Raw genomic sequence first — 1,124,506 nt, 5'->3', positions numbered from 1 at the left:
GCACATACACATATGTATGTGTCTGTGTGTATGCATGTGTGTGAATAGATAGATAGATAGATAGATAGATAGATAGATACATAGATAGATACATAGATAGATACATAGAGAGAGACAGACAGACAGACAGACAGACAGACACCTACATATAACTTCGTCAGTCTATATAATGTTGCTGGTATGTATGTTTTCAGGATTCACCACTGGTATTGGATAATTAATATGTTCTTCCCTTGTTTAAATTTGTAAGTTCAACTCACTAAATTGTATTGGTTATGTTAGAAGTCCAGGACCATCTTAAGGGAGAAACAACCTAAATGCTAATCCCTACATCACATATCTCTTCTTGGGAAAGCACACAGATAAGTACCCATCACCTGAAACCCTCAATCAAAGTAGAAAACAGCTATCGAGGCCTCCAGAGAGCTAAATCTATACCACATACTCTTCTAAGGAAAACCTTACATCTAGCACCTCATCAAAATTTTGCAACAACCCTGTGAGGTGATGTTATTTTTCATTTCCACTTAGTAAGACACAGACATGATGTCATTGTACACAAGACACCCTAAAGTTCTATAGTGAGAACAAAACTATTATGGATGTAAGAGATTTTAGTGTAAACTAGTGATATGGACTCAGTCTCAGGACCTAAGGAATTCCAAGAGGATGTCTCGAAGAAAAGTTTTGGGAAATAGTCACCCATAGTATGAGCATGAGTGTAAGAGGAGCCAAGGTTAAGAAAGCCCAGTAGGAGGGATCTAGACCCAAAAAAATTTTGTATAAGGTCTCTAGGCCAGGTCTTAACCTTCTGAATGCTGTGACCCTTTGATACATTTCCTCATGTTGTAGTTTATTTCATTGCTACACTAAAATGGCAATTTTGCTACTGTTATGATTTGTAATATAAATATCTTATATGCAGGATGATCTGATATGCCATCCCCAAAGGGATTGCAACTCACAGGTTAAGAGCTGCTGTTTTAGGCAAAGGCTCACAGCTACCTTAGGCTTTGTGAACCACATACAGAGAACCTCACGCCCCAAGGAGTGGTTATCCATCATTTGAAGGAATATGTCTTTTCCTTCAAATATATATGGGGTATGAAGTGCAGAATTAGACTTTCTGATAATATAAGCAGTTGAGGTCAAGTTATGGGTCAGGAAAATAAAAAGGGGAGAACCGTATGTGTACCTAAATCATTAGTGGCTGCATAACTATTTCTTAACTAGAATTGCTCAATTTGTAACCTGGTTCCTATGTTTATCGTGTAGTAACCAGGGTGCAAGGTGGTTAGGGTGGACACTATGATCTCTACTTTTCAGGTGGTGGAATGCCTACACGAGGTAGGTAGGTCCTGGAAGCAGCAAAAGGCAAAGCCAAGATGCCAGCACATGGGTCCTCTTTCTGGATCCCCTATTCCCTTCCTCTCACCCTTGGCTCCTCTCCATATGTATTCTAAGAGTTGTAATCATCAGGGAGAGAGGTATATAATTCAGAGCAGAAATCAAAGCAGAGACAGGAGTGACTCATCAAAGGAAAGGCCCCAACACTTAGAAGGCCAGAGAAGGTCACTGTGTCCCCAGTTACTCAGTGACGGCTTGAGGGAAGAGATGGGAGCTGCAGCTTGATGGATTCATTCAAGCAACTCTTGGCTTCACAGACAAATGATTCTCTGAAAAGTTGCTGATGGATTCCATACAGTCATTTTTTTAGCAACAAGTTGCTTGGGGCTGATCTACAAAACATTTTGTTCCTTGATGTAATCCATTTTTAACCAAACTATGTCATGCACTAAACAAATGGTGGTGATGCTTTTCATGCTTGTTTGTTTGCTAACTTAAAACAGCAACTGCTCTAACACAGCAACAGCAGCACTACCCTGCCCCCACCACTCAGCTCTCTATACACACACACACACACACACACACACACACACACCTGCCCACTTCTGGCCAGCTTCCACTTGATGATGATGACGATGATGATGATGCTTTCATGCAAACATGGCCTTCTATGAGTGACCAGAAGAATGACCCAAGCAAGAAAACAACTAGCATCAAAAATCAGCACTCTGGAAGTAGTTTTTATTGGGGAGGGAACAAGAGAAATGGCTGAAATGGGAAGAATTCTCATTTCTAGAGTTGTGTTTGGATAATAAATTGCTGAAGCCTAAATATCCACAGATTATTCTATCTGAGTTTATCTTGTTGCGACAGATCCACACGCCGTAATCAATCACGCTGCGTATCCATAAAACAGCTTGATAGTACACATGTATTCTCCTCAAAATAAAGTTGTAGCATTTATACATAATAACTTACTGGGCTGCAGGCTTTGCCTGACGTATGCTCAATATCATCTGACGTTTTATTGGATCCCACACAAACTTTTGCCTAATACAGTCATTCTACAGAGAGATGTTAATTGAAACCCTGACTATATAAAGGGACATTTCAAGAGAAAGGGAAGGAACCGTGGCAGCCTGCTCAGGGGATATCAGAGAAGCCAGGGTGGATGAGACATTGAGGGAGATTTGAGGAGGTGAGATTTGGAGCCTCCATCTGCTGGCTAGGTAGAAAGGGGCAGTTAATTGCTCTGGCCCTCCAACTGATTCACTTACAAGCTGTGTGATACAGCCAAATGCTAAAATCCACACTCTACAGTGAGAGAGGTAGGACAGCATGGAGAGATTATAGGAGGGAGTTCTGGAGTAGACGCTAGTAGGCATGATTGGCCAGTGTGTCACAGAGAATGGAAGGCCACTTCTTCTAATTTAGGACGGCAGTTGGTGGTGGTAAAAGTGTGGCGAACAGCTCACAGCTCTCTGGTATGACTGTCAATCTCAGCTGGAACTGTAGTCCATTCATTTCTCAACACATACTAAAATCTGTACAAATATTAGCGATCTGTTGATTTACATATTCTCTCTCTCTCTCTCTCTCTCTCTCTCTCTCTCTCTCTCTCTCTCTCTCTCTCTCTCTCTCTCTACCTTACTCATCTCAGTTCCATGAGGTAGAAGGCATGGCTGTCTTGTGCACTGTGTATCTGCTGAGCCTTGCACCTTCTTGATGCTTTCCAAACAACTAATGTATAAATAACAAGTGAATGATCCTATGAACAAATCAGGTTAGAGTGCACCCCTTCTGACCTTTCAGAGAACTGCTGCAGGGTCCTACACTGGGCAGCCTTCTGACTATAGACCCTGTGTCCTGTCTCTCTTCTCATCTCCATCTGAAGTCACCACCTTGGTTTCCAGGCTCCTGACAGTATAAACAGACTAAAATTCACAGCCTATAGTCACATTGTCCCTTGTGAACAATGAAGGTGTCCCTCTGCGCTCTGCTTTGGACGGGAAAGACACAAGATATAGAGTGTGATGTGGAGGCACCTTAAGAAACCATCATGACTTCAAAGTGTCATGTCAACAATCCCCTCTGGGCTGCAGGAGTGTCTGTGCACTAGTTGTAATCAGAACACCTATGTCATTGCTAAACTTGGTCTCCTTCCTACCCTGGGCTGTGCCCTTGGAATTTCTTATTTGGTCTAAGATTTTTTTTAAAAAGGGGGGGTGGGGGCATCCATCATGCCAGAATTTTCACAGATAATTTTGCCAGTCCTTAAAGTCTAAGCCATTTGACAATGGGTTGGGTCTGTCTCTTCCTGTTTCACTTCTAAGTATAATTTCTAAATTATCTTTGAAAAGGGCCAAACGCTGGTATGGAATGAATAAATGAAGGCTTTCTGGAAACACAGTAAATCTTGGACAAAACAGGTGACTCAAACACTGAGAGTTTAACATCTGACTCTTCTAGTTTAATAACAATAAATTTGAGTTTTCCTGCCCATCTTTGGTTCAGGGAACTTTCTAACCACTAATATTTGACAGTAACACTCTCCAATTCATATTTATCCATATGGAAAAATAAGAGGGCTTAGCTAACCACATGGAATCAACTGACAACTGAACATAGAACCTGTTTGGGTTTTATCTTCATAAGAGCTTAGAAATTGGCATAGGATGGTTCCCCCGTATTCACTCAGTGAGCAGATTGTATTAGCCTTTTCTATGTAACAAAAAATGTGCCCACTATTAGTTATAGACCAGTGATGAAACACCATGATCCTTGCTTCACACTAAGTATTATTGCTTATTAATAATCACCAGTGAGTTATTTGAAGAGTCTGTAATACAGATAACTTGCCTTAGAGGTTATGTACAATGTCCTGGTGTTTAGCAATTCAGAGGTCCAAGGTTTCAGCCTCATACCTTAGTGGAAATCTTAGTGGTTAAGACTCATTCTCTCAGGTGAGTCACCTTTGCCCTAGAAAAAAATATACACACAATCAGGTTGAGTTCAGCTTCAAATTAAGGGACATTTGCCTGGGAATTGACCTGGTGCTTTGACCTCTCTGCCATGCTAGCTGCCTTGTACGGAAGCTGAATCTCACATCTTCAAATACCTATTTATTAGACTTGTTGTCATGACTGTGGGGTGAGGAAGGAGAGCCGGAGCATGCCAGGCACACACAAAAGCCAATTGATCTAATGAATCAGCTTATGGGGATAATCACCGGTGTTAGGGGTCAGGAGTCGCTGCTTTCCATAGCAGCCCTTTGTCCATGGGTAAAGCAACTGGAAATGACTTGCACTGTCCAGGACCAACCCAGATCTTAACTTAGAAGCATAGACTTGGAAATTAAGGGCAGTTCCTATGATATTCCACTCATTTCTAGCCACATATTTTCTTCCTCCTCTGAAGGGGCCACCCTGTCCCTGAAGAACACTTTGAGCAGTGATAGGGTGACCCCTGAAGCTTGGAATCATCTCACATCAGAGGGATTCTATCTGCACATGGCAGTCAGATGCATTTCCTCACCCCAGATCTGATGGCCAACAAGTCCCTTTCTCCCAGCCAGAACCTCTGCTATGCTCAGGGCATGGAGGCCTCCCAACTCACCCACTGCACACAGCCTTTCCCCTTAGTTAATCGAAAGCCAAGCTAGGAGTTTCCAAAGAAACTCTTATTAAAGATCCCTGGGAGCACAAAGAAGAGAAATAGATGAGTGCAATAACGCTCCTCATTTGAACAGCGCTGTGCAGTTTCCCGGCCACTCACACATTCATCATCCCGTTTACGCAGCATGGCTCCCATCCCCTAACTTAAGTAAAGCCTAGCTAGACATTGGCACACGCTCTGCGGGTCGTTTCTTCCTTCCCTGCCTCACTACCATTTCCCAGACCCAACCCAAAAGCCTACAACACTGACAGCCTGAATGGGGCCCTGACGGGACCCCTAAAATCTGGCTCATTTTCTTAAGGCTCCACCAGCCCCCTCCTGTGCTGGCAATTGTGTTTGGCAGCACTGGATGGTTGTCACTACGTGTACTACTTACTAAGGAGAATCATTATTTACTTACAGGACAGCACTGGACTTGGACGCTCTCAACCCCCTTGGGAAGAATGATACAGCTAAAATCACGGGACCCTTTCTGAGTGCGAGGCCGTGATTTTTATGTGCATTAACTCGTGTTGTCCTCCTTCAAAACAACAACAACAACAACAACAACAAAAAGTCCATCAGTTGGACAGTGAGAGCTCCCCTTACAGGTGACAGCAGCTTATGAAACACAAGCCATGTTTTGTGTGATAGGGTGCACTGGCTAGTTTTGTGTCAACTTGACACAGCTGGAGTTATCACAGAGAAAGGAGCTTCAGTTGAGGAAATGCCTCCATGAGATCCAACTGTAAGGCATTTTCTCAATTAGTGATCAAGGGGGAAAGGCCCCTTGTGGGTGGTGCCATCTCTGGGCGGGTAGTCCTGGTTCTATAAGAAAGCAGGCTGAGCAAGCCAGGTGAGGCAAGCCAGTAAAGAACATCCCTCCATGGCCTCTGCATCAGCTCCTGCTTCCTGACCTGCTTGAGTTTCAGTCCTGACTTCCTTTGGTGATGAACAGCAGTATGGAAGTGTAAGCTGAATAAACCCTTTCCTCCCCAACTTGCTTCTTGGTCATGATGTTTGTGCAGGAATAGAAATCCTGACTAAGACAAATTGGTACCAGCAGAGTGGGGTATTCCTGTGACAACCTGACCATGTTTTGGGGAGGACTGTGGAAGGACTTTGGAACATTGGGCTTGAAGATCCATCTGTTGTTAAGAGCTCTGTCGGATGTTGTGTAGGAGCTTGGAAGATAATGTTGAGAACACTGCAGAAGATGGAGGTCTGGTTTGTGAAATTTCAGAGGGAAAATTAAAGACTCTTCAGGGCCATTGCTGTTTTGATTGTGAAGATTCTGTACTTCTGGTTAGCTGGGGCTGAAGAATCAGCTGTGATTAACAAGATACCAGAACTACTAAAGCAAAAACTTTGCATTACTGGGACTATTGATGCTGGTTAGCTGGAGCTAAGAAATTAGAGGTGATTAAGAAGAGACTAGCATCATTGAGGTGACATCTTCTGGGAAGTGTTTTCTGAGAGCACAGTGGCTGCGTTCCAGATATAACCAAAGTTGTACCTTGTGCTGTGGCTGGACTTGGTAATATGTAAGGGTCACCCAGGTGGTACTGGTTTTGAAGGCATGAAGGAGTTGAGCAGAGCAGCTGAGGCTCGGCACTGTGAGAGGCCATGAAAGGCCATTGGTGAAGGTGCAGCCTCAGTTGCAATTGAAGGCCCAGGACTGAAGGGGTCATGCAGCGTTTTGGAGATGCCAGTATCATGAAATGACCACCAAGAGCAGCAGCAGCAGTGGAGTACAGGTATCTGGATCCGAGAGGATGACTCGTGTGCTACAAAGGGCCTGGCTGGAGAAGTGACCCAAGCCCTTGGAGGAGCCCAGAAGATCGTGAGTTGGATCCCAGACATTGGACGGTTGGAGATTGACTTTTGCTTTTGATTGTGACTGTGCCCTGATATTTTCCTCTTGAAGGAAGAAACTGTTTTAGTGGAGCCCACAGTTAAGAGACTTTTAATTGTAAAAAGACTTTGAATTTTAAAAGAGATGGATATTTTAAAGAGATTGAAATTTTAAGAATATGTAAAGACTGTGGGACTTTTAAAGTTATTTAGATCTTGGGGATGAATAAGATTGTAAGGGTTGAGGCTTACTAGTGATGTTTTTGTGTGTCAAGTTGACAAGGAGTCAATTGCACTGGCTAGTTTTGTGTCAACTTGACACAGCTGGAGTTATCACAGAGAAAGGAGCTTCAGTTGAGGAAATGCCTCCATGAGATCCAACTGTAAGGCATTTTCTCAATTAGTGATCAAGGGGGAAAGGCCCCTTGTGGGTGGTGCCATCTCTGGGCGGGTAGTCCTGGTTCTATAAGAAAGCAGGCTGAGCAAGCCAGGTGAGGCAAGCCAGTAAAGAACATCCCTCCATGGCCTCTGCATCAGCTCCTGCTTCCTGACCTGCTTGAGTTTCAGTCCTGACTTCCTTTGGTGATGAACAGCAGTATGGAAGTGTAAGCTGAATAAACCCTTTCCTCCCCAACTTGCTTCTTGGTCATGATGTTTGTGCAGGAATAGAAATCCTGACTAAGACATAGGGGGTAATCAATGAATTGGGTGGCAGGCCAAACACTGAGACTAGCCCATTTCCTTCATGGTCATTTTACTGTGTGAAGGCACACATTGAAGATGCCTTTCCCAAGTCTCTCCCGACTGGCCGGATACAGAGCTATCTGTGCAACAGTGTATCTGTTGAGGCTCAGTCTAGAGGAGTCCATAGGCAGCCTGTCAGCACCAGCCTCTTCTCCTAGTTAAAACAACATAATAGGTGCTATCACAGTGGTTGGAGCCTTGTCTAGCCCAGAGGAAATTACCTAAAAGACCTGACATCAATAAAGAAAGAAGGAGAAAAAGTCTTCAAAGCCATGGAGTTTAGAGTGAGAAACATAACATATATGGAAATACCAAAACCTCTGTGGCACTAGTCCAGTGGGGTGCACTGAGCTGTGTGCTGAATTAAGGGAATTGGGTTTTACCTGAAATTGCTGCAACACTGTGAATGGGTTTTAAGAGAAATGATACAAAAGGGACTTTCCCTGGAGTTATTTTTTTAAATTAAGTCTCTGCCTCTCATCTTCTTTTCCCATGTTTGCCTCTTTCCAATAAAAAAGTGTGTTCAAAAGGGGACCTTGATAAGTAAGACTCTGTGCTTGGTAATTAGCAAAGGTTTCACTGCCCTAGGTGGTGGGAGATGGGATGATAGTCTCTGTCCCTGGCCTTTCCCACCCCATCAGTAAGCAGAGACTTGAATCACTGAAGTTGGTTGCACCCAACTAGCTGACAAAAACCATTGTACATCCCTAACATAGCTTTCCCCTGACATAACCTTTCTAATACTCACCTACATCCTCACAACACTATCTCTATTTACAGTGCCCTACTTCTCTGGCAGTAACTGGTTCATGTCACCATCAACCAGGCTGAGTGCAGCTTAGCATCCCCTTAGAAATTGGGCTCAATCCTATCTGGGCTGTGATGTAACCACTAGACATCAAATTGTGGCCATTGCCTTCCTTGGGTTAGGATTTAGCCCCCGGACCATGATGAGCTCTGCTGAGAATTGCACAAAATTCATTTGTACAGATTGAGTATGCTATACTGCTGTCATCAGACCCCAAAAGATCCACAGTTGCTCCAAGGTTAATAATCAAGTTTGGAAGGTGCTTGCCAATCTGCACACATTGACCCTGCCACAAACCTCCAAGCCCAAAGCCAGCCCTCCCCACAGGCAGCCTGCCCAATCACATCCAGTTGACCCAACTAATGCAAACATGGCAATAATTTATTTCAGTTCAAAGAAATGCAAATTGGGTTAATATCCCTTTCTCTGAACCATCGCATATTCAGCGCAAACCAATTCATTTCCACAGCAGTGAATTTTTCTAGAAACAAATGATACTCTGCTCTGCACAATTGAAACTCGCACATTTTTTAATGTAACAAACATTTATAAACCACCCATTGCTCCCCCCATTCTTCCTTCCTAAAAATACCCATTGCAGCACCAACTTCGAGCATACAGCCTGGCATCCCAAAGTGCCATATTGTATTTATATAATGAGACTGTTTCAATCCCAGTCATCAAATTACCCTGTTTATTATTATCCCCATTTTACAGATAAAGAAACTAGGACACAAGGAGGTCAGCTGGCCTGACTTCCCCAAATCCCACATCAGGGTTGAAATGGAAGAAGTGTTTCCAGGCTTCCATATCCAGGAAAGAATGCGGGCAGGGTGGGGTTGCTTTTAGAAAATGAAGCATTTGGGTTGCCGGTACCTGTTGTCACATACAGGGGTAATGAAGATATGACTGTGTCCCCCCAAATAGTGCAGTACCTCCTCAGCCACTTCCTGTTAGCACCTCAGTCACACAAGTCTCAGTGACCACATCTAAGAGTTCTGAGAAGGCAAAAGGAGATCCTGAAAAAAAATGTGTCCACTTGGAACTGGTCTGACAGTCTGAGGCCATCAACCTTAACAGAAGCTGGCCACAGCACTCAGCCTCCCCAGCCTGGACCTTCCTCCATCCTTTCCCTCTTCTCACATTCCAGGCCAATTGCTTGTAAACCAGCAGGCCTCCCATGGGCAGTGGTTCTGCCAGTCATAATTGTCACCAATTACGTCAGCACTATCCCTCTGTCCAGATAACTCCCAGCTTATGACAGGTCAACTTACCGCAGTTCTACTTTTATAGTGCTGCAGAAGCAATAAGCATTCATAGAAATGAATTTAGATCTCCTTCTCAGCTCACAATATGCAGAAAACATCTTCCTAGCAGTACTAAGCAGAGAGGCAGGCCACAGGTTCAAGCCAGCCCCATGAACCCAAGAAAACACAGCCCGTCTGTTGACCTTTGGGGCTCCTCTTTCTTTTGTAAAACAGGGATGATAACAAACAGGACAACTTGATTCCTGGGCATCACATTGCATAAACACAATACAGCATCTCAGAATAACTGGCTGCTGGCTCTATTGTTAAGGCACTCCATAGGTTAAATGTATTAAAGATATTTTCAGCTTATAATGTTTTCAATTGCAATGACTGAGGAGCAAGGAACTCCAACCTCTTTCAAACTTGCATAGATAATTTAACCTGAGAACATGGGTCTTAATTTAAAGAACTAAGCCTTGCAGGTAAAAAATATCTTTGGCCCTCTTCCAGCACTACACAGAGGAATCTAGAAACTTCTTGGGGTCGGCCAAGGTTCTATGTCCACACAGGTACCTCCTATCCAATAGCTGCCCATAATCTGCCAGCTGCAGGTTCAAATATTTGCCTTTGAATCAGCACATGCGCGCGCGCGCGCGCGCACACACACACACACACACACACACACATACATCTGCACAGAACATGCCCCTATGGAGGTCCAGCTTGAGGTTTTCAGCACCCTGGGCCTGGATGGGGTCAGCCAGCGGTTGTGTGAGATGCATGGCATCAGCACTGTCCCACAGCAGGGTGAGTTATTAATAAACACGCTGCTTCGAGCATTTGCTCACGATTGTTTGATATTTCAGTTTTCAGTAATTTTCTCAGTTAATAATTTATTAAATGGATTATTTGTCATTTCAATTTATTAAAAATTGATAAAGGGCTCATTTCTTTTTTCCCAAGCTAGGACACAGGAGATATATACAGGCCAGAACTCAAATTAAAGGCTCCATAATCCCCTTCCTTCCTTTTTTTTTTTCTGTGTAGCCACCACCCACTAAGGACCAAAGGTCCCTTTCCTGGAGTCAGTTGAATGACAGGACTGAAGAGGTAAGTCCCCACCACTCCAGCTGTCTGCACATACAGGGATTCTTAGCTCAGATAATTTCTCAAGCCACAGAGAAAGCAAAATCTCAGCCTTCAGTTTCTCGGCCCAGTAGGGAAAAGGCCTAACACACCACTCATTGTGAGAACTTACAGTCATGCTCAACACAGCCATCTGATGTCTGCTTTCCTCGAGGGCAAAGCCAGTCCTGGCCATCCCCCTACCTGGCCGTGGTTGCTATGAGTTCATTAGTACCTTCAATGTTCTGATTGTCTTGCCTGTGTTTAGGGGATGAGCAAGCAAAGGCACTTGAGGGGAGAAAGCTTATGAGAGGACTCTAGGCTTAGCCTTCCAACATCCTCCATGTCCTGCCTTCTTGGTCTCTCTACCCAAGACCCACTCTTACTTGCTTGCCCCTTCTGCCTTTCTTTCTCCTGTTCCAGGTTCTTTGTTTCTCTTTCCTGTCACTCTCTTCGTATCCTTTTTTTTTTTCTCTTTTCAACTCCTTTTGCTTTGTTCTCTTGTCTTTGTGGCCTCTACTGTTTCACCAAGTGTTAAGCTCTGCCCCCTCCCATGCTTCTCCTGTCCGTGAACTAGGGCTTAATGCAATGGCTATAGAGATTTGTTACCAGTGTCCTGGGGTCACCATGGCTCTTTAGATGTTTTCAAGCTGAGAGCTGAGTCTCAGGCTCCAGGACATATGCATGGGTCCTACCCTCTGCTCTCAGAGTGTCTACCCTATCACAGCTGGAAGAAACAAAAGTGTCTTCTAGACCAGAGATGGCACTGGTAAAGGTCCACCCAGGCCTCAATAGACACACAAAGGGCAGAAAGAAAGGAGAAAAACCTCGTTTGGCAGGTGGGTGCCTGGAACAGCTACAGTTCTCAAAGTCACTTTAGCCACGAGCGTGCGGTCATCATTTTGCCATCTCTGTCTGTTCGCAGGCTCCTTGAGATCCTGTGTATCATTGCTTCCTAGAGCACTTTCCCCAGGATGAGTTTAATGGCCTTATAAAAGTCACATTGTGCACAAATTGGGAAGTTTCTGAAGCACCAAGCTAGCTCTCATGCATATACACTCACAAAGTTCCCGCAGCCAAGCAGAGAAGGCAATTCCAGACACAAAAACATCCTTGGGTAAATTACTTCCTATTAGTATGTCACATATTTCTTAGATATGACTGTAGTTCCAGGAGGTGACAGCAGCAGTTGACAATAAAACTTTGCACTCCTTTTTATTTATATTTTCCCAGCCTTTCTATTTTGCTTCTTAGTTGTTTGGCTTTTTTTTTTTCCTTTTCCCTTCTATGGTGCATAACAGTACATCTGGCTCCTCCTCTTGGCTTTGGGAAAACAATGACCCCAAAGCTTGCTGGATTCTCTCTCTGTGAGGCTATCCAATACATACAATGCCAAGAGCCAAGACGGAACTTGCAATAAAAGGTGTCATAGCATCATTTAGACAGAAAACTAGGGTGCTCCCACAATTGTTCACATTCTTCCCCTAGCCACAAATTATTTTGCCTCACTTCAAATCCACATTCTCCAGTCAACACCAGGCCATGGTTGTATAAGGTAAAGGACAGAAAGATCACACTGGTTCATGTCTAGCTAATGGCTATGCTCCACCAAGTCTATCAGCCCTGTCCAAACATCAACATTGTCATCTTCAAAGTTCACATTCAAGAAACCTACAATCAAATTCCCAAAAAAAAAAACTGTACAAAAACCTCTCCAATTAGTCATGCTAACAAACAAAAGTTTCAGTATCAAAAATGGGTCACCTATTTTTTTTCAGTTGTGGTCTGTGGGGTCCCAAATACTACAGACTATCGCCATTACTCTTGGTTACAACAGTGGGCTATGTGCTAAGAACACTACTGGAGGAGAAAAGCCACAATCTTCTTATCCATTTGTGAGTGCTATAAGCTAAAATAATGAGTGACCTAACAAGTGGTACTCGCTGATGTAAAAGTAGGATGAATGTCAAAGAAGCAATGAAAAAATCCTGTATTGAATTCAAAGCCCACTTTATGACATGGATCTCATACCTAATACCATTATTAAAGCCAAAAACCTATGTACAAGTATGTTATAGCTCCTTTCTTAGGGACAATGTACTACTATGATTCTGCTAAGAAGTTTTAGAATTAAAATGACTCCTAATGACTTTTTGCTATACCCATAGATTAGTGCATCTCTCAACCATCATAAGAGAAGCTGCTTCAGGATCCAGCAATACCTCTCCTGGGCATATATCCAGAAGATGTCCCAAACGGTAAGAAGGACACATGCTCCACTATGTTCATAGCAGCCTTATTTATAATAGCCAGAAGCTAGAAAGAACCCAGATGCCCCTTAACAGAGGAATAGATACAGAAAATATGATACATTTACACAATGGAGTACTACTCAGCTATTAAAAAGAATGAATTTATGAAATTCCTAGCCAAATGGATGGACCTGGAGGGCATCATCCTGAGTGAGGTAACCCAATCACAAAGGAACTCACACAATATGTACTCACTGATAAGTGGATATTAGCCCAAAACTTAGGATACACAAGATATAAGATACAATTTGCTAAACGCATGAAACTCAAGAAGAATGAAGACCAAAGTGGGGACACTGTGCCCCTTCTTAGAATTGGGAACAAAACACCCATGGAAGGAGTTACAGAGACAAAGTTTGGAGCTGTGACGAAAGAATGGACCATGTAGAGACTGCCATATCCAGGGATCCATCCCATAATCAGCTTCCAAACGCTGACACCATTGCATACACTAGCAAGATTTTGCTGAAAGGTTCCAGATATAGCTGTCTCTTGTGAGACTAGGCCGGGGCCTAGCAAACACAGAAGTGGATGCTCACAGTCAGCTATTGGATGGAACACAGGGCTCCCAATGGAGGAGCTAGAGAAAGTACTCAAGGAGCTAAAGGGATCTGCAACCCTATAGGTGGAACAACATTCTGAACTAACCAGTACCCCGGAGCTCTTGACTCTAGCTGCATATGTATCAAAAGATGGCCTAGTCGGCCATCACTGGAAAGAGAGGCCCATTGGACACACAAACTTTACATGCCCCAGTACAGGGGAACGCCAGGGCCAAAAAATGGGAATGTGTGGGTAGGGAAGTGGGGGGGGGAGGGTATGGGGGACTTTTGGGAGAACATTGGAAATGTAATTGAGGAAAATACGTAATAAAAAAATATTTAAAATAAAAGAGAGAAGCTGCTTCATGTGTTAGATGGCAGTTAACACAGAGGCACACAACTGGTCAATATGCAGAAAAATGGGGACATGATCAGCCATAAATAGGACATCTTTTTATATCATGCTCCTCCCCTCAACGCTTGAGGATAATTGCAGTAGAGGGGACATAAAATTGTAAAAGCTAGAGGTAGTGAACGACTACCAGGAAACAGCATTTTCTGAATAGAGCACAGCAGTTACAAGCATAAACTCACAGCAACTGTGAGAGTATGCACGAGATCTGTGCAAGCTCAAGCCAGACTGGATTCTAGCATGGACTGGGAAAGGTGAACATGAATCCCCACCCTTAACAGAGGAACTATTGGCATTTGGTAATTGCTGGGAGGAAGAGGGTCAGTTTTCCATAAGAGTACGACCCTGGCAGCTCAACAATGCAGCTCCAGCTTCCCAGAATATTTGTGCAGTACAAGTTGAGTTAGAGGTTTTAAGAAAGATTGGAGAGAGAAAAAGAGCAAACATGAAGTTGTGTGAGTAGGCAGAAGTAAGAGGAATTAGAAGAGAGGATGATGAGTATGATCAATATATATCGTACGAAGCTATAAAATTAACAAAAATACTATTTTAACGTCTCAAAACAAAGATGCGGTTCTTTGCCAACATTGCCAACATTTTATCTGGATAGAGAGTAAGAAGTAAACCTCTGGCTAAAATATCCATCAGGAAATTGGTAATGTCAATCAAAATATTGTCCTAAGAGCTAAAGAAGTTCCTCCAGCCAGTTTTTGGACTAGGGTAGAGTACATGAGTGTCTCTGGCTTGTGTTAACATTCACCATATTGAGCACTAGGTCCTCATCTTCAGCCCTGCACTATATTCAAGAACAGACATATTGCAGTGCCTGCGAATATTGACAATGCCTGCCAAGCCCAGGGACCCGTGGGAGCCTCTATGTTCTCCAGGGATGGTTGCAAACATATCCAACTTTTCAGCTTTATAATGTAGTCCCTCCTCCCACAGTGCAGAAGATTCCAAAAGCCACCCTGTCCACCTGGGCTTTGGATCTCAGACCCCATGGACCCTTTGATTCCAACTCACTCAGATCCACGAGCCTGGTCCTTATAGTTCTCATCCCCAGCACAAATTAGTAAGCTAGTGGTAGCCCTTTGGCTGCTCCTTCCCGGTGGAACTCAACTCATTCTGACCCTCAGACACCCAAGTCTATGCAATCGCCTTGCTCACATTCACAGCAGAAGAGGAGGTTTGGTGGCCCTGGAGTGTTGTGATACTGCCCCTAGAGAAAGAGAAAAATCTAGCCTCTAAAAGAAACAGAAGAGCTGAGGAGATAGATTATTAAAATAAAATCCTTGTCTTGACAACACAAACACCAGAGTCTGATATCCAAAAACTATGTTACAAAAAATACACAAAAATAAAAACAAAACCAGGCATTGTGGTGCATACACTTGCAATCCCAGCACTGGGGAAGTAGGGACAGATGGATCCCCGGGGCTTGCTCTTCAGCCCATCTAACCAAACTGCTGAGTTCCAGGTAAAAGTGAGAGTCTCTGTCTCAAAAAGAAAAAATGTGGATGGTGTCTAGAGGAACATCATCCAAGGCTGACCAATGGCTTTCATATACACACACTAACATGCATACACATGCACTGTTAGTTGGTAAATTAAGCATCAGCACTGTGAATCAGACAGTTCTGTGGTCACTGCTATGGAAACAGTGAAAGTGGGATAGCTTTTGAAGTGCAGAAGACAAATAAATAGGGACAGACTATGAACAAAGGTTAAAAGAGAGAAGAGGCATTGTTGTCTGTAAAGGCTATAGCATGGTGACTGTCATTATGTTTTAATTTGTAAGCTAAAGTTTTAGTTTGTAGTGCTGGGAATCAAACCTAAGACTTTGCACACAGTAGGTAAGCCACCCTTGGGTCCTTCACCGGAAGCTTTGATACATCTTTAGACCCATTATAACAGTGTGGGAAAACCATGTGACCACCAAAACAAATTTTAACACTGCTATCTAAGCCCCTGGTTGTGAACTGTCCTCTCCTGTGCCTCTTTTTGTGGTCAATGTAGATGCATCGTGAATATTTTAGGACCCTGTAGACCTCAATTCTCTACCACTTATAATTCAAAATTGCATCTCCCCCTGCCTTCTCCCAGGACTCTTAATTTCTCTTCTCTCTCCACCATTATTTATTTAAGCCTCCTAACTGTATTATTTATTTTAACACCATATCTGTATTATTTATTTTACTGTAGCTCCATTACGATATTATTTAAGTCTATAAAATAAAGCTTTCTCCCTTGAACTCTCCGTGCAAAATAAAATTGTATTGTACTGAAACACTCTTTGAAATGCCCTTCTTTGCCACTGGGTAATAATAATAACACTTTGCATTTATACAGTACCTTTCATCCTGGGATTATTTAAGTCTGCAAAAGCAGTTTGTCTGAATTCTCTATGCAAAAATCAAGTTGTATGCTAATACTCCTTGAGATGCTCCTGATTTCTCACTGCTCGCTAGTAAAGAAAAAATGATCTTTGTGCACAGTGTTCTGTCTTTCTCCATATATGAAACCCAAAGCAGTTGCCTCACTGATGTTTACCTACACCATTATGGCAGAAAAGGCATGGCCTCTACTACTTGAGTATTGAAAGGAGAGCAACAAGAAGACTCTCAGAAAGGGAATGTCTGGAAACCAGCAAACCCTGGGAGGAAGCATGTCCACCATTCTACCTGACACTTCTCCACCACAACAGCTTCTCACTGCCTACTTCCCCACCTACCAGCATGTAGCAAGTGGACACTGATGGAGGTCTGGAGCTGGGCTTCCTGATAGAAACCTCTCACTCCAAGTTCCACACTCTGAACCAGTTTCTTCCACTCTAGACACTTCTTTTGGCCACCTTCTCAGCATCTATCCATACCACCATGGTTTTCTCAGGTTCTACTCACATCTCAAGTACTCCTTTCTACTCCATGACACCTGTCCATCCTTGACAGCCTCTAGGTTGATCTCCAGAAAAGAATATTTTAGCCACTTAAAGTTGATACAACAAATACCATAAATTAGTTGTCTAATAGGTGGTCTATAATTCTAGTGGCTAGGAGATCTAATATTAAGGTGTTCTACACCCTGTGCCTTATGAAAGGTCACACTCTAATTTGCAAATGATGTCTTCTCATTGTGTCCTCACATACTGAATGACTTTCCCAACTTCCTCTCTCTCTCTCTCTCTCTCTCTCTCTCTCTCTCTCTCTCTCTCTCTCTCTCTCTCTCTCTCTCTCTGTGTGTGTGTGTGTGTGTGTGTGTGTGTGTGTGTGTGTGTGTGTGTGTGTGTGTGTGTGTGTATGTGTGTGATAATGCTAGTAAGGTAATAACTTGCTGGGTGGATTCTCACCTTCCACTATGTGGGTGGGTCATAGGAATCAAACTTTGGTTGTTAGGCTTGGCAACAATCACATTTGCCCACCGAGCTATCTGATCACACTCCTTTCGGCTTATTTTACAAGGGTAAATAATCCCCTTAGCTAATCCCACTCCTGAGAGTTCCAGGCTTGTGAGCTAATAACCTGACCAAAGGCCCTATCCCCAAATACCATGAAGCTTAGTGTTTCTAACATGAATTTTGGAACTATATGTACCCTCAGACCTTATCAAAAGGCTCTGATAACCCTTTAGATTCTTCACTAATGATAGCAGTATCTATCATGTTCTTTGGGGTTTGAGGAATGCATAGGAGTAGTTTAATTTTGTTTTGAAGTCAACTCACACAATCTCTCACTCTCTATCTCTGATTGGCCTGCATTCTATTTGTAGTTTCAGTGAGCCTCTAAATTATAATCCTACTGCCTGTGTTTCCATATTAGCACCCACACTTGGGTGTCCATTTTTTCTTTTTCATTTTTTTTAATCATCTTGGACTTTAAGTTCCAGGCAACATATTTTGGAGGTAAGTTATATTTATTCTCACAGTTTTTCACTGTATCTTTTAATACACATATTAGTGTTCATTTTATTCAATAAATTTTCCTTGAGTCCTGTATTACTTTTCACATTGCTATGACAAAAAAATAGAATCTGACATAAGGATGGAGAGCTTGTTTCAACTTCCAGTTCAAAGGGATGAGCAGAAGGCATGGCAGCAAGAGTCTGAGGCAGCTGCTCATATGAGCCACAGTGAAAAAGCAGAGAGTAGGAACGAATGGTGTTCATGATTTTGCTGCTTTGTATTCAGTTCGGGACCCTGTTCCATGGGATAGTGTCACCAAAGGTTAAGATCTACCCATGTCAAATAACTTAATCTAGATCTAGATAATTCCTCAGAAGCATGCCCAGAAGTGGGCTCCTAATGATTCTAGGCCTTGTCAAGTTGACAAGAAATATTAACCAGCTCACAGATCTATTGCATCCCTTTTGGTCCTAAGACTCTGGCAATGCTGTAGCTAAACTTCTTGTGGGAAAATATATCCATCAACAATCTATAAAACTCAGCCATAGCATGTCTCATGAGCTCTTCCTCTCAAAGCTCTGAACACAGCCTGATGTACAAAGCAGGAAAACAGAAGATACTTTGTACTTGACTTTACAAAGTTAATGATAAGGGCTTGATACAGCTTAGATGGTAGACTGATTTCCTAGCATGCACAAAGCCCTGAGTTCTAGCCTTAGCACTGTATAAACTGCATAATGGAGCATCCCTTACGGTCCCAGTACTTTTGAAGCAAGGGCAAGAGGATCATAAATTCAAGGCCATCTTTAGCTACATAGTAAATTCAAGTATGGCCTGGGCTACATGATACCCTGGCTTTAAAAGGGTGTGTGTGTGTGTGTGTGTGTGTGTCTCTGTGTGTGTGTGTCTCTGTGTGTGTGTGTGTGTGTGTGTGTGTGTGTGTGTGTGTGTGTTGTGTGTGTAAGAGAGGGAAAGGAAGGGGGAGAGAGAGAGAGAGAGGTTCAAAAAATTCAAATAACCCCACTAAAAATGGGGTACAGAGCTAAACAAACAATTCTCAACTGAGGAATACCAAAGGGCTGAGAAGCACATGAAAAAATGTTCAGCAACATCCTTAATCATCAGGGAAATGCAAATCAAAACAACCCTGAGATTCCACCTCACACCAGTCAATGAGGTAACCCAATCACAAAAGAAGTCACTTGTTAAGCATTCACTGATAAGTGGATATTAGCCCAGAAACTTAGACTACCCAAGATAGAATTTGCAAAACACAAGAAAATCAAGAAGGAAGACCAACGTGTAGATATTTCATTCCTCCTTAGAATAGGGAACAAAATACCCATGGAAGGAGTTAGAGAGACAAAGTTTGGAGCTAAGATGAAAAGATGGAGCATCCAGAGACTACTCCACCCGGGGATTCATCCCATAATCAGCCACCAAACACAGACACTAGTGCATATGCCAGTAAGATTTTGCTGAAAGGACCCTGATATAGCTGTCTCCTGTGAGGCTATGCCAGTGCCTGGCAAATACAGAAGTGGATATTCACAGTCATCTATTGGATGGAACACAGGGCTCCCAATGGAGGAGCTAGAGAAAGTCCCCAAGGAGCTGAAGGGGTCTACAACCCTATAGGTGGAACAACAATATGAACTAACCAGTACCCCCAGAGCTTGTTTCTCTAGCTGCATATGTAGCAGAAGATGGCCTAGTCAGCCATCATTAGGAAGAGAGACCCCTTGGTCTTGCAGACTTTATATGCCCCAGTACAGGGGAACACCAGGGTCAAGAAATGGGAGTGGGTGGGTAGGGGAGCAGGGTGGGGGGAGGGCATAGGGGACATTCGGGATAGCATTTGAAATGCAAATGAAGAAAATATCTAAGAAAAAGTTGAAAAAAAAGTTCAAAATAATTTAAACTCTTTTTTTTTTGGGGGGGGGGGGAAGGGGTCGAGACAGAGTTTCTCTGAATAGCCCTGGCTGTCCTGGAACTCACTCTGTAGTCCAGGCTGCCCTCGAACTCAGAAATCCGCCTGCCTCTGCCTCCCAAGTGCTGGGATTAAAGGCTGCACCATCACTGCCCGGCTCTGTCTTAGCTCTTAAAGAGAATTTTTAGAAAGTTTCCTTAAAACTGAAAGGGGCTGAAGAGATGGTTCCATAGTCAGCAGCAAAAATTGCTCTTGCTCTTCAAGATGGTCAAGTCCTATTCCAAGACCCCACATTGGTGTTTCACAATTTCCTGTAACTCCCACTCCAGGACACCTAAAGCCTCTGGCCTCTGCAGGTGCTGGTGCCTATATTCACATACACACACACATACACATAACTAAAAGTGAAATAAATCTTTTTTAAAGGTAGTTGCTTCAACTTCTAACTAGTCATCAAATCCCTATCCTTAAGTGCTTTGGGAACTGATGTAACTCTGTTACAGAGGTACACCACCATGAAGAGTCTGCACACTCCATCCCTCATGGGCTGCCATCTTCCAACATCACTGATAAAGCAATAGGACAGTCATTCAAAGTGCCAGCACCATGCTCAACCAGCAGGAGCAGCTCACTGAGCCACAGTACAGCAGGGTTTCCCATCCTGAAGCTCTGATCCCCACTATGAGTGATGTGCCTGTACAGGAGGCATCTAACCTCCCCAGAAGTTTCTCCCCTTGAGAAGATCTTGGAGCATAGGAAAGAGTGCCTCGTCTTCTAAGGTGGGTAAACCAGGCCCAGACATGTGACAGCCTTCAGCACAAACACTGACAAATCACTCTCATATTCTCTTCCCCTCACACCCTTTGGCCTGCCCCTACTGTTCTCGCTCTGTCCCATGTGCTCTCTGTATATTGTGTGGTGCATCCTCTCAGTCCTTTGTTCCTCCCCATTCTGTCTCATCCTAACCAAAGTGCAAGAAAATGACGGTTCTTACCTTATTTTGACTCCATCCTAGCTGACCAAAAGAAAAAAACATGGTCAATTTTCAGTAAAGATTACTCTCAAGCAATGGGTTTTGCTGAGTGGAATATATGAAGCTGTTATAATTGTCATTGTTTTTCTGTATTACTTTTAATTTTTCATATTCCAGTTGTTACCTGCCACCAGGCACTGTTCCATTCTCCCACAGTTCCTCATCCCATTCCACCTCCCGCTGTCTTCAAAAGGATGTCCCCTACCCTGCCAAGCCTCCCTACTCTCTGTGGCCTCAAGTCTATCAAAGATTAGACACATCTTCTCTCACTGAGGCCAGACCAGGCAGTACTATACTGGATATGTGTTGGAGGCCTCATATCAGCTCCTATATGCTGCCTGGTTGGTGATTCTTTTTAATGGATAACAAGAGCAAATCTGCTCTTCTCCAGCTCCATTGATTTCTACCTAGTTTGCTCCTTTTCCTACAAAAAAAAAATGTAGCACTTCTACAAATCTTCCTATCATGCATCCTACCTCAGTACCTGTTTGGGGCCCATTATTACATTAAAAAATTAAGAAAGCAATAATAGGAAGCCTACATCCCCCTTCATGCAAAAACAAGGTCTATTTTGGGAGATGTATAAGGCAGGAAAAAAAGTGTGAAAATTGTATTGGATGAATACGGGGTCCCCAAGGACCATAAAAGTGTGATCTCCTAAACTAGCTCTGCCAAGGCATTCTGGCATTGAGGACCAGTTATAGGGGTAGGGAGACAGAGCACACTAGTCTGGGAGCAGTCCAAAGATCCTGTGATGAGCAAACGATGCTGAAAAGCTACAGTAGTCTCGAGTTTCCAGAACTGGGTCAGATCTTGAAGAACTTTCTGAGCTCCACTAAAGAGTGAGGACTTTGCCCCGAGGTTATGAGAAAATATCAAAGCTGCTGAAATGAGAGGATGGCATGAACAGACACAAAGAAAGCGCCAATGACTGCTGGAAGGAAGCCCAAGGGACCTGAGGGGGGTGAGGGAGAAGAAGGCCCGTGAACAAACAAGAGAGGATTTGTTTATGGAATACTGTTAAAATGTTTCTAAAAATAATTGTGTATGTAGAAACCACTAGAGATGTCCACAAAAATAACTGTTAGTGCCAATAAACTCAGCAAGTTAGATACAAAATCAACATATTCTATGTACTAAAAAGAAGCAATGGGTTGCATTTCTATACACTAACGATGAGCAAGGCAAAAGACAAGTCATAAAACAATTCATTGTATTAAAAACGAGAAGGAAAATTGAAAATAAACTTAACAAAGGAGGCACAAAAGATTTATCATGCTAAAGACAAAACAAACAAACAAAAGGAAAAAAACAGAAACTAAAGAAACTGGTCAAAGGAAATGCATCTTATGTTCACAGAACAAAAGCCTCTGTGTTTACTAACATGTAGAACATTACCCAAAGTGCCTACAGGTTTGCAGTGTGATCACTATCAATATCAAACTATCAATGGAACGTTGTAAGGAAACAGAAATTTTCACTTTATATAGTTAGAAGGAGAATCCAAACAACCAAAACAACTTTGAAGAAACTGAAAGTCTTACACTTTCATATCTCAAAACTCACCACAAAACTACAGGAATCAAACACTGCGGAACAAGAGGAAAAATAAGAACAAAAACACTATGTACACTCTGATGTACATCGTGACCTCATAAACCCTCGCGTGTGGCTCAGTTATTTTGGACCAGGATGCTAAGACCATTCAATGGAGATTTCGAAGACTCTTCAAAATATAGTCCTGAGAATCAGAGACTATGACTTGCTGAGTCCTAAATGGGGCATACATATCACACCCTCGACCCCAGGCTCCGCAACCTTCTCCTAGGAAGTGAGGGCAGAAGTAGTACAAGAACCAGTGGTAACTCAAGGGACTTTTGGGATAGCATTGGAAATGTAATTGAAGAAAATATGTAAGAAAAAAAAAAAGAAAAAAAAAAAAAAGAAAGAAATCAAAGTTTTCCAGGCAGAGGAAGGCAGTCACACAAAGAAACAGACAGTATATGTGACAGCATGCTGAAGACCTGCACAAGTTTAAAATCGGAAAAAAAAATCCCAGTGTAGACAGGAGGTGTGCACGAAGCCCCACTCCTAACTCAAGAGTTCCTAGCAACTGATAGATGTTAGGAGAGGAAGTCTTCTTTAAGAATGTGACTCCAGATGGGTTGACCACACTCTGGAGCAGGCGGGTTGACCACACTCTGGAGCAGGCCTCACTCCCTAAAGTAGCTAGGCAACGCAAGCTGGATTCTATGGGTTTACAAATACAAAGATGAAATCTAGAAGTTGGTTAGATGGCAAGGTGAAAGTACAGAGTGGATCTGAAAAGAGTTGGAATAGTGAGGTGAATATGATTATGAATATAGATGTGAATATGGAAGTATATTGCATAAAATGTTCAAAGAATTAATAAAATATATTTTTGAAATATAGTAGTGCTGGATAATATCCACAGTGAGGAAATGAAGTTTGGCTTTTCACCCCAAGTTATCCAATCTAGAACTATTTATTAAATTAGAAGACAACAGAGAAGAAGCTTTATAACGCTGGATCCATCAGAAGTTTCTTAGAGATGAAATATTAGATTTCTCATAACTAAGTATTCCCGTGTATCAGAAAACACTATCAATAAAGCACACTGACAGTTCATACAATGTGATAAAGTATTTGTAAGAAACATATCTGATAAGGGGTTGATATCTAAACTACAAAAAGTATCTCTACCATTCAAAACTACTTGACTGAAATGAACAAAGGATGGAAATATTTCTCAAAGTCAAGTCTATACACAGCCAAGAAGCACATGAAAAAAAGTAGTCCTGCCTCTAATTGTTATAAAAATGTAAATCAAGACCATGGTGACATATCCTCACGTACTGAACTACAGAGTGAGTTCAAGGCCAGCCTAAGCAACCAGTGACACCCTCTCTCAAAACAAAGATGACAGGGGCTATAACTAGGTAATAGTGTTTGTCTAGCATGTGTGGGGCCCTGGGTTCAGTCACCACTGGAAGAAACAAAGCTTTGTAAGAAAATGGAGAAACTGGAATGTATACATATATATTATCTGTGTGTTGGTGGGAGTGGCTGACTGTATAGCAGCTGTGGAAAGCAGTCTGGTACATCCTCAGAAACAGAATCACTCTATGATTCAGTAGTTTTGCACTGGACTTTGAGAGGCAACAAAGGACTACCCAGTGCTACCCACTGATCTGTTGTGACAATGCTGAGCGTAGTTCTATTTTTGGCTCACACTTTCAGTTTGAACTCCATGGTGACTTGGTCTCATGGAACTGAGCTGAGGCCATATATCAGAGTGGAAAGGATGTGATGGCTTACCTCCAGACATCCAGGAAACAGGCAAAGATAACACACCAGAATACCTATTAACCTCTTCTTCCAACTAGACTCCACCTCCTAGCTTCAACCTCTCGAGATGAATGTTACCAACTCATGAGGCTATCAATTGTTAGACCATTGATTTGGTCAGAGCTCTTATGATAAAATTACTTAACAACGCATTTGTCTAAGCATTCCATTAGAAGCAAAGATTCTGACAGACACATGGGCCTTCAGGGGACACATACAAACCATGACCCCCAGCAGAATTGAAAGCAGGTTCATAAAAATTTCCTGCATGGTCATACTCACAGTCTCAGGGTATATAATAACCAAAAAAGTGGAAATAAGTCAACTATCTACTGGGAGATAAGTAAATAAATAAATGAAGTATTAAAATAACAGAAATTCTAACACATCCTAGCATTTTGCTAGGTGAAATAGGACAGTCACAAAGATAAACACTGCCTGGTCCACATCTATGGCATACTGAATATACAGAAACAGAAAGCAGAATGGTTGCTAGGCACTGGCATGGAGGAGAGCTGTCGCTTAATGGGTAGAGTTTCAGTTTTCCCATTCTTCAGATGAAGAGCTCTGGAGATCGGCTGCAAAGTAATGTGAATGTGCTTAGCACTGCCCAGCTGTGCAGTTAAACATGATTAAGAGGGCAAATTTCATGTTGTGTGTATTTTACCACAATTTTTAAAAAACCATAATGCCTTTGAGAAAAATTGTATTTCTGAAAGAATGCTACTGGTACTCAGTTTTGCCTCCAGATCTCAATGCCAGATCATTTTCTTCTCTTGTGCAATGTGAGGCATATTGCTAACACCCTCCCAAGAGTACACAGAGTGATGGACAGGGCTGACCAAGAAAAGGAGAACCTAAGGTCGTCCTCACCATAGCTAAGAGCCAATCATAGAGGATGACTTCAGTCTCGTCACCAAGTAAGCCAGGAAGTCTTCCACTCCTCCTGTGGTTTCAGTGTGAAATGTCCCTCACAGTCTTATGTATTGAACATTTAGTCTACAGATGGTAATGATGTTTGGAAAGATTGTGAAACCTTTAAGAGGAGTATAGCCTCTCTGGAGGAAGTGGGTTACTAGGGGCTTATAGCTCAGGCCAACTTCCTCTTGCTAACTCCTGGAGCAACATGACCAGCAATGCTTCTGCAGCCATGCCTTTCTGGCCATGACTGACTATGTCTCTCTTTAAACTATAAGCCAAAATAACCCCATCCTCCTTTAAGATACCTTTCATCAGGTATTTTATCACATACATGACTAATAAAGTCCTTAGAGGTGAGTCCCCTCAGCTGCCCTTGCTCTTCACATCATGATAGAAATGAATTGAGAACTGAAATCCTGCAAACATCTTGCCTCTGACCAGAGAGAGAGCAAGGCCTGAACTCAGCATCTTCCATCAGTATGACTCTATTCCCAGGGCCTCATGTCCATCTTCCGAAGAAGGAAGCAAGACTGAAGAGAAGACCACAGGACAGGAATCCATTGACCTGTGTAACAAGTAACATATACCATTCTCCATGGGAACTAGAAGGTATATGGATTCATTCATCCAGACCAATATTCTGGGATAACAGTAGTATAGACTCCCACTTCACTGACCTGCACTGATACTTGTTTCCCTGGATCTGTTTCTCTCTGAAGATCCAAGAAGGAGCCAGAAGACCCTACATGTACCATGACATGTCTCACGGGCTTTATAAAGAAAATTCCTCCAAAGTCTCATCCGAAGCTTGCTTTTGACAGGCACTGAGGTTTGGTTTTGATGCGCTTTTCTTGGCCCTAATGGGACATAGATTTATATCAGACTTGACTACTGCTAAGGTTGAAAGCAGCAGCTCATACCCTGACAGAATCAGCAATAGGAAGTGTGCTCCAGGAAGGGACAGGAAGTGTGTAGCCAACACAGGACTGACCAGGGGTGATCAGCAATAGGAAACTGAGTCTCCTTTGCTCAATCATCTTTTGTATGTACAAACTGAGAGTAAAGGACTGAGTCCATGTGGATAAGTGCATGAAATTCCCGACCCTTTCTTTAAGAATGAGGGTATTCAAACACCTCTGATCCAGCAATACCTCTCCTGGGCATATATCCAGAAGATGCCCCAACTGGTAAGAAGGACACATGCTCCACTATGTTCATAGCAGCCTTATTTATAATAGCCAGAAGCTGGAAAGAACCCAGATGCCCCTCAACAGAGGAATGGATACAGAAAATGTGGTACATCTACACAATGGAGTACTACTCAGCTATTAAAAAGAATGAATTTATGAAATTCCTAGCCAAATGGATGGACCTGGAGGGCATCATCCTGAGTGAGGTTACACATTCACAAAGGAACTCACACAATATGTACTCACTGATAAGTGGATATTAGCCCAAAACCTAGGATACCCAAGATATAAGATACAATTTCCTAAACACATGAAACTCAAGAAAAATGAAGACTGAAGTGTGGACACTATGCCCCTCCTTAGAAGTGGGAACAAAACACCCTTGGAAGGAGTTACAGAGACAAAGTTTGGAGCTGAGATGAAAGGATGGACCATGTAGAGACTGCCATATCCAGGGATCCACCCCATAATCAGCATCCAAACGCTGACACCATTGCATACACTAGCAAGATTTTATCGAAAGGACCCAGATGTAGCTGTCTCTTGTGAGACTATGCTGGGGCCTAGCAAACACAGAAGTGGATGCTCACAGTCAGCTAATGGATGGATCACAGGGCTCCCAATGGAGGAGCTAGAGAAAGTACCCAAGGAGCTAAAGGGATCTGCAACCCTATAGGTGGATCAACATTATGAACTAACCAGTACCCCGGAGCTCTTGACTCTAGCTGCATATGTATCAAAAGATGGCCTGGTCGGCCATCACTGGAAAGAGAGGCCCATTGGACACACAAACTTTATATGCCCCAGTACAGGGGAACGCCAGGGCCAAAAAGGGGGAGTGGGCGGGTAGGGGAGTGGGGGTGGGTGGGTATGGGGGACTTTTGGTATAGCATTGGAAATGTAAATGAGCTAAATACCTAATTAAAAAAAAACACCTCTGGAACTAGACTAGACTTGGTTGAAGCCAAGTGGCAAAAACACAGCAAGGTCCCTGAAATGACTGTGACTTTTAGGAGACGGTTCCAACACTATTTCAGGCCTTGCTGGCAAGGGGTAAGAGCAGTGACAGAAGGGCCACTTGCCCAGTACAAAGTCTCCCTACTAATACATAGTACTTGATACAAATGGCCACCAAGAAAGGAATAACTCATAGTTGTGAGGATTCTAATGCACATAGCCTGGGCTTCTTTGCTGTATTTTGTTTTATATTGTTTTGATAAATGCCATGACCAGTCAGCAACTTGGTTTATTTCCTCTTTCAGCCTATGATCAGGACATCATTGAGTAAAGCCAGGGAAAGCATATAAACAAGAACCTAGAGGCAGAAACTGAAGTGGAGACCATGGTAGAAAGTTGTACACTGACTTCCTTTTCCTAGCTTGTTCAGATGTCTTTCTTATACAGCCCAGGCCCACCAGCCTAGGGATGGCATCGCCCACAGTAGGCTGAGTCCTCCCGTATCAACTAAAAATTTATAAAATGCCTCACAAACATAATCACAGGCCCAATCTCACCTGAGAAAATTCTCTACTGAGCATCCCGCTCTAGGATGGCTGAGCATATGTCAGGTTGGCAAAAAAAACAAACAAACAACAACAAAAACAACCAGCCCAGTTGCTGTGAGCTAGGAAGAGTCATCTTCACTTTACATGGAAGGATACCACAGCTGGACAGGCTCAAGAGTCCACCATGTGCCCACAGAAGCTAGGAAATAGCAAGGTAGGCTGATTCCCCTAGTCAGGGCTCCAGAAAAAGGCTAAGCACTATATCATGAGCATAATTTAACACTGCTGATAGAGAACAGTAGAGATTTGTCTCACAACTCTGCAGATGCTACCGAAAAATATGCTATCTTCTTCTAGGTATTGACATCCCCCACATCCTACAGCCTAGTCTAAGAACACAAGGCCTCCTGTTCTAGCACTCAGTCGACCACATAGCTGTGACGATCACAGAGGTGGCATTCCTCTTATGTTACAGCCTCCACTTCACCCCAAGCCATGGAAATTGTTTAAGGTATTTTTAGGAAAGACAGATCTTTTCAACAGGCTGGTATCATTCAACTTATTTCCAGAACTGCAATCAAACTCACCTCTAGAGCCAGAAGAGGGATCAGGAAACATGTCAAGCAAAAGAGTAAAGATACTAGGCTCTTTCGTGTATCTGTGGGGTTTTAGGACCAGAAAGGACTATCATCTATGCAGTCAGATTCTAAAACAAGGGCTGCCTGCCAGCATGGGTCACGGGGCCACCAAGGAGTGGCTTTCTGAAGAGCTGAGTTCAGAATCGATTAAGCAGCAGGGCTATTTATTGACCATTTTAGATTTCATAGAAAAGGAGAAAAAATAATCCACTATGAAAATGAAATTCTGTCAGTAACCCCAATAGGCTTGCCCACCAACTAACGAGAACAAGGTAAATTTGAGCTCAATTTACTCAGATGGATAATAAAACTTTCAATTATGGCTGCATTATTTGTTGCTATATGGTTGAAAGATTAGGTGACAATATGCAAAAAATAGTTTCTTCATATTATAATATTTAGTAATGTCATTTTATTTTTTATATGTTTCATTAAATTGTTTTGTGGCTTTATTATCTACCCAGATGCACAGCCCAGAAATACAATTATTCAGATTTAGAAGCAATAAAATTTGGCATGCATTTTCTCGTATTCAGAATTCCTGCATGTTAAAAAGAAATTATAGCATTCTTCCCACATTGCACTGCTCTGAGGCCCTCACAGACCCATTCATTAACCAAAGACATTACAGAAAGCACACCATTTAGGTTAAAGGGCCCTTCGGATAACAGATATGCAGACGCAGAGCTAATATTTCACTGTAGCCCCGCCTTTTGATTATGACAATAGCAGAGGCAACAGATTTGTGCTCACTGTGACGTGCAGCTCCGTGATGGATCCATGAAGTGCTGAAACTCTGGATGCAAAGCAGCACACACGAGAAAAGAATGGTGACTGCAAAACTCATCTCTAACTATGGAGGAGCAGAAATCTCCCTACTGGAGGAAAAGTGATGACTTTCTGGGGATTTGTATTTCAGGTGAGCTCTATAAGATGTCAGGGTCCTGAGCATACTTCCATGGCACGTAGACCGTTAGGTGTGACCCCAGGAGTTCAGAGATAGTGGTCTCTTTGCTCAGAAATATACTTCCACTGAAAAGCCACAAGGTTTTAAAATTTCTACTAAAATATAAAGAGACGTCTTAGGGCCCCTCATCTGCCATTAGCACTTTAATATATGTTGAATATATAATTATTTGAGATCATAGATATCAAATTGCAAATATGTTAGGGACTGAACACCAAACTATGTAGGGGTTTTGTCGTTGCTGTTGTTTCGTTTTTGAGATAGCTAATGGTACTAAATGAAAAGAGGTGTCAAAAAAAAAAGGCTTAAAAAAGTGTCAAACTACAGTCTTACTACAAAAAACAGGAATTGCAAACCAGAAATATGTATTTGTATGATATAAATGTTAAGCATCTTTTACCCAAAACTCTAAAAGTCTCCAAACTTTGAAACTTTTTGAACACTGGTATAATACTCCAAGTCAAAATTCCACATCACAAACCTGTGCTTCATACACAAATATATATGTATATACATATACAGAGAGAGAGAGAGAGTATGATGGAGGGATTGCTTAGCCACTAAAAGCATGCACTACTATTGAAAGTACCCATGTTCAGTTTCCAGCACTCATGTCACAGGGCTCACAATCATCTATACCTCCAGAGGATATAATCTCATTTTCTAGTTTCCATGAGCCACTGCATTTACATGCACACACCTACACACATTCAGACATCCAAGCATATAATTTAAAAAACAAAATTGGAAAGTATGTTATTTTCTGACCATGTGTCTAAGGTGTGTATGAAATAAAAAAATTGTTTAAACTCGCATTCTGCCCCCAATATATTTCAACATGTGTTTGCAAATATGCCAAAAAGAATCCCATCCCAAACTCTTCTAGTCTCACACATTTTCTACAATATACCCAAATGGAAAAGGGTTGATATAAAAAGTGTGCAAAAAATTGTTATAAATCCATTTTAAAGGAGCAAACAAAATAATAGAGAGAAAAGGCATGGGCAATAACTTTGCAGGAGACTCATATGAACAGTAAACATTTGAGAGCATATGAAGGAAATGCAAAATGAGCTGCCTCTGATAGCCGTTTGACTGGCAGAAATGAGAATGGCGACATCATGGAGTGTTAGGGACCATATAAAGACACAGGAGCACCCAGTGAATAAGAAACTCATAAGCGCCTTTGGAAAAGAATTGAACATTAACTTACAAAGTTAAACAGTTGTATATCCTACAACTTTATATTTCCACTTATGAATGTGTAGCTCTAGGAAAAAAATCCCAAATATATATTACAGTATGGAAACACCAGAGTGTTTGTGGTACCATTCTCAGAAACAAAAACCTGGAAATACTCTGAGGATATAAATTCTAGTGTGCACCACAGAAAGGTATTGGGAGACACTCAAAACCAATGAAGCTCAATTATACACAACAATGTGACTGACTCTTCCCAATATGACTGAGATTAGAAGATGAATGATTTTCTTTTTCTAAAAGAAAAAAATTAAGACGCACAATATAATGTTAGGAATGTGTATTAATTGTGAGGCTGTGTTTGAAACTTTATGATGAAAATCTGACTAGGTCTCCTTGGGGAATCAAGCAATGAGCAATGAAGCTGCAGAGCAGAGGAGTAGACAAGCTATTTATTGGCTGATCTCTGCAGCTTGTTATGTCATAAACATCCATAGAGAAGAAAGCAGAGTCTCCTGTACAGACTGTGATGAGAGGGTATCAGGGAAGGAAGCCTAACCTAATGTAAGCCCTGAAAATATGGGATAACATTATTCATGTCCATTTGGCATGCATGCGTGTGTGTGTGTGTGTTTGTATGTGTGTGTGTGTGTGTGTGTGTGTGTGTGTGTGTGTAGTATATGTATATGTATATGTATATGTATATGTATATGTATATGTATATGTATATGTATATGTATATGTATATGATGTATATGTATATGATGTATATGTATATGATGTATATGTATATGATATGTATAGGTATAGGTATAGGTATAGGTATAGGTATAGGTATAGGTATAGGTATAGGTATAGGTATAGGTATAGGTATAGGTATAGGCACAGGGGGCCTAGAAGGGGAAAGGAAAGGCAATGTGGAATCAGCTCATGGATCTCACTTGCTGGGTAAAATTTCACCTTGGAAACAAAGCAATAGAGGGTAAGTAGAGGCTTGAGCAAGAGAGAGAATATTGAGTGCCTGGTGTTCTTTAATCCCACTGAGTTTCAATAAATGTACTTGGTAAACACAAAACATACCTCATGTATAACTAATGTAATTATCTAAACCAAGAACAACTGACCCACGGGGAAATAATATCTGAAAGCAGAATTTCTGGACTCACGCCTTCCATCGGCTAGAATAACTTTAGATCAGCAATTGTATCCTAATAAAACCTTCTTTTTCCTGTCTCTAGAATAGGCAATGTGAAATGAAAAGAGGAAGGGCTGAGGTCCACACACACTGACTATTTGACCGCTTTTCCTATTTAGATTCTAGGCAGAACAAGGGTAATCTCAGCAAAAGGGACTTCACTGCTGTCATCCAGGGATCAGAACACTGACTAGGACATCATTCCTAGCTGGTTGATAACCTATGTCTAAAGAAATGGCTAACTAAAAGGCTCCTGTAGTTTAGTGCGAAAACAGCAGGATGGTGAGAGGCTTCCAGTTAAAGTGGCTTCCTGAATCCTCACTTTGAATAACCTTCTCTGCTACCAATAGTTAAAATATTTAAGGGAGGGCATGGGCTTTCTCGATAAGTAAAGTGCTTCTCTTCCAGGCAAGATCTGAGTTTGATCCCACAGAGCTCAAAATTTTTTTAAAAGCCAGGAATGTTGCTGCCTATTTATAATTCTAGCACTTGAGGGCAGACTTAGGTGGATCCCTGCAGCTCTCTAGCTAGGGTGGATTACTTACCAAGATCCAAGCTTTCTAATGAAGCAAGATGGGTGGGGCCTGAGGAATAACATCTAAAGTTTGTCTCTAGTCTTATATGTACCTACTCACACATATGTGCTCTCTCTCTCTCTCTCTCTCTCTCTCTCTCTCTCTCTCTCTCTCTCTCTCTCTCTCTCTCTCTCTCTCTCTCTCCTCCTCCTCCTCCTCCTCCTCCTCCTCCTCCTCTTCCTCCTCCTCCTCTCTATCTCTCTCCCCTGCTCTATCTCAGGGAAATAACAGCGATTTGAAGTTTCTGTAAACCACTGAGAGGGGAAGTAAATACATGTCTCTAGACTCAGGTTGGAAGTTCTATTGTCCTGGAATCCAGCTTGTACTAGTTAACAAAGCCCCAAGGAGCTCATGTGGGATGGAACACCAACCACCATGGTGTGAAATCAAGTCTGGGACAGAGTTCCATCTGAGCAAAAAGAACCCATGGAAAAATAATAGCTTGCTGTCTGGAGCAAGAAGTGTAGGAGGAAATCTGAGAGAACAGGAAAATATAAACTAGTACCTATTAACTAAGGTCATAAAAGCACAGTTAGCAACTGCGGCTGAGAATAGGAGCCCCAAATACTCCTAACTAGAAGCCACCCTAAAATTCTCACGAAGTGAGAAGTTTCCTAGAAAAATATTAATTCCTAAAGTTGACTCAAGAAGAAATAGAAAGCCTGATTGGCCTTGTAACTGTTAAAGAGGTATGATCATTTATCAGCATGCCCTTCTCCAGAAAACAAAACCATCTGTAATCAGACTTAAAGATAAATTACTCAACAAATCTACAAGGAATGGATAATTTGTGCTTCATTCAAAATATTTGAGAGAAAGGGATAAATGAAGAAAACTTATCCCATTCATTTTGTTGATAGTAAAATGTATCAAGCACTGTAATAGTAAAGAAGTGATAAACTGTTCTGTTGAATACAGAGTTGAAAACTCTAGCTAAAAGATAAGCAATGGGCTGGGGATGTAACTGAATAACTAGAGGGCTCTCTCAGTGTGCATGAAATCCTGGTTCAATCCTCAGCACAACATAAACTGCGATTGACAGAACATGTCTGTTATCACAGCGCTTCAGAAGTTAAAGCAGAATCAGAAGTCTAAGACTGTCTTCAGCTGCATAGTGAGTTCAAAGTCAGCGTGGACTATACGAGACTTTTAAAAATATGCAAACCAAAACATATTTTAGGAGTTATTTTTATATGGGATAATTTTTTTTTTTTTTCATGTATTATTTCTTTTTTTTTTTTTTTTTTTTTTTCCATTTTTTATTAGGTATTTAGCTCATTTACATTTCCAATGCTATACCAAAAGTCCCCCTTACCCACCCACCCCCACTCCCCTACCCACCCACTCCCCCCCTTTGGCCCTGGCGTTCCCCTGTACCGGGGCACACAAAGTCTGCGTGTCCAATGGGCCTCTCTTTCCAGTGATGGCCGACTAGGCCATCTTTTGATACATATGCAGCTAGAGTCAAGAGCTCAGGGGTACTGGTTAGTTCATAATGTTGTTCCACCTATAGGGTTGAAGATCCCTTTAGCTCCTTGGGTACTTTCTCTAGCTCCTCCATTGGGAGCCCTGTGATCCATCCATTAGCTGACTGTGAGCATCCACTTCTGTGTTTGCTAGGCCCCGGCATAGTCTCACAAGAGACAGCTACATTTGGGTCCTTTCGATAAAATCTTGCTAGTATATGCAATGGTGTCAGCGTTTGGATGCTGATTATGGGGTGGATCCCTGGATATGGCAGTCTCTACATGGTCCATCCTTTCATCTCAGCTCCAAACTTTGTTTCTGTAACTCCTTCCATGGGTGTTTTGTTCCCACTTCTAAGGAGGGGCATAGTGTCCACACTTCAGTCTTCATTTTTCTTGAGTTTCATGTGTTTAGGAAATTGTATCTTATATCGTGGGTATCCTAGGTTTTGGGCTAGTATCCACTTATCAGTGAGTACATATTGTGTGAGTTCCTTTGTGATTGTGTTACCTCACTCAGGATGATGCTCTCCAGGTCCATCCATTTGGCTAGGAATTTCATAAATTCATTCTTTTTAATAGCTGAGTAGTACTCCATTGTGTAGATGTACCACATTTTCTGTATCCATTCCTCTGTTGAGGGGCATCTGGGTTCTTTCCAGTTTCTGGCTATTATAAATAAGGCTGCTATGAACATAGTGGAGCATGTGTCCTTCTTACCAGTTGGGGCTTCTTCTGGATATATGCCCAGGAGAGGTATTGCTGGATCCTCCGGTAGTACTATGTCCAATTTTCTGAGGAACCGCCAGACTGATTTCCAGAGTGGTTGTACAAGCCTGCAATTCCACCAACAATGGAGGAGTGTTCCTCTTTCTCCACATCCTCGCCAGCATCTGCTGTCACCTGAATTTTTGATCTTAGCCATTCTCACTGGTGTGAGGTGGAATCTCAGGGTTGTTTTGATTTGCATTTCCCTGATGATTAAGGATGTTGAACATTTTTTCAGGTGCTTCTCTGCCATTCGGTATTCCTCAGGTGAGAATTCTTTGTTCAGTTCTGAGCCCCATTTTTTAAGGGGGTTATTTGATTTTCTGAGGTCCACCTTCTTGAGTTCTTTATATATGTTGGATATTAGTCCCCTATCTGATTTAGGATAGGTAAAGATCCTTTCCCAGTCTGTTGGTGGTCTTTTTGTCTTATAGACAGTGTCTTTTGCCTTGCAGAAACTTTGGAGTTTCATTAGGTCCCATTTGTCAATTCTCGATCTTACAGCACAAGCCATTGCTGTTCTGTTCAGGAATTTTTCCCCTGTGCCCATATCTTCAAGGCTTTTCCCCACTTTCTCCTCTATAAGTTTCAGTGTCTCTGGTTTTATGTGAAGTTCCTTGATCCACTTAGATTTGACCTTAGTACAAGGAGATAAGTATGGATCGATTTGCATTCTTCTACATGATAACAACCAGTTGTGCCAGCACCAATTGTTGAAAATGCTGTCTTTCTTCCACTGGATGGTTTTGGCTCCCTTGTCGAAGATCAAGTGACCATAGGTGTGTGGGTTCATTTCTGGGTCTTCAATTCTATTCCATTGGTCCACTTGTCTGTCTCTATACCAGTACCATGCAGTTTTTATCACAATTGCTCTGTAGTAAAGCTTTAGGTCAGGCATGGTGATTCCACCAGAGGTTCTTTTATCCTTGAGAAGAGTTTTTGCTATCCTCGGTTTTTTGTTATTCCAGATGAATTTGCAAATTGCTCCTTCTAATTCGTTGAAGAATTGAGTTGGAATTTTAATGGGGATTGCATTGAATCTGTAGATTGCTTTTGGCAAGATAGCCATTTTTACAATGTTGGTCCTGCCAATCCATGAGCATGGGAGATCTTTCCATCTTCTGAGATCTTCTTTAATTTCTTTCTTCAGGGACTTGAAGTTTTTATCATACAGATCTTTCACTTCCTTCGTTAGAGTCACGCCGAGATATTTTATATTATTTGTGGCTATTGAGAAGGGTGTTGTTTCCCTAATTTCTTTCTCAGCCTGTTTATTCTTTGTGTAGAGAAAGGCCATTGACTTGTTTGAGTTAATTTTATATCCAGCTACTTCACCGAAGCTGTTTATCAGGTTTAGGAGTTCTCTGTTGGAATTTTTAGGGTCACTTATATATACTATCATATCATCTGCAAAAAGTGATATTTTGACTTCCTCTTTTCCAATTTGTATCCCCTTGATCTCCTTTTGTTGTCGAATTGCTCTGGCTAATACTTCAAGTACTATGTTGAAAAGGTAGGGAGAAAGTGGGCAGCCTTGTCTAGTCCCTGATTTTAGTGGGATTGCTTCCAGCTTCTCTCCATTTACTTTGATGTTGGCTACTGGTTTGCTGTAGATTGCTTTTATCATGTTTAGGTATTGGCCTTGAATTCCTGATCTTTCCAGAACTTTTATCATGAATGGGTGTTGGATCTTGTCAAATGCTTTTTCTGCATCTAACGAGATGATCATGTGGTTTTTGTCTTTGAGTTTGTTTATATAATGGATTACATTGATGGATTTTCGTATATTAAACCATCCCTGCATCCCTGGAATAAAACCTACTTGGTCAGGATGGATGATTGCTTTAATGTGTTCTTGGATTCGGTTAGCGAGAATTTTATTAAGGATTTTTGCATCGATGTTCATAAGAGAAATTGGTCTGAAGTTCTCTATCTTTGTTGGATCTTTCTGTGGTTTAGGTATCAGAGTAATAGTGGCTTCATAAAATGAGTTGGGTAGAATACCTTCTACTTCTATCTTGTGAAAAAGTTTGTGCAGAACTGGAGTTAGATCTTCTTTGAAGGTCTGATAGAACTCTGCACTAAACCCGTCTGGTCCTGGGCTTTTTTTGGCTGGGAGACTATTAATAACTGCTTCTATTTCTTTAGGGGATATGGGACTGTTTAGAAGGTCAACTTGATCCTGATTCAACTTTGGTACCTGGTATCTGTCCAGAAATTTGTCCATTTCGTCCAGGTTTTCCAGTTTTGTTGAGTATAGCCTTTTGTAGAAGGATCTGATGGTGTTTTGGATTTCTTCAGGATCTGTTGTTATGTCTCCCTTTTCATTTCTGATTTTGTTAATTAGGATTTTGTCCCTGTGCCCTTTAGTGAGTCTAGCTAAGGGTTTATCTATCTTGTTGATTTTCTCAAAGAACCAACTCCTCGTTTGGTTAATTCTTTGAATAGTTCTTCTTGTTTCCACTTGGTTGATTTCACCCCTGAGTTTGATTATTTCCTGCCGTCTACTCCTCTTGGGTGAATTTGCTTCCTTTTTTTCTAGGGCTTTTAGATGTGTTGTCAAGCTGCTAGTATGTGCTCTCTCCCGTTTTTTCTTGAAGGCACTCATAGCTATGAGTTTCCCTCTTAGAAATGCTTTCATTGTGTCCCAAAGGTTTGGGTACGTTGTGGCTTCATTTTCATTAAACTCTAAAAAGTCTTTAATTTCTTTCTTTATTCCTTCCTTGACCAAGGTATCATTGAGAAGAGTGTTGTTCAGTTTCCATGTGAATGTTGGCTTTCTGTTATTTATTTTGTTATTGAAGATCAGCCTTAGTGCATGGTGATCTGATAGGATACATGGGACAATTTCAATATTTTTGAATCTGTTGAGGCCTGATTTGTGACCTATTATGTGGTCAATTTTGGAGAAGGTACCATGAGGTGCTGAGAAGAAGGTATATCCTTTTGTTTTAGGGAAAAATGTTCTGTAGATATCTGTCAGATCCATTTGTTTCATCACTTCTGTTAGTTTCAGTGTGTCCCTGTTTAGTTTCTGTTTCCATGATCTGTCCATTGGTGAAAGTGGTGTGTTGAAGTCTCCCACTATTATTGTGTGAGGCGCAATGTGTGCTTTGAGCTTTACTAAAGTTTCTTTAGTGAATGTGGCTGCTCTTGTATTTGGAGCATAGATATTCAGAATTGAGAGTTCCTCTTGGAGGATTTTACCTTTGATGAGAATGAAGTGTCCCTCCTTGTCTTTTTTGATGACTTTGGGTTGGAAGTCAATCTTATCAGATATTAGGATGGCTACTCCTGCTTGTTTCTTCATACCATTTGCTTGGAAAATTGTTTTCCAGCCTTTCATTCTGAGGTAGTGTCTATCTTTTTCTCTGAGATGAGTTTCCTGTAAGCAGCAAAATGTTGGGTCTTGTTTGTGTAGCCAGTTTGTTAGTCTATGTCTTTTTATTGGCGAGTTGAGACCATTGATGTTAAGAGATATTAAGGAAAAGTAATTGTTGCTTCCTGTTATTTTAGTTGTTAAAGGTGGCATTCTGTTCTTGTGGCTGTCTTCTTTTAGGTTTGTTGAGGGATTACCTTCTTGTTTTTTCTAGGGCGTTGTTCCCGTTCTTGTATTGGTTTTTTTCTGTTATTATCCTTTGAAGGGCTGGATTCGTGGAGAGATAATGCGTGAATTTGGTTTTGTCGTGGAATACTTTGGTTTCTCCCTCTATGATAATTGAGAGTTTGGCTGGGTATAGTAGCCTGGGCTGCAGTTTGTGTTCTCTTAGTGTCTGTATAACATCTGTCCAGGCTCTTCTGGCTTTCATAGTCTCTGGTGAAAAATCTGGTGTAATTCTGATAGGCTTGCCTTTATATGTTACTTGACCTTTTTCCCTTACTGCTTTTAGTATTCTATCTTTATTTAATGCATTTGATGTTCTGATTATTATGTGTCGGGAGGAATTTCTTTTCTGGTCCAGTCTATTTGGAGTTCTGTAGGCTTCTTGTATGTTCATATGCATCTCATTCTTTAGATTTGGGAAGTTTTCTTCAATAATTTTGTTGAAGATGTTTGCTGGACCTTTGAGTTGAAAATCTTCATTCTCATCCACTCCTATTATCCGTACGTTTGGTCTTCTTATTGTGTCCTGGATTTCCTGGATATTTTGAGTTAGGATCTTTTTGCATTTTCCATTTTCTTTGATTGTTGTGCCGATGTTCTCTATGGAATCTTCTGCACCTGAGATTCTCTCTTCCATCTCTTGTATTCTGTTGCTGATGCTCAAATCTATGGTTCCAGATTTCTTTCCTAGGGTTTCTATCTCTAGTGTTGCCTCGCTTTGAGTTTTCTTTATTGTGTCTACTTCCCTTTTTAGGTCTAGTATGGTTTTGTTCATTTCCATCACCTGTTTGTATGTTTTTTCCTCTTTTTCTGTAAGGACTTCTACCTGTTTGATTGTGTTTTCCTGTTTTTCTTTAAGGACTTGTAACTCTTTAGCAGTGTTCTCCTGTATTTCTTTAAGTGATTTATTAAAGTCCTTCTTGATGTCCTCTACCATCATCATGAGATATGCTTTTAAATCTAGGTCTAGGTTCTCAGGTGTGTTGGGGTTCCCTGGACTGGGCGAAGTGGGTGTGCTGGGTTCTGGTGATGGTGAGTGGTCTTGGTTCCTGTTAGTAAGATTCCTCCGTTTACCTTTCGCCATCTGGTAATCTCTGGAGTTAGTAGTTATAGTTGACTCTGTTTAGAGATTGTTCTTCTGGTGATTCTGTTACCGTCTATCAGCAGACCTGGGAGACAGATTCTCTCCTCTGAGTTTCAGTGCTCAGAGCACTCTCTGCTGGCAAGCTCTCTTACAGGGAAGGTGCGCAGATATCTTGTATTTGGACCTCCTCCTGGCCGAAGAAGAAGGCCCAAAACAGGACCTTTCTCAGACACTGTGTTGCTTTGGCAGTTCCCAGGTGGTACAGACTCTCACCTAAGCAGACTAAATTCCTAAGTTCCTTGGAGTCCTGGGACCAAGATGGCGACCGCTGCTGCTGTGGCTTAGGTCGCCTCCCCAGCCGGGCGGGCACCTGTCCTCTGGTCCGGAAGGTGGCCGGCTGTCCCCGGCCCACACAGGGTGCTGCCTCAGCGCCTCTGTGCTTCTGCCTGTTCCAGAAGCTGTCAGGTTCTCTGGCGCGCCCTCTCACCTGTTCAGACTAATTTCCTAAGTTCGGCGGGTCCCGGACCAAGATGGCGACCGCTGCTGCTGTGGCTTAGGCCGCCTCCCCAGCCGGGTGGGCACCTGTCCTCTGGTCCGGAAGGTGGCCGGCTGTCCCCGGCCCACGCAGGGTGCTGCCTCAGCGCCTCTGTGCTTCCGCCTGTTCCAGAAGCTGTCAGGTTCTCTGGCGCACCCTCTCACCTGTTCAGACTAATTTCCTAAGTTCGGCGGGTCCCGGACCAAGATGGCGACCGCTGCTGCTGTGGCTTAGGTCGCCTCCTATATGGGATAATTTTAATGAAACTTGTGATTTATATATCTACAAAAAGAAGAAGGAAACAGCAACTAAAAAGGAGATTGCAGGTTAATAAGGAAAGGTTCTACTGAACATTGTAGGCTAGAGTTGCTAAACCCACCTAAAAGCTTGCCCTTCCTAACATGCCATACAATGACCCAGAGCAAAGACAATGGGACAGTGACAGTGGTGAGCTCAGCTGAAGAAACAGTTCTTTCCCGCTAGGGATAGAATATGGCTTAATCCTTATGCCCTTTTTCCTGGTATAGCAGGTGGGTGGATAGTGGGATGGGAAGAGTGACTAAATGTGTCAAGGAAATACAGGGATGAGCTCAAAGATAACTAAGAATTACCACATAGCTTTCTCAACATTGCAGAAAGCATTTTTACCCCATGTCTCTGCAAGTAATAACATCATGATTAAAAAGAATACAAGAATTAAAAAAGAGTATTCAACTATCTTTGCTTTTAGTATACAGTTTCAGTACATATACATAGAAACTACACATATCTAGCCCCATGCAAAAAAGTGAAGGCATCCTTTGTTTTGTCTGGTTTTTATCATTCTGCTTTATATGTCTTGTAACTGGGGTACCTTTGTCATACCTCCATTGGGAATCTATAGAGTATGTTTTGTTAGAAACAAATAGAAATAATTTTCTATATGACTCTAAATAAAACTAGGATTCAACTAAGAGAGACTCACCAGTAACATCTTGATTTATGTACAAATGGTAATATTTAAAAGCTAATAAAGTTGTTCTCTATACCTACTGGAAGAAATAATAAAATGAAATCAAAAATATAAAATTTGTTTTGTTTTGCTTGTTTGTTTTAAGAGATGGTCTCTCTACACATCTCTGTCTGTCTCAATATATATGTTTTATACATAGTGAGTGTACAAAACTCACTATGCAGAGCAAACCAGCCTTGAACTCCCAGAGATCTTCCTATCTCTGACTCCCAAGTGCTGGGATTAAAGGCAAGTGCCACTACATCAGACTTCAAATGAGTCAACTTCTTAAGAGCAAAACTTAAGGGTTTAGAGAAATGTGTCAGTGATTAAGAGCACTGGTTTCTCTTGCAGAGGACCCAGGTTCAGTTCACAGCACCCATACAGTGACTCACAAAAGTCTGGATCTCCAATTATAAGAAATCTAAAGATCTCTTCAATTCATATGAACATCAGACATGCACATGGTTCACACACTCATGCAGGCAAACATTCAAAAATAAAAATAAATAATTTAAAATAAATATTTTTATTTTTTAAATAGTTTTCATTAATTTATTTTTCAGTTTACATCTCAATTGCAGCCCTCCAACTCTTCCTGGTACCCCCCTCAACTAGCCCCACCCATTCTCCTCTAAGAAGAGAAAGCCCTTCTCTCCAGCTATCAACCCACTTTGGCACATCAAGTCACTGCAAGACTAGGCACATCCTCTCCCACTGAGACCAGACAAGGTGACCTGGTTAAGGGGAATAAATTACTTTTTAATCTACAAAGAAACAATATTTTCAAAATGTTAATGAAAATCGTGAAACAAACAAAACAGATAAATGCACTATAATCAGTGTTGGAAATTTTTGATCACATAAACAATACATACATTGAATGCAACTTAATATGTAAATTTAGTGCAATTACAATTCAAGTTTGGGTGGCATTTTTTCCAATAAAGCTATACACGATGACCCCAAAATCTATGTGAAAGAGTTAAAATGCCAAAATTGTTCAAAGATAAAACTAAAAGGAACAGGAAAAATTTTACCACCTACATATCAAATCTTATAATATTGTTTTATTATTATAGTATTATAGTGAAACTGTGGTACTAGCCCCTGACAACACAGCAGAACACAGAGCCCACAGAGACAGATTCTGTGTGACATGGATGCAGGAGGGAGATAGGCCTTGAGTGATGTATGCAGGCTATGGCATTACCCACTGGAGAACAAGAAGATGGGTCTCCTTCATTCCACACATGAACTCCAGATATCTGTGAAATATAGATTGGAGGAAGCTCCCTAGAAATTGAAAAAAAAGGCAATTTAAAATCAAGACTCTCAAAACCATTACGGAACATATCACAGTGAGTCATCAAAAATTAAAAATTGAGATACCATATGACCCAGGAGCCCTTGAATGGTGTAGACCCAAAGAAACATAAATTGGTGTATTTAAGAGATATTTGCCATGTTCATGTTTATAACAGTACTAGCTACAACAGGCAATATTTGGAATCAATTCAAATATCTATCAGAGAAGAATGGATAAAGAAGATATCACAGCCACCCACAAACACACACACTCAGAATCTTCTCACCAAAAATCTGCTTCTGTGTATATCTTCTGTATAAGAGAACAACATAAAATGAGCTGATAATTACATCTTGATAACATAGTGTGGTAGGAAGCACATACCTGGAAGCACATGCAATCTCCCTGGAGAAGAACAATCATCCCTAGAGCCAATTATCCAAAGACATGGCTAGCACCCGAAAGGCAGGCCTCAGGCAGAGAAGAGAATACCATTCTTCATGAAGCCTCATTTTATAGGCATTCTTTTTCAATGACTCAGGATGCTTGGGGTAAGCTCTAAGGTGACTGATGATAAGCAGATACCCACCCTTAGAGACTGACTAGGAGATGGATAAGACAAACATCATTCTGCGTGACACAGATGTGGGAGGAAGATGGGCCTTGAGTGAAGTATGCTGGTTATGTCATTATCCACTGGAGAGGACAAGGAGATGGGTCTCCTCCATCCCACACATGAACTCCAGATATCTATCTGTGAGACCAAGATTGAAGGAAGTTCAACATGTAAAGATACCTAATGCTGGATGGCCAGCTGATCCTGTAAAATCAAATAGGTGAACTCTAGATTCAGAAACAAACCCTTTCTTAATGGATATGGATAAAGAAAGACACCTGACATCTACCTCTGGCCCCCACATGAACACATGTATACACATGCCTACACACACATGCATCCATACGTAAGCACATACATGTACATGCAAATTAAAAAACACCTTGGAAAGGAACTTAATCCAACTACCGTGATTAAGATGAGACCCTTAGGAAATGATTAAGATTAAATAGAGTTATCACACTTGAGTAAGAGAGAGGCAAACGTAGAGGGGTGTGTGTGTGTGTGTGTGTGTGTGTGTGTGTGTGTGTGTGCAAGTGCAGGTAAGCTTTCCATCTCTTGCTGTGTGATGTCCTCAGCCATCTTGAAACTTTATTATCCATGAGTCCATCACCAGATGTTATCCTCAACCTTGGACTAGTATCATGAGCCTAAGCCAGTCTCTTTTCACTATAAGTTACTCAGCCCCTGGTGTTTTGTTATTAGCAACAGAAAGTACATTTTTAAAACTCTTCCTCAATTCTTTAGTCAAGTAGTGGTAGAGTACACTAAACTATGGACCCGTATGTATATGTGTCTCATTAGTGTGCATATCTCTGCATGAGAATTAATAGAACAATATTCTGTTCTTTAACTCATAAGGTGCATCCAGGATTATAAATATTTATACATGGCATTGCATACCTTCCTATAATTCAAGTATCACCAACACTCTTTCCTCTGATAGAGAGATTTCCCTCCCATTACCAACTTTATTGGTTAGTTAGATTTGTCTGTGTGGGTAAACCACTCCAAAAATGAATGATGTGCGACATTAATCATTTATTACAAACCCCTGAACATACTTGTTGGAAATCTGGGTAAGGCTCAGCAAGGACATTCTTTTGTGGGAACCCCCAGGTCTCATACATATATGCCACATAGCCTTTAGATGGTATGGAAGCTTAGGTTTAAGATAGCCTCATTCATATAGCTGGCAGTTGGTGGTTTTCATCTCTGGTGACAGAGTTAGTTCGGTCATGCTAAGATATACCTAGCTCAGGTACAATGACATTTGTGGTTGGTCAGAGTCTTAAAAACTGCAGAAGAGGGCCTAGAGAGATGGCTCAGCTATTATAATCACTTGATAGTTTTCTAGGGGACCAAAATTTGGTTCCTAACACCCTTGTCAGACAGCTCATAACTGTCTGTATCTCCAGCTCCAGGGTATCTGATTTCCTTTGCTATATTCTGCTACTACCTGCACTTACACACACACACACACAAACACACAAACAAACAAACAGAAATACATTTATATACATAGTGTTTTAAAATAAACTATTTTTAAGGAACTAAAGACAATTTCAACTTCTTATTAGGTCTCTGAGTCCCATTTGGTAATAAACCACTGACCAAAGAAAAGTCCATGGCAAACCAAATGCATGATTAGGGCGGTACTGGTCCCCAGGTATAAATATGGGGAAAAATCATTTCAGCTGTTATTTCAAACAATTTTCTGTGCCAGCTTTGAGTAGCCTTGATCTTATTTTAGGACACAGGAATCATTTCCTAAAGGCACACTATGGCCACACACTCACATCAGTACAGGCACACTTACTTTCTTCCAGAAAAGAAATGGAGAGGCAGTGGATCTGAGGGAGAAAGAAGTTGGGCGTGGACCAGGAGGAGGGGAGCGAGGAGAGACTACAGTGAGATTTATTATATGAGTGAAAAATAAAATAAAATAAAATAAAAACACATGCAGATTCATACCACAGTCACATATGCACTCAAACATTAGCAGAAAACGACGGGGAACGAATCCCATGAAGCTATACACAGAATCAGTCCTGTATATAGGCACCAAGTCCACCTATGAGGCAAGGATTTGCTGTGCACACTCTATTTCATTTTAACTCTGCAAAGTTCTTTGATAAAATGCACAGTAGCATAGTTCAGAGAAGGAACCCAGTGCTCCCAGCCATCCTTTGGCACAAAGGGTTAAGTGATTAGAGATGACCCAGGCTGCCAGCTGCAGGCTGGTCTCTGTGGTCCGATTTCTCAAGATGATACAGCTGACTTCACAGCAGTGATTGCAAGATTTAAATCTAAGTCGGGAGAGAGAAAAATGCAATTCTTGGTACGGTGTTAGTTAGAGCACAGCTAGAGACAGCATAAGCAATGAGGAGACGGAGCCCGCAGAATTGTTTAACCATTTGACTAGATGGGAAGCATGGAGAAGCTTTTCTAGGCAGCTTCAGATAACCGCCCTTCTTCCACAGGTCCCTTGACAAGCTCCTGACAAATCTAAAGGAGGTGTAAATTTAAAAAAAAAAAATGATGGGCTTTTTAAAATGAAGCTCTCTTTACTTCTTACAGAGGCTCTCACAACACTATGCATATATTATCCACAATTTATAATTAATAACTATTTACATTCATAAATGTTTTAAGTAACAATATTATTGAAAAGCAAGTGCTAAAAATAAGCTAATGTGTGTCTCCTTTTCTCCTGAGTTCCTGGTGGCTTTAGAAAAAGAATAAGACCACAACTTTTTATATCCCTCCTACAGGGTCAAAATTTCTAGGAAATTTATAGCTGAACAGACAACTGAATTTCAAATACGGACTATTCTTTGAAACTTACCCCCATCTTCCTGTAAAGTCTCACCCCAGACAGGTCTGCAGGACTCCAACACCATTAACTAAGGCACCTGTCAGAGTTGATGCCTTTCCTTGTTTAATACATAATGCTTCCCAGATGCTACGCAAGGACACAGCCCACCTGTTCTGCTGCCCAACTTCATTAGCTGCTGATTCACAAGCATGCTTGAAATACAGTGGGAAAGCATGAAAGCTCAAAGCAGGTGAGACATGACTACTTTGGTTTCCATAACTTGGCTGTGACGGGCAAAGCCTTGAAGTGCGTATCACGCTACCAATCAGTTGTCCGAAGAGCCTGAGGAAACCTGGAGAGCAGTTCAGGACAGCAAGCTCTCCTGTATGAAGGTGCAACCAGAATCCAAGGGCATTAGAGGGTGGAGACAAGGGATCCCTTAGACCGACCAAATCAACTGGCTTTGGTTTCATGAGAGAGAGACACAAGGAAAAGAGAAAAAGCAGCTGAAGAAGATAAACACATCAACCTCTGTTTTCTGCACACATAGATGACTATGCAAATGGGAACACATGCAAGAACATGTATATGCATGTGCACACAAGACACACACACTCATGAACGAAACAACAGAAGTGAAAGTCAGCTTCCATCTTCCTTAGACATTTGATCTGACACCAGGGAATGTTGATTCTAAAAGTAGTTTCCTGAGCAGGGTCCTCATCTGCCCCTTCCAGTGCTAGACTCTCAGGCCATGGCTACTCTGCTTCTCAGCTGGAGAAAGAAACCCCATTGGAACACAGGAAAGTATTTAAGAATGCAGCCACTTCCCAAATTAAACTTTGTCCTGGTTTACACTTCTAAGTCCCTCAGGATAGCCAGGTCGAAGTTCTGCCTTATTTATGACTGATTTTTACAGTGACAGACACTGGAGCCACAAATCTCATGACTGATGTGTCCCAACACTGCCAGCTTCCTCTTCAGTGGAGACAAATGCCCATGGTGTGACTCCATAGCATTCACACATTTAGATACTTACATTTAATATTTAATTATTATGTATATATAGATTTGAAGAAAAGTTTTATATATATATATATATATGTGTATATATATATATATATATGTTTGAAGAAAAGTATTCAATGCCAGGGATTTCCTGACTTCATAGGCTCAAAGGTGTCATCTCTCCTTCTCTTGGCTGAGGATGACAGGGAAGTTGTTAAGGAGCTGCCAGAGAGCCCAGGGAGTCCTCTCCCATCACTCTACTATCCTGACAGGGCTGTTGCTCCCAGTGGGCACGTGCCTATCCTTCGTACATCATAGTACTGCCTCCTTGTCCTAGCTTTCCCTTTAGTGTACTCTACCTCCCCTTCCCCGGGGGAATTCCCTGAAGGAAGTGGTCAGGTCTTGGGTTGTCTTCCAGATCTTTATAGGAGAAAGCAAATGAAATTGTCTCAGGTGTAAATGTAGGTACTTGTATTACCTACTGGTATTCTCTACATCAGCTTATAAAGTGGCCAGGATTTGAGGGGAAGAACACTAGGAAACAGACAAGAAGACATGCATTGAGAGAAATGCAGGTGGCCACAGGCAGGCTGAACTGACAAGGGCTTAGGAAAGATAGGATTCCCACCCCAACCACTAATGCCTGAAGAAGCACTAATAGCAATAGTGGTATTGACTGACAGCTTGGCTGCCTCTGATGCTCGGGGTACTATACCAAGCACTCAGTGGGTGTGATCTTATTTAACCCAGACAATAAAATCACAAGTAGGCTATGTTCACACCAGCTCCATAGGTATGGACTCTGAAGCTCGCAGCAGACAAGAAACTGCCTGTTGGCATGTATCATGCAGGTGAAAGAATCAGGCTCAAATCCAGGTCATCTATTCTATAGCCTTCCTCGTTGCCTATAAAACTGTAGACCCATTGGGTGAGGAAACACACATTTGCATACAATCACACTGTATAACTCAAATCATTTTGATCTACAGGAAGACATGAAGTAAGAACTTACAAATAAATAAGGATCTTAACAAATTCATCCACACACTGCAGCCTCAAGTCAACCCCGCATCTGAATGAGAGTGTCCTCTGGAGGGAGGTATAGGTATCAGACCCCCTAGATGGACTGATATTATGGAACACAGATTAATGGAGAAGGGCAAAAAGAAGTGGAAGCTCCCAGGGAAGAAAAAAAAAACCATTATGAAGGGAGCCCCCAGAACTGCACATTCTGTCTTCACAAAGCCTCTCTGCCACTCATGTGGTTCATGACTCTGTTCCTCACAATTGCTCTGCTCCCAGCCCTCTCGCCAACGTTAGATCGTGCCTTGTCTATGCTCCAACATGTTCAGGGATTTCCACTGCCTTCTGATTAAAGTCTAAAATTCTCAGCTCAACTCAAGGACTTTCACACTTAGCCACCATCCAGACAACCAGATCTGTCCTCAGATACTGGCTCAGACACCCCAGGCTTGTGATGAACTCCCAAAATATGACTCACCACATCCCAAATGAGCTTGGCCCTCCTGCTTCCCCTGTCTCACTCTTTCCGTCTGCCGGGAACACAAGTCTCTTCTAAGGTTGCCAACAGCATTTGCTGAACACTTTTTAGGTACCAGGCACAATCCTGGCTTGTAAGATCAGCCTTCTCCTTCAACACTTGGTCCAAATGCCACCTTCTGCAGGAGGTGAGAGTCAGTCTCTGAGGGGAAGCAATTCATCTGAGAGCAAAGTGTGTTCAGGGGTTTGTGTTTGGACTTGAAGTAAAGGCTTTCACCCACCGCCCCTGGCTCTGTCTGCTCCTTAGTGCAAGCAGTATGGTCATGGTAAGGTTCAATCCAGGTAGTTCAGGACTCACTTCCCATTGGCAGTTCCATTCTCACTTCCCATTGGCACATAAGTTATGACAATGTGCACCATCTCCACAGTCATCAAAATAACAAAGAATGAATTCTTTAAAGCGTCTAATGGTTACAAAGACATAATAAAAATTGCCCAGTCTCCTGGATAATTTTGATTTATCTAACATTTTTCTGCTGCATACCTATGCAATTAAATAAGGCATGCAAATCCATAACACTTTGTGCTGTCAGAGAAGGGCTATACAGACCACAAACTTTATAAAGAAATGTTGAAAATATACCATTCATTACTTCTTATACTCAGATTCTAACCTGTAATATTTAAAAAAAATCAAAACAGGGTCCTACCAGATGGCTCCAAGAGTAAAGGCATTTGCCACCGAGCCTGGCAACCTAGATTCAATTGCTATGACCCATACAGTAGAAGGAAGGAATTAAGCCCATCAAGTTGCCCCCTGACTTCCACAGATTCATGATAGAAAATATTAAATAAATAAATGTAAAAATAAAAAGATTCAAGATGAAAATAGTCTCAGAGTCCAGCCTTGGTCTTTCAGTGAACTGGTTAAAAACCCTGTGTTAAATGCCTGCTGAATGGAGTCTGCACACTTGACTACAAATTTAATGAACACTTTTTTTTTCCTCCATGTATTTCTATTCTGGTCTGGAAAACAAGATTTACTTGGATTAGAGAGTTCATACTAAAGTAAACAATTCATAAGCAAAGGACAGGTAATATCAAGTATTTATATGAAAGCTGAGAATCCAAATTGAGAGGCAAACCCAACAAGTTGGAAATCATCAGGAAAAAGGCATTAGCTTCATCTTACCTTCTCAACAGGGCATAATTTTCAAGTTTCAGAAAAACTGTGTTAAATCACCTTTGGGTAGCAGGACTTTGGGAATGGAAGAGACCTAACAGGCATGCAATGTGTCAAATCCTTTAGGCCTTCTGTTTCACTCATTCACTCAGTGAAGCATTAGATTGTTTGTAATGTGCCAATTACCTCCCCCTTGCTAATGGCGATAGAATGGGGAACAAGTGGGACATGGTCTTTATAACCAATTGTCATTTGTCATGTGCCACGTAGTAGGGAGACTTTTCCACTGAACCTTGTATGTACAGGTTGGTAGCCTGCTGAGTTGACTGTCTAAGCATAGTGTGGAATAAGGGTTGCAGAGGCAGAGAGATGGTAGGAACAAGCCTCCCTGAAAACAAATACCAGTTATCATTTCAGATAGGAAGAGGAGTGCACAGCAGACAGGGGGGAGAGGGAAAGGCCATGCAGAGTTCAGCATCAGAATCAGCCCTGCCTCCACACCCTCGGGCTCAGTCTTGGCACTGTTGCCACCAACAGCAGAGCCAAAAGTGGGGGAGGGGGGGAAACAATGAAATGAGCCTGCCATCAATGAGGAAGCATCACGCAATGCCAGCTTTTGATTTGGAAAGTGTTCATGAGGCTTTCTTGGCTGGGATATTTAAGACAAAAATAGAAATATTCTCATCAATGATTTATAAGATTTCTTTAGAGAGATGGGGCAGAACCCAGTATAACAAAGAGCAAAACAGCACACCCCTGCTTATCACTGTGCTGGAGAGCATGGGTCAGGAGAGACAGAGCCATGTGAGGATGCTCTTTGTTCCTAGCCCAGAAATTAGAGTTGAGATAAGCTACCAATTTAGCCAGTCTGAACTTTTAAAAACCCGGTCCATTTTTGGACCCTTCCAGCTGTAATTTTCTTTTTCTCAGGGGTCAAAACCCCCAGACAAGTCATCAGAAAGCTCTACATGTATTTCAGAGATTAGTGATAATAGTGAGGTAGCTTCCAAACAGATAGGAGTATCATCCCAACCAGAGACCACCATCCTCTTCTGCACTCAGCCCTTGTAGGAGGTGGATGAGAACCGAGGAAAGCAATCAGAAAGGGTTTAGAAAGTCGAGTGGATGGATGGTTGCCTCCCCAAAGTAGGGTGAGGTCATTTCACAGTTTCGAGACAAGCTTATTATAAACCCACTCTTGGATTTGGTTTGCTTTCAATTATGCATGAATTGCCTCTATCTCCTGGACTCCATGGGAAGCATATGGGACGGGAGTGGAAAATGTACCTCAGCCCTGGTCCCTGATAGCTAGCTAGCTCCATGCCTTCTCCATTCTGCATGCAGCTCCTCTGCCAACCTTCTTAAACCTAAGCCATCAATTGGGTCATTACCATATTGGGGTCAACCTTCAACACTCCAATACTACCTTACATAATCAAGATCCCACTGGCTCTGACATCCAGGCATTCTTCAGTCATTTAATTAGTCAGTGAGTATTGCCTGAGCACACCAGTGTCAGACACTAGGTGTTCAGGCTTGAGCAAGAAAGGAAGGAGAAACCTACCCTTCAAGGAGCTTGGGGTCTACTGGGGTAGAGAAAGGAATTAGCAGCAAACAATTAGCAAGTACAATTATGTAAATGGCTGGTAAGGACAGATTTCCTCAGGGCACCCAAAGGCTACATATCTCTTGCCTGTGAGGTCAGACAAAAGACACTTCTCTGCAGCCTTGACATCAGCAGAGAGGTGACCACTGAATGCCAGTTAACTAGCAAAGAAGTGGGAGTGGGTTCCTGGAAGATATGTGAGATATTTGTAAACTAATGGGAGCAGAGAAGATGAGCATATAAAGCATAAAGCACATGCCTTATCTAGAACAAAGAGAAGAAAAGGAGAGCTGAAGAAGGATACAAAAAGGAAGGCGAATGGGACCCATCGGGCCATAAGGCATACAAGTGGGTGAAAATGAGCTCTGCCTGGAGACACAAGGAGACTCTGAAAGCTGTTCAAGATGGATCTGGAAGGCCAGATGGATTTAGAAATCCCATTCTATGTCCAGAACCAAGTGTATGTGGGTCAGAAACAGTAGGGCCAAGAGTAAAGAGACCATTCAGCAGACTGGCAAGCCAATGGAACAGAATGAGTGTTAGTGGGAGAAGGATAAAGTTGGGATGGCACTTGCAGGTCTCACTGAGATTGGCCTCTAAAATAAGAGAAAGGATGTGGCCAGGAAAGTCCTTGGTCTGCCTTAGATGATGGGACCACTCCTCAAAACAAGTAGTTTGGTTATTGGGGAGGTGACTCAGTGGATAAAGTACTTGCCATGCAAGTGTAAGGAGCTGAGTTCTGATGCCCAGAAACTACACAAATGCCTTGTGGATGTAGCAGCCACCTATAATCTCAGCACTCAGGAGGCATAATCTCTGTCCCCATGGCATACTGGCTATCTGGACTAGCTGGAATTTCTGAGTTCCAGATGCACCAAGAGGCTATGCCACTTTAGACTTCCACACGTACACATATATGTATACAAGTACACACACACACATACATTCATGCATGTCCATACATATATGAACACTCATACACATATGCATGTTCTCTCTCTCCCTTCCCCCTCTCTCTGTCTCTGTCTCAATCTCTCTCTGTGTGTCTCTCTCTCTGTCTCTTTGTCTGTGTGTGTGTGTGAGAGAGAGAGAGAGAGAGAGAGAGAGAGAGAGAGAGAGAGAGAATAATAGTGAAAGACTTTCCTTTATGGGATGAGCCCGAGTTTCTAGAAGGTGTGGTAAAGAAGAAACTAGCCATGCTCATTCGAACCCTCAGGGTGTAGAGGATTACCCCTTGCGTTAGCAAGTAAAGCCTGATAGAAGAAACACTTAAGGCAGAACCAAGGTAACCCCAATGTTTAAGAACTGTGGGAAGGAAAGGATTTCCAATGAAGACACTGTGGGAAGTGGCAGGTGGGCAAAGTAAACTATTTTCTTGGAAGAGAAGACTCCTTCAAAGAGGAAGTAGCTCACAGCGTTCAGAGGAGGACTAGAGGTGGCTATGAGAATTACAAGAAGAAGCCACTGGTGAGTGTAATAAGAATAACTCTGAGCATAGGGGAAACAGCTCAAATAGTATTAGAAACTAAAGGGACCAAGATACAGAGAGCAAGCAAAGGCAGCTGCCTCTTTCCAACCCTATGATAAAGCAAAGAAGTGAGACAAGGGCTTGTCTCTAGGGGAAGAAATTCAGATTTCTTGAAACAGGTGGCTGCCATATGAAGAGATGAGCTCCCTTCTGCCAAAGGTAACTAAGCATACTGAAGAACCTTCTGGACTGTGGACAACAGATTTCTCCAGTGAGTGCAGGAGTAAAGGAGAGAATGCTGAGGTCATTCCAAACCCAGGACTCTGTTCCTCTATGGAAAATGAGGTCAGTCAAACAGTTACTTCTACTCTATCATTTAGAATTGAGTGCCAAACTCCAGCATCAGCAGAGCAGGATTAGAGAGAGGATTTTGTTGTGCAAGAGATGCAAGACAAATAGCATGTATTCCTTCCCTAAAAGGGTATAGGAAGCAGAGTCTAAATGACTAGAGTTGGAGGAAGGGATGCTGAAAGGAAGGTAGCCACTTGGCTACCTCCTTCCTTCACCCTTGAGTTGACCAAGCCAGCTCCTGGAAGGAGGGAACCAGGGAAGAAGAAAAAGGTTGAAAACAGGATTTGTAACAATGGAGCCTGGCCTCTCCCTTCTTCCTCCTTGCTCCACCCAGAGAACAAAGCATTGCTCCCTTGGGCTCCAGATATACAGGAAATACTGGCACTTGCTGAGCCCCCCACCTCCATGGTCCTGTGCAATTTCTAACAGCCTTCCTGAAAGCGGCATCCCCACTATCTATCAGGATCAGCTCTAGCTGAGGATATAGAGAAGGATAGAAAGGAAAAGACAGACTAGTAAGCAAACAAGTACACTAGAGGAAAAAGGATTGATTGATTGATTGATTGATTGATTGATTGATATATCTGACCCGGAGCAAATCATTTCATCTTTCAGGCTGCTAATTGCCAAAAGAATAAAATGAGAAAAGATTAGAAGATGCCTAGGGTACCTTTCAGCTTGGAAATCCTGATTCTAAAATTGTGTATCTGTATATACAGAGCACCCCCAGAGGCCAAAAACATTAGCAACACAAAGAAAATACAAAAAGCCCCAATGAAGGTGTATGTAGACACCTATACACATACATCTCTGCCAATCATGGACAAGCAGCCTGTAAACAAGAGGAGGTAAGTTAGGCTTTGCAGCACACATCCCTAAATGCCATAGTATACACATATGGAGCCTGCCAGCTACATCCGTACTCAGTCCCCTCTTGTGGTACCCGAGGATGATCATTGCAAGCTACCTAAACACTTAACAAATGAATTGCTTTAAGATGCCAAGCTTTCATCATTAAGGATGACCAAGATGATCAAAACTTGCTGTCCTAGCTACCTTGAAAATTTTTTGATGTTGTACATTTTTAAGCAGACTGACAACTCTGATATACCACAGGGTTCTCCAAGGCACTGGTTTTCAAGTCTCCCAATACTCTGTTCCATGTCCCCAGCTGGAGCTGCACCCACACAGCACTATAGGACCTTTCTCCAGGGTCCTCTACATTGGGGATAGATATTCAGAAGCTGTCCTGATCAAAAAACTAAAGAAAGGAAGGAAGGAAGGAAGGAAGGAAGGAAGGAAGGAAGGAAGGAAGGAAGGAAGGAAAGGGAAGGTCAGGTAAAAAGCTACACACCAGGCAGCCTCATCCTCTATCTCAGAAGGAACCATGAAGAGCTATGCATAGTCAGTATGGGAGAAGAAAGGGGCTGATTCCAAAGGAAGCTCAAAGCTGCAAAGCGAGCTCTCCCTCCTGTGGGGTGGCTGGGAGCAGCCTAGGTTTCATCAAGGAGCCAAAGCATAGTGAGCTTAGGCAGAAATCTAGACTTAAGCACTATCCCCTAGCTTCTCTCCCTCCACCCATCCTCTCTGCCTAGGTGGGAGGAAATTTCAGAGACTATCTGGTTGCCTTTTTTAAGTAGGAACACCAGAAGACAGAGTCTACTCCAGGACACCTAGAAGAACGGGAGAGGGCTTCACTGCAGAGATTGTAGGTAAATGTCATAGACACTTAGGTCCAGAAGTCGCTACCTGGTACCCAGGGACTATTAACTAGAGTGGAGATCATGAAGAAAGTGGTTGCGCCTCTCATAGAGCCCATCAAGGCTACAGGATAGCCCACGATCCCTACCGACACATGAAAAAGAAGCTTCCCATACCACAGAGGCCAGCTAGGCTGTGGGCGTGGAACCTCCTTTGGTAGAGTTTGTTCACAGCAAATTGAATGACAGCAAAAGAGGCCGAGTGTTAGCTACTTTTCCGTCTGCTGTGGCAAAATAACCTGGCAAGAAGCAACTTAAGGGAAGGAGGAGGTTTGATGTTTAGTTTTTACCTTGTTTTGTGCCTTTAGTATTTCCATTATAGGCAGGAAGACAAGATGGAAGTCTTACACACACACACACACATGCACACGCACGCACACGTGTGTGCACACATGTTTTGTGGCTGTAGCATCCGGAGTATAGGGCAGCTTGCTCATGTCTGGACAGAACAGAAAGCAAACCATCTGGAAAGCAGATGGCCCTCCCTATCAACTCACAACTCACTTCCTCCAACTAGGCCCACCTCCTAAAGGTTCCACGACCTCTCAGAACAGTGCCCCCAGCTGGAAATCAAGTGTTCACATGTAAGCCTGCATGAGCATACCAGCTTTTAAACCAAACCTCAGCAGCTGCCCTATACTCCTTTTGAAGTGAAGGCTTTTGCCTGGGCACAGGTGGGAGGGAGAGGAGAATAAAGCTGAAGGAAATGAAGATCAATGTGTGACTACCATTCTCTCAGGCATTTATTCTGGTAGCTGTCCCTATTAGGGAATCCTTCCCCAGCCCCTTCCTGAAGAGTCTTGATCCAGTTCTAAAGGCCAAAAGCCAACCAGCAAGCTATTTATATTTAACCTAAAAGCAAAAAAAAGGGGGGTAGAGTCAGGGTCAACTGGGTGGGTACTGTCTCTGGCACCTTGAGATAACAGGCCCTCTACCTGCCTTATGCTACACTAGTGACACAAAAGACAGAAGGTCCTAACAACCCCTTGGCAGTTTGCCTTCATGACAGGCTTGAACTTAACCTGTAAAATATTATGGACCAGAGAAGGCCCCGGGCTGCCCCCAAACTACTTTCCAGCAAAGCTGCTTGTTTAGAAGCCTTTGCAAAACAAAGAATGGGAAAGGGTTGTGGCCGGTGATGAATTCCCTAAGCCAGAAGTAAGAGTTCTCAGGTCATTGCTGGGGGGAATCTGGCCCAAAGCTGGACATAAGGTGGACTCACCAAATATGACCCAGAGTCTCTGTTTCTCCTTACACAGGGATTGACAGTGAAACAGGAGCCTGAAATACTTTCCCTATACGGAGCTTTTCAGAGTCTCACTCTGCTGCCATCCCTGGGCTTTCCCTGGCCTGGAAGTCAAGAGACTCTACCCATCACAACCCTACGGTTTTCACTTTCTACAAACATCATCACCCCTGTGTTCTGGACTGTGCAAGCACACACACCATTACCATCACAACCTCCGCACCACACCACGAGATCAACATTCCTACCAGGGAGCCTCAGAATCCACTCGTTTTTGTCTCTGGTGGGGTGGTGTAAAAACAAGTGCCCTCAGATTCTGTAATCCCCCCCATAGTGGCACAAGACCCATATGTTTTTCTACATCCTAGAAGTCTTTTATTATCACCATCATCACATAGACATGGTCCACTGGTTGACCACACAGATGACTGACGTTCCTGTCAGAAGCAGTGAGTGTTGGGCTCCAGAGATGCTCACATAAATACAAGCAGGCAGCTTTAAGAAGGAGGAGTAATAAGCAGCGATAGCGAGAGAGCGATGTATCTGCATGCAGAGATGTTTCAGGAATCAAATGGCAGGACAGCTATCACTGTGGTGGTGGTGGAGACAGATTTCCTGGGGTTAAAGGGAGGCTCAAGCAAAACCACTGACATGGAGAACCTGTTACTATGAGAGAAGGTTACCCAGCAAAAATTGAAATAAGTAAGATTTGAGTATCTGCTACTCCTTGTTTCTGTAGCCTTTAAAAGACAACAAACCTTTCTACTCTGCAACATTCCTGTGTGTAAGTTGCCACTGCCTTCATTGGAAGGATATAGGGAGGAAGAATATAGCCTATAAAAAGCCTGTATACATTGGGTAAACAAAGGTACTGAGGCTAAAAGGATGGCATTGGGTATAGAGAAGTGGGAACTAGATGAGAAAGCCTGGGAATAGGTCAAAAGCATGGGGCTCCAGGCTAGATAAGACGTGGCTGGAGGTAGTCTCCTCAGTGGCCCTGTCTCTAAGGAAGCTGCAGGCACAGAGGTGGTGCGCTGCCAAACAGGCTGTCAGTTTGGCCCTGTCAGGGACTTTCTTCCCATTGGCTTTGACTCTGACAGGAAAATCAGCAGGCCAGCGGTACAAGCCAGGCAGCGCAACAGACAAGGCCCTGGGGACAGTTTAAGTGGACAATAATTGCAGGTTATTATATACCGTGCTGCGGCCAAAAGCCAGGCGGCTGTTAAGTGTGATTGGAAGAACTAATGGGGAGGAAGAAGAAGAAGAATGTACTAGCTGAGTTGGTCTTTGTGTTCTTGGGGCTGCTGTGGCATCAGGAGCAGGACAGAGCAAGGGACACATCGGTGACAGGGGACAGGCTGGTCACTGTGGGGTGTGCTTCCTGCACAGTACCTAGGAATCAGTCCCTTCTCTTCCTTCCTCATCCCACAAGCCATCAAATCAAGAATTAAGGGCATAAAGCAAGTAACTGAGGTCCAAGGAGGGAGCAGTGACCTAGGAGCCCACAGTGAGTTCCTTTGGGACTCAGGCCTTCCCTTTGCTGTTTGGGTGAAATAAAGAGGTTGGCATTCCTGAAAGGATATAACTTGAGTGGCCAGTGTGAAGCAGGGCAGGGACTCTCTGAGAACTGGAAACAGGCATATAGCTTCAAGGTGTAAGAGCCCAGGGGCCTGGCTAGGTCATCCCAGCTAATGGGGAACACGGATTATTTACCTCTCAGAGCCTTCTCTTTCCCTTAGATCCCGCTCTCGAACAGAGGAATTGTATACCCATTTAGAGATCAGTATTCATGCATTTGTCAGAAGCAAAGGCAACTTCCTCATTCGTTCATGACAGTCAGTGTGCTCCAGTGCCTATATGACATGGCTGCTCCAGGGGCCTATAGGCCCTATCCTAGGCTTGCTATTGGGAGAAGTGAGCCTCGCTCTGCTCTTTACCACAAGACTGGGGTAATTCAGAGATTGATCCCCAATACCTGGAATTTCCTTAGTTCCTGTAGGAAAAATGCTACTGGACCAAATAAGCCCCAAGAACAATGTGGGGATGACCCCCAGCTCCTCCAAGCTTTAACCTAGAAGCACAAAGACTGGATGTCTCTTCATGGAGATTCCCAGACAAGATCATGCCTTTTGCTAATTCACAGCAGCAGTCCTGATAAAAGCCAATGAAGAAATCTAATCAGGTCAATGGGCACCAGACACACGTTCTCCAAAAACGGACTTTCCGGAGCACCTCATAAAAGGCTCAGAGCCACCATCCAGGATGCGCTTACTCTAGCCAGGTCTCCCCAGCTACAGTTTGGACTCAATCTAGATCAGTAGTCCTGATTTGGGACATAGGAGAGCAGCCACCTGGCCCAGGATGGATCAAATACACTGTGATTCAATGAGAAGGCACAGGGCCAACAAGTGAATCATACAGCCTGACCACCCTCCAGAGTGAGGACGGGAAGTTAGCCTGGGGAAAAGTCTCCCTAGACTGTGCATGCCGGTGTCAGGTAGGGGACCTCTAAAAGATGGGGCTGCTGATTGCATGCACTAGCATGAGCCCTTCTCTGGTCTGAATGTAGGTGTGAATCTCTAAGCTATGGTGGTACAAACCTCAGGGATGAGAACTTGCCCTGATGCCCTTCTTTGCATCCCCCTCACACCTTATTAGAGACTCCTTCCACTAGGTCCAGGGTGAAAGCGGGAATACTGAGCTCCCACTAATTATCCTTATCGTCTGCCCAATACCACTGAGAAGACTGCTCCAAAGAGGCCTGCACTAACTCTTCTTACAAAATCTCCTGCCCTTGCACAGGTTCCCAATGGGTACTGTGCACCAGCTTATGTCTAAGGTAGAGACACTTGATTTGACTGTAAGCATAGATAACATGTGTTATGTACCCTGCTATGTGACAGGCACCGAATATTGTTCCTCTAATGTTTCCACCATCAAAGGAAGCACCCTTATGTTTTATGAGGAAACTGAGGCTCTGAGAACATCATTTGCAAAATTGTCTGGATATCTGTGTGTGTGTGTGTGTGTGTGTGTGTGTGTGTGTGTGTGTGTGTGTGTGTGTGTGTGTCTTGCTCTGTCTCTCTCTCTGTCTGTCTCTGTCTGTGTGTGTGTGTGTCTGTGTGTGTGTCTATGTGTGTCTGTGTGTGTGTGTGTGTGTCTGTGAGTGTCTGTGTGTGTCTGTGTGTGTCTGTGTGTGTCTGTGTGTGTGTGTGTGTATGTGTGGTATGGGAAACACCAGTCATAGTCAGATGTCTTCCTCAATTATAGTATTGTTTTATTTGTGTGTTTGTGTGTTTGTGTGTGTGTGTGTGTGTGTGTGTGTGTGTGTGTGTGTGTACTCATGCACTGGTGTCTGCCTAAACCAAAAAAGGGCACTGGGTTGCCTGGGTTAACTAGAGTTAAGGAGATTATGAACCTCCTAACATGGGTGCTGGGAACTAAATTCCCATTCTCAGAAAGAGCAGCACAAACTCCTATCAACTGAGCCATCTCTTAAGCCCTAGTGCATTATCATTTTTATTGTTATTTTTGAGTCATTGAACCTGGAGATCACCAACTTACCTAGACTGACTTCCCAACAAACCCAAGAATACAGCTTTCTCCACCTCCCGAGGCTGGAATTAGAGGCATGCCCTACCGTACCAGGATTTTGCTATCAGAGCTGGGGAGCAGAACTCAGACTCTCATGTATGTACTTCAGACATTCCTAAACTATGTCCTGAACCCAAACTGTTTCTCTTCCTAAGTACAAGACATGAACCTATCTGTGTGTATATTCAGCAGTGAAATATATGCCTCATATACAGATTTTGACACAGTAAATGTTCAGGTGTCATTTATAGAGTGTATTTCTTTCAAATAGGCTCTCTGAGACAAACTTACATTACTATGTGCATTGGGCAAGGGACCAGAATTTGTACACACAACTCCGCATGGACAGTTTAAAGGATGAGAAACTTATTAAAAGAAGGCTGCAGTCAGGCGAGTGTTGAGGGAAATGTGGTGTCCTTAAAACTGAGAGTTCTTCTTTGGCATATTCCTTATAGCAGCAGGACACTATTATTTGACAGTGGAAATGACCTGGAAGGGATGAACCCCATAGGGTGACCCACCCCTTCTGCACATGTGTTTGGAGAGAGGTGTTCTCCCTGTTACATTTGTCCTTCCCAAACTCCTGATATCTCCTTCAGTCTTGTGCTATTGGTTATGCTTTTCTATTTTATCCTTAGACAATAAACTCCTGGTCATGGTGTCCAAATCCCGACAGCCTTGCTGCAAAGCTTACATGCCCAACCCCACACAGATAAACACAACTTGGAACATGAGCCTGCCTCTGTCTACGCCCCCCCCCCAGGTCCCTGACGGCCCATGCATTCATTATCCTCATCTTCAACTTCTGCTGCCTCTCCCAGACCACATGACTGTAGGCCCTTTGACAAGCTGTTCCAAGGGTGCTCAGCCTGCAACTGACAGGACACATGCAGCTGAAAATAGCTATAATGTAGCCTAACACAAAATTATAAACTTACTTTTAAAAGAATTGTGTGATTATTGTTGGGATTAAAAAAAAAAGGCTGCATTGCATGATTCTTCTTGCATGTAAACTTTGTAGATAGCAATACTGTGCTATACTGTAGACCACTGGACATGTCTGCAGCAGTACCAGGTCCAGCATGCTTTTCCAGGAGAATTCTACCAAAGTGAGCAAGTCCAAGGGTCTGGCCAGCATAACCATTCTTAGAAGCCTGGCCTGGTGAAGGCTCACTTTCCTAAGCCCTACCCAGTGTCCTCCCAGCCTCACCCAGCTCTCACTCCTTATCTGCCCAACCTGACAGTGTTGAGTCTCTGTACCAGATTAAGTACCTTGCAGCCATGGAAAAAGTTAGGATGAGAAAGCCCAGGTAGGACTTGCTGATTCAAGAGTGTTAGAGAAACCATGAGGCATGCTGCAGTGACGTGCAGCACAGCATTTTGTGTGATAAACGCAACCTACTATTCCAGCTTCCAAGTGAGCTAGTGTCTGCAAACCTCAGGGCTCATGTACAATAAATTAACATAATTAAAAACTAATTAGTAAAACATCACAATTAAAAAGACTTACTTCTGTAACACCTCACAGGTAAGAAGACGGGTCCAGAGTGCTAGCAGCAGGTACACAGGACAAGCCACCAGAAGACAGCTGTGATACAGCTTTGTGATATCTAAATATTTCTATCCCCAGGGGGTATATAAGGAAATCAGAGTACAGTCTGTAAGCACAGCCACACATCCACCTCACAACTGGGCACCTAGTTCTAGGGCTCAACCCTGTGGTCCTGCAGGAGTTGGGAGGGGCTCGAGCATTCCCTCAGCCCCCAGAGGCCTGTTAGTGATGCTCCAATACTATCGGCTGTCCGGACATTGATCTGAACTCTTTACCTGCACTTACTCATTTAATCTTCACAACGACTCTACGAGCCAGGCTCTGTATCTCTGCCGATTTTACAAATGTGGAAACTGAGCCACAGAGACACTAAACAACCTGTCCAAAGTCATACAGCTAATAAGTGGGAGAGGCAGGACTTGAAACTGGCAGGTTTCAAGACATCTGCTTCTGCAGTTCTGGGCACAGTCCTCTTTCAAGAGACAGTCATACTCTGGGGAAGATAACCAGCTAGTTCCTAGCTCACTGATGCCCTGCAATGGAGATCATTAAGTCTATATTCCTTCTCCTATCTCCTGTTTATACCTCAATCCCTACTTTCTCATTTTAATAATAATTTTTTTTACATGAAAACCTCAGACATATCGCTGTCTCTGAGATAGGAGAGGAGGAAAGAAAGGGGGCTGGAGAAAGGATTTTTGCTTCCATTTTACAGACAGGAAAGCTGAAGTCCAAGAAAATGATAACCTTCTCCTGCATCTGACTCTGTACTCTGACTACACAGGATGTCCCCAACCTAGACTTGAAATCCCTTTGTTCTCATGCTGTTCTTTCACTGGCAGCCTGTCATCAACAAAACTGAGAAACTGGGGCAAAAGCCTATAACAGGAGTTGACCAGTCAATGAATACAACTGGAGAATCCCAGCCCACACTGGACCAAGGAAGTGTGTCCTTCAGATCGAGATAGCAAGAAAAACAGCATAGGGGACCGTTGTCTACCAGTACCTGTACCTGGTACTAGTTAGTGTCCCTAGTGATGTTCTATTCTTCTAAGCGGCCCTGGAGAACAAACATACAGCTTCCATCTTCCTATTTTCTCCTTCCCTCTAATAAATTTGGTTCCCTGGCTAGGTTTGCTGTGGGCTCAGAACAGGACAAGGAGGTCTTTTGGTGGTGACAAGATGCTGCTAAAATTAACAGAGGTGGTGAGAACTGTTTTTTCTCTTCTTCACTGAGCTTTATATTACAGAGCTTTCCCAAATTATTCAAGGGCAAGGAAACTCTGAGCTTATGGCTCAGTTCACAAAAGGCTAAACCCTCCAAGTCCCACCCTGCTTCCTCACCCTCTACCTAATCTACGGGAGCTTCTGGGAGCCTGTCCTTGTTGCTAGAAATGCCACAGATGACTGTTCACTCCCGCCCTGGGTCACTCCAACCATTGCCTCAGCTGAGGCTGAGTGCTCTCTCCCATGGAACCACATCATGGCCCCCTTCTCCAGGAAGTCTTCCTTGGCTGCCAATGCCTACACAGCTCCACCCTCTCCGAGGGCTCCTGTGACCCTGCATGCACTCTGTTCTTGGACAATGACTTGAGTCGGTCTCTACCCAAACAACACTTACAGAAGGGAGATGCACTCAGCTTGTGCTCCACACCCTCTGCAGCCTTAAGCAGGCCGCTCTCCAGCTCTTTGCAGTAGAATACCCTGGCATCCTGCTTCGCAAGAACCTCTCTCTCCTCTAAGCCACTACCCACCTCACAGTTAGTTCATCCCACTTCTCACCCTCAACTTGTATGCTTTCTGCTTTCTATTTCCTCCTTGTGGAAATCCTCAAGCCTGGAAGACATTTAACCATCTGTTGCAGTTTGCTGTTCTGGGGCTTTTCGCTTGGTGTGACTTTGCTCTCTAACAGTGACAGTGACAGTGACAGTGAGTGAGCTCTTTGCAGACGTGTCTTTTCTCCAACCTTTCCTGTGGGAGATCAGAGGGGCTGGATGAATGCAAGGATGGCTGAGTGGTTATGCCTCCAGGCTAAGCCAGGCAAATTCATGAGGCTGTGCTCTCATGTGTTCTCACACCTGACCCTGAATCCTTCCCACAGAGTGCTGACGTAGGGCCATATCTCCTGTTCTCTGGGAGCAGAGGAATAAGCACAAGTTAAATTTATCAGTGAGCACTATCTTGAGTACCCGTATGTGAGCATCTCTGTTGTGGTGGCGGGGAGTGACAGTAATGGAAGGGACTAGATTCTTGTTCTCTGACCAAGTAGAAGGGAAGCTACAGGCACAACAGCCAAAGCAGGTCTGAACGTGTGTGGTTCCGTGGGTACCAGAGAGAAGGGAGTGGTAGATGGCTAGAAGGAGGATGCGGTGCCATGAGAGAATGTAATCTCTCCTTAAAGAGGAGAGGAGGAGCAGAGGTAAGTGACCTTATCTGTCCTCAAACACCTTCACCACCACAGGACATCCTGACGTCCTCAGAGATGAGTCAGCAACAAAGCATTCACTCCTGAACCAGAAAGAAAACAAAAAGCTGTTGCCCCAGGTTACCCTTCCATTGGCTGGTCTCCTCTCTCTCAGTGGATGGAATAATTGTGGCCATGGAGTGACAGTTGGAGAAAAAGGTCTAGGTCTACTTAAATGTCACTGTGAATAATACTTTGCCACTATCTTTCCCTAATTACATTTCTCTTTGATGATCTGAGATTTAAGGGGCGGGGTGGGGAACTTAACACTTCCTAGAATATCAAGGACAAGGGTACCAAAAAGCCAGCCTAAGCACATGCCATACATATCCCAGGGGTCTTGCCCCTCTAGTCATTCTTTTGAGACACCCGACTGCAATATTTTTACCCCTAACACTCTGCTGTGTCAGAAAGCCAGAAGCCTACAAGTGCAGCTTGGCACCTTTAAAACAGTAATGCTTTGCCAGGAGCCTCTTCAACTGCCGTTTTCACATGAAGGGACCTGGCATCCGGGAGGTTTCTGAGGGGTCCTATAGTAACTCCCTAGACACCTGTCAGAGAGGCAATGGATAGTAGATGCCCTCCTCTTCCAAGAGCTAAGCCCAAATCCAAACAGTGTCACTATCACTGGGTGGGCTGCAGAGGAGGGCAGAAGCTCACCTAAGTAGGAAGTCATTCTTTCCAGCCTTGGGTAAACACTTTAAGAGACAGGACACAGGGAGGGTCAGTCCTGAAGGAAGCATGAGAGGTAGCAGGTAAATCTGAAATATCCAGGTGACCCCTTTCATTAACACCCCTAAATATTTCACTCACTCCTGCCAAGACACTACTGCTCTGACTTGCATAGTGGTTAATAATAATAATAATAATAATAATAATGGCATGAATAACAACATGTGTGATGTGAATGATTTCCTTGGACCTGGGGTGGTGTTAGGAAGAAGATGGTGACTGCTCTGGGGTCCTCCTCTGAGCAGTTCCTTCCTTCTCCTCAGTTGGCTCCTTTCACTTCCCAGCTTCATATACCCAAGGCTTTGCTTTGACAGGATGGGAGGCAGGCAGAGAGAAAGGAACCTCAAGTAGAAATTATTTTCATTAACTCTCCTGTTATGGAAGAACATATTGTTCACTCCACAATGAGATCCTGAGATCCAAGCACAGCAAAATGCTGTTGGGTGGTGAATATGAATAATCCTTATCTTCTGCACATGTGTCCTGGGATATCCTGATCAGGAGAGAGAGAGTGAAAGAGAGAGAGAAATACAAACAGCACAGAGTACTAATAAGACATTTGCACACACCTGTCACACAGTCACACACTAACACTTCAGCTTGCTTACCGAAGACATCCTCACATTATTACAGCATCTCAGAGGCACACAAAACACACAAGCACAAACCTCCTCTGCAGATGAGGGTCTTCTCCACTTCATCAACTTCAGCGATTCTTAGACCAGTCTCTAAGAGGAGATACTAGACACCTAGGAAACTCACACACAGCTTCAAAAAAGCAAAGACAGGACATTTGTTTTTTTAAATGAACAAAGCACTGCTCTTCTCAGAATTGTTCTTGCTGTTGGGTTCAGGACCCCATCCTCAGAAGGGAGTGTCTGGAGTCAGTTTTGTGCCTGGGACTGTCAACCATAGGGCTGAGAACCTCTGGGCCCTCTGACCAAATATGCCTCTGGAGTGTACAGCCCTTCTGGTAGTAGCAAATGCTTGCCTGTTTTGGGAGGTTTTGATTTTGTTTTTGTTTTTGTTTTGTTGTTGTTGTTGTTGTTGTTCTCAGACTGTTAGGGTAGCGCTTCTTTAAATTAAAATTTAAACACAACGTCTAGTAATGTAATTCAGGGTTATGAACAGAAAACCCTGAAAACCAGAAAGTGGCCAGCGGAGGCCTGGGGCGGGGGGGTGCGGGGGGGGGTGCGGGGGGGGTGGATAGTCTAAGCAGCTCCGCCTGTGCCGTCCCAGCCTCGGGCTCTGCAGCCTAAGGGAGTATGGCGCGTTATTTTAATTGGCCGGGTTTCTGAAGCCTAGAAAAGCAAACGTTGGAGAGGATGGGGGTGCAGGTAAACACGCTGAGAATGAAAATCGGCTGCCCTAGCCAAGTTCACTACCACTATTCGCCCCCAGGGGCGGGACAGCTCTTGCGCCTGCCACTCCCTCGCGCGCGCAGCTGAGGCTCCAGCCCCGCGGGCCGGGCTGGAGTTCCGCGCTGAGCGATGGGGCAGCCAGACCCGGCGCTCAAGACTCCAGCTTCGCACCTCTGGATCCGGTAGTGCGGGGCAGAACAAGCCGCGCCGGTCTACCGCCGGAGGCAGCTGGGTTGGCGAATGGGATGGGGTGGGGGGGTTCATCTCTTTGACAGTGAATTAAGAAAAGAAATTTCCAATTTGCTACAGTTAAACAAAACGAGGGCAAAAACCAAGCCGCTCCCCAGAGCTGGCTCTCCCGCCACCGCGCCCAGAGCTTTCCTCCGCAGCCGCCGCCCGAGCCGGCCGAGGGAGGCCCCCCACCTGGCTCCTACCTTCCTCCCTCAAGCCACCGGCTGCACTGGCTGCCGCTCTCCGGACGGGAAAAGTCGTCCGGGACTCAAACATTCCCTCCCGCCTTCTCAGAGGGCTGGGACGGAGAACCGAGCTGAATTCTATTCCCTGAGACTCTGACGCAGCCTGGGCTGCTCTCCTAGCCCCGTGCTCTCAGGTGGATCCGGTGTCTGTGGATTCAGAATAGGAAGGAAAAATTTGGGTTCTGCTCTGGCAGGTTGGGAATTAGAGAAGGAGAAAGGGGGCGAGATACAGAAAGAGCGCGCGCTAGAGCTCCTGACTATAGATCCATCCACATAATATACATTTATGTAGCTTTTTCTTTCTCTCGACAATGATCAATGGATACTCAGCTAACTGGGCGGACTCCCTCCAAGCCGGTTGGCTTTTTCTAGTCTAAATAAATAAATAAATGGAGCCAGATGGGAGAGAAAAGCGCCCATTCCACCTCCACCGCCGCCTGTGCCGCCGCCCCGCCCGCCCTCCCTGCCTTCGCTTAGCCCGCCTGTCGCCCTAACAGAGCGCAGCTAAGTGGATAACGCCCCCCTACCTGCCCACACGAAAATGAAAATCAATGCTTTGAAAATACAAAAGGTTGCACCTGCTGCTATTACAAAAAAAAAAAAGTAGTAATAATAATAACCCCAAAAAGGCGAAAAGAAGAGACCGAGAGCCACGGTAGCTAACAGGCACCCGCTGCCCGCGGCTGCGGGACCCGGAATCTCAGCGCCTCCCAAAGAGCCATGCGCCTGGCGCTATTTATAGCCGGGGGACGTCTCGGACTGTACCACTGCTGCTCCGCGGGGCCGCCGACGGGGGAGGCGCGAGGCCGGCGCCGCCCCGGCCTCCCTGCCCCCGGCCGCCGCCCGCCGCCGTGCGCCCCCCAGCGCGCCCACTCCCTGGCCCCCGCGCTCCCCTCCTCCTACCGCGCGCCCTCGCCGCCCCCACCCCTGGTCTGGCAGGGAACTTGAACCGGTCCAGCCTGTTTAAACCGAAAGGACAGAGATCCTGTCTGTTCAATGTAAAAAAAAAAAAAAGAAGAAGAAGAAAAAAATCACATCAGACCGAGAGAGAGAGAGAGAGAGAGAGGGAGAGAGAGAGAGAGAGAGAGAGAGAGAGAGAGAGAGAGAGAAGGAAGAAGAAGAGGGAGAGAGAGAGAGAGAGAGAGAAGAGAGAAGAGAGAGAGAAGAGAGAGAGAAGAGAGAAATAGAACGAGAGCCCAGAGCAGAGCAAGGTGTAGGAAACCAAAGGGGAGAGAACCCGAGTGTGTGCGTGTGTGTATGAGTGTGTGTGAGTGTGTGTGTGTGTGTGCGCGCGTGTGTGAGTGTGTGTGTGTGAGTGTGTGTGTGTGTGTGTGTGAGAGTGTGTGTGCGTGTGTGTGTGTGTGTGAGTGTGTGTGTGTGCGTGTGCGTGTGTGAGCGCGAGCGAGCGAGTGAGGGAGAGGAGCGAGAGAGTGCGAGCGAGAAAGAATAAAAGGAAAGATTTTTCTCTATGTATATAAAGATGGCCACGTTAGCAAACGGACAGGCTGACAACGCGAGCCTCAGTACCAACGGGCTAGGCAGCAGCCCGGGCAGCGCCGGGCATATGAACGGATTAAGCCACAGCCCGGGGAACCCGTCGACCATTCCCATGAAGGACCACGATGCCATCAAGCTGTTCATTGGGCAGATCCCCCGAAACCTGGATGAGAAGGACCTCAAGCCCCTCTTCGAGGAGTTCGGCAAGATCTACGAGCTTACGGTTCTGAAGGACAGGTTCACAGGCATGCACAAAGGTGAGAGCACCTTTCCCTCTCAACTTTGCCGGGGAGCAGGAGCGGGCGGGCAGCAGACTGGCCGGCCAGCGACTGACAAGAGAGAGACGGGGCGAAAGCGAGCCGCGGGCGGGCGCCGAGGAGGGAGGCGCTCCGGCAGAGAGACCGAGCTGGGATGTGTGGGGAGATGTTCGCCGGGACAAGGATGGGTTTGAGGCGAACAGCCGATGGAAGCGGTGCCGTAGAGAGGGCAACAGAGATAGGAGATTGGAAGAAAGAATGGATGAGGGTAGAAAACAGGGCTGTGGGCTTTAGGTCCAGAGACTTGAAAGATTGGGATGGGGACAGCTGCTACCGGGAAGCCCAAAAAACTGAGCGGACTGGCGGGCGCTCAGCTTGCCCGGGATCTGGGGTGCTGTCCGTCGCCGTGGTGCTGAAAACACTAGAGGAATTGCTCTCTTCTGCATGGGCCAGAAGAGCAGAGTGCAGCTGTCTTAAAAGGGAGAGGGGTAACAAATTCAAAGAGATATTTTTATTTTGCTATTAATTTAACAGTGAACTCTCCCTAGCGAGATGTGTGCCTCAGTAGTCTGGTTGTCTTGTGACTGGTGAGAAGGTACTGGTTTCAATATTTGGAAGGATTGATAAAAACCAAGGCAAGAATTAGCAGGGAAAGAGCCGTCCCCTGGGTGGAGTGAGGGGTCTAGAAAATCTGAACAATCTCCTTTCCCAGTGAGGCTGGGATTTGGGAAATAATATTATGCATTCAAGAGGTGCATTTTGAAAGGTAAGCCTTAATTTATCACAAACTCACCATACTGTAAGCTTTATAGTACATTATTTCTCCCTAGAAGCAATCACTGTTAGTGAGTGCCTGTGGAAGGTGGGGACAGAATAATCAAAGAATTAAAATCTAACAACTTTTAAGAAAGTGGTCATGAGATTGTCTGCAGCCTGCCTGTTTTCTCCCTGTTTTATTATCTTTAAGGCAGAGCCCCCAAATGAGTTCAGTTGTAGAATGTGTGTGGGTGTCTTGTGGGTGATGAAATTAGCCCAGTGCTCTGCTTCCTAACAGTAATGTATAGGATGTGCACCAGGGATTAATCGGTGTTGGAGTTGTGTGGGCAAGTTAAATGCTTTCTGAGAGAGATTGATGGCCAGGCAGGGAAGGAGTACGGAGCTAAGGAAGTTGTAGGGATGTATGGACGTTCCATTTTTAATAAACAGTAGTGTGGAGAGCCACCAAAGATACGGTGTTCGAGCTGGTGATTCTGCAGATGAAAACACACACATACCCACCTCCACACAGACAGCAGCCTCATCTTTGGCCACAAATGGGCTATGAACATAGCTGATCCTCCTGCACATTAGGTGCAGAGCGCAGAGCTGAGTGGCTCTCTAAGCAGCTGAGGGTTTTCACTACCACAGCCACCCTCAGTCTCCAGCCCTCCCTCCATGCGAATACTAAACAGAGCTCCAAAGTCTTTCTAGTTGGAGTCCCAGAGAGCAGTTTTTATTGGCTTTAGCATCTTCCAGCTTGCATGCTGAGGAGTAAATCTTAAAGTTAATGACATGTTGAGTAGCACAAAGAACCCAGCAGAATGGAAATATACTAGATTTGTTGGTGTGGGGAGGGGGGGCTGTCATGGAGAGAGAGAGAGAGCAACCTTTATCCAATATGGAGAAAATGTCTTTTCAGAAGAGAGATTGGAAGGGGGAAGGGGGAGGCAAGCTTCAAAATAATATTTAGAAAAAGAAATACTTCCTTTTCCCTCCCTCTGGAATCAACCATGTCTTTGTAGTTTTTCCCTTTCCAATCAGGCTCCCTGGAAGCTAATCAAGGTTTGTATCAAACCTTTGTCATTCTAATAGGTCCTCAGTCTTAAAAATAGTAATGATAGAATTTTAACAGCACAGAGGAGAGAGGCTGTCCATCATCACAATCAGTTCGTGTAGTAATTTAATATTTCAAAGTTTTTAAAAAAAAAAAACAGAACCCACTAGAGGTAAAAGACAGTTGTGAGGAGCTGGGTGTTCTATGGGCTCCAGATTGGAGTAGTATATTGCTCCTCTATTTCTAGTGCAGATAAACTTTAATACGGTCTCATGTTTTCTCCTCAGCAATCCCTTGCTGAGGCCAATACTTTGCTTCTAGTGTAATTTGAACTCTCTTATGTTATAGTAAAGCATTTGATCATTTGTATAAGGTTTAGCACAGACACACACACACGTATATATAATGTACCTGTTTATACAAGATTCCTAGGACAGGCAAAACTTTATTTTCTAAATAATTCTTACAAACTGGCTCAGTCTGTGACAGACAGGACCGTGGCTCTGACATACTGAGTGTCTCACTGTTGTCCCTTGCCTTTCATAATTTGGGCATATATTTTCCTTATTAAAGGTCTTGCTTCTCTGTCCTTCTGATTTTTTAGATTCGGGGTTGGACCCCCATGTCCCTGATAGTATTAAGAAGCTCCTGGAGAGCTGCATGAATCCACGCATTTCTGAGGGCTGTTTTATTCAGCCCTAGTAGAGTTTGAACTCCTACTTCAATGATGCAGTCTGATTTATTAGCTAATCCTGATAAAAAATAAGCCTCTGGCCACCTTAAAAAAATTACTTGCCTGCCATTGGTGATTAATTACTCTTAAGTGAAAAAGCATGATGAGGCTTGAAGGATGAAAGCTGCTTTTGGCTTCTGCATCTTCCCAATCTCTAAACTGACAGTGTAAAGCTAAGGATAGAGCTATGCCTTTGTTAAGCCTGGTTTCAGGGCATATTTGTGGTCCTTGCTCCCCCTTTCCTGAGTGTTTAACTTCTAATGAATCGTGATGGGATATAATTGAGAGACCTAACAAGACACTGACCTTCATTGTGGGTTGCGTGTGTGCAGGGTTGGTTCTTTAAAATCGGTATAAATAAATAAATAAATAAATAAATAAATGATATTCGTGAGGTTTCAGGTGGGTATCCATTTCTTGGCCACTTGCCATTTCAGGTAACTAAAAAAGGGAGGAGCTCCAAGGGTTAATGGAATACCTGCCATGCGTACAGTGCACCTTAAAAGGCAATTACTCCAGTCAAATTGGGAGTCCATGAAGGAGGGAGTGGGTGGGTGTTATGATCATCCCAACCCCCATATCCAGAAAAGGCTGTTGGATTGGCAAACAGCAAATTGCAGCTGTGGAGTGGAATAATTACTGTAAAGGTAAATTTGCCCCCTAGAGACCAGCAAGCAATTGGTGGGAAGGGGATCTGTGTGGTAGGCAGAGAGAGAGAAAGAAAGAAAAAGGACCAAATCAAAATTCAAAGAAACAATACGCACAGAAGAAAGCTCACTGTAATGCAAACTCCCGCTAACTGGGAGCTTCTCTTCTCCCCAATTCAAAGCACTTTTGGAAAGATTGTTTTTACAGGCTCCAAAGAGAAAGACATTGTAGTATTGATCAAACAAGAGAGAGGCCAATTCCCGGGATAGCAGCAGAAATGAGCTGAGGGCCAATTTCACCCTGTTTTGTAGAATTTTTCTTCCCTGGAAAAAGGGAACAGGTCAACCCACTTTCTCATCTTTCTTTTACTTCTCTTCTATTCTTTTTGTTTCATAGTGAACAGAGATAGTGACTGAAGGTACATAAAAACACATGCATATCCATGCTTGTGTGCACGTGTGTACACATATGCACTCGCATGCACATACTCACACATCACTGCATCACACACGGATAAGCCAGAAATCCATTCACAACTTTGGTCCTGTCTAGCAAGATAGGAGGCAGCAAAGACTGAGTTACTGGGATGCATAAAGACTAGTGCTCTCTGGATAGCCATATTATAATGCATTATCTTTGAAGTCATTTAAGTCCAATTTAAGTGGTATTTAGTATAATATTTATGAATTAATGTAATCTAAACATAGGGTTGTCCCCAAAGGTTTACACTGCCTTTACCACTGATGTGCACTTGTTCTGAGAGCCTGCAATACATTTTAATCTAAACAACCAAGTCCCCAGAAGAGTCCCTCTTATTACCTGGTCAGAACAGCTCTGTACCTGAGCAGCTACTATGCTTTGAGATTTTTATCTACTGCATGATCAAGAATGTACTCTAGTGACAGACTGGTTTAAGGCAGGGGCTTCAAACCTCAGAACTACTGCTGTGGGAGCACCAGCTTACCGTACTATCGCACTCCATGAAGAAGGGTGGGGACTGAGTAACAGAACCTCCTGTGGATTGTCTCCAAGAAAGGCATCATTTTAATATATCTTCACCATCCGTTGCACAACCTCTTATTTTATCTGTACCTAGGTAAGACACACCTGAAGCCCCTTGTTTGTTATGTAAGTGGGAGGAAGAAATGGAGGGTATGGTTATGTTTTGGTAATCTGTAACTATCTTCACAAAATTACATTTTATATTCTCATTTAAAGACACAAGCATTTTTCAGAACATCAAATTTCCACCTCTTGATTTTAGCCAAAATGGCTTTTTTTATTGCTGTACTTACAGGTGAATTAAAACTGCAAGGCACTATCTAGTTTCCATTTTCAAAATGAGTCTAAAACAGAAAAACTGAGTATCAGCATGTGTGTCAGGCCAGTGAAGGTGGACTTTTTTAAATTACTCTAAAAAATAAAAACTCAGTTTTGTCCAGAGAAAAAGGCTAGCTGGGTGACTTGTTACACACCCACAACTGCTCAAAGAAAGCTTTACTTTGTCAGGGAGAGGAAAAATGAGGTGCCCCGATTAAGAAAACAAGAAAGTACTCTAAAATTTCCACACAAAAAAAAAGAAGATGAGCAGTAGCAATGATTTAGAGACAAATGGAAGTCAGAGCAACATTAACCATTTAAATGCTGCCAGATTCCAGATGTCAATGGGTCTTATTTAAAGGCAAAGAAAAAGTAGGGGAATGATTGGTTTATTTAAGAGATTGGTAGTTATTTATTCTTTGAAAATAGTTATATTTATCATTAAAATGGATGCTCTGCAAATCAGCTTACAGGCAAATTAGCATGCACATGTGCACAAATGTCCATCTATGTACAAAATGGTTAACTGCATTCCACATATATGAAGAGAGGGGCTGGCCTAGATTTCATTGCAGTTCATCAGAGAGGTGCTAACATACTGCACCCAGCCCAGTCTGTAATGGTAACTCTAGGATGTATTGAAAGAATCCCCTTGAAGTTCTCTTCACCCCTTCCACTACCTCCTCCAGTGGACCTGGGTTTGTGGCTTCTCAAACACAAAACAAAAGAAAAACCGAGGCTTTTCTTGAGTGAAGACATGTCTTGAAAACAACTAGAAAGTACATACTGAGGTTACAACTCCATAAGCAGTCATTGAAAAGTTCTCAGGTTTTTTGTTTGCTCGTTCGTTCGTTTGTTTATCTAAGAGCTGGGTTGCAGGGACATATCTGATACCAGATCGCCATTACTGTGATTAGTATCACTGCCCTCATTGTTCTAGGTAATAAACCAGGAAAAGAGAGAATATCTGAGAAGACAGCCAAGACCTACCTCAGAGTTAAGCAAAGAACTGACTCCAACTCTGCCTAAGACAGACTTAAGGAAAACACTACAAAGCGCACAACTTCCATGTCCCTGAAAGAGGGTCAGTTTTCCATTTGACCGAGTGATCTTACCTGAGAAAGGCTTGGGGTGGTGTGGGTGTATAAGAGAGGGAGAGACACAGTGAGTGGGACCCGACATTGCAGGCAGAAATTTTAAAAAGCAACGCTACAGAGTCCAACTGCCAGCTGGAATCTGGGTGTGCTGTGTGACAGTGGTTGAGAGCAAAGTGGCTTTGGAGCTTGGGAGGGAATCCCATGTGACATGCACAGAGAAGAACCATACAGAGGGTGTGAACGCCAGTATGCTTGTGAGTACCAGAGGGTGAGGTGCAGGAAGATGCTGTGACCTGTGTGGGTGCTGTACACACACGTATGCAAAGGCAAGAGAGGGCAGGGACGGGCAGCACAGAGATAATATGAAGGGAACTACACCAGGAGTAATAGAGAAAGAGAACAATCTAGAAAGAAGCACTGCCCTCGTTTTATATACATCTTTCCCCTCAGAACTTGTGGCTTTGGCTTGTCAGTGCCCAGGCTGCAGTGTGGAGGTGTGCTTATTTTTATTTGGCTAGTTTTTCCACTCAGAAGTCCAGGTTTGGAAGAGAATCCCATCGTCATCCCCCACCCATCACTCTTTGAAGTCTGGCCTGCTTCTCCTCACCCATTGACTCATTTTAGAAATGACCTTCAATCAGGAATCTGAGAAGGCCGCCACAGAGCCCAGCTCTCTGCAGGACTGAGTCTCCCCACCCCACACACTGCCCCTAGCATCCCAGCAGACTCTCTTCTCTCTTCTCTTCTCTTCTCTCTCTCTCTCTCTCTCTCTCTCTCTCTCTCTCTCTCTCTCTCTCTCTCTCTCCCTCCCTCCCTCCCTCCCCCCCTCCCTCCCTCCTTCCCTCCCTCCCTCACTCTTTCCTTCTCCCTCCCTCTCCCTCACCCTTTCCCTCTTCCTGTATTTCTCCTTCTGCCCTCCCCTCTCCTCCCTCTCTCCCTCCCTCTCTGTCTCTGCTTCTCTCTCTCTCTCTCTCTCTCTCTCTCTCTCTCTCTCTCTCTCTCTCCCTCCCTCCCTCCCTCCCTCCCTCCCTCTTCTCTTTCTCTCCACCTGACAAGCTGAGTTAGTCCTAACAAGCCCTCTGAGCACTGAGCTGCATTCTCTCTAAATGCAATCAGGGTGTGGCAGACACCCAATTACCCTCCCTTTGAGCTCTTTATAACAAGGCAGCACATTCCTTTCTCCCTGACCCCTTAATTCTGTTTTTTTTTTTCCAAGTCTTTTAAATGCATGGTCTCTCTAAAAATGGCAGAAAGAATCCGATCTTGTCCAATCACCTCTGAAGCTGGACCAGTGACTGCCCTTCCCTCCTGACTCATCTACCCCTTCATTGGCCATTACCTTTCCTCTCCCTCTTTTCCTCATCCTTGCTGCTAAGGAAGCCTACTCAATCTCAAACTGGGGCCTGAAAAGGGAGGCAAATGCTCCAACTGGCCCCGTAAACATAGTGTTAAAGGTGCTAGGACAGAAAGGTAATTGTAGAGGCAGCCAAAGTTCTTAGCTCCTACTTCTGATGGACTCAGACACCGATTCCCACCTGATGTCCATGTAGAGCTTGTGGAAGAGCTGTGGCTATGTTTTTGCACCCAGCCAGGTGTCACAAGGAACTTACTTCATGGAAACGGAGCGGGGCTCTTGCAGCAATTCTACCAACTCTGGAAATCCCTCGGGTTTCTGAGTCCTTCAAGTTAGGTGTTTTCAGGATTGTGCATTCGCAAGGTTTCTCCCCTTCCACTCGATCCAAATTTCTTTCCTCTTCTCCCTGTTGTATCTCCCCTCCAGCATGAGCTGATTGAGGCTCTAAAACAGTTATTCCCAGCAGCTCAGCTCAGAAGCAGATCCTATGTAGCCGTCTGCAAGTATAAATAAATGGGTGCCCTCACGAAGAAAGACATAGTCCTAGATCTGTGAATACCAGAAATAGGGATCAAACTCAGAAGGAAAAAATTGATAATGAGCCGGTTTGCTGTTGCAAGAGCTTAATTGAGAGCAACTCCGGAAGGCTGGCTCTGGACAGCCCTGCACAAACTGACCACGATGTTACTTTATTGCAATACACTCTGCTTTAATTAATTATCATCTTTGTTAAGAAAGGCTATAGATCAAAGGTTCCTGCACACTTAATAGACCTCACTACCACAGCTCCCATGCATCGGGCTGCACTATGACCCACTAGTGAGGCCAGCAAGCTTCTCATTCTCTTCCCTTCGTAACCGTTGATTTTCTCTTCTTTGTGATAAAAAAACAACCAGTTCTTCGGCACAGTTGTCTGTCCTAGGACAGGAAGTGTGATTGGTGGTGTTGGCTGAGGGCTTGGGGCTGTCTTTCCACAGCTGTTTCTAAAATAATACAACTAAAACTCATTTCACCTATGAATCTCGGTGGAGAGTGTGTTGGTAAAAGAAAAATAGATGCCATGGAAACAGAGCTACTAGAAAAGGTGTGTGTGTGTGTGTGTGTGTGTGTGTGTGTGTGTGTGTGTGTGTCTAAGTCTGTGTGTCTGTGTGTCTGTCTGTATGTGTGTGTGTGTCTAAGTCTGTGTGTCTGTCTGTGTGTTTGTGTCTATGCATGTGTGTGTGTATTTCTGTCTGTGTGTGTGTGTCCGTGTGTGTCCGTGTGTGTGTGTGTGTGTGTGTGTGTATAAGTCTGTGCATCTGTCTGTCTGTCTGTGTGTCTAAGTCTGTGTGTCTGTCTGTGTGTTTGTGTCTATGTATGTGTGCGTGTATTTCTAAGTCTGTGTGTGTCTCAGTGTCTGTGTGTGTGTGTGTGTGTGTGTGTGTGTGTGTGTGTGTGCCACACATCAACCAACACGTTTCCCATCCGCTGCCCACACCTTTTAACTTCTCCCTCCCATCTCTTGAGCACCTGTGCCTCTGCTGTATTTCATGCTGAGAAATGTGCACACCTGAAGCATGCATAGATGATGCTATATTGAACCATGTTATTTGGATCCAGTTGTAGGTGCTGAGCACCCAGTGAAGGACAGCGCTAACTGGGGCTAGGTGGGGTAGGTGGTGCCTGGAGAACCCACTGCTCAGGTTATAACAGGAACCTCACTTTCCAGTTTCCCCCAGACCTACAAACTGACAGGTGACTTCGTTGAAACTAGCCCATGGAGCTGTTCTAGGCAGATTTGAACGCCATACGTGACTGTGTGTTCATTATTCTAATTTAATGATGCAGTCACACCTAATTAATCCATGTCTGCTTTATTCATACGCTGTATCTGAGGATCCAGAAGATTGCTCTAACTAGCCATCTTCTTTGCACAGGGATAAGTGAGGGACCACTCACTACAAAGAAGTATGTGTGGGCCTCTACAGGATAGGACCACTGTCGAGCCAGTTGTCAAAGACATGATCTCTGACACCTCCCTATCCATGGAGGGAGGCCTGACAGTAGACCCAGAGATGCCCAGGAGTGAGGTCTGGGTACCTGGGCACACATGTGTGGAGAGAGAGAGAGAGAGAGAGAGAGAGAGAGAGAGAGAGAGAGAGAGAGAGAGAGAGCATGCCTTCAAGGCTGAACCACTTCATGGAATCAGCAAGGTCTGCTGGCCTGCCAAGCATCCTTCTGACCAGGGAATTGCTGCAGAGCATGGAGAGGCTGAGCTGAGTCAGCCTCCCTGCTTCTGGCCTTAAGAAAGTAGAGCCAGATGAATTATTATTGCCTGTGCGCAGATAAACCAAGTCATCGAGGAAGCATGCTGCTCAAGTCCAGCCTGTAGCATGGACTCTGATGTGCCTTTCTGTGACTAGTGCTGGCCAGACAGATCACAGTGAATGCCATCTCTCAGCTGGCAGGTAACCTAACAATATCCTTATAAAGTCAAACCTTCTCTAGAAAGTCCTAGGAGACAAGAGGCATCCAAAGATCAAACACGACATCACAGTGTATTTGTAGAGACTGTCTGGTCCTCCTACCTCCCTACAATGCTCTATTTGATCAGCTCTGAAAGGGTCAGTGTTCAAGATTGACTGTCTTTCTGTCTCTGTCTGTCTCTGTCTCTCTGTCTCTGTCTCTCTCTCTCTCTCTCTCTCTCTCTCTCACACACACACACACACACACACACACACCCCTCAAGCATATGTACACAGATGTCTTCTTACAAACAACATCTACCTTACTCTCCCATCTTACACAATGTAGGTAGATTTTCACATGTGCTTGAAATAGAGAGTACACACTGAGGAATGTTCATGTCCTTCCTGTAACGAGCTTATCAATACCTTTTAAAGAAATGTGACAGCCAGCCCAGAGTGATTCAGTTGTGTGGACAAAGGTTAGCATATAGATATCCATTATTAATAATATCAATATCTTGGTTGACCAATATAACCAGAAATGGTGTCACGCTGCTGCTGATGGGAGAGGCCAGGAGGACTCCACAACAATAGCAGGAAATTGTGCCCATGTAAAATTAATCATATTGACTGGTTCTAAGAATATACAGGGAGGTGACGATGTTGGGAGTGTTTATGTAGTGGGAGAGGAGACCTTGTTCCCAGAGGCTTCATAAACTCCTGGGATGAGCCCAGAGGGAATGGAGGCATCCCTTCCATCCTCTGATTTTTCCAGCAGGGTGAGGTGGAGGAGAGATGTTCTCTGGACAGGAAAAGAAAGAAATTAGATCCCCTAATCATTATCCATGCAACAGATCCATATATTTACATCAAATCAGTACTTCACTTGGTCCCACCGGATGCAACATGAAGAGCATCATTGGTCTTCCTCATGATTGTGGGAAGAGGTCTGTCTCCAAGGAAGTAGGGAGAGCCTGAAGCAGTGAGGCCCAATTGACACAGTAGAGAACTGGGCCCTGGAGATGCCAGGGTACACATCACAACTTGGTCCAGGAGGAAAAGCATTTGTTTGGATCAGTCACCCAAGTATAGTCTTGAAAATAGAGACTCAAGGGTTCTCTGTATGCGTTGGTAACAAGGTGAGAATGCTCTGGAATCTAGAAAACTAGCTCCCACCTAGCCTTATCTCTATTTGCAACGAGAGGTTAAAAAAAAAGGTCAGGCTTCTTTGACCTTAGTATTGCTTTGGGGTTCACCCAAACTTTATATTCTCCTTAACAAGGAAGCTCTGGCTCATTCTGGTGGTCTTTGAGTGCCTTGGAAGTGTTCACAGGAAGGAAAGGAGATGGACCCCAGTGTTAGTACTCCACCAGCCAAACCCAAAAGAATATCTTCTCATTCCCTTTCTCTTTTCTCAAAGCCAACAAGACAGTTTGGAGGGAGCCTGCCTTCACGCCCAGGCCTATTGCAGAATTGATAATTGAGAGAGGACCTGGAAAGAGCAGGAGCATGCCTTGGATTGTAAAGGTTGTCAAGATATAGCTACTTATGGATAAGTAGAGAGCAGTGTCTCTTTAGGAAGATTTTTCTCTCACATAAACAAGTGCTCAGGTCCTAGCATACTGGATACATCAGATCCCAAACATACTTGTTCCCACCCACAGGAAGCCACCAAGTGGCATGTTGTTCCACATCTCATTCAGTAGCCAGGACTCAGGACCCAGACGGAGTTCCCTCCGTCTTGTTCACCAACCAGCCTCCTCACTAAGACCCCTCAGGTCTCAGAGTTCAAGTCTGTCTCCCAAAGTGGTCTCGGAAGGCAAGAGAGAAAGGTGGGTCCTGGTGACAGAGTTTAGATCTCCCCAGATGTTCCCCTGCTCATCCCTCAGCCACAAGTCACAGGTTTGGGCCGATTCAAAGAGAACACCAGCAAGCACCAAAGCCTGACCTCTGCTTTAGACCCTTTGCAGAGTGGGGAGGAGTCCCCAAACTATGGAGGAGGGCTCATCTCCTCTGGCTGTCGCCTGCCCTCTGACGGTGAGAAAAAGAACTCACACACTTCTGATGCCCCCTTGCAAATGAGCAACCTTCCACAGTCAGGGAACTCAGGCACTGTGGAAAGAAAGAACTGTTGATGCCTCCACTGGCATGCCCCTCCCACACCATAAGGGTGAGGGCTAACATCTCCCTGTAAGATAACAGAATCCAGGGACACTTGTCTCTCTTGGCAAGTCGGTTCTGGGTCTGAAGCACAAACTAAATAAGGACACACAAAGTAACCAGAAAACTCAGAAAGTATTTATCATTCCTCAACCTATGTGAGACTTATTTCATTTCAAAGCTAAGCAATGATAGCCTAGTTTAGTACAGTGTTGATTTTTAATCACACATGATGAGGAGGTTGCTTGTATTGGAGAAAGAACCTAAATCTTGTCAGTACTTAGGGCCTGATGTAGTTTGATTCCAAACTACCACCATGGTCCTGGACTGCTTCAAGAGAATGCCCAAATAGTCCCAGTAGAGGCTCACATCATGCCAGCACATGCTGTGTCCGTGGCCAAATCCAAGAAGGATGGATTAGGGATTGATTTACATATCCACCCGTCACCAGGTTCCATGCAGCACAGGAAGTCCGGCTCACTGGAGTTGCAGAGGCACAGGGCAAGAGAACTACCTCTGGCTTGTGGTCAAGGTTTTAGTTTCTTTTCTGGTCTTAAGAAAATACAATTAACAATCATTTTATTGAAAAGCTAAGACATGCTCAGTGCTGTCACTTTGCTGCTGCAGTAAGCAGGCTGTTTCATTTATTTTAGACTTTATTCTACCTCAATTCTTTTGGGCAAGTTTGAAGATCTCCTGAAACAGAGAATGGGGAGAAGGTGAAACTGGACCAGGGTGACCAAGCTTGATGCTTAGGGAGGAGAGAGGAGCAGCGGATGAATAGATTGTCTCCACTGGGCAAAGGTGTGCATTTAGGCTGAAAGATAACTGCTAGACAGACGGGTAGTAGTGTCCTCTGGCCAGGGACTGTTCTTCCAAAATTCCCTCTACCCTTCCACTCCAGGGACCCTCAGTGAATCAAAGTGAGGAATCATACCAAGTATACAAGCTATACCATGGGGCTGGAGCGAGACCACCTCTCCTATGGGAGTCATGAGGAGCCATCCCAGGTATCCAGGCTATACCATGGGGCTGGAGTGAGACTATCTCTTCTATGGGAGTCCTGTTCTGCCCTCGTGCTTGCTTGCCAGCCTTGGCTTGTTTCTCTCTAGTTTCTCAAGTTTCTCTGCCAAACATTAACTTCAATTGTTCTGACCTTGTCTCAGATGAGCCAGTGATTTAGGAGGACTTGTCACAGCAGAGGCCAGACAACCAGAAGGAGAGTGGTCTCTACATCAGCAGGGCAGGAGGAGTGTCACAGATGCAACTATAGCATCCCTCCTCCGGGGTCCCAGCCCTTCCCTCATTCAACTCCACAATGTACACAGCTTCTTCAACGAAGTGGGAGGATGCCCGTGGGGAGGTATGACCTGTCCTTCCCTGGTGCTGGGAAGTCCCTGGTTCTGATGGGAAGACACAAGCCATTCAGTTTCTCTGAATGTCAGGCCCTGACCTCAGAAGGTGGGTACCCATGGGTATGATGATGCTAACCTCACAAACATAAAGCTGCCCCCAAAAAAATGCCTTGGATGAAGAATGTGGCAACTCCTCACAATGAAGCCTCGGGTATGGATATCTGGGGTGTTGCCATATCCACGGCTCTAACGGTACAGCAAACATCCCAAAGCAACAGACAGCAATAAGGGAGAGCCGGAAGCTGCATAGCCGGCCATCAGTGTTCTGTTTTGCTCCATTCTGTTTTGGTTTTTGTCCCACTGCAGTGAAGTCTCATTCTCAGACTGGTGGACAAAGGGATTTCTCATTTCAAAAAAATATGGAGCCACCATCAGCCTGGCTCAGGGAGAGTGAGCCAAGGAAAGATGGGTGGGGTGTAGATGCTTCAGGGAACCTGCCATGCACAGAACCTGCCAGGGTTGTCCTTATTCTTTACCTGCTTTGGGGCTGCCGAAGCCTTCAGCCACACCAGCTGCAACCCCCTAGGGCTAAGAAACTACTCATGGAATGTGTAAACTATAGCCATGCTCCCCATAACCAACTCGGGCATTTAGATTGCCCACAAAGTCTCCCTTGATGACTTTTTCCAGTCACACACAGAGGGTTCTGGGCTAGAGTCCTCCTGCAACCTCCATCCTTCCTCTGGGCCTTCCCTGATGCGAGAGTAGCTGGAGAGCAGCCAAGGAGTGACGTTAAGGCAGGGGACAGTTTCCTGGAGTGACACTGGTCTTGCAGTTAGAAGAATCTTTACAGGTGCCAGAAAGTACCTCTCTCAATGTGAGTCAAACTCCTGTGCAAGGGTCCCAGGGGCTCCCAGGCAGCGGTGAGGGGCTTCTCCCATCTTCAGGAAAAAATCAGGTCAGAGCAGTTAGAGGGGATGAGGTAAGAGCCTTCAGATTCAGCTCTTTAAAGGAGAGAAAGCCCATCTTCTTGCAGACCTTGATCCCCAGAGTGTTCATCCGCAGACCAGAGCCGGGATTCTCACCAAACTTCCAGGTTAGTCCTAACTCTAAGATCTCAGAAGTATTGGAGGCTCTCAGTTATCTAGAGATATATGGAAGTCACCAATCACGTCCACCCAGAACCTTTCCAGTTCCTGGTCACTCTGCCTCCTCCACACTGACCACACCCATTTTCCAAACTCTAAGCCCCAGACGCCAGTCCAGAACCCAGGACTCTCAGGCAGTGAGCACCAACCCAGAGTGACCTTCTTTTCTTGTCCTTTCCAAGTCCAGCCTCTTGTTGGTCTGACAGATTAGTCTGAGTAGAAATGTCCCTGATGGCTAGTGGACATTAATGTGTGACCGTCATCGTGGCATGTGCCCCCTTCTTATAGCCCAAGCTATAAGAAAAGAAGTATCTACATAAACCAGAGGGAGACGAGGCAGTGCCAGGTAGAGGTCCCTAAGTAACCTATGTACGGCTCAGAGCAGCAAGGTACACATAGAGTTAGGCCCACAAGGCTAGAGTATTAGAGGGACCCAGACCCATCACTCTGGTCCCCCATCAGGGCAAGCAGCCATGCCAAAGGTTTAAGATATTTAAACGCAGATGGCAAATTTAAACAAGTGTCATACCTGCAACACTAAATCCCTCCAGAAAGAAGCTCTGCTTGGGAAGTTTCTGAGACAGCTAGTAGTCCTGGGTGCTGGGGCTGGGGTTTTCTTTGTTCATACCCTTCCCTCAGGGTAGCAAGGGGGAGAGAGAGGGGGACCGCGGTGGATAAGACTCGTGACTTTCCTCCTCTGCTCCGTTATTCATTACCTCTGATTTTTATCTAATCTCTCTCTGATTGTCCTGGCGAAACTTAATAGACAAAGTGAATTTTTATTACATCATCAATATAATCGCCAGCTAATCAACAGACACCGGACCCACCGCAAGCCCTATAGCTCTTCATCCAGCTTCATAAATAGAAGAAGCAATCGCTGACAAGCCAGGCTCCTCTCCCTTCTCCAGAGAGGGCCCGATTTCTGCTGCAACTCTTTGCCAGCCTGTGCCAGGGTAGCTGGCATTCCCTAGACCTCTACGTCGTGGGCCACATTGCTGGCCAATGGCGAAATCTTCCCAGGGCTTGTGCTTCAAATGCCAAAAATGCCTAATGTAGAGTGATTTTGGTTAGACTATTAGTGAATTGAGGAATAGGATGTGCCATAAAATACTAAATAACCCTACCAGTTGCAGAACATACCATAAACCACATTGTATGCCACATTAAGTTGTGTGTTCATGCGCACATAGAGCCTACACACAAAGGCCTTTTTGTCATTTAAAGTCACGTCATATTACACACTTTATCATAGACATCCTTTTGTATGTTGTGATATTACCATATGCCTTCTGTTTATATGATATTTTACCACACAAAATGCTTCCCTGTATCTTATTTCATTTTAGATCTGTTATGGCCAGGTACAATATGCCTAAAGAAAATAAAATGAAAATGGAAGGATGAAGGAAAATTACAACCTGGTCAGATCCTGCCAGGATAAACAGACCAGTTTGGGCTTGGGATGTGTGAGATAGGATTGAGGGCCTGGGTAAACTGGGGACAGAGGCTGGACCAGAAGGCAGAGTCCTGGGGCTTAGCCTGCTTCGTAGCCTCTGGTTATAGAGCATCCACCATATATCAGTTAAGACCTCCCCTGACAAAGCTGCCCTGTATTAAAAGTGAAAATGGCTTGGCTGTACCCCTTTTCAAGGTGCTTTGGTAGAACTGTCTCCTTCCATAAGATCATTGTGCGCTCCCTGCCTCCCATCGGAGATTGTCCACACTGCTTTGCTGTGGTGTTGGAAACCAGCGCGTGTCATCCAGGGTCAGGTTTTGTAAGTAAGCTAGGCGATGAGGCTAATGAGTCTGTCTTGGTGTCCATAACCCCAGCTGATGGTCTGGATAAAAGGAAAGTGCTTTGTGCAAGTTGTCAGAGCCATCTCTGGGAGTGGCCACTTTTTGTAAGGGTTGCCTCTGGTTCCATACAGAGGGCTGATTCACAGTCTGGCTGTGTCAGGGCTTTGTGAACATCATCGTTCCGCTCGGACTGTACACCTGTGAAGTGTCCTTGGTCTCATGGGACCTCTGGATGTTTAAGACCCTGATACCCTGGATGTTGCCTGATACAGGGGAACTGGTGTACCAAGGCTACGCTACACACAAATCTGTTCCCTGCCACTGACTTCCGCCCTTACATCATTGCAGTGGACCAGCTCAGCTCACTTTTTAGGGTCATTGTGAGGATTGGCTAAGATGGGCACACATAATAGGAACAGTTACATTTCTAGGCTTACTCATCCAAATTACAGGCTGGGGCTCCCACAGAACACCAAGTGGCTCAGCTGTCCTCAGGATACAAAGAACAGAGGGAGCACTGAGCGTCACAGATAGACAGGAAAGAAGATTGATATTGTACCTACTCTGTGGCACACATAGCCTCTTGCCAGGATTATCTCACCAAACCCTCATGTCAAAAGTGGCAGAGGTGTCACTGTGCCCCTTTAGGTGTGAAGAGAATGAGATCTCTGAGAGCAGCAGCCCGACAGAGCTTCACACACCCAACTCCTCTGCGTTCTCAAGCTACCGCATTGCCTTTTACAGAAGTCAGAGGCCATCTCCATCACCCACATCTGCAGATGAGAGAACGGGAGCCCTGCAATGTACCAGCTAATGCTCTCTCATGTCATTCCCTGCCGTCTCACACCGATGATCTGAAGATGCAGGCACACAGAGACTTGGGTACATTCCTGGGTGCATAGAGATAGCACACACAGACACTGTTGCCGGCAGATATACCACACACAGGGGCACATAATCAGACAGATCCACTTACAAGTACACACACACACACACACACACACACCACAGGGAAACATTAATTCAAATATCCAAAGACTCAAGCACATGTAGAAACACTCCTAAGTATACACTGACATATGAAGAAACACATACAGAGATACACACAGAGACCTTCACACACACACACACAGAGAGAGAGAGAGAGAGAGAGAGAGATCTAAGGACAAAACCTAATTAATGAAAAGCACACACTCAGCTAAATGGTTTAACTTGTTAGGTGAAACAAAGCTAGCTGGTTTGGAGAAGGGACAAAAATGTCATCTTACAGAGGGAAACAGGTACAGGGGGACCCTCAGTTTCCTTCTATGCCAAGCTAGAAGCCAAAAGTCCTCTCCCTGTGCAACCCAGGAGTATCATCAAGTCTGAGACCACAGCCTCATTAGAAATCAGCAAAGGCTCAGAAGGCCATTGCCAAGGGAACTCCCTCTGCATTCTCTGACTGTGTCAGTCTTTGAATCTAGGGCAGACTTCTGTCCATAAGACCAACACCAAAGGAAGTCCTGGAAAGACTGAGAACAGACCTCCCAAGGTCCATACTCCTCTAGAAACTGACTCTGTGCAGCTCTCTGTGAGGTTAAAAAAGTGCCTAGCCAGCAGAAGTGGTGGCAACTGAGAAGGGGTTGGGGTCCCCAGGCTTAGATTGTTCTGAAGACCATCATAGACTGCCACCTACTGTGACTCACAACCTGAGAAATGGCCCCTTGCTCATGCCTAGTCTTCTAGGATCACCTAAGGTACTCTCAGTCTTCGAGACTGCTGCTGGTCTTTAAGAATGCACTTGGTCAATGATTCATTCAGCTGCAGTAAGAGAATCCTCACTGGGTTGCAGGAGCGGTGTGTAGTGAAAGGCACCTCTGGGCACTAGGGCAGAGTACACTGGGACATGTCTTCCAGGACATCCCACGTGGATTCATGCACAAACTCTGGTCTTGTGTGTAGAGTGCATACCACATACACTGGACCAACGTGGAGAAGAGCTGAGTTTTCTATGCTGACTCTGAAAAGAGAAAAAGATCCAGAGTACTCTCACTGTTCCTTCAAGATGGCAAAGTTCCCCTATCCTGTAAAAGCCACACCCTCTCTCTTCCAGATCTAGGACATCTCATGCCAAGACCACCTCACTCCCCAGCCTGAGAATCTTGGGCAGGGTTCCAAACAATGGAACCCTCCACTGTTGTTACATTAATAAGTGTGTGTGTGTGTGTGTGTGTGTGTGTGTGTGTGTGTGTGTGTGTAGTGTGTAGTGTGTGCTTGAGAAGTCATGCCTCCTCCACATGAGTCCATGTAAGTCTCAGCCTGTGAGACCCAGGCAAGGAGATGTGTGGACACGTGCGCTCATACATGCTGAGTTTATGCAGGCGTGCGTGGGCTGTGACGGCTCAGCTGGGCCAATTTTTAGTGACAGATTGTGTGTACGTCTATGACTACAGTTTCTACCAAGTGCATGGAAAAAACAGAAAAGATGAATCCAACTCCCTGGGTGGGCACTCCTAAAGCTCTGCAAATGTGTGTGTGCATGGGTATCTCTCAACAGGGTGTGGAGAGGACTATCGTGAATAAGGGCTGTGGGGAGAACAAACATGGAGCATGGAGTCAGACATTGTCCTGCAGACACAGACCTCGATGCTACCCTAGATGCCCAGCTGATCTGTGTGTGAGAAAAGGAGAGAGAGATGCACACACAGAGTCAGAGACAAACAGACACACAGAGACAGACTGAAAGACACAAAGGCAGCTACAATAGGGAGAGAGGCCACCACCCAACCCTATCCATCTGCGATAGAACAGATGGTATTAAGACCAGATCAGGGATGCCAGAGGCTGTGCTCGGAGAAGGACAGTGCCCAGGAGGACTGGGGTAAAGCCCATGGAATGCCCTCACACCAAATGGACCTCTGACTTGCTCACACAGGCAGTTCTTATACATACACAGCCCCTACCCCAAAGCCACAGATATCATGCCTCTCTGCCTCTCTCCTACGTCTCTAAAGGCTGACTCTAGCTGCTGGGAATCAACGAAGACCTAGCTCTAGACCACCTCTGAGGCAAGCATAAACTCATTGGTCCCCTGGAGAACCTCCAACACATACTGGCAGCTAAGGGTGGACTCATTTAGAGACCTGACCATTCTAGTTCTGGGAGAATGTCCCTTTCCTCACATCCAGGCTTTCCAGAAGGTTCCATGGGTAGGTGGAGTCTGCTTGACTCCTGCAGCTGGAAGGACCCACCCTCCCCAACATCCTTAGGAGATTGTAGCACAATTTCCTAGAAGTCTGGTGGGGTTCTGGCCTCCACACCAGACCTCTTAATTCCCTACAGATAGGGTTAGGAATTTGCAGTTGAATAACAACCACAAGGAACTCCCTGCTCCTTGATCCATGAAGCCCGAGGCTCATTTCCTAGGCCAGATGTCAGAATGCTGTGGTTTCTTCTGCCCTGAAGAAGAACATCTCAAAAGTGTCATCCAGTTCCACTTTCTTCCCCAGGGATACAACCTGCCACATCTCTATCCACCTGCACACCAGAACTCACTCCTCAAGCCATTGCCAATCGTCATAAGGACATGACCGCCCCTGGTAGAAATACTGGGGTAAAGCCCATGGAATGCCCTCACACCAAATGGACCTCTGTATGTATGTATTCAAATACATACATATGTGCACACACACACACACACGCACACACACACACACAACTGAACCCTGACATAAATTGTTCAGTTCAATTTCTTGGTTTGCAAGTGTGAAGCCATATGTCCTGGTGCTGTGGAGTCCTTCCCCTACTCCACACCTAACAGGGATTCCTAGGGATTCCTAGACCCAGATGGTTGGGGATAGAGTGTTCCCTGGTAGCACAGGTTAATAAAAAGGGTGACACTCACCTTGTTCAAGCCCAGCTGCTGCTTCACAGACAACTGTGTGACTGCTTGATCCAGCCTCCGTTTCCCTCTCTAGCCAGTGGAAAATCAAGTCGCCTAAAGAAATGTATCATGAGCAGGAAGTACTGTAATCTAGGTAGAACATCTGGCACGGTGCCTGGGACATGGTGAGCCTGTAGTTGTTGCAGCTACAGAGCAAATGAAAATGGAAAGTCAACAGAGTCCACAGGCCAGTCTTGCCCCAGCCTGTGTTCTCTCCACTCAACTGGCCCTTCCTGGGACATTAAGTGTCCCCCAGCCCAGCGTACTCTCTTCCTTTCCTCTTCCCTCAAACCAAAATTAGCTGCTTTGAACAGGGAAGAAAGTCTCCTTCCAGAAGCCAGCCTCCATAACCTCTTTGAGTCCCTAGAGCCTGAATCTTGCAACCCAGGACCTTGGACCCCCCTTTACAGTCCAGCCCAGGTAGGCTCCACTGTGCATGCATATTAGGTCTGCCTCTCCTGATCCTGCAGACTTTCCACAGCAAGCCAGCACGGTGGCACCAGGAACCCAACAAAGCATCTCTGGATTCTAGCTGGGCGCGTCTCACATGGCAGCTCCTTTGATAATCTGGAGAGACAAGAGGAACTATCACTCCAGCAAAATCCACCTTTTTTTTTTAACCATTAAGTTAATTTGCATCTATCCTTTGTTGTGAGCAGTGCATGTCATAGAAAAAGTAAAAAACATGGGCTGGCTGTAGGAGGAGAATGAGAGCAATATTCGCAATTCTCCAAAAGATAAACCCTGTGAATGTGTGCTCATGTCCATAGCCCATCCAGGGCAAAAAGCCTCCTCCAGCTTGGGCTGGGCTCTTGCTTACCTGCATCCTCAAGTGGGATACACACTGTTGGGGGGTGTAGGAAGAACAACACTGTTTGGAAGGCTCAGGACTCCCAGTGAGTGAGCACTCAGAAAAGACTCCCCAAGCTGTGCTAACACAGCCTGTTCCCACAAGTCCTCTTTGTGATTGACAAAAGGGAAGAGGGTTGCCACTTGAGGAGATAGGTCAGGTACCTGTGTTGGAGGATTTAAGGACACTTTGAGTCCATCACCTGTTTCTCTGGGCCTCACCAATTTCACGTGGGAACAGAATGTGGTAGCCATGAGAACCCCTCACTCTCTAACCCAGCCAGGTGAAGTTCCTGCTGGCTCTGAGTCCAGGAGGCAGCCATTTAGATCCATGGAGGATGCAGATGGATTCGACCATGGGAGGAACTAAGGACTGGCTTGGGACCACAGTAAAACTGGGGACAGGTAGAAAGGCTGAGTCCAAACAGGGAGTGTTGGGTGGGAGCACCAGAATCCAGCAGTCTAGAGGCAGCTGTCTGGAACACGACATGAAGTCCAAAGGTGCAGAGTTCACACTTGAGAGCTACAAAGATGGTCGTGTGCAATGGTTGTTATTCTACAAGTTCCTCCTAACCTGTAAGTCGGGAATAACACTGAGTCTGTGAGTTATCATGGCAATTAAATGAGAATGTGTAGAAACATCTAGAACAGTCTTGCATAATGGTAATAATCATAGCAATAATAATAAGAGAAGAACTGTTAGCATGTATTTATCAGTTAACAGTGCCAGCACAACACCAAGCATTCCAAAACACCATCTCATTTAATACTTCCTGTTTTCCTCGGGGAAGTTTCCATTTCTGTTTTATAGGCAGGGAAACAGTCATGGAGAGTTTGTGTAACTTCTCAGGGTACAGCCAAGACACCAAGCTGTGCACCAGCGACTCATAGACTAGGTAAAGAGTTCTGTTGCCTAGAATGGTTAAGTCCCTTCCTCAGTGGATGAAGGAGTCTTTCAACCTGGGCTTCAGCCTCCGTGAATGTAACGCATTGATGGAGGAGCAGAGCAGCAGGCTCCTGAAGTTCAACAGAGACACAGTGAGCACTCAATAAGGAGTGTTTATTTATTGCTTCTGTTTACAGCTCTATTCCCAAAGTGAATTGTTTGTTTAAGCAAGGAGCATTTACCTTTATTACAGTCATTGGTAAATAAAATTATATTTGCATTTCCACAAATATGAATGAGTTTAATTAGTCTTGCAGTTCGTACACAGGAGCCAGTCCAGGAATCACATTCAAGAGCTCATGTTTTTACCCTAGGCAAAAGGCCTTCCCAGAAGAGTTCCATCGGAATGAGATCACTCATTCATTCATTCGTTCACAGTTACTGATCACCCAGTGTGTGCTAGGCATGGCTCTAGCTACTGGAGAAACAGCAGTGACCAAGGAAGATGAAGCCCTGGCTCTCACACACCTATGCTCATATGAGGAAAATCAGATCATAAATTAAGCATAAGAATTAAACACCTGTTCATACGTGCTGAGCTGAGAGTTAAAACCTACAGACAAGGTTCAGAAAGGCTACTACATTCTGGGTGAGTGGGGAGATGCCCCTGGAGAAACTGACATGAAATTGAGACCCAGAACAGCCCAAAAAGGCAGGAAAGCACGAGATGCAGATGAACAGCAGATGCAAAGGTGCTGAAGCAATAGCAGCCTTCATGTGTCCCCGGGACAGAGAAGGACAACGGTGCTGGAAGTATTGTGAGGTAGTGGGGAATCCACGCTAGGAGAAGGCCAACAAGATGGGCTGTTGATAAGCCTGGTGGGATGAGGGAGCTTTAGCCAAGTACATTTGTACTATATTATATTCTACCAATAAGAAACATGTTCTAAACACTCCCCCAGATATCTCTCCGGCTGCTGTATGGAGCCAAATACCTAGAAGACAACAGCCACAGTCCTGAGCAGGCAGGTAGCAATGATAGAGTTGAAAGTAGCATAAACGGAGAGTGTTCGAGACATGCCTGGGTGGGCATGTGTTTTGAAAGTGGAAGTCCTGAAGAAATGGAAGAGCCAAGGACAATCTGACCTGCTCAGTGGCGAACACTATTTAAAGATGGAACACACTTGGGGGAGGGTAATCAAAATTCAGGTTGGGGGTGCTGAGATGGGACATCCTGTAGCAAATGTGGGTAAAGGCCAGTGAAGGTGGTAGACTCAAGACCCTGAGCTCAGGATAAAGACGGGAGCCACCGTGTGAGGAACATCCAGGCACCACGGTTTTAAGGTTATTTAAAGCTGAACAAGTGAAACAGGACTTCTTAACTGCAATCGTTGGTCTTATTTGGTATGCACCAAATGTCAGTTAAGTCGCAGGCTGTGCAGTGTGCAGCTTGAGATCATACACATGAATACTGGGACCCAATTGTTCCATCTCCTAGCAAAGCGCTCCATGGAGGTGAACTTACAACCACATCCTGACCCTCCGCCGTTAGCAAAGTCCATGCGCTTACCATTGTGCCCTTCCAAGGCTCCTCTCCCAAACGCTCATGCTGTGCCTTTATTCAGTCCACCTTTGCTGAGCCTCTGCCCTCTCTTAGGGTGCCAGTTTCCTATGATGCCAGAGCTGACTTGTACCCCCAAGGTAGAGCTCCTAGGCAGGGGTGAGTCAGCCAATTCTCTGTAAAGATGTAGGTCGCTCAGCTCCCGCCTCACTTCCCTGATGCTTTGACTAGAGCCTCCCACCCTCCCCTGCTCCACCTTCGATGGCCCCTGGAGCATGGTCTTACCATAGTGACACCTTGGGGAACTTCTGTTGGACCCCAGGACCACTACCAAATGTCTGAGAAGAATTGCTGGCTCTTTCTCTTTTAGAGTAAAAGAAAAAAACAACATAAATAAAATCAGTGTGACCAGAGGAAAGCTGACGAGTGACATACATGTTAAAGAAGCACCTGACAGGAAGGACATATGACTCTGGGCTGGGAAAGGCAATGTGTAGCCCAGGCCTCCAGGAACACTAGCATCCCATCTAGGTCCTACTGGCTGCAGGCAAGTGAGTTTCCACAATAAACTGTACCCCAAATTGCCCTTCTCAGACACAGAATCCAAAGCCTCCCTCTTGCCACCCTCAAGAGTACATTCATGAGAATCCAGTGTAAAAGTGGAGGTCTTCAGAAAGTCCAGGTCCTGAGAAGGAAGGACAAAGGACAGCATGAAGAGAGGGTGACTCACCTCAGCACATCTACACTGTCACTTATTGTATGGATGTAAACATCCCAGTCTACAACTCCCACAGGACCACATGTGCTCTGTCCAAATTTGAGATGGGCCCCAAGGCCTGACCAGTCCTATAGCCAGTACATGTAGCTATTTATGTTCATTTAAATCAAGTTAATTTGTGTCTAATTAGAAATCTAGTCACCTCCCCATCTCGTTAGCCATCCTTGCAATGTCTAGTGGTCAAAAATATCTAAGGATGTCCAATTTGGCCAAACTCGATAAACCCACCGGTGAGCTGAAAAGTTGAGTAGAAGATGCACTCAACGCCAGCTCCCCGGGCTCAGCAATGCGCCTCTGAAGAGTGTGGTGGCTTTGGCTCGGGACCACAGGCTGACTGGGAGGGGCATACCACTGCTGCCACATCCTAACAGCACTGCACTGGGGGAAAGAACAAGCAGCAATGGGTGACTTGTGTGTGTTGTCACTAATGTATGCGTTTGCATGTTATATGCTTTGGTATGTATACCAGCACACTGCACACATATGCATGGGGTCATAGGTCAGTGTCTAGTGTTATGTCTCAGTCAGTGCTCACTAAGCCTGGAGTTCTCCAATTTGGCCAGACTGATGGTCAGCGAGCCCCTCAGAGTTCCTCCTGTATCTGTGTTCCAGGCACAGTCTTGTGTGTGTCTGGTTTCTCTGTGGTAGTCCTAGGAGTCTAATTCATGTCCTCACAGTTGTATGACTGACTGAGCCATCTCCCCAGCCACCTCAAAGGACACTTTCTACTGACTGTGTTCGGCCTTTATACTACTGTATAGTAGAAATATGCTAAGTGAGATGTGTTAAATGATGTGTGCCCGTGATGAGCAGCTGTTCTAAGACATGGAGGAGGGGCTGGGTGGTGTGCCTACACATACTGAAGAGTGCTCATAGAAACCAGCATGTAGGGACCTCTCAGGGGTATGCTGTACATTCATTTGTTTAGGCTGCTGTGTGTGAACATGTTTAAAAAGTAGATTTTACCGTCTGTCTCAAGCCTACCATCTCCAGTTGTACAAACCCAGGCTCCAGAATCTAGCTGACTGAGTTCAAATGTTCACCCTACCACTTTCTAGCTGTGCTGTGTGGCTTTAGGCAAGGGCTCAACGTTTCTGTGCCTGGGCTTCTTCTTTACAAAGTGCGGATACCAACAGAGCCATCGGTCAGGTTACTAGAAACATTACATGAGATGATATGTGCGACGCTCTCAGCACGCACTGTGCTATTAATAAATGTGAACTGTTAGCGGTCTCCAGAACTGTGTACTGCACCACCGTAGCCTTGCAGGGTGGGCACAAAGGGAGAGTATAGAGAACAGTAACATGAGACAGGAGAATGGCAATGAAGACCGGGCAGGAGCCAGGGACATCAGGGGCCCTGGGTAGAGAGTTTGGATCAGAAACCACCACCAGGACCATGGGAGCCAGGTGGTGCCAGGAAGGAGATCAGCCATAGACACAGCATGCAGATACCCTATCCAAGGAGGTAGAAGGGGCCACATGTGTAACTGTTCCATGCATCAAAACTGTTTTTCTCTGTTCAGCAAAGCATTAAGTCGCTCCTCCTCTACGCTTTGCCCTCCAGGATCTCAAACCTCCCTGGGAAGTGAAAGTAACCCCCAAAGCAACAGTTAGAATGCAAGGATCCGGGTCAGCGCTATAACTCAGCAGGTGAACCACTTGCCCCACAAGCCTGATAGCCTGAGTCCCATCCCTGGTGTTCACATAAACACAAAAAGAGAGAAGCAAGTCCACAGAGCACTCTCCTGAACCACCCCACCCCCATCTCAACCACGGAACACATGCACCCATGCGCACATCCTACGATTAATAGCCATTCATCATCATCACCATCGTTTGAAAGAAAGAAAATACTCTGCACACGGGGCGTTCCTGAGGACGCTCTTTTCTGAGAATACAGAGAAGCATAAGACCCAGCATAGGACCTAGACACAGCATGTGCTGGGCGCAAAGTCCTAAATGCAGAAGTCATGAACACAGAATAATATTTGAAATGAGTCTGAAAGATGCATAGATCTTGTTCTTGATCTTTACTGTGCTGTTTTGTTTCATTGTAAATTTTTTTGGTTCTTCTGAGACAGGTTTTCATTCATTCTGTAGTCCAAAGTAGAATGGAACTCAGTATGTCATCCAGAGTGATCTCAAATGTGTGGCAGTTCTCCTGCCTCATACTCCAGCGTGATGGGATCATAGGTATGCATCACATCACCCAGCTCTAGGATTAAGGAGCGTTTACGAGTCTAGTGCTATTGGACTGCTCATCCAGGACTATACAGCTAGTAACAACCACAGCCTGAGCACGGAAGATACAAACATGAGAAGACATTAGACTTTATACAAATGTACAGTGGATAGCCTCTTAGGGGACCTAAAGTGAAGCAACTTGGCAAACCCTCCCACCTCAGGAGGTCTAGCTGGCCTCAGAAGGTCCCACCCAATGCTCACTGCAGGCTGCCTGTGTTTCCAGATGTGGCCAGCAGAGGGCACCAGGACTACTGTGCAGCTGGGCTAGGGACTTGACCACCTCAAATTCCACGTTCTCAGGGAAAACCACTGACGCCTTGCCTCGTAAGCATGAGGCCCTGGGTTTAGAGAACCTGTTCTGGAAAAGAAAGAAGTCTCCTCCAAGAAAGTCTAGTACCTGATGTGACATAAACTGGCTGTGCTTCCAGACAGAGCACTCAGGGAAGGAAGAGGGCAGGGACTGCCTGTGTAATGCTTCAAGAGTGTTGCAAGCCCCTAGGAATTCAATGGGGTAGCATACAACCTTCCTGCCAGTCTGTACACTGCACGTGGGATAGAAAACAATCACAAACATTCCCCCAGAAGTCATAGCTCCCCCACCCCAGATGTGTGACAGGTAAGAGTTCCCTTTGATGGAGATCAGGCCAGACATAATAAGTCTCCCTGCCATGAAGAGACACACACTTACCTTGGCACTCTTGAATAAAGGCCACAATCCCATCTGAGATGCTTGTAGTCCAAGGTGAAATTATAGACACCAAAAGATCTGGTCTGAATTTGTTTTTTTCCACTTGTGATTCTGAGGACAAGCGAGCATTCTTTTGAGTTTGGTGGTGACAATTGAAGATTAAGATGACTGTGATGCTATGGTCATGGTAACTGAGGAGTCTGGGGGGAGGGAGGTAGAAGGTAGGTGAGATCTGGGTTCCAGAAGGTATCATGGAGGCAAGGGCAAGGTTGCAGGGTAAGGAACATCACCAGGGTTTTGGGGCTTGACAAGTGATGACCCCACCAGGTCCCATCTATTATCAGCTTTTTGTGTGTGGATCTTGTGAAAGCAGTTGTCACACATCCCATCAGGGTGGGTTGCCTCCTCTTTCCCTGGAAGAACAGAGCCCCTGTGGGTGGTGAGGGTCACCTGCATCCCTTCTAGGCTTTGGGTCCAAGAATATGAATGAAGCCACAGTCAACCCAGAGCCTTTGTATTTGGGGAAACTGCCATTGTATGAAGCAGAGGTGATTGCAGTTGCCAGAGACAGGAAGGCACAGTAACGGGCTATGATGGGACCTGCCAAGGTGGAGTTGAACATCTTTCTGCCCTGATACTCACAACACTGTATCTAGCAAGCAACCTCACAACATCCCATCTGATGCACAAACCACGGGCTCCGCCTTGCCAACCTCGAATCAGTGTCGTGATGCTCACATTAGACAAGACCATGAGGCAAAGGCGAGGCACCCACAGCACAGATGCCCAGAGCAGACCTGTAACTGGGGACTCACACTTAGCCTTGAGCTGGGAAAACGGCTGCTGCTCCATCAGCTGCCTTGGCAGGGGTGGAGAAGACAGGAAAGTACAAAAGCAAGGCTTTAGAGAGGAAAACGTTCTCATTTGGTTCAGATTCAACCCATCCTCACGTCCGTCCTCAGAGATTCCAAGAGACCACTGGCCCTCCCTCACACCACACCAGCCTAGACACTGCTCAGTTCTCCCTGGGGAAGCCTGTTTGCCACTCTACCCCTCCCGACACCCCTCCAGGGAACGTTCTTCCACCTCCCCCATTGCCACAAACAGCTGTGATTCAGAGAGTTATTTCCAAGGAAACCGAAAAAAAAAATCCCCAGCATCAGGGTAAATTTCAACAAAGCAGTGGTTCCAGAAGCACAGCCCCCAGGATGCAGCTTTGGGCTCCAGGCATCATCAGCTCTGTCCTCCAGGGACAAATGCAGACAGGACCTATGCACGGGGCATCGGCGGGGGGGGGGGGGCGGGGGGGCTCTGGATGCTTCCCCAAAGTGGAAATTAAAGTTCTTGATCACATTTGTTTAGCCTCAGGGCCCTTGCAACTACAGGAACAGAGAGAGAGAGAGAGAGAGAGAGAGAGAGAGAGAGGAGAGAGAGATGTTTTTACCAGGGGGTGATCCTGCTCTCTCCTGTGCATGGCCAAATTGGATGCTGCCTGGCAGCATGGCTTCTGTGAGTGGCCTTCTCCTGGTGGTTGTCCCAGAAGTATTCAGGGCTGGTTCAGATCACACACTCAGAGCCTGGGTGCTGGCTGTTTCCCTGGAGCTTACAGTGCATAATTCTGCTCTTAAATAACACCCATGTACATTTTATCTCCGGGTAGCCTCATTTGCTTGCATGGCAGCAGGCACCACACTGAGTGGTGGGGCTTACTGGTCAGCTCCTCAAACCCGCACTGTATGTGAATATGACAAGCCGGTTGAAAGCCAGACCTGGGATCTTGCCGTGTGGGTTTGGGTATACCAGTTGTGCTGGGACAGGGAGTCTTGGTTGAGAAGTCTGTCCTTGCAGCCCCCAGGCAGACAGGAAAGGCAGGCTTCCAAATCTGCTCTGGGTGATGGTGTCAGTCTTATTTTAATCCTGACTGACAAGGAAAACAGCAAATAGACACAAGAAAACCCAGCAGGCTTGTACTCTCTCCTTTATTAATATCAGGAGGCTGCTTCTGCCTGGCTGACATTACTCAGGGAAGTTATTCCGATTCGAGAGCCATCACTTTAGAAAGCCTCGTCATTGGTGGAGAGGCTTTTCAGGTTGGTATACCTCACGGGAGGACCTGCATACAGGAAGGCAGGCCACCCCTCCCAGGCCACATATAATAGCAGCATCCCCAGGACAAACAGGACAACAGGGTAGACAGCTGAAGCCCTTCCGGTCTTTTGAGGCCAGATAGTGCTGCACAGCCCCACACCTGCCAGGCTGCAGCCTTGGCGGTGTAAAAACCCAGCTTATTGGCGTTGTGAGGCACATCACCTGTTCTCAAAGGCTGCAGCCATCCACTGTGTAGCGCAGAGTACGTAGTGTCTCATTCATATTCAGCTCTCTGCCTCCCTTTCCCTCTCTTCTCCTCTGGCCCTGGAGATGTATTTTGCATCCTTTAAATGATCTTGTTTATTCTATGTGTTGGAATATAGTTATCTGAATATTAATTATGGCGGCTTTCATGGAGTTCAATGGTTGAATGCAGGAATGGAGAATTCCTCCTTCACTTTCAGCCACCTGCTTTGATTTCTCTGTTTATCTGCTTGACTGAGCCGAAATCAGTTTCTGTAAGTGAAAGTCGGCTGCTTGAGGCAGATGTTAATACTCAGAAATAGTTTACAGGATGCTATTAGCATAAGTAGCAAGAGGCTAACAAACAGAGGTGCGCAGAGCTGATGTCAGTCAGGGTGGTGACAGGGACTGAGAGGTGGTAGCTCACCCGTGAGTGAGCCTGAGCCCTTCTCAGGAGAAGAATCGGCCTGAGTGCTGGGCACCTTCTATAGAGGCTAGTCCCACCCTCCCCACCCCAGCACCCTGGTATACAGCCGGCTAGGGGCCGATGATTAATGACAGCAAGAACTGTAACCAAATTGTAGTGCCATTAGCACCAAGTCACGACTGACAACTAGATACATCATCTCTGAGGTTTCTATCCAGCTAACTAATTTAACTATGTGGATACGAGAAGCATCTCACTGATGCCATAAGGCAACTATTGCCAGTATCCTGGAATGGCTCCGGACGGAGCAAAGGAGAGGTGAGGACTCCTGTTGGGTCCTGTGGCCAAGGTCTGACCTGTATTCTCTGGAATCATTCTGCATATACATCCACTAAGCCAGGGCCCAATAAGCAGCAAAAACCAGTCCCTGACTCTTGATCCTCTCATGTAGACCACAGGTTTCCCTTAGGTTCAAGGACAGTTGAGGTGGATACCTCATCCCCACCCTGAATTTCTCTGCAGCTCCCCACTCTTTCCAGGAGAGGGACTTGCTGACAAGAGAGGACATGATACAGGTGTGCCTGGCTCCTCACGGAGCTTCGCCAAAAATAGTGGATGCAAATTGTTATTATCTTCTTTTTGTCATTTCTTTTCTTACAATGGGTTCTATCTGAAACGTGCTGTGTTTGCTCATCAGAAGAGCCTTAAAAGGAATCCTTTCAGAACCGACGCAAGCCTTCTGCTGCATGAATAGTTGCCCTTTAATTCATCTGGTTTATGAGCTGGGGGTGGGGGGTTGCTATCCCAAAGTCTGTGTTTTTCAAAGCCAGTCCCTGAGTTATCCGATGATTTATTCTCCAAGTAAACAAGACCTCTACTCGGGTCCTCTGCCCTCTGACTACTAGATGGGCCTCGACATGGGGGTGGCTAAGGAACAAAGATGCTGACTCCATGACAGAAGCACTCAATCCCCAAACTCCTCAGATGCCTTGCTGGGTAGGCTCTGTGTGGATCAGCAAATCTAGTCCTTTGTCTGGGATAACCAACTCACATCCCGGGAACTGAGGACACGCTCCTGGAATAACGTCTGAAAGCAGACATTTAGGAAAACTCAAGGCAAGCCAGTGGTGGAAAAGAGACGATCCTACGTTTGGTTCCTGCATAAGCAAACACATAGTTCGCAGTGAGTGCAGCCCTGCACCTGGCGGAAGTGGCAGGGCGTGGCATCTGGACCCACAGAGCCAGCTTGCTGGAAAGCTCTCATTCTAGAAGTATCCACCCACACCAGTAAACTCAGAAGACAGGAATGGCAACAACCAGGATCATTCTGGGAAGTTTAACTTCCATGAGCAATGTCCAGCTAATTGAGATGGGAAGGAAGACTTTGGCACAAAGCATCTCTGGACCCTCTTGCTGGAACAGGCACTAAATAGATAGTGTCAGGTCACTGATAATTACCTAAACAGATGAGCACACTCTCCAGTGCAGAGTACATTCCCTTCTGAAGTTCTATCTTCTCTCGTGTGACATTTGCCACTGCCTCATGAGTGTAGTGGGTATGGGAATTTTATGCTGCTGACATATAAGCCAGGTTTAAGCATGTGTAAGCAAAGAGCAGTTGTTTGACTCATTTTTCGTAAGAAATTAACATCTTATTACTTCACTTTTTAATTTTAACTCTGTCTCATTTTCCAGAAAATAATAAGTCAGACTACAAAACCATGTGTTCTTATCTGGCCATCTCTGGTGCATGGAGGAATCCATTTTTGCCCTAAAGAATCTTTCTCTTAGATGTCTTTCCTAGGGCTGACTGTGTAGCTCAATCAATAGAGAGCTTGCTTAGCATGCAAGGTGCCCTGGGTTCAATTCCTGCCACTGCATATAAGGCTACGAGTGGGGGTGCACACTGGAAACCCCAGCAATCCTAGAGATGGAGACAGGAAGAGTGAAAGTTCAAGGCTACCTTCAGCTACATAGTGAGTTTGAAGATACCCTGGGCTACAGGAAATACTATCTCGAAACCAAAGAGACTGTTTTATAACCAAAATTCATATATAAATAGTGGGGACAGTCTCCCCAAATGGTAATACAGATCTCTTCATCCGTTGCCTCACAAAACCTGGGCAAGAGTCTAGTCTGAAGTGACTAAGAGGCTGTCTCTGGCTTTAAAAGGCCAAGCACAACGGTGCATTCTTCAACAGTCATTTAAAGTGCCCGGGTGCTCAGAAGAAGGTCTATCTCCTGAGTGGCTGACCTGGGGAGTTGCTGCATGGGGTACACATCCTTCTCTCTTGGATTTGACAAATGGTTAGAATTATGAACCACAGAGGTCAGGAGAAATGCTCACACACAAGGGAAAGGGGTAGGTAACGGTAGAGATGCTGAGAAACAAGCATGGACTCGGCAGGCCAGTGTGGTAGGTAGCATACACCTTCAAGCTGACTTCATTCGATTCCAGGCTGAGTTTAGTGGGCTATAGACAAGTGGATGGCAATAGGGGTGGGGGCTCCTGGCAAAGGATCCTAGAAGTAAGCTATCCTATTAAAGGGGCAGGAAAGGGCATGGAGTGCTCCTTGGGCATCTGCGCTGGAGGCCTGGCTCTTTTCACACACAGATGCACACTATCCCTAAAGCTACACGGAACAGACTCTCTATCCTTGGCTCAGGGGATCCCCGGCTCCATGATGGAAGCCCTCCACCTCCAAACTTCTCAGTTCCAAAGACATCTGGTTCCCAAGCAGCCCACTCCGAGTCCTCTACTTCCTTAAAGGTTTTGCTTGAGACAAACTGCTCTTATTAAATAAATAATTGATTCCCGTACCCATTTTTTATTAATCAAAGGCTAATCAGAGCTGCAGATCGGCATGCGGCACCCAGCGTTAGCCATGCCGAGTGGATATAATTTTTGCTAAAAGCAGCCAGGTGCTATTTTTGCTTTTCCCATGCAGCTTCATCAAGGGGACATGTGCAATTTTTAGTGAGAAAGGGCTGGGGTTGGGAGACTCCAGTACGGCAAGCTCAACTGCACAGCCCATACTTACCAGCGACCCTAAGGTTACTGGAAAAGGGAGTTTGAGGGCCCAGCTCCTGTATTGGAGAGCATCCTGATTGAAGCAGACATGAGAGTGAAGGCTACCAGCACAGAGGATGTTGAGAGGAGCCTGCCCTGTAAGGCATTGCTGGAGTTCTCCCAACTCACTCTATCACGCCTCTCTCCTATCTCACAAGCAACCCCATCCAGGTTGCTCTTCTACAGACAGGATAACATCTAAGATCTGGTCCTTCCCTTGTCTGTGATGTACCCTGAGTTAAAGATACCGACGACAGCATCAGCAAGCTGTTCCTGGCCAGACAGTCAGTCTTTCTAAACAATCTTGACTTTTTCCTTCCTTTTTTAACTTTATCATGTTTTATCTCTCTCACTCACTCTCTCCTTTCTTCTCTCTTCCCTCTCCTTCCCTTCCTCCATCCTGCATCCCTTTCCCTCTCTCCCTCTCTCCCTCTTTCTCTTATCGATCTCAAATAAGTAGAAAAAAATCTATTAATCCTAAACCCAGAGGAGAATAGAAAGGGGGCCAAAAGAACTTGTCATGTCAGAGTTACATGGGCATTAACTCTGGGAAGGACAAGGGAACAAAGGAAAGGAACAGCAAGTGAGACAGAGAGTAGCAATCTCAAGGTTGGGAGGGAGTCAAGTGTGACTCAGTTTCTCCAATCTCAACCTCTCTGCAGCTTCTCCTGTGCTCCTTATGGGTGGAAGCTGAGTGGGGACCAGGTGGGGTGAGCTGGAGCTTTGCAAGGTACCTGGGGCAATTCACCTCTTTCTTGACTTGCAGAACAGGTAGGAGCGTGCCTGTTTCTAACTCCTCTGGGGTTACTGAAGAGGCACTGCTCTGGCTTGGGCACTCCCACAGTCATAAGTGGTACCCAGGAATGGCCCGGTCTCATGGGAAGCATATTTGTGACTGTTAGTGTAACATTCAGCGGGGCCACAACTGTTGTGTCCCACCAGAAACCACAAGCAAGTTCCTTCACTTCTCTCTGCCTCTGCTTCCTCCCTGGTAAATGGTTCAGACATGGCAAGAACTATAGAGCGTTGTGGTGACAGTTACACAAGGTCTTCTGTTGGAAGAAACTCAGAGTGTGTAAGTCCTGCTAGGAACAAATGTTAGGATTACATTTTCACCAGAAAACACCGCTGAGCCAAGAGACTGCCATGCTGCAGTTTTTAAAAAGTGCCAAAGGTATGCAAAGAAGTATAATCTTTTCCCTCCCACTGGAGGCTCCATCCCACTCTTCAGAAGTCACAGATTCCTGTGTGTTCTCTCGGGAATGTGTCAAGCATAGATAGGCACAAGGAAAGCATGCTCACCTAGCCTTTTCATTGCAGAAGTTGGAATATGGAGCTATGTACCATAACATGAGGCTTTGCAATTGGTCCGGGATCTTTCTGAATTTGCCTGCACACAAATCTACTTCTATCCACTTAGTTTCCTCGTGCTCTAATGGTCAAACCCATCCTAATTCCCACATCGAGGCCCCAATCTACTGATAGACTGGTTTCTAATGTTATCCAACCAGTCCATAAGCACCTCAGGCACATCGATCAGACGCACGCCCATTCCATCTATAGAATCATTTCTTAAGAGTGAATTTATTCCAATAGATTTAAGCTATATGAATTCTGCATGACATTTACACCCCCACCCCAAACATTCTACCAACTTAAGCTACCATTAGGTCCCCTTTATTTAATTCTTACTCTTCCAGAATCCTGAAAAATCTTGAACATGATCACAGAATATTCTATTACCTAAGACTTGGGTTCCTTCTCACCCAAGCCACGGGCTTGACTTGCTTGCTGATCCTGCAAACTGAGAGTTGGGCTGGTTAATTTATGAGTCCTTTTTAGTTCCATGGTCTGTTACTTTGAGTTAATCTAGCCATTTTCTGATGTCTATTGAGAGTGGGCTAGGATCCATAAATTTCCCCATCCTGAGGGAATTGGTATCGGGGGGGGGGCATACCTAGAGATTTTAAGGAGCACCTCAGAACAGTCTGAAATGAAGGTCATCATTGTATAGCTCAGTCTATGAAGATGCAAAGATGTGAAAATGTGAAAATCTCACAGAAAAGCCATCAAAGTCCCAGGACCAAGGCACGTGGAGGAGGTGTCCATGTGAAAAGGAAGATATAGGGAAATGTACTAAGACAGCTGCTTGGAAATTAGAGAGAGCAAGCCATCTTACCTCGCTCCCCAGTGGGAGTCTGAAAATTCCAAAGCATTCTCTCCTGCAGCACCTACAGAATGCTTGTTTCTTACTGCGGCCCAAACAGAGTGAAACATCAGGTTTGTTTCAGAGCACGGATTGATGTTCCGGTTCAGTGAGGATCCCCTCCCACCCCAGCAGCTTCACTAAGTACTGAGTTCTTCGTGGAAACATCACTTCGCTTTACTGTTCTGGGGGGAAAACTACTACGTATAAACTTTGATTAACCCAAGTTTTCAGAAAACGGCAGATTCTAATTAACTTAGTTTTCTGGCTAATAGAAGATAAAAGGAGGTGTGGGATCACTTTGTCAGGAGAACGACTTCAGGACACGCAGCTCCTGCTGGGTTGATCCAGGCTGATCACCTCTCTCTTGCTGGATTTAAACCCGAGAGCAGAGCTGCTCAGATCTAGTTGATGGTCAAGCTGGTGGCTCTCCATGGCTCTTGGTGGCTCTACAAATCAGGGGTCTTCTATCTTCTTGTTAACTGTGCTGGTTTGTGGGTCCTTGAGCTCATCTTCTATGGAAAGAGGTAAAGCCATGAAAGAAACACTTAGGGGCCTCAGAAGCTCTGAGAACTTGAGGTCATGTTGTTTGAGATTTACATAAATTGGTATTATTAGTCATGGTTTGTTGACTGATAGAGTCACTTTATAGACAAGAAAATTGTGAACCAGACACATGGAGAGACTTTCCCAGAGACCTGAGGGAACCCCTCTGGTACCACATCCTACAAACCCAGATTGTTTTGTAATAGATGGGTTATGTGGCTTGTCCAAAGTCCTAGGGACAAAGCTCTTGTGCCGGAGAGCACCCAAACTTCTGCAAAGAGGTTTCCAGGACCCTGGATCCCTTTCTCTTGGGCTTTAGAATGTCTCCTTAGGAAAAAGACCCTCAAGGTAGATTTCAAGACTCTCTGAGGAGATCCTGGGTAAAATGCTGGTATGAAAGACTGGTTGGTGTCTTTCAACAGTCCAATGACTACACACCCTTTCATGGAATTATTCGTCTTTTACATAAATGCCCTCAACCCAAATAAGTCCCCTTGCTAGGACTGAGTTCTTGACAAAAGAATGCAAAACACATGGGTCTCCCTTCAGGGTTAGTTATCTGTGGGTTGGCATAGATAGTACCTTCCGGTACTCCTTTTAAAGGACACTGGGCTCGGGAACTTAGAAAACAGTCTTTACCACAGCCCTGCTGCCATCTGGCCATGTGGCATTTCTTTGCTACTAATTCTCAATAATAAAAAGAAATTGCAGTCTTTCCCACCTCCCAACTGCAGGGGTCATTTGAGGCTGGTGTTGTGGAAGCTCCAATACCCTGGAGTTCTCGTTAAACAACACAGACGAATGAGACCCACCTGGAGACCTGATGCCATAGGAGGATATGAAAGGCTCAAGACATTGTATCTGTTAGTGGTCTCCAGGCAATGTCTGTAGATTCATCATGCCTAGAAAGGCCTTACATGGGGAAAAGATGGTCTATGAGACTGTGAAGACGGTAGGAATGTGTATGTGTGCCTGTTCAGACACGTTCAAGTGTATGTATACATATATTGTGCACATGTGTGCACATGGAGGCCAAAGGACAACCTCAGGTGTCCTTCAGATCCCATCCACCTTGTGTTATGAGACATGGTCACCCAGTGGCATGGAATTTACCAATTTGGCTTGGTGGTGAGCAAGCCCCAGGTATCCACTGTCTCTTCCTTATCATAACTGCAATTAGAGGTTTCTTGACTCCTTGTGTTTGAACATAAAGCATTTTATCATCTCCCTAGCCCTGGGGTTTTTTAAAGATTTTTACCTGTGTATGTGAGGGGAGACAGACAGACAGACATGTGTGAGGAGTCCTGAAGAAGAGGGTGTGTCAGGTCCCCTGGAACTGATAGTTGTGAGCCAACCGACCTGCATGCTAGACACAGAACTCAAGTGTCCCCTCTGGGAGCGCAGCAAGCACTTTGAATCACTAAGCTATCTGTCCAACTCCCGATTTTTCCTTCCCAGGATTTTTAGTATTATTTAACTATTTATAAAATGCAAACTCCTTCTTTAAATAGAAAATATACTATTTCCTCTAGATCTGAGAAATTTAAATGTTAACAGATCCTATTGTCTTGTCCAAGACACTATAGAAATTTGGAGATGTATATGTTTGCTATGTATATGTACGTATGGTATTAGCTCATTACTGAATGAGCCTTCCGTCACCTCTCCCAAATCTCACAACCCCAGAAATGGTCAGCATAAGAAATCAGTCGGGTGGCCCCCCAAAAAGAAATGCTTAAATTCTACGTTAAATCCGTAATCCACACGCTCCCCTCCATCTGTTGAAAGCTAGTCTCTGATCAAGACCCACATTCATGCCTGAAGGCTCCTCAGACCAGTCCGCAGGGCTTCCTGCTTCCTGATCATTGCTAATCTGGTGTAGGGCTCCCTTTCCAACAAAGCTATTGTCTGGCATTGGAAGAAGACAGATTTAAAGTAAAAAGGACCCACAAGTCTTTAGCCCTTTAGTAAGAAGGGCCTGGTGTCAGTTCCAATTGGTGAGGACAGATGTGAGCTGGCTGGATTTCTGGAGTGAGTGGCACCCACCTTCCAGCCAGGCTGGCAGAGCAGTTCTGGGGGTCCTCGGAGCCTTGCTGGGGGAAACGGAGTCTGTTGGGAGCCACCCTGTGGCTTGCTCAGGAGGAATGGGCAAGCAGGAAAAAATGAAAGTAGAAGGTGGCCATAGAGCCAGGGGCACCTTAGAAAGGGAGCAGTGGTCATTAAAGAGGAACCAAGGCAGACAGAAGAGGGGACAGAGCAGTGCCTGAGGGTGAGGAGTTCTAGGAATGGCAGACAAAGAGCAGAGCAAACAAGCTGAGGAATGCACCCCAAAGACTCTCCAGCAGCTTGGCCCAGACTGAGCAACCCGAGGTCCGGCCCCCTCCCAACCTCGGGGCCAGAACTACTCAGACTAGGTCAACACCAAGACTGCCAAGAGTAGTAGCTCTTGACAGCCGGCCTCAACAGCAGGGGCGCGTGGGGAGTGGGGCTCACAGACTGTGGGACCCAGCGAGGTCCAGAGGTTGGAGACCCTGTCAAGGCTCCGGGTGACACCCCCGCGAAAGAGCTGAGGTTTTTTTCCCCCTTTCCAGGCTCCCCGCCCTTAATGACTCTGTAATTGATTGGCCCGGCGTCCTATTTTCACCGCGGGCGGCCAGCGCCAGAGGTCGGCTAATATCAATATTCCCCGAGGCTGCTCCGTGGTGTGGATCTGCCTGCTTCTGGCAGCCCCGCCAGACAAGAATTTACCTTTGGTTTAACTAGAAGTGGAAGCTGAGGGATTAGGGCGCGTTAAGTCAACATAAATTTAAAAAAGAAAAGAAGAGAGAGAAAGAGAGAGAGAGAGAGAGAGAGAGAGTGAGAGAGAGACTGAGGTAGGGTGTCAACAAGGAAGAGGTGATCAGCATTTGCAAGCAGACAAGCAGAGATGTAGATGGGTTGATTTGGGGAGGTAAATGAGGAGACAGGGAGAGAAGCAGACTTACTACGGACCTGGAGTTTCTTATTTCATCCATTTTTTCCCACCCACCTTGCCACCACCCATCCACCCACCTACAACACCACTACCAAGGGCACTCCTGCCAATGCAGTCTTTCCTCTATTAGGTGAACCTGTCTTAAGTGAGCTTTTCCTCCTGCCGGATGTGACTCATTGAAGGGAGAGAGAAAAACTAACATTTATGGGGGTCGGGCTATATGCCAGGCAGTGAGCCAGGCAATAATCAAATATTGTCTCATTTAACCTCTTCAGCCAAGAAGATAAGATCTGTGTGTTCCGGGTACCCAAGCCTTCCTCAAACTCAGGGGCCCCAGGGCAAAGACAGACTAGAATGCCTCCACCGATGCCAGACACTTAGGAAGCCTGCAAAAGTTACTGCAGGCTCTCCTTTCCACCTGTCTCCTTCCATGCTCAGTACTGATGAGTCACTGCAGATGGACTGGAGACAGACTGATCAGTCATTCTTTAGTAAAGAAAGCGTAGAGTTTCACCCAAGAGCGAAGGTCCATTATGGGCTGGTGGTGTGAAAATGTGGGGGACAGTAAGACCAAAAGCTCTCGCAGTGGGTCTCCTGTTGGCAACCCGTGGGGGTCCCACCGCTCCCCCCAAGGGAGCTCCACAGTCATCTTATGTATGGGCTGAGCATTCTCTTACTGATCAGACTTTTCCAGAACCACAGAACTAAAAGCCTTAAATCCTGCTTGCCCGGCAGCAGTGTTCCTCTAGCAACTGTGTGCTCCCAGCCTGGGTCACTAAACTTCCCTGGCCAGGACTGCAGATGTATGACTCAAGATCCCAAAACTGGGAATAGCTTACGGCAAAGGATATATGGCAGACCCTGAGCAGCAAACAGGACATCCTTTCTCCAGGACACTAGCCGGTGGGGAGATAGGAGATGTGGGCAGATTCTTGATATCTCAAAAGAATACCTGGGACCTCCCCACCCCCCGACCCTGGCCCCAAAGACATGGAAAAACCAAAGAACAGATCTACACCAGATCTCACCTTGAGGCAGATGCTAGGGCACTGGATCTCTTAAGACTTTCCCAGATCCATGAGGGCCTCTAACTTTTGGTACATACTAGGATACAGTTCAAATGGATCCACCTATGTGATAAGCCTGTAAGAAAATAGTGTTCATGGAAACACTTCCCTCCTGAACTGCTTGTATTAAAGAAGCGCCATTCTCTGCCAAACAACAAAGCAAGGAGAGGTGATAATGTTGTGCCTTCGTGACGTTATGCCCTTATGGTGCTGTGCTGTGGTGATGCTGGGCTGTGATGATGCTGTGCTGTGATGATGCTGTGATGATGCTGTGCTCTGGTGATGCTGTCCTGTGGTGATGCTGTGCTCTGGTGATGCTGTGCTCTGGTGATGCTGTGCTCTGGTGATGCTGTGCTCTGATGATGATGCTCTGCTGTGGTGATGCTGTCCTGTGGTGATGCTGTCCTGTGGTGATGCTGAGCTCTGGTGATGTTGTGCTGTTATGATAGTGTGCTGTGTGGTTCTTCACACCACATTGTGGAGTTCAAATTCAGGAGTGGCAATGTGGTTAGACTGATACGATGTGATCTCACGAAGGAAGAAGGGCAGAGAGCTGAAGAAAGCAAGTCTAGAAACTAGAGCTAGAACCAACTGAGGGGGCAACCAGAAAGGTTGGATGTTGTCCCAAAGAGTAAGCTCACAGAGTAAGAGGAAGCCAGTACTCAGGAGATATGGCCTCAGGGCCTCTTGTAGGCCTTGTGGACCTCTGAGCAGGCTTTACAGGGCACGGGACCTCCAAGATGGACTGACACTCATCTCAAATAAACAACCTAGTAACCACTGAAAAGTGCTTTACACATACCCCCAAACTCTCCACAGCCTCCCTGTTAAGATCAGGGGGAGGGACTCTGCAGGCTAAGATCATTTCATTGCTCTTATCCAACACACACTAACACACACACACACTAACACACACACACACACATACACACAGGTCTCCCTGGAAAGATAGCCAGATTTTCTCCTTAAGATAAATCCCATCGTCTCAACCTTAGTTCAAGTATCCCAGCTTCAACAGAGTCTTCAGCTCAGGCCAGGGACAGAGGAAGTCCTGTGGTCCCTATCGTCTGGAACTCACAGGCCCGAAGCGGAGAACCTGTGGTAGCCACTTCGGTAAGTTACAGATTCTGTTTAGTGTGAGGTGTTGGAGCAAAGAGAAATACAGGGTCAGGAAGAGAGAGTTGCTTGTAGCTTTGGGTAGGAGGCGTTGGGACTCATTTAGAAATTAATTTGCAAGCTGCCCCTCTGCTGCGGCACTGGTGTAGATGGAGCAATCCCTTCAGTGCTCACCTTACTCTGGCGTAGACGCTCTGCTCCTTTCCCAAATACAAAGCAAGTCATGGGAAAGTCTGAGCAAGACTGAGGGCGAGCCCCTAACTCTTAAGCTCACTGCATACTGAACAACTATAACTCACTGTGACTAGGCTGGACACAACAAAAGTTCCTTTGAGAATGAAGTCCCTTTATTTCCTAAGAGAAATAAAAAGAGTAACTGCATTTCCCTGTGTCTGCCGTGTTCTCTGTGGCTGTCACTCCTCCAGCCCTCCTGCCTGCTCTGCAGAATGAAGGACAGGATTTCTCAAGCAGACAGGCGAGGCCAGGGTCATTTCCAGCAAAGGTTTGCCCCGAACAGCTCCCACCGCCCAGCTCTGATCTTCTGCTGAAAATGTCACATGGGAGACAGGCATGCTGTGATCTTCAGAGAGCCGCTGCGCATCTGTGATGACATGTGGGCATCAAGATTTGCATATTTATTATAGATAAGCTGTCAAAATGTATGTTGTCAATTTCACCTTATACTCCAGATTTAATGGTGCGCGTAAAGGACAGAAAATCTTTAATATTAATATTAATATGATTTTAGATTATAAGACTGCATTGTAGATATCAATCAGCCAACCCTTAAGGACATGTCACTCAAGTTGATATAGTTTATAGAAAATTAATGTAATCTATCCTGTATGATCTATTACAGGAGGATAGGAAGATAGAAAAGAGAACAGGGGTGCACGAGGCGGGGCCTAGGGTCCATTATTGCTTGCCACGTTTCTCCATGTGTGCTAATTAGTGCTCGTGCCTAAAACATCAGGGAAGGCAACCTGTATATTTTGTACTTGGCATCAGTCTTAAAAGTCAACTGTACTATCAACCCCTTGACTTTGCTGTAAAGGAACCGAGACCCAGGAGAGGGGAATGGCTGGGCCACAGTGCCTAGACTAGTTAGTAGCACTCCTGGCTTTCCCACATAGATAGCTGCTGCTTCTGTCTGAGAGAATCTCAGGAGACTCCTCTCTGTGACAAGGGCTTCAGAGGGCTCCTGCTGTTTACAGAAGAATCAGGGAAACACGGAGGTCCCCACTGACCCTTCTTCCCCCAAGAGGCTTCCAACACTTGGAGATCACACACTGACAGTATACATGCTGAAATCAAACTGGACATCCACTGTGGGTACTGCAGTGTGATGCAGCCGTAGTGACAGTGAAGGACTGTGTTCTCATGAGGTCATGCCCTCTGGGGCACTGTTTAGAATGTCCCTGGACCTGGGCAGAAGCTTTATTCTGATCCAAAGAAGGTATGGGCTCTTTACTTATAGGGAGACAGTGGACCTGACAGATATAAACATCCCTGCTCTCCAGGATCCCAAGTCTGCCCTTGGGGTCTTTTATCTCTACTCCTCCTACTAACCCCTGGCTTGTTACCCCACCTCCATAAAGCTGCCCCAAATCTTGCCTTTAGTGGGTCAACAGATAACACAAGGGCCCCTCGGCTCTAAAACCTGCAGTCTTAAGAACTCAGCTAGAATACAGTCTGGCCAGATAATCCCCCTCTGGGCCTGCCAGTCTACTCTGCTTAACTCACCTTTCTGCAGCTGTGTTCTGGAAAATGCACAGGCATGCTATACACTGGCATGGTGGCTCTAGACTTGACCCCCTGCATTCCTGGCTCTGGGACCTGAGTTGTAAGCAAGGAGGGAAAGTACCCCAGGGAGCTTGGGCTAGAGAAAGGACTTGCCTGTTCTCTTGAGACTATCTTACCCAATTCAGGTGCCAGGAGTATAAAAGTGAATAAATAGTTCTGACAATGTGAGGGATAAGGACCCTGGTTGGCAAACAGCTTCCCTTCCAGGAACCCAAAGCTCTCCAGATATTCTAGCCTTAGTCCGTAATAAGGTGTGACATGCTAGTGTTTATGAGACCAAAGGGGTCTTCTTCTCTCCCTCCTTTAGGTATAAACAAGGAAATATTTACCTGCCAGAGGTCAGTCGACTCGGGGACTTTTCATCCTTTCTGCTCATGTCCTCTGGCTGGTTCTTCCTCTAAAGGAAAGGACTCAGATGAGCAATGGGTGGTAAACTCTTAACCACAAGAGTCTGTGTACACTCACCCTGCCTATTAAGATGACCGAGCACTAGCACACTCCATAGATTACAGAGAAGCAGGGCACAGGCCAACCGGGGCCAGACCTCTACAGCTGCTCTGATTCCCAATGGGCTCAGTCAGCCAAAATCCTGAGCCTCCCATACATCGCTGCATCTTATTTCCACACTGATGCAGACTGACAACACATGAAGCATTTCACATCCCCTTCAAACTAGAGATGCCCCTTCCGATACTTCTGTGTTAGCACTTCCAGACAATGGGACAATACTGTTAAGAAGTCAGACAACTAGCCGGGTGTGGTGGTGCACGCCTTTAATCCTAGCGCTCGGGAGGCAGAGGCAGGCGGATTTCTGAGTTCGAGGCCAGCCTGGTCTACAAAGTGAGTTCCAGGACAGTCAGGGCTACACAGAGAAACCCTGTCTCGGAAAAAAAAAAAAAGAAGAAGAAGAAGAAGAAGAAGAAGAAGAAGAAGAAGAAGAAGAAGAAGAAGAAGAAGAAGAAGAAGAAGAAGTCAGACAACTAAGAAAGGCACACCGTCCTTGACAGTGCATGCTGCCTCGGGAACATTTTGGTTTGGGAGAATAGGCCTTCACCTACTTTGCCAATTCAGAAGCTTGCTTGGCCCACCCCACCTCTGTGGGGGGCAGGCAGCTTCTCTCCAGCCAGTGTCCTAGATCATAGCTAGTAAATGTTTAAAACTGGTAACACAAGCGAGTCCCTCCAGGAAAGAAAGAAAAGCAATGGCCCTGGGGGAGCATTGCCAGTTGTCTTGACAGTCCCCACCCCTGGAGACTGCACATCTGTCTATGAGACCATAGTACTCTTCCAGTCATAAGCAACAGGAATACAAGTCTCAGCTCATCCTGAACTGGAGGATTCTTACCTGACACTTTTAGTTCCTTAGAGAAGAAAAGATGCATGTCCAATGGCCATGAATTTGGCGATCCCAAGACCAGAAAGCAAAATCGAATGCTTATGTGAATGGGTATACTTTTTAAGTGCAGAAATCAAGTTGTTCGGTGGGACATGTGTTCCAACAGGTCTCTGTACTTAGAAAATCAGGCTCCAGACCAGATGAGCTTGCCAAGGACTGGGCATGGTATGCTAAGGGTACTCTTTGGCCCCAGCAGCTATGAGAAGACTCTGAGGGTTTGAAACTGTAGGTGGCCAAGCTCCCCGTTGTTGTGAGCACAAGGGTTCTTGGATCATTGATCTCCTGTTTTCTGGTGCCTGCCTGCCCCTGTCTAGCTCGGTGTCACCAACTTTATCTGTTTTTATGTATTCTGAACCCCTTTCCTTCATTTCCTCCATTAATACTTCTCGTTCATGGGAGGATAAACAGGGTCATAATCACACTATAAAGTGAGCCACGAGCTGAGTGTCGCTTATTGCCCAGGGGTCTGCTAATTGGAATTTATAAAGTTCAATAAAAACTATAATCCAATAAGGGCTAAAGCTCCTCTTCATTTATCTTAGGGGTAATACTGCCTGTTCTCCTGAATGCCAGCCAGCAGTATAAGGCCAGAGAATGGCCACCAAAAAAGGTCTTTCCAGGGCCCACACGACTCCCTGAAGGCAGCTAGCAATAACTGAGGACTCAGCAGCCAGGTGAGGGCTCTGAGGAGCCTCAATGTGATAAAATTGCACAACTAAAATCCCCAGTGCTCAACCAGACAACCATGGTGGCGATGCCTTTGGGGCCTTGGAATATGGAGAACCAACCGTGAAAGCATTACCTTTTGTACGACTAACAGACCAGCCAGCCCTATCTTACAGCCTTTTCCCAGTCCTGTGCAAAGGAAGGTGTCGCATACACTCCTCCCAACACCAGCCTTTAGGAGACATGGGTGATCTGCTATGTGTATCTAAGGGCAATGGACTACCAAACTGGGGGTAGAATGTGTCTTCTTAGGAATATGTGGGCCCCAGAATTCAAAGTGTCTCCTCAAAGTGTACACTTCAGCCATCCCCAGAGCTATCTCGGTTAATCAACTGTGTTGTACAGTCATTGTGTTAGATCTATTTGTTGCTAGGACAAAATATGTGGGAACAAAGAAATATTTACTTTGGCTCATAGTGTCAAAGGTTTCAACCATGGCTGGAGGCTTCTACTGCCCCTAGACCTAGAACATCATGGTGGAGCCAAGTACTTCACTTTATGGTCTCTGGGGAGTAGACAGAAAGGCAGAAATGGTCAGGGGCAAGGTGTCTTTCAAAAGCATACCTCAGTGAACTATTTCTCTCAGACAGCCTCCACCTTCACCGTATCTATAATGCCATCAAATTATGCACCCATCAACAGATCAATACGCTTAATGACTGAATTCATCAACAGAGGATCAAAATTTCCACACATGAGACTTTTAGGACAAACTTCATGTCCAAACCTAGACATCACCATGCGCAAATCCCCAAATTCCCCAACGAGGGAGGCAAGGTAGGGAGAAGAAGGGGTGTCCACAATCATACTATGCCCAACTGGAGACAGTTTATAAGTTGTTGGATGTGGAGAGCTGGCATATCTTAGGCAAGTGGTTTGCAGTACTCAAAATAAGACAGCACGAGAGGGACCTGTCTCTGTGGTCTGGTGAGTGACAAGGAAGGTTATGACACTCACCTCTGCAAAGATGCAAACACACTTCTGAAGGATAGTATGCTGGTCCTGCCTGACAGTCACACCTTACCCCTGACATACATGTCCCCACTTGACAGCCACACCTCCACCTGATAACTACAGCCCTACAATGAAGCAGCATCCCCATCTGACAGCCGCTTTTGGACCACCACTTCCTGGCAAACACCAACCTGCAAAAATAAAGATAAAGTTTCCATTACTGTCGAGAAGGTCCTCACTTAAAGCATAAAGTCGATGCCTTCCAACAGTGCTGGGAAGCTTAGCTGCCAGAAACCCATTGTTCCATGATGAGTGTGAGCAATCCACCCTGTCTGAGCCCCGTGCACAGAGATGCCAGGGTGTTGGCACTCTCTGGGAAGCTTGAAGCTTTACTGGTCAAACATTAAGCTCCTGTGAAGGTCAAGGAGAGCCAATGATAGACCCTGTAGCATCCTAGTAGATAAGAAGGCTTAAGGAGAAGTAAGAGACCTGCAGATACAGCTGCCCCACCAACCTGATAGCTGAAATCAGGGGGTGTGCGTGTGTGTGTGTGCGTGTGTGTGTGTGTGTGTGTGTGTGTGTGTGTGTGTGTGTGTGTGCATGCCTAGGTATAAAGGCTGTGTGATAACAGGTGCTGAAGGCACTCCCCCGACCTCTCAGGACTTTCTAATCCACACAGAGACCAAGAAGATTCCATGTGGAAATGGAAGTTTAGTCAAGATGTAAATTAAAAGGAGACTCTTGTAAGGATGAACTTCAGCGGTGAAGTTCTACAGCTATGGAGAACTGTTAGCAGAAGCCCATTGTCCACCCTCTTCAAGCCTGGGGCCTCCTGGTCAGTCAATATCATGGCAATAGGTTTAGGCTGTGGAGCCAGAGCTGCTTGGATTCTAAATTGGCATCCTGCCACGTCTATGGCATTAGCCTTGGGTAAGTCATCCATCCAAGCCAAGTCTCAGCTTGAGGAATAATGCTGTAGCTTATATAAAGTGCTGACCATGCTGCCTGGTTCAAGTTAATTCTAGACACTGTTAAGCTGGCTCTATATTTTGTGTGAAATGCCCAAATGGAGAGAGGGGTTAATCTATGACCAAGAGGAAAGACTCCATCTTCTTCAAGCTCTTTTTGCTGACCAGGAGTCAGGCTACTAACTCATGGAGATGGAAATTGGTGAGAAATGAATCCAGAACACATGACTTCTTGGAGTTGGGGGTCAGGCAGGAATTTTGAGGGAAACTATCACCTTGAAGTAGTATGAAGGCTGGTCTAACTAGACAGGGAGCAAAGGAAAGATTCCTCCAAGGGTCCTAGATGGGGTTCTACTTGCCAGAAGGGATGAAGAGACTCTTCGGTTCTATTCTTGGGATTATGAGAAACCAGAAAACAATTTCTTAGCCAGAAAAGGAACTTTGCCATTGCAATGAAAGGAGTCTATTATCTTACCTTCTTCAGATCCTTCCACAGACTCTCAACCCATTTCCCTTGAACACCCTTATTCACTCTCTCTACTGTACCATGCCAGCTGCTTTGGTGCACTTGGCACAAGGCTCAACTGTCAGAACTTTGCTTTTCCCCAGTAGAGTCCATCAGGGTCTAGTCAAAGACCTCTGAAAAGCTCTTCCTTTTCCACGCATCACTTTCTTGCTCATCTTGGTGAGGAAACCAGAGAAGCAGAAACCCAGACTCACCTCTTCAGCACTTCCAGTGCTCTGGCCAGGGTGTAGCACCAGAATCTCTAATGCTTTTGGCATATTGAGGGCCACTGGCTTTATTGTTTTTTCTCTCCCTACTGGGAGGTGTGTTGGTCTCCTGCAGGTCTGAGAGCTCTGTCAGTATGAAGGCCCTGCCTATCTCCAGCACTCTGTAGCCACCTTCATCAGACAGAAGTAGAGAAAGTGTGGCCCTTGCTTTAGGTCTCTCCTGGGGGGTAGGCCAAATAACACCTAGGCCTACCACTTCTGTCTGGGAAGCCTTATCCTGAAAATGTTGAGACAAGAGAAACAGATCTTGGTGGGTGGGGACGCTCCAGCAGGCCACAATCAGAAGGGACCTAAGGCCAAAGGGGATTGTGAGGGCTTGAGGAGAAACCAGGGGAACAAAACTTGCCATGTGATGGTCTTGGAGGAGAAATGAGGCAAACCGTTGGTAGAGGCAAGACTCAGTGCAATTTGAGCCACAAATTCCCCTTCTCTGAGCTTCACCAGGCTTTTACCGTACTATAAAAACCACTGTCTAACAGCAAGCCTGCCTGATGACAAAGAGAGATAATTGGCTCTCGTGCAGATTTAAGCCCAAAGTTATCAAATAATAATAGCACACACAAAGAGACACAGGCAAATGGGCCTGGAGAGCTCGCATCATGCAACAGATGAGGATGTGTTCAAAGTGTCTAAATCGCGCTCCTGCAATGTAACAGGGAAATGGGGCATTTCTTTTCAAGAAGATTCTCTGCTAATGCTTGGATACATTTTTAAAAGTTACTTTATAATTAGAGCTGTAATTTATATAATTTATTTTTAAAATATCCTCCTTTTAATTTCCACCCGGTCCAGTTAAAGTTGAACTGAAAAAGCCCAAAGTAAATGAATTTTTTAATAAAACCATTTTTAAAAGCCCCAACCTGAAGCCAAATAGATATGTGGATTTTCATGGGTGGGGGGAGATTGTATATTAAAAAAATAAATTTCCTAGCCCATTTTATATACCAGGTTTAATTGCTGCTAGAAGGGTTTTAAAATTCTAATTCCCTTTGTTTCCCTTAAATTGTTTGTTTACCTCTAGGGGCTCCTTGGGCTTGGGACTAGGAGGTCAATGGGTCAGCTCTACAAGGAAGGCCAAGATGGTTAGACCTCTGTCTGGTTGCCAGCACGGTTCTGTCTATTGTGTCTCGGCTCCTCTCTTCAGTCTGTAGCTCCGTACGGCCAGGGGCTGAATGATCATTTTTTCTTATTGCTATGATGAAATACATGGCAAGAAACAACTTAAGGAAGCAAGGCTTTATTTTGGCATATGATTGGAGGGTGGAACCAATCATGGTGGGAGGAAGCATGGTGATGGGTGTGTGAGACAGCAGGAGAGTGAGGTGGCTGCCGGTCACATTCCAAATACAGACAGGAAGCAGAGAGAGAGGAGCCCTGCTGTATAACCCTTTCTCTTTTTTATTTAGTCCAAAGCTTCAACTCATAGAATGGTGTCACCAACCTTCAGGGTGAGTCTTCCTTCTTCAGTCAAACTTTGCTGGAAGCCCCCTCAAAGACTTTCCCATAGACGTCTTTCCATGATGATTCTAAATCCTTTCAAGTTCTCAATGAATATTAACCATGATTGAACCCACATTTAAGGAGGGGAAGCCCCCCATCAGCATTCATGTCATTGCTTGTTCATATTATAGGTGCTCAATAAATGTTTGCCAGTGATGGGCCATATTATGCAAGGCCTAGGTCAGAAAATATTGCTAGCCTTCCGGGAAACTTTGATACTTACTAAACACTCTCATCCTGAGAGATAGTGTAGCAGAGTCACCATCTCCACCTGTTAGTCAAAGACCCTTCAGTTGAAAGGATGGGGAGGCAAAAAGCAGATTATCTGCAACATCTGGGTCTTGTAGCTTGGTGGCTATTGAGACCAAGATGCCTATACCCATGGGCTCACACTAAGCTTCTCCAAAGGACCCATTCCACACTCACATTATTGGAAGACACACACACACTCACATGCACACATCATGAATGCATGCATGCACACACACACTCACACGTACACACTATGCATGCATTCAAAGGAGGTATGAGCTGGAAGAATCAAAGGCAGGAGAAAAGAGCAGGAAAGCTCATCAGGACTCACATACCTGGGATGGCAAGACCTGGGATGGCAAGGTTCATTAGCGCTTCACATAGGCTGAATCCAGCCTGAGGGTCCAAGATGGACAAGCAGAAAGTACTCGGTATGGTGTTCAGGGAAACAGCATCAGCAAGGAGCAGATGTGTGGTGGAAACGAAGAGGCTCAAGAGACAGTGAGTAAATAAAACTGGAGAAAGACGCCTTCTTCAGTTTAAGGATGTGCAGAGGGCTAAGAATACAGATAATCAAATCTGATTATTATGATTGCTCTGTGGTCCATCCATTGGTTCTCCCAGCTTTTCTCCTGGAAAATAAGTCTCCAACTCCAAGAAGCCTACCTTGCTGCCCATCCAGAGACAAGTATTTGCCCACTACTTTCCAAACCTAAGAACAGTGTTCACCCACACTTATCCTGACCACCCCACCTCACACATAACACTCTAAGCAGAGGGACATGGCAGAAAGCAGAGAAAGGATGGGCCATTCAATCTGCTCAACATGGGATACCAGGGAAGGCTTTCTGAAAAAGGAGAGATCAGAGATTGTCATCGAAGGAACAATAAAGGGATCGATACTGAAGCAGAGAAGAGATGGCCATCATTGTACTTCAAGTCCATTGCTGGACTACATGCAACTTGTCCAGTGTTTGCTGAATACTGTGGAAGATGGAGTTTTCTCCTCCTACACCTGGGGAGAGGCACTTGTCTTGTGATTACCTGGGTCTTCTGTGCCAGGGAGGCCCTGCCATTCCTCTCTCAGCCTCTGGGAGTCCTATCTTTCCTTGAGAACTACTAATGCATGCCATAGGCACCAAGGCTAACACCTTATACAGGGATCTTCAGGAGAAGGGTGTTCAATGGGAAGAGAGAAGAAGAGGGAAAGGAAAGAGAAAGAGGGCAAAAGGCTGTATCCGTTGCTTTCTCATCACTGTGACCTCAAAGATGCAACTTAAGGGAAGAGAGGTTTGTCTGGGCTCACAGTTTCAGCCATGGTGGGAAGGCATGACAAGAGCTCATCAATGTAGGAATACGGCTGAGTTCCTTACACACCCTTGGGAAAACATTTCTGCCATCTAGGCCACAGACCTCAAAGGTTTGGAAACATCTAGAACAGAGCCACCAGCTGGTGATTACATCTTCGAAACATAAGAGCTTGTGGGGTGACATTTCACTTTCAAACAATATTTTTTAAAAATGAGAAGGAAAGGAAGAAAGAAGAGTGGGTGGGGAGGAAAAAGAAACCAGCAAAATAAGAAAAAAGGAAAAGAGGAAACAAATCAAGTCAGAGGAGAAGATGGGGAGGATAAGATGAAATTGGGAGGGAAGGGTGAGAAGGAAGAAAAAAAAAGCAATGGCCTCTGAGCCCATAGTGAAGGAGCTGTGGAGCGGCTGTGATGGGAGGGCAGTCATCTCAGAGGGGTTCCTTGGTACTCCACCACATGGTTCTCTGCCTACAACATTGCTCAGGATGTTATGAACTGCAGCACAGAAACCACCAGAAAACAAAACTGGGATGGGGGAAGAGTAACTTAAAAGGGTTAGACCTCCTCCCACACTGACCCCTCTTCCCATCCTCCCTGGCCTTTGGAGCCCAGGAAGATGGTGAAGCAGGGATCCAGACTGCCGCTCTGTTGCCAAGGAGACAGCAATTACTCTGTGAGTTGTGTAGGTGTGTGTGTGTGTGTGTGTGTGTGTGTGTGTGTGTGTGTGTGTGTGTGCGTGCGCGCGCGCGCGCGTGTGTGCTCTTTTGTTTTTAATCCTGGACCTGATGAACTACAGTCAGCCACACTGCCCCCTCCAGCATCCCCACCCTCAGTTGCTGCTGACTGTGCGTGAAAGGTTGTGATGGCTGTAAACAGTGCCTTCCAAAGTGACAGATGCCCTGCTTAGGGTAAGCATAGCAGGAGAGAATCCATAAAGTGGGTGGGGATGCTGAAGCTGTTTTCTCGTCAGAAAAAAAAAAGGAAGAAGAAAAAAGAGAAGGGGAAAAGAAGAGGGAGAGAGGGAGGGAGTGAACAAGGAAGGAAGGAAGGAAAGAAGGACGGAAGGAAGGAAGGAAGGAAGGAAGGAAGGAAGGAAGGAAGGAAGGAAGGAAGGAAGGAAGGAAGGGGAAAGGGCAGAGAACAAAGAGCATCCAACATCTTCCTCAGAATCCAGTTTCTTATCCCAGGGACATTTTCATAGTGTTGGCTGCTAAGTGGATACAGTGCAGTACACACAGCCTCTGGGGGATTCATACTCATGTGGCCAGTAGCAGGGGGAAGAGTATGCCACATGTGTATGCTAGACAAAAAAACAGTTGAGCTTAGAGAAGGGACATAGGGAGAAGAGGGACAGTCAGAGACTCTGTTCCTGAGCCCAGTCTGGAGAGCAGAGCGTGTAGCATACAGCAAACTTTAAGGTTGACAGTGGCTGGCACACTGAGGTAGGGAGAACCAGACCTCACCCCAAGACACTGCTGTGGCCAACGATCCACAGCACACACACTGTACTGAGCGATACACAGTGGGGACTCAAGCCAGTACTAGGCCTGCTTAAGGGCCAACTGATGCTCACCTGCTGGAAGAGGGATGAGTGAGTGACAAGCCACTTGTTCCCTAGACACATAGGGTTCTTGGAGAAGGAAGGGGCTTGTGAACTGTCCCATCAGAGGCCATCTTCCCCTTTCATTTCCTAGTCGTTCACCCATTAACACATGCTTACAGAGAAGCCAGTGGGATCTTCAGTTGGAAGGGTAGTGACCAGGAGTAGGGTAATGAGAGATTAAGTGATACCTTGGACAAAGACTCTGAGGTTCTGCCAGTTTCTCCAGGAGAGCTGGAAGGAACCAAAAGGCTGAGATGGGCCAAGTCCCACAAATCATCGCCTGAAGGCCACCTTGTCCAATTCCTGGGCCCACTCTCCCTGCTGACATGTATTCTTGAACTTCTTTGCTAGATACTGAAGAAGGCAGTGTGTGGGTAGCCAAGTAGAAATGCCCAGAGGAGGAGAATTAGATGGGGCAGAACCAGGGTAGAGACACAGATGTGCTAGACACAGTGGAGGAGCTTAAACAATGTAACATGCATCCCTTCTGACCACACAGAAAAGCTTATCAGGGCCAACAGCAAGTCCAGCCTCATTCGCAAGCTGAAGCTGGCTATCAGAACCCAGTTTATGAGGGGGCTCAAGGAGGTTCTAAAGGATCCATAGAGGCTTGAGCAGGCATGGTGGGTCCTACAATGCTGTCCTTACAAGAGAGATACCTGTGGTCGTGGAAGGCCTGCTGGAGTCACCTAGGAATTCTGGAGGAACCAACAAGCTCAGAGCTGAGGCATTCGGGTACAAGGAACCCTTTCAAGACAGGGGGCCCAAACCAGTCTCTCAGGAAGAGGGCAGCATCGCTACAGCAGTCAAATCAGCAGGCCCAAGTTACATGTTTCAGGCTGAGCAGAGGGCATGTCTGGCATACACTGGAAAATGAAACTGGAATACTCCAGGTCACATGAGGAATGGGAAATGATGCTTCTCCCTTTTAATCATTCATTTCTCCCATTGCTTTCTTTTCTTTGCCTTTTAAACCATTTTCATGTGTGCAGTACAGTGATATACAGTACTGTCTGTGTACTGCAACCATCACCTCCTTCAGGTTCCAAGACCTTCTTCCCCTTACTCCATCAAACAGCTGCTCCCTTTGCATGGCTTTTCCTAAGGAGATGTGATCAAATGCCTATTCGGCCTGATGAAGACACTGACTAATGGCACATCAAAGAAAAACTCCACCCAAGTCCTAGGTTAGTGAGCCAGGGAGTTTACTGAGGTTGCTTACATGCGCATCATCAGTGACTCAAAAGCCAACCCTATCATAAGTAACAATTTGTGAATCCCATATCCCGGAGCCCCTCTGCAGTTTGTAGGTATCTCCACTGGGAACTCTCCTCTCCCCGGCAATGTGGTCATTGTCCACAGAACCTCATCACCAGCCTCGTGAGTCTTGTAACTTTCTGAGCTACCTGGTCCTGTGATTTTCCTTAGCTTGCTTATAGGTACTGCCTTCAAATGGCTGGGTTTCAATTCAGAGGAATTAGCCACACAACAGTTCAAACCCCTCCCAGTCCCTAGCAACCACTAGATCCCTTTTTGTCTCTATGGAATTACCTATTCTTGTTGTTTTATACAGGTGGGTTCACATACTACAAGGCGAGGACTTTTCTGAGTGGCTTCTTTAGTGAACGTAATGTATCTGAGTTCATCTCTGTTGTAACATACACTAGAATTGTTATCTCTCATTTGTAGGTACCATGTCTTGTTTATCCATTCATCAACTGAGGAAAATCTATGTTTCCATTTGAGGGTCACTGTTAATAGTATCTCTACAAATATTCATATATATACAAATATTTGTCTAGAAACATACCTTCAGTTCTACAGGGCATACCTGGAGTGGAGTTGCTTGTCAATTCAGTAGATACCTTTTTATTGTTTGTTAAGTTACTAGGCTAACATTTCTGCCTCAAGAGTTCCAACTTGACTCAGGATATAACTCCACTCTTACTGACTTCTGTGTGTCAGGCGCACTCCCTCAAAGCCTAGGAGTTACATGTCCAACCGACTTTGTCTCATTTATACAAATGGCAGTGCTTAGATGCAGATGGAATTTGTTCTAAGTCAACCAGCAGTCAGGTGTCAAAAACTCAGAAGTCATTCCTGTTTTGTTTTGTTTTTTCCTCCAACACACATGGCTCGTTCACATGTCCAGGACAACCTCTATCTCGAAGACTCCATTTCATGGTCCTTTTTGCAGAATTCAAAGCTCTTAAAACTAATAAATACTCATTCCACCCATGTAAAAGTGGTATCTTCTAGATTTACTCTAGACAAGAGGCTGCAGGTGCTAATCAAATCTTAATTGGAGGAGGTGGGATAAAAAACTGGGAACATTCTTTCATTAAATTAATTTTAGCATAAATGAATTAGAGAAAGGCAAACAGAAATCCATTTTGATGACTCCACCCAGCTGTAGGAGAGAGGCTGGTCTCATGCCAGGGCAGTCAGGATGGGACTTCCAGTTGAGAAGACTCAACAGAGCCAGAAAAGTGTAAGCACCAGCCCCAAGAAGCAGAGAAATGAGATGTCCAGAGTGGGGAACCTCAGGAGAGGCAAGCTGCAGACATCAGAGGCGGGATTCCCCCCCACCCCACCCCAGCACATATCTAAGGCTCTGGGTTGTTGGCATATGCATTTAAACTGATTTGGCTCAGAGTAATAAGACCCTGCCTCGCTCGCATCTTGCCTCCCAGCCAGGGAGAGGTGGTTAGTTAATGACACCAACTGGGCAGCAAAGGGGCTCTCAATCCTCCATCTCCTAGACGGCTGGAACTCACAGTATGACCTTGAGTTGCATATACAAAGATGTGATCGGAGCAGCTGGCTCTGTCCCCTGTAGCTGCACCTGTGGCATTTGTCAGCCAGCAGAACAGACGAGCACTATCTGTGCCTACCTGGAGCCATCCATCAGCCCAACAGGAGGTAGGAGTGTGCGCCACACTCATCTCCCAAGCATCTTGCCCCATCCCTGCTCCACAGAGGACCTCAGCTGCCTAGTATGTGATGGACCTGGACACCTGCCCTGGAATGCTGTCAGGCAATTAGCACAGCAAATGGCCCATAGGAGCCAATCTCCAGGGAGTCACCCTCTCACTTTAGGCCCTGTTCCCTCATCCCACCTGCCTCTGCCCCTGCTCACCCAAGGTGCTGTCTCCAAACTGATGGTGCAGATACAACTCTTCTTCCCCCTGGTGTTTGTCAGCCAGAATCTTCTCTTGCTCTCTCTCCACACAAGTCTCCTCCATATACCCTAGATCCAACCTCACCTGGTTACTCTGCCTCAGCATCATAGCACCAGACTTTAGTCAGAACAGGAAATGAAGGATGGGATGCCTGCAAAAACTGGAGAGGAGGAGACAGAGCCAAAAAGCTGGAGGGATGACAGGCTGTGAGGGTGAAGGTGAGAGCCAAGTAAGAATAGGGGGAGGGACACGGACAGGAAGGAGCAGAAGAATCGACTTTGGAGACAGTTGTGACAAAGAATGAGTAGGAGTGGGTATAAAGTTCCCAGGTTTCTGACTGGAGACTACCCTTCCATCAGTGTGGCTGCACACAACAGGCTACGTATTCGTGGACAGCTCCAAGTGCCCAAAACCCAACGTGTAGCCAGCAGAATGCCTAAGAACAAGCTAAGCCACGTTGATTCCCAATGCAAACAGCCAAGAATGAGGTGTAGATCATGAGGTCTAACCTTAGGTAGACTCTAGAATAGTTGTCTTATGCCCAAGAGGACAAGATTGACAGAAATTCTTTAACAGTGAGATTTGAGTATGGGAGACGTTGGATATCCATGTCACACAAGGGGCATGTGTGCTGACTATAGAGAAAACAGAAAGTCACAGAAGGCTTAAAAATAAGGATATGACAGTTCAGGGCTTGGCCTTAGGGACAGTTACAATGATGGCCTGAGACAGAAATGCTTGAATCCAAGAGGGGTGGGGAATGTAATAGACAAGATAGTAATATAATTAAGTAGATGGCAGACAGACTTTTGTCCCCCAAAATACCAACCTGGTAAACCAGTTGTACAAACACAAATGTTCCATACACAAAGGAAGGGAACAGAATGTGGCCAAGGCAGGCAGGACCTTCTCACTACCCTGTGCCCAGTGCTCATTCATGAGGCTCCGGATCTCAGTCAGGGAGGAGTGCACTGTGATAGTTACCAGGATCAACACTGGATGCCTGAGGGGGTCAGACCTGTTGTATATCAGGTTAAGGTAAGCAAGAAGGAACAGGAGAGAGGGAGTCGCCCCTGAGCCACCTTCCTAGTGACCACAACTATTAGCTATTAACTATTAGCCTTGCTATTCATTTTGTCTCTCCAGCCTCGTGGTTTCCACGATGGAAACAGGGGTCTCTGCACCTTCTCCCTGGCTAGAAAGAGAAGGGCAAATGTGGTGTAGGCTGAGAGAGAGCCCAGGAAGTAGAATAGAAGGACAAAGCACACTTCTCAAAGTTAGAAGATCCACGAAGTGTGTGAGTCTGAGGATGACTCCCCCTTTCCCAGGAAGTACCGCAGCACAGTTTAGTGATACCCAAGCCACAGGACTGATGCTCAGTGGGTGTCTGTTGGGACTGGCAGTCTGAGTGGTGAAGGCAGGCAGGCAAGAAAGGGAAGAGGAACCTTCCAGCCCTGGGAGGGTGGGAGGCCTGCCAGCTGCCTCCAGCTCAAGTTCAGGGATGAAGCCAGTTCCCAGAAGACCACACAAGTCTCCTCCAGGTGACCAGACTTTCCTCTCCATCTGCCTTTCTGGCTAGTGCAATGTGGAGTATACAATGCCAAATGTGTTTGCAGATGTCACTTCAATGCACATGAGGGGCACCTGTCCTGGCTGCAACATAAACACCCTTTGTTAGAGAGGAGAGGTGTAGAAAGCATCCTAGAGAACCTTTTAGCCAGCCACCCCACCTCTGGCTTTGGCCTGCAGGGACCCTGGGACGCCTGTCCACCACTTACCACACAGTGAGATAGTTTTTTGTTCAGCCGTGTTCTCCCAAAACAAGCCTACACAATTAGTTTCTTCTTGTTTCCTGAATTATTTTTGCCACCGTTAATTATTTCACACTCCATATACAAGAGTTATTGGGGTGGGTAATGGGAAGCAAGGGATCACTTTGAGGGAGCACCACAGCCTTCAAGACGCGAAGGCAACTTTGATTTGTTTCTCTGTTCTGCTGCCTGCCTAAAGGAAGGATCAGAGAACACCCAAAGAACAGGAGTGTGGTGCTGGAGTGGGGGGTGAGAAACAAATGTGGCCTGAGGTTTCATGTAGACACACTCAGCCATTAACCTACTACTCCGGAAGGGGAATCTGCCCATGGGAGAAAGTGACCACTCTCCTGTCCCACAGGTCATACTTATCTGGCTGCAGCTCTTTGGGGTGGGAGGGGTGCACTCCAGAGGATGCCTTTGCTCCAAGGCACAGCAAAAGGGGCACATTCATGTCTTGTCATTGTACTGGGAGTTCCATAAGCATCACAACAGACCTGTGACAATAAATACCACAAATATCTTTGTTCAATTTGGAAAGCAGGGCTCAGAGAGAAGTTAAAGGACTTTCCTGATAACACATAGCCAGGAATTAGAACAGCCCAGAACAGAAGCCAGGACTGCTGAATGCTTGATTCTCGTTTTATCGCATGACACTGCCTCCTGCTGGCTAGCAGAGCACAGATATTCCTTGAGAAAGATGCCCCAAGGAAGAAGACACTTACACGAGTCAGGGAAAACTTAGTTCCTACAGTCACCCCTCTGAGGCCGTGGCCCTCAAGATCCTTCTCTATATGAACTCTAGTCAGGACAGATGCACCCACTGCCAGTCTCTCCTCTAGGAAGTCCTGGTGGCTACTATGATTGTTTTAAGTAAAGAGGTAAAATCAGACACTGTAAGAGTTGCTTAAGGAAGTATTTGTGGAGCACAGACAACTTCCAGGTACCTCAGGTTTGTCTAGGTCTCTAGGCCTATAGAACTCAGCCAAGTGAAGCCATTCAGACTTAAGATAGTATATTAGTTAATTTCACCACTTTGTGACAAAACACCTGGCAAGAGCTCCCTAAAGAGTTCCCATTATTTGAGGGTGTGGCCCATCACGGGGAAGACAGTACGTCAGCCCGAGCTGTAGTGGCAGGACAGTAAGGCAGCTGATCTTGCCACAGCTGCAATCAAGAAGCAGAGAATTGAGCACTAATGCCCAACTGCTTTCTTATTTACCCATTTGAATGCAGCCCAGGACCCTAACCCATGGCTTAGTAGTACCCGATTTCCTCCTCCATTAAAACTCCAGAAACACCCCTGCAGACTCACCCAGAGGTGTGTTTCCCAAGGGATTCTAAATGAAGCTAAGTGAAAAAAAGAAAATCAACCATGAAAGTTAGTGATAGATCTGGCGATAGCTAAATGGACATCATTCGATGAGAATAGTTGGTCTCTTGGAAGGTGCCCATCCCCTAGCCCCCAAAGTGTCATCCTGAGTGATGAGAGGCTCATATATAGATGGAGCGGCACACTCTGGAACTGAATTTGATGTAGCCCTCTGGACTCCAGCTAACTTTCAGGGAGTAGTTAAAAGGCTGTTGATAGGTGGCAGGTGAAAAAAAGGGACTGAACTACAGTCATCTAGCAACTACTGAGCTTTGGACATGGACCCACGTTTTCAAAGCCCAGCCCTGCTATCTCTTACTTACAAGTTGTCAGGAACATTCCTTGTTACCTCTGTGACCCTCAGGCTCATCCTCTGCAAATCAGGAGAGCTGCATCTCCCTGTGGTCAGAACGGATAGTTCAGGGACTGCTGCCCAGCATAGGTGGCTGGTGAATGACCTGTCCAGACATAGGAAGAGATTAAGAGCATATTTTGTCTAGACAGAGAGAGCAAGGGGTGGGCCAGACCTGAAAGTCCATGACAAAGGCTAGATAGTAGAAGGAGAGAAGAAAACCCAGACTGAACAAGGAGCTGTCTCAGTTTTCCAGCAAAGCCAGGAAGACTGCTGGCCAAGCTCAAGCAACCAGGAACAGGAAGTGGCCTTGTGGGTCACTGAAGCCCCATCCCGAGCCACACACTGTCTTATAATGTGCTCTGCACCACCTTCCTGGGAACACATGATTGCATCCTTCCTGAAAAATAAATAACAGGAGAGAGCAGGCGAGCCCTCCCTTCTCTCCCTCCCTTCCCCTTCCCTCCCACTCTCCCAGCACCTCCTCCCTCCCCACCTCCCGCCAGCTCTTGCTCTCCGTTGCTAAGTAGATGGTAGGTTTATTTGCGGCTGTCGGTTCCCAGTAGAAAAATTTCGTCTTGGAGAGCCGCCTGGATGGAAATGGCTTCAGCACCGATTTCATGGAGAAGGTCTGTGCGGTAATTAGTGTTCACGAGGGAGGAATTGGACTGGCAGGCTCCCAAGAAAACTACTCCCCAAAAGTTAGCTGGAGTCCAGAGGGCTACATCAAATGCAGTTCCAGAGTGTGCCTCTCCATCTATATATAGACCTGCAGACAAAAAAGAAAAGAAAAATGGGCGGCTTGGTGGCTGAAGGTTCATGGGGGAACTGGCCGTGGAGGCAGAGGCAGCCTGAGATGCAGAGACCAATGCACAACACATGGTCTCTACAGGTCCTCTACAGCTTCTTGCTTCACCCCTGGTGCTTTTTTCCTTCTTAATGCACCTTGCTCTTTGCCCCAGAACAGAACCTTGGTAAGAGAGAAAAGGACAAAAAAGAGAGAGGGGCAGAAAGGAAAGGGACCAGAGAAGATGGGGGGGGGGTGAGTAGGGGAGATGGCTCCAAGCTGGTCAGCAGAGGACTGAATGTCTAAAGTCATGCTCTATACTTCCCTGCTAACCTTGTCCTCCTGAGTGCCCAGCTATTCCTCCTTCCTCTCTCCATTAAGGGTTCAGGTGGCACTTCTGCCTCCAGAAAAATCTCCCCTGACACTCTCCTCTGTCCTTTCTTGCTCTGGGCACCTGTAGCTGAGACATGATCACCCACCAAGAGTTGTGTGTATGCCATGGCCTCCTTCAGTGTTGCTTCTCTTCACAGCCACACCCTGAGCTTCGTTTCTCCGAACTTCTCCCTCTCTTCCCATCTCCAGACCAGAGTGGGGCAAACATTAGCTTCTGGGCATTTACAGAAGGAATTAATAGTAGGTCTCGGGGTTAGATGCTCTATCCAGTCCCATGTAGCCACCAGAAAAAAAAGTAGAATTAAATTCTGGGCTTTGATTCTTTCCCCCTACCTTCAGTTGGTGGCATGTCCACAGAAAAACCGGCTCCGTAGGTAACAGGCCAGGGTCTGAGATATCAAGACCTTGAGAGAAGACCCCATCCTGACCTCTTACCCAAGTTTCTACCTTCAGCCTTGAATCTGTTCATAAGGTTGGTGGTTGCTTCACCACCAACCCCAACCTTCATGTCCTGCAACCCTAAACCACTGATTTCACCTGTCAGTCAGACATCACTGAAGTCAGTCCGATGCCTCAGGGTTGTGAGAAACTAGAGATGGACTCCATGTAGTCAGCCTGGGTTATGACATACAGCTACTCATTAGCAGAAAATCCAGGGAGAAAGGGCTAGAAGACATGCCTCTCTTCCACCCGTCCCTTGCTGTCCTGAGCCTTCCAGTTGGCTTTCCAGACCAGGAGATCTGATCACTCAGCCAAGACAAAGTAAAGTGTGTTAGGCAGCCAAGAGAAAAGATAGATCCAACGAGAAAGAAGCAGGGCAGCTGGGAGAGCCACACCCTTTGGATGGCAAAAAACAAAGGCCTATGGGTGTTTTTGACTGGCGCAACTCATTGATTCAGGGTATTGCAAAACCTCTTCCCTGTCCTGATCCTTCCCATCCTCCCAGTCATCTCTAGCATGTAACCCTACACACGTCTATAACACATGAGCACCCCAGACCTGTCACTCTAGCCACTGCTCACTCTCTACCCAGAAAGGGCAGAAGGCCTGGCTGGATGCAGCCATATGTCCACACATGCTTTTATTCCTCTGTTGCCTTCCACCTGGTGGCGAGCCATGGAGCTATTCTCCCATCTGCTGATGCACACATGGTCTTCTGCCTACGCAGTTGGAGACCTCTCCTGCTGCTTATGGGAATTTGCTCCTCCTGCTCAGGGTTCAAGTTGCCTCGAGCTCTCCTGCTTCTTGGTACTCTCCATTCATCTCCAAGGACAGCAGTGGATCTGCTCCGTAGTTATTCCATTGTGGTGGAGTGGTTGCTGAGCCTTGACCTGCACACATGTCCTTTCCCTCGTTTACAAAAGAGAAGTGCATACTTTCTGTTCCTTCCTCATCCTCACTCACTCATTCATTGGCTCTAAAGACAGGAACCCCTGAGCAGCAATTTAATCAAACTCATTCTACAGAAAAGGAAACTAAGATCTATAAAGATTCTTTGACCCATTGAGGGCTATAATTCACCAATCAAGCACTTGCTCGGGGCCTCCATACCCCATTCCCTTGTAAACGATTGTCCACTCCTCACCCAAGTTTCTGCCATGTAACAGAGGCACAGTGGATAAGTGTCCATGGGACATGGGGCTGGTTCCCCAGTCATGGAGTTCATAGAGGCCTCTTGAGAACTCAACAGGTATGTGGATGTAGTGCCTAGACTTCACCAGATTTATTCCGAGCTCACATCTGTCCCTCCTGCTCTCCCATAGCCACCCCCTGGATCTGCCCAAACATCCTTTACCAAGGCTGCCAGAAATCCTGTACCACTCCTGACTTGGAGATCCCAACTCCTCCAAACATTGTCTGAAGCACTCCCACTTTGCTCTCTCCTTCCCTCCCAGCCCACCTTCCCAGGTCTTAAAATTTCCTCTCACAAAAGAAACAATTGACATCACACTGCCTCTGTGGGGAAGTATGAAGCTCTAGCTCTTTGTCACCCTGGTCCCTGCCAGCTCATTACAACCTCCTGTCATTAGCATATTAGATGCATGAGGTAAACAAAACAAACTTGCATCTGAGAATCTCAATGCAAACCAAGATCACTCTGAGCTGCACCACAAGCTGGCTATGCAGAAAGACAGGCGGGGCTGCTGCTCTGGGGGCATAGATGAGCACAGGTGCTTGCACAAGTGACATGTGCAGGTCCACTGAAGAGAAACAGACACTAACAGACAGTCTAAAGGCTAAAGCCATTTTTCACACCACGGGGAATGCCAAACATCATATCACAGCCATCACTACTGACAATAATAGCAATAGCAATACCCTCCCCAATTCAATGGATCCTAGGGGCTCTGCTCACCTAAGACCCAGCAGGTAAGCATCATTATTGCCTGTTACATAAGCTACTCATAGGCTCCTAAAACAAGACAGAAGCGACTGTCAGAACTTGACCTATTATGCAAAGCTTGACGCCCTTTCCATGATCCCAGATGTCCTAGGGATAGAGACAGTTAGGAGGTGAGGATTGGGTGGTTTTCCAGAGTCCTCAGCTGTCTGTTCATAGGAATCTAAAGGTCTGTGCTAGGTCTGAGCATTGGAAAAACTGCCTGATGTCGTCAGGAGAGCAGTGAGCAGTGTACAAGAGACAATATGGGATTCAAATTGTGAGACAGAGAGAGAGAGAGAGAGAAAGAGAGAGAGAGAGAGAGAGAGAGAGAGAGAGAGAGAGAGGATAGCAAGGAAGAATCGAAAGGAATAAGGAATAACAAGAAGGAGGAACAGAGAGAAGAAAAGAGGAGATGAAGAAGGGAAGGAAAGAAAAGAGAAAAGATGGTGAACACAAATGAAGAAAGCTGCAGGTTTCTGCAGGAAGTTTCTCAGGACTGACCTAATTTACTCCAAGGGATCCTAATTTACTCAACTCACCTGCTCTGCCTTTGTACCCAAACAGCCTTTTCCCTAACGCTTCCCTCAAGGCTGCTCTAGCTGGGAATGAAGACTCTGGCCTAGGCAGATTTGAGCAACTACTTCAGCAAGGTTGCAGGGGCCAGGTAGCATCCAGGACACTGCCATGGGGGGCCACAGACCTTGCTGCTTCGGTTTTCTGTGGTAACCCTATTTATAAAGTTGGGTGGATTTGTCAGTGCATGTAAAGCACTTAGCACAAAACCCAACATATTATTGAATATCAGGGCGTGTTCACTGATGTCCTTACCGCCTAAGAGCCCTATACAAGCCTTGACTCATAGGGTATATTTGTCATACACTCATCAGCTGACTTGCTCATGTCATCTAGGGACTCTTTTAAACGGTGAGTACATTTCCCATCATCTGAAAAGTTGTGGATGAACAATAAATGGCTGGGAGATTAATAGAGCATGGTGTCACCCATCCAAAAGTGTGAACCCTCCTCCTAGTCACATGGCTTACTGGGTCTTTTATACAGTCAGCTGATTTGTCAGCTCAGTCTTCTGCCTTCTCTTGGCTTCGTGAGCATTGGGTGGAGGAGTAAGAAGAGCTAAGTGCTGGGCTCTGTTTCTCCTCCCCACTTGCTAGCATGCTCAATGCACCCTGTGGGTCAGCAATTTGTGGATGAAGCAGAGAAGCTCTAGCAAGAACCCAGAACTCATACCTCTCTGAAATGTGACTGGTCGCTCTAAGGCCCTGGGGTGGGAAGGTGCAGACCCACCCCCTCCCATTGCAGCCCTTGGGTTAAGTATCACTAAATGCCTGTGGTTGAATTCGTCTAATTGACACTGGGTGAAAATAAAAATCAAGTCAGAAGAATGGCTTAAATAACTGAAAGTAAGGGGAAAAGCTGCCCTCAGCAGAGAGCTGTAACCTGCCAGGACTGAGGGAAATTGTTTTTCTTCTTTAAAAAAAAAAAAAAAGTTGCATTTACCAAACATTGATCCTGTAAAAGGAGGACTCTTGGCTATTGGTTTTTTCAAAGTAGCCTGTCTTAGATGCTGAGGTTGTAATTTTTGGTGCTGTGCAGATGCATCACACATGCATGAGCACGTGCATGAGCATGCAAACATACACACATGCACACAGGGGGAAGAGGCAAGGCACACACAAGGACACATAAAGAGAAAGAGCCACACAGAGACATACGCGCACGCGCGCGCGCGCACACACACACACACACACACACACACACACACACACACACCTTGTTTTGTTCTTTCAGTGGATAACCCCTTATTAAAAGGAAGCCAAAGAAGAGAGTTGAGGTGAGCTTCCCTCACCGGGCAGTTCCAAGGCCCTGCAGGCTCAGCTCCACTGCAATCTCCCTTCCTGGGTCTGATCAGTTCAATCCAATTAAAGCCCAGCCCATCAGCTGTGGTCTTACTGGAGGGATGTGATTTCCACAGATTACAACAGCAAAAAGCCACTCAACCACACACATTTTTGAGTATTTGAACCTGGAAGGAGGGACTTGTTCAATGGTGAAGCAACAGGAGCTAGGAACTTGAGGGTTGCATGGAGGGGCTGTAAGTTTAGGGGAGATCTTTGGATTGGGAAGATCTGGTTAAGGACCCAGGAGCAAGAACTGGGGAGCTAGCTTAGTGATTATGTATACTGACTATTCTTCAAGAGAACCTAAGTTCAACTCCCAGAATCTATCTAAATGGCAGGTCACAAGCATTTGTAACTTTAGTCCCAGGGAATCCCATGTCCTTCTCTGACCTCCATGGGTACCGGGCATATATGCAGTTATTTTTTAAATGATTCAGGATCAAGGAAGTCTTCCTGGAGCAGGGGTGTCAAAGCCAAGTCCCAAGAGTGACATGGGCCATGTTGTTGGAAAGATGATCTGAGCAGTATTACTAAAGAAGAGTCTCTGCCCCTCGAGGGATTTGTAACTCCACTGCCTTGCTGCTGTGACCTATTCTCCTTTAGTGGGAGAAAAGAGTCAGATAAGCTTGTCCATCTTCTCCTTAACAAACACGGCACCTCGGGGGCCGAGATCAGTCTTTGCGGTGCATTCAAAGAGTTTCAAACTTGCTACTGTGGTGACAGCATCAGGAGCATCTAACGTATAAAGCTCCCTCCTCCCTCCAGCTTCCTCGGTGTAGGTATTCTCCTAGGGAAATGATTCCCCACCTCTGCTTCTAGTAACCATCATATAGAGCTCCAGCAAGAATATCCCTACATAAAGTAGAAAGTATGTACTGAGCTGCCCCTTCAAGCTTAAGACTCTCACACAAAATGGCCCTATGGCCACCACAGGCTCAGATGAGGCACCTCATCTTTCCCATTCACTGAGTTCAGCATGTCAGACAAGAACTAGGCTATGTGTGAAGCTACCAAGTTCCACCCAGACAGAAGAAAAAGTAGATACCCAAGGTGGGTGGACAAACAGAGGTAGTTTCTTTCCCTGTGCCAGTTAAGATGACCTTGATTTGGTCAGAAATCTACCTGCTACCCATCTCCTAAAGTCTGGTGATGGATAGAAGGCCCATTGACTCTCAAACAGGAGGATCTAAATTGACCACCACACTAATCAGAAGAAAGCACGTTTGGTGTCTAGAATTTAACAGAGAACTCTCCCTGGCCCTGGTGTGAGTAGATGTTCCAAAGGCATTTAGAGTCCAACCCTGATGCCCCACTAACGCCCTCTGTGGAAGAACACTGGTGCGTAAGAGGACCTAGGGGGACGTGAAGTCAGGCACCACCTTAGCTGATACACCACCTGTATCCCTGCAGGAAACGATGAGGTCATCCCTGAGCCCCTTCTCTCAAGTGAAGGATATGGGTAGGAAGTGGAAAGGTATCTATCTGAGTATCTATCATATTCATATTGTTCCCCAGACATCTCCAAGATCCCTGGGGTGGGTGGTAGGAACTGAACCCTGAATTAGCCCATGATAGATGTTGGGTGTCTTCCATTCTGCCAGTCATGTCTGGTGCCTCTCCTAGACTACATCAGAGCTGTGAGAGTCTGATGGCACCCCACATCTTCTCAATGGTACATGAACGATCGGATGCTGGATATGACAGCATTTGCCATATAATAGCCAGTTCATGAGTGGGAACACCCTTGTGCTTTTCTGAGGACTCCGAGGAGCGTCAGACTAGAGCAAGGACACAGAAACGGGCCTGAGGTTTTGGAAACAAAGGCTACGGTGTGGTCAAATGAGCACACAAGTTTCTCCACAGGTCTCAGTAAGAAAGGCTAGGCTATTGCACCCCTACTCCCTTTGTCCCCTGGGTCACCAACCCTGGCCAAGAACTGAGGAGTTGCGACTGTCATTATGTCATGTCCACTTTTTATTCCTTGTCCCAGTGCTGTAAAACACAAGACATGTACGTCTCTGGTGTTTAGCGTGTAAGGGAGCACAACTAGCAAGGAGATTAACTTGGCAAAGGACCCACAGGTTGATCTGAGGTCTGTAACTCCCTATTCAGAGCCACTGTGGTGTCTCAGCAAGAAGGAAAGCAGGAGGTGGGTCCTGTTTCCCTAAGAATCTCAGTTTAGGTCAGGGAATCTGAGCCACCCCAGCACCGGGCCACCTTGAGGACAGCCATGGTAGGAAGGACTAAGCAAAGGAGGGAATAAACTTAGAGTTCCAGAGAAGCCCATTCTCCTCTTACCGTGTGCAGTAGAGTTTAATTTTGCAGAAACTTGGCCATGATCTTGCATGGACCTTACTCTCTGGAACTTCTGATTTAGAAAGGAGACTCCAAGAGGGCAGAGCTGAGCCCGGCTGAAGCAACAGCTTATTGCCTGGTCCCCATCCCAAGGCTGCCTCCTCAGAGGAAGGTGGATGGCTCCACCACTAGCTTACTCTCTCATACATCCTGCCCTACCCCATCTAACCCCTTCTCGCCTTCAGCCAGTCATTGCTACCTTACTACACTCTGACCAACCCCCAAAAGACTAGAATTTAGTGATGTCTTCTACACTGTAAACTGTCTGGCCCTGGGTAGAGAAACCCCCAACCCCTGTAAGCAGCTCCTATAATAGAGTATCCCCATTGTGGGCAGACACATAAATATGAGATAGACAAGACTCACAGTCTAACTGACAAATGAGATAGGTAATACCCGGGACTCTGATAGATGTGAGACTGGTAGAGTCAGGAAAAAGTTTTTGGAGGAAAGATGCTGTTTCACCTGTGGAAAGACATGAGGCTCTGGAGGAGGGAGTTGTGATGCAGGGAGCAGAGGGAAGATAGATGTTCCAAATCTACTGAGGCTGTGGAGAAACCAGAAGTCAGATGTTATCTGTGGCCAGGGAATGTATGGGGTTTTTGTTGTTGTTGTTGTTGTTGTTGTTGTTGTTGTTGTTGTTTTGTTTTGTTTTGTTTTTGAAAAAAAACTTGGAAAAGGAAGGATTACAGGAACTATTGGGATGGAACATAGAAGCAAAGAAGGAGAGGGTCAGGTGGTCCCAGTGGAAAGAGTTATGTATGTCCTAGGAGCTATCAGAAGGGATCTTAAGAAGATGGCACAGTGGGTGGGTGGAATGATAAGTGAAGTAGTGCTTGTTACTCACTTTTTCCTGCTCACTACCCTGATTTCTGGGCCCATTCTTAGTGCAGAGCATGAACGGTGTTCAAGGTAAAGCTACGTGGAAGTCTGCAGCTTATGAAAGGCAGATGGGTTGGACCAGCACCTAAGAGATGGCTCTGGAAGGAGGTACAGGTTTAGGACAGAACTGCAGGTAGGGGAAGGGTGTAGGACCCAGAACATGGGGAGAAAAATGTGGCCCCAGAAAGCCAGTAACCTCTCTGGGGAAACTTTCTGACTTCTTCTTCGCTTTGTCCACCTATAATATGAATATCACTTCTCAGCACAGATCTACATTGCTATTAAATCCCAAGGGGGAATTCAGGAGCATTCTGGGACTGGGTTGTTGGTGGTCTGAGGATGGAGTTTCAGGATTCGCAGCAGGCCCAATAGATCCAGACCTGAGACAGAGCCTCCTTGAACAGCACACCCACACCGGGCCAGTATGCTTCAACATGCCCTGCTTTGCATGAAAAAGCCTTTTGTTAATGTGCTTGCAAAACCAGGTGATGCGTTTGCAGCCCCAAATCCTCTTCCTGAATCCTCTGTCTCTCCTTTTGCTTCTCACTTCATCCCTTGGGTCTGACTGGTCAGTCCCCTGAGACCCCGAGTTCTCCTGATCTCCCCACCTCCCAGTTCTCTCCTACTTCCTCTAAACCAGCTGATTCCAGGGCCTGAAAGACCTGATGTTTTATTAAAGTCTAGATCTTCCTATTCTAAGGCCACCTTCCTCTGACTAATTCTGTAATTCAATTAGTAGGAAGCCGAGGCCTGGTTGCGGGGGGAGGAAGAGGAGCCCATCACATCGGGAGCCTTTCCTTCCGTGATGATTACACCCCAGGCTTCAGCCCTGTTCGAGTTGGGCAGGAAATTGTTCTTCCTTCACTTCACAATGACAAGGGCCTTTTATCCCGGTTCACGGGGGCTTTGTAAATTACTGCCATCATCTCGGTACAATTAATTCTGCTGCACTGTGTTTTTCCCCCACGTGGGAGAAGGCTCCACCCACTTTTCCAGGCACCACCAATGCCCCTTAGCTCATGGTGGGTAGTAGGCTGCTCTGCTAGAGAAAGGTAGACACCCTTACCCACAACTTCTCCTGCCCATGCCTCGACACCCCCATTCTGCCTATCTCTTCCCAGCTGGATTCTTGTACCTGGGCTATGTTGTTTTATTCCTCCCTTTCTTCCTGTGTTTATGTCCCAAGGTTCCCAGTCTCTCTTCCCGCCTCAGTCATGGGTCTCTTGCCCCTCTTTTTTTTTTTTTTTTTTTTTTTTTTTTTTTTTTTGGTATGCTTTTGGCCTCTCAGCCTTCCACCTAATCTGAGAGATATAAAGATGATGTCTCCACTCTCATAGGATGGCAGTCTGTTCAAAGACACAAGACATGAAATTGGCAAATAGAAGGGTGAGTAAATAGAAACGGGCAGCCTGAAAAGGTTAAGTGGCTATATAAAGACAAGCAAGCCCAGGCTAGCAGAGTGCCAGAGCACAGGCAGGTCAGGGTGTGCCAACAGAGGAGGGCCACCTCCAGCTGTGAGGAAGAGGAGGAGCCTAGGTCATCAGTTTCTCTCCAAGTATGTTATTTCTCTGTCCCCACTCGAGGCCAGATGGTTTCCAAAGTTCCTTTTCTCTCTGACAGACTGGGGCTCTATTCTGCTCAGTCCAATGGTTTAACTGCAGAGAGAAGAGAGAGTGCGGGGGCCCTTGAAGGGCAGAAGATCAGCAATGAGCAGTGGAAAGGGGTAGAAAGATGAGAGCTTGGGGTGATGTCACAGCTCACTCAAAGATTCCCTGGGCCACTTGAGTAGTTTCTTACTTCAGGCCACACGCCTGGGAAGATCTCAAGAGACCAGAGAGTCTGGCAATGCTCTCAGAGGAATTGGCTCTCCTATCCTGGACTCCATTCCCCAAACACCAACCCCTCTTACTCAGATCTCTGAACCAAACTTATTTACACTTATAGCTTGCCAGGCAGAGAAACTGCTCCAAAGCTCAGACCTGCACTGTCCAGTCCCGGCATAAAGGAGATGTTGAGGTAGCAGGGTATCTGCCCCATTACCAGAGGATTGTCCTCAGGCTGTGTTTGCAATAAAGCTGACGCCTGACAATCTGTCTGTCTCTTCAGCACAGGCTGTGGGTCCTGCATTCCGTGTTACCTACTCTCATCTACCCCATTTTCACTCCGTTCTCTTCTTCTCACACAGATTGGGCTCTTTTTTTTTTTTTTGAAAGTTAATTATGCAAGTGATCTGTGAATACAGTCTGAGTCTAAATGTGTCAAACCAAACAAAAAGTGTAGAATCACCACAGGGATGCTTGCCCCATCAGCACCTCATGCTCCTGCGTTCAGCTCCTTGCAACTTTGCCTGTAAATACAGACAAGAGTACAGACGGAAGGAGTGGGATATGCCTCTGCTGTGTATCCATGGCATCCATTACCATACAATTTGTTTCTCCTCTCTGATGACGCTGCTTTCTGTGTTGGTACATTAAGGATCATTTTACCTTTTTAACTACTGTAGAGTATTCAGTTTTAAAATAGAAGTGCTCTTGCCTTGCCTTGGTGACATTTTTTTTAAGTTTTCAGTTTTGTTTCATTTTCCCCCTACTCCTAACAGCTACAATGGACTATGGCCCTCTCCTCTCAAAGCATGAGTACCAGACCATACACTTGTAGGATTAGAACTTGGAGAGGATGACTGGGCCTGAAAGCCAGGAGGAACCTTTATGTCACGGGCCCCATAACAGCAAGGACACACCCTTCTCAGAACCTTTAAGGCCCCCAAAGGAAGCCCTGTGACTAGACCCACACATCGTGTGCAGTTATAGCTACTCCACAACAGGATCTGCTTGCCACCCACACTGTGAATTCACAAACAGCCTCTGCAGGGATCGCTCTGAAGGATCTACTATGCAGCCTAAGACAGTGAGTTTGGCTGACTAAGTAGCTGCCAGGCTGAGACTGGAAAGTACATCCTCCAAGCCATCCCAGCTTCACAGCTTAGAAACCCAAGGTGCAGCAGTGAACAATGGGCTGTAATAGCTAGCTGCTCAGGTGGAAGCTACAAGTACCTCTGCTCTGTTCCGAAATAGGTGATCTGTGCCAGTGTCTGATAAGTCTTGGCTCCGAGGATCCCACCTTGGCCTCCACCCTAAACCCACGGTTTTGTGGAGTATCCTGTGAGGGCAAGCTCTCCTCCTCTAGCCTCCTCTCTACCAAAGCTGCCATCCCTAGGGCTCTGCTCTCATCTCAGCCAGGGCACAAGCTAGTCCTTCCTCGCGGTCTGGATTTGGCATTAAGAGCAGCTTATCCGTATCTGTCTTCCTCAAAAAGCCTTGAGTGAGCAGACTAATCTCTCCTGCTGCAAAGGGAAGTCCAAATCCAACTGCTGGGAGATGGCTAGGGAAGGACCAGAGGCTTCCGTGTAAAGCTGGACCTTCCTCACAAAGAGGCAGAGTGATGGGGCAGGGGATGAAGGAACGTGTTCTGCCCTTCCCTACTTCCTACATCACAAGACGGAACACGTATCTGCAGCAAGCCTCACAAGGCCTGGATTCAGCTTTAGTTAACAACCACTGGTTAACAGATCTCCCTACAAGCTTCTAAGAGGGATTACTGTCCACAGGTTAGATATAAGATAGATAAGGAACCTGTGATTCAGGAAAAAAAAAAAGAAGAAGAAGAAGAAGAAGCCCTGAGTGACCTGTGGCTGGTACAGGGCTCTTCTGAACAAACTGTGGATTAGCTTTTTCAAGGAATTCCAGAAGACGGATATGAGTGTACTGTCAGGCCAGATTTGGGAGCCTACAGGAAGGAAAAAGCAACCTGCAGTGACCCACCCACTGTCCCTCAAAGCAACCTCAGACTCTGCCACCACAAAGGAAGTCCAGCACGTTCTATCATCCATGGGGCCTAAGGCAGCTCTTGACAGCTTCTGAACACATCTCTGCAACCCCTCCATCACCACTGCCTATGGCCCTCCAACAAGTTAGCCAAGGAGTTTGGGCATTCAGTGCTCTCAATAAGTAAGGCACCTCTGCCCTGTTCTGAGCAAAGAGAAGTAAGCAGACACAGAACCGGATGGGGTTCCTGCCCTCATCTGAGCACTAGGAGATTGCCAATCAATGAGCAAATAGATATTAATGTCAGGGAGTACTGGGTGACAAATAGGAAAGGAAATAGGGCAAAGGGTCAGGGGAGATGAGTGTGCTGGAGGTTGGGATGGTGGTGGTGAGTAGCCGGGCTGAAGAAGTGATGGAGGAGATCTCATCCGACGGATGCTTGAAGGAAGTGCAGGAGGAAGCGGGCCAGGCTGGTAGAAGGGCCGCAGTGAGGAAGCAGTCACTGTAGAAAAAGGATCTAAGATAGAACACGCCTCACGAAGATGAGAAAGGGTACAGGAGCCAGGGAGGGAGCGAGGGAAGAACTATGGGCAGGCAGTGAATTCAGAGATGGAAATGGCAGGGGAAGGTCGCTCTATCCTGAGAGGAGCTTCCTAAAGGACTCGGGCACATGGCAGAGCTCTGGGGTCTCTCAAAAGACAGTGGAAGAGAATCCTGAGAGCTGGACCAAAGCAACCCATTCCCCCTCTGGAATCCGTACTTTATTATTCTGGGCTGTGAAAAACAGTACGGCCACTTCCTGCTTCTCCTTTTCTTACTTCCTCTTTCTCTCCAAACCTACCCCTGACCTTGTCCCTAGCTGGCTCGCCTGCATGCAGCTGAGGCGCTAGCTGCCTCTCTATAGCAGGCAGAAGACAAGGCCAACAAGGGGACAAGGGAACAGGAGGAAAGACGCCCCTGGGAGAGGCAGGCGGCAGCACGAGGGACGACGTCACAGGGCCTCTGACCGCTATTCATTTCAGTCGCCTGTGTCTCCATCAATAACCGTCTGCCAGTGACCAGGAGGGAAGAGGAGGGAGAGAAGGGAGGAGGGGCAGTGTGGGCCTGGTCCAGGGGAGGGAGGACGGACAGCATGGAGACTCCTTGGCAGGAGGTAGAACCAGCCCTGGAATGGAAGCTTCTGTCTCCCAAGATCTATTTCCTTTTTTTATCTCTGTTTCCTCTTCACACACATGTTCCCTTCCTGCCCATCTCGCCAGCCCACAGAGACAAGGGAGCGGGATCTATTTCTATATCAGAAGGGAAGGAACAGAGGTTAGTGGCTACAGAGCTTGATAGTAAGGCACAGGAGAGGACATTGTGGGGGACTCTGTGCATCAAGTGGCCACAGCAGGCCTAATGACTAGAACTGTTTGTAGTGTGTACCAGACAGCCACTGCCAGCTGGAGAGCCTCGGGAGAAAAGAGCCTGAGTCTAGCACAGTGTCTGCATTCACTAAGTAAATGGCCTTGGAAGAACCAGAAGGCATGATATGAACAGGAAAGGATGGAGCCCAAGAAGGGACCGGAGTAGTCAGAAACTGCTTCAAGGAGATTCATAAAAGGGACTGGGTTCGGGGCAGTAACCGTGGCTACGATAGACTAGTCACAAAAAAATGGAGGGGGACTAGAAGGAGCAAGGAAGGCAAGTGAGGTGTCTACCCTGCCGGTCCTTTCTTGAGGGTAGGGTCATGGATGGCTTTGCAGGTAAGCCTGTTTTAGCCAAAGACGGCCTTTACAGTTTTACTGTGGCTTCCAACTAGTTTTGCAGATCAGCCAAGCTGCATTCATACCCGCAGACAGAGGAAGAGGTCCCTGTAGCTAGTCACCGAACATTCTGTTCCTGTGTCGTGGTGCCTACAGAGGGGCACTGAACCCGCCAGCAAGCAGGTTGCACAGCTCAGAACACTCTAGAGTCCCTGACACAAGCAGTGGAGTGGGGTTGTCACAATGGCTCGGGAGGGAGAAGTGGACAGGACTTTGGAGAGCATGCTCAGTTCTTTTAATTCAAGACGACGCAGGCGAGAGGGTATGAGGCAAAGCTGTCCTCGTGGAGATAGAGGCAGACCACGGGTAGGCCTCAGTGGGTTTGTTAGCCCAAGAAACCTTCAGACTAGACGTGTGAAGACCCTCAACACAGCTTTGACAGAAGGAACTGGGGCGGAGAACACAAAGGACATATGACAACCCTATTCGTTTGATTAAGACAACTGACCTGCTCTGGCCTTTATCTGGAAGGTCCCTGACACTTGTACTCCTGGAGGGACCAGATCAAGGAAGAAGGCTCAGGCAAGAACAGCCAGGGGAGCTAAAAGGGAAAACTGCCCCTTCTGAGAGGTGTAGGGGCTAGCGTTGAAACTGATTAAAAACAACACTGACAGGGAGTGGGGAGACGGCAGAGACGCCTGAAGCACTAGGGCGCAAGGACAGGAAGAGACCCACGGGCTGAGAAGGGGGGCGTGAGGAGTGGGGAGGACTCCGCGGAGGGAGCAAAATAGAAAAAGCTACGGAGGAAGACGAAGCAGAAAGACGGGAGACCGAGGGGCACGGAAGCTCCTAGGAGAGAGCCCAGGAAACAGCGAGGTGGGGAGAGTGGTGACGAGCCAGGAGGGCGGGAGAGTGGGGCGGGCGGCAGGGCGCGGCGGCGGGCCGGGCCTGGCTGGGGGCGCCCCCACTGACCCTTGTCGCCGCTTGCTTCCCTCCCAGGCTGCGCTTTCCTCACCTACTGCGAGCGTGAGTCAGCGCTGAAGGCCCAGAGCGCGCTGCACGAGCAGAAGACCCTGCCCGGGGTAAGTGGCGCCGGCCGCGGCGCAGCCGGCCGCGCGCCGACAGGGGGCGACTTCGGGAGGTCGGGCAGCGACGCGCGGGGCGGGGACAGCAGGGACCCCGCGGCCCAGGATGCCTCCCGCTGAGCCCCCGAGCTCGCGCCCAGGGGAGGGTGCAGGGGCCGTGGGTACGGAGCCCGTCGCTGCGGCTCCTGGCCGTCCAGACCCGACGGGGGAGGCTTTTGGCGGTGGCCGGGAGCCCAGGTGCAGCTAAAGCGCACACGGCCCGGGGCGGGGCGCTGCATGTCCCGGGCCTGGAGCTGAGCACTGTCGGGCGATGCCTCCGATGCTCGCCTTGTTCCCAAGAGCATCCAGCAGGGCCCCGCTGGGGTCCTGCCACCGCGGTTGCCTAGCCTCCGGCCGCGATAGGAGGGGCGCCTCGCCGCCGCCGCCAGTGAGATCACCGCGGTTTATTTAAGGAGCCAGCCCTCGTCTTTGATAAACTATCGCGCCTTGGCCCTGGTTTATAGCTTCTGCGCGGGGGAGAAGAGAATTATTTATGGCCCCCCTAACTGGGTGTGATATCAGCCGTGGCTATTATCGAGGCTAGTTCATCACCATAAAATAAGAAGTGTCCCTCGGGTCAAGGGTCTGCGCGGTCTCTCCTGTGGGTTCAGAGAGATTGGGTTGGAGGGTTAGGAAATATACAGCTGCTGAGCATCTAAAGATAAATGGAAAGATGTGTGTATGTGGGCATAGCTTAAAGGATTTGTAAATATGCAGGCGTATACAGTGGGCGCTGCTGGGAAGCACGTGTGTTCGCCTATGCTTAGGACATGCGTGTTTACATTCTTACCAAGCAAACCATATGTAAACATAGGTTTCCATTTCTGCCCCACAGCAGGAAAGGTTAACCAGGTAGACAAGAGCCAATGGTAAACCACAGGCTGAAGCAGCAACTACCTCTACCCCATTCCCCCTTGCTTCAGAGGTCTTTAGTTAAGGCTTTGGGTCGAGAATGTGGGATTACACAGGCCCTTCCTTCCATTATGACAGCCTTTGTATTGTATTTTGGTATTTGTGATTGCAAAGCACGGGGCTGAGTCATCTTAATAACATAGCCGCGGATGCAAATGTATGGAAATGCAGGCGCTCACAGATTTTGTGTGGAGCGGGGCTTTGGCAGGGTGGCCGTTCCCAGTTGGTTTTTTAGTGGCGCGACTACATGCACATATATTATAGTAATACTTTCTGGATGCTCTCTGTGGGATGGCAGAAATGTGCTCCACGTTATGCGTGACGCATAAAGCCATATTGTAAGATAGTCAAAGGTTTCTCAGAAAGGTTTCTGCTGATTAATAAAGTGTTTATGGCACTTTGTTTGGGGGGGGGTGATAGATATTTGAGAGCCACCCAAATGGAATAGAAAATACCACATTGTTATTGGAGGCCCTCCATAAGCTTGAGAGAGATTGCTGGGGAGTTTCATAATGGCTAAAAGCCGGAATCAGATGGGGAAACAGAAAGAGAGATGGTGGGAGGAAGGTTAGGATTTTTGAAAAAGGAAAAAACGACTGTGGATTGTTCCAGATCTAACCTTAACTCGTGGTTGTTTATTTTACATATAATAGAATAGCTAAATGATGAAGTGTATTAGTTCTTTAATAATTTATAGAAATACTTTGATGTTGCAGTAATTACATTAAAGGTCACATATCAAAGGTAATTTGGTTGAGCAGCTGTGATGGTTTCTCAGAAGCAATCAATATCACTGTCCGTGGTGCTGATTTCACCAAGGGGCCTGCCAGATTAAAGAAGGCTTATTACCAGGCAGAAAGGCCCAGGGGAAATCAGGAGCACGTTGGAGCGAGGCACCAGCCCCCCTTCCACCGATAATTAACACCATTCCCCATAATCTGCGTTAATCCTTTATACTGGGAGATCCAGTGGCATTTTATCACAAAGACAAGTTGGGCAAGTCTGGGAGAAAAAGGCAAAAAGAATCATGAATATCTGTTGGCAGAGATGGGGTGAAAGTGGATGCCTCTGGTGGGAGTCAGACACAACCCAGGGTTTCCTTTGCTGCCGGGAACACCATCCTTTCCTCCAAAGATTCCGGAGAATTTCACAAACCTCATCATACCATTCTCTAGGCAGGAGGAGCTCACACAGAGAGACTCACACAGAGGAAAAATAGAGCAGCAGCTACAGGTTCTGAGAACACATTGTCCCCACACAAACTCGAATGCAGACAAATGGAAAACAAAATGACCAGGTAAAATTATGCTTTAAAGTGGAGTCATTTTCGATCAGGAAAAGCAGAACTGCCATTATTATTGTGAGCTGGTTTTCTCCTTGGAGATCAGAGGAAGTATGGCACCAGCAAATGCAGGGAGAGGTCCAAGCAAAATATTCTTCAGCCAAATCATGTGTTCCTGAGTGTGGAGGCTGTGCTTACATATGCCTGTGTGGCTAGAAGCGAGGCACAGGAGAAACCTCTTCTTGACTGGGGTGGCCATGTTAGGTGCCCCAGTGAGCACCCTCCATATCTGACTGAGGAGAATGAAATTGAAAAAAAAAAAAAAAAAGAACCTGGAGAACTGGTAACATCAGCAATTTAGGCACTTTTCCAGACTTCAGAATCCATTAAAATCAATCCATTAAAACCAGCCCTCTACTTTCTTACTGAGGAGAGATAGTAGGGAAGGCTGGTACAGGCGACACATTCGGCTTCCCAGCAAGTTACAAAGCCAGCATCCCTTTCCAGCTAGAAAAATAACCCATTGTTGTACACAAAGGCACATAGGGCACATGCACACACCACAGCAGCAGCTAACAGCAGCAGCACAGCAGCAGCAGCTGGACCACGGCCACTCTTCACTCACCTTCATCCAGGAGAACAGGAAAGCTAAACTTTTTTCTTGGGATAACTAGAATTTTAGGGAACAAGTCCCCACTGAGTGTTTGTCTGAATCAGAGGCCAGTTTCTCTGGAAATCAGTCTAATAGAGTCATCCCCTTGACCACTGTGTCACAACTGGATTATTATTCTTGAATGTGCCATGATTTCAGTAGAGTGTGATTACTAAACCATGAAGCCTCATGAGAAAGTCGACATAATGCACTTTATGATATCTCTTTTGCTTCTCTCTCTCTCTCTCTCTCTCTCTCTCTCTCTCTCTCTTCTCTCTTCTCTCTTCTCTCATCTTTCTCTCTCTCCCATCTCTCTTCTCTTCACTCTTTTCTGGCTACCAGTCTGACTTTCTGAAGACCAGTCCCTTCTATCATTCATGTTTATTTTCCAAAACATCCTCTTCCCTCTTGGAGTTGCCCATCCATATGGGGACAGAAGATACACACATAAATATAACCAATAATGAGAGACCATAGAGTTTAAGATACAGCGCTCTGCATAGTCAACTACTTAGCATTCACAGGGAATACTTGCTAAGTATTAGATGATACGCATGATGCTGCATGTCACCTCCCTTGCCTCAGACATTTTTCAAAACCACACTGAATGGGAGACACAATGATCTTAATCACAAAATTGATAAATATTTTTAGATCTCCCACTACCATCCAAGTTCCTCACTTCCGATAGTGCTGTCAATTGCTTTAGAACTTAAAAGTGGCAAACATGGCTATGGGTGGATTTCAGGTTTCCTTCAGAATATGAGCAGGTAGGAAGGGAGTTTGGAGTCATATGACTATGTTAGAGGACCAAGAAACAGCCTAACGCTGTGCATGCACAGCATGGCAGAAGCCTGACCAAATAGCCCACCTGAAAGGGAGGTATTCATGCCCCTTATCATCTCTGAGAGCTGGGCAGAATCTGGGAGTGCACAGGAGGCCCTGTGGAAGAACTGCATGCCTTAAAACCCAGCCCCACTGCAGAGTCCCAGCTGCTCCAGCCTTTGGGGCTTTGCAGGGGATTGTCTTCCAGGGAGAGCCCATCTGTTTCCAAAGTTAGGAATATGGGGCCTAGGGGACGAAGCTCTGACTAGGGAAATGCAGAGCTTGTGATGAGAGGTGGCCAGAAAAACTCTTTCAACAGCAGAAAGTTTCTTGGCCAGAGCTGGGAAAAGTGGGGGACTGAGTCCAGTTAGCAGGAGGCCGGAAGGCAATGAGGAGGAAGCTGTGTGGTGGGGAGCTGGTGTGCTGGAAGCTAGCTGTTTCTTCTTGGTAAACACTGAAACACCAATCTGCTAGTTAAAGACGGGCTTTTGCAACCTCACTGGACAACTAACACACGCTGTTGCCTTCTACCCACCCCATGAAGACACACAGGAGACAGGCAATGCCCCTACCATCCACACTCCCCAACTCAGATCATTGTGGTGCAGGGCTTGTCATCTCCATGGCAAATGAGGGTGACCTTCTGTGAGTTTGTTAAGAAGGCTAATAAGATGAAAAATTCACCAGCCATAGGTTCGGGTGGAGCCTTTGTACTGTAGTCCCTTCTGGTGTCTGCCTCTAGTCTCCCTTGCTCTTGATTTCATTTAACTTTTTTTCTCACATCTTCTGACCTGTTTCCTCCCGTTCTCCCCTCTGGGTATGCTCTCTTTGCCTTTCATTGTCACCCCCTCATTCTTCCTGTCCTCTTGGTGTCTTTTCTCCCTCCTTTCCTTACCTCATGGCTCCTTTTACTTACCCCATCTTGGCACATGTACAAGGCTCTAGTGGGACCTCCGTCAGCCTTCAAGGGGGCTTCCCTAATGAGGCCCCTCTCCCTCTCGAACTGCCCTGCCATTGAAGGATCCATCTAATTTTATGTACAACTGTAAAGATGAATGATAAGTAGAAAGGATAGAGGCAAGAAGATGAATAAATTATAAAGGGCAAATGATGACAAGCCTGGGGTCCCCAGAGAGAGTGATATGATAACAGAAACTAGAGACGAATTTATGAAGGGAAGAGTTAGCTCAGCGGCTGTGAATTCTCCGAGGTAGTTTTACAACTCCTGGTGATCGGCATAATCAAAGCATTTCGGTTTAGAAATGTGATATATTTCTACTTGTCTGTCTTGCAGGAAGCGTCGGGTATGTCTCTGTGTAGTGAATCTGCGTCTTGCCATGACCTGTGTCTTCTCTCACAATCTCTGCCACCTTCTTTGTCTCTGTTTGAGACAGTAGTGTCACAGACAGAGTCACATGCTCCTCCTGCTGTCCTTCTGGCTGTGTGTGTTAGTTTAGGGACAGGATGACAAAATACCACCAACTGGAAGCTTTAGCCACAAAAACATATCTTGATTCTTGATTCACAAACCAAGATGCCTGTAGGGTCAGTTCCTCCTGAGGGCTTAAGGACAATGTCTCCTATGCCTCTCTTTTAGCTTTTAGATCTGAGGCTCTTGTTGACTACAGGTGTTCTGTCTGCTGTTTTGTCTTATAGTCCTTGGTCCAGTATTTCTGTGTTTCACGTCTAAAGACACCAGTCATATTAGATTATACCCATCCCGAGGACCTTATCTAGGTTCTCTGTAAAGATCCTGTCTCTAACACATTCTCACTCACAGGTAAGACTTCATTCTTTCTGGCACAGGCACAGTTTAATCTGTAACAATGAACAACACACTACCTTGGAGTATTCCATGGCAGAAGGAAAAACGATCTTCAGTGTTGCCTGAGACATGTGGGGAAAATGAGTGACATGTTTCTTTCCTATAGTCCTTAAAGAGAATTTTCCATCTGTCCTTTAGATGGTGGGCCTTAGGTATACAATTTAGTACCCAAAGAACATTGGGCATTGTCTGAAGATGCTCCTGGCATCTGTGAGGGGTAGACACATATATTAGTGTATTAGTCTATATATTCTGAAATACAGGTGACAGTCTCCCCAGTGATCATCTGGTTCCCCAAATGTTGTTGTGCCAAGGAAGAGAAACTCTCCAAGGGCCAAAGGTGGTGTAGAATACAGGAAAGACAGCAAGCTCAGAGGCTGAGCATTCCCTCTTAGTGTCTGGTTCTCATTCACTTTGAGGACAAGTCCAGTGGTCTTCATGATGGGAGGAGCTGGAGGTTGAGTTGAAGAGCATACATTTAAAAGGTGTGAACAGCTGAAACAGCCAAGTCCATCTCCTACCTCTTAGCACAAAGCTGGTGATGCTGCCTTATGTTGTAGCCCTCGGGGCAGACTCAGCCCAAGACCATTTCCAGCTCTGCTCTCTACTTTGAGTGATATGAAATAAATGATCTGAGTGACATGACCTGAGAATTTGCTCATGACAGAGAAGTAATAAAATCCCAGACATCCTAAGCTTATCCAACTGGGGAGCTCTCCAGCACCTCCCCCTTTGGGAGACCCTCTCCCACCCCAATAGAAAGCCCATGTGTCAGGCTTACGTGCAGACCAGCATCCCTTTGCTATGTGACACAAATCTGATCCCATTATCCAGAAGGCCATGCCCACATGAAGGGAGTGCTAGAGCCTCAGGAGGAGAGCCGAGGGACTTTCTATGCAGAGACAGTGTCAGCTATGCTGAGAGATATACCTACAGCAACACAGCTTGCCTTTCCTCCTTCAGCCCTATGTTCCACTACCGCTATTGAAGACCCTGCTCTCCCCTCCTGTAGAAAGAGCTTGAGTCCTCCCCACGACAGGGCTGTGCTCATGTACCTCCCTCCTAGATGTGCCATTTCTTCACGGCTCTGAACACACTGGCTTTTGAAGTTCACATAAGTTTATCACATAAGTGACTGTGGACCCTGAGACATCCAAAGCAAAGTCCAGGCCTGGCTATGTGCTGTGGCTGGTAAGACTCTCTACGGGCTATAAAACACCTATGCCCTTTACCATGGGCCTGGATTCAAGAAGGTGGGTGAGTAAATGGATGAGGCCTGGGGATCTAGGTTTATGTACAGCTGTCAAAACAATCCATGTGACTCCCGCTCATCTAATATCCTCCCCAGAGCCACCTTCTAGGTTGTTTGCCTCTGGAATCCCTTCTAATTCTGACATTCTTCATATTTCTAATAATAAGAGAGCCAGCATTCCACACATCACTGAAGAAGACAGAATAAAGGGGTGAGTGGGAAAGCTCTGCTCTCTCCTTTGACTCACGTGGAACCAATCATCTGTATGACATGAGCTGAGAGTTTTCTCATGACAGAAATGGATCAGGAACCCAAACCTCCAAGACTCATCCATGGGGTGGCCTACAGCCTCTCCCTTTGGAAGACTCCTTCCCACCCAGATAGGAAGCCAGTATGTCAGCTTTGTGGGCAGCCCCGTATCCCTTTGCTACAATGATTTTTATCTTCTGCCCTCCACCACCGTCCCCATAGATGGCAAATGTTGGTGAAGCGAAGGTTAGACAAATCCCTCCCTGGTACTCCTACCCAGAGCCAAAGCTGGATTCTCAACAGTCATCCCACCTCTGCACTCTGTTCACTCTGAAGAGTCCAGAGAGGTATGCTGCCATTTGCAGCATCGCTGGCCCATTGTGATACAGTACAGATATCTTGTCCTAGGTTCAATACAGAACAAAATTAGCAAAACTGTGTTTGGCTAAAGATGTTCATAATGTGGTAGTAATTGGAAGTATCTGGTGGTTCCAGAAAGATGAATCAGACTGCCTTGAGGAATAACATCCCTAGTGGTAGCCACTTACTTCCAGACCCTTGCCTTACTGGTACCTTCTCCAAAGGATAATCAAGGCTATCCCTGTGCCCTGTGAGGCAAAGCTCTTGTCATCTTTGCTTTCTGTCATTCAGAAAACCCAGCCAAAGGCCAACCCCTTCCTGGATTCCCCAGACCCCCAAAGCCCTTCACACTCATCACCTTACTTCAGGGGCCTCTGTTTTCTATTTCAGTTGCCCTTTTCTGGACAATTTCCACTCGCCCTCAAGTCCTAATCCTGATGTGTGTTCTCTGTACAGACTCTGTCCGTGTGAGATTTGTAGTTCCCAGAGTCACCCAGCACTGCTCGTTAGTCCCAGAGTCCCCTATTAACATCACTCCTGAGTCAGAAGAAGACATGGGGATCCATGAAAGGTAGTCTCTCTCTCTCTCTCTCTCTCTCTCTCTCTCTCTCTCTCTCCAGAGTGTCCTTTCTGACCATGGCATCTCATAAGAACACACAACCAGGTCAGTCCTCACAAGCCCCTTTACCACCTACATTCACCCTAGATTTCCAGCTTAGATTTCCCTGTTGGGTAGGCTTGGAAAGAAAATAATCCTGGCTTTGTAGTGTTGGGTGCATGGAAGAAAGGCTACAAGGAAGAAGCACTGATCACAGGAGCCACAACTAGTGAGGGTGTGAGTGTGGGTGTGTGTGGTGTGAGGTGTGAGGTGTGTGTCCTCAGGAGAGGGAGCCTGAGGTTGCCACACAGCCTGTGCCTTTCTTCAGAAAGCAAGACAAAGACACGGGATTCCTGTGTGAGCTGCTACTTCTGGCCGAATGTGCTTTGGGACTGGGGGTTTTGTTCCTTTTAGAGAGCATTTGTGTGGGTGAACAGAGGACAAGATTCCTCTGTCTTGTGGACCAGTGGGGTTCCTGAACTGCGGGCTGCCTTGAACCATCAAAGATACGCAACCCCAGGTGGTGATGGCAAACAGTAATATTGTTCTTTATCAAAGTCCTCATGAAAATATTTGTAGCAAGAAAAGCGCTAGTGTTCAATGGAACAAGGCCTTTCTAGGGCCTCCAAGTCTGGTGGTGTAACAGCATATCAGGATCAAACACATTTATGGTATGCCCTCAGGCAACCACCAGGGGGTGCCAGAAAGGTGGCTTTCTCTCATGGTGGCCAAGTGGGCACAAGTCAAGAGTTTGACCCAGAGCCTCGTACCTAATTCTGTGTCCAGAAGAGAGGAGACAGAATGAAGTCAAACAACCAACTCCTCCTTTGAAATATCAGCAGCCTGTGAAGATGTCATCCTTCAGTATGACTTGGGTTTGAGTTTCCTATTTTCTATAATGAAGTCACGTGTGTGAGCCCTTTATATGCTGAAAATCACTATAAATAACTCAAGTCTAATTATTAGTGACAAAACAATGATGTGAGTACGGATGACCTCCAGAGTCCTTTGCAGCAGTGCAATCTATGATTCCTAATTCACATTTGAAATAGAGGATAATAAAAATATAAAATGGTTCAAATATGCAACTTGGACTATTTGACCTGTTTTACCTGCTTTTTTTTTTCCAGAGAAATATAATGGCAGTGAGCCATCATGACTAGAAATTGTCCATGGATTGGGAGAGCAGAATTCTGATGGGTGTGTAAGGCAGGAGGAATTGGAAGGGTGGCATGTTCGTAAGCTTTCCATCACTATAATAAAATATGCTATTTGGGATGTTCTACCCATTGCCAATTGGTCCGTTGCTTCTGGACTCACAGCAAACCAACCTGTCATGAAGAAACATAACCACATAGATAAACAGCAGAGGAGGACAAAAAGGAAGGAGAGATCTTATACAACACAATCCCTTAAAGAGGGGATAATTCCTGGTTTCCTAAAGACCTCCCATAGGCCCCAGCCTTAAAGACTCCACTTCTACACTGTGCTGCCTTGAGGACGTTTAGGGACATTCAACATCAAATCCATAGCAGTTAGCAAAACAAATATATAAGGTTTGGGGGAATGGAAATTTGAACTTTCTTCCACTCAAGACTGAGAATATAGAGGTGTTTAGAGAGTGAAGGGCATTTCTTACACTTCATTCTTTAATCTCCAGGCCCGTACAGCCAGTGAGTGCCCATCATCTCCAGGCAAGTGAGCTGCTCAAGATCCTATACATACTCTGGCTTCAGGCTCAGAAAGTCCCCTACTTCTAAATCCCTCAGAAACTTTCTGCAACTCCCTGACTGAATGCCAGAATCCCCACAGAGCTTCAGAGCCTCACTTCATACTCCTGGTATCATCTATGCAACATTCTGAGGCCACTATCACCCATACAAAGCTCCCTGTTGTTTGAATCTCTCAGGCTAAATGTGGAGATCAGACTACAAGATCTCTGCAACAGCATGGCTAGAGCTTTGTTAGAAGAGTCTTGGGTCATACTTCACATGCCTGGCTCATGACGCTCAAACTGTACCTTCCACATTGGAACAAAATCCTAAGGAATTAATTACCATGAAGGAGTTTGACAGCCCCAAGCCTAGCCTGAGGAGTGGTGGCAAAATGATTGTCCAGGGGAAAAAAATCCTTGTCCAGGGGAGACCTTTAGTCCAAACATGCAAGTGCTGGCATCTGTGAGCAAGGCCACTGTCAACAAGGTGAGAATGGCAGAGGTTCTGGGCAGAGTTCTGTCTGCTTCCGCTGTCTGAAGCCGAGCAGAATGCTCTCAAGTAGGAGGGCAGGTGTGGAATCTTGTCTCCCCAGTCATGGTAAGAATCCCGGTTCACTGAGAGCTCAGTCTGATCCATGTGCTCTACAAATATCTCCACCAGTGCTGTTGTTCATAAGAGAAAAAAGAGAAGATGCTTCCTCAAGGCCACATGGTTAAGCATAGGTTTAGCCAGGGCATCAACACCATCAAAAAAAAAAAAAAAACCCAGAACTGCACAAGGCCAAAGACAGTGCCACCATGCAGAGGAATGACTACACAGCTATCCATAACACAGACTCTGGTGTTGGTTCATCTGTATAACAATTTCAGGATAAGTTTTCTCTCTTGTTGTCAACCAGTGATTTTTCTGGCTCGGTGCATCATATCTTTACCAGAAAAAGGAAGAGCCTGCTGCCTCCATCCCTTATCAGAAATGCAAAAAGCTTCCCTGAGGTTCCCTGTCCAATAAACATGAATATATGCCTCAATAACCAGGGTCATGTCACAGATCCACGGTCATAAGTGCTTATGTTTACAAAGGAAACAGGAGTGCACCTTATGGGCAGAGACCAGTAAACTTTGCCCCCAGACTGATAGAGATGGGCAGAGGTTACAGGAAAGCAAACTGGATAGAGCAATATTGTAACCCCACTCACAAACTACATGAGTCTTGAATTCAGACCACGAACTGGCTAGCTTTACCCCAGCCAGACTGTGATGAACCAGGAAGGCTGACGGGCTCTGCTCTCTATTCCTTAAGACCTCTCTTGGGATTCAGTCAACACCATAGACAAAACGAACACAGGCCATCCTCTGATGTCGGTCAGCACCCTGGACAAGACCCACTCTCACCCTCTGACGTTAGTCAGCACCAAGGACAAGACCTACTTGGCCACCCTCTGATGTAGGTCAGCACCAAGGACAGGACTCACTCGGGCTCTCCTCTGGGGACAATCAGCACCATGGACAAGAACTCTTTAGCCTGTCAACACTGTGCACAATGGCCAGTCAGCTGCCCCTACAAGAGGTCCAAGTGACCCAAGAAGTGGGACATGTCACAGAGGATAATGTAACAAATAAGTCTGACTCTAACTGAAGGTCCCAAAGATTCCCCTTTGCTTTCCCATTGTCAGGTCCCACTATATCAGAACTGATATAATCCTCCAATCCAGGCCTACTAATTGCCTCTTTATAAAAGGACACTCCAACCCTGTGTGTCAATAAAACTCCTGCTAATTGAGCAAGCTTAGGGTCCACACTCACACAATATGGCTTCTAATACTACCTCCATCACTCTGAGCTGTGTGACCTGGGGCTAGTCATTTCACTTCTCAGAGCCAGTGGTGTGTTTGTACAAGGACAGCCTATGGAGAATATGATATAAATTCCTGAACACCTGTTACACACAGAGGAGGTGCCCACTGACCTGTTGGTATTCTGTCTACTCCCTTGATCTTTTCAGACCCACCTCTGCTCCCATTTCCCTTGATGACATAGCCACAAACTACCAGCCATACAACCCAGCCCAGGGTGGTCACAAAGAAAACCTTCAAGCCACACCCATAAAGTGAATGTGGTGACATGAGTGCCCAGGAATATGGCTGCACCTTCCTGATCATGCTGGGGCTTGCCTATGTTTGCAGAACAGTTTGAGATCATTCTATTTGTGCCTCGGGAGAGTTGTTAGTTAGGTTTTTGTCCTAATGAAATGAGTGATCCCTGTGTGAGAAACACACATTTCCATCTCCACCTCTGGTTCACAAACTTTTCACCAGCAAAGGAGTAAAGGGAGCCCAGGAGACTCCAGAATCAGGAGCATTTCCAGTCCCCTGAATGGTTGGAAGGGACCAGCAGGCCCTTCAAGACAGGGAGACAGAGCATCTGAGATGAATATGTATTCAACCTCTCCCGGCAGCCCTGACAGCTGGCACCCGACAGCTGGAACCGCTCAGGGCCTGCGAGAAGGTTTTTAATTCAATTCAGTAAGTGTTTCCTGAGCACCCACCAGGAGCATGGCCCTGCGCTGGGTGCTGTTTGGCAGATGGAAGCAGGAGAGGGCAAGGACCCCCCGCCTCCCCTTGGGGCTTTCCTTCTGCAGAAGAGGAAAGGTGTACATGCCAAGCAATTAGAGGACAATGGATTGAGACTCGGGCTGCAATTCAGAACTCGCATGGTTCCGGAGTGCTGAGAAGCAGTGACTATTCATTGAGTCTCTTCAGCAAATCACTGTGGCCAGGCACAATGGGGCAGCCTTTGAGGGATGTGAAGGTTGTGGGTGGACAAGAGAACCTGGAGATAGCATGCCCAAGAGATGGCAACATGAACAAAGGCAAGGAGAAAGGAAGAGAGGTTGTAACAAGTTTACTCAGAAAGGGGTTGGGGTGGCTTTATAATTCAGGAGGAGGTTGCCACCCAGTGAGGAATATTGTCCCTTTCCTTTGGATTCTTGGGTACTGCAGAAGTGTCCCAACTAGGAAAGTGACCATTCACCATCGTACAGCCTATGCAGATGGAGACCGGATGAGAAATCCTGATGGGGGAGGGTCATCAGAAATGGGAGCTGGGCACTGTGAGTGGCTCACCTCAGTTTCCCTTCCCAAGGACAGACTCAGTAGGCAGAAATGGCACTCCTGTGACACACTGAAGTGACACTAATTATGTACCTGGAAGAGACACTTCCCTTAATTCTCAAAAGATCCTGCTGGTCGAAGGTAGAAAGGAAATGAGGCTCTCCCTCGGCCTCTGGAGCTGCTGGGGGATGTTGCACTCCCTTGACACATGGAAAGCTATGCCCACCTGTGAGGGAAATCTGTACAGCAGGACCAGCCACACAGAACTGCCCTGGGTCCTAGTTATCTTACCACTATTTGTGGAGTTTCTTTGACATGGATTTGTAATAAAAGAGAACAAATAGACTCTTTCATAAACAGGAGTGCAGAAGGTAGGCCTGGGCTCCTGCACTATAAATGTCTTTCTTGTAACCTCCCTGGTACTTCAGCCTTAGAAATACTGGGTGTCCTTCTCATTCTATGTTCAACCCATCAGAAAACCTTGCTTCTTCCTTTTAGGATTGAAAAGCTCAATGTCATGACTAAAATGCTTCTCTGCCATTGTTTTTCTTCTAAGAATCATAGAAGCTCTGAAAATTAGAGTTGGACAGTACCTTAGCATCACCCGCCTGCTCCCATTTTGAATCCAGCTGTGGAAATGCAGACACAGTTGGTCACAGCTCTGTGAGTTTCTGTGTCTTGGCTGGCTCTGTAGTAAGACCTTTATTCATGATTGACAGACTGAGGGAATCCACTGTAATTTACAAGAGTGGGTAGGACACAAACTCCATTAGCATCCGTATTAAGGGGTGTGCTCTGAGCAGTTTTATTACTTCGAAGTAGACAGTCCAACAGTGCTTCCAAGTTAATGTCCTGCCAAGCCCGCTTTAAAGAACAAATACAAAGCATGTGTAATTAGCACAGTACTGCTATCACATAGCACAAGTATAGTACTTGAAAACACTATTCTCCGTTGAGCATGATGAGGGTGGGCCTCTGTAATTTCAGCTACTTGGGAAGCTGAGGCAGGAGGATCACAAAATCAAAGCCTGCTTGGAATACAAAGCAAGTTAAGGTCATCCTAGGTAACTTACTGTGACCCTATCTCAAAATAAAAACCCATAAAAATTCTGGAGATGTGGCTCAGTGATGGAGTATTTGTCTAGCATATATGTGGAGCCCAAGGTTAATCCTTAGCACCCCAGATGACAATCAAACAAACAAACAAACAAAAAATATTAATCTCTTAGACATATTTGGACAAATAGTCATTTTGTCTGCACTCACTTGGCCATCAATGTTTTGTGTGCTAGAGCTGGGAGTGTAGTTCAGTTAGTAGAGTGCCTGCCTAGCACGCACAGGTTCTGGATTTGATCCCCAAAACAAAACTGGTGTGGTGCCACATACCTGTACTCTCAGAATTAAGGAGGTGGAAGCGGGAGGATCACAAGTTCAAGGTCATCTTCAGCTACATACTGAGTTCAGAGCCAGTGTGAGCGCCATGAGACCCTTCTCAAAAGAGAGAGAGAGAGAGAGAGAGAGAGAGAGAGAGAGAGAGTGCATGTAAGAGGGAGGGAGGGAGGGAAGAAGAGAGGGAGGGAGGGGGGAGAGAGAGAGAACTGTGAAATTTTCAATGGTCACTTTCTCTTAAATTCCAAATTATCCTCAACCTTGTCTTAGTAAGCGTCAAACTTAATAGACTTACAACTTCTTAGTATTTAGCATCTCTCAGACACAAGAAACTCAAAATGTTCAAACCAAGCAGGTCACAGCCCAAGAAAGCTGTCCCTGGTAGGTGTGAGTCCCCGTGCTGCATTGTACTCTACCCTAAGAGTCAGAGAGAGAGCTGACATTATGAGGTGCACAATGGATTGATCCATGAAGGCAAAACTCTGCCTGAGACCCATTTGAGCCCCACTTGCCCCTGACCCCCAGGTTTCGGGACAACAGCATGTGTATTTTCCTCTCTTCTTAGTAAATAATTTATCTGGGAGAACTTCATATTTTCTTTTAGGACAAACTGAACTAATGTGATGTGCTTGTTTTAATTTGCAAGGTTAACTGATCTAATTATCGGCTGCATTTAGTTAAATCCTGTGCCTGGGCCGGCTGCAGGTGTGAGCTTTGAGTCCTGCCAACAGGAAATCTCTGAAAGCAAGCTGATCTAACATAGTGGCTCTGCTTGTATGAGAACTTCCCTAATAATTTATTTAATTAATAGTAACTCAAGAATTTATTAACAGCCAGAGATAAATAGAGGGTATGTATTTATTTATATTAAACAAACCTACAAGGAACCACTAGCTACTTCCTAGGCCTCCTTCACAGGGGACATACCTTTCTAGCTCCATACCACTGTCTGTGCTTCTAAGATGAGTAGAGCTGCCCTGGGGACTCCATATGACTACAGGAAGGGAACCCTTCCACAGCAGTGCCCACAAGCTGAGCTGTTCTGGGGTGGGTTTCAGACCTGAGGTTTCTAGTTGAGCTCAGACTCCAAATGGAACCAGAAGTGTTGCCCCACTCCTTAAAAGCTGACTCAGACTTGCAAAGGGCGGGTTCCACAGAAGGAAAGCAATGGTCCCCTGGTCCTTGAGCTGGGAAGATACTTTCTGGAAATGATGTTTGGGACTGAACGTTACTGGGTTGAAGGAATGTAACATGAATGACAGAAACAAACTGGAAGGGAGTGGAACAGCTGATGGGCATGCTTGACAATTGTAATTGTAATGTATGACTAGACTAGATTTGGGAAACCTGAAAGGGGTCTTAGAAGGCAGGTAGAGAGGAAGTGGGCAACATACCACATCTACACCCTGAGAGAGTTCTGCCTTTGTGAGCCTCCCTCTTCCTTAACCCACTAAGACTCCCTCCAGCCCACCTGGAGCTATAAAAACCTTGCCAGGGCAGCCCAGGGTGCCAACACTGTTTGAGGGAGTGCAAATGGAATGACGCACGGCCAAAATCCTGTTAGGCTGTATTGTTTGAAGTGTGGATCAGGTCCAACAGGCAGCTGCACTGGAAATGCGTTTCCTATAACCTGAGGCCCAGATGCCGGACAGTCTGAGTCACTCAGCACTGACCTCTTTCCAGCCAGTGTGAAGCTCTCCGAGACCATGTAAACGGCCCTGAATGAAGCTGCACTTGCAAAGCCACATGTAAACAGGCATGATTATATAAAGGAGGGGGGGTATTTGTGCATGCACGTGTGCACATTCATGCAGATCACAGCCAGTGTACTCTTGCAAACCCATCTGAGTACGTACACCTGAGAACATGACATGCATATACACACAATATACATTGCTGTTGCTGTAACATACACACACACATGTGTACACACACACACACAAAACACATGCATACACGTGTGCTCTTCCTTGGCCTCCCTAGGAACTGAGGAAAATGTGACTCTGTAGAGTCAGGCGAAGATAAACTCTTGATTTCTGATTCCCAAAGCAGTTTGGACAAGGTCCTCTGAAATGTATTAAAATGCTAATCACAGCATTGTCTGAACCCTGGCAGCTGTGTGACTTGGGGGGAAATGGAAACAGAATGGATTGTGAAGCCTGGAGCTTCTTGACTCCTGTCACGCACTCTCTCCACTCCACCCCTGCTCCCCATGGGCTCCACAGGCCTCTGCTGGCTCCAGTCTGCTCCACAATGGCCCTGGCTCTGATGAGCAAGAATCCCAAGGGTGTGAGTACTCTGTGATAACAAAGCACTGCCTTTCTTCTAGCTCGGTCCAGAGTTCTTCCTAGCGAAGGTCCCAGGCTAGCAGAGCCAAGTTCCTCTGTTTCTCAGAAATGGCCTCTTGCCCTCTTGGTCTCCCTACCCCAAAACACTGCAGAGCCCAGACAACTCCTCTCAGATGAGCTGAGACCTTGCTATAGGACCTCACCTACTCATGCCCTGACCTTAGCACGGACACCAGCATCCAAGAGTAGCACCTGCTCCCGATCTCCACCTTGCTTCATCTATTCTCTGGCATTCCCACTAGTTCAGGCTTTCCTGCAGCCTGGAAGTGCCCTCTTTGGCAAGCCTTTCTCTATCTGAAGTCAGATGGATATGCCACCCTGTTCCCCATGTTCAGAGTATATGACGTATATCAAAGATGACTAGAGTTTAACCGTGCCCCTCCACCTGAGCCTCTGCCTGGATTGTGTGATCTAGGCACTGGTACAAGGACTAGCCTGGCCAGTTCCCAGAGCTGTGGCCATTGGGATATATGGGTGGGAACCTGAACCCCTGAAACCAGTTAGGCTTTGAAGAGAGCCATGAGCAGATACCCTGGAGTAACTTGCCCTCTCTCCTGGTACCTGGTACAAGATCTAATCAGCCTGTGTGAGCACAGGCCTCACAGCAGGCTGCATGTGCCCACATCCTCCACCCCACCTTATAAGAGCCAGGCTCCCAGCATAGCACGGTTCCATTTTTCCTCTTAAGCATCAAACTGTCATTTCACTAAACACCATCTGGAGACTCCTGGCTTCAGCTCCTCTTTTCTCCAAAACTCTTATTAATGTGATGGGTGTTTATTCCTTATTCCTTCTCTCCACTTCCTCTGGAGCATCTCGGCCCTGTGGCCTGCAGACATTCATCTTATCTTCTGGGAGCGCCATTCTGCTAGGGCGGGAGGCTGTCTTCAGCTTGGTTCAAAGCAGCTGACAGTGACAATGAGCAGCCAAAGAGAGAACAGGAGTGAGCATGATGCCCGCCCCCCCCCCCCAAGAAACCAGTCCCAGGAAGCCTGGGGAGGGGAAAGGCAGAGGATGACGGAGGCGGGAGCTTGGCTAAGCAATGCCGTAGTGGGACATCTTGCCTTCCTTGTTGCTGTGATAAAACACTCAACAAAAGGGATGGAAGAAAGGGAGGGTGGGAAGAGGGAGGGAGGGACAGAAGAAGGAAGGAAGGAAGGAAGGAAGGAAGGGAGGGAGGGAGGGAGGGAGGGAGGGAGGGAGGGAGGGAGGGAGGGAGAGAGGGAGGGAGAGAGGTTTTGAACTTGCTCACAATTTGAGAGTGTAACCGTTAAGATGAGGAAGCTGGGCCACGCTGTGCCCACAGTGAGATAGCATAGATAAATGCTGGTATTTATTTTTCCATCTCCTTTTTATTCAGTTTGGAACTCTAGTCCACGGGATGGTAATGCTCACGTTTAGAGTCTGTCTCCTCATTTTGTTTAACCCAATCTAGAAACTCGCTTACAGATTTGCCCAGAGATTTGTCTCCACAGTGATTCCCATCAAATGACAATCAAGAGTAGCAGTCAGCGGCCTTCTGCTCTGGTGGGTGGATCTTTCTAAGACACCAGAGCCTGAGGTGGCCCCTTACACAGGAATCTCAGCCTTCCAACAGCAGTGCTGGGCTCCTTTCTTTTCTGTTGCCAGCACAGTGTGTTCCTTCATTTTTATGTTTGCCAATGTCATGAAGTCCCTCTAGCCTCCAATTCATTTTTTAAAGATTCATTTGTGTGTGTGTGTGTGTGTGTGTGTGTGTGTGTGTGTGTGTGTGTATGACAGAGAGGGGGAGAGGGAGGGAGGGAGGGGAGAGAGAGAGGAGGGAGAGAGAGAGAGAGAGAGCAGAGAGCAGAGAGCATGTGTGAGTTTATTTATACTATCTCCATATGACAGCCTGTAGAAGCCAGAAGGTGGTGTGAGGGCTCTGAGTACTTGAGTTACAACTGGCTGGGGACTTCCATGTGGGTGCTGGAGTAGCAAGCACTCCTAGTCACTGAACCATCTCACCAGTTCCTAGTCTACCATTTGTGCTTGTCCTTGCAGGAGCTCCTACAAGTAGCCTTTCCTTCCTACCCGACCTGTAGTTCCCTTCTTTCTTAACACCAAACGAAGGAAACCTCCCCGCTTTGTTTTCACTTAACAATCTAATCCATAACACAGCTTTGCAGCGTGTACTGTTTTTAATAAAAGAGATGCGAACCTCCTCTGATGGTGCTCATTATTCCCAGCTAAGCACTGTGTGCACAGTGGGTCCACAGCCAATGCTGTGTCCTTAAACAAAGCGGGTGACAGCATGGCCCCAAAGAGATGAGCCTCATCTCCTTAGGCTTCTACTTGCCATCAGAGCCTTCCCCTGGTGTCCTCTTGGAGGGCTGCCCATTCCGGTCCTTCCTGGGCTAAGGCCTGGGCTGGCACTCAGAGGCCAGCTTGCTTCCTCTGGTAGGACATTAAACTAATGCGTGTTGTGTCTCATTAGTAGCATTCTGTTTGTGCCAGGGCCAGGCAATTTGATGGGTACTTGATTGGGTATTCTGTTTATTTATGGCAGGAAAAGGATTCTTTATGGAGGACTGAGCAGCGCATTTCTGTCCCTATGGCACTGAGATCCTCTGGCAATGAAACAATTATAAATTAAGATTAAATAAATAATATACAGTAAGTAATACAGACTGCACGCCTCCACGTAGAGAGAGAGCATGGGAGCAACCACAGCCAAGCCTAGAGACCCTGCACAGCCCACTCAGAGAGTCAATCACATCACAAGCTGGAGTCCAGCTCCACGGGGTAGCAATCCCTCCACGGGGTAGTGATCCCTCATCTCCCTCCCTGTGCCTGGGTCTTAACAACTGCTCCACATTCAGAGAAATCGTGTTGCTCTCTTGTGTTCCTGATTGTCTCAAAGCCATAGGAGAGATGCTCTGCTGAACAGAGAGACCAGGTGTGGCCTGCAGAGGTGAGAGAGTTCCCCAGAAAGCAACACAAGTGTTTTCAACCTGTGACACAGTCCTAAAATACCAAGGTTGTGGGGAGGGGGTGGCTTGAAGGCCTCTCTTGCCCTTTGGAATAATATGATTAATAGGGATTATATCTAAGAATGCCAGGCCAGGGAGGCACTACAAGACCTCCAGTACAGGTATGCTGGAATCAGCTGGCATGAGCAAGCTGGTGTTCAAATCTGTAGCCTCCAGCCTTGTGTTACCTAGCAAGAGGCTGAGACTAAAGGGACTTCTCCCTTACCTGAAGGGCTGCTGAATGGCACGCACTCTTCCAGTGAGTGCTAGGATTTCTGAGATGCAGAATGCTATGATTCTCAGCCAACCTGTCTTAGAAGCACAACCTCATGCCCCCAAAAAGCAGACCAGCCAGAGCTCCTATCTTACGTCAGGCAGAGAGTCCTGTGACATGGGACAAAGGAGCACAAAGTCCAAGTGTCTCTCCTGGCCCGAATGTGGTTCTAGCATTCCTTCATGTAGAATCAGGTAAGAGATAGAAAAGACACACTTGAGCCCTCCACAGTCAGAGGGCAGAGGTGGGGACGAGTGGGTTACGCCTGGGTGGGGTCTTTAGGTTTCAAGTGGGAGGATGGAAGGCACGGAACAGTCTCACCCCAAAGGTGGTGTATAGTGCTTTGCTGTACAAAGGCTGTCTTCATGTCACTCAGCTCAGCCACTCCTCAGCCAGCCTCCCACCTTCCCCAATTCCTTTCTGCTCTTCCTCTTCATCCTGATTGTCTCTCTCGCCAGCCTGTGCGCCCGCCAGTGCTTTCCAGAGGTTTATGCATGAAACTAATTATGCACTGCTAATTTGGAAGCTAGCAGCTCTCCTGTTAACGTTCATTTAATTCAGGTTGTTCTGCTGAGTGGCAGTTCTGTAAATATGCTAGGGGGCTGGGGACCTGTCAGGGAGGGTTACTGGAGAGCTGGGTCAGGAAGAGGGGTCTGGGGGGTCTGGAGACCTGTCAGGGAAGGTTACTGGAGAGCAGAATCAGAAAGAGGTCTGAGGGTGGCACTCTGTGGTGTGCTTGCTCCTGCTGGGAAGTAGACAGGGGGTGCCATTATCATAACTGGAGGAGGCCTCATTAGTGGTCCTGGATGGGTCTGTTGAGAGGTAGAAATCTGACTGTAAAATGTCTATAAGGTTGAATAGGACATATTGGAAAACTGCCCAAAAATGTGAAAAAGTGTTTGCTGGGTTGGCAGTACTAAGTGGGCATTGGTGGCAGGCTGTGCCGGGGGGCAGGAGTCTGACATCTCCAAGGGCAGAGGGCTTCCAAGAGGGTAGGGAAGGGCACTGGAGGATGCCAGGGGTCTTTGTCTTAGGAAGGTTGCTAAGGGGCAGAGTCTTAGGGTCCAAGAGAGGAGTAGGGCAGGCAGGACCTGTGCATCCCAGTCCAGTGACTGTTTCATCGCTGACTCCTTCGAGGACTTTAGGGAGACAAGTCAGTGTCTCTGGGCCCCAGGGTCCTCTTCTGAAAACTGGAAAGACTCATTAGGCTCATTTTTTCCAAGTCCCCGTGGTCCTCCAGAGGCCTGTGAAATGAAGAATTCCGAAGTACTGGGTGAGTTTCCAGACGGCCCACACCAGGGTGCTTCTGAAGGCCCTGGAAAGACTTCTCATCTGGTACCTGGGCATCATTCTCCTTGTCTTCTGTACTCAGGCCAGATGTATGAACATGTGACCTGCCCCCACCCACAATACCCCACATACTCAGCGAGGCTGGCACCTGAATTATTGATCCTCTGTCACCATCTTCAAATTCCCAGTTATGCTTGAGCAAGGGGCTCTGCAGTCTTATCTCACCTCTGGAAAAAAAAATGATGTCACTGGTCTCGCATAGACCCTATTCCATGAAAGCTAAGGACTTCTATCTCCTTTTGTGTCCCCTGAAAAGGAGCTCTCCAAGGGCCTGAATGGGTCTTCCCCTGTTGTTCTCCAGGTGGCAAGTTGGGCTCCATCGTGTGCTCAGCAAAGAGTATGGCATCTCCATTCCTTCCTATTCAATGAATGCCTCACACCAGCTAATTTAGAGTCAGACTATCTGCCCTATGCACTGTCCTTTTGTTCTCCTCTTGGAGGACCTGGCAAGCATCCACCCCAGTCTCGCTCCCCTCTCCTAACAAACCTGGGGCCTTAGTGCCTCTCCACTGTAGAAGAATGGATATGAGCCCAGCTGCAGCATCACCCTTCTGGTGAGGACTATGAACTCTAGTCTCAGGTGCCTGGGAGGCAGCCCAGCTGCCCAATCACAGATCTCTGGCACGTCCACAGGGACGGATCAGCAAAGGAGGAAGGGGATGCCTGCAGGGCCTGCAGACACAGCAGGCCAGCCAAAAAGACCTCCAAGGGAGCAACAGCAGCTGCAAGGTTGGGGAGAAGAGAAGCAGCATCACTGCCAGCCACAACAACCCTAGCTTGCTGCCCGAAGAGAAGTCAGGCAACCCCAGGGATAATTGAGCTGGCTTTTCCCTGCCTGGCACCGGAAAGCAGTACCAGTGAAGCCCTTCTGAGAGAGCACAGTCAAATGTCTAAGGGTTAATCAACCCAGACCATACTCCTCCGTTCTATGGGCTCTTGGGGTACCCATGGTAAGAGAACCCCTCAGCATTTGCTCCGCCCCTTCACTCAGTCGCTCCAATGTCTGGAGTCTAGACAAATCATTTATCACCTTCTGGCTCTAGGCCACATCTCTCACAGCCTCTATTACAGTCAGCGCTACTGTAAGCACCCCCTTTAGATAGCCTGAGTCATGCCTTATCTTTCACAGTAGCCAAGCAAGCCTGCTTCTAGTTCCATTCCAACCAGTGTATCCCTGTGGCCTCAGGGCTCATCACTTACCTCTTCGGGCCTCCAAACCATTCCTAGTAGAATGTGCTTGGGAGATGGTGCCTCTCCAGGCTAATAGAAGTGTGGTTAGGTAATGGACGCCACTTGGAGCAGAAGCTACTGCTGTGACTCAGCAACCATGGGTCATTCATCCATCTAAGCCTGTACAACTATGTGGTTCAGATTCCAGTTCTGTCTACTATGCTACAGCCAGCATTAAAATGTCCCTTGACAACCAAGTTCAAACCCTGTCTTCAGCAGGGGTGCCTGATAAGCCTGGTGTGTATTGTTACCTATATCCATAGGTAACCGGTTACCTCTGCCAATGGTTCTTGGCTTGCAAACACTGTTTCTTTCCCTAGCCCTTGCCTCCCTGGGTCCCCTGTAATCAGCCTGGGAATTGCTATTGAATGCAATGGACCCAGCATGTGCCTTGTACTCTTGACCTCCCACACGTAGAGCCTGTCGTTTTACATGACATACATTGCTGGCTTCTCCTCACCCCTGTGGGATCCTGCTGTCATTTTCCAGAAGGCTCATTCCATTCACACTGCAATCCTTGAGAGACCCGCCTCTTCTTACTTTGAATCAACCCACAGCTGCAGGTTTGCATTAGTTGCCATGACTGGCTGAGAGGCAGGCCCCATGCTGAGCCATATTGACCAACCGTCTGTGGTAACCAATGCTGAGTAATGGTTCAAATGGTAACCAGCATTAGCAAATAGTTCCTGTGATAATTGCAGCCTAATTTGTGTATGTGCACATGAATTAGCATGCATCTGTATGCCATTAGCGCTCTGAATTATCTCCAGAGCAGCAGCACTCTCGCCTCAGGCCCTGTGGACAAAGCCAACAGCGAGTCATATCTAGAGCCTCCCTCTAAGAACAAAGAACAGAAAATGGGGGGTTTTCAAGAAAGAAGGCATTTGCTTCCAGCTGACTTGTGGACGTGTTCTATAAGCCGAACCTTTGGCTCTCTCAGGTTACGAAGGCAGAGATCGCTGGGAAAATCTAGTCCTGGTGGCTGTGAGGAACAACCCAGAAAAGTGCTCACCTGGGGCCTCAGGGAGGCTCCCGAGGAAGGAATGGGGACAATCAGAAGGACTTCATTCAGCATAGGATCTGTGGTGCTCGCTGGACTGCAGAGGTGTGTGTTTAATGAAACAATGGGTCCAGGGAGTTATTCAATGAATTCCTCGAGTGCACAGGGAGAGTACCTCTTGACTTGAGTTTTCATTCCACAGACTTTCTCAGAGCAGAAACCCTTTGGGTTAAGATCTGTACAAGCAAGCATTCATGTTCAGACATGGTACACTGTGTTCAGTAGTGAGACTCAGAAGTCTTCCAGAGGAAGTCGTGTGACATCAGACTAATCCCCCAGCCCGTCTCTCAGCTAAAACTTCCATGTACATGAAAGTCAAACTGCTAAGTTTGTGTAAGAAGTATCCTGAAATTACATTTGGATCTCCCTTATGGTTTTTCTGAAAGCTTTCAATTTGGCCAAATCCAAACTATGGCTTCTAAACCTTGTCTTTCAGGGCTACATATAGATTACACACACACACACACACACACACACACACATATCATATCATATTGTGTGTGTGTGTGTGTGTGATTATGCTAAACAAAAATGTCAGCCTAGTGCGGTGTTCTTAAGTTGGTGTGATATTAAGAACTCATGTCTGAAGGTGGTTAGAGTTGATTAGGGTGTACCAGAGATAGATAAGAACACCTGTCCAGACCTCACCAGTTCCATCCAAGCTCATGAAAAGGCTAGTAAGAAAGAGCAGCTGAAGACAGCCATGTGTGGTGGGCCCTGAGGTCTGATGGCCTACAGTGTAGAGTAGGGCTCCCGTGTGGTACAAACCCCTGTCCAGTTTTCATCCTCCCAGAACCCCCAAGTCTTATGATGATTGTGGACATGAAACCCCTGGGCATCTGTGCTGAGAGGGTAGACAGAGACAGGCAAAGAGAATCTGAATTTGCCTGAAAATTCAAAGGTTCTGAGCAGAGAAGATGAGAGGTCTGTTCATGTAGGCCACGAGATCTGGAAGGGAGAGGATTCCAAGAAACTTTGGCTTGAAAGAGGAAACAGAATCTTATGTGTGAACCCAGTATTGTGGAGACACACTACGACATCGGCGAGTCGGGGAATGGCATGACATCTACATGCAGTAGCCATGTTAAAGAGAATCCCAATCCTGTAAGCACAAAAAACACTTCAGAGTCTGATGGCTTGACCTCGTGTTCTTGAAAAGTCACCACTTTATAGAAAGTCCAGGCAAGGGGGGTAGAATGAGACGGCCTCCCAGAACTCCTGTATCAGTGATGCACACCACAAGCCGCGTGAGAACCGCAAACAGCATCAAGTTCTCTGGCCAACAGCTGTATAGGAAGAAATGGTGGATCTTGACAAGCAGAGCCAAACTGAGAAGAGAACAAGCTTGATGGATACTGATGAGCTCAGCCTTCAAAGACAGCCCCTACAAAAGACAATGGATCCTACATACTGCGCTGGCTCCGTAGCAAGCGAAGAACTCCGCAGGCAGAGAGCCTCTGCAAACAGTGGCAAATTGTGCTCTACAGAGTTGCCATGGGGTCTGCAAACCTGAATGAGCTCCGTAAGCAATATCAGCCTCTGCAACACCCCCCCCCAAAACTTTACACGTGGCAGCAAGCTTTGCAGACAATGATGAGCTCTGCATTGCAATGCCCAATTCTGCAAACAACAGAGCGGCACTGGTTCTAAAGCCAGTGACGAGCCCTTCAGGAAACCGCTGGCTCTGCAAACAGTGATAGGCTCTACAAATGTCAACCAGCAGGGTGAGCTCTGAAAGTAATCACAGAGATGCTGAAAACTGTATCAGGGTCTCCTATGTCTTGGTCCTCCAAAGCAGCAGGCTACAGTTCCTCATCCACACCAGAAGATGAACCATTTTATTACTCAGCATTCCTCCATGTATACTGGTGTGTGACAGCTGGGCCATGTTTCTAGGGACATTTGGATGAGAGGGTCAGTCTCCTCCACAGAGTTCTACTTGTGGTACATCCTGGTAAGGACAAAGAAAACTTCCAAAGTTGCGGGCTTCTGATATATGTCTGAAAAGCTCAGGTAGTACTAGGAATGGTGTGGAGGTGTCAGGCTTTCTCATCTGTATGGAAGGAGCTGAGACTAAGACAAAGAGAACCTTCAGATGGAGCAGCTCCTGCCACTAGCATAGAAGGCCACTGCATCCGTCCATGACCTTAGTCATGGTCACTGGGAAGGGAGAGCTCCTTGCCAAAAGTATCTACTGTCTGCCCTGCCTTTGACACTTCATCCCACCGTCAGAGCTTACACCATTGAAAGTCAAACATGACCCTTATTAAAATGAAATCACCACCCACCCGCCCATTCTCCCCACACCCTCAGCCTGACACCTTGGTGTGAATCAGCTCATCATACTCTCTCCCTGGTGACAGACATCGAGGTGTGTGGGAGCAAGATTGCGCCTGGATCCTTGCAGCATCGGATGTTATGCCAATGTGGGCTAGAAAGGAGTAGGTAGGGATGGGGTGGTGAAGACAGCTTGTAGGTCAGGCTTCAAAGCACAGGTCATGGTTCACAGTCCTGTCAGGAAAAAAGAGACTAGTGGTAGACAGAGATCTGAGAATGTAGCTGACCGCTGGGCACCTAGCAGAAGCAAGTGTGGACAGGAGGGGGATGGTCTTCAAAGGCGGGATGTGAGGTCTGCTCCCAGGCCGAGCTCCCAGACCTTGTCAATAGTGGGAAGCCTTGCTCGGTTAATTAATGAGTTATTCAGGCTGACCCTTGATCTCTGAAGCAAATCAAAAGCTTTGTGTGGTTCCTATTAACTCCCTGGATTTGTTCAGCAGCTGCCTGGGAAGAGGGTTGGTAGAAGCCTCCTCCCCCATGCTCTCTTCAAGCTTAGCACAACCCCTAAGGGCCCAAAGGGATACTCAGCTCTGAATGTCAGGACCCCAGGGATAGCTGTGTGCTTAGAGGCGTCTTTCTGGCAGGCTGAGAAGAGACTGGAGGGGATAGAGCCATTAGCAATGCTCTTGTCATAAAAGTATGAGGACCCAAGTTCAATGCAGCACCCATGTAAAACTGTCAGACATACAACACACATATGTAATCTTAGTGCCAGAGAGACAGAGGGAGAAGGATACCTGAGACTCTTTCCCCATCCATCCTAGCTGAATCAGCGATGTCCTGACTCAGGAAGAAGCCTTGTGTCAAAAAAGAAAAAGGTGAGCGGCTCCTAAAGAACAACACACACGCACACACACACACACACACACACACACACACACACACACCACCCAGAGGAGACCGATGCATCCCATAGTGACTCTGGAGGTGACAAAAGCCACATGGAGTTCCTTGACCCACAGGTCTTCCAGGAGACAGCCCAACTGCTGGCCCACCATGACAATTCTCAAAAGCTCCTTCAAAAGAGACAGTACCATGGAGAAAGCCTGGGAATAGGAGGTCCACAGTGCAGGCTCACACTGCCACCCTCTGAGGTCAGCACATGGACATGCTCGAGTTTGGGGAAAAGACTGAGCACATGTGGTGAAGCTGGGTTCTCTACCTATGCAGCTCAGCAGCTGGGGCTGGGCCTCCAGGTGCTCTCTTAGGCCACACCCTCGCCTGAACATGGTTGGTAGTCTGGAAGCCTAGAGAATAGTCATCCGGAGGAAATCTCACCGTGACTGTCCACAGGAGGACACACACCCAGCTCTGCAGTGCACGGCTGTGTGTTACTTGAAAGTCAGTTTCCCCAGTTCGGACTAGGAAGACCCACCCTGCCTTTGATTGGCAGGATGAGACGATGGCAAAGCAAACTGGGCAAAGCCCTACAGAGAAGAAATCATGTTGACCAAAAAGCAGGGTGGACCTAGGCTTTCAAGGTCCCCTTGGCAACCATGTGCTATCAGAGGTAGGCATGGCGTTCTGGTACCTTCACATAGAGCACCAGCACCTCCTCTGCCCATCCAGGAAGGGTTTGCCTCAGGCTGGCAGCAACAGTGCTGCGAGCCCCCTGCCAGGCTTCTTCTAGAATTGCTGCCCAGGCTCCGTGAGAATAGTGGCTTCAGAGGAGAGGATTGGCCAGGACTCCTTGAGTGGAAAACCAGACAGTCTGCTCTTGACAAGTTAAAGGTCAGAGACTTCCTGAAAGTGCAAAGGTCAGAGCACCTGGGCAGTAGAAGAGGAAGTGTTGGCACAGAAGCAGGACAAGGCTTCCAGGGTCCCCAGTGCCACAGCAACACCCCAGAAGCCTCAGAAGAAATCAGAAGGCCATGGAGCCTGGATCCAAGCATATAAGCAATAAGCAATAACGTGTTGTGAGAAGGATCAAGATGAGGGTGCAGCCCTCCAGGGACTTCTTGCCCCTTCCAAAAAAGAAGGTGGTCACAGAGCCTAGGATGGAAAATACCCTGGCGTGAGGTGACCTCTGGGTCCATTCCTCAGCCTAAACCCAGATCTGGCTCTAGCAGCAATCACTCGCTAAGGTACAACCACTGACACAGCAGTACCCTATCTCTGATCTGAAATTCTGAGTCCCAGGAGTCTGCTTCCATTGCAGAGAGCCGCCAAAGGGCAGTGCTCAAGTCAGATGTGCGTGCACGGACTGTGTTCCACAGAGCTGAGACCGGAGCAGAGGTGAGGTAGGTCCAGCCTCAGAAATATGGTGGTTCCATGGCCACAGGATCGACTAGGGAGGGGCTTCACAGACTTTTAAGAGCTCCCAGGGACGTTGCCTCCTGTTGGCCAACGCCCAGGTCTTGGGGCTGCCCTCCCTCTGCTCCTGGCTATGCTTTTCCTGGTGTGAAAACCCCGGAGGGAGCGAGGTAGAAAATAAAGAAAAATGTAAATCTGACTCAAAGACAAGCTCTGAGCACATTCCATCCTGAACCTGAAGACAAAGAAAGGGAGAACTGATTTTTGTCAAGATATGAGATGTTTCCACACCAGGTGTGGCTCACCTCTAGAAGGCTCAAGCAGATAGAACTAAGACTTCTCCACTTCCCATCAAATCCTCCCACCGTTCAACATGGTGCATCCACTTGGTTTTATGAAAGCAGCTGTTGTTTTAAAGAAACAAAAAGGCTCTCATATCCAAAAGCCCAAGGATTCTAAAGTGGAGAAGGAAAAAAATGAATATGAATGTGTTTGAAGCCCCCACCTTCAATTCAACCCAAACCCGGAGCAGTTCTGTGGAGAAAACTGTCACCAGTGGGCTGGGGCGGGACTGGCCAGGCCAGAGAGGAGTCACAGTGCAGCCACTGGCCTGTTATTTAACTGATGGCCTCTGTCCTCATTAGGGAGGTTAGGATATCCAGAGCCACTCTCCAGATAAAGTGGAAACAATGTGTTTAGATCACTTATTAATTCCCAAGGTTAATTATGTGATTTTTTAAAAATATCTTTAGTGTGCTAACAAGCCCCCAGTGGAGACTGTTAAACGAAGCATGATGTCTACAGAAAGTATCCTAAGCTGACTCCTGTTCCTGATTCCCCCTCCCCATATAGATGGGGATTAAGATTCATCCATCGATTATATTGTTTCAACAAATGCCTGTGTAATGCTGGGGTGTCAACAAATGGTGGATAAATTATTCCGTGTTCCTGCCTCTATGGAGCTGACTTCAGATAGGGTCACAAGACCTACAAATGAACCCTTCAAGGGATACCACATAGGGAATTAACTGCTGGATCAGGAAGGAGTGTTAAAAGGTTGGCTGATCACCAGAGGAGCCGGGTTGTTCCATTCCGATCACATGAGTAGAGTGAGCTTCCCCAGTCTCCTCAGGAGTTGTGGCACTTGGGAATGCTGAGCTGAGATACATCCTGTAGGATCTCTCTGAAATTTTCTCTGTGTGTGTGGAGGGTCCACACGTACACATGCTACTGTACGTGGAAAACAGAGGATAACCTCGGCCATGGTTTCTTAAGTGGCACCAACCTTGTTTTGTAAGACAGGATCTCCCATTGGCCTGGAACTCATCAAAAAGGTAAAATCAGCTGGCCAGGGAGGCCAAGGAGGTCTTCTTGTCTTAGCATTCCAAGTGCTGAGATTACAAGTCCACATTGCCAAGCACAGCCTTTTCCCCTCTCAACTGAAGCTTGCATTTTCAACTGCTTTTTTCGTTTTTTATTAAAATACATTTTCTTCTTCCCTTCATTCCCTTTCTTCTAACTCCTTCCATGCACCTCCTATCAAATTAATTCCTGGCCTCCTCTCCTCTTCTTTAATTATATATATATATATGTATATATATATATATACACACACACACACACACACACACACACACACACACACACACACACATATATATATATATATATATATATATATATATATATCCTGCTGACTCAGTTCAATGTTTTTACATGAACATGATTCCAGGGCTGAGTACTTGATATTAAATAACCCACTAGAGGGGGCCCTCCCCTTCCTGGGGTTTGCTCTCAGTATCCCTTGGTGTAGTTATTTGTCTAGAGATGGAGGCCTTTGAGATTTCCCCCTTCCACATCAGCATGTCTATTGGAAGTGTCCTTGTTTAGGTCTTGTTTAGGCAAGCACATTGTTGAGGGGCCATAAATGTAGCTTCCCTGTCCCTTCTAGAAGACAGTCTCATAGCAGACTTCCTGGTCCTTCAGCTCTTACACTCTTTCTGCCTCCTCTTCTGTGATGTTCACCAAACTTCAGAAGCAGGAGTTGTATTGTAGATGTACCCACCAGACCTGAGAACCTCATGCCCAGTTGTTCTCTGCATTCTGGCCTCTTGTGGGGTTTTGCAATGTTCTCTAACAGTTACAAAGAAAACAGTCTTTGGAGAGGATTGAGGGCTACACTTACCTGTAGGTATAAGGGTAAGTATGTAGAACACAATTAGGGACCATGCTAGTTTAATAAAGTGGTAGCATAAGGCTCCCCTCTAAGATCCATGACCTCACTAGCTCTGGGTAGTTGGCTAGGTTGCCACTACTAAGCATGATTTCCCTCCTGTTCAGTGGGTCTTAAGTTAAATTACACAGCTGCTGGTTACCACCAACACACAAGTGCCATGGTTGCACCTTTAGAGCTATTTTGTCATAGTGGCACCCTTCAGAGCTGGCACATGGGTACTGGATACTTTGACTCAGGTCCTTGTGCTTACAACGCACATCCTTTACTCACTGGGCCATCTCTCCAGCACCCTCAGCACCTGTCAGAACCCGAAATGCTACTTCCCATTGATGACAGGCAAAAGTCACCCTTGCTTTGCTGAATACCCACAGGCAATATTTCCAGAGACATTTTTCCCCACGGTTTCTTCCCCGAACTGTGCCCTCCACTCTGAGTGGGATGAGTTTTAGCTAGAGAGAAAGATCTGGTCAGGGGAAGAGAAGAGGGACCAGACTGATTCACTGAACAACGACTAAGCAAAGCCCAAAAGGGTGTGTGTGTGTGTGTGTGTGTGTGTGTGTGTGTGTGTGTGTGTGTGTGATGATGATGGTGGTGGTGGTGGTGATGATCCCTTGCTTATCTTTAGGAAAAGAAAGGGCAGGGCACATTTCCTAATGGCACAGGTGAGTTGGCACAGGATGAGTTCCAGGTTCCCCAGAACTGGAAGGACTAGGGGACAGACTAGAGAGAGGTCTGAAGCAGCAAGGACCTGGCTCGGGGCTGTAAGGTTACAGCCTGTCTACAGTGTGCTTGTGCTGGTGAAGGGTCTGAACTGTAGTCACTTCGAGATTAAGGAACACACACAGCAAGGTATAATCAGAGGCCGGCTCTTTGAAAGCAGTGTCCTACCGATATGGACTCCACAACAGAAATCTTTGCCCAGGAATGGCAGCTTTGCTGCCAACTGACCTGGATCCCCAGTCTCAGGAGGAAGTGTTAGAATTGGAAAACCCAGGGCCTCCCTGGGCAGGCACGGAACTCTGGGTGCCCCCAGTGCCTTGTGAGCATGGGTTGGACAAGGGCTGACCCTCTGTGGAGATGACAGCAGTAGCCTAAGGGCTGTGGCAGAGCTGTGCCAAGGCCTGTGAGTGTTCTGCCCACAGCACCTGGCATAGATTTGGCACTGGATAAGCAGTCATGTCTTTGCTACTGCTGTGGTCATGTCCACTATTATACCAAGTAAGAGAAGTGTGACTGCACCACCAGCAGAGAACAAGGTGGTCAGAACTGCATCTTTCTGGAGATCCTACCCGCACCTTCTGGCAACGGCAATAGCAAGAGTAACTAGCATATGTGGGCCCAAATAAGAGCCTGTGGAGCAGGCAGGCATTACCCAATCGCTAGGCAGAAGAGCACTCCAATTTTTCAGGAAGCAGATAGGCTGGGATGGCCCATCTGGTCTCATCTCTAGGCTTACTTGGTGGGAAAGGGTTCTTGAGGTCCTATCAGAAGGCAGTGGAAGCCCATGCTATTCTAGACCCACAGGATACTGGCTTAAAGTTTACCTGTCCAGAGGGAGGAGTGGGTGGTTCAAGGGAAGAGAGCCAGAAGCAAGCCTTCTGGGCTGTGTGAGCTGTCACTCTCATGTCTGATGGCTCCTTGGTGCATGCTGACTGGGCACTAAGTACAATTGCCCTCTCAGAGACTCCTGTCAGGATCCACTGAGCTGTGAACACGCACTCCACCGTGGCCCAGCTCAGTTGCCACTGGATTCCTGATTGGGTGGTGAACAGAGCAGCAAATGGAGCACAGTCCACGTGCATTCACAGACACACCACGCACGAATAAAATGTGTGCACACACACGTGGGTGGATATCTGTGCACGCAAAGCCCACAAATGCAAGCATAGGCTCACGTGTACTCACAGAAGGGCCATTCATGTAGAGATGCCAGACACAGGGCACAGAAACAAACTGCACACAGTGCACATTCACACAAGGCACATGCATTTGTATGTAACATTTACACACACAGTTACAAGCTCTGCATACAGTCTCACAGACAAACACTGCATATAGTCTCTCTCTCTCTCTCTCTCTCTCTCTCTCTCTCTCTCTCTCACACACACACACACACACACACACACCTCACATGGACACATATTGAACACAGTCACCACATGCACAGTTACACAGCACATAATAAGACACACACCACACAAAGATAGATCATACATAGTCATATACACATTGCACAAGAATAGATGCACACACTCTACACAGGCATACTGCATATACTCACACTCAGAAGGCACACACTACAGATTAATACACACACACACACACACACACACACACACACACGTGTACTGTAGGCACACAGTTCTCTACACATACACCCCACACCACACTTCCAACCTTACTTATTGGGTTCACAGTTTGGTACTATCCCAAGATTACTGGAGCTCTCTAATTACCAAAAGGTGCCCGTTGGAACTGGTTCCCCTCATTTCTGATACCCAGAACCTGGCAGGTACCCTCCTTTCCTCTCCTTCCCTAACACTGGCATATCCTGCTGACAGCTTTGTTCAACACCTCAGGACTTTAGAGGTTTTCTGGAACCCTTCCCTCTCCCTGGATTCCCACTCCCTCATTGTGTTCCTTCAGAGAGAAGCATGCGAGTTGCTGTGCAGTCATAAAAGAAAGCCACAGCCCAGGCTCACCCTCCACCCTCTGAAGATCCACAGGTGAACAAGGAGGCCCAGAACAGACCCCTCCCATCCCCAACCACTTTGCCACGCCCTCAAGCCCACATTGTGTGAATTCTTTGCCATTTGCTAGGGTACCAGCACTACTACTCTGGACCCTGGAGGGCCCCAAAGAGTGATTCAGTGAAAGGAAGCCCATGGGCACAGTGACCTCCCGTCCTGCCCCCAGGGCACAGAAGGGGAATCATTTGGGAACCCTCCAGTAGCTGGGAGGGGAGGAGGGGAGGATGTGCCCTGTGGGTCACCTCCCAAGCTAGAAGTCTGTGCTGCCTGGGGCCTTAGTGCAGAGATCTGGAGGGCAACATTCCAGCCACAGAGATCATCAGGGATCGCCATGGCAACGGGGGTGCAATTAAGGCCTGTTTCAGCTGGGAGCAGCTGTGTGCACTTTATCTGCCTTGAATAAGGAGCTAGGGAAAGAAGAAAAAAAAACCTGGGGAGGGAGGGAGGGAGGGCGTTGGAGAGGCAGAGGGAAACTGCAGTCCCTCCCAGGCCTCTTCCTGTTGGAGCAGAGGGATTGGAAAGGGATGGAGATGGGAGCAAAGATAGAGACTGTGGGGGTGGGGTGGGACACCCGGGCAGAGGTAGAGCACCATGTCCAGACATTCCCACAGAGGACTCGAAAACAGACAGAAACAGAACAAGCTCACATGACCAGCAGTCCTGCGTAAGCTCTTCTTCCCCATGTGTGTTTACTCTCAGCCTTGTCCTTCCCAACACACACACACGGACACACACACGGACACGGACACGGACATGGACACGGACACGGACATGGACACACACATACACACTCACGTACACATACACACACACACACACACACGGACACACACATGGACACACACACGGACACACACACACATAGACACACTCCTCCAGCCGTGGCTCCCTCAGTCCTCCACTGCCTATGAAAGACTATACTATGGACCCTGTCAGGAAGCTCTTAGATCTCCCAGACTCTGCCGGAAGTGACCCTGTTCACACACACACCATGTGCAGTGGATTTGGGGCTTTTCTACCTTAGGTGGGCACCCCAACTCACTGACCAGTTTTGCTCAGCTCTGAGAAATGTAGAGTCCCTACTGAAGACCTCCTGCATATAAAAAAAAAAAAAAAAAACTACTACACTTGGTAAGGAACAGTGGGGCAGGCAGTAGAGGGCTGAATGGAAGTGTTCAGATCAAATTCCAAATCTTCCTGGCTGGGCCACAGATACTCTGTGCATCTGTGTGTGTGTGTGTGTGTGTGTGTGTGTGTGTGTGTGTGTGTGTGTGTGTGTGTGTGTTTCAGCAGAGACACCTTCCTCTGCTCTGCCATCCTGTTAACAGAGAGAATTGTACTTAGGTAAGTCCGTCTCTTAGGTGCAGTGATGGAGTGCTGCAGAATGGGGCTCTAAACAGATACAGTTGTAGGAACTGAGGCCAGAAACCCAGAAGTTCACCTCACTGCATAGGTTACCTGTTGTTTTTCCTGTAGCTGTCCCAGCTCATCTTAGCCCTAGGCCTTTCCACTGCTGTTGACTGCCTGAAAACCTCTTCTGGCTGTGCATTTGGTCCACCCATTTTCTTGCAGTTGCACCTTATATGCCCTTTTCAGAGAGGCCTTCCGTGGTCACCATATATGAAGGAACTGGCCCCAGTCCCAGACAAGCACCTTCTCTGGCCCCCACTCTATCTAGTCTCACCCTCACTGGAGCTGTTGGTCTTTCTCCACTAGATTCATGAGGACAGTGACTTTGTCTGCTGCCTGTCCCTGGAGTCTGGAACAGAGCCCATCACTCAGACATTCCAGATTCATTGCTGATTCCTACAAGAAATTCACCGAGTGGCAGAGCCTTTCTGATCAGCCTGGAGTCACACTGCTAGTTTCATAGCAGTGTGGAGGCTGGGCTACTCATGCATACCTTCAGGTCCCCTTTTCCCCAGTGACCACACAGTCACTGCCTACCTCTCCCTGCCCCTCTCCCAGAATCCCACTGCCCTGGTCACATGAGGCTCCCACAGCCACCCTCCCTGACCTCTGAGCTGGATGTCTTCTCTTTCCAGCAGACATATAGGTTATACTGTGAGATTAAGGAGCTGTGGGTTGTTAAGTTTGTCTCCACTATTTGCAAGCTATGACTAAGCAAAACACTTCACTTCCCTAGTTTCTTGACCACCACACAGAGAGTGTGTTTTGATAATTTTGATCCTATGGTGGGGACAGATCTGTTGACATCTGGCACAGTGTGTCCATCAATCAGCTCCTTATTGGCCTGAGAAGTAGGTAGGGAGGCCTCTTCTGGCTTGGGCTTTGGGGAGGTGACTTGGTGCAGTAGGAAGAGCCAGATTCAAGGGCCAAGCAAGCTTTCATCCCTTAGACACCAGGCATCCAGGCCATACCCACCCTGAGAAATAGAGGCAAGGCACTCAGATGCTGCCAGACCATGCAGGCAGCAGGGTGGCCAGATCTATTCCTGGAAGTGCCCTTGAAGGCAGTCAGAGCAGTTTGTGGCAGTTCCCACCGGCCGCCCAGATGCCATTCCTGTCAGGCAACCAGCACTTGCACAAGAGAGAGAAGGTGGAGATGGCTGCCACTCCTCATCTTTAGCAAAGCAACAGATGCCTCTGTAGCTGGACATCTCCTTGCTGAGGACACTGAGGGCATTGGTGGAGGAAGGAAATGTTACATGAAGCATGTGGGGCTCAGCCATCAGCAGGAACTATAGAGTCTGGGAGGCTTGTGTGGAGGGGAGGTGGCTGGAGTTGCATGCTGAAGGATAGATGACTTGTGGGCAAAGGGAGGACTTCCTCTGTCCTCTGCCAGTGGCCAGGACTCTGTCCCTATCTACCTCAGCAGGATGGAGTAAACAGACCTGAGATTTCCTACCCAAACGTCAGGCTCTAGTTGTAATCCACGATCCCAAGGTCTGTAGTATCTGGAGACTCACTCCCTGTGTTTCAAGGCTAGAAGCAGATGTATCCAAGAGTTCCCTGCAGTGATTTGGCAATGCTCTGTGTGGTGGAAATCTGACCACCCGGTGGCTCTAGGCAGTTTCCATATGAGAACGACTGAACACCACCTAAGCTGACACCTCCAGGACAGAACCAGAGTAGGAGCTACGTACTTAGTATAGAGGGGTACTTGCTCTGCTCATCAGACTTTGGCGTGTTTTGTTAGAACGTGTAGCACAACTAAACAATTGTAGAAAGGAGAACTGAAAAAGTAGATGTGTACACCCAAAAAATATACATACCGGGCTAAGGATATGGTTCTGTGGGTAACGATGCTCTCTAAGCACAAGGAGCCAAGTTTGAAGCCAAAATAACCATGTAAAAAATCAGACATGGCTGTACATGCCTGCAAGCCTGCATCAAGGGGCAGAGACATGGATCCTGAGAGTCCCCTGGCTAGCCAGCTTAGCCTAACCAGAGAGTCTCTGGTTCAATAGGAGACCCTGTCTCAAGGCGATAAAATGGAGAGCTATAGAAGACAGCTGATATCCTGCATTGACCTCCATATACGTACATATTGAAAACCAGCACCATACACACACACACTAACCTTCATGATATCCTTCATCCTACACACACACACACACACACACACACACACACACACACACGCACATTGTGCCAATACAGGGCAGACTTATAAAAGAGGAATGCATGTGTGTAGCATCTACACTTAGCTATGTAGGGAGCACTGAACCTTCTGGTACACCAGAGTGTTCTTGGGGTCCTGGGCTGCTCCCTTTTCTCCAGCCATCTGCTATAAAAGGTCACCCTGTTGGGGACAATGAGCTTGAAAGGGGCACTGGGCAGGCCTGGGGTTCGCAGTCCAGCTTTGGTCCTGTTGCTTTGCACACAGCCCCGTGGAATGAGCATATTACAGACTCTGCCTTGGTGTTGCAGAGTCTGTGGGTCTAAGACTGGGCTCCAGAGGCCTTGGCTTGGCTGCTCTCACAGGCAGCCACTATGCTATTTCATTCGCCTTGAACTGATAAAACCCTGTCTTTATGATTCTCGATTGCTTTCACACTGTACTTCTGATCCGATTGCAGGATCTTCCGTGTTCCCTTGCTTTTCATACTCTAGCCTTGAGCTGTCTATGTAGCAAAGGGTGACTTTGCATTTGGATCTCCCTGCTTCCAATGCCCAAGCCCTGAAATTATAGGTCTATGCCATTTCACCAAGCTTATATGGTGCTAAGCACTCAATCCAGAGCGTCATGCAGGCAAACACTGTCATCAACTGAGCTACATCTCTAGCCCCATTGAAGGGTTCCTAACAGTGGATGAGTCCATAAATGAATCAAGTAGCTCCTTATGAGTAGGTGGTCCTTCGGGGGTTTGTGTTGGTCTGTCATGGAAAGTGTCCAGTCATGTAATGATGACTCCAGGGCTTTCTTGGGAGGGGTTCTAGGCTACAAAGATCTCACCAACCTCTCTGACTCTGTCAGCAATCCGAGTGTGAAGAGAGGCAAGGACTGAGGAGCAAGGAAAGCTAGAGAAGAAAGAAGGGCCGAAAACCAAAGAATGATTGATTATTTTAATCACTGACTAATGGGATATTAGGCAATATTTACTGAGTGTTCGCCATGTCCTGAGATCTATGCTAAGCTTGATGTGTGGCTTCTTGTCTAATCAAACATCTTGTCGGTGGAAACATCTCACAGGTGGCAAGACTGTCACAAAAAGGTCAGCGACCTTAGCCAAGAACACACAGGTCCAGTGTGGAATAGGCAGGACTCCCACAGGAGCCTGTTGACAGCAACCCAAGCCTTTACTTCATATAAGGAAAACATGCGAAAATGTCCCTGGGAACAACAGGAAATCTGGTCTTAGTGTCAACTGAGTCTATGTCCACATCTCCAAGGGATACTGGAGAGGTGACAGTAGCCACGCAAGCTCAGTTGGGCTCAGTCTGGCTTCTCAAGGCTAGAGTTGAACTGTGGTGGGGAGGTATGTGAAGGAGCCGCCATGCCTGACCAACGTGCTTTCCTGGCCTATAGCACAAAGTCCTGGGTTTCAAATACACCCACTTCTTGCACTGAGAGAGTAAGGGTTCAAAGATGACGTACTCTCAGGCGGGAGGGTACCACTTGCTCTTCTCTAATCTAAGCACCTGGGGAGCTGAAGTCGGAAGATAATCAGTTGGAGGCTGGCATGAATCACACAGTGAGAAGACCCTGCCTCACGTTAGAGAGGGGGGGGGCGTTTCTTGCTGCAGTGTTGGCAGTGTCCCAGCCTGTGCCACCGCAAACCATCCTTCCACATATGGAACTTTCTCTGGGATGGCAACAACAAGCCAGGGAAAGGCAGCAGCGACAAAGACACAGGTCAGAAGCCTGATCCTCGTGGCTCCCAGCCTCCCTTTCTCTTTCTATAGAGTAGAGATATTAATACCTGCCTTGGAGGGATGCTAGCAGGATGAAAGTCTTGCCCATGTGGTGCCTGCACATTTCAGACACTCAAAGGCTGGGTGATGAGAGGGCGGCGGAGGAGGAGGAGGAGGAGGGGGAGGAAGGGAGGAGGGGAGGAGGGGAGGAGGGCACAGGGATAGAAAGGCCAAGAGACAAGAACAGGCAAACAAGCAGGCATCCCTCTGCCATAGTCTGTCTCAGTCTCCTCTCCACTCTTTCCTCTTTCAACTCCTCAGGAGAAGCTCTGAGGGAGACCCAAAATGAATTCTCTGATATTTCCCCCTGCCTCTGTGGGTGTGTGTTTCTGTGCCTGTGATCAGTCAGTCTGTTGGTCTGTCTGTCTGTCTGTCTGTCTGTCTGTCTGTGTTGGCATATGTCTACACTCACTCCTATGTATGTGTGGAGGACAGAGGTCAACTTCAGTTCTCTTCCTGTGTAGTTTTCCACCTGCTCTTTGAGCCAGTATCTCTTGTGAGCCTGTGAGCTCATTGTTTCAGATAGACGGCCTGGCTATTGAGCCACTTGAGATCCTCCTATCTCTATTCATTCCCTGGCCTTAAGGTTACAGACAGCAGCCAGCATGCCAGCTTTTAGCTTCTAGCTGGAAACCCAAATTCATGTCCTCACCAACTGCACAGCAAGCCCTAGAAAAAGCTGCCATCTTTCTAGGGTTTTAGCCTTGTGCCTGCCCCTCCCAGTCCCTAGGCCCCCTCATTCTGTCTCTGTGTCCCTGTCTGTCACTGGGCTCTGCTTTGTCTCCAAATCTCCTCCTCTGCTTAATCATCTTAATCACTATGTCTGTCACTCAGCCCAGGCTGTCTCAAAGCAGCACTGCCCCCAAGAGGTGACAACCCCTGAGTTACACACACTAAAGAGACCCCAAACTGGAAAAAAATTTTCACATCTGTTTTGTTCCACTGGGGAAGGGGGGAGGGGTTAAAAAAAAAAAGTAAGACCCAGCACCCAACATGACTGATCACTGTGGTGGGAGTCTCAGCTCCCACCTCCCTCAGAATCTGTTTCCCCTCCTTGAAAGGGGCACAGAAGGAGACATTAGGTCTGCCTGTCCCAATCTTTCACCTGCTCGTATCAGGCCATCCAAGACTGGCTAAAAGGCAGGTTCTCGAGATCCCCTCACATCTTAAACGTGTGCACCAAAATTACAGTCCCCCACTGTCACCCTCTTTGTCCTGCTGGGCTAGCATAGCCAGTGTCTGCACCCTAAGGTCTGCTTGTATCACACTCCCTAAGCTACAAACCTGAGCCCTCAGCATATGCGCTGCATGCTCCAATAGCACCCTCTCCTGGAAGCCGCTTTCCTTTCCCCGGAGTCAAACTGGGGGATTTCTCTAGTAGCTCTGGGGATCTCACTCAGGGATGGCAGAAGGGAGACAGATGGGAATAGAAGCTTTGTAGGGATAGCCTGTCCTGAGCCTGGGGCCACACATGATGTGACAGTGTGACAACAGAGCCAGAGATTCGGAGATGGCCGTTGTTACTGTCAGACTGTCACGTTTTTCTTCCCCTATACCATTCGTGTGTGTGTGTGTGTGTGTGTGTGTGTGTGTGTGTGTGTGTGTTAGAGAGAGAGACAGACAGACAGACAGACAGACAGACAGACAGAGAAAGATAGAGAGAGACAAAGACAGAGACAGAGATGGAGACAGAGACAGAAACAAGCACATAGAGAGAGAAACAGAGAGAGAGAGACAGACAGACAGAGAGAGAGAGAGAGAGAGAGAGAGAGAGAGAGAAAGAGAGACAGAAATTGAGAATGTTTCTCCCAAAGAAGGGCAGCTTTGTTTATTACCGCTATCACCTTGGCTTTTGGGTAGAGCAAGGCAGTGGGAGTCATTGAAGCCTGGAGCAAAGATTTTAATATTCATAAGTGACCTCACCATAAACCAAGCCCAGTGGCCCACAGGAGTCACGGAGGATGCCCTCTGCCTCCTCCTGTAGTTGCCTCTTGAGTTCATAAAAGCTACAAACCAACTATTTACAGCGTCTTCAGGCCTGTCCCAGGCTTGTATCTCCCAAGCTATAGTCCAAGAAAAGACCTGCCTAAGCAAACTTGCCTTATCCACACAGGAGTGCATCCAGGTGTGTGAGCCTTGAGTCATTGAGTGACAGGAAGCCACAGGGATACACCCAGATTCTCATACACAATGAGGTCTGAGAGATAATAGATACTGGCCTAGTCTCTCTCTCTCTCTCTCTCTCTCTCTCTCTCTCTCTCTGTGTGTGTGTGTATGTGTGTGTGTGTGTATGTGTATGTGTATGTGTATGTGTATGTGTATGTGTATGTGTGTGCGTGCACACATGTTCACATGTGTGAGGCCCAACCTGGGTTTTTGTTACTCCGGTGCCCTCCTCCTTGTTTTTTTGAGACAGGGCTTCATTGGCCTGGAGGTCACTTAGAGTAGGTTAGAACTGACTGGTCCCAAGGATCCTCTTGCCTTTACTTCCCAAGACCTGGTATTAAAGCACAGGTTATTGTGCCTGGATTTTTCACATGAGTTTTTGGAATTCAAGCTCAGGTACTCATGCATGCATAGCAATCACTTTACCAACTGGACTATCTCACCATCCCTTGGGAAGGGAAGCAATTGACACAGGGTCTTGCTATATTCCTACCTAGGCTCTGACTCTATGTGTAATGCAGGTAGCCTTGAAGTCACAGCAACCCTTCTGCCTCAGCCTTTCAAATGCTAGGGTCACAAGCCACTGACCAACCATTCATGGATTGCTGCTTCATAAACAGAGTCCACTTACCCACTCATAATTACAGTGTTCCTAGCCCTGCCTTGGGTCAACTATGGTCACAACCTTTTTGGTGGCATATTTCAGCATTTGCCCCCAGAGCTTCAACAGAGGGCTATAGTGTTTGCTTTCCCACCAACAAAAAGCTTCTATGACAGGAAAATGTGCTAGAGTTAGCCTAAGGTCAGGACTAGCCTGGGCAGTCAGGTGACCCTTCCCAGAACCTGACACTTACATCCACTGTTAAAACAACAGCTTGGAGCCTTTTCTTCCTGCACTTCTATTTGTAACAGAGAAAAGAGAGAGCCGGGGAGAGTATGCACCAGAGACTGGCTCAGGACTTCAGCCTTAAGAGGCTCTGAGATCTAGATCTAATGCACAGCAGGCTAGCCCCCAACCCCAGGTGTGCCCCATTGGCAGTCGAGCTTTAATAGACTGACTTTTCACTCTCCAGGGACTCTTATCTGGGGAGAAAGAAGTTGCGCCCTACCCCCAACAACAAAACCATGCTTTCTCCTCTCTAGCCACCAAAGCTTCAGAAGTGAGAGGAGTCTTAGGGTTTAGGTCAAAGTTTTAGATTTAATTTTGGCAATTCAATACATGTATACAATATATTGTGAACATATTCAACCCTCCCCATTTCCCCCCAACCCATTTCCCCTAACACCTTCTTGGTGTGTGTGTGTGTGTGTGTGTGTGTGTGTGTGTGTGTGTGTGTGTGTGTTTACACACATGCAGATGAGTCTTTTGCAGGTAGCTACAACTACCGTGTGACCATGGTGACACCAGCTGTGTCATATCCAGAAGACAGTGTTTCTCAGACACTCCTCCAGCTCTTACAGTCTTTCGGTCCCCTTGCCACAGTGTTCTTGGGTCTTGAAGGGGAAAATGTTAAGTGTCTCATTGGGGACTGAGCAATCAGTCACCTATTCTTGGTGCTCTGAGCACTAAGATCATTAACTGTCACCCACTGTAAACAGGTTGGAAGCAGCAGGCTGTCCGTGAGGAATAAGGGCATCAGCAAGAATGGGAGGGGAGTTTGAGCTCAGTCTGAGTGGAGACTGAAAAGCAAGTTCTGAGGAAGAGAGAGGCAGATAAGTTTAACAGGAAGCAGCCTTGCCCAGGGCCTCTCTAGAGAATTCTGTGACTCTAAACTTCCTCCCTAGAGTATCTTGTTCATTTTCATGCAGGAGACTGGAGACTGAGCAGTCCCTCTGCAGTCCAAGACTAGCTAGATGCCTTTCTTTTTTTTTTTTAAAACAAGTTTTTATGTATCACAGGCTGGCCTGGAACTTAGAATAGTTGAGTGTGACATTAAATGTTGTCTTCCAACTTCTATCACCAAGTCCAAGGCTATCAGAGATGTGCCACCATTCCTAGTGGGATTGGACCTAGGTTTTGTCCACTCTAGGCATCAGTCCACTAACTGAGCTACATGCCCAGTCCCTCACTCAATAGTTCTTAACTACCGTACAGTGAGGCCTAGACTTTTAAACTTGGAAACTGTCAACTGAAAACAGCTTTAGAAAGCCTGCTTGGGGCTCAGTGCACTCCAAGTGTAACGTCCCTTATGGCCAGTAACATGCTTTCTGGTGAATATCACACCCTCTCTGCTTCCTGAAGTATCAACACCATGCCTTCTCTTTTCTGAGAGGGTCTCAGGCCCAACCCAGCCATTAATTTGCAAATGGACCATTTTCTTCTTCAAAGGGAGAATTTTTCCCCCTAAGATCTAAAGTTTTTTAAGTATTCTCCAATGGCTCCCCAGGATCGATCTGAGATCTAAGACTGTGGTACATGTTGAACGTGGATTCTCGGCTTCCATTAAGGCCCCGGTAGCAGGCAGATGACTTCAGGAAAAGGCAGGGCTGCACAGGAGCCTTGTAAGGTTGGCTTTGCTTTGTTTTTGCTTTCATTGAGCTAAGGATGATTTTTATCTTGCCCAACTCCCTGTACTCCCAAAGTCCCCTGGGTAATTCACTCTGCATCCATACATCTAGCTGGGCCCAGTGGCCTCTATAACTCTGTGCCAGGCGCCAACAGGGAGCCAGAAAAGGGGATGTTGTAAATAGAGAGGAACTTCAGGGTCTTTGTAGCTCAGACTGGAGACCTAGAAGTGTTCAAAGGAAGGAGAAAAGCTCTAAGAGTTATGACCATCCAGTAATGAGGAATCCCCAACTCAAGCCCAGGAGACGTGATGAACTGGGCTCCCAAGAACACAGGCTTCCAAGGCCTTAAATCCAGCAGTGAGTGAGAAGGTGAGGTGATGTCACTCCCAAAGCCACAGTGACTGTCCTCTGCTAATTCACAAATGCACTGTGCCCCCAAAGAGGTGGCCTTGTGAGATGGGCAACCACAAGGAGACACCCAGACTCGGAATAATGAACCCTGGTTGATTTGTCATTTCTAGGTAGACTAGACTGCCCTGGCCAAACCACCAGAGCTCTCAGGCCCCTCCTAATTGCCCCATTGCTATAACTAATATCTTCCCATCCAAACAATTAGCCTTCTCTTTTTGAATCTCCTGATTTGTTCTTTCTGGTTCTGAGACCTTATCATTGGAAAACACAAATACATCCGGCATCTGTCTGCGGTCTCCCTGCAACCAGCCCAGCCATTAATGCACTAAGAGCCCCGACAGGCCAGCTCCCCAGCCTGTTCTGTTGCCTCATTTGTGTGCTGTTGTTTTCCTGGGTTATTGTGGTCGAGGAGGCACAGAGGAGCCAGCAACTAGCATCAGGAAGGCTAGGAGGGACCTGGCTGGATCTCTCTGCATGCATGCTACTTCCTCCAGGATCTGCCCCACCCTCCAGGGCTGCCATATCTTCAAAGGGGTAACATCACTGGTCCAAGGGAGAGAGGTATTTTGAAAACAACCCCATGGTAGAAAGGTTTAACTATCCACAGTGGCAGGTGCAGCCTGGAAGGAGCAGTATTGAGACACTGACAAGACAATCCTGCCTAGAATTTTGATTTCTGATATTGCTTTAGAAACCATCTCTGGGTTCATCTGTTCTGTTAAGCCCTGGAGAGTGAGGGAGAACTCTTGTCACCGTTTTCAGTTGGGAACTACAGGCCCAGACAGTGCATGGGTGGTGGGAGGTCCCCGGAGAACCACCAAGTAGGTGGCAGGCTAGGCACGTGGGTAGATGGGAAGGTACTGCTAGATGGCTGGGCAGTTAGCTAGGTTGATGACTTCAGCTGGTTTTGCGTCTCTCCCTCCAGGCCACTCATTGGAGTAATCACCTGCCCCGTAGGATGCAGTTGGTTGTATTTTAAATTGAGCTGGTACCATTCACTAATTATTCCCTGCGGGTCTCACCTCCTCAGTGGAAGGGGAAACAGCTTTTTCCTCTGTGACTTCCATTACTCCGTGACTGTATTTTTGGAGCTATAACTGGGGACATCTGGTCTGCCAAGGAGGGAATGTTCCTCAGACAGTGGAAGTGAAATCCGAGCCGCCCTGGGATGGGGACGTGAGCTTGGATACTGCTCCTTTGGGCCCAGCACAAACTGGGCATGCAGCCATAGCCTGAAAGGCCTAGTGGGCTGAACAGGAGGCAAGGACAAGCCCGTCCTTCCTCCTCAGTTCTCCAGGGGGGGTGGGAAGAGTGCAGCCCGGCATCCCCTCCTCCCCACCTGGTTGTTATTTCCAACACGTTCCCCTCCACTAAGCCCCCACCCCTTCCCAGCCAAGGCTGCCTGGAAAACTCCATGGGGATCATGTACAGGACACCTTGGGTCTGATGTAACATTTAATGGCCACGTCTCCCCAGGTCCCTGCATTAATACACAACTGTTTTACTGGCTCTAGCCAGACAGAGTCAATGCTGCTAATAGCTCTAGGACCCAGCCTAGGCAAGGAGGTGATGAAGAAGGCAGCAGGAAGCTATCTGCCCCTTGCTTTGACCTTGAATGGCAGAGGGCATGAGGACCTGTGTGACCTTTCAGGATAGAACTCTGCCACACTCCTCTGGATGATCTGAGATCCTAGGGCAAGGGAGTATGTCTACTAGGCATCCAATACAGGACCACTGGAAAAGGTTTGCAAATGACTGGTTCCCTGTAGACTCAAGGTACAGGGGTCCTGGAAACAAATACTTCTCCAGAGAGTTGTAGAGACAATTGCACATGCAGGATGCGACAGTGTCCAACCATAGTGACTGAGCCCAGTCTCCCACAGCAGCCTGTCACTTGCACCTCACCTGGGAGCTCCAGAGACAAGAGGACAGGAGAGCTGTTAGGGAAAAGCTTCCTAGAGAAGATGGACTGAGCCAGGGGTGGAAGTCCCTGTGGAGTCCAGGGCTGTCCTTGTCCCCAGGGTTCTTAGCAGAACCTGAAAAGGAGACTCTGGAGGCAGATAGTATGTGGTGCCAGGAAAACAAAACCAAAAGCTAAGATACAAGGACAACTGGGTGCTGGAAAATGGTTATGATACCAGCCCAAGATTCATGGGGTGTCCGTTATTAATAGCAGACACATGAACACATATGCATGCAACCAGAAAAGGTCTCCAAAACTTACATCTTGATTCTGATTTCAGAATATGGAAATCCAATTTCCATGGAGACCGAGGGGTAGGAGAAACTGTCCCCTAGCCAGCCAGGGCATCCGAATCCCTCTCTACCTCTCTGTCAAACTCAGGATGAATTGCAGTTACCACTACTGTGGCTCTCCCTGCAGTCAGACCCCAGGTTCATCGAGTTCTGCTTTCACCCAGCAGCGTAGGCTTGCCCCAGTGACCTTGCTTCGCCAAGCCTCAGTTTTCTCATCTGCAAAATGAAGAGGTGGGTCCAGGGAGTCCCCGAGGCCCTCTGCAGCTCCAGCATCCAGGCTTTGGGACTAAGAGGCATTCAGGTGGAGGCAATTTCCCAGATCACTGAGCCCCACCTGGACACCATTGTCAGAGGGGCTCCCCTGGGCATTAGCCGTCTGGAAACATCGCCATCCATCTTTCTGAATATCTAGTTAAAATACTCACCTAATCCTAACCTAATCCTTTCAATTTGGGGAGAGAATTGAAGAAACACACACACACACACACACACACACACACACAGGACAGCCTGAAGACTGAATGCTAACAGATGGGGGGAAAGGATGTATAAATTACACCCGCTGCTGTCAATTCAGGCTCTCCAGATGAAGTGATATGTAAGGTGTTTCATTTATAGGGGAAATTAATTGCCAGCTGTATGACTGGATGGTGTGAAGAAACCACAGCCACATGATGTGTCCCATATATTTTTCCTGGCTTGATTCAGCACCTCCCCTGCCAAGGGCCCCGGCTCTGCTCTCAACCCAAAAGGCACCAGGGTAAACATGGCCCTGAACCAACTGTTCCCAGGTTTTAGATTCAGCCAAGGGAGCTACGTACATGGTAGGGGGAAGCTGGATGGCGTTATAAAATAGGGCATCCTGCCCCTTCTACCACCAGCCCCAAACTTGAGGGTCTCAGTTTCCTTATTTGTCAGGGCAGGTTGTTTAAAACTGGTTCACGCTACAAAGAAATGCCTTCTAGTTTGTTTGCATCCTTAGCGTCTCTGTATTTGTACCTTGCCTTGCCAAGTTTCCCACGAGGAGCACTCGGTCTACGTCAGGGGTAGCAGTGACACCTGGAACCTCAGTTACATCATGAACCCGGGAACAGCTCACTCTGTCCCCTAAGCCAATCATCCAACGTCCCAGGCTTGTCCTTCCATCTGCAGACGAGATCCTACACACTGGCTTCACCTGCAGACTTATTTCTCATCGTTCTAGATGTTAAAAGTTCAAGATCAAGACACGGGCAGATTCTATGTCTGGTAAGGGTTCTATTCCTAGCTTACAGACAGCCACCTTCTGGCTGTGTCCTTGTGACAAAGAGAGAGCGAGCTCTTATTTCTTCATCTTCTAAGGACACTAAGCACAGTGTGAAAGCCCTACCCTCATGACCTCATCAGCTCCTAATTACCTCCCAAAGGCCTTACAGTTCACTAGGATCAGACTGGACTCGGTACTTTGATGCTTTTACTGGGTGTGTGTGATCATGCAGTCCACAGCAGAGCTAACTTGCTGGAAAAGCCACCACTCAATCCTTGCACCGGGTCAGCATCTAGTCAGTAAGGCTCCCTACATGGTTATCATTGTTTCTATAGACCAAGAAGCTGAGGATACAATCCTATGAGAGAACAGGAACCAAGGACAAGTCCTCTGCCCTGTGCCAAAGTGTCCTCACCATAGCCTGCTTTCAAGGGATGGGAGTGCTCATCCCAGGAGCAGAGTCATCTGATGTCTTACCTTAATCATTGGGGACATAAGTGACTGGCGATGGGAAATTCTATGTCAGCAAAGTCAACCTTACCAAAAACCTCTGGATTACTGGGTGCAGACATTCTTCGCAGAAGAGCCCACTGAGATGCTGACAGCCCTCTCACCTCAGACCACCTGTGCCCCACAAGAGAGAAGCTAGGCAGGGTGTCTGCACCCACTCTGCTCCATGACAGTAGCGGGGAGGGGTCTCTGCAGCCTCCCACTGAGAAGGTGACTGCTATTTCCTGCTCGAGGTGGGCAGAAAGTGAGGACTTCATGCTTGCAGCCTCTTGTGCAGCTCTAGGGCCTAGAGCCCAGTGACTCCGATGTATTGCATATACCCACCTCGCTGGCAGCTCACCAGGACCCAAGCATGGAGACTTTCCCTGCCAGCTGGTTGGTGTGGGGGTTGAAGAGTGGGAGAATTCCCATCCTGTATGCATCCACCTAGGCATTTGTCAAGACTGTTAAGACAATGAGCTAATATTCTATCCAGATTTAAATAATAAATTAATCTACACTGTACTAAGGAGGAATGAGAGAGACTTAATTATCTGGTATACCTTAGGGTAGAGATGCAGGTTGGGACTAATGCTGAGATGTGATCAGTTGGCTGCAGACGTTGAGAAGACAGGGCCCTGGAGGGATCTGGCAACACTGTCTTCAGCCCCAGAGTTCCCTCCAGCGCTAGGGTAGAGAGCCTTCCTTTCTGTCCATTTTTCCAAGAAAGCCAGGATCATTTTCCTTTCCCTTAGGTGTTTTGAGACAGGATTGTATTCTTCAGCCTAAAGTAGTCTAGGACTCACGCAATCCTTTCCTTAGCTCCCACGTGCCAGCATTACCGCTGTACCATTGCATCTGCCTCAGGAACACGGTTTTTCATGTTGCCTGACCTCTGTGCCCCCAAACAGGCTTTGCCAGAGCCCTTTGATTGTCAGAACTGTCTTTTGGGAAGTGTTGGGGCATGCAGTCCCATCAAGCAAATGACACTAACAGGAGGTACCAAAGAGGCCAACTGGGTGTTACTGGAGAAAAGTGGGGATTTTATTTTATTTTTTGGCAGCTGAATGGATTGATCAGAGACTCAGTTTTCACATCTGTAAAATGAGGGAGGTATCAGCCATGTTGTGCGCCACAGCAGGATTAAGTGCTTCTAACACCGCTCTCGGAACAGGAGCCAGACCCCTCGAGTCCATGGTTGTATCTTAAAGGACTATAGCAGTGAGAAGCTCCGGGGATTTGTGCTGCCTTATTCCCCACCCCCACCCACTGTGTTCTTCTATTCCTCAGCCAGCACTGGGCTGTGGTTAATGTTTTTCCCTGGCTGATTCATGCTGCTCTCTGGAAGCCAGCTTTTCACACCCTAAGCCAGCCTGCCTGAGAGAGAACTATTTTCAGCCCAGCAGCTACAACAACAAAGATATGAAGTCACAGCTGCCTGCCCCCAGCCATGAGGGAGGGGAGTATGGAGGCAAGGAGCATGCTGGACTGCTGGACAGGCCATTGCTCGGCTCTGCCGCTCTTCATCCCCTCTGGATTTCCTCCTGCTATTTCACAGGCTCCAAATAGGTTTACAGTGTGACTCTGTATCAGGGGCCGAGGTTCTCCGGCTCTGCTCTTGCTGAAGGCCAAGAATCTAAGGCTAAACACCGCCCCCCTGGAGCCTATGGCTTGCTGGGTAAGGTGGGCAGAGCAGACTGAAGGCACCTGAGTGATGAATCACTGGGGAACCCAGGGAAGTGGGTGGCGCTGAGATCTTGCGCTGATCATTTGTTAAGTTCAAAACCTGTCAGTTGTTTCTGTCAGCTCTGCAAAGAAAACTGGTGATCAGAGAGCTTCCTAAGCAAGAAGGAGGAATTTGGTGGCCAAGGGAAGAAAGAAATTACAATAATGGCAGAAGAAGCCAAAAGGAGCAGCCTCCTCCTAGATCCAGTAGAACCATGGGTAGCCGGGCAATGAGAACACACACACACACACACACACACACACACACACAGACACACACCAGCTAGCAATGGGGCCAACAGCTGGTCACTCACCACAAGTTTCCTTCAGCAGAATTCTTATGTCCTAGCCAAGCCGGGATGCTGGGTCCTCAGCACAGAACTGCAGATAGATCAGCACGGTCCCCATTCCCTAAAGAACACCCCGAGAAATACAGACAGTACAATGCAGCCCAGGCACATGCAAACAGAGCCAGAGCAATGGCCAGTCCAGCCTGCTCCTTGCCTTCATACTCTCCTCCTTTGGCTTCCAGGGTTTGGGAAGAGGTGCTCAAGAGGCCTGAGTCTCCCAATAACAAAGATACTAGTACTCATTTTTTCTTACCCTGAAATTTAAAGACCTGATATAGCAGACATTTGAGACTGGTTTTAGTGCTGTATGACAACCAAGCATTGAAGAATTAGGGGAGACAGCTTAGCCTCCCATCCTGCACTAGAGGGTAGGTGCTCTCGTAGCAGCTGTAGCCTTCTGGCATCAGCTGATGGCAAAGTCACCACTAAAGGGAACAGTTCTGAGTCTTCCTGAAAGGCCTTGACTTGGTTCTGCTCCTTTTTCAACACACAGGGGAGGGAAGTAGCAAGGACCCACCCACCAGGCCTACTTCTTTCTCTAAAACACATCTTGCTGACAGTCACAACAGAGGAGTGCAGTACACGGAGGGCCACAGTAAAGCTCCTGCCTTTAGAGTCAGGAGCACAGAAAGTGTGTTTCACAAAGGTGCTTGGCCCAGGTAGGCTGCCCCCTTATGGGATGAAATAGGTTTCCACACCCTTGGTGGGTTCTACCCCACGGTCCTTACAGTCAAGTCCCAGTGATCACATGGCAATTAGTAAGGCTTTGGGTCTTATCCTAGGCACCTAGCACATTGAACATGATTTAGATGTCCTGGACAATCAACTAAGATCACTCTCTTTTAAGATTTCTGAACTCTGGCTGAATGAGTAAAGTATTTTCTATATAAGAATGATGACCTGAGTGTGGAGTCCTCAGACATCACATAGAAAGCCGGGCACAACAGCACATGCCTGAAACCCAGCCCTGGGAAAGTGGAGACAGGCAGACCCTGAGAGCTTGCTGGGCAACCAGTCTAAAACCGCAAGGTCCATGTTTGCTGAGAGACCCTGTCTCCAAAAAAAAAAAAAAAATTAAGATGGAGAGTGAGAGAGGAAGGCACCTGAAGTTGGCCTCTGGGCTTGACACATTCATGCGTAGACTGGCTAGCACAGCTGTTCACCTATGTGTACACATGCATGCACCCTACACACACACAAAAAGGAAATAGTGAACAAAATGACTCTCAAACTCTGCCTCTTTCAGGGAACCAAGTCTTTAAAAAGATAGCTTATCTCAAAGCAAACTATTTTATGAGGCCCAGACACCATCCACCGATCTTCGGCTTCTTCTCTTATATTCTCCAGTGATAGTGATATAATGTCTTAGAGGTCCACTCTCACACTGGCTACAGGAATCTTCATGTGCTGTGCAAAATGCCATCTTTGCTTGAATGCACCTTCCACAAAGCCCCTCAATGGCCAGATTTTTCTTTATGGGATAGCCAGTGACTACAAGATACTACAGAACTTGTAGTATCTTGGGATAGCCAGTACTACATCTCTACTACAAGGTAGAGATGATAACCACAACTTGACATTTTGAGATCATTTCCAAATGCAAAAATAATAAAAAAAAATTTTTTTAAAATTTAAAAGCTCTTCTGATAATAGTGTTGTTTGCCTTAGGTGTGTGCTGTGCTGAACTGGAAGGGGTAAGGTACTGGCAGTGTGAGATTGGGAGGGCTACCCAAATGTCTAGGGGAAGAAAGAAGAGAATTGTATTGGCAAGAGCAGGGCAGCAGACAGCAAGCGGCTGTGCCTGGTTCTGGTTGCCAGGCCACCTCTAGCACTGGGCAGCCTGAAGTGGCTCCTCTGTAAGCAGGCGCTCACTCCTCTTCTCCAGTGGGCGCAGATGCTCTGCAGCTCGCCTTCAATGTTTTCCTTCCCAGAACACTGTTTCTCCTTGGAGAGTGCGGGGAGGGGACCATCCAGGGAGAAAGTGAACTAGCACACCCCCTGACCATCCTTCCTTCCAGTTCATTCAACTTATTCATGTCTTATGTCGAAAATGTGTGTGTGCCAGTAAGATACCTACACTGAGTGTACCAAGCTGAGCCAGTAGACAGACATTAGAAAAAAAATCTTGGCAGACCTTGCAAGCTCCCTTCTCACCAGAAGCAAATCAAAAGGACATAAATACAGAACTTGAAGGAGCTCAGAGAGTGGTATTGTTAATAAAACCACTGCAGGCCAGAGTGGGGCCCAGGATGGCTTCCTCGATGAGGGGAGTTGGGAGGGGGGAGCAGTATAAGACAGATGAATCCAGGCAGTGTCTCTGTGGCAGCAGAACCCATCTCTCTGAGGAGCTGTCACTAAGTAGATTCTGGTGGCTGTCCTCATGGGGTCATTCAGAGGTCAGATAAATCCCTGACCACTGTCCCTGCAACTCTGTTCTCACATGTAAGATGAGCACGAGGAGACTCTTTGTAAGGACACTTCCGCAAGCCATGTGAGTGGCAAGACTCTGTATTCACTCACACGTTTGGTGTGGAGCATCAGGCATGTTTTGTTGCTTGTTTCCATCTGCAGTCCTCAGACTGTGGTGCTCTTTGCCCCGCCCCACCCCCGGCTCTGCATGAAGCTCTCCCTGCCCTTCCTTACAGAAGAATGAGCACCCTTGCCTGACTACTTATATTTGTTCTCTTCTCTATTAAAGTTGGCCTTTTAAATGAGTCAGTAGAGCAAATTAACTCTCCCTCATGCCATTCTCAGTTCCCTACTTTTGACCCAGATGTTTGGGAGGATGGTCAGATGCTTGGAAGGATGGTCCAGATGCTTGGGAGGATGGTCCAGATGCTTGGGAGGATGGTCAGATGCCTGGGAGGATGGTCCAGATGTTTGGGAGGATGGTCAGATGCTTGGGAGGATGGTCAGATGCTTGGGAGGATGGTCCAGATGCCTGGGAGGATGGTCCAGATGCCTGGGAGGATGGTCAGATGCTTGGGAGGATGGTCAGATGCTTGGGAGGATGGTCAGATGCCTGGGAGGGTGGTCCAGATGCTTGGGAGGATGGTCAGATGCCTGGGAGGATGGTCAGATGCTTGGAGAGAAGGCCCAGATTCTTGAAGACATGCTTAGGGGATGGCCTCTTCTCAGATAGGAGTCCATCATGGCAGGTTCTAGAACCCCTTCACAGTCAGTTCCACCAGGCCTTGCTGCTTCTCAGCCACTGTATGACCAGAAGTTGAGGACCCAGCAGGAGGGAACCCAAAGAAAGTACCAGATGCAGTTGACTGGCAAAGGCTCTTTGTCCAGAGTCAGAGGTGCTGTTGCAGGCACCTTTCATGCCCTTCATGAAGGAATCTTCAATTAACAGAAAATCAAATTTTCAAGGCGGCAGACCTTTGATTCTGCCTAATCTTTTTCACAAAATCCAGTCCTGATTCGTGGGGTGCTTAACTATGGCTCAACTTCATTGTGGTAACTGTCGTTCACTGCAATTGCTCTTCCTCAGACTTCAGCCCATCAGCTAGTTTGGTATTGTGGTGCTGGGGAAGAATCACACACACACACACACACACACACACACACATTCCATCATTGAACTACATTCTTAGCCCAACTGGCCAGTTTTAAATAGACACCTACTGTATGCCAAGGAATGAACTTGATCATAAGTAGGGGGTCGGCAAGGGAATCATGAAAGATGAGTTGTCCCATTGTCCCCTGGCTCACCCATGACACCCAACCAGAATGGCCTCTAGCATGTCTGACTTAGTGGCTTTATGTAGCCAAACCTAGGGACAAATTCCTTAGAACCGGGGTTTAGGGAAGAAGCTAGCAGTAGGAAATGGAGAGAAACCTCACTCAACGACACGAATAGCTATAAAACTCTCTAGCCCCACCTTCAAATGAGGTAAGAGCAGCTAATATGAGCTCCTGCCTCCACCATGAATAAGTAGAAGGTGCAGATACTACCCTTCTGGGGTTGGGACATTCTAAATGCCCCATTTGGGAGGTAAGTCACCAGAAAGTACCTGAGTGACCTCCCTAATCTTCCACAAAGGGATAGAGAGGACAGGAAGCCAACAGCCACAGTGGATGCAGGGAACCAGTCTTTCTTACAGCCTGACTACAGAAGCCATGTATATCAACTGTTTGCACAGCGCTTTGAGAACTAGGCCTTAAGCAGGCATGAGCCAGCCAGTTTCCAAGAGGACCTTGTTGTGCTGGCTCCAGGTTCTTCCTAAAGCTTTAGCAGTCTGGAGCTCACCCTGTTCTTCTCCATCCTCGAAGTTCCAGCCCCCACACCAGGTATGTGTAGGGTGGGGGTGGGGACCCGCCGCAACAATGTTACTGTATTTGCATTTATATGAGGCACAGACCCCAAGTCTCAGGTCTCTGGGTGCTTTTACAGCCCTGCGTATACATAATTTATTTTTGTTGCTATTTAATCAGTCTCTGCGATGAGATGAAAAGTTTCCAGGGGGCTCCAGGTGATTATGCAACTTCAGTTCCACCTGCATCACTGAGTGTATAGATTCACAGACCGTGCTTGGCTGGAAAGGTACAGGCCAGGGACTGGACATGGAGGCCTTATGTATAAAGGGAGGTCAAACTGAGGCCCATGTCAGGGTACCAAGCCATACCTCAAAGGAAGTGAGCAGTGGCAGCTGCCTTGACCCAGGAGGGTGATGACAAAGAAGACAGGGACTAAGACAAAGAGTGTGGCCAGAAGAAGCTGCTGAGCAGGGATGGAACTAGAAACTAGAACTGCAGGCAAGTCCTGGACTTGAGTGATGGATAGAGAAGACCCACTTGTAAGGACTTCAGTAGAAATCAGTCCACGGAAGAGATGATTCTGTGCTGGGTTCCTGGGGTAAAGCCTCAGAAAAAAAAAAAAAAAAAGTCCCCAACCTTTAGTCAAGGCAGGCTCCAGGCTCACCAAGGTCTCCCTGTCCAGTCATTTCTGGGACACATGGATTATAAATAAATAACCAAACACAAAGGCGAGAGTGTGAGCTGAAGCCCTTAGGTCTGAGCCTCTGCCACATGGCAAGTCTGAGTCCCCGAGCAGCAGCAGCAGATGCATACATGAGCATACAGACAGGCAGATATGCAAAAAGACACAGGATATGTATATGTATATGTATATGTATATGTATATGTATATGTATATGTATATGTATATGTATATGTATATGTATATGTATGTATACCCATGGACACAGACTGACTAACAAACCCGAGCTATGTGCAAGCATGCAGAGAAACAGAGCACACGCCAAGGTACGATTACCCACTCTCAGACATGTGTGACTACATCTCCTCGGTTATCAGACTCTTCCCTCTGCAGGCGACGCCCGTGGGAGGAAGAGGACGTATTACCAGAAAAGTGGGTCAGGTCTGAAGCTGGAAACTGTAAAGGAAGCTTTCGATGGGGGACAAGGATCTAATGGAAGGACACCAATGATAGCATGGCCCCTGCTGTAAGGAGAGCAATGCCCTGTGTCATAGCATCCTTTAAAAGACAAGAGCAAGTGCTCCCTTGCATGTTGCCCCTGAGACATACATAGGCACCCAGGCCCACATAAGGACTCCTTTGATAAAACCTCAGCAAACATCTGCCAGGAATTTCCACACCAAGTCCTAGGGACTCAGGGGGATAAAATACTGTCATGATCCCAGGACCTCTGGGTGCTCAGCACCTTCTGGGCGTCACAGCGCTGTTGAGGGGGTACAAAGATAGTACACCAAAGCCTCAGCCCTCTTAGTCCCAAGCTTAGCTTTAGAGGTTGGGTCCTTTTCCACCGGCCATGCTACTACACACAAACTTTCAGGGGTCATTTCCTGACCATCCTGTTCCACAAACCCACGAACCTCGCAGACAACAGGCACCTTTGAGCAGAGATTTAAAGCCAGTCCCCATTTGTAACTAAGGTCTGGGGTGGTTACATGTGTTTTGAGAAGACAGAAATTGTGTGTCCTTATGGGAGTTTGGGGTCAGGCTAATTGCTTAATCACACTGGAGTTGAAAGCTCTCATACATCTGTGAACTCGAATCCGGCTGGCATAGGGTGATACTTTAGAAAGAGCCATGCCCCGGGGGACACACCCACATCCAAGGCCCCTTATGTTTCATGCTTTCTTCCTTCCTTCTAGTCTAGAGAGCATTCCTGGAGACTCATGGTTCATTTTACAGAAAGGGACTGGTATCTAGAGAAACAATGTAGTCACCTTCGTCACCTGTGCCCTACCTAACCTTTGGCAGATTCAAGATGGGATCCACAGAGCCCTTCCTCCCTGCCCAGGATTGCTGAAGATTCAGCCACTGGCCAAATCTTTTATTTTCCTCTCATCACCCTGATTATTCCCTGTTTAATTAAAATTTGTTTCAGCTAATAGGCCTTAAATTAGTATTTTCAAATATTGACATCTACAGGACCCTCATTCGTTATTTTCAAAAGCTCTGGGGCTAATTGGTTTATCACCCACCAATTAATTGCTCATTCACTGGACAGGTAGCCACTGCCCCCAGTACATGGATGAACATATTCTCAAGGAGTCAGCACTGCATATACAACTATGCAGCAGGCTGCATATCACACACACACACACACACACACACACACACACACACACACACCCTTTCTCAGCAGAAGTCACCACCAGGAGAGCCTGGTTAAGAACCAGGAGGAAAACAGAGGCTGCCATCACTCATCTTTGGGAGCTCCACCCCTTACCCCACCCCCACCCCAGTTCACCTGTCTCTCACATGGACAAGAGAGTCAGGCATGATGGATACTACAGGGCCACTCATCTCTGCTTTGTCCTCAGCACAGGAAGCAGTATCTCTGCAAGGAGGTATCCGAGGCTAAGAAGTGTCCCAAGGGTGTCAGCTGCGCTAGGAAGCCAGAGCTTTGAGGAGGAGGCCCTCTAATACAGAACTCAGGGAATTATGTCCCGTGGAGAGAGGCGTAGCAGCCACAGGCAAAGGACATCAGAATAGAGGATGGCTATAGTGAGGTGGGTGGGGCTGTCCCAGGAGGACACTGGGAGAGCACCAAGTACTAAGCCAGGTTGGTTTCCCTCTATGGCTCCCCAGAAGGACCCAACTGTGGATATCGGCAGATCTAGGAAGGTTCTGGAACAAGCTACAGAGCAGAGCAAACCTCCCATCCAACCCTGGGGGAAACTAGAAGTCCATCTGTGGGAGTCCCTGGGAAAGGAGTCCTCCGTGATTCCCAAACAGCATTCTGTGCTCATACCTGCCCAGAACATTGATTGGAAAGGAGCATATTCAGAATGTGTCCAGAGCCCCTCTGCCTCCTTTCCAGACCCTGAGTCACACACAACCACTTTGGGTTGGAGACGGTGGTAAGAGGACACAGCAGACAGCAGGAGGAGGCCTCCCTCCGCGGAAGGACCTCCTCCCACAGAGCCCTGCTTTAGTGCCCTAGAATATGAGCTTTATTCAGAAGGTGGCCAGCTCTTCTGTCATGCCCCTGCCACTCTGAGCACCGCCAACGCTTTGCCTCTGCTCCTCAAAGTGGCTGCAAGGCCACCGTCCTTTGACCAGCGGGGCTGGGAGTCAGACCAGCCCCCTTGAAAGGCTCTCAGCTCCGATTATTCGCTCCTTGTAAACAGTCTGAGTGATCGGGATTAAAGTCTCTGCGAGTCGCCGGTATCGCTTTTCCGGAGAGCCGAATAATCCACAGGGATTAAAGAAGCAGCGGTGCTCATCTCCCACAAATGAATATCTGTCAGAGGCACTGACCTGTTAAAATAATGAATTTAACGTGCAGCAAACTGTACGCAGCGGCGGCGTTGCAACGTGGCCGGCAAATTGTTTTCCACATCTTCTAAGAAGGCTTTCAAGGGAACAGGGGCCCTTGGGCAGGTGGCCCCTCCCCCAACCCTCTGTGCCGCGACCCAGGTCCCTCCCAGATGAGATACGTGCTCGTGCCACAGAACTTATCGGGCCTTTGCTGTGGTTTCGACAGATTCTCTTCAGGTTATCACTGGCTTTGTGTGGCATTGGTGGCTTCCTCCAGTGGCTCTCTCACTGCCTAGCTCCCGAGTGGTCCTCAGTGAGACCTCCGTGGCCCTGGTCTTTTATAAAGCTCTGTTACAGAACACTCTGCCCCCTCCAGCCTCTGGGACAGAACTGAGGGCTTAAAAGGCAGACATTCGGGCTTCCTTTCGAGTTTTACATAAATGGAAACTTAGGCACAGCGAGGATATTGCATCTACCTTCACACAGGGTAAAGTGCAGGGTGCAGACGACCAGAATCCTGATGGCTTCTTTCTTACCCATCTTTTTCTCTACTGCCCCCTCCTGGATATATTAAAAAATGACAATCTGGGCTTCTGAGTGACAGCAGGAAATCTAGGCTTACTCAACAGAGAATCCTATCTAGAAAGGGGAGAGAAGAGTAACTGGAAGCCAAGCAAAACTTGCCTGACCTGCTGATGACTAGGACCCTGGTTTTAAAGCATATCGTGCTGGGGACCGAGGATCCCAGACATGTGCACACCCAATGTGAAGTCCATCTTGACCCAAGGTTTGAGCTGTGTCCCAGTCTGGCTCAGCCCCCAGTAGCCACTGAAGTGTCCTTCCGTGTGTCTTCAGCTCCTCACACCACTGTCATGGTGGCTAAGGCAGAGGAGCCTGGTGTGTCCTTACAGAGCATCCACTCCCACTGTGGAGAATGGACACTCTTCTTCCAGCCCCTGTCTGAGACCACAGCAACCAAAAGTGCCCTCAGCAAGCAGGTCTCTTGATGATGACATGTCTCTCCTAAGTGTCCCCAAGGTGGCAAATATGGTGGCCTAGGAATTTTGCCAAGAAGTTTCCAAGAGCAGATAATCAGGTCTGTGCATAGAGGCTCTCCTAACTTAGAGACCTCCTGGACACTGTTCTTTCTTGGTCTCTGGGAGGTTCGATTCGTGCTATGTGCCTACTCTAATGCTGGGTGACCAGAACAATTTTGTGCAAGGATATCTGCAACCTCTCTTTTCTTCTTCCTTTTGCTTTGTTTTAAATAAGCCACTTGAATATGAGTTTCTAGGTCTCTAATGTTCTAGCCTAGCATGCATCCATTCACTCACTGTTCTGTGCTCGGGGAGAGATAGGAAGGCTTCTTCCAGCAGCATCCCAGAGACACCCCCTTAGTCACCCTCTCTGGGGCGAAATGTCTCTCCATACCCCACTAAGCAGGGAGGGAAGGGGGAGGCATCCTGGAAGAGGCTCCTTGTCCTCATTATTGCAAAGCAGAGGTGGTAGCGGACAAGTAGACAGTATTCCCACTGTAACCTGCAGGCTGCAACTGTGTCACCAGCCCACGCACAGGGCAGGTGGCATCACGGTCAGATAGCCCGTCACAGCCAAGTGCCCTCAGGTTGCGCAGCCCCAGATTTGGCAAGATGGGAAGCCCAGAGATTAGAGTAAGTTATTTCTGTCCTCCAAAGTCCCAGAATGCAATGTGGAGTCACACATTCACACAGGACAACTGAGTCCCACCGCAAGACAGGAAATGGCCAAGTGCCCAGAGAGGGGCACAGGCTTTGAAAGATTAAGATCACTGCCAGGACAAGAACCTACCCTTTGCTTTGCTACAGTGAGAAGACACTCCTGGGGGTGTGGGGAGGAATCTCTGGGTTTGAAAATGCAGGATAAAAGACACCAGGGTGGCAGAGAGAAGACGATAGGCTTGGGAGTATCACACCCACTCACCTAGACGTGGCTCAGGACTTTATCATCCTCTAGCCACAGCAGTGAGCTCTGAGAAGAACAGGGGAAGGACATAGCCAGAACTAAGGGCTGGTAAGCATCTGGCTAGGGCGCTGCACAGGAGGACAGGTGTGTGTTCTCATTGTCCAGGCCAATTGTTCACAGACCCTCAGTGCAACCACAGGTTTTGCTATACAGTATCGGAGACAGCTCAACCCTGGTTGTGGTCTATCCTAACAAACCTTAGCAAGCAACAACATTGACTCATGCCACTGGGTGGTCAAGATAAGCTTGAGGCTGGACCTGACAAAGAGCTTCCAAAACAGGATAGACAGAGTAGAAAGCCAGAGATCGAGCCTTTCTCCAGCTTCCTGGAGGGTCCAGGCAGCCTGAAGCCCCTTGATTCGCTTCCTCCTTGGCAAGCCACTCATCTGCCTCTCCACACTGCACTTCTCCCTTGAGCTTTCCCATTATAGCCACTGCTTCTGGTCCCATGCTAGCATTCTTCTCTTAGCTCTTGTCTCTTGGGGTAAACTGTACCACCAAATATTATGTAAGCTAACCAGGGTATTCTCAAGAGGGTCTCAATGGGCTGAGGAGCCACGACGCATTAGCAAAAGGTGCTAGATCTTTGCAACTTCATCAAGTGGCAAGTCGTGTCAGAATGCCAGGAGGAGGAGTCCTCAAGGGCTTCTCAGAAGAGGTGGCAGAGGAAAGCTCTCCCCAGGACTTAGGAGGGAAGAAAGCAAGCAGGTTTCTTCTTCCCTTTTTCCCAAGTTACTTGGTGGGGGATGACAGAGGGTGGTCTCAAGTCTCTGACATCCCCACTCTGCATTTCTTGCTAGATCAGCATTATGGACCAAGTTTTTGTCCACAGAGCACAGGGGAGGACAAAGCCAGACCAGAGACTGTGGAAGTGACCCCACCCTCTACAAGGACAATTCCCAATCATGCTACACACAGACTCTCCTGCCAGCAAGAGCAGCCTCTGCTGTGACCCATCTCCCATCTACCTCCAGTAGGCTGGCTTCCTAGCACGGGTACTATCGTCTGCCCTCACTACCACAGAGACTACCATCTCTGTGAAAATCAGTCCTCATGAAGTCTACGTGCCACAAGCCCTGAGGACTCACTGGTGTTGCTCACTTCACCAGAAAGATGGTTGGAGCAAGAACAGGAGTCATGAAGGTCTGAAGCCTGGGTCCCCAGCCCACCCTCCTAGTACTTGCAACACCATAGCAAAGGCTTTAGCTATTCTGTCTACAGCTGAAAAACTAGTCAGTGCGGTAGAGGTGAGGTTCATTCTAACAGGAAGAAAAGAAGCGTGGTTAGGAAACAGTGTTATCAACCATCCCAGGAAACAATGTTACCAACTGTCCCAGCCCCATCAGGCATCAGAATGGGGGAGGTGGCACTGTGCGGGTCCTCTGAACTGAACATGAGTTGGTGAATGACTATACCCCAGGCAGAATCTGGGGGCAGGAGCACAGTGGGTCATCTCTGCTGGGGAATTAGCCAAAGGATGACCTAAGCACTTTCCTTTAGCAGAATAGGCTGGGAACTAATCAGGAAAGCTGGATAAAGGCAATGTTCTGGAGACCCAAACCTGTCTCACTCTCTTATCTTCAGTGCATGCTTGCATAAGCACAAACGCACATGCATGCATTTTCATACATATCTGCTCCTTCACATGTACTTCTAGCCACCGTACACATAACATTCTCTCTCTCTCTCTCTCTCTCTCTCTCTCTCTCTCTCTCTCTCTCTCTCTCCCTCTCTCTCTCTCTCTCTCATGTGTGTGTGTGTGTCTGTATGTCTGTCTGTCTGTCTGTCTTCTGTCACTGTCTTTCTTCCTTCCCCCATCTCTCTATTTCTCTGTGTGTCTCTCTGTCTCTGTCTCATCTCTCTCTGTCTCTCTCCCTCTCTCCCTCTTCATTATTCTTCCTTGGTGGTGCCCTCCCCCGCAGGCTCTTCATTTCTCCCTCATTCCTATACCCCTGCAGAGATGGCTCCCTTAATACGTTGGAAAGAGTAGGTGTTTGAAGTTAAAGCTACAAGGAGCAAGTGGGGGAGCTCAGAGCCAAGGAGGAAGCATTCTCTGTCCTTGTTAAAGGCCTTGTCTGGTTCTTGCATGTTTTACTGACTTGGTGGCCTGGTGGACAGGGATGGGTGCTGTTTCATTACTGGCACACACACAAGAAGTGCCACTGGCCAATCATCCCAGGAGTGAAGCATGCTGTGACCACTCCCCTTCACTGTCACTTAGACAAGGGGAAGCTCGGTGTGCCATGAGGGGTGCAGTGAACACCCTCCCTCCAAGCGTGGACCCTGTGTGTGATTCTGAGGAAATCACTGGTCCTTATACCCAGTTACCTCAGCTCTTGGTGCAAATCCAAAGGCAGTTGACTGCAGCATGGCAGCCCTTAGAGCAGGCAGATGTAAGGCAGACATAGAGGGCTGGCTTCTGAAAAGGAGCCAACCTCCAGGAATACCTCTTCTCTGAGTTTGCTCACATTCTGCCGCTTTCTAAAAAAGCCACCCGATAGGTGACCAGACCAGAAGTGTGATGATTGCCTTCCAAAGAGAATCAGGCCATGCTAACGAGCACTGACTGAAGAGGGCTGCAGTTCATGTCAAATGCTTCATGACACACATTGTACAGACGGCATGTGGCTGTCTTGGGACTGAGTGACCCTCTGTCCCACAAGCCCCTTCTCTACAGACAGGGCAAAAGTCGAGCCCTGTCTTCCTCAGAGATGAGTCTTGGATCTGTTTTATCTCTCCACTGAGACCCACTCAGTGCGTAGGACATGGGGCTCCAAAGAGGGGGCTTACAGCTACCAAGGCAGGCAGTAGGTCACTGTCTGGCTGGGAGACATGACTCACGCATGACACAATTGAGAGCAGGGATGCCATTAATCAGAGCAGGAGCCTGCCAGCCTGACTTAAGAGGCTATACTCTGTGGCCCACTGCAGAGACCATAGTCTCTACAGCCCAGCAAAGGGAGGGAGAGAAGGCAGTTGGGCTAGGGAAGCTTTGGCCTGGGAACCGGGAGACTTATGCTTACATTATGCAGTTCTGCCTGTCACAAGCTTCGGATTCAGCATATCTAACCTGTAGTTTCCATTTTGCAAACAGGGGGACGGAAGGTTATCCCTCCCCACTCCTTTTAGGGAACACTGGAACTTTTGGAAGAATATGGGTGCTTGTGTTCTGATAGAAGATGAAGGAAAGAGATGGACTCAGAAGCAGAAGTGTCCCTTCTGGACCAAAAATTCTGTAGGAGGGAAGAAAAGGATAGGGGGAAAGGAAGAGAAGCAGAAGAGACAAGGAGAAGTAGCAGGAGGAGGAACCTTGGATAAGGAAACTCAGGGGACCCAGGCTCCATGTCAGTTCTTACGGGAATTAGAACAGAACAGTATCAGTAGCATCAGGCTGCTACTAGGAAAGGAGGAGGCTTCTGGTCCCTTGCATCTCCCAGGTAGACCAGGAGGCAGGCTCCCAGAGCTGGGCATCTCTGAACCAACGCCTGAAGGGAGGACCTGAAGAGACACCTCCCCCAGTCCGTGGCTGTGCTAGACTTGCTGTCTGTGCTCAGAAAGCCCACTTCATGCCATCAGAATCTGCCTATTTAGTAAAACCATCACACCAGGAGGTATGTCCCAACCCCTATGCTCGTGGAACAAGTGCCTGTCCTCAGCTTTCCAGCAGAGGTGAACTGTCCCATTATGTGCAGAGGACGTCTGGCCAAGGCCGCATGGGCAGAGAATCCTTGAGTTTCCCCCTCCCAGCATTCTTAGCACGAGTCACACCCACACACTCAGCACGCTTTTGCTCACACGGTTCCACACACTTCCCGCTCTCACCCCACCCCACCCCCCAGTTCGAGTCCCACCTCCTACACGAAGAAGCCTGAGACTGTTCACAGCCATTCTCGGCAAGTGCGCTCACTATTTCATTCACACCTGTGAGGCGAGAGCTGGCATCCCCGTCCACCACATAAGGAAACTGGGCCACCCAGACTGAAGCAGCTACCCTGACAGAGACTGGTGACAAATGGGGTGGGATGTGTACCCTGCTGGGTGCTGGCTGTGGGTGACTGCCCTCTAATCAGGAGGCCACCGGGGCACAGACATGAGTTAATCCTCCCACCCCTTCTAGTTTGAGAGTCAGAGTCGCCTCACTTTATGGTAAGCCACTGTTGGGGCAGAGCAGGCCTTGGAGCTGTTTCTCCTTCGTCCTAATCAACAAGCCTCCCAACTAGATGTCACAGGTGTAGCTCCACACAAGAATAGGTGGGTCTCACGGTGCCTGAGTGTCAGTGGCCATTAAGTGGATCCTTTGCAGAGGACACCCCTCCTGCCAACACTGGGCCACCATAAGACCATATTTGTTTCCAAGACCACTGAAACCATTTGTGAGACCATTTGTTTTCTCACTCGCTGAAAGCCAACATAGCTAAGGCCAAGAGAGCTAAAGAGGAGCAGGCGATCCAGGAACAGGGAGAAATTATTCTCTCTCTGCCTTCACATCCTCCTGAAGCAGCCCTCTAAGTGTAGAATGGTCCCTATATTCCCCTGGGGAGGAGATTTCAAAGCCTGGGCAATGCTCCTGGAAGTCTGGGCTCTCCAGATGACCGTCCACCATGAATGGAACATAATCAAGGCCACCTCCCTGGTCATCCACTCTGACTACACATGGACCCAGAACCTTGGGTCCCTGTCCTATAAACCCTTAAAGGATATTCTCTTTGACGCTTATTCCTCAAAACAGCGGGGGGGTTGGATGGCTTCTCCCACCCACCTTCCAGGAATGCAATAAATCCCTCTGACCTCACACCTGTTTACACCTTGGCACTGTTCTAACTCCCATAAGCCCTGAGCCGGACTGAATAAGAGGTTCCTGTAGGGCCAAATACTTCAACTCTCCTTGTCCCCTTCAATCAATGCCAGTGGCTTCCTGAGTTCTAAAAAGACTAGTACTCATTCCCTGATACATCTTTCTAGATTTATATGCGCAAAATTCCTTCTGGAATCATTTTGAAGAAAATGTAGTTTCATGTCTAAGAGAGATAATTTATATAATCAAACAGAAAAGTAAAATTAGCATCAGCAGAGGGCTGGGCATTCTGTAGCATCTTAACAGGGTGCTAGACCCCTCCTTAGGTGTTGGGCAGACAAAGAGTAGCCAGGCCTGAAGGAAGATGGTCTATCCACCTCATGACCTTAGCCACTGACCCTCATACCACAGTGATATAAAAGAAAACCAGAGATTCTTCCCATGTTGTTCCCTGAAGTGTGTCTACTACACACGTGTGCTGCGAAAAACTCAAGGCTGCATGAAGCATCATCTGAAGGCTCCAAAAGGAACCGTGAATCACACCAAGCTCTGCTCAGACAGAAAACCCTGGTCCTCCAGGGACTGCATGCTGGCCAGCAACAGACACTCACTGAGTTGAGACTCTGTAAGCCTTTGCCTGTCCTTTAGTTTCTCTGGTCATTTACTTCTCCTAAAGGCTTCATCGCTGGCCTTTACTTTTATCTGAGCAGTGGCATACAGTATTTTTATTATCCTCAGCAACTCTGTGACATGCATTATCTTGGAAACGAGCAAAATGTAAGAGGTCACATAACTTGACATAGGTCATAAAGAGTAGGAGAAACAGACTCAGAGTCGTTGTTCTCTGTTCTTTTTCAGTGATCTTTCCAGGACTGGATCAGGTGGACCCCCAAGTCACTGTCATTTTGAAAATGCTAAGACTTAATAGAATTGAGGTTGCAATGTACACATTGTCCAGATTCATCGAGATCCTATAGCTACAATTGGAGGCTCAGAGGGGTTGGGCTGGCCCTAAGAGTGCAGAGCCATTGGGAAGGCAAGCACCAAGAGGGAGCAGTAAGAACGTGCTGGATGTTCATAGTTTATGACGCCATGTAAGTCAGACCTGCCTGTACTTGACCAAGGTTGAAACTTCCTTGCTGCATAGTAATTAGATTTTTAGACAGTGTTCCCCCTTTGGTTTATTTATCTAGCAGTAATTACTGCCTGCTGAGCTCTGTAGTGGGACTGTTAGCTTCCCAACCACATGGGTTATAAGCTTGTAGGGGGAGATAGGAGTTAAAAGATACAGAGAAGCCATTTTTGCCTTGCAAAATAGGCAGGTGTCTGTGGTGGCCCTCAGTGTGCTTTCAGGCATGCTACTGGAGAAGCAGGCACTGGCCTTTGATCTGAGGGTCAAGAGCAAGCATTTAGGAATCAGGGGTTCAGTTGGCCCCAGAACATCCTTCGAGTCCATAAGTATCAACCACATGACGTAATGTGAATAGGTGGTATTTCCTAGCCCATGGGCCATGGCTCTGAGTGCTCTTTGCAAGGACGCTGTAGTGCCCAGAGGAGGTAAAAACAGCTATAGTGTGTTTGGATAGGATTGGTGGCCAGGAGGTAGAGAGATTGGGGCTCTGCAGCCCCCAGAAACCATAGAATCTGTAAGCCTATCTTATTGACTTTGTCTTGAGAAATGGCTTCTTTTTTCCCTCCCTTCTTCCCTTTCCCTCATCCCCTCATCTCTCTCTCTCTCTCTCTCTCTCTCTCTCCTTTTCTTCTTTCCTTCCTTCTTTCTCTCTCCTTTCTTCCTCTTCTTCCTTTGCTTTTAAGAAGTATTTATCACTCTTCTTTCTTTCTCTTTTCTTTCCTGTCTATCTTCACTTTTTACCACCCCCCCCCCTTCTCCTTCACTTCCTTCTCCCACATGCGTTCCCTTCCCCTCCTTTCCTTTTTGTTCAGTTCCCTAGGAAGATTTTGTCACACCCTAGAATTTTCAGCTGCCATGCTCCGAGCTTTCCTGATTGCAGAACTTCACATCTGCCCCCACTGCACAGAGAGTAACAACAGTGCCATGTGAATTAAGGAGAGAGGCCACAACTCCATCTGACAGTCTTATACATACTGGAACCCTCCAGCCCTTCAGCATCCTGAAGGCCAGCCCTGGGCTTGAGGCATGAGAAGACAGAGGACCCTCCCAGGCTAGCTAAGCAGCATAGGCCAGAATTCCCTGAGGCCTCTTTTAAAAGATGAAGTCCAATGCCCCAGCCCCAGAATTCTGCCTCAAATTGTCTGGGGTAGAGTCCAATCGTGTCTTTTACAAGAACCATACTTTGTGAGATGCATCAGGATACCAAATTACTCTAGGGAATCGCAGTCCAGGCAGATACAACTCTTATGTGAAGATAGCTGTGCTAATGGATGGAGACTTGAGGGATGGAGGGCTGCAGAGGCTCTCAAATAAAGCAATGAAGCTTTATTCTGCCAGGGAAGGGTCTGTGGGGGTCATCAGAGGATGAACGATTTAAAACATCAGAAACGTATCTGAGTTCTTCAGGAGGCAGGCAGTATGCTAGATGGATGGATATATAGCATCAAATAATCCCAGAAGGTCACTGAACCGTGCACTGCTCTGGTGTCTTAGAAGCCTGTGACTTTATTTGGGCAGGGCTGAAACACACCCCGGCTATAACTCCTTCTCACGCTGGGCTACCCTTCCACATTCTGAAAGACTAAATAGACACATCCTCTCCCTGCCCAATCCCAGGCCCAACATTCAGAAAAGAGTTAAATGACAGAGCCTCGTACTCCTGTATAAATTAATAATTGATTCGGTAACAAATCACTAATATTGCAGGAGTCGTGGTGAATAAGATAATGAATGTGTTCTGTCCAGGGAGTGTCGTGTTGTGAGGACTCAGCTGAAATTATTCATCAGTGTGCTACCTTCCCCATCTCCAACTGCTGCTGGGTTAGCTCCTCCTTTTAATCTTCCTGACCTGTCACATTCGATGGTGGAACTCGTCAGGCTCCATATACAGCACAATATTAAGGAAGAAGCACCAAAGCATCACGATGGATTCCAGAAGGGAACGGGAACGGTGCCTGCAGAGCCTCTCCTGCTCTCCAGGGAGCTCACAGACACCTTTCCAGCTGGCCTCCTTATCCCACCACCAGGAAGAGAACCCCAGATTAAGGAGTCAAGAAACATGGATTTCGATCCCCATCTTGCCACAAATGTGCTGTGTGTCTTTGGGCCAGGTACCTAACCATCCTTACCGAGACAAAGTTTTGTGTCTTAATAAGAAGGGGTGGCCGTGCTTCTTGCTTCTCTCTTAGAGGTGATAAGAAAATTATGAGGTGAGAGGGAAAAAGGAATTCTATCAAGTTGCTGGGTTAGATTCATCTTATACCCCCCACTAAGTCATAGAACTTTAGCCTTGTTAAGTGCTCATGGTTCTAAACATGTCTTCCACACACCCATCACTGGGAACGCCCTACCCTGCCCTTCCACTCTCTCTGTCTCCTTCCTTCTTCATCAGACCCATCTGACATCTTGGGCTGAATTCAATAACCAACTACTTCATGACAACCTTCCTGACTCTGCCTATCAGATATGGCCTTGCTTCCTCTGTGCTGAATGGATAGATGGATGGGTGAATGGATGGATGGGTGAATGAATGGATGGGTGGATGGGTGGATGGGTGGATGGATGGATGGGTGGATGGGTGAATGGATAGATGGATGGGTGGATGGGTGAATGGATAGATGGATGGGTGGATGGATGGATGGGTGAATGGATGGATGGGTGGCTAGATGGATGGCTGAATGGATGGATGGGTGGATGGGTGAATGGATAGATGGATGGGTGGATGGGTGGCTAGATAGATGGATGAATGGATGGATGGGTGGATGGGTAGATGGATGGATGGGTGGATGGGTAGATGGATGGGTGAATGGATAGATGGATGGGTAAATGGATAGATGGGTGGATGAGTAAATGGGTAAGTAAATAAGCAGAAAGGTAAGTGGAAGAACATGAAATTGAAGGCTGCCAATGCGGCTCAGCAATTAAGAGAGCCTGCTGCTCTTGCAGGCAACCCAGGGTTCAGTTCCTAGAACACACATCAGGCAGCTCACAACAGCTCTAACTCCAGCTCCTGGGAATCTGCCGCCCTCTTCTGGCCTGCTTAGGCACCTTCTTTCATTTTGCATGGCACACATGCATACATGCAGGAGCACCTATACACAAAATAAAAGTTCCAAAGACCTTTAAAAAAAATAAAAAGTGAGCCGAGCATGGTGGTGCAGGTCCTTAGTACCAGCGCTAGGGAGGCAGAGGCAGGCAGACATCAGTTCAAGGCCAGCCTGGTCTACAGAATGAGTTCCAAGACAGCCACAGCCACACAGAAAAACCCTGTCTTTAAAAGGAAAAAATTAAGTGCATAAAATAAAAAATAAAATTGAAACTGACATCCTACTGTTTTCAGTCAGTGATCAAATGGCCGTGGAGTCTGTCATAATTGCTTTATCTCTGCTGTACTAGGCTGTAGAGCCGAAGTGTCAATGACCTGACTGTGCTTAGAGCAAAGTGACAGCAATGAGTCTGGACTGAAAAACAGAGCCCATGACGTCACAGTTGGCAGGCCCTTCAGATGGGCCTTCTGGAGGCCTCCTACCAAGGGCCAGCGGTTGTTGACTACACAGCTTGCTGGAGGGACCCACTCTCCCATCTTAAAACCATTCTTCCTTCACACCAGAGGACACATGACACAAGAGGAAGACTAGAAGGACCTAAGTTCTACAAGGTTGAGAGATTTCGCTTGGAAAGAAAACACTGTTCCAAAGGGTCAGAGCTGGGTTTGCCCAGAGGTGGATAGGGTGAGACCTTCCCTTGGGATACAGATGTCTTCGACCAAGTGGGAAATTTCCCATCATTGATCTGTAACTCCTAGATTAGAAAAAGACTCGAGAACAGAAGTCCCAGGATCAGAGTTTATAGAGGAGCAATAGTAAGAATTGGTAGGGTTTTCCCTGTTGTGTCTGCCTCCTCCTCCATTCAAATACACCCCAATCAAATCAACTCTTTCCACATAAAAGCTCACCCAACCTCCACTACAGAACTCCAGAGAACATATGGGTGTTGTTCCCCGCTGGCGCACACAGATGCTTATGAGCACAGGTGAACACATCCACAGATACCCACACCCGTGCGGAGACGCTCCCCAGAAGACACACAAGCGCACGGAGACAACAGGCAAGAGGCAACACACATGCTCATCCAAGCCTTCCTTCTGAGTAAGTTATTAAAAATGTAGACATCGCTGGCTCCCAGGGTCAATATGTTGTTTTTAAATTTAAACATGAATTTCCATTTCATTGAGCCTCCAGGGCTAACAAGATGTGCAGTGACAGGAGCAGCTAGCTGGAAAAGGCATGATTGAAGAGCCAGCCAATAATGTGTGTGCACAGCCTGGGTGGGGAGGGGAGCCCCCTTGCTCAGCCCCCGTAGCCTGGTGGGAGTTGCAGGCAGGCAACGTGAAGAGGGCTAGTCCTTCCACTAACCCTCCTCGCAACTGACCCAGTTGACTAGCCCACATTTCCCAATCTGAGAAAGCAAAACGGAGCTCCAGCAGCAAAATCACCCGTCTGTCACCCACGCATCCACACATCCCTATTCGATGAAAAGCAACACCTGGGGGACCATGGCAAGGAGAAAGTGCTGCCCCGTACCAGGGGCAATTCTGATTAGAATAAAATATGCGTCTCTGAACACTTACTGAGGGGCCCTTTGCATCCTCAGACAGTGGCAGGTGCCTGCTTTATGACCTGCTGGAAGCTATCTTGCCCCCCTGAGTTGTAACTTCTATTACACAAAGTATCATATCTGTCTTGTCCAGAGTGAGCCCTGGGCACCTAACTGCTGTATATACTCACTAAACACTAGGGAACTTGCCTGGGACTGGGTTGAAGTTAGAAGACACACACACAGAGGTTTTGTTTCCTGGCTGCAAGCTATGTAGGTGGTTCATTGACACTGAGAGAAAGAAGAAACAAACACTGCGTGAAGAAGTGGTCCTTGGGCCAGACCTTGTGGTGCATACATATCATCTGGCACTTTAACAAGAACAGCAAGAAGATCCCTGCAAGCTTGAGACTAGCCTGAGCTACACGGTGAAAGCTTGTTTCAAAAGCAATTTTTAAAGAAAATTGTCAGTGGCGTGTGTTCAGGACCCGAAGCTAGGCACTACTTTGCCTGGCAGGGGCTATTCTCTCTCTAGGACTTATGGTTGGACCGGTCTTGGTGGGTTCTGTGCCAGTTCATTTCTCGTAGTGACCTAAATGCCAACCAGTAACTAAGCTTCTTCACTTACCAACAGGGTGTGGGAGGAGGCAACTGTGACTGTGCCATAGACGAGTAGCCTAGCATTCTAGAGACAGTGTGGCTGAAGCTGTGCTGACACTGCTCCCTATACCTGGAACATACATGTGTGTGTATGTTTCACACATGGTGCCCACGGAACCAAGAATCAGTGACTAACAAGGTACCAGGATCTGTTGTACTCATACAGCCTCACTAATGCAGTCATGTGTGCGTGTGCGCGCGCACGGTCATCTTTCCCTCCTCTTCTGCACTTTCTAATTCATAATAAAATCAACCCTTAACAGTTGGACCCTTTGGTTTCTGAGAGAATAGCATCCTTTCTCCCAGAAGCTCACGGGAGCCCTTGAGGAAACGGAGTTCCAGGAAGGGTGACAGCACTCCCGCAGGCTAAGGGCGGTCCCCAGAACCCTTGCTTGGAAATGTCTTGGGCCACACCCGTCTCATGGCACGTATGATCAGGGATGCCAACAGATATTCAGAAGATGCGGTGTCAGTCAACATCCATGGTTTACTAGACTGAGGGACTGGCAGCACCAGATGTGGATCGGCAACTGGGCAGTGACTGCCCGCTGGCATGCAGACCCCGACCTTTAATGTATTAAGGAATGGAGGCCTGGGCCTCTAGTCCTTTAAACATTCATTTAAAGTCTCACTTCTCAAATAAGTCAGCAGAGGCATCAGTCAAAAGGGCACAGTCTCCTTCCCTTGTTTTTAGAAGGAGGAGAAAGAAGGAGACGGGTAGAGATAGATTTATTGGAGTTAGAACTCAAGACAGGACTGTGTAAACCGGGGCTGTGAAGGAGGCTGGGCAGGGGGAGCTGGGGCAGCTGGGGGAGCAGGAGGAGCTGGGGCAGCTGGGGGAGCAGGAGGAGCTGGGGGAGCAGGGGGAGCTGGGGCAGCTGGGGGAGCAGGAGGAGCTGGGGGAGTGGGAGGAGCAGGGGGAGCAGGAGGAGTGGGAGGAGCTGGGGGAGCAGGAGGAGTGGGAGGAGCAGGAGGAGTGGGAGGAGCTGGGGGAGCAGGAGGAGTGGGAGGAGCAGGAGGAGTGGGAGGAGCTGGGGGAGCAGGGGGAGCTGGGGGAGCAGGGGGAGCAGGGGGAAGTGGGAGGAGCAGGAGGAGTGGGAGGAGCAGGGGGAGCAGGGGGAGAAGGGGGCAGCAGGAGGAGCAGGGGGAAGTGGGAGGAGCTGGGGGAGCAGTGGTCCACACTCGTTTTCTCTCATAGTCTTTCTGTCCTTTACACGTCACGCTTTCCCAAGAACCTGAGACATGTCTCGTTGTAACTGTCTTGTCAACACTTGGAAATGGCCTGCAGTATGAACCAACTCAAGTTAGACAGAAACTGGTCCTCAGGCTTCATCCAGTGGACATGCGTGGCTCTGCACACTGTATGCTAAGGGTTATTTTGTACAGCAAGTCCTGTCTGTGGTGTCCAGAGGATAGGTAGTCCTGGCCAGGGCTGGGTAAGAGCCAATCTGTAAGTCCCTCCTGCTCTCTCTTGGAGTGGCCCTGGGTGGAGATGGAAAGGCCAGAAGGACAGTGAGCCCAAACTCTGTCCATCTCTCTCTACTTTCCCAAGGTTTCCCTGACCCTATATTATAGTCCTTCTTGGATCTAACCCCACCCCAGAATTTTTTTTTTTTTTGAGCTAAGGTCTGACCTGGGGTCTACCTAATCTCTTAAAATCCAAGACCGAGTTCAGCTAAGAGTGAAGAGCTTGCTGACAGCAGGAGTGTCCCACTATGCGGCAGCTTCCTGTGCAGGAACCATCTGTCTTCCCTGAAGCATCCTAGAGGGGACAACAATGTCTACCAGATCCCTCCCAGTTCTGACACTCTGAGTCCCCTCTAGGACCCAGGTCGCCTCTCTATGAGAACTAGAGCATCCTGGTGGGAGGGAAACTTCTCCCAGCCTGCCTCTGGCTCTACTTCTCATGGCAGCTAACAGGGTGAGGGGAGGCAACCTTGTTCACTGTGTTGGTCCAGTCCTCTAAAAGAGCCACTGGGAAAATGTTTGTTCATGTGGGAAATCACATCACTGGGGAGAGCCGCATTTCCCAGCGATGAGCTATGTAGGTCAGGCTCTGGTTGCTTCCACATGACCGACCTCTGGACAAGTGAAAAGAGTAAGCAGGCTGAGACTCTGCCCACACTCCCTTGCCTTCACTCATAATCACCAAGTCAGTCCATAGGGCCTGGAGCCTGGGTGCAGGGGGGCCCACAGAGAGGGCCTGGAGCCTGGATGCAGGGGGGCCCACAGAGAGGGCCTGGAGCCTGGATGCAGGGGGGCCCACAGAGAGGGCCTGGAGCCTGGATGCAGGGGGGCCCACAGAGAGGGCCTGGAGCCTGGATGCAGGGGGGCCCACAGAGAGGGCCTGGAGTCTGGGTGAAGGGGGGCCCACAGAGAGTCTACCAGACTCCCCACCTGCTGAATTGCAGTTTCCGAATGCCAGGACCAGTGTGGGTTGTCGCACAAAGATCCCTTCATTTAAGCCACAGGACATGATGCTGTGAGGGTCTTGTGCTTGGGGGGAATAAACAGAGTGGGACTGGCGATCCAAAAGCTTCAGGGCAATAGTGACGTGTGCCCTTAGACCCATGGCTCACAGCCAGGGATGTGAAGGTGTCTACCGTGCTCTCCATCTCCCTTCAGGGGCAATAACCAGGACACCTCCTGGTAAAACCAAAGGCAGAGGTTAGCATTATATCCCTAAAACAGGGCCTGATATACAACCGGGCCTCAAGTTTGGAAAAGAGAGAAAGGAGCTAGAGATTGGGGTCATCCAATCCTATCCATCTCCAGTCAAGGACCTGAGAAGCGTGAGAAGGAGGGAGACTGCTTGCCCTTCCAGCCTGTGTGGCATCTCCAAGCTCCCTCCCCTCACCAATTCCCCCAAAACAAAGAAAAGCCATTCTGACCTTTTCATGACAGAGGTGGTTAGTGAAGGAAACCAGAGTGTAAGGGTGAAGATCCCCCACATACTGGTAAGTCGAGTGCTTGTCCCCTTGTAGTTCTTTGAAAGAGATGGCTCAGTATCTTTTTAATGCAAGGCAGGGGCTTCAGCGCCAGAAAGGGATAGGATGCATGGGATAGGACTTCCATAAGCCTCTCATTTTGTTTATTTTCTTGTTGTAAGACAGTATCTTCCACTGGCTACATAATTCAGGTCCTCCTTAAACTTACAAACTCCTCCTGCCTCAGCCTCCCAAGTGCTAGGATTGCAGGTGTGTGCCACCATGTCCAGCTAACAGCCATGCTTGCTAATGGGAGCCTCCTCTCTAAGAGCACAATCTTTAGCAAGGGAAAAAGGAGAGGAGAGAAATAGAGAAGAAGGGAGGCAGGTGGAGCTAAAGACCCAGAAAGCAGCATCTTTCCCCATTTCCCCTAGCCCTCAGCTACATCCTGCCGAGTCACATCACTGATACTCTGCACAGGTGACGACGTTTCAGTACACACGGCATGTGCCTTTTTTAAAATCCCCCTTTTTTTTCAATATGAAAATATTCTGCAGTACAGAGCATATCTGATTTAAAAAAGGAAATGTTGTCTGAAATATGTGCCCCCCAAATAGAGCTAATGGGGATCTCATTCATTATTTAATCTCTTGCTTATCAGAACAGGATCAAACCGAAATCTAATATAGCATGTGCATAGGGTTGTCCTGGAGAGGAGACGGAAGGCAGGGAACAGGGGTGGGGGAAGGTAGATCAAGTCTTGTACGTTCCCTTCATATATTAAACCAGGCCGCAGGCTCTGAACAAGATTAATAACTGTAGTGGGCCTGAGGATTACACACACACACACACACACACACACATATATATATACCTGATACCTATTCTCACACCTTACACTGTGATTCATAAACTGCCCCATAGCTGGACTTTATTAAACACAAATAAACTGTTTCTCCTCCACAGCAGCCCAGGAGGTGAAGGGGGCCAAGGAATGAGCAGGTGGTTTCTGTGTCTTGCTCATTTACCTGCCTTATTCTTCAAAAGTCTTGGGAGGAGCTGGAGCAAGCACCCAGTGACACTCCCTCTAAAGTGCAATTGCTAGGTGGGAAAGAGTGACATCTTTGGCTAGCACCTCCCACGTGCCCTGTGTATATTGGTGCCTCGAATCCCCAACGCAACTCTGAAAACAGTAACAGCATCCTTGACTTACAGTGAGGAAACTGAGGTACAATGATGGAAGGAAACTATACCAGGTCCAAAATAATGCTAAGCAACAGATATGCTCCACCCACTAACTAACTCATTCTCCTCATAGCTAGACTCTGCGGCTTTCTATAAACACTGTAAAAATAAAACCCACAATTCAGGCATGTGTGGACTGTTGGGTGGTGATAAACACATGGAAGCCCTCTCGGCTTTTCTTTTGTTCAAAATCATTTCTATCCCTCTCCCACAGGGCTACCTTGAGACCTTGGCTCAACCATTCCTGCACCTCTCTGCCCCTAACTTCCCCTCTGTGGCCTTCTTATCAAAGTCCACCTCTTTTTCCTACATTCTCTCAATTCCATCTGCTCAGTACAAGTCCTACAGAACAAAACTCTCTAAGGGTCATGTCACATGCAACATTCGCCTGTGTTCCTCATTTTTATCCCTGCCCTGTTAGCAAATATTCTCTTGGGCCAGCAAGATAGCCGAGAAGGCAAAGACATTAGCCATCAGAACGGATGCCTGAGTTCAGTTAACAAAAGTTACGTAGTAGAAGAAACAACCAACTCTTCCAAGTTATCTTCTGACTTCTGCATCCACACTGTGGCTTGTGTGTGTGCACGAGTGTGTGTGTGTGTGTGTGTGTGTGTGTGTGTGTGTGTGTGTGTGTGCAGCACATCACACACATCAGCACACAAAAATAAATGTAAATAGAAGAAAGAAAATATTTTCTTTTAGCATGTTCTGGGGCCTTGGTATCCACCAGACCAATTGTTTCTCAGCAGATGCCCACTTTCTGAGTTCCCCATCGGCACAGAATTGATTGTGTAGGTTCCTGGCAGGTATGCTATTTGAGTTCCCAAGCAGCCCATCCTCCCTCCTGTTCCCTATAAGGGTCAGACTAGACCAGAGTAACAGAGGCATACAAAGTGGGCAGCAAAGGATTCTTTTTTTTTTTTTTTCTTTAAAGCAGTGTTTCTGCTCTGTGGCATGTGTCCCCTCCTTCCCACAGTTCCACAGTCCAAATCCACATTAAGATGGGGTGACAACATGGAGATAGCTCCTGAGGACCAGTGAGATGAGCGTCGTCAAGCCTCTAACTTCTTCCTGTCCTCCAATGACAGGCAGGGATGGCTTTTCTTTACTCCTTGTCTCTGTAATTCAGTTTGAGCTGTAAGGGAGTTTAAAAAAAAATGGAGCCGGCCACCAAGCTGCCTACAAAACAAGTCAGCCAGGCAGCGTCTCCTGCAGACCCACGCCTTATATCTTCAGTGACAAAAAGATTTATAGCAATTTTTTATTAAAAAAGAGAGAGTGTGTGCACTGTGGATAATCAGATCTGAGACGCAGGAATGGAAGGATGGGGGTGTTGGACGTGTAAGTTATTTTAAAATATATGCTAGGTGCCTGATGGATTCCTCCAGACCCTGCTGGAGGGGCCAGCTCTCCTCTTTCCCTCAAGCCTGGCCTACAGTGATGGAATTGATGTGTAAAAAGAAAAGACAGAATACAGACTAGGAAGGCAAGAATATCTATTGTAGCTTTTTTTTTTTTCCAGGCACTATCTCTCAAACTCCCTCCCAGGCCACTGTCCTTTTCTTCAACAGGTAGAGGGCACCTGCTGCCTGCTAGTGGGAAGGATGTAGCCATAAGCTCTTAAGACCATCACAGGACCAGGTATCTTAAGACCATCTTAAGACATCACATAAGAGGTCTCTCCCTACTATAAGCTTTCAGCCTTGTTTTTACAAATGAAGTACATGAGGGGCTGGGGAAATAACTTAGCTGGTAGAGTGCCCATCTAGCATATATAATGCCCTAGGTTCAATCCCCAGCCATGCGTAAACAGAATATGGTAGCATTTACCTGTGATTTTAGCACTTTGGAGGTGGAGGCAGGAGGAGCAGAAGTTTAGGCTCTTCCTTGGCGGTATTTAGTAAGTTTAAGGACCGCCAGGGCTACAAGATACCTTGTCTCGAAAAAGAGGTAAGGTGGCTGCAGAGATGGTTCAGAGGTTAGGGGCACTGACTGCTAACCTCCAGAGGTTCTGAGTTCAATTCCCAGCAACCACATGGTGGCTCACAACCATCTGTAATGGGATCTGAAGCCCTCTAGGGTGTGTCTAAAGACAGTGACAATGTGCTCATATATATAAAATAAATAAATCTTGTTTTAAAGGAGGATCAGGGAGAGACAAATGGTGTGTGTTCAGAGAAAGGTTCTTTGCTGGCCTCAGTGACAAGGCGTATGCACTTCTAGTGTTAAGCTTACACCTACTTACCTCTAGTTCTTTAAACCTTTTTCACCTCCTGGGTCCCAGCACAGAGCCCCCATTCATGGGAAAGAGAGAGGCATGAGCTTGCCCATCCCTACACCTAGGCAGGCCCTAGAGCTCTGCACCTGGGCAGGCCTGTGCATAGTTGGGCAAGGAGAGGTATAGCAAGCTCTACCATCCTCTTCCTCACCTGGTGACCTAATGCCTTGGGACCTACAGACAACACTGTAAACTGCTCGGAAAGATGTTCAACAATTAGTGAAAATGTCAGGATTCCACGTGTCCAGAGCACACACTCCAGCGGCAAAGGCTGTTGGGAAGGTATGAGTTCAGCCAGCTCAGAGCCAGGGTGGGGGAGGGGGGCTTACAGAGAGAGGGAAGTATAGTGGGTGGGGCAGGATGAGTGGCACCTGCAGGCTGGAGGAAACGTGGCGCAAGGCATGGACAGTGCAGAAATCCAAAGTGAAGTGCACCAGGCCAGGAGTGGGTCACCACAGTGGACTGGAAACAAGGACAGTCGAGGGCTGGCATCTTCCCAGGCTCACAGATAACACTGAGGCAGCGCCATCTTTTTCCTGACCTTGGCTATACAGTCTATACTCCTCACTTGAGTGCCTAGGGCTTCCTGGAGACTCTTGAGTTCTCTCAGCTAAGTTTATTATGAACGAGATTCCAATGGGCAAGAAAAAGTCTTGTCCAGGCATTGGCACTGTACAGCTCCAGTGGTATCGAGAGGGCCCTTGACAAGATGTAGGCACCCGTCTCCTTCCCTCAGTTCCACCCCACCAATTTAATAATCTGAAAACTAACCTAAATATGTCCTGAGCTGCATCAGTCAAGAAGTCCCAGATTTTGCACACAAGGGTCATACTCTATGGGGTATGTCATAGAGGACTAAGAAGCCTTCTAAGAGATAGAGCCTCAGATTTCCCCTTGTACTAATAAGTCCACCACAAGGAGGACCAGGGACTGGGATGGTGGCTCCTCTGTACACTGCAGGCACTTGCTATGATGTCTCTAAGTTATGATTATCTTAGTTGTAACATGGAGTTGATAATAGCTGTTCCTGGGGCAACTGTTGGAAGAAGAAAGTAAGATGATGTAGTCCCGGGTTAATCTATGAGTGACTGTCCAAGCTCCCACCTCAGGTGGAAGCTATTGGCTCGCAGCCACCCCAGCTGCCTGGTTAGGACTCTGCCTCCTGGACAGATGGCCTCATAGCAGGGGGCAAGGCCAGGACAAGGCCAGCCATCAGCACCTAGAATGAGATAGGGAGGTGGGCCTCCAAGAGCAGGCCAGAGCTGGGTGAGTCTGTGTACCAACATTCATTACAGAGCAAGAACTGTACTACTCCAGAAGGTCTGTGTGTCTCTGTCTCTTCTGCAGTATCCATCTGTCCTTCTGCCTCAAAAATCTCAGTCCTTCACACTGATGGCAATGCTGACATACCTGTCACTCATGCACCAGAGCCAGCCTTCAGCCAAGTTAGAGCATACACAACAAGAGAACACGCACCTGCATTGTCACCACACCCTGTCACAACACACACACACTCACATGTGTACACACACACATACAGAATCAGGCTTCCCTGAACCAGCACACACTCGAACACAGCACATCCCCTCCTTTTGTCTAGTGGAGTCACCTGCCAGTGCCTCTACTCTAGCAACCTGCCCCCAAGCCCTCCTTATGGGCTTTGTTGAACTGGGGGGAAGGGGGCTGTGAGCAGCAGGAAGAGACGGGTGGCCTCGCTTTCTTGCCTGCCTTCTCGGAGGGTGACTCCTGGCGTTATTTTTAAACATTCCGCTCATTTGCTAAATGAGGCTTTCCACTCAGGCTTCTTTGAAGCGGCTGCTCCTCTCCCGGCGGGGGGCGGGGAGGCAGTGGCCTGGCAGATGCTTAAGAAATTATGGGTGAAATTTGCTGACTCAGGCCCCAATTATTTGCTGTCCCAGGACTGTATTTAGTCCTGTAAGTGCTTTGTGCTGGCTCACCCCTTCCTTCTGACACCCCCCTCCTCTTTCCTCCCTGTCTTCTTCCCTCTCTATCCTCTCCCCTCTGGCTGTTTGAGCCTGAGTACCACTGCTACTACCACCGCTACTCTCCCTTCACTGAACACATCCAGCCCTCCGGTCCTGTGTTTGGCCAGCCTGCCCCGAGAACCACTCAACACACAGCCAAATGATTTCCCTAGGGACCCCATGAGCCTCAAGACCATCATCTACATCATGTAGAATGGGTGGTTCCACTAAAGCCCCAGAAGGTTTCACAGAAGAGAACAAGCTTAGCCTAGGCCTGAAGGAGACCTTGAGTTTGGTTGGTGGTTGGAGAGCTCCTGGCTGGTAGTTCGAAAGACATGCTAACCTGAGCAAGGGGCAGATGGCAGGACACTTCAGACAAGAAAGAAAAAGATCTTTCTATTTTTTTTTGGGGGGGGAGGGGGGTGGATTTGCATACATGATGCGGTGTCAGAGGACAACTTGCACGAGTCAGTTCTCCCCTTCTACCATGTGAGCTCCAGACATAAAAATCAGGTTGTCACCAGCTGAGCCATCTCACCTTGCCCTCGTCTTGAAGCTTTGAAGGTCTCGTTGGTTGGAACTTATCTTTATTCTCCCCCTTGTCGCCTCTCGTCCTCACCCATTCCACAGCCAGACCTTGGCTCTTTGCCAGAGGAAATGACAAAGAGCTTCTACTGTCACCGACCCCCACATCCACTCACCATCTGCCTTCTTGGAGCTGCGTGGATTGGGAAAGAGAGGAAGAGGGGGGTCCCACTAGGACCACAGGAGAGGAAGGCAGAGTTCACATGGAGGGCAGTGGGGAGGGGCAAGAACAGTCAGTGCCTTGGGAGATCCCTCTGATCCCCAAGCCCCAGTAGGAGAGATGTCAGTCGATGGAGACAGAGAAGCAGTGTACACTCTAGACAGGAGCCGTAAAAGACACATTTAGAAGCAGGATCCTTGGGGCCTAGACGCTTCTTCTCCCACGTGGGCAACCTTAAAGACAGATAGTAATTAAACTTGAATGCAAATTAAAATGGTTCAAACCAAACACTTAAGAGACTCACCTCAGCAGCCTCCTTGCTCGTTCCCTCCTGATCGTTTGTTCCACAGCCTCGGCGGCGGCAGAAGAAACAGGTCTCTTCAGTTGGCCCGAGAACATACAAAAGAGAAAGGATGCTCAAAGATAATGGGGCCTGGAAAACTCTGAAAGGTAAACTAGCATGTCCCAGGTGACCAGCAAATAGGTGGCCCATTTGGAATTCTCTTTGGAGACCAGATTGGACCAGGGAGATAGCTCAGTACTAAGGTAGCAGCCTTATAACCTGAGTTCAATCCCTGGGACCTAAGCAAAAATAGAAGGGGGAAACTGACTCCATAGAGTTGTTCTCTGGCCTATGGGCATGTGTCAGCACCCACACCCACATGTGCTAGGCACACATGCATTATTGTTGTCCTCATCATCATTGACAACATTGTCGTTGTCATATCATCATCATCATCCCAGACAGCTCCAAGGAAACAGTGGACTATGGCCAGGAGCAACACAGATAAACAGATGATCTAGCCCCGGGCCTACTTACGAGCACTGTAGTCCAGGTCATGCCAAGTCAAGGCTGGAAACACTAGGTCTCTATCTCCTTTTTAGAATGAGAAACAGCCTCAGGAAGATGAGAAACCCAATCTGCACATGTTGGGCAACATGATGTCAACTTCACTCAGTCTAGAGTCACCTAGGAGACACACATCTGGCTGGGAGTATGGGGATGTTTCCAGAGAAGGTTAACTGGTAAGGGATGGCACACCCTGAATGTGAATGTCATCATGCCATGGGCTAGAGCCTTGGACAAAAAAGGGAGAAAAGGAATTCTGCCACCATGAATTCTGTCATGCCTTCCCCACGATGCTGGGCTGTACCATCTGAAGCCCTGGGCCAGGGCAAACCCCTACTCCTCTCTTAAGTTGCTTTTGTCAAGGGTTTTCTCACAGCCACAGAGTAGGTGAGTACTAGAGGTGGACAGGCTAAATCTGAGAGGAGTGTGACTGTGACATCTGTCGTCCCGGGAGTCTCCAGGGTTGATTAGGCTGATCTAGCTGGCTCGTCATGTGTTCCCTTCCTCTCAATTTGCTCCACATACATCCCTCCCAGAGCTGCATGCTCTGTCAAAGATGACGGCCTTCCTTGATACAGGAAGACCATTGTCTGGTCACAGGTATGGGAGTAGCTACCCTCCCCTGCTAGAATCTCTAAAGAAGCAGTTGAGACGGGCAGAAAGCAGTGTTGCTTCCTCTTTCTCCTCACTCAAACACCAGACTATGTTGAAGGGTATAAGGCTTTCTGGGCCCTCACTGAACCTGGAGACTCCCACATCTTGCCCCCATTGAATGATAGACACTGCCTGGACTGGGAACTGTGACTCCCTAGCTAGAAACTACCAAATAAACTCCTGAATGTTCTTGTATCTGAAGGACTGACTCCTCTGGTTGTTCTAAGGACAAAATACAGAAATAAGGGGCAGCCTAAGACCCCCACACCTTTACCAGGAGTTAATGCTAGTACTCAAATGTGTGAGACCCCTTTCCAAGTCCCTCCCCTGCCCAGAGAGCTCACACTCTCTTCTATGATACCAGTGCTGATCAAGAGGACAGGACAGGGCTTCCCTCATTAGTCACTGAGAGAATTCACCCATTGCTGAGGCTCCCCTGAAAACAAAGATGGCTACCAGAGAGAAGGCAGGTGCAGAAAACCCAGCAAGGGCGAGCATAGCAAGCCCACAGTCCAGCAGGGGGGAGGGGGTATCTTTTCTGAACAAAGCAGCACCATCCCCCAAGGCAGCCCACAGTCCAGCAGGGGTTCAGAAAAACCCAGACATCCCAGTGTCCAAGCAAGACCTTACCAAGCCTGGCTGCACACATTCCAGAACCAGTAGAGTTCTGTGAAGAAAGCCAAGGGGCTACAGTGCCCCTGCCAGGCCCAGTGCTGTGTCAGAAAGGCCCAGGACCCACTGAGACCAAGCTGTTCCAACTGTAGAACACAAATCAGCCGCCCTCGGCCCTGCCATTTGCCAGAACCAAATTCATGAGCCTCTGATAAATAATTCAGGCTTCTCCATCTGTGGAAAAGTTGGATTTGGCCTAATTTCTCTCATAAACAAAGAACATCATCTGCTCAGAACAGTCAAATAGGCACCACTCAAATATTTCAAAAAATAGAGAGATTCCAGTGAACTGCAGCCATTCCAGGCCTGGGTCCTGGGATCTGAGAAGCCCTTTTGAATCTTGCCAACAAGGTGGGCCGAGAACATGAAGCTGATTTAAACAACTGGAGCTGGGATGTTTCCATACAGAGTCCATGTTTCAAGTACCTTAGTAAATACTCCTAAAATGATCCTTCTCCTTTTCTGAAAGACAGCAGGCTGATTTGTTTCTATGTAGTATTTCCTGGAAAAACACAAAGCAGCAAATACGTTTCTCTGGAGATGTTCTTAAGCCAAGGTATATCCGTCAGGGTTCTCAGAGAAAGAAAAAGAAGATAGAGAGGTGACAGATAATAGACAGGCAGACAAGCAGACAGAAGACAGACAGACAGACAGAGTCCAACTTTCCTTTCCTGATGCCATAAGAAAATACCATAAGCTAACACAACTTGCGGGGGAAAAAAGAATTTATTTCGTTTTAGAGCCTATAGTCATTATTCAGGGGAGTCAGGGCAATAGTTCAAGGCAAAAACCTGGAGGCAAAGACCATGGAGGAGTGCTGCATGCTGTCCTGCTTTCTCTAGTTTGTTCAGTCACCTACCCTTCCCACGCAGCCTGGGCCCACTTGTTCAGGGATGACCCTGCCCACATCAATAAGCAACCAAGAACATGTTCCACAGACAAGTCCACAAGCAAATCCAATGGCTGCGACTCCTTAGCCGATGTCCCCTCCCCCACCCCACCCCCACCGAGGTATGTCTAGGTTTGTGTCAAGTTTACTAAAACTGTGACACACAGAGAGAAGAGATAGATGATAGATGAACTGATTGGTTTCAAAGAGTACCCTAATGTTGACTGACATCCCTGACTTCTTTGGGACAGTCCACCAACCCAGAAAATATTAGTCTCATACTCATGCCATAGTTGTCTTGAGGCATCATTTCCTCTTCCTAAGGGAAAACTCACTTTTGTGTTCCAAGTCTTTCAGAGGATTAGATAAGTTCCCCCTGCATAATATACAAAGATTGCCTTTATTTGGAGTCAACTAACTGCAGCTGTCAATTATAAATGTTACTCTTGTGCATGAAATTCCACCTGAGGGCCACATGGACCACCATTTGAGACTAACATTAAACACCTTACCAGTGTGCCTTTGGTACAAGCTATTCCCTGGAGATCCACTCTCCCAGTTTAGCCTGATCCAGTAAGGCTTATCGTCACAAAAAAAAAAAAAAAAAAAAAAAAAAAAAAAGGCAGAGTATATGGAACAAGGGAAACTGTAAAGTGTGTTTGGGGACATTGTTGCCAAAATAGCTGAACTGGCTTGCTCAAGTTCACATAGCTGGCTGGATGGCAAGGGTCATCCCAAGGCAGAAACACACAACACTGCCACCTGTAGGTACGGTCGCCCTGACTACCTGCCACCAAGTCCTTAACAAGGTCCTGTGGGACAGATGTGCCCCTATGTTGTAAATTGATCTTGGACTCAAAGATTTGTTTCAGGCGTCTGGTATTTCTGTTATTTGAGGCCTTCTATACTGACTGTTGTCTAGTCTATTAGTAAAAACAATGTCTTGGTAGTAAGAATTTGTTTGTTTGTTTGATGTGTGTGTGTGTGTGTGTGAGAGAGAGAGAGAGACAGAGACAGAGACACAGAGAGAGACAGAGACAGGTATACTGAGACAGAGAGAGACAGACACAGAGACAGAAAGAGACAGAGAGAGACAGACAGACGCACACAGAGACAAAGACAGAGAGCCTGTGGGGCAGGAGGTTGAGTGCATGCATCCAGCAGTGTTCTTAAGAAGGCCAGAGAATTACTTTGTGGCCCTTTAAATGAGCTCTGGGTCTCAAGCCCACTGAAAAAGAATATTGTCTGCTTAGAACAGTCAAATGCTTTAAAAAAAAAAAAAAAAAAAAAGACAGAAATTCCAGTGACCCACAGCCATTCCAGGCCTGGGATCCTAGACTCAAGAAGCCTTTATGAATCTAGTGGACAGGGTAGGCTGAGAACCTGAAAGTCCGATTCAGTGGATTGATGTTGAGGAATCTGTCAGTTGTTTGATTCAGGAAAGAAGAGGCCAGCACATTCTTTGTCCACGGAACTGTCCCACCCATCCCCAGCAAGTATTTCTTATTGGGAAAAAAATCCACAAAGTAACAGCAACAAAAAAACAAACTGAAAACCTTCTGTGATTTTTTTTTCATCTTGGGACCCAATGACCCTTCATGGTGCCTGTCAATCATTTTTACCACCTCAGGCTGTGCCAACCTCCCCTTTACAGGCTATCACCCTGTGACAGTGAGACAGATCTGTTTATGACTATGACTTTGGAGAGAAGGAACCCCCCTGCACAAGTTACTCTCACACACACACACACATACACACACACACACACACACACACACACACACACACGCACGCACACACACATAAACACCTTGTCATACCTGACTCTGGTGGGTTCCAGACAAACCACAGGCTCCCCAAAGGACACCCTTTTGAGTCACAAAGCTGTGGCAGGCTCCCTCCAACTTACCCTCCTCCCTGGCCCCTAGGGTCTTCAAGTAGGCCTGGGGGTGGAGGGGGGCAGCGACAGGCAACCACCCACCCAGCTTGAGACTTTCACTCTCATCTGTGCCCTTTGTCCCTTACTCTAGAGGCTGCTCTCAATTATGACTTCCAAACTCCAGAAGTTTAGAAGAGGAAGCAATATAGCCTGGACTATTTAAAAGGGAAGGAGACACGGTGGTCCCTCACTGGATGTAGAAGTTCTCCCGACTGACTCCCTCTCCACCGACGCAGTTGGGGACAGCTCCTATAGCCCACATTGCATGTTTGCCTTCTTTGACTCATTTGCCTTTCCCACTAGAGAGCCAGGGGCCTGTTTACAGCCCTTACAGCCACCACTGCCTGCCCCAGGAGCACGAGAGGTGAAACAAAGAAGAGGAGCCCATCCAGTTAGCAAGTCTGAGAAGAACAAGGAAATAAACCATGCCTGAGGAGTCCCCAGATCTAAGAACAGGATTCCTGGCAAATGCTGGGCTCCGAGGCCAAACCTAGATCCAGCCCCCAGCTCAGCTCTTCCTCACCTACAACCGGACTTCTTCCCCGATACAAAAGCCCAGGTCACTATTCCACAGAGTCCTAGTATAGCCAATGTTATCTACAGAGTGTTGGGCTACCCTGGGCCTACTTCAGAGATGCATACTTGGGCAGCTATCAAGGAAGCCCCACCTGTCCAGATTTCCTACCATGGACTCTCCAAGGGCTGCCTAGTATGTGGTTGTAGTGCTACACAATCCTTGTGATAGTCACAGAAAAGTCAAAGCCTATAGACTATAGCAGGTGGCCTCCCAGCGATCCCTGCCTCTGCCAGCTGAAGTTGAGAGTGGACACTCTCAGCAGGGACCACAGTCCTATCTAGCACAAAACTTAGGCTTATGTAAGGCCATGCAAATCTCCCTCCACCAATGAGATGCACCTACATACAAATACACCCAAGGCTCAGTAAGTGAGGACATGAGGGCTTGGGGGTTGCTGGCACTGCAGAGACTTCAAAATGTCACAGTCAGGGGCTGGGGAGATAGCTCATCATGAAAACGTTTGCTGTAAACACCATAAAAACGTGTGTTCTATCTCAGCACCCACAACAAAAGTCAGGCACAGCGGCATGAATTTGTAATTCTTGGACCAGGGAGGCAAAACCAGCCAGCCTGGCCTAATCAGCCAGCTCCAGGTTGCAGTGCAAGGTCCTGTGTCAAAAAAAAAACAAGGGAGCTGGACCTCCCTCCAGAATAATAAATAATAAAATACAATATAAAATCAAGATAGACAGTTCCTGAAGAGTAACACCTGAGGTTTATCTCTGGCCTACATGTGTGTCTGTGCACGTGCGCGCTCGAGTGCACGCACACACACACACACACACACACACACACCATGCATGTACATATGTGCAACCACACGTATGTGAGTACATACACACTAATATTACAGGCAGATCCATTCAAGAAGCATGAAACAATGGCTAAGTGTCCCCACAGAAGAGAGCACAAGGTGTTTTATCTTTTGAGAGGGGAAGGTACGCGTACTGGGGTGATGGAGGGGGAGGTACGTAAGCTGTGACTTTGGAGGCTCCCACACTCACCTCCTTCATGTGCCCCACAAAGCCCCCCAGTGCAGCTGCCAGCATAGGCTGACACACCAGTGGCTCAGCCAAAATGAAGACATCCATACTCAAGGCTGCACCTTCAGACGCAAGCCTGGCTCTTGCTGCTTTCATTAAGAAAAACAAAAGACATGAGTGGAGCATGCTTGCCTGGGAGATGCCTAGGGAGGTGGAGTGGATGGGTTCTTGGCTTGCTCTCAAAGACTATCTGTGAGGGATATACTTGGCTTAGACATGCTGTCCATAAGCCTTAGGTGTGTGCTGAGAAAAAAACAAATTTCTTGCCTCAGAATGACTCCAAGCACTCAGTCAGGATGACTTGAGCTCTGGCCATTCTCCTACTTCTTTCATGCTGTCTGCTCCCTAGACGCTGACAGGGCAGAGTAGCTGCATTCATATAACCCACTTTTATTGAACACCTACTACGTGCTAAGCTCAGAGCAGAAAGCACACAGTGAAGCACGCAGGCTCCTTACCCTTGTGATAGCTACCATCAGCCTGATCTTTCACTTGTTCCTGTTGGTCTGGCTTTCAGTCTCCGAACAGCCTATTCAGAGCCACCATCTTGAGGCGTGCTTTCAATCGCCAAAAATGTACAGATGGGAAAAGGGCAGCAGAGCTAGGACAAGAACGTGGAGCTCCCGGCTTGACTGTAACAGCATATTCTTCGAGCCTTGTGGCACATGCTGCTCTGACACGGGCTGGCAGGTCGCAGTAGGGGCTGTACCTGGGGGTTTGAAGACAGGTATCAGGATGCTGTGTGGCTGCATGGGAGGACTAGATTTACAGAAGAACCTCAGACCTGACATCCCACAAGGTCAGGCAAATGTGTCTCTGAGGGATTTCAAGGGATGTGTCAAAAGTCAAAGGCACAGCCGACTTATACTTGTGGCTAGAAAAGCAAAAAGCAAACAAACAAAAGCACCCATGCAGACAATCCGGGGTCCAGCCACAAGATGGTTTAAGATAGACAAACGATAGCCAGGCAGTGGTGGCACACGCCTTTAGTCCAAGCAATCAGGAGGCAGAGTCAGGAAGATTTCTGAGTTTGAGGTCAGCCTGGTCTACAAAGTGAGTTTCAGGACAGCCAGGGCTACACAGAGAAACCCTGTCTCGAAAAATAAAAAATAAAAAGATAGACAGACCAAACTAAGCTAATCAATGTTAGAAACGCTGAACAAGAAGGCAACAGTGGTGGGTGTCCAGGAAGGAAGCATTGGGGTAGGGACTGCAGCGGGGAAGATGAGCAAGGTCAACTGAAGGGAACCAGGATCACAGGCTGGGGAGATCACAGCTAACACTGCATTCCTGAGACCTCTGAAGGCAGAGTACCTCATGGCAGCCTCCCTTCTCCTCATGAGGCCAAGGGGGTGGCATCAGAACTCATCTGGTCCTAATTTGTGCCATTTTGCAGTCCTCAAACTCTGGCGAACATGGCTGGGCCTCTCAAAGCTAGAGCTCAGTTGAATTGGCCTTTAGTACCCCTTCATATTGAAGGAGCTGTTCCCTCAGACAGAGGAACACCACAGTGACAGTACGGACCCCCTCACAAGGACAAACTGTTTACAAGGGGAGCCTGCAAAAGTACCCCTGACCTCAGAATGGCAGGTAACTAGTAGATGGCACTAGGGCGTTTATGAACTGGCTCTGCACACCTCTAGTGAGTACCTAGGACGTGAAGGTGTGGGCACAGATGGAGAAAGGTGAAGAGAGACTGCTGCATAAGGAGAGTGTGGGGAGTGACATAAAACAACTCCATCCAGGACCTCCGGTGCCAAGTAGGACTTGAAATGGGACACAGCCTTTACCACCAAAAAAAAAAAAAAGTGAACTTTAAATAGGGAATGGGACCCAGCCTGTGGACAGTTCCACTGCAGTGAGCAGGGATACCTCTGTCGTGGTGCTGAAGAGCCATTTTGCAATTTTGTTTCTTTGTTCCGTTGGTTGGTTGTTTTTCTGTCATGGTGGCTAGCAACGGGGCGGGTGGAGTTGGGTCTGGGAGGCATAGGTTGAAGACTGATCCTGGGACAGGAAGCTGTGAATGGGGTGGGGGAGGGGGGAGGACCGTCTCGGCAAGCTTACTAAAAAGTCAGTGTTCTGGGTGTGCCTAAACTGTTCCGATTAGGTGGCCACAGCTGCCTTGGGGGAAGTGAAAAGCCAACTTTTGCGGATGGAGCCAAGCCTCCCAGTTCTATGCCCCACCCTACATCTGTCTGCGGTGGATGGAGGGTACTAAGGCTGCCTGCAGTGGGAGGGCCTGGCACCTCCTTATTAAGACATCTGTGTCTCTAATGCAAAGTTACCCTTTGCCGGGCAGGGAAGAGACACAAATCATTATGAATCAATTTAGCTCTGGCCAGCCATCTGCCCAGGCCTCATATTGGGGAAGCCAAGGGTAAAAGCCCGGCGCTCTTTGCTCCCAGCCAAGCCTTAGAGGCTGGCGGCATGGGCAGGTGGGGCCCGGTCACCTGGAGTGGTAGTTAGGCCAGGGACAGTCTAGACCTCCTAGGGAGATGGAAGCCCATGGTTCCTGCAGGGTCACCCACAGGCCAGTCCATCAGCGGGGCAGTGGCGGGCCGCAAGTCAGCATCCCACTTCACATACCCCAGCCACAGTCTTCGCTCACTTGATGTGAAGGCCTCCCCCTCCCCCTGCCCTGCCTGCGAGAAGCATCTGCCGCCAGTCCCTCCTGCGGGCAGAGAGCCCAGCGCTGCCCGGAGGAACGCGCCAGTTGTCGCGAGTGCCCTGAGGCCCCCCGACAAGCTGGCAATTTGTTGTTGTTTGTCGAGTGTTTTTGTCATGCAAACCCGGGAGCCCGGTCGGTTGGTCGCTGCAGTTGGGCTCCGCACTGAGGAGGTGGGGCAATTCTTTCCCTTACCCCCCCCTCCGCCCCCCGCCCCTCCGCCCCTCCCCCCCCCCCAGGCTTTGTAGATTGTAATAATTGATTTTGCTTAATTTATTTTAAGTCACATAAAGGAATAGTTCCTATTTAATTCTATTTGGTTTTAGAGTTTATGACTCTCCACTAAGCCATTTCTCTAGACATACCACTTTAGAAGATAGAAAGGCTGGTTGCCTGGCCTGGGAGGTGAAGAAATCTGCCTAGGTGGGTGGCCACACTCACCTGAAATACATAAGTACCACAAACCACTGCACACTCTTGCCACTCAGGCGGCCCCACCCCTCCCCTACCCCCATTACTGGCAAAGCCTGAGTTTTTCTCCCAAGATGGCAGCCTTGACTAGGAAGTCCACCCTGACGTGCACTTCGGGCCACACATTAGCCATTTGGTGCCACACTTTTATGAAAGGTGAAGGGAGAATTTTTAGCAAACGTACTAAACCTTATGAGGCAAAGAGTGTCCTCTCCTCGGTCTATGTCAAATTTTCGGGTTTTTAAATGGCTCTGAGCAAGTTCTAGACTCTAAAATCTACAGGTATGCAGCATCAGGCAAGCCTGGGTCCGAGATGGGCCTGGGACTGAGCCAGAAGAGCCTTGACCAAGAGGGATCAGGAAAGAGGGTGCCAATCCACCTTCCCAAGGTGTCTTGTTCTCCCACCTAGTTGAGGTGTGTGGCTAGAACTCAGTGCCCAGTTGTCCAATATGTACCCGGACACTGACACACCAGAAAGGACAGACAAAAAGTTGCTTTCTCGGAGAGACACTGGGGAAAGGGAAAATCCACAGGCAAAGTAGCCTTTCTGAGATTTCCCTAGGAGAGTGGAAACGATGGTGGTTTTACTATCAGGTGTGTGTGTGTGTGTGTGTGTGTGTGTGTGTGTGTGTGTGTGTGCGCGCGCGCGCATGCGGTGTCTGTGTCTGTGTGGTATGGTGTGGTGTGATATGCAGATGTCACTGTAACAAATATGGCCTATGGGGTGTGTTGCAGGGTGTGATTTTAGCACTGGAGTCCAGAGCTTTGTGAATCGAATGGATTGCCATGCTCGATGGTTTCTGTACTGTGCCTGGGAGCAACAAGGGACATCTCAAGTACAGGAAGCGGCCTCTTCTGTTAGGACACTGGCTTCACACCCCCTCCCTTCTCTCTGCTTCTCTCTGAGATCCATGGAGTGCTCGGCTGTCAAATTCCCAAGACTACAACCCAGAGCTTGAGCAAGCCTGGTTCAGCCACACACTGTGAGGTTGTCCATTATGCAAACAGGTGGTCGAAAATAAACACAGGACAGGATAAGGCAGTGGGAAGCGGAGGAAGTGGCTGCTGCGGGTGGCCCCTCTGAAGGTCCTCAGGGACTGGGAATGTACTCCAATTAACAGAGTGCTTGCCTATCGTGTTCAAGACCCTGTGTTCAATCCTTAGCCCACATAAACTGGTCACGGTGGTGTAGGTCTGAAATCTCAACTCTTGAGAGGTGGAGACGGGGAGGCTCAGGAAATGAAGACAATCTTCTGTTGTATAGGGAATTCGAGAACTGTCAGGGCTATTCACTGTGTCTGAAAACAGGAAAAGAAATAAAATTCCTTCTAAGATTTCTGGGACACGGCTAGGTGAACAGTGTAGAGCTAAGTCCTTCTGTAGATGTGGAACTGCAGCCAGACTTAGTACTCAGGTCAAAGGTCTTCTTTCCAACCAGCCTGTTCTGGAAGGAAATGTTTCTCTTACCTTCTCCACCACAGTGGTGAGAAGATACACATCTGAGAAACCGAATCACCTTCACAGAAGGGATGCTATGGAATGAGATTGTGATGTTTTTTGAGCATGGACTATTATTCCAAGGTGACCAAGGCACCTGCGTCACGTGAGCGTGTGTGAGGTACCCAGACAGTCGCTGGCAGGCTTTGGTGGGAGGCGCCATGCCGTTCGTTCTTTGCCTGTACATGGCTGTGTGTAACCAAATAGGTGTGGTCACATTGCGCTTGGCACACTGGAGGCTCTATATGAGAATGCGTTTAACCCAGGCTCACCTGCACATGTGATATTCCGGTTGTGACTCTATGGCCCTTGGGCAGAGCAAGATATATCCCTGGGAGGTGAGTTTTGGCAAGTGTGTGTTTGAGTTCCGCTTTCCTGTTCTCCCCTGGGCACACCCAGAGGTCCAGCCTCCGTGAGCAGGTCACAGCCCAGCTCCGTCCTGCACACACTTTTAATCAATTTGACGCTTTCTTGTCAGAAAGACAAGCTATTTGCTTCCCGTGGATCAGATGGTGATGGATGAAATATAGGGAATAATTAAATTAGCAGTGTAATGGTGGTGCAAGCCTCAATTAAAAAAATATTTCCATTGTCATAAAGTCTAGCCATAAATTTTAGGAGCCTAGCATTCTGGTCTTCTGTCGTGCTCAGCAGCTAGACAGCCACACTGTGGACATGGGTTCAGACCAGAAGAGGACTGGGCTGACTGACCAGAGACATCAACGCTGGAAATTTAAAATTGCTCACGCCCTCCCTCTGTGCCACACCCAGCTCCCTGTCTGGTTATATCTGGACATGACAGAGTCGGTCTGAGCCTCATTTGGCATCTGTCTCACATCTCCGGTGTGCATTCAGATGTCGGCCTTATCGATCGCTCTCAAACTTAGTGTTTCTTCTCACTTTGAACCGGCCATCAGGAAGTATCAGTGAGGTGGCCTTATGTCCTGGGGGTTCTGGATGAAGGATCCTGAGAGCCCAGATGTCCCCATACTGTCTATCAGAAGGCAGCCACAGTGTCTGGATCATAGAAGGACCCAGGAAAAACCTGGAGAATGATGAGCTGGCAAAATGGCCCAAGAGTACCTACAGCGTGCCAGGCAAGGCCTCCTGGACAAAAGGATACATCCAAGGTGACAAGAACTGAACAGCTCCAGGCAGAAGCAAAGGGTTGGGTGACAAGGAAGGTGACAAGGGTAGGGTGGGGGTGTGCTTGTGATTAGAAGTGTCCTTGTTGTACCCTGAAGAAACACTTCGAAGTACTGTGCCTCCCTCCCACTAGCACTTATTGGGATAACTGCTCCATGTACGACCCATTATGCTAATGAGTTACAGAGGCTGACCTAAAAGGGCTTTGCTGCTGAAGGCTTGGCTCCTCAGGAACAGAGAGAGCCGCCCCCAACAGGAAAGTGAACCTGGAGCAGTATTTAACCCCAGGGTTAAATACAGGCCAGTCCACCTCTGATACTCAGGAGGGAGTAAGGAAAGGGAACCGGGTGGGAAGAAGTGAAGAAGACAGAGGAGGAAGAGGAAGGAGAAGAGGGAAGAAGCAGAATGAGAAGCAGGAGACATCAGGGGCCTGTCTGAGAAAATGGGACGCTGTTCCTTCCTATTCCACGTCTCTTTGTACAGCTCGTTCGCTATCCTGTGGTCAAGCATGATTAATGTATTATGTTAGTGTGGACCCCATACACTCTCCCTTCCCCCTTTAAAGAAGCCCCCAAGAAGTACCTCAGAGGGCTCCCCGTCTTTCTCTCCCCTCAATAAAGCCTGCTTCCAAAAATGACCTAGCTAAAGCGCACTGCACTATTAACCACAGTCAGGGGGTTACTCAAAGCTAGGACAATGACAGGGAAGGCACCTGGAGAGCATTGTCTGATGGTATGAATGGAGGGAGGTCTGGGTTGACACCATAGAGAAAGTGGGTTTCCCCAAGAATCCGGGCTACCTCAAAGGTGGGTCTTTGTTCTCGGTTTTAATGAGATAATATTTCCTTTTCTGTGACTCCTTTACCGGTCCTTGGGTATGAGTCTTGAGGTACCAGGGTCAGCTTCAGATTCTACTGGAGCTGGAGCTAGAAGGAATAAGTTCAGGTAGGAAAGAGATGACTTACTCAGATGGCTGCAGAAAAGTGTCTGGATGCCCAAGATAGGAAAGAACCCATGCCTTGGAAAACTCTTCCACCAGCCTGTCAAAAACAGCCAAGGTCCAGAGTCCTTGAGTCCAGAGTCTCTGTTTGCCCAAAGAGAAAGAGAAGCTGAGTCCAGGCCTCTGAGGGGGCATAGCTTACCAGGGACCTGCCTCAGTCTTGGGTTCAGTAGCTAGAAGCCCATGGTTCCTGATAAACTTCCTGAAGGCACCTAGAAGAAGAAGGGGTTTGTCATGCCAATGCAAGGGCCATGGACAGGATTCTCAAGCTCCCTTCTCCCTGTGAAGGGAGGAGTAAGGCCTGTCCCAGAGGCTTACACTCAGCTTCGCTATGAAACTCACACTGTGGTGGAAAAACCATGCTGGGCCAAATGAAAATGAGGAGAAAGGGGCTGGGAACAGGGCAGCCTCCCAGATTTCTGCTGAAGAGTTGGGCACCAAGCAAAGCAACGTCCAAAGCTATCAGAATCTGCACCTCAAGTGAGGATCAAAGTGCATGCTCCCAGCTGAGACCAGCAGGACCCAGGAGCGCGAAAGCCCTGGGCTCAGCCCTGGGGGACACATCACCCTGAAACCACCACTCAGACTAGACCCCAGAAAGCCCCAGGACTGGAAAAGAGATCCAATGAGGCATTCTTTTCCTGCTGGTGGCTTCTTCTTCAGGTCACTGAGAGTACAAACTTATCCTATAGAAGGCAATAAAGCAGTTTCAATGCAAAGAGAATCCACAGGCTCAGGCTCTGCACACACCCCGAGGTACGTGAGCAAAGTGAGGTGAGTGTTTAGGCAAGGGATGCTCTGTTCAAACACTACAGGGGAAACGATTTAGGAAACAAGAAACTATTTAGGACCATAACAGTTAAAGATTATGGAGACAGGCGCTGAATCGTACCTGGGTGCGTCTTCTTTACGGCCTTGTTTTATCAGGCTTTCCAATCTCGCCTTTAATGGCACCATGTTCGAGTTAATTTAATTCAATCAAAAGCTCTATTTTGACTTTTTCTAGGGACAATTAGTGGGGAAGCATGTGTTCCCCCTCTCCTTTAATGGTGTCATCATCTACACTGTTCCTAGCGCGGAGGCTCAGACGTCATTGCATCAGGCCACCCACTCAACCCTTACCTGGTGGTTGCTTTGGGAGCAGGCATATATATCCCCATCATGGTCTACTTTTAAGCCTGCAAGGAGGGAACTGGACTTCTTCTGCTGTGGGCCAGTGCTGTCATTTTTTTTTTCCTCTACCCCCTCATCCCACACACACCAAGTGCATCTGGTCTCCCGGGAGCCACTGCTCACCCTAAAGCGTTGCCTCAGGCCCGCCCCTAAAGTCCAGGGCAAGGTATTAAAGCTTGTTAAAGCTTGCTGTCCCCAGAACCTAATCTTCTGTGGAAACTCATCCTTAGCCCCGTGTCCCTTCTCCCTCCCACCTGGAGCCTCTGCTCCTTTGTATATTTGGGCTTCTTTTTTCAGCCTGTGGAGGAGCCATCCCCCAACATGGGCACACACACTTCCTATAAACTCTTATTTTCCCATACTCAGCTTCTCCCCCTCCTTTGAGTCAATCACCCCTCCCTCTGAGCTTCCAGAAAACTTGATTTCAACATCCATCACACAGGATGTTTTTGTACATTTGTCCGTCCCATTTTGTGATCAGAACCACTTTGTATGGGCCAAACTGGAAGGAGAAGATGTGCCTGGAACATAAAATCAGCTAACTCAAATGAGTAGAAAAGTGAGAAAGGTAAATACATTGATTTATGGTCCCAGAAAGAAAAGAAGAAAAAGAAAAAAAGAGTTATGCACAACCAAGCACATATTACCACCTAGTGGCCATATTTAGAATTGCAAGTTTAGTTTATTGTGATTACATGACCACCTAAATCTAAACCTAACTTCTGAAGTAGTAGTACTTGACACATTTTAACACTATAAACATAGTACCTGAAAATAATATGCTGGTCACTCCTTGGGTTTGTGCCAAGATTAAATATGCTAATGGGTGGAAAGGCTTTGGAAAACTATTTCTGATAGGTATCTATTGAAAACAGACTAAACATATGGTCCCTGCCAGGTACTGTGGAGAAGACTCCCCGTATAGCTGTGAAAATAAGATTCACATATGAAGCAATTATAGAAACAAAACTGATGTGTGACAGATTGTCATAGAAACGGGGCTGGGATGGGGATGCCAGAGATGGCTCCCCACAAGGAGCAGAATTTGAAGGATGCAGCCCACTAAACTAATACCAGACAGCAGAGGGCACTATGGGTTGAAGAGATGGGAAGAGGGTGACACTTTGACCCCACTGCTGAAAAGCCACATGTAGGACACATGAGGACCAGCTGGGGGCTGAGGGGTAGGGGGCGGGCAGGGCTACCACACAACAGCGACTCCGTTTCCCCTGGCGGCCCCTTGCCACTAGCACCACCACAGCCCACAGCCCAGGCTTGAGATCATATTGTCCTAACAATGTGGACTGGGTGGGTATATTAACAGATACAGGAGAGAAGGTTTGAGATGGAGCCAGCATAGCAAACTGAGATCCTGAGATACGCATCCCTGTACTTGTCAGCAAGCTTACGGGGGACCAGTGAACCCTCCCTGAAAGAAAGCAAGGAGCAAGCAGCTCAAAAGATGCTCCTTACCCCTTTCTGTCCCAAAGGTGCCCTCCCCGAGGGGCAGGACAGCAGACACTGCCCAGTCCAAGTGGCCCATATTGTCCTGCATGTATTTCTCCCGCTAACCACACTTGCTTTGCTTCCTAGTAGTACACCTCCCTGAGAGCAGCTGCACCAACAGACTCAGGTTGCTGTTACTGTGAACCCAGAGGCCAGTGCCCTAAGCCTTGACACCGACTGACCCTGCAAAGCAAGCTGCCTCTGGTTCCCCCCACCACAGACTGACTGGGTCCCTGCCCCCTCATCTGCAGACGCCTGTGGCCCCTCCCCATTGTGCCCCACCTGCAGCCTCCCTCCCTAAGTCCCCTTCCCAAGCCCTAAAGCTTCCCTCTCCAGGGCTGAGGCCAGCCTGAAGACAGATATTAATGTGCAAATTAGCACAACCCGACTGGGTCCAGATTGCCACTTAGAATTTGCATATTAATAAATGTTTTTGTGACAGCATTTAGCAGCTCAGGAAGTACAGAGCCTCCCCTCCCCCATCTCCATAAATGAGATAACTAGACTGGGGAAGCCAAAATGGGCCCCCCTCCCACCGAACAACCTGCATGTTTCCTTCCAACAGTCAGTCCATCTATCTCTCTGTCAGCCCTCCTCCCTTCCCCTCACTGAACATCTCTGCCCCAGCCCTCAGTAAGCCATGGAGGAGGCAGGGCAAAGGAGAGAGCTTAGCCACTAGGGACACCAAGAGCAGGCTGCCCTGTCTGCGAGAAAAAGGCAGAGGCTGCTGGGCTTCCAGACAAGGCAGCCCTAAGGGGTTAGGGAAAACTCACCATTTTCTGTAAAGCTTTGAACTGGCCACTTTCCTGTCCAGCAAGGCAGGGCCTAGGGAACTAAAAACCTCAGGAGCCCAGGCCTCATTGTGGGTCTCTGTGGTGATCTGTGTAGCACATTGTACTTCTTAGGGCCTGTATGTCCTCTTCCATAAAGCATCACAAATCAAACATGAGAATGAATTGGACTGTGCTGAGAAAGAAAGAAAGAAAGAAAGAAAGAAAGAAAGAAAGAAAGAAAGAAGGAGGAGGAGGGAGGGAGGAAGGAAGGAAGGAAGGAAGGAAGGAAAGAAGGAAGGCAAGCAAGCAAGAAAGAGGGGGGAGGGAGAGAGAGAGGGAGGGAAGGAGGGAGGAAGGAAGGAAGGAAGGAAGGAAGGAAAGAAAGAAAGAAAGAAAGAAAGAAAGAAAGAAAGAAAGAAAGAGAGGGGGAGAGAGAGAGGGAGGGAGGGGAGGAGGGAGGGAGGAAGGAAGGAAGGAAGGAAGGCAAGCAAGCAAGAAAGAGGGGGGAGGGAGAGAGAGAGGGAGGGAAGGAGGGAGGAAGGAAGGAAGGAAGGAAGGAAGGAAGGAAAGAAAGAAAGAAAGAAAGAAAGAAAGAAAGAAAGAAAGAAAGAAAGAAAGAAAGAAAGAGAGGGGGAGAGAGAGAGGGAGGGAGGGGAGGAGGGAGGGAGGGAGGAAGGAAGGAAGGAAGGAAGGAAGGAAGGAAAGAAGGAAGGAAGGCAAGCAAGCAAGAAAGAGGGGGGAGGGAGAGAGAGAGGGAGGGAAAGGGAGGGAAGGAAGGGAGGGAAGGGAAGGGAAGGGAGGGAAGGAAAAGAAAGAAAGAAAGGAAAGGAGAGGAGGGAGGGAGGGAGGAAGGAAGGAAGGAAGGAAGGAAGGAAGGAAGGAAGGAAGGAAGGAAGGAAGGAAGAGAGGAGGAAAACCAAGTCGGTTTACAGATGCAGTGTGGCGCCTGGCCGAGGAGGGGAAGTCCTAAGGCTATATATTACAGACGTCTGTATTAGACATGAGCCATCTGGAGATTGAGGAGAATGTAAGATGGAGTTTTCAGCTGGCTGTAGATTGCCTCCTTCAAGCGTCAAAACTTTTAAGCATTCATTTTAACTGCCATTAGGGAACGTCTTCCTGAAATGTGTTCTAAATGTGCTGCTATTCTTCAGCATGGAAACCTGACACCCAGGGGTGCCTTCAAGCAAGGAGTACTGTCTAAAACACCTGAAAGCAAGATTACTGCCTGCCCCTGTCATTTCCCCAGCCTGCCTTCTGGAGTTCCTGCAATTCCTAATGGCAAATACCCTCTTTGTCTGCCCGGCATTGGCCTCTGAACCCTTCTGATGAAATCAGTAGCCAGGCGCCTCTGATGACAGACACCAGAATCACTCAGCTTTGCCAGGTCACTCGGGAGTGTTTGGGTACCACGGTCACCTGGGCATCAGCTTCCTGTGGAGGGGAGCATCGTACCAGCCGTGTTTGTAAAGCAGCAGCTAACAGCCCTAGAGTGGGTTTTCCATGAGCCAAGTATACGAGAGTTTCAGTGCACGGACCGTAAACATTTTACATTTGTTGAATCAATGAAGGGATTAATAAGCCTTACGGGCCTTTCTGACCTACTTCCTGGTTCTGCGTTGAGCTGTGTTCTAGAAAGAGACTTCTTGCTTCCTAATGCTCTCAGAGGTGGAAAGGAGATTACTCACATGTGTGTGCACACACGTGTGGATTCACCTATCTCTTCCTGCTTACAGTGAAGAAACAGGGCCTCAGAAAGCAGTGCTGCCAGCTGCTGTGGCCTTCTCTTCCCCTCCCTCAAAGTGAGTGGTAGGGGCATGACCAGGAAGCCATGCTTGTTTGCATGGAGCAGATTCAATTACAGACCAGTTGCAGGGCTGGAGAGGTGGGGGTGCAGGGGCAAGTCTGCATTTTTCTGAGTCTGAGTTCCCTAGACCCTCCAGAGGCCACCTGCCAGGAAAGGCAGGACAAAAGAGTGGTGAGACCCAGCCTGCTGGGCTCCACTGCTGTTGCCAGCTGTTGACCTCTGGGCCTCAAATTTCTCATCTACCAAATGAGGATGTGCCAGTGTCCTTCTCACCATCTGAAAAAAAAAAAAAAAAAAAACGATCTCTGTGAACAGATGTCTGGCCTTTAAGACACTGTGTGGCACTTAATAAGTTCTAAGTCAGTATTTGTTGGACTTCTATATTTTGTTTATTATCCTAATCTGGACACATTAGTTAGTATACCCCCTGATCTTGTCCCTTGGGGGTTTTGAGGCCAGGTGCTGAAGCTAGAGTCATATACATGCTAATCTACTGCTGTGCATATACCACTGCTGATCACCACCTCCTCTCTCCACACACTGTTCTCAGAACACACTTTATTCTGAATATTTATGGTATACAGCAAGTGCTAGAAGGCACTTATGTATATAGCAAATCAGAAAATGCATATATCCATCCTCACACAGTCACCCCCCCCCTTCCTCCCTGTGGCAGGATCAGCGACAATTCCTCATTCAGCAGGAACTCCTGACTGTAAGCCACTGATGCCAACTGTGATCTTTTCTTATTTTCTACTTTTTCTCTTTGGCTCCCTTACCAGGTTGATTTAGGGTTCACAGGCTCTGGCCTAAAGAGTGGGCTGGGCTGGAGTCTCCTGGCAGGCCTGAAGCATACAACAGCTTTGTTAAAGCTTCCCATGGGTGATTGCATCTCCATCCAGTTCTCAGTGAGCCCATTAGTGAGTACTGGTCAGAGTTCTTAGTAAGGAAGAATCGGGTAGCTTACGCTTGGGACAGGACAGGGCTCTGCTGGGAATGTCCTGCAGGTTCAGAAACCAGGACAGGTAGGAGGAAGTGCTAGGGACCAAGAGTCACCTGAGTGTCCACCCAGGAGGGTCTCTGCAATCACATCGGAGACATCCTCTAAGCCTTCCCAAGCCCTCCATCATCCATGTCATGTGCTACATAGTGGAAAGAGTTGGAGGGACAGAGGACACCACCCTGCTAATCCAAACCCCGTTCCACCCCGGTGCTGGATCTCTGTCCTCTTTTACCCCTTGTGAAGTAGTGTTCATGTGACAGCATGTAGTCCCTACCCTGACACACGTGTAAGGCTCTTCCTAAGTGAATCCATAGGCCCTCCAAGGCACCTGACTGGTAGGATATAGCCTCAGTGTTCCAGAATCTTGTAATTCAGAGCTAAGGGCCTGAGCTAAACCCAGTTGCACAACTTAGAGAATACCTTCCGTCGCCCTCTGATTTTGTGATGCAATTGTCTATATCCTTCATTTTTGTGTGGCTCTCTGAAGCCTGGAGGGTATGCTTGATTCCAGAATGAACACAGGGCCTGCATCAAGTATGCCCTGAATACAGATGGATGGATAAACAGTTGACCATGAATGAATGATAGATGGTAGATGAAGAGATAGAGGATGATGGATAGATGGAGGATTGAGGGATGGGCAGTGGGTATATGAATGAGTAATGGGTGGATGGATGAGTGAGTGAATCATGAATGAATTGTAGCTAGTGGATAAATGGATGGACAGACAGATAGTGGATGGATGGAGAGACAGATGAATGGGTAAGTGGACTGAAATGATGAATGATAGATGATGTGTGAATGAATAAAGAGATGCATGGTGGATGGGTGGGTAAATGGCAGACGAATGGTGTGGGAATGGGTCCTGGAGGGGTGGAATGAGGTTTGGAGGTGAGGAGTGATAATGGGAGGAAGAGAGGAATGGATGGATGGATGGATGGATGGATGGATGGATGGATGGATGGAGAAATGAATGGAAAGTAGGTAGACAAATGAAGGAACAGATGATAGATACATAGATTGATGGATGGGTGATACATGGATAGATTTTAGATAGATGGATAGGTGTGATGGATGAGAGGCAGGTGAGTGGCTGGATGGTGGGTGGGTGGGAAGCAGGTAGATAACTAGAGGCTTATGGTTGATAAGTCACTTGTAGCACAGTAGCAGAAGCAGCAGAGGCTAGGGTGCAGAGAAAGACAGGAATGTGACCTGGTCAGGGACACAGTGAGGACATTATTAGAGGGAAGAGTGAGGAGAGAGCATGCACACACACAGAGACTTTCATCCCAGGAGAGAAGAGTGTGTTATATAGGCTCCGGGGATGGCAAACACCCAGAAGGATAGTGTAAATGAAATGGGAAGTTGCCAGAGAAAAGACCATTTCATATGGGCGCTGAGGGTGGCAGATGCTTCCCAGTGGGATGGTGCTGATGAGGGGAGGACTTGAGTGGTGTTCGTGGGGTGACAAAGAATGACAGTCAGTCCAAGAGGAAGGCAAGTGGTGAGAGCTGCAGTCTGTTTCTCCACAATCTTTGGGACTTGGGGAGGGCCAGCCCTCCACTCCAGCTCACCCTTAGGTACATTAAAGGGAGGACTCAAATAGAGAATTGAAGCCACAAACTGAGAAGAGCCTCAAATTCCAGCTGTGGCTCAATGTAAAATGTGACCTGAGTGTCCCAAATGCACGTGTCCCCAGAACTCATGGGCACTGACTGGGTGAAGTGAAGTTACCTGAGAATAAGGTGCTCCTGATAATGAGACACTGATCACACACCTCTGTCCTATCAGCATGATGTGCCATGTGCCTCCATGAGAGATGGAGGGAAGACCAGCAGTCACAGGGTTTCTCAGGAATTAAGCACTCTTGAGGAGAAATCTTTCCATTCCCGCTCAGGACCCTACCCAAGCAAGAAGCCCTTCCCCAGTCTGGCTTTTCTCTTTCTTGATACACTTACAAGTGGAGAAGCAGAGGGGACCCTGTTTGAGGTAGAGAAGACAGTTCTTAGAATTTCTTAAGTGGCTTCCGGGGAAAGGAGACATTGAAGGACTTTCCTGGCTTCCATGGAATCCCAGATCTTGCTGGTTCATTCAGGAGCAAAAGACTGTACTCCCCACCCCCACCCCTACCCCGGCCTCTTATTTGCGATGCCAGAGCTGGCCATTATGGAGGTGATTAAATTTAAAGACACTGCAGTAAACTTCAGCCTACAAAAGGCAGCCAGCATCATTAACACGTAATTGGAAGCTAAGCTTAATGAGGTACGAGAGGGGAAAAAAAATAAGACCACAACCCAACTGGGGTGCAGCCTTACCTCAGCTTACACACTTTCTCAAAACCCCAGCAACTGGCGTCGGGTAGGAGGAAGAATCATAAAAACCATCGGGGGAAGGGGAGCAAAGGATGAAGGCAGCCCTGCCCTATGGCACTCCTCTTTCATCCCTCCATCTACCTGTCTATTCATTACACAGTTTCAGAGCACCCGCTAGGTACTCGCCCTGAGGAGACAGGTGATCGGGAAGATGAGGCCCCGCCCTTGCATCAGAGGTGTCTAACTCCAGCCTGCGGGAGGCAGGATAGAGCCAAGGAGCACAGGCGAGAAGTGAGAAGGGAGTGGGCCCCTGATGTGGTGCCAAGACAAGCCAAAAAGGGACAAGGCAGAAGAGAGGAAGCCAGTCAGCAGATTGGGGCTGACGGCAGAACCTGAAAGGCCATTTGGTGCTATGGACGTGGGAACTCAAAGCTGGCCTGCAGGGCCCGTCCTGTCTTTCCTTCCCCCACACCCCCCCACCGCTCCCCGCCCCGCTTTGGGAGGCGGGTACACCCCTCAGCTGCTCCCTGCCCTGGGGTCCCAGACAGACCCGGCAGAGGCTGGCATGAGCCTCTCTACCCAAACCTCCCTTCCCAGCATTTGTAGGATTTTACTTTTTAAAAAAATAATAATAAAGCTAAAAAAAAAGCCTGGCTTACCCCTAAGCGCCATTTCCCTTTAATTTGGGGTTTATAATATATACGTGTTTACTTCCCCCGCAATGAACGCTTCCGAGGGACTTGCTCGGCGCGGTGCGAGAAGCGTCTGATTTATTTCCTCTCCAAGCTCTGAGAAGAATGCGGCTGTTAACAACAGTCCCGCCCATCTTACAGCACTCGCTGCTTTTCGAGGCATTTTAAAATCCATTATCCTACTTAATAGAATTGTAGACTCACGGGGAATTTGTAAAGTCTGGGAAATTTGTCCTTGGCCACCCCTGTGGCCCTCTCTGACTCTGCCTCTTTCCTGGGCTCTGGGCTCCATTGGGGACCAATCTCCCACCTCCATCCACCAAGGCAGGACCAGGAAGCATCCTTCTGCCCTGGCCAAAGCACAGTTGGGGTGAGTGGGAGCTGCTGTCTAGTTTAAGGTGGACTGAAACAAACTATGAAGACCTCTCCACCTAAGGGCTCCCTTCTGTTTCCTATTTCCCTCCCCTCCCCTAGGTCCTCCTCACCCCTCCCAGGAGTATACCCAGCTGAAGGCAAATAGCATTAAAGCCCACGGGACTGGCTAGGTTTCTAAATAGAGCTGACTTTCCATAGAGCCCCACTATAACTTGCTCACTAGCACAACCTGATCCTAGCCCAAGAAGAAGTGAAGCCTGCCCTTCCCTGGGATTCCAGGTGAACCACAGAAGCCTTCGTGGCTTTGCAACCAAGATGAGGCCAGACCCCAAGACTCCTGCTCCCTACCCAGAAGCTCTGGAGAATCACAAAATCATGGCAAAATATAAATGGGGTGAGGGTGTGGCCGTCAGGATTCGCCATGCCCCTCCACTGAAACTAGGAGGCACTGAAGATCAGAGGAAGACTCAACTATGGCCAGAGTAGCAGAAGAGAGGGACACACGGGAGAGGCAGGTGGCTTGAGGGAAAGTGGCCAAGATAGTGACATTTACAAGTATAGCAGGGACAGGACTGGGCTGCAGAGTGGTCCAAATTAGGGAAAGGACAGCCAGGCTGAAGGAGGCCTTGGGTTGATGGCCCCAGCACTAAGGAGGACCAACCATGGGGAGTAAGAAGCTGCAGACTCTATTGGAAGCTGGCTGGGGGCATCGTAGACTGCTCTCCCTATCAGAGAACGGGGTGGACTCACTATTGTCCCTGTTGTTGGAAGGGGCTGAGGATGGCATGGAGGAGGAAGAGGTGGGGGCAGCCCAGATGGACACCTCAGGTGCCCTCCTCATTAAGACACCCGTCTCTGCTCCCGAGGAACCTGCCCACAAGCTTCTGCTCAGTAAAGAAAATTGATTACTTTTCATTGCAATTAACATCTGGTCCCGGGTCACATCATTAGGATAATTTGTTACAGGAAAAGCAAAGGAAGTGGCTGTCCAGTAATAAAGTTCTCATGGACCCAATTAAGGGGGTCTCCTCCAGCATTTGGGGTGGGGCTACAGTAGAGCAATCACTCCAGGCCTAGGGAGAGATAACTGGAAGTAGGTGTCTGTGGGTGGTGAAGCAGGGAGCTTGCCCTGGCCACATCCCTAACTCTTGGGTTTCTAGTTCTGTGAAGGACCAAGGGGAAAATCCAAATGCCCTGGCAGGACCCCCTTCCATCTATGAGTGTTCCTTACTCTCGCTGTGAATAATTGTAATCTCACAGGTCTATGGAGAGCCAAATCATCAGTAGTAGGTCCAATTCTGTATGGGGCTGGGGGTCAACAGAAGCCAGCCTCTAGTTAAGTAGTTGCTGCATCCATCCCATACTGGTACCATTGACCAGTCTGTGAGGCCCTACTGGTGTGTCCCCTTGTTGAGAAGACCAATTGGAAAGCTGAAGCAGACTCAGCATCCAGCCCCTATTGAACTCTCCTCAATATATATATATATATATATATATATATATATATATATATATATATATATATATATATATTGCCATGTGAAGCACCACACTTGCACCTGCTAATGGCTCCAAGAATATTCATCCATCACTATTCTCAATCTCAGTAAAGTCCCTCAAGAAAGCAGACAGTCGTGTGCACATTTGTTCCCCATCACTGAGAGTCTCAAGCAGAATAGAGCCTGAGATACTGCCGTCTATGGTCAGGAAAAGTCTCCCTTGTGATTGTAGACACACAGACTAATGCTGAAGGCTGGGCAGGACAGCCCAGATCCAGTCACAGGAAATGCCAGTCTCCTCCTGACTCACACTCTGGAGCTAGCAGAGGCACAGGGCACAGAGCAAAGCACTGATCACACCCACAAGGTAGACGGAAGAACTCACTGAGTGAGTGAGGGCTACCCTGGTGATGGTAGCATCCTGCCTGTAAAATAAGAATCCCTGGGTCTCTCTGGCTTGTTGGGCTGCTTGTTGGGTTGAGTTAGCAGCTAAAGGGGAAGCAGGTGAAGGGTATCTATCAGCTGCTGAGCCAGTCCAGTGCCTTCAGCTAACGCTCTCTCCTAGCAATCAAGCCTCTTTGTAACTCCCCCCCCCCCCCATGAGTTCTCCAGCCTTGCTCGCAAGAGGCTCCACCAGTGTGTTTTGCAGGCAGGGGCCTGCCAGTAAAATGACGCTCCACCTCTTAAGACTCCATTCTGTGTTGCCAATATCAAGTTCTAGTACATTGAAAAGATGTCACATGCCTTGTTTTAACTCCATCCTGGACCAGTCCTTTTTATTGGGCTTAATGGGTCTTTTCTTTTTCTTCCCTTCTCAACCCAAGTGCAAGCCAAGAAGCCCTCACTGTGAGCCTGGCATTGCTTATGAAGATAAGCAAATCAAGATGCCTTCTATGGGGAAAAGAGATATGTCCACAAGGTGTAGTCACAGATCAGTCACAGCCCCCCCCCCCCCGCCCCAAGGTTTGCTTACTACTCCTCTAAGGGCTCCTCTGAAGAGAGGTCACATTACTGGAAATCAGGTCCGAAGAACCCTGTAACAGCCCAGGACCTTAGCTCCCTGTGAACAAATCTAGGGCTGGGTCCTTCAGCTTGGCTTTGCCTGCACCCAGCAGAACTGGTAGATGTAGGTTGATTGTGTCCTTCGTTAATCGTCTTTAAGAACGACAAATGAGAATGGGGCTATGATACCCCCAAAAGACAAATATCAGTTTGGTTTTTCACCAATGTTAGGGGAAGAGTACCCTGCAGTACAGACAAGAGGATCATTTCTACAGTCCTAGAACAAAGTGGATGTGGTGGTGTATGTCTGTGGTCTCTGTACTGGGGAGTCTGAGGCAGGCAGGTCACATGTCTGTAGGTCAGCAAACTACATGGAAAAAAGACTTTGTTCAATAAGAAAAGAAGAAAAAGAAAACTATTCTATGACAAAAGCATACACGTTTTCAGAAAAAACTATAAAGGTTCTTGGGGGCCACAAGAGGCTCCCGGAGAAGTCAGACCAGGGGATGATTTCCTCTGCCCAGAGGTTAATTTGAGTTCCATGACCCTCAGGAAGTTTTGTACAAGTGTCTTGTGGATAACTAAGAAAGAATGTGCTAGGTGACAGAATGATCAGATAGACCCTTAACCAGTTGAAAACTGACAATTAGGCAGCCATTGCAGGGAGATGTATGTCACCTAGATCAAGAAACCGCCTCTGTCCTTGCCCCTGATGAAACTCACATTTCTATCAATGGCCTCGCTTAAAGATACCCAGTCAGTTGACCAGATTTGGGATGACTTAAAGCTAAGGGAAGTGGCACGTCTTAATAGATGATAGAACAAGACCACAAAGAAGTTCCAAATGATGGGTGTGATGGGTGAAACCCAACGAGATGTCCAACAGAGGAAACTGAGGAGTCTCATGCCTGCAGCTGGGAATCCAAATTCAGAGACATAGACAAAAGAAGGCATGGCTTGAAAGCACCTGCTGTCATCTAGGATGGATGCTTTCTAGTGGCGGCTTTATAGGAAGCTGCCATAGCATGTGGCCACCCTGGCATCTGACTGCACCTTAGCCTGCTTTTAAGACATGTGTGATATTTTGAAGGAAGAGGTGTTGGTCTCGCTCTAGGCAGGTCTGGGGACCACAGAGGCGATGGGTAGAAACTACATAATGCTCTGAGTGATGTGTCTAAGATGATCTGCACTTGATGTGTATGCCATAGGTCACTCAGGCTAAAAGAACTACCATTGTTAAGGCAAGGGAGGGCCAACTGGAAAGATGATCCTTCAAACATAATCACAATGAAAAGCCTTTTCCCCTATGCCTCTAAGTGACAGAATTATAGCCACTTATGCAAGTTTCCAGAAACCAGCTTAGGAACAAATATGAAAAGCATAAGCACTTTTGTTGCTGATTACAGGAGACGTGACTACAGTGACAGGGCTAAGCTACTGAGAGAGGTCAACCTCAACTCAGAGCAGGGTCCACATCATAAAAATTAGGTCTGGGGTACAGAGTGGCAGTTTGTCTCAAAGTTTCCATGTAAAGGCATCTGGGTTCCATAGTTTCTACCGGGTATGGAGCAATCCCAGGGCACCTCCGCCCTGGCACATACCTTCCTGGTGGCATGATCCCAATAGCATTTAAGACCCAGGAGTCTATGGAGTCTCCACCCCCACTTCTGAGCAGCAGAATAAATCCATGTCCCAGCAGAGAGGTGGCTATTCTTCTCTGCCTCTCTGAAGGCTCAGTAAGCACTTAGGTGACCCCTCAAAAGGAGTGATGGAGGGACTCTATGTACGAAGAAGCCTTCTGGGCCCAGGCCTGCTGGGCTGGAAATCCTCGTGACTCTCAGCTATGGACCCTGGGGGTTAGGAACTGAGCTGTCTGACAGGCTAGTTTTCTCTGGCTACTTCCCTCTAGTGTGGGGTAGCAAGGGCTTTAGGTTTTACAGGAACACAAGGATGAGACAAGCCAGATGAGCCAAGCCGGTCAGCTCTGGGGAGAAGGAACAAAGACATTTGCCACATCCGCTCTGTGGAGGTGAAGAGGGGCTCTGTGGTTTCCTACGTCTCACAAACCCAATGCAAGGAGGGGAGAGACAGCATCTCAGGGAGGGGGTCCAGGGCACTGGGCACTCCCCCAGGAAGCATTTCTTAGGACAATGTTGAATTAGGTCAGGTAGCAGAGACTATGAGCCCAGGCCTGCCTCTGCTCTCATCTGGTAGCAGATTGGAGGGTGTGAGGTTTTAAGACAGCAAACAGTGAACTGCAGCTGCGCACTGGCGTGGGGTGGGCTGGGGTACTGAAGGGCGCTGGATGAACCCTCTCCTCCTCCCCAGCACTGTGAGCTGACAGTAAATATCAGAGGTAATGATATTGACTTTAAGGTATTATGGCTCCAAATGTCACTTACGTTCTCCCTCTCTCCGTTAAGCAAAAAAACTCTTCCTGATGTAATTTACATTTTTTCCTTCCTCTGCTTCTCTGGTCCTCCACTGGGGAAAAGCTCTTCGCACTCCATGCAACCCTTGGGGCCCAAAGGCCAGAACTCCTATGAAAGACAGCTGTGAGTCCGGGTTAGTAAACTTCCCAAGTGTCTCCTGTAGAACAGCCCTAACCTTTCACCTGTCTTCCCCACCCACCGGGGAGCCACAGGTCCTGTCCTGGCTCCAGCTACACCATCCCCCTCCCTTGTCAATCTCTCCTCAAATTCCCACCGTTTGACTCATGGTTCCCTCCTGTCTAATGCACTCTCCATACCTAGTTGCTCCCCCACCAGGAAGCTTCTCACATAAACCTGAGCTCTGTCTCCTTGCCAGCTGAGACGCCCTAACACATGCCTCTGCCAGCCCCTACACAGCTCCTGTGTGGCTGGCCCCCCTGCACACTTCCAGACCGCTCCCCTCAGATCTGCCTCTAAGGCCAATGAACATTTCTTTAAGACCAAGCTCTTCAGGCTCTGCACCTGAACCCCAAAGAACTTAGCTTGGTAAAGACCTCATAAACAAAGAGCTGGGAACGTCATCCGGAAGAGTTCTCAGGGCTACAGAATGGGAGCAGAGCGGAAAAGAAAGTGGGCTGTGGAGCCCAGAGTCTCCCTAGACAGAGATGCTCTGAGGGTGGTAGGAGCATAGCCGCATGTGAGGCGGGCAGGTCCAGGATTCAAATCCAGGATTCTGTAACCCTGAGCACCATCTTCACACTGTCCAAGCTCAGTCTCCTGTCTTATCCAGATCCCTCCTCAGTTCCTGGACTCAGTCTTAGGTAGCAAAGCAGTTCTACTCCTCTGTCTGTGTGTGTGTGTGTGTGTGTGTGTGTGTGTGTGTGTGTGTGTGTGTGCGCGCGCGCGCGCGCACACACACACACGGACGCACGTGTGCCTGTGTGCATGCTCCTGTGCACCATGCAGGTCTGTGTAAAGGTCAACAGAAATTCAGTATCTTCCTTTTCCTCAAACCTTGGATGACAGATGCCCCTTGCTCTACCTGGCTTTTACTGTGCTGTGGTAAGCGCTGCCCCATGCTCTTGCCTTCTAATGAGGTTCTTTCTAGTCAACCTTGGGCATAAGAAACTCTCAAACCAACCTGTTCTCTGTAGGAGGGGTGCTTGAAGCCATAGTCCTCTTTCACTGGGCTAGTCCCCTGCTCAAGAATCTGCAACAGTTGCTTGTTATATTGTCTCAACAAAGGTCCTTAGTGTTCTAGCCTGGGCTTCCCCTCTCACCAGGCCTTCTTGCCCATCACCCACCGAGTTCAGTACTATTCTCTGCATCTCCTACCCTACCCCATAAGTCATTCTCCTAGTGAACTCATCCCCATCATCTTCACCTCCTCTGAGCACCTCCCCTTTTAGACCTAGTCAGCTACCCACCACCTTGAGAGACTTTCAGTTACCGCCCAGGTCCCTCCTGATTTCCCCCTCTCCTTTGACCTCTTCAATGCCCCAGACACACCTGTCTCCCTGTCCCACCCCCAAGCTACAAGGAGCAGGAGTGCTACCTTCTCAGTCTGCTCTCCTCCTGTACCTCAGCTGAGCTGAGCTGAGCTGCAGAGAATCGGTTTGCACTTGGCTTCTACATCGTGAAGGTTGTGAGCCCTGTTCTGCTAGAAGCATTTCTTCTAATTAAGTTCATTCTGATTAGGCTCTGAATTTGGGGCCATGTCCTCTTGTAGACTGAGCAGACACTTTTGACTATGGGCCATGTGCGCTGCTTCAAAGCAGGATCCCCCAAAGAAATGCCTGCCCAGTAGACACCCCACCAAGACCACAGTTACAGCTCCAGGCTAAGCCTTCTGACATTCTGAAATCCCTTGCTTAGGGTTCCTGTGTTCCTGACTCTCTCCCGCAGTCATATCCTGAATTCTGGATTTCTAGTGTGTGTCCTGGGGAAGATCAAGGGGAGGGGACAACAAACCCCATGAAAGTTGGGAGGCTGAACCTGGAGTGGGCTCCAGAATCTGAATGCATAGGGAAGCCCTGTAAAAGGTGGCTCACAGGAAGCTCCCTGGCAACGTTCCTACTGCAGGAAATCTGAGAATGAAATAGTTCAGCGAAATGGACATCCCTGTCTCACCTCCTTCCAGTCCCATCCAGGGAGCCCTAAATTTCAGAAGCCGTGTGCTCCTGGAAACACACTTACACAGGTACCTACCACTGAGCATCTAGGGGCTGCATTTGAGAGCTGAAGAATAGTGAGCGTCTTGGGCACAAGGAAAGGATGGGAGTAGAATTAAACAGCAGTTGGGGAGTCAAGTATGTGTGCACCCAGCTCCTGGGGAGAGCTGGAAGTCCAGCTGAGCAGACACTCAGACCTCAACTGTGAGGAAGCCTGGGTAAGCAGCTTGACTGAATAGCCAATGGTAATTCCAGCCATCTTTCTTTCTTTCTTCCTTTCTTTCTTTCTTTCTTTCTTTCTTTCTTTCTTTCTTTCTTTCTTTCTTTCTTTTTTTTTCTCATTTATTTCATTTGGGGGCTTTGGAACTCTGCATTCCTTCTGCCTCAGCCTCTCAAGCTCTGGAAACTCAGACCTGAGCTACCCAAGTCTCTTCCCACACCTTCTGTACCCAAATCTCACCATCTTTGTCATTATCCTCTCTGTCAGGGGCTCAGCACTTCAGAGTGACTGTACTGCCACCTGCCAACACTCACAGCATCTTAACAATGCTCTCGCTGGGACCGGACTGTCCCCACTCTTGGCGTTTTTTGCACAAAGTGAGAGGTGAGTGACTTTCAGAGGAGGCTGCAGAAAGGCCACACAAGAGAGCTGTGGGTGCTGATTCTTGTCATGCTGAGCCTGGGTATCTGGAGACAATGGGCTTCCCCTTCCTAGTTCTTGTCTGTCTTCACAAACAGCATAAATGAAAATACTGCCTGGGTGGATTGCTATGGTCCTTTGTGGTAAGTTATAGATGTTGTGGGGTGGTAGTGATGGTGGTGTGTGTGTGTGCTCTCATGACACAAAAACACACTCAGTGCTTCTTAAACTGAGAAGTCCCAGTCCCCAACGCATGTCACCCACGATGCTCTAAAATGGTGGTTCTCAACCAGTGGGTCTCGACCCCCGGAAACCAGCTAAGGAGGGCGGAAATGGGACTTTCAGGAAGAACTGAAGAGGAAGCTGAGGAGGAACTGAGAACTTAGACCTACTGTGGTGTGGTTCATTTCCAGAAGCCATCTTTTTATAGCTCCTGAAGGGTTCAGAGGTGCTACAGGCAACATGGTCTGGTCAGGGAAGCTTTTCAAACCTCAGAGAGCCATGTGTGGAGCAAATGAAGCGCAGAGCAAATGGATTTCGAGAGATAACAGAGGAAGGAGGTAGAGACACCCTGCATAGAGCAAAAAATAAGAGAAAGAGCTGAGGGAAAGCAGAGTGTTGGGGGAGGGGAGCAAAGTACTCCCTGGGCAGGCGGGTGGGCGGACGGGCAGGCGAGCGAGGAAAACAGCCTTCAGGCTTTATTCTGACTCACAGACCAGTCCAAAAGCTCAGTCTCCGCCAGGTAGATGGACCAGCTCACGAAATCTCCCCATCCCAGGCGGGCAGGCTAGGTTAGTCTGCAACCCGGACTTGATTAACATTTAAATACCATTCAGGGTGGGAGGGGTAAGAACGGAGCGAGGGACCTACCCTCACTGGGTGCCTGAGTGAACATCAGGCCTGAGAGACCAGCTAATCAGAGACCTCCCCCTGGATTGACTGATTCCTAAGGGTCAGGGCTGCCATACGCCACAGGTGGGACCCGACCCTGTCGCTCCTCGTGGGCTTTCTTCCCATCGTTGCCCTGAGCCCTTTGTTATTTCACCAAGACTGAGGGGCAGGCCCGGTCGTCAAGCACACACCAGTTCAAGGGGCATCACTGGGTACGGACCCCAGGGATGCCACCGCCTTCTTCCTCAGCACAGTAAACTGGATGGACCTCAGGCCCTTTGAACATCCTGGGTGCCCTCCCACCTTGGTCTCGTTCCTTTTTCTCCCTCTCTGGGCCAAAGGAAGGAAGCCACACATACCCCCTACCAGCAAAAGCCACCTCAACAGCAGCTCTAATGTGCTGGTTGCTCTCCTAGCTGAGCATCTCTGAGGGGAGTCTTTCCAGAAAACTTAAGCAGGAGCTTTAAAAAGCCATTAAAAGTGTCCTTGATGAAGCATAGTGACCCCTGAGGATGGAAAAAGCCAAGATAGTGTACGGAGCTGAGAACCCACGGGGAACCTGCTGGAGCACAGGCACGCGTGCGCCCGTGTACACACACACACACACACACACACACATATCAAGTAGTGCACTTAGGTGAGTCCTGGCACCATCCTGAGACAAGTAGAGGTTTGAAACCATAAGCTAAGCAGGCTAATTTTGTTAACAACTTTGGCTGGATTTACATATCCAGGAGGATCCTTGTCCTCCGAGCCATTAACGCAGAGGTCTAAATAACTTCGTTAATGGGGCAGCAGCCAGACTCCACCCCAGCTTCCGGCAAGCTGCGGGATCCCTGAGCTGAGCCGCAGGGGAGCCACAGCTCCAAATGGAAACCCTGTCTTTAGATTTTAATTCCCAGCCACCCTTTAACTCTCTGTGCCCTGGGTCAGTTGGTTGTAGCTTCAGTTCTGCCCCTCTGATGCAGGAAAAGCAGGCATGGTGGAAACTTGGTGCCTGTTCAAACAGCATCTGCTTGGTCTGAGCTGCTTTCCCAAGCAGACTGCTCCGTGTTTCAGCACTGCTGGGGGCCATGCAAGGGAAGCCTGCTGATAATGATGAAAGTTTAATGAGCACCTAGTATGGGCCAAGCCTATGCTGGGGTTCATAGATATAAGACACACTGTTACTGGGCAATTTGGGGCTCCCTTTGAGTACTTCGTCTCATTAATTTAAAAATAAATAAATAAAAGTGGACTCAAACGGAAGCTTGAGAAAAATTTGCTAAGAGTTTATGAGGAAAACCACCAAGGCAGGCAAGTTGTGACTCTTGACAGCTGCAAGAATGAGGGAAATGCAGAAGAGAAAGAGAGAAAATCAGATAAGTGGTGGTCTCGGGGGAGGGGTGGGGACTTCAGAGAAAGCCCCGAGTGACAGAAGAAGCAGGCTTTAGTCTTTAGGTCACTATCTCTAAAAAAGATCAATAAAAGGCAGAGTTAAAATATGCTGTGGACTTCAGAGGGCAGATTTCAAATTCTGTATTGGGGACAAAGATTGCGCCAGCTCCACACCATCAGCAACAGAGACAGTTTGATGGGAAAGGTCTTGAAGGCAGCCAAGAGTGTGGAAGTCAACTCGTGAGCGAAAGGAAAAGCCCCCAAAGAGCTGGCCAGGAGCTGCAGGGTCATCTATAGGACTCTGACACAGTACTTGCCCCACCCCTTTGTGTACTGGGAGCCACCTTAGCCCATAGCCTGTTGGCCAGATGAGACCTGATAAGGAAAGGCTTCTTGCCTTTCTCTGCCAACTGGCTTCTTTCATATGTTAATCTTGTTTCTGTCTGGTCCCCACTCAGCTGTCAGTGTGCCCTCCTCGATCTTCACTGATAATGAAGTCAAGTCCCTGGAGAGACCAGGGATGAACAGGACGCTTTCCAGTCACTCAGCCCATGTGCTGGTGGAACGGCTCAGTTCTAGACGTGGTAGATGTTTCTTATCATCCTAAAGGTAAAACCCACTCTAAGGGTCTGTAAGGAGCCTGGCTGCTTCTCTTGTAACAAAAGACAGAGGAGCTAGGGTGACCCATAACATGTATTTAACCCAAGTTTTTTTGTGTGTGTGAAATGGAGTCAGACTCCAGAAATGAAGGCACAAAGATGATCGGAGAACTGCTTTTATTCTTAGGGTTGCTGAAGAAGGAACAGCCCTGTAGACATGGGGTTTCATGATGCTAACAGGCTGAGGTGAGAAAGCCCAGCAAAGGCCATGTTCTGGCCAGGACCTCTGGAATAACGGTCCTCATGGAGAAGGAGCGTGGCATGCTCTAGCGCTGATGGGCTCTAGTCCCTATGACCCACATTGAGAATTCTGGTCCTGATGGCTCACCTCAGAAGTAGACGGGAGGGCAGGATAGAGAGAGTGTTTTTGAGGTATATCCAGTGTCTTTTCGTTCAAAGTTCTCAGGAAGTCACATATGATCCCCCGCCCCCGTCCCCGACTCTTCACTCAGCTCTCCCACCCTGTCCAGCCAGAAACTGCCACACCACGCCCCTCATCCACATTGCCTCCTCCCTGAACTTCCAGAAACCTGAAATGCATCCAGGTGTTTGTGGTTCTGAGGACCCCTGCTCAAACCTCAGCTCCTTCAGGCTCCCTCTCTGACACCCTGAACCTCTTCTAAGGAGTCCCTCCAGCTCCTATACATACCTGTACAGCACTCAGAAGCACCTCAGGCTAAGCAGGCATCCCACCCCCACCCCCACCCCCCGGCGTGGCCGTGTGACACAGTGGCAGAGCATGAGACAAGAGAGCGGGTTTGACAATAGCTGGGTCCTTAGGTCCTGTGGGAAGGGAGGTAGAGAAGGAAGGCTGGACGGAGCCAAGGCTATAAGGGTGCTAAGGTGATGTTGGGGCTGCCACGTGCCTAGCATGAAAGCATGTGGCAGTCAGGGGGTCAGTGGAGAGATCTGGGGCTGCATTACAGACTAAGGTCATCAGATAGCATAGCTGGGCCTCAGTCTCTGAGCTCACTAACCTGCTGCTTCGTGAGTCCCCCGTTAGGATTACTGATGGCTTGAACAGGTGGGAAGAGGCAGCCACTGCAGACCTCGGGGTGCTCACACTGTGCCTCTCACTCTGGAGTGCTCGCCCCGCCCCATGTACCTTGGAGACTGGACCTCCTCTCCCTCTTTTCTCTCTGCACTTGTGTCCTGCTGGGCACCCCTCCCCTGGCCCATCTCTGAACCCCGACTGACTCTCCCTTATCTCTCTGCTGCTGCCTCCCCACCCCAGCCACTCTCTCCCTTCAATTACCATAACATAGAACAAAAGAATATTTTATTATTTGGTGTCTTTATTAAATCAAGTTTTATGTTCTCTATTTTTCACTTTTAAGGTGGTTGAGCGTCACACTATATTTTTCTATTAAAAGGTAAAAAGTCGGCAGAGTAGCTTTGATAGCCCCACAGTGGCTTTGTCCATCGGTCAGTAAATCTGAAATAGAAAAAGAGAAGGTGGGGGCCTTCTCCTGGGCACCACAGCAGCCGTTGGAAATAGAAAATAAGGGTCTCAATGAAACAGTGCACTTTTCTGAGAGACCCTGGTGGGCCAGACCTGAGCTGGGCCCCTGGCTACCTTAGTCTTTACTGAGGAGACACCAGGCTCAGCACAGAGGCCTTGTAGAACACGCAAAGGCCCCAACTCAGGCTCTTTGTGCAGGATTTATCAGACTCTGCTGAGTGACAGCCTCCAGCCACTGAAACCCTGGAAGAGAGTAGTGACCCAGAGACAGAAGGAAATGAGTAGAAGGCTCAGTTACCACCTCCACCAGGCAGCCTACGTGGACTGTCCTTCCCACTTCCAATGTGCCTATCTGTCCTACCAGGTGTCTGTTTTCAGTTTGCTTCAGCTGTCTGTATCAGTACACATGTGCACACACACACACACACGTTTCATATTCCCAAACATCTCTTGCATCATAGACATGACCAGACATCTCACAGGGAACATCTTTCCATGTCTACTCACATGTATATAATATACTTAGGCCTGCAGGCAGAAGGACCTACAAAGTGCTCTCAAAAATGTGCCTGCAAAGTCAGAGATGGCGGTGCACGCCTTCAAGGTAGGTAGATTACTGTGAGTTGGGGGCTAGCCTGGTCTACATAGAAAGTTCTGAGGTAACCAGGGTTGTATATTGAGTCTGTGCCTGAGAAAGGAAGGGGGAGGAAAGGAGGGAGGGAGGGAGGGAGGGAGGGAGGGAGGGAGGAAGGAAGGAAGGAAGGAAGGAAGGAAGGAAGGAAGGAAGGAAGGAAGGGGACGAACATGCACATATAAACACACTTCTTATACCACTGAACAGGCACACAAGGTCTCTCTCAGACAGGATTCTGCCCATTCTCTTCCTCTTCCTCCTCCTCCTCCTCCTCCTCCTCCACTTCCTCCTCCTCCTCCTCCACAAACACTACCCAGACACAATTTAATTCCAAACCCAAACTATGTGCATGGGCATGCCCTCCACACACATGCACATGCAAACACACTAGCACACACATGCCCTACTTCCTAACCCAAGGAGTCCTGCCTCTGACATCTAGGGAAAGAGCTGCTGAGAACCAAGCTTCTTCCTTCCTGACACATCCTTCTCTACAGGATGAGTCACCAGCAAGGCCTCTGCACTGCTGCCCTGGCTTCCTCCTCACCCACATCCACCGAGATGCTTTGAGCAGCATGGTGTTGCTGAGAGCCTCTGCAGGCAGGCGCATCAGGGATCCTGGAGGAGGAGGAGGAGGAGGAGGAGGAGGAGGAGGAGGAGGAGGAGGAGGAGGAGGAGGAAGAGGATGGGAAGAGCCTGTTGGAGAATGGAACAGGCTCTCTCCCTCCAGGACCCTGCCATAATTTTCTGCTCACCTCAGAGAGCCTCTAACACGGAGGCAGGGGGTCAGCAAGCTGGAGTAGATCCATCCTATCCCTGAGTTTGTGTGAGAATACATAGCCCTATCTCAATCTTTTTTTTTTAAAGATTTATTTATTTATTCATTATATGTAAGTACACTGTAGCTGTCCTCAGACACTCCAGAAGAGGGAGTCAGACCTTGTTACGGATGGTTGTGAGCCACCATGTGGTTGCTGGGATTTGAACTCCTGACCTGAAAAGCAGTCGGGTGCTCTTACCCACTAAGCCATCTCACCAGCCCCCTATCTCAATCTTAAAACATCAGAGTGTTTCTTAGTTGATGGAGCCAAGCTGGAGCCTGTGGAAGAAGCATCCTAGCCCATGCTCACTGGGTTCTCTCAGGCGCACAGTTAAGGTACTGATGTGCAGTGCCCCTACATTACAGACCTCCTGATGCACGTGTCACATGTGCCCTTGGTCCTGTAGAGCCTCATTTCTCCTTAGTGTCCAACAACAGCAGAGCAAGGCTGAGTTTCTTCTTAGTCCGCATGACCTCTGTTGACCACTCAACAAGACGAAGTTTGATGGTCGGTTGGTAAATGTGGACAATAGTACTTTTTTGCACGGCTAGCAGAAAGGAGCCTGGCTTCTGGCATCCAGCCTAGAATAAGGCAAATGCTCACCCGGGGTTTTTCCCAACCCTGGGGTCTATATTTTAAGGAAAAAATGAAAAACTCATACTGCTGGCTCTGATCTTCCTCCTGAGAGACAGTGTCTGGCTTCTACTCTCAGGGTGCCACACCTACCCGAGATCTGAGCAGGGTGGAAGGCAAGCTAATCACCTCCCCAAGTTCTTATTACTGCCAACAGCGTCACTACACCCACGTCTGAGGCTACTCTGGCAGCTCCTGGTCCCTCTGGAGCATAGGTCTGAGATGCAGGCTCATCACCATTGCCAGCTGCCTCCCTGCCCTAAGTGGTTCTCCCAGCTCCACATCCCAAGACCACCCTCACCACAAAATCCACTGCTGTCAAACCTTAGCCAGTTGCCTCATACCCTTCCATAAGAGCTAGCCTAATTCTCCACCGCTGCCCTTAGGGATTGCTCTGTCTAGGTTGACTCGGGAAGTTTTCACTCTGGTGCTCAACCCAGCCTAGCATTGGTCCCTAAACCCTTCACAAATGGGCCCTGTCTTAAGTGTTCTTGCAAGCCTCTGCTTCTGCTGGGTGGCCTGCAGCAGAGTCTTGTACCACTAGCCTGCACCAACATGCTACAGTGTTGCTGTGCACCTCACTGATGACCCGGTGTCAATCAGCCTGGTCCCACGGCCATGCCTCCATCTTTCCTGGTATTTCTTGGAGCCTTTCACTCCTCTGCCTTCCTCTGCCTCTGGCACCCACTTCCAGATTCTGACCTGAGTTTAGATATTGCCCCAGTAGCTGAGGGAAGAGCGCCCTCTCAGGGGCCAGGCTACCTGGCTTCCAGACTAATGGACTTTCTTCCTGCGAAAATGGAGTGGGTGGGCCAACATGACAGCTCAGCTGGTAAAGGTTCTTGCTGCCAAGACTGACAACTTGAGTTGATCCTCAGCATCCACATGGTACAAGAACAGAGCCAACTCCTGCAAATTGTCCTCTGACCAGCACATACACAACAGAGCAAGCATACATACCCTGACCTGACACAGAAATATAAATAAATAAATAAAAACTTTTGTAAATGGAAAAAGGAGGAAATGGGGAAGAATCAAAGAGTCTGTGTAACTCCTCAGGACAGTCCTGGTTTGAAAGAACCCCTCAGTTCAGAAGTTACAGCCCTCAGGACCATCCTGCTTGTCGGGTCTCCTATCCATTCTTGTCCAAGTGAAGAGACACTTAGACAGTCCACAGCTTCCAGAATAAGATGTCTAAGATGGAAGGAGGAGAACAATGTTAGCATCCTACCATGCATCTCTCTTGATCAGATGGGGGCCACGGGTGCACATAACACTGTATATGCTATCTTCATTCCATAAACTTCTCCATTAACCACTGCTATGGCTGCCTGAAGTGGCTACCCCTGAAAAGGTTCCTCATCCTTGCTAGCTATATTATTATTACTATTATTATTATCATTATTATTGTCATCATTATCATCACTATTACTAGTTCTAGCTCTGTATAAGGGTAAATCCAGTCCTTCCCTACATACCAAGGGCATCTCATGGGGGCAGGGGACTGAGGCCATGCAGGACCTCATAGAGACCTGGGCTTGAAGCTGAGGCCTAATAGAGTCCTCCCTGGGTATTCTGGGCCCTGGGCCTGAGGGCACAGGCTGCAAGTTAAAGCAAGGAGCCTTTCCTTGTAGAAGTAACTACACGCACGCACGCAATGTGTATAAATGTATAGAATAATCAGCGGCGGAGACTCAGCTGTCTGCCACTGGTTTGCAAGATAAATTGCATTAATCAACATGATGCCTTCAGAACTTTTGGTGAGCTGTTTCTTATGCTAATTGGGCCACTTAAAGGAGACTGTCAGTGTCCCAGGATTCCTCTCTGGCTGTCAAGGCGATTACTGGCATGTGTAAGTAGTCCTCCCTCCCTGCCCCTTCTTCTTTGACTAGTACCCATTCTTTTAAAAATATAATATTAATGAGAAGAACTATGCTAATTACCTGCCCAAAAAATTAAACTCTGGAAGAAAGGGGGAAGTGGGTGTGAGTGTGACTGACCCATAGGAGGGCTTGCTTGTGTCACCTTGAAGTCAGTATGGAAGTCTCTGGGTGGGGGCTCCTCAGAGATGGACGGCGAGGTTAGGTCAGAGGTTCAGACCTGCTTCTGCTATTGAGAATCCCAAATCAGGGCGTCAGGTGGGATGTGCCATAAACCTAGGAACTGGGGATCCAGAATCATCAGTCTTAGAGGAAAGCAGCCTACAATCAGGACCAGGCACTCGGAGCTGCGTCGACACCAGCTGCCTCGGTCTGTTCTCTGCTTGGTTCCTTCCACCCATATCTAGGCTCTGGACCTCAAAAGAACCTTCAAGAGGCCATCTGACTTCAGTTTGATCTAGCAAGGCAAACTCAGCAGAAGAACACATGCCATGGTGGTGTCCTCCGGAAGGAGGGAGAGGATATTGAGAATAGGATGTAGCGGCAGTTGGGTCCTACAGTATGGAGAACTGACTGGGATCTAATGGAATCCATGCTACCCTGCTTTAGAGCTGCTAGTGATGGCCTGGAAGGGTTTTGAGTGGGTGAGGACTGTAAACAGTCACTTGGGCAATAGGGGTGGACAGTTTGACGATCAGACAAGAAAGCGCTTGAGAAGTGAGTGTGAACTTCTCAGAAGCACGAACTCTCAGAAAGTTCTTGGAGCAGGTATTCCCAGCTTTCCCTTCCCCGAGTGAGAGATTCCTGCCGTGTTCAGATCATGTTCAGGACAGTCTCGGGCTTGTCTCAAGAGCAATATGACAGCATGCAGCCTGTGCACATGCCTGTCCCTTGTTAGTCAAGGCCCTTCATTTACGCAACAAGATGCCAATGTTCCCAGATCTGTTACGACTGTCTCCCTTCCCTAAGCTCTGAACCCCAACCTTTTTAGTTTGTATTTTTCAAGACAGGGTTTCTCTATGTAAACCTGGCTGTCCCCTGGAAGTCGCTCTGTAGACCAAGCTGGCCTCTAACTCCATGATCTGCCGTCCTGCCTCTCCCTCCTGAGTGCTAGAATGAAAAGCATACGCCACCTTGCCCGATGCCACATCCAAACTTAAGGCCTTCCTTTCCCTCTTTGTGGCTCCTCCCCTCCCTTCACAGGCTGCTGGACTATGGTGATGATACCAAACACACTCCAGCGACCACACACCACTGCAGAGCTAAGTCTACCCTTTGGACTTGACACTAGAGCTGCCCCAGTCTGTTCTCCGCTTGTTTCCTTCCACCCGTTAGCTCTGGTCCATGAACTTTGTCCAGAAGCCTCCATGTAGTGCCTCCCACCCCCAGCTCCTCTTACCACAAGGTGTGTTCTCCCTGAGCCTTGCCTTGATGGACACATGCCCTTCTCAGCTTCACACTACTGTCAGACAGAAGGACACACGGAGCGGTGTGTCCTTCAGGAATCAATCATGCCTGTCACCCTAAAACAAGTCCTCTGTCACTCGCTGCTTTGTGACTCTGATGGGCCAGGATGCTGTCTAGGTTCAGCTCCCCTGTCTGCTTTGTCTGTTTGTTGGAGGTGGGCCTGGGCCTCTCCCAGGTATCTACTTAGCACCAAGCACGGTGGCTGGCCTATCACACGGCCTTTCTGCTTGGGAAGTAAAGGAAGGCTACTTGCCATTTTTGTCTTCGTGGCTGAATGAGAAATTCTTCTTTAGAGCCACCGCAACCCCTGCTGTCACTGAAGTCCACTTACAGACCATTTGAAATTGCTTCCTGATTCCTTCTCCCATCTGTAATCCCACCAGGAAGGGCCTAGTTATGGCAGACATTGGCGTCTCACGACTGATCCACTCCCTAGCTTCCTGGTTTCTCCAACCACTTCCATGTGCCTCCTTCAGATTCTACAACTAGCCTGAGTGGAGAGGGATGACAGGCTGGGCTGGACTCAGCTAGGTTCAGCTAGGGAGGGCGTGACCTTTTCCCCACCACGCAGGAAACAGAACGAGCAGAGACGACCCTTGTCTCGGAGCTTTCCAACTGTGTTTCTATGGAGTGTGAGTCATGTACTGTCCAGCCGTTCCCTCCTGTTTCCTGTCACCGATCAGTGGCGCAAATGTCTCCATCCAAGGCTCTTTCACGTCTGAGAGCATACTGTCACATGCTGTTCCCACCCGGGGGGGGGTGGGGGGGAGGGAACCTTGGACAGGGAGGCTTGTGCTGTCCAGGCTCTGTTCCATCAAAATAACTTTGTCCCAGTCACTGGGACCTCATAAAGTCTCTCAGCCATTGCAGGAATGTCCCCACTCCTCTCCTCCTCCTCACTTCTGGGACAGTGAATCACCAAACCCTGGAGGTGGTGATTGTCTTCATCTCCAGAGTCACAGGGAAGGGCAGTGTCTCACTTGAGGCTATGTGATCCTCAAGCTTCTTTGAAGAAGGCTAGGGACATGGTCCAGCAGGTGAAGTGCTTGCTGTACAAAGCAAGATGATCTTAGCGCAGGCCACAGAACTCAAAAAAAAAAAAAAAAAAAAAAAAAAAAGCCCAGTGTGGTCTTAAGTGTTTGTAATTCCAGCTCTGGGGAGGCAGCAGGCACACGGTGCACTGGCAGGTGCAGGCAGACTCCCCTCCCCCATGCTCAGGAGAGAAGGCAGTCTCCAAGCAGGGCTTGGGACAGGCGAGTCCCACCCATGGCCTTCATGGAGTCTGAGACAGCTAGGAGTGCTCCCCAACACAACGACTGATCATAAACATAAAACATTAGGTGTGTGTGTGATTTATTACTTACTTATTTATGACGTGATCTTGCTGTGCTCAAGTGTGAATTCTATGGTAGGCCTTGTGTTGAAGTGTCAAAAGGTTGGACATGCCTGGTATGAAGAAGGTTCTCCAACAGGAACATGTAGCCTGCCTCTGGGCCATTGTGTGAGAAGGGGGACAGGCTAGGGCCACGAACTGCAAGTCGGGTGCTCCCTGGGAGAGTTCCCAGAGGAAAGCAGACACTCGAGAACCAAGCACAGAGGTGGGGGATGGGCCTGCAGAGTCCTTATTAATAAATGAATAATTGGCCTAGCATTCCCCTGATGGTTGTGCACAGCAGCATGCCAGCATCTTACACAGAAGGGCCATGGATCAATCTTTGCTGCGTGGCTGCTGTCACCACTTAGCCAGGGAGGGTGGGTGACTGGGAGACCTTGGACATTGGAGTGTACCCAGACTTTAAGCTAGACCTGACTTGGCTTTCTAACCATGTACTCAGAGGCCCTTGACACCTTACTGGGGGGGGGGGGACAGGGGGACGGGACTGTTCCCTCGGATTTAACTCACCTACACAAGCCCAGGGCCCGTCCTCTCCACCTATCTCCATCAAAGGTGCCTAAAAACACATCACTAGCAAACTCCCAGACTCTTACACACCTTCACCACCCCAACAAGCAAGCATGAGAGCGTGCATAGCTCACTGTCTCCCCCTCCCACTTCTGGCAGGTCTGGTGTAGCCCAAGGAACAGCGAATGCTGCATTAAACTCTGCCCTCTTTTTCCACTTTCCCCTGCTCAGCCCCTCCCCCATCCTGCACAATGTGCTCCTGCAGGTTGCTCTGAACAATCGAACCTAAGCAAGTGGAATGGATTGAGGTTAAGGCACTGTTGGGACAGGCAGGACATGCCCCTCTGCATCTTCAATATGCATTTCTAGGGGAATGGCGGTCTGGAGGCCACTGGCGGGCCAGGCTGGCCCCAGGGCATTTCCTCTTCCTTTGGAGCTCAGGTTCGGGGAAAGCCTGCAGCTGTGTGTGTGCACACACTGTCATTGTGCTTCGCTGAACACTGAGAGAACAAGCACTCGTGGCTTACAGGGGAATCTTCCCTCACTTTGGTGAGGATTATTTTTTTTCTCTGAAATCCCTTCTGCTAAAGCTGATGACAGTGCCATCTTTCCACATCCGCCTTAAAAACAGGCAGCCATTAGCGGGAGGGCTGAACGCGGTGGTCTCACTTAGTAATCTGGCAATTAGGTGACAGAGACAAGAGAATCAAGTTCAAGGCCAGGGGTAGGGGAGAGGGCTCAGTCAGGAAAGTGCTTTTTGCAAAAGCATCAGGAACCTAAACAGCAAAGTGTAGTTGGCAAGTGCTTATAATCTGAGCGCCTGGGAGACAGAGACAGCAGACTCTGGAGCCGGTTAGCCAGGCAGCTAGGGTAGTTTGAATAGGAATGTGAATAGGTTCGTGTATGTAAATAAATGGTCATTAGGGCGTGGCCATACTTGACAGAGATTAGGAGGTGTGGCTTTGTAGGAGTAGGTGTGGCCTTGTGGGAGGAAGTGTATCCCTGGGGTTAGTCTTTGAGATTTCAAATGCCCAAGCCAGGTCTAATATCTCTCTCTTCCTGCTGCACGGGGATGCGAATGTAGAACTCTCAGCTACCATGTCTGCCTGTGCAGTCATGTTCCTCTCCAGCCAGCCCCAACTCAATGCTCTCTTCTGTAAGAGTTGCCATGGGGTCATGGTGTCTCTTCACAGCAACAGAGTACTGACTAAGACACCAATCTGGGCTGAACTGGCTAGCCTTAGGTCCCGGTGAGAAACCCTGTCTCAAAAACAAGGAAGATGTTTCCTTAGGAACAACAACCAAGGATGACTTCTGGTTTACACGTGCATGTACATGCTTGCATGCATATAAACATAAATCAATGCAAACACACACATACATGAAAGTGTTCAAGGCTAACCCCTCAACTCCAAAGGGAATTTTAAGGCTAGCCTGGGTTACCTGATACTTCCCCCCCCACCACCACCACCAAAACAAATAGCTTCAGGGAGCCACTGTGATCTGTATACCCTCTTTCTCCAAGCCCCACTCCAGGGCACCCCATACAACACTCCCCAGTGCTTTTCTATGACTTTTGAATCTCCAGGAAGTCACTTGTCCCATCCCAGGGCTGTGTGCCTAGTGTGTGCCAACAAGCCTTCCCTAGGCACCGTGTAGACAGGCAAGTAGGGAAAGTGTCCCGGACTCGTGACTTTTATCTGGTACTCACTCTAGTGTCCAGCCCCTGTGGTTGCCTCTATCAGGACAAGTGTTGTTTTCTAGACGATTCCTGAGTAAGCCATGTTGAACAGAGGGCAAGACAGTTCTAGGCAAGAGGTGGCCAAAAAAGGGAGAAAAATGGGGGACAATGGATTGGTGCTCAGAGGCATAAAGAGAGCTCTGACAGACTGTTTAGAGAGTGGGTGAGAATCTTGCTGGGGAGAGATTACTCTAGTCACAGTGTGGGTGAGTATGGAGTGGCGAGAAAGGAGGGAGGGAGGAAGCAATTGTGAGAATGATGGCAAGCAGTTAGGGTGGGCAGCCTGACAGGAGTGAAAAGTGGGATTCAGGGAGTCTGGAGATAGGCTAGAGTTGACCTCAGCAGGCCAGAAGACACCAGCTTGTCTGCACACACATTCCCAAAAAAACAGGGTTTATAGGGCATGAAGCCTGGCATGGGCTACAAGCTACCCTTCCAATGTCCAAGAATGCCCAACCCTCATCAGATTGTATCTTCCTACTCTTCCATATCTGTGTACACCCCCCACACACACCCACACACACACAACCAGTCACACAGGCAGGGGTTGCTGAACACAAAGCCCAACCAACTCCCAGGTTTCAAAGCCTTAGGTTGCATATTGGTGCCATCTGGTGGTCATGTGAAGTACCACACCTCCTAGGTTTCCATTATCTTGGAGCTTAGAGGATGTTACATTCCCTTTTTTTACCTTCACACACACACACACACACACACACACACACACACACACAAAGGGAGTGAGAGAAAATAACTAGTGACTGTCCATGACAGTGTCCCAACATCCAGATTCAGGATGGGACTCACAACAAAACTCCAACAAAGGCACACACAAACACGGTCGCTCCACGCACACTACTCCGCTTCTTCTCACAAAAGCATATTTAAAGCAGAGCCGTATAAGCCTCTGCTCTCAGCCCCGCACAGACGTGACCAGAGCCAACGTCTGCGCATTCTCGGCAGCCCAATCTGTTGCCAGCACAAGTGAACCTCCGAGTATAGCATCTCAAGTCCCACGTACATTAGAACACCCACATGCTTTAAGAATCTCCTGCTCTGTGTACAAACTGGGGGATTAGGTAGATGTCTCCCTGGTTTGCTTGCTTTTATAAACCTGGCGTTCATGGAGACCATCAGGGACAGGACAGGGGTGAGCTGTTTCCCTGGTCCCTTCCTCCCTGCCATGTTAGGACCCAAGGCGGGGTGTGTGTGTGTGTGTGTGTGTGTGTGTGTGTGTGTAAGGCAGGTAAAATTAGATCCTCTCTCAACTGGGGTTGTCCCGTGTGGCTCCAACATATCTCCATACATATTAGTGCCGCATTAGTTATTATTTGACCTCCTCCCCGACAGCCCATGATTTCCCAGAAGGTTCTGAGATGGAGAGAGGGTGGTCATACAGGAGCCAGCCACAGGGATCTGACTTCTCCCTGCTTGGCCTGTGCTCTCTACAATAAAGGGTAGGAAGGTACAGTGCAGAGGCCAGGGCAGGGCAGACATGCCACCTCATCTTGCTACTCCTATCTTATCTCCCAGGTGCCTGTCCAGCCTGCTGAAGCAGGGGCTCTTCCCACAGGCACAGCAGCGATTGAAAACAGACCAGGATCACTGACCCCACATTCTTGGGCTCTCTGAGCATTGTGCTCTGCAGCTTGAGCATGAATGCTTTGTTGGCTCTCCGGACTGCTGGCAGTGAGCATAAAGCCTTGGGAGAGTGCAGTGTTCCCTCCCCCACCTCCCCGCACCCTGTGTGTGTGTGTGTGTGTGTGTGTGTGTGTGTGTGTGTGCGTGTGTGCGTGTGAACGTGCACGCATGTGCTGATACAAAGGGCTGCAAGGACAGGAAAGGGGCTGGCAGGGCAAGCACCTCTGCTTTCAGCCCTGTTAGGTGATGCCTCAACCCCTATTATTCACCATGGAACCCAATCAGGAGTCTCAAAGGCATTGCCTTCCCGGTCTCTCAAGAGGTTCTCATTGCCATGGCTACTGTAAGCCATTGTCTACAGAAGTGCAAGGCGTATCTCGTACTCACAGTATGGGGGTGGAACACAGGGCTGTGGGTGGTGTGGGTGGCTCCTCCCTCCCTCAGCCTACTTTCAATGTGAATGTCGTTGATAGAGCAGTGAGCTCACATCATGGAGGGTGCCCCATCCTGGAGGGCACCATGAAGCTGCTTTCTGAATTGTGGGTGGTAGGATTAGACCCCTTCATCTTCTCTGAGTCTGTGACTCCTGCCACTGTCCTCCCTATCAATAGGGACACACTATGCAGGATTTTGTCTGACAAAATCCAGCAGACTGTATACACAGACCACAAGCAAGTCCTGGTCTAGAAAGGATCCTGACCACTGACATCTGCCTTCTGTCCTGTGGACAGGACTATGGGAGAAGCCATTCAGCTCAGGGACACGTCTTGAATAGATAAGTGGAGAAGGGGCCAGCCATCAGCCCATGTCTCCTCTGAGCCCTGTTCCTGTTCCAAGACCGGTCCATGTGTCAGAGAACCTGTAGCTCTTGAGGTCTCCCATTCCCATGGGCCCAGAGCTTCATGGGAATATCCTGCTGCTGTTTCTAGAACCCCAAATGTCATTTTCCCTCCTCAAGGGACCCCAGCTCAGTCAGAACATCGTTTATGAGCCTCACCTCCTGGCATTTTGGACATCAAACTCGTTTCCCAGCCCAGGTGCTGACTGGGTTACAGAAAGCTTTCCTGAAGCGAGGATTTAAAGAAAAATGTGCCCACACCCACCAACCTCTCACAGGCTTGGCACCAGGGTGAGCATTAGGAAGGTGAGAAGTCCCTGTCTCAGCTGTCACAGGGATCCACCAGAGGTTCTTAAGGGAGAATGGGGCACAGCGGGGCTAATGGAAGATGATGCATAATTCCATGTGAGATGCACTGCACGGAGGAAAACCGGGAACACGGAGTCCTAAGTCGCCAGGGGCACCAAGCCTGGTGGCGGCTGCTTCTTGGAGACTCAGTGCTAACTCTGCCCCTTACCCCTGTTCCCTTGCCATGTGTGCACACCCAAGCTGTCCTGGGAGTCGGGGAAGACGCTGAAGCCCTTGCCTGTACATGAAAATAAGCTAGGCACACTTGCATACACATACATGTGTGCTCTTTTGCCTGTGTGGTAAAAGTCCAAACATCCAGGCCCAGGTGAGAAGTGTTCTGTTCCCTAGGTCCCCAGGAGAGCCACCTTCCAGCCAAGAGTTCCATCTGAGGGATGCACAGTCCCCCTCCCTACACAGAGGGAGTGGCCTAGCCTCAGGGCAAAATTTATCATCATTATCCTAATATCATCTCTAGTCTCGGCAGTGGCAGTAGCTAAAGAAAATACCAAGGCTTAAGTCGGGGCGCAGGAGAGAAAGTCAGGAGATAGGAAATATGATTTATGACGGAAATCAATGCAATCATAATACTTCGTGCTTATGAAATTGGGCTGTGCCTCCTGGGCCCACACAGGCCCCGTTCACTTCAGCCCTGTCTGTCACCAGAGCTGGGGAATCTGGGAATCTGGGTGGAGAAATCTAACTGGTACACACTACCTACCTCCTTTCCAGACTTCCTTGGTGGCAGTAGGGGTTCAGGGTACTGTCCAGAGGGGCAGTGGAGAGGGGAAAGTGGCAAGTGACATCAAACTGGGTTCCCAGCTCTTTGCTGGTGCCTTGACCTATTTGGCCTGTATTGTTCTGGAAGCTACTCACGCAGGAACGGCAGTTGGGATAACACGAATCCTCAGTGAAGGTGGGCATGGTGCCTCAATGACTGGGGCGAGGTAAGCTGCCTGCTGTTGCCAAGCTAGCCTCAGTAATCTCTCAATAGTACAGGGCCAGGTACCAGGTAACAGCTTATTGTAAAGGTTAAAGTAACTGCCAGGGAAGAGGAGAGACACAAGATGGCTCCACCCAGAATACACCCTATCCAACACACAGCATCCTCCCAGTAGTGCTACCCTGTGAGCTAAGCCAAGCTCTGTGCAGGCAACGATGTGCGGACCTGGCGATAACTATGGTAACTGTGGAAGTAGTGATGATGGTGGTGATAGGTCATGGCAGTGAAGACCATGAGCGGTGGCTATAATGTTACAACACCAGTAGTCACGTGTGTTTCCTGGTACACGTGCTGTTGCTCACAGAGCTGAGGACAGGTAAGACATGCTGACTCTGTGGGAAAGGCCTAAGGTCAATATCACTCCCACTTCCCAACTTTTCTTTAGAACTGAGGCAAAAAATTTACCCGCTAGTCCAGTGACCCGAGAGAACCTGGGGTCACATATTCTTTTTGTACATCTGGGCATGAACACGTTTATACCCCTCTGCTTCAGAAATCTCTGAGCTCCTTAACAACTCATTTGAGCTAAAGATAAGGGCCAGCGGACAGTAGAAACATGACTTTCAGGTAAATATGGATCACCCATGGTAACACCTCACATGACAGAGGGCTCCTGCCAAGGTCATCCCCTTGAAGGCCCCTCAGCACAAGGCAGGGCTTTATGGCAATGGGTACCTGAGTGAGCTAATGCTGTCAGGGGCAGCTAGTTTGTGGCTGCCAGTGGCTGAACTCAATAGCAGGGAAGAAAACAGACTTCAGGAAGGAGGTATCTGGTGGGTTGCTGGGGCTCTGGTGAGTGGGGCTTTGCTGAAGGGGAAAGGAAAACAGAGCCCCACCAGGGAAATCTTTGGGATCAGACATCTCAAGGCACTTTCAATAGGGCTGAAGGGAAAACAAGTCCAAGAGGAGGACGTGGCACTTAGGGTGTGAATTCTCCCAGCATCTCCTTTGCTACTGGACACTAGAGCTCTGGCCACTCTTACCTTGTCCCTCATCAGGTGCCCACACCACTGTCAGCTGATTTCTAATGGAAGGTGGACAGGGGTGACATCTTAGAGGCAAGAAGGGCTGTTAGGAGGCATCCCTTGGACAGGCCCCAGATAAACTGCTCATCCTGCAAGCAAGCGTCAAAAGGGTAGGTGGGCCAGGCAAGGCCGGGCAAGGGAGAGACGGTGAGATGGGGGTTGTAGCTCAGAACCTGAGGTTACAGGGCAACCCAGCAGCTGGACTGAGGGTCAAGGTGATTGTGCTGGTATTTCGAAGGGCATCCCGGGGCCAGCACTTGCCTTGACAAGACCTCAGGAGCTCAATAGACTTTCCAAACCTAATTAGTGTTTAATGGTCTGGAGAGACACGGCATACACCGTCACTGGCTGCGCCATGGCCGTGCTGTCCAGCGGAAGGTTCTTAATTAACCTTTAAAAAGCCAATCTGCTGGGCTGCCATGGGAGGTCACACACCTGTCACCACTCGAATGCTCACATCTAAGGACCACACTGTCCCATGTGTGATTCTGAGGGTGATACTAACCACTGCCTAAGAGCAGGGTCTGGGAGGTGGAGTGGGGATGTGAGTGCCTGTGGCTGCTGGCCTGTGACCAGCGTGGTGAGGAGACATTGATGGGTTATAAACAGCGGAGAGCAGGCAAGAGGGAGGCTCGGATGCCTGCTGCTTTCAGGAAGTGTGCTCTGCCCAGTTCCTCCAGAGTGGCCTTAGTGGGAGCAAGCAGAGTGGGCAGCCTAAAGAGCCAGGCCCTATATGTGGGCACAGGGTTCCCTGAGTCTTCCAGCTGTTCCTGGCTCATAACTATCCTGCCTGAAGCAGATGTGAGACAAAGCAGGGCTGGATTGATGGAGGTGGAGGGTTGGGTTCTAATCTCAAAAAGCAGAGGTTTTAGAGGGATCCACTAGGCCTTGTGTACAAACAGTGAAGAGTGGGCCCCAAAGGCTGGGAACTAACTATGGGGACTGTCTGGCTTTGGGCTGGAGAGCATGCCAGGGAGAAGAGCTAACTGGCAGCCAGCATGTACCAGGGGCAGGGGCAGAGCGGCAAGATAGAGTTTAGGACTGCCTCACAGGGCTGCAAGCCAAGTAGATTCGCCAAAGAGGAAGAAGGGACAAGACAAAGGGCCAGTGGCACCTACAAGAATTCCAGCGTTCAGACAGGAGGAGGACATGGTCCTACCTTGACAGAGGTGGGTCAAGGAGAGTCACGAGACAGCTGGAAGAAAGACACAGTGCAGACAAGGAGAGAGCATAGCTCCTTACCATTGAATACATACTCTACCCATATACCATGTGTACATCACACACATCCCATACCACACCTATGTGTAGAATCACCGCTTCTCTCTCTCTCTCACACACACACACACACACATCAAACACACTTATATACACATTGCTTGCAGATCTACTGCCACCCCCACTTTGCTCCACTCACCCAAACATGTGCCCCCACCCTTCTGTAATCGCCCGCCCCTCACCCCACACTCCAGTTTACATACACGCTTATACTTGCACTCAAGCCTGACACACTTGCAAGCAGTGCCCGTGACCCAGAGACCCTGGCATGTTCCAGAAGGAGGGCCGTGATCGATGCTTATTAATGAAGCTGCCCCGGAGATGGCTAATTGATGGTAGTGTGCGGCTGTTGTCTGGAATTTAACCTGATTCATCATTTAGCCTGTTGGAGGCTGGAGAGCTGTGTTAATTAATGCCAGGAAAACAGGCTTGGAGGAGCTGGGTGCAGGCTCACATTAGAACACTGGAGCACAGGGGCAGAGGAAGGGAGAGGGAGAGGGAGAAAAAGAGGGAGGGGGAGAGAGGGGGGGGGATGATTAAATCAGAAGCCCAGAGACAAAACAAATTTCAAAAAGCAAATGCCGCTGCCTGCTGTTGAGAGATGACTCAGGTTTGCGCTTGGCCGACATCACCAGATTGTGGCGTGGGGATTAAGAGCAATTTCCTCTTCATTTGTCATGTGCTTCGTGTGGGCTTTCTCCCCAGGCCTGCGCTGAGGCTGAAGCCTTGGGAGAGAATTAAGAGGGTTCAGGCTTAGGGCGGAAGCGGAAGAAACCCGGCTGGGAACAAACCTAGTAGAATGAGGGAACGTGGGGGGGAGGGGCCGCTCGAGACACAGAGCGTGTGACTCAGTTCAGAGAAGAGAACGAGGACAGAAGGAAAGGGGCAGATGACACAGAAAAGGGTCTTTGTCCAAGTCCCTGGGCCTGATCCTACCGCTTTCTCATGCTTACTCTGCTAGCTTGTTCAGGAGGCCCCGGATTTAAATCTTCAGAGGCAGTAGTAGCAGTGTGGGCTAGAACATGTCAGATGAACTGCAGGGAGCCCCCGTGAAGGCTGGACAGGCGTCAGTCCTAGGCCTGATGCTTGGTTGAAAAGAATGTGTTTACAGGGATGTGTTTACAAGAAAACACTAAGACCTTAGCTGTGAAGAACTGCTCAGCCACAGGAGCGCTGCCTCGGGAGGCAGGATCAGCTGCAGCAGGTGAAATAGATCCACATTTGGAAGTGGAAACTTGGCCTCCCTGGATACTGAAGTTAGCCCCCGTGGCCCCGAGACTGCCAGACATTCACACTCGGTGGAGAGCTCCCCGGCCCGGGCATCTACCTATCCACCAGTCAGAATGAGAGGACTTTCCACAGCTGGTAGCTGGTCCCTGCCTATGCAGGTCTATCTGGTCATCAGGATTGGGATATGATGCTGGGCTACGGGCAGAAGTATAAAGCCCAAGTCATAATTGCTTCAGAAAAATAAAAACATCAGGAATGAATTAACTAAAGAGGTAAAAGCCTTCGCCATTGAAAAACTTTAAAGTGGAGAGAGAGGGGAAAAAAATGGCATGTAAGTTCACACCTTTAATTCTAACCATCTGGGAGTCTGAAGCAGAAGGGATGGCAAGATTTCAAGGGTAGCCTGGGCTAAATAGTGAGTTCATGGCCAGCCTAAGCTACATATTTCGCCTCTATCCCCACAACAACAGTAAGCATTGACCTCAAGGTATGCCGTAGAGCAGTAGTAGCAAACCTGTAAGGTATAAAATTAGACATGCTGTAGACTGAGGAGATGCTCTGGGCAATAAAGTGCTTGCCACACGGGCATGAGGACCCGAGTTCAGGCCCCAGCACTTACTGAAAAGCCATCTTATAATGGCATGGGCTGGTAATCTTCGCATTCAGGAGAAAGAGGCATGTTAACCCCTGAAGCTCACTGGACAGCCACATCAACAAGCCCAAGGTACAGTGAGGTCCAAGACGGTAGCAGAGTGTTAGCAGCTTTATTCTTCTAAAGACTGGACAGTGAACAGTGGTGTGGAAACAGGGATCACGGAACAGGCCCTGCCCACAGAAGCACTCAACTAACACTGGGTAGATGAATGAATGAGTGAGCGAATTAATGAATCAAGTTGGTAGTTCATTGAAGAAGCAGGCATACATGCTGGTAGACTAAGTGGAGAGGACAAAGCTGTAACAAGAGCAAAGGGTAGGCTCTGGGATGGGACGAATAGTAAGTGCCGCATGTCTCTGGCACCTTGCTTCTTGGTCACATAAGGCCTTCCCACCATAATCTCAGACTTTCCCCATAGAATCAGGGAGAGCCACAGGAGGGCAGGAAGGAGAGGATGGCTTTAGGACACTGTGCTAAGAGTTTTCATTAAGCCCCATCCCCCTGCATCCTAGCAGGGTATGCCTTTAAAGGGTTAAGTAACTGCTGTCTCCGCGAGCAAGTATACTGCAAAACTAGGATAGAAATCTGGGCCTGGCAACTAAATCAGGGCTGCTTTCATCCAGAACTATCCATCCACTGTTCTCAACCATCAAGCACCCCCACCCTAAAGAGGGTTAGTGACCCAGCCTGGCTGCGCAGCTAATTAGTTTGGTTTCCACGGCAGCGGTGTTTAACTGAGACTGTGAGGATCCTCCTACCTCTGCCAGCACAGCTGAAACAGTAAGAGGAAGACGGACAAGGAATTCTTGGCACTGGGGGACTCAGAGTCTTGACAGGGACACATGGTCACTAAAACCCAGCTTTCTTAGGGTCAGAGACCCATAGGCTTCATAGTGGCAACCTTCTACTTCTGTCTTAGCCTAGAGAAGTGTAAGCCACAAAGACCCCTCCTCTCCTCATTAGATCATGGAGGTTCAGGGGACAATGGACATCGAACACTGGAAGGTCTCCTCTGTACTGGAAGCAGCAGTGGACTTGGTCTGGGCCTGTCATGGAACCTCTGACCAGTCCAGAGCCCAGGCTCAAGGGAAGAAAGCTTCCTTCTAGCCCTTTAGGTGAAAGGGCAATAGATTTTATACGTAAATTCCAAGCAAAGGTAGAGGAGAAGGCTCAGAGAAGGAAGAAGAAAAGGAGGAGGGGGAGGAGGGGGAGGAGGGGGAGGAGGAGGAGGAGGAGGAGGAGGAGGAGGAGGAGGAGGAGGAGGAAGATAAGCAGATGGAAGGAGTGTGGGTAGCACAAGTCACCTACCAACCGAACAGCCTCCCAGTGCTGCCTGCTGTTGCTGGCTGGACACTGTAGAGCAGAGAAGCCTGTTGCATAGCAACTGCCGGGCAGCCTGCTTGTAGGGCTGGACCAAAGAGGAAGTGTAGGCTGCAAAGGGGGCTGCTTGGACTAAGAGATCTGCATTCCACACATAATCTTAGTTCCTTTGCCAGATTTGACCTGAGGCGAGGGGTCACTTGGGAACCAAGAAGTACATCTGTGCCTTGGGATAATTAATCCATTTGTCTAGCACTTTCCTGGAATCAGCTCTGAACTCCTTCCTACCTTCCCACAGAATTAGATGGGGCTGGATACCAGAGAACAGTGGCCCATCTTGCTCTAAGCATCTGTCTGGCATCATGCAGGCCTCTTTGAGCTCATTCCACTCCATGCACTTGCTAGAATATGTCCTGGTGGGAATTTGTCTTGTCTCAAACAAGCAGGCACCACCCAACCCATAGCAGCGCCCAGGCCCTGCCAGGCTTAGCAGGCACAGCCTGCCTATCCCTCTTCTCAGTGACTCTCCTCACAGTCAGTTTGTGAGTGTCCTTCCTTCCCTTTGTTATTCCTGTAAATTCCCCCACTTGCTCTCTAACTCTAATCCCACCCACCCTGAAAGTTTAGGTTTCAGGAAAGAACAAAGGATCTCATGTCCACTATGTGGTCACAGAAATTTCTGGAGCGTGGAGTGACTTACTTGCCACAGTTCACACTTGTCCTGCCCAGGTGCCCAGCTCCCACCACATGCCTGACTTCCAGGTCCTCTCTCACAACCAGGAGGCCCATTCTGATGATAGGATCCAGCCATTCCCCCCTCCCCCTGCCCCAGGCAATTAGAAGTTCTACTGTGGTCCTTGACACCCAACACCATTGACAGTGCAGAGCAACGCATCCCAAGTCAGCGATGCTCAGTGCAACCAGTGTGAGGGTCAAAGAGATGTCTTGTCAGCAGTTTTTGCCATGCAAGCCCTCAGACCTGAGATTGATTCCCAGTGCTCACATAAAATGCCAGGCTCACGGAAGTGCACTTGTAATCCCGGCACTGGGGGTGGGGGGTAAGCAAGAGCAAGAGGATTCCAGGGCTTACTGGTCAACCTGTCTATCATCATCACTGAATTCCAGGTTCAGTGAGAAACCTTGTCTCAAGCAATGCAAGAAGGCATCCTATATTGATCTCCGGCAACTCTACACCACGCTCACCTACACACACTACACGTAATGTGATCACAGGTATAATCAAGTGGACTCAATCATGGAAGGCTTGCAAGAAGTGGAGGCAACGCCTTAGGATTTGCTTTGTAATAAAGAGAAGTAGTAGGAGGTGAGGGAAGGAGGGGCTTGCACAACAGAACAGCGTCTCTCAGAGCGACCCGGAGGCTACCTCAAGCCCTTTGCCCAAGCAATGTACTAGGGGCCTTAGTTGGCTGGTCAAATGAAGAGAGGAGTAAAAGGGGGCAAAGATCTTGACAGGGCTGATGTATCTCGACTGGACAACCGTCAGATGGCCTCTTTGGATCAGGAAGGGAGGACAGAAGTAAGATTTATTTTTAAAATATCTTGTCTGGAGGGCTTGCATTTCAATGGGCCCTAGATTTGCATATTTTAACATTAACCCTGTTCTTCTGTCTGGTCATACTGCTGGCTGTCTCTCTAAAGGACGATCACTGCTTCAATAAACCCTTCCTAATCCGAAGGTACAACAGGGCTGCTCAGCTGGAGGGCAGAGGATTAACAGGGTCTTTCTCTTTGGTCTGGAAACAAGTCTGAAGGGCGGGTGACCCACTTGCAGCCTCTGGGCACTTCTGCCAGGCCCAGGAACTAGGCTGGTGATCCCACTTGGTCATCCATATGATGAGTACGTTAAGTCTTTGTGTGTGTGTGTGTGTGTGTGTGTGTGCACGTGCGCGTGCGTGTGTGTCTTCAACTTCAGGTTTCATTCCACAGAACACTGTCTACCTTAGTTCAGTTTGACAGATTAAAATATTTCTATGAGGGATTTTTGTTCATCTCTCCACCCTAACCCTCTAGCTCCCCACCCCCCATCGAAATCTTTCTTCTCAACAAGCTCGCCCCTTTCCCTGTACTTTCAACAATGCAGACTGCTTCAGAGAGCCCTGTGTGGACCTTTTCAGGGCCCGTGGTAATATTCTCTGCATTTTTCCAGTTTCAGGGTATGCGAAGCTGAAGCGAAAGCAGCTTTGGCTTTTGAGACAGGGTCTGTCACTGGTCTGGAACTCACCAATTAGGCTAGGTTGGCTGGCCAGGGAGCCCCAGAAATCTGCCTGGCTCTACTTCCCCAGCACGGAGACTGATCGAAAGCACATGCTGCCATGCCCAGCTTTGTTACATGGGCTCTGTGGATCCTTCTCAGCCCCTCATGCTTGCACCACAAGTGCTTTAATGACTGAGATAACCTCCATGTCCTCAGTATGTCCCAACTATTCACTCTGTCCCTGCCGCCTTGACTGGGGCCTGGATGTACATCAGAAACAAAATGGCTGTGGGCCTTCCCTTACAGAGTGGAGGTAGACATTAAACAAACCATAAAGTCTGGGACCAGAACATTCCATCAATGCCATAAAGCAATGAAAAAAAAGGTGACGAACTTCAAAGGACATCTGATATGCATTGCAGGACCAAAGGGTGAACCTCGAGATCGTGGGAGGCATAGGAGGCAAAAAGGTCATCAGGTTCCGTCCCAGGTAGCCCTGGAAACCTGTATCCTGACAGGGGCTCAGCTGCCCTGGACAAGCCATGGTGGGGTACTGTGGATGCCACTGGGGTGTCCATAGTCAGGCCTCAGCACTGGTGAAAGTCACATTTCCTTGAACCTCCAAGCCCCTCTCTTTGGAGTGAGCCATTGGCAATTCATTAGGAAGGCAATTAAATCAGTACAATATTTACAACAAACTACAAATGGTGCACACAGATGCTCCTGTCTCTCTCCTGAGAGCCTTCCTCCCTGGGGCAGTAGAAGCCCCCAGCAAGGGCTCAGCACTGCCTCCAACTCTGCCTGAACCTGGGATGTGCAGCCTGGGAATCCAAGCCAGATGAGATCTTGACCTCTTGGCAGATTTCAGCAAATGCTCTTCCCATTCATGTGTTAGCTTCCTTATGTGTGTGGTGGTAAAGCCCAGGGCAGGCGGCGTAGCTAGCCATACACCTTTATCCCCTGAGAATCTACGGGGGAGTTCTGTTCTCCAACCGTAAAGGATCTACGTCATGGCTGTCATCTGTGACAATCAGCAGTGGGCAAATTATGGGGATCAGAATAGAGCACGCGCAGCTTACAGCAGTCCAGGGTGGCTGGCGTGTGGCTGGGCTGGTCATATCCCAGCTGTTTGTGCCTTTTTACGCCAGTAATGAACATGTCCCAGGGGTAGCTTACCACACATTAAGATCACTTGTCCCATTAAGATGCTCTTCATCTTCAACCCAGGAAGTACCTGGGGCTCAAGGACTGTCAGTGGGCAGGGGGGACACAAAGGGCTAGCCCTTTGAAACCAGGGCAACTACACTTCTTTCTATTAGCCCAACACTGCAAGGCTATTTCTGCCCACAGACACGGGAGCAGGAAAGGCTGATTTTGCCTGCCCTGTAATGGGTACTACTTTCCTGTGTTCTCTGCTTTCTTATTTCATCATGATACCCCCAGACAAAGTGAATTCTTTAAAGGCAGCAGGTATATGGTATGCTACTAATCACGCATGTGCACATGCATGTGTGCACGTGTGATACATGGATGCTCAGTCAAGAGGTTGGATCTGGAGGTACTGGCTCCTAAAAAGGCCTCGTGATCTAATGACAAAAGATTTCCCTGTCGTCGGGAAATAGAATAATTATACAAGAGGACAGTCCCAGGTCACCTCCAGAATTGGGTTTCAACAGCTGTAAGGCAAATCCCCATACCAGCCTTCAGGGAGGACATTGCTGTAGAAAGTGGCAGTTCTTTTTCTGGTGACAGAGGACAGTTGATCGCCTGAGAGACCCCTGGATGTCCAGGCTGGCCCTGCTCTAGACATGGTATCCATTCCTGTCTGATGAACCCCTCCTTTTAAAGGTTGGGGAGAGCAAGTTCGCACAAGTAAAACCCTGCTCTCACATGGATCCAGTGAGCAGCCCAGCTGAAGACAGGAGGCACCGGATGTTAATCAGAGTCATCTTCCTGATGAGTGGTGCCCTGCACCCTGGCTCCCAGGGGTCAGGCAGCAGAGACCTGTGAGGAGCAGACGTGGTGGTGTGCAGCAGAGGGAAGAGTGTAGGAGGAGGAGGGGGAGTCAGGAAAGAACCTGGCCTGTCTGTCAGTCTGTCTGCCCATCAGCCACAGGGCTCTGCCTATACAGAGAGCCATGCCGGACAGGTGAAGCCTTCGGACCGGCTCAATCATCATATTTATTCTAATTGTATCGTAATCGTCCCCAAGGAGCCTGGTTCAAATGAGCTTGACATTATTAAAATTTTAATGCCCAGTTTTCATAGCTGAATGAATATTTAAAGGGTATGTCCCAGCGTACGTTATGATGATGAAGAAATTAATGGAATGTCTTGTTTAATGCATGGCTATGTGTTGATGCAAAGAGTGGCAGAGGGAGGGGCTGGGGGCAGGGAGACAGAGCTAGAGGGAAAGGGCTGGGAAGGAGCCATTTGTCTGCCCACCCTCTGTCTCTGTAAGGAGCAAATCTGGCCCTAAATCCTTTTCTGGTGAGATCAGCTCAGTCCATACATATTTCTTTCCCCAAAGCAGAACCAGGAGTTGACAAGATTGGACCTGAGTGTGACAAGGGACAGGAAAGGGCCAGCTCCTTTCTGGTCCTAGCCATCTATGCAAAGCTGGGGGAAGTACCACAGCCAAGCCAAACCAGTTTGCTCCCTCTGAGGGAGCTCTACCGGGAAAGAGACCCCAGATCCCAAGCAGTCTTCCCAGAGGACTGGCCCAGGGGCCTCTGGGCTTTAGAAAGCTGATCCTAAACCAGGGAAGGCTACCCCTGGCTGGGCTGACACCCCTTCCCAGCCTGGAGGCAGGATCCAGAATGAAGAACGTTTTCAGGAAAATCCCATGTGGTGGCTTTCTCAGGGTACCCCACACTGTCGGGATGTGTGTATGGATGACAGAAAACCATGAGGTGGGAATAAGGTAGGGACCAAAGGTGTCCTGAGACCCTGACTTGGGCTGGAGAATAATATTTGCCACAGTGTGGCCTTTGTCACTTCTTGTCATTCATCCTTAATTCCTCCACAGACTCTCTTCCTCTCCCTCTACCCTCCCCCACCATATCCTCCCCCTCCCTCCCTCCTACTTCCCCCTCCCTCTCTTCTGTCCTTCTGGCTTCTCTCCCTCTGCCACACCTGGCTCTGTCCTCTCTCCCCATCTCTGTGGCCGGACTTGGTATCTTCCACCAGGCCAGCTTGCTCTGCTCACACTCCCTTCCCTAAGGCAGCATCAGAGTTTGGCAATGCTGGGCCTGTGGAATGCAAGAAACAGAGAACAGCCTTCTTTCTAGACTCAGCCTCCAGAGCAGAGCCTGCTGTAGGGAGGAAACCTCCACACCCTAGGCTGGCATTTGACTTCCAATGAAAATAAGGAAGTCTGGGCCTGTGTGTCCTGTGGCCACCCTGCCCAGCACTTGAGGCGAGCCCAGCAACGTTATCATAATCTAGCAAGATAATCCACATAGCAGCTATGGAGTCCTGAGCAATCTAAGCCCCCCAGCCTCTTGCAATTGGATCCCACCCTCAAGGGTGCCTTTTATGAGGAAAAGGGTGGGTTCCCTGTAAGAGCCTTCCTTCACTCGTTTTTCATGGGTCGGGAGTGTTCATCTTCTGGGGCTGCTGGGTACAAGATGCTTGTGTGGTTTAAACTACCAAAATGTATTGCTCACTACCCTGGAGGCTGGAAGTTCTAGACCAGGGTATGAGCAGGACTGATTTTGAGCAAAGTCTTTCTTCCCTGAAGACGGTCACCTTGCTGTGGCCTCAGTGGCCTCTGTCTGCATGTGCACCTATGTCCCTGTGTTTCCTCTCTGTCTCCTAAGGACAGCAGCCGTGTGGGACTTGCCATCATTACTTAGACTGATGTTACCTCCTTGATGCTCACTGTTTTCCCAAATATAATTATACCGAGGGCCACAGCTTCTCTGTATGGACGAGGGCTGCAAGACTCAGTCCACTCCAGGGACGGGGTCAGCCTCAATGAATGGCACAAGGTTGGGGTAGAGCACCGCAGGTCTGAGAAATGATAAGGAGGGAGATATACGTGGAAATGTGGGCTGGGCGTGTGAGGGAGGCGGGGAGCAGGAAACTTCCACACTAACAAGATTACACACAACTTGGCAGGCCGAAGAATCTGTCCCAAACTGTCCTTGATACTTAGAAATTGTGTCTTCTCCGCATACTGTTTGTCCCTTCTCCCCCAAGTAACTGGGGTCCCCAATAGACAATCCATGCTGTCTGGTCTCTATGTCCATGGCACTCCTGCCTCTCCTCCTAGCATCCTAGTCAGGTTCCTCCCAGCAAAATGTAGATGGTCATCCTGACTGCAGAGAACTGTCTGCTTGAAGCGCACAAAGGCTGGAGAGATGGGGTGAGAGAAACCAAGGCATAATTGGGTTCCTAGGCTCAACCCTGCTAAGCCCCCAGATGGTAGAGGGGAATATCCCAGGTGGGTACTCAAAAGTGATAGCTGGGGCTATAGCCCAGTGTTAGAGTACTGGTTAGCATGCACATAGCCTTAGGTTCAATCCCCAGTGAGCTGCTGAGCTCCAAGCAGCAAGTCAGTAGTGAATCGCCACCCCCCCCCCCACACACACACACATACAAAGCCCCTCTCCTGTAGTGACATTCCTGGCTGGTCTTCTAGACACTAACATTCCTTCAATTTGAAAAAGACTGCTTTGTTGAGGGGGTCCAGCAGCACCCTGTCGTGCTTCCACGGGCTGGCAGTTTGTTGTAATATGACAGCCCTCCTGTGGCTGGAGAGACTGAAGCTTTCATACAAAGCACCTTTCTTTCACCCCCTTCCAGGGCTGTCAATCACGACCCGGTGGTGGCAAAGCAGGACAGCCTGGCCCCCAGAGGCCAGTCTTGCTGGCCTTGGCTCCTCCTGCCTCTCCTGCCTCTCCTTCCTTGTCTGCCCTGACTGTAAATCCTGCGTGCTGCCTCTGTCCTTCCTTGTGTGGCTCTGCCCTTCCCCTGGCCTCAGCTTCACCTTGCTGAGTCACAAAGTCCTCCCTCCCAATGCCCAGTTGTCTTAACGCAGCCAAAACTCACTTCAAATCCTAGACTGGAAGGCAGGAGGCTGCTTGTGACTGCTGGTCCAGGCCCTGTAAGGGAGGGGAATTGACAGCAAGGTGCTGTGGAAGCAAATGCAAAAACAGCCTTTGCAGACTTTGCCACAAGGTGGCCTGGAAAAGCACGTGATGGTCTCTTGGCCTCGGCTTCTCTGCCTTTAAAATGGGGGTGCTTTTGCCGTTCTCCTTGCGTCTTGTGAAAGAAATGCAACTGCAAAAGGGATCGGGGAGGGGCATACAGGAGAAACATGGGCGTCGAAGACATAAAGAATGTCGCATTGTGTGGTTCTATAATTTTTATTGTCTGAAATACGGCGGGAACCCAAGGCTGGAGAGACCACCCTCGTACCTCGGAACTGGGTTTCAACCTGCTGTTTGAGCCACGATGCTTGGAGTTCAGAGTCCTCTAGCGGCCAAATATAGTATTACACCAATTCCAGGGAGAGGCTCGCGCAGGCACTCCAGTGCTCCAATGCCCCTTATTTCCCACAAACAGGAAAACTGATGGTGTTTACTCCACCTTCGCAGGACCTCTCTGACTCCCATCGGGAACTCCAGCCTAGAGCTCCGTTCTAGACATAGAAGCGGGAACCATGTCCTCTGCCATCTCTGTCTCCCAGGCCAGTCTTAGAGATGAACAGGTCTGAAGTCAGTCCCAGGCAGGGTCCAGCTCGGCAAAGCCAGTTGTACTGAGGGACCCCAGCGCTGGCCCACAGGTGTGCCTCGGGTAGAGGAGGGCTTTCCGGGTGAAGAGAGAAGGAATAGGCATGCCATCAACTTCAGATTCTGATTCTGTTATCTGGTATCGAGGTATTGAGAGTTATTCAAAAAGGGAAGAGCTTCTTCAACCCAGAAAGGCACACCTCCCCGACCCCACGCCGCGCACGAAATACTGGGCTGTGGAGAATGAGGTAGTGGAGGAAGATGGATGGAAATTTGAGAGGATGCCTTGCATGCCTCTAGGTGTGCGGGGGGGGGGGGGGGGTCCTCAATGTGGGCGTGGCACTTGCGAACTTTAGCTCTTTGATTCCCCCCCCCCCTCCCTGCTCCCTGTAATGAATGCTGTTCCCTCTGCTTTGTTGCAGATGAACCGGCCGATCCAGGTGAAGCCTGCGGACAGCGAGAGCCGAGGAGGTAGTAGCTGCCTGCGCCAGCCCCCTTCACGTGAGGGCCCACTTGTCTCTGACCCCCTCCCTTCCTCCTCCTTCCTTCCCACCTTGTCCCACTGCTGCGACTCCCTACTTCTTCCTCTTCTTGCTGCTCCCTCTCAGAACTGAAGGCTAGCATTGTTGCTCTGAATGACTGATGTGGAAAGACAGTATGGAGTGGCTAGGAGACAGGGGTCTGCTGGACAGAGGGAAGGGTGGTGCCTGTCTAAGAAACTAGGTACCATGTAGGGGTTATCCTTTTACACTCTCTTAGGCAAACCCTCCTGTGATGCGATTTGAATCATAGACCACTGCCCTGCTAGGAGAGAACCAATGGCTGCAGTCTCGTTTAAGAGGGGCCAAGGCTATGAAGAAAAACACCTGAGAGGGGTTGTGGTGGGGCTGAGGGCCACACAAGGCAAGTACGGAGATAAAGATTGAAGACCTGGATGCAAGCAGGAAGACAGGCATGTGGAAGGGCACAGGGAGAGGACATGGCTTTACCTACAAAAGCTCATCCCAGAACATAGAGCTCTCCAGAGACTGGTACAAGGCTGAGGACCCTAACAGGCTTACACACACACATTCATGCACGCTCATGAAAGAGATGGATGGGGGCTGGTGGGATGGCTCAGTAGGTAAGAACACTGATTGCTCTTCTGAAGGTCCTGAGTTCAAATCCTAGCAACCACATGGTGGCTCACAACCACCTGTAATGAGATCTGGCGCCCTCTTCTGGTGCATCTGAAGGGCAGCTACAGTGTACTTATGTATAATAATAAATAAACCTTTGGGCCTGAGCAAGCGGAGTTGGCTGGAGCAAGCGGGGCCGACCAGAGCAAGCAGGGTTGACCTGAGTGAGCAGAGGACCTAAATACAATTCCCAACAACCACACGAAGGCTCACAACCATCTGTTCAGCAACAGATGTATTCATATACATAAAATAAATAAATCTTTAAAAGAGAGAGAGAGGGATGGACAGGCAGGCAGGCAGGCAGGCAGATAGACAGACAGATAAATAAATAGATAACCCAGAAGCTCAGCCCTGGGAAGACAAAACATGTGGCCAGCCAGGGACATCTGTTACCAGGCAACAGTTCTCCTGGAAATACAGTGCCTACCCACCTCAGCTCCAGGGTGATCTGTGCCCACCCTGGCACGGACCTATTTCTAGTACCGCCTAGATAGGATTCATCTCAGGGCATGGACACACCTTACCTGATGCTCACTGAGGATCCTAGGACTCTGATAATTAAGATGTAGTGCATTCAGGCATCAAGGGCCTAAGTGAGCAAGGCCACAGGCTCCCTTCTCCCCACTCTGGCTCCCTCCTTGATAAAGGCAGGATCATGTCCTTGCTCAGTCTCACTCAGGGCTTAAGGGTCTCTCCCAGAAATGGTCTCTAGAAGGCAGACCCAGCGAGAACAGGTGCAAGTCACCTGGGCTCACTCTCCCATATTCAAGAAGCTCTCAGGTGCCAGCATACTGCTTAGACAACCAACGCCACCAGTTATCCCAGAGAGGGACAGCCAGATAAGTTGAAGGAGGCAACATGAGAAAATGGAAATAAACTTGAAAGAAAGGGATCCCCCAGAGCTGGGGATGAACCAGGGTGGCATGAACAAGACCTCACTTAGAGAATCTCAGAGGGATGGGGCAGGCCTGGCCCCAGCCTGTTCTCCAGAACGGAAGTGGGCTTGGGGTACTCCCCTCAGCCCCAGCCCAGCAGAATGCCTGCTCTAATACTCTTCCCCAATCCCTTGCCTGGGAGGCAATTGCTCTCCAACTCCAAGCTGCTAACCTCATCGCCTTTCTCCCATATATCTCCTGTGCTGACACTTGCCCCAAGCCAGATTAATCAGCTCTTTTATTCTTGCTGCGGTGGAAAGGGAGGGAAGAGGAGAGCCAAACCTAAACATCTATCTATTAATTGCATATTCAATATTAAACAGGGAGATGGTCCTGAGTCAGCACTATCACCAAGCTGTTTTTTTCTTAAGAAAGTTGGTTTAAAACAACTTAATATCCATTTAATATTTCTTATGGGGAAAGGGAGGGAAAGGTGAAGATTATTAAAGGAATAAAGAAGAGAGGTGTGGAAAGAAGGGAAGTGTGGGATGGTGGAGGGGAAATGAAGTAGGTAAGGAGGAAGAGGTGAGAGGAGATGGGTTGGGGAGAGGATGTAACTCAGTGGGTAATGTGCTTGAGTGATGAGGTCCTGGGTTGGGACCCCCAGCACCTAGCTAGAAAGCTGAGCATATGTCTAGGATCCTGTCACTGGGTCATGAAGGCAAGGTGTGCAGACATAAGAGGATCTCAGGGCTTACTGGCCAGCCAGTCTAGCCAACTGGTGAACTCCAGGGTCAGCGAGAGACCCTGTCTTAAAACAATAAGGCAGAGAGTGTCTGAGGAAGGAATCCAGTATCAGCCTCCATATATACTTACGTGAGCATGTACACACACGCAGACACACACACATGCCACATGCCGCAATTTTTTTTAAAAGAAAAATGTGAGAGAAGGAAAGAAGAGGGAGGAGAGGAGCTTTGGAGAATGGGTGTTGGAGCCAAGAGGGACAGGAAAGGACGTACCCCCAGAGCAGATGGTGATGGTGAGCCCTGGTACACAGGCTGCATCTTTGTCTCAACCCCAGCAGCTCTGCTCCCAGGGCACTCAGCATTCCAAAGACCTGGGACCTGGGATGCGCATACACCCCTGGGATCTCCACCCACTGCCTTCCCGGTCAGTCAAAGGACTTTGGCAGGAGGAGGGCTTCTCCCCCTACCCTGCCCACACTCAGGCACTTCAAGGGCACATTTCTCATTCCACTTCTTGTGCTTCTAGCATCTCATGGTCACACTGGGGTTCTGGGAATGGACATGGACAGGTGTGGGTAGAACTGTGGGTGTAAGGGTGGCCTTCTTGCCTACAGAGCTCTGCTCGCCTCTGGTATAGATGAATCGCTTGGTTCGGGCTGACAGGAACCATAGCAGAGCTTTTTTTTCCTTTTCTCTGGTGTGAGGTTAGTTCTGGCCACGTGAGAACCAGAGGGTCCATCGGAGCCTTTGGCTGACAGGCCTGGCTCTCCACAGTTCAGCGTTTCCAGAGGCCCAGCCTACTGCTGGTGGGTATGGTCTTCGGAAGGAAGGCCTCCAGCAGGAACGTGAGGAAGGTTACAGTCTTCCAGGGCGTGTCCCACCCTCCTCCATGCTTAGCTCTGGAGAAAGTTCACAGGCAAATAGACAAAAAAGTAGCCACAGCTATAGCAGAATCATGCCACTTAAAGACAGGGCCAGATTAAGCTACCGTCACCTGGCCTTTGGCTGGAACAGGTAAAGCCCACGTTAAAAAGCCAGGCCAAGTCTCTCCTTACTAGCTGGGTTGTGTTTTCCCCAGGTCACAGAAGGGAGGTTGAGAGGCAGCCTAAGAGAGCCTAGCAGGGCGCCCCATGAGTTCAGGGAAGTGGGTCAGGTGAGAGAGGCAGGAGGAGGGAGTTTCCTGACCATCCCTACCCTCCACCCCTGTTACAGGCCTGGAAGCAGACAGATTAAGGAGGGAAAGGGCCCTGAGCATTGCCTGGGAAGGAATACAAAGAAGTAATTCTGTAAGCTGCTACTGGCACACCCCCAGGAAGCTTCTAGAAATGAAGAATTTTCTTTTATATCTCATCTTTCCACACACACCACCCAACAAGCCTTGCAGAAGCATCCAGTTAGATCTGCTCCTAGGTGTTCTCTCTCCCTCCCCTCCCCTCCCCTCCCCTCCCCTCCCCTCCCCTCCCTCTTATCTCTCTGCCCTGCCTCTTATCTCTCTGCCCTGTCTCTTCTATCTCTGCTAGAACTTTGCAAGGTAAGGAATGGAGGGGAGGATGGTGAGGGGTGTGAACCCCACCCTCGTTCCCTCTTTGGTCATTAGGTGCGCCCTCGCCACCACCCTAGTCTGGTGCTGGTCGAGTCAGTTAGCTGTGTTCTTGCTGCCTTTTGCCATCCCCGGTCCGTAACGGCATCTTCAGAGCATCATTCTCTTCATGGCAGACACACTAGTGTGGCGTGGAGTCCCGCTGGGCCAGCTAATGAGGTTGGACACGATGCATGTGATGCAGATCCCAGGCCCTCCCCGAGGCCACGTTCCCCACCATAAACCCAGGCCCCACTCCCTCCTCCCAGCCCCTCCGCCATCTGTAGCCCCATCGGGTCCTGTGGCTTTTGAAATCCTATTACGTTCCTCATTTCTCCTCCAAGCATCGTTCTATTTCTAAACAGACAGACCACATGTGGTCCCTAAGGGTTCCCAGGGGCTTTGGGGGACTAGCTGAGGGGTTTGCGTCCAGGCAGGGCAGCTGGCTCCTCCTGCCGTGGCTCGAGGAGACCCGTGGCCATAACGATTGACCCCGAGATGCTGCATTTCCCACCGCTGGGCTCTTCCAACAATACAATCCTCTTACACTCCAAAGGCCGTTTACAGTATGTTCTAATGAAATGGACTTGCAGGCTGACCCTGCTTTGTGGAAGTGCACCATACAGAAGTGCCCATTTTTCCATCTTCGGAAGCAATGAATGAGCGCTGGACAAAAGTTCCTGGCAGAACAGTACCCCCTCTGGGTTCTGCTGAGGAAGCCCTCAGGCCAGGCAGGTGGGAGGGGTTGCAGAGCAGAGGAACGCTGGCGGGCTGTGCTTCCAGCCGGAAGCCATCCTGGGTGTGTAGATCACAGGCTTTGTCCTGATTCCGTTCACTCCGACCTCTACTTTGGAGCTGCCCAGGGGATCCAGGGATGAACAAAGCTTAGGGTAGCCAGCAGAATGAGGTTGGTGACTGGGGCCCCCACAGCAGCCACCAAAAGAAGCTGTCTGTCAACACTTTGGGGCACAAAATGTTCACCCTTCAGCATTGCCTACGCCTCCAGAGTCCCCACAGCAGGTCTCAGGTGCTGGACTGGATGGCACACGCACCATATATGAGCTTGAGTATGGCTGTGCTTTGCCCTCTACCAGAATTTGTTTTAGAGCTGGGCCTCCCTAGTTCATGGGGACTATGACAGCGCTATCTTCCCTCCCCTGAGCAGTCTCTTGAAGGAGATGCTATGGCAAACCAAGGGTGGCTAACTTCACTTTTGGCTAGGCACCAGACTATGTAACCCTGAAGAGGTCCAGAAGTGATGCTACCCCACCCCGTGAGTCTGCCCCTCCCCTAGCCCTTTCCATGTGTCTCGGGATGTGGATGGAATGAGCAGTAGCTCGGTCAGCAAAATGCTTGCCACGCCAACACAACACCCTAAATTTAATCTGCAGAACCCGCATTAAAAACAAAACAAAACAAAACAAACCTGAGCAAGGTGTGATCCCAGGGATGGCCAGGCAGAAACAGATCCCTAAGACTCCCTGGCTCCAGGAGCTCCAGGCCACTGAGAGGCTTTCTTTTAAAAACAGGGTGTGGTTGGCAAGATGGCTCCGTGAAGAAAGGTACCTGCTGCCAAGCTGGCGGCTCCCTTAGTTCAATCCTTATGACCCGCATGGTAGTAAGAGGGAACCGTTCATCTAGTGTGGTCTCTGACCTCCACACATGTGTGCTCGGCCCTTCTCCCATCCAAGCAAACGAAATAAAAAACTTAAAGAAGGCCAATTGCAGTTAAATTAAACTAAAACTAAATTAAAATTTAAAGAACAAGTAAAGGTGGACCGCATTAGTGAAAGAAAACCCTAGGTTAACCTGGGCCTCCATATGCACACATACATACACCACCACTACACACACACACACACACACACACACACACACAGAGCATAAAACCCCCACAGGCCTGTAGTCTTCTATCTCAGGCCTGTTTTGGCCCCTGTTACCATAGTAATGTCGTCATTTGTATCATGTTTTCCCTTTAGCCAACTTCAAAGCCCATGTCTCAGGTTCATTTTAGATTAATACTGAAGAAGAAAAAACCCACAGTAATGTTCATCTCAAATGTAGGATAACAGGCCCAGGGCATGCTCCACTGGAGTCCCTGCTGTGGACCTTATGCAGGAACCTGAAAGACCTGGAAGGGCTGAGCGATGGGCAAACTTATGACTAAGCCAGGCTGTCCAACCAAGGCATGGCTTCCCTAGTGATCAAGGTCGATGGTGTGTCTATGAACACGCTCTCTCAGTTTTGCTTAAGCATCTTCATCTCTCATTCTCCCTAAACCATGGGGAAAGTCCCACTCTACCTTGGAACTTTCATTCTCAAAAACAAAACAAAACAAGACAAAAAGCAAACACACACACAAAAAAAAAAAAAAAAAAAAAAAAACCCTCCATTTTTCTAACGTAAAAGAATCTTTATCTCCTTTCTCCTCTAGAAAAGGAATTATTTTAATCCTAGGGTCCCTCCTCTAATTTACACAGCTACACCAGATAGACCTGTGAGGACAGGTCTTTGTGGCTTGGGGAGGAGACTCCATGGGGAAGGGTCCCTAGGGAGGCCCCTAGGCACTCCAGTGGAGCAGACACACATTATAAATACATCTGTAACTCCCACGGTAGGTGTGAAAAATATAATTAACTGCAAACCTGCTGAATGTAAATGGACTCTAGGTCTGCAGCTGGGGGAAGGGCGTGTGTGGCTTGATCTGCGGTCCGGTTTTAAAGGAGGTTTTTCTGTTTTGTTTTCTTTCGTTTTGTTTTAAGCATTAAAGTTAAGACTCAAGCTCCTCCACAAATTCCCCGTGGCCCCAGCTAATTTAGCAAACAACGGTTTCAGGGGAAATGGGGTATTAATCATAGCCAATGGCCTTCTGCATGATATTTAAAAGTGCCTCCTGCCTGTGCGCCTGGGAATGGGAATGACAGAGAGAGGGGACCAGGCCCCCTCTGGTGAAGCATCCCATCGCCACTCTCAGGGCATCCTGTCCCTTGCACAGGAGGGTGCTCCCACTTCTAGGGAAGATAGGATAGAGGACAAACTTCCGAGACCGTGCAGTACCCAGTGTTCTCAGGCTGCGGATGCAATCCCCGAGACCGGCTGATAAGAACATGGCCTTGGTTAGAGGGTAACAGAGGCAGAACAGGGAGAGGAAATAGGCTATGTTAATCAGAGATGGGAGCAGGAAGCTGAGCTTGCTCCGTGAGAAAATGAGCTAAACCTAAGGGCGTGAGAGGCACTCTGTGAGCCAGGATGTAGGGGTCCAGCTTTGAGGGTTGATGTAAGGTACAGAAACCCTGATTTTCACAGCGGGCTTTGAACAGAGGTGTTTAGGTAAGGGTACACATGTTCAGGCTTGTGGGTTAGGGGATAACATGATACTAGTGGTGTTCTGGGATTGCTCAGCCACATGGTGTGAGGAGCCCAAGTAAAGATCTGGGCGGAGATCTGCCCCAGCTTCCCATCTTGGTTCTGCCTTTAAATTCCCCGCCTTTCCCACAAAGCCAGCTGCTCTGAGGGCTCCATCCTTGGATTGCAAAGAGGATGGGCACAACCCCCTACACTTCTCTTTGCAAATGGAGCGTAGTAGGAAACTGTGGGATGTCCCGTACTCGTCGTCATTTTATGTTTAGAGGCTGGTGTATGGGAAAATAGAGCTGGTGACAGCGTGAGGCCCTCTGACGAGGTGCGGGGAATCAAGTGTGGATAGAAATCGTACCACGCAGGACTCCCACCAGACTGGATATGTGAATTACAGAGAGGAGCAGCACAGAGAGGCTGCCAAGAGGTGGCGATGAGACAATAGGACACACGTGGGCTGCAGCAGCAAAGGTGTGAAATTAGAGACCAGGATGGCAGGTAATGCGGGAGGCACTCCAGATGTAGAAGAATGGGTTTGGTTGGAAAGGAGTGTCTACTTCATGGAATAGAGGAGCCAGGACTTGGTGTTTATGTATGTGTGTTGGTACATATGTGAAACTCTGAGGCAAGGTAGTAAGAGTTTGGTTTTCTCTTTCTACCATATGGATTCTGGGAATTGAACTTGGGTCATCACGATTGACAGCAGGTGCCTGTATCCAATGAGCTGTTTTGCCAGCCCTACTTTTTTTTTTTTTTTTTTTTTTTTTTGAGACAGGGTCTCTCACTGGCCTGAATCCAGAAGACTGGGTAGTAGCTCAGAGTAGGGAAATATGACACTAAAACAGAACCTTGGGCTTGGGCCAGAGGATGTGAAGAGAACCCCCAAGTCAGCCTTTATGTACACAAGTGTGGTGGGCATGTCCCAAAAGGCCTTGGCTGGTGTCATTTCATCTTAAAGACTGCTCCTCCTGGCCTAATGTTGGGGATAACAAGGCTTTGTCAATGCATGTAGCAGCCGCTGCTGGCACTCTAGAGACGGAAAGGGACACTAGTGTTCCAGTTCTGCCACTGAGCTTCTAGTGTGAGAGGATCCTCCCTGGTAGCATCCTTATGTGCTTGGCTGAGCAGTACCTCCATTTATGGAGTGAGAAATGGGACTGGGAGGGGAGAGTTGACCTCCTTGAGACATACAGCCAGTCATTAACCTTTTTGTCTCTTCTGATCATCTCCAAATCTTGCTGACTTCCCATAGGGCTTTGAAACTTCTCACAACTGCTGACTCAAAAACATGTCCTTCCAACATCCAAGCCCATCCATCCTCTTAGCCACCGAGACGAGGCTGGACCACTGTCTAGAATGGCTTCTCTTACTCCTTGCTTACTTTTGGGGAGCAAAAATACAAGGGACCTCAGAGAGGGTCTAAGGCCGCACCTGTTCAGGTTTCACCCAGCTAATGGCAGAAAGAGCCTATCTGAAGCCATAAAACTAGAAACCAGTTAGGAGGAGCAGGCAGTAAAAGCCAGCAGAAGCTCTATTGAGGAAAAGCAGCCTGAATCACCAGAGCCTTGCCCATCTGGAATACAGATTTTACAGACATCAACAGGATCCATGCTAAGGATATCTTAGGATTTCAGCACCCTGAACACCACAGCCCATCCCTGGGTAACAGGCCACGGTGTCTCGGGATGCTTGAAGCTTGTGGATAAATGGCCAATTTGCAGTGACTTTTCCCATCCGAGGTCAACCCCTATCCTGCAGAGTTTATGAACTGCAAAGATGGACGTGTAGCCCTAGGAAGGTGTTTAGCAGCTCCTGCTAGGCTCTAGGCCCTGGAGAAGCTCACAAGCTACAAGAATAAGCTCCGTTGACATACATGAGCAATAGAGACAGCGTGTGCCATGGCGGGAAGAGGGAGGCCTACACCAACTGGGGGCAGTCTGAGTGGCCTTCTGCAGGCTTCTCCACGGTGGAGATGATTCTAGACCGAGATAAGAGATACAGACCCCATGGCCTAGAGCATATCCAGGGAATATAAAGAAGTCAAATAGTCCAGGGAAAGAGTCCCAGGAACACCAGAATAAAATGTTGGGGTCTGGCTTCTGGAGGAAGAAGAAATGACCTGGGCTCTGAGGAAAAGTCTGAGGTCCATAGGAGCTGGATGTGGGAAGATGGCCACCTACAGGGAGGTCTGGTCAGGCTCCAAGGAGAACAAGAGGCCCATGGCATACAGACCGTGATGATGGGCAAGAACTAGAGGAGTAAGGGCAGAGAGAGATTCAGAAGCCTTTTGTCACTAGACAGTATAAACAAAGCCAAGTCGTCCCTGCCCTGAGTATCTGCTGCCTCACAACCTCCAGCACACATCCACCTCTGCGACACACTTCCTGACCCTTCCCGGTCACCCAGCTACACAGTCCAGCCCTCCTCGGTCTGTTTTCTTTAGCTGTTCCCTAGTCTCCAGCTCAGACACCCTCTTCTGCCCTCTGCGTGCACTGTAAAGTCAGGCATGGTGTTAATTTCTCATCTCCATGGAGACCGTTCGCTGCTTAAGGAGAGATATCCTTGACTTCCTCAGAGCATGGCTGAGCATGGGCATCTGTTGACACCTGCTCCATGATGCCACTCTTGTGGCCATGGCTGAAAATGTTCTACCCTCTCCAGTTGGGCCAGGTGGAGAAGCCGACTCCGGTTTGGACTTCCTACCCATTCTGGCCCCACAAGCTGAGGAAGGGTGGGCAGGGGGCTGGAGCCACTGACATTGGCATTCTCCTTGAAGCACATCTTAATAATTTAATGGCTATTAGCAGGGCCACTGTGGGGGGGGGAGGGGTGCGGAGGGAAGATTTATAGAGAGAATTCACTCCAGGTTGGGGTTTTGTCTTCCTCTGTTTTCCTGGCATTTATCATGCATGTTTTAATTTGGATCGGAGAGTTGCTACCATCTGGCCATTATCGCAAAGAAATATTCATTTTCACTGAGTGACACAGGCTCCATTCATCACAGAGCATGCTGATTGCCCTGCAAGTGTGGGCTGCACTCTCTCCTTCACTAGAAATGAACCTTGAGCTGTGGAGGAGGTCCAAAGAGCCAGGAGCAGAGGCACGGCACTGACAATTACCATTGACCCTCCCAGCCATGCCAACAGGGAGCAGTGGGGGGAGGGGCAGTCACCACACGTCCCCACCTCCCTCACCTGTCCTGCTGGAGGTCCTGGTGGCTTCTTCAGCTTCCTCTTAGACAACTGACAAGTTCTCCCAGCAGCCCCTATAGAGTCACCAGATCTCAGAAGTGGCAAAAGGCACCTCTCTGACCTCTCATGGTACACTGGGTTCTGATGTCATCCTATCAAGGGTGGGGTCTGCCTAAGGAATTGTTCCATATTAGAACCCTACCTGAGGACTATCATTACATGTCAGGGCCAGGTTCGAGAGAGCATACCCTTCCTTTCCCTCTCAACACACGATGGTGGCGTGCGATCAAGCTCGATTTCAGGGAAGAGATGAGTGTGCCTCCCTGTATGACACTTCCTTTATTCCAACCACCACTCACCAGGGCATGACATCAGAGGACAGGACACTGCAGGGACAGGGAGCTGGGAGCCTCCTCTGTGAACCCAAGTATTTAAGACTTAGACTTTCAAGGGGGTGGCACAGCATTCCCTGCCTGGGCAGGGTCACTCAGTAGGCAGTTCTTCGGGGCCACAGAACAGAACCAGGAGGAAGAGTCTCTCTTCATCTACTGCGAGGCACAAGCCAGGGCACTGGGAGCTGCTCAAGATCTTCCTGATGGGAAAGGTCCAAGAAGCACAGATGGGCGTGTCCCTGGGAGGCAAGGCACGTGGACTCCATGGAGACTGGGATTCTTAGACTCTGGCAGGGCTGTATCCCCTTCTCCCTGCCCCTGCAACCCCACCTTACACACTTAGAAAGGGAAGGAGTTAGGGACAGAAATAACATCATGGAATGAGAGTTGCTGGGCCAGAGAGGCAAGTTTGGCAGGAGAGCTTTCATCTGAGGAAGTTTACCTCTCCTGAGTCTAGAGAGATACTCATTGGTCCAGGAATTGTGGTCAGACCCCCCAGCCTGAAGTCCTGACACACCTACTACCACCCCACTACAGGGCCCAGGTTTGACCTAGAGGGCCGATCTGAGTCGAAGGACATCTCTAGCCTAGCTTCCTTCCATCTTTTCAAGGGATTACTGCTCAGTTGGTCAGAGGATGTAAATGAGACTCCCTGGGTTTACTTCCAGGTCATCAGAGATGACCTGATCAGCAGATAACCTGATCGTGAAGGAAAGACCATCAAGCTCTTTGAGAACTGGTATTTCAATGAGCCAAGATAGCAGGGACCATAGGCCAATCTAGGCCAGTTAGAGCAGCATGGCATTCTAGATGTGGCAACTTGACTGCTTGTCCCTTCCAGACAGTTCTTTAGTGTGTGTTGAACTAAGTTGGCTGTCCCTTAAGGACCTTGTCCTGCCTTTCCCAGGGTAGGGATTTGGTGTCCTGCTCGGTGGAAGATGAAGATATTCCTTAGAGGAACAGAGCAGGCAGGACTGAGCCTGTGCCACCCGCACACAGTATACCCCTCCTCCCCTGGAACTCTTTCAGTGACACCAACAGCTCTGAAACATCTGCTCTTCCATCCTGGGACCCGCAATTTGAATAAATTATCCCGACGTGGAGGCAGCCTGTTATTAATGGCTCGAGATTTATAAGATGCTTTAGTTTAATAACGCTGTGGCCCGGCACTGTGCCACTCCTGGGTCTTTTTAAATTTCACCCTTTCCCTTGCTTCAGTCTCACACCAACCACAGCCGCCTTCTGGGCTGAGTCCCAGACCACATCCCTACACACCCATCACGTACCCCTGCACCCAGAGGCTGGCTCCCTTGTTCCACTAGCCCCCACCTGCTCCCAGTCCTCTTTCAAGTGATGCACGTGTCGTCTGCAGATCTCCCTTGCAGACCTACAACCCATGGATATCAGTTTGGATACCCGGACCCCACTCTTGCTCAAAGAAAGCCCAGGTAACTGCATGGGTAGGACTGGGCTCTGTACAGAGTCCTGTTCCAGGCCCATTCTGAGCTCCTCACCCACTGTCTGTGTGCCTTGTCTTTCAGGACATGGCCAAAGCCTAGGGCGAGTCCACTGCTTATTTCTCTATTCAAGGCATTTGGTTATTCCTTCTTTAGTTTGTCCTTCCTTTAATGAGCCTCATATCTTAGTCATGGAGCCCTTCCAAACTAAATGCAATGCCTGTGGTACTATAAACCCAGCTGCAAGCTCCTGCTGTCTGCTGCTTCCCTTGTTAAGGGGCCCCCAGGGCGCTCACCTATGGCTAGCTCTTCCAGAGTCTCTCAAGTCTGGTGAACACTAGGTGCTCACAGTGTGTTTTCAGTATCAACCTTTCTATAAGTGTTGTATGGGTGAGGTTTCCTTCAGAAGCAGGGCATGCTCCAAGAAGGAGAATGCAGACTGAGAGATGAATTAGGGAGCTGTTTGTCACAGGTGGAGGGTAGAACAAAAATGGTGACTTTCAAATAGCCAGTGTCCTTATCCTGTCCCAAAGTAATGTAGACCTTGGAGCCTGGGCACTAGCTCAGGGTCACCCCTTCACCACTACCTCAGATACAGTGGGCCCACAATGATTGAAGAGCCTGCTCCTGGGAGCACTCACCAAAGACAGTGTTTAGAAGAAGAAGGGAAAGACACAGGGCCAGCCTGCATGCTCCACTCCCCGTGAGTCTCCATGTTACTGATGTGGCAGGCTCTGGGGAGGTCTTGAAAGATCCTTCTCTGCCAGGGCCAAGCTTAACTCTGTGGCTCATTGTTCCTGTGAACCCAAGGTGGCCATGGTGTGGGGTGTGGAAGGGAATACAGGCTGTACTCAGCGTATCTCTCCAAAAATTCCTCCCCATACCCCTCTACTAAGTTTTGAGGACGACTGGAAACTGGTTCTTGCTGCTTCACATTGGGCTAATGTAACTAAGGGACTCTTGCCTTTTGCTAAGAGCCCCACCATTAGAACATAATTACTGCTTAAAATGACCTTTAAAATATGTTTTAAATTCAAAATGTCTTTAAACCCTTCACTGAACACCATTTTTCAATTTCAACAACTGTTTGCTTTGGGGGGAGAACTGAGGGGCGGGAAGTGAAGGAAAGAGCCCCCCCCTTTGGCGGATTTCAATAATTAATCTCTTCTCACTGCAAGGGAAGTCTTACAGGAGGCTAGGGAGGGTAGGAGCAAACTGGCTAACATTACAGCAAGGCCTGCCCTTAATCCCAACCAGTTCAGTCTCCTCAGACAACAGGCTCCACCCACCCTCCATCCACCAGTGCCCAGCACCCTGCCTGACTTGTCTTTACTTGGAGAGACAAAGAAAGTGCTCCTGCACATTTTCTACCCCATATATGCGCTCCTGAAGAGCCCTGTGCGTTTCTGAAGGCCCCAGAGAGTCTCGAATGCCTTCCCTGCCACGGCCAAACTTAATTGTGTGGCTTCTTGTTCCTGGAAACATGTCCGGTTCCCTGTCTGCTTAGCAACATGCCAGAGACCTCAGTTCCTGTGGAGTTGTACCTTCTATAGGTTCAATCTCTACTGTACTTGGCTGGGATACCCTGGCTTCCTGAAGTGCAAGTTCACTTGAAGATAGCGACTTACATAGTCAATAATAGTGCTGCAGCCAGTGGAGGAGCAAGTATCAGCCAGTGCCTTCTAGCTTCTAGTAGGGTCTGAAGAAGAAGGGGTTTCAAGCAACTCTCGGGGCTTGTGGGATAGGAGAAGAGCAGCTTAGAATAGGTGAGTCTCCAGGGGAGAGTGGTGCTGAGTTGGGAGAAGCTATCTGGCCAACATCTTACTTTGCACCAAGCAGCCTAGCAGCATGGGCAGATAGAGGGAATGTGGCATGGGGACAGCTGCTCAGGGCAGAGGCAGTCCTGCTAGGGAATGCTAGCTGGGAACTGGAGGCAGTGAGTGTGCCCAGAAAGGTGTTAGTTCACTAGTACTGTGTCTCCCTCCCAGCATAGCATCCACTGGAGGATTGGGCAATATCATGCATTGTCCTAAGGGGATGTTGGGGACATATATAGTGACTGGCCATTCCTACCGCTGGGGTCACAGAAGGGAACACTGCAGTCTTATGTCATCTCCCACAGCCTTCCTTATCAATCTTCCCTCCTCCACCCTCTGTTGGCTCTGAGCATCTTCTTCCTCCTGGATAACAATTCACCTGGATGCTACATTTCATTCACTGCAGTGGTCCTAGCAAGGGCTTGTCATTTGCACTCAGATGTGAGTTTGGTCTTTATGTACCCTGCTCCTGCTGCCTCTGTGATGCCTTGGTTGCCTCTCCCTGCCTCCTGGCCTTCTGGGTGCCCCTCAAATACCCTTATTCCATCCCTTGCCCTAACTGTTCGCTTTGGTAGGCATTGCCCCCCTCCCTAGATCTCAGTTCTACTCACTTGTTTCAGCACCTGCATCCTTCTCAACCAAGGCCCGCCCAACAGGTCACATTTTCACTTTATTCATATGCCATTCCCTCCATCTTTTCTTAATCATTGTCCACCCCTCCCCCACCGGGAGGTAAGCTCTATGCCTTGAGGAACTCTCCGTTCCAATTCTGTTTCCTCACCTTGAACAATGCGTAGTCCAAAGTCAGGTAGGGGATGAATGTTTGAACCCACAGGACAGGGACTCACATGCACTGACATGAGAGAGATGAGGCATGGGAGACAATGAAATACACGCAGAGAGCATCAACAACTTCAGGCTCCCAGGAGTCAAGGCCAGAGAATGGAGGAAAGACTCTGCACAAGTATGGTGGCCCAGAGGCTTAGATCTGCCTGGCGGGGTTAAGGAAGTTCTGAGTATCGAAGGGAAGCTGGTAATCAATCCAGAAAGTGAGAGGACCTGGATAGTGAAGGCTGATGGGTTCTGAGTGTCAGGCCCAAGAACTAATTGCCTGACAGGCCCATGAGCTAGGGACATTGGCCTTAGGAGTGTGTGGGGTCAGGCTGTTGGCCGCCAAAGTGGGAGGCAGAGTGGATAGCTGAAGCCCAGGGCTGAGAATATGATTCACAACCTGGCCAGCTTCCAGGAACCTCTATGCTATCAGGCAGAGAAACACATTTGAGAAAACAGAATTGTGAGTGTAACTTTGAAGCCTCGGTTGTCATGGGAACGTATCTGTAAATACTTAACGGCAAACATTAAATGACACCGGAGGAGTGCAGCAGCAGCAGAGACATGTGCCCCTGGAGACAGCCTAGTCCTCAGCTGCTGCCTTCCATCACTGTCTCAGAAGGCCACGTGGTCCCTGGTCAGTGTCCCTTCCCATTAACCCTTGTGTTCCCCCTTCCTTGTCCTTGTGAGCCGCACACAATGAGAGAGTTTCAAAGGGTTAGGCTCTGTTAGGTTCTTGGTTTCTTGTCTTGCTCCTTGGGTCCTTGACTCCCATAAGCTTCTCATCTGCAGGCACTGGGCCTTTGGGCCACAGGGAAGGGAACTCTAAGTCAGGATCAGATCAAACAAGTGGGTAAGTTCTCCTTATTAGGAGAAGGCTCTGAGGGACTGCAGTGGGGCTCAATGAAGACAAGCAGGCTTGCCCCTCTCTTCTCTCTCTCTCTCTCTCTCTCTCTCTCTCTCTCTCTCTCTCTCTCTCCCTCTCTCTCCACCCCCTTCTGTCCAAACTGGCCTTGAACTCCCTAAGTAGCCTCAAACTTCTCATCTTTCTCTTGTCACTACTTCCCAAATGCTAGGCTTACAATTCCATGCCACTGTACTTGGCTTGTACGGGGCTGACTGTAAAGCCAGGGCTTCAGAGATGCTAGTCAAAGACTCTACCCGTTAGGCTGTATCTCCAGGGCTCCCTCCCAGGAAGCGTTTTATTCATCTATCCGATTGTTTCAAAATGTCAGGCAGCATAGCCACCTGCCAGGCCCTAGGCTGAGTGCTGGTACATGATCTTCACCATCTTTGAACTTAGATGATGGAGGACAGGAAGTAAGGGCTCCAATGGAGAACACCAGGAGAGGTGGATGTTATCGGAAGAAGGGGATATAACAGTCCTCACTGGAGGAGGGAGCAGTGGCTGATCTTTGGGCTGTTTTATACAGTCTGATTGCTCCCTCATACTAGGTTTCAGCTATGGGTCCCCAAGATCCCATGGCCAGGTGTTCCTACCTGTTATCTGCCAATTACACCTGCTAGAAGGCTGAACAATGATTGATGTCTAGGAAAAAAACAAAGGAGTTGATTTATGAGTTGCATCTTTACCAGCTTAGAGACTGGTCCTCGGGGTGGAGAGAAACATTGTTTTTAAAATAATAATAATTAAGATCAAGACAAGGCAAAGATCATACATAGCATTTCTCCAAGGCAGAGAAAACTCTCAGGCATGGCCCTAAGAGGAGATATCAAATAGGGCCATGGGAACTCAGGGATGCTGTAGTCACCTTTAAGCTATCACAAGGTCCAGAGATGGACTAAGGTCCAAATTTTTATAAATGAAGAGGCCAGATGTCCAAAGCTGGCAGACCTGAAATCCTGAAGAAAACCTTTGACAAAATTCTGGAATAAAATTGTCATGCTGGTGTCTGGAGAGCAACTGGGGACACATGATGGGGAGTTAGGAAACAGCATGGTTTACCCACAATGATTCACAGCAGAGGAACTGAGTGTGTGTTTGGTAAGCCGGTGCCCCTTGAATACATGGAAGAATAGGGCCTAACCTTTATAATGTCACCTAGTGAAGCTGGGTAGCAAAGTTACCTCACGAGCACAGGGCAGTAAAGGAGGTCTCTATCCTCCTCCTGTGTCGAGCACATTTATCAAGGACTTTGTGAAGTGGAGAAGTCAGAAACTGAAAACTTCTGAGACTCCACACTATCTCAGGGAGGAAATGCTGATATATTTGGGGTCCAAAAACATCTCCCCATGAAGTTCTCATTCCTAACGCCAAAACATAAGAGTTCCTGGCCTTCCCTCCACCATCTTCCTGCCCAGCAGAAATGTAAATTCTACACATACTCCATTCTTAATGCCCATGACCTGCACCCCAGAGATGGATGGAGTAGAAAGATTTGTGGACATTTTGTACAACTGCCTATCCAGAAGGCATCTGTCAGTAAGTGTGTATCATTTCCCCCTTCCTCTTGACCCCCACATTTCACATGGTAACCAGACAGCATACTTCTGGCTCCTGGTCCCTTGGAAGAGCTGATGGAAGCTACGACCCTTTCTCTAGGGAGAATATACAGAAGTATGGATGGTGCTGGCTCTTTGTGTATGTGTGTGTGTCGGGGGGTGGTCACAGAACTTCTCCAGACAGTCCTATAACTTCTGGGAACACCGTGGGCTTTTAGTAGTCAGCCTCTGCAAGGCAGGCCTTCGTGAAGTTATTGAACAACTCACTATGACCCAGACGATTCCTTTGTTTGTGGTAGAGTCGGGAAAGTGTTCACCCAGGCTTTGGGGTCTCTAGTGCATTAGATAGTGTCCCCGGAACTCATGTCCACTCACAAGCCACTCAAATGGCCTTACTCAGAAGGAGAAGCTTTGCAGATGCAGTTAAGATGAAGTCATAGGGAACTAGGGGCGGTTCTAACGGGACTGGTGTCCTTAGAAGGAAATATGGCACCAACACAGGGAAAAGGGAAATCCAGATGTGATAATGAAAACAGATTGGTATGATATAGCTACATGCTGAAAGAGGCCAAAATGCTCCTTAACACCAGCAGCAAGGCAGAGTCAGGGCAAGGTGCTCTCCTAAGGTCTGAGAGGGAACGCAGTCTGATGACCCTTTCTAAGAAGAGGACGCTGCTGCTGCCTTAAGCACTACATCATTATTCTTGTGCCAATTTCAGAACCTGAAGGAGGGCTCTGGAACAGAAGATTTAGGGGGGTTCTCAGCAAGTATAGATGGATCTCTGCTTTGTCCTTCATCCCATCCACACTTGCTGAGTTCCAATTGGTATGCATGTAAACTATGGTACCAGACAGCCCCCAGAGCTTTGCCAACAAGAAAGTTCCAGGCCAAGTGAAGAAAAGTTAGAAATCCCAGCACATCCATCTTAATAAATTTTATTACAGCCTGCCAGTTTAGACTAATGACTAATTTACTGTATAAAATGCCAGAAGCATTTTTTTATTTTGTTAATTAATTATCTCAAACAAAGGTGAAATTTATAAAAGTGTCCAGAAACAGTGAGTATTGTAAAATTGCCTTGCAGCAGGAGATGAAATTATAGCTAACACAGGATCAGGTTATTACTGTATTGACTTAGCTGCTTTATGACTTCATAATGGATTTCTTCATTATTTTCTTAGGATTGTGGCATTCATGATTGCATTAAGTCTATTAGTCTATGCAAATATCATTAGGCACCACTAATAACCTCAGCCACTTCCACCCATTCCAGGGAATGTGCTAAGTAGTTGTCTGGGTGGGGCACTTCCGGCATCAGAGAGGATGTAAGGCCAGAGGTACTTTTGGAATGCCCCCTCCATACATCCAACGGGTAGGAACCTTAATGAGGATTTTTGAGGGTCTGGGGTGGTCTCCCCATCCTGAGCTATTTTACATCTTTTCCCCAACAAGGAGCCTGATATGTCACCATAAATCTTCATCCCTTTAGAGTAAGGCTTTGGAGGCACATATTAAATTTTTCTAGAAAGAAATATGTATTGACATGCTATCTGTCATGGAAATGACAAGATGTTCAATGGGAGAATCTCAATCTGTTCCGGCTGCTCGAACAAAATATCATAATCTGGGTAGTTCATCAACCACAGAAATTTCTCTCTCATAATGCTGGGGGCCGGGAGATACAAGCCAACAAGGATGCCAACAGATTTGGTGTCTGCTAGGCTAACTCCACAGAAAAGAAACACAGAAGCTCTCTCAAAGTGAGATAAGGTCTTGCATAGTCCAGACTGGCCTTGAACACACTTCATGATTAGTCCTACGTAGCCATAAATAACCGTGGACTTACGGTTCTCTAGCCCTCAGCTCCCAAGTGCATGAGATTACATGCACGTGGCAACCTCTGGCTTGTGAGATGCTGGAGATCAAACTGACACCCTGTGCTTTACTAATTGAGCTTCACCCTCTGTACTCAGGCTTCTATTCTAAAGGAACCCATTCCAGTGTCAAGGGCTCTTCCCTCATGACCTAGTCACCTGAGAAAGATTCCTAAAATCATTACCTTTCACGGTAGGACTTCTCTGTATGAATTATGGGGCGACACACACATTTAAGCCATGGCAGAGAGCATTAGGCCCTACTGTGCAGGACAAGGAAGGGATTGGTCAGTTCTATGAGAACTGGGCCTGTTTATGTATACTGTTGGTGAGGTTGAGCAGAATGGGATTTCTAGCAGATGTCTGTAGACTCTGGAGACCACAGGGGATGTCCTTGGGCTAGTAGGATAGAAGAGCATGGTGGGGAGAGGGGACCATGTGTGAACAGCCACCAGTAAGTCAAAGAAAACCCGAGTAGTTGTAGCCTCAGAACATCATCAGGCCAGTCCACTGCTGCGTGCAGTCCAAGTCTCCTGCCCCATATACAGAGCTGATCACAGCTGATAACAAGTCCCTAGCCCCTAGCCACTGAGTCCAAGGTAACACCATTTCTGCTTCCTAGAAGCTAATTAGCCAGGCTGTTAGGATAGCTTGTGTATGTGGGTTCTGTTTCTTTTCCCAACTGGAACGGTCTCAGACTCCTGATCTTCTGTCTGTGGTTTACTCTGTATTACACTCTTTGTTACAACAACGTTTATAGAGCCGTTACCCTGTGGCAGGTCAAGCCCACCCCACCTCAGCAGAGGACCCATGTCAGGCCATAGTAGCAGAGTTGCTGAATAGGTGTTTGCTGGGAGCCGTGTGTGGGATGCAATACCTCACTCTCCTAATGATATCATCTTGGCCATATCACAGGATGAACTTGAAATCAAACTCAGAGAAGGACAGAATCTGAGCCAGTGAGCAGTACATGGAGGGAAGTTTACTAACCCCAGGTCTGGGGTGGCCCTGCCCCAGTGCAGAGAAGGGGCTGTGGTTTCTCAGGTGAGCGGAAACCTTCGGAGACTTGGGCGGCTGCTGTGCTTGCTCCCCTTAGGAGATTCCACCACCCTTCTTGATCAGCATCCCCAGACTTTTCGAGGTGAGGAACCCAGTATTAACATAAATTCCTCAGCTCCCCCCCTTGACAGATGTTACGCTTTGAGTAGCCATTGTTCAAGAGTATACAATATGACAAACAGCTACCGTGAATTCAGCGCTGCTTTCATACGGATTTGTGTGCTTTTAGATCTTTAGGCATCTGAAAAATAGTCACATATACCTATAAAAAAAAGCATTTCAGATGCAGTTGGTAGACCAAACTTGAAGTACCTCAGACCTTAAGTTCATGTGGCAGCTACCCTCGCCTGTCCAAGCACTTTGCTCACAAAGCTGAAGACAGTGAGAACAAACAGGAACACTTTCTGCCCAGAGTGGATCCAGAGAGCCTCAGCTTTGTCCTCTCAATCTCCTCTTTCTCCATCAGCCTCTTCAACCTGCTTGGTTTGGGCTTTGGTGGAACAGCCCCTTTCTTATTGTATATTCAGCCACTGGCCCCACAGTGGCCTTCCCACAGCCAGTCTGCTCTCTTCTGCCTCCCGGTTTGAATGTCGCCATAGCTCCAATCTCTAGTCACCCTCACCCCTAATCCTTTATCAAGCTACTCCTTCACCTTCTCCTTTTCCATCCCAAGACAATGCATGCAGACCCGGAAGTTTAGCTGCTCTCCTTGACCATAAAAGGTGTTTTCTATCTAGATCAGTCTCGCTGGAATAGCAAGTCACCCCATCTCAAAACCCAGTCTGAAGAGAAGGAAATGACCTCCAAAGATAGACTGACAGCCATGTGCACAGAGCAGTGAAGGTGTGGTCCAGCTTCCAGACAGCAGCTCTAATCCTTCCAGCACTTACCACCAGTGTGAGTCTCAGCCTGCTACTTAGCCTCCCTGAGCCTTAGTTAGCTGCTCTTAATCAAATGGGGGCAGGGATCATCCAGTCCTGAAACAGGGCATAAGACAGACTGGAAGATGTCTGGCTTCGGCAGAAGAGGGAGCCAGTGAGTCAGAGGCTTCAACTGTTTTCTTCACTCCCAGTTACCTGTTTCATCAAAGTGGACTTGGCAAAAATTATCCTGCCGGGTCATTTCCTTTGAGGGCTGTCAGCGGGAAGGTCATACCTTCCTCTTCAAAACTCACTTTTCTAGTTCCTTGTAATTGAGCTGTGACTCTGCGTTTTTCTATTCTCTAGATTTCCTTCTTCCCCCCCATCTTGCCCCAGAAAGGGGAAACAGGCCTTTGTCCTCTCAAGCTCCTCTTTCTCCATCAGCCTCTTCAGCCTGCTTGGCTTGGGCTTGGGTGGAACAGCCCCTTTCTTATTCTGTATTCAGCCTTATGGGTCATGGCCTTCAGCCATGAAAATGCTGGAGTCTGGCAAACTCTTCCTGCTCTGTGTTAGCTCACCCCCCTCTGTCAGGCCTCCTTCATCCTACCTTAGCAATAGTGTATTGTACATAATTTGTTGACATAATGACTGTGTGACTGAGTACTGAATAATAAGTGGGAACCAGGACAGCTCGGGGCTGGCATGTAGGATTCTGGGGCACGTAAGATCTCCTTTCTGTTTCTCTGTCAAATGAACTTCATAATGGCCAAAGTGCCAAACAGAAGTCCCCAGAAAACCCCCCTTAATGGCAAGAACAGTCTCCTTTGTTGTTTACCATGCCAGCCATGCACCAATGGTGACTACTTAGTTTCCTACAGCAAACTGACATTCCCCCTTCTGATTCTATTGGTCATTAGATATAATGTTTGCTGTGCAGTTCCCAGAGTTGAGTGTCTTTCTGAGCCCATCAGAGCTTGATGAACACCCCCAGGGTGGTGGTGGGGTGCTGCGTTTTATACCATAGATGAATACTCAGGAGCTGGACTACCTGAATTCAGATTGATTCTGCTGATGATAAGCCCTGGCACCTTCAGAGAGCTACTAAACTCTTCTATACCTCACTTTCTATATCTGTAAAATGGGGTGACAGTGGAACCCACTTCATAAAGCCAGAGTACTCAATACAGAGCTTGCTTGATCTATAGTGAGGACTAAAGATGAGTTAGTTTTCACGGTTTCTTCTAAGGCCATGATCTCTGACCATGAGAATGAATAGCTACAGCTCTGCACACACCATATGGGCCACCACCTGCCATCTAATTACAGGGCCGAATCAGTCCTGCCAAACTTCAAAAGCCAAATCGCTTCATTGGGTTAGAGACCACGGCCTTGGTCTTTGTGAACGAAACACCTAGACTGAAGCTATCCCTCTTCTCCCAGGAAGGGAGGTCCTCATCGGGTGCATCTGGGATTCAGGAGGTGACCTTGGCTCACCAGTAGACCCCGGGGAAACCATGTAAATATTCAGGGGTCCACAAATAACCAACTTGATTGAAATCTGTGCTAAGGAGAAGCCCATTGGGAAACAGAATGTCAGGGCCTGGGGTAGAAAGGCAGGTTGCTTCTCGGCAGGTCTGGGGTCAGCAAGGGCTCCTTCTTTTAAGAGCCCACACGCCAACATTGTAGAGGCTGTGACGTTTTCTGACCTTTGTATTCAGAGCCTTTATCTGAAGTTCTAGGAAGCCTGACAACCATCCACCATCCACACTTACCTATTGCTCTTCATGTGCCATCCATCATAAATCTATCTGCTTGCAGCCCTCATTTTTCTCTCATCTGTGTATCTATCTATCATCTAACATTTAATCTGGAGATCTAGCCTTTATTAATCATGTCTACCATCCATCCATCTCTGTGTCTCTCTAGACTCCATTATCAGTCATGAGTTAACACAATGTATACTTAAGCACGGGACCTCTAGTTTCCAGCAGAGAGGGCAAGAGCAACTCTAGGAGGGATGGGTGGCGAATCAATGTGAGAAAGCAGAATGGGGCTGGATAATGAAAGGAGAGCTGAGACTTCTCTTCAGAGCAGGGCTGGCCTGCTGGGTGCAACAGAGAGAAGAGAGGAAGAAGAGGAAGAGTTTGAAAAGCCACTGAAAGGCCGCTGACGTAGAGCCTTCTCCATTCTCTACTACCCAAAGTCAGACAGCATCGTTCAGGATGATCCCGTGAGTGACAGGAAGGGGCAGGGAGAATAGATGGGCTCCAGTGTCAGGGCATAGAACACATGGTGTTGCATCCTTCCCAGCACCAGCAGGAGCTAGAATCCTGCCTTGCCCTGCAGGCAGGTGGGAAGCCAGAACTGTAAGGTCTGAATAGGGGCATCCGCCAGGAGAAACTTACTACTGTAAGCTCTTCCCAGCAATGGCTGCATACGGGTAGCTTTCTAAAACCAAAACCAAAACGCTCACGCCTAGACACCACAGACTAATCAGTCAGCCCTGATGTTGAGGCCAGCCCCAAGTATCTGTATTTTGAAAGTTTCCAAGTAACCTTCATGGCAGGCACAGCTGAAACATCACCCTATAAGATCTGTGATTCTTACCACCTAACTCTGAAGGACAGTAATTCCCATGAAGAGAGAGCGCAGGACATAAGCTCTGAAGAGATCAAGGGAGGCACCTAAGCCCACTTTCAAGCTGAATCTCCATCTCCCATGGAGGTCAGTGGGGCTGCTGCAGGGAGGACAACACTAGGTCACTCCGGAAGCGTTGGGGCCGAGTGGCCTCTGAAGACCTCATCCTTCTTCTTTCTTTCTTCCTTCCTCCTCCTCTGGGTTGAGGAACCCCAGAGATCTTTGTAATGGCCAGAGCTGGGACGCAGGCGTGGAAGCCACACTCTCCAGGCCGCCCCTCTTGGTGCTGTGTAAAGGAATGCTCTGGACCCTGGGCTTATATACCCATGCCCACTCCAGTGAGCCAGATGCAAGCTCTCACCTTCTCCAGCACCTACTAGAATGGCCCGTCCTTTGTATTTAAAAAAAAAAAAAAAGGTGGAAGGCCAGAGGGCAGACATTTACCCTGCTCCTCAGCAGGCCTCATTTGGTGCTTTGAACTGTGATGGCTCATGGACACACCAAAGCTATGAATGCCTATTCTTTGAGGCTGCGGGAAGCCAAACCACAGCTGAGAGGATGTGAGGCTCACATGAGGGTCAGCCTACAACCAGGCCAGGTTGTCTGCAGGCAGTGGTAGCTGCCTGGGCTTTATTTCTCCCCAGCAGCAAGATTCAATTTTAGGTTCTGCTTGGCAGTTAGTAGAGACAAATGGTTCTTAGTGGTCATATATTTCTTCCCCAGCTCTGTGGCTAGGTGTGGCCCTGTCAGCATTCTAGTCCTTGGTCTCTTATCCCATGGCCCCCCTCCTCTCTTGGGGACCACCAGACCATAGGCCACCCCCTGTAGAAACCTCCTCCCCTGGCTGGAACACAGCTCTGCTTTGTCTGTCTCCTTGAGAGCTGAGGACAAACTGGCCATAATTTATGCTCCAGCATGATATAAAGGGGGGAAAAGGCCTATTATGCTATAAATTATCCCGTGATGGGTGAAATGCAGGCTACTGTGCCAGACGCCAGTGGAAACCCCATTAGACAACAGGGTTCGGCTGCTGAGAAGTCCCCACAGAACACCGGGCCGTCTGCTGTGTGCTGTGTGCCTGGGAAGGATAATGTACCCGATCAAATGTGTAATCAGTTACCTGGAGAGATGACTGTGCACTGCCTGCTCAGCAAAAGGTGACTTCTAGATAAAGCCACCACATGTCCCATGCTCCTGCTGGGAGCCCTGATGTGCCTAATTCACAGATGGAAGGTCAAGAAGAGCTGGCAGCAAGAGAAGTGGGTGTGGCCTCGGTCACACTCTCCACCCTGCCCCTGAACAGGCACAGAACCTCAAGGTTTGGATCTGGCCCAACTCAGAACCCCCATTAGGGACTTTAGAGAACACAATAATGAAGGAAACATTTCTGCTTTGCTCCCCACGGTCTACAAGGTAGTAAAACACCCGCACCTTCTAGGTCTCCTTAAATATGTCTCAAGCTCTACCCTTCTGGCCTGAAAAGAAGCCAAGCAATGAAGAAGACATTAGAAGGGGAGGGAGATTGTCCTCATAGCGCGGCTCAAGCCACAGTGCTACACCTCAGACTTTCTGTGTGACTGAGAGAAAAGATCCTTTCTGTACAGACCAGGTGGCCTGTGGACTCCAAAACAAAGAGATTTACATCGTGGGCACCCAGGAGATTTCATATCAAGGGATCTTGGCTTGGACAAGACTCTGATGGGGTTTGAGCAATGATCGGGAGGCTAATACCTGGGAACTGAGCAGTGGGTAATGAGGGCCCCACCCATTCACCCACTTCTAGGCTCTGGGCTGGAGCCCTGGCCTGCACAAAGCAGGGTGGTTACTGGGCATTTGCCAATTGTCTGGGCAAAGATGGAGGAAGGAGAAAGCAGAGAGTGAGAACTCTAAGTAATCCTATCTTCTGTCAAGAATGACAGAAGAAGCCTGTAGACTACAGCTCCACTCAGGCCACGTGGCATGAGTCCTGCCTTCTCCAAAGACTCAGTCGGAGTTCTTCGGATAGGTCCTTACCTTTCGTGTGGCTCAGTTTCCTCATCTGTACTCTTGAATAGTGTCTGCCATGCCTGTAGAGCACTTACTTTTATAGCTGGGTCCTGGTCGCTGCTGGGTAAATGGAACAGGTTCTGCTGACACAGCAGGATCAGAGCAGGCATGCTCAGAGCATTAGAAACTCCATGACATTGGAGGGCAGTCCTGCAAGTTTTCATCATGTAGAGACATTGAGACATTGATTCCCAGCCTGGTAGTCTCCAGTGAGCCACGGAAAACTAATGGTGCTAAGAATGGGACAGACAGAGCCTATTTGGGACCTGGTGGGCACAGGAAAGGGAAATGAGCCGAGTCTGAGGTTGTGTTTGGTTCCCGAGTGTCAAAGGTGAGGCTTGGGGCTCAGTCCCTTGGAGAAGAAGTACTTGGATTCCAGTTGATGGAAGGAGAAGGAGAAAGGGGTGTGTATGGTATGTATATGGTGTGTGTGTGTGTGTGTGTGTAGGAGGAAGCAGAGAGGGTGCACACACATGCAAAGCCTGGCTATCCCCACAGCCCATGAGCCCCCCAGAATCCAGCTCCTACCTTCCAGACCCCTCCTACTTCAAGCCCACACTGCTCATCTCTCTAAAGCAGTGGTCCTCAACCTTCCTAATGCTGTGACCCTTTAATTCAGTTCCTCATGCTGTGGTGACCTCCAACCATAAAATGACTTCATTGCTACTTCATAACTGTAATTTTGTTGCTGCTATGAATCATAATGTAAATATCTGCGGTATCTAACGGCCTTAGGCGACCATTGTGAAAGAGTCATTTGATACCCAAAAGTGTCATGATTCACAAGTTGAGAAACTTGGCTTTAGACTCTGCTCTCACTGAGGCAGGTATACACTCACGCCCAGGGGACACTCATTTCTTCCTTTCTAAGGATTTTTGAGGTCATTACCACATACCCTCCACCTATCACCAGTCCCAGCCCCACCTCAACTCCAACCCCCAAGACTCGCTGAGCAGGGGAACTCATTCACTCAGGCCAGCAGCTGCTCACTGAGAAATCTACTACATGCCAGATCCATTGGTCACTGGCCAATGAGTCAGCCCGGTCACTCATTCATGGAAGAGCAGAGTGGAGTTGGGCTTCATACAGTTGCTAGAAACAGAAGCTATTGTGTGGACCACAGGAAGGACAGGCTCTACCTTGCTTTTACACTCTAGCTGCTGTTTGGAGAGTAGAGAGCAGGGCCTGGAGGTCATATCAGAGACAAAGAGCAAGCAATGGGTAGCGATGGCTCCTCCATCTAAGGAGGGGAAGAGGACAGAGGATGAAGCTGGCTAAAGGGATGCAAGAGAAGGGGGAATGGATGCTTTCTATAGCTTCTGTTTCCTCCCACACCAACATCAAACAACACAGTCCTGGAGGGAACCAGTCAGATCAAGGCCTGGCACTGCCTTTGCCCATGGGGGCCAGAGGGGTGAGGGTCTTCATTTGCATTCCATTGCAGTCTCGTCCCAGCAGCCTTTGATCTGGTTTGATGTCTCCTTCAGCCTCTTCCCAGGCAGTAAGCCTTTCATCCTCAGGAGGCAGTTCCCAGCCCAGCTGCCTGTCACCAGCTCTGTCACAGTGGGGGTTAGGGTGGAGAAGTAGAGCAGAGAGGAAGGGGGGCCTTATTCTCCTCTCTCTTGGGTCTCTCCTGCAAGAGTTCTTCTGAGGTCTGCCAGTTGACCCCTGAGACCCAAGTGAAGGGGACAGCCAGCATGGCTGGCTTCAGAGGGATCCGAAGCCGGCTTTACTTTCCTGGTGGATGCAGGGAAACTGAGAACTGGCTGCATCACCGAAGCAGTGGGTGACCATCCAGGAAGGAGGTCGATCCCTGTCCATGGCCTTCCTGTGTAGAGGACACGTCTGAGGCTGGGTGCTGCCACTGGCAGCAGTGAGGGGCTGCCATGGGGAATAGGGAAGAGATCACAGGGGCTTCTGGACTTGGAAATGATGTAGTCTGGCAACCTTGAAAACTGCACACATAGATGCAGGTTCAATGAGTTGGTGTGGTCCCTACTCATCCCTTTGGACCCATAGATGCTTGACTGATATGGCCTGGGGGAATTAGTGGAAATGTCATATGGAGATGGTCAGCATAGCTAGGACAGAGCAGGTAGAGGTGTCCCTTGTTTTGGCTCCATCCAGATAGGCATCCCAGAGGATGCTAGGGAGCCTCTCAGTGGTCCGACGACCAGGAGGGTGTAAGGAAAATCTGGGACTTCTTAGGTAGTTCAGTGCTCCACACTTTACCTAACATCCAGCAGCCCTGTGGGTGAGCAGCAGAGATGGCTGCTAACAATGACAGTAACAAGCACTTATTGAACACTTGTTCTGTGACAGACCCTGTCCTAAAGAGCTTCAGAAAAGCCCAGCTCACTTTATCCTCACCTGGCTCTGCTCAGGCAGAGTGCATGCCTTGTCTAAAGTTACATAGCCAGAAAGTATGAGAAGCAGGATTCAAAAGAGCCCCGTTTCCTATCGGGGTGCCTAGCTCTTCCTGTTCTGTCAACAGTGACTCCCTGTAATCCACTTAAGAAAGGTTTTAGCTGATCCGTAATTGATATTCACACCCTAAATTCATGCCTGTGGGGCTTCAGGGGTTTACCCAAGAAGGCACCTTCAATGGGGAGCAATTACACAGTAAATGATACCCAAGAGATTCTGGAAAGTCCAGCATGGGATGCCCCTCCCCCAATTCCCTCCCCCCTCCCACCAACCCATGCTCTTTGCTCCGCCCAGAGAAGGAGTTTGCAGACCCTTGTCTTGTATGCACCTGGGTTAAAGCTTTGTGATGTCTCTAGTTCCATCAATGGCCATATGTGGACTGGTCCACAGTCTTAGCATCCCCTGCCTCCTGCCATCCTACTCACCAGCCACATAACCAGAAACCACTGATTCTAACTCTCCTCCTCTGCCCCCTCAACCCCAGGGTTCTCCCTAGCTTGTGCCTCATCAATATGCATGCCATGCCCCACAGCACCTGGAGGGAAGGGGATGAGAAAATTCTGCAGCAGTAAAAAAAGAAAACAGCATTCACTATCTGATCGAGGTCCATGGTACCCCTGCAGCACTCTACCCTTAAGCAGGAAGTATTGTTTAGCGCCGAGGGTAATGGGTTAATCAGACTTTGAAAATTTAACTGGAATTTGAGCATTGTCACCAAGATATTGGCATTTGGCAAGTTAAGTCGCTCTGTTGTCAACCACCCTGACCATTCTGGGGCCAATTGCCCTGTGTGGTCAACAATGTGCTCCCCAGTTGAGGCTGTGCTGGGGTTAGACTGGCTAAGCCAAGCCAAAGCCTGAAGCGCCCATTCAAGGGTTGTCCTTATCGAGCCCTTTTTGTCTAATGGTACAGCAATGCTCCAGGGTTACAAACTCTCTGGTTGTAACAAGGACCCTTCCTTCTGCCACACTGATCTGAAGACCAGGTTAGACAAAAGAGTGCGTGCAGGCGTCTTCATCTCTGCTCAGTCAGAGATTCCTGCAAACGACTCTGCTGCCTTTTCACACACTCCACCAGCATCCTGGGAGGCTCAGCCCAGGGCATCTTATAGGTGGAAAAAGCTCAGAGTCACACTGGGGCTCTGAGACAATAAATCTCTCGCAGGCTGGAAGAACCGGGAGGTGTTATGTGCTGCTTGGCAGGGAGAGCAGACAGGAGGCAAATGAGAAGCAAGGTCCCAGGGTTCTTCTTTGCAAGCCCTGACACCAGAAGGAATCTCCACTACATCCTTGACTACACTGCGGGAAAGAATTTCAGGCTAGCCAGAGTGACACAAAGTTGAAAGTTTATTATAAGGGAGAGCAGCATATGTTTCAGATATAAGCCCTGGTGGGGGGGAGGGGGGACAGGGAGAAGGAGAAGAGGAACAAGGAACGTTACATACTCATGTATAGCTATTGAATCACATGGGAGCAGGTGACAAAGGTGGCCATGAGTTCCCTTGACTCCTTATTCAGACTTTCCAGGTTGTAGGTCTGCAGGTCATATCTCTAGCCCACCTTCTTGGGAGCCTTCTGGGCATAGCATGTCCTCTCTCCAAACTAGCCCCTACTGGCTTATAGCCCAGAGCTACTAGATGTGACCATCCACTAGGAATCCAGACATGATGATTCTCTGGGGCTTCATGGCACAGATTTGGGGTCGATAACGCAAAAGCCTTGGATCCCCGGGTACAACCTTTCCACCTTCAGAAAGAGAAAAACTCAAAAACAAACACCCCCTCCCCCAATCCCGAGGCACATCTCAGATTCATTTCTCAGGCACACAGTAAGTCTCTGAAGGGCCTGGGATGCTCTGCTCAGCCCCTCCGCTGGTGGCTATACACAACTTTACTTGACACCTGGGTCCTCTGACAAGCTCAAGCTTGTATCCCACGGGGGGCTGACATCCAGATGCAGAGCGGAGCTGCCCTCTCTGGGACTGTCACCTACCTTCCAGGATGCCATTCTCCTGCCCCCAGAACTCCAGGCACTTCTGCACATCCAAGGATACCAATACTCCTGGTTTCAAAGAGAAAAAGAGCAGCAGGGGCACCCGGGATCTAGAAGCAGAGGGTAGATGAGACCTTGGCTGGTGGTCACTACATTCCAGAGCAGAGATGATTTTTTGGCCAAAAAAAAAAAAAAAAAAAAAAAAAATCAGGGCAGAGCAAACCAAGAAGAAACAGCATCCATTTCCTTTCCCTATAGCAAAAAGAATCCCAAATAATTTTGCTATTACTCTCCACTAAGCACTGTTGCCCCCACCCCCCCCCCCAGCAACTCCCAGAACCATAGACAGGAAGGCCACATTGCTCCCATTTTATAGACCTAGAAAACCCGAGGCATGAGGCAGTTAGTTATACAGCTGGGCTGCAAGGAAATTGAATATGACATGCTAGGCCTGCCTAGGAGGTCTACTCCAGACTCAGAATCTTCCTAGCCCTTGATATGAATGAAATACAAGCCTTAGGACTAACTCCATGGTAACAAAATCCAAAGAGGAAGGAAGAGTACAGACCAATAATCCTCAGGATCCAGATAGGAACATCTGCATTGTGTAGCCTTTGCCAGAGAAGAAGACGTCTGGAGCCAGTTCTGTTTTGCTGTCTTGTCACTTTGGGGAAAAGTGAGCTAGCTACGTTTTCCCTGGGGTCATCAAAGTGGTCAGCAAGGAGGCAGCTTAGCACCCTGCATGCTTGAAAAGGTCTCCAGAGAACTCCATAGCAAAGGGAGACTCGGGCGGGCGAAAGGACAACAAATAAGGGAGAAACACCTCTGGCCACAGGGAAGAAGCAGGATAGAAAGGCATTGGAGATGAATTTTAATGCAATCAGAAAGCTGCCACAGAGACAATAAAGGAATACATGCAGACATCAGGAGGGTGAGGCGAGGAACTGAGTCCCAGGCTTTAAAGCTACATCACAAAGGAGGTGCCATGCCTTTCTGAAGGGAGGAAAGAGAATTTTTAAGGGGGGAGGTCCAGGGATAAGGAAACGACAGGAGTTTAGTCTTTCGGAAATACTGCCCATGAACTTGGAGTCCTTAAAGGGCACTCGGCTGAGGCAGAGGCAAGCTTCAGATGCTCCCAGGAAGTACTGAACGTTCTTCTGTCTCAGGCTCCCACCCTCCTCTCAAAGGACTCCTTCTAGTCTTCCTCTCTCCCAACTTCCTTTCTTTAAGGCAGTGGCTTTCAACCTGTAGGTTGTGACCCCTCTCACTCACAGGAGTTGCATATCAAATATTCTGCATACCAGATATTTACATTACAACTCATAAGGGTAGCAAAATTACAGTTCTGAAGTAGCAACAAAAATAATGTTATAGTTGGGGGTCACCACAACATGAGGAACCGTATTAAAAGGCTGCAGCATTAGGAAGGTTGAGAACCAGTGCGCTAAGGTTTCTATCCTTCCTCTTTCTCTCATTTCTACCCATCCAGTTTCTCCCTAGGCTTTGCTTCTGATCCTTTTCCTTGCTGTCCCTCCATCCGTTCGTTCCGTAATCAAATCGAGGGCCTGATATTGAAGGACTCGTGCTGCAGCACAGAGATCTAGCATTTCTCTCCAGGGAGCCATCTGGAGATAGGATGTGGGAGGAAAGCCAGACAGAAACCAATCTCACAGGCAAAGCAGTGAGAGAAGAGACAGTACAAGACAGTACAAGGCAATAGGCTGTCCTAGAAGAGGAGTTATCCCAGGACTCTCCAAGCAGAGCAAACGTCACCAGGCAAGGTTCTAGGAAGACTCCCTATTTCACCTCATTTTTTGCACTAGGGAAGATGGGGTTTAGAGGGAGGAACACTACACAAGGCATCCTAGATGACCCTGTGCCCTATGCCAGACGTCAGACCCGGGACTAGGCTTCTCAGAGAGAGAACTGCCTTCTAGCAGGAGGAGGCAGAGGGAGTCGTTGCTATCTGTCTCTTGCTCCTCGCTGACACCGACTTGCTCTGGATGCTCTGCACTCCTCACCTCCCATCCTCCCGGCCACTATTCCGCGCACACCGTAACCTCGCTGCTTCCAGCCAAGCTCCTCCTGCCCACCCCACCCACCTCTGACTGTGAGCTCCATCCGGTCCTGCGGAGCTTCTACCTCACCCTCCCAGTTGCTTTTGCGCTGGCTGAATTCCTTCACCTCTCGACCAGCCCCTCCCTCTCACTCCCTGTTTGGCTGTGAGCTCCGCCCGCTTCCGCCAAGCTCCTCCCCTATCCCCGTTGCCCTCCCTCTCTGGCCTCGCCCTTTTACCGGCGACTCCTCCCCCTCCCCCTCCCCCCTCTGCTCTTCCCCTGGCCCCGGTAAGCATCTCCTAATTTTGTTCTAGAAGATAGAAAACTCTTCGTGGGTATGCTCAACAAGCAACAATCTGAGGACGACGTGCGCCGCCTCTTCGAGGCCTTCGGGAACATCGAGGAGTGCACTATCCTGCGCGGGCCGGACGGCAACAGCAAGGGTGCGTGTGTGTGTGTGTGTGTGTGTGTGTGTGTGTGTGTGTGTGTGCGCGCGCGCGCGCGCGCGCGTGCTCACTCAGGCCTGGGAAGGATGCTCGTGCCACCATCAGGTGGTCCTCGAGGAGACCAAGAGGAGTGGAGGCCGTGGGTCTCACTGCTCTGTGCCCCTTTCTGTCACGGTCTTGTCCCCTTCATATTTTATGCTCTTGGGGGGGGGGGGGCAGGGCACGTCCTCTCTGCCCGCCCTGTCTCTGTCCGGTATGTCTCTCTTTTTCTCTCCCTGGGTACTCAGGGCCATGGCTCAGCCTGTCCTATCCCCACAGGGTGCGCCTTTGTGAAGTACTCCTCCCATGCCGAGGCACAAGCCGCCATCAACGCTCTACATGGCAGCCAGACCATGCCTGTGAGTGTGACCCTCGGGGTGCGTGCAGGGTCTCATCAACCTTACCACTGTTTTTCAAGCCAGAAAAGATGGGGTTTAAACTTGGTACCCGTGGGTGACCTCGGTTTAGTACCCCACAGAAAGCGCGAGGGGTGGGACGGGTCAGGGCAGGAACTCTGGGGGTGAAGACTGGAACAAGTGGATCTCATGTGCCACCCTGGCTGCAGGGAGCCTCCTCCAGCCTGGTGGTCAAGTTTGCAGACACTGACAAGGAGCGCACAATGCGACGGATGCAGCAGATGGCTGGCCAGATGGGCATGTTCAACCCCATGGCCATCCCCTTCGGAGCCTATGGCGCCTATGCTCAGGCAGTAAGTGGGGGCAAGGGTGGGCAGGGGTTTGTTCTGGCGCTCCCGTTGCCCCAGCCCCAGAGAACAGGGATGCCTACATTGTTCTGTCCCCAGAGCAGAGAATGCCAGGCACAACGTCAGCGAGTGTAGTCTCAGGAGTTAAGAGGAGAATCCAGGTAGGGGTGGTTGCCAGGAAGAGGTGGGGTGCTGTCCTTATTTTTGAGGAGGAGTTCCCAGAGAAGACCCTTGGTGGGGTAGCCAGAAGGTTCACCCCTGTACCCTACCCTCTTCCAAACCAATGTGAAGGCTAGAGAGCTCCAGTGCAGTAATAGTGAGGAGTTTGGCCCTCACTCCACAAACTTGACTTACAGAGGTTTTCCTTAGTTACCTCTGGCTGGAATTGTGAAGTGACTCAAAGCTTCAAGTACCCACTCTTCCCCTGCCTCTGCCCCCAACAACTTGAGTCTTCCACAGCTGTATCCTCTCTAAAACACTGCCCTCTTCTGCCTCCAGACTGTATCCACCATCACTGCATGGTGGTGCTGATGTCCTCCAGGGTTCTGGCTCTAACCCTGTAAATATCGCTCTCTTCTTGAGCAGAGTCTAGCTTTGACCGTTTACAGCAGCCTTCCCAGTCCTCACTCACCTTTGCAATAACATTTGGGGGTCTAGTCACGTTTCTCTTGTCTCTTCTATGTGACAAATTTGAGCAGAAATTTACCCTGTTGAGTACATATGGCTCATCCAACAGGTCTGTAGGAATCTGGGTGCCATTCTCCAGAACAACATGCCTTACACAGACTGGGGAGCATAGATAAGAGTGAGCCTCTCTCCTTCACCCTGCAAAACGCAGATCTCCAAAGGCCCTACTGTTCCTTTTAAAACCAGCCAGTCAGATCCCAGGAAAGTGGAGACTAAGGCAGGCAAGAGAGAGGCCTCAGGGCTTTCTAGGGGTAGAGACCAGAAGATTGTGTCAGGTCCCCGATGCTCTTCGAAGTCGGTGTCCAGGAGCTAAGCCCCTTGTGGGAGGGCTGCCCCTCGGGAAGCCTGTGATATTTTTTCCACTCCCTCTGCCCCAGCTGATGCAGCAGCAAGCAGCCCTCATGGCATCGGTCGCGCAAGGAGGCTACCTGAATCCCATGGCTGCCTTCGCTGCCGCCCAAATGCAGCAGATGGCGGCCCTCAACATGAATGGCCTGGCAGCCGCACCTATGACCCCAACCTCAGGTGAGCCAGTCAGTCTCTGACCTGGGGAAACAATATCAGGACCCAGGCTCAGGTATCACTACAGCTACTAGTGTTTCATTCTATAGTAAAAACACATAGGGTCTAGGCCCAAGTACTTTGTCTCAAAAATGTTCTGATCTGTAGGTGTCCAAGGGGAGATGAGATGTGGGTACCATGAAATCCACAATAAGATTTCAGGGGGATATAGTTTCTCTCAAGTTGTTCATCCTGGGTCCTTGTCTAAAAACAACTCATTTTTATCTTTATTAACAGTCAGTGTCTGGGAAAAGAGAATGACATGAAAACATTCCCATTTGAGGTTCAGCATAGCTCTGCCTGTACAGTCGCCATGGCCTTTCTCTTTAAGCCAACCTTGACGAGTGGACATTTTCCAAGAAACTACACAACCAGTTAGAGAACCACATGAGACATCCATGGATAAGCACTGGAATCAACCCATCTCACAAAACATGGTTTTGATTGACTCTTGGCTCTTGTCCAGTACAATTTTGCCTCCCACCCTTAGTATATCTGGCAATGTCCACAGACATTTTTGTTTGCCACAGCTCATAACAGAGAGTGCTAGCATCTAGTGTGTTGAGGCCAGGGAGGCTCTGCCACACATCTCACAATATATAGGTCAGCTGCCTACAAAGAACTATCTGGCTCCAAATGACTAACGGGTCAACACTGAGAAGCCATCGGCTCTAAGTCTAAGGATGAGCTCATATGGTAGGCTCCCTTTGACCAAGCTTTCTGGCTCTCTGTACCAGACCACAGCAGTGAGGCCCAACTATTTCTTTCCAAGATCAAAGCCACAAAAGATTGAGATATCTCTGGGCCCAACTAGAACATCACCCTATTATGTAGTTCTGGTCCCCAACCTCAGGGACACTCATGGGACTGGGAAGTAGGTCAGCCTCAGCTACAGTACAGAGATGGACTGTTTCCATCCTGTGGGGCCTCAGCACACTAACATTCCTCTATCTTGCTATCCACCACCCGGAACACAGAATGTGTCATTTGTCCCTAACACAATCATCACTACCATGACCACCACTATTGCTTCTACTGAAGGAAGTCAAATAGGGCTGAGATTAGACTCTGAATTGTCACCTCTTCCTCAGCGTAAGGATCTAGAATTCTCCTCGGGTTGAAGAGCAAAACTTCTTGGGAGAGGCAGATAAGCCTGTCACAGACCCAAAAAGGACTAGCCAATCCTGACTTGGCTAGAGTGCACAAGAGCTACTGAAAAAAAAACAAAGGGCCAGGTGTGGTCAGAGTCAATAACACTGAGGAAAGTCTGTATGCTCTAGGTTCAAGGATAACACTCAGTGGTTAGAGACATCTTCATGGGGTAGGGGGCTCTGCCTTGAACAATGAATAATCTGAGATGAATGAAAACATTACATTCAAGAATTTAAGCCAAGGCATAGTTTGCCACCAAGATAGGGTAGCTATGAGGGCCAAAACTGCCCCAAAGCCCTGGGAAGTAGCAAAGTAGAACTCCGTGCTCACTCTTCCTCACCTTTGCCACCCTTGCCTTCTCTCTTCTCCAATCCCTCTGCCTCCCCCAAACCAGGTGGCAGCACCCCTCCAGGCATCACTGCACCAGCTGTGCCTAGCATCCCATCCCCCATTGGGGTGAACGGCTTCACGGGCCTCCCCCCTCAGGCCAATGGGCAGCCTGCTGCGGAAGCTGTGTTTGCCAATGGCATTCACCCCTACCCAGGTAAGTCCTTCCTTCCCTGAGCAGTAGACATCTTGTCCATTCTTCCTTGACTCACTGTTAGAAGAAGGAATACACAATTACAGACCTCTGATCATGCCCTGGTGGAACCACAGATGTGACAGAAGAGGACCAGCCACCTTCCAGTTTCAGGAACCCTGTAATGAGAGAAAAAGGACCAAAATCGTAACATATGGAATGTCTTATTATCAATAAAAAAAAGAAAATTCTATTCCAGGGACTATGTACAGGAAGAAAAGACACAGGAAGTAAATGTACAACCCAGGTAGAAAAAAGAGGCCAGTAACTACAAATTGATTAAGAACTTGAGCTGTAATAACTAGGAGGGCAGGAGCTAAAAGAATAACCACCTTTAGTGATAAGTAACAAAGGACTCATTGGGGAAGGAACTGAAGGTTTTTGTTGTTGTTGTTGTTGTTTTGTTTTTGACGGACATCTAGACATTACATTCCAATCCAGTCTTTGCATGCGCGCGCACACACACACACACACACACACACACACACACACACACACACACAGAGTCAGAACTTCGGACAGCTCCTGTTGGACAGCTCCTCGGTCTGTGTTCAGGAGGTGAACTGTGAAAATGAAGACCGGTTCTGGTTGCTGATTGACTTTGCTCCTGTCAAATTAAGTGGAACTCACATGGCAAGAGCATGCAACTGTTCTGAAACACTTCTTCTTTCTTATACAAAGGATGACAGGTACCAGGGCAGGGAAGCAGAGTCCCTAGTCCTAGACTAGCATAATAGAGATGTGGCTGTCCTCCTTTCTGGAGATCAGAGGAAGGGAGTCATAAAAGCCAAGTCTTCACTAGATTCTAGAATTTCAGGACATTGGATTGTCCCCTAGGAGGTCAAAGTTGGGTTGAGAGTACAATATTCACACCTTCCTACTCCATCTTTAAACAGCACACCTGAGTATGATCAAGAGGGAGTGTTCTCTATTGAAGATGACTAGAGAAACAAGGGAAGTGAGAGTTCTGCAGCCCTAGAATGAGCTGTCCTGGAGACCAAGAGTCAGGAAAAGGCCTGCTGGGAAAGGGCAGGGTTGTTAGGAGGTAGACCCAATAAGCACCAGAGGCCAATCTTGTTAGAGCCCAGGGGATTTGGTGTGCTGTTTAAGGATGGGGACTCATGCTGGCACAGGCTGTCAAGGAGGAGCTTGGCCTGCTAGAGGCAAAAGTGACCCTGCTAATCTCAGGCTTGTCGCCTGGGATATGCTACTGCTGGCACATCTGGGTGTCTTCTTCCTCCACTCTTCCCTGCCTCTAAGCCCATCTGGATCGCCAAATCCATCCCCACCCTCACTCACATCTGTGAGCCATTTTTCTGACGGAGCTTGGAGACACTTCTTTCCCCTATCTGTAACAATCTGCCACATTCCATAAACAATTCCCTGACAGACCCAGAAGAGGGATGAAGGGAAGGAAAGGAGAAATGTAGTACATTAAAAAATTAATTTACCATCTTTAAATGCGTAGTTTGGAGCCACCGTAATGAGCGAGATCCTTCAAAATGCTCACTTTTGGCAGTTACTAATGAGGTCGTTAGGCAGAGAAGCAGAGAGGGGTCTCTGCGTGCTTCTCTCCAAATGTTAGCCCCACTCGTTTCTCTGTTCTCCCATTTTGCTCACGACCATGTTGAAAGTACATAATGTGTGCGGTTTTAACGGCCATGCACAACACTGAAAGAACTGGCTCTGACAAGCACCAAGAGCTATCTATACTTTCTTCCCAATGCACTGTTTACGGAGCTCCTCGCAATATGCTGGGCACTGCCTCTAAGTTCTGCAGATTGTTTTGCACATTGGCTTCAAACTTCGTGCAGTAAGAAAAGGGCACCATTTCTTACATGCAAAAAGGTGTTGCATGGGTGAGCATCTGGCAAGACCGAAACAACAAACCAGATATGGCTTCCACTCTAGAGAGCTCAGAAGAAAGCAAAGGAGACAGGTGAGAGGGAGCAGAAATTAGCTCTGCCAAATATCACAGCTTGGAATTCTTGGCTCTAGCCTCCAGCGTGGGAAAAATGTAGGGACTGGACTTTGGGTTGGGACAGTCTCAGGCAGGGAATAGCTCGCAGGATTCCTGTTGAATTTCCTCCTGCTAAGTAAAGCCACACTTTCTGTACACACACATGCACACACACAATTCCTAAGAGGTATTATATCTGTCACCTTCCTGTCTCTAAAGACTTTTATCCCAGGTTGTTCTCAATGTTCCTCTGAACCCCAGGTGCTGTTTTCTGGAGAAAATTTAGCTGAAGGTTCATGGACAAGAGCTTATAAGGATGTGGGAGTCCTCCCTACTAAAGGCATTGAATCCTGACAGGCAGTTAGCCTGGCTGCTGAGGGTCAAAGGGCACTTGATCCCAGGAGGCCTTTTTTTCTGCCACCTAGGGTTTTTTTTGTTTCTTTCCGACATAATGGAGTTGGATCCTCCCAGTGTGTGGACAGTTATCTCCACACATCTTCCTGGGCCAGACCTTTCTTCCAGTCAACATCACTGTCCTTGGTAACCAAGGGCTGCACACACTGCTGGCCCATACTTTATTCTTCTACTGAGATCTTAGCAACAACAAGGGCCAGAGATAAAGCAAAACTTCCCCCAGCCCAGCTTCCCCAAAAGTCTTGCTAAAGTTCTAATACAAGGCTTTTCTTTTTCTGGCTCCTTGATTTCTCTGGGAGGTATCTTTCTCCAAGTCCTGTTGGCAGACCCAAGGGGGAAGATTTATTTTGCTTTCTATTGCTGTGGTAATAACCATGATAAAAAGTAACTTGGGAAGGAAAGGGTTTATTTGGCTAAAATATCAAGGGCTACAGTCCAGTGGGAGATGCCAAGGCAGGAACCTGGAGCCAGGAACTGAAGCAGAAGCCATGGAGGAGTGCTGCTTAGCGGAATGATTCCCATGGTTTGCTCAGCCCACTTTCTTATACAGCCCAGGTCCACTTGTCCAAGGATGGCACTACCCACCATGAGCTGGGCCCTCCTACATCCATCATTAATCAAGAAAATGTCCTACAGACTTGCCTAAAGGGTGGTCTGATGGAGGCATTTTCTCTTTTGGAGCTCTTCTTCCCAGAGCTTTGTCATGTTAACAAAAAACTACCCAGCACAAGGACAGAGTGTCAGGGTGAGTCCTCCCAGAGCCTTTATTTCACTCGTATGGAATCTACAAGCTGGTGGTGTTTGTTTGTTTGTTTGTTTGTTTGTTTGTTTTAATTTACGGCTCCTACATTCTTTTGGGAATCTGTGAACAAAAGGCCCCCAGCCTGAGCATCCCTGGATCCCGATCCCTCTTCAAGACAGGGCCATCTTGTCTCCCCACCGAGACCCTCATGGTCTGGCATCTCTTCCCAGCCAGCATAAACTTCTGCATGAACTGATCTCAGCCCCACCCCAGGCCAGCTTCACAATGCGCTTCCCAGTTAGAATGAACAACTGTGTATCTGCTCAAGGTTCTGGGTGCAGAAGAGAGAACCCCAACAAGACCCAGCTCTCAAGGTGCCCGTCTCAGCTGCCCTGTCTCAGGGACAGCCTGTAATAACTAGGAAGGCAGCACAGCCACAGTGGTATCTTTGGGCACTGTGGGGATAGGGGCTAGTTTGGATGAGCATCACTGACCTCTACTCTTTTGCCTTCTTGCAGCACAGAGCCCCACCGCAGCCGACCCCCTGCAGCAGGCCTACGCTGGAGTGCAGCAGTATGCAGGACGTTAGTATCATGCAGCCTCTTGCCTCTTTTTCTCACTGTACTTAGGTCTCCACATACCTGCACCAGGGGTGCCTTCCTGTCCAGATCTGGTGCCAGCTCTGTATAAGGAAGGGAGTAGTAGAGGCTCTAGATGGAAGGAGGGGGTGGTGCTGGCAGAGATACTCTCTTCCATTACCACTGGGCTGTCCTCTCCCTCAGGTCCCTACATGGCTCTGTGGCATGGGGGTGGAGGGAGTTGGTGAGCCAGAGTAAAACAGCGACATTTGATTTTCTGTCTGCATCCCACTGATTGCCAGGACCAAACATGCCTGGTGGTCTCGTGCTACACAGCCACAACACAGCTATGTTGATTGCCACTCTGTGCAGTTCCTGGTCTCTGACCCAGGAAGCAGAGGCCAGGCGGGTTTGAGAGGAGAAGGGACTCTGGAAGGGAAGCAAGATGGAGTCCAGAGAAGAGGCAGCAAAATGGACAGGCAGGCAGAAAGAGAAGGCCTGGGGCCAGCAGGTCAGGTGTCACAGAATCCAGCCACACTGTCAGCCAAGCCACTTCCTTTGTCCCATCACTTGGCTGCGTACTCTTTTCATCCCTTCTCAGACTGTGCCCACTGTCTGGCCTGCCTGAGCCGCTTCTTCAGTGGCTTTGGAGATCTAGTGATACCCCCTGTGGATGACAGGGCTAACTTCACAAGGTCAGAGCTCAGGAGAAGCAGTCCTTGCTCAGCTAAGACAACGCTCCACTATTGTGGGCCCTATCCCAGCTCTAACCTCAGGCTTTGTGGCTGTGGGAGCTGAGCAGGGCTGCCAAGAGAGATGGTCCTCCTGCCCTCCCTCTGACCTTTTCCAACCAAACAGAACATCAGGTGCACTCCCGGGGAACACACATCTGTACTCCATCAGACAGCGTTTTACTTCTCACCAGGTATCATCTGAGAAGTGAGGACAGGCCAGCTGTGGTTGTTTCAGATTAGAGTTGCATGTGTGTGTGTGTGTGTGTGTGTGTGTGTGTGTGCATGCGTGCGCGTGCATGGCTGGTGGCCCTTACCAACACTGATCTCTCTCTCTCTCTCTCTCTCTCTCTCTCTCTCTCTCTTCTGGCTTCCTACCCTGTCTGTGTCTCTCTGCACCCTGTTGCCATCTCTTGACTTTCTCGGCTCTTCAGCAGCTGCCTACCCTGCTGCCTATGGTCAGATTAGCCAGGCCTTTCCTCAGCCACCGCCAATGATTCCCCAGCAACAGAGAGAAGGTGAGTCTCTGCCCCTCCCTTCCCCGCTCCCTGAAGAGTATGCTTTACCCGGGCTTCTCACCTCTCCAGGCCTCTGACAGGACCGTGGTTAGATGTGTGCGTGAAAGTGGGTAGGAGAGTTATAGGGCCAGAAGAAGATGTCCTTGCCTATTTATACAAGGAGATGTGCATCCTGTGGGAAGCTCTGAAAACCAAAGTGGCAGCCTGGCCCAGGGGCAGATGATCAGAGGCCATGCCCCAGGGGCCAGCAAGCCGTTCGCAAGGCACCTTCCCCACATCCCACCATCAATTGCCAGTGGTCTGACACAGCTCACAAGTACCGTGGTTTTTAAAAACCAACCCTTGAGAATGGGAAGGTTGTTTTCCTTCTGCAGCAAGCCCTTTCAGTCACTCTTAAACAAGACCTAGAAGAGGTTGAGGATGTATTTGCTGGTGGGGGCCTTGTCCCTGCTCCAGGGAGTTCTCAGCTTTATGGAGATGGAGACCACACAGGCGCATTCCCTGGGGTGTTCGTCTGAGGTCCATCTGCTGTGTTCCCAGTGTGTGAGAGCAGAGCCAGGAGGTGAAGCTCCAGCAGTGGGGCAGCCTTTGCAACCCCGAGCACTGGGAAGGAAATGGTGTCTAGCCTGAGGTAGTCAGGGAAGTGAGGTGCCTTAGGAGCAAGTAGAGGACACTTGCCTTCCCTGACAGGTAGGATTTGGCCAGTGTGGAGGGCAGGGAGAAATAAATGCTCGTGGCTAGAAGGGCTAAGCAATGGAGGCAGGTTTGTCCTGTACAGGATACACATACCCTCCCAGTGACCGGGAAAGAATGGCAGCACTCCTAGATAGGCCCCATGGGCAGGATGAGCTGTCTGTGGCTACAGTGCAGGTCTAATGAAGAGGGATGCCCTGGAAGGTTGTGTGTAGTTGTCAGAGTGTTGGTAGAGCACGACAGGCAAGACCAGAGCCTTGGTAGAGACTACGTGATGTCACTCGTTGGGTTCTGTTCCAGTAAGCAGAGAGCCACAGAATTAGCAAGAGAGGAAACTGTATGAGCAATTGTCTCAGAAGCCCTGCCTCAGAGAGCTGGGCTTGAGAAGCAGGGACAACAAGACCTCATCTTCTTCAGTTTCTAGTAACAGCGACCTGTAACAAAACCTGTCCCAGAAGTCCACAAGGCAAGCTCTATTAGTTTCCGAATGTCAGATGTGTGGTCGCTGCAGCAGATTACACCAGTGATCTGGGGTTTTGGTTACTACAAAAGGACTTTTGGAACACACTGATCCAAATCCTATTGGTGGAAAGATTCCCTTAACAGACTTGTAGCCCCCAAATGTTTGCAAGCATGTATTTCAAACTACACCCCCTCTGGGTCTGACTCTTGTATTGGTCATCTCCTGCTTAGGTGACTCCACACACGTCACTCTACTCCATCACTTACACAGTAAAGACTGTGAGGACAATTCCTTAGAGAAACGCGTGTATCAACTCACTTAGCTCTGCTCTCCTGTACCCCATGCAGCAAATGTCTACACATAGCCCTCCTCCACCCAGTTATCATCTCTAAAACCTCGCAGGGGATGTCCCCATGCATCAGACAGCTCTGAGGGCCGCACCATCACATTTCCCCAAACCCAGGACCCGAGGTCTGCGGCGGGCTTTTCCCTTTCCTTATCCCTGTGCCCTGCAGTAGCTGAGAACCAACTTCCACTGTTGAGCTGGGCAGGAGGGAACAGTCTCTCAAAGGCCCTGTTTCTCCTGAAGAGCCTGCCTTCCTGCAACCCAGACCTTCCTCAGTTAAGTCAGAGCCACAAGGGATGGACCAGGTGATCCAGCCACAGAGCAGAGAGCTGTGCCCAAAAGGCCACATGGCTCCTGTTACTTGCTCATCTCTCACTGTACTCAGATCCCTTAATGAATGTGTCTTAAAAGCCTATGAATCTCCAAATCCTGCTGCACATTCACATGTGCATGAGCATACACACACACACACACACACACACACACACACACACACACACACACCACATCTTAGTGCCATACTAACCCGTCACACATGACTGCCCTTGCTACCATCTTTAAACTCAAGTCTCCTGCTTCCTGCACCCTTGCTCCCAATTCCCATTCTGTCTGCCCTGTGGGCCTAGCTGTGGCTTTCTTCTCACAATTTTTCCAGCTCTGTGCAACCTTAGCCACACCCTGCTCCCCATACGAGGCCCTGTGCCACAGTCCTCTTGGAGTCCACAAGTCCCTTCCTTGGAGCTGAAATATTCCATAGACCCATCACTTTCCCCTGACCATGACCTATGGGCTCCCTAGGGAAGTATAAGGCAAGAAGGAGTGGGGCCTGAATGCAGAAACTGACAGACACATGGTGCATACACCGTTGGGTTAGGACACTGGGAACAAGTTTTGGGCTTGGAAGGAGGAAGACTCTAGCACACAGAAGTAGGGAGGTGTGTGCTATAGGTATGGGGCATCAGGAACAAAAGACATTACCAAGCATAAGGTGAGCCTAGGGCCCAGGAGATGTGAAGAAGGGTGGGACAGAGGCAAGTAAAGCCAGGTTCCACTAGATGTATGAAGCCTGGATGGGAAAGAAGGCTCTACTCCTTCAGCTTCATTGCAGTTGATCTCTTAGAACATGCTCAGCTACCAGAACACAGTGGTATCTGGGTAGATCCCTCCTGCCAGCTCCTAGTCTTTGAGCTGAGCTTGAAAACCAATAGATGCCTAACCCTGTCCCCAGGCTACCTGTTGCACGGATGGCACAGGATCTCTGGGATGTCTATGGCTGCTGCTCTGCATGGGTCTACATGTGGTCAGGGAGAGCCACTTTCTATCTCTGTAGCTACACGTCACCACTGCTCTGGGTTGGACTGGATTCTGTGAATGATCATTGTTAATTCTGCGGACAATAGCGGCTCCTAACATCCCAGTTAGGGTAACATAGGAGGGAAGGTTCAGCCACATCTTGCAGACAGGACTGAGATGATGTCTCGGAAGGGCCATAGAGGAATCTACATTTGGAGTCAGGGTCCTAATTCCAAGGCTGTTTTCAGCATGGGATAGAGTAGAGCCATCAAGGAAGACATGAAGAGTATAGATGAGAACAGGAGGGGAGGCATACGCTGGTCCACGGGAGAGACACGGATGGAAGAAGGCAGATGGCCCTGCCATAGTGAGTGACCTTATTGTTGGAGAGAAAACCTCTCAGATGTGGAGAGAAAAACCCAGCCCGATACAGACTTAGGCCACTAGAAGGGAAAGGCTAGAAGAAGTCTCAGGGAGCTAGAGTGTAGGGAGAGGATCTGGAGTAGTTCTGGAGGACTCTGATTTAGATTGGTCTTCAGTGGTGGTTTCTTCCTCCAAGGTGGCCCTATCAAGGGACCATCAAGAGGTACATTCAGCTGGCATGCAGTGGCAAGAACATGGTATGGTTGGAGCAGACAGGATAAAAGAAGGGCCCACCAAAGTTTGGGTGGTGGAAAGGAAGCACACCCATGCCTGGATCTAAATGTACCATCTACTGACAGAGGGTCTAGGAGGAGGGGCTGCTGGGGACAGGAAAGGTCAGGAGCTTAGCAGGTGGCTTTCACAGGCAAAGGAATCTTCTTCTAGCTCTGGGCCTGGAAGTAGTGGGGTAGTCAGAAAGAGGCAGGCAGTGGGAGGGCAGAAGAGCATCCAGGGCCAGTTATGTGTCCCCATGCTGGATTACCTGGCAGCCCTAGTGGTCCTGAGTGAGGAGGACAATACATTTTGACTGCCTAAGCCACGTAGCTTGTAGCAAGCCATGTTGGTATTTCGTGACCGTCACTGGAGTTCATGTTTCGACATCATCCCTGAAGTGACCTCAAGTCACCTCAAAGTCTAAAGGATCCATGGCAGGTGCTTTTTAAGATGACAAAACACAGGCTAGGGAAGATTTCCACTTACGCAGTTAAAATTTATCCTTTGACCATTGTAAATGAACAGCTTTATCTGCAAGTTCCAGGAACACAAAGTCCCAAAGAAGCCTGGAAGGTTAGTGTTCAGGACAGATAGGCAGAAAGTAGAGTTCACATTAGGAAGGCCACACCCTGAAGGTGCATATCCTGGCTTCACCCTCTTCCTCCTCCTCCTCCACCACCCCCACCACCAAGATGTCTTTTGGCAGATGGCTTAATCTCTTTGGAACTCAGTAGTAGTGGCAGTGTAGCTAAGCCAGAGGATGCCGCAAGGGTGGGGTGAGTCCCATACAAAGTGCTTAGGACAGCCCAAGGGTGTTCCTAGGGTGGAAGCGTCCTGAGTGCTGTTCGCATGACAGGAGGCAGCTCCGGGGTGCCCTGACAGCCGTGGAGCCTGAAGCTGTTTCTGTGACTCGATTGATCGGGAAGGGAAAAATCTTGTTTTCTGTCATCAAGACTAGGAGGGAATATAAGGTGTGGACTATGGTAGCCGGGCCTTTGGAAGGAAACTATGTGAAGATGGCAGACCAGGCAAAGAACTGGGCCTATGTACCATCCCTTAAGTTCTCTGGCCAGTCTGAGCTGAGCCTGAGTGGGAGAGAAAGTGAAGTGTCCCCAGCACAGGATGAGGGCCATTTTCTCAGCCCTCCCCAGAACATAGACTGGGCAGGAGACAATATCCAACAACTCTGTGGTCTTTCCTCAGCACCCCATTTCTGGGCAGACAGCTGATCTAGTCTTGGCATAGTCACCCATTCTCTAATTGACCCTGCCTGCCATTCCAGCCCCAGAGCTGCTAGGGTGCCCACTATTGATGCTTGATAAAAGACCACCTAGGCACAGAAAGATCCTGTGACTTGCCCACCGCCAAGTGGAGATTAGAGCTAATAATTAGGGCTTAGTAAACGCACCCCCATTCTTTGGGGGTTGTTTCCTTAAAGCACCCTCAAGCCCCAGCCCCACCCTCCCCTCCCTGCTGCACTGCCTAACTCGCTCACCTTTCCTCTGTCTCTTTTTCCCCCCCACCCCTGCCATCCCCCTTCCCTGCCCACCCCTCCCCTCACCGCAGGGCCCGAGGGCTGTAACCTGCTCATCTACCATCTGCCCCAGGAGTTTGGGGACGCTGAGCTGATGCAGATGTTCCTCCCTTTCGGTAATGTCATCTCCTCGAAAGTGTTTGTGGATCGGGCGACTAACCAAAGTAAATGCTTTGGTGGGTAAAGATAACAAACCATTCAGCTTCACCTAGGATGGGGGCTGCTCCCTCCGACTCCTCCTGCTCCTTCACACTGCCCCAGGTGCTCCTGGGCCCAGCCTCCATCTCTCAGTCCTTTTCTTCTGCTCCGCTCTTCCTCTGGCTTCTCAGCTTTCTCTACCCACACTCGGCTCCCATCTCACAGCTCAAGAAATCCCTTTCTAGCCCCAAAGCCCAGTTCAAGCCACCGAGGAAGGGAAGGGGTCATTGTGGTTGAGGGTGCGGGGATAGCATGCAGAGCCAGAGAGCACGACTCATCTTCCCAACAGCCTCTCATGCTCGGAGTCTGGTTTGAGCCCCAGGGTAAAAGCCGGTGGTCCAAGGGCAGTCAGCCCAAGGAGGCCCTAGCTACCTGCCTTTCAGCCATCTCTCCACCTCTCTGTCCTGCCACCTTTCCTATGCCTGCCCTGTTCCTTGCTCCCTTCATGCCATGCAGTGACCCCACCCTTACACCCACCCCAGGCCACCAAAGTGGGCATTGTTGAGGAGCCAGGAGGAGATTGCCCCCCAGGAAGTCTAAGTTCTGAGCCCAATAGAAACCACAGCTACTTAGCAGCATCAGCGAGATGGCAAGCACTGAGGCAGTGAGGAAGTCAGAGAAGGCTAGAAGGGCACGTGGCTGGGATGAAAAGAGGGAGAGGGCAGGAAATGAGGCTTTGGGAGACAAGGGGCTCATAGTATTAGCTAGGGAGGGCTACACTAGACATTGCCATTCTGTGAGGAGTCTTTGATTGGGCATATTATGTTTTGTTTTATAAACTTGGTATCCTTATCCAGAAAGGTCCAGATGTTAGGGCATCCTCTCTTGTGCTTACACCTCTTCTTTCAACTCCTTCTTGGTCCATCTCGCACCTTTCCATTGACTCCATCAGAGCATTCTTCTAGGGCAATATCTGCCCACGAGTCCCCAAGAGTATGGAACCCACAGAGTGCCTTGCATAGAGCCAGGGATGAGTCTGCCGAAATGTCATGTTGACTCTCAGACTCTGGGGGTATGGGGACAGCTGGGGCACGTAGGGCATGGTAGAGGGAAGCACAGAGTAGAGCCGCACCAGGCAGCGTTAAGTATAAGGACTTCTCAGTACGGAATCATGGACATCTTGGGGACTCAGGGTGTGTTCCCTAGGAGAGTGAAGATGTTGGCACCATTGTACACTCTCATCTGACAGCTGTCACAGGCAACTCATGCTTCTTCAATCCAGAGTTGTCCCAGTGTCTCATTTCTTTTTGGCTATAAAAACAAACAAACAAACAAACAAACAAACAAACAAACAAAGAGGAAAAAGTTATAGCTGTGTTTCTTGCTACTTGGCTGGCATTGTTTGTTTGTTTGTTTGTTTGTTTTTCAAGACAGGGCCCTGGCTGTCCTAGAACTCACTCTGTAGACCAGGATGGCCTTGAACTCAGAAATCCACCTGCCTTTACCTCCCAAGTGCTGGGATTAAAGGTGTGTGCTACCACCACCTGGCTTTTTCTTTCTTTTTCCTTTTTTCTCTTTCTTTTTTCTTTCTTTCTTTTTAATTTTTTAGGCATTAAGATGATGTATATAAAGCCCAACTGGAAATCACTTCCATTTGTGCTTTACTTCACAAGTGTCTTTACATCACAGATATCACATAAAGAGCACCTCTAGGAGCCTCTAGACAGAGCACATCTGTCTTACTGCCTGTCCCTCTGGACTCAGCCCAGTTTTCAAAGTTATTTCCTGAGCGTCTATTCCCAAAACTACTCCTAGTCCCTAAGACTAGTTAAGGTCTGCAGGACCAAGTTTTCTTTTCTCTCTTTTGGAAACCCTCTTCTGTACACCTCTATTCAATTTCTTTTTCCCTTAGGCTTCCATCATGCTGGTCTAGCCTCTGCTCCCCCTTAAGCCACTTGGGCCTCCTGAGTCAAAGTCCTCTGCCCTTCCCTTGCCCTTCCCTCATGGGCAAGTCATTGAACACTTTGAACCGCAGTGCCCTTGTCCAAGAAACAGGGATGTTGCAGTTATCCCTAAGGGATCCTGTAAGGGTCTATGAGACTGTTAATGACTAAAGCTTGGCAGAGCAGACCTTCTGTAGGTGCCACAGCCCCCTTTCTTATGAAGAGTGTGTGCCCGTGGTCCTGGTCCTGTGGTAACCTCCACTCCTGGGGCGGGGGGCTGCATAATTAGCAAAGCTTCATGAAAGAATGCAATACACAGATGTCCCTACCTTGGAAGGAGACCATCCTACCTCTGAGGCTTTTCGGTTTTAGGAAGGCAGGAACTTTTTAAGGGTGGAATAGGAGGTTCTCTGGCAAAGGAACAAAAACAGGACCTAGTGCCCAGAGCTCTTCTCACAGGGGTGCCCAGGCGGCAGGCAGACTTTGCCCTGACTGCAGTTACTCCATTCTGGATGAGGAGGGTCTCTTTCTTTGGCTCAGAAACACTCTGTGGCTCCCAGAAAGCGCTTGATTCCCCAGGGAGCTTGGCTGCTGCAAACTTCTACCAAGCAGGTGGCTACTCCTCCTTTTGGTTTCACCCCCAGACAGCTCTGAGCTTCTTCTCTCAGTTTTGCCCTTCTTTCTGTCAGAAAGAGCCACCAAACCTGAGTGCCCAAGTAGAGTCAGTACCAAAGGTGCCCATGGAGAGGTAGAGAATGGGCGCACTCAGGCAGGGACAGAGGCTCATCTATCTTCCTTAGTCTGGGGGACAGCAGTGAAGAAAGACTTACACTCCTCACACTGAAAACTGCTCCGGTTTGCTTAGCACCTGACTTTAGTCATCAGACACACAGGTCAGTGGAGGGAGACATAGGGGATATGTAACTGGAGGCTGATTAATTAGTCAGCTGATTTGGTGTAAACATTGATGCTCTGTTTGTGCTCTGATTCTGACTCTCATCATTTCTGCATGCAGTGTGTCCACATACGCACAAGTGAGACACACACACCCTCTTCCTCCATCCTTCATGATCCACGGCTGCATGAGTAAATTGAGCAATGCAGGCAGGAGACAAGAGGAGAGAGAAGAGCCAGATGCAGGCAGTGTCTGTGGAGAGAGGGAGAAGGGAAACAGAGGGATCAGGAGAGCGAGATGAAAAGGTCAGGAGAGAAGGTGTAGCTATGTTAGCATGAAGTCAGGGGCAGGGCCAAGGTACATAGCAAACACCCAGGAAAGCAGCGGCTTTGCATGGAGGTCTGGCCACACAATGATCTCTTACCTATCTCACAGCCAAGTGGAGACAAGCTTGCTCTGTGTATAGCCTGAGCATGTCAGCCAAGCTGGATTTCAAGTGTTAGAACCTAGGTCCATTTGTACAGAAGAAATGGAATGAATTAAACAAGGCCCTGAAGGTTTATTTCCTGGAGAGTTTGTGGCAAGAGGGCATGCGTTTACTCGATGCCCCTCGTTCTGGTCCCTAGAGGCCTGACTATAGGCCCGCTTCAGAAGCCCTTTTCTTAAGGGCCCATGGTGTCTGTATGAGGAAATAAGACTTCCCAATTTAAGCCACAATCGGTCTATCTGCCGGTGTTGGTTAGCAGAGGCGCAGAGCAGAACGGTAGTGGAAGGTGCTCGACATCCCTAGGAAGTCGTACAGCACTCATCGCGAGGTGTGTGCTTAGTTAGGAAGTTTCCCACAGTGGCGAGGGCTGCGCACAGCCCCAGGGGTGAGGCGGGTTTGGTGGGGGTGACCGGGCGGTGGAGTGGCTTCCCCGACGTTCCTCCCTCCCGGCCCTCGCACTCCTCTCTCTCCCCAGGCCGGCACCCCGTGCCCTCCCGCTGCCAGGCCCCCTCCTGTCAGGGAGGACAGTGTGCAATAAGCTCCTCCGCCCGCAGGTGTGTCCGCCCTCTCCCGCGGGAGGAGAGGGCCGAGGTGGCGGGCCGGCCGGGGTGGGGGGTGGGCGGGCGCCGGCGCCACCGGGAGCCGAGGAGCAGCCGAGCCCGGGCCGGGGCGCCAGGCCGGGAGGGGCCTGCGGGCGGAGGGGCGGGGCTGAGGCCGGGCCGGGCCGGGGGCGGAGCCTCGAGCCCCGCCCCTCCCCTCCCCTCCCGCCTGCAGCGGCCCCGGGCGGCCCCGTGGAAACCCAGGCCCTGGTCCCTCGTGTCTCGCCAGGCTTCGTGAGCTTCGACAACCCGGCCAGCGCACAGACCGCCATCCAGGCCATGAACGGCTTCCAGATAGGCATGAAGAGGCTCAAGGTGCAGCTGAAGCGGCCCAAAGACGCCAATCGCCCGTACTGAGCGCCGGCGGGAGCGTCCCCCGGGGGAGACCAGGACTCGCACAGGTAACCATGGCGGCTGGGCTTAGGGACGGGAGGTTTGGATGGACCCGTCGCCTTCTGAGGCCTTCCTGGGCCCGGCCCTCACCTGTGCCTTGGACCCGATGCGCCCTGATCAACCTACTCCTGGCTCAAGGTCCGCATCACAGGCATAGAACTAAGGCCATCCTAGCAGAACCAGGATTGGCCGTCCCCTCCGCCTCCAGGCCAAAAGGGGTAGAAGTGAGGAACCTCTGAGAAAGAGAGCAGCGCCTGGGGCCTGCGCCTTCAGACTCTCATTGTAGCCCAGTTAGCCAGGGACCCTAGGTGGGCAGATGGCAAGTTCAGGCCTTGCGGGGAGGAAGAGCCTCAGGTTAAGCCTCCTCCCAGTCTCCCTGGCTCTTGCATGCCCAGGTCTATTGGAAGCGAGCTTCCTCCTTGACTCCTTCCCCAGTAGCTGCCTTAGCTTAGCCAGGACAGGAGGGGCAGGTATTTTTCAAAGGAACATTAGCAAGAGGAAACACAGCGGGAGGACACACAGTGTTGGAAGTTTGGGAACCAGACCTGGTCTGCCTAGGCTTGACCTCTATTTAGCCTTGCTTGACAACTTGAGGCAGTTAGTCCCACTTTTGGGGTTAAGTGTTCTCCCAGGCAGAGCAGATGACTCCAAAAGGAACTGAGGGAATGCTCCAGGCCATCAAGTCCACCTCTGCCTGTCCCCTGATGTTACTCACACCAGTCAGCTTAGTCACGGCCAGAGATGAAGGCCACATTGGGCCTCTTCTTGCTCAGGCTGTTCCGCCCAGCCCTCCTTTTATTTAGTGCCTCCGGCACTGTGTTGGATACACAGAGTTGGAGCTAGATTTCCTGGTAAGTAGGTAGGTACAGGGATGGTAGCTGAACTGAAGATTTCGAGGCCAGCCTGAGTTGATATTAGAGATGAGTGGCCTCCCTCTGGGGTAAGGTCAGGGGCAACATGTGTGAGGAGCAAGCAGAGGGCTAAGGGTGTTACAGGGAGGGCTGAGCCGAGGGAGCAACCCAGGGGAGAGGACAGCTACTGCCTGGAGCCTGCAGACCACTGCATGGGCTTTGTCCTCCTCTGAAATGGGAAGGGGTATTAGAGAGCTGGGGTAGTCTGTTATTAGGTTGATGCTAAGCTGTAAGGGCTGCCACAGAGATAGATCTGTTGTATTGACCTTAGTCCGGGGCAGATCAGACAGTGTGAACGTTTAGACACATTTTGAAGGTAGAGCCAAAGATGCTTCCTGACACATTAGAAGGTATGGAAGGGAGAGAGGTTACACCCGGGATTCAGCCATAGTGACAGGAGAGCAGAGAGTCTGTAAGCAAGACTGGGCATGTTAGAGTTAAGGCCTGCAAGTGGAAGTTCATGGCCAGGAGCATGGGAGGAGTCTCCAGGTTCTGGTCTCTCCTATAATGGCACACTTCCCTACAGAGGTATAGATGCCAGAAGACCCTCCTGTACCAGCTGAAGCAGGGGTCTTTTCCCTCTGGGTGAACATTAGCCCAGTCAGTAATCCTGAAAGAGCAAAGCTGACTCTGGCCTCCTTACTCCCCAGCCCTGCCTATTTCTGCCTTATGTGTAGATTGGGGCATGGCGGTTCACAGACTCTGAGTACCATTTTGTGCTAGGCATTAGACTCAGGTCTGGGGATACAGAGATGAGTGGGTTACATCTCAGAGGAATAGACACATAGGCACCAAGATGCAGCCACCAGATGGATGTGCTCCCAGAGAGGAGCGCCTCAGTCAGGAAGCTCCAAGCTGCATGCTAGGCTTCTACTTCCTCACTAAGGAAACCATGATTTAGTAGGCGATCAGATGATCTGAAGGAGCATGTAGGTATTTTGGCTAGCAGCTCCTATCCTACCCTATGGCTCAAGCAAGGGTAATACCTCTAAGTCAGAAATTCCTAGAGGAAGGGTAGAGGAAGGCAAGTGTGCTGTGTGAGGCATGAAATAAGAGGGCTACAGGGTAGATCCAGTTGCCACTCAGCCTTGGGAGGCCACGAAGATGACCATCACAGACTTTCGTATACCAGGCATTGTTCTGACAAGTAATGTTGGTAACAAGTAGCCTATCAGGGGGGAAGTGTCAGAATTGCTACCTCACAGATGAGCACAGTGAGCAATGAAACCAAAATTTGAAGCCAGGAACCTAGTTTCCTTTCAAGTAAGGCAAATGGGAGACTACTGCCCTCCTTCATCACGGCTCTGCTCACCCACAGTACCCAGCTTCTTTGGAGCCAGCTTTCTCTGAACCTCTTCCCTAGGGTGGGCTGTCTTAAGCTGTGATAGGACATAACTCCTATGATCAAGTTTCCGTTTAGTTTCCATTCAGATAGCATTTAATGATACTGCCTCTGCAACCCAAGAGTGTGGAAGCTGTGGTAGGAGGGTTCTAAGAGAAGATGGAGCTACTCAAGGCAGCTGAGGATCTGCCAACACACACACACACACACACACACACACACACACAAGGATGGAATTCAAAAGAATGTGGTATATCATAAGTCAATAGGGGGTGTTGATAAGTGATGACATATGTAAGCTGTAGCTATTCCTTATCAGGAGAGGGAAGCCTGAGTAGAGGCTTGAGAGACCAGGTGAAGCTGGGAGCAGCTGGGTAGTGAGGTGACGACTTATACTAGTAGTAAGGTGGGATGTGCAAGCGGGCTTGATGGTCCAAGGCCAAGTCGGAGCCACTTTGAGACATATCTGGGGAAGAAAGATTCAGGCAGAGTAGCTAGGTAACATGGCTGGGGTTGGTTCCACAGACTGAGGCCCCAGTAGGGTAGGGTTGAGGTTGGGGACAACAAGGCTCTTCTCCATTGATGGTGTCCTGTCTCACTGGCTGTTTGGGCCTTGTGTGTGCCCAGCCTGGGCAAAGCTAGACTATAGCTTGGGGTCTGAGTCATCTATGGCTAGAGTCTAGCTATTTTAGATGGTATATATGAAATGGTCTTGCCTGGTTCGGGTCAGGACCCTATTATCACCTCCAGGGCTCTGTGCTCTGTGAGCTACCCCTCCTAGGGGGTGGATACACAGGAGACAGTACTTTGTATCTGGTGTAGTATAGCAGAAATGAGGGCTGCATGAGAGTTCCCTGATGGAGTTTTGAAAAGAGAGGCTGTATGCATTCTTGTCTGAGTCCACATGCCAAGGATAATGTCTGGCACCAAGGAACAGCTGGCCAGAAGCAGGGGAGACAGGAAGAGCAGAGTGGGGATAGCAAGTTTTGGCTCTAGAGCCAGTGTGTCTTCTCACTGTAGTTGCCAGAGCTGATTTCCAATGGCAATATACTCCTTAGTTCTTAGGCCTCTCCTCATGCCAAAAGGACGCTATAGCCAAGCACTCTAGCGGTGAGGGGACATTGAAGGAGCTTCTCTGAGGGGCTGTAAGTGCCGAGGAGGATGACAATCAGGATACAGTGGTATAGGAAAGTAAGATCTGATGCTGGAATAGCAAGGAACCCATTGTAAGCTGACAGGCAGAGGGGTTGGGTGGTGCCTCTGGGAAGGCCGAGCTGGAGGCCATGCGTGGTCCCAGTTGCTTGGTCAGCTCATCTACAGTAACATTGTGAGAAGCTAGGCTTCCCTTCCGTCTTTAAGGAAACCAAGACAGAGATAGGAAGTGCATTACATGGGGCTAGTGGGTTGGAGACCCTAGAGACAAAACTGAGATGTGTGGGTCTTGGCACAGGCTTGAGTGCTGCAGAGAAACAGGGAAGACGGAGCAAACTCAGACAGCAGATGGGAGCTGGGGCAGGGTAGATACAAGAGAATCGCAGAAGTGAGCCTCACTGTGGTTCCTTTGTAGGGTTCCTGCTAGGGAGTTGGGACATTGAGAAAGCTGCCAGGGAGAGTGTTGAGAAGGCAAGGGTTAGTGGGGAAATGGAGGAGAGGTCCGCAGAGCCAAGGAAAGAGCAAGGCTAGCATGCTGCCTTCTGCAGCCCCATCCTGCAGCTCTCTGGGTCAGAGCTGCAGGCCTCTCTGAGGACTTCACAGCATAGAAACAACCTCGGCTTGGCCAGCTGGTGGGCGAGTCACCGTCTGAGATAATCAGGACAGAAAACTGACAGTGCACAGACCATTACAGGATGTCAGGGACTTTGATAAAATATCTTCTAAACCAAAGACACTGGTTGGCCAGAGCAAAGAGGTGTGAACGTAGAGGTGCCCCTGCCACCCAGAGACACCCCTTCTGAGGCAGGATCTAGAGATGGGAGGGTGCTGTCCATGCAGACTCCACTATGGTGGCAAAGTGCCTTAGGTGACTCACCTTTCCCACCCGCACAGTCCACCAGGGCACAGTGGCTCCCCTGCAGGCCCTCAGGTGAGGAGAGCTCTACATGTGGGGGAGAAAGGACCAAAGGTGTTAATGGGGCTTGCTCCCCGAGATCTGCTTGCTGGCTACAGTGGTGTGAGGGGCTGGTAGATTTTTTTTCTGGCCCCCCCTTCACCAAAAATGCCTGTACCCCTCCCTCTTCCCAACGCATGATGGGTGCCCTTAGGGGCCCTGTGTGAGGTTCTGCTCCTGTCCATGGTGTGCCATGTGTCTGCACAGTAGCTGTATGTGTATGTGTGCGTTCTGTGCTCATGTCCTGCGTCTGCTGGCTTCCTCCATCCCTTTGAGTTCCTTTTGGTTCCCTTATGATTTGACTGCTGTTTTCTCATCAGCTTTAGACTGATGCTGTGGTCTGGTGCTGTATAAGTATTTTTTCCTTTTGATTTTGTTTTAAATTCTTCCTTCCCCTTCTTTACCCTCAACCCTCCCCTGACCTCTCCTCCCCCTCTGCTCCCACTTGCCCTTCCCCTCCCCTCCCTCCCTTCTTCCCACACTCTCTTGATCCCCTCTCTCTTTCTCTCTCTCTCTCCATATATAAATATATATATATAAATCTTTTCTTCTTTTGTCATTCAACCAAATTCCAACAACCCAACCAGGGCCAGTCAAATCCACCACAGTCTCGCGCTGAGCTAGGAATAAAGTTCACGTAATCACATGAGAGTGGAGAAAAGTCCCCCATCCGTAAGTTCAAATCAACTCAAAGTTCACAGTGTGACATGATGGCGTCATGTAACAAGGCTAAGGATCGGTTGCATGACACTTGCCGTCAAGTTTCGTGGAGGTGCTGTGATTGGAGCGTTATCCTTGGATGTCGTACCCGTGGATGATTGGCCAGTCATGATCACACGTGCATTCTCTTAACCCTTGTGCTGCCACGGTCTCTTTGCTGTGCTCATTTTCGTTTTGTTCTTGGTGCCTGCAGTGGTTTTAGTTTCTGTTGTTTGGTTTTTCTTGTTCAGCATTTTTATTTTTATTTTTTTTTAAATGCTTCTCTAGATGTCACATAGAGAAAGAAAGAAAAAAAAAAAACCCAAAAACAAAAGAACAAAAAAAAAAAAAACCAATTAGTAAAACTAAAAGACAAATTCCTCAATTATCAAACATGGGATCATTTAACTGTATAAACCATTCTTTTTTTTTCTTAAAAATAAGGAAAACATCTTAAAATATTTCTGCGTGGTTGATTTACTTGCACTTGAAAATATTGTGATTTTATTTTTTTCTAGAAATTTGGGGGCCTTTTTCAATTGACACTTTCCTAGGTTTGGTCTTTTTTTCCAGTTAGTCTATTTTAAATCTCACCTAAAAGGAAATATGAAAATCAAAATATCTATAGTTAAAAAAAAAGATAAAGAAAGAAATTCTAAGCCAAAAAGCTAGAGTCCAAAGCCAGAGGTCTCTGAGAGAGAGCCTGGTAAAATTGTAAGGTTTGTATTGTAGCCACTTCTGCTAAATTCAGTGTGGGGAGGGAAGGGTGGCCGGGGACATGGGAGGGTATTTTTGGTTGGTCTGGAAGAAACAGTAGCAACAAAGCAAAATGCATCTTTTCATTTACAACTGAAAAAGGGTCCTTGACAAGTGTTTTTTTTAATTTTATTCTTATTTTCTTTGGTGTTGTAACTGTTTAGACTGCTGTGTACGGTTGCTGTTTGTTGAATCAACAGTGTGAAAACCTGCCAGCATGGATTGATACACGCATGACGTTGTCCCCTCCAGTAGGGGCTTTGCAGTTATAATTTTCTTGATGTAACCAGTCACCCCCATGTATAAGTGGAAGCTGCTTGCTAGAATGGAGATGAGTCTCATTTGTTAATTCACGATGATGAAACATTCGCCTTCTGATTCTAGTCAGATCATGATTTTGTTTCCCTTCAAAGCAAAACTAAACAAAAACCACCATTGGAAACAAACAAACAAACAAACAAAAAATCGAAGAACTGTTTCAGTTAACATATTTAAGTTGGAGAATTAAATCTATTATGACATTTTTTTTTAGCTTCTCCCATCCAATCCCTGAAAGTTCTGAATTTCCTCTAAATTCCCTGGCATGTATGAGAACAGTATTATGTATGTGCATATGTGTATGCATAGATGCATACACATACACACATATCCATGTATATACACATATGTGCAGGTGAATATGTTCTACACATATATCCAGATATACATATATATACACACACAGCCTCGCAAATAGTACTAACCTCGGGGAAGAAGTGGCTGGCTAGAAACTGGGCAAGAATTTGGCAAAAATTGAGAGGCAGCGAGCCATTTCCTAGTTTTTCTCAAGCTGGGAAGGAGTGGGCTGGCCTGCCACATTACTGCTATCTTGTTTGCTAGGCTTCTGTATACATATGGTATCTGGGATAGGTCCCTAGGGACAAGTTTAATTACAAATTTATATTCCACAGTCCCAAATTCTCCCCTTAGATCTAGCAGTCCCCTTATCCAGAACCCTTCTTAAGGGAGCCAAATCAAGAATTCTTTTCCAATAACTTAATCCCACCTATAACCATCGCTACTAGATTGCCCAGTGGTTTTTTAGTCTGAACAGAAGAACAAATTTTTTTTTTGGCTGTATCATGATCATGACTAATTCTCATACTGGTCTCTCTTCCTTACCACCTACCATCCCCCAGAAACCCCATCTTCCCCAGAGGCAGGATCCTATTGGTGTTTGGATGCATTCTGTGTTTTCACACGTGGCTTAATCAGTACTGATCTTCTTCATTTTAGGGCAGGATGCTGAACGGGCTACATTAAAAACAAACCTCTTTCTCTCTCTATTTATAAATGAGAACTGTTGGACGACACCTTTGACATATCAGCCAATACCAATCAAGCTGACGACTCCAGACACTCCGTGTGACTGTAACATTTCTTCAAGGAAAGTATAGCGTCTATGGAGTGCAGAGGGCATGTGTTTGGGGAAAAATATACATGACATAAAGATGACGACGAAGAAGAAAAATGATATAAAACAAACAAAAAACCCGCGACTTTAAAATGAAATAACGTGAGCCCAGATGGGGAAGCTGAAGGGCTGGGCACTAGGAGGAGATGCTGCTGCCAACCGATCCTGGGGCTTTTCCCGCCCGTAGGCGCCTGAGGCAGGCAGGGGCAAGTGTACAATGGGGCCTAGTCCCCAGCAGGCGGCTGGGAGGCCGCCACTGAGCATCTCTATTTGTCATTCCTTTAGCTATTTAGGGACCAAAGGACCAAACTTTTTATTGCAGATGTGTAGCTCTGTCAATTAGAGGTGGAATGGAGACCAACCTCCTTCCTGCCTCCTGGCTGTTCTTGAAACAGCTTAGAGCGATTCTATGAAAATGTAATAAAAAATAAAAATAAAAAAAAAATAAAAAAAGAACAAAAAAAACAAGGAAAAAAAATAATGCTTCAACGCTTTTAAAACAGCAAGATACTAGTTCTTTGATACTTTGAGAGGCGCTTTGATTACCCCGATTGAAGTCTCTGAAACTTTCCTATGGTTTTCTGTATTATATGTCTGGATGGAGCTGTTTAGATACATTGATTGGTGGATATTTGGAGAAAGCAACAAAGATATTAAGTCATTAACCATGAAGAGAACACGAGGGGAACCAGGGGACTTCGAAGGCAAGGTAATTGTTGTGAAAAGTCTGTAAATGCTTCTAATTCTTCCCCCCTCTTAAAATCATAATAGTTGTACAGAATTTTAAAAGGAAAAGTTTAAAATACCTATATCATAGAAGAAAAAAAAATTAGAGGAAAGCAAAAAAATAAAAAAAAAAAGGAAAAAAAAACCTTATAGAAGTTAGCATTATGCTAAAATCCCAGATGTTGTAGGACTGTACTTCTGTAGAGTTTAGACTGAGCATCGATCCCGTCTCCCCGCGAGTGCTGTCGGACTCCGTCCCCAAGGGCCAGGCCGGACTGTCCAGACCTGCAGGCTCCGGCCAGAAGCGCCGCTCCGGAAGCGTCCTGCCGCCTCTCGCTTTGCCAGCCTGGGAGCCGCGCGCATGCGCGCTCTCTCTGCCCTTCTCACCTCTGCTTCACTCGCCTTCTGTGCTTGTTCCGGAGACTTTCCAGGCCAGGGAGAACTGGGAACTTCTCATCTTCAAACAACTAGACAACACACACACACACAAAACCTTAAACAAGAGAGAGAAAACAAACAATCTTTGAAGAATTTCTGAAACTGTTTACAAGGAATTTTGAAAAACAGGGATGTTTAAATGATGCTGGCTCTGTTTTTCTGTAAATAAATTTGCATATTTTGTAGGACTTTTAATTGTAATGATAGAGAAAAAACAAGGAAAACTATTTAATGAAAGCACGATATTTATCTTTGGTAAATGACTTTAGAGCAGTTAAAGACATTGCTTAAAAACTCAGAATCAGAAAAACACTGAATTATTTAAGAACACATATATTTTAAAGTATAACATATTTATTATAATTTATTTGCACCTTGGGAAGACTTGCTTTGCATTCTGCCTCAAGAGCTTCTCATTGATGTCCATCTGGAGGCCAGGGGGGTCTTGGAACTACCATTTTTTTTTCCTTTAGATCAACAAAATTCTGGTTGCCCTCAGGCCTCCTTCCTTTTCTTTCCATCTATTTTGTTGTTGTTTTACTTCATTTAGTTTTCTTTTTCTTTCTCTTGACTCCTCCTTTTAGGATGTCCAGATGTTGTAAAAAAACAAAAACAAAAAACCCAACAGCTGCAGTTCAATACAACTGCTCTTTTCACACGACTCCCTAAACTCCTTGTAACCTTCTGTAACTATTGGATGACGCTTTCTCCAGCTTAGCCCTAAATAAAGCACAGTTTAAAAAAAAAACCAAAAACCTCAAAGAGTCCTTATTGCTCTGTGCTTCTCAGGTTCTTTTCAGTTATGCTTCAAGGCTTCAAGGTCTGTCCAGGTCCTTTCTCTTCCTAGGGCCTGCTGGACAGGTTCTCACTGTGACATCATCAATGTGTGGGAACAATAAAAGCCAGGCCTGCTCAACTTAAGAAAACTTCAAGTGGCATATCTCAGTCTCCACTGCAAATCCATTTTGGTCTGGGCTTCCTGAGAACTGGTCACAGGGCCTCAGCACAAATAGCACAGCCCTGCTCTCCTTTCTGACAAAAGGAAAGGAAGGCTGTCTGATCTGAAGATGGACCTGAAGTTGGGTGATGTTATGCCTCAGGGGAGAACACAGTGGAGGGAGGGGACACAATGCCAGCTTTGCCACTGAGCCTTTTGCTCTTGGTCCTGCACTCACCAGGGCAGTTTGCCTAGATGGATAAGACAGGAATGTGACCCTTGGAGTCCCCATCCCAGGAGGAGTGTGTAGGAAGAGGCACTGGAATCTTGCTCTGGGACGTCTCTTACAAGTGCTTTCTGTTGCGGTAAACCCTCAACCCACTAAAGCCCATGCAAAAGTATCCAGTTCAGTTATGATATTTATAAGTTGCACATCTAGATTGGACAGATCTACCACTGCACTACTCTATTCATCACCTATGAGATCCCTTGCTACTTGTGGCTTCTCCAGGCCATGTGGTTCTGCTCCATCTTCCTTCCATGTCCTCTTCTTCATCTTTCCTGTCTTCCTCCTCTCCTTCCTCTCTTCCCTCATCCTCTAAAACCTCCAGCCCCACCTTTCCCTTCCTCTGCCCAAACACAGGCTCTAGCCTTTATTTGACTAGTTAAAATGGGGAGAAGGTTCACATAAAATCACCTGAGGACATAATGTAGTCCTCTTTGGGGCAGCCCCTCTTGAGGAAACAGAATTAACATCAGAATACAAACAGCACCAGGATGACCCACAGCAGCTTTCCACCCACACTTAGACACCTAAGCTCTAAATACTTTAGATGCCTTGGGGACAGATGAATGATGCCCTAAACAGGAAAGGACAAGAAACAGGGTTTGCTGGAGACCAGGAGCAGGACTCAAGGTTGACATCTTTGATAGAGGAATACTGGCCTCGTGTTTCTCAGGCCCTTCCTGAGAGAAACCTTCTCCATGCTCTCTCTCTCTCTTCCTTGCCTTAGTTCTCAGCATACAACCCTGAAATCTGGTCTAGGGATGGACAGGATATAAGAGTTCATCACTGTGTATGGCAGGGGTTAGGGAAGTTATATAGTTTAAAGTGTCTGCAGGAAGGATGGACAACAGGAGACCATTCATCGTTTTAGAGTATGGCTCATTGCTTCAGTACTGCTTGGCTTCTCCAAAGGGGTGGTGAGTGCAATTATAAGAATAGCTGTAGAGCAATCCCTGGCACCTATGGCCCAATCCTCTTCCCACTTTTTCTACAGACGCAAGTGCCATTCCATGTGTCTCATCCAGGCCCTGGAAGTGTCAGCCAGAAAAGAAGAGTCCTCCATGTACCAGCAAATACGGGCAGAGCTTTAAAGCTGTGACTCTACTGTGGGGTAGTTCTATGAGAGTAGACTACTGCCCCTAAATTAATCCATGTACCCAGGTCTTCCCAACAGGATGTGAACCAAGGGTATTATCTAAAAGTTCTCTGGGGAATGAGAGGGTTTATAGGTTTTGAGGCTTGTACCATGTTAAAACTGTGGTTTCTGTAAGAGCTGAAACATATCATACCAGCTAGAGAAAGCCCATGTCAGCTGACAGTTATTCTCAGGTCTCAGGGTACTTACCTTTGTATATACCTCGTACTTTCACCCTTCTGTCTGGGATACTGGCCTGCCCTGTGGCCACAGAGGTGCTCTGGTTTAGGGCTGCAGGGCCCCTTAGAAAGTTGCCATACTAATAGAAGGGCTGAGATGCTTGTGAGCCACTTCTGCCTCTTCAACACATGTCCATCACCAGAGCCACAGTGTGAGCGTGCCAGTTGTATAAAGTAAACCCTGGGCGGCAAGACTACACATCAAGCAACTGCTGTGTGTTCGGTATATTGAGCACAGAATGCAATCGAGTAACATCCAAGGCAAGGTACAGAGTCCTTGAAAGCTTGCTCTAAATTTCCACATTCTGTTCCATAAGGTTACAGAGAGCTATGGTTCACTCATTCTTCCCAGCAAAGCATCTTTGATCTAGAGAGAGTCAAGATAGTCCAAGTGAAGCCTACACCAATTTCTGTTTTTTGTCCTTTAGCATATAGGTCTCTACTGATAACCTTCCTGCTGGGTGGGTTAATAGAGTCCCTATTTGTAAGAGTCAATCTATTCATTACTGTAAACCTTGTATTTCTAGCATAAACTCCAAACAGAGATCCTTTTAGCTACATCATGCCCCTGTGTGCCCACCCCCTAATATCCTCTCCCATGAGTGTGTCTGACGCATGCAGCAGACACAAGGAACTTCACTGGCACGTGGGTCACTTCACCCGCTTTACATTGTGTTGAGGTCTAACAGGCCGTAAGGACTTGGCCAACATGGTCTCTGCATGGCCATCCTGCAGAGTGGGCCTGCCTTCAGGTATGACCCTGAGTCCATCTCCAATATCTTGTCAGTCACTGGGCATGCCCAAGGACTTGCAAAGTCCTTTCAGAAATTCCTCTACCCTTGGGATATCTCAGCCTCTTCCTCCTTCCCACCCCTGTGCTCATCTCTCACCTTCCTTCGCAATGCTGCCAAATGTAAAAATATCGAGACCTTTCACTGACTTCCTTCCTGTCTCCTAGATTTTCTAAAGAGCTGGCTTTTGTCCCATTCTTCTTCATCTTTCCACATTCAGAGCACGGGTACAGTGGGACACAACATGACAGATCCTCTCTTTGACCAGTGTTCCACCATCTCCATCTCTCAGTGAGTGCTAGAAGTGTCTGGGGGAACTTGGCAGCTCCTCTCCAGATCCTTCTGGTGTAGGGGCTGTAGTGAATCAGCCTGAATCTACAATCTACCTGCCTGCCTGTCTGCCTGGTAAGGTGGATAAAGGGATATGTGGGAATTAAGCTCAGCTCAGCGCAAGGCAACAGCATCAGGCTTGACCATGAGTGCCACTTGGCTATATTCCAGAATAGACTCTCTCCTCAAACACAAATTATTAGCTGCCATTGATGTATCACCTTCAATAGACTATTAACTTCTGGCAGTTAGATTTGTCATCACTCCTGAGTCACTCTGCCTGCAAGGACAAATTATAGATCACTGGGGCTTGTTCCAAAGAGGTACAGGTTTGAAAATGTCTCCTAAGTAGTGCTAATGACATGCGTAGAGTAAGTTGCATAGCTAACGTACCCCTCCCACTGGGTTTTGGGCTTCAGCTCTTTGCTTTAAATTCCCATCCGTCATCATAAGCCACCTACCCTCCTCCCTTCAAATTCTCACCACTCTGGCTCTTGCCTCTGGTCCCCAACACTCCCAGCTGCCCCAGACCTGCCTTAGCTGGCTCCTGTTCTCTAGAGCACTCATTTAACCCCAGATTTTTTCTCCTGGTAGCCTTTCTATGAATCTCTTTAGGGAATTCTGCTTGACCTCACCTCTGCTGATGGTGATGGTATTCTAACCAGGAGCTGCAGCATTAGGGGAGGGTGGAAAGGCCTGGGTCGAAGAGCTGAGAGTGTGACAGAACCTCACTCTGCGAGGCTTGGGCTGTGACTCAGACCAGGATTTTACTCCCAGTTCTGTCCAGTGCCTTCTGAGTCACTTTGAAAAGTTGGCTAATGTTTGCAAGCCTTGATTTCTTTAAATGGGAATAATACCACCCTAAAAGTGCCGAGAACACACACACACACTCACACACTCCTGCTTCACTCCCTGCAAATAGGAATCACTAAATACATGTGCAGAATGAATATACAATCCTCTCCTTCCCTGCCCTTAGTTATATTCCACTGACTGCTGGGATCCTACCCAGAGCTTGAAGCTAACACTATGCCACAGCACCCTGGGATAATGCTTATCATGCTGGGTGCATATAAATCTGGCTCTTGTTATCCAGGGTTCCCAGTTAGCTGACATCAGATGTACCATGTCCCAGCACCTTCTGCTCTTTCCTTGGTCCATGAGCATCCCCAAGATTGCTTACTTTCTTCTGCTTGTGGCCATCCTCCTGCCTCAGATGGCGTCAAGCTGCAAGCTAATTTGGTAAGCAAAAGGGTACACCAAAGAAGTCTTTGAGCCTGCCTCTGGCTCCTTCTTCCCTCCAGCAACACCAGTTTTTCCAGTTCATATTGGCCCTTTAGTTAGATGCTTGGCATCTTGGTGGCAGTAACTCAGCCCCGCCCCTACCAGTCTTACTATTTCTGCCTGGCCTTGAACTTGCCTCAACTTTCTAGGATTGAGGCCTATGCTGTCACCAGGCTGCAGTTTTACCTTGTTTCTAGTGGCGATAGGCAGAACTAGGCAGTGAATTGCTTTGGCAGTGGCACACGCTGGGATTTCACTGAGCACTTGCTTTTGCTGTAGAAACTCCAGTCTGAGGCATGGGTGTAGCTATCACTTGTGGGGTGCTTGCTTTGTGCTATATGTTGTGGGAAAAGCTACTTAATTGGATTCTCATCACTCTATGATGATTGTGTCATTATCTCTGAAGGGGGAAAATGTGGCTAAAAAAGGTAAGTCTCTTGATAAGGTTGCCTGTGACAAAGGGCTGTTGTTACACCCCTTGCCTCTCTCTGGCTGTTCCTCTTCCTTGGTGGCATATTCTTTGCATCCCCCCCTTCTTGCCACCTATTGCCTGCAGATCCCCATTTGGCTTATACAATGGTTCCATCTATGCTGCGTTGCCAACCACTGTGCTTCTTCCTTCTCCTGAGGAATTCATGCTGCAGCTGGACTTCTTGAGGGAAGGAAGGGGTACTGCACATGGCTAGTGTGTGCATAGCTTCTTCTCCCTGGAAGCAAATGGTGGTAACAGGAACAGAAAGGACAGTTTGGGGGGGGGAATCCCAAAATCCAAGTTAGCTTCCTTTTTAACAAGAGGAAATGAAAGTAGATGTTACATTTACTAACATTTTCTGCAGCTACTGGGAATGGAAAAGCCTTTTATGCTACATCAGCATTTTCCCAGGATGCTGAACTTGGGGTGGGGGGAGAACCCTAAGATGATTCTTAAGATTGACTGTAGACTGATTCTCCATCACTAAACACTTCTGAAGGTCCTTGTTTCTCCAGCTAAGGCATGAACATGCTTCTTGTCTGCAGGATCTCCACTGCGACTCAGTTTTTCCATGACTCTTCTTTACTTCTTCTTGGGAACTATTTCTGGGGGCCATGGACTTTGACATGAGATCAAGGGGAGCAGGAACTAGTGGCCATCTTGGTTTTCTGCTCCCTGCTTTCTTCTTGGACATCCGAGAAAGCCCTCAGGAATGAGGTCACTGTGGGTCATTTTTATCAGTGTAGGCAGAATATGTAGCCTTATAAATGAACATGAGGTGCTTTCTGCTGGGCAGGCCCCACAAACTTGCCCTAAGCCTTGCCACACACTGCCCTGCTCAGGGCCTCCTCCCCAACCATCTGACTTGAGCTCTACAGTTCTACTTTTAAATGAAAATTACTGGGACACAGCATTTGTTCCCCCGTGTTCAGCCTTTCAGAGACACATAACATTGAGCTAAGGATTAGGGTGGATAGATTAAGGCCCTGAACACACAGCTATCTTCAAGTGCCTTGTAGAGGTGTTTTAATCTGTAATCCTGGAGGTTATCCTGTAAGTTGATAGTACTTTCCGTGATGGAAACAACCAGCAACTTGGACAAGGTAGGTAACTTACTCCAAATCACACTGCAAGAAAGCAGCGGGGGCTTGAATTATAAATCAGCTGCTCTTGTTCCCTCCGATCTAGACAATCACAAGACAACTGGAGGTGAAACCAGGAGGGGCTAGATAGCTGGAGGAGAGAAGGCAAGAAGTAGCCTAAATTGGAGAGGAGGCACCCGAGCCAAGTGTCAGAGGATGAGTAGGCGTTGTGTAGACAAAAACCTGGACAACATGGAAGAACAGAGGACCCCAGACCCGAAGAACTATAAGATACTCAGGGAGGGGTAGGGAATATCCTGAGGAAGCACAGGCCCTTGTTGAAAGCAGTGCACTTATCAATCACCTTGATACCACCCAACCTAGTTATTCCCAACACCCCTGAGCGGAAGGATGCAGGTAAGTTTCAACGGACTGTGGAGGTCTCAGAGTGCATAGCAGAGCTGGGGCTGAATCCAGGTCTTCCTGATAGCAGATCTGTCTTCATGTTGCCATTATGCTGGACAGGTCTCCCTATCTAGAGTACTTGTGTGACGCAAGGCTCAGAAGCCTCTTGGCTGGATTTTCAAACCTGCAATGCACACAGTCTAACTATGGGCCAGAAGAGTGAAATCAGGCTTTCCTTGAGAGGCACAAATCAGTCTACATCAGTTTCTTTCTCTGAAGAGCATGCAGGTTTCATGGGTCTCAAGGTTTGTCCCAACTCTAGTATACCCGAAGCTCTCTGTCAAGAGATAGAAGGGGCAGTAGACAGGAGCAAGAATAGAGGTGGAGCATCACATTAGTGCTCATAGCCCATCTCATCATAGATGCACTCCCAGACAGAGAAGCTCACATAGAAGTCTTTCTACACCTTTATTAGCTCTGGGCAGAAGATAGCTTGCTTGGCTGGAGACATCCACCCATTCAATCAAGAGCTACTACTGCATTAAATAAGGCCTGGCACAGAGCAGGTACCTAGCTACATTTACTGACTGTACAAAAGTGGCAGGGGTGGAGGAGATCTTCCATGGCCCATGCCCCATATATTCTCAGCAGTGTTCCCTGTTTACCTGGCCCCATTCTGAATGGAGACCAGAAGTAATCTTCCTTGGGGCAATGGGAGCTCCTGGGGTGATGGCTGCTACCCTGGCATTCCACTGGGACCTTGAAGATTGGTTTGTGGATACAGATCCCCATGCCTCTCCAGATTTCTGACCATTCGACTTCTTTTTGTCCCTTGATTCAGAGTCCAGGGTCTGTTTGTTTCAGAGGACCTCCTGTTTCCTTCAGAGGAAGACCCCTCGGCTGGGTCTACCAGCTGAGTCCCCTATTCTGCATTGCTTGTGGTTTGCAGCTCCCACCTCAGTGAACACTTCAGTTTCCTAGCACTAGGCTGGTGGGGGGTAAGGCAGGAGTCCAAGTGAAAGACAGGATTTCACTGGGAGGTATGGAAGCTTGCTGGATTATGAAACGAGTTAGTTGAGACACAACATGCATGTGGTCTCAAAGGATCCTCTTCCACTAAGATAGTATTAAAAGGAGTCCCTTTATGATGGAGAAACCTGCCCAATATCACCTTACCCAGATGATCCAGGCTTGTATCTCCTGGACCAAGATGAAGCTGTCAAGAGCCTTCCATTTGATATCCTGAGGACATAGCATCACATTTTTTTAACTGAAAAATGCATAACCTGAATCAAGCCATCAGAAAACATCAGATGAGCCCAAAATGGGGAACAGTCAATTAAATAAATGGCTTACACCACTCTAAAAAACATGACAACTAAATACAATTCATGATTCTGAATTAAAAACTTCTCCACTATGCCTCCATTGGTTTGGTCTTTGTAAGGAATATCAGTGCATCAACTGACAAGGATCAAATGAGGTCTGTGCATTATGTTAGATGATGGTACACTTTCTTCAGTTCATTTCCTGATTTTGATCACCATGTTATATAATCAGCTGCCCTCGTTTGCATGAAGTACATGCAAAACTATTTGAAAGGCAGAGGGTATTGGGTCTTCAGTTTACCCTCAAGTATTTTTGAAAATAAGTAATGGTATGGTTGTTTATATGTCTGTGAAAAACAATGAGTGACCAAGCAAATGAGCAACAATGTGAACTCTAAAGATTTGGTTAAGGCTATACAGGAGTTCTTTAAATAATTCCTGCAACCTTTCTACATTCTAAGCTCAACATAAAATAGGTGGGTGCTTCCTATTTCGTCTTCACACATTAAGCCCACATGGTGCTGCATATGGATACCAGGACATTAAAAATAAACACTGAAGAAAAAAGAAAACCACAAAAGCTCACAACCACTATGGCCAGTGTGAGCAATAGCTGTCCACTGTCCATTCTGCCTTCTTTCCTGGAGCAGCCTGTATGCAGGCAGACAGACAGCAGTATCACCCCCTCTGCGTGTGTGGGTGAGGTGGAGTGGGTGTTACTCAGCAGGTACTGTCCACCTTTTATTGAGACAGTATCTCTCAGTGGCTAGAAACTTGCCAAATAGGCTAAACCTGGGTGTTTCTGCCTCTCCAGTGCTGGAATTATAAGTGTGTACAATAACAGCTAGCTTAACACCTAGCTTTTTTTTGGACGTGGGCTTTGGGGATTAAACTCTGGTCCTTAAGCTTATAAGGCAGGAAACTTTCCTAAGCTGCCTCTTCAGCTCTTGCCGTTCCAATCTGAATAGAGGGCAGTGCGAATGCGTGTATGAGAGAGGTGGACTGAGGGAGGGGAGAAGAGAAAGGCCACTAGTCGTTGACAACGTCCAGAAGGCGTGTCCACAGCTCAGAAGTCCTAGCCCTGGACCAGGTCTCAGCTTTGCCTGCTGCTGACACTCAACTAGGCCGAGGTCTGCAAAGCCAGGTGGACTAAGAAGCCAGGGCCCTGCATGGATAATAAAGTTCCAGTCTGAAGGGGAAAGCAGGTAAGCAGCACCCTGAAATTGAGGTGGTGATTTACCCTACTGGGGATAAGGAGGAGCCGGAATCCCTGCCTAAGGTGGGGCACACAGTAGGAAGCAGCAATGATTAGGAGTTGGTAGCTGGCAGTCATGGGGTCCCTAGCTCTCGATGCTACAGAGGGCCTTGCTATATCTGCCAGCCTTCAGATAAATTGTGAAAATGCCCATGTGCATCTCAGTAAGTATGTGAGCCACCTCTTATCAGATCCCTGGTTTTAGCAAGGAAAGGGCAAAGGCAGGTATGAACATATACATTATCTATGCTATGTAGGCTGAAACACTCAATTTGGACTGGTGAAGGGATTTGTACAGTACCACACAGACAGGAATTGAGGCTGGGCTGCTAATGACGCACTAGGGAATAGTACACTGTTAGAGAGGATCAGAACCGCACAAGTCTCTTCCCATGGCCTTGCTTAACACAGACCTAAGTAAGGCTATTTGTGAGCTTGCTCACTACCTCAGTATTTCTTCTGGTGCTATGATAAAATACTCTGATGAAACCAACTCAAGGAAAAAGAGTTTATTGCAGTTTAGTCCAAGGCAGAGAAGTCAGAAGCAGCTGGGAAATAGAGAGACAGACAGATGTGCAGTGGTGCTCAGGTCCTATTATACATACACCCTAGTATCCCTGTCAGGGAATGGTGCTACCCACAGTGGATGAGTCTTCCTAAAAACATTAATATCCCCAGCATTCTCAGCTGTTAACCCAAGTAGATATTCTTTGATGTGTCCCTGGATGGCTCTTTCCTAGATGATACTTGATCCAGCCAAGTTGGTAACACTAGACATCACATTCACCTTAGATCTCCAGCCTCCACACCTTTAAACACCCCATTCCTTTGCCCAGGACAGGCCTGCCATTCAGATTCCCGTCTACATCGACCGCAGAGGAACAGCACTGCATTTCACCTTGAATCCAGAGTGATATGCTTCCCAAGACAGGCAAAGTGACTCCGAGTTCACCCAAGAGTGGTGATTCCTGAATTTTTCTCAAATTCCTTGAGAATTTGAGGAAGGCCATGAATCCAGAGGTGAGGAGGAAAGAGGAGGGCTCTAGAAAGATGGCTACCAGCCTTTTGCTTTGGACAACAATCTGTCACCATGGGGAGATGTGTTTTTCCTTTCTATCCTAGCCTTACTCTGACATCTGTCCTGGACAGAACAAGATGTAGGACCACTGGCATCTCTGATCCCACTTCTATGCTCAGTGGTCCTTCCCAAGCTCAGGAGAGAAGCTGTGGGGCTGTAATGCCAGGCAGACCCACCCTGGCATGGCTTGCACACCAGGAAGAAGCCCGAACAGACAAGAGTTCTGTTTGCCATCTCAGCTCCAAGTGGGTTTTCTCAGCCTCAGCCTCATTCAACTTTTTCCACCCCTAACACTGTAAATCTCCTTCTGCTATTCTCCAGCTTGATTAAGTAAGCTGTGTCATTCTGAGAAGACATACATAATGGTATGTTAAAGAAAACATGGATCTCTTCATTCATACTCAGAAAAAAATTATTACACTGTAAGAAAGTCTGAATAGCATGAATTTATTATGATGATTTAACATTTCTAGCACTTGAGTTAAAAACGCCCCTCCATAAATAACTGTCCGTGGAAAATACAGAAAATTTATACAGTTTACCATTTCCCAATGCTACATAAGCCCAACAGGTTAAAATCTCAGAGTAGGTCTGAAAAACTGGGGGCTCACCTAATCTCACTGGGACACACATGGTCTCCCTCATCTCAGCAGCCTCCTGGCCACCTCAGGACCTAAAGCTGAAAAGGGTGTGGAGGGGAGGGTGGGCAGCACCTGGGGAAAAGAAAGAGGGAGCTTTGGGTGGGAGTCCACTGCGAGCAACTGTGTATGCTAGTGCTAGCTTGGTGTCAGCCAATCAGGTATCAGACTACAGAGGAGGGGAGTGGGTGTCAGCTCTGGAATGAGGCTGTCTGGCCAACCACCTCTGTACTTCTCTAACACTAACACTGCTTCCTGCCTTTGGGCTATTGGTTGCTCCATGTTCAAAGGAGATGTGTCTCTATGCCCTCCAACTGCCAGCTTCACGTTCTTGGGAACTTTGACTTTCCCATTCTGGGTTTTCTCTGGTCTAGGTGTTTAGGGCTAGGTTATCAGGTCAGGCCTAAAATCTGCAGGTAGAGTTATCATTCTCAGAAGCTATCAGTAACTCACCTGCATATCTGTATGTTGCAAATGGTGAAGTTGGCTTCTCCAACATAGCACATGTTAGTCTGGCTACCTGGAACTCTAATAAGAAAGACAAAAGTACCCAGTACAATGTGTCATAATGAGGAGGCCATAACAGAGGCTTTGGACTTGCCACATGGCCAGTCTTTTGATACTGCAACATGATGACATGATTTATTATATACAATATTCATGTTTGAGAGCTGCACAATCAAGTTACACACAAAAAAGTGAAAAATAAAAATAACAACAACACAACTCAAAAAGTTTTAAGTAAATTTACAATTTTGTGTTAGGCCACATTCACAGCTATCCTTGACCATATGTGGCCCATAGGCTATGGTTGGGCATATCTGCAAATCTTCCTAGAGCCAGCAGTACACAGTGCCAAGTACATAAGGAAAATTTCACCAAGTGGTAACAACTTAGTCTCAAGTTATTCACCCTGAAGGACCTGGAAAGAGAAGTGTGTCATTGGGACATGTCTAACAGTAGCAAGTCACAATGGGGAGCAAAGGAGACAAGGTAATAGGGGCAGATGATGCAGCAGAAGGACATGGGGCCAGAGACAGAGAGCTTCTCTAGGGCTGTGCCCCTTGTCCTGTGAGCCCTGGGGAGTGCAGTTTTCAGTAGGGGAGTTAGAAATCTTAAGTCTGGAAGAAAATGTCAGCCATTGCAGATAAGGGACTGTGGAGGGAGCAGCAGAAGTGTCCCATGGCCCACCATCTCCAGTTCTCTCTTCTGGCCCTCTTTTTCTCCTTTATGAGAGAGCTGCGTGCCAAGGCTGCAAATAGAATTAGGCATGGTTCCTTTCCTTCCTTTTTCCCACTGCTCTCGTGTGCTACCAATCCATGTGGCTGATAAATAATGACTGGACAGTAGAAAAGAGTTTCTGAGAGTTTGGACATTGACTCAAAATAGGAAAGAGAAATAAAGAAAAGAACAATGACCCCCACATCCTCCTCTGGGTTTGAACTGCTCCTATCTGGTGACCTTGGTGAATCTTGTTAAACCAAATTTTCATTATTGAGTGCAGTTTTGCTTTGAAGAAACATCTAGGGGCTGGCCAAAGAAGTCCCAACCAACTACTGAAGAGAGCATTATCAGGGGAGCCCCATGGCTTCTCCTTTCTTCCCATCCTTCTGTGGGATAGGCTACCATCAGTTCAAACCCCAATACTCTACAACAACACATCTATCTCAAAGGAAATTTAATACAGATTAAAATGTTAACATATACCATTCACTCAATAACAAAGTCACTAGGTTTTACATTTGTGTGTGTGTATGTGTGTGTGCACATAGAAATGCCTGCAGGAGAAAGAAGGCAACTGGTAGGGCCATGAAGTATGAAAAGTGTGCTGACTGATGCTCCCCTGAAAATTCTTTTTTTCTCTTCCAAACTTCCCATGCTGGTGAAAAAGCAATTAAATTCTATTCACTGGCATGCCACTGCAAAAAAGCTTTAGTGTTTAGGCTGTTTATAACTCTTCTACAGGTAAATGATCTTCTTAAAGAGATCTGATTCTCTTTCTTTTCCCTTTGGAGACATAATGGAGTAGTGAGACTATTGATGCTCAAACAGCGACTATAGTTATAGCAGGTCTAAAGAAATAGGTATTGTTAAGCTGTCTTTGACACACAAGATAGAGAAAAGATGTTTCTGGAAATGCAACTGAGAAAATGGCCATTTCTACCACTCCAAAGTCATATCCTAAAGGTGCTTTGAAGTGGAATAAGCCTGTTCTAGTTATTCTCAGGGTGACTTTGAAAAGGAAATTGGAATCTGCAATGAACTTTCCATTTCCAAAGGGAATGACTACAAGTAATTAGTCCTGCCCTTGCATTTGCCTCAGAGGAAGAGTATGAGATAGGGAGGCTCAAAGGGAGGGGAGCCTGAGTAGACTCAAAAGGACTGAGCTCAGCCTGAAGAGAAAAGATTTAGATCTGGGTCAAGGATAATCAGCAGAGCTTACTTAGACTCAGTGCATCCATGGGTGCTCAGAGTAGGACTATTCATCCTTATGCCGTGAGGTGGGGGCAGAAGGAGCCTGCCAACCTGCAGCCTCTTGATACCACTCTCTCTCTAGTGCCATCTTCCTCAGACACAACCACAGATTGTACAAGAACCACCGACATTGAGGTCAACAAAAAACATCCACCATGGGACACTAGAGAGGTGGTTGCCTGGATACTGGTAAATTTCCCCAGGCAGCCATTCCCACATGTGGTTAGTTTAATGCCACTCTCTGGTTGGGAACTTCCCTCTAAGTCACTAAGCCTTTTGGTTTAAGGGGTGGCAATGACCAGGTTGATGATCACTATGACCCACAAGTATTGGTCCCATGTAAGATGATACTAGGGTCATCAACTTCAATTTCAGAATGAAGAGCCACATTTAGCGTTAGTGAGGAAAGAAGTGCCTTTCTGAAGTGGTCTCTTTCATATTTAAGAGGTCTGTCAATGGGAAAGTTTTTCCTTCTGTAAAGAGTCAACTTTTTGCAGTAGTAAATTGAAAACACTCTTAAAAACGACACTAGACATTCATGGAGTCTGCCACACAGAAAGTATCCTAAATTTCCAATTTCTGTTTGGTATAGAAAAGATCCTACCCCTAGGCGACCTCCTTTCTGCTGACTGGTCTGACAAAAAACCACCCTGATTTATTAGAATGGTTTCTATATTCAATACCATAAAAGGGTGCCAGCAAGAGGTCTCCATGAAAGGAGAGACTTGGCTACTTTCCAATTTAACATCCTACATCAATATGGAAAGGAACCCAAATATTTCCTGTGGAAATTCTGTAGTATGTGCTTCAGAGTCATATGAAAAATATGTCTTCCAGAATCTGATTCTCCTCCAGATCTTCGGGGCTCCTACGGGTCCCCACTTTCTTCCAGATAGATTTCTGAGGGGTAGGTCGGAGAGTACTCCATGTCCCTGCTGCTCTGGAGGGATGGGGCTGAGATTTGGGAGCAGAATTTGGGCTCAGAGATTGAACCAAATCCAAAAGAGATGTCTCATACCTGTAAGACAGCCAGAGAAAACAGGGTTAGAGAGAGCACTAGAACACTGGGATACAAAACCCCTCAGAGGTACCCAGGCCAAGAATTTGACCACAGAGCTCAACACAGGGAAACTTTAGGGGGAAAAGCCCCAGGAAGGGTTTGAGCATCTGATTTTATAAGTGAGGAAACTGAGGTCCATAAAGATGAGTCAAGGGTTTGAACCAAGGCCCCTTTGACTTCCTAGAGTAATATATTCAGTTTTTCTGTCAAGATTAACATATACAATAGTGGTGACATATGTCTTTATTCCTAGCAATGGGGGGAGAGGGATGCAGAGGCAGTAAGTTTGAGGCCAGTATGGTTGACATAGTAAGTTCCAGACCAGCCTAGTCTACATAGTGAGATCAGAGCCTGAAGGAACAACCATCCAGAGTCTGCCCCACTTGGGGATTTACCCCATAAACAACCACCAAACCCAGTCACTAGGCAGATGCCAACAAGGGCCTGCTGCCAGGAGCCTGATATAGCTGTCTCCTGCAAGGCTCTGCCAGTGCCTGGCAAATACAGAAGTGGATGCTCACAGTCATCCATTGGATGGAGCACAAGGTCCCCAATGAAGGAGCCAGAGAAATACTCAGGGAGCTGAAGAGGACTGAAGCCCCATAGGAGGAACATCAATATGAACTAACAGGTAAACTCAGAGCTCCTTGGAACTATACCACCAATTAAAGAAAACACATGGTGGAACTTGTGGCTCTAGCTATATATGTAGCAGAGGATGGCCTAATCGGTCATCAATGAAAGGAGATGCCCTTGGTCCTGTGAAGGCTCTAGGCCCCAGTATAGGGGAATGCCAGGACCAGGAATAGGAGTGGGTAGGTTGGGGAGCAGGGGGAGGGGGAAGGGGATAGGGGATTTTTAGAGGGGAAACTAGGAAAGGGGATAACATTTGAAATGTAAATAAAGAAATATCTAATAATAATAAAAAAGAAAAATACTAAGAAATACAAAAAAATTAATAATAAGGCAAAGATAGCAAAAGAGAAAGATTGACACCTCAACTATGTATTACTTTTATAGGCTATTAGTAGCTGTAATCATGCTATCTTTTTCTTCAATGAATTAATCTAATTTATGAATTTACATTAATCTAATATATCAATACCCACTTTTATGTATCTGCTGTTAAGCAAAATACAAATTAATTCCTGTCTTTGGGTTTGTGAAGAGACACCATGACCAAGGCAACTCTTATAAAGGAAAACATTTAATCAGGGCTCGCTTACAGCTTCAGAGGCTTAGTCCACTCTCACCATGGTAGAAGCATTGCAGCATCCAGGCAGATATGATGATGGAGAAAGACCTGAGAGTTCTACATCCTGATCTGTAGACTTTAAAAGGAGACTATCCCCTTGGGCATAACTGGTTCATATACAAGATTTCAAAGCCTGCTCCAGCAGTGACATACTTCATCCATCAAGTCCATACCTACTCCAATACAGCCACATCTCTTAATAGTGCCACCCCTCTCTATTGGTCATGCATTCAAACACATGAGTCTACAGGGGCCACATTTATTCAAACCACTACACTTCCTATGTGATATCACATTAAGTACCAGAAAACAAGTGCCATTATCAGTCCAGATTATATGAATGTGGTTCAGTATGATGAAATAATATGGTAGAGACTATAGAGTTGGTTAGCTTGTCTTATGGCTGTTTGGTATCTGAATAATATTATAAATCCCTTACCCAGATTTACAAAAAAAATTCCTTGAAACATATTGGTCTGTCTGTGTTTCAGCCACAGACGTGAATTCCATTGCTTCCGAATGGCAGAGAGTCTGTGCTCCTGACTTTTCTAGGTACATAGCTGACTTTATGAGCTTCATTATAGCAGCGTGATGAGCAAAAAGCTTGTTTGGTCTGTTCTGCTAGTCCCATCTTGATCTGTGCTGATATGGAACTAATTCTATTCCTATAAAGCTAGATATAACTAGAGCCTTACTTTCCATTTGCTTGCTCCTGATCTAACAAGATGCAGGCACAAAACTTCAGAGAGGACACAACCTACACTGATTTGACTTGGCTCCATACTGCCAATTTTAGAGCCAGTCTGACAGGGTGTGCTAGAATAGTACAAAGACAAATTATTTCTAGGTTCATTCCATAGGCTGCTCTGGATGGGAAGCCCCTCCCCACAGGCTACCCCAATAAGAAACCACTCTCCCTTAGTTGCCCATGATGAAAAGCATCTCTCCATTCACTGACCCAAAGGAGAAGAACTTCTCTATAGGCTGTTAAGATGAATCATCATGATGACAGAGATTTCCTTCCCCTTTCTGATGTTTTGTAATTTCATTAAACCTCTCTTAGTTTCATTTTTATTACCAACCCAGTCAGGATTCAATCCTTAGCTTCCATCTCTTAGGTGATTTTATCCATTCTTATGGCTAGCATCTACATGTCAATGACTACCAAAGGCAGGTAAACAACACTGGTCTTAAGTTCCAGAATCATACAGTCAACTGATACCTGATACTTTTATTCAGATGTGTGTGGGAAACCACATGTGCCATTACAGAGTGGTGCTGGCTACTGCTGGCCACCACAAATAAGTTTGGACAAACAACCAATGTGTACATATGCAGTAAAGCTTTTTGCCAAGACACTGCCTGGCCCAGGCATGATAATGAGGTTTTGAGAGTATAACCAATCAGATGTGAGACATGCAAATGAGGTATGATAATGAGGTTCTGTGAGGTACTGAGAGAGAGTAACCAATCAGATGAGGAACATGCAAATGAGGCATAGTGCATAACCAATCCGGGTGTGAGACACGCCTCTCCTAGGCCTACATAAGCAGCACCAGTTCTGGGATCAGGGTCTCTTTGCCTCTGCAATCAAGCTCTCCCAATAAACGTGTGCAGAAGGATCCTGTTGCAGCGTCGTTATTGCTGGCCATTCCGGCAATAATGATGTGCAACAGGAATTTCAAGCAACTATGTAGAGCAGCTCACAACCCTCTATGACTCCAGCTCCAGAGGAATCCAATGCTTCTGGTCTCTGCAGGCACCTGCATTTATTTGCACATATCCATATGCATGCACACATATACATAATTAAAAATAATAGAAATAAATCTTAGAAAACCCTGTTATTCTCGATCCCTACCTGAACCTGCATGAGTTGTAGTCTCTATTTCAGAGGGTCTTCCAGATCTTTCTTGCTCTCTTTGTCCATGGTTGTTTTTATTTAAGTATCACTATCTCAAAACTGGTCTTCCAAAACGACTATAATTTCATAAACATTTTGTTTTATGACATTTTATTTTACTTTAATTACTTTTGTCCCCTTCAATAATATGTGATTTGCTGTGATTAGAAAATATCACCACAGGCCATTTTACATATACGTACTTCTTTCCCTTATAGTTTTTGGTTGAATTTATTAGAACCACTATCAGACCTATAGCAAATACTAATGTCAAAACAATTCAATGTTTTATAATAGTTATCAAAGGAGATTTTTTTTTCCTTCAGGAAAAATCGAGAGTCAGTTCTGAATTTACACAAAATTATGACAAACCAAGCAAACAAAAAAAATGGAAATAAGAAGTCTTTATCATTGCTAAATCTCTGAACTACTGTCACAGGTCAGGGTGTTCATCCTTTACTTTTGAGAAAAATTCATGGAACTGATGATGTTAAATCTGTGAAAACAAAGGAATTTCACTACCAGCACTACTGATTCAATAACACACAGTAAATCCAAATGTTTTCCCTTACAGTAGCTGCTTCTCAACAACACAATGAATTAAATGCCTTGCATTTTCACAAGATCTGTAAATTCTCTTCTTCAACATAAATACTCTCAGCTGTAGCTCATCAGACTCCACTATAGGTTGTACTGAATAAGCGTTATCTCAACTATTTTGAAAATATTCTTGTCTCTGGCTGTTCCACACAAGTTATCCACAGGGTTGACCAGCCTTTATTCATTGTCACTCTCTCCAACTCTAACGTCAGTTGTGCCGTAAAAGCTAAAAGAAAAACATCATAAATAATTTGACTCTCTGACCATTGATGCTCCTGCTGGAGCCAGTCAGTCAACATTGGGGGAGTGAGGATGATTATATGAAAGGCAGAAAGAAGATGGAAGAGACAGATATGGGAGGGCTGCTGGTCAATACCATGCCAGTAACAAGTGTATTTTCTCAGTGCCTTTTAAAGGCAAGCAACACAAAGGTTCACCAACTCCAGGAAGATAAACACCACAAATGCTTATAAAGTGAATTTATGGTATACAATATCTATGTTTGACTAAGGCCATTTCCTTCTGACTGGGAGAGTCTCTTAGGGATATATGTATATGTGGAGGAACTTGGCAGGATAAAATGCACATCTTAATTAACTAAAAAAAGATGTCAGCAGACTCATTCATGATTAATTATAAGCAAGAAGTCAGTCAAACAAGTCCAGATGTGCTCTCCACATGTCCCCCTTTTTTATCTATACAAGTTGAAGCTGTCTCAGTTGTTGGCACAGAAATTCTGTGCCTGTCTTAGGCATCCCCTCAAGATGGATGGACCTTACCAGTCATCAGTACATGAATCTTACCATTCATACCCTGTCTTAGGTTGATCCACCTCTGAGAGAATCTTATCTTTTATTTAATCTATAAGAGGCACTTTATCAGTCATGGAGCAGAAAGTTGTGCTTGTCTTAGGTTGCCATCTGAAAACACAGCCCTTACCCATCATTGGCACATGAATAATCTTACAGATGACCTGTCTTAGGTTGAGAAGGTTTTCAGTACGATCTTACCAGTCATTAAGCACCAACTTCTGCTAGGGAAGACATTGGAGCTCCAACTCATGTAACTCTACTTTGGCATCTGTAACAGCTTTGGTTTCTTTCAAAAGAACAGGTAATAGACATGCCATAAAAAGGATCATAAAGTCAAGCCCTGCTCTGTCCAATAGGGGAGAAGAAAATGAGGACCATGAAGGAAAAACAGTCTGTAGTTTTTTTCAGAATATCAGTTGCAATGCTAGCAGCATCAAAAGACAAAGGCTTTGTGTTTCTTAAACTTATAACCTCCTTATGCAGGCTAATAAATCTAAAGAAATATTAGTATTATGCCATATAACTTAAAGGTGCCTTTTTACTTTGGTCCGATTATGCTGACTCTCCTTATAGATTTTTTGGAGTTATACAAATCCATATGTAGGGAGAAAGACATTCCAAGAGGCTTCTAACTTTCATTCTTTGTACCTTATCTCCCATTATCTACAGTCTATTGTTTAATGAGTCAATTCTTTGTTCTCAGCACCTACATCCTCTTGTATGCTCGGGGCATTGGTTACATTCTCTGCAGGATGATTAACTAAACTAGCTGTTTGTATCTCTTGCTGAAGCTCACGCAGGAGTAGTAGCACTGGCTATGAGAGTTGTGAGAGCAACAACACCGACAGTGATCAGCCCAACCATATGTTTGCTCCTTGCCAGAGCATGATCTAATTCTTCCAATATTTGTAAGCCTTTTTCAGAATACAGAGGTTCAGATAATTTACAGGAATCATAATAAAAGCTGGTTGTTGTACTACCATTACAGATTGACCATCATACAGTACAGAAACAATTGGACAAAAGACAATTAAAACAAGAAACACTGAACTCATTATCAACACCAATAACAAAGGTAACATTCCCAACTAGTAAAAGATTAGGTGAGGGTAACACAGGATGTCAGCATGAAGTCACCCCAAGTTAACTCCAGAAGTGCTCCCTACATGCTCTTCTCAGCTTCAGATACTCAAAGTGCTCTTGCTTTAAACATATACCACACTGCACTGCACTTCACTGCACCACAAAAACAAAACAAAACAAAACAAAACAAAACAAAACTTTCTCCTATTCAGCATGCTACTCTATGAACATTAGCCATTTAGGTTTCCTCAGATTTAATTCAGAGAATTTGTTTGGCTTCACTGAGGTTCCTGAGCTGTGGTCTTGAAATGTAATTGTAGGGCTAACCTTATTTGTTTTTCTTCCAGAGCACTGTTCTGTGCTCTGATACACAGTGTTAGTTTCCAAGTGATTCTACTAGGCTCCTCCAAGGGACCTAGTAATGGCTTACAATATCTGCCATTACCTGCTGCCATTTGCAGGAAGGCAGCATATAAAAGGACTGCCTCACCACCACCCCAGTTCATGTTCTCGGTCCTCTCTCTCTCTCTCTCTCTCTCTCTCTCTCTCTCTCTCTCCCTCCCTCCCTCCCTCCCTCCCTCCCTCTCTCTCTCTCTCTCTCTCCTCCCCCTCTCTCTCTATCCCCCCTCCCCCCTCCCTCCTTCCCTTCTCTGATTTTAAGGCTCTGCTCCTGTCTGTCTGCCTCGACCCCTTCTCCAGGCCCTCACTCCAATCCCTTTCCCCAAATAAACTTCCTTTATACCGTCATGTTGCCTAGATCTGATATAAGGATCAGGAGGATCAGGTCTTCATGTTATTATTTTAGATCGAGGGCTGGCATAGAAAAGCCCTGTACATTTATACTTTTATCATTTGTCTGTCTTTTCTATCTCTCCTCTCAACTGATTCATTGCCTTCAGAGTCCAAGCATGTACTAGTTAATATCTTCCAACATTTGAAAACATTCTTTTGTAAGATTCACAAATACCACAGAAACAATAAAAAGCAAACCATCACTCTGTAATCCTGGCTCTAGCCAATAGTCATCAATGGCTACCATGACCAAGTGAAAGAGTGATGGGGATCTTTATAATAGATCTAGGTGACATTATTTATGGCTACTGACCCATCTTAAAATCACTAGTGCCTATTTCTTTCCTGACATGTAACCATAGAAGGTACATAGTCAGCATGACCTATGAAAGATCCTTGCAATGAAAAACTTCAACTTAACTAAACCTCCAGATATACTTATCAATTCACATGGACTATGTAGTTCAGAAAGAGACAAAAGAAGCTTCAAGTATATGATCAGCTAAGAACCAGAATGTGTAAAATTTTATGACAAATGACTCAGCTACTTAGACAAATAAAAAGGAAGAAAACCATAACAGATTTTTAAATAAAATGCTTAAAAGATCTGTCAGCTACATGATATATGTGGTAGTTTGAATAAGAATGGTTCCCACAAGCTCAGGTATTTGACTACTTGGTCATTAGGGAGTGGTGTTACTTGACAGGGATTAGGAAGTGTGACCTTGTTAAAGCAGATGTGGCCTTGTGGGGGAAGTGTGTCCCTGGTGTGAGCTTTGGGGTTTTCAAATGCTCAAGTCAGGTCCAGTGTCTCCCTCTCTCTCTTCCTGCTGCCTGTGGATCTGAATGTAGAACTCTCAGCTACAAGGCCTGTCTGTGTGCTGACATGTTCTCCTCTGTAAGAATAATGGTCTAAACCTCTTAAACTGTAAGCAAGCCCCAACTAAATGCTCTCTTTTGTAAGAGTTGCCATGGTCATGGTGTCTCTTCATAGCAATAGAACACTGACTAAGACACTATATTTGAATAGTAATTCAAAAATCAATGGCACGTATGTATCTTTTGAACTAACACAAAATGGAACTCTGAAGGATTATTATTTAAGGGATTATTATTTTGTCAGGATAATGATATATTTTTGTCTTAAAAATCTAATTTGTCAGAATATACAGAATTATTTATTAGCAAAGTAACATGATGTCTGGATTTGATTTAAAATATTCATAAAAGTCCTATAGACTCTGTGGTAGGTAGTGACCTGGGCATGGGGCACTAGTGACTGAGTTAAAAGGTGTGCCAGGCCATATGCTACCCTGCTCCTACCCTGGGTTCTATAGCCTGATGCTGTTCAGGACCTTCCCTAGCTGGACTATGGTGAATTAGTTCCTGGACTGGAACATGCTCTGAAGTTCCTGGAACCAAGTATTTGCTGTCTTCTGGCAACGGCATCAGAATCACTATACAAAACGTGCAGTGCAGTGAAGTGAAGTGAAGACAGTATACTGGGAAGTGACCCATGACAATAGAGACTCCTGACCAAGACCAACAGAATGCCACACTTGGCACAGCTACTGTTTCCTCCTGGCATTGCTCATCAGAATACCACCGAACGACTCTATTGTGGTCCCACCGAATCAGACCATGACCATCTTCATCTAGAAAAGCAACCATGCCCAGCTAATGGTGCTGGGAGAATGGTGTGTTTACCGTATGAACTCTGATAAAAGCAGCTAGACCAAAATTTATTGGGGAACCTGGGTCTCTAGAACAGTTTGTCTTAGTTAGGGTTTCTATTGCTGTGAAGAGACACCAAGACTAAGGCAACTCTTATAAAGGACATGTAATTGGACCTGGCTTACAGGATCTGAGGTTCATCATGGTGAAAAGTATGGCAGTGTTCAGGCAGGCATGGTGTTGGAAGAGTTGAGAGGTCTACATCTTGTTCTGAGGGCAAACAGGAGAAGACTGACTTCCAGGGAGCTAGGAGGAGGGACTCAAAGCCCACTCCCACAGTGACATATTTCCTCCAACAAGGCCACACCTACTTCAACAAGGCTACATCTCCTAATAGTACCCTTCCCCGGGCCAACCATATTCAAACCACCATACTGTTCTAAAATTTGGTCTTGCTGGGTTCAAAGCAATGTAACCAAGACTAAGGACTTTGAGTCCATCTTAGCTATGCTACCTGGTACAAATGGAAAAGAACAGCTCTTTTAATCCATTTCCCTTCTTTAGCAAGCATCCTAAGGGGTCTCTCCTGCTGGGCAACTTTTGAGGCAGCTATGCAAGGTCTCAAGTTTTCATTTACTGCGCAGCTGCTATGACTTGGTCTTCCCAGTCCTGTTCTTTTTCAATTGTTCTTCCCAAGGCTACCATATAGCCTTCATTGGACAAACACAGTAGCCTTTCAGACTGACCTTATCTTCTCTGTGACATACTTTTTCCTCTTTGCTCCTGGGTTCATGATATTACTCCTGATATTGCTCTTAGATTCAGAACAGTCATGCATTCCATTTTGCTTTGGAGCCATCCTCAACAATCCTTTCGTTCACTCTCCCTAACTTCAAAGAGTTGACATTCCTCAGTGCTCGGAGGTCCCTTTTCTTTCTTTGAGGTGACCTCAGTATCTCTGTGTCAATTCTCAATTTTTCTTTATTCTCAAGACATTTTAACTTAATTTTCCCTAAAATTCCTCACTGTTTTCCTATAACTATTTCCTCATAGCTAAAATCTTCCTTTTCTAATTTTCCATTAAAACAAACAAATGTGCATAAATGCAAGCAAACAACGCATTCTACCACTGAAGCCCCAAACTACAGTGTCATGCTTGAGACCACCTGAGAAGGCCTTGTTGGCTCTACACCCTAAACACATTGTGGTACTGACTGCTCTCATCCTATTTCAACCCTTGGGTCCCAATCACCTTGGGCTATTATTTGTGCACTACAGTCTCAAGGGCTCTTTCTCATTCCCACTCCAGCTCTTCTCCACATGCAGCCGGTTTGTGCACAAAGCACATTCTCTCAAGCCCCTCCAATTGTATGCCTTTGTGTTTGTAGCACAGAACAACTATCAAGGACAACCTCATGACTAATTTATATGCCAACTTGGCTGAGAAATGGTGCCCAGTTTGGCCAACCTCTGATGTACATGTTGCTATGGATGTATTTTTTTGGATGTATTTAACATTTGAAGTCAGTTAATTGGCTTTGAATAAAGCACTTTTCCTCCATGATGGAGACATGTCTCTCCTAGTGTGTTAAAGACCTCAAGAGAAAAGACTTTAGGAAACAAACAAAACAAAACAAACAAATAAAACAAATCCACCAATTACCATGGCCACCACACTTCAGAGAAGACTCCTACAGGAGGAGACATGCCACTTCAGATTACAGCACAGAAGCTCTGCCCTAGTTTTGAGCCAGTAGACTGCCCTCTGCATTTGAAACTTTTAGTCACTATGAGTTGCAGAAGATGATACCTTCAAAATCCTTTGTATGTTCTCTATTGTCTTTGTTTTTCTGTAGAGTTCTCCTAAGTACATGCTGTAGGACTCAGGCTTCTTCCCCTTCAGTCTTTACAACCCATCTTCAATTTTAGGAATACTGTTGTTCCCTCAGGTTCTTCCCTTGATTCCTTCTAAACAAAGGCACACATTGTTTTTATGTGTAGTGTGAGAATAGTGTAAGAGAAACAGTTGCATATGAATCACCCTCCCATTCTTCTCCTGCATAACTATTACTTATCATACAAGAGATGAACTAATGCCTTCCGAAGATATCTTAGTCAGGGTTTCTATTCTTGCACAAACGTCATGACCAAGAAGCAAGTTGGTGAGTTTATTCAGCTTACACTTCCACATTGCTGTTCATCACCAAAGGAAGTCAGGTCTGGAATTCAAGAAGTAGGAGCTGATGCAGAGGCCGTGGAGGGATGTTTCTTACTGGCTTGCTTCTACTGGCTTGCACAGCTTGCTTTCTTATAGAACCCAATACTACCAGCCCAGGGATGGCACCACCCACAAGAGGACCTCCCACCTTGATCACTAATTGAGAAAATGCCTTACAGCTGTGTTGTGTTTGGGCAATAGATCACAACCTGGGTTTTAGCCTGGAAAGGCATTTTGGAAACCTGGAAGAGAAGAGGGGCTGGGCTGTTCGAGATGAAGAAGAAACCAAGACAAAGCTCTCTGTTCAAGGTTTAATTTTTACTATTTTAGCACTCCGTTATAAAAAAAGAGAGGGGCCCAATTCCCGCCAAATAATCTTGGAGTCTAGTAACAGGGTGATCACGTGATGGGTTCAAAACAACAAAGTGACAGGTTCTAACAGTAGGCGTGACAGAAAGATTGAGCGAGAAGCTCCACCCCTAAACAAACAGGTTTCAGGCTGGGGAGGAGAAACTACACAGCTGGATCTCATGGAGGCATTTCCCCAACTAAAGCTCCTTTCTCTGTTATAACTCTAGCCGTGTCAAGTTGACACACAAAACCAGCCAGTATAGAAGAGCTGTCCTTAACTCTCCTATCTAAGGTTAGATCACAAGGCTGAATTTAGTTCATAATTCTCTGCTCTTTCCTTTCACAGCATTGGTCATAACTTACAGGAATTTATTTATATGAGTCTGTCGGACATGTCTCTGCAGTAGACTGGAAACTATGAGGACAAGAACCACTTGGTTCTCTTGCTCCTCTCTTGCTCCCTTGCTTTTCCCTCCCCCCCCCCCCCAACGTGCTCATGGCTGGCCTCTACTCTCTACTTTTCTCTCTTCTCTTCTCTTCTCTTCTCTTCTCTTCTCTTCTCTTCTCTTCTCTCCTCTTCTCCCTCTCCCCCGTCCCCCCTTTCCCTCTCCTCTCCTCTTCTCTTCTCTTCTCCCCTCCCTCCCCCCTCTTTCTTTGCCTCTACTGCCCTCTTAACACCCCTTTCCCATGCCCTGAATAAACTCTATTCTATTAAAAAAAAAAAAAAAAGGAAAAAAGGAACCACTTGGCTTTCTTTGTCTTGCCACTGTGTCCTTCATGTCAAGAATTCAGTAAACAAGATGTCAGATTATACTGTTCTAATTCTTTTCTTTTCTTTCCTTTTCTTTTTGTTTTCTTTTTTCTTTTCTTTTGGTTTTTCGAGACAGGGTTTCTCTGTATAGCCCTGGCTGTCCTGGAACTCACTTTGTAGACCAGGCTGACCAAGAACTCAGAAATCCGCCTGCCTCTGCCTCCCAAGTGCTGGGATTAAAGGCATGCACCACCACTGCCCGGCTCTAATTATTTTCTTAAACGTTTTAATTGTTCATATAAAAATAAGAGTGTGAATGTGATGGCCTAGCCCTAGAATGCCAGCATGTAGAACGCAGAGGCAGGAGCACTGCTACCACTTTTATGGCAGCCTCATCTCTACATAGTGAGTCTCAAGTCACTAACTGTTAGGAGAAGTGCAAACTGGTGTAGCCATTCGTGATGAAAATTCTCAAAAAGCTAAAAATAGACTCTCTCTGTCTCTGTCTCTGACTCTCTCTCCACACACACACAGACACACACAACTCAGCTATACTACATGTTGACCCTTTGGACTCTATATTTTACAATAGAGATACCTGCTTGGCTATGCGTATTGTTTTCTACAGTCACAACAACTAGAAAATGGAAACAGTCTAGATGTCCATAAAGTGGTAAATTGGTAAGAAAAAAAGTGGTACATTTATATAATGGCCCTAAAGAAAAATGGAATAATGAAAACTTCAGGAAAATGAATAGAGCTAGAGAATACTGCTCTGAGTAAGGTAACCTAGAAAGACAAACACTGGTCATTTTCTCTTCTCTGCAGGCTTTTTTTTTTTTTTTTTTTTTGGTGGTGGTGGTGGGGGAGGTTTCGAGACAGGGTTTCTCTGTATAGCCCTGGCTGTCCTGGAATTCACTTTGTAGACCAGGCTGGCCTCGAACTCAGAAATCTGCCTGCCTCTGCCTCCCGAGTGCTGGGATTAAAGGTTCTCTGCAGGTCTTACCCCAGAATCTCTACATTTGAATTTATAACTTGGAGTAAGTATGAAGCAAGAAAAGCAGGAGACCATTGGAGGAGGCAGGGAGAAAGAGCTCTCATGGTGGTGGGAGAAGGGATAACAGGATACAGGTGCCATCAAGTGGGAAAAAGGGATGCCATGAGATTTATGTAGGGGACATGGGGAGAGAAAATATGTGTGTGTGTGTGTGTGTGTGTGTGTGTGTGTGTGAGAGAGAGAGAGAGAGAGAGAGAGAGAGAGAGAGAGAGAGAGAGAGTTACTGCCTATAGAGAAATAATGACCTCTTTAGGGGCCATAAACTGTCCAACAAAGCTCACACTGTCAGCAAAGGAATAACTCTTTTCCAGTTGTTGGTCTGAGGTTCCAAGAGACCACCAAAACAACATAGGCTATTGCCATGGCTCAAGGCTGCCTGCCATTACTTTAGGGTGAGACTCTACTGCTGAAGTCATTTCTCACTTTTGTCACAGGTGGCCCAATCCTCGTAGCCTCCTCCCTAAGGATTTGCTCAGAGTGTCAGGCAGGGTTATGCAAGAGAGAAGTTCCAAGAAAAGATCCGAAAAATTCAGATTATTTTTGGTGCAAAGCTGCTCTAAATCCTACAGGAAGCACACCCATCAGAAGTCCTGCTGAGTGTCTTTCTTAACAAACTCACTCTGTGGTTTTGAAGTGAGTTTGTTAGGAAAAGTGGTCGGAGGTTGGCCTTACATTCTTATGCATGGCTGGCTAACTGAAAAAGGCGCATCTGTTAAGCAAAATTAACTTTTACCTTAGAAAAATGCTGACTGGGGGAGACTTATTTATTTATTTATTTTTTGGCCAGATGGTACCTTTATTAATTTCTTTAAAGACAGAAATTTGTCTCATTTAACTCCAAGATAAGATTGTAGATTTTACTTATATTTCCTACATTCTGGATTTGTCAGGAACACTGTATTCCTGAGCTAGCAACAATATGGCTGTCTGCATAAGACTTGCATTAAACCATACAGCTCTGCTAACATGGATGGGGGAAAGGTTCATGAGCCTACATTCCTACTTGAAGAGCTACAGGCAGCCAATGGATACTCAAGGGGAATCAGTTGTTTTTTTGTTTGTAGGGAAGAGCCCCTTGGTAGCTTGCTCATACCCATGTGGTTAGCCTTAAATCCATGTACGCATGGGCAATACTATCCAGAAAACTTCACAAATTTGAGAAGGGGGTGTAAGAGATACAGGCAGGGGTTGAAGGAGTAAGAGGAAAGGGAAATGGAGGAAAAGATATAAAAACAGTGTATTCATATATGAAACTCTAAAACAATAGAAAAGAAAAAGTATGTTAACATTATAAAGGTTCAAACATATAAAATTATACTAAGAAAAGTCCCTTCTATATTCCATTTCTCCCCTCAAATGTCAACTCTATTCCCTGTCTCAAAAGCCAGTGCTAATAGTCTAGTGCATAAGATTCTAAATGCCTTCTAAAATGCAAGTGTGCATGTGTACACATGTGCACACACACATTCATGAAAATACATATACAGAATGAAACTGGGCCATGCTTATATGCATTTATCATCTGTGTTTTCATTCATCAGCATGTTTTAGAGAGCTCTGCAAATGTGGCATTGGGCTCTATGTAATTCTTTTTTATAAAGTTAATTATTTTATTTATTTACATCCCAAATGTTGCCCTCCCTTTCCAATCCCCACTTCTAGAGTTCTTCACTCCATTCTCCCTTCCCTTCACCTCTGAGAGGATCCCTCTAATCCCCTTCTCTGGGGCATCAAGTCTCTACAGAATTAGATTAGGGCCATCCTCTCCCTCCAGGGCTAAACAAGATAGTCAAGTCTTCTGCTACATATGTGCCAGGAGCCTCAGACCAGCCCATGCAGGCTCCTTGGTTTTTGGCTAAGTCTCTGGGAGCTCCCCGGGGTCCAGGTTAGTTGACACTGTTGGTCTTCCTATGGGGTTGTCTGTAAGTATCTATATATGTATCAGTCAGCTGCTGAGAGAGGCTCTATGCCTCTCAAAGAATAGTCGTACTAGGTTCCTGTCAGAGTTTGGTGCCTGCCCATGAGATGGATCCCAAGTTGGGCCAGTCACTGGTCAGCCATTCCTTCAGTCTCTGCTCCATTTTTGCCTCTACATTTCTTTTACATAGGAACAATTTTGGGATGGAAAATTTGAAGGTGGGCTAGTGTCCTCATCCCTCCATTGGGAGAGCTAATTACTGGAGGTGGTCTCTTCACCCATATTGAGTCCTGGATGAGCTTCTTGCATTCCAGATCTCTAGAACTTTCTAGAGGTTTCCCCTCTCCCCCTACACCCACAGCTGCATATTTCTATTCATTCTCCTGGCCCTTTGAGCTTCCCTCCTGTCTGCTCCTGCCCCCATATCTGATCTTGCCCTCTTTCCTCTCTCCCACTCAGGTCCCCCTCTCCCTCTGACTCCCATGATAATTTTATTCTCCATTCTAAGAGGAATTGAAGTATCCTCACTTGAGCCTTCCTTCTTGTGTAACTTCTTATGGTCTGTGGGGTATATCATGGGTGTTCTATACTTCCTCAGAAAATTGGGAATAGTTCTACCTGAAAATCCAGCTATACAGCTTTCAGGCATATACCCCAAAGATGCCCCATCATACCACAAGGACATGTGCTCCACTATGTTAGTAGAAGCCTTATTTATAATAGCTAGAAGCTGGAAATAACCCAGATGTCCCTCAACCAAAGAATGAATACAGAAAAACGTGGTTCATTTACACAGTGGAATACTATTCAGCTACTAAAAACAAGGACATCATGAATTTTGAAGGCAAATGGATGGAACTAGAAAATACCATCCTGAGTGAGGTAACCCAGACCCCATGGTATGCATGGTATGTACTCACTGATAAGTAGATATTAGCCAAAAAGCACAAAATACGCATGATACATCCTACAGACTGTAAGAAGTTAAACAAGGTAGGATGTATGTGTAATTCTCAACTGGAGTAGATGTCCTATTTTAGGGATGCTCCACTGTCCCAATGTTAAAGAATCCCTACAACTTTTACTATCTTAATGTAGCTAATTTTGTATGTAGCATTACTGTTCTGGTTATTTTTCAGAGAGTTAAAAAAGTAAACATTGGGTTGTCAATGTTGATTTGGGGGCAATTTTCTTGAAAACATGTTTATGATCCACCCTTCTTCAACTTCTCCTACACTAAGGTGGTTTCAGACCTGGGGACAAGGGACTGAGGTGAATATTTTACCTATCAAAGCAGACCTGGCTTCCAGGTTCTCCCAGCATCCCTCAGTCCCTACCTGGCTTACCCTGCCCCCAACCCTGAATTTTCCAGTCTGAGGGCCAGGCTGCCTTTTCCCCAGAGGCTCCTCCCTATATAACCAGACATTTTGCTCTGCCTGTCTGTTTGTCCCTCCCTCTTTCTCTGCCCTTTCTCTTACCCTGCCTCAACTGTCCGTCCCCATGGTGACTTCCCTGGCCTTGGACTTTGGGGCCAGTGCACTTGCCCGTGAACAGTTTCCCAATAAACTTGAATTTAATATAATCTAATCTGGCTTGAATGGGCTCATTTCATTGGCAGAGAAAGAGCTTATCAGTATGTGTCAACACAACAAGCTTCAAATAAAAAAAATGGTGGCACAGATACAAGTTCAGGAGCTACAGCTAAAATTGATAAAAGTAGAGCTATTTCACCGTGATACCATGAACATCCACACCCAGAAAGATCTATCATCTATCATCTCTCCCTTTTTGAAACTGCACTTGGTAGGTATCTGATATCCCTGTGACGGGTTTGTTTCCTTCTCACATCCATGTCAAACCATCCTCAGTCAGGAGTAAGGCATTCTTACAGCAGGGCACAGATTCTTACCGTTACTCTGGTCTCCATCCAGCTACAACTAAAATGAAACTTCTGACAGCTAGAAATCTTAATTCCACTTTTATGGTTTCTTTCTGGTTTGTGTTTGGCACCATGACTCTCTGTTTACCTGGACTTCTACAGTCATCATGGGCCATAAGAAGTCTCACCAGAGCCTGCACCAAGATGCTTAGCCAGCAGACTGTGCACTAAATAAAACCTTTCTTTATACAGTTTGTGTGCATCAGGTATTTTGTTTTGGTAGCATAAAATAAACTCTAAGCCACGTGATAATTCTGGGACCAGAGAGGTATAGATAGTGAAAGAGGGACTGGAGAATCTAGCAAACTTTCAGAGGTTTTGTGATCTAAAGATAATACTGTCATAGTTGTCTTAGTAGGTTTTATCATAACTTCACTATGATATTTCTGATACAGCTCCAAGTTAATAGTATTTTGAAAACATTTCATTTAAGGTAACAGTGAGAGGCCAGACTCCAAAGTTGGATGAAGAATATGAATTCTGTTGTGGCAATTTATAATTATGTAATCTTGGAAAAATTGCTGAGTTTTCTAATCTTCAGTTGTTTCATCAATAAATGGAAGTAAAAAACAATACCTATCCTTCAGATGGTTTATGATTATATATATCTACAGTGCTTAGCACAGTCCCACCCTATAGTTAGTGCTCAATTGTAAAGCTATTGCTTTTATTATTTAAATTGCTGTTACAATGAAGTGGATATCCAGAGAGAGGAAAGTTGGACAGAGAAACAAAATGAAACACTGGGCAGCTCCAGTTAATAGTGACATTAAAGCAACTGTAACAAATTACTACATGAGCTGGGCGTGGTGGCGCACGCCTTTAATCCCAGCACTTGGGAGGCAGAGGCAGGTGGATTTCTGAGTTTGAGGCCAGCCTGGTCTACAGAGTGAGTTCCAGAATAGCCAGGGCTACACAGAGAAACCCTGTCTCGAAAAACCAAAACAACAAACAAACAAACAAACACCAAATTACTACAATGAATCCAGAGTGGAAAGACCAGAATGACTCACAGGTGCCCCACCCAAGATGCTGGCAAATCATGTGCATGGGAAATTTTTCTGAATGGAAAACTGTTGTTGTAATTATTATTCTGGGAGTTTGCTATACCCCTTGTTGCCTTTAAATATCTATTAGGTGTTTCTACCCCATTTTAGAACATCTTGGCCTCAGATAAAAGACACAGAAACTTTTAGATTTATAATAAGCTTAAAAGCACTACTGCTGGGCAGATATCAACCCTCTGTGCTATTTTGCCTACTTCCCTCTGGTGATCCTCAAGCTATCACTTGCCATGTTCTCCCTGGGCAGCTCGTAAGGCATCAGGCCAGCCCTCAGGCCATGTGTTCTCTATTCACTTATCCCAAGGGAACTGCCTTCCTCCTTCTCTCTTGATCCCATAGTCCTTACCTCAGACCCCAAGCCTGGGAACCACTGCTCACCCTTTTTTCTGCCCAGCTCAAGTGGTAGGCCTCTTTATTAACCAGTTAGAGAGCAAGGTATTCACAACAAAAGCTGGTGTACTGAGAATCCAGTCCTCTGAGTTAACCAGGTATTGGGATACAGTATTTAGCATCTGAATACCTGGCAGCACCAGACCAGCCCCCTACATTCCCCACTTTTTGTCTAAAAAACCCAAAAGGCTCTTTCTCTTACAATAACAAACAACAGACGGTAGACATAATTATGAAGAATAATTATAATAATTACATTCACAATGTCCAGTCCATTTGTATTTGGCAACTTAGGAGGAAGTGTTTTATTATCTATTCTATCTTGGTGAGCCTAGAGTTCTGTGTTTAAATCATTTTCTCGTTACCATCTTAAGCATTTAAATCCTCTAACTTTCAAAACTTGCATTTAACAACCTTAAAACACCTGTTTACAGTTTCCACCAACCCCTTACAGAAAAATCTTGATATACAGCCAAAGTAAAAGGAAACATAGGAGAGGATACAAGATATTACAAATATTTATTTGTATAATAGATATTGCAAAACGGATCACTCTCCTTCAAAGGAAAAGAATACTTGTAAGTGAAAGTAAAAATATTAACAACTTGGTGGGAAAAATGAGTAATAAGAACAATTTTTCATAGAAAATAAAACTTCAGGGCTGGAGATAAAGCTCAGAAGACAGAGTGAAATGCAGGAAGCTCTGAGATTGCTCTCCAGTGCTACATACACGAGGTGCAGTGGTACATGTCTCTACTTTCAGCACTCTGGAAATGGAGACAGAAGGACAACAAGTTCAAGGTCGTCGTTGGTTATGTAACATCCTGGAGGACAGTGTGGGTTAGTTAAGATTCCACTTCTAAATGAATGAATGAATGCATGAATGAATAAATATAATGCATGGTAATTATAAGATATTGTTCTCATTATCAGACTTGATACAGTATAAAATGTTTTGGTTATCTTTTTATCATTAAAATTCTGTCTTAAAGAACTTACAAATGAAAATATATCATGCAATGAAATTAACAAGATCCCAAATCGTTTTCTCTCAATGATCCTCCATACTGTCAGAATAGCTTTATACACATGGATAGGAGCCGCGCGTGGGATGTTTTCTCTCTCCACTCACTGTCACTATCAAATATGCTTTATACACTTATCTACCACCCAAAATGAAAACACTACGACATAGTTAAAGCCAAGTATTTAGCTTTCTATCCTTTCATGAATAAATGATCTATTATCTAATTTTTAAAGGAATGATAACATAGATACTTTCAAATATTGCAGGTAGTCATTTTAAATGAGATTATCTGACCTATAATCCCATCTCTAGGACTTATCCTATACATATCTTCTCACATACATAAATGATATGGATACGGATATTCACGGAGCATTGTTTGTGACTACAAAAGAGTGAAAACAGCCTAAATATCCAATCACTGGCTAAGAAGCCACTGTGATCATGGTTGTTGAATATGATGAAAGATCCCAGAGCAATTTAAATGAACGAGGCACATCTATAATGCATGCGTTGATATACATACCCTAAAGCACCCAATGGACAGAAAGGCCACAGAGGAAGCCCATGATGGCTACTCTAAGATGCATACTAAGTTGGTTGAGAGACTGCAGTTGGGGGAAAGCAGCCTTCTAAATAAATATTCTTACAAATTTTCTCATCTGATGATGATAATTTCAAGAAGATTTGAATTTTCTTCTTTTATTTTTCTTCTTCTTCTTTTTTTTTTCTATGAACTGTGGCCATTTAGTGCATTGGACATAAAACACGTTCACCTTCTGTAACCTGTATAGCCTACTGCACCTTCTCTATGAGAATACAAAGAAACATCTAGGAGGAAAGCAGAGGCATTCCTGGCTGTAAATAAATACAATATGACATGACACAATATGATACAATACAATTCAATATGATATCTAAGAGTGATTCAATTAGCCTTTTTTTTTTTTTTTTGCAGTTGTGAAATCTTGAAAGTACTAAATACTCAGTTTTTTCACTGTTTGGAAACAATATTGGCCTGAACCCAAATCTATAGGTTCATAAAATCTGACTCAGAAGGATATGAAACATGCTTTTTAACCATACATTTTGAAATATATTTGGCTCTAGGAGACCAAGTCTGGAACATTATCATTTCTTTGTAAGACTTAAGTCTCTATTAATTCACATTGTCACTAATAGAAAGAACCTTCTAAGAGTAACCAAGGGCTTTTCCATAACGCACACAAACTAAGGTTCACAAGATGCTTACCTGTGTATTTTTTGCTGTTCACTTGGAGTTTTGGTAAAATTCTACCACTATAAGCTGGGGTGCTTCTTAGTGTTATGGCACACAGTGATTTTGTATCATAAATGAGACAGGGGAAGGAATAAAGATAAATAAGAACTAATACAGATAGAGGGAAAAAAATGCCATCCCTAGCTAAGCAGTTGTCTTAGTCAGGGTTTGTATTCCTGCATAAACATCATGACCAAGAAGCAGTTGGGGAGGAAAGGGTTTATTCAGCTTACACTTCCATACTGCTGTTCATCACCAAGGAGGTCAGCACTGGAACTCAAGCAGGTCAGGAAGCAGGAGCTGAGCAGAGGCCATGGACAGATGTTCTTTACTGGCTTGCCTCCCCTGGCTTGCTCAGCCTGCTGTCTTATAGAACTAAGACTACCAGGCCAGAGATGGTCCCACACACAAGGGGAATCCCCCCCCCCCCCCTGCCTCCCATGATCACTAATTGAGAAAATGTCTTACAGCTGGAACTCATGGAGGCATTTCCCCAACTGAAGCTCCTTTCTCTGTGATAACTACAGCCTGTGTCAAGTTGACACACAAAACCAGCCAGAACAGCAGTGTACTTGATTTCAGAGATCCTAGTCAATCTGACAAGCTGTGCAACTGGAAAAGTGGAAGCAATTCTTCTCTTTTTCTCATAGCAGGCACTACACATAGATTTTACAGCATACTGCCTCTGTCCTCAATGACTAAAGTACTGGAAAACTAACACATCTCATTTTCTAGCATCTTAACTGTTTTAGACGTTTATATAATGACTGCTTAATTTGAAATATTTTCTTTCCTTTGGAACTGAAATTCCCTACTGACCATGAATGAAGGCATAATTTAGAGAAGGTGGAAAAGCTTTATTACAGGTGAACTTTATATACAAGAATTCAGTGAGAGTTAAGTACTACTGGACAGTTTGAAACATGAAACATTGTGTGCCAGGCTTCCAAAGCCAGCGCAAGCTACAGAACAGTGCAGAAACCAAAGCAAGAGGAAGCTACACCTGCCTCATAAGTCCTGCCAGGTCAAAGTGCTGAGAGGTTCTCCTGTTCACTAACATGCACTGAAGTATATTTAGGGCACACATGGATATGCACCCAGTATGTTTTATACCACACATTAGGACAACTACATTCTATAGTAAAAATAATTTATCAATGCATCATTTGAAAGATAACATATCAGCCAGAGAGCAATGTGCTTCCATATGTTATTTATCCCTTTTAGTGGGAAAGTCAACATAGATATAAGTTCTTTATAATCTTTATATGTGTGGGAAGCCGCCCCCACATTCGCCGTTACAAGATGGCGCTGACAGCTGTGTTCTAAGTGGTAAACAAATAATCTGCGCATGTGCCAAGGGTAATTCTCCACCCCATGTGCTCTGCCTTCCCCGTGACGACAACTCGGCCATGGGCTGCAGCCAATCAGGGAGTGATACGTCCTAGGCGAAGGATAACTCTCCTTAAGAGGGACGGGGTTTCGCTTTCGCTTTGGGCTTGGGGCTTGCACTCTTGCTCCTAAAGATGTAAACAATAGAGCTCTTGCTCTGCGCTCTGGCGCTCTGGCGCTCTGGCTCCTAAAGATGTAAGCAAGGGGGGGCTTGCACTCTTGCTCCTGAAGATGTAAGCAATAAAGTTTTGCCGCAGAAGATTCTGGTTTGTTGCGTCTTTCCTGGCCGGTCGTGAACGCGTGTAAGATATATGCATCAGGGAGAACAACCTAGTGACAAGAAATGCTCCCCCTCCCCCTACAACACACAGAGCCTTTGATATTCTAAGCAAGCACCAACTAAATGCTTTCCTTTCTAAGAGTTGCTGTGGTCATGGTGTCTGTTCATAGCCAATAGAACACTAAGACAGAAGTTGGTACCAGGACAGTGGGGGTTGCTGTGACAGACCTGACCATACTTTGGGAGAGGATTGTGGAACGACTTTGGGACTTCGGGCTAGAAGAGCCACCAAGTGTGGAAAGCTCAGTAGGCTCTTCTGTAGGAGCTGTAAAGGCAAGAATGTTGAGAGCAGTGCAGACGACGGAGGCCGGCCGGCTTATGAAGTCTCAGAGGGAAGTCAAGACTCTGTTGCACCATTTGTGGGAAGAATCAGGTCAGTTAAATCTGAAGAACTGGCTGTGATTAACAAAAGACCAGAACAACTAAAGTGAAGCCCTTGTTTGATTGGGACACTTTATGCCAGGAGAAATTAGTGGCTATTAAGAAGAGACAACCATTGCTGGGGTGAAATCTTCTGCAAAGTGTTTCCTGAGTCAGCACACACAAGCTGTGTTCTAGAGGTGACCACAATGGTACTTCGTGCTGGGAGCTGAAATTGATAGTGTAAGAATCACCCAGGTGATACTGGTTTTGAAGGTATGAAGGGGTCATGGAGGTTTGGCATTGTGAGAAGTCAGAGGAGGCCATTGGTGAAGGTGCAGCTTCAGGATCAGTTGAAAGTCCAGGATTGAAGGCGCCATGCTTGAAGGGGTCATGGAGAGAAGCTGAGGCTTGGCACCATGAAGAGAGCCTAAGAGAAAATATTGGGGAAAGTGTGGCCCAGGTACAGCAAAAGATCCCAACATTTTGGAAATGCCAGTACCATGAGACAACCACCAAGAGCACCAAGAGTGGTGGAGTGGAGCCTGCCAGAGCTTAGAAGACAAACAGTGTTTTTGCTGCTGAGGGTGGAGCTAGAGAAATGAGCCAAGCCCTTTGGAGGAGCTCAGAAGAATGTGAGTGGATCTCAGACATTGGACATTTTGTTATTTACACTGTAAGGAGTTTGGTTTTGCTTTGATCTCCTTGTGACTTCTGCCCTGATTCTTCCCTCTTGAATGAAGAAGGTAATTTAAATTTGATTTTTATAGGAGCCCACAATTGAGAGAATGTTAGATTTTATAGAGTTGATACTTTAAAAATACTGAATTTTTAATGTGTTTGAATTTGTAATGACTGTGGGACTTTAAAAATTATTTATGTTTTTAATCTCAGATTTGGGGATGAATGAGAAAGGAAAGGTTGCAGATTAATTGTGATGTGTTTGAGTGCCAGGGTAACAAGGGGTCAATTGTGCTGGACAGTTTTATGTCAACTTGACACAAGATAAAGTCATGTGAGAGAAGGGAATATCAATTAAAGAAGACACTTCCATAAGACTGGCTGTCAGCCGGGCGTGGGGGCGCACGCCTTTAATCCCAGCACTTGGGAGGCAGAGGCAGGCGGATTTCTGAGTTCGAGGCCAGCCTGGTCTACAGAGTGAGTTCTAGGACAGCCAGGGCTACACAGAGAAACCCTGTCTCGAAAAACAAACAAACAAACAAACAAACAAACAAACAAACAAACAAACAAACAAGACTGGCTGTCGGCAAGTGTATGGGTAATTTTCTTAATAAATCACTGATGGGGGTGGGCCCAGCACACTGGATTAGGTCCTTCCTCCAGGTTCCTGCCTCGTTTGAGTTCCTATCCTGATTCCCTTTGATGATGAACAGTGATCTGGAAGTGTAAACCAAATAATCCCTTTCCTCCCCAAGTTGCTTTGGTCATGGTGCTTCATCCCAGCAATAGTAAGCCTAGGGTATATGCTGGAGGCAGCATCCCAACTGCTATAGTAAATGCAAGCTTTTACTCCTTGGGCAAAACTAACATGGAGCAACACTCTTGGGACAAAATGAGCTTGACTCAGAACCCCAGGAAAGATGTTTTTAGGGTGTACTGATAGTACTCGCCATTCTAAAGGACATTCTAAATTACACTGACAACAGTATCTCAGTGAGTGCATGTGACATAGGGAGCTTATACTACACACATTTATAGTGCCCTAGATAAAGAAGAGGTAAAGGAAGAAAGGACAGAAGTAACAAAAGAACTAAGTGAGGGGGGTATGGAGGGGAAGGAGGGGGAGAGAGGAAGAGGGTGAGGAAGAGGGAGAGGGAAAGGGAGAGGGAGGAAGAAGAGAAGGAGGAGGAGGAAGAGGAGAAGCAATGGTAAAGAAAACAGCATCTGACTTACTGACAAATACTCGTTAAAAGACTTTACTGAGTTAGCAAAGTGAGAAGAACTTGGCAGAAAGGGAGGACAGGAAAGGGAGTCCAAGGGAAAAGTAACTGTAGCTAAACGGATGAGAACAGATGAGAGTGTTTGACTTTCATTAGCCCAGCAGAGTCAGAAAGGGAGTAAACCAGGTCTGGGAGGGGCACACAGGGCATTGCCAGACCACAGTCCAGTGGGGGAACTTTTCAGCAGTCTAGACGAACACCGAAATAAAAAGCAAGCCAAAAAGATTCCCTCCCTGTTTCGGGCTGGAAGCATTTGGTATATTGAATGATAAGAAAAACTCCAATGAATCCGTTACTGAAATGTATGAGGTTGTCTTATGTAAGAAATGTAAGAAAGAATGACTCTGATGAAGATAGATGGAAGGCCAGAGGGACTCCTGGCTCATTAGAGTTGGCACTGGTCAGCATTATATTTGAATGCGACAACCCTTGAATACAAGACATCATATTTGAACCCTTCAAAATCAATGATAAGTGCGGGAAAAGAGAAAAAGAATGAGTAAGTGAATGTAGCGTGGTGAAAATTCAACATTATATTGGTGTCTCAAGAGAGGCTTAAGGAAAGAGAATCAACGTCATTCCTAGCTCTGGTGCTGGCAAGCGAAAGCATGCCATGGTTGATCTTCCAGGCCGCCTCCAGCTTCTACACAGCAAGGCATGGGTGACTGTGCTGGGCATATATGAAACTCTCATGTGTTGCTTGCAGGAGCAGTCTGTTCTATGCAATCACTTTTTTTTTTTGCCAAGCCTAGGTTCAATTTCTGCTATTCCCTACTCCATGAAACTGGATGCAGTGGCACATGCCCGAAATCTTAGCCTTTAGACATAGAGGTAGGAGCAGTACAGGGCCAAGGTCATTCTCAACTACATGGTGAGCAGATGAGCATAGGTCAGCCTGGACTAAGGGAGGCCCTTTCCCAAAAACAAGCAAGATGTTCATTCTAATTGCTTGCAATGACTTTAATACATATCTTTCTCATCTTACACACAGAAGTGTTTTATACCAATGAAAGTCATTTTTTACACACACACACACACACACACACACAGACAGACATATATATGTATATATATGTGTGTGTGTGTGTATATATATATATATATATGCATATATATATATATATATCTGTAGTAGTGATCTAGATTTCAGATTAATCTCCTAATATGTGTGACTGGAAACACCATGTTATTCCTTAAAAGAGAAGAATATACTGGTATGACAACTAGCCCTATAGCAGTTTTTGGCCGTGTCTTGATTATCTACTATTTAGAGGACGGCAAACCAGAACACAACTTAAAAAAAAAATATCTAGGGCTGGCAGTATAGGCCAGTGGTAGAGCATTTGTTTAGTATGAAAGAGGCTCTGAGTCATCAGCACAAAGAGAGAAGAGAGAACAAGAGAGGGAGAGACTCTTAGACGGAACCGCTCTTAGACTTTACTTTGTAGCTCAGCTCAAATTTAAAGCAATCCTGCTTGAGCCTTTTGAATACTGGCATTAGAAACATAAACCATCATGCCTGGTAAAAGACTTTTAAGAAAACAGAAGTACATAAAGCAATAGCAAAAGCCAAAGCCAAAAATGTCTATAAAGAAATACACTAGATACTAAACGACTTACTGACACATACAGTATAGATGGTGGGATTAAGATAATTTAAATGTGACTTCAAACACCCACAGTGCCACTGTAGTTGTTCCAACTAAACATAAGCACTTATGATGATCCTGTCACATCCCAGTGCTGGTTCTTGAAGAGTATGCGCATCTCGTTTTGGAACAGACTGTTCAAATGCACAGCCACCACGGGTGAGCTTGTGAGCTGGTCAATGTTGGTTCTTCATGTCACAATAGTACTTAGTGCATTAAGTCTGAGGACTGTGCAAGAAAGTAGATTCAGAGGGGTTCACCACAGACTATAGAGTGTTTTATAATTTATACTTATCACTAGCATTCAAAAGTAGAACTATTGGTACAATTCTAATTCTGTCCTATCTTTGATCTTAGATCTCTGACAGGAGAGAAAACCTTATACATTGGCTTGTTTCAATTTTTTAAAAAAAACACTTAAACAAAAAACCCTATATAAATAATGTCTGGCTTCTACCTACCTATACAACTATCCAGACATTCCTTACCCATAGATTTCTACTATGTTTCTTTTTTTATTCTTATAACTCCTACAGCTGCATGAAGAGAGATTAAAATTTTCTGTCATATCAGCATTGTCTAGGTAAGTAATTATCTTTTCCCACTATGAGATTTTTGATCCTCAACACTTGAGGATTCCGCTTCACTTAAGAATTCATGATCACAGTGCTGAGACAGCACTGGCAACCGACGCCAGGGAGAGGTGTCTTCCTTCATTGATCCATAGGCCCTACTCCCCTTCATTGATCCATAGGCCCTGCTCCCCTTCACAGCGGAAAAGAATTCCTTTACTTTGTTTTTTCTCCTCAATGTTTTTTTCCCCCCATCAGATTTAAACTTGTTTGGACATCTCATATGTATCAACTGTCCTTCATTTCAATCTAAAAGGAATGTGAACCCAGGATTTACTCTGTACACATTAACAGGAGCAGAGAGAGCACAAACATCCATGAAGTCTTCAGGGTGTGAAGTTAAAATGTTCATGATATAAGTGATACCATGAAAGTAATAATGGCATGTTACAATTCTGCCATGATATCTGGTCTGAGTCAAAGTCAACACCTTGTGCAGCATCTTAGCTGAGGCACTGCTGATCACCAAGATACTTTTATATAAAGGGAGAAGGAAAGAATGAGGTTTGCTGTGGTACACCATACAAGTGGAGGACAGCTCTGTTCTGGGAAAGCTGTGGAGCTTAGACAGCTCTTAAGAGGAGCAAGAAAGGTGAACTATGACCAAGGCTATAAGGTTCATCTGTGAGCACTACAGAGATCCTAGTGTCCCCTATCTCTCACCAAAAGTTCAGGTGCCTAAGGGCTCAGTGCCACTAGTGAGCCACTCAGGTGTAAATCTGTAATCTACACTGGTTAGGATCCAGTCCTGAAAGGAACATTACCTTGGAGCTAACAGATGTGGCTTTTCTACTATAAGTACAAGAGACACAAAACAGAAGCTGGCAGTAGGGGTACTGTCAACTGGTCTTGGAGAAACATGGCATTTCTTAGCCATGAGCTTAGACTGAATTGAATGAAAGGATACTGAAGACACTTGTCTGAGCTAGCTAGAATGGCATGTCCATTGACCTTTGGTAGGATGGTAATACTTAATTAGAAAATACCAAAGTATTCAAATGAAAGTGCATGGAAACCACTTCTGGTGAATATTCTGTTGTACAACCAGTGGGGACAGTGTGCCAAGCTCCATCAATGCTACATGTGGACTGTGGCAAATACAGAGCAGATTCCCACATGAGAGGGAAGAGAAAGAAGCAAAGGGACTGTAATTTGTAGTTTTTCTATCATGGCTTTTTCAAGTATATGAGTTCCAGAAGGGAGTTTCTAAGGCAAAGCTCCCAAGATCTTTGCAGTTATTTAATTTACAGTATTAAAAAGAAGTCCAATGGATAAAGCAAGACCTTGATACTGTAGTTATGATTTGCAGCTTGTATACAAAGCACAACCATATCTACACAATGGCTAGATTCTACATTGTTGTGCTAATATTGGACTCGGGACTTATGTCTCAGCTTTAATTGCTGTCCATGGTTTCCAGGGAGCCCATGTGGAAGAAGAGCTTGAAGGAAGAAACAGCCTATTGTATATAACATATCTACTCTCCCACTGCCTACCACACAGAGGCTTGGCTTCTAACCAGGATGATCACTGCACACATATTTAGGAGTGAGGATCAATCAACATGAAAATGAGATTTTGTTCCAGGCAACAGTCATATGGCCATATGTAATACCACCAACTAAATTCAAGAATGCCTGAAGCGAACAGGTTGTGAGTTACACTGATCAATTGCCTTGAAGTCTGGCTAACTTGGAAGTTTTCTTCCACAGGTAGTACAAGTTCAGCATGAAATGTATGGGACCAGAAGCACTTTAAATTTTGGAGCTTTTAAATGTTTATCATATATGGATAACTAAACATTCAAATTATAAAATGCTTCAATATGTAAAAAATTTTCAGTGTCATGTTGGGTTTCAGATATTTGGATCAAGGATACTCAGCCAGTATTAGGATTTGCATACTAGGAAACACATTAGTTTTCTCCCGGAGTCAGTCAAGATATTTTGGTGAAAATATGGATCCTGAAGTCTTAATGATAACAAACAAACAAAAAGCATTTATGCATATCCCTCTACTATATAAAACATACACAAACACACACACACACACACACACACACACACACACACAGAGAGAGAGAGAGAATGAATGATTGTTTGAATGTAAATATATAAATTAACTAATTAAAAAATTAATAGAAAATTTAACAACAAAGATGTCACAGAACTTAGAAGTCTGTTCATTGATGATATTCATTGGAGGAGCAATGGGTAAAAGACACCTGAGAATATGATAATTCCAAAGTAATCAAATACTATTGTTTATTTTATAAGCATATATATGCATATATATATAATATAAAACATATAATATGCATATATAATATATATTATATATGCCTATAAAATAATATGTTTATAAATAACATGCTAATAACTGAAGATGCATTGTTTTATGTTATTCTACTTTTCTAATATTCTTCAAGAATACTAAAAATATTGTTGAGGAAAGGTGTTGAATTTCTCAGTGATCCTCTTGGTCCCATCCCCCAGAATTTGAACCATTTTTCCTATGGCAAGGTCTGCCTTCACAAACCCAGCTGTCCGTTGGCAGTATCTGAGAAGAGCTAGTCCTGCTTGCTTTGGTTAGTGAAGTGAGTTTCTTGTAGGTAGTATATATTTGGGTCTGTTCTTTGAATCCATCTAGACAGGCTATGTATTTTGATTGGTGAATTTGAAACATTTATATAGTCAGGTTATTATTGATAAATATGAACTTTCTCCTTCCATTTAATTGTTTACTTTGTAAACTGGTTTTTCCTTTCTACCTTTAATTACTTTGGTAATTGGTATTTTGTGCCAGGCTAAGGTTTGATTCCCTTTCTCTTTCATGTATCTACTCTAGTTTTATGTATTTTTATGATGGTGGCTATCACTCTTCCATTGTAATTTAGGACAATTTTAAGAGTTGTTGTAGAGCTGGTCTGACAGTGACAAATGCCCACAGTCTCTGCAAGACTCCCTTTCAGTCCTGAAGGATAACTTTTTTCAAATAGTATTCATGGTTGGCACTATCTATGCTTCCGTGTTTTGAATGTATCATGCCATTTCTTCTACAGTGTAGAAGGTTTCCTCTAAAAAAAAAAAAAGAAAAAAAATCAGGCATAGTCTTTAATAATCCATTTCTTACATGGGACTTGATTCTTCTCCTAGCTGTTTTTAGGATTTTCTGATTTCTAATTTTGAAATTCTGATTATGATTTGGTGAAGATATGTCTTATTTGAATCTGGGTGTGATCTTTTAAGCTTTTTGAACCTTACTGAAGAATTGCGAGGGTTTCAGCTACTATTTTGTGAAACAAGTCTTCAATGCCTTTCCATTTTCTTCATTTTCTAGAGTTCTCACCACGTGAGTCTGTTTTCTCACATGTGAGTCTTGTAGGCATTCTCTTCTCCCTCTGTCCTTCTATTCCCTCTTTCTCCTTTGTCTCTTCTCCCTGTTTGTCTGACTGTGTTAGATCAAATGACTTGTGTTCAAATTCTGAAAAATTCTTTCGTTTGCTCTACTCTGCTGTGGAAACTATGTTAATTCATTATTTTTTTTAATTCAAAAAGTTTTTATTAGTTTTTGCGATGTTTCGTTTGTGAAATTCGCATTCTCATACATGACTACCTCTTCTGTTTTCTTTAGAAAAAATTGTTTGTTTTTCATCTTTTTACATCTCATTGAGTTTCCTTAGGATCATTATTTTAAAATATTTCTCAGGAATTTACTATATTTCCTTAAAATTGAGAACCTATTGTCAGAGAATTATTGCTCCCTTCTGAAAGTGCTATATTTTCTTTCATGTGTGTTATTGTGCTGATGTCAGCATACTTAGTGTAATCATTTGTTTCAATTTTATGAAATAGCGTAAGGAAAAAGCCAAACATTTTCTTTAACTAGGGTACAGGACATCAGCTGAACTGGTGCTTTAGGTTGGGTATAGTATCACCGTAATATATTTATATTTTATCAACATCATAAGTGTTTATGAGTGCCTCAACAACATAGATTGTATCTGTTCATGAAAGCAGTCATATGATTTGTAATGTTGGTCTCCAAAGGTGTGTGTTTCCAAGCTCCAAAGACTTGACAGCATCAGGCTTCTGGCAGCTATAAGTGTCTTGGTAAGATGGGATGGGAAGAGAACTACTCTGTATCTCAAGGAAAACAGAGGTGATAGCAAGGGGAACAGCATCTCTGGTTCCTGAACTACAGGAACATCTTCCCTAGGGCTCTCAAGAGAACATCTCCTGGCTTTTGGCACCAGGAGCCACAGCTCTAGCAGGTCAGGTCCTTTTCTCAGTGCAGTTGATTAGTTGAGGTTTTTGTCACTAATAATAACTGGAGACTCAAGATTTAGAAGACAAAGGAGAAATCCTTAGGTATTGTGTGTTAAATGTAGTTAGTACTGAGGCTTATAGTACTGATAGCTATCTATGGCCTACAATCTGTGAGCTACATTCAGAAAAACAAAGAGGTAATGTTTAGCCTTGTGTTGCTTCTATCCATGTCTACCCTTTAGAGTAAGGAACTTGGGGAAGATGTTTACTAGGTCCTGTGGTTTGAATATACTTGGTGCTGACACCTTGATTGTGATAGCTACGCCTCTGGAGCTACCCAGCTTGTTGGGATTATCTCCGAATTATATGGGGAAGGCTGTGATGGGAATGATACTTGTGGCACTGGTGGATTATATTTACAGACTTAAAGTACGTGGAAACAGCCTTTCCCTGCTCCTCGGTGACAAACTTGAGCTATACCAAGGCCTTTTACATTAACATCTATAGTTCCAAGGAAGGAAACATCATATAGGAAGGAAACCATGCCTAGATACTGCAGGGTAAGCATAGGTGTTGGCAGTTGAGACCATAGTTGACTCCATACTTCTGGAGTTACACAGCTCTTCTGGATGCCTCCAAACACAGATGTAGGTGAAACTGTTGAGGTCTGGTCTTTTGCTATTATAAATATTGGTTGCTCCTAGAGACCATGCACATAAACCCCAGAGATGTTATGTGACCTTGTCCCCCTTACAAGTGTAGCTACAGTTTCTAGATTGTGGATGGGGAACTAGACCTCCTCTAATTATTGCAAGGCAAACAGGAGTGGATTCAGCACTCCTATGTGCTATGTGGCTATGGCAGCTGCTGGTCCTCAAACTAAAGATGTTGAGGGAGCTGGCCTATGCCCAATAAGTGAGTCAATCACTGACCCTAGAGCTTCTGACAAGCTCTACTCAGCTTTGCTAACCCCTTGGGTACTGAGCAGTGGTTACTGAAGTTGTTTAAATCCTGGGAGCTAGAGCAATCCAAAGGAGTATCTTCTCTGGAACATATTTATAATAGCTAGTTCCCTGTTTAAATATAAAGCTTGAAAATGCTATGGAATTCTCCTTTAGTTAGAACTGCCAGTCTCATGGTTGGATTGGATTCCTAACAGTTACTGTACATCCCATACCGGCAGTAGTAGGACCCCACCCATAGCTAAGGAGTTATGATTGGAGCTGTAAATTGGTATAATCTTTTTTCTATTTTGCTTTTCCAATTCTCCATGAGGTTTAGGGTTTCTTTCAGCCCTTCACTGACCATTGTCAGCTTCATTCTTCCTGAGTGTGTTTATTCTATTGCCACTGTTTGTGGAAATGGACTTTAGCTTTTTCAGCCTTTCAACATACTCAAGCCAGCCATTCTCAGGAGCTTTCAATCTTTCAGCGTTTGGCTTGGGCTGCATCTGCTGTTCTTGTTCTGCAGTTCCATTTATTTAAACTGGACAACTGTGAAGCTCTTGACTCTCTTGGAGATAGATGGCAATTTTTGGACTATCCATATTCAAATCATGCAAGACAATCTGATAATAATTACATATATGTGCTACTGATTCTGATCCTCTATAGATTGAGCCATCTTTCATAGAATCTTTCATAGAGAAGGCTGGCTTCAACAACAGGTCTTAGTGACTAATTCTTACTACCATCTATTTACATTAATACAGGAGACTTTTTTGAGATCTTCTTCTTAGTGCTATCTGGAGGCTTTTTAAAGGATTCTGATGACCCTATTCTAAAAACAATAGGAAGGAGAGGCCCCGGGGTTAGGTAGGACCAGAAGGCAAAGAGGGATAATGTTGGTGTGTGTGTCTTGCAAGTGTTAGAATGTTGTTTCAGAACTAATTTGGAAAACAAGTCATATCACTGAGATCCATCTCTTGCAATTGTGATTTATCTCTAACAATTGTGATTTAAGTAATCTAGGAGTAGGCTAAGATATGGGTAATTTTAAAAGGGATTTCTAAGCAATCCTACTTACAGACAGGTTTTATAAATACTGGTAAAAGGGGATTCAACTCTTTCAGCCCCTTTACAAAAAGTTAATTTATAAGGATGAAAATCTATTATCAACAACTTCAACCAGTCCTCAAGTGACTCTCTAAACCAATGTCTTAGGGCACACAACATTAAATATTAATTATCATATAGCAATATTTACTCCCCACACACCATTTAGAACAAAAACAAGAAAAGACATTTCATGATGGTAGAATATTTGCTGTCAAGAAAATCTTGTTTATAATTTTTTTTAAAATTATCACTTTTGTAGTACCTGTCTTTAATCCTAGCACTCAAGAGGCAGGGGCAGGTGGATATCTGTGACTTCAAGGCCAGCCTGCTCTACAAAGTGAGTTCCAGGACAGGCAGGGCTGTTCACAGAGAAACCCCGTCTCAAGACACCAATCAATCAATCAATCAATCAGTCAGTCAATAATAAATGAAATTATCTTTTTCTTTCTGTATGACATGTGTGAGTGCTATGACACACATGTAAACTCAGAGTACAACCTTAGGTGTTGGACTATCTTTCTATCTTTTTTGATATAAACTACTGTCTGTAGATAGATTCTCAGGTCTTCCCCTTTATAAGGGAAGTACTTTTACCCACAGTGACATCTCCGTAGATCATAAAAATTCTGTTAATGCAGGTCATTCTTGATTGTCTCTAAGTCATTTTGTGTAGCTACTATTCATGGCATTTAATGGAGAGGCCAGTATCATTAGGATGTGTTGTTCCATATCCTGATAATTTCTGTTTCCCAGAGCACAGGAGAAAGCTAAAATGGATGTTAGCATGTTGGAAGTGTCCAACATAGTTGTATTAAATAGTCTGCTGAAAGGCTAAAATATAAACATACAATATTTGTGGTATAGTGGTATATGCCTGAAATACTAGCACCTGAGAAGTTAAGGCAGGAAGATCACAAGTCCCTAAACCAAACAAAACCCAAATAATAAACAAAACAAAACCCAACAACTGAACTGCTCACCTCTGAGCTGAACTCAACCATGTTCGTAATATTGTGTTAGGCTAAATCTTGGAGCACACCTTGTTTCTCAGGCTTATGTGGCCTTGGGAAGTTCTATAACAGCAGTTACTCTTTATGGGGCAGTTAGAATAGAACAGGATAGTGTGATAGTGTGAAGAATTTTACATACAGTATCTTGCTTAATCATCAGGATATGCCTATAAGGGAGCTGTTATTATTCTCATTTTACAGATTAGGTGAAATTATTTCTCAAAACTGCAAAGCTAGCATTGAAACCCAGGCCTATAAACCCAGGTATTACAGGGCTCTTAGGTGTTTGAGAATTGCCTCTTGGAGGTTTATGTCTTCATGATTCGGAGGATTACATTATATAACATATAAAAAACAATTTTCTACAAAGGAATTAAAATGCATAGAACAGAGGGACCGAAAAGAAGTTTCTTAAAATTAAAGTTAAGGGAATTTGGTGACCTCAAATCAGATGACAAATTCCAAAACTGCATTTCTTGAGGTTAAAAACTGTAAAATGATAGCAAGGACTATAGCAATACTGAAAAGGTGTCACTAATTACAGTTTTCAGAGATCAGCTGACACAAGGAAAGCATAACCCTCACCTGCTGATGAACTGACAAAGAGATCTGTCATACTGGCCAAAGACATCCTTGATAATTTCAAAACTTCTTGGAATACTGAATATAAAATTTTGAAGTGTGTTTGCCTGCTACAAATGTGTCTCTCCTGCTTATATTTTAAATATTTTTAAGGCTGGGCATGAAGGTTCACACATGAAATGCAATCATTTAAGAGGCTGAGGTAGGAGATGGGAAATCAAAGGCCAATCTGTACTACATAGCAAGAACATGACAATGAATAAGGAAGCAACCAAAAATGTAAAAACCTCACTGGTAACGTATCATTGTTATAGAATGGTTACACCGCATAAAACGTTGTGAGGAATAAAATATTTTAGATCCTGTCTGTACTGGCTGGGTTTGTGTGTCAACTTGACACAAGCTGGAGTTATCACAGAGAAAGGAGCCTCCCTTGAGGAAATGCCTCCATGAGATCCAGCTGTAAGGCATTTTCTTAATTAGTAATCAAGGGGAAAGGGCTTATGCCATTGTGGGTGGTGCCATCCCTGGGCCGGTAGTACTGGGTTCTATAAGAAAACAAGCTGAGCAAGCTACAGGAAACAAGCTTGCAAGTAGCACCTCTCCACTGCCTCTGCATCAGTTCCAGCCTCCAAGTGCCTGCCCTGTTTGACCTCCTGTCCTGACTTCCTTTGGTATTGAACAGCAACTTGCTTCTTGGTCTTGATGTTTTGTGCAGGAATACAACCCCTAACTAAGACACTATCCTCACTCTACAGTCTGGACTTCGGAGTATTTCCTGAAGCCAAGGACTGTAATTCTAGACCACTCTTAAGTATAAACTGATAATATTATAATGTCAGGCATTATTCCCATGATAACAATGTCCTAATAGGATTCCTCAGGCTGCATTTTCTCCTTTGGTATTGCTACCTAGTCTATCACCTTCATTTTCTTACCTTATTCTATAAAGCAAGTATACAAAGAAGTATAAGCAATCACAACATTTTTTTAATGGGGCTTGGGATGGCTAATTTCTATTGTTAGCCCTATCACATAAAAAACCTAGGGAATTATTTAGGTACACTTCTGAGTGTGTCTGTAAGGGTATTTTTAAGGGAAATTTAACTGAGATAGGAGATCCTGAATGTGGGTGCCACCATCATGGGTGGGTCCCCAAATGAATAAAAAAGGGAAGGCATTCAGTTGAGCATGTGCATATCTCTCTATTGTTATAGAAATTATCTATCCCACCCCGAGGTTTATACCCAGCCTTTGATCATTCAGGTCCTGGATAAAAGACACACACAGCCTTTATATTTACAATAAGCCTTAAACAGCATAAGAGCTGGGCAGTTACCTACCCTCCACACTACTTTCCTATCAATAACCACAAGTTATTACTTACAATGTTTCACCTGCGTTTCTCTTAACTCTAACTGGTCAGCCCTCAAGGCCACGTTTTCATGATTATCCATGGCAGTTTCTCTCTCCTACCTTCTTCTTCCACTCATGGTCCTGCTCTGACCCCACCCCTCCATCCCCCAGTGCAGTAATCCTAAACCCAGGCTATGTCTCTTCTGCCCATCTATTGACTGTCAGCATCTTTTTTTGTTTTTGTTTTTGTTTTTTTGAGACAGGGTTTCTCTGTGTAGCCCTGGCTGTCCTGGAACTCACTTTGTAGACCAGGCTGGCCTCGAACTCAGAAATCCACCTGCTTCTGCCGCCCGAGTGCTGGGATTAAAGGCATGTGCCACCACGCCTGACTCAGACTGTCAGCATCTTTATTTACCAGTCAGAAATAACTTGGAAACAAGTTACATAGCACAGACTCTTGTGTCTCTGGGGCAACCATGTCTTGAGAAACCACTATTAGCATTAGAATACAAGCAGCATCAGGCCAACCCACTACACTCTATTTCCTGGTCTGGTGAGATGTATATAAGCAGCTTCATGCTCTAGGTGCATCCATAGTGAGTCAAAGTAAATCCCCCCTCCCTCAAGTCGGTTCTCATCAGGTATCTGGTGACAATGAGAAAAGTCATCATTTTTTGTTCTTGCTATGTAGCTCAGTCTGGCCTCAAACTTAGACCCTCCTGCCTTAGCCCATTTGAGCGTTCACATTCCATGTATGCAGCACCACTACCCCAAGGGAGTAACGGGTTTTAGGAGTGAGGAATACTGTATCAACACATCGTGATACAATTTTTAAAATGTAGCTATTTGCTGGTGACTTCATAATGAAGCTCTGGTACATTTAAACAAGAGCATTTAATTCAACTGTTAAGAAAATGAAATTGTGAAATCTGAAGTTAAATGCATGGAGCTACCGAGAGACAATTATCCTGAGTAAGGAGATCCAGACCTAAAGACAAACATCACGGTTTCTCTTATCTGAGGATGGTAGCTTCTAAGATTTGGATATGGTTGCTTCATTTTTGAATAATCACAGAGCTTAGGTATCTATAGGAAGGGACTATTCCAAAAGATGTGAGGAGAAAGACTTCAAACTCAAATCATCATGGCTAAATTAATTAAAGCAAGTTTTTTTTTTTAATTCATGTACCCAGCTGTCTCCCCCTTAAAGCCGGTATTTAAGAGCTCAGCATTGGGTATGGGGAAGAAAAGGGCTTCTATAGTTTGGAGTTAAGGGGTTTTGAAATAGGGGATTTAGAGGGGGAATCAGACAGGGTTAAAGAAGCAGAACATAGTAAGGTGGGCATAACAGGGTAGTCCAGACTACCTTTTGAAACAACAGTAGGTTTGCAAGATGGTCATTTTAACTTTTTAAATAAATATCAATTCTACATTTTATTTATAAAATGAATGAAATCCTAGCTTTAGAAAGTGTGGGAAAAAGCGTGCATGCATGAAAGAGGGAGGGAGGGAGGGAGGGAGGGAGAGTTATGTTGTTATGGCTGGTTTCTCAATGCTCTTGCAGAGGACCAGTGTTTAGTTTCCAGCACCCACATGATGGCTCACAACTTCTATAATTCTGTTCCTAGGGAACCAAAACTCTCTTCTGGTCTCTTGGGGAACTTGCATGTATGTGGTACACACATAAATTCACGCAGGTACATACACATCCACATAAAGTTATAAAAGGTAGATTTAGGTTTTATTTCTGGCCTCTTTTGTCTGTGCTCCTAGTCAGTTATACTGTCAATTTCATTTCACTTCTTCACTAGTAAATGGAATATTACTCTTACTTACCTCACAGGGTATTGCTATAACTTAAATAAAATAATACAAGCTGAAAGTATTTTGTTAATGTTAAAATAATGTTAATAGTTCTAAATAATGGTAATGCTATATATCTTGGTTACTAATTAAAATATTTCTTGTGTAGATTTTGAGTCCTCTGGCAGCTGCCACAGACGAGTTTCATAATCAGGAAAGGACACTGACATGATTTTTCCTTCACCTTGATCTAAACAACTGCTAGCAACATGAAATGGTACACAAAGTGTTCATGGGCTAAATCTTTGATGTAGGCCTTTGGTAGTTTGGATGAGAATGGATCCCAGTTATTTCTCTCCCCCGCTCAAGCTTACGGTTTGAGATGTAAGCTCTCAGCTATTGTTCCAGCCCTATGCCTGCCTGCCTGCTGCTAAGGCCCCACCATGTTGGTCATGAACTCCAACCCTCTGAAACTACAAGTCCCAAATTAAATGCTGTCTCTTATTATTGTCTTGATCATGGTGTATTTTCATATCAACTGAAAGTAACTCAGATACCTTCCATTTGATTCTCTCCACAGCACAGGTCCAAAATGCTATCAGTTCCTTATCTAAAAACTCTGAAAACTACATCATTATATTTGGAGCCAAAAATATGTACTTTTCATGGGAAGTTACTTAAGGAAAAATGAAAATACTGTGCAAAAAAAGTGGTATTCAACTTTGGGTTGTAGCCCCTTTGGAGGGGGTTTGTCAATCAACCTTTTCATAAGGGTTACATACCAAGATATCCTGAATATCAAATATTTACATTATGATTCATAGCAGTAGCAAAATTACAGTTATGAAGTAGTAATGAAAATAATTTTATGGTTGGGGTCATAATATGAGGAACTATATTAAAAGGTCATAGCATTAAGAAGGTGGAGAACCACTGGTCTAAAAACTGGAGAGATTTAGATTTATTTCATCTTGGGCTTGGTAGAGTATAATCCCAGGTTCCCCAAAGAGACTTGGAGCTAGCCCTGTGTAAATGCTTAGGAGCAAAGCTAAGATAGTAGTACACTTGAGAGCAAGACATTAAGCATGTAGACTAGCTGCAAATGACCACGATTTTTTAAAAAAATAATTAACTAATATTAAGTCTTTAATATACTATTGGCTTTTTCAAAACACTTAACACTTAATGGGCCCCACCACCAACCTAGGCTTAACAAGTTTCATAAAATCCATAGCCAGTATCTGAAAAAGAAACAACAACAACAAAAAAAACCCTCAAAAATCTTCCATGTTGTAGTTTAAAAAGAAAATGCAAATCTTTCTGAAAACAAAAAAAAAAGGCAAAACAAGATAAAGAAACAAATGGTACTTTCTAGAAGCAGATACATCCATGTTAGTTGCACAAGATTTCTTGCTGGGCATGATGTGTAGGGTTTGCCTTTTTTTCTTTCCATGTCACAGGAAAACAGATACGCAAGAGCAGTGCCCTGATATGTAATGAATCACAGGCGCAGAGAAGGGGCTCAGTGACCTTGTACTTCAGGGGCTGTGGATTTAATCCTGCAGCCATGGGGATGGAATTAGTCACTGTTCATCAGTGTGGAACAATCATCATCGTCTCGTCCCAGGACTGAGAAGTAGAAACTCCATCAGCTTTTCAGAAAGTGACACTTCTGCAGTTCTGAAGAATTACAGAAGGCCCTTCCTTCATTTCAATATGAAACGCACCGTGTCACATGAAAGAGTGTGCAGCAGTACGATACCTTATCTCCTAGTATGGTTTGAGATAAAAGGCTTGAAATTCAAAGCTATGTTAATACAAATATCTGCTTAATGTAAGTGTACTTTCTGATTAAACTGGCATATATCAAGTATAATCAGAAAGGTCACTTATAGTGAAGAAATACATAATTCTGCACCTCAATGGGGACACCAATCACAGTGGATGTTGGTTAATAAACACAAATTCTTTGGCTTTGGTGGTTGGAAACTTTATTTTTTATTGTTGGCAGTGGACATACCTAATCTGGGAAGGTGCAAAAGCATATATTTATGCTATATAAAAAGTAGTATTTGTGCCCCTAACAATTCATTTGAGAAGCAAAGGGTAACCTGTCTGTGCTGTCCCCCAGCCTTGAGCAGGCTGACTCAGGCCTTGTTTGCCACAGTTGCTAGCTCATCTAGGGTGGAGTCTTCCTACCTTGGTAAAGTCTTTTGTCTGGCACACCTGCAGCTTTCTGCAAGAAGCTACCTGCTGAGCAGCTGAGCTTGTTTTCCTGACAAATCCTGACAAAGAGACCATGAGATCCCCTTCTTTATAAGCTCAGACTTATAAGTAAACATTGGCCCTTGATCAGAGAACTTAGTCTTGGCTCTTGCGGCCTTTCCCATCGAACCCCATCTTTCCTTTCTGGAACCCAGTAAACTGTGGCCGCTAGCAGCTACACCTGTCCATCTCTGGCTTCATAGTGGATAAAAGAATGGAGTTTCAGAGCTTCACAGACCATCCCAGCTTTCTTCCAGAGCTAAGGTTCATGTATTGCCTTGGTGCTCACAATGAGAAAGTCCCTCCAGTCATTTCTCTAGGAGGACTGATCTGTGCAGGATTTCCTGTTCTTACTAAGTAGAAGTGAACACTATTGTTTTGTTTAGTCCCACAAACCTCTTGGGCTAAGATAATCACTGTCTTTAATATTCCCAACTAAGGGGTGCACAACCAACCTGTAGTCACAGGTAAAATGGGGAGAAAGAAGCACTATGACTCCTAACAGGGGATACTATAATGCTCTATTTGCTTGAGTTGTAAATTACATATTTATTTTGTTAGCATGAGATAGATGAATATTTCTACATACAAAGTTGTCCAGCTAAAATCAAGATAAGTAATATTAATGTTCTATGGTCAGTATTATTAAACCTCAAAAGCAATAAACTTTACAAGTTGATAAATATTACATTTGCAACATGGTTAACATTCCTTTAGTATCCCAGGCACTTATTACACATTGTAACCACAAGTCTACAATACATTATTCATATTTGGGGTGTCACCAAGTGATGGATTGCTATAGGAAAGGCTGTCCTTTAAATAAATCAACAAATAAAAATGCAAATGTTAACATTTTCAGCCACAAACTTTTCCATCTTGAATAGGGAATGAAAATTTCACATTATATTGACAGCCTGCAGAGAGAACAATTAAAAACCTATACTGTGAATGGGAACGATGACTCTTGTGACTGTTTTCTTTGACTGCACATGAAATGATATGGGACAGTTTTAGGGGTTTTACAAGAACAAAGGAAAAGTGTATCCCCATGCCCCATCACTGAACCATACCATCATTTTTTGCAAGCCTTTTGTAAACCTCCAAATACTTGCAATTTAGGGTGAATATGGATTAAAATTTATTCTCTTTGAAGATTTGTGGAAGAACCAGAGTTTACATAACTTAAAAAAAAGTCTATAAAAAATGACTAGAATATACTTTGAAATGAAAATGATTCAAATACTTTGGATGCTAACGATTGAGCGGCACTACTGTGCTGTCCCAGTAGCTGATTTTCATAGCACCAAATAATTTTCAACTCTGCACTTTGTATAATACCCTGATGATACGTCATTGTGAACCCCTCTAAAGATAGGATCTAGTGTGCTACACAATCTTTTAGTCAGCCAAACGCTTATTATTTACAAAGCTCCTGAGAATCTATATTTAGCCGATCAGCAGTATTAAGGACCAGCAGATGAATAATCCTTTTTTTAAAACATCTGTAAATATGAGTTGTAGCAAATTAAACTAGGGCTTATAATACTCTACCATACTGATATGGTTCATTCACAAAATTTATGCTGAGAATGTTTTACAAAAGCCTTACAGAAAAAGACTTTATTCCTCTTTTTGATGCTTCCTTTAAAACTGAACGTCAACCTCCAAAAATACATTAAGGTAGTGTTGATGATCACATTTTTGTGCTGTAGGGTAGCTTAGTGTTGGAGTGCTTGCATATCAAGTACAGGCCCTACATTTGAGCCCTATCACCAACCAACCAACCAACCAGCCAACCAACTAAATGCTATTTAAATATTAACAGTAATAAAATTCACTGATATTAAAAATTGAGAGGATTACCCATTTCTAATCCAGCCAAACCAATCCCGATGGGTTGGGTGGAAGCTCTGTCCATTTTCCAGAATCAAAACTCATTTGTTTCTTTAGTAAATTCCAATGATGACAGCATTGAAAGCAAGAGAGAAGGTCAGTGGAGAAAGACGGGCAAGCTAATTATTTTCATATGTCACATTCTGACAATGTTGGCCATTATATTACTTTGGAGTTTGAGATGCTGGCCTTGTTTTTTATTGACAACCCACTCAATATCTCTGAGTCATACCTTCCCAATTTTAAAATGGGGGATGAGGGTAGATGAGGGTACTATCTCCATAGGCTGTGAAGACAAGTCAAGGAGCTTGGCATAGTTCTGGGTCCATAGCACTAAAAGACAGCAGCCTTACTTACTATTCTCTGTACCAGTCACTTCCAGGGTCTTTTGTGGTGTTTACCTTTCTGCCTCTACAATGAAAGGCATGCCAATAAGAACCAGTTAGAACAAACACTGCCTCTCAAGAATGTGTAGGTTTGTCTTCTGTGCTTGAATGAAAGGTAGCTCTATAGGAGGAAGAGTTAAAGCTCTTTCCTTCCTCAAACAACCATACACCAAAGAATATGTTTTATAGTATACCTTTGAGATCACCAGCTTTGAGATCAACAATCTAGGCAATTAAACTATGAATTAAGCTTTAAATTTATGCTCATGTGATAAGAGGAATTTAAGTGCCACAAATCAATGTTATCCCCAAGGAAACATAAACCAAGTCCATTTGAAACTGATGCTTCTATATATTGAGCCTTAAATGTAAAGTATGAGAGTTGCTATATTAATATGAGAAGTTTTAAATGATATATTTTCTTTAACTCCATAAATAGATGATCAAACAATTGGCTCTTCTAAAGTCTCTGGTATAAGCAGATGTCAAGATACCATTAGCACAAAATTCACTAGGGTTTTCAGAATTTAGTCACTTAAAGCTGTAGACCAAATACATCACTACCAATGTGTTGTGGGTCAGTTTAATGCTACTTGTGTTATTTTGGCTGCGCAAATTACTCAGGAACCAGCATGTCTGCATGTTAAGATGCAGAGGGTCTCAGCCCCAGGTTGGCTTTGACTGGTAAATAAAGTTGCCAGCAGCCAGCAGCTGGGCAGGGAGACAGAGGCAGGACTTTTAGGTTCCCAGGTAAGAGACACAGGAGAGGATAGAGGATTGCCATTGCGGGGGAAGGAATAAGATGCAGGCTTGAGAGCTGCAGAAGACAGAATTTTAGCCATCTAAGAGCTGGGAAAGAGTTGCCCCAGCTCCCCCCACCCCCCATTGGTTCTAGTGAAGCAAAGATGGAATATAGATTTAATAAATAACATCTCAGGAGTATCAGAGGGAAGGCATAAGCAACATGGAAGTTTGGAAGTGGCCAAGCGATTGTGCAGTTTAAGGCATAATAAAATAGACAGCTCTGTGTGTGTGTGTGTGTGTGTGTGTGTGTGTGTGTGTGTGTGTGTATGTCTTTCATTCGAGAATCCAGAGCATTGGGGAAGTAGTGAGGAATGTGCACACTGCTGTCAGGCAGATTAGAGCAGATTAACTAACTAACTATAGCAACATTGATGATGAGCTGAGAAGGGTCCGCTGCTAAGCAGAGTTTCTGTGGACAGGGTTTCTATGGAAATCCTTGTCAACTGTCATGATCATTTCAGAAAAGCATGAATACAAAGGAAAAAAAAATCTGTAATGAATTTGCCAAATCTAAAGCTTCATAATAAGTGCCTGTTGAGTAAGATCACTAAAATTGTCAAGATTTCTTCAGTCTTGTAAACATTCTCCAATGGAGAGCACTAAGTCAAAGGAGCTCTGGGCTTACCTTGAGGTTTTGTGCTGGGATGATAATGAGGCGGGCGTCAGGGGTTCTTTAGGGCTTCGTGTTGACATAGGGGATGTGGATGCATCTTTTCTAACTCCTGTTACTGTCTCTGTATAAACAATAAAGGAAATGATTTGAGTATTCAACAAAGGAAATGAAAAGTTAACTTCAAGTAACAAAGTGGACCATTTGGGACATTCCAAAGCCTCAAGAACAGACTACTGTCCCCCACCCCACCCCCACCCCCAACCCCGAAATGGAACAATGGCAATTAAGATGTTCCTTATGTTGGTTTTTATAAATATCAGTGATTCACATCGCCTTACTTAAAAAACAAACAAAATCCACCCATCTGTGCAATAGAAGACTAAATTACTTTGTTTTTAGACATATTTGCCTGTCATATTTCTGATGATTTGGGTTCGCTATGAAAATGCCCAAGAAAGCAAACTATTTAACTATTATTAACAAAAGTCTTCTTATTGACAAAACAGAAACTCTTAGCACCTTGCATCTCTAGACCTTTCAAGTTGAGTCTCTTTAAAAGCATTTAAGATTAGATATAAACATCCCATTTCTTTTAAGAACTCTATACTGAACTACAGCATGTATCATGTGAAAGACATGACCAGCATACCTTCATTGTAGGGTCTTAGGAGATTCCTAAGCAATACTTTATCTTCCTACAGCCCGGCCTGTTCTGGCTCCTGTTCACTTCTAAGAAGTACTAATTAGTTACTCTTCTCTCCGAGATGTTAAGTAAAATGATAGTATAATAAGGACACATCTTTTCTTTTTGGTTTTATTTTATATTTATTACTTTTCAACAACACAAAACATCCATCTTTATTCTGGAGGACTATGAGAATTCTGTCACAATTTCCTTCTGGTTCCTTGGAAACTGCTGCCCAGCAGGCATTATAAGCCTACTTGGAAAGATCCACCTTTTCTTGTAGCAGTGAGTGAATATGTACATAACATGAAGTGAGTTTTTTGAGTGTTAGGATCCAGATCCTAAAATGCCAAACATGCAGAGATTCAATCTTTTCTCCCAGGGCTTCTTTGTGTACAAAGGGAGTTGATTTCGACTCCCTATCTGGATCTGGTCCTCCCTATCTCCAGTTTTACCTTTTCTAGAAATTATTTTTCATAAGAACTTTTGCCATATATATTACATTGATAGCATATTGACAAATAATGAAAACAAAGATGGGACTTCTGTGGCTGGCCTAAGGTAACAAAGATATTAAGGCAGGAACCTGCATCTATTTCCAGGCAACAGGGAGGGTTGTCTCCATTGTCTTTCACCATTATGAAAAGTGTGAGGCATTAAGAACTTAGGGATCACAGTATCTGGCAGTAGGAGTAGGGATACTCTGACATGGAAGCTAGACATTTGAAAGTAAAAAATGAAGAGCATAGAATTTGAAGCAGAGACTTACATGAACAAAAACATATTAAAATTCACAAAGTTGAATATGTAGTTTATTCAAGAAATACCCATAGATATCACTATAACTTGATTCCTTTCTAGTGAATATCTTGAGTCAGTTCTTTTAACAGTCTCGGGTTCTTCTACTGCCCCCATCTTATGGAACTCGTTCGGGTGAAAATCAAGCACATGCCTAGCACTGCACAGCTGTTGAGGGTGACACTGCTTTGAATGTATCAGATCTGCTGGCCAGACTTCTAGCTACTGTGTCAGATACCTTGAAAAAGAAAACAGCAGCAACACCAACACAGTGCCCAACTGTTCTCTGGAGAGACGAATGTGGTGGTAGATGTAAAAACAGAAAGAATAAAAATCAGAAAATTTAATAGTCTAGAGAATTTAGAATGGACAGATTGGAGGTAGGGGGCTGAAGATGCGAAACAAGTAGAAACAATTAAAGTCGTTCGTGGGTGTGATGGTTTATATATGCTTAGGCCAGGGAGGGGAACTATTAGGAGGTGTGGCCTTGTTGGAGTAGGTGTGTCACTGTAGATGTGGGCTTTAATACCCTAGTCCTAGCTGCCTGGAAGTGAGTATTCTGCTAGCAGTCTTCAGATGAAGATATAGAACTCTCAGCTCTGCCTGTACCATGCCTGTCTTAGATGCTGCCTTAGAGACAGATGATAATGGACTAAACCTCTGAACCTGAAAGCCAGCCCCAAATAAAAGTTGTCCTTTCTAAGACTTGCATTGGTCCTGGTGTCTGTTCACAGCAGTAAAACCCTAACTAAGACAGTAGGTGAGTGAAGTAGAAAGAGAACATTTCTGGTAGGGACAGATTATGAATATCCTTTAGTTACTTACTATCTTGGAACAAATCACCAGTCTTTTTTGTTTTGATACTTCTGATAAAAGTTGGTTCTGTAATATTTGAAGGAGTAAAATTGAAGAAAGGGACTTTTAGATGATCCAATTTCCAAACATATGCTCACTTATTTTTCTGAAGGGTATGGGATCCCCAAAAAGTCAAGAATGTTGCCATTCAAGGTATAGGTTAAGTTTATTCTCCTCTGTCTTTTAACTTTCGTGTATGTGTGTGTGTGTGTGTGTGTGTGTGTGTGTGTGTGTGTGTGTATGTTGAGATAGAGTTTTCTCTGTGTAACTCTGGTTGTCCTGGAATTCACTTTGTAGACGAGGCCGGCCTTGAATTCACAGAGATCCACCTGCCTCTGCCTCCCAACTACTGGGATTAAAGGATTTACCACATACCAGCCTCTCAAAGTTTTTTTAATAAGCTTTCAAAAGTCACATTAGTTTTTAACTATATTTGTTCATGAGAAACATAAGCTTAAACCGAGGACCAGGTCCCAGAGTGAAACACATCCAGCCAGCTGCAGGTACTGGGAGTCATAGGCCCTATGGGATTCCTTTAGATAAAGTTTCCTAGGAACCCTGGGGAATCAACAGTCATACTGCATTCTTTTCTACACTTAGGACATACTGTTTCAAAGGGTGCTTCTCCTCTGTAGAAGCAGTTAATCAATGACCAGATGTTTTCCATAAACTCTTACCCAATCATGTAATGCCAGGCTTGGAAACCTCCATTTTTTTTTTTTTCCTTTAAAAACCCCTTCCCCGAGACCTCACGGTTGCTTTTCCTAATCTGTTGCATCAGGAAGGTTTGTGGCCCAAGCTCTCAAGTTCTCAAGCTTGAATAAAGACCCTCATGTGTTTGCACCAGAGTTGCCATCCCTGGTGGTTTCTTTGGGGTTTTTCAATCTGGGCACAACACTTCCTTCTATAAATCATGATTTAATATTCAGCGTGCAGCAATGCTGTTACTTTATATAGTCAGAGAAGCCACAACCTTATACAATTACAAATATAAATATATACAAAGATGTTATATGTTTTTTTTAATGAAGTCTAGAAATAATGTTAGCCATTAGGCTAATCAAATTTCTATAAAAATGTCTGTTTATTCATGTGTTAACATGCCTATATTTTTTGGATATACAAGTGAATGGGGTATTTTCTATCAATATGTAGCTGGGTTTGTATGCCTAATCATTAGTCAACATTTCTGTTTTTTTTTTTTTTTTTTTCTTCTTGATTTGGTATTCAAAGATTAAGAATCTCTGTTTTTCGAAATGGACAAATTTCTGGACGGATACCAGGTACCAAAGTTAAATCAGGATCAAGTTAACCATCTAAACAGTCCCATATCCCCTAAAGAAATAGAAGCAGTTATTAATAGTCTCCCAGCCAAAAAAAGCCCAGGACCAGACGGGTTTAGTGCAGAGTTCTATCAGACCTTCAAAGAAGATATAATTCCAGTTCTGCACAAACTATTTCACAAAATAGAAGTAGAAGGTACTCTACCCAACTCATTTTATGAAGCCACAATTACTCTAATACCTAAACCACAGAAAGATCCAACAAAGATAGAGAACTTCAGACCAATTTCTCTTATGAATATCAATGCAAAAATACTCAATAAAATTCTCGCTAACCGAATCCAAGAACACATTAAAGCAATCATCCATCCTGACCAAGTAGGTTTTATTCCAGGGATGCAGGGATGGTTTAATATACGAAAATCCATCAATGTAATCCATTATATAAACAAACTCAAAGACAAAAACCACACGATCATCTCGTTAGATGCAGAAAAAGCATTTGACAAGATCCAACACCCATTCATGATAAAAGTCTTGGAAAGATCAGGAATTCAAGGCCCATACCTAAACATGATAAAAGCAATCTACAGCAAACCAGCAGCCAACATCAAAGTAAATGGGGAGAAGCTGGAAGCAATCCCACTAAAATCAGGGACTAGACAAGGATGCCCACTTTCTCCCTACCTATTCAACATAGTACTTGAAGTCCTAGCCAGAGCAATTCGACAACAAAAGGAGATCAAGGGGATACAAATTGGAAAAGAGGAAGTCAAAATATCACTTTTTGCAGATGATATGATAGTATATATAAGTGACCCTAAAAATTGCACCAGAGAACTCCTAAACCTGATAAACAGCTTCAGTGAAGTAGCTGGATATAAAATTAACTCAAACAAGTCAATGGCCTTTCTCTACACAAAGAATAAACAGGCTGAGAAAGAAATTAGGGAAACAACACCCTTCTCAATAGTCACAAATAATATAAAATATCTTGGCGTGACTCTAACTAAGGAAGTGAAAGATCTGTATAATAAAAACTTCAAGTCTCTGAAGAAAGAAATTAAAGAAGATCTCAGAAGATGGAAAGATCTCCCATGCTCATGGATTGGCAGGATCAACATTGTAAAAATGGCTATCTTGCCAAAAGCAATCTACAGATTCAATGCAATCCCCATCAAAATTCCAACTCAATTCTTCAACGAATTAGAAAGAGCAATCTGCAAATTCATCTGGAATAACAAAAAACCTAGGATAGCAAAAACTCTTCTCAAGGATAAAAGAACCTCTGGTGGAATCACCATGCCTGGCCTAAAGCTTTACTACAGAGCAATTGTGATTAAAAATGCATGGTACTGGTATACTGACAGACAAGTAGACCAATGGAATAGAATTGAAGACCCAGAAATGAACCCACACACCTATGGTCACTTGATCTTTGACAAGGGAGCTAAAACCATCCAGTGGAAGAAAGACAGCATTTTCAACAATTGGTGCTGGCACAACTGGTTGTTATCATGTAGAAGAATGCGAATCGATCCATACCTATCTCCTTGTACTAAGGTCAAATCTAAGTGGATCAAGGAACTTCACATAAAACCAGAGACACTGAAACTTATAGAGGAGAAAGTGGGGAAAAGCCTTGAAGATATGGGCACAGGGGAAAAATTCCTGAATAGAACAGCAATGGCTTGTGCTGTAAGATCGAGAATTGACAAATGGGATCTAATTAAACTCCAAAGCTTCTGCAAGGCAAAAGACACCATCAATAAGACAAAAAGACCACCAACAGATTGGGAAAGGATCTTTACCTATCCTAAATCAGATAGGGGACTAATATCCAACATATATAAAGAACTCAAGAAGGTGGACTTCAGAAAATCAAATAACCCCATTAAAAAATGGGGCTCAGAACTGAACAAAGAATTCTCACCTGAAAAATACCGAATGGCAGAGAAGCACCTGAAAAAATGTTCAACATCCTTAATCATCAGGGAAATGCAAATCAAAACAACCCTGAGATTCCACCTCACACCAGTCAGAATGGCTAAGATCAAAAACTCAGGTGACAGCAGATGCTGGTGAGGATGTGGAGAAAGAGGAACACTCCTCCATTGTTGGTGGGATTGCAGGCTTGTACAACCACTCTGGAAATCAGTCTGGCGGTTCCTCAGAAAATTGGACATAGTACTACCGGAGGATCCAGCAATACCTCTCCTGGGCATATATCCAGAAGATGTCCCAAACAGTAAGAAGGACACATGCTCCACTATGTTCAGAGCAGCCTTATTTATAGTAGCCAGAAGCTGGAAAGAACCCAGATTCCCCTCAACAGAGGAATGGATACAGAAAATGTGGTACATCTACACAATGGAGTACTACTCAGCTATTAAAAAGAATGAATTTATGAAATTCCTAGCCAAATGGATGGACCTGGAGGGCATCATCCTGAGTGAGGTAACACATTCACAAAGGAACTCACACAATAAATACTCACTGATAAGTGGATATTAGCCCAAAACCTAGGATACCCAAGATATAAGATACAATTTGCTAAACACATGAAACTCAAGAAGAATGAAGACTGAAGTGTGGACACTATGCCCCTCCTTAGAATTGGGAACAAAACACCCATGGAAGGAGTTACAGAGACAAAGTTTGGAGCTGAGACGAAAGGATGGACCATGTAGAGACTGCCATATCCAGGGATCCACCCCATAATCAGCTTCCAAACGCTGACACCATTGCATACACTAGCAAGATTTTATCGAAAGGACCCAGATGTAGCTGTCTCTTGTGAGACTATGCCGGGGCCTAGCAAACACAGAAGTGGATGCTCACAGTCAGCTATTGGATGGACCACAGGGCCCCCAATGGAGGAGCTAGAGAAAGTACCCAAGGAGCTAAAGGGATCTGCAATCCTATAGGTGGAACAATAATATGAACTAACCAGTACCCCCCTGGAGCTCATGTCTCTAGCTGCATATGAATCAGAAAATGGCCTAGTCGGCCATCAGTGGAAAGAGAGGCCCATTAGTCGTGCAAACTTTATATGCCTCAGTACAGGGGAACGACAGGGCCAAGAAGTGGGAGTGGGGGAGTGGGGGAGTGGGTGGGGGAGCGTGTGGGGGACTTTTGGGATAGCATTGGAAATGTAAATGAAATAAATACCCAATTAAAAAAAAAACTACAACATCAAAAAAAAAAAAGAATCTCTGTTTTTGGACTCGTTAAAAACTGCTAAATTGTAACATATGTTAAGTTTAGCTTGAGTAATACTCTATATGTATATAACTATATATATAAAATGTTGGCATAACTGATCCCAGATCAATTGGCTACACTGGTGCTTAGGATAACACCAGTTTCTGTCCCTAGCCATGATATCTTTGTTCCTCAGGGTCAAGTACTACTTAGTATTAGATTTAACATATATGTATTTGGTTTAAATTTTTCTTTAGCATTGTTCTTGATTTTTATGAAAACTAAAGTAAGTTCTTAAAGTTTATTTGTTGATGATTGTATATGTGCTGTTTGTTCTCTTTGTAAGTTTTTACATGTGCCAATCATAGCTTGTCCTATAAAAATGTTCCAAGTTTGTGTCCCACACTCTTCTTTTCCTCCTTCCCCATCTAGCACTGTGGCAGGGTCAACAGATAGCTTAGATTTTGTGGGCCAGACAACTCACTATGTTCAAATCTTGTGTATGAAGATAAAAGGCACAGCTGCATTCTAATGAGCTGTACTTGGAGTGCACTGGATTTGAAGACAATAAAAGTTCCTTCCTTGACTTTTAAAAGTGTGTGTGTGTGGGGGAGGTTCAGTCTTTTATAGTGAATACTATATTCTATGTAGGTTTCACAAATAAGTTTCTCATACGACGTATGAAATCTCCCACGAAAGATTTTGTTAAATGTTTTTTCTCTGTTGACTCATGTAGTTTTTGCCTTCTTTCGGCTATGTGGTGGGTTACATTGATTGATTTTTCTGAGGTGCATCACCTTTGCATTCCTAAGTTAAATCCCACTTGGTCATGATTTATCATCTTCTTAATATGCTGCTACATTCAGATTGCTACTGGTTTTTTGCTTGGGCTATTTCAATGCATATATATATAGCAGACATTGGTCTACAGTTTGTTTAATGACTGAATGGTTTCAGCATAGGGAACCCTTAAAATAAGTTCAGAATAGAACTTCCTGTTCTATTTTATGAAAAAGTGTGAGAAGTATTTGCCTTAATTCTTAGAGATTTGGTGAAATTCACTTGTGAAGCTATATGATTCTAGCTTCTTTTTCAGGAGAATTTTAAAAATTGTTATTGTTAAAGATCTATTCAGACGTTTTATTTTTGGAGCAGAATCTGATAGCTTGTCTGTTCAATTTATCTAGGTTTTATGGTTTCTTGTATATTCTGTCACTGTTACTCTCTTATGCTAGGAAGCGGCAGCATGTTCACTTGGCTTTCAAAGTTCTCTGAGAATATCATATGAAAGGTGCATTAGGCAGAACACAAAGCAGGGCTTGTGTCAACCTTCTGAGGAGTCTGCAGACAGGTCAAAACAAGCCCCTGATATCTGCTTCCACTGAAATCAGGTTCTTTCATCTGTCTTGGGCTAACATCTTAAAGACTGATGCCTTCTTAGGGAGGGAGTCCACCAAGTTCTCCTACCATGTTTCTGCAAAGCCTTTTCTTCTTCAGAGTTCTGACAAGATGGATTCTTAATGGTGTGGCCTTCAGTGTTCCTGGTGGAGGAGGAGCCCCTAGGGTTATCTACTCGATTTTTTTCACTGACATGTTATGATACTATAACTTGACACAATCAATACAATCACAAAGACACACCCCAACATCTCAGTTAGCAAATGATCAAACTAGTGAGTGAAAAAATGGGATTACTTTGATTTGACAGGAAATGTTCCCACAAAGGCTCATGCACGGAAAGGCTGGTCTCTAGCTGGTGGTGCGTTCTTTGGAGGTTCTAGAAGGTGGGCCCTAGTTAGAGGAAATAAGTCTGGAGTAGAGGGCATGTTAACACATGCCTGGGTCCTTTCTGTCTCTTTCTCTGCTTCCTACATACAAGAAATGAAGTACAGCCTCCAATTATGCTCATCTTACACGGTGTCTGCCTGAGTGTGGTAGCCACTGGAACGTCTGACACTGCTCTTTACCAGGGTAAAGTGCTTCCTCTCTAAAACTGCTTTTACAGGTGTTTGGTCATAATGATATAATAAATTATATAATTATCACCTCAACTGGTGCAGGAAAAAAATAGATTTGATGAAATCAAAGATCCATTTATAAGAAAGACTCAATCATCCAGGAGGGACTTTCTCAACCTGATAAAAAAAATAACAAAAAAGAAGAAACTACACGCGTAAGAGCACACCTAATAGGTGAAGACTGTCTTGAGACCTGGAGTGGGTGTGCAAATTCTTTTACTATTTTATTCCTAGGAATGGAGCCCTTAGGCAGTCAACAACTACAACTACAACATCCATAATTACAGAAAGGAAGTTGTTTATGGATTTACCTACACCGCAGTCCTAACCCTCAGTACTATTTAAAGGGGATCCTGCTAGGAGACAGGGCCTCCAAAGACGTCATCAATGGAGTCATATGGGTGGGTCCTATCTGTACGACTACTGAGGGTGGTAGCTTTGCAAGGAGAGACACCAGGGAGGCATATATACAGAAAAGGGTCATGGGAAAGAACAGGGAATGGTTTCAGGGAAGAACCGATTAGCAGAGAGCTCATGTAATTTACTTTTGGTAATCAGGGAAATGTGCTACATATGAATTGATACAAACAATTGTCAGACTTATCAAACTGTACATCTAAGACCTGTGCAACTGTATTGTATATAGTAAAACCTCAATTAGAATAAAATGAAATGAAATAATGACCATGTTTCCTTGACTTTTTGGGTGCTGCTATTTTAAGGCCTCACTACAGTCTTTCTCTTTGACATTAGCTATCAATCATCATAAGGATTTTGATGATGTAAGCATATATTTTGCTTAAATAACTAAATTGCTGAAGGCACTGAGGTCAAAAGGTGTAACTGATTAGGTCCTTATTTTGGGAAGATGAAACAAGGACAGAAAAAGAAAAATCAATATATTTAATGCTACATTAATTCAGTCAACAAATATATAAATGAGCCCCTATGACACATGGACCTATGTTCTAATATACAGACTTATAAGTGGTTGTTTAGTGACAGAGGCCCAAGACATATATAACACGTTAGGAAAGTAGATTGTATTTTGAGGCACTTCTTTCAATATCAAAGGATGGGGAATGTAGATGCTCTTGTTTAGGTGACAATATTTCATATTTATATTAAGATTAACTCTTAAAGATAGGATCTTAAATTTGAAATCCTTTTTTAATGAACCAAATAGGATGATTTACTCTACTGCCTGGGTTTACGCATAGCACTCTAGTGTGCTTGCCTTCTGTGTGCTGTTGATAAAGACGTCGATACTTAGTATATTTCTTGTTTCATACTTCTGGGAACAAGTTCATTTTCTTATGAATAAATATAAGATACGGACGACAGCAATAATGAAGGAAACATAAGGAAATGATCCTTAAATGTTAGATGAAAGCCACTTCTGTACTTTGATTCTTCCAATATACTTAGTTTGTCTCTTGTGTTTATCACCATGGTCATCATGATGTGCACAGCACTAGAAGCACAAGCCCCCTTACAAGTATCAGTAGGAACTCTAGTGATTGCTGTTTACTTTAGTAAAGTCTATCACAACAGTTTCCAGTAAGTAAGGAAAAATGTTCTTGAGATCCTCGCAGGGAATTCAACCGACACTGATGGCTATGTAAGGCTGGCCTAAAAAATCTCCAAAGGAAAAATGAAGAGTGTGGCCAACACTGCTAGCCAAGCTGAAACTACACTGGAGTGAGGTTCTGTAACAGATGTGAATGAATTTGGAGATTCATGATGGGGACAGCAGGAGGTATACCCAAATACAGCAGGGACCTTTGAAATGGCTTTCAAATAGAGTTCAGAAAGGGCAGTGCCAAGCTCCATGATCTAATATTTTCATCCTGGAACTTGTACCCAGTGGCTTCAGCCTCAGCTAGTAGACCGGCACCACAGGGAATATGACCCAAGTTCTCATAGCTCTCGTGACAGAGTGACAGTGGCTGCTCAGGTAGAAGCAGTTTTAGAATGCTTGCTGAGGCATGGCAAGGAGGGAGAGGCAGGAAGAGCATGTGAATCCTTGCTGCCCCCAGCATGCCTCCGAAAACCTCTTGAACCAAGTTTAGATTTTTTCCAAAGTAACATTTCCCCCATTCTACATAACTCAGGGAAACAAAGAACAACAAAAACCCACAAACAACAACAACAACAAAAACAATGAAAACAGTATTCTAAGCACTAATGGAAGAGGTTTATACTGTAAGCCAATTTTGATAACATAGCTATTCTTGTTATCATGAGGCTGTTCATTGAGCTGAGAGTCTGTTTCTTTTATATTTAGTGTCAATAAAGTTGGCAGAATGGTGAGGCGAACAAGAGAGGTAAAGGAGAGATGGTAATAAAGATTAATGGTCCTGCAGTAAATATCTTGTATAGCACCTCAGGATTAAAGAACAACAAAAGAAACAATGGATATAAAACAGAAATGTATACCAAAAGATTCTGTCATGCTAATGAAAGGAAAGCAATTAAGGAGGGGCCAACCAAGCAGTGTAGCTTGGGCACTTAGTGCTGGGTCACCGGCACTGTAATAACCAGGGCATCCAGACCCACAATGCACACTTGGGAAAGTTAATTCACCCACTGGGCTGGGTGCTGCAGCAAAGGCCATAGCAATAACCCTGCCCTCTCTCTAATCTGCCCACACCAGCTCTGCACTGGCGGAGAGGCTCAAGGGGGCAACTTCATGCCTTCAGCAGTCACACAGACCATAAAAGAAGAGAAAAATACTAGATAATCTTCTCCATAAGTAGAAAAACTTCATGGTTCCTAGGACTATCTTAAAATGCCAAAGCATTCAAACTTTTAAGCAGATAAGAAGGTTTTTGACTTCATTATCATACTAGATCCTTCCACCATCTAAAGACAAAGGAAAAAGAGCAGTGAGGGAAGAGGCTGGAAAATAAAATGGCAAATGATAGTGTTCCTGGAACTCTGCAGATATGGAACAGCTTCCCTCCAGGTAGATCGATTGTCTGGCAGCACTACCGGGATTCACTGTGCACAACCGAAGTGCTGAATGTCAGCAGGCAACACAGCACAAGTAATGGGTTCTGAACTCCTGTTAGTCAAAAATGATTTTGTTTCAAATTAGAAATTGATTTTTTTGGGGGGTGGAGGACACCAGCTCTTTCCAGGCTTCTGGCATCTTTGCTGGGACAGGGAGAGATTTGCCTCCAGCGTAGTTAGGCTGTCCTGACTGTGCCTGACAAGTGTCTTCTGGAGCTGCTCTCTAACACTACAGCAGTCTCAACCAGCCACACATGCTATTTGTCCCTCAGCTTTTGCTGTGTGGTTTTTCATCATACAATTTCATTTCAGTGCTGTCACACAACATATGTGTGTTGACAAGTCAAGAGAAAACCCTGCTCAGCAGAGCAGAGGAACACACAGCAGTTCTCACTGGCTTTCCTCTCTCTGAAGTACAGTAGTGAGGATATGGAGGACCAAAATAAGGGTTCCCACGGCTCAAAGACCACTGCCCCAGAAAGCAGAGGCTAGGTCAGACTCTAAGTCTTCTCAATTTCATCTTTGTCTTTGGTAGCGATGATTAAAGCGAAGCTTCAACACTGTCTGTCTTCAGTAGAGCTCTGTAAAGTATTTGCCTTATGCCAAAGAAAAATAGTGGCATTTTCCCTTTCGAAGTTTGGAAATATATCATCTCTCAGTTACTTGAAAGGGGAATAAAGCAATTTCTAGATGACTGGTTGTTGTAGTTTGGGTTTTATGGTTGTGAAGAGAGATCTTGACCACAGCAAGTCTCATAAAGAACAGTACTTAAATGGAGCTGGCTTATAGTTGGAGAACTTCAGTCCATTATCATCATGTCGAGAAGCATGGAGGCATGCAGGCAAGCATGGTGCTGGAGGAGCTAAGAGTTCTACGTCTTGATCCACAGGCAGTAGAAGGAGACTATGTCATATTGGCCAAATGAGCATATCTGAGACCTCAGAGCCCACCTCCACAGTGACACACTTCCTCCAACAAGACCACACCTACTCACAAAAGAATATACCTCCTAATAGTGCCACTCTCTATGACCAAGCATTCAAACACATGAGTCTATGGGAGCCATACCTATTCAAACCACCATGTTGCATTCCCTGGCCATAATAGCCATAACATAATGCAAAATGCATTTAGTCTAACTTCAAGGTCCCCATAGTCTATCACAGTCTCAATAATGTTCAAAAGTCCAATGTTCAAATCTCTTCTGAGATTTATACAAGCTCTTAACTGTAATCCTATATGTCTTAGTTAGAGTTTTACTGCTGTGAACAGACACCATGACCGAATCAACTCTTAGAAGGATATTTAATTGGGGCTGGCATACAGGTTCAGAGGTTCAGTCCATTATCATCAAGGTAAGAGCATGTCAGCATCCAGGCAGGCATGGTGCAGGAGGAGCTGAGAGTTCTACATCTTTATCTGAAGACTGCTAGCAGAATACTCACTTCTAGGCAGCTAGGACTAGGGTATTAAAACCCACACTCATAGTGACACACCTACTCCAACAAGGCCATACCTAATTCAACAGGGCTATATCTTCTAATATATGACTCCCTGGGTCAAGCATATACAAGCTATACACACTGTATAATATAAAAATCAAAACTAGATCACATATTTCCAACATACAGTGGCACAGGTTATAAATTACCATTAAACCAGCTGGGTAAACTCCAAAGTCTGGACAGTTCTTCCGGTTTCTATTTGCACTGAGAGCTGATCCTGTGCCATAGCACTTGGAGCTAATTCTGTGTCATAGGGTATGTGAGCATGCAGGTAAGACCATGGCTTATGATCAAATTCCTGGCCTAAGAGGGACCCGCCCAGAGCTATCAGGACACAGGAACTAAGAAACAGCCAGGACAGGGTCCTTCCTGTTTCTGTCTGTACCCTGGAGTTGACCTGTGCCACAGCTCTCCATACCCAAATTCCTCCAGGAGAGAACTGGTCTCCCAGGAGTACTGACACAAATTCTTGCAGGAGAGACAAGCCACAGTCATAGACAGCAGGACCCACTAACACCAGAGATAACCAGATGTCGAGAGGCAAGGGCAAGGACATAAGCAACAGAAACCAAGGCTACTTGGCATCATCAGAACCCAGTTCTCCAACCATAGAGAGCCCTGGATACCCCAACACACCAGAAAACCAAGACCCTGATTAAAAATCACATCTCATGATGATGATAGAAGACTTTAAGAAGAACATAAATAACTCTCTTAAAGAAATACAGGAGAACACAGGTAAACAGGTAGAAGCCCTTAAAGAGGTAACACAAAAATCCCTTAAAGAATTACAGGAAAAATACAACCAAACAGGTGAAGGAAGTGAACAAAATCACCCAGGATTTAAAACTGGAAATAGAAACAATAAAGAGATTACAAAGGGAGACAACCCTGGAGATAGAAAACCTAGGAAAAAGATCAGGAGTCAATGATCCAAGCATCACAAACAGAATACAAGAGATAGAAGAGAGAATCTCAGTTGCAGAAAATACTAGAGAAAACATTGACACAACAGTCAAAAAAAAAAAAATGAAAAATGCAAAAAGATCCTAACCCAAAACACCCAGGAAATCCAGGACACAATGAGAAGACCAAACCTAAGGATAATAGGTAGAGAAGAGAGTGAAGATTCTCAACTAAAAGGCCAGTAAGTATCTTCAACAAAATTAGAGAAGAAAACTTCCTTAGCCTAAAGAAAGAGATGCCCATAAACATACAAGAAGCCTACAGAACTCCAAATAGATTGGACCAGAAAAGAAATTCCTCCCATCACATAATAATCAAAACACCAAATGCACAAAACAAAGAAAGAATATTAAAAGCAGTAAGGGGAAAATGTCAAGTAACATATAAAGGCAGACCTATCAGAATTACACTAGACTGATCAACAGAGACTGAAAGCTAGAAGATCCTGGGCAGATGTTATACAGACCCTAAGAGAAAACTAATTCCAGCCCAGGCTACTACTATACCTAGGAAAACTCTCAATTACAATAGATGAAGAAACCAAGATATTTCATGACAGAAACAAATTTACACAATAACTTTCCACAAATCCAGCCCTACAAACAATAATAGATGGAAAATGCCAATACAAGGAGGGAAACTACACCCTAGAAAAGCAACAAAGTAATCTTTCAACAAACCCAAAAGAAGATAGCCACACAATCATAAAAATAACAGGAAGAAACAATCACTATTCTTTAACCTCTCTTAACATCAATGGACTCAATTCCCCCCCAAAAGACATAGAATAACAGTCTGGATACATAAACAGGACCCAGCATTTTGCTGCATACAGGAAATGCACCTCAGTGTCAAAGACAGACACTACCTCAGAGTAAAGGGCTAGAAAACAATCTTCCAAGCAAATGACCCCAAGAAACAAGCTGGAGTATCCATTCTAATATTGAATAAAATCAACTTACAGCCTAAAGTTATAAAAAAAAAAAAAGAAAAAAAAGGATAGGAAAGGATACTTCATACTGGTCAAAGGAAAAAATCTACCAAGAAGAACTCTCAATTCTGAAATCTATGCTCCAAATGCAATGGCAACCACATTTATAAAAGAAACTTTACTAAAGGTCAAAGCACACATCACACCTTACATAATAATAGTGGGAGACTTCAACAAAACTAAACAGAGATACATTAAAACTAACAGAAGTTATAGATGAAATGGATTTAAGAGATATCTATAGAACATTTCATCCTAAAACAAAAGAATATACCTTCTCAGCACCTCATGGTACCTTCTCCAAAACTGACCATATAATTGGTCACAAAATCGGCCTTAACAGATACAAGAAGATTGGAACAATCCCATGCAACCTATCAGATCACCAGGGACTAAGGCAATAGCAACAAAGCCCACATATACATGGAAGATGAACAACGCCCTACTCAATGATAACTTGGTTAAGGAAGAGATAAAGAAAGAAATTAAAGACTTTAGAATTTAATGAAAATGAAGGCACAACATACCCAAATTTATGGGATACAAGGAAAGCAGTCCTAAGAGGAAAACTCATAACTCTGAGTGCCTCCAAAAAGAAACTGGAGAGAGCATACACTAGCAGCTTGATAGCACACCTGAAAGCTGTAGAACAAAAAGAAGCAAATTCATGCAAGAGGAGTAGACAACAGGAAATAATCAAACTCAGGGCTGAAATCAACCAAGTAGAAACAAAAAGAACTATACAAAGAATCATCAAAATGATGAGCTGGTTCTTTGAGAAAATAAACAAGATAGATAAACCCTTAGCCAGACTAACCAGAGGGCATAGAGACAGTATCCAAATAAACAAAATCAGAAAGGAAAAGTGAGATATAACAACAGAAACTGAGGAAATTAAAAAAAAAAAATCATAAGATCCTACTACAAAAGCCTATATTCAACAAAACGGGAAAATCTGGATGAAATGGACAATTTTCTTGAGAGATACCAAATACCTCAGTTAAATCAGGATCAGATAAACCATCTAAACAGTCCCATAACCCATATAGAAATAGAAGCAATTATTAAAAGTCTCCCAACCAAAAAAGGCCCAGGACCAGATGGGTTTAGTGCAGAATTCAATCAGACCTTCAAAGAAGACCTAATACCAATACTCTTCAAACTATTCCACAAAATAGAAACAGAAGGAACACTACCTAATTCATCCTGTGAAGTCACAGTTACACTGTGTATTCTCCCTTGGAGATGGAACAGTTTCTGTCTAATGAGGAACTTGTCACAATTTCGTTTCATAGAGGATTTCATAAAAGTTTTTTTCCTACTTCTATCATGTTTAATATTTCAAATAGATTTTTAAAAACTGAAAGAAAAAAAAACCCTAACAAAAACCTCCAAACTCTGCATCTCCATGTCTGATGTGAAAATGCTCTTCAGATCTCCAACTCCTTTCAGCCTGGTTGACTGCAACACACTTCTTTTTCTTGGGTTGGTTCCTGCTACACCCACTCCAGTAGTGACTAGTGCGACAGGCCTAGAAGCCTGGAAGCAGTCCCGAGGCAAAGAGTTTCATGGAAACTTAGCCTCCTGGAACCTTGGCATTCCCATAGCACGTATGCTCCAAACCTGTCCCCATGTTAGTCTGGTGTATGAATCTGTGTGCTCTCCCTCAATATTGTTTTATTCTAAGTGCCTTTAAGGACTGATTTTGACATATAGCTAAGTTAGATTAGCCTCCACCAGTGTTCCAATGTCCTAGGAAGCCCTTGAAGCCAACCCTGAGCTTGGAATTCAGTAAGAACGTTACCTATTCAGTAACATTCAAATTTACCTCTAGTAGAGACAGTAAAAGTAAACAGGCATTACAATTTACTTGAATAGAGCTAGAAAGCTCAGGGCTAGTCTACATAGTAATTACTTAGAACAATAGCCGAGTCACACCCATACATAGGAATATACAATGGCTTAGGAAAAAGGTGGGTTGTGGTTTGAATTCCCCTGGTGCACGTTTTTTCACTAGGCCCAGAAGAATAGCATAATCAGGTATTTACTAAAGGACCCCTGATGGTGGGTTTAACAATAGACTAGCATTGCATCAGAGCATTCACCTGGCTCCTGTGTTTAGCTGATCTTAATTAAGGGTTGTTCCTATCTCAGCTGTAAACACTTCCTGGCTCCCCCTACCTTTTTATGTATGCATTTTCTTTGTTTTGTGTAAAGAACCATTATGCATCGATGTACCTTGGCAGATGTATTTGCCTAGCTTTCTTGTTTTTCTTCTGTATTATAAGACTGGTATTCATTTTGAGAAATTGCATTCAGATACACATTCTCTCTGTGTCCCTGTCTGTTTGTCATCCCCGCCGACTGCTTGCTCATCTGTAACCGGAACTCTGAGTTTTCCTACAGATTGGGGACCTGACTGAGGTCTATCTGCAGCAGGTTCCATTTCCTGTTAGCAGCTTTTCTTTCCAAGAATCCCATGTCTCTGACATTATCAACATTTTGGGGTGTCCAAGGAAATTCAGGTTTCATCCCAGCCACATGCTCTAGCCTCAGTGACTTTTCTTAGTCATGGAAGAATATTTCATAACCCCTTTGTTTCTAGGCCTCCATGCAATGACACCTCTTCCACATATCTGGTCTCAGTGACTTTCTTTAGTAATAAAGGGAAAGCCTATATTCCCTTTCTTCTATTCTTGACTCTAAAGCCAGAGCCATGTTGCTGATGCTGCCAAGTTCTGCTGCTTGCTGTGGCTGGAACATGGCCTTCTCTTTCTATTATATCTTTACCAGCTTTCTGTTTCAGATTATTCCCTTCACTGCCTAAGTTTGGCTTCCTCAAACTTACTCTGTAGACTAACATTGAACTCAAGAGGTCTCCATGACTTTGTCTCCCGAATGCTGGAATTAATGGTGTACATTCCCATACCTGGACCTAAGCTTTTTTTTAAATTCCTTTAAGCTTAGTTAGGTGGGATCTTACCCTGAGGCCACCACTCCCTTAATTCCATTTAATATCTTTAATCTATGTATTTATTTGAACAAAGGATTTAGCTCCACTCTATTTCCTGATACCTCTTTAATCCTTGAACCATACATTTCATATTTTCCTTGCTCAGTTTGTAAGGCGTATACTCTTCATAAGAGTAAACCACAGGACAGAATCTATTCTAGGCTGTTTTTAGATTTCCTTTGCCAATGTAATTATCTCAATTTCTTCACCTTCGCCTCATGTAGACTCTTTAGACAAAGGCAAAATGTGGCCACATTCTTTAGCAAAATATTGTAAGAATGATCTCTAGGCAACATTCTAAAATTCTCCTCTGAAACCTCTTGAGCCAGGCCCCACAGATCAAATCACCCTTAGCATCACTGTTTTCCTTTTTTAAAGTACCAAAATCCACATTCCTCCAAACAAGAGCATGATTAGGTCTATCACAGCAATACTCCCATTCATTGGTATCAACTTCTATCTTGGGTTTCATTGCTGTATAAAAACCATCATAACCAAAGCACCTCTTATACAGGAAAACATTTAATTGGGACTGGCTTACAGTTTCAGAGATTCAGTCCATCATCAACATGGGAGGAAGCATGGCAGACTTCAGGCCATGTGTTGGAATAGGACTAATGCATCTACATCTTGATCCACAGGCAGAAGAGACTGTGTCACACTGGTAAGACTTCAGTATACATGAGACCTCAAAACAGTGTCATCTTATAGCCAAATATTAAAACACAGATGTTTATGGGGGCTATTACCTATCCAAACAACCATATGCGTGGCTATTATCTAGCCAAATCTCCATACCTCCAGAGCAAAGCAATGTGGCAGCAGCTGGTGAAAGCAAGGAAAGGTGCATATAACACTTTTCACAAATAAATAAGCTAATGTGAGAGCTGTAAAGATTATGAGCAGCAGGTTGGTTAACATTAGCAGGAGAAGAGCTTGCCTGTTAGAAAAGAGCATGTAAGAAGAAGAAATCAGAATAATGGTCCTGAGGAGGGTGTGAGCAGAGGTAGCCTGTTTCCTATACATCTGTCCACAGGAGGCTCATCCTTTCAAGTCAGTCCTTAAGGCTGTTGGAATAGACTGCACAGGAGTCACTTCAGAACCAACTGGAAAACACGTCTCTTTCATGCATCATTTCAGAGTTACTTGTAGTTTATTTCCTTTTAAAACCTACATATAAGCCAGGAAGTATTATCAGCACTTCAAAGAGTGCTTGGCACTATTTGTTGAGATTGTGAGATTGGGTTTTAGTTATAATGTGAAAGTTGCTCATGATCTCTTCTCCACATTCCCTACATTATCAATCAATTATGAGGCCATATTTTCCAGGAGAGATTTATTTTCAACTCCTTATTTTATTACTCACTGTGAGAAAATCATTTGGTATCTACAATCATACTTAACTGTTCAATTCAGCTTTTATAAAGGAGGGCCAAACTGGACAGCTTTTCATATCAATATTTCGAGATGTGATTTGAGAATCTAGTGGCTGGGCCACCCACAGCTTTCCAGGCATATGTTTATCTGAAATGCTAACCACAGCTCAGCATAGTAGAAATCACCTGCTGTTCACTGGCTTGCATGCATCAGCCACCTTCCACCATCCTTAGCAACTTTTCTTTCTGCTAGTGCAGACACTACACTCACCTCTCTGGGGTCTGCATATATCATTCTGTTGACATGTCCATTGGATACCATTCTCCACACGTGACTGAAACTCAACAGTTTTCTTCTCCCTCTGGTTTTGCCCACTGTTTGGAGAGTCTGGGCACTTTTTAAAGGATGTTGAGGTTCCACGCATCCATCCATCACATTTTGGCTTCCATAAGCTGAAAGAGGAAGCATGAATGGAGTATGGAGGGCACAGGGAAAAACACAGATCATATACACATATTTGAAATTTGCATGAGTTTCAATACAACTATGGCAGTAAGAATCCTTTTTTTTTTTTTTTTTTTGAGACAGGGTTTCTCTGTATAGCCCTGGCTGTCCTGAAACTCACTTTGTAGACCAGGCTGGCCTTGAACTCAGAAGTCCGCCTGCCTCTGCCTCTGCCTCTCGAGTGCTGGGATTAAAGGCATGCACCACCACTCCTGGCCTTCCTTTTCTTATTTTAATTGACATATAATTTGAATATTTTTAATGAAGGTACATTTTGTGTCTTGCTACAACAATTTTGGAGAACAAATTATTTAAATGATGTTAATCCTCAAAATGTACATTTGGAGTTTTGTAAATGAAACTTAGTTATCCAGGGCCAGTGCAGCAACTGGAAACAAATGGTAGTTAAATATGATGGTAGGAACCATTTAAGTTAACCTTATGGTCTGGTATAGACAAGCAGAAGAAAGTAAAGCAACGAGGGATCAAAGACTGTCAGAAATGCAAAAGGAAATGAAGCATTTAGTTGTGTAAGATAAGTCAAAAACAAAGAAAATGAATGTGAAAACCTTTGGTGTGGTATGTGAGGAACATGAGACAGAGGCTCAAGACAAAGAAGCAGGAGCACAAAGGCACAAGCTTGGAATATAGTCACATGCGAGTCATGTTAGAAAAGAGGAAGAAAGAACAAAATGTCTTTACCTATGTCAGGGATGGGCCCACCACACATGGATGGCAGGAGTGTGGAAATACAATGACTTTGATTGGCATGTCAAAGACTTATAGAAATAATGGTGGAAAACAATGGAGGAATGGAACACGCTGATATTCTCACAAGGAGGCAGGCTTGTAAAAAAATGCTGGCACACTTAGCCAATGTGACAGGGAAAAGGGCCTCTGTCCAAGTGGTGTTCTCAAAAAAGGGGCTAATTTTAGGAATTGATTCATAGCCTGGTGGTGAATTTAAATTATCTAGTAAAGTTTTAGTAAGATGACTTCTTGAGTCTCATGCATAGATCTGTCTGCTTCCTCCCTGCCTGCTTCCTTCTTTTGTTCTCCTTTTTTTTTTAAGAATCATTTATTCATTTTATGTATAAGAGCACACTGTAGCTGTCTTCAGACACACCCGAAGAGGGCATCAGATCCCATTATGGATAGTGTAAGCCACCATGTGGTTGCTGGAAATTGAACTCAGGATCTCTGCAAGTGTAGTCAGTGCTTTCAACCTATCAGCCATCTCTCCAGCCCTCTCCCTTCTTTTTAAAATCTCCCTAGGGGATTCTGTAATATGGCTGTTCCTTTAGAAGATGGCTTCTCTTTTTGACCAGAATTCTAAACTCTAAAGAAAAGCTGCACCTACATGAGTAAGGTGTTAACTGCTAAATAATCTTTTCTTTTCCCTTCCCTTCTCTTGCTTTTCCTTTAGATTTACAAACCCACACACCTAGTGAGCTCCAGATTTCACTAGATTATGTGGTGGTCCTTAGTTCTTTGTTCTATGCATCAACTTCAAAGCATCTAAATTGATATGCAGCTTAATTTGCAGGGATCTGTTGAAAGAACTGCATTGGCTAGTCAGGCAGCCAGAATCCACTTTAGTGTCCACCACAGAAAGATAGGAAAGAAGACATACACCTGGACAACCACCTTCATGTGCACTGCCTTCTCATCTGCATATAGCTGAGCTGTTCTAAGATATTTTTATGTGGAAACGAGAGCTTTACATTCCCCACTTTAGAAAGTTTTGGCTCTAGGTGCAATTTCCTTCTCACTAACTCTCATCTTTGAGTAATTTTTAAAAATGCCCATGTTCAAAAATCACAAGTCATGGCAGAGAGTGGGAACAACATTCTTGTGAAAATTGTTTATTTCCCAAGTGGGGAAGCTTTAAAAGTCTTAGAGAAAGGGTGGACTGTAGAAAGGAATCCTAATGCAAACATGAGGCACTGCTGAGCAGAGGAGGATGAAGAGGAAGCAAAAGCAGGGAAGTGCTCTCCTGTCTCTCTGTGTTCTACAAAGAAAAGGAGCTCTGTCTTCCTCTCTCCTAGGGAGAATGAAAACCGACTGCTGAAGACAATCTCAGACCTACAGATGAGTCTGGATTAACAGGATTTATAAGTAATATTTATCTTCACCCAGTTTGTGACCCTCAGAAATACAAAGTGCCTTTTCTTCTGTCTTGTCATTTGTCTAGGATTTTATCATTCTTTGTTGATGACAGCTGAAGGTGGAATTGAAAATCTTCTCTGAAAAATGACACATTCTGTGGGTGTATCTCATGTATATAAAAAATACACATATGAATGCATTGATGTAGCTTTTTCCTTGCTAATCTACCTTTTGTCATGGGAACCAGCCTCAACTATAAAACTATAAAAACTGAAAAATTCTTTATAGACCTCTCACGTACACCACCTGGGGTATTCTTCCTTAGTGAAGATGAAGCTCTCCTTTCCTCCCTTAGGAACTTACATATGGCTGCCCTCCTTGTTTGGCTCAAGCAGGACCTTTCATATAGCACACTCTCCAGCATGGCTATCCTCTCTCCTCTGAAAGGGCCAGGATTTCTCCTACTGTTGAAACCTTTGTATGCCATTCAATGTTCTAATTCATCCATGATACAAAGGACCAAAGTTTATCCCATGTATTTATATTTGTTATAACCACCATTATATTCAAAAGACTTTTTATTTGTGCAGCTTGATTTAGTCGAAATATAAAAGAGTCTCAATCTGTACCTTAGGCTAGTCTAGAATTTACTATGTAGTCTAGTCTGGCCACATATACATGGCAATTCTTTTGCCCCAGCCTCCCAAGTGCTGGAATAAGCATGTGCCACCGTACCCAATTTATATGGTGATGATAATCAAACTCAGGGCTTTGGACATACTAAACAAGCACTATTTCAACAGATTTACACCCCAGCTCTACAGTTGTCTTTTATGTATTATCTTATGTTCTATGATTGTGGTAAGGTTTATAATAGCCATTTCCAGAGGTTCTATAGAAATTTTCCACATGGGAAATAATGTAATTTTAGGATAAATGCAGTGTTATTGATTCTTCTCTAATATTTTCATGTCTGATGATATTAGTTAGAATTTCCTACACAACTTACCTTATTTCTTAAAATATTTATCATTAATGAGGTACACAGCCTTGTTAATCTTGATAAGATTTTAATTTTGCCAAAGTCTCCCTATCCCCATTATGAATGAGAACTGGTAGGTCATGCCAAATACTTCTGCATCTGTTTGAGATCAAAGTTTACTTTATCATGTTCATTATAAAAAAATAAGAGATTGATTTTTTCAAATATTGAGCTGACTTTATTTCTAAGATAAATGTTATTTAGTCAAACTGTATAATACTTTTTAGATACTTAGTTTGGATTTGTTAACATTTGTTAAATATTTTTTAACAATATTCTTTGGAATTTATGTTAATGAAGAAGGCTCATCTGTCATTTTCTTTTCTCCTTATCCTGGTTTGGATCTCACTACAGGTAAAACGAAAACTTCTTTTGGTTCAAGAATTCTCAAATAAGGTAGGAAGAGAGAATTTTTCCAAACAAGGGCATCTGGATATTTCTGAAGAGCCTTTTAACTTTAATAATTGAGGTTGATATTATCATCTAAGGTTAGAAGGCGACAGTGCTCCTAAAGAATCCACGATACACAGGACAAATACCCTAGCAACAAAGAATGATGTGGTGGAAAGTTCATAGTGATAAAAGAATCCAAGAACAAACAATAACGCAACCAATAAGAAATCAATATACATTATAGAAATCAGCAACCCTTCTCAATGCTACTTCTCAGTGTCAATCATCTTAACTGTCAACCTGAAAGGCAAAGACTCAGGATTCAAAAGGAAGATTCAACTACCAAAGACCCCCAAGATGAGAGTGAAGGGGCAGAGGTCAACTTGCCATACAAACGGAGCCCAAGACACATAGACCTAGACATTCTGACACTTGATAAAGAAGACGTCATACCAAAATTACAAGAGATAAGGAAGGCTATGACAAATTAATGCAAGAGAAAACCCATCATGAAACTATGATAATTATAATTGTACATATACCACATATTGGGAATCCTCATTTAATGAAACAAATACTAATGGATACTAAAGGGTAAATATGGGCTAGTGAAAATCGTTCAGTGGACAGATAAGGGTTGTACACTTAGGAGACTCTGAGTATGATTTTCTGTATAAAAAATTTGTTGAAGCCATGCATGTATTTGTAACCCCAGTGCTATTGTAGACTAGGAGAGAGACAGGAGAATCTCCCAGGATTTGCTGGCTGTAGGGCTGGCTCTAGGTTCAGTGAGAAAGACCTTGTCTTAAGGGAGTAAAGTGAAGAGGATAGAAAATGATACCTAACTTATCCTTTGGAACTCTGCATATGTGTGTATGAGCGAATGTATCTCCACAAATATATGAGCATACAGCACACATGTATATATGCCTCTCTCATACACACAAATGCACATGTACACACAGAGAACTAAATGAAAGAAAGATAGGTTTGCACACAACAATAGTGCATGCCTTCAACACCATACTGACTAAAAATCAGTACAGAGATTCCAGAGTAAATATGGAACATAAACCCAAGGACTCAACAGATATTTATAGAATTATCCATTTAACAGTTGTAGAATATACATTTTTGTTTTCTCAGGAGCACCTGGTACCTTCTCTAAAACAAAGTAGGATTCAGTTCATAAAGCCAGTCTTAGTAGATACAAAAAAAAAAAATCAAAGAATTTTTTGATATCTTTCATATTATACTGAATTAAAACTAGAACTCACGAGGAAGAGAAACCACAAGAATTATAGAAATATTAGCAGCTGAAACAATATAATCCTTTTGCCCTATTTTTTTCATTTTCAAGATTATAATATAATTACAACATTTCTCCCTCCCTTTCTTCTCTGAAGAAAGTGCCCCTCCTTATCTTTTTTTATAACTTTGGGTTGGAAGTTGATTTTATTTGATATTAGAATGGCTACTCCAGCTTGTTTCTTCAGACTGTTTGCTTAGAAAATTGTTTCCCAGCTTTTCACTCTGATGTATCCCTGAGGTGGGTTTCCTGTATGCAGTAAAAATATTGGGTCCTCTTTATGTAGCCAGTCTGTTAGTCTATGCCTTTTTATTGGGGAATTGAGCCCATTGATACTAAGAGATATTAAGGAAAAGTAATTGTTATCCTGTTATTTTTGCTGTTAGAGTTGGGATTCTGTTCTTGAGGCTGTCTTCTTTTAGGTTTGTTGAAGGATTACTTTCTTGCTTTTTCTAGGGTGTCATTTCCCTCCTTGTGTTGGAGTTTTCCCTTTATTATCCTTTGAAGGGCTGGATTCGTGGAAAGATATTGTGTGAATTTGGTTTTGTCATGGAATAATTTGGTTTCTCCATCTATGGTAATTGAGAGTTTTGCTAGGTGTAGTAGCCTAGGCTGGCATTTGTGTTCTCTTAGGGTCTGTATAACATCTGTCCAGGCTCTTCTGGCTTTCATAGTCTCTGGTGAGAAGTCTGGTGTAATTCTGATAGGTCTGCCTTTATATGTTACTTGATCTTTTTCCCTTACTGCTTTTAATATTCTATCCTTATTTAGTGCATTTGTTGTTCTGATTATTATGTGTCAGGAGGAATTTCTTTTCTGGGTCCAGTCTACTTGGAGTTCTGTAGGCTTCTTGTATGTTCATGGGCAAATCTTTTTTTAAGTTAGGGAAGTTTTCTTCTCTAAATTTGTTGAAGATATTTGCCGGTCCTTTAAGTTGAAAATCTTCATTCTCATCTACTCCTATTATCCTTAGGTTTGGTCTTCTCATTGTGTCCTAGATTTCCTGGGTGTTTTGGGTTAGGATCTTTTTGCATTTTGCATTTTCTTTGATTGTTGGGTCCATGTTCTCTATGGAATCTTCTGCACCTGAGATTCTCTCTTCCATCTCTTGTTTTCTGTTGTTGATGCTCATATCTATGGTTCCTGATTTCTTTTTTAGGATTTCTATCTCCAGAGTTGTCTCCCTTTGGGTTTTCTTCATTGTTTCTACTTCCATTTCTAGATCCTGGATGGTTTTGTTCAATTCTTTCACCTGTTTGGTAGTGTTTTCCTGTAACACTTTAAGGGATTTTTGTGTTTCCTTTTTAAGGGCTTCCAGCTGTTTATCTGTGTTTTTCTGTATTTCTTTAAGGGAGTTATTTATTTCCTTCTTAAAGTCCTCCATTATCATCATGAGAAGTGACTTTAGATCCATATCTTGCTTTTCTGGTGTGATGGTGTATCCAGAACTTGCTATGGTGGGAGAGTTTGGTTCTGATGATGCCATATAACCTTGGTTTCTGTTGCTTCTGTTCTCATGCTTGCCTCCTGCCATCTGATTATCTCAAGTGCTTGGTGCCCTCAATATATCTGATTGGAGCCTGTCCTTCCTATAATCTTGGTTGATTCAGGACTCCTCAGAGTCCAGCTTTCTCTGTGATCCTGTGATTCTGGGCTCCTGTGAACCTGAGATTCTGGTTGTGTCAGAGTTCTTGGCAGTCAAGCTTCCTGTGAGATCCTGAGATCCTGGCGTGACCAAGCTCCTGTTATCCTAGAATCCTAGAATCCTAAGATCCTGGGTGTGTTACAGCGCCTGGAAGTGGTGTCTCCTCTGGAGACACTGGGGCTATCTGGTGTGTTCGAAACCATGGTATACAAGCACTGATCAAAAGGAACCTGAGCCGCTGGTCAGGCAGGGCTCCCGTGTCCTTGCTCCTGGTATCACAGGCCTGTCACAATTGGTTTGGAACTGATGTTGTGTTGCACTCACCAGTGATCGAGTGGAGAGTCATCTGGGGACCATAGGACAGTCCACCGAGCCCGAAAATTCCAGCCACTCCCGCTTACTAGGGCATATGATCTTCTTTGCAAGACCAAGAGCCTCTCCTCCCATTATAATCTTAAATGCCTAGTTGTGAGCAAATTCCCATCATCGTATGTCAAATGCTCTCACTGTCATGTCTTCTCTACCATGATGGGCACTTTTACTTCTTATCTTTAAACCAAGAGTTTTAATAAATCTTCCCTAATATTTATCCAAATTTATACAACAGGCTAAGTTGTTTTATTTCATTACTGAAATAAGAACAGTAACTAATATAGTTTAATTAGAATCTCTTGACTTTATGGTGGTGTCAAAGTGCACACACAGACACTGTTTTTGTGCTTTCAGTATAGTGTTTAATAATTTATGTTATATTCAACATGCTATTATAAAGTAGGTTTGATATTAGATGATTTTTCCCAGCTATCAGATAACAAAAATATTCAGAATACACTTTTAAGGCTGATAAAGCTAAGTTTTGTCCTTGGTGTGGTAGGTATAGTAAGTATATCTTAAAAGTGATAATAATGATAATTATTCCTTTTATTCTCATTTTGCTACAGAGCTTTTTGGTTATTTATTTAAAATTTAAGGCTTGTTTCATTTTAATGACTGATCCATGTGAGGCGACAGTCATGCCATTATGTACAGATAGGAGAGAAGCTTTATTTCTTGGTCTCTTCTTCCTTGGACAGAGTCTTGAAGATCCCCTCCTTCTTGGCCTGGAGACACTCCTCTTAGCTCATTTGTGTTTTCTTGGTTCTTGACCTCAGCCTGGTTAGCCAGAAGCTTCTTGCTGGCCTTGTCTACCTGCAGCTTATGAATGTGCTCCATTAGAATCCACTTGTTTTTGAATGCAGATCCTTTGACCTTCAGGTACAGGCTGTGATACCCATAGCAGTCCGTCTTAGATTCACTGTATCTTCTGAGAGGCCAGCACAGGATTCACATTCTTCTCACCTAGGCTACCTTCTCTGGCATTCAAGCACTGGTAGTACTTTTCTGCTTCCCATATGCCTGTCCTTCTGTCGAGCTAAGGTGTTTTTTCAGCGTAGAGTCCCCAGGATGGACAGTCACAGGCTTCTTTTTTACTACAGCAGAGGACAGTAGAAGCAAGCCTCTTCTGAAGCCTGAGCATACTGTGGCTGAAGATGCAGCAGAGAAAGGAAAGAGCTTTTACATTTTGTAGTTTTAAAGTGGCAGGAGAGATCAACTCCCCTAAGGCTACTTCTGGCCTCCACGTGTGATCTGTGGACTATGTGCCCTACCTCGTATTATTCATATACACTCATAATGAAAGAAACAGCTAACTAGAAATTTTAGAGGTGAAGAATATAGTGGCTAACTAGCATAAGAATGAATTGGTAAACTTGAAGATAGGTTGTATAAATTATACATCCGGAAGAGAAAACATTGCTGCTTCTAGAAGACATGAGTGATTATGTGAAAATCTTAGTGCCAGGCACGGAGTATCTTCTGATCTGTTATTGGTCAAGGAGGCCCCAGAGGTCTCCACAATGCAGGCTATTGCCACTGGGTGGTAAGATCCTATTGTGGAAGACACTGAGGGGCCCTAAGGGCTTCTTCTAGTCCTGCACCCTCCTACAGCTTCTCCCTTCCATGTGGGGGTCAAGGCTACACCAAGTTCCATTCTCCCCCCTCAGGAACATTCTTGAGTAAAAAATTCTCAGAATGACTGACAGTCACCTGACCCTCTGGAAAGCCCCAGGTAGAGTTCAAATGCACATCATGCTTGCTAGCCAACAGATTTAAAGGTCAATGTGCTTACCCAGTAAGTTTGAACTGTGACCTCGCTGATGTAACCTGAGCCCCTAAGAAGTATAAAAACGACTTGTGATAGTCTTGGGTGTGGGGTTGCCTTCTAGTCACTCACCTTGAAGGACTGATTGAAGGTCGACTCCAACTCACCAGAAAATAAACCTCTTGCTTTTGCATGGCGCTGCATCTTGATGTCTCACTCAGGGGCATCTCAAAGTAAGTACCATTGACCTGGGGTTGGGGTCTTACAGCACCACTTATTTTGATTGCAGGATATGAAGAAATTGAGGTTGTATGAATTAGAAAATATACCTCATAGGCTCAGATATTTAAACAGTTGGATCGCAGCTGATAGTGCTGTTTTGGGGAGGTGACATAGCCTTTCTAAAGGCAGTATATCACAGAGGGAGGGTCATGATCATTTATAGAGTTACTGCTTCCTGTTTGCTCTCTCTGCTTCATGCTTGTGGTTGAATATTTCATTTCTCAGCTTCCTGACCTGGGTGCCTGCTGCCATGCCAAAGCTACTATTATGAGCTCTCCCCCTGGAACTTTCATTTATATAAAAAAATTAAATATCATACATATATAATATGATCATCTCTATCCTCTCCTCCATGCCCCCAGCTTCCATCATGTTCTAATAGCCTTCCCTAATTTCATGTCATTTTTTTGGGTATTCTACTAAGTCTAGTTAGTGCTGCCCATATGTGCCCATATGTGTTAGTGCTGCACAGATGTGCAGTCATCCACTGAAGCATGGGAAAACTACCAGCAGCTGTATCTTCAAAAACAGGATGATAATCTCTCTCCTAGCAGCTATTTACTGTCAATAGATCCCAACTTTGGAAAGAGACCTGGAGATCATTTACTCGTCTATACTGGTGTTGAGTTCAGTATGATCATGGTGAGGACAGAATGACATGGTTCTTGCCCCTGGGACAGGGCTACCAGACATAGGCCCCCAGGTGTGTTGGTGGCTGCTATGGGCATAAGGCTTGTTTGTATAATAATGTACATGTTTTGCATTCCTCTTTAAGGAATATCCTCCTGATAATTAGACAGCATGATTCCTGAAGGCAATGGTGTACCTAATGTCTTAGCAAAATGGTAAACAACTAGACCTTCAAGACAGCCCTTAAGACTGTGGAAAAGAAGGCTTAAAAACATAATTCAAAAATATATAATTTCTCAACTATGCAAAAAAATAAGGATGCAATATGAATCATATGAGGGCCCTCATGAATCTCAAGAAACAGAGGCAGCTGCACTGTGAAGCAGCTTGTCAGAAAGATACTAAGGAAGGAAATAAGGAGAGGTGATTGCAGGAGATCTACCCAGATACGTGCTTTTGTTTATGCTTACAAAGGTAGACAAATCCTAGAGTTCAGGATCAGCTTGGAGGAGAGCAAGGTTAGGCCCAGGTATGGTAGATATGGTAATTTCAGGAAAGGGCCCCACTTAGCTTGCTTAGCATCTGTGCTTAAAAGAGGCAAGCAGATCCCTGAATTCTTTTTCAATGTTAAAAGAAAATGTGTGCTAGACTTCCCTAAAAATTAAGGGGCTGAGGCCACTGAATGCTGATTCATAGGATAATCAAAAGGAAGCCTTGAGTAAAGGACTGGATTGATATGTAAAATAAAAGACTGCTTAGGATCTGCAGGAGATGAGCTATCCAGAGAATTGTTTAGGATAGCAAGAGAGAACTGCTTGGAGAACTGACATGGGGGAGAGAGAGGGAGGGAGAGAGAGAGGGGTAGAGAGAGGGAGAAACTGGCCATGAGCACTTGGAGAGAGGGGGAAGGGAAGGGGGAAGGGCAAGGAGACAGTGCAGGAGCAAGAACGCAGGAGAACAAGAGAGGGAGGAGGGAAGGGGGCTGCTTGCCCCGTTTTATAGTTGAGGTCAGGCCTACCTGGCTGTTGCAAGGTAACTGTGGGGGTGGAGTTTAGACAGAATGCTAACAGGCAGGAAGGGTTGATTGGTCATAACTTAATACCTAATTATCATATTATCTTAAGATGGAAAGACTGAGTGGGACTTAAGAAATGACTCAGGCAGCACCTGCAGGAAGCCCTGTGAGGGTCATCCTCGACATGAGGCCAGGCTCTTGTGCTCAGGGACACTCTCATAAGATCAGGCAGAGGGGAAGCCTCCTGAGAAAGGGAGTTCTCCACATTGTGCCATGCTTGGAGAGCTTCTCTGGACATGGTGGATTGCAACGTTAATAGCAGGACCTTCTGACCCTTAATAGTCAAGTTGAGTAAAAGCAAAGATGAACGGGTCCTTCTCCTCAAGAAATGCGTTAGTTCCATGCAGAAGAATGATATTACATATGACCTATTAACATCAAAACAGAAATGGCCAGAAGATAAAAAGGATATCTCTACAATGCCGAAAGCTGACAAATCTGTCACCTTAGAGTTTACTTCTCATAAAATGTCCCTCAAAAAGGAGAAATAATATTTTAAAATTAAAAACAGAAATTTTGTTTCAGAACACCTGCATTACAAGAAATAACAGGATGTTTTTTTAAGTTGCAGGAAAACGACACCAGATGGAAATTTGGATCTATAAAGGGAATGAGGATTATCAGAAATAGTACATGTGCAGATAAATATAAAAGGCTGTAATTTTTAAAAATTTCTTTTAAAGTACAGGAGTCCTCAAAGCTAAACTGATAGCACTATGCTGTCAAGCTTACATGTACTGAGATTTTATATATATATATATATATATATATATATATAAATTTTATATATATATATATATATATATATAATGATAGCACCACAGGTAACAGTGGGGAATTGAATGTATTGATAGAACAAGAAATATCCTACTGTCTATAAAAAGCAACAGCATATTCCTGCCACAGAGTCTACTCTAAGTTAGGGAAGCATTCGGAACTGGTTACCAACAGCTGGAGAGTTAACAGAAAAAGTATCATCTGTTTTTTTTTTTTTTTTTAAAGGATGAGAAAAAGAAAACAAGATGGGCTTTGAGGTTCATGTCTGTAACCTCAACACTTGGGACGGTAAGGAAGGATCATTTTCATGAGTTCCAGTGCAGACTATGCTACAGAGTACGACCATGTTTACAAACAGAAAAGGGGTGGAATGAGCAGGCCCCTTGCTCATCAACTTCAGCTTAACTTTAAATTCATTATGCACACAAATTAGCTTTTGTTCATCTGTGTGGGAGGTTGTTTGAACATATTTTTGCAGGGCTGGGGAACAAACCCGGAGCTCCCTATCACTAACCAACTGGTAATCTCTAGCAAAAGAAGAATTAGTTTTCTCCAGTGGAGTTTCACTGGGTTACAAACCACTTAATAGCACACCTTTAATCTCAGCACTTGGGAGGCAGTGGCAGGCAGATTTCTGAGTTCGAGGCCAGCCTGCTCTACAGAGTGAGTTCCAGGACAGCCAGGGCTACACAGAGAAACCTTGTCTTGAAAAAACAAAACAAAAACAAAAACAAAAAATAGCAGGCCCCATGTCCAGCATTACAAAGCCAACAGGAAATGAACTCAATTGTATTTTTGGAGGTATATCTCATTACTTTACCTGTGCATTTAGAAAAAACCTTTTAAGTCTTTTGCTTATATATTATTGTTTCCCTTTTTATTCTTATGGGTTTTCTGTGTGTGTGAATGTGTCTCTGTGTCTGTATGTGGTTTTTTTTGTTTGTTTGTTTTGGTTTTTGCTTTAGCTTTTAGTCATATTTTCCAGTTATATATCAGAATGTATTATAAGAAAAAAATCTATTTTCAATTAAAATAGAATGTAAATTAAAAATATATCAGAGCACACAAAAATCATAAGGACACATCCATCTAAAACAATGCTTTCAGAACAGATATAATAAAACCTGTTAAGATTAAAGACTAGAGAAATTCACATTCTAGCTTGGGGCTTTAGTCTTCTGTCATTATCAATTGTAAGAAAAATATGACAAAATTTCAATAGGCTATTAAAGAACAAAGCCCCAGTCAGCATGTGCAGGACTGCACTCAATACCAGAATGAACACTCTTCGTGCTGCCCAATACATACCATATAGGCTTACAGAATAAATTTCAGTATGTTTCAAACAATTTAAAGCTAATAGACTATGCAATTTAACCACGATGGAGTTAAACCAAAATAAAAGTGAACATGTCAGAAAAATGTGGTAAGTATTTAACATACTTCTAAATAATCCACAGGCTAAAAAAATAAAACAAAACTGTAGAGAAGCTGGAATTAAAAATTGGAAAATACCTAGGTCCTCCTGGGGCACACCCAGGAGCTGTAACTTGCTCTTGGTCTCCTGCGCTCCATTTTCAGTCTCACAACTCTGCTTGCATTTCTTGAGGCCTGAAGGTACCAGGGATCCCCACTTTTAAGCCCTTGCCTCCTAGGTCCCCTTGGGACATACTAAAGAACAGTAAACTGTGCCTGGTCCCTACTTTCCATTTTCTTGATTCCCCCCCCCCCCCCCCCCCCCCCCCGAGACAGGGTTTCTCTTTATAGCTCTGGCTGTCCTGGAGCTCACTTTGTAGACCAGTCTGGCCTCGAACTCAGAAATCCGCCTGCCTCTGCCTCCTGAGTGCTGGGATTAAAGGCGTGCGCCACCACGCCCGGCTACTCTCTATTTTCCAATCCACACCTCTACCTGCATTTCTTGAGGGAAGTTTGCTCCCCAATCCCCAACACACCTCCAACTCCCTGCCTACCAAGTCTCCCTAAAGCACACCCAACAAGGGTAAACAGGAGTGCCCCCTGCACTCCATTTTATTTTATTTTGTTTTATTTTATTTTATTTTATTTTTGTCTATAACTCTGATGCATTCCCAGAGGTCTACTAGGGATAACCAGATGGCTAAAGTCCAGTGTAAGAACACAATCAAAAAGAGCTAGGGCAATATGGCACCATCAGAGCCCAGCTAACCTGCTACAGCCAAGTCCTGGATGTAGTAACACAGCTAAAGTACAAAAAAAAAAACCCAAAAGAAACAAACAAACAAACAAAACCCCAAAAAACCTTAAGTCCAATCTTGTAGAGATGAAAAAGGCCTTTAAATACAATCAAAATACAATCAAAGGGGTGAAAAAAATGAATAAAACTGTTCAAGACCTGAAAATAGAAATAGAAGCAATAAAGAAAATACAAACTGAAGGAATCCTAGAAATGAAAAACCTAGGTAAAAGAAGAGGAACTACAGATGTAAACGTCAACAACAGAATAGAAAAGATGGAAGAGTGACTCTCTGGCATAGAAGATACACTAGAATGAGTTGACACAACAGTCAAAGAAAATTTCTGTAACCTAAAGAAAGATGCTTATAAATATACAAGAAGCTTACAGAACACCAAATTGATTGGATAACAGAAAATCCTCCTGCCACATAATAATCAACCACTAACATCAAAATAACAGGAATTAATAATCATTGGACTTAAATATCTCTCAACATAAACAAACTCAATTTCTCAATAAAAAGACAGACTATCAGACTGGATGTGAAAACAGGATCTATTATTCTGCTACACATAAGACACACACCTCAACTTCAAAGTATAGAGCTCAAATGGACCTAACAGATACCTACAGAACATTTCACCCAAACACAGAAGAATATACCTTCTTCTCAGTACCTCACAGAATCTTCTCCAAAATTGACCATATATTCGATTACAATATAGATACAAGAAAGTTGCAATACCCCCTGTATCTTATTAGACTTCCATGGGTTAAAGCTTGACTTCAATAACAGAAGGAACAGAAATCCTATAAACTCATGGAAACTGAACAATGCTCTACTCAATGACCACTGGGATAGGGAAAAAAAATAAAGAAATTAAAGAATTATTAGAATTCAATGAAAATGAAGGCACAACATATCCAAACTAACAATACACAATGAAAGCAGTGCTAAAAGAAAAGTTCATAACACTAGCAACTTAACAGCACACCTGGAAGCTCTAGAACAAAAAGAAGCAAACACACCCAAGAAGAGTAGATGACAGGAAATAAACTGAGGGCTGAAATCCCTAAATCACAAAGAAAGAGAATAATACAAAGAATCAACAAAACCAAGAACTGTTTTTTTTTTGAGAAAATCAACAACATAGAGAAATCTTTAGCCAAACTAAGTAAAAGACAGAGAAACAGTATTCAAATTAACAAAATCAGAAATGAAAAGGGATACATAATAGAAACTGAGGAAATTCAGAGTCATTATACCTTACTTCAAAAGCCTGTACTCCATAAAATTGGAAACTATAAACAAAATGGATGATTTTCTAGATAGATACCACTTACCAAAGTGAAATCAAGACCAGGTAAACTATCTAAACAGTCCTGAAGGCCCTAAGGAAAAAGAAGCAGTCAGTAAAACCCTCACAATCAAAACAAACAAACAAACAACAACAAAAACACCAAAAAACAGAAGTAAAAAAACAAAAAACAAAGTTCAGGGACAGACTGTTTTAGCATCAAATTCTACCAGACTTTCAAAGATGAGCTAATATCAACATTCCTCAAACTATTCCACAAAATAGATACAGAAGGAACACTGCCAAACTGATTTTAGGAGGTCACAGTCACCCTGATACCGAAACCACACAAAGACTCAATAAAGAAAGAAAATTTCAGACCTATTTCTCCTATGAACACTGATGTAAAAATAAAATACTTGCAAAAGGTGGGGTATTCATTGATAAGTGGGTATTAGGGAAAGAGCATGGAATACCCACAATACAACTCACAGACCACAGGAAGCTCAAGAGGAAGGAAGGCCAAAGAGTGGATGCTTCAGTCCTACTTAGAAGAAGGAATCAAGGGAAGTAGAGGGTGGGAGGGACTTGTGAGGAAAAGAAGAGGGGGAGGGGAAAATGGGGAAGAATCCGGTATGGGAGGAGAAATACAGAGGGTCAGGAAATTGAACAGAGGTGTGTAGCAATGGGGGATGGGGAGGTGGGGGTAGCCACCAGAAAGTCTCAGATGCTAGGAAAGCAAGAGCCTTCCATGATGGAATAATATTCAGCTATTAAAAACAAAGACATCATGAATTTTGCATGCCAAAGGATGGATCTTGATAATATCACCCTGAGTGAAGTAACCCAGTCCAAAGAGGACATGCATAGTATGTACTCATTTAAAAGAGGCAGATGGAGGGAGAGAGCTGGGTGGGAGAGGGGATGTTGAGGGGAATGGGGGAGGGCTCAGGATCAGGTGAGGGGAGGGACAGAAGGGATGACCAAACGGTTGTGAGAATGAATGGAAATATGCAAGTGACAGGTGTGGGGAGAAGGGGGACATCTACAGGAACACACAGAAACATGGGATAAGAGGTGCACCCAAGAATAAATGGGGGTGTCCTTAGCTGTGACTCACAGCATTGAGTATATGAAACCTGAAGAGGCCACCTTCTGTATCCAGACAGGAACTTCAGTGGAGTGGCAGTGACACCAACCCACCCAAAAATTTTTCCACCTAAAATTTATCCTGTCTAGAAGCAATGCAGGGACTGCAGATGGAGCAGAGACTGAGGGAATGGTCAACCAATTACTGGCCCAACTTGAGACCCAACACATGGACAAGCAATAATCCTGACACTATTAATGATATTCTGTTAGGCCTGCAAACAGGAGTCTAGCATGGTTGTCCTCTGAGAGGCTCCACCCAGCAGCTGACTCAGACAGATGCAGAGACCCACAGCCAAGCAGTGATTGGAGCCTGGGGACTCTTATGGAGTAACAGAAGGAAGGATTACAGTGCCTAAAGGGATAGAAACTGCACAGGAGACCAACAGAGTCAACCAACTTGGAATCTTCTGAACCAGCAACCAAAGAACATGCACAGGCTGGACCTAGGCCTCCCTGCACAGATGTAGCAGATGTGCAGCCTGGTCTGCATCTTGGTCCCGTATGTGGGAAATGTTCTTCTCGTCCGGCCTCAGTGGGAGGGGATGTGCCTAGCTTCGCAGAGACTTGATGTGCCTGGTGGGGTTTACCCAGGGAAGCTCCCACTCACCTAGAGGAGAAGGTGGGGAAATGGAAAAGACTGTGACTCAGAGTGGGGCAGTGAGGGGGATGTACAGTGAATTAGCTAAGTAAGTAAGTAAGTAAATAAAACAAAGGGAAAAAGCTCAAATTTCAAAAATGTAAGAAGAAATAGGAAAATAGAAATAGTCCTAGGCCTAGAAAACCTGTAATCAAAAGTCAAAGATATTTTTACAATGGAAACTGCCAAAATAGCTTCACTGATAAATTCTGTCATGCATAAGAAATAAACATTAGCAATCTTACATTAACTCTTTTGGAAACAAAGACATTTCTCAATATACTTTGTGTGATTATATGAAATAAAAGTCTTGTAGAGTTTGATAAATGGGTATTACTAAGTCATAGTTCATATGAGCATATGGTACATAAATTTTCAACAAAATATTAATAAACCAAATCCTGAAATAAATGAAGTGTAACAACATAATAACCAAGTGAGTTCTGCAAAATAAAATGTTAACTTTATGTTTCCAAATAATGGTGACTACATTACAATTAAGAAGAATGGTGACTACGGAAGAATAAAGGAGAATAGTCACACAAAAAGCATTGGACAAAATGCCTACGAAAAGTCAGCAAACAGGGACATAAGGTAAAATTTCAGTCTTGTTAAGAGCTTGTTATGGTTTGGTACCCAAGGCTCATGTGTCAGGAATTTGGTTCCTCCAGTATTTGTACTGGAATTAAGAGGTAAGAGCTACTAAGTTTGAGATTCTCAAATCAACTGAGAGTTTGTTCCGGATGGATTACAGTACCTCTCTTTGGCTTTCTGGTTTACAGTGTGATTCCTCCTTCCTGCAGTATTCATATGCTATGGGGCCTTGCCAGACTAACTGCTGTGTTGTGTGGACTTTTAGTCTGCAGAACTTGAGCTCAAAAAATCCAAACCAAAACAAAGACAAAAAGCAAACTCTTTTCTTATGCAGTTTGCCTGCTTTAGACATTTGTTACAGTAATGAAAAAAAAGGATCGATATGGGATATCTATATTTAATGGACTTATTAGTGACATATTGAATGGCTTTTCCTTAAGACTGGGAAAAATGTAAATTGTTCCTCTCCAGTTACTTCCATTTTACTCCATATTGTATTAGAAGTCCAAACAAATAAATACAGTAAAAACAAACAACAAAAGAAATAAAGCTTGTAAAGGCATAAATATTTATGCACAACATGATTGTGAACTTGAATATGATAAAAAGTCTACAAACCAGAAAAAAATTGGCATAAGCATTTAGCAAATTGTAGTATACAACATGGATATTTAAAAGCTAGTATTTTTAAGCATTCTACCAGTAAGTTCAGTGAAAAAAATATATGTAAGATCATTATAATGAATTTTACAAGGCATTACTGAATTAATTTGAAGGCTAAGAATATATAGATAACATGATTTCACTATTTTGAGTCAATATTATGATGTCAATATTTTGAGTATGTTAGTTATCCTCAATGAATCAAATAAAAATCAAATTCAATTTCCTCAACAGAAATTGATAAGCTAAGTACAAGTGGTAAATACCAAGACTGATATCCGAATGGGCATACCGATCAACATTGTTCCCTGTATATGTATGTATGGGTATTCAGTTGACTTCTGATATTGCATTACATAGTTTTGTGAAGAAAAAAGTTCAGTACATAACCCTTAAATAATGAAATCAGCATAAAGAAAGAATGAGTTTTGAAACTTACCTGAGAATACAAGCACAACACTCAGACCCAGTATTCTAAATGGACTATGACTTACATGAAAGGTACACGTCTACAACTTTTACAGAAGAATATTGTCTTTATTAAGACATCCGTTCCAAGTAAATAAAAAAGTAATTTATACACTAGGAATAATATTCACAATGCACATATTGGAAGGAGGCTAAAATATAGGAGCCAAAATATCCAAAAATCTCTATGTTTAGCAATCAGTTGTTTATCTGATTGAATCTAGTTATAAGAATTGAGTAGATACTATGCAAGAAAAGACATATAAATTACCAATGTGAAGTATACAAAGATGTTTTATTATTCATTAGAGTATTTTGTATTAAAACCACAATGATGGGTTATTTCACAAAACCCATGAAACAGTTAAAAAGAAAATGATAAAATCAGTCTCTGCAGTGACTTGAAGTGGCTAGAGCTCTGATTCTTTGCTAGTGAGAGGGTTCCTGCAGATGGTCCCTGACTAACAATGGTTCAACCTGTGTCTTTTCAACTGTAGAGTACTATAAACGGACTCAGAAGAAACATATTTCAAATTTTGAATTTTGATTTTCTTAAAGCTAGCAACATGTAGTACATATCTAGGAAGTTCTGCTTGCTGATAGCTATGAGATTATGAAGAGCCTCAACTGAGGACTACAATGTACTATGATGTTGTAAGTGCATATCTTGACTTATAAATTTTCAACTTACAATGGGCTCACTGAGATAAATGCCATTGTAAGTGATACCACTTATATAGCTTTGGGAAATGTGTCATATACAATTAAAAAAAAGAAGCTATTATATTATAGTGACTCTAGTCCTAGATGTTGATTTAATACAAAAAGAAAACAGGAGGGGGTATACAGATGGCCCAGTGGTTAAGAGCACTGACGGATCTTGCCAATGATGATCTATGTTGGGTTCTTAGTACCCATATCACTTATCTCATATCTTCCTGTTACTCTAGTTATAGGAGATCTGACATTTTCTGGCCTTCAGGGGCATCTATATGTAACTAGTGCACAAAAGTGGTACACAAAAGTTCATGCACATACACACATGCACAAAAATAAAAATATCAATTAATACACACACAGAAACACACCCATATCTACTAAGAAATTTTGCACACAGATTCCTGTAGTAGCTCAGTCGCTTCTCCATCTCTAAATCTGGAAGCGATTGAATGTCTATCAATAGAGCAATAAACTCTAGTAGCACACCTATACAATGAATTGATATTAAGAAATTTAAAAAGTAATAGATCTTTGAAACATGCAATAAAGTGTTTATAGTCTTCAAACCTTGGGCCTAAATATATACATATTTATATAATTTTATTTATATGAATATTTAGACCATGCAAAACAATTTGAATTGATAACACTAAAACTGCTGTTTGGGACTAAGACTAAAAGGAATGTAATGAAAAATAAAACTGTACTTTTTAGTGTGATGGGTGTCAGTTACACAATATATACATTAGTGTTTTCTGGACTTGACATGGCTGTTATACACATGAATTCAAGTGTCTGTTATCTGCTCAAGACCTGCACAAGATCAAGCCAGTCAAAATACCAGTATGGATAAAATATGAGATCATGAAGCCCCACTCTTGTCTGAGAAGTGCCTAGCAGTTAATGGCTAGTAAGTTCTCAGAGAAGGGAGAGTCTCTGGCCCTCTACTTCAGTGCATGACTTGATACCCTTGCACATGTTAGAAGTACTATGTGAGCTCAGTGGATTATAAACAGAGGACATTAAGATAGGAAGGAGACCTGGTGGGGGAATGCTGCTAGGTGTTGGGAGGGGAGCAGGAGGTATATAAGATCAAAACACATTAAATATATATGTGAAATTCTCAAAGAATAAATAAAAAGTACATTTAAGAAGAAACTAAGCAGATTTATAGGTAAAAAATAAGTCACAGGAAAAGCCATCCAAAGACTGCCCCACCTAGGGATCCATCCCATATACAGCAACAAACCCAGACACTATTGTGGATGCCAACAAGTGCATGCTGACAGGAGCCTAGTATAGCTGTCAGCTAATAATTTGAGAGGCTTTGCCAGAGCCTGACAAACACAGAGGCGGATGTTCTCAGCCAACCATTGGACTGAGCACAGGGTCCCCAATGGGGTCCACAGTGGAGGAGTTAGAAAAGAGGACTGAAGGAGATGAAGGGGCTTGCAATCTCATAGAAAGAATAATAATATAAATCAACCAGACCCGCTCCCCCCTTCCCCGGGGCTCCCAGGGACTAAACCACCAACCAAGGACTACACATGGAGGGACCCATGGCTCCAGCTGCATATGTAGCAGAGGATGGCCTTGTTGGGCATCAATGGGAGGAGAGGCCCTTGGTCCTGTGAAAACTCCATACTCCAGTGTAGGGGAATTCAAGGGTGGGGAGGCAGGAGTGGGTGGGTGGGGGGACACCCTCATAGAAGCAGGATAGGGGGAATGTGATAGGGGATTTTGGGGAGCGGGAGAGGTAACCGGGAAAGGGGACATTTGAAATGTAAATAAAATATCCAATAAAAAAAAGAAAAAAAGAAGTCATTAAAGGAGTTTGAGATGTACAAATGTCAACAGCAGACATTGTTTCCCTAACTACATTGACTAAGCTAATTGTATAGGCAGGCACTGTACACATGCTCTGTACCATGGACCATGCATTAAGTCAGATCCTAGTTGTCAGCTAACTGTATTTCTTACTATTTTTATAGTCCAAATGAACTATGTACAAAATTCACTGAAGAGGTATGACATTTAAAGACACGGGATAGGATTATTAGGAACAACAGTTATTACTTAGCATCTATTGGAGCAATTAAATTGATGGAGGATGATCAGATGAAGATATTAGGAGAAATTAAAGCTACAATATTTAGAATTGCCGTAACTTAGTCTCCCTCAATTTACTAAGATTCTACTAAGTCATACCTTTTGTTTCAATATTATAAAATACTAGTAAGTGGAAAGCTGAGAAACCCTACTTTGGAGTGGAGAAAGGCAAACCAACATACTAGAACATGCTGAAGTTTTCTTTCTCTTTTACCCATGTCTCATGTCGTAATAGTCTGCTCTTGAATGAGAAATTTTAAATGTCATTCAGGACCAATTGAAAACCACTTGTATTTGCATTCCTTAAAAAGCAGAAAAACATTAACCTTTTGTTTTATTGAATTTAAATGCCAAGGAAATGCTGATGCAGTCTTGGGAGACTGAAATACTTTTATAAGGAAGAATAGATGTCATTTATTAACAAAGAACAATTACTTGATAGGATGCCTTCTGACAAAGAGCAGATTGGTATTCTCATCATAGAAAAGGCATTATGAAAAAAAAATCTAGCCTAGACCTCTGAGACTTGAATAATTTAAAGCTGCATTTGGTGCAATTTGAATTTTTCTTTAGGGAGGCAAAGTTAAATACCTTTAATTTGTTCTAATTATTTCAAATTTGCAAGTTAATTATGGCTGATCATTAAATAACAAAAAGGACTATCGTCTCCATAGAGTTTTACCTCCTACCCTCTGCATTACTTAAGCTAGATTTTAGTATGCATGAATTAACTTTCTAAATAATCACACGGTTTGACTAAATGGCTCAGTAGAATGAGCTCTGATCCTCAGAATAAGCATTAATGGACATTAGAAATGCTACTGGGACTCATGTTACTTACATTATAAGTATTTTTAATGGAGCCTTGTTTACCAATCTTTATGTACTGCTCAAGTTAGAATGCCTTATAGATACATTATTCTGCTTTGCTGGAGAAAAATTCCAATCTTGGAGACAATAAAAACAAATGTCCATTTAACACCAACTAAATTCATGTTGAAATTTATGCAGGGATGTGATGATGGGATTTCACTTGTTCTTGCTGTTCATCTCAGTAAATCAATATAGGTCAGACGGGTTGCTCACTGTATAAAAAGAATTACTGATATATTATGTGACTCAGACCAGCAAAGGGAGGTTCAGTAACCAACCCTAGTGGAATACTTATAGTCCATCCACTTTGAAAGAAACACTTGGTGATGATTTCTGCTTTCCAGCTTCTGGGTACCATTTCTAAGGATATTGGCAAACAGTAAACATGAAGCCAGGCTTCACATAACCATACTGCTTAGAAATTTCCTTAAAAAGTTTCTCTAACTATCCTAGATATATTGGCACATCCTTAGAGAGAGACCTGTGATTGAATAAAATATTTTGAGACCAAAAAAATCTGTAGAATAAAACCTAATGAAATATTCCATATGCTCAAATATCTACTTTTCTACCCCGGAACCATCAATGTAAACATCTTTCATAAATCTAGTACATTAGATCAGAAAGCCTACTGTATGTTGTCTCTGTGTTCAGGCATGGAAGCACATGATGCGATAACTGTCTTTGAATATTTATGATTAAACAAGGAGTAGCAGTAAATGCATATACAGTTTAGTATGGTATTAGAATAATAACAGAAGTAAACTATCATATGGAGGAAAAACAGTAATAGGAAGCTTTGAAGAAGGGTGGAAAAGAAAGAAGAGATTGAAGTAAGAGAGGTCCTGAGAAGAAGTGGTTAATTTACTATGCAAAGGCAATGGCATGGTCCCTGGCCCCATTATATAGCGCTTCTATGGAGAATTTATGTCATAGGCTGGGAGATGGCTCAGCTATAAGCATTTGCTGCTCTTCCAGAGACTTAGGTTTGATTCCTGGCACCCACATGGTAGATCTGACATTCTCTTTTGGCTTTCACAGGAACCAGGCAAACACGTAGTATATAGACTATGAAGACAAAACATCCATGTATATAAAAGCTAAAAAAAAAAGTATTCCAGATCCCTTCTCAGAAGCATAATGATGTCTGGACAACAGGCGTATTAGAGATCCTACAGACATAACTGAGTCACGCACTATGTAGCTTAGGAAAGAAAGGAGTGTGACTTTAGAAGCAGGTAGCGATGTCTGGTAGTTGAGAGTGTTTAGCTATTTGTAAGTTCTGGCAGATATGATTTCTTAACTTGTTTTGGCCTCAAAGGCATCTCATCTAAAAAAAAAGATTAATTATTCATTATCAACTCATTTTGCCATTATTATTACATTAGGCAACATTTAAAACGTTTAGAGAACTCTCTGGTTCATAGTAAATGTTCAATAAACATTCACTGACTGGCTGAATAGATGGATATTATGATTACTGGGATTAGAGATGACGAGTAGGTCATTTTTCATGTAGAGATTATGAGTTATGGAAATGCTTAATTTGAAGGATCTACAAATGACTCCCAATAGACCATGTTGTTACACAGTTGCAGGCAGGGTTAGATTTCAGGAAGGAAGGAGATGGACCATGAGACAAAGACTTCAGAGTAAATGGCATATAAATGTGATCTAAGGTTATGGGAATGAGCTGAGAAGATGGAATAGGATAGAAGAAAGCAGAGAGAAAGTTAAGCAAAGCCAGCAAGGAAATAATATCCAAAGAGGAGATAAGCAGAGAAAGAACTAATACTGCCAAGAGAACACAGACATGAGAAAGATACGAGGACACTAAATCAACCCTTAATGCTTGGAATTATCCCTGTTTGGTTATAAAGTGTAAACTATTTTCTGTATTGCTGGGTTTGTTCTGTTAAGAATCTATTAAGAAGTTTTATATCTATGTTCATTAAAGATAGAAGTTTGTAGTTTATTGGTTTAAAAAAAATCAGGTTAGCTATGTCACTTGCTATTGGAAAGTCTTGTAATATGACATTGGGGTCATAGCTCTGTTGGGAAAGGGCTTGTTTTGTAACCACGGGGACCTGGATGAACCTCTAGAGTCAATGTAAATCAATGTAAAAGAAGACAGGCACAGTAGTGCACATTTATAATCCCACTGCTTAGTAAGTCTCAAAAACAACAACAATAACAAAACAAATCATAGCCGGCACTTAAGAAACTGGAAGGTTGAAGTTTTCTTCTGGTCTCTATATCATGTTGAGCAAGGGGGATGTCCCGAGTCAGCTCAGGGCTCGGGTGCTCAGGAGGCAAGATGTGGGAGTTTTGACTGTGCTTACCCCACACCAGCATCAGACAGTTGTCTGGCTATGTAAAGCTGCTAGGCACTGCTCCAGGGGTTGGGGAGCGCAGTCTGAGGTCCCTGGGGCCAGTTCAAGCTGGCTCAGGGGTCCCTGGGCCTGCAGGGAGGCCGTGGCCGTCTGGTTCTCAGGCTGTTGGGCATACCAGGCGTCACTGGACGCTGTGGAAAAGCTGGGGAAACGGAGTGTGGGCCTGCTGGCTGGATCTAGCCTGGAGCCAAGGGGGAAATGAGGGAAGAGTTCTGGTCGGGTCCAGAGGTAAGAGAGTCCTTGGCTTGTTGGTGGGCAGCTTGGCAGAGGCTGTAGCTGAGAGAGCTGAGAGGCCTTCTGCTGGAGATTAGACAGGCTCTTAAGATAAAGGCCGGTTCATTCCATTGTTCCCCATGGTGGATCCTGATGCAAAGGGGCAGTCCATAGTTTTGGGGCATCATTGTTATGGCGGGAGAGTGGCGATGAGTAAAACCGTACCTCACTTTCACGTCTTCTGTGGAAGGGCTTGGGGCGTTACCCTTATGCGACTGATGGCCACAAACCTATGGAGAGCTGTGGTCTTGTGCCAGCGGCCTGGTGTCCAGTAATCCCCTGCAGGATCACCGGGCTTTCAAGCCTTAGCTCAACCAGAAACCAGGCTGCCTTTCAGGGTCCTATACCTATACACACATATGCCCCCTCACACACCAAAATGAGTGTGTGTGAGTGCGCGCGCGCGCACACACACACACAGACTCGGTGGGGAGAGAGAGAGTGAGAGAGAGAGAGAGAGAGAGAGAGAGAGAGAGAGAGAGAGAGAGAGAACAACTTGGGAATTAGGAGAACAGTAATAATCACTGAATGATATAGCAGTATAGCAGGCTGCTAATGAATGGAAGGCAAAGCAGACAAAAATGAAGAGATAGGCAATAGTTCCAAAGGAGTTCCAAGGAGATGAAAATGAGTTTCATTGTTGTTTTAATATGGTACTGCAATACCTAAGAACCATAACAATTACTAGCATGACAAGATACCTATAAGGCACAATAAGTGACACCCACTCACTGGTGGCAACTAACTGCTGCTAACTGGACTTAAGGCTCATTCATGTCTAGTACTGGAAACCTAGTCAGCTTCTCAGGGCTAGAACCTCTGAAAAGAATCTACTAGTGCTACTTTACAGAACACATAATTCCTTATTACATTCTAAGTTTTATTCTTATATCTATAGATAAATACAGGTATCATCTCTCATCAAGGCTTCTCATTACAGCAAATGGATACTGCCAACAAAGACAGCAACTAGATACAATACAGAGATCAACATTTTGTTTCAAGCCTGGCACCAATAGATACATCTACATCATAGCTCCTGCATCTATGGCTCAAGAAACATCCCAGAAAGGTGGATGGAAAGATTATAAGAGCCAGAATTGTAGTAAGTCTACTATAAAACATTCTCTCCTAAAAATGGCTGTATAAAAAAAGATCAGAACAAAGGCAATATCAGTAAAAATGCTAATGTGGAAGGGGAGCCCACCGCTGGGAACTACAAGTTATTAATGACCGCTGAGAAAAGGAGAATTAGCCTTATCCAGGAGTGAGTCCCCTCTACTGGTTATGAGCTTTGAAACCATATACACAAAAACAAACTCTGAAGGTTGCTTTCATATACACATACATACATATACATGTGTGTAACAGTAATAAAGAAAAAGAGACTATAATTTGATGGGGGAGGGGCATAAGAGGGCCTGGAGAAAGAAACACAAAGGGAAGGCATGTTGGAATTCTATTTAATTAAAAATGTATATGAATAAGTTTAAAAATTTCAAAAAAAATTATAAGCATTCTTGAACAGGTTTGTAGGAAAGAGTAGAGAGGAAGTGCTGAGATGGTCTTGCTTCATGAGGTATATATGGTCAAAGTATTGGGAAAAGGAAGGGATAGGAGTGTGGTGCTATGGCAGAGACCTTTGTGGGGTTTTCTGTTTTGCTTTTTTGTTTGTTTGTTTTGTTTTGTTTTTTTGTTCTTCAAGACAGGGTTTCTCTGTGTAGCCCTGGCTGTCCTCACACTCAGAAATCCACCTGCCTCTGCCTCCCAAGTACTGGGATTAAAGGCATGTGCCACCACTGCCAGGTGTGGCAGAGACCTTTTTTTTTTTCCCCCAATTTTTTATTAGGTATTTACTTCATTTACATTTCAAATGCTATCCCGAAAGTCCCCTATACCCTCCCTCCCCTGCTCCCCTACCCACCCACTCCCACTTCTTGGCCCTGGTGTTTCCCCTGTACTGGGGCATATAATGTTTGCAAGACCAAGGGGCCTCTCTCTTCCCAATGATGGCAGACTAGGCCATCTTCTGCTATATATGCAGCTAGAGACAGGAGCTCTGGGGGTACTGGTTAGTTCATATTGTTGTTCCACCTATAGGGTTGCAGACCCCTTAAGCTCCTTGTGTACTTTCTCTAGCTCCTCCATTGGGGGCCCTGTGTTCCATCCAATAGCTGACTGGAGCATCCACTTCTGTGTTTGCCAGGCACTTGCATAGCCTCACAAGAGACAGCTATATAAGGGTCCTTTCAGCAAAATCTTGCTGGTGTATGCAATAGTGCTTGTGTTTGGTGGCTGATTATGGGATGGAACCCCAGGTAGGGCAGTCGGCAGAGACCTTTGTATGTGAGATCTTTATGATATCCAAGCAGAAACTCCCAATTCAACTTTACAATGTTCATCCAGAGAGAGGCCAGTGATTTCACATGCTATTTAATATTAGTGCAGGTCTCATTTTTAGTGAAGATGTACTTCACGCTTAAAGGCATTTCTAGATTTAAATTGGTTTCATTAAAGTAAATTTCATTAATATATTTTTCTTTTACATTATTCTCTCATATATTATCTCCTGCTCAGTTTCTCCTCGCTCTTCATTAATACATTTTTTAGTATGTCCAGAGTAGCAGAAACTGAGTGAGAAATTTTGTTTGTTTGTTTTATGAATGATAATGATTATGGGTCAAGTAAAATATGTCTGCAGCAACCACCAGACTATTCATTCAGTTTACTGTTCTATTCCCAGGAATGTCTTCATAATTTTATTAAGTTGTCAACAAATAAAATAGCTCTTTAGTTAATGAATGATTCGGCACAGAAGGGATACTATGTAACTTTAAAAAATATGAAAAGGTTAACAGATGGGATGGTAATATACTTTGGACACAGAACTTGGAGGTTTCCAGTTATATGTAACATGGCTCTGTGTACTAGCTGTCATAATATCTGAAAGCTTATACAAGTTGTCAAAGGGAAAAGACATTTTAAAAAAAATCTGTAAAGCCAATGAGCCATAGTAACAATTGGCCTGGTAAACCTTTTCCGATAGTATAATAGTTGTGCCTTTATGTTTGGGATGAGTATGTATCTAATTGGACATAAAGCCTGCTCAATAGGAGGGAAGTCATGTCTGGTATTATAAAACTAGCTAACTACTCTTGGCTGGAAGGGTAATAAAGTCTAGTGGAGAATCTATTACTGCCATTTCCTAAGCCAATATAATTTGTAACTGTATTCCAAATACTTACTCTTATACTCCAAGGTATAGCTCTTATCCCTTATCTTTTTACAACAGGTGGCCATTACTACAGAGATTCACAACTGATCAAAATGCAAAAAATAGAGACTCTGGAGTTTCTAGCCCCAGCTGATACATCCACAATCTGATATTCCTATACCTAAGGCTCAGGGAAACTCACAGAAGAGGAGGTGGGAAGATTCTAAGAGTCAGAGGACCAGGATGTTTTCTGCTAGACAGCATCTTCTAGACACAACAGGGAAGCTGTATCCATGAAATCTCAACAATATGGCTGTCTAAATAAGTCTTGAACAATGACAGGACCAGTTGACGAGTCAATGGGAATAGGGTAGTTTTTATAAGAGTCTACCCCTAAATTAAGAATTACAGGCAACCAATGACTGCTGATTGACAGCTCCTTGAAAGGCTATCCAGTCCCAAGTGGTCAGCCTTAAACACATGTACATAAGAACAACACTAAATGGACTCAGTAGGCTGGAGCGCTTAGAGGGGTAGAAATAATATAAATTCATCACTCGTGCATGAAATTATACAAATATATTTAAATAAAAAATAATTCAACAAAAAGAAGGAAGATATGTATCAACAAAACCCTCATGTTGTTCCCTACCCAACACTGACTTTCTAAGGCCAGAGACCATGCCTTACTCTGAATTCTGTGCCCTACTTCCCATGTAGATGGACAGAGAGGACTGGGTGAACAGTTAAACTTCAGAAGCCATGTATAGGATTAGGATAACAGAATTCAGTCAGCTGTTACTCTAACCTTGACATGGACTATTCAGTCATTCTGAGGTTCATAACCCATTTTAACTTATCCAAAAGTACACTTAAGAAGTTTCAAAAGTCTCACACTAGATGAAGAAGGTACTATGAAGACATAATTATGCTGTATAAAACAACAATAATAATGACAATGTCTTAGTTGGGTTTCTATTGCTGTGAAGAGACACCATGACCACTGCAACTCTTATACAGGAACACGTTTAATTGGGGCTGGCTTATAGTTTAAGAGGGTTGGCTCATTATCATCATGGCAAGAAGCATGGCAGCATGCAGGCAGATGTGGTGCTGGAGAAGGATCTGAGAGTTCTACATCTTGATCTTCAGGCAGCATCAGATTGCCACATTAAACTAGAGTAAATGAAACCTCAAACCCCACTTCCACAGTGACACACTTCCTCCAAGAAGGACATGAATCTACTCCTATTCAAACCACTATAAACACCACCACCTTACAGACCGACTAGGAATATACTACAAAATTCTAGAACCAAAGCAAGTCCAATTTATAGCACCAGAAGGTAGTAAATGTCAAGGAAGAAACCCTTCATGGAATCAGATATGGCCTGTGATTGACATTTCCGTAAAGAAGACAAAGATAGATTGTGTCAACTAACAGAGTCAGCATTACTGACATTGAAAGGTGAAAACCAGCTTATGTTTCTACTATCTCTAAAGCAGTGAGTAGTTCCTAAGTGTAGCATGAGGATGTAAGAAACATTACTACAAAACTAACATGTCATTCATCTTTTTTTACGTTTTCTCCTAAGTATAACATGAAATTCTTCAAGGCACATGACTGGACAAAACAATAAAGTGTACACAGAAGCAAATGTAAGATTCCAGGCATTATAGAGATTTGTAAATAAGGAGAAAGTACACTTTTCATAAAAAATATCACTCATGTTAAGTTTAAAATGATTATTTTGCTTTAACTCCTAATATAAGAAATATTAATGGATATGATATCAGATAGTTATGACTTACTGCCTTAGTTAATTCTCTGTTGCTGCATTAACATACCATGACCAAGGCACCTTGTAAAAGTGTTTAATATAGGCTTCCACTTTCAGAGAGTTAGAGTCTGTGATGATGGAATAAGGTATAGTAACAGTGACAGCTGAAATCTTACAGTTTGATCTGCAAGTAGGTAGCTTGGGAGTCAGAGACAGAGAGACAGAGAGAGAGACAGAGACAGACAGAGAGATAGGGAGATATACAGAAAGACAGATAGACAGAGAGAGAGAGAGAGAGAGAGAGAGAGAAAGAGAGAGAGAAAGACAGCGAGACAGAGAGAGACAGAGAGAGAGAGACAGAGAGAGAGACAGACAGAGAGAGAGACAGAGAATCAGACTGGAAATAGTTCAAGACTTATGACATTTCAAAGTCTGATCCCAATGGCACACAAGGCCATACCTGAACAAGTATTTCTCCATCTTCTTTCTTTCTGTAAACCCTTCCCATGTACCTTCTTTCCTCTCTCAAATTCGTGATCCTTCTTTTGTTATTGTTACATATATATATATATTATACACACATGTATATGTACACATTACACATGTATATATGTACACATATATATGTAAACTGTATTTATCTGTATATACATGTAATGCATAGTATATGTTATAAAGAAAACTGTACTTTCTATTTTTTTACAAATATATGTATATATGTATATATAATAATAGCAAAGATACACCACACAAATATATAAATACAAGCCATTGACTCCATCTAGTACTGCTTTGCATGGATTTCAAGGCTGACTGCCTGGCACTGGATAGGTAACTGGCGAGCTCATCCTTCGGAGACTATGTCTCCTCCTCTCAGCAGTCTTTTGGTGCCTGGCTTCCTCTAGGCTGAGCTGCATGGAGGTTCCCCTTTATGTTAGTATGTCTATTGGTGGACACAACCACATTTTAATCTCTTACAGAGTGAATGCCAGGCAAACGGGATCAAAGAGGATGTGGGTCTTTGACCCTCACTTGAGTTGTCACATATGTAGTAGTTAACCTTACTGCCAAATAATACTCTACTGTACTAATTATTATTTGAGTATATTCGTATGGCATACAGGTCTTTCCTAGTAAAAACAAAGGTGCTATGAACATTCAAATATCTATAGGACCTGCCTTAAATTGCAGTCACATGGTAAAACAGAAAGCTGTCAAGTCTTAAGTACTAATAAAGCCTATTTAAAAATGAATCCCATTTCTTTTATTCTCAATTCAAAATTTTGTGAAAGCTTTGAAAATAAGGGGAAGCTGATGCAAAAACTTATTCGAGCCCAGGAGTTTGAACTGCCTGGGCGACACAGTAAGATATCATCTGAACACAAACACCTAAATTGTCTAAATCAGGCTAGCAATTTACATTAAGATGTATAGATCCTCTCTGTTCACAGAGTCACTCACTGACTTTCAAATATGCTTCCTGAGACTTTATAAGAAATTATAGTTCTAATTTGTACTTCCTGCAATCCATGTAATAGCTTTCTGGAACCTGATTGCTCAATAAAACAACAATGAGAGGCTATCACAAGGCTTTCTTGACTTCTTGAATCAAATATGGTCAAAACCTCACTATCTAGGACTATGATTATTACAGAGATAGGGACAATTAACATAAAAAAGTCAGTCAAGGTTTTCTGAGAGTCCTGAAGAAAGCGTGCTGCAGACCTGTTACCACATATTTAAGATAGCCATGATCAGTACATACCCACTGTCCCTAGCTTGGAGCCCTAGAAAAGTTCCAGGTATTGACACTGGGCTTTGCAGAAATGGATAGCAATTTTGAAATTATATTTTTGATTTTTGTTATTGTTGTTTGTAAGCCTTATTCACAGGAGCACCACCCACTGAAGGTATATGATAACAGAAAGCTGGGAAGAAAAAGAAAATGTAGCATTTTAGAAAGATTCAAAGAACCATGTCAAAGGCCCCATAAAGGGAACAGCCAGTGTCCAGCCACAGAGTTATGATGCCGGGCCATTTGCATGGGGCATGCCGGGCAGTCATGTGAATCAGAGCCATTCGATAGTATGAAAAGCCCAGCAGTGACTAAGGATACAGTGAAAGGTTTGAATGACCCCAGTGTGGAGAGCCTACATGAAACCGATCACACTTCTTTAGTGTTAGCAGTGGCATGTGATTTGCAGAGACACTCCTTTATGTGTTTATCACATAATGTTTGCTGCTACTGGTTTTACTGTACAGTTACCAAGTGAACCACACTTTGAAATGTCTGCCATTTGAAACTGGTCTCCTGAACTGTGATCTGTTAAAAGCCTTCTGTGTGGGCGCAGCAAGCATGATTCATCAGTCCTCACTGTCAGGTATGACGCTTCATTGCTTATTGGAGACAAGTGAAGAATAGGGGCAGAGTTGCTAAATATACGAATGTAAATAACCACTCAGCCATGGAAAACAAACGGTGACAGTGCGGTTTGTCTACTCCCTCATTCATTAGACATGCACGCTCCTCTTACATTAACTAAAGGTACAGCAAACAGAATCAGAGCATCCTAACTGGCTCTTAAGGTTGCCTTCACCACACATCTCAGCCATCATCAGCACATTCTCATGGTGCTTTCTCTCTTAACACTCTCATCTAGTAGATGAGGATTAAATGTCCTTGGAATTTCCTATATCTCAAAACACAGGATTTTTTTCACAAATCATAACGAAAGGGATTAGGTAACACAGACTAATTTAAAGATGTGATGTAATGACTAAACAATATTGGAATTTATTTGAGTAACTCAATCACTAAAATCTACAAATGCATAAAAACTATGAATCACTCAACAAAACCCCAACAATATAATGGAGTTGTCCTGACGTAGGCATGTGTAGGCATGGCATACACGCTACCCCCAGGCCCCCAAGCACTCTCAAGATCACTATAAGAAAGCAGCTTAAGTATCTGCTGGATTGGAGGGTTCCAGGATGAAGTTTAAATATATTATGACAAGATAAATATCTTTGAATATTATTAAGATAGTTCTTGTTCAAATGTTTTTGTGAAATCAGCATTTTCTTCCTGCTATATTTTTCTTTTTTTTTTCCATTTTTTATTAGGTATTTAACTCATTTACATTTCCAATGCTATACCAAAAGTCCCCCATATCCACCCACCCCCACTCCCCTGCCCACCCACTCCCCCTTTTTGGCCCTGGTGTTCCCCTGTACTGGGACATATAAAGTTTGCAAGTCCAATGGGCCTCTCTTTCCAGTGATGGCCGACTAGGCCATCTTTTGATATATATGCAGCTAGAGTCAAGAGCTCCGGGGTACTGGTTAGTTCATAATGTTGTTCCACCTATAGGGTTGCAGATCCCTTTAGCTCCTTGGCTACTTTCTCTAGCTCCTCCATTGGGAGCCCTATGATCCATCCATTAGCTGACTGTGAGCATCCACTTCTGTGTTTGCTAGGCCCCGGCATAGTCTCACAAGAGACAGCTACATCTGGGTCCTTTCAATAAAATCTTGCTAGTGTATGCAATGGTGTCAGCGTTTGGATGCTGATTATGGGGTGGATCCCTGGATATGGCAGTCTCTACATGGTCCATCCTTTTATCTCCGCTCCAAACTTTGTCTCTGTAACTCCTTCCATGTTCCCAAATCTAAGGAGGGGAATAGTGTCCACACTTCAGTCTTCATTCTTCTTGAGTTTCATGTGTTTAGCAAATTATATCTTATATCTTGGGTATCCTAGGTTTGGGGCTAATATCCACTTATCAGTGAATACATATTGTGTGAGTTTCTTTGTGAATGTGTTACCTCACTCAGGATGATGCCCTTCAGGTCCATCCATTTGGCTAGGAATTTCATAAATTCATTCTTTTTAATAGCTGAGTAGTACTCCATTGTGTAGATGTACCACATTTTCTGTATCCATTCCTCTGTTGAGGGGCATCTAGGTTCTTTCCAGCTTCTGGCTATATTAAATAAGGCTGCTATGAACATAGTGGAGCATGTGTCCTTCTTACCAGTTGGGGCATCTTCTGGATATATGCCCAGGAGAGGTATTGCTGGATCCTCCGGTAGTACTATGTCCAGTTTTCTGAGGAACCGCCAGACTGATTTCCAGAGTGGTTGTACAAGCCTGCACTCCCACCAACAGTGGAGGAGTGTTCCTCTTTCTCCACATCCTCGCCAGCATCTGCTGTCACCTGAATTTTTGATCTTAGCCATTCTGACTGGTGTGAGGTGGAATCTCAGGGTTGTTTTGATTTGCATTTCCCTGATGATTAAGGATGTTGAACATTTTTTCAAGTGCTTCTCTGCCATTCGGTATTCCTCAGGTGAGAATTCTTTGTTCAGTTCTGAGCCCCATTTTTTAATGGGGTTATTTGATTTTCTGAAGTCCACCTTCGTGAGTTCTTTATATATGTTGGATATTAGTCCCCTATCTGATTTAGGATAGGTAAAGATCCTTTCCCAATCTGTTGGTGGTCGTTTTGTCTTATTGACGGTGTCTTTTGCCTTGCAGAAACTTTGGAGTTTCATTAGGTCCCATTTGTCAATTCTCGATCTTACAGCACAAGCCATTGCTGTTCTGTTCAGGAATTTTTCCCCTGTGCCCATATCTTCAAGGCTTTTCCCCACTTTCTCCTCTATACGTTTCAGTGTCTCTGGTTTTATGTGAAGTTCCTTGATCCACTTAGATTTGACCTTAGTACAAGGAGATAAGTATGGATCGATTCACATTCTTCTACACGATAACAACCAGTTGTGCCAGCACCATTTGTTGAAAATGCTGTCTTTCTTCCACTGGATGGTTTTAGCTCCCTTGTCAAAGATCAAGTGACCATAGGTGTGTGGGTTCATTTCTGGGTCTTCAATTCTATTCCATTGGTCTACTTGTCTGTCTCTATACCAGTACCATGCAGTTTTTATCACAATTGCTCTGTAGTAAAGCTTTAGGTCTGGCATGGTGATTCTGCCAGAAGTTCTTTTATCCTTGAGAAGACTTTTTGCTATCCTAGGTTTTTTGTTATTCCAGACAAATTTGCAAATTGCTCCTTCCAATTCGTTGAAGAATTGAGTTGGAATTTTGATGGGGATTGCATTGAATCTGTAGATTGCTTTTGGCAAGATAGCCATTTTTACAATGTTGATCCTGCCAATCCATGAGCATGGGAGATATTTCCATCTTCTGAGATCTTCCTTAATTTCTTTCTTCAGAGACTTGAAGTTTTTATTATACAGATCTTTCACTTCCTTAGTTAGAGTCACGCCAAGATATTTTATATTATTTGTGACTATTGAGAAGGGTGTTGTTTCCCTAATTTCTTTCTCAGCCTGTTTATTCTTTGTATAGAGAAAGGCCATTGACTTGTTTGAGTTAATTTTATATCCAGCTACTTCACCGAAGCTGTTTATCAGGTTTAGGAGTTCTCTGGTAGAATTTTTAGGGTCACTTATATATACTATCATATCATCTGCAAAAAGTGATATTTTGACTTCCTCTTTTCCAATTTGTATCCCCTTGATCTCCTTTTGTTGTCGAATTGCTCTGGCTAATACTTCAAGTACTATGTTGAAAAGATAGGGAGAAAGTGGGCAGCCTTGTCTAGTCCCTGATTTTAGTGGGATTGCTTCCAGCTTCTCTCCATTTACTTTGATGTTGGCTACTGGTTTGCTGTAGATTGCTTTTATCATGTTTAGGTATGGGCCTTGAATTCCTGATCTTTCCAAAACTTTTATCATGAATGGGTGTTGGATCTTGTCAAATGCTTTTTCTGCATCTAACAAGATGATCATGTGGTTTTTGTCTTTGAGTTTGTTTATATAATGGATTACATTGATGGATTTTCGTATATTAAACCATCCCTGCATCCCTGGAATAAAACCTACTTGGTCAGGATGGATGATTGCTTTAATGTGTTCTTGGATTCGGTTAGCGAGAATTTTATTGAGGATTTTTGCATCGATATTCATAAGAGAAATTGGTCTGAAGTTCTCTATCTTTGTTGGATCTTTCTGTGGTTTAGGTATCAGAGTAATAGTGGCTTCATAAAATGAGTTGGGTAGAGTACCTTCTACTTCTATTTTGTGAAATAGTTTGTGCAGAATTGGAATTAGATCTTCTTTGAAGGTCTGATAGAACTCTGCACTAAACCCATCTAGTCCTGGGCTTTTTTTGGTTGGGAGACTATTAATAACTGCTTCTATTTCTTTAGGTGATATGGGACTGTTTAGATGGTCAACTTGATCCTGATTCAACTTTGGTACCTGGTATCTGTCCAGAAATTTGTCCATTTCGTCCAGGTTTTCCAGTTTTGTTGAGTATAGCCTTTTGTAGAAGGATCTGATGGTGTTTTGGATTTCTTCAGGATCTGTTGTTATGTCTCCCTTTTCATTTCTGATTTTGTTAATTAGGATTTTGTCCCTGTGCCCTTTAGTGAGTCTAGCTAAGGGTTTATCTATCTTGTTGATTTTCTCAAAGAACCAACTCCTCGTTTGGTTAATTCTTTGAATAGTTCTTCTTGTTTCCACTTGGTTGATTTCACCCCTGAGTTTGATTATTTCCTGCCGTCTACTCCTCTTGGGTGAATTTGCTTCCTTTTTTTCTAGAGCTTTTAGATGTGTTGTCAAGTTGCTAGTATGTGCTGTCTCCCGTTTCTTCTTGGAGGCACTCAGAGCTATGAGTTTCCCTCTTAGAAATGCTTTCATTGTGTCCCATAGGTTTGGGTATGTTGTGGCTTCATTTTCATTAAACTCTAAAAAGTCTTTAATTTCTTTCTTTATTCCTTCCTTGACCAAGGTATCATTGAGAAGAGTGTTATTCAGTTTCCACGTGAATGTTGGCTTTCCATTATTTATGTTGTTATTGAAGATCAGTCTTAGGCCATGGTGGTCTGATAGGATACATGGGACAATTTCAATATTTTTGTATCTATTGAGGCCTGTTTTGTGACCAATTATATGGTCAATTTTGGAGAAGGTCCCGTGAGGTGCTGAGAAGAAGGTATATCCTTTTGTTTTAGGATAAAATGTTCTGTAGATATCTGTCAAGTCCATTTGTTTCATAACTTCTGTTAGTTTCACTGTGTCCCTGTTTAGTTTCTGTTTCCACGATCTGTCCTTTGAAGAAAGTGGTGTGTTGAAGTCTCCCACTATTATTGTGTGAGGTGCAATGTATGCTTTGAGCTTTACTAAAGTGTCTGTAATGAATGTGGCTGCCCTTGCATTTGGTGCGTAGATATTCAGAATTGAGAGTTCCTCTTGGAGGATTTTACCTTTGATGAGTATGAAGTGTCCCTCCTTGTCTTTTTTGATAACTTTGGGTTGGAAATCGATTTTATCCGATATTAAAATGGCCACTCCAGCTTGTTTCTTCAGACCATTTGCTTGGAAAATTGTTTTCCAGCCTTTCATTCTGAGGTAGTGTCTGTCTTTTTCCCTGAGATGGGTTTCCTGTAAGCAGCAGAATGTTGGGTCCTGTTTGTGTAGCCAGTCTGTTAGTCTATGTCTTTTTATTGGGGAATTGAGTCCATTGATATTAAGAGATATTAAGGAAAAGTAATTGTTGCTCCCTTTTATTTTTGTTGTTAGAGTTGGCATTCTGTTCTTGTGGCTGTCTTCTTTTTGGTTTGTTGAATGATTACTTTCTTGGTTGTTCTAGGGCGTGATTTCCGTCCTTGTATTGCTTCTTTTCTGTTATTATCCTTTGAAGGGCTGGATTCGTGGAAAGATATTGTGTGAATTTGTTTTTGTCGTGGAATACTTTGGTTTCTCCATCTATGGTAATTGAGAGTTTGGCCGGGTATAGTAGCCTGGGCTGGCATTTGTGTTCTCTTAGTGTCTGTATAACATCTGTCCAGGCTCTTCTGGCTTTCACAGTCTCTGGTGAAAAGTCTGGTGTAATTCTGATAGGCCTTCCTTTATATGTTACTTGACCTTTCTCCCTTACTGCTTTTAATATTCTATCTTTATTTAGTGCATTTGTTGTTCTGATTATTATGTGTCGGGAGGAATTTCTTTTCTGGTCCAGTCTATTTGGAGTTCTGTAGGCTTCTTGTATGATCATGGGCATCTCTTTTTTTATGTTTGGGAAGTTTTCTTCTATTATTTTGTTGAAGATATTAGCTGGCCCTTTAAGTTGAAAATCTTCATTCTCATCAAATCCTATCCGTAGGTTTGGTCTTCTCATTGTGTCCTGGATTACCTGGATGTTTTGAGTTAGGATCCTTTTGCATTTTGTATTTTCTTTGACTGTTGTGTCGATGTTCTCTATGGAATCTTCTGCACCTGAGATTCTCTCTTCCATTTCTTGTATTCTGTTGCTGATGCTCGCATCTATGGTTCCAGATCTCTTTCCTAGGGTTTCTATCTCCAGCGTTGCCTCGCTTTGGGTTTTCTTTATTGTGTCTACTTCCCCTTTTAGTTCTAGTATGGTTTTGTTCATTTCCATCACCTGTTTGGATGTGTTTTCCTGTTTTTCTTTAATGATTTCTACCTGTTTGGCTGTGTTTTCCTGCTTTTCTTTAAGGGCCTGTAACTCTTTAGCAGTGCTCTCCTGTAATTCTTTAAGTGACTTATGAAAGTCCTTCTTGATGTCCTCTATCATCATCATGAGAAATGTTTTGAAATCTGGGTCTAGATTTTCGGTTGTGTTGGGGTGCCCAGGACTAGGTGGGGTGGGAGTGCTGCGTTCTGATGATGGTGAGTGGTCTTGATTTCTGTTAGTAGGATTCTTACGTTTGCCTTTCGCCATCTGGTAATCTCTGAAGCTAGCTGTTTTAGTTGTCACTGTTAAGAGCTTGTTCTTCAGGTGACTCTGTTAGCCTCTATAAGCAGACCTGGAGGGTAGCACTCTCCTTAGTTTCAGTGGGCAGAGTATTCTCTGCAGGCAAGCTCTCTTCTTGCAAGGCAGGTACCCAGATATCTGGTGTTCGAACCAGACTCCTGGCAGAAGTTGTGTTCCACTCACTAGAGGTCTTAGGATCACGTGTGGAATCCTGTGTGGGCCCTTGCAGGTGTCAGGCGACTCAGCTGTCAAGGTAGCCCGGGGCTCGAGTCGAGCGGAAGGGACTTGTGCCCCAGATCAGGCCCGGGTAGCCTGCTTCCCTATGTACCACAGTCTCAGGTTCCGCGCGATTGGATTGGGGCAGGCGCTGTGTTCCACTCACCAGAGGTCTTAGGATCCCGTGGGGAGTCCCGTGTGGGCCCTTGCGGGTGTTGGGCAAGACTCTGCTGGCAAGGTAGCCCGGGGGTCGAGTCTCGAGTCCTGCTATATTTTTTGTCAAGGTCAGAAAGCTTATAAAAATGGACTAAGATACTAAGTCATTTTTAAAGTAAATAATATATACATATGATTAAAATACTTTAATATTATAACATGGAATAGTTACATACCAAGTGTAAATCAAGATTAACTTGTAAAAGAAATCAATACTTTCTTTTATTTATACATTCTTCCCTCTTTACACATTTCAATTTTAAAAAATAAGGTTTGCTTCAATCATATTTTGAGAAAGGACCTCTCTATGTAGTCCAACGTTTAAAATCACAATCCTCCTACCTCAGTTTCTGGGCTGTGACGGAAGAGAGGCAGACACTGGCATGCTCTGCTGAGATTAAAGCTTTCATCTAAGAATAACTGTAGCCATCTCACCATTTCCGACGACACTAGACAACTCTTTATCTTATCACCCAGCTTTCCCTAATATAAACGTCATACAGAACTACTTCACTAAGAAAGCAAACAAATCCAAAAGCAGCATTGGTACAGAAATGTTGACTAGACTTCATACAACTGGATTCCATCAGTCTTTGCATGCCTTCCTTTGTTATCATCTAGTAGCTAATACAAGGCATTACACTGTATGTAAGCATTGTATCTCCCCGTTTCCCACTTCTTCCATAGTTTATCTGACCATTTTGCAGAAGTACTCATCCGCCATCGAATGCCCCTTAATTTGTATGTTTTTCTTGTTCTCTCATGATTAGTGTTCTGAACATTTGAAAAAACAACTGAGAAGCAGACATGGTAGTGCATGCCTACAACCCTAGCACTTGGAGCAGTGGTTCTCAACCTGTGGTTCTCAAGAGTTGAATGATCTTTTCCAGAGGTCACCTAAGACCACTAGAAAACACAGATATTTGCATTACTACTCATAACAACAATAATAATTTTATGGTTTGGGTCACCACAACATGATGAATTCATTCAAGGGCATTAGGGAACTTGAGAACCATTGACTTGGAGACTGAGGCAAATGGATCCCAAGTTTAAGTCCAAGTTCAAGACCACTCTGGGCTACACATACAGACCCTGATACAAGACAAAGCCCAAACAAGTAATGTAGAGGTCAAGTTTTTCCATCAGCTACATGGTACCAATGTGACTGAATAGCTAGTCAGATTAAGGTCAGCTGTTGGCTGAGGTTATGTCTGCTGGATCTCCTACCTCCCATGGACTACGGTGCTTTAAGAACTGCTAACTGTAGCTTATGCTCAAATGGAGTACAGATTCACCATGCCTTTCCTAGTGGTAAGTAGTTAAGAACTTCATTAAGAAATTTCAGTGAAAATACATCTTTTCTCTGGTATTTATTCATAATAAACATATATGTTGAGTTATAGCCAATATTACACTAATACTGTTGTTTAAATTGATCAAACTTGCTTGCTCTCTGGTGTTACCAATATCTTTTATTTTATTTCTGTTATCCTGAACATTGCCTGTTTTTCTAAGAACTCTTATTAGAGAATGGGATTTTGGAACCAGGGCTTGTATTTTAGGGGAATCCATTGCTACCGGTATCACTGCTTCTAGACCTCCCTCTTTTGCAAATCTAGGAATACACACACACACACACACACACACACACACACACACACACACACACTTGCAATAGGTGTTTGTAAACAGGTATGGGATTTCATATACACATACTATTGACTGAATTGTTTCCCCTTATATGTCTAATTACTTTTTCCCAGTGTAATATTTTAAGATAAGGCCCATTTTTTACTCCAGCTCCATACAAGGACACATTAAGAAAATAAACATATATGCCAGTTAGAAAGCTCTATCTTCTAAAATTGAGAAAGTAATAGATTTTTGTTAAGCCTTCCAATCTGTTTTCCTTTTAACTCGAAGTTCAAGTTGACTAAGATAATATATAAACATGACTATATATAATTCTTCTCTACTAATGTGACACTTACTTGTTCCAGGTAATCCCTTTGCTTGTCTGTTATTTTGAGCTGTAGCACTTTCATGCTGACAGACAGTGGGTCATCAGTGTTAGTGGCCATACAGGACAAGCATGTCTATCTCAAAGGAACAACTATTCTCCCTAGACAAGGATTGTTTCTTTGATGCACATAGTGCTTCTGACAAAATTGCCACCCATGGACTTACAGGGTGTCTTATCCACCATATTACAGCATTTCATACAGTACTGCTTCTCCCCATTTCCATTAGAGAAGTGAAGTATGGTGAGTGCTCACACTCAAGTATTTGATCTGTGCCTAGTACCTCTCTCCATCATTGTGAAGCAGCTATCTCCAGAAAAAAAGTAAAACGACCTTTTTGAAAACTCAGTTACAGGGTCAGATAGGTACCTTGTGGGAATCAAGCAAGCTTCTCTAGGATGCTCTATATCTTGACGATGTATGGACACTTTTTTTTTTCTATATCTAGGATCCAATGGTTAGGAAAGAAGGGCAGGCACAGCAATGGCTCCATTCACTATCACTCCACTGACGCATTAGGGAAATTTTTGCTTCTCTCTCCATTGACCTTAAAGGGAAAGTTCTTCTATTAGAAAACAATAATTTCACAGAACTAGAAGTTGGTATGACTACTTGGACAGTTTAGAAAACTCATACCTCTGAATTAAAAGGTAAGGGAGGGAGTTACTATGCTATCTGGGGTGACTGGTCATTACTACCAAGGGGACATGGGCCATTTCTATACAGGAGAGGAGTTTGCTTAGAGTATAGAGGCTCTACTAGGATATCTCTTGGCACTATTACCTATAATGAAAGTTAATAGGAAGCCATAAGTCATTTAGAGTAGAGCCACAAATGGCCCAGAATTTTGGGGATGAAGGTTTGGGTAGCCCCACCAAATAAACACTAAGATGACTGCTTATGGCACATATGGAAATGGCAGAAAGCAGTTATAAACAGTAGCCATAGCCAATATTAATTAAAAATTACCTTCTAATTTGGTTCTGAATATGTCAATATATGTATATTGGCTAAATATCTTTGCTTCATTCTTTTTCATAAACCTTTATCATATAACATTAGAATAAAAAATTTATAACCTAACTTCTTAGTTACACCAACCATGTAATAAGCAAACTTTGCAACATGTCTTACAATATTTACTTTCTCTGATTCTGTTTCTCTGGTGAACATGACATCAACATTAGAGCCTCTGTCCATCAGATAGGGCAAGGATCAGATTCAAGGTTACACAATTAAGGCTTGCATATAATGTATACCAAAGTAGACCATGACAAACAGCAAAGCAGTGCAGAAAATCAATCTTTACTACAGGAGCAATAGGGAAAGCAAATGAGCTCAATATAAAAACTTCTCTGCAGGATTATAAAAAATGAACACTGCTTCATATGCAGCAGTGAGTTCTGAAATAGCATGTACCTAGTTCAAAGCATCATAGGCTGATTGAGATGGCTGTATTCTCAAATACTTTATGCATGCTTAGGAACAGGTCATTATTTTTGTAGCTTTGTATCTAATAACTGTTCAACTATTCCAGGTATCCAGAGTGCTTGCATAGATGCTTCCACAAAGAATACCTCTTCTTAAAAAACATAATGGATACATTTACTGTTCTTTTATTTGTGTATTTTATGTTTATATGAATGTTCAGAATCTAAAAATTACATTTTTAACTATCCTATGGCAATTTAAAAAAGCAAACTGAAGATACTGCTAATTAAAATTAAAATCATTTATGACATTAAAAATCATTCATTTTCACAGGAAACTTGGGAACTTCTGAAAACAAGAATAAATAAACTGACTTAATAATCACTGTTATTAACCTTGCTGCCTGTACACATTAGGAGGCACATAAAGGTCTTATACGCCAATGGATGGTTGTTTGTAACATGATTTGGGCTTCCATCTATTTTGCTTAGTGCTTACGCTGTCCTCTTAATGTAAAATGTCTAATGAGTAAATATTTCAATTGTATAAACGAAACAGCACAATAATATACTTATAGATTCCTTCACAGATCAGTTGGCTCACAATACCGTAGACCATAGCAAAAGATTATCAACCAGAATCTGTAGGTCTCAGCCTGATCTGCATTTACTGGTGCCTGCAAAAACAGTGGCAAGTAGTGACACCCATGAACCGCTGCCGTCTTCAAGTCCCATTGCTTCTCTATCTCCTGAGAAAGTGATAAAGATCCAGGATGCCACCTCTGATACCTATTGTGACAAGAACTTATACCTTTCAGATTTCAGCGGGTCATGGAGTTATTATTTAAAAAGAAATCAACCCCTCACCCATAATAAGTACTAGAGTGAGGTGTGCAAAGGGTCAGGTAGCAAAGAAACTTTCAATTTCCCAATCCCATTAATGCTGTCAGCTTGGAAGACAAGTACTTATGTAAATACTTGGAGCATAGAATCACTGCTCTTCCATCCATTCATTTATATTAGTAAGTTGTACATGTTTACACAATTTGTTACCACTGCTTGCATTTAACTAGTCATAGCTACAGGATTTTTAGGAAACATCTCTGATTTCCATACTCAGGCTCTGTATCATATGAGCAAATGTAAGCATCTAGAGCCAAGAACATGAAGATATAAATCCTAAGCATAGGCAATGCTAGACCTGAGGTGGGTTGGGCAGGAGGCTTTCTTTTCCAATTTCAGTGTCTTTCATCTGAAAAGCAACAATAAAGAACACAGACACGATAGCTGTGAAGGGCCTCCATGGCCTTTCCCTTTAGGCTGGTAGTCATCCTTTGAAAGCCAGTGTTTGGGGCAGCGTGAAGAAAGGTGTCTCCACGTGAGGCATGGGAAGGCAGAGCTGCTGAAGATGGCACACAGGCCCAGGCACAGGAAGTACAGGCACTGACGCCCAGGCACGACAAGTACAGGCACTGACGCCCAGGCACGATAAGTACAGGCACTGACGCCCAGGCACAGCAAGTACAGGCACTGACGCCCAGGCACGATGAGTACAGGCACTGACGCCCAGGCACGACAAGTACAGGCACCGGCTATGCTGGTCTTCTCCTTACTTCTTCCCATAAAAATGAGTACTATACTTATCATGAATTTATATGTTTCAGTTAAAAATTACACACAATTTTTAAATATTAAATTACCAGTAGCTGCATAGTCAATTTCACAAACAGGATTGGAGAGTACCTGTTCCTCTTTATGCTATATCTTGCTTATGGTATATGGAGAAATTGCAAACGGTTATCTTGGAAAATTTGGTTAAAAAGCAATTCCTAAACAGTGCAAATAGGTTCAAGTGTGCAGGAAAATCTTCCTGGGGATGTGGGGGAGGGGGGTGGGGAGGAAAGACTTATGCATTCTAAAGCAAAGCTCTGCACTTCTTCAGTTCTCAGTGACATTTAATTCACTTAGAATTTTGAAAAATACCAAAACGAGACACATTTTAAAATCTGAGAGTTTAGTTGCTTGAAGCGATGGTTTAGGGCAATACAATGTCCATCACAACCTAAGGTTACATCATTTATGCACACCCCAAAGAAACTTTACATTGATGTGCAGTTATTCCACATTTCCCCTCCCCAAGTGGATCATCACTGACTTACAACTTTCATCTATGGACTTGCTCCTTGAGGACATTCTGTGTAAGTGGAACCATAGCAACCATGCTTCAGGTCCATGCATATATATTGTGCAACAGTAGCTTGCTCCTTTCTAAGGCCACGTGTCCCACTGTGTGGACACATGACATTTTAATTGTTCATGTATCAGCTGTACACTTTCAGTACCTCCTCCTTTCAGTTACCATGAGAAAACAGAGCTGTGAGCGTGCACATGGAGTTCCATATGGATATGTTACAGACTGGGAGTTCTGGACAATGGCGACTCAATGTTTAACTGATGATTGTACAATTATTAAAAAGGTAAAGAATGTTTGAAAATTGTAATACGGTCCTAGAAAAATACTGAAGAAAACTAACTTGTTACAACTGAAAACAATTTGAGAGATGAGAAGCAGGCCCCTGAAGCACTCCCTCCAGCATCTCGTAACCATGACTCTAGGCTCTGAGATCAGCTTTTATATAGCACACATATGGATGTGCTCCACAGGAAAACATACAGACACCCAAGAAACAGAAGTTTCCGTCTACAAAGAAGTCCACATATCTATAGTTAACTGAATTTTGAGTAAGGTGATAAGAAATCATATTGGAGAAAAGAAATTTTATCAATAAATGGCATCACATGTAAAACAACAAGACCAGATCCCCATCACTTCCTAGCTCAGCCTCAAGCAGACTGAAACCTAAATTCACGACTTGCCGTAATGAAAGCTGCTAGTAGGAACACAGGATAAATGCTTAGGACAAGGTTATGGGCACTATTTATATTTGACACATTCCATGTGTACCTGAAATACAAAAAGAGACAGGATAAACTAAAAACCATCTGTGCAGCAAAGGGAAGAAACATCAGGGTAAAGGGAAACTATATAAAGTGGAAACAAAGAGTATTTGTAAAGTATATATCTCAAAAGTATTAATATGTAGACTTATAAAGAACCAATGAAACCAACAGAAAATTCCAAGTAGCCTGATAGTAAAAATGGGAATTATACTTAAGCAGATATTTCTCAAAAGACATTACAAATGGCAAATAAGTATATGAAACAAACAAACAAAACAAGAAAACAAAGGAAAGAAGAAAGAAAAACTAGGAAGGGAAATAGGAAGGAAGAAGAGTTGACAGGCAGATGGGCTCTACAGTGCCTGGCAACTTGTAACCTTTGGTATACACACATCTCCTTACTCCTTGACACTCTGACATGTGACTATTTCCTAAGGTTCAGTTTATATTTCTCTCTATTTTTCCTGAACCCTTTTTTTTCTTTCAGAGATTAACACCTGCACTTATAAGTCTGACCCTAACACTCATGACTTCAAATTGAAATCTCTAACGTTGATGTTTTTTAAAGAGAATTAGATCCATTTCTTAGTCATCTATTAGAGAGCTTAGCCTGAGAACCCTCCCTGCTTAACATTCCAAGTGCTAACTATGGACGAGACTCTCGTGAACGTTCAGGGACACTCTCTCACAGCATTATCTTTAAAGATTCAGCTAATTGATAAAAAGAGCAAACCCATCACCGGACTTTTATGCCAGTGATCTTCAGAATCAACTAGTCATCTCTCCACTGATCTGTTCTCTTTGGCATCTGTCCCTCCATATCACCCAGGCTCCAAAACTGGGAGCTGACTGATATCCAAAACTTCTTACAATCTAACCTAATGTACTAGTTTATTCTTCCCTTTAATGTTCCCTTAATCTTGTAGTTACCGAGAAATATTCCTGCCCCTGGTGTCACACACAAATGTGAATTTCTGCCTCAATCTAAGAGTCTCTCCAGCTCTCACTGGCAGAAGAGGGAGAGGAGATCGCTACTCCTGGATGTTCAATGTCCTATTTTATCTTTCAGAATTTAGCTCAAATTCTATTTATAGATGTGTATCTTTTATTTTCTATGCTTCCTACATAGACGCTACACTCTGAATAGATTATAACATTTGTACATTTGCCTTTTTTAAAAAAAATGCGTACACTATTATACAACTTAATTACAACTAATAATTTTAGAAGTTAACCTTTAAGAAACTATTTTATTAAGTACATTTTATTTTAAAAATTCTACAAATAAATAAAATATCACACATACAAAGTACTGAGCCCTGAAGTCTTTACAACTTACTGAGCTTGTATAGAGTAGGAATTAGCATTCAGAACAGAAGCCGTGATGCTTCCCATTACATTTTACACTTTCAACACTGAAAACATTTTATTCACTTATCCACCACCAAAACAGACAGACAAAGCTGTCCAGGAGAGAACGGAACCAGGAAGACATGGAGTGTTTTATCATCACTCTCCTCATTCTGTCACTGAGTCCTGGCCCTTCTTAGAGTCCTGAAGGCAACAGCTTCCCTACGCTTCTGCTATAACCAGCAAATGACATTTATTTATTATCTGATGGGACCCAACCCAGAATTTCAGTATGTTAGGACAGGGGTCTGAGCTACATTCCCCCTGTATTTAATAAAGTGTTAGGTTAAATAGAGTAGATGATAAAGGTTGGTTAAAGAAGTGCTTAGCATTCTATGCAGGTGCAAGAGTGCTGAGAAAGTTAAGAGACTACTTAATTAGAAAACAGCTACTTTATAAAAGTCTTCTTTGTTCAGTCAATAAACAAACATCCAAGGAATTAAATAATAAAAACAGGCCTGTGTACAGTCAGAGACGCTGGCGAATTAAGTCAGCTCCATCTTTCTGCGGTAATTGCCTTCCAAGGGCTTGGCTCAGCTGTGCCCTATGATTTGATCTTATTGTCATTAAGGCCTTGCATATTATTTATTTTCATTCTATAGTGTTTAGACAGGAAGGCAGCGATGGAAGCTCCCTTGTCTATAATTCTTCCCACAGATAATAGAAAATAAATTGCAATTAGATTTTGGTAATTGTATATAATTAACTCAAAATGAGCTGTTAATTATAAAAAAATATGTTTTTTAACTTTCTCATTATCTCATTTATTTTACTTCCAAATTCTTAATGCCTCACTTGAGTCAGTTTGATATTTTAAATACACAGAGTACTTTTAATACTCAGATAATTTAAATTTCCAAATAAACAAAATAAAGTTTACAATTAAATTTTATCTGGGGAGTTCTTTTATTAATGTCAAAGAGCTTGCGAGGTAGAAAGAAGGTCATTCTCATAATAGTTCACGGTTATGTCTTCTCAGAGCAGCAGGCATGATAGCTCTGATGATGATATTCTAGCTCTGATGCTACCACACCGGCTGCTCGAGGCAGTACAATCATCTCCACTGACTCAGCTCTACCATTGTCTGCATGCGTGGAGGCGAAACCCACTCCCAGGCGCAATGGAATCCTGGTGAATTTACTGTCTTTTCCTTTTAAATTCCAGTTTATATTTAAAAATTTAAGAGCTACTAAGTGAGAATTCTTGGCTTTCCAATGACTATAATACTGTCAAAGCAGTTTCCAAAGCTGCTTGTAATTCTTATATTAATACTTTAAGTCTATATTTTCATATCATAGACATACTAGGAAATATGGAAGAAGAGTATAATTTTACCTTACGATCTTCTCAATTTAAAATCTAAGAGCATGCACATCCTAAGTTCTGGAAGCCCTGCTTAGAACTTGTCCAGATCTTCACTGCAGCACTATCACAGTATCCATATCTATAACTGACCACCAGTATGTCAATGTTCAGAAATCAAACATGGGACTCTGAATAGCTACAAACATTCAGGGGAGAATTAACATGGTTGTATCAGTTATCTGTACAGCAAAGGCTATAATATCTGACAGCAACAACTCACAGGAGAAAGGTTTATTTTTGCTCAGTTTCAGGTTCATGGATACCAGAATGTATGCCAGAGCTGACTTTTCCTTTTAAAAATTCATTTAATATTAACATTGTCATTACAGATGACAGCAGACCAGGACCCACAGAGCACTGCAGGAACCAGATGCTGGGTAGAACCTGTTAGTAACTTACTGCTGACATGTGGGCCCACTTCTTAATGCCTGCCAAATGGTGATGGGAAAAAGGGTTCAAAGCACAAGTCTCTGGGGGTATACTTCAGATTCAAACATATCAATTTTTCAAGTATAATTTACAATAATAAATTATTCAAAGTATCTTGTAAAAATAACTTCAGGCCCACCAACTTCATTTTGGAGGACTTTATCTGTTAAAAAGCACTAGAATACTGAGTAGACTGCTTTTGGTAGGATGGCCATTTTATTACATTAATCCTACTGATCCATGAGCATGCTACATTTTTTTTAAAAATCAGAACAGTAGTATTTAGGCTTCCCACAGACCCTGGCCTGTCTAGTCTCAGGGTCTCGACTACCCTGGCACTGCCAGAGATGGATTACATCTCACACAGTGGGTCTTAAATCAGATCAGAGATTGGCTGGCCCTGCAAATGCTGCCACACTGATTTGAGGTCATTGTATTATCTCCCTGATTCATTTCTCAGTCCATATGTGCTGTAATAGTTTCCTGGTGGAAATTAATAAGATCACATGTATATTATCACTTCACTCACAAATAAAGATACTTTGATTTCCCTTCCTATCTGTGCAACTAACTAATGTCTAACTTGACCCACTCCATGAAGCCTGGGAACAGTGGTGCACACCTTTAAGCCCAGCACTTGGGAGGCAGAGGCAGGTGGATTTCTGAGTTCAAGGCCAGCCTGGTCTACAGAGTGAGTTCTAGGACAGCCTGAGCTATACAGTGAAACCCTGTCTCGAAAAACAAAACAAAACAAAACAAAACCAACACACAAAAAAAGACCCAGTCCATGAGATGGTACCCTCCCTGACACTGCTAGATTAGCCAAGAACCTGAAACTAGATAGATCTGGGACCAATGGGAGACCTCAATACTACCATTCTGGTAAAGGAATGATTCCTAATGACATCGTGCTCGTTCATCATTCACCATCAGAGAAGTTTCCTTCTGAAGCAGATGGGAAGAGAAACAAAAACCCACAGCCAGACAATCTGCAAAGAACGAGAGACCTTCCTTGGGACACTCAGCCCTATACCAGATGTCAACATCAAATCCCTCTCCTCAGAGTTTAGAGAACTCTGTGGAAGAGAAGGCAGAAAGAGTGTAAGAGACAGAGGGAATTGAAGATAATGAGGGATCAAAAAGCCTGCAAGACACAACAGAGCTGGCACATGATGAACTCACAGGGATTCTGGAAGCATGTTAGGGACCTGCATGGGTCTGTACCAGACCAGGGCCCTAGAACTGAAAGAAGTGTGCATGCTCCCATCTCTAATCCAGAAGCTATCTCTAATTGCTTTTCTCCTAGAGAGCATCACTGGGAAAACAAGCCATGCCTACCAGTAAATGGCCAATACAAAATGAACTCAACAGCATGGAGGCTCTTTGTCTTGCAATATTAAGTAAGGCCATTTTTTATTATGTTATGATTTGCTTTTTCTTTTTACTTTACATACTTTCCCTTTCTTTCAGTCATATGTATATGAATATAACACATATTATATATTATAAAGTTATATATATATATCTTACAGTTTGGGTTTTTATAGGAATCCTGAGTGTGCAAACATGTGTGTCCCTGCATTTATATTTATTTTTTGTGCTTTTACTTTGGCTGGTATTTTTAGTTTGTTTTGGTCATACTCTGATTTATTTATTATTTATCTTATTTATTATTATTCCTTAGATACTTGTTTTCTAACACGAGACAGAAAGGCTGTGGATCAGGATGGAAGGGTAGGGAGGGAGGTACAGGGAGGAGTAGGGGGAAGGGAAATGGTAATCAGAATATAATGTATGAAAAGAAATCTATTTCCAGTAAAAGAACATACATTCCATCATGCCTAACATATTATTGTGTGCAGTACTAAAGGACATGAAATAACGTGAAAGTTTGGTGATTGAAACTTACTAGGTAAGCTGCCGATATATATATACCATGGACTGGTTATGTATCATAATAAATAATTAATTAGAATTTGTAGTAGTAGTCTATTCATATGTCAAGAATTGACCACAAAGTAATTGGAATAGATAAAATGAATTTATTCCTTTACAATTTTATGAGTCAGAAGTCTGCCAGGGTTTCACTCTGGTAATGCCCCAGTATCAGCAGGGCTGTTTCCTTGTTCGCTGTGCATCCTATTTCTTTAATGACTGTCAGGTAAGGTCTGTTCTTATTCTTCTACTTGTATTCCTTGGCTTGGAACCAGCAACAGCAGGTCAAGTCACTTCCATATTTATATTCTCTCATCTTCTTTTTATACGTTGTGGCTGAACCAGCACACACTGAGAGACTGGGCCCATTAAGAGAATCTAGAGTGACCTTCCCATGCCAGGTTTTATCATTTAATTAACCCACAAAGCTCTTTGCAAGGTGAAGCAACAGATTAAGAGGTTCTAGTTCATGAGCATGAACAGCTTTGGGGGAGCATTATTCTTTAAAAATATTTTTATTTTATTTTAACTTATCTTTAAAAATTAAAAGAACTGTTGCATGCATGCGTGCATGCATGTTTATTTATAGAGGGTATGCATGCCACAGTGCATGTGTGAAGGTCAGAAGACAACTTTCCGAAGTCAGTTCTTTCCTCCCACCGCGCAGAGTCCCTGAGGTGGGCCTCACTTCATCAGTCTTGGCAGCAAGCACCTTTATGAACAAGGCCATCTCACTAGTCGCTTATAGGAGAGTATTATTCTGCTTACTATAGCTGTACATCTAAAACGTGATGATAATTAAGTGCTATGTGGTGGGGAATCTAGTTTGTTCAGATTGATCTGAAGTGTATACATGTGCTTATGTCTATAAGCATGAAGAAAGGTTTATAAAGCTCCTATCAAGGTACCAATAATTGATTCAACCAAAACAGTCAGGATAGGGATTAAGATACAAAACAAAAAAGACTGGTATTTTCTAGATATGTCTTATTTTAATTTTTTGTAAGGGACTGTCTTACTATTTGTAAGATAAAAAGGAATTTTAAATTTTAATGAAGGTTAAAATATTTGAAGATTATGATTTGACTTGAATATTTGATAAATTATGAAGCAAAATATTAATATATAAAGCATACTGATCTATCAGATATAAAAATTACATAAGATTACACCTAGATGGTAAGATTCCAGGTATCTTTTATTTTCTTGTTTTGACTTGCTGGCATTTTAAAGTTTTTTTTTATGACAAGAATAAGCAATAAAGTATAGATATAAATATATATAAAATTATATATGTATTTAAAATTAAAAAGTAATTAAAAAGGCTGGGAATGGTGGCACACACTCTTAATCTCACCAATTAGGAGGCATAGGCAGACTAACTTCTGTGAGTTTCTGGCTAGCTTGGTCTACAACAGAGTTAAGTTTTTTCAGGTCAGCCAAGGCTGCACAGTGAGACCCCCTCCTCTAAAGAAAGTAATAAAAAGTTATTACATAGCAACTAAACGCAGCAATGCCCCTACATAAAGAGGAAATACAAAGTACTAATTAATATAAACAAATGCTCATCTTATTTGAATATTGGGAAACTGCTAATTACAATAAGATTCTCTTTCCATTTATTAAGTTGCCAAGTGATGCTTAATTATTCAAATCAACATTAGAAAACCAATTTCCTTGCCTGATTGAAAACATAACTCTGTCCCTTTCTGAAGCTTCTCTGAGAGAACAGTGTGAATGAGATTAAGGCTGTACAAATGTGACAATAGGTAGATGATGTCACAAAGTTCACAAGTCTGAAAAGTGGATATATGCGTTAAATTCAATTAGAAAAAAAAAAACGTGCTATGAGTGGGGATGAACCCTGCCAAAGAACTCCTGAAAGGTTTAGGGTAGGCAGGAATCTAGCAAAAGTGAAAAATGGCTGGCTGGAAGTAGGCTTAGCTTTAAACCACCAAGCTGCCCTTGACTCTGTCCCCAGCTAGTATTGAAGACTGGAGGTTCACCTCCAGAAGGTGGAAAAGCAACTGTTGACTGGGGAGATAGTGACTGCTCAGTGGGGAAAATGTTTGCCTGGTTTGATCCTTAGCACCAGTGAAAAATCAAAAAGCATAAACAAACAAGAAAATCGACAAAGAAAAGGCAATCCCCCAACAGGCCCAGTGCCACGTGCTTGTAACTGCAGCGCTGGGGAGGTGGAGATAGGTACATGACCGAGGCTCACTGGCCAGCCTGTTTGTCCACCCAGAGATGTGCTGTCTCAAAAGTCAAGGGAAGCAGGAGGTGGGTCTGGAAGGAGATACCGGGGAGGATGGGAGGGTGAATATGATCGAATGTATTTCATGATAATTGCAAGGAATTCATAAAAATATTGTACTAACAATAGGTAGATGACACCCAAGGAATAATGAGCCCAAGGTTATCCTTCAGCTTCTACATGCATGCACACTCATGAACATGTATACCTGTACACATAAGGATGGCTCTACACTTGGGTGTCTAGAATCTTGTTGGGGTAGAAAGCTATACAGTTTAAAGTGGTAATAGGTGAAAGCTACATAGTAATGCTAATGGGCCTTTTCTTCCTTCCCAGTGCTCCTCACATGGCCAGCTGGTATGCATTGGATCTCAAGTATTCTGAGGAATTCCTGGTTGGAGGTGTTGCCTTTAGGAGATGAGCACAGAATACAGCACTGAAAATACACTCGGGAAGGGGGCATTGGAACGTTGGTACCTTTCGTTCTTTGCTTCCCAGCTATCAAGAGGTAAACAACTCTAATTTTTATAGTTCTACCAAGTGTTCTCTGCAGCAATATTCTGACTCACCAGACACCTAGAAACAATAGAACCTACTCACCATACTGAAATCTCTGAAATAAAAAGAATCCTCTCATCTGTTTGAGTTTTGTTACAGTAATAAAATTATGACCAACAGCAGACTAGCTCATAATAAGCACCCATCCAATTTCCCCCAGCAAGCCATACAATTTATGCTTAGAATTGACTACCCAAGAGAAAAGGCCTATGAGCAGAAAGGTTGGAGTCCCCATGGCTTCTGCCTAACCACAGGGAACCCATGAGTTCACAAGCCTTGATGATACACATCAAAAGCTTTTAAAAGCTGTTTTCTAAGCTTTTGCTTAGAAATAATATTGATTTACTAGACATTTGTGGACAAAGCAAACTTGAATTTGTTGAAAACAGAATAATATATCCAGAACGGAAGCAGCTTCAAAGCCTACCATAAATATTTTCAGTTATGAGAAATATGACATGTATAAACCAAGAATGGGTGAATATTTTTTTAAAGGCACATTTGAAGAATAGTGGTTCTTTGGCATTAAAAATTATAGCAATAATAAAATTCAACAGAAGCACTGATAGGTAAAACTCAGAAAGTTTCTTAGAAACTAGAAGGGAAAGAAGAGTAGTAAAAGTAGGAGAAGAGGAGAAAAAGGAAATGAAAGATGATTCCAAGAAAGCCAGAATCTGAATTTCAAGTCAAGTTGCAGGAAGAGACCTGATGGACTGCAAGAACACATTTCCTTAGATTGGAGAGAGTTTCCCAACCACAGCAGTATACCGACTACTCAGTGTAAAATAGGTGTTTAAAAGGCTGGTTAATGCACAGCATCACTAATGTTTATGATAATCCACAGAAAGACAAGGTCTAAATACTTCTCATAGAGAATGAATCACAGAAAGATTAGTAATCAGACTGTACCAACTTTAAAATGGCAGTCAACGTAAAACAGGTTCATAAAGAGATATTGGGACACACAGTAGCTTTACAATAAGTATTTGCTGATTAAGATAACATGGTTTTAGAAAGTATAAAATTATACCAGAAAATATTGAGAAAATATTTGAGAAATAAATATTGAGAAAATAAAAATGTGTATAAGCATTTATACACATTTTTACTCACTACAAAACATACAATAATTATGAAAAAAAAAAAACAAGAAAGGGTTTAGAGATTGTCTCCAAGAGGTAGGATTGTGAATGATTTTTATGCTTTTCAATTTTTTCAAAATTGTATAATGAGAATGTATTTATGCACTTTAAGCGATCAAGATAGTAATAAGAGCAGGGCATGTTCATACACATGACCTGTGTATCCTCACAGAAGAGGTCAAGGAACAGAGCACCAAGGCCAATCTTGGTCGTACAGTGAGCCTGAGACAGGTAAGACCTTGCTTCAAAAAATATCACCATTATTAACAGTTAAAAAAATTTAATGATAAACAAGGCACTATAAATTATTATCAGATACATAATAAGTATGTATATCCTTAATATTTTTGTCTTCTCCCACCCACAGGTTTACCTTGGTCCAGAGACACTCCCATTCATATCCAGATCAGGTTTAGGAAACTCTTTATCGGCAACCAGCTCTCGAGATTTAAACATAGCTTGAGTTCTTAACCTGTAAAAATAAATGTAAGAATTTCTAATCCCGAGGCACCTGAGAGGCTGAATAGTAATCCTTGGAAGCCAGGCTCCTTGAGATAGATACCAATTTGCCTATTACAAGTCAGCTGTTACACATGAGTGCATAGGCTGGTGGTTGTCAGTGAGTGTGCACATGTCCACACACACACACACACACACACACACACACACACACACACTCACACGCACTTCCTAATGACATGTTAAGTAAGCACATCAATTTATAGGACTTTAGATTTCCTTTACAGAAGTATGTGTGAAGATCAAGCTAGTTAGAACATAATTTTAAAATTCAGGATTATAAATGTTTTAGGAGCATTTTATCTCAATTCTAGAAGATGAACACTTTCATCTGTTCATTCTGACTGTTTTGCTCCATGTGTTAGTTAGTTGTGAGAAAGCTTTCAACATGCAGGCTTTTGAAGAAACTCTTCAATATAAGACATTCAAGTTACCATGGGCTAAATAAAGGCTCTTATAACTCTCAAGAATTATTGACCCTATAAAACATAAACTTATGAGATAATTAACTTCTCATACTGACACTTCAAAAAGCTAGGAGATCATTAACCAACATTTTCTTATGCCACAGACATAAAAATCTAGGTGTCCTGGTTAATTTCTTTTGTCAATTTGACATAAACTAGAGTCATTTGGGAAAAGAGAACCTCCCTTGAGAAAATGACAATACCAGATTGGCCTGTGTACACTTTCTTACTGATTGATAAGGAAGGGTCCAGCTCTGTATGGGCTGTGCTACTGTGTTTTGATGATCCTGGGTGTTGTAAGAAAGAAGGCTAAGAAAACCACAGGGAGAAAGAGAGAAAGCAGTTTCTCCACAGACAGATTCCTGTCTGGCTTAATTTTTGCCCTGACCTTCCTCAGTGATAGACTCTAACATGGAAATGTAAGATGAAATAAATCCTTTCTTCCCCAACTTGCTTTTTGCTCAACGAGTTTTATCACAGCAATGGAAACCCTGGCATCTACTAAGAGTTGTTAAGACCATACTCACAGGTACTGAGAAAGGAAAGCAGTTGAAAGCACCAGTACAAAACTGTATATCTTGAGTATATGAGTCAATCTCTGATACCAAATATGTGATATTTAATATCCATTCCCTCAGTTTTTTAGAAATGTACAAGCATATTCTTTAGCTATGAAATCAAACTATGAAGTAATAAAAATACCATGACCATAGTATTTTTCACTGTTGAAAGGCATTCTTTTAATTGGAATGAACTACAACAGTGACATCCAAAGAGATGGAATTTACTTATAATTATTTTGTAGCGACATGCAAGTTGTTAGGTAAATGCAGGTGTAAAATGTAGTATCAGGCAATTATGAGAAAAGAGTATGAAAAATAGTAAAAGCAGTAGTCAGAATAGTCTACAGCAAGAGCAGAAAGGATGCTGCTGTTGACAGTAGCGGCAACCCTTGTGGCATGCATCTTACATATAACATTGCACGGGTCCTCACACACACTCCAGGAAGTAACTACTTTATTATATGTATTTACAGAGAAAAGTAGGGCAGGCCCAGGAACAAAACTTGCCCAAGGTGATAGGTTTGTAAGTAGTGAGATCGGTACATTTTCTTATACCTAGTTATATTGTATGTATATTATACATGCTGGAGACGAAGACAGATAGCAAGACTTCCTAAAAGTACAGAGTATGTAATCTCAAGGCAGCAGAATCAATTATTAATCAGAATTTAAGAATTTAAGAAAGAATGCCTTCCCAAATTCATTTCTGTAAAACAGACTCATCCCCAAACTTACTACTTTAATTTTATGTTACTCATTTGTTTTTCAATATAGTTCCCAAATAGTTTAATGTCATGTACTCAGGTAGCATTAATTTATTATTGTAATTGAAGTGAGTTATCTAACCACTTAAATTATAAATTCAGTAAAGATATACAATAGTTTATGTTCTAAGTGCATAAAACACTGAGATAGGTCGGGTTTTATTCATCTAAGTATTCCTCCCACATAGTTATGGGCAGAAATAATAAATATTTCCTAAAACAATGAAAATTGAGCTGTTATAAGTGTATATTATACAAAAATTACTATGGTGTTCTTTTGTATGTTTTCCACAACTTAAAGAGTTAACTGAAAGAAACTAGAACTAAGTAGTGTAATTTTAGCTATGTGGCAATGAATATGTAAAGTGTAGACAACTGGAAAAGGAAAGCAAACATATTTAAATCAGAGAAGGTATGGTTTGAGTAAGAGATATGAGTGGTATATGGAAAAAAATAACGACAAAATTTCAGAAAAAAATGTTTCTTAGGAAAAAAGGGGGCAAATGAGTACAGGGATGACTGCAAATCACAGAAAGCATTGGAAACCAGGTTGATGGGCAGCATCTAATATAGAAAGAAATATTCATCAATTTTTAAAATTCAGAAATGTGAATAAAGTGTGGTAGAATAAAGGCACTGTATTAGAAGGATTCATTCATGACAGATATTCTTGGTTCATGACAATATTGTGCAGATTTTCAGTCAACTCTTAAGTGATAAAATTGCATAAATCTAAAAAGTAGGCCAGAGAATAGGTTGACATTCAGCCTAGAAATATGAATTGTGATAATGTTTAAGCAGATAAATCAAGGCTCTGACTTCTGGCCTGTCCCAGGTAACCAGCATAGGGCAGATGATTTACATAGGAGAAAACTTGTAGAAGGAGAGCCACCTCTAGTTGAAAATGGCTTCAGGCTGGTGTGCTGAAAGCTACAATCACATTACTTGGGAGAAGGCAGGAGAAAACACAGATTTGGGCTAGCTGTCTTGAAAGGCCTCATTGTCTTAAGGGACTGTTTATCTGGGTATCTTACCTGAACTTTCTAGTTTCTTGACTTGGGAGAATTTTGTTTTCTAGTCAAAGCTCCAAACTACAAGTAAAATGGCAGAACTGTAAGGGCCAAGATTCATAGAACCAAACAGACCTTTAGCAGATGCCCAAGGCACCAAAAACCAGCACAACCAGGTCTTAAGATGGGTGCTACTATACTTGGGCATTGTTTTGTGGTTTGTATATAATTACTTCACGAGTCCTGCTCAACAAGATGAAAACATGGTAAAACACTGTGGGTTTTCTAAGCCTGCATATAAGAACTACCTAGGGTAATACTCATCTGTGCAACAGAATTTATTAAATCACATAATTTGAGGACAGTAATTCTGAAAACAGAGTCAATTTAAAAAGAAAATTAGAATAAAGACCCCATGATGGAGCTCAAAGTATTTTGGAAGAGTTTTCGAAAAGACTAATTTTTAGAGCTTAAGAAACAAAATGTGAGAAGCCCTCTTTTGAGGACTTCAACAACATACAGTCTATTCCTGTTGTCCAAATGTTTCTAATAGGAATGTATAGAGGAGGGATGGTGGTCAGGGAGGCAACAACAAGGAGACAGAAGCATTTCCTTTAGGAAATGTGCAACTCATTGTCTTTTAAAGGCAGAAAGACAACATTTTTGAATTTTAAACATATTTATATCTGACTTACAGGTATTTTTCTTAAATAAAACAATAAATTGTTTGCATATGAATGTAAAACCACACTGAATAGTATATAACATCACAATAGCAACTCAGCTTTTGAAACACAGCTCTAAGGAGATCATTATTAAGGGACCAACAATCAGGAGTGAGGGTACATGCATAAGGTCCTGGGATTGAGCCCACAACCAATAAAAAAAGCAAAAGGGAAAGTACAGAGCAAATATGATCAACACATAGTATGTGTTTTGCTCACATGTAACATACTACCATATGCTATGAAACATATACAATGGAAACAACACAGTTACCTGAGAAAAAGTAATTTTTTAAATAGGAAAAAAAAAGGATAAATGTGGGCCTAGTTACTAGAGTTAGTTATAAGGCAAGCTATGTTAGGATTAGTAAGAATTAAATTTAAATTTAAATGGTTTTTATGAATTGTTTTATGTGATAGCACAAAGATATGAATGTAGGATGATGACAACTAAACCCACAAACGATTTACCTTCATTTTTAACTTTCTATAGTGACATCAAATAGAAAAACATACGGGGTTTGAAGTCTAACAAAAGTTACCACTGCAACTTGGGAGATAGCTCTATGGGTAAAGAACTGACTGCACAACCATGAGGACTTGGGTTCAAATCCCCAGATAGGTATGATTACATTTCCTTGTAACCCTAGCTTTGAGGGTGGATAGACAGGTGGATCCAGGAGTTCAGTGGACAGCCAGCCTAGTTGAAATGGTGAGTTTCTGATTTAGTAAAGACTCTCTTATAGAAGTAAGGTAGAGAATAACAGATAAAGACATTAAATGACCTGTTCTCTAGCAAGTCAAGGTGCTGAAAAATCTCTATGAACTGTGTCTGTAAAGACTACCTTTTGAAATTGTATTTGTGAACCTAGAGTCAGTCCTGAAAGAACAGGCAGGACTCACCAATTGTAATCTAGTCGGGATTGGTGCAGCTGCTGCTGTTTAAGGAGAAGCTTCGTCTCTTGTTGGGCCAGGAGATGCTGAAGGCGTTCCTTTTCAATTTCCAGTTCCATTTTCTGAAGCATCAGCTGTTGCCTTCGATCTTCTGAGAGTTGTTTTTCAATGTCAGTTTCTCGGGGTTGCAGTATCACTCGATCATGCATTTGAGATGCCCAGGGAATCCTACAATGACTGCATGATTCTGGATGTGTCTTACAACATTGAGGGGCCATGTTTGTAGGGTGATAGTTCTCATGAACATAAGCTCCACTTTCAGAGCATTTATGACCACAGTACTGACTAGATGGAGTAGGTGGAAGGTTTGGGTATTCCTTTATCTTCAACTCTACTGGGAGAGATTTCTCTATTGGGGCTGCATTTATTAGTCTTCTCCCCAGAGATTCATAAGTACATGTTCTGGTTTTTGTTGACATCCTCTCTAAATCTTCTTTGGGATGATGAAGTGTTATTGGCCTCAAGGAATTATTCCTTAATTCTGTAAACGATTCTGAGACCTGGTTTGCTGACTTAGGCCTCGCCTTGGTCTGACCGTAGTTTTGTGGTCTGGCTACACTCAGAAAGGAACCATCCAGGTCCATCAATGAACACTGGGGAGTGTTTTTCTTCTTGGTTATCTAAGAGAAAACACATAAAAAACAACTTCTGGTTTTGGGTTTTCAGAAATCAAATATATTATATTCACTAAAATAAAACTCTTTTATTTCCTTTTCTTAAATATTACAGTATCTACACCGTCAATGTTTATAAAGCAACATCCATTTTCAAACAATCTATCTTTCAGCAAAGCTATAGGGGGATAAGAAATATCCTCCATTTTGAGTATGCAAATCTTGATGATTTTAGGAGTGCAAATTCTGAAGGTTACATAAAATCAACTTTAAGATGCAAACATATAAAATATTAATATCTAAAAATGTCTATCTTTGAATATTGAGCCAAAAAAATTCATTCAGTCATCTTAAATATTCTTTGACTGGTCATTATACACAACAAGATTTGATGTAAAGCACTTCACATTATTCTGCATAGCTGTTGATAGATTAGTTTTTATAAATATCTTCAGAAAACACAGATAAAACCAACTACTTCCAAATACATAATTCTAATAAAAAGCAGTTGTTTAAATATAAAATATTTAATTTCAACTGCAAACAAGTGATTTTCAGTTAAACTATTCAAGTGATGATAGTCTAGTAGAACTCAAGCAGAAAGGAAGCAGTTGTAAATTTGAGCTGCCAGGTCAAGAAGTAAGCTTTTCCAACATTGTGGCTGTCAACCTGTTCTTTGGGGAGAGTGAAACTTTGTCTGCGTCAATTCTTCTTAAACTTGAGGTCGATATGATTTACCTGAAGGGCTTGTTAAGCATGAAAGGCTGGTTTCAACCACAGAGTTTCCAACTCTGCCTGGAAGTGTCAGCTCATTTACATCTCTAGGAGGTTTTCAGGTTATGGAGATGTTCATGTGGGATCATGCTTTGAAAATTGCTGGTCTAGATATGGAATCTGACTGTTGGCTTTGGCCTTAGACGGCTGAGTTTGCATTATCTCAGCTCTGAACATGTTTGATTTACCGTAAGCAAGCAGGTTTTTTTCTCAGTGCCTTTCAGAAATCTGGTGTATCTAAATTCTAGGCTGCCCAAGTTGAAATATTTTAGTTTCATGAGAGTGTTGAACATACTACAGATGGGCAGCTTGTTTATAGTGTTGGATAGTTGGGATTAACAAACATTAAGAAAGTAAGTTAATGCAGAAGAATATTTTAATTAACTAAGTTTAATTAATTAAATAAATTAATTGATTAACTTAACATCTCAACAATTTTGCCCTCCCAGTCCTTCCCAGTCCTCCCATGGCTATCAACTAGCCCTGGCATATCAAGTTGTAGTAGGACTAGGTGCACCCTCTCCTATTCAGGCTAGATGAGGCAGCCCAGTAGGAAGGAAGGATCCCAAAGGCAGGCAACAGACTCAGAGACAAACCCTGCTCCCACTGTTAGGAGTCCCACTTGAAGACCAAGCTGTACAACTGTAACATATGTGCAGAAGGCCTAGGTCAGCTCCATGTAGGCTCCATGGTCAGTGGTTCGGTCTCTGGGAGCCTCTATGAGTTCAGGTTAATTGATTCTGTAGGTTTTCTTGTCGTGTCCTTGACCCCTTTGACTTCTACAATTCTTGCTCCCTCTTCTGAAGGATTCTGCCTAATGTTTGGCTGTGAGTAGGCTGTGAGTCTCTACATCTGTTTCCAACAGTTGCTGGGTGAAACCTCTCTGATGATGATCATGCTAGGATCCTGTGAAGGCTAAAATGATTTGTGCATTAACCACATTGCTTAACACAGACTTCACTGAAAGATGAACACTAAGTGCCAAGGAAACACTAAGCAGATGTAAATGAGAATGACATTTGAAATATTCTTTATAGCTTCCACTCACACCTTCCTCTTCCTTCTGGCTTTTATTTAAAGGCCATTTACATTAACTCTTTTACCTTGTTGCCATTTCTGATCTGTATTCAAGAAAGCCACATGAGAAAAAAAAATCTTAATCTTTCTCCCTGCCCCTTCCTTGTCCTGAGTTATTCTATTTTGTCTAGAGCAGCTACTTTGTCCCCAGTTACTCCATACTGGCTACAAATACTTAAGACAGAATGAACTGGCATCTTGTTCATAAATAATCACCATCTGTCTAGCACCAGAAATCATAGACTGATGAATGAATTATTCATGATTATTAAAAATACCACCTTTAAGCTTACTGGACACACAAAACTAATGAATGATGCTACCACAAATCTGAATGTAGGACAACCACACCATGGTACATCAACTTGGCATTTGGTCTTGGGCCAAATTAGTGTATCTGTCATGGCTCCTGTTTAGGAGATTGTGAGCCTGTCACTAACACCACCAGCTTCAAAGTTGTCCAGATTCCTCAACCAGTGTGTTTGAGATGTGTTCTAAGCACAGTACCAGAAATGGCTCTGACTGGTGCCAACTCTCCATCTACTATCTGCATTACCCATTAGTTCCTATAGACTCATTCCTTTTTCTTTTTAATTTATTTTTATTTTTTACACTCCATATTCCATTCCCTGCCACTCCAACTTCTGATAGCTCCACATCCCACACCTCCTTCCCCCACCCCCACCCCATCTGACCTCTAAACTCCCTGGGGCCTTCACTCCCTTGAGGGTTAGGTGCATCATCTCTGAATGAACACAGTCTCAGAAGTCCTCTTCTGTATGTGTGTTGGGGACCTCATATCAGCTGGTGTATGCTGTTTGTTTGGTGGTCCAGTATTTGAGAGATCTTTTTGGGTCCAGATTAATTGAGACTGCTTGTCCTCCTACAGGATCGCCCTTCTCCTCAGCTTCTTTCATCCTTCCCTAATTCAACAACAGGGTCAGCTGCTTCTGTCCATTGGTTGGGTGCAAATATCTGCATCTGACTCTTTCAGCTGCTTCTTGGATCTTTTGGAGGGCAATCATGATAGATAGTTTTGTGAGTGTCCTCAGTAATAGTATCAGGCCTTGGGACCTCCCCTTGAGCTGGATCTCACTTTGGGCCTGTCACTGGAACTTCTTTTTCTCAGGCTCCTCTCAATTTTCATCCCCGTAATTCTTTCAAACAGGAACAATTATGGGCCAGAGATGTGACTGTAGGATGGCAACCCCATCCCTCATTTGATGCCCTGTCTTCCTGCTGGAGGTGGGCTCTGTAAGTTCCTGCTCCCTACTATCAGGCCTTTCATCTAAGGTCTCTCCCTTTGAGTCCTGGGAGTCTCTCACCTCCCAGGTCTCTGGTGCATTCTGGGAGGTCCCCCCCCCAACCTTCTATTTCTTGAGGTTTCCTGTTTACATTCTTTCTGCTGGCCCTCAAGGCTTCAGTCTTTTTCCCTCACCCAATACCAGGTCAGGTTCCCCTCTTCCTCCCACTGCCCCTCCACCCACTTTCCCCTCCTAGGTCCCTCCCTCTCTCCCAACTTGTGATTGCTTTCTTCTCTCTCCCAAATGGGACTGAGGCATCATCACTTGGGCACTTCAGCTTATTGAGCCTTTTGAATTCTGTGGACTGTATCGTGGGTATTCTATATTGGTTCTTTTCTTTTCTTTTTCTTTTTCTTTTTCTTTTTCTTTCTTTTTCTTCCTTCCTCCTTCCCTCCCTCTCTCTTTCTTTCTCTTTCGCTTCTTTCTCTCTCTTTCTTTCTTTCTTTCTTTCTTTCTTTCTTTCTTTCTTTCTTTCTTTCTTTCTTTCTTTCTTTCTTTCTCTCCCCCCCCCCCCTTTTTGGCTAATATCCACTAATTAGTGAGTACATACCATGCATGTCCTTTTGGATTTGAGTTCTTTCATTCAGGATATTTTCTAGTTCCATCCATTTGCCTGCTAAAGTCAGGATGTCCTTGTTCTTAATAGCTGAGTAGTATTCCATTGTGTAAATGAACCACATTTTCTGTATCCATTCTTCTGTCGTGGGACATCTATGTTCTTTCCAGCTTCTGGCTACCACAAATATGGCAACTATGAACATAGTGGAACATATGCCCCTGTGGCATGGTGGGGCATCTTTTGGGTATATTCTCAAGAGTGGTATAGTTGGGTCTTCAGGTAGATCTCTTTCCAATTTTCTGAGGAACCGCCAGATTGATTTCCAGAGTGGTTGTACCAGTTTGCAATCGCACCAGCAATGGAGGAGCGCTCCTCTTTCTCCACATCCTCTCTAACATGTGTTGTCACTTGAGATTTTGATCTTAGCCATTCTGATTGGCCTAAGGTTTCCATTTCTCTGATCACTAACTTGCTATCACCCATATGTAATTGACTGAAGTGTGATATATTATTCGATGGCCAGATGTTATCAGAATAGATGGAATATTGCCATAGTTATGACTCCAAAGAAAGGATAAATACTTGGTGAGGTGCAGCTTGTGAATCTTTTAACACTGAATATATTCTGACATTGTAGAAAGGCATAGAGGTGTTCATATATGTTCATGACATAGCTTGCTAATAACACCCCCTGAAGTAATTTTTCACTTTTCATGGATGATTATTTGTACTCTGAGGTAAGCTTTTTTTTTTTCTCAAGGTTGTGAGAGAAATATCCATTTTACAGTACACTAATAAATTACAATTTCTACATCTATTTCATATTGCCACTATACAAATTATTACAAACTTTGCAGTGTATGATAACACATATGTCTTCCCCAAAGATTGTGGAAGTCAGAAACTAGATATCTATCTTACTGAGCTCAAGTCCAAGTTTTCACAGGGCTTGCTTGTTCTTTTTTGAAGTTCTGAAGAGATAATCTATCTCTTTTTCCTTCCTTCCTTCCTTCCTTCCTTCCTTCCTTCCTTCCTTCCTTCCTTCCTTCCTCCCTCCCTCCCTCTCGCTTCTCTCTTTTAAGCTCCTAGTGACTGTTAATTTCCTTGGTTTGTGGTTTCCCCTCCACCTTCAAAGTGCACCACTCTAGCTTCTGCTTTGAACATCATAGTGTCCTGTCCTCTGACTTCTTTCTTACAATTACAAAGGCCATTTGGAATATAGGTACACCTATCCAGGTAACCCAAGGTCATTTCCTTATTGCACAATACCTAGTTTGAACATATGCAAAGTCCTTTGTTCATTAAATCAATATAGGCATATAAAGTGATACAGATTGCAGGATTTAGGGTATAGGTAGGTAGGTGGGTGTATGTGTGTGTATGTTGAATATACACATCTTATTTTTTATTTTATTTTTAATTTAATTTTATTTGTAATTCATTTTTTACACTCTATATTCCATTCCCCGCCCTTCCCCTCCTACCCTCCAACTGCTCTACATCCCACACCTCCACCCCACAACACCCTGCCTACACATAGATGCCCCCCACCCTCCACTCCATCTGACCTCTAAACTCCCTGGGGCCTCTAGTCTCTTGAGTATTAGGTTCATCATCTCTGAATGAACTTAGACCTGGAAGTCCTCTACTGTATGTGTGTTGGGGGTCTCATATCAGCTGGTGTATGTTGTCTGTTTTGTGGTCCAGTGTTTGAAAGATCTCATGGGTCCAGATTAATTGAGACTGCTGGTCCCCCTAAAGGATCACCCTTCTCCTCAAATTCTTTCAGCCTTCCCTAATTCAAGAACAGAGGTCAGCTGCTTCTGTCCATTGGTTGGGTACAAATATCTGCACCTGACTCTTTCAGCTTCTTGTTTGGTCTTTTGAAGGGCAGTCATGATAGATTCCTTTTTGTGCGCGCTCCAAACAAGTGAAAGACCTGTATGACAATAGCTTGAAGTCTCTCAAGAAAGAAATTGAAGAAGATCTCAGAAAATGGAGAGATCTCCCATGCTCATGGATTGGCAGAATTAACATAGTAAAAATGGCCATCCTACCAAAGGCAATCTATAGATTCAGTGCAATCCCCATCAAAATCCCAACACAATTCTTCAAAGACATGGAAGGAGCAATTCTCAAATTCATCTGGAAAGGCAAAAAACCCAGAATAGCAAAAACAATTTTTAACAATAAGAGAACAGCTGGGGGAATCATGATCCCTGACCTCAAGCTTTACTACAGAGCAATAGTGATTAAAAACTGCATGGTTTTGGTACAGAGACAGACATTTTAATCAATTGAATAGAATTGAAGACCTAGAAATAGAACCATACACTTATCGTCACTTGATTTTTGACAAAGGTGCCAAAAACATACAATGGAAAAAAGAAAGCATCTTCAATAAATGGTACTGGTCTAACTGGATGTCTGCATGTAGAAGAATGAAAATAGACCCATATTTGTCACCTTATACAAAGCTCAAGTCCAAGTGGATCAAGGACCTCAACATAAAACAAGATACACTGAATCTAAAAGAAGAGAAAGTAGGAAAGAGCCTTGAACTCATTGGCAGAGGGGGAAATTTCCTAAACAGAACTCCAATGGCTCACACTCTAAGGTCAAGAATTGACAAATGGGACCTCATGAAATTGGAAAGCTTCTGTAAGGCAAAGGACATAGTCAGTAAGACAAATCGGCAACCTACAGATTGGGGGAAAAAAAATCTTCACTAACCCGACATCTGATAGAGGGCTAATATCCAAAATATATAAAGAACTCAAGAAGTTAATCACTAAAAACCCAAACAACCCACCAAAAAATGGGGAATAGAACTAAACTGAGAATTCACAACTGAGGAATCTTGAATGGCTGAGAAGCACCTAAAGAAATGTTCAAAGTCCTTAGTGATCAGAGAGATGCAAATCAAAACGACCCCGAGATTCCACCTTACATCAATCAGAATGGCTAAGATCAAAACATTATTAGGTGACAACACATGTTGGAGAGGGTGTGGAAAAAGAGGAACACTCCTCCATTGCTGGTGGGATTGCAAACTCATACACATCCTTTTAAATGAACTAACTCACAAGCAGTTTAGATAGCTTGTCTAGAGAGAATGAATGAATGTTGATATCTCTGTCAGCAAATTAAATATCTCCCCAATTTATAAGAGTAGACAATGATGGATATTCAATAACTTCTGATAGAAAGGGCTATGTACATATCTGTGAATGGCACATTTGGGTGTACACATACTACATTCTCAGTAAGTATTCTTTGAGTGTATCATGTTATTCGAAAAATTCATATTGACTTATGGGCTAGAAATGGAAGGAAATTAGAATCTCAGCACTTGATGGGAAAAGCAGAATCACAAGGCCAAAGCCAGTGTGGGCTCTGTAGCAAGATCTAGACCAACCTGGCTTACATAGACTGACTCAAAAAGGAAAAAAAAGTGTGTGTGGGGGGGTGGAATCTGAGATTAGACTCAATCATGTCTTACCAAGAGAAAGCAAGAAAATAAATAGAAAGCAAACTTCTCAAAATGTTCTAAATATAAAATTCAGCTGCTTTATTAGTGAAGCTAAAGATAGCCAATGCCTCTGGGACCCATGCAAGTAACAATAGGCTTGAATAAAGCATATGTGTTTTCTTTCTACAGTTGTTTATATGTAATATTAACTAACACAAATTCACTGAACAAAGGCTTAAACCAACAAAGCATTCTCAATTGTTTCTGAGGCACATGAGTGTTAAAAACATGCATTGCAAATTGTATTTAATGTCAGTATGTGCATGCATACATGTGTGCCCAAGTACATGGCTACCATGATGCTCACAAAGAGGTCAGAGGACAATTGTAGGAGTTGGGTCTTTCCTTCAACCATGTGGGTCCTGAGGACCAAATTGAAGTTGTCAAGAGTGGTAGCCAGAACATTTACCAAGGAATCATTTCTTTAGCCCGCATATGGGTTTAACATGAAACTTTAAATAATACAAACTTAGAAAATGATATTTTAAAATAGAGGCAAAATTTGTAATAAACTGCGTGACTTAAGTGTACAGCTTAATGAAATTTCACATTTGTTCTCTCTATAACCATATTAGAATATTAAAATATTCTTAGTTCATCTGTTTAATAAAACCAAAAATTAGCTGTATTTGGTCTGCTACTGTCAACTAAATTTGGTGATTATGTCTTCGCATTAGGAAATTCTAATAGTGTTAAGGGTGGAGGTCAAGCATAGAACATTTACATTGCATGTGGAAGGCCCTAGGATGAATCTCCAGTACTGCCAGAAAAAACAAACAAACAAACAAACAAACAAAACTCTTAAACCCCAACAAAAGAAGTAAACAATGCATATGAGTGTAGTGACAAGACTATAGTCCCAGCACTCACACTCATGAAGTGAAGGCGTCTTGAATTCAAGTCAGCCTGACCTATAAAGCAAGCCTCTGTTCCAGCAATAAACAAACAAACAAACATTTCAATCAATCAAATCACCTAAACCAAGTGCCTTGTGGTGCTCTCCATATGCTTTCTGTGATAATAAATGGAATGAGACACTTAACAAGTTAGGATGACAGGAAAGCATGTTAGCTAATCTACATCATGCCAGAAAAATGAGTTGCATTGAAAAACTAGGGGTGTTATGCCCATGGGGTCCTGGGAGGCTCTTGCTTTCCTGGTATCTGGGACTTTCTGGTTGCTACTCCCAGTTCCCCATCCTCTATTGCTACACAACTCTGTTCAATTTCCTGACCCTCTGTACATCTCCTCTACTTCCTCCCACACCTGATTCTGCCCCTCTTTTTCACTTCCCCTTCTCTCTTCCTCCCAAGTCCCACCCACCTTCTACTTCCCTTGATTATATTGTTTCTCCTTCTAAGTTAGTAGTGAAACATCCACTCTTTGGTCTTCCTTCCTTTTGAGTTTCAAGTGGTCTGTGATTTGGATCGTGGGTATTCCATGCTCTTTGCATAATTCCACTTATCAGTGAGTACATACCACAGTCTTTTGTGACTGAGTTACCTCACTCAGGATATTTTCTAGATCCATCCATTTGACTGTGATTTTTGTGAAGTCATTGTTTTTAGTAGTACTTCATTGTGTAAATGTAACACATTTTCTGTATCCATTCCTCCATGGAGGGACATCTGGGTTGTTTCCAGCTTCTGGCTATTATAAATATGGCTGCTATAAACAGAGTGGAGCATGTGTCCTTATTAGATGTCAGAGCATCTTCTGGGTATGTACCCATGAGGGGTATAGCTGGATCCTCAGGTAGTAAAGCACAGGGACCAAATGAAGCAAAAGAGAAATGACTGAAGGAGTTGAAGGGGACTTATATGGCATCAGTGAGATGGGAGGCCCTTGGTCCTGTGAAGGCTTGATGCTCCAGTGTAGAGGAATGTTAGGGCGGTGAGGAGGGAGTTGGTGGGTGGGTGGGTGGGTAGTGGAGCACCCTTGCAGAAGTAGGGTAAGGGGGTATGGGATAGGGGGTTTGCAGAGGGGAAATAGGGAAAGGGGATAACATTTGAAATGTAAACAAATAAAATATCCAACTTTAAAAAATTAGGGGTGATTTCCAGTGATAAAAATAGTTGAGTTCATCATGGGGTACTTAATATTTTTTTCTATATAATGAAAGCCAACATCACCGGCCATGAGGAGTGACTTCTTCTTATAAAACTCTTGGCATAGCATACCATGTGATCCATAGCAGAGAAAAAAAATTACTGCCACGTCTGGTTTACAACAGAGCTCGAAAATGATGTTCTTTAACCTGGGTAGACACAGACTAAAAAGACTAGATGGAAAAATACCCTTCATTACTACTTTGTGGAATTATTCATATATAAACAGCTGTTACTATGATAATAGAAATAGAGTTGGATAATTTCTGTTATAAAAGTACAAGTAGAGCAAAACTAAATATCAGTAATATTTCCTATTTTAAGATTATTTTTGAGAATTTATACCTGACTATTGTATTCACTTCATTTCCATTCCACTGGCTCCAATTCATACCTTTTCTTTAATTAATATTGCATTAACACACATTACAGTCAGCTGCATCTAGTGTTGTTCGTACATATATGTGCTTAGGGCTGGTCACTTAGGATTGCATAACTATGGGGAGATGGAGAAGACTGATTCTCCTTCTCTTATCAGTCACTAATTATAGCTCTTCAAATGGGACCTTGTAGGATTTCCCCTTTGTACTCAGGGACATCACCCTTTGCTGTGTACCACCTTAACGTTGGGTAGTTAGGAACTGATTATTTCCAATGCATTCATGAGTTCTTATTCATATGAATAGTCAATATTACCAACAGCTCTTATTGTATGTATTTTATGGTAAATAATTTTTCTATCCTGGCAAATGTTGGCATTCCAATTTTCCTCCTTATCAGCTTATGAAAAGGTGAATATCAACTTCAAAATTTTCTCTCCTCTTTAAAACTGTCAGTAGTACTGTGCATGTGTGTGTGGAGGAGTAGAAACCACCATATCTCCCAGAGTATTTTGGAGTTAATATAAATAAAGCACAGAATGGCATGTTGCATTTTAACGCTATACATGGACCAGTTGTCAAACTGACAAAAAATGCCTAATGCAACAGCTGCACAGTGTGGTTTGCCAACATCTCATCCTAAATAAATGCTCATTCTCCTCAGTGCAATTAACGCTCCTACACTGGCAGGTTTTGCTAGAAGATCATCAAGGTAGATTACCTTCCAGCATTATGAACTAAATACTTACAGGTGTTATATCATCAGTTATAACTTACAAACTTTTGCATTCAGCAAGACACTCAGGCAAATGAATCATCTAATTTATGAATAATTTATAAGAAATTCACAGCATGCTCCTGGCGTCATCCATGGCCTCTTCCAGGTCATATGACACCAATTAGAGCTGAATTTTAAATTATTCAATAACCTGAACTCTCTTGTCATTTAACATATAGATATCAATGCAGTAAACAAGTTAAATCTAATGGACCCTGGAGGTTTAAGCTCCTTCACAGCTCAGCAGCTGAGGCCGTAGGCTATCAACGGAAGGGAAAAATGACAGAACACAGCCGCCATACACATCTGCAAGGCTCTAATAACTTATTCTAGTTCCCAGAGGAACTGCAGCACACTTTAGGAATATTGAATCTAAAAGACATTAAAGTCACTAATTATGAGGTTTAAAAGAATGGGCACAGAGATGGCACATAATGACATGTAAATGGCAGAACAATGGATTATATACCAGATCATAGGAATACCACCATAGGCCTGCCAATAATGTTTGCAGTGACTACCAGACTAGTAAAAGGTTAAACTTTCTTTAATCATTACTATATTTCTGGAAAGTCAGAATTTGTTGAGTTGCTATAAAATAAATAGCCTGTCATAGCTGACAGTACATTCAAGTTGAAGTCAAAAGACACAGGTCAGAGCTCCACTATGGTCACTTCGGAGTTGTGTTGCTTTAGGCAAATTACTGTGGCTCTGTTAAGTAGTTTAGTCATTTATAAAGAAGGGACTTGGGTTTAGCAATGTTTGTGATGTATGCTATCTTTAAGATGGGTGTTCTGTAACCCAAAGAAGAGAGGGAAAGGAAAACAGGCTGGATGAGAAATCAGCAGTGAGTCTGAGGGTTTACACGGGAAGGAAGGTAAGTCATCCTATTTTAGATATTTGCCCCAAACAGATGCCTGCATAAGACAAACGTTAACTTATGAAAACAATTCAAAGAATTATGATACAATTTTTAAAAGGGACAATTATTTTATCAAAGCAACTATGGTCGTAATTCAGCACATTCACAGCCACAATGCAGAAAGAAGGGCAGCTTGAAATAGTTATTTTCTAAGAAATAAGCATATGGCTAGTTTTAATTACTTAATGAAGATGAAAAAAATGTGTGTGTGTGTGTGTAAAAGCAGAGAAAGGAAACTTACAACCACTCTGTAAGCGACCATCTCAATCTTCAGGGTCTTAAGTGAGATGTAGGTTTAAATACAAGGCAAGAAGTACGTATCACTATGAGGTCATGGTCACGGTGAAACCCTCCAGTAACATGGGAGGGCTTTCCATCTTCTGACTTCTTCAATTTCTTTTTGAGGTGTCTTAAAGGTTTTATATCACAAAATATTTTTAGTTTTCTGAGGGAATTATAAAAGGCACTGATTTCTTTCTCAGTCTGTCATTTGTAAAAAAGGAGGCTACTAAGTTTTTGTGTGTGAATTTTATATTGTGCTACTTTACTGAAGAAACACATGCTGAAATAAGAACATGCTGACTTCTTCCTTTCCCATTTCTATCCACTTGGTGTCCTTCAGTTGTCTTACTGGTCTACCTATGACTCCAAATACTATATTGAATAAGTATGTAGAGGACATCTTAGTATTGTTCCTGATTTTAATGGAAATGCTTTGAATTCCTTTCTCTTCAGGTGGACGTTTCTTGCTGGTTTGCTGGAAATCACCTTTATTATGTTGTGGTATTTCCCTTGTATTTCTAGACTCTCCAGGACTGTTATCATGAAAGGATGTTGGATTTTGTCAAAGGCCTTTTCGGCATCTTGATAAGCTGATCACGTGTTTTTTGTCCTTCAGCCTGTTTATGTGGTGGACTCCATTTATTGATTTGTTTTATGTTCAACTTGCCCTGCATAATATTATAGTGAAAGCTAGGCACAGGGAAAGATACCTTGAGAGGAATGGTGAGAAAAATGTTCAGAGGTCCACCCAGTTAAAGATGCAGCACACAGGCTTCTAAGAGGGTTCTATGGAGTTTTCTTGTGCTTCTTTCTTAGTGTGGGACATGTGGAAGATGCCTGACTCCTAGGTAGCACTTCTAGGGTGATTTACTGACCTGTCATTCTGCATTAACCATCAGGCTCCAAAATAGACACAAGAATTGCAGGTGGATAGATGTTTCAACACAGTTCACTTTTTAAGGGGGCAAGCAAAATGAATTTCTGTTTAATGACACGGAACTTTTAAATGTCTTATAGTCCTCACCCACATCAAGTCTGGCACTTGCTAGTATTTAGTTAATACTATCTGAATGTGACCAAGTGCTCCTAAAAAGGAGACCAGAAGTCACACTGTTATGTATGCCACTGGCTAAGAGAAAATGATTTGCATTAAACTTTTAGACTAACAACTGGACCGAAACTGTTCTGAAACAAGAAGAACAAGGGAGTATTTAAGAAGTATCTTTAAATACAACTAGTCGCAAGAGAGCTCGAAAATTAGAGTGTTATTAGATTAAGAATTGCCAAAGTAAATCACAGTCCTGTAACTAAAGACCAGAGTCCTTCCTGAGTCTCCGTGTAAGCAACTACAAACCATGGGCAGGGGTGAGCTGGGGAGAAGCCAATTCTGAAAGCAGAGTAAATATAAAACCAGAGACTGAAAGTGTCTGCCCATGGAGGATTAACTCTGCCTTCAGATAAAAAGGATTGTTTAGAACTAAGCACTTGGCACTATGACAACCTTTATTCTTAAAAGTTTGGAACACTGTTACTTAGTTAGTTTAGGTTATTGTGAAAAAAACTAAGTGATTTGGTTTAGAAATTAAAAAAAAAAACCCACGTGATTCAATTTCCTATTGCCTAATGCCCCAACTCCCTTTTCTGTTCCTTTGACTCCTTGGTTGGTGCCATTTTACTTTATGTGGTTTTACCATTCATCTCTAAGCTCAAATAACTGTGACTTCATAGCACCCCAAACTCATATTACTAATTTCTTTAATGTTGAACTTACTTCATTCTGCTTCTGTGCAGTGAACTGCTAGTTGTTTTGGCACGTCTAAATTTTCTTGTGATGTTGAAGTACTTGCTTACAGTGTTTAAGATGGAGACTCAACCCTAGCTGGCCTATAAGGCTTTGGGTGACTCTCTTATTTCCACACCTCATCTGCCTATAGGAACACTTGGACTTTAAGCTTATAGATGCATGCTATTTTTTATTTATATTCTGAGCTTGCAATCATACTTCCACAGTAAATGCTTTTATCCATTTGGTCAACTCACCAGCCCCTAGATGAATTTTTATCTTAGATATGAAATAGTGAATTTTAAGAAAATTTGGAGTTAAAGTTTCAATTGAAAGCAAAGCTCATTGTATTTTTTGTAATGTTCAATAAGAGTTTAAAACAAGAAATTGTAATAAAAACTACAAAATACATGGTATTTCAGACTAAAGTTGGGATAGGCAAACAGACAGACTACAGGATACAAAAACAAAATGAAAGTTAACATTGTCATAGGATTCATACTTTGATTAAAAATTTACTCTAATCCCATAAACAAGGACACTATAATTTGAGACACAATGTGTTCAAAAGAAAGAGGAAGGTTGGAACAAGCAGAGATTTTTTTTAAAGCAAACTGTATTTCATACAAATCATTTTTAGTTAATGTCTTCTGATATGAAAGAAATTATTACCAAACAAATATGATCCTATAACTATGAAAAATACCCAGGACCCAGAATTCCCATTTCCTCCTCCAGGGTCTAGTCTGAGGAGTAGCCTATAACACCAAATACTTATTTTTCTACAAACTTCTAGATGGCGCCCATTCACAGCCAGTGCCCTGCTGGCCTGCACCACCCTCCTCTTGCACCAAAGCCAACCTCTAGGCTACTATCAGAGCTACCACACCTCCATCCACCCACAGGACCCCATACACTGCATCCATCATCTGACTTCAAATCCAGGTTTCCCACATCCCCATTCAGATTCCTTTCTGCAACCTAACAGGTTTAGCCAAAGTGAGTGCACTAGCCTAGTCTGGCCTTCCTGCTGTCACTGAAATGGAGCACCAAGCTTGGGCCAGGATTCCCTCTATGTTATTCCCCATGTCACAGAAGAATGCAACATCATATGCAACATTTCCATTCTGACCTATCTACCCTCACACTTCTGGCTTGAAAGAGGAGGCAAATCCTGCTTCTAACCCAGCCCCCTCTGTCCATGTGATTTCATCCCACTGAAGCCATTTCCAACCTGTACATGCAAAATGCCCCATATCTTCTCTTCCTCCCTCCCCTTCACTGTCCATAGGAAGTCTACATGCTCTTTGCCTTCTTACCCTCACTCTCACTGGCAAATTCATCATCATTCTCTTATTGCTACTAAAGCTTACGTTGGGATCCTAGTGTATAAGGAAGACCAACTGAGACACCCAGCCTTACGGACTGAGAAATGATTGGATTCTTCCACTTTCCATTTGGAGACAGCCAGTGCTGGGATAGTCAGACCACAAACTGTAAGTCATTCAAACAAATCCCATACATGTGTGTGTTTTTTCACTCTACAAAAAATTTATAATCAATAGACTAAACCTAAGCACTATTTTGGCTGAAGACAAGAATGAGCATAGAAAAGGGACTGTGAAAAGAAATACTAAACCGTAATTATTAAAACACAAAATACTACGGAAAAAACAATACCACCAAAACCCAACAACACAATGTCTTAATAACTTTAAATATCAATGGCCTTGATTCTTCAAAAGACATGGACTGAATGCTGAATGGATCAGGAAACAAACAATCAAAAAACCCAAACAAACAAAAATAATTTTTTTAAAAAACCTAGTAAATATGAAAACTTGTGGACATTAAACAATTCATTACTAAATGCTGAATGGGTTAAAGACAAAATTTAAAAATCCCTGGAACTAAATGAAAATGAAAACACAACACAACAAAACCTTTGGGACACACTGAAAGCAGTCCTACAAGGGAAATTTATACCTTTTAAGTGCCTACAATGAAAATTCAGAAATAACATGACAAATGACTTAGTGATATAACTCCAAAATTTAAAAAAACAAGGATAAACAAAACACAAACCTACTTGATGGCAAGAATTAATAAAACTTCAGAGCAGAAATCAAAAAATAAAAACAAAGAAAACAATATAAAGAATCAATAAATCCAAGTGCTGTTTCTTTGAGAAGATAAGCAAAATTTACCAAGTCCTTGGCCCAACTAACTAAAAGAAAGAAAGACAGAATCCATTTTGATTTTAACAAAAATCAGAAATGAACAGGAAAACATTATAGCAGATACCAAATAAATTCAGAACATTATAATGGAAAATTTAAAGAATCTGAACTCTGTAACAAGCAGGTGATTTTCTAGATGTAGCCAAAACCACAAAATTAAGCCAAGAAGAAATCAGCAACTTAAACAGATCCACAACAAATGAGATGAAAATAGTAATAAAAGGCCTTCCAGCTAAAAAGGAGTACAGTTGCCAAATGGCACATCATAGTTCTACCAATATTCAGAGATCTACAGCCAATATACAGTAAAGAAACAAGTAGCACTAACCAAATTCCTTCTCTGAACCAATTATCACTCTAATGCACCAATCAGAAAAAAACCACAGCAACAAATATCCTACCAGGCCAATGTCCCCCATGAACATAGAGGAACAAATACTGAATAACATATTTGCAAACGGAATACAAACATACACTGAAAAGTTTGCTCACCATTACTGAGTGAGCTTTATCCCAGAAATATATGGATTATTCAACATATGCAAGTCAATAAATGTGATAATTTGCATAAATGGCCTTGAAGACAAAAATCACATTTAAATAGATACAAAAAAGATCTTTGACACTATCTAACATGCCTTCATGACAAAAGTAATACAGAATGTAGGGCTAGAGCAAACAAACTTTAATATAATAAAAATTATCTACCAGAGACCCACGACCTCATAAATGGAAAAACATTAGAAATAATCCCACTGAAGTCAGGAAGGAGGCACAGACCCAAACATGAGCACACATCAGTTCAGTCACTATATATTTGAATAAGATGCCAAAAACATATACCAAAGAAAGCATCTTCAAGAAGATGTGCTGGGAAAACTGGATGTCCATATGTAGAAAGATGAAATTAAGACCCATATTTATCACCTTACATAAGAACTAACTCCCAATGCTTTGATCCTAAACATGAAACATAAAACACTGGAACATCTTTTTTTTTTTTTTTTAATGTAATGCTTTTTTAAAAAAGCACATTTATTTATTAATATTTATTCATTCATACCCATGGTGCCTTCCTCAGGGTAAACTTCCAAAAGTGAAATCTGACACAGAGCCATGTCTAGTTATGGCGCTTACATTTTGCTATCCCAGGCCACATTTATTATGCTACTAGCAATCATTTACATTTCCAGATATACTGGAATATACTTGTAAAACAAAGTAGTGAATCTTTGATAGGATTAGAATTGTATAGCTGTATATAATATATGCATGTTTGTGGGCATGTATGTATCTATAATGCAATGTATACATTATATGTATGTATAAGTACAGTCATGAAAATATAGTTTGGTGATAGAATAGTGTTATTAACACATTACAATGAAAAGACTGTGTGTCTTCCTACTTGAATGTGTTTTTGTAGGTAATAACTAAGTCTTAATTCTGATATCAGATCTATTGGGTTTGGTTTTGATGAAGGGTAAACCTACAGGTAGGTAAAAAATATTTTAAGAGCTAGATTTCAAATCTTGAGATAACATTTCAGTTTGGCATGGTTAATTTAAGCCCAGACTTCCTCATTAGGAGATGGCCTTGAATTTTTCCAAAGACAATAGCTTGTATATATTTTTTTTTCACATGTAAGCAAAATCTAATCTTGAAAAGGCCTTTTATGGAACATCCGCAAATCTCCCTCTTACATAACCCCGTTTGCTGGGATAGTCCAGGCGCTCAGATCCTCACAGCATATTGTTCTCAAAACCAGGATCTGCAGGCTCAAGACCGAGCTCACCGCATTGGCCAACAAAATGAGGTCCAGGTGCTGAGGCTTTGCACCGTCAACAGTGTGGAGGAAAAGATTCTCGAGGCTGCCAAGTACAAGCTGAACGTGGATCAGAAGGTTATCCAAGTAGGCATGTTTGACCAGAAGTCATCCAGCCACAAGCGGAGGGCATTCCTGCAGGCCATTCTGGAGCATGAGGAGGAAAATGAGGTAATACACAAAGCCAAACTTGGGAAATCTAACGGTGACCTTTTGTCTCAGAAGGATTCAAAAAATAATGCCTTTCCTTTGTTCCTTAAAGAATTTTCTGGGCTGGGGTTAATTAAAATGACTAAATTAGCTGCTGTCTTATATCCCAAGCACATAAAATCTCGGAAAGGTATTCATATGTCTTAAGCGGGGATCCATCCCATAATCAGCCTCCAAACGCTGACACCATTGCATACACCAGCAAGATTTTGCTGAAAGGCCCCTGATATAGCTCTCACTTGTGAGGCTATGCCGGGGCCTGGCAAACACAGAAGTGGATGCTCACAGTCAGCTATTGGATGGAACACAGGGCCCCCAATGGAGGAGCTAGAAAAAATACCCAAGGAGCTGTAGGGGTCTGCAACCCTATAGGTGGAACAACAATATGAACTAACCAGTACCCGTGGAGCTCCTGTCTCTAGCTGCATATGTATCAGAAGATGGCCTAGTTGGCCATCATTGGGAAGAGAGGCCCTTTGGTCTTGCAAACTTTATATGGGGGAACGCCAGGGCCAAAAAGTGGGAGTGGGTGGGTAGGGGAGTGGGGTGGGGGAGAGGGTCTGGGGACTTTTGAGATAGCATTTGAAATGTAAATGAAAAAATACCTTAAAAAAAAAAAGAGCTATTGCCAGGGGACCTTCAAAGCTTAGCCTGTGAATACTTCCCTGTCCTCTGGGGGGTTGGGTACCACCAAGTGTATTTGATTGTATTGTGAGTGCTCCCTCCTATTGGCAGGATATGGAACTGCAGGAATGATACTTCATAGAACTCTGGCTAGGTGGTCCTTATTTTTTTCCTCTCATACCCCAGAACCCCATTCTTTGCTGCTTTTTGATTAAGAATGAGGATACTTCAACAATTATAGGATGGTCCTTCCCAGCCCTTCACAGCATCTTTAGCTCATGAGTTTGGAAAACTTGGTCCTAACGATCATAAAAAGGATCTTTTAAAAACTGAACAGAGGCAGAGTAAAATCAGAGTCTAACATCTCTATTTACAAAAATTGCCAAAGTTGTGCAAAGAGTGTTTTATCTTTCCTTTATTGAGTCATTTTATTCTTTTAGATGACCCACTTCAGTCATTTTATTTTAAATATTCATTCAAGAACTGAGGATGTGTAGCTCTGTGTAGAGTACTTGTCTTGTTTGTGTACACACACACACACAAACACACACAAACTATCAGCCTAAAATGAACATTTAAAAACATGTCTATAAACATCCAGAGAGCACAATACCAACACCAGCTCTTAGCATAGAACTGTTCAAGGGCAGACGTCTTCACTTTTCTATACCTGTGCTTAAAAATCAGAGTGTTAATTTAGTTTACATATTTGCACAGACTATTATTCCCATTGCATAAATATGGTTTTGAGGTTTTGAAATCCTCTATAAATTAAAACTTATATTCTTTTTTAAAGTCTTTCTAATTGAAAATAGATTTTTTCATGTAATTTATTCTAATTATGGCTTCTGCCTCATCTAACTCCGAGGCTCTCCCCACCTCTCCAGTCACTCAAATCTACGTTCTTTCTTGCTCTGTGTCTTCTCATTTGTGAGTGGTTATCATTTTCTTGCTCTGTGTCCTCTTATTTGTGAGTGGTTATCATTCAAGATAGCTTCCGGGTTAGGCATGTGGGCCTGTGTGCACACGTTCACTCTCAGAACAGGAATTACATCCAGCCCAGACCTATACAGGCGCTCTTCATTCTGCTATATTCTCTGAGTTCATATGGGTGCCAGCGCTGCTGTGTCTAGAAGGCCTTGTTCCTTTGGTGTCCTCCGTTCCTTCTGGCTGCTTTAGTCTTTCTGCTTCCACTGGGTTCCCTGAGCCTTGAGGGGAAGGAATTAATGAAGACATCCCATTCGGGACTGAGTGTTCCAGGGGCTCTTGCTCTCTGCATATTGTCCAGTTGTGGATCTCTGTATTTATTCCTGTTTATGCAAGGGCAAAGCTGCTCTGGCAATGGTTGAGCAAGACGCTGACCTGGTTCCCTTGCTAGTGTGGCCAGCTGCTTTCCAGGGAGAGATTGCCTTAGGTGTTGGTGGGTGAGGCAGAGCTTTTAAAGTCTCTTTTATATACTCTTCATTTCTGAAATGAGCCTGCTCTGGCGTCCCTGTTCAGGCGCCAACTGCCGCAGACCCTCTGGGTCCCTTTGTCTGCGTGGAACGGGTCTCTGGGGCAGGTGGGCAAAGCGTTGGATGGAATTGACAGACAGATGCACACAGGAGAGGTTGTGTAGAATCTGAATGTCTGGAACATCTTTAAAAAGACAAATAAACATAGGCAATACTGTACATAATACAGGTACAGGAAAACTTGTATTATGAATAAGCCTCTCTCCATTTGCCCAAGAATTAAGTCCAACAATTGACAAGTGGAACTTCAAATAAGAAAAAAAGCTTTATAAAGAAACAAGCAATCTGGTGAAAATGAAGCCCACAGAAAGGGAGAGAGTCTTTGTCACCTATACATCAAAGGTTCAATAACCAGAATATAAAAGAACTCAAAAACCACAGAACCAAACAAATGATCCATTCAAAAATGAGGCTTGTACCTGAATTAGTACCTGAATAAGAGTTCTCCAAAGAAGAAAAAAATTAGCTAAGAGATATCACAAAAAAAAGTTTATGTTCCCTAGCTGTTAGGGAAATGCAAAGCTAACAACTTTAAGACTTCATTTTCCTCCAGTTAGAAGGGCAAAGAGCAAGAGAACAACCAACAACATATGCTAGAGGGGATGCAGAGTAAAAGGAAAACTCTCTCACTGATGGTGGGATTCCAAACTGGTCTAGCTAATATGGAAATCTGTGTAGAAAAATTCTTAAAAAGCTAAAAACAAATCTACCATATCATACAGCTATACCATTATACACACAGCCAAAGAAATCAACATCATACTCCTCAGGGTATGAACTCTGCCATCTTCATTGCTGCTTTAGTCACATAGTTTGGAAATGGAAAGAATGTAAATGCCCTCCAACTAAGGAGAAGATAATGAAAATGTGTAATATATACTATGGAACAAAAATATAACAATGAATTTTGTAGGTAAGTGAATGAAACTAGATGGAGGCCATCCAGACCCAGATAGACAAACATCATTATGTCCTCTCTTTCTGGAGGTTTCAAGTCTTTAGATGTGAGTACATAACCTGTAGTAATTACAGAAACCAGGAAAGTAATATAGGGTGGTTGTCAGGATAGGGGTGGCATGGGGAACAATAGACAGGGAAATAGCAGGGGGCATGTAATCTGACCAGGAAAATGGAAAAGAGAAGCTCTTTAGGGAAGGGGAAAGAGGTTAATACAGAAGAAGGTAAGAGGAAGGTAAGTGGTAGGATACAAATGATCTGATAGGGAAAATGGGGCTTAGAGAAGGGGCATGGAGGTAAGTAGAGGAGAATGAGGGAGGGAGGTAAAATAATATGTTGAATAAATGTCTAAAATATCTACACAGAATCATTAACAATTTACCTAAAAACTATAATGCACATAATATATGTGTATAAATATACATATATAGTTTTAATGAACCTTTCTCATTTAGGCTGATAATCTTCCCTACAAGTGAGAAAGTCCACCAAACAGAAACCCTATTATCAGACATGAGCCCTCTTGTCTTAATCACCTTTCAACTGCTGTGAAGATATAACATGATCAAAACAACTATTATAAGAAACCATGAAACTGGGTCTTGCTTACAAGTTTAAGAGGACAGTACATTATCATCATGACAGTAGACATGGTGGCATGCAGGCAGGCACTGAAGCAGTAGCTGAGAGCAATATCCTCATCCATAGGTAGAAAGACTCTGGGATTGGCATGGGCTTTTAAAACCCCAAAGCCCACCCCCAGTGATACACTTCCTCCAATAAGGTCATTCCTTTTAACTCTTCTAATCCTTTCAAATACTGTATTTCCTAGTGACTAAACATTTAAACATATGAACATATACTATGATGGCAATTCTTAAACAATCCTGGTCTCCATAGACATCTCATAATGCAAAATGTGGTTACTTTTACTTCAAAAGTGCCCATAGTCTTATCACAGTCTCAACACTCCATAGTTCAAAGTCTCTGATACTCATGGTACTCTTAACTGTGATCTCCTATAAAATTAAAATAAAAAAACACATCATATTCTTCCAACAAACAATGGCATGCAATATACATGACTTCCAAAAGGAAGAAAAGGTAGCATAATGAGGAAATACTGGATGAAAGCAAAACTGAAAACCAGAAGAACAAACTTCTATCTCTGCATCTCTCTGATGTCAAAGTACTCTTTAGACATGCTAACCTTTTGTTGACTGCAACATACTTCTCTCTTGGGCTTGTTCATATCCAGTCTGAAGCTTTTCTTGGCAGGTCCCACAAATTTCCAACATCTTCAGGTCTCCCAAGATGTTGGTGTGCTCACAAAAAGGGGCCTATCATGACTGTCCTCCGAAAGACCCAACAAGCAGCTGAGAGAGTCAGATGCAGATATTTGCACCCAACCAGTCGACAGGAGCAGCTGACCCCTGTTGTTGAATTAGGGAAGGCTGAAAGAAGCCTGAGGAGAAGGACGATCCTGTAGAAGGACCAGCAGTCTCAACTAACCTGGACCTCTGAGATCTCTCAAACACTGGGACACCAACCAGGCAGCATACACCAGCTGATATGAGGCCCCTAACACACATACAGTGGAGGACTTCCAGTTCTGGATTCAGTCAGAGAAGATGTGCCTAACCTTTGAGAGACTGGAGGCCCCAGGGAATGGAGAGGTCTGGTGGGGTGGAGTGTGAGGAGGGTGGGGACATCCTTGTGGAGAAAGGGGTTGCAGAGAGAAGGTATGGGATGTGGAACAGTCACATGGTGAAGTCGAGCTGGTGCTTTCATGCCTACATGCCAGTGTCTTTCATACAGGAAACCCCTATACTACAGTGTCTTTCATACAGGAAGGTTATCTGCACAACACTAGAAGAGAAACACGAACACCACCTTAGCCACAAGCCCTTGGATCTACAATGGAGTCTTGCCTGCAAGATGTGTCTAGGCAATGGTGGCACAAGGCTTATGGGAGTAACCAACCAATATCTGACCTGATTTAAGGCCCATACCATGAAATGGAACTCATACTCAACACTACTTAGGTGATCAAAATCCTGAGATTAGACATCCCAGGAACCTAGAGTAAAATCAAATATTACTGTTTTAAAAAGAGAAACAAATCAAAATGGAACAAAAATGTTGCAATAAAATGACTCTTAATGACATTCTGCTATATTCATAAATCAACGCCTTTCTCAGCTCTCATCAGAGAAGCTTTCTCCTGCAGTAGTTGGGAGCAAATACAGAGACATATAGACAGACATTACACAGAGAATGAGACATCTTGGAACATTTGTCCCTAAAGGGGATTTCTTCATCAAATACTCCTCCCCTTTTTTTAGGGATCAAGACATTCTGCAGAAGAGGAGGCAGAAAGAGCAAGAGGGGATGGATTGCTTCAAGAAAACAAGGCCTCTAAACTAACATGAGCAAAGCTTAGATGAGCTCAGAGACCAAAGCAGCATGCACAGGCCTGCATAGCTCAGAATCAGGTTCCTTCTATATACTATGGCTTGGCTTCCAGTCCAGAGATTTTATGAGAGTCCTCATTATACAGATGAGTGGGTCTCCATTTCTTGTGCCTTCTCTTGAGCTTTAAAAACTTCTCTTGGTTTGGTTTGTCCAATTCTGATTTAGAGCAAGTTTTTTTTTATCTTATTATAATTTATTTCATTTTGTTATTGTCTCTTAGGAGCTTTTTTTTGTCTTTAAATATAATACTTTTTTTCATTCTTTCATTAGATATTTTCTTCATTTACATTTCAAATGCAATCCCAAAAGTCCCCTATACCTTCCCCCTCTTCCCTGCTCTGCTCCCCAACCCACTCACTCTTGCTTCCTGGCCCTGGTGTTCCCCTGTACTAGGGCGTATGATCTTCGCAAGACCACGGGCCTCTCTGAGGAGCCATTTGTAATGAGACAGAAAAGGAGTGGATCCAAACCCGAGGGGAGGGGGGGAGCTGGGGGGAGCAGAGAGGGGGAAAATCACAATCAGACTATATTATGTGATTTAAAAAATATTTTCAATAAAAGGAAAAACAGAAAAATTAGTATTTTTAAAACTTTGAACATTAACATATATGCAGTGCTATTTATTATATAAGGTGCTCAAATTTTGTATAGACACTTATACAATAATTATTACTTAGCACATAAATTTCTTAGCTACAATTACAAAACAGTGATAAGAATAATAGTCATTCTTTATATTAATAACTATTTGTATATTTTCAACAAAAGTTTTTATTTTTAGTCTATCATTCTAGCTGAAAGACCATATTTAGTTTTTTTGTTTTTCACCTTCATGTCTAAAACTTTCCTATAGCATTTCTTAAAAAATAAACTACTTAGACATAAAAATACAAATACTTGATAATAATTTTAGTAATCATAAGTTATAATTCATTAGTCTGAATAATACAACATAAATAAAAACTCTTATCCATCTCTCACGGCTAGTATCAATCACACTGTCATTTCTAATAACTGTAGACCTGCTACTTCCAGGGACTACAGACTACAGTTCTCATAGCAGCTTTTCCATCAGTCAGCTGCCAATTTCTAGGTGAACTGTATATCTATATATTTATTTTAGCATTTAACATGGATAACGGTGGCACACACTTGTAATCCGAGCACTTGGGAGGCAGAGGCAGGTGGATTTCTGAGTTTGAGGCCAGCCTGGTCTACAGAGTGACTTCCAGGACAACCAGGATGAACAGAGAAACCCTGTCTCAAAAAAACCAAAAAAAACAAACAAACAAAAAAAAACAAACAAAAAAAACAAAACAAAAACAAAAACAAAAAAAGAAAAAACAAACAAACAAAAAACATGGATAAAAATTTACTATTTTTATTAGGTCCCCTTTTTAAAGCATTGCTTTGTTTTCCTGCAAACCCTGTGTTTTTTTTTACTGTACCATAGTATGTATATATAGATACATACATCACTTTATAGCACAATTGAATATATACCGCTTCTTTATTATTTTCTTGCTATTTCCCTTCCTGCTTAAAGAGACCATAAGATACAATGGTAGCATTCTTAAACAAGTAGGTATAATTCACAACTCCATAATTCCAGAGACTACTTTTATACAGTTAAAAGTAAAAGGAGATATGTTTTAAACAGCCCTGAAAACTAAATGTTACACAAAACTATATATAAATATAGGAAGTAAGATCCTTGAAATTTCAACCTCTGACTAATGATAATATAGATCTACATGATTAACTTTGATATTTGACTTCTGATGTCATGGAACCTTTCTATTAACAACAAACATTCAATGTGTGATACCATGGTAACATTTTGAAACATATGTCAGTACAGAGTAGAACTGATTGATTACAGAAAGCTGCAGACTGACAATAGACATTTAAACAGGAACACGGGTTTAATGAGATATACTAGGTATCCTTAATGAAATTTCTATATTCTTGTGGTCTGAAAGGCAGTATCTATCTCAAAGTCATATATATCTCAATAGCTCAAGAGCATATGTGAAATATTAGAAATCCGAAAAAACCTAAAATGTGATTCAAGAATACTATGTAATCTGAAGAGGAAAAGCAAAATGAATGATGAGCTCTTGAGTTTGAGAAGGCTGTGGAATACCAAGCCCTCCAGACAGACATCCCCAACTGACATTGCAGTCAATGACGGCTGCATGCACCATGCTAGTCATAGTAGATAACAATGAAACTGAACATCTACCATCAAATGAAGTTATAGCCGTGATGCACTGCTCATGTCTGTGAGCATGCTTATTTGAACAAAGCACTGCTCTGTGCAGTAATGTAAGGAATGTGTAAGACATGATAAACAGATGACGTGTTACTGGGTATATATTTACTGTGATGTGATTTTTGTCATTATTTGAGTGTAATCCTTCTATTTAGAAAATGTTTACAGTAAGAATATATAAATTGCATAGAGTTGCCTCATACATTCCATGTTTACCACCCATCCATCCATCCATCCATCCATCTATCCATCCATCCATCCATCCATCCATCCATCCATCCATCCATCCATCCATCTATCCATCCACCCATCCACCCATCCATCCATCCATCCATCCATCCATCCATCTATCCATCCATCTATCCATCCATCCATTTATCCATCTATCTATCCATCCATTCATCTATCCAACCATCTATGTTGTTTATAGTAAATGAAATGTATATTTGAATGTGTGTACATATGTGCTTTCCTGTGCTTGTGTATATATGGGGAACCCAGAGGTCAATAGCATGTCTTTTCCCTTATTACTTTACAGCTTATTCAAAAAATTATTATTGCAATAAAATAATTTATAGTATTTTGATAAAATGTATCCTTCCTCTCCCAACTCTTCCCAAATCTACCTCCTTACCCTGTCTCCCCAATATTCTCTCTCCCCGTGTTAACTTAATTAATGAAAATGTGTGCTGCACAAATATTCTTGGTTATATAGGCTTCCACTGGATCATGGCTGACTTGCCAGGGATGCTACTCTTAGAGAAAGTGGACTCTCTCTTAGAAGCCAACTGCCAATAGTTTCTCAGATAGAGGTAGAACTGTGTACCCAATTTCCCATTCCATGCTGAGGCTTGGTCTGGTTAGGGCTTGCAAAGGTCTTGAGCATGTTGCCATGACTACAGTGAGTTTGTATGTGGACCTGACCTGCCATGTGCAGAAGACAATGTTTCCTCGTTGTCATCCATTTTCTCTAGCTCATAAACTCTCCACCCTCTCTTCTGCAACAATCTCTGAGTCTTAGGAAGAGGAGTATAAAACATAAAAATGGAGCGAGCCTATAATGGGTCAACAATGCTGCTAAAAGATACCATAAACTAACAAATAAAAAGCACAAAGGCAGGAAAGGGTTTTTTCTTTTGGAGCTGTTGGCCAGTGAGGACCCATAGACCTCCTAAACATTACAGTCTATTGCCAATGGTATTGTTTACCTGCTAGAATTTAAGGATAAGACCCTATTTGCTAAAATTACTACATTCTTGAGACTTAGAACATGGAGAAGACAAGCTGGTTTGCTGGTTGACCTGGAAACCTCACCCATATTGGGTAGCTTTCATAGAACTCTGTCTTAGTCAGGGTCTCTATTTCTGCACAAACATCATGACCAAGAAGCAAGTTGAGGAGAAAAGGGTTTATTCGGCTTACACTTCCATACTGCTGCTCATCACCAAGGAAGTCAGGACTGGAACTCAAGCAGGTCAGGAAGCAGGAGCTGATGCAGAGGCCATGGAGGGGTGTTCTTTACTGGCTTGCTTCCCCTGGTTTACTCAGCCTGCTCTCTTATAGAACCAAGACTACCAGCCCAGAGATGGCACCATCCACAAGGGACCTCCCCACTTGATCACTAATTGAGAAAATGCCTTACAGTTGGATCTCGTGGAGGCATTTCCCCAACTGAAGCTCCTTTCTCTGTGATAACTCCAGCCTGTGTCAAGTTGACACACAAAACCAGCCAGTACAAACTCAAAGCAATTCTGTATGCTGTGGAGGAGAAAAACCATCATCAGTGTTACCCAGCTGGGAGCTCTTTAAGTCATAATAACGATGGGCCTGACAAGGATGGACATCAAGAGGGTACTAGCTTCTTTCTGATGGGATTTTGTCCTGCTCCAGGTGATGAAATCCCTGTCTGGTACCATTACTGGGCCAAGAACCTGTGGCTAGATGGGTCACAGTCTTTAAAGGACAAACATCTTATTGTTCTGCTAAATGGACACAGTATTAAATTGATTAATGACTTACTATGACTTTTAGACTGTCGTTTATAAAACACATCTATAAAAAATTTGCCTATAACATCATGATTCATAGAAGTTAAAAATAACAAAAATTCCAAATGTCTATTAAGTCCTGAAGAGAAAAAAAAGCATGGTACATCTATAAAGTAGAATATTACTTGACAAAAAGGGAACAAACTATTGATAAGTGGCACAATGAGAATCCACCTAAAATGATGCTAATCCAAAGAAGTAAAGCATAAATGGCTGTTCTATGAGTCTATTTACATTAGTCACTCAGATGAGGTAAACTCACAGATGGAGGAAACACTGCTGGCTGCCTGGGGTCTAAAGAAGGACCAAGAATGAATGAAAATGTACATGACATACATTTCTGATGTGTGCTGGTTAAAAACTAGACTATGCTATGAATATATAGAGCTGTAAATTTATCAGAACATCATCAAATTATATACTTGAAATGAATAAATTTTAAAATAAAACTACTAAAAAGGTCATTTATTAGTTCATTCATTTGTTGATGTTTATCAAGTGCATAAACACAGGCCTTTCTGGGAGTGTGGAATCATCTGTGCTAAGAGTCTAACCTACATATGTGATAAGTCTTCATACGGGCATGGTAATATATACATAGTGAATAATGTTTAGAAAACAGATGGAAAGCTAACAAGGGTAATTTTAAGGATAATAAGAAATAATAGTCGCTTCTTCAAAGAATGGGCTATATGTTGCTAAAGATGTGAAGTGACAACAATTCAAGCAAAAAATTCCTACAATGCTTATAATGTTTCTTTTTTTGTCTTTGCATTGTTTATTGGTATAATTATAACTGACTTTTGTTTGTTGGTAGGATATCATGATTGATGGTTGAATTTATTTATTAGCTCTAACAGTCTGGTCTTTTTAAATGCTTACAGATTTTCTACAAACATTATTATGTTATCTACAAACATTTTACTACTTACTTAAATACTTGAATATCTTTTTGTTTGTTTTACCCTTAAATGTTTTTATATATAATATAAAATATTATATATATATAATATATATGTATATATATTTTAAGTTTTATTTATTTAATGTATATCTGCATGTACACCTGCATACCAGAAGAGGGCATCAAATTTCATTATGAGATAGTTGTGAGCCATCTTGTGGTTGTTGGGAATTGAACTCAGAACCTCTGGAAGGACAGCCAGTGCTCTTAACCACGGAGCCATCTCTCCAGTCCAACATTTTTATATTTTGATCATATTCTTCCCCCTCTGTCATATTCTCTCAGATCCCACCTCCCTACTCATACAACTTACTGCATTTCTCTCTTTCAAAACAAACAAAGCCACAGAATGAAACAAAACAAAAAAGACAAAATCTCTTACTCTGCACACTGTTCAGCTGGAGTCTCTGTTTTAATTACCCTCTCGTGCAAGCTCTAATGAGGGCTGAGTAATGATGCAGTGATTAGGTCCCAGACAAGTCTTATGTTTCTATTAGGGCCTAGAAATCATTATGAAATATCATACACTCTATAATTTTTGGACACAACTTGGCTGAGGTCAAAATTAAGGTGACTGTTTAAATTGTCTTATTATCTGCCATAGATGACAACAAATGTGAATGGAAACCAGAGAAGAGGGAGAACTAAGGTTCTACTGCAGAGTGTGAATGTACAACAAAAGTGGGCTCTCCTAGAGCCTTTCATGGAGAGAGAGAGGACATGGTCATTTAAATTAGGGAGATAGTCCACACAATAAATCTAAATAAAATGAGCAGATAGCTGTATTGTCCAAGCGTATTGGCAACAGTCTTCTTAGTTTATATGTATCAATAAGAACTGAGTAATTCAAATTGGAATATATGCAGATGCCACAAAGTCATTATCTGTTGAGCATAGACCATCTATCCTAATGAGCTGTATGTAACGGGTTTCCACCAATCGGTCTCACCTAAGAAGACTGGTAGGTTGTCACACCCTTTTCTCTGGTGGAGACAGTTTCCTGGGAGTGGGGTAATGGCTGGCAGTGGTGTTGTTTGAGTGACCAGGCAATTAGGATTTAGCTAATAAGCTGGACATTACCCTCACTTCATCTTCCAAAATAAACCCAACTTCTTTTCCTGATCAACACAGCATCCTCCATAGCTGGCCTACACCCAAACCTCTATAACTGACTAACTTTTGTGAATTACATTAAAGCACTTTTTTTTTTCCCAAGAAAGAAAGGAAACCTCTCTAGTGTTACTTCTCCAGTCAAGGCCTCTGACTCTGTTAGCATGGCATTCTTTCAACTTCTTCCTCTTCTACCTTTTCCTACCAGAACTTTCACGACCATCTCAATCACATGGCACCAGGTTTTGTATCTTCTTGATGAATACACTATTCTAGAAATTCTATCCTTTGTGGGTTTCGTAGACTTTACATGAAGGAGTACTCAACTGTTTCTGTATAGCACTGTCTGTCCTATCACTTCTGGCCATTAGAACTGTACTGGACTCTGATCTTAGTCTGTACAATAGAAAGAACACATGGGTTTTGTCTAGGACTCTGCCTCTGTGCCACAGTCTGCACTGTTGATCTGACCTGATATCCAGGCCTACAGTCTTGCCTCACTGTTTCCTTCTTTCAGGGTACAAGACTTATACTGCCTGGTATCTAATATTTGAACACAGTTTTTACAAATAGTATTTGACCAGTTTTCTTATTGTTTATTGAGATGGGTAATTATGTCCCTGCTCAAAATAATCCAAATTAAATTTTAATTAAACTTCTATTAAACAAAATAATTAAAATTTAGTATACATATTTATTGCTATTCTTATGAAAACAGACCTAATAGTTACTGTTAAACCATAGAGATGCAGCTTGGAGATTTACTTTCTGCATAAATGTCATATAACGTATATAAACAAAAAGAGAAAATATAAATACAGATATCATAGAAATTATTAAGGTATTGTAAGAGATGCTACTTATGATATAAAACATTTTCCATTTAGTTTCTTTTTTGGGATTATAATTGTATTTCTCCATTCCATAGACCTCTCCTCTTCAAATTAATTCATGGCCTCTTTTATTGCATAGATACGTGTTTAGTCAGTGTTCTATTGCTATAAAGAGACACCATGACCATGGCAACTCTTTTATATAAAGCATTTAATTGGGCTATGCTTATAGTTTCAGTCACTGTCACCATGATGGAGAGCATGACAGAGTGTGGACAGACAATGGTGTTGGAGACATAGCTGAGAGTTGTACATCTGGATCATCAGGCAGCAGGAAGGAAGACACACTGGGCCTGGCTTGAGCTTTTGAAACTCCAAACCTCACCTCCAATAACATACTTCCATCATCAAGGCCACCCCTCCGAATCTTATGTAGTGCTACTTCCTGATGACCAACATTCAAATCTATGAGTCGACAGGGGCCATTCTTACTCAATATGCAATGTGTACACATACATATTGCTAAACATAGTGTGTTTTGTCTGTATAATATTACTTATAAGTGTGTTTTCAGAGCTGACAGTTTGGCAATGGACGATATAAACCATTTTTTAATGAAACAAATGTTTTGAAAAGGAGAGACTATCAAGCTGGTTAAAGACAAATGAGGAAATGTTATTAATAATATTGTCATGTAAATTAAAGTGTTGACTGAAAATGTTTTCACACGAAAGCTGAATTCCTGATGGCTGCAGTGATGAATTATACCAGAAATTAAAAAAAAAAGGAGAAAACAATTTCTGGGTCATTTAATGAATCCAGAATTACTCTAATACCTAAATCAAACAAAACCATAACAAGAAAATAAAGCCCAATATCCTTTATAAACACAGATGATTTTAAAAGAAAAGTAAGCACACCCTAGAGAGGTAGACAACGGGTTGTCGCTTTCTGCCACTCTGCTAAGCAGGGAAAAGAGAAAAGAGCCTGTGACAAAAACTCCAAGTTGCTTACAGTATTACAGTGAGAATGAGCACTGCAGTAATAAAGGAAGATCAAGGGTTAAATGGCAAAGGCTGAACTACTGAGAAAAGAATAAGAAGGCTTATGGTTGGGAGAGAGATAATTGAACACGTAAGACCAGGACAGGGTTCTGGGAAATGAAGGTTCCCTCCAAGCACATACAGGGCACTATTCCCTTTTATACAGTACTGCTTAGAGTGCAGCTTATTTAAGAGATTAAATTGTAAATAAATATAGCTTCTATGGAAGCTTTCATCTATTTCAGAAAGACTCTAGTCTATCCCATAGACAAGGATAAAGTAATAATGGCTACAGCTCCTTCTTGTTAGCTTCAAGAGTAAATAGTTTAATACAATTCTCAGCACTGGAGACACCTGTAAAGTTGGTAGTAGCAACAGTGGCCCTTAACTAATGGCTAGTACTCAAGGTCAGCAACTAACAAAGCCTGAGGCAGAGAGGGACCCAGTGCAGCTTTAACTACTCTTAACTATGTTGGCAACACGTTAACAAAGCATGATTCTCACCTCCCTGGTTGGCTCAGCCACAACAGCCTAAAGAACTCACTCAGCCTGTGTTCAGCTTCTATGACAGCTCCATAAAGTTCTTGGACAAAGAGGTTCAAAGTTTTTTCTCTTTGGAGAACTACTTTTGAAAGACAGTTTCTCTCACTTTTCCTTAATATTTCTTAATAAAACTTACTTCCACGTTTACTGCCGGGTGTGGTGGCCCACGCCTCTGATCCCAGCACTCGGGAGGCAGAGGCAGGCAGATTTCTGAGTTCGAGGCCAGCTTGGTCTACAAAGTGAGTTCCAGGACAGCCAGGGCTATACAGAGAAACCCTGTCTCGAAAAACCAAACCAAAACAAAACAAAACAAAAACAACAACAACAACAAAAGATCATGAATATCCAGACCCTTGTTCTTCATTGTCATAAGACAAAGAACTCTCTCTGACTTTTGGTGGTGAGTTTTCTGAATCTTAGGTTACTAAATGAATCACAAGTGGGCCAAGAAAGGTCCAACTGGACTCAGAATTCCTGTATCACTTCCCAAAGCATCTAAACAGCCACAGGTGTAAAGCAAACCAACATAGCAGACCACAGGTGTCCACTGGTGCCATTAACACACAAAGAGTCTTTCAGAAACATAACAGTTAAAAGTTTTTAAGTGGAACTAAGAAGGGCATAAAAGTTAGAATCAAATTTATTGCTATTTTACACAAATAATCACACTAAAATTTGAAAGCATATTAAAACAGCCTGCCAGTGGCATGAAGAAAATGACCATTTAAAATCCGGAGAGGGTCTGTCTGTCATAAAATGTTAGCAGTGTTTTTCTTTTTCTTTTTTGTTTTCTTTCTTTTTTATTTTATTTTTTAATTTATTTTATTTTTTATTTTTTATTTTTCGAGACAGGGTTTCTCTGTGTAGCTCTGACTGTCCTGGAACTCACTTTGTAGACCAGGCTGGCCTCGAACTCAGAAATTCGCCTGCCTCTGCCTCCCAAGTGCTGGGATTAAAGGCATGCGCCACCACACAGTGTTTTTCAGTGAGTATGAGTTCACTGTTTCTTATTAATATAAGTCTTATCTCCTCAAACAATTTCTTAATGATTTAATGAGCACAACACAGTAATATCACATCTGTATTTTCTTACATTCAGCTTCAAAGTGCAAAATAGAAAGTAAGAGGATAAATCTGGAGCTCTAACAAGTCTTCAGATCTCTTAAATGTCCAGATGCCAAGACTATGTGTCAGTTAAAAGTATTTTTGATCGCTAAAGAGTTTTATTTCTGTAATTTAACAATCCAAGATGTTCAATTTCCTGGCTGCATTATTAGATATCACCCTTCCTTAAAACCACTTTCTATCATCACAGCTGCAGAACATCCTACTGAACTGCCTTTCCTAAAATCATTTAAGAATGATCCTAAGAGTAAGACACTACCTTGAGACTTCAACCATCGTTTACTTGAAAGTCATAGTTCTAATATATTATCCACGGGTATTACAGGTGATGAGAGTTTCAGCCAGGTCTCTGATCCCAGAGAATGTCCACAGTACAGGTTTGGGAGCACTATAATCTTTATCTTCTTCATCTGAATATTAATCATGCATCGAATTCCATTCAGCTAAAAAATTTAACAAGGAATTCTATCAGATGGTAAGAGAAACTGTCAATTCTCACACTTGAGAGTATGACCAAGTCAGGAACCCTTTAAATTCCCAAGTAAGCAAAATTTAGTTAAGGAACATCTCACAACTTGGAGAAGTCTTTCAAGAAACTTCCACATACATTAAACAAACACGAAGATGTCCTGCCAGGCGTTTTTGGAGCTATAAAATACATCTTAGGGCTCTGTGCTCAGTAGCTGTGCTGAAAGAATTTTTCCTCATCTGTCTCCTGAGAGGCTCTGCCAGAGCCTGACAAATACAGAGGCGAAAGCTTGCAGCCAACCATTGGACTAAGCGCATGTTCCTCAATGGAGGAGTTGGAAAAGGGACTGAAGGAGCTGAGGGTGTTTGTAGCCCCATGGAGGGAGCAACAGTGTTAACAGGCCAGACCTCTGGGAGGGAGCTTCTGGGGACTGACCCACCAACCAAAAATATGCATGGAGGGACCCACGGCGCTGGCCACATATGTGGCAGAGGATGGCCTTGTTGGACATCAGTGGGAGGAGAGGCCCTTTGGACTGAGGGGGCTCGATGCTCCAGTGTAGGTGAATGCCAGTACAGGAGGACTGGAGTGGGTGGGTGGGGGAGCACTCTCAAAGAGGCGGGGCTGGGGGGGAGGAGGATGGGATGGAAGTTTCCAAAGGGGAGACCTGGAAAGGGGAAAACATTTGAAATGTAAATAAACAAAATATTCAATCAAAACAAAAAGGAGAAGAAGGAGAAGGAGGAGGAGGAGGAGGAGGAGGAGAAGGAGGAGGAGGAGGAGGAGGAAAAGAAAGTATTCTTGTAGAACAGAGTTCATTACAGAAACATATTGAATGAAACTGGCTTATTGGCCACCAATGTTCTGCTTAATTTTAAAGATAATACTGAAGAGAACAATACATTCTATTTATAACACTTTATTGAAATAATAAATGAATTTATTGCATTTATTTGCCCAGATAGCACCCAGATCATTTGCCATAAATCTTTTAGTATCTAATAGACTAAGATGCAATTTGAAAAAATATAGTTATCATTAAACATAATGAAATATCCAATTTAAAAATTAAACACTGCACTGCCCAGCTTCATGCTTTGTTTAGGGTCTGAAGTTTGAAGATGCAAAAGCTGCTATAGTTTACTTAAAATAGCTATTCTGAATTTTCACTTGAGAAAAACTACTAAAAAATTTTGTTAGAGAGGTCTGGCCATTAGCTTCCAAAGCAATTCACTCAAATGTCATTACTTGTATTTTTAAAATTAAAATTACCTTTAAATTAAAAAAATAATTGTAAAATTATTTTTGTGAGGTGGGGGAGGCAGGACTCCGATACTAAAATTCACCTCATTGGAACTTAAGTTTGAAATGAACTTCCTCAAAACCTCATTTTTCATGTATGGACACAGTCACATGAACTAGTTCTTGCTGGTCAGATCAAGGCTATATAAGGCCATTCCTACAAGCAATGTGAACTGTTGTGCACACCATTCAGAAGGCATTGTTTTGAACTCACAGCTAAAGTTCAGATTATATTCTTTTAGATATTGCCATAAATTCTAAGGAAACTGTGTTCCTTTGAAGCTGATTTTCTCCATATACAAAGTTCTTACAGAGTTTTTGTATCTGTTAGCTTGGGAAATTCTTGTTTTTCTAAATTTATATGTGACATTTGGAGTATTAGGAAATTTGACATTTTATGGCAAAGACAACTTATTTAAGTATTTTAAGAATATCTTCTAAATAGTGTAAAGGTGGTATTATATATACAACAATGTGGACACTGCTTTTAGCATAGGCTTTAACATAGGTATGCTAAGAGTCTCCCTAAAGAAGCCGGGTAGTGGTGGCACACGCCTTTAATCCCAGCACTTGGGAGGCAGAGGCAGGCGGATTTCTGAATACGAGGCCAGCCTGGTCTACAGAGTGAGTTCCAGGACAGCCAGGGCTATACAGAGAAACCCCGTCTCTGGGAAAAAAAAAAAGTCTCCCTAAAGCTGTAGCCTTACTGTGATATCTGTTTCCCAACAGGGTTACCTTGTCTGGTCTCAGTAGGAGAGAATGCACCTACTGTGGCTGACTGGATACTCTATGGTGGGCCAATACCCAGGGGAGGAGAAAGAGAGGAGTCAAGGGGGAGGGTCTCTGTAAGTGGGGGAACAGGAGGTAGCAGCATATGGGGAGAAAATAAATAAATATAATTTTTAAAAAGTTTCACATTAAATTAATCAATATGCATTAGCCTACACTCAATAATATAATTAAACTGTGTCTTATGGAACACCCACCACCTGAATGAATCCTTCAGTTTCTGTATAACATGCTATAGGTTATTTGAATAGCCCCTCATTAATGACAATTTAGATATTATGCTGATGATGGAGCCTTGCCTTACACCCTTCATTTAACTGTGCCAAGTGGGAGACTACAAATCACACTCTAAGAGTTCCTCGCAGCCACAGCTCTCAGTGTCAGATGGGTTCTGCCTCTCACATGCTGCTGCTATCTCTCTTCTCTCCTCCTCCCGCCCTTCCAATTTATGCTGGAAAGGACAACAGATGAAACATGACAATTTTCTCCTGCAATGACATCCTAAAGAACACCTTTACGTTTCTAAAAAGCAGCATTTGTAGCAGCAGGAGAAACAGCAAGGATGTACCCATCTTGCTTCCTAACTCCTGTATCTCATAGGTAGCTATGCATTCTTAGTTTCCTAGGTTTTGAGGGGACAGTAGTAGCAGCAGTAAACCTATTGCTCTGAATTCCACCACTGCTCCACCTTGTCTCAGTGCATTACTTCCTTAGAGGACTGGTTCTATGCTGTTGTGAAGTCTAAAAACCTTCTTCCTTGGCCTTTTCAAAGTTTTTACATACATTCACTTTCTATTAAATCCCATGCTTTACTTATCAAATAAGTGATTTCTCTTTCCCTCAATGAATTCTGACTCAGTCTTTTGCAATGGCTAGCCATCTTTTTCTAAATAAAATTATAATTTACAGAAAGTAATTGTGTTAGTATACTGTTTTTCAATTTTTTTATAAACTAATAAAGGCCAAGTAAGTGCCACAAAAATGGAGACAATTGGCTGGCAATAGAACTTAGAGGTAAATTGCACATAGCATGTGCAAGGCTCCGGGTTCAAAACCTCTGATTCTCCCCGACAGTTTTTTAATGAACTCTGTGTGCCTTTTAAACCAGCCTCTCACCTCTTGTCCATTAATACTACTCACCTGCTGCTGTAGTTTCAGTGTTTTGGAATCTTACATAAATGCACACATAGGGTATTGATGATGGGCTCAGAAGAATCATACGTAGTGGAAATTAAGTATGATTCATGCAAGCAGTGTACATCATTAATTTATTACTTTTTTGTTACATAAGACTAGATTGTATCCAGTTTTGATTGACTAAAAATATAACTATATGTATGCAAACGTGTAGTTTTTAATTATACTCAGTAAATACACAGGAGTTAACACATGTGGAAAAAGCAGCCTAATTAGAGACAAAAAAAAAGTGATGGTCCTATTGCTGAGTATTACTCAGGTTTGAAGGTGAGTGATGTTTTAGCCTTCATATTGCTTCCTCAAGTAAGAAAGGATTTTAAAGTTCCAACTCTTACTCTTCCACATGCATGTATGGTTTACTCTCACCATTTTTCTTTTAGTGGATCCACAACTACAGTCAATGAAGAGCCAAGCTGGTCATTAAGTCCCTGTATTATCTAAGGTAACTGCAGATCTAATGAATGCTTTAGTAAACAAACTTTGGCACAATAATGGACACATTAGTATAACATTATTTCATTAAAAAAACACAAATTCTATCAATTCCTATGTATCTTTTATTTCTTAATTATAGGCAAAAAGTGTCTCTCTGCATCAAGCAATTTGATGCTTTGCTAGATTTTACACTTCTTCACTCTCTAGATTTACACTACCCAAATATCCCTTTACCCAGAAACCCAAGGATATCTTCTGTATTCTTTTTAGTGATGAGCACCTGTGCAACAACTTAATAGTTTAGCTGCTCTAATATTTACAATGAACAATTTCATAATGAATAGTCTAAGATAATAAGGGACAATGCAAAGGGACTTCTCCTTAGAAGAACAGTGTGAGGAAGAAGAATGCACAGAAACAGTGTGAGGGAGAAGAATGCACTGAACACTGCAAAGGAGAAGAATGCACTGGAACAGTGTAAGGGAGAAGAATGCACTGGAACAGTGTGAGGGAGAAGAATGCACTGGAACAGTGTAAGGGAGAAGAATGCACAGAAACAGTGTGAGGGAGAAGAATGCACTGGAACAGTGTAAGGGAGAAGAATGCACAGAAACAGTGTGAGGGAGAAGAATGCACTGGAACAGTGTGAGGGAGAAGAATGCACTGGAACAGTGTAAGGGAGAAGAATGCACAGAAACAGTGTGAGGGAGAAGAATGCACAGAAACAGTGTGAGGGAGAAGAATGCACTGGAACAGTGTGAGGAAGAAGAATGCACTGGAACAGTGTAAGGGAGAAGAATGCACTGGAACAGTGTAAGGGAGAAGAATGCACTGGAACAGTGTAAGGGAGAAGAATGCACTGGAACAGTGTAAGGGAGAAGAATGCACTGGAACAGTGTAAGGGAGAAGAATGCACAGAAACAGTGTGAGGGAGAAGAATGCACAGAAACAGTGTAAGGGAGAAGAATGCACTGGAACAGTGTAAGGGAGAAGAATGCACTGGAACAGTGTAAGGGAGAAGAATGCACTGGAACAGTGTAAGGGAGAAGAATGCACTTGACTGTGTAAAGGAAGAAGAATGCACTGGCTCAAACAGATCATATTTGTTCTTCCTTGTTTTAAGGGTTCTAAAAACACTATCTGAGTCTTTTAGCAATTCTGCAGTACTTTCTATCTCTCAGCTAAGACAGGGAGCTGCCACCTCATAATCACAGAATGAATGAATGCTTAGTCACCAAGACTATTCCTAGAGCAGAGCTTCTGTCTTTGACCTCTGAGCATTTGTTCAGGTTATTCTGTGTTCTTAGAACTGTTTTGTACACTTTTGGATACCTGCTAGATGCCAGTAGAAAATTACTACCTAAAAACAATCTAAAATTCATATTTCTGGGTAGGTGTGTAGAATTAACCACATTTTAAATAAAATACACTGCCAAAGAGGAAAAATAATGGACAAAAGCCAAGAGAAATGACCATGGGTCTTCTTATGCCTATATTCTATTCCTAATGAAATTTCTTAGAAGCCCCAGAGAAAAACTAAACAACTCATACTTAATGTCACTGGTCAGAACTATAGCTTAGACCCCTCTCCATCTGTAGAATAGGATGGGTATGAAGTTAAGGTAGGTTGTACTCAGAAAGACTGCCATGATAAAGGATAACAGGAATGTTCTGCCAGGGAAAGGATTAATCACTTTATTTCAAGATACTTGTATTCTCTTTTTCCTTTAAACTCTTATTCTTGAATGTATCCTTGAAAAATGTTCCTATGGTTTTACAAAAGAAATTTTACCCTCATTTATGTCTTATGAAGACTTTTCAAGATGCCACTTTGGGGAGGCTGACTTGTTTGTTTGTTTGTTTTGTTGGGGGGGACGACTTGGCTATCCTTTTCATTCATCTATCTATCTTCTTCCCTCCTCCTCCTCTTCCTCCTCCTCTTCCTCCTCCTCGTCTTCTTCTTCTTCTTCTTCTTCTTCTTCTTCTTCTTCTTCTTCTTCTTCTTCTTCTTCTTCTTCTGGTGTTTGGTGTTTGGTGTTTTGGTATTTGGTGTTTTGGTTTTGGTTTTGGTTTTGGTTTTGGTTTGGGTGGTTTTGGTTTTGGTTTTTCGAGACAGGGTTTCTCTGTGTAGCCCTGGCTGTCCTGGAATTCACTTTGTAGACCAGGCTGGCCTCGAACTCAGAAATCCACCTGCCTCTGCCTCCCAAGTGCTGGGATTAAAGGTGTGTACCACCATGCCCGGCTCTATCTATCTTCTTTGGGGCCACTAGTGATATAAAGATTAACATTTGATATTATGCCAGTACAGATGGAAATATTTGTCTTTGAATGTTAGTTCTCTGGGGACATATCCCAGGAGAGTGGAAGTTCTCTTAGAGTACCATGACACTAATACAGATGCCAAACTTCCAAATATCTCATACCTTCTCAGTACATACTGCATGCATGTTTGATGACTGCAAAAAATATCAGAATGGAGTAATGACTGACTCAAGAAATTGACATATGGATAGTATTAGTTAAATCTTCATGCAATTTTCCAGATTAGACACAATTTGAGGCCCACTGTAAAGCAATCAAGACAGAAGTGTATTTCCTTTTAAAGTGGATTACTCTGGCACACACATGTCCTTTCTTGAGGACTTTACAGCATTACAGATAGAAGGGGATGTCTAGAATTGGAAATAAAAGTTCTCTGAAGAGAAAGAAAGACATTAAATTTCTAGCTCTAATAAAGGCTACTTTCAGGGATGCATTACTAAGTCAGTGCCTGTCACTGTTTCTCAGACATTAACCTCTTCTATTCTGTCATGAGTCAAAAGAAGCAGCACAGGAAACAGCTGCCATTTGGTGAATAGCCACCATGCCATGGGACTGATATGCTTGAGCAAAGACGACAGTTGTGTTTACACCGTTCCACCTGAATGCCACTGAAAATCAAAGTTACACATTTCCAGAATGGAAAGAAAACGTACAGATTAACTTGAAATTTAAAAAAAAAATCTTAAAATGCAGCAATATAATGTTTACATAATTTACTATAAACCAAGAACTGCTTAAAAAGGTAGGGAGCATAGGTAAATGGAGACACCTCAGAAGGTTTATATTCTTTGAAGACATTTTATGACAAAAGGAATGCAGTCAGTTAATATATTTCTTTCTACCTCATGTGTAGAAATCACCAACATATCAAAATACAAAAGAATGATTCACAGCAAAGGGTCTAAAATAATGAAATCTGACTGTCACTGGCCATTGTGGATAACTATGTGTCTTCTAATGGTCCCCCCACTATTATTTCTTTTACCACCACTTTTTGGGAGAAAAGGGGGGGGGACTAGTAAAATGTAAGGCGTTTAATACAAGAAAATCAAAGCATGATTTTGGTATTCCAGATTGGCTTTATTGAACTTCTAGGTTTTGTGGTATCAAAACAGACTAAAAGGAAAATGTATTGTGCATGTCAAGCTAGAGACAAGAGTTCCAACAGGTCCAAATGTTTAATTCACACATAGAAAATACTATGCAAAAACCATGCCAAGATAATGCCTGCTACCTTTTGCCTAATTATATAGTGAAGACTAGGTGAAATAAATTTTACCTTCTAGAATTAAAAGCAACACAAAGAATACAGCAAAATAAAATGGATACTCCAGAGGACATTCTTCTCTTTCTTTCCCTATCCAGAGGTGTTCATGTAGGAAGAAAATTACAAAGACAGAGTATTCCTCTCTTTCCTGCTACCCACATACTATCTATTTCTTGACTAGTAACAGAAAATCTAAATTGTCATAAGAAGTTTAGTTTTTCAATACCATCTCAGAGCTTCAAAGAAAAAGAACCCAGTTTTTTACCTTTTTTTTTTTTTAAGTTTAAAGCCTTTTGAAAAACTGCAGCAAGCACGTAAGACAAATATAAATATTCTCATCTGCTCTAGTAATAACCCTGCCATTGTTAGAATCCTGGTCCCACTACTTATAGCTGTAAGTAATTGACTCTGAGCAAGTTATAATCTCTCTGACCTTCCCAGTAGAGGGTAATAACGATGCCCACTTTATACAGTTAAGGTGAGAATTAAACATGTCAATGTACATAAAAAGCTTAAAATAGTATTTGGTATAGAATAAGTGCTGTGTAAGCACAACCTGTCATTGTTACTGCTACTATTATTAAAATAAGTAAGAGTCTAAGAAGGTAAAAAGTGAAAAAGAATAGGTTTTAGAGTCAGATAGGTTTCGAAAAGTGTGCCTAATATAAATGTAACATTGGACCAGTTGTCTAACCTAATGAAAGCCATTTTCCCATGTGTTAAGAAGAGGCAACAGTACAGACTAATGGCATCATACAAATGAAAACTGCTAACAGCAGACAGCAGCAAGAAATAATCAATGAATACCAGCAATGACTGTCACTATGACCAATCCCTACCAAGCACAATAAGATCCCCTATGCTCTAAATAGGCCATTTAATTGAGATTCTACACAGTATCCACAAGAATGCAAAGCTAATTTCATTGAACACACTAGCACAAGGAAAACTTTTTTGTACCTCAAAAGGCACTCTCTCTGTGTGTGTGTGTGTGTGTGTGTGTGTGTGTGTGAGAGAGAGAGAGACAGAGACAGAGACAGAAAGAGAGAGCGAGCGAGTGAGCGAGCCTGTGTGTCTGTGTCTAAGTATAAATATATGAGTCACAAGTCACCTTCAGGTGTTCCTCCTATTCCTCATGGGCTGCCCACCTTACTTTGAGATTGCCTTCTACAGGCTGAGCAGTCCCAGAGCCCCCAAGTCTCCTGTCCCTACCTCCTCAGCATCAGAATTACAAGGACATGCTAACATTTTCCCCAGGTCCTAAAGTCTTCGGTCTTCATGCTTGAATAGCAAGCACTTTACAAACTGAGCTATCTCCCTACAGCAACACAAAGGTGTATTTATCCTAAGTATTTACTGATCCAGACCTCTGGAAGAGTACAAAGAATAGTTATCCTGCTGGAGTTTTGAGTGAAAATACAAAAAGGCAGGGTTATTTTTTGTTCTTTAATTTTATTTTTAATTCATTTTTTACACTCCATATTCCATCCCCTGCCCCTCCCCATCCACCCTCTGACTGCTGCAAACCCCACAGCTCCTCCCCACCCCACCCTGTCTCCACGAGGATGCTCCCCCCACCCCCACCCCACCAGACCTCTAAACTCCCTGGGGCCTCCAGTCTCTAGAGGGTTAGGTGCATTATCTCTGAATGAACACAGACCTGAAGTCCTCTACCATATGTGTGTTGGGGGCCTCATATCAGCTGGTGTATGCTGTCTGTTTGGTGGTCAAGTGTTTGAGAGATCTCAGGGATCCAGATTAACTAAGACTGCTGGTCCTCCTACAGAATCTCCCTTCTCCTCAGCTTCTTTCAGCCTTCCCTAATTCAACAACAGGGGTCAGCTGCTTCTGTCCATTGATTGGGTGCAAATAACTGCATCTGACTCTTTCAGCTGCTTGTTGGGTCTTTCGGAGACCTGAAGACCCAGCTATACCACTCTTGGGAATATACCCAAAAGATGCCCCACCATGCCACAGGGGCATATGTTCACTAAGTTCATAGCTACCCTATTTGTGATAGCCAGAAGCTGGAAACAACCTAGATGTCCCATGTCAGAAGAATGGATACAGAAAATGTGGTTATTTACACAATGGAGTCCCTTCCTAAAATTGGAAACAATCACCCATGGAAGGAGTTACAGAGACAAAGTTTGGAGCTGAGACAAAAGGATGGACCATCAAGAGACTGCCATATCCAGGGATCCATCCCATAATTAGCCTCCAAACGATGACACCATTGCATACACTAGCAAGCGTTTGTTGCAAGGTCCGTGATATAGCCGTCTCTTGTGAGACTAGGCCAGGGCCTAACAAACATAGAAGTGGATGCTCACAGTCAACTATTGGATGGATCACAGGGTCCCCAATGGAGGAGCTAGAGAAAGTATCCAAGGAGCTAAAGAGATCTGCAACCCTGTAGGTGCAACATTATGAACTAACCAGTACCCCGGAGCTCTTGTCTCTAGCTGCATATGTATCAAAAGATGGCCTAGTCGGCCATCACTGGAAAGAGAGGCCCACTGGACAGGCAAACTTTATATGCCCCAGTACAGGGGAATGCCAGGGCCAAAAAATGGGAATGGGTGGGTAGGGGAGTGGTGGTGGGGGAGGGTGTGGGAGGCTTTTGGGATAGCATTGGAAATGTAATTGAGGAAAATACGTAATAAAAAAAAAAAGAGAAAAAAAAAAGAACAGAGTAAATATTACAGTAATAATTCTCAAGCTTCTACATAAGCAAATTCTTTACTTCATTATGCATAGTTTAGTGTTTCTTTCACACAATTCTGACAATTGACATAAAGAATTTTGTTGCTGTTTCTAAAAAAAAAAAAAAAAAAGAGTGAAGACATCCTGACTTTTGCAGGCAAATGGATGGAACTAGAAAATATCCTGTGTGAGGTAACTCAGACCCAAAAGGACATGCATGGTATGTACTCACTAATAAGTGGATATTAGCCAGAAGAAAGAGAGAAAGAGAGAAAGAAAGGAAAGAAGGGAGGAAGAGAAGAGAAGAGAAGAGAAGAGAAGAGAAGAGAAGAGAAGAGAGAAGAGAAAGAAAGAAAGAAAGAAAGAAGCGAAAAAACCCATACAGAATACACAAGTTACAGTCCACAGAACTCAAAAGGCTCAACAAGCTGAAGTGCCCAAGTGATGATGCCTCAGTCCCCCTTGGGAGAGAGAAGAAAGCAATCACAATTGGGGAGGGAGGGAGGGACCTGGGAGGGAAAGTGGATGGGGGGGCATGGGGGGAAGAGGGGAACCTGATCTGGTATTGGGTGAGGGAAAAGAACTGAAGCCCTGAGGGCCAGCAGAAAGAATGCAAACAGGCAACCTCAGGAACTAGGAGGTTGGGGGATGGATGCCCTAGAATACACCAGAAACCTAGGAGGTGAGAGACTCCCAGGACTCAAAAGGAAGGGACCTTTGATGAAATGCCTGAAAACAGGGAGAGGGAACTTACAGAGCCTACCTCCAGCAGGAAGACAGGGCATCAAATGAGGGATGGGGTTGCCATCCCACAGTCACATCTCTGACCCATAATTGTTCCTGTCTGAAAGAATTACAGGGATGGAAATGGAGAGGAGCCTGAGGAAAAGAAGGTCCAGCGACAGACAGGTCCAAAGTGGGATCCAGGTCAAGGGGAGGTTCCAAGGCCTGACACTATCACTGAGGCTATGGAAAGATCACAAAAAGGACCTATCATGACTGCCCTCTGAAAAAGGCAGTTTTGTCATGCATGCAATTTTCAGAGCAGCTGATTTACTTTATAATTAGTAATTATTTGCCATTAAAAAGGCTTTTAGTTTGAGAACTGTAAAAATAAAATCAGAACTTTGACAAAGTTTTTGAATTTTGCAGTAAAGATATGGTTGGAAAACAACAAGAAAGTGCAGATATTTTAAAACTGGGATAGACTGGGGAGAGAAGATACGAGGCATCTAGTATTGGCCTGGTCGTGATGAGCTCCCCTGACTGAGTATGAACAACACAGGGCGTTAAACACAGGAAGCTAGCTTAGAAGTAGGCTGGATTAGTATCAGCTCAGAGAAGGAACATTGGTCCTAACAAAGAATGAAGGGAGAGTGCGGCCTGGAATGGGGAGAGTTGTTTGAAATTTCAGCAGATGGTATGTTTTAGATAGAGGTGACTTTTATTTGAAAGCTGTTTAAAAGTCTCTTAGGCTGGGCAGTGGTGGTGCATGCCTTTAATCCCAGCACTTGAGAGGCAGAGGCAGGCGGATTTCTGAGTTCAAGGCCAGCCTGGTCTACAAAGTGAGTTCCAAGACAGCCAGGGCTATACAGAGAAACTCTGTCTCAAAAAACCAAAAATCAAAAACCAAACCAAAACAAAAAAAAAAGTCTCTTAGACAATCCTGAGCAACTCAAAAGAGGGCTTCCCATGCCTGGCCCTGGGATTTTTGTTAGATGACCTCTGGCTCTTAGAGAGAGGACTGTCAGTACAGATGTGAAGGTTTCATTGAAACTCTATAGGTATATGTACACACTGACTTATGTGAATTATGATTATTTTTCAGGTAGATAGGATAATTCTTTATGGCTTTTTCAGACATTCACTCTAGTTTTTACTATCCTTCCTCAGTATTTATCTAACTTCCTATCCTTAATTATAGCCCCCATGGTTCACATTTCTGCTATCAGATTCCTTGTAAAATGCTATTCCCTCCTTTATTGCGTTCCAATTCCCCTACACCAGCAACGGTTGCTTTTTAGTTTCCTGATTCCTACAAATTTCAGGTTTGCACTCACATCAGAACCTCTGGAGCCAGAAGCCTCTAATGGGAGAGGATCTGAAACATCTATCTTTTTGAGTCTGGGATACAGTTCACACAGTATGATGTTTTCTACTTCCATCCATTTACCTGCAAAGTTTATGACTATTTCCATGAATCATAGGGACCACGTTTTCATTACCCATTTGCCTGTTGAAGGACATTTTGGCTATTTCCATTGGCTAGGTATGGTGATTAGAGCACCTGTGAACATGGCTGACTAAGGCTCCATGGAGTGGGGAGGAGCTCATGAGCCCCACCCCCACCTGAGGAGCTGCAGCTTCCGGGGAAGGGAGTCAGTGCTCTTTACTAGTTTGTCCGCTGGTTGTCAGCCAGTTGTGTTCCACTGAGTGCCCTTACACCCATAAACAACAGGTAGCACAAACTGGACTTAATGGACTATTAAAATAAAGTAGACCATGAAGTTGCAAGGGTTAGAAGTGAATCTTTTAGGAGTTAAGGGGGAGAAGTAGAGAATGAAAAAAGTCATCCTAATATTTATATGAAAGCATAAAAATGATTCTAAATAGCCCATGCAATCATAATCATAAACTAATGCTTGTAGCTATTTCAATATTTGACAATTTTGAGGTATATATACTAAGGAAATAAAATCAATATATTAAAAGAGAAAAAATATATTGTAAGAAATTCTCAAAGAATTAATACAAATATCATGATTCTTAAAAAAAAAACAAAAAAAAATTCATACCTACCCACTGCAGTTACTGCTGCTGATTATACATGTGTTATAAACCTTCTTTTCCCCAAAGATGATGTTTTAAAATTTGTTTTTACTTTTACACATTATATTTCAAATAACAAAGAAACTTCAAACACAATTAAGTTCTTAAAATAGCCCATTGTAAGCCTTCCCTTTGGATGACCTCAAAGCACCCCAGGCATAAATACATTCAAGTAGCAGTCTGAGATTTACTCCATTAATCACTATCTGTCAAATGGATGAGGATTATACACAAACACACACACACACACACACACACACACACACACACACATACACGTGCGTGCGTGTGTGTGTGTGTGTGTGTGTATGTATAAAATATCTTATATAGCATATATAGTATCTTATATATTATATAAGCTTAACTTTATAACTTGGGATAATTAGTGCTGTTTGACAATTCTGAGATATAAATAGAGCTCAGAAGCAAACCTCTGACATTTCTGTGAGGGAGTTACTAGGCTGGACTGAGGTAGGACGATTCCCTCTGTAGACAGGAAAGAGGGCAGCATTCCATGGGATGGGTTCCTGGACTAAGTAAAGAGGAGAAAGAGAGCTGAAAACCAGGATTCAGCTCAGGTTTGTCCACCATGGCTCCTGGCCATGGCTCTCAGACTGAGTCAAAATAACCCACTCCTTTGCTGACTACTTTTATCAGGTATTTTGTCACAACAATAAAAAAGAATAATACTTAACTCAAATTAAGTACACTCCATTAAACTACTACAGGATACAATTTCTTTTTAAGAATTTTTTTCTTAGGCCTCAGGTTTTTTTAGCAATAGTTATATATTTATTGATTAGGTGAGATCCAGTGTTTGCCTCAATACACTAAAGCCATTAAGTTATTCCTAGTTGTGTTTTTACCCCTGGTCCTTTTAACATCTTTTAAATTTGGAATAAAGTCTCTCCATCTATCACTTCAGACCATAATTAGCTTTTTAAGAGTAATCTATGAAGCCATGAATTTCATCATGGCATTTCCATGTATACTTGCTTTCATTAATCCTTCTCTCTCCTGCCCTTGCCCATTCCCCCTTTGACAGCCCACTCCCTCCCTAAGCAGGCTGCCCTTCTTCCATGGCATGAGTGTTCCCGTTGAGAATTATCTTACTTTTAAACTTTGTGTGTATGTGCGTGTGTATGCATGCATGTGTGTGACTGTGTGTGTGATGTGCATGAATGTGGGTGCCTGTGAAGGCCACAGACATTTGATCTTCCTGGAACAGAATTATAGAAATAAGACTATGAGCCACCTGATGTTGGTACTGGGAACCCAATTCAGTTCCTCCTCTGTAAGAACAGGATTTGCTGTTAATTATTGAGCCATCACTTTAGCCTTGCCTTGGTCTATGCATCTTATTTGCCCTACCCCCACTCTTCTTTAAGACTCTTTTTCCTCTTTCATTATTGTCTTTATGGACTCATGACCTAGTAACCCTTCACAGAGTCAACCCTGGTCTGACTCCTCCGATCGATCTCTTTACTCACTATGAAGTCTAGTGTATTCTTAATGTTTTCACAACTAGTCTGTGTCCATATCTGCACAGCATCTTTCTTATTCATTTGTAATTATACTCTGATTTTTCTTTAATAAAAAAGAAACTTATTTTCCCTTTCTAAAGTTAAACAGCAGAGCCTAGAAGTCACCTCTAAGTCACAACTTCATTTTTATGTTTTATGAAGACAATTTAGAACCTGATCATCAAGTACTCATGGAAAACATACATGGTTTAAAAAAATTCTAAGGTGTGGAGACGTCACAGGATTTTCCCTGTCCAATTACTTTAGTGTAGAGGAGGCCTGTCTCCTCCAAAGCCCCCTCTTAAGTCTTTACTTTTGTGCTGTCTCCCTCAACTCTTTCTTGCCAAGGGCATGAGCAAAATTATGTGAGGATGAAGCTGATTTTCACAAGCACTCTGGGCTGGAGGCAGACACAGAGTTGTCAACTTCTTTTCAGATTAGTGAAGACATACATAGAAACAATCAACATAAGTTGCAACATTCCTCTGTGGCCACTGTACAACCTAGCTTTCAAAAAACAGAACAAAAGATAACATTCCAAACCAAAGAATCAGTAAGCCATTAATAATTTGACTATTTCTTTAAAAACTCATGACTAAAAAATGGCCTGTGTCAACTATCTCAGCTAAATCATATTACAGTGATATTAATATTGTTGGGTTTTTGTTTGTGTTTGTTTGTTTTTTTACTTTTCCATATGTGCCAAAGTTAGGTTCAAAACCAGGATTGCATTAGCAAAACTCTTAGCCCATCTAAAGCAGTTGTATCCAGGCTGCATAGCAATGTTCTTTAGACAGTTTGCAAGGGATCCTCAAGTTTGACCTTTGGGGTTTTGATGCTATTTGGGGAACATGGATGGGAAACATGCTCTGTGCCTGCTTCATTTCACTTATTTTCATAATCTGATGGAAATATACCATGTGCACTCCATATGCACTTGTTACATATTATCTGTATTTTCATGCTTAGTATGAACGATGTCATATGGCATGGTCCTTTCTATTAAGATAAGGGTTATTTCTATCCATTTGAAGATTTACTCTATAAGAACAAAGACATCAAGTATCACTGTTAGAAGGCTAAATGTGTGGCTCGCACGCTTGCTTTTACATCATAAAAGGCGAGGTTCTCACTACTCATCACTTGATGATAGGTAATTACTTATAAATATAATACATAGAACCTTATACAGAAGTCACCAAATAATTTATTATTCTGAGAACTAGAATCAAAAAAGGGTTTTAATGTTTTCCAAAAGGACACCAAACACCCATGTTTAACAAAGGGCTGGTGGCTCTTTATTAAGTTACAGGTCAGTACACGTCCTTACCCAATCAAAAGTCCCCAGTACCCACCTCCTACTTCAAGTTTCTTCTATGATCACTGAACTCATGGGAACAGGCAAGGAAAGAGGAAGTCAACAGACATGGAAGCCATGAGATATGTGTAAATTTTAAAACAACATGCATCTCATGTGACTGTCTATGTAAAAGGAAAATGAAACTTTTGGATCAAAGGAGGCCACTTACCTGCTGCTCCTGCGCTCTAGCAGCTCCAAGCTCTGAGAGGGACAGGGTAAGCTTCTCTTGCTGCTCCGATAGGTACTTCTGGTAGAGACTTAGAAGTTCTTGGCATTCTCTATACTGTAGCTGAAGAGGTGAGAATGCAAATTAAGGAAAAAAACTGATTCACATATAGATATCACAAACAAAACAGAGAGAAAAATACAATAAAATATGGCCAGAGTTGGTGATATGAAATCATCAGATAAAGAAAGTACATGGGTCCAATCATGAAGCAACAATTTGAATAAGAAAGTACTACTGATCACCCCAGTGAAGAGACATTTCTCTTAGTTTCTTTGCAGAGCTATACAGAGAAACTCCCATCACATTATGTAAACAATCAGATGAAGCAGGGTACAGAGCACATGCCTGCAACCCCAGCATTCTGGAGGTTCAAACATCCTGTTGACAATCATGAGTTCAAGGCTGGACTGTGGCAATACATCCATATGTTGTCCCAAGGGAAAGGAAAGGAAAGGAAATTAAAAAGACAACTAGCCAATAATTTAAGAGTTAAAACTCTAAAACTCTTAGAAGAAATCATACAAGTGCATCTTTGAGACATAGGATTGAGAAATCGCAAAGAAAAAAAAAATTCTCAAATTGAAATACTTTGAAATCATTCATGAATGAGATGGAGTATCAATATTCAGAATATATAAACAGCTCATACAATTTTTTTTTTGTTGTTTTTCAAGACAGGGTTTCTCTGTATACCCATGGCTGTCCTGGAACTCACTTTGTAGACCAGACTGGCCTCGAACTCATAAATCCGCCTGCCTCTGCCTCCCAAGTGCTGGGATTAAAGGCGTGCGCCACCACACCTGGCTCTTTTTTTTTTTTTTTTAAAGATTTATTTATTTGTTTTATGTATGTGAGTATACTGTAGCTGTATTTAGACACACCAGAAGAGGGCATTAATCTAATTTTTAAAACTGGCAAAGGTGCTAAGGAAATCTTCAAAAGAAATACTTGGATGACCAAGAAGTAAAAGATGGTAACCACAACTGCTATGAGAGAAAGGCAAATCAAAAGCATAAAGTATCCGTGGACAGCCTCAGCCAAAGATTTTTGATGGCAAGTTTAACATGGGTATGCTCAAGTGGAGCCTTGCAGTCTAACAGACATGTACATTTGCTGCTACTTTGGAATATAATGTAGTATTTTTTTTAAAGACAAATTTATTACATAGTCCAATAAGTTCAATTTATCCAACAAAATCAAAAGCCTAAAAACAAAACCGCATACATGGTTGGAGTTTTCACTTAGAGCAGCCCTGCTCATAGTGGCATAGAAGCAACAAGCAACTCAATGTTCATCAACTCATCAACAGAGCAGTATCTATAAAAGGAGCATCTAACAATAAAATAAATGAGGGATTGCTACATGCTACAAACCTGGAAAATATTATGTCATGAAAAAGAATACTGACTCAAAGGCTACACATATATGTATTTATTAGTATGAAGAGTCATGAATAGGCAAGTCTACTCAGACAAGAGTGTAGATTGGTGGTTCTACAGACTGGGTTAGAGGAACAGGGCAAAATAGGTGTAGGTTTGTGGGGGAAAGATAATAAATAGGTTCTGGAGTGAGGTAACTCTGGGAAATGTTTAATGCCATTCAATAGCACACTTGACTTTATGTAAACAGTATTTTATTAGTGCCAATTTTATACACTGAGTTCCTAACTCTACTAAGCACAAGAAATTATATTTTGAACTTTTGTCTTATTTCTTTGCATATCAACAATCACATCAATATTTCACCAATAATGTCAACAGAAAATATTTGCACACATATCTCATTTCTGGTATAGAGAACACGGTAACCTAGCCTGGGGTGCCCTTCTTTACAGCTCCTAGCATGTGAAGAATTCTCAAGTTGAAAGCACTAGATCAGAAAGGTTCAACTTCATAGGTCAGGCACTTGGGACACAGGTAGGTCTGTCCCAGCTTCTTAATGTGTTTCTTTTCTCCTAGGTTGCCTTTCATGCAAATTATTTCTGAATCTCCCTCTCAGCACTTATTTAGGTATGCGGTTGGCATAAGAACGACTGTCCAATAGGGTTATTCTGTAATACACTTCTATACAAGAGCATCATGATTAAGAGTAGGGATAATATTTCTTAAATGTCAAAAGTTGTAACTAGTTTCAATAATCCTTAAAATGTTCATAACCTAATCATTGCTTCTAGGCAGATTCCTATTCTAATAACCTTTGTCAATCATAACTGCATAAATAACCACCTGCTTCATTATTCTGGTTATTAATCTTTAACAAAAAGGAGCCCAAGATGGCTTACAGGAGAGTACTGGCTCACAGTGAAAGGCCAGGTCACTAAGCTTATAGAATAACATTAATTTCAAGAGCTTGATGAATACTTAGTATCTGAAACAACAACAATAGTAACAGAACAAGAGCAGTGGTATAAATAAGCTAATAGTTTCTATTGTTAATCTATGTTGTATTTCTATGGTTTTACATTTTTGACTTGTGTGTGTGTGTATATGTGTGTGTAAGCTCCAAGAGACAGGAATGATTTGTGTGGTCCCAAGGAGACAGTTATCATGAATATTAAAAGTTTTTTATTCTAGCTGCTACCATACACAATAATGTTTATAATATGTGAATATAGTAGTCTGGTCACAGAATATGAAATTTACTCTAGAAAAAAACCAAATATAATTACATAGATTGTAAGTTAATGTCAGCATTTGAGACAAGTTATAGGCATTTAAATACATTCCAGGTGACAGAAAATAAAAACATATGGTCTCATATATGTTGATTTAAAAAAAAAGCTCTTTCTTGGTTTTCTCAGATTTTAGAATGACCCATATTTAATTTTTCCTAGCCAATGAGACTTTAACCCTGAACCTGGAATGAGATCTTAGGAAAATATAGTTAAAATTTTTCTTCACTGAATGGGGAATTACTTATTTAACTAAATCTTAGTCAGAAAAGGAAGTAGTAGTAATAGAAGATTAAATCAGAGAAAGGGTGTACACCAAACCATGAAACAAATGGGTACGCTGTAGTGTGTGTTGTGTATGCAACCACCATTTAAAAGCTGAGCCAAGCGACCAGTTAGCACAGCCTCTACTGAAGACAGAAGCCTTTTGCTAGGATACTGGAAAAGGTATACTAAAAGAAATTTTAAAATAGGACTATATAACAATAAATCCATTGTCCAGAATGCAACTGATTGCATGCCACATCAAGAGCCAAGAAAATATTGATTCAATGAGAAAAGAAAATCAACAGATGTCAATACTCAAATAACCCAGTATGCTTTAAACAAATGAAAAACTAGAATATCTCAGCAAAGAAACAATTGATATAGAAGAATCAAATGGAAAACGTGGAACTGAAATTAGACTAATCAAATAAAATGCCCACTGCATGGACTCAATTGAATAAAGAGGACATGGGAAAATTAATTAATGAAGTTGAAACTACAATACACAGTGCCCTTCTAAACAGCAGAGAGAAAACAGACAAACAAACAAAATAAACAGAGCCTCCGGGAACTATGGTAACACAACAAAAGATCCACCTGAGTCCTGTTCCAGTACCAGAAAAGGAGCATGCCCAAGGTGGGGATGAAAAGGCATCCAAAGGTCTAACAGCTCGAAATGCATTCCCCCTTTCCAAAAGCTGAGCAAATTCTGAACAGAGTTAACGCTTAGAAACCCATGCCAAGAAACATGACTGTCAGCTTCTGAATGCAAAAGACAGAACCTGGTGGCGGGAAGGAGGAGGAGGAAGAAAACTAATCTTGAAAGCAATACAGAAGAGCAATAAAGGGACAGTGGTGAATGACCAGGGTTCTCATCACAGAGCACAGACATCCGGGACAGTAGCACATCTTCTCAAGTACTGAAAGGAAAGAATTGTTGATCTAGATTTGGATATTCACCAAATGCAATCTTCTGATGTGGAAAAAAAAAATAAGAAACCCTCAAGTAAAGGACAACTTGCAGAATAATTCCCTGTCATACATAGGTCTAGTGTAAAGGGCTAAAGAGGACTCTGTGGAGGAAGGAAACTATGCAGGGCTGAGTTTTAGAACACCAGGGAGGGAGAGAGCACAGAGAGAGCACAGATACAAAGATGAAGCTACTTGCCTCCTTGGCCTGAGTTTTGCAAATTATGTTTGACAGACAAACATGTAAAGATTTAATACTGGTGGAAGATGAAAAACAAAACAATAAATCTTAAGCTGGAACAATCTATGAAAGTAATAAACAGCTACAGCCAGAACAAACAAACAAAAACTAATTTTTAAGTACAACTTATTATTGAGAACAACTATTAAGTATAATAATATAATATTGAGAATGCAGATGGCCATTTTATCCTTCAAGGTTTTTTTTTGTTGTTGTTGTTCTTTTTGGTTTTTCGAGACAGGGTTTCTCTGTGTAGTGCTGGCTGTCCTGGAACTCACTTTGTAGACCAGGCTGGCCTCGAACTCAGAAATCCTCCTGCTTCTGCGTCTGAAGTGCTGGGATTAAAGGCGTGTGCCACCACTGCCTGGTATCCTTCAAGTTTTAAAAAATTATATTTTATTCATTTATACCACACTCTCCCTCCTCTCTCCCCCTCTTCCCTCTCTCCCCCTCCTTTTTACCACCCCTGCTCTGTGGTGTGTGTGTGTGTGTTGCATAAGTAGAGAGGAGAGAACAAAAATTTTTCCCACTACGTGTGTCCTGGGAACTTAACTCAGATCACCAGATTCCCTAACCACTGGAGCCATCTAGACAGCCCCATTCCATCGTGACACGTTATTGCTCATGATATGGCATCTACTCAGTGTTGAGTCACCAGGTGAGCAGCTACTGTGTTCCTCTTCCTGCTCAGGCACCGTTTCTTAGATGATCCCATCTCTGACCTCAGTAACTTCTGGCTACTGGCCTCTGACTACAGGCACTCTTAGCACAGCCCTCCTCAAACAATGGATCCTTTTACAGTCTCTCTGCTTCTCCTTTCTGTTATCACTAAAACTCTGAAGAGATTACCACATGCCCCTGGACTTTCCCTCTGCATTTCTAATTGGAGATGTAGCCGGTACCATGCTTCCCTAGCCTCACACCATTTAACCTATATGCTGAAAAGTATTCTCCAACCGAATTTCAAATTGTTCCAATTTGATTTGAATTTCTAGCCACTTCCTCCTCCTCCGTTCCTGCACTTCTGCTCACTCACTGTTCTTAAACCGTTTCGGTGGCTTCCTTCCATATGTACATCTTTAAATGGAGACATCCCCTCCTACAATCTAGAACCAACCAGTTAAATATCTCTAATTTCAGATTCAATATATATGCTAGTGATCTCCAAATTTCTATTTCTTAACTATCCAAGAAAGCAGCATGACAGGAGGTCCCATAGTGCTGTGAGTATTATCTAGTACAGTATACAAAAACATATATGGCAAAATGGATTTTATAAAATGCACATAAAATAATTCTCTAATCATTTTAACCTTCAATTTCTCTGATCAATTTCAAAATGTTTTTTATTTACCTTTAAATTAAGAATTTCTATGTTCAAAAAGTGTGTATATCCTGTTTAGAACACTGTCATATAATATGAAATTCACTCAGTCTTCATGAATTATTAATGCATAATAGCTTCATTGGAAAGAAATAAAATTCACTTTAGTAGAGAATGATATCTCATGTTTAATTCCTGACTTAATTAACCTTTGATATAAACTCAAAATGGTGTATGGCGTAATACAAATGAATTAATAACTTAGAGTAACTGATATATAATAAAGGAAAAATCGTACCTAATAAAATTGAGGATATTGTCAAAATAAAGTATTTTTTCCCACCTATGAGAAAGATCAAACTAATGTCTGCTTTTCTAACACCCAAATGACTATTTTTCTAGTATAACATTACATACTTTACATTACATATTATATAAAGTTTCAAAATGACTTAAAGCAGTAAGAATATGGTAAACAAAATAAAGTATATGGCCAATTTATATGAATATAATAAAATATTTTCAGTACTATATTACTTCACTGTCAAAACTGTGAAAGATGAGCAGCTCATCTGGACCTTTCCTGTCTGTGTGATGGTTCTAGAACAGTGGCTCTCAGCCTTCCTAACGCTGAGGGTGAGAACAGTGGCTCTCAGCCTTCCTAAGCTGAGGGTGAGAACAGTGGCTCTCAGCCTTCCTAACGCTGAGGGTTAGAACAGTGGCTCTCAGCCTTCCTAACGCTGAGAGTTAGAACAGTGGCTCTCAGCCTTCCTAACGTTGAGGGTGAGAACAGTGGCTTTCAGCCTTCCTAACGCTGAGATTCTTTTATACAGTTCTCCTCATGTTTGCTGAGTCCAACCATAAGATCTTTTCATTGCTGCTTCATAACTGTAATTTTGCAACTGTTCTGAATTGTAACACAAATATCTAATATGCAAGATATCTGATATAGGACCCTTGTGAAAGAGTTGTTCAATACCCAAAGGGGTCATGGCCCATAGGTTGAGAACCGTTGCTCTAAACTAGGACCAAATACCTTAAGAGTATCGGGCTAAGTTTGCAAGCATTGGAACATCTCACAGAATAAGTAGGTCTCAGTGCTAAAGAAGTCACAGCAGCAGCTCAGAGAGACACTCTAATAAAAGCAGTTGTTCACTTAAACACTGCAAACAAAACTGCAGTTTTCACACAAGGTGATTGACTCCAAGGGGCATCCTTGCTAATGATCTTCCTAACAAGTGCTAGGTGTTAGTAACTAAGACTCGCCTAGAATGCGCTCAGCCTCAAAGAGACTGGGTACCTGAGCATCCTTGTGCAGGCACACTGTCAACACTACACCTCAAATGAACAGTCTCATGGAAGGATGTGCAGGAACGCAGTGGGCAATAAGGTGCTTTGCCATTGTTGTCAAGGGCACTTCCTGGAACAAAAAGAGGGAATCATCTGGCCTCAAAAACTGAGGGCAGAGTTTAACTTTACGTATTTGTCATTTCAATGGCCTGATAAATCCTTCTATTAAGTAGCAGGAGTCAATGATAATTTAGTTAAAATCATGCATTTCTTAGAATATAGACAATCCCACAACCATACGCTCAAATGTTGACAGTTCACAAGAGATCTACAAGAGTGAAATGTGAAACCCACTGGTGGACTGTCCCTGAGTGACACAAAGGTCACTCTCCTGCTAAGAATCATTCTGAGTTGTGTTTTCTTATTAAAAAAAATATTTAGATTACAAAATTAAAACAAATAAAAGCAACAGTGCATAATTTAGCTGTCATTCTCTACCAAATTGCTTATAACTGTTACCATAAAATGATAATAATTTGCCATATGTGCAGCTGCAAAGCTAAGAAAAGCACTGGTCAGTATAGCACAAAATGTGAGCCCACTACCCCCCCTACTGCCAGTGGAACTATATTGCAATAAAATGAAGTTTCATTTTTGCACCAAGGCATAAAAAGATGACATGAGTTCTGTTAGAATACTTCTTTAGAAAATACAAATTTGCTCTAGTGCTTATAAAAAAACTTGGAAATGATACAAGCATAATGTAAGTACCACAGTGACAGATGTGAGGTGCAGGTTGGAAACTATTCAACCTAATGCCAAGATGGTAAGATATGAAACCTGTGCCCTGAGCCTCAAGCCTCACATATCAGCCAGCTTGCTCTCTCTCCCTCTCTCTCTCTACCTTCCCCCTCTCTCATGCACACACACAGGCATTATAGCTTTCCACATTTTTTCAGTAACCCTCCCTGCCCTCTACTATTTGAGAATAACCTATGTTTTATGAGTTGTGTGTAATTCAGTGTTCACTGCTACAGGTAAAGTATCATATTTATTATAACATTTAATATGTGCAAAACTGCACTGTCCATTTTTATTGTGTCTTCATTTTTTAAATGTTTTATTGATAACGTTTTTGAATGTTGTATCCCTAAACCCATTTTCCTACGTACCTTGTGTTGTCTCAACACACAATTTTACATAATATGGTAATTTTCAGTTATGCTCATATGTGTGTACACACATGTACATATGTTTGTGTGGGTGTGGGTGTGTACACAGGCAGGAACACTTATAATAGAACTACGTGTATAACAAATAATAAGATATAAGTACAACTATCCCATTGATACAAAGGACCAGAGTACTTATCAATAAGAAGATCTAATTATTTAATCCTTTATTAACCTCAAATTCTCAATATTCCTGCTGCAGCCTTGCAAGTACAGGATTCAGGAATGCTTACCGTAGACAGCTTAAAAATCTTTGATGTGTCTGTTTCCTGCAGGATATTAGAATTGTTCCTATTCTCTCCATTTAAATGGACTCTCTCCTAAGTTACAGCTCTTCACATGAATTTAAGAGCAAAACAATCTATGCGTGCATGTAAACTAGAATCGAACACATATTCCTTCAAAGGACCTTGGTTAAAACTGTTGCTTTTCCCACTCACTCTACTGAATATTCCATGTATCTGCTTTAATCTGACTACCAAGACCACTTTAGACATGAAGTAAAGGTCTGATGAAAGGAAAGGTTCAACTAAATAAAAGTGTAAGTTTCTTGTGTTGTATATGCCATTCAAAATAAAAAGACAAAAGTTGGATACTAGAAGAGGGGATGGAATTGAAAAGAAAGTACAAATAATTCAGAGAGCTGTTTTCACAAATGAAGAGTACAATTCTCAAGGCTTTTCATTTTTCCTGAAAAGAAGAAAACTCTCCACTGAGGTAAAAGGGAACTCAAGGTCCAACCTTTCCGAGTAGGCAGTACTTCACTTAGTTAACGGCCTTCTTTACATGTATCTTTACATTCTAGCCAGCTTTCTCAACCCTATACCTCGCCCATCAAAGTATGGTAGTAATTTGCCTGTACTAGCTAACATTTCCATATTGCCAACTGCTCCACCTGGGGATCCATTTCATATGCAGACACCAAACACAGACACTATTGTAGATGCCAAGAAGTGCTTGCTGACAGGAGCCTGGTATAGCTGTCCCTGAGAGGCTCTGCTAGAGCCTGACAAATACAGAGGCGGATGCTCACAGCCAACCACTGGACTGAGCGTGGGGACCCAATAGAGGAGTCAGGGGAAGGACTGAAAGAGTGAAGAGGCTTGCAATCCTAAAGGAAGAACAGCAATATCAACCTACCAGACCCCGCCCCCCCAGAGCTCCCAGGGACTAAACCACCAACTAAAGAGTACACATGGACGGACCCACGGCTCCAGCTGCATATGTAGCAGAGGATGGCCTTGTTGGACATTAATGGGAGGGGAGGCCCTTGGTCATATGGAGGCCCCATGCCCCAGTGTAGGGGAAGGTGAGGGAGGTGAGGTGGGAGTGGGTGAGTTGGTAGGGGAGCACCTTCATAGAAGCAGGGGGAGGGGGAGGGGGGAGGGGTTTGCAGAGGGGAAACCGGGAAAGGGATAACATTTGAAATGTAAATAAATAAAAGATCCAATAAACAAGCAAGCAAACAATCAAACAAAAAAGATAATTTCCATGTACACAGGGAGACATCTGTATAGTATAAACCCAGTGATCATCTCATCAAATTCATAAAAACATTTGATAAAATTCAGTGTTTTTACAAACCCTTAACTAGTCCAGCACAGAACAAATGTACTGCAAGGTCACATAAGGAAAGGCCATAGCTAACTTTATATTTAATAGCAAAAAGTTGAAAGACTTTCTTCTAAGATCAGAGAAAAGAATGCTGACTCTCAGTACTCTAATGCAGTACTGTATTAAGCAATTGGTTCTAGACAAAGCAATTAGACAAAAAAGAAAGTAAGGGAGAAAGAAAGAAAGAAAGAAAGAAAGAAAGAAAGAAAGAAAGAAAGAAAGAAAGAAAGAAAGGAAGGAAGGAAGGAAGGAAGGAAGGAAGGAAGGAAGGAAGGAAGGAAGGAAGGAAGGAAGGAAACATTCAAACAAGGAAAGAAAGAACAAAATTATCTTTGCTAATTGTATAGACATAACCTAAAGGTTCCACCAAAATACTTTATCAAAATTCAAACATTATTCACAGAAACAGAAACTGCTATAATTTGCCCAGAACTACAAAAGAACCTAAACAACAAAAGAGAAACTTGTAAAAATATTAACAAATCAATCCCGCCTCAAAATGATTCCCAAGTTATAACCAGAACAGTGTGTCACTGGCACGAACGACAAGTGACTGCATCAACGTCAACGGACTGGAGACTCCAGTCTCAGACACCTCTAAAACTAGATGAAAGCATCAGGGAATGCTGCACTGTGTTGGTTCTAGCTCATTACTGGAACAGTTCCAAAGTTGGTCAGCAAAGGTCAAAGTACACAAGTAAGGCTGCATCAAACTAAACCCCCTTGTATAGTAAAGGAAATAATGAAGAGACAACCCACAGACTGAGATGTCTATGGACTGTCTCACAAAAGGTTAACAGACAAAATTTATAAAGAACTCAAAAGCAGGAAGATAAAGATAGACAGACATTTTTCCTAGAGGATTTACAAATGACTAACAGATACATGAAAAAAAATGTTCTTCATTACTAAGCATCAGAGAGATGTCAATTAAAACCAAAATGAAGAATCCCTCACATCTCTTAAGAGTGGCTACTATCCAACAGAACAGAGGAGGCAAGCATATAATTCCAGCACACAGGAGGCTGAGGCAAGAGGACTGGAATTTGAGGGTAGTCTGGCAAACACACTAAATTCAAAGCTATCCTGGGCTACATGGCATGACGTTATCTCAAAAATTAAAAACAAAAAAAGAATGACAGATGCCAAGGACTGATGGTGTTGTGTAGAAAAGGTAACCTGTGAACTAAAGAGGGAATTTAAATTAGTAACTGTTATTATAGCAAGCAATATGGAAAGTTTTCAAAAAGCTAAAAGGAGAATTAACATATTTAGAAATCCCACTGTACATATGAAAGTTCTTAAATGCTTTCATAAGTAAAGGTATGCTTACAAAACACATACCTTTAAAATGTTGTCTATATTCTATAAGAGAATACTAGACAGCCTTAAGACGAAAATTATGATGTTTACAACATGGATAGACCTAGATGTCATCATACGACATAAAATAAGCAAGGCATGCATACATATGTCACATGTGTATATGTACACACAAGTACACAGTCTCTTTCTCTCTCTCTCTCTCTCTCTCTCTCACACACACACACACACACACACACACACACACACACACACACACACACACACACCAAAACACTGTCATTAAAATTCCAGGCTTGGGTAGAGTTTGGGTAGAGAAAAGGGAGCAGTTGGACAGTAGACCAGGAAGACTAATTTTAGAGATCTATTGAGATAAGGACAACTGTAAGAGCACACTGTTGTTCAGAATTCCCAAGTGATTTGAAATGTTTTAACCCAAAGACAATTATATGAGGAAATAGATTATTTAATTAATCTAACATCCCACAATGTAAGCATGTCAAAATGTTACATTGTACCCCCCATAAACAGACTTACAATTCTTTCTTGTCAATTAAAAAATTAAACAGAGCAGAAATCCCAACAACTCACACTTATGTGATGTACTTCATAATAGTTACTTAAACATTCAAAAAATGACTGAGAGCTAACATCTTCTTCCTCAATTATATGTAAATGTGCCAACTCAAAAATTCTGGTAACAAGAAAATGAAACACATATAAGAAATGGTCTGATGATGGTTATCTTCATGAAATTCATGGGACAGAACAAGTCATCAAACTTTGCTGAAAACAATACTTCCCATTAACATATGTATAGTATCATACAATTTAGAATGCTAAGAACCCACAATCTGTTACGATGACTCCTGTGACAAAATTATAAGTGACACTGAGTATAGACATAAAACATATCTAATATGGCTCAAGAATGAACTACATTCAGTCCTTTTCTAGGCTGATGAGAAACTGACATTTGAAACTAGGTTTAGCATTGGTAGCTTTTATCTTCCACTAGTTCTGCAAGCAGGAGACTAGCAAATACTACAAAGCTGTTGCTCTGTGGTTTTATTATTATTATTGTTATTTTCTCTAAGAGCAAATTCCTCAGACTATGATGAAGAGGTACTCCCACACACTTCTGATTGTTTTTCCTTCATGGTAATTATAACAATTAGAGAAAGACTTATATAAGATTACCTTTTCCCACACAGAGTGAAGGATAGACTATTGTAAAGGTTTGACCAGTACGTGTCATAAACATGGTAAGAACACTAAGTTCACTGCCAATGACAACCCACTTTTTTGTTTATATTTTACATTTTCAGTCTTGGATCTCTTGATGATGTAAAAATAAATTGATGAAAGGATGGAAAAGGCCATGGCAGTCAAGTGTGTATGGTTTAAACCAATGCTCAGCCTTTGGGTCATGACTTCACTGGGGACCACGTATCAAGCCTGCATATCAGATATTTATATTACTACTCATAACAGTAGCAAAATTATAGTTATAAAATAGCAATGAAATAATTTAATGGCTGGGGGTTATCACAACATGAAGAACAGTATTAAAGAGTCACAGCATAAGGAAGGTTGAGAAGCACGGGCTTAAACCTTTTATAACTAATTTTACTAAATTATGTATCACACTTTCTGTGAATTATACTCTGCAAGGTGAGATTCCACAGGCAATTCTTACAGAGAAACGAGAAAGTAACGTAAAACAGGAAACATAAAAAACAAAACTTAAAAGTTTTAAAAGTCTTTAAGCTTGGTTTAAAAAAATTTACACCTCAGCCATTCAGTATTCCTCAGGTGAGAATTCTTTGTTTATTTATAATAGCCAGAAGCTGGAAAGAAAGCAGATGTCCCTCAACAGAGGAATGGATACAGAAAATGTGGTACATTTACACAATGGAGTACTACTCAGCTATTAAAAAGAATGAATTTATGAAATTCCTAGGGAAAAATGGATGGACCTGGAGGGCATCATCCTGAGTGAAGTAACCCAATCACAAAAGAACTCACATGATATGTACTCACTGATAAGTGGATATTAGCCCAGAAACTTAGAATACCCAAGATACAAGATACAATTTGCAAAACACATGAAACTCAAGAAGAACAAAGACCAAAGTGTGGACACTTTGCCCCTTCTTAGAATTGGGAACAAAACACCTATGGAGTTACAGAGACAAAGTTTGGAGCTGAGATGAAAGGATGGACCATCTAGAGACTGCCATACCTGGGGATCCATCCCATAATCAGCCTCCAAAAACTGACACCATTGCATACACCAGCAAGATTTTGCTGAAAGGACCCTGATATAACTGTCTCTTGTGAGACTATGCCGGGACCTAGCAAACACAGAAGTGGGTGCTCACAGTCAGCTATTGGATGGAACACAGGGCCGCCAATGGAGGAGCTAGAGAAAGTCCCTAAGGAGCTAAAGGGATCTGAAACCCTATAGATGGAACAACAATATGAACTAACCAGTACCCCCCGGAGCTCTTGTCTCTTAGCTGCATATGTATCAGAAGATGGCCTAGTCGGCCATAATTGGAAAGAGAGGCCCCTTGGTCTTGCAAACTTTATATGCCTCAGTATGGGGGAATGTCAGGGCCAAGAAGTGGGAGTGGGTGGGTAGGGGAGTGGGGGGGGGGTCTGGGGGACTTTTGGGATAGCATTTGAAATGTAAATGAAGAAAATACCTAATTAAAAAATTTTTTTTAAAAAAATTTACACCTGAGGGGCTGGAGAGATGGCTCAGTGGTTAAGAGCACCTACTACTCTTCCGAAGGTCCTGAGTTCAAATCCCAGCAACCACATGGTGGCTAACAACCATCCGTAATGAGATCTGACTCCCTCTTCTGGTGCATCTGAAGACAGCTACAGTGTACTTAGATATAATAATAAATAAATCTTTAAAAAAATTTACACCTCAACATATTCCTTCTAAAGCACAAAAGCCCTGCGAAATACCATACTCCAGACCACTTTATTTCTGGTATAAAACAGAAGCTGAAGAGATAAATTTACACATATCTAAAAAGAATAAAAAGATGTCTTTAAATATTGTGGTTAAGTGACCTTAGAGGAAGGCTGACTAGAGCCATGTGTGTTCTTAACTAACACAAAGAAATCAGCAGTTTTAGGATTGCCATTGAATCCAGATCCTAAGGCTGGGGTGGAGCTCAGCAGTGGAGGACTCTAGCAAGTACTAGGTTTCATCCCTAGCACTGTGATACAATCAAAGGCAAACTCTAGCCCAAAGACGTAGTTTGTGTTTGAGGTAGCCGTTGCCTAGTTGTTTCTATTTCATTAGAATGGTGCTGAAGAGAAGACAGCAATGGGGACAGTCCTAGTGATGTCCCCCACCAAACCTTGGAATGTGTATAATCAATGGAGGAACACGCTGAATGGATGGATGGAGAATAAACAACAGAGGCTGTCAATGATGGCAAAATATAGGTTCTTAAGGTTACAAATATTCTTGCTTTCTTTTTTCCTTCTTTAATTGATGTACTAGTGATGGACCCAGTGTTTTATGCATGTTACTGTCACTGAGCTACAATCCTAGCCCTTAATATAATTACTGTCTACTGCTATAAAATTGTTATAGCAGCAATACTATGCTACATATTCAGAGTTGCTGTAAATGCTATCTTAAACAGAAGGTGAATTAATGCAAAAGATGAGCAGCTTGTATCTGATTTCATGAAGGTAGGCTAACCAAGCACATCCTGTAACTGGATTAACTCAGCCTGGTATGAGGTCCATTTTCCAGAACACACATACACACGCAAAAATCAAAGCACTGTGACATATACTTTTTTTTTTTTTTTTTTTTTGGTTTTTTGAGACAGGGTTTCTCTGTGTATCCCTGGCTGTCCTGGAACTCACTTTGTAGACCACGTTGGCCTCAAACTCAGCAATCCGCCTGCCTCTGCATCCCAAGTGCTGGGATTAAAGGTGTGCACCACAACCGCCCAGCTGACACATACTTCTTTATAAATTTAATTTTTTACTTATTCACTTTACATCCCACTCATCACTGCTCCCTCCCAATCACCTCCTCCTACAATTCTTTCCCCATTCTCTCTCTCCTTCTCCTGAGTGGGTGGGGGCCTCTTGGCTATCTAGCACCAACATTTCAAGGCTCTGCAAGACTACACGCTTCCTCTTCCACTGACACCAAACAAGGCAGCCCAGCTAGAAGAATATCTCATGCACTAGCAACAGGTTTCGGGATAGGCCCCCATTCCAGTTGATTGGAACCTATATGAAGACCAAGCTGCATATCTGTTATATATGTGCAGGGAGGCCTAGGTCCATTGGTTGGTGGTTGATACTCTGAGAACCCCAAAGTTCCAGGTTAGTTGACTCTGTTCGTCTTCCTGTGGAGTTCCTGTCCCCTTCTTGGCCCACATCCTTCCTCATATTCTTTCATTATGAGTCCCCAAGTTCCATCCATCCACTGTTTGGCTGAGTGTGTCTGTATCTGTCTGAATCAGCTTCTGGGTAGAGTCTCTCAGAGGACAACATGCTCTTGTCTTACATGTCATTTTGAGGCTGGGTTACTTAACTCAGAATCATATTCTTAAGTTCCATCCATTTGCCTGTAAAATTCATGATTTTTTTAAAAATAGCTGAATAGTATTCCATTGTGTAGATGTACCATATTTTCTTTATCCATTCTTCAACTGAGGGACAACTAGGTTGTTTCCAGTTTCTGGCTATTACAGAAAAATTGTTATGAACATAGTTAAGCAAGTGTCTTTGTGAGATGTTGGAGTATCTTTTGGGTATATGCTCAGGAGTAAAGCTGGGTGTTGAGGTAGAACTATTCCCAATCTTCTAAGAAAATGCCAAATTGATTTTCAGACTAGTTGTACAAATCTGCACTCCCACCAGCAATGAAGAGAAGTGTTCCCCTTACTCCACATCCTCACCAGCATGTGCTATATCTTGAATTATTGATCTTAGCCACTCTAATGGGTGTAATATGGAACCTCAGAGTTGTTTTGATTTGTATTTTCCCAATTACTAAGGACTTTGAACATTTCTTGAAATGGGTCTCTGCCATTTGAGATTCCTCTGTTTGAAATTCTTTTTAGCTGTGTACTGCATTTTTAAAATCGGATTATTGGGTTACTGGTGAATAACTTCTTGAGTTCTTCATAAATTTTGAATATTAGCCCTCTGTCAGATGTAGGGTTAGTGAAGAGCCTTTCCAAATCTGTAGGCTGCCATATTTTCCTACTGATGGATCCTTTGCCTTACAGAAACTGCAGTTTCATGAGGTCCCATTTGTCAATTGTTAATCTTAGAGCCTGAGCCATTGGTTCAGGAAATTATCTTCTGTACCAATGAGCTCAAGGGTATTTTCCACTTTCTCTTCTATGAGATTTAATGATTCTGGTTTTATGTTGAGGTCCTTGATCCACTTGGACTTGAATTTCATGCAGGATGATAAATATGGATCTATTTTCATTCTTCTACAGGTAGACATCCAGTTAGACCATTTGTTGAAGGTGCTTTCATTTTTTCATTGTATGGTTTTAGCTTCTTTATCAAAAATCAAGTGTCCATAGGTCTGTGGGTTTATTTCTGGGTCTTTGATTCAATTCCTTTAATCAATGGTGACGTACACTTTTTAATTCCTTTGCAATACTTAAGCTGCCTATAAAAAGAACATGCTCCTGTATTAATATTCTTGTTTTAAACTTATTTTAAAAGCTTCTATTACTATATTTAAACTCTAAAGGGCAGTTCTGCATATAAAGCATTTCTTCTCAGGACCCTTTGACTTGTCTATAGAATATATATCACTGGGGGTGAGGGGTCACTCTGAAGAAAATGTTGGAAATCTCAGGAGACTGTTCCTTGCTCACCAAATGTGACAAAGTTAGACAATTTACATACTGTAATTTTAGAAAGTTGAGGTCACAGGTAATGAGCTGAATAATTTGCAATGAGGAGTAAACCCTCTCAGGAGAGAATGAACCCAGAAGATGTGACCATAAAAGGCAGGTAAGAAAACAGATGAAATTTGTAACATTTTTTTTTTAAAGCTTAGCATGAACAAGAATGCTATGTGGACGCTGTGGAGAAGTTGCATATACAACCTCTTGCTAGATATTCTTCATAATTCTCTAGTGGGTGCTCCTACATACGAGACCCGAGGGAGTCCTCATTGGTGCACACTGGAAGTGGTTAACAGTGTTAGGGAAATACTCTTCTGTGTTTAGACTCCTAAGGCCAGAGAGGCTCATAAACAAGCCTTGATTCCTCACAGTTCTGGCAGCTGGACATCTGAGAGCAGACATATCTTCTTGGCCAGGATCCTCTTCTGAGCTGCAGAATGTCCCAGAGTGCATTAGGGAATCTCCCTTGCACATTCACTAGCCCCATCCATGAGGGAGCAGTCCTTAACATTGCCTCTCCTCACAGACAAGTACTCCACCTTTAAGCTACTTCCTAGTTCTTTGTCTTACAAGACAAAGTGTCTTATAAGACACTGGGCTTAGGGTTTCAAAATATAAATTTTAGGAGTGACACAGACTTTCAGTCTGTTTCAGTCCATAACACTGTGAGGGACAAGAAACACTAAGGAAAACCTGTCAGCATAGAAGGGTCCATGCTAAGACACTGATAACTGAATTAAAAGTGGAGTACACCACCAGAAACAGCGGACCATAAAAGGACCTCAACTCAGTTCAACAACTGGGCAAGATGACTCGACTTCACACTAAATTCCTGCTGGAAAGAACTACCTCCAGGAGTCGTGACCTTTGCCTATCATCCTACCACTAGTGAGGCTGAGGCAGGAGGATCCAAAAGTTCCACGGCAGTTTGAGTAACATAGTAAAACCTGTTGTCCAGAACCATGTAAAAACGTTTCCCCTTTTGTTTAGTTCACTAATTAATAATTTTAGTTACTGTGTAAGGTTTCAGATAAAGTAAATGACTTTGGTTGGGATTTTGTCTTCCTAAGAAAAAATAAAGAATAATCATTACTTTAATTTTCACCCAAAATTTCTGAAAACAAAACAATTTAATATATCATAATTTAGGAACAATTTTGATGGTATGTGTGTGTGTGTATCTATATCTCTACCCATAAATAGACAGACAGACAGACAGACAGATAGATAGATAAGATTGACCTTGATAAAGAAGCAAGAATGATTCAATGGTATGCTTTTCAGTGGAGGAGTCCAACAGGGCTTGGTCTTTAATGGAGCATACACAGCTGCACAGGCTCTTCTTGGGATGAAGGGCAATAAGGGTGGGGGAAGTAAAAGAAGAAGGAACTGAGAGGTCCTTTTCCTATTAACACAAAGATGCTCAGTGCTGTCATTTGTTGTCAGAAACTGTAACACTGGAAATAAACAATGGCAAGGTTGTCAGGTAGGTAAGTGGAAAAGAGAAATACAAACTATTCTTATTTGACTACAACTATTTCCCCAGACAATCTCTTTCATCTTAGTACACAAGAAATGGAAGAAATGGAACCACTCTGAACAGAGATTGCCTCATTAAAAAATGAACAGGAGAATGGCCAAGCAGTATCATACTCAAGAAGACCTGCACTTAATTAACATGGCTGTCCTCTAAGAGGCCCAACAAGCAGATGACTGAGACAGACGCAGATACTTACACACAACCATTGGACTGAAGTCAGGGAACCGAATGGTTGAATTAGGGGAAGGATGGAAGATGCAGAGGAGGAGGGTGACTCCATAGGAAGACCAGCAGTCTCAACTAACCCGGATCCCTGAGATCTCCCAGACACTGAGCCACCAACCAGGCAGCAAACAAGAGCTGGTCCCAGGCCCCTGTCACATATACAGCAGAGGACTGCCTGGTCTGGCCTCAGTGGGAGAAGAGGCGACTAACCTTTGAGAGACTTGAGGCCCCAGGGAGCCGGGATGCCTAGTAGTGGAGAAGCATTCTCTCAGGGATGGGGATGGGGGGAGCTCGAGGAGGAATGGGATGAGGAACTGGGGGGTGGGGGGACCGGGAACCAGGAGGTGGAGCAACGGCTGAAATGTAAATAAATTTTTTAAAAAGAATATTTACTCATCAACAATGATTCATTTTAGGATTGTAGCATAATTTCTCAGTGTTTTCAAACTCCTGGCATATTATTCTTTGAGATTCTGGGAAAAAAAATCAGCATATCATTCCCAGGAATGCTTAGAGGTTTAAAAATCGTACTTATTTTAAAAATACTTCTAAACAGCCTTCCTTCATAGCATCACTTGGACAGTTAAAGCTCATGCTTAAAGGATGAAATGCACTCAGTGTAGTAAGTATTACAGACTGGAGCATTCACACAATGAAAAACATAGTTTAAAATTCAGATCTTCCGAGAAGGCAGCAGCCTATCGTGGAATCACAAGTGAATACTGCCATTTTAGAAACCCATTTTCAAAGGTTTTACACCAAGCATACTATGTAATGTGCACTCACTTGTATGCATTTAGTCTTTGCTTGTTCTCCTTTTTAAATGTTAATACCTTACCCACACATCTGTGTTCAGATACATGTATACATACATATATATGTACACACAGACACACGTTTGTGTGTGTGTGTGTGTGTGTGTGTGTGTGTGTGTGTGTGTGTGTGTGTGTATGGCAAGGATATACATAGGAGAGAGAACACACTTGCAAATGAAAATTACAAAAGCTGAAGGTTTCAGCAAACTGTAATAATTAAAAACAATCACAGGACTTCTGAAAGAAGTCAAAGAGGCAAAGGAGGGAAGGAGGAGGAAGGAAGAAAAGAAAACAGATAAAATGACCATTATCTGCAAAACTAGCCACTCACCATCCTTTAAGAAAAGTGCTTGTCTGATATGTTACTGTTCTCTTTAAGAGTTAAGGAAGAGATTGTTAAATCCTGTTATTTTGATGTTGGTGGTATCTCTGTGTGTATGTGTGTGTTTCTGTTTTTTTTTTTTTTTTTTTTTTTTTTCCTGGTATGGAATTACTTACTCCCATGTTTTCTTGGGTGCAGTTATTCTCCTTAGGTTTGAGTTTTCCTTCTAGTATTTTCTATAGGGCTGGATTTACAGATTGATATTTTTAAATTTGGTTTTGTCTTGGAATATCTTCTTTTCTCCATCTATAATTACTAAGAGTTTTGCTAGCTATAGTAGTCTAGGTTGGCATCTGTGGTTTCTCTAGAGGTTGCATTTTTGACAAAGAAGGCAAAAATCATACAATGTAAAAAAGAAAGCATCTTCAACAAATGGCGCTGGTCTAGCTAGATGTCTATATGTAGGAGAATGCAAATAGATCCTTATTTATCACCCTGCACGAAACTCAAGTCCAGGTGAATCAAAGACCTTAACGTAATACACTAAGTCTAAGAAAACAGAAAGTGGGAAATAGCTTTGAACTCACTGGTACAGGACACAACTACCTGGCCAGACACAGGTGACTCAGGCTCTAAGACTAACAATTGATAAACTGGACCTCATGAAACTGCTAAGCTTCTTTAAAAGCAAAGGACACTGTCGATAGGACAAAACGGCAGCCTACAGATTGGGAAAGGATCTTCACCAACCCTACATCCAACAGATGGCTAATATACAAAATTTTTAAAGAACTCAAGAAATTAAAAGCTAACAACCCAAATAACCCAATTAAAATCTGAGGTACAATGCTAAATGGACAATTTTCAACAAAAGAATATCAAATGGTGAAGTGATGGGGGGGGGGGTGCATCTCAAGGATGTGTCAGAGACCTGGAACTGGAATCAAGGTAGGTGACCTTAACTGAGATTCACAGCAGTAGGGATATTGAACCTGAAGAGGCCTCCTCCTATAACCAGACAGGAACCCCAGTGGAGTTATATGGACACCAACCCACCCACAAAACTTTTGAACCAAAATTTATCCTGTCTACAAGAGATGCAAGCACAGGGGTAGAGCAGAGACTAAGGCAATGGCCAACCAATAACTGACCCAACTTGAGGTCCACCCAATGGGTGAGCACCAATCCCAGATACTATTAATGATACTCTGTTATGCTTGCAGACAGGAGCCTAGAATAACCATCGTCTGAGAGACTCTACCCAGCAGCTGACTAAAACAGATGCAGAGACCTACAGCCAAACACTGGACAGAACTCAGGGACTCTTATGGAAGAGTGGAGTAAAAATTTAGGGCCCTGAAGGGGATAGGAACTCTACAGGAAGACCAACAAAGTGAATTAATTAACCTGGACCCTTGAGGTTCTCAGATACTGAACCACCAATGAAAGAGCATACCTGGGCTTGACCTTGGCCACACATACATGTGTGTACTTGGTGTATACAAGAGATGTGCTGCTTGGTATTCATGTGGATCCCCCCAAAAACTGGAGTGGGAACTATCCCTAAAGCTGTTGGCTACCTGTGGAATACATTCTGCTAACTGGGTTGCCTTGTCTGGCCTTAGTGGGAAAGGATGCACCTAGCAGACTTGATGTGTCAGGTTGGGCTCCACTCTCTCAGAGAAGAGGAGGCACTTTGAAAAGGGGGTGGGAAGGGGGACAGTAATCAAGGATGTAAAGTGAATTTTAAAGAGTAAAAGATATATAGAAAATTAAAAACAAGAATTAAGGGAGAAAATTGAAGCTGTGGTGCCAACATTTTTAGTTTTCTCATATTTGTTTTCTTTTGTGACGAACAGGGCTGGGAAGGAGCTGCTTGTCTGACCTCCACTCTCACCTGCTTTTTACAAGGTATCATTTACTCCCCTGCTGCTGCTACATCCAAAGCAAAAAGACATTACTTATATTTATGTTAACTAAAAAACCACTACCATTTCAAGAAAATTATAAGAAATATTTAAGAATCATAAGACTAAAGAGAACAGATTAGTTTTAACACATTTAAGCAATATTGACCCATTTGTACTATACAAAAAAGGGGCTGTTCCAAACTTTTAAAGTCTATGCTCTATCAGCCTCTGTGGTCTGCAGAGCACAGTCACTCCATGTCTCTGTCTTGCTCCACCTAGTTCTTTCTTGAGTCACATCGCTACAGCATTCCAAAGGTTTCTAGAATTTACTCGAGCATGTCTTCATGTGATCTGTCTTTACTGAAAATCTCTTCATTTTCTAACTTGAATTACAGATTATAATCTAAAAGGAATGACAATAACAGGGTTTTTTTTAAATAAAACTTCACAGTTTAAGAATATTTTTGTACTGTTTTCAATTAATTTTTATAATAACAAAGCACTATGGTCTATTATGCTACAGATATTATGCTACAGAGAAATAACTTTCTTAAGAACCATAGCTCTGTGAAGGGGTCTGCACCCCTATAGGTGGAACAACAATATGAACTAACCAGTACCCCCAGAGCTCATGTCTCTAGCTGCATATGTAGCAGAAGATGGCCTAGTCGGCCATCATTGGGAAGAGAGGCCCCTTGGTCTTGCAAACTTTATATGCCCCAGGACAAAGGAACACCAGGGCCAAGAAGTGGGAGTGGGTGGGTGGGGGAACAGAGCAGGGGGAGGGTATAGGGGACTTTTGGGATAGCATTTGAAATGTAAATGAAGAAAATATCTAATAAAAATTTGAAAAAAAAGAGACAAAAATAACAATCAAAGAAAGCCTTTAGAAAACTAAAAGCAATAACAACAACAATAAAAACAGCAACAACAACAACCACCACCACAGCTCTGGTACCCTTTACCCATTAGCCCCAGGTTGAAGGGCTGTATTCGCTTGGTGATTCCACACCCTGCAGTTTTTAAAGACCCAACGGGACTTTCTACTTAACCAGCCAATTTATGCTCACATGACTTCTCAGGCTAGTAGCCCTCCTAGAATTGTTGTCCTTGGGCCTCTTCTCATTTCACTCTATTAATATTTTCACACTTTCGCCTGACACCCTTTCAGATTATCCTATGAAGTTAACTTTCTATACCAAATAAATACTGGGGTTTGTCTTCGGCTTTTATCTCTTTACATGTTCTCACGGACAAATCTCATTTAAAATGCAAATGCATGTATGTGTATTTTCAGAGATGTCTCACAATGCAGCCCAAGCTAACTTTGAACTCAATTATTCTGCTTCAGTTTTCCTAGTGCCCAAAGTATAGGTATGGACCACCATACCCACAGTTAAATTTAGTTTTGAAACTAAGTCAACTATATTCTGATGACTCAGTCATAACTGGTTCTATCCTCAAGGATAATTTAGCCAAAATTAAAATGATTCGCTTACACTTTTTAAGATATCCATACCCTAAAATGTCATATCTCATCTATAAACCAGTCACTGAGATTCTATTAGCTCCTACAATAGGCCCTACCTGCCTATTCTACCTAACCCTAGCCAAATAGTCCCTTTCTCTGTATCTCTTCGCTGCCTCTGATTTAGCTCATGCCTTGGTATCTCCCTCATGTTGACTAATGATGCAGTAGACAGTAAACTTCTGAACATGTGAGTACATCCACTCTATGGATACCTGCAATGTGTGTATCTTCAGAGCTGACACTTGGTATTAGATATACAACGGGGGCTTCTCTTCTGCTTTGGGCATTCCATACTTGCCTGTAGTTCTTTGTCTGGGGTTAGGGCCCATCTATCCTTAAAGGGGTGCCAGAAAGACTTTTAAAACACAAGTCAGACCAATGTATCATTATCTACCTTCCTGTGCTCCTAAACTTGTATTTTACAGTTAAGTCTTTATACTTGCTGCTGGTCACACTCAGTGATGTTAGGTTCAGCTAACCCTCCAGCACCACTGTCTTCTAAAGTGCTCTTGCAACTTTGTCACTACTGCAACCTGCCCTTGTATCAAACCAAACTGAAGTTTCTGAACACAAATTTTAGCTCTGTTCAAGAGAACTGTGATGATGTGAATGTTCTACACAGCACTAGCCACATGAACATGTGTCAAACCAAATATAGCAAGTGTGACGAAAGTACCAGACTATTTTATTTTGTTCTAATACAATTAGTCACTTGAAGCTAGGGCCTCCCATAATAAATGTAAAAATCTACACTATTTCCATCTATCTTGAGATTGGTCCCTCAGGAGTATGTGTTTGGAGCTTCTCAAAATTCAATCTTTACTAGGTAGTAAGCTACTGAAGTTATCTATTTATTTTAGCATAAACTTTACCTGATTATGAGTTTCAGAAAAAATATCTTTATATACATTATAAAATTTGTATACATAGTTATGTTAGCTCATAATAACCCCTTGCTTTTTTAAATATTTGTAGAATATGTAGAGATCTGGCCTTTATCTTTTCTGAATTGATATCTTATCTTTTCTCTTTTTGTACCCGATTAGTATGAACAGAGTTTCAATTTTTTTAAAGAACCAGGTTGGCCTTATTAATTTTCTCTATTGTCTTCCTGTTTTATAATTTCATAGGTGACATTTACTGTATTTCCTCTATAAGTATCTCGTGATAGATTTTCTTTTATTAAGTACTAGTTTATATTTTGTATTAATTAATGTAGCATGTAACATACAATTGTTTAATGACCAGAAATCTTTTTCTAGACACATTTTTCTATGTATTTTAAGAATGTATTTTCTATGTATTTTAATATATATTTTATGTAAATATATTCTTAAATATATTCTTATTAACTTTAGTTAATAAGCTAATTCTTATTAACTAAAATAGTTAATTTCATATAGTCAACCATGTTAGTTCATCTAATTATTTCAAAATTCTTTGAGAAGCAATAGCTTTTAGTCTTTCTCCTCATATAACTTTTAGGAATAGGCTACGTAATTCTATAAAAAAGATATCATCTGGCTGGTTATTATATTAAATATTGTATTAAATACAATTCCATAATTCTCTATGTGTTTTTCTTTCTTGAAATTTTATTAGATATTTTCTTTATTTACTTTTCAAATGTTATCCCCTTTTCCTGTTTCCCCTCCAAAAACCTCCTGTGCCATGCCCCCTCTGCCTGCTCACCAACTCACCCACTCCTGCTTCCCCACCCTGGCATTCCACTACACTGGAGCATCGAGCATTTACAGGACCCAGGGTCTCTCCAACTAATGGATGTGCAACAAGGCCATCCTCTGCTACATATGAGCCATGAGTCCCTCCATGTGGACTCTTTGGTTGATGGTTTAGTCCCTGGGAGCTCTAGGGTTTCTAGTTGATTCATATTGTTGTTCCTCCTATGGGACTGCAAACCCCTTCAGCTCCTTCAGTCCTTTCTCTAGTTCCTCCATTGGGGACCTTGTGCTCAGTCCAATGGTTGGCTGCGAACATCTACATCTGTATTTGTCAGGCACTGGCAAAACCTCTCAGGAAACAGCTATATCAGGTTCCTGTCAGCAAGCACTTGTTGGCATCCACAACAGTGTCTGGGTTTTGTAACTGTATATGGGTTGGATTCACAGGTGAGCAGTCTCTGGATGACCTTTCCCTTCAGTCTCTGCTCCACACTTTGTCTTTGCATCTTCTCTGATGGGTAATTTGTTCCCCCTCCTAAGGAAGACCTAAGTATCCACACTTTGGTCTTCCTTCTTCTTGAACTTCATGTGGTCTGGGAATTATATTGGGTGTTCTGAGCTTTTGGGCTAATATCCAGTTATCAGTGAGTGCACACCATGTGTGTGTTTTTTGTGACTGGGCTACCTCAATCATCAGGATGATATTTTCTAGTTCCACCCATGTGCCTAAGAATTTCATGCAGTCATTGATTTTTAATACCTGAGTAGTACTCCATTATGTAAATGTACCACATTTTCTTTCCAGCTTCTGACTATTATAAATAAGGCTGTGATGAACATAGTGGAACATGTGTCCTTATTACATGTTGGAGCATCTTTTGGTTATATGCCCAAGAGTGGTATATCTGGGTTTGCAGGTAGTACTATGTTGAAAAGATCTTTATCAACCCTACATCTAATAGAGGGCTAATATCCAATATATACAAAGAGCTCAAAAAGTTAGACTCCAGAGAAACAAAAAACCCTATTAAAAATGGGGTACAGAGCTAAACAAAGAATTTTCAACTGAGGAATACCAAATAGCTAAGAAGCACCTAAAGAAATGTTCAACATCTTTAGTCATCAGGCAAATGCAAATCAAAACAACCCTAAGATTCTAACTCACGCCAGTCAAAATGGCTAAGATCAAAAACTCAGGTGACAGCAGATGCTGGTGAGGATGTGGAGAAAGAGGAACATTCCTCCACTGTTTGTGGGATTGCAAGCTGGTACAACCACTCTGGAAATCAGTCTGGCAGTTCCTCAGAAAAATGATAGATTTTATTATGACAATGCTAATGTCAAATATAACATCCACTACTGATAAGATCAGTACATTGACTCCATGCTTCACTAAAGAGATAGATCAAGTTATCAGAGAGGTAGGTAGATGGATTTGAATGAAAGTAAAATATTATATCTTACAGAAAGTTCTTGAGTAGATCCAGTATGCTTTGTGTTCCTTGTTCCTTTCATTTTTGTAAGATGTGATACACACACACACACACACACACACACACACACATACACACACACACACACATACATACACACACACACTCCAGGATTTTCATTGCTTTGCTTTACTTTTCTCTTTTTTTAGTTCTACATTTTTATGATTTTTTAAATTGTTTTATTTATTTACATTCCAAGTATTGCCCACCTTCCTGGTCCCCACTCAAAGAGTTCTTCACACCCTTCTTCCTCCCCTTTGTCTCTGAGAGGGTGCTTTTTGTCAAAAATTAGTTGGTTGGAGCTGTGTAGGTTTATATTTGGTTCTTCTATGCTATTCCACTGATTTGCCTGTTTTCATGTAGGTACTTTGTCGTTTAGCTATTATGGCTCCATAGTATAACTTGAAATCAGGCATGGTGTATTTCTTCAGGATAGCTCTGACTATCCTGGACCTTTTGCTCCTCCATAAGAATTGTAGGATTGTTAAAAAGTAACATTGGGATTTTGATGGGAGCTTCTTTTGGTAAGATAGACATTTCCACAATATTAATTCTGTAAATTCATGGCTATAAGAAGACTTTATGTATCTTCTAGTGTCTTTAACTTATTCTCAACAGTGGTTTAAAATTTCAGTCTTCCACTTCCTTGTTAAGTCTAAAGTTTTAATTTCTTAAAACTTGTATCAACTGGGCTGCTTCCCTCATTTCTTTCTCAGCATGTTTGTTATTTTATAAGGGAAGTCTACTTATTTTAATTTTAAAAGACTTATTTATTTTTATATGAATACATGATCTTGTTACAGATGGTTGTAAGCCACCATGTGGTTATTGAGAATTAAACTCAGGACCTCTGGAAGAACATTCAGTGCTCTTAATCCGTGAGCCATCTCTCCAACCTGAAGGCTGATTTTATATGTTATTTTTGAATCCAGTGTGTCGTTTAAAATACTTATGCAGTCTGAGATTTCTGATAAGAGTTTTTGCAGTTTCTTATATAGGATCTTATCATTTGCAAATATTACTCTGACTTCTTCCTTGTTATTTGTATCTCTTTTATTTCTTTATCTTACTTATTGGTTTACCCAATACTTCAAATTCTACATTGGAAAAGGTTGAAAAAGCAGACATTCTTGTCCTGTTCTGATTTTAGAGGAAATTATGAGTTTCTCCTTCATTTACTATGTTAAATATAATGCATAGCTCTTAATACATAGAGATATGTTCTTTCTAATCCTGGATCTCTAAGGGCTGGCTCTGTTTTTTAATTTCAGTTTTCAGTTATTTACTCCAATAGATATTTGCACGAATACTGTAATACTACTAAGCTTGAGGGTTTTGCATTAGATTTGGAATTCTTACAAAAATTATCCTAATATCTAACAAACTCTCTTGTACCACCATGGCTAAGATTTTCTTCAGTCCATCAAAAGGCTTTCTTAAGAAACACATAACAATATGAGCTAACCAGTACCCCCAGAGTTCCCAGGGTCTAAACCACCAACCAATGAATATATATGGTGGGGCTCATAGCTCCAGCTGGATATGTAGCAGAGGATGGCCTTGTCGGTCATCAATGGGAGGAGAGGCCCTTGGTCCTATGAAGGCTCTATGCCCCAGTATAGGGGAATGCCAGGCCAGGAAGCAGGAGTGGGTGGGTTGGTGAGCATGGGGAGGGGGAGGGAAAAGGGGGGTTTCAGAGGGGAAACCAGGAAAGGGGATAACATTTGGAATGTAAATAAAGAAAATACCTAATAAAAATGTTTAAAAATAAATTAATTAAAAAAAACACATAATATACTTTGGCACACAGAAACAAGTTGGTCACCTGAACAGTTGCTGTGCCTTTTATATTTCTATTGTAGCCTAAATATTATTATGGGAAGAAAATGACAAGTTGGTAACACAAGATTTTGTAACTGTGAACTGTCTTTTTTTATATTTTCCAGTAATATTTTATACTTCTTAGGTAGTATAAGACGATCATCCTAAATTTGCCAGATGACAGCATATGTAGGAACACAGAACACAAGAAAAAACTCAAGATCCTTTGGAAAAACCCCATCTTAATCACTAGCCTCACAAAACCAAAAATCACTATCAATACAAATTCCTGGAAAGGGGCTAGAGGTGCAAAGACTGGATCACTAGTTAGAATCACTGTGATGCAAAGAGGTTTAAATGTCACATCCCAGGCTATCTTCACCCTTGAGTATCCACCCATGCGCATCTATGTGTTTGACCTAACAGCCTATTAACTCAGCAGATCACTAGGGTCCACAAACCTAAGATAAGAATGTTCTCAGCATCCACAGCCCATTTCGCAGTACTAACTTCCTCTATGACGTACCCAAAAGTGCATCTTTTAACTTCCTGATTTATGTCATTCTTTGTTCAGTAAAACTATAAAATTTCACGAACCTTTACATAGCTGTTTCTAACTTGGAAAACAGAATTTAGATTAACCTAAATCTGTGTTCCTGGCCCATGGCCACTTAAATATGGCTCTAGAATAAACTATCTTTTATTTTGCATCAAAATCTTCAAGAAAATAAACAACTTAATACAAATACAAAGTACCATGAAAAAAAACTGTCAAACCTACAGAGATGCAGAGGCTTCATGTTTCAGAATTCCCTGTCACAAAATATATTTAAAGTGGTTTACTAAAAATTATATAGGTGCCATTTTGGGCAGTAACTCTGTACCAACTCTACACTAACTCTCCACAGTCCCCAGAGGACTTTCTCTCTGCAGGAGCCCTAGCACACCCAGGATCGTGGGATGGCTGGGGAGTGGAACTCAACATCTGTTCCAAAACAACCCAGAGGGGCTTGGGACAGCAGGAACAGGGACATAGGAAGCCGGACCAACCAGTGGCTGGAGTTTGCACCAGGCCTACACCACCTTGGGCGCAAACTCAGCAGAAGGTTCCACAGTCCCCAGACAACTCTCTATGCCACAGGTACCCAAGCATGCCCAGGATCTTGGGATCACTGAGGAGAGTTGGTCTCCAGAGAGGGCTCCAACCCCTGGACTCAGGTGAGAGAGCCATCTTGTATCCCCGGACTCTCAGAGACAAGTCCACAAAGGAGAGCACTCGGGCAGCAGAAGCAACAGAGCTTCTTAGACAGGATCCCTTTGGACCTTCATCTTCAACCAGGAGGTGGATCTGAGCTCCAGACAGCTGTGCACCTTCCCTGCAAGAGGAGTTTGACTGCAGAGAGTGCTCAGACCATTGGGACTCAGGAAAGAGTTGGACTCTCCAGAGTGCTGACAGAGGCTAACAGAATCACAGGAGGAACAAGCTCCAGCCAGAGACAGGTAGAATATCTAAAATCAGAGACTACCAGATGGCAAAAGGCAAATATAAGAATCTTACTAACAGAAATGAAGACCATTCAGCACCATCAAAACACAATACACGCACCACAGCAAGTCCTGGATACCCCAACACACCTGAAAAGCAAGATTCGGATTTAAAATCATATCTCATGATGCTGGTAAAGGATCTCAAGAAGGGCATTAATAACTCACTTAAAGAAATACAGGAGAACACTGCTAAACAGGTAGAAATCCATAAAGAGGAAGCATGAAAATTTCTCAAAGAATTACATGAAAACACTGCTAAACAGGTAGAAATCCTTAAAGAGAAAACACAAAAATCCCTTAAAGAATTACAGGAAAACACAACCAAACAGGTGATGGAATTGAACAAAACCACCCAAGATCAAAAAATGGGAGTAGAAACATTAAAGAAAACCCAAAGGAAGTCAACTCTGGAGATAGAAATCCCAAAAAAGAAATCAGGAACCATAGATGCGAGCATCAGCAACAGAATACAAGAGATGGAAGAGAGAATCTCAGGTGCAGAAGATTCCATAGAAAACATGGACACAACAAAGAAAATGTAAAATGCAAAAAGATCCTAACTCAAAACATCCAGGAAATCCAGGACACCTAAGATAATAGGTATAGATGAGAATGAAGATTGTCAACTTAAAAGGCCAGTAAATATCTTCAAAAAAAAATTAGGCCTTGGCTCCAGGATTCCGCGGAGGGCAGGCTGCACGGGTAACGGTGTGGAATACAGAGGCCAGCCGTTTCTGGGAAGGCGAGAGCCAGAGAGCTTCTGAGTTGGCGCCATCTTCGGCTCCAGACAACCGGCCACCTTCCTGGCGAGAGCCACAGAGCTTCTGAGGCGGCGCCACCTTCGGCTCCAGACAACCGACCACCTTCCTGGCGAGAGCCAGAGAGCTTCTGAGGCGGCGCCATCTTCGGCTCCAGACAACCGGCCACCTTCCTGGCGAGAGCCACAGAGCTTCTGAGGCGGCGCCACCTTCGGCTCCAGACAACCGACCACCTTCCTGGCGAGAGCCAGAGAGCTTCTGAGGCGGCGCCATCTTCGGCTCCAGACAACTGGCCACCTTCCTGGTGAGTGCACAGGGATCCGCCAACCTGAGAGGTTTGTGCCTCAGGCCCTGGCGCCGGGAGTCTCCTTGGCTCCAGGACTCCGAGGGGGGTAGGCTGCACAGGTGACGGTGTGGAATACAGAGGCCAGCCATTTCTGGGAAAGGCGAGAGCCAGAGAGCTTCTGAGGCGGTGCCATCTTCGGCTCCAGACAACCGGCCACCTTCCTGGCGAGAGCCACAGAGCTTCTGAGGCAGCGCCATCTTCGGCTCCAGACAACCGGCCACCTTCCTGACCAAAGCAACACAGCTTCTGGGAAAGATCCTGTTTTGGGCCTTCATCTTCAGCCAGGAGGAGGTCCAAACACCAGATAACTGTACACCTTCCCTGAAAGAGGAGAACTTGCCTGCAGAGACTGATCTGACCACTGAAACTCAGAGGAGAGAGCTAGTCTCCCACGTCTGCTGATAGAGGGTAACAAAAGCAACAGAGGAACAATCTCTAAACAAAGACAACTATAACAACTAACTCCAGAGATTGCCAGATGGCGAAAGGTAAACGTAAGAATCCTACTAACAGGAACCAAGACCACTCACCATCATCAGAACCCAGCACTCCCACTTCGCCCAGTCCAGGACATCCTAACACACCTGAAAAGGTATACCTGGATTTAAAAGCATTTCTCATGATGATGGTAGAGGACATAAAGAAGGAATTTAATAACTCACTTAAGGAAATACAGGAGAACACTGCTAAAGAGTTACAAGTCCTTAAAGAAAAACAGGAAAACACAACCAAACAGGTAGAAGTCCTTATAGAAAAACAGGAAAACACATCGAAACAGGTGATAGAAATGAACAAAACCATACTAGACCTAAAAAGGGAAGTAGACACAATAAAGAAAACCCAAAGTGAGGCAACGCTGGAGATAGAAACCCTAGGAAAGAAATCTGGAACCATAGATGCCAGCATCAGCAACAGAATACAAGAGACGGAAGAGAGAATCTCAGGTGCAGAAGATTCCATAGAGAACATCGGCACAACAATCAAAGAAAATGGAAAATGCAAAAAGATCCTAACTCAAAACATCCAGGAAATCCAGGACACAATGAGAAGACCAAACTTACGCATAATAGGAGTGGATGAGAATGAAGATTTTCAACTCAAAGGACCAGCAAACATCTTCAACAAAATTATTGAAGAAAACTTCCCAAATCTAAACAAAGAGATGACCATGAACATACAAGAAGCCTACAGAACTCCAAATAGACTGGACCAGAAAAGAAATTCCTCCCGACACATAATAATCAGAACATCAAATGCACTAAATAAAGATAGAATACTAAAAGCAGTAAGGGAAAAAGGTCAAGTAACATATAAAGGCAAGCCTATCAGAATTACACCAGATTTTTCACCAGAGACTATGAAAGCCAGAAGAGCCTGGACAGATGTTATACAGACACTAAGAGAACACAAATTCCAGCCCAGGCTACTATACGCAGCCAAACTCTCAATTAACATAGATGGAGAAACCAAAGTATTCCACGACAAAACTAAATTCACCCATTATCTCTCCACGAATCCAGCCCTTCAAAGGATAATAACAGAAAAAAACCAATACAAGGACGGGAACCACGCCCTAGAAAAAACAAGAAGATAATCCCTCAACAAAACTAAAAGAAGACAGCCACAAGAACAGAATACCAACTTTAACAAAAAAAATAACAGGAGGCAACAATTACTTTTCCTTAATATCTCTTAATATCAATGGTCTCAACTCCCCAATAAAAAGACATAGACTATCAGACTGGCTACACAAACAGGACCCACCATTCTGCTGCTTACAGGAAACCCATCTCAGGGAAAAAGACAGACACTACCTCAGAGTGAAAGGCTGGAAAACAATTTTCCAAGCAAATGGTCTGAAGAAACAAGCTGGAGTAGCCATTTTAATATCGGATAAAATCGACTTCCAACCCAAAGTTATCAAAAAAGACAAGGAGGGACACTTCATACTCATCAAAGGTAAAATCCTCCAAGAGGAACTCACAATTCTGAATATCTACGCTCCAAATGCAAGGGCAGCCACATTCAATAAAGACACCTTAGTAAAGCTCAAAGCACACGTTGCACCTCACACAATAATAGTGGGAGACTTCAACACACCACTTTCATCAATGGACAGATCGTGGAAACAGAAACTAAACAGGGACACAGTGAAACTAACAGAAGTTATGAAACAAATGGACCTGACAGATATCTACAGAACATTTTATCCTAAAACAAAAGGATATACCTTCTTCTCAGCACCTCACGGGACCTTCTCCAAAATTGACCATATAATTGGTCACAAAACAGGCCTCAAAAGATACAAAAATATTGAAATTGTCCCATGTATCCTATCACACCACCATGGCCTAAGACTGATCTTCAATAACAACATAAATAACGGAAAGCCAACATTCACGTGGAAACTGGACAACACTCTTCTCAATGATACCTTGGTCAAGGAAGGAATAAAGAAAGAAATTAAAGACTTTTTAGAGTTTAATGAAAATGAAGCCACAACGTACCCAAACCTATGGGACACGATGAAAGCATTTCTAAGAGGGAAACTCATAGCTCTGAGTGCCTCCATGAAGAAACGGGAGAGAGCACATACTAGCAGCTTGACAACACATCTAAAAGCTCTAGAAAAAAAGGAAGCAAATTCACCCAAGAGGAGTAGACGGCAGGAAATAATCAAACTCAGGGGTGAAATCAACCAAGTGGAAACAAGAAGAACTATTCAAAGAATTAACCAAACGAGGAGTTGGTTCTTTGAGAAAATCAACAAGATAGATAAACCCTTAGCTAGACTCACTAAAGGGCACAGGGACAAAATCCTAATTAACAAAATCAGAAATGAAAAGGGAGACATAACAACAGATCCTGAAGAAATCCAAAACACCATCAGATCCTTCTACAAAAGGCTATACTCAACAAAACTGGAAAACCTGGACGAAATGGACAAATTTCTGGACAGATACCAGGTACCAAAGTTGAATCAGGATCAAGTTGACCATCTAAACAGTCCCATATCACCTAAAGAAATAGAAGTAGTTATTAATAGTCTCCCAGCCAAAAAAAGCCCAGGACCAGACGGGTTTAGTGCAGAGTTCTATCAGACCTTCAAAGAAGATCTAATTCCAGTTCTGCACAAACTATTTCACAAAATAGAAGAAGGTACTCTACCCAACTCATTTTATGAAGCCACTATTACTCTGATACCTAAACCACAGAAAGACCCAACAAAGATAGAGAACTTCAGACCAATTTCTCTTATGAATATCGATGCAAAAATCCTCAATAAAATTCTCGCTAACCGAATCCAAGAATACATTAAAGCAATCATCCATCCTGACCAAGTAGGTTTTATTCCAGGGATGCAGGGATGGTTTAATATACGAAAATCCATCAATGTAATCCATTATATAAACAAACTCAAAGACAAAAACCACATGATCATCTCGTTAGATGCAGAAAAACCATTTGACAAGATCCAACACCCATTCATGATAAAAGTCTTGGAAAGATCAGGAATTCAAGGCCCATACCTAAACATGATAAAAGCAATCTACAGCAAACCAGTAGCCAACATCAAAGTAAATGGAGAGAAGCTGGAAGCAATCCCACTAAAATCAGGGACTAGACAAGGCTGCCCACTTTCTCCCCACCTTTCAACATAGTACTTGAAGTATTAGCCAGAGCAATTCGACAACAAAAGGAGATCAAGGGGATACAAATTGGAAAAGAAGAAGTCAAAATATCACTTTTTGCAGATGATATGATAGTATATATAAGTGACCCTAAAAATTCTACCAGAGAACTCCTAAACCTGATAAACAGCTTCGGTGAAGTAGCTGGATATAAAATAAACTCAAACAAGTCAATGGCCTTTCTCTATACAAAGAATAAACAGGCTGAGAAAGAAATTAGGGAAACAACACCCTTCTCAATAGTCACAAATAATATAAAATACCTTGGCGTGACTCTAACTAAGGAAGTGAAAGATCTGTATGATAAAAACTTCAAATCTCTGAAGAAAGAAATTAAAGAAGATCTCAGAAGATGGAAAGATCTCCCATGCTCATGGATTGGCAGGATCAACATTGTAAAAATGGCTATCTTGCCAAAAGCAATCTACAGATTCAATGCAATCCCCATCAAAATTCCAACTCAATTCTTCAACGAATTAGAAGGAGCAATTTGCAAATTCATCTGGAATAACAAAAAACCTAGGATAGCAAAAACTCTTCTCAAGGATAAAAGAACCTCTGGTGGAATCACCATGCCTGACCTAAAGCTTTACTACAGAGCAATTGTGATAAAAACTGCATGGTACTGGTATACTGACAGACAAGTAGACCAATGGAATAGAATTGAAGACCCAGAAATGAACCCACACACCTATGGTCTCTTGATCTTCGACAAGGGAGCTAAAACCATCCAGTGGAAGAAAGACAGCATTTTCAACAATTGGTGCTGGCACAACTGGTTGTTATCGTGTAGAAGAATGCGAATTGATCCATACCTATCTCCTTGTACTAAGGTCAAATCTAAGTGGATCAAGGAACTTCACATAAAACCAGAGACACTGAAACTTATAGAGGAGAAAGTGGGGAAAAGCCTTGAAGATATGGGCACAGGGAAAAAATTCCTGAACAGAACAGCAATGGCTTGTACTGTAAGATCGAGAATTGACAAATGGGACCTAATGAAACTCCAAAGTTTCTGCAAGGCAAAAGACACCGTCAGTAAGACAAAAAGACCACCAACAGATTGGGAAAGGATCATTACCTATCCTAAATCAGATAGGGGACTAATATCCAACATATATAAAGAACTCACGAAGGTGGACTTCAGAAAATCAAATAACCCCATTAAAAAATGGGGCTCAGAACTGAACAAAGAATTCTCACCTGAGGAATACCGAATGGCAGAGAAACACCTGAAAAAATGTTCAACATCCTTAATCATCAGGGAAATGCAAATCAAAACAACCCTGAGATTCCACCTCACACCAGTCAGAATGGCTAAGATCAAAAATTCAGGTGACAGCAGATGCTGGCGTGGATGTGGAGAAAGAGGAACACTTCTCCATTGTTGGTGGGATTGCAGGCTTGTACAACCACTCTGGAAATCAGTCTGGCGGTTCCTCAGAAAATTGGACATAGTACTACCGGAGGATCCAGCAATACCTCTCCTGGGCATATATCCAGAAGATGCCCCAAATGGTAAGAAGGACACATGCTCCACTATGTTCATAGCAGCCTTATTTATAATAGCCAGAAGCTGGAAAGAACCCAGATGCCCCTCAACAGAGGAATGGATACAGAAAATGTGGTACATCTACACAATGGAGTACTACTCAGCTATTAAAAAGAATGAATTTATGAAATTCCTAGCCAAATGGATGGACCTGGAGGGCATCATCCTGAGTGAGGTAACAAATTCACAAAGAAACTCACACAATATGTACTCACTGATAAGTGGATATTAGCCCAAAACCTAGGATACCCAAGATATAAGATACAATTTGCTAAACACATGAAACTCAAGAAGAATGAAGACTGAAGTGTGGACACTATGCCCCTCCTTAGAATTGGGAACAAAACACCCATGGAAGGAGTTACAGAGACAAAGTTTGGAGCTGAGATGAAAGGATGGACCATGTAGAGACTGCCATATCCAGGGATCCACCCCATAATCAGCATCCAAACGCTGACACCATTGCATACACTAGCAAGATTTTATCGAAAGGTCCCAGATGTAGCTGTCTCTTGTGAGACTATGCCGGGGCCTAGCAAACACAGAAGTGGATGCTCACAGTCAGCTAATGGATGGATCACAGGACTCCCAATGGAGGAGCTAGAGAAAGTAGCCAAGGAGCTAAAGGGATCTGCAACCCTATAGGTGGAACAACATTATGAACTAACCAGTACCCCAGAGCTCTTGACTCTAGCTGCATATATATCAAAAGATGGCCTAGTTGGCCATCACTGGAAAGAGAGGCCCATTGGACACGCAAACTTTATATGCCCCAGTACAGGGGAACGCCAGGGCCAAAAAGGGGGAGTGGGTGGGCAGGGGAGTGGGGGTGGGTGGGTATGGGAGACTTTTGGTATAGCATTGGAAATGTAAATGAGCTAAATACCTAATAAAAAATGGAAAAAAAATTAGAGAAGAAAACTTCCCTAACCTAAAGAAAGAGATGCCCATGAACATACAAGAAGCCTACAGAACTCCAAATAGACTGGACCAGAAAAGAAATTCCTCCCACCAGATAATAATCAGAACAACTGTCTTAGTCAGGGTTTCTATTCCTGCACAAACATCATGACCAAGAAGCAAGTTGGGGAGGAAAGGGTTTATTCGGCTTACACTTCCATGCTGCTGTTCATCACCAAAGGAAGTCAGGACTGGAACTCAAGCAGGTCAGGGAGCAGGAGCTGATGCAGAGGCCATGGAGGGATGTTCTTTACTGGCTTGCCTCACCTGGCTTGCTCAGCCTGCTCTCTTATAGAACCCAAGACTACCAGCCCAGAGATGGTCCCACCCACAAGGGGCCTTTCCCCCTTGATCACTAATTGAGAAAATGTCTTACAGCTGGATCTCATGGAGGCATTTCCTCAACTGAAGCTCCTTTCTCTGTGATAACTCCAGCTGTGTCAAGTTGACACAAACTAGCCAGTACAACAACAAATGCACTAAATAAAGATAGAAAATTAAAAGTCGTAAGGGAAAAAGGTCAAGTAACATATAAACGCAGACCTACTAGAATTATACTAGACTTCTCAACAGAGACAATGAAAGCCAGAAGATCCTGGACAGATGTTATATAGACCCTAAGAGAACAAAAATGCCAGCCTAGGCTACTCTACCCGGCAAAACTCTCAATTACCATATATAGGGAAACCAAAGTATTCCATGACAAAACCAAATTCACACATTATCTTTTCATGAATCCAGCCTTTCATAAGCTAATAAAGGGAAAACAACACATAGAGGGAAAGTATGCCCTAGAAAAAGTAAAAAGTAATTCTTCAACAAACCTTAAAATAGATAGCCAAATGAACAGAATCCCAACACTAACAACAAAATTAACAGGAAGCAACAATTACTTTTCCTTAATACCTCTTAATATCAATGGACTCAATTCCCCAATAAAAAGACATAGACAAACAAGACTTGCTACATACAGGAAACCCACCTCAGGTAAAAAGACAGACACTACCTCAGAGTAAAAGGCTGGAAAACAATGTTCCAAATGGTCCAAAAAAACAAACTGAAATAGACATTCTAATATCAAATAAAATTGACGTCCAACCCAAAGTTATCAAAAAAGACAAGGACGGGTACTTCATACTCATCAAAGGTAAAATCTGCCAAGATGAACTCTCAATTCTGAAAATCTATGCTCCAAATGCAAGGGCATACACATTCATTAAGGAAACTGTACTAAAGCTCAAAGATACATTGCATCTCATACAATAATAGTAGGAGACTTCAAACGCCCCACTCTCATCAATGGCCAGATCCTGGATACAGAAACTAAACAGAGACACATTGAAACTAACAGAAGTTATGAAACAAATGGATATAACAGATATCTACGGAACATTTTATCCTAAAACAAAAGATTATACCTTCTTCTCAGCACCTCATGGTACCTCCTCCAAAATTGACCAAATAATTGGTCACAAAACAGGCCTCAACAGATACAAAAATATTGAAATTATCCCATGCATCCTATCAGATCACCAAGGAGTAAGGCTGATCTTCAATAACAACATAAGTAATAGAAAGCCAACATTCACGTGGAAGCTGAACAACACTCTAGTCAAAGGTAATTTGGTCAAGGAAGAAAGAAAGAAAGAGAATAAAGACTTTTTAGAGTTTATTGAAAATGAAGCCACAACATACCCAAACTTACAGGACACAATGAAATCACTCCTAAGAGGAAAACTCATAGCTCTGAGTGCTGCCAAAAAGGAACCAGAGAGAGCATATACTAGCAGCTTGACAGCACACCTAAAAGCTTTAGAACAAAAGGAAGCAAACTCACCCAGGAGGAGTAAACAACAGGAAATAATCAAACTTAGGGCTGAAATCAACCAAGTGGAAACAAAAAGAACTATACAAAGAATCAACCAAACCAGGAGCTGGTGCTTTGAGAAAATCAACAAGATAGATGAACCCTTACTTAGCCAGAGTAACTAAAGGGCATGGGAACAGTAGCCTAGTAAACAAAATCAGAAATGAAAATGGAGACATAACAACAGAACCTGAGGAAATCCAAACCATCATCAGATCCTACTACAAAAGGCTATACTCAATAAAACTGGAAAACCTGGATGAAATGGACAAATAGTCTTCCAACCAAAAAAATCCCAGGACCAGATGGGTTTAGTGCAGAGTTCCATCAGACCTTCAAAGAACACCTAATTCCAATTCTCCTCAAACTATCCCAGAAAATAGAAGCAGAAGGTACTCTACGCTATTCATTCTATAAAGCCATAATTACTCTGATACCTAAACCACATAAAGACCCAACAAAGAAAGGGATCTTCAGAGCAATTTCCCTTATGAATATCAATGCAAAAACATTCAATAAAATTCTGGCAAACCGAATCCAAGAACACATCAAAACGATCATCCATTATGATCAAGTAGACTTCACCCCAGGGATGCAGGGATGGTTTAATATATGGAAATTCATCAATGTAATCCACTATAAAAACAAACTCAAAGACAAAAATCACATGATCATCTTGTTAGATGCTGAGAAAGCGTTTGACAAAATCCAACACCCCTTCATGATAAAACTCATGGAAAGATCAGGAATTCAAGATCCATACCTAAAAATAATAAAAGCAATATACAGCAAACCAGTAGCCAACATCAAACTACACTTGATCTTAGCCAAAAGGCCGAGAAGTGATCCAACATCAAACTAAATGGAGAGAAACTCAAAGTAATCAGGGACTAAAATCAGGAACTAGAGAAGACTGCCCATTTTCTCTCTATCAAGGGGATACAAATTGGAAAGGAAGAAGTCAAAATATCACTATTTGCAGATGATATGATAATATATATATATATGTATGTATATGTATATGCATATATATATATATATATGTGTGTGTGTGTGTGTGTGTGTCCCTAAAAATTCCACCAGAATACTCCTAAACCTGATAAAGAGCTTCAGTGCGGTAGCTGGATATAAAATTAACTCAAACAAATCAGTGGCCTTTTTCTACACAAAGGATAAACAGGATGAAAAAGAAATTAGGGAAGCAACACCCTTCACAATAGTCACAAATAATATTACATACCTTGGTGTGACTCTCACTAAGAAAGTGGAAGATCTGTATGACAAGAACTTCAAGTCTCAGAAGAAAGAAATGGAAGAAGATCTCAGAAGATGGAAAGATCTCCCATGATCATGGATTGGCAGGATTAATATAGTAAAAACGGCTATCTTGCAGAAAGCAATCTACAGATTCAATGCAATCCCTACCAAAATTCCAACTCAATTCTTCACAGAGTTAGAAAGGGAAATTTGCAAAATCATCTGGAATAACAAAAAACCTAGGAGAGCAAAAACTCTTCTCAATGATAAAACAACCTCTAGGGGAATCACCATGCCTGACCTCAAGCTGTACTACAGAGCAATTTTGGTAAAAACTGCATGGTACTTGTACAGGGACAGACAGGTAGACGAATGGAATAGAATTGAAGACCCAGGAATGAACCCACACACCTATGGTCACTTGATCTTCGACAAGGGAGCTAAAACCATCCAGTGGAAAAAAGACAGCATTTTCAACAAATGGTGCTGGCACAACCGGGGGTTATCGTGTAGAAGAATTCGAATTGATCCATTCCTATCTCCTTGTACTAAGGTCAAGTCTAAGTGGATCAAAGAACTCCACATAAAACCAGAGACACTGAAACTTATAGAGGAGAAAGTGGGAAAAAGCCTTGAAGATATGGGCACAGGGAAAAAATTCCTGAATAGAACAGCAATGGCTTGTGCTGTAAGATCAAGAATCAACAAATGGGACCTCATAAAATTGCAAAGCTTCCTTGAGGCAAAATATACTGTCATTAGGACAAAAAGGTCACAAACAGCTTGGGAAAGAATTTTTACCAATCCTAAATCTGATAGGGGACTAATACCCAATATATACAAAGAGCTCAAGAAGCTGGACTCCAGAAATTCAAATAACCCCATTAAAAATTGGGTACAGAGCTAAACAAAGAATTCCCAACTGAAGAATACCGAAGGGCTGAGAAGCACCTGAAGAAATGTTCAACATCATTAGTCATCAGGAAAATGCAAATCAAAACAACCTTGAGATTCCACCACACACCAGTCAGAATGGCTAAGATTAAAAATTCAGGTGACAGCAGATGCTGGCAAGGATGTGGAGAAAGAGGAATACTCCTCCATTGCTGGTGGGATTGCATCTATTTACAACCACTCTGGAAATCAGTCTGGCGGTTCCTCAGAAAATTGGACATAGAGGAATGGATACAGAAAATGTGGTACAATTACACAATGGAGTACTTTACAGCTATTAAAATCAATGAATTTATTAAATTTATAGACAAATGGATGGATCTGGAGAATATCATCCTAAGTGAGGTAACCCAATCACTAAAGAACACACATGATATGCACTCACTGATAAGCGTATATTAGTCCAGAAACTTAGAATACCCAAGATACAAGATACAATTTGCAAAACACATGAAACTCAAGAAGAAGAAAGACCAAAGTGTGCATAATTTGATCCTTCTTAGAACGTGGAACAAAGCACCCATGGAAGGAGTTACAGAGACAAAGTTCAGAGCAGAGACTGAAGGAATGACCATGTAGGGACTGACCCAACTGAGGATCCATCCCATAAACAACTAGCAAACCCAGACACTATAGAGCTTGCTGACAGGAGCCTGATTAAGCTGTCTCCTGAGAGGTTCTGCCAGTGCCTGGCAAAGACAGAAGTGGATGCTCACAGCCATCCATTGGACGGAGCACAGGGTCCCCAATGATGGAGCTAGAGAAAGTACCCAAGGAGCTGAAGGGGTTAGCAGCCCCATAGAAGGAACAACATTATGAACTAACCAGTACCCCAAGACCTCCGTGGGATTAAACCACCAATCAAAGAAAACACATGGTAGGACTCATGACTCTAGTTGTATATGTGGCAGAGGATGGTCTATTTGGTCATCAATGGAAGGAGAGGCTCTTGGTCCTGTGAAGGTTCTATGTCTCACTATAGGGGAATGCCAGAGCCAGGAGTGGGTGTGTTGGGGATTTGGGGGTGGGGGGGATTGGATAGGTGATTTTCAGAGGGGAAACTAGGAAAGGGACAACATCTGAAATGTAAATAAAGAAAATAACTAATATAAAAATAAGCAAAAAAAAAAAAGATAGGCCAATGTTAATTTTTCTTATCATCATTATGATTTCTTTGTTTATATTCATTAGTGTCCCCTTATCTTCTTACAGGTTAGTACCTTTCAGTTGTTTGTTTTTATTGCCTGTCTCTTTTTTTTTTCAAATATTTCCTCCCAGTTATTTTTTTCACTATAATATTTGAGTACCATCGCAAACATATATACATATATCAGTAACAATTAAATAATAAAGAAAAAGAAACCATCAATACACACACACACACACACACACACACACACATATATATATATATATGAAGAGAGAAACAGCACAATATATAGGACCTCTGGAAGTTTGTGAGAACAAAGCATGAAGAAATAGATATTATAAAAAAATGAAATGATACAAAGAATAGAATAAATAATCTAAGATATTCCTACTAAAGCTAAAAGGTTTCACCATCACCAACATCTAAATGTGCAGACTTAAGACAACAATAATTTCTTAGAAGGATGAATAGAAAGTACCATGACAGTCATCTCAATGATGTATTTTATAGATATATAGATATAGATAGATAAAAGAAAATAGTGAATGGCTCAATTTACATGTTATTATATATAAAAATAATAATGTTTCTGTTTATAAAAATGTAATTAATACATGATTTTATACAGCTGTAATTCTGCTACCCAATATCTTGTAAATAAATTTACACCTGGCACACTCTCCCCTAAGGTAGTTTGTAATACATGGTCAATTTAAATATAAAAACTATTTTATGGTTTTCAGACAAGTATAAATTCCAAAAATAAATAAAAATATATTTCGGTATCTTAAGAGTGATTAGGTTGTTAATTCAATCAAGAAGTAAACTGAGTATGTCCTCCACGAGGAGGAAACAACTATGTTTCAGACATTCCTTTACAGAAGCAGATTGTCAAAATATGAAACGAAAACTTGGGGATTTATTACAAGTTAGTTAAACTTCATGTAATAAACACTTTAATCCTCTAAAACCTGTATGACTCCAACTTTTTGCATATAAGTTTGAAAACATGGAAAAAATGGAAAAATCCCCTGAAAGAAGACACAAACTACTAAAACTTTCTAATAAAGAGATAATCTGACACAAAGTTTGTGGTTAAAAAAGTTTCCATCTGAAAGAAGAAAAAAAACAGTTCAGAATTTTAACAAAAATTTAAGGGAAAAGGCTAAAATTTATCCTACACCAATGAGCCTTTAATAGGAGAAACTTTCTAATAGCATATAGCAATTAACACAGAGACCCACCTGGTGGCTATCTCCTGTTCTCCAGGGCAGATTTAACTCCTAAGAATATTTGGGACTTACAGATTAAAAACAAAGAAAACATGAAGTTGGTGAGTCAGACAGTGGGGTGGAGCTTCAGGAGGGAGGAGTGAGTCTAACCAAAATGCATTGTAAGGAATATGCAAAGACTTAATAATATAGACGGCATTTAAAAAATAATCCTAGAGCTGAAAGATTAATTATATACAAACTCTCACAGGGAGGGCAAAAAAGGGGAAATACTTCTCAAAACATTCAAGTCACGCACTACTCTAGTAAAAGAGTCACTCAAAGGCATAATGAAGAAGGAAGAATTCAGAATACTATGTCTGTTAAGGTAAAAATTAACTAAATCTAGCAACATATAAATGCATTACACATCAAGTAAGGGTCAGTTCAGGAATGCACAGCTGGATATGTACACCACCTCATCTAACAATACACTGTCCAATTAAACAAGCAACACTAATTCATACAAGCATTGACACTAAAAAAGCTTTTTAGCAAAACTCAATATTCTTTGTGATGAAAGAAAGAAAGAAAGAAAGAAAGAGGGAGAGAGAGAGAGAGAGAGAGAGAGAGAGAGAGAGAGAGAGAGAGAGAGAGAGAGAGGAAGAAAGAAAATAAATCAGCAAATCAGGAAACTCCCCTAATCAGTCTTTGATCTTACAGGAGTGTCCATTTTTATTGAAAGTTCATAAAGGACATCTAGGTAGAGCAGCAAAAGTCAGTAGGAGACTAAATAATTTCCTATTAAAATGTGAACGAAAGGGAAGATGGACTATAGCACCAATTTCATCTACCCGTGTAGTCTAAGTTCTCATTATTGCAAGACACTGAGAAAAAAAATGAAATTATATGAATTATATAATTATATGAATTATGAAAAAAGAAGAAATCCATCCTTATCTTCAGAAAACATTAAATGCCTACTTGAAAAGTGTCAAATTATGTAAAAAAATTCAATTACAATAAAATATTGTTTTAAGGGGTTTTCCGTAAACATTATTAAGAACAAATCAATGCTTGTGAAAATATTGAAGAAAATCTAGCATTAATTTTACCTCAAGGTCTTGAATTAACATTTAAAAACTTTAGAACCTTTATATTATTTTTGCTTAGTTACTGCCAAATTCACTTTTAAGGAATCTTTTATAATATACTTTAAACATGGTCATTGTTACTATACAATTTAGCAAACAATTTTAAGTGCTAACATTAAATGAAAGCTTAGGAAACTATCTAAAACACAGATATGGTACCTTATATATCTAAGTTATATACACAGGTAAAGTTTGTTTTCTTAACCAAATTTAAATTACTTTTTAAAGTTTAAGTTATATTAGGTACCTTGAGTTGTTTTGTTTTTGTTTTTAGAAAAGCAATTACATTTTATTAGTGTCTATGAGGTAGACAAAGCAAGCTAAGGAACCTAGAGCAGGGCGAAGTTTGGATAAGAATGCTTCTCATGGGCTCATACAGTTGAATGCTTAGTCACCAGGGAGTGTAAGTGTTTGAAAGGGCAGGAAGAATTGAGAGGTACAGCCTTGTTGGAGGAAGTGTGACACTGGGGGGTGGGCTTGGAGGTTTCATAAGGCCATGTCAGGCTTAGGCTCTCTGCTTACTGATCAGAATGTAAGCTCTCAGCTCCCTCTCCAACACTATGCCTGCCTGCCACAATGCTCCCCAACCATGAGAGTGGACTAATAGCCTATGAAACTGTCAGCAATGTACCAATTAAATGCTTTCTTTCATAGGTCATAGAGTCTCTTTACAGCAGTATCACAGTGACTAAGCTTACATTTATGACCTTATTTTTTAAACTAAAAGTAGAGGTGAATAATTTTCAAAATATGATTAAACATACTAAGATAATAAGTAGATTGTAAGATGTCTGTGTAAGCTTTAAAGTAGTTTTTAAAAGACAATTTAAAAAATGTAAGGTTTTCTCTTACAGAGGCCTAACTAATATCTTGAAAACTCTGTCCACCTATTTGTTTTTGAAAAGGCAGTAGTAGTTAAGTAGGCAGGTAAGTAGATAGGCAAGCAGGTAAGTGGCTGGTTGGGTAGATGAATCATGGATAGACAGATGGATGAATAGATAGATAGATACATTCAAATCATAATCCTACCAAGCTTTTTGATGATATCACCAAGCTTTTTCTAAATTAATATTAAAAATAAGAAGAGTCAAAGGAATTCTACAAAGGAGGAATAAAGCTAAAAGATTTGTATTATGGGATTTTAATACTTGCCATAAAGCCAGTTATCTACTGTATTAGTAAAGAAATTAAAAGAACACAACTCGTTAAAAACATTCCCACACAAACACTGTGACATAATTCTGACAACTAGCCAAAGATAATACAATGGTTTGCCTATGTGTTGACAATAAGAAATGTACTTTGAATATTAAGATATAACTATTTAAGAAATTATAGAGTATAATATGATTTACCATGCTAACAGTACTCAAAAGAAGCTAAAGTAAGTCAATAAATATTAGAAAGTGCAGATTTCAATGCAAGAAATATCCCTTGGGATAAATAAGGCTGGTGCGCAATGATATAGGAGCCAATTCATTAGATAGAAATAACAATCTCAAAGTTTTATGCATTTGAAAACATACCTTCCAAATGTATGAAGCAAAAACATAGCACTGCAACGATATACAGATAAATGCATAGTCAGATTCAGAAATTTCAATATCCTTTTCTCAGTAAACGATAGAACAATTTAGATATTAGAAAAAAAAATGAACACACAGACAGCAGCTTTGGACCAGACATTTAACACTTGAGGAATAATTAACTGAACGATGCAGAATTCAGTTCCCTATAGTTAAACAACATCATATTTTTGCAAGTGAGAGCTTAGAAAAAGAGAGCAAAAGAGCTGGGTGAGGTGATGCGCAAGTATAATCCCAGCACTAGGGAAGTTGGGGCAGAATGATCACAAGTTTAAGGCCAACCTGGGGTACACAACAAGACCCAGTTTCAAAAACAAAAACAAAATAAAACACAAAAGAACAAGTATACATTTTCCTACTGCCTATATCCCTTATAATTTAAATATTTCAAATTTCAAGAAATTCTCACAAATAGCTCTTTGCTGTATAGCTCACTGGGGAACTTGTTTAAATATGTGCAGCGAAAAAATATCAATTTCCTGAACTAAAGTTTCCTTACCAGCTGCTACATACAGAACAGTTCCAAGGGTCCTTGTGGCCTTGTAGAACAGGGGGAGCTCAGGCCTCAGGATCAAGTCCCTAAGTGGTTCCATCGCCTTTCAAAAGGAGGTGTGAAGTCTGTTGCCCAAGCCACAACAAAGAAGATAAAGAGAACTAAACATTTAAACTCCTGTCGACAAGTGTAAGGCTAACACCTAACACTACTTAGAATTTTGAACTTCAAAAACCACACAGAAGCTGTTATGAAACAACTCTCTTCTCTTCTGAGGTCACATTGGAAACAGTCTCGGAGCACTTGAACTCCTTGGCTGAGGCAGTGAACATTACAAGTGAATCAGCAGAGTATCCTGTAGTACTGAATGGGAATATTGAATTTTGATTTTATTGTTGAATTCTTTGCAGAAAAGGAAGAAGTATGTACAGGACGAAAACAATAACACTATGTTTTGGTGACAGGGACTGCTTCTCCTCTTCTGTAGCAACCCACCTTTTACATCAACAATACAACTTGCTTCTAAAGAAAGCTTGAAAGGAGCAGAAAACACTCTTTCCTAGAGAGAGTCTGGATTTTCCGATTAAAACTAACCTTTTAAAGACTTTATTTGCTGTTGGGGGCAGGAGGGAGGCAAGCCCCAGAGATTTAGCTCAGTGAGGCTTTGCAGGCAAGTGCTTTATGGTGTCCTCCCCTGCACTACAGGATATGATGCCTGCTGTGGTAAGACATCTGCTGATGTGGACTGCTTTCCCTTAGACCTCGGACTGCCCAATATTTTAAATGGAACTCAGATTTTGTAATTGTGAGAATTACTAGTTTTAGATTTGCTTAAACTATCATATAGAAATTCCATGAACAAGCTGAGTTAAAAATGAGTCACTAGAAACTAACCATCCAGTAGTTTCCGTACTATTCTTACTGTATTTCTCACAGTTCCTAAAGAATAGAAGAAGTCCTTGCAAAAACTTCAGTTGCCTCTTGACCTGTTAAGCCAAATCACATTCCTATCCAAACACTCCTTGTATGCGGTATCAGTTTTGGGCCATAGCAGTTCTGATTTATTTTTAGCAGGTAATTTGGGGCAAGAACTCATCTCATTGCTGCTCTGGCTCTGTCTTGCAAGACTGCCAGCCTTGCATTTTGCACTGTGCAGAGTCAGCTCCAGCATTGTAGGTCCACTAAGTGTCAACAACAGAACGCTGTCCTAGTTGTCATAACACAGGAAAAGATGTGAGACCAACACCCCCCCCCCAAATCTAGCGGCTTCAATGACCATCCCCCATCATAAAAGCTCAAACAACTCAAAACAACTGTGTAATTAAATGCTGCTGTTTAACATTTTTCAGCCAATTGGCTGACAGCACTCACAAAGCATCCCCAACTGCAGGAGACACAGATGCTCACTGTACACAGAGATAACCAATTGGCAAAGACTTTGTCCACAACCCCCACCCCCTCCGTCTTCTGCTGCTTCCCTGACATGCTTCCTACCAACTGACTTCCTCTTTCACTCTCAAGGCTTAGCGCCAGGGGTTAAGATGCCCCACAGCGTCAACGTAACAGCTTCAGCCAGAGACTTTACAGCCCAGGTTAAGAGATTAAAGAACAAAATCAGGGAGGACTCTAAAAGCTAACACTGTGACCTGAAGGATTCAAAAGCTTGGAAAAAACCTACATCCCAAGATCAACATTTCAGAGGCAGAACTCTAAATATTCATAAGCCACAAGATTTTTATTAAGACTTATCTCCTCATGCAAGACAACAGAGCTAACCCAGTCAGGTGGATAGCTTTCACAATAAAGCATTCTGAAGAGACAACCAGATTATCACATTAACCCTAAAAGTTTTATTTCATAAACATTTATATAGAGATGGCCTCTATATCAAAAAGTGCAGATTTTTAAAAATGTCCTCTGCAATTTGGGAGGATGGAAAAGCGCGCCTGATTTGTATAGTGAAGCACAGCCATCTGCCCCACTGATGATATTCTAGGGAAGCACATTAGCATAAAATTTAACGATGTCAAATAAGTGGATGTGAAATAGGGACTGCGTAAAGACACTATTTCCAAGGCTGACAGAAACATCACTGTTTAGAAATGCAAATGAAACCATTATGTTCAATAATTATATGAAAATATGAACAGTTCAGCATGTTTTCCAGCCCTGATGGCGGTTAATGGGATGTACGCTTATGTAAATAACTACTATTAAAGCTAATGCTGAAAAAAAACTAATAAATTCATACTAAAGCAACTGATTTAGTATGCTTTTAAACCCCAGCAGTGCTCACTTATTAGAAAAGAGTGCGTTATTATGTTTAGAACTCATTACTGCTACGAGTCACTGCGACTCCATCAATTACCATGCATTAATGAAAATGGGACACATACAAAAAAAATTATTGCCTCTCAGCAGTTTTCTTTAAAGACAAAATCTAGGGGTATTACCACCATGGGGCCTTCTAAGGAACATATCCACATGATAATCTTTATTGCTAAGACAATACTCAAAACACTGTCACCCTAGGGCATTTTGTTGGGAAGACAGAAGACCCTTTCTGCAAAATTCTTAATACTCTACAAGACTGACCATTTCAACATCAATGAGAGAATTTTAATATTTGAATTACATTTGTAAGACCTTTACTGAATGTATTTTTAACACATGGCTCTAGTCCTTCTTTCAGAGGGAGCCGAAGAAATAAAAATATATGGTGGCAATTTTAACAGTGTGAACAATGCATGGCTTCGTTCCAAGACACTGTCTGTTTTAACAGATAAATCCTACTCGGGTCTACATTACGTCTCAGTGAATGCTGTGCAGCCACAAGATTGGATTTTTAAGAATAAACCACCTTACACTTCATTCTTGGCAACAAGCTGGAATTTCTTATAATATGTTAAATATTTAACATAAGATAATAAGAAACTGGAAAATTCTCACTCTTTAAATTTTGGCTTAGCTGGAGCCAAGCAGTAAAGAAATGCTGACAGAGAGAATTCAAGAACAGAAATGTCTCTGCCTTCACTTTCCTGTCAACTATAGTATTTGATTCTCTTCCTCTATATGAAATTTAACTGATCCTTCATCATTTTCTAGTGGATAGGAAAACAAAACCTTTCAGAAACGATTAAAAGTAAAAAACAGTTGCTAGACCTCACACATACTCTTGCTATATAAACTGATCATGTGTTTACTTAAAAACTGTAGCTATCACATGAATTTAATAGTTTGTACTTTAATAGCTCTCATATATATTGATTCGAGAAACTTTTATTGCATTTATATCTATCACAAGGTGATGCAGAGTTCCAGATTAGGCCGCTTTATAGTAAAGTGTAAGTTGCTCTTAGGAGTCAGAACACTGGCTTAGCAACTCATTCACATAACAGATAACTGACGCCAAGCATAGCAGCCTGTATTACAGTCTAAGTATGCAAGAGCACACAAGACAGAAGCTAGGTCTGAGAGAAATACGTAAGTATATTCTAGAGTGCTAGGAATATTCAACATCCACTCAGAATTTTATAAAAAGAAGACAACTGAGGAACAGCAGAAAACTTCAAGAAACAAAAAGTAAGTTACCATGGACCAGTCTCAAACTCAGGGATGAATATGCATTCCTCCCTGTGATTCAGAACACGACCAGGATGTTCTCTCAGTCATAACTATACTTAACATGAAACTGGGCTACTGCACCAGGAAAAAAAGTGAAAGACAGAAAAAAGCCAGCTGTTTTTATTTGCAGATTAACATGGTTCCTATATAAAAGTATGAGAATAACAACAATTTACAAAGGTTAAAAACTATGCAATAAATATATAGAAATCAACTGTATTTCTAAATTTAACAATAAAAACATTAAGACAAAGTTGAGAAGAACCTGAAAACAGAAAGACTGTGCTACTGCAAGCTATAACGTACACACGAAGGCTGAACTTAGAATGCCGAGATAGAAAAGATGTGGTTCCCAACCTCCAGAGTTACCATTCGGGAATACCAGTACCAGATTGTCTTCTACACGAAATAAGAAACACACCTAGCCTTGATTACTGCTTCCGGCGTGCTCGCTATGCTCGAGGAAGCCACATTCTGACAGAGCCACGCCACCTCACAGTGTAGGCTCAACTCCAAGCAAGGCATTTTGAAGCTCCTTGCATCTTTCTGCCTCAGATTTCTTTGTGCCTTATCAGATAAGCCTATGATACTGAGACTCCTCAGCTCAACTCCTAGCCAACTTCTCTTGCCAATCACTTGGGAGGCCTGCTCTTTTGTGCAGGGAAACAGAGGAGCAGTGGATCTGGTGGACAGGCTGTCTAGTAGCGGAAGGGAAGACTGCAGCTGAGATGTATTCTTAAAACTTCTATCATCTCCACAAAAACTAGAAAGCAAGAATTTTGTTGGTTTTGGTTGTTTGTTTGTTTGGTTGGTTTGGTTTGGTTTTGGATGAGAATTTTATAAAAAAAAATCTTCAATCAGAAAAGGACATCTACAAAAGAGAATACTTGCAGGATATTATTTATTAAATCTATCGTCACGTTTTACATGTCTTGAACTTTCTTGAAAATATATTACAAATAAAACTTTTATAAAGCTTAACTATTTTTTTTTACTCTTCAGCTCATTTACTTGAGTATATTATAAGTATTCACAGTCAACTCCAAAGATATAATTTTTGCAGCTTTTGAGGGAGGGTACCAATACAGGGAACTGAGCAGAGGATCTCATTTAAACTAGGGAAGTAGATGTCCAAGGTGGCTGATCCTTGGCCACAGCCCTGGTGGAGAGGATGGGCAAGATACAACCCTGAAGGACAGTTTGTATCATCTGTGAAGGAGATCTACATTCCAAGTCCAGCAAATTCTCTTAGGGACAGGGAATACCAACAAAAAGCATGTGGCAGTGGAATAGGGGTGTGGTCATAGTGTTGGCCAAGTGTTAGAAGCTGGCATCTAGCTTCTGCAAAAGTACATTGGTCCACAGAGGTTTGTCCTGAGTATGCAGCCTATATGGCTAGGAAACAAAGCCTAAGCCAGTGTCCTTGTGAAACATTGTCCTCTAATCATAATATCTTAATTAGAGGAACTGTGACTACCTACAAGATTCGCTCAAGATCTACATTCATTGGAGGATAAACAGAATCCTTAGCTTTCACCCAAAGCTTAACTATTTACTGGGAAATTTTATATTATTTCATTTGGCCATCTTAGTTCGGTAAATTGTTTAGATATTGTTGACATATAAAAAAATGTAAAATTTACAAAGGGTGCTTTATCCAAAGCCATAAGACTAAGATATAAAGCAAATAACACAGGTCCTCTTTCCAAAGGACCATAGTCTTTTCTATTATATACATTAGGATTAATCATATCTGAGATGTCCCATTCCTAATTTAGTAAGTTTACAAACAATATTCTTCACATAATTTTATTTAATGAGGAAAAAGCTGATTTAGCAACATATTGAATTAGTTTCTGCCATCTCAAGTTATGGCATGCTGTTATTTACTGACTATCCTTATAAGCACTGCAATTCCTCTCAGTGAATATGCATGCCACCATATAAAAACATCCTCTTTACTAACTCTTGTTTTTAGGCGCAAGCCAGTCTTCTGGTCTTCAGCCTGGCACACTGATGCCTCGGAGCTTTTCATGTGAGAGACAGGTACACACGTGAAAACGTTTTATTCTGCACTTAAACTAATGACAATTCTCTCTTGTCACCATGCCATAGGTTCCTGACACTGACTGTCTCTCTGGCATGCAAGCTTCTTGAGAGGGAATTTTCTATTTCCAGTGTCAGTTTCAGCAGTGTTTTTGTCCGTCCATCCTTCCTCCCTCCCTCCCTCCCTTCCTTTTTTTTTAATGTGTGTACATTTACAAAATGGAGTACTATGCAGTTATTAAATTAGAATGACTTCATGAAATGGATGGAACTAGAAAATAAACTGATTGAGGTAACCTAATCACAAAAGAACACACATGGAATGCACTCACTGATAAGTAGATATTAGCCCAGAAGCTCAGAATACCCAAAATTTGTAAAACACATGAAACTCAAGAAGGAAGACCAAAGTGTGGATAGTTCTGTCCTTCTTAGAAGAGGGAACAAAACACCCATGGAAGGAGTTACAGAGACAAAATTTGGAGCAGAGACTGAAGGAATGATAATCTAGAGACTGTCCCACCTGGGGATCCATCCCATAAACAACCACCAAAACCAGACACTATTGCAGATGCCAATATTGCTTCCTGACAGGAGCCTGATATAGCTGTCTCCTGAGAGTCTCTGCCAGTGCCTAACAAATGCAGAAGTGGATGCTCACAGCCATCCATTGGACGGAGCACAGAGTTCCCAATAAGGAGCTAGAGAAAGTACCCAAAGAGCTGAAGGGGTTTGCAGCCCCATAGAAGGAACAACAATATGAACTTACCAGCACCCCCAGACCTCCCTGGGACTAAACCACCAACCAAAGAAAACACATGGTGGGACTCCTGGCTCTAGCTGCATATGTAGCAGAGGATGGCCTATTTGGTCATCAATGGGAGGAGAGGCCCATGGTCCTGTGAAGGTTCTATGCCCCAGTATAGGGGAATGCCAGGGACAGGAAGAGGGAGTGGGTGGGTTGGTGAGCAGGGGGAGGGGGGAGGGAGGGGGGTTTTTGGAGGGTAAACTAGGAAAGGGGATAATATTTGAAATGTAAATAAAGAAAATATCTAATAGAAAAAGAAAAGAAGAGAAGAGAAAAGGGGAGGGGAGGGGAGGGGAGGGAGAGAAGAGGAGAAACTATTCTTTAAATTCTGGAAATTCACCAGACCACAACAGCTAGTGACTTTATTAGACTGCGAGAAAGGTTTCTTTCTCTCCTTACCTCTGTCCATGCCTAAGCATCCAGGAGAGACAAGGAGCTCAGGATCCAGGATTTCTATATGGACTGAGGAATGCCAAGTCAACTCCAAAGCCTTCCAAGCAGGAGCACTTGAAGCACTCACTTCAGATTTCAGACTAACTAGTTACAGCTGATAACCTGTGCAAATAGGCTAAAATCTGAAAAACCTCTGAAAATTATCTGGCCCCACGCAATGATAATATTACTGTCAACATATATTACAAAAAGATAATAAACAGAAGAGGCATGACAATCTGATTATCTTATCTGTAGTGAGACCTAGTTTGCATATTCTGTTAACTCATTATAACTACATGACTATACATACCATAATTATATTTAGACTTGTGAAAAGTTAATGACCTCTTAAATGCCAAATCTTGGGTATAGGTTTTAAAAAACAAAAGTTAGTATGAAAACCTGTAGCTGAATTGAGAGTGCTAGCATCTGCATTGTGAAGGCCATTCTAAGGTTAATATGTAAAGAAAAAGTTATTCTTGATCAATAACACAGCCATTCATTATATTCTTCAAATCTGAAAATCATTACAAACTGTGCTACTACAAAGGGGCTTAGATGAAGAGGTATTTCAGAATAATCCTTTAGATAGAAGATAGGCAGTATTAAAGTATGTTTACATATGCAAGAACTGATTAAACTTTCTAAGTAATTTTTATATGGCCCTATATAGATTTGATACAACATAATCAGAACTATCACTATAAAGAAGTATAGAAGTGTGTATAAAATATATAGCATATTATAAACACACACTAAGTTTGGTTTCAAGTTCACTTTACTGCATTTGTATGTGGACATATATTAAAAAGAAATGGCCATGCTAGCCAAGAGGACCATCTAAACTCTATAGGTATAGCACAATCATAACTATTTGAATGTCAGTTTCTCTCACTGTAAAGCAATAAACTAGTCTCTGGAGTTGCATGCTAAGGACTCATATCTGCAGTTTCTCAACCATTACAAGACAGAAAAACCAAGTCCAGAAAAGAAAGTACTGTTTATTATAAAATGAGTATGCCATGAATATTAAAAGGATCCCAGACTGCTGGTCTGCATACTGGGGCAAGGCTGACAGGGAATCCTTAGCCTGGTCAGCTGGCCAGAATGAAAGGTCTTGCTGGGCTCAGGCAAGGCTAGCACGACCAGATTGTTACAGATCTCCATTGGGGAAAGCATGACACAGCAGGCAGCTAGGAGCCAAAGTGCAGCCCCTGAGCATGGAGTGGTTACTGTCAAGACAGTACACACAGCTCCTTGGGCCCGGTTTTTAAGTTCAACAACAAATGTTCAGGACAGAAAATTCTTTTCTGGAGTGTTACAGCTCAGTAAGACCCTCAGACACTTTGGTTAAATTAACTCATGTACTTTATTCCTTGTGGACAGGGACCCTACAAACATTTTCGGAGTGATGTGGGATCTAAGGGAAGATCTTCCCATTGTCTCAGCCTGAGATGTTAGGGATCCTCGATTTGCATGGGGAAGGACTTCGGGTATGGTCCATGCAGGACTCATTATCATGGTCCTCCTAGTGGGGTGTTGTGGTCACGTGCTCCAGGACAGAAATCTGGTCGGGAACTGGTTCAAACTCCTGCTGTTCTCAATTATGAGAGCTATCAAGGTTCTGAACTTGCTACAGCTTTACTAGTTCTTCTGTCTGGTGGCACAGTCCACTACCCCACACCAGTCAATAAGTCAGAGAAATCTCTAAAACCAAACCTAGAATAAGTTATGTCCAAAATTGTATTAATACCTAGCTAGGGCAGTAAAGATACAGAATATGACAGACAATGACACCAGGAAGCAAGATAAAGTTTAGAAGTACAACTTTTAGACAAATATATCAATTGGCTCTTTTAGCTTATACTGAGAAAAACCAGCAGAGAATGGGGCACCATTTAACAGCATCCCACCTCACTCCTCCTTTCATGGCCAAGGTTTAGAGCTGAGGAAGCTTAAGCAACAACTGACTTGCTCACAGTTCTGGACCAGACCTTCCAGCCAGTTCAGGTTACTCATGAGCTGTCTTTACAAGGAGCCTTCTGACTGTGTCCTCTAAACTTGTAGGCAGGCAAGCACAGGAATCTCAGCTCTATAGGATCAGGGAACACTCACCATTGTGACCTCATTTAATCTCAAGGACTCCTAGAAACCCTATCTTTAGGTACAATCACACCAAAATGAAAGCCTCAATGTACAAATTTGGTATGGATACAGTTTAGTCTACAACAAATGCTACAATTACAAATAAGTGGCTGTCTTAGTCAGGGTTTCTATTCCTGCACAAATATCATGACCAAGAAACAAGTTGGGGAGGAAAGGGTTTATTTGGCTTACACTTCCATACTGCTGTTCATCACCAAAGTCAGGACTGGAACTCAAGCTGGTCAGGAAGCAGGAGCTGATGCAGAGGCCATGGAGGGATGTTCTTTACTGGCTTGCTTCTCCTGGCTTGCTCAGCCTGCTCTCTTATAGAACCCAAGACTACCAGCCCAGAGATGGTCCCACCCACAAGGGGCCTTTCACCCTTGATCACTAATTGAGGAAATGCTTTACAGTTGGATCTCACGGAGGCATTTCCTCAAATGAAGCTCCTTTCTCTGTGATAAGTCCAGCTGTGTCGAGTTGACACACAACCAGCCAGTACAGTGGCTGAGCAGCCTTTTATCCCAAAAAGACCTCCATTCTCCTGCCACCTCTCTTCCTGCCTTCATCAGATCTGCAGACCCTGAACCATACAGGTAAGCTTCTCTTCTCCGTCCGTCTTCTCTGCTCTCTGAGCTCTCTTGGCCAAGCCAAGCTGCCCTGAGCAACCCAGGGGGACCTCCATTTTCCTGTCACCTTTCCTCCCACCTTCATAAGACCTGAAACTCCTGAACCATACCTTAAATTCAATCTTATAAAAACAACAGAGGCCTTTAAAGGGGAAATGAAAAAAAAATCCTTTTAAAAAACCAGGAAAATACAATCAAACAGCTAGAGGTCTTTAAAGAGGAAACAAATAAATCCCATAAATATATACAGAAAAAATATAAATAAACAGGTAATAAAAATAAATAAAACTGTGCAACACCTGAAAGTGGAAACAGAAGCAATAAAGAAAACACAAACTGAGGAAATCCTGGAGATGGAAAACCTAGGGAAGAGAACAGGAACAAGAGGTGCAAGCATCACCAACAGAATACAGGAGATGGAAGACAGACCCTCAGGGGAAGAAGATACAATAGGAGAAATTGATACTTGAGTCAAAGAAATGTTAAATTTAAAAAATTCCTGATACAAAACATCCAGGAGATCTGGGATACCATGAAAAGACTTAACATAAGAAAAATAAGAATAGAAGAAGTTGTTGAGTCCCAGCTACAAGGCCCAGAAGATATTCTCAACAAAATCATAGAAGAAAACTTTCTCAACCTAAAGAAAGAGATGCCTATAAATATACAAGAAGCTTAAGAACAACAATCAAACTGGACCAGAAAAGAAAATCCTGCCAGCACACAGCAATCAAAACATATAATCTACAGAACAAAGAAAGAATATTAAAAGCACCAAGGGAAAAAGGCTAGGAAACATTTTAAAAGGCAGACCTATCAGAATTATACCTAACTTCTCAACAGAGACTTCTAAAATCTAGAAGGGCCTGGACAGATATCTTTCAACCTCTAAAAACCCACAGATGCCAACCTTGACTACTATAGCCAGCAAAACTCTCAATCATCATAGATGAAGAAAACAAGATTATTTCTAGACAAAACCAAATTCAAACATTATCTATCCAAAATTTCACCCTGTAAAAAATACCTGAAGGAGAACTCCAATCCAAGAATAATAACTACATCCAAGAAAACACAGGAAATAAGTAATTCCATACCAGGAAAAACAAAACAAAGGAAGCACACACACACACACACACACACACACACACACTAACGCCACCAATTAACAAATTAACAACCATTGGTCATTAATATCTCTCAACATCAATGGACTCAATTCCCCAATAAAAAAGACACAGGGTAACAGAATGGATATGAAAATAGCATCCATCATTCTGGTGCATACAAAAAACATACCTCGGCAATATAAACAGACATTACCTCAGCAAGGTAGGAGATAATCAAAACCAGGGCTGAAATCAATTAGTTAGAATCAAATCAATACAAAAAACCAACAAAATAAGAGCTGGTTCTTTGAGAAAATCAACAACGTAGACAAATCTTTAGCCAAACTAACCAAAAGACAGACAGACAGTATACAAATAAAAACATCAGAAATGAAATGGGAGATATAACAACAGACACTGAGGAAATTCAAGAATAATTAGGTCTTATTTGAATAGGCTGTGCTCCACTAATTGGAAAATCTTAATGAAATAAACTTAAAAACTTAATGAAATAAACAATTTTCTAAACCGATACCACTTACCAAAGATAAATCAAGATCAGGTAAACTATTTAAACATTCCTATAACTCCTAAAGAAATAGAAGCAGTCATTAAAAGTTTGTCAACCAAAAAAAGCCCAGGGCCAGATGGTTTTAGTGCAGGATTGTGCCATTTTCAAAGAAGAGATAATATCAATACTTCTCAAACTACACCACAAAACAGAAACAGAAGGAACCCTGCCAAAGTGTGAGGTCACAGTAACCCTAATACCTAAACCAAACAAAGACTCAACAAAGAAAGAGATCTTCAGACTGATTTATCTTATGAAAATTGATGTAAAAATACTCAATAAAATACTCACAAACCAAATCCAGGAACACATCAAAGACATCATCCATTGAGATCAGTTAGGCTTCATCCCAGGGATGCAGGATGGTTCAATGTACCAAAAATCCATCAATGTAAGCACCATATAAACAAACTTAAAGAAAAAAAAAATCACATGATTATCTCATTAGATGCTGAAAATGACCTTGTTAAAATCCAACATTCCTTCATGTTAAACATATTAGAGAAGTCAGGGATACAGGCAATATACGTAAACATAATTCAAGCAGCATACAGCAAGCCAATAGACAACATCAAACTAAATGGATAGAAACTTGAAGCAATTCCACTAAAATCAAGGACAAGACAAGGCAGCCCATTCTCTCCCTATCTATTGAATATAGTATTCAAAGTTCTAGCCAGAGCAATAAGAAAAGTAAAGGAGAAGGGGATCCAAATTGGAAAAGAAGTCAAAGTATAACTACTAGCAGATAATATGATACGATACATATGTATTCCCCAAAATTCTACCAGAGAACTCCTACAGCTGATAAGCAGCTTCAAAACAGTGGCTGGATACAAAACTAACTCAGTGAAATCCTTTATACAAATAGTAAACTGGGTGAGAAAGAAATAGGGAAACAACACCCTTTATAATAACCACAAATAACAGAAAATGTTTTGGTGTAATCTAATCAAGCAAGTGAAAGATTTGTATGACAGAACTTCTAAGTCTCTCAAGAACGAAATTAAAGAAGATATCCGAATATCAAAAAAAAAAAATCTCCTGAATTCATGGGTAGGTAGGATTAACATAATGAAAATGGCCGTCTTACCAAAAGCAATCTACAGATTCAAATGTAATCCACATCAAAACTCCAACACAATTTCTTTTATAGACCTTGAAAGTACAATTCTCAACTTCAAATTGGAAAAACAAAAACCCAGGATAGCTAAAACAATCCTGAACAATAAAAGAACTTTGGGTGGAATCACCATCCCTGAACTCAAGCTGTACTACAGAGCAATAGCGATAAAAACTACATGGTATTGGTATAGAAACAGACATGTTGATCAATGGAATGGGATTGAAGACCCAAAAATAAACCCACAGATCTATAGAAACTTAATTTTTGATAAAGAAGCCAAAACCCTACAATGGAAAAACAAAAGCACCTTCAACAAATGGTGTTGGTCTAACTGGATATCTACATGCAGAAGAATGAAAATAGATCCATATTTATCACCCTGCATGAAACTCAAGTCCAATTTGATCAAGGACCTCAACATGAAACCAGAATCACTAAATCTCATAGAAAAGAAAGTGGGAAATACCCTTGAGCTCACTGGTATAAGGTCAATTTCCTAAACAGAACACCAATGGCTCAGGCTCTAAGATTAACAATTGATAAATGGTACTTCATGAAACTGCAAAGCTTCTGTAAGGCAAAGGACACTGTCAATAAGACAAAACAGCAGCCGGTAGATTGGGAAAGGATCTTCACTAACCCTACACCGAACAGAGGGCCAATATCCAAAATTTACAAAGAACTCAAGAAGTTAGTCACCAACCCAAATAACCCAATTAAATAATGGGTTACAGCCGGGTGTGGTGGCACATGCCTTTAATCCCAGCACTTGGGAGGCAGAGGCAGGCGGTTTTATGAGTTCGAGGCTAGCCTGGTCTACAGAGTGAGTTCCAGGACAGCCAGGACTATACAGAGGAACTCTATCTCGAAAAACCAAAAAAAAAAAAAAAAAAAAAAAAAAAGGGGGGGGGGAGGTTACAGGACTAAACAGAATTTTAAACAGAGGAATCTTGAATGGTCCAGAAGCTCTTAAATGTTCAAAGTCCTTAGGAAATGCAAATCAAAACTCTAAGAGTTTCGTCATATACCCATTAGAACAGCTAATCAAAAATGCAAAGAGATAACACATGCTGGTGACGATGGAGAACAAGGGGAGCACTTCTTCATTGCTGGTGGGAGTGCAAACTTATATAATCACTTTGGAAATCAATTTGGTGGTTTCTTAGAAAACTAGGAACAGTTCTATCTCAAGACCCAGCTATACCACTCCAGGGCATGTACCCAAAAGATGTTCCAACATCTCACAAAGGCACTTGCTCAACTATGTTCACAGCAGTTTAATTTGTAGTGTCCAGAAACTAGAAACAACCTACATATTCCCCAACTGAAGAATGGATAAAGAAAATGTGGTACATTGTGGGACTATAAAAGGCAGCCTGTTTTGGTTGAGTGAGGCTTGCTCTGGAGACCCAGTAGAAAACTCTACAATGGACGGAACAGTGAGCCATGTTCCCAGAAACAGGGCCTGATACCACAGAGCCCCCAACTCCATAATTCTGTGACTATCAGTCACACAGACAAACCCCCCCCAAGCTCCTGGCACTCTGGCTAGACGCCACTCTTCCCACAGTTACCTGGCAACAACAAGGTAGCCCAGCACACTATGAAAGGAGCTGCTTGACCCCTCCTTGTTCTCTTAAGCTCTCACCTTTCTTACTCTCATCTCTAGCTCCCCTTTTCCCCTCCCTTCTCTCCACCTGGCCATGGCCGGCCCCTCCCTTTCTTTTACCTTCTCTCTTTCTCTCTGCCTTTCTACAATAAAGCTCTAAAACTATAGACTGTGTCTGCTCATCAAGGCCCACCGCAGTACATGAACAATGGGGATAGGCTTTCCCCTAAAGAGCCCTGTCTAACCTCCCCTGGAAGACCTTCCCGTCCAGCCACGGACCAGATCAAAGACTCTCGCCTGAGTGGGAACTACCCAGTGGCCCCTCTCTTCCTGTGCTCTCCTCTCTTTGGCCCCAAGGCTGGCCAAGCTGCCCATGGGGACCCACTTTGTTCTCAGCTCTTTTGCGGTGTCCAGTGGAGTCTGGGATGCCCGAGACTGAGAACCTGTTGTCTCTGGCCTTGGACTGCCCCTTATCTACTACCCCCCACCCCGTGGGCTGGGGTCCGTGGCTTCCAACAGCCAGATACCCACCTGGTGCTGTGTGGAAAGCTTGCAGCAGTTCTCCTCGTCTGCCCTCCCAGAGCACCGGAACTCTGGGGGGACCCAGGTTTTCTCCCACTCCCTTTATCCCCTGACACCCATCTACAGTACATCTACACAGTGCAATACTATTCAGCTATGAAAAACAAAGTAATCATGAATTTTGCAGGTTAATGGATTAACTTGAGAATATCATTCTGAATGAGGTAACCTAGGCCCAAAAGAATATGCATGGTATGTATTCACCTATAAATGGATTAAGCCATAAAATATAGGTATTATGTTACACTCTACAGACCCAAAGAAGCTAAACAAGGAGGCACATTTAACGATGCTTAAATTTCACTCAGAAGAGGGAATAAAATCATTCTAAGAGGCAGATGAAGGGAGGGGACTGGAAAGGAGTGGAGATGGAGAAGTTCAGGATCAGGTGTGGGGAAGGACAGGAGATATGGCTAGATGGTCATGAAAATGAATAGAAATCTGCAACTGATGGGGTGAGGAGGTGGGGAGAATCTCCTGGATGAGACAGAGACCTAGGATAAGGGAGGCCCCAAAGAATCAATGGGGGTGACCTCAGCTGTGACTTTTAACATTGGGGATATTGAACCTGAAGAGGCCACCTCCTGTAACCTGGCAGGAACCCAGTGGGTTAATAGAGACACCAACCCACCCACAAAACTTTCAACACAAAAATTACCCTATTACAGGAAATGAAGGAACAAGAGATGGAGCAGAGAGAGACAGAGGCAATGGCCAACCAATAACTAACCCAACTTGAGATCCAGTCCATGGGTAGGCACCAATTCCTGACACTATTAATGATATTGTTATGCTTGCAGACAGGAGTATGTTGTCCTCTGAGAGGCTGCACCCAGCAGCTGACTCATGCAGAAATCCAAAGCCAAACAGTAAATGGAGCTTGGGGACGCTTAAGGAAGAACAGGAGGAAGGATTGTGGGCTTCGAAGGGGATAAAAACTCCATAGGAAGACCAACAGAAACAACTAACCTGGACCCTTGTGGCTTTCAGAGTCTGTACCAAAAAATATACAACCAAAAAATATGTGCTAGGCCTCCCAGCATGTGGGTCCCGAACAACTGGAGCGGGGGCTATCCCAAAGCTGTTGTCTATATGTGGGATATGTTCTAGCTGGGTGCCCTCAGTCTGGCCTCAGTGGGAGAAAAAGTGCCTAGTCTCACAGAGATTTGAAGTGCCCACATTGGGGGGGGGGGATACCCAGGGGAGCCCCCACCTGTTCAGAGAAGAAAGGAGGGGGATTGTGAGAGGGGTGAACAGGAGGGGGATAGTGAGTGAGATATAAAGTGAATAAGTAAAAAAATTAAATTTAATTAAATTTTAAAAAAGAATACCAAATAAGTCTATTTCCTATTTACCTCCAACCTTGAGGAAAGATCATGCTTTACATAATCCTACTATGTTCGGATCTCAACCCGTCTTTAATGTATCATAATACCAGCCACTTCCACAGGAACTGTGTGATAGATTTCTTTGTACGTAAGATACAACTGTATGCATTTCCTGTTTTGATGTAAACAATGAACATGTTAAATTTCCATGTTTAAAAAAAATAGAAACAAATAATAAGTGAATTTCCTAAGCCAGAACAGAAGGGCAAGAGCTGAAAATAAAACAGCCCAGAAAACATTCCTCCAAATAAACAGCTTCAGCTCAAAACTACCTGCTCCTCACAGCCTTCACGCTTTCACCCCACTCAGGCATACAGCTGCTGCAAACAATTCTTCCTACCATGCCATTGTCATGTCCATTTTGTTCTACTACCTCTTTAAAGTCATAGTGGTACAAAAAAGACAAAGGTTAAAAGCCACCATCTGGTTCCAAGTTTTCAACTCAGCAGCATGGCTTAGGGAATAAAGAGGCTTGCTGTCAAACCTGCCAAGTTCCCTGAGACCACATAATTAAAGAGTTCTGATCCTGCAAACTGTTCTCAGACTTCCACATTTCTGCCATGGTATGTACACATGTGTACACATGCAGGCACACACACACACACACACACACACACACACACACACACACACAATAAATGTCATTAAAAAAATTTTTTTAAGTGAAGCAAGATGAAATCAGCCGTGGTCAGGGTGGTATGGTCAAAAACTCTGACCCAGAATGGTTTCTGTCTAAAAGAACTGAAGGAACAAAAATGGAGAAGAGACTGAGGGAAAGGAGGTCTAATGACTGCCCCAAATTGGGATCCAGCTCAAGGGGAGGGCTGCAAGGCCTGACACTATTACTGACACTATAGTGTGCTTACAGGTAGGAGTTGAGCATGGCGGTCCTCTGAGAGGCCCAACCAGATGTTGACTAAGACAGATGAGATACTTACACACCCACTGGAATTGAAAGGCAGGAAGGAGCTGAGAAGTTGGGAGACCCCATAGGAAGAACAGCAGTCTCAACTAACTTAGACCCCTGAGATCTCTCAGACACTGAGCCACCAACAAGGCAGCATACAGGAGCTAGTCCACCCCCACCCCCACTCCGCCCAACACATACAACACAGAGGACTGCTGGATCTGGCCTCAGTGGAAGAAGACACACCTAGCCACACACCTAGCCCTTGAGGCCTCAGGGAGTGGGGAGGCCTGGCTTCAGTGTGTGTGTGGGGGGGTGGCATCCCCTTGGAGACAGGGTGAAGAAGGAATGAGAGGAGGCTGTGAAGGGGTGAGGAGCTGGGAGGGGGGGCAATGGCTGGACTGTAAAAAACTAGAAGTAATTTTTAAAAAGTAAAGCAAGAACCATTCCAAGTGTACCACAGCTGTGTAAAGAATAGGAAAACTCACAAATTAGGGCATACAGCACCAATATAAATTGGTTCAGATCCAAATACTGTAAATACAACTTATTGAAGATGGTGTTTAAAAAGAGGATGGCTTAGGAAAAAAAAAAAAGAGTCAAAGGAACAATGCCAAAGAAAGAAAAGAAAACTGTGATAACTGAGGAAAATCAGCCCTAGGGAAAATGTCCATAAAAAGCACATAAGGGCCACCAAAAGGAAGGTCATATGCCATTTGACACTAGTAATCAGAACTTATATGTAGCTAGGCCAAATAATCAATAGGCTGAGGTAGTCAAAGACTGTGTGGATTAGAGGCTGAGTATAAAGCCTGTCTGGGAAAGCTTAGCTAGATACTTTCTCAACGTAGTTTTTAAAATGAGCTATGGATACAGCTCAGTGGTCTGACACTTGTCTACTACATTTGAGGCTCTAGTTCTGAAAAATCTCTAGTACTGAAAAAGATCTTGATCTTCTACACCATATTAAGCTACAGAAAGGTATCAAAAGACAAGTGATGTAATAGAACTAGTTTTTAAGAAAGGTTAATATGGCAACAGTGATGGAACAGTCTAAAGAACAGTTAAGACGGTAGAGACGTACACAAGGATGCCACAATCCTGCAGGGATGCTGTGAGTAAGGGATCCTGAAAAGGACAATGGCAATGCCACAGAATTTGCCAGGGGGGATGGGAAGAGCTGAAGAGAGAAGGCAAAACACAAGAATTTGTACAACATGACTTCCATGAGTTAAATGCTTCACATACACAGCACTATAGGTACATGTTATCTGTTTTTATAATGTTATGTTCAGTATAAAGCACTTGATATGACAGAGGGTTACTGTTATTGTGCCCATCAGTGCTCAAAGACTTTAGCATAATGAAGAGAGTGGGCACTGGGGGTCAGAGTACCCTTCTGCCTCTTCCACATGTTATTCCAGTTATTTCTCCAGGCCAGGAGAATAAAAGCATCTGCTTACCTAACTCCTCAGGTTGTCACAAAGATGGCAAAGTATAAGAAAGTACTCTGTTCATGACAGGAACATAAAAAAGTAATGCGTTTTGCTGACAGAAGTACTAAAAAGAGCAGACGCTAACACTGTGTTATCTTGATGCATTAAAACCATGAAACCTGCTACATCATTGCTTCCTTTGATACCAATGTCTGTACACTCCATCCAGGTAGACAGCATTCTTTCTACACTACTGGCATCCCCAGTATTCATGTGATTTTAAAAGCTTTCCTATCACCTCTTCTGTCACTTTCAAGATTCTCACTGCAGCTCTATTTGCATTTAATTTTTTCTAAGCTGTGTTGGGATTAAATGTACAGATACAAAGCAATGAATTTATTACCCATATGGCAGCCGCAAGAACTCTCTCATAAGGAAAGTCCACACATAGGTGATCAGGGTAGTTGAGGAGTACATTTTTATTATTTCCTGGATTAGTTCCAGAAAAAAAAAAAAGACTACAAATAGCTGGCTAGAACATAGTAATTTATCCAATACAGGGTCAACTGAAATGAAGTATCCCAGATAAATTAATATAATTATTATATTTTATAAATACTTGGTATCAATTTCATTTGCTGTGGAGCTAGCATTTGTAGCTAAATAATTTAAGAAAATAAGCTTATTTATCTATTTATGTTGAAGATTGAATATATGACTTTATATTAACTATTAAGTATTCTCTCTACTAGACTATAGGATTAGCCCAAGAAATAATCTTCCATATGGTTAATAGCTAAGAGACCAACAAAAGTAACCAACTACTAACAATCCATTTTTTTTCTTTTTTTTTTAATTTTTTATTGGATATATTGAATATTTTCTTTTTTTCCCCCATATTTTTTATTAGCTATGTTCTTCATTTAAATTTCAAATGCTATCCCAAAAGTCCCCCCGTACTGCTCCCCTACCCACTCACTTTGGCCCTGGCATTTCCCTGTACTGGGACATATAAAGTTTGCTAGGCCAAGGGGCCTCTCTTCCCAATGATGGCCAAGTAGGCCATCTTCTGCTACATATGCAGCTAGAGACACGAGCTGGGGGCGAGTAACTGATTAGTTCATATTGTTGTTCCACCTATAGGGTTGCAGACCCCTTCAGCTCTTGGGCACTTTCTCTACCTCCTATATTGTGGGCCCTGTGTTCCATACAATAGATGACTGTGAGCATCCACTTCTGTATTTGCCAGGCACTGGCAAAGCCTCACAGGAGACAGCTATATCAGGGTCCTTTTAGCAAAATCTTGCTGGCATATGCAATAGTATCTGCATTTGGTGGCTGATTATGGGATGGACCCCCGGGTGGCACAGTCTCTGAATAGTCCATACTTTCGTCTTATCTCCAAATTTTGTCTCTGCAACTCCTTTCATGGATATTTTATTCCATATTCTAGGGAGAAATGAAGTATTCACACATTGGTCTTCCTTCTTGATTTTCTTGTGTTTTGGAAGTTGTATCTTGGGTAGTCTAGGTTTCTGGGCTAATATCCACTTATCAGTGTGTGCATATCAAGTGAGTTCTTTTGTGATTGGGTTACCTCACGCAGGATGATATGCCCCAGTTACATCCATTTGCCCAAAAATTTCATGAATTCATTGTTTTTAATAGCTGAGTAGTACTCCATTGTGTAAATGTACCACATTTTCTGTATCGATTCCTCTGTTGAGGGACATCTGGGTTCTTTCCATGTTCTGGCTATTATAAATAGGGCTGCTCTGAACATAGTGGAGCGTGTATCCTTATAACCAGTTGGAACATCTTCTGGGTATATGCCCAGGAGAGGTATTGCTGGGTCTAGCGGGAGTACTATGCCTGTTTTCTGAGGAAGCAGCAGAATGATTTCCAGCAATGAAGGAGTGTTCCTCTTTCTCTACATCCTCACCAGCATCTACTGTCACATGAACTTTTGATCCTAGCCATTCTGACTGGTATGCTGTGGAATTTCAGGGTTGTTTTCATTTGCATTTCCCTGATGATTAAGGATATTGAACATTTTTTCAAGTGATTCTAAGCCCTTTGGTATTCCTCAGTTGAGATTTCTTTGTTTAGCCTCTGTACCCCATTTTATAATGGGATTATTTGAATTTCTGGAGTTCATCATCTTGAGCTCTTTGTATATATTGGATATTAGTCCCCTGTCAGATTTAAGATTGGTAAAAATTCTTTCCCAAGTTGTTGGTGGCCTTTTTGTCTTATTGACAATATCTTTTGTCCTACAGAAGCTTTGCAATTTTATGAGGTCCCATTTGTCAACTCTTGATCTTACAGCACAGGCCATTGCTGTTCTGTTTAGGAATTTTTCCCCTGTGCCCATATCTTCAAGGGTCTTCCCCACTTTCTCCTTTATAAATTTCAGTGTCTATGGTTTTATGTAGAGTTCTTTGATCCACTTAGACTTGACCTTTGTACACGAGCTAAGAATGGATCAATTCACATTCTACATGATAACCCCCAGTTGTGCCAGCACCATTTGTTGAAAATGCTGTCTTTTTTCCACTGGATGGTTTTAGCTCCCTTGTCAAAGATCAAGTGACCATAGGAGTGTGGGTTCATTTCTGGGTCTTCAATTCTATTCCATTGATCTACCTGTCAGTCACTGTACCAGTACCATGCAGTTTTTATCACAACTGCTCTGTAGTACAGCTTTAGGTCAGGCATGGTGATTTCCCCAGAGGTTCTTTTATTGTTGAGAATAGTTTTCAATATACTAGGTTTTTTGTTATTCCAGGTGAATTTGCAAATTGCCCTTTCTAACTCAATGAAGAATTGAGTTGGAATTTTGATGGGGATTGCATTAAATCTGTAGGTTGCTTTTGGCAGGATAGTCATTTTTACTATATTGATCCTGCCAATCCATGAGCTTGGGAGATCTTTCCATCTTCTGGGATCTTCCATTTCTTTCTTCTGAGACTTGAAGTTCTTGTCATACAGATCTTTCACTTCCTTAGTGAGAGTCACACCAAGGTATGTAATATTATTTGTGACTATTGTGAAGGGTGTTGTTTCCCTAATTTCTTTCTCATCCTGTTAATCCTTTGTGTAGAGAAAGGCCACTGATTTGTTTGAGTTAATTTTATATCCAGCTACTGCGGTGAAGCTGTTTATCAGGTTTAGGAGTTCTCTGGTGGAATTTTTAGGGTCACTTATATATACTATCATATCATCTGCAAACAATGATATTTTCACTTCTTCCTTTCCAATTTGTATCCCCTTGATCTCCTTTTGTTGTCGAATTGCTCTGGCTAGGACTTCAAGTACTATATTGAATAGGTAGGGAGAAAGTGGGGAGCCTTGTCTAAGTCCCTGATTTTAGTGGGATTGCTTCGAGTTTCTCTCCATTTATTTTGATGTTGGTTACTGGTCTGCTGTATATTGCTTTTATTATTTTTAGGTATGGGTCTTGAATTCCTGATCTTTCCACGACTTTTATCATGAAAGGGTGTTGGATTTTGTCAAATGCTTTCTCAGCATCTAAGGAGATGATCATGTGATTTTTGTCTTTGAGTTTGTTTATATAGTGGATTACGTTGATGGATTTCCATATATTAAACCATCCCTGCATCCCTGGGATGAAGCCTACTTGGTTATGATGGATGATCGTTTTGATGTGTTCTTGGATTTGGTTTGCGAGGATTTTATTGAGTATTTGTGCATGGATATTCATAAGGGAAATTGCTCTGAAGTTCTTTCTTTGTTGGATCTTTGTGTGGTTTAGGTATCAGAGTAATTGTGCCTTCATAGAACGAATTGGGTATAGTACCTTCTGTTTCTATTTCGTGGAATAGTTTGAGCAGAGTTGGAATTAGGTCTTCTTTGAAGGTCTGACAGAACTCTACACTAAACCCATCTGGTCCTGTGCTTTTTTTTTGGTTGGGAGACTATTAATGACTGCTTATATTTCTTTAGGGAAGATGGGACTGTTAAGATCTTTAATCTGATCCTGATCTGGTACCTGGTATCTGTCTAGGAAGTTGTCCATTTCATCCAGATTTTCCAGTTTTGTTGAGCCTTTTGTAGTAGGTTCTGATGAAGTTTTGGATTTCCTCAGGATCTGTTGTTGTGTCTCCTTTTTCATTTCTGATTTTGTTAAATAGGATACTGTCCCTGTGCCCTCTAGTTAGTCTGGCTAAGGGTTTACCTATCTTGTTGACTTTCTCAAAGAACCAACTGTTGGTTTGGTTCATTCTTTGAATAATTCTTTTTGTTTCCACTTGGTTGATTTCAGCCCTAAGTTTGATTATTTCCTGCCATCTACTCCTCTTGGGTGAATTTGTTTCCTTTCGTTCTAGAGCTTCTAGGTGTGCTGTCAGACTGCTAGTGTATGCTCTCAGTCATTTCTTTTTGGAGGCACTCAGAGCTGAGTTTTTCTCTTATGACTGCTTTCATTGTGTCCCGTAAATTTGGGTATGTTGTGGCTTCATTTTCATTGAACTCTAAAAAGTCTTTAATTTCTCTATTTCTTCCTTGACCAAATTACCTTTGACTAGAGTGTTGTTCAGCTTCCACGTGAATGTTGGTTTTCTATTATTTATGCTGTTATTGAAGATCAGCCTTAGTCCGTGGTGATCTGATAGGATGCATGGAAAAATTTCAATATTTTTGTATCTGTTGCGGCCTGTTTTGTGACCAATTATATGGTCAATTTTTGAGGAGGCACCATGAGGTGCTGAGAAGAAGGTATATCCTTCCTCTTTAAGGGTTTCTACCTGTTTAGCAGTGTTCTCCTGTATTTCTTTAAGTGAGTTATTAATGTACTTCTTAAAATCTTCTACCACCATCATGAGATATGATTTTATTTTATTATTTTTTTTTTTCCATTTTTTATTAGGTATTTAGCTCATTTACATTTCCAATGCTATACCAAAAGTCCCCCATATCCACCCACCCCCACTCCCCTGCCCACCCACTCCCCCTTTTTGGCCCTGGTGTTCCCCTGTACTGGGGCATATAAAGTTTGCAAGTCCAATGGGCCTCTCTTTCCAGTGATGGCCTACTAGGCCATCTTTTGATATATATGCAGCTAGAGTCAAGAGCTCCGGGGTACTGGTTAGTTCATAATGTTGTTCCACCTATAGGGTTGCAGATCCCTTTAGCTCCTTGGGTACTTTCTCTAGCTCCTCCATTGGGAGCCCTGTGATCCATCCATTAGCTGACTGTGAGCATCCACTTCTGTGTTTGCTAGGCCCCGGCATAGTCTCACAAGAGACAGCTACATCTGGGTCCTTTCAATAAAATCTTGCTAGTGTATGCAATGGTGTCAGCGTTTGGATGCTGATTATGGGGTGGATCCCAGGATATGGCAGTCTCTACATGGTCCATCCTTTCATCTCAGCTCCAAACTTTGTCTCTGTAACTCCTTCCATGGGTGTTTTGTTACCAAATCTAAGGAGGGGCATAGTGTCCACACTTCAGTCTTCATTCTTCTTGAGTTTCATGTGTTTAGCAAATTATATCTTATATCTTGGGTTTCCTAGGTTTGGGGCTAATATCCACTTATCAGTGAGTACATATTGTGTGAGTTTCTTTGTGAATGTGTTACCTCACTCAGGATGATGCCCTCCAGGTCCATCCATTTGGCTAGGAATTTCATAAATTCATTCTTTTTAATAGCTGAGTAGTACTCCATTGTGTAGATGTACCACATTTTCTGTATCCATTCCTCTGTTGAGGGGCATCTAGGTTCTTTCCAGCTTCTGGCTATTATAAATAAGGCTGCTATGAACATAGTGGAGCATGTGTCCTTCTTACCTGTTGGGGCATCTTCTGGATATATGCCCAGGAGAGGTATTGCTGGATCCTCCGGTAGTACTATGTCCAGTTTTCTGAGGAACCGCCAGACTGATTTCCAGAGTGGTTGTACAAGCCTGCACTCCCACCAACAATGGAGGAGTGTTCCTCTTTCTCCACATCCACGCCAGCATCTGCTGTCACCTGAATTTTTGATCTTAGCCATTCTGACTGGTGTGAGGTGGAATCTCAGGGTTGTTTTGATTTGCATTTCCCTGATGATTAAGGATGTTGAACATTTTTTCAAGTGCTTCTCTGCCATTCGGTATTCCTCAGGTGAGAATTCTTTGTTCAGTTCTGAGCCCCACTTTTTAACGGGGTTATTTGATTTTCTGAAGTCCACCTTCTTGAGTTCTTTATATATGTTGGATATTAGTCCCCTATCTGATTTAGGATAGGTAAAGATCCTTTCCCAGTCTGTTGGTGGTCTTTTTGTCTTATTGACGGTGTCTTTTGCCTTGCAGAAACTTTGGAGTTTCATTAGGTCCCATTTGTCAATTCTCGATCTTACAGCACAAGCCATTGCTGTTCTATTCAGGAATTTTTCCCCTGTGCCCATATCTTCAAGGCTTTTCCCCACTTTCTCCTCTATAAGTTTCAGTGTCTCTGGTTTTATGTGAAGTTCCTTGATCCACTTAGATTTGACCTTAGTACAAGGAGATAAGTATGGATCGATTCGCATTCTTCTACACGATAACAACCAGTTGTGCCAGCACCAATTGTTGAAAATGCTGTCTTTCTTCCACTGGATGGTTTTAGCTCCCTTGTCGAAGATCAAGTGACCATAGGTGTGTGGGTTCATTTCTGGGTCTTCAATTCTATTCCATTGGTCTACTTGTCTGTCTCTATACCAGTACCATGCAGTTTTTATCACAATTGCTCTGTAGTAAAGCTTTAGGTCTGGCATGGTGATTCCGCCAGAAGTTCTTTTATCCTTGAGAAGACTTTTTGCTATCCTAGGTTTTTTGTTATTCCAGACAAATTTGCAAATTGCTCCTTCCAATTCGTTGAAGAATTGAGTTGGAATTTTGATGGGGATTGCATTGAATCTGTAGATTGCTTTTGGCAAGATAGCCATTTTTACAATGTTGATCCTGCCAATCCATGAGCATGGGAGATCTTTCCATCTTCTGAGATCTTCCTTAATTTCTTTCTTCAGAGATTTGAAGTTTTTATCATACAGATCTTTCACTTCCTTAGTTAGAGTCACGCCAAGATATTTTATATTATTTGTGACTATTGAGAAGGGTGTTGTTTCCCTAATTTCTTTCTCAGCCTGTTTATTCTTTGTATAGAGAAAGGCCATTGACTTGTTTGAGTTTATTTTATATCCAGCTACTTCACCGAAGCTGTTTATCAGGTTTAGGAGTTCTCTGGTAGAATTTTTAGGGTCACTTATATATACTATCATATCATCTGCAAAAAGTGATATTTTGACTTCCTCTTTTCCAATTTGTATCCCCTTGATCTCCTTTTGTTGTCGAATTGCTCTGGCTAATACTTCAAGTACTATGTTGAAAAGGTAGGGAGAAAGTGGGCAGCCTTGTCTAGTCCCTGATTTTAGTGGGATTGCTTCCAGCTTCTCTCCATTTACTTTGATGTTGGCTACTGGTTTGCTGTAGATTGCTTTTATCATGTTTAGGTATGGGCCTTGAATTCCTGATCTTTCCAAAACTTTTATCATAAATGGGTGTTGGATCTTGTCAAATGCTTTTTCTGCATCTAATGAGATGATCATGTGGTTTTTGTCTTTGAGTTTGTTTATATAATGGATTACATTGATGGATTTTCGTATATTAAACCATCCCTGCATCCCTGGAATAAAACCTACTTGGTCAGGATGGATGATTGCTTTAATGTGTTCTTGGATTCGGTTAGCGAGAATTTTATTGAGGATTTTTGCATCGATATTCATAAGAGAAATTGGTCTGAAGTTCTCTATCTTTGTTGGATCTTTCTGTGGTTTAGGTATCAGAGTAATAGTGGCTTCATAAAATGAGTTGGGTAGAGTACCTTCTACTTCTATTTTGTGAAATAGTTTGTGCAGAATTGGAATTAGATCTTCTTTGAAGGTCTGATAGAACTCTGCACTAAACCCATCTGGTCCTGGGCTTTTTTTGGTTGGGAGACTATTAATAACTGCTTCTATTTCTTTAGGTGATATGGGACTGTTTAGATGGTCAACTTGATCCTGATTCAACTTTGGTACCTGGTATCTGTCCAGAAATTTGTCCATTTCGTCCAGGTTTTCCAGTTTTGTTGAGTATAGCCTTTTGTAGAAGGATCTGATGGTGTTTTGGATTTCTTCAGGATCTGTTGTTATGTCTCCCTTTTCATTTCTGATTTTGTTAATTAGGATTTTGTCCCTGTGCCCTTTAGTGAGTCTAGCTAAGGGTTTATCTATCTTGTTGATTTTCTCAAAGAACCAACTCCTCGTTTGGTTAATTCTTTGAATAGTTCTTCTTGTTTCCACTTGGTTGATTTCACCCCTGAGTTTGATTATTTCCTGCTGTCTACTCCTCTTGGGTGAATTTGCTTCCTTTTTTTCTAGGGCTTTTAGATGTGTTGTCAAGCTGCTAGTATGTGCTGTCTCCCGTTTCTTCTTGGAGGCACTCAGAGCTATGAGTTTCCCTCTTAGAAATGCTTTCATTGTGTCCCATAGGTTTGGGTACGTTGTGGCTTCATTTTCATTAAACTCTAAAAAGTCTTTAATTTCTTTCTTTATTCCTTCCTTGACCAAGGTATCATTGAGAAGAGTGTTTTTCAGTTTCCACGTGAATGTTGGCTTTCCATTATTTATGTTGTTATTGAAGATCAGTCTTAGGCCATGGTGGTCTGATAGGATACATGGGACAATTTCAATATTTTTGTATCTATTGAGGCCTGTTTTGTGACCAATTATATGGTCAATTTTGGAGAAGGTCCCGTGAGGTGCTGAGAAGAAGGTATATCCTTTTGTTTTAGGATAAAATGTTCTGTAGATATCTGTCAGGTCCATTTGTTTCATAACTTCTGTTAGTTTCACTGTGTCCCTGTTTAGTTTCTGTTTCCACGATCTGTCCTTTGAAGAAAGTGGTGTGTTGAAGTCTCCCACTATTATTGTGTGAGGTGCAATGTATGCTTTGAGCTTTACTAAAGTGTCTGTAATGAATGTGGCTGCCCTTGCATTTGGTGCGTAGATATTCAGAATTGAGAGTTCCTCTTGGAGGATTTTACCTTTGATGAGTATGAAGTGTCCCTCCTTGTCTTTTTTGATAACTTTGGGTTGGAAGTCGATTTTATCCGATATTAAAATGGCTACTCCAGCTTGTTTCTTCAGTCCATTTGCTTGGAAAATTGTTTTCCAGCCTTTCACTCTGAGGTAGTGTCTGTCTTTTTCCCTGAGATGGGTTTCCTCTAAGCAGCAGAATGTTGGGTCCTGTTTGTGTAGCCAGTCTGTTAGTCTATGTCTTTTTATTGGGGAATTGAGTCCATTGATATTAAGAGATATTAAGGAAAAGTAATTGTTGCTCCCTTTTATTTTTGTTGTTAGAGTTGGCATTCTGTTCTTGTGGCTGTCTTCTTTTTGGTTTGTTGAATGATTACTTTCTTGGTTGTTCTAGGGCGTGATTTCCGTCCTTGTATTGCTTCTTTTCTGTTATTATCCTTTGAAGGGCTGGATTCGTGGAAAGATATTGTGTGAATTTGGTTTTGTCGTGGAATACTTTGGTTTCTCCATCTATGGTAATTGAGAGTTTGGCCGGGTATAGTAGCCTGGGCTGGCATTTGTGTTCTCTTAGTGTCTGTATAACATCTGTCCAGGCTCTTCTGGCTTTCATAGTCTCTGGTGAAAAGTCTGGTGTAATTCTGATAGGCCTTCCTTTATATGTTACTTGACCTTTCTCCCTTACTGCTTTTAATATTCTATCTTTATTTAGTGCATTTGTTGTTCTGATTATTATGTGTCGGGAGGAATTTCTTTTCTGGTCCAGTCTATTTGGAGTTCTGTAGGCTTCTTGTATGATCATGGGCATCTCTTTTTTTATGTTTGGGAAGTTTTCTTCTATTATTTTGTTGAAGATATTAGCTGGCCCTTTAAGTTGAAAATCTTCATTCTCATCAATTCCTATTATCCGTAGGTTTGGTCTTCTCATTGTGTCCTGGATTACCTGGATGTTTTGAGTTAGGATCCTTTTGCATTTTGTATTTTCTTTGACTGTTGTGTCGATGTTCTCTATGGAATCTTCTGCACCTGAGATTCTCTCTTCCATTTCTTGTATTCTGTTGCTGATGCTCGCATCTATGGTTCCAGATCTCTTTCCTAGGGTTTCTATCTCCAGCGTTGCCTCGCTTTGGGTTTTCTTTATTGTGTCTACTTCCCCTTTTAGTTCTAGTATGGTTTTGTTCATTTCCATCACCTGTTTGGATGTGTTTTCCTGTTTTTCTTTAATGATTTCTACCTGTTTGGCTGTGTTTTCCTGCTTTTCTTTAAGGGCCTGTAACTCTTTAGCAGTGCTCTCCTGTAATTCTTTAAGTGACTTATGAAAGTCCTTCTTGATGTCCTCTATCATCATCATGAGAAATGTTTTTAAATCTGGGTCTAGATTTTCGGTTGTGTTGGGGTGCCCAGGACTAGGTGGGGTGGGAGTGCTGCGTTCTGATGATGGTGAGTGGTCTTGATTTCTGTTAGTAGGATTCTTATGTTTGCCTTTCGCCATCTGGTAATCTCTGAAGCTAGCTGTTTTAGTTGTCACTGTTAAGAGCTTGTTCTTCAGGTGACTCTGTTAGCCTCTATGAGCAGACCTGGAGGGTAGCACTCTCCTTAGTTTCAGTGGGCAGAGTATTCTCTGCAGGCAAGCTCTCTTCTTGCAAGGCAGGTACCCAGATATCTGGTGTTCGAACCAGACTCCTGGCAGAAGTTGTGTTCCACTCACTAGAGGTCTTAGGATCACGTGTGGAATCCTGTGTGGGCCCTTGCGGGTGTCAGGCGACTCAGCTGGCAAGGTAGCCCGGGGCTCGAGTGGAGCGGAAGGGGTTTGTGCCCCAGATCAAGCCCGGGTAGCCTGCTTCCCTATGTACCGCAGTCTCAAGTTCCACGCGATTGGATTGGGGCAGGCGCTGTGTTCCACTCACCAGAGGTCTTAGGGTCCCGTGGGGAGTCCCGTGTGGGCCCTTGCGGGTGTTTGGCAAGACTCTGCTGGCAAGGTAGCCCGGGGCTCGAGACTACTCCTGGGAGTCCAACTCTCTCCTGAGTTCCAGTGGTCAGAGCACTCTCTGCAGGCAAGCTCTCCTCTTTCAGGGCAGGTGTCCATCAGTCTGGAGCTCTGATCCCCCTCCTGAGTTCTGGGGTCAGAACTCTCTCTGTAGGCCCACTCTCCTCTGGCAAGGAATGTGCCCAGGGGTCTGGGTCTCAGCTCTACCTCCTGGCTGAGGATGACAGTCCAACGGGACCCTGACTAAGAAGCTCTGTTGCTTCTATTGCCCACATGCTCTCAGGTGATCAGGAGGCCCTGGGTGTGCTAGGGGTCCTGCGGCGTGGAGAGTCCTCTGGTGCCCAAGATGCCCTAGGCTGGGTTCATGCAGAAGATGGCAGGGCTGGCTCCGACCTGAATGGATCCTAGCCTCTGGTCAGGTGGGGCCCCCTTGTCCCTGTTCCTGCTGGAACAAGAGTTAGAGGCTTTTCTCTAGAGGATGACCAGTGGGGTCTATGTCTCAGTGGACGACCACACACCCATGCATACATGGGCAACACTAGACAAAATCAGCTTCATACACACATACACACAAGGAACACACAGCATACAGTTGGAAGCAAGATATATCCTGAGGGAGCATAGGGGAAATTTAAAGGAATGATGGTGTGGCTATGGACAAAATAAATTTTATATATTCTCTTAACATTTCACATACACACACACACACACACACACACACACGTGTGTGTGAAATGTTAAAATAATAATATATACATATATATATATACTTCATATGTATATATGAAATGCTAAGAGGATACTATTTCTAAAAATGGAAGGGAAGTACTTTGTTTCTGATGCAGCAATACAACAGACAAGCACACTCTCCTCAAATTATTCTTGATTTTCTTCAGTGAGCAACCAATAGATACCAGCTCCACAGAGCTTAGACGCAGCCCAAGCACTTGTATAATAGAATAAAAACTACCCCAACCCTGGTGAAGAAAGGCAGATGAATGGAAAACAAAGTGACCAATCATCCCCTCCCGCATGTTCTCAGTACAACTCACAAGAGAGATGCCATCTTTTAATCAGTGCCTACTACAGAGCCTGGTTACTCTTTACAGACATGATAAATACAACATATTCCAACAAGCCTGCAAAGGAGGCATCATTAGATACAAAAGATGACTCACAGGTTCAGGAACTTTTCGGGGTAAAGATGTGGCTCAATGGTACAGCACCTGCTGAGGTTCTGAACTCAATCTCCAATTTCATCAGCAATGGGGCACAGGTGCTGAGGAAATGGCTTCGCTGGTAAAGTGTTTGCTGAACTGGCATTACAACCTGAGTTCAAATCTCCAGCATGCTTGTCAACGGCATGCACTACAATCCCAGGAGTGGGTAGTTAGGGACATGACCATTCCTAAGCTCACTGGCCTGATTGTCTAGACAAATCTAGTTCCAAGTGCAGTGACAGACTGTTCCAAAAAAGAAGATGGACAAGGATTAAAGAAAACACCTGACCTCTACCTGTGGTGCCTCCACATATACGAGCAACTCTGTATGGACAAATGTATCATGTGCATGTGTGCAGCACAAGTGTGCACGCACAGACACACCAGTTGGGGGAGTGATGACAATATTATTCAGTAAGTGTCTTTTGTAGTCAATGAAAAACAAAGATGTATTTACTCTAATAAACACTGTGCTTCAGACCTGTTTCTTCACACTCCAATGATGTGATCTCAGACTTGACTTTCCTACTACGAGTTTATTAATGCCATCAATTTAAGTCATTCTCTAGAAATACGAGTTCAAATATTAATTAACTTCTAAAATTTACATCTATTACAAGTTACAATATTCAAATGCCTACGTTTCAGAATTAGAGTTGGGAAAATTACTTTTTAAGTGTGAGATTCTCTCTCCTTTCACAAAAAGGTAGGCAAAAGTTCCACAAGGTTCAAGAGACCATGTGGCACTGAAAAGGACACTTATGGCATAGTACTCACTTGTTCAAAGACTGAAAATTAACAATGATTTTTATGTTTTAATAAACTAATTTTGCATTTAAAAACTATACCATACCCTATCCCTATGCGAACATTTAAAATACCTTCCCTTTTCACTAAAAAATTAGTCTGTATAGTTAATCAGTTATTAGATCTTTAAGAAAAACTAATTTGGTATAACATACCTTAAAAATGTCCCAAACTATAATTCATTGTTATAGTGCCTCACACAGAAATAAACTTTAAAATGAACTGAGATTATCTGACAAAATGTAGATGAGCCTGAAGCATTCATGTGTGCTAGGTAAATGTAACTGTAGTTAAAATTATATTGTTTTAAATTACAAGCTCATTTTATGTTTTGAAGTTTTATAGAGTTTTATGTACTGTAAAATCATATGAATTAACCTCTGACAGGTTTATTCTCTTAAGGAGATTTGTACCTGTGCAATATACTTGTAACCAAAATCCTGAGTATCATTGTTTGTATCATTTCTTTCTCCCTTTTGACAATAAACTTCTATAAACATGACCTTTCATTTGTGATTTAAAATGTCTTAAAGGGATTACATCAACTAGCTCATCTTAAGCATTTACTCCCTTCTCTCATTCATAGTTCAAACAATGCTTAGACAAGCTCCCTGCTTACTGTACATAAAGCAGATACAAGTCTCATGTTTGCCCTCAGGACCTCATGTATGTCCTCTTCCTAGCAGAGGGTCAGGTAATGAATATTTTTGGCTAAGTGAATCCCAGTTGATGCAATTACTAGAGCGCAAAAGTCACTAAAGATAATGCATAAGAAACCCAGCTAGAAGTAATGTTGAGTCTTGAGCTAAGTCTTGGGAAAACCACTACATACTGTGCTACAAGGCATCTGGGCTATCTTAATACATGCTTTCCAGAAGAAACCATGGGCATGATGAGTTTATAGAACTTCAGCAGTGAAAAAAAAAATCATTCTGAAGAGTACCATGTCACTATTGCCTACTAAAATTACATGCTACCTTCTAATGGGAGGCTACAAAAGTTTCTAAGGATAATACTATACAAACATGGACTTAATATCCTAATACCTATCTTACCCTCTTTCCTTAACTTACCCTGATGCCATTAAATGTTGTAGAACATTTTGTCCCAGGAAGATCAAAATATCAACACTTCCTCTTCATATAAAAGTGAGTTCTATATTCCCTGACTTTGTACCAGAGTTGAAAGCTAACTTCACTCTCCTTCTCTCTCACTGCTTGCTAACTCTCCCCAAGTGAGACAAGCTGCACACTTAAATTTTCAGCCTCCTTTGCTGATAGCAAAGCTACATAATACCAGTAATATCATAAAAGACTATCAGATGAGAAAATGACAGGATACACAGATAGAGGATTTTTGTTTTGTTTTGTTTTCTCTTCTTTTTAAATGGAGAGGACTTACAGTTGCCAAGAACTCTGGTCCATTTTCTTCCTACCCTAGGTAAAATATGTTCCTTTGTTTGGTTGGTTTTTTGTTTTATGTTTTTGGGTTTTTGTTTTTGGTTTTATTTATTTTTTTTTTGTTTGTTTTTTCGTTGTTGTTTTATTTTGGATATTTTCTTTATTTACATTTCAAATGTCATACCTGTTCCGGGTTTCCCCACTTCCAGAAACCCCTTATCTCATCCTCCCTCCCCCTGCTTCTATGAGGGTGTTCCTCCATGCACCCATCCACTCCTACCTCCCCACCCTAGATTCCCCTACACTGAGGTATCCATCGAGCCTTCATAGGACCAAGGACCTCTCCTCCCATTGATGCATGACAAGGCCATCCTCTGCTACATATGCAGCTGGAGCTATGTGTACTCCTTTGTTGATAGCTTAGTCCCTGGAAGCTCTGGGGGGTCTGGATGGTTGATGTTGTTGTTCTTCCTATAGGGTTGCAATCCCATTCAACTCCTTCAGTCCTTTCTCTAACTCCTCTATTGAAGACCCTGCACTCAGTCCAATGGTTGGCTGCAAATATCTGCCTCTGTATTTGTAAGGCTCTGGAAGGGCCTCTCAGGAGACAGCTATATCAGGCTCCTTTCAGCATGCACTTCTTGGCATCCACAATAGTGTCTGGGTTTGGTAACTGTATATGGGATGAATCCCCAGGTGGGACAGTCACTAGATAGCCTTTCCTTCAGTCTCTGCTCTATAGTTTATCTCAATATTTGCTCCTGTGAGTATTTTGTTTTCCTTCTAAGAAGGACTGAAGCACCAACACTTTGGTCTTACTTCTTCCTAAGCTTCATGTGGTCTGTGAAATGTATCTTGGTTACGTGGAGCTTTTGGACTAATATCCACTAATCAGTGGTTGCATTCCAAGTGTGTTCTTTTGTGATTGGGTTACCTCACTCAGGATAATTATAGTCCAGATCCATCCATTTGCCTAAGAATTTCATAAATTCATTGGGTATTTTTCAATTTTTTATTAGACATTTTCTTCATTTACATGCTATCCCGAATCTCCCCCACCCTGCCCCCTACCCACCCACTCCCAATTTTTTGGCCCTGGCATTCCCCTGTACTGAGGCATATAAAGTTTACAAGACCAAGGGGCCTCTCAAATTCATTGTTTTTAATAGCTGAGTAGTACTCCATTGTGTAAATATACCACATTTTCTGTATCCATTCCTCTGGTGAGGGACATCTGGGTTCTTTCCAGCTTTTGGCTACTATAACTAAGAATGTTATGAACACAGTGGAGCATGTGTCCTTACTACATGTTGGAGCATCTTCTGGGTATATGCCCAAGAGTGGTATTGCTGGATCTAGCAGTAGTATTATGTCCAATTTTCTGAGGAACCACCAAACTGATTTCCAGAGTGGCTGTACCAGCTTGCAATTCCACCAGCAATGGAGGAGTATTCCTCTTTCTCCACATCCTCACCAGCATCTGCTGTCACCTGAGTTTTTAACTTTAGCCATTCTGACTGCTGTGAGGTAGAATCTCAGGATTGTTTTGATTTGCATTTCCCTGATGATTAAGGATGTTGAACATTTTCTTAGATGCATCTCAGCCCTTCGGTATTCCTCAGTTGAGAATTCTTTGTTTAGCTCTGTACCCCATTTTTTAATAAGGTTATTTGGTTTTCTGGAGTCTAACTTTTTGAGTTCTTATATTTATTGGATATTAGCCCCCTATTGGATACAGGATTGGTAAAGATCTTTTCCCAAACTGTTGGTGGCTTTTTTGTCTTATTGACAGTATCCTTTGCCTTACAGAAGCTTTGCAATTTTATGAGGTCCCATTTATCGATTCTCGATCTTACAGCACAAGCCATTGGTGTTCTATTCAGAAATTTTCCCCTGTCCCCATATCTTCGAGACTCTTCCCCACTTTCTCCTCTATAAGTTTCAATGTGTCTGGTTTTATGTGGATGTCCTTGATCCACTTGGACTTGAGCTTTGTACAAGGAGATAAGAATGGGTCGATTTGTATTTTACTACATGCTGATTTCCAGGTAGACCAGCACCATTTGTTGAAAATGCTGTCTTTTTTCCACTGGATGGTTTTAGCTCCTTTGTCAAATATCAAGTAACCATGTATGTGTGGGTTCATTTTTGTGTCTTCAATTCTATTCTTGCCAACCAAATCCAAGAACACATCAAAACAATTATTCATTTACCACGATCAAGTAGACTTCATCAAAGGGAGGCAGGGATGGTTCAACATATAGAAATCCATCCAAATAATTCACTACATAAATAAACTCAAAGAGAAAAAAAAACCCACATGATCATTTCACATTGACAAAATTCAGCATCCCTTTATGTTAAAAGTCTTGGAAAGATCAGGAATTCAAGGCTCATACCTAAACATAATACAGCAAACCAGTAGCCAACATCAAACTAAATGGAGGGAAACTTGAAGCAATCCCACTAAAATCAGGGACTAGACAAGGCTGCCCACTGTCTCCTTATCTATTCAACATAATATTTAAAGTTGTAGCTAAAGCAATTAGACAACAAAAGGAGGTCAACGGGATACAAATTGGAAAGGAAGAAGTCAAAATATCACTATTTGCAGATGATATGAATGTATACTTAAGTGACCCAAAAATTCCACCAGAGAATTCCTAAATCTGATAAACAACTTCAGCAAAGTGGCTGGATATAAAATTAACTCAAACTAATCAGAAGCCTTCCTCTACTCAAAGGATAAACAGGCTAAGAAAGAAATAACGGAAAAGACACCCTTCACAATAGTCACAAATAATATTACATACCTTGATGTTACTCTAACCAAGCGAGTTAAAGATCTGTATAAGAACTTCAAGTCTCTGAAGAAAGAAATTGAAGAAGAACTCAGAAGATGGAAAGATCTCCTATGTTAATGGATTGGCAGGATTAATATAGTAAAAATGTCCATCTTGCTGAAAGCAATCTACAGATTCAATGCAATCCCCATCAAAATTCCAAATCAATTCTTCATAGAGTTAGAAAGAGCAATTTGCAAATTCATTTGGAATAACAAAAAACCCAGGATATTGAAAACTATTCTCAACAATAAAAGAACTTCTGGCGGAATCACCATCCTTGCCCTCAAGCTGTATTACAGAGCAATAGTGATAAAAACGGCATGGTATTGGTATAGAGACAGGCAGGAAATGTTTTCCTTTGAACTGGAATAGCCATTAGAAGCTAGAACTGTAAAGTGGTCAACACTGATAACTTTAAGACCCCAAATCATGAGAGAGGTCATCTCTTTCAAGTTCTTATGTGAAAAACAGACCCTTTAAATAAAATTTTCATTCGATTTCTAAACTACTATTTTTGTAATGTACTAGCTAGCCAATGTACATTGTGAATTTTCAGTAAATAGCTTTTCTCTTACTTGGAAAGCAAGAACATGGTCTCTGACCTGAGGGCTGACATTCTTAGAACAATGAAGCTCAAATAAGCCAGAAGAGGCCCAAAATGATTACCTAGACACTATAGTGGAGGGACAGAGAGTCAGAGCAAGAAAGTCAGACAGAAAGAGGCAGAGACAGACAGACAGAAACACAGAGAAAAAGACACAAAGAAAGAGAGAAACAGAGCATCAGAATCTGAGAGAGGGAGAGAACAGAAAGAAGCTAAATTTTTACTAATATGGCATTAATAATCCTTATATTCTACAATCAAAAGTAAAAATTCAAACTGCATTAATTTTCTATTTAAAGAACAGAAGTACAGAACTCATTTTTTAAAGTTATGGTTTTGTGATTTTTAAGCTAGTTAACTTATCATTAAGATCAGACTTTTCTAATTTTTTAAAAAAGAATAATACATGATTATTCTCAATGCAAGACCATGTCTATTACTTGCAGGATCTTTGAAATACTAACCATCAAGTCAGTAATGTACGGGCAAGAAGGACAATGGTTCTTTCAAGCATTCACACACTGGTTTTGATGGCAGATCCACCATACACTGTTTAGCTGTTTCTCTCTTCCATCTGTCATTATGTAATTCTACCTATCCAAAACAAAGTCCATAAATATGGGTATTTTAATTCATACGTCCTTCTAAGTAAAAACTTTTACATTTAAATGTGTTTCTATAGGGGCTACAGAAATAATACAGTAGTTAGGAGTATGGAAAAACTCTGGTCCAAGTCCACCATGACTTAGCCTCTGGAATCAGGTCAATATGGAAAACTCCCTTCATTGGCAGGGTTTCTGCTTCTCTGACTTTGTCTGGGGAATTCTAAGCCCCCACATATTCCTCTACCCTAGGAATATCGCATAGCCGCAATTAGATTATAAGATCAATTTCCTTTCTCCTGATAAGAACCTGCTTAGGCAGCACCTGAGATTCTTAATGGGCTTCTACATGCTAATTAGGCATTTTTTGGTACCTTCAGCCCTCAGCCAGTGCCCTTTGGCTATCCTAGATGTCCCTACCCTCAGTCCTCCAAAACTTTATAAGCCTTGAATCACCCCAAGTCAAGTTATCTGCCTCCTGACCGCTGGTCCAAGTATGATCATTTACAGTGTGTACTCACAGGGCTTCCAACCCTCCCCCTTTCTTGTTCTTTCTGCTCCCACTGTCCTCATCATCGAGACCAAGGAGACTCACATAGGAAGGAGTACTTACTGCTCTTTCAGAGGCACTTAGCACCATTTGGGGCGGCTACAAAACAACTATAACTCCAGCTGCAAGGGGTCCTTTCTCTGTCCTCCATGGGCCCTGTCCTCACACAAAGCCGTGGTGCAGATACACAAGATTTCAACATAAAGCCAATCTTAAAAACATTTTTACTTTATTTTTATACAAACAATGCACTATGTACATGCACACATGCACACATACACATACCTTTCTAACTGTAAATTGCAAAGCTTTCTGCTCTATATGGCATTGTTGGTTTTACAGTAATATAAACATTTATCAACCACCACACCTAAATAAGGCTGCTGCTGTAACTTCTAGATTTTTCTCTTTCACTCTAGTGCTTATAACAGAGCAGGATACCTTTGAACTGTTCAAGCTTTACCTTGGAAGAAGTCTAAATACAGAGGTTAAGATTCCATTACAGTAGTGGGCAGGATTTAATAAGACCCAATATCTTAAGTAATGCCCAGATTTCTTACCATAGGTTTTAGTTGACAAATCAGCATAGTAATAGCAACAGAGAAGCTAGGTGGCCTTATCAAGGACAAAGGAAGCACTAACACATGCTACTAAATGTCTTTCTGACTGCCTAGAAATGGTAGCACATGCAGATGTATAAGTGCCCAAGTGAGGACGCCTCAGTCCCACTGGGAGAGTGAAGAAAGCAGTCACAAGTGGGGAGGGAGGGAGAGACTTGGGAGGGAAAGTGGATGGGGTCAGGGCTGGGAGGAGAGGGGAACCTGATCTGATATTGGGTGAAGGAAAAGGACTGAAGCCCTGAGGGCCAGCAGAAAGAATGGAAACATGCAACCTCAGGAAATAGGAGGTTGGGAGAACCCTCCAGAATGCACCAGAGACCTGGGAGGTAAGAGACTCTCAGGAATCAAAGGAACGGACCTTCGATGAAATGCCCAACAGTAGGGAGAGGGAACTTATAGAGCCCACCTCCAGCAAGAAGACAGGGCATCAAGTGAGGAATGGGGTTGCTATCCCACAGTCACATCTCTGACCCATAATTGTTCCTGTTTGAAAGAATTACTGGAATGGAAATGGAGAGGAGCCTGAGGAAAAGAAGGTCCAGCAACAGACCCAAAGTAGGATCCAGCTCAAGGGGAGTTCCCAAGGCTTGATACTATTACTGAGGCTATGGAGTGCTCACAAAAAGCACCTATCATGACTGCCTCCGAAAGACCCAACATGCAGCTGTGAAAGAGTCAGATGCAGATATCTGCACCCAACCCATGGACAGAAGCAGCTGACCCCTGTTGTTGAATTAAGGAAGGGTGAAAGAAGCTGAGGAGAAGGGCAATCCTGTAGGAGGACCAGCAGATCTGGACTCCTGAGATCTCTCAAACACTGGACCACCAAACAGACAGCACACACCAGCTGATATGAGGCCCTCAACACACATAGAGTAGAGGACTTTGGGGTCTGTGTCATTCAGAGATGATACACCTAACCCTCAAGAGACAGGAGGCCTCTCCCAGGGAGTTTAGAGGTCAGGCGTGGTGGGAGGTTGTGAGTGGAGACATCTTCCTGGAGACAGGGGCATGGGGAGGAGGTATGGGATATGGAGCAGACGGAGGGTAGATGGGGGTAGGGTGGGGAATCGAATATGGAGTGTAAAAAATAAATTAATTAAAAAATAAAGTATAACAAATATTTCTCTGGTTTTTAAAATTTCTTCATACAAGAGTCAAATCTGCTGGACATAAAATGAAAGCCACTTTCAAAAGGATATCTTCCCTTTCTTTGATGATCAGTTCATTCTGCTCCTCTAACTGCCGGATCTTCTTCTCAAAGGACTCCTGCTCAGTTTTCAGCCGCTCCTCTGTCACCTCCTTTTCTTCACTTACTCTAAAAAGAAATATCCCCCCCCAAAAATGGAGAAAATAAATAAAAAGTCCATCAGAATAAAGCCACACGCTTAAAGTTGCAGCTCATCTAAAGTACATTTCCACAAAGGCACACATGATTCTTAGGGAATGGTTTTAGTTTCCTCAAATTTGCAACATCTATGCTCCAAATTTTAAAAGATATGTAAAGAAAACATCTGGAATCCTAGTCTACATTTGTCGTTGAAGCAATGTCAGAGCACAAAGAAACAATCAAAGCTCCCAGCCTCCACCCCATCTAGACAGTAGTGCAGTCAACAAAGGGTGATCTAGTGAAGGGAGCAGCTGGCCTGATACCAGAAGGATGGAAACTTCGAGAAGTGCATGCCCAGTGCTGGCTTATTAATTCTTGGGAAGGAAAACAATAGCTTACACGTGAAAATTTACCACCATCCTCATTAGTGACCCTTCCAATGACTTCCTCAAAACGCCCATAAACTCTCCTCTTACTTAACATGAAAAGAACTAACAGGACTAGCAATTGTACCGGAGTGAATGAATTTCTCTTGAAATCTTATATTTTACTTTAAATATTATTGCATAGTTTACATTCCTCTGTAAGATAATCTTATGTTTTAATATCAAAAGCCCTCTGTGATAGTTTGAATAAGAATGCCCCCACAGGCTTATATATTGGAATGTTTGGCCATCAGGGAATGATACTATCTAAGAAGGATTAGGAGGTGTGGCCTTTCTGGAGGAAGTGCATCACTGGGGATGGGGCAGGAGTGGGCTTTGAGGTCAAGCGCTTTTCTCTGTGCCTGTGGATCAGGATGCAGCTCTCAGCTCTGCTCCAGTGCCATGTGTGCTGCCCTGCTTCCACCAGGATGATAATGGACTAAACCTCTGAAACTGCAAGCTAAGTCCCAATAAAATGTTTTCTCTTCTAAGAGTTTCCTTGGGGAAACAGAGGAAGAGCGGATCTGGGGGAGTGGGGAGAATTGGTAGTAAAGGCACAGAAAACTGCAGTCATGATTTAATATATATAAAGAACAAAAATTAAAATTAAAAAATAAACAAAGATTTAGAAAAACTTTAACAAAAACAATCACAGGGGCAGGGTGTGTGGGGGGTGTGTAGAGCAGAGTAAGGGATGGACCTGGGTGGGAGAGAGTACAGGGAGGGGGAAGGGGGAACATGATCAGGTACTTAGCAAGAGGGTGGGGGGATCAGGAGTGAAGCCCTGAGGACCAGCAGAAAGAATGGAAACAGACAACCTTGGGAGGTAAGTAGCAGGGAAACACTCTACAATGTACCAGAGACCTGGAAGGTGAGAGATGCTCAGGACTTGGAGGGACCTTAGATGCAATGCCCAACAGTGGGTAGAGGGACCTTGTAGAGTCCACCTCCAGTAGAAAGACAGGACATCAAATGGAAGGATTGTCATCCCACGGTCAAAAACTCTGACTTAGAATTGTCCCTATCTAAAAGAACTGCAGGGACAAAAATGGAGAAGAGACTGAGGGAAAGGAGGTCCAGTGACATGCCCAAATTGGGATCCAGCTCAAGGGGAGGTTCTAAGGCCTGACATTATTACTGATGCTATGGTGTGCTTACAGACAGGAACCTAGATAGCATGACACCCCTCCGAAAGGCCCAACAAGCAGCTGAAAGAGCCAGATGCAGATACACTCAACCAATAGACAGAAGCTGGGGACTCCTGTGGTTGAATTAAAGAAAGGCTGGAAGAAGGGGAGGAGGAGAGTGACTCCATAGGAAAACCAGCAGTCTCAACTGACCTGGACCCCTGAGATCTCTTAAACACTGAGCCACCAACCAGGTAGCATATGCCAGCTATGAGGCCCCCAACACATATACAGCAGGACTGCCTGGGCTGGCCTCAGTGAGAGAAGAAGCACATAACTCTCAAAAGACTTAAGACCTCAGGGAGGGAGGCGGTCTGGTGGGGTATGGGGGTATGGAGACATCCTCTTGGAGTAAGGGGAAGGAGAATGAAATGAGGAACTGTTGGAGGGTGGACCAGGAAGGGGCATTTACTAGACTGTAAAAAAGATTAAATAATAATATTGCTATTATTAATAATAATATTATTAATGGTCATAATGTCAATGAAAACATCCTTTCATAGTCACATGTATTAGTATTTTAATATAACTAATATTTTCCAGAGAAATATATGGCTTTGACTATGACTGGTATTCTTGGTACTCTGTCAGATACTGTAGGAATAAAAAAGGGTAAGATTAAGAACTAAACATGCTAATCATATTGACATGAATGGACTTGAGACACTATTTCTGTTCCCTGGGGACTCAAACAAGTGATAGATCAAGCTTTCTCCTTCCTGTGGACTCACTCCTGGCTTTCCATTCTAGCCCATTCCCATTCCTTTGTGCCAGACACCAATATCTAAAAGCACTCGGTACCTGGAAACCTTGGTGGCCACACCAGATCTAGACTCTAGTAGACAATTTTCACTCTCCTCTTGTGCTCTATTACAATCTGGAATTATAGTCTTACCTCCAGCCCTGCAATGGCCTGCTTGAAAGCACCAGTCTTTCCATTCTACCTCCGTTCCTTGGAGACACCAAGAACATTGGTATGGACCCAGCTTTCCTCTTCCTATGGACCCCTCCCTTCTAACTCATTCCCATCCCTTTGGGTCAGGCCCTAGAAATACTTTCTACCTGAGACTACCAGTGACCACAGCAGACAGGGACTCAAGTAGATGATTTACACCATCCTTCCTGTTCTCCGTTATAATCTCTCCATTTTTACCCTCAGTCCATAACAGCTTGCTTACAGGTAAACATCCTCACATGTCAACTCCAATTCTTGGTTCAGACTCAGGATCCCACTAGACCTTTCATCCCCATCTTTCCAGGTTATCCTCTACTTCTCTACAATTTAATAGGAACCTCCAACTCCCTACGACCCCTTCTCTTGGTGAGGATAGGATCCCCTTTACTCTTTCCTGAAGCCATTCTCAGCATTTTCACCTAGCCCACATCTATACCTCTATGCTACCTATTGACTTGCAGTAGCACAATCTACCAGGCAACACACAGCCACTACACTTTACTAAGATCAAGAAAAGGCAAGAAAAACCAAGGAAAGGAACATCCAACCATCAAAGAGAAAAACTGATATCAACCCTGTGCTAGTTAGCATTATGTAAACTTGCCTAGAGTTATCTGAAAGGAGGAAACCTCAATTGCAAAAAATGCTTCCATAAGATCCAGCTATAGGGCATTTTCTTAATAAGTGATTGATGCCAGAGGGCTCAGTCCACTGTGAGTAGTGCCTTCCCTGAGCTTCTGTAAGAAGGTGCTGGGATCCTATAAGAAAGCAGGCTGAGCAAGCCATGATGAGCAAGCCAACAAATATCACTCCTCCATGGCTTCTACATCAGCTTATGCTTTCAAGCCCCCTGCCCCCTGTTTAGTTCCTGTCCTGGCTTCCTTCAATGATGAACAATGATGTGAAAGTATAAGCCAAATAAACCCTCTCCTCCCCAGGTTGCTTTTGTTGTGGTGGTTCATCATAATAGTAACAGTAACACTAACTAAGCCAAATACTTGGAAACCTCAATCATCCTAAACCCAGATGCCTACACTCTAGTGCAAAAACAAACATCAACAACCAAGACCATATGCCTCTACCAAAAAGAACCCAGTGATTCTACTCCAGTAGTCCCAGAGAAATGCCATGTAACTGAAGTACAAGACAAGGACTTCAAAACAGGAATTACGATTATCTCAATAACCATAAAGAGGATATTAACAAACCCTGTAATGAAGTCTACGAAAACAAAAAACAAACAGTGGAATCAAATGATGAAACACTTTAAGACATGAAGGTAAAAATAGAATCACTAAAGAAATCCAGAGACTAAACTAAAAATGAAAACTTTAGGAAAGTCAAACAAAAACCCCAGAGACAAGCCTCACCAAAAAATAGAGTGCAAGACAATAAAGAGAGAATCTCGGCCATGGAAGATAAGGTAGAAGAAATGGATATTTCAATCAAAGAAATGTTAAATCTTAAAAAATCCAGGCAGAGATTATGCAGGAAATCTGGGACATTGTGAAAAGAATCAATCTTCAAATAACAAGAATAGAGGAAGGAGAGAAAACCCATGTTAAAGGTACAGAAAATATTTTCAACAAGATCATAGAAGAAATTTCTCTAACCTAAAGAAGGGGTTACTTATCAATGTACATAGAACATCAATGAACACAGTCCATAAAAGAACCATAAAAGAAATTCCCATATTACATAATAATCAAAACGTTAAAGATACAAAACGGAGAAAGAATATTAAAAAGCTGTAAGGGAAAAACACCAAGTAATGTATAAAGGCAGACCTGTTAGAATAGCACCTGACTTCTCAATGTAGACTAAAAGCCAGAAGAGCCTGGACAGATGTTCTACAAATTTTAAGAAGAGATCACATGTGCCAGCCCAGATCACTGAACCCAGCAAAACTTTCGATCACAATAGAAAAAAGAAGACATTCCACAATAAAACCAAACATAAGCAATTTGTAAATGTTTAAGTAATACATACACACAAATAGCACTACAGAAGGTACTAGAAGAAAAACTTCAACCTGAAAAGATTAACCACACCCAAGAAAACACAAGAAAAAAGAACAAACAAGCAAATAAGGTGGGGGGGTGGGCATTCAACACAGTGAAATAATGGAAATCAACAAACACTGCTCTTTGATAATTCTCAATATAACGGGTCTCAATTCTTTAATAAAAGACAAGATCAAAACCAGGATCCATCCTTCTGCTGTATCCAAGAAACACACCTTACCATCAAGAATAGAATCACCTCAGAGTAAAAGGATGAAAAAACATACTCAAGTAAATTGACCCAAGAAGGAAGCAGGAGCAATAAGTTACCTGATACCAAGGGGCCTGCCTTAGACAAACATTAAGAAACATTAAGGGATCTACATTAAATACACTGAAATTTATTTTTAAAATGTTGTGATAATAAATTCCATTCTTTAAACATAACCCAGTAATCCTGGTACTCATGTTCTGTTGTCATGATTAGGGTTAAATCAAAAGTATCACACCTAAGATTAGGTCACAAAGAGACCTGCTTACTGTTGCTAATTGTTATTGAAGCCAGGAGCCAAGTAAATGTTGAAGGTATTTGCTTCTTCTTGATGCTTATTATAGACTGCCAGGAGAGAAAGGTTAACTTACCAAAGACCATTAAGCTACAATGACCAAGACTTTGTGAATTCAAAGATTGTTAGTGAGTCGGGCAGTGGTGGCTCACGCCTTTAATCCCAGCTCTTGGGAGGCAGAGGCAGGTGGATTTTTGAGTTTGAGGACATTCTGGTCTACAGAGTGAGTTCAAGGATAGCCAGGGCTACAGAGAGAAACCCTGTCTCCAAAAAAAGATTGTTAGCCTTCACACACACACACACACACACACACACACACACACAGACACACAGACACAGACACACACACACACACACAGGAGTGGGGTGGAAAGGTAGGATGCAGAAAGAGAGGGAGGGAGAAAAGGAAGGGCTGAAGTTTTAAAAAAATTTCTTCTGAGTGTATTTTAAATCCTGGATACCACCATGAAAATCATGTTTTATATATTAAGGCAAAGTTTAAACTTTCGTTGAAGCTTTAGAAAAATTAAAGATTTTATCTCAATATAAGCAAAGAAGATATGTTAAGAGTTGGGCTCAAAATATCTTCAGACAGCAAGGTCTCCAAGAAATGTATCAGTATTTTAAGATGACATATTTTGTTATAATATAATATAACACTGGGCACCCAGAGAGAACACATTTGAAATGTGCTAATCGATTGTTTTAAATTCCTCATCAGCTTGTTCAGCAGCATGTGCATCCTAACTGCATTGGCTTCTTTTACTGTCTCATAGTTCTCCTTTCGCTTGCATATCATAGTTTACTGATGTCTGAATATCTTAGGTACTTTAACAAACAAAATGATATATTCCAATGCTCAGAACTAAGCAGACCTTTCCTTGGCTCAGATTCTATTGATTTTATGAATAGCCTGCTTCAAGATTTGCTGTTGCTCTTTTGGTCCTCAGTGCACACCAAATTCCTCTAAACAAAACTTCCCTTCAGGTAGACCAGATGCTTCTTCTCAATGTCTGTCCCACATTCAGCCTGATGCCTTCCAAGCCTGATGAGTCTCTACATTTACTAGTCACTTGATAGTTGGTCTGGGTTACGGTAGTTTTCTTTTGGTTGTTATTGTGATTATGCTTATACTAAGCAGTCTTTAACCAGCCAGGGCCTGTGTGTAACCTCCTTCAGCCTAGGCAGACTGGTTCAGACCTTAACCACTGAGGTGGGGCCACCTATGGTGCAGCTCCTCCTACTCAGCTAGTTTCCTTGGATGTGACACTGCCTACCACCTGCTGTGAGGCCACACAGGTTCTCCCAGATTTTCCAGAGTTAACTGCAACCTGTGAATTTACTTACTGCTAAAAGGCTGTGCTGACAACTTGGCATCTCAACATCAAGAAACTTGGCGTGACAGGGGATGGGTTTCCCCCTTTATAAGCGCAGACTTTTATTAAACATTTAAGCCTTAATCAGAACATTTTCTTGGCTCCATTTCTCTCTTGTCTGCTTAGTTCCCCTCTCTTTTCAGCCCCGGTTTGCCTCCCAGGTGAAACCCAGTTCATGTTAGCCGCGGATCGATTTCCAACACCTGTGAAGTATTCTTGTCTTTCTTCTACAGTCTGGGGACCAGCATGGAACTCTTCCCTCCATTTCAGTTTTGTTCCTCCCTCCCACCAAGTCAGATGGGTTTTTAAGAAGTATATATCCTTTTGCTGAAAATGTGTTTTGTTTTACCAAAGATAGAGAACCTCCTTATGGCAAGTGTTGGTTCCCCTCAACACTGCACCAAGAAAATCAGTTTCCTGCCCAATAGAGCTATAAAGAAAAGCTTCCCCTGTGTTTGCTATCCCAGAGGATCCCACTCTTACCTGTCCACATTTGGCCTTTAGCAATCTCCCACATACTTTAGCTAAAACCCAGGTAGTCCAGTTACTCCAGTGCTTACTGCTGCCTTTCCCTTACAGCACAGGTCTCCTTTGGCCTTGGGCTAGTTGGTTACTCTACTCCAGTGTCATGTGTAATTCAGTGTGTTCCACATTTTTATTATTGTAAGAGGAGGAACAACATCCCTTAAGCTATTAGACTTAATAATAATGTGCTTACCTACTAGTTTTGCACTTAATTTTCTAACATTTCTTTTTTCCATTTCCAAAGCTAGAACAAGTTTAATAACAAAACATTAACTACCATTTGATTGATCCCATAGAACTATAATGTTTACTAATTATAAAAAGGAAACCCAACTTCACAATGGAGAAACCTAGAGCAGTAAATCTCCACCTGAGCCATGTTCAGCGAAAGACACATCACTTCTTTCAGATTCTTGCTATAAAATGTAGAACCTGAATCTAAGAGGAAATCAACAAGTCCATATTGATAAAAATCTATAAAATATGTGATTGCTCCTCTTTAAAAATGACAAGGGCAAGAAGGACTGAAATACTGTCACTGAATGGAGAACACTAAAAGGATGTGATAAGAGATAACACAGTGAGACCCTGAATCAGAACGTCAGATGGGTGTCAGGGGTGGACAGATGAATGGACAAATGGATGGACAGACAGATAAGCAATTTTAAGGAAATAAAATTGTTAAGCTATATTTTTTCTTTTTTTTATTAAACTAGTAAAATTTATTTTAAAATAAACAACTCAGTATTGACTTTAAGTCATCAAAACAATTTATAATAGTTAAATGCCTCTTAAATATACATGATGTCTTTTTAAGCTCAAACTAATATGCACTCAACCAGTTTTTAAAATCTGTTTTGAAAATTAAACATAATAGAAGTAGGGAAAAGAACTCTTATGAAGTCCTCTCTGAAAGGAAATTGTGACAAGTTCCCGATTAGACAGAAACCATTTCATCTCCAAGGGATAATACACAGTGTAACTGTGGCTTCTTAGAATGAATTGGGTAGTGTTCCTTCTGTTTTTATTTTGTGGTCTAGTTTGAAGAGTATTGGAGTTAGGTCTTCTCTGAAGGTCTGACAGAATTCTGCATTTGTTCCTGGGCTTTTTTTTTTTTTTTTTTTTTTTTTTTTTTTTTTTTGGTTGGGAGACTTTTAATGGCTGCTTCTATTACTTTAGGGCTTATGGAACTGTTTAGATGGTTTATCTGAACCCGATTTTACATAGGTATTTAGTACTGGTACAGAAAAGTTGTCTATTTCATCTAGATTTTCCAGCTTTGTTAAATATAAATAGGCTTTTGTAGGATCTGATGATTTTTTTTTAATTTCCTCAGTTTCTGTTGTTTAATCTCCTGTTCAGCTATAAATAAGGGATGCAGTTTTACTAATAAAACTGTATCAGTTATAAATTCCTGATGTTGTTTACTACATCCCTTTAGTAGAAAATGTATAAAAATGTATAGAATGAGAAAGGAGAGGAAATAGTTTTAATTTTTCCCACTTAATATACAGTTTTAATGTGTCTAGAGAGATGGCTCAGCAGTTAAGAGCACTGGCTGCTCTTCCAGAGGACCTAGGTTCCATTTCCAGCACCCACATGGCAGCTCACAACTTTCTGTAACTCCAGTTCCAGGGAACCCAACACCTTGATACAGACATACATACATACATACATACAGCAAAACACCAATGCACATAAAATAAAAGTTAAAAAAATATGAAGTTTTAGTTTTAAAAACAGATCATTTTAATGTTGGCATAATTCCCAGTAGATTTAAATTATAGAGAAAAATATACTAGAGAGTAAATAAAGATGTAATAGTTTGTGTGGGGAGCAGGTGTGGTGGTAGTCCCAAGATGGTGCCTGGACTGCAGCTAAGTCTTATGACTTGCACCTGACTTCCTCATACACCCGAAAATAAGCCACGTCCATTGTGAGAGCTGCGCAGGCGCACCATGACACAAGATCAGGTCATTTGATGAAGGCCAATGAACTGAGATTACAGGGTCTGGGCTGATGGGGCGTGGTTGAGGGGTTATATAAGGGATTGGATTGGGGGCTAGAGAGAGATTCCTGCTTGCATGATGAAAGGTTCCTGAATAAACTGCTTTGAGAAGAACGCTGTGTCGTAGCTCTTTTCTGCTGGTCGGAGACAGAATTGACAATTGGTGGCCCATACAAGGAACCTTCTCTTTGTTCAGAACTCATCACAGTCAGGGCAGCTAGCTGGTAAGGTTCCCAGTTTTAGGACGAGTTAAGTTCTCAGATTTAGACTATAAGGTTCCCGGTTTTGGGACAAGTTGCACCAAGCACCATGGGGACTTGAGGTTTGCAGAGGAACAGGGGGTTTTACCAAAAGGGGTTTTGTCGGTCTGGAAGTTAGTGAGAAATTGCATAGAAGATAGAGAAAGATGTGGTGCAGAACTCCAGAGAGGTAATGAGGCGCTGAATCAGGTAAGAGAGGAGCGCTCTCAATTGGTTTGGGCAAGAGGATCTGTTTGTGTGTTTCCTCAGGATCATCGACAGCCACTGTGAGTCCCGGAGCGGTTGACCAGAGCAGTCCAAAATGAGCGGAGTGGGGATGGCGTGGATGCTCCTGGTGTTGAAGATACTTCCCGTGGTGGTGACTGAAGATCCACGTTGGGGAATCTTATCTGTGTTTCCCAAACCCATGCTGTTGACGCATTCGGCACAAGCGTTCCCTCGATTTTTCACATCTAATGCTTCGCTGCAGTTACCCTTTTTACCATGGGATAGGGAAATAGCGCCTGTGCAGGAACCAATGCAGCTTCAGTTAAGGGGATTGCTGTGCTTTCAAATGATTCAAAATATTTCTCAGAAATGTGTTGTTGTTGTGTGGTGTGAATGGTAGTTGCACAGATCTTTCTCCTCTGAGTATGCTAGTGGGAAGGGCATGGGGTAATGCAAGTTTTTATTGGAATGGGTCTAGTGTGTTTGAAACCTCTGTATCTCAACTTGCTGGAGGGCGCAATGCTTCCTTTAAGGCTATGCCTGTTTGTTTGTGGCCTCCTTTTGTGTTTATTGTTTATAATGGTAGTTATGAGAATAATATTGTTAATTGTAGTAGTGATATTTGTTATCATAGTATGTGCTGGAATGCATCTGAATATCATTTAGCTGTTGTGACTAGGATGCCTCACTTTGTACCTTGGCCTGTTCAAGCTCCTTCTGCTATGACTTTGTTTAGACCTAAGAGGGATTTTTGGTATTACTGCGGCCATTGTCACTGCTATAGCAAATTTCTGCCACTGCAGCCACGGCTGTGGCCATATCCCTTACCTCTGTGGTACAAACTGCCGTGGCTGTGAGTAATTTATCCTCGGGTGTTGCAGATATCTCAGTACCTTAAAGACTGGCCAGCTGAATCTACAGCTGTCTCCCGCTTGAAAGAGTGGGCCAGAATTGTTGGAGTTGCCCTGTTTCTGATATTAATCAGCATCATGGCCTTTTGGTGCATTTGCCATATACAGTTTCGTCAGCGCAGAACCCAAGCCTTGATGATACAGGCTTTTGCAGCAGTGGAAACAGGACAGTCTCAAGTGTGGCTTGGCATGCTAGAGAAGTAGTCAATGACGGGTTAGACTCCCTGGGCGTGTCAACAACCTAAGACAGGGATCAAACCAAAGCTGTTTGTCTCCCAATGACGGGTAAGGGGCACTGCCGCAGGGGGCAACCTAAGACAAACATTCTCTCTGCCAAAAAAGAAAAAAGGGGGAAAACTACTTGTCGCTTCTGTCTCCGACCAGCAGAAAAGAGCTTCGACACAGCATTCTTCTCAAAGAAGTTTATTCAGGAACCTTTCAACATGCAAGCAGGAATCTCTCTCTAGCCCCCAATTGCAATCCCTTATATAACCCCTCAATCACACCCCATCAGCCCAGACCCTGTAATCTCAGTTCATTGGCCTTTGTCAAATGGCCTGATCTTGTGTCATGGTGCGCCTGCACAGCTCTCACGATGGACGTGGCTTATTTTTGGGTGTATGAGGAAGTCAGGTGCAAGTCATAAGACTTGGCTGCAGTCCTGGGTGCCATCTTGGGACTACTGCCATACCCGCTCCCCACAAGTTTGACCTCTGTAAAAGCTAACATATATTACTGAAACATATCTAAATATCTCTGTAGTTTTAGATTATTCAAATACTTTAAAACTTTTAAAAATTTGAGTATAAGATGATAAGAATGTCTTTAACAAAGGCTTAAAGACAACATACACTGAATTATCAATAATTATTTTATAATCAATTTAATAGGGTAGGAATAAAGATATTAACTTCTAAAGTTTTAACTTGAGAATATTTATTTCTCACATGTTATAATTCAAGAAACTCACAGTTGCAATTTTGAGGCAGCAAACCAAACAAGTGCTCCTTGGGTTTCCTGAGAAACTGCTTTGTGCTTCCTTGTGTACAAGTGGCTTCTTCCCTCCTGCTTATTTCAGGTGTGTGCAATCCTAATTTGTTACAGCAGGTACACAAAATGAATTTTGGTGGACAATAATCATAGTCCATAAGCTCCTGGACAGCATGCATGGAGCTGATACTGCAGAAAAGCTAAATGCTTAGGAGATGTGTGTGTGTGTGTCAATGGGCTTCACTGACAACCTCTCAATTTTTCTTAACCAAAATGTGGGTGGGGCATGAGTCTAAATAAATCTATCCAAGCGAAAAAATTGTCACTCATGGCTGTGTGTCAATGTCACACAAAATGGAAAAAGTACTTACTACAGGAAATCTAACTTTGTGCAGGAGGCAGAGTCTCGTCAGACTACAAGAAAGACTGTTAAATGCACAGTAATTAGTCAAAACATTCTTTGAGTAACAGATCTCAGAATCCACCATCTAAAGTGGAATTTATACATTCAAACTGTTGGACATTTATAAAAGCCCAGTAAAGTTCAATAGCTTTCTATCCAAATGAAGTTAAAGGGCCATCTTCTGTTGAAATTTTCTATTAATAAATTATAAGACTTCCCCCTAACCCCAAAATGTTCCATAAAAGCTTCAAAAAGGAAGTAAAAACTCTTAAGTAACTGAAAAATCAAAGTCTAATATTTCTATTGCAGGGCAATATACATTTAATTCTTACCTAATGGTTATAATCAATGTTTTTTAAAGGAGAAAATGAAATAATGATCTACTACTCAGTTTACAATTTGAAACTAATAGGGCTTTTTTTTTCCATCTCAGAAATGTCAAGTAGAACTAGCAAACTGTCCTCTGGGGAAAATTAGAGTATCTGGGCCTAAAAAGGAGCTTATCCTCAAATAAGTTACAGCACAAACAGTCTCTTGGGAATGGTGCATGAACCGGCAGTGGAGACAGGAAAAGAAACGGGGTTTGAGATTGCTCTAGAATAGAGTTCATCTTCAGTCAGAACTGCAACTGTGACTAGAATTATTTGAATATGTTGAAACATATTTTCCTACAAAAATAAAGCCAACAGCTACTAGTACACAGCCCCCGTTGCCACCTTAAAGGTCCTAGTAAACAAGGAGATGCACAGAGTGAACTGTCACCATCTTTCAGCAAAACCTATAATGTTTTATAAATTTTCACTGTTCAGGGCTATAAATGGTGCCTGCTTTTCCCATCTATGCAAACAATTCATTCGTGCTACTGTGAAAGACTTTCTGAAGTCATACAATTCAGTCCCTGTAACAAGAATTCTCTCTATCCCAAATCCTTCTAGAGAAAACTCAGACAATATTCCACTCACCCTTCTGCACATGTAACTCAATACCAGATATCCGAGGAAAGCCTCTCCATTTACCTGAAACCCATATGTCAGCTCATTCCTTAGTATATTTTTCCATAAGCAACATAATTCACATCACCATAACTTTGTTGCATTCTCCATTAGTCTCTAAATTTTGGTTTACCCCTGTATGTTATTATTATTAGTGCTGTTAACACAGTGGAAAAGTCCCTAAATATACGTAGATTATTAAGGAAGCATAGCCATACACTTAACAGCAGAAATATCAACGTCTATATTACCTGCTAGCACAATTTTGCTCACTCATCTTCACTGTGAATGAGGGATGCCTTTTCATTTATCTGCGCTGTCTAATCATCATGCCTTCCTATAAGTAAATTTCAAACTTCTCCTGAATAATGCCCAGAGGTTTGTATGAGAGCTGAAACTTCTTACATGTGCTATATCATAAAAGAAATGTGATCTTTTTTTTTTTTTCTTTTTTCACACAGGGTATCACTCTGTAGAACAGGCTGGTCTCAGAGATCTGCCTCACTCTGCTTCCCCTAGTGCTGGATCGAATGTGCGACCACACTTTGATATTTAGTACATGAGGTATGCCATACCCTCTTATGAAAATCACCACACAGCCACAACAACCTAAGTACTCAAGCAAGCATTTAGCCAGACCCAAGTCTCTATGTCTCAGTGAGCACTGACACAGCTACAAAGGCCTTTTGGAGCTGGAAACTCTGCCTAAGATTTTACACTTTCAACATCAATTACATTTTTATGTCTTATTTACCACATTTATAAAAGCTATCACAATGTTAAAATTAGAAAACAATTAGCTCTATATTCTCTTTCACAAGGTATATCGCTTACCTATACTCTGCCTTTCCTCAATACCTAAATCTCACTCTTTCCTTTTGCTTTCTACTCATATATACAAGATCCAGTTACAATTGCTCCCACGTACATGTTATAGGTTAAAATCCACATATGAAGGCAAATATGTGGACTTTCTCTAAGCTCTTGTTACAGAGCATCAGTACAGATATGAAACAGGAGGTTCACATAAGGAGCCTCTATATAGCTCTGTCCAAGATACAAGTACATTTTCCCACATAACATTACCAAAGTCAAGACCCTATTTCAGAAAAATGAGAGATGCAGGCCTTGGGGATAACTCTTGTAAAGACACTTTAAACATCAAAATAAATATTTTAAAAATAAGTTAACATTATGTCTTTATACTATATTATCAGCTGTAACTGAAAAAGAAAACGAGAGAAAGAAAAGTACTTGTTCTGTAGGTTTGCTGAGAGCTACTGAATTCTACAACCTTCTGAAAGTATGCTGCCAATGGCCAGTGGTGGGTGCCAAGCAATCCCAGGGTCAGGTTGCCTTAAATAATGCTAAAAGATTTGCATTTGAGCCGAAGCTTAAATGGTGTACTTAAACACATCACAGAAACACATCGTGTTTCTAATGCTTCTGGCGCTCTTCTCCCTTTGGTTTGACCTTATACAAGGTAAATGTAATCCTTCATGGCAAATATTTCTACTGAAAAGATACAAATTAAGATAGCTTTTAAAACCCCAGCCTAACACTTTCTATTAATACTCCATCGTTATTCTCTATTTAATCAAAATTGAGCCTATTGATTTTAAAAAATGATATACTAGACAAGGCAAGAAAAACACAAAAGCAGCAGATTTTGCCTTACTTTATATGATGCGATTTGTAAGGCAAAGTTTTCTCATGAATAAGCAACTACATTTAAACATTCTTTTTATAAAGAACACAGTTTTTTCTCTTCAGAATAAAACTTGAGCTTTCATTTCCTCTCTATTTTACTTTTTATTTTCTTCTTGAATAATGAGCAGAATTGGGGACAGTCAAAATCTAAATTGTATATAGATGACATCTGCACAGAGGAGTTGCTCAGAGCAGGGGACCAGCTCCCAGGGAGGTAGATGTAAAAGAGTACACACACACAGGCCTAGGAGATGGAGACTCAGGTAGGACAAAAGAGTATCATGGGGAGACAGTTAGCCACTTATGCTGTACTAGGGCCTAAGTGTTGACTCAGACCCCAAGTATGATGGGAGACTTATGCAGGGCTTTAAGGCAGATGCAGATAGAGCATAGCCAATAAGGAATCAACACAGTGTTCATATTAAATTACCCTGAAGCAGCATATCAGACCATAAAGAGCTAAGAAGGATAAGCACTCAGTGGGCAGCCCTGTGAGCAGTATCAGAACACAGGCAAAAAGAACAGTTACCAAGAAAGCATAGACTATTGTGCAATGACAGAGCTTGTGGTGAGTGAGGAAGATACACTCCCCAGGGATGGCCTAGCATAAAATCAAGGCCTAAGCAGAGGAAAGAGAACATTCAAACTGTAAGAAGAGATCAATTCAAAGAAAACCAGTGGGGAGAGAGGAAAACAAAGGCAGAGAGTGGCCCAGACTGCTGTGCTGTAGAAACAGGAAAAAGAAGGCATCCGTGGAGAGGGGCTGGTGGCCTGGAATGGGAAAGAAATTAATTTTTTAATTTTACCACTTTACTGGAGAATACTAACAAAAATTTAAAACTAACCACTTCAAAACAGTCTTGATGGCATATGCATATAACCCTAGCATTTAGGGGGCTCAGGCAGGAAAACTTCAAGTTCAAAGCCAAACTCAGCTAAATACATATATAGAGGGAGAGGGAGAAGAAGTTGGAGAGAGAGTAACTCTAAAACCTAAAATCAAAGCTAACCTAACACCAATTTCATACACATTTTCCAAGAAATTATAAGGAGGAAAATCGCTGACTATACATGAGGCTGTTATTACCATGACATGAACCAAAGTAACAGTACAAAAGCACACAACTTCAGACCAATACCTCTCATCAACTTTGCTATAAAATTCAGAAAAGCAAATCAAACTGTTCCATACAGGAAATCAGTTTTTACAACCTAAGCTTAATACATAGCTTTAACCTTGAGTTATATATACTTCCATGTCCCAACAGAGAATAATGTATATGTGTGCAGTGCTAACCATTTGAGAAAACAGCCAAGGCATTAAAAACAACCTTAAACAGAGCAAATACCCCATAAATACTGGGAGCAATATGTGATAAAGGTTGATAACATCTCTTTGCAATTTTGAGTTCTATTCCGTATTATTTAAAGTAAATAAAGTCACCCTTTTCCTTGTAAATTCTGCTAAAGAGCTCTGCAAAGAACAGCTTGTTTCTTTCCCACACCATGTTTTCTGTGCAGTTCAACAAATACAGAGCAAAGCCTTTTCATCAGATCAGACAAAAGACATGGGAGAAGGGGAACAATTCAAATTGAAGCTTATGCTTGGTCAAATTAATCCAAAGATTTTAGATTTCTTAATTTTGATTTTGATTCCTTAATGTGTTTATCAATATAACAACATATAATTGATCTATAGTTTGAAATACTACTGTGTCAGTAGAGGTTTTTCTTTTTTCTTTTGTTTTAGTGGCATTGACAAGCTTGTGCCAGTCATTATGGAAGACTAGCTTTGGTCGTTTTCAAAATAAGAACAAAGTGAGAAGAGTCATTCCACTACGTATTAAAATAAATAATAATAAATAATAAATAATAAATAATAATAAATAATAAATAAGAACAAAGTGAGAAGAGTCATTCCACTACGTATTAAGGCTTTCTGTGCTGTACATGTACAGTAATGAAGGCTGAGGCACAGGCAGGCAGGGCAACCAAAGCAGGAACCCAGGAAGAGGCTCAGAAAAACATGCACCTATTAGTTTCTAACAGAAACACACAAAAGATTTCTATATATGGTACAGGCGTAAGTGTACCTCAATAACAACAACAAGCACTAAAAAACTCAACTCAGACATTCATAATACAAAAACCAACTCAACTGGATCATTGACTAAAAAGAATTTTTAAAAAGCCATATTTATCTAGTTAAGGTTAAAAGATTTTAGGCTATGGAAGACCTGAGGATAATGAGGCAAGCCACAGAGGAGGAGGAAATATTTTACCACTCCATAGCCAACAAAATATCTATATTTACAACACATAACAACTCTCAAAACTCAATAAAAATGCCCAAACATTCTGGTATGATATAGCCAAAAGAATGCACTCAGTTCCAGTGAAGATATAGTCAGGAAAAAGAACATGAAATCATGTCTATTATTACTGACCATTACAAAAAGACAAACAAACCAAGATATCACTAATGCCCATGAAATTCTTAAAATTAAAATTACAAAGTTAGAATTCCAAACACCAGAGTTTTGTTTGTTTGTTTGTTTTTACATTGTAGGTGGGAATGTAAAATGCTACATCCTTTTTGAAATGTGGTTTCTTAGAAAATAAAACACATTTAATCCCAAAGAAAACAAAATTTTATGTGCACGTGAAAATCTATACTTGAATGTTTGTAGCAATTTCATTTGTAACTGTCAAAAATTAGAAAGAATTCTAATGATTTCCAATAGATGAACAGTTAATCAATTTAGCACCTCTACACCAAAAGGAAAACAATAAAGATGGAAAAAAAAATACCGAAACACTTACAACTTGGAAGGCTTCAAAGAATTATACTGACCAAAAAGATCAATCTGAAAAAAAGTCAAAAAATATCTGATCCCATTTATATAGTTTTCTTGACACACTGCCATTTTAGTAATAGATTAACAGCAGATTAACAAGAGTTTTGGACTAGGGAAGGGAGTAGGAAATAAAGAGTCTCTGCTGAGGCTGGGGTTGATGGAGCAAAGGTTAAAAGTGCTTGCTGCTCTTCCAGAGTACCTGAGTGAACCCGTGTCAGATGGATGACAACCACCTGAGACTGCAGGTCTAGAGAAGCCAACATTCTTTTCTGGCTTCTATGAACACCTACATACATGTGCATAAATGCAAAATTTATGTGCAAATAAAGTGGTAAATACTTGCCTACCATGTACAAGGCCCTAGTCAATTTCAAGCACCTCAAAAAACCAAAAGAAATGCACAACCCTTGTAACAGAACTACTCAGAACTTTTCTATGGTAACTTTAACAAATCTATAATGGATACATGTAAAACTGGTGATCTCTGTAAAGAACAGACAAGTTCTGGGAATGTCAGTGTTCTGGTTGTAATAGTATAGCTGTAGTTAATCAAAATATTACCATCAGTGGATACCGGGTAAAGGGTGAATAAGTTCTCTATACATATATAACAGCTATAATAATAGCTACAGCTATTTCAAAATAAAAAGTTATTCTCTCTCTCTCTTTTTTTTTTTTTTTTTTTTGGTTTTCCAGACCGGGTTTCTCTGTGTAGCCCTGGCTGTCCTGGAACTCACTTTGTAGACCAGGCTGGGCTCGAACTCAGAAATCCACCTGCCTCTGCCTCCCAAGTGCTGGGAGTAAAGGTGTGCGCCACCACGCCCGGCTTATTCTCTTTTTTTAAAGAAATTAAAAGGTCATTTTTCTACTTAATTTTATTTCTGTGAATCCTAGACCTCTGTATTAGAATAAAATTCAAGTTTATCAAGTCTGGTACTAATAAAAAATAAGTAGCAACATAAATAGGGCTCATTCTTCACTAAGAATTCCAATGTACTAATAACTACTAACACGCTTTGGGATATACAAAGTAGCTACTACAATACCATGCCATAATGGAGGCACACTCCTCAGATGCATCTTACGATAGTGGTACAAACCTACATTTGAATAGTTCCAATGAGTCTCCCTTGCAATATTGCTATAGTTTTAATACAAATGGTCCAAAGGCCCATATGTCACATGCTAGTCCCCTAGTGCAGGAATTTTGAGGTAATGCCTTGGGAGAAGGTCCTTGAAGCTCAATGGAAGTGGGACCTTGAATGTGAGTATTTGGGCAATACAAAGCCTTTTTTAAAAAGTCTGTTTCTAAGGTAAGTAATATTGTGACTATTGTGAAGGGTGTTGTTTCCCTAATTTCTTTCTCAGCCTGATTATCCTTTGAGTAAAGGAAGGCTACTGATTGGTTTGAGTTAATTTTATATCCAGCCACTGTGCTAAAGTTCTTTATCAACTTTAGGATTTCTCTGGTGGAATTTTTGAGGTCACTTAAGTAGACGATCATATCATCTGCAAAGAGTGATATTTGACTTCTTCCTTTCCGATTTGTATCCCTTTGACCTCCTTTTGTTGTCTAATTGCTCTAGCTACAACTTCAAGTACTCTGTTGAATAGATAGGGAGACAGTAGGCAGACTTGTCTAGTCCCTGATTTTAGTGGGATTGCTTCAAGTTTCCCTCCATTTAGTTTGATGTTGGCTACTGGTTTGCTGTATATTGCTTTTACTATGTTTAGGTGTGGGCCTTGAATTCCTGATCTTTCCAAGACTTTTAACATGAAGGGGTATTGAATTTTGTCAAATGCTTTCTCCACATCTAATGAAATGATCATGTGGTGTTTTTTTTTCCTTGAGTTTGTTTATGTAGTGGATTAGGTTGATGGATTTCCATATACTGAACCATCCCTGCATCCCTGGGATGAAGCCTACTTGATTGTGGTGAGTGAATGATTGTTTTGATGTGTTCTTGGATGCAGTTGGCAAGAATAGAATTGAAGACCCAGAAAGGAACCAACACACATATGGTTTCTTGATATTTGACAAAGGAGCTAAAACCATCCAGTGGAAAAACAGTGCTGGTCCAACTGGAAGTCAGCATGTAGAAAAATGCAAACTGACCCATTCTTATCTCCTTGTACAAAGCTCAAGTCCAAGTAGATCAAGGACATCCACATAAAACCAGACACACTGAAACTTATAGAGGAGAAAGTGGGGAAGAGCCTCGAATACATGGGGACAGGGGAAAATTCCTGAACAGAACACCAATGGCTTGTGCTGTAAGATCAAGAATCAACAAATGGGACCTCATAAAATTGCAAAGCTTCTGTAAGGCAAAGGAAACTGTTAATAGGATAAAAAGGCAACCAACAGGAAAAGATCTTTACTAATCCTGTATCCAATAGAGGGCTAATATTCAATATATACAAAGAACTCAAGAAGTTAGACTACAGAGAATCAAATTACCCTATTAAAAATGGGGTACAGAGCTAAACATAGAATTCTCAACTGAGGAATACCAAATGGCTGAGAAGCACCTAAAGAAATGTTCAACATCCTTAGTCATCAGGGAAACACATATCAAAACAACCCCGAGATTCCATCTCACACCAGTCAGAATGGCTAAAAGAAAAAAAAAACTCAGGTGACAGCAGATGCTGGCAAGGATGTGGAGAAAGAGGAACACTTCTCCATTGCTGGTGGGATTGCAAGCTGGTACAACCACTTTGGAAATCAGTTTGGTGGTTTCTCAGAAAATTGGACATAGTACTACCTGAGGACCCAGCAATACCACTCCTGGGCATATACTCAGATGTTCCAACATGTAATAAGGACACATGCCCCACTGTGTTCACAGCAGCCTTATTTATAATAACCAGAAGCTGGAAAGAACCCAGATATCCTTCAACAAAGGAATGGATACAGAAAATGTGGCACATTTACACAATGGAGTACTATTCAGCTATTAAAAATGATGAATTCATGAAATTCTTAGGCATATGAATAGAACTAGAAGATATCATCCTGAGTGAAGTAACCCAATTGCAAAAGAATATACATGGTATGCACTCACTGATAAGTGGATATTAGCCCAAAAGCTCCAAATAACCAAGATACAATTCTCACACCACATGAAGCTCAAGAAGGAAAACCAAAGTGTGGGTGCTTTAGTTCTTCTTAGAAGGAAAAGAAAATACTCACAGGAGCAAATATGGAGATAAAACGTAGAACAGAGACTGAAGAAAAGGCCATCCAGAGGCTGCCTCACCTGGGTGTTCATTCCATATACAGTTACCAAACCCACATACTATTGTGGATGTCAAGGAGTGCATGCTGAAAGGAGCCTGATATGGCTGTCTCTTGAGAGGCCCTACCAGAGCCTTACAAATACTGAGAAAGATGCTGAAAGAACCATTGTACTAAGTGCAGGATTCCCAATAGAGGAGTTAAAGAAAGGACTGAAGTAGTTGAAGGGGATTGCAACCCCACAGGAAGAACAATAATATCAACCAACCATTCCCCCAAGAGCTCTCAGGGACTAAACCATCAACAAAGGAGTACACATGGCTCCAGCTGCATATGCTGCAGAGGATGGCCTTGTCATACAACAATAGGAGGAGAGGTCCTTGGTCCTATGAAGGCTAGATAGATGCCCCAGTGTAGGGGAACTGAGAGCAGGGAGATGGGAGTGGATGGGTGGGTGGGTGGAGGAACACCCTCATAGAAGCAGGGGGAGGGAGGACGAGATAGGGGGTTATGGAGGTGGGGGACCAGGAAAGGGGATAACATTTGAAATGTAAATAAAGAAAATATACAATTAAAAAAAAGTTTGTTTCCAATTGATAAATGTCATAATGACATTAGTGTTCTATTACTATGAAGAGACCATAACCAAGGCAACTCTTATTTTAAAAATAGCCTTTAATTGGGACTTGTTTATAGTTTTAGAGGTTTAGTCCATTATCAGCATGGCAGAAAGCATGGTAGCACACAGGCAGACACAGTATTGTAAAAGGAGCCAAAAGTTCTACTTTGACATCTGCAGACAGGAGGAAGAGCCAATCACTAGGCCCATCTTGAGCTTCTGAAATCCTAAAGCCCACCCCCAGTGACACTCTTCCTCTAACAAGGACACGCCTTCTCTGATAGAGCCATGTCTCCTGATTCATTCAAACAGTGACACTCCCTGATGAAGAAGCATTCAAATCTATGAGCCTGTAGGTACCATTCTTATTCAGACCACCACAGACACCATATATTAGCAATATTCTGCTCTCAAAATGAGTTGTCTCACCTATAGCTGCATGCTATATGAGGTTTTGTCTCACCTGGCCAGTTCTTTAATTAAGTTGGCAATTCGTCTTTTGTCTTCAAGGCATAAATCTTTCAATGATGCACTCTTCATTCCTCTCTTGCAGAAATTCTAGAATAAATCATCTTCTGGTTATTGTTACTAAAAACAATTTTTAACTAATTTTTAGAAATTTATCAAATTAAACATGGAAAGTGAGATTTCTTAGAAATTACTTATCTGATTGATTATTATCCATATTTTTCATTTAAACCTACTGTGAATTCCAGACATGCTAGGGAACTGATATCAAACTAGACCACATTTTGGAATTTACAAAAAATGCACACAGACAGAACTAGAAGATATGCCTGCTAATTACTAGAGAACACCTACCTTTCCCCTGGTGAATGTTAGGGTGACATGTGTCACTTGGAAGACACTGTAGCCCCAGGACAGTTTAAGATATATAAAGGCTAGCTAGGAGATACTGTTGTCAAATTTTTAAAAATCAAAATCCTGAAGGACCAGATCTAAGAAAAACTGGAATTTCCCTGCAGTGTTCTCACGTGTCAAGAACTCAGTAAGTACTTTTTACCTGTTACCCCTCTCATTTTTGCAGCAGTGCAATTAGGCAGACACTGCTCCTGTTCTCCATTAAGAGTTCACAGTTTGGCCCCAGTTACAGTGGTTAAATAACAGAGTGGTGTGGGAACTTGGACTCCAGGCTCTGTACCTAAACACTGTGCTATTCTTTTGGTTTGTTTGTTTGTAGTACATTAGCTTCTCTCCAGACAATTCCTTTAAAGCCATGAAATTCAAGGAGTCACAAGAGAACCAACACAAAAAGGGAACATTTGGTCTTAATTCTAGCATTTGTGAAAAGGCCAAAGTGACTTAACATATAACCTTTCACCTAGCCAAAACAAGGAAAGATCCTTAAAATGAATCCTGGAAATAAATAAGGGAAAGAGAACAAAGAAAGTGAATTTGGATTTTGGTATGACCAATTTAAGACACCTTTACAGACATCCTTGTGGAAATATTTGGAAAATTAGAAAGGGAAGTCTGTCACTTCATCAGAGAAACACAAAGATTCAGAACTCTCTAGTATACAGTACTCCATGAGTGGCTTAAGTTTTTATTACTTCCTTCATATAGTTTCCATGTTCAAAATTTTTCTATAACGATATGTAGAAATCAAGATAAAATACTAGTTTCTTAAAACTCATTTAAAATAAAAGACATTGGCAACCTTTTAAATTTTTAATTAATATTTAAATCTAAGTTAAACTTAAATTGCCATTTAAAAAAGAAGAGAATTAGAAGCATATGATGTCATAGGCAGACGGGCAAGATGGGCATGAAGTCAATGTTAAAGCCTGAAAAAGTCCAACTGGGGGGCTGGAGGCACTGGACTTAGCAGAAGAAGCAAGGGCAGCTGCAGGAGTAAACACCACAAACTCTGGCACCCAGGTGACAAACTTAGCAGCCATTTAAGTATTGTTGCTGTTGGTTTTCAGGGACGCTCAGACTGCTCTGAGCTTCTGACCATTCCACCTCTGCCTGCACAGGCCTGGGATTACAGACTTGTACTCCCACCACTCAGTTTATATATGGGTGCTAGGGATTGAACACACAGAGCTTCCTTGGTGCTGGTAGGAAGCACTCTGACCAACTAAGCCACCTCCCCAGCTAGCCACTGTGCTTAACAGCAAGACCTGAAAACATGCATGCATATCACCCCGAGAACAGCACAACTTGGCAGATTTCTGCACAAGCACTGCCCATTTTGTGGTTTCACGACTGCCTTTCATCTTGAAGCTCATCCTTCCATGTCCAGTACTGTAATACTGAGTTGGGACTTCAGGGACCCCATTTCTCCTTTGGCATCTGGCTGTCTGATAAACTCTGCTGTAGAAAGAGCTAGATTGAGACCAAAGTTGTCAGAAAGAAAAGGATATAATCCTTCTTGTCTGCTTCTGGTGCCTTCAGTGCCATTCCAGTCTGTTATGCTCACAAGGACAATTGGATCCAGTATATAATTGTTTCTAGAACTGAGCCTCTGAAGGGCAGACAGCAAAGCCAGTCAGGGTACCCTGTCACAGAAGTCCAAGCTTCAAATTTAAGCACATGTCCCAATGTTCTAAGTCTTACTACTTCAAACCTGTTTTTGTTCATCCAACCCCGGAAAATGGCCCCTGTGTTTTACAGTCAATACCTCACAATATCTTACTGTTTCCTTTTTGCTTTTCCAGTATCTATTTAACAACTTTCTAAAAGACAGGGTTTCTCTATGTAGCCATGGCTGTCACAGAACTCTGTAGACCAGGCTAGCTTCCAACTCAAGAGATTCGCCTGCCTCTGCCTCCCGAGTGCTGGGATTAAAGGAGTGCATCACGATAAGATATGTGTGATGGTTTCACCTTGCATGTATGTTTAAGCACCTCATGTATGCAGTGCCCAGAGAGGCCAGAATATGGCATCAGATGCCCCAGAACTGGAGTTATAGGTGGTTGTGAGTCACCAGTAGCAAGGGCTCTGAAATGCTGACCTCTTTAGTTAAAATATGTGAATAAGTACTAACATATTAGTTAAAAGAAACTTACAAATTACTATATACAGCATTAAGAATTGTCATGAATCCACTGACAAGCAAAAAACTTAGTCCCATGATACATATTGTATGAATATTTATATAAAATTCCAAATACCTAAAACTAAACATTGCTTAAAAATAAAAATACATCAGTCTGTATAGAACAGGGTTTTGAAAACTATAGCTGAAAGACAAATTTAGCTCACTATATACTTTTGTAAATGAAAATTTATTAAAAACAAAACAATAATAAAGCTCCACCAAGTCCATCCTTTGACATTTCCTAAGACCATCTCCAGGCCACAGGCACAAAGCTGTGTAACCGAGATGGATGGTTTTCATCTCAGGCCAGAGAGCAAGCCAACAACTGGACTCTACTTGAAGTCTGAACTATGGCCTGGAACGGTGTGCTGAATAAACCCTTCCCTCCCCAGGTTGCTGTGGGTCAGAGAGCATTATAACAGCTACAGAATAAAACTAGACACTGCAAACAAAACACTGAGACTGCTGAAGGAAGTGTAACTAGCTATGCTTCTCATAGCCCGTCTGGTGCACATGGTCTCATGTCAGCATCAATTACAGCAAGTACTGAAACTTGCCATTCTAGTCCAAATGCCACCCAAAAGGACAATTGTTCTGGGGTTCACCGAACATCAGTAAAAGATGAAAAATGTCTCCACAATTATACATTAGAAGTTTTCAACTGAGGAATACCAAATGGCTGAGGAGCACCTAAAGAAATGTTCAACATCTTTAGTCATCAGGGAAATGCAAATCAAAACAACCCTGAGATTCCACCTCATACCAGTCAGAATGGCTAAGATCAAAAACTCAAGTGACAGCGGATGCTAGACAGGATGTGGAGAAAGAGAAACACTCCTCCATTGCTGGTGGGACTGCAAGCTGGAACAACCACTCTGGAAATGAGTTTGGCAGTTCCTCAGAAAGTTGGACAAAGTTCTACCAGAAGATCCAGCAATACCACTTCTGGGCATATACCCAGAAGATGCTCCAACATGTAATAAGGACGCATGCTCCACTATGTTCATCAAATTCTTGTTTATAATAGCCATAAGCTGGAAAGAACCCAGATGCCCCTCAACAGAGGAATGGATACAGAAAATGTGGTACATTTACACAATGGAGTACTACTCAGCTATTAAAAACATGAATTTATGAAATTCTTAGACAAATGGATGGATCTGGAGGATATAATACTGAGTGAGGTAACCCAATCACAAAAGAACACACATGATATGCACTCACTGATAAGTGGATATTAGCCCAGAAGCTCAGAATCCTTCTTAGAAGGGGGAACAAAATATTCATGAAAGGAGTTACAGAGAAAAAGTTCAGAGCAGAGACTGAAGGAATAACCATCCAGAGACTACCCCACCTGGGGATCCATCCCATAAACAACCACCAAACCCAGACACTATGGCAGATGCCAACAAGAGCTTGCTGACAGGAACCTGATATAGCTGTCTCCTGAGAGGCTCTGCCAGTGCTTGGCAAATACAGAAGTGGATGCTCACAATCATCTATTGGACAGAGCACAGGGTCCCCAATGAAGGAGCTAGAGAAAGTACCCAAGGAGCTGAAAGGGATTGAAACCCCATAGGAGGAACATCAGTATTAACTAACCAGTAACCCCCCCCCCCCCCAAATACCTCGAGCTCCCTGCACCTAAACCACCAAACAAAGAAAACACATGGTGGAACTTGTGGCTCTAGCTGTATATGTAGCAGAGGATGGCCTTGTCAGTCATTAATGGGAGGAGAGGACCTTGGTCCTGTGAAAGTTCTATGCCCCAGTATAGGGGAATGCCAGGGCCAGGAAGCAGGAGTGGGTGGGTTGGGGAGCAGGGGGAGGGGGGAGGGGATTTTCCAAAGGGAAACTAGGAAAGGGGATAACATTTGAAATGTAAATAAAGAAAATATCTAATAAAAAATTTTTTAAAAAAAAGAAAGAAATTTTGAAACACTTTTTGTAAATAGTCTGTCAGTAAATGTTTTGGGGTACTTTGGGCTTTGTCAGATGACAGTCGCTAGAGCAACTCTATAATTTTACAAACCAGTCACAGCACAGAAAATACCTCAAAAAATGAGAATACCTAGGAAGAAGGATAAAGTCAGTAACAAAACAAACTGTTGTGTAGCTGTTTCCTCCAAAATGAAGCCCTATTTCTCCAGGAGGGAAGAGGCCTAAGATGCAGGATACTACAGAAACTGCCAAGGCTCTGAAAGTTACATCACTCCCTCAAATTCTAAAACCAAGGCACAGTTTGAGGAGAGGGCTGCTGCCTGCAAGTTGAACAGGAGGTAACTTTCTGGATTGTCACCCACAGTGGGCTAAGATTTTGGTGATGCAGCTCCCTTGAAGTCACCCAAGCTCTTGTTAGTAATCCCAGGAAATTCAATGATTTACCAAGATAGCCTAGGGTGAAACAGTGTCTTTAGAGTCCTGTCTGAGATGAATACCAGGTTGATCAGCTCTCCCCAGAAAAAGCCACACAACATAAGCAGAAAGACGATTCTGCCTGTGAGGCATAGATTACAAACACTAATGTCAACTTTTGACTGACGAAAGAAAACTTATCAATTATAGCATTACAATAAAGTGACTTTTACTTTGAAACATATTGGTTAAGACAAAACAGACCCCCCCCCCAAAACACACACACACACACACACACACACACACACACACACACACACACGTGTCACACATGTGCCAAAGGAATGTGTGAACACCATTATGAAGAAAATGAAGAAGCCAAAACCAGCACTGGCCTACAAAAGGGCAAGTAGTTCAATGGATAAAGACTACTAGCTCTGTAGCAGTTGCGAAGCATAAATAGATGATCCCCCTAGAAAACTGGTAAGACTAGCCAGATTTGGCCATCTCTGGGTTCAACATGATATCCTGCCTCATTAAGTGAAGTAGAAAGAAACTGAGGAAGAGAGCTGATGTCAAGTTCAGGCCTCCATATACACCAACATACATACGTGGACAGGCACAACACACATGTTAAAAAAGAATGACAAAAAACAGAGACTATAACTAGGGTTTTGCTGCAATCCTACTACTCGGGGGTTGAGGGGGTGGGGCATGGGGGTGGCGGGCAGGGGCAAGGAAATCATGAGCTCAAGGCCAGACTCAGTTACATAGGAAAGTTAAGAAAGTCTACCTGGTATATAAGAGCCCCTGGCTCAAAAAACAAAAACAAAACAAAAAGTTTTGTTTTGTTTCTCTTAAACATAGAATAAAACAAAACAAAATTTTTAAAAAGTAACATCATTTTCTAAGTGAAAGGCATAATAATTCAGGCTGATTTTCTATATACAAATTTCATTCTAATATAAAAGTATCAGCCATCAACAAATAAATTTCTAAGAACAAAAACTTAAAGAATACCTAATCATAAAAAGTAAATTTGACTTACCAATCAATGCAAGAAAAATGTAAAATGTAAAATTTAAATATTTCGAGAACTAATAAGAGAATTCATTTTCTTGGCTAAAGCTTAAAGCACATCTATCCTTTTTGGAGCAAAACTCTTGCAAAGTGATATTTTATACTGATACTTAGCACTATCAAGGATCATGAAAGGTTTTGTACTTCCTAAAGACACAAAAAGGCCCTCCTTTGAAGGTTTTTGTATCTTTACTGAGCAGTATATATAAAAGTAACAAGCTAGGGAGAGGCTCAGTCACTAAAGTGCCTGTCACTCAAGCACGAGGACCTGAGTCCAAATGAGGACATAGTAGCATTTGTTTGTAACTTCACCACTAGACAGGACTACAAGACAGAGACAGGTACACCCATAGAGCCTGACCAGGGGGATTCAATAAGAGACCTGTGTTACAAACCAAAGGCCCCCACGGAAACAAGCAGAACAAAACAAAGTGGAGTGATAGACAAGTAGAGGAGAATAACCAACTTCTCGTTTCCACACACGCATACATGTGTGCACCCATGGCCCCACTCCACACACACACACACACACACACACACACACACACACACACACAAGCATGCATACATGCATGCATGCAACATGTATACACACAAAAACCTGGACAAGTAAAACATTACTGACCTGTTCGGCTACTGAATCTCCAGCACCTTTTAAAGACTCCATGGAGACGGAAGCATCAGTCACCCTGGAAGCCTTAACTTTAACATCAACTTTTGGATTTATCAACTTGACTCTTGATCTTGTATTTCCTTCTGTGGAGATTCCTAAGGATGTTTATTAAACAAGACTTCAGAATTTGATCTTATTAAGTTTTTCAATTTAAAACTCCTGTGTGTGTGTGTGTGTGTGTGTGTATGTATGTGTGCATGTGTGAAGAAGATTAAAGAAATAATTCAGTTAGATGCTACAGACATTCATAAGTCACATTAAAAGCAATAAATCAAATCGTACTGAGATAACATTGAGGAAATTATAGGATTGTTTTACCTAGAGTAACTTCAATGATTCCCTCTGACTACTCTTCCAACTGAACAATCAATAAGCATATCTTGTATTTAACCTGAATCAACTTTTTATATTTTTCTTTGAGATATGAAATGTAAATTTTCAAAAAAGAATCTCTTTTCTTTAATAAATGAAGCACTTTTATAAACCATAAATGCGGGCTTGCCCAGCCAGACCCCATGATGAGCCACTATTTCAGATCTTAAGAGGATGTAGTCCAATATTTTAAAACATTTGCTTTTTAAATTTTGTTTTGACAATTTTTTTACATTCAAATGACTTGTTCCACACCCAAATGCACATACAAGGTTGTCCCAGTGTTTACTTTTCTCCGACACTTAAGAAATGAGGGAAGCGTCAAGAGCTTTAGACGTCATACCTGGAACGTAAGCCACCGACTGGTCTTCATCAGAAACTGCAGAGACATAAAGGAAAGGACTCCAGAGCACTAAGGTCCACGCTGCCCTTGTTCTGCACACTACCTTATCGCTTTTGACCTTACAACTCAGAATTTATCCTTCCTTCCTACTTCTTAGAAAATGGAAACAGAATGAGAATTTTACACAACACAATTTTCCCCCACACTTGCTCCCAAACAGGAATACTTCTCTGATATGCACTCTGCTATTTTGCCACTTTCCTCTTACAAACCATGCACAGCATATGAAAAATAAATCATTTCAAAATAGACATTTGCTCTGAAGGTCAAAAAACGTTTTAGGGAAGTCAGTCATACAAACACTAAGGAATATTTACTCTTCTGTAATACATTTATAAAATGTCCCAACAAGTCCTACTATAGAGCCATGAGAAAAATCTAGGACTAAAAAATAAATATTTTCAAAATACCTAATAAAAAATATTTTCAATTTCAAAAGGAGAAATTCAGAAAACATAGGCAGACAGACACACATTTTTTCAGTTGCACAAACTATGCTCCAGATAGCAGTGCTCTTACTTAGGAGATAATGTAGGGGGTCCTCCATGGATGTCCTGCAAATAGGTTATCTTTTCTCGATCACTCACAAAGGAGTCTGCTCACAACTGGAGGAGAAGAGCCAGAATGAAAATGGGAACCCTATTCAGCTTCATAAGCTCAAATATGTCTGCCTCTCTCCTCCTCCAATCCTGATACACTGCCACCACTCGTACTCTCAGCTAATAATCTGTTTTCTATTGCCTTAAGACCTTCCAATGGTCCCTTATTGCTAACAGAAGTGTTCACACCCCAATCTATAAGCAATGGAGAAGCTCTTACACATGCACAGACACACAGACACACACACACAGACACACACACACAGACCACACCCACCCTTTATCCCCTTTCTCCCAAGGATTTTGCTGCTTATGTTTTCAATCCTGTTCTCCTCAATCAACCTTTTGTTTCCTATTAAGTTTCCCTGTCAGCATCTAAAGATGTGCTACTCTCTACTTTTCTCAAGATAGGAAACTAAATCCCTTAACCTTGCATCCCGTTACTACATTTCTTCCTCTTTTACATCAAAACTTCTCCTGAGAAACTTTCCAGTGTTTCCACTTCCTCTACTAATTAGTCATAAACCTATCCCAACCAAGCCTTGATTTTATCAACCCAACAAAACTATTTCTAATACCCCAATATTGGTGAACCTATTAATTAATTCATAGGCTTCTTTGCATTGATCAATGAATAGGATTTGATATAAATGACCACTCACCAAAAGTGGTTTGCTTAGCTTCATATATACCGCACTCATAGTTTTCCTATGACTTTTATAACAATTCTTGCTCCTTCCCCTTCAACTCCTCTAGCCTAGCCATCCCTTGTCACTTAAGAGAGTCTCAGAACTCCTGATTTAGAGGGTTTTCTTTCCTTATTCGATAAGGGATCTTAATTCTCCTGTCCTTAAGTACTATCAGTGAGCTGACTTCTGCCAAATTAATCCTTAGCTCAAGCCAACCTGCTAAATTTAACACGGACATACATAAAAGACACCTGAGGACTAAAGTCCTTACGTTCATCTCAGAGACAGCTCCTCATAAAGCCTTTCCCATACTCCTAGCTGCTCACGCCAACACCAAATCACAGAGTTAGTCTTGACTTTTACTTCATATCTCACATCCAGAAAACTCTGATGACATAACCTTCAACATATACCTACACCCCAACAACTTCTGACCAACAATGTGACATAAATCCAAATCATCTTTCCTCTCACCAGAACTACTGTCATTGCCTCCTACTGCCCTCTCTTGTCCCCACAGAAATTCCTCAATGTTCTACTTTTTACAGTGGTCAGAATGAACATTTTAAAACTCTGTCATAACTATTCAGAATAAGAATACAAGTATTTACAAGGCCTACAATGTTCAGTCTCTGATCCTACCACCCTACCGTTCTTCTTGGTTCTTGTTACAGTCCCCCTTCACTACTGGTGTCTTAGGGTTTCTATTCCTGTACAAACATCATAACCAAGAAGCAAGTTGGGAAGGAAAGGGTTTATTCAGTTTACTCTTCCACATTGCTGTTCATCACCAAAGGAAGTCCAGGACTGGAACTCAAGAAGATCAGAAAGCTGGAGCTGATGTATAGGCCATGGAGGGATGCTACTTACTGGCTTGCTTCCCCTTGCTTGCTCAGCTTGCTTTCTTAGAACCCAGGACTACAAGCCCAGGGATGGCACCACCCACGATGGGCCCTCCAACTCTTATTCACTAATTGAGAAAACGACTTACAGCTGGATCTCACAGAGGCATTTCCTCAAGGGAGGCTCCTTTCTCTATGCTAAGTCCAGCTTGTGTCAGTACAACTGGCATCCTTTGTTAGTGACTATACAAGTTCCTGTGTCAGACTTTTCATTTATAATTTCCTCAGCTAAATAGCTTTCTCAAAATCTTTAGACTTACTTAGTCATTATCTTTAGTCATACATCCTTTTTGACTGCGGCCTTTAGTGGTTAACCACATAGTTACTTAAAACTGCACAATTCCCTCCAAGTGTGGTACCTCTCCCTATTCTTTGGCCTTTATTTTTTTGTCAGGCACCTATAATTAGTAGATACATGCATTGTGTTTATTCGTAACCTTATCTCTCTAAAATGTTAACACAAAATGATGAATTTCAACCTGTATATTCAATTTTGTATGGATTCCCAAACAAAAGAATACCTAGTTTATATTAAGTCAAACACAAAGGGATAAAACTGATACTTATTTCTATGAGGTATGATCCCAACAGCTCTAATTACTAATTTTAACAAACTTTTTTTTAAATAGCATTAGAAGCTGTCTCTTCCAATACTTATAACAACTACTTTGTTTCATTAAGAACTCAAATATTTAACTTATACATAATGTCCCAACAAAGTTTTATATATATATATATATCTCAAAAGGACAACAGGTATGCCAAGTTGATACTGGACCTACATCCCACCTTATTTCTCTATTTCTTTAGTTAGAAGTATTTCAACAAGTTATAGAATGTTTTTGATGATGATAACATTTTATATCCGCAGAAGGAAAGTAGTATTTGGGATCTGGGGCAGAAGTGGAATAAAGGAAGCAACATGTGAAAGAAATAAGCTAAGTTACTTACTGTTCTCTAACCCTCCAAACAGTGAAGGAATCGTTTGCCAGCAACACAGGTATATGCAGTTACTATTTATCACAAAGACTTTCCGATAAATTCATTTTACATCAATGTAAAGTCTTCATCTATTTTTATTTAAAAACTCAATGGCAGAGATGATAATTATTGCAATGTTTTGGATCACTCCCTTATAGTCCAAAACTGTTAATATTATTATTAATACTGTTAGTCCAGCAAGTAACATTGGTAACCTAATTTAGATCCTGTAGAAAGAGTATCCACTTCTAACAGTACTATGAACTTTATGGATTACTAAAGGAATAGATTCACAACCATAAGACTGTGTTTTACTAGATGATTTAAACCATGAAACGCAATGTGGTATTCTCAGTATTCATATATAAGATGCCACATCGTGTCAGATAGCACTGCTAAATCAACTGCAGGAGATACAAACCCCTTTTTGTAAAGATGATGTTCGGTCATTGATTATCTGCTCTCAGTGATAGAAACTGAGAAATCTCTCAGTCACATTGATTTGTTTAAGTGGAGCAATGAAGAATCTTTTACTAAATAATACACAAAGAATACCAGACCATAGGTACATACCATCTGTCTTTTTTCCTAGGGAAAATTTTACCATGGAGTGGTCTGGGAAATGATCACCAATGTGACAGAAAGAAATCAAGATCCAAAGACCAAATGGTACATAACTTACAATTTTTCAGCAAATAATCAACAACAATGTAATTAAACATATCTGTATGTCCTATGAAAATATAGAATGAAAGTATCAGAGGCTGAATATTAACTGGTCATTAGAAAGCCTTAGGAAAAAAGGAGATACCAATAACTTTTCAATATCTTCCTTACATCTGAATTTCTATAGAACATAATTACCACAATTTCAATTTCTTATCATTAGTAGATAGATGGAAATGCTTTATGCTTTGCAGTAACTATTTAAAGCATGAGAAAACGTAAAAGATAGGGACTATATTATCACTTCTCTAACAAATAGTGAGTGTTATGACTACATAAGTGCTTGGAACACACTAACAACAAAAGCAAAGGTTTGGACCACACATTTTTAATTTGTTCAGTCCCAGGGAAACAGACCGTTACCTTCTCCGTTCTATATTAGAAAAATACCATTAACTGTTATAATCAAATAACTCTGTTTCCTAAGGCAAGGGTTGATCCCGATTTCCTGACTTTCTAATTTAGTACAGTGGGCCTAATGCACAGATTTGCTTCTTGACTCTAATAGGTAAAAGAAGAAAAAAAAAAAAAAAGATTTGCTTTGAGAGTGCATTGGTGCGCTTTCTTCTACAGTACAAGTCGGTAATTTCATTTGCTTCTCACCCACCTATCAGAGACAAGCGATAACTCTGTTTAGAGAGTGTACAACTCTAAACACTCAGCAGCACAGAATGCAAAAGTATTCCTCTCTGCACACATGAAACCCTAAGTAACTCAATAAAGGAAACGGGTAATACAATTTTCTAAGTTTCCCTTGGAGCTAAGCAGAATAGACTGTCCAGAATGATTCTGCCAAAGGTAACAGTAATGCCTGAAACAATGTTGTCGCCTCTCCTAGCAAGCCAACTGGCCTCTTTGCGGGCACTCAGAAACACTGATTACATTTCCTCTCTCAAGTAATGCCCCTACAGGAAAGAAGTATAACCCAAACCAAAGTTTAGGATGCAACAGCTAACCTAATCCTAGAATTGAACCACTGTGAAATCTTGTCAGTTAGTGAACTGGGAATTCTAATTACTGCGCGGCTAGAAAGCTTCACAGCCTCCTGAACAAAAACAATCCCCAAACTTCAATTTCCAGCAGGGGTGACCCACAATCTAGTAAATCAACACTGCGTCCAGGCATTTCTTATCTTATTCCCTAGCCCCAGCAGAACTCGTCCCAATGAAGCCTACACCTCTCCTAACGATGCGCTAGAAAATTCGGTGTCACTAAAGGGCCTTAGGAGACCAAAAAGGCAAATCAAACCACCTGATTTGCTCCTAGTGTTGTGCACTCGGTAATTCCAAATTAAGAGAAAAGGGCTCAGCCCAGCTAGCAACTGTGTCCACACACACTTGTTCTCCCCACCACTACAAGCTCACTTCACACCATCAGCCAGCGAGCTCCTGCAAGGGATGGCAGAGGGGCGCTTCCAGCCGTGGCTGAGACTCCCCCATTACAGGCCATCTTTGCAGAACCCCGGGCTAAGGAGGGCGGGTTACCCGTTGAGCCAGAATTCCCACCTAGAGACACGTCGTCGCCAGGTGATGGGCGAGCCGGGCACCCAGCCTGAAGTGGAAAGGCCCGCCCCTAGGCCGGGGTCCGCGCCACGCTTCTCTGGACCACATAAAGCCTCGCGCCCCCGCCCTTGCCACCCAGGAGGGCGCGGCGCCCCCTAGCAGCGGGGCAAAGGATACAGTCGCGGCTCCAGAACGCGGAGCCCGGCAGGAAGGGGCCCGCCGCGCCCGCCATCTTGAAACAACCGCCACTGGAGGCGTGGAGCCGGGGCCGCCACGCCCCGGCCGCCAGGCTTGGTCCCCATTGGCCGCTCGGCGCAGAGGCCCGCCCCCGCCTGCGCCTCCGGCCCCGGCGAGGGGAGAGGCTCCGGGCCGAGGCGAGGCGGGGTCGCGGAGATGTGAAGCGAAGCCCGGGCCAGGGTCGCGGGAACGAGCTCCCGGCGGAAGTGCCGCTGCCAAAGCCACCCGGGCCGCCCATCCTCTCCTGGCGGAGCCCTCAGGCGCTGAAAACTACAACTCCCGGCATGCCCTGAGCCCGACGGCCGCAGACCTGAGGCGGGGTCGGGCGCGTCAGCCGGCAGGCCGGCTGTCCACGGCGGCGCCGGGGACTGGGGCCGCCGCCGCCGCCGCCGCTGCGCGCGGTGTGAGGACGCGTGCCATGGAGGAGACAACGCCCCCACTGCAAGCCGGCAGCAAGCCGCACCTTGAGAAGTTGACCCTAGGCGTCACTCGCATCCTGGGTGAGTGGAGTGGGACAATGGCTAGAAAGGATGAAGGTTGAGGGCTGGGTGCTGGGTGGACTGCAGCTAAGCTGGATTTGTCTGCAGAGGGCATCCCTGCTGCAAGTTCCTTAGATGGGGAGGGAAGGAGGCGGCAATCTATCCAGGCCAGGAAAGTGTGTGCTGAGAGTTCCAGGATGGTTGCCTTGCATCTGCAAAAAGGAGTAGAAAGAGGCTGCAGGCACCTGGAAGCTTGGGGGACGCATCTCCCTGGAGGCTTCCTCAGTCCAGGCTGTATCCTTGAAATGCAAGCCTTGCTCAGTTGCAGAATGAACGGCAGGAATGATGCTGCCACTCAGTATCCAAGGCAGCCGCTGCTCAGTGCCTCTGGGTACAGCACCAAGCTGTGGAAAGGAGCCAAAGCTGGCAGCGCTGAAGGGGTTGAGAGTTGTTCTTTTCATTGTACGCCGGTTAAGTGACCACCACTCCTGGGGCTACAAGAATAAAGAAACAGTGTGGGAAAGAAGCTAACTTCCTAGTAGCTTCTTTCCCACAAACAAATCGGTAATCTCTCAGTGATTAAGGTGGCTTGCCTTTCTGGCAAGTTAAGAAGAATCATGTCCCCAGAGTTGATTGTAAATTTTTCCAGGATAAAGGAAAGGGGCGGGGTAAAGCTACCTGACAGGTTGAGAAAATATGCTTTGATGCTTTGCTCTCACAACCGAAAAGAAATAGGAGTTTCTCTACCGTGATCCACAAGTTCTCTGTATTATCTGTTTTCATCTTGCCGTGTACATTGCTTTGACTACTGCGGATATCTTGCTGTTGAGGCTATAACTTTAAAGACACTTAAGCTTGTTCCTACCTGTAACCATATTTAGTTTCCCTGGCCTGTCTCCACCTGGAATTATCTCCATCCCAGTGTCTCCTGTTCATTGTTCAAATTTCTGATCTAAGTATTATCTCTAATAAACCTTACTCACATACACCCTTCCACCTTGCTCTCTCGTAAACCTTTTTTGTGTTTTTTTTTTTTTTCTCACCTTAGCAGCAGCTATAAGCACTATGTGAAATTGTGTGTTTTGTGTAGTAGAAATCTGCGACCAGGCCTGATTTAGTCTAGCAATGTATGATTTGTTTAATATGTTAAAACGAATGTAATAGAGTGTTAGTAGAATAAAGGACAAAGCCTACATTATCAATAACTGCCAAAAAGGTACTTGACAAAATCTAGCACTCATTCTTGATGAAGAAAAATGTATGTTACAAATAGGAAGTACCAGTAATATTGACACATGTTTGTAATCCCATCACAGGAAAAGTATGATGGTGATGATGAAGTCAGGCTGAACTAATAATAAGGTTTTATTTTCCCCTCAAAAGAACAATTAAAAAATAGAATAGAATACATCATCATTTGATAAGGGGCATCAGTGCGTAATCTCATAGCTAACATCATGTTGAAAGACTACCTGCTTTACACTTAAGCTCAAGAACAACAACAAAATATGCTAAAAGGGCAGCAAAGCTGGTCCAGGTGTGCTGATTCTCTAGGCTCATTTTGCCTAGAAATGAGATAAAAAGCAGAAAGTGATAAAACAAAAATCAACAAATGGGGAAAAGCAGGCAAGGAAGCTTAAAAAAACAATCTGTGGGAGTTTTCAAGAGTCTTTTCACTGAAACCACACAGGGCATACTTAATTTCTCTAACAACATGCTTGTAACAGTATGTCTAAAGTGTCCTCTTAAACTGAGGAGTCCAGAATTTCCTTTACCTAGCATGTACCAACTCCAGTCTCTCCCCACCCCTGAAGAAAACCATACATTCCACACACTTTATTTGCATTTCAGTTTGGAGATGGTGAGCCATTTTCATCTAGTGATGATGGAAACGTCACTGAAATCTAGCTTCTTAAATGCCATTCTAGAGCCAACTTTATAAGTAGGTCTTGTAAAGGACTGCAGTCTCCAGTCTACTGATAATTATGCCACTGATCTCTACACTTAAAGGTGGTAAAAATAGACAATTTTTGTAACATGTAGTTGCTACAATAAAGATAATAGATCCCCTCTCAAATGGGCCTCAATTTTAGCTGTCTCACTCCATATTCCCTCCCTTGTCCTCCTCTTTCCTTCTCATTCCCACTGATCCTGTTGTCCCATCCTGCCCCCTAAATCCATTCATAACTATCTATTCTATTTCCCTTTCCTAAAGAGATCTCTGTGCCTACATCCACTCCCAGTCCCTTAAACTATACCTAACTTCTCTGGGTCTCTATATGGTAGCTTGGTTATCATTGACTTAACAGCTGATATCCACATATAAGCAAGTACATACCATATTTGCCTTTCTGGGTCTGGATTACTGTACTGGCTAGTTTTGTGTCAACTTGACACAGCTGGAGTTATCACAGAGAAAGGAGCTTCAGTTGAGGAAATGCCTCTATGAGATCCAACTGTAAGGCATTTTCTCAATTAGTGATCAAGGGGGAAAGGCCCCTTGTGGGTGGGACCATCTCTGGGCTGGTAGTCTTGGTTCTATAAGAGAGCAGGCTGAGCAAGCCAGGAGAAGCAAGCCAGTAAAGAACATCTCTCCATGGCTTCTGCATCAGCTCCTGTTTCCTGACCTGCTTGAGTTCCAGTCCTGACTTCCTTGGTGATGAGCAGCAGTATGGAAGTGTAAGCCGAATAAACCCTTTCCTCCCCAACTTGTTTCTTGGTCATGATGTTTGTGCAGGAATAGAAACCCTGACTAAGACAGTTGTCTTACTCAGAATGATTTTTTTTCTAGTTCTATTCATTTGCCTGTTAGTTTCTTTCTTTTTTTTTTTTTTAACAACTGAATAATGTTTCCATTGTATAAATATACCACATTTTCTTTATTCAGTCTGTTGAGGGACATCTAGGTTGTTCCCAATTTCTGGCTGCTATTAGTAGAGTATCAATGAACATGGTTGAGCAATTGTCTCTGAGATAGGATAAAGGGTCCTTTGGTCGGTGCCCAAGAGTGGTACAGCTGGCTCTTGAGGTAGATTCTCATCTTCCTTAGGAACTGATTTCCATAGCAGCTGTACAGGTTTTTGCTCCCACCAGAAATGGATGTGCGTTCCCTTATTCTACATCCTCACCAGCATGAGCCATCACTTGTTTCATTGGCCCTTCTGACTGATGTAAGTTGAAATCCTAAAGTAGCTTTGATTTGCATTTCCCTTTCCTAAAGAGATCTCTGTGCCTACACCCACTCCCAGTCCCTTACTCTATACCTAACTTCAATGGGTCTCTGTATGGTAGCTTGGTTATCATTGACCTAACAGCTTATATCCACATATAAGCATGTTGAATATTTCTTTCAGGGTTTCCCAGCCATTTGAGTTTCCTTGTAGTGGTAAATTATTAAAGTCCCCTCTATGCTCCCTTCTGGTGCACACACCTCTTGTGCACCTGCCCAAGAGCCTTGGATTCACAAATAAAAGACACACATATGCTGGCTTATTTTTAATATGCCTTAACTAGCTCAATGGCTAGGCACTTCCAAACCTCCCCACAGCTAGCACACTTTCCCCTTCCTAAGTTAATACTAAATCTATATTCTATCTTTGCTGCCCTTGACCCTTCTGGGCAGCCCTTCTGGGGCTGCTTTCCCTTTTGCACCTATATTTTGGCCGTCTCTCCCGCTTGCTCCTTCCCAATGTGGTCAGTCCTGGGAATCCCTTCTCTCTCTCCTGATTTTCTTGCCTGGGAATCCTAAAAGTCCCGCCTCTGTCTCCCTGCCCAGTCATTGGCTGCTGGCAACTTTATTTCCCAATCAGAGCCAAGTGGGGGCAGGCTTCCTTTGCCTACGTGTGCACACTGCAGAAGGTTTTTGGGTAACATATTTATCATGGGCACACAAGCTGCTACATTTCCTCTTTTAGGAATTCTCTGTTTGCGCCATCCATTCTTTAATTGGGTTATTTGTTTTCTTAACATCTAGTTTTTCGAGTTCTTTATATATTTTGGCTATTAGGCCTCTATTGGATGTATACTTGGTAAGAATTTTTTTTCTCATTCCTTAGGCTGCTGCTTTGTCAAATAATAGTATCCTTTGCCTTGCAGACAATTTTCAGTTTCCTGAAGTTCAGTTTCTTAATTATTGATCTTAGTGCCTGTACTAATAATGGTATTCTGTTCAGAAAGTCTTTTCCTGTGCCGATGAGTTTAAGGCTTTTCCCCACTTTCTCTTCTACTAGGTTTAGTGTATCTGGTTTTATGTTAATGTCTTTAATCAATTTGGAGTTGAGTTTTGTGCAGTGTGATAAGTATAGATCTGTTTGGATACAGCCATCCAGTGTGACCAGCACAAGTTTTCCAGTGTTTATTTCTGGACTTTTATCAAAAGTCGGGTGTCCATAGGTGTCTAGATTTATGTCTGAATCTTCAATTCAATGTCATTGGTCAACATGTCTATGTTTGTGCTGCTACTGTTTCCTTTTCATTACTGTAGGTTTATAGTACAACTTGACATTGGCAATGATGATTTCTCCTGCATATCTTTTGTCATTCAGTATTGTTTTAGTTATCTTGAGTTTTCTGTGTTTCCATACGAAGGTGAAAACTGTTGTTCTTTCAAGATCAGTGAAGAATTGTATTGCAGTTTGAATGGCTTCCCAGTGAAACTTTCAGGACCACTTATGTATACGATCCTATCATCTGCAAACAATCAAATTTTGACTTCTTCCTTTCCAGTTTGTGTCCCTTTGACCTCTTCCAGTTCTCTTATTGCTCTAGCAAAGACTTCAAGTACGATATGGAATAGTTAGAGAGAGTGGGCAGTCTTATCTTGTTCCTCATTGTAGTGGAAATGCTTTGATTTCTCGCATTTGTGTGAATGTTGACTAGATTACATTTGCTGATCTTCATATATTAAACCATTCCTCTATCTCTGGGATGAAACATGCTTGGTCATAGTGGATATCTTTTTGATGTGTTCTTGAATTCAGTTTGTAAGTATTTCATTAAGTGTTTTTGCATCTATGTTCATATGGGAAATTGGTCTGTAATTCTATTTTTTTGCTGAGTCTTTATGTGGTTTGGATATCAGGGTGACTGTGGCCTTATAAAATGAATGTTTCTTCTGTTTCTATTTTGTGAAATAATTTCAGGACTATTTGGTATTAACTCTTCTTTGAAAGTCTGGTAAAACCAGGCAGTGGTGGCACATGCCTTTAATCCCAGCACTTGGGAGGCAGAGGCAGGGGTAGGTGGATTTCAGAGTTCTAGGCCAGCCTGGTCTACAGAATGAGTTCCAGGACAGCCAGGGCTACACAGAGAAACCCTGTCTCGAAAAACCAAAAAACAGAAAAAGAAGAAAAGGAAGTCTGGTAAAACTATCTGGCCCTGAACTTTCTTTAGTTGGGAGACTTTTAAGGACTGCTTCTATTTCACAAGGGGTTATAAGATTATTTAAATATTTATCTGATCTTGATTAGTGACTTGGTAATTTTCCATTCCATTTAGATTTTCTAATTTTGTGGAAGTTTTTAAAGTGTGTCCTTATAATTCTCTGAATTTCCTAGGTGTCTGTTCTATCCACCTTTTCATTTCCAGTTTTCTTAATTTCAATATTCTCTCTGCTTTTTAATTAACTTAGATAAAGGTATTTTGATTTTACTGATTTTTCTCAAAAATCCCAACTCTTTGTTTCATTGATTCCTTTATATTGTTTATATTTTATAGATTTCAGTCTGGGTTTGATCATTTCTTTCTGAATACTACTTTTGGGTCAATTTCTTCTTTTTGTTCTAGAATTTTCAAATATGCTGTTAATTTGCTAGTATGAAATCTCTGAAGTTTTGTTTTGTTAATGTAGGCACTTAATGCTATGAACTTTCCTCTTAGCACCTGCTTCAATGTGTTCATAAGTTTGGGTGTGTTGTGCATTCATTTTAATTGAATTCTAGAAAGTCTTTATTTGTCTTGACACTGTCTTGACCCATTTTTCATTAAGTAGAGAGATGTTTAGTTTCCATGGCTTTGTTAGCGTTCTTCTTTCTTTTAGAATGTGCTTTCATGCCCTTTCCACGTGCAGCAGATAGTAATGAGTTTTCCTTCAGATTATTTACAACTGGCATTTGGTTATTTGTTTATATGCCCCTATGGAAAAACATGCTTGTGCCACATGTGGCTTGTCCTTATGATTGTAAACTTTACTCAGTTGACTTTTCTTAACCTCAGAGTATACATTGTCGGATGCTCTGAATAAAGTTGTCTATTACATGAGACTTTAGTCTGCCCCACATTTAGGCCCTGCTTTCTCAGGTTTACACTGTCAACTAGATCAGTAAATAGTTAACCTCTTTAGGTTGCAGTTTTCCTTCTGGTGCCTTCTGTGGGGATAGATTTGTAGACAAATATTGTTTAAATTTGGTTTTATCATGGAATGCTGCCTGTGCCCTGGACCACCCACTACCCGGCCCTACTTGTCACTGGGGGTTGGAGACAAGGTGGTGCAGAATCAAAGGCACAGACTCCTGGAGCAGGTGAGAACACTGCAGCAAGCTCAAATGAACACTGCCACAAGCCCATTAGTAATCCACAGGAGCACCCTTTATGCCCTCCACCTGCATCCCATTGGTTCCAAGCAAGTATCTTTTCCTTCCAAGCAACAATTGGCTGGCATTGTCTGTGACAGCAATCCTTGGTCTTAGGCAGTCTTCAATTAGATCCTCCTGCAGGAGTTGCCTTTGGCTGCATGGCCCCTGGCATTTATGCAGAGGCCACCGAGCTCCTCCTATAGTGGAATATCTTGTTTTCTCCACTATTGTAAGTTTTGCTGAGTATAGTAGTCTGAGGTGGTCTCATAGAGTATGTAAGACAGCTGTCCAGGCCGTTCTAGCATTTAAGAGTCTCCACGGAGAAGTCAGGTGTTATTCAATTAATAAAGGTCTGCCTTTATATATTATTTGGTCTTTTTCCATCATAGTTTTAATAGTCTTTATTTATTCTGTATGTTTAATATTTTGTGCTTAGAGGATTTTCTTTTCTGGTCCAGTCTATTTGGTGTTCTATATACTTCTTGTATCTTGGCATCTTCTTTAGGTTAGTTAAATCTCCTATGATCATATTGAAAATGTTTCTACACCTTTGACCTGGGTTGCTTCTCCTTTCTCTATCCATATTATTATTAGAATTGGTTTTTTCATAGTGTCCCATATTTTCTGGATGTGTCATTACAGGATTTTTTTTTAATTTAATACTTTCATTTCTTCTATTGTTTCGTCAATAGTGTAGATTCTTTCTTTCATCTCTTGTATTCTGTTGTCTCTGAGGTTCCTATTCATGTTCCTAAAGTTTTCCTTTCCAGATTTCCCACAGATTGGGTTTTCTTTTTTGATTGTATTTCCTTGTAGATTGTGATTGTAGATCTTGAATGTTTTAGTTAGTCATTTCCTTCCATTGTTGTGTTTTCATAGATTTCTTTAAGGGAGTTCTTCATTTCCTTTTTAAGGACCTCGGTCATATTCATAAAGGCTATTTTAAGGTCTTTGTCTTTATTCCAGCTATGCTCCAGTACTCAGGGTCTGCTGTGGCAGGGTTGCTGGGTTCTGGTGGAGACATACATTGTCCTGGATGTTATTGACTGTGCTTTAGGCCATCTGGGTTTTGGAAGGTTGTAATACTAGGTGCTGAGAATCTAGGCTTGTCCTTTTGCAGGTGGATGTTGTGTCCGCTTGTTTGTTACCCTTTCTGGCTTTCAGGACAGTGTGGTAGCTGTGTGTTCCCTATTAGGAAGTTCTTCTGGTATCTTAGCTGTGGCCACTGGAGGCTCCAGTACAGTGTGCTTCTGGGTATTGAGGGCTCACACTTAGGCTTAGGGATGAGCTCAGAGGGGGGTCTGAGGAGGCCCCTAAGGAGGAGGAAAGCAGGGTGTTCCACCACGATCTGCTTAGTTCCATGGGAACAAGGGCAGAGAGCAGTGTTCCTTTGCCCACCCTCAATGTTCTTTTTTGCTTCTGTTATCAGAACAATGGCTTGGATTTATTGTATGGTGGCTCTGGATTCAAAGAAAGGAAAAGGAAAACTTTCTGTTGTCTTAAAGTTTAAGTGTAAAACTGGCATAGCTTGTCTTTATTGGTTTTATTGGTTGGGGCAGTAGAAAAACCGACTCTATAAATTCAAGAAGGTGGAAAGACTACCTTGCAGGAAGAAGTGGTGTGAGCATGCAAAGAAGGAAGGAATTGATACCACCCAACTTTAGACTAGTGACTACATGGAGTGCAAACAGTGGGTAATTGTGTGTCCTTCTTGCAACCTTAGACACCAGACTCCCCATAGATAGCTGAAATACATCACTATACAACTGCCACCAAAGGAATAGACAGCATCTTCCCTCCTAACTTCCAAAGATGTAGAAAGACTCACCTATATTCTTCAGTTTTAGCAACATACTTTTAGTATCTTAAAACATTAAAAGTAAAACGTGTGTGTGTGTGTGTAATTCTATAGTAAGTTTTAGCTTTTCAAAAACACTTCAATTTTTGCTTCTTCAGCAAAAGTAGTAGTATTTTGTCTTACTGAAGTCAGAGGAAAGTGAAGACTCATCTCTTTTCATGTATCTACTGACTACGTAAAGATTACAACTGGTCAAGTTCTGAATTCTTAGTTCCTACATTGATCGGTTCCTGCATTTCAAGATTTGAGTTTTCTGACAACTTGGAGAAAATCTCATGATCCATAGAAAGGGCCCTGACACAATAACAAGATCAGTCATCCACATAAACTTGTATTAAAAGAATGCAGGAAGACTTTTAAAGTCAACCTTGAGCTTACATGCACATTCACATGCATAGCATACACACATATATGTGCACATCAAAAACTCATTAAAGTTTTGTTGATATTATGCTTAGATTCCATATTAAAAAATCAGTATACAGCTCAAAATGTAAACATGTAGCATTTACCTTACATTGCATAGGATATGGTGTCATGAAAACTAGAGATCACTGCTAGCAAGAATAAAGTGGTTTTGTGGTGGAGGTAGAACTTGAAAAAAATTATGTATAAACACAAGCATGGACTCAGAATTCTAGATGCCTACAGTATGAAATTAAGGATGTTAACATGGCACTGTGAAAGTGGTAAGGATTGAATCATTTCTTTTTATCTTTCTGTTAGTTGGCTGGCAGTGTTTTGTTTTGGTTTCCTTTGTTTTATGGATCCTCTTACTGTGTCCTTTCCCCAACTCCAGTCTTGCATTTATTTGGGCACTGTTTGATACACAGCCTAAGCTTTCCTGGAACTCACTAACATAGTGTAGCCTCTACTTCTGGTACATCCAACTCCCTCAGTCTGGCAAATACTTCCAATAGAGGTTGGTGCCAATACCTAGCTTAGATTAGTTTTTAAATCCTGAACTCTGCCAAATAGAATGATATGTTCAGGAGATATTTAGAAAAAAAAATGTTAGAAATCAAGTCTTTCTTTTGGTTGTTGTTTTCTGGTTTTTTGAGACAGAGTCTTTCTTTGTAGTCCTGTCTGTCCTGGAACTTGCCTTGTGGACCATATTGGCCTCTGTCTCACTGATCTCTCCCTGCTTTTCTCTGATTCTTGAGTACTGGGTTAAAGCAATGCACCACCACTCCTGGATAAGTCTTATTTTTTTTTTATTTTTTTTCCATTTTTTATTAGGTATTTAGCTCATTTACATTTCCAATGCTATACCAAAAGTCCCCCATACCCACCCACCCCCACTCCTCTACCCACCCACTCCCCCTTTTTGGCCCTGGCGTTCCCCTGTACTGGGGCATATAAAGTTTGCGTGTCCAATGGGCCTCTCTTTCCAGTGATGGCCGACTAGGCCACTGGATAAGTCTTATTTCTTATAGAAAGTTAAAGTGGTGCTATTCCTCATTCTTTTTAACTGTAAGAACTAAATACTTGGATATTTACTAAGAAGGCCAGTGTGCAATCACTGAAAGTTTAGAATCTCTGTACTTTGTTCAACTAGATAAATGTAGAAGATTGTAGAGGTTCTGGTGGTGGTCTTCCTTAGGGTTATGCCATGTCTTCCCAAGTTATGGTACTGGGATTGGGGGCTCGGCCAGTCCTTTCCTTTGCTCATGGGGGATGTAAACACTCATCAGAAGGATTGGCTAGCCATAGAGCAGTCATCAACACTTAATCAACATAAAACACACAATGTAAGCAAGTCTATTACAACTTTGTACTCTGTTTTACTTCTAGAATCTTCCCCAGGTGTGACCGAGGTGAGCATAATAGAAAAGCTGCCTGCTGAGCGTCATATGATTTCTTCATGGGAACAGGTAAGTGTTTGTGTGTGGAATTTTCATCTCCCAACACAGAAAAGTTAACTTAAATGCCCCTGGGAAGAAATGATTAGGACAAGAAACTTACGATTATGTCAGGTAACAGCTGCCTTTTGTTCCATTCCACTTTCCCAGCAAAGTGTCTCTTATGGTAAGCTATGGAAGCAGTGGGTGTTATAAACTGTGATCCTGTACACACACACACATACACACACACACACACACACACACACACACACACACACACACACCACAGAAATTACAAGCCCAACCATGGAAGAAAAAGATGCCGAGTTAGACAGAAAATGGTAAGTGTTGTGGGAAACCACTAGCCAGATCTGTGGCTGATTCTAACTAGTTGTCCTCTGGTGGTTAATCAGACTTAATGCTTTTTATTAACAGAACTTTTCATAATTCAGATCTAATGAAAGACTCTGCCTCTTAATTTTTTACAACATCTCAGTGTCAGGAGAGTTACATTGTTATTAAGCATCTTGGTGACATTGCATGGTTACAGAGTCCCTGCCAGTTGTTGATTGGTTACTCTCCAGTGCAGTGTGCTGATAATTGAACTACAGCTCAGAGTTTGGCAAAGATCACTTTTCTTTTGAGCCTTACTCTAGAGTATGACCATAGATTGTAAGTTGTCTTGCAGATGTGTCTTTCACATACTCTGCAGTGAGTCTACTGTAAGCATTTTAGCACATAACAAGTAACAATCCCCTTCAGCTCCCCACACTCCTACTCTTCTACTTAATGCTTCAGTTCCTCTCTCTTCAGTATGTTGGCAGCTTTCCTCTAGGGGCTTGCTAATCTCTTTGAAATCTAAATAAAGCAAAGCAAAACATTCAAATTTTTTGGTTGTGTATAAATTTCCTCTAAGCATTTCTTGTTTGTGCTTGACTTTCTAGTTTCTTGGCTGTAATATTAGGGTATATATTTGCGTTTTTGCTTTTTGGGTTGGGGGGCACTGACTGGTATAACTTCTCTTAGTACTGCTTTTGTTATACCTTGTAAGCTTGGTTATTAGCATGTTTAAATTTTTACTTTATCCTTGTTTTAAGAAGTGTCTGCATTTCTTTTAGACTTCTTCATTGAATCATTGTTCCCTGGAAAGAATGTTGTTTAGCTGATACATTTTAAGTTCCTCCTACTGACTTCTACTTTTATTCCATTGTAGTCAGAATTTTCTTTGAATTTCATGAGATGTGCTTTATAGCTTATCATACTTTTCATATAGAGTATTTCATGTGATAGTAAGAAGGGTGGTTTCTGCAGCTTTGGGTTGAAATGGACTGTAAATGTATATTATGTCTATAAGGTCTGGTTTCTATTGATTTATATGATTGACTTGCTCACCATTAAAAGTTATCTATTGATAAAACAGTACCTGACTGCTGTTGGTTGAGAGTCTGTTCCTTTGTTAGATTAGATGTCTTTATTAAATACTTTGTCACATATATTATACATATATATTTATAATTATTACTTCCTCCTGTTTAGTTGGCCCAGTTTCATTTCTATAATCACCATCTCTTTTTATGGTTTCTGACTTAAAGTCTACTTTACCTGATACAAGTGTAGCTACTCCTACTCACTTTTGATTTGTTTCTGCATGTTATGGTGATCTGTTTTCCATTACTATAATAACACCTGGGAGAAATCATTTGGAAAGACAAAATGTTTATTTTGACTCATAGTTTTAGAGATTTCAAGCTGTAGTTTCTTGGTATTTGCTTTTGGGACTTTGTAAGGTGGTATACCATTGCTGGAGTATGTAGTGAAGAAAGCTGTTTCTTTCCTAGCACCTGGGAGTCAGAGAGCAGAAAGGTAGAGGCTCGAATCCACTGTCCCCCCTAAGGACATGTTCCCACTGATCTAAGACTTCCAACTAGGTCCCACCTTATAAAAGGTCCACCACTTCCCGAAGTCTCTAATCCATAAGCCTGTGGGAGACAGCCAAGACCCAAACCGTAGCACATAAACCTTCTATACTTGCACTCTCAGATTCTGTGATCTGTCTAGTGAAGTGAGTTTCTAGCAGCATATCATTGGGTTTTGGGTTCATGTTTTGCTCTCCATTCAACCAATCTGTATCTTTTAGTTAGGGAACCCTAATCCTTTATATTTAAGGTTATTGCTGACAAAGACATGATTACCATTTTGTTAATTTTTTTTCCTGCCAATTTTCTAGAGCCTGTGACTTTTTATCTTCTCCTGTTGCCCATTCTATAGCTCGATTATCTACTCTTCATGATAATTTATTCTCATTCATTCTCTCTCTTGGATTTTTGTGGTGGTGGTATTTGATTGGTTTGGGGGAGTTGGTTTTGGTTTTGGGTTTTGGTTTGTTTTTCTGTAACTTCTATGTGTTTTCATGAAAGTGGTTGTTAATTCTCCTAGTTTCTATTCTACCGCTCTGGTAGAATACCCTGACTAAAACAACTTAGAGAAATGGTTTACTTTAGTTCACATTTCTCATTGCATGGAAGCCAAAGCCAAAACTTGAAGCATGTAATCATCTCCTCGGTCAAGACCAGAGAGAAATAAATGTGTGCGTGCTGAGTTGTGCTCAGTTCCCTGTCTAGACTTACACACTACTTACCCCTGCCTAGTAAATGATGCTAGTCACCGTAAGCACATGAGTTATCATAAGCAGTTAAGACAGTCCCCTGTAACTGTGCTCATAGGTAGTATAATCCACACAGCCCTCATTGAGATTCTCTTCGCAGGTCTTCTGTATTGTGAGTTGTCAATACAACTACCGCATCCTCCTTTCACTTCTAGTACAAAGCATCTTTTGTAGTCTTGTGGTGATGAGTCCCTCAGGTTCTACTTGTCTTAGATTTAATAATTCTTAATGTTTAAAAGCTATCTTGACTCTGTGCAGTATTTTTGGTTGTCTGCTTGCTTGCTTCTTTTCTTTCCTTTTTCCAGAACCCTGAGCATATACCATTCTTATCTCATCTGTATGGCTTCCAAAGAAATCTGATGTTAGGATCCTTCTGGTTTTATTTTAGTTTGAGATGGGGAAAACAAAATTAAGTTAGTCTTACAGATTTGGAGGTCTAAATGAATCATGGCAGGGAAGGTATAGCAAACAGAGCAACTTATAGCATGGTGACCAGGAAATAGAAAAAAAGAACTTCCTGTGCTAGTGGTCTTTCTCCTTTCTCCCTTATAGGACCTCATTACATGGCATACTGCCCTTGACTTGTAGGATGGATCTCCTGTCTCAATTAGTTCTGTCTAGAAACACTGACATACATACTCTGATTTATGCCTAACTAATCTGGGTACATCTGTAGACCAGTAAAAATGATCATGTTTCTTTTCTTAAAATTATTTTCTTCTAATTTTGATAGTTTGCTTATGTCATGATCTTTTAATTTTTTTTCTTGTTGGAATCGATTAGGGCAGAGGTTCTCAAACTGTGGGCCATAACCCCTTTGGCAAGCCTCTATCTTCAAATAGTTCCTAACAGTAGTAAAATTACAGATATATAGTAGCAATGAAAATAGTTTTGTGGTTGGGAAACTGTATTAAAGGGCCACAACATTAGGAAGGTTGAGAGCTGCCACATTAGGGCCTTTGAGCTTCCTAGACTGGCATATCAGTAACTGCAAGACTTTGAACTTCTAGACAAGATTTGGCGTTTTTTCCAATTGCCAATTATTTTCAGTAATTATTTCCTTGCATATTTTTCTGTGCTTCTCCCTCTTTATGAATACCCATTATACAATAGTTTGTACTCTTGATATATCACCTTAGAAATATCAAAGGCTGTTTTCACTTGTTAATCTTGCTTGGGATTGTTTCAGAGATCTGTATTCATATTCAAGCTTGGAAATCTTCCTCCTGCTTGATCTATTCCACTGGTGAGATTCTTAGTGTCTAACTTAGCTCTTTAACTTCAGAGTTTTGTTTTTTTTTTTTTGTCTGTTTATAATTGTTATTCCTTTAATTCATATCTTGTATCTTATAAATTTTCCTTTAAAAGCTTGCAGTTGCCTTTTTTTTGTTTTGTTTTTCGAGCAATTGACTTCTTAAGCAGTGAACTTTTTCTCATTAGGATCTATTCCTAAAATATTTTTTTCTTGAAGGTATTTTTTTTTGTTCTACTTTGTTTTGATTTATACTTTTTGTGTCACTTTTTCAGGTGGGCAGTTTTGTTTTGTTTTTGTTACGTGTTCCTACTAATATTTTTTACAGAATAGCTTTTTTGTTGTTGTTGTTTTTATTTTTGTTTTATTTTACATTTTTATTAGATTATTAGATTTTTTCTTTATTTACATATCAAATGTTATCCCCTTTCCTAGTTTCCCCTCCGAAAATCCCCTCTAACCCCCCCCCCTCCCCAACCCAACCACTCCTGCTTCCTGGCCCTGGCATTCCCCTATACTGGAGCATAGAACTTTCACAGGACCAAGGGCCTCTCCTCCCACTAATGACCGACTAGGCTATCCTCTGCTAATATGCAGCTAGAGCCATGAGTCCCACTCAGGGGGCAGTACCAGTCTCCCAGCAGTTGCATGTGTCCCTGGGGACAACTTGGAAAGCAGATTGAGGGAGGCAGGTGGAGAGCTGACTGGGAAATAGAGGTCTGGGGGATAGCAGGCTGCACAGGGCAGCTGAGCATGCTCCAGAGGACTCAGCAATGGGCGGGGGCGGGATTAAAAGTAACTTCTCATATCTTTTTTCCCTGTCAAGTTGAACCTTCTTCACCTCTAGGGTTTTGTAAATTTCATCTTAAAGTTTATTTTTGATCTCAGATTAGCAGTTTAAATGACAGTACCCAAGATCACTCGGCTAATGGCAGAGTTGGACTATGAACCCAAACTGTCTTGCTGCAGAACACCACACTTGGTACTTAAAACTGACAGTATGACCCAAAGTCAATGATGTACACAGTGGTTGCTATTATATCTTAGATGGATCCATAAGCCTAAAGCTTGGATAGTTGCTACTATATTGTCTTTTAACCTCTGCAACCATGTCAGAAGTTACTGGAGAAGGTTCTAGAAAAAATCTAAAGAACTTACCTCTTTCTACATTTCAGGGATTTGAGTTGATTAAAGACTAGTCAGATCTGTATATAGATGTAAGTGAGTTAGTATTTAAGTCTTGATCCTATTACTGCCTGAGAAAACACTAAGCTATCCCTTTGTTTTCTGCACGACTGTTTGAGTAAGGTGTTTGTTTGTTTCTTTTGTTTTGTTTTGTTTTGTTTTTCCCATAAGAAATACTTTTGTATATCATCTTTCAGGGAGGGGGCTGTTATTTGGCTTACACTTCCAGATCATAGTCTGTCATTAAGAAAGTCAGGACAAGAACTCAAGCAAGGCTGCAACCTAGAGATAGGAGCTTATGTACTTGCTTTGCATGGCTTGCTAAGGCTGTTTTCTTATAGAACTCAGGACTACCAGCCCAGGGATGGCACAGCCACAATGAGCTGCATCCCCGGCCCCCGCTTTGATCACTAATTGAGAAAATGCCCTATAGCTGTATCTCATGGAGGCATTTCCCTAACTGGGGCTTCTTTCTTGGAATGACTCTAGCTTGTGTCAAGTTGGCACACAAATCCAGCCAGTACAATTGACCCCTTGTCAACTTGGCACATAAACATGTCACTATTAAGCCATGGCCCTTGCTTTCTTATTCATCCCCAAGAACTCTCTTCTGAGAGCCTTCATCCAGCAGCTGATGGAGACAGATACAAACAGCAGGCAGAACTCTGGAAGTCTCGTGGAAAAGTGGGAGGAAGGATTGACGGAGCTGGAGGGATCAAGAATACCACAGGAAGACCTACATAGTAAACTAACCTGGGCCCATGGGAGCTCACAGATTGAGCCACCAATGAAAGAGCATGCATGAGCTAGATCTAGGCCCCCTACACAGATGTAGCAGATGTGCAACTTGTTCTTTATATGGGTCTCCTAACAGTTAGAGCAGGGTCTGTGTCTCTCTCTGTTGCCTGCCTTTGGATCCCTTTCTCATACCTGGGCTGCCTTCTCTGGTCTCAGTGAGAAAGGATGCCTTTAGTCCCACTGTGCCTTGATGTACCATGGCCATGAGGAGGCCTTCTTTTCTCTGAGGAATAGAGGAAGCAGGGATAGGGGGTTTGTAAGGGTGGGACTGGGAAGAGGGCTGCAGTCAGGCTGTAAAATGAATGAAGAAAATAAATAAATAAATAAATAAATAAATAAATAAATAAATAAATAACTTTATATGCCCCAATACAGGGGAACGCCAGGGCCAAAAAGTGGGAGTGGGTGGGTAGGGAAGAGGGGGGAGAGGGTATGGGGGACTTTTGGGATAGCATTGGAAATGTAAATGAAAATACCTAATAAAAAATATTTTTTAAAAAATAAAATAAATAAATAAGGAAAAAACCCATAAATAACTTAAGTCCCACAGTCTTTACAAATTCAAACACATGAAAAGTTTAGACCCTTTAAAATATCTAATCTCTTTAAAATCCAAAGTCTTTTAACTGTGGGTTCCAATAAAATACTTTCTTACTTCGAGACGGAAAATCACAGTCATAATCAAGTCAAAACAAAATCAAACTCCAACCAACCTATGCCTGGGATCCACTCATGATCTTCTGGACTCCTCCCAATGGCTTGGGTCACTTCCATAGCTCTGTTCTCTGTAGCACACAGATTGCCTTCTAGGCTCAGCTAGTATCGCTTCACTGCTGCTGCTGTTCTTGGTGGTCATCCCATGGTATTGACATCTCCAGAATGCTAGATCTTCTGCTGCAACTAGGTTTTATCTGGACACACACAAACTAGCAACCACTTGCTAGGCCCAATACCTCTCTAGTAATTTTGTAGGTAATTATCAATCTTCCTAGAGAAGATGGTTAACATTGTATGCAGAGCTCTGAGATAATAGCCTTCATTTTCTCTATAAGCCCTGACCTAACACCAAGCAATTTGTGGTTCTAGAAAAACAATTGTGTGATGCCTGAGGATGTGAGAAACTTCTACTTGATGACCAATGGTTTTCACATGACCTGGAGTGTGAAGCTAGATGGTAAGTCAGCCTCCTTGATTCTGGAGAACAGTTTCCTGTTGGAGTGGTTAGAGGAGGCAATGTTGAAGGGCCTTAGAATTGTAATAGCTTTTCTTTTATACTGTTTTTGTGAGTGTCAAGTGTCAAATCCAGAAGCTGTGATTCCCCGCCCCTCCCCCACCAAAGCCAATTGCTGCCATCAGTGCTTTACCAACTCTCACCCTGTTTGACTCTGGTTTGTCCTGATCTAGAAGCCCAATTTAGAGACTTCCTGTTAGAGGAAATCATTAGTCACCACAGAGAGAAGCCAAGCAACTCAAACATGAAGCACCTGAGAACTCGAACTCCTCCTTGGGACCCGCAAACACTACCTCTTAGCTTTCCTGAAACGGCTGACCAACTCTTCCAAGCTCAACCTCATTCTCACCATTGTGCAACTTCAAGGCTCTAATGCTCAAACTAGAGCTTCTTTCTTTACACCTGGCCCTATGTCACCAAACACCTTAGTTGCGGGCTTTTATCTAAGCCATGTGTCTGTTCTATGCCTAAACATTTGCATTGCAGTTGCAGAGGCCCAGCTTGTCAGCTTGTTAATTGCCAGGGATTCAGACAGCATGTGAACATGAGAAGTGGTACTACACACGCATATGAGAACTCTTCAAAAAGTTGATAGGCTAGGAAGTCCTGAACTAGCCTCTGGAGCCCAGCATGTTCTTGCTCGCACAGACCTACCAGGCCTGACCTCAGGAGTTGTTTTTCATTTTCACTTCCAGCCACATCCCACATAAGGAGGAATGATTTCTGTTGCACAAAAAGGCTACACAGCAGACCTCTCCCTTCCATGGATCTGCCTCCTGCTAGCACATCTAAGTTGCCTTTTTTTATAATTTCTAGAACTTCCTGTTAGTCTCCTATACCTAGTCAGAGGCACTTTTTATAGTTTATTGATGAATATCTGATATTAGTTTTTACGAAAATCATTCTATTGAGTAGCCTAAAAACCTTGTTCATAGCTGTAATATCTTCTGCTACCTAATTTGTCCATCCTGGTCTTTTTATCCCCATTACTAAATGGCTTAATGCAGTGACAGAAAGGGAAATGGAGTTAAAGAGATGGCTGCGTGGTTATCAGCATTTCCTGCTATTGCAGAGGAGTTTGGTTCCCCCATCACCTAGGCAACTCCAGGGGATCCAGTGACTCTTCTAGCTTGTAAGAACACCAACACACATAGCAAACACTCAGGTGCACATATGCATTAATTAAAGAATAATGTTTTTAAAGGGAGCAGAGGTAACCTTTGATATTTACTTTAGTGATCTTTCCTAATATTCCATGGTCTAAATGCCTTCACTCATTCTATCCCTTTTAGATTTCTAAGTATTTGTGTGTCACCCTTTATCTGGCATCCTTTATCAGTAGTAGTCTATATAGTATAAGGCAACATGTGTGTGCTATTCTTTAGTTAGACCATATTCACAAAAGACCAGATCGATTACACAAGAAGTACTTTCTATCAAGTAAGGGAAAGTGATTAACAGAAGGGGAGAGATTTTTCCATCATGACGGCTTATAATAAAGAGAGAAAGGGTCTGTTACATAAGCAAAACCATTATTTTCTTAGAAACTATAGTTCTGGCTAATAGAAGGGAAAAGTGATAATGTGTTTTAAGTTATTTACTCTTTAGTTACTAACTCTGAATTTTCTAGCCCTTTGAATATCCTTTTAAAATCTTTTCTTCAATAGCACCATTATAAGCATAGCTAGAACTATCCTTTCCATCATCCTTGGCACCCAGTTCCTCTGTTTACATGAAAGGCTAGTGGTCTGAGGTATATAATGAGTGATGTTGCTCTGTGCGCCTTCTATCCGGCTCCTCGGCCATGAAGCCATTCTTGGTGGGCTTATTGGGTATTCAAGCAAAACCGCTTTGGGCACCATGGTCTAAGCTATTACTTTGCCATTCTTTTTGTCTGTAGAGCACATTATTCCACTGGGAAGCATGGTGATTAACGGCATTTCAAAACTGACTCAGCTCATCCAGTCTTCTGTGTACTCACTTCCTAATGCACCAACTCTGGCAGACCTAGAGGACGATACTCAAGAAGGTAAAACCTCCCTTTGGGTTAGAAATTACCCTCTTGTCTCATTTTATACTACTGGAAATTATAGGAACATGCTGTATCATTAACCCTATGCTCCGTTAAACTAACCCTTCTCATCCATAGGAAGTCAGATAGAAGCAGAAGAGAAAACAAAAGAAAATTTCATGAAGGAAATTCCAGGGTCATGTCTGTATCCCATTTTTAATTGTACTATCTGATTTTTTGATATCTAATTTTGTAAGTCCTTTATATATTTTGTAAATTTAGACTTCTGTCAGATGGAGGGTTGGTAACAATCTTTTCCCATTTCATAGGCTGGCTCTGTCTGATTGATGGTGTCTTTTGTCTTATAAATGCTTTTTGGTTTCATGAGGTCCCATTTATTCATTGTTGATTTTAGTGCCTGTGCTATTGGTGTTCTGTTCAGAAAGTTTGTCTCCTATGCCAATTTGTTTGAGGCAGTTCCTCACTTTCTCTTCTATCAGGTTCAGTGTGTCTGGTTTTATGCTAAGGTCTTTGATCCATTTGAACCTGATTTTTATGCAGGGTGATAAATATGGCTGTATTTCCATTCTTCTACATACAGACATCCAGTTTGACCAGCACCATTTATTGGAAATTCTTTCTGGATTTTTGTTTTGTTTTTTGTGTGTTTGTTTGTTTGTTTTCTTTTGTTAGTTAAAAACAAAACCAAAAAACCCACCTTGGGCTGGAGAGATGGCTGAGTGGTTAAGAGCATTGACTGCTCTTCCAGAGGTCCTGAGTTCTATTCCCAGCAACCACGTGGTGGCTCACAACCATCTATAATAGGATCTGATGCCCTCTTCTGGTATGTCTAAAGACAGCTGCAATGTACTCATACACATAAAATAAATAATTCCTTTAAAAACACCAGCTGGCGGTGGTGGCACACGCCTTTAATCCCAGCACTTGGGAGGCAGAGGCAGGTGGATTTCTGAGTGTGAGGCCAGCCAGGTCTACAGAGTGAGTTCCAGGACAGCCAGGGCTACACAGAGAAACCCTGTCTCGAAAAAAACAAAAACAAAACAAAGCAAAAAATACCTAACTGATGTTTATAGGTGTATGATTTTATGTCTGGGTCTACAATTCAATTCCATTGATTAACATGTCTCTATGCCAATATCATGCAGTTTTTATTAACTATTGCTCTATAATACAACTTGAAATCAGGGATGGTGATACCTTAGGCAGTTCTTTCATTGTTCAGGGTCATTTTAGCTATATTGGGTAGTTTGGTTTGGTTTGGCTTGGCTTGGCTTGGCTTGGTTTTCCTTATAAAGTTGAGGGTTGTCCTCTCAAGGTCTGTAAGGAATTGTGTTGGAACTTCAGTGGGGATTGCACTGAATTTGTACATTGCTTCTGGTATGATGCCCATTTTTACTATGTTAATTCTACCTATCTATATAAAGAGATCTTTCAATCTTCTTTAATTTCTCTTCTTCAAAGACTTAAAGTTATTATCATACAAGTCTTTCTATTGCTTGGTTACAGTTACCCCAAGATACTTTATATTATTTGAGGCTATTGTGAAGGGTGTTGTTTCCCTGATTTCTTCCTTGCTCCATTTGTCTTTTATACATAGAAGAGCTACTAAGTGTTTTAGTTAATTTTGTATCCAACCACTTTGCTGTAAGTGTTTATCCACTGTAGGACTTCCCAGTGGAATTTTCAGGAATACTTGTATATACTATCAGATCATGTGTAAATACCAATATTTTGACTTCTTACTTTCCAACTTGTATCCCCTTGATCTCCTTCAGTTGTCTTATTGCATTAGCTAAAACTCCAAGTACTATATTGAATAGATGTGGAGAGAGTGGACAGCCTTGTCTTATTTCTGATTTTTGTGGAATTGTTTTGAGTCTCCATAATTTTGTACTGGCCATGGGTTTGCTGTAAACTGCCTTTATTATATTTAGGTATATCTCTTGTTTCCCTACGCTCTCCAGGACTTCTCCTGGAGTTGAAGTTATCTCCAGGACATGAAGGGGTGTTGCATTTTGTCAAAGACTTTTTCATCATCTTATGAGATGATCATGTGTTTTGATTTGGTTTGGTTTGGTTTGGTTTTCCTTTCAGCTTGTTTATGGTGGATTACATTTACTGATTTTTCATATGTTGAACCATCCTTCTATCTCTAGGATGAAGCCTAAATTATTATGGTAGATGTGTTTTTCATGTGTTCTTGGATTCTGTTTGCAAGTGTTTTATTATTTTTGCATCTATGTTAATAAGGGAAATTGGTCTGTAATTTTCTTTGTTGAATCTTTATGTGGTTTGGATTCAGGGTAACTGTGGCCTTGTAAAATGAACTGGACATTGTTTCTCCTGTTTCTATTTTGTGGAATAATTTGAGGAGTATTGGTGTTAACTCTTTTGTGAAAGTCTGTTAAAAATCTGCACTAAAACCATCGGGCTCTAGGCTTTTTTTTGGTTGGGAGACAAATCACTATGTTTTAGAGTTATAGGTCCATTTAAACTGTTTATCTGATCTTGATTAAAGTGGTATCTGTTGAAAAAGTTATCCATTTATTTTAGATTTTCCAATTTGGTAGAATGGAGGTTTTTAAAGTGTCCTTATGGTTCTCTGGATTTCCTAGTGTCTGTTGTTATGACCCTCTTTCCATTTCCAATTTTATTACTTTGGCTATTTTCTGTCTTTTAGTTAGCTTGGATAAGGGTTTATCTATCTTGTTGATTTTCTCAAAGAACTCTTTGTTTTATTGATTTATATTCTCTTTTGTTCCTATTGACTTCAGCCTCAATAATTCAGTCTTTGATAATTTCTTGCCATCTACTCCTCTTGGGTGTGCTCACTTCTTTTTGTTCTGGAGCTTTCATGTATGTTGTTAGGTTGCTAATTGACATATCTTCAATTTTTTTCCTCTTAGTGGTGCTTTTATGTGTCCCATCAGTTTGGCTATGTTGTAGATACACTTTAATTCAATTCTAAAAAGTCTTTGATTGCTTTATTTCTGTCTTGACCAGAAGTTGTTGCACAGTTTCCATGCATTTATGAGCTTTGTTTCTGTTTTTTTTTTTTTCTATTTTTACTGATATCCATTTTTTTTCCATTTTTTATTAGGTATTTAGCTCATTTACATTTCCAATGCTATACCAAAAGTCCCCCATACCCACCCACCCCCACTCCCCTACCCACCCACTCCCCCTTTTTGGCCCTGGCATTCCCCTATACTGGGGCATATAAAGTTTCCGTGTCCAATGGGCCTCTCTTTCCAGTGATGGCCGACTAGGCCATCTTTTGATACATATGCAGCTAGAGTCAAGAGCTCCGGGGTACTGGTTAGTTCATAATGTTGTTCCACCTATAGGGTTGCAGATCCCTTTCTGATATCCATTTTTAATCCATGGCTGTCTGATAGGGAGTAGGGGGATATTGCTATCAGTTCTCTTGTACCTATTGAGACTTATCTTGTGGTCGGTTTTGAAGAAAAGTTCCATGAGATGCTGAGCAGGCGGTATATTCTTTTGTGTTTGAGTGAAATGTTCTCTAAATATCTGTTAGGTATATTTGGTTTATATTTAGTTGTTGTCTGGATGACCTATCTATAGGTAAGAGTTGAATATTGAAGTCTCTCCACTATCAGTCCATGAGGATCAATATGTCATTTAAACTATAGTAGTGGGATTTGTGCTTTGCTTTGTTTTGTTTTTAAATAGAGGTAGCTGCCCTTATGTTTGGGGTATAGATGCTAAGAATTAAAATGTCTCCTTGGTGGACTTTTCCTTTGAAGAATATATAGTGCCCTTCCCCATCTCTTTTGCTTAATTTTGGTTTGAAGTCTATTTTGATAAATATTAAAATGGCTACACTACCTTGCTTCTTAGATTCCTTTGCTTAGAATATCTTTTTCCAACCCTTTACAATGATACAATGTCTCTCTTTGATGTTGAAGTGTGTTTCTTGTATGCAGCAGAAGGTTGGGTCCTATTTTTGTATCTACATTATGTCTTTTTAGTGGGGTTTTTAGCCATTCATACTGGATATCAATGAACAATGGCTGTTAATTCCTGCTATTTTTTGTTGTTGAGATATGTGTGTGGTTTTGTACATGCTTTCCTTTTTTGTTTTTCTATGGAATTAACTAAATATACTTGAAAACACAGGAAGTAATCTCCTTAGTGGGATTTTCCCCCCACACCTTTCATCTGGCTGGATTTATAGATAGATACTGTTTAAATTTAACTTTATGGTAAAATATCTTGTTTTCTTCATTTATGGTAATTGAAAGTTTTGTTGAGTATTGTAATCTGAGCTGGCATTTGCAGTCTCTTAAGAGTCTGCAGCACATCTGTCCAAGCACTTTTAGTGTTTCCATTGAGAAATCTGATATAATTCTAATAGGTCTGCCTTTATATGTTACTTGGTCTTTTTCCTTTGAAGCTTTTAATAGTCTTTGTTTTAATTTTTATGTGATAAGGGGACTTTCCTTTCTGGTCCAGTCTTTCTAGTGTTTTGTATGCTTCATATACCTTTATAGCCATCTCCTTTAGGTTAGGAAATTTTTCTCCTGTGATTTTGTTGAAAATATTTTCTGGGCCTTTGAGCTGGTATTCTTCTCCTTCCTTTATTCTATTATAGGAATAGGTTTGTTTTCTTCATAGTTCCCCAAATTTCCTGGATGTTTTCGGTCAGTTTCTGTTTGAACAGTGTATTTGTTTCTTCTGTCATATCTTCAATACCTGAGATTCTCTCTTCCATTTCTTGCATTCTCTTGTATTGGTGTATCGATGGTAATAATGATGGATAACTTTGTAAAATTCTGTAGTTCCTGTTTGCATCCCTAAGTGTTTCATTTCCAGGATTCCCTCAGTTTGTGTCTTTTTTATTGTTTCTATTCCATTTCTAGGTTTGCAACAGTTTTATTTGTTTCCTTCAATTGTTTGTGATTTCCTGGCTTTCTTTAAGGGATTTATTAATTACTCTTTAAAGACCTCTATCACCTTCATATAGTTGCTTTTAAGGTCTTTTGCTTTTGCTTCAGCTCTGTTGGACCTGCTGTGGTGGGATAGCTGGGCTATTGTGTTTTTATGCATCTAGGGGTGATGATAAATCTAGGTGCTGACTTCTAGATTTGTTTTGATTAGATGGGAGCTTTGTTCCTTGGTTTCTGTTTCCTTCCTGGATTTTCAGAGAATGTGTTGGCTGAGTGGTGCCATTTATAATGACCTGCTCAGTGTGTTCATGGAAGATGCTTGCTGGGTTTAGTGGCTTGGAGAATGGGGGGGTGGGGGTGAAGGGTGGGGCGAGGGGAAATGGTCTGAGGGATTTCCCAGGAGCACGAACATGGGTGAGTGGAAGCTATAGCTGGTGCTTTGTTGTAGAGCTTGGGCAACCCTGAGAATTGGGTCTAAGGTAATAGGGAGGGAGGTCCACAGGCAGCTTACCTGCTCTCTGTCAAGCATTGCCTATTGTTGAGCAGGGGGTGTCCACCTGGTTTGGGTGCTGGGACACAGCAATGAGGAAGGGAGGGAAGCACTGAGCTTTAATCTCAGTATCTTGGCAGATACAAACAAAAATTCTCTCCAGAAATAATATAAAATTATTTATGGTAATGATAGCATAACTTTGTAAAATATACTAAAAGCTAAGAATTCTATATTTAATATAAGTGATATGGTAGATGAATTGTAGCCTAAAAAGGCCTTTAAATTTTTTTTTTAAGTTGTTATTACCCAAGGCCTTGGATTGTTTTTTGTAAGTTTTCAGAAAGTAAATATTACTAAAAAAAAAAAAAAAAATATGTAGGCACCTGAAGAAACTCAACCCCATGAACAAGAACCAACCTAAATTATAAGTAACATGAAAAGATCAAAAGCTTGTCCCCAAAGTGTTTGAGTACAGACTTGAAAATGGTATGCTTGTGTTGATGGAATAAACACCAAGCTTCAGGGAGGAACTATAATGCAGACATGGGAGAGCATTCAAACACTAATCCTATGCTTCTGGTCATAGTACAGCCCCACTGATCCCACCTAACTTCATTTCTCCTTTCTAGCAGGCTCCCATGTAACCCAGACTGTTCGTGAACTTGTTATGTAGCTGAGGGTGACCCTGAACTCCTAATCCTCATGTCTCCACCTCCCAAGTGTTAGTATTATAGCTTCTGGGGTGCTGGAGTGCCTTCCACAAGCCACTCAGAGGAGGCACAATGCAGTCTGTGATAGGGGGCCTAGCCTGTGTTTTCCTGAAAAAGAACCAGCAAGAGATTTAGGTTCAGCTTTTTACAGTGAAGCCCTCCCCGTCTCCACCTTGCAGTGATCCTTAATGGACATGGTCCTTGCTTGTCCAAACTGCTATTATGGCAGATGTGAATGCAGACATCTTACTCAGGGAGAACCAGGGATTAACTACCTTTTTCAGAAAGCTCATTGGCTGAACACTCTTAGGGCCTCCCCAGAGTATTCAAATACAGACTTGAAAATGGTGTGCTTGTATTGATGGAATAAAAGAGCCTTTAGGGCGGAACTGAAGACTGAGATTGCAGACTTGGAAGACCACTCAAACACTCTGGGCCCATCTAGATACTTAATTAGCATAGAGAACTTCAGATTTTTATGCTATATGACTGGTTGTCATGGTCTTCTCAGTGGGGTGTCATGGATACGTGGTCCAGGACAGGTGGAGCTGATTCCACACCTGCCGTTCTCAAGTCTGAGATTCCCAGGGGTTTTTGAACCTGCTTCAACCTTACCAGCTCTTCTGTCTGGTGGCACGGTCCACTTGCCCCACATACCACCAGACCCAGCTTCTGCCTGAGAAATCCTTAAAAGTAAGGCCAAAGTATTTGTATCCCAGTAATTTGACTGTTTCAAAGCTCAAGAATATTTATAGAAAACATTTAGCACTCAGTAGTACAAGGTTAACAATTTCTGGCATCCAATCAAAGATTACCAGGCAGTAAAATAGTTTTTAATGGGGGAAAATAGATGAATTAGAACAAATCCAGAAGTGAGACACATTTTGGTACTATCATCAGAGGGTGATAAGGTAAATATCTATGAATGGGGGTGGAACAAGTTATGATTCATCCACTCCCATAGGCCGTGAAGCAACCACTAGAAGTAATGGGTCAGTTATACCACCTGACTAGGGCTTCCCCATGGGATTACTGTGCAGAAATTAAGAATGAGGTGTACTTGATATTCTCTTCTTATACAGTGACCTAGGAAAAGGAAGACACTCCCATCCGCATCCTAACATTCACAGTGCTCTGCCTTTATATGGCTCCATTCCCAGGAAGTCCAGTGATTTTTCCTTATGCCATCTTCCACCAGATTGTCTCTCAGTTTCTATTGGTGATAAGAAGGCCTGATCCATCAGTGAAAGAAACCCAGAGCATTCAGAACATAGAATTCTTCACCATTTTTCCATCTTTGTAAAGGTGTATGAGTAGTGCTGAGTTTGAACATTACTGTTGATTTCTGGGTTTACAGGAAATGAAGACCACCAGCTAGAGAAGCCTCACTTTGACTGTCGCAGTGCAATATTTGAGCTGGATTCATGCAATGGGAATGGGAAAGTTTGCCTCGTCTACAAAAATGGGAAACCTGGTAAAGATCATTTCCAAAGTATGATCCTACAGTATAGATGTGTTCTTCCTGAGCTTGCCTGTCAGCCGTCACTGAATGAAAAGCTCCCCGAGACACACTCAGCCTCAGAACAATTAATAGGATGGCAACATACAAATGAGAATGGGCTGGTAGTTTTGGAAAGGAAGAGAATGGGGAAAATGTTAGAGTTATCTAGAAAGCTGATGATCCACAATGGGCTACAGGTAATTCATAAACAGGCTTAAGATAGGAACTGGCCTAATAGTGCCTGGGTCAGCTGACCTAGGATAGCCTATCAAGGAGCAGGATTGTAGGGGTGAGGTGATATACGCCTGTGGGTTGAATAACCCATTCACTGGGGTCACCTAAGAACATCAGAAAACACAAATATTTATATTACTATTCATAACAGTAGCAGAATTAGTTAAGAAGTAGCAACAAAAATAATTTTATGGCTGGAGGTCACCACAACCTGAGGAACTGTAAAGGGTTGTGGCAGTAGGAAGGTTGAGAGCCACTGGTATAGACTCTTTTACCTTGGTTTTTGGTTTGGTTTTGTTTTCCATAGCACTTTTTATTAAGAGACCTCTTTTTAAAAGACTGATCCATTCAAGGTTTCTTTCCATCAAAAAAGAAGACGGAGTGCTCAGTCCGCAGAGAACAGAAGAATCTGCTAAGATAGCCTTAATGAGCTGCCACAGGGCCAAAGCAAGCAGGTATATCCACGGGCTGATCTCTGAGTATCAAATAAACAGGTAGGAGCAGCTAGAACAGAGCAGGACTAGAAGCCTAAGAGGGAAGTGTTATGTTTTCAACCCTCTCTACTATGAAGTTTCTCTTAACTATCAATGTATATTGACATTGTATTTAAAAGGGAAAATGCATTAACTGTCTAACTTCTTGTGCTGTTTTAGGGTTAGCTCATGACACTGAGATATGGTTCCTGGACAGAGCATTATACTGGCACTTTCTCACGGATACCTTTACCGCCTATTACCGCCTGCTCATCACCCACCTGGGCCTGCCCCAGTGGCAGTATGCCTTTACCAGCTATGGCATTAGCCCACAGGCCAAGGTAAGGAGAGAACCCTGCCATCTCAGAATCTGATATGTACCAAGACTATTCTGTGGAAATGGTTACCTTCCGAATTCCCCATCTGCTTTAAATAGATCAAGGGGTAGAACCAATATTTTCAATAAGCAGGACTAAGTGACTCCAGTGTTTGCTAATAGCCTCACATGATTTAGATTTAATTAAGTAATCAGGATCAACTGGAGTGTTGTTTTTAATTAAAATGTTACTGAGGGCTTGGGCCTAGTCAGTCATTATTTGGATTGACAGTACACACACTTAGAAAGATTGACAAGTCTCCAGGTATGCATCCCCATGGCCCGGCATAGTTGTCAGTGTAGTGTGTATGTACCTGAGATACTCAGTCCATGTGAGGCATTGGTAGCATGTTTCTTTTTATATTTTTACTAACACAGATATAGCAATTCTGCACTCTTGGTTTTGCCTTAGTGCTCCATTGCGGAGTACCCATAGAGCTGTCTTCTATATGTTACAGATTTGGGCATCATTTCAGAGATTTATAGAACGTGCCTTGAAAATGCCAAGCGCTGGCCAGAACTTTAGACCAGAGCGAACTGGTGTGGTTTAAAGAAAAATCACAGTGATTTCTTATAGCACTTAGTCATCAAAAACTCCCACTGTATCTATACTAGCTGGCCTCATTGTTCTCACAGATTTTCATAATTACAGCTTCCATGTAATGTGGTGTGAACTGGTTTTGATCAAATCATGGCAAAATATGTGGCAGCCCCTTTCCCCAATAGCTATAATTATTAAAAAAACAAAAACAAAAACAAAACCAAATCACTGCAGGTATAGAGTACCAGCACACCGCTTCCCATAGGAAAGTTCTGCACGGACCTCTGTTGCAATACCCATACTGGGCACCGTGTGCATTGATGGCAAGCAGGACAGTGTCCTTGGCAGGCTCACTAGTTCTAAGGCACCAATAAGTATACTTGGCTCCTTAGTTCTCATAGTACCTTTATTTTAAAGGCCTTAAAAAGCACCTTATGTGCTTGACCAAGGGTTGATGGCATCCCTCACCACTTACTGTTCCAGTGCTCATAAATTTTCAAGGCAGTTTTTCATAAAAATGTGTATAAGTTCAATATTACATCACTGAAATGTACTGGACCAAAAATGTTTTATATTTTACAGCATTTTCAATTTTGAAATAATCGCATGTACTTTACCAGTTGACACTGAAAAAAAATGTAGGTTAGTGATAGTTAATTTGTAATGTCTGTACTGTCGCCTGCTCTCCCCCATTTCTCCTTCCAACTGAGACTCTATTTGTGCCTTACAGCAATGGTTCAGTATGTACAAACCCATCACCTACAACACAAGCCTGCTCACAGAAGAGTCCGACAACTTTGTGAACAAGCTAGACCCCAGCAAAGTGTTCAAGAGCAAGAACAAGATTTTAATCCCAAAAAAGAAAGGGCCTGTACCACCTGCCAGTGGTCAGAAAGGGCCTGGGCCCTTACCTCCTCCTACCTCTAAGCCTACCACAGGCTCTGGAAATCCTGTCCGAAAATAAGCATTCTATCACCTCAGTAATATCCAGACACAGATGGCCCTGTGGCAGCGGCATTCTCCTGAGAGACCAAAGCCTTAGGCCTTTGTTTCCACTGTCATTAGCTAGGGGCTGGGACGATCACACTGAATTCTCCTCAGGAGTTCCTTCCTCTGTAGGTTGTGACAACCTCATCTCCAAAGCCAACGAAGACTTTCAGATGTACCTGAGCTTTCTTATGTCTGTACCCAATCCTTAACTTCTTAGCAGTAATTAGAGAGGTCACCCTCCCAAATAAACCCATGGTTTGACTCATGAAGCATCAGTATCGACTAGTTATGTGACCATCTCAGTTAATGAAAATTGCACACCTTCAGTTGCATTCACCACACTTCAGCTATGCACCTGATGGTAGAGTCCATATTGGACAGCACAGAAAGGGGAAGGTTTTTGTCACAGAAGTGTTTTGGACAACATTGCATGTGAACACGTTCATACTGTCCTTCAGATACAATAACGTAATGCCTTAGTTTCATACGCTTTATGTTTTGAGAAAACATTTTCAAAGACAGTCTTGTGTTCTTTACAACCTAGACCAGGAATGCTTAAAGGTGTGATCCCTAGACTTAGAATTGTGCACCAAAGTCACTGGTATCATGTGGGGATAAGATGATTGGATTCCAGTTCTGATCTGCAAAATAAGAATTTCCAAGAAAAATTCCAGGTGTCAGGGTTTTCTTTTTAAGACAAGGTCTCACTATATAGTTTAGGCTGACCTATAGCTCACACACCCTATATAGCTTCCTGACACACACACACACACCCTGTCACTAACGTTTTAATTACAGATGTACAGTATCATGCGTAACATTGGATTTTTAGTCAATTTAACAGTACTTCTGAGTTTGAAACTTTCAGCTTAAGATCTCAGTGGTTTCAAACCACAAAGTTTCTTTGTAATTGGGTAAAGCACGTATAACTTTTTTGTTTTTTTTTTTTTGTTTTTTTTTTTTTGAAACAGGGTTTTTCTGTGTAGTCCTGGCTGTCCTGGAACTCATGGAGTTGTGGCTGCTAAATGACTTAGTGCATAGAGTTAGTTATCCTGTCCTTCCTTTGTAATGTGACCCTACGGTTGCTAATTATGACCTTCCTGCTAGCAGCTGTGATCTCTTAAGTCGTTCATTTTTTGCTTGCAAGACACCAGTTGGGTTCTCACTTGTGCCTTTATACCTGTCCTTTCCTTGTGAGGTTCAGCTCTAGTCTGCCTCTACTCAAAGCTCAGTGAAGCTCCAACTCCCCTAGGTGAGCAGTGATTTTTTTGTGCTTCTCCAGAAAGCCATCCTAATCAATTCTGCATTAACCCAAATAAATGTGTCATATTTTAGGGCAATAAATTAGAATGAATGAGTAAAGTTGTGAAAATGTTTAACTTTAAAAATTGAGAAGACAATAATTGCCTTATTTTAGAGTCTGGATATCTTTCACTCATCTTACGGTCTGTGTCACAAAACCATCAAAATGAAATAGGTTACACATGAAGCCATGAATGCCACTGGTCTTTTCTGCACCCAGAAACTATGTTGTACCCAGATACTACCTAACTGGATATCCCACCAATAACTGTCTTGATAAGGCTCTAAAAGACCAAAAAGTAACTCGTGAGACATGGTGGGATGTGAAACTTCTTACCCTGTATCTAGGAAAAGTTCTTCAACACCATTGATGCTGTTTCTTCAGATGTAAAATGAAAATTTATGGAAGGGCTATAAAACTATTAAATAATGCAAATGGAGTACACATGGAGATGCTTTCAGTAAGCAACAGCTTTTAAAATAGCATTCAGAAAGTCCATTTTCTCCCCATGAATTACCTAACCAACAGAACCAATTGCTTTACCAGATGATTTTTTGACAAAATTGATTATTTTAACACCTATCTTTACTGTCTATTTCAAAGCCATTAGCTTTCTTATAAAATCGCAAAGACATTTCATTCCTGAAGCAATTTGGTACTTTTGTGGTGTAGTTACCTCTCTGATAAAATGATTTCTAATCAAAACTAGAAATAGCTAAAGAATGGGGGATAACTGAAATTTAATTGGATGACAGCCTCCCACAGCTTCTGTTAGACCTCCTGAGGAGAAGGATCAAGGCTCTCATTTTCCCAACTGACCACCCAGCCCTGTCACAGAGCTACCTACAAACCTGGCCCTTAGTGCATAGTTTGTTCTACTGTGTTTTCAGGACCTGATGGCTTAATACACATAAGTTTACCCGTGTGTATTTCTGCAGGCCAGAAGTTCAATGTCAGTTTTATAGAGCCAAAATCTAGTTGTCACTGGGCCAGGACTTGGGAGGCTCCTATAGAGTCTGTCCCTGCTTCCTCCTGCAGATTGTTGTTTGGGTTCATATCACTTCAGTCCTGTTGCTTTCACTTCGTCTTCTCTTTCTCCAAATCTCTTCTGACTGTCCTTTATAAGGACACTTATGATTGGATTTGAGGCATGTCGGACACTACAGGATGATCTTCTCACACCTGCAAGGAATCCTTACAAAGGAATTGTACATTTCAGAGATTAGAACCGGAGGCCCCAGAGATGTTGAGTCAATGTATTACAGTAGTGTTTGCTACTTCACCATTTCAAGGGACTGTGGATATAAATGATTGTTTTGAAGGCCATAACGGATCTATAAGCCACTTTAGAGCTGGGAAACTAAGCTGCCGTTTGTACCCCTGCTCATCTTCTCTACATTGTGTTCAACAATGAACCTTGAAGAAAATAAAACCCAGGTCTCCAGCCTTCCCCAGCCCCGTGCATGCGCATTCTCCTTCACCCCCAATTCCTTTTGAGTAAGTTACTTGTTAAAATAAATCCTTAAGGTTCAAAACAAAATCAGGTATCTTCAACAAAATAATGTTTGCCTTTCATCACTTCCGAGCACTTACGGGAAGATAAAGTCACAAGAGAGTGTCAGTGGTAATGACCTAAAAGACTAGCAATGACACAGGTAAGGTACTATGCTCTTTAACATTCACAAAGGTCCTAGAGAGCAATTTAATGCCATAAAATTAAAAATTGCTAATACAAGGCTTAGAGAGATGGCTTAGGCTTCTCTTACAGAGGACTGGACTTTTTATTCCAGGGGATCTTACGCCTCTTCTGATTTCTGCACACACACACACACACACACACACACACACACACACATCACAGCTTCAGCTTGCTACCTAGGTCACACCAGGACAACTAGCCCACAGGGACAGTAGGTAGTCATATGAAGATAACTAGCCACTTGAACAAAGATATCCACCTGTCAGACATTGTCCACTAATGAGCTGATAGCACCCCCTAAAGTAAGGCCCTGCAGCCTACATATTTCTTTTGTCTTTAAAAACTTCCCTCTGCATAGCTTCCATATGCACCTAGCAGTGTACTGTAGTGTAATCACACATACTCAGGATCACAACATCCTGCTATTCCCAAATAAACTGAAACTCAGCTATTTCTCTGATTTTAAATTGTCAGTGGTGTTTGGAGAAATTATATTTGATTTTACCAAATTCTTACATACACTATCTTTAGTCTTTTACCACCCACCCTAGGGAAGAGAAAAAAAGGGGGAAAGGAAAGAAGAGACAGACAGACAAAAAGACCTTGTGGGACTGAGGCAATGGCTCAGTAGGTAAACTATTTGCTCCACAAACATGATGAGTACAGATTTCCCAGGACCCATGTAACCCTAGAACTGGCAGGTTGGAGAAAGGCAGATTCTGGAACTTACTGAGCAGTGACTCTAGGTTCAATGGGGGAAAAAAACCAAAACTATCCATGATTATTGCTGCTGCTGCTGCTGATGATGATGATGATGGTGGTGGTGGTGGTGGTGATGGTGATGGTGATATAGAAAGCTATAGAGGAAGATGCCTCACATGATCCTTCACACATGGTACACACACTAAAATATATCACATAAACACAATTTCTTGTAACATTCAAACTCATCTTCATATTAGAAATAAAGGGTTGAAAATGAGGATCTTTTAAATGTTCTCAAGCCCTGTGCACACTCTAGACCACCTCAACTACAGTGTCTTGGGGAGGACAGGGAGAAAGATAAAGACACCAGCAGCTCTCCGTACACTAGCTGAGTCCCATCCACAGAGTTTGGTGGGCATTTTTGCCCTGTTACATTATCCCATACTACAGTGAGAATATCCAAAATGAAGCTCTAAATAAAAGACTCTCCTTTAACAAGCTGCAAAGCAAGAAATTAGTTAACCTTCTTGCTTCTCAGAAGATTTCGATCCCTAAAATTAACATTGTAGTCTCCCAGTCACCTGCAGAACCCAAGGGGCCACCAGAAAGCCACCGAGTATCCAGTCACCAAGCAGCATGACTAGACATTTCTGTCCTGTGTGATGGATAGCCCATGCCTAAGTTCAGTGCTGCTGCAATAAGCCAGTGCCCTCAAAGCCATTAAACCACATGCGGAATGATTTAGATACAAAAGAGAAATGACTATGCTACCCTATGTATCCTTTTCAAGGGGCGACTAAATCAATTTCCTAGTCTGTAATCTACAAAGCCCACTGACATTCCCAGGATCTCATGGAGTGCTCACATCCATCAGGTGGCCTCTTGCAAGGGCCTGCTTGACAGAGTGCTCTCCCACCACAGGTTACGGAGACCACAGAGGAGGGGGTAGGTATAAATATTTCATCTTTTTATAGATAACGTCTGCTGCATGTTATCTATTAATCACCACTCCAGATACAGAGGCAAGTAGGTTTTAAAAGGTGGGACATTTGCCCAGCCTCTGAAAGTAGCCACTGGAATGATTTGCCTTTTCCTAATTTGGGAGGTAGGTTTCCCATGAGGAGACCTGGCCAGCCCAGGAACTTCCCTGGAAATCTAAGTCACTTTCTAGGCACCTGTAAGCCCCAGTATCATGGAAATTGCCAAGAGTCCTGAATTCCCTCTTAAACACTGTGGGTCTTGACTGCTTGTACTTGAGAGAAATGAATATAAAAACCATAACATTCTCTGTAAACAGAACTTTAAATTCTTCTTCATCTGGATGATTAGTGAATATTTTGAGAAAATTTTTACCTAAACGGCAAAAATGTTCGTTTCAGAAGACTTCAGACATGTGAAAAGCTACTCTAATATATTTTAGCACCACACACACCAAACCTCATGTGTAAGGTGAAATGTAACTAAATTAACAACAGCTAACCTTCCCTGTAGCAAAGACCAATAGCTAATTAAACCAGGAGTGCAAAGAACATGTTGGGGCTACTCAGTCAACAAAACACAGCCCAGATGACTTGAAGATTCGTAAGAAAGGCTCCTTGCTGCTTAAGGGTGGTGCGAAGCTGCAATAGCTACTTGAGATCCTCTGTCTCTGAGAATAAACATTTCTTATGGTGACATTAACCTCTATTTATTTAGTCATTGAAACACAGTGTACATTTATGAGTTTGTATAAACATTTAGTACATCTAAAATCCACAACTGGTAAACAAGCTGTGCTTGTATGTGTGTACAGCATTGGCATTTATATCTGGACATTTGGTTGTTGTAGAGACCCAGTCTCTGAGTCTAATCACATTGCCCCATGTTATCTTAACAACTGTGACAGAAGTGATTTGTTCCTTACAAGGACTGTTGCTTCCTAGAAAAGGTGTCACACTTGGAGCTAATAAACCAGGTATCAAGGAAACAAGAGAAACACAGCTGACTTGATAAAGTACATGCAGGAGATTTCTGGAGATCCATGTCAATGCGCAACGGTGACAAGCAGTGTGTTACTCAGAAATGAGGACTCAGTTCTAACCATCAGATGTTCAGGTCAAGTCTCCCTGCCTCTACTGAAAGGGGCAGGTCTAGCCAGATCTGGTCCTCTGCTCAGCACACTTCTGAGAACCTACAAAAGTCACAGTTGCAGTTCAGATGTGCCAACCAGGCCCAGGGCTCTGGCTTCTTCTGGAGTCAGGCCACTCTTCAAGGTCCTTCGCACTGCAGGCGTCCCCACAGGTCACAAGCAAAAAGACAAGAAGAGAAAGGAGGTGTTAGCAAGAAGGTATATGGCACTCAGTTGAACCAGTACTTCCTAAGAACCCAAGGTAGCCCAGGGTTAGTCTGCTTCTGCTGAATAAAGTACCCAGGGAGAGACCTCGAGATTGCAAGAGGAGAAATGTTCTCACTGGGTTTCTGAAAATATGGGTGCACGCTGCAGAGAGTGTAGGTGCTATGTGGAAAGCTCATCTTCCTAGGGTGGAATGTAACAGAGAAGAAAGAGTCAAAATGGAAAACTTGGCTCTGAAAATACAAGAAGGGAAAATAAGCAGGAGGGGTCAGCAAGTGCCAACTGCAAAGTTATGGGAGGGAATACAGAGATAGGAACAGACCTAAGAACCCGGGCCCTGTGCAGCCCAGTGGTAGGCAGAGCCCATGGCAAGGGCCAATGGTCAGGAGTTGTCTCGGAGTAATGTGGATCTCAAGTATCAACTTGACTAAGGACCTTCAGGAACAGTGTTTGGGATAATCAGCAAACTCCCCTAAATCTGAGGCAATTTTGAGGAACAAGTCTCTGGCCAGGTTCTCTGTTAGACAGGTGCAAAAATCACAGCCCCACCGGGGAAAAAGCAAACCATCAACAAAACTAAATGTAAAGGCCCTCCTATGGGCGGAAAACCATAAACCAAGTGAATTCTTGAAGATGTAACAATAGCAGGACACACGATGATAGTCTTTCATTAGAACCTGGAGGGAAGCCAGGAGTGATGGTACATGCATTTAACTCAGCACTCAGGAAGCAGAGGCCAGAGGATAGCTGTGAATTCAAAGATAGCTTTTTCTACTTAGTGATTTCTAGGCCAGCCAGTACTAACTAATTCTCTAAGGGGCAGTGACTAAGAGGCCCTACAGTTCTGAACTCACTGGTTGATTTGGATCATCGCTTGAGCAAAGATACCTAGAATTTTAAATCTTGGCAGAACACTCTAATGTATATTTAAGGTTGAGAACCATGCCTCCAGAACCTTGATCCTCAATGTGAGTACCAAGGGCAGCAGCAGCATCTTCCTGGATGCTCCCCAGAAGCCAACTCATCTTAGCCCATCCATCTTCAGCAGAATTATATCATTCACCCTGACCCCAGTGTTATTTTCCCTTATGGGAAAGGATTCCCATCAGATACTAAAGAAGATCATATGCAAAAAGCAAGCTATGATGGATTTGGTTTGGCATTCTTTGCTCTTAAAATAAAAAAAGGGGAGGGGAGGGGAGGGGAGGGGAGGGGAGGGGAGGGGAGGGGAGGGGAGGGGAGGGGAGGGAAGGGAAGGGAAGGGAAGGGAAGGGAAGGGAAGGGAAGGGAAGGGAAGGGAAGGGAAGGGAAGACAGTATTGAGACAAGCAGAACCACAAGGCTAACATTTCTTGCCATACCCCAGTCACCCCTGTGTGAACCTCATGGGCAGGATAACTGGGAGTGTCCTGTATCTGCATCCTTACTAAGTTCTCTGCCAGCCTGGCATTGCTCTGCTTTTACCTGGGGATTCCTTTCCCTCTTCAACATCCCTTAGCGTCAGAGCCAAAGCCAGTGGACATTCAAGCTGCCCCATGAATGACCCAGAAGCAGGTTGAAGCCAGGAAAATGAGCCTAGAACACCCTGGATCTCAGCTAATATTGGCAGATGCCAAGATCAGTACAGATAGAGGGGCAAGTTCGGGCAGCAAGTTCAGACTCAAAAGACTAACGAGTTACTTTGATTTAGTCGAATACTGTTTGGAAGGAAAAAGGAAACCCTGATGAAGCTAAAACATTAAATGGTAAGCTTGACCTCTCGATACCCTGCTTTTTATTGGTATTAACCTACCAAAGTCTATGGTAAGCTCTGGGAGGAGCCAGCCTTTACCTCAGCAAGTAAACACAGCCTCTAGTATGGTAATAAGCCCTACCGCCATCTACTAGAGGCTTTCAATGGCCTCTGACACCTCACTAGAGTATTAACTTACAGAGGATAGGGCACACACAGAAAGGACATTTGACAAGTATGGCTGCCACCCCTCCCTCCTTAATGGCAGATACTGATAGGGCCTTCTTGCTAAGGAGGCAGGTGAGTACTCTTAAGGAGCCACAGACCAGTGATGGGAGCTTCCTTCTGAGTCTCTGACCTTCCAGGTAATATTGAAAAGCAAGGACACGGCCCTACCCTCCCAAAATGTACTCACAAGATTTGCGGTTGGCCCTGGAACGCTTTCTCTCCCGTGGCACCACTCTCTGACTGGGCACTTGGGTGGCTGATTTGACAATGCGGTCCATGATCTCATCAGCCGCATCATCAGTGACACTAGGTGACTCCTCAGTTCCCATAGTCCATGAACTAGTGGATCCTGAAAAAATTAGACCACCAGAGAATCTCATGTGATCATTGCAAAGAAGCAAAATGTTATTGTTTTTCTATGTAGCTGACAGCCATCAGAAGTGGATTCCTGCAAAGATCAGCGGCAGCTTCAGAGTTAGTGACATGCCTAGATTGATGGCCTGTCCCCACCTGTGTCTGCCATCCTGCTGGTGCTGTGGATGCCTAAACTGGGACATTTATTTTGTATTTTCCTACAACACAGCTGTCTTCCTATCTCTTTGTTATCTAACTCTCTCCCTCTCTCCTGTGTGTGACATTGCTACCTGCAGGTCCTATGATTATCTGAGGGCACATGACCCAAGCAATACCCTGCACAGGATCAGTGACATCCAGAAAGGCACATCCAGTACTACACAGAGAGCCACCAAAAGATTACTGAATCACATCTTTATTATGTACCTAGTCAATGTTACAGAAACCAATAGTGTTTGTGATACACACTTTATGTTGGGATTTCCTCTGGAGAGCAAACTTGCCCTCTTACATCAGCAGTAGAGATCTTGACATAGTTTGTCTCTGAAATACCTGTCTGTTCCTTCACAAGAAAACATGTTTTGTAAATAACTACATGCTAAGAGCATCCAAATCTCCCTACAGGTAGCTTCTATCTATAGTCAAGAAGAAAGCATGAATTTCCAAGCAACATCTGTTAGAAACCAATGGTGATTTAACATCTAGGACCATGGCCTTTGTGGCAGATTAACATCCTTGTGAAAACTCTTGGATGATGAAGTTTCTTCAGAAGGAAAGATACTGGGGGTATCCCAACCCATTCATCTCTATACCTTAAACTTCATTTTCTAATAGATGTACAGTTCTACAAGCCTACAGGTTATAGTTCTCTAATTCATAGCCACTGATATTGTGCCTGAGTAAGGGCTAGAGGAAGCCAAAGAAATGCCACCCTGCTCAATCTGAGGGAGGTAAATGATTTTTAAATGTTTTTTTTGTTAAATGAAGGTTACTGTTAATAAACATTATGTTAATATGCATATATCTTATGTCTCCTTTCTTACTGTTATTTTTAAGGTTCTGAGGCTTGTAAGTACCTAGCTGTTAATGCTCTAGAACTTGATTGAACTAGCTGAGAACAATGAATCATTGTTTAGTAAACTATGATTTTTATGGGCATGTGTGCACAAGCATACATGTGTATGTGTGAGTGTGTTTATGCATGTGTGTATGTGTGTGTGCATAAGCATATATGTATTTGTATGTATGTGTCCATACATGCCTGTATGTCCATGTGTGTATATGTGAGCTTGAACTCTTACTATAAATATGAAAGAGGATAAGGACAGTATCGTCAAGTGGCAATGGCTGTTATAATTACTGACACGGTTTTTAAATTATTCTAATTATTTATATTCAAAATGTTGCACCTCCTTCCAGTCTGCTATCCCAGAGTCCTTTGCCCCACCCTCCCTCCCTTTGCCTCTAAGAGGGTGCTCCCTCCCGCCAAGCATCTCCCTTTCCTGGGGCATCAAGTCTCTACAGGATTAGGTACATCCTCTCCCCCTGAAGCCAGACAAGGCAGTCCTCTGATACATATGTTCCAGGGGCCTCAGCTCAGCTCAAGTATACTCTTTGGTTGGTGGCTTAGTCTCTGGCAGCTCCCAGGGATCTAGGTTAGTTGACATTGTTGGTCTTCCTATGGGGTTGCCATCCCCTTCAGCTCCGTCAATCCTTCTCCTAACTCTTCCATAGGTGTCCTGACCTCAGTCCAATGGTAGGCTGTGAGTATCTGCATCTGTCTCAGTCAGCTGCTGGTAAAGTCTCTCAGAGGACAGCCATGCTAGGCTCCTGTCTGCAAGCACAACATAGCATCAGTAATAGTGTCAAGATTTGGTGCCCTCCCATGGGATAGATCCCAAGTTGGGCCAGTCACTGGATGGCCTTTCTTTCAGTCTCTGCTCCATTTTTGTCCCTACATTTCTTTTAGACAAGAACAATTCCAGATCAAAATTTTTGGAGGTGGGTTGGTAACCCCATCCCTCTACTGGGGAACCTGTCTATCTACTGGAGGTGGTCTCTTCAGGTTCCATCTCCCTACTGCTGGGCATTTCAGCTAAGGTCATCCCCAATTAGGCTGACACAGTTTCCAAAGTCTACTTTTGCTTAGATTTCTTAATGGCTGTCCTCAGAGTAGAGCCACCAAACAGCAAAACTGTATCATGCAGCAGTTGTCTGATTCCTTTCCACCAGCTGATTTAAAATTCTGTATGAAATCTAAACTATCCTTACCAACCCACACACAACTCCATCAATTCCATTTGCTCCTGATATACTTTGAGAACACTGGACAGAAATGCAGGTATGAAGTGACCCTCCCCTCTGAGCCTTACCAGCATTTCTCAGTGACTCGGTTTTGATGTAGCAGTTAATGAGAAACCTAAAGCATTACCAGGCTGTTCTGTGACAACTTTATCTCCTTGTGACCTCATTGTGGAATTGATTTCTTGTTTGCATCTTCTCTTTCCTTGGTCACTTCTCCTTGCTACCTGGTTACCACTTATAATCATTCTTTCTGCTTATATACATGCTCTTAGAACCTCTGCACCTCCATGCAGACATTGGAGAAAGACTGCCATGGCCTCTCATGCATCCAATGGCCTAGAAGACTCACTGGGCTATTCCAAGGCATTAGACATAGTGGAGGGATGCAGCATTCTAGACCATAACAGCACGATATCAGTTTACCTTCACTTCATTTCTCACGCTGTGTAATTGTTTGAAAGTAAACAGACATTTATGTTTCCCTTTTAGAAATCTAACCTTAAACAGCCTACAAAGGGCAAGTCATGTCAGGAGAGGTGTTGATTTAATACAGAGAAATGTTTGTTTTCACTCTGAAGGATAATCCCCAAAGGGATTATCTAGCTAGAGGAGAACTTTCTCTGGCATTGAAAGATGTCAATCTGCCTTTTTGCTTTGTTTTGTTTTGCTTAAATCTTCTATAGTTTCTGTTGAAAAAATGAACCATCATTTCTACACCCAGGCTATAGGTAAAAAGTGTCTTTTCTCTGTTATGAAAATATTATCTTTATGTGTGGTTTTCAGCAGTATGCCTATGAAATTTTTTTATTATGTACTTAGTCTGCTTATTTCTTTTATGTGTGGGGGTGTTTTATATGTATGTATGTGTATGCATCGTGTATATTCCTGGTATCTGAAGCCAAAAGTGGTCATGGATCCCCTGAGAATGGAGTTTGAGATATCTGTGAGCTGCCATGTGTGTGCTGCGAAAGGCTAAACAGTGATCTAACAGCTGAACCATCTCTCTGGCCCACCTGCTTGTTTTGTAGACATGTGGGGAAAAAATCATTATTTCGTGACACACCTGTAGCTCACACAACCTGCTCTGTTTATTTCACCATACTTCACTTTGCATATTTTCAGATATATTGTCTTTGAATTCAATAAATTTTTCCTTTTTGGAAAAAAATCTGTTATTAAACCTGTCAACTATGGTCCTTACTTCAGGTGTTTTATTTTGTGGCTTTATGAAGCCCACTTGAGTCTTCTTATAAATTCTAGTTATCTGTAAAATCATCTACTTTTATTTAACCTACTTGTATGTGTGTATTTATTTAGTTTTAGTTTTGTTTTGGTTTGGTTTTTTTAAGAAAAGTACTTGCAATGGTCATTCCAGTCCTTGAGTATACATTCCAGCATGTTGATGACTGAGGGCTATACCTCCAGTGTCTACTTTCCTGTAGAGTATCAGCCATGTTTTCATGTTCTTTCTTGGCTTATAACATATAGAAAAGAATGCATAGGGCCCATGTGAGACCTCAGCAGGTCAGGGCACTTGCTGCTAACTTGATGACCTGAGTTCCTTTCCCCAAATCCACAGGGTAGAAAGACAGAAGAACTCCTCCATGTTGTCCTCTGACCTCCACATGCATGCTCTGGCATATTCTATTTGCACACAAAGATGGCTGCAAAGGGCAAAAGTGCTCACCACACACGTCTGGAAAGCTCAGTTCAATCCTAGAACCCACATAAAGGTGGGCAGATAAAACAGACTCCACGCCGGGCGTGGTAGCGCACACCTTTAATTCCAGCACTCGGGAGGCAGAGGCAGGTGGATTTCTGAGTTCAAGGCCAGCCTGGTCTACAAAGTGAGTTCCAGGACAGCCAGGGCTATACAGAGAAACCCTATCTCGAAAAGCCAAAACCAAACCAAAACAAAACAAAAAGAAACCAGACTCTACAAACTTGTTCTCTGAACACTCCGTGCATAGAGTAATATACTCACTCATCACATAAACAAACACAAAATAACAACAATAATAATAATAATAATAGTTATTGTTATTATTATCATTATTATTATTATATTGAAAAGTCCCAGTACAGGAGTCCCCCTCCTAAGAAGCTTTCACTCTGCCTTCTTTACATCTAGCCAGTACAGCCTTCTGTAAGGAGATGCAGGGATAAGTCAGCATAGAGAGTACTGGGGATTTAATGGCGCTTCACATATACTCTCTGGACATAGTAATCCACACACTGCAACGAAGAGAATTTTTCTGGGGTGGTTTACCTGGGACTACCAGCCCCCACATCGTCAGCAGAATTACCTCGGCTTGCCCGGCTGCGAGTGCGGACACCAAGCACTGGGGTGGCGTCCTCCAGCGCAGGGGAGGAGGTTTTCAACACGGCCTTCATGTTCTCATGTTCGGCTGCATCCTCAGCATAGCTCAGACCCTGTGGCTGGCTCGGTGCTGCTGGAGAACTGCCAGAGAACTTGCCAGACTGCAAAAGCAAAGTGAGGGTAAGATGTGAGGACACTCGTCAAGGAGGCCAACAAGCTTAGAAAGTGTTCACTCCCGGGCAACACTTCTCTGCTTTCTCTTTGTGTGTATTTAGTATATCATGGAGTTCTGTCAGTCATGGAGAATACCAACAACGGCAAATATCTCTCTACAAGAAGATCTAACACCACAAAGAGAAGCCCCAGAAGGAACTTCACTGCGATCCATCCTGCACTGGAGTGGATGGCACCTAGGGGAGACTGACAAAACATCAAAGGAAAAACTTTGCCCATCAACTGTCTTGAGCTTCATTTTCTATGCTAATGCTGAGAATTCTGGTAGACTTAACTTCATCTACCTTTTATGGAAAAAGAAAAGAGACTCTCTAAGAATAAGTGGCTTGCCAGAGGTCACAAAAGTGTTGAGCATCAGACCACAGAACAGAACATGCCAGATAAATTCAGCCTGAAATTGTCAAGAACGTAGATGCTTGCTGTAACAAGCATTCTAAACCCAGGCTGGTTTTCTCTAAACTGCAGGGTGTATATGTTTTCTGAGGTGTGTTCCAGAACTCTATATAGAGCTTTATATGCACACAATGCTTATATCTGAGTGAAGAACAAGAAGATGAGCTTGGACCAAGATCAGCTCCAAGTTGCTGCTTCTCAGCCAGTGCTACAGAACTGTGACAAATCTGTGACTTACTCTGTCTATGCCTTTCCTTCCTCGGTCCCCAGGACCAACCGTAACTCTTCACCTTTCTTCCCGACTCTGAGATGCTCTGTATATTTATCCTGCTTCGTTTTTATTTTTGTTTCCAATGCTGTGGATCAAACCCAAAGCCTTCTGATGCACAAGCAAGACCTGCACCACTGAGCTCCATCCCCAGCCTGATCCAATTTTGTTTTTCCCTTTACATATTCTTTTTTATTTGATAAAAGTTCTTGTTATGTCCCTGGTCAGAAATTCTCAATTCCCCTGCCTCAGCCTCTAGGTTCTAGGACTACAGACGTGCAGCTCTGTGCTCAGCTTGGATTGTAAAAAGCACAGAAAGGGGCTGGAAGGGAAACTGCCCACTTTTTCCAGCCTCATCTGATCCTAGTGACAGAGAACTGATTAGTTGTGGCTCAGAGACATGGCAAAATGTAGTTAGTGCCCCAATCTCTGGTACAAACAGCAATGACGAGAGCGGATCAGATGGTTAGTGATCACATGAAGACTAATCAGAAAATGCCCATGCACAGCTTCCCAGTGCTAAATGTTGCTACCACTTCATGCTGACTGTTAGGTCACTCTACAGCACACAGGGGAAGGGCAAATGTGGCATTCTTCACACTCATGAATTGTCATACCTCAGCTTCATCCTCGTCATCGGTCTACCAGAAAGGACAGGGCAGGACAAGATGGAAAAGACAGAAGGATTCTTAGAAGGCTCAGACATCAGCAAAGATGAAATAATCTCATTGACAGATCATGTTCAAAAACAAAAAACAGAAAGCAGCCACTAACAGCAGGGTATGCTGTCGTAAGTCAGAAGGGGCCAGGCTCTCTCTGTCCTTACAGGGTGCTTTCTCAGTGCTCCAAGGTCACACTGATAGGAGGCAGGAGGTATTTGAAGGGCTTTAGGTCAAACTCTTGAGGAAACCCATGAGGTCAGTAATCAGCCTCCCTGAACACAACTAAGCTTCTAGACTCATGCAGCTGGCTATGTCTGCTTGGCCCATGATTACCTACTGGCTTCCTGGGCCTCAGTAAGTAGACCAGCCTTCATTTACCTGGCTGTACCCATCACAAGTTCTAGGCTCTTTGATGCCCAGCCTGTGGGGCTTTCTTCACACAGGTCACACAGGACATATGAAAAACTTCCCAAGCACAACATAACATACTACAACATCCTCAAACACACGAAGTTAAGCTCTTTGTAAAATGTTGTTGTTCGTCTTCAAGGCAGTCACCAGAAGTGACATTGCACTGCAATTACTTTATCAGTAGATGTGCTTTGAAGACCCTTTTATAAATAAAGTGAACATGAAAAACCATGCCAGTATCTTGATTCAAACTCAACACACTTTTAATATAAGTATTTCCAGAGGCTAGAGGCCAGACCAGGCATGATTTTTTGAGAACTGATTATACATTTAGACTGTAAGATAACAAGTCCTCTCTACCATCCTTCTTGTTCAGTGAATTATCAGTTTAGCCAGTATGACTGGCATTTTTATCAGGCATATGGACATATGCAAGATGCTGTGTTTTGCATCTCCAGCCACCCCAAGGCCTTGATGGGCCATCAGTCCCTTTCCTATAGAAGGAGTAGTCAGGGTTAAAAGGTGAAGGGTCTTATCCTAGGGTCCCTCTTCCCTCTGCAATAGAGTCCTGTGACTTGACAAGCTGAGTTCCCATAGACCATTTGGATTATGATTGGAAACACAGCACAAAGTCTCTGTATCCACAGAGAAACTAAAGAAACTAGGAATATTAAACACACAGGATTTTCTTTCCAATGGGAGAGATTTTTAAAAACCTGTTTTTCCATCCAGAAAGCTGGGAATTGAGAGTGATGAATAGCCCAGTGGTCTGTGTTATCTATTGGGTCAGGCCAACTCCCACAGCTAGGGCTGGAGGCAGCTAGTAATCTAAATGACCCTTATAACCAGGGCTTCCCCAAGCTCCCACAACCAGGACCAGAAATCGCTAACAGCCCAAATGACCTCTACACTGTCTGTCTGACTGAGACCAGGCCAGGACCTTCCTTGGGCCCTTAAGCCCATCTCTAGAACCCATCTTCTCGGCAGAAATGACATGTACCCTGAGTTTTGATATAATTGCACTTCCTTGTGCAGTGGGGGATTGTATTATACCAGGAAACTGTTCCAAATTATACTGGGCTTAAGTGTGTTGGGAATAAACTGCCTGATATCCGACTTCCCAACCTGTTATCCTGGTTGACAAAGACAATCTTAACAACTGTCTTCATTCTCATCTCTTCGCGGATCGTTACCTTGCCTGGACACCTACAGGGTCCCCCTGGAGGTCTAAAACCAGGTTAAGACAGAAAGATGAAGAACGAGTCACTGGGCCATTTGTAGAAGGACTCCTGGGTTGTGGGAAAGGGGCCCATAGCATGCTTGGTAGGCAGGAAGGTTGGGGAGAGACAGCAGGTCAGAGAAGGCAGTCTCCAGCGTTCCTGCAGACTTCTCATTGTGAGCTGCTAACATACAAACCTATTTATTTTGTATCTACAATAAAACTGACTCTCTGCAGAATTCTCTAAAAGTCCTTTCTAACTCCAATGTTCAGGCTCCACAACTCTGAGTCTACCCTGTGGCTTCAGTTTTGGCTGTGCGTATGCCATTTTCTAATCAGACTGTGTCGTCCATCCCTGGGTTATGACCTTGTCTCTCACTGTCCTCATGCCTGTCCAGGCACCCTAGTAATGGGCATACAGCAAGCCTTTCTCAGAGTTGGGCAAATCCAAGACTGTCGGGCTCTAGTAGCAATATTCTAATATGCCAGAAGGTGGCAGGCTTTCCACACAAATACTACCTTGACCTCTGCTACTATGGACTAGTCTAAAAGCTAACATCATTGAAGAAATCTGTACAGTCCAGATTTTAATAGAAATTTAAATACTTTTGAACCACACTCTAGAAACATTACCTCTCCAGAGCCAAATGTTCTCAAAGAAGGACAAATTTAAAACTTAGTAGGCTCTGTTTAAAAAAAAAAAATTCTCAGGAATTTGGCAAGAAATTTTAATGTGTTTTCCTAACTATAAGCATATTGGAATTGTGTTGTTTGCCTTACAATATGTCTAATTTCCACAGAAATAAATGATCCCTTTTTAAGACTTTTAAAAATAACACTTTGGAATGAAATGTAGGTCAGAGCTTGCCCAAGTGGCTCCAATTTGCTTTCTGAATACTCCAGAAACCCAAAGATCTAAGGGAACTAGGTTTTAAAAGCTGGAATAGCCTGGCTGATAGCACAAACATTCAGAGTTGTGAAGGGCTACAGAACAGGCTTCTTCCAGGAGACAGTCAAGCAGCACCCAAGGAAGCAAGAGGTTTGGGAGTGAGTGGGTGATAGGGGACAGATAGTCTATGGCTCCTCTCAGAACTGCCTTTTAAGTACAAAGCATCTGTAGTCAGAGCATCTGGGCATCCGCAGGAAGTCAGAGGCCTCAGGAATGCTTACTCAGAGTAACCACATTCCCTCCTTTGCCTGACTATTAACACTCCCCTGGCCACAGATGGCAGCCTCCAGAAGGGCTTAATTGATTTCTTTCCTCTGCAGAGACATCTGCCTGACTTGAGTTCAGCTGAGGCTTAAGCGCTGGAAGTTCTGATGGCTTAACCCTTTACTCCTCCCTGTCCCCTTCTTGGGAAGCCCAGGACACCGAGCTCTTGCACCAATGGAGAAAGGTCACAGACACTAATGAAAACAATGAAAAAAAAATCACACTGGGGCTCTCTCCAACACGTTCCAGATAGGATCTAATGGCTCCAACTCCCTGTTCCATCCATGCCTAGGCAAGTAAGTAAAGAAAGGAAGATTCCCAGAAAAGGGGGACTCTAAGAAAATATCTTCATATTTTTTTCCAAAAAGAGACTTGTAGCTTACTGGTAATAACTCATGAGGGAGGCATCTCACTTTCATGTTACACACAGGCACATTGGAAAGAAAGCATGCACTGGGCACCTTTGCCAGTCTACATTGGCTCCATTTATGGAACATGCCACATCCATACAACATCTGTAGTTAGCCTGCCCATTTTTTCTGCTTCACAATCCTTTCCCTGGCTGTGATATAGTACCTAGGTAGGCTCATGGGTGAGAGGAAAGGTAGAGAGCCAGCAATGTGGGGAGATAACTGTTGAAGATAACCTCAGGTGCTGTGGAGAAACTTCTGCTAGACTTAATGTCCTCTGGGATATCTTCCAACCCCAACACTCTGTGACTCAAATTATGTGACCACCAGGTTACGTCTTAGAGGAATGACATCAGTTTGTCATTTCACCTTCTCAAACTGAGTGGTCCAACTGGCTAACTGACACATGACACTGTTAGGAGAATGAAAATTCTGCTTTAATGTCCAGTAAATGCACCTGCCTTTCTATGCTAGGTGGTATTACCTGCTATGCACACACACACCCCTCAGCAATGTCAACTGTCCTCAGGATCAACTAAGATGTCTCCAAGCACCCCGTCTTAATTTTCACTGTCCTGGTACTCCTGTGTTACACAACAGATTTCCACAGGCGTGGCAGAAGAGGGGACTGAGAGCGATTTGTAGAAGAGGAAGCTTTTCTGTGTTGCTGTTCACAAACAGGAAGAAGAAAACAACATATACTTCCAAAATTGTAGACCTACTTATGATTTGATTTACTTTCAAAAACCATAGCATGAAGCACCTGAGTCCAGGAAACTTACGTCAGTGATCATCTTCCCTCTGGTCTTGTTTCTCTCTCTGTGGTTGGCCCGCTTCTGTTTCTGCTGTAGAACCCTTTCCCTGGTCGTGCGATACTCCAGGGCAAACTCACTGATGATCCTGCAGAACTTGTTGATGTTCACCTCTCGAATTGCATAAGGGGGATGGCCCATAAACAGTAAAAATGAGTGAAATCTGCACACAAAAGACAGAGATGACAATAATTACTTGTGTAGAACTTTTCTCTAAGAAATCCCTGAGCTAGGCTTTCTGCAGGAGACACTATTCATTCCTGGGCCTGTTAAGTTGAAGCATCTTCTCGGGTAAAGATGAAGCAAAATTCAAGTTTACTTCCCATTCTCACCTGTTGAAATGATGCTAAGTCTGGTGGAAGATTTATGACTATTTTCTTACTTGTCTTTACATTTGTAAATGGATCTGCCAAACTTTGCAGGAAAATGACCAAGTTACATCTTAAGGGAGACACAGCACAATTTCTAGATTATATAAGAACTGTATGGGAAGAGACAGGTGTTTGAAATCCCTCACTTAGCTCTTGAGTAACTGAATGTGTACGGATGGTATATTTTAAAAATGGGTTCTAAATAGATGCTTATAAAGTATTTGGCTTCTAAATAGATGCTTCCAAGTATCTTGAAACATTTTCTTGCAGTACTAAATATACAATCTTAATTGAACTAAGACATGTCAAATAAGTTGGATACAATTTCCTATGTTTCTAAATTAAAAGCTGCTAAGCTGGACCTGGCGACTCCTGCTTGCTGAGGCAGAGAAACCGAGAGCAAGGCAATCCGAGCCTCCACGCAAGACACTTCCACAGACGAAGTCCTTAGAGCCTATTTGCTTTGTGCTTTGTAAAGCACACAGATTTTAGGTACCAGGAAGCAAGAAATAAGACAGTAGAAAATACGGGACTTTTTTTTTTTTTTTTTTTTTTTTGTAGAACAAAGAGTATTACATAAATGACACCATTAGCTATTGACAAAACCTTGTGGCCTTGATCACTTTGATTTGTACAGTTTTGATATGGATGAAATTTGCTTTTCAGTGAAGGACACTTTGCTTTCCTTTTGTAAAACATAGCAGAGTAAAACATGTAAGCTGTTTTTAAAGCAAAGGGGGATAAAATGCTAAAACAAACAAATAAACAAGCAAACCAAACAGCAAGAAAGAAAGCCCTCAGAGGAAAGCAAGGTACAAATTTCCATGACTTTGGATTAGATGCATTTTTAGATATAACACCAAAAACATAAGCAACCAGTAGAAAAGAATGAACTGAACTGCACCACAATGAAAACCTTTTGTGTTTCAAAGGACTTTACCAACAGTGAAAGCACAGCTTTTAGAATGGGAGAAAGTGTCTGCAAGTCACACATGTGGTAAGGCACCCTGCCCAGGATATACAGAGAAATCTCGTGGCTGAGAAACGGACAGCTAGAGGGTTTGAACAGACATTTCTTATTTTATAAAAAGATACACAAATAGCCAAGAAGTACATTAAAACCTGTTCCAATTGTTAGTCAAGAGGGAAATGAAGGTTGAAACAACAGATGCTATACTGCCTCACGCACACTGAGGGCTCTCTCCAAAACATAGTCGAGTATTGGCAAGGACTTGGAGAAACTGTGATTCTCCGTCAGCAGTGGTAGGAACATGTGAGGGCCAACTGCTATGGAAAGCCTGTGACAAAGTTCTTCAGAAAGTTAAAGACAGACCTACATGGCTTAGCAGTTTTCCTCTTGTGCATACACTCAGACAAGAAAATGTGTGTACATACAAAAACATCTACACAAATGTTCACAGCGGGATCACTTTTGACAGCCAAAAACTAAGAACCCAATGTTCACCTACAGATGAACGCCTAAATTGCATACATATGCACACAAGCACCACACGGCCAGCTCCACTCTCTGCCAACTTGTCACGATTCCAACCACCTTGGACCGCTGGCTATCATTCTTCAGGATGGAATAAGGCCCCTGTGTAGTCTGTAAAGAATCCTAAAAGGACACAGAGGCCAAAGAGCAAAGAGCCATAGGACTGGCGAGGTATCCAGTATGAGCCATTTGCTATGCTCAGAACATTTTGCCCACATACTGGTGCATAGATGCTGCTGCTGCTGCTGCTTCTGCTGCTGCTGCTTCTGCTGCTGCTGCTGCTGCTGCTGCTTCTGCTGCTGCTGGACATGCTCTTTATCCCACAGATGTCTGACAAATCATCACCCCCCAGAGAGCCTTCCCAGACCACCCTACATAAAGCAACACCTTCTTGTCACTGCTCACCCCGTACTACTCCAGCCTGAGCTTCCTGGCTCTTACTGACGCATGACATTACTTACCAGATGCAAAATAGATATTACAAGGATAGGGTGGCATACTATCCTGTGCATATTATCTCCTGTCACTTTCCAAGAGCTGTGCATATGCAAGAATCAACGTAGGAATCTGTTCTCCGCAGACAGTAACATCATTTGTAATAATGACCTTACTGACTCCTCTTTTTTAATGTAAATTTTTTCATTTAAACCTCCAAATTGCTCATTCTCTACCACCAGAGCACTGTTTTAGATCCAAGTGACCACCTTGGATGGATCAATTTGAGAAAATACATCATAAGGAATAGCTTTATCAATGAAACAAGCTTTTAATCTATCTTGATAAAAATGGTTACCAAAAGCAGGCACAACAACTTTATAAGACTTTAATGAATTTGCTCTAGTTTTAACAACATCTCAAATAGAAACTGTTTGTTTTCATGTTTTTTAAAAGTTGGTAACCACTTGCATAATAAAAAGAATAAAGGGTCAAAGCAGCTCATGTCCTCTTTAATAACTATATCAAAGGGATAGTATAACCTGAGTAAGAAACTTGACAAAATATCTTTTAAAATTCTCCCATCTAAAGGCAAGATAATGTGATTGAAACACAGATGTAGCTGGCTGAAATGGAGTCAGGGGATTTACAGTTAAGCAGCCTAATTTCAAAAGTCCTGATCAATGGGTAAGCCATCAACCTACAAATACTATTTTTTTCCCAAAATTGCTGTCCTGCCCAGCACTTTATATCCCCTACCTTTTCTCACTAGTTGCCATCAAGGCTACGAAAGAGGAGTCGTGGAGATCACTCAGTAGGTAAAGTACTTGCTGAAGAAGAAGAAGAAGAAGAAGACGAAGAAGACGAAGAAGAAGAAGAAGAAGAAGAAGAAGAAGAAGAAGAAGAAGAAGAAGAAGAAGAAGAAGAAGAAGAAGAAGAAGAAGAAGAAGCAGCAGCAGCAGCAGCAGCAGCAGCTTAAATTAGGGCCTTATACCTTATAATCGGTAAAAGTATATTACCATGTGACCTTCAGTGAGTTCAGAGTCCCAGCACCCAAAGGAAAAACCAGGCATAGAAGTGTGTGGTCGGAATACCAGCACTGGGGCAACAAACCCAGGAGAATCTCTGAGGCTTGTTGGCTCCTCAAGTTCAATCAGTGAGCTCTAGGTTCAGTGAGAGGCTCTGGGAAGAGCAACTGCCGATGATATCTGACCTTGACCTCTGACTCGACACTCACAAGTACTATGTACATACATCACACAGAGCCCAAGGAGGAAGTATGTTCCTCAAAGCAGGAAATGACACAAGAAGGGGTGAGCTATGGGAAGGTACAAACACCAGGTTTTAGAAAGTCCTACATGCGCTTCAGAATGATAAAAGGAGACGCTGAATAAAGAAGAAAAAGAGGGAGGGCCAGAGATCTTCCTAATCCCTGTGCTGTGGTAAAGCACCAAAGGATGTGGGGGAAGAGTGGCTCAGCCGTTCCTGGAAGGTTGGAAGACCTGGACTCTATGCCTGGTATAAAAGGAAGTGGTACAGACAGGCTCAGAGCCACACTAGGCCCACTAGACCTGAGCCAGCCTCCTTGCAAGTGAAGCAGGCCTCCCGAAGCTGCCTAGACCCTGGGACTCTGAGGAAGGCTGACTCAGAAGAGAGCCCCTATGGTGGCAGGGCCCAGCCCCCACTCAGGGGCAAGTGCTGGAGGGCAGCTGGAGAACACACCAGAGGGTCCTCAGATGGCTGTGTATAGACCAGAATTAAGATAATCCTTCTAACAGGGAGAGCAACTGCACAGAGGGTGGGCACTTTGTAGATGAGATGACTCCAGCAGCTGCAGAAAAGAAGCAATTTGCCAGGGAGCTTACAAAAGCAATTCTTGGGTCAAGGGGGAATTTTGCATTAATTTATTCCCAGAATTCCTTCCAATTAAGACCCAATGGCACTGTTTTGCATACATAGGTATCTAGACATCAGTGCTGTGGGAGGACCTACTGTGTGCCTAGAATACACAGTAACATTTTTGTAATTAAGCCTCCTGATCCTTGTGTAGGAAATCCTTTTAATTTTCCATAAGCTCTTCAGCGCTTGTACCTGTTAATTATCCTCCGATGGACGATCTTTAAAATTATAATTCGCTCTGCACAGTCTTTTAGGAACTCTGACATCCGCTGTTTCAAAACAGGCTTCATCTCGTGTTTTGCAATCGCCTTGAGGTGGTCCCATGAAGCTTTGCAGCGTCTCTCCATCTGACATAAATTATCCTGAAGTTGATCAAAGTCAACCTGAAAATCAGGGGGGAGAACAGAGCAAGGGAGTAAGACAGGTGGACTGCAGCCCGAACCGGGAGCCCAAGTGCCTCTGGCCGGAAGCAAGCATCAAAACCAAATATAAGCATATTTGCGGCCTAAAAAACGAGTCACATGTGTATTTTCCATTGTCTCCACATCAACCTATTTAGTGATGAAACTGTTCTCCAAGTGAACTCAAACAAGAGTCCCCTTTGCTTGCCTTGTTTGGGAAGAAACGTTCTGAGAATATTTGAGAACTGTAAATTCAAGCATGAAGTGGAGGAACCTGGTACAAGATGAGCTTAGCAGAAGTCTCATAAACCTTCCCGGGGTCCTCTTGTTCTTGGCGGCCAATATTTTACAAAAGACTAAGGAACTTCCCCAGTCACCGGAGGCTCTGCTATGCTCACCCAGCCAAGACAGCTGACTTCTCTTCACTGAAATTGACATTTTATGTGAAAAATGATTGGGTCATGTTTTCATTGTCATTCATATATGCATTCAATACTTATGGAGTAGCTATGGCCACACTCCCCATTCACAGGGATTAAATGCACAGAAGTCTAAGATAGCACAGTACATACACAAAGACAAGTGCAGGAGGGAAGTGAATCCACGTCAGCAAGGGTCGCCTCCTATAGACTAAGCTCTACAGTATCCTCAAGGCCTGGGTGTGGATGGAGGTGGAGAGACACGAGATCCTGAGAGTTCATGCAAGCTACACATGCACAGGAGATGCAGCATAAACAAGTGTTCTAGGAAGTGCAAAGAGTTTGGAATGACCGGAGTAGCCCCATCTGATGCTTTCTAAAGTAACGCAAGGGGTTAGTTGGTCCAGGAAAAAAAAATACATTTGATGGGACCTGGAGAAATGTCTTAATGGTTAGTTAAGAGCATTACAATTAGAAGAATGTATGCTGAAAAATCTTCTGTGAGTTCTTCTCAGGACTAAAAAACCATTAGCTACAACTGTGTCTCAAGGCAGGTATACCATGAAGTCAACTGAGGGACATGGCTTGGTATACCTGGTGACTGCCAGACTGTAACTCCTATGGAAGCTGAAAGAGACTCCCAGCTACCTGGTCACATGCTAGTCCAATGGGTGGCGGGGAAGAGATCTCCCTCAAGGACACTTCTGTAGCTCCGACTCCACCTCTTGGCCACTCTGCTCTCCAGCCACACCTCGTTGTTCAACTCCAGTGTATCCTAATACTTCCCATTCACACTGCCATGCCCACTGTATTTCCAGAAGGTTTCCCACAGAGGCTTGGCTTCTGTGCCCTGTAGAGATTCCTGCCCACCCCACCCCACCCCCATAAGCTTCCAACACACCCATAACTTCATTTTTCCCAATTCTGTTATATTTGGGTTTCTCTGGATGTTGTTCTGACTCAGTGGTCCCCCTACCTTGCAAGCAGCTACGTGACCACATACTGCAATGGTCTCATCCCTAACCAGCCATATGCTAACAAAGATATTAATTCTGCACTTTAAGAGCCTACAGCTGAGGGTCCAAGGCCATATCCTGTTTATAGCCCTATAAAAATGTCCCCTGTGTGTAAGATCATTGGAACGGCCAATCTCTGAGCACTGGAGCCAGGCATACTTGAGTTTCTAATTCCAGATCTCACCCTCAGTACTATGGAATTCCAGAAGGAGTCAGATAGTATCTTTTGGCTTGCCTACCAAAATCAGGCTGAAGGTTTGCAATATTGGAGATGGTAGTCTGGAAGGTAACACTCTCCCCAGTGAACACAGGAATAAGGATCATAGGACAGGCCTGCCCCTCAGACCTCAGTAGGAAAGAATCTAACCAAGGACCAGAGATAGGAAAAAGATCTTAAAAGTTCAGAAATGGCATGAAATGAGTCATAATTGTCGACCCCAGAGCAGGCGGTATAGGCAGCACCGAATGGCGAGCACCGAATGGCGCACTACCAGAGGCTGCATGCCTCTGTGATGACGCAGAAGACCCAACAGTGAGGCCCATGAGGCCAGACTTTCCAAGTCCATGGACGTACCTTGGCTGACCTAGTGATGGCCCCAATCTCTGAGTACAGATCCGAGCTGTCCGGAAAGTTTTCCACTACCATGGTGCACACGTGGTGGAGAAGAGACTGCTTGTGCACTGTATCTTTGACTTCTGGAACCTTCTCGAGGTAGCTTAACTCAAATGCTTTGGCCTGTTTGGTGACATGAGAAAAACAAGTATTACCCAGGCTCTTTCAACTGGTTCAGTGTCTGTCTACAGTAGCCCAGTGTTTAGTTTCTCCAAGTCTGGTGGACCATACACTCTTGCTGCTGCTGCTGCTGCTGCTGCTGCTCAAACTGGAGCAGTCACCCTCGCCACATCCCTGAGCCACCTCCCAGGGCTCTCACAGGCCTTTGACATCTGCACAGTAACCGTTTCTTTTTCCTCTGACCATTACTGAATATCAATGTTCTGGCCAAAGTCAGACCTTCAGCAGCTACTTGCTGTCTGCTTTTTTAAAAACAGTATCAGGCCTGGAAAAATGGCTTGGTAGTTAAGGTGGCATACATCTCTGCAGAGGATCACTTGCATCACAGCACCTATATTGGATGGCTCACAACTTGGCTGATAACTCTAGCTCCAAGGTATCCAAAACCTCTAGTTTCCATGGGAACCCACACCATGTGTGTATGCTCATATACACAGACAGTTAAAAACAAACTGAATCTTAAAATTTATGTATATAAGCCTAAATATTTGAGTGAGAAGCTTAAAGGGAAATATAATCTCTCTGGATGAAAATCCTCTGAGGTTAATGTTTTAGAGCTGTTCTTTATAAAGCCTAAACATATTTTCAAGCTTTCTTATAGAAGAGTTCATATTCAAATGAATGGCCCCTGATAGTTCAAGGACAGAAAGCTTTGAATTTTTCAGCAAGACATAAAAGCTGCTTGTTCCACTGTGCTTCAGAGAATGGAAGGTACAGCTCCATCAGTATGCGACGGCAGAGGCTTTGTGATAAAGGCTGCCAGGGAGTGAGGACTGGAAAGTCTTACATTAGTTCCATTTAGAAAGTTCCCAATGGCAAGGAGAGTAGACAGGATGAAGCCCAGAGTCTTATTGTTCTCCAACTGGTCTATTCCTTCCTTCAGGTCCAAAAGTGGTTCGGCCACTTCCTTTCAGATAAAAAGAAAGAGGGAGATGAGTAAGAATTTTGGCCTGTTTTGTTCTTTTCCAGGTTTGTGTAGTCTAAAGGTATTCCAGTAAGCAATAGTCCCTAGCATAGGACAAGCTGGTGTGACAGGCATTTGGTCCTAGATATGAAGAGTCCTGAAAGGTACCAGAGGGGGCTGAGGGGTAGGTCTACCCGCAGACACCACAGTGAAGGCTATGGGAAGCTAGTGCTGGAGTGAAGACTGCTTGCTCTCTCTTCCTTGGTCAGGCAGGATGTCAGTCATTCCTGTCAGTCTCCCCCACAGCCATGCTGACTTCCAAGGCCATCTCTCTTTCCTTGACCCCTCAGCACTACCAGTGCAGGATCCTCTTTGTCTTTCTTCTTTGCAGGCAGATGACAGTACACACTGTGTCCTCACAGTCTGTGGACCACCTCAATCCCCTCCTGTTTCCTCTGGCACTCCATGAGGGTCACCTCTTAGCCTGAGTTACTCAAATAGGTATGTTCGATCTTTTGACATTGTGACATGGCATTGTTATGTACAAAGTTTACACTCAAGAACCATATTAACACACACACACAAACACACATACCCACATACAAACAGCTCCAGATTTTAACTACATTTAAGAATTGGTCTTAAGGAATATTATTGCTATCTAGGAAAACAGGAAGCCTGTGGGTTTTATTTGGATTGGACACATATGAAAGCCACAGTTCTTGTTTCTGTCGCCCCCCCCCCCCCCAGACACTTAACCTGTCCTGCAGCCTCATTGGCCTTGACATGGGAAGTTTTTCACTGGCCTGGCACCCCATACCAGGGCTTCAACCTTACTCTCTCCAGCAGCCCTGCCTTGCCAGTCCTCAACCACAGCTAGTCACACATCATTTTCTCCAGCATCATCTTACTCTGCTAGAATCACGTAAGCATGCCAGATGATTCACAACTGAGTTGCAGCAGTCACCCTGCAGTCTCATTTCTGCTTGATTCCATGAGTTCAGATGTAGAATGGGTCAAATAAAATCCCTTATTCAAAATACATGGGGCTCAGATGTGTTTCATATTTTGAAACATTTGAATATAGCTAATAAGACACCCCAGAGATGGGATCTAAGCATAAGGAAAAAACTCACCCAGGCATCATAACACACTCATTGCAACCAAGCCAGAAGGTAAGTTCAGGCAATATTTTAAAATACTTTTAGTATACTCTTGCTTCATTTTGTCCTGTCGCATGAGGTCAGGTATGAAATTTTCACTACGGTATTATTTTGACCATCCACAGGTTTCAGATTTTTGTATTAGAAATGCTCATCCTGAAATTTCCCCTCAAACCTCCCAAACCTACTATTGTAGAATATATCCAGTCCAGCCCCATGTTAACTCCTCCCAGCTCCAGCCTTCATCTTCTCTGGTCCTAAGCCCCTCCGGCTCACCATCTAATTTCCGCTGGCCCATATTCAGCCTACAAGAGCATGTCCACTGACCTGTTGAGTAGTATCTTCTTCTAAATCAAAGTACTACCGCTAAGAGGGAGACTCAGGAAGTTACCAAAATAGCCACACAATAAGAAAAGTACCTTTTCCATCTAAATCCTCCCCCAACCTCTCTCTCTCTCTCTCTCTCTGTGTGTGTGTGTGTGTGTGTGTGTGTATGCACATGTGTCTCTGTATATGAATTTATACCTGTCTTAAAGGAGCAGTGAGAGTACAGACACACACTACTATGTCTGGCTTTTTAGTTCTCATATGATTTGGTTTTCTGCCTGTTGCCTTAAGCTGCTGCTGCCATGGATGGTGCTGTCCCTCTCACCACCATGACTCTCCTCTTCCTGAAAGACTTCTCCCTCTGAAATCATGAGCCCTGAACAAAACCCTCCTCCCATATGTAGTTTCTTCCACAGACATTTGGCCACACAATAAGAAAAGTAGCTACTACCTTTTTCTCAAAGGTACCCATGAAGCTGCCAACCATGACCGGTGCCAAGTTGGGATTATTATCAACAAGTGGAACATGATAGATTTCCCCCACTTTGTGCTTTTTTATAGTTTCTACCATGAAAAATTTTGATCACAAAAAAGTCATTTGTTTGCTCCCTACAGCCAGGAATCTGAGGCTGGTATCAGCAAGGAGCTCGCCAGCTACCACAGATGCAATGCCCACCACCCAGTGTGAGCTATAACACAATGACCAGCAGCTTACCCTCCAAACTCCGTGTCAAGGACAAGGCTTCGCAAGCTTAGTATTTACCAACTGTAAAGACCACTGGGAAGCGCGGGCATGTGGGATGCCCCTCCAACCTGCCTACCTTTTCTGTGGTTTCATAATCCATTTTGAATGCCCACAGGTGGAGCCGAGCCGAGAGCTCACTGATGGAAGAGAGTGTGAGAAGGAACTGCTCTGCACTGCCCAACGGCACTTCCGGGTTAGCCAGCTGAGCCTCCTGGATTTTCTGCTTCTCCTCTTCAGTTGGAATCATGGTCAGAATTTTCTAGAAAGATAGGGTGATATAGCAATTCTTTGTTAGTAATGGACTCTGCTCATTCAATATTTTCAAATTTCTGTTAGAATTTTCCAAGCAGGAGGTTAACATCATTTTGTTTTTATTAATATGCAAGGTGTTATGTTATTATCACCAGTAAACTTTAAATATCCTGCTCCAGGACTTCTAGGCCTTGTACATAAAGGGTGTTTCAGGCAAGGAGAGCAGATGATAAGTGAGAAGAAGAAGACAGAATATTGGAGAATCGCTTCCTGCTCCCTAGCAGATACAGTGGTGTGTTGAGAACATGTGCTTTGTGGCACATCTCATAAACGGATTGCAAAAAATGAAACATTCATGACTAAGTCATGTCGGCCTTTATGTATTAATTGTAAATTTTAACCAAAACTCATTGAGAAGCAATGCTGCAGTATCAAACACAGATCTGACTGAGGCAAACCTCATAGTTGTGTACACACTGCTCAGTGATGGAAAAGTATAGCTTCCTATTTCTATTTGCCTCTGGAAAAACCAACTATTGAATGTGAAGAAGACAGTGGATGCTAGACTCTGATTGATTCTTACTGGTTCAAATGCCTAATTCATTATATTTTTAAAACAGAAAAAAAAATTAGTCTGTCCTTATCATTTCTATTTTAATTCTGCATGAAAACCCTTTCCTCCCTTCCACACATACACATAAGAGAGAGATAGAGATAGACAGAGACAGAGACAGAGAAAGAGACAGAGACAGAGACAGAGAAGACAAGAAAAAGGTAGAATTGTTCATAAAGGCTATGATAGTCTACCTAAATAACTATGAACAACAAGCAAAAATGTTTTGAAATCACGGAATTGAGTTTAATAATGTTTCATGATACATGGCCAAGTCACAAGAACCTACTTTATTGCTATGTAGAAACAATAGTCAAATGTAAGATTATATATATATATATACATATATATAATTGTTCTAATTACTATGATCCTATAGTTCTTCAATTTGGGTAGAATGATACTTCTAAGATCACCTTTTACAATTCACCAAGGTTTTTCCATTTCTTCTTCCTTACTATACAGCTTCTAGAACCAGCTTGTTTGTCTCTATACAAAACCGTTTTGGACTTTTAGTTGGAACTGAGTTAAATTTATAGATTACATGTATTATTCTAATTTTCAACATATATAGCCTATATATTATTATATTTATGACTTGTATATTTCATCATAAATAGCACTTTAAAATTCGTTTGTTGTTACTACATAACAATAAAGTAGGCTTTGTGCATATATTTATGTCAATATTTATTTCAACAGAGCAGAAGGACAGAACAGTACGGGGCATACAAATATGGTCCATTAGACAAAAGTGAAAAACTATTTAACAGAGAAAGGATTCAGTTTACAACAAGTGGTCTTGAAACAACTAGATTCCATATTAAAAAAAAAAACACACACACAAAAAAAAACAGAACAAAAACCCTCAACTTAATTCTCCTCTATTCATAAAGAAACTCAAAATGGATCACGATTTTAAAAGTAAAATGGAATACCATAAAAATTTTGGAAAGAAACAAGAGAAAACCTTTGTGACCCATGGTAGGCAAAATATTTCCACAAGCCGCAGCTGATAAGGTTAAACTATAGCCTAGTTATTTTTTTTTCACTGTAACAAGAATGAAAACATAAGCTGTAACTTATCAGCAAAGAGGTTGCCCTATGACCTTGCCATTCCATTCCTGGGTATGTACTCTAGGAAAGTGAAAACATATTCACTGGAAACTATTAAAATACTTGCAGTTGCTTTATTTGTAATAGGCCCAATCTGTGTCGAGTTAAAGCTTTTAGTGGATAAATAGGTAAACACATTGTGGTACATCACCAAAATGAAACAGTCCTCAAGATGCTATAGAGCAGAGGTTGTTATTCAGCATGGCTCCAGGATGAGACTACGTGGGCAGAATTGGAATATCAGGAGAGATTCAGTTGGAATTCTGGAGGTCACACTGTCCACAAAGTCAGTGGATTTAAAAAAAAATCCAAACATTTCAAACAGATAACACTCTGAAAACATCTACCATTGGACTCAAAATCCTTAGAGGGGGGAAGCACACTCTAATTTTCATAATGCTTAAATTGTTCTAGGCACAACAGGAATTTCCAAACAAAAGCTTGCCAGCACCTTTCTAACCTCCAGGAGACATGTTCCTGCACGCTTTGTTGCTTTGTCCCCTTGAAGGAACTGAACATTTCTCCTTTGCTATTTACTTCTCTGATTGGAACCATTTCTTTGCCACTGAGGATTCTGGGCCTAAGATCTGCTAGTTTATTTTCTCCTTCCTTTACATCACTGTCAATAAGAAAGGCGATAGGACAGTGGGACAGGATGTCAGAGCCACCCCCTGTGAGTTGGTGGTCCTTTCCTCCACCAGAAATGATACAGACGAACAGAAGGCAAGGCTTAAGTCAGATTCTTGCTACGTTAATAGGTTCTTTGATGATTCTTTTTTGAATCACCACTTGGTTTTAGAGGGAAAGGAACATCCAACAAGACCAAAATGTAATAATTTGAATTTTTCTTTACTTTCTTCCTAGGCCAGTGGCTTTCAACCTTCCTAATGCTATGACCCTTTAATACAGTTCCTCGTGTTGTGATGAATCCCCCAACCATAAAATCATTGTTCTTGCTATTTCATAACTGAAATGTTGCTACTATTATGAACCATAATGTAAATATTTTTTTTGAAGATAGAGGTTTGTCAGGGGTCATGACCCACAGGTTGAGAACCACTGCCCTAAATAATGTCTCTGTATTACTACAATAACTATACTTGTTCTCATACCAGAAGGTACCATTCTGCCCCCTGAAAACAATGGAAATGTACCCTTTATTTTGGATCTAAATGCTAGGTTGAGTTTGGCCATTTCATTTACCTGCAGATGAGACACAGCGATAATGATTTTACTTGTTCATTCTGATAGACTGTAGTCATGGTGATGAAGAATATACAACAGGGACATGGGTGTGGCAGAAGGGCTTGGGAAAGCTTGGCCAGGGGTAGTTTGTAAAGGTTGCACTATTGTGAGAAAATGGAATTCTGTCCATGCACCTTCCTGCAGCGACTTAAAAAGTAAGCCACAGAAGGACCCTGGTGGTATCTCCTTCCATCTCATGAGCACTCTGAAGAGTGCGCATTGGTGCAAGAGATTATTGTGTCCAGCACAGATGAAATGACTTGTTGAAGCTTTCCCATGCAGAGCTGGAGAACTGTTAGGGGCTGCCCCTCATGCCACAGCAGCAGCTCCATCTTCCACAGACACTCATCTGTGGATGCAAGCACTACAAACAGAACAGCTGTGTTTCATCTTCAGAGCATCTTGGTTCCCTAAGCCAGCTCCATGAGAAGACTTGCCCATGTCCAGCACCCATGAAGCCAACTAAGGACAGGCACTGGGAAATACAAACTCTTTAGAATGATACCATGGCACAAATGATTAAAGTAGATTTCTGCTTCTAGGATAATGCTGGGTCTGACAGCCAAAGTGAGCCACGTTAAACATCATGAAAGACCACTGTATTATACTGCCTTTTAAGTGGACTACACTCTAAAAATCATAAAAGCAAAGGGGGGAAAGTATGTTTTCCCATTTCTGTTTGTGATCATTTCATGCATTTTACTGGAAAAATATTATTGATGCTCTCTAGAGATGATTCGAAAATAACTTCCTACAGATGAATCCTCTTCTGCAAACCACTTCCTTAATAGAGTTAATTACTCAGGTTTGTATGACAAATCCAGATTCATACCATGAGTTGCTAGGCAATGGCAAAGGATGTCATTTAATACATCCTAATTGTATTTTGCAGCACAGAGCTTTCCAGTGGCCCTATGAAGCTGAGATGCCATGACATAATGTGTGTATCCAGGAAGCAGAAGGTCTGGCTGAAGGCATTAACCACAAATCTTATTAGCAAAGGGCTGTAAGTTGACAATTGCTTTTTCTTCTCCGTCTTATTTTAACTCTTGAATGACAGGAGTCCAGAACAAGCCCTGGGTCCTTCCCAGCACATGAATGTAGATCTTCTATGCCACTCAGAGCATCCTGCATTGCACATTCTATAGGAGGGCTTAGTCCATGGTCTTCACAGCTATGTGAGAACAGCCGAACGATAGGCAGTCCTTGGATATGGAGGTAGTTCCAACAGAAGCTCTTGGCTGGGATGCTTTTACTCCCTAAGGGAGGTTAGCAGTGTATGAAGACATTTCTAGTTGTGGGTCAGTGTGTGTGGGGGTAGGTACCCCCAAGATCTAGCATATTATCTGCATGTCCAATTGTTGCTGTAGTAACAATGTTGCTCAAATCAAGTGGCTTTAAACAACCTAAATTTATTTTCTCATGATGTCCAAAATTAAGGTGGTAGGAGGCCTATGCTTTCTCTTTGAAGGCTGGAGAGGAGAACATTCCTTTGGCTCTTAGCTTCTGATGTTCAACATGATCGTTAGCATCCCTTGGATTACAGGAATGTCCCTTTAATTTCTGCCCCTGCTATCACATGGCTTTCCATTCCATGAATGTATCTGTGTGACCTCTGATTCAAGTGGTACTGTAATCTGTATGTGTCCAAAAGTCCCTCCTCTTATAAGAGTACCAGTCAGAAGACTGATGGCCCATTTTAACAGAACTGCCTTTTCAAGTGAGGTCACCTCCTGTATTAACATGAACTTGGCAGGGATAGTGTATGTTCAACCAAGGTCTTGTTTCAGTGGATAGTTTTTCTTGCAACTGTCTCTTCTTCCCAAAGCACAAAGGTATACCTGGCATGCTGCGCTCCAAATCTTGCACGTACTGTATGCTTACTGCCCTCTCTTCTACCTAGGAGAACCTAGTACTGTGGTCAAGCTTTCCTCTTTGGACTTCTCTGCCAAAGGCTTGTGTTCTTTCTAGAGTTAAGTTTCACAGGTCCCATCCATGTTCAAATTATGCAAGCAAGACTGTGGATGAACAAACCTTAGATATGGAAAACTTCTTGCCAATAGAATAGGACACCCAGTATCACAAAGCAGTGTCTCCATACTCCTCATCCTTACCCAGATATCTCAAGGTAATATTACCTATGGGTGCAAATCTGTAGGTTGTCTAGTAGTTCCTCCCTTTTCCATCATCATGATAAGAGGTTTCACCTGGTACAATCTGGCACAATCTCACAGAAGCAGGAGAACATGACCATGTAGAGGGACAGGAATTGTTTCTAGAAAAATGTTGAGGTTTAATCTTTTGCTTTGTATTATAATGTTTAATATTGACTGCCAAGGCCTAATTTCCCCCAGGGACAAGATAATCCCTACATAGACCCAAGTGATGCTATGTAATTTTGCCCTCCTCAAGTCATCCCTGATGACTACAGCCTATGGTTGGGCAGAAGATGAGTGTGGTTTTGAGGTTCTCATACTTGAGGTCAGAGGTGGGGGACTAATGAGGAGGGAGAGAGAAGAAAAAGTAGAATATAGATATATTATTATAAAAAATGGGACAAATAGGAGTAGATTATTGAATCTACTCTTAAACCAAAAAACATCTTACAGCCATAATTTTACATTGGTAGAGATCCTTATATTTTGATATAGAATTGAGGTCATATTTTGTTACATTGGTATTGAATTTTATCTAATGATGCACATTTAAGGTTTTCATTAATATAAATCTTTGTATATTGATACAAAATTTAAGATTAATTTGTTAAAACATAAAATATGTTTATATGTTTCAACTCTTATAAAGATATTATGCCTATGCATCTCCTTTAATAATAGGTTTAATTGCAATCCTTCTAATAACTGCTATTACAAACCATTTAGGATAAGTAGTGCAAGTTAATAGTCAGCCAAACTCATGGTCTTGTCAGATACTAGTCTGAATTATCACAGAAATATACATCCTGGCTTATACAGAAAATAAATAGCTGGAGACAGGCAATGTTTGACAATTCAGATATGCTATGAATAGATAGATGGTCTTCAAAAAATCTCAGAGAGTCACGGAATATTGAATTTAACCATAATTTTGTTAATTTAAGATCTTTTTGACATTAACGAATGTCAACTCCTGGCAATGCCACATTAAACTTGTAAGAAGGCGATGAGCACCATAAGCTCCATATGGAATTGCTTCAATTATGGCAAACTAGGCACTGGGCAAAATAATTCCCTAAATTCATCTGCAGACAAAATGCTATCAAGAAATGGCAAATAGATGCAGAATAGTTGATTGCCAAACTCTGCCAAGACAAGGTAAAAAGCCCTTCATATTACTGCTTCTTGTAAGGTCTGTCAGATATCCTGGGCCAGAAGACTGAAGATAGATGCTCCAGCACTAGAGAGAATACTAGGGACTGTCCAGATGGTCAGCTGTCTCTGTCATTTCTATAATTTTTGGAAGCTACATCCCAGCAATTCCTGGGAATAATATTTATTCCTTGTCAGGTCTCTGATGGGATTAAAGACTAAATAGTCATAATCTTACTATAAGCTTAAATTGTTTAAGATTTAAAAAGATGTTCTAAAAAATACCTAATAAAAATAAAATAAAATTAAAAAAAAAAAACAAAAAACATTCTACTGTTCCTTAAAAGGTTAATCATGTATTTTATGTGCGTGAGTTCATATGTGTGTGACTACATGATTACTAGAATTAGCACAATTTATCTTTAAATGTGGACTGTACCACTTTACCAGTCCTGTAAATGTGATGTAACTCCTTAGAAACATATAACACTTCCAGTGCTTCGCTATTGTCTCAAATTCTCCCAAATTTAAATAACTGTTTATATTCATGTACTTTTCAAATGCATGTGCTTTTTAAATAAAATCTCTGTTCACTGCCATGTTAAAAAAAAAAAAGATGTTCTAAGACTAGGAGGATGTTAATATTACAAATTAGGATAGAAATTAGAATAGAAACTGATTTAGATACAGAACTCTAAACTCATCAAGATAGAATAATTGTTTCCTAACTGTTCCTACTATATGTTATTTATTTTTATAAGAGAAAATGCCTTTTTATTTAGACAAAAAAAGTGAGAAATTATTGATGTTTGGTCTTTTACTATATATACATTTGCAAGGTCAAATACTGCACTCCCAAGGCCTGGTTGCTTCCAGGGACAAAAGAATGTGCACATAGACCCAAGTGACATCATGTAACCTTACACCCCAAATTATCCCGGATTGGCTAGTAAATATGCCTATAGCCTATAGCTGGGCAGAAGATTGGTATTTTTTTTGGAGGGGGGGGTCCCAAGCTTGGGGTCAGAGGCAGGGGACAGGAGGGAGAGATGGAAAGAGGAGAGTTGCAATGGGGTAGATGAGCTATGAAAACATGACTATAAAGGCTGACCAATTAGAATTAGGAACAGCCCAGATGGAGCACACGAAGTTATAATTCAGGGTTATTGATGAGGAAGTGGATTCTAACAGCTTACAAGACAAGTGTCTGCTCAGCTCTAATTCTATCAAGGCTTATTATAAATATAAAAGTTATATGTCTTTTATCTGGAAACTGAATGACCTAAGGAAGGGTAGAAAGCCAGATTTGAGATTAAATATGAATCATAAACAGATAAATATTCTCCACTGGGCAATCTACCTCTCATCTTTCTCTAACAGATCAGCAAGCATGAATACCTCAGCTAACTTGTTCTGTTCTCCAGATGATATGACAACAACAACAACAACAAGATCTCTGTTTTGTTTTTTTCCTTTGAACACAAGGTCTCATGTAGCCCAAGCTGGCCTCAACCCTATGTGTAAGTGAGGATGATCTTGTACTTCTGATCCTTCTGCCTCCACTTGCCAAGTACAGAGACTGCGAGCCAGTGCCATCGCACACACTTTTGCTAGTCCTAGGGATGAAACCAGGGCTTTGTGCATGGTAGGCGAGTCTTATCTCTGGCCCCAAACCACATCTTTTTGTAAGATCAAAACAATGCCCTTTGTGTGGCCTTCAGCACCTAATGAAAGAGTACAATTGATAAGTCTTCCTAGGTATACATAATGTGACATGGAAGGAGCCCGAGGCAGGATGATCTTTTTCTATTCTGAGGTAAGCACTCTAATCTGAAGAGTGTTGGGCATTTAAATAGTGAGGGAAGCCCTAGGAGACCCATGAACCAAAGGTTGAGGCCCATCAATGAGCCAAGATCTCTGAACTTCACAGGCAGCAAGACTTGTTGCCCCAGCCCAGAATAAACATCTAAGAATCATTAATATCTTTCAGAGTTCAGTTGAGTAAAGATGATTGCAAACCACCAAAGTTACATTCAATGCAACAATGTAACGCACATTTCGCTACACTAACGATTCTTCATAGAACTTGCCTTACCTCGATCCCTTCTTTGTTTAAGGCATACTCATCAAAGTTCAAAATGGCTATCTTAATTGTCCTTGGAGGGGGCAGCACCGTCAGGCCGATGTTGATGGCATTGCTCCTCTTGGAATCCAGAACAATGATCTCCTGCCGTTTACCATCTGCAGCCGTTTTCTTGGTGATAAAAAAGGAAAACAAAAGATTAATGTGTCATCCTGGGCTTCACTCCTTATTTAGAAGTAAGAACAAATGGCCCACATTCAGGTCAGGGAAGAACTGGCTGCCACTCAGCACAGGAGAGAGAGAGTGTGTGGGGAAGGGGTAGATAGATCAGGGCTTAGGTACTCAGGAGCCTCCAAACTTGGGTCAGCAACGAAACATCACAAGTCGGGCACATTACAAAATAATACTGATTTTCCTTCAATAGGGAATTTTTTTTTTCTGCAAGAGCAAAACCTGTCTCCTTCCCCCAACAACCCCAGCCTTTTAGAATTCCTTTCTTGTGTGCTGTGAAGTGTTAGGTTGTGTCCTGGTTGGCTCAGTGTATACAGTGTGCCTATAGCAGTGAATACCCAGGCTGAGGAGACAGGCTGGTGAGGACATTCAGTGTGGCTGGTCTGTCAGGCCTTTGGTTCATGGGTCTTCCTAGGGCTTCCCTCACTATTTAAATGCCCTACACTCTTCAGACTAGAGTGCCTCCATCTTTTCTGTATGTTTAACCATCACACAGCTGCCTGCTTCAGGACAGGGTAGGGCTTCCTAAGAAAGAGAAAAGAAAAGGCATGTGCTCTTAAAAAGGTATGAATGACAAGCAGGTGTGGAGGTGTTCTGGCATCCTCACAGAACTCTGGGTTACAGCTTTTGCAATGGCATGAGTGTCTCTCAGAAGCAGACCCTTGGCCTCCCTTATCCTTGCAGCTAGGACAGGGCTAGCATATGACTATTTGTAAGCCTTTGAAACACAATGTTTGTATCTCTTTCCCAAATTCAGTTGTCGGTATCCTAATATCCAAAGAGATAGAATCTAGTATCAGAGGTCAGAGATTTTAGATAGGGCGGGAAGAGTAGACTCCTCACAACAGAATTGGTGTTCTTACAGGAACACGGCAAGAAAGAAACCATCTGAAAGGCAGAAAGAAAGCCCTTGGCAGAATTAACCTGGCTAGCATCTTAATCTTGAACTCCATATCCTCAAGAACTGTAAGAAATACATTTCTGTTGTTTAAGCCACTGGTAATGTGATTTTTAAATAATTATATTTATTTCTATGAGTATAAATGGTATGCCTACATGTTTGTTCGTGTACTATGTGTGAGCCTGTGGAATTAAGAAGAGGGCACGAGTGCCCCTGGAACTGGAGTTACAGGTGGCTGTGAGCCACTGTGTGGGTGCTGGGAATTGAACTCTAGTCATCTAGAAGAACAACAAAGGGAACTATCTCTCCAGCCTGGTGTACGGTATTTTATTATGGCTGCCTCAACAGATAAACACAGGATGTGAGGAGCTAAGCCAACATGTTACCTCCAGAGCTAGGACACAAGTTGTGTCCACTTTTCCTCTCAGCTGTCAGGAAGTTAGATGCAGGTGGCAGTGGAGGCTAGTGGGAAGACTGGGAGCCTCTACAACTGCTCAGGTTCCCCTTGACGCAAAGGCATCTGGGAGGATGGCGGTTTTGAATCACGGAACACTCTTATGGTGTCAAAGAAGGTAGGGTGGCTCTCTTAAGAAAACTGTACTGAGTGATGGTGTGTGCTCACTGAGCAAGGATTCCAACAGCAGGCCAGTGTTACCTGCTGAAATGGCCAGGCTTGCAAGAACTGACTCTTCAACTGGGCCCTTAAGAGTATCTGGGATGCTGTCAGGCCCCAGGGAGAAAGTCAGGGGATGAGCCATTCTGCTCAGGCTGAGCTGTCAGGGATGGGGGAGGATGAGGCTATGTCCTGAAAGACCTCACAAGCCAGCATGGGGGAGGAGCTCTGGCCACACCCTGCAGACAAGCACCCTCTGAATGGCTGCTCTGAAGCTCTCTGCGCCCAGGAACAGACGAGCCACCTAATGGGGCTAATACTAGAGCTGTGGGCTACCATGGAGAAATAGGCTGGTCCTCCTAGGCCCTCCCAACTCAACTGCTACAATTTTATTTTAGGTCCTTAAATATGTGTTTGGGAATAAATATACTTAGATTTCTTCATGAAGAAAATAACTGAAAATATCCCAGCCTGGGGAGGGGGGCACTGGAGATATATTTTATCCTACCAGTTCTGTTCTATTAGAGAACTCGAACACAATCTGTCTTGATGATGATGATGATGGTGGTGGTAAATAATAACAATAATAATAATAATTAATAATAATACTATCAAAATTCTAGTAAATTTGTATATGGCTGGTTTTGTGTGTCAACTTGACACAAACTGGAGTTATCACAGAGAAAGGAGCCTCCTTTGAGGAAATGCCTCCCTGAGACCCAACTGTAAGGCGTTTTCTCAATTACTGATCAAGGTGGAAGGGCGCAGCCCATTGTGGGTGGTATCATCTCTTGGCTGGTAGTCTTGGGTTCTATAAGAGAGCAGGCTGAGCAAGCCAGGGGGAAGCAAGCCAGTAAGTAATATCCCTCCATGGCCTCTGCATCAGTTCCTGCTTCCTGACCTGCTTGAGTTCCAGTCCTAACATCCTTTGGTGATGAACAGCAGTGTGGAAAGTGTAAGCTGAATAAACCCTTTCTTCCCCAACTTGCTTCATGGTCATGATGTTTGTGCAGGAATAGAAACCATGACTAAAACAGATTATTTTAAGACAGAAAAAAAATCGATTCTAAAGTTAATAAAAGACCATGTGCATTTTAAAAGTCAATGATATTCTTTAGGGTTTTTTATGCTCTTAACTTCTGAGCCACCATTCCAGCCACCAATGTTCTTTAGTTACGCACTAATAATCTGTTTCTGATAGTCACATAGCTCTGTATATCTCCAGTCAGCTAGTCTGAAACAGCACAGGCAAAAGAGCAATGCAGCACTGCAACGTGGGAAAGGACCACGCAGCACGACCCCAGTCACTCTCACTAAGACTAAAGTCTCAGACCAATGTCTGACATGAAGGAGTGACAGCTAGTATGTAACCAGAACAGGAAACGAAGTCCAGACGAACATAGAGAGTGAGCAGCTAGCCTGTGGAGGATCCACTAATGCCCTCCTTCTGAGGAGAAGGTCAAGGGAAAAGCAGGGACAGAGGAGGCATAGGGGAGAAAGATCAGGGCCACACCTAAGGAGACCTTCTATTCATGACTGCCACATGGTTTGTGTCTGCTTCTACCAACAGTAGACTCAGGACATCACGGGGCATGAGATCAAACCCAGAACACAGGCAGGAGAGGCTAGGATCCAGCCTAAGTCTTCAACAGTTTGTTTTGTTTACTCTGTTTCAGTTTCACAGACAGGATTTTTCTAGGTTGTCTCCTAACTTACTCTGAAGCACAGACTGGTCTTTAACCCATTAATTCTTTAAAGTGCCTCAGTGTCCTGAGGGCCGGGATAACAGACATGCATCACCACATCTGGGCACTAACAGTTTCTTTTCCACCTGCCTGCTTGTCTCTGTAGGCTTACTTATCACCCCTCCTTGGTATCCTATTTCCAGAGGAGCTTGTAGGTGCCTAGTTCCCAAATGAGAACTTTTCAAGCAAGAGTGGGAAAAGGACATACCCTGTGGAGGGCCAGGAGGCCTCCAATGCCATCGGTCAGCTCAGGGCCACAGGAAGGGTGGCTTCAACCTCAGTTCTTGCACTAAAGGTTAAAGACAGCCAACCTCTGCCCTCCTCTTCAGCAAGTTTCAAGAATGGTCAGGATGGGAGGAATGCTGGAACAAAGTACCACCATCTAAGACTCCAGGCACAGAGTGCTTAACTATTGGGAGGCTGAACATAAAAACAGGGCTATCTCCACTGTATATCTGCTTTTGCATAGTAGGTATGCAGCCCCGTGAGGGAAATGGCTGCAGGGCTGTGTTGAAACAAGCTACTTTCCCAAGTATGTCCAGAAGGGTCCCAGAGGGGGAGGGACTTGTTCATTTAAGAAGGGCGGAGCCCTGAAAAGTCTCCAGGCTGTTTTAGTTCCAAGCCTATTAAATCAAGTTCCTCTTTTGAGAGCCTATATAGTGCCTCTTACCACCCCCAAGCCCGAAGACAATCTCTGGAGACAGGCCTCAGGCCTGGGTGCCATGCGAGGCTTTTTGTCCATTTCTTTTGCACTTAACCAAGAACAATGCTGAGAAGGGGTAAGGTGTCTAAATAGCCAAGACGGATGAAAGAGATTTGGAGGTTACCCTATAGGGAACAGAGACCTCATAGAGAAGGAGCAGGAAGGAAGACAGGAATATTCAGCACCTTACTCACAGGCTGTCCCAGAGGGGTGAGGGTCTGGTATATAGGACAACCGAGATGAATGTCTTTAGAAGGAAATTTTAACAGACAACACACAAGCGCGAAAGAGGCAGCCCCTTGGGCAGACTGATAACTACCAAGGCTCAAGCATGGGCCATGACTGATAAGGACAGCCCTAGAGTCAGATGGAGAACCAGAAACCTGAATGTCCAGTGCTTCCCAGAGGGGAAAGAGTAACACAGTCTTTAAATGCAAGTCCCTGCTTAGGCTTAGGTGAAATGGGTGCTTAGTGGAAACACAGATGGCTAATGCTTCCTGGGCTAGAGATGTAGAAACTGGGTTTGAGAGTAGATCAAACCATTATCCCTAGAAGCTGCAGGTAAGGACTCAAACTTGACTCTGAATAGTTATGGAGGGTGTAAGGCCATATCACATGCAAGTGTATGATCACTCGGGATTTCAGCCAGCATCCTCGGGAAAGAAAAGGCCCTCACTTTGCCTCCAAGCTTCGGAAGGCAGAAAGATGAAGATTCAGGCAGCAACAAGAAATGTCAGAAAGACATTTATACTCAATACAGAGTTTCCATTAAGCTTAATTAACATTTGCTAAGATGCTGACTGTACAGGCTGGCTTTGGGTGTCAACTTGACACAGCTGGAGTTATCACAGAGACAGGAGCTTCAGTTGAGGAAATGCCTCCATGAGATCCAGCTGAGGGGCATTTTCTCAATTAGTGATCAGGGGGAAAGGCCCCTTGTGGGTGGGACCATCTCTGGGCTGGTAGTCTTGGGTTCTAGAAGAGAGCAGGCTGAGCAAGCCAGGAGAAGCAAGCCAGTAAGGAACATCCCTCCATGGCTTCTGCATCAGCTCCTGCTTCCTGACCTGCTTGAGTTCCAGTCCTGACTTCCTTTGGTGATGAACAGCAATGTGGAAGTGTAAGCTGAATAAACCCTTTCCTCCCCAACTTGCTTTTTGGTCATGATGTTTTGTCCAGGAATAGAAACCCTGACTAAGACACTGACACAACATATCACCTCTTTGATTCATTTCTTCTTCCCCCTGTTGGGTATAGAGCCCAGGGCCTTGCATGTTAGGCAAATGCTGTACTACTGAGCTATGTCTTGGGCTCACCCGCTTGAAGTTTTAAAGAGTAATTTTATTAGGAACAGAGGATCAAAATGTTTAGAGAGTGAAACATTGAAAACACTGAACTTGTAGGCTCAGAAGGGACTGCGATTGAAAATAGAAACCCATCTAAGGATAAGAAACCCATCTTTGGAGAACTCCCCAAGTCTTGGAGAAGGCTGCTGAATCTGAGAGCACTTCCATGAAAGGCAACTGGCTTCTGCATGAGCTGCTTGGCAGCAGGTGCTGGAGACCCTGGGTCTGGGTCTGGCTTAGCCTGGCCATTCTGGAAGTGGTAAATCATGCCTGCAGACTCCCTGCTGCTCACTCCTGCCAAGAATGACACTATGGGATATTTTCAAAACTCTCCCTTGAGAAAGTGACAGTTACAGGGTTACACGTTGCAATAATACAGATGTAACAAGGGTGAGAACTCTAGAATCTTTTCTAGTCTTTTCATGAGAGTCATAAAGAAATACATAGCAAAGCTTTCTAGCAAAACAAACAAAAAGCAAGGTCTACATAAAGTCAAAAAAATCTTTAGTTAAGAATAAAATCTTTAGTTGGCATGGTGGTGCATGCCTTTAACCCCAGTACTCAGAAAGCTGAGGCAAGGGAATTATTTTGAGTTTGTGGCCAGTTAGGACTTATATAGTAAGACTCTGTTTTTTAAAAATGAATGGGGGGAGGGAATAAAAGAAAAAATCATTCTACTCCAGAACAGGCTTGCCTTATTATTAAGGGGAAAGGGTATTAATTTTTCATACTTTTGAGACTCTGATACCTGAAGCCAACTGGACACTGAACATCCTGTGTTTTCCTATCATCATAAACAGAGGATGTAGTGAGTCTCTGTTACCAACTGTGGTAGAAGCCCAGGAATAAAAAGTTGTGTTTCTAATCCCTAGGTAGAATTTGGGCTTTCTAGTGTTATAAAGAACATAACAAACACCCTCGTATCCCAGATGTGCATGGCAAGTGCAGACACCTTTCTCTCTTCTCCAGGGAAGAGGCCAGATCAGGGTGCCACTGTGGAAGATGGTCAGGAGGCTATGTTTATGTGTCACTTTAAAGCAGATACTTGCAAACTCTGGGTCTACTCCATAATCTAAGATACTTCAAAATCCCCCAGCCTAGGCCTGGGCAGGTGTGCAGACCCATAACCCCAACACAGAGAGAAGTAGACGTGAATGTCATCTGCAAAGTTAAAGCCAGCCTGGTCTACACAGGCTTGTTAGGGCTACACAGGGAAACAACAAAACCAGCAAAATCCCCCAGGTTGAAGCTTACACCCTGGCCCATTACATCACCATCTCTATATTTCTTTTAAAAGTCTGGGTAAGGAGTTTCTGCTATCCTAACAAACTTCAGGGTGAACAGAGCATGGTAGTTTAAATGAGAATGTCAAGCACTTGAATACTTAGTTCATAGTTAGTGGTAGTGTTTGGGTAAGTTTAGGAGCTGTGGCCTTGCTAAGAGGACATGTGTCCAGAGTTAGCCATTCCTAGTTAGCTCCTGCTTTGTGCTGGCAGTCCAAGATGTGAGCCCCCAGCTTCCTGCACCGGCTGCCACCCCATTGCTCTGCCATCATGGATTCGAACCCTCTCTAGAGCTGTAAGCTCAAATCAACTCTTTCTTCAATGACTTGTTTTGATTATGTTTTGTTGCAGCAATGGAAAAAGGAAACACACAGAGCTACACAAATTGTCACCAAATCCATCTGAGACCCTTCCCCAGATAAACCCAAGGAACCACAATGTTCCCAAGAGCCAAACCGAGTCCTCTCTCTGCCACTCTATGGCGTCCTCCACACTTGTCTTGGTCTGGTAGCTAACTGCAGTATGAAGAAGGTGCCCCCTGAGAGTAAAGGGGTTTTCAGCCCCTTGTTGGACATAAGAATTGGGAAGACCATCTCACAGGGTTCTTCATGTCAAGTCCACATGACTCTCTGCCCTGAAGTAGTTCTCTGGAATCACTTGAACATACATCACCACATCTCAGAGCAGCAGCAGAAATACACAGTAAGGCTTAACCCAGGGTTTCTGTCTCCACACAACCCAATGAGCAACATCCTATAAAAAAGCTATATATACACATCTGCTGCCAAGTCAGAAAAGTGGGTTCTGTTTCACAAACTATTTTTGGAAAAAAAAAACCCAGAAAATAAAGGCATCTTTTTGTTCTCCTCGGGATTTTTAAGTGGTCCCCCGGCACTGGCTCTCACTAGTGAATCTTTGGGGAGGGCATGACTGGATAATCACAGCCATACCCTATCACTTTGGTCTGGTGTTAGTTTTCCAATAGAAACTAAAACTAGCTCCCTTTGTTTCTTGCTGTCTTGTGAAGTTGATTTCATTTTTGTTATAGACCATTGTGTTTAATGAAAAACTTCTCATGAGCCAGAGTTCGGAAGTGGCTGTATACAGCTGTGTTGTATGAAAATCACAGTCAGTGATTAAAACCAGGTGTAGAATTAATTATATGGGAATGGGTAACATAGACAAAAAGGATCCATCTCTCCAAGGTGGTGATGCTATAATATTAATTTGCATTTTCACCCCTTATAGCATTTTGAAAATTAGCTCTGGCTCACATTTCCTTAAAAAAAAATTAAAAAAAAGACAACCAAGCAACAACAAAACCCTCAAAGATATATATATATATATATATGTATATATATATATATATATGCTCCTAAGTTTCATTGCAAAACATTCTGGAAACAATTTAATAAATGTTTCAGTTTTGTTGTCTCTCAGTGTCCCTAGGGGATTAGTTACAGGACCACCAGAGAGTACAATAACTCTCAAATGCCTTACACAAATGGATTTTTACATATTTTGTCCATAACCCTTAAAATCCTCTAGAGTGTTCTAAATCATCTCTGGATTATTAATATTACCTAGCATAATACATATGCCATGTACTAGCTGTTGTACTGTTTCAGAAATATGGACAAGGAAACATTCTATAAACATTCAGCACAAATACACATTTTTTAAAAATGGGTTCCATCTGCAGTGATGCAATCTTAAGATGCTGAACTCACCAATGTGGATGACTGACTATTCCCTTATGTCCCTGCTTTACCAAACATGGAAACATTTAGCCATTAGCAAGGCCTTACACTATATGGAGAGGTGCTCACCCTGCTACAGGTAGGAATAGCACTCTGGGGTGCTGAGAGGATGGAAGCCAATAGCTTATCACCAACCATGTCAGCCACAGTGAAATTGAGAGAAGAGGAGATGGGTGAAGCAACACTCATTTTAAGTCTTCTTGCGGCAACTTAATTTTACCATAAAGGAAGTTAAACATGCCTCCATTACCAACCTGCCTCCCTTTTTATTCTCAGTCCTGAGGCAGCCTCACCCAGCAACATCCAGGGCATGAGCTACTGCAGGAAGCTAGCAGCACAGCCAGACAAATGAGTATGGGACAGAAGAAGAAGAAGAAGAAGGAGGTGGAGGAGGAGGAGGAGGAGGAGGAGGAGGAGGAGGAAGAGGAGGAGGAGGAAGAGGAGGAGGAGGAGGAGAAGGAGAAGGAGGAAGAAGAGGAGGAAGAAGGAGGAGGAGGAGGAGGGGGAAGGAGGAGGAGGAAGAGGAGAAAGAAGAGAGAGAGAGAGAGAGAGAGAGAGAGAGAGAGAGAGAGAGGGAGAGAGAATGCAGTTGGGTCAGTGGGTCCAGTGTAGTGTATGAGATGGGTCATGATCTAACTCTCAGCTGGTCCTCCCCACAATGCCAGGCTGACTGTACAAAGAAGAGGAGGACATATGGCACCTAAGCACTGTATGACAACATCCTGAAAACATCAGGATATGGATACACTGAGAGTAGGTGTTCAGTGTTTCATTACTGGTGATTACATTCTCGAAAGAACGAAATCTAGACCCACTTTAACAAAAGAACAGGATTGATGAGATGTGATAATTTACATTAAAGCTCAGTAGTTCAGATCTTAAAGTAATGAAGCTTTCATTCTGACTTAAGGAGATTTCTGGAGCAGGAAATAATTGAGAGTCATATCCTCTCTGAGCCTGGGCAGAAATAGACACCAGGATAAAACACCAGTTGGCAAAGGGGGTCAAGAAGTTTAAGGATCTCAACATGGATTTATAAGAAGACTGACCAATGAATGCGGCCCAGCTGGCCCCTCAGCATCACTCAACAGCCATGGCACCTCCTCTTAGAAACACATGCATGTGTGCGCATACACACGTCCTAAAGATGCAACACATTTTTTTGTCTTTAGAACTGGTACCTGACTTCTAAGTCTGAGTTGCTGGACTCAGGCAACTTTATCCTCAGCTCAAATGATGACGAATGGATGAATCAGCCAGGGGATAGAAGTGACTCAGAGTTATCAACTCTTATATGCCGCCTTCCAGCCTGTCCCACTGGCTATGAATCTGACCCAACATAAAATCAAAAGCTTACGTAAAACATTAAAGATTTTTGCAGCTGTTCCTGTGACTCGGTTGCATGGTTCTCAGGCGTGAGCTATTTAGTGACCTTGTGTTGCAGTATAAAAGGCTGGGTACACTTGTCTACATCAGACTTTACAAAACACTTTCTCATTGCCCAAATTCCTAGAGGGAAAGATAACTTCTAACCTTAAAAAAAGTTCAGTATACCCTGAATTAGACATTTGTGGGTTGAGATATCAAATGGAGGCATTATTAAAGCACATATTTGTGGGAAACACAATCTGCTATGCATTTCTATATCAGAGTTTGCTGACCATTGTGTTATGTCCATTCATTGTAAAGTGTTTCCCATGCATAACCCTATGCAATTCCTGTGTTAACAATACTGCAAAAGTGATGCCTGCAGGTTCTCAGACATTTAAGAAAATAAAAAACATAATGCATATATAATTTTTCCAGGGATACAGATATGTCATTACTGAATATCTAGGTAGTTTTGGTATGTCAGCTCAGAGGATTATACAAAGACTGAATTATGGCCTCTGGAAAAGCACTGAGTGGCTACAGCTAACTTCAAAGTGGTACTTTGGTCCCTCACTTGAGGTGACAGTAGATGAGTATGCTCCGGACACCTGCTAAGTAAGCAAGTTCAGTTCCTTTGGGGTGCGCCGACATTACCGCAGACTACACGGCCATCCATGGTTGGCCTTTTTTGCTTCTTTTCCTGGGTTGTCTGAAAAGTTAGACATGTGAGTCCCAGTAGACTGCTTAGCAAATAGCCAAAGCAACAAGACAGGACATCTCATCAAGCACTAACCCTGCTCTCCTCCTCCCAAGCAAGAACCATGCGGGGCCCAGCCTACCTTGGTGACAGACAGCTCCTTAGACTTGGACTCAAACAGGTGCTCGAGTCTGGAAGTGTCCACCTTAATGGGTTCCAGTTTTGACCACAGGAATTCCCTGCACCGGCGATTGTTCTTACTTGGCCACTCAAAGGGCCGGACTTCGTTCCAGAACAGCCGGATCGTCTTCTTTTTCTTGGTGAACGCTGGCTGACCCCTGGGTACCTGGGACCACCCTAAGCCCTGAGGAGTGTTGAACACAGGAGAAGCCAATAAATTACCGGGGACTGGTGGGGGAGGCACGCTGTCCAACAGGGGTGGAGGGGGTGGGGGTGGCAAACCCAGGAAGGTGGGAGGGGGTGGAGGGGGTGGCCCTGGGGCTTCCCGGTGGCCAAGATCCACATCCAAAACATCGATATCGTCCTCCTCCCCTAGGTCTGTGAAATCCATGTCTTGGATTCTGAGCTCCCTCGGATTGGCCATGAGCTGGTCCCAGATGTAATCAGACTCAGTCTTCAGCTGTGCTGGGGGTGTATCCGGGACCTTGTCCTGAGACTCCACATCAGGAGAGATGGCACCCCTCCCTACTTCTCCACTGTTGAATTTCTCAGCAAATGCCTTCACACTGCCCCGGTTGTCTAGACAGCCAATGTCCACCCTCTTGATGCTCTCCTCTGGGGCCTGAGAGTTGGCCTGCAGAGTGGATATCCTGGTGGCGAGGCTGGCCACTGCCTCCACCTCCTGCGCAGACCTCCCAGGCTCGCCGTCATCTTTTTCCTCATCTTCTGTGGATTTTCTGTTATGGGCATACAGCATGTCCAGCATGAACCTTTTGCTGGTAAGGATGTCACCACACTGTCCATTCACACCCACATCCTGAAGGCTGGTGGACCACAAACCTGAAAGGACACGAGAAGGAAGTGGTAAGAAAGTCGCAGGGAGCTTTAAATCCACAAGAAAACCAGTTATGTATGAAAACAGGTGGACATGAAGGAGCAACTCCAAAGAAAACACTAAGATAAGGCACTCAAACTAGATGGTCACAGCTGAGCAGTCAGTCCAGGTCTCCAGAATCTTCTAAATGGCAGCACTCCTGGCTCCCACCTGTACTACATAACATCTTCCCTTTCCTCCTTCCGTGGCAGGAGGTCAAAATCTAAGCCACCATATATAGGTAAGGCACATCTGTCATAGCTAGACTAGGGAAGGCGGGAAGTGCCCCCCTACTCCAGGGCAAGTGCTAGAGGGACTTCTGTCCCCTGACTCTACACCACAACTATACTATCAGTTCAGGTGAACAGTCTCATCTCAAGGAGCTTTAATGCTACCTCTCCTCTCCTTCCTCTGTTATGACCCACTCCCCCTCTTCCCTCTCACTTGCCTGCACAGCTCATTCTCTGGGCTGTCTTGCTTCTGCAGTTTACCAGTTTAACAGATGAGGTCCAAAGAGCTCTGCCACTCAGCTTCCAGCCTCCTACCTCCATGAGAGCACAGTCACAGCCTTTCTCCTGTGGCTGTCTGCAGCTGTCCCTTATTAGAGCAACCACTCTGTGCATTAGGAAACCACTGGGTGATTCTCTGCAACCCTCTGCCCTGCTTCTTGGTCCTCTCACCAGTACTTCTCTGCCCCTCCTACTGAGACCTTTCTGCCTCTCCCATCCCCAGGGCTCTCCCGTAAATACAGGTATACTTTCTCCTGTCTTAAGGCTTCTCCTGACTCCTCTTTTATCTCTACCTCACTCCCAGCTTCTGATCTTTCCCTTTAAGATAATATTGCTTCTAAAAGTTGTTTCACTCGCGGCTCCTGTTTCTCTCCTTGTAAGGCCCATAGACACAAGCTTCTGCTTACTCAGCCCTTTCCAACTGTTTTTTCCAGGCAGCTGGTGGGGTTCAGTGTCCTAGTCTTCCATTCCAGACTTCACACTCACCGGGTCTGTTTCCCTCTTTCTGTCCGCCCCTTCCTCACCTTTGACCTTGACCTGTCCTCAAACTGCATGTCTCACTCACTCTCTCAGTCCCACTCACCCTAGTCTCAGAGCTTTCTTTAAAGCTATTCATGAATGGGTCTTGCAACCCCACCCTTCCTTCTGGAGTGGGTTTCCGTCCCCTGATGGCAGCTTTCTCCACCCTAGTACCATTCCAATCCTTGGCACCTGCTTTGTGATCCTCAGTAGACAGCAGAGCTGGGCATCCTGCTGACAGACATTCCCTCCACAGCCAGATCCTAGCCTCTTTCCTCCTATCTCACTCTTGCACCATCCCAGCTGGCCAGCACAGCTCTCCTTGTAAGCAGGGAGTCAGTTTTGATAGCAGATAATGGTCTTTCTTAAGAGATAGTCACATTCTTTCTCCATTGTTCGGGAAATGTTGGCTTTTCTTATGACAACACAACAGGGTGGTTATTTTAAAGATGCTGGTATTCTTGTCTATTTCTTTACTCTTTTAATTCTTGTGTACATTTTATACATTATTTATTGTCCCTCTTGTCCTTGACAACTCCCTTTGCACTGTAGTCTACTTTATTTGATATTAATATAAGTTATCTCTATATTTTATTATTATATATAATTATTATAATATACATATGATATATTATATAATATAACTTCTTAACTTTTCATTTCCTCTGTCAGTGTGCTTGACAAGAGTTACTCAATGATATTTTTGTAGACATTTAGTCTCATATTGCTTAGTTTGGGTATTTTTTGTCTTGTTGATATTTTACTTATATATTATGGGTTCTGATTTTTGTGGAGTGGTGTGTGTGTGTGTTTCTTGTGTTTTATTGTTGTTTTTGGTGGGGGCTGGGGGAAGTCTTTTTGTTTGCCTGTTCTTTTTCCTAAAAAGAAAGAGAAAAGGCATGGGGTTGGGTGGGCGAGGAAGAGAAGAAATCTGAGAGGAGTTGGGCGGGGGTAAAAGCATGACCTGAATATAGTGTATGAAACAAAAGTGAAAAAAAGAATTTTGCATAGGGATAATTGGTGTATTTTTTAACAGCTACTGCTAAACTAATAATTGAAGTTTCAGGGCTTAAATGTGCTGTTTATTTGCTTTTTCATTTATTCCCTTGGTTTCTCTCCTCCTGGTCTCCAGTGGGATGTGTGAACATCATCATCGTTTTAATTCACCTTGAATTAAAAATGAAAAAAAAATAGTGTTTTAAAGTACATATCTTTACACATTGTTCATAGTGGGCTCTGGGTATTACAACACCTCCAAATTATCCCAGTCTACTGTACTGATTTTATAATGTAAGTGTAGTACAGAAACCTCGCTCCATTGGCCTCTGGGCTTTTCAAAGCACCTGGGGCATTTTCTCTACAGGGATTGCAGTGTTAATTGTCAAGGCAACTGTGTTTCAACCTTCAAACTTATTCTCAGCAACCTCTAGGCCAACTGTGTTCTAGGCACACAGCTAGGAAGTGAGGGCTCACAGCAAACAAGACAGACATGCCTAGCGCCCATCCAGCTGTTCTGCAAGTGTCATATGGCAAACTAGGATAATTACCACGTTCAGGGCTGAACATGAAACAAAATGAAGAGAAAGGCACCTGGAATGAGCTGTCGTAAGAGACACAATAGTTAGAGAAATACAGTGTCTCTACGACTTCATGAGGAGCATCCAGTGCTGTCATGACAGAGTTGCCTTGACCCTGCTGCTGTTAGACACTGTGAACAGTGTGGAGTTTGAGGAGCCAGTAAGTTCCCACAAATGAACTAATCCTCTTCCCAATCCTCAGGCGAAGCAGCAAAGTCACCAGAAGCTCCAGTTTCTACATCTAAACACTTGGATTCCACTTGCTCTTTGTGGAAGCGAATAGTAGGTTCCTGGGAGCTCAGAGGCTCCATTTTTCCAAAGTTGTCCTTTTTAGGGGAGAAAGCTGTACTCTGAGATCCAAGAAGGTTCTGTTCCCTGGTTTAGTTTTCCCAATCCACCTTGTTGATATGCTGAGCCCCAAAATGTTGAGTAACACTCATAACACTATTCATAATGTACGGAAATCAGCTAGGACCAAAGTTACCTAGAACTTATCTTGTGATCATAATTCTGTTAAAACTGAGTAATACATCTAGAATTTGGAAATAACTATATTACTACTTGGAGGAAATGAAATAGTCCTTCTTAGCATATGTGTATGCAAAACATGTGTAGCACATGTGTAGGCACGAGATTTTTAGTGCATTAATATCTAAGATATAAACTAATAGTCTTGGATTCCTTTCTTATTATATCTTGGTGATAAGTAATATGTGAAATCAAATTCAGTAGTACATTCTAACTGGGAAAAACATAAGAAATAAGTATTTTAGACTAAGCTAATTGGCAGATCTGTTGGAAGAGAGCATAGTTTCATTAATTTATTCATTCACTAACTCTTCTGAGCTTCAGAAACTGTATTCTCAATGTTGTAACTAACAAGACTAAACAGTGCTTGGCTCAGAATGGCAAGGGGAGCCTTGGGATTGAGTGTGTGCATGGTTCAATGAAGGCTAGAGCATGGTCCATTCCTCTGCTGATAAGGAATGCTGGTTTTTATCACCTTGATGGCTTAAAAATCACGGATAGGAAAACCAAACCCAATGCCGTCACAGGTAGTATGAAAAACCCTTTGAGCCAAGTCACCAAAACCCTGATGAGATCCTTAAGGTCTAGATATACAGCCTAATATTCTGCTTGGTCCCTAGCTGTAAGGTTCTCAGTTATAACTGAGTTGAATGGAGTCCAGGGGTAATACTGAAAAGAGAGAGTTATAGAAGGAAAACCACATAGGTTACATTTACCAGTGGACCTAATACAATGTGTACGACTACCTAAAGCCTGTATGTGCTGGTCCAACATGCCAACGTCACCTCCATGTACTGTGACCCATGCTGTTTTACAAGTACTAATTTGATTTGTTTCATATATCTATTCTAGCCGTGGTTTTTTTATATACTTCCCTCAAACAAGTCTTCTAAAGGAATAGATGACATCATAACCTGTCTAAACTTCAAGCAGAAATTGGAACACGCCAAATTTGCCATTATCAACATTGGAACCAATAAAGGGAACCTAGTGGTTTCTTTCCCACAGCTCGTTCCTCAGCACATTCTACCACCTGGACCCTCTTTACCACCTATGGAACTAAGAGATCCCACAGCACCGAAGGACACAGAGCCTGAGCTCTAGTGGGAAGCTGCTGGCTGACTGGCACCATGGGACAGGTGACACAACTGAGGGAGTGAGCAGTTCCCACAGTTCACCTTGGCAGGGTAGCCTATGGCCAGGCTCTAAAACAGCAGAGCCTCTGCACATGGAGAAGGGGTTCCATTTACCGGTCGCCCTGTCTTCAGACAGTTTGTCTTCCTTCTCTTCCCTCTCCAAGGTGCTGCTGGAGGACGAGATGCTGGAAGCAGAACAGTTGTCCCTCTCATTCACCTCTTCGTTTTGCCTCTCTTTTTCACTCAGTGAAGCTCTTTCCTCTGGCTCTAGCTCCAGCACCGGCTCTTCTTGGCTCTCTGCTCCCCTGTGGGCAGATGCTATATCCTGGCTGGCTTCATCAGCACCTTGCCCAGCTTCTGCCTCCAGTTCAGGCTCGTGGTCCTTACCACTTACTGATGGAGACAAGAGTAGAAATTACATTAAGAACAGAGGTCAAGGGTCACCCCAAAATTGGTTTGATTCCTCTGGGAAAAAAATCTAAAAGTAGCACCCCAAGAATCATTCTTGTTCTGTGGTTATCGAGCTCATGGTCTGCTGCTATGAACAATACTGGGCAGGTGACATGTAAGTCCACTTTAGAATGTGGCTATTAGACATGCCAGCTTTAGTGAGCTGAGCCTCAGAAACTGGAGATGTTGTAACAGCAACACAAAAGATGTCAGAGAGCTTAGAAACCTGAGGATCCCACGTGTACCACTAGCACTGCAAATGGAAAGGGCCATGTGGTACAGATATAGGTAGCCTCTAGAAGCTGACAGTGAACTCTGGCTGGCAGTCAATAATGAACAGGGACCTGATCTACAAGTGCAAAATAACTCTGAGTGAGTTGAAGGATGAGTCCTCCCAGGTCTCCGGATCAGAGCCCAGCTGGCCACAGGAACCCAGCTGAGCCATGCTGGGAAACTGCAAGACAACACGCAGGCACTATTTTCAGTGGTGATGTTTTGGGCCATTTCTTATGCAGCAGCATAAAATTAATGCAATGTCTTTGTGGGGGAAACAGCAAAACCCACAGTAAATCAAGCTGACTTTCAAGCAGCAGTCCAAAGAGTTCTGACATTGGAGGCTAATCCAAGGAGGATGATTCCCCCTGGGATCAGATGCTCGGATACTGCTTGCCGAGTGGCATAAAGTTAGCCCTTCAAGGAATCACTTGTGTCTCACTTTGGAGAAGCCTGTGCCTACAATCTTGTGTGCACAATTGTCCTTTATTTGGATGTCGTCTTTCTTTCTTCTCCCTCAAGTCTATGCTTAAATCTATAACCCCTTTCTTAATAAACTCCAACTCTGCTTCATAACAGATATTCTTAAAGTATTGGGCTAGAAAGATGGCTTGATGGGCAAGAGCACTTGTGGCTCTTGCACAGGACCTGGGTTCAAGTTGCAGTCCCCACCATGGTGGCTCACACCATCTATAAACCTAGTTTTAGGAGATCCAAGAGGTATGCATATGGTACACATATATACATGCAGGCTAAGTATTCATACCCATAAAGTTAAAATGTTTTAAAGTACTAGGTAGGATGGCTTATGACTATAGTCCTGGCCCTTCAGAAGTGAAGGTGAGAGGACCAATGATTATCTGTGACTTGCAGGGCCACACAGTGAGCTCCATATCAACCCACGAGACTCTGAAAAAACAAAACAAAACAAAACAAAACAAAACCCCATCACCAACCAAATAAAAATAAAAACCTTAGATAAGAGGACCACTCATGGGCAGGGGCCTACCTGTAAAGAATCAGAGAATAGAAACACTGCTATTCCCAGTCATGTGCTGCTCCACAGTGCAGCGAAATGGCTCTGTCTGCCTCATGCCTGGTTTTGCTGAGCAAAGCCCTCAGTTAAGAAATTTGGACAAGTAACAGAATGACCGAGAATATAGAAACCTCCAGCCAAATGCCATCTGGATAGGCCAGACGAGGCTGGGTCACTCCTGACAGCAACTGCCCTGGGCTGGAAGAGGCTACACTGCCAGGATTCTGACAGTTCCTAGAGAATGTGTGCTCAAGTCCTGAGTGTATGTGTGCGCACACACACACACACACACACACACACACAGACACACACACACACACACACACACACACTCACACTCAAGTTGATGAAGACATTCTGGCAGGAACTAGAAGAGACCTATCCAGATTCCATAAAACAAGTGGATCAGGCAGTTCCCTTGCTTGTTCTGTCTCCCCCAACCCCCTCTCTCTGGAGCATACTGCTGCCTTCAGGGTGGGGGAGAGATGGCCATAAGGTATGCAGGTCTTATCAGTGAGGCCTATCAGTCAGCCAAGCTCTGCCTTTATCACAAGGAGGAAAACAACTCTCACTGGGCAGAGGCCCAACCATCATCAATTTCTTAGTAAGAAGTTCTGTCAGGAGTCACTGGGGACAGCATCCTATCCCTGTGCCCTGCGTTCTTCTGAGAATAGAACAGGGAAGTACCCAAGGAGAGGAAGGATGGGAAGGGCAGAGGGAGAGTAGAAAAGGGAAGAACTGTAGACTTTTCTTATTGTTCTGGATACTTTGCAGTCACAAGAGAAGATATCCTGTGTGAATTCCACAGTGCCCTTCAGGCAGGAATTGGGGATGGCATAGTGTGTACCTTCCTCCTGCCTGGATGACGTTCTCTCATGCATTCTTCCTTGGGGTCTCTAACCTAGCGCAGGAGCCTGGTTCAGAGCCCAGAGGCTGTCCCCAAAGTTGTCAGGTCTGATAACAGCAAAAGGAAACAAAAAGCCACATCCCTTTGAGTTCACATGCCTGAGAAAAGGCATGCCATGTACTGTCCCTCAACAGGAAAACCAAGGCTTTGCTCATGGGGGAGACTAAGGACACCCTTTGGAGAAGTCCTTTTTGGTGTAGGAGAATCTCAATGCTGATTTCGTTTTCACTTGATGAAATGTGCTCTTTAGGAGAGAGATACACCCTTCTGGGAGCTTTACAAGCCTGGCAGACGTGGAACATGAGCAACGGTGGTATCATGATGGGGCTGACAGAAAGCATATGTGTACATGCACGCTGACTTCAGAATAGCCACATCAAAATGACAATGTGTTTGCAACAGCCTAGCATGTGGCATGCATTTGGGCATTCATGGTGAGCATGTGGGGGACCTGGACAAGGGTGTCTTCCAGTGGCTCTGTCCCTGGCAGGGTGAGCAAGGACAACTTAGCAGCCCCTGGAGACCTAGTAAAGGAGAGGGCATACTCATGGCTGCCAGCTGCTGGACTGCAGTTGGCCTGGACCCCCTGTGCTGTTTCATCCCATTTAACCTACAGGACTCAGACAGCCACACAGCCCTTCGCTGGCCAAGGGTTGTCTGGACAGCTGTGTTACTAGATGTGCCAGCTCTGAATAAGCCACACACTCACGGGAAGAAACAACACAATGCCATCCAAATATGTCAGAAGCTAACTGCATGGAGCTTGGGCCACTAATATGTAATTCCAAATACTGGGGAAGGGGGTGTTCTTCTCATGGATCTGTATGGAAATAGTCATCTTCAAAGTCACCTCCCGCCTAGAACACGTGCCTCAGTATCCACAGGGTCTGATTATAAAGCTTTGGCATGTGGGGCTGTCCTGATCAATTTATGAGCGTATTAAGTGCTGGTCATACACATGCAAGTGAAGCAAGACAAGCAAAGGATTAGGAAGCAAGGCAGCAAACAGGAATGGAGGCTTATTCCTCTAAGCATGTAATAAACCAGCGGTGATGCCCAGCCTCGTCTCCCTCTGCCTTCAGAAGCTTACTACGCAATTAGGGTCTTGCGTGGACAGGCACCTGCTGGGGGTGACAGGCAGATCTGAAGGGAGCAGCAGGCTAATGGTAGACCCTTCTCTAGCCACCGCTGGAACAAAGTTTTTGAAGGGCCACATCTTCTCTTCTCTCATCTGAGAGGCCCCATCTGACTCAGGAACTAGTTCGGCCTCACAAAGTTCCTGTTACTCCTGGTCAATCTAAAGGAAGCATCTATGAAGACCCAGAGACACTACAGCAGGTTCCACAGCGTTCTCTCTCTCTGTTTTCTCTTTAATCAGGGCTTCTCTTACTGACCCCTCCATACACACAGGCCTTCTTTGGGGGTTATGTTTCCTGTCTATCTACAGGCTAAGAGGCCCATCACAGGAAACCCGGCATGGAAGTCTGCAGGAAATGAAGGCTTTCATCAACACCTGGGGTGAACACAGTGTTTTTACCTCCAAGCTACTACTAGTCTCAGTAGTTAACAAGAATTTCTCTAGTCCAACAGTGATGTCAGTGGGGGCAAATACACTGATGATCAATCAGTCACACTCTGACACCAATGATACAGGCACAAAGCCAGAGATCCTAAAATCCTGCATGGCAAGGCACATGAGTCCTATTGTCCCATTGCACAATGCCAGCCATTTAGCTCCTACTACCCAACATAAAACAGCTAACAACATCCTGCATGTTTTGATATCAACAGCATAATGCATTGGGAAGGTGGTACACTGGGAAGGTGGTACCCAGGGAAGAGGTAGCAAGGTGCTTTCATGAGGTCCAGAAGGGATGTGTAAGTCTCTATGTCAAAAGGATATTTAAGCAACATCTATTAGTGGTGAGAACACACTAAGCAGGTAGAAGAGGTTATGTAGAAACCCGGAGTGCGTGCTATGTGGAAAGAGTCAAAGATGTTCAGTGAGGTTCAGCTCAGAGTACAGAGGAAGCTGGTCAGCCATCTAGGGCAAGAATTATTGGCCTCGTGTACTTAGAAACACATCTGGGACTCTACCGTAAGGGATAGTGACGGGTGCTTCAGGTAGAGTGCAAGCATGCTTTGTTGTTGGCTAGAAGAGTCCCCCGTCTATGCCTATGTCAGGCCGAACACTCTTCCTGTTGGAACAGCTGGTCTTTCCTGTAAGCTAAGGCTGAAGCTCCAAGCAGGATGGAATAGTCAGGAAACAAATGTCAATGATGAGACTGGGTAGAAAGAAGCAAATGTCAGTCAAGGCACCTCTATAGGGAAGGACTGCAAATAAGATTCCAGAACTAGGTACCTACAGAGACCAGCTGGGGGGAAGGAAGGAATGTTGAGTTTGAGGAGGACAGGGACTGTCAAAACCCTCTGAGGTATACTTACTGGACATCTTGTATGACATTTTTGCTGAGATCTTCCTGACCCCTCCATAGGGATGGCTCGTGATAACCCTAAGAAGGCCAAAGCAAGGGGCTAGGAATATATAATTCTGTAGGTATAATTTGCCAAGCATGCACAAAGCCCTGGGCTCCATCCTTAATACCACATTAAAACTGGATGTCATAATGTATACCTATAATCCTAGTACGTGAGGGACAGAGGCAGGGGGATAAGAAATTGGAAATAATTTTGAGCAACATAGTGAATCAGAGGCTATCCTGAACTATATAAGATCCTGATAGAGAGGGGTGCCTATGGGGGCCAGCTCAGATAATAAAGTGCTTGATGCACAAACATGAGGGCCTGAGTCCATCTCTTCAATGCCTACATAAAAAGCATTACACCATCTGTAAAACAGTGCTGGGAAGACAGAGATGGGTAGATCTCTACAACTGTCTGGCTAGCCAGCCTGGCTGTATCAGTGAACTCCAGGTTCCGTGAGAGGGTCTGTCTCAAAAAATAAGATAGAAAAAAGTAAGAAAGAAACTCAAGACATGCACACAAGGCTGGGGCATCACAGTGGGACATTATGCCAGGGCAGAAGGGCCAGGGTGTTATCTCTTTAGCCTGTACTCATAAGGATCCCACTCTGACCCTGGCACTATGCATAATAGAGCAGGTGTCCTGGGCAGCGGCTGCCAGGGCACCATCCACTTGCTATCATATCCTGATTGGAAGGAGGACATGCGGCTCTACCTATATCTCAAGAGCTGGGTAGGGGGAGGGGATTATGAGAGGTGCTAGGCAGACTCATTTTCTACAGCAGGGTCCATCAGGCACAAGTGACAGGGGAATACAGCACGGAGGGGCTGGCGACATTCAAGGAGTCCACAAGTGAATGTGTCTCACTGGACTGCAGCAGGAACAGACAGACACAACTCAGCATTGCCAGGACACACTTAGGAAAGGGCAGAAATATGTGCTTGGCCAGAAGCACGCTGACCTGATTCTGAGGGTTGAAAGCAGATTTCAAGGTTGGAAGGAAGGATATTGGGAAGTGTGTGTGTGTGGGGGGGGGGAACACCTTAAACTCGGATAAAGAATGGGATAATGTACCATTTATGCAGAGTGGAAAAATAACTGAAAGGGGGGTCGCTGGTATCACAAGGCCCTTGGGCATCACTCAATGGGTCCCTCTTTTAGTTTTGTTCACCGTTAAGTGTCTGTTTGAATACATGTGCATGCCTGTCACAGAGTGTGTGTGGAGGTCAGAGAAGTCATTTCTCCCCTTTCACCTTTACACTTGGGTCTCAGGGATCAGACTCCGGTCATCAGGCTCGTGCCTCTCCATCCACTGACCCATATCACTGACCTTCAAGGATCTTCCTGTACCAGAGAAACAACCATTACAGGAACAAGGGAGGCTGAGGAGCCAAGAGTCCCATGGACATAAGAAGCCAGAGAGAGGAGGAGACACCTTGTTCCTTCTTCCTTCTTCCTTCTTCAGAAGTCTATGCCATCTTGTACATCACAGAACTAAAGAAACAAGGGAGGGAAGGAAAGACCCAAGCGTGGCTCTAGTTCCTCCTGAGTGCCAAAGGCAGCTGAGCAGAGGCCTCTAAAGCTCAACACTACCTCCTCATGGGGTCTCCAAGACCTCTGCTGCATGTTGGGCTCCGCTTAGCTGAAGTAAAAAACAAAAATTACTATGCATTAAGCATCTGTCCTACCCACAGATTGTTGTAGGAAGCTTATTAATGTCACCCTATTTAATTTCTCCATCCATAATGCAAAGTGAAGATTCATGTCCCCATGTATGAAGTGAGAAAGCATCTTTGGATAAACAGCTTAGCCAGGACTATACAATGAGCTGAATACAAGAGTACTCGCCTTTGTCAGGCTACCCCCAACCCCACTTCTAGGGCTGGCAGGCAAGGAGAGACTAGAAAAGTGATACCAGTGCCCCATGCACCTGGCTAGCTTGCATAGGTTGTCAGAAACCCTTTCCATCCTGTGGTTTCTTCTCCTGCTTATGGTTCTTAGTGAGTGGCAGTCACTCACCACAGCCCTGCAAGCCTAGCAGTAGAACCATTTCCTCTTTTCCCTAGCTGCTTCCTTGGGGTGCCTGACTACCTCTGATGGCCCCTTGTCCTCCCCACACTTCTGCCAGCAGCCTTTCTCTAAACATCTCTCCTGAGTCTAGACTACTGTCTTCCTGCGGGATCTCACTGACTGACAGGCAGAGCACACAGAATGATGCTGGGTCTCTTACCTAGATGGAACTGCCCATGTCCCAATCACAGGTTCTGCCATGCGGAAAGAAGGAATAGTTCCAAAAACCAACAACATACAGTGGGCAGGGACATGTCAATGTCTGCCTTCATCAATGTCTGCAGTAGCGGAGTCCAATGTCTACTTATAACATCTAGATCCAGTCAATCTCTGGGTGGCTTCAGTCAGTTTTGGTCTATGATAGTGTCTTGATGGCTCTGCCAGGACTTGGCTTTAAGGCAGGTCTTATGAAACCAAGGACGGGCCCAGCCGGTTCTATAACAGCTGCTCCAACAGCGCACATTCCAGGGACCTCCCTAGTTTACAGCTAATAACTAACACCATCAACTTGAGACTTGAGGTTTAATCGCATAAATCTGAGAGAAGTCCCAGGAGAAAGACTCACAAATTTGAAAATTCTTTAGACTTTGCCTTTGGTGTTGGGCCAGCTCTAGCTGAGCTGTTCATGAAGATTTATCTAAAGCAGGCTTTCTCCGCCCCAGTACTATGGACATTTAGGGCTAAACAATTCCTTTACATGGGTAAGTAAGTATTCCTGCAGATTATAGGATTCATAGCTCTCTAATTTCTTCTCACTAGAGAACCTTAACATCACCCCCACAACCTTCCCACCACTGTGACAATTGAAGATGTCCACAGATACAGCCAAATGGCTCCAAAGTATAAAATCAGCCTGAGATGGAATCTGTGCACAGGAATACTTTGATTATTAATTGTGTGCAGACTCAGCTATGCAAGCTTCACAAAAGTAGTGTGCTGTCGGGGGTAGAGCCATGGCCAGCAGTTAAAGAGTTCTGACTGTTCTTTCAGGATTGGGGTTTTGCTCACAGCACCCACACGGTAGTTCAGAATATTCGATAACTCCTGTTCCAGGCAGCACAATGCCCTTTTCTGGCTTCTGTGGGCACTGCAGGCATGTAGTGCACATAAACTAATGTAAGCACAGAGACACATTCATATTTTTAATGTAACATGTTATCACCAGCAAAATACCAATTCTGCTATTGATTTGTAGGCCTTCGAAACTAAGGCCCCAGCATTGCTTCAAATTTTAGAGCCAAATGCCCAAGTTTATATCTAAGACACTCTACCTTACCTCTAGAGATGCCACTTCATAGACCTGGTAACTGCCCTCCAGTCCTAACCGTCAAGATTTCCTCCTTTAGCAACAATGGAACAGAAGGAAGTTCTAGCCTTGCACACATAGGCCGTGCTATCGCCAAACCCACATTCTGACACTCTTAGATCACACTCAGTTCCACATGTTACTCATTCTCCAAAGGACTCATGGGGATAAAGAAGAGCTCAAGAAATGACAACCACAGCCACCAAAGCAGACCCAGGACCTTCGTGATAGGTGGATTCAACTGCATCATGCACTTGGACTCGGTGTTAGACAAGCTCACAAGTGCTTCAGGGATGATCATTTCTAGGTTGGACATTCAACACAGTGGTAGAGTGCCTGCTTAGTTTCTGTGAGGTCTTGGTTCAAAATACACAGTCCCCCTACACACACACAACACACACACACACACACACACACACACACACACACACACATGCACACACACACTAAGCATGCACACACCCATGCACTCATATAGCTGGGGAGATAGTTTAGCTCTGTCATGCATTCAAGCACAAGGACCTGAATTCAATACCCAGCATCCACATTAAAGCTGGGCGTGGAGCTATGTCCTCGTAATCCTAGTGCTAGAAAGGTAGAGACAGGCAGATTTCTGGAGCTCTCTGGCCTCCTAGTGTAGCTTATGTGTGAGTAAGCTAGAAAACCCTATCTCAACAAACAAGTAGGATGACAAACTGAATAATGACATCTGACATTGACATCTGACCTCCATATGTATATGTTCCCATATGCACATACATATGTATGCATAAGTTTTTATGAATTATGAAACCTAATATAGCATTCTATACTCTATATTATTTATATACATGCATACACACACATATCTAAAATTTTTATTCCTCTCTTTCTTTTCAGAAGTTACTTCTAACTGGGAGTTCCAACTATAGCAGCAGTAGCTAGTTTCAGGTTCAGTTACTGTGTGCTTGATAAAGCACCGTAAATATTCTATTTCATAATATAAACAGAAACTGGAATGCTGACCCAGGTCCTTGCACTGTTTATTGATATATTGTTATTTTGAAGTCATGTGATAAGACCCCAAACACTAGGTCATGAAGCCTTCCTCTGAGCTGTGGAAATATCATCCTGAAAGTTAGACACACTGGTCCCGTTCTGGTTCCAACAAGTTGAATGGGATAGACTTTAATCCTCACTCATCCTTGGATAAGCCTTTGAGAGTAAGACATTCCAAACTGCTAGAGTTTTCCAGCAGCCTCTCTGGCCCTAGTCAAGCTTCAAACAGAAGCGCCAAGGGCATCAAAGAAGCATGCAGACATTAAGATGGGACAGTCCTACACAGCTGCATCCAGACAAAGAAAATGACAGAGCCTAGCTTTTTTTAATCAATAAGTTTTCAGATTTCTCAATAATTCAGTTACATCATAAATAGATGTTCTTCTGGGATGAAAGTCAAAAATCTCTTGATCACTAAATATTTATTGATATTTGTCATGGTTGAGGTACCATTCAGTGTATAAACAACTTAGACATTCAAAAATTATCTTACCCAAGATATTCTCCAGGTTCATATTGTCTGTTAAGTCATAGCAAAGAGACAATAGAAGATCAAACAACTAGCAGCTAGGGACAATATTAGCTCTCCAAGCCAGTATAATCTGTATAATCTGACCAAGCATAATTAGAAACAGCTGGCCTGAGCCAGGGGCACAGCCAGATATCTCACCTCTAAATCCTCACCCCAAACAACTGTCCCCAACTTACATCTGTCACTCCTGAAAGTGGCTTTCCAGTTACTCTAAGACTCGGCAGTTTATCTGCATTTCTTAGCAAATAAATTCACAAAGAAGAAATCTAGAGTTAGCACAAAAGTAATTGACAGGCAGGCCCGGAAACACAGTTCTTAGTCTTGAGCCTCGAGCATGTAGTATTTTTCTATAGTGGTTGAATGGACAAAGGGGTGATTTTAAGAAATAGATATATTTTAACTATCAATTTTTCCAGAACCATACTCTCCATTTTCAATTAGTGTGTCTAGATCTTCATAAAGAAGTGTCCCTTCACAAAGGTACACTTGTCAATTCAGTGGAAAAATACCCCCTCAGGCCAGAGTTACATATTCTGCCTTCACAGAGGGAGTTCCCTTGATAGCCATGGAAGTGTCCTCTAGCTTTTCCAAATGAGGAATAGAAGATCTGACACATCTGGGCTGTCACCTTATACATAAGACTTCTACAGAGAATGTCTTCAGACAGGTGCCTGGCAAGTCTTACTGCCTTAAGGAACTTAATGACAAAAGCATCTGAGGAGTGGGAGATACTTAACCCCAGGACCCAAAAGGACAAGGGTAGAGACACAGACTACATATTTTTCAGAAGCAGGTAACCATCAGAAGTGGGCATGGGAAGGTTGGATGAAAGGGGAGTATGAAAAGAGAGGGCTTGGCAGTAACTTTGAAAAACCCACCATGCAGAGGACAATGTAGCTATGAGAAAAATGACACAAGATGGGGAGCTGGTGAGGCAAAGAGAGGACCCTGAAGCAAACAGCACATTCCTTCTGTAGATTATCTGTAAGATGTAGAGGAGATCAAAGAGGTTGCATCAAAAACGTTACAAGAACCTTCTAGTATATCTATCGGGCTTATCCAGAGAAGCTCCAACTTAGAAAGACATAAAAGAAACATGTCTGTCTCAAGCTTAACAAAATGCAGTGCAGGGTCCCTGGTCCAAGGAGTGGGTCTTATAGAATGGGGATTTTAGGGCCTACAAACCCAGCATGTGCTTACTCAGCAATACTACAGCAGTGTACATGGGGAGTGAGTACCTGGGATGGTTTCTATATGCTCAGCCCAGGGAGTGGCACTATTAGAAGGTGTGGCCCTGTTGGAGTAGGTAAGTCACTGTGGGTGTGGGCTTTAATACCCTCATCCCAGCTGCCTGGAAGTCAGTATTCTGCTAGCAGCCTTCAGATGAAGATGTAAAACTCTCAGCTTCTTCTGAATCATGTCTGTCTGGATGCTGCCATGTTCCTGCCTTGATTATAATGGACTAAACCTCTGAACCTGTAAGCCAGTCCCAATTAAATGTGGTCCTTATAAGACTTGCCTTGGTCATGGTATTTGTTCACAGCAGTAAAACCCTAACTAAGACAGTACCCAAGGAAAAGTAGAAGTTACGGACATAGCATTGTGGCTACCTAAAGTCCTAAGCCAGGGAAGGATGCCAGGAGGAACCTCAGATTATCACTTATTGTTACTTTCAAGGTCTTGGCTGTTAACTGAACAGCTGAAGACCCTCATTGTCCCAGCTCACAGAACCTCCTGCCTAGACCTGAAATCATCAGTATGAGGTTCCCGCCTTGAATAGAAGGCACTCATATCTCCTGTAGCCCTCCAGTGTAGGCAGGGACTCATGTGCCTCACATTCTTTTTATTAAACAAAATCAAGCAAATTAATTGCTATTTAAAACATGAGTTTTTGCTTACCCTTAGTAGGACATAAAATCCATAGTAAAATTTGTTTAGAAAACAAAAACAAAAACAAAAACAAAACCATTGTCCTTCAGTGTTGGGTAACAACTGCCTATAAATTCCTCATGTTTCTATAGCCTGGCAAGCAGAGGCACTGAGAGCCCTTCTTCTGGAGTTACTTTCTATGGATATGTACAGAGAGAAATGTTTTTGGAAGATAGAAATGGGAGAGAAAGAATATGTACCGAGAGTGAGTGAGAATATTCATCTCACTGTCCACCATTCTGTGTCTCTGGGATGAGGGGAAGGCTTGCTTACAGCCCTATACTAGGAGTTCCTCTCTTCAGGTTTCTCACAGTTACATGTCTAGGCATCATTAGTTTATGTTCCCATCACCATGGTAACCAGGGCTAGGAAATATGGCACACAAGTAGAAGTTCTCTGCTACCTCTGGCCCTGTAAGCATAAAATTCTCATCTCTGACAAGAGCTCCATGCTCTTGTCCAGCATCTCTGAAGTTGTTGCAGCCCAGTCCATTAAAGGTGGAATAAAAAGTCTCAAAGCTTTCACAGTTCTTAACAAAAGTTTCTATGAGGTCATCATGATGATCAGGAAGTGCCCACTTATCCAGTTTTCCCAATGTTATTTTGTGCTTTCTCTTTCCTTAAGGTTTATTCTTTATCTACTTCAAAAGACTCAAAACTTCAGTGTGCCAAAATACAGAACAGGAAGGGCCTGCGGAGACAGTCCAATGGTTAAGAGCACTTGCTGTTTTTGCAGAGGACCCAAGTTCAGTTCCAAGTACCCACATGATATTTCACAACTGTTTGTAGCTCAGTTCAGAGAATCCACTACCCTCTTCTAACCTGTTTAGGCACTGCATGCACATAGTATACATATACAATATCATGTGAAACATTCACATATATAAAATAAAAATAAATCTTCAAGAGAAAAATATGGCACAAGAAAAACATTGCAAGCCACTATCAAACTGTTCAAGGAACAATGTTGCCTTTTCCAGTGAATTGCAGGTATGAGGTATGTGTAAAGACTTTCAGTAGACGTCTACGACAGAGCAGACAAAGCCCCAGCCTTCAGTGGAGCTCCTGATGGATTTGGTCAAAGGAACCAAATGGCATCAAGTCGCTTTAGCAGGTGAGGATTAAGGAGGAAGTGCAGGCCCCAGTCCCACTGCCACAGGATTCAAGTTTCTAGCCAATTAATAAAACACTGGGCTGAAGGCATCCAAAAGTTTCATGCTCATGAACCAGCAAGCATGAGGCCGATGACTGATTGTTCCACAGCTGCTAGGCCAGGTGGAAATGGCACCAGCTGTTTCTATCTCATGCCACATGGATTAGGTAAACTGGGACAGTACCTATAACCTGAAGGAGACTCAAACAGCACACAACAAAGGTGACTGTGACACACAGTTGATATGAATGATGACTACAGCCAAGATGATAGGTGGGTCATTTGTGAAATGCTTATTCATTTAAATGGACTGAACATTTCATGTCAGAACTGTATGTTTATACTTTATTTCCAGAGGCCAGAAACCAAAGACTATAGGAATTTTCTTAATTCTGGGACTTTAAATGCATGGATCCAAGAAAGAAGTATCAGTTAGCCACCATCAAGAATTTCTACAAATTCTCCCAGGTGAATATGTAATTGGATTAGCCATGTCTCATATTCCCATAGTAGTAAGTCCTTTGGAAATACCTTAAAGTCTAATTACAGATAGTAAAAGAAAGCTGACTACTGAATATATTTTTCTTGTTATACATTTTATGTAGTATGTCCAATGTTTCAGATGTACCCTCTAAGGTCTCATTTCTGGGCATCCATGGGAAACAACAAAGGTAACCTAGCCTTCATTACATTGCCTTAGTAAAAGCCATTTATAAGCACTCAATAGGAACTTCCTTCCATTAAGAACCGTAATTTTTTTCCATCTGGCCTCAGGAGGGCCCTGAGTGTTTGTGGAAAGGAGGAAAGGAACATACGGGAGCAAGCTTCCTATTCCCCAGGGAAGGCGGTCACACCAGGGCACATCCCAGGGACCACCACCAATAGCTGCCTCTCAGGACAGCATTTTTTTTTCTTTACTTTGTTTCCATCAAATGCATCCCAAGGATATGACCCATTTGGTGACAAAACTTTGTGTATTAGTTACTTGTCTCATTGATACCTCTGTGTGATGTCACTTGTCTCATTGACACTTTGTATAGTAGTCACTTGTGTCATTGATACTTTGTGTGATAGTCACTTGTGTCATTGATACTTTATGTGATAGTCATTGTGTCATTGATACTTTGTGTGATAGTCATTGTATCATTGATACTTTGTGTGATAGTCACTTGGGTCAGTGATACTTTGTGTAATAGTCACTTGTGTTATTGATACTTTGTGTGACAGTCAATTGTCTCACTGATGCCTTATGTGATAGTTATCTCCTGGGCACTTTGGGTGATAGCTACTTGTGCCACTGATACTTTGTATAATAGGTACTCGTCTCATTGATACTTTGTGTAATGCTTACTTATCTCACGCTCTGACAACTTAAGGAAAGAAGGGTTAGTTTGGTTCATGGCTCAAGAGTAAATTCCATCATGTTAGGGAAATCATGGTGGCCGGACCTGAGGCCTTGGGCCACATGCTACATCCACAGTCAGACCACAGCAAGAAGTGAATGGTAGGGTCCAGTTTTCTGTTTCTCTTTTATTGGGTTCAAGACCAAAGGTTGTAGAATAGTATCACTCACAGTAGGTGGATCTTCCCACCTAAAATTAGCCTAATCCAGATGATCCCTCAAAGATCTGCTAAAAGGCCCATCCCATCGATGATGCTAGATCCCAAAGTGAACAGTTGAATTGAAGCACCACACTTGACTATACTGACTTTTTACTCATAGCATACATATTATTCCTTTTAATTCTCTGTAAAACTTTTTTAAAAAATCATATCAAAGAATTTTATACTAAAAGGAAACCTTCACTTTGATCTTTGATTCCAGAGTCATCTGTGGGTTTCTTCAGAAGAATAATAGGAAATAAACGTATCATATACTCTGCTGCAAGCCCTCAGGTCTTAGTAAGACAGCAGCCTCTCCAAACAATGGATGAAGGGAGCTGCTTTGGCATGTTTACCACCAACGGAGGCTGGTTGTGCTAGCTACAGCACAGCGCCAGAACGAGCACATATAGATGCCATCACTTCATGACAGTCTGCAAGTTTGACATAAGAGGAAAAATACCCAGACCATGACAACAACAACTAGGCAGTTTGGGGACACACATCTGCTGTGAACTGCAAAGGGACCAGATGGAGAAATAACTTCAGCACACACTGGCTTGCAGTGGGGGCAGTGGCATCATTTACACAGAACATCTTTAGCTGAGACTGATTTTGACCACAGAGCTCACTCACTGGATGGTGCACAGTGCTATTCGCATTTAGCCATCATGTCTTCCCTTCTCAAGTATGTATTTTGTAAGAGGAATGAGAAGAAATTCAAATGCTTTCATCTCTCTCTTTTGTTTTATATTTTGAGACAGTGCCTTCTGCAGCCCTTGTCACAGTATGCTGCCAAGGCTAGCTTTGAACTCTTGCTGTTAGTGCCTCTACCTCCCCTGTGTTTGGGATTACAGGTCTGTGCCACCATGCCTGGCACTTATGCTTTTAAAAGTTCTCCAGAATCCAAGCAAATAATGGTAAGCTGGATGTGGGGAGGAATGCCCCAGCCTCTTGAGGTGGAGACAGGAAGGTTAGAAGTTCAAGGCCATTCTTTGCTATGTAGAGAAGCCTGAGATATATCTATGGTACATGAGACCTTGATTCAAACAGCTAAAATCAAAGGTAGTAAAAGTAGCCACAAAGTGACCTATCATCTCGAGCCATACATAGTTTAGTAACAAATATTAGCTTTTCCCTTTCCTACCAATATGATTCTGAAATGCTGACTTTGAGTAATTATTGGAGAGAGGGTCAGCAAATGGATGGTATGGCATAAATTAGAACACAAAGCATGGGCCACTGTGATGCTGGGATGCAGCTCCACCCATGGACTCCTCTCCCAGCCCTGTCAGCAACAGCCAGCAGGAATCTTCCCTTGAATTTGATCCCCAGGAAACTATAGATGATACCACCTTCCCTCTTACCCAAACACATGACCAGATCCCCTCTTACCCAAACACATGACCAGATACTCAACAGGAGGGAAGTGATGGAAAAAGAAGGGGCAGGATATGGTGGAACTGTGAAAGACACTGTGGTCTTATGCTCTAGGATGAAATTACCTAGATGAAAAAGCCTGTCAACCCTTGGCACATGCGGAACACAACAGTGCCAGGTGTTTGATGCAGGACAAACATCTGGATGTGCGGTTATATATATGTTATTCTTCCTCCAGATGTTGGAGTATTAAAAATATTGGGGATAGGCAAGAGGTTATTTTAGAAATTTGAAAATGGGACCTGGTAGTAAGAAGAGACTAACAATAGAAGGGCTATAGAGTATTTCAAAGAACATTAATAGAATGGGGGGGGGATGTAAAGTGGGGGAAGTTAAATCATTGTCACTTCAACTTTGCAGGCTTGTCATAAAGAGTCCCCAAAGCAGCAGGAACACCCGGCAGTTTTCATAAACATCTTACTCTTATGGGATTCTCTTTAGACTGCTATCATCCCTAATTTGTGTGTAATCATGTGTCTAAGTTTGTGTGTGTGTGTGTGTGTGTGTGTGTGTATGTGTGTGTGTGTGTGTATGAGGGTCAATGTTGGGTGTCTTCCTTGATTACTTTTTCATCTTAATTTTTGAAGCAGGATCATCCACTGAACACAGAGCTCATCGTTTGGCTGGCAGGCAGGTTCTCAGAACTCATCTGTCTCGACCTCCCCCAACGCCGGAGGCCTAGGTATAACCATCACATCTGACTTTTTTATGCACATGTGGGATCCAAACTCAGGCTCACTGTGTTTGCACAGCAAACACTTCACTGACTGAGCTATTTCCCTAGACCCTCATTTCCAATCTAAAACACAGGAAGATGAGGAAGTCAGAATGCACTGTGGTCCCACTGGTTCAAATTAATTACAATTAATCAAAGAAGGAGACACACCCACCTACATCCTGAAAGACCCACTGGATCCCCCCATGGGAATGCCAACAACAGCACATGATGCTTTATTTATGTACAGGTGTATAAATTCATCCCTGCTTCATGTTTCATATCCAAACCTCACCAGTGTGATTTCAGTCAAACGTTTCTACTTCCCCACTAAATAGGAAAATGGCATTCACTCTGAAAGCTTACTGGAAAAAGTTTATATTAATATATATCACTAATACAGCAATATATATATATAAATCACATATGCACACATATATAACACACATATATAACATATGTATATATGTTTTATATATATGTACATATACATATTTTATATGCATATACTTATATATGTGTACACACATATATATGTGTAAATATATCAGATAGGGGTGTATGTACGTATTTTATTTCCTGTGCTCTTCTGGGGGCTTAAAACACAGTTTTTTCCTAGATAGGATTGGTCTCAGATTCGGCTCTAGCTGGACATACTCCTTGAGGAACTGTCTTCTTCTGAAAACAATGAGTATTTATTTAAAAATCTGAGGGCAAACATTATTTACATATACCACCCATCCCCTGTTTGGGACTATTCTATATTTCATAGTTTACAGTATCATTTTCTAAACAGCTGGAAGTATACATTAGAGTTTAAAGTCCCCAGATTAAGCACTGAACCACAACTCTGCCAGAGGCAACTTTTTATATTGCCTGTAGAAATACCAAACACAGATAAAACAAGTCATTACAACACACTAGAGGCAGTGTTTGGAAAGCTCAGAGTTGTCACAGAATGACCTGTCTTCTTTGTGTGAGTGTGTGAGTGTTGATGTTTTTCTTTTATTGAATATTTTCTTTATTTACATTTCAAATGCTATGCCTCTCCAGGTCTCCCCTCTGGAAACCCCCATCCCATCACCCTGCTTCTATGAGAGTGTTCCCCTACCCCCCCCCCCACTCCTGCCTTCCCGACCTGGCATTTCCCTACACTGGGGCATCAAACCCTCTCAGGCCCAAGGGCCACTCTTCCCAATAAGGCCATCCTCTACCACATACGTGGCCAGAGCCCTGGGTTCCTCCATGTGTACACGTAGGTTGGAGGTCCAGTCGCTGGGAGCTCAGGGGGATATGACTTGTCTTCTCATACTCAGCCTTGGTGTTTTCAGACTGACATTACTCATCCGTGACTGGGCCATCTGCCTGGGATAATCCTCCATGGAGTCAGAAACAAGGAGTAGCTAGACTATAATGTGAAGTTAGGAGGGGGGCAGCCTGCTCCTGCCCAGTGGACCCTGAGGCTAGGAGAGCCAGCCAATCGATGGTTGGATAGATAATCTTTGCATTGCACCCAGTCCTGCTTTGCCTGGAGGATGCTGCGGGTGATGGTTAGCCAACTCTCCCAGAGTTGAAAGCTTAGTATCTCAGCCGCCTTCATCTGGCTGTCTGTATCAGGCTGCAAGCCATAGCACTCAGTGAAACCCACAAGAGCTGGTGACATTGCTAGGAGCGGATTGTGCAAGTGCCTGCTGGGAGTTGTGCTCTGTAGTGCCATGAAAGAAAAAGGCCCCCATAAGCACTGCATGGAGCAATCAGGAAGCAGCTGGGGTTCAAGGCTGCATGAACAACATTGCTGGGGCCTGCTTTGCTTCACCCCCCACCCCACACCGCCAAGAAAAAAAATCAGCTTATCTTCACACAAGCTTGTGGGCATACAGTCATGCACACATGTGCACACACACACACATGCACACACACAGAGACTATATGAAAACATTTTTTTAAATTTATCATCTAATGTCACTATATTTTAAGTTTGCTTCTTTGCTTCCATTTATTTTATTCCCATCAATTTAAAATGACTCAATATTTAGGCTAAGAAGGTTCCAAAGTGATCACCTTATTGGACAGAGCCACATATATCCAAATCATGAAGTACTAAATACCTGGTATTCATGAGTGGCAATATCAGTCTAATTTTGTATATTCTCATGTTTCAATGACCACATGTGGGTGACTTTGATAAATCAGTTTTACTTTCATCCAAGTGGCTCTGAAGACCTCTGCTGTGTCAGCGACAGCACAGGCTGCAGTCACCCCAGAAACTTACCTGTCCTGATGTCTCAGGTCAGCTTGTAGGCTGAGCTCCGAGGAAGCCTGTTGGATGGTGATGCTCAGCTTTCCCGCCGCTCACCCAGCACTCACCTTGGGGGCACTGCAGAGTGGGTGGGGATGAAGGCACAGGGAGAGCCTCTTGTGAGTCAGCAGAGGGACTCTGGCTTGAAGGGGAAGGTGGAGCAGGGGCTGCAGGCAAGCTCAGGTCCAAGGAGAGGTCAGCTCTACCCCGGCTCACGCTCTGGCTTCTAGGCTCCTTCTCCTGCGTCTCGGCTGCCAACTGCTCCAAGTATTTGTATCTGAAAGTTAAATTCCAAAGGGTTTCCGTAAAAAGAAAGAGGAGCCCGTGGCTGATGCTTGTTTATGGATGGAACACCTGCAGAGTGAGCTGGTTTTCTGATGCATGGAGCAGAGAGCACAGGGCTGACTGGAGGCTCAGTCTGCCAGGAGCACGGGCAAAGCCAAGATGCTAGCAATTAAAATCCCTGCATCATTCATAAGCAAGCGAGGACAAATGTCAGCATCGCACAAAACCAGATCCCCCGGCCAGCGGCTCACTGCTGCAGAATCCTCGTGCCCCCTTTAGGATGCATTTCTACAAATAATAATAACAATAATAAACTAGCAAATAATGACCCGCAAAAGCCTCTGGCAGGGACAGCTGAGAACTGAACCCCTGTGGAGTTCACAGCTGTGAAGTGGGAGTGTTCCTTGGTGTGGCTGAGAGAAACAGTGCCCCCCAAATACCAAAAGGGGGCTGCTTGGACTGGAGCCTCTCTCAGACGGAATTCCTGAACCTGCTTCAACGCTCACAGCAATGCCGCTGGAATTCACTTTGTTCTCTCAGCATAGCCCATGGAAACTTTTTTTTATATTCTAAAATATTTCTGAGCAGGACTCAGACATCCAATAGCTTGGACCTGACGTCACATACAGTTTATTCATCAAAGTCAGTTTAAAAGAACAAAGATACATCTGTTTTGCATTGCAGGCAGGCAGAAACCCACTAACTGTTTATTAAGAACAGCTACCAATCATCTTCCTCATAGTGCACTTTATAGATCGGACCAAAATAACTTTGAAATACGTGCTTCTTCTGTGTAGACACACAGAAATAATGCGTGAGTTAAGCTGTGGCAGGTCTCCTGTCTTCCCAGGCTGTGTAGCAGCTTATGCAAAACCCATCACTCTCTGTGTCCCTCCTCCGACTTAATGCCTCCTCACAAACAACACCCCTGCCAGCCACCAGGAGCCCCACCCAGACACTCTTCATTCACCAGGATGATAAATGCAGAGGGCATAAAGTCTGTAAAGTAATTTAATATTTAAGCAGCATGTAGCTGTGGTTGGGGCAGCTCTGTTGGTCAAGTGCATGCCTGGCCAGGACCAAGAGCTGACTTTGACCCCTGGGATCCACAGGGAAGAGCCAGATATGGTGGCATGGTCTTGTAATCTCGGTGCAGGGAAATCTGAGAGGAGCAGACCCATGAGGTCAGCCTAGCATACTGGGGCAGCTCAGGGCAGTCAGAGACACTGTCTCAAAAACAAGGTGGACAGCACACAGGCACACCATCATTAGAGGGTGACCTCTGAACTGCCCACGAGTGCGCATATGCACACAAAGAACCATACACTTCTTGGCTCACCCTTTACGAGTGTGTGACCTCCTCTGTCACCTTCAACCTTCTTCCCCACTTTCCCCCAACGCACACATATAAAGGCAGGCTGCCCCTCAGACAACGCCAGCATATATTTCTTCCTCTGTGTGACTGGCTTGGACCAGCACAGCTGCAAGCAATCTCAGCCCTGCCTCTGAACGCATGTCGGATATGTAGGCCATTCAGCTCCGATGGCATTTTACATTTACTGCCTGGCATATTCTGTCAGCTCTTCACATGTGTACGTCTGTTTCCAACAAGCAGATAATACGATTTGGGAGATCAGGGAGAGCCCCGTCCTTTGTTCTTTCCCTCGGCGCCTGCCTTGCCTGTGTCTGCTGATGGGAAGCAGGAAAAACATGCAGGAAGAAAGCTGCCAGAAGCCCTCCCACCTGCAGAGGCCCACCCACCTGCAGGAAGGAAGCCTAGGGTTGCATGTACCCCATCTCACCAGTCAGTGAGATCATTTAAATGGTCAAAATGGTCAAGTCCATTATAAGTGTACCAGCAATAGGATGTACATGAAAGTTTTGTTTCCAGCCAGGAGGCCAATCTATCTTAAATAACAACATCATTATCATCAACAGCAACAACAAGCGGTGGCGGTAGCGGCTCCTCTGATAGCCACATCTTGCCCCACACATGATCCTACCAACACATTCTGGCCTTTCATTTTATATGGTCCAGCCCTAGTCTTGGTCTTCCACACCACACTCTGTGGGCAGTCAGGTTGGCAGTGAGGGGCTACCAGCTTGTGGATTCAGATCAGTTTCTCTACCAAGAGACTGCCGGTCACAAAGACTGCCTGGGTACGTGCAGGTTTCATAAAGGCTGCCGCCAAAGATCTATAGCTCAGAGGAGCAGCAAAGAGACTTCAAGAGAATTGTTCCAAGGAATGGGGTTATTTACAGGGCAACAAAAGGACAGAGCTGGGGAGAGTAATGTTGATCAGCGGGGTACAGTTTCAGTTTATACAGTGAGACTTCTGGTAGCACAACCATGTGAATACACCTAACATTACTGAACTATGTGCTTAAATACCCCAAATGGCCAAACATAGGTATATTTTATACACTTATACAATCTTTTTCTTTCTACATATATACTCTTTAACTTTTTAAGATTTATTTTATGTGTATGAGTGTTTGGCTATATGCATATACATGAACTGCATGTGTTCCTGGTATCTGAGGTGGGGGGCAGAGGGCTGCTGTGGTCAGAAGAGAGGAGTCAGATCCCCTGGAGTTGGAGTTGGAGAAGGTTGGGAGCCATCATGTGGATGCTGGGAACCGAGCCTGGGTCCTCTGTGTAAGCAACAAGTGCTTTCAACCACTGAGCCATCTTTCCAGCCCCACCCCACGCAACCTTTAACTTAACAGGGGCAGATGCCAATGGCGGTCAGGATCATAATTGTCTTGGAAGAACAGCAGTGGTGTTTGTCTGCAATGAGGGGAGAGATGAGAGTGGTGGGCTGGTACACACAAATGTCACAGCTCATAGTAGCAAAGAATGTCACAGCTTGGCCACCCTCCTGACACACAGAAACTTTCGACATCCTGAGCAGTGACTCTTAAAGCCATGTACTTAGGGGTCCAAACATATCCAGTCACTAGCTGAAATGGGGAATAACTAGCTCATAAGGCGACTGCCACATGTCCCTGAAGCCTTGAGAAGCAACACCAACCATAAGACCATGCTGAGATTGTCGCACAAAGCACTAAGCAATGTCTGTGGAGCACAGGCCCAAGGATCAACCTTGCACCATTGCTTCTCCCTGAAGCTTCCACATTTTCCTTTGCTAAGCCCCTCAGCTTTTTTGTTTATTCATCTTTTCGTTTGTTTATTGAACATTGAGTGTCCATCACGCCTTAAGGACTGTGACAGGCAAAAAGAATTAATAATAAACACAAACAATACCCCATTCTTATGCAGCTCACAGTGTGTGTGTGTGTGTGTGTGTGTGTGTGTGTAGGAGTAAATAAACATTTGGAATGAACCCTGACACCCATAGGGTACCTAGGACAGAACTAGAATTTCAGCTCTGTGTCTATTGAGCCCTATACACCATGTAAGAGCCGAATGAGCCAGCCTTACTCACCGGTGACTCTTTCCTGTCATACCCAGGTCTCTCTCACATTGAATCCAAGTCCTCTGACATCTCCTGGGCCTCCCAGGAGAGCTCAGCATCCTTCCCCGTGGCTGCTAAACCACCATCATGCTCAGCATCCTTCCCCGTGGCTGCTGAACCACCATCATGCAGTTTTCAATTTCCTAGTGCATCCCCAGTCTTCCCTTCTACTTTTTTCCTGTGACCCCTTGTTTGCTCAGACTAGTAAACTCGAACCAAGAAAAACAGCTGCTCCAGACTATGGGGATATGTCTGGCTCTGTTTGCTGATCCCCAGGTCAGCTGAGAGGTAGGATGTGGGTGGGGAAAGGCTAAGCAGGGACCTACCAGGCTCACTCTTGCACCTGCTGAAGGGACCACCTGCTGGGTAGAGGGCCATTCTGCCCTGGAAGAGGAAGGACACCAAGGACAGAGCATGAGTGGGGGAAGGGGAGTGACAGCCCCCTCAACATGTGTATGCCAGGGATAGGCAAAAGCCTGCATGCAAAGAAGAATAGCTGGGGACAGCCAGAGAGCTTTGTGGAGTCTCTGGAGCCAGGGCTGACCTTTACCAGGCACCTGACAGACATTCCCTACAGGAGCCACTCAACCTTGCCTGTGCAGACGTAACCTGACAGTCAATTGACAGAAGCTCAAAAATACAGAGTCTGGAGAGAAAATGAAACATAAAATTTGAAATTCCTTAAGCCCAGGCAAAAACCCAACAGCATCTCAGTAACAGTGCAGGCCTTCCCATTGCCCGAGACTGTCACTTATCAGAGGACGAGAAGTTTCCTGTTTCTTGCCAGCACCTCTCTCTCTGAATTTACTAGCCACCACTGGTTATTAGGATGGCAATAATCTAATAGAATGTTGGAAATAAACCAATGTTTTATTCATGAGACTGACTTAAGCATCTAATTTTTTAATTGAGCACAGACAGTCTCCACTGTTGCCTGACTCAGACTGTCTTGATCTATTTAGCTGATGGTGTCTAAAACATCAGCACAATTGGCACAGGCCAGAAATGGTTAGGCTCCCTCTAGGCTCCAGTACAAAAGGCATAAACTGAGCCCATCTCTCTCCCCATACTATATCGCCATCTGGTGTCAGAGTCAGTAACTGCAGGTTGTAGAGGAAAAGGGGTAAAAGCTTTTGTCTGTGGATTTCCTTGTGTCCTGTTTGTTTACCTCAAACCAACACAAACTGAACATATGAAGTGCACAGTTTGGAATGGAGTTCAATTAATGGACGAAGGATGGAGAGATGATTCGGGAGTAGAGAGCACTGGTTGCTCTTCTAGAGAACCACGGTTCTCTTTTCAGCCCCTACAAGGCAGCGCACAACGGTCTGCAACATCAGTCTCAGGGGATCTGACATCTACATCCTCTTCCAGACTCCAAGGGCACCACACATGCATATGGTACACAAATATACATGAAGGCGAAACACCCATACACATAAAACAACAAAATTTTAAAAAGAGATTAACAGTGAAGCGGTTAGCTTGTTAGGCCAATTTCTTTTTTTAAAACGATATCTCTGCACGCGCTGGAACGTGCGCGTGTATGTGTGTATGTGTGTTAATGGCATGCGTGTAGGGGACAGTGTGCTCTCTTTCCATGATTTGTGTCCCAGGAATCAAACACAGCTCATCAGACTTGGCAAGTACCTTAGTCCTTTTTATTCTATATCTTAGTCATACGTGCCCACTGTGTGTGCCAAACACTGCAGGGCTCCTTGGGAATGGTAAGATGTAGGATATGAGAACATCTCAGGAGGGAAGGAAGTGACCAGATATAAAACTCAAGAGTCTTGTGCACACTGGGGACAGTATCAGCATGGCATGTGTGCTCAATTCAACTGACGACCGACTATGGGCCCAATGACCTGGAAGTGCATAGGAAGAACATCTAGTCCAGGTTCAGGAGTGCTGGTACAAGGTGTTTCAAATGTGGGTAGTGGAGGCATCGCAATGTTTGGGTCGGCTATGGATTACTAATGGAATGACAGTCCGGAGCAGTTAGTGCCTGCCATGACTAAGTGTCACACAATGATAGAATCATTCAGAGCGAGCACGTCTGCATCACTAGGACATGTGACCAGACGTAGCGTATGTCCAGATGGAGAGTAACGTGCTCATTTGGAGAAGGGTTCTGGAGAATAATAGATCCTGCCTCTTTCCATCCCTGCTTTCTATCCACTGTCATATCTATCATAAATCCAGTTTTCTTGGAATTTAAGGTAGGGAGACAGTTGTTTGCAAACGCCAGCCATGCAATGCCAAGTAAATTCAATGCAAGGAATTCTGCACAGTTGGTTAACAGTGCGAAGTCACGTGACACCATTGCCAAGGGAAGAAAACAGATACAGACCTTTCTCCTCTTGCTTGCCTTTGCTCCTCCCTTTTGTCTAGATATTCCCGGCTGGAGGGGAAGCACAAAACAAACAGAAAGAGAATAATAGTGTTAGTGCTCGTAAGATTACAAACTAATTACTAAAAGGATACCACAAAGCCCGGCTATGGCCTTAGAAAAGGCAAACCTGTCATAGTTGAATGCTAAACATTTAAAGGGTGTATTTCAGACATGTTAAATGTAGTGTTTTTTTTTTTTTCAATAAAATGGGAAGGAACAGAGAAACAGGGAAACATTGGACTCATTCAGAAACAGCACCCATCATTGTTTCTACACCAAGACCACTGGAAGGCCTTACTTTATGCTTTGTCTTTCACTCACACCCATGATATGCCCAACACTGTTCAGTTTTAATGGATCCATTTTCTGGTCCTGCTGGCAAGGTTCCAACTGGAATCTAAGTTTAAGACTAGCTGGTCTTCTGCCTCTCAGTAGACTCTTCCTGTCCTGTCATGGGAGTGAGTTTGGACATCGTGGTTGTCTACACTGGGTTGAGGGTACACTAATAACTGGACATAGTGAGGTAACACCAAGAAGACTAAAGGGGAATATCGACTGGAGTGAACACAGCAAGGACACAGATGTGCACAGATGTGCTGTGCATAGGCATCCAAGCTCAATGCCTTCCATACTAGAAACACAGGAAACTTAACACTGCACGCACAAATATCTGAGGCCAGAGGATAATTTCTTGATGTTGTGCAATAAGCACGAGGCGTGTGAACAATTTACTCAGCAAGACTGAGAGGTGGGCTGCCAGAGTAAACCTCCCCCTCCCCCAGTGCCCACCCCCAGGGGAGGGAGGATAGTGACTGGCACTCAGCTTCCATTTCCCCCAATTTAACCCTCTGTGCATTCACTTTCTCAAATATGGAGCAGTCGTTGCTGTAACTAGCCGTCACCTGGTCAGTCTGCCCCGTGAGTATCATTATTCTTTGTGGACAAAGGGTCACTTTGCCTAGCTCTCTGTGTTTTCTTAAAAGACACGTGACAGGCAATGGACACCACAGTAGACGGTGGTTGGTGATAAACCATCTCTGAAGACAGGATGCTGGAGTCAGCTTCCAGTCTATGTGCATGTAAACACAAGTATAATGGGATTCTAATATCATGACACATTCCCAGCCTGTCTTCTATGTCACTGCGCTCCACTGACACACATGCCAGGGATTAGGGTGTCTTCCAAGGCTGCCTTTTTCTCACACTTTGTTTCCAATGGGCTCACTGGCCCCTCTCTCAATTCTGCTTCTGGAATCATCCAGTGGAATCGTTATTTTCCCGTTTCGCCTATGTGTGCTTGGCTTTTCTTTATGTCTTCATAAAGGCTTGCCTTTCCAGTTGTTTCAGGTATAGTTTCTTTTACTGTTTTTTTTTTTCAGTCCTACTAATAAGAAGCTTTAACATTCCACTGTAATATGCGGAGAATAAATACTAATATAGTTTACCATATCGATCAATGATTTCCAAGGATAACTTGTAAGAGAGATGTGTCTGCCTTTACTCTTGGAACATCCACAATGGCTACTTTAAAGTCTGCCTGGTAAGTTTTTGCAGATAATCAAGCAAGATCGAGCTCACCTGTGAGCTCTGATGCACCCGATGACGTTGGCTCCAGCATCAGCCCCAGGTCTCAACTGTTTCTACTGTGCCACGTCAGGCCTTGAGTGCACCGCCCAGCAGCCATTCTGGGCCCTGGGTGGTGGTCCTCTCTCTAGGCAGTTTTTAAGGCTGGGCTTGCTATTCATGAAAGGAGCTCACACATCCAAATCAAAGATGGACGGAGGATCAGGACTCCTTGTCTCTCTCTGTCTCTGTCTCTGTGTATGTCTCTGTCTGCATGCCGTGTGTGTGTGTGTGTGTGTGTGTGTGTGTGTGTGTGTGTGTGTGTGCATACACAGAGGGCAGCGGAGGATGTTGGGTATCCTGCTTTCGTGGGTATGTGTGTGTCTGTATACACAGCGGACAGTAGAAGATATTCAGTACCTGTTTTAGCACTCTTCACCTTACTCCTTTAACACAGTGTCTCTTGTTGAATCTGGGGCAGGCCGGTGGCTAGCAAACCTCAGAAATGCACCTGTCTTCCCCAGTGCCCCTCCTCCTACCACGAAGGGTTACAGGCCTGTGCGCTTCCATACTTAGCTTCTTACATGAGTGTTGGGATCTGAAATCAAGTATTCACATGACGTAGCAAGGACTCTTATGCACTGCACAGTCTCCAGCCCCATCTCAGCCAGGGCCCAGCCTTTTTGAGACAGAGTGACTCAGGCTCAAAACCCACCTGAGAAGGCCAGGATGGCTGGCCAGTGAGCCTCCTCACAGAAATCCTCCTGTCTCTGCCTCTCTGGATGCACAACCACAACTTGTAATGGGATTACAAGTGCATGCTGCCACAGACAGACTTGCCACACAGGTTCTAAGGGTTAAAGTTGGTTTTCATGCTTTCATAGAAAGCACTTAACATAGCTCCACACCGCCCCCCCCCCCCCCAGCTCTCTCTGGTGCTGGTGGTCTTGTTTTCTCTTGAGGCAAAGAAACAAGTACCCCATTTTAAGTTATTCTCAATGAGACATTGGATGTATAATTTCATCTCTGAATTTTCCTCATATTTTGAGGCAAATTCCCAGCTGCTAATTGGTGGTAAAAGCCTTTAACTTGTCCCAGAGGTTTTAACGATTGGACTTCTAAGCAACTTCTGGAAGTGCGTCAGAAAGGTTGTGGACAGGCTGATATGCCCATGAAGCACTTGGTAGGATGCTGACAGCTCAAGATATTCCACACTAGTGTGGCAAGAAATGATGTTGGTTTACTTCACGCCACCTCTTCATCCTCCCTCAGCAGAGCCAGGCTTAGCACTCTACCCAGAGACCTAGGGTCCTGCATGCCTAAGTGGCCACCAAAGCAGCTTCACGACGCTGCTGTTATCTGGGTCATTTCTACAATGACACATGCTCTTCCCGGCCTCTGGGGAAGCCAGAAGTTACCGGATCTGGAAGTTCTCACTGCTTGGGCCTTATGACCTCTGATGATGTAGCTGAGCATCAGTGGGTGCATTTGCCAAAGAAACTAAGCCGAGGAAGTGGGGAGCAGAGATGGGGAGAAACATTAAAGGGGGAAACCGGTGATCCTGTGGGAGGGATGGCAAGGAGGGGTAGGGATATGGAAGTGTGTGGAAAAATGGAAAAGTGGGGGATGGAAAAGCAGAGATGGAAAGAAGGACAGGGAAGAACCGTGTAAGGAAGACTGGGGGTTGTGCATCCTGCAAAGTAGAGCAGGTGAAATCCAGGGAGGGGACAGGAAGGAGCAGGGCCCAGAGGATAGAGAGAGAACAGGAGAACTGGCAAAGGGGTCACGGAGGGACAGTGGGCTCATTGGAGACAGAGATGCTAGGACATGGAACCTTCAATGGGTGATGTCATGGGAAACACCCATGGAGGCATAGAGAGCAGGAGAGCAGGGACAGCAGGCCAGGAGAAACTGGTACAGGAAAAAGCAATATATATTATATAAGATAATGTTTATCACATATACATATACACACATATAATGACTACATGGTTGCTACAGGGAGCAAAGAATAAACCAGAAAGTTGGAAAATAGATTTTCTTTCTGACATCCAATAGGCTATGAATAAACATGAGGACGTCCAGGGAGAAATGGCAAATGACATTGAGGCAACTGGGCTCTGTGTCCTGGGTAAGGCCACTTTAACTAATCAAGGATGCACAGCACCCTAATTGTATTTCGCTGTCTAAGCTTCCTGCCACATGGCTACAGGAAGCCAGAACACTTCCAAGCAGCCTACTGCACGTGAATCTTACTTCTCTTCAAAGAAACAGAATGAATTGGGAGCAAACAAGTTGTTTCCTGGACCACTTAGGAAGCTGTAGGTCAAGTGCTTTAAGTTTCACATCGCAGTTGAAATAATCAGAAAATCCTTACTTGAATTTGTTCCTTTCTTCCCGTTCTATCCTCTGCAGTCTTTCCTCTCTCTCTTGCCGCCTCCGCTCTCTCTCTGCTGCCAGTGACTCTTGGTGCTGCCTGAACGAGGATGTGAGAAGGCCACTTGGCGATGACCTGAAAACACAACCAGTCGCGTTTTAGTGACCTGCCTGCGGATGCCAGCATGGAGCGGGAGCCTGGGGAGATGGCTTGGTGGTTAAATCTCTCGCCCTGTGAACAAGAGGCCAGAGAGAGCTCAGATGCCTATAACCCGTGTAAGTGATGAGCTATGGTGTGATAGCCTACCTGTAAATTCCAGTCTAGGAAAGTAGAGAAAGGAAAGCCACCAAAGGTCGTCTAGTCATAGTTGCAAGCTTTGGGTTTGCTCCAGAGACCCTGCCTTCATGAGGAAAGGTAGAAGAACCATAGAGGATGGTTCTTAACATCAGCTTGGGCTTCCACCAACATGCATGCACATATGTATATGTACTTCCCCGACATACATGTAGAAAAACATGCATGTACACACATGCATACAAATACACAAGTGGATACTGCACACACACACACACACAGGATTCAGACAGCAAAAAGCAGGGAAGCAGGAATCTATCCCCAGCTTGGTCTGGATGGAGGGTCCAGCACCCACGTAGTGCTTACATCACTAGGCATGTCAAGGCTTTCTTTTTCAGAAGACTTATGTGTAAATGGTGATAAGCAAACAGCTACGCATGCTGGTAGGACTGGAAAGGGCAATGTATATAAAACACCAAGCAACACGCTTGGCTAATAAGAGATCATCAGTCACAGTCATGGAACCACCATAAATAGAAATCCAGGAAGAGACATAGCATGTATATACATATGTTTATACAATAGATAGATACTGTTATATTTAAAATTTGTTTATGTTAAGACTTTGATAAACTAGAATAGACTTTCAGCCTAAAACTATTCTGTTTATACATTTTACCATATACTATCTTCTCTGTGTATATCCTGAAATAATGGTGTCATCTGGAAACATGGTGTTCAGAAGATAGACAGACAGACAGAAAAGACATGACAGGGGCCTAAACAAAACAAAACAAAACAAAAAAACAACAAACAAATCAAATTAAGGAGATTTTCTGCAGTGTGAAGAATCATCCAAGGACATTCTGCATGCCGAGGGCCAGCTCTCATTCTTGGCCAGAGTTCATGTTAAAACTGGACCCTTCTCAGCTGAGTGGAGGCCACAGAGGGGTGCCACTGATATGGGGGTCACAGAAAAATGTTAAGAAAGAAACTGGGTGGGGCGTGAGAAGACTAGGTAACTAAAGGAAAAATTTAAAAGGGGAGAGCTGAGGAGAGCTGAGGAGAGCTGAGGAGAGCTGAGGAGAGCTGAGGAGAGCTGAGGAGAGCTGAGGAGAGCTGAGGAGAGCTGAGGAGAGCTGAGGAGAGCTGAGGAGGCAGCTGGGTCTCTCGGAAATAAAATAGACTGTGAGCAACTTTTGCTTTCACTTGTCAACTGAACCCTCCAAATATAAGAGACAAGCACCTCTGAAATGCAGTCTCTTAACCCAAGGATGCAGAGTGAGCAAAGCATATGTGAATTCAGAGATAATATGCCTGCCCGGTCAGGGACACGGAGCCCCTTAATGATGCGGAAAAAGTGGGACTCCAAGTCACATCCTCTAAGATCTAAGCCATCCTCACTAGTAAATGTGAGTTAACTAAAGCGGTGGGGGAATGGAGAAATACAGCTCACTAGCCTTCTAACCAAGGTCTGCCCTCCAGGCACATGGGGGAGGCACTAAGCAGTCCTCACAGAGGAATAGACAGGATTTATTGAGTTTCACCCTAAGAAGTCCATGCTATGCTGTATGGATTCTATATTCACTGAGCTGCTGTTATTTTTGCATTTTTTAAAATGTTATATGTAGGTAAATCTAATGCACAAGAGGAAAAAGATATCTTTAATCTCAGCTATGATTGATAGACATTAAGAATATTACTATACATAATACATTTATATAATCCATCAATCTGATGCCCCCCATTAAAGAAAACACATTTTTTTTCACAAAGGTCATTTAAAACCTGAAACTGTACCATTACAGTCATGAATGAATGGATGACCAGGGCACATGTCATGTGATCTCCCTTCCTGTCATAATTCAGTTAAGATGAAAATAGTAAGGAAATAAATTTGAAAAAAATCTCATTAATTATACAATTTGATATATTTTCAGCATCAAATTAATACACACAATTATAAAATGGGGCCAAGATTTTAATTCTCTTAAGCTAATTCATATCTAAATCACGACCTCTAAAGAACTTTTTAGGGAACTTTATAGATGAGTCTATTATTATTGTTGTTGTTGTTGTTGTTTTGAATAAGAACAAAGAAGAGCATTGTCTCATGAAATGTCAAAACTCATTTCAATATCCACAGCAGTCAGGTGTGAACATGAGTTTGGAGCACAACTGAGATGTGGACTGATAAAAGGATGTTATCACATATTCATTCATTCATTCATTCATTCTCTCTCTCTCTCTCTCTCTCTCTCTCTCTCTCTCACACACACACACACACACACCCTAAATATTTAAGAAAAAAACATATATAAAAGCAATCTGTGCTATAAAATGACACACAATCTGCCTTCTCTTTGCTTCAGAATTCACGTGACCTCTCCATTCCTTCCAGGGACATAGGCAAGCATCTAATGATGGGAATAGTCACCTTTTTGCAAGACTCGCCTGCTTACCCATAGGAAAGTAGTCTACCCAATAAATTGAGGCAACCAGTCCAATCCAGTTTGGGCTGTCTCTTAGCTCCTAACAGAACCAACCAATGCCCGGGGCTGAGCGAATGAAAACAGAGATGATGTGATCTAAAGTGGGGGTGGGAGGGTTCTCGTCAGCACTCTTCCCCTGTGACGATGAGCTGGCACCATCTTGATCTAAGAATCTGCAGACAGACTAAACATGACATTGGAAGTGTTTCTACAGACAAAGTGCAGACAAACAGGAGAGATGAGCGTTAGCTTCAGTTTTTAGAACAGTTGAGAAACATTCAAGGAAGCCTCAGTCTGCCAGCGAGCCTGCCACTGCTGAGCCAAGCGATGCCTCCAGCACCGGGCAGAGCTCAGTCTTGTTGGTTTATTGCACAGTAAGTCTGAAGGGATGCACATTATCTTCTAGAAACAGACCTTAATGGTACAGGGTTAGGGTTAGGGCTTCCTCTCACAATTGTCCATGGAGAGATAGCTCAGTTGGTGAAGTTATGTCCTCGCAAGTAAAAGGACCTTAGTTAAACCCCTAGAACCTATTTAAAAAAAAAAAAAAAGGCAGGCATGGTGGCATGCTCTTTAAACCCCAGAACTCAGGAAGAAAAAAAAAAACAAATCTCTGGGACTCGCTGACCAGGCAGCGCAGTCAACATGGCAAACTCTAAGTTAATGAGAGAACCTGTCTCAAAAAGACAAAATGGAGAGCGCCTGAGGAACAACATTCAAGGTTGTCTTCTTGTCAACACTCACACACAGGTACCTACACACCGGCACACTCACAGACTCACTTCCCCGAGTATTGAATTCAGGCTGGTCATATGGCTTGTTTTGTTCAACACAGCAATAGAACCATCACTTAGAGAAGGCCTAGTATTGGATGGTGTTTCCACACAGATGCTCATCCTTCTGTTAGCCTTGGGGGTCCCCCAAGTCAGACAATGTAGGCAGGACACAGTAAGGCGGCTGCACAATCAGTGTTGTGCTGTGGTCTCCTGTCTACCCAACCAAGAGCCAGACAATTGCTCCATTTAGATAGCCAGCAGTAAGCCCAGGGAGACCAGCTAATCAACAGCACCTGAGTAAAGCAAGCTGGACCCGGATTATCTATCAAAATGAGCATGGCCAATATAACCAGGGAAGAGAACCAGGAGGTAACACAAGGCTGTTACTTCTAACAACTAATTTTAGATCTTACTTACACACTCTAGGGCTGACCCAAACAGGATGGGTCATGGGAACATTCCTTCTATGTCTGGTCAGAAGAAGCTGGCAACTTTTTTGTGGTCTCCAATGAAATCTAAATGTAGGAACAATAAAACTCACTCCACAATCTTACCTACTTGCTAAACTCATCCATCACCACACCCAATGGTCTGCTGCCAAGCAAGCCATTCAAGATAGAGATTCACGTTCTGAGAGGAGTCATGACTCAGTCAGGGAAAAATCTTATGCTCAATACAGCTGGGACTAACAAAGCTAAAAGTGCAAGACCTCAGAAAAGTATATTACACAACCAATCCCAAGAATGAAGGATACTGTGTTCTACAAGGTAAGATCTGTGATGTACTGATTCAGAAATGCTGATGTAGGAAAAAAAAAGTATGTGCATGTGTGTGTGTGTGTGTGTGTGTGTGTGTGTGTACAGCCTTTCTAACTAAAGCCTATAGACTCAGTGAGCCACACAATCAATGAGCCCAGCTGAAAGTATAAAGTGGCATTGCAGGAAACTGACTGGTGGACTTGAACAAACAGTGACATCCGTGTTCAATAAACAACACATTTAAAAACCAAGGAAAAGGAGACTCCATAGTGCAGCAATGAAGCTTGGAAAGTCACTTGACTTGTAACTAGAGCAGTCATAAGGAGGGAAAGCTACTGAAAGTGTCCCAAATAACAAGAGTTATAAAGCACCAGGCCCAAGGATTTCATTACCTTCCAAGTGCAAGGAATATCAAGAAAACCAGATCAATACATATCAAATTCCAATTGCTAAAAAATCAACGGCCAAAGGATAACCTTAAAGGCAGCCAGAGAAAACAGATACACTACACAGAGAGCAACAGTGAAGGTGGCAAATTATTGTCAAAAATCAATGGGAGGCAGAAGACAGAGCGTAACCTAAGAGACGAAGACTGAGAACGCCATCAATATCATTCTTTTTTTTGGGGGGAGGGGGCAGGGTAAAGAGACTTTATTTAAACTAGAAAGTGTATTTTCTTTAAGTTGCACCAGGAACTATTTAGTTACATGGGTTTTATAGAAGTGGAAAATTCCTGAAGATAACAGACACATACGTTGAAACAGCTACCTGGAAATACACTAAATAGAAGGAAATACACTAAAAAGCAGACTCACCGTCCTCATACACTCTTGGTCCAGAAATCACAGTTCTAAATCCATCCTGAGGAAGTTACAAGGGGTTTGTAAGGATCAAACATGCTATTCTTTTGACAGAGAAACTTTCCCTGAAGCCCTGGAGCTGTTGCTACAGCCCCTGACACAGCCTGTAGAGTTGTTGCTGTGTTTTGGTTACTGTTTACAGAAACGTAAACATTTTGTAATTGACCTTTTAGAGTGCCCTCTGGGCTAATTTACGCAGAATACTTTCCATGCAAAGATACACAATTTCCACGTGGCTGTTTTATTCCTTCCTTTATTAGATCTTTCAGTCATTTTATTGAACCATAATCAGATTGTTGAACATGGTTTTTGACAAAGAATTGGTTAGCATTTTGTTTTTGCTATTTAACATGCCATGGCTTTCTTTAAATGCTTCTAAGACAAAGTAAAGTGGAGATGACGTAATCGTTTTCACTGAGCTTTTATCAAATCTCTTGATTACAAACTCTCTCATTAGTTAAAGTCTGAGAGATATACAGTTATTGGTCTCCCTCAGTTTTTTTAAATTTTATTTTGGCATAATTTTTCTTTTCTTTTTTTCCCCCTTTTATTTTCTCACAGTCTCTACCTTGACTATAGTTCTTCCTCCCTCTACCCCCCCCCCCACCTGCCTGCCCTTCGGATCCACTCTGCCTTTCCGTCTATCATTAGAAAAGAACAGGCGTCCAAAAGACAGCAACCAAACATGACAAAATAAAATATAACAAGATGAAACAAAAACTATCATATTGAAGTTGGACTTGAGAACTCAACAGGACAAAAAGTGTCGGAGACCCATTTGTTTTCATAGTCAAGAGTCCCATAAAAATACTAGGCTAATAACTATAATATATATATATATATATATATATATATATATATATATATATATATATATATATATACAGAAGACCTGGTGCAAACCCATGTAGGCCCTGTGCTTGCTGCTTCAGTCTCTGTGAGTGCAGATGTGTCTTGCTTAGTTGAGTGAGAGGGCTTGTTCTCCTGGTGTCCTCCAGTCCCTCTATTGATAACCTTCATTGTCAAATTGAAGGGTTTTTACATGCACCATGGAAACAAACCTTTGGGGATGTCTAAGAGGAAAGATACATTCTAACTATGGTCAGCTCCATTCCTTGGGTTAGAAACTCCTATACCGTATAAAAGAGAAAATGGTCTGAGCACCAGCATTCACCTCTCTCTGCATTCTGACTGCAGGAATAATGAGACCAGGTGCCTCAGGCTCTTGCTGCTATGACTGCTCCCCACCCCCCAACTCCCATGATGGACTGTGAGGCCACGCAATCCTTTCCTTCCTGAAGTTGTTTATGTGCATTACTTTGTTATAGCAGTAAGAAAAGCAACCAACACATCCATCTAATCTATCTATCTATCTATCTATCTATCTATCCTGAAAACGTCAAGGAAAAAGAAAAAAGACCTTTCTCTATATAAAACAAGAAGAATATAAAATCTAGATTTGCAGTACAAGAAATGCTAGCAGAAGGTAAATGATACCACCTAGCAACTTTGATTCACATAAAAAAGAAAAAGAGGCAAATATTTCTTAAATATTATTTAAAGATAGCACACTATTTAAAACAGGCAGAACAGCAATGCACTGTGGGACTACAATGCATATAAAAGTAAAAACAAAAGTATACTTATAGGATTGTATAAATACAATTAGGATAAATGCTGAGTGTCAACATAAAATAGTAGTGTTACTACAAATGAGGCAAGAAATGAAATACAACAGACTAATAAAAATATACACTAAAAATTGGCAAAGGTAATTAAGCAGAAAAAGAACAGATTAAACAAATATAATAGCAATTATATAAACCTAAACTCAATTTAATCAATAATCACATTAGATATAAATGGTCTAAACACTCCATTTAGTAAGCAGAGATTGTCAGAGTAGACTTTTGAAAGTCAGTAAATTGTCTATACTAATCCTACTTGAATATAAAACATAATTTATGTTCAAATGAAAGTATGGAAAACATACATTCATGATTAAAATATTTTATCAGGGATAAATTAGGCCATTTTAACATAATAAATGACCTCAGTCACCAGGAGAATGTAGTAATCATAAACATTCTATGTACCAATAAATGAACTTTGACATAAAGAAGAAAATTAACCTGCAAGAGATAAGTAAATATAAAATTATAGGATAGGATCTTGTCACTATTTTCTTAGAAATGATGGAACATGTAGATGAAAAACCAGTAAGAACATTGAACACTGAAACAATGCCAGCACACCAACTGACACTTATCGGACATTCCACCCAACATCAGGAAACACAGTCTTTGCAGGTGATCACAGAAAATTTTCTATGAGAGAAGATAGCCTGAGCTATGAGGTGAAATTCAGCAAGTTTAAAAGAATTAAAGAAGATAAAAGTAAGTTATTTGACCAGAATTACATTAACTTCAATATTATAACAGAATGAATATTTATAAACCTATAAATATTCATAAGTAAAATAAACACTTTAAAAATAAGATGTAGGTAATGAGAAAAATAGAAAAGAAATTTAGAAGCACTTTGAACAAATCAAAGATAAATATAAGCAAAAAACTTGAAGACTATAGCTAAAACAGCATCCTTATTCCCTAACTTAAGGGGGAAAAAGAGAGCACATTTCATATAAATTAATCAAAAGAAAGACAAATAGACTAGAAATTAAGGGAAAGAAAGAAAAGAGAGAAAATGAATGGAAAGCTAAAACTGGAGATATTCTTGATGGCATAGATGCAAAAAAGCATCAAGAAAATATTAGCAAAACTGGTACAAGCACCTATCAAGAATCATTCACAGGCAAGTTGTCTTTATCCTATAAATGAAAGGGTTCAATGTTCATAAGTAAATAAATAAGATAAATCTTTTAAATGAACTTAAAGATAAAAATCAAATGATCATTTTAATATTTACAAAAAGCAACACGCTTTATGATAAAGTCTAAGAAAGAGTTGGACTGAAGGGAACATATACCAACTTAATAAGCTGTATACATGGCAAACCCACAGCTAACGTTATCCTAAATGAAGAAAAACTCAAAGCAATCTGTAACTGTAACTCTTTTGCTATTTTGTAGGTTCTTCTTTCTTCCACCTTTCTCTACCCTTCTCCACCTTTTCAACTCCCTAAGACAAGATAGGGGAAAAAACCTAGAGGAGAAAGGGGGTGAGGTCACCATCAGACTGCATCCTCCTTGTTAGGGCTGTTTAGTTCCTTGGGGCAAGCTTCATCTTTCCAGTTAAGATATCTAATTTCTTCTTATTTTTTTCTTATTTGTGCATTACTACGTAACAAACCATGATCAACTGCTACTCACCAACAACGCATTCCACCTCTCTTGGACCCTAGCATTTACATATGCTCTGAAAAATTTCCAGAATTCCAAATGTGGCACAATCACAGAGTCTATCTGCTGCTGGCACGCTCACCCCCTGCTAGAGCACAACGTAAAACATAGTTAGCTGCTGTGGGCAATCTGAAGCAGCCTCATATTCCACACCTGGGATTAAAATGAAAACATAGTCTGATAATATTTCTGTGGGTTTTTTGTAAAAGAAACCAAAATGCCAAAATTGTCACGGCAGCAATCCTAATAAAATTAGTAATGAGACAGAGGTGCCCACTACCCTGATTCCTTTTTCAAAATAGTGTTAAAAGCACTAGCTGGAGCAATAAGGCAAGAAAAGGAAATTAAAGAGATACAAACAGGACAGGAAGTCAAATTATCCCATTTGCAGGTAATATTATACACAAGAGAATCCAAAAGTTGTTTAGAAGAAAACTTCTAAAGATGATCAACAATCTCAACAAAGGGGCAGGGTGCAAAATCAACCTTAAAAATCAATAGCCTTCTCTGAAGAAAGAAATTAAAGAAGATCTCAGAAGATGGAAAGATCTCCCATGCTCATGGATTGGCAGGATCAACATTGTAAAAATGGCTATCTTGCCAAAAGCAATCTACAGATTCAATGCAATCCCCATCAAAATTCCAACTCAATTCTTCAACAAATTAGAAGGAGCAATTTGCAAATTCATCTGGAATAACAAAAAACCTAGGATAGCAAAAACTCTTCTCAAGGATAAAAGAACCTCTGGTGGAATCACCATGCCTGACTTAAAGCTTTACTACAGAGCAATTGTGATAAAAACTGCATGGTACTGGTATAGTGACAGACAAGTAGACCAATGGAATAGAATTGAAGACCCAGAAATGAACCCACACACCTATGGTCACTTGATCTTCGACAAGGGAGCTAAAACCATCCAGTGGAAGAAAGACGGCATTTTCAACAATTGGTGCTGGCACAACTGGTTGTTATCGTGTAGAAGAATGCGAATCGATCCATACTTATCTCCTTGTACTAAGGTCAAATCTAAGTGGATCAAGGAACTTCACATAAAACCAGAGACACTGAAACTTATAGAGGAGAAAGTGGGGAAAAGCCTTGAAGATATGGGCACAGGGGAAAAATTCCTGAACAGAACAGCAATGGCTTGTGCTGTAAGATCGAGAATTGACAAATGGGACCTAATGAAACTCCAAAGTTTCTGCAAGGCAAAAGACACCGTCAATAAGACAAAAAGACCACCAACAGATTGGGAAAGGATCTTTACCTATCCTAAATCAGATAGGGGACTAATATCCAACATATATAAAGAACTCAAGAAGGTGGACTTCAGAAAATCAAATAACCCCATTAAAAAATGGGGCTCAGAACTGAACAAAGAATTCTCACCTGAGGAATACCGAATGGCAGAGAAGCACCTGAAAAAATGTTCAACATCCTTAATCATCAGGGAAATGCAAATCAAAACAACCCTGAGATTCCACCTCACACCAGTCAGAATGGCTAAGTTCAAAAATTCAGGTGACAGCAGATGCTGGCGTGGATGTGGAGAAAGAGGAACACTCCTCCATTGTTGGTGGGATTGCAGGCTTGTACAACCACTCTGGAAATCAGTCTGGCGGTTCCTCAGAAAATTGGACATAGTACTACCGGAGGATCCTGCAATACCTCTCCTGGGCATATATCCAGAAGATGCCCCAACTGGTAAGAAGGACACATGCTCCACTATGTTCATAGCAACCTTATTTATAATAGCCAGAAGCTGGAAAGAACCCAGATGCCCCTCAACAGAGGAATGGATACAGAAAATGTGGTACATCTACACAATGGAGTACTACTCAGCTATTAAAAAGAATGAATTTATGAAATTCCTAGCCAAATGGATGGACCTGGAGGGCATCATCCTGAGTGAGGTAACACATTCACAAAGGAACTCACACAATATGTACTCACTGATAAGTGGATATTAGCCCCAAACCTAGGATACCCAAGATATAAGATACAATTTCCTAAACACATGAAACTCAAGAAGAATGAAGACTGAAGTGGGGACACTATGCCCCTCCTTAGAAGTGGGAACAAAACACCCATGGAAGGAGTTACAGAGACAAAGTTTGGAGCTGAGATGAAAGGATGGACCATGTAGAGACTGCCATATCCAGGGATCCACCCCATAATCAGCATCCAAACGCTGACACCATTGCATACACTAGCAAGATTTTATCGAAAGGACCCAGATGTAGCTGTCTCTTGTGAGACTATGCCGGGGCCTAGCAAACACAGAAGTGGATGCTCACAGTCAGCTAATGGATGGATCACAGGGCTCCCAATGGAGGAGCTAGAGAAAGTAGCCAAGGAGCTAAAGGGATCTGCAACCCTATAGGTGGAACAACATTATGAACTAACCAGTACCCCGGAGCTCTTGACTCTAGCTGCATATGTATCAAAAGATGGCCTAGTCGGCCATCACTGGAAAGAGAGGCCCATTGGACACGCAAACTTTATATGCCCCAGTACAGGGGAACGCCAGGGCCAAAGGGGGGGAGTGGGTGGGTAGGGGAGTGGGGGTGGGTGGGTATGGGGGAATTTTGGTATAGCATTGGAAATGTAAATGAGCTAAATACCTAATAAAAAATGGAAAAAAAATCAATAGCCTTTCTATACAACAAGCACACTAACAAAGAGATCAGGGACAAACTCCTATTTGCAATAGCCTCAAAGACAGTAAAATACTTAAATTAAACCTTACCAGAGAGATGAAAGACCTCTACAATGAAAACTTTACATATCTGAAGAAAGAGATAGACACTAAAAAAAAAAAAAGAAAAAGAAAAAGAAAAAAGAAAAAAAGAAAAGACATCCCTGCTCATGGATTGGGAGAAATAATGTTGTGAAAATCACCATCCTACCAGGAGCAATCATGACAGTATGACAGTGACCAGCATTGGGTACATTATGGTACAGTAACTGATACACACATATTATATTAGTGGCAATAAAACACTGTCTAGTTTGACTTAAGTCCACTTAGCAAGAGGAAACTCAGGTTAGGTACTGGAAACCTAGCAGCTTCCCATGGCTAGGGAGGCCAGGCACCTTAAAAAAAAATCTACTACTGCTCGTTTGCTGGACCTGCATAATTCCTTAGTAAATGAGTGTAGCTACCACCCTTCATCATCTTACACCAAATGGAGATCATTACAGAAAACCACAACTGGACCCAATTCAGAGACCAATTGATCATATAATACACAGCCCCAGTAGATGCATCTGCGTCAGACCTCACAGCTTCTGTATCTGTGGCTCAGGGAACATCTCTGAAAAGGGAGATGGAAATACTGCAAGCACAAGGACACGAGAAGGTCAGCTGTGAAACAATGTCTCCCAGACATGGCCATGAAAGCAAGATGGGAACAATGGCAATATAAACAGACATGTTAACATGGAAAGGGGAAGCTTTGGGGGCCCTATCTCTAGACAGACAAGTACAGACGACAACTACAGACCACTGGGAAATGGAGAGTCAGTATTTCCCAGGGATAAACTCCCTTACTGGTTGCCAAATTCAGAGTGGTCAGCCTTGAAACCAACACACAGAACAACAAAAATGGGCTCAGCAGGTTATATCTTTATGAAATTGTGCATACACACCTGCAGACATATATATCTATAGATTGCATACATGTAAGCAATAATAATAAAAAGAAAAAGAGGCTGAGAGCTGGGTATAATTGAAGTGGTTCAAAGGAGGATGGGGGCTGTAGGGAGGAAAGGAGAGGGGGAAAGTCGAGTAATTCTATTTCACTTCAAAGAAACAATTTAAAATTTTTAAGGAAAGAAAAAATGTTTTTTGAGCTTGATAAAACATATAAGGCCCTTCCAGTCTGGTACCCTGAGCAGACCTTGGGCACAAACTCTACAGCCAGTCCCAAAACACCCAGAGGAAGCTCCACTCTCAGGTATTCTAATATACCCAGGAACAAAGGATCAGACCTTGGACCACAGACCTTGGACTACAGGATCCCAGGATCCCAGGAATTTGGTCACACCAGAATCTCAGGGTCCCAGAGGCAGCTTGACTCCCAGGAGCTCTGACACACCCAGCATCTCAGGATCACAAGATCACAGAATCACAGAGACAGCTGAACTCTGAGGAGTTCTGAGACAACCAGGGTCACAGGAAGGACAGGCTCAAGTAAGATATAGTGAGGGTAAGTAGCACTAGTGATAATCAGATGCTGAAAGGCAAGCGTAAGAACATAAGCAACAGAAACCAAGGTTACTTGGCATCAGCAGAACCCAATTCTCCCACATAGCAAGTCCTAGATACATCATCATACCAGAAAAGCACGATTCAGATCTAAAATCACTTCTCATGACGATGATAGAGGACTTTAAGAAGGACATAAACAACTCCCTTAAAGAAATACAGGAGAACATGGGTAAACAGGTAGAAGCCCTTAAAGAGGAAACAAAAAATCCCTTAAAGAATTACAGGAAAACACAATCAAACAAGCAAAGGAAATGAACAAAACCATTCAAGATCTAGAAGTGGAAATATAAACAAAGAAATCATGAAGGGAGACAACCCTGGAGTTAGAAAATCTAGGAAAGAGATCAGGAGTCAATGATCCAAGCATCACCAACAGAATGCAAGAGATAGAAGAGAGAATCCCAGGGAAAGAAGATACCATAGAAAACATTGACACAGAAGTCAAAGAAAATGCAAAAAGCAAAAAGCTCCTAACCCAAAACATCCAGGAAATCCAGGACACAATGAGAAGACCAAACCTAAGGATAATAGGTATAGATGAGAGTGAAGAGTCCCTACTTAAAGAGTCAGTAAATATTTTCAACAAAATTATAGAAGAAAACTTCCCTAACCTAAAGAAAGAGATGCCCATGAACATATAAGAAGCCTCCAAACAGAACTCCAAATAGACTGGACCAGAAATTCCTCCCATCAAATAATAATCAAAACACCAAATGCACTAAACAAAGACTATTAAAAGCCATAAGGGATAAAATTCAAGTAACATATAAAGGCAGACCTATCAGAATTACACCAGACTTCTCACCAGAGACTATGAAAGCCAGAAGATCCTGGGCAGATGTCATACAGACCCTAAGAGAACACAAATGCCAGCCCAGGCTACTACACCCAGCAAAGATCTCAATTACCAATAGATGAAGAAACTAAGATATTCCATGACAAAAACACATTTACACAATATCTTTCTATAAATCCAGCTCTACAAAAGAAAATACAGGGGAAACTCCAACACAAGGAGGGAAACTACACCCTAGAAAAAGAAAGAAAGTAATCTTCTTTCAACAAACCCAAAAGAAGATAGCCACACAAACATAATTTCACCTCTAACAGCAAAAATAACAGGAAGTAACAATGACTTTTCCTTAATATCTCTTAACAACAATGGACTCAATTCCCCAAAAAACACATAGACTAAGAGACTGGATACATAAACAGGATCCAGTATTTTGCTACATACAGGAAACGTACCTCAGTGACAAAGACAGACACTAACTCAGAGTAAAAGGTTGGAGAACAAATTTCCAAGCAAATGGTACCAAGAAACAAGCTGGAGTAGCCATTCTAAATAAAAATCGACTTTCAACCAAAAGTTATAGAAAAAGATAAGGAAGGACAGTTCATCCTGGTCAAAGGAAAAATCTCTCCAAGATGAACTCTCAATTCTGTATATCTATGCTCCAAATGCATAAGAAACTTAAAACTTAAAAGAAACTTACTAAAATTCAAAGCACATATCACACCCACACAATAATAGTGGGAGACTTGGGAGACTTCAACACCCCACTCTCAGCAATGGACAGATCATGGAAACAGAAACTAAACAGAGACACAGTGAAGTTAACAGAAGTTATGAACCAAATGGTTCTAACATATTTATAGAACATTTCATCCTAAAGCAAAAGAGTATACCTTCTTCTCAGTACTTTATGCTACATTCTCCAAAATTGACCATATAACTGGTCACAAATAAGGTCTCAACAGATACAAGAAGATTGAAATAATCCCATGCATCCTATCTGATTACCACAGACTAAGGCTGGTCTTAAATACCAACAAAAACAATGGAAAGCACACACACACATGGAAGCTGAACAACTCTCTATTCAATGATAACTTGGTCAAGGAAGAAATAAAGAAAGAAATTGAAGGTTTTTTAGAACTTATGAAGACATCATACCAAAACTTATGGGATACAATGAAAGCAGTGGTAAGAGGAAAACCCATAACTCTAAGTGCCTCCAAAAACAAACTGAAGAGAGCTTACACTAGCAGCTTGACAGGACACCTGAAAGCTTTAGAGCAAAAAGAAGCAAATACACCCAAGAGGAGTAGATGGCAGGAAATAATCAAACTCAGGACTGAAATCAACCAAATAGAAACAAAAAGAACTATACAAAGAATCAACAAAACCAGGAGCTGGTTCTTTGAGAAAATCCACAAGATAGATAAACCCTTAGCCAGACTAACCAGAGGGCACAGAGACAGTATCCAAATTAATAAAATCAGAATTGAAAAGGGAGACATAACAACGAACTATATCTTAAAACAATTATTATGTTTGTTGAATATTAACAGTTGAAAATATTAAAATCATGTTCTCCAAAAATCTTTAAACACTACTAAATGTAGTTCTAAAATTAAATTAAATTAAATTATTAAATAAGAAAACAAACAAAAAACCATATAAGCCCAGAATAATAACAACAAAGGACATAAATCACTGTACCAAGCACAGAGAGATGACATCACTGCAACAGGTACAGACATTGAAAGAACAGGAGGCAACTATAGACAATTGTGAGCAATTGAGTTGATACATTACACTAAGTAGAAAAGGCCCCTCAAAGACAAAAACCACTGTAACACAATGAAGAAGAAAAGGAGGGCCTTATGGTTCATATTGGGTGACCTCTGTTAAAGAAACCAAATGCATGGGTACAGGCCTTCCCAGAAGAAAAGTCCCCATCCAAGTTGTCTTCACCAGCAAATTCTAAAGACTATTTAAGGAAGAAGTGGTTCTGGGTCCAAAGAGCAGCTCTAGAGAGCTGAAGAAATCCATTTCATCACATTCTGTGAAGCTGGAACTACACCAGTGTGCAATCATTTTGGGAACAATTTGGTGATTTCTTAAAACACTATGCATGCCCTACTGTATGGATCAGTCATTCCAACCTCAGTCATTTACCTGAGAGAAATGAAAGCACATGCAGAGATGCTCACTGACAACCCAAATGTCCACCAACAGGGAAGTCAGCAAGTCTTGATGGAATCCCACCAGCAATGAAAGGGAATGTGTTGGTCAGGTGCATGACTGTCAAGGCAATTCTGCTAAACAAAAATCACTCAGTCTCCCAGGGGACTATGGCATCATGTTAACAGAGACTCATTTAAACACGTGAATGAATCCATAATGATGGTGGTTACCTAGGGATGGGGAAAGATACCAGTAGCTATAGAGAGACATAAGAACATTACTGAAAATGATAGATGTGACCATGTGTGTTACCTCAGTGGTGGGAATGGCTTTGCTGGGACATGCATGTCAGATTTCCTATGGAATTTTTATTTGGAAATTTTACTGTGAAAATGGCTGAGAAAATACCAGTTGGTTAGTAAAATAAATAAAATAAAATAATAAAACAAAATATTATTGGTAAAAGAAGCAAACATTTCCCACATAAAAATGTAATCTCTGACTAAATATTAACAAAAAGCCAAGCAAAGGTTTTTTTTACTGTAATTACCACTTAATTCATGTAGAAAATACAATAGAAAGATTTAATACTCATGAAGTAATAGAACAAAGATACTTATGTTGAACATGTCTAGCTCCCACCCCCACTGTGAAACTGTCACATGACCTAAGGACTAAAGAATGACGCAGCTGAGGAAATTAGCTTCCAGTGAAGAAACTGTCCTAGCCCACAGCTGTAGCACTGAGCCTTCAAGTGCCACTATTTAGGGACATGGCACATAACGGAAAGATCAGGTGGCAGGCCCAAACTGCTCACTTTACACGTCCAGGAAGAGAGAAAGAAAGGAGGCAGGGATACAATCCTTCTAGAAGACATGTCCCCAAGGACCTCAAGGCCTTTCTCTCAGCCCAACCTCCTAAAGACTCAACAACCTACTGAGAGAGAGTACCTACCGTTAACACTTGGTCCTTTGGTGGACACTCAACTTTCAAGTCATAGTACCTATACTAGGAAATGTAAAACAAAAATAAACAGGTCCCAGAACTAACTCCAAGAATGTGCTACTGTCCTCTGTCACCATGTAGCAACCCTGGGGACACCTGCTGTCCAGAGGTCTATAGCCTGCAAGCTCCCTTTGTTTTCTCATGTTCAGAGCTTGTATACTTTGTCTCTGCACAGCTCTGAGCTTCTAGGCCATGGGAGGGAGTCACAGGGTCCACACAGGGACCTAGGGAGGTTGGTCCCCCAGAGAGTCTCACATTACCTGACTGGCTCATGAGCAGGCACAGAGCCATTCCTTCAGGCTCTGGCTGTCCTCAGGCATCAGCCATCTCCTGGCCGTGATTGCCGGCCATGACCTTGGCACTGAGTGAGTCTTGTCTGTTCTCTCCTTCCCTCTGAATTTCCAGCCTTGTGTCCAAGACCATGAGTTCTCCAGCACAAAGGAGGCCAGTCCTCTCTTGTCACGGCTCCAGGTCCCCACGGCTTCACGTCTCCTCATTCTCCTGGCAGCTTCCAGAAGCACTGACTGCCACCAGCTGTCTGGCAGGTCTGGCTGACAGGCTGACAGGCTGACATCCATCCTGCCCATCTCTGTCTCCCACTTGGGGCCAATGCTTTCCCTGTTTGCATACTTGCCTCATCTCTATACACTAGACTTACCCCACATCATCTTAAAGAAAGGCACACTGATTCTGTCTCCTTAGCTCCTCTTGACTGTCTGTCTCTACCCACAACCTTCAACAAGTAAATCTCACGGAAAACTGCAGCATGTCTTATGCTAGCAGCCCAGCTTCACATACTCCTTGAAGGGGTGTCCCACTGAAAGAAGGCGCTTCCTTCTGGCATGGCCTATCCTCTCCCCCCACTCCCACCCCTGGATGACTTGTCTTTTCTTAACTCTTTGTATGAAAGCTCACTTTCTTCAAGGTCGTCACGACAATGGAAACTCTGTTTTTGTTTGCTCCTTTTTCTGCCATAAATATGTGGTTCCTAGGAAGTTAAGGACTGGGTATGATTCCAGCAGTGCTGGAGTAACATGTCCAAGCACAGTGCACACACTCAGTAAGTAGCTGCTCTATGCAAAGCATGGTTTGCAAATATATACAAACTACTAGTTTGTAGGACCAGTGTCACCTGCACACGGCCTGTCCAAAATCAAGCCTGAGGCATGAGGGCCTCCGTTAGAAGGCAATACTTATTTACTCCTAGTTGCTAGGCCTGAAGGAAATGGTGGGGAAAGGGGGAAGTGAACAAGAACTAAAGAATTGGAGTGCGTTTTCTAAGTGGGTGATGGTACTCAACCTCCTTTATGATTTGTAGTCTTCGTATAATGCCAGTGGAGAACAGGGACAACTGAAAACTATTTCTCCCGCTCCGAGAGCATGCCAATAGGGGTAGTACCACACAAGGCTTACCGCAAGCTCTTAGTAGGTACCTCTCAGTTCTGTGGGGACCTGATCCCATCTGCATTTTCAAATGATACTTGACTCTCCATTTTGTAGACCTGACTTAAGCTTCAATATTATGCAAAACCTGCTCTCATTTGCAAACAGAATTATAATAAGGATACTTAAGGTTACTGGCCACATCCTCTATGTAAATGAGAGAGAATAAGTATGCATATTCCACTGTCCAAAGGAAGAAAACAGGAAGCAGAGGTTACAAGCTTTGGCAAAGGTGTGGGAAGAGGGTGAGTGAGCTGGTTGTTGGACTGTGGAGACTGGGAAAGCAGATCTTCTGGCTAAAGCTCACCTAGCAGGAAGGACATGCAAGAGGCATAAATGAGCATTGCTGGAGTGTAGAGCCCCGAAGGCAGAAGACTAAGAACACGGACCAGCATGAAACACTCCCATCAAATATACACTAAAACTATCTTAAAAAGTCATAAGTCATGGGTTCTCCAGGCTGCAGTCCTGCTTACTATATGCTCCAAGTCCTTTAACAAAGTGACCAGTTGATGAAGATGAGACATCTTCACTGAACGGTTTTGCAGGTTCGAGGTCTGAGACCACAGGAGGTAAGGGAGCACCAGTTTAGAAGCCTCATGATGAATGTACAAGTGCTGAAAACTGGAGCAAAGCCCGGGCGTGTATATCCACAATGCATTCAGTGTGAACAAGTCTGGGACATTATATGGAACAAATGCCATTTTCTTTGGTCTTAGCATATGAAGAGAAATCAAACAAGGTGACCAGAGAGAACATACACTGAGTCTGAAAGGGGAGCCTCTGGATATCCTGGTATGTTCATTGGATAACTTCCTTGGGGCTGAAGTACAGATAGAATGTGCAGTCGGTGTCAACAAGGCTGATGAAGGTCCATGCAGAGCCCAGATATGAAAGCTGCCACTTGCAAGCTTAATCACATGGAGCCTGCCACTATAAGCAAGGAAGCAGTCAAGGTTCACAGAGCTGAATTTCAGAAAGGAAATGGCACATAGCCTATGGCAGTGTCCAACTCCAGGCTTGATCTTATTCTTAAACTCTAATGGTACTAGTGAGGAGTCAGATATCTGACACATATGTGGTGGCAAAAAAAAAAAAAAAACCTCTAGCATGTGTTGAAGGCAGGAGTTCTTGGGTAGGTCAGGTCTGATGCAGAGCCTAGGGTCCATAGTGGACAAAATCACTATGTGGTGTCACCAGACGCTACATAAACTTACTCCACCAATGCATTCCTACTCGTCTGCACTTTGGATGGAATGCAATGGATTAATTAGGACCACATTTTGCTTTCCCAAACCTCTTATTTCTTGTAATGAGATTGCTATCAAGACCTGGTGGCACGCAAGCAGAATCCCACAGTACGAATTGTAGACATCTTCTACAAGTGGAGCTTCTTTTTGCCAGGGTGTCATCACAAAGAAACAGGATGCCCTTTCCTCTGCATCCCATGCTATTTGAACTTTTTTCTCAACAATGTTTTGTTTTTGTTTTTTTTTTTTTTATCTAGGTTGATCAGCCAATTTACATTTTTAAATGCTCCATTGGACAGTAGAAATCTCAGCTCACTGACACAATTAAAAGCAACAACAACAACATAATTCTAAGCAGATCAAGTGATAGAATACAGCCAGCAAGTATTTGGGATCCAAAAAAGCCCAGCGATCACATCTCTGTATAGGACAGGGACTTGAAACCCCAGACCAGGAGAACATTGAGGCCCTTGTAGATTCTAGCAAGGTCAGCACAAGAATTAAGCCAAAGCAGACAGGGAAGGGAAGACACAAGTGCGGGGCTCATGCAGAACAAATGGTCCATATGCAGAAAGCAATTAGGGTGGGGAAGGCACCAGTGCCAGCAAGCTACACACAGGGTAGAAGTCAAAGGTGTGGCTACTGGGTGGGCACGGGGAAAGCAGCAGCAACCAATACAGGAAGGAGATACATGAAAGTGCAGATGACTGGCCACTCAGGACAGAGGAGTCGCCACACAAATGGAGCAGATGGGTTTTCAAGGGGGGCGGGGTCAAAGGAAATGAGAAATCAGTGAGGGGCTTCAGCTGGAAGCAGAAGCCACTGCTTTAGGGCAGCAGCCTGGTGCCCATAGCACCAAGTATTAATTACTGTGTCCTTTATTTCAGCATTGCGGATTGTCACTCAGATTTCCACAACAGCACAGGATAAGAGCAACGCTATAGTCACATGCTAGTTACAAACACTGGGAGGAAGGGGACTCCAGCTGACCTAGAGCTGTTGATCCAAAGAGAGGGGCTATGAGAAGAGATGGGAGCTGCTCCCCAAGAACTGGTCTGTACACATCAACACATCAACAACCCTGCCCTCCTTCCTGTTGGCATGAGAAATATCCAGTAATGAAACGAAGGGAAAACTGAGGCTGGGACCCTTCCTCCACCAAATTAATTTTCAGGCATAAAAAATACACAGGTATGAAAACTTTAGAAAAACTAACACTAGAAGGAAACACAAAATCCAGAACATGGAAAGGATCAAGGTCTAGCACATTTACCAGGTAGAGTTGAGATCTGCCTAATTGACAGAATCCAACACTGGTCTATGAGATAAACCTATGGCCCTGCCTGTGATAAAGTTTCTACATTAGGTTAATAAAGATGAGGAAAGCCACCCTAAGTACAGAAGGCACCATCTCGTGGGTGGGGTCCTAGACTAAGTGAAAAGGAGAATGTAAGCAGGTTAGCCACATGCACTAGTCTCTACTTTTTAACTACAGATGAAACATGGATAAGTGCTGCTTGCACATGCTGCCATGTCTTTCCCAAAATGATAGACTGCCTTCTTCAACTGTGAGTCATAGTAAATATGTCCTTAATCTAATGCAACATCAAAAACTTCATAAATAGAATTTAAAGAATCCGTTGTGGCTTAGGAAGTGCTTTGCAATGTGAAATGAGAAGAGCCCAGTGATGATGGGCCAAGAGTAGAAAAGAAAACAGAAAACATTCAACACAATGCAAATAAGAGAAATGCAAGTCACAAATTAGCTGATGCACCACTACACAAGCAGAGATTTACTACCTCTTGACAAAGATATGAGAAACTAGACTTTCACCAGTATATTGGAAATCAAAATTGATGGTCTTTATGGATCATACTTTAACAAAAAATCATCAACATTTAAAAAGTATAATCTTTTTTTGAGACAGGATCTCGCATACCCCAAGATGGCCTCAAATTTACTATGTAGCTAAGGATGATCTTTAATTCAAAATCCCCCTGCCTCTCTACCTTCTGAAGTGTTGAGACTGTATCGCTATTTTGATATACTAAGTCCATTTTTAGGAATTATATTAGGATCTCCTTCAGATAATCACACATGTATAAAATGACATGTTCTAAGAAGCACCCCCACTACATCATATGTATTAATAAAAGACTGGGTGGGCTGGTGGGAAACCGCATGCAGAGAAAAACAGTATGGTGACCTGTTAAAAAGAATGTTTCAGCCGGGCGTGGTGGCGCACGCCTTTAATCCCAGCACTTGGGAGGCAGAGGCAGGCGGATTTCTGAGTTCAAGGCCAGCCTGGTCTACAAAGTGAGCTCCAGGACAGCCAGGGCTATACAGAGAAACCCTGTCTCGAAAAAACCAAAAAAAAAAAAAAAAAAAGAATGTTTCAGCCCCAAGTACTGCTAGGAAGGTGCACCATGACAGGTTCATCAAGAGCATGGCAGGGCAAGACAAGACAAGAGAAAGGTTGGATGCCACGTGAATATCTGTGTAAATGATCCAGAATGTCATTGTCATTGTATACATGTACACTGGTCCCAGAAGAACACACACAGAATCACTAGGATTGTCCCTTCATAAGGACAGGAAGAAGTGCCACTACCACTGTCCTTCCTCCCAAACTTAACATTTTATACAGCACACATGGGACATACATAGAACATTCCATGGTTTTAAAATAGCTTAATCAGTGTTGTATTCTGAGTCGTGGTACTCCTGGGGTCATATACTCAAAAATGTTAAATTCAGGATCTTAAAAATATACCTGCATGCTCATGCTCCTCCTAGCACTGCTGACAACAGTCAACATGTGTGCACAAGTCATATGTTCATCAACAGAGGAGTGAATGAAGAGAATGCCATATGAAAATGTAATGGGGAAACATTTAAAAACAAGAAAATAATCCTTGTCTATAAATCTACCTACCTACCTACCTACCTACCAACCTACCTACCTACCTACCTACCTACCTGTTGTATAGTACTGGAGATTGAGCCTAGGGCCTCTTTATATAGTTGGTAAGCATTTTTATCACTGAGCTATATCCCCAAGCCTGTATAATCCTTCTTATAGGAGACATCTAAAATGTCAAAGATGTAAATGAAGAATATAGAACAGGAGTTAAAAGGAGATTGTGGAAAGAAAAGATGGTAAATTACTGTTAAATGTGTGAACAGTGACAGCTATACAGGTAAGTGAGAGACATACTATAACAGCATGGTACCTGTAGCTAACATGTTACTGCCTAGGAGGGTGGATCTAGTGCTAACTTTCTGATTATATATACCACAAAGCCTCACATACCATGTGCCTTAGTATCACTTCTCACTGCCTAAAGGGATGTTATTACTGGGCTTATCCTCTTCCAGGAAGAAAGAAAAACCTTTGCAGGGACAACTGTATAAGCCGGGTCATTCTGAGCATCCAAGGTTTCTGGACATTATTCTGGGAAGCAGGCAGGCCTACAGCAAACAGCGACACTATCTCAAGTCGGAAAACACAGTTCATGCTAATGGTACACAAGGTCCCTTGGTGTTTATGTCAATATATCCAAAGGAAGTCCCTCTAAAATCTGGCCCCAAGGATCCTCCAAGGTCTTCCTGCTAAGGAGTTCTCTGCAGTCCGCATCCTAAGTAAACATTTAGTCTAAGCATAAGGATTGACTGTCCTGAGTTACCTTTAGCCCTTCATGTAGACTCACTCAACTTGCTTGGTCTAACCACTACCCAACAGGCTCCTGCTACCATTTCTGTGAATACCCATGAGATGGAGAGAGCATTGCATGGAGGGAATGAGAGTGTATTCTGCCTCTCCGAGGGCCCACAGCCCCAGATTACTTGCATTGTGGTGGTAGTTTGTTTCCTTTCAATACTTGAAATGAATGGTTCAAATATTCCTTTAATTCTGTTGTCTTTCAGAAAGAAAATATTTGGAACTTCTCTGCTCAAAAGGCACATTTTCCAATTTGAGGCATTTTTAAAAGCCTGGTATCATTACACAGTCCCATCTTGTAGCCTTGAGGATATTTGTAAGCAGTTCCAGTTTTCTTGTTTTGTTTTGCACAGTCTAAATTGCAATTTTATGAAAATTAGTGTTGTGTTCTCCATTTCTAGAATGTTGCTTTAAATGACACGATCACAGAACTGGAGATGGATTCACCTTAATATCCTTCTATTAAATTAATTTTATAAAGCTTTTCTTCAGTGTTTCCTTCCTAGATCAATTACAACTGTGATGGCTAGTCTTGGCTGTCAACTTGACTGGAATTAACATCTGGATTACAACTGCATCACATCTGGAATTAACTAAAATGTAAGCATCTAGGCACACCTGCAAGGAGTTCTCATGGTTTGTTTGAGGTGGGACGATAATGCACCCTAGATCCAGGTCATCTTCAGCCAAAAGAACCACTGTAATTCTGAGCCAGACCTGGTGGCAGTCAGCATAAAAGGACACGGAAGAGTAAGCGTCTGCTTTTTGTCTGCTTAGCCCCACTCTTGCTGACAAGTCCGTCCATCCATCCTGCTGCCGAGGCATTCCGTCCATCCATCCTGCTGCCGAGGCATTCCTTGCTGGTATTAGAACCTACTTCTCTGCGATTCTGATGTAGACTGAAAACCAGCTGAGACATCCAACCTTACAGACGGAATATTTACCAGTCCATAGCCTATATATAGCCTATTCTCTCATAAAGCCCTTTCTAGAATATGGATTCATTCTACCAGTTTTGTTCCTCTAGAGAACCCTGAATAATAGAATAGAATTCCAAGTTTTATTAACATCCAACACATTAACATGCCTAAGCAAGCCTGAGGAACAGAAAACTTTAAGTGGTAATGCCCACTTATAAAGGGATTCAAGGTAACTAATGGGGCATTGTCACTGGCCTGATTTTCCTGAGATTTTTAAAAATTCAATCTCATTTCCAAATCAAGATTATGAGAGTTCTAATGTTCTAGACTTGAGCAGGACTCAGGCACTAATTTTACTAGTTTTGGGGGTGGTGATGATTGGTAGCAAAAAATGAGTTTTCTCCTTGCAAAACCATGCATTGTTCATAATGTTTCAGTGTACTTCCTGAGTTGTTTCTTTTCACTCTGGGTCATACATGGATATATAAAATCTCAGTAATAAATCTTACAGATTCTACTGAGTATGTATCTCAGTAAAAATAGTTATGTGCCTCAATGGAGCAAAAAATACTGATAGATATGCAATTGCATTGTAAATAACATGCAAAGAACTCAGCTTTCAAGCAATAAATTGCATAAAATGTCCATTATTGTGATTTTAGTCAATGTAATATACTTAGACAACAGTGGGAAATTTAACTTGGTGTCCAGTGTCCAATCATCCATCTAACTTCTGTCTATCTTGTTAGCATCTATTTACATCTATCTACCTATTATTTATCTACCTGACTATTATGCATCATCTGTCCATCCAACTCTCCTTATATTCCTATCATCTACCCATTTCTACCTTCCTATCTGTCTCCACTTATCTTTCATTTATCTATATCTAGATAGCATCTATCAATCTTTCTATTTATCTATTTATCATCTAGTTTTCTATCACATATTATTCTACCAATCCATCTTTCATCTCTCTTATCTATCTATCTATCTATCTATCTATCTATCTATCTATCTATCTATCTATCTATTGTTATGGTCACAAAACAAGCTATCAAGGGTAGGGTAAGAACTATTCAGGCTTAATGGATTCCTGAGACAATAAACATGCACACTTGTCATTTCAAGCCAGCATCACACAATTTAAAAATCCTCACACAGTGGCGTCCAGAAAGGATATGCAGATATAAAGAAAGGAATAAGCTCTAGAAGGCTATGTTACTAGCCAGTGGGCAGTAGCAAAGGTGACCAAGTTCCTATGACAAAAGTGTTCCATGAAAGTGGGTCCTGCCACTGTTGTCCCCTAGTGACCATCTTTGAGTGTACAGGCTCTCTGGGAGTTTAATGTGAGTGGCTGCTTCAAGCTGAGAACTGTGGAGGCCTCATTACCTAGAGACTGCTGGATGTTTCCCTGAGTGGCACACAGATGCCTCACATCTTTTATGCCCCATCTTAAATTGCTTATGAAATTGCTACCTCTACTTTCTTTTCTTCTAGCATGTCTTAAGCTTTGTTTCAGAAAGACAGACCAGGGCAGGGGATACTCAAATGAGTGTTTTCAGAACCTGGAACCCAGACCCTCCAGCCAAGTCAGGACTGTGGGCTAGGGCTTCCAAAGTTTGGGAAGTAGATAATCTAGGCCACCCCTTTCAAGTCCTGGGAAGAACATCTCTAAAGCCTGAGATTTGGGCCCATGGACGTCCTGCCCTTATAACTTTCCTACTTGGAAGCACTCTCTGCCCCAAAGTGCTCTTGACTAGTGAGTGTGTGATGCACTGAATCCTCCAGCCAGTGATTATCATAGTTCTGCCATGGACGTGCCCAGGTACTATGGTGGACACAATGGCAGAACTTACTTTAGTCCCAGAAGAACCTGTTTCCTAGCAAACATGATATTTCCAATGCCAATCAGGCATACTCCAACATTCCTTACTGTGCATCCAAATACTGCATCTGATCTGACAAGGGTCATCTCCATGGTAACCTCCCCAAGATTATATATAACATACCTAAACTTCAAGGGTAATGCAACCTATGCTAAAAAACACTATCATCAACTGATTTCCCTAACACAAACTCCTGAATGTCCCTAAACATCCTCAATTCAGGGTTACCCTTGACTGTGAAATCTAAGAGTTTAGTATGGCTTGATTAGTGTCATGTACCAAGAGTATCGGGCCCTTACTCTATGGGTTAAGAGAATACATACATTTATTTTGTATGACATTGTTACACAAAGTTGCCAACTACAAAGTTCATGTACAAGAACAGGAATTGAGTTACAACACACATACATAGCTACATCATACATACATACATACATACATACATCATACATACATACATACATCATACATACATACATCATACATACATACATACACTTCCTCACCCCACAAACTCCCACACAAATATCTCTTAATCTGTTAAATAAGTTTCCAATTTTGTGTTGGGATGTAGTCATAGCTATCCTAGGCCATGAGGTGGGTACCTCTGAGAGGCAAGCTCAACTGGACACCTCTTCTTCATGTAATTATAAGGAATTATAAGGATTTGTTTGTTCCACATCCCAGTCAAGCCTCCTATGTTCAGTAAAACACTTACACATACACAAAAGAGAATCTGAATGTGGAGTCCTGATCCCAGTTTTTAAAAATGGTAATTGAGGCAAGTGATCTCTGTAGTCCGTCATGTCTAGGTGCCCAGTGAGGTACCACCACCCTTTCCCTGCGCTCTCTCCTGGCTGAAGACAGACAGCTTCCTGAAGCACTCTTGTGTGGTCAGTTTCCTTATCTCACCACAATCACCCTCTAAAGGGTGGGTGTAATCAGCGTTTTACCCTCAGGGGTTAAGTAAGCTTCCCAGTGAGTGACGTGGAAATCTAAATCAATCTAAACCTCTTCTCTTCTCCAACTCCTGTACCCTTGCCATTAAGGGTAACTACTTTTAATTGTTCTGAAATTACAGGTCTTACCTTTCCCTTGTAAACACATCCTTGCATAATCACTGGCTTTCAGGAGGAATAACCAGACAGTTTCTGGTGGTCTAGCGTGCTTGCCAAGTTAAATTCTTTCCATGAACCCATACGATTCTCCTGTCTTTTGGTAAGTCATAGACTAATTACCTAGCACCTCGGTGGGCCCACTTCCTTCTGATCTACAGAGATTTAGTCATTCATAGGTGAAAGAAAAGTCTCTGAGACAAATTGCAGAGCTCATGTAACATCTAGAACTAGCTTTAAAGTGCAACTCAAGACATCCATCCCCACATATTTTAGAAGAAATATTCATAATTATTCTTTGTTTTTATTTTTTACGTGTGTGAGTGTTTTGCCCGGATGCATATATATGTACCATATACATGCTTGGTGCCCACAGAGGGCAGAAGAGGGTGTTTGATCCCTGGAACTGGTGTTACAGACAATTATGAACCACCATGGTGGGTGCTGGGAATCAAGGCCAGCTCCTCTGGAAGAAAAGCCAGTGCTCTTAATGGGTGAGCCATTTCTCCCATCCCCAAAGGAAATGTTTATGCTCTCTATGGAAAATATACAGAAGGTGGCATAATAATAAAAACAAAATATGAATATCAAAAGAAATATCTGCTTATTAAATAGTGTGGTTGACAGAGAAACTGATCCTTTAAAGGAAAATTCTTTAGAATATGACTCTTACTTATACTTTTAACCATTTTTGCTTTTATTTATTTACTTATTCATTTATTTATATTCTTTGTCCCCCTCCCCCCAAGGCAGAGTTTCTCTGTGTAGCTCCAGTTGCCTTGGAACTCAATCTGTAGACCAGATTAGCCTTAAACTTAGAGATCTGCCTTGCGTCTGCCTCCTGAGTGCTGGGATTAAAGGCGTGTGCCACCACCCCCTGGTTATTTGTTTGAGATAGGGTTTCAAATAGTCTAGGCTGTCCTCAGATCATAGCTGAGCATGGCCTTGAACTCCTGATTTCTCCTGCTTCAACTTACCAAGTGCTACGATTAGAGGCATACTTGACCACAAGGACCCCCCTCTGATTACTCTTAATATAACTGATTTTTGCACCTAAGTCAAGGGGGATTAACACCATGCCTCCAAGCTCACCTGGTATCCTGTGGGGATGAGAAGGATGATGCATAAGATGGGGACCCACTAGGTCCAGGAGAGGGTCTGGAGGATTGGAAAGAGTTGCTGCTGAAATTGCTGTATCTAAAAGGCACAGAGGTTGGGATTGGATAAAAAAATAGAGACAAAATAAGTATACAATAAATATAAATAAGACTTCACAAACCATTTAACTTTTTACAAGAAAAATATTCCTCAAGATGCCACTACAAATAGTGATTATTTAAAGCTGTAGAGATTTATTGCCTTTTGATAAGTCTTCATTAAAGAAGTTTCCCAAACTTCAAAACTCACTGCATAGCAGGACTCTGTTTCTAAATAGGCGTCACCTCTTCTATTATTTTATAAAAGTATATTAAAGTTAATTGTGACTATAAATTAAGAACCCAAACTGTGATCAGCTGAACAATGAGAGTCTTCCTTGATAATTGTGATGGCACATCATGAATGCCATCAGAGACCTGCAGAAAAAACATTCGCTTGGCTAAAGAAACATCTTTGCACTGAAAATTCTACCACAGGTCATTTTGAAACTATCATGTTCTTTTCCCATCATCCCATGGGGGTGCTTGTGTACCTCCAGGCCTCTGGGGTTAGCCTACTGCCTAGACATGAAGGAAACCATAGTTTCATTCAACCATTTATCCTGAAACCTGCAGTGGTTAGACTAAAATGAATTTTGATCTTTTCCTAGCCATCTCTATTAGTCAAATGTCAAGATTTGTAGCTTTCTGTTCTCAGGAAAGATGTCTTTCAGCAGTTTCTTCGATGCAGGTGCTACCACTCAAGGCAACGCCCAGGAAACAAATCACAATCTGAACCCTTCTATAGATCTGACATTCATGTAAAACAGCTCCGATCCCGACGTGTCTTGTCACAGGCAAGGATAACTCACTCCTTACACTCCTTACACTCAGGGATGTGGCATTAGGATTTGAGGGACTCCCGAGGCTCACTATGATGAACACACACAGATCTTCTTGGGCATAAGAAGCAGAGGCTGAATTCCCATTAACAGAGACAGGCACTTCTGACAAGCGACTAGACTTTAAAGATGTCCCATGAGATGTTAGCACCAAAAAAAACCACTTTAACACTTCTAATGTTGACACAAGAAAATAACGCATATGAAAATGCTCAGTGGTGCATTATTTAGCTCGTGGTGATAAATTCAACCAGGTACAAGGCAAGAATAGCCAAGGAAGCATGGAGTCTTACTCATTGTTGAACTGTTCTGCAACCATAAATAAGTGACGCATTTTACAACCGGCATCATGGGAAATGCTGATCAATGGGCCAATTGGAAACACCAAGACATAATATAGTTTAGTCTCACTGTGCAAAAATATTCTCAAAAATAAAAATAATTAAAAAAATTATGTTCGTGGTACTTTTAAAACAGTGGGAGATGGATACAAAATTTCAAGTTTTAGTAATAAATCACTGCAATAGAAAATATTCATATTCCCCCACTCTATCCTGTGCTTTTAACTCTGGTACCTTAGTCATTGTTTCTTCTGTGTGTATCACGTGTCAGGTGAATATTTAGCAACAGGCCCTTGCCATCAAGACTCAGACCACAGGGCTGGCCAATGACCTTTTCTGTGACTATGCCACTTTCACAGTTCTTGGTTTCTGTTGACTGTTTTTCTTTCTCTTCCTCTTCTTCCTCCCTTAAACCCATCTCAGGTTGCACTGAGATTCAGCCTGGGACTTGATGAATGGGAGGTGAATACTTCAACCCTGAGCTACATTCTTCGACCTTTCACTCATTCTGATTTTGAGACAAGGTCTTAAGTTTCCCAGGCTGGCCTTGAACCTGTGATTCTCAAGTAGCATGGATTGCAGGATTTTCTCTTTTTAAAAAAAAAAAAAAAATCCCCATTCTACATGTCTAGTAGGCAAATTGCTTTTCAAGGTCAGCAATGGTTTAATTTTTCAGAAGGATTCACAGGCCTTGGAGAAGGCAGAAAAGCAAAGAACAGAGCTGAGGCCAGGGCACCAAGTGTGGCCCTACCCACAGGAAGGGGAGAAAGTGGGCACCGGGAAGAACAGACTGATGAGAGCCGGATGCTGCCACCACACAAGCTCCCAGTCTGGCTGTCCACCAGCTGCCTGGACACTGGCTTCTTACCCTGGCCACTAAAACTCGCTCTCCAACTGCATGCGGACATCCTGCTGAATGTTTTCACAGGATCGTGTTGCTGAAATTATGTTTAAATGACGCTATGGAAACAAACCATGCACAATGTGTTTTCCCCTCCTCTGGTTTTCCTAATGGCCAAGTAATTAATTCAAATGCCTCAGAGCCTGCCCAATTTTGCTTCTCAATTTCAGCCAAACTGACTGGATCATAATTCACTATTCAGCATTTTTGTGTGTGAGGAGGGGAGGGTTCATTATAATGACTAATGGGTTGGTCACTATTACCATCTCTTTAATTGCAGACAGCTACCGAGTAGCCAGATCTGTTACCACACAGATCCACAAACCCCACAACAACAGGACACAAGGAAGTTCAACCCCACTATCAATACCGAGAATCTTATCAAATGACTAGCTTTGCTTAGTTAAACTAAGGCAATCTTCATTCATAAGCACATATGAGACAGTGTTTTACAACACACAAATACAAATTTACAGGCCTCTATTGTTCTCATTCCCAAGGACTATGCGTACTAACAAAGCTTGGAAAGACCAAGAACCCAGAGAAGAATCTCCAGGTGCTAACATCATTCCCAGAAAGTACAGAATCAATCATCCTAACAGGCTGATCCCTTGCTGGGAAAGCCGAGGTTGGTAATATCTTCTCCCGGGCCAAGCTTTGGCTAGTTCGTACCTTGCACACAGATTCCATCTGGGAGGGTGGAAGGCTCATGCTCGACTCACTGGGTAAAAACTATGCAAGATCACAATAATGTCAGGATTTGGGGCTTAGGAGAGATCTACAGGGAGCCCAGTGTTTTAAGCAAAAACAACTAGGTCTTGGATGTGTTCTAAGTATGGCTTCTTTACCTAGCTCCACCTGAGCAGCTCTGATGGGCCCCCTTCTCTGGTCTGCCTCTCTTCCCACAATGGCCTCTCCTTTTAGGAAGGGGAAGAAATATCCTCAGTAGGCTAAATCTATGTGGGCCTGGCAAACTTTCAAGGTGACAATGAATGGAATTATCTGAAAAGGCATCAGTCCAGAGGGAATTACTGAAGGTACGGGAGGAGGAAGAAGAGGAAGGAGGAGCGGGTCCATTTAGAGAGTTTCTTTGCACCACTCCTTTCTTACTGTCAGTGAGAACTAGTGATAGGACCCACTTCTTACGCTCTGTTTCTTTAAGAACCTGTTTCTTAAGGGCTAAGTGATACTTCTAAGTCCTAACATCATGAAAAATTAGAGGTATTCTAAGTTAAAGCTAAAGCTCTAAACTTAATGTGAACATTTAGACAACAGACAAATTATATTCTCTTATAACTAGTTCAATTCATGTTAAAAAAATTTAAACAAGCTACTTAAAACTTTGAGGGAAAGTCCAAGATTCTTCTAGAGTGTATGTAACCCAAAGAGGTTGCCACTCACAGGTGATTAAGCCTTCGGTTATTAAGTGGGAAGTCTGAAGACCCTGGAAGACGGGTCATTTCATGGTGGTCACATGGTGGTCAAGGTTTATATGGCTTCATTTGAAACAAAGTTAAAATCCTTGCCAGTTACGGAGGCTCAGAGGTTCCTATATCACAGGCTCTGGTAAATGCTTTACCCTTGTTGAGAAGACTCTGTCTGAAAACTCCTGACAGGGGCACTGCAAGCCCAGGAGGATAGCTATTAAGCTACAGTGGGACAACTTGTTAAGGAGAACCTGACTCTAGAACAGGCTACCTTGTACTGAAACTACCTCTCTATCCACTAACAGATAATGGACTTGAGTCAAGTTACTGGGTCTCTCTGAGCCTTAGGTTGTTTACCATAAATAGGAGCTAGTGATAGAACCTGTCAATTATGGACTAAGTGATAATTTGAAGCAGCAAATTTCATGGGAAATAGAGAGCATGACTCATAATAAATGCTCAACAAAGCCTGCTCTATCATTATTAGTCTAAGAGGGGGAGCATTATAATAATCAATGATTATGGATATGGACTGTGGAAATAAAAGATTTTTGATACAGTAAGTTGAATGAAATATATTATTAGAATGGATTGACCTGTTTATCTTACCACTTAAAAGGCAATTATTAGAGGCTGACGAGATGACTCCGTGGTTAAAGGCACTTGCTGCCAAGCCTGATGGCACAAGTTCAATCCCCAGGACTCACAGAGAGAGTCTGATACCACTGTGATCAAGGCAAGAACTAATGCCCACAAGCTGCCCTTTGACTGTCCACGCATTCTCTACCCAATAAATAAATGTTAAAAAAATTTAAAAATAGATACAGTCATTGGAAAGATAAAAATAAGTACAATTATGCCCTACTCTCCACTCCAGCAGGTTACTCCTGAGTGGAGTGACAGTGAAGGCAGTTAGTTGTATGATAGACAAACAGTGGCTACACTTCCAATCTGCCACCAGGATAATATAGTACCTGGATGTTCATAATTTGATAACGTGATCATCTTAAGGCTCCAGGAATTGTTCAAACGATAATTCTGTGACATTAATGGGCAGCTTTAGGAAACACAGTAACATATAAGAGAAAACAAAGCAAGAAGCTACAGGAAAGGTAAGAAAAGTACAGATAGGATGCCCACTTATTAGAAGAGAAAGATCAGAAGTTAGGTGTAGCAGCAGCAGCAGCTCGGTGGGAGTGGTTAGGGAAATGTGAAAGGAGAGGGCAGCACACTGACCATGCTGCAGGCAGAGGGTACCACACTCCCCTCACCTTGCAGGCCAGAAAGACCATGCTGGAGGATGGGGTGGACACACAGATCTCAATAGACTGTAGTTATAAAAGCCATATTAGTAGTTACATTAAAACCAAAGATCTCCTTAGCTCACACAGGTGACTCTTTTGCATCTCACAGTTTCCATGAAGTCAGTGGTCAGAGAGTTAGTTTAGCCAAAATGGCTCTATATCTGAGTGAGTCCTTGCAACACAGCAAAAGAAAAGCCCTGGGGACACGGGCAATCAGTTGTGTCCTCCTTCCCGGGTTAATAACACGCAGGCCTCACTGCAGGCCAGTCTACCTGTTTTCTGTCTGAGAGTCTCCTCCCTTGTCCTTGGTGAGGAGGGGTGAATCTTCAAAGTCATAGGAGAAGAGGTGGAAGGGGCTGTGGGGCACGTAGGGCAGCTTGTCTATGGTTGGAGACACCTTTGGTGCTGTGGAGGGCCGAGTGGCCAAGCCAGGGCTGGGAGGTAGCAAGCGAGCAGCAGGCCGGCTGGCCTCAGGCCCAGAGGTCCCACCAAGCACAGGGCTCCGTGCTGCTGTGCTGGCAGAAAGCCACCTTCCCTGTGAGGTGGGACTTGAGGTGGTATGGAGTGCAGAACTCTCAGGAGCAGCATCCTTCCCAGGGGAGCTCTGACCGGAGGCAGAGCTGGCCTTGCTGTTGGGCCAGGAAGGCCGAGCAGAGAGAGGAAAGAGGAACAGAGATTGGAGAGAGAGGGAGCAAAGGTTAGGAGACAAGAGAGACTCGTTATCAACCCACACACTTTCAGCCCTGTGTTTCTTGATATACAGCAAGAGTCCATGAGCAGGAGCATCTGTGGGCCTGGTCACTGCTGGCCACCTGAGAGGGTACATCTTCAGAGAGCAAAGAAGCATCCAGACAGTATGGCCTCCGGACAGAAAAAGGCTCTGGGAAGGGACTGACCATGCCCCAGGGCTCTTCTGGACCCACTTTCTGCACCCTTCCTGTTTCCTCTACAGGGTACCCTGAAATCTAACCATTTAAACTTCATCTCTATGTTTTAGTCACAAAGATCTGTCTTCTGCTGAAAAGCATGCGCTTTACTCTCAGCTTTCAGAGCCCCTTTCAATATAAATACAGATGTGAGAAAAGGGAACCCTAGGATACCACACCAAAGACCTCAAACGAAGGACAAACTCTGCCCATTTCTCTTATCCAGGGCCTAGCACTAAATCTTCAACATCTGGACTCCACCAGTTAGGCCCATAGTTACAGTTATATGCTGCCATCCCCCAAACAGGGTCATCACAGGAAATGGTAGACACACTTAGTAACTTGATTGTGGCATGACATACGAGGTTGACACACAAAACTGTTAAATATGGTGTTTGTCAATGGAATCATTTTTAAATTAAAGATGGGACTGTCATACTTATCCTTTTCCCAGGTCTCCAACTGTCCCATCGCTATCCATCAGTCTGGCACGCCATGGGGCGGGGCTATTTCTTGATGCTCCTCCTTCCTCTCTCATTTCAAAGTGTGGATAGCTCTCTCTCACCTCAGCTTATCCCTACCTTCTCTCTATGCTGACATGCTTCTTTGCAGGCCTTCCCAAAGAGGGAAGAGCAAGGAAATCACCATTTGTCAATTTATAGAGGAGTCCATAGTACTTAGAAACAGGAGGGGTGACCTAGTATTAAGTGAAGTCTTTTATGTGTATGGAGAACAAGACAGGTGTAGCGTCTTGCTAAGTATACCCTGAACCCTGAAGTTGTACAAGAAATATACTACTGTAACTTAACAACACCTCCCCAAGTAAAAAACATCCATCTGCAGTAACAATCAGTTAGTGCAGAAAACTACTCAAGTACAAAACCATTTTTGAATAGTGGAAGATGAAGTGGGCATTCTTGCTTTATAAAGAAATCATTTGGGAGAAATATCTATACAATTTAAGGCATCTGTTAGGTGCCCCATCTGCTAATACTGAACAAGGACAGAATAGGCTTTATTGAGGTGAGTGGATGACAGCAAGCTCTCTGAAAGGCTGTCGACCTATGTTAGGTATCCTGGGTATAAATATGAATATTGGGTAAGTTTCTATGTTGTAAAGAAAACTGTTCCCTTCTACTTATATAAAATGATATTTGAATAATTACCAGGCAGTTACCCATATGTATTAATATTGTACTAGCAAAATTAGGAAAAGGGAAGAGTGCAGAATTCTTACTGTGACCCTTCTGGAAAGTTTTCAACTCTCCTTAGTGGAAATGAGACTTTCTAATCCTATTGATCTGGTTGAGCAAATGCCCTGGTGATGGAAGGAAGAGTGTTCAGAAAACCATGTGATCCCACACTCTTCCTCCTAGGCCTCAGATTAAAGTGTGTTCCAGTATTTCGACAAAAGTGGTCATTCAGTAGCTTGTGCTCAGGAACATGAGGGATGCCCTTGTGAGCTGGTGAGGACAGGAGATCATGAACTAGTGATGGCGGCAAGTGGTCCGTGAGGAAGGTGCCCCTGGCTTTTGGTATGAGCCTAGGTGGGTCCAACCTTCAGTACCTGTCCTTGCCCTGACACTGGGCATCGTCCTCTCTCTCCTCCTCTGAATTGGGCTCCGTGATTGGCTGTTCTTCTTCCTCCTCCTCCTCCTCATCCCTGAGACAAGACCAGGAAAAAAGAAAAGCACAGAAACAAGATGGAGAAGCAAGATGGACATCACAACAGGACAACAAAGCACAAAGAAACCCAGTGAGATGACAGGAGAAGGGATCTCTCAGTCTGTTGCTGGGATAGCCCAGGTAGTTCTAGGAAAAGGAACCTTCAGTGTGGGGAGAAGATGCCACAACCCAGAAGAGGACTTCTTGTCCCCATGATTGAAGGCCATTGCCCTGAGCCCTCTACATATGATTCTCACAGAATCTTCCTGCATTGGAAAGACCTTCTGTGTGGCTTATCCCAACTCACTGAATCAACCAATAAATGTTCTTGGTGATGGCCACCTCCTCCTGCAACCACAGAGTTTGTATGTTTTTATCACTGAGGGGCTGGCCAATCTGGTGTTGACTAATTAACTAACCCCCATGGTGGCCCACAGGGCTAGAAGGATACTCCTTCCTTTTCAGTGGGTATTTACAGGAACCAGACTCATCCCCTACCTCAGGGGTGTGTTCAGTGTTACCTCTGGGGTTTCTGCAGGTATTCACACACTATGGGGATACTTTGAGTCTGGAGCTGTCTGTAACTTCTACTCCCCAACTCCCACCAAAAGGAACATCCATTTGCTGGTCATGGTGGCACATGCCTGCAATCCCAGCACTCAAGAGGCAAAAGCAAGTTCAAGGCTAACCTGGTTCATATAATGAATTCCTCACTAGCTAGAGCTCGTATTAAGACCCCGTCTCAAATAAAACAACCCCATGAAAATGCACACAGAAGCCAATTTTAACACCGGTATCCAGCAGTTCTCACTGATGGAAGATGCTGTGGCTTAAATATAAAACGAGCCTCAGCAGCACCAGTTCTGAACTCTGGTTGCCCAGCCAATGTGCTACCTGGGGAAGCTAGGTTTACTTAGTATGTGGATCATTAAGGGTGGGTCTTGGAAGGTGACTGCAGAGCCCAGGCACCTGTTCTTGCTATACTTTCTGTCCTGATCTGCAGTGGTATGAAAAGCTCCCTTTTCTAATTGAACTTTTCCACACAACTTGAAATTATAATTATAATTATAAGTTCCTCCAATATTTATGTCATGGGAATCCTCTCTTTCCTCTGCATTGCTTTTAAATTTACTTTGTGAGGTTTGATTTTTATGAATAAAAGTCTTTTTCTTTTTTGGGGGGGGGTTGTTTTGTTTGTTTTTTGTTTGTTTGTTTTGAGACAGGGAGACAGGATTTCTCTGTGTAGCCCTGGATGTCCTGGAACTCCGTTTGTAGACCAGGCTGGCCTCGAACTCAGAAATCCACCTGCCTCTGCCTCCCAAGTGCTGGGATTAATTCTTAATAAGCTCCACTTTGTCTGTCAGCTAATGCTTTTTACATTATATATATATATATTTTCTTGTATTCAGTCTTCATTCTGTCAAATAATTTTCATTCATTTGTTAAAATGATCATGATCTTTCCACTTTTTCCAAAAAAAAAAAAAAAAAAAAAAACCACCACACACACACACACACTTCTAAGACTAGTATTTTCAAACTGTTAAGTCAACTTCTCATTCCATACATTTCACTCAGTTGCAATGTGTCTGTGACTCATCAGATATGGCAGGAAGAAGACCAGAGAACTGATACAGTCACATTCATGAGGATGTGTCTCAGTGCCTGTGTTGGGTGCCTCTGTCAGAGACCAGTGGACATCAGGGCACAGCCTTCTTTCAGTGCCAAAGGCCCAGGCAAGCTCAGCCCATTGGCCCTGCTCCACCACACTAGCACGGCCTGTACTCACACACCACCTCTCACCAGCGGTTCTGTTCTCCTTCCCTTGCTCCTACAGCACCAAGCTCACTGTCCACAATCACTAGCGAGAGGTCATCTTCCCTCAGCTTGATCAACAGTTTGCTGGAGATGGGACTTGTGGTCTAGCCCATCCCAGTCCTACAGATCCAAAACTACAGGAACTCCATGACACATGACAACAACAGGGTATCTGAGAGGAGTCGCAGTGAGATCCCCATATTGATAGAGTAGCAAAAGCCAGAGGCCTCGTACCAGACAAAGGACTCATTACAATGAACATTTACAAGCAAAGATGTATGGACAAAATAATATACCATGGAACACACCATGACGCACTATTTGCTTCCACAACAAATTTTTGTTTTCTCTTTTGTAGAGGAGATTACAAGGGCAGAGAGTGGGTACCAGGGAGGGGTAGATGACTTGGATTGGAGTGAATGATGTGAAATTCACAACGAACTAATAAAAAGTTTTAATTTAAAAAGTGGGCAAAATTGTCACAACTGATAAACTCATGTGATTCCATTTTAAGCTCTAAGTTGGGAGGCTGTGTTAATACCACAGTGAGATAACATTTCACTTCTATCATACAAAATTGTCTGAGAGTGCTACATGCTGAAAAGGTCCGTCTCCATCCTTTGAGTCTAAGACAGGAGGCTGTGAGGGGTTAAACACTTTAACACTGGAACTGGAACTATCCTGTAAACACATTTGTTTTCAGGATATCAAAAGTCTACACTGCTGTACCCTAGGGGAGACATTCTGGACCAAGATGACCCCTACCAACCCAAAGGACATGTCTCAGTCTCTGGAGACATTTTTAGTTGTCCCATCTGAGTGGATGGCTAGATATTAGCATCTAGTGGGCAGAAGTAAAGGCTGCCACAGTGCCCAGTATAGTCCCCAACAAGGAATGATTAGGTCTAAGAAGTCCACGGTGCCAGACCCTTCCCTCAGTGCCCTCAAACTTTTGAACACGATGAAGATCCCAATAATGCCCTCAGAAGCACTGTTTGTAACTGTTCAGCTACGGAAATAACCAAAATGTCCACCAAGAAGAAAAAGAATGAATGTACTATGGCAAAGTCCACAGTGGGGAAAATAGTAAGTACAGTTTCCCATGACAACAGACTCTGTCAGAAGCATACTGAGCTCCAAGGGAAACAAGTTGAAAGAGTGTCACACAGCATGACATATTTATTGAAAAATAAATAAATTTTAATAATACATTGCATAGTTACACACATGTTTATCATAATTTGTCTTAATTGTGGAAAGCAGAACAACCCACAAGACAATGACAGGTAAGCCTGTCACTCCAGACTCTAGGGCAAGGGGCACAGATCAATGTCAGCTAGGAGTGTGTGCCAGCATCAGGTGAGTCCCACTGCAGCTGGCAGGCCAAGTGCATCCCAGCAGAGATAGGTGCACGGTCCACCACATTCACAGATGGCAATGCCATGTCACAATGTCAAAAGGTTGGGCATTCCTCTGCCAACTTTTCAGGTAGGTCACAGTCTTACCAATGATCTTTATGTTAATAAAAACTATATATATATATATATATGTGTGTGTGTGTGTGTGTGTGTTTGTGTGTGTATGCATATATGTATATATATATATATACACACACACAGATAACAAAACCTTATGAACCAGGGATGACAACTATTCTAGTACCACACAGTTGGGACATCTTATATCATAATTAGATAAAAAGCATTTCCGAGAAATACTTTGCTGAGTTTAAGACAAAAAGTGCTCACTCAGGCTCATTTCCCATGATTTTGCATTAGCAAATGCTTAAACTCTAGTTTCTACTTGGCCTCTGTGACTCACGCTTTCTGTTAATGTTAAGGTTGTTTCTAGGATACCCAGGGCCCAAGCCTGCAAATTTCCAATTAGTGTTCTTAATCAGTTACGACAAATATCTGACCAAGTGCAGTGGTGATGTCATTTGAAAATAGAGTTTTGCCATCTGCCAAATGAAATAAAAGTTCCCTCAAAAGATCAGTACCAGCCAAATGACTGAAAGACATCTGACAGAGTCCAGCTGCTGCTCCAGCGTTTCCATGGTGACAGCCCAAAGTTAGATGGAGAAAGTATTTATTGTCCCTGAAACATGCACCACTTGGAAAGAGCATGGAGCACAGCTCAGAAATGCCAAATACACCCAAGAAGCTGGCCAGTGCGCTGGCACCTTGAGGCAAGAACCTTTATTTTCCTGTTTTGATTACAGTCAAACACTAATGTTTCCAGCACATTCCTGTTGAAAAAAAACAGGGTCTTGTTATCTGGTGAGATTCAACCTACAGACTATAAATACCAACAGGAAGAAACACAGTTAGTAGCTGGGGCTGCAGATTTGCTCAGGTGTAAAGAGATTATTCCAGAGACAGCAACAGGCCAGGAGCCTCTTTCTTTTGTTTTCTCTCTCTTTCTCTTTCTCTCTCTCTCTCTCTCTCTCTCTCTCTCTCTCTCTCTCTCTCTCTTTCTTTCTTTCTTTCTCTCTCTCCCCCTTCCTTCCTTCCTTCCCTTTCTTCTTCTTCTTCTTCTTCTTCTTCTTCTTCTTCTTCTTCTTCTTCTTCTTCTTCTTCTTCTTTCTCTCTCTCTCTCTCTCTCTCTCTCTCTCTCTCTCTCTCTTCCTTTCTGTCTTTCTTCCACATCTACCTTGGTTTTATGTTAATAAAGGATATTTTTCTCTGCTATGGTTTCTAGTTCATTGCTTCAAATGTACCTGAAAGTTCTAAGAAAACAATGCAAAAGAAGGTAGACTGCAGTTTCCCAAGCATCTCTGGAAGGCAGCAAGCACGCTTCCAGGTTGCTGGCCTCAGACGACACGCTGCAGATATGGCTTCAATCTCTCTAAGGTCTTCACCTGCCCATGGCTTTCTCTCCTATTACAACTAAAAGACTATGTTACAGCCACATGGGAACCTCTACTTCTGGCTTGTGCCACTGAGGGGAGAAACGGCCATGATGCCTCCTTCTACCACTGACATAACCACACATGTAACGCATGCCTTCTCTGGGTAAGTCAAACACAGGTGGAGCATCCCTCACCTGAAACCTCTGAAACCCACAAAACCTGAAATTTTCTAAACACTGGCAACTCATTCTAAGTGAAAATACCACACCTGATTCACATGATAGATTTGCATCAGAACACAGACACTAAAATTGTCTTCAAGCAAATGAGCTTCATGCTTAGGCCTGGGCCAGATGACTACGGCAGCTCACCATGTATTCTCAAAGCATTTGGGGTAAAGATGGGCAGCCTCTTTAAAGGCACTCTCTGGTGTGTTCTACTGTCTCAAGTTTTCCACTAATGGGGAGTGTATTTAGAAGGCATAAACTTATCATGCCTCCTAGATATGAACAAGACATGGAATTGTGTGTTTAGACGCAGATGTCAAGTATAGCTACTACACGGAGTCCACGGTGCTTTGTAGTTTCAGTGCATGGTGAGATTTGTTCAATTTGTGACCTCGTTTGATTCTACACTAATTGCCCTTTCACGTGTTTCTCGAACGCTGTGGATTTAACATTCCACAATCAACTTCTAATATGGTAATCATGTAGATTAGAGTTTAGCGATAAACCCCAAATCCTGCATTTCGGCTAGGCTTCTTCCCAGCAACCTCATTTCTGTTTTCTATTCTGTCTCCAGTCATGCCCACAAAATTGCCAGCAGTAACCACTGGGGTTGTGTAGCTTGCAGTTGCTTTCTCCATTATTGTGCATCTGCTGCTGCTGGAGATACCCACGAGGAAGAATTGTCTATAAAGGAGGTAACAGGACAATTAAAAAAAAAAGGAAGAGCCTAAACTATCCACAAAGATCATCACCTGTGAATTGAAGTTCCAAGGGGGATAGAGGGGTGGGGAGAGAAGGGGAGGGGGAGACAGAAGTAGGGAGAAGGGGCATAGAGATACAGAGGGAAAGGCAGAAACAGAGGCTACAACTGTGTTAAAGATGCTACAAGGCCAAATAAGTGAACTTCAAAATGATGTAGAGGTATAAAATGGGGCGAATCAGAGCCAAATTATCTTGAACTATTTTCAGTCCCTTTAAAAGGTATGTACTATTCACCCCTGTGGCTTACCTAACACCCTGTGGCCATCAAAATCTTACAATGTAGTCTTAGTAGATCCCTAAAATGTTACCATGTCAAAGCTAATGCTGTCACCAGATAGCATCCGAAGCCTACCCTCTCCACCAATGCATTTGATAAACATTTTGATTTATGACTTTCTCTGTTGTGTAACTAATAAAATCTCATGTGACCAGTTTCATGGAGGGCCATAGACTTTAAAGCCGCAGTCATTCATGTTTGGCTCTAGAATGAGTTATCTTATTCTCTTTGCTTTGAGATGTGTTTTTGTACTGATATACTCCAGGAACTCTTGATAATTAATCTTGATTTTTCAGCTTCATTAGAATGAGAAATGATGCTTCAGAAATTGGTGAGTCCCACCCTCCGTTGTGTGCATTGAGAGTGTTTCCAGAGAGAAGTAGCTGAATGTGGGAAGACCTACCCTGATTGTGGGTGGCACAATCCTCTAGGCTAGCCGTTCAGATGGGGTAAAAAGTTGGGAAAGAAAAAGTTCACCAAGGCAAGAACTTTCTCTTTGCTTCCTCATCATACACAGAACTTCTTCTTCTGTTCTGCTCTGTCATACTTCCAGGCCATGAAGGACAGACACCTCTGAAATCATGAGCCTAAATCTCTCCTCCCTTAAATGTTTTGGCTCAGATGTTTTGTCATAGATGAAAACCTAACACAGCCCCCACTGCATGTTACTGAGTCTCACTGCATCTTTTCATACCTATCGTTCCCACTGTGACTCAAACAGGACTAGGCTCACTCTCGTACTTAAGCGGCTCTTTGGTAGATCAAGTGACAAGGCTACCAACTCTTCCCAACACATGCCTCTAAATCCCAAGACTCATGGCCAGTGGACATCTCAGCCTAGTAAGTCACACCCTTGAGAGATGTTTGAAAACACAGATGTGCAAGTCTTACTTTTCCTAATTGTATCATAAGGCTGGGACTGAGCATGGGATAGTAAAGGGTTCAGAGATGCTACCCTAGGTCCAAACTACCACTGTTTTTTCCAGTGGTTTTCCCTCAGTAATTTTCACCTGGGCTCTCATTTCTATTTTTCCCCAACTGCAATCAGGTATTTGGGCATTGTTTCAAATATGCAATGCTAGTATGGCTGAACTCACATGCCAAATAATTACCAGACTTATGAGTTCCAAGGCCTTGCATGGCCCAACCTGCTTACCATATGAGCTCATTCCATCTCCCACCACCTCTATTTTCCTCCATGTTCCACAATCTTATCTCTCCAGCTACCTATAGGACACTCAGGCATACCAAAACCTCCACTCCATTTCCCACTGAACAAGGTGTTCCCATGGTCTGAAGCATTCTTCTCATCCTTACTCATCAAGACTCATTCCATCTTATCCTTTCCTGGTGCAGTCTTATCCCACAACTTTCTTTTCTAAAAGACTTTTTACATTAATATTTTTACAAGATTTGACAGTCTTTTAAGATAGTATATTAGTTACAAAAAGCCAGTCCTCTTTTATTAGAAATACTGTTCTGAATTTAGTGAAAAACTCCTGGACTAAAATAATTGAAGTTGGGTGTGGTAGTGCATACTTGTTGTTCCGGGAGGGTATTGGGAGACAGGCAGAAAAATCAATAGTCAAGAATCAAGACTCAAAAGGCCAGTTTTGGGCTATGTGAGACCGAGTTTCAAGCAAACAAAAACCAATGAAGCATAATCTATAAATGCTCTGCACCGGATGCCTGGCAAGTGTGCTGGTGTTTCCAGTGTCATGCACTTCTCACAACTGGTAGCTACTCCCATCATGCAACACTTCCAAGTTGTCCTTATAACAGTGGTTCTTTGCTGTTACAAACACTACCATGGCTACCCCTGTACACTTCTTCAAGTTCTCCCCAAGAGCCCAACCTTTTTTCTGCCTTTGCCCCCTACCACACAGCTGACTGCTCCCCTCCCAAAGCCACCCATGTGTACTGCCATCATATTCATTTGCACATTGTCTTATGAAACTGTGATCTTTATAATGGCCATAGTTTCAAATGCTAGAATATGTAGGCATGAGAACATACAAGTAGAGTAGTAAGTGCATAAGATTTGGGACTAACTGTTGATAAAAGGTGCTAATGTTCCTAGCACACCAAACTAGGTCAGTCATTAAAAGCAAAACTCAGAACATGTGTCAGTATAAAATGTGTTACCACAAGGCTGCTCTGGAAAAGCAGACAGTTTGAGTTTCCCTAGTGAAGATGCCTTACAAAAGGCGCCTTGGTGACAAAAGCTCTCAGGGCTGTGGACAAGTCCAGACACACAGACAACACTAGGTCAGAGGCAATTGAAAATTTTCTTCTTCTGATGTTACCATGTAAACTATTCTACCCTCAAATGAGAAGGCAAATTTGCAACACTGGTCATAAATTTAAGAATTGTAGGGTCAGAAAATGGCTATCTTGAGTCTTGCAAGCATTTGCCTCCCATTCAGGAGGCCTGCCCATGGCATACAGCCATGACACACTGTCCACTCCTCCTCCTTGCCCTGCCCTGTCCATGGGTCTTTAAGGGAGAAATGCCAGCATGCAGCAGGCCTGGACTGGCCACTTCCTCCAGAGGGTCCATCTCTACTCACCTTTTAATCTCATGTTTATAAAACCAAAACCACATGGCAGGAGCAAAGCTCCCCGGAATGAAATGATGTCTCTGGGGTAATGGAGATTCTGTAACCAAGCCTTCCCAAAGTTCCTAGAATTGCCTCTGGCCCCCCTCTGAGTCACAATGTCTTTGGAAAGCCTTTTTAGGATAATCAAAGGCATTCACCATCCAAAAGGCACCCAGGACCACTAAGCTTTGAAGGGCCTGGTTCACGAGGTACAAGGGTGGGTGGCTCTGCACTGTGCTTGGTTTTGCTCTGTTATATCTCTGAAGTCACTGATTCTTTTTATTTAGCCAATATACTGGCTTCTTTCATGTAAGATGGTTTACATAGCTTCTCTCTTTCCTGATTGACCTCTGGAACAGTTCTCCTGTTAGTGTCTTCATTCACAGAAGAAAACCCAAGACATTGAGAGGTTAGGACAATCTCAGGGTCCCCTGGCATTAAACTGAGATTAAATTCAGGGAGCCCAACTTCAGCATCATGGGCCTAACAGTTATGAAATTCTATCTCTGTTTAGAATAACCAGCTGGAGAAATGCCTCTTTAATACTGGATAAAGTCATTTGTCCTTCCTTCCTTCCCTTCTTCCCCACTGAATACTATCAGCTCTTCTACCTATATTCACATGCATGCAGAGCCTACCATCTCACCTTTCCTGCCTGTCACTCTCCATCTCCATCTCATTAATGTCCTGCTAACACCAGGAAGCAAAGAGATGCAATAGATATCCATGACACCATGGGGTAGACACAGGTATATGGGTCTGGCCCACAACAAATCAATTCTGAGAAGTCTCTCATAATAATGACCTCATTTCAAGTTAAAACAAAACCAAATCAAACCACATGCTGACAAAAGGACACTTGACAAATGTGACTATACGAATCTGACAAACCTCTGTATAGGAAAGAACAGCATCAATTTCAGAAAGAGGCATCCTGCTGAATGTACAAATATTCCTTGCCAGCTATTGAACAGATGCTTAGTAGTCAGAATATTTGTTTCAGCATGACTACAGTGTTTCTGTCATTGCCACCATCTTTCTGATCACAGAGTGACAGTGTGGCCGAAGGCCAGGTCTGTTTCCTTCAGTCCTCCATGGGCCTTTGCCTAACACTTCATCACCATTGCCTGTATTCAGAGACAACTTATCTTTTGTTCTCACATTTGGCCTCCAACTTGTATCTTCGGGGTTATCTGTCATTAGTCCAGAATTACCACCAGGCTTCCTCCATTTAGCCCTTTTTCTCCCCTCCTTCTCTCCCTGGTCCTTCTCTTTATGGTGCCTTGCTATGTAGTCCCGGCTGGCTGGTCCTACATGCTCAGAGATTCTCTTGTGTCTGCTTCTCAAGTACTAGGAAAACAGGTATGTACCACCATGCCTAGCCTAACCATAGAACGTAGGAAGCAAAACTGATACTGCTCTACCCATGAGTGGATCTAATCAATCAACAACTCTTGAAAAAACCATGCTCTCCTCTCAAAGGCCTCTTGGGAACCACATGTCCTCATGTCCACACCATCAAGGACCACCTTGGAAGTCCAAGCTCAGCAGCAAAGGTTGTGAGCATCCTGGATGGGAAGGTGTGTGTTATAGGAAACACAGGGTCTGTACAGGTCAAAGGGGAGCAAACTCAGCCCTTCACCAACCAAATCAGTCAGGCCTTCCCTTTAGCCACCATGTGAATAGTCTGGTCTCCTTGTGAAATCTCACACCGTCAGAGTCCACTAGCCTGAGAAACACTCACACTTGAGGACGAGCACGTTAAAAGTCCCCTGACTAGGGAGTGGGTGGCAGTCTTGTCGGTATCATTTCGTAAGATCCAATACTCTCTTTGCCAGGCCTCTGTTTCTCTGCCTCTTAGTTTACCTTTCCTGCTCTCCAGCCTGGGCTTCACCTCTCAGCTGTACATATTTGGTTCCTCCAGGTGCCTGTCCAAATGACTGGGGATTACTAGTTCTAGGTCTTTCAAACACACCATACCCAGAGGCTGCTGAGTGAGCCAGCCCAGAATCCTACACTACTGGGTGCTTGGGAATCAGCTCAAACTCTGATTGATGTGATCAAGTCACTGTCCTGTAAACCATACTCTTCTGCATCTCACCACACCCCACACTTTCTATCCTCTAGGTGTTTCTACTTCCAGGTCTCATTCAAAGACCCACCCCAATGCACACACGCGTGTGTGAACATGCGCACTCACGTGAGTGCGCACACACACACTGACTTTTCCATCTGAAACTAATTGCTGGCTCTGTGTGGGTTTTAGGATCAGTGTCTACCAATTTCCTCAGAATCTAGAAAGATCCCCAAATATACCATGCCATCAGCAAAGATTGAACTCCCAAGAAATTGGCAATCTAGTCATGGTTTTTCCAAAAGTCAGAAACTTTACCATTTGACTTCTTCCTCCCAGCCCAAGTAGTTCCCTCCCCAAGCTACTTCTTCCGTAACCCAGTCTTTGTTTCCTCCAGCCCGCCTTTTGCTAGACAGTGCTCCAGAAGGGCCTTGGACATCACCACACCCCTGGCTGCCATCCAGTAATACTTCAGGAGGTCACGGGCCTTGTGAGTGCAGCCCACTCACAACAGATCACTTACCATCAGATAACCCTTCCCAAGTAGCTGCTTGCTGCCCATGGTACCAGTGCTTGTTAATCTGGTTGTTGTGAAATCCTCTAGCAAGTTTATGCTAGATAATAAAATATTCTCTCCAGCTCATGTCCATATTACTTAACAATTACCTTCTATAAAAGAACACTAGCTGGGGAAGCTTCAGGGTGTGAAGTGGCTAACATAACCCCCACCCTGCTAAGGTGCACATTTTTTTGCTGTGTATCTTAACTGTCCTATCACCCTCTTAAGGAGGTCTATGGCTGAACTCAAGCCTGAGGATCAATCATACCTCTGATCTTGACCACCATATCTGTTCCTTACTGCAGCTGGCCAAGCCTAGCTGTAGGAGCCAGCACTTAATAAGTCACCCGAGGCAAAGATTTTATGTTAATGTTATGTCATGCCCACTTGCTTCATAGTTCACTTTCCCCTTGTAAACAGATTGCTTATTGCCAACAATTCCCAAGAGATGGGTCAACTTCATTACTCTGCTGCAGACCCCACAGGTAACCACTGGATGAATCCTGTAACTCTGGCAACAGAGCCCTGTGGAGAAGTCCTGTCCTAAAACATAAGCAACCAAGTATATCTCATCCTTATCAAAATATAGGAAGATGAGATCACTGGTCCACTGGGTTCTGTAATTAGGCTCTCCATTTGCCCACTGCTTCCTGCGGCTGATGGAGTCATGCCAATGCGCTTCCCCCACTTTATAGGAGCACAGTGAGTATCTCCAATCTCTCCCCTGTACTCCCGCCCACAGGCTCACCTCATGGCCTGGCTCCCCTCATCCCACCACCCACTGGACCACTAATTGGTGTACTGACTTTCAGATGCTAAAACATTAGATCCTGCTCCTCCTGCACCTAGAGCTACGCTTCTTCTCAATGAGTGTCTGTTCTCTGCAATCTTCTTTCTCCATCTCTGCCGGAATGGCTGGTTAGTCTCTGTCCATTGGGAAGCTTTGTTCCAGGATTAGCATTTTCAGAAGTCCTTTCCAGAAGCCATAGTAGTGACCATTTATGAGAAAAGCAATACAAATGATAACTAAAACCCAATAAAAACCAATAATCAATACAGATCTTTAAGACCACCAAGCTCAAGTAATCATTTCCTCTGAATGACATTTTTTCCTCAGGGAATCTAATTAGCCCCTCAAAGCTAAAACACTGCCCCTCTCAAACACATTCTTGCCCATCAGAGAGTCCTTCCAGTCAGTCATGTTCGGTTGGGTACAAGCTCTAAGCCATGTCTGGTCACTGTTCAGCAGTACAATCTATGGCAAGTCCCCTGTCTATTAAATAAAAAGGACACTACAACTTTGTCCATGGAAATTACAATACACAAAAAACTACCTAGCACCCCAGACAACACATGGCAAGTATAGTGGATGTGGAGGTCAACCTTGTAAAATAAAGAGTGGGATGGAGAGTAAGGTACCACAGGCTCCTGAGACTCCTTGAAAAGTCCTGATCAGCCATACAAGCCATTAGATGAAAGATGGCTCCCAGAACACTAGTGAGACAACAAAAGGAAGCAAGGCCAGGGTGGAGGCTGTTTCCCCTGTCTTCACTAAAGTCCTAACCAGTGGTGAGGTTCCCCCCCCCCCCATCCTTCTAAATAACAGCATCATGCAGCGCTTTCACTGGGGCACAGTTACAGTAGAGTAAGATAATTGCCTGAGGATTTAGAGGCTTGGGGTTGGCTCAAACACTGTATATAAGCTTATTTGCTATACAATAAACTCAGATTCGCACCCTGATGCTGGTCTCAGAGTCTGACTCCCAGAACTCATCAAAGGACTCCATTGCCTCTCATCCCCCATCCTCAGCCCTGTTCCTCCAAGTGAGTGCTTCCTGAGTGGTACCTCTACTGTTATTCACCTTTCCATGGAGGAAACCTTGACCTTCCCAGCTCTACCACCAATTGGGTGGCATTCAGGATCTCTTTGGAGCTGAGCCTAAGACAGGCATGAGAGAAATGTCCGAAGCCTGGCTTTACTATCACAGCTTTCTAGCAACTTACACCTGGCCATTGCTTTATAGTAGGGACAGATAGCATCACACTAATACTGACAGCTGCAATGCTCAGAAAGCTTTACCGAGCACATAAGCATCTGCCAGGCAACTGGCAGCTAGTAGTTGCTGGGAGATCTTTTTCTTCAGTGGTGTAGCTGCCCATAAGTTGCCCACACTCCTGTGAGTAACACCAGTTAAATTCATTGGTACTTAGAGCTGCACTTGGGTCGAATTGTTTGTGTCTATCATTAGTGCCCTATCTGGGGCAGAGGGACCAGCAAAAGCTCACACAACTGCCTATGTTTTCATCCTAATGACTTTTCAATTCGTTAAAATGGATACTGCTGTTTCAAAAACAGCAAGCACCTCGTTATCATTCTTCTTCATACAACTTACACAGAAAACACAGCAATGCTTGTATTTAGCCTTTTAACTTCTGTGCCAACCATTGACAACATCAGCAACCCAAGAAGAACTGTGAATCTGGCCCCCCAGCCACCTGCACATCTCTGGTTATACGAGCCTGCACACCTACCCCAGCACAGGGTCACGAGGCCTGCCTCAGGCTAGCACACCTCTGTTTTGTAAGTATATGGCTGCCTTGCCAATTTGTTTCATGAAGGTGTCACATTCCAAGATGTCAATTTTTTGGAATGTGATAGACTCAGGCTGATTCGAACTGGCTGTGTTTGGTTGCTGATTGATTCATTTGTTTTAGTCAAGCCTGTTCCTAACTGAATTCAGTGTAACTTGCTGAGAATCTGAAGAGTGAAAATTTGCTAAAACAAATACTAGAAAAGTGTTCTGCCATAACTTACATAAGCCAGAGTGACCAGGGTTAAGAAATTCCACAACTCCATTCTTGTTTAAAAAAAAAAAAATGCTGTCTTTGTGATAGCTGTAAAATGCCAATGAAAGCTTTATACCAGGAATATCATGTACAGACCTGAATTTTTAACAGATTCATGATATTTTCTGAATCAAGTTAATTTTGCTCCAGAGTTTGGTTGGTATGTGAACATTTGAGGCAGATACATGGAGTCCCATATTGTTCTTTTAAAAATAAAATAAAATAAAATAAAATAAAATAAAATAAAATAACCTTGGCTACCTTGTCCAACAGCCATTCCCAATCCTGTAAGCATCCCAAGAAGGAAGTGAAAGCTCCAGCCAATTACATGAGCGTACTTAAGGCATGGTTCCTGATGTATCACTCACTCACACACTGCACAAGAGCTAACTCTTCGTGGAGGGCTGCCCTGTGCACAACAGGATAGCATTCCTGGACTCTTCCTACCTTGGGTCCACAGGATCCCAGCATGCCAGTAGTGATAACCCAAAAGCATAGCCAGGTGTCCCTTGAATGGTAAAGCCATTCCTGGTTGAGAACTACTTCCTTGGGGGTCACTAGAACTGAGCTTATCTTGCTGTGACCTCCCTAACTCCATCTCCCTGCATGTGTCATTAGCCCCTTTCCTCCCACCCTACCACAGCTTATCACCCATCCTTCTCCAACTTCACCTGTATCACAGGAATTTGTGATCCACAAGATCTTCTTAATCTCTTCATGGGATTTTTCCTCCCAGGGTCTCATATATCCTAAGCTGTCCTCAAACTTGCAATGTAGCTCAGAATGACCTTGAACTCTCAGTCTTCCTGGCTCCATTACCTGAGTGCCAGAGTTATGCTCACGTGCCATCATATCTGGCTTATGTGGTGACAGGGTACGACCCTGACTTGTGCATGCTAGGCAAGCCGCCCACCTACTGAAGCATGTCACAGCTTCCTTTTCCTTCTTGTTCTAACCCTAACTATAGATTGCCCAGTCTCCCCATATGGTATAGTGGTTTCCCTGTCCTTCCTCATATTTTCCTCATTGGCAATTTCAGCCCATCCCCTCCCCCCTCTTTAAAATTAGCTGGCTCTTGAGAAAAATAGTTGGTAAAATACAACCAGTGAACTCAATTTGGCCGAAAACCTATTTTGGAGAGCCTAGACATTAGTATATATTTTGCATTTAAAATGATTGGTGGGGGTTGGGGGAAGCACGGGAGATTAGTATTTCATGACATCTAAGATTTGCATGACAGCCAGCCGTCACTGCCCTTTGGTACACGTGGCAGAAGTCTAGGTCTTCCACTCCCCAGCCAGCTGTCACTGTGCACATCTTGCTAGGCACTCTTCCGTGTTCTGAACTACACACATGGCTGAGAGCTAGATGGAACCTCACAGGTGTCGGTTGACTTAGTGAGTTTCAAAATTACCTCTGGAGAGTGGAATGTTGCATGCAACTCAACAGGATGGGGAGTGGAGTTGCACGCAAGGCCCTGTGCAGTGTTTCCACCCAGAAACACTAGAAGACAGAACAGAAAGAGACCTGTTGTGTGCTGAAAGCAAGCACCTGGTTGAACAGGGGCATGCTTGGGTAGGTAAATTAAGGCCAGAGACTGTAATAACAAGCAGGAAGTATGTGGGTAGAATAGGGGTTCATGAAAGAAAGAGCCCGAGCCTGTGCGTGCACTCCACTGGGTTCCTGCTTTCGGCTAGACAAATGTCAAAAATGTTTTAGTCTTTCAGATGACCATACATGGTGGCAATTTGAATGAAATGGATTGCTGGGGTTTGAAAGTTTTGATCATTTCTGCTAACTAGATAACCTCAAATAATTTTCTCAGTAGTAAATGAAAATGGTACGATCTTTCTGCTTATAACCAAATCTGCAAAAATAAAATACAGAAATGAAATTTGCTATGATATAAACATTACATTAAAAATGTCTCCGGTAACGGATGATTAATAAAGTCATTTGGCCAATGACCATTGTAGAAGCCATTACATGGTAATATGAGTCCAGGGTCACACTATCATTACTAAAATGATAGCAATAATCTTGGCAGGCTTATGTCTGTAAGGAAGTGTGATGTGGTGTCCTTTTTAATTCTTCTTGAATATTTGTATTTACCTCAGTGAAGACATGCCCATATGAAGACCAGTTCTTTTCCTAAGAGTCTGAAGGGTAAGTCTTGTCCAATGCAAATGTTTAAGAGTGGGTTGGTGGGAAGTAGCTCTGAACACTGAGAGCCAAGAATTGAGTTTAACTCACAGTTCAGCCCATCCCCTACTCCTGTATCCATTGCAAAGCCCACCATACCTTCTGTCTGGCACTTGTCCCACCCTGTTCAAGGGGGTCTTTTTATTTTTGAGAGCTAAACTCAAATGATGTGAGCAGAAAGTTCCACACACATTTCCAACACCATGAGTCTCCTCCTGACTTTCACAGTTCTGTCTTCTCCAATGTGCTGGCATCATTTGTGTCACAGAAGAATAAAACCCAGCCTCCTATGTGGCATCTACAGGAACCTTACTGTAGAAAGAATCAAGTATGTCCAGGGAGTTCACAGCCTTGCTTCCTGGGCCTCCAGGGTGGCTTGATTCTGAAGTCCTATGTTGAGTGCACAGAGGTTGAGCAGGTGCCTCCACTAAGCACAGGGAGAATATTTCCCATTTTCTTTCTCGCCATCCTTTCCTGAATTGTACTCTTGCTTTGAAGTGAATTGTACCATTGCCTACCACCCTTGATCCCCTCCAACAGGCTCTATGGACAAAGTTATTTCAAAGTTACCAGACTGTCCAATGTCTTCTCTTCTCAGGTTCATTCTTTTAATTTCCCTTCACTTCCTGTTTTGCAGTACTAAGGACCAAACTCAGGACCTTGCATGTGCCTAGCAAGTGCTCTATACTGAGCGACACCCTAGCTCCTTTTGATGTCTTCTCATCTTTATAAATTGGAAAGTACTTTTCCCACATGCTACTAAATTCATATTAAAGTATTAACATCAGCACAATGAAATATGCATACTTCTTGGAAAGAACAAGACAAGCAATGTTCAGAGCGGTCTCTCTGTGTCCTCTCTCTACCCCAGATTCAATTCCTGCTGAGGCTAGAACCTGGAGACTATGAGCTGCTCCCAGGAAAATCCCCTGCACCGCTGTCATCCTTGACAACTTACCAGAAGATGCGGTCACTCAAACACACAACATATGAACCTTTGAAAAGCAGAAGAGGAAGAACGAGGCCAGATACAAGCACAACATGAATCTGAGTCAAGAACCCGTGAGGCCAACAAGGCTAGCCCGTGCCTGCCTTCAGCATCTCCATCGGTTTAAATAAATGGTTTTGAGCTGCTGTATATGTACATTTTCCTCATCCTCCTCTGAGTCAATTGCCCAAACTGCCAGCACTTAACTGGGGAAGTGCTTCAGGTGCGTTGTGGCTTGGCTCTGGATGAGTTTCTTCAAGGTCCTGGGTCACAAAATGCAAAGCTCATGGTAAATCTTCCTAACTTTAATCTATTTAGAAGTCTGGGACATTCACTAGAGTAGAGCTGGTCATACAACTTCAGAAACTGGACCACTGGGGCCATGACATAGAAAGGGACCATGCTTGCTGCACATGTCTCTCAAACCAGGCCCTCCTCCTGCTTTCTGGTTAGCAGGCAAAGAGATGTGTGGCCTGCTGCATGTCCATGAGGCCCACACTGCTTGGTGATGGAGATGGTGTGCTAATCTCTCTGCAGTGGGGGTTGGGAGGAACACACTCATTCTTGGTGATTGACGTTCTAAAGGATGTCCAATATTCTGAGTTATTTTTTCCTTCACCAGGCTGCTGGGTAGGCTAAATTTGACTCCTACACATATTTCCAGGATGAGAGAGAATGTGGAGCCTTTGATACTGATAAGAGTATGCCTAGCATCTGACCTCAGCAGCAAATGAATAGGGTACCTCTGTGGCCCACTTGGGGCCTGAGAAGCCAGGCCACCCTTTCTGATGTTTTCCCTAGAATCATACCAGGCTCCCAAAGGTACCATCAAGCTTCCTGTTTTGAATCCATAATGAATTCTCATAGGTCTATGGGTCCCTCTCTCTCTTTCTACCTACCTCATTCTCTTTCTCCCGGCTTAGATATGAGGTTCATAAAGATAAAGATCATACATCTGTTGTGTACATGAGTATGAATCTTCATACCTTTGAATGGTCCTGACCTATAATGGACATTCAATAAACATGTTTACTGAGGAAGTAGATGCTGAAATGAGAATGTGCTGAATATAGAGAGATGTCTTTAAATTTACACATGTTTATTCTACATATCCAAAACCAATCTGTGTATGGCTACATTACCTCCAGAGCCACCAACCTTGCATATCTGTGTGGCATACCATTTATTTCTAGGCCATGGCTTTGGACTTGGATTTTGCTGTTTTGCAAAATACTAGATGGGTTTAGTAAGGTCAAGTCTAGGCTTGCCATCAGGAGAAGCCTAAATGGAAGCTCTCTGAGGGACGTATGGTAGAGGAGAGGCGGGAAGCAAGGCCAGGAGGCCCTACCATCTAGTGAAGAGGGAAATCGTGGTCAGTACACATGACCTTTCATCCTCTTCCCACCACCAGAGTTAGGCTTACTTTTCACAGAGGTCTCGAACTTGGCTGGGTTTGAAGGCAGGAACAGACGGGGAGCAGGGGCTGGTGGGAGCTGACAGTGGGCTCTTGATATTCTGGATTGAGTGTCTACGGCTCCTTCTGCGGTCAAGGCCCTGTTGCTCACCCACAGTGCCACCAGAACACATGCTGGCCCTCCTCCGGTCCCGGTGCCCACTGGGGGGTGGCTCAGCTGTCTCATCACCATCTTCATGCCTGAGTGCCACCTGGAAAAGAAGAGTGTATCAGGCAAGTCAAACTTGATAGCTTTTCTCAGGCCTTGATTGTGACTGTATGTCAACTCTAGATAGATTTAAAACTGCTTTTGTTTGTTTATTTCCCTACATTGCAGGCCACTGTTCCATCTCAAAATGACCCTCACATGTGTTCAGAGGTCAAGCTCAATCTGCGATTGCACAGTGTCTGTCACTATGGATTCTATGGACCAAATATGTGAAATTGTCAGAAATCTAAATGTTTTTATCAGCTTTTCATCACCATGACTAAATCTCTGAGAAAGTCAACTTAAAAAAGAAAGATTTGTTTGGGTTCATGGTGTTAAATGGTTTGGGTGTGCTTGATTCTATAGGAAGACAGTGACATCACAGTGGAAGACCACTGTGGAAGAAAGCTTCTCACCACCCTGGTACCCAAGAATCAGTGAACCAAATACCCACCTACAGGACATTTAGGAAACAGAGCCAAGCTGCTCACTCCATGGTAGTCAGGATGGAGATAGTGACACAGAGAAGAGTTTTGTCTTAAAAGGCCTCCCCTGGGGGCCTACTTCTATGACCTAGACTCTTCCTCCTTGTTACCACCACTTAACACTACAACCAAATCATGTATCCATTAGCGGATTAAGTTGCTCCTCGTATTAATGACCAGACCAGCTCCTAATGACTGGATCCAACTGAACCTCTGGAAGCCATTCCTATGCAAACCATAGCACTAATAAGGACCTCACACCCACACTTCCAGTTGACTGGCCATCATTTCCTGTCCTGCCTTCGCTCTTCTCCATTCCGGGAGGCAGAGGTTTTCCTAAGCCTCCTGGATTCCATACCCGCTCATTTCTGAGCTGCCTTTCCCAAAGAGGGTGCTCAGAGGAAGACAGAGCAGGTAAGAGCCATGGGTTCCAGGAGAATAGGGGCTGGCTTCTCTGCTAGTCTTTCTGAAAGGCTTTCTACAGCGGTATGTACTATATGATTCCAGAAGCCTACTTGACAACAGCTGTGCTCTTGGGTAACCTTTAGTGTCTAGGGTGGAGCTTGCACATATTGCAATAAAGACATGTGACAGATTGCTTTTTAAAAATATCCTCACCTAACACAGAGGCAGGTGGGTATCTGTGAAGTTGAGGCCAGCCTGGCCTACATAGTAAGTTCTAGGACAGCCGTGAGTCAAAGGGAGACCTTGTCTCCAAATACACACACACACACACACACACACAGAGAGAGAGAGAGAGATAACAGAGACAGAGAGAGTGAGAGGGAGCGAGAGAGAGAAGAAGGGAGGAAGGGAGAGGGAAAGGTTGATTCTCTAGGGCTGGTGAGACGGCTCAGTAAAGACACTTTGCATTAAGCCTAAGAACTTGAGTTCAAATACCTTAGGAAGCATCCTAAAATGTTTTTGAATACATTTTTCCTTTTAAAAAGTAATACAAATTTATACAGAGAACTTTCAGTTTTATAGGCGAAGCCTGGGCCACTTGGCCCCATATACTTCTCTGCTTGCCTTTTATCAAAGGTTACTTTACGAAGGTCTGTGTGACTCCTTCTTCAGAGACCTTGCATATCCAGCTCCGATCAAGCTCCAGGCTAAATACTCTAAAGCAATGGTTCTCAGCCTTCTTAAGGCTTTAATACAGCCTTTAATATAGTTCCTCATGTGCTGACCTCCAACCATAAAGTATTTTCATTGTTTCTTTATTACTGTAATTTTGCTACTGTTATGAATCATAATGTAAATGTCTGTGTTTTTGGATGGTCTTAGGCAATCCCCATGACCGCAGCATCTGACCCCCAAGGGGTCATGAGCCAGAGGTTGAGATCTGTTGCTCTAAAGCTTTCCAGCTCCATTTGACCCTGCTGTGTATTTCTCACTTCAGCTTACTCTGGCTGCAAGCTCGGCCCCTCAGCCTCTCTGACTCGTCCCCATCATGGGGTTTGTACATCTGCATGCTATGTCATGTCATGTCATGCCATGTCATATCATACCATATCATACCTAGCTTGGTTTTCATGTGTATTGCCTGTAAATCTAGACAGTAAAAAGAGCATTTCCCTTAGTGTTGAGCAGACCTTTGTGTGCTCGGCTCTGCCACTAATAAAGTAGATGGGGCCAGCGGCAAGTCACACTCTCTCTGGTCCCTTGGTGAGGGTAGCTGTACTTGTGAGGATATCAAAGGTGAGGGGTGTCTCTGTGAGTGGTACTCAAGCAGTGATGCCCTCTTCTGACCCCAGCAGAGGGTCGTAGTCAGGAAGCTCCCATCCTCTTCCATTACACAGAAGCACCAGGTTAGGCAACCTGCAGCCCAACTGGACCAGATCCAACTAAGCCCGGCAGCTCGTTAGGCCGAGCAACTGCGGAGCACACGGTCCAACATATGCCCAAATGTGTAAGTTTCCTTGTTTTGAAGCTGTTTACAACTTCATCCGGCCCAGTGAGAGGATGGAGGAATAAAGAGATGATGGAGAACTGGGAATGTTCCATGGTTTCACCTCCCCAGGATAGGAAAGTGGACTTCTGCAAAAGCAACGGTCTGATATTTTCACACCTATGCTCCCCTGACAGGGGGAGCCTGGCTAGGGTCAGCGGCTCAGCCACTCCTGACAAAGTTCAGGGGATTCTATCAGTAGCGAAGGCACACAGCTGATGAACAACAGGTCATCTACCTCCACCCTTCACTCCTTATTTCTTCCAACCGCAACTTTTAGATAAGATGGACTTAGTGTGACCCTGCAATCATTCTCAGACACAGTATTAAAAGGGCAAGACCTGATGAGTTCACCTACGGCTCATCCTTGTAAAATCTCACTGGAAATTCCCATCTTAGGAATCCTGTCTGGAAGCACAAACATTAAAAATGAAGGTCAATGTGTGATAAGTCACAGTTGTCATCTCCGCTTTAAACTCTAAGTGGCACTGTGTGGGCAAGCTTGAGAATGACAGCACCTCGCCAGTGGCAGTGTTCCTGAGTGTTTCTAGTCTATTTCCCCCCATTCCTGACAGAATGCTCTTAGGCCATTTGAACTCCCCCTGACCTAAGTGTTCACTCTGTTTCTTATTAAGCACACATTTGCAGCGATATAAGAGTGTCTAAAGCACAGTTCAGATATTTCTAATTCTTTGTCTAACCTCAAAGGTCCAAAGATCAAGTGACATTCCTCTCACAGTGCCTCCCTGAGAGGCACAGCGTCCAGGAGTCGATTTCATTGCCCCATGTCAAGGAAAGGGGAGATGAACAGAAAGTTCATGCAAAGGGAAGAATCTCAGGAAGTAATCCAGGCAATGCTGTGATGTACAAGTCACTGGGGGAACTGCTCAAATTCGGGTCCATGACAAGATACTGGTCAAAGGAGGAAGGGAGAGGAAAGGAGGAGGAGGAGGAGGTGGTAGTGGTGATAGAGTTGTATAGTCAGGTGTGGTGGTACAGCCTATAATCCCAGCAACTTGGGAGCCAAGGCAGGAATATTCTGAGCACAAGGCCAGCCTGGACTGTATATAAGCCCCTGTTGTAAGTAGGAACAAGAAGAGGGGCTATAGTGAATTATGCACAATTGCTTTAGAAACCTCTGAAACCTTTGATTCTAGTTCTTATTAGTAAATACCCAGAGGTGGATGGTTTCAATGCTTGTCTTGGCATAGTATTTTAAATCTCCTTTACTGTGGAAATTTTAGACAGACACAAGAGACAGGGATGAGTGGGAACGGTGGGACATGCACACTACCCACAGCAGTGCACCAGCTGCCAACACAGAGACAATATTCACCATTTATATCTCACTTTTTTTGTTTTTTGGTTTTTTTTCGAGACAGGGTTTCTCTCTCACTTTTGCCTTCAACCCCATGAACCAATTTTTCAAAGAGCTATCTAAGATTATATCATTATCATCTGTAAATATTTTAATATATTCACTAAAATGATTGCTAAAACCACTATAATCACTATATTATTGTCCTACTTAATATAACTTCTTAATATGATCAAATATTAATTTTGGGTGGATGGCTCTAGGGAGAGACCACTGGGCCTGGGCATGCTAAACCCATTCTCCACCCATGAGCTACACTGATAACCGTATAATATTAGGTCTCTAGTGACTTACACACCACCCTGTGTCATCCCCTTCCACCTAGGCTTAGTTGTGTAACTGGCTTTGAGCTATTCAAACATTTCTAATGGAGCTCAAAACTAGTAATGTCTCTGAGTTGTTATCATTATGTGACTGTGACCCATGCCAGGCAGCTGTTTTAGTAACTCATGTGACCCTTTTAAACCTGCTGTCTCACACCTATACAATTCCGTTCAGCTGTTAGGTGGGGTGCATGTCAGTGCCATGTGAAGAGGTTGTGGCCACAACACAGCATTATAGGCACTCACACCTTGCTTCCTTACCTGTGTCATTCCCTACACTGAGGCTAGGCTTGGCCACATGACTTGCTTTGCTCAATAGGCCACCAGTAAACATGGCACCAAGCCTGTTAGTATTTGTGCTAGTCTTGCTTTTCACAAATGCTGCTGTCCTGTAAAGAAGTGGGATCATTCATGACCTAGACAAATCAAGCCAGATGATCAAGGCTTCTTGGAACCTCCCAGGTACAATAAGGCCGGCCACCAGATAGCTGAACCAAATGAAAATATCTTAGATAAGCCAAGCCAAATTCCTGATTCTAAGAACAGTGGCTTTTGCTTTATAGCTGTTGATTATGGTATGTTTGTTACACATCAGGATATCACTGATATACATACATACATACCAATAAAACACACACACACACACACACACACACACACACACACACACACACACACACAATTGAATGGAAAGTTCTCAGGAAAGGAGAATCATTTGTTACCAAGTTCTAAAAATACCAGCGATTTCTCAGCCTGAAGTCTCCAGCCTTAAGATGTCTTTCTCCTTACAGAAAGAATAGTTTTAGATCTAAAAACTAACACATATGATCTGACAAAAGATTTTTTTTAATTAGGTATTTTCCTCGTTTACATTTCCAATGCTATCCCAAAAGTCCCCCATACCCCCCCCCAATCCCCTACCCACCCACTCCCCCTTTTTGGCCCCGGCGTTCCCCTGTACTGGGGCATATAAAGTTTGCAAGTCCAAAGGGTCTCTCTTTCCAGTGATGGCTGACTAGGCCATCTTTTGATACATATGCAGCTAGAGATGACAAAAGATTTTTTTATCTTGGCCATTTATACATTTGAAAAAAATCACATGTGGCTATAAATTTTCAATACATTTAATTAAACATGGATCAAATCACCTTTCTGAAATGGAATTAAATTACACAAAACTAGGCCTGTCCCAGAAAGCCCAAGACATGTGGCCACCAGACATCCTGCCCCAGTAGGAAGCACTCTAGAAGTCTACCCAAGATCTCTGCAGGCACTTGAGAAATTCAAAGTCTTTTTGAGGAAAGTATTGGCTCTGTGTATAGATTCTTCTTGCTATCCTTGCACATATTTAAAGTTGGCTGCCTAGGACAGCAAATGTTTTCTAAAAATGCATTAACATTCAGATAGGAATGAGGACCCAGACTCTGTCTGCTACCTAAAATATTTGGTTGTCACCCTGAGTTATGACTTGGGCATCAGCATAAGCCATGCCCTTCCTGAGCCCCACCTCTGGTGATACACATGTGTGATGTTTGCAGGAGACAGTCATCCAAGCACTTAAGAAACTTTAGCTGTGTTGGGCCCTTGCATTCAAACGAGGCATGGAACATAGGATTTCGGTTGCTCAAAGTGACAGACAGACAGGATTGTCATGAGAACTTTTAGACAGAGGCATGGATACCAGAAACATTTGCTTTTGAACAGTGGAGGACTGGGAACAAGTAACAAAAGCCCCTTGCCAACAAGGCTTCATGGAGATGACACTTCAGAGAGATTGCCAGTGGGTGAATAGAGAAAAAGAAGGCAGAGGGAAGGAAAGGAAGGTAAAGGCTCCTCAAATGACCCAGTTTCCCAGTTTCAACAGGAAGTTGAGTATGGTTGAACTTCCAAAGGCACCGATGGAGACTGGGGCCATGCAAAAGCCTACCCGTAGGCAGACCATGAAATGGGGAGTCAGCAAAGCCCACCACTGAGCAATCCTGAGAGCTTTGCTTCCATGGGAATCTCATCTGCAGATGGACACAGAGAAGAAACACTCTCATGTCCTTCCAAAGATGCTACCTTCCCATATTAGCCAGTCACTTATGCTGAATGAAAACACAGAAAAACAGGGACAGACAAGAAGCCCAGTGTTTCTTTTACATCCTGTCCTTTATGACTGACCAGAAAGCTGATTATGGAATGCTTGTAGAATGCATACAGATCCAGAAACAAAGCAAAACGAAACAAGGATTCTAACAGTGTCTTTCCCCTGTCGAAATATAACTGACAATGTAAACAGCACCTTCCAAATATGAGCTGGGAAATTTTGCCAACTCTCCTACAATTTAAATACTGTCATATTTGTATTTTAAATGCTATCACATAGTATGAAGATAACCAAGAATGTGTAATGTTAAATTTTGATATTTTCCTTGTGATATACAGTCATAGACAGAAAAGCACGGTAATAAGGTAAGAGAACACACAGAAGAAAGCAAATGTTGTGAAACATGCTTAAAGTACTGTTTTCTGTTGTTGGGATGGTGGCCTGCACCTATAATCCCAGCACGTGAGAGGTAGAGCCAGGATGATTTGGTGTTGAAGGTCACTCTGAGGCTAGCCTGGGCTACATAAGACTCTGCCTTTAAAATGGGGGATGAGTTTTTTTGAAAAATACCCATAAATTTCTACTTCACAGGACATATTCAGCTGATTAGCTCTCCCTCCCTCCCCTCTTCCTTCCCCTCCCCTCCCCCATCCCTCTTTCCACCTTCTCCACCCTGCCTCACTACCTGCTTTCTCCTTGAGTAGAGGTGCTGTCAGCATAGTACATGTTCTTCAATACAGAATAGTTGCCAGCTTCCTCTGTGTCAAAGGTTCTTAAACCCAACTACATATTGGGGTCTCCTGGAATGCTTGTGGGGACAAGACTGCTAGCCCCATTCTTAAGAGTTTCCAATTCAGGAGATCTGGGTGGGATCCAAAACCTTACATTTCTAGAAAATTCCCCATGGTGTGGGAGCCCCTGAACCACACTTAGAACCCTAGTCTGGAAGACATGTGATTCACCCTTTGACCTTTGCTGATATTGTAGATGACTTAGAACATTCTATTACCTCATAGATATTAAACTGCTCCAGCAAGTCCAGGTCTGTCCCTTTCTTGTTCAAGTGCCTTTGGGACACAGCGGCGATGCCCAGCTCTTCCAGGCAGTCTACTACGTCATAGAAGGTGTCTTGATCTGGCAGTCCTGCCAGTGTCTACAAGAGAAGAACCAGATGCAAACATATCTCAGAAGAACACCACAAGGCAACGAAGACATGTTTATGTGGTAGCTGGTGGCCTCGGTTATAAAAACACATAATAGTACAAGGAACAAGACAAATCCGTTCAATGAGGAAATCTCCCGAGTGGGAGCACTCAGGACTCTTGCCCCTGAGGAACAGTACTGGAGGAGCATCTGCAACCAGTGGGGGCTGGGTACTCCTGTTGGTGAGTTATTACATCATGATTAGGCTAGCTAGGGGAAAGGATCTGCAGGTATCATCAAGGCTCCAAATCAGATGGTCTTCCATAGTAAGTGGGGTACATCCTTTAAAAGAGGGCATAGGTCTCTCCTGAGCTCAGACTGGTTTGGAAGAAAGAGCAAGACACAAGGCGTTGAAATACAGTATAGAAAAGAATTTAGCAGACATCCACAAAAGGCTGCCAGAGTCTGCCCTGGTCAGCAGCTTGATTGTAGCCTTGTGAGTCTCTGAGTAGCCAACCCAGTAGGGACTTGCCTGGACTCCTACCCCTTGAGAACTGTGAGATGATAAATGTGCATTGCTCCAAGCAGTTAAGCTTGTGGGAGCTGTCATATGCCAATGGAAATTTAATATACTTCTAGATTTGAAATTCCTGTTAGAATCAATATAATAGTGAGAGTTTACATTTAACGATTCTCTTCCATTAAAGTTCAGCAGAGCCTCCCTTTGGCCCTTGAAACTTTGTGAAACAAGGAATTTCAAAGCAGCTACCAAGAGCCAAGAAGACAGGTTAACTAGGGTAGGTAGGGTAACCAGACTTCGCTCTGAGTTCTACATCTCTTAGAGGGAGAATGCTCTCTCAGCCATGTCCTGCTCAGAACAGGAGCCTTGGGAGTTCCTGCGAGCTCCTCACCTTACATGTGAAGAAGATGAAGCCTCGGGAATGGGAGGGATTTCACAGATAACCAGAAATTACTGAAGACTGGAGTGAAGGCCTGCTCAGAGCCCAGATAAGTCTCCACTTACTCCTGCATTTCTCACAGGTTAGTCCAGCCTGGATTCCCAGACACTGCTCCAAGCCCCTATTTATTCTGCTGCCTTTGTATTTCTAAGACCACTTATATTTCAAATTTATTTTCAACATGTTAGCTTGCCATGTTGCCATGGATCAACTCTTGCATAGCGATCACCTCACAACCCCGGTTTCTCTGACAACTTCTATCAAAAGTAGATAGAAGGCCTTTATATGCTAAATAGCAGCCTTTAGCTTTTTTTATGCTAATTCATGTGGCTGAGGTCAGAGACGTGATCATCTCCATCACTCAGGAGACCCCAAAAGGATACTGCATAAGAGGTCATGACTTGGAAGCTGCAGGAGGCAGTCACACATGTGGACACCCTGTGCCTGCCAGAGAGGCAATCAACTGGGCTTTACCAATAACTACGACGCTGCCACCACTACTACCAGCACCATACCCTCCCTACCTGGCATGCCTTAGCAGACTCTATTACCACCACAATCTCACCCTTTGGGTTACAAAAGCTCTAACATTTAGTAACGGTTAGAGACGGGGTGGTAATGCTAAACAGGAACACGGAGGATAACTGGACACACTCAAAATTCCTGCTGACTATGGAGGATGGAGGAAGCAACTCGAGGAAGGCAGGCTAGTTGGACTTAAAACCTCCTGCACAGAGGTGCGGGCCTGTCCACGCATGACACAAAGCATCTCCAATCTCCTTGACTCCACTCTCCCTGCTCTCTCTCCTTTCCTTCCTCATCCAGCTCCTATACCTAGAGTCAACAGGAGGTGTATCTGTTTGTCTGTGACTATGTAGGCCAGAGGATTTCTGGTCCGATGCTTTCAATGCTTTCCTCAATGTCTTTCCAACTTAACCTTCGAGGGTCTCTCACTGAGCTTGGGGCTCACTAATTCAGCTAGGCTAGCTGGCCAATGAGCTTCAAGGATCCACCTCTCTTACCATCATCAGCCTGTCTCTACATGGGTGTTAGGGATTCCCAAGTCCTCCCTCCGGCACTTGTGGCAGGCGCATTACTGACAGAGCCATCTCCCCAGCCCTATGAGGTTCTCTTTTCACATAAAACCCCAGGGGGCTAAGCTAAAACAGCTAATTCCCTTGTCTCACAGTGTCAGTGGTTAAATAACCAAAGAGCCAGCTCTCCCTGTCATTACCACCCTGTCTCCAACCTTTACTAAATGTTAGAGCTTTTGTAACCCAAAGGGTGAGATTGTGGTGGTAATAGAGTCTGCTAAGGCATGCCAGGTAGGGAGGGTGTGGTGCTGGTGGTAGTAGTGGCAGAGTCTTAGTTATTGGTAGTTATTGGTAAAGCCCAGTTGATTGCCTCTGTGGCAGGCACAGGGTGTCCACATGTGTGACATAAGCAGATTTGAAGACCTTTGCCAAGTAACAGGCCCCAAACTGAAGTTGCAAGTAGCCATGAAAACCTTGAGTTTGAGTTGAGCCTGTGGACCTCTGGTATTCATGCAGGCTGCAGAAGGACTGTGGCGTTTCCCCCTGTGCAGACACATAGTCACCTTTTCCAGACTGTTGCTCTAATATGCTCAGCTATCTCCACCTCATCCGCACCCGGGCGTCTCCCAGTTCCAGTGCCATGCTCATGGTTAAGACACCTACAGCTGGCGCAGACCATGGCATTGCCAGAAGGTCCCATCGGCAAGAGTTTCCTGAGGCTGTCGACGCCCCACAGCTGCCTTACATCTGGTGTTCCTCACCTCTGTTTTCTTTCAGACTTTGTCTTGCCAGGATCTGTCACTAACAATTCTTTACTGGCATTCATTAGAGACCAAACTTGGTCTTCAAGAAAAATTGTCTCTCCTTAGGTTTTCAGAGATAACTATCATGCAGGATAAAACCAGTGGGGTAAAGCACATGTTCTCAATGTCACCTGCCCCCAGTGTCAGCTGAGAAAGTCAAGAGCCATGACCCTCAACTCTTTCCATGGGCAAATGGATAAGTTAGAGATCCATAGTCTCCCTCAAAAGCTATATCAGTAACTACATTGGAAGGTACGTGTGCAGCACAATCATATATATACCCCCCAAAGGGGTGAGTTATTAACATTCAAAGCAAGACACCTGAGTCTCACAAGTCTTTCAGAGAGAAGGAATCTAGAGGAGGAGGAGTGCAAATGTAACAAACAGGTGTTATGGCTCACACTGTCATCTTAACACTCAAGAAACAGAGGCAGGAGCATCACTGTGAGTTCAAGGACAGCCTGCTCTACACGTTGAGTTCTAGCCAGGACTACATAGAGAAGACACTGGTCAAAACAAATATGTCTTCACTTTGTTAAGAGAAGCAAGTCTTCAGTTATATTCCAGCAATGGATTCTGGAACCTTCCAAGGCCTTTCTCCTCATCACTGCAGTTGTCCCTGTAGACCCACAGTCAACAGTCTAAATAGACAATCCTCGGGGATGGGGGATGGGGGTGGGGGGCAGTGACAATGATACTTGGGATGTAGGGTGTGACTGTCTGAGTGATGTGCATTAGGACCAAGACAGCCTGTTCAAGATCACCATGGGAACCAAGGTGCCCACTTCCAGGGACAACCTCAAAGGACTGTGGCTGTCCTACAAGATGATGACTAGAGAGGGATGTGATAGCAGCAACAAGAACACAGATGTGAGGCCATGACAACGTAAAGGAGATGGGCTCTGCCTCCAGAGTCCTCACCTCAGCCCAGGACTCAGAATTAACAAGCAAGAAAACGTGTGTCTTCCTCACTAGTGGATCATTTCTTCCAAATCAGGGTGCTAATTCTAAAGGGGAAATATCATTACAGGTGAGTCCTGGTATGAAATGCCCTCCTACGATTCTTCTATTGCCTTCTAGCTACCAAGCTGGAACCACATGGTGTGGCTCACCACGAACAATTTACACTTCCACATGGTATCAGTTTCCACAGCTGCTGTAACTAGTTACCCTGAGTGAGGTGCCTTAACAAGTCATAATTTAACGATCTGAAAGTAAGGTATCAGCAGGGCTATGCTCTCTGTACCAGCTGATCTCTGTACCAGTGATCCTTCATTGGCTGGTTGGTTGTTAGCCAACTTTGATCCTTGCTGGCCCACAGAGCACCATTTTAACCTTTGCCTCTGTCTTCATGTGATTATTTTCCCTGGCTGTGTTTACACGGTCTTCCCTGCCCCCCTTTTTCTCTTTTCCTCTTGTTATACCATCAATCATATCTGATTAGTTTGTCCAAATGACTGAGTTACATCTATAAAGACCCTCTTCATATGTACCAAGGTTTAAGGCTTTAACTCCTATTTATTTGATGGTGAGGGCACAATCTAGAACACACATTAACCAACCTTGTTCACTAGAGTCATTGCATAAACCAATAGCTCTGTGTCAACTCCATCTTTTTCCTCCAAGATTTCCATGATGTTGGACCAGGGTTTGACACCTACAAGTAAAGCAAAGACCATTAGGAACAGCAATTCAACAACACACATTATTCCAATCACACTTAAGTTTCACCAAGGATTCCTGCCTTGGGGATGGAGATTGTCTTGTAGTCATTGCATTTGTAAGTGTGGACACATTGACAAGCTGGACTTGTGCCATCTTCCAATCAATATACTATCCTGTCTCATGTTCATTCTTAGTATCCATAACCATTTGCTTGAGAAGTCTCCTTTATTTTAAATATATAATCAAGTTTCTTTATGTGCACACTTTTGGGAGGAAGATTTTACTGGCTGGAAAACCTTTAGAACAGAGCTAGAAAACAGCTCACATTCAAGACCACCAAGTCAAACGGAAGGTCACAGAGGAGGAGACAACCTCTGGCACAGTTCCACACCTGAGATAAATATTAGAAGTGATGGAAGCCCTGACTTACCCTTGGGTTGATGGGCTGGAATGTGGACCTTTCTCTGTGTGATTCCTCTATAAATTATCTCAAAAGGATATTACTTATTTTTTGCTAGACAAATTAAATTTAAAAAAGAACTAAACACAGCAGTTTCCAAATGCTGGTCCTTGCATGGGTTGTGATAGAGCTGATCTTGGCCTTGAAATAAACATTTTACAGAGGCAGAGTCAGTATCACTTCTGTTCATCTCTGCACTATCAGCACAATGCCTGCGCTAGAGCACAGGTCAATAAAATGCCTGAGAACAGTAATGATTTCTGAGAGAGCATTTAGTATGGAAAGATGGGACTGCTTTACAAGAGTGAGAGGGAAGATACACATGGTGAGATGAGAAAGAGGTCAGAAGGACTGAAGAGTAGGCTTCCTATAAGACACGACACACAGAGATTAATCCCATACACAGAGATGGCATCTCTCCCAGGGAGGGAACCTGGTCTCATCCTTAGCTGAGTTATCCAGCCAGTTAGAACCACGTGATCCCCCACCTGTCTCTAAACTCTGAACACACAGACACGCTCTCCCTCCTGCTACCTACTAACTTGTTGCCTCATATTTATCATCAAACTCCTTTGCAGTAAGCACCAGGGTATAGTTGTTCTTCAAGCAACCAACAATGACAGCCAACCAGTAGATCCTTGGTCTCACTGTCCCAAGGAGTTCAGAAAATATCTGCTTGTGTTTCTAATGGGGCACCAATCTCAAGGACTATAGAGCTCCTAGCAGATAGCTAAAAAAGGACCATGCTAGGGAGAATTCACTGAAGCTCTGTGTCTGGGAGAAAACACTGCAGCCAATAGCTTCTAATTTTTCTGGTGTTTCCAGTCACAGGACTACTTCCTCGTTGTTTACTTTGAATCCAACACGACTCGTGAGGCCTGAGGATGGCAAAGCCAAGCAATAGTCAGGTAGTCCAGAGAGAAGGAAAGAACCTCACTCTTACACGCATGTGTGTACATGCACACACACACACACACACACACACAGACACACACACACACACACACACACACACAGACACACACACACACACACACACACACACACACAGACACACACACACACACACACACACACACACACACACACACACAACTTTTTAATTCTAGCCCCCAAAGTAAAAGTATAGTAAACTAGGCCAAATGAGGCATTGAAAATGTTTACATATTCATATTCATCAATATTAACTACTACCTACAATGTACTTTTTGTATGTTTTGCAGTAATGAGGACTGACTTCAGGGCCTCAGCATACCAGCCAGTCTGACACTGAGCTACACTACTGGGGCCTTGGTGATAGACATCGCTTTCTTTCTAGGCTCTCTAAGTGGCCCACTGTAGGCCCATGTCACAAAATGAGCCCTCTGGTGATCTCATAGGTGGCCATGCGTACTTTATAAACAAGGGAACCTGTTCTTCAACTGCTTTAGGTGGTAATGATTTTTTTTGAGGGCTTTTAATTTATTTTCTTAGTTTTATTTGCTGATTCTGAGGTTTTCCTATTGAAGAAAAAAAGAAAGAAAGACAACTGTCCCCACTTTCCCATGCCTGTTGTTCCTGCCAAGGAATGAGTCTAAAGCTTTCCTGTGGAGCAGAATTTATGGGTTCTTTGCACATGTGCCCAAGTGGACACGCTCAGCTCCTCTTCAGTCATCCCTGGCTCATAGGCTGTGCTCCAGCCCAGTTGAGAGGAAGCTAGAGACTGCTCTAAAACCTGCTGCTAGAAACACCTGGAATTCATGTTGCTCTCTGCATAACTCTATGATACATTTGTATGTTTAATTCCATCATAGAATCCTACGACAACTTTACTAGCAGTAAACCAAGATGACGTTATATGTATGCATTACAAAAATCACAGCCAAGACCACACATGTCCGTGAAGGAGCATGCTATTGAGCCACACATGATGAGGTTTCTCTGGGCTTTTCATTAGTGATATGCCTTTGTTTGCAGCTCTTCGTGTTTAGTGGCAGGCAGATGACAGAACTTGCCAAAGGTTGAAGAAATTTTATAGGCAAGATTTACCAAGCTGAGAAAACAATCTATGGGGATTTTTTTTTAACTAATTGAAAAAAGATGGCCATCATTTTGTCTTGTTGGACAGACTTAGGATAGCAGAGGCCTCAGGCTGGGGCTGTGGAATGAAGCTTGGATGTGGGAAATAAAACCCTGGGTTCATCTGAGGGTTATTCCCACTCCACACCATGCCCTGGATGTAGTAGGAACTCCAGAGATGCTAGAAGACCCTATTCAACAAAGCCAAAAAAAAAACCCTCAAAGCCATGAGAAGGATATCCATGTATCATGGTCGCATGGCAAGTGCCCTTGAGTTACCCAATGTTTAAGAGATGCTAACAAAAAGCCCACCCATTGTCCTAGAGTAACTCCACAGCTGGGGGTTTGAAAGACATATCCAGCAACGATGAACCAAGGGAGCCACCATGTTCCCAAATATCCACCATTTGCTTCAGGTTCTAACCACCTGGTTCTGAGGAAGCCAGTTTCTTAGCCACCGTTTGTCCTTAGGGCTGTTAGTTGGCCCTATAATCTGCTCATAGTTCCTATCTGGTAGCAGATGGCAACATGCTATGGTAGAGGGGAAGTGGGTGGGGTCTGGACCCACCTTCCAGACTCCAGCCTCTGTCCCTGTCTGAAGCTCTGCTATCTTAATGTACTCCTTCAGAGAAACCAGGAGTTGCTTCTAGGCTGGACTGACCATGTGTTGTGTAGCTCACCTGCTTGTTGACAGCAAAAGTGATTTGGGATCATCTGTAGACTGAGTTTTCAAACTATTACAGTCATGAAAAGAAAAAATATTATTCAAATTTTTCTTACTTATTTGAATCTTTGTTGGGATGGTAATGAAGGCAACCAAGTCCTCTTAGGAAGGAGAATGAGCAAGAGATGAAACAGGCACCCCAGCATTTCAGCTAAAAGCTTCACGCCACTACAGACCATAGCATGGTTTAGCTACAGTCCCTCCTCCCCTCCTCCTCCTCCTCCTCCTCCTCCTCCTCCTCCTCCTCCTCCTCCTCCTCCTCCTCCTCCTCCTTCTCTTTTCAAGAGAGGTTCTTTCTAGGTAGCTGTGATGGTTTGTATTTGGTCAGCCCAGGGAGTGGCACTATTAGAAGGTGTGGCCCTGTTGGAGTAGGTATGTCACTGTGGGTGTGGGCTATTAACACTCTCATCCTAGCTGCCTGGAAGCAAGTATTCTGCTAGCAGCCTTCAGATGAAGATGTAGAATTCTCAGCTCCTCCTGTACCATGCCTGCTTGGATACTGCCATGTTCCTGCCTTGATGATAATGGATGGAACCTCTGAACCTGTAAGCCAGCCCCAATTAAATGCTGTCCTTATAAGAGTTGCCTTGGTTATGGCATCTGTTCACAGGAGTAAAACCCTAAGACCATAGCCTAAGCTAACTTCAAACTCATGGTGGTCTTGCTTTAGCCTCTTCAGTGCTAAAATTATGTGCAGTACAGGCCACTCCACTCTTTTCTACCTGTGTGTAGCATGCCTATCTGCTCAGGACAGCTGAGCACTGGAACAGTAAGATGGAGACAGAGCCTATGAGTGGGATATACTCAAGTCAACAGATGACAGCACAGTAGAAAGAAAGGTTGTTTGGGAGCTCTGTGAACTCATGAGATAGGAAGGGGTGTTACAGAGCAGGAGGGAGATGGCATGGCAGGTGGTCCCTTACACAGAATGGCTCAGATGTTTTCATGCTGTAGGCACTAGGGACCTGCTGACAGGATTAGATAGAATGATGAAGAACTGTACTTTAGGGAGGTGGGTGATAGTAGGTCAAGAGATGCTGAGACCCCCCGAGCAAGCCACTGCATGGGCAGGGGGAAGGAGGGCAGAATGCTCAAGGAATAGCTATGGATCAGTGAGACACAGGGCAAAGAAGAGAAGACAAGACACAAGGTGACTTGAACTGGATTGGGAGAATAGATGCTCTGTGTGGTTTCAGTGATAGAGGCAAAAGACGATGGTCTGACAAGTTCTGGCTAACTCCACACATGCATGTTCTTCATTGTCATGTCCATTGCCAGCCATAATCTCTATAGCTTCCACTCTAGAGCCTTCACAGAGATGTCTCCACACAGAGGATGTTCCGAATAACTCACCAGAAGATGGGAAGCCTCCCTATCTAAAACACTGGGGCGCTCACCTCTTTTGGTGTCGACAGCAGAAACGGCCTGAATGAGAAGTGGTGCATTGGACTCAGAATACTCCACAAAGACCAGAAGAAGCTTCAGGGCTGTCTTCACTACCAGGCGGAACTGGAAAAAGAGACAAAACATCACACAGAAGCATAGGCAGCCCCGCCCACCTGAATGCATTGTCCCCTTCATCCACAGCCAGCACCCAGTGATCCGGCCAGCCTGGAGCTCCTCTCTGGATCACCCAGAATCCTTCACTGGTTCCTCACTTACCCTTTACTCGATACTGCAGCATAAAGCTATAAGTGCTTCTCTACTGTAAAGATTAGGACTCTGAGGCAGAGCACACTGTCCATGCTCACACAGCTAGTGATCAGTGGAAACAAAAATTCAAACCCAAGGTATTTGACCCCAGAATTCATACTCAGCTTGCAACAAAGTAAGACAGTACATGCTGAGCTGGGGACTTCATTTGATCCCGATGACAGCAGTGACAGTTTTAATTTTTCCAGTGAGGAAGCAGGCACAACATGTCAAATGACTTGTTCTAGGCCACAAGTGCTAGCAAGCTTGGATAAGCAAGAACCCGAGCCAACTCCCCAGTACTTAAAGCCAGGCATAGCAGGCTGCCTGGGGCCTTGGAACTCACAGATCCAGGACCCACAGCTCAGCATTTGTGAGGAGCTTCAGCCAGCTCAGAATCTTTCTTTACCACAGTAGAAATCACCCTCAGAGACGCTATGAGCAACTTACTCAATGGAAGCTAGCATGCCTTCCTAACTCCAGCTTCTTCAGGCCTGAAAGGATGCTGGGTCAATTTCCCAACCTCCCAGTTGCTGCTATAATCTCTCCCTCAAAACCTCCCTTCCCTTTATCTCATTTTCTTCCAAGAGAGAGAGAGAGAGAGAGAGAGAGAGAGAGAGAGAGAGAGAGAGAGAGAGAGAGAGAGAGAGAGAGAGAGAAACTGACTCAGAACACCAAGCCAACCTCAGGCTATCACATCTCAAGCTGTCGCTGCCACTGTACAGCTCACAGGAGAGACAGTCAATCTTCATCATCATCTTGACTTATCTGATTTACACTAACTTAGGAAACCAAAGGAAAGTTCTGGGTGTATCTGTGAGGGGGTTTCAGAGAGAATTAACTTTTGGAAAAAGGACCCACCCTGAATATAGATAGTGCCATCTGATGGGCTGGTGGACTGGATGGAAGAAAAGAGGGAGAAAGAAGAAATCAAGATGAATGTTAGCATTCCCTCTCTGCTTCCTGGTCCACAGGGATGTAGAGAAACTATTTGTAGCTCCAACTTTGGTCAGCACAGACTATGATGGTCCTACCTGCCATATTTTGGATTGTATTCTCTTAAGCCAGGAGTCAAAACCAATCCTCCTTCCCCCAAACTACCCCTGCTGAGTATTTACCTTGTCATAGCAAAGAGGGAACAGTTTAAAACACCACCTGCCCAAGTCCTTTCTCCAAGGTCGTTCCATGCCTTGGCCCCAGGCTCTTTCTATGATGCCACTTTTTACCTAGATAATTATCTGTCCTGTCCTTGGTCCCACTCTTCACTGAGAAAAAAAAAGAAAAAAAAAAAAAAAAGAAACTCTCCCAAGACTTACTACAGCCCATAGCTCTACTTCCTCTCTTCCCAGTGACTCCCTGTGATCATCGATCCAGATGCCAATCTCACAGGATTCAGAATCTCTACTGAGACAAACTTCCCAGCACATCTGGAAGGGATTTTTCAGCCTGGGTCACTTCACTTCCCTGCCATGGTGGACAATATCTTAAAAATGTGAGCCAGAAGAAACCCTTCCTCCCCAAATTCATTGGATGCGAGTATTTTGTTCCACCAACTAAACAAGCAATTATTGCACTCTCCACCCAACACAGCTTGATAGGAACATGATTTTATCTCCACTATTCAACTCAGCCATCCAGGTCCATGGTGGGCTGTGTGCTATCAAATCTATTGGTCACTCCATGGATTTCACTCAGCCCTCAATAGCGTATGACAGCCAATTGCTCTCTCTCAGAACAGGGTGGCTAGTCTCCTACCTGAGCAGTGACTCCTCCTCTTGCACCTTTCAGGGTGCTCAGTTGGCTTTGTGAAGACCTAAAACCTTCTGCCTGGGCATTCTTTCTCCCTTTTTCCACACACCCTCTAAACAAGTTTATCCGATTCCTGGGTTTTAAAGTCCATCTAATATTGAATGTTAATTGTCTGTTGTTTTTCAGGTCCTGACTGGACTCCTGGGCCAGACTGTCTTACAGCCTTGGTATCTCTCAGATGCTCCCCCTTGGTTATTTAATATGCCACTACCAGCCAGGGCTGTTCCTGACATGGTCCCCACACTGTGACAGACTTACTCAGGCAAGTTAGTGGAGTCTCATGTGAGGTAGAGCTTTCCTCAAGGCATGCCCATCTCCCTCCACCCAGGGCCATCGCAATAGCATCCAAGGTTGTGCCCCTGACATGCTCTCTGTAGCTTACCGCCAACTTGGAAACTTCTCTCCAGCCCTTCCCCTCCCTGGGACCAACACTACAGGCCTGGACTTCCCTTTTGTAGGCCTTAGAAATGCCACTTGTGAAAACCAGCGTCATGAGAAGGAGCCCCTTGTCAATGACCACATCAAAGAGCTTCTTTGCAACCTGCTCATGACTGAGCTAGCTTCAGAGGCACCTCCTCTAGCCATGGGAAACTGGAGCCCATGAATGAGTGGCAGGAAACCATGTAGCATACATACATATCCATAACCATCCTCCCCATGATTGAGTACCAGAAGCCACCTCTAGATTCTTTTTAGCTCCACTGAGTGCCAATGCTGAAGGAGCAGCTGTTTGATGACATTGTGTGGGACACGATGACAAGGAAGAGCACCTGCATGCTCAGCAGAGACACCATTTAAAGCCGAGTCTTTTAGTCATGATTTGTGGGCTTTTCTATGAGGCTCCTACAGACATAGAGACCAGATATATTTGGCTACTGTTCCTAAGGACACAAGCTACCCATCACGATTCCTCTGACACAGGAGAAGCCACGGAGCCAGTTGTGCACGTGAAGGTGCCATATCTTCACTGAGCTTCTCCTTCCAGCCCATCAGTCATAGCCCCAAGCCAAGCTAAGCCAGGCAGAGGTCAGACAGAGGTCAAACAGCCCCCAGGTGTCCCCCTTCCAAACACTTGAGAGTTCCTAACTCCTAATTCTAGTCTATTGGCCAGTCCTACTCTCTCCTCCTTCCTTCCTGTCTAGGAAGAGGTTAAATTCCTCAGCATTTTCTCAACAAGTACAAGGTTTTGTGGGGGGTGGCAGTCTAGAAGAATGAACTGTGTTTTGTATGTTTAAAGCTGGAGAAATGCCTTCAAGTAAATACAAACCCAGCAAGTCCGGGCTTGGTGGCTTCCTCTGGAGGGAGACTATCATTATGTGGTTCCTGGGAACGAACCTGGCAGCTGCCCAGTGTGTGCTCCCACAAAGCTGGTTTGAGCAGGGTCTACTTTGTCAGTCCCATAGAATCCTTCTGAGCCTCCGTGCAGTCATAGTACTTGACTTTCACTGTCCCTGGTACCCACAATCCCTAAGCAATGCCCCCTCCTGATGGAGATCCCTTCTTCCTAGAGAAGCAAGTCTTCCTTTGCACGCTGTCCTCTCTGGTGCTAGAAAGCCTCTGTTTGGACTTCTTTGGGCACCATCGTTTTATTTTATTTTTTAAATTCCTAAACATGGTTTCTATGTTTAGGAGCTCTATGACTTAGCTTCCACTGAGTTTATGTTTGGTGCTTTCGGGACCTTTACTATGCCAATGAATAGCAAGCACATTAGATAATTAAAGTGCTTTAGAGGCGAGAGCACTGGAACATTCATTTGGGGCAAATTCCTGATACTAATTGAAAGCATGTCACAACTCATCCTCGAATGCATCCAGGGCTCCTACTCAGAAATTCCACATTAGCAGTATTGTGAAGACTTGGGGGTGGGGGGAACACTACTTCTAAATAACTCCATAGTAGCCTTCACTTACCTAAGAGTTACTCTGTGAGCAAAGCAGCCTGCACAGGGGCCACATACCTCCCCCTCTAAGTCCAGCACACTGCCTCTTCCGAAGCTCTTGAAATCCCGTTCTTGCTGCTGAGAGGTTAGCTCAGTGTTTTCATAGCATGCATGGGATGTTTGGTTTGATTCCCAAATTCACAAAACCAAATCTCATCTTAGACATATGTGCACAGGAACTGCAGTTCTAGGATACTGGGACCGGGCGAACAAAGGAGGCAGGCTTAAGGTGGATAAAGAAAGGAGCATCCCAAACAGGGAAGGGTGAGAACAAGCGGCAAGGATTCCAGAGAATTCCCCCGCTGCATAGCTCAGACCCTGATGGCTTCTCAGAGACATCACACCCTCAAAGTATCCTTCCAACTTCAAAGGTCTGATTTTCAGCTCAGACTGAAGCCCCTTCCTAACCTAACACATACAGTTTCACTACAATGCATCAAGCACCCGGCACCCTGACTAGCCCCGAGAGGCAAATCAGAAAGTTCTCGAGAAGCAAGCATGTGACACCATGGGATGGTTGGTTCATCCATCATGAAGAAAACAGGCAGGTCACATAGCAGCAAGGAGTGAACTTCAGTAGCTCAAAATCAAATGAGCTGAGGATGGCAGGCATCCCACTGCAGGAGGTCTTGCTATCTGAGGCAAGACCTCTAGAGAAAAAGAAAAAACTATAACCCTGGATGGGTGAAGTGGCTGGCCATGTTTGAGTCCCTGCCAATCCACAAGTCTTTGCTTCTACTTCCAATAGTGTCGAGAGCCCCTCTGGGTCCCTGAGCACCCTTTGAGACTCTGAGAGTAGAACACATGGCCATGCTTCAAGGACACGGCCCACTGTATACTAAGAAAGAACTCATTCTCCCCCTCCCCACACAGAGAGCATCACCCATGGGATGGACAATGAGTGTTCTCAGAGGGGCAGCTCTAGACTGTGATGACAATTGGGTAAGCTCAGAGCTGGTCCCAGCTAGCCCAGCCCCTCTCATCCCCAGTGGAGCAGCAGAGCTGTGGAAAGGCTGGGAGGTCCCTATCACATCAACACTGCCACTGGACAAAGCACCTCAGGCTCCAGGCACTGCTGTTGGGCTTTGTTACCTATATTTTATTTACATTCTAAGCGTTCTAGTTGAACTCTGTTCACTGGAACAAAGAAAAGTATGAGGGTCTTTGTTGCTTCTTTTTAAATAGCATCTCATGGTATGAAATAGCTGGCCTCAAATTCCCTATAGAGTTAAGGACCAGTGCTTAATGTCTAACCCTCCTGCTCCTACCTGCTGGGATTATAGGTGTAGTTCACCTCACTTGGATTTTTTATAACATTTATTTTTTATTTTATCTTAAATGTTTCTCTCTTCTTCCTTTTCCTCCCTCCAATCCCTCCATGTGCCCCCACTTTGCTCTTTCTCAAATTCATGGCCTTTTTTACATTAATTGTTGTCACATGGTTGTGTGTGGATGAATGCGTGCATGCATGTGCGTGCTTGTATGTTGCATTACACACACAGGAATAAAACCTCCCCCATCCATCTAATGTTATTTGTATGAAGATGATTTCAGGGCTGACAACTTGGCATTGGATTACCAATTAGACTCTTCCCTGGTGAGGGCCACTCTGCCTGCTTTCCACATTCTTCAGTAGCTTGCAGTTCTTTGTGAAGGTTGAGGCTCCGTGAGGTTTTTCCCTTCCACATTAACGCGCCGTTTAGTGTTCCGGTCTTGTTTAGGCAACCATGTACCAGAGGGATAGGGAGTTTGCTATCAGATTTTGTCTCCTAAAAAGTGCCAGAGAAGCTACACCAGTCACACTCAGTTTTATGTGGTGCTGGGGCTCAAACTCAGAGCTTTATAGGTACTAGAGGTACTAGGCAAACACTCTATCAACTGAGTTACAATTCCCAGCCCTGGACAATGATGTTAATATTGTTTATGTTATTCTAAAACATGTATCTAAGCAGGGCGTGGCGGTAGTCCCTGTGCATGAGAAGCGTGCAGAGGCTGGGAACACGCAGCCACCATACTTCATGAACACTGAGTACATTTGCAGTGTGGCTGGACAGAGCGCTACTCCAGTGTGCTTGGTAGTTTGCACTCTGTGTTCCTAGTCAGCATAAAACAGACTCCGATGAGCCTTCGTGAGAGCCAACGTGCCGGTTAAATAACCAAAGACAGAGCCTCCACATCCCGCACCTATGCTGGATGCCAATGTTGGTTTCAGAGAGGATTGAGAGGCTTAGCAGGTTGGTGTCACCATTGTGCTTCCCTGGGCTTTGATGTTCCTAGTGAGCTTGCAGGGGGTGTCTAGGTTTTCGATAGAGTGCAGCTACCAGAAGCCGGAAAAGAAAACGAGGCAGTTTCTTAAGACTGGGACTTCATGTGCATTTCACTGGACTTAAGGAAATAGGGACAATGCAGTAGGCAGGGTAAATATGCCACTCAGCAAGTACAAACCCAAGGACCCCAAAAGCTGTCTAATTGCCAAGTCCTCTCTTAAAAACTCAACAACCAGAAAGAGAAAACAAGTTCCCAACCTTAGGACGTAAGTTGCAGAGAGGATTAGGGAAACACACATGATTTCGTTCCATTTCCCATGAAAGCAGCATAGGTATGTGCTATAAAAATGGATGCTCATCTTTAAACTAGATTAGAAACGGTAAGACAGCCTGATCTATATGGCTGTACCATATTGTTTACACATTTACCTATACTTTAGAACAGACTAGGTATCTGACAAAATCAAACCAGACATGTTGGCTCATGCTTGTCACATCACCGCTAATGGCTGAGTCAAGAGGATCTCTGCAAAGTTTGAGGCCAGCCTGAGCTATAAAATCAGTTCTAAGTCAACCTAGTCTGTAGAGTGAGGCCTTGTCTCCTACCCCACAGAGAATTCCACTCATCTTTAAAACCCCTTACTTAACATTTTGTTCAAATGCCACACACTCAAGTTGAAACTTTTGAATAAGCAGTTCAAACTAAGGCCTAGGGGTCTCCATAATTATTAAATAGTTCAACAAAAAACTTAGGCTCCAAAATCTTTTCCTTCTCGACCTCTAATAGACTGCTTGCAACATGATATGGGTAATTATCAGAAACAAAGCACAGGCCCAAACATAGTACCTCAAGTTCAGAATTCTGGGCCCTGGCCCACAAGAATTCATAGGGAATGAAAAGATCAGGGTTGGCACATGAGCCAGGACAGGAAGTCACCTGCACCAAGTCCCTGAGCTATGGCCTTAGAGACTGACAGCTGCCTGCTTCTGACAGTGCAGTTTGCAGAAAGGAAGCCAACTCTGTAACAGTGAAGCCCAGGGGGTAGGGTGGGGGACTGGAAAGGCCTGAAGGAACTTATCAGTAGATAAATTTTGTGAAGTATAAAACAGAGCCAGCTGTCCAGAAATGAAGATTACAAACAAAATGAAGAGGTACAAATCTTTATGATTAATTTAGGTGTTTACCTGGAGCTTTGTGTAAGCAGTAGAAAATATCCACTTTGCTAAATTTTCCAGATATTTAACAGCATTAAGAAGAGTCATTTGAAGGCCTGAGAGATGGCTCAAATACCCAACATGATAACCTGGGATTGACCCCCTAGGACCCACATGATGGAAGGAAAGAACTGACATGTCCTCTGACCTGCACACATGAACATGTGTGTGGGGCAAACATGTCCACATACTCACACACATTCATGCAAAATAAATAAAATGTAAAAAAAATGAAAAGGGTCAATTAATAAAAATAACATTAACTCGCTCCTTTACCAATGAGAAAGGGATTCCAAAGCCTGGCAGAACACGCCAGTCAAGGGGCATCTTGTTACTGCTTGCAGAATGGGATACTGGAAATCAACAAGCTTGGATGCTTTTACAGGAAGCAGCATGCCCAGTTTGGGGTACAAAACCCCACATTCTAGGAGGCTAAAATAACTTGTTACCTGGCCAATTTCTAAATGAGACCAAAGGAAACTGGTCAACCTGGTTCTTGTCCTTACCCAGGAAAGAGCCCCCCATCTTTCCAACTGGCTCAAAACACAAGCTTTGTGGAAATATGACAGATAATATTTCCCAAGGAAAATAACTTTTCTTTTACAAACAAGTAGTCCTGGATGCGTGCCAGCAGATGGCAGGTAAGCCTGGCACAGTGAGTGCTGTCGGGAGAGCTTGGTTGCCAGAAGCCTCCAGGAAGTGAGTGAACGTGCCAGGCAGAGACAAAGCCCCAAGGGAAGGGAGCTAAGAGCATTGACAAAGGGAACTCCAGCCTGCAGGCTCCTCCTGGGATGGCTCCCAGAACTCCCTGCCTCTGCTGCCCTGAGGACCATCCACCATCCTAGAAGATGGAAACAGTATTTTCACTGGGGAAAGGGTACACTGGCTACTTGAATTTCTGCATTCTTTCAAATGTGTTCCCAGGTTTGAGTCCCCAGTGGTGACTCGTCCTCTAGCTGCTGGGGCATGGCTGTGATCTCTGGCTACATGAGCAGAAGCATCAAGGTTCCACTCCTGCTTTTACACCTTGCATTTACAGGAAAAATACATTTGCAATGGTGAAGCGGCAAGGCTAGTGTATAATGACGCTGTTTTGAGAACAGAGGGAACCTAAGTAATGCTCCCCGGAGCCACACAATGGACTAAAGAAGTGATACTTCTCTCAGTGACGCCCCTACGGGTTGTCCCTTCGAAGGCTTCGAAGGCCTGGCCTTATCCTCTGGTCTCACTCTGATATCTTCCAAAAGCAAGAGCTTGTGAAATCCAACATTTAATGGGGATGAGGGAGGGGCTCAAGTGGGAAAGTACTTGCAGTCCAGACATAAGGACCTGAGCTCAACATCAAAATGTATTAAATAAAAGGGAGGTTGGGGGAGGGAGGGTGACTTGCTTGTAATTCTAGTATTAAGGAGACAAGAGAATCCATTTCCCCACTCCTGGACAGTTAGTCTAGCCTTCTTAGTAAAAGACCCTGTCTAAGAAACACAAAGTGTCTAAGGTATAACATCAGAGGTTGACCTCTGACCTCCAAACACCAGCACACACATGTGCATGCACACAGGAAAGAAATTACATACACTGGACTTAGTACTCTGAGTGTGCACAGGCAGAGGAGCCAGGACTGCACTCTGCAGGGACACTGACTCTGTAGCCACAGAGTCATCCTGCCAATAACACATGAATACATGTGGGTGACACAGGGAGCTTTAGAAATCCTACCTGCCTAATGGAATGTGGATAAATACAAAGTTCAAATGCAACTTCACCCACTAAATAGGTTTTAATGATATTAAAATAGCTTTAAATAGAGCATCCAGTCTGAAGCCACTTGATTGACAACGTGAGAAACATGAAAAAACTTCCATGAATCACAGCTCAGACATGCCAGAGACCATTATATGGGCATTAAACTTTAAATATTACAGTGACACAGAAAATGTTTAGAATATGTTTAGGGCTTACTATATAAGAAAACTTTAAAAATAAATAGAAAGAAAGGTTTCAAAGTGAATCACCATGATAACTCTGGTAGGACTTCTGAGTTGTATTTTTGCTTGTTTTTACTTTTTAAAATTTCTACAGTTTAATACAAAGAGAACATTTTGCTCGTATAATCACAGAAAAGCTCAAATGGTAGTTTTTATAATAATATCAAGATGTTGAGAACATCCATAAACTTGTATTTTTTCCTTTAATCTCTTCTCATTAACTTCACTATGAAAATTAACATTAGCCCAACTTTTATTAATGAAACACTTATTAATTCAACTCATTTTAAAGTCAATAAAAAACATAAGCTCCAATTGCAGTACTGATTTAAGACAACGGTACACATCAAGGAACTGATTGGTATTCTGAGAATGTCTTTGGCATGGCCATGTAGCATTCAATGACGGAGCAGATATCATGGTGTTCAATATGTTTACAATGTGTTTTTAAACATAAAATTTATAATCGGGTATTTTCCTACTTAGCTGCAGAGAGTTAACATTCTTAAATTGGAAGCAAGAAAATCTCCAAACTGAAGGCTGGGGAGATAGCTCAGCATGCCAGATGTTTGCCACATAGCACGAGGACTAGACTTTGGGACCTCCCACCCAGGTAAAGGCCGAGTGGGCATGATGGTCTGTCTGGAATCCCAGGATACAGGAGACAGACGCCAGATATCCCCCAAAAAGGTGGCTAGCTAGACTAGACAAGTTGATAAGTTCTGGGTTCAGGTGGGAGATTTCCTCAATAATACAAAGAAGAAAGCAATCAAAGAAGACACCCCAAAATCATCCTCTTACCTCCCACTCTGGCACATATGTGTGCACACCCATGTGAACAAGAAAACACACAAATAAATGCAAAAAAGAAAAAGGCACGTGATCATGAAACCTGTCACTGATGTTGAGCCTGTCCTGGAACTGGGGGTGGGGGAAGAAAGAACGTGGCTTGAACTGCAGAGGGGAGAACAATTTCCTCTACAGAGAGGAAAAGGTGTCTGCAGTGGCCTAGCTGAGGACACAGGGGTAGAGCCACCTTACCAAGCAGCAAAACATGCTCAGGTGTGATGGTTTCCATGAGTTTTTGAAAGCCAAATGTTCCACCACAGCACGCAAGCCCTAGAAACTACAGGCACAAAGACCAGCTGTAGGAGACTCTTTAGAAAACTGCTGTGGGCTCCTGGGGCAGGTCAGGAGTCAAGCTAGGCCCGGCAGAGGTCTCTCATAGTGTAAAACCAGACATATCAGCAACTGCCAAAAAGGAGATTGGTGCATATGAACTCCGAAAAAAAAAAGCATCGTGTAGCTTTCTGAACTCACCACTGATCCCTCCCAAAATGTCCCAGGAAATTTTTAGATGGATGCTTCAAGCCAGAAGAGAGGACTAGGCCCATCAGTCTTGACTGAGCATATCTCTAAACTAGGATGTTGAGAGAACTTCTCAGAAAAAGAGCTATTAACAAATGATACAGGGCACAGGGCCAGGAGCAGTGCTCAGAATTTTACACATTTGTATCTGCTCAGCTTGCAGACTATTTCCATTTTATAGATGAAAGATGACCCACATGAAGGCTGTGTTGGACCCCAAAGCCCTAGCATGTGCTAGGAGATGCAGTACGTCTTGATTTTAGAAAGGTCTGTGAAGACATTGGCAACAGTGGGTTAACAGTCAGAGAGGCAGCTCCCCACTCACTTCACAGTGGCCCTAAAGCACCCCAGTCACTGTGTTGTCACAGAGCCTGTGCTGGTGGGTCCACACATTCTCGCTCCCCTCTCAGCATTCTGGTCTATAATAAAGAGGCATAGCTTATTAAATTTATGTTATATAAAACTGGCACTAGCCATTAAGATGATAAATGGCCAAGGCAGAATTCACAATTATCTTGAGGCTGGAACTGTGGTCTGATCAACAAAGAAAATTGCAATGGCTTGCATTTAGATACACAACCATCAGTCACGGACATGTAGAAAGAAGAACTGGCAGGCATGGTGTATGAGAAAAAGCCAGAGATGTTTAATGGACCGCCAGGCCAATTTTAGCCAGCACCCAGGGCTGCTGCTAAAAGGCCCACTAAAGCAGAGATAGAATTTATGGAAGAAAATGTCATATCCCAAGGAGGCTTTTATATACCTTCTACCAGCTGCAAAAAGAAGCCAATGACCAGTAGAATGAGGGACTAGTTATCAGGTCCCTGTAATATCTAGAGCAAAACATACACTGTAGCTTTGACAGGCTTATAGAACAGTCATCTTTACAGTTTTAATTTCAAAATGTGCATGTGTGTGCATAGTCATGTGTGTATGACTCACTACGCAGGAGTCATGCACATTTATTTCTATTTTTTCCTTTATTTTGCAAGAAGTTCTCTTATTGGCCTAAAACTGATGAGGTCGTCTAGGGTGGCTGTCCAGTCAACCTAAGGGATCCCCCTATCTCTATCTCCCCAGTGCTGGAATTATAAGCACATCACCATACCTACTGTGTTGTTGTTGTTCTTGTTTAATGTGGGTCCTGGAAACCAACCTCAGGTCCTTGTACTTACACAGAAGTTCATTGATGATTGTATGTGTATGTGTATGTGTATGTGTATGTGTATGTGTATGTGTATGTGTATGTGTATGTGTATGTGTATGTGTATGTGTATGTGCATGTGCAATACAGACATATCCTCAGTCCCAGACAACGACCTTTAAATGCTCAGAGCACCTCCACAGGGGATCAGAATGCCTGACAAACAGTAGACCCAGTGGTTCGTAATGGTGTAGATGAAGATGCCTTCCCTGTAAGAATAGCTTCCCAGCAACTCTGGTGTCCACGAGGGTTGAGCCACGTGGAAGGGACCACTTCCTTTCCTTTCCTTTTCTAGAATTAAGAATGTGACTCATGATGTCATGACCATCTTAAACATAGCTCAGCATTTGCCACAGCTAGGGTTCTATAACTATACGTAACTAAGAACATTCCTCATGTTTTAGCCTCCATGTGGGTCCCTGGAGTGATCACATATCAGTGACACAATACTTGTGACTACAGGACCAAAGGGCTACTGACTCTCATCTCCTTGGCAACCAGCAGTGTCCTGACACAGGGAGAGAGCACTGGGACCTGGGATCACTTGCTCAGTTCTCCTTTCCAAGCTTAATACCAACTTCCACGTTCCTGCCAAAGGCTCTAGCCCACTCCAAGTTGTGACTCACTTCTTATTCCTGCTTCATGTTTTCTAAATCCAGAAATCTAGGCCTCAGTAGCTGCTCTTTAAGATGTCTCCACATTGCCCTCTTTTTCATTTTTAACTGCAACCCTTTCTCAGACCCCACCACTTCATAGTAACTGCTGCCATCCCTGCCATCTCCCCCCTCCTCTATCCCTATGTTCCACATGCTGCTGTCCTAATAAGGCTTCATGGGGAGAACATGAATATGAATGTGTGTGAGAGAAGGTGGTACGGTCCTTTCCACTTCTCCCTAAACTAGTAGCAGGGGTTATATAAGAGCAGTGTGCACATCTTCACACAGATGCAAAGGAAATCCACTACTGTCTGATCAGCAGCCTGGCACACGGCTGGAAGAATGAGATGCAGTGGGGCTGGCAGAAATAGAGGGCAGGGTGAGCAAAGGTAGATGGGAATACAGAAAGGATGGTTTCCATGGCAACATCATGAGCCTCTCTGATGAGGAGATGAGAATCTCTCCAGGGCCAGAATGGAAAACAGAGAAGGTTTTCTATATGAGGGTGATAAAAGGCCAAACTATAGAAACAGGATTATCCTATCTCAATTAATTAGAATTCCAGGTGCATAAAGAGAAAAGCTATATACCCTTAACAAGTCATTGTGGGGGTACCCATCTTGTACCTCTGACTGAGGAGTTTAAAGATGGGCTCATGTAAACAGAAAGACTTTATTAAAAACATTTTGTGCTTTCTCTTTTAAAAGTCATTATTTGGCTGCAAATACATCATTTTCTTCTCTGGAGTTTCAAGTAACTACAAATGTGCATTGCATAACGACCCTCTGGCAGCGGCAAAGTCACATCGTGTTGCCTTTCATGGGAGGAAAGTCAAGCATTATGAAAACAGAACAACAGGATTCCTTTTTTAACCAGCACTTCCTTTATCAGTGTTGTGCCTGTATAAGGCAAAGCCAGCAGGCTGTCAAGGCAAACCTTTCAGGTTTAAAAGCCATGAATCTGTCAACAGAAAAGACTAAAGCACAGCTTCCCTTGCCTTCTACACCTGAGCTGGGAAAACCTAGGTGGCTGTATTGTTTAATCTGAGTGCTAAGGTCAGAACTGAGGCTTCATTCTCCAAACCTAAAGGTCCTGGTTGAGGCACCTATTCTTCTTCCAGATCTTTCACTATCCAGATGAAAGAGAGGGACAGAGTATCAGCAAGTTTTGTAGAGTAAAGGGCATCTCAGGAGAACTGTGCTGGGGAAAAAGAAAACCTTGCCCGTGGCTGCTGTTTTTGCATTCAGCTGCTGACCTGGAATGGAGTATACCCAGTAGGGTGATTCAAGATCTTGTCTGACATCACCATGAGTGAGTCACGAGCTTCAGGTGTCATCAGTTGTCACCCCCTCCCCCAACCTCACTTTTTCTATTTTTAAGCAGAACCATAGGCGCCAAGGCACAAGCTCACTAGACTCCTCTATTTGCCTAGCCTCACAATGCCTGAAAGTCAGCAAGTGCTGAAGAATGGCTCTTGGGAAAAAATGAACAGTGAAGAGGAAAATGCACATGTTCTACAGAGTCTAGTGCTAATGATGTCCGGGGGTGGAGAAGAGACAACTGGTCAACCCAAGATAGAGCCTGAGGAGAGGAGGGACCACAGAGCAAGCAAGGACTCCGAGGACCAGCCAGTCAAGGAAAGCATAGTTCCTCTGTTGATTTCTGATTTTATGATTCTCCACGTTATTTTTAAATGCAATGCAGATTTTCCCCTTGTTCTCCTGTTCAGTTCATTTTCCCTGCAGAGTGAGTCCAAAGAAAACAATCAAGATGGCTGTGGTGACACAGGCCAATGGCTGTGATTTGAGTCTGCTACTTCCTGTACGTCCCATGTCTTCTTTATACTTTTCTTTTCCTTTTCAGGTTTTGAGCCAGGATCTCAAACTATAGCCTAGGCTGGCCTTGAACCTGTGGTAATCCTCTGTCTCACCCTCCCAGGCACTGGAATTTTAGATATGAACCCCTCCCCCCCACCAATGTTTCTAGTTCTTTTTAACCCTTCCTCTTCTCTAGGACTTTCCATTAGTGTTGCTATCCCAAAGTACCTGAGGCTAGTTGTTTGTTTGTTTGTTTGTTTGTTTTAGAAGAAAATAGAAATATAATTCTGTATATGTTGACAAGCAGGGACACATCTAAGATCTCCATAGCACAAGTGAGAAAGAGTCAGACCCTCTACTTCCAAGATGGCAGCTAGTTGCTGCAGGTACCAGAAGGGACATAGGTCATGTCCTGATATAAGAGAAAAGCAGAGAACAAGCCTACTCTCTCAGGCCATTGCTTCAACAGTAACAATCCAAGACCAAGGAGGTTCTTATTGCCTTCCTCATGCAAGGCCACACCTTCTCCACTGTGCTGTATGAGCCCCTAGCACATAGGTTCAGGATACACACTCAGACCACGGCACCCCTTTCTACATGTGCTCCTCCGTGCCCTCCCCTGCCCCCATGCCACCATATCAGTCTTGTCAAGACCATGAAAGAGCCATAAAGATTTCTTAATCCAGTCATAACATGTATTTAAAAGTCCCTTTTTATTTCAAAGAAATCTCCCTCATCTCTCCAGATTTTAAGGTCATAGACATTAGTCAAAGAGCTATGGAGAGACCTGCTTCCAGACAAACATGCTGGCCAGAAAGGCCTCCAAGCAAATGTAAGGAAGACAGAAAACACCAACACAGAAGACCAGATACAAATCTCCCTCTAGCCTAGCTAAGTCAACCTCATAGACCCAGCATTCCACTTCATTTCCAAGGCCACTTGTCCTAGCTTCAAAATAGAGTTGTTTCTATTTTCCATGGAAAACAAAGCCAAAAGATATGGGAAAAAGCATTTTCAGTTGCCCAAGGAAAAATAGTTTCTCTACTATGAAATGAGGGAAATTTTTCCTCATGACAACACTGGGAAAGGAAATCCAAGGGCCAGGAATGGCACTGGACTCTCTTGCCTAGTATCTATGACCTATACTCATGTCATCCTACCACTTGAGGTCACAAAATATAAGGGGCACATAGGTACTTTATCTATAGCATAATATTTTAATTAAACACTAAAAACCAAAAGTGCCAAAGGCATTTGATTACAGCTTAAGAGAATAAAATTTCATAAGCTATCTGTGATTAAACTGAGCTTGAAAAAAAAATCTACAAAGGGTGAATCATCCTTTATACCAAGACAGGACTTGAGCAGAGCTGAATAGGATTGTTCTTTGCAAAACCATTTTAAAAAGGATTCTAAAAAAGAACCAATGACTTGGAAACTGAGCAAAACTGTTCCAAAAGAAAAGAAAAACAAAAACATAAACATAAACAAAAAACAAAACCTTGGTCTTACCTTCGACCCAACGAGCGTGTAAAGCCACTGGATGGTCTCGCTGTGGTTGATGACGCCATTCATCCCATCCACATACAACATAATCTGACCCAGAGCTGCAGACAGGGGAAAGAAACAAGGAGACGTTACCGGTTTATGTGTAAGCGCAGCCTTCAATGGTCATGAGGTCAACTGAAAGTTTCGTCACTTTAAGGGTACTGTTTTTTGGTAAGGGCACCAACTCTGAAGCTAAGGGTGAAGGTCTGAAATCTCATTTCGTAACTGAAAGCACTGGAGGCTATTCCTGGCCGCTGGAGGATCTAACTACAGCACTGACATCAGTCACCGCTGGGCTTGTGCATCTTGATGTATACATGCTTGCTTCTCTATCCTGATGTGTATGCTGCTCAATACAGGGTCAAGTTGAACATGAGATGGCACCTGGAACCAAGAGGGCACGTAACGGTTCCCAAAACAACCAGTGTCCCTGGCTGCAGTCCCGTGTCTTGTCAAAACATTCAGAGGGAATGCAATTTTAGCTTTTTAGAGAAAGGACAGCCCTGTATTTAAGTGTTGCTTTGAATTTTCATAAATGAAAAAACTTTATGATGGAAAATGTCAGACTTTTTTAAAAAAAAGTGTCCTGGCTAAGCATGGTGGCACTGACTTGCAATGCCAGCTACTCTGAAAGGCAGGGTAGGAAGATCACAAGTTCAAGGCCAGCATGCCCAACTTAGTGAGACAGGGTCTCAAAATTTTAAAAATGCAAAGAGGGCTGAGGTTGTAGCTCATTGACAGAGCACTTACCTAGTGTGCGCATACATGGCCTTGGGGAACCCCCAAAATAACCTGTCACACACCAAAGCTTAAATTTTTAGTTTAAGGAAGTGTAATCGCTCTTCTATTACCATTCTCCAAGAAGGAAGTGCAATGTATTATTTTGAACAGCTTCATTAACATCAAAATAATTTTGACTGCAGACACTGCTGAGATAGTGAATATCCAAATTAATCAGGTTTCCTAGAATCATGTCCACCGCCCTAACCACCTTCACATCTCAGTTGGAAAACTGGAAATTATAGAAGAGTAAATGAAATGATCCCTCATCCCTTAGTCTAAGGATAACCATCTGAATTTAGGAAATAATCTACATGAAATGGCACTGATTGAAGAAAAAAAAAAACCACAACACAAAATAGGTTCTGTTCTGGGATCTAGGTAGACAAATGTATGGTGACACTAAAAATCCCATCATTCCTCATCAAACAAAGGAGCAAATAGTCAAACGCAGACATTCTAAGGAAAACTGTGTCTGAATACATAACGCTAAAATGAGAGGAATGTCTTGAGTACATACTTAACACAGTAAACATCACATAACACATTCTAGCTAGTAACCAAACACTGGAGACATTCTTACTAAGAGCAGGACTTAAGCATTTTTCACCTGTTGATGTGCGGGAATGTAAGTGCACACATCCCATGGCATCAGGTGGAAGTCTGGGGGAAATTTTCCAGAACTGGTTCTCCTCTTCCACTACATGGGTTCTAAGGATTGGACTCTGGTCATCAAACTTGGCAGCAGGTGTTTTTACCTGCTAAGCCATCTCAGTAGCCTCAGCGATAGTTTCAAAATGATACTTGCACAATCACTCTATGCTGCCGTAGAATTTTAGGCAATTTTTTTTTTTTTTGGTTTTTTTGAGACAGGGTTTCTCTGTATAGCCCTGGCTGTCCTGGAACTCACTTTGTAGACCAGGCTGGCCTTGAACTCAGAAATCCGCCTGCCTCTGCCTCCTGAGTGCTAGGATTAAAGGCGTATGCCACCACGCCCGGCTTAGGCAATTTTACTATGGCATGAAAACCAAAGAGAGATAAAGGGTTGTATAATAATACTGTTACTTTGTATAGTGGATAATATTGTTACCTTTTCACACTATATTACAAACTCATAACACTTAGAAAAAAGGATAAGATTATAACAGCATGAAGATTGTTCTCCCTATAACAAAACAAATGCAAATTAAAGACTAGGCATGGCTTGTTTATAATAGCCAGAAGCTGGAAAGAACCCAGATGCCCCTCAACAGAGGAATGGATACAGAAAATGTGATACATTTACACAATGGAATACTACTCAGCTATTAAAAAATGAATTTATGAAATTCCTAGGCAAATGGATGGACCTGGAGGGTATCATCCTGAGTGAAGTAACCCAATCACAAAGGAACTCGCACAAAATGTACTCACTGATAAGTGGATAATAGCCCAGAAACTTAAGATACCCAAGATATAAGATACAACTTGCCAAACGCATGAAATTCAAGAAGAACGAAGACCAAAGTGTGGACACTTTACCCTTTCTTAGAAATGGGAACAAAACACCCATAGAAGGAGTTACAGAGACAAAATTTGGAGCTGTGACGAAAGGATGGACCATCTAGTGACTGCCATATGCAGGGATCCATCCCATAATCAGCTTCCAAATGCTAACACCATTGCATACACTAGCAAGATTTTGCTGAAAAGACCCAGTTATAGCTCTCTCTTGTGAGACTATGCCGGGGCCTAGCAAACACAGAAGTGGATGATCACAGTCAGCTATTGGATGGGTCACACGGCCCCCAATGGAGGAGCTAGAGAAATTACCCAAGGAGCTATAGGGAACTGCAACCCTATAGGTGGAACAACAATATGAACTAACCAGTACCCGGGAGCTCTTGTCTTTAGCTGCATATGTATCAAAAGATGGCCTAGTCGGCCATCACTGCAAAGAGAGGCCCATTGGACTTGCAAACTTTATATGCCCCAGTACAGGGGAACGCCAGGGCCAAAAAGGGGAGTGGGTGGGTAGGGGATTGGGGGGGTAGTTATGGGGGACCTTTGGGATAGCATTGAAAATGTAAATGAGGAAAATACCTAATTAAAAAAAAAAGACTAGGCATGGGCTGGTGAGATGGCTCAGTGGGTAAGAGCACCCCACTGCTCTTCCGAAGGTCAGGAGTTCAAATCCCAGCAACCGCATGGTGGCTCATAACCATCCGTAATGAGATCTGACTCTCTCTTCTGGAGTGTCTGAGGACAGCTACAGTGTACTTACATATAATAAATAAATAAATAAATCTTTAAAAAAAAAAAGACTAGGCATGTATTATTATCCCTTCAATCAGCAAGGGTGTTTTAAACATCACTCAGCAGTCAAATACTAAGCAGGTCAAAAAAGTGACTTCACATGTCACTGAGTTACGACACAGCAGTTTGGAAGAAACCCTGTAGTAAGGCCATTTTGTGTGGCCTTCCCTTTCCCCCCTTCCCCTTTTCCAGTCCTCAGTCCCTCTTAGCCTGTCTGCTAAGTCAGCCTAGGGGTGCAAGGATGTTAACTGGACCCTATAACCTCCTGAGAAGCCCACTCTGTGAGGTTCACCCTCCCCTCACAAGACCCAGAACACTGGAATGATGGTTTCTACCCAAACTGCTCAGGGGCCACTGTTAACAAGACAATAAATATGAGAAGCTGGGTTACTGCTAGAAAGAGGGACAAGTGAAGAAGTTGATTCTGTCAGCTTCTCGGATTGGAGATTTGTGTTTAATGCCTTGGCCTAACACCAGGATGATCCAAAACCCACCCTTCTAAATAGATCTTTGTAGCCCAACATCAAAGCGGGAGCTTTCTTCCTGCAAAACACACTCTAGACACAAGGTGGCGCTAAAGAGACTCGACTGAGCTGATCCTGCAAAAAGGAATTAATAGCAAAGACCCACCAAGCAGAAAGTGGGCCTGAGAATAAAATCACAGAAGTAAAGAGGTGTCGTAGTAACACGCCTATGTCTAGGTCACAGGGAGCCATGAAATGTGTTGATCTGTGTTTTCAGATACACAACAGGCAGAAGAGGGGGGTGGTGGCACCCTAGTCCCCCTCAAAAAAGATCCCTTGTGAACCTTCCTTGTTTGGTCACAGATGAAACCTACTGGTTTTTCTGTGTTTCCATGTATCAAAAAAGTGAGACAGTAACAATAAGATGCCCACTTTGCAGGGGCACTGGTAGGGACCGAATTAGAATGGGGTCCGGGCATGCCCCTCAGTGTGTTCCCACATCAATCACACCCTGACTTGAAGTGTGATGAACCTCAGCTCTCCAAGGCTGGAAGCCCTTACCGCTCACCCCTCTCAGATGCAGGGCATGGGATCTTAAGGGGCCACTCCTGCCCAACCCAGCATCTCCACGACTTCCTCTTTACACAGTTACTTTACTTTTTATATTTAGCTGTGTGATCCATTTTGAGATAAATTTATACAAAACTTAAAGTTCTAGTTTGCCATTTAACTATCCACTTGCCTTAAGGCCACTTGTTAAGAGACTTTCTCTATTTATTTCAAGGCTTTTGCAAATTAGAGAAGTCCACAGCCTGTGTTTGTGTGGGTCGTTTCTGTCCTTTGATCTATTTGCCAATATCAGATTACCTCAATGATAGCTTCCTGCTAAGTCTTTCCACTTGTGTATTCCGAGTCCTCCTATGTCATTTTTCTCCCTCAACATTATTTTGGCTATTTATGTTTCTTTTCAGATAAGTTTGTATAAAGTTTGGAAGCACTTTGTTTATCATGGAATCATTTTCATGGCTAAACTGTTTGTCACACAAACCTGGGGACTAGGTTTAGATCCCTGGGGACTAGACTCATAACTTCCTAATACTATGTCCCTTCAATTCAGTTGCTCATGTTGTGGTGACCCCAACCATCAAGTTATGTTGTTGCTACTCTGTAACTGCAATTTTGCTATTGTCATGCACTGTAATGTAAATATCTGATCTGCAGATGGTCTTAGGTGACCCCTGTGAAAGGGTCATTTGACCCCTTCATGGGGTCATGACCCACAGGTTGAGAACCAGTGGTTTAGATCCCTCACCCCCACTCCACCACTATCTCACAGAAGTACCTGGAAATCTACCTGTAACTCCAGCCCAGTGAAGAGCAAACTGGCTAGCCAGACTCGCCATACAGGTAAGCTCTGGGTTTGATTGAAGAACCCTGCCTGGATGAATGAAGAGCAATGTAGGATGACCCCTGTCATCAACCTCCAGTGTGTGCACTGGCACATGCATGCTCATACACACACACACACACACACACACATATGCACACACAGAGACACAGGCAGACAGACAGACAGCATGTGCACTGGCACATGCATGCTCACACAAACACACACACACACGCACACACAGAGACACAGGCAGGCAGGCAGACACACACGGAAATCGATACCTTTTGAGACATCACCTTTAGCATGTAAGCTTCTAATTCATAAATCCACTAAGCTAACCGAGGTGGATTTCCTTGAGTGCGTTCATCTGTGCTTAGTTTCCGGCTATAGAGCTGCCCTGTGTTTTAAGGTTTTATTTTCCTAACTTTACAAGTCGTTCCCTCCTTTGGAGATTTTGTACAGACCTTGCTTGTTTTTAATTTTTCCATTCCCCATTGCTGATTAGTAATAGGAACAATGGCTTTCCTGTTGTTCTTGAATCCTATATTAGGATAAATGTATTAATTGTAGGAAGCTTTGACTTTGTGTTTTGTTTCTGTAGGTTCACTAGCGTTGCCTACATAGGCAATAATGTTATCTGTGAAACAAAACAAAACAAAAGAACCAATTTTGTTTCCCCCTTACAAAACTGTAACTGGGCCTTTCTTCCTATGCTAGTTAAGATGTTGCCTTAATAGGCAACAGGAGTGGAAAATGTGGAGCCCATGCCCTGTTGCCAGCACCCAGAGGAAGCACAGTTAGATCTTTACCATTAGTTATAATGCTGGAAGCAGACTATGTGACTTTCTGGAGAGACTCCGATGAGGTTTTGTGATCATGGACAGATGACGTGTGCCAGGTGTCTTTTGACATTAACTGACATGAATTTCATTGACATGAACGTGGCTTTTCCACAAAGAGCTGCTATGGTGGGTTATGCTGCCTGGAACTCAGGCATCAAATGAACCTTGCATCCCACTTGGCCCTGGTGGATTAGTCTTGTTATTTATTGCTGGATTTGATTTGCTAACATCTTATTAAGGAGTTTCACATCTTTGCCGGGGTTGCAGATTGGTCTGTACCATCTGTCTGTCTGCTTTTCACATCAGAGGGACTCTGGCTTCATGACATGACTTGGGAAGCGTTTCTCTGCCCTTTTTTCTGGATGAGATTTTATAACATTGGTTTTGTTTTGTCTTGAAATGTTTGGTAGAACTTGCCAGGAAGCCATCTGGGCCTGGAGATTCCTTTTTCCGAAGTTGACTGCAAGTTATTTTCTTCAGAAGTTATCAGCAGCAGTGTTCTACAACCCCAGCTTACCTCCATCTAGGGTTTGGTGGTCTGTGGTCAGCAAGGAATGGGTCCATTTTCCTAAGCTGTTAATTTTTGAATCAGAGTCATTAGTGACCTGACTCCACTGGTCACCTAGAAACTGCAGGTCTTGTCTTTCTCCCACATCCACATTATTCTTGATTTATTTATTTATTTTAAATAACCAGCTTTTTTGTCTTTTGATTTTTCTTATTTTTCAATTTCTATATTTTTCTATTTCTATTTCCTTCTTCTACCTTTCAGGCTATTTTTTATTATTTTTTAAATTTGGGTGTTTACCCGATTTTCTTCTTTTCTAGTCTAAGCCCGTGGTACTGTACTTTCCCTCCATGCATTACATTCCACAAAACGTAATACATTGTCTTTTCATTTGGTACAAACTATTTTCTAATTTCCTCTGAGAATTTCTCCTTGACACGTGGGTGATTCTGAAGTGTGTTAATTCCAAGTGTCTGGACGTGTTTCCTATTATCTTTCTGTTACTGATTTAGTTTAATTCCATTACAAGCAGAAAACACATCATCTGATTCCAATCCTTTAAAATTTGTTATGGTTTATTTCACGACTGGGGATATGGCCTATCCTGGTGACTGTTCTGCCTCTCTGTGAAAAATGCATATATTCTGCTGTAGCCGGGTGGATGCTCTGGAAATGTCTGTCAGGACTCGCTGGCTGATGCTGCTGTTCAGTTCCTCAATAGCCTTGCTGATTTTCATCCTATCGGGTCTGTTGATCATAAAGAGGAAAGTGAAGTCTCCAGATAAAATGGGATTTTTCTATTTCTTACCAATTCTTTCCACCTGGGCTTCACATATGTCAAAGCTCTGGCCTCTGAAAGAACGAGCCCGTAGCCATGGTGATAAGCTCTTCACCACTCTTCCCTCTCAACTCTACTTTCTTGTAATGATGTCGCTAGCTACATTTTGTTTACTTTTGATTAGTATTTGAACTTTTTGGGTCTATATGGCTTTTCTCTTGAACTATGTATACTAAGATAACTTGTAACATTTAGCTGGGTCATCTTTTGTTTTCCTCTTCTGATAAGCCTTGCCTTTACTTGCTGTGAACTGGCTAGTTACATATCACAAAATTATTGGTGTGTTTCAATTTAATCTTTCTTCCAATAAGAATATCTTGCTAAGTTCCTAACTCCATTTATTATACACTTCATCGCTAATTCTTTCAATCTATTACTTTGCATGGACTTTGTATATTTCTATTTATCTTCTACCTGAAATACTTTTATAAAACTCTTTTAAGCCTTTCACAAACCCAATGTCTGGATCACCTTGGCACTGGGATCTACTGGTTTTTCCTTTCCCAACAAGAAGACACTTCCCAAGCTTCTTGCTTGACAAGTAACACTGGCTTAGATCCTAGATAATTTGAAAATGACGTAAAGAAATGTTGGCTTTTGTTTAAGTATCACAGAAAAACATCACTGTTTTTGTTTAAGCAGGCAGCCACCTGACTCAGTTTGAGCCCTGAGTTCTGACTGACCTTCCTTCCAAAGGGGCTGTAGCCCCAGAACCAGCAGTGTTGGGGCCTTTGCTGAGTGTGTATTTGGACTGGTCCTGCCACAGTGACCAGGATGGGACCTGGGTTTGCTGTATTTTGTTTGGCTAAGTCTGGTCTTGTTCAATGGCAGCCTGGACTCCTTTAACCTTGCTTGGATTTCTCAGTCTCAAGTGCATTCTCTAAGGCATACAAACACAGTTTTTGATGAGCACACACTCAGGCACCCATGCAAACATGCATACATGAACACACACCACACACACAAACACACCTTCTCCAGTATCCCCTTGATATCTCAAGGTCATCTGAGGTTCCCCTTCTGGTTTTCCAGCCAAAGGGCTGAGCATATTTAACCAGCCCTGCCTCTTGCCCCCTGCACACCAGACAATCACTGGTCTTATCCCCTTGAGAGGCTCCTAAACAGACTCTCGGGCATCCTCAGATTCCTGCTTTCTCTAAGTGTCCCCACAGCTGGTCTCACCTAGGAATTACTTGGGCACAGTGGGATGGCAATACAGAGAAAAGAGTGCAGGTATGGAGTGTTTGATTAGCACACCATCTCTTTGATGCCATTTTATATTCAAGACTTCATCCCCAGTTTGCTGCTAATATTTATTCTCAAGCCTTGCTCCGTGTCTCTGCCGACAGCTTAGTAAATTGCCTTCATCCAAGAGATGGGCTGTGTGTGTTCACTGCATCTTACCCATGGCCAGACCAACTCCTGTTCTGCTCTTAGAGGAAGCATCCCAGCAGCAATGTGGGCAGGGCAGCAAGTGAGCCCTCGGCTGCGGTTCACTCAGAATTGTGCTGCATCGTCTAAGCCCATGATTTACTACCATCCCTTCTCTCCCCTTCCTTCTCCTCTATTTCCCCTTCTCTCTCCTTCCCCTTCTGAAGCTTACGGCCCTCTCTTCTGAGGTAAAAGCAAGCTTAGCCCAGACCTTGGTCAGTCCTCAGGGCTTTGCTGGAAGCAATGCTCAGAGGCTCTGACGGTCCTCCACCTTTACACACTCCTCAACCTTCCTCCCTTTGGAGTCCTCCAGGGCCCTGTTCCAGCATGCAGCCCTCAACCACCCGGGCTCCAACTGGAGCCCATTCTACACTTGTGATTTCAGACAGTACTAATGAGCTGTGAAATTGATTTTGTGAGTGAGTCTTAACCACCAGCTTATTGTTTTCAGTAAATAAAATGGTGGGAAATAGATGACTTTGTGCTTAGGGGGGTGAGGGCTGTTTTCGTTTTCATTCTATTTTATATGCATATGTTTATCCTGCAAGTCTTCAGCTAATAGTGTTTGGAGTTGGATGTGCCAGACTCGGGCTCCTTCCTCACCCTCCACCTCTACTGAGCCTCTCCATTCCCTCTTCAATGTTTCCTCTAGCAGGTCATATGTCCAACCTTTAGCACTGCTACAGATGTGGCCATCTATAAAACCCTCTGCATAACTGAGACACACACACACACACACACACACACACACACACACACATATCTCATGAGGTTTAAGGTTTTACGTAAGTTTCTGGTTTTGTGTTGGGCCACACTCATTACTATCTCAGGGCACATGTAGTACACAGGCCATGGGTTAGACACACTTTCTCTGTATGAACGGAACTGCTGGTCTTGGCTAGTCTCCTAACTCTGGCGTGCCACCCCCTTCCCAATATACACTTTGGTGCTGTGTTGCACACGTTAGCTGAAGCCGACAAGGTTCCATCTTCCTCTGGCCTAGGGACAGAGTCCCTGACTCCACACAGCCTTACACCCCACAACCCTGCTGGCTTTCCTTGCATCTTTTTCAGACCATCTGGATTCCTGACTCTGAGCCTTGAGCTACTATCTCAGCATTTTAATTCCAAGCCTGCTAACACTAGTCGAGATGCATATGCCGTATGCTTATGTTAAGTACTTAGAAAATACATATTCACTTAACAAACCAGAAATAGATCTGATTTTTATTAACTTTCTTTGTACATCTGTATATATGTACACAGACACAAATTCACCTGTGTACACTTAGAGACCAGCAATAAACGTCAGGGCTTCTGCAATCATGTTCTACCTTATTTTATGAGACAGTCTTTCACTGGCGCTGGATCTCAGCAATTAGGCTAGACTAGCTGGCCAGTCTAGACATCCTCCTGACATCCCCCCTTCTTCTGCCTACCCAACACCCAAATTACAGGCATGCACCTAGATTTTTACAGGGGAATTGAATTCCAGTCCTTATTCTTTTTGTAGCAAGCACTCTGCCCACTGAGCCATTTCCCCAGACTGTGGTTTCCTTTCTAAATTTATAAACTTTTGCATAAGTAGTTATCAACCCAAGGGCCTTGCACGCACTAGCAAGTGCGCTCCCACGGAGCTACCATCTCAGTCTAGCAAGTGCGCTCCCACGGAGCTACCATCTCAGTCTAGCAAGTGCGCTCCCACGGAGCTACCATCTCAGTCTAGCAAGTGCGCTCCCACGGAGCTACCATCTCAGTCTAGCAAGTGCGCTCCCATGGAGCTACGGTCTCAGTCCTGATTCTTTCTTTAAAAAAAAAAATCAGTGTGCATGCATTGGACACACTGGTGAGTGCAATCCTAAATTAGCTGTTTGCCTGCTTGTTCATGTCCTTTTCTTCAGCCAAAGATACCAAAAGTGCCATGGCCCAGTGACGAAGAAATCCCTTCTTGGCAGAGGTACCCCACATTCTCAACAAAGAACATTTCGTACATACTGCTACCTGGGGTCATTTTTAACTAACCCCTCCCTCCATTCTTTTGCTTTTTGTAAAAACATTTTTTTCCGTTTTCTTTTTTAATTTTGTATATTTGTGGGTATCTGTAGGCATGCAAGTGCAGGTGCCTATGGAATCCAGAAGGGAGCATCAGATTCCCTGGAGACAGGAAGAGGTAGCCATGAGCCATCTGACATGGATGATGGGAACCAAACTCAGGTTTGTTCTCTTGATGGCCCAGCCATCTCCCCAGCTCCTCTTTTGCTCTTTATGGCACAGACCTAACAGCAGTGGTTGTCTTGTTGCTTTTCAGGAACTTGGAAGCAAACTTTTGCTGATTTCAAATTGGCTGAAGCCTTCCACCCCTTTGCTTGGGCTCGTGCAAGTGTCCCGTGGGTAACTTTTGACATCAGAAGGACAAAGCTCTGTCAGCATTGGCTTTTTTCTTTTTCTTTCTTTTTTTTTTAAGAGCTGTCCCATAACCTTTGATTGCACGCATGCAGTGCACTCACTGACGGTGTCCCTTTGCCTAACCTCAGTCATTTCTCATACACTGAATCACCTTCTTTCTATATCTGAAACAGTTTTTCCCCATCCTAAGAGAGGAGGATAGAAACTTGGAGATTCCTCTTTCTCACATCTGGCCACCTTATTAATCAACTCAGTTTCTGGCATAAGGCACAAAATTGACCTACATCAGTAACTGAATGATTTAGAACAACCCTGTAAGACATTTCACCACTTGATAATGTAGTTTGAATAACTCCTATGTATTTCTATCAAAATTATAAAAACAAAAGCAAATTCCATGAAAAAAGTTAAAATTCCCTTCCCACAAATGATAGCGAGCTACCTGGTGAATGTGGATGGGACAGCATGTGGCTTGCTCGTTAGAAATGGGGGTGAGGGACGCTGTCGTGAGACTGAACACAGACATTATGAAAAGGCAGACAGTGTAACCATGAAGACTGGCCATGCTTTCTTCAACTGGAATAGAGTAGGACTCTGACCACCAGCAATGAGTTTTCAAGTTAGCTTCAGAGAGAAAAGAGTGTGCAAATGTGCATGGATACACCCCCACACCCCCCTACACGCACACACACACACACACACACACACACACACACGCACAAGCACACGAGCCATGACTAGTACTCAATCCTGATTTCTGGGAAGGGTTCTAACTTAAAGATGGGCTTCCAACTTGCTTAAGTCAGATCTTCAAATTCCCTCTGAACTCTGAAGTGGATCTGGTCATTTCTAATTTCCATTATTCTCCAGCCTCCCCGCCCCTATAAATATTGAAAGAGGCGGCTGGTAATGTAGCCACTGTCAGAATGAAATGGAGGCCTACAGTTCACGTTATTATTATTATTTTCTTCCACTTGATTATCTGGCCTAAATAACAAGCCTCACCCAGTTTTCCCCGAGGGCAACTGTCAAAGAAATACTCTTTCAACACCGATTACTCCATGAAAATTAAGTAGAATAAGCTGCCAATTTTGGCTAGAGACAGAAATTTAATCAGCACAAAGAGCTCCAATGAGGTGTCGCAGTTCTGAACTCCCTGCTTGCACTGAGCAGAATTTACAATGCAAATTTTTCAATTTTAGTAAGTAGTACAAACCTTTCCCCACCCTGGAATGTTTATGTCTTAAAAAAAAAAAAAAAACCACCAAGATAAAACTGAAGTTACAAAACAACAGGCTGAAGATCCTCTCAGAACACTTATATGCTAATTAGTGCTGTGGGAAGAGTCCTTCAGGGTCACTGACACGGGGCCTTGTGGTTGGCCTTCCTTCCCTCAGGATGTCATGGCACCAAGTGTTCAGCCTCTTAAATCATTTAATGCCACACAGAGAGGACTGAATGTCTGTGTCTGGCGTGGTCACACACCTTCCCACCAATAATACTTCAAATCCTGTTCTCATCCTTACAGTTGGTTTCAAAGACCCTTGCCAGCCACCAGCACAGGAAGGGCCTCATTACAGCACACGGTGACGGTCTGGATAGCATCTGTGTGCCCCAGCCTCTTTCAATCTTTCCTAGTCTACATTTACCACAGTTGTTAGATAAGGAAAATCCCCAAATGATAAGACATGGAATAGATCGGTAGGTTTTGAGCCTCCCAAACCTTTGGTCATATTCCTAGATCCTCTATGGAAAATAATTCTGTTTTATCATCATTACCAAGAACTCACAGAGACAAGAGACTTAACATGAACACTCCTCAAAGCTCCCCAGCTTCAAAGTTTACCATTTACCTTCTTTTTTTGATTTAAGTTTTATTGCATTAGGATTAGAAAAGATATATAATTTCAATTTATCTGAATTTGTTAACATTTGAAAACATATTTTGAGTAAATAGACTTACATCACATTCTTCTTTCCCTTTAGTACCCCAACTCCTCCTGGAGAACCCCATTTCAAAACCTGCAATACCTTTCGTTTTTTATCATGTTCTTTAAAATGTATAAAATATTGTAACAATAAAAATGAGTATTATAAAAGTTGTTTGTATCTAATAAAAATTTGAAAAAATTGTTTGATGTAAAACAACATTCAATTGAACAGTCTCATGCAGATGTTTGTTTACAGCAATACTGAAAATACATGCATTTTTCTCAATATAAATTTCAAACATCTTCAAATAGATTAACTGTATGATATTTTAAAATAATATATCACTATTAGTTTTTTAATGAACATAAATAGCTAAAGTCTTGTTTGTTTGTTTGTTTTTAGTAGAGCTTAAAATCTTGGCTCTTACTGTAGTACAAACACAAAATAAGAACAGTTTTTGGACATTGGAGTTCATTGTAACCATTTACCTTCTAATGATACGGTGCTTTGGGGGCTGTTATGTGAAGTTTGGGGCACTAGGGGGCGCACTTCTATTAGGCATTTCTACCTGTTGGAGTTTCAAAAGTCACAAATCTGCCTAATTAATATGTAACTCTAGGTAGATAGAGCATCTAAAAAATATCTGGGGCACACTTTTGTGAGTTTAAAAAGAAACAAAACATATCCCAATATGTTAATTCTGTATTTGTATTTGGAATTCTAACCACTGAATTTTAACTTTCTTAAAACTTTCAGCCCAACGCATGTACTAACTTACAGAAACTCCACTGAGTTCTGTGAATCTTTATCCCACGCCACATTCCACAGTGGGGACTTGCTGCTTATCTGAGAAGCCCGCAGAACCTGTGTCCTGTGATTACGTAACATCCCAGACACTGGCGTGGCTAGTCACAGAGAATAGTCACTGCTTTGGAAGTCGTGAGCCACCACTCTTCCATCCCTCCCTGGGGCCTAGCCTCCACCACCTGAGTTATCCAGATGTGGGTATGAGGCTGGTTTGGGGGGGTCTGTGAGACTCCACGGCAGATTCTGTATAGCTTGTTACTGAAGACCTGCATTTGGTACGAACCTTCCCTAACCAGGCTCTTCCCAGATGGGCTTCGTACCATCACCTGCTTCTAGCCAAAACCAAACAAAGGAGAAGCATGGGGGAAAGTCAGAGTTCTGGCATCCTGAAGACTAGCCTTCACATTCTCCAGAGAGATGGACAGGGACAGGAATAGGGGGGACGGCACTGGTCTCTGTTTACCAGGTCTGCTTCTGTCTATGTTCCAAATTGCTAGAACTGGTTTTCCCACACCACCGGTATGTGCTAGCTATACATGGACGTATGCTTCACAGACAGTTTCAAGAACTCAATCCAAACACTCTGCTACCATCATGAAGCACATAAAAGCAACCCCAGGACAAGGTCTTTGTTTCTTCTTTGCGTCCTGACTGTACTAAAGACCTCCAGAAGGGAGACTTCCTAAAAGTATAGATACAATGTGGTCATCACTAGCCCAACCCCCTAGTTACATTTACACTCTTTGTGTGTTGTTTGCTTAATGTACTTTAAAGATGTTATTTGATGAGATAGGGCAGTGGTTCTCAACCTTCCCAATGCTATAATCCAATCCTTTCATACAGTTCTGCGCATTGTGGTGACCCCAACCATCAATTTATTTTTGTTGCTACTTCATAACTATAATTTTGCTACTGTTATGAATCATAATGTAAACATCTGATATGCAGAATACCTGATATGCAACTCCTAAAGAGGGGGGTCAAGACCCACAGGTTGAGAACCCATTATCTAGAGCAATGCCTACACATGCCAGAATAGTCAGAACCAGAAACCTTCCTCTTGGGACCATAATTCCCAGTTAACCAAACTTGTTGATTTACAAAGAAGAACATGAAAAAAAAATCTTTTTAAAGATGAAAAAACACAGTAATTTAACTTCTAGTGATTATGCAAATACACTGTATTATCTGGCTCCCAAAATGAAAATATACATGCATTATTAATAAGTACCAATGCACTATGTTGTCAGCTACATGCTATAGCACAGTCGGTCTTTGCAAAGAGACATTCTGCCAAGTGGAGTAAGCCAGACACTAAAGGACGCACATGGAAGAACCAGCCCAAGTTAAGAGAAACAGAGAGGGGCCAAGGGAGGGAGACTGGAGGTTTTGTCCAGTGGGTGCAGAATTTGCTTAGGGTGATGAGAATAAAGAAATAGTAGCCATCATGATGGCATGGCAGACTGCTGACCAATGCCACTGGATGACACAGCCTGTAAGGAGGAAAATGGTTTTATAATACACACACACACACACACACACACACACACACACACACACACACACACAAGAGCTTTAAATACCATCCCACAAATGACAAACCCAAGAAACATCCCATCATACTACCTGGCTGAAAACTAAGGTCTAACAATAGAAGAAAACCTTAACAGTGAGTAAGAAGGTTATGGTCTCAGGTACCCTGGCCTTCTGACCAGACCCTGGCCCTTCCGGGGCTGGTCACACTCCTGTGTGCACTGATACAGATGAACCTCACAGTCCTTGCAGGATGAGCAAGGCAGCAGGCAAGTGCGCACCCCCACCCATCCTGCTGTCTTGGCCGGTGTAGTAGATTCCATCTATTTAATAGCTATTTCCTGGCAGCTGTAATTACACGCTCATTAGCTGAGAATTGTTTTGCCATCCGAAGAGTCAGGACTGGCTGCTGCTGATTAGTATTTTGTTTTCATTTCTATAAATACACATGCATTTCACATGTCATCGCTACCGAAACTGAAGAAATACTTCAGACCACAAGTTCGCTGCAGGATAATGAGGAATAAGAAAGTTGGTCTTGGGGAGCAGGGGTGGCTTACAGACCACAATGGCTTGTGTTTCCTTTGCAGGCAGAGGGGCATCAGCAGGTGTCCAGATCACCTGTGACACGCAAACTTCACACAATAGTGAGTCTAGGAGTAAGAAAAAAATATATATTCAAGGCTTTTTAAGGGAGATGATCATAAAAAGAAGAAGAAGAAGAAGAAGAAGAAGAAGAAGAAGAAGAAGAAGAAGAAGAAGAAGAAGAAGAAGAAGTAGTTGATGAACATTTCTTCAAAACCCTACAGCTAAATGTGTTCCTAAAGTCAAACATGAAGCCCCAGCTGTTCACACACACACAACTATGATAGAAGCTCCAGTTGGAAGTCTAGCCTTCTCCTGGGCCTCTCTGTCTTTTCAGCACAGTAAGGGGGGGATGGCCCTCCATTTTGCCCACACTTGTAGCTTTTCTGAGGACTGGCATACCCACTCACTCACAAGAGGAGTCCCAGTTCTTGTGGAGTGCCAGGTTCTCTGCTAGGCCCATTGGGCAGCACACCTTGGCCAGATGGACAGAGCACCAGTTGGACCCCTTGCATTAAGAAGGTGCAGAAGGCAGGTCGGGGAAGGGGTCCAAGCCTGGACTCTCGAGCCAATAAGCCTGCTACTGCTTCTTCCTGAAGGAGCATCAGAGGATCAGTACATGTGTGGATGAATCTCTGTTGTCTCAATTCCTTTTCTGTGAGAAAGACAAAGAGATGCTGTGGCAACACTTCTGGAGGGCCACAGTGAAATCACATGAAAGAAGGGCACACAGTTTTGTCTCTTGAAATCTCAAAGCCAAGCCACGGGGAAGCAGATGGCTCCCTGTCTACCTGCTTTCCATCAGTGGATACTGCATGCGTCCTTTCTTAGAATTCCAGAGCTTGCACTTAGATCTTTTGGGGGAACAAACCTTGACCCCAAAGTAAACTCTGGGCTCTTACATGTTTGCTAGCCTGTAAGGCAAGAGCAGCAGCAGGCAGAGCTTGTGAATGGAGAACAAGCAAGCAGGCATGGCCTCTCTTTTAATGCTGAGTCAGCTAGGCAACACGATGTGACACACAGTCTGGGTGACTGGGATAGACCACTTCCCAAAATGCAGACTCATAAATTGATGAAAAAGTTGGCTGTGTGGTCCAGAAAGAACAGACTTCGTACGGCACTCTTTGCCTTGCACACATGCGATAGGGAGAGGTTGAGGCTCAACTACACATGAGTAGGCCATTAATATGCTGTAGTTCAGGCTGTGGGACAGCATAATACAAAGCCAATCCCTCCAAGTCACTCTCTTCCACAGGCCACTTCCTAGACCTGGGGATGGGCCCCCGCAGAGTCCTAACAGTCCTCTACTTGGTCAAAGGAAGGCTAGGCTGTGGTCTCAAGACCTGCTGCTTCATTTTCTCATGTTCTCTCTAGTTAGAAGGAGTCACTGAGGGTAACCACAATGGATGCAACTCAGGAGCACAGAGTATCCTCTGAAGTTTTACAGTCACACTGAGTTTGTGTTCTAAAAGGTGTGTAAGTATCAGCAGAGCAGCAGATGAATGATATCCGATCAATAAATGATAATCACATACCAGAGGTGGACTGCTAGCCAGAGAGGTGAGGGCAGAGTCAGTGGGGCCAGGTTCAAAAGCTCCCTTCCCAGAGAGGAAGGAATGATGTGGCTGGACATTGCTCTTCCTCTTCCTTCTTTAAGCCTGGAGACTCTTTCTCTGAATGATAAGCAGCACTGCTGGGCATAGACTGGGAGGTGGTCTTATGAGATCCTCAACAGCTAGAAGGATTTGAAACCACGTAACCCTGTGATATTACTCTTCCTGAAAATATACAAGAGCCCCAGAAAAATCTCATTTGGAGAAACCATCAAGGAAGAGGTCATGTTGCCAGGAAGGACAGTCAGAATCTGGTGAGGCTAGCAGGTGAAGACCATGCCTTACAACAGGAGAGAGTGGCAAAGGTGACTGAGCTGGGGACAGCCAGGTGATACAGTTCCTTACATAGAAACATGGTGACAACAGAGATCCTGCCAGAGAAGGCAAGTGTATGGGAGTGAACAGAGCATAGGCAGAAAGTCATGCCATGCAGCAGGGATGTAGCTGAGGACTTCAGACAAAAGTGGACAACTTTCAGGCAAATTTCAAGAGATCCATTAGACGTTGTGATACACACGAAATGTCCAGATTGACATCAAACCCCAAAGAGACAGCCCAAGTACTAAGTGACCACAGCATCGCTGTGTAGATAAATCAGGAAGATTCCAGACTCTCACTTAAGTGTCACAAGAGCATCTGAAAACCACACAGTTCATGGTGCTTTTTAATAATCCTACGGGGACATTTTGAAAGTGAACCTAGAAGAATTTCTATCAGAGAATGGTAAAACCAGACATTACAAACTCTAATTCCATAGAACGCAATGACCGACCCTACAACCTCAAGATTTTCTCAGATACTGTAACTTAAAGAAGTATGTGTGTGCACGTACATGCCTGCTCATACACAAAAAGGAGACAGATTTAGCATCCCTGCAATAGTAAAAGATAAGGCAATGTAGCTCTCTATCAGGAGAATGGATGATGGTACTAAGTGCACCCAGAGATGCCACGTAAACAAAAGCACAGAGGATGCCTGTCAAATATGATGCTGAGTGACACCACCAAGCCACAGAAAGACACATAGAACACAAGTTTTCATTACAAGTTTGGAAACAGAGAAAGTATGGTATAGGATTTAAAGACTATATAGTAGTTACAATAGTTTGTTTTGTCTGGGGAAAGAACTCTGCAACAGTAGAATGCTGCAGCTGGAAATCTTCAACTCTATGGCTACTCCTGACCTCTTAAGGGCAACAGTGTATCCACAGGTCTCTATTATTCTCCTTACTTCTTTACACATCTGTAGTGTTTTGTAACAGATTAAAATGAGTCAACGTATCTTCAAACTGATAGATTCTAAGGCAATGATCAATCTAGTCTTCAATTTAATTTATTGTATATGTTTGTGTCTGGCCAAGCACATGCCACAGCATGCAAGTAGAGGTCAGAGGGAAACTGTGGGAGTCATCAGGTCTCTGTTTCCACCTTGTGGGTCCCAGGGATGGAACTCAGATTAGCAGTCTTGGTGTCAAACATCGTTATCCTGGGCCATCTTGCCAGTCTGATGAATCTATTGTTGAGTGCATGATAGAAGTATTCAACTCTACTTCTCTGTGGCACTTTACAGTGAGAAGAGGATGCTTGATTTGGCCTCTTTGAAAATCTAGATCATTTGTGGACATTTATCTCTCCATATTGTCAGAGACCCATCCTAGGACCTCTGTAAGACACCAAGTTCTTCATACAGAGAGAGAGAGAGAGAGAGAGAGAGAGAGAGAGAGAGAGAGAGAGAGAGAGAAAAGAAAAAGCACAGCATTTGAATATAAATATAGATTACAGATACATCTCCCCATATACTTCAAATCCTCCCCATGACTTATAATAGCTTCTAAGTACAGATGGTTCCGCTCAGTAGTTCAAAAAAACAGTGGCAAGAGAAAGGCTCATACATGCTTGGCAAGGTGACAATTACTAATCTTTTTCTTTACAGTCAGTTGCATCCATAGGTACAGAACCCATGAAAGTGGAGAAAGCACTACTTAAGCCTTTGTCCTGAGGATGTTTGTTGTTATGATGCTGTGATTATGATATGCTATGGAACCATGAATGTGCCTTTAACAGTCTTATTATCAAATACTAAGCTTTTTGAATATTGAAAATCTTGGAAATTATCCTATAAGCATATGATAACTACTGTCCTATTGTTAAACAAATTTTTCCTAATTCTCAGATACAAATAATGCTATACAGATTTTTTTATTTTTTGGTTTTGTTTGTTTGTTAGTTACTTTGTTTGGGGGGGGGAGGTATTGGTTTTTTGTTTGTTGTTTTGGCATGTAGCATTTTTTCCTTTTTACAATTATTCTAGACACTTCCCAGAAATAGAATTATTTGTTAGTCCAAACAGTTTAATCATCTTTTGTGAGTCACTGCACACTGTCAGTATATTTAAATACAGTGTTTGCAAGCCTTCTACTTCTGGACAAGAGAGAACCAGGATCAAATTTCCCCTTCTGCCAGAGACATTCAAAATCTAGACTAAATATAACAGCTCTTTTGAACTTTGGACTTCAAACAACAGCAGATGCTTCTCCAGAAAGATGAGAGAAAAAGGCAGTGAGCCTTCATGTAGCCGATGTTTCTGTCTTGAGAAGACCCCCATGCCATGGTACAGGGAGGGCAGAACCTGCCAGACTCACTAGAATCCCACGTTGAGACCTGGGAGAACCAAGAAGAGGATTTATAAAGCATAAATAATAGGAGAGAGCTACCTCAAGAAAGAACTCAAAAAACTGGAAGACCCTTCTTTTCAGGAGGGTAGCCATTGGTATAGGATATACCTAAGGCCAGGAAAAGTACTATTTAAATGGTAGGTAAAGAAAATGGCCAGGCACACATCTGCACACACAAAAGACCAATGTGTCAACCAACCCAGTGTAAACTTTTGTTTACACTTACTGAAATGGTAAGAAGAGGTAATCATAGGTCCACACATGCATGTGTATGGTGGTCAGAAGACAATTGGGTCCTTCCTTCTACTAAGTGGGTTCCAGAGATGCCCTCTGATCATCAGGCTTAGTGACAAGCACCTTTGTCTGTTTAGCCATCTCAACAGCCCATCAACCCCAATTTTTATACCGCGTAAGGTTTGTTTGGAAAGTAGAACCAGGACTTTTTTAGACAAACAAGGTAAACTTCAAGGTAAAAGTCATCATATGTGGGCCAATACTCAAAACAAGTTTAAATTAGTATTTGAACATTGTTCAAAAGTAATGGACTTCTTAAACATATAAATTGCAATGTTGTGTGCAGTTCAAGGTATGATGTCAGGCACAGAAATAAGAGTGGAATAAAATGTCTTACACTGTACAAGAAGTGATATAAAATCACTCAGTCTGTGATAAGCTAAAGAATGACTCACACTAGAAACCAGTAACCAGTCACCAAAAGCAACCAGGAGCAAACAACAACAAGAGACCAAACAAAATCCTGCACATTCACACTATTGGCAAAAAAGAAAAGGGAGACAGGAAGTACAGACGGAACACATGACAGCAAAGTGACTGCATCGCTAGTTACAGGAAAGCCCAACAACCCAAAGGTGCCAACTTAATGTCACATTGGACCTAAATCTTGAGGTCCTGTGACTCTCCGAGGAAAGAAGGCTTCCATATAAGAGGGAAGCAAAAGTTAAAAGAATGAAAGAGAAGAAATTCCTTTCTAAAGTGTGAGAGGTTATTTATTTGTGTGAGGGGACGCCATAACGCAGAAGGAGAGGACCATTTGTGGGAGTTGCTTCTCTTCTTCTTGCCAGATGGGTTCCAGGAACTGATATTGTCAGGCTTGATGGCAAGAGCCTTTCCCTACTGAGCCATCTCACCAGGCCTAGCATTATGAAAGAGGAAAAAGTACAAGCAACAATAACAAGCATAGACCCAGAAGAGAAATAGAGACCCTTCCGATTATCACCACTGCTTTCGGGGTAATTATAGGACACATGGACAGACAACCAGCAAGTAGTTAGAGGAGCCTGCCACCCTGACCTAACTGACATTTTAGACTTTTACAACAGAACATGCAAAGAACTGCTCAAGTACTCAAAGACAGATTGGACCCTAACTCACGGGAAATATTCTCAATACATTTCAAGGATGACACGGGAGGCAGCATGGAGATGGGGATGTCCCTGCACTGTAGGTTGGGCTTCACACACACACACACACACAAAGGCATCAAATTTCTGACTACAGTTCTTTCTTTAGGAGCACTCGGGTGGGGCTGGAGAGATGGCTCAGTGGTTTAAAAGCAATGGCTGCTCTTCCAGAGAACCCAGGTGTGATTCCCAACACCCACATGATGGCTCACAACCATCGTGTGATGGAAACTGTTCCCAGGAAACTGTGGCATGACACACAGGTGGGCAAAAACCACACAAAGAAAATACATACATATAAATATAAAAGTAATTTTTAAAAAAAAAATCTAGGAAAAGAAAAGCAGGTTAAGTCTAGAGCAGTGGTTCTCAAGCTGTGGGCTGCAGCCTCCTTTGGGGGACACATCAGATGTCCTGCCCATCGGATATGTACGTTACAATTCATGACCATAGCAACATTTCAGTTATGAAGTAACAATGAAATTAATGTTATGGTTGGAGGTCACCACAGCATGAGGAGCTGTAGTAACGGCTCACAGCATGAGGAAGGCTGAGGACCACTAATCTAGAGTAAACAGAAAAAGAATGATTAAAAAGGAAAATGATAAAAAAAATCTTGTAATTTGGCAAAGTCAACAAAATGAAAACATCTCTAGTCATACCCAGAATAAAAAGAGATAAGAGACCAAGTGTAACTGTCAGAAATGGATGGACGACACTTCCCATGGAGCAGGCTCAAAAACAGAAGAAAATATCCACTCGGTGACATTTTCAGTCTATGTACTGAATGCCTCAGACAAAATCCACAAATTCCTCAGGAAGATATAAAGTAATAAATACTCCCTCCAGCTACATAGGGAGCCCAGCTGGGCCAATAGTCATTAAAGAAACAAAACATAGCTAAGTATTTTCTAGAAAATGAAAGCTAGGCCAAGCAGAGTGTCTGTACTGGTAAGTTCCATCAAATACTCAAGGGTGAAAAATAAAAATACAAATTCTACACAAACTCTCCTAGGCAGCTGAAAGGGAAATAACATATTTCTCTACTCATCCAACAGGACAAGAATGACCACAATCAAATACAAAATATTCAAAGAATAAAGAGGAAACACAGGCTGGTGCCTCTGCTGAACACAGATGCAATCAACCTAAGGGGTGGGTGACAAGCCCAGTGCTAACTCCTCCTCCTTCCCTCCCTCCCTCCTCCCTCCCTCTTTCTTCCCTCCCTCCCTCCTTCCTCCCCCTTCCTTCCTTCCTTCCTCCCTCCCTCCCTCCCTTCCTCCCTTCCTCCCTTCCTTCCCTCCCTCCTCTTCTTTCCTTCCCTCCCTCCTCCCTTCCTTCCCTCCATCCTTGCTTCCCTCCCTCCATCCTTCCCTCCCTCCTTGCTTCCCTCCCTCCTTCCTTAAGTTATATCAAGGAGAAAAGGAACTTACACAAGCTCTCAAAACTTAACAACAACAACAATGATACAAAACAATCCTGAAAGAAACACAGTTCCATTTCTAAAGTGGCTAAGTAAGTGCATGAGCAGGCATCTGGCAGGTAAAGACATGGAGGGATGGTTCAAGCACACACATCCTCGGGCAAATGTAACCCAAAGTCCAAGGATACCACACTGCTCTTCTGGCAGAATGGCTGAGATCGACTAACCACTCGACATAGTGGAAGGGTGTTAGCAGATGTCACTGTGGAGCTAAAATAGCACAGCTACTGTGGGAATAAACAAAGCTAAACAAAACACAGGGATGGCAGATGGCACCACAGGTAAAGACACTGCTGGACAAGCCTTGTGGACTGAGTTCAATGCCTAGAACCTGTGTAAATGGTGGAAGGAGAGCACCAACTCCACCAAGCTGCTCTGACCTCCACATGCAGGATATGATGCACATCTGCCCACGCACAGGAGCCTGAGCACACACATAATAATAAACATAAATAAACAAATAAAAATTTAAAATAATTACCCCTTAATTCATGATCCAACCTTTCCCTCTTAGATATTTCCCACAGTGAAATCTGTGTCCTTACAAATACTTGTACAAAATGCCCAAAATAGCTTAATAAATATTAAGAGTTATTTATTCATTTTAAAAGATTTATTTATTTATTATGTATACAATGTTCTCCCTACATGTATGCCTACACATCAGAAGGGGAGACCAGTTCTCATTATATATGGTTGTGAGCCATCATGTAGTGATGTTGTTGCTTGGAATTGAACTCAGGACCTCTGGAAGAACAACCAGTGAGTGCTCTTAACTTCTGAGCCATCTCTCCAACCCCAAGAATGACTTATTCTTCATAACACAAAACTGAAGACATAAACACATTCCATCAAGATGTGAGTGGATAAAAACTATGGTATGTCTAGGCGATGGAATCTGCTCTTCTGTTACTCAATTTTTCAGTACTTCAACAAACTATCTGAGAAAGACAACATAACAGAAAGATAGGTTTTGGCTCAGGGTGTCAGTATTTATTTAGCCTTGCTACTTTGGGCCTATGGCAATATCACGGATTGCAGTGTAAGAGTTCAGAAAGGGGCTGTGGTTCTGATATTCCCTTTGGGGCTCATACCCCAGTGACCTAACTCTTTTCTCCCAGGCCCCACCTCCTAAAGACTGCACCATTTCTTAATGTACTACAGGCATTGGTCATGTGCTGGACACATTGGTGTTTGGGGAGAGTCCAGAGCCTATGCAGCAACAGCATCAAAAGAGAATGAACAATAGCTCACAATGGTAATGAAGTGTTTTTAAAAGTCTCCTGAAAAATGTCAGAGAGTAAAATATATCCTATGTGATTGGTTTACACTACACTTCTACAAATACAAGCTAACATGTGGTCACAGAGATTGTATGGTGCCTAGGGAAGGAGTGGGTGACACTGGGGACAAATTTGACTATAAGGGTGCAGTAGGAAATGTTTTGTGGGTGATGGGAGCCTTCATTAATCTTAACCATAGTGATGGTTTTGCCTGTGTCTGCTCATGCCATCATTTTAACAGTTAAGTTTGCAAATAATTACCACCCATGCTTCAACATATCAAGTTCCACTTGACAGAAGGGATACGCCACAAAACCACCCACCATAACAAATATCTTCTCCCCTGCGAATCAGTTCAAGGGTTTTTCCCAGCAGAAGAAGGGTGCCCAAGAAATCAATTTACGCTGATGTTTGCTGAGTCAGTGAACAAACTTGTTTTGTTTTAAACTCTCACCAAAGCAAATTGCACTCCTCCACCTTAATTCTCTCCCTGACCCAGCTCAGACTGCTGGCTTCCGGGAGGCTCCAACCAAGTGCCTTCCAGAACTGACAAAGTGACTGGGGTAATGCCATAGAAGGCTGGAAAATCAGCCAACCACCAGTGCCCTTGGACTCTGCCTCCTGGCTTCCTAAATTTTCCTCAGGAAATCTGGATTCCTCCTTCCTTTGTTCCTCCTCTCTTTGCCTTGGGATTTGAGGAAATAAACACCTAAACTCCTTGTGCTACGTTCAAAATGAGATGTTTTAAATTAATGGCTAATATACCTCCCCAAAAGAGAAACAAAGCCCGAATTTGTAGGGAATCTGTCAGTCACAGGTGTTGGATGATGTTGGAAGTCTGAAACAATGGTGGTGGTTCTGGGGTGGGGTGGGAGGTTGGGGGTTGGAGGTTGGAGGTCAGGCTTTCTAGCCTCATAAAAGCCTTAGGCTTTACATATAAACAGCCCACTCTGGCTACTGCCAAGGCTTTGGTCTCTTCTTACCCAGGCCCCATTGGATTGGTGTCTCCAGGGAGATGTCACCCACTCTGTGTTATTGACACCAGCTACCAACCTGCCCCTGCAGGTAGGAGAGCAGAGAGGGATCCATTCCATCACACTCAGCTCTGAGAGGCAGGAAGAACACGGGTACTTTATGCAGAGTCCACATTGCTAAAGCTATGGTACAGTACAACCATTTCTCCCTTTGGGTTCTACCCCAACCGCACTGGCCACCATCAAAGGCTCGGGGAGAAGCAGGGAGCACATTCCAGATTGATTGTATGTTTTGTCATAATATCTTGGGCCCACTCATCACACCTATAAGTATTGTACAAAAACACATTGTGTGTAGAGTGGGAACACTGATACACAAGCAAACACCACATCCACCTACATGGACCTGTGATTCCAAAGTCCAAGTCCAGACCATCTTCATGCCTCATCGTGCAGCAGACGTTCTTGAATCATCCTTAATGGCCATTCCACCCGCCACCCGAGTGTCCTTCCTGGGATCAGATGCAGAACAGAATGAACCTCCCGGATCATTTCAAGAATGCCATTGTCTAGGGAAAAAACAATAGTCCAACATCTGCGAAACCACTATGCTTCTGGGATGCCCCGCCTCGCAGAGCCACAGAGCCGCAGAGCCGCAAAGCTGGAAGCAGCCCACTTCCACAGATGTGTTCAAAGCACAAATGAAATATCAAAATTCTGAGTGGCAAATGTCAGCGACTATTGTAATGGAGCAGAAGATTAAGAATGTGGAGACTGCAGCCAAAGTGTCATGACATGCCTGTGTAGCAGGTGCCTCCTAGAGTGGGAGCCATCACTGATAGACCAACACTGAACACAGGGACAGCAGAAACATCCGAGGTGAGCTGCAACCTCAAGCTCCCTCTGTAGCTTTATTTACCCTTCCACGAGGAAGCCTCCCAAACATACTGACAGGTTCAGAAGGATTCCCCAATAATTGTGTCTAAAAGATAGTGATTATGTTTCACATGGGGGGTCCTTTCCAGAAAGGGGGTTTTCACAGGCATCCCCCCTCCCCCTGCTGCTGCTTACAAGAGGTTAGCTTATCTTTAACCGAGTACTTTCAAAAATGGCATGTAAGATGTTAGCCCAGCTCCATAAGTCAAAGAGTTGAAGATTCAACCATCCATGCTCACTAAGACTTAGAGCAAACACTTAGGATCCCTTCTGCACCCTTTGTCAACTAAACTGGGCAGAGCCCAGGCTTCCAGTGGTCAAAAAACAAAGCTTGATCCAGGAGAAGGGGCTCTCCCAGGATACATCAGAAACACATATGTACACACAGGGATGAAGACGGAATTTCCAAAAGTTAAAAATACTCCCTCAGAAGGGGGACGGTTTGTGAAGAGAAAGAAAGAAGAGTAGGAAGGGGTAGTCAGTTGGGAGCTAATGAGGCATTAAATACAGGCAAGGTATGAAAAATTACAGGTACAGAGACTAATTAAAATACCATCCGATAACCATCTCTGAGCTAATATGTTATCACAGTCTCCTTGCCGCTGAGGAGCAGGAGGGCTGCTTCTGGCCCCCTAGCCCAGCCTTGCCCACATTTGGGATGGATCTGCAGTTCCAGCCCCCTCCCTTCCTTTGGTAGACTGCCATTTCCCAGAGTGGTGGCCCCACAGAAAAGAGCTCCTGCCGACCTCACGGCCTCCATCCCACACCCTGCCTCAAAATTTTCTGCATGGCAGTTACACCACCCGCCATTATCCCTTCTAGCCTTTGTCAGCTCCTCGTCTGTCGCCTTGGCCCAGATGGAAAGTTCCATGCAGCAGGGGCATGCCTGGCTTATTTGTTACCGAATGCCCAAGTCCTGGTTCACTGGACACAAAATGAACTTTTGTTGACCAAAAGTTAAAGCCTGGGGGCTTAGGGGGAACAGAGAAAAGAGGAGTAGAGAGAGGAGAGGAGACAGGATGGAGGACATACAGAAACTGTGAAAGCTGAGTCTTGAAGTCAGAACACAAGTATCATTGTCTACTGACTGCAGTGTGGTGAGCGGTGAGCATCGTCCCTTGCAGTCCTAACCAACTGCCGGGACGTAGTACCAGAAGCCGAGTCGCAGAAATAAGAAAGCGGTGTTAGAGCTTTAATACATCTAGAATTTTAATCTAAGAAATCCCAACTTCTGAAAGAAAGCTGTCCTTTGTCCACATTTTTAAAAGTTACATCACTTTTGAAAACTCTCTGCTTAAAAATATCAAGGTGGCTACAAGCCATTTGTCTGCTCAGGCAAAATACTAGGACATTAAGAGGGGAGGAGGCGGGCGTGAGAGACTCCTTGAGGCAGGAGTCCGGCTCATGGCAGCCAAGCCCCAGCTTGCTCACACTCACCTGCCTTTCAGGTTTCCTCCAAGACACACCGCCTGGTCTACCACCCTTCTCGGTTCTCTTCAGCTCTGTCCAGCCTGTGGCCACCTTTCCAGTACACCCAAACTCCTGCCAAGTCCAGAGGCACTCGGGAGCTGGTTGCTGTGTGCGTCTGCAACTACTGGACTGGCTGGTGACTCAGGGGCCAGGCACCTCACACCGAAAGCCACCTGGAGACGCAGCCTGATTCATCAGGTCCAGAGAAGGCCTGGGCTTTGGCCCCAACTAATAAAGCATTACCCACAGAGCAGAGGCAATTAACCGGGGAACAAACAACAAGTAAAAAGGAAAGTTGACAGGTAGTGAGCTGCGAGCATCTGGGCCCCCTTGTTAACAGCCCGTGGGTGGAGGAAGGTGTCTCAGCCATGGAGGCTGAGCTGTGAGAGGAGCTGTCTGGTACCTTGCCTGGCTTCAAGCTGGTGGCTTCTCCACCAGCATCCTTTGTGTCCCCTGTCTTCAGCCTCACCTGCACCTGCACCTGTTCTCTAGGTAAAGATGCTGCTGAGCTGCCCAAGGATCTAGTTTTTGTAGGCCATGTTTAGCAAACACCTACTGTGCGCCAGAAGCCTATAAAAGACTGTAAAACCATTTTATGTGTTTTGTTTGAAGACTTAACTTGCTGCAGTGGTGCCCCATTTCCCTCTCCACCCCACTCTAGGTTGTAGACACACGATCCCCGGCTTCCGGCGCAGGAGAGACGTGAAGAAGCAGGATCTTTCCCCATAAACACTTTGAAGATGTGGAGCTATTTCAAATGCTCATTCAAAGGGTGAAATGAACTGGCTTGAAGGCTCTCAAGTCTGTCATCACACTGGGTGTCTCGCCCTGGTACTCACAGGGACCTCAGCTTGAACCAACACACTGCCTTCTGTGACCCCAACGCAGATCCCTGCGTACCAGGTTGCCCAGGCTTCAAAACCTATGTAGCATCTGAAAAGTTTCATTTTCTTTATGGAGATCTCTCCATTTGATTCCCACAGCCTCGGCAACAGCAAATAAGGGTTTCTCTCTCCCATATGCTCGTCAGCCTTGGCTGCCCTTTGGCTTCCTGATGACAGCCATTTGACTGAGGTGAGATGGAATCTCACTGTAGTTTTAGTTTGCCTGATGGCTAAGAATGGTAGACACTTTAAATATCTAAAAATAGAAGTGCTTTATGACTTAGCTGTACTAGACTTCATTTTTTTTCTCTCTCTCTCGAGAACGGGTTTCACTATGAAGCCTTGACTGGCTTGGCACTCACAAAGATCCACCTACCTCAGCCTCCCAAGGGGCTGGGACTAAAGTTGTACAGCCGCCATGCTCAGCGGCAAACTACATCACAGAGATGCAATCCTATCACAGAGACACCTGCACAGCCATGTTAATAGCTACTCTATTTACAGCCTACAAGTACACTGATGTACAGATACTGAAGATGAGGCACACAAGCCAATCTTGTTCTGGAAACCATATCAAGGCAAAGGAATAGATAAATGTTTCATGTTTTCTCTGGGATGCAGACCTTAGCTTCCAGTTATTAGTCTTTTGTACATGATGTGTGGGTAAAGGTCAGGAAATTAGAAAGTAGACCATGGTGGGGGTAGAGAAAGAGGCTTAAGAAAGGGGATAGAGAGGGTGAAAGAGCACAGGAAACATGAAAGATAGAAAGGAGATACTGAGGGAGGAAGAGAGGCCAGGGAGGTGAGAGAAGGGGAACAGAAGAAACAAAACAACATCCACATGAAAAGGCCCTGAAGAACCCGGCCGCTTTGTATAATAATCTAAAAATCAAATTCAGGCGCAAATTCCTAACCTAAAATAAACTTTTTGGTTTATTCCAGGCAGATTAAAATTTCTTCTGAGCTATAGGATCCAGTCAGGCTTTAAGGAAAACAACACATAATTTAATTTCTTGGTCAGAGAGATCGCCATCAGTGAGCTACTTTAAAAAGGAAGTGTGTTGATGGTGGTATCCTTGAAAGCTGAACCAACAGGGAGGGTGCGTGAAGTACATACGTACCTGACATAAAGTATGTATAACGTATATGTATAATTTAAGGGATCGGCTCACACAATTATGGAGGCTCGCATGGCTATCTGAAGGACAGGCAGGTGGGCTGATGACCCTGAAAAGAGCTGAAACCAGGGCCAATGACTATTGTATTAGAGACTCAGAAAACAAAAATCCAACATACTTAACCTGAGGGCTGGCTAAACATTGCAAAACTACTACTGGCATTGCCAAAATCAGCCTCACCCACTAGAGAGGGCAATCTGCTCACTGTTAATCACATCAAAACAGTAACTTCATGGTAGCACTCAGAGAACTGCTGAGCCATACCAGTCCAAGCAAGCTGACATGGAAAATTAGCCATCCTATGACACGCAAACACTCCCTCTTACATTTGAGCTTCCACATATGCTAGATGTGAGAGGCCTTGTCTTGTTTTGACACTGGTGCCCCCTTATAATTCAGAAACTTATAAAACCAACAGAACCTTTACATCTTCATCCCTTTTACAAAGGATGCAGAGATCTCAAGTTTTAAGAATTTGTGCTCTAGGAGCTGGAGAGACAGCGCCGTGGGTCAAGTGCCTGTTACACACACAGGGTGATGACTTGACTTCAGATCTCCAGCATCCGTGTGAAAGCTGGACACGGGAGCATGTGTCACCTCAGCATCACTGAGGGCGAAGAGACAGGAAGATCCTAGGGAATCCCAGGCCAGCCAGAGCAATCAAATCAGAAAGCTAAGGTGTACTAAACCCAGGTCTCAAAAGCAGAAGTGGAGAGTGATAGAGGAAGACCGCCAGTGTCGACTCCTGGGTGTCCACACGTGCACATGTGTATGCTTAAACCCACACATATGTGTGTGCACACACTCTGCCTTTTTTTTCTTAGAGGTTTCAGTGTCTAGCTTTCGAAAGTAGAAAAAATAAAACAAAGCTTTTTTCCAGCATGCCCCCTTGTCAGCAAGTTGATTTGGAAGCAATACAAAGAGTGAACATTCAGAAAGCAGTATATATGGGTGTGTATACACATGACATATACACATAAATAATGTGAAGATATGCACAAAATATATGTTATTTAAAATATCCTAAGCTGTGTATTACATGTATTTGTAAGAGAGAATGTGTGTTTGTGAATGTGTGTACATGTGTATGTGTGTATGTGAAGGTGTGTGTGTGTGTGTATGTATATGTATGTATGTGAATGTCTGTGTGTGTGTCCAGCAAATAAAAGACTAAAACCATACAACCTGGCCCAGATACTCAGTGAAACAGCCTGCTTTTTTTTTTTTTTTTTTTTTTGTATTTTTAGGGACCAATAGCATTTCAAAGTTATAATTTTTCTAGAAAATTACTAGATATAATGGTAGTTTCCTTATTCCTGATATAAATAGTGAGGATCTGGGTTTGTCAGAGACAGAGAGACATCTCTAACCTCCCCTGGCACTGGGCAGTGAAGGGCACTGAACCACAGAAACCCTGGTGCACTCAGCTTCCCATCTGGCTCTAGTTCAGACCCAGCCCATTTCCACAGGACGTAGCTTTGTGAAAGACAAGGACAGCCCTCACTACAAAGACCTGTGGGAAACCCATTAAAGCCACCCTCATTATAAATAGCCCTACCAAGGTATGCTGGCCTTTTAATTCCAGTGTTACCCAATGGGATCCAAATTCCCATCTGCGAATGAGCTTTGATGTGGGGACCGGACTGGCAAGGGTGAATGCTTGCACAGAGCCTTCAGATGCTGGCCCAGCTCTCCTGCCTCTGCCTCAGGATAAGACACAAGCAGAAGGCTCTTCTCAAGAGTGGAATATCATCACCAGGGGATCCTGAGGCATTTTAGGAAAAGCATGACTTTCTCAGAATTCTAACACAGATAACCTAGAGACTTCATTCAGTTCAGTTTTAGGATTCAGTTCCAATCCTGCCCCTCTAAATGGCTATAGGATTTAATTCCAACTTTTAAAAAGGTTAGACTTTAAAGGGCTTTAGGAAACCATACACCCATAGTGCCAACAGTGGAACAACTCCCCATAATCCATCAGGATGCAGCCCACAACTGACTGACCACCTCACTCACTTCCCACTTTATTGGGAATGAGTAAAGACACATGTCTATATTTTGCCTCTGATTTTTGTAACAAAACTTTCAAGTCCCTTCAAGAATACATAGCCATGATTCATTAACAGGAACGGAAGAAGAGCGGGACCTGTCGTACGTCCTGTTGCTGAGAAGTGAGCCTGGGACGAAAGCAGAGGCCTACTGGGTACAAATGGATGGCTGTGCTGAGACCTGGAATGGGGGTGTCAGGTGGGACAGCTACGTGGCTGCCCCCTTACAGCTCCTGCCTTCAAATGTGCTTTCCAGCTTGGGAGCCTTCCTTTCCTTGCTTTCCTGACTCTCCTTTCTCCCCCTGTATCTTCTGTGCACTGTTGCACTGTTCCCTGTGCCTGCTTCAGCCATGGGCACCTTTGAAGAAGAATAGTGATACATGAGCAGGGGGAGAGCAGCAGAGTCAAATGACCACACACACACACACACACACACACACACACACACCGCCTTCCCTCCACAAGCAAGTCCCACACAGCTAAGCTCCGATGTGCATTTCATACCCCAAACCCCTTCTCCTCAGGCACATCTCTAAACTGTCTATGAAAGCTCCAGGTCCAGTAGCCCCAACTTCCAGCCATGATGATGCCCGTGGCAAAAGCACCCAGCGTTTGTCCATGAGGCATTTATTCTACAAGTTAGCCTATGTTCTCAACTCATTCCAAAAAATGGGGAAGGCAACTGCACCAGGCTGTCCTGAATCCCGACAGGCAAGCAAGCCAACGTGGGAATACCCTGGGAATGGCCCTACAAAGCTGCTGAATGCTTCCCGCCCACGCCACCCCACACCCACAGTTTTGACAAGTGTCATCAAGGAACCTGCTTTGATCTGCAGAAAGCACATTTGCTGGAACAACATAATGAAAGGGGTTATGATTTAAATGCAGGCAACCTGAAGCCAGGGGTAGCCGGGAACCCACTGGATCCTCGGGGCCTCTCCCAGATGTTCAAGGCTTCACCCCTATGGCCACATCAGAGCCTGGCCTCTCTGAGGAGGCACCTACTATGATCTAACACCACTTTTCATCCTGAGAGACTTCACGAAAACCCACCACCCTAAAATCCCCATGGCTTACTTAATTCCCTGGAACGTATATTTTACAATGCAAGTCATCTTGTTCAGTTTAATTTTCTTAAGATTAAATAGATAGAAAAACGACATAATAGAAAACTAGCTCATTTTAAGTTATTTGTTAGGTCTGATCTACCTGGGGCTAGGCTTTCCTCATGTTGGCCTAACCATCATTTTTGTTGTCCACCATGGAAAGGTCCTCTAGAGGCCCCACTTCAGCCACTCAGCTGCCCCCCAACTCCAGACCCAGACAAATATCACAAGTCTCCACTCACCACGCCAGGCCCACATGAACCAGAGAAAAGCCAGGCCTCTTTCTGATCTGGACAGAGATAGGGATTCCCTTACGTGGAGTCAGGATCGTTGGAGTCAGTCTGAATTCTTTCTACCCACAAGCCCTGGTTTTGACCTCTGAACCTCCATAGACAATCACTGTCTCCAGTCTCTGTGAATTGCTTAGGCACAGTCACAACACAGATTTCTTATCACATCCTGCCCCACCTTCCTCAGGTGCTCACCAGTCTGGATTCCACTCATCTCTGACTCTAAAGCACACAATGGTGCCGTGAGTGCAGAATGCACTAAACGCCAGCAGACCTCGGCATGCCAGCATTTCATACAACAGATTTTTAATGCAGTTCACACAGATTGTGGGTGCTGAGGAGGGACGCAGAGTAACTAGAATGTTTTATGGAAGTGTGGTGGTAGTCAGTGTCTACTGATCATAGAAACACAGAGACCATGACATAGCAGTGTGATGTGACAGAGCAGAAGACATGGCTCATCTGTTAAGAACCCTGCCTGCTGCCCTAGAGGACCAGGGCTCCATCTCAGCACCCACATGACAACTCACCACCATCTGTAGCTCTAATTCTAGGGGATCTGATGCCATCTTCTGGCACCCACAGGTACCAGGCATGGTTAAGAATAAACATCACTCTTACAGAGGACCAGGGCAGGGTTTTTCACTTGTACCTCTAGCCCCATGAGATTGGATGCCCTCTTCTGGACTCCAGGGGCACCTGCACTCATGCACAAACCCACACTCAGGCACATATATGAGCACATAATTAAAATCAAAATATTATTTTAGACAGGTGTGATTGTGCAGACCTTTAATTTCACACTTGGAAGGCAGAAACAGATCTCTGAGGTTGAGGCTCTTCTTGTCTATGTAGCGAGCACAAAGCTGGTAAGGGCTACATAGTAAGAGCTTGTCTCAAAAAACAAATCAAGGGATTTGTATGGATGGGAGTGGAAGGAGAGGAGGGAGGGGGCTGTGATGGGGATGTAAAGTGAATTAAAAAATTAAAATTACTGGAGAAAAACAGCCCAAATCAAAGGATTCCAGAGTTTTATGCATATTATAGTAGATTGGGATGTTTTTGTCTGTGAAATACAGTTATTATTCTATGTAAGCATTATTTCCCTGCTAGTATTTAAGATTACACACATAATGCAGATTGTTTTTTCTTTTAACTTCATGCATGTCTTCCCAATTAAAATGTTAAATACTTTTGTTAAAAGAATACAAAAAAGCAAATAAGTAAACAAAACTAAAATATGGAGAATCAATCCGTCATACAAAACCCCACCTCAGGTCACCCCATAACCACGTGCCTCTCTAATCCACGGCTTTCATCTGTATAGTGCTGTTGTTCTGAGAACATCACATAAACGGTCTCTTACAACATATGACCACTAGGAAATGACATTTTACACCCTTAGCCCATGTGAGCCATCTAAGCTAAGCATGCCGACAGCTCTTCCCTTTTTCATAGATGGATATGCCACCATGGGCCACCATTTGCTTAACCATCACTGAAGTCATCAAATCCTATGAGTTATTCATTGTATTGACTGTGGTACTCATTTGATGTCTAAAGCTTCTATAGGCATAACCCCCATTTCCTTACCAGCATTAGAAACTCTATTTCAAACTACAGCTGTAATTCTTACTACAGCTTTTAACTGCTGGTTTGGAACAGCAAAATTCCCATTTCACTGGTTTTCTTTTTGCCATTGCTCTCAGTATCAGCGGCCTCGATTCTGAGCGTGGCTTTTCCTTGTGTTTATTTTAGATTCACTTGGTTCATCTTTCTCCAGGAACTGAGGCTAATCATTTTAGATTGTTTCTATCTTCCTTTGCCCCATGTCCTCACCAGGTCTGACTTTATTGCATGCCACGAGCTTTCATGTTACAGTTTTCTTATACCTCTTTTTCTTTGATGCTTTTAAACTTCATTTTGAGAATGTCTGACCGATGAATCATTTAGGAAGATATTGCTTACTTTCCAAATGATTGGGGAGATTTTCCTATTACCTCCCAGCTATTGGACTCTAGTTTGATCTATTATGGGTAGAGATCAGATACTCTGAATGGTATGCCTTCTCAAGGCAATGTCTCATTATGTAGCTCAGGTTGGCTTGGAACTCACTATATAGACCAAGCTATCCTCAAACGAATGACCCTGCTGCCTCATCTTTGCAAGTGCTAGAGTAAAAGGCACATTCCAGTGTGGGATTGGTTCTTGTAAATTTATTGAGATCTGTACTGGCTCAGTAAGTCTTTGTATGTTTTTTTTTTTTGGGGGGGGGGCTTTGGGGAAAAATCTATTCTGAATGCTTTTTGGCTTTGTTTATTTGTTTTGAGTTTTTATTGTTTGTTTGTTTGTTTGTTTGTTTTTCAAGACAGGGTAGCTCTAAGTGTCCCTGGATGTCCTGAAACTCACTCTGTAGACCTCAATTTTGAGATTCAGATCTAGAGGCCAGGCTGGCCTCCATCTCAGAGATTCATCTGCCTCTGCCTCTTGAGTGCTGGGATAAGGCGTGGGCCACCATGGCCCGATTGTATTATGAACTCTTAAACACTGCTGCCGTGAATGTATTTAATGCAGACAACAGCAAAGTGAATGTAGCAGAAAATGAAACAACACAAACCTGGCAACAGAACTACCATCTGATCCAGCTACATCACTCCTAAGTGTATTCCCTCGGGGATCTAATTGTGCATGCACCTCAAAGATCTGTGCATTCAAGTTCACTGCGACACTGCTCACAGTAGTCAAGACACAGGTTTGGTCTACATGCATTCAACAGATGGGATAAAAAAAACTGGTGGGTATAGACCTATTCTGCCATCAAAAAGAATGAAAAAAAATGAGTTATTTGCAGGGAAATGGGTGAAAGTGGGAGTCGATGTATTAAGTGAAATAAACCAGGGTCAGAGAGACAAATATCACACTGTCTCTCATGTGTGAAATGTAGGTTTGATGCAAGAGACAGAGAGACAAGACACATGAAGACAGAGGGAAGATTACTTGAGGTAAGAAAAAAGGTATGAGGGTCCCGGGGGAAAGAAAAAGCAGGCGATGGAGGAGCAGTTAAGAATGGAGTATAGTCTACATAAGTGGGGATGCAGTAATGAAACCCATTGTTTCATATGCTAAGAATAGCCATAATAAAGAAAAGATAATTTGAATACAATGGCATACAGTCTGCTGTTGTTGGGTGACATATTCTATCAAGCTCCTGGTGAGATGTTACTGAGGTTTTCTTTCCAGCTGTTCTGTGGGTTGTGAAAGTGGTATATTGAAATCTCCAGACATAGCAGACATAACTAACCAACCTTTCTCTGTCTCTCTCTTTGGCTCTAGCAGTTTCTGCCCAACACGTCTGGTGGTTCTGTTATTTGGTGTGTGTTTACAATTGCTATGAATGGCTTCTACGCGGCTATCTCATCCTTATACACTGTCATCTTACTTTAGCTGCTCAATAGTAAGTGTTCTAATAGTCCTCTGGTCTCCTCTGTTGCCATGTCATCCAGAAGTCAAAGATATCCTCATTGTCACCAGGTCCAGGCAAAGTCCAGGTTCCCTGTATGGTCTCCACTAACTCCTGCGTAGTCTAGGCTGATGATGTACTTACAGTCAGGGGCAAGATCACTGTTAGAGATTGTTAGGTCCAAAGCGGGTCCCCCAAATGGCAGTGTTGGTGACAATGTCCTAAACAGAAGGACTCTAAATGTAAACAGAAGGATCATTTGAAAGGACTTAAAAGATTGGGTAAAAGGAAGCCTAAATCCAGCACTCCTTGGGAAACCCCTACCTCATTTCTGTTTACCAGGACAGCAGATCTCATAAGACAGGCTTTCTGTTTTGCAGGAAAGCCACTGCTCCCCTGACCTTCCTTCCAGCTACCTCAGGCGAGGGCATCTAGATCCTGATTAATTTAAACAACCTGTATCGGCTCCAAGACCCACATTCCACTGACTATGATATACAATCTGCTTCCTTTCCCGAAAAATTGCTGCCCTCTAGTCTCAAAGGCAGCCTGGAAGTTTGTTCCCCTAATGTTTCTTTCTATCCACAGAGTGGTCTAGTTTTATGGTTTCACTGATCCCTTGCTTACATAGACCAGCATGGAAAACCACCAAGAGGTGGCCAAGTGTGGCAACAGGGAGACCCAGAGCAACAGTGACATGTAGGTGTCAAGAAGCCATGGGAGCTGGGGTCCTTGCTCAACAGCAAACGTGAATTATTGGAGATTCTGTCAACAACGTGAGAAGTAACCTTTCTATAAGACATTTTCACCCAGAAGTGAAGATGCGATGGAGGGGCAGAGGTGTCTCCTTTGAAGTAAAGACAGGAGATCCTCAAAGCTGTATTCCAGATGCTATACCTGAAACCCTGATCACTCTGTAGCCAGGCAGCAAGAACAGAAACCAAGGTTGTAAGCCACAGGAGATTGAGTAGTCCGCTTGGGGGAGCCCACAGCTGCCTCAGCTTAAGTCAGATTTGGACACTCATCAAGCTCTGTACTGGAGCCCTCCAATCAAGCTCTGCACTGGAGCCCTCCGAGTTTGCTTTTTTTTTTTCCACTTTGTTTTTCTTTCCTTTTTATTGTTATTTCTAGAAAAAGTTCCACTTGACAAATCATGGTGTTTCAGCTGAACTAAGGGGAAAAGGGAATATTTATTGGGCATTTGTACTAGGGCCAGGATTGCCAGCCTAGGAAGTGTGTCCCAACTGCCTGTGTTCTTGCCATGCAGAACCTCTGGATCACCCCTCAGACCCTGCTAGCTATGAAGTGAAAAAACAGATGGGCCCTTCCTTCAGCCTCCCTCTTTGGTCCTAAGGAAGAGTTTATACAAGTAGTTAGATTTGACAAAGTTTGGAGCTGAGACAAAAGGATGGACCATCTAGAGACTGCCATATCCAGGGATCCATCCCATAATTAGCCTTTAAATGATGACACCATTGCATACACTAGCAACTGTTTGCTGGAAGGACCCTAATATAGCTGTCTCTTGTGAGACTATGCCAGGGCCTAGCAAACACAGAAGTGGATGCTCACAGTCAGCTATTGGATGGATCACAGGGCCCCCAATGGAGGAGCTAGACAAAGTATCCAAGGAGCTAAAGAGATCTGCAACCCTGTAGGTGCAACAACATTATGAACTAACCAGTACCCCGGAGCTCTTGACCCTAGCTGCATATGTATCAAAAGATGGCCTGGTCGGCCATCACTGGAAAGAGAGGCCCATTGGACACGCAAACTTTATATGCCCCAGTACAGGGGAACGCCAGGGCCAAAAAGTGGGAGTGGGTGGGTAGGGGAGTTGGGGGAAGGGTATGGGGGACTTTTAGGATAGCATTGGAAATGTAATTAAGGAAAATATGTAATAAAAAAAAATATTTAAAAAAAACATACTTGCCTAGGATTACTACTGGTAAAGACCAGAGAAGAACGTTCCTAGCCAATTCCATGTAAACTAGGGGGCTGGCAAAGCAGAGACCCGGTACCAAACCTGGTTTACCACCTCAGTCGGCAAGCTGAGAACAGTTTCCATAGAGGAAGCTTTGCAGTCAATTTGATGACAGGAAACAATTAATTCCAAATAAGCAAGATGTTATTGTCTCCAACTCAAATGCATTCATGTCATGACTAGACCTGAGCTATAACAACACAGTACTCAGAAACCAGTAACCCCAGGGTAGTCACACAGCAAGTGCACAGCTTCCAGGCCTCACTTGGAAGTCCCAACCCTGGCATTAGTTTAATTGAGTCCCTTCTGCTCCATGTCACTTACAGAGCCATGGCTAAATTCCTCTTTGAAGACAAGTGTTTGTAGAGGGAAGCTACTCTGGCTATGTGCCCTGTGGAGAGCACTCACTCAGCCAGCACCTAAGGCAAGCAGACTGGCATCTTTGTGCTGGCCAGAGCCTCCTCGGTCCTCTCCTGTCCCTTCTTTCCTGTCATGCCAATAGCAAAGCAAGCGCCTTCAGAGATCTCACTGTGTGCTATGACAAGACCACACACATCACACATGCTTCTGCCATTTAATCCCACCCTAGCCTATGAAAGAGATGCTTCCTAGTCCCTGGTTTACCTATGAGCAAATTGCATTGAGGATGTTTAGCTCCTGGTATTAAACTCAGGCTGTTAGTCCTAAACAGTTTCCCTGAAAGGTGTGTGTGTGTGTGTGTGTGTGTGTGTGTGTGTGTGTGTGTGTGCGTGCGCCATGTATTCTAGTTTCATTTCGGTTCCTGTGATAAAATATCTTGATAAAAAGCAAGAAATTAGAGATTAACGTGTTTATTTGTCTTACAACTCCAGGTTATAGGCCAGGGAAGACAAGGCAGGAATTTAAAGTACCACATCCACAACCAAGAGCAGAGAGGAAAGAAATGCATGGATCCGTGTTTGCTCTCAACTAACTTCTTCTTCACATACTCAGGACCCCTTGCCTAGGGCATGGTGCCACCCACAGTAGGCTGGGTCTTCCTATAAGAGTTAACAAACAAAACAACTCCTACCCTCCTATGCATGCCCAGAGACCACTAAATCTAGATAATTCCTCTTTAAGATTCTTTTCCTTGTGATTATAGGTTGCATCAAGTTGACAGTTAAAACAAACCAGCACAATTCAAATGTGCATTTTTATGTGTACCTGTGTACACTACATGTAAAGGCCAGAGAACAACCTCAGGTAGTTCACGTAATGCATCACAGATGTTTTATATATTTTTTAAAATTTATATAAGATTTACTTTAGAAACAAGATGGTAGGCCCATGGATCATGGCAGCAGCAGTAAAATGGGTGATATCAAACAGAACTATCTGGAAGCACTTATTTCCATTCCAAAATGAAAATTTATCTACAGTGTGTCACAAATCTACATATCCTTCTTTTCCAGATGACTACAACTGCAAAGTAGAGCTCACTTTGACATCCAATGCCAGGACATTAATGTACTACCACTCTTCTGAGGACATCCCATTCAAACACACCAAACCCATCCCTCAACCAGATCTTTTGCATAATAATGAAGAAATACATGAATAAGTGCTGAACACCAAGTTAAAAGAAAAGAGGAAACAATGTGAGCCAGGACTCATGATAGAACAACTTGGTAAGGTGTTCTTCACTACAAAGCATCGCTGGTACCTGCACAGACACTAATATAGACGTCATAAGAAAGGGAATCCTCTAAAAGACAGATGACTGCTCTTGATTCTGAGTATCAAAGAAATTTCGCTTTATGTCTTATTTACCAGCTGAGACAAAGCAAAATGGTGTATACATTAAGATGTTATGTAGGAAAATAATATAAAAAATACCCTTTCATATAAAAATATTTATTTAAAAAATTGTGTGTGTGTGTGTGTGTGTGTGTGTGTGTGTGTGTTTGTGTGTCAGTGTTCTTAGAGGCCAGAGATGTTGAATCCCTCTACAACTAAAGTTACAGGAAGTTATGAGCCATCATGTAGATACCAAGAACCAAATCAGGGTCCTCTGCAAAGAGTAGCAAGTGTTCTTCACCACTGACTATCCCAATCTTTTTTAAAAACAAGGTCTCTTGCTGGCCTGGAATTCACCAATTAGGCTCTGCTATCCCAAAGATCTGCCTGTCTCTGCCTTTGCAGTTCCAGATTACAGGCAGCGACCATGCTTAGCTTTCCCTTTTTTCTAACATGCATTCTGGAGATTACATTCATGTTCTCACAGTTGCAAGGCAAGCACTAACTGAGTTATTCCCCAGCCTTGCACTCAGACTTTAATGGTCCACAGTCTCCACTTCCACTGAGGCAAATATCCTTTGAGCTGCTGCCCTGGGACTTGGGATGAGCCTGGGATTTGGGCTTCAGGTGCTGCTCACTCTCGTGAATCCAGGTGACACTGTGCACCTGTGCCTCAGATGTCCTCCCGCTGCTCCTGGCTTCTCTCTGCCATCTGCCTGTGCCCCTTGTGTGTTAGGGTCACCAGACTGCACCCTTGTACCCAACTCTACTGTAGAGCTCCACACACAGTTTCTGACTGTGCCTGACTCGGGCAATGGCTTTGCTGACCCTGTGCCAAAGTGGCCACACCCATGTCCTTCAATCCTTGAGATTCAGAAGCAGCAATGGTCTACCCAAACCCAGAGCCTAGGCCAATTCAGACCCAGAGCATCTCTCAAGGCTATCTAGATAACACTGCGTCTCCAGATAACACTTTATGCTGCCCAAACCTCAGGGGTAAGTTATAGTATCTCGACCCCATGCTGCCAGGAGCAGCTCCTACTCTACAGGCCTCAAAGAATACTACCCATGTGCCTCCTTAAATGACAGCACCCCGAGTTTCTTCACCTCACTGGAAATGTCAGACGAGGCCAGCCCTCTTAGGCCTCATCTTGCAGAGACTAGACAGAGACTTCTGGCAACCACTGCTCCTCTCATCTACTGCTCAGCCCCACATCCTTCCTTTGCTCAACTGACTGTCTCCTCAGCCCTAGAGCGACCTCACCACACTGAGTCTGGACCAGTCTTCTCCCACCCGAGCCCTCTCAGTCCTCAGTCCTCACTCCCCATGCTTTCGGTGAAAAAACCCAGAGGCATCCTTGCAGGCTGGCACAGTTACCCGAGTTCTTGAATAAGTACACTACACAGTTCCTTTAAGGCAGAAGCTCCCCTTTGTACATCCTACTGACCATAGAACCAACTTCTCAGTGTCTCACATGGGCTTGCTAAGCCTCAGTGGGCAGACCAGCAAGCTGGTGTCAGTTACGGAGGGGCCAGTAAGATGATCCAGCAGGGTGAGGATAACATTATGAAGAGCTTTGAACACCAGGATGAAGTGAAACTGTCTCTTTCCCAGGTAAGCATTTAGCTTTAGTAACAAACTCTTTCACAAAAGAATGCTGTTGTTGCTTTAACCATTCAAATGAGCTCTGCAAATGTAAGCCTGAAATGTCATGGGTGAAAATGCAAGACCTTTGACTGAGGGGCCATTTCTGCTTCAGAGGGATCCCGGGAGGCAGAATAACACACAGAAAACTAACCGCTTACCCCACCCATGCCCACAACCCAGTTCTTAATCAAAAGAGAGAGAAGAGCAGGGGGTAGGGGTTGTCAGTAAAGAAAAAAAAATCACACTAGGAAAATGCTGTTTATCAATAGATATAAATAATAAACTATTACAAAGTCTAAGCTATTTAAAATGGATTTATTGAACATGCTTGGTAAGAGACATAATTTTAAATTATTTTTATTTATGTGCATTTGTGTGTGCTTGCTTGACTATATGTGCAATACATGTGTGTGCAAATGCCCAGGAGACACCCTCTTTATAGCAAAACCTAGTAAGATTTGTCTGAGGTCCTCCCAGGGACACTGAGCTATTAGGCACTAGATATTCCATTCTGTCTAGCTAAGACAAATCCATCATGAGGGAGTTTGCGTAAAGAAGTAAGATGAGCCAGAAGTCTGCAGAGCACACTGACAGAGAGCAAGTTGTAGGGATGTGTGTAATACCAAGCTCCTGCCAGCTGTCTGAAATGAACAGAAGTTGGACAGTGATGTCAACCTTTTCAGCACTCAAAACCATCCAAGGGTAATCTGATAAAAGAGTCAAAATAAGAAGTTTAATTGGCAGAAAGCTCATAGAATTTAATGGTGCATATGATGCTGGCTTTGGATAACCCCTGAGCCAATGAGATCACTCTTTGCCCAGAGGACCATGCGGTAGATCTTCCAATGCTATCTGAGGCTGAAAGGAAAAGAGGAGAAATGAGGCAGGACACCAGCACAGCACCACCAGGCGAGGGATGTGCAGTAAGAGGGGGTGAGGACATTCTGCACTCATTCTTTGTGCAGGAAAGAAGAAAGTGCCCAACAGGAAGGCTGAGAAACTTGGGATCTTACGATCAGAAACACGGAGCACTGTTCCCAGCAGCCCGTTTCAAATCACTCGATTATTTCAGTCTCCGGTTTAGCGGCCTGGAAGGGACAAGCCAAGAACACTAAAATGCCATGGGCCTCTTCACATATGACAGGCTCTATCACGGGAGTCTTTGATTTTTTGAGACTTCTCTGTCTTAGCATTGTACCGAGGGTCCGTTCTCTCGCAGACATTCCTGGACCATGGGGGAGATTCCTTCATTGTAGAGTCTACCATAAGCCAGGTACTATATGAAGTTCTGCTCAGAATTGGACATGGAGGGTCTGGGTGCAAATAAGAGAAGGGTGCAGTCCTCACAGAGGGCGGTAACTTGTCGGGGAGACAAATCGTTATGGGTATTGCAGTGGCTAATCTCAGCTGTCAACTTGACAAAAGCCCAAGCAGCCAGGCACACCTAGGAAGGATCTTCTTAATTGGATCTACTGAGTGGAGAAGACTCACCCTAAATCTGGATCATTGGAAGTCAGAAGACATTGCCTAAATCAGAGCCACACCTTCTGGTGGCAGAGGCCACATAAAAGGGCTTAGGAAGAGGAAACTTTAGCTTTCGGGCTGCTTGCCCTCACTCTGTCTGTCACATGTGTCTGTCCTGTCCCTCAGGCATTTCTTCACTAATATGAGAACCTGTTTCTTCAGGACTAGTGTAGACTGAAGCCCAGCATTCCTCGAGACTCCAGCATCAGATCAGATGTTGGAAGACTTGAAAAATCCAGTCTCCTGAACTTAACAACTGCCAAGTGTTTGGCCTTTTCACTGGGAGAAATCCTCTGTTGATCTAGCAGGGCCACAGCCCGTAAGCCATTCTAACAAAGTTTCCATATCCATAGCCTCTCTCTCTCTCTCTCTCTCTCTCTCTCTCTCTCTCTCTCTCTCTCTCTCTCTCTCCCTCTCTCTCTCTCTCTCCCTCTGCCTGTCCCTCCTTACTCTGTTTCTTTTAGAGAGGCATGACAAATGCAGATACTCTATACAATGGGGAAGCCACACCGCACAAGAGCAGCACAGGCAGAGAGATACACTATAGTGAGCTAAGGCAGCACACAGAGCAAAAGGCTGAGTATAGGGAAGATTTTAGAAAGTAGCTCAGTTTCATACACAACACACACAGAGCCAGGAGGATGTCCCCGCCACAATGGCAATGCAAGTGTCTTCTCACTTTCCCCACCATCTATCTGGCCCCCACCCATGTAACATGAATGTAACATGAAGGCCTGCATGTTATAGACAATTTGTGCTCATGGTGAGAACCCTTAACAAATGCACTCTAGTATTTGACCCAGTGAGAGGACAACATGGTCACCAGAAGGGGACAGAACAATGGCTCAGGAAGCTGCTCTGTGGCCACCACTCTTGTCAGTCAGTATAAGGCTGAGTAAGAAACAACAGCCAGTGCAAGACTGACTCTGGACCACACAGCTGCAGAGCCAAAAGCAAGCAGAGAAGACCCAGTTGTTTCTGTCAAGAAACCCACTGGGTTACATGACAGAGTGCAAGAATGCATGCTCATATCCCTCTGCACACAGGACAGTCACGGGCACAGGGGTAGACCTTGGACTCAATCCCTTTCTATAAGAACACATGATTTGTCAGAAATCTAACCTAGGCCAGATGACTGACTCAGACCAATGCTTCTTAAATATTTCTACTGAGGATCCCAAAAGTTTTTGTGCTTAATGTTGATTTTCAACTTGACAAGATCTAGACTCATTAAAGAGATAGTGTCAGGCATGTCATCCAGGGTTACTTGAGGTGGGAAGACCCATACTAAATGTGGGGACAGAATAAGAAAGAGAGAGAGTGTGTGTGTGTGTGTGTTCAGCACCGTGGAGCCTGGGGGTGGAGGTGGCAGAGCAAGCCTGAGACAACCCTTGCCCTGTGCCATGCAGGCCCAGACAAGCAGATGACACCCAAGACAACCCCAGCTTGGCTCCACATGACATGGTTGGGACATAGCACTCCTAGACCACTCCTGAAGTGACCCCAGACACCCAGAGGCCCTTGGCACTACTAAGATGACGTACTGGCTGGTTTTGTGTGTCAACTTGATACAAGCTGGAGCTACCACAGAGAAAGGAGCTTCAGTTGAGGAAATGTCTCCATGAGATCCAAACTGCAAGGCATTTTCTCAATTAGTGATCAAGGTGGGAGGGCCCATCATGAGTGGTGCTTATAGTCTTAGGTTCTATAAGAAAGCAAGCTGAGCAAGCCAGTAAGTAGCATCCCTCCATGGCCTCTGCATCAGCTCCTACTTCCTGACCTGCTTGAGTTCTAGTTCTGACTTCCTTTGGTGATGAACAACAATGTGGAAAGTGTAAGCTGAATAAACCCTTTCCTCCCCAACTTGCTTCTTGGTCATGATGTTTGTGCAGGAATAGAAACCCTGACTAAGACAGATGAGCAAGTAAGTGGTGGAGAGATGGAAGAGAAAGAAAAGCAGAAAGATGAGTGCACAGTAAAGAGAAGACTCAAGGGTAGTAAGGAACAGCCTCATGTGAGTAGCCAATGAGGCCACCTAAGGCCACGGTAAGGCCCTGGCCTGTGCTACCACTGTGGGCCATGTCTGGGTATGTGGACCTGCTACAGTGGGGGATCGGTGGGATGGGGGGTGGGGTCTGTTACAACAAAAGGCCAGGTGAACATGCCTAGTTTGGGCTGCTGCCCAGGGCCAAGTTGATGTCTGAGGGCTGTGCAGAGATGCCTTCACCCCTCATCTGGGCATCATGGGAGAGCTGGCTCCAAAAGCATGAGAGCAAGAAAGCAGGCAGGCACTGTGCCTCACTTAGCCCTGGTTGTTAGAGGTGTAGGTGAGCCAGCTCAAGGGTGTGATTATGGAAAGCTGCCCCTGTCTGCTGTGTGGCAGCATAGATGGAAGGGAGATGCTCCTTCCACCCCCACCCCTCACCACCTGGACAAACGTGAGAGCTGGCCCCAGGGTCACGAGAGTGGAAGAACTGTTCCTGCTCCTCCTTGGCTGCAGCACTCTAGGGAGTAGGCCCTGCACCTCACCTGGGCAGCACAGTAAAACTGGCCCTGCGGGTGAGGGTGAGCCAGTCCCAAGGGCATGACAGTAGGAGAGCTGACCCTGCCCCTTGTTAGCTACTGTACTCCATTGAATGAGCTAGCCAGGGCAGACCTGGAGAGCCTGCTCTGGTGGTGTGGGTGTGGGAAGAGTCAGTGGTCTGACCAGCTCAGGCCAAGATCCAGGGCTGTGAGTGAGCCCACTCCAACATCTACCCCATTGATGAACTGCTGGCACACATGAAGGGGCTGGTCCTGTAATCCAAAGCTGCAGGATCTCCATGACCCACGGCAACAACAGGATGTCTGAGAGGATCACAGTGAGGATCCAGTATTGATGGTGTAGTAGAAGTCAGAGGCCTCGAACCAGACTAATGACTCATTGCAGTGACCATTTGCAAGTAAAGAAGTGTGAACAAAAGGGAATGCTGTGGGACACACTGACACACTACAGCTACCACACGATATGTTTTTCTTTTGCAGGAAAGGTTGCAAGGGAAGAGGGTGGGTACAAAGGGACAGGGAGATGAGTGGGACTGGGGTGCATGATGGGAAACTCTCAAAGAATCAACAAAAAGATAGATAGATAGATAGATAGATAGATAGATAGATAGATAGATAGACATACAGACAGATGAAGAAAGTGTACTGAACACCAGTAGCCATCACTTTCTCCTTTTTGATGGTGGATGAAATGTGGCCAGCTGCCTCTTGCTCCTACCACCACACCCTCACTGAGCTGTATTCCCTAGAACTGTAAGCCTGCCTTCCTTCAGACATTTTTGTCAGGTCATCAGGTAGTCATGTAAAACAGGGATACAACCCCATTTTCTGAGACAATAAATGTCAAAAATAATTAAAATAATTCTTTGGTATACATGTTACTTTGACATTTATTGATGACTAAAGCAAATCTGAATACCAATGAGATGAATGTGTTTATTTATTTTTACATAAAGAATTAAACCTTGGCTGAATATTTCAGAAAAACTTCAGCATACAGAGCCCCTTCATTACTTTTCAGAATTGATCAATGGTTTAATTTAATAACTGTCAGTGTTGAAACATTGCTTCATGCAAATACATAGTATAAAATAGCAGAAGTGTGTTTCAGACCATTTCATAAAGTTGGAGATTCTGTCCTGATTCCAAGACAACGTTCATTTAATGGTTCTAATTTTATGAAACTCAAGGACAGCAATTATTAAAATCAAATACTCTAACATAATGCAATCCAAAGATAACTAATTTGATACTTATGTAGTAAGGAATAATAATAGAAAAATACTTAAGGCCTTTGCTTTCTATAATTCAACCATTATGTTTCTACAAAAGTAGACATCTTTCTTTGAATTGTGTTTATTGTATGTGTGTGTGTGTGTAAGAGGTGTGTAAGAGAGTGAACATGATCAGAGGAGCATGCATGCATGTGTGCTCTGGTCAGGGCCCACGTATGTAAGTCTGAAGACAACTTTGGACATTGGTTCTCTCTTTCTATTGTGAGATTCAGGAACCAAACTCAGGCTGACACAACAGTACTTTTATCCACTGAACCATCTCACTAGCTCAAGAGCAGAAAACTTTCTGTGAACAGTGAAGAACGGTGTAATTCGTAACAAACAATAGTGTCAGACTGAGCAGATGTATGTCAGTGCCCATGGTGCAGTGACACCCGTGTGCTCGGAACCGAGGCTACAGTGACATCACGTGACGTAACACAGGCACATGCCATCAGAAATGCCTCCTTCACATTCATGGCATATTCAATGTTGAGTTAAATTTTGATTATCACAAGTTCAGAAACCTTTAATTGTTGACAATTTTTCATAACTTTTGCATGCAATTATGCCACCCCACATGGGGTCCTGGCCACAGTTTTAAAAAGCTAGGTCTCCCCTTTGACCCACTACACGTACCTGGGGTGACCTTGCTCATAAGTCAACACTCGGTCCTGCCACATGTCTATAGTGGCCAGAGGGGATGTAGGCTGGAGAACAGTCCCATGGCTCACCACCAGGTACTAGATGAGCAGTCCACTGTCTGCAGAGATCCAGCTTCCAGTCCCACACATCTGCTTTCACAGCAGAGTAGGGAGGGGCAGGGCTTCATCATAGCTAGGCAAGGGTAACAGCTCAGCTACAGCTACAATGTACAAAATGGTCTAATCATTTTTGGCCCCAAGCACCTTTTGCATCAATACATCAACTGATCCGAGTCAACTTTGTCATCTATATGGAACAGAAAAGTTGCTATTTCCTGTCTTCTAGCCCAAATATCACCAGAAACCTGTGTGCTATCACTTGTCCACACAACAATGAGTATTTGGCTTGAGCACATTTCACATTTTATGAAATTCCCAAGAAACGTGATACACTAAGCTGATTCCTTTTTAAAGGAAAAAAAATTAATTCTGAAAAAGAAACATCTTGAACAACCATGCAAAGAATAGCCCAAAAAGCTAGTTCCTAGTTTTTGAAAGGGATGATATAGGATTGAACTACTTAAAATTTATTGACTATCTTTGGAGGCATAATAATGCTGATATTGGAGAAAATAAGTGGGGATGGAGGCAGTCAGGATTTTCATCCAAATCCTAACTTAATACAGTGTTTTCTTGGTCTATCCACTCTTACTAGAAGGCTATCCTAAAGCTCTGCCAAGTTCCTTGTGGTAAGAGGCCTCAGCCAGAGGCCTCCTGTCTCCACTCCATCTGTGTACATTGGGTTTATACTGGGTAGGGGAAAGAGTTGAATGGGGACACAGAAACGAAGTAAGATCATGTCTGGAAGAGGGCCCTGTCTGTCTTCACAAGAGTGCCCTAAGACAAATGTGTGCATGCGTGTGCATGCACACACACACACTCTCACACACACACACACACACACACATTCAAGCACTTAAATCTAGACTCCACATATTGAGAGCATGCTATGTTTTCACAGTGCCAAGTTATGAAATCGATCTAGATGGCCACCAACAGAAGAATGGAGGAAATGTGGTCCTTAGATGCATATTATTTCCCTCGCCTATACATTAGAATGAAATGCTGCCATTTGCAAGAAAATGAATGGAGCTGGAGGTCATTACAGTAAGTGACAGTCCTTTGTTTGAACAGAGATAGACATGAGCAAGAGTCAGTGAGTCCAACGAGCCTCTGTCTCTTGTGGCAGAGGACCGCCAAGGCATGTGAGAGATGCATGCCAGCAGTGGCATGGACTTCAGCTTCAGTGGTTGTTCTACAGTTGCCCAAAAAGCCCAGCATGTAAATCCAAGTCACTGTCCTTGTGAAACCAACCCCTCCCTTTCTCCAGGACTGCTGTCTCTTCTGACGTTGCATGGTGCTTTGTGCCAATTGTAGGAGCCACAGATAGCTTAGGATTGTGAGCCTTTGCATGGGGTTACATCTGCTTCCTAATTCTGTATAACAAATAGCCACAAAATTCAGCAGCTTAAAACAACATGTAAGCATCATCTCACAGTTCCTATGGGGCCCCAGCCTGACCAAGGTCTCCCCGGGCTGTAATCAAGCCTATGGGACTGTGGTCTCAGCTGAGGCTTGGGATCCTCTTCCAGATATATGTGGTTGTTGGCAGATTTCATTTCCTTGCAGCTGTGGAGCTCATGGTGACTTGCTTCTTCAAGGTCAGAAAAGGGATTTCTAGATTTTACTTGAAGAGTCTTATCCTAAGTCAGATCGTCTTCCCTTTGACCGAGAATCAACAAGTTGAGAAGCTTAACTACGTCTGCAAAATCCGTTCACCTTGGCCTGCTAATGTAACCTCTTTATGGCTAAGGACAGCCACAACCCCAGCACTCTCACAGGTCTGGCCTGCGTTTAAGAGGAAAGGGTCATACAGGTTGTGTATCAGGAGAGGCATTCTTCTGGGCCATCAGAAATCTGCTACAAACTTCCCCCACTGCCTTCTAAATACACAGTCCTTAGCACCTGGATGAATTACTTTTCTCATTGTTGTAACTAAATATCTGATAACCCCAACTTAAGGGAAGGTGGGTTTACTTTGGCTTCCTCTCTGAGGGTTCAGTCCATCATGGCAAAGATGAATTGTTGGGAGGAACAGGATGCAGCTCGTCACAAGAGACCACAGCCAGGAAGCAGAGAAAAATGAATGGTGGTATTCAGGCTGCTTCTTCCTCTTCAGTCAGTGCAGGACCCCAGCCCATGGGATGGTGCCAGCAACAGTTGCTGCTCAGTTAAAGCTCTGGCAACACCCCCCATACACATGCCAGAGCTAGGCTTCCACAGTGACAATGGAGACCAGTCACCATGGCACATTATTCTTGAGCTTGGTGCAACATCTTTGTATTTCATAGTTTGCTGTGATTTCTTCTTCCTTTATTCTATTTCAAAATGACTGAATCTTACAAAGCAATTAATTGTCTTAGTTTGGGTTTTACTGCTGTGAACAGACACCATGACCAAGGCAACTCTTATAAAAACAACATTTAATCGGGACTGGCTTAAGGTTCAGACGATCAGACCATTATCATTAAGGCAGGAGCATGGTAGTGTACAGGCAGGCATGGTGCAGAAGGAGCTCTGAGTTGGACATCTTTATCGAAAGGCAAACAGGAAAAGACTAGCTTCCAGGCAGCTCGGAAGCCCAAGCTCAGATTGACACACCCACTCCAAGGCTACACCTCCAAACAGTACCACTCCCTGGGCCAAACATATTCAAACCGCTACAAAAACCAAGTAAAACCCACGATTGAGTGAATAGATCCATCAGCCTGTCTTTATCTATTAAGGATTTTAATCATAGAACAGTCGGATAGAGTGTGAATTGACAAAAATAATCAATGAAATACAATGAAAAAATTAACAATGAAATCAATGTTGAAGAGATCAATGTTAATGAAACCTTCTCGTTAAGATCTGGAGATGTTAAAGCAAGAAAGAGAATCTACAAAGGCAGGTGCGGGCCAGTGTAATGACTGCACTTAGAAGAAGAGTGGATTTAACTAGGAGAAGTAGATTTAACTGCCCTGAATGGACACAGTACCTTGAAATGCATTGACTGTCTGAATGAAAAGTGGAGTTGGCTAATGGCACTTGGTAGCTTACAATCAGCCGTCTTTGCTAAGCGACTGATTATACCTGCCCCTGCCCACTGGCCTCGGACTCTAGCTTCTCTGCTCTGTCAATATGAACTTGAATAACCAGCAACTTCTAGAAATACTTCAGGCGTTTAATGCTAAATATGACTACTGGGGCGGCACACTCACTGGATTGGGCACTTTAGAGGATTACCCAGTAGCCACTGTAAGCCTCCCTCCTCCCCACCCTTATTATGTTATAGCAGCTGTGTCCCTGTAGAGACTCCTTATTAGAGCCAGTAAGACATTGGCTGGACAGAAACTCTTTGGGCAACGTTGGGAATGTGGCTGGATACAAGTAAAGATAGGGAAGCCCCACCTCACCCCCAAACATAGTCTTGGCTGTAACTCTTTTTCCAGGGACACCAACCATCTCTCTACTCCAGTTTGGCTTCACCAATAAACCCAAGCCCTATGGAATTTCTGAGCATACCCCTGTGTCTCAGCCCTTGGGTTCTGTAAGACAGGACGCCTACTCCTGAACCTTTGCTACTGGCCTCACCATATATAGAAACTCACCTGAATAGAAACTACACTTACCTAACCTGTCAAGTTTCTGAACCCTTTAAAAAGATTCTGTACAAACATTTCTGATGACAAAGAGCAGTAGTTCCTCATCCATGCCAATGGCACAGATGGACTCGATATGACTTGAGCACAGCTGGCTTTCCTGGGAGTTGAAGCAGGATAACAGCTGTTTGGAGACAGTCTGGGATCCTAGAGCAGTAGAGACACAGCCCAAAGAGGAGGATGCGAACAGCTCCGCCTTTCTCCTTTCAGCCTTTTATATTTTACTTAGAACCTTAGAGAGAGAAGGGATTTACAAAGGCCATCCAATAACAGCTGACCCCTGTCACCTGGTCACAGCCAGCTTGTTTCTAAGGCGACACAATGAGTCCTATGACTAGGAGGTTTTAATTGCCACACACCTGTTTGAAATCAACTCTGCAGTCAAACTGCCTCCTAGCCCCTCATCTTCAAATAGGCAGAGCTCCTGCGCCCTCCCTGCTGAGAGCGGCTGACAGACATCACTAATCAGCTATGGCGCTCTTTCCTGCTGATGCTGGATGTGGCTTCAGAATCCTCAAAGACTGTTCCAGAATGGCACCACAGATCAGTTTGTGTTGGCAGGAGAAAGAAACTCATTTTCCAACTCTTGGAGCTTGTCTGCCGTCAAAAATCAACTTTCCTGCAACTTCTACTTACTGCTTCTAATCCATCTTTAAAAGGAAAAAAAAGGGGGGTCTCTTCTTCCAAAAACAACCACTTACTTAGCTAACTACATCTAAACTCACCCACTGATTAAATCCTAGGAGGCTCGAGGCCAAGCCCATGGGTTACCTGGGAAGGAAAGGAGCAAGTGGGTGCATCATTCCAGAAGACTCGGGGATCGTAGAAGTGACAGAAGTGACTGTGCAGCTGAGAAGCAGCAGAGCCCTATGCTCCCCGTGTGAACTGTTCCCAGGAGAAAGTGAGCGTGACCCTTGACAGAGTCTCATTGTAAGAAGAGACAGAAGAGGTAGAGAAGGAAAGAAAGAGATAAAGAAAGAATGCTGAAAACTAACTCAAATAAAACCCCTCCAAAACACATCGACCTTTCAGCATGCACTCAATGCTCCAGCCTCACACCTTCTGGTTGTGTGCATGAAGTCCTTAGCATAAGGTTAACACTTGGTCAAAGTCCCTCACTGTACAGTGGACAAAACAAGAGGGACAAGGCATGTGGCTCATTCATTCAATGTCTTTACCTGTCAAACATCCAAGATACTTACAAAGATGCCAGTGCTGGGGCTACAAAGGATGGTGTACATCATTCTGTCACCAAAGAACTTGTCCCCTGTTTCAGAAGCAGGAAAATAACTATCTCTCATATAAAACAGACTATATGCAGTACAGCCCACATCTGTGCATCCCATCTGGTAAAATCATGACACACAAAATCAAGATAGATACCATCATAAACAACTGATCCAGCAAACATATCAGCAAGGGTTTTTAACCATTTGGCACACCCTAAGGATTGTGGTTCACCACATGTTGTCAGTGATGTGTGAAGACCAGGTTATATGCAGAACACCAAAACACTAGGGTCCGACAGTCTTCTTGGGATTATAATACCTGACTACCACCTTGAAGGAAAAGCAGAATGCAGATGTTAAAGTATAAACCCACAATGGGGATACACAAGCAGCTCATAAGCTGAAGCAGAGAAGAGAATCCCCCTTGGGGCAGCAGATGTTCATTCATGATGGCCTAGACAGGCAATGAAGACACAGAGTATTGTTCTGGTGGGGTCTCCCCACATGGAAATCCCAGGACTTCATGGATGTCAAAGAGGAGGGGGACAACTGAAGACAGGAACTGAGAAGAGCAGGTCAACAATGAAGGAAGTTAAGCCTTGACACTGGGTACAAAAGGGACCAAAGATAGATAGGACTGGAAAACACTGAGATCCACTAGGAAGTGGGAGATGGTGGGAGAACAGGTTAGGAAAGAAAAAGTGTTGGTCTGAAGTCACAAGGTCAACTGTGAATGAAGATACAGAGCAATATGAAAGGACAGGAGAGGCAGACAAGTCTGGATTTGATGGCTCGCCATTACAGGTACCTGGGAAGTAGGTTTAGGAGACCCTCGGTCACCACCTTAAACATGATGAATGATGATGCTCTTGGTGGGAATGGCGTGCAGAGACGTTGGGGCGGCTCACTGAGTAAAATGAAGTTGGGACCAGGTTTGGGATGTGGTGTTCTGGGACTAGAGAGACCCAGAACATGCATGGCTCACAGATCAGAGGTGTCAGAAAATATCCTGAAAATATCTATTACAGGCAAAGACTCAATGTCAAGAACACAGTGACCCTGGGAAGTAGCCCTGTTCATTTAGTTCTGCAAACTCCAAGGTGAAGAAATCTATGAACATACCAATTGGCTGTCTAGCAAATCCCAGCCAAGAAAATAGATTAAAGTTTGCCTCAAACATGCTGTTTAACCATAATCCTGGATCTGTAATTCAAAACTGTGTAAAAAGAAAACCACATGCAAGGTCAAGTAATAAACAGCCAAGAGAGCAATGACTGTGCTCTGAGAGACACCTAGTCGATAGCTCCTGCAGAAAAGCCCTGACTGAGGAAAGGACATGGTGCTGAAACACAGCTGTGGTTTAAGTATAAAGGAATATTCCTGTGTATTGTAATGTGATTTGTCTGGGTACAATGCCACACTTTGTATAGGAAGAGCCAAACATCTATGTTTCTCTTCCTTCTGTTTTGAAGCAGATAAAAGGATGATCACAGAGCCCTTTACCAGCCTTCCTTCAAGTAAAATATTTACGGGCTTGATGACATAGGGTTATAAGAAGTTTCATTTTATTTTATGTATTTACTCTTGTCTGAAAGACAGCTTGAATTTCTGGAGAGATGATTCTACATAGAATGCATTGGGAACGCTATAAATAACCTACTTAGAAGAATGAGGTGCAGCTCAATGGTGGAACAACTGGTCCAGTGTGTACCAAGCCCAGGTTTGATCCCAAGCACACACCCAACAGCACAGAAAGGAGTCATTTGGACTTAACTAGAACTACGTATTTTCATTACTTTTCTATTGCCTTGATAAAACACCATACCTAAAAGCAGGTTTTAAAGATCGATAGTTTATTTTGGCTTATGGTTCCAGAGGGATGAGTGAAGCATTCTGGACCAGAGGGATGGCAGAAGCCCAGAGATCATGAATCAGGCTGCGCTAAGTGGAAGGAAGGAAGGACAGGCTATTTAATCTCAAAGCTTACTTTGATCCCAGTGGCTTACTTCTTCCAGCAAGGCTGCACCACATAAAGTTCCCCAAACAGTACTGGGAGTCGGGTGTTCACATACTCAAGCCTATGGAAGACGTTCTCAATCAAGCCAACACACAGCAGCACTGGGTGATGCATATAGCTTTACCATTTCCACCGTTTAAAAAGAGTCCGACGTCAGCAAGTTCACACAACCCTGCCTAACGATGCTGCAATGTTGGAGGTAATGTTTGCCAGGCACACCCAGCTCTGTATGTCTCTGTAGACTCTTTATCTGCTACCATTTATTAATGTTTGCTACTTCCAACAAAGGCGTTTTTAACTTATAGATCTGAAATTTAGACTTAGGCATTCTGTAATTATAGGATAAATAGCACTCACTTAAGAAGACAGGAGGAGAGGAAAGCAAAACCACCCTTAAAGATGGCAACAACCTGGAGTCAGAAAGAGAGTGGCCATACCACACTCACTCATGCATATGAGGGGCTAATGAGCTGGGGCTGCCCTCCCTACTATTCAAGCATGCTCTCTGACCTCAGATTAGAAAAGGCAGAAAAGGCATTTTGTTGTATCGAAGGCATGGCTCTGTCTCTGCCCTCTCTTGCCCCCTCTGGTGGGAGATGGTTAGTGCACAGGCCACAAGCTATGCTGAGTCCAATAACTCAGAACTTCCAAAATAAACAAAATCAATCAAACAAAAACCCAACAGCCTCCAAACCACCTCCTCTTAAGTTCCCTCGGATGTCCCATGACAAGGGCAAGTGGGAAGGGTTCAGAAGCCAAGCACCTGAAATATGACAGCTACCTCCACTCCAGCAGGCCCACCCAGACACAACAGGGACTGCAGCTGGCTCTGGAAGACACTGGGCAGCAGGTGGCTTCCTGTTCTGGAAACAGAACCCTGCAGATATTGAGGCAGCAGAGTCGGGTGAGGGTACACTGTGCTTCAGTCTGGAGAAACCAGGAGAGAGATGGAACCATTCTAACTTGAATCCAAATTTTGCCCCTGTTCTTGAAAAGATTGAAAGAAGAAAGACACAGGAGGGGCTGGCCAGTCTCTGAGACAGTTTTCTAAGGAGGTGCAGGGAGAGGGGAGGGGCCACAGACCTAACAAACACTCTGAAGACTGTCAAGAAGCATTTCTGTCACCATGGATACCCAGCAACCACCAGAGGGACTTCACATCTCTCTGTCCCCAGAAAGAGCAAACAGTGGCTCTCTTGACAAAACCAAACCTCTCAGCAGGTAGCTGATTATGCCTGCAGGTCACATCTCCAACAGGTGCTAAGCTGAGGCTGGGGAGAGAAGAACATCACAGCTACCAAGCTAAGTTTTCACTGGGAGATAAAACATTTGCTGGCCTCAGAGACAGCACCAACCACAGAGCAAATTCAAGTGTAGCTTGGTGAACTATTAAGGTATCAGTTTCCTTGCAGAGCTAAGTAAAAGGTTTCTTATAAGAGCATGGCTGACCCCAAAGCAGCCACATCATCAAAAGTCCCCCAAACCAGAATGGTCGACTTCCTTATGGCTGCCATCTTAGTTTGCTTTCTATTGCTGTGATAAAACACAAACCAGTCTACCCAGTACCATGTAGCAGCACCCAGGAGGTAGCAAACACTCCTACTGAGTTGGGCCCTCCCACACCAATCATTAATCAAGAAAATGCCCTAAATTCTTGCAATCTAATAGAGGCATTTTTTTCAATTGAGGTTTCTCTTCCCCAAATAACTCTATCTTGCATCAGCTTGATTAAAACACAACAGCAACAACAATATCAGCAACACTATCCAGGATAGCTGCTTAGATGGAATCCCTCCTCACTTACCCTTACACACTCTACATATTGTATCACCTCCAGAGTCCCTGGAACCATGCACAGCTGGAACAGAATTATTCACAGCAAGGAGAAAGATAGAAGGAGTGGCTGGAATCTTCCCTCCCTCGCCTTCTATAAAGGAGCAGAAGCAGACCCCATCTTAAGGGTCACTTGCCTTGGCCACTCGAACTAAGATGATAATGGCCACTATGCTTACAACATAGTGTCCCACAACAGCACATAAAAGTTACATGGTCAACATGTGATTGAAAATCCCAAGAGACAGAAGTCCATGGAGACAAGACTTAAAAACCTTCAGGAAATAATGTAATATCCTTACAAATCAAGTTGACATATTCAATGCAAGACAACCAAAATTTCAAAATCATTGTTAATGACTGTGAAAATACATTGGTAAGAAAAATTATACCCAAATTACCAGGACTGGCCAAGACTGATGAAGCCATTAGGCCTCTAATAATTTGTTCAGTCTAAAACAATATGGAAATGCACATGCCTTCTGGTGTGACAACTCCATCCCTGGAACTTCTGCATTGGAAAAGACCTAAATGGCTTCCTGAGGTTTCTGTATAAGATTGGCACATTAGCACAATATTAATATTAATATTAATTAGTCTGTGATATTAATATCACAGACTGGGAAGTTAAAGCAAACAAGCTACCTCATCTCCAAGGAGACTTGTACATAGGAAGTTCCAGATGGAGACATCCAAGTTTAGCTGAGCTGGAATCTTCTCAGCTCTCTTCTCCTTGGCTTGTAGAAGGTGGTCTTCCTTTAATATGGGTCTGTGGCTTTACTTCCAATTAGTATAAGAATCATAGCCACAATGGGTCGGTGTCCACTCCAGCTAACTCTTTAAAGTCCCAGTTTCTAAGTGGAGACCCACCCTGAGGTGTGGCAGGTTATAACCTCAGCATATGAACCTGGATGGAAGCATTCAGCCGAGATCACATGATCAGTATGATGACGTCAATGACTGCCTCTGACAATAAAGGGTAGAGCTGCCAATGAATCCTTCAGATAAGCTTTTTACCTACCCATCAGTTGTCATAACACAGTGAGTACTATCCTGTTCATATAAGGACGCTAAGGCTTAAAGAAACAACTGTGCAAAGATCTAAGAGATGTCACACCACGACAACTGGTATCCCAGGGCCACATTTTTCAGCCACATCCTTCAGGGACATGGCTGGCTGACAATATAAAGACATCAATTTTTATGAAAGTCACAGATGAAGCAAGCATAGGGTGTGGAGACAGCCCCTGTTTGGCCTTTATGTGATAGTTGTAGTTCCAAATATTTAATTTCACAGTTTATTCAGTAAAGCAAAAAAGCCTTAAAAGCTACTTGCAATTTTTTAAGAAAAACATCTGTGTGATTCCATATTTAAGTGGCTGTCTTTTATTATTTTTTTATAGACAGTTTTTTAAAGTTTTAATTTATTATTATTGTATGGTATGGATGTTTTGCCTGCAATGTGTGTCTGTGTATCATATGTGTGCAGTGCCTACAGGGGCCAGAAGAGGGTGTTGTATCCCCTGGAGCCGGAGTTAGAGGCAGATGTGAGCCCTATGGGTGCTGGGAACCAAACCCCTGTCCTCTGGGAAAGTAGCCAGTGCTCTTCTGCCTGAGCCATCTCTCCAGCCCTGTAGCTAGCTGTTGAGATGTGCCTGACTTGAGACAGTTTTATACCACAGGCCTCTCTATGGACATCTTATTTTAGATAGGACTTGGTCAACAAGACAGACGTGTATGTGAGGTACAAGGCTTAGAACTGAGATGATAGCCTGTTATCCAACTCGGGTTCAGCTAATGTAGCAAGTTTCCAACCAGGACCTTCCATCCTCACATCCTAGTCTCTCCTTCCTCCCTGCCCATTTCCCAAGCTGCACTATCCCGACTGTAAGTTACTGTGGGTTTTGAGTGACACCTTTTTGCCCTTACAAATTCATGACATGTATTGATGGGGAAGAGGCATACTAGAGTGCTGAGCTTTGAACAATTTGTAAAATTGCTAAAGAGAAAATTGAGCAAATAAAGTTGTGGCTTGTACTTGAGAACCCAGTGCAAGAAGTAACAATGACGTCATAACTTCTGGAATGGAGCCGGGCTCTTCTGCTGTAGACGGTGGTAATTCTCACTTCACAGACTATGATGTCATTAGTCAGAGGTCTCAAGTGTAAGTGCATAGAGAGCAAAGAGGCAGCAGAATGAACTGGAAAAGGTCCAGGGCAACGCATCAGGAGTGGCAAATCATAAAGAAGCCAGAGCCGCCTGCCTGGGCTACCGGGAGCAGCTGCTTCCTTCTCTAACTGTAGCCATGCAGCACTGAGGACCCAGTGCTGCGCTTGAACTCAGTGGCTCATAGCAAATCAAATTTATCAATACTCACAATTAATTTTTTTTAAGTTTAAACATACTAAGTAAAGGAGAATGAACTACAGGCCCTACTTTCCTCCCTAGGCTGCCAATTTGGGCCAGTAGGCATGACTCCCTACCAGGAAGGGTCCCCCACTGCCAGACCCACTCAACAAGAAGAGTGACATCAAGCAAAAAGGAACCTCATCCCAGACACTGGCCTCGCTTCACACTACAGGACACAGTGTGCAGTGATGTCATCTATATCTGGTCAAGTCTGCAGCCACCGTGATGTTTCTAAAATCTAGATCAGGCACAGGAAGCCTACTCAGCAGGAAGAGTAAGTAGTGCCCAGCCCAGCAGAGGGATCAGGACGAGGGTGAGGAAGAGGAGGGGCCCACTAGTCAACAGGAAGCCCAGAAACCGGGGCCTCACCTTGGCTCAGAATCAAGCAGCCATGCCCCTCTGCTTCCATCTCTTCTCCTAACCATCACTTTGGGGCCTCCTCTGCCCATCTCTGTGCCTTTGGAACCCTACTTCTCATTTGGCTCCTCTGCTCTGAAACACTAAACTGCAAATCTGCGTATTTTTCTGACCTAGAGAATGCTCATGCAGATACTAGTGTGGCTGTCACTTCTGTCATCTATGTTCAGGTTTTCTGCCTCTGCCACTGTAGATGCTGACAAACACCATTTGGCCACACCCTGATACTCAAAAAGAATCCCCTCATGGCCAAGAGGCTTCGGATTTTCTTTTTCCTATAGTGGAATCTAGTGAAGGCTAGCTCCGGTGTATATGTATGTGTGTGTGCATATGTATGTATATGTATGCATGTATGTATGTATGTGTATGTATGTGTATTATGTGTATGTATGTATATGTGTGTATATATATATATATATGTATGTGTATATAGAGAGAGATATAGATATATATAGATATCAAGCATGAACTCTGGTTTCCTTTCTTCCTTTAAATTAAATTTCTCAATGCAGAACAATGGGTTTCATCATGACATTTTTGTGGGTTATCGTGATACTTTGCTCCTACTTTCCAGCCCCTACTGCCTTCCCCAACTCTTTCCCTTCCTGGAACTACTCCTCCCATCCCCCACGCTCCCCCCATTACCCCATTCTCCCCACCAGACTCCTCCCTCAAGCCAGAGAGTCCTCATTGTGTTTTCACACACGGTTACATCTAGATTCTGCGATATATTGTCTTTCTCTATTTGTTTCTCTGACCTCCTCTTAGAACTTCCTCCCCCATCTCCCTTCCGTTCCATGTTACAGACATGAATCCATGTGTACACATGTACACACACACACACATCTAGGCGGTGTATTGTGGAAAAGCACATGACGCCTGTCTATCTGTGTCTGCCTTATTTGCATCTAACAGAATGGGATCTTCAGTTCCATCCGCTCCACTACGCATGACACCATTTTGTTTTCCTTTATGGCTGAATCAAACTCCATCATGTAAATAGGTTACACGTCTAAACTTCAGTCATCGAATTCTGGACTTTTAAATATCAAATCTGCATTTTGTAATGCTGACAGTATTTACAGCATCTCTTTTAAAGTACAACAGAGGTAAAAAAAAATCTATTTTTCTTGTACAATAAAAGGTCTGAGCTACATGGGTTTTATATCATAGCTCTGATAATAACCACAGTGTTCAAGACTAAGCTTTGCTCTCAGCAAAATGATCAAATCAAATTTCTTCGCATGAGCCAGGTATGAAATTGCATTCTTTGATCCCAGCACTCACGAAGCAAAGCCCGGGGGAACTCTGTGCCTGTGAGGTCGGCCTGATGCGCACAGTGCATTCCAGGCCAGCCAGAAGCACATAACAAGCGAGACTGTGCCTTGAAAAACTTTTTTTCTTTGCATGAAACCTGCCAATCAAAGGAGGCTTCTCTTGGGGTTCTGCCAACATATACAGCTGGCCTTTGGGCTTTTCCACATCATTCTCTTTCCTTCCAGAACCTGGTATGTATGTGCAACTGGAATACGGTATCTAAAGTGTGCTGGGCATCTGCTTCAGAGCGGGGTTCAATGCTGCTCTCATCATCTCAGCCTCAGGGCCCTATGTGGCACATGGCCCACAGCAAAGGCTCCGTAATGTTTGTGGAAAGTTTAAGTTCCCAGGAATATACCACTCTAGGTCCTCCTTCCATAAGCATAATTGTGAGGTATAAAATTCCACGGTACATTTATATTAAACGCTGGCTATCCTGAAACACTGTAGATCATAAGCTATAGCCATCCAAGAATAACAACTCAGATAAATATTATTTCTCCGTGTTGTGCAGCTAGGACCTCTTCCCAGCAGTTTGCTCACACTTGTGGAGAGCGCTTGGCTGCCGTGGAACTCAAACCTGCCTTTACCTCGGCCAATAGACACTGAATGGAACATAACCAAGGCCTGAACCTCTATATTAAAAAAGAAGAAGAAAAAAAACCTCAGACATTGGGGCTAGAGAGATGGCTCGGTGGTTGGTTAAGAGCTATGGCTGTTCTTCCAGAGGACCCAGGATCGATTCCCAGCAATGACATGGTGGCTCCTGATCATCTATAACTCTAGTCTCAGGAGATCCAATATCCTCTTCTGGCCTTTGAGGGCATTGGGTTCACATGTGGTTTGCATGTAGACAAAAAAATAAAAGCTTCACACACACACACCACCGCCACCACCACCACTGGCTAACAGGACTAAATAGAAAATAATCCCATCAAATTTCTTCACAGATAGAGTCTTCTAAATGCAGATATAGACTTATCCGTATGCTGCTCCTCAGGCATGAGGGGCCACAGGTGTCACATCAAGCTGAGCTTTTAAGTGACCCCACAGGTAACTTCACAGAGCATAGGCCAGAGCCACCTTACCATCTGCAGTGCTGTTCCCTAAATGCTGCTAGGCCCAGTTTTGAAGCCAGTCAGTTCCCCTTCCTAAGTAACCCATCACTTCCAAACACTTCTGTATTAGTGTCCCACACCCGAAGTCACTACACACAAGATCTGATCACTCCAGGACACCAGTGGGCCTTAGAGCCTGTTAAAATAACTGTAAACAGCCAGCCCTGTCCTGCTCCAGTGTTCTCATTGCTGTGGTGAAACGCATCTTAGGGAAGAAAGGGTTTATCATGGCTCGCTTCAAGAGCACAGTCCTTTGTAGCAGGCACAGTGTGATGGGAAGTGGATCTCTAGGTATTGCAGCAGCAATGTGAGGCTCTCGGATACCCTGCACCAGTCAAGAAGCAGAAAGAAATGCTGGCAGTCAACCTGCTTCCTTCTTTTTATTTCATCTAGGACCCTGGCCCACAGGGCAATGCCACCCACATTCAGAGAAGGTTTTCTCCCCTTGGGAAAACCTTTAGAAGCAAGTCTCCTATGTGGCCTTAAACCCATTCATGGTCACAGTGAAGATTAACCATTACACCTTCAACCCTGCTTATTTTCTCCAGCTAGTTTTTCCCTCAGAAACTATGATGAAGGTGTTTGACCACAGTCCCCATTCCCGCTGCTGCTGGACAGGCCCCTGGTGTGCTCTGCCTGGCCCTGCCTGTCTTGCTGTGCTCTCTCCCAAAATCAATAACATGACTAGAAGACATTTGAAGACCTTGTCCTCCTGATCTCCACCTGCCCTTCCACTATTTCCACTCCAATGTAATATGGTCAAAACATGGTTGGGCAAATAGAAGCAAGTGGAAGGTTATTCTTGACTGTGAATGTCTGGTGCCTGCTGGCAATGGCAACAGTGCTCACAAGAACTCTGTTGAAGACACAGAGGACTGACTCAACACGTGGGTTAGGAAAAACAAGTTTCCTTGTATAAAAAAAAAAGTCACACCCCAAGAAATACATCATTCATATGCTCCCAGAAGATACATTTCTTGGCACAGGTTTCAGCAAGCTACGTCACAGTGTGCCGCTGAGTGAGCACGGTGCCCTGGTTGAGGTGACTCTCTTGAGACTCAGTAGATTCAGGGCAGACACAGATACACCTTCCCATGGAAAACGGCATGCTGGGAAGTGGCTTGAGTGGTGTGAGCAACGCCTCACTTTCCAGGAACTGACTGCACAGCAAGCCTTATAGTCTCTAATACGTAGGCGCTATCGAAAAGAAAAAGTGGGAAGACCAGGCCCTGGTGGTAGAATGAAGCATTACACCTCACATCTTACAAGTGCTGCCTAAGAGGGTCTTAACTGCAGACATTTTCTATGGGGGTGGCCTGGGGGTGGGGGGCAGCAGGTGCTTTCCAGGATCTCTCTGGGCATGAGTGGGCATTTTTGCTTGTTATCATCTGGCAAAGTACTATTAGCATCTTTTTGGTCCAGATCAGAACATTATAAATTAACTCACCACTGCAAGCTTCAGGATAAACACTTAGATGGCAGAGAGCCTAAATGGAGCTCATGATGTCAACCCCATTTACAGTTGCTGGAGAGCAGAATTCACAATACTCTACACCAGGGCCTTGTGCAAGGACTGATGTCCACTTGCACTCTGTGCAAAGATTCTCTGGGCAACACCAAGGCTAGCTATGGGGTGGCACTAACTGCTGCTTCCTAAGGGAGCTCTTCCCAGCCTTATTAAGTTTTTTTTTTCTTCTATGTGGACTTGTTCCTTCTAACACAGAGACAGCCGCCTCCTTTGGATACAATAGAGCATGCAGCTTGAGGTCTGTGTGTCTTTACACACCATCACAATTTCCAAGTTAATGACTAAATGATATGGAAGGGCAGAAACCATGCCTCTCAACAGCCAGGCATCCTTCCTGAAAACCGATTCAAATCTGTAACAAGCCCAAGGAAAGATGGAAGGTAACAGAAGGAGCCAACCTGCTATCTCACAGACATAGATGCACCACAGAGCAAAGGAAGAGGGTAAAGAAGATGCTACACACATGGCATTTAAGAAGGCAAACCCAAGGAGCAAGCACTGACTGGAGGATGTGCTCTGTGACCCCAGGGGGTTTTCCGTTGTGCCTTCTGCTCTGTGGGTTTTCATTAGCACCAGACAAGAAGGAAAGCTTGACTAACATGAGTCACATAACAATACGGGACTTAAAGAAGCATCCTCAGGGCCAGTGCCCAGCTGCCACCTCAGTCAAAACTCTAACCATGGGAGGCCGATATTCAATCACACAGCTTGTATACTTTCCCTTCACCCAAAGAGAAAAGGAAAAGATATCTGTGAGGTTTTTTTTTCTTTTTTATGAAAATCAGCTTGCAGTTTGTGGGGTCAGTTATTCACACTGAAGGGACAGGAACACGCAGGGAATGTGGCATCCTTAGGCACAAGGACTGACTTCTTTGAGTCTCAGTTAGTTTCAACTATAAAATGGGGATAATGTTGACTTATATGAAATGTCTCCTTTTGTAGTTCAAAACTATTGTTTCTGGCCCACCTGGACATAGGTTTGGGGTTATTATTTCCAGGAGAAAGCAAGATTAATTAACAGACAACCTGAATCGTCACCATCATAAGAGACCATTAGCTCTGAATGGAAACAGGAATTGGCTTCAAAGCCGCCCTTACACTAATTTGCACATTAAATTATAAGGCAGCAACTGTAATTGCATCTTAGAGTGTAAGTTCCCAGGTCCACCTGAGATGCATGAATCAGAAGCAGTAAGGCTGGTGAGGACTGTACAGTTTGATGACAGGCCCCCCTGCGGAACAACTCAAGTCTAGAAACTATTTTTTTTCCATCCTAGAAATACATCAGGGTTTTAGTTTTGGGTAGCTTTGAGCTAAAATGAAGAGTCTACCTGAGCCCAATTAGTGTGTGCCCCTCCTTATTAAAGGGGTTTATTTAAAAAGTGAGTCACCATTCTTTGTTCTTAGCGACCTACATGAAACTAAGTCAGCCCTGACACCAGCTACCTGCTAAGAGCTGAAAAACTGATAAAAAATGCTATGAGTTGCCACAGGGACTCTTTCTTCCATTATCCCAGATTTCTTACAAAGCTTCCAGCACGTGAGCTCCCGGCCTCTGCACAGAGGGGCTGCCATGACTCACCCCTCAGGATGTAGTTCTGATAGTTCTGATCCGCCTCGGCTCCCACTTTGATCAAACAGGTCAGACCTTCAGCTATGACAAATTCATGCACCAAATCCTTGTCATCCTGGGTAGGAAGGAAAGAAACAAAAATGAAATAAAATTTAAAGAAATTTTTTAAAGTGTTCAAATAGGTCTCTGTCTACCTTATATGCAAGCTGCATTGTTCAAACTATGCAAGGATCTTTGAAGCAAAATGACCCCATAGGAGAGTCTGCTTTGTTCAGATGAACTATCTAACTCTTTTTAAATATTAATTTAAGTTTTCTCAGATAATATGTTTTGATTATGTTTCCTCCCTTCCCCCAATTCCTCCCAGATCTTCCTCACCTCTGGTTTTTTGTTTTGTTTTGAATTTTAAGAAGTTTTTTTTTTTGAGAGAGAGAGACACAGACAGACAGACAGACAGAGACAGAGAGAGATGAGATGAGAGAGAGAGAAAGAGAGCAAGCACATGAGCGAGCTTCTAACTCTTGCCAAAGAAATTTTACAAGTCTTCACACTGTCATTTGCCAAAGACCAATTATTGCCTTCTGCACAACCTAATAAAGATGAAGTCAATGACTCTCCTGCCTGTCCAGAGACTGTAGTGTTCTGCTTTTCATTCTTCAGGCTCCTCAGGACCCACACCCCACAGGACCCAATGTGCTGGCCAGTGACCATGCATCCTGTCATGAAAAGCACACCCCTGTCCCAACAGACAGCCTAGGGACAGCAGTTTCAACAAGAGGCTTGGGAACACTCTGTCAACCTAAAAAAGCCTCTTCTCTCGTCACTTCCCTTGCATGGCTGGCAGCACAGGGAAGGGAGCTGGGTACCGGAGCAGCCATTAACCTGCAGCAGCCAGCCATGGTCAGCTGGCAGCAGGACACAGAGAGAAGCTCAGTATACCACTAAGCTAGTGCTTCTCAAAGAGAACCATCCTGATCGACAGGGCAAGGGACCCTTGCAAGCCCATTTGAGAGCCTCATGGGAGACTCACACATGCAAACTGCCTAGCCATCCCCTGCCTAAGGATCAGGAAGTCTCAGTGGACAGAGCTCTGGGGCTGTGAATATCAAAGCTCCCTTCCTTCCAGGTAAGACAGAGGTTCTAAGAGGGACCCCTCCACACCTTCACCTTCTAGGGAACTTTGAGAAGACAGGAAGCCTGCATATACACTATGCAGAAGCACCAGATAGGGATTGCCGAACCCAGGCTCTGCTGCTCAATTTCCAAAGGGGCAAGATAGAAACACTATCTATCTCATACAACAACTCTCTCTTTACAGATTGTCTGAGATTCAAGAGGGCAGGAAAACAAACAAAACACACTTGTCCAGGACCACTGAACTACATTTGGCCATCACTCAACGTGGGCAGTTGCTGTAAAACCAAACTCTGGGGAGCCCTGTGAAACAGACATTTCCATAGCTACAGACTCCCTAGAATAGACAGCACCTTGCCTCCAACCCAGTGAAGATACAGCAGGAAGATCCGTATTTTGTCATAACAGACAACAGAGCAGGAATTCACAAGCAATCCCCAACAATGGGAATACAGAAAGCCAATGGAGTGACAGAGGACTGGTATAGTAACAGCAGCCATGGATTATCGTGAAGAGAGAAAATAGATGACCTGGCACAATTCTCCTGTCTCGACATGCAATCAGCCCCTTTCTTTATTATATGACATTTTTCAATTATATGGATGGGAGCTTTGAGTTAAATGTGGGCAGACATAGTACAGGTCCCTGGAAGCGATGTAGCAAGGCAGGGTCAGCGCCAGTAAGGGGGCAGGGGCGGAGCAAGACTGAACATAATGAAAGACAGCTGTGTGAACTCAGAATTTGAGATAATCATGGCTGAGGAAGAAAGAGAAAATGGGACAGTATCATGAGTCTTCGGAAAATTACTTTACACTGGTAGGTATAAAGGAAATAAAAAATACTTCTCCCACTCTCTGTCCCCTTTCCCAGCAGCATATGTGAACTGGACATGCAGATGAGCTCATGTCTAGTCAGGAGGGTTTTCTAAGCATGTAACAAATGTTTATTGCTTTAACTAAAACTAGATTCACACATGACTTCATGGTGAAAAAGTGCGAACAAGCTCTCAAGAAACCAGTCAAGCTAATCACTAATATTAATATACCAGAGAACTGAGTGTCTGGCAAAGGCACTTGGAAAAAAGCACTGGACAGGCGAGACAGTGTTCATGAGAATAACTCAGACCCTTCGAGAAAATGCATGGGCCCGTGTAGATAAGGCACCAGGGAAGGAGAGACTTGTGGATAATAAATGTAGAGAAAGTTTTCCAAATTGGCAATGTCCTAGATTTTAAATACATATCCTGGAAATATATAGGCACTGACACATGAGTCTTAAGACAGTGGCTTTAAATGATTATGAAATTGAGATGTTCTCACCAGCTGATAAAGGATTGCTGCCACACTCCAGAATTTTCTGGAGGAGCTATTCATTGGCTTGTGATTTTTTTTTACATTTACTTTGTGTGTGTGTGTGTGTGTGTGTGTGTGTGTGTGTGTGTGTGCTTGCATGTGTGTGCACGTGTGCATGTGTATGAACATGCACATGTGTTGGAACACATGGCAGTTTGGGCAGATTGTGGAAGTTGGCTCTCCCCTCCATTGTGTGACTCTTTGCTATCTAATTCAGGGTTTCAAGCTTGGCAGCAAGTGCCCTTACCCTCAGAGCCATCAGCCTTGGTTTGGTTTGGTTTGGTTTGGTTTGGTTTGGTTTGGTTTGGTTTGGTCTTGTCTTAAGTCTTGTTGTTATTGTTAGTAACTGACTCAATCCAAGTGACCAATGTTTTTATTTTTTAAGCTCCTAAAGTAAGAGTCTCAAAAAGTACCTCCATGCCTAGAGAACATGAGATCTGATGAAGATGCAGACCCAGACATATAGAATGCACCAGCCTAAGCCTTACCCAACATGCTGCCTGTTAGGGCCAGTTAACTGCCAGCATGGCTGATCTTGAGTATGGTTTTGTCCCCACTCCTGGTAGCAAATACCTTCCTTCATGCTTGTCTACATAGTACTACCTTAGCTATTCAAAACCCATTACATAAAACAGCAGGAGAAACTCAAGGGACACAAGTCAAGGAGTATATTGGTTCAAATACTATATGAAAAGTCTGAACAAGTTGGTCTGGATTTCTTTCTATGTTTTCAATTTGGGGAAATCTTACTGTATGTAAAACAAATAGTCCCATGAACACAGGTGTAAATGAACTCACAAGAGTCTTGTTTTTATCATTCTATCTTCTCCTGTTATAGAACCTGAAGCAATTCTCCACACACATATAGTTTCCAACTATAGAGACCTTGTAAAAATAGGTATTTATAAGCAAGTTTTACAAAGGATCAAAGTTTTAAAAAGGAGCAAACATTTAGTCAGTGTCCATATTTACAACTTTTTCATCACTGTTTATGCAGGATATCAATTTAACACAACTTAAGTGTTACTTGGGAAGAGGAATTTCACTAAAGAAATAACCAGGTCAGATTGACCTATGTCATGTTTGTAAGAGATGGTCTTGATCGATGACTGATATATGAAGGCACAGGACACTATGGGCAGCAGCGTCCTTAGGCAGGTGTGTTTCAACTGTATAAGAAAGGTAGATAAACATGAGCCAGAGATCAAGCCAAGATAAACAGCTTGGTTCAGACATCCAGGCTCCTGCCTTAAGTCCCTGCCCTGACTTCCTTCATCAATGGACTGTGAACTGGAAATGTAAGCTGAAATAAACCCTTTCTTTACCTACATTTCCTTACCTTTTGGTCAGAGTGTTTTATTAGAGTCACAGAGCTCAGACCAAGAAAAAGATCCAAATAAGGTCCACATATGGCAATTCATTTATATGGGTCTAAAACTCAGAAACACCTATTAACTAATTAATGGAAGATAATGCCCCTACCCTTGCGTAACATATGTACTGAAGAAAATCAACCATCCTTTAGAGCAGCCCTCTGTCTGGATTTGGCAGATCATTTCCCTAAAGTGATGTCTAGCGAGTGCTTCTGTCTTTAATTATTTGTAGCTATAGTCACATCTAAACCCAGGGTTGATTTGTTGGCTTGACTACATCATATGTTATATTTCCATTAGGAGGTACCTAATGTCTAGTGGTACCTTGTTTCTGGCATGTTAGCAACTTTTGTTTTGTTGTTAATTCATTAATGGATTAATTAAAGGCCAAAAAAACACAGGCTTTCTATTCTTTATTACCTACAACGACTTTCATTTTTAAAAGAGATGTCCTTTTACCTTAAAATTCAATGTGAAAAAGCAAGATGAATGTGAGATTTTTTAAAGTTTTTTAAAGTTTGCCCTTCTCAAAATAACTGGCCCACCAGCACCCACTGCCTATTCATCTTGTCCATCATTGTTAGGTTTTAGTATCCGTGTGAATGTGTCCATCAGTTCAAACTTACTCAGTGTGTTTAGATCCATAGCAATTATCATCCTGATTGATGTGTGTTGTTCCATCTCTGGACAACCATTGGGCAACCCTTCAGCTTGCTTCTGAGGGAGAATATCTTAGAGTTATCTGATAGCTCCCTGCTCTTATAACATGACAAAGAAACCATGCCCCCGGCAACAGACTTGGCGTGTAGGAGGAAAGAGGGCACAACTTTAGAACTTTCCACCAGAAAACGGGTCCCATTCTGGAAAGAAGAGACAGTACGACTGAACAAGTTTAAAGAAAAGGGTAAGAATATGGGGGTAAGTTAGAGGGTTATTTGTTGGTTTTTTTTCTTTCTTTCTTTGTTTGGTTTACCCAGCCTTTTTGCCTAGTGCCTCTTAATAGGAAGAAACTCACTCTGGCTAAAATTATCAACAAAGAATTTTTTTGTTTTTGTTTTTCGAGACAGGGTTTCTCTGTGTAGCCCTGGCTATCCTGGGACTCACTCTGTAGACCAGGCTGGCCTCGAACTCAGAAATTTGCCTACCTCTGCCTACCAAGTGCTGGGATTAAAGGCATGCGCTATCACATCTGGCCCAAAGAAAATCTTTTAAAGACATGGATAAGACAAGAATTAGAAGAAAGTGGTATGTGTATAAAATTATAATGGAAAAAATAATGAACCTAGAGAGCAATCCTCAATACAAGGGTCACCTTCTCAACCCCACAGCCCTCCTCTGCCCATTGCTGTCTCATGGGTATCTGAAGCCTGACCTAGCCCTTCACTAAGGGCTTCTCTCAGTATAGGGATGAAGGAAAGGCTTGATGTGCATGGAGTGTTAACATGAAACTAGTGGTGAGAGACTTGCATGTACGTGAAGGAACATACCTACAATTGCAGGATTTATAATAACAAAATTGGGATTAAGTAAACCATCTACCCAAAGAAGAATGAGCAGAACAGCTTGAGCTCACTGCATACAAGACAACCCGAGTCAGAGATAGTCACACCCACTCCCAGTCACTCTCCATGAATAAGCCGAAGTAGGCTACATGCAGCATAATGGCATGCATGAAGTTAATACTCTGTGCTATACACTATGGTATACACTATGGGTATCTACCACTAGAATGGAAACATGAATATACACAACACTAAATACAACTACTGATAGAGAGGAGACATGGGGGTGGAAGAAGTTAGTGATTGGGGTGGGGCAACAGAACACAGGTCTTTAACTACAATCAAATGGGTTTTCTTCTTAAAAAAATGGAATATAGAATAAAATATTATTTCCTTAAGTTGTCCTTACTTTTTATACTTGAAATATTTGACATAAAATATTCTCGAGAATTCTGTTCTAATTTTTCTGTGTGTGCATGATATGTATATATGCATGTGGACACATGTGGGAGGGTTGCAGGCACATGTGTGCAAGTGCATGTGGAGGCCAAAAGTTGACATCAGTGGTTTTCCTCAATTGCTCTCTACCTTTTGTATTGAGGCAGGGTCTCTCACCTGAATCCAGAGCTCACCGGCTCAGCTAGAGTAGTTATTCAGATTGCCCTAGATTCCTATCTCCACCTCTGGAGCACTGGGAATCCTGATAGGCCATCATGCCCACACAGCATTTATCTGGATGCTGGAGATCCAAAGTGATTCTATCCTCTGCTCAGCAAGCCCGTGGCTCAGTCTTCTGTCTCCTCAACCCCCTGACCTAACTTGTAATGTCCTCAAAACACACTTTCCTATTTATAATAAACACAGGTATAAGTTTTTATATATCTAACTCTAGCAAAGTAAAACCAGGACTGTAGTATTTTGGCTTTTGTTTTTCCTTTTTACCTGAAATATCTGCTTCAGTGAGAAAAGGGCCCTTCTTAGATCTCGGCCACTGGAGTTGTACAGCTTTTCTGAAATAAAGAATACAACGATTAATTTAGTTGACTCAATGAATGATACAAACATGAGAAGTTATGAAGAATGGCACCTTTTACCAGAAGACAACAATGCAGCCACTCAAGTCACCTCATACACTGACCTGGTCTACTACATGGGCCAGAGAGAGATTCTCTCTCACCCCATCTTCCTCTTCAATACACATGTTTAACAGACTGTTTTCTGGTTTGTAGCTACAAGTGGTTGTTCCACTTGGTGGCCAAATACACAGAGAAAACCAATGCAGCCCAAATGCATTGCAAGGAAATAGTTTGTGTTAAATTGGGAATTTATGTGATAAAGTAGAACATAGAATTGTTGAATCCTGCATGGCCATGCACAAGGGAGAGGGTGACATGGTTCCTGCCCCTGGAACAGAGCCAGCAGTAAGTGTGTCTCCATGAGTGTTAATGGTTGCTGTGGCTGTAAGGCTTGTTTGTATAATAATGTACATATTTTCATGTTCCTCCTTCGAGGAATGTCCTCTCTGCCAAGGTTAATGACTCCATGATAATTAGAAGTAGCATGGGTCCAAGAGGCGAGGGCATGTCTGTGTCTTAGCAAAATGGTAAATGCTGAGACCTTAAGGCTATAGGAACAAACTCTGAAAACATGAGTTCAAAAATATATAATTTTTCAATACACAAAATATAAGGATGTAATATGAATTATATAAGAGGCTTCACAAACCTAAAAGAGTAGAGGCAGATGCACTAGGAAACAACTTGTCAGAAAGATACAAAGGCAGGCAGATTCCTGAGTTCAAGGTCAACCTAGGTCAGAACTTAGGCCCATGTATAGTAGGAATGGTGATATCAGATCGAGATCCCACCCAGCTAGCTTATTGTCTGTGTTTACAAAGGTAGGCAGATCTCTGAATTCATTTGCAATGTTAAAAAATACATGTGCTTACTGTCTAAGAATCAAGGAGCTAGGGTCAAGGGACACTGAGTCATGGCATATCAAAAGGGCACCTGGGGTAGTCACTGAACTGATGTGTAAATAAAAGACTGGGCCTTTGATCTGCAAGAGATGAGCCATCCAGAAAATGTTTAGAATTGCAAGAAAGTGCTGTCTCCACAAAAAAAGCTATCTAGAAAACTGTATCGAGCAGGACATAGCCTGTTAGTTTGTACCCGTGTTTTGACTACAAGTTCTTTCTTTCAGTTCTTACAGACACCCCTTCCTCAAAACCCCTCTCTAAGTCAAGGCTGGTCCTTAGCATAGAACCACTTAGAAATAAGGAACTTATGTGATAGAGTAGAACATTAAATCTCTTAGCATGTTAACCTCTTTTTTTTAATTGGATATTTTCTTTATTTACATTTCAAAGGTTATCACCTTTTCCAGTCCCCCCCACCAAAACTCCCTATTCCATCCTCCTTCCCCCTGCTTCTATGAGGGTGTTCCTCCACTAACCCACAGACTCCAACCTTCCCACCCTCAGTTCCCCTACACTGGGGCATCCATCAAGCCTTCATAGGACCAAGGACCTCTCCTCACATTGATGCCTTATAAGGCCGTCATCTGCTACGTATGAAGCTAGAGCCATGTGTACTCCTTGGTTAATGACTTAGTTCCTGGGAGCTCTGGGGGGTGGGGGTCTGGTTAGTTGAAATTGTTGTTATTCTTATGGGGTTGCAAACCCCTTCAACTCCTTCAGTCCTTTCTCTAACTCCTCAATTAGAGACCCCACACTCAGTCCAATGGTTGGCTAAGAGTATCAACCTCTGTATTTGTAAGGCTCTGGCAAGGTCTCTCAGGAGACAGCTATTTCAGGCTCCTGTCAGCATACACTTCTTGGCATCCACAATAGTGTCTGGGTTTGTGTATTTGCTAGTTTTGTGTCAACTTGACACAGCTGGAGTTATCACAGAGAAAGGAGCTTCAGTTGAGAAAATGCCTCCATGAGATACAACTTTCAGGCATTTTCTCAATTAGTGATCAAGGGGGAAAGGCCCCTTGTGGGTGGGACCATCTCTGGGCTGGTAGTCTTGGTTCTATAAGAGAGCAGGCTGAGCAAACCAGGGGAAGTAAGCCAGTAAAGAACATCCCTCCATGGCCTCTGTATCAGCTCCTGCTCCCTGACCTGCTAGAGTTCCAGTCCTGACTTCTTTCAGTGATGAACAGTGATGTGGAAATATAAGCTGAATAAACCCTTTCCTCCCCAACTTGCTTCTTGGTCATGATGTTTTGTCCAGGAATAGAAACCCTGACTAAGACAGTTTGGTAACTGTATATGGGATGAATCCCCAGGAGGGACAGTCTCTGGATGGCCTTTCCTTCAGTCTGTGCTCTACACTTCATCTGCATATTTGCTTTTGTGAGTATTTTGTTTTCCTTCAAAGAAGGACCAAAGTACCCATACTTTGGTTTTCCTTCTTCTTGAACTTCATGTGGTCTGAGAATTCTATCTTGAGTATTTGGAGCTTTGGGGCTAATATTCACTTATCAGTGAGTGTGTACCATGTGTGTTCTTTTGGGATTGGGTTACCTCACTCAGGATGGTATTTTCTAGTTCCATCCATTTGCCTAAGAACTTCATGAATTCATCATTTTTGAAAGCTGAGTAGTACTTCATTGTGTAGATGTACCTCATTTTCTGTACCCATTCCTCTGTTGAAGGACATCTGGGTTCTTTCCAGCTTCTGGCTATTATAAACAAGGCTGCTATGAACATAGTGGAGCATGTATCCTTATTACAAGTTGGAGCATCTTTAGGGTGTATGCCCAGGAGTGGTATAGCTGGGTCCTCAGAATATTTTCTGAGGAACCGCCAAACTGATTTCCAAAGTGGTTGTACCAGCTTGCAATCCCACCAGCAACGGAGGAGTTGTTCCTCTTTCTCCACATCTTCGCCAGCATCTGCTGTCACCTGAGTTTTTCATCTTAGCCATTCTGACTGGTGTGAGGTGGAATCTCAGTGTTGTTTTGATTTGCATTTCCCAGATGACTAAGGTTGTTGAACATTTCTTTAGGTGCTTCTTGGCCATTCAATATTCCTCAATTGAAAATTCTCTGTTTAGCTCTTTACCCCATTTTTTAAATAGGATTATTTGGTTCTCAGGAGGCTAACTTGTTGAGTTCTTTGCATATATTGTATATTAGCCCTCTATCAGATGTAAGGACTTTTCCCAATCTGTTGGTTGCCATTTTGTCCTACTGACAGTGTTCTTTGCCTTCCAGAGCTTTACAATTGTATGAGGTCCCACGTGTCCATTCTCGATCTTAGAGCATAAGCTATTGGTGTTCTGTTCAGGAAATTTTCCCGTGTCCACTTTCTCCTCTATAAGTTTCAGTGTATTTGGTTTTATGTGGAGGTCCTTCATCTACTTGAACTTGAGCTTTGTACAAGGAGATAAGAATGGGTCAATTTGCATTCTTCTACATGCTGACCTCCAGTTAAACCAGCACCATTTGCTAGAGCAATTAGACCACAAAAGGAGGTCAAAGAGATACAAAATAGAAAGAAAGAAATCAAAATATCACTATTTGCAGATGATATGGTCCTATACTTAAGTGACCCCAAAAATTCCACCAGAGAACTCCTAAAGCTGATAAACAACTTCAGCAAAGTGGCTGGATATAAAATTAACTCAAACAAATCAGTAGCCTTCCTCTACTCAAAGGGTAAACAGGCTGAGAAAGAAATTAGGGAAATGACATCCTTCACAATAGTCACAAATAATATTACATAACTTGGTGTGACTCTAACCAAGCAAGTGAAAGATCTGTATGACAAGAACTTCAAGTCTCTGAAGAAAGAAATTGAAGAAGGTCTCAGAAGATGGAAAGATCTCCCATGCTCATGGATTGGGAGAATTAATATAGTAAAAATGGCCATCCTGCCAAAAGCAATCTACAGATTCAATGCAATCCCCATCAAAATCCCAAATCAATTCTTCACAGAGTTAGAAAGAGCAATTTGCTAATTTGGAACAACAAAAATCCCAGGATAATAATACTGTTATTATTCTCAACAATACAAGAACTTATGGGGGAATCACCATCCCTGACCTCAAGCAGGTAACCTCTTAAACTATGCCTTACAACCCCTCATGATCAGGTAACTGAATCACACACACATACACACACACACACACACACACACACACACATGCCAACAGCAAAAATTCATACAGGTAACGAATTTCAAAGTGGGTCTGGCATCACTTGCCTCTGCTGTGTCCCCGTGACTTCACTGCAGCCTGGATTCTGAACATATAACATGTTCTGCTTGCACTGTGAATAGTGTGATGTCATGTAACACCAGCAAGGGCCCTCTGAGACAACTGTGTGTTGTTAATTCCAGTGTTTTTAGTGTAACATTTCTACTCTTAGAGATATATAATGATTTAATTGGTAATTTGAACTGTAGTCATGAGCAGGATAAACCTGCTTTAAGTGTTAACTCTGAAAGTGACAAGCCCTGGAAGAGACTTGGAAGCAAGCTAGGTTAGTAAGCTTTAGCACTGCATAGAGGTAGCAACTTAATTTATTCAATTCCTATAAGAAAGGGCTATGCAGATATACAGGTTCTTGGATGAACTCTAGTAACTGATATGTTTTAAGGGAGTATCTAATTCATACAAATTGTTGTAATCTTGTAGACAGGGAGCTATTTGTAATATTTCTGGCCCCCTTCTATTGACTACCCATCTCTCTTAGCTTTGATACTGATCATTTGTGTCTGATCACCTTTTGACTTATCAGCCAGAATAGAGTCCTGGCAATCATGCCATTCTTTTCAAAACCTCCCATGGGCTTTGCTGGCTTTCTCACTGTTTCTGGGGTGTTAGTTCACTGATTATTCTCTTCCTTTCGTGTCCTCTGGGTTTCAACTGCTATTTCTTTTTTTCCTAGTTTCTAATTCTTTTAAAAATTATTGTCTGTTGTAAAATAGCTCCCTGGAACTTTTCATTTTTGCTGTACTAGGGATTGAGCTCAGAGCCTCCACCATAGACTGCTAGATAAGCACTCTGCTGCTAGGCTATGTCCAAAGCCCACTTTTAAAGTTTCTTAAAGCAGGACCTTCACTAGTTAATTTGATGTTTTTATTTTTGAAAATCAGCAATGATTCCCAATTTCTTCTAAGCAACTCTGTACTTTCCTAAGCATTCTGACATGTTTCCTTTCATTCAAATTTTATTCATAGTGAACATTTCATTAGACTCAAATGTGAAGGGGCTAAAGTGATGGTTCAGTGGTTACGAGCATACATTGCTCTTCCATAGGACCCAAGTTCAGTTCCCAGGTCTCATGTCAGACAACTCACAACCAACCACTTGCAACTCCAGCTCCAGGAGTCTTCTGAGCTAAATTGTCACCTGCAGATGCACCCACGTACACACACACACACACACACACACACATACACACACATACACACACATTTAAAAATACAAAATCTTTAAAACCCAAGTAGAAATAACCTAATCCTGTGACTGGTTTATTAGAAATATCACTAATTTGTAAATATTCAGGATTTTCCAGATAACTTGTTTAAAAATATGATTTTATGGTATCAGTTCTTTTAGATTTTTAAGGTGAATTTTATCACCAGAATATCCTGATAAATAACCCATGTATTGAAAATGGTATGTATTTTGTCAAAATTAGGAATACTGGTCTATAACTATCCACTGAATCAAGTTAAGTGATAGTGTTGATCAACTCGTACACATTTAGAAAAATGGGATCTCACTAAGTAGCCTTGGCTGGCCTGAACTTACTATGTAGACCAAGCTGGCTTTAAGTTCATCTATATCCACCTGCCTCTTGGCCCCACATACTGGGATTAGAGCCATGTGATACCATGCCTGGCTTCTGTACGTTCCATTCGCTCATTTTATAGATGGATGTGTAAGGACTGCTGAGCTGTCCAGAAAGCAGGCTGCATTTCTGCATTTCTGCTTTCAGCTCCATGAATTTTTATGTTAGCTGCTTTCTAGTTCTGTTGTTAGGTATATTTACACTTGAAGATGCAATGACCTCTTGGCTCACTGACTTTTTATCATCATACAATGTCTGTCTTTATCCTTGATAGTATTCCTTATTCCAAATACTTTTCTGGTATTGATGTAGCCATTAAGTTTTTAGCATTTCTGTATTTTTCCTATCCTCCTATTTTAAACTCTCTACATAAAATTTCTAGTGGACATCGGTGCATTTTACTCTTTATACAACCTGATAGTGCACGCTTCTTCACACTGCTGAGAACTGAACCCAGAGCTTTCTATTTGGCCAGCACTGCATCACTGAGCTACATCCCAGCCCTCTGCTCTTAATGAGTGCAATACCTACCCCTGCTGTATCCTAACCCCTAGGGCATCCTAGGCACACAGTGCACAAGGACAGAGACCTCAAGAAGGTTCCAACGCTGATTCTCACCTTCCGGTAAGAAACAACCTCTAGAAAAGCCAAACATCTTTGAAAGGTCTCCAGACTCCTTGCTTCCCTTTTTTTCCAACTGCCACTGAATTTAAACAAACTAAAATTCCTTTAAACAGAACATCTTCTAGTCCAACATCTTTAATTTTGGCCACTGTTTGTTTAAATGCTCCCCATTCCAAACAAAACCACACAATCAAATAGCATCCTTTCATAAGAATGACTTTCTTCATGCAAGTAAATTCTCACTTAAAAGGAGATTCTTATTTTTTAATTTATTTTTATATCTAAGTATATTGTAACTGTCTTCAGACACACCAGAAAAGGGCATCAGATCTCATTACAGATGGTTATGAGCCACCATGTTGTTGCTGGGATTTGAACTCAGGACCTTTGGAAGAGCAGTCAGTGCTCTTAACCACCGAGCCATCTCTCCAGCCCAAGATTCTAATTTCTTAAAAATTCGTTTTTATGCTATGTACATAGGTGTTTTTCTGCACATATGTTTGTATATCACATATCTGCAGTGCCCACAGAGACCAGAAGAGTGCATCAGATCCCCTGGTACTGGAGCTACAGACATTTGCTAGCTACCATGTGCATGCTAGGAATCAAACCCAAGTCCTCTATGAGAGCAACACATGCTCTTAACTGCTGAGTATCCTCTCCAGCCCACAGAGTCACAAAATTTTAATGTAGATTTTTTTAATCAAATATCAAACGAACAGCTAAACTCCATATGCCATATGACAGGTAGTTATTTCATGTTTAATGGTCAGGTGCCCTCACCTCAAGTTCTCTAGAGCTGCTAGTGGTCTGCTTCAATCACCATGTGAACAAGCATCATACGCTGGCCCCTCTGTCACAGAAGAGCCATGGTGGAGCCATCTCCAGTACAGGTAAAATGGAAGTCATATCTATCAGTTACTCTCCTGGTGGTTGTGACAAGATGCCTGGCAGAAGCAACCTCATGATTAAAGAGTTCATTTCGGTACCTGGTCTGGAGTTGGGGAGAGCAGGGAATCATGGAGAAGGCAGGCAGCTCAGAAATCAGAGAACTCAGGCAAGAGGCAGATCATAACCCTCAAAGCCCACCACAAGAAACTCAATTCCTCTAACCTAGGCCCCACGACTTTCCATAACCTCTCAGAACAGCATCATCACCTATGGGGACCAAGTGTTCAGACACACAAGCCTGTGAGGTACAATTCATACTCATTATCACTGTGAAGCCAACAACTCATAAGACATCCCTATTAGAAAATGGCTTCCTAAGTGCAGCACTGGAGTCAAAGGCACCATGGAAAGCCCCTATGCCTAAACTGACTGCTCTGTTGTTCTCAGCACATAGTTGAGGAAGCACCTTCAGCTATGGGTCCAGGAAAGATGACAAAAGAAGGATTTGTAAATAACACATCCTTTGTCCTTTACAGAGGGTATACTGCATGCTGGTGGGCCAGAATACAGCAGGCATCTGACTATGTCAGATATCCTACCCAGCAACAGACAAGAGTGCTTTTCCACAGAGATGCGACTTCCGAGAACCTGCAGATCAAAGCAGAAATATTCCTTCCCATCCCTTCCCATCCTGGTTCTTTTGCTCCATGGCTAATTACCTCCAGTTAGTGGCAAGTGTGGCATGAGGGAAAATAAGTTCAAGAAACAAAGTATTCTGTCTATGTCAAGTCCAGGCTTCCCTATGTAGAAACTGAGACTTATGGCAGCTGAGTCATCTTAAAGTGGGAAGGTCCATCTAACTCCCTCTCAGCTCCTAAAGAGTACGGTTGCTACCACTCTTGGGTCCACCTTACAGGACTCTCACTGTTCTAGAAGCAGCTGTCCACACAAACCCTGGCAAGTCTTCTGAGAATGACTGGTAGCCACGGGGTTCTCTACCTCTGCAGCCTAGATCTACCTTCTACAGGTTATGTCTTGGGTCTCACATGTCTGTTTTGGGGCAGCAAGTTCCACATGCACATATAACTTCAGCCCATGATTAGTTGTGCTGTCAATAGGGCAAGGAAGACAATTTTGATGTTTGGAGAAAGTAAGACCAGAACTCTCATGGAAAACAAAACAACAACAAAAACAAAACAAAACAAAACAAAACAAAACAGTGAGAAGATTGCAACCCATTTAAGCAGTGAATAAGTGTGGAAAAAGACAATCTAATTTTATTCAAGAAAGAAGGGGAAAAATTATATCTAGAATAATTTCGTAAAACCACTGACTTTAGGATTAATGATTACAAAACGCATTTTCTCACCAAACGGCAAGCCCAGGAACCAAGAGTTTCACAAAAAAAAAAAAAAAAAAACCTAGGTAAGGACATGGGAGCCTCTCCTTTGCTGAGGGGACTCAAGGACCTTCCTTCATCCTTAAACTGCCACTTGGAGTTGTATTCACAAGTAAGACGGCAGTCACACCTCAAGATCTGTGTATATGGGCTGCAGAGAAGGCAACCATTGTGGAGTCTGGATGAAGACACGAGCAATGAGTGCCAGCGCAACCAGTTCTGGAGCTGTGTGGAACTTTCTCTTCAGACATCAGTCACAGTGGGGTTTGTTCAAAACAACAACAGTCCACGAAATATGGCCAAAGACAGCCAGTGGCCAAGCTTGGGTGCCCTTCCTAGATGGAAAGCACTCAGTCTGAATTCCTACAGTTGACAATCTTCTCACATGCGCAAAGGGGCCTTCTGACGCACAGACGGCAGGAAGTACAGGCTGCCTCATCCTGACCCCGGCCTCATTCTAGCGCTCTGATGTTTTCAAGGGAAAAGGCAGCAGGCAAATCAACTTTACTTCCCGAGATTACTCGTGAAGCATTGTTTTTCAGAACACAAAATTGTCTTTGATGTGTTATGTTTCTCATCTCACTGTGACAAGATACCCCACCAAAGCAATTTCAGGAAGGAAGGGTTGGTTTGGGCTCACAGTGTGATGGTATAGTCCAGTCTGCCATCGTGTGGAAAGTGTGGCAATGAGATAGGCTCCCATTGTAGCATCAGGAGAGAAGGGCAGCTGGTCACAGAGCAGCCGCAGTCAGGAAGCTGAGGGCAATGAACGCTGATGCTGAGGCAATTGATGAACTTTCTCCATTTCACTGAACCCAAGAGCCCCAGCCCACAAACTGGTGCTACCTACAATCAGTGTGTGTCTTCTCTCCTAAGTGAAACCTCTCTGGAAACACCCCAGCACGTACACCTAGGGGCATATCTTCCTAGGTGGTTCTAAACCCATCAAACCGACAACTGAGATTAACCATCATACTTGGTATGTCTGTAAATCATTTATTACAGTAGGTTTATTTTTTAAATTAGAGTCAGACTCTCTTACTCAAACATCACATACACATAAACACGAGGCAAATACCTACTCCACTGAAATTGCTCATCTCCTAGCCAGGACACTAAAATATCACCCTGCACTTTAGAGAAGACACACACAGAGAAGCAAGTGAGTGTGGCTCCTCCCTTCTGACTATGGTACTGAGTAGTGGCTACCTGTGCCCTCCAGTCATCTGAGAAGCTGCCAGTCTACCAGCCTCCAGACAAAGAAACTAGCTATACAGGAACAAAAAGATCCTTCAACTTTTAAAGGCCATTATTATTATTATTAACAATAACAACAACAATAATAATATAATTACTATTGAGAGAATATGAACACATATATTATGGGCAAGGGGCACATGTGTAGTGTTCAAATGTAGATTAAAGGACAATTTCCAAGTCTGTTCATTACTTATGCCTTTACATGCAACCCAGGGATTAAACTCGAGTGATCAGGCTTTCTTAGCAAGTGCCTTTACAAGTTGAGCTACCCAACAAAAATCTTTGGATGGACAAAAGATTACCTGAGAAAAACCTCATGTCAGTCCAGATTCCATTGGATTATAGTCTCACTTCACACAGCTCCTAGTGATATGGCCTTTAGAACAATCTTTTGCTGATTATCTCCTATGCGTGTACTATGTGGAGACTGGGGCTGCCAATGGACATGAAGACAGTCATAGCCACTGAATGAGTTAACAGCCTGGGGAGGAGACAAGCACAGCTCCAGCTCATGATGTCACATGAAAACTCCATGGCAATGCTCAGGAGTCCTAGAGGAAGGACTGACCAAGTCTGTGGTCCTGATGCTGGAATGAGCAGGTGAGCCTGAATAAAGTCAGTCATGGCAACAGGCTGTATGTGAGAGGAAGAAAAAAGCAGTAGACATGCAGCCAAGCAGAAATGAAGCCATGTGGTCAAAGAGAACAACCACTTGACACAGCTGCCACATGGGCAGGTGGGCTCACTGTCACCATCCAGGCCAGTGAAGATACACGGGGAGATACACAGTGAAGATACACAGGGAGATACACAGTGGAGATACACAGTGAAGATATACAGGGAGATACACAGTGAAGATACACAGGGAGATACACAGTGAAGATACACAGGGAGATACACAGTGAAGATACACAGGGAGATACACAGTGAAGATACACAGGGAGATACACAGTGAAGATACACAGGGAGAGTCAGCCCAGGGAGGGCTTCATGGGTTGGGCTGTGTGATTTCATCTGTGTGGTTTGCAGGGGATCATAGAGGGCTCAAGAAGAGTGAAAGCAGGAGTGGGGGGTGTGGAAGACCAAGTTCATTGCCTGCATGGCTGACCAGCACAGAAGAACTGAAGAGGTGGATAGACAAAAGCCAGAAACCAACAACAACAAAAAAAAAGCCTCAGGAATTGAGAATTGGGGGAATATGGGCTATGGCCATGAAACAAGCCTTCATTTGAGATAGTGAGAGGCTCTCCAGAAGCTGATCTAGGGTCCGAAGCAACCTCAATTCCCAGAGTTCATGACCCAGAAAGGAGTTCACTTTATTTGTCCTAGGGGAGGACCATGGATCAGTTTCGTAGGACTACACATGTTCCGAGTAGTCAGAGAAGAGGTACCAACAATATTTAGTGCTCCAGGCTCCTTGATGCTTCCCTACAGCCCTAGATAGATAATTCTGACTCCTCTGTCTTTCTTTCCTTCAGTCACTGGCCACTTAACTTTATGACAAGAGTCATGGCAAACAAAAGAATGGAGAGACCATCAGGGTGCTACAGGGAAGTCTCAGTGAACAGAGTGCTCACCACACAGCCATAAGGATCTGAGTTCAAATCTCCTTAACTCACGTGAAGCCAAGCACACTAGTGCACATCTACAATCCCACTCCTATGGTGATATAGAAGGCAGATATAGGAGAATCCCTGGAAGCTCACAGACCAGCTAGCCTGGTGGCTGCAGGAAAGCTTGAGGTAACAGAGAGACCATTTCAAACAAGGTAGAAAGTGAGAACCAACACCCAAGGTTTTCCCCCAACCTCCACATTGTGTACACATGTCTGCACACACACATTCCCCAAGTACCAAGGCATGTATGACTCAATTCTCAGGAAGATAATCTGAGCTCAGTATTGCACATATCAGGTCTCTGGGAGATGCCAGAGGCAAGAACAATTCTTAGCATAGGATGTGTGTAAGAACAGTATGTAAGAAGTTGTTGGTAGAGGGGCTGCTGATAGTGTCAAGTTATGCAATGATGTATACAGCTGATGGTCTGCCATTGCTAGCTACTGGGCCCCATCCAGGGGTGGTTACCTTGGAAACCACTTTCCCATCCTCATCTTCAGAAAGAAAGCAGCCCAGGAAAAAAGTTCTTCATACTGCTATACTCAATTGGTGTAAGAATACTGTCCTTCAGAATTTAAGTGAGTGAGTTGGCCTTGGGACCCCAGTGAAATACACTTTCAAATGCTCTCTGTCTTCAGAAACCATCCATCCTGAGAGACAAAGCCAGAATCAGCTAGAGTAAACTACTAGCAAGCTGAAAATTCTCTCTCAAGCATGCCTTTTTTACCTTCAGGATCAAAGAATGGTAAAGAGAAGAGGGTCCTCAGAGTCCCTTAGTCCTTCTGTCTCCAAGAAGAGCCCTACATATATGTCCACAGTGGTCAGCTTCTCATACTGTCCTCCCAACAGGCTGCTGGCCCATGATATTATTTTATGTCATCTTGAGGGGCGGCCCAGTGATGACATTAAGAGTTGGGTGGTCTTGGCTTCGGGCTCCCTCTGTCTGTAGCTCTCTTCCTCAGGTCTATACCTTGTTAGCTCTCCTTCCCCTTCCTCCTTCTCACATTTCATTTCTCTCCTCTCCGTTAGTCACCATCTGGAGACCTTGAAATATTCACTTCATCATCAGCTTTCATATTGCCTTTATCAAGTTATAAAAGTTGAAATATTTCAATGTTCATATTTCTTTTTCTACTTCATTCTTTCCCTGGAATCCTGCCTCGTGTGTGTGTGTGTGTGTGTGTGTGTGTGTGTGTGTGTGTAAATGTTGAGTCTCTTCTTCTTCTAGGCCTGTCTTGAGAATTAAATTATGTAAGATGGCCCAGCCCACTGTGTGGAGTACCATTCCTCAGGCAGGTGGTCCTGGGCTATATATAAAACTGGCTAAGCACGTGGTAGTAAGCAAGCCAGAGAGTGGGCCCCTCTATAGATTTTGCCCTAATTCTCTGCTTTGAGTTCCCAACCTGACTTCTTCCCTGAGTGATGAATTGTGACCTGGAAGTATAAGATTCAATAAATCATTTCTCAACATGCTTTTTGTCAATGCTTTTAAAATTCATAGCATCAGGATAAAATAGGAACATGGTACCTCCAGAAATAGAGCCAAGGTTCTGTGGACAGCACATGGTCAGCCTTTCTCAGGCCCTGCCCTCAAGGTTTGGGGAGTAAACACTTTGCCATCTGTCTGACTCCCTGCATGACAAGAAGATTGCCTTAGCTCAGAGCCTTCTGGGCCTTGTGGACCCTCAGCAAGGCACCATCCCTGCCTGGGAGACAGAGCCTTTGTTTTTTGGGGTCAACAGCTCTTGACACAGAAGGGCTCTCCTTCCCTGCTCTGAAGAGTTTAAGAGAAAGAGGTGCCTGTTGTGTCTTAGAGAGAAGATAAGGATCATTAGCGGGGTCAAGAGGGAACAATCTGACATCAATCATGTCACCTAGCAGAGATGGTGAGGCTCGGGAGTGCACCTGCCCCACACCAGGGGGCCAGGGCTCCCCCCTTTCAGTGCCATTCAAGAGAGGAGCAGCCATTCATCCAGGGCAAGTATTGTATCATGCAAACAAAATGGAACCAGAGAAAAGATCCAGTTTTAAAAGCAAGACATTACGGTGCATTTATTCACTAGCCAATGGGGGAGGGAAGAACTAAAGAACCATAGATAAGAATATACTGCTGCATTTCTACAATTACATACAGCAAAGCTAAACGGTGCTTTGTCCTGCAACAAAGTCACACCTAACTGCAGATTTAGATCTCTAAAATAATGAGCTCTGTATGTGTGGAGCCCTAGTTTGAGCTACTCCCCTTCCAGGTTTATTTCCAGCTGTGAGTTCAGCATAGCCACAGTAAGCAGAGACAACATGGTGGGCCCAAGCTCTCTTCTGCCCTAACAACTGCATGAGCTCAACATACTTGCAAACTTCATAGGGACATAACTTGGGTGCAGTTTCAAAATCTAACTGGCTTCAATCCACTCAAAAACAAACAAACAAACAAACAAACAAAAAACTCTTCTACCCAAAATTTGTTCTACCTACAAATGTGCAGGTAGAAAGGTAGAGCAGAGATTGAGAAAATGGCCAGCCAATGACTGCCCCAACTTGAGACCCATCCAATGAGCAAGAACCAATCTTTAACACTATTAATGATATGCTGTTACGTTTACAGATAGGAGCCTAGCATACATAACTGTCTTCTGAGAGGCATCACCCAGCAGCTGATGGAAACAGATGCAGAGACCCACAGCCAAACATGAGGCGGAGCTCAGGGAGACTTGTGGAAGAGTTGGGGGAAGGATTGAGGGAGCTGGCGTGGTTAAGGACACCACAAGAAGACCTACAGAGTTAATTAACCTGGGTCCATGGGGCCTCACTGAGACTAAACAACCAACCAAAGACCATGCGTGGACTAGATCTAGGCCCCCTGCATATTTGTAGCAGATGTGTAGCTTTGTCTTTATGTGAGTCTGCAAATAGGCTCAGTGGGAGAGGATGTTCTTAGTCCTGATGCTACTTAATGCACCAGGGTGGGTTGGTACCCATGGGGGCTTCCCCTTCCCTGAGGAGCAGAGGAGAGTGTAATGGGGAGAGGGGATTTGAGAGTGGAACTAGGAAGAGAAGAGGGACAGGGCTGTAATCAGGATATAAAATGAGTGAATAAATCAATGAATGAATGGGAAAAATCTGGTTGACTTCAATTACAGAAAAGACAAGAGGGCCTGGAGTTAGGCTCAGTGTATCCTACCCTGTCCAAACTCCCTGATGGCATGCAACCACTAAGAACCAGAAGTATAGGGTGCACCATAAAAAGATGACAGGATGCAACAGTGAGCCACGTGCCAGGGGTTCCTTGCAGAAGAAGCAGCTTTGCATTTTGTTCTAAGGGCACCAGAGAGACTCTAGGGTCACCTAGAGTCTAAAACATCTAGGATGTTTTAGTTTCAAGCAAGACAAGTTAGTTTCAAAGAAGCAGAAGGACAGCAGAACAACATGTAAGCAGGAGAACAACATCCATAGTCCTGGTGATGCACCAGCTGTGCTCTCAAGAGCAAGGTCTTACCATGATCACAGCCTGACCCTCTTTTGGCTTTCAGAAAATCTCTGAGTCTCCAGTTTTACATTTCCAAACAGTTGTATTGGCATACTATACTTTTAGAATGCCTGACAGTAAAAAGTCAGCCTTTGTGGGAGTGTCAAGATCACAGAGAACATGGGCCCTTACTGTGCTCGTGGGATGTGACATGGAGCAACTAAATTGGAAAGCACTTCAATAGTTTCTGACAAGCAGAAATAGGCACCCACCCTTGGGCCCAGCAGTTCCACTCCTTGGCTATTCTAAGGGAAAAATGAAAACATACACACATAAAACTATTTCACAGAGATTCACAGTTGCATTACTCACAATAGCAAAAGTCTCCTTGGAATCGTCCAGCATCTGTCAACTGTTAAGCAGGTAAACAGCCTGTGGGCCGTTCGGACAAGCAGAGCTAATTGGCAATACAAACACTAGAGACACACGCCACAACATGGAAGAGTTTCAAGTCACACTCGATGAAGGAAGCCAGCCAGCAGGAGGAAGGATTGTACAACTGCGTTTACACAAAGTTTTGGAAAAGACAAATATGATCTTTAGGGACGGAAAGCAGACCAGTGCTTGCTTGGGCTCGGGAGAGGGAAGGCTGCACAGAAGACGCATGAAAGAACTTGAAGGGAAATGGATTTTGTCTTGCTTGTCAAGATACCTGCAGTTGTCAAAAGCCATCCAACTGTGCCTCTAAAATGTGTCAATCTTCATGCATGTAAATTATTCTTAGGTAAAGTTAATGAGGAAAGAGAAGGTTGATCCTAGAGTCTGAAACTCAGCTCAAGTCCTAACTCTTCAGAGACTCGCTTACTTTAAGCGCTCGCTTGTAAACCACACCAGACATGAGGGATTGTGAGAGTCTACAAAGTGGTGGCTACACACATCCACAGACCTAAGCTGCATGTGCATCATTACTGTGAAAACACGGGGAAAGGTGCAGGAGACATGGCCCAGACGGAGAGGCAGGTCTGCACATGCAGACCTCATTCTGGATGGCGGGGAGGAAAGGCCATATGGAGCACCTTCCAGGGGGAACCAGGACAACTCTGTCAACAGCTGAAAACTGTCACTGGGAGGATGTGGGAAGGGTGGTGGGGCCATTTTTCTCACTGCCAAGTGCTAGGTATGCAAAGATGAACCCAACATAGTCCTCATGAGGAGGTGAGTCTAACAAGCTAGCACGGAGAGATGTACAGTGGACTCTAGGAAATGCTGACACACCCTCAGCAAGGGCTTCTGGGAGACAGATGTGGAGAAGTGAGTCTGTTTCTAGGGTTAGTAGAGGCAGGTGTGGCTCTCCTAGTGCTCTTTAGAGAGTCAGCCCGGGGTGGCAGTGGATCCTCTGGATTAGCCACAGATGACTCCTGGCAGTCATTAATCATGGGCATGGCAGGTCAGCTGACTTACGTTTTCTGATATTCACTCAACCAACATGAAGTCCATTATATGCCCTGCTCTGTGTGAGGCTCCAGGTTCACTGAGTGTGGTGGGTGCTCCAGTGTTCACTGATGCCATTTGTCAGCAGATCGAAGAATTCCCATGGCACTCTCCCCTGTTCCTCGGCTGGCTTCGAGGATCCAGCTAATGAGGACTTCCTTCCCCCACCAGGGTATGTAGCTCAGGAGTACCGGCTCCACACTGGCATCTAACCGATTCATCCAAGTGGGAACCAAGGAGGATCCCCTGAGGGCAGCAGCAAGGAGGATTTGCCAGGAAGAGTAGAGAGCCAAGGCGAAGAACAGGTCAAAGGCTATAAGGCTGCTGAGAAATCGTAATGGATGAAAATACCTGCCTTACAAGCATGTGAACCCATGTTTGGTCCACAGAACCCATGAAGGGCAGATGTGATGATAGATTCTTCTAACCCTAGTGTTGGGTTAGGAGGAGACTGGTGGATTGGGGGGCGGGGGTGCTTTCTGACCAGCTAGCTTAGTCCACTTAGTGAACTTTATCCCAAAGACACTCTTCTCTCTCCCCTCCCCTCCCCTCCCCTCCCCTCCCCTCCCCTTTCTCTCTCTCTCTCTCTCTCTCTCTCTCTCTCTCTCTCTCTCTCTCTCTCTCACACACACACACAAAATCTGGCCCTTCAGGAATCATTCAGCTTGCTTTCAGGTTCTCTGTCCCTCAGCTCCTTCTCAGTGGCTTCACCATTAGCTCACATGGTTGTGAGAGGTGAGTGGACATCTGAAAGACAGTTTGTAACCACAGCCCCTAGTAGAATTAGACAGGCATAGGGATCCGTGTTCAACGTCCCAATGCAGCCCCCACATCACTGTGAATGGGACCAGCTGACCTCTGGTTGAATCATTTCAGGGACGGAAGAAGGTGGGTGAGAAAAAAGAAACTTTAAACACATTTGCAAGAGGTGAAACTCTCACCAGCCAGATCACCCATGGCCAGCATTTTCCGTTACTTCCAAGCACAGAAGGGTCATAGGAGTAGAAAAGCAGGCATGTGCTACCTAGGTGTGGGGCTCTGCTCCCTGTAAACCATCTTGTTGGTGGTATCTCAGACACAGAACTGGGAGGATGGACAGGGCACACAATTCCAGTCCAGGAGTGTGAGCTGCAGAGAAGGTACCCTTTGCTGCTCCCAGAGGGGTGGGGAACTTACTTTCAATTTTCCCCTTCTTCTATGGACCAGAGCCACGAGCATGGAAAATTCCCCTGGCAATCTTTGTGGTTGAAGGCATGGCCCAGGTGTCACCACACCCCCTAGGGTGCCGTTGCTCTTTCCTGTGTCTACACATGGCCCCAGGAAGAGACATGAATACCTGTCATTTTACCACACTTAAGAGGCTGCCTCAAACACTAACTGCAGATAAAGCTACCATTAGGCCAAATTCAGGCACCCACACTGTTGCTTCGCTTTGCAAGAAAGCTGAGATCTGTTTTGCTTCTCTTAGTCCGAAAATTACAACAAACTTCAGCCTCATGGTCTCATCAAGATCTAAGATGACTAGGTATTTAGCCTCCTTCCACTAGCTGAGAGATGTTTCTAGAGGATATTTAAGCACAGTCAGCCATAAATCACCTTCCATTTGTGTGAGTTAAAATAGAACTCTAAGGGTGACTCTTCTCTTGGCCATTCTAACATGTGGCAAGAGAGGGTCATAGGAGGGACAAGCATATTCCACCTCCGAATCCCGGAAAGACTGTAACAGTTTAGCTTCTGTGGGCTTTAGGATACAGGTTTTAGGAACTAGATGCATGGACAGCCAAATGCTAAGAAAATCAGCAACAAAAGCTGGAGCTGGGGCAATGAGAGGCAAGGATGGATGGCTTCCTGGCAAGAGCCCCTGTGGCTATGGGCAGACCATAACGAGGATAGTGACAGGGCACTTGCATTATTCTCCCTTTAGTTTTCCCACACTTGAATGTGTACTAGAAAGCCTCAATGGGTCTATCAAGTATAGACTTGAGTTTAGTAGACTTCAGAGGGGTTGGCTTGTCTATCAGGCTTACAGGTGGTAGCCCCAGGGCTAGTGGGTGGTCTAAGGACAATAGTCAGAGAAGCACTGGCCTTGGGGTACTGATGAACCTCTGCCATGTTTGGAAGAGACCTACTATGCAGTGAGAGGTAGAAGTCTATACCAAGGGTGGCTCTCACAAGTGCCTTGAATCCTGCCTTCTTTGTCTGCTCCAAAGAGCTCATCACCCATCATCAGAGACAAGTAAACTCTGCCTCAAAGACGACACACATGGAATGTAAGTTGGTCACCCAGAAAGACTGGGAAGGTATCACCATTCTCATCTCCAAGAGTTTTGACTCTAGGAATCAGGAAATCTGCTGCTCTGTTGTTGATATATTTCAGCACTATTCATCCTGACCTTTTTAGGAGGGAGTAAAACCCAGCCAACAGGATTGGCCTCTTATGATGCACAGTGCACTTAAAACACAGATCAACCTACAGCATACACAAGTGATGGCTGTCTAGAAAGAATAGTCAGCAGACATCTTCCCATTCCTGTCAGCTTCCTTAGATTAGACAGGAGCATCTGGCTGGCTCTGGTGGTACCTGTGAGTTTTGTGGTTCACCCTGTCTTCCAAACTCCACCTACCTCTTCATGAGCCACAGTGGTTTGCTGACATCCTGAATTCAGGACACACTGTCTGCCTTGGGTCATTTGCAGATTCTACTAGAATCTTCAATGACTTGCCTCCCAACACAGGAGCGCCAATATGAATCTTCCAGTGCCACCACACTAAGACATAGCTCTACCAACCTGAAGGGAGGTAAAGGACCTATATTTCATGGGAAGAGAGACTCAATCTCTCTTCCTGTGTCTGAGCCCACGCATCTGTTTCTAGGACATGAGTGGGTCTAATTAGCTCAGAGAGAAATCCATGGTGGCCTTTGGCTACCATTTTTACCTCAGATGAATCATACATTGGCAACTGGACAGACATTCCACAGTGTTCTAGGAATCTCAAATGCTGACTTTGGAACGGAATCAACTCCATTCAAGCCAACAGACATATATTAAATGCTCTAAGATGAAAAAGATAAAAGAGGAAACCTTGCTCCCTGAGTCTACAAATGAGTATGAACAACCTTGCAGAGCACACAGCATGCCATAGTCCTAGGGTTTAGTGACCACAGAAGGACAACAGAGTCTGAGTCAGATGTCAGGGCGGAATCCATGGCCAGCTTCTCCTCGCTCTCTTCTGTATCCCTAGTCTCATCTGTCAAGGGATTCACATCCAGCCCTTTCTTGCCACTGGCTGCTCCACACCTCTGCTCTATCATCTCTCCATTGAAGTGTTCTCCTCCCAGGTCACTCAGCGTCTTCAGGTCCTTACTGACTACCTCCCCCTCCAACAGCCCTGCTGCAAATTTCAGATGCTTTCTCCTTAGAAGCACTTGCTTGCTCGCTCTGCTCATAGTGGTCACCATTCTTCTACATATAGTTTTCTCGTTTATTTATTTGTTTGTTTGTTTATTTATTTATTTATTTATTTTCAAGACAGGGTTTCTCTGTATAGCTACTCAGAAATCCGCCTGCCTCTGCCTCCCAAGTGCTGGGATTAAAGGCGTGCGCCACCATGCCCGGCTAGTTTTCTCATTTATTTACCTTTACCATCCATACACACACACACACACACACACACACACACACACACACACACATTAGTGGGGCTTTTGTCTACTCAGTGCACAGCTATGTCCCCAGGGCAATAACCAGTGTCTGACATGTAATAGGTAGGAATTAACTGGTGAAGTAGAGGGAAGAATTGCCCCCCACCCCTTCCCTTATCTTATGAATGGGGTTTTAAGTCTGCCTCCATCCCCTTCTTTTTATAATTTCTGGGGACTGGAAGTAATTTCTAGGATCTTTAAGGCAGATCAAGTGTCTGACACCTCTACCTGATTGATTACATAAAGCTTCAACCCAGATTCTAACATAGAAACTATTCTCTTGCACCACTGTTAGGAATTAAGGGAAGGCTAACAGATTCATTCTCACCTTCAACTAAATTAACTCATCTTAGTTAATTTAGTTAACGTTGCTAAGCTAGTTAATTTAGACAGCCTCTGATTCCATAATGGAGGTGATGTAGAACTTGTTCCAGTGGATAGGTGACAAATATCCTTTAAGATATCAGTCATTACATAAAATACCTTTGTCTTTGTTACTTTGTATAAAAATTGTGTTTAACCTATTTCCAACATGAACATTGACATTTAACTAGCTGAAGAAGTGAGCATCAAACTTTCACCACCTGTATACTGCATTAATTTTGCCCTTCAAATGAGCCAGGGCTAGAAATGATAGCTTGGCATCTGTCCGTGGTACCAATGGAACCCCACCCCAGTCCCCATCCTATCCCCATTTTCAGACCCTTGTGAAAAGCCCTGTGTTAAATCTTATTCTGATTGAGGGGAGGAGTTAAACAAAGAGTGGGGGAAGGAAAGGAGATGGGGTCTTATTAGGAAGAAAGAGAAATGAGGAAAGGCAAGCAGAACGCCCTGCCTTTTCACACCCATTCCTTCCACCATGAGAACACTTCCCACTCCGGCTAGAAGGACTCATGCTGCATTGCTCCCTTTCTTTGCATTGGCTTCTCCCCATCCTGCTGTCCCAGCGAGTTTTGGTTCCCCTGAAGGCTGGGTCCCAAGGAAGCCTTCTCCAAGGCATAGATTATAACTGACAGCTGAAATTCCTGAGGCAATTTACTGAGAAAAAGAGGATCAGAGAACAACTGGGGCTTTCTGCTGCTCCCCGTCCAGGTTGCTTTCCTCCTCTGCGAAAGGAAAAATGCTGAGGAAAGTTTAGGTGTATTTCCAACATGAGCTAGAACTGCTCTAAAAGCTTTAGAGGGTGTGTGTGTGGGGGGGGGTGCTCTACAAATGCACACAAGAATGTCCTGCACACCCAGCCTGGCCCATAGCCAGCTGAATAGACCAGCTTGAGATTCTATCTAAAGAATATGAACAGTAGACGGGTACAGGGCAGAGAAAGACTGAAAGCCCTACCTGGAGACAAACACAGAAGCAGAAATGGGGACCAGTCTTGTTAAGGTGAGGAACCTTCATTTAGGAACAATTGCTTGCTTCTGCTTTTCTGTGCACAGTGCTTATTATCTGTCACCAATGGAGTCTATCTATCCTCCTGTGCCAGTTTGCCACAAGATAGGAATCAAGAGACAAATACTCTTTGCTGACTATAATTTGTTGAGTTCAGAATATCAGGTCAACAGTTAACAAGATGACTAAAGCTGTCATTTTATGTTTTCAGAGTCTGCTAAAAACTGCAAACCCCCAGAATCAAGCTGGAAATTGCAACTCAGGACTAGCAAGAGGCTGTATTGATCGAGCACTTTCCATGCAAGCATTGGAACCTGAGTTCACTCCCCAGCACCCACAGAAAAGAGCCAGGTATGGGGGCTGCATTCACAGACTTAAAACCTCCCTGCTGGAGAGACAGAAATGCATTGCTGGGGCTTGTCAGCCAACCAACATGGCTGGGTCAGGGAGAGACTGTGTCAAAGAACAAAGCAGGTGTTCAGAGAATGACAAAAAAGGTTGCCATTTGGCCTTCACACACACAGATCCTCAGGTCATACATACTGGCCTCCACACACATGTACACATATGAATCCCTCCCACACACACATAAATATTCTCACACATCTGCATATACACACAAATCAAATTTTAAAACTGCAAATAAATGTAGAAGATCCTTGGATGATCTACAATACATTCCCTTAGTAATAACATCCTTAAAGCCACACAACAGTAATTCTCAACCTTCCTAATGCTGCAGCCCTTTAATCAGTTTCTCAGTTGGGATGACTCCCCCAACCATGAAATTATTTTTGTTGGTACTTCATAACTGTAATTTTGCTACTGTTATGAATTATAATATAAATCTGAGTTTTTCAATGGTCTTAGGTGACCACTGTGAAAGGGTCATTACACCTCAAAGGGGTCTCGACCCACAGGTTGAGAGCCACTGCAACAGAGCATTGTAGAGGCAGCACCCCTAGGCAGAGAAACTAAAACTGAGCACCCATTCTTTCTTCCAGACAGACATTTAAGCTGCTCCTCCTTTTCGCTACGGAACCCTTTGACAGACACAAAGCAAAGGCAAGTAAATTTCCCCTCATAGAATTGAATCAAATCTTGTCCTAAGTTCTACCATGCCAGTGACCAGCTGCTTAAACACAGCAACTGAGAATCAGTCAGCATGGGACAGCCTTGGGTACCAGTCAGCCCACAGTCAGCATGGGACAGCCTCGGGTACCAGAGAGCAGGGCTAAGCAGGCTGGAGGCAGTCTGCTGAGCCCCAGGGACAAACTGTCTCCCTCCAGGGCCTCTGTGGTACCCTGAGAAGCAGAAAGCACATTTGCTTAAGCCCACTTTACAGAATCAACCTGTTTCTCCTCACTGGCTATGAGGCCTCGTAGTGTGGATGGACGGGATGGTTTCATCAGCTCGCTCTGTCTAGTTCTGGATGACCAGGTTTTAGGAATGGTTAACTTGTTCCTGGCCCAGCCCCCTGCAGCTGCAACTGGGAAAGAGCTGTGTGGGAAGTGGGGCTTGGGAAGAGGAAACCTCAGCTTGGGGAAGCACAGGAGGTTGGAGCTCTAGCCCCAGCCTTCCCTGGCAGGAACTTGGAGGAGAAGGCACAATGGGAGGCAGCAGCAGCCCCTCTCTTTATACATATAATAACTTTCTTGAAGTTAAATATAATTACATCATTTCCCTCTTCTCTTTCCCTCTTCCAACCAATCTTGTTGAGTTCTCGCTCTCAAATTTATGGCCTTGTTTTCTTTCATTGTTGTTGCCTCTGTGTGTGCGTGTGCGTGTACATGAATGCGCCTGCTCAGTCTATAAAGAGTCATCGTGGACACAGAATCTCAGGAATGACCATTTGATATTGAATAATTAATTGGAGGTGAGGGGGCAGCAATCCATTTTTACACACTGGCATGTCTGTTCCTGTGATCACAGACATTGCCTCCTGACAGAGAAACCTTCGACAAGTAAAGAACTACAGATAACATGCACACTAAACATAGTACAGTTCTCAGGATTATCTATTTGTAGGGCTTCTGACAATTTAATGACGGCATTAGATATAGTTCTGAGTGTGAGAATCTATATCTAGAATTGCAATGGTAAAAGGTAAGGTAGAACTATTCAAGTTTGACCCAGCTTGAAGTACACATAAACATAGGTGTGAGGATCATGAATTGATATGCATTGAATATATTCCAAAAATGACACATTCCCCAAATGGCTTCTAATGACTACTAGCATGCTACAAATATAAATACAAATCCACATGTGCCCAGAGTCTCCAAAACCTGGAAGCTCATGACAGCACCAAAATAAACAGCTATAAATTTCAATATTAGGGAAACAAGTTGGACAAACTGATCCCCGGACAGAAGGCCAGAGTTGCAGTTCAACTCAGAGACTGGGGTTTATAGTCGTGAGGTATAAATGGCTAAGCCATTCAATGTCCTTAAACAAAACTATTGTAAAAAAAAATTTAATTCCAATACAGGGTTTCTAGTTCCCACCCCCTGACCATTCGGTTCCTGAATAAAAGACACACAACCTTTATATTTACAATAAGCCTTAAACAGCACAAGAACTGGGCCGGTATCTACCCTCTATGCTATTAAAATCTACTTTCCTAGCCATAACCCCGAGTTATTACTTACTAGGTTTCATCTGGGCTTCTCTTAACTCCAGTTGGCCAGCCCTCAGGGCCATGCTCCCTTACACTCACCTAACCCCTGGTGGTTTCTTCTTCCTCCGTTCCTCCCTCTTACCCTCATGGTTCACCTCTGACCCTCAAGCCTGGGAACCCTAAACCCCCACCTGTCTCATCTGCTCAGCTATTGGCTGTCGGCATATTTATTCATCAATCAAAAATAATTTGGGGGCAAGGTCACACAGTATCACTTAGGTCTACATACAGACTCCAGGTCTTGGAAGCCTGCACTTAGTATTATAATACACAGCAAGACCAAACCTCAACAATTCACCTTTTTAGTCCAATAAAAGAAGCCACCATTGGTTAGGTAGGCCATAAAAATGTGGCCCTGAGAGCTTGCCAATTGGAGTTAAGAACAGTCTAGATAAAACACAGTAAGTAATAATTCAGGGTTACCAATAAAAAAATAGATTCTAATAGCATTGAGGTTAGATATCTGCCCAGCTCTAATGCTAATTAAGGCTTATTGTAAATATAAAGGTTTTATGTGTCTTTTATGTGGGAATGACTGATCATTGGCTGGGTAGAAACTATGGGTCAGGAAAGTCAAGGTAGTCTTGAGTATTCCTGAAAGTGAGACTATTTATGCAGTTCATTCTCACCTCTGAAAAAACAGCCCATGACATTCACAATATCACACAGTGAAGACACATAGAACGGCCACTGGATACACCACCATAGGAAAAGAGAACCATGGACAAGGGAGGCCACTGGGGTGGGAGAGCACAGAAGAATCCAGGTGCTGATTACTAAGCCTGCACTTCCCAACTGAAGGTGATAAAAGCGTCTACTTTGGTCTTGTACACGTATGTAGTTCAGCTATATTTAGTATCCCCACTTTGCATTTCCAGCTTTAGGGAGGCGGAACCAGAAAGCTCAAGTGCTCTTCTAGAGCCAGAATCACTGAGAGTCCTCCTCGACAGTTTGATAGTAGGTTGAGGGGCACTGGTTGGGAGGGCGGGCATCAAGAATGGGAGTCAGGAATAACTGAACAGTACTGACACTGCAGGGAGCCAGCCTTCAAGTTCACTGCTATGCCCGGCCACTCCCACTGTGAACCAGCTCCCAGCACGTTTCTAGGGTCATACTGCCGGGCCCCGCCCACTCCCACTGTGCACCACCCCCCAGCACGTTTCTAGGGTTACACTGCCAGGCCCTGCCCACTCAGACTGCCACACCAGCCCCCAGCACATTTCTAAGCAGAATGTGTATTTCAGATCGTCATTCTTACTAAGTTCTCTCTGATAACTTCTCCTTTCTTTAAAGGACCCCTCTTTTTCTTAATTTAAGATAAATTATGCCCACTTCATTAAGTAAAAAGAAAAACAGACTGAAAATTATAAAGTAGATTTGTGTTTTCACTAAAGTTTGGAAAACTAAGGCAAAAATCCTCACCCATATTGAAACCTTTAATTTTTTTTTAAAATGTAAACTGCAGGAAATTTTATAGTTAGCAAAAGTGGGTTACAGAGCAGTTATTACTGGATCACTCTTCAACAAAGCTACAACCTAACCCAAGTCTCTCAAAACATCTCAAAATATATGTGTTAAACGGCCTCGGAAAACTACCTGGATATGTATGGGGTTGTGGATATCATTCAATGCATTTATTCTTTAAACACTTTAGTTTTAAAAGCGGGAGGGAGAAAGGAAAGGAGAGAAAGAGGGAGAGAGGATGGGAGACAGAAGGGGAGGGGAGGAAGGAAAAGAAGATGAAAGTGAAGAACCAGTAAATTTAAGTAGAAAAGTGAGATCAAAGCCACTTGACTGTCCCAGTACAATCCCTCCATCTCCACTCAGCACAGAGAACGGAGGTGCTTGGTAAACACTCACAGGGAAATGAGGAACAACAACAGGACCAAAAGACGGGCAGACAAAGATATCAACACCACCGGAAGCTCTAGCTCCCTTCCAGAACTCTCTGCTCCAGTGGAGTGGCCCCTGACCCTGCACACTGGCTCTCTCTTGGATTCTGCCCTCTGGAGCCTCCCAGAGTCCTCTGCTCTATCAGAATGTGTGTCAGGCCCCAAGAAGTGAGCACATGGAACTGAAGCATCTTAGAGGTCCTTCTGGCTCCCTTCCACTGCTGTCTTCCTAGATGTTCTGGAATGTGTGCTCTCACTTCCTGGGCTGAGACCCAAAACCTGCCACTGAGTGCCACATCTTGGAATAGCACTTCTGTATAAGCACAAAGACATGAGTTCAAATCCCCAGCACCCATCACACACACACACACCCACCAGGTGCATTTGAAGCACTGTGCCAGGCTGTAAAAAGAAGCATAAAGATGTCATGTTGCTATCTCTTACTTGAATTGCAAGCATATCAGCTATCTCTCAAGTTACGACTATTCCTACTATATAATTTGTCACTAACTCTATTTCCTGACTATTCAAGTTCATGAGCCTATGCCCAGCTTTAAGGACCCACATACAGTGGAAGCTCTCCCGCCATCCATCCGTCTGCATCTATCTGTACCCCTAGGGACCACCTCATGTATACCCTACACTTCATTATCCTTCCTCCCATTTACTGGAGTACCAGCCCTCCTCCCCAGCTTACCTAACTTAACCCAGAAGCACTTTATGCCCCCAGGATCCTCTGTGTGCAATGTATGGTAGGCGCTTTTAGGATGAAACCCCCATCACATCCTATCAGAACATTGCATGGTAAAGGAACTGATCAAGGAGACTTCTGGTTTAACCCTACTCCCACCCCCACCCCCACACCGAGCTGACTCCATCACTTGGATCTTCACACTAAAGAACAGATCTTAGAAGGAAAAAAGGTCAAGAGATTGTTTGCCTTTGATGTATAATTCAATTTGCTTCCTGATTCCTAATTTTCCCCACGGCGTGCTTTGAAGTGGCTAATTGACATGAAATGACTGCCTTTGATCCTGAGCTGGGTGACTCACACTGGGTGAGAGTGCACTCGAACATAATGAGCGCCATGCATCCTACAGCCCCTTCCCCGAGACAGGGGGCCCAGAGACAAAGAACTTGGCACATGCAGGTTGCAGGAATGTGGGATGAGATCCATGTGGGGTGGCTGACCCCAGCCTCCCACCTCACCCCCTGTAAGATGGCCTGCCATCAGCAGATTTAGCTAGGACAGGAGAATCGAATCGGGTCTGGCGCAGCACTCCTGGCCTCTGAGGCCAACCGGATTATTGTCGACTGGAGCTGAAGATCACATACCTGCTGCTTGATGTGTGCTCCTTTCTCCCAGGGGTGTGGAAGGTGATGCCTCTCAAGGCCCTTGACAGCCTATGATGCATCTCACCAGTGGTCCCCAGGGGGACTGATTTGTTACAGTAATCCTAAATGTGCTCTTAGGAGGCCAAGGGAGCCCAGTGCTCTCAGGACCTGGAGGACACTATCCCTGGGTGCAGCTCAGCCCGAGACAGACTACTAAACTGAGAAAGGCCTGCAGGACACATAAGCCTGTGTGCGCCTCAGGACACCAGCAACAGCAAAATCTGGGCTGAGCCTCTGCAGAGGGGTGGGGAGGGCACCAACTACATCCCTGCCCTCTACCCCACCCCTGCAAACAAAGCAAAGAAACAGCCCGTGTAAAAGCCACAAACTGTGGGAGAATTTTTGTTGGTTCTAATGAGGTGTATTTTACATGTCATAACATTTATACTTTAAACTATATAATTATTTAGCTTTGGTATATTCAGAACGCTAGGCAATCTCTGCTTCTAACTGTGAAAAGTTTTATCACCCTAACAAAGAAACCCCACACCCATTTCCAGTCTTTCCCCAACCTCTTCTCTCAGGCCCCACTCAACTACTTTTTATCTTATGGATTTGTCTATTCCAGGCAGCTCATCTAAGAATGTGTTTGGTTTCCTTCACTTAATATACTGCTTTCCACAATAGGCCATGTGTTTTCCGTGGCTTTTAAAGGCTATTGTTCTTCTACATGGATACAGGACACGTAGGTATCATCCATTCAGCAGCCAGTGGGCATTTAAGGCACCTTCTACGTTTTAGCTCATGTGATTGATGTGACTATTGATACACAAACCTCCTCAGGGGTGTGTCTTCAGTTCTCTTTCAGTAGGACTGGCGTGAATTTCAAATAACTCTAGTTTGTTGGTTCTTTTTCTCTGACATTTTTTTTTCCAGCTACCCTCGCCACACATATTTTTCATTATCTGTGTCTGAGAACATTAAAACTCTAGCATTTCACAAAATAGAAAGGCCCTGGAATGCTCAGGGTCTCCAGCCCCATGAATACTCTGCTGCTAACTAGACTCTGGGAACCTTCAAATAGCCAACCTCTTCAAAAGACACTAGACATAGATTTGAGCTCCCATCTACCTAGAAATGGCTTGAGCCTTGGGCTGCTTAACTTTAGTCTCCAAGGAAAACCATCTCATTCTCCTAGTCTAGACAGGCAACCCTGCTGGTAGCGCCACGCCCCACCCAGGAAGGTAATCAAGGCCAAATCTGCAAGTCAAAAGGCCTCCTAGTGCTGAGTCCTGGAGACAAGCTCAGGCAGAAGTAGGCCACCAGGAGGGGGTCCTGAAGTAACAGGGTCAAACCTCATCTGCCAGTGTCCTGTCTGGGGTTGCCCCCATCCCCTGACCCCCCCCCCCTCTGCAGAACTCTCCAGACCAGCAGTGTTCAACCTGTGGGTCATAACCCCTCTGGTAATCACTTTTCAGATATCCTGCATATCAGATATTTATATTATAATTCATAACAGCAGCAAAATTACAGTTATAACAACAAAATAATGTTATAGTTGGGGGTCACCTCAACATGAGGAACTATCTTAAAGGGTCACAGCATTAGGAAGGTTAAGAAATGCTGTTCCAAATGCTGTTTCTAGACCTTTGACTGATGAAAGCTTCCTGTAGTCCCACACATCAGGCTTCACATCTCCTGCTGCAGAGAATCTGGTGCTTCTGTCCTCAGTTGGCAGCTTGCTTCTTACTCTAACAACTTGCCCTCCAATTGCAAGAACACAGCCCTGACAACCAGGCCAGCCCAACTGTGATCTTCACCTTGTCTCCCTCTGCTGCACATTCCATCACAATTAGCATCTTTCTCCTATGGGACATGTTCCTGTGAACGGGGTAGAAATGGCAACAAAGTGACAGGCAAAGATTTGTGAATATAGTAAGTCCTGTTTCACAAGACTGCCCCAAACCAAGATGGCTCTTAGGATCTCTAAGTCTTTTGCAAGATCTTTGTATTACTCTATGATTGCAGATATTAGAAGAAATACTGTTTTCTAGATCCTAACTTTAACCACTGAGGGTTAGTAGGAAAATGGGCAGAAACCAGAGAACCAAATGCTTATAAAATGTTGATCTCACAGACCTTGTGACCACATCAAAGAAGAAGGGGGGTCTTGAGGAGAGCAACACTGGACTCATGGATTTCTCAGAATGGACTTCAGGGATTACTAATATTCCCAGAACACTACCCAAAGCTGCTTATGATGCTGATGAGATAAACTAGTGGGGAAAGAACTTCCCATGCAAACCAAACAACCTGAGTTTATTATCTAGAAACCATGTAAATAAAGGTGGAAGGAGAGGAACCAGCTTGACAAAGTGGTCCTCCAACCTCCATATTCACACTGTCTCATGTATGTGCATGTGCACATATCAACAGTAACATTAATAATAATAATAATAATAATAATAATAATAATAATAATAATAATTTAAAGCTGTGTCTTCTAGCAGATAACTCTTTTGGGGTGTGTGAGTTGTGGTGTGTGTGTGTGCATGTGTGTATAGGGATATGTGTATGAGTGATATGTTATGTGTGTGTTGTGTGTACATGAATGAATGTGTACCATACTCGCTAATGGAAGCCCGAAGGGCATGTCTAATAAGCTGTTCCACCTCATTCCCTTGAGACAGTGTCTCTCCTTATCTCTCACTGAACTTGTCGCCTGCAAGCTTCAGCAATCTTCATGTCTCTGATCCCCAAAGCAGCTCAGGTACAGATGTATGTGGCCATGTCAGGTGTTTGCGTGAGTACAGAGGATTTGAACTTGGGTCCCCACCCTTGAACAACCATCTTTCACATGGAGCTGTGTCCTTGGCTGTAAGAACTCTCTTTACTAAGCTCTGAGGGGGAATTTTGTAGAACAAAGCTGAGACACAGGGTACCTCAAGTCCCAGGGGATTTGCTTCCTGACCACCATGGGGTGAGCTTTGCTTCACCACACACTCCCTTTCTGCCATGTTTGCCTCAATATGGCCCCTAACAAACAAAGCTGGTTGGTCATAACCCAGGGCTGAACAGGCTGGTGAACCTAAATCATTTCTATGATAGGTGAGCAGTGTTTAGTATTTTGTCATAGTAACAGAAAGCTGAATATACACACAGAAAATGGCTGGAGAGGCGTGAAGACTGACTGCTACTAAGTTTGAGCTTTCCTGTGAGGTGATGGAATATTCTGGAATTAGAGACCCGCAATGGCTACAAAATTTTGTGAGTATATTAAAAACTAAGAGATTATCTCCTTTAAAAAGATGAGTTCTGTGGCATGTAAGTTTACCTCAATAAAGCTGGCCTTTAAAGTTCTCACTTAGAGGTGATGGGAAATGGAGAGGTGGTTCAGTGGGTAGTGGTACTTGCCGTGGAATGTGAGGACCACAGCACCCACATAAAAAAGCAAAGTGTGGATGTATGCACCTGTAACTCCAGCATTCGGAGTGAGGTAGACACAGGAAGGTCACTGGGGCTTGCCCGCACCACCCAAGCTGAAAAACAGCAAGATTTAAATTCAGTGAGAGACTACCTCAGGGGGATAAGGTGTAGAGCCATAGAGACACCCAACACACTCCTCTGGCAGCTACATACAAATACAAACACAAATAATAATTAGTAATTAGTAGTAATTGTTTATTTACATGCTAAATATATAGTCTTGTAAAGTTATACATCCTTTTCTCACTCGTGAAAGGTGGGCAATGTCATAGCAACATGCCAGCGACTGTTCAAGACTGGCTGAGAGCAATTCCCGAGACCCTGATCTTCCTCGCCAGAGCCTACAAAATCATCTGTAGGAAACACCAAACTTTACTTGTTGGCCGAAGTGCTTCTCAGGGAAATCCCACACTATTTGGCCAAAGCAGGCACTGGAGAGAAGCAGAGTTTACAGTTAAGTCTCCATGCTGGTCAGAGTCTCCCACCTTTCCAACATTATTATCTAGTTGAAGGCTTTTTATCTTTCACCTACAGTCAGCTGCCTTCCAGGCACCTTGGGTGCTAAGATGGCTGGGAAAGGCATCCGACTCTCCACCTAGGGCGCAGTCTTTCACAAGTATTCTGTTACTGCCCACAAAAGCGTGAAAAGTGTGCTTCTATCATCTTGTTTATGTAAACGGCCCCAGGAGGGAAATAAAAGTGTATTCTGGATGCCACGTCCAAATAAAATAAAAACTTCCTGTGAGCTGCAAAGAAAACATTGCTTAAGCTGTAGGTAGACAGTGCGTGACTGTGAGAGCGAGTAGAAGCAACCACCTTTAAACAGGGTCGCTTTCTCACTGAGAAGGGTTCTTTGCTGCCTTTGGCCTGATGGGTCTAATTGTCTGTACCAAAACCTTAAGAAGAATGTTCCAGAAGTCAGCTCTGGACAAAAAGAGTCCTTACACGGGGAGGGCTGAACAGGCTGTGCAAAACCTGATTGCATAGAGGATCTTTGTTCTCAGCCAGCCAGGGCCTCAGGAGAAGCTCGGGGGCCACTGGGGAAGGACAGTGCGTGTTAGACAACTCCTCGCAGTGGACACAGTGAGGACCCAGAACAGAGAGGGTGTTCTTCACTCACAACCACGTGGAATCCTTGGGGAAGCAGAAGCAGGGTAACCACAGGAAATCTCTAGGAAACATAGTTTCAAACAAGATGCAAGCCAACTCGAGCAAGCTAAGTGTGAGGGAGAACTGGGGTCTTGAGAAGGAAGAGGGAACCTGACCATAATCAGTTCAGGATGCATAAAATGGCACCCAAAGAGCGTGTGCTTGTGCTTCTGTGCTTACAGGTTCGGGGGAACCCCAGGAGAGCCCCAGGAGCAACTCTTCTTCCCAGGTCACCCTCTTTGGCTCTCCTCTGCTCCTTTACGTCATGCAGAAATGCTTAGCATTGTTAACTCCAGGCACTGCAGGGACCTGACCCTCACCACATGATCCTGGGCACTGTAAGCCAAGACCGAATGCCCTTTAGTATCTGTTCTCAGTAGATAAAATAAGCTACCCTCATCTTCCCTCGTCACCAGAGGGGAAAGAATCCACAGCAAGGCACCATCTACGAAAGAACCAGACTTAGCACAGGACATGCCAAGATAAGTTCTTAGCACAAAGGAGATTTACTTGACAGAGGGGAAAAAAGGGCAGGGGATAAGAGACAAAGACAAGAGATAGGAAGTGAGGGAGAGAGGGGAAAGGAACAAGGGAGCCAGGGAAGGGGTATTTGTCTCAGAGGGACAGAGGACTGCCTCTGGATAGAGGAGGCAGACATGGCCTGAGGGTAAATGAGTTTACTGAGGGCAAAGGGAAACCCTTGTTAGGATGAGTTGGTTTCTTTTGACTGGACAAGTTGGGTGAACCAAAGGGGGGCGGGGGGGGGGGGCTTTAGATTGTTGGACTTCAGCACTTCAATAGCTGGATCTTGGTGGTCAGCCTTAGATGGGGAAGTGGCCAAATAAGGGACTAGACCTTGGTGGCTAGCTTCAGGAATGTAAATCTAAGAGATTTTAGCAAGGGTGTGAAGAATGATAAAAGACAAAGACTGCAGATACCATGTTTGCCGTGCTTGGGCCTATTTCAGCCCTTCAGTCTATCTAGGGCCAAGTTGCCAGCGATGTGCCATGTGCCCACATCATCTGCAGACTACCAGGCACCTTACCTGTCACTTCATTTCCAACCCCGTAACCTTGGTCTCCTTATCACTTGTACTTAGGGCATCAGTGGGTGGGGCCCATTAAGACCCTGCCTGGCATACAAGAACACAGGAGGAATCAAGGCCAAGCACTGGCTGGCTCAGCTTTGTATCTTCAGAGATGCTGTGGCTGGCCTTTGACAAATCAGGGACCATCCAAAGTCACTGAGTAGACCCATAATCTAAGCATATCACCAAGAACCGTGTTCCTTAAGACTGAGAAGAACAGTCTCCAATAAGCTATATAATCCAGATTTAAGTGAACATGGGGACAATCTGCCCCCATCCACCACCCAACTCACTCCATGACAAATCTGTGTGCTAGAAACCTCTCCACAAAGCTCTTAGCAGGACAGAACACGAGCCATAGTCCTTTCCCACCCGCACAACTTCCTTTTCTTATCCCTATGGTCAAGGACTTCACAAAAAGCAACAGGAGGAAAGGTTAGTTTTGGCTCACAGTCTGAGAGCAGTTCTCCTCCTCACAGGGAAGAAAGCAGCTAAAGACGCTCATTCACATCCAAGTGGACCAGAAAGTCGGGGGAGGGGAAGGCTGGTGCTCAGCTGACTTCCATTTTATTCAGTGAGAGGCCCAGCTCTTGCCTCAGTTGGTCATCTCTGGAAATGCCCTCAAAGACACACTAAGTGTGTTATCACTAACACCCTAAGGTCCTCTTAACCCAACTGAGTTCATAGTCTAGGGTAATCACCATGTCATTTTGGTGCAAATCTCCTTCCTTCCCAGAGCACCTGAGGAAATGGAGGCCAAGGGGCCCCAGGGATGCTGACTAGGATGGGTGAGAGTCGGTAAGCATCATCTATATGGCAGCTGCCTTGTTCGCCTTGAGAAGACATGATGAACAGAAAAAGTATTGTCCCACAGGGTAACAGCTCAGTCAGTGTCTCCTAACTTTCATAGTGTGCTCACTTCCCAGAATGACCTGTCTCTTTCCATGCTCTGTGGTCATCACCTGACCTTCAACAACCGGCAGAGGACAAGGCGGTGCAGGCCAGCCCCACCCCCACCCCCACATCTACCCTCCCCCACCATCGGGAATCCCTGCCAGCTCTCCTCGTGAACCAGTTACCTAAGCTTTTCAGCCCCTTGACAAAGAACAGGAATGAGTTTTCCAAGGCTCCTTCCCACACATATGCATTCCATAATTACACAGATCAGGACACAGGGGGAAATATGCATGCAAATGGCTTGATTTGTGGAAATAATCACGCTTTTTCTGGCTTAGCCACAGAGCACTGCAGCTTTCCCCCACAAACCCGCTGCCACCCCCTTAACCCTCTAACAACTTCTCCCAGGGCTTGCTGAAGCCCACAACTCGGGAACAACTTGAATGCCCCCAAATCCTGGTCAGAGCCCCAACTGGTTTCCTACAAGATCCAACCAAAGACAATGAGGTCTTGAGACCCCTGTCAAGGCTGACAAGTTCTTTAGGGGCTGGACTCAGCTGCCTCTTGGCTGCAAGGTGCCCGAGAACACAGGGCTGGTTTTGTGAACCATTGTGAAGCAGGCTTGGGCTTGTGTCCTAAGCATGCCATCTTGGGACTTCCACTAGCTCAGGACAAGCTGGAGAATCCCTGAAGGAAGCTTAGGCAGCCTACTCTGTGGAGGAGCAAGCAGGGAACAACATTCCCTAGACCCTGCTCTGCCTCCAATCACAGCCCCCAGGCAACACAGCTGTTCATACCTCCCGTCAGCATGCTGATGGAGGCTGTGAACTAGGTCCAGAGATCTCCAAATGTGGTTTGCACAGGACCTTCTATCTGCATCTATAAAACCTAGCCCTGGGCTGGGAGCAGGAGTGACTCCTTAAATTTCACAGGGAAAGAAAAGCAGTCATTGCCCAGCCCCTAACTGATCAGTATACCTTAAATGTGCAGTTCTATGTCTGTTGCTCAGCGAGGGGGAGGGGGTCAGGCTGAGGATGGCAAGGAAGGCATTAGTCACCCAGGTAAAAAACCTGACCTTAAGTCTCTGCAAGCTTCAGAGTAGTCACATTTCAGAGAATGACCTAGTATACTAATTCTGGAGTCCTACGGCACCAACGGGCTGGAGCTCAGGCTACTCAGTGCCTTCCTAGTCCTCGCTGAGATGTCACACCAACCTAAGTGTCTGTGTCTTTCCTAGCTGGCCACCTGTTTGTCTCCTTTAACCTCCAGGAAGACACGAACCTCTGGCTGATTCTAGTCTGCAGAGCTCACTGCTTATGGTAAACCTGTGATGTGAATTCCTGCCATCCCTCACACTAGAAGTGCCATGCCCTCTCAGAAGTGGAACAGAGGACAACAGTCCTGTCATTGCAGGGCCTGGGACAGCACTAATAGAAAGTCATGGGAGATGCCAGAAAAGCTGTGGTTAAGTTAAACTCTGCCACCAAGCTCCAAGTAGTCTTTCTACATGCCTCAACCTCAGACTCCTATAAAGCACTGGGAATGGGTGACATATATAAGGTATGCTCCGTTGTAGCCAACTCCTTCAGGTCATCTGTTCCTACCTGTCCAGGCAGAGCCTGAATGCTCACTCCCAGGGCCATTGCCAGACTCCCAGCTGTGCATTCCTGGGCTGTGCATTCCTGTGTCACCGTCCTATCTTATCATCCTGTTCTGTTCCTGCCACCTCCACCTTCCGTGTCCCCAACTGACATCCCCAACCATCTGGGCCCTTATCACTGCATGCTGAGCGTTATTCTTAGCACAACATTCTTCCCTAACAGCCACAGCCTCCTCACTCCCTATCTGACCGCCCTTTCACATAACCCAGGCTAGGAAAAAGCATCCACTGTCTGTGCGGCTTTAGCAGTAAGGTGGCATCAGTGAGGCAGCAGAGGCTGCAGTGACAGCCCACAAAGAGCCCTGGGAGGAAGACCCCAGCTGCTGGTGAAGCAGAGGTCAGAGTTCTGGGTTGCTCATAGTGCCTCTTCCTCGCCTATATCAGGAAGCGTCTTAGCAGAACAGGGGCTTCCTGTGACTGCACAGGGGTCGAGAGAGTATTGAGAGCCTAAGTGTGCACCCACCTATAACACACCTAACCCTGCCATAGACTGCAAACCACTCTGGGTCCCTGGGCATTGCATCTGTTTTAACAAGTTTTCCCACTTCCCTGATCTGCTGTATGGGAACTCTGCCACAGGAATGCTTCTAGCAGGATGCCTGGAGTCATTGGCTCCTTAGACTAAAGAATGTTATCAGAGTTAGAGATGTTAACTAAGAGAAGCAAGGCTCTGAGGACAGGGCGGGGAGGATTCCTGCCTGACACCAAGGCCAAGGCCAGTGTGGTGGCTCAGAAAGGAAAGGCATTTGCTGAGAGTCTGGTAATGTGAGTTCCATACCAGGAAGTCACATATAGATGGAAGGAGAGAGGTGCTTTTATAAACACAGCACATACCCATGCACACACCCCTACCTCCAAGCCAGAAGCTAAGGGGTAGGATTTGCATCCAGGCTCAGCACCTTTACCTTTGACTTCCTCACACAGCTATACACATTCCTGGGCTCCCTTGAGAAGTGATTCTGGGTTGGTGAACCAGTCCTGTGTCTATTCCCCCAGCAGAGAAGGCAGGAGAGGCATGCTAAAGATCTGCTAGGCAGTTACAGGTGGCAATGACAGCTCTTGGTGTTTCCTGCTGGAAGACAGGGTCCACGGGGAAGGACAGTTCTTGCTTTGTGTGTTGAAAGCACCTTGTACATGCTTCCTAGCAAACCCAGAAACAAGAGCTGCAGCAGATGCTGATGTTCTGAGGAATCCTTGAGAGATGACTGCAAGAGCAAAAGAGAGTGCCTGGGAGTCACAAAGCACAAACAAACAAACAAAAAAAAAGGTAAGGAGCTCAGTTCTTCTTTGCCCAGGGTCATGCCCCTGCCACCACCTCCCAAGAAATGCAGCATCTTATCTACATACTTCAAAGATCTAGAGGCTTGCTGGTCAGTAGGAATGGGAAAACATCCCCAGTGTCCATCTCCAGACAAGGACCCATCCAGCATTTGAAGGCACATTTGCTCATTTTCAGTGAGCCACCGTTAGGTAGGCGCCTGAGATTTTTCCCTCTGCCTGGGATAATGATGGCAGAGGGATCTACCTGGTCATCAAGGGGGTGGGCTGCTCTCTGGGGAAGTATTAATTATCTCAGGTTCTCTTCTTCAGCAATGTCAAATTACACAGGGTGTAAGTATGCTGAGGGTTAGGCGGTGGTAAGAGAAATGGACAACGAAGCTAGTCCTGGCTCAGACTACTGGCAAGATCCACCTGGAGGACTTCCTCTGGTTTATGATTTAGAACTGAGATGAAATCCAATCACAGAAATAGCCTAAGAGGTAAATAAACATATGTGTATATGACAAGAAGAACAATCTAATGTCATTGTGACTTCAGTCAGACCAGAGAAGGAAAACGCTACCTCTCTCCCAGCATCCAACAGCAGATGCCCCATCAAGTCCAGGCAAGACCTCCAGTTTCTCGGTACATGGCAATTCAAAACTTTAGTATTAATCTAGAGGTGTTGGCTATTAAGAAAAAACATATTTGTGGCTTTTGGTGTGTAGATATATGATGAACCTAGAAATATCAGGTTTGTCTGCCAAACCTTTTATTACACATATCCCGTAGGAGATAGTATCAGGGCCAGTGTCATAAGCTAGATGGTCCTGCACAGTGGTCTGAGGTGGTCCTGTACCTTCTGTGCCAACTCCTGGCTCTCACCGGATGCTCTACAGGGTCAAGGCTAGACCAGAGCATTGGTCTTGGTCATTTCAGGCCTTAGGCCACTTCTAGGTCACAGGAAGGGAGTCATAGCCTCTTTAGAAGTTAATAGCATCCATGAGAGCTGGCCTCCATGAGAGACAGGGACAGAAAGGTGGCTGCTTCTGTAGGTATTTGGGAGTCTATGGAACTAAAGAAAGGAAGGGGAGAGACAGGGAAGAAAAAGCAGAGGTATGGGAGATTGGTGTGTGTGTGTGTGTGTGTGTGTGTGTGTGTGTGTGTGTGTGTGTGTATGTGGTGTATGTTCATCTTTGTGTTAATATTTTCACATGTGGATACAGGTGCATGGGCATATGTATATTTGTATATGAAGGCCAGAGGTTGACAATAATTATCTTCCTTATTTGTTCTCTATCTTATTTTTTTCCTTCTAATTTTATTTGTTTGTTTGTTTGTTTGTTTGGGAGACAGTCTTTCACTGAATCTTCACTTCCCTAGCCAGGGCTCTACCCCAGCACTACAATTTTAGCCGTGCATGACCCCAGCCAGGATTCTATGTGGATGCTTGAGATCCGAACTTGGGTCCTTATGCACTGAGCGAGGCACCCCACTGACTGAGCCATCTCCGGACAAACGCCATCCTCCTTATTCTTGGCTTAAGTCAAGCTCCTGCTGCCACTGTGGATGGTGACTTTAGTTCTCCTCCTCCCCTTTGCACCTCTGCCATGCCCAGAGGCCCATCCAGGCTTCTCCCCTACTCTATGTCCCTGGCACTCTTCAGCTTTCTCCACTGAGCACAGATCCTTTCCACCCGGCCACATATCACACTGGCAGTCACTAGAGGAAAAGAAGCACACCATCTCCCAAGTGTTCGTTGATGGAATTTATATCTCTTTGACCCAAATTTCCCCTGCTGGACCTGCCTCAAACTCTGGAAGAGATGAATGGTCCCTGGCCTTCTGAGTGCTGGGATCTAGAGTACACTGCAGCATCTTCCAGCACAGCACACGAGAAACTTCCAGAAGTACTCAGAGGTCAGAGGACCTCACTGCAGTTAGCAGTCAGCACCCTCTAGGAGACATTGAAGGGTGAACAGACCTTAGGAAGCACCCTACCGACCGTTATTAACGTTATTAATGGAAGGAATGTTTACTGCTCTGCCTGGCTTGGCCTTTGCTAATCCCTCCCCTGATACCTTTTATCACAAAGGCTCACAGTTCTTTTCTTCGACACGTCAATATTGACACCATCACCCCAAATCTCAAGTACAGTGGCATGTTTTCCAATAGAATTATCAACCCAACCATGGGCACAGACCATGTGGAGTGCCAGTTATTGGAAGCATGAAGCTTTGCCAGTTAAATAAAAATTAAATGCGTTGCTTTCTTGGTCTAATCTCTGTACAAACCAGCCAGTGTATCAGAGACAGGACATTCCCATCAACATTGTGAATTTCCTTTCAGCTTAAGAACCCATTTGCTGAGTAAATCCCATGCCTCTGAGCATTTTATTAGTAAATAGACACCCCAAAGAAAAAATACTACTTCAAGAACAAAGATTTAGATTATTAATCTATCCATCTATGAAGCACTTACAAGGAATTGTTGGATCTTACTTTCACCAACTTCATGGTGAAAGTAAAAACGCCTAAGTTTTAGGGCATCAACTAACTCTGATAATATTTGTATTTTCAGCAAACAAACTGGACATTGGCCCACACACTTGGCACAGCCTATGATGAGGCTCTCAGAAAGGAACTCTTGTGTATTCAAATCTTCTCCTGCTTCTACACCTCTTCTAGACAAGAAACGATAAACCCCAGGCTGTCCTGAAACTCTCAATATAGCCAAGGGTGACCCAAAACTCTATTTCTATTTCTTTTTTTTTTTTTTTGTAATTTTTAAATTTATTTTAATTAGGTATTTTCTTCATTTACATTTCCAATGCTATCCCAAAAAGTCCCCCAGACCCTTCCCCCCCAACTCCCCTACCCACCCACCCCCACTCCCTTACCCACCCACTCCCACTTCTTGGCCCTGGCGTTCTCCTATACTGAGGCATATAAAGTTTGCAAGACCAATGGGCCTCTCTTTCCACTGATGGCCGACTAGGCCCTCTTCTGCTACATATGCAGCTAGAGACACTAGCTCTAGGAGTACTGGTTAGTTCATATTGTTGTTCCACCTATAGGGTTGCAGACCCCTTTAGCTCCTTGGGTACTTTCTCTAGCTCCTCCATTGGGGGCCCTGTGATCCATCCAATAGCTGACTGTGAGCATCCATTTCTGTGTTTGCTAGGCCCCAGCATAGCCTCACAAGAGACAGCTATAACTGGGTCCTTTCAGCGAAATCTTGCTAGTGTATGCAATGGTGTCAGCGTTTGGAAGCTGATTACGGGATGGATCCCCGGATATGGCAGTCTCTAGATGGTCCATCCTTTTGTCTCAGCTCCAAACTTTGTCTCTATAACTCCTTCCATGGGTGTTTTGTTCCCAATTCTAAGAAGGGGCAAAGTATCCACACTTTTGTCTTCATTTTTCTTGAGTTTCATGTGTTTTGCAAATTGCATCTTATATCTTGAGTATTCTAAGTTTCTGGGCTAATATCCACTTATCAGTGAGTACATATCATGTGAGTTCTTTTGTCATTGGGTTACCTCACTCAGGATGATGCCCTCCAGGTCCATCCATTTGCCTAGGAATTTCATAAATTCATTGTTTTTGATAGCTGAGTAGTACTCCATTGTGTAAATGTACCACATTTTCTGTATCCATTCCTCTGTTGAGGGGCATCTGGGTTCTTTCCAGCTTCTGGCTATTATAAATAAGGCTGCTATGAACATAGTGGAGCATGTGTCCTTCTTACCGGTTGGAACATCTTCTGGATATATGCCCAGGAGAGGTATTGCAGGATCTTCCAATAGTAGGACCCTAAACTCTTAATCCTCCTACCTTCCTGCCTGGGATTGCAGGCCTTTGCCATCATGCCTGGTTTATGCAGTGCTGAGGGCTGAACCCAGGGCTTCCGATATGCCAGGAAGCCCACTACCAACTGATCTACATCCCCAGTGCCTTAAATGTTCACTTTTGACTGTATGGAGACCATAGACATGGAAAGCAACACCTCACTCGCTTGAATTTTACTAAGCATTGAACTCTCAAAATCAATCTCTGAAAATAAAAGTCCCCATGAACAAAATCATCAGTTCTTTTTTAATCTATAAGTCACAAGTATCAAAATTATACTTGGCAGCAAGAGACCAATGGTCACTTCTTGTTGTCTTTAAACTACTGGGAACCTACTCACTTAGGAATCTGATCCAAATTATGTATAGTCGTCTAATATGTCAGCCGGAAACTAAGAGATGGTGGGAGAGCTCTGTAGTTGCCTGAACCCATGTGTGCTGTACCAGAGCCTCAGAGAGCTATGTCCTGACTCCTTCAGAGCACAGCCAGTGAGCAGAGCACCTGAACATGTGAGCTGGAGCATAGGAGAGGCAGAACTAGGCAAAGGCAGAGAGGTAGAGAGAGCATATGAGACACTTTAATGAAAACAGCTTTTGCATAGGCTGGCATGGTAGTGTGCTTCTGATCTCAGCACTTAGGAGCTAGAGGCAGGCAGATCTCTGAGTTCTGGGCCAATCAGAACCACACAGTGAAACCCTAAGTTTAAAGCAAGCAAAAAGCTTTGCACAAAATCACTCCCCCTACCCCACCCCACAAAAAAAAAAAAATCAAAAACCACTTCTTTCACTTTCACTATCTTATAGTTGATCTAAGTTCTGGAAAAGATATTCAAGATCCTCCTGTCCAGTTTGATTTTATTGAAAACAAAGAACAAAAGCAAGCAAACCTGAAAACCTGAAGCTTAGAAGGGACTAGTTGAAGATCTCCGTGTCCATGACAGTTCCTGCGGGGGATGCATACCACGACATCACTCCTTCAGAGATTCCACTGCACCTTGCACAGTGCACGGGCAGAGCCGAGGATCTACAGGGCAGGCTCCTGTAGTCAGCCGCTGACTAGTCATAGACATTTCCTCATGAAAACAGTATTCCCTTTGTTGGGCGAGTCCCCAGGAGAGCCCAACAAAAAGGACCTTGGATGCTATGAGAAGCAGAAACAGGTACTCTAAGCAGAAGTGGGTACTCTCTAGATTGCCCAAATTTTTAAATCCCTCCAATTGGAGGTCACTGCTGGGCAAGCATGCTAGGGAGCCAAGTGGCTGTCAAACCACCAGGGCAAACACTTGGGCAGGATCCTGGCCTGCCTCGACCCAGGCTCATGAAACCTTTGCAGATACTAGTGCTGATGCTCTTAGCACAAAGCTAGTGGAAGAAGAGGGGCAAGGGGCAGAGACATGCCTTCTCCCTTTAATAAAAGGTAAAAAGCAGAGTGCTGTCACGGTGCTGTCCCCACAGAGGAAGGGATGTTGTCTTGCTCGGGAGCAAAGGTTGGTGCCAGCAACAGAGCAAGTCAGAATCTGCACGGGAACACCGATGTCACCAGAAGGGCTGCGAGAGACTGCAGACGAGCACCTGCCCAACCTTCCTGTCTTTGCTCTCCAGGAATCTCCTTCCTCATAACCTCTGGACATAACCCATCAGAACCATTTTCAATCACTTTATCTCCTAAGATTTGAGAGGCCCCCACCAGCACTTCAGAAGCCAAGATGTCTTCACCTGGCTTGCTCAGTGGGTAAGCATGGAGTAGGGTCTAGAAGAAAAGTCTTAAGTTCCCGCTCCTTTGTCGGAACTTCCCAGACACCTCTTTGTTTCACTTAACAGCCCACAATGCCAGTCTTGAGGTTTGGATTTGACCAATTAAAAAGTGATGCTTGGATAACTAACTTATTCAAGGTTACACAGTGATCAACAGAGGACTCAGGGCTACAGATGTGGGACACTACCCACTTCCATCAGCTGGCACCCTGAATACACATTCCAATAAACTACCACACACAGAGAAGTTAGAAACTTCTAGATTTCACTACCTGAGTGGTGTGGTGTGCCTCACAGTTTGCTGAGGAACTTACAGCCTGACCTTCAGAAAGCAGATTGCGGCATTATTATTATTGTTGTTGTTAATTATTGCTGGAGTTATTATTGTTGTTGTTGTTGTTGTTTTCTTTTTGAGACAGGATTTCACTATGTATGCTACTGTGCAAGCCAGGCTGGCCCTGAACTGACAAAGATTCTCCTGCCTCTGCCTCCGCCTCCGCCTCCGCCTCCGCCTCCGCCTCCGCCTCCGCCTCCCCAGTGTTGGGATTAAAGGTGTGTGCCACCATGCCTAGCTGGGCCTGACCTGAATGCAGTGATGTGTGCTGGCACCTGTTGCCTGTGCCCACTCCTCAACACACACACACACACACACACACACACACACACACACACACACACATACATACATATACACACCCCTAGGCAGCTTACTTGCAAAGGCATCCTGTCCAGAGAAGCAACTAACCCAACTCTAAGCTCTGGAAGGGAGCAGAGTTTTAAAAATAATTTTCTCTTGAAGTACTCTTTGCAGAATCTGTTTATACCATCACAGGCAGACAGTACACGGTCACCTGTCACTTAAAGACAAAACACCTCCTGCAAACTGCTCATTATAATTGCATCCTTAGAGAAATCTGTGTGTGAACACAGAGGGTGCTTATGCAACCCTTAATGGTATAGAACTGTCATTGGGTGTGGCCTCCTGATGCAACCAAGAGTTATAGGAAACAGATGAAGCTTCCTGAAGCATAACACAGAATTGTTTATTACATTAAACTTTGTCTTTATAACTAAAGGCATACTCTAAGCAGATGTGGTGGCATGGGCCTTGCAATCCCAGGTAACTGAGGAGGCAGAGGCAAGAAGATTCCAAATTCTAGGTCAGAAAAGGGGCTGGGGAGATGGCTCAGAAGTTAAAATATTTGCTGAGAAAGGCTGAAGACCAGAGGAGGTCAGATCTCCAGAGACCCACTTAAATGTTGGGTCTCATGGCAGGTCCTCAGAGGTAGGGACCGGGCAAGCTAGCTAGAAATATTAGCCACATTGTCCAGCTCTGTTGTGATTGAGACATCCTCATACAGTGTTTGCTTTCCCATCATCTCTTCCACTAATGAGACATCCTGCATGGGCAAACTGCTCCATCTACTTGCTACCATATAGCCATGTGGATGGAAGCTTCCTCTTGTTGTGGTGATATCTTTTGTCTTAGGCCAGATCCTATTTTCAGAGGAAGCAGATGAAGTGAGTATAAAAATATACTTGGCTGGATAGAGGCTGAATTAGAACTCTGAGAAACCAACTCAGGATGCTGAAGCTTCAAGGCAGCTTAGGTTCCCAGCTACCTCAGGGACACTGCTGTGGAAGCCACCACTGGGCAAAGCTCTGTTCTAGGAGAGAGGACACATGGTCAGGAAAATTCCCAAGCATTAGAAGACTCAGAGGCAGGACAGCCATGACAACGCAGCTCAAAATCAGGTCAAGAACCACGGGAAGGCTCATTTCCCTGCTAGGTGGAAAGTATTAAAATACACCAGAAAAAAATTCAAAAGACACTCCAGGAAAGATTCACGGGGCTTCATTCGGCCAAGTTCTCAGTGGCTCAACAGAGCCATTTGGTGATTTCAGGGGGAAATATGAATTCTCTACACACAAAAACAAAACACACCCATAATACACTATTCTGAAACCCTTGAGCCTGCCCCAGAACAAAAGATCAGTGGGTTGATAGGACAGGCAATGGAGCAGTGTTCTGTAGAAGTGCTTTCTTCCATCTGCAGACAACGATACCAACCCAGTTCTGATTTCTCCTCACTTCAATCGCATCCCAGACTGTGCCACACGCACATCAAGGACAGGGAGTCTGTGCTACCAAAGCCATGTGTAATACTGCTCACATTGATTTTATTTTACCTGTGTTGTAAAGTTATGAAAGAGCCACCCCTCAAAAACACAACCAGAGGAACTTGCAGACTACCCTTTTCAACGCCACTGCTCAACCTCAATGTGCTCTCATCCCCACCCTTCTGTCTCACTCTACAACTCATTCTTGTTAGTTTTCTTTGAGCTTCTAGATACTTCTATAAGGAACTTCAGTGAGCCATGATACCATAACATATAGCTTCAATCCAGTCTCATGATTCTGATCTAGAGGGCACTGAATTTAAGTATACAGGAAGGGATGGGCCAGAAACTAGATGAAGCCACCTGGTTCCTCTTTCTCTGCATGAATTATCGGGTGTTCCTCTTGCACCTGGAAATTCTACAACTTGCCCGTCTGTATAGCTCAAGGGTTCTCTAGATCATCTGAGTGTTAAGATCCATTAATATATTAATAAGCAGTGAATGTATTATGAGGCTACAATTTACCTATGTCCATCTCTGCCCACAACACAGAACATGCTGAAGCAGAAACAGAGGTCCTTGCTATATGATTTCTGAAGATGTTATTCTGAGCTTAGTGGGCTTTTCTAAGCTCTCCCAGAAAGATGGAGGAAGAGTGGGTGCTGGCTCAGAGAGGAGAAATTCAAGTCCAGACCCATGACTCTCCATCCCCTCCAGCTCTGCAGTGGCTTCTCCACTCTCATCCTCTTAAGCAAGACTGTCAACACTTGTGGGTTGTTTTTTTTTTTAATCTGGCAATAATAGAAAATTATAAAAGCTGCCTCTTTGCTTTCTGGCTTTTTATTGCTGGATTCAGACACCCTTTCAAGTTTGGATTCAAGCCAAAATTCCTACAAAAACTAGATATTCTTCACTGAAGCTTGTGTTTACTACACAGCATTGAACCACATCTGAAGATGCTCTTTTCAGCCAACAGCCTACCAAAGCTGAGATCTGCAACTAGGGACACAGGAAAACTCATTACAAGAGGTTTCCAATCTCCTTGAGTCATCTGGTGTCATGTGGTATTAGACTGCCAAAAAAACAAACAAACAAACAAACAAACAAAAACCAAAAAACAAGTCCAACACCAAGTTATTCCACAGTGGCATTTGAAAACCCACTGAAGTACTCTGAGTACACCTGTGAATGGAGAGCCTATCTCTTTCTGTGTAATATCTATTCTTTTGGGGACAGTGACAAGAAGAACAGGAAGGTTGAGATAGATGGAATGGAAGACAGAGATAAAGCTGAGCTCCAGCAGGTAGGGGAGTAGAAAAAGAGATGGACGGGTTGGAGCGTTCTGTGAGTAGAGCCCATTAGGTGGTTACCTGGTGGGAAAGACAAGATGGCTGCTCATGCTAAACACACTGAATATCGAGGGTCAAGTCACCTCATGGCAGACGGAAGGTGTTAGCCCTGATTCTGTGACTCCATTCCATGTGGTTGGGGAAGAGCTGGGGGTAAGCAGGGTTTTCTTATGATACTCAGTGCAACCCTTAGAGCTCAGTGCAGGAAGGCAATGGGGTGGGACCCCACCACTAACTGCCACTCATGAAGAACCTATAGGCTAGAGAACCTCCCCCTTGATAATCTGTTTGAAATTTACATGCTGGTTGACTTCTATAGCCCGATTCTCTTTATTCTTATCCATGACACAGGAGCTCATGTTGTTTCTCACACACACAAAATGGCCTTTTCGTTTCTAAGTACTTTTCTGTGTACGTGTGTGCACCTGTGCATGGTGTGTGCACACATGTATGTAAACGTTCATGTAGAGACCAGAGGTTGAGACTGAGCACGTTGTCCAATCACTGTCCACCTATTTTCAAGGCAGGGTCTCTCACCTGGAGCTTAGTAGTTGATCCTTGGGGCTTCAGAGAGCTGCCTATTTCCATCTCCATCCTCCCAGCTCTGGGGGTTACAGAGGTGTCCACCATGTCTGGCTTTACACAATACTTCAATCCAACCTCAGATCTTAATGTTTACAGAACAGGCCTTTACAGACTGAGCCATCTCCTTGTCCCCTCTGTCCCAAATGCTTTCTATTGTGTTGTATCCCCCTTGATCCCTCAAGGAGAGATGAGAAACCATTAGCATGCACAGTCTGGAACCCTGGTGTAAGACAGCACTACTACGCCCTATTCCCTGAGCGATCTTCCGCATTTGCTGCAATCAACTGTTAGAAATTGATTTGTCACAGACCATCCAAGGTCATGCGAAGAGAGAAAATCTTGCATAGCTAAGGGGTTTACTTGAGGCTCATGGTTAATTATAATTGTACTAGGAGCCAGAGCCAGGCTCACCTGCCACTGTTCACTGCTCAGGACAAAAGCTGTTCAACAGGAACCAAGGCTCCACTGAACTCCACGGGGGGCCTGGGAAACACTGGAAAAGTACAGGGGACAGATATAACTGTGCAGGATATGCAAGGTGCAGTCTGCAGGTGCAATTGTTCTTGACTATGTTTGCACACAGAGATTGTGCAGAGCCCTGTATACTCCCATCTGCCCGGGGGCTCTAGTTAGTCAGATGGCACCTGATGGGGGAAAGGCAGGAGAACCACACTCCAAATAGAAAAGGGGACGTTTGCTACTCTTCTGAAGGTCACAGCCCAGTCTGCCCAACCCGCTGTTCCAGATGGGACCTGCAGCCAGAACCAAGGTGTATGCAGTAAAGTCTTAAGTGTGTGTTGTGGTAACTGTTGGCTCCTTCCAGAGTCTGAGACAGCAGGGCATGGATTGGGGGTTGTTGTTGTTGTTGTTGTTGTCTTGCTTTGCTTTCTGGAGGCAGGATCTTACTATATGTTGCCCAGGCTGGAACATGTAATCTTCCTGCTTCAGTTTCTTGAGTGCTGGAATTGCAAGTGCGTGCCACCACGCCTGGTTAGTTTTTAATTATTTCTTTTAAATTCTTTCCTCTTTCTAAAACTAGACTTATTTACTAGACTGTGATACTGAAAGAGGTTTTTTTTTTTTTTTATTTTTAATGGAAGCTTAGGGACTAAGAAGATTACTCAGGAGATGTTACTATGCAGACCCTCAGGACGCATGTGGAAAGCTGGGGTTTATGTAACCTATAATCTCAGCCCAGGGAGGCAGGAGCAGGGAGAGCCCCAGAGCTTGCTGGCCAGGCAGGCTAGACAATAGTCCGAGTTTAGGAGAGGACTCCCCCCCCCCTACCCCCGCCAAAAAAATCATATTTTCTTTTCTATTTTCTTTTTTATTGGTTATTTTATTTATTTACATTTCAAGTGTTATCCCCCTTCCCAGTTACCCCTCCACAACACCCTATCCCCTGCCTCTATGAGGGTGCTCTGCACCTACCCACCCACTCCTGCCTCAGCACCCTAGCATTCCCTTACCCTGGGTCATCAAGCCTCCACAGGACCACGGGGCTCCCCTCCCAGTGATGCCCAATAAAACCACCCTCTGCTACATATCCAGCTGGTGTCATGAGTGCCCCCCCAACCCCATGTATACTCTTTGGTTGGTGGTTTAGTCCCTGGGAGCTTGGGGGAGGTCTGGTTGGTTGATCTTGTTGTTCTTTCTATGAGGTTGCAAACCCCTTCAGTTCCTTCAGTCCTTGCCCTAAGATATTGTCTTAAGAAGTCTGATGGAAAGTGATAAAGAAGACACTCAACATCAATCTCTACATACATGTGCACATGCATCCACACACATGTGCACATGCATTCACACACATGTGGAAATGCACATGTTCCATACACACACACAAATAAAAACAATGGAGGTTTATCCAATTCTTTTCCTTCAACACCAAGTACTGCATGCTGGGACTGATCCTAAGCCTGCGAACACTTTGGCTAACCAGTATCTCAGGTGGCAGGAAGGCAGAGTGCACAGGGTGAGGCACTTGGCTTTGAGTTGAATAGGGCAGAATGACTCCAGGCACCCAGGCTTCAGCAATGTTCCCAACACCCTGGTCTGCTGTCATTTCCTCTCCTGCTTTGTTTCATATTGTGAGCTTGTGCTTGCTTCTTGTTCGGTCTATAAAAAGTGAGCCTCGTATCAGCAGGTGAAAGAGCCAGGAGAGATAAGAAATCCTGTGTTCTGAGACCTAAATAGAAGCAAACTGGAGTAAGTTAGCTCACAATGTGCCTGTCTGAGGACAGCAGCGCCAGCTGAAAGTTTCCAGCCGGGGGCTAGATCCTCCTCTTCCAAATACAAATGTAATTTGAAGTGATGGAATTGCTGGCACACCTAAACAAATTGAGAAGGTATTTTGAAGGCACTGTCAAAGTTCAAGTGCAAACAGGTACCCAAAAATATGAGACAAAAGAAAAAAAAAGCATCCACATGCAAAATAAGCTATGAATTCGGTTATGAATTCTAAGAAAGTGGATCCTACAAGAAGGGAAGTGTAATCACAGTTGGGCAGAACACTTGACAGAACCTCAACAGTGAAAACATCCCTGTGTGTTTCAGCACAGTAGCCACTGTACGTAGAGGACCTGGGGAAGGCAGTGTGTGCCCATGGCCTGTGTGGTGTCTGCCTGTGTGTAGGGGTCTGAATGCATCTTGGTGTTCGTCACTTTTGAGCATCTGCATGAACATCTGTGTGTAGAGGAGGTATAGAACACTGTCCTCCAGGCATACCGTGCCTATTGTCCTTTTAAATTCTCAGTATTTGTGATTATGAATAAGAGATTGAGCCCTCTCACGGGAAAGGGTTCTAAACAGGACACTAATAGGGCAAGCACTTAGAAAAAGGTCAATAAATGGGATCTCTCCCATTGCAGAGACTTGATGTGCCGGGGGTCGGGGGGAGGGAGATACCTAGGGAGAGTCCCACCCTCTCAGAGGAGAAGGGGAAGAGAGATGGGGAAAGGGTCTCTGTGAAGGAGGAACCAGAGGTGAGGCAGCGATTGGGATGTAAATAGGTAAATAAATAAATAGGACCTCATGTACTCATGTCATCAAACTAAAAGGTTTCTGTACAGCAAAGAACACCACCATTCAGGGAAAAGCGCAGCTTACAGAATGGGAAAAAATCTGGGCACAAAGATAACAATACAGTTTAAAAGTAGGGTACATAACTAAGCAAAGAGTAATCAAAATATGAAACACAAATGTCACAGAAACAAAGAACAGTTCAACATTTTTAGCTAACAGGGAAATGCACATTTATACTACTTTGAAGTTTCATCTTACATGTGCGAGAATGGCTAAGATCAATAAGCAAATGACAGCACATGCTGGTGATAATGTGAGAAAGATAACCCAGGCTGGTGGGAGTGCAGCCACTGCAGAAATCAGTGTGCTGGTTCCTTGGGAAGCTGGGAATCCATCTACCTCAAGATCTAGCTAGACCAGCCTTGAGTGTACAACCTAAAGACTCTACATCTTTTTGCCCATCCGTGTTCATTGCTTCTCTATTCGTAATATTCGGAAACCGGAAATAGCCTATATGTCTATAAACTGATAGACAAATAGTGAAAACATGGTCCATTTACACAATGGATTATCAGTCAACTATTTAAAAAATGAAATTATGAAAATTTAAGGGAAATGGGAGGAGCTAGAAACAATCATCCTAAGTGAGGTAACCCAGACCCCAAAAGATAAATGCCATGGGTTTTCATATATGTGGATGTTAGCTTTCAAAGTTTGATAGGTATGCTACAATACTAATAACCACAGAGATTAGATATATGAAATGAGTCTAAATGGAGACACTATATAATAGGGGAAACACTGTCTCAAGACCATATCAGATCTTTTGAAGGAGACAAAAATTAAGCCCTCCAACTAGGTAATGTGCAGAGAATGAGAGATTTTAGAGCAATCAGTCCTTAATGGAGTGTCTTCATCAAAGTAAGGAACCAGGAACGATCTCCCAAGGAAGGAGAAATAGGATATAGTGTTATAGAGAAACAGGTAAATTAGAATAAGCGGACTCAATAGAGAGGGGGATGGGAGAAAAGGGTACAGGATTAAATATGAGGAGAGGCCATTAGCACTAAAGATCATTTGAAAAACTACATGAAACATTATTGTAGGAGATCCCTAAAATATATACATATATGAAATGAGTCTAAATGGAGACACTATATAATAGGGGAAACACTGTCTCAATTAGATATTTTATGCTCTCAAGTAAAACTTCTGGTGCCAATGATGGGATGTATATTACTATTGTTGAGTCATTGGCCAAAGGGATCCCATAGAACCTCCCAAAATCACAAGCAATTGGCAAAACTATTGGCTTTTCTTTACAACCAGATGGTAAGAACCTATTGCTGAAAACAATACTTATGTCATCAAACATGAAAATGCCAAGCTGGTGCCTAAGTAGAAACTTCTTAGCTATTGACTAGTGTTTGCTATGCTGGAAAGTACCCTACATACTACCAGAGTAGTATGGCAATCAATGATATCACCTAGCTACAAACTCTGTGACCTTCAATAGCAACCTGCCTGCGAGATATACTAGTGTGTGTGTGTGTGTGTGTGTGTGTGTGTGTGTGTGTGCGCGCGCGCACAGATATTATAGGAGTAATCAACCACTTTTTTCTCTTATTGGATTAAGGTCTACTCCCCAAGATGAAACCCATACCTGGCACTGCTAAAGTTGTTAAGAACCTGAGATTAAATAGATCATGGCCTAGTGAAAAATCTTAATATTATTATTCTGATAAAGGAACACAAGGATAAAATGACTAATAATAACATTCTGCTATACCCATAGATTTGCCTTGCTCAAGACCATATCAGATCTTTTGAAGGAGACAAAAATTAAGCCCTCCAACTAGGTAATGTGCAGAGAATGAGAGATTTTAGAGAAATCAGTCCTTAATGGAGTGTCTTCATCAAAGCTCTCCCCTCAGTTTGGGGGTCTGTGAGGAACAGGATGTAGAAAGATTGCATGAGCCAGTGGTGATGGAGAATGCCAAGGAAGTCTTACAGACACAACAGGACTGATGCACATATACATCATAGAGACCGTGTGGCACACATAAGACCTTCACAAGTTCAAGCCAGACGGAGTCTCAGAACTGAGAGAGATCATACAGTGTCCCACCCCTAACCAAATGGGTATCAATTGATACTCATTGTCAAAGAGAAAACTATTTCTTTCTAACGGAGTGTCACTTGGTATACCCATCAATAGCATGTCAGAGCAGGATCCATGCATAAGAGTAGTTGGCCAAACCAAAACAAACTGTATAAGTAGGTGTGTAGGTGTGTGTGTGTGTACACATTTTGTTTTGTCATGTTTAGGATTTTTAAAATCTTATTAGCATTTTGACTGTTCTGATCTGGGCTTTCTTTTTTTTGAATGAGAGAAATAACATAATGTTGGGTAGGGAGAGAGTAGGGAGGTTCTAGGAAGAGTTGAGGGAGAGGGGAAAACATGATCAAAATATATTGTGTGAACACACCTTCTAAATAAAAAAAGATTGAGCCCATTAACATTCTGTCATAGAGAAGGGGAAGGCTCATGAGACCCACCCATCTCTAAGGATATATAAGCAGTCAGTCACTGATAAGAAAGGGGCATTTCCTGCAATGGTGTGACCACTCACCAAGAACACATGAGTAAAATAGTCTATTTGTTCTGTCACTGGGGCTCCATCTTCAGTAAATAGACATTTGTCTCCTCAAGAAAAGGTCATATAACAGGTGGGATATATGATTTAAGAAACAAGATTCTCATCTTTTATTCCAGAAAATTTAAAAAAATATCTAAAATAAATGCTCAAACACATACTAATTTATGAGCTACTTTTCTTGTTACTGGAACCAAAAAAAAAATCAATAAAAAGAGCAAGTTGACTTTTGTGCAGAGTGACCCAAAGAGGACCCAAAAAGTCTAGAGGCTCCACTGGAAAACCAAGTATGCTGGGCCCATGGGGGCTCTCAGAGCCTGGACCACCAACCACAGAGCAAGCATCAGCTAGGCCCTCTGCACATATGTAGCAGATGTGCAGCTTTGTCTTCATGTGGGTCCCCCACAAAACTAGAGTGGGGCTGTCCCTGGATCTATTGCCTGCCTATGGATCCCATTCCCCTACTGGGCTCTTTGCCTGGCCTCAGTGGGAGAAGATGTGCCTAGTCCTGCAGTGACTTGATGCACTGGGGTTGGATGACACCCAGGGAGCACTTCCCCCTTTTTAGACGAGAAAGGAGTGGGGGGATAGGTGAGGATCTGTGTAAGAGGGGGCCTAGGTGGGGGCTGATATTGGGATGTAAAGTGAATGCATAAATTAATTAATAGAGAAAAATAGCAACTTGACGGAGGAAGTGTCTATTTGGGCTCACAGTCCAAAGGAATGCAGTCCATCTTGGTGGGGAAGGCATGGTGGTACATACAGATTTGTTGTGCTAACCAGGAAGCAGGGCACACCTAACCCTGTATCTTCTCAGTGATCCCAAATCCTCTCAAATTGACAAATAGCATCAAACCACCACAGGCAGTATGGCGAATCATTTAGAACTGTGAAGATGAACCATGAGAATGAGCTCTGAAAGGGGCTAATTTAGGGAGGAAGAATTGGGTGTGGACGGGGATGCCAAGGTCTGCTGATTTTACATCGACTTGGGCAATGTTTAGCAAAAATAAATCAAATTCAGAAATGAGACTCTGAATAAACAAAATAGCTGAATGGCCCCCAAATACTCTATCAGCAAAACTATGAGTTGAAATTATTTCCAAATGTTTAGACTGAGAGTAGTTTTATTCTACAACTTAAAACTAGTCCTTTAAACCAAGCTCATTACTATTATCAAATATTGCATGCCTTCTGACGAGTAAGACTTGGTCATGTTCCCTCTTCCTTTGTCCCAGGACTCACCCCTCTGGATACTAAGAGAGAAGGCAGATGACAGAGGTAAAATTATGCTCCTACCAACTGGAAGGATGCTCACATTCTGACTTCCCCAGCCTTTCATGGAAACCATGTTTTTCCATACTTGATAGACCAGAGAATCAAGTCTGTATAATCCCCAGGGGCTGCCTGTTCCGGAAGGGTTTTCTGACTTAACAGAACCTGCCCCATCTGTAAATGGGGGAAGTTATTTTATTCCTAAAACATAAAACATATTGTAAAAGCATCTGGCCCTGCCAATATGAACATTTTCTGCAAGCTCCTGTTACGCCTGAACGATGAACAAGGACTAGGAGGACGGGCAGAACATGTGATTAAGGAGAAGCCATCGGCACACTCTTCAGAAGCTGAGATCCTTAAAAACCCAAGCTTGGGGGTACATTTCTATACTTCAGAACTAAGGAAGCTGAGGCAGGAGGATTATTAAAAGTCTGAGACCTGTCTGTGCCATGTAATGAGTTTCAGACTAGCCTAGTCTACAGAATGAATCCCTGTTTCAAAAATATCAAAAGAGGGGAGAGGAGGGTTATTGGAGGAGGAGGAGGATGGGAGGAGGGTGATGAGGGGAGGTAAGAAAGGGGGGGGGCTCGCTCCCATTAGTAGAAATGCAGCCATCGATCACAGACACCAGAACTCAAACCGTTTGTGACATTAAGGTGGAGCTGGGCTGTTAACTCTTACCCTGAAGGAAAATGGTGGGGTACTTGACAGCGGTGGGTACAGGGAAGGGCACTGGACCACATCATTTATCCAAATGTTGGGAAAGACTGTCTATCTGTTCTAGTGGAGAGATGTTTTAATGAAATGGAGAAGTTTAGCTGGGACCCAGTTCACACATAATCACAATACCAGAAGCCAAGAAAGCCCTTAACAGCAAGTCATGGATGCCCGTGTCCGCCAGAAAGACCCAGAGAGTAAGAAGGTTCCCACTCTCCAGCTACCCGGCTGCCCTGCTCCAGAGGAGGTCAAGCAGTCAGTTTCTTGTTCACATAGGTAAGTTTGAAAATGTTCATTTGGTTAAAAATAACAACAACAAAACAAGTCAGTTATTCCTCAGTTTGCTACACTAAAAGCTATTTTATTGATTACATGATAGTCCATGTACCTTACTTCAATTTATCAGTTTGTCCAAGGCTGCATTCCCATTTCCAGTCTAGAGAATGTTGAACTAGCGACTGTGCTGCTTTTGGTATCTGTGGCCAGATTTCCTAATCCTTCCTAAGACAGATCCTGCAGTCTCTACTATCGTGTGTGTGTGTGTGTGTGTGTGTGTGTGTGTGTGTGTGGCCACTTTGAGTGACTGCAGAGATGGTGAGATCTGCTCTTCAAGTCCCTTGCTCACTCACAGGGCTCAGTCTCATGCTCATGACATAAGTGATTCTGGATGATGCCCACGCAGTCAGAGTCCTAACTGTCACTTTCTCAGCCACAAGTCCCAGCCTCACCTAGGACAGGGCCAGGATATCTATCTACCAACACAGTCACAGAGGAGCTGCTCATTGAAGTACTCCTAAAGACTCTGGAGAAATCTCAAATCAAGGTTCTGGTTTTCTTTTTGGGTTTCATATAGCCTAAGATAATCTAGATACATATGTGGCTAAGGAGGACCTTAAACTTCTGATCTTCCTGCCTTAACCTCCTGAGTGCTGCCATTACAGGCATGAACTACCAACCCTCTGTGGGCAAGGAATCCAACCCAGAAATGTGTGCATGCAAATCAAGCTCTGAGCTAACCGGTCAAAAATGTTTCATTAACTAGTTTACCATAAAGATGAGGAAAGCAGTTGGTCACCAAAGCCCATGTCACTTCCTACACATACATACCCAGAACCCTGGAACTCACAGATAGGTAAGACACTCAAGACGGGAAGAAGCCCAATCCTCCACAACTACACCCTTCACCAGATGAAGAAGCAAATGATGAGGCAAAGCAAAACTTACTTTTATGGAAATTGTAACCACTGCCTTGAGGTCAAGGAATGATGTAGAGTCTCTCTTCACAGTGTTAGTGGACAAAGAAGGGAAATACCTTTTGCAGTGTTCCACTAAACTTACACATAGTGGATTCTCTCCTCAGACCAACCACATTGACCCTACCAGACACAGGAAAAATACTTTCCATACATTAGTATTATTTATCATCTTATTTTTAGCACAATTAAATAAAATCTGCACTTAGAGACCATACTGTGGAAACACAAGACAGGTCTCTAAAGCCAGAAATTGGAATCCTAAATAGGAGATTGCTTCATTCACCTCAGCACACAGCTCAGAGGAGACCTGAGATCTCCCATTAAGAATCTGCGCCTGAGCTGGGTACTCCTTTCTCCTGGGCTGCTATCCTTAAACAACTAGACAAAAAGATAGCAAGTGATACAGTCCACCCTCCATCAGAACAGCTCACACCTCCAACAGCTCCAGAACACTCAGTGTTGGCAGACCATTATTCCTGACACATGCAATCTGTGGCTAGCCATTTTCCATTGCTGGGACAGAATACTTAAGGGAACAGCTTAAAGTAAGAAGGGTTTATTCTGGCTCCATTTCAGAGTGTTTAGTCCTTTGCCTGCTGGCAACATGACAACGGACCCATGGTGAGGCAGAGCATCATAGTGGTGAAAGCAAGGAACCTTGTGGTGGCTAGAATAGGTATGGGTCCCATAGATTCATGTGTTTAAATGGTTGGCCATAGGGAGTGGCACTATTAGGAGATGTGGCCTTGTTGGAGGAGGTGTGTCACTGTGGAGGTGGGCTTTAAGGTCTCAAATATAAGCTCAAATTACACCCAGTGTGGAAGATAGTCTCCTCCTGGCTACCTGGAGAAGACATTCCCCTCTGCTGCCTGGATCAAGATGCAGAATTCTTGGCTCCTCCAGCACCATGTCTGCTTGCACACTGCCATGTTTCCTGCCATAATGACAATGGACTCTGAAACTCTGAAACTATAAATCTCTGAAACTATAAACCAGCACCAATTAAATGTTTTCTTTTGTAAGAGTTGCCTTGGTCATGGTGTCTTTTCACAGCAATGAAACCCAATCTAAGACAAAAGCTGTTACTTCATGGTGGCTGGAAGCAGAGAGAAATAGGAAAGGCTGGGAACAAAACAGAGCACACTCCACAGGTCCCACCCTCCTGGTTCCTACCACCTCCTAACAATGCCATCAGATTATAAATCCATCTCTGATTTTAGGAGGTCATATTAATTCAACGGTGGAGTCCTGGTTTCTTTCATTGTGTTGATTAGTTAATTAGGTCAAATCTCACAATCCAGCCAAAGCCCCTCTGAAAAATACATCAGGCATCAAGACTTTTAACTCATGTCTTTTAGGGGTACTATTTCATATACAAACAATGATGTGGTCACAGCCTGCTAAGACTCCTAATCCTATATATCTTATTTCAAACTTCCAGAAGGATAACTTTGATAAAACGTGTAATCCTCCATGTGAGGCTTAACTGGGCCCTGGAACAGGAAAAAGACATTCATAGAACAGTGTTCAGTAAATCTAAATATAAAGTCTGTGGAAGAGCTCACGGTTTCCAGCTGGATGATGGAGCAGCAATTTTTGTGTGAACCTTTGAGGAAGCAGAATGAAGGTCATACTAAGTTTCTATGTATTAGTTCTGAAACTCTTTAGGAGGTCTGTAATTACTTAAAATGAAGTCAAATACAACAAATGTTCAAAATAAAATTGTTCCATCAAATTATTAGGAATTTGCCTTGATTTTTTTCCAATATAATCATCATACAGAATAAAAAACACTATGCAATATATATATATATATATATTGCAATATATATATATATATATGGATCTGGAGAAATTGCTCAGCAGTTTAGAGCAGTTGCTGTTCTTGTAGAGGACTGGAGTTCAGGTCCCAGCACCCACTGCCTATCTCCTCCTTCCATGTTCTGAGAGTGCAAGCAGCTCACAACTGCTGCCAGTCTCTCCAGCTCTAGCTCCAGGGGGATCTGACATCCTCTTTTGCCTCTGCAAGCAGGCACACACGTGCACATGCACACATATACGTGCAAGCACACGTAAATAAAACTAAATGCTTTTAGAAAAAGGAGCATATCAGTCATAAGAAATCCAAAGAAGAACACAAAGGCGTCACTTTAAAAAAAAAAAAATCTCAGCAGAGGCTAGGGATGGAACTCGGCAGTGGAGTAGCTGCCTAACACACACAAGTCACAGGCACTGATCTTCACTATGGAAAAAAATCTTAGCAGTAAAAACTCACACAAAATGCTGAGGAAGAACACTAGTGTTTCACTGATAGGCCAATAATCTTACATACATTTTTTTAAAAACATCAGCCATTGAGCTCCAAAGCCTATTTCTAATGCCATGAATGGACATACTTAAAGACATGGGAGCCACAGTACCACAAACACATGGCAAGGGATGGTGATGGAGGAGAGATAAAGAAGGGATATGGGGAGGGGCATTCCAAAAGCACAGGAGATGCCCAGTATCTCAGAGCACTGAAGATTCCAGCCACTGGCAATGACATCTTAACGGTGGAAAAGAATGACTTTCTCACTGTGACTCACAAAGGAAACACTCTGTAATCAGTAATTTATTATTCTCTCCCATGGCTTGATTCCCTGACTCTCATGGACTAGAGTCAGAATTCCCAACCTTGCTTTGCCTTTTTCACTTTGTTCTTTGGAAGTACTGCTATTTAAACATTCAACGTGTCACTGTAACTTGATGAAGGTCCTTCCTAGCTGTACTAATCAAATCAAATGACTTCGCAGTCCTACCAACAGCTCTGTCTTGTCCCTCAGGGAAGGCAAGGCATCTACAGTGCAATAGGGCCATGTGGCACTTGACAGGGATGCCTGTAATTAGGAGGCATTGAGGTAATTGCACAGTATGGCAGCTCCCGTGATGCCTCCGCTCTAACATGTGCTTTCCCAATATATCCTTTCCATAATGAGCTTAAAATGAGGATGTAGGAGCCCTCTGCCAAACACAAGGCTGAGAGGAACCCTGCCAGCAAGGGCTCAGCTCACTAGAGCAACCAAGGAGGTGCCAGGAGCTTAAAGCAGGCAGTTCTGGATCCAGTTCAAGTCTCCCATCTCTACCAGCTGGGAATCCCCAACTTCAGTCTGATCACACAGAACCCTGAGGTTCTACATTTTCTGTTACTTGCAAAAATGAAGTAAAATTGGCCATTTCCTTCCCCGTTCTGTATGTTTCCCTGAAGGCAAGGCCCATGCCCACCCCCACTGTCTGTATTTTCCCAGAGTCTGACACAATGCCTGGGCCAACCAGGTCCTCACCACAGGCTGGCAGGTAGCATAGTGAGAAGTCTCAGTCAGCATCCACAAAGGTCAGCAACCCTGTCAGCATGCACACAGTAAGCACAGCAGCCTTCTCAGCATCCACACCCCTTAGTATCCACACAGCATGTACACACAATCCATGTCTGCATCCACACGGTCCAGCTATCTGTCTATCTAGCCTATTTCTCTGACCTCCAGCAGGCCACATACCTGGAAATGAAGGTCCGTGGAAAAGAATGGCTTTAGTTTCCTAACTATGGAAACGACTGTGCACTTACAATTGGGAATAATGTGGAAAGGAAAAAATAAGTTCAGCAGGTACTATGACTATGTACATGGGTGACCTGCCAATTCTCAATGGTCACAGGCACAGGGGATAATTTTAGCAAATAATCATAAGACGCCATCTAAAGACCAAGAGGAAAAAAACTGGAGGTGTGCCCAGCACCCAGCCTCAGAGGAAAGCCCCCACTCATGGTCATGCTTGGCAACCTGAGAAAAATGTATCTACTGAGCCATTTAAAAATGGCAGGAATGTGAACTATGCTGTAAATGAGATGAGGTCAGCAGAACTCGCAACAACACACCGGGTTTCTTCCATCAGGTGCTTAGCTTCCTCAACAATAACCCCAAAGCTCAGCCCCGACCACTTCACCCTCTGAATAATGTTCAGAGTGGTCAGGTAGCACCACTGAACGGTGGCCCTTGGCGGGGTGGTAAGAGGTGGTACAGATCGTGACCTGTGGGAGGGCCACCGTGATCCAGTGGAATCCCATCATCTGGTGGATGCAGACTCAGAGTAGGTGGGTCAGAGCACACAGCTCAAGTGTACCTCCCCACCTCTCTCAACCTGATTCAGACAGGGCTTTGCCTGGAAGCATGGCACAGGCGAGCTCGGTCAAGCAGCCCACCTTCTTCAGGAAAGCAGACGCCTGCCATGTCCATGAGAAAAGGCCTTGTAGACTGCCCCACATCTCTTCCTATTAAGCCACGTGACAAGGTGGCCCAAGTCAGCAGAGATGGCTAGCCATACAGGAGTATTTTCTAAATGCCACTGGGTATATGTGTATATCTGTGAGTTTGCACATGTTGCATACATGTAGAGGTCAGGGGGTGACTTTGGCTGTCATTTTTCAGGCATTCCACCCACTTTTGAGATAGGCCTTTCATTGGTTTGGAATTTGCCAATCTGACTAGGCTGACCAGTCAAGGAGCTGCAGGGATCTGCCTATCTCCTCCTTCCATGTTCTGAGAGTGCAAGCATGCACTCCCTCTCCTGGCCTATGCATTCATGTGGGCTCTGGGGACCAAACCAGGTCCTTGGGTTTACACAGTAGGTACCTTGCTAGCTGAGCTATCGTCACAATCTCCTCATTCCTTTTATTGTTGTTTTCAGAAAGAGTATTGCTATGTAGACCAGGTTGGCCTCAAACTCACAGAGATCTGCCTGCCTCTGACTCTGAGCTCTTAGATTAAAGGCTTAGGCCACCACATTGGGCTTCTTTCTCACTATGCTTTGATTAGTGGTTTATTTCTTAGCAATTCAAAACATGAGTTCCATCCAGATGCTGTCTGCTTCCCCCAGGAGTCTTTATCACCTTGGCCCAGTGAGACCTACTACATCTTAACAAGGTCCTTAGCAGAGTCACAGGAATGAATTCCAGGTGTCAACTTGACTATTTGAGGATAAAACTCTGCCTTAGGGTTTTAGCTGTGAACAGACACCATGACCAAGACAACTCTTACAAGAACAACATTTAATTGGGCTGGCTAACAGATTCAGAGGTTCAGTCCATTACCACCATGGTGGGAACATGGCAGGATCTAAGCAGGCATGGTGCAGGAGGAGCTGAGAGTTCTACATCTTCATCTGAAGGCTGCTAGCAGAATGCTCACTTCCAGGCATTGAGGATGAGGTTCTTATAGCCCGTACCCAGTGACACACCTACTTAACAGGGCCACACCTTCTAACAGTGCCACTCCCTAGGCCAAGCATATACAAACCATCACAAACTCCATCTCGAAGGTGTCATTCACTCATTACCCAAACAGTCTTGCCTCCCTCTCCATCCCGAGCACATGTGAAGATCCTACCTCTGCCTCTACTTATATAGTTCTTAGGGAGGAAGCCAGGGGTCAAGGGCACAGTTGCTCTTTTCCAGCCCCAGGGGGAGAAGCTATCTAGCAGGAAAGCTTAGCACATTTTGAGAAAAGAACCTGAGGGCCCACGGTTGTGATGGACCCAGGAAAGTCTTTGTAGGAGCTGCTCATCCATCACAATGCAGGAGCAGGCCTGACAGTCTACAGGACTATCCAGAACACCCTCTGGGGACTGATCTCCGCGTTCTTCACTTAAGTCTTCTAACCTTATTGCCTTCATTGGACGTGGGAGTTTAGTTTGGGTTTGTCACAGATAATCTGCCTTATTAGCACATGCCTATGCCCCATGTGACTCTGAGTTCCAGGGTGACAGGAAAGTTCAAAAGGTGAGCCCCAGAAACCACTCAGACCAGGAAGCCACTGAGAGGTCAGTTTAGGACCAGATTCGGATTATTTTTCAATTTTAATGAAAACCCAGTGCCAGGTTGATAATCCTATAGATAAAAGCCCAATGCCTCATTGGCAATCCTATGGGAAATGTAATCAAAGAACAATGACATGTGTGTACAAAAAAAAAAAAAACATAATAAAGCCCATTTCACTAATGAACCCAAAATAAAAAGTAAATGCCAGCGCCTGAGTTAGAGGAGCTGCCTGAAAGCTAAGATGAACCCCAATGTCACACAGCTCTAAAGGAGAGCAAGAGGACACCTGGGCAGCGTGTATCAAGACAGAGCGCCAGAACAACATACCCGGCATCCATCTTGAAGGTCAGGTAACCACCAGTGGTCTTGCCAGTGAGAGGCAGAGGGGCTACTAGAGCATGAGAGCAGGCGCTGACACAGGAGGGTTGCAGGGATGGGGCTTGGGTCTGAATAAAAGAGACACTCAAGCCCCAACTAGTGAGGCCAACAGAGAGTGAGGCTATAGCTAGCATGCAGAAGAGGCAGAATGGAGACCCAGGCAACAGAAGAGACAAGTACAGAGCAGAGGGCACTGTCAGAGGAGCCAGAGGGGGTGGGGAGGGATGTTAAACGACTAAAGAATAAAGCTTTCTGCATTTGGCCACAACCTTCTGTGTCCTGCAAGCATGTTCCATGGCTGATGGAGTCAGTGAGGAGCAGCAGAGAGCTGAGAGGCTGTGGGGTCTTCAAAGAGGCTACAAAACAAGGCCTGAAAAGAACTACCACACTAGTTGGCTTAGCACACCTAAGATAAGAAATACTAGAGGGCAATGCTCTTGATGGTCCAATTTTCTCTGTAGAGCAACTATAAAAGTATGTGTGTGTGTGTATGTGTGTGTGTGTGTGTGTGTGTGTGTGTAAGAGAGAGAGAGAGAGAGTGCACGTGCACGAATACATGCAGGTGTGCACGCCCACACACCATGCATGTGTATATATGGATATAAGGAAAACAGAAGACAACCTCAGCTGTCGTTTTTCAGAAACATACTCGCTCACTGACCTGTAACCCACTGAGTAGGCTAAACTGACCGGCTACCCAGATCCAATGTCTGGCCTATCTCTGTCTTGCCAGCATTATGATTGCAAGCATGGCCCGCCTTATCTGCCTTAATTGGCTTTCTTTACGTAGGCTCTAGGAATCAATCTCAAATTCTTCATGCTTACAAAGTGAGGATGTCACCGACTGAGCCATATCCTCAGTCCCAGCTAGAGGTCTTCGCAGAACTAGCTGGAACAACCCAGGGATGTCCTCTGCCAGTGGTCACTGGAAAAGTCAGGGTGTGGACAGCCTGGGTTGGGGGGTATCACCAAAAATGAGTGCTCCTAAGAAGACACTCTAGGGCAGCTCAGTGCATCACAAACTGTCCAGAACACTTCAAATCCACCATGGCCATCCATTGTGTAAATTATGATAAATACAAGCAACTCGTAAAAGAAACCTACCAAGGACGCACAAACCTGTGCCAGATACTTTACCACCACACTCAAGGGACAAAATTCAATGTTAATAAACAGAGAAATGAAAAGGAAAAGAATTCAAGCATGTGGTGTTTAATAAAGAAGTGGCTACTGTTTTGTTGTAGTGGGAACAGAATGTTGCAAGTGACACAGAGTCCTCATAGAAAATGTACCATGCTTGCTCTAAAGAAACGCAGCACCCAGCAAGATTTGCTTCCCGGTGGGAGAATCGACCAGTTTCTGCTTGTTAGTTCACCTACCTATGCTTAGCGAGTCAAGCTAAGCACAGAGATGAATGCACACTTAACCGGTTTCTTTACTGGAATTTGGTAACACTAAGAACCCAGTCTCACCAATATGCATTAATGAAAATTTACTCTAATGCTGGCATTACTTTTTAACTCTCATCTAAAATGAGTGCATATGTATGTTCAAAATGGACTTTCAACCCTTCAACATCAGATTCACAATCAATCCAGGGTAGTTTAATGGAGCTTAGACTCCCTCGAGATGGAATAAGCAGCTACTAGCATCAGCTACTGCTTTTTGTTTATGTTTTACATTTTAAGAGAAGCAGTACTATACTTCCCAGGCTGGCCTCAACCCTACAATCCTCCTGCTTCTGTCTTCTAAGCCCACTAATACATATGAATTAGACTCAGAAATTTCAGAAGCACAGATATGTATGGTGGAAAATCAAATTCAAAATCCTTGGCCAAATTCAAAAGCCATGAGGATAGCATTCAATGCTATACAATGCTGGTATCAACTCCACAGCCATCTGCAGTTAAATCATTAGCTAGATCGTGCGGCAACCTCAACTTATTGATTTAGACAAAGTCTTACTCTGTAGCTCAGGCTGCTCTCAAGCCCTCAAACTGACAGCAATCCCCCTGTGCCCAACCCCTGTATACTGAGATTACAGGCAATTCATAGCAACCGTCCTACTCTCTGCCTTCTGCCTGCTGGTTCACAGGTGATAGCCACTGTGCCCAGCTTTTCTCTTTAATCTTACCTGTCATTTAAGATCATGGCTTACATCCCATTCCTTCATTGTGTGGAGGAGTGTACAAAATGGTCAAAATCAACCCGACAATGGGCTTGAATCTCAACACACGCCTAGCCTACCATTATACCTGGATACTCTCTCAGTGTGGAATGATCACAGACGTTCCCCTGGGCTTACTCTCATCCTCGCTTTCTGCATTTATCTCACAAGCAAATGGTTGGCTACTCCTCACCTCAGGACTGATCTGTACATCATGTTCAGAATTGTTAACTCAATACATAGCTTTCTATCAGTAATTCAAATATATAATTTACACTTTGAATAGCTAATCTAATAAAGTCCCAATGCATTGAAACATTGAGCATGTCTGCTAACCTTTTGAGGAGTAGTACTAAGCTAGCCCCCATCCTATGCTCAAGGACATTCATACTAAAGTACTAACCTGAGATTAAAAACAAAAGGCATTTAGGCGCCATAAAAGACGGTTATTTAGTAATTCTGCTTCCTTCTGTGAGGCTTAAATAAATCAATGTTTAGCGGAGTGTAAAAGGTAGAGTCCTCAAGGGTCCCCCAGGTTTCTTTCCTGCTGCACATGGCCCAATCCCCTCCCCTGAGCACCAAGGCCTGTGACTGTCATAGGTAAATGTGGAGATGTAATTAAGGCTCTAAATCAGTGGACTTAATAATCAAGAGAGGTTAACCTAGGTGGGGCTGTCCTAACAAGACCCTTAGTAGGAGGAGTGGAAGTAACAGCCAGTAGCAGCACAGAGGTGACCCCAAAGGAGTACCTGACACACTAAACAGAGGGCCATATGGCCTGGAAAAGCTGAGAGTCCTGGTCTAATAACTTCAAGGAACTGAATTCTGGCCAATCAGGGAATCTGGAGGAGAAATCAGAGTCTCCGATGACAACACAAGCCAATCAAGTCTTTTCTTTCAGCCTGGTGATGACCTGGGTAGAAGACCAGCCATACAGTAACAGGACTCCCTACCTATGTAGACTGCAGAGAAACGGATGCAAGGATGTATATCTTAAGCTACTCCCAGTGGTCCTTTGCTAGACAATAACTGGAAACAAATAAAAGCTACCCTGGAGGCTTAAGGTATGCCTCAGCAGTGAAGAACACATATTGCTCTTCCAGAGGACCTGAGTTCAGTTCCATCACCCATATCAGGAGGCTCACAACCACCTATAATAATACCTCCATCCTTTGAAGTCACCTGTACTGCATGCATGCATACATACATACACACACACACACAATTAAAAACAATAAAAATAACTTTTACAGTGACCTAGATACAAGCTACTTTTATTTACAAATAACCTTCAAGTTTATCCTAAAACTCTGCAAGTATACAGAGATGAGCATGGAAGGCAGGCAGGTGCGAGGCTGGCCACAGGTTGTTGAAGTGAGGGGTGCTGTAGTTAACTTTAGGGAAAGTCTAGACCTAATATCACCTTTACCTAACAGAAATAACCTCATTTTTCTACATTGCAGTTTCCATTTCTGGAAAACAGAGAAAGTACAGACTCCACTAAGTTTCTAGGAAGGCTAGCATGAAAGTAACTTGCTGTGGACTTGGTCTAACGCTTGTATTATATTAATTGAGTTCCCAATTGCACGAGAATCTGCATGTAAGACACTAAAGGTCTCTGTCCCAGTTGACTTTGGTAAATAAAGTTGCTGGTGGCCAATGGCAGGGCAGGGGGATAAAGGCAGGAATTTAGGAGTCACAGCAAGGGACCAGGAAAAGAGAGAGAGAGAGAGAGAGAGAGAGAGAGAGAGAGAGAGAGAGAGAGAGAGAGAGAGAGAAGAAGGAGGAGGAGGAGGAGGAGGAGGAGGAGGAGGAGGAGGAGGAGGAGGAGGAGGAGGAGGAGGGAGAAGGAGGAGGAGGAGGAAGGAGAAGGAGGAGGAGGAGGAGGAGGAGGAGGAGGAGGAGGAAGGAAGGAAGGAAGGAAGGAAGGAAGGAAGGAAGGAAGGAAGGAAGGAAGGAAGGAAGGAAGGAAGGAAGCGGGGAGAGGAGCAGGAGGAGGGGATGGAGGAGGAAGAAGAGGAGCAGCTGCTGCCAGGTCTGAGAGCTACAGAAGAGAGAGCACAACAATTATGTAAAGCCAAGAAGAGCAGCCCAGCAGCCCTCCCCCCTTCCCCAACTGGGTCTAGGGCAACAATTATGGAATATAGATTTTAGTAAGTAATAACTCAGGAATATTGGAGGCAGGTGTTAGCCACGTGGAGGTTTGGGAGTGGCCCAGCCATTAAGCTGTTTAAGGCATATTAAAATATAAGGGTGTGTGTGTTTTGTGTGTGTGTGTTTTGTGTGTGTGTGTGTGTGTTTCATTCAGGAACCCAGAACATTGGGGCAGGTAGCGAGGAATGCACACCACTGCAGCCTGGTTGATTTGAGTAGATGTTAATTGGCAACTGCAACAGTAACTGACTGAAACAAGCCACAGGAGAAAGGGGTGGAAATCCCACTGTGCCTCACCCATTCACAAGCAAAGCTTCTCCAGGCATTGGAAACTGCTGTAAGCAGAGTACCCCTGGGTACTTGGAGACCACCTACTATAAAAGACTGTCACAGGGACCTCTATTGCTGAACTGAATTGGCTTTGTCCTTAACTCCTTTAACATCAGAAGTCTAAGAATAACTGTCCTAGTAGGACCCAGAACCAGGGAGGCTTAGCACAACCTGATAGGCAAACACACATTACAACTTCCCCCAAGACATCACTCCTAGGGAAGGGTGGTCTCTCAAACAAGAAGGGACAGACAGATAAAACCTGCAGGAAGCTACCCTCTCCTCATTGATGGGAAAGGTTCAAGATGGACCTTATACTGGACAAGGACTCAGAAGAAGAAATAGTCACTACCACTGTTACCACACTTACTTATATCAGGAGGGCAGAATCCTTCTACATATAGAAGGCATGTGTTACTAGAAGACAAGTTTCCTAATTGCCAGGGTATCTCTGTTCTTCTAAAATTCCCATGAAATACTCTGTAAAAAGTACTCAACCCTGAGCCATTTCAGCTCCTTCCTCCCATCCATCTTCCAATATAGAATTCTCCTGTCTTAGTCAGGGTTTCTATTCCTGCACAAACATCATGACCAAGAAGCAAGTTGGGGAGGAAAGGGTTTATTCGGCTTACACTTCCATACTGCTGTTCATCACCAAGGAAGTCAGGACTGGAACTCAAGCAGGTCAGGAAGCAGGAGCTGATGCAGAGTCCATGGAGGGATGTTCTTTACTGGCTTGCTTCCCCTGGCTTGCTCAGCCTGCTCTCTTATAGAACCAAGACTACCAGCCCAGAGATGGTCCCACCCACAAGGGGCCTTTCCCCCTTAATCACTAATTGAGAAAATGCCTTAGAGTTGTATCTCATGGAGGCATTTCCTCAACTGAAGCTCCTTTCTCTGTGATAACTCCAGTTGTGTCAAGTTGACACAAAACTAGCCAGTACATCTCCCTTCAACTTTGATGGTCTTGTGTTTAGCCTTTCTTCTGGGTCTTTTACCGCTCTAAATCAGCTCTTTGATTTTTTTCCCCCACATTTGCCTTTTGTTTGTATAGTGTTTTCTTTGTATTTCTGTATTTTAAGTCCCTTATTTGGGCTGTGATAGTCTTAATCATAGATTTTGTTTTTCTCTGTCCAGCAGTTTTATCTACTAAACCCACTGTTGCCCACCATGTGTGCTGACCCTCAGAAAGAACCATTAAGACAATCTAACAGTTGGTAAAACCATTCTAATGGTAGGAAGGAGTGAGAAAGAAAAGGTAAGTCTGTAAAGTTAAATGGCACAGAATCTTAAAATCCAAAGAACAGCCATCACTCTGCCTGCAAAATACTGAGCACACATAAGACAAAGAACACTGAGTCAGAGACAGCTCTTATTATGTATGAGTCACAGGCAGGTGCCACTTACTGTCCTTTGCAATTGACAGGGACCTGTGAACTCAAACACACTCCTAGCCTGCCCTCCCGCCTTCCTCCCTTCTGCAGCCTGACCCCTGAAGTGGCACAGAACAAGACAGACATGCAGGGTTTTTCGGAGATCACAACCTCCTGGGCTGCCTTTGGAAGATCATTCTAGAAAAGTGCTGGCCCTCTCCTGCCCTCTATGTAAGATGCAGATGCCTAAAAGTTCCCTGTCTCACTTGAAGGTTTAAGGAAAAAATTCATTAACATAATTTTCACATTGATGATTCCATTTTCAACCTACAGTTTCAGAAACAGAGACATCTCAACAACCTCTAACAAGACAAGTGTCAATGTTCTAACTCAGGCAGATGGCTCAACTGTCCTGTGACTGCCCTGCAAGGGTGGGGCCAGAATATGATGCCATGTAACTCATAGAACTCATGATTTAAAAGCAATTCTAGCTGTGGTGGCAGCCACTTGTCATCTCAGTGCACACTGGGGAGGGGAGACAGACCCAGGAGCTCACAAGTGAGCCAACCACGTCTACATGATGAACATTAAGCTAGGGAGAGATCTTGTCTCCTAGAACAAAGTAGAGGATACCTGAGGGAAAACCTTAAGTGTCATCACACACACATACACACACACACACACACACACACACACAGAGAGAGAGAGAGAGAGAGAGAGAGAGCGCAAGAGGGAAATAAAGCCTTAAACCTAAGCTTCCATTGGGCACTATAGATTCTTTGTCTAATGGATTTTAAATTACAGATTTCAATAAAACATGGGGCAAAATTAAAAAGCAATCAAGGCCTCTTTCAGAAGGTCCTGATGGGTCCTTGGCCTCTGCAGCTCCTGTCCCAGCTGTAATAACTGCTCTGTAAAACACAGGCCCCAGAGACGCAGAGCTCGTGGAGTCAGACAAAGCTGTGATTACTGGAAAGCGGAAACACTCAAAAAGAGTCACCAAAGGGAAGAAAGGAAGTTTTTGTTTTTAATTCTTGTTTCTCCTCTGGACAATGACGGCTACATAGAAAACGCTTAATTTGCAGTTAAGCACAAGATGCGTTCTTGAGCATAATATCCTAAGCACAGCAAATTTCTTTTACAATCTCTTTTGTTACAGAATGTTTCCAGGAATAAGGCTTTGTGTGTGTGTGTGTGTGTGTGTGTGTGTGTGTGTGTGTGTCTTTCTCATAACAATTACATGCAACAGAACTCCCTCTCTGCAAAACCATCGCGGTTTCTCTTGCTTCTCTGTAAACTTCCCTGAGCTTTCCCACTTAAAGGACCGTTTCCTTTTATAGTATTACATAACCCCAATTATAATGATGAGCCCATCTCCAAACCATATGTTAGCAGCTCTAAAATTACAACAAAGCATGGATTGTCCGCTCCTGCAGAATTTGAGATTGGGAAGGAATTTCAGAGGCCACTGAATTTGGCTATTCAGTTATAGAAGACACATCCCAAGCTTGCTCAAACATAAGTCTAAGCTGACTGGCAGCAGCCTTCACTCACAGAGTGGCCCACAGTGTCCCTAATGCTTCCTCAGGACAAGCACAGCTACTAGGGACAATGTCACAGACCCTCTTGGGACCCTATGGCCATTCCCTACTCTCCTGCATCCTATCGGGGCATCCTTCTGGTGCTCAGGGACCCTATAGCCATTCCAGACTCTCCTCTGCCTGATCACTATCCTCCTGGTGTCCAGCGCCTCTGTCTGAGTAGCACAGCCATGGGCACTGAGTGCTAACAAGGTGCGAAGCTGGCCAGACCACCTCACTCTGAAAAGCCTTATGTGGTCAGCTAAGACAGGGTCTTTTTACAGAAATGCTGTGTTTCTGGGTCATGTTTTTATATTCCTCTCTTAATAATTCCAACCAGAGAGGCAAGGTATGTTTTGCATAGTCTCACCTTTCTGGTCAGTCTCTTGGAGTCTCCACTTTGCTCTACAACATAGTAGGTATTCTGTCAGCTTTGTTCATTGGTATTGCCTGAGTACACTCCAGATGAGGACAGTGGCAGACAGACAGATAGACAGACTGATGGACAGGCAGATATACCTATGACTACATTCTCACAGAAAGTTTGGAGCCAAGAATTGAGGCAGGAGCTATTATGCAATTTTTCAAGACAAAGTATGAATGTGAAGGCCCCATCAATCTTCATTATGACTAGTAGATAGATGAGCTTACTTGGGGAAAGGCTGGAAGTGTTAGGAAAAGTTTAGAAAAGCATGCTCCCTGCCTTCTAAGAACCATCTGGTAGGAGAGTAGAGAGCAACCTCAGATTAAATTCACTGATGCTATGAAGCGTGGCTTTGTTTCTTTGCCAACTTGACACAAGCTAGAGTTATTTGGGAAAAGTTAATTGAGCCTCAACGGATAAAATACTTCCATCAAATTGTCTTCAGGCAAGTCTGTAGGGCACTCTTTTGATTAATGTTTAATGCAGAAAGGCTCAGCCTAATGGGAGAGTTGCTACCCCTAGGCAGGTGGTCCTGGGTTATATAAAGAGCAAATTGAGCAAGCCATAGGGAATAAGCCAGTAAGCAGCCCTCCTCCATGGCTTATGCTTCAGTTCCTGCCTCGTGGTTCCTGCCTGAATTTCTACTCTGTGATGTGGAAGTGTAAACCAAATAAATATATTTTGTTCCCAAGTAGCTTTTGGTCATGGTGTTCATCACAGCAACAGAAGACAAACTAATACAGTGCCTGCAGAATTACGGAACCATAGCTAGAGGAGGAGGACACTGGCCAATGTGGAAGAACAGAGCAGATGAGCTGAGAACCTTCACACAGGTCAGAAGGTCACCTAGCATCCGGAAAGCCAGGAGAAACAAATGCTTACAATGCTAGCATTTTCAGTTGTGATCCAGGTAGGCAAAACAACAACAACAGCAGCAACAACAACAGCATCAACAACAGCATCAACCTGCCTTGTTTGAAATCTATTGTATATTCTAAGAATTATTTTGATAAATGATAAGCTGGTGATTATATTAATTATAGATAAACAATTCGTGCAGTGCCTGGTTCCTATTGAGTGAGTTCCTAAGCATGTATCACAGGTTATGAGACCATTCTAGGATGTTGTGTCAACCCACTGAATCACTTCACAAACACTGGCCACATTTGGCAGAGTTTGAGCGAGGCAAAAGAGCATGGATATAAAACACAAAAACCACCATACTCCAGAAACCTCTTGGGCCACTTACAAAGTCAGCCATTTGTGTGAGGAGCCGCCCTCACATTTGCCATTATAAGATGGCGCTGACAGCTGTGTTCTAAGTAGTAAACATAATCTGCACACGTGCAGGGGCAGTTTTCCCGCCATGTGTTCTGCCTTTCTCATGATGACAACTGGGCCGATGGGCTGCAGCCAATCAGGGAGTAATACGTCCTAGGCGGAGGATAATTCTCCTTAAAAGGGACGGGGTTTTGCTGTTCTTTTTCTCTCTCTTGCTTTCTCTCTCTTGCTTTCTTGTTCTTGTTCTTTCTCTTGCTCTTGTTCTTTTTCTTGCTCTTGTTCTTTTTCTCTCTTGCTTTCTTGTTCTTGTTCTTTTTCTTGCTCTTGTTTTTTCTCTCTCTTGCTCTTGCTCTGGCTCTTGCACTCTTGCTCTCTCTTGCTCTTGTTTTCTTGCTCTTGTTCTTTTTCTCTCTCTTGCACTCTTGCTCTCTGGCTCCTGAAGATGTAAGCAATAAAGCTTTTGCCGCAGAAGATTCCGGTTTGTTGCGTTCTTCCTGGCCGGTCGCGAGAACGCGTGTAAGACATTTGAGCAAGTGGTTACAACTCAGCACAACAGACTTGTCGGTTTAAGAGATTCAGCTAAGAATTCCCTCAGAGTATCAGAGTGAAGTGGAGTTTGCAGAAAAGGCAGACTGGTGCTCGGGTAGTGTAAGAGGATGCCACTGTAACAATGTAAAGAAGCAGGGCAAAAGGGAGAAGCCTCAACAGTGTCCTTCAAAGGTGACAAACTGACTACAGAAAGGACAACTTATGACTCGCATGGCAATGCATAGTCTGGCAACAGACGCAGCTTTTCATCAGCAGTGAGGCAGGAACTAATTGGGGTTTGTACAAAGTACAGCCATGGGCAACTGATCCTCCCAATATCCTAGTCTTCATATTTAAAGCACGTGTCCCACATTATGTGGCTGGCTGCTGTACAACTTGCCGATTGTTTTTTCTCTCAATACAGGTCACTTCTGTTATTCTAAATTACACATTGACTTTTATGAAGACTTGCAGGAACTTATTATCACTCTCATTTTTCTCTAGAAACACACCTCAACCCAATACATACATTATAATGGGAAGGCAGGCCTGAACTCAGATCCTAGCTATGCCATTCTTCACTAAGGCTCCTCCTTTTTACAACTGATTGCTACCTCATTGGCTAATGAGCTGGGACCAATTATTGACACTGTGTGGTTCTAGGCAAATCTTTGAGTTGTATGGAAAAATGAAGATAATAATAATTAAATAATAATTAATAATAATAATGAATGTTATTAGAATTAAAAAACAATAAAAATACCCTTCACCCAGTTGAGGACTGAAATCATCAATAGAGTGTACAGTATATACAAATATCTCTGTGCTTAGAGTAGGGCAGGAATTCAAAGACCCTGGTGCTTTCCTTCCCGAGCCGGTACTCTCACCTTCTTTGGAAAGGTCTCTCACTTCTGGTCTGATCAATGGAAAGGAAGCCATACACAACAGAGTAGTCAGGTATCCACTGCTCTTAAGCCCTCATGTTCTGGTGGCTTTCATATGGTTTTTCATTTACCTCCCCACCTCTTTTTCCTGATGGCAAATGATGGTCTTTGTATTGGTATCAATACATATTGCATTCAGAGTTTCAGAATTCCTACCCACCAATGGCTTCACTGACTCTGAGGCAGTAAGTCTCTCCCCTTCCCGCCTCCACTTCTTCATTTGAAAGATGAGGAAAAACAGAAGCTCCTATGCAGAGAAGGCATCCATAAAAATGGGTGTATGGAAAGGATGTATGCTTAGCACGCATCTGCTATATGAATGTGCCTGTATGCTTTGGACATGCTCCCCAAATTCATGTATTGGAAAAAAGTCAACATGCAACAGAATTGGGGCTTATAAGGTTCGTGGGGGATAAAGGTGCTGCCCTCAAGAATGGATTAAAATTCTTACTTTGGGAGTAGGTTCCTTATGCAGAGAAAAGGCTTGCTATAGAAGCAAGTTTGCCCCCCTTCTCTTCCTGTTCTGTTTTCACCTATAGTGTGATGTGGCATGTGGGCCCTTACCAGATACAAACCTCTCAGGCTCAGACTTCCCAGACTCTAGCACTGTAAGAAATAAACCCATTTTGTTATAAATTATAAAAAAGTAGACTATAAATAGTCTAGAGTAGGTCAGGATAGCCTCAAACTCTCTATAGAGACAAAAACAACCCCGAACTTCTGATTCCTGTGCCTCTACCTTCCAAGTGCTGAGACTACATTTGTGCCCCACCTCAACCCAGTTTGTGTAATGTTGGGGATTTAAACTAGGGCCTTGTGCATGCTAGGCAAGCACTCTACTGCCCTGTTCTTAAAACTACATCAGAACATGAAGTTCTCCTTACATTCAGATTCCAGAAATCTATGAAAACCCTAACCCCCACCCATTTCCTGCCTCCCCTTGTGAGCTGTGTTAGCCATGGGGCCAGACACAGCTGGCAAACTCAACCATGTCTCCTAACTGTAGCCATTCGTTTGTAAAAACAGATCCACTTATTTATAACAGAATATTGCTAGAGTTCTGTTTGAAGAAAAGAAAAAAACATCAAATGATTCTCATTCATCAGATAATGTTTGAGCCTCTTCTATATAGCAGACATTGACCTGGGCTCTGGGGACATCACAGTTAGGTGATGATTCAGGGACTCTTCATGTACAAACATCCCGGGTTGGGGAAGACAAGGAACAATAAACAAAAGAAGTCAATCACAGCCAACTGATGAGTTCTTCTAGTGTGTAACACATTCCTAAAAATCATTATGCTATGCAAAAATCTCCCCATAAAATCAGAGGGCACATGGAGAAAACAGAGCACCCTAATAAAACTACAGCACATGTGCACACATGGGCTGAATCGTTGGGAAACATAGACAAGCTTAAAGATGATTCTTAATCAGAAATACCCTGAAGATGTCTGCAGACATGCGCTCAGGAGAACACCTGCTTGTGAGTTAATGTAGGATGATAGCATATTAGGAATAACAGAGAAAAGATTCACAGCCATCTCCATGGCCTTTAGGTACCACAGTGCTGCAGACTCAGTCAGCATGAGCTGGTGCTTTGAAATGGTGGGTGTGGCCTGCAAGACGTGCTGTGAGCTGAAGACTAGGAGATGATCAAGGGACACACACATGCACTGTGTATTGTGTGATAGTCCTATTCTTTGGGGATCTGTCACATCCATCCCCCTAATCTTCCACAAGCAAAACACAAGATACACAGATACACAAGCTGTGATGTACTCCAACTGTCCTCAAATGTGTCAATCACTTGGGACACAAAAGCTTTTTAAAATCCAGTGTTACCCAGTGAGAATGTGTGGTAGAAGATGCTGGTCCCTGTGTAAAAGTACACAGAAGAGGGCACTGTAAATGGAGATTTTGTTGCTCATTTTATAAACTGTCCTATCAGGTGACTTGTATATGAGTCTGAAAGCATTGTACTAGTTTGGTTCTTCTACCTTCAGGAGTAGTTGGTGCTGTCACATGACCTGAACCCTGTGCTCAAAGCATGCAATGCTGCTATGATTCCTCCCTATATTAAATCTATAGAATTTAGAATATTGAAATGCCTACATAGTGTTTCTTCCAACACCATCCCCACTATGTGATAAGCAGCTCTGAACACATTCCGTCTATCCACCTTCACACCATCCCTATAGTGTGTGCAGGAAGCCTCTGTCAATTCCTCCTGGATGCCATCTGATGATTCATTCTCTCTCTCTCTCTCCCTCTCTCTCTCCCTCTCTCTCTCCCTCTCTCTCTCCCTCTCTCTCTCCCTCTCTCTCTCCCTCTCTCACTCCCTCTCTCACTCCCTCTCTCTCTCCCTCTCTCTCTCAGTGGTCAAAGCTGTGCTGAGGTGTTTTCTGCGTTCACAAGCTTCACCCAGACTTCAGGGTAGCCGTCTCTAACCTCTTTTTTCCTCCTCACCCCAATCTGAGCACCAATGAGATCCTCAAAATGATAATCACAGCTTTAAAACACAAGCACAACAATCGTTTTTGTCATAAACTAGGCAGCAGTTATCATCAAGGGACAATGTCATTAATTAAAATACAAATTCCACAGAAGAATGGCAATTTGGTCATAGGGCTTCAGGAGCCAGAGGAATAGGAAGACTAATTAGTGAGGGTTATATATGACCCCCCCCACAAAAAAAATCAATGACCAAAGCATAAGTGACCCAGGCAAGGGACAACAGAAGGCTTTAAGGACTGTATTTCTTGTCTACTACTTCTGCTTTCTTGGTTTTGCTTCTCATTAAAACACTGAAAATGTTATATTCTGATCAATTTTAAAAATACTTAAGCTGATTCTTCATGCATATGATATGTAGCCTACAACTCAGCTGTTAACACCATTAGGAATTAATTTCATTAGATTTGTCAAAGACTCCTAGACAATAGCACATATTTTCCTTTTTGAAAACGTATTGTGCATCTGATGTACATATGTGTGTGTGCATATGTGCCATGCATGGGTTAGAAAACAACTTTTGGAAATTAGAGTTGTCCTTCCACCATGGGTTCTGGGGATAATACTCACATCATCAGGCTTGTGCAGCAAGCTCCTTTATCTACTGAGCCATCTTGCCAGCACTAACTTGTGTCTTGCAATCTGGCAATCTTTGTTTCTCAAGGAGGCTGCTGAGGCATTTGACATAAGTCCCCTTTCTAGCCACCTCCAGGGTGAGCCAACTCATCCAGAGGCCGGCTTGCTCGCCCCTAGACTGCATACAGACTGCTGCACAGGGTCTTGTATGCTACCAGGACCCCTCAGGCTGCGAGGAAACATTGCTAGTGTGGTCTGGATGGTACCTTTCAAATGGGCACATCAAATATGCTACCTGTATCACTATTTGGCACTCCAAGAGGTTCCCAAAAATCCACCACGAACCCCAGGTATGAATGAGCAGCACTTGGGAGGAGACTTCAGCAGAAGCTATCAAAATTCTGTGTGCCGCCCATTGGGCATGGCATTCCCATCCCTAGAATCTATTCTATAGATAAATGTGCACATAGGAAAGATGGCATTGCATGTGTCCCTTTAGGTTAACAGGGGATTGGTTTTAGGATTCCCACTCATGGTGAATCTCAGAATGCTTGGATGGACACTAGGGAGACAACTCAGCTGGTAAGCAAGCACAAGGACCTGGTTTTACTCCTGGAAACATTGTAAGAAAAAGGCAGACATGATGGTCTAGTATATGCTTGTAAACACAGGATAAATGCTTGCATTCCTTGTGGTAAACTGATAGTTTATATGCATAAAACTTACACCCCCATGTACTTTAAATCATCTCCCATTGACTATTTAAAAGTTTTTTTATTATTATTTCATGTGTATCTTATATGTTTTGTCTACATGTATGTCTGTGTGCATGCTTGGTATCTTCAAAGGCCGAAGAAAACATCAGATCCCCAGTAATTAGAATTACAGACACTTGTGAGATACTGTGTAGATGCTGAGAATCAAACCCATATCCTCATGAAGAACAGTCAGTGCTCTTAACTGCTGATCCATCTGTCCTGGTCCTTCTAGATGACTTTCAATGCCTCTATACAATGTAAGTAATATTATACTGTATTAAGGAGTGATGGCAAGAGAAAAGTCCGTATATGTCCAAGAGATACTTATTTTCTACCTATAGATACCTGGTTCCAGGGATGTGGAATCAGTGGGCTGGAAGGGTCAATATACACACAACAACCTTACTGCAGTCTTTTTTGCCACGCCAAGAAAAGATAACAAATCGGTAGGTATTCCTCAATAAGGCCTGGAGTAAAGAGAGATTCCTATGTAGATACAGTAGAATATTATATAGTGCTAAGGAACAAACAAGGAACTCACTGTTCACTAGAATAGAAGGAGCCTCAAGAGATGTTAAATAACAGTGCACTTGGCAGTTTATCTTTCTATTTTTATTTTTTTTTATTGCAGTTCTGAGAAAGATGTGTGACTGTGATACATAGATGTTTGTGTGGGGGATGCTGGTGCGCACATGCTCCTGCACAGCCGAGAGGTCAGAGGTCATCGGTACACACCTTTCCAACTTGGTTAGGTGTTGTAAAGCCAGGTTAGCCAGCCCGCAAGCTTCCAGAGACTCTCCAGTCTCTCCTGTTCCCATCTGCCTGTATGGATATGCTGGGATTACCAAAGAATGATCTGTTGCATTCGGCTTTTATGTGGGTTCTTGGGACCCCAGCACAGGTCACCAGGTGCTGGGTAAGCACTTTGTCACTGAGCCAGCGCCCTTTCCATTTTATCTTCTGTTGATTTTTTCCCCCTAATCTCCCAGACTTCCCAAGGAGCTGTCGTGTGTGTGTGTGTGTGTGTGTGTGTGTGTGTGTGTGTGACCATTGCTGTTAATTGCACATAGTTTTATCTTTAAGGGGAAAGCAATAAGAAGGGGTAGTTCAGCCTGGAAAGCACTTCCCACAGAAGCGTAAGGACCTGCACTCCAACCTCAGAACCCATGTGGTGACACATGCTTGTCATCCAGCAGCAGAAAAGTGGAGGCAGGGGGATCTCCTCTCTTCCCAGCTAGGCCTGGGGTGATGAGAAAGTTCCAGACCTCTCGAACTGGATATCTCTGAAAAACAACGAGCCTAAACTAGCACACAGGGGGTATGGAATGCTAATTAATTAATTAACACAAAACTTTTAGTTTTGGACAATTAGCCAGGAGTCTTTGTTAGCTTATTTCCAAATTAAAGTAACTTAGAATAGCTTCGACCACAGTCACTGGGAATAGCTGAAGGGCCAGAGGGCCAATTTAGCAAGACTTCTGACACTGTATGTCCTGGTGGCTACTCTTCCATGTTGACTGAGCATCTGGCTGAGTCACAGCCATTTTTAACCTCACCATTTGTCTCTTGGGCAGAAAAAAAAGGTGATGGTGAAAGAGACCAGGATAAACACGGAGGACCCAGTTCCACCGACGTGGACAGCTGGAATGGAGTGGCCAGCGAACAGTCTCCTGTTGCTATTTTCACTCCTCAGCTCTTTGACCTCCACTTAATGCTGTGCACTGTCCCCAGATGGGCACACCCCAGTGCTCACGAGGAACAAATGAGAAGAGTTATGAACCAGCTAAGCTAATGGTAGACAGTCAGGAAGCTCCCCTTTCCATAAGCTTGCTGCTGCTCAGAGTCAACGTGGTTTTATAAAAACCCTATGGCATGGGAGTAAAGCATATTTAATACCTAATTTGCAGGTGGTACTGTCTAAGGGCTTATTATAATAGCAGCTGTCCTGTGCTGACAAGCGCTGACCTCCAGCTGAGCTGACAGACAGGCTCCCGGGGTACCCTGGGATCCTGCATGGTCACTTTCCTGAGGCGGCATAAACACACACACACACACACACACACACACACACACACACACACACACACACACACACACCTCACTGTACATGCATAGACTCTAGCTTCACATAGAAAGTCTTTAACCACACGCAGGGAGTACTGTCAGTGAAAAACGAGAAGTGCCATTCATGATTGGCTCTCATCCTAGGGTTCATTTCCTAATTGCTCATGGCTCCTTTGTGATTCTGAGGCTGTGTACTTCAGGCTACCTGACACCAGCTATATCTGATGATAGTCCCAGACCACCTTCTCCTATTGTGGCTCATTTGCATACAAGTGCACACTGTTGGCTAATTTGACACTGGCCTGTGCCTGGCACTGTCCTGGAGGGCTAAGAGTATGAATACATCACAGAAATTCACTATAATGTAAAGAATGCCCTTCAGGACCTCACAGTCAGAAAGAAATTCAACTTCCCAAGACATCTAAGGCGGAAGAGACAGAAGGGTTCAGCATAAGGAACTCAGCACGGGGGTCCCCTGGGGCACCCTGGGGGCCTCCAAAACAAGACAGACCTTTTTCTGGGCTATTTTTAGGTCTTCCATTAGGCAGACTCATTCCCATGGCTCAAATAGCTGCTCTTTGATTTTGGTTTATAAAGGTTTATTTTGAGTATGAATGTTTTGTGTACATGTATATGTATGTATACTCCTTCTGTGGAGTACCCATAGAAGTCAAAAGAAAGCAATGGGTCTCCTGGAACAAGAGTTAAAGAAAGTTGAGAGCAACCATGTGAGAGCTATACTTGGTCCTCTGGAAGGGCACCAAGTGCTCTTAACGGCTGAGCCATCTCTTCAGGCCCCGTCATCTTGATAGGGAAAAGCATGACAAAGGAGCACACACTGTTGCTCTCTAACCTTACTGTACAGTCACAGTAGACAACACTGGTGCAGGGAAATGCACTCTGGGGTCATCAGAGGCACAACTTAGGATGAATAGAGTTCAGGGAGCCTGCACAGCTTCTGGTGCCGCATCGGCAGGCATGCAGGCTTGCTTTCTGCATCTGCTCTTACTGAAAGCTTAAGAACTGTAAGTTAACAAGTCCACAGGGCTGCTATTATGTGTCAGCATTCTTTCCGTCCACGGTTTCTGTTGATCCATGGACACATGTGTGCAGCATCTGCCCTTTTATTCAGACAGAACACCAAAGCTCGGGTGACTGAGCTGTGGCATTTTGTGCTGGAACCTAACCGCTAAATTGGGAGCTCCTTCTCTGGGTGGGGCACCCTAGAGGTGGGTCACTCAGCTGCCCTGACTGTCAGCTGTCCAGGAGGCCTCCACATGAACCCAAAGGGGGCAGTCAGCCACAGATCAGGGCCAAGGAGTTAAGGAAGACTCCGAGTTCCTTAGGGCTGCACAGCTGGAAAGACAGACAGACTCCCAAGCACCCACTGACAATGGAGAAGACAGCAAGTTGTAATTATGTTTCAATTCCTTTACTGAATCCAATGCTATTTCACAACTTTTCCCTTGCATCTGATGCTGGGTAAGAATTTAACATGTTTATAGCCAGGCTCGTAAAATAAATCAGCCTGAGTTTCAGCACACTAAGACATTTCTCAGGCACCCAAGCTTTTTGCATTTTCAAAAACGTGTGTGCACACATAGAATGCATGCATTTAAGCATGTGTGTCATAGTTCATATATGAAGTTCAGAGGACAACTTGCAGGTATACAATTTTTTCCTTCTACCATGGGGTTCTTGGGGTTATCAAACTAGGCAATAAGTGCCTTTACCCATTGAGCACCTTATTACTACCACGATCCTCACCCCCCCCCCCACCTCACCCCCATGCTAACCCACAGAAAACTCCCTTGATCACCATTTGAGTCCTGTTCACTAACATGGAATCCCCCCTTGCCAGAGAACCCGAGCTCTGATAAAGGGTCTGACTGTGTTCCCTGCGGTTAAACACAATACAGGCAGCAAAAATAACCCCCAGGCCACATCCCTTCTACACACATGTTGACTGCGACAAATGTCACCTCCCTGCCACCTCCATTTCACAGAGCTACTTCTTGGCTTTCAGCAGTCCAATTCTTGACAGGTGACAAACCACTGTCGCTAATCAACATGTGTGCTTCCCACACAGCTGAGGCACGGGAATCATTTTGTTCAAACTTTCCACTGCCAGGATATTTCTCAGGAGTGAGATGAGCAACCTAAATCCAGTCTCTATGGAATTCCTAGACCATAGGAGGTGGTGAGGCCCACTTATACTCCATGACTATCGGTGCCTTGGCCTATGCAGACACAGGTGTGTTGGTCTAGGTCAATTAAAGTTACATCATCTCCAAATGTCAAACAAGAAAGTTGATCAAGAGCTGCAGAGTTGGCTCAGTAATTAAGACCACTGGCTGCTCTTGCAGAGGACCTGGGTTTGATTTCCAATACCACATGGTGGCTCACAAACATCTGTAGTTCTAGTTCCTGGGATCTGACATGCTCTTCTGACTTCTAAAGGTACCAGGCATGTCACATGGTAGATAGAGATACATGGGAATACCACCACCACCCCTGCCATGTGCATTTTTTAAAATGCTGACCAACTCTCAAGGATAAAACATTAAATATTGGGGCTAGGAAAATGACTTAGTCAAGTGCTTGGCATATAAGTTGAAGCCCTGAGTTTGGATCCCCAGAACCTACATTAAAAAGGCAGGCATGGCTAACCATGGGTATCTATAATCTTCGTGCTGAGAAAACAGGCACAAGAAGGTCCCAGGAGCTGACCAGACAGTGCAGCAGAATTGGGGATGAGATGCCTTGTTCCAAAACACAAGGTAAGGAGCAACAGAGGAAAATGCTGACCTCTGGATTACATTTGCATATGCATGAGCACGCTCTGGCACTAACTATGCATTTAAATGGCTGCACACTACAATCTGCATAACTCCACTCTTAGAATTCTCATCCCTGCCACTGGTCTTTTTCCTTGGAAGTAATGTTTTTTTCAACCTAAGTTTCTTGAACTAGCGATGACTATTTTTCTAAGGAAAATAGAATACATAAATACATAAAAATTAAAGACAGTTAATAGTAATGAGTGGCTTGTCTTCCTAGGAAATAAATGGTTAAAAGGCTGTTCTCCAAGAAGAAATGAAGAAATGAAGGCCAACATTGCAGTGTTCTCCAAGGCAGCTTCTGTGCTGAGTGACTTTGCTGCTTCCCAGATACCTGGAGAAAGTGTCGCAGCTCAAACCTCCATCTCTGGGGGCTGGAGAGGCAGCTCAGTGGTTAAGAGCACTTCCTGCTCTTGTAGAAGGCTCAGGTGTGCCTAGCACCCACACTGGGCAGCCTACCACTGCCTGGAACTCCAGCTACTAGGAGGGATACCAGTGCCTCTTCTGGTCATCACAGGCACACACACACACACACACACACACACACACACACACACACGAGAGAGAGAGAGAGAGAGAGAGAGAGAGAGAGAGAGAGAGAGAGAGAGAGAGAGAGGGGGGGGGGAGGGAGGGAGGGAGGGAGAGAGAGGGAGAGAGGGAGAGAGGGAGGAAATGGTAAAGAAGCTAATTTGCTGCCTTTCTCAGACTCTGTAGCCGGGAGAAGTGTAAAGGAATAAGAGATAGGTAAGTGCGCAACTGTCAGACGTTTCTAGGGTCTGGAGTCACGTTCACCCTCCAGTACTTCTCAGCTCAGGTGGGTGGGAAACAGGGACAGAAGGAAAAGTGGGCCTTCTCTCAGCTCTCGGCTGCTTCCTCCCAGGCAACAGAGCAGGACAAGCCTGAAGAGGCAACAAGAACATGAAGCCTCTAAGGCAGCAGCGGTTCTCAACCTGCGGCCCCCACCTCTTTAGGGCACGCATAACAGATAGCTTGCTTATCGGATATTTTTTTTTAAAGATTTATTTATTTATTATATGTAAGTACACTGTAGCTGTCTTCAGACACTCCAGAAGAGGGCGTCAGATCTTGTTACAGATGGTTGTGAGCCACCATGTGGTGGCTGGGATTTGAACTCCAGACCTTCGGAAGAGCAGTCGGGTGTCTTACCCACTGAGCCATCTCACCAGCCCCTTATCGGATATTTATATTATGATTCATAACAGTAGCAAATTACAGTTAGGAAGTAGCAAGGAAATAATGTTATGGATGGAGGGTCACCACACTGCGAAGGACCATACTAAAGGTCACACCAGTAGGAAGGTTGAGAACCACTGCTCTGCAGACTAAGAGAAGGACATCCGAGTGAGGGGCTGGTTCAGGGTGAAGGAGAGGCATGCCCACCATCCAGAGGACACACAAAGGTCTGAACTGCAGTGGGCAAGCTGGAAGCTGAGCTGAAAAACTGAAACAACCTTTTTGGTGCTTTGTCTTCAGGGCTGGGTATTGAAACCAGGGCTTCGAGCATGCAAAGCAAGGGCCCTAGCCGTGACCTGCTCTCCCAGCCTTCTCTCCTTGTAGTGAAGCCATGACCTGCATTCTCAGCCTTCTCTCCTTGTAGTGCAGCCATGACCTGCGTTCCCAGCCTTCTCTCCTTGTAGTGCAGGAAGGCACTGGGTTTGGGATCCTTCTGCCTCAGCGCCTGAATATGTTTCTAACAACTGACTGTTTAAGTCCTATCTGAACTTGAGGAAGGCCATCCTGCAAAGTGACGGAGCAAAGCCTGGAGGAGGGATCAGGACAGACCTGCCCAGAGACACCATTGTGACCTAGTCCTGGAGGACAGTCACTTGGCATCAAAACATAACTGTGCGAGACATTAAGAAATCTGGGCCAAGTGTGGTGGTGCACACCTCTAATGCCAGCACTAAAGAAGGTTGAAGCAAGCAGATCTATGTGAGTTCAAGGCCAGTTTGGTCCAGACCATCAAGGGCTACATAGTAAGACCCCCTCCTCCCCACTGTAAATAAAATAATATAAAACCTAGGGCCAGCAAGATGGCTCAGTGGATAAAACTGCTTGCCACCAAGTCTCATGACCTGAATTTGATCTTCAGAATCCACGTAGTGGAAGGGTAGAAGTGACTCCAATAAGTTGTTCTCTGAGCTCCACACATGTACACAACACACACACCCAATGTGTTGAATTTTTAAATTTAGAACCAAAGATGCACAGGTGCTCGGCCTCTCTTTTAAGATTTAAGAAAACATCTCAGCCATTTTACTCCTGGAGACAGCTTGCAGTATTACTTGGGTCTATACTAAATATAGATTTATTGCAGCTTGATAAACTTTAAAACCATCAACCAATGAAATATTGATTGCTGGAATAAAATAGTCCAAATGATACAAAGCTGCAAAGAGGCTGTGCGTCCTCCATGACAGACCAAATCATACCCTCTGGACTTGATGGATGCCCACATTCATCCCTGCACAGTGGCAAGCTTTCCCAAAGCCGCTGTTAACTGCTCTGTGCCTTCCCTTGTGGCAGAGTGGAGTCTCAGCCTCCACTCCAACTTCTTGCTGTGGCCACTGCAGTCCTCACTGGATTTTGCCACTGTCCTGTGAACTAGGAGAGGAGGCAGTAACCCTGACCAGCAGCTGCACAGGGAAGTAAGCACACATCTGGGAGCCGTTCTGAGGGTGTGGACAGGAGCGTAGACTCTGCCAGACTCCACCTCTCTTCTCCCCTCACCCCCCCCCCTTCAGTCTCTCCTCTTCTAGTGAGAAGAGAGACTCCCTGCAGAGGTCTCCCTCCCCCACCACACTACAGCTTCTCTTGGTCTGAGCACTCAGACTTGCCCTCACCTTTCCCCAAGAGTTCCTGCTTTCTCCTGCTGGCCAAGTCCTTGGCTAGTTGGCTGTAAAAATAGCCTAGAAAAAAAATGTTTTCCATACCTTTGACATAAGGATAGCCTAGAAGTTGGGTAGGAACCATGGTTGTCCCCTGATCCTGTACTACTGCCCCCGGCCAAGAGTCCTCCTGACTCCTTTGTGGACGATTTCCTCATGTAGACCCACAGCCTCCTGGTATGTCACAATGGTTAGAGATCCAGAAGTGTTCATCCCAGGCCGAGAAGCCTCTTTTTAACAATGAGCCCAATAGACAGTGTGCATGGAAAGGGGCACCTGTGCCTGTCCCCATCTCTATCATCAAAAGAGCAAGAGCCACCAGCTCATCCTCCACGGTCCAGCATGGGACTGGCACTTACAGTTGTGTTGACATGAGCTAACAAGTGGCTTCAGATGTGGCAGTGGCTCCTCTGGCACTGTGGGTGTAGTCCACTCCGATACCATTACCATCTTTGGCTCTGGATTCCACTCTGCTAAACACTATGCTGGGTAGAAAGGAACGGTGTGCCCCACCCTAGCCCTCTGCATATTCTGTATGCACCTTGGGACTAAGTAGGAAGAAATGCACACTTTCATGTCTGAAAGGTTTGATTTCTCGGAATCTTCAACAGAGGGACTTCTGTGTCAGTGTTCACTGTTGTCCTAACACAGGGACGGTCTGCTCACTTGGGCGGCATGCCCTACAGACTAGTCAAGGCAGACAGATACCCATTCTGCTTCTACTGTGCTTAGCGCTTGTGAGTCCTCCAGGCCTCCCTTCCATCCTCAGTACAGCTCTCCAAATAAGACCCTAATGTACAAACTGAGAAAAACATCACCTGGGCAACTACAAAACTGCAAGCATCCCTTGAAGACTCTTTGCTAAGTTAGCTGACTTTAAATAACTTGGAGAATGGCATTGTAAAGTGATGTAGACAAGCAGAGGGAAGGGGGTTAGTGTCCATGGTGGCTACAGGATGGGAGCACAGTGGGTTACTGTCCATGGTGGCTACAGAATGGGAGCACGGTGGGTTAGTGTCCACGGTGGCTACAGGATGGGAACACGGTGCAATGTCTGCATTGTTGCATTGCCGCTCAGTGATTGCAGAGTACCTGGAAAGGTGTGAAGGGTTTGGAATTAATTTTTACAATGGCTGCACAGGGTTGTGAGTGTGGCTATGATCAAAATGGCAAACTTCATGTCATTCTGATTTTACCCACAGCAAAGAGACATTTTCACCCAGTTCCATGAAAGGCATTATGCATTGTACAGAATCAGGGCAAGCATAAGGATTTTGATAACTCATTTGCACAAGCCTAGCTCAGTGACCAACTTATACTCCATGACTATCTGTGCCTTGGCCTAGTCAGACACAGGTGTGTTGGTCTAGGTCAATTAAAGTTACATCATCTCCAAATGTCAAATAAGAAAGTTGATCAAGAGCTGCAGAGTTGGCTCAGTAATTAAGACCACTGGCTGCTCTTGCAGAGGACCTAGGTTTGATTTTCAATACCACATGGTGGCTCACAAACATCTGTAGTTCTAGTTCCTGGGATCTGACATGCTCTTCTGGCTTCTAAAGGCACCAGGCATGTCACATGGTAGATAGAGATACATGGGAATACCACCACCACCCTGCCATGTGCATTTTTTAATTTTAGATGTGACACACATCTGTGGAGTCACTAGGGTGTCAGAGTACTTGATAAACAGAGACTGGTGTACAGCAGACAACCTTGACTACAAAACTGGATGTCCAATAACAAAGAAAGCAGCTCTGGTCATGCTGGCACTCTGATTACTCCTGATTGTAATGAGTAAGGCTGTGCCCACTGGTGGACCTGCCTGCCCTCTGTGTATAGCCACACAACTGACTCAATGTTTCTAGCATCCAAGGCCAGATGGGTCACACTTTAGATGATCTCTTTTAAGGATGCATTAAAGACCCCAATCCCACAAAGGGCTTGTGTCCACTCTCTGGACGTGGGGCTGAATATTAAGCTACTACTTACAGGGTTGGTATGATATCACTGTTATCTCAATATCAAAGCTATCTTCTTCTATGTATGCCCTAACAATGTTCAACATGTGTTAAAAACCTTAAGGAACACTCTCCCCATTTGACAAGCTTCTAGCACATATTGTAGTAAAGTGAGGTGTCTAGCAATAAAGGTTTGCCATCTTTTGACTGCCGCCAGCACTTCACCAAACCAAGCTCCACAGACAGCCCTGGTCGGCTGGGTCCTTAACCTGGTCACACTACCAAAGAGATGAAGGAATTCTTGCCCACTTATTTTTACATGGTGGCTTTTTTTTTTCTTTTCGATATTAGTCTTATTCAACTGCAAATTTCTTCTAACCAAGACAGAATTCCAAGATAATGCAAGACCCTGCCTCAAAAAATAACATGGAGAGCAATTGAAGAAGACACCCATTATTGATCTCTGGCCACTGCACTAATGTACAAGCACACACATTTATGCATACACACACTTGAACAAACTAATGTGTTTGGTCGGGGTTTTGTTTTGTTTTTTGTTTGTTTGTTATGTTTTTTAAGATCCCTAGATGCCCTGGAACTCAAGTCTGTAGACCAGGCCTGCCTCTGTCCCCCAAGTGCTGAGATTAAAGGTGTGTGCTACCACTGCCTAGCCACAAAGGTATTTTTTAATTAAAAAAAACCCTGAAACTTTAGAAAAAGTATTTTGGATGGTTTAAAATGTCTTAAAGAGCAAATTCATCTTTCTTTACCCTGAGTCCCCTATATCAACACATCTGGGCAGCTGTTCCCAGAGCCATGTCCAAGCTCAGATGAAAGCAATGTAACCACACGAGCCTGCTGCCCCAGGTACTCAGGTAAGTGTCACTTCAGCCCTGGTCACTACCGACCACCTGACTTCATGTGCATTTCGCTTCCAGGTTTATTTGGGTTAAGAACAGTATTCCTTTTCCTCTGTGATTAGTCATATTTCTATAAATTTTAGCATCTTAGCTAGGTTTCTATTGCTGTGATGAACAATATGACCAAAAGCAACTTGGAGGGCAAAGGATTTGTTTCAGTTTGCTCTGCATGGTTTTCTCAGGCTGCTTTCTAATACAACTCAGGACAACCAGCCCAGGGGTGGCACCATCCACAATAGGCTGGGCCCTCCCCCATCAGCTATCAAGATCTAGATGATACCACCACAGACTTGCCTTCAGGTCAATCTGGATAGAGGCATTTTCTCTATTGAAATTCCTCTTCCCAAATGACTCAAGCTTGTATGAAGTTAACAAAAGTTAACCAGGACAGTTCATTTAGTTTTAAGTACCAGAATTGAAATACTTGAAATATTTATTTTCTTAATGACGTTCTATCTCCAGTTTCTCAAACACACGGGTGAACATACCCTCTGGTAGGGTCTCAATGTCCTTCTGAAAGAGCTAAATACGGTGTTAGATTTGAACAGCTCTTCTGTTCCCCAGCTTGTCCCTAAAAGTTAGTCTTGAGTACTATATACACACACCCTGATGCCTACACAGGCCTAGGGAATCTGGAGAAACAGAACAGTCCAGGTTATAATTAGCAAACACTTTAGACAAGGAGCTTCGATTCTCCTCGCCACTTCAGCGATCCATTTGTTACCCTGCAGATGGCCCACAGGGAAGAGTCTATTTTAGGAGCATCTGGGTAGGACATGAGACAAGAGGCCACAGGAGAAACCATTGCCTGGATGGAGCAGGGGCTGAACAAAGGGGAAAAGGGCAGGTCTCCCTATGGCCAAATGGTGATCCTGCTTTAAAGATCTGAGGCAGGAGAGTGCCAAATGGCCTGGAAATAAGCTAGGGTGCTCTCTTTGGAGGAACAGGACTAGAATCCAGTGTCCTCAGTCTGTGGAGGTCAAGAACTCCAGTGTTCCCATGAGCTACATGGCAAGAGAAGGGATGAGAGCAAGCACTCTGTGCTCTGCTGCCAATGTCTGAAATGAGGACACACTACCTGACACTAACAGAAGACAAGCCGATAAACACAGCAATACAGAAAATAAGACACTAGCACTGGAAGCTAGGAACAAGGGCAGCCAGACACCAGACTTCTGTGGTCTTTGGAGATGAAAAACTCCCTGATTAAACATCCTTAGAGAATATGGGTCTCAAATATACACAGAACCACAAAGTCATTGATTCCTCCTTCAGGGCCATGTGACATCCGTTGGGGAATTATAGTTATATGAAAGAAACCTACCAAATTACTTACAAGTTCAAATGTGAAACTTCCAATGTGTTTGTTAACTCATGGGACATGATAAAGACAGACTTTTCAGCCTGTGGTGCTAAATGGCTATATAAACATAGGCAAAAACATTAAATTGCACCTTTGCCTCACATCACTGCAAAAACAGCACATGCTGACTCAAAAGCAGGTTGCAGTAAAAGCTAACAGGGTAAATCTTCAAAGGACATGGTAAGAGTAAAATTTCATGGTGATAAAACTAGGTGGTTTCTCAGCTATGACACCAGAACTACAAGGAAAATAAATACATTAGACATAATCAAAATTAATTTATTTTCTGCTCTAAAAGACATCAAGAACATACATTCTGTAACCCACCGAACGGCAGGAACTGTTTGTGACTCACGGAAGCAATGTGGCAAGAACAAGAAGCACCCTTACATCTCAACAATATAGCAACAAGATCCCTTTCACTGAGTGTGCTATAGGGACTATCCATGCTGCAGGGTCTATCAGCACTTGCTTCCTTTCTGTGGCTACTGTTCCTTGGCATGAATACATCATATGTATCCATATGTGTGTGTGTGTGTGTGTGTGTTCATCCCCTGATTCTTATGTTACATAGTAGCCAATTTATGAACTCTGCCACACTGCTTCCCATGACATTGTATGATTCTATTTATAAGGAAGTATCTACAAGACATGAATCTATAGAGACAAAGTAGGTGAGTGGGTTGGGAGGCTGGGAAAATGTAGTGGTTTGGTAATGAATGTGTTTTCTATTAATAGAGGAAAAAACATTCTAATATTGCAGTGTTAGTTTCACAGTTCAGTGACTATACTAAAAACAATCACGTGAAACACTTTCAAGCAAGTGAGCTGCACAGTGTGTGGTGGCTCACAGCTTTTTGTTGAGGCAGAGGGAAAAAGCCTTCAATGGGTTCAGCTAAGAGGTTCAAAGGAAAGAGCCAAGGTTGGACATTGTCTTAGTCAGGGTTTCTATACCTGCACAAACATCATGACCAAGAAGCAAGTTAGGGAGGAAAGGGTTTATTCAGCTTACAATTCCATGCTGCTGTTTATCACCAAGGAAGTCAGGACTGGAACTCAAACAGGTCAGAAAGCAGGAGCTGATGCAGAGGCCATGAAGGGATGTTCTTTACTGGCTTGCTTCCCCGGCTTGCTCAGCCTGCTCTCTTATAGAACCAAGATTACCAGCCCAGAGATGGTCCCACCCACAAGGGGCCTTTCCCCCTTGATCACTAATTGAGAAAATGCCTTACAGTTGGATCTCATGGAGGCATTTCCTCAACTGAAGCTCCTTTCTCTGTGATAACTCCAGCTGTGTCAAGTTGACACAAAACTAGCCAGTACAGACATGTTGCAATCTGGCCAGGGTTAGACAATGTCTAGTGTCTATCTAGGGAAGATATAGGTTATGCATAGTCCCAGAAGCCAAGCTCAGGGGGAATCGTGGATTATTTCCATAAAGTGTGAGGGCTTCCTCATTCTGAGATGGAAGGGCAGACCTGATGAACTGTAAATGAAAAATAGGTGGGAGATGGCTGTGGAAAACAGTCACAATGTCAATAGACAAGATGATGGAACAATTATTGTCCCTCAGAGGGACCATGAGTTAAAGCTCCCATGACTTTAATGGAAAATAAAGGTAACTCCAGAAGAAGGCAGATGGGAGGTGTACAGAGATAAGAAGGAACAAGGCTGACAGACATGGCTTTACCATAGATCCAGTAAGCCAATAGGTGCCGTAATCCCACTACATACCAAAGCTCTCTGGGAAGTACTGTACTCACACATAACCTCACTCTGCACGTGTACCTAGCCAGTGTCTACCGGTGGGTGACAGGTGGGAAAGTGGGTGACAGATGAGTGATGCGACAAGCCACATAAGAACCCACCTGTGGTCTGATTATGCCACCCTAGTTCCAATGTGGCATGCCACTAACACGGGTCTTTTGCCAACAGCCTTTCTCCTCACCAGCCCCTAGGTAGTTTATAGACTGTCCTGAAAATGAACTGCCAGCCACAGTATGCAGCCCCATTCTTTCCAAAATCCCCCAGTAGCACCAAAACAGAAGAAGTAGACAGTTCCCATGTGCGGCTGATCAAGTGAATCCATTCATTCCCCCCATTCCCGGCCACATTGCACAGACTTTTCAAAACAAGGAAGGCTGGTAAAACAAATGTGCCCCTGTCAGTCTCACCTGTAGGAGGGACTTGAACCCTTTCCAGACTTGTTCCAGCTCTATCCTGCCACAGAGAGTCCCCACACAAACCCATCACCTCCTGCACATGCAGGACAGAAGCTGTTCTTTAGGCTGATAGAAAATGTTCTGAAAGGGAAAGTCTTACAAAAACATAAAACACAACGTAAAACCATGAGAATTAGAGGAGGGGAGGTGTGAGGTCCAATCTACGGCACGCCAAGCTTCAGCTGGTGCACCCGTGTGCAGCCTGAATGGCTACTTAATCCTAGGCACAGGTAACAGGAATCGGCCTAGCACACAATCACATCTGGAAGAACATCCATTTGCTTTCTAATCAGATAAGGCTACAGCAGGAACTCAGGGCAGAGTCAAGCCTATCCAAGTCTGCACTCCTGAAATAAATGCACCATCTGATCATTATCCAAAACCTACTACTATGTGCATCTCACTGCAGGGGCAAACTGCAGAGCAGCCAACTCAGCCCATGGAACCCACAGCCAACCTACACAATCATGTTTCCAATAGAAAAAGAGCCTCGCTTCATTTACCCAACAATGAGTAGAGGGAAGGAAAATAATTATTATGTAATTCCTAGCAGACATGAGCCTTCCAGCCACCAGCGAGACTCGGGGACAAGAGGCACATCTGTTCCACATTTTGGCATGTTCACAGCCACATAAAAACGTCCTCGCAGCTAGCTCCTCATAGACCTTAAAAACCATAGACCCTGTTCATCCCAAGTCTCTAAATACCCGTCCTTAACTTAATTTGCCATTTCTGTTTTGATGGCCCTGTTTTCTCCTGCTTCACACTTTCCAGACTCCTACACTGAGATCATTTGTCACAGATGCACATAATATAGACAAAGTACACAAATCTTTAGTGTGTAATCGCACCCTGCAAACATTTCACAACCATCAGTTTGCCTTCCAGCATGGAGCCAAGAGGGCAGACGGGACAAGGAGAAAGAACATGTTCATAGCTTTTAGACACTTATTCACCAGAGATGTAGCCCACAGACATACTTCCCGCATGCTGCTGCAGAAGAACTGCAAATTCAAGGCCAGCATAAGCTACATAGCAAATGACCTGAAGTTATTGGGAAGCAAGGTACAGTGGCTCACAGCTATAATTCTAAAATTCAAGTTTTGCCTGGTCTATGTAGCAAGCACTAGACCAGCCTAAGAGAGTGAGAACTTGTCTCAAAAGAGAGACAGACGGACAGGCAGGCAGGCAGGCAGGCAGAGGCACACATCTTTTATGCCAGCACTGGTTAGGCAAGTGCATCTCTGTAGGTTCAAGGCCAGTCTGTACTACATAGTTGAACTCCAGTATGGCCAAGGATGAATAGTAGCACTCTGTTTCAAAGGAAACGTCAAAAACAAGGACATAAAACCATACAAATATGTGTGTATTTATATATGTGTGTGTACATAGATCTTTAAAATGTACTAGCATATGTGTAAATTTGTATATTTATATATTAATATGTCTTTGTAAAAATTATGAAAACTAACCCTTATGAAAATTAAAACCAAAATCTTAGGATGTATCTAAACAAAGCAACATATTCTAGTGGTTTTTTTTTTCCCTCTGTTCCACAGCCCTCTGCTGAGGTCACTACTGGATCCATTTCACAGAGGGACAAATAGAGGAAGAGAGAGGTCAGGGAAACAGCCTCTAAGCCACGGAGCCAGAAACATCTGAACTTCTAAACCCCTAAATCTCTCTCTTTTTGCTAAATGGGAGTTGATGTTTCCTAAATATGAAGAAGAAGTAATGATTTCATATAAAGAACAAGAAGAAAAAAAGGAAACAGATATGCTATTATTGCTATTATGTATCACTACTTTTAAATCAAAGTATAGACACGTAAGTAACTTAGCATGTCTACCCATGCTAGCTGGAGGCCTCTAAAGCCTCTGGGTGAGAGATACAATCATTTATAGCCACAGCATAAGTGTGGCAGAGTTCATTATATTGGGACGAGAGGAACAGCCCTGTGAGCACCCAGCAACCCCAGCTCATTGGCAGTTTTACCCTTGACATCCTGGTAGCCATTACACTGGATGCACATGCACCTTAGTAGGTGAGGACTCAGGCTTTAGCATCAGCTAGGCCACGCCCTGGACCTCTAACTCTACAACCTTTGGTGGGGAGGTTGAATGGGGACAGCTGAAAGGAGCCATGTAGGAATCCGGAACCTGGTATGTCGGCTGTAGGCACCCATTATTATACCACAGCACAAACATGCATTCTTCACATGATACATGTGTCAACATGTATCACGGCCTCACATTCCCTGTCTTGTTTAATTCCATACATAGATGTGGTGGGCAGATGACAGGAATGGATGAACCACGATTACTTAACTCAGGTTGCTCAGCTCCTCCCTCTGTCTAAAAGGAACGGTGAAAACGCCTTTGCAATACAGCAGACACGTGCTCCTTAAGAGAATCGCTGAGCAGGGGAGCACAAGCATGGCCTGCTAGCTGACAGACAAGGAAGAGCAGACTGGAAAGACTACCTGAGGCCACACAGCAGCTGACCCTGCTGCTTCCATCCCAGGGACTAGCAACACCCCAAGTGGATAATACCTCAGTGTATTATCCAGCAGGTTCTGTAGCAAGATGGTTCCCCCAAAGGAGGACACAGTAGGAGGCATTGCAGTCAGGTCATAGTCTATCCCTGCCCAACCTTTCAGATGGACAAGGATGGGTCCATGTCTATTCTTGTTAAGATGATCAATCTCAATCCTGGGGTACTCAGCTGCTGTCTATGTGCGGAGGGGACAAAAAAAGCATCCTTCTAACGGTATAAAGTATTTGCTGCAGAGGGCACAGAGCCCTTGGCAAGCTGAAGGAAGCAAGTGGGTATGTTCCTCAGGTTGTTCCTCCCTGGATGCTGGGCTAAGAACAGTCTACTACCCAATCACCACTTCCAACTTCAAGCAACACTGATTCCAATGACCCCGTGGCACTGGGGAATGTGCTAGCTCAGCAGAATTCTTGGTACTGGCCATCCCAGGAAACCCACCTAGAAAAGCCTGAAGGCACACTAGGACCCAAGCTCACACTAGGACCCAAGCTCACACTAGGACCCAAGCTCACACTAGGACCCAAGCTCAGGCTCTTATTGCACTGCTGAGAGCTGCTGGCAAAGCTTTAGAACCATTTACAAAGTGAATTATTATAATAACCCCGTGATGTTTCTGCTAACCTTTTCTTACAGCTTTTCATTTTATGGAGTTTTGTGACCACTATATCTCGATGCTGTGACATATCTTTGACTACAAAGACCAACAGGGAGATCTCTGAATGATCTTCTCCTCCATGAGATTATGAATGGGTCAGCATCACTTATTTGAAAGAGCAGAGCCTGTTTTTCACATTTGAGAATATCTGCATTTAGGTAATGAGATATCTTGAGGCTAGGTCCCAAGACTAACTACTAGATCCAATAATGCTTCATGCATGCACTAGTGTACCTTCTGGAGAATCTTAAAGAGTATTTTTCAGCATTTTATGCATGAAAGAATGTAGCATGGGGTGGAATTTGCCATCTGTGGCATATTTCAGTATTCAAAAGTTAGGTATTTGTAGCAGCTGAAAATTCTGATTAGGTGATCAGGGATCTATACATAAATTATTCCAGGTATTCAATCAGGGTTCCCATGTCTCCAACTTGGTAGACAGCAGAAACAGGCCACTCACCAATAGTCCAAGAGATGAGTTTAGAGGTGGGAAGGGACTGAGGGATTTTGAGAAGGAGCTACTAGTCTCTATGTAACATTTGAGTACTATGCCAAGTCACCTTAAGCAATGCCCTCCTCTCTGCTGGCATTCTAGATGTATCTGGGGAAAGGCTACTGGGGAAAAGCATACCTCATGGTAGCATCCTCGGAGAAAAGGGAAGGTGTAATCCAGGAGACACCCCAGAACTCCTCCACTTGCCCTGGGCTATCCTGCCTGCTCTGGAGCTGGCCTGCTCCAGTTCTGGTCTTGGAAGGTGTTCACTGAGGTGTTCGGGATCTCCGGAGCCTGAGATTCTGTACCCTGTAACCCTATAGCCCCTTCCCAACCAGTGTCCTGGCAGCTTTTCACATCATTGTCACGGCTTAGCAAAGCCTAAGCAAGGAGAGCATTCCTATGGCCTTGCCAGCTGGAGTTCCAAGTGTGCGTCACTGCTGGCCACAGCTCAGAGCAGGCAAACCCTGTTCTCTGCAGATGTGAAACAAAAGATGCTGTTCTGTGTAAGCGTTTGGTTTTCTGCAGCAAATGGAAACTCGCTGTGGCTCTAATGCAAAGCTCTGAACCCTGGAACATATTTTTTGACTAAGGTCTTAAAATCCAAAAAAAATACTCTTCCACACTAAGCTGTTTCTTATTCAGACACAAAGGGAGAGAAGAACATGGCGTAACATGGCATACTGTGTCACATCAACTGAAAGGCTGTGGGTGTTAGGAAAGAAGGCCAGAGGGCACAAAAAAAGAGGACTCTACTACTCCTACTTTGATACTTGCTAGCTTTGTGGCCTTGCACAGGTCCCATTTCTTGCCTGGGATATCTTCATGTTCATACACACACACACACAAAATGGCTAATATACTAGTGCAAAAACTTTTTATAACCATACCTCTCATGTTTTATTGTTAGTAATGATTTTTATATAGCTTGTGTTTCTCATACATTTTCATATATGGAGACAAGCCCAGAGAGGTATGTATGCATAAACAGTACAGGCCACAGTGAGCACTGAGGTTGCAGGCAGTCAATGGTGCTTCTCATCTGCAATTAGAAGGCTCCATCATGATGGCCAGTTGACTGGCATGATGAAAGCCAAAGCAGGAGATGGCTGGCTTCTTGACCCTGCAGCTTCAGCATCCCTTCTGCTGTTAAAGATAAAAACCCATCACTTCTCCCCAGCCTGCCACAAAGACCACCAGCCCTACGGGCTTCTCTCCTTCTTCATGGCTACCCAAGAAATCTCTATACCATCTTTAAAATATATTCCTGTCTAAGGAATGAAATTTTTAAGATAATAATTTACAGAGGGCACATACAGAATGGATGAGATGGCCTGATTGGTAAAGCAGTTAATGCTTGATACAAGCATGAGGTCAGAGGTCAGAGCCCTAGCACCCATAAATGCTAGATGGGCATGGTTGGCATCTGGACTCAAAGCACTTAGCGGGTGGAGAAAGGGAAGCTCCGAAGAGAACTTGTGCCCTCTTCCTTCCCAGTCTTGGAGAGCATCCCCACACTGTTACTTCCTCCAGGTGAATAAAAGGACTTTATGATCCAGAAAGAGCAGAGCTGAATCCTGCTTGGACTCTGAAGCAAGAGCCTGATCTACAGGTCTATAGAGCTATCAGCTGCTTCAGGCCTCCAAATCCAACAGGCATCTGTGTGTCATCTTGCTTTGTTCTTGAGTAGGGGGTAAGTAGGGACTGTTCCTGATAGTGGCTATGGAAAAACAAAACAAAACAAAACAAAACAAAAAAACACTTGGCACACAAGCCTGACAACAGGGGTTCAGTCCTGAAACCCACATAAAAGGAAAAAGAGGCTCAAGTCCCCAGAGTCCTTCCTTCCTCTGTATGGGCAACATGGCTAGAGTGATTTGAATATTAAGTGTACCTCATAGTCTCAGGCAATTGAATACTTGGTCAGCTATTGGTGGCACTATTAGGGCGGTTTAGGAAGTGTGGCCTTGCTGTGGGAAGTTTCACACTAGGGGAAGGTTTTCAGGTTTCAAAGCCACACATCATTCCCAGCTTGCTACCCCTGCTTTGTGCTTGCAATTAGAGATATGAGCCTTCAGTTCTTGACTTTCAGGCCCAGCCATCAAGTCTGCCAACAACTGCCATGTAGTTCCCCTCATTGTAGACCTTAGCTTTCTAGAACCATCAGCACAAACACATCCCTCCTTCTGTAAGGTGTCTTGGCCATGGTGCTTTATCACAGCAATTGAAAAGTAACCAATACCGTATTCATGCATGCACACACATAAATAATAATAGCAGTAAATGATTAAAAAGGGGGGAGGAATAAAATGAGCAAAGGGGGTAGAAGTGCCCAGAGCACAGGGCTGACCCAGCTAGCAAGGGGCATACTCAGAGACCCTAGGGAAGCCATGCAGAGTAGAGATACTGTCTCCTCCGCCATGCAGATAAGAGGGACCTCAAGGTGTGATAGAGTCTAGGGACTGGCTATGACAAGAGTCCACGTGTCTTCTGGGACATTGAGACACTTGATTATGGTTCTTTCATTGAACATGCAGTCAGAGGAAGCTCCTGGGTACTTCAACAGAAGTTGCTCACAACAGCATGTGTGTAGAGACATGACATTAATCTGTATCAGAAAACCCAAGTATGTGTCAGATATACCCAAGGGGGATTCCCGAATCCCCAAGGAAGGGCAAGCTATGAAGAGCCAAGCTGGAACCACAACTAAGATGGTTGGTGCCTGATAACCTGCTGAGTTTGCCCTCCTCACATAGTGAATGGGCCATTTAAGTTGGGCCAGGCTGGGAACCTGGGACCCTGGGAAGCAGCACACTGACTTGTACCTTCCGGTGCCCACCCATGTGTCTGGACACTGAAGCTAAGAAAGGTAAGGACTATTTTCATAACAACAGAGGCCTCTTCCTGGAGGTACAGTGCCTCTGCTTGCTTGGTTTCAAACACCTGGCATCACTGCACCCCCCAGGAGACAGGCAGTTCTGAACACATAAGTGTGGACCACAAAATCCCATGCCGACTATAACAGTGAGATCAGAGCTCATCTCAACCACAGACAGACCAAAAGGGAGAGGCCCGATCTTCCCATGTGCCCAGAGAGACTTCCTCCAGATTTCATCCACCCCTGCCCTGTGCCTGCTCCTCCCCACACAGTCAAACAATTCCTTTAAAATGGGGCACAGAGACCATAGGCCCACATCATTCCCCAGATAGTGGAAAACTACTAGGTCAAAGAAAACACACAGCATACACCAACTGAGAAAGCCAAGGTCACCAGCCACAAGAGCTGCCCAAGTACCCCAAGAATAGATCAAGCTGCATGCTGTGTGTGCCCTTGTATTCGGTTGCTTCTGCATGCCTGACCATTGTAGCATAAAGCCACCAAGACCACACACTAACTCCACTCTCCACAGGCTTCCATTAAACTGAAATAATCCAAACTCACATTACATGGCTGCATTTGTCCACCAAGGAGTAGTTATGATATGATTATAGTTACTTCTCTGTTGCTGTGATGGAATACCTAGGGGAAAGCAACTTATAGGAGAAATGGCTTATTTTGGTTACAGTCCATCACGGCAGGGAAATCACGGCAGGAGCACGAAGAAGTTGTCCATGTCATACTCACAATCATGAAGCAGGAAGTGATGATTGCTCCTGCTCAGCTCTCTTTCTCCATTAACATATTGCAGGATCCATGCCTAGAGAATGATGCCACTCACAGTGAGCACATCTGCTCACTTCAATTAACCCAATCAAGATAATGCCCATAGCCAGCCCATCTCTCAGGCAATGCTAAATCTCACCAAGTTGGCAATTGAGATTCACCAGCATGCGCGTGCATAATGCCTAAAACTGCAAAGGGATAGTATTAGTTGGCCCCTGAGAGGTAGAGAATTCTGACACTGTTGCTACATGGGGGGAACCTTGAGGGGTTTATGCCAAGTGAAATAATGGCGCCATGAAAAGGCAAATACTATATAACACTAGCTACATGTCTGAAATACCTAGACTACTCAAGGCGTAAAGATGCAAATTAGAAGGAGGAAGGAGGAGCAGCTGCTTAACAGGCATGAAGGTGTGGTTTTGCAATATGTGATCTGGCTATGGGAGGCAGATGGTTATACAGTATAAATGTGTTTAACATCATTCAACTGAGTCCTAAAATAAGGTGGTAAATTTTACTTTGTATGCATTTTGCCACATTGTTAAAGGTGGATAGAGGGAGAAATGACAAATAACTTGGAAGCAAGCTAGACTGCATCATGTGTGTTTCAGAATCTTGACACAAGACAAGAAAGCTGAAGAGCAGGGGGAAAACGGCCAAAGAGCAGTCACCAAGGGCAAGAGCACTTGCTTGAAAGGTAGGTTGGCTCCTTGAAAAGGTACAGCCCATCTCTGCCTGAGGTCTCGGCATGCTTCTGACCAATGGGCTTCATCTCTCCTCCACGAAGACCCGAGCAAACGCCCCCTAAGGGATCACCAGACATTGGTTATACCACAGCTCTGCTTAGGAGACGATCGGGTCATTCAAAGCTTGGCGTCTTTCCCAATTAAGTATTTTTATTTCTAGCCTTTCAGAAAACAGTGAATCATTTTAAAGCAAATCATGAGGTGACATTATTTAAAATGTATTTATTTTACTTATATGAGTACACTGTAGCTGTCTTCAGACACATCAGAAGAGGGCATCATATCCTTTTAAGGATGGTTGTGAGCCACCATGTGATTGCTGGGGATTGAACTCAGGAGCTCTAGAAGAGTAGCTGGTGCTCTTAACCTCTGAGCCATCTCTCCAGTCCAAAGTGACATTCTTAAAGGAAACAAAAAATTCTCCTTCTCATTTCCAAATATGTTATAAGACAAGGATGTATGATGTCCTGGCTTCTTAGTCAGGGTTTCTATTCCTGCACAAACATCATGACCAAGAAGCAAGTTGGGGAGGAAAGGGTTTATTCAGCTTACACTTCCACACTGCTGTTCATCACCAAAGGAAGTCAGGACTGGAACTCAAGCAGGTCAGGAAGTAGGAGCTGATGCAGAGGCCATGGAGGGATGTTCTTTACTGGCTTGCTTCCCCTGGCTTGCTCAGCCTGCTCTCTTATAGAACCAAGACAACCAGCCCAGGGATGGCACCACCCACAAGGGGCCCTCCCACCCTGATCACTAATTGATAAAATGCCTTACAGCTGGATCTCATGGAGGCATTCCCTTACCTGAAGCTCCTTTCTGTGTGATAACTCCAGCTGTGTCAAGTTGATACAAAACCAGCCGGTACACCTGGCTTTCAGTAAGTTTCTCTTTTGCATTTCCAGGGCACACAGCTCAATCTCAGGAAGACCAGCTTCAGGGAAAGAGTGGAACCAAGCACCCTAAGAAGTACAGATTCTTACACCCAGACCTTAAAACCTGCAACTTTACTATCCACTCATCCCATAGAGGGTATCCCAGATTCCTCTATTTCAGAACAACAAGGTAAGGATTCAAAAGTGTAGTGACAGAAATTCAAATAAAAATCACCATGACATATTACTTCATACCCCTCAGGACTGCTACCAAAAACAGCTAAGTGTTGGTGAAGATGTGCAAAATTGGTAGAAAATAAAATAATGACTGTAGACCAATGTTGGCACTTCCAAAAATTACAAATAGAGTTATTAGTAACTGTCCACAGAAGTTCCATGTACATATCCAAAATAATTCAAAGCCTGGTGTTCTAAGACACACTGATGCTCATAGCAGCATTAGTCACAATGATCATGCATGACAGCAACTCCAATATCAGTGACAGGTAAATAAGAAAGAAAAAACTGGGTCTATTTACTTGAAGTGGAGTTATTCAGACTTTAAAGCCAAAGACATTCTGTTTTTCACAACATGAATGGAAATGACAGATGTTATCAAGGCACATGGGAACGAGGGCAAAGTGCTCGCCTTGCAGGCGTGAAGCGCTAGGTTTGGTCCTCAGCACTGTAATGGAGAAAGAGAAGAGCACAGCACTGGATGGTTTCCCCATCTATGGCATCCAAACTGGTCAGGTACATGAGATGGACAGTGGGATGGTGTTGTCGGGCCTGAAGGGAGGGGAGGCAGGGCCGTGGCGCAGTGAAGATGGATCTTCAGCTCTGCCAAATGGAAAGGTTCCAGTGACTGACCACACACAGTGTGGACACACTCAGTAAACCACCCATTCACAGTGGGTAACTCATTTACAGAGCTTTTTGAGATATATTCTATTACATGTGAAGGTATATATGTGCATGTGGGGGTACACATGCCTATGCATGCACACAGAGACTAGAAGAGGGCCTGGATCCCTCAGAGCTGTAGTTACAAGCATTCATGGGACACCCAGCTTGTTACATAGGTGCTTAGCTTTGAAGTCTGTTCCTCATGGTTGTATATCCACACTCTTACTCACTAAGCCATCACTACAGCTCCTATATATATATACATCCATCTTAACTACAGGCCTATGCCTATCTGCCACATACCTAACAATGCAACAGGAAGCTGTGCTTTCTCCTGGCCCTATCACCAGAGACCATCCACAGATGCTCAGATGCTCATACTTCACACAAGAGTGTGATGAATAGAAATTCTACCTTGGATCCAGGTTCTGCAAATTCTTGAACTCTAGATAATCAGGGAGCTGCAGTGTTTCCCTGAAGACATTCCTGCTCCAGTATGAAGAGGAAAGGGGGCCCACACTGCCCCAGCTCCTCAATATTATAGGTATCTAAAGGCTAAGGGGTGACTGCTAACTCTCTAAGGTTCAAAAGCTGGGAAAACCTTCAAATCCACACTGGTGCCAATGACGTCAAAAGTGAGTGCTTGTGATGCAAGCTTGAGCACTGAGTTCTAGTCCCAGGATCCAAGACAAAAAAACACAGTAGCTTGTAATCCCAGCATTCCAGAGATGCTGACAAGAAGACCCTTGGTGCTCACTGGCAAGAGAACATAGCTGATAAATCAGTGAGCTCCAGGCCAATGAGAGCCTCTACATCAGGGCAGGTAGATGGATCACTTAAAATGACACCTAAAGCCGGGCGTGGTGGTACACACCTTTAATTCCAGCACTCGGGAGGCAGAGGCAGGCGGATTTCTGAGTTCGAGGCCAGCCTGGTCTACAAAGTGAGTTCCAGGGCAGCCAGGGCTATACAGAGAAACCCTGTCTCGAAAAAACAAAAACAAAAACAACAACAACAACAAAAAAGATGACACCTAAGATTGTACTTTGGTGTTCACATATATGTGCATACATTTATACATGCACTTAGATGCATGCACCTGTGCACATATTAACAGACACTCACATATGTACACACACACACACACACACACACACACACACACACACAAATACACAATCCAGACAGGAATACTCTCAGTGATTCAGAGTCTGTTCAAGGTTGATAATGACTATCAAGAATATACTGCTAGAAATAAGAGTGCTCTGCCCCCCTCCCACCACCTCAACCTTCAGGACATTGAAAATCCCAAGACACCTGCAGAGTTCAGTCCTGCAACTGGGATGTTTTCATTTGTCGAACAGCAAGTTTAATCAGAAAAATATTTTAAGATTAAAAGCATACTCAATATAGCCTTTTAACTTCCTGCATATGTGTTCATTTTCTGTGTGTCTGGGCACACAGTAGAAGAGCATTCGTCTCAAGGCCTTCACTGTCTGCTTGTTCTCCCTCATCTAGGAGAACCAGGGCTTCAGGTTCACTTTGGCTGACTTTTTGATGACCACACAGCTGCAACCTGTAGCTCCACAACAAACTTACGAATCAGGTGGAGGCCAGAGTGCTGTGAGGAAACTCCCAGAAAGTCCCTGACAAGGATAGGACAGGCTTGTCTTCAGCCTTCACTCTACTGAGCTCAAGCAAGCATCTTGAAAGAGTTTGCTAAAACTCAGAAGTAGCAAGAGAAAAAAAAAAAAGTGCATCCCTGGTGCCCTGGTGCCCTAGCCCTGGAGCCAAGTTACATCATAGGAAAGGGAACCCCTGCCTCAAATTCTTGGTGAAGGGGGTACTATACCTAAAGGGAAATAGAATTTTAAATAATGACTGCTATATTCTTTTGAAGACCACCAAGAAGAAGAAAATGCTACAGAGATAGAAGCAGCAAAAGCAATACAGTTTTGAAATCTCTCCAAAATCCTGCCTGGGGCTGGAGAGATGGCTCAGTGGGTAATGCTTGCCATACAGATGTGGGTTTGAATTCCAAGAACCCCTTAAAAGCTGGGCTCAATAGCACATATCTGTAATCCCAGATATGACAAGATAAGAAACAGGAAAAGGAGAATATCCAGGAGCTTGCTGCCCAGAGAGCCTGGCATAAGGAGTATCAAAACAGAAACCATGCCTCAAACAAGGTGGACGTGAGTGTCAATACCCACAAAGCTTTCTTCTGACCTCCACATGTGAACACACACATATATACACACATGCGCATGCATGTGTGTGCACACACACACCTAAAATGAATAAAACCTGTTTTTTAAACAAACAAACAAACAAACAAAAAACAAACATCAGCAAGCTGATAGGTAGCAGGATATTGGACCTCTGGGCTGCTTCTTACAACCATCTCATGTGAGTCTAAAATAGTTTTTAAATGGCCAAAGTCCATTTTCAACAAAACAACAAGACAGCAAAAACAAATGCTCTGTAAAGAACATCTAAAAGAAAATAACAAATGTGAAAATACAGTGGGTGAGAAGCCATTCCACAAACACTAAAATTTAAGTGGGTGAGGACAAACCACCAATAGCCATAAGATATGCACAGAATTATCATCTGCCCAGAGAAATTGAAGGGAAGCAACGAGACAGCTGGTCAACCTGAGAACAGTAGAACCCAAAATAGGCCAGCTTGGGAACCACAGCTGAAACTGAGAGGGGCACTGACCAACCACCAAGCAGCCATCCCTGGGCTTGGGGATCAGACTAAAGGCTCCGGACAGTCTCATCTCCCCGTGGCTTATGTTTGGAACAGAAGAAACTGCTGCGAGTTGAGAAAGGTGAGAACAATACAAAAGAACTGAGAGGCAAAAATCTGAGAAGCCTGACAGCGTGCATGGGTGGGTGCGTGCGTGCATGCGTGCGTGCAGGGGTTGGGGGTGAGGAAGCCAGCAGTCAACCTCTTCTAGAGCCATCCACCTTGGTTTTGCTGTTAGTGTTTGAAACAGGCTCTCCCACTGGCCTGGGATTCACCAAGTAGACTAGGCTGGCTGACCAGCGAGCCCAGGGATCCATCCGTCTCTACCTCCCCAGTGCCAGAATTATAATTGATGCCAATTTATCAGGCACTTTAGATGGTTCCAAGAATTGAACTTGGGTCCTCATGCTTGTATACGAACATTTTTTTTGACAGCTCTCTCCGGTCCTGTGTTGCATCTCTTTTATTAACTCGTTCAAAGTTGTTGGTTTAAAACAAGATAGGTTATTCTTGCAGCTTTCCAAACACTAATGCACCCACTGCTCTCTCTACATTGAGATTTGTGTAAAGACAGGAGAATCTACAAAGTATTAGATACCACCAAGTTAAAAAAATAAATAAATAAGGCTGGGCAGTGGTGGCGCACGCCTTTAATTCTAGCACCTGGGAGGCAGAGGCAGGCTGATTTCTGAGTTCGAGGCCAGCCTGGTCTACAGAGTGAGTTCCAGGACAGCCAGGGCTACACAGAGAAACCCTGTCTCATAAAACCAATAAATAAATAAATAAATAAATAAATAACAACAACAACAAGCAGCCCTTTTAAAACCTGCCCAAAAGGGAACTGTGAGCTCATCATGTCTCTAGAACCAATGTCCAGTTTGCAAAACTAGAGGCTAGCCAGCCATGCTTGAACCGTCTGCAGGAGGAATGTTCCAGATTCTTCAACAGACACACTAAGTGTTTTATTGTTGTTTATTATTAGTACTTATTTAAGGAAGGCCTGATGAACTGAGACTTATTTTTAAAGGTTTTGTTGTGTTTTTAATTTCTGGGCTAGCAAGGTGGATAGTGGGGTGAGGGTACCTGCTGTCATGCCTGAGTTTAAAACGCAAGAGCCACACAATGGAAGAAGAAAATCAAGCTGTCTGCTGGGTCACACACACACACACACACACACACACACACACACACACGACAACAAGACATTTGTGTGTACATGTACAGAAAAAAGATAGATAGATAGATAGATAGATAGATAGATAGATGGATGGATGGGACATTTTCCCTTTAGAAACATGCATATCATTTGTACAGAGTTTCTAGCTGTCATTCTGATCTTCCCAACTGTCCCCCTTCAGAATGTTCTGTCCCTTCCCTGCCAGGATCTGCCCGATGCACCCCCATCTTTAGCATCCCCACGCTCATCGTCCATTCTCTCCTCTCACGAGCCTCCAATTTCATCTTACCCAGCAACATGCCTTATCCATATGCTAAATTCAACATGCCCAAAACTGAACTCAGCAAGCTCCCTGATGTTAGCCGCCTAACCAGAACCCCAGCTCTCAAAGATTTATAGTTAGTCCTACCATACTGGTGGGAAACCCTGAGGTTTCCTTTCTTGGCCTTTCTTCCTGTGCCAGCATAAATACTCTACAGCAAACTATGTTGGCTGCCTTCAGGCATCCACTCAAAGATTATGGAGCCTCTGAATCATCAATCCACTACCATTTGATGGATCTGAGAGGAAATGATTGAGGAATTCACTGTATCATCACGGGGAACACCCTGTGATTGTCTATGCATGTGCACATAGCTGCCTCTCCCATACAGACTGACTCCAGAATCCAGTGACACCAGTCAGCAGGTGGCCAGGCCAGAGACAGGTGGCACTCTCTTGACTTGGTCCTTTGAGCCATTTTGTCTTCAGACCATTATATTGAAAAGAATTATTTCAAAATAATATAATTACAGTTTAATTTCAAATTCAAATCCGTTTTCAATGTGAATTCCCCTAGATACTCAAAGTGAGTTATTCTGGAAAATATCAAGTTATATGAACAAAAAAAATTAAAGTACAGAATTGGCTTTCATTGTCTCAGGAGTAAAAAATATATTGACCCCTTTTTAAATCAAAACCCAAGTCAGGGGCTGGGAACATAAGTCAGTTGGAACAGTGTTTGTCTGGTATGCACCATGTCATAGGTTCGATCCCTAGCTACTCCTAAGACTAGTGTAGATATATTCTCCAGACTTGGAATGTGGAAGCGGAAGGAGCAGAGGTTCAAAGTCATCCATTGCTATAAAATGAATTCCAGGCGCCATCCTGGGATATATGAGATCCTATCCAGTTTTTCAGAAAGATAGCCTTTCCCTTCTTGCTCAGCTGGTCACTCTCCAGGAAAGGCCTTTAAGTTCTGCTTGGATAAGAATACTATCCCTAGCTCATGGCAGATAGAGGTGGACTATTAGACATGTGTATCTGTTCTTCTAAGCTCTTAGGAGCCACCCTCAGAGTTCTTCACAGTATGAGTTTGGCTGCCTACAGAACTCAGTTTCCATGTGTTGCACTGAAGTTTGCCTCTATCCTGACACTGAGGACCCACAGAAGCCTGGGCTTGGAACGGCCATATTTCATGGATCTAACTGAGCTTCAAGAAGCCTGACAGCCACAGAAATAGTACACTGAGATCACCGAGATTTTTAAAAGATGCCTCCATCTTTCCAAAGTTTAATATAAGAAATGCCTGTCTTTATGTGATCTTGAATTTAATTTGCATGTGCTTTACTGAAAATGTTAGCATCATTGCTCATGAAATATTTGTCTACATTATTCTTTTGGTTGATGTTGCTGTGTCTTTATCTGGTTTTAGCACTCGTGTGAGGCTATGTAAAAGAAGACTGGAAGCATCCTTTCTGATTTTACAACTTGTAAAATTCTGAACTGAATCCATCCAGACCTGGATTCTGTATTTGTTGTTGTGAAGAATATGTTTCACTACGCCAAGCTCATTGCTTGTCATGGGTATGTTTAAATTATTTGTCTTGCCTTCATTTAATTTTGGCTGGTCACATAGATCTAGAAATTGATCCACTTCTTGATTTTTTTCAACTTAGTGAAAAAGCAGTTTTAATGTACATCTTTATGATTTGCTGACCTTCCTGATGCCTTCATAATCTTTCCATGTCATGTCTAACCATATTGATGTGGGTCTTCTCTTTCTTTTGGTTAATTTAGTCAAGGGATTGTTGACTGTGCTTATCTTTACAAAGGAACAAATCTTCATTTTATAGATTCTTTGTGCTTCTTTGGGTTCCTACATTAACTTATGTCCTGACCAAATAACATCTAAAAGTAAGAAAAATATGGTCCACAAATTCCAAAGACAGACAGACCTATTTTGACAAGTTTGGAGTAGGTTTTCAAAATCTATACTTCAGGAGGTGCATGCCTTAAACCCCAGCACTCAGGAGGCAGAGGCAAGCAGATGTCTGAGTGTGAGAGCACCCTGCTCCACCAAGTAAGTTTCAGGATATCTAAGGCTACACAGAGAAGCCCTGTCAAAACAAAAACAAAAACAAAAATGTATACATCAAGGTATGTTCTGCATTTATATAATGACTTAAAAATTCAGACCCCCATAAAATCTAGTTTCTTCCCTTATACATTCTCAAAAGATTCCCTCTCAAACAGAAAGATTTGGGATATAAGCCAGTGGTTTTCCTGGAAAACTCAGCTACCAGAAAGCTTGGAATTAATGATCAGTGTCCTGCGACTGATGACTTACCCAAACATCTGGTCACATCTATTTCTTTATTCTTAGTAATGTCTTGTGGTTGATCTTCATATGTTTAATATACTGTCTGGGTTCATTTTAACACTATGCAGCACTTGCTATCATAATGAGGAGCAAGGAGTCTGGCTGTGGTCAGATAATCATGGAAACTGAGCCAACTTCGGCTTCTTTCCATCAAAGCCCCCATCACCACCACAAGGACCCCCTCCAATGTTCTGCCAGTAAGGCTGGGAAACTACGCTCCATCCCTGACCTCCTACTTCTTTCTCTTGGATCCTTTTCAGCCAAGTCATCCCAAAACATTCTTCCTTAAGTAATATTCTTATTATAAACTCTCCTCCTCAGACTCTGTCTGATTTCAGCAATCTTTCATTTCCCTCTTGGCATTGTGAAAATGTCATTGTCCAATTATAAACACTCCACACAAAGACTTCATTTAGGTACCCCAATACTTTAGTTACTTACTTTTCTGAGGGTCTCACTCACTGTGTATGGTAAGCTTTGAGCCCACAATCCTGTCTTAATTTTCCAGATGCTGGGGTCACAAATGTGTGCCACCATGGGTGGCACTGATATCTTATTTATACTTTAACAGTGAGTCTGTGGAGCAGAAAGCACCCTCTGAAGTTGGACAGCTAGGAAATCACAGGTCTTCTGCATGCTGCTGGGTTCCTCTGTCATGAGCCCCCACCCATCCCAGTGATGCCTCCAGTGCTGATCCAGACTCATGTGGTTAGCTTTACCTGATCAAGCTCACACCTTCGCATTTCTGTGGTTGGTCCCTTAGTCCCTCTGTGGCAGGCTCATACATTGTTTCCTCAAAGCCTCTCACTATCCAAGTCCCCTCCCAGCACATGCTTTCCTACAGTCCCAGGAGACTCTGGGTACGGGTGGAGTCATTCCTGCCCTCATGGAGGTGACTCAAACCCAGATTTCTCTGAAGTTTGGGGCGTAATAACAACTATAGAGCAGGCTCCTTTGATGCCATCGAAAGTTAAGCCTCTGGCTCCAGTCAATACGTTCATGTTCTTCCCCCCCTCCCCCCCCCACCCCCGAGACAAGGTGTCTCTCTATAGCTCTGGCTGTCCTGAAACTCACTCGGTAGACCAGGCTGGCCTCGAACTCAGAAATCCGCCTGCCTCTGCCTCCCAAGTGCTGGGATTAAAGGTGTGCCCCACCACTGCCCGGCCCACGTTCATGTTCTTAAGTGACTTAAAGCCAGGCTTGCTTTCTTCCTGTTTGATTTCTGAGACAGGGACGGTACTCATCTAACAGCTGGAGCTCCGGCGTGAAGGTCTCCCTGCGGTGACTCTGAGACTAAGCTGGTCCATCACAACACACAGTGCTGCTGTGAAGAGCTCAGACAGCTTCTTAGCTTGCCCCTGGGCTTTCTTGGGGACAGCTAGAGAAGTGGTTCTCTATCAGGGACAAGTTTCACCTCAAAGGGCATTCAGCCATATCTGGAGGTATTCACAACTGGGGCATTGTTCTTGGCAATTTGTGGGTGGAGGTCAGATGCTGAAAGCATCCTGCAGTACCCAGAACAGGCTTTACAACAGAGCTGGCCCTGTTGTGAAGTGGTCCATAGTGCCAAGCTGGAAAAACACTAACATACTGGGAGTAAAAAAACCAACCAACCAACCAAACAAACAAACAAAATGATACCCCTCAAGCAAGTGATGGAGGGGCCGTGAGATGCTTGGTGGGTATAAAGCACATGTCAGGCAAGCACAAGCATCTGAATTTGTATCCCAGCACCCCACATAAAGCTGAACAAGATGGACAGGGACATTCTGGAAGCTCAGAAGCTAGCCATTTTAGCAAATTCATCAGCACACAGGAAGAAACCCTTGGAAGGCAACAGCTAATGCCCTTGACCTCCACACTCACATCCTGGTGTCCATGCACCCACACTTGCACATGAGCATGGACATGATGAACATGTGTATATAACACACAGAACAAGACAAGGAGAAGGGAGAGTTTAAGAGGTGATGGAAACATTCAACACCAACCCCAAACGTTTTCAAAATTCCACTCAATTATTTAACTCTAAAATTAAGCAGCAAGGCCTTCCACCCCACAGCCATCTCAGAAGCATGCGGCAGACATGGCAGACGCAGTGGGATGACACACATCACAAGCTTGGCTGCAGCATCTCTGCCTACTAATTTTAATCTCTTCCTCAAAGGTCATGAATATTTTCAGACCTTTTAGCCCAAGCACATTGTGGGCAGACTTGGGACATGTTGCTTCCAGTTGGCCAAAATACTTCATCCACCAGTGATCTACACTGCTTACAGGCTTAACTTTGTCCATGTCACTTTCCAGGAGGCATTTTGAGTCCATTATCCTAATTGGCAAATGATATGTAAGCACCAGAAGGCTGTGTGTCAGCAATTATATTTATAAAGAAAACTTAATCTCCAAAGGAAAACAGTAATTCATTAAAACCACCCTTCTCATCTGCCATCACGGTAGCTAGAGGAAAAAGAATGTGCTCAATGGTGAGGCATGAGTCAGCTGTGAGCAGAAACCCAGACAAGCCCAGAAAAAGCAGTGAGAGGAGATACAGGCTCCCTGCCTGCTCCAGTACAGCTCTGCCCTTACACCACCTTGCTGGGTCCCTATGGGACTAATGGGTAAAGAAAACAATAACATAAAGATCAGAGCCATGAGGGCAGAACCTGCCTTTCCTCTGTCTACTCAGGTTGTCACCCAGCAAGGCTGTTTTTAGTAGACAATGTTCACCTTTGGCCGTTACATCTTATCAGCACTTCGGAGAAACCCAAGAGGATTTTGTCAAGAAAGGGAAGATGACTCTGCTCTCAGGTTTCAGCTTGGCTCTCGATCTAATCCCAAACTCTGCTGCTCTTATTATTCGTATAAATATATTAAGACCTGCCATGTGCCCTGGTTATGCCAAGGAGCCAATAATAGCTACTCCAACCCAGTGTTTATTGAACACTGGGCACCATTCTTTTTAATAGTATCAACCTGGCAAGGTCTAGAATCGCCTAGAAGACAAGCCCCTGGACGTGTCTGTCAGTCAAGGAGTTTCATGATTTGAGTTAACCTAGGTGGGACTCACCCTAAATATGAGTGGCATCTTTCCATAAGCTGGGTTATTAGGCAGAAGAGGATAAAAAGACAGTTGAGTGCCAACATGCATCCCTTTCTTCCTCTTGAATGTGGATGCAATGTGTCCCTGCAATGCCCCATGCTCCTGTTGCCAGGCCTTCCCCACCATAACAGACAGCGCCTTCTGATCAGAGAGTTATCACAGCAGTGAGAAAAATAGCTGAAACAGCCCCTAATGATCCTCATTGTCTCATCTTATAGGAAGGAAGTAGAGTCAGAGAGAAGTAGCTTGTTCCAGGTCACACAGCCTGAGTGGCAGACCCAGGACAGAAACCAGACAGACCAGCTCCAATCCTCCAGAATTTATCCTTCTCTAGAGGAGACCAGTGCCACAAGGCCAGAGAGCCAGAACACCTATGCAGTGAGCCCACTCTATACACACACACACACAGATACACACACAGACAAACACACACACACACAGACACACACACACACACACACCAGAGACAAGGGAAGATAGGGAAGAAAAGAAGAAGAGAGGGAGAGGGAGAGACAGAGGGAGGGAGGGAGGGAGGGAGGGAGGGAGGGAGGGAGGGAGGGAGGGGAAGACAGAGAAAGGGGGACCTATGACAAGCATAGCACATGTCCCACCTCATTGTGGAAGAGGTGACAAGCAAAGGCTGAAACCCTAAGAGTCAATCAAGAAGCTAACACATATACAAATCCACAGATCCATGTGGCCTAAGAACACAACAGGATATGAGGGCATGAGTTGTGCCCTCGTCATGTATTCCAGGATGTAAACCCATCCTTTGAGGAACACAGAACCACTCAGCACCACCTCTGCAAAGAAGCTGCCCAGGGAGATCTGCTGACCCGCTGAGTAAAACCAATGTGGATGTGTCTGGTTGCAAATCTCTGGCTTCCAGACCTTTGCTGAGATGTCACTCACTGTAGTCGAGGGCCTTCAACCTGCCTAAACTCCCATAGCTGAGCCTGTCTGCTATCGTCCACAGCTTCCTCGATAGGACAATCCTGCCCCTGTGAAGGAAATTTCTATGGACCAGGATTACCTGACCTGGGCGGGAATTACACATGGATTTTAGGTACCCATAGGCATCCCTGGAGATACAGAGATCCTGGAATTTGTCTAGAGATGAGCCAGCTGTACCTAGTCTCTGACTGTCACCAAAAGTGAGAACACTTTATACTCAAGCCTTGGGTATCCTATTGTCTTTCACCATGGTGTCTCTCAGCCTCAGGATACAGTATGTCTGGACCTGATGGACACAAGCATACCTGACAGCATCCTAGGAAACTTGTTCTTATTCTCATAGAAGGACACACAAACAAGATGATTCTAACTACAGGTTGAGTCTCTAAACTCTCTGGGGACTCCTAACTTCCCATCACATACCTCCTGATGAGCACTCGTGGTCTATGTCTGGTTTACGGATATAGATGTCAAGTCAGTGTCGTTTTCTGGCCAGATAAGTAAACTCCTTCTATTCCCAATAAGTAAACTCCTTCTATTCCCAAGATGGCTTCACCTGTAAGTTACCTGTTACTGATTCAAGATCCTATTATTGTTCCCTAAAGTTTCTCATTCATTTTTTTCCCACAACTCTCACTTTGTGCTCCAGGTCCCAGAGTTTCAGGGTAAAGTAACTCCTACCTCCCTCTCAAAATATTGTGGGCAACACCATCCCATCATGTGCTGTGAGTACAACTGTCCCTCTCTAGGCTCATGTGTTTGAACCCTTGGGTCCCAGCTGGTGACACTGTTTTAGGAGATCATAAAACTGTGTAGGACGTTGGGTCTGTCTGAAAAGAGAAGCTGGACACCAGGGGTAAGCCGCATGGGTTGGAGACCAGCCCAGGGGCCCATCTCATCTATTTCCAGATCCTCCAAAGTACAAGCAAGCAGCCTGAAGTTCCTGCTGCGAGGCATGAACCACCACAATAGACTGTGCCTCTCAAATCATGAGGTTTCTTCACGTGTCTTATCACCAGTGATGACAAAATTAACACAGTATCATAAGCATAGGCTGCTGGCAGCCATTCAGGTAGGAAGCAGTCTGCGTAAGCCTCGGGAGATCCTACCCTCCTGGTAGGATGCTCTTCTAAAGAAGGCTAGCCGCAACAGGCTCGCCTCAAAACAATCTCTCACTCTTAGCTTGATACTACACTGACTTTTCTTATATCATTCAAAAAGCATTTGCTGGGGAAAAGAAAAATCAAGCTAAAGAATATGCTTGTAAGACCACGTTGCCCTCCTGAGGGTGTGAAGCCCAGGATGGGCATGCTGTGTCCTCCAGAACAGCAAATGACACACCGCTATCGGACTCTACACACGGACGACATCACAGTTTATTTAAAACTCACTCCCTCTCTTTGACCTTGAATATGCTTGCCTCCAAAAGAACAAAACTCAGGGCACCTCCAGTTTTGGATCAGCTCAGTGTAGTAATACCTCTTCAGAGACACTGAGAAGAGGAAAGCCAGAGCAGCTGCCTATCCTGTCCACACACACTCAAGGACACAGCTCATCCTTCTATCTGCCCAAACCAGGTAGTCTCAGATCCATTGAAGCACCACTGCAACTAAACACCACGTTTCCAAGCCCTGTGCCAGTCTACCTGTGCCAGAGAACCTCTGATGGAGTCCCGGGGACACAGTGACTCTGCTCTTTTTCCTCAAGAGGTCTGAACCATATGGGAATCCAGAGAAGTAGATGGGGCTTTGCTTCTACTTCACCCAGAGGGCTTCCAAGCAGCACACTACTGCAGCCCATGGCAAAGCAGGCGCTGAAAGCCCTTGGAGTAGCAATGTCACTAAAGAAACCATACTACCATCTCTCAGCTGGAGAGATGGCTCAGCGGGTAAGAGCACTGACTGCTCTTCCAAAGGTCCTGAGTTCAAATTCCAGACTCCACATGGTGGCTCACAACCATCTATAATGGGATCTGATGCCCTTTTCTGTGTGTCGGAAGACAGCTACAGTGTACTTACATATAATAAACAAATCTTTTATAAAAAGAAAAAGAAAGACGGAAAGAGAGAGAGAGAGAGACAGAGAGAGAGAGAAAAATCATACTGCCTTCTCTCATGTTTATCTTCTTTTGTTAGACAGGAGTAAAGAAGAGTGGATACACAGAGGCTCCCCATATTCTCCTGAACAGCTGGGGGGGGGGAAATCCAGCTCTTATCTTCAAACAAGGGCAGAGCTTATGATTCCAATGTGATGCACCCATAGTCAAGGAAAATGAAAAGCCATGCAACACCATCTTTACAGAGAGAGGGGCATGTCCAAAACTCAGGATGGTGATATTCAGCATGCATTTAATAACCAATAACCGTATCGTTATTCTTTCAGAAATCCAGAATTGTCTCATGGTATAGGAGCACAACTGGCAGTGATGGTTTCAGGCCCACACGATCTTGACAGGAATAGAAGCCAGGCTAACATTAACAAACCTTCTGCAGGACTCAGAGAAGTCAGGCTATGCACCTGGTTCTTTACGGCATCCCCTCTGGACTCTTTGCCCACCCAACCCCCGTTTCTGGAGAAACTGTTAAACCCCACATCTAACCATCAGATGATGCTGGTTTGAGAATCAGAATCCTGTTGTTCTTTCAGCTGCCATCTCCATCCCGACAGGACAGCTGACACCCTCCATCTCCATCTCCATCCCGACAGGACAGCTGACACCCTCCATCTCCATCTCCATCTCCATCTCCATCTCCATCTCCATCTCCATCTCCATCTCCATCTCCATCTCCATCTCCATCTCCATCCCCATCCCCATCCCCATCCCCATCCCCATCCTTACAGGACAGCTAACACCCTCCATCTCCATCTCCATCTCCATCCCTACAGGACAGCTGACACCCTCCATCTCCATCTCCATCTCCATCTCCATCTCCATCCCTACAGGACAGCTGACACCCTCCATCTCCATCTCCATCCCTACAGGACAGCTGACACCCTCCATCTCCATCTCCATCCCTACAGGACAGCTGACACCCTCTATCTCCATCCCTACAGGACAAATGACACCCTCTATCTCCATCCTTACAGAACAGATGACACCCTCCATCTCTATCTCCATCTCCATCCCTACAGGACAGCTGACACCCTCCACTACTGTCTGCCCCAGGAAACAAGCAGTCCTTCTGTTGTTGTCCTTGGGTGGTTCTGGACCCTACACCATTTCTCTTAAGAAATAAAAATGTGTCGTGATGATGGTACAGTCAGTATGTGTGTGCACTTGAGCACGAGAACCTCAGTTAACTCCATAACCCACCTAAAGCAGGATGCAGAGTGTGTCTGTAATCCCAGCTCTCTCACAGGAGAGACGACAAAGCTTGCCAAGCAGCACAGCAATGCACAGTGGCAGAACGACAAAGATAATGCTCTCCCAAACAGAGTGGAAAGTGTCACTTTCACGGTGACATTTCACACATAGCAGTACATATTTTTAAAATGTATGTTTATTATTGCAAACAATACAACCCCAAGGCTATTCTCTAACATCTACACAGGAGCCATAGCAAGCCTGTACCCACATTCATATACAAGTGACACACATCTGCCACACACATACACACACCACACACATACACACACACATATATATGTATATATACATATATATACACACATCCACCCATCATACACACATACTCACATCTACCATACACACAGACATACATAGACCATATATATATATATATATATATATATATATATATCCACCATTCACAGAGACACACACATATATACACATACATTGATCATACACACATACACACAGATCCACCATACATACAGACATACAGACACACAGACACACCACATATACATACACATAGACACACATATACACTATACACAGAGAGAGACACACATACGCACAGATCCATCATACACACACAAACAGGCACAAATACATACATACATATATCTACCACATACACACATACATGCACCATATAAACACACACACAAACATGCACACATGTACATGCACAGATTTTTAAAAGGAGAAAAATACAGTTGCACATATCTGTCACCTCAGTTATTCATGACACCAAGGCAGGAGAATTCTAAGTTCAAAGCTAGCCTGGACAAGTTAGTGGGGCCTATCTCAATAAAGGAGACTAAGGATATAGCTCAGTGGTTAAGCACCTGTCTACCATGTGTGAGGCCCTGAGTTCCATCCTCAGCACAACAAATAAAAGGAAAGAAAGGCTGGAAAGAGAGAGGGAGGAAGAGTCAGGGAGGACAGAGAAAAGGAAAGAAAAATGATGCCAAGGAGGATTTCAAAAACCTAGCATGTTTTATTTGTGTTCATTGTGTTAACTTCTAGTTGCCACATAAACAATCGATTTCACAGTGACATTTCACACATACCAGTACATATTTTTAAAATGTCTTTTTATCATTGATTTTATCTATGCATATGTGTGTGAGTTTGTGCCCATGAGGTGCCCTCAGAGGCCAGGGGCATCAGATCTGAAGTTACAGGTGTTGTGAGCCAAGTGTAGCCTCTAAGCCATCTCTTCAGCCCCTGTGTCATTAATTCTGTTCATATTTGTCCACTACTGCCCCCATCCACCTTCTTTTTTGCAGATCCTCTTCCCAAACCACCACCATCCCTGGCTTCTATGTCTAATTACCCTCTCTGTCCCCCTCCTCTTTCCCTCTAGACCTCCTCAAGACTGTTTTACATATTTAATCTTGGATTCTGGCACACTTCACCTGGAGGTGACGTCAAACACACTTCCCCACAAAGCCCATATCAGTGTCTCTTGCCTGGCTCCCTAATGTGCTGATCTGGGAACCCTCTGTTCCCAACACATCCTATGCCAGACTCCACAGCCTGGAGCCCCTACGAGTCCTGACAAGGGCCAGGCCTCAAGTCAGACCCTTGAAAAGACTGACTTCCAAATCTTGGAGAGGAGCCAAGGAGAAGAAGGGACACACCTACCACCCCAGGCCAGGCTGCACTCAGTACCAATCCCAGGCTGGTACACCCTCGGCCTGCAGAAACCTGGTTGTGAACATCTGTGGGCATGCTCAAGCCATCTCATTTGACAGGCCTACCTTGATTACCTGTCTTCAAAATTCCTCTGATATATGCACAATCACACTTATACACACACACACACACAGGAGGAGGGACACAGAAGGAATTCCTGATGGTACAGCTCCACAGAGCTTCTTTTCCAAGTCCTTCAGAGGCTGGCAATTATCATCCCGACTTCCTAATGAAGTGCAAAGCGCTCCATGGCCCTCTGCACTGCTCCCAGGCAGCCTAGGAAAGAGAAGTGCCCGCTCAGCTCATCCTCCACAACCCATCCCATGCCCAGGGTATCTGGCAACTCCATTTTGTGCACACGTAAGTTTTCAGTGGGCCTTTATCACCTATAGTAAAAATAAGCCAATCAAGAAAAGGTAGCCTGAAGCTGTGCCTTTAACACAGGAATGGAGTGCTGCTGGGATTCTCTAGGTTGGAGGCACAATTGCATGCCCCAGTTCCTCATTATTACAATCCTAAACAGGGAGGATGGGAGCCTTCAAGCATCAGAGGCAAGCTAAACATCTCATGGAAGTCAGTTCTGCCTTGAAGAAGAGATCAGATCTTCCGATATGGTAACTGCTGAACCCACACAATTCAACTTTGCCCTAAGCATTGGGTTGTGGTGTTTTAAGACTGTGTAGCTCAAGCTGCCCTTTAACTTTCTATGTACACTAGACTATACCATGTCCTCAAACTCATGGCAATCCTTCTGTTACCCTCTCCCAAGTGTTGGGATTATAGGCATGAGTCACTAGGCTTTTCCTAACGGTTGGTAAAGCCACGGAAAACAAAATTGCTTTGTGATGTTGATGACACCTGCCACATGCGCCAGTGCTTGTATGGCAGACAATAGTGCTTACTTAGAGTGTATACACCTTAACCCACGAACACGCACGCGCGCACACACACACACACACACACTGCTTTAAAGTGTTTACCAGCAGTAGCAGGAAGCACCAGGCCCCTTTATCTTTACTGCTACAGTTAAATGGACAAATCAGACAGGGATAGGGGTGCCGTGCTCCTAAACACACAGAGGCCTAGGACCTAAACTCTGGTCTCTTCTCTTCAGCCTATTCGTTGAGCCCACAATTCCATACTAAAGATGAGGGCTTTCGTGGTTCTGGTTTTAATTAAGTATTTATCTAATCCTCACAATTCTGAAATAAAATACCATTCCTTTGATAAGTAAAGTCACATGTCCAAGGTCATGTAGTTTCTCAGGGGCAAGTTTGATGTCAGCGCCTGTACACTCCCATCTACCCAGTGTTGGGCTAGTCTAGGGCTCAGCCAGAGGACAGAAACACAGGTAATTCTTGTTCAAGGATGTGAGGAAGCACAGATGCTGACACAGCCCAGTGAAGTCCGGGAGAACTGGGTCCAAATCCCAGCTCTGCCCAAGAGACCTTGGCTGAGAACCAGGACAGTGAGTGGCTAACTTCCTCATGTACTAAACGGGAGCCGGAATTCCTGTTTGCAGGTCGTGCTTTGTATAAAAGGAGGTGACAGCTGCTGAAGACCTTGTGCTCAGTGCCCATCAGGAAGTAGAAGCATTAAGTGCTTAGTTATTTCTCTACTTCTGTAAAAAAAAGACAATCCGTTAAAAAGCAAATTGCCTGTATCAAAGCCAGGCTTTTCCAGTCATGAGCTAGACAGATGTAGATCTGCACAGCATCTTCAGTCTCACTCTAGATCCCTAAGAGAGCAACCAAAGCTCTTTGAATCTCTCTCCTTCTGTAGAGCAAGGATATCATGTCTCGAGGATGAATAGAATAACATGTGTTAATCATCTACATAGAAGTTGCCCTGCCTGATTTGGATACTGAGAAATGTCCTGGCTGTGACCTCCACAGCAGAGACACTTTCTGGAGTCACTGTGATGCTAACTTGGCTTCTAGACAAGAACCTCAGACCTACACCTCCAAGTTTATTTCAGTTCCCTTCCCACGAGATATCACAGGACATACGTGTCCACTCAGGGGAAGTTCACATTTTGCATTTGTCCCTATGTGACATCTCAGACCATGCAGCATATTAAGGCAGGTGGAAACTTGTCAAGGAACCCACAGGGAAGGGAGAGGAGAGGAGAGGAGAGGAGAGGAGAGGAGAGGAGAGGAGAGGAGAGGAGAGGAGAGGAGAGGAGAGGAGAGGAGAGGAGAGGAGAGGAGAGGAGAGGAGAGGAGAGGAGCGGAGCCAAAGAAATCCATTCCAGCACACACCCATACCCTGCAGTTTGCCCACAAGGCCCGAGACCAGCATTCCATTGCAATATCTCTACCACACAGCTAGGGAGAATTGAGAAATCTGTACACCAGCCTTAATGAAGCATTGCACTGCCTCTTCATTTATAAACACAAATGAAAATTTCTTTATAGGCCTTTCTTCAATAATATGACCATCGATAAGCCCTTCCCAATGTCTTCCTCTGCCCTCCTGTCTCTATCACTCTGGAACTTGAACTTGAAATAATGAATAACGCATGTTCCGGTGCTGGTTTTCTCATCTCACCTTTAAATCCTGAATCAGTCCCCTGTCATACCTAGTTTTATCTGGTTTTGACTTGGGAGGTGAACAATTTAAATACTTTCTGTTAGGTATTTCCTATACAATAAAAATGGGCAAAATGCTCCCATGATCTTCCAAGAGCAACCCCTTTTCCCAAGTCTGTCACCACAACGTGAATAACACACGCATGTACCCCTAATCCTGAGAAAGCCACCTTTGAAAAGCAAGGCGTGGAGGAACACCCACCCTCTTTCTGAACTCCCGAGTCCTCTGGATATCAAAATACCTAGGCAAGAGACACAGTACTCTATATTTCCCAACACCAACTCTGACTGTCCCATGACAGAAATGAATCTGTCCCTCTGTGGAAACAGCCATGGGCACAGAGAGCTGGCGACCAGAGCTTGCACTGTGCTGCATGGCAGCCAGACATGTGACAACGAGAAGACTTACAAGGCAACAGAAATCATCTCACAGCACAGTGATCATCTGACCAGGGCTTTGCTTTCTGGACCTTACCGAAGGTTTTGCTGGCTGATGGTATTTTGCAGTCGAACTGCCAGGCTATGAGATGCACTGCTAGCACACCCCTTGTAATCCTAGCCACAGGTATCCCTACCAAACTACTCAAGTCTGTGTCCCTCTTTAGGGAGCCAGGTTAAACATAAGTCTCTGAGCCAATATAGAGTGAGCGAACTGGTAATTGCTCCAAGGCCAAGCTCAAATTCTAGTACCCAAAATCTTAAGATCTGTACTGATAAAAAGAAACTGAGTCCTAGAGATGTAGTAAGGGGGGTCTTGAAAATCATAGGGGAGAGTTGAGCACAACTTGAAACAAAGCTTCCCAAGTGTTCTTCATCCATGAGTCCTCTCATCTGTGTCTCTTTTCCCCGGACCTCTAAGTCCCAAAGCTGACCCAGCTATATTGGAAGGTTCTCGAGCTCCGTCTCTCACGGTACCTCCTGTCTTCACTATGCCCTGTATTCCACAGCGGGGAGGGCAAAGCTCCAAGTGGATTCTTGAGCTGCTCTTTCTACTCTTGCTGCAAACTTACGACTGGGGCATTGCAAGATCTCCTCATCTGTGGAAAGATGGGCCACCTCCTCCATGGTGCCCAGCATCTCAAGATCAGAAGCTTGTACAGGGTCTGAGCCTAATGGCAGGTGTGTGAGACAGTCTGGTCCTTTTCATGCTTCCATTTGGTAGAAGGTGGACTTATGGGTAATTGGGCACATGTGCCAATCCAGTCTGACAATAGGCACCTTAGAGAGGTAGCAGCCCTGCAGAGTGCGGAGAGTGATCCAAGAATCTCCTCCCCCATCCCAGGGAGCCACTCGACACATGGACATTTTGTGGGGTCTGCCACCTAAGACCTGTGACAGATTGATAGAAAACAGATGGTGTGAGGTACTTATCTGATTAACCCACAGAGCTTGTTTTTAATAGAGAAAACAGAACTGCAGGCAAAACTGGGTCACGGGCTTGATGGGGTTGAAGAGGTTTAAAATAAAAGTCCCAGAGTCTCAGAAGTCTCTCTCTGCTGTGGTGATTCTGGATTCCAAACCCACCCCCACTCTATGCTGAAGCTGTGGCTAGCAGGACAGTAAACACCTATTTGGAAATCAAAGCTCGAGGGATCTGAGCTTCTGGGGAAGCCTGAGAGCCTGGCAACCAGACAGAAACAGGAAGTGCAGCCTCTGTTCCTTACCCCTTGGTTGCTCACAGTGGAGTCTAGGAATGGAGCATAGAGGTACCCAAGAATTCAATTTGGAAGTCACCCCGGGGGTACGGTACATGCAAGTGCCTCTGTGTGGAGGTAGCATGTGGTCAGCTAGACAGCTAAGGCCTGGAGACAGAACCAGCAATGGTGGTCAGTGAGCCACATGACCAAATGGCTCAGGGAATGGGGGTCTTACTGGCCTGGGGACTACATGCTTGACTTGGTTTCTCCATCACATGGTGTTCATGTCAGGGACGAGCAACGTTTACATAGTTCAGCTACCACCCAAGGGGCCAGATGGCCAAGCCAGACCTAATATCTTAGCACTCACAGCATTAACACATCCTCTTCTCCCAACACAGAAATATCACCAAGGACTGTCAGACCCAAGAGGGGCTTTTTGTTTTATTTATTTGTTTGATTACTGTTTCTTGAAACTCCTAATTTGAAGGGAAATTTCAAACCATACGCCCAGCTAAGGAGTGCAGGTCATTTGTTTCAACTAACGCTCCAAAGCCTAGCACCTGACCCGCCCCTGTCTCTCCAAAGGCAGTGCTGAGAAAGGAAGCTGGAAGGTGAGTTAAACTGCAGAGGGAAGGATGGAGAGGTGGGGAGTCAGGCCAACCTAGTTAAAAGCACAGGGTGGGCAAAGGGCTTAAGGAAGATAAGCAGGATTCTGAACTAAGGCTGAGGGAGAGAGGGGCTGGACTGACAGCCATGTATTACAGCTCTGTCCCACCCTTTGAATCCAGAAACCCATGGCCCTGGACACAGCAGCTGTTACAGAGGGTTTGGATACTGGACAAAACCTGGGCCTTGCCTGAGTCCCAGCTACCACTCTGTAACGCACACCCGTTCCTCTCTTCAGAGATGAAAGCTATTGCTGGTCCAGCCTCCTTTCTCATTACATCAAGACTGCATGCAGAGGCTGGGCAGTTAGCCCTGCAAGCATTCGGCCATCTGTTAAATCATCAAAATCATTTTTAAATATTTACCTATCTTATGTGCACATGTGTTTCATCTACATGCATGTATGTGTAACATGGGCATGCCTGGTACCCACAGAGCCCAGAAGAGAGTAACCATTCCTCTGGAACTGGAGTCATAGGTGCTTGTTAACCGCCATTTGGGTATTGGGAATCAAACTCAGGTGTCTGTTAGAGCAAGTGCTCTCAGCCACTGAGCCATCTTTCTAACCCCCAGAACTCGTTTCTCAAAAGTGTTAGGCCTGGTAATACACACACACTAAAATTGTTACAGGCATGCGCCTTGTGCTCACTGTCAGCCAGCTTGGTCTTGTTGGTGAGTTCCAGGCCAGTGAGAACACATCCTTCTCAAATTAAAACAAAATATAGTAGGTGACACCTGGGGAACAAATAAGGTTGTTCCCTGGCCTACTCACAGACAGACAAGTGTGTGTGTGAGTGTGTGTTTGTGCGCACACACATACATACACACAGAGGTACCATCAGCTCACAACTGTTACAGGCCTAATACACGATGCAAATAGCTACACAGCTTTGCCTAAAGCAGCAAACTCTTAGCACTCTGTACATGGACACCTCATTATGTTGGTGCCTCCACAGCAGGCAACCAACGACTCTCCGTCTGTGGGTGAAACACCCTTCTCTCACATTTTCCTCTTTAAATGTGTTCTTTGTGCTTATGACTTGACGTTCTGAGCAGTGTGACAGGCCTCATACAGACACTGGTTCTTTCAGCCAGCCTGCCGGTCTCTTCCCATGTCCCCATCTCCACACCCCAACCTCATTGTCACACGGACTATAGGGAAATGGCAGGGACAACCTTGTGCCCAGCTGTTCTTTTGCTGCTACAAGCCCAAACAGTCTTTCTGTATCTTCAGCTGATTGTTACCCTTTAAATTCAGTGCTGCACATTTGTATGCATGGACCTTCTGGGCCAGGATGGACTTTTCTTAAGGAAAGATAAGGTCAATATCAGAAGAGTGAGAAACAAAGTTTCAAAGCCAAACAAAAGTGTTCAGCCAATAGAATCTACCTGTGTCAACTTAAGGATCTGTATCAGTTGTTGATGTCAGTGCTGTGACCAAATAAGAGGCAACTTAAAAGAGGCTCACGGTTTGATGGGATACAGTCCATCATGGTAGGACAGGCACGGCTACAGGTGGCTCTGTAGATGGTGGGATGCTTGTGCATATCTCATTGGGCCAGAAAGCAGGGACAGAAATTCTGGCAGTCATCTGACCACTCTCTCCAATTTTATTCTGCCCCTCCAAATGTCCTTGGGATGGGAGCACCCTTGTTTAGGACAATCTTTCTTTTCTAGTTAACGCTTTCTGGAAGCATCCTCATTGGCACTCTGGTTACATCTTCCAGGTGATTTTTCTGCCAGGTTGGTGATTAAGATCAACCATCATGAGATCTCACAGGTTCCACATTTTTTTTCTTATTTTTGTTTGTTTGTTTTTGAGACAGTGTCTTACTATGTAGCTCTGACTATGGGCCTCACTATGTTAACCAGGCTGTCCTCGAACTCAGAGAAACCTACATGCATCTGCCTCCCAAGTGCTGGAATTAAAGGCATGTACTACTATAGCTAGCCACATCCCAGACTCCATCCTGACCGTTAGCCTCTTTCAGTTGCTCATACAACTCTTTCATTCCTTGGAATGCTTTTCTGGGTTGAAATAAGATTCCTAGCAGGATTCAAAGGAACTTTGTTTCCTATTAACCACATAATGTGCAAACTTCTCCTGTTGATCAGAGATCTCTTTTTAAGAGATCTGTACGTTCATACCTAAGATGGAAACATCAATGACTTTCTCTCTTTAGGGATCGAAGCTGAGTTAAGAAGGTAAGTCATGCCCTGTCCACTGTAATACACCAGGCCTTTATAGTGAAAATACATAAAAGAAAAGTCATGGCGAGAAGCATAAAGGCACAAAAGCCTTAGGCTTCTCCATACCAAACTCTCAATCTAGCCTCCTACCAAACACATCAGAACTGCTACACTATCACACAGGCCTGTCTCAGAGGTTAGCTGGGACCATCGAAGCAGAGCGCCAGTGGCCTTTGGTTTTGTAAGAACCGCTGAGTTGTTAATCTTAAAGGCTGTACTCCATACTTATCCCCTTGGGGGACAGGCTTCCAAGGTCAGCAATGGACAATTCCAAACACACGTCACCTCCAATTCGTCAGCACTTGCCCTGGACTGTAAACATTCTTACACTCTATAAAAGCAGGGGTGAAGGGGGAGAGGGGTGAGGTGAAGAAAGCATAGACTTGCCAGTATGACAAACCCTCAGGACAAAAGCTGGTCGTGGGTCCTTTGCACCATGGGTACAAAGCAAGGTTTTCCCAGGTGCGGCATACCATGCTGAACCTCTGGCAGTTGCTGCATCCCACTCCTTCCATGGATGAATTTGTTCTTCATGTGGCCATGAGTAGAAATGATCTCGACAGAAAAAAAAAGAATCTGGGACTCCCCTGCTGGAGAAGGGTCTGCCCCCTCCTCTTGGCTTCCTTTGTCATTGTGTTTGTTGTTTGGTGTGGTGCTGTTTGTTATTACAACAAAGAAGTGCCACTTAATGCTGCCCTTGGTAAGGGAAAGGATGTGTCACAATGGGAAGTGACACTTTAAAAGCACAAGGCTGAAGCCCACTTCCCATATGTAATCAAGCAATATCACTCAAGTGGCATCTGAAGGAAGCTACTGTCTATCTCACAAAAGAAGAAAATGGATCCAGCAGAAGGGTTTTCAATGCAAAGGAAACCTACTGTCTCCTTTATACATCCAAACCCTCTGAGGCCTGCGGCAGCTGGTGACACAGACTGAGGAAAGCAGAAAATCCTTCCACAGTCGGAGATGCACATGAGACCCTGTTTTCACTTACACTCTGCGGGGTGAATACTGCTTCTTACCTATACAGAGACTCAGACACCAGAGAGACTGGTCACAACTAGAACTTCCCATGGGTCTTCTGGCATGAGACACGTTAACAGCATGGTCTTATAGCTTCCCAGTTTAGTTCCCTTGAAGTCAAACAAAAACTAAGGCCATCTGTGAACACTGGAATCCACCTAAGTGTTTCCAACATCCTTCGCCTTTCATAGCCGTCAGAGCACACTTGACTTAAATGTTTTTGTAATGACTAATTTTGATTCTTTTCCAAAACAGTGAATTTTCAAAACCATGACTTTCTATAGCCACAATCAGTTGATCAAATATTTAGGTACTATTTAATCAAATTACATGCTTCCAGGACAAATTGGCATAAGGAAGGTTGAGAAAATACACACACACACACACACACACACACACACACACACACACACATTAGACAACAGAGTGGACATGTCCTAGTCACACCACATGGGTTAAGCTGGCTACTGAGGACCAGCACATTGCAGAACAAAGCATGTGTTCTACATCAATTCTAAAAGACTGAACAATGAGAAGCCAATACCACAAAAGCTATTTAGAAAAGTTTTGTAGTTAAAATACTATAGTGTAGATAATATATATTATCTATAATGTAATTGTTTATACGCAAGATCTTGCTTATCTCCTGCTAGCCTTAGACTTTCAAAGTATCCAAAAATGACAATGACTTTCTGATCCCTCGTCTCCACCTCCTAGCGCTACATAGCTCTACCTAGTTTTTAGGATGGTGGACATCTACCCCAGGGTATTTTGAGTGCTAGACAGGCACCAATTGAGCTGTATCCTTGCCCACACTTTTTCTAAAAGGATGTAGTACTTTCAAATTCAAAGCCAGATCACAGAAATAAAAGTCAACTTTCCATTGCCTTCCAGTCCCCAGGAAAAGTCAGTTCACACTTGTGTCCCAGGCCTCATGTAGGGGTCAGCTGCATTCCAGTGTAGGATGCAGTGGTACCCAGCACCTGCTGTGTGCCCGAGCTTATTCTTGGTTTGAGATGAGAGCTGGAAGAAGTTTACACAAAGTGATTTGTCACAGGATTTTTCTTTCGGTGGGCACACTTCATACACATGGCACAAATTATTTGTTGTAACCTGGTATCTATGTATGCACACACTCAGTGACTACAGATTAGACAATCAATGTTACTACAGATCCAAGAGACCTTTGCAGGTTCCCAAACATCTTATAACCCACCCTATAACATCCTGAAGTCCCTGAGGGTTTTGAGTCATCTACACAATCATTTCCGCTTTAGAGAAATACAAAAGCTGACACTTGCCAGCATTTCACACCAAAGTAAAATGACATGGATCCCCTTCAGTAACCAGTTGCCCATCCATCAGGGATGTGAAGGGACCAGGAAGTTTTCCTTCCCTTCCATCCATGAATCCTCTGATCCTGAGACAAACCAGCATCAGTAGCATGACTAACCTTCCCCTGATCGGAGGGGCCTGAAGACCACAGCAAGCCACAAATCAAAATAAATAGATTAAGTGCATGTTCATGCATAGAGTGAGCTTTGTGTTCTTTCTTTTCTATGATATTAAACTCTTGCTTCCCCTTGGCTCAGTACTAGAAAGAATCTATCATTCATGTGAGGCTATCCACTTGGCATATATAACCTATTTCTTCCCAATAAACCCATGACTGCAGAAATGGCCCAGGGCCCCTCAATGACCATGGGAAAATCCATTTGAAAAGCACAAGTACCTTTGCTTACTTAGCCTATGACGGCCAATTTTAAGTCTCATATTGACTTGCCTTGGAACCTCTTGTGAAATGTAGATCTGGGTATATGTGTCTATGAAGCTGTTTCCAGAGAGTGGTAACCAAGAGGGAAGACCTACCCTGAATGTGGGTGACATAATCCCACAGCCTGGGGTCCAGGACTCAATACAAAGGAGGATGGCAGCTGAACACCAGCACATTGCCCTCTGCTTCCTGACGACAGGTGCAGGGTGACAGCTGCCTCACACTCATGCTGTTGTGTCTTCCTCTCCAATAAGAACTGTAGTCCCTCTAACTGTAAGCCAACATAACCTTTGTACCCCAAAATTGCTTGTCAAATATTTCACTATGGCAGCATAAAAGGCATTTCAGTCTGCATGATGCATCTCCACTCTCCACTGACCCATGATTCCCTTCCAGTCCCCTGACCACACCTGGGGTCTCAGGCTCCACTTCCCCTAAAAGCAAGCTTCAAAGAGCCATACAAAGAGTTGCTTCTGCTGAATAGAGGCCCTCACTGGCGACAATCCAGGAAGAGCCTCATGAGTAGAAAGACGTCCATCAGTGACCTCAAGCTGTCTTATCTCAAGCTCTAGTCACAATCAAAGAAAGCCAGAAAGAAGTGGTGCTTCAAAACTGATGGCTACAAGCGGCTCCCCTCCAAATTCCAGAAACCCGTGAGGGCTAGCCCAAGCACATAGCCAGTAAAGAAACTTTCGGTTTCTAACTGTGTCATTTCCCATTACACATGCTCACTGAGGGTAGACAGCAAGCATGCCGGCTTCAGATGCCACTCACCAATGCAGGCATGGACCCTCACAGACAGCTGTGTCCTCAGAATAATGCTGTTCTTCTTGCCCCGCCTGAGAGAGACAGGAAACAAAACATAGGGGTTAGTAGGCACCCAACGACCTCTCTGTCAACACACCCACCTAAAAGAGATGCCCAGTGAGTTGGGACCTAATCTAAACAAAAAGATATCCTGAAAGAACACATCACAAGGCTTTAAGGAAACAAAAATGGAAACCTTTGCCTTTTCTGGATTAGCATGGATTATCCCCAAGCCCACCTTAGCCTTTTCTGGATTAGCATGGTTTATCCCCAAGCCCACCAACTCTGAACTTTCCCAGAATCTATGGATCTTGCTTGACCATTCAGGAAGATTTTTAAATCTGAGACTTTGAAGGGAAATCTGCTTGCTCATTCCCATGACTACTTTAAATTCTTTTTTATACATATATAGGAAAGGGGGACTGAAAACTGCACTTTCGATATCAATTCAAGGCTGTCATGGCTTCTCCTTGAATTCTTAAAGGAAGATGAAATCCACCAAGGATACTTTGGGGTTATTTATTATTGACCCTGGTAGCATGTATACTCCCCAACTCACCTCAAATCTTTCTTGTCTCAGTTTCCAAGAGGAAGGACCTGGGCATCCCTGGTTCTACTCTTACTAGGTCTGTCCTAGGTAGGACCTAGGATGCAAAGATAGACTTGGCGGAAAGTGAGCAATGGCAGGTAGCATGGATCCTGAATCAGTGTGGGTAGCAAGGGCCTTGAGACAAAGGATGCCAGGAAGCCTGCAGTTGGAGGCAGATGGAGAGAGCCAACAACCCAGCAACAGGGAACAAGGCAGGTCTCTCTGTGGCTGAATCTCTTTCCCATCCCCATCATTTCTGCCAGGGCCTTCCAGCATCCCAGTCTTAGGGTTGTGTGGGAAGGAGACACAGGACCCAAGCAGTGACTACATGAATTGTTTTTTTTTTAAATTTTGACACCACATAAGGAGGGCCTGCGTGACTTTAAATTTATTATTAGAAAAGGGAAACCCAATTGCATAGTCCTAAGAAATTAAGTGGTGACTGCCAGCCTGCAGTTGCCTATGGATGTTGTAATATAATTTTTCTTCACAATAGCATAGATTTTCTTTATCTAGTTATCTGTTTACGGATACCTAGGCTGTCTCCGTTCCTTACACACTATGAATTATGCAGCAATGAACATGGATGTACAGTGTCTCCACCAAATACTCGGAATCAAGAGACCTGTTTAAAAGATAATGTCATCACCTGCAACTCCTTTGTTTTACTCTCCTGCCTGGGTTTTTACCTGTCCAAGTACACAAGGCCCTAAAAATCTCACATTACATGGGATTTAGGCAAAGAAGGAAGCAGCCTAGGTCTTGGAAGGGAAAAAAAGGGGTCCCAGGAGAGGAGAGTTATAACCTCAATCTTGAAATCTAGCATCCTTAAAGGGCACATTAAAAGATAAGATAGGAGCTGGAGAGATGTTCAGCAGGTAAGAGCACTGTTGCTCTTGCAGAAGATCCAGGTTCTGCTCTTAGCACTCGCATGGTGGCTCACAACTGTAATTCCAGTTCCAGGGAACTTGATGCCATTTTCTGGTATCTGTGGGTAGTGCACACACAGGGCACAGACATCTGTGAGGCAAAATGCCCATACACATAAAAATAAATAAGTTAATCTTTAAAAAAAAAAAAGGATAAGATCGAAGAAATCGATCGAAGAAAAGTATGGCAAAGTTACATAACATGCAAAATAATACCAGGTCAAGTAAGTTTATCTTGTGTGGTGGTTTGATTAGAAATGGGACCCATAGGCTCATAGATAAATGCATGGCCATCAGGGAATGGCACTATGAGGAGATGTGATTATTACGAGAAAGTGTATCACCAGGGTGGGCTTTGTGATTTCAAATGCTCGAGTCAGACCCTGTGTTACTCTTCCTGCTGCCTGTGGATCCAGATGTAGAACTCTCAGCTCCTTCTCTAGCACCATGTCTCCCTACTACCACCATGCTTCCCACCATGACAATAATGGACAATAATGAACTGTACACCACCCCCAACTCAATGTTTCCCTTTATAAGAGTTTCCATGGTCATGGTGTCTCTTTATAGCCATAGAAACCCTAACTAACACACCCTAAGAACCACAATGCCACAACACATGTCTGTGATCCTCAAGTTCAAAGATGCACACAATCACAGGAACATCTCCTGTGAACTCCTTTGACCATCCTGCCCCTCCCTCCAACATTCATACTCTAATACGGAGCTAAAGCTTGTTTTTTTGTTTGTTTTTTTGTTTGTTTGTTTTGTTTTTTTAATGTATTTCTCTATGTTTATGTTGGTGCCATTAATTCTAGAGGGTTTTTTTTTTTTTGTCGGTCCTTTGGACTTTTTATTAAGAAATATCATGTCATTTGCTTAAAAGAATCTTTAGCTCAGTGGTAGAGCATTTGCCTGGTATGTGAGGGGTTCTGGGTTTGATCTCCAGCACTTAAAAAACAAAACAAGAAACAAAAACTGCTGCTGGGCATGGTAGCTGCACACCTTTAGTCCCAACATTGGCAGGGGGAGCAGAATTTGATCTCTGAGTTCTAGTCTAGGCGGGCTACACACACACACACACACACACACACACACACACACACACGCACGCACACACAAACCTTTCTTAGTTTTCCAATAAATACTGTCCTTTTTATAAATTTACATGTATATACACCTACAAGAGTTTAAGTATAGTACATGAGTTTAAAATTCTTCCAAGGCCATAAGAGGGTGTCAGACGCTCTGGAAGTGGATTTATAGGTGGTTGAGAGCTGCTATGTAAGCTCTGAGAACCAAGCTCTGGTCCTCTGCAAGAGCAATAAGTTCTCTTAACTGCCCATACATTTGTCCAGACATTCTTTTCTTTAATGTCATGACTACAGCTTTCAGAAGAAACTGAGTCCCTGCTATCTTTTTCCAAGAAATGGGATAGTGTATCAGCCTAGGTTAAGAAGACAACAGTTACAGGCTGGCAAGATGGTACAGCAGATAAAGGTACTTGATTCCAAGTCTGAAGGGCTGAGTTTGATACCCAGGTCCACCCTACATTGTACAAGGAGGGAACCAATTCCTACAAGTTGTCCTTGACCTCCACATCCACGCTGTGGCTTTTGCACATCCATGCTGTGGCATGGATATTCACATGTGCATATGTGTACACAATAAATGTAATTTCTTAAATGCTAAAAAAAGTTCCATTAGTTTTTCCAAAAAGATTCATTTATTTTATGTATATGAGTCTTCAGACATACCAGAAGAGGGCAATGAATTCCATTATAGATGGCTGCGAGCCACCATGTGGTTGCTGGGTATTGAACTCAGGACCTCTGGAAGAGCAGTCGGTGCTCTTAACCACTGAGCCATCTCTCCAGTCTGTCCTGTTAGTTCTTAATGTGTGAGGGACACATAGACACATGGAATGTTCCAGATGAAGCTCTGAGCACTTTACACAAGTTTTTTTCTTCAAAAAAGTCCCAAGATTGACAGCACTAACCCTGTGCTAGATAAGAGAGGCTAGGGAAGTTAAGATACATCACTGAAGTCTCACAGGGACAAAGTTACTGAGCTTAGACTCAGCCTAACCCTCTGGACCTCAGGCCCTGCACGCTGCTTCTTTCCTCTATCTGCCTCACAGGAAGGTATTCCCTCTTTTATCCCCTTATTGCACAGTTTCTAGCATTGAGCAGGCTCTAGGGTATGGACCACACTGCCTGTTGCAGTAGGGAGCAACACGGAATTCCCATAGGCAGCCTCAAGCAGCTGGCCTGCCCTGCAGCCTTTACAGTCACGTCTCCAACATGCATCCTTACCTAATTGGCCAGCACAGTGCCCACTACCAATCTGAGACTCGCCACTCCCCATGGCTACACAAGCCAGTGTAGTCAAAATGATAAGAATACAAGTAAGGGAAGCTGGTCGAAATGTGAGCACAGCCAGTGTGAAAGCTCAAAAAGCCACGACTAGAATGTCCATATATCCAGCAGTAGCACTTCCAAGAATGTGCCCCGAAGAATCCAAGTCAAGGTATCAGAGAGAGGCCTACACACCCATGCTTATAGCTACACTGTTCAAGACACCAAAGCAGTCCAGCCATGGGGCGGGGGGTTGGGGGTAGAGCCAAAGGAATGCAAGATAGGATCAAAGGAGGGATACAGGAGAGTAACAGAAGAGGTGATATATCAAAGTGCAGTGACTGAGTGTGCATAAACATCATAAGGAAGTCCTTTACTCTATACAATCAGCCCAGCTAACAACACTAGCATAACAGCAGCACATGGTTGATAGATGAGAAATAGACTGAAGAAAGGTAAGACCCAATAGCTGCGCTTCTCTGGAATACCCTAGCAGAGACTTCAGCATGTAACTTTACAGGGCTTCCATATTCCACCACTGAAATTGATGGAAGGATGTCACGGCCCCCCAGGAGCCTGTGAGGGGTCCTTGCTTTCTACCACCTGCATGTTGAAACACTGCCCAGATGCCACACCTGTGGGTGACTTCCCAGTTGCTGAGTCAGATGGGAATGCACAGCACTGAGACCCAGGGGCAAAGGCAGTGTGTGGAGCCTGAGGCTCCAGGGACAATGGGCTTCCATGTAGCCGATGCCCGGGAACCATCACCAGCTTCCGAACCCCACAGCATTTCCATCCATATGGCACAGCCAAAGCCATCCCTCCCCTAGTAGCAGGGAACCCTCCAGAACAGACACAAGAATCAAAAAGAAATATCCAATTAATGCCCAAGTGCCAGGGACATGAGGGTCAGAGCCCTAAGCTGCCATCAAGTCTCTGGCCTCTCAGAAGGCACAAGTTTCCATTGTAATGCTTATGGACTTGGGGGAAGAACTCTTCATCTGGGTCATTGAGGCTCTCAAAAAACCCTGTTTACATTCCCGGCTCTCAAGAGAACATCTTCACAAGAAGAACACAGGAAGGCCTTGTAATGGTAAGAGCAGGGAAGTCAAGCTGTGAGAGGCACAGAGCTAGAGACGTTGTCACATTTTTGTAGCCAACAGTGGAAATGACACCCCACACTGTCCTCCAGACACATAAGCAAATTTAAACTACTATTTCAGTCAAGGGTAGGAGGAGGTATTTAAACATTCTGCAGAAGCAGGAACAGGCCCTTCAGCAGGTCTCCAAGGAGAAGAGCCCTTGCAAGCTCCCAGTTCTGTGAGACTCACTGGGCACCCTGACTCAGGCAGAAGCAGGGAGACTCAAATGAGTCATCTGATGGTCAAAGGATATAAAGCTGACTAAGTCTGAGTTGCTCATATGCTCAGAGTTCAAGCTAGAGACCAAGCCACCACTCCGTTCATCTCCAGGCAAACAGACGTCTCTTCTAGTAGAGTGTGTGAAGCCAAAAACAGATGCTAAAACCTGCTGGGTGATCCCTACAAATTCCTTAACCTCCTGAGCCCAGTTCCCTCCTGTGTAAAATGAGATACTAATGATGTTGGTCCTTCTGGTGAGGGTGTGAATTCAGGTAAGCCCAGCCGTGTGCAGAGGTCACTCCGGGCACTGATTGGCACATGGCTAAGGCTTGCTGGTGTGAGGTGGTATGCTTGCCATCCCTGGTCTCTGGTCTTTCCTCCACTTTCCACTTCCACTTTAATGCCTGCCAGTACTCCAGCCCACTCTCATCTGCCTCTTCTCCTTCCTCCCACGTCATGTCCTTCCTCTTCCTCTTTCTCTTTTCTATCTCCCACATTATGGACCCCTCAAGAATCTACCATGACAGTGTCATTGATTCTCTGGTTCAATTAAAGCTCAAAGGATTTAACATGGGCACTGATCTGGGTGTGGCCCTGGGCTCTGAGGATGGACCCTGTACCCACTTTACACTGAAAAGTGCCCATAGATACAGACTTGTTTGTAGGGTGCTCCGTGGTACACCCCCTGTTGCCAAAGCATCAAGCCTGTGTGCTTGAGCAGAAGAGACCCACCATCTTTGCAATCACAGACCCTGCTAGGGAAGCCCTGCATCCTCCTCATTATTTGCTCATTTAAAACGCTGCTCCTTCTCCATGAATGCAGTGGTCAGTGCCCATGGCTTTTCTATGGCCATGCACTAGCGTATTTATCTTTAAGCTTTAATGAAGTATACCTGTTGCAAGTATATAATTCAATAATTTGGGGGTCTGATTATAGAGGTGATAACTAATCGCCACCGTCTAACTTTTAATTTTGTCATTGCCCCCAAAATACCCCAAAAGAAACCCCATGACTATTATAGTCATTCCTCATTCCCACATCCAATTCCAGGACTGCAAATGTACCCTCTCTGTGTTGGAAGATTTTCATGTTAATTTGGCACACGTTAGAGTTTTCTAAAAGGAGAACATCTCAAGTGAAAAGAAAAGATCCAGCTGTAGGGCATTTTCTTAATTAGTGACTGATAGATCAGCCTGGCCCATTGTGGGTGGTGCCATCCCTGGGCTAATGGTACTGGCTTCTTAAAACAAGCAGGTTGGGCAAGCCATGGGGAGCAAGCCAGTAAGCAGCACTCTTCTGCAGTCTCTGCATCACATAGTTTCATCACAGCAATAAAATCCCTAAGACCCTCTCTGTATAGACTTGCATTTCTGACACTTCCTGTAGATAGAACTAAGCATTGTCAACTGTGTGTCTGCTTTTGTTAACTTAGTCACACGTTCTTGAGGCTCGCCTAGAACAGGATATGTATCTGTATGTGTTCTGTTACCCAATACCTGACAAGGCTTAGAAGAAGAACCATCCCTGGCAATTTACAGTAGGAGAATTTTATCTGACGAGACACAGGCACCGTGTGGGAGCAACTGGCGGCACTGGCAGCAGGAGCATGAGGCTGCCTGCTCACAGCTTTGCAGACCAGGAAACAGAAAAACTGGGCTAGAAGTTAAGGCTGAGGTATAAAACCCACCCCACAGCAACCCAGTTCCCCAGATAGCCTCTCCCCACTCCCCAAAGGTTCCATGGCTGCCAAAAACCGAGCCACCAACTGAGGATCAAGTGTTCATACACACAAGCCTATGGCAGACATTGCACACCCACACTATGACATCACACTTCTCTCCTTTTGCTGGTGCTGCCCCATGGCATGCACACACCACTTGCTTTGAGCATTCCTCAGCTAATGGGCATTTGGGATTCTTCTACTTTGGGGCTCTTATAAATAATAGGCCAGGGAGCATCTGTGTGCAGATTTTTACACAGACAAATGCTTCCTCTCCAGCAGATATATCCAGAAGTAGAATTGCTGGGCTGTGTGGTTTAATTTAATGTTTAACATTTTAAGAAACCATCAGGCTGTTTTTCAAAGAGGCTGAACCACTTTACATTCTCGCCAGCAGTGCATCGGGTGTCCAGTTTCACGACTTTCCCCTCAACACATGCCACCATCTGTCACTGTGATTCTAGCCTCGCCAGTAGGTGTACAGTAGGACCTCATTGTGGTTTTGACTTGAATTCCCCAGAGACTTACAATGTTGCTTCTTGGTCATGTATCTATTTGTCATTTACGTACCTTTCCCCCCTTTTGAAATTATTTCCTTGTTATTGAGTTTCAAGAACTCTTTGTATATTCTGGATATATTTATCATATTCTGCAAGAGCTTTTACATACTCTGGAAATGTTCTGAAGATCTGTTATCTGATATATGATTTACAAATTTTCCCATTCCACAATGCCTATCAAGTATATTTTTAAGAGAGAAACTTTTTAATTTGTTTTCTCACCTGTTATCTCTATAGACTGTTACCTCACAGGCGGTCACAGAGACTTGATCCTTTTTTCTCTTTGATAGTTTGAGCTGTCATATTTCAGACCATGATACATTTCAGCTGGGTTTCTATGTGTGGCAAAGACCCTTCACACTTCACAGCCCCTGTCATCTACACTCAGGTCTCCTCAAGGGTCAGAAGTCTACTTGACCCATCTCTCAGGAAATTCTGCTGCCCCCTGGTCAACCACTCCTCCCTTCTGCTTACTCTGTCCAGGGATACTCCCCCTCTTGCCAGTCCCCCTCTCCTCCTGTTGTCATGCCTAGTGTCCTTACTCATCTAGTCTTAAGACACTTATCCCACTTCCTGAGACACAGACACTGCTGTCTACAGACCTGGTGCCCATACTTCCTTCCTGCCTTGCACAAAGAGCCTGACCTAAGGTGAAGGTGGGCAGCCTCCATGGCACAGCTCTCATCCCCAAGCAAGGAGTGCAAGTTGCCCGTGGAGTTTCTGGGAAGATCTTTAAATGGAAAAAAACTTAGCCAGCACCAAGATTTCTCTTCATCTAACTCATCTGAGACAGAAACCTTGGGCTATCACCAATATTCACAGAGATAAAGAGAGGGCAAGCGAGCGAGCCCATGAGATATGGTGTGACCTGAGCCTGAGTCCTAGCCACTGGGAGCTCGTGTCCTCAGAGGAAGACTACACACCCCTTGTCCCTTTCACTCTCTCTGGTGTCTCAGATGCTGATGAGATAATAAACTAGAGCAGCCACTCTGGACCCAACAATAGGATCCTCATCTGAAGGATGCTACTGTTGTCTTACCACTCACTCCCCAAGGGCATCAGACGTTTGTTTGTTTGTTTGTTTGTTTTTAAAAAGAATTGTTTATTTTATGTCTATGAGTACACCGTAGCTGTTATCAGACACACCAGAAGAGGTATCAGATCCCATGACAGGTGGTTGTAAGCTACTGTGTGGTTGCTGGGAATTGAACTCAGGACCTCTAGAAGAGCAGGCAGTGGTCTTAAACACTGAGCCATCTCTCCAACCAAAACATCAGACTCTTATACAAACAAACAAACAAACAAACAAAAACAAGGAAGGAAGGAAGGAAGGAAGGAAGGAAGGAAGGAAGGAAGGAAGGAAGGAAGAAAGAAAGAAAGTAAGTAAGTTAGTTGTTTCAACTGACAGACTGGAGATAACCTGGCTTACAAACAAGGAAACTGTCTTCCAAACAGCACATGCCTGACAGTGCTGATGCAGTCCTAGGCAGAGCAGGCAGACCGTCAGCTACGAAGCATGAAGGATGGAAGCCAGACCCTAAGGCTGGCAGAGCGGGAAAGGAAAAGCAGCCTCCGATCCTAGGGGCCATGGCAACTCCCTCTGTGACCCTGCCTACTTGCCATACTTTTCCTGGGTTCTTGGAGATTTACCAAGAAATCTTCTTTGAAAGTTCTAGAAGGCCAGTGAGGATACTTGCACATCCTTGGCTTAGGAACAGACAGTTCTCCATTGGGGACATCATACACTCCAACTAAAGTGTAGCTTTGGGAGGAGCACATGTGGGAGAGTGAAGGAGGAAGGGGACACTCACGCAGCCAGCCAAGTCAGCCTGGCCATTGATGGGTGCCATGTTACAGACGAACACAATAATAATAATAATAATAATAATAATAATAATAATAATAATAATAATAATAATAATAATAAAGTACGCTGAATGTAGAGCCAGTTCTTTGTTCCTTGTTCCTTAACTTTCCACACACAGAAAGCTCCATCACTACCTTACACAGGTGTGGTCACATTCGTTACAACAGCTGAGCCTATGATGAAGTCAGTTTGCCTTATGCTGTTATGTCTGTATCCAAGTTTCTCACAACAGAGCAGCTGACCCTAAAACACCCATCCATGTTTAACCTTTTGTCTCTCCCTACCCACCTTCCCCCAAGTGACACTAATTTTTCAATTTTTGAGACTGAGACTCATTATATAGCCCAAGCTGGTCTCAAACACACAGTGATCCTCCTGCCTCAACCTTCAAAGAGCTGGGATTACTGCAGACACCACCCAACTACAGTGATCTTTCTCCTAGCTTCACGGCCTTAGCTTTCTCAGAATGGCACATGGCTTTTTCAGACTTGACAAGATGGATCTGTCCTGCTGTCTTTTCTATGCTGACAACTTATCTCTGAATATTCATCATATGGCCCCCCTATATGCTACTTGCCTATAAAGACATCCTGGCTGCTACACAATACTGGAGACTCTGAGGAAAGCTGCTATGAACCTCCTCACACAGATTTTGCATGGATGTGAGCTTGGACCTCGCTTGAGCATCTAGGAGACCATTGCTAAACAGAAAACATATTTAACTTGTGAGGAGCCCTGAGGTTGTCTTCCATTTGTCACTCTCTAATAACGCACTAGTGTCTCATGGATCCATACCCTTGCCTGCACTGGGTTTGGCCAGCACATGCGGATGTTCTAATAGGTGTTCATGGTATCTCATGCCAACACATGCTTACCTGACAGTGTCTTCCCTATCTGAGAACTCCTTCCCTTGGCCCGATGCGTATCTGGGCCCATTGTGAACTGAGTTTGAAAGTTCTTCCCGTATTTTAAACACACATCCTTTATATAATTTGTATTTTAAAATGTTTTTCCTCCCAATCTATGGCTTTGCTTTTCGGTCTCTTTTATAAGCTCTTTTGTGTGATAAATACAAAGCGTCCAAGCCAGTGTTAGCTGGGATGCCAACATGCAGCAGTACTCAGTTCTTGGCTAAGGTCTTAGGGGGCCCAGATGCTGCCACCTGAGTAACAGCTACAGCCAGAACTTGGCCTTCTTCCCTACTCTGGGCTGGCTTCAGGTGAAAGCGCTCCAGGCCACCCATCCCCAGCCTTTCTGTGGCTTGATGCTTCTCATCTGGCTCCAGGCCCATCTCTCTCAGCCTTGCCTGCTCTTGCTACACCTCAGACTAACATGGGTAAGCACTTCTCGCTCTCTCATGTCACCCTTCCTCCACAAGTTCCCTCCTTCTCAGCATGGTCCCTTCTCTGTGCACTGCCCCCCTACTGTCACAGGCAAATTGCATAATTCTGTTTGCCCCTATGCACACTGACACCATGAAGAGTCACGGTTACCAAGTTTTGGTCACCCCTTTCTCACCTCCACAGTGAGCCGCATGGGACTGGCACCTACTTCATGCTGCTCCCGCTGCTGGCCTTGCCTTCTTCTGTCCACCCCTAACCCCATGACCTCACAACAAGGCTTCTGAGAATGTTCCTCGACACAGGTTATTTGCTACAATAGCTCATCCAATCACACAATCATAGTCTACACAAGCAGTTCTCAACCTGTGGGGCATGACCACTTTCACAGGGATCACCTAAGACCATCAGAAAACACAGATATTTGTATTGCAATCCATAACAGGCGCAAAATTATAGTTATGAAGTAACAAAATAGTTTTATGATTGGGGTCACCACAACAAGAGAAACTGTACTAAAGGGTCACACCATTGTGAGGACTGAGAACCACTGGTCTATGCTACACTTAGCTCAATTAGGGTAGCACATTGAACTCAGGTGAACATACTTTTAAAAACCACTTTGCCTGTGCCCACCCCCAGACTCTGATTCGTGGGCTGAGGTGGGGGTTCGAGAAGCACTCCAAAGGGTGGCATTTGTCTCTGAAACTGAGAGCCTACACCAGAGGTCCCCTAACCAAACATCCAAACACTGGGACAGCTCGTTTAAAAAACAGAATTCCAGGCCTTCCTTGTAAACCACTGAAGCTGGGCCGTAGAGATCAGCACATATGAGATGCTTTCAGCCAGTATATTCTGAGGCACACTGCCTAGAATAGCCAGAGTTGGTGAGCAGGAGCTTGGGTCGCCCCCTCTTAGCACTTACTGAAGCCACCGCAGCTGTCCTCTTGTTTGAAGGCCACTTGGACACACAGCCAGGCAGGTAGCAATGGTCTACACAATTCTGGAGTATTCATATAACTCTACAGTTATTAAAGATGAAGTGAGGCTGCGGTGTACTCACGAATGCGGCATAGGCGAGCACTGCCAGCAACAGCTTGCTCTGATGACGTTTCAACTTTTAATTAATTCTCATTCCATTTAGAAACCTTTTACTGCAACCAGGATGCTCATAACCTCCATGTGCCATGTGTGGCCATAACTTCTGAACTGCCCATTTCAGTAAACCATGACTCCAAATTCTGGCTATAATTGCCAACAACTATGAGTTCAATGCATGAGTATGGAGTGCTAGAATCCAGTAACACACAAGGTCATGACTGTACTATCAACCTTTATGAGGAACTTGAGGTTCAGAGATGTAAAGTTACACACCATGGTTACATAGTAATGATGTTAACCATAAAGCCTACATCCCTAACCATGATACACAACCTCAGAGATGTCTCTCACTGCACAGCCTGAGTTCACACCTGGGATCCACATGGTGAAGGAAAAGAACCAACTTCCTAACCACTTGCCATAGAGTGTTTCTCTGTTGCTGATATAAAACACTAACTTAAGAAAGAAAGGGTTTATTTCAGCTTACACTTCCAGGTAACAGTCCATTCATCATCAGGGAAGTTAATGCAGGAACTGAAGCAGACTCCATGGAAGAATGCTGATTCCTTGGTTTGCTTCTTCTGGACTACTCAGCTCCTTCTTTATATGCCCAGACTCATCTACCTGGGGAATGACACCGCCCACAATGGGCTGGGCCCTCCTGTATCAATTAACAATTAAGAAAATGCCCTCACAGACACACCCACAGGCCAACCTGATGGAGCCAATTCCTCACTGAGGCTCCCTCTTCCCAGATGACTGTAATTTGTGTCAAATTGACAAAAACCAAGCAACACAACCACTATGCTGCCTTCCTGGAGTTACAGAAAAGCCTAGCAGAGCACCTGTTTTACAGGAAGGAAAATAGTATAGGTAACATAACTTTAGACCTTCAATAAATTTTATAAATATCTTCAGTTTGTGAATGTCTATCAGAAGAGTGCTTCCCCAAGTTCACACAATAGCAGTGTCAGGAACAATCTCAGAAGCTCCAGGCCTGTTTCCAATGCACTGTGCCACGCTTGCTGATTTCCCTGGCCTTGAGAGGCAACCTACCCTGCTTGGTTTTGTTTGTATAATAATTGCTTTGTCCTTCCTCTGCTGAAGGTCTCTCTCCTATTCTCTGGTTAGCTAGGGCCCAAGTGGTAATTCCAAACAAGTGAGTTAATTTTTAGTCTTGGCATAAAGGAGCAAAGCAAAGGACGGGAACAAAGAAATGACTCCTCCAGCAAGGGAGCCCACTCCAAAAATCACCACAGAAAAATGCCAGTCTCACAACCTGAATTTTTAGACCATCTTCCTGTAATTTATTCAAAATTAATACTTCTTTAGCTGTGTTTATACCTAAAAAGGGCAGATTCTAACTAGGAAACATTATATTTTAACCCTTGATCATGGGAGACATGAATTTCAGTCACATAAACTTTGTCAAATGCCACACAGCTAAGAGAGAACCCAGGAGAGACTCAAGGTGCAAGTGACCTGACAAATGGACACAGACACCTGCCACCTAAATGGGCACAGTCTCTGCCCGAAGCTACTTGTTAGTCAGCAACCAGGGATTTGTGTGCACCTCAAGGCTCAGCGATAGCAATTCTCCTGCCAAGGGAACAACGTGGCCCAGCTGTTCCAGGCCACTATTCTCATGGGCCTTCTGCTCCCCAGACCCAGGACAGACAATGTTGTCATACTCTTAGTTATGTTACAAAATTCAAGGGACAGTCACTATGAAGAAAGACCATTTCAAAGATACACAAACCTCTTGAGGTGAATTTGGAACACATCTGTCAATGTGTTCCTACCCATCATGTTGTGGGCTATGAGCTCCAGACTGAAGTTTCCATGCCTTGAGTCCCTTTCTTATATTATCACTTATTGGGGGTGGGGAGGGAACAGAAATGGGAACCCAGCTTAGATTAGTCAGACTTCATCACTGTGACAAATACCCAAGAAAATCTACTTAGGGAATGAAAGATTTGTTCTGTCCCATGGTTTCAGGGGTTCTATCCCATCATGGTCCTATCATGGAGGACAAGAAGCAGACAAACAGAATGCATGGGCTAGCAATATTTCTCTTCCTTCCCCTTTTATTTCATCCAGACTCCCAGTCTGCACTCATGAGGCTCTTCCCACTTTAGTTGATTCTCTCTGTAAATGCACTCACAGACACAGCAAGAGGTGTACCTTAATAGTCTCTTAGGCAGTCCTCAGTCCAGGTAGCTTGCCATTCAAGATGAACAACCACAAGTCTGCCTATAGCATGGGCTTGTGGTTAGGTAAATACTCAGATGGGGACAAAGGAGAAGCCAAGCACTGGGACCCACCCTGAAGAGCACTTAGACTCCCCAACCATGTAGTACCATCTGTGGAGACGTCTATAGCATCTGAATGCTGGTGCCACCCATGAGATGTTGCATCGTGATGGTTGATGGCAGCAATGGTATCGTCTCTCCTCTGGTCCCTAGATGCAGTGTGGCTTGGCTGTTCCCATTGAAGGAAATGGTGTAGACCAAGACTAGTGTCCTTGCCCAAACCAACCTCATGTCACCACAGTTGCATGCTGTGTAGGACCTGAAGTGTCTTTGCCAGGAGCTCCTGGGACAGCAAAGAGGTGCCGACCCTAGAATTGGTTCTACTGTGTATACACCTGGCTCACCATCTGCTCCAGGCTCTATTACCTGGGATGTGAAATCTGACCTTCAGTTGTCTTTGATGATAGTGAAACCAACAAAATCCAATCATTACTAAATCCTCCAACTAACTATTCAAAACGGGAGCCTCAGTGTGGTCTCTTCCCTTCACTTCATTCTAATTTTGCTGACTTTTGTATACATTAGCACTTTCTTTTCTTGTACTTCCATCTCCAAATCATTCAAGTTTTTGAAAAAAAAAAAAAAAAAGATCAGGTAGGACTTGCTCTTTAAGCATTGCATCACTAGACACATTTCTCAAGTTGACAATGATCTACTCATAACACTCATGGGGTCTGTTTGATCAGTGAGCCATGAAGGCATCCAATGAGACTGTCATTCTAGCCAGTATTCTGACATCTACAAAGGGATGCCATTGTCAGACATAGGCAAAAACTATTGCAATGGAATTTCCCCTGTATATACTGGTCCTGTAATCCTTTAATGTCCAGTTTTAAGATGCTGATGAGAGCTGGTGATGGAGTTCAGTGGGTAGAGTGCTTGTCTAACATGCACAAAGCCCTGGGTTCAGTCCCAGTGCCTGGGAGATGAAGGCAGGAGGACAGAAGATCAAGATCCTCTGTTATATTGCAGGTCTGGGGCCCAGCCTGGAGTCCATGAGTGCCTATCTGAAATTCAGGTGATGATGATGCTGATAGGTGGTTATGTTGCTGGAGAGACTCCTCTTGCATGTGCACCCTATGAAGCACCCAGAGAGTTTATCCTTGCTCCACTAGATATCTTCTAAGAACTTTGTTTGATCCTACAAGGCGCCTTGACCTTTTTGATGACCATGGCCAGGGAAACACATTCTATGGCTGTAGAGTGCCATTCTTTGAACTCTGCATGAAAAATCAATACTCCCAGCTAGTATCCACCTGGATATGTTCTTAGTTTGGCCAAGGGAATGTCAGATAACTTTGGAGGTCTCTGAACACCACATAACAACAATTAGAATAATCTGTGAAGCCTCAGTAACACTGAAGGTGTTGATACAATCAGAGCTATGCCTGGTTCAAGGTAGATTAGGGAGAGGAAGAGAGACAGCCCCATCAGATGGCTCTGTCAGCATCCCAGCTGACACAGGAAGGCTGGTTATCTGTGTGAATAGTCCAACAGAAGTTTCACTTTCTGTATACATCTCTAATTTATCATGAGTATTGCCCTATCTCTTAGTATAACAATTCTAAGTATCAAGCAATCCAGATGTAGGCTAAGAAATAACATATTAATTGACATAATTAATAATTATTTTACCCACTATAGTGAGTTAAAAAGATATATACCATAAAACTACCAGGATCTGCCAAGAAAGTAAAATATCAACTAAACTACTGGAAACAATGATTAAAATAGTTGTCAATCTACAAAAATCTAGAGAATGTTGATTTGTTTTGCTCAGGTTAAAAATCCCTTAGAAGAGAATACTATGTGTTCAATTAACCCATCTCAAAAACTTCTCTTAAGCCAGGCTACCCACAAGGAGCAAAGTCTCTCAAGATAGAAAAATATCTACAGTCAACAACAAGTCCTTGCCTGATTCCAAGTAAATGTCAAGGTGAGGTGGTTTCTCCAAAGCAGTTTAAGACTTCAGCACACCAGCATGGGGGTAAGTCAGGCCAGTGGGCAGGGACAACAGTCAGACCAGTGGGCAGGGACAATGGTCGTGCTTACCCTGTGTCATCCTGGAAGCCTTCTAGCTCATCCCGCTGTTCCGCCAGCGTGGCCTCCAGATCCAGGTAGGCGCCATTGTGGGACAGCTGCAGGGTACAGTCATCGAGCTGGGAGAGAAAGAAGGAGTTAGTTCTAGCCATCTCTTCTGATAGAGACCAGGTACCATCAGGTCACTTAAGTTGCCCTCTAGGGTTTTTTAAAAACCAAGTTTTACTCTAAACTGTGGTACCTAGCTGGAGGAGGGACTATACTAGTAAAAGCATCCTGGAGCCCACTTGGTCCAAGTGGACAGAGGCGTCTGTCAGAGAGCTGGCACTGGCCCAGGTTGTAAAGATTCTGAAGTTGTAGTCGGCATCATTTTGTTATATTTAGAATGGTTACTTACACTTAGAAACACAGGTAAATTATTTTGCCAAAGACTGTGATTAATATTATGAGAAAACCAAGTATATAATGTCATGTTTGATTTCTGAGTTGTCAAGATGGCTTATCAAGTTCTAGCTGGTGAGTCAAGACTCTAGTTCCAAAGTGCAGATGACCATGGTAGCTCATGACTGAAATCCCAGCACATTAGAGGCAGAGGCAAGAGGAAAGACAGAAGCGCCGTGGTGATCACAGCTGCAGTCCTGACCTAATGGCAGTCAGCTCTATTTTGAATTTCCAGCTTAATTCCCAGCAGCCTCAATATTGACTCTTCCTTTGTGGTCCCCAAGGCCTGCCAAGGATCTGCCTCAACTTGTTTTGTGACAAGCCCCAAATAACAAATGAAAACCCCACAATCTTCCTGGTCTATGACAACAAGATCCTCAAGTCTCAGACTGTCTGCCTTATCCCACTCTCACCCCCTACTCCCATCTCCATCCCCACCCTCACATTCCAGGCATCACTAAATACCACCATTTCCCGATCACCATCTTAACAAAATTATATATCTGACCCAGGCAGGGCACCAAAGAACACAAAAGGGCTTCCTTCCTTCAAAGATATGGTTTCACTGAATGAGTGGGACAGACAAATAGACTGTAGATTAGAGTAAGACACAAGTAAGAGCAACTGTCAGTCAGTGGATGCTCTTCCTCCGTTTATGCTTCAGGGACTGTTTTCAGAAGAGATTCCAACCCCCCCCCCCATAATATTGCTCAAGTCCCCACCCAAGAGAAGGGTATCATTGCTCCCTAGCCAAATGTCACCACCTTGATCCCCTAATTAAAGGGTGAGAAAGCCCCTGTTCAATGGTGCTAGTAAGTCTCTCAACTGAAAAAGAAAAGGTGAACATGGGCCTCTTGGTCCCCTAATAGGAATATGTGGGTGTACCCAGAACAACCAGAGATGAGGATCAAATTGGGATATTGACTGCCCTGGGACAGACTGCCTTGGAGCTGGTGCATAGAGGCTAAGATCCCAATGGAATCATCACACTGCCATAGCCTTCCCATGATGCATACTTAGCCTCACCATTACACCCGAAACTCAAGATTAATATTTAAACTACCATCATGTGAGCCAAGGCACATGGATAAAATGTGTCGGGGCTGTGATGACAGTGACATAGTGAACTCACCTAGATAGTTCAGAGTATGGTGGTCAGCTTTCAGTCTCACTTTTACAAACTGGTAGAAGCCTGTATTGTTACTTTGGTCACTGATGTTATAAAAACACTTAACCTGAGGAAGGAAGGGTTTGTTTGTCTTGTAGTTTAGGAGGTGCTATAGTCTATTATGCCTAAGAAGTTATTGGATCAGGATCAAGAAGCAGCCAATCACTGTTCACAGTCAAGAAGCAGAGAAGTTTGAATGCTGGAGCTCAGCTCACTGCCTCCTTTTTATTTGGTCTAAAAGCCAAGCCTAGGGAATAGCGCCACCCACATTCAAGATGGTTCTCCTTTCCTCAGTTAAACCTTCCTGAACACATCCTTGTAAACAAACTCAGAGCTATGTCTCCATGGTGATTCTAAGTCATCCAGTTGACAACAAAGATTGACCATTTCAACCTCAGCAATAACTACTAAGTAACTTCCAAAACAAATGTCCAAAGACAAGGTGTAAAGCCAAGGTGTAAAGGCTAATTTCAAACTGGTTGTTATAAAAATTCAGGCAGAAATATCCAAGCTTTCCCTACTAAAGGACTAAGATACCTCCCAGCCAGACTAAGTCCCTGGTCTCCATTCCTGCTTGGGGGAGGCAATCTGATCCCCTGCCTTGGCCTCTCATGTCAAATGTCCTCCCAGATGACTTAAGGGTCCTGGAATTTCCTGACTCAGACAATTTTCATGTCAACCCTGATCCCCTGGCACCATGTCCCCTGCACTCCTTTCTTGGCTGAAAGTTTGGTGGCCAGGACACTGTCGGGCACTTCGGGACATAAGACAAAGCAGAGAGCCATGTGGGAAGAGAGCATTACAGGGTTATTATAGAAGGGTGGCGATTAGGAAATTTAGGGGCAGTGACAGTGGCGTGGCTGAGAGACTTCAGATCAGGTTGCAGCCTGTCAACCTGTGGCCAGGGCTCTGGCAGGGATCAAGCTGCTCCAGAGGGAGTCAATCCCAGACCCACAAGAAAGGTCCTTCTACGTCTCCTAACTGTGCCACTCCCCACTCCCGCCCCAGTCAAAACATGCCATTTAAACAGCAGCCCAAAGACAGAGAAAAAAAAATTCTCTGCTCCTTAGACAGATGCTGCACAAAGTGATTCTGGGGTTCTTTTCACTGCTCCTACAAAGAAAATGCACTCCAAAAGGGCAGGCTCACCATTCCGGAAAAAAACCTCAAACATCTGAAGTAAGGCTGATGTCACGTCTCGATTTATATATTCTTTCCTTTCCCTAAGCCAGTGAAGTGGTGTGTTGCTGGGGTGGTTTAATGATTATCTGGGTTCTGGCAGCAAGTCTAGAGAAAGCCTAGTCTAGGCAATAAAGTTCTGTGCAACCCTGAAATAGATTTGAACAGACCCCTTCTATAAATACACATGAGGCTACCCTTTAAACTAATTTTGGTAGTTGTGTAGCAGTGAGAAAATACAAGATTTAACAATAGACTTCAAAGTTTAAAGAAAATCTCAAATGAGCATCACTCGCTTGTGTCACTTCACGGGACCCTCCCAGGTTCACATCCACAGCCTCCCCATGGGATTCTGTATAGCAGCCTGGAAGCCATGCTGGCCTGTGTCTTGCTCCTCATGGGTGATATCTGATGCTGCCTAGCTGACAACTACAGGCACTGGCTCCCAGGAGCTGTCCTCCCTTCCAGTGACTGGAATTCTGCCACTGAGTGAGTCTAAACCTAGACTGCCAAGCTGTGGATGATCCAACAGCTGATGACTGACACATGAGACAGCCCAAGAGAAATCAGAGGGAGACAAACCCACGCCAGCACTCCCCAGTAGACCCTCAAGCTTCTCAGAGATTCCATGGTTGTTCATTTAAGTCAATCTCCTTTCTCCATGATCTGTCACCACAGACCACCCACAGCTGACAGGTGAGGCAAATCTGACCACCCGAGTTCCCAGAGGCAAGATGAATGAAGGGTGAGAGGCTATCACAAGTTCCCCTCTAATGACAAGTCCATGCAGGGATGCCCACCACTTATCCAGCCCTGAGATGGAACACAAAGTGCATATCTAACCTTGACCTTCCCTGAGCTGAAACTCCTGCTGGGGACAAAGGACAACACCAGGTGCTGAGTACGAGGAGTCTGAAGCACCAAGGAATCAGGGAATGATGATTTCAAAGCCCTCCCAGAGAAGTCAAAAGAAGAGGCGTTTAGAGCCCCTAGTCCCCGGAGTTCTATTGCTCCACCTTAGCCCTCTTGCAAACTTCAAAGTAAAAGAGGACAGTACTGTGGTCTGAATGTGAAACTTTAGCAGGCTTTTGTGCTTGAACACTTGGTCCCCAACTGGTGGCACTGTTTTGGGGAGGCTGTGGATCCCTTAAGAGGTACCAGGTATGAGAATCCCTTGTTTGAGTTATTAATCATCGTTTTCCACGATCTAAAAACATACAGGCTATTGCTGTTACCCTTGGTTTCTACCCAACCCCAGAGGTAGAAGTTAAGTCCCTATTGCTAAAGATACCAAGTGCTTCAGACACAAGGCCCAGAGATGCCTAAGCCAGAACTGACCTTAATCCCTCCTCCCTGAGCACCAGTTTTCATGGTACCAGAAGTTACCAAAGGAGGGGAATAAATAATAGTCCTACCCAGTTATGAAGCCCATGAACCACAATAATGATCAATATGGCATAATAACTCAGAAGATGCAATAGTGGTAACCAACAACTTGGTTGCAACCTTGGTGGTAACCAACAACTCTTGAATTGGACGTAAGGGAAATCATGACTAGTACAGGGAACCTAGCCAACTACTAGGTCTGGTGAGGTCATGGGCCTTGGAGGAGAACCTACAGCCACCACTTCACTAAACCAGCATAATGCCTAAATACATTCTAAATGTTTGTCCTTACACCCACAGATAAGTGTAGTCCTCACACCACATCAAGGAAATGTCTCTTTGCAACATAGATAGACCATTATAGAAAACCACAACCAGTCAGAACAGGGGGTTGTGGATCCCAGTGCCAAGGGATACATCTACAGAAGCATGAGGAACCTAAGGAAATGTTGCAGAAGAGGGGGTGGGAAGATTATAAGAGCCAGAGAATCATGGAATTTTCTGTGAGATTGTGTCTCCTAGTAATGTCAGAACCCATACCCATAAAGTCTCACCAATGTGGCTGCCTAAGCATGAGCTGAACAAGGGAAAACAACAGTGGACATGACAACGTGGATGAGGGAAAAACCATGAGGCCTCACCCCTACACAAAGAACTAAAAGCAGAGAGGATGCTGTTCGTGGAAGGAATAGTCTTCCTTGGGGAAGAGAACACCAATTGTTACCCAATACCAAATATGCAGCTCTGAAAACATACATACAAGTAACATTATATACACAACTAATAAAAAAAGAGGTCATGAGTTTGAAGGGGAACAGAGAGGCATATATGGAAGGGCATGGAGGGAGGAAAGGAACAGGAGGAAAGGGGCAGAGTATAGCTAGAGGAAGTGAGTCACTGTGTACAGGATCCTGTCTCCACCCTCTCTGCCTCCTGGTCTGCCCAGATGTGTGGAAGCTCCCTCTGCTGCAGCCAGGAGCTGTGCCCACTGCCTTGCTACCTCCACCATGATAGACTATACCCATAGAATGAATCTACCCTCCCTCAAGTTGCTTTAGCTAAATATTTTATCACAGTGATAAGAAAGTAACCAATGTAAAGCAAATTATGATAGATTCGCCCAGACCTTCTGAGCTCTGTGATCCCAGGCTTCTCCTGGCTCAAAAATTAAGCACCATGTGAGCCCTGGTCCTCTCAAAGGCTGAGTTCACCATGAGCCTCTTTAGTGTACACCTCAGGCCGACCACTGCTCTAAGAGGGGCACAAAAGCAGTCAGTGCATTTCAGCTGGACAGTTAGTGAACAGCTGCACCCAAAGGCAGCAGAGACAAGAAGCCGGACTTAGATAACAGGCAAAACGGTTAGAAAAGACAGCGTCCCAACAAGCTGCCGTGTGTTCCTCTCACACTTCCTGAAAACTCCAACTCAAAACGCTGGCTCTGCTCCTCAGGCTTCTAGGCGTTATACTCCTCCATAAGAGCCATTGCAGTGAAATGAAGTGTGTGTGTGTGTGTGTGTGTGTGTGTGTGTGTGTGTGTGTGTGTGCGTGCATGTGTGTGTGTGTGTGTGTGTGTGAGGGGGGGGGGGGTCCAGCTATGGGCTTGCCCACTGCTCACCGTTTCGTAAGGGGAATAGCCAAGCTATGGTGTTCATTTCATTACCCTGCAAACTACACATCCTCCGAATGTGGATTTCTCTGTGTGCATGGTTGGCCTTCTGTACCTTCTGTATACACACACACACACACACATACACACACACACACACACACACACACATACACACACACACACACACACACACACACACACACATATATATATATAGGCTTGCCATATACAAGTAAAATCAGGAAGTAGTACTCTACACAGGACAGCCAGTCTTTCATTCCTGTTGCCTAAACTATACAGTGCAGTAACTGTTGACATCATATTGCATATTGTTAGTAATTTAGGGATGACATATATTACACACAAAGATGGGCATAGGTTATAAGCAGACTATGCATTTTACCTAAAGTATTTAAACAGCCACAGATATAGGTATTCACACAGATACCATTACTGGTGCCCCTTGTACCCTAACGACGATGGCATACATTTCATAACAAAAACATCATATCTATAAGGAAAAACTAAAAATGTAAATACAGGAAACAGCGAGTTGGTTTTCTTAAGAAAACACGAAACTGGATTACACACTAGCGAAAGGAAATCAGTGCTGCTGACCAACCCTTACCAAGTGCAGTCCTAGGGACCGTGAGTCTCTTCAGCAGAGCTGTAACACAGCCAGTTTAATAGATGACTTAGGGGGAAATGTAAGGACATCTCTGAAGATCTGGCCCCTGGAATTATGGAATATTATGAGTGTCCTTGTTTTGACAGTAGCTTGATTTTGCTTCTCTGACACTTAGGTGAGCTGTTGGTGGTCAGCAACCCAAGCACAAGTAGACTTGTGCTGAGCTGACTCAGAGAGTTTCCAAATCAAGTCCTAGATTTCCATTTAAACTAAGACGCACATGCAGCCTACCCACCAGCAATGGAAATCTCTGCCAAAATCTGCAAGAAGATAAAGATACGAGCTTCGGGAAATGGTAACAGATATTCAGGCAAATAAATCACTCTTCATTATTAAATAGCCAAAGGTATATTGGGCTTTTTAATACAAAAAGTTAGAATGAATTGGCTTGTGTGGGTACCGTGTCCTGTGTTCCGTATTATTTTACTTAAGTTAAAAAATAATTCCATCACTATTTCAGGAAAGAAGGGGAAGGAAGGGAAGGATATGAGGGTTAAATAGGGAGCTTGAGAAAGCCTGGATGACTGATACAATATGAAAGTGTCTAACACAAGCAAAATCCTGAATTTCTCGACTGAGCCTGTTTAGTAAATAGAAGTACTACTCACCAACATGGGAAACACCAGGTACAAAGTATGTAGGTCAGGGATAAAGTTGGGATTCCTCTTTCTCGCCTGCTTTGTTTATTGTGTCTCAGCAAATAATGGAGGCATTGGGTTACTTAAGAAAAATCATACACAAATTTTATTCTTATTTTCAAAGAACTAAATTTTAATTATATTCTTTTTCTCTGTTTCTTTTTCACTCACTTTGTGAATGTGTTTGGGGGTTTTTGTGTAGTGTATGTGTATATGTGGTGTAGTATGGTGTGTGGTATGTATGTGTTTTGTGTGTGGTGTGTGTGCATGGTGTAGTGTGGTGTGGTGTATATGTTGTGGTGTGTGGTATGGTTTGTGTATGTGGGGGGGTAGTATGGTGTGTATGTAGTATTTATGTGTACTGTGGGGTATATGTGTGGTATATGTGTGTGGTGTGTGTGTGTCTGTGTGTGGTGTAGTGTGTGTAGTATATGTGGTATTTGTGTATGTGGTTTGTGTGTGTGGTATGTGTATATTGTGTTGTGGTGTGTGTGTATATATGTGTGTATATGTGTGTGTCTATGAATGTGGTGTCTGGGGGAGTTGTTTTGTTTGAGTCTCTTTATGTGTATAGGTGTTCGCCTACAATGTGTTTATGTGTGCCCCATGTCTGCAGAGGCCACGGTGTCCAGATGAGGACATTTAAACCCCTGGAGTTTCCAATGGCCACGAGCCCCCATGGCAATGCTCAGGTCAGCATGTGCCGTCTTTCCTTTGCCGTTTACATCTCCAGGGCAAGCAGCTTCACAGTGACCTGCTGACCACTGTTCATAGGACCCTGTTTCACAGTGATACCTTTTCCAGCAAACATCATGAAGTACAGGACTAGGAAGGGTTGTCACCAAGAACTGTCTGCTGTACTCTCTGCCTGAGCTATACAATAAAGATCCTATTGAGAAAATGAAATGAAGGGGAGGAGAACTATGAAAGGCATGTGTATGTCTATAAAGAACTTGTATTACAGCATATAAGAAACTGCTACATCTGAACACCAACAGGCAAATAACCCCATTTAAAAGTGGGCAAAAGATTTGAACCATCATGGAGCAGCACTTACAACACAGCCTGTGGCTGTGAGCCAGGGATAGACGGTCGACAGGCAGCTACTTACATCCCTCATGATAAGGCCTGTAGAATATGACTGAGAACCCCAAGACCCTTCAACCCAGGGTCTCCACCATCTATCTTCAGTGGTTCTCAGACGCCAGTGCATACAATAGCTTCCTAGAACATTGGGTCACAGCCAAACATCCAAATTCTGTGTGTCTAGGCATCTGGATGCCAAGGGTCTATATAATTCCTACCATGACCCAGTGAATAGATTCACTGTGAGTAGGATCTTAGGCTTCACTCTGAGACAGAAGACAGAGATGATACTGTTAGACTCCTTGAGGGAAGAAGTAAGCCAAGAGCAAACACTGAAACCCTAATTGCTTCAGAACTTGTTCCTCTTCTCCCAGTCCTTGGCTCTTCTTTCAATACCACCTTGTAGCCTAGTAGATTCCTCCTAATGAGCAAGTATATCCCTGGGGCCAACTGTGGATATCGAGATAACACCCCAGCAAAGATGCACTGAGATCTTTGGAAACAGCACAAATGGACCAACACTCTGGCTCCACCTGGTAAGCCATGACTGGGCCAAAGAACAGAAGCCACACCTCACAGAAAGTCCAGCTGGCTGCCACTGCAAACTTCGAGGAAATGCTTTCAATAATTCTACAGGATGAGCTGCCTGCTAGCCAGGAAGCCTGAACACACGAGCCAATCAGAGCATCCCCGGAAGAAAATAAAACCAGTCTCATTGGTCATTATCATAGCTGTAAAACAACAGAGACCGGCAGATGTCACAACACCAGTGAACAGCTCTCTGCCTTGCTTGGTGTGGCCAGCTTGACCATTTACAATAGCTTTGGTTAGTTGCCAATAGTTTAGAATTAAACTCCAGGTTCTCTGTTCTCAGGAAGAACAGAGCAATATAGAGCCCCTGTAGTTTCCTCTCCCCAGGCTAAGCTCCACAACACTTCCTTTGGTATATACACTATCCAAGTCTCCAGGCCACCTGCCCACCTGGCTCATATATGCTGTAAGTCAGGACCATGGCTTAGGAGATGCAATTTCTCTTTATGTAGACACTATGACTAGATGTAGTCCCTTCATTTCTTTTCAGCTGTCTGTAACACTATATGCTGTGTACAGTCAGCCCTTCTCAATAACCAAGCAAGTTCCACATCAGCAGCATGAAATCAACCATGTCCTTATTCTATTCCTTTAGTAACTCATTAACGATATGACCAGACAGCCCTGGCTCAGTGATGAGTGAAAATCCCCCCTCAAAACACCTCTGCAGAGTTCTGCCCAGGTTCCTGTAAGGTGTGCTGTCATGAGATCCTGAGCGCTTAGGTCAGCAAGCCCACCTGCCTCTCTCATTTACACCTCCACAGCAAGCAGCTTTGTGGTAATTTGCTGACCACTCTATTTATAGGATCCTGCTTCACAGTGATGCCTTCTCCAGCCTATATCACGAAGTAAAGGACTGGGAACGGTTTTCATCATTTTCTCCTGTAATCTCTGCCATAACTTTTTCAACACAATTAAACACTTATAGGCAACATGTACCTATAAATGGCAAATTGTACATGTTTAACTGGGAGACAACAAAGTAAAGAGGAGGGGAGGGCAGGGGAGGGGAGGGGAGAGAAGGGAAGATAATGAAAAGGGGGAAGGGGAGGTGGAAAGAGAAGGGGAGGGAAGCTGAGAGAAGGGGAGAGGAAAGGAGGGGAAGAGAAGGGATGGGAGAAAGCAGACACTGCCTGCTCAAGAGCAGAATGTCCATCTGTGAGAAAGAACTCTCCTACAGCTTCAGGGGACTCATACAGTCCATCCAAAAAGGCACCCCTGAAGTGAACCCCCTCTCTTCACAATGCCATAATACTCCCAAGTTAATGGTACCTTTAAAAAAGTGAAGCCCAAACACATTGTCATCGCTAATTTGTGTATCAGACACGTCTGGGGAGAAAATGTGAGCTCTTCTTGTGGGGATGATTTGTGTTGGGTGGCAGCTGTGAGCATGGTTATGGCCACAGCCAGCTCTGAGGTATTCACAGGCCACACTCTGGAACCGCTGTGCACACCTCTGTAGCTGAGGGGAAAGCTACTGGTCTGTAACTCTAGGAATGTTGGAGTGTCTGAAGAGTCTAACCACTGACAGATAATAAAATAATTGAACTTAAGATTACTGATTATTAAGTTTTAAGAATTAATGAGATTCTGTAACTTAGGCTTTTATTTATACTATTGCATATATGTATACACACACACACACACACACATATACACATACACATATACACATATATATGGATGAGTGATCAGCAAGCCTGTGGAGGTTAGAGGATAGCAATGTGGAGTCTTTTCTCTCTTCCCACCTTTGCGTGGGTTCCAGAAATCAAACTCAGGTGGACAGGCTTATATGGCATTTCCTTTACCCACTGAGCCATCTCACCCACCCAAAATCAAAGTTTTAAGTACAATATGTTTTATTGTGAAATTTGAATTTGAAGATTCTCCTCTGTGAGATTTAGGCTCGCCCTCAGTCATCATATTGCTCTCCAGAAACACTTGAAAGTTAAAATATAGGCCACCTTGCTGGCTAGCCTGTTGGTTGGTTGGTTGGGTTGGTTTGGTTTTGGTTTTGGTTTTGGTTTTGGTTTTGGTTTTGGTTTTGGTTTTGGTTTTGGTTTTGGTTTTGGTTTTGGTTTGAAACAAGGTCTCTCTTTGTAGTCCTAGCTGTCCTAGAGCTAGCTATGTAGACCAGCCCTTGCCTGTCACAAGTAGGGCTCATGGTTGGATTGCCAGAAGTGTTAAAACATTTTCTTTTTGTGATAATAATAAAAGGGATAAGAGAAAGTTTTCAGTATGTAAATCCTTTTGTCTTTGCAAGGGTGGTAGCTCATACTTGTTCCCTCAGCACTCCAGAGCCTGAGGCAGGAGGATTGGGAGTTTGAGGCCAGCTTGGACTATACAGTGAGGCTTTATATAAATTACTTATCTTGTTGCTGCAGCAAAATACCTACAAAGACAACTTGAGAAAGGAATTTTGGCTCATAGGCTAAAAAATCCATATTATGATAGTGGGGAAGGCACTGGCTCGAGGCCACTTGTCACACTGCACCTGCACTGGGGACGCAGAGAGAATGGGTGCTGGTGCTCAGCTCTGTCCCTTTCTTACTCAGTGGGAAATCACAGCCCATGGAATGGTGCTGCCCACATTCACCTCAGTTAATCCAAACAAGATGCGCCCTCCAGACACAGAGGTTTGTTTCCTAGCTGATCCTAGATCTTGTCAAGTTGACAATGTTAACTATCACAACCTCATCTACATAAATTTTTCAAAGCCAAAATCAGACTTTTCCTCAGGTCCTTCCCAGAAGCAGTTCAAATGGCTTTAGTTACAGTCAGTGGAATATTTGTGACCAGACAGGACTTTCTGATTCAGAACAAAGATGAAAGAAGTTGGTTTCAGAAAATACTTCAGACCAGCCATCTCCAGGGAGGACCACGCTCAAGCCAGCTGCCTGTTTGTTTCCCTCCTTCACCCAAGTGAGTTTCTAGCAGCTGCCCCACCACCAGGTTTTAGGCAAAAAATAATCATTCCCAGATGTTGAAGAAAAATGCTCTGACCAAGCAGGCACCACAGCTCCAGATGTATGTGGTCAGCTGGATATTCCCTGTGTCCCATAAGGTTGCCACAACACTCAAGCTGTTCTCCCAGAGAGAAGCCTGATCCTTCACAGATTGGCTTTCAGGCCATTTCTTACATGCTCAGACAAGGCAATGCTCCATTGGGTGTGAGCTCTGCAGCCATTCGGTCCTCCATGCCAACCACCTAGAGCTACCATGACTCAGTAACCAGTCTGCCAGAAATGCATCCAAGTTCCTGTACCCCTAAAACTGGGTAGGCTGGGCATGTCTCCTCCAACGAGTCTCTAGGCTCTTACCAATGAGGAAATGCCCCTAGCTCAGACATGTTTGACAGGTCTAAAACCTCAAGGTGATGACCCCCAAGCTCAGAGCTGTTTCCACCAGGCAACTACCGTGAGAATCAGGAGCCAGGTTTGAATCTTGCAGCACCAGGATCCATGAGAACGAGCCTCAGGGATACCTTGGAAAGCCAGATGTGTGGAGACAGGATGCTGGGCTGCAGGTTGCCATGGAAGACTTCAGAACATCTTGCCCAAGCCACTGAGCACAGTGGTCAGCACCAGTGGCCTGTACTCTGTTCACTTATGGCTCAGACACTGCCTCTGCTCAACCTTTTCCTTCCAGGGCTTTCTACACATCCAGTCTAGTAAATAAATATTACTTTAAAATGTGGTCCAGAGCCAGAAAGATGGCTCAGTGAGGAAAGGCAGTTGTCACCCAATTCTGGCAACCTGGGTCCGGACAATCCACAGAACTTTACAAAGTTGTTTTGACTTCCAGAAGTATGCGTGGAGAAGGAATGTGTATGCATAGGAACATATGTACTTAAGTAAGTGAATATTTTAAACAGTCAACTTTAATAAATCCGGAGGTGATTTTTGCAGGTGGCAAGAATTACACTCAAGTCCTGTACAATGCTCACGGAACCAACATATTGGGGGATTTTGTTTGCTTTTGTTTGTTTGGGGTTTGGTTTGTTTTGTTGTTGATTTTGGTTTGTTGGACTTTCAGAGTAGAGTTTTGCTATCAAGCCCAGCTTCATCTGGAACTTACTAAGCAGCTCAGGCTTTGCTGGAACTCACTTTGTAGCCCAGACTAGCCTCTGTGGGGCAAATGGACCATGCCACCAGACAAAAGATCTGAGTGTACCCAAACCTTGGGAAACTCAGAATTGAAATCGGTAGGAGTGGGGCCAGCTCCCTAGCTAACTCTACCTGCTCTAGAACACAGAACCATGACACCTCACTAAGAGGACCATGACAACTAGTCATGTAGCATAAAACCCTGAAGTTCTCCATGCTAATGAGGTGTCTAGATAGGCCCTGGGTGTGCAGCTGATGAGTTTCCTCCCTTCCTGGGCATTCCTTCTCACAGTAGGTATTTAATCCCTGGTTCACCCTGAGTGAGGTATATGCATTCACATCTACCATCAAATAAAGTAGTCTGAACAAGCACGAATCATCTCTTTATCAAGGATTGCTGAGGGGAAAGAACTTTGTCATAAAGAACTGTGCATAAATCTCCTAGCCTTCTTTCTCCCAGCCCCTCCATATTCTCAGTACTCACTTGGAACCAAATTCTGGTCCACCCTCCCCACTCCTCACCCCTCACCTACATCCAGGGTTCTGCCTCCACTCTTCCTGCCTGACCTATGAATGCCCTGAAGGGAAGCACAGACCAGGGACCTTCGTTCCTAACTCCCAAGAGTAGTGCAGCAGTGCCTGGGTATACAGGAGACTGGAAACCATAGCAACCATCCAAGACTCCACTGTTTCCCACTCTGGAAAAACAAGGACTTTGTACCCCCATTTCGGACTGTGTTCTGCCTCCACTGAGCAGCATGCCAGCCACACTCCAGGCACCCCAGCAGCAAGGCAGGGTGCAGACCAACATGCCTGTAGGTCTGGGCTTGAGGTATCATGCCCAGCTCGAATTCTGATAAGCCCTGAGTGATGTCAAGGGTGAGAGACGAGAGACAGGGAATAAGCATTCACATACACCATGACATAGGGAAGGACAGCCAAACTCATAGAAGGAAGTGACACTTGAAGTGGCTGGGAAGAAGGCTCATGGTTAAAAGGCTGGATAAAGCCTTGGAGGTTAAAGAAACAAAGAACAAAGTAAGTTTGAGCTGGGCTGTGATGGCTACAGTGCCATCCAGTGTGACAATTCTGCAAAGAAGCTCCTCTCAGACTGAAGTCTGTGTGTACTGATGAAGGGTTCCTTCAACCCAAGTTTCTGGACTAACAAGCTCTGGGATGGAGGTGTCACAGTGGAGAAAGCACATGCAGGCACAAATGATGTCCAGGTGTTCCTCTTCGTGCACCGAGCACCTCCTCCCCGGCATACCCACACTCCAGCACAAGTTCCATAGGTACACCTTACACAGACTCTGGAATTTGCTTCCTTTGTCCAGTGGCCACAAATGAACTAACTAATCTAGCAAACTTTTCTGCCATGTGGAGTACTGATGTGCATCACCTTCAAAACAAGGCCTGGCTCTTTTTAACCCTAGGAACCTTGGGTTCCCTCAACCCTGGGTTGACTGTAAAGCATTTTCTTCAATCCGACCATGACTCTACTATCAATATACAATCTCTCTATAGACATGAATGTGACCAGGTATGGCAGAGCCTTGTATAAAGATGGGAGTCTCAGTGATGGTGTAGTTTGTGACAGTTGGCCCAGAAACCAAGAATAGAGTCTCAAATCCTCCTCTGGAAAAGGCTAGGCTGGTTTTTCACTTACTATTTTTTATTTGTATTTGTGAGACAGAGCCTTTCTCTATAGCCCATGCTGGCATAGGAATTAATATGTAGTCCAGGCCAATCTCAAACTACCATCCTCCGGCTTAAGCCTGCTGAGCACCAGGAGTACGGGTACACTATGTTCCCTTTGAAGACTCTTAAATCCTTTAACAGTAACTAACAATGAGTGTTTTATGGCCTGCTTCTATAAAAGACCAATATGGAAAGTATACGTTGTTTTTTTTTTAATGCTTTACCTATTTTCTAAAAATAAAGGAAATATTTGGATGCCCATCTCTTAGAGGCAATTAGAAGCAAAAGAGATTATCACACGGAGTAATTAGTATCTGATTAGACAGGGGAGAACCTAGAAGGTGAACAGGAATGTGTGCTCTTAAACACAGCCGCTGACTAGCTCCAGAGTGTATGCTCAGTTCCCAGCCTGCAGGTGCCTTGGCAGCCTGCATCCTACACTCCCTCCCTCCCTTCCTTCTCCCTTCCCTCCTTCCCTCCCTCCTCCCCTCCCCACCTACCTAGCTGGTTCTGGGCATCCATGAGATGGACAGACAATCGCTAAAAGAGGCGCTTGCTCTGATGCTTTTCTGGTCTTGATACAGTCCCAGGAGGCCTCCATAATGGGAAGAATATGTGTCCATGAACAGCAAGTGCCCGGCAGGCAATCATTTTTCCCTTACTATGAGTCTGGCCTCCCCACATAAAGTGAACTGTTGTATGCTATGTCTGTACAAGAGGCAACACCCCACCTGTCGGAGGCTGGAGTCCTGCTGAACAAACCATAGATGTTCCACACTGCAGGCCACATCCCCTGCCTTCAGCCAGCTACTCCCACAAGGACTCATCTGGACCAAGCAAAGTTCTATCACAGCTTCCCATCATGCTCCAGCTTAATTGCCAGGAAAAGCAAGAGGCCAGAGTGTTCTGTGATTGTGACCCTATTGTCAGGCCGGTTTCCTCTAGGAAAGCACAATAATAAGTCCTTACATTTAAGCAGCATTCAAAATACCTTTACAAAAACCATTCCCTTTTGCTAGAGGAAAGCTCTTACTATTTGGTATTCTTTTCTCTACTGTGTTTTATTGAGTTTTCTGGAAGCTTCCTGTACACATGAAGTGAAACTTGAAAATAAATTATCAGACATTACCTCCCAAGCATAAGACGAAAACTGTGAATTTTGTCTTTTCCCATTTTTCAAAAACTAATCCATTATGGTTAGTATGTAATTAAATTGATTGATTTCAAGCCAATTCTAACTTGATGGGTGTGTGGTTCATGTGCCATAATTACCTGTGGGGATATGAGGAATACTGATCTCACCCTAATGTAGCGGGGACAGCTCCCAGACGGTTGGAAATACTCTACAAGACAAACATGAAGCCAGCTCAAAATATTCTCTAGTCAATGGGACTAATCAATCACTTTTTTCCTCTCTGATAGGTAGGCATTATCAGTTGATCTGACTTGTCACAGGCTAGAGAAAGCCATCACTCCTTCCTACCTCCCAGGCTGAGAGAGGCACAAGCGAAAGCAACTGTTCCCAGGTGTGCGTTAGCAGGAAAGGTTTAGATCTTCCCTGGGACTCTCTCTGCTGTAGGGTGCTGGTCCTTAGGAGAACACAATATCTCCCAAGACATCTGTAGCCCTACTGGGAACCTGCTCTCCACTAGGCAAGGCCACCATGCCAGCTGGCTTCATCCCTCCCTCAATCCAGCTAAAACCACACATTTGTTCCCTTTTTCTGTATCCCTTCATACCACCTTGTATTATCTGACCACCTGCTATGGTTTGAATCTGAAATATCCCCCATAGGATCATGTTTCAAATGTTTATTCCCCAGCTAGTGGAATCATTTTGGGAGGTTTCAAAAAAAAATTAGGAGGTGTGGTTTACTGAAAGAAGTAGGTTTCTAACAGTAAGACTCTGAGAGTGATTATAGCCCAGCCCCTGGTTCAAGTCCACTCTCTGTTTCCTGACCATTCCTACTGGGACCTTCTCTGCTGTGATAGACTGAGAGCCCCTGAATCTGTGAGCTAAAATAAACATTCTGTTCTCATTTCCTTTCTGTCACAATGATAAAACACTATGAAAAAAGCAACAACAACTTAAGGGAGGAAAGCATTGATTTGGCTTCCACTTCCAGGTCATAGTCCATCACTGAGAAAATTCAGGGTGAAATCTCCAACAAGAACTTCAATCAGAAACCACAAAAGAATGCTGTTTTGCTGGCTTCCTTGCTTACGAGGCTTATGTTAACCTAGCTTTCTTAAACAGCACAGGCCTATCTGCCTAGTGAATAGTGTCACATACATCAGTTAGTAAGACAGCCCCCTAAGCCAAGCACGCGTGCACACACCCTGACTAATCTACCATCTATCTTACCTCTCGTGCCATGATGGGACTTTCAGAGCACAGGAGCAGACTGAGCCATTGTCAAAGACACCAAATGGCCTATAAAAGCTACAAAGTTTCTATCTGCCATTTACAGGAATGTTTATCAACTTCCAATGACTGATAAATTTTTCTCCAGTTGTAAACTCATAAGCCAAACCCTCCTTCCTGCCACCTCAATGTCCACAGACTTTCTGGAAAGCATGGACCCCAGTTTGAGAGAGCATTGTAGAAATGAAAATGAGGAAGGGGAAAAGGGGAAGAAGGAGGTAGAGGAGGAGGAAGAGGTGGTGGTGCCTAGTTTCAGCCCCCAGCTCTGCTACTCAGTAGCAGTGCAACTTTACACAAATCAGTCAACTTCAATAATGTTTTCCTTAGCAAGAAAATGAGAAATGGCCTGCCACATGGCAGAGCTACCATGAGGAGTGGAAATCTTGCAGGTAAAGCATTTGCAGTGCCTAGCTCACACTATACCTGTAAGAAAAGCCTCTTTTGTGTTTGGGGGAATTCAAGGGACTTCAAAGAATATTTGGAATTATCGAGTGTCCAGCCAATGGCCCACAGGCCTCATGCAACTAGGTACAGTTATGAATAATCATACTGTTGTTTCTCTCTTGCTGTGATAAGATACCATGATCAAAGGCAACTGAGAGGAGAAGGGGGCTCACTTTAGCTCATAGTTCCAGGACACAGCCCACTAGAGTGAGGAAGGCATGCCAGCAAGGGCATGAGGCCAGCCTGGCAATCAGGAAGCAAAGAGACCACAGTGAACCACACACAGGAAGCAGACAGAGAGAACAGGAAGTAAAGTCAGGCTATATAACCTCAAAGCTCACTCTCAATGATATACTTCCTCCTGATAGATGTCTCCTTATAAAAGTTCCATAAGCTTACCCAACGTGCTACCGACTGAGGGCCAAGCATTCAAATACATGAGCCTATGGGGCACATTTCTCATTCATAGCAACCATAGCAACCCAACACAAAATGCATAAACTTAGCAAACGCATTATAAAATTGATTTTTAATAACTCTGTCATGCAGTTCTCCATCATGAACTTTGTAGAGGGCAATGACAAGTTACAAAATCAAAAAGCTGGACACAAATGGGTAGTACTACCTCATCCAACCCTCACAAAAAAACTAATGTTTGAGGGCTATTCCAGCACTTTAGTGCCTTTGATAAATATATTTTTTTTAAAGAAATCAAAATACATTGATAAACTCAGTGCTGTTAGGGGGACAGATTGATTCCTGAGAAGACAGGGGATGTCGGAGCTGCCTTGGAGTCTCCTAAACTGCTTTCCCACTTGGCAGAAAGCATCCCCAAGTCAGAGAAACCTTATGACACACTTTGCCGTGATAACATACAAAGGACTGAGTTGGTGCCTATTTTTGGCTGAGCAGAAGACAAAGGGCTCCTCCAAGGGCAAAACCCTTGAATCTCTTAACGATGCAGACATCGCCATCCAATGCCCCCCTTAAGTCTCTCACCTCTGAGCTATGTGAGTTCTAATGACCTCCATGAGCCAAACCAATCAACCAATCAATGGAAACATTTAGCATTAGAAGTACTTTATCAATGAGAAAAATGTGGGGAAATCACCGTGTTGTCTGTTACATCGATGATTAGGAGACTCGCCTCATCTTTATGCTTGAGCTGCAGTAGTAGTTGAGAGCTAAAAGCAAACTCTTCAACTATCAATGATGCTTTTCAGGAATAAATACGTTTTTTACACTAGGCATTTACACTAGATCATACCTGTAATACCAACACTTGGGAAGCTAAGGCCGGAGGGTTGTATGAGTCCAATATCAGTTCAAGGTTACAAAAGATTAAAAAAAAATGGAGTAAATAAATATTTAAACGTATCTGATCAGAACAGTAAGTTAATCATGCCATTGGCAGACATATTTGAACTTTTCTCTCCCTGTACAATCAAATGCTTCTCATTTTCTTTCCTGACTTTCCTGTTACTAAGGTGGAAACAGATTGAGTATCCTGCCACTTGCAAAAGGCATCCCTTTGGTTTGCTTGCTTGCTTGCTTGCTTGCTTGCTTGCTTACTTGTTTCATTGCTTGCTCACTTTATTATGTTTTATTCTGCTGAGGCAAGGGTCTGATGATGAGGCTCAGGCTGGCCTGGAGCATACTATATTACTAAGGCTGGTCTTGAACTCTTGACCCTCCTGCCTCCATCTGCCAAGTGCTGGGATTACAGGTGTGTGCCACCACCCTTGAACCAAAAGATATTTGTTATTCTGACCTGATAACTATATTCACAAAAGACGAGCACAACTTGGCTGCTAAGCGGCCTTAATCAACACTGCTACAAAGATGAACCCCTCAAGGAGGCACAGATATGGCTTATTATGCAGTATGCAGTGATTTGAATATGCTTGGCCTATGGGAAATGACACTATGAGGAGGTGTGGCCTTATTGGAGAAGATGAAGGCTGGTTGGAGGAACTGTGTCTCTGTGGGGTGGCTTTTGGAGGTCTCCTATGCTCAGGCTCCACCCAGGGCAGAAGAGGATCTCCTTCAGGCTGCCTTCAGATCAAGATGTAGAACTCTGCTCTTTCAGCACCATGCCTGCCTGGATACTGCCATGCTTCCCACCATGATGATAATGGACTGAACCTCGGAAACTGTAAGCCAGCCACAATTAAGTGTTTTTTTTATCAGAGTTACCTTGGTCATGGTTTCTCTTTGCAACAATAAAACCCAAAGACACAGTACAACCTTGATTCCTGCACCAAGTTGTTATTTTTAATTTTCATCGCACACATGTGTGTAGCTGCACATGCGTGTGTGTGTGTGTGTGCATGTGTGTGTGTGTGTGTGTGTGTGTGTGTGTGTGTGTGTGTGTTCTGAGGCCTGAGGTTAGTGTCTAGAGCCATCTTCAACTGCTCTTTCCACCTTATTCATTAACACAGAGTCCCTCAATCAAATCCAGAGTTCATCAATGTGGCTAATCTTGCTAACTGGCTCAATCTGGGGAATCCCTTCTCTGCCTTTTCAGCCTTGAATTATATAGGCACACTGTCACACCCATTTGGCATTTACATGAATTCTGGGGGATCCAAATCCATCCCTCGTGTCTGCATGGCAAGCACTTAACCACTGAGACATCTATTTAACCCCTGATCGAGTCACTGAAGCTCTTTCATTCAGCCTCCTGGACAAGTGGACTTCTCGCCTGCCAACGCCTTCTGTGCTGCCTACTGTGTCTGGGTTCTCCAGCTCAGCCAGGGTCTCTGTCCAGAAAATGCTAATTTGCATCCTCCGCCCTTTCAAAAGTGGCATTTTTCTTTTTTGCTCTGTGGGTGTAGGTTTCCTAAGCAAGAATTCTGACCCTGTTGCAGCAGAATAAGAAAAGAAGATATGAGTGGAGAGAAAGAGGAAAGCCAGCATCCTCACTTTTGTTCCTTTAGTCTGTGACATTCTGCATATTACCAGCATCTTCTCTTGGCCATCAGGTATCTCCCAAGGACATAGCAGAAATGGCTCTCTGGGGCGTCCCAGTCTACTGTCCCTCGGGATGAGGATACAGCCATCATTACATAATTTCAACATATCTGAAAAACTTCTTGGATTTCATCACCATCTCCCATCTCACATTTCTGATCTCCATTTGGCAAAAATACAAGAGATTCCATACCTCCAGCACCCATCTCCTGTATCCTTATGTAATGTTTAAGCAGAACACATTTAGAAAAGTGCCAGTCAGTGAATTTCCAGTGAGCACATCCAAGTCGCCAGCTCAGATAGAAGAATAAAGGTCACTTGTGGTCCAGAAGTCTCCACCGGTCCCTCCTCACTCACACTTTCCTCACCACAGATAGATCTCTAAGGCTGTAAGTCAGTGTTCCTGTCTTAAGCTTACAACGTATAGCTTTCTTCACTCGATCATACGTCTATGAGATGCATCTATGTTCCATGAATGTACAGTGCATCCACTTTCAGCATTATTATATTCTTTCAATTGAATACACAGAGTTAACCATGATCATTGAAAACTGCTCTTAGCTGTTTTATACCACATAGTCAGCTACCATGAGTACTTGTGGCGTCTCCAGGGCATATATGTCTCTTAAGTCTATGTTTAGTCATAGAATCACTAAGTCCTAGACTTAGTGACAATGCATCTGTGCCTGCTTCATAACTGCTAAGAATTTTAAATTTTCAGCATATGAGTCTCCCTTTTGTCCTACATCTTTGCCAAGCCTTGCTGCTAGCACACTCTTGAGATCTATTTACTTATGTTGGTGCACTGGTGTTTTGCCTGCATGTATGTCTATGAAAGTGCCAGATGCCCTAGAATTGGAGCTACAGTCAGGTGTGAGCTGCCATGTGGGTGCTGGAAATTGAACCTAGGTCCTCTGAAAGAACAGCCAATACTCTTAACCGCTGAACCGTCTCTCTGGCCGGATTTTAACCTTTAACTATTCAGATGGCATGTGATAGTAACTCAATGGTTTGCACTTGCATTCCCATGGCACAGTGACTGCAGCTGTGCAGAAAACATTGGCAAATCCGGCCACATATGAAAAAGTTGGCTAACCTCTACTCAAGAGTAAACAAGAGCAACCTGCACACACTGCTGTGAACCCAAGTTTTCATATAGAGAATAGATAGAGCAGTCTGAAACCATGTGATCCCAACCATCTGCAACCTCCCTTCACTGAGGGCACAGCTTTAAAGAACAGGATGTAACGTCCTTACATCACGGAGAAACATGGACTTAAAGGAAAGACGCTGGAGAGGGATATGCTGGGGGTGTCTCAGCATTTGGGGAGGAGACAGTGGAGTAGCTTGGAAGAGGCAGAACTACATGAAGACAGATACTTGAGGTGGACCTGACTTTTCTAGAATTAACATGTGGAACAGTTTCTAAGCATATACCGGAACTCTAGACTAGGATGAAATGGCCCAGTGGCACAACAGTTGCCTTGCCTGGGTTCAATCCCCAGTATAAAACAACAGAAGAACAGATGAGAAACTCAAGAGAAGATGCTAATTCAGGGACTGGAGATGTAGTTCGGTTGGTACAGTACTGCACTAGCATATATAAAGTCCTAAATCCAATCCCTTGCATGGTATAAACCAAATATAATAATGTACACCTGTAAACCCAGCAATAGGAAGGTGGAGACAGGGAACAGGAAGACGTTCAGGCAATCCTGGACTACATGAGAGCCTCTCTCAAACAATGAAAAAGAGTAAGGGAGAGAGGGAAAGGAGGACAGGAAGGACAGAATGTGTAGAAAATGAGTATAAAGCAAAGGAATTTTTAACAAGAAAGGAAGAGGCTGAGAGTGTAGACTAAAGCACTTCTGAGCAGAGAGATGGCTGACAACAGGAGCCTATCCAACACATGCTGTCCTCAAGGCCGAAAGTTTACACACATTACCACAACTGTAAGGGAAGGAACATCTGAAAAAGGCATGATTCTAGACAGAAAGGGCAAGGATTACTCTAGGCCAGACTTAGTGGAACAACCTCTGGGGTTGAGATGGGGTTGGGATGGGTTGGGGGATAGCACTGGGCACATGGAAACTAGCCTCTGCAGGTAGAGAGGGCTTGGAATAGAGGTTGGAGTGGGGCTGAGCATGGAGTGGAGAGCAGAGCATGGTCAGGGAATGGAGGGAAAGGACACTGGCTGAATTCACATCATAGAGGGCTATCAACAAGAAAGTAAGACCACCGTGGTGCTTAGGTCATGTGATTCAATTTGAGTACAAGTACTTCAAAGTACAAGACCCCCCACATGGTGATACTGGAAAGAGAAACCTTTAAATAGTGACTAGATCACTAAGGGTTCCATGAAACAAATGAATGCCATTCCTGGAGAGTAGATGGCTTATAAAAAGATGGTGTCCCTCCTATACCTTGCTTCCCACCATGGGGTAACAGGAGGATCCACATCAGTCACTGTCACCAATCTTTGACTTCTTGCCCTTTAGAAAGGTGAGCCAATAAATTTCTGCTTACAGTCAATAACCCAGTGTTACGTATTTTGTTACAGTAGCACCAGGCAGACCAGGAGCCAAAGCAAAGATCTTTTCACCAGCCCACCTTTCTGCTCCAACTCAGCCCAACACGGACATCACCAGCATACAACCTACCCCAGCTACAAATGGAGGCAGTAAGAGAAAGCAAAGCAGATGGCAAGGGGAAGCTGGAGCACCAACGCTAGCAGTGGGGATACCAGCAAGCTTCTCTAATAACCTCATGGCCATGTTTCTGCTCCTTAAAAGACTCCACTGGGTGGGTGCATGTGAGTCAAGACTACAGATTCATAGAAGGTTTCAAAATTGCATGCTTTCATCACAAAATGTAGTCAAGTTTGTGGGATGCTACAGCACTGCCTACCCTGGGGGGGGGGGCACAGTCCAGAGCATATCAGGATGCCCCTACACACCCTTCTTATATTGTAGAATCTCCTGTGCATGCATGATTTCAACACCAAATGACTACCCCCTCCACCCCTGCCTCATGGTGTCACATCCCAGCCTCCCCCAACCTGGTTGCTCTCTTGATATTAAGGTCCAAGCTACCAAGCTCTACTGTCCTTCTTCAAGTCTGGCCTCGGAACCTTGACACCTGCTCATGATCTCTCCTCCACCAAATTCCCATTACCAACCCAGAAGAGGCCATCATCGATGCAATAGCCTAGCACCCAGGTTGTCAGCAAGGAAGGGAGTAGGAAAACTCTACATGCACTGGGTTCCATCCACAAAACACAGGAACTCACACACAGAAAGATGACAAACTCACTCTCAGATGCCATCAAAAGACAGTGTCCCGGATGTAAGAGGCTCTGTCACTCACTGGCTTCGCTGTCAATCACCTGGGTGCTACAGTAGCAGGAAGTGTTGAGAGCTCACAGATGCCAGGTGTAGCACACCTGAACAGTGGCAGAGTCCACACAGGTTACACTGGAGACTACCCCCCCTCTCCATGCTTAGATAGCTACTTCTCACCACACACTTGAACCCTGGTTCTCTGGCCACTGCATCTCTCCTCCTAGACCAAAAAGCCCCTGAAGGTGTCTACCTGTTCTGCTCACTGTTGTTTCTCCAGAGCTCTGAGGACTTAGGAACAAGGTCTGTGCTCAGTGGAAGATAAATTAACCACATTGCTAACTCGCTAATTACCCAGATTCAAGAGCAAGGTGCACCAGGGGCATCACACTGTTTCTCAGCACACAGGGAGCTGTCAATCTCCAAAGAGGGCCCTAGTCTTAAAAAAATAAGAATATCGAACAAAATACCCATGGAAGGAGTTACAGAGACAAAGTTTGGAGCTGAGACAAAAGGATGGACCATCCAGAGACTGCCCTACCCGGGGATCCATCCCATAATCAGCCACCAAACGCAGACATGATTGCATATGCCAGAAAGATTTTTGCTGACAGGACCCTGACATAGCTCTCTCTTGTGAGGCTATGCCAGTGCCTGACAAATACAGAAGTGGATGCTCACAGTCACCTATTGGATGGAACACAGGGCCCCCAATAGAGGAGCTAGAGAAAGTACCCAAGGAGCTTAAGGGGTCTGCAACCCTATAGGTAGAACAACAATATGAACTAACCAGCACCCCCAGAGCTCGTGTTTCTAGCTGCATATGTAGCAGAAGATGGCCTAGTTGGCCATCACTGGGAAGAGAGGCCCCTTGGTTTTGCAAACTTTATAAGCCCCAATACAGGGGAATGCCAGGGCCAAGAAGGGGGAGTGGGTAGACAGGGCAGCAGGGTGGGGGGAGGGTATAGAGGACTTTCGGGATAGCATTTGAAATGTAAATGAAGAAAATATCTAATAAAAAATGGGAAAAAAAATAAAACTACAGACCCTAAAAGAAACAGACCCAGGAATTATAAGATTCCCCCCAGGGGGAGGGGGCTGTGAGCTTAGTCTTATCAGTCTCAGCTCCAAGTCACTAATTACTCTGAGCCTTAATCAGAGACTTCAAACTCTAAATACACTTGAGTGTGACCGCCTTGGGATGTAAACATACAACTTTATGACCCCGCTCCCATCAGAGGGACTTCTGGTTTCATTGTCTCAGCTGCAAAAGAGCTCCTTTTACCTTGGACCCATTCTAGAATTCAACTGCTGCTCCGGGTTCCTTAGGAGTCTAGTCAGAAGCCCTGGACCCTCATGAGGTCCCCCAGCTTTGACAAACAACACTATGCTGAATAATGAAATGTAAACTGTCCAGACACTGCAGAGCTGTGTCTGTTCACTTAATAGAGCCCAACGAGCAATTCCACAGGACCGGTAGGCTGAGGAGTTGGTTTGTTGTTTTGTTTTGTTTTGTTTTGTTTTGTTTTGTTTATTTAATGAAAGAAATGGCTCTCTGAGAATGTGAAGAAACCGAATAGGCTTAAAGACACCAGAGCCCTGAGACACAAAGAAACCTCAGGCCTGGGGCCAGCCCCTCCCTCTCCTTTGTAAGACTCTCCCAGGATTAGCTGAGTGAGGCATTACTCTGGCTGGGTAGGCCTAGCAAGATGCTTGCAGAAGCCATAATGGTAGAAAAACAGCAGCCGCTTCAGAATCATCCTGTCACCTCTGGGAGGAGGATGGAACTGGGGGCGGGGCGATGGGGGGGGGGGAATCCAAAGACAAGGCATGGATACTCATGATTTCCAAAGTCTGAGCTATCATGATCACTAGTTAGTCAGATTGAGAGCAGAAAGCATTCCTGGGACCTGCTGGAACATAAATGTGGGGAAGAGCAGGGGATTTGCACATATTCTCAGGCTACCAGAGGAACCAACGAGATGAGTTTGGGCATTTGAGCACAGAGGTGCTGGGGTTTATCAAAGTCCTTCCCCATGGCTGATGTGAAGTGTGGCCCTTAACCAAACGGCTGTTCACAAACTAATATTACAAGCAAAGCTCAAATTTCTCAGGCCAACCAGACTCTCCAATTCACCTTAACCTCCACATCTTCTGCAAAAGCCCCTCACTTCCACCCGTAAAGAAAACAGGTGCCAGTATCGACACACTGTGTAAACCAGACAGCTAGAAGGCTTAGGCTAAGGGTGATCTGTTTGGAGTAAAGTCTGGTGGTAAGTGGCCAAGGAAGGAGGCCAACAACCACAGCCAGCAGGCCACAGATCTCGGCTGCTTCTCATTTCATCTTGATACACAATCGAAAAATCTCCACTGTTCTGGATTCTTTGTTTAACAACAGCCCTTCAGTGTCTGTGGCTTCAAGACATCCCCACCCCAACCGTCTCTTACATAGCAGCATGGTGTTTGCATACAAACCTTGGAAGCATCCTCTTATATACTGCAAGTCATCTCTCTATAATGTCTATACTAACTAATACGCCATAAGTGTTCTAGAAATAGCCACTGCACTGCACTGCTGAGGGAATACCCGCCAATAAGCAACTGCTCAGTATAGTACAGACTCTATTTCAAATATTCTGGATCCACACTTGGTTGAATCCTTACATACAATACCTACAATACAAAGGACTGACTGCATTTTAATGACTAATGAAATTCTATAGATCTATGTACTCTGGGACTTGAGAAATGGTCCTCCTCGAAGCTCAGTCATGGGCACTGTCCCTCTGTAAAGCCATAAGATGAGAGTATACACCACGTGCTAGGTAATGCCATAGCTCAAGTTGACAAAGCCATGAGAGAACCCTAGAACTTTATCTTGTGATTCATCCACAGGAGAACTTCTGAAGATGTAGTGAAAAGAATAGCCAAGCAGCTGTGAACAGTGACTTCAAGACAAAGCTTCAAGAGGTACTTGACTCTGAAGTCCAAAGACTCAGTTAACAATTTCTCCTATGGATACCTGTCTACAAAGAGAGTCAGGCAAAGCTCCTTTGGCCCAAAGCTGAGAGAGAGAGAGAGAGAGAGAGAGAGAGAGAGAGAGAGAGAGAGAGAGAGAACACGTAGGTTCACACAAAATCTCTACACAATACAAATATCCTTCAATGAGCAAATTGACACACAGATTATAACAGAACCATACATGGACTCATTGATTAAGAATAAATGGATCATTATTGCACCCAATAACTCAGATTTCACTTAAGTGCACTGTACAGAGTGAAGAAGCCAGTTTCAAAAGAATACATACAGAATGACTGTACTTGTGTGGAGTTCCAGAAAACATCTCCGGAGCTATCAGTGGCCACTAGGGCTATGGAGATAGGAGGAGCACAAGACCATAAGTAAATGCACCTCTGGAACTGCCCCATGTCTTGGTAGTTACAAAGGCCTCTGATACATTAAAACTTACAGAGCTATACACCAAAATACAATTGACCCTCACATTGTTTAAAAGTTTATGAGCTCTTCAGCATCCCTCCTACGAAACAATGGTGTCTGATTCTCTGTCCTTGAACAATGCCAGCCTTAGTGATGGGCATCTAATGAATGGCATTAACTGGCATTCCTCTGGTTCTGGTAATCATAGGAACCTCAAACTGATGTACAAGAACTCCAGCTCCTGGAAGTCATTATTCTAGGGAGACCCAGTAGACACACCACAGAGCCAGAGAGCCTGGGTATTCATGTTTCCCCAGCCTCAGCACCAGGACTATAGATAAAACATCTTTTGAGAGTGTACCGGCTACTTTTGTGTCAACTTGACACAACTGGAGTTATCACAGAAAAAGGAGCTTCAGTAGAGGAAATGCCTCCATGAGATCCAACTGTAAGGCATTTTCTCAATTAGTGATCAAGGGAGAAAGGCCCCTTGTGGGTGGGACCATCTCTGGGCTGGTAGTCTTGGGTTTTATAAGAGAACAGGCTGAGTAAGCCAGGGGAAGCAAGCCAGTAAGGAACATCCCTCCATGGCCTCTGCATCAGCTCCTGTTTCCTGACCTGCTTGAGTTCCAGTCCTGACTTCCTTTGGTGATGAACAGCAGTATGGAAGTGTAAGCCGAATAAACCCTTTCCTCCCCAACTTGTTCCTTGGTCATGATGTTTGTGCAGGAATAGAAACCCTGACTAAGACAGAGAGGAACCCTGGCCAGGCACCACCTTGATGCAAACCCCTTAGAGACCCTGAGATCAGAACACCAGTGAGCACCTCCCAAATTCCTGACCCAAGAATGTGATCAGAGATAATAAAACCAGTCATCTAGAGGAATGACATTTTCATTCATATATATGTATGTATATATATATATATATATATGTATATATATATATATATATCCAGCAAAACAAACATGTGTACCCAGACTGTTTGAGCAGGCCTCCTATGATTTAATCTCTTCTCAAATAGTATATTTTGTTTTTGTTTTTGGGTTTTTAAAAAAGATTTATTTATTTTATGTACATGTACACTATCAATGTCTTCAGACACACCAGAGAGGGCATCAGATCTCATTAGATTTTTGTGAGCCACTATGTGGTTGCTGGGACTTGAACTCAGGACCTCTGGAAGAGCAGTCAGTGCTCTTAACCACTGAGCCATCTCTCCAGCCCCATATATATCTTGGTTTTTCATCACCTACTGAACATTGAGCTTTTTCCACATGAGTACAACTCCATGTGAAACACAGAGAGAGGAAGGATCCCAAGACACAGAGGGAGAAGCAGAATGTAAGGACTGATGGGGGAGAGCCAGGGGAAGACTCTTGGGCTGGACAACTTGCTGATGATGCTATCCACTAAGGCAGCACGTTACCGGAAAGGAAGGTCTGATTCAGACATACTGTATATTCAAACATCTTCAAGATGTCTAAGAGGAGTTGCCCAAGGAACCGCTGGGTATTGGTTTTCAGGCCCAGAAAGAGAGATGGACCAGAAATGAAGACTGGTCATCAGAAAGCCCTTGAAGCCTCCCAGAAATGAGTGGACTACACAAAAACTGAGATCATGATAGGTCCCTGAAGAAGGCCAACAGCCAAAGAACAGAAGGATTAGAAAAGAAATAGATGACCAAAATTGGCAAGTGCTATTAAAACACTAAGGTCATGACAAGAAAGTATCTATTGGGCTAAAAGACGGATATATAGCAAGAAGAAACACACCGCAATAATGAATACAAACAGCAAATGGAACAAGAAGGGCCACAAGAGAAGACAGTAGGGGTAAATAAGGAAGGCCTAAGATGCTATGCTGAACCCAGAGCTTGTCTGTATGATAGAAGCTGTAGGCCATATAAATGCTTGAGAAAGTATCCAAGGGGGAAGTGGAGAGCAATGACAGAAGGGAAGGAGCGTCTCTGTGAGACAAGAAAGGGGTCAGAGTGTGGGAGGAGGGGTGGGGCGACACCCAAAAGGTCTGCTTCATCACTGCATTCATTGTCAGGACCTGTGCTGTCAGTAGAAACATGGTGGAGAGACAGGGTGGATAGGGAGACTAGACGTGTGGACCAGGGGAATGGGCACAGCCTACCATAGCTCACACATCTGGGACTAGAAGCCACATGGATAATGTCAGACACATCGAAGGTGAGATCCTGTTCTGATTGTCCTGTTTGACAGCCATATGAGGGAGGTAATACTGTTCAAAACCTTAGGAGGATAAATGGAGGGGATGGGGCTGTTGCCCAGTGGTAGAGCACTTGCCTAGCATGTGTGAGACCTTGGGCTCAATCCCCAGAGCCCATAAAGGTGGGTGCAATAGGAATGGGCATAGGGCACTCAAGCCTCCCAGATGTAGAGGAGCTGCCTTCATTTTCACACTCTTCCATGCTGCTCTTTGTTCTCTTCGGAGAATCTGACACAGAAGATGGAGAAAGAAACACACACACACACACACACACACACACACACACACACACCAGAAAGGGGTCCTCCCTAGCTAATATCTCAACAACCAACTTACTAGGAAACGGGAGAGTCCCTGCCCACGAGTGGCGAGAGACTACATTTTCCCAGTGCATGCCTGAGGCACGGCACAGACCTGTCTGTCTCTTCTCACGTTGCTTTGCGATGTGGCCTTTTAGTGACTGTCTATCCTTCCATCTACCCCTCTTCTCTTTCCTTCACTCGCTCCTTGTAATAATTTTCTCCCCATCTTGATTTTCCTCCTCCCTTCCCTTTTTTTCTCCACTGTGTGTCTATTGGATGGAATGAAAGGAGCATCTGAGCTTGCTTTGTACTGACAATCCACGCAGCTCTCCACTCAAGCCCTCTCAATCTTCTCATAGTCTGGTGCTGTGGGTCACCTCCCTTGAACTGGGTTGTCCTCATTCCTCTGGTGCCACCAGGCCAGATCTTGACCCCCCAGGCTTTATCTGCCTCCATTTCACCTGCAAGGAGCACCATCCAGTCTCTGTGTCCATACCTCACCCTCATTTCAAGAGACCTCATGGGTTTTCCTCAAGTCTGACACGGCTGAAGCCCTGGAGTTCTGCCTTCTCCTTCAGTGAGAACACTTTTTATTATGCTGGTGACTTGTCTCTTTGACCAAGAATGTGACACCCTTAAGTTCAGTAGATTTGATGAAAGAAGGCTTCCAACTTCAACACATCCTATAGCCCACGAAAAATCATCTCCACCTCACAGCATATGACATCCAGCAAAGTCAGCTTAAATGTGTCCCCCATTATCTTCCTTGTGCATACTTCTCTGGGTGTCAACTTCCTTCACTCTTACCTCTGAAAGATTGTGAGGAAGCTTCTTCATCAGAAAGACATAAAAAACAGAACAGGCCAACTTCAAGTTTCATTGCCTTGTAAGGGGTCATTTCCTTTGGGAAACTGTTTCCTATGACAGGCTATTTCTGTGAGGAGCTGTTTCCTGTGAGAGGCTGTTTTGAGCAGCTGTTTTCTGTAAGGGTCCATTTCTGTGAGAGGTTGTTTCCTGTGAGGGGCCATTTTCCTGTGAGAGGTTGTTTCCTGTGAGAGGTTGTTTCCTGTGAGAAGCTGTTTCCTGTGAGAGGTTGGTTCCTGTGAGATTGTTTCCTGTGAGAGGGTGTTTCCCGTGAGAATCTGTTTCCTGTGAGAGGTTGTTTCCTGTGAGAGGTTGTTTCCTGTGAGAGGTTGTTTCCTGTGAGAGGTTGTTTCCTGTGAGAGGTTGTTTCCTGTGAGAAGCTGTTTCCTGTAAGGGGCCATTTTCTGTAAGATGCTGTTTTGTGTGACTGAGTATTTACTTTGAGAAGCTGTATCCTATGAGGGACCATTTTCCGTGAGAGAGAGATGTTTTCTCTAAGAGGCTGTTTCCTATGAGGGACTGTTTGCACACTTAAGTCACAAATATTGCTAGACTGTAGTCCTCTTACCTCTGGATTGGAGACCTAAATGTACCATGTTGCCTGCTTTCAAGAGTTGAGTAGGGACCAGCCAGTCTAATCCATGCCCCAGTGCCTTATAAACTGTACAGACATGCCTTGGTTCTATTACTGGCATACTCAGTGATGAATCATTGTCCACAAAAATGCACCCAGTTCTGGGAATTAAAAGAAAGAAGAAAGAAAAAGAAAAACCACCCACTTCTCTATTGTTCTGGAGAGGACTGACCAACAGCCCTTCTCTCCCACTCCTTGACAAATATGTGGATGTGCTTAGAGGATGCACAGGAAGAGTGGCCAAGCTGTCCCAACTGCAGCCTCCAGCTGCCCACAGAGCACCCTCCTGAGTATTGCTGAATTCTGGAAGGTTTGCAGAGGCTACTGTCAGAAGTCAGCCTGGGGATGCCTGCAGGTTGCTGCTAGGATCTAACAAAGAAGGAAGTCCCCCAAAGATCAGAACCCTCAAAATGACTGCTATCGCTGGTAACAAAATCCTACCCGCAGCTCTGTGGTTGACAAAGGTCAAAATATCCAAGAGTGAGGACTAGGCATGGTGGCACATATCTATGATCTCAGTGGTTTATGAGATGGAGGTAGGGGGACCAAGGGTTTAATACTATCTGTGGTTATATAGTGAGTTCAAGACTGTTCTTAGCCAAATGAGACACTGTCTCAATAAACTAACTAACTAAATAAATAATATCCTGAAGTATACAGGTATAGAAGGAATAGTTAGGCTCCATGGCTACAACCCCTGCCTCTCCAAATCCACTAATCATAGTTGCTATAGCTGCAATGGCCTGGGAGGAGGGGTCCCTTATCACATATACAAACACCCAGTGGTCCTCTCCCTCCCTAACACTCAGCATAGGCAGCAATAGGACCCAGTGTTCAGGACCAAAGCAATGAGGAAAACCGGCTTAAAGAAGTGTTGTTTCCAGGCCAAGGAATCAACTAAGTAGGTCTCATGGGGGCTGGCAGAGACTGAAGCAGTTATCACAGAGCCACTAGGTCCTCTGCATATGCTATGGTTGTTGGTTTAGTATTTTGGGGAGACTCCTGACAGTGATAGTGGGGATGTCTCTGACTCTTTTATCTGCTTTTGGGATCCTTTTCTTCCTACTAGGTTGCCTTGCCCAGCCTTGATGTAAGGGTTTATGCCTGGTCTTACTGTATCTTGTTGTACTTTCTGTTAATGCCCCTGTGAGCCCTACTCTTTCCCAGGGTAAGATAGGGACTAAACCTGTGGGAGCCGAGAAGGGGAACCTGGGAAGGGTAGAGGGAGGGAAAGCTGAGGTCTGGATGTGACGTATAAGTGAAGAATGAATAAAAAAAATTTTTTTGGAGAATTAAAGTGACTTTATTTTTTAGCTTTTTTTTTAGCATTTTTTTTGTATTGCCATCTTATTTTCTTTTTAATCATTCCATTCATTTACATCTCAAATGATATCCCAATTCCTGGTTATCCCCTTCACTAGACCCCCATCCCACATTTGCCCTTCCCCCTCCCCTTTGTCTGTATGAGAGTGCACCCCCACCCTTCCACAATTTCCCACAGCTCTAGCATCCCCCTACACTGGGGCATCAAACCTCCCCAGGGCCAAGGGCCTCCCCTCCCTTTGCTGTCAGGCAAGGCCATCCTCTGCTACATATGTATCTGGAGCCATGGATCTCTCCAGGCACACTCTTTGGTTGGTGGTCTAAACTTTGGGAAAACCACCCCATTGGGGAAACATTTTTTAAAGAAGTGATGCTCATCCATTTTGGACAGTAGGCTGCAAGTCTAGCCTGGTGTCCTTCTTCATCACAGAATTCCTGACCTGGGCCTAGAGCAGTCACCAGGTAGTTCTCCATGCAAACTCCTCTGCATATGAGTGTTGGATTGAGATTGGAAAGCCACTGGGCAGTTCCAATTGTCATGATGTGTGCATGAGCTATCATGCCATCACTGTAGGTGACACTCCTATATCTGTGACTCAGGAAGGTAGTCAGATGTATAATTTTATATCCATAGATAGCAGAGTTCTGATGAGACACACAGTGTTGAATGGCTCTCTATGGTGGGAGAATATCAACCCAAATGCAACAGAAAACAGGGACACCTGGCCTCACCTTGCCACCCTGACCCTTCTGTAGAGGCGGGACTTTCTTGTCTGAGGACTTGGCATAGATCCAGCATGGAGAACTTGCCTCTGCCACACTCACCTTCAGTTTGAGAAGTTGTAACATACAATAAGCGAGTTGGTAGATTAAAGACCTGACAATGGTCTGAGAATACAAGACCTACCAAGGGTATAAGCATTTTACATATATATTGTCCCCTTTTAATATAACTCTTTTAAATATTAAAAATATTTACTAAAGGCAATTACCTATCTGGACCTCAGAACTCTATTGAAAGGAGTTCAGATATGTGTCTTTTTGCTGGGCTTTGAACCTTGGTGGGAGACATTGACATTGAACACAGTAAGAACTAGAGAGTCCTTGGCAGAGAGTATCCAGTGCACAGCTGAGAAGACCACCTGGGGAGCAGTGGGGTACAAACACATCATTTATTCAGGCTTCTATCAGTCATTCTGTGTCATCCTCAGAAGTGACACAACAGCTGGGAGCAAGGGACGTCAATCTGTCCCTGAACCGCACAGCTTGCTCATCACTCTGCCGTCTCTACCCTGACTCAGAGACCACTTTTCCAACCACCTCCATTGCCTCCACTGCAGAAATTTCCCCCCTCGAAGATGAGATCTCAATGCTTCAACTCAGCAGTTAAACAGCTAGGGATTTAATTAAGGAAATAAACAGATTCAAGCACATATATTTGTTTTTTCTTTAAGTAAATGTATTATAGAATTACTTGTTGTTTCTTTACTGCCAACTACCTAAATATTCAGTGGTTCGTTCATGCATGCATGCACAAGCTTGGAGCAAGTTAATCATTACAGGAAGTGGAGTGCTTTCCCTCATGGTCTGGGAGCAGTCATTACATGGATCATGGTCCAGGAACAGACTAGGTTACCATGCTGACATTAAGATTATGTGCCTAAAAAAATCTGGTGACTGAGCACATGCTCGGCTATATTTTTATACTTTATGTTCATGGATATTCAAGTTATAGTGAAATGTTAAAGTGTTAGGAACCATCCCCTTGTGTGATAAGAATGGTGGTTGGCATCTTTGTCAGTACAGTTTTCTGCTGTCTCCAACCCTAGACACATGCACACTCCTTATCTTACTTGTATAGGGCTGAATTCCCCCTAGATTCTTCTCTCAAGGTCTCTACCTTGGCCAGTGTAACCCCTCTCCAAACACATCACCCTGAGTTCATAAACACAGTTCAAATTCACAGCAACATATAACTGTAGTGTATAGATACTACAGGGTACAAAGCATGTGCAGGCATATACAACACACGTGTGCACACACATGTGCGCGTGCCCACAAACACACACATGAGAAAAAATAATACTTAGCCCGCTGAAGCAGTTTCTGGGTGCAGAGGAAGTAAGTGCTTTGACCCTCATTTTTTTTATTTATTTTTTATTAGATATTTTCTTTATATACATTTCAAATGCTATCCCGAAAGTTCCCTATACCCTCCCTCTACCCTGCTCCCCTACTCACCCACTCCCACTTCTTGGCCCTGGCATTCCCCTGTATTGGGGCATATAAAGATTGTAATACCAAGGGGCCTCTCTTCCCAGTGATGGCCGACTAGGCCATCTTCTGCTACATATGCAGCTAGAGACATGAGCTCTGGGGGTACTCATTTTTAAATACCTCTTTTCTTGGGATATGACCTGTGTGGGTTGCTGGTTCGTGTTAAATGGAACATATCTGATTCTCTCTAGTCTTTTCTTCTTTGCCTATTCATGACTGCTCCAAGGCCAGGAGGAAACCTCCACCTGGCCAGACACCAAGACTTAACACAAAAGACCACACAGAGCACAGAGTTGTCATTAGAGAGTGCAGAAAGACATGACAGTGGGACTCAGAAGCAAGTCCCAAGTCTGCAGAAGTGACCGGTCCTGAGGCTGGGTTGACAGTGTGTTCCATTCTTACTGGCATGATTATGCCACACCCTCTCAACCCTCTATATCAGCTGCCTTTGTCTATGTTGCAGACAAATACCTGCCAGTAAGCAATGGAAAGGGAGAGTTGTCTCGTGCTCACAGTCCGTTGTCCACCACAGTAGGGACAGCATGGCATCAGGAGTATGAGACTGATAGCTCTCATCTTCGCAGACGGGGAGCAGAAACACACTGGATTTCATCTAGATTTCTCTGTCTATGCGGTCCAGTGGAATACCCCGCCATGGGATGCTGCTGTCCACGTTCTCCATCAGAAATGTTCTCACTGGGGCTGGTGAGATGGCTCAGTGGGTAAGAGCACCCGACTGCTCTTCCAAAGGTCCGGAGTTCAAATCCCAGCAACCACATGATGGCTCACAACCATCCGTAACGAGATCTGACGCCCTCTTCTGGAGTGTCTGAAGATAGCTACAGTGTACTTACATATAATAAATAAATAAACCTTTAAAAAAAAAAAAAAAAAAAAAAAAGAAATGTTCTCACTGGTAAGATCCACTAATCCCTCAGGTGTTCCATAATCCAATCAAATGGACAATCTAAATGAGCTATCACACCTCCACACTGTTTCCCTACAACATCCATTCCCTGCCCCTCAAAGTGCCCTGCATCAATGACTCCCCCAGAGAAGTCGGTCAGTGTTCACAAGGGATGAAACCTAGATTGTTCAGTGTGTGGTACTATTAATTATATTTTGCCATCATTTAAGAACAGTGGAGAAAAAGGAGAAATGGAGAAGAAAGAGGTGAGAGGGGAAAAAAATTGTGTCAGTTGTCTCAAAGCCAACGCTACTGAATGCTTACATGTATGAGTCAGGGGTTATTCCCACTGACACAGGACTCACCCTTGTAACAAACTCAGCACTGGAAAAGATGGCCTTAAGTCATAGCTAAAACAAGTCCACGGAGATTACAGCACAGCAGGGAAAACCCCCTCACTCAAAACCAGGACTAGTGAGTAGCTACCGTGCCATGCATGACCCTGGTTTGGTCAGAAGGATCCTCCTCTTCATTCTGGCTTCCAGGAACACCTCTCAGGGCACCCCACTCCTTTAAACTTGTCAGTTCTACCCAGTGAATCCAGGAACATCTGGCCACCGTGGTGGTAAAGTTAGAAGGCTAACTTGATTGGATAAAGAAATGTCTGGAGCACCAGTAGAAAGAACACCTCTGGGCGTGGGGGATTCTGGGTCCTGAGAAAGAGGAGAAAAAAGAGACAGCTAGCTGAGCACTTATGGTCCTCCCTCTGCTTCCTGATCCACCAAGACATAAGTAAGCGGCCTCCACCGCAGACAGGAGCTGCCTCCTCTGTCTACCTTCTTACCATGATAGATTGTAAAGCCTGGACCACACCCAAAGTAACCTCTTACTCCCCTAAGTTGCCGTTTTTGTTTTTGTTGTTATTGTTTCGGTTGGTTGGTTGGGTTTTGGTTGGGTTTTTTTGTTTGTTTAGTTTTAGTTTGGGGGGCTTAGGGAGGGGAATTGTTGGGGAGTTTGTTGTCTTTGGTTTGGGGTTTTGTTTTTGTTTTGGTATTTAGTCATAGCAACAATAAAAGTAGCTATCTATCAATCATTACATCTATCAATCATTAGCTATAAAATCCAGACTGCCCTTTGCATCTGCTTAACCAGTGGAAGGTGCCTTGGTGAGGCCAGAGAGATGTCTCAATGGTTGAGAGTGCTTGCTCATCCTGAGTTCTGTTCCCAAAACCCACATGGAGTGGCTCACAACCACTCCAGCCCCAAGAGATCAGATGCCAGCTGCACGAGCACACGAATGCACATGTACAATTTCTTAGTGAAACGCAGCGTTTGAAAACACCCAGGCTTATCCTGTAACTTCCATGCTTTAGACTCCACTCCAGCCTTTCATTCCCATTTTCAGAAAATATCAGAGTGTGGTGAAGCAGAGTAACTCTAGAAGCACTTGGGAAGCTTCCTTCTTGGTTATTTCTGGTTCAAGAATACAAAACAGTATTTGATGAGGCGCTTGAGAAACAATTTGCTTCCTTTCTGACAAACCTAGGGGAACTGCCCCTTATTGGGCCCTCAAAGTTTTCTTATTTTTAATTTGTTCAAACAGTTTCAGATGGTTTTCCTAATATTAGTCCTTAAACATTTCTCCTTAAAGTCTAACATTTTAATTTCTAAATTACAAAACTAACAGCTAAAAGGGCATTATGGAATAGTGGGGCACATGTGTACCCCAGCACTGAAGCAGGAGTGAGAGTAAAGCTCACATAGACTAAACCAGAGTGGGGAAAGAGCCCTAGTTATAAACAGATACAATGTACATCCCATCTGTTACTGTTTCTAAAATTCTGAAACTTCTGAAAATGTATCCTTTCTGGTTGTTAATTGATTTTTTTTCCTTCCAAAATGGTCCATCTTATCCCCTCTTTGATGGTTAGCCCACAAATGTTTTAGTCTGCCCATAAAAAAAGAAGTTGAAGGTAATAATAGAAATACACAAACTTCTATTTTCTCTTGTTAAATTACCCCTGCCATTCGTTACACCCCAAGGTGCTCTTTGGAGGCAAAATGAAGGAAGTAGCAGGGTTGGCTCACTTGAAACCAAGCCCCACTGTGGCCAGCAGGCAGGCCACAGGCTTCAACAGCAGTGGGAAGGTGGTTTGCCTTCATATAAGGCATCCTTTATTGCAGCTGCAATCACATCTTATTTAGTGGTAACAAAGCAGGTGCCTATCCTAGAGGCCAGAAGGATCCCTCCCTGAGCATTTCCTTTACCAAACCAGCAGGTGATGGAACAGGTACTTGCTGACATCATGGCGATCAGCTGAGGCTGGAAAGGCAATCCAAACACAAACAAAAATGGTGGCTTCGGAAATCCTAAGGGGACTATGACAGAGTGGGAAGAAATAAATATCATCAGAGGCTAGGCATGGGGGCACATGCCTGAAATCTCAGCATCAACACAGGCAGGTGAAGACTGCATGTTTAAGTCCAGCTGGGGCTATACAGTGAGACATAACCGCGAAAGACAAACACTTTACTTGGCCATACTCACGTCTCAGGGAACAGTATGCCTTAAAGACAGCACTCTGATCCCAGAGGGTTTGTCTCTTTACAGGAAAAAAAATTATATATATATATATATGCAAAAGTATAAGAAATACTGTCAGATCCTTCTCCACATCCCCACAGTCCGGTTTAAGCTGGCCCGATCTGGACACTGACCCACCTACCTGCTTCTTAGTCTTAGATCATCCTGGCGCAAATTCACTTATAATCCTTTTATAATCCAGACTATAAGTACTTTAGAACACATCTCTGAATATCACAAATTCTTATTTCAAAATAGCAGCATACTTTTCTCTCACCTTAAAATCAATCACGTGGAGCCAGGAAAGATGCCTACTGCTAAATCTGCCAACCTGGATTCAGGTTAGGGACCCACATGGTTGAAGGAGAGAGCCAACTCTTGAAAGCTGACCTCTGACCTCCACACACATATGCCAATGGCACTTATACGCACACAGGTATACAGCCACACAAAATAAGTAAGTAAATATGTAATTTTCAAAGTTAAGCATGTATACTACCAACTAGGTAGTTATGTTGGATTTTCCCCACTAATGTTAAATATCTATTTACAATGCATTTGTTTGACTCAGCCTACAGTTAGAACCTTATATTGGTTAGTGTATATCTCAAATCCTTTATATTTTTTTCTTTCGAGTCTTCTCTCTTTCTTCGAGATTTATTTGACGGAAAAATAGTACTGACCTCCATCTTGCTGGTAGCATCCCTGTCACAGCTGAGGCTTATCGTTTTGCTGTGACTTAATATTTGCCTCCCTTCCTTCTTTACTTCACTCTCTGACTGCTCTGTCTTCCCAACCCAAAAAAAAGCATGAATGTCAAACCCAACACCGCAAATGGACCAAAAAATAGAGGTTGTTTTCAAACAGGTATAAGCCGGCCACAGAAGTCAGAGGAACAGCAGATGAGGTGTGTGGCCATCAGGAACAGTAGCTGCCTCTGGCTGAAGAAAGCCAAGTCCCATGAGGTTGGAAAGTTTCATCACTAAAGAGACCCCAAGGAAAAGAAAAGAAGGTGGGGGAAGGGCGTTCCTGAGTTGACCTGGCATGTTAATCAGTTTAAAGCTGCCACCAGTAAGAACTAACGTTTCACAGTCCCGTGGGGGAGGGGGGAAGGCAGGCCTGTGTTTTGCCGAGGGACCCAGCTTGGACTTCAAGGACAAAAGGCACAGGCCCCACAGAGTATCAACAGTAGAACTCATCAGAGCAGGGCGCCCCATAAGTCACAGCCCAGTGGCAGGCAGCCCCGCCCCGCCCCCATGGGCAGCGGCAGCACGTGCCCCGCCCCTGTGGGGGAGCAGCAGCCTTGCCCTGGCCTTATGGGGGAACAGCAGCACGTGCTCTGATGGTTTTCTAATAATGGACACAGTTGGCTACAGGCGTTGGAGTAAAAAAAGACTCGACCTTAAATCCCAGCTCCTTCACTTACAGCAGCACGACCTTAAACAACCTGCTTACCTATCTATGCCTCAGTTTCCTTAGGTGTTCCCTGGAGGTTCCCGCCAGTGAATCCACCTGCCACACTTGCTGGGGACGTTAGATAAGTGACACATTTAACTACAGGACAGTCTCCAACACAAACTCATTCCAGAGGAGCCTTGCCCCAACCCCTCCCCCCCCCCCCCCACCAAGTCTGCCGTCATTCTGTTCCAACGCAGATACTTGCAAGGAGCCATGAGAGCACCTGCTGGATGTCTGGCTGGGTTACCAACATGGTCTGTGGCCATGCATGAAGCAAAGCCAGCTGACCCATAAAGGGTTCAATCCCATGATCCCGATCTCAATAGCAAGGTTCCAACCAAGTGAGCTAATTACAGTGGTTAGATTCAACCCTGCTTAGACTCGTGGCCATTCATAGAACATTCTTAAACAGCGTTGTCCTAAGATGCCAAGGCACAACCCACTTGCCAAGTTTACTAATGATCTCATCTTTGAAAAATCTCAATGTAATGTAGCAAACAGATGTGTCCCTTAAGAGGATTAAGGTGGAAATTCATTAGGGCAATAATACCAGTGGATTTGTGTTCTAAAAGTAACACCTGCCAATCAGCATGGTGAACACCCTATCTTAGCACTACTTAGCTTCTAAGTGCAACACAGAGAAAGGAGACACCAGGGTGTCACCTGCAGGTAGTTGTCTAAACATACAGAAGGCAGTAAGAACCCCATGTACTATCAGCCTGATGAACCTCATCTGTAACCGGTGCACTCGGGTGGTAATTTGTACCGAAATTATCAAGCATCATGGTAGATAGCAGCTCAGGAGAGCGCTGAGTGCTCAGGCCTTGCGCCTGCAGCAAAATACTCAGTGCAACGGGCTGTTCTCCAGATAGGATACCCAAAGCTCTGCAGATAGCCACAAAGACAGAGGTCCTGAAAAAGGACTAAAGAGAGGACACTTGAGGTGAGGCCAGCAAGATGTGTATACATATGGACACGCTTCCTGGGAAGAGAACGTTTAGACACTAATGTGGAGCCACTGAGCTCCATTGGGACAGATCTGTGTCAGAAGCTAGTTTGGGGATTTCAAACTCGTATGTCTCTCTTGCTTGGACATGCAATAGCATCAGTCCCTGGCCTCAGTAGCCACAAGCTAGGTGAGGTGATATGGGTCTAGGATGTTCTTTGATCAGACAAGTACCAAGAACACAGTAGTTGTCACACTCCAGTCACTCTACTCTTGAGTATACAATGAAAATGTCCCCAGGTCAAACAACTAAGTCATTAAAAATTACAAGTGTGGGAGCTAGAACTCTGCTCTGTGGTTAAGAGCACTTGTTGCTCCTGCACAGGACCTGGATTCAGTTTCCAGCACACATACAGCAGACACAACTGTCCAGAACTCTAGTTCTAGAATGCATGTAATACACAGATGTATGTGTGGGCAAAACACTCATACATATAAAGTTCATATTTTCAAATTTTTAATTGCAGTCATAACTGCTATTTTGATATGCACATTAGTCATTACTCTTTTTATACAAAGACTCTGCAGTTCCTGTTTTGTCTATGAAATGAGGGAAATGCCCTTAGATTCTTTTCGTTGTGTGTATTGGGGGGGTTATGTGTGTGCATGTATGTGTGCATGTATGTGTGTGTGTGCATGTGTGTGTGTGCATGTGTGTGTGTGTGTGTGTGTGTGCATGTAGAGCCAGAGATTAACATCGATATCTTCTTCAATCACTCCTACTTTATTTTTGAGACAAAGTCTCTCATTGAACCTGGAACTTACTGATTAAACTAGACCAGCAAGCCAACAAGTCCCAAGGATCCTTTAGTCTCCACACAGTGCTGGGATTACACCCATGCACCACTGCACCCAACTTTTTGTTTTAAGTTCTGGGATCCTGAGCTCGTGTTCACGCTTGCGTGGCCAGCACTTTCACTGAGCCATTTCCCCGGAGTCTCAGATGCTGTGTTTGTCTGTTTTGGTTTGGTTTTATGCAGGAGCTCCTGAAGTCCAGGCTTACAACCCTATATGCTTTTCTCTGCTTGTGACCTGCAGGTCAAGGCTGAGAAGACTGGTGTGTGTGTATGTGAGTACACCCTCATGCTTTCCCCTTCAACCTCCCAGAGTTCTCACCCTCTTGCAACAGGCCTGTCTCAGAACACTGCCCCAGAAGTGTTCCCTAAACCCTGGCAGGGCTCTGGAATGACAGTGAGCCCCTGTCCTCTCCAGCTGCTAAGTCACGGCACGGTCCGTGACTATGATGTTTCCACCTCTAAGACCTGTACCAGCCAGGAATTCTTCAAGCCCTTATCTGTGTAACATCACCTGTCCCCAGGCCAACAAGTCCCCAGCACACAAAGATGGCTGTTAGGTAAACTTCCCAAGGTATTGGCTGAGAAGGTCCGGAAAGTATATAGCTTTTGCCCTCACTTACAGAGCTGCTTGTGGGGCAGAGCAGCATGGAGGTGTCCAGTCACACAGGCCTAGTTAGGCTCTCAGCTCCCTCCTCCTGGCAGAGAAATCAGGTTACTTAATTACTCTCCACCTCTGTTTCTCTGCCTCTAAAACAGAAAGTTGACAGAACTCTGTGGTGTTAAGTGAGACCGTGCACTAGGGCCCCAGTGGAGCACAGATGACACACCGAGTGCTCCTGACAGACATGCTTTCTACCACAGGTTGCTCCTCCAACTTTAGGACGGTCTGCTGGAGGAGCTGGGGATCCAGTTCAGGTGTTGTAGCGCACACAGAGCCCTCTTGGTCTCCAGCACTGCATAAGGTGGCTGTGGTGGTGCAGCTGTAATTCCAGCACTTGGGATGCACAGACAGGAGGATGAAAACTTCCAGTGTTTCTTTGGATACATAGTGAGTTCAAGGTTAGCCTAGGATATGCAACACCGTCCTAAATCTTGTTTTTAACGTTGCTAGTTTTAATCTAACTAGCATATTAAAGATATGCATGTGTACTTAAACACACAGATGCCCTGAATTCTGCTTGATGGAACTCCGGCTAGCAGTCAGCTGCCTGCTCTGTCCCTAAGTGCAAAGACTTTCAGTGTATAAAAGCAAATGAAAATACTGCTGGTGTCTTTAGCCAAAAGATTTCTAAGACAGCCTGGGCAGCTATGGTTTTCTCTAAACCCCCTCCTCTTGAGCTTGTTTCGCAAAGGGTACCTTAGAAGCTGCTGTAGGAACGGCTTCTGGAGGAGCATCAAGATTTCCTGCCCCACCAGGAACACTAGATGAAGACTATGGAAACATAAAAACATACTTGAGTTTGGAGCCTGAAAGGTCAACCCATGTATATAAGGTTTGCGATCCAAGGAGACCACTTCAAGGTCACAGGGCCACAATTAGAGGCTTCTGTGGTTTCAACAAATGATCACTGTAATCTGAGACCATGATGAATGGAATAACCATGAAGTGGAAGACACTGTAAAAACTTTTAACTGAATCCACTGCCAGAGATGGGGCAAGAACTTACTAAAGCGATCCTTAAGCCTCTGTCTCTCTGGGTATGGTGCTCTATGGTCAGAAAGACTCTGAGAACCGTGAGGATAAGCGCTCCGCCCCAGTAAGGAGAAATGAGAGGGATCTGCCCCAGTCCTCATTCAAAACAAAACGGGTTACTCGGTTCGGTGGGATGAACTCAGAGCAAGAGGGCATCGCTGCCAAACCTTTACACAGTCTCCTCCTTTACTTTCAAAGCAAGTGGGCATCTTAAGAGAAAGCCGAAGGGTTTTTCAAAATTCACTTTTGCTCTTGGAATTAAGAGTTCTCTCTCCCAAATGTTTGTCCATGTTGATTCTCAAGGAATTATTTGACTCTAAACGTTGATGTGGACCTAAGCAGAAAATACATCAAGCAGGGAAACCCTTCAAGGTGTTGTGAGCCTGTGTAAGCGGGAAGGGCTTTCCCAGAGAACTAAATGATTAGCTTCCAATGCCTGGCTCCTTACAATCACTTTGCAAGACGCCTGGCCTCCTTCAAAGGGTTAAAAAAGAAAGAAAAGACATGAAAAGAAAACTCTAACGGGTGGACTGAGACGCCATTCTTCCCAGGGGACACTCTCTTGGGGCTCCTGGGCCGAGAGGCTTTGTGCGCCCCTTGCCCGCGCCCCCGCCCTTCCTCCCACAGGGGCTGCTTCTCCAAGGTTCCTGAGGCCACCTGCTCCTCAGACGCAAAAAAAAAAAAAAAAAAAGAACGGGATAGTGTGAACGCTATCGCAGTGCGCGCCCCTTCCCAGAGGGAGGAGGGGGAGGTGTTCCCGGAAAGCGTGCTTTGTCGCGAGGGTCGCCCAGCCGCCCACAGTGCCAGGGAGGCCCAACAGAGCTTCTGACCCCGGCATCTTTCAGGGCTCTCTTCAAGAAAACCGGGTCCCGCAGTCCCCAGGGCTCTTTCCGCTCCCGGTTCCCGGCCAGTCGGGGTACCCAGGCCGATCGCCCGGGCGTCCGAGCTGCACCCCGCCCACCAGGCCGAGCTAACGGAGAGGCCACGGAGATCCTAACGCAACCCGCCTCCGGACGGCATGGCACCTGCTGGGCCCCGCTCGCCCAAAGATCTGCACTAGGGCGTAGAGCTGTCCTTCCCGCCAGCCAAAGAGAGTCGTGCGCCTGCTTCTGGGTGCTCCCGGCCCCTCTGCCTAAGCCTCAGTGGCACTGCCCTTGGGCGCGTGTCCCCCGGGCCTCAGCCAGTTCAGCCCGTCTGCAGCGCCCCCACCCCGACAGGCACAGCTGCAGGGGGTGCGTCTCCAGCCTCCTACCTATCCCGCCGGTTCTTACCTTGTGCGGCGCCCGCAGCAGCCGATGGACCCCGGCCAACTGGGTGCCCAGAGCCAGGTCCTCGCGGAATGTGAACAGCGGTGGCCGGCTTGGCTCTGGGAAGTTGGTGCTGTTGAAAGGATCGGTGTCGTCCAAGAACTGCACGCGACAAGCCAGCGTGGCCATGATGCATCCCTGCCCCGTGGGGCGCGGGCCCCAGGGTCAGCGGGCCGCGCAGGCCGGGGCTCCGGGTCTGTGCGGAGGAGAAGCTGCCGCCACTGCCGCCGCTAGCAGGCTCGCGGGCTCGCAGGCAACGGCGCGCCCGGCTGCAGCCCGGACTCCGGCCACGGGGGGCGGGGCGGGGGCGGGGCTCGCCCCCTCCTCCTCCCGCTCCCGCCCCGGCTCCTCCCCTGCTCGGTTTACTGGGCACCGGACCGGGCTTCCCCGACCTTCGCGACCGCTGCAGGGACAGGGAATGCGAGAGTCGTTTGCGCAGCGTCGGTAGCCCTGAGCCTGGCAGCAATCAACGCGCAGAAACGCCCCTGCGCAGAGCTCCCTGCACGTGTGCCTGCTGCCCAGGTTCCAGATGCACCAGCCTTGGAGCGCTGGCACTAGACTGGGGACAAGGCAGTCCTCTGACTACGTTACCCCTGGGACAGGGAACAGCACAACCCTTCCCAGATGAAAGAGACAGAGCTGGTCTCCCTGCGGCTCGGCACCCAGACCAGGGAGCAAGGCTCTCTGCAGGCCTGTGACTGGGAGATAGCGATCCGAAGCCCCGGCAAGGACTCTAGGGAGGTTTGCGCCGGTGAGAAAAGAAGCTAAGTAGGAGAATAGGGGGCCTAGGAATCCCAGCAGCATTTCTTGCGCCCAAGGGCTCCTGCATTGAGAATTGGTAGACTGCAAGGAGAGTCTCCACGACCCCAAGACCGGACCGGGACAGCTGCCTGAGAGTTACAGTTGAACCTGTCCATCATCACCAACCCTCTCCTCAGTACTAGGTCTCCGGAAGTTCTAACTTGACCTTCTGCGACAGAGGAAGAAGGGTGCTTCTGATCAGATCCCGGAATGGTGAAGATGCTGAGAAGAACCGAGGTGGAGGTTGGGGTCTCCCTCACAAGAGGGACTTAGCATGTAGCTTGACAGCCTGCCTTCTTCCTCCAGGCTGGAGTGGCAATACCACGCAGGATTTGCCGATTCTCCTTGCTGCTCACAGGCGACCCCTTACGTTTCCAAAGAGAACTCACCACCTTTTCCATTCCCAGGCCACATTACTGAAGATACCTAATCCCTCTCGGTCACCCTAATCAATAATCAATATCCAATCGTTCTTCACACCCAAAATGGCTCCGTATTGCGTCCCTCCCCCTTTTCTCTGGTTTCAAGAGAAAATAAACCCTTGCTCTTCACTTAGCAGCCTCACTCGCATCTTTCACAAGCCTTCTATGTGTGTGTACTTGGGCTCCTATCTCAATATAGGGCCCTATCCTGAAGATCTCCTTTGTGGCTCTTTCACACAGCCTCTGATTCCTTCCTCTCTTGTCCTAGTCTGTTTGGGTTTGAAAGGAGACTAGTTTTTGAGACAGAATTTTAGCTGGGCATGGTACACACCTTTTACTACTTTTACTGCTCGGGAGGCAGAGGAGGGCAACTCTCTATGAGTTTGAGGCCAGCCTGATCTATACAGTGAGTCCCAGGACATCCAGAGCTACATAATAAAGAGAACCCCAACTCAAAAACAAGGGTAGAGGCATTGATGAAGTCCCTCCTGGCCTCAAAGTCATGATCCTCCTGCCTCAGCCTCTCTAACTAGGTGATGCACCGTACTTGAATCATACTTTTTTGGATTTGTGGTGGTTAATATTTAGTGTTAACTTCACTGTATTTAGAATCACTGTGGTAATGTGCCTCTGAGACATTATAGAATGATGTTTGCAGGAAAAAAAGACAGACCCTGAACAGTAGATGAAACTCTCTCCCTGGGCTAGCACTGGGAGAAAGCAAGCCTAGCACCAGCATCCATTTCTGCGGTTTCTGACTGTGGATACAATGTAGCCACCTCACACTCCAGCTGCATGGCTTCCCAGCCATGATAGTCCAGATCCTCCATGATAGCCCAAAGAAACCTTTCCCTCTTTATTTGCTCCACCAGATATTTTATCTAAGCAACAAGGAACTAACACCTTTTTCTTGTTTTGTTTTTTTTTTTTTCCTTTTGTGGGTGGTATAAGTATGAACCCTCCCTAGAATGGGTTTCTGAGAAAGTATATGAATCTGAGTATCTTTCTTCAAAGTCTTTGCAGTTAATGTGGTGTGGGGGTTGTGCAAAGACAGCAATGGTGAAAGTTTTCTCTTGCCTCCCATTTCCTCTACACCATTCATTTCCCCCCCCCCCCGTTCCACCAAAACCCTCATATTCCCTTCATTTGTTCCACATTGCCCATATTTCCCCATTTCCCCCACCCCCTCATATTCACCTGATTTTCCTCACATGCCCCATATCCCTCCATTTCACTCACATTTCCTCTGTTTCCTCCACATCCCTCAAATTCCCTTCATTTCTATCTCTCCCTTTAGGGTTTCATAATTTGGCCACTTCTATTAAAAGATAAACCCTATTTCTCTATTCCTTGACTGACTGACTGACTGACTGACTGACTGACTGACTGACTGGTCTGATTGGTTGGTCGATTTGAATGGATTGGATTGGGTTGATTTAGGGAGACAGAATCTTCCTATGCAGCCCCAGCTGGCCTGGAACCCATAGTGTTCCACCTGAACACGGTGTTCTGCCTACTGCATGCTGGAATCAATGGCTCACCCCACCGTACCAGCTCCCCACTCTTTGAATAGAGGTAGCTTTGGTACTTGCTCTTACAAGCAGAGTGTGTAGAAGTGACAGTGTGTGGCTTCTCAGAACAGACCTGAAGAGATCCCACTTCACCTCCTCTTGCCCTGAGAGAGCTCTGGCCTGAGACCTCGTACCAGGAAACCAGATCTAATCTGGGAGAAATGCGTTTGTGGGCTCCTGAGGATGAGAAAAAATGGGTCTGTGTTATAGGACAATGAAACAATTGGCAAACTGATCCCTGCAGTCATTGGAAAGGGATAAATTATATGGGTTGAAGCTAAGGAGTTGTCTAAGGAGAACACTAAAACCATTCAAAGTACCCGTTGGGTGCTTCCAGCTGCATATAATAATCAATTTTATTTGCAAGAAGAGAAGAACTATGGACTCTCTAAATTTAGGATTATAAAAAAGCAATTTCTCATCCCCATTATCTTCAGACAGCAGAAAAGAACCTTTTTAAATATATTTTTAAAATTTTGTATGTGTACAGGTATTTTGCATGTTTGTATGTCTGTACAACATGTGTGTGCAATGCCTGTGGAGGCCAGAAGAGGGCATCTAATCCCCTAAATCTTTGAATTTAAGAAATGAACTTAGTAAAATATATTTTAAAATGTGGTTGTTGCAAGATGGAGAGAGGACTCAGCAGTTTAAAGCACTTATTGCTCTTGCAGGAGAGCTGGGTTTGACACATAAAATAAATCTTAGTAAAATTCACAGACAATCCACGGAGATTTTAAGAAATGAAAGCACTGCCCGCTTAGACTAACGAGATAGAGATTCAAAAGTCAGAGACTTCCGACCTCCAGCTTGGATAAGGAAGGACTAGCTACAAGTAGTTTGTATCTGCAAGTAGCTTGGGAAAATTAAAGTTTCACCAGAGCTTGGAGCTAAGAGCCACAGAAAAGGGTGAATGTAACCACCCCTGGGGCAAACATGAGAATGCAGAGTGCGGCAACATGTGCAGGCAGGAGTGCCAGGCAGCCACACCAGTCTCCTACTTACTGTCTAAGTGGAAGTGTCTGCTGATGGGATTCTGTCGTGGGCTCCGCACCGACTGCTGGGTAAATAGTGGGCAAGTACCCTGCCCTTTGAAGAGGAAGGTTCTGCGTGTGGGTCCCCTAACAGGTCTCCGCGCCTGCACACACCCTTACACAGCAGCTCCTTGGGCACTTTCCCAGCCGCAGGTGGTGCCTGCTTCTGCAATCGCTGTCACTCAGTGTATAGTTACTTTTTTGTTGTTGTTGCTGCAAGGAAACACCACGACCAAAAGTGACTTGCTGAGAGGATGGTTTATTTTGGCATATGGCTCCAGAGGGAGAGTCCGCAATGGCAAGGAAGTGGTGGCAGCAGGCAGGGCAGCAGGAGCAGGAAGTTGGCTGGCCACCTTTAATTTTATAGGAACTGTGGCTTTCCTCACTGTGGAAAATCCCTCTTATGAATTTTCATCCACAGGAAAAATAAGAGTCAAATGGAAGTGGAGGGGGCCTAGAAACTCTTAAAGCCCACCCTCTGTCCCACAGTGCCACCAACTGGGAGGGAGGGGCAATCATTCAAACACATGAACCTTGGGGGAACAGTTCTTATTCAAACCACCATGCTTAGCTTGAGTTTTGATTGCGGTAGCTCTGCACTTCCAGATACAAGTATGTTTCAAGTTAATGGCTGTCATGTAATAAACCATTCCATTTGCCCTCGATTCGGTGGGTCACGGATTTCAGCTGGGCTCAGCAATGTCACCCCTGCTATGGTTGCCATTTGAGAACATCACCGGAGCCAGGCAAAATTAAAATCATCTCCCGCCATGTGTGTGAGTGTCTGCTGCCTGTCGGCTGGCTGACGTGGAGGACTTCTGGGAGATAGCTGATCTCTGTTCTGTGTGTTTTCTCAGGCAAGACTAGATCAGTATTCCTTACCTGGCCTCTGCAGACTGAGGCAACCTTCTAAGAATCAAGAGTAGATGCTCTACAGTCTCTTGAACCCTGGGCTCATGATCTGAGTTGCACTGACAATAGAACTCAGCGGGTAGAGTTGCCTGCCAAGCCTTACCACCTGAGCTGTCCTTCTACATGATGTAAGAAGAGAATCAACTCCCACAACTTGTCTCCAGACTTCCACAAACTAAAGCACACACAAAAATAAAATAAATGTAATAACAAAATAAATCACACTTGTGTCTATTTGACAACTTTTGAAGGAGTGGACACAAAGTCAGCCAAGACCACCCCTAACTCAGAAAGTGAGCAGCAGACTCTGCTCTGCAGAGATAAAAGCAAAGTCACAAATTGGCACATAGACCTGAAGACCCCAAGATGAAGGGCTTCTGCAGCCATTGCTTTTGATATTCAAGTATATGATACACAACTCAATATGCATCCACCTCTACATAGACATACATTTGAGCACATGGATGCAGTCACACTTATACACAGAAAAGGATAGATAAGGTCAGACTGGACCAAACAGTCAATTCAAAGCTATGTCCTTGGAGAAAAGAACAACAACAAAAGCAGAGACCTAAGAAAAGCAGACCCCAAAGGAATAGTTGTGCTAAGTAGATTCAAAGGTAACGTGCTGGGGAAATGACTCAGGCGTAACTTTTGAAGGACTCCATCACCAGTAATGCAATTTTCTTCAGAGTCCAAAAGCCCTGCACTGTCACTCAGCTGCTGAGATTTGCTGACCCAGTTTGAACTAGTTCTCAGAATCCAGTAAGGAAACACTTCTGAGCTTACCTAATGCTGCCACCGGGTGGTAGACACGGCTTGACTTTCTCAGGCATTGTAAGGTCCTGTGCCACACACAGTGATGTCACCATTAACTTTAATAAGAACTGCGGTTCTCACCACTTTTCAGGTGAGACTTAAAGGTGTCCTGTCACTTATTCATGGAGAGAGTATGATTTGCCAAGATTGTTGTTGAGGTTTGTTCTTGCTGTCCATTGTACTGCTAAGTACAGTCCTCCAAGACCTGGAGTCTGCATGCAGACCTGCAACCCTGATTATAATTTTCTGATTGGTAAATAAAGATGCCAACAGCCAGCAGGTCTGCAGAAGAGACATAGGTGGGGTTGAGGTTTCCTGGGCTTTGGGTCAGAGGAGAACCACAAGGAGAAGAAGAAGGTGCAGGAGGAGGAAGGAGAAGCTGCCCTGAGTAAAATGTGGCCCTGGGAGCTGCCCAGCTGAAGTTAAGAGCAGCCCAGATGAAACATGGTAAGTAATAACTTGGAGTTATGGGTAGAAAAGTAGATTCTAACAGCATAGAGTGTAGGTATGTGTCCAGCTCTTGTGCTGTTTAAGATTCATTGTAAATACAAAGGTCATGTGTGTCTTTTATCTGGGAACTTAATGGTCAAAGGCAGCTTAGAAGCCCAGGGTCAGGATTAAATAATTTCTACAACAATTTTAATTGGGGGATTTGTAAGATGAAATATGTAGAAGTTAATTCTGCTAGCACAGAAGAGGGAGTTAGAAAGAGACTGCCAGATGAAGCCTGGCTTCCCTTGTTTCCTAGGGCTCCCTGAACTGGCCTGTGAGAGAGGCCAAGCTCTCAGAGATCCAACATGAAACAATATGAACCAAGGAAGGTTTTGGCTGCTGCAGGGTCCCTGAGGATCCTCAAGTCCCAACCAACAGTGGCTCCCTAGGTCCTCTAGATCCCAGAAGCCCTTTCTCTCCTTGGTGACACATCACTTCTGCATTTGCTACTTGTCTTGCTGCCATGACAACATATAGGACAGAAGCAACTTAAGGGAAAGAGCAGCTATCTGGGTTTATAGTTCCAGGCATAAAATTCACTCTGGCACAGGAAAAAAAAATGTGGCAGGAGGCAGCTGGTCACACTGGATGTGGGCAGGTAGCAGAGAGCTGGTCACACTGCATGCAGTCAGCAAGCAAGCAGAGAACTGGTCACACTGCAAGCGGGCAGGTACCAGAGAGCTGGTCACACCGTGTGTGGGCAGCAAGCAAAGAGATGAATGTTGGTGCCCACTTCACTTTCTCCTTTTCACTCATTCCGGGCCACCAGCCTAGGAGATGGTTTTGCCCACATTTGGGGTAGATGCTCTCCCCCCAGCCTAATTAAGAATCTCCCTCCCAGGTCTGCTCAGGAGTTGTCCCCAAGGTGATCCTAGGTCGAGTTGACAATTTAAAGCACCACAGTCATGTTGCTCACAATCATGACTCAGCAGTTTATAACAGAGAGGACAGAGAGACAGACTGGGCTATATGCTAAGCTCTGCCAGGCACTGCTTCTCCTGTCTTCATGGGGTCATTTCACCTCTCTGGTTATCAATGCCTGCTCCACAGGAGGTCTGAGAGAATTAAAGTTGGGTGTGTGAGGCTTGTGGCAGAGTGCTTGCTCATGTTACCCAAGTGTGACAGTGTGGAGAAGAAAGCACACACCCAGGAGTGCAAAGGCACCCTGTCCAGCTGGACAGGTCTGTGTAATGTATAAGCTCACTTCATCTTACAAAAGTAAACTGACACTGTGCACCTGAAATAAAGCCAGCAAAGCCAACACATATACTCTTTTTAGAAATTGCTAAATTAAATTTAAAACTTTTTCAAGAATTTCAGAATTTATATTTATGGGAGGAGGCTCATAACTCTCAGAAGTGGCTACATCAACATGACATATCAGACAGCTGGAAAAATACTAGTTATGAAATGATATTATAGATAAAAAAAAAAGACCCAGTCCATCAAAAAGACATAGAAGCCAGGTGTGGTGCATAACCTATTATCCTAGCAGGCAGACCTCCATGAGTTCAAGACTAGCCTGATCTACATAGTGAGTTCTAGGTCAGCCTGGGATACACAGTGAAACCCTGTCTAAAAACAAAAGTTGAAAAACTAAGACAGAAATCTTAAATGTGAACACACATACACACATACACACACCACACACACACACACACACACACCCCTTCAAGCTGGATATGATGGCACATTCCAGCACCAGGTGAAGGCAGGAAGATCAAGCCAGCCTGCGTTACATGAGATCACACCTCAACCTATGCCACTAAAAATATATAGATTGAAAACTAGTGTGCTCTAGTTCCTGCCAGACAGCTGATCTTTTGCAATGTTGCAATGTACTCAATAAACTAAAAACAAAAAAATTAATCTTCGGAGTCGCGTGAAATATTTAATCTGACCACAAGTGACCATTCTTTGGATGTGTTAGGAGGGAGCCTTTCTTGGTGCAGGCATGGCAGCACTCTGCTGAGCTGTGTCAGTGCAAGTGAGCAGAGAGGTCAGAGGCCACATGGTAAGAGTGGGCTGGACTCCAACCGCAAAGCACAGCATTCATTGTAAGGCAAAGTTCTACTGAATCAAGTTGCAGGTCTCAATAATGGCAGGCAGTGTTGTAAAGAGAAACTTTAATGCTCTTGGGAGAAGAAATGTTAGGAGACAACACTTGGGTGTTTCTGGGAAGGGGGTGAATCAGGACACTCCACAGTCTTTCAACACGGGGAGCACCTCCGATCCCACTGACAGGAAACATGGAGACGATAAATCCAAGTACGAATGCATCAGGTACACACCAAAGTTCACCTGTGATGGAGGCAACAGTCGGAAGACAAGGCACGTTATTTTAAAAGCTAAAACCATTTGTAAAGCCGGCCATGGTGGCACACACCTTTAAAGCCAGCACTCGGGAGGCAGAAGCAGGTGGATTTCTGAGTTCGAGGTCAGCCTGGTCTACAAAGTGAGTTCCAGGACAGCCAGAACTATACAGAGAAACCCTGTCTCAAGAAACAAAAACAAAACAAAAAAAACAAACATTTGTAACATGCCTTTGATCCCAGCATTCAGAAGGCAGAGGCATGTGTTTGTGCGTGTACAAGGGCACACACATACATGCAGACAGAAGCCAGAGGAGACCCTGGCTGCAGTTCCTCAGATGCCGCCCACCTCATTTATTGAGAGAGGGTCTCTCATGGTCTGCTGTTCACCAGGTAGGGCAGGCTGGAGAGCTTCAGGGATCTGCCCTTCTCTGCCTTCCCAGCTTTGAGATTACAAGCATGTGTCACAGTGTCCAGCTCTGTGTGTGTGTGTGTGTGTGTGTGTGTGTGAGAGAGAGAGAGAGAGAGAGAGAGAGAGCACTTTGAGGATCAACCTAAGGGTCTTGAGCTTACAAGGCATGCACTTGGCAGACTGTGTCATCTCCCCAGCCTGGTTATTTATTATTTATTTGAGAAAGGACTTCATTGTAATCCAGGGTGACCTCAAATTCTCTATGTAACCATGGCTACATAGAGCTCTTTAGAGGATGTAGGTTTTACCATCATACCCTGCTTCAAGAATTACGTCAATGCAGCCTGGCTGGAATTCTTCACAAAGTCCTAACAGAAAATGCAGAGCTAAAAATAAAGACTTCTAATGAATCATTTATGCGTAATGTATAATGAATATATAGTAAATGCTCCGCTTTTATAATCGAGAATCTACAATGACACAGAGTCATTTTAACCCCTATGGAGATGTGCCACTGGGGTTAGTATCATGAGCTTTACTGAGCCCTCTCAGCAGATCGTCTATCCACACGGAGCTAACTTACTATGTCATAAGATCTCTGTGGTGAAGAAATCAGTTGAATTAATCTTTTTCTTTTTTCTTGAGATGGTAGGGGATGGAAACCAGACCTCGGTACGTGCTAGGTGAGTAAAGCACTCTACTCCTGAGCCACATCCCCAGGCCTCTTATTTTTATATTCCTTCTAACTTTGGTAAGATGAGAGAACATTAAAATGCTTATAATAAACACAACAATGCACACTGGACAAAACCTCAGATGGCAAGAAAAATAATAGGGACGCACAGGCAAGCTCAGGACCTCGGCGAGAGCATTGGCTTTGGAAAGGGTAACAACACTCCACCGCTGAAAACCACCCAGCACTCATAATGGTATGGTCACGTGCCAGTGGCATGCAAAGATGAAAATGAGGTGCCATGCTGGGCACACATACCTACACACACCTACCTTTCTCCCCCGACTCTCGGAGAGCGTCTGGAAGACGTCCTGGTTCCGCTGCCCGGTTTGCTGGTTGATACAAATCATCTGGCACCTGTGGCAAGGCCCTAGAACCTGGCAGGGAGAGAGGACCTGTGATGAGGCCGCCAGGCAGAGCGTGGGAGAATCACAGGCAGGTGGCCAGCCCCTAAGCACAGGAGTGGGGTTGCGGAGAAAAAGAAGGGTGTGAACGGCAATCTCAGGAAGTTCCTGGAGACGAGGAATCTGAGGAGGGAAAGCACTCAGAACTTGGAAGACAAACAGAAGCCACCCCTGAGCCAGCACAGGGCGCTGTGAGCTTTGAAAACCAACAATACACATAGAACCTAAAAGGAACTAGAAGTATTAACATAGACTCCTGAGCAGGGATCTATCCGCATAGAGCTGAGACTATGGAAGCCTTGTATCCTGGAGGTTGCACGGCATTGAAGGTAACACATCCTCATGGTGCTTGCCACAAGGATTAAATTAACCTACAAGAAGCTGGGAGTGTGGGTCAGCGAGCTCAGTGCTTACCAGAAATCCATAAAGCCCTGAGTTCCGTCCCTGACACTACACAAAACAGACATGGTAATACACACCTATAATACGAGCACTCAGGAGGTGGAGGCAGAAGGATCAGAGATTCAAGTTCATCTTCAGTTACATGGCAAGTCTGAGACTGGCCTGACCTATGTAAGACTGGGTTTCTAAGAAAAAAGTCATAAAGACCTTTAAATAAAATATAAGAAAATATGCTTTAAGCAAAGTGTGGGGAAATAATTGTCTTCTGTAATTAAAGCAGAAAGCAAATGATATGTGTATTTTATATGTGTCTACAGATACACATACCTGCATACCCCAGACAGCAATACATAAACCAACATTCAGCTACTTGGCATAGCCATTTGGTATGAGAGAACTTCATGGGGCTTTATCACTTGTATAACAAGAGAAAAAAACAGAAATAGTACCAGAAATTCAACATCTCAGCAGTAATAAGATGGCTCTTTTACTACACACATAAGATGCAAAAGTGTTGCCCAGACTGGTTTTGACTGCATAAACTGAAGTGATCCCCCTGCCTCAGCCTCCTGAGCAGCTGGGACCACCAGGTCAACTACCAGGTTTCCCTGGGACCTCGTGTGCCTCTTATTTATGGGGATTTTTCCCTGAATTTTCAAGTACTCACTAATGTAGCTGAGCCTTGGCTTGTGCTATAGTGGGCACTATAGCTGATGGACATTCATCTAGTAGGAAATAATGTCTATGTGGTTCTGAGCTCCAGATTCCCAAGCCCCGTGAGTGGCAGAGAGTCCCAGTCCCTGTGAGTGGCAGAGAATTCCAGGCCCCGTGAGAGGCAGAGAGTGTGGAAAGATCAGCAGGTGCTCACTGCTGCACTCTGCTAAGATGAACTTCCTTATTCAGCTGGGTTTGTCCATGAGTCCGCACACTATTTGAGGGATGCCAAGCCCAGACTCAGCCCTCACTTCTGGAGATGAAAATCCTGGGACCAAGAGCCAGAGTGCAGAAGTCTCTTAGCTTCTCCTGGAAAAATGTCCCTTAGGGAACAGAAGGATGTGGCAGCCTCCAGACCCAGGCCCTGGACAGCTTCTCTTCACAAACACTTTGGGCCAAAATCTGGTCATTTTGTTGAAAAGGTCCTCAGAAAACAGTTCCTCAGATGGCAGGGGGGACATTTTCCAGATATTCTTTTATACACAGGCACACACACACATGTGTGTGTGTATATATATATATATATATACATGTGTGTGTGTGTGTGTGTGTGTGTGTGTTTTAAGCCCCCCCCCCCTTCCTTTTTTTCTGAGACAGAGTTTCTCTGTGTAGCTCTGGCTGTCCTAGAACTCACTCTGTAGACCAGGTTGAACTCAAACTCAGAGATATGCCTGTCTTTGCCTCCTAAGTACTGGTATTAAAGGCATGCTCCAACACTGCCCAGGAAAAAAAATAATCTCTCCTTTTTGTTTTTTGTTTTTGGGTTTTTTTGGGGGGTGGGGGTAGGGAACAGGATTTCTCTATGTAGTCCAGAAACTCAATAAGTAGAAAAGGCTGGCCTTGAACTCGAAGAAATCTGTCTGCCTCTGCCTCCTGCCTCCTCTGCCTCCTCTGCCTCTGCCTCTGCCTCTGCCTCTGCCTCTGCCTCTGCCTCTGCCTCTGCCTCTGCCTCTGCCTCTGCCTCTGCCTCTGCCTCTGCCTCTGCCTCTGCCTCTGCCTCTGCCTCTGCCTCTGCCTCTGCCTCTGCCTCTGCCTCTGCCTCTGCCTCTGCCTCTGCCTAGCTGTAGACTAGCTGCCTCACTCCTCCTGTCCAGTCTTCCTTGACATAATGGAGTATTATTGGCCCAAAGAGCATTAATAGCTTAACTTTAATTTGTTTCCACAGGTTAGGAATATTGCCCAAAGAAAACAAAGTATTCTGAGATGTCTCACAGGAAGGTCCTTTGTTGCTGCTGTCAGATGAGTTTCTAACAGTGCTCCTGGCATAGCTTAGTTTTCTCTCTCTTACATCCCTCCTCCCTTTGGTCCTCCCTCTTTCCTCTTTCCTCCTCCTCCCTCAGGTCTTTCGTCTATCTCTTCAAATATTTCACAAGGTAGATTTAGTGCCTACCTTGGTGTCCTGCAGGTTATGTTAGAACAGATGCTTTTAAAACAGCAGAGACTCAGTGATGGAGAATAAGAATGGAAGAGGAGGTCAGCTTACAGGAAAATGACAAGAGAGATACTGCCAGAAGCAGGCTTACAGGAGAGAAAAGAAAGTGATTTTCAAGACAATAGCTGCCCCCAATGAGATCTTATAGAGTTCAAGGAAAGATCATGAGGCCCTTTGTGGTACCCCACCCCAGATCTGAGACCCACTGATAGCAATTTAGATAATTGTTACTGCTTCGCTGGATGCTAGACTGGTGTTCCACTTAAGAGCCTGGACACAAGGTAGTCATGAGACAGCCAGCTTACACCCCTGCAATTGCCAGGATTGGTTCATATCCACTAAAAAGCTGACATTGTCCAGCAGTGAACCATCCCTAAGCCTCCAGCTTGTCCTTATCTTTCCTGTCTATCCCTCCAACAGTTACTTACTAGGCACTGACTCAGCCAGGGTGCTCTAGGTCCCAAAGCCATGCTAGGAAAAAAAGAGACATGGTTCACTCTCTGTGTGGTCTAGGGGTATAATGCAGTCAGCATGCTAAGTAGAATTGTATTATTGGGCTAAGAAAGTGATCTCTGAGCAACATGGTAAGTAGAAGAGACAACAGGGTAAAGGCCTGAGGCAGGAGACTGACTTGTCCCTGGATGAAGGAAGGCCAGAGTTAGAGCATGAGAAGACCTCATGAGTTTGTCAGTCATGTAAGAAATAGAGATCTAGATTGGAGCTTCTC

The 1,124,506-nt window shown here is 44.0% G+C and overlaps 5 protein-coding genes, 3 long non-coding RNA genes and 1 pseudogene across 107 annotated transcripts in view; 3 read left to right on the top strand and 6 right to left on the bottom strand.

Moving 5' to 3' along the window:
* Positions 1-59,062: 59,062 nt before the first annotated feature.
* Positions 59,063-66,561, bottom strand: Gm32896. The gene is made up of 2 exons (XR_003952585.1): positions 66,489-66,561; positions 59,063-66,108 (listed from the first exon to the last, which is right to left on the bottom strand). It is a non-coding gene; the product is annotated as a predicted gene, 32896 (long non-coding RNA).
* Celf4 (CUGBP, Elav-like family member 4) lies at positions 66,537-343,437 on the top strand. 76 transcript variants are annotated; one of them, XM_030250267.1, is made up of 15 exons: positions 66,537-67,715; positions 141,562-141,644; positions 283,302-283,350; positions 316,042-316,167; positions 316,489-316,568; positions 316,775-316,918; positions 317,977-318,124; positions 319,707-319,856; positions 323,527-323,592; positions 324,752-324,835; positions 329,833-329,916; positions 333,739-333,817; positions 334,092-334,263; positions 339,203-339,287; positions 341,346-343,435. In XM_030250267.1, exons 1-14 carry the CDS (start codon positions 67,430-67,432, stop codon positions 339,254-339,256), a joined length of 1,605 nt encoding a protein of 534 aa, XP_030106127.1. In that variant the 5' UTR covers positions 66,537-67,429; the 3' UTR covers positions 339,257-339,287; positions 341,346-343,435. The 76 variants fall into 76 exon arrangements, 64 of the variants coding, with proteins under 64 accessions (XP_030106127.1, XP_006525573.1, XP_030106129.1 ...); XM_006525510.3 differs by having other exon boundaries at positions 283,302-283,380; positions 316,039-316,167; NM_001362284.1 differs by having other exon boundaries at positions 66,900-67,715; positions 324,755-324,835; positions 341,346-343,437.
* Gm3227 lies at positions 217,224-252,926 on the bottom strand. 2 transcript variants are annotated; one of them, XR_003952586.1, is made up of 3 exons: positions 252,834-252,926; positions 221,639-234,948; positions 217,224-217,461 (listed from the first exon to the last, which is right to left on the bottom strand). It is a non-coding gene; the product is annotated as a predicted gene 3227 (long non-coding RNA). The 2 variants fall into 2 exon arrangements; XR_003952587.1 differs by lacking the exon at positions 252,834-252,926 and having other exon boundaries at positions 217,258-217,461; positions 221,639-221,712; positions 222,155-238,450.
* On the bottom strand, positions 313,005-315,961 carry Gm32825. Its single transcript, XR_386110.2, has 2 exons — positions 315,770-315,961; positions 313,005-313,816 (listed from the first exon to the last, which is right to left on the bottom strand). It is a non-coding gene; the product is annotated as a predicted gene, 32825 (long non-coding RNA).
* A 10,298-nt stretch (positions 343,438-353,735) lies between the features above and the next one.
* On the bottom strand, positions 353,736-652,327 carry AW554918 (expressed sequence AW554918). 14 transcript variants are annotated; one of them, XM_017317876.2, is made up of 12 exons: positions 651,797-651,861; positions 646,914-646,999; positions 646,335-646,370; positions 645,572-645,714; positions 638,908-639,002; positions 617,081-617,196; positions 530,991-531,118; positions 480,673-481,343; positions 476,095-476,193; positions 420,950-421,131; positions 400,982-401,090; positions 353,736-357,440 (listed from the first exon to the last, which is right to left on the bottom strand). In XM_017317876.2, exons 2-12 carry the CDS (start codon positions 646,939-646,941, stop codon positions 357,236-357,238), a joined length of 1,812 nt encoding a protein of 603 aa, XP_017173365.1. In that variant the 5' UTR covers positions 646,942-646,999; positions 651,797-651,861; the 3' UTR covers positions 353,736-357,235. The 14 variants fall into 14 exon arrangements, 11 of the variants coding, with proteins under 11 accessions (XP_017173365.1, XP_017173368.2, NP_001028704.2 ...); XM_017317879.2 differs by lacking the exons at positions 646,914-646,999; positions 651,797-651,861 and adding an exon at positions 651,971-652,170 and having other exon boundaries at positions 646,335-646,393; NM_001033532.3 differs by lacking the exons at positions 646,914-646,999; positions 651,797-651,861 and adding an exon at positions 651,971-652,037.
* On the top strand, positions 652,124-693,834 carry Tpgs2 (tubulin polyglutamylase complex subunit 2). 5 transcript variants are annotated; one of them, XR_003952537.1, is made up of 8 exons: positions 652,124-652,530; positions 662,734-662,813; positions 669,770-669,857; positions 671,815-671,943; positions 672,064-672,769; positions 679,420-679,536; positions 680,451-680,611; positions 681,918-682,452. XR_003952537.1 is itself a non-coding variant. In NM_001142698.1 (7 exons), exons 1-7 carry the CDS (start codon positions 652,449-652,451, stop codon positions 691,220-691,222), a joined length of 726 nt encoding a protein of 241 aa, NP_001136170.1. In that variant the 5' UTR covers positions 652,180-652,448; the 3' UTR covers positions 691,223-693,834. The 5 variants fall into 5 exon arrangements, 4 of the variants coding, with proteins under 4 accessions (NP_001136170.1, NP_001004361.2, NP_001136169.1 ...); NM_001142698.1 differs by lacking the exons at positions 672,064-672,769; positions 681,918-682,452 and adding an exon at positions 691,154-693,834 and having other exon boundaries at positions 652,180-652,530; NM_001004361.2 differs by lacking the exon at positions 672,064-672,769 and having other exon boundaries at positions 652,180-652,530; positions 681,918-685,020.
* Positions 687,550-1,112,669, bottom strand: Fhod3 (formin homology 2 domain containing 3). Of its 6 annotated transcripts, XM_006525826.4 has the most exons (28): positions 1,111,284-1,112,669; positions 1,066,732-1,066,838; positions 1,050,510-1,050,574; positions 923,353-923,420; positions 917,059-917,164; positions 851,803-851,897; positions 835,732-835,843; positions 830,990-831,084; positions 826,498-826,641; positions 819,025-819,266; positions 800,300-800,395; positions 798,079-798,435; positions 792,888-792,992; positions 764,663-764,797; positions 760,681-760,731; positions 754,632-754,840; positions 735,445-735,723; positions 730,150-731,027; positions 719,373-719,531; positions 710,820-711,002; positions 708,392-708,511; positions 707,386-707,547; positions 705,168-705,358; positions 700,746-700,938; positions 696,666-696,689; positions 695,140-695,314; positions 690,363-690,524; positions 687,556-688,146 (listed from the first exon to the last, which is right to left on the bottom strand). In XM_006525826.4, exons 1-28 carry the CDS (start codon positions 1,111,446-1,111,448, stop codon positions 688,064-688,066), a joined length of 4,761 nt encoding a protein of 1,586 aa, XP_006525889.1. In that variant the 5' UTR covers positions 1,111,449-1,112,669; the 3' UTR covers positions 687,556-688,063. The 6 variants fall into 6 exon arrangements, with proteins under 6 accessions (NP_780485.2, NP_001276584.1, NP_001276583.1 ...); NM_175276.4 differs by lacking the exon at positions 696,666-696,689 and having other exon boundaries at positions 687,550-688,146; positions 1,111,284-1,112,434; NM_001289655.1 differs by lacking the exons at positions 696,666-696,689; positions 800,300-800,395 and having other exon boundaries at positions 687,550-688,146; positions 1,111,284-1,112,434.
* On the top strand, positions 889,260-892,193 carry Gm52335 (annotated as a pseudogene).
* A 6,810-nt stretch (positions 1,112,670-1,119,479) lies between the features above and the next one.
* Mocos (molybdenum cofactor sulfurase) overlaps positions 1,119,480-1,124,506 on the bottom strand; it is a 48,086-nt gene continuing 43,059 nt past the window's right edge. Inside the window, exons 13-14 of one of the 2 annotated variants that reach the window (XM_006526211.4) lie at positions 1,121,100-1,121,204; positions 1,119,480-1,119,671 (exon numbers count right to left, since the gene is read on the bottom strand). In XM_006526211.4, coding sequence (XP_006526274.1) covers positions 1,119,561-1,119,671; positions 1,121,100-1,121,204 — 216 coding nt within the window. In that variant the 3' untranslated portion in view covers positions 1,119,480-1,119,560. The remainder of the gene's footprint in view (positions 1,119,672-1,121,099; positions 1,121,205-1,124,506) is intronic. The other variant, NM_026779.1, reaches the window with a different exon arrangement.

This window comes from Mus musculus, chromosome 18 (assembly GCF_000001635.26).
Source record: "Mus musculus strain C57BL/6J chromosome 18, GRCm38.p6 C57BL/6J".
In the NCBI taxonomy this organism is placed as follows: Eukaryota; Metazoa; Chordata; class Mammalia; order Rodentia; family Muridae; genus Mus; species Mus musculus.
This window is presented reverse-complemented; position numbering and strand designations above follow the sequence as displayed.

Bases quoted from the DNA above. Each gene is read 5' to 3' on its own strand.
- Celf4 (NM_001362275.1), top strand. From the start codon at position 67,430: ATGTATATAAAGATGGCCACGTTAGCAAACGGACAGGCTGACAACGCG. The intron at 283,381-316,041 runs GTGAGGGCCCAC...TTGTTCTAGAAG, and splicing joins CCTGCGCCAGCCCCCTTCAC to ATAGAAAACTCTTCGTGGGT. The intron at 316,168-316,488 runs GTGCGTGTGTGT...CTATCCCCACAG, and splicing joins GCCGGACGGCAACAGCAAGG to GGTGCGCCTTTGTGAAGTAC.
- AW554918 (XM_017317877.2), bottom strand. From the start codon at position 652,268: ATGGGCGGCCCGGGTGGCTTTGGCAGCGGCACTTCCGCCGGGAGCTCG. The intron at 646,371-651,970 runs GTATCCTTTGCC...ATGTCTCTGCAG, and splicing joins CGCGTTCTGGAGCCGCGACT to TTTCTGATGAAGACCAGTCG. The intron at 617,197-638,907 runs GTGAGACAAAAC...ATTTCTTTTTAG, and splicing joins TTAATTAAAGAACTGGCCAG to AGTAAGTGAAGAAAAGGAGG.
- Tpgs2 (NM_001004361.2), top strand. From the start codon at position 652,449: ATGGAGGAGACAACGCCCCCACTGCAAGCCGGCAGCAAGCCGCACCTT. The intron at 662,814-669,769 runs GTAAGTGTTTGT...TTGTGGTTCTAG, and splicing joins TGATTTCTTCATGGGAACAG to AAAAACAATTGTGTGATGCC. The intron at 680,612-681,917 runs GTAAGGAGAGAA...TGTGCCTTACAG, and splicing joins GCATTAGCCCACAGGCCAAG to CAATGGTTCAGTATGTACAA.
- Fhod3 (XM_006525826.4), bottom strand. From the start codon at position 1,111,448: ATGGCCACGCTGGCTTGTCGCGTGCAGTTCTTGGACGACACCGATCCT. The intron at 1,066,839-1,111,283 runs GTAAGAACCGGC...TTTCTCTCCCAG, and splicing joins TGCTGCGGGCGCCGCACAAG to CTCGATGACTGTACCCTGCA. The intron at 798,436-800,299 runs GTACTGAAGGTT...CTGGCCCAACAG, and splicing joins CAGTGTCAGGGCAAGGACAG to CAAGGCCAGCTCTGCCTCCG.